The sequence below is a fragment of the Vicugna pacos genome, chromosome 17 (genome assembly GCF_048564905.1).
Source record: "Vicugna pacos chromosome 17, VicPac4, whole genome shotgun sequence".
NCBI lineage: Eukaryota > Metazoa > Chordata > Mammalia > Artiodactyla > Camelidae > Vicugna > Vicugna pacos.
The window spans coordinates 34141912-35295344 of NC_133003.1; the positions used below are offsets into that span (position 1 = coordinate 34141912).

The window sequence follows — 1153433 nt, forward strand, 5'->3', positions numbered from 1 at the left end:
ATGGATCAGAGGGCCACCCTTTTCCAGCCGCCTGTGACCAGTGTTAAACACTATAATCATGGTTCCCACAGCCCCTCATTCTGCAGGTGAAGGAGACACTTAAGAGGCTGTTGGGAATTGCATAGGCATACCCACAAAGTGCTTCTGATAGCAATTTCCCCCAGCTTTAGGAATGAGTTTCAATAAAAAGGAGAAAAAGCTAGTGAAAATCATAAAAAGGCATTCATTCATTCTGATTCTTTGAAAAAATCTATGTTCCAATATAACAAATTTTTAGAACAGCTGAAACATGGCATTGCTTATTTTCTTCTATTTAGCCATGCTTAAGAGAAGTATTTTCATTTTAGTTTAGGAGTCCCCAACAGCAGACCTTGAGTCAAGGATTCAAGGGCGGTTAGCTTATTTGGGAAATGATCCCAAGAAATGCAATTACAAGAGTGAGAAAAGCCAGACAGAGACTGGGAGGAACCAATGAATGGGGAATTAGCAAGCAAATTACCCTTGTGGGCAGCTGACACTTAATCCTGCTGGGGAACTCTTGAGAAACAGTATTGGTCATACACTCAAGGCTTGTCCAGCATTGGTTGAAAGCTGCTGGGATTGGGATGTTTAACCCCTGGCACTGCTAACATGCTACTTACGTGATAAGAATGGTTCCACTGGTCAGAGATAGGCCAGAGGCTTTGAAATTCAGGTTCTGGCCATTTGAAGTCCAGCTGGTGTGCAATGACCATAATCAGCAAGAGGAGTGGGTGTGATGACATAGGGAGGGGCCACCCAGACAGATAAGGTTAAGATGGGACCTGCTTCTAAAAAGGCCCACACTGGAAGGGGCAAGTGAGACCAATGAGAAAGTTATTACATCAGTCCATGCTCATGTTGCTGGTATCTTGAAAGAGCGTTAATGGCAAGGCAGGGGAGGAGTGGTGCACAGCTGGTAAGAGTTATGAGGAAGAATCTACAGGAAATACTGACGGGTTAGGAAGCGAGAAGGATGACTTCAAGGAGAGTTTTTTGTTTGTTCATTTTTGTTTTGTTAGGAAGTGGAAGGTATTCCAGGCCAAGCAGCAGCCAAAGCATAGGTGAGTGCCAGGCTATGATGTTTCCTAAGACTGTATGCTTGGGGGCTCAGAGTTGAGGGAGCTGCTGGGAAAGTTAGGTTGAGGTCTGAAGCTGAGGTCCACACACTGCCTTGTCTTTAGCAGTGAGTGACCCTAGGAAGCTTTTACAGGGAAGAGTGACATGATTGGATCTTGATTCATGAAGTCTTTTTGGGTAAATCATGGAAATCAGATTATTCTGAGGAACGAGCAAAGGGGTCCAGTTACAAAACTGATACGATCCTGAAAGAATGAGAGGAAGAGGGCAGGCTTGAGGCAGAAGTGCCAGCAAAGAAGTGGGAAGGAGAGATTTCGGGAGCATTTCAGGATAGCAGAGGAAGAGTCAAGAGAGCTGGCGGTTGGATGTAGGGTTGGCAGAAGTGGATCAGAGGAGGCTCTGAGGTTCACTCTGGGACAGTGGGGAGGATGGAGAAGCTCTTCCCTGAGCTAAGGGAATTCAAAGAGAGGTCATCTTCTCTTAGGTGGGTTGACAGATAAAATACAGGAGCGCAGCTACATAACTCAGGTAAGCAACAAATAATTTTTTTAGAGTAGGTACGTCCCATGTAATACTTGGAACATACTTATACTAAAAAGTGATTCATTGTGTATCTGAAGTGTACATGTAATGGAGCCATCCATATCTTCCCCACTCAATTTGGCCACCCTGCTCTGTGGGCATGCCGAGTTTGAGGTGTCTGTGGGACACAGGGAGCAGGTGGAGATACATGTCTCATTGAGGGGAGAGGTCACGGCTGAAAGTACATACCTGAGAATCACTTCCAGAGGCTGATTCATGCTTCTACTTCTCACACTTGGCTGCACTTGGGAATCACCTAGAGAGATTTTTTTTAAAACACTGATGATCAGAGATTCTATTTTAATTAGTCTATGGTGCAGTCGGGGCATTGGGAGTGATTCATCCCTCAGTGATTCTAACATTCAGCAAGTTTAGGAAGCACTGAGTAAGTAAGCCATGGACATAGGTGAAATCACCAATGGAGAAAAGAATGCCCAAGATGGTTCCCTGGGGAGCCGTCAGCATGTAGGGTACACGGGCAAGGAGACAACAAAGAGGGGTGGATAGTACAGGTCAGGGGGGAGGAACGAAACAGCAAAGGTGGAGAATCAAGGAGGGAGTGGTCAGCTGCATTCAGTGCTGCAGAAAGGGCAGCGAGGCGAGGCAAGAACATGGCATTGAACTTGTCTCATAGGCCTTGTCTATCGGACTTGCCCTTATGGGCTCTGGGTCACAAGGGGTCACCATGGAAGCCAAATTGCAGGGGCTGAGGGGTGTATGTGAGGTGAGCCGGTGAACTCACCAGGATTTGTTGGCATTTGTAGGTAAACCCTTTATCTCCTGTCTCTTTATCTGAAGAATAGAGAATGTGCCACCTTTCCTCTGAGACTCCCAGGGGAACAAAAGCCAGCTTAACAACAACAACAACAACAATGATGCAGTGAAATTTCTTTTGCATAAGGTTCTGGAAAGAACACAACATTGACTTTGAACAATCAGTCCCAGTATCACTACTTCCCATCTCTGTGAGCAGGGCCCTAGGAGCAGCCTCTGTGCGCCCAGCACCTACAGCATCTGCAGACGGGGGCCAGTCGTCCCCCTCTCAGTAGGTGTTGTGAGGATTAGATGCAGTATGCAGCCCCCAGGACAGGGCTTGGCACATTTTGGCTTCGACTTTTTTCTCCAAACTGCAAAAGGTTATACAAATACAAGATGATGATGACAATGACAGTGGTGACAGTTATAAGGCAAGAGGGAAGCAAATGCCAAAGGGGTGACAAGATAGAGTCTATATAGAACATAAAGATTTCTCTGATATAGGTTGTGGTTTAATTGAGAGATTTTTAGCAGAATCTCCCAATCATACTTCCCTCTCTATGGGGAGTGTAAGGCAGACAGAGGAGAGGGTAGAGAATGAATGGACGAATGTAAATGAGAAAACACACACCATTTATCTAACTTACTTATTGGAGTTTCAGAAGTAATACCTGGAAGTCTCTCATCACTAGTAAGGGATTTTAATTTCCCTTGGGTTTTTTCTTTTTCCTCCTCATCGCTCCGCTTCAAGAGAATCTGAAAATAGCCATCACAAATGAGGTTTGCATTTTCCCACTGTGGGTCACTACCACTTATTCTAATACCCATCCTCGCAGCAAACTAAACTGCTCAGGCCGTGGAAAAGGCAGACGGGATCAAAGCTACTCCTAATGGCTAACAAGAGCCTAATTTGCCTAATTATAAAAGTTAGGACTCAAAGCGGGGTTTGTTTTTTTTTTTTATCTTTAAAGCACCTTACAAAAGTTAACTAATTACTTCTTATCACACTTTCTGAAGCCTGGATTGTTAATTAACTCAAGGTGAAGCTTCAGTTGGTGGCTGAAATTGAAATCAAAGCCACGTGATAGTGAGAAATAATCCAACTGAGTCTGTAACCAAACTTAGAAGGGCTGGAGATGTCACAAACTGTTCTCCAGAAATCCTACGTTTGACAAAGAAATTGATCAGACTGCCTCAGTCGCCATTTGAAAAAATAAAATAAAAGAAGATTGTTTACTGAAGATGTGCACCATTTCAAAGAAACATTCAAATCAGCAATTTTCAAGGCTCATCGAAAAGTAACATCTTTCCACAAAATTAGATGTCAATATTTGTTAAAATTATTCCCCCAGCTACGAGCCCCCAGCAAATCTCTTATCACTTGGCTTAGAGCAGTTTCTCTCAGCCTTGGTGCTACTGACATCAGGGACTAGATAATTCTTTGTTGCTGTCTGTGCAATGGAGAATGTTGGGCAGCATCCCTGGCCTCTACCCACTAGAGGCCAGTAGCACACACCCCCTCCTCCTCCCCTAGTTATGACAATGAAAATGTCTCCAGACACTGCTAACTGTGCCTTGGGGGGCAAAATTGAGAACCACTGGCTTAGACATGAGGTTAAAGCATTTCTCTCTGGTTGTGCTCACATTCAGAGGACCCTTGTAGATTTACCAGAAAAAATAATTTTTCTTTGTCTTCCCTGGGTCATTATTGTTTGATCTAAATGAACGAAGAATTCCAAATTTTCCCAAGGCATCAAGGAACTTGAATGTGCACCCACACAGAGGATTCCTAAAAGATGCATAGAATGGTGAATGTGGCATTTTCATCCTCCTGGACAACTGTGTCTGGAGAGTGGCTGGAAACTGAGCTGGAAGGGTTGGGGGATGGTCCGCTGGTGGCCTGGAGCTTTTTCAGTCTTCCGAGGTTTCCCACTGGCAATGCTAATTTTTCAGGAAGGCTTGCAGCCCACACAGGACATTTCTGGCCTTGCTTGCCTCCTCCAACTTTGCGTCTTCAAATGCCAGATTCTCCCACTTCCTTAGTGGGGAGAGAAAAAGCTGAAAATTCCGCGGGCTAGTGAGAATGAATAATTGGGTATCAGCCCTTTAGAAACTGTTTCCCTTTCCCTCCTCATCTCCAGTCCTTCTCCCTTGACTTCCTGTACCCCCAGAGGTGATGGAAATCTTGGTCTCTTTCAGACTCCAAATACAGTCACATTGGGTATCTTGCTGTAGTTAAATTAAAAGGAAAAAAATGTAAAGGAATTTCTCCTGTGGCAGATAAAGCTAAAGGGATTAAATAAAGTGTACTACATCCAGACTAAAGGTTTTGGGCTGAATTGTGTTTCCTCAGAATTCTTATGTTGAAACCCTAATCCCCAGTGTGACAGTATTTGGAGATAGGAGCCTTAAGGATGTAATTAAATTTAAATGAGGTCAAAAGGGTGGGACCTAATCAGAAAGGACTGCTGCTCTTACAAGAGAAGGAAGAGACAGCAGGAGGGCTTAAGCACAGAGAAAAGGCCCTGTAAGCCAGGAAGGGTCCTTACCAGGAGTCAACCCAAGCACCTTGATCCTGGACCTCTAGCTTCCAAAACTATGAGAAAATAAATTGCTATCGTTTAAGCCACTGGGTCTATGGTGTCCTGTTCATGGCAGCTTAAACAGACTAATACACTATAGACTACTACTCAACAGTTTAAAGAAACAAGAAAAAAAAAAAAGCTTGAGAATACTGACTAAACTGGTAAGATCAACAAGATACATTAAGTGAGAAAAAAAATAATTATCGTGCACTTGTCATCTTAGGGTCCCACAGACAAAAACTATCTAGGTATATATGTATGCATGCCTCTGCCCATGTACAGTGATGTGTCTGAATGGAGGGACCCGATTTGACAACAGTTTCTAGCTGTGGGTTAAGACTGGAATTTGGGAGGGGAGTCGTCAAGAGGATCTTTCGTTTTAGACTATTTGCATTTTTTTAAACAAAGCTAATACAGTATTTATCACTTGTATCATAAAACAACTAAAAAGGTAAAGCTTTTATTTTGCCTGCCCTTCCAGTGTTTTCAGAACCTGAGCCATGTTCTTGGTGATGCCTACATCTGGCTCCTTCTAAAAGTATTCTAAAATGGTAGAGAGTATGGAATTCTTTTGGGTCTAACTTCTATAAATGGAGCAGACCACTTTCTAGCCTTTGAGTGTAACCATCTGTGACATCATGGAGGAGGGTCACAAAGGGAGAAACCCTTCCTCAAAATCCAAATTAAAGTTCATTAGTAGAGGGTAACAATTAAGATGTTTTCATTCTCCAGGCATGCACCTTTGGGATCTTTTTCAGTTCCTTTCAATGGAATTCAGGAAGAGAGAGAACACACATGTTTTAATAAAAACAGAGACTGAAACAAAAGCCATCCAAACCAAATACACCCAAGTAATAAAAATAAACCCCCATAAAATAGATATCTAAAATAAAACTGAAACAGGTTGAGGAGAAAAGACATCATCAACCAGACTGGGTGATTTCACAGGGTTTGTGACATCATCGCTCAGCAATTCTGCCCATTTCTCTGCAGGAAGTGTTTCCCTGTGTTACAAGGTTCCAAAAAGTCTTGCCTGACTGAAAAAATTAACATAAAAAGGTGACTGACAGCAAAGGCACTCTCAGCTTAAGTGCACTTTCTATAACCCAAACGTTGGCTCTTGCAGGAAGAATAAATACAAGACTTGCTTCTTTGTAAAAAGGAGACTAACACAAGATTTTTCTTTCAAATATTTATGGTGATCCTAATAGGTTTCAGGATTATAGAGATGTCAAATGTGGTCCATTCTCACTGTTTCATTTCTTTTTCATGGGAGATATTTTAGTGATGGGGGTCACTAGTTCCCCTGTAAGTTGTTCCTTTGGGGTCTCTTTTCTCTCCCAGTGGAAATAGGCTGTGGGTCTCTCTCCTTCAGCCTCACGTATTCCAAGTCTTGCTTCTACCTCTCCATCCCTTGCTGGGCTAGGGGCCCACGGGTCTTCAATTCACTCCTAGAACAAGGGGCACTCCTTTTGCCTGGGTCTCCTTTCTGCTTGGAAAGCCCTCCCTCCTCCTTGCCTCCTGTCCTCACTGTTCAGAATAAGTCCCCCTCTCAGAGACAGTCACGGGCCCCACGTACACTTCCACAGTTCTTACCACAATTTAACTCAATTGTTTAATGTCCATCCATCCTGCCGGACTCTAAACTTCAGGAACGCTGGGTTTTCTGTGGCCTTTGTTGACAACGTGTGCCCAGTACTGTGCCTAGAAAAGAGTCCTTCCTACGTATTTGCTAACAAACTGCTTTGAACTAAGCTATATTTTCTGGAGGTAATGGAAGTAGTTAAAGTCAACTAAGTTATAATTTCCCAGGATACATGGAGAATCTGCCTTATAAAATTCCTTCCATAGGCGGTGACTACAGGGAGGGTTGGACAAGTCAAGTTGATGGGTTAGACAGACAGATACAATTTTCACTGGTCTTGCTACATTCCACAGCCAATCAAAGATAAGTACTGCCTCCTAGATTTCATGACAATTTCAAACATATTTCCCTTTGGTCCAGATTTAGGGGTGGTCCTATCAATGGTGGAGCCCACACCACTGGCCTGTATTAATGTCAGAGTCTCTTATGTTAATACTAGGAGCTTCAGGTACATATCATTTATTCCCAGCACTATTTTCCCAATAATTTTATTCCCCTAAAAGTTTAAGGCATGCATGTTGTTTTGGTCATCGGCATGTCACAGTCCCCTTATTCAGTGATGACATAATTACTTTTCAGCCCCAAAGTTGTCTGCTAAAAGTAGCTTTGGGGAAGTGGGGTTGGGAGAGAGAAGAATCATAAATACATCAGAAGAACTTGTTAGAAAACAATCTTTCATCTTCATGACTGCTAAGTGCTAAGTGCTAATTATTCAGTATCCTCTCTCTCCCCCTCTCATTAGGTTTTAACATAACACATGTCCCATTTCATAACAGCATTAACATATTTCTTAAGTGAATTTAAGTGAAAGGACTGGCTAAATCTTGGCTTAAATCATGCTGCTCTAATCTCTTCTCGTTGAGAACATAGACATCTCTCCATTATCCTTATTATGAATAAGTTTAGCAGTGACAGGAACATTAAACAGAATTCACAACTGATACCTATATGCTTACTATCTTTATATTTGGCTAATGATAATCAAAAGGCTTTTTAGTTTAATTTGGGGAAACCATCTCTAACCATTGTTCCTTTGAGCTGCTGCTAGATTGCAAACTAAAAAAGACAATGGTAGATGCTACTAAGCAGAGAAAGAAGCAAAACAGATTCATCCCACGCAGTCTATGAGGTTAAAGCAGATGAAGGTGCAATGGTGGCCAATTAGAATCACATGGGACCTTTAAAAAATTCAGGCCATATTACGTCAGGATCTCTGGGGGTGGGCCCAGGCATCAGCATTTTAAAACTCCTGGGTGATTTCCACGTGCAGCCAAGGCGAAGTACTGTTTGTGCAGTGGCTACACCGTGCTTGGTAACACACTGATGCGATATAGGTCTGCAGCCTGCGAGCACTTTGCTAAAGACAGCTGTTCCCCATGAAAGCAGGCAAAGTCTCAGCAATGACGGTGTCACCAGAAATAAAAAGGAACTAGCAGTCACCATGTATCCCTTCAAAAGTACTTAAACCAAAGCAGTCAAGGGTACCAAGTTTTATGTATACGACTGTTCACCACAGCATGTTTTTGTAATTCATGAAGGACTAGTTAAGGAAATGGTCAGCTTCAGAATATGAGACTGCTAAGAGATAGAACACTTCTATTTACTGAGCGCCTATTAGTGCATCTACTGTAAATATGATCCTGTTCTGGGAACTTGGAATTCATCGGAGTTCAGGACCAAGCTCCCTGCTCTTGGGTAGTTTACATTCAAGACAAGGAAAGCTACATAATTTGCAGGATCCAGTGGAAACAGAAAATGTGCTGTTCCTTGTTCAGAAAGTACTAACATTTGAAGATGGTGATGGTAGAGCATTAAGTCAAGCATGGGGTCCTTCCTTTGTTGTGCAGGGTCCCGTGTGATGGTATCGGTTGCAGGCCCATAAAGACACCCCAGTTTCAAGAGAAGGGAGACAGGTGATAACCAATAAAGTTAATGAGTAAGTACATCAATTGTACAGCATGTTAGAAGCTCGAAAGTGCCATGGAGGGGAAAAGAGTAGAACCAAGAAAGAAAATCAAGTTGTAAACCTAAGTGGATTAGTCAGAGTGGGCCCCCTTGGCAGGGTGAAGTCTGAGTGGATTTGAACAAAGCCAGGGAGTTAACAGTGAATATTTGGGGCAAGAGCTTTCCAGGCCAGGAGACTCGGTAGAGTGAAGCCCTATAAGGCTAGGAGCATGCCCAGAGCGTGGAGGAAGAACTGGAGAGGAAAGAAGGGTCAGAGAAAAAGGAAAGGCTGCATCACACAGGGCCTTATAGTCCATTGTAACGACTCTGACCTTTCCCTTGACATTTTGAAAGAACTGCTCAGGCTGCTGCTGCTGCGTGGGGAAGAGTCTGTAGGTGGACAGGGAGAACAGAAAGGAAGCTATTGCAGTAACTGAGAAGGGAGGACAGAGAGAATGAGAAAAAAAAAAATACATATATGCTTTCTTAACAATTTTCTTTTGGGGGTTAGGTTTATTTATTTTTTAATGGAGGTACTGGGGATCGAACCCAGGACCTCGTGCATGCTAAGCATGTGCTCTACCACTGAGGTATACCCTCCCTTTCATATATATATTCTAATGTGAAAAACTGTCCACAATATACAAGTAACAATACATAAAATAATATGTATTATGTGGCCCCATTTTCCGTACTTAATGGCCCATTTTTTGTTGCATAAAAACAAAACCCCAAACTACCTTTATACATTTATATATAAGTAGGGAAACATCATGAATGTCATGAACCATGCTGTTAATAACTGTTATTTGTAAATTTAAAAAAAAATCTCTCTTCAAAGTAGGCTATTCTAGGAGCAGTGCCTCTCTTAACACAAATATGGGGACGGTTGATAAAGATTGGCTAATACTTAGCTGGGCTTCTATAGTTTGGGAAAGATGTAGCTAATCTCAAAAAATTAAAATTAAAATTAAAAGAAAAGTGAAAACAAGATGACAAGGGTTGAAACCGGAATCTGAAAAAAACAAAACAAAACACCAAAAATGGTAGTGATGGGGGAACTTGTAAACCTGGAGAAAAGCAGGTGAAAGAATAAATGACTGACTTGATCTATCATAAGACACTGGGACAGAGGGTTCCACATGTATTAGCAAAGGTACAACAAAGAGGAAGCAGAAGGATTAGGTTGGAAAGAAAATGAATTCTCTTAAAGAAAGGTTGATAAACAAGAGCCTGGGGACTTTTCAGCTCTGAGAAGTCCTGCCTTATCTAGGATGAGGCTTCATGATAAGGGCTGCTCTCTGGACCCACATTAGGGCTTTAGGAGATTCACCCCTCACCTCCTCTAGTCTGCTCTCTGCATGTCTCCAGGGCCAGCTTCGTCAAGCTCAGTCCTGAGCTGGTCACCAGCCCTCCCTCAGCACATACAGCTCACTGGGGGCCCTGTTAGACTTTCCACTGGTCTCCCATTACATCTAAAATTCAGAATAAGGCCCCTCTCTGGCCCTTCAAGGCGCACCACCCCCTCCCTTTTGGACCACATTCCCTCCCTCTTTCACCAGTTAACTCCTAGTCCTTCTGGAATTAGAACCTTCTCCGGTCTGGCTAAACTCTCCAGGATTTTTCTCTCCTAGGACCCTGCTATTTTGCATGAAATGGGGTTTGGATGTACTTGACTGTTCACTTCCCCCACCAAACTATATGCTTTTGAGACCAGGAAACAGGTGTTTCTAGTCCCATCATGTGCCTGGCCCAGAGTGGTCCTCAATATTATTCACGATTATTAAAGTAATAAACGAGTCACTGCCTTGCCTGTTACACATGTAGGAATCAGCAGTCTTTTGGAGCTTTTTTCCCTTCACCTCTATGATATTCTAAGATCAAAGAGAATTTCTTCCCTGAGAGAGAAATATACTTAAAAGGACAGTGCTTACTGGTGTCGTGTGGGCCAGGCTATGCAGACCAATTTGTCCTCGAGGGACAAACAGATGGACAGACGTGACAATAAAGACATTTTCAGTGAGGTGGAAAGGTCATAGAGTAGAAGGGAGCTGTCACATACAAAACTCGAGTGTTTACTGTTACTCCCACCTTGCTGAAATCTATGTACTTCCAAAAAGATCTCGTGCTTTGGCTCTAGTGATGACCTGGTGATTTAATGCCTGCACTAGAGAAGTCAAACAACAGCACTCCTGCCCCGGATAAGGGGCACAATGATTAAAGGCCTCACTGGGTGGAACTAGTCAAAAACATTTTCACAGAAGGCCCACTCCTGCAAAAAACCAAAACCCAAACCTAAACCCAAGTAATAGTGTTGGTAAGGGCTAACTTTGTCATTTTTCTTATTAGAAGTTTGTCATGACAGGTATTCCCAAAGCACTAGCATCTTATTGTGCTGAACACCCACCCACATGCTGATGATGTTGGAGAGGATAAGAAAAATCACCCAGAGGAACTTGAAAGGGCTCTTCCTTTCATGATTAATGCAGCCCACCTAAGGTAGTCTCAGATTGCCCACTAGCAGGAAAAATCCTGACAGCTTTGAGGGTCAGCACCTTCGTTCTGCTGTGGCTGTTTAAGGCAGGCAAAGAACTTGACCAACATAAGGTTTTGACAAATAATTTCAAATGTCTGTTAAGCCAGGGACCATTCCAGACGCCATCTTTAACCACAGAGATACGTGGGAAGTGAGCGATGTTCCTAATTCCCATGCCGGTGACCAAATAAAGCAGCAGACAGCAAAAGAGATAGATTGTAGGAAGGCCCATTACACACAATCCCCTTCTGAATGCCCAGGAACTCAGTAGGAAATTCTTCATTACTAAGTCATACTAAAGGAACAATCCAAAAACTGCATAAATTGGAAAGTACTAGTACCTGGTCAACCAGGACACGTGTTGAATCACTCATTAACTGGCTAACCTTTTCATCTAGTTAAAAGTATGTCAACTCCATATACATCTCTCACCAAAAGATACATTTTGAGACTATTTTCATCTTAACTTTCACAGCATGGCATTTTGGATTCATATTTCTAAGTGCTGGTAAGTGTAATTATACTTCTGATGTCGTATAAGCCACATTGTTAACATTATATTTAAAACAGAAGGCCTTCTTCCCTGTTTTAATAGAGTGAGAAAATATTTCTTCGTTTTAATTGGGAAATAAGTAAACCAGGACAATGAAGAGGAACAGAATTCCGGCTGCCATGCAGAAAATCCTCCTAAAAAAAAGAAGTTTACTGTCATTTATTGAAGAGTTTTCTGATTGTCAGAGATGTGTTAAGCACTGTGCATTTAGTTTTACCCACTCTATGAGGTCTGCCCTTTTGAAGACAAGGAAACTCATTCTTAAAAAGAGGTTAAGGAACTGGCCCAACATCACAGTTAACAAGTGGTGAAGCTCTTGGCTTGGAAGTTTTGGCTTTATTACCAGAGTTCCATGCCACAGCATGCAGCTTAAACCTTCCCGGGCATTCAGATTAGCTGGAGCTATTGATAAATGCACATTTGGACTCAGTAAGTCTAGGCAGGGGTGGGTTGAGACTCTGAATTTCTAATATGCTCCCCAGTGATGAGGTGGCAGACCACACTGTGAGTAGCAAGGCACTACACTATTGCAAGGCCGTAATTCCTTCTCTTCCAACAGAATGGTATATTTCATTGAGCTGGGAGCCAGGCACTCACATTTGGTTGTATGACCCTGATACATCTGAGACAACACGGAGACAAGAAAGATATCAATTCAGAAACAATCGTGGTTATGGAATGCATACATTTCCATGTATATTTTTTACAGTAAAAATGCATTTAAAAATCTTTCACAAAAGAAACTTAAAAAATACAAGTAGGGTGTTAAGTTCTCCCCACAACATTCTTTCAGGCATCAACTGTGTAATGGGTGGGAGGGGAGTTCCTATATGGTTTGATTTAATCATACAAAACACTCATCCACATCATCTCTCATCAAGACATTTACAAATGAAGTGGGGGATTAGGGAAAGGAGGCTCAAAAGAATCAATCTCCAATTTAAGGTTACAGCAGTTCAGAGAAAACTATATCTTTCTGCTTAATGCATAGTCCCTATACAGTACAATATTCCCAAAGCTAATCTGATGTATGGAACTTAGATGTCACTGCCACATCAAAAGTCTTCACAGACGGAGCCAAGCCCAAATAGATAGCACATAGATTTTAAAGTGTCAAATACCATCCGTGACAAAAAGAAAGCCATCAAGATGTTAACGTCACAATATACTCCAGAAATCCCCCTCCTGATTTCATTTATTTAAAACTCTGGACCGCAATTGAGAGCATCGATCATTTAACATCATGGATTTGGCTATAAAGAGTGAAAGAATTTCGAGCAGTGGAGACTTAAGAATAAAATGTTAGTGCTTACGAAATTGATGAAAAAAGAACTTCACTATTCAGTTGGGTTTTTCCCTCCGCCTTCCTACTGCAGCTCAATGTATGCTTTGTATGGAAAACTTGGGTGATAAAAATAGCAGTCACAGAGTTTTTTCTCTTTTATAGCTATAGAAAGTATATTGTATCTATTCCAGGAGAGGAACTTGGTTTGTGCATGTCCACACAACTACAGCTACTCATTCTAATGTTATGTATAAACCCTTAAGTCAAATAAAGCTATGAACAATGTAATATTTATATATGCATAGTGTTTTATAAAAGGATTGGCCCACATACTGCTTTTCATCAACACAGAAAGAGCATAAGTCCATAGCACATGGCAAGAAATGAATGGAGAACAGAGAATGCAAACAAGTGCTTAATATTAATAATTCACAGGCAGGTTCACCATGGAGGAAACGATGATATTCAAACTAACTAAAGCTTTAGAGAATTACTTATATAGTCCCCCATTTTAAAACAACTTTACATACCTGATTTAGTTTACAGTAAAATATATCCCAATGAATCGGTTTGTTCCATATTCAAATATAAACACATATCACATTCCTCACAGCTAAATTTTTTGTCATAAATTCTCTTTTATACAAGAAAAAAGGCAACAGTTGTTTCTTTTTTTTTAAACAGGCTCTATTAATTACAATTTTTAACTCTGTATACATGATAATCGGCTGGTTTTCTCTATTTTTTTCTTTTTCTTTTTTTTTCTTTTCAACAGTACCATGAGAACAACAGTGATTGACTTGCAAAGTTTCGTGTCTGTATGGAAAATGCAAAACAGTACTACGGAAATACACAATGCGTCATAAGCAGCGGTTTGCTGTAGTGGTCCAACAGGTACAAGCAAACGTTTTGGCTCAGCTAGGCAGTGATCCATTTCAACCACATTCCGGGGCTACAGCCGACCCAACCAAACCTCCTGTGGAATAGCAAAAGAATGGGTCTGTTTTCAAAGAAAAACTCACTATGCTTTGTTCTATCCAAAGAATTAAAGGACAAGGTCACAAAGGTAGAGGTTTGCCAACTAGATCTAGAAGTCACATCCTTCTGTCCCTTTCAATCATCTTGGAGACTTTCGTTACGGTTTCAAACAAAAATTGGCATTTCTAAGAATGAGCATGCCCAACCCTTCTTTAAATATCAACAGAGAGGTTCCTTCCACCAAGGCTTATGCCCTTCTCCCCAACTTGGCAAAGGGCAACCGCAGGCTTATGCTAACAAGGGGGAACATACTTTCTGTACTGGGGAGTCTAATGGCTCTCTCACACCAGGCACACTGTCCCACATCCCATCCACTATTCAGCCTCAGATCAGGCAAGACAACACAGAAGGTGTCTGCTGTCCATTCCTCCTAGTAGCTGAGCAAAGCTGTGATGGCACTGCCTTAATGAGATCTTAATAGATGTTGGTAATGCTAATGAACCTGACCATCTGTGCTTGGGCTGCATTTGGATACTGGCGGCCAACCTTCTCCTTTCTGTGCCTTTCTATGGCCAGGGAGAGTACAAACTGTTTTCTGCACCAGCTCTAACTTGAGAACATAACATTTCTTTGTGCTGTGTAGTTTAGCGATAAATATCCTTCATTTGCAATAGTAGTCTCTTCATACAGCTTGCTTAATTTTAGGATCATCAGCAATCCTAATCCATTCCAAAGAGTCCTCAGCTTTTACAAATATAACTTTTGCCTTTTTGCTCTTTTTTTTTCCCCAAGAAAAACTCCTAACTACAGGATAGCACTACATCACTACATAACAGTCTATATTAATTAACCTTAATAATTTTCCTTACGTAGAGAAAATGATCAACAGCCCCATTTAACCAGAGAGGAAAAGATCGCCCCTCAAAAGGGAACAACTCTTAACAATTCTACAGTTTACGTAGAAAGAAAATGTATATCCCTTTGGGGCAGCATTTGGCAAATAATTTCCAAAAAAAGTATGCATTTAAAAATACTTTCTTTAATATTATACATCAGGCACAACACTTTTCATATATATATTTTTTTCTTATAAGATTTCAAATGCATAAAATGTTTGTGGCTAGTCATAGGATCATTAGGCGTCAGATGCTTCATTAGGTAAGAAACTAAATTATTTCAGGTTTGTGAGCTTCTTCTTAGAACCTTTGACACGGTAAAGGCTGGAATGTGAGTCTCAGATACTGAGGTCGGTGCTACATTCTTTGTAAGGTCGCCGTCTCTGCTCCGGGGGATGTCTGGAACTCCTGCCGGCATCCTGTTTCAGACTCGTCTCATCCCTCTCTCGGTGGCTGCCTCTGTCCTCTTTGTTCCTCTTCTCCAGGGACCGCTCTCTCCTCCGCTCGGGGGACCTTGTCCGCCTCCGGTCGGTGGATTTGGCTCTCCTCTCGGGCGAGCTCCCTCTCTTCCGCTCGGGAGACCGTCTCTGATCCAAGAGTCTCTCTAGAGAGCGCCTCCGCCGGCTGGGGGAGCCTTCCCGCCGGCGGGTGGGGGACCGCTCCCGCCTCCTCTCGGGGGACCCTTCTCGCCTCTTCTCGTGCTTCTCCCTCCTCTCCAAAGTGTTGTCAGCGCTCCGCGTGCCTTCCCTCCGCTTCTCCGGAGATCGCCTCTTGGGGCCATTGGCCATCATCCGCTCGGGTTGGGCGTCTCTCCGTCCCTCGGGTGCCCGGTCCTTGGGTCGGCAAGCCCCGCTGTCGGGTTTTCTAGAAGTTCCGTTCCATGTGTGATGTTCGTTGGGTTGTCTGCTATACTCTCTGCTGCCTTTTGGATCTCTCGCGTGTGCCCGCTTTTCCCCATGTGGTGATGATTTGTGAAGATCGGGTGGGTAACTGGACTCCAATGGTGGGTGCTGCCGGCGGTCGGGGGGCGCCGCCCTCACTTCCGGAACACCTTGTGGACCGGTGGCGGGGCCGTTCCCGTCGCTGCCGGGGTCTGCGAGGGAAATAAACGGAGAGCGACAGTTTGGTACCAGGGCCCTCCGGCTCCTGTCCCCACCCGCACACTTGTGATCCCATTAGTCACAACAAACAGACAACTGTTAAAGCGGTCAGAATCAAAGCCAACTGCATCTTGGGTTAATTTAATTTTAATTTACTGCAACGAGTCAGGGTTAAAAACTAGTTCTCGTGGCTTTCAGCAGCTAAGCTAGCCTACTGTTCTTTATACTCGAGGATGATTAAAGAACTTGTAACATCCGTGTCAGGAGTTTAGTTTTTAAAGGCACATCCCAAACCGTCTGTCTAGAAGGATCAAAACGTTCCCCACCCTGAACTAACTCCTGCTCCTTTCCCCACCCCTCCGGCCCCTGCCCAGCCCTGCCCACCCCTTCCCCCGCCCCATGACAGAACATATTCTTTTCTTTAAAGAATATTTGTTTTAATTTGCTTAAAAATAATCTGGGCTATTGACCTGGAGAAAACTTTCTGGGGGAATGGAATCAACTTATGTTTTGATCTGGGTGGGGATTACACAGAGGTAAAAATTCACGGCACTGTACTCTCAGGCTTTATGCATTTTACTGTATGCAAAGTATACTTCTATTAAAAAAAAAAGCAAACCATCTGGGCTGGTGAGCCAGGGGTATTATAGAGGCAACAAGGCCAGGTGTTGATGAGAGGTAAATGTGACATTATGTGAGGGTTCATTAAACATTCTCTCTACCTTTGTGAATGTGGTTCAACTATTTTCTTTACTTCTGCGTAAGTTTAAGGAACTATTTTTAAAACATGGAGTCTTCTGACAGATAAAAAGGAGTGGAAGAGAGGTTGTCAGGTACACATTTGATATTGTGTGCGGTTTAGATAGAGGTGCTTTTCTTGATGCTACAGAAGCTGCCATCATTACATCTATGAGCCATGGGGTCACTGGATGGCTTCTTACATCAAGACATCTGTAGACTAAAAAGCAGAGCAGCTCCTGAGGGCTCCTATTTATTGTTACACTATTTGAAATGACACTGCAAATGTTTTAGGTAGCATCTGGGATTTATGAGATCTCTCTTCCAAACAGGGATGCTTTGTCCCACTTAAACCCAGTGAGTCATACACATGACCCCATCCCAGGCAAGGCACCTGAAATGACGTGCTGTAGCATGCAGGGCAAACCCAGGGCCACAGTCAGAGACCAAGGGGTCATGGGTGCCCTTTAAGCATCTTCCATGAGCCAACAGGGTCAACATTAAGCAAATCATCTCTTTGACAAATGACCTCCCAAAACTTAGGGTGGGTTTTAACAAAAGCAGAAATGTAGCCTAGAGCAGGGGTCGGGAAATTTCCAAAAAAGGCCAAAGAGGAAGTTTTTATGGTTTTGCAGGTTGCAGAGTTGATCACAACTGTTTAACTCTGCCACTATAGGGCAAAAGCAACCATGGACAACACATAGAAGAAACGGGCATGGCTGTGTGCCAATAAAACCTGGCTGATAAAAACAGGCTGTGGACAAGATCTGGCCTGGGGGCTGTCGTTTGTCAAGAGATCATGGCCTGAGCAGGAAATCTCCTCTTCCTGTCTAGCAAAGTCCTATCCCTCTAGGTGAAAGCTTTGTGATCTGAGGTTTGTTCTTTCTGAATGCTAAGTAGGCACTGCTGAATGCTTAGGAAGTCATTTTAAGATCTGGGTGAGGAGAGGGGCTTCCCTGACTCTCCTACGTCTAACTTGGGGCCTCTTACACCTACTTGGAAAAGAAGGGAGAGTAAGACTTGCACAGGGTCAGCGGTGTACTTACAATTCCAAGAACGCAGGGTGCTCAGAATGAATGCCAAACATATCAAAATAGAGCTAAAGCAGAAGCAATGAGGAAATTAGGCCACAGCACAGAAACACCTAGTATTGATGGAGCTACAAACCGTAGTTTGATTATGGCCCATAAGGTAGAAGCAAGCCTCCCCGAGCTTTTCATTTCTCATACATGCAGCGATATTAGGAGGTATCATCGCTGTAGAAGGGAGGGCCCAGCACCAAGAACAGTCAGAGAGAAAGAGAAAGAGAGAAAGAGAAAAAGTTGAACGTTTAGATTCCCTATAACACAGAGGAAAGAAAAAAAAAATCTGCATTTGTTAACATAGGGCAAAGAGAGTTTATTTGTCCAGTCAGACAGTCTAAGGCAACACTCAAATAAGGCTGCAGAGACCGACATCAGAACCGTGACGCTTTCAGACAGCCAGATAAGGTGACTCGAGAACCCAGACAATGGATGCATCCTTTTTTCTTTTTCTTTTTTGTTTTTCAAACAACTGGAACAATGACAGGCTGGCATAGGAGAGCATTAACAATCAACAACAGAAGAACAGAGTTCCCTCCCTCCCCCCGCCCCTCCCTCCCCAAGATCGCGGCAGTTAAATTAAGTACAAAAAACTCATTACAAAAATAGCCTCACAGAGAAGCAGGTTCCAATCAAGTCAGAAAAATATTGGAACGGAACATATTATAACCCATTTGTGACTCTAATCAATAGAATTAGAGAGACTGAGTCCCAGTGACACATGGTGACATTACAGCAGCACAACCCTGGCAAGTTCCACCCTTCTTGGAAAACAGTGTATTTAAACGATCTTTATTTTTAGCCCAAAGAACATTGGTTAGTGTTGGATTTTTCATCCTCAGTGCAACAGACAGAGGTTTTGAGAAGGTACACAGGTTACTGACGATGACTCTCAAATGAAATACCACATCCAACAGAGAAGCATAGGGGAGACAGAAAGGGGAGACAACGTTACACAGTTTCAGTGGCATAGATACACCTACGGTCAAGGTTTAGTGTAGTGCACAGCTGCGGCATCTTCATGTCAGAATACCTCCCCTGTGGTTGGCCAAGTGTAAAGGGGCCTCGTCTGCTACCTGCTCATCCCCCACCTCGGGCCCCTCGGATTGTGCACCTGCAGGAATGTCCAACACCTGGGAAGGCTGTCCTTCAAAGAAGTCATCCTCCTTGAGCTGCATCTGAATTAAGGGTCTCATCAAGTCCAAAACGCAACTGGGAATTGTGCGGAATGACTTTCGGAAAAGAGGGTGATAACAGATAAATCCCTAATAAAGGGGACCAACGTATATGGGGGTCATTCAATCACAGTTTCTATAGAAACTTCTGTAGACCTTTGGTTGGGACGAAGAGCCCTACATCGAGGGCATAGCTTTTTTTTTTTTTTAATTTTAAACAAGAATCTCAAATAAACAGGACATAATTATTATAATATACAATATTTTGCCATCAGAACACTAAGCTATGTAAAGATCATTGCTGTTCAGTCCAATTATGTCTATGGATATGACAAAGGAGCTCTATGTATAAGCTGGCTTTCCTCACAGGAAAGGTATAGTGACGTGTTTCCCTCATGATGAGCACTGGGAAGCTATTTCATCCTTTATCACCTAAAAACGTATGGCTAATATATCAACAGTTTTGTTTGTTTTGTAGTAGTGGGCTCAGGTGGTCTGATTTGGGGTAGGGACCAGTAGGGGGGATGCAGACGTACTGTATACAGAGCATCAAGGAGGTGAGCAAGGCCCCCAAATCATCTCCAAATTTCACGCCTCTTAAATTAAGACATCAATTAACCAAAAAAGAGAAAGAGGAAAAAAAAAAAAGAATTGTGCCTCAATATATCACTCAGGAAACCTGCTTTCCTGCTTTGTAAAAGGCGTTTAGTCATTTTGTGCTAACAATTGGATCTGAGAAACAGTTTGGCACAGTTCAAACAAACATTCCTTCGCTCTTGGTCGGACTAGACAAAATGTTCTCTCTGATTATCAGAAAGGGGGCTACAGAGATCTTGTCTTAGGCCACGCCCCAGTCCACGTAAGCAAGCAAAAGGATGAAATGTGTAGAGATTTCACAACAAGCGAGGCAAATAATCACATGGTGCGAAAGGCTGGTAAGACACTGGTGAATAGGGGAAACAGAAAGACTTTCCTGCTGCAGTTCTGGAGACAAATTCATGGAGTCATGCCAGGGAAGGAAGGAATGTTTTCATAGTTTGACCCACCATATTCTGGTACCGAGCCGTCTCCCCGCTTCAGAAACAGACGCACTCTGCGGCCACCGTTCTTAATCAGTTCTATAGCCCGAGAATGCTTCATGTTTTTGGTGGTCTCGCCATTGATCTCTAAAATTTCATCGCCAATCTGCCAAAGCAAGAGAGAGCAAAGTGAGAAGACCACAAAAGGGCTCCACGAGCGCTCGAGGTGCTTTATGATTTGAAATTCTTTCATTTATTCATTCGCCAACCATTTATGAAACGTATTCCAGAAAGATCTTCCATTGTTTAGAAGACAGCAGTGAAAAAAAAAGCCCCATATCCCTGTCCTCATGCAGACAATATTCTAATGGGGGAAAGACAACAGGAAACTTATAAAAGTGCAGGCTTACTGGACCATGCAAGTGCTAAGGAAAAAAAGAAAGAAGAGGGGAATGTGAACATTTGAGGGAAGGGAGATGTGGCTGACAGCGTTTATCCCCATGGTCCCTGCTTCCGTGAACTCACATCCTGTGTAATCTCTCTTCCTTTCAGTGTGCGCTGGAATTAGTCACTTGCTTCTAACAAACAGTATGGCAAATGGGACTGAAGGTCAATTCAAGGATAAGCTTACAAAATAATACCAGCTTCTGTCTTACTGGCCCTCTTTTCTTCTCTCACTTGTTCATTCTGATGCAGGCTGGGAGCTGTCCTACAGCATCCACGATGAAGAAATGAGGAAGGATTTGGGCCAAGAGCCCAGGATGCACTGAACCCAGCCAACAATCCTATAAGTGAGCTTCAAGGCAAAACATTCCCCAGACGAGCCTTTGAGATGAGACTAAACTCCTGGCTGATACACTGACTGCAGCATTCACTATGTGTCAGCTGATGTTCTAGGCACTGAAGATAAAGGAGTGAAGAAGACAGGCAAGATCGCTGGGCTCATGGAGCACATACACTGGAAGGCAGATGAGAAAAAGCACTGGCTTTGAAGTTTAAAGCACTGGATCTGAGTCCTGCACCACTTCTTAGCTGAGTGATCTTTTCCAAGTCCTCTGCCTTTTTGGTGTTCACTTCCTCATCCGTACAAGTGGAGGTTATGACAACTCATGCCTACCAAGCTGAGCAGGTCCAATCAAATACTGCATGTCAATGTGTCTTGTGAATTATACATCATACAAAATATCATAACAGTATTTCATTCAGTCAGAGACTTTTTTAACACCCAATCCACAGTGGGTGATCAACATGTTAAGTGACTAAAGATATTGAAAAGCATATCCCATGTATTTGAAATTTTTAAAAAAAGGAGTACATCACTGTACATATTCCCTTGTATATGCAGATTGTGCATGTGTATGCATATAAGGAACTGGTATATAGTTTGACCCTGGAAATGATATTTTTACTATGCACTATTTTTCTCTATTTTTAAAAAACCACATTCATGGTCTACTTCCTCAACTTAAAAAAAAAAAAAAAAGAAAGCTCATTAAAAAATTCAGTCTGAAGAAACTTAAAATTCAAGATTCTGTCTTAAGTTCCAAGTGTTAAGTTCTCCACCTTTGGTGACTTTTCCCCCTCTTTCTGCTCAGGACTAATTTTATTCGCTTTTTTCCTTTCCTGACCTGACTCTCTATTTCTTTCAATCCATAGCAAATTGCTCCCTGTGTGTATGTCTCCATCTATGTTCCATATCTTTAGTGAGCAGATGTTTTCTTCTTCTTTTAATCATTTGAGGTGCCCAGGAGAGCAACATATTCATACGTGGTAAGAGATGTAAGATATGTGAACAGAACAGAGTGGACTTCTGGCATGAGTGCATTTAAAATTTGCAGCTTTAACTACTATCAGCCAACTCTGAATATTTACGCCATGGAGTTGTTGGCTCTCTGCTAATGGCATCTCTGCTGTTGCTGAGGCCAGAGGAAGGCGGCTGGTGACAAACTAGAGACTGAATGGAGCTCTCCACCCAGCACCTACAGAACTACCCAGCCTTCTGGCTCTCTAAGAACGCTGGTATTCCCAGGAACTCCTATGAAGTGCATGTCCCCTGAGATTAAGTATATGAACTATGGAAAGGGGATTCAGAAAGCATCTACTTTAAGAAGTTTATAAGTCATTTTAATCCTTCCTTCATCCTCAGAACTGGAAAAGCTCACCTAACTTCACCAGTTACAACGACCAATGATCAAGGAAGACATTCACGCCAGGGTGCGGGTCATGCAGCTAAGAGTGTCCCGAAAGCTGTAGATTCCAACCATAAGACGTAAGCAGTCACTGCAGCTGACTTATTCACATCCACTCCAGACTCCTCTCTCTACTCACCCTCATCTTTCCACACCTTTCTGCAGGACCATCCTCTGCTAAGCGCAGAACATAGAGGTCCATGTTATACTCCCGGCCCCCTCGAAGACTGAAGCCAAATCCCTTGGCTCCTCTTTCCAGTTCCACAGTGTAAAAATCTTGCTCCTATTTGAAGAAATTAAGTGCAGTCATTCTGGGAGAACTTAAATCCACACACATTTCTATCTCCTCCAATTATTCTTCTTCTCAATTAAGCTCATTTGACAAAAAAGGCACCATCTTCATCCCCTTCTTGATGGTTCTCAATTGTTTATTAATATCCATTAAGCTTAAGAGCCGGAGCTTCAGTATGTGAAAACACGCAGGAACGTGCGCACATACACACCGACGGGCACACATTAAAATTCAATCAGTGAGGCTGCGACTCGCATTTGCAGCAGGAAAATCCTCCACTAGGATACTACCAGGTACGTTGCTGGGTGTTCAGCTTCCCTGCCCCACGCCCTAAGAATGCTGCCCCACCAAAATGCCAGCAGGACCCATCATTGGGATACCAACAACTTCCACACGTCCAGGGAGTGGTTCCCATCCTGGATGAGGAGAATGAGGAGTGGGTGAGGGAAGGCTCTGAGAAGACCAGCTACCAAGGAATCGATTTAACTCGGTATCACCCAACATTTCCCAAATTTGTTTTGCCTGCTATCGCTTGGGTGCCCTCCGTTACCACCTTGGGGGACAGGGAGGTAGAATTATGGGTCTTATCTGAAATTCACAAGTCTAATAAACACCTCAACAAAAAGACATGCTCTTGACATAAATGCCTTTGTGAAGACCATGAACAGGTAGTTCTGCTCTTTCTCTGATCACCAATCCTTGAGATAATTATAGTTTTTTATTTTGTTTTTTTCCCCCTCCCTAGAAAAGGATGTCTAGGAATATTTTTCAAAGGTAGTAAAATGTCATTTCCTTGACCACCAAATGTGAGTACATATTTAGTATATCCCCCTCACAAAAGGTTATTTATTTTAATTGAAAGTATCTTAGAAAAGGTATCTGGTAAAAATAGCTTCAGAAAGTTGAAAGGAAATGTAAAAAGCAAACAAGGGAAAAAGAGAAACGGCCCTCACCTGTGTTGCCTGGGGTGCTTTGAACTCAAACTGAGATTCCGGCTTTGGTTTGGTGGTATTCCTGCCAAAGAGAGAGAAATAAATATAAGAGCAACCCGTGGGGAGACTGAGAAAGAATCAAGGAGGAGTCTTGTCCAATCAAGGAGTTACTTTTTTCCCTTTAAAGTAACAAAAGAAAGCAAAGCCATGCCTGACCTGGTCTCCTGGGCCCCTGGCTGAGAAGGGGTGTGTGTGGTGGTGATGGTGGCAATCTTCTCCGCATTGGTCAGCAAAGTGGCATTCGAAGACTCTGCAGGGTGAGACAGAGCATCATGAAACAGGGGCTACAGAGGAGACGTCGTCAAACCAGGAGGTGTGCACAAGCCCCACACCTGAATGACGTCTGGCTTCTCTGTCACCACTTCCAACAGTTCTGACTTGAATTTCTAAACAAGACCAAGGACCATTCTAAGATGTTCTATGATGTGAGCCACGTACACCCTCATTACCCTCCTCCCAACCAGACATCTCCATAAATGAAATAAAGAGTTTGCCTAAGAAAATACTCCTCTAAAATTGTAGCGAAGGTAGGTGCCTCTCACTCCTCTCACCACTTAAAAAGGACAGTCCCATCAAAATACTGTGCCCCAACAGGACTATTTCCCAGAATTCTACAGGCTGATAATAAATGTCTCTGCTAACGTGCCCTGCAATTTATCAGCTATGTGGAGTGAGTCTGCTTGATTTTCTCATGTGAATATTAAAACCAAAAGTGTGCTAAGATCTTGCTAAATACACACACGCACACAACATCTACTTTCTTTCGCCAAGGCTTTTAAATGAAGCACAACTGAAGATGTGAAATTACCGTGAGATCTCATCTAATATCACTCATGAAAAGTTCATTTTAAAACTTCATTAGTTAGAGCCAGAGTTTGTAAATCTCAGTCGTATAAATCAGGAAGCCATCCTAATGTAATGAATATGATTACATTCTTATGTAAATTGACTTTCTTATGTAAATTGACTTTCTTCTCCACTAAATATATTCATAAACAACTTCATTAATCTTTTGACAGTTTGGAGATCCAGGATATGAAAACACTCGTGAACATGCCTATAGACTGTAAACCAACATGCATATATGAAAATGTAATCATCCACATAGTAATGGTTATATGTTCTTTCACTAATTATTTCTCCATTACGATTAAGGCAGATAGTAAACAACTATGAGTGAGTTAAACTTTCAATATTTATTTTTAGGTTGACAGTTTGGAACTTAGCACAAATTTTTTAATCAAGAAAATGCTAAATGTGGTGGTGAAATTCTAAGACTGGCCTACAGATGCCCAGTTAATTCATAGTGTGCCATGAAGTCTAGAATTTTTGAGAAGTCCTATAGTTTACAGTAGGCGCTCTGATGTTTGTGGAATTCATGTGTCTCCCCACCACGTACAACACAGTTCCTATGGGAAGTGCATGGTGAGTATTCCCATCCGGGATACCTGGACTACATCCCTCCACTGCAGTCTTGGGTGACAAGACATCCCACTAATTCCGATGACGTGTGGTCTATCTTCCTTTAATTTCTGAGGTTATTACTCAGCTTGGGGCTGGCTTCCTGTTATTCTATCTTCATTACACAAAGTTGTTAAAAAACATGGGCTGGAGACTCAAATCCAGGTTCAGATCCCTTCCCGCCCCCTCACTAGCTGTGTGCCTTATTTTCCTCATCTGATAGAAGAGGGTGATGACAGTAATTCCATGTTCCTGGATAAAAGTATATGAAAGGTTTAGCACAGACCCTGACATACAGTAGAGGCACTCAATTCACACTTACTGCAGCTATGGTCCTTGCTACTATTTTTTTTTTAAATTGTTTTAATGGAGGTATCAGGATTGGTACCAGGATTGAAGTCAGCACCTTGTGCATGCTAAGCATGTGCTCCACCAACTGAGCTATACCACCCCCTCACCTTGCGACTACTTCTACTTTGTAATTATTACTGTGGGAACTTGTATAAGTTATCTAAACTCTCTGCAAAATGAGGAAGTTGCAGTATGGTTTTAACAGGTTCGATTCTAGCCCTAGAGCTTAATTTTGGCAGCTAAGGCATAAGATGAGTAAGAAAACGGAACCAGATCCAGCGAACGACAACATGAATCTTGTTCATGCTTTAGGACGACGTCACCCACAACATCTGTTTGATCAAGCGTTGCTCCAGATTCTGAGGGAACAGTAACCTGTGCTTAAATAAGGGTGAGAAATATGGGTGAAACAGAGAGAAAGGTTTTCGTGTGACTGCGTTTTATTTTTCCTGTGGACTCTTCAGGGCCCTCAACTGCGCCGGTGAGCCTTGTGGCTCTCTAAGGTGGGGGAGCAGGTGGTGTGTTTCAAGCTTGGCGGGAGGCAGTTCAGCATCATGGTCATGAGGTCAGATTCTACAGTCAGACTGACGGGCTTTGCGACCCAAACTGCCTGAGTGAGATAACAGAAAGATCTAAGAAAATGGGCACAAAGGTTATGTGGGAAGTAAGTGTTTGGGCTCGTGCCTGGCACATAAAAGCTGCTCAAAAAATGATGAGCATATTTTTTTCTTGGTGGCATGGATTTATTACTGTTAGCACAGTGTTAAGAGCATATTATTAGTTGCAGTTAACTAGTGCAACCAAAGTGATGAATCTAAGTGCGCCCCCGGTGTCAGTACAAAGGACTAAGAGACTACAACCTGTTTGCCAGAAGTTCCATAAACATGTGTATTTGTTCTTTAAAAAAAGAAAAAAAGAAAAACTTCCTATTGTTCATTGTAATTAATTTTATGGAGAGACTCTGGGAAATCAGAAGATTGTGCGGGCCATGGGGAAATCATAAACAGGATACCAAAAAGAACGTTTCCTTGTAATTAAAGTGATTGTAATTACTGAATTGTGCAGAGGCTCGCCTTCAGGTTCTTGGGTGCTTTTGGTAGCCAGAGTTTTCTAGGCAGATCAGATTCTATTCTCAAACAATTTTAATATTTCTGCCATTTTCAAGACTTGATGAGGTATAACGATCACTCAATACACATCTAAGTAGAACTCCTATTAATTTTCTCCTATCATTCCTTTGCTATTTTTTGAATATTTGTAAGCAAATCTGATTTGGATTGAAGCTTAACTTGAAGTGTTTCAAAAATGAACACTAAGTATGCAAATGTCTATTCGAGCCCACTGAATTTTCCTCCTTTGGTTGTCTTTCTTAATCTATGAACAACCACCATTTCTTGATCAGACAATGTGCCAAGGATTGTGCTAGGTGATTATCACGTGGACTATTTCATTTCATCCTCACGACCCAATGACAGGCCCAATTATTACCCCCATTTTAGAGATGGAGACACTGAGGTTTAGAAGAAGTAGGCAACATGTCCAAGGACATTCAGAGAGTAAGTGGAGGTGCTAGGAATTAAACCCAGAGCCTGCCTGACGGTTAACTTTCAGTTTTACTCCATTTACAAGGAAATTATGTGTTAGTTTCAAGGAAATCATAGCTAATTGGTACATTCCCTTCAAATAAGTAAGCAGTTTTATCTTCCTGTACATATACCACCAACTTCACTAAGCAGTATCACAAATTAATTAAGATACAAAACACCCTGGTTTTGACTTAGAGATTACATGGGCCACGTTCCGAGCACTAAAATAATTTTTAGTATACCCTGGATTTCCAGGATGCTTTTTAATATCTATAAAGCCATATTTATTTTAATGAACTTTTAAGTCTTCATTGAGAATTAAACCAAGACAGTATGCGCTAAAATTCTCTCCAGCTTTTAAAATACAGAGATGAAGCCTATTATCACAAATCTGTATCTCTATCCCAAAGCAAACTTTGTCCCCTATAATAGGAAAACAATAATAAAAGAAAGGCCTGATATAAGAATGCACTCCAGCAGCAGTTCTAGAAAGGGATGTCAACGTATCTGACTTTTCAAACTCCAAGATAGATGGACAGATTGGCTCTTTTTGCAATAAATTCCAGAGTGCCCTCTACCCTCTATTAAAACAGTTGTTACACCTGCTTTAGCTCTCCCAGAGGAATGAAAATGGGTATTACTGCTCTTTCCTTAGCAATTGTGCATCAAGAGAAGCATGTCCCAGCTCTCCAGGCACTGCCACGGTGCCGTGCTACATCAGGGCACTAACTTCTGACAAGAGCATCTATCTTGGATTTCAACTTATCTCCGTGACAAGTGATTACAATTCTAACCTTGCTCCCATGTTAATATCCTCAGCCTCTCTTACGGAATCCAGATTACAAGGCCAAGCAAATCGACAAAGGAGACAATCACTCCTTTCATACATATTTTAACACATAAACACATATTTAATAAATGCTCTGAAGGGAGCGTCTGAAAATCTGAATCCCATAAAGATTTGAAGAGTTTTGAGAGACTTTTTAAATATGGATGATTGAAACCCTGTTCTTTCTGCCAGAGTATACGCTAGCTATCATATCCACAGAGCCTTCTATTAAGATAATTAAACTCTTTTATGCCCTTGCCAAGGAAATAGCAGTATCTGTGTTCCAAGCCCTACCTCCTATATGAGCAAATACTTTGTTTTATTTTTTAATGGAGGGGGTGATTAGGTTCATTTATTTATTTTTAACAGAGGTACTGGGGATTGAACCCAGGACCTCGTGCATGCCAAGCACACACTCTACCACTGACAAGCAAATACTTTAAAACAGAGAGATGTGAACTACAAATTTAAGACCATATTTCAATAATACATCTTTAAGCTCATAAATATTTCCAGTACCTTGAACCTCATTCAGACTTACGATTCCAAGTTAGCCTGGCTTAGTCAGGCTCTGCCCTGTCTGACTAGAATCTCACTCCCACCCCAGACTTTAGAGGGTATTTCTATACAAGTGGAAGGAAGTATGTGTGGTTTGACCAGTCGAATTTCAATATTCAGTATGTTGAGCCACTGTCTGGGCCTTTCTGTGTTGCCACTACTTCCTGTCCCTCACCCATATCCCAGAGGAGAATAGGATCTGCCCCTACTTCGTCTCCCAACCTCATCCCCAAGGTAGTAAAAGCAGAGATGGTCAGGACTGCCCTGATCTAGGCCTGTCTGGGAATTCTGAAGGTAGGCTTTCTAACAACACAATAATGCCAAACCAAGGGGTCATGTTTCAAAGCTTTTGAAAGAGGAGGGCTGGTAGAGCAAGAAAGGTAAGACAGAAATAGCAGAAGGAGAGTGAGGGAAACTGGAGACTGAGAGAAGTGAAGATGGAGAATGAAGTGATACGACAAGAAAAAAAATTAGGCAGCATGAGCTAGATAAAGCAGTGATTTGGACTGGGTTCCAAGCACTGCACAACCCAGAATGCATCTTTCTGAAGTGCCTCCTTGGGTTTCTGAGAACAGTACCCCAGACTAGATAGATTTCAAAGAGCCCCAAAGCCACTCTGATGGAGAATTTCAGTCTCCCCATGAGGATCATGCAGTAAAATGTCTCTCGGCTATTTGACTGATTAAATACTAGAGTGAGAGATCTGAAGGAGACCAGAGGTCCCTACCATGGAGAGAACACCTGCCTTGTACCTTTCAGTCTATCACGTCAAACACACTTTTTCATGGAGAGGTAGTGGATCCAGCACAATTTCCTCTTCATCAAAATGTTAACGGTCAGTCTCTGTCTCCTAAGTTTTTGCAAAACCCTCCTGGATTGCTGCGACATCTCTCTAGAGAACTAACATGTCTGCCTTCACTCTAATTTCCAAGTTGGCAATTTTGGGCCCCAGTTGAAAGATGAGAATCATAAATCCACCATCTGCCAGACTTGATGCCCTTTACCTGGACTTTTCAATTGATAAAGAGTTTTATTATCATGGCAATGAATTCCTGAAATATCTTGGGATAAAAATCACATCCTCAGCAGCAAACCAATCCTTAACTATGCTCTATCAACTTTAATGTTTACTTTCATCTAACATATTTCAAGTACTGAAGCTTAAAAAATGTCTTTTTATTGACAATTGTTATTGCATAGTCTAGCCCGCTTTATATTTTTGCATGTTCAGATTTTCCAAAACATATTTTCGATTGCACAACATTAAATTAAGTCAACAAATATATGCACAGTTGTATAAGTTACTTCTGCGTATTTATGTCTTTCCTGACTGTGAACCCTTTTTCTAAGCCCTTCTCTCAAGGAGTTCTTTCTTCCCTTCCTTCCTTTTTGGAAATTCTCATTCTCACATTAAGACTGACTTAACATAGACCCAGCAAGTCAATTCCTGTGTCCAATTCTTTTGAATTAGTTTTTTGAAATCTCTCCACAGCATGTGGATGAATGTATCTAAATTTATATATTACGTTAGGCTCTCTCAACCATTTGTCAATGAATTTTTCTGGCTTCCTTCATCTTTTCCATTAGGAACCTATGTTCGATCATCTTGTGATCACTTTTCTAAATTGTAATAGCTTCCCAGAGTGGTGAATTGGTAGAGTGGACTCCAGACCAGATGGTAAATTACTAACCATGCCTCTGAGGCAGGCTGAAATAGACCATCATTCAAGAAGCTATTTTTTCCTCCCACATTTGGTATGGGGTATTTTTGGCACAGAGAAACTTCTCTGTTCTTGGAATGAACAATTTTTAAACATTTTTTGTTTGGTTTTGGATTGACTTTTTCTGGAAGGCACAGTCTATATCACTCAAATTTTAAACTAATAAAGCTCATTTTCTAACAATTAGTAACTGTTCATCTGTGAATTAATTTCAGATAACATCTTTGATTATCTTATTTTACAGATCAATGGCATAGAATTTTTATCACACTATCTCCACAAACCACATTTTCCTCTTGAGAAAAACACACTAGTTTTTAAAATATGTATTTTATTTTATAACCTACATAGGAAGAATGAAAAAAAAAAAGACCCTGAAACATTCTTGGACAAGTATCACTTTCTTCCCAAGGGCAAAGTCTGCCTACAAGGAAGACAATATTTAGGACTTAATCCTCTGAAGGATCTATACTTAGTGACATTAGTATATTAACTTCATTTTTAATTAATATGAGTAATGAATATGATATATTTTGTTAGGTAACTTTTTAATTTGAGGGGTAGGGGGAGCTAGCCTGTGTACTAAAGGATGTGTACTGGCCTCTACTCACTACATGCCATTAGCACCCACTCCAGACAATGTCAAATGTCCCTTGGAGGGCAGAATTGCCACTGGTATATAAGAACCAAATATCTGAATTTAATCAAACAAACAAACAAGAACATGCTTATTTTAAAGTAGATACAAATCTATCAAAAATACTGAGTTTTTTTTCTTTCTTTATCCACATGTAAAACATTAGGGACAAACTAAGCAGACTCAAATCCTAAGACTCTCTCATTAAGTAAAACACTTGAATATATCTACTTATTCTGAAAACAAAACAAAACAAGCAAAAAAACAAAAACTACCATAGCATTGGTTCTGTATTGTCATTATATAAGTTTTGTGCTGTCATATTATATACACTTAAATTTTAGTAATTGTTTTTAAAACATCATTAATAATTTTCAGGTATCAGGGAAGCTTCACCACCTGTATTCAAACTAGTCTGTCATTTGAAAGACAAGGGCACCAAAACCAAAATAAACTGGGGAAAATTTAAGACTCTCTGCAGCAAGACAGGGTCCCAGGGCTAGAGGATTAAGTCAAGAGGGCGAGGTAAGGTTTAGTAACAGTGGCTCACGTTTGTTTGATGGGCATGTTCAGTTAGGGATGGATAAGGCTGCCTCTAAGTCAACACTATTCACTATTCATGAAACTAATGCCATAAAGAGAGAGAGACAGAGAGAGAGACAATAGGTATACTTTACCATCCCCGGGAATGATGCGAAGGGTAACTGTGTTTCCTGCTTCCTTGATTAGGTTGACAATGTCCGAATGGGACTTGTTGGTGATGGAACAGCCATTTACCGCCAAGATCCGGTCTCCTACTTTCAGCTTGCCACATCGGTCAGCAGGGCTCCCCTCAATAATCCGACCTATTTTGTGAGGCATAGCCACACATGCATTGCCTGCTTTGATATTGAGTTTTAATTTTTTTTAAGTTACGTGGGAATAGAGTGAAGGGAGGAGAAAAAGGGTTGAAAAGGGAAAGAGAAGGTTAAGTGTTAATTAATTAAAGCATTAAGCAAATGTTATTTAAGGAGAACTCTGTGCCGAGGGTCAAAACATTGGCAAAGTTCAGGGCGCCTCTGTAAGAAGTTACTGCCCTGAAATGATAGCTCATCACTCCTGTCCTTTTCTGATTCAAACCATGGGGAAAACCCCAGCTTCCCTCCTTACATTAATGGCCAATTTGGGGATCTTTGGCAACTTCAAAGATTCTCAAAAGCCCCGAAATAACTTGCTGTGGGCTTATTTTGAGACTGCGAATGTGAAACCCAGAGCTGGGAGGGAGGTTTTTTTATCCATCCTGCGCTCACATCACTTCATTTTTTTGCCAGCTGTTGCTTAAGTTTCTGCCAATGTTTTGTTCTTTCTCCACATTTAGAAAAAATAATCACCGAGTGTCTGGTGAGGCATACGAGTCTGCTAGCACCGAAAATTCAAACGGAAAACACCTGATGGGCAGACTTTCTGAATTTCTAGCCAGAATGATGAAAGCTTTAGAAAAAGGGCATAATTATGAGATGAGCCAAGAAGGCACCCAATGTTGACACCTATTTTTCCTTTAACGACCTCTGCTCCATCAGTCTGTGTCGTGGGCTTTCAGAGAAGGGCCCAAATGGCCCATTAGCTCTGACGTCCTCCTCCTTGGTCACAAAAATCCCCTCAAAGGAGTAAGAAACTGAGGATAGGGATCCAAAGCTAGGTTCAGATCATTCCTCAACCCTCTTCCTTTAAACACTTCCTTTCTCCTGACCAGTTCCTACACAAGCTACGAGAGGGTAAATCAGGAATGCACATTTGAAGGTCGACCGTGCGCTCTAAGACATTTCGTGTCACAACCAAGAGTGTGGATAACTGTAAGAGAGAGGTGGAAAGCTGGCTTGCAGGCCGACATAGGGTTTCCAGATAATCATATACTGTGTTTCAGAGTTTCTTGTGCATATTCACTGGTCGAGAGTTTGTCTTTCTGGGGACTGTAAAGAGAGTAATACAGTCGCGCCACCTTTGGGAAAGGGTAACAAAATTAACATGGGAGATGTTGAAACTAACTTAGCAGGCTCTACCATCATAATTTAGCGCTTAAGGATAAAATGTGTGGGAAAATGAGCTACAATTCCTTTGAATATTTGCCTGAGTCTGTATTACTGGACGTAAGATCAAAGCCAAAGAATTTTTTCAAAAAGGAAGTTAAACAGTCTTTTGGAATGGCAAGAAGCAGGTGCGGGGGGAAGCCTTCCTACTGGATGGAATTCAAGGTCTTGATTAAGTCTAGCCCATCTCCAAGGACAAATCCCATGGGAAAGGTAGCATCTGGCGGGTAGGAGGGAAGCTCTGTATAGCTCAGAATAGAAGTCTCGTGCAAGGTATTAGGGAAAGTTTAATTTGTTCATTGTAAGAGCTGGAGAAAAACAATCAAAGATCAAATTGCAAGTGAAGACATTCAATATTTGTTAAATAAAACATAGCCTCCCGTCTGAAACATCTAGTTCATTCTAGAAAGTGAAACTGAGAAGTCAAAAATCCTGAGAACATCACAGGGTGCAAATTGTACCTCAAAAGAAACTAACTTGAGTTTTCTTTTCCCTTCTCTGCCTTTTTTATTTTTAAATTAAGCAGAAATTAATATTTTAAAATTAACTTAAAAACAAGCCCCCCAAACCCTGCCTTGAGGTCAAGTCACCCACCCACAACATGCTATGATAACGTTATTAATACAGCTCAGAAAAGCACGGTTAGTAATGGGGTGTTTGTTACCGCAGCCACACATGCATAGACCTGGCTTGACTCTGCCTCTAATGAACACACCTTGGGGGAGACGGCTTTAATAGGAAGCAATGTACCAAGGCTAAAGGAGGCAAGTGAAGTTCTACTGGAGCAGGAAGCAAATGGGATGGAGCACTTAGTAGATGTTAGCTGGCAAGTGACCACTGGTCCTCAGGCTCCGTGTGGACAAGTCATTTCAAGACAGAGCTAGAGTAAATTTCAAAGCCTGTCCAGCCCTTCCCTGTCCGCCAGTCATATTCCATGTTAATTAATAAATGTGCTTGGGGAAAATGACAAATGACTTTTAATGAAGAAGATGGACCATTTTGAGAGTTCATTCCATTCTAAAAGGAAACAGATGCATAGATTCCTAGTTCCTGGAATCACCTGGCTTCCTATTTTACCTTGGCTAGTGCACCCAGCAGAGAGTTAACCCCCAGCAGAGGGGGGATAACTATGGTTCCCCATACTCTGCTGAAGCCCCCAACATCTGGATGAGACAGGATAATCACCCTTTCTAGAATTCAAGGGCAGTGAAGACAAATGGCTCTTAACTTGGATTTTAATTACATCCTTAACCAGGCAACAGCAAACATACCATTTAAAAATTAAAACGTAAACATTTCAGATGGGGAGAGAGTAGAGAAAGGACACGGATAAGGTGGAAAGGGCACTTAATGCATATTTTTACTCCCTACACCTCTATTTTTTTTCTCCTAGGCATTTATTTTTTCAACTGTGGGCTTCTAAAAACTCTTATACCTTCTGAGGCTACTGCTATAAATGATCTCCTACTCAGGACCTGGCACAGGGCTTTCTCTGGCAAGAATTTTTCCCGCTCTATACCGCTGAGGAGCAGCTTTGCATGTTTCACCTACGCCTGAGGTGTTCAGCCTGTGAACACACATTCAGAATGCAAGCTGAAGGGTTTAAAAAAACAAAAAATCCCAACCTTCAGGAGGGGAAAAGCTACCGAAATACACTCCATCCCCAGTTAAGACTTGAATTACCTAAAGCGAAAAGCATTTCTGATAATGAGACAGTGGCCGTCCTTCGCGGGCCCTGGGACCCTCCCGGGCATCGCAGGGAAGCAACGCACAGCAAGAAGCGGCCGCACTCACCGAAAGTCGTGCCGGCCTCGGGCCTGCTCACCGACGACACGATGACGAAGCCGAAGCCCTCGTTCTCGCCGCGCCGGATCTCCACGTCGTACGGCTGCACCACGGTGCTCACCACGCCGCTGCCGCCGCCGCCGCCGCTGCCGATGCCGCTGGTGCTGCCGCTGCCCGAGCTCACCGTGTTCAGGGAGTTCTGGCTGCCCTGCGGGGTGCGCTTCTCCTCGGTCAGCGAGGCCGGCTGCGTGCTACTGTGGTGGGACGAGGCCGGCGAGGGCACCTCGTTCTCTGTTTTGGGGGCTGTGCAAGAGATGCTGCTCTCGGTGACCCGCCTTGGCCGGCCACGCGCCCTGCGCCCCCGTCTTCCTCCCCCCACCCAGCCCCCACGCGCAGGTAAGCAAGCGATGCACAGGCGAGACAGCCTCTGGCCGCACGGAACCGAGAGAGGGGAGTTTCAAACCTCTGCTCCCGGTAAGTATTTACCACTCAGGATCTACTGACATCCCCCCCATGGCAAAACACAAACGGACACCAAATTCTGTTCCATTCGCTGCCTACTGTGTATCAACACCTGCATTCAGACTCAAGTTTGCAGCAAGATCGGCCCAGTCTGAAATATTTCCTGGAGCACGAATCAAAACACAACCTCTCCACGTTATGCTAAGTGGAATGAGTCAGACAGAAAGGCAGATACCGTATGATATCACGCACACGTAGAATCTCAAAAATACAACAAACTAGTGAATGTAACAAAAAAAGCAGCAGACACACAGAACAAACTAAGGGTTATCAGCGGGGGAGAGGAGCAATATGGGGGTAGAGGTACAAACTATTAGGTATAAAATAAGCTACAGGGATGTATTGTACAGCATGGGGAATATAACCAATATTTTATTAACTATAAATGGAGTATAACCTTTAAAGATGGCCAATCACTGCACTGTACACCCATAACTTACAGTGTGTTGTACAGCAACTATACTTCCATGAAACAAATAAACAAAAACGACCCATCAACAAGGAAGTGTAGGTGACGCCACCATCTCTGCCTCAGGACACGCCCTTTGCTGCATTCAAACTGTCATGACCCTCAAGTCCCATTTCTGTTCGGCTCTCCAAACAGTTCTGCTTCTGCCTTTTCCGTCAGGGGAGAGACTGTAAGCTGACAGTACCATTAAGATTTTCCAGACTGTGGGATTCCTGGCAGTGCCAGCCAAAGGTATACTTAGCACCTCTTCCCAGCTTCCAGATGTCAATTATCTACTCTGATCACACATCTGGATGCATTAGCCTCCCTCAGAATTCATTTCATCAAATTCCAGTTTTACTCCTTTGTCAAGTGGCAGGGTAGGGCACTCCTAAACAGCCACAGTAGTAGGCGGTATCAACTTACTTAAATTTCATGCCAAAAGCAAAATGCATATTTGGGTTTTGGATAGAACTACTACATTTATTCCCCAAAGTGTCTCCTTTCATAGATTTAGTTTATATTGTAGTAAAATATATGGAACATTATTATTTTAACCATTTTAGGTAAATAGTCCAATGGCATTAAGTACAGAAATACTGTTCCGTTACTCATCACCACCACCCATCTCCAGAACTTCTTCCTCTTCCAGAACTGAAAATCTGTATCTAGTAAATAGCAACTAATCATTTTCCCCTCCCCCAGACCCTGGCAACCACCATTCTGCTTTCTATCAATTTGACTACTCTAGGTACCTCATATAAATGGAAGACTGTAATACTGTCCTTCTGTGAATGGCTTATTTCACTTAGCCTTATGTCTCTTCAAAGATTTAACATGCCTTTGACCCAGAACTAAAAATCCTCAACATTTAACATTGTAAAAATAAATCTGAAACCAACAAATATCACATATACCTCCTATTTTTATTTGGGCCAGTGGAGTCAAAAAGTTTTCATCTCATCTCAAAAGCCATTTCTGACTGCTGTTGGTTGCATGGAATTCAACATTAAGATTCTGACGCCATCGATGAGCTCTAGGGACATAACTGATTAACAGTGTTTCCCGTGGCTGCAGTAGGTAGAACTGTCATGCAGGAAATCTGATATCCTAATTCTGTAATTAATTATATACCACTTAAATGAGCTCTACTAACTTTTTTTTTTAAACAAGGTGCCTGGTGATTTTATCTCATACGTAGTTGTTTCACTAATGTTAAAACTATGAAGAATTCATAGTATTTCATGGCATATTTCTTCAATAATTCAACTGATACAACCCAAGATTTGTCTCTCCTGCATTCTGCATTCTGTCCTGAATAACTGGGTGTGGGGGCTGCTGACACAGCTGGTGAATGAATGGAAAGGGCAGACACTCACACAGTGAACTGTCTCAAAATGGCAGAATCACAGAGAAATCAACTGTGATTTCCAAGAATGGCAAGAAGAGGATGCTGAAATCTGAAGGCAGTGAAAGGAAGGAGGGAACTTCTGAGGGTTTCACAGAGAAGGCTATATTTGAGCTGGGCCTGAAAGGTATGCAGTATTTTGAGAACTCAAGTACTTCGAAGCGTGCAGGAGGAAGGAATCACAGATGACTTAGAACTGGCCAGCTCTACAACTTCCGTATAGAGAAAAATTAAAAAATTAAAATCTCGCTTTAATTCATATGACTGTCAACAACAGAGTAACTTTTTAATGAGCTTATTTTGCAGCACAAACTGAATTTTGACCTTTTAACTTGAAGCTACAAGGCTCCTGACTGTCCTAAATGACCTATTTTGTTGAGAATTCCCATCAAATGAAGAGAGTAACTAAGTTCTAGTGGGAAAGGGGATGGGGGAAGGTAACGTATATTCAACTAGCATTCTTCTACAAGCCTGTGCGGAACAGACACGGATAGCACATTAAAGTACTTTCGAATGACAGTAGTTGTGCAGGGTTCGAGAGAAGCAAACCATCTGGAAATTCTGAGCTTAATCACATTTGCTCAAAGAGATGCTTGAGGAGGCAGACACAGGAAGGGGCCTTTTCTATGAATCCAGTGACAAGGCACTGTCTAAAGGAACGAATGAAAAACATACCCGCAAACACCACTTTACGCCGCACCGTGAGATTGACGTGGCCTTGCTTGGCGGCTTGTTGCATAAGCTGGACCACAAGCTGGTGTGATTTTCCAATTACTGGTGTCCCATCCACACAGATTAATTCATCCCCAGACCTCAGGCGGCCGTCGGTATCAGCAGCACCCAGTGGTACGATGTGACCGATATAAATCTGTTGAGTAATTGGATGATGGATGAAACACTGACCTTTTGATTTACTATTACAGGCGGACCTCAGAGACATTGCGGGTTTGGTTCCAGACAACCACAATAGAGCAAATACCATCACAAAGCGAGTCTTGTGCATGTTTTGGTTTCCCAGGACCTATAAAAGCTATGTTTACACTATACTGTAGTCTACGAAGTGTGCAATAGCATTGTCTTTAAAGAAGTGCACACCTTAATTAAAAAATACTTCATTGTTAAAAATTGCTACGCATCCTCGGACAATGCAGGGTTGCCACAAAACCTCAATTCTCAAAAAAAAAAAAAAAAAAAAGGTATCCTCTGCGAAGCGCAATAAAATGAGGTTTGCCCTGCACCAAGTGATGGCCTGAACATCTGTAAGAGCAATTCAGTTCATTCACTCGTGTCTGCAAGCCATGACACAAACACTTATTGAGCACCCACTGGATACCAGGTGCTGTGCTAGGTGCTACAACGATTCTTAAATGGTGAAAAAAAAATTGTTTTTTTCTTGTTTGGTTCCTTAACATCTACTGATGGTTTGGTGATGACTTTTTCCCTCTTTTTGTAGAAATAAATCATTTTACTCCCTTCAACGTCAAAACAGTTTTTCCCTTTTCTGTCTACCTGAGAACCCTCCTCTGCTAAATATAGTAGTAATACAACTATTCTTTAAAGGCTAGCGTGTGCCTAGCAGTAGGGAATGCACAATAAATACTGTTAAATGAAGGGATAAATCAGGCAAACTCTGGTTTGACATCCCCATTTCTGTAGTCTGTAACAGCTGTATGCAGAACAGATTTTTCTAGTCAGTGCCTTGCTGTTACATTAATCATTCACTCAACTTTGGCTAAAATATTTGTGCTTTGCTTGCCTTCTCACTAGATAGTAATGCTACAACAATCTTTATGTGGCATTAACTGTTGACAAAGAACTTCAACACAAGAGTGGTTAAGAAAAAAAAAAATAAAACAAGAGTGGTTAAGAATATGGACTCTGGAATTACACCCTTTCCAGCCCCTTCATTTACTAACTCTGTGATCCCAGGCAAGTTCATCAACGTTTCTGGGTCTTTATTTGAGGATTTGAAAAGTGCGGGTAAACTCATGGGTTTGATGGATAAAGGAGAAGACTGTATGTTAGAAGCCTCTAGCATAGCATCCGGCACATAGTAAACACTCAATAAATAATAGCTATTAATTGTGATGAAGAAATGAACAATACTTAACTTTAGTTCTCTTTTCCCCTTTCAAATGAATCCTGTGATGTTCTATTCAGCTGATTCTAAAGATGAGCCCTGGTGAGGTTAAATATCTCCTAACCCTTGTTCAGGGTTCTTTCTCTAATTTTGTAAAGTTGGTGGTCCTACTTTCTCGAATCTCTCGTAATACTTGATAAGTGCTCTCTGTACACTAGCTACTCCGTATACAAAGCCAAACTACCTGCTGGCAGGTTGAACAGAACTGGCCAGGAGGATCGGGCCATTGTTCTCTCAGTTGATGTCTATCCCTATATTGCTTTTAGGTTTCCTTTCCTTTGATGGGGAGCTTCAGATGCCACAGCTGCCACTTTCCACAAGCACAAACACCAACTTTCCTTTTCTTCAAGGCAAAAAGAGTTCCACAAAATCCAAAGAATAACCCCCACTGCCTGAGATGAAACAGTCAGGGGTGCACCTAGCTGGACTCAAAATTTTGGCGATCTGTCCCTGCTGCCAATTCGCTTTGAAGTCTTCAAAAATAGCACTGGGGGTGGGAGGCAGGGTGACAGGTAGACAAAAGACTCACAGGTTCCCCTGGTTCATTTCCACCGAGAATCCTAAATCCAAATCCAGTCTCTTTTCTCCAGAGGAAGATGTCCTGTTCTTGGTAATCTGGAACTGCAGAGGGGAGAGGAAGAGAGAGATTATTCCTCTGATAAAAGGAATCCGAGTCCTGAGGTGGACACAGTTACAGGACCAGCACCGATGGTGCTTGTGCAGACGAAAGCTTTCCAACACAGATGATCTGGACAGGTGAAGTAACAGAGGACACTGGGCGAAAGGAAACAGTGGGACCAGTCATTGAGCCTGAAGTTTTTTTCAAAGGACTAGTCACTGTTTGATAACTCCTAATCAAACCCAAGCCATTATCCCTGACTAAGGCTGAAGTGACACTCACCACTCTCCCTGGTTAAATTCCCTGGGAATTTAAATAAATTCACATCATCGCGCGCGGCACACGGTGGGTGCCTGTGCCTGAGGAAGGAGTGCAGGCTAAGTCAGAGTGACCTCTTGTGCGGAGGCTACTCCGAGGATCAGAAGACCTGTTAAGTACCTGATGTCATCAACTAGGAGATGAAAGAAAACAGCTTGAGGTAATGAGTGTTTTCCATTAAAAAAAAAATCACTTTTTGCCTTTAAAGTAATGAAGACTAGCAAAGCTAATAATATGACTTGTTAGACCATTTTATTACTCTCAAACATCTTAACATTTCCAAATTTACAAAATTTCCTCTTTACTACTATTACCAAAAAATATCCAGCCTTCCATATCCTTAAGATCAATGGTGACAGTAAAATTGTTCTATGTCAGGGAACTATATTTCATTGTTAATATGAGTGCCTTACTCCACAATGTGCCTCTAATGTTTCAACATTTTAAGTATTAATTTATTACCCAATAACATGATTATTTTTTTTACTTTAAAAGCCCTGTGATAGTCCAGAGCTTTAAAATGAAAATCTCATTTTTTTTTTTACAGAAAAGTAATTTCCCTAAGAACATGCTTACTGTACATGAAATTGTTCTATATACCACTCTGTTACTTAACTAAGGGAATTAAAAAAGGGTAATTTCCACTTAATTCTTACTTAATATTTTAATGTATAACTAGTGCATTTTATCATCTGTAAAATGACAAATCTTTCATTTAAGGGGAGAAAATGTAATTTAGCGGCCATGAATCCTACAGGAGATTTTCAAATGTTGTTTTGCAGACTTTCTGGGTTTATTTAATTCATTGGCTTTGAGGCTGAAGGACCATATTGGTCTAAGAATTTAATTCCCATCTTCTCTGATTTTGTACAATGGGACAGGGAAGAAGAAAGTGGTTGTTTAGATTTCAAGCTGCCGAGAGATGTTCCCTTTTCAGGATTCACCCATAAGCTTAAAATGTATAGTGAATGAATACACTAAGAGAGAAGAAACTAAATGAACAGGTGAGTCCAAGTCAGAGGAGTCTGAATCCAATATTTCTGCCTGAGCTATCTTAATGCTGTGCTTTAACTGGTGCTTCTAATCCAGCACTTTCTGATTATAATTGCTGAGGCTAAGCTGTAAGATGCCATGGAACGTGGAGTTAAGCTACATCATAGGACGCCCAGAAGCACAATTTGAGAATGATATTTTCTTGAGCACGCTAAGGTAACAATATTTTCTTTCTGTCTGAGTAGCTGGCTAAAGGGTATTTGCTGTAATAGCCTCATTGAAACAACAAATTAAATCAAGTTGCGTCTCTGTCTTCGGTTCACTCAAGCAGGAGGATTATCACCCAAATAGACCCCGAGTGCTTTCCAGCCAGCACTCGGTTCTTGGCTGAGTTTGCTTTAAATCCGCTGTGCCTGTCTGTGAACAAGGAAAGGACCTCTGTGGAGACCTCCAGCCCAGACCAATTTTTTCTCAGCATCAATTAATATAGGAACACGTGCCCATCCTACAGTGACATCAAATGTAGCAAGTTTCTGCCTTATTATTGCCCACTGAGGGGTAAGCCACCATGGTTTGGGCAGTTGTGGCCACCAGATCTAGGCTTATCATACAGTGCAGTCCATTGGAAAAAAATTTGTTTCTCTGAGAATCAATAAGCAAATAGTAATTTTATTTAAAGAGCTTCCTGTTGAAAGGAAGATGCCCAATGACAGGATACAGAAGACGTCAGTGATGAGCCTTTTACGAAAACACGCACAAACACAATACAGCAACACACAGACACGTTACAAAGAAAGTCTTTTGGCCTTTGAACTGTGGCATTTTGATAATTATATTCTTCTACTGACCAAACACCATCTGCCCAAATATACAACTTTGGTCATCAATCAGTACTGAAACATATTACAGGTTTATAGAATGATTTTTCCCTTCTTTGTCCTCTGCTGCCACTTCTTCCCAAGGGCACTAAAGTTTCTAAACTACTCCCCCAAAATGTTTTTTGTTCTCTTCTCTATTTCAGGCAGATTTTATTAAAATTAAGTTTCTAGGAGGCAGTGAGGTAGAGCCATCTTTCTGATATTACTATCACTTTTTGTTTTTTGAAGTGAGACTAAATCAAAAAGAGCTAAGAGAATCTTGTCCAGCTTTGTTCATTTCTAGGCCCTTGCATAGGGGACATTTGAACAGCTAATTTCCTTTGGTAATTCCACTAACGACTCCAAGAAGCAGTCAAAAGACTTCCTTTGATAATTAGAAAGGATGGAGTCACCAGGGTTTTGGAAAACCATCCTGGTGACTTCATTACAACAGACACAACACATTGGCAGACTTGGCCGAACATGCCCACCATTTTTTATTTCATCTTGTCTTTGCTTGGTTAAGAAGAATGCCTCAAACACTTCGGTTCATGGCATCTTTCTTATTTCCCTCCCTTTTCTGAGTTTCTCCCCAGCCCCCCAAACCAATGGGAACATCAAACAGGATGAATAATAATGGAGAAATGAAAGTTTTCAGTGAATCCTTACTCTGACATTCTCCAAAATTCGTGGAATTGATTTCTTTCTCTCTTTCACCCTTGCTCAATCCCGATGCAGGCGAAGGTGACATAGCTGGAATATTAATTTCACAATTTTGCAAAGCTTAATGTATGTGCTTTCTCTTAGTTCACTTTAATTTAGTTTTGATTGATAAGAAATGTGCAGTTAAGCTTTCACAGTAAAGGTCAAGGCTGCTGTGGATTTTAAAAGACTATGGTTTGATTCTTTTTTCCCTCTTTTTTTTTTTTATGGTACTTTTCTTGTCAAAAAGCTAGAATTTAAAACTGTACCGTTTGAGAATTTCCATTACCATCTTAGACTCTTCCTATTTAATTACACCCCGAAGTACACATTCTTGTATGACCTTGTTTGAAGCGTGTCATGAACTTTAGATTTGTCTAAACCCTTTTTCCCTTTTGAAGGAAAAAAAAAAAAACTTAGAGCATACTTCTGTCACTGCCACACTCCTATGTTTATTTAAAGTAGTGTCAAGTTCCTGATGGGATTAATTCTTGGGCTAATACCTATTCGGATGAATTCTAGGCAGTTCAGGCAGAATAGTCTTTTATTTACTGACACAAATCATCAGATCTGGCCAAGAGCTGAACAAACACCAAATAAGAACTGTCATAACAGCTCTTAAAATCTAGATGCACAGCTCAGCTCCTCAAATTCACTGTGATAAAGGAGCCGCTCCCCAATTCCAGATCCATAAGCACGTCGCTCTCGAGGGACAGCTGTGGTTAATAGGACAGCTTTGTCATTTTTTCTTTCCCGACTATTTTATCAACAGGCAAAGTTTCAACTGCCAAAAGCTTCAGACTTTCTTTTGTAGGCAACACTAGTGGATACGAGCTGTTCTTCCTTAACAGTTAATGAATGAGACAACATCACTGTCATTTCTTAAGGATGGGCACCACTGGCTTGTTATCTACAGAAAACACAAAACAGGCAAAGTGGCTTCTAAAGGACTCTCATGTGTCCTTTGAGTTCTTCAGAGGGATTTATGAGCACATCTGTACTTCGTCTTGATTCATTCAGACACTCCTGTCTCGACAGATGGCCGTATCGAGAATTTGTTATTTTTGCACAGCATCTAGACCACGTGAAAGAGTTGGATCGGAGACTATGTTAAGAATCTTCACAATGAAATGAAATGCAAGGAAAATATATTTCCTCCCCACCCCCAAAAAACGGGGAGAAGTTGAGGGTACAATGAAGGTGCTATTGCTGACTTCAGCTCTCCTGTTTTCCCTGGAGTACTCTGCTCATTTTAATATGCCTTGAGGGGTCGGGCAGGGAATCATTCCTAACCAGACTACAGGCTGCATTTTTTTTTTTCAAAAGACAAGGTTAAAAAAAATAGCCTAAGGGAATGGCAGAGACTGATGGGATAAAGCGAAATACTGATTAAAAGACAAGATTGGCATAGGTTCATTTGTAGGTACTGTGAAGCAAAGAAAACCATTGATGGATATGGAACAATCACCATTGGAGAGAAAAGTCCTACCATGGTCCTCGTTTACTGTGAGGAGGAAACCTATGTGAATTTTCACATCTATTAGGTTGCTGCCATCACTCAATTACAGAGCCTCCAATCGCCAAAAAATGGATTCTCATTTGTGCTGCCAGGTCCTCCTCCTTAGATGTTAGAGAAAGTGGAGACCCACCCTGGTGCTAATCCAGATATTTCAGTCTGACTCTCATTTGATGCTTTTTTTTCCCCTCTGGTGAAAACTTTCCAAAAAATTGGATTCAGTACCAAGTTCTGAAGAAATACTGCTTCTGTCAAGGTAAAAACGGCCCCTGAGCTGTAAGCCCCTATTCACTGGGTGCATCAGAAGCGTCGATCCGTGCGGCCCCCGCCGGCCCTTCAGAACATGGTTTACTTTGTCATGAAAAGATTCATCCATGGAAACTCAGTCATCAGCATGTACTCCACTGAGGGAAGCAGGGGCGCGGTCAATAAAGCAGTATTTCCACATCAACTGGAGTTGGGCCATTGATTCGAGGAGCCCCGTGGTTAGAGAGAAATGTGAATGGAACATGAAAACATTCCGCTTTGGAAAGTGTTTCTCCAGTGAAATCACTACGGTTAGTGAGAGGACACAGGGAGAATAGACGCTTAGTAACACCGGCTTAGCAACGCCTGCTTACAAGGATGCTCCCGGGGAACTGCATCTCCTCTCGCCAAGGGTCAGGCGTACTCTGGGGTCTTCCTAAATAAATCCCTTCTCAAATGATCGGGCTTTTCCTGACATAGTGAACCCTTAGCCCAAACAGCCTGCAGAATTCCACGCACCATTATAATCTGGAGGCAATGATCTCTCTCCCTTGAAGGGGGAAAGGACCAGGGGGCCCCCTGAGTGACTTCCTAGAATTTGATACTCAGCAAGACCCCAGATGTGCCTTGTGTCCCCAAAGTGCTGACTTTCACCCGTAGTGTGGCCAGCTCTCCTCTGGTGGGGATGCTGGCCTCGCTCCCCTGTTTTGTTTGGATCAGAGAGGAGTTACGTCGGCCAGCAAAGGAAATGCTTCATGGCCAAGTCCGAGCGGGTGGGCGGGAGGCAGGAGCACTTCCCACACCTCCCACCACCTCTGTGCCTGGATTCTCCAGGGGGCTTTGCTGAGAGAGAAGCACAGCTGTGGCTACAAAAGTAACCACTGATGAAGGGACTACAACCAAGAAGAGGGTGAGAATGATTCTCTGCTCTCTTCCAGTTTCCATCAGACCCTTCACCAAACCCGGCCTCCTCCCTCATTAGACGTTCTCTCCTGTCCCAGGACAAAAAGAGAACACAAGGAGGAGCATGGACTTCATACCTGTTCATCGTGACCATGCATCCTCATGAGAAAACGTCACTAAGAATAACAGCACCCCCCCACCCCCAAACAGGGCCTATTTGCATCCCCTAAGATGAAAGCATTTTAAGAACTTCGGGAATGGTAAGATAAATGAATGTTATTCATGGTGAATAGTCTTTGGCAACCATTTCATCATAAAAAGTAAAAAAATTAAACATTAAGGGCCTTTTCCATTTATAAGAGCCAGAAAGTTACCAGGTATGACATCACTAGCTCATATTTATTGAAAAGGTAAAGTCAAAGGAACATGCTCAACCACGGTATAAATAATTAAAGCACAAAGCACTCACTACTTTTTTTTTTTCCTTTTTAAGGGGAATGTTTAGAAAGACTGATAATGGTTAAAAAAAGAAATTACCACTATCCTTAAAAAACCAGGAGACCACTAAGAAAGCACTTAATTTCTTCTCATTACTCCTGCCATGCAAACCAATCAGATTTATGTTCAACTGTGTATCAGAGCTGTTTCAGAAGACAGGTGCTCAGAGCCGGCCACCATCTCCATGCAGGGAAGAATTAATGAGGCCACAGCTCTGATCTGCCACTTCTTTTAACAAAAAGGAAAAATAAAATCAGTTTTTACCCAGACCCTTCATCTGATGACCGTCCATATCTACCCTTCCCCAAACTGAGGACCTAACAGAGGCTCCGCGAATATCCAGCAGGTTCGAACGCTGCTCTGAGACGTTTTCACCTCTCACCTGGAGTCACCTCTCTCTGGTTTACACTCTGAAAATCTATTCTCAATAAGCCTCAAGAGAAAGTTGGAGGCCGGCGGCGGGATCTGGGGAAGACAAGCGCCCGGGTGCTACTCACGTCGGTTTTCATACATGCTCCTGGACTGCGCCCAGATTTTAAAAGGATCTGGTTTTTTCTGCCCCGCGCCGTCGGTCTGATCGGGAGCCGGGGCGTCTGCGGGTGGGTACTCGGGCAGCACCTGCGGGCCGTGGCCGGGGGAGGCCGTGTGCAGGCTTCGGTGGCTGGAAACACTGTGCTGCGAACTGTTCTGGCTGTCCTTCCTTTCCAGGGGTTGCTGAAAGGAAGCGAGTGAGAGGGGCCAGAGGAGAAGGTTATTATTGGTTCCCCGAGTGGGTGCTTTCCATCAGCCTGTCTTTGTTGGGCACTTGTTTGCACATGTACATAGACACATCAGCAACATTTTGGCTTCCCCCTTCGCCCAGCTCCTGCTGAAGGCAGTACATCCCCAGGAGACTGGCAGACAGACAGAGGGGCGGGCCAGATGGAAGCATATAATCACAAACCCGGCGGCTTTCTGGGCTGGAGCAGAAAACAAATCCAATTTGCATCACAGGTTCTCCGCTAAGACACTGGGCTCGCTTATTACAAGCTGTATCTGTTTTAACATCTTCATTTTGAAACAAAACATGCGGCACCAAATACCATGAGTGGTTTGAATAGAAGGCTATCATATCCAAAAGGAATCCACAATCAGGGCTAAAAATGCTCCTTGGGACCCCACATCTTCCATCTTTCATTAATAAAATATTCAACTTCTATCTAAGGATTTACCATCAGTCCTTGTAGCCTGTAAGAAACAGGAATCAGATCTTTAAAGAATCACATCTAAGATTGATGTGCCCTTGTACTTCTAAGTATATACATAACTATTATCTGAAGAGCTTTCATAATTCTTAGCGAATCAATTTTTGAGGCCTCACATTTCACCTCTTGATCTCCTGACACTACTGTTGGTTGAAAACTGAGATCCATTTTTATATATGTGTTGACCTCAGGGGGTCAGCCTTCTCAGATCTGCAACTTGTCCAAAGTCCGAGTAGCAGCCAAAAGGAAAGAGTTTCATCTGAATTCCAATGCAATAAGCAGGCTCCTGATCCTGAAAACCTGCTCAGCAAAAGACCCTTCCCATTTTTTGAGATGCTCTTGGTCTGAAGGGCAACTGAATGTAAAACAAAATCTAGTGGAAGGAAAAATACTGGAGGGGGAAAACATGAAACATTTCAGCTCTTACTTTCTCCGATAAAAAAGATGTGGTAAGCCCAGGTGTTTAGTTTTCCCCCGTTCACAATAAAAATCCTAGACTCCTGTCTCTCACACAACAGATGCCACGTCACTACATTTATCGACCTCAGAGCATCATAACTGGACACTGCCAACCTCTCTTACAGGTCCTGCAGAGCTTAGGAGTTTTTAGTTTATAAGATTCGTGACTCAGACATTCCAGTTCCCTCAAGTTCTTTAAAAGCATCAAATTCTTGCCCTGGGTCTTAACAATCAGTCTTAGCACAATGGTTCTTCCTTGCTCTCTCCTCAGGTGGCCTCCATCTTCCATTCCCCAACTTGATGGACGTTTCTCAGGTCCCTTTCATTCATTTCTCAGGCCTCTCTACTCCCCCTCCCTCTAGTCCTTGCTTTGAAATCTGAAGAAAGGCCAAGGAGGACACAAACTTCACCATCCCTGACTTTTACAGATTACAGCTCTGAATATAGGTTTCAGTGAAGATTCAAAGTTGAGGAAAACTGGGCATGCATTTAGCAAAGACCAAGAGACCATTTGAAATTATGCTTGGTGTGCTTGTGGGAGAAATATGAGGGCCATATGCTAACCCAGCAAAGAGGTCTTGGTAAGAATGTACGAGAAAGCTCAATTAACTCAGACTCAAGGGGACAACGCACTCTGGGAAAGGTGTCAGGAAACACATGGACCTTTGGGCAAGGACACACCATCACCTTCACCCCCATGTCCCCATTGTTCCCTTTTGAAGACAACGTGCTCAGCTCCGACCTGGATGCATCAGTATTCCAAAGACTTGGGAGAGAACCTGGTTCTGCCAACTTCCAAAAGCGTCCCACCCCCTCACCAAAGTGAATTCGGCCCTCGGGACCAGCTCTCCCATTTCAGCCCCGAGAAAGTCAGTACCTGCCTTGTGCTTCCCCTGGAGACATGCTGAAGATTTTCAGATGCAGAAAAGTGTTAATGATGCATACAGTCCCCACACCCCCTTCCCTGTGCGTGGGAATTTGCGTGCCTCCCTACTGTGATCTTTACAAGGGTCCCTGTTATAAACAAGCATGTGGGGTGTCAGCCCATGTCGGGTGTGCACACACCCCAGCAGACAGAGAAACAAGTTGGATTTCGGGTGGGTTGTCCCGTCTCTTATATGTTCCTGTACTGCCTACTTCTTATTTTTACAACGTAAAGAGAATGCTTTGTATAATCAAGACAAAATGCAAAGCTATTTTCATTTTGAAATGAACCTTGGAAAGGAAAATTAATGAGACTATTAGTTTCTATTTTTTTACACTGTGGTAGTGCTTTGTTTCTGCTCTCTTCTTGGAAGGAGGAAAAAGATATTTTACAAGTAAAAGCAAATAGTGCAATAGATTAAGGACCTCTGGATTCACCCTGAGAGTTGTGCCCCTCCCTTCAAGCGCCCACCCTCTCCTGGTTTTTCAAGCGAGGAGCAAATGCTGGATGTGGGGTTGGTCCATTGCTGCAGGATCCCCTGAGGGAAACGCCACACCTCTCTTCTTCTTCCTTTCCTGGGCTTACTCTGTAACCTCTCCAAATTTAACCTCTTCCAATCACTGCCTCTTCCTGAACAGGAGAAACAGCTTTCTGACAACCCTGACCCACTAAGAGAGTCTGGACCTTCCTCCAGCAGAGAATGCACACATGCTTTTATACACACACACCCGCAAAGACACGCACACTGATTCTGTACATCACCTCACGGGTTTCCAAGACTGCGGTGGCTGTCCCAGTGTAACAAATCTGACATGGAGGACCTGGAAACCTTGAGTTTAACTGAAGAGACGGCTTCGCCAAAACCAGACTGTGCAAATGCAAATGACGTTTACGAGAAATACCTGGGGCCATTAAAAAAAATTTTCTCACCTTTTCTCCCCTCCCCAAAAAACAACACATTGAGGTCCAATTTATCACCAAATGACAGCTACCATACAGAATGAGTTTGCAAAACTGTTTCTCCATCAAACTGCACCCCTCCTTTCCCTTTTAATGCCGTCTAAGCCTTGTCCCTAAATTTGGAAAATGAAAGGCAAGCAGCATCCTGGGAAGATCTTCTAAAAACTATGCCACCACAAATGCTATCACTAAATGGCATCTTCTGACTCACCCTCACGGGCTAAATACACAAGCATCTGGAAGCTTGTTGGATTTTTCCCTGATAAGATTTAACCTCGCTTGATGTTTCTTCTCAAGTTCAATTATGAAAACAACTTAATTTGAAGATGCATTGTGTGTGTAATACCTTGGCACCTAGGCCCTTTGTGAAGTTATGCTCTGTGTGTGTGTGGAAAGTTCAAAATATGCCTTTTTATCGTCTAGTTAGCTATGACATTGTCTTTTGTTTGGTCAGAGTCCAGAACTGTCCAGGAGAAAAGCCATGTTTATATATCTCTCAAATTAAAGTCACCTTGCACGCCTCTTCAGCAATCTGAATCACGTCTCCAAAGACTTGGGGCAGGAGGACAAATCCACATCTGAACTAGTGCTCACACAGGCTCTGACGTGCATCTAAGGTGGCTGTCTATCACTTCATTTTTCTAGGTGAGAAACTGGCCTGAAGATAAGCATTTGAGGTTCAAGATGCACTTCGAGTCTGTTACGTACTGAGAACGTGGATGGAGCAAGCTCCCAGAATACTAATGACAGACCACCCAGGGCAGCCCCTCTTAAGGAGGTACCTGTAATATATTTATTCCTTCATCCAATAAAGCATACAGATCACCTTCTGTGAGCCCGATTCTGAAAGATACAATGTCTCAGCGAGAAAGAGATGGTACCCGAGCACTTAGAATTTATACCTGTGTATCCAGGAGTGTGTGTTTGTGTACGTGTGTAGATAGATATTAATCCAATAATCATAAAAGACTGAGGACAATATACTGTAATGTCCTTTAGATAAGTAGGTAGGAGAGGCCTCTGGAAGAACATTTCATTAATGGAAGCAGCAAGTGCTGTGTCTGCAAAGCAAAACTGAGCTTGGACTGTTTGAAGAACAGGGAGGAGATGAGTGTGTCACAACAGGGGAGCCAGGAGGCTGAGATGAACTTGGAGACCCCAAAATGCAAGGGCTTTGTGGAGCAAGGAGTTTGGGTTTCAATTCTTAGTTCAGGCGCAGAGAAAAAAAATGTGACAATGAATATATATATGTTCAAGTATAACTGCAAAACTGTGCTCTACACTGAAATTTGACGCATTGTAAAATGATTATAACTCAATAAAAAAATGTTTAAAAAAAAAAAAAACCCCAAAACTGCCACTCATCAAAAAAAAATTTTTTTTAGTTCAGGGGAGGAGGAATCCATTCATGACTTCAAAGCAAGGGTGGGTGGGCCAGGAGCCCGCTTACTTCCAGGAAGTTTGGCCTGGCTACTGGCTGCTGAAAAGGGTGGTGGGGGTGGGAGTAAAAGCCAAGAGCCAGTCCAGAGGCTACTATGCAGACTGTCTGAGGGACCCAGGGTAGCTGGTACCAAGGGGAAAAGCAGTGACAAAGGAGAGGGACAAGTCAAGTCAAAGGACAGTTTGGTGCCATATTTGATAGGCAATTCTGAAAGGCTGAATTGGGGAGAGAAGGAAGTGAATGGGGAGGGGCCAAAGGAAGGGGGAGGGGAGGGGAGGAGGAGGGAAGGGGACCAAGGGAGAAGAAAAGGAAGGGGGGTGCGGAGAGAAGGAGGGTAAGGGGGAGGGAAGGGGGAAAGGAAGAGATCTTGGAAGCACAGACCTCCACCTCCAGGTCTCCAGCTTGAAAAAATGGTTGGAAAGGAACACCACATATTGAGATGAATAATTCCAACACTAGCTGTTTTCACTATGCAGATAGTTTTGAAGCAAGATTTTTTAAAATTTCTGAATAGCAAATCAGGACCAACTAGGAAGAAAGAAATGGGTTCAGTTGTGAAAACTCCACAGAAGTCCTTGGCCACACACAAGCTGTGAACCTGTGTCAGAGGACCTTTTAACATAAATCTATACCAACCTCCCTAAAACAGATGATTTCCTTATTATCGACAGGCCAGGGAAACTGGGAAGATGCAACGGACTCTATAAATGGAAATGGTGGGGAAAAAATCAGCTCATTAGTATTTCCCAGAATGATTTCAAAATGGACGTACTTATAAAGTGAGCTGAAAATATTTGCTTGGAAGAACAAATGAATACAGGCAGCACTTAGGAGCTTAAATGATGAAAAGAATTCATATGGCTTAAAAATGACAAATTGATTCATTTTAAAGCAAAATTATTTACAGTTCACGTATCTGCCAAGGCTGAAGGCCACTGCAGCGATGTACGTGGACAACAGGAAAAACTCCAAGTGCTGATGAGGTATCAGGCCAATGTCATTGGAGGTTGCATGAAAATCAGTCTCAGAAACAAGCCAAAGCAGAGGACGGTCCTTCATTTTTGTCTCTTTCTTTTAGCATGTATGGGTCTCAGTCAAACGATTTCTTCCCAAAAGGCAAAAAAGAGGAGTTAATGGAGAAGAAAAGGAAGGTATTGATTGGATGTGAAAATGAATTTTAAGCTCAAACTGGATGTTTTCATGGAATCTACTACAACGGCAAAGTCTGTTTCCTGGGCTTCAAAGGGCTGAGGGTATGGCTGCTGTGTGCAGAGGCAGGCAACGAGACTGACTCCAGTAACCATAATCCTTCTCCCATCCACGACTCTCGCTGCTTCTCCCTGTAGCTTGGAGCTTTGGTGGATGGTGTTATCGCCCTGGTTCTGGGACAAGTGGCACTGGGGTGCTAAGGCCACCGGGAGGGTTTAAGAGGCAGCATTCAGGAGGATTCAGGTCAGGGTCACTCACTGTGTACACTAAGTGATCTGTCCGCCGTATTTTTTAGTGACTAGCTGTCTATGTCCTCAGCATCCCTTCCAGGGGTGAGGCACAGAGGGCAATGGAACAAAAACCTGTCCCCGTTGCTACCTTTCACTTTGCTGCATTTGCTTAAGAGATTTCCCCGCCCATCATTGGGTGTCCCCTCTGAGAAAACTTTACATAAGACGTTTTGTAGTCGCTGGGAAAATGCTGTCTCCTTCGTGAACACTTTATGCTGTTTTTAATCTGAAAATAAAAACTAAGTAAATACTGTGGTTCCCTACGTTGCATAGGCTGCTGGGGAACTTGAAATAATTCCATGGCTGCATCACAGCATCTGATTCAATCTTGGGTCCTTTTTATGGCGACTTCCCTTAGGTCATTATAATTAAGAGCTGAATGATTTTCAGTATGTGTGTCCTTGGTTCTGCGTTATATTTCTGCTTTGTTACCTTTTGAAAACATATGCTCATCACACTGGAGGCCCCATGGGGGAGGTCTGTGTGGATGTGCCTTGTTTATGTGGTCATTTGTCTCCCCCCAGTTCTGGGAGGGCATGAATGTGTTCTGTTTTAGTTCCTGTTGTAGACGAGTATTGGGTCTGGGATACAGGAGATACTCACTAAATGTTTGTTGATGGAACAAATGCATAAAAAGTTTTGGTGATGTGTGACAATGGATCCTTTTTGTGAAAGCAGCAATCAATAAATCATTTGTCAGCTCCAAGAAGAAAGGCATTTCCAGTGCCTCACACCAAACCTGACACTTTAACACTTTCTCAACACCAACCTGCTGAATGGATGGATGGATGGATGGATGAGAGGATACATGGACAGATGGACAGATGAAAGAAGGGTGAAAAGGAAGTATCAGTTGGGAATTCAACTAGTGAGAAAACAGGTGAATAGTGACTTTAAGTTCAGGGTTTGGTGTGATATTTAGAGTTTTCAATCCTCACACACAAAGTCCTTCTGTGTGATTTAGACCAAGAGTCTTCACTGAACAAGTTTCCAGTCAGGATGATTAAACTGGGCCCCACAATCAACTTTCCCAGTGAGGCCTAGAACCTGACAGCAGGTATGTCTTATTTTCGTCCCTGCCATTTGGTTAAAAAAAAAAAAAATCCCCGATGTTAGGGACGTCTAGGCATTCAATTAGTAACATTTTATGAAGACAGCCATCACCTCCCACGAGGATATCAACCATCAATTTAACATTTAAACTAAATCTAGTAGGTGAAATTGCTTATTAAGGGTAAGTTATAGAGGCTATCAAGAAGGGGAAATCAGATCAAAAAGAGAAGTCCTTCTGGGCTTTTCCCAACTACTGAATTATTGAAAACATTTATAGAAAAAAAAAAAAGGGTACCAGGGCAAAGGAAGCTGTCAGTCACATGAGTAAGCCAACAGTGTTGGGAACTTCTAAGAATAAAGAAAACACACGGTCCTGGGTGAAGGCAGCATCTTCTCTGGGCTGCTGGTAACTCAGCGTATCACAACCCAGGCTTCAGCAGTGTGTGCTCCATTCTGCGGCCAGCAGAGCTGACCCTATCTGTCTTTATGTGAACGGCTTTCTGGAACCACAACATCTGGCTTCCGCGTGGATTCCCTGTGACCCTACCAAAAAATTCCATCATCATCTGTCTCTCTGGCAGGACTTCATCAAAATTCAGACTGGGCAAGGGAAGCTGCTCTCAATCCACCTGTGCAGAAGTCCCACTGATCACAGATGCGAGTGAAGCTCTACCGGCAACAGCAGACCTTGGCTGATAGCCCCCAAATTTTGTACGGCAGCTGCCAGAGTGTGCCAGCAATGCTGTGAAAACCATCATCCCTGTCCTGGCAGAGAAGCCAGCAAAGGACAAGCCCCAAGCCAGGGGCTTGTTCGTTTCTAACCCAGCAATACACCAGTCTCTTAGCTTGTGGTAATTAAGAGCCAGCAGACTGTGGGCAAAGCAGTTAAGAGAGCTTTCTTCCTAGGAATGCAGCCTGAGTAATTGGCTTGCGGCTCGCTAATGACATGGCTTCCACAAAAATAAACAGTCACAGGGAATTCTCTTAACTGACTTGGTGAATACAGGCTCTGTACCTGTTTGATACCCTTTGAGTTCAGCAGGGAATTCCAAAACACTTCAGGGGAGAAGAGATGCAAATGAAGCTACAAAAATCCTTTTGCATAGCAAGTTTAAAGGGGATGCAAAACAAAACAGAACACCTTGCTACCTGATACCATGCTGCCTGTGCAAAACTGCTCCATCTCCCCCAGTGTGCTCCTTGTCAAGACTCCATTCCATGTGGAGTGTGTAAAATAAGTCTGCATCACGTAGCAGGCTCGGGGGGTGGGGCAGAAAAAAGGACGAGTCCTGCTAACTCAAGCTCATGTGACATACCTTACAGATTTGCTGCTATTTTTTCTGAAGGCTGAATAGGTTTCTAACTATGACCCAGGGATGGAAGACACATATGCATGCCTGTACACACACACTCTCTCTCTCACAGGCTTTGGCATCTCTGTGGTTCCAATGCAGACACCTACCAGCACTCTTCAGCCTGGACATTAACACAAAATGACAGGAGAAGCAGCCCCGAAGTCACATGTCCCCATCACCATGGCACTATGTTTCACTGGAATCACATCAATTATTGCAGGTTTTTCTCTTTGGAGAACTTAGGAGCGGGGCTTAAGAATGCAGGCAGCTCCCTCTCTCATCTCCAGAATAAACTTCTCTTCTGCCTCTCGCGGCCAAGCTTGGAGACAGGTGGAAAGAATTCGGCTGCAGCACCTTAAGCTGCAAAGTTTTAAAGGCTTTCTATCCCTGGATGGCAGAAGGCTATCAATTTTCCCGTGCCCTCATATTCTAAGCCACAGGGAAATACACCCCTCTTCATCCTAATGTTAATAATTTGGGAAGCTTCTTTTACCCGGATCAATTCCACAGGCATCGGAATTTCAGATTTTGAGTTTTTAAGTAGCATTTTAATTTGTTGTCAGTGCCCCGGGAGTAGAAGCTCACCAAAACCAAGCAAAACATTAAAGCCTCTAAGCTATTAGCTAACATGTCAACTAGGTAATGCATCTTCAGGAAACCACATTAGAAAGGACAGCATAACATTGATTTTTTTTTTTTAAAGAATCCTATACCTGCAGCATAATGCCGCTAAAAGCTGGCAAAACAACAAAGGACATTTCCACAGCAAGAGAAATGTCTTACTCTTAGTGCTGGGGCATCTTCCATGTGAGCACGGACATATATACAGGGCAGAGCAATGCTTCCGTAAACCTTCAGGCTTTCAATTTTTTAAATAATTCATCATCCAATGTATAAGAAAGCTTAGGGAGAGAATCTATCCATGTGAATGGCTGGAAACACCAGTTGAGAGCAATGCTACCCAGTAAGCAGGTAGGTGTTTTTTTTTTTCTTTTTCCCTCCTCCCAAAAGAAACAATAGCATTTGTATCAAGTTAAATCATCTAAGAAAGTCATGCATTCAAATGAGAGTTGTGATGCATTTATATGGAGAAGATTCCAAACATGCATTCGTTATCCAGGCTCCTGCAGACTGCCTACAAATCACTAGACAGTTAAAAGACAAACCCCAATACCTTCTATACCAAACGGATCCTCCGAACTTAATAAAATGAGCCCTGGCTGTCTCCTCCATCCACTCTAAAACACATTTAGTCAAGTCCAGCCAGACAGCGTCCCTTCCCACCACCAGCCCCCCAACCCCACCCCCCAAAACAATCATCAAGTAACTGACAAGTCCTTACCGACTTTGGGCTCTTCTTGGGAACTGGCAGCCCTGGAAAAAATGCAACAAGAAGGGAAGGGGGAAAGAAATCATTAGCATATGAACGTTACCTTTTCCTTAAAGAACAATCCCCAGGTGTTTCATGGCAACCTAGCCATCTGCAGAGTTATGTCAGATTTCTCCCCAGCATCGGAGTTACCAGGCTGTTCATATCGAATCAAAGCAGAGGGAGGAGGAGAGCGAGAGGCAGGAGATCTATCTGCATTAGCTATGCTGACTTGTACTGCAGCAGCCTGGAGGCTGGGAAAAGAAATTCACAGACCTCAGCGGCCTGGGAAATTGAACACTTGGACAGAATCTCAAATGCTCTTCTGGATTAAGAGAGACTTAACTTACAATTAAGTCCAGGATATTTCCTTTCCATACGATCCACTTGTCAATTGAAACGGACCAATCACGACAGAGGAAGGGGGTGTATATTTAGCTTCAGAGAAGTACATGGTTAAGATTATTTTTTTTCTTTTTCTTTTCTTTTTTTTTTTTTTTTTTTGGTCTTTTCTTTCTCTCTTTTTTTTCCCCTCTGCCTTTTAGGAGAGGAAATGCTTTCTTTATTTGGATGAGCTGAGCACCAAAACAGAGAGACACTCTTCTGCCAACACAGAACATAGATCCAAGTTGGTCTAGGACCCCCTCCAAATCACAATCACACCTCTCCACATGTCACTCATCCAAGCACACGCCTATTCAGTTTTCTGGGACTCGCCCCTCAAAAGCAGGTCGTTGGGGAGTGAAAAAGAGAAATTTCACAGAGCTGAGAGAAAAAAAGAGAATAATGGAGACAGTGAAAGGCAGAGGAGGAAAAAAGTGCTCCTTGAACCTAGCTGGCTCTCCCAACACCCTGTCTTTGGTGAGAGGATGAGACCTGGAAGGGACCGCTGATCTCACTTCTAGAAAAGTCTGCAGCCGTTAGGGGCAGACTTATGGGAAATCGGCCACCAAAGGAGCATAGCAAAGGAGGGCTGGAAAGGAAAACAAAAACATTTATCGGTGTTTTAAAAGTAATCATTTCTGCAAGCTGCCTTCTCATTTTTTTTTTTTAATTTTTGGTTTGAGCAAACATAAGAATGCAAAAGCAGGTTCCACATATAGTAGGCACAATCCAGGACCTGATGGATTGGGATCTGATGATTCTGCACTGGAAATTTCAACCTTTTTTAGGAAATGATCTCTGGGTAGTGATGATTTCAACTTGGAAGTGACTTGTTAAACCAGCAGCTGTGTTTAGTTCAGTGTGAGTAACAGGAGGCAACAGAGTGGGGTGACGAAGGGGAAGCCACCCAGAGGAGCACTGCTAATGTGCCGATTGCAAGAGACGTGTGACAGGGACCACTCGTCCTCTCCTCCGGCACAGCTCATCACATCACCAAAAGGAGGTCACCACGATCTGGGACAGTGGCTCTTAGACTTCACAGTGCCTAAGGAGAAGGTGGCAGCTTCTCATCAATGCAGAATCCCAGGACCCACCCTGAGCATCCCAGGAATCTGCAGTATGAACATTTCAGGAGATTCTGACGCAGAAGGTCTGAGGACCCCATTTAAGGCAACTATGATACAGCAGAAAGAGGATCATTACTTTCAGGTCTTGCGAACTCCGATAGACAACCTTCATCGAGTTGTTCTGAAGCCTTCTGTGCCTCAGTTTCTCAGTTTATGAAATGGAAAGATTCAGGCTCATTTGCACAAGATGGTTGTGATAACTGAACAGACAAAATGTTTAAAAGCCTCCTACCTCGGCCCTCAAATGTCAATCCTTTTTTAGCTTCCTTTGCTAATTTACACCACTTAGGAAAAAAAGAAGTCGTTGTGGTTATCTTACTCCAACTAGGACAAATCATTTGCCTAGCATGTTAAAATGCAAAAAAACACTGTAGGGGAAATATTCTGTCTAGAGACGAGACTAACTGTGTTGAGCAATTCAGAGGTGTCATTTTTCCTAAAAATAAGTATTTGGTACCTTTATTTGTTCATTAATGTGATTCCCTTAAGGAATTTTATCAAGTTATATTAGGGTGGGTCACTGTGTACATTTCAACATGGGATAATAGTCCATCTTTAAATACAGATTTTTCTCTAATTCAGACTGAACTTCTTAGTTAATTGGAGTAACACTTCACTGCAGTGGGCTTTTACTAATCTTGATTTCTCCTAGGCTTCCAATACAACAATTTTTAAAGAATCTCTAACTTGTTAGGAGGAAAATGACTTCAATCCACGCTCTGTTAATCATTTATAAAACTCTGATCATCTTAAATTTCCAATTGCTTAAGATTTTCATATATACAATAAAGGGCGTTTTAAATTTGCTATCAAAATGTTAACACTCGCACACACATTTAAAGGTTACAGAGGTAACAGGATTCTCAACGCAGTACTATTGGTATAAAGGGAACCTGGCAATGACTTTAAGTTCTAAATAAACTTCATAGGTTGGTCATCCCTTAGACATCTGCAGAGTTAAAAGGCATGAGCTGTCTCTATGGGTAACAGTATGGATGGTATCCATGAATGAGAACAGGATGAGGTAGATGGGCGGGTACAGCAGACAGGTGTTCAGCACGCTCAGACACATCCACCTTCCATGACTGTCAACATGAAACAGGTAATTGAAATATTTCCGGTGGGGAAAGAAGGGGCAGGGATCGCATGGACTCGTTTGAACAGACTCTGGCCTCAATCTAGAGTTTTTTCAAGAATACCACATTCGCATCTTGCCGAGGCCAGAAAATACTAATTAAAAAATAAACATTACTTAATGAATGGCCCTTCCCTTAATTGTACAGAATAAACTGTTCTAAAGCTTATGGGGTAACCAGTTATAGTCTGTTTCCTCTGAAGCAGCCGTCCATGGAACATTCCAAAAGTTCCAGGCTCAACTGACAAGCTGCATTTTACAACAAGGAAGAACAGCTTCTTTTCATTTAAAGAGGAATCTGTTCCTCTTTGCTGGCTAGGTGCCAAAAACCCTTCTTTTTTAAAAAAAAGCCACACCATTGACAGGAGCCAAAAGTGGCCACAGATTAGTATTTAAAAAGTCAGAAACCAAGAGACTCCACTTGACAACATGAAAAAAAAAAAGAAGAAGAAGAAGAAGAAGAAGTCAAAGATTTGTTTTAGGCCCATCTAGTCATTAAATCTTAAAATCTAATGAATATGAATGCTGGCACCAAGTTCCTGATGACAATTTATAATTTATTTCAGCCAAAGCTATTCAGATGGACTGGAAACAGCCGGGCAGACCTAACGGAAACCACTCCAAAGAGATCACTGTTTGGGAGAATTCTCCAAGACTGAGAAATCACAGGAGGTGGCTCTCGTCTGGCTAGGGTGGACTGCGGGCCATCCCCACTGGACGGGCGACAGAGAACAGCACAATCCCACACCTGACGGCACGTCCCTGGTCTTCCCCAGGACAAATGCGCACTGTGTGTGCCAAGTGGCAGCGGGAAGCTTGTGTTGTAGAGCTTGTATCATGGATTACATACGAGCATACTGGGCAGAAACAGCCTGCTCCCTTCAGGGCAAGGAAGGGGAACTGGGGGAAGAAATCCCTGGAGAGAACCATCTGCTCTGAAAGCCTGGAAGGTGGCAAATGCTACTTCAAAGGGGTCCCAGGAAACTTTCACGGGAAAGTGCACCTTCCAAGTGTGAGCCTAAGTGTGATCTACAGAAGTGAGAACAGCTTGGGACCTGAATTTCTCAAGTTCCTGATGAAAAAGGTGTCCCTCTGGAGAAAACAAACGGTAATTTCTCTGCTGGTGGCTGGGATCAGACCAATTAACATGAAGAGGAGGAATCTCTTTCCTTTTAAATATCAAGGCCATAAACTAAGCTACTAAACATATTCTCATAGAACTAAATGGCAAATGTTATTCTTGGTAAAATTTTATAATGGTTGGACACAAAAGTTTATACGAAAAAAGTAAAAATTCAACAGAACACGTAAGCATTTGGAAACAAAGCCGAGAATGTTACACAGCAAAACTGTGTGTTTTGCTGCTCATGGGATCATGGGGGAACTTTATTACCTATTTTAGTATCTTCTGCAACAAGAAAAGCTTCATTTATTAATGAACATACACACACATATACATACAGATTTCACAATAAACAGAAGTCTACAATGCCTCTTTACGTAAGACAAACGCAGCAAATTTCAGAACATTTTATTGTGCTTTTAAATCTCTAGAGCCATCACTGACCTCTATGTCCTCCAAGAGTTGCTTACTTTTTCCCAAAATGAATATATACATATAGAGTTTCTTTAAGCATCATGTTGAGATTAAGACTTGTGTTTGTCCTACTGACTTAATGGAAAAAGGAGAGATACCAGATAGCTCAGCTGGGCTGTCAGGGGAAGCCAAACAGAAGCCAATCGCTGCCACTGGGGCACCGAGATGAACAAAACCTGAGACGCTGGGAAAGAGATTGGACTTCCTTGGACCCAATTTCCTCCAGGTTTAAAGGAAGGGACAATGTCAACCAACCTCACCAGCTGAAAGAATCAAGAAAAATCGTGCCAAGGGCTTTGAAGGGATGAATCCTAAAATCACTGTCAAATGCAAAGTATATCTACAAATAATAAAAAAAAAGTACTATGTCATCAATTTCCCCTTTTTTTTTCCCACTGGGATATTCATTTCCCTTTGCACTTGGTCTCTAGATTGGAGCATTTTAATGTAAACATTTGGTTTCTTCCTTAGCATTCAAACACCCAACACTCGCTAATCCACATGGCATCTGACACATGGGATTCTTTAGAGGCCTGCCCAGCAGAACGCTGCATTAACAAGTGGACTGCTGCTCAATCAGGTAATGCCATGTGCAAGGAGCAGGGAACTTATACATATATTTAGAGAGAGAGAAAGAGAGAGATTGAGAGAGCGTTCACAGAGCCCACTGAAAGCCCCAAGAGGGAGACTGTGAGAACTTGGTATGGGGCTAGACTTAGATTCCAGAGGGTAAGACTACTTCAAGCACATTTTCATCTCACACACTACTAGCCTTCTCTCTTATTCTGCACCTATCAGTGCCTAATCCTAAATGCAGGACTCAAAAATTAGAGCAGACTTTAACCCAGGAAACTCATCATTACGAGTTTGTATTAAAGGAGTAATCAGAGAGTTTCACACAAATGTATATAAAAAGATGCTCAACACAGCATTATTTAAAGGAGACAAAGTGAAAACAATCAGAACTTCCAAGAACAGAGGAATGAGTAAACATATTGTTATATCAGTAAGATGAAAAATTATGAATCCGTTAAAAATGGATTATAAAAACAAGAACATTTAGTGACATGGGAAAAAGACAAGAAAAACTGATTAAAAACTGCCATAGAATAGAAATTCATTGTTAAGAAATAGATCTATGTGTATGATGTATGTATCTCACAAACACACACACACACACACACACACACACACACACATGCATCATACACCCAAAGACTAGAGGAAAATGTATTAAAATACTGTTTCTGAATGCTAGGATGAATAGGTGACTCATATTTTTCTTTTCGGTATTTTCCAAGATTTTACATACAATCTAGCTATAACCACACACAGGTGAGCATTATTGAACAATGCAGCCATACGGAGGATGCTTGGACAATGGGATGGACTTACTGGCTGTAGTGCAGTGTTAGACTAAAGAATAACAGAGTTTGTTCTAGCTCTCTCTTGGCTCAGTGAACTGCCATTTCGACTCAAGTGTCTGTGCTACTTAATTACTGGGCCATGGCCTTGATTGAAAATGGGATAAAAAGCTGTTAGAGCCTGTCTCGAGCAGAGTTGCACAGAAGCACACGATTCAATACGGCATACAAATTCAATACAGCCTCTGAAACCTTGACTGGGGACTCTGAGAAACCCATTCTATTGAGGTCGACAACCCTCAGGTTAAACCTTGTCCAAGCACGTGGCTATGGTGTTAGCAGCAATCCCCAGGGTGACGGTCACTTCAGCTCAGTTTGTGCCTCTAGTAAGAACAATATGTGTAAAATATTTTATCTACAAATAGAGGGGACCAAGAGAAGGATTAAGGAGAAAGGGAAAAGTGGCTTGCTTCCCCTTTCTTGAGCAGATCTAAAGGGTACAGCTAAAGGAAATCTGAGGAGAGATACTGCGTTCAGGAACACACCAGAACACTAATACTTATCAGTAAAAATGCTGCAGTATGAAAAATTCTGAACCTAGCAGGGAATGCTTTTACTGGGGAGGAGGGAGCAGTATGATGATGGCTCAAATACTGAGAGATCAATGAGGTAAAGATGGGAAGGGGGGCAGGAAAAACAGGGAGAAAAATCTGTGATTGCCCCGGCACTGAAGAATTGATATTTATTTGACTGCAAACTCGTGGCTCTAAACAATTAATGGCCAGTAACCTTTCTTAAAAAAGCCATCTGTACCATTCTCTGTCCATTAGTTTTTTGTTTATTTTAATACATAATATATAAGCCATGAAATAAATTTAAACTGCCTTCACCTTACCAGTGAAATGCTAATAAAGACAGTTCAGAAGGTGAAAAAAGTGGGTGGAGTCAGCCTTAACTTTTTGCCACCAAGGGCAGGAAGGAAATTAGGAAAAACGCACTCACTCATTTAAGCAAACTGGGCTAAGTAAGGACCTACTATGTGCCAAGAGCTGGAATGAAATAAAGCAGTGAACAGAACTCCCAAAGGGCTGCTTTCACAGCGCTCACATTCTTTGGAAGACAGAATAGACAACTTTGCAAATAACTTCAGAGTCATAACTTTGGTGATGAAAATGAAGCAGGATCCTGGAACAGGCAGTGCTTGGGATTCACCGCCACTTTATACTTGGTAGCCAAGCACATCTTTCTTGAAGAGAGAGTATCGGAGCCGTGACCTGAATCATGAGGAGGGTGCCTACCCATCCATGCAAGCTTACTGAGCCCTGCCATGTGCCCAGCAAAGCATGACTGAAGAGATAAAGGTAAATCAGACACGGCCCTGACCTGGATGAGTTCACAGTCTGTCTTAAAAAAGAAAGAAGCAAAGCAACAATTATAATTCAGTATGGTCAGTGCTAAGGGCCATGAAGGAAGGGTGCGCCATTGCTATTGAGAGCATGGGAAAAGAAAGCTTAGCCAAAGTGAAGAAGGGGGCAGAAAGGACAAGGGACACTGAAGAGTCCTGGGATTGGGGGCAACATGCAATAAATGATGCTTGATTGAATACTGGTGATGACCTTCTTTTAAGGTTTTTTTTTTCCCTAAACTAAATTAGTTTGCCAGCATAAACTCAAGGCCAAGTTTACACTAGAGTACATTTCCACAGAAGGACCTTACAAACACAATCTTTCACAAAGTTGTATCCATAAAAGAAAGTGAAAAATGATTCTAATTTAGACATGTTTGATTTTTTGTTTCCTCTTTCCTCTGGCCCAATACCATTATCAACCCTGCAGTATAATTTTTCAATGCAAATATGATACCAGCTGCCAAGAAGAGGAGCTTCAGACTGAATGTCTCCAAAAAGATGAAGACATTCTTTCCTTTGGGGAACCTCATAATGGTTATTATGAAATATTACGGCCATCATAATTTAAGGAGAAGGTTGGACTTCAGAAGTACAGAATAAGTAGCTCCCAATGCGGTGTCAGTTGGCATTGTGTTAAGAAGATTGAGAATAGAGTGGTACAGCTTTACAGCTACGGAGAAGTCGGGTTCAATTACACAGTACATATAGCTTAATAAATATGTCCCGAAGAGAAATAAATGGCTTGCGAGGCTGGTGATTGCTAATGGTTTACGGAGCCTTTCCCCTCCAAGTCATAAGCCCTGAACTGGCACAGGTGAGGAAAGGCCTGGAGTGACTGGGCTGCTCAAAAACCCAGGTAAGATGGATGGAGTGTCATCATGCAATTCCTGAGAGATAAATGCTCACTTCAGAAAAGGTGTCATTGAAATAACACAGACAGTCCTACTGTTGTTGACTTCCGAAACTCCGTAATACACCTTGAAGGGTCAGACACTCAGCTTGTCATTTGTTAAAAAGTAGAGAAATATAAAGGGGGGTCTTTTAAAAGCAAGAGCTGAGGGCAAAAGTCACAGGAACTGAGAGCTTGTCTTTGACACCCATTTATTCTTCCTAACTGCTGTCTAAGTGCTAATATCATCCTTATTATTACAGATGAGAAAACTGAGACACTGATGGTTAAATAACATGGCCAAGGTCACACGATCAGGTGAGCAACGGACAGGAGACTTGGTCTAATGCCAAGCCTGAGCTTTTAAACACTGAACTAACTACACAGTCTCATTCAAAGGTGCTTCATCTATCTGGGATCACAGGCCATTAGGAAGGGATTAAAATGCCAGTGTTTGTACTTGCAAAATGCAATCACAGCAAATTTTGCATACAGCTTCATGGACTATAAGGTTATCGGTCCATAGGTCAGTGGATCCAGGTATCTTGGACCCATAATTGTGATGTGAATTTAGGGAGAGAGTTTCCTTTCTACAAGTAGCATGGGAGTCTATGCATAGTCAATCTAGTTTTTAAGATGTCTGTGACAGTTTACTCCAAATCACAGTATGGAAATCATTGAGCATCCAAAGTTACACATGCTAAAATAAAACAAGATGGGTAGCTGATCTGAAGGCAATGAAGTCTTTAAAGCCACACAACTAACAGGTTGGCTGGACACCAAGTCTTATGGAATACTTTTGAAAGCTTCTAAGTGTTTTAGCTTGAAAATGTATTCTGACAGTACCCGATAACAGGATTTTTTTTTTTAAATAGGGGGTGGGGAAAAAAATGGAGAGAGCAAAATGGAGTGAGTTACAGCATCTTCTCTCCAGGAGGAAAAAGAAAAAGAACTGTCAGCTTAAAAAGTCCACTAATTTGCCATGAGGTACAATGAGACCGACCTCCCTTCTCGAGACAATGTTCCCACCAAGTTCTCCTTTTAAGGGTGAATTAAGCCAGTTTTTCAAATGGTTCCAGGAAAGCTCTCTAACTCTCTGTGGGTTGGAAACGTTTGTAATTTGGGTATTTGGGCCTAAGATCTCCCCTTAGTCTATAAATGCTGCTACCTCTGAGGAAGACTCCCCGGCTGGCTTTCCTACCACCTCGATGTCAAATGTCAATTGCTTTTTGTGCAAATGCTTAAGGGTTCGCCCTGGTTACACTCATTCTTCTTACCAACCGTTCATCAAAGTCTCCCCAGGATAGGAGAGACAACAGGTCTCCAAGGAAGTGCCTCCAAAGTTACAAGTTTGACTTTGAGCTGCAGAGGACGTATGGGGGGAGGGGCGGATTATGAAACAATAGCTCAAAATAGCTCATTGAAAGAAAAACCTGACAAGGATTCTTTTTCTGGGGTGGAAAAACAGGATGCTGTGTGGGCCCTTATTTTAAAGTCACTGGCCCCAAAGGGAAACCTATCACTGTAATTGGTGCTGAGATGTTTCTAGGTTAAAAAAAAAAATACATGCCAGGTCCTTGACTTCAGGATTACTGACTTTTAGGATGATTCTTATCCTGGCTGCTTATTTTCAGCAATATAAATTAGGCACAGGGCCAAGTAAGAGATCCAGAAAGGTATCCCAAATTTTATCCTTAGAGGACACCAAGCCTCTAAAATCCAAGGTCCTTCTTTATCTTTCCCGCCGTGTACATCTCCATAATGTAGCCTGAATCCATCCATGATGTCTGTCCATCCCCACTGCCACCACCTTTTCTTGCCTAGGTGACTCCAAGAGCCAAAAAACTGGTCTCTGTTGTATTCTTCATCCCCATTAATCCACTGTCCACAGAGGGGCCAGAGACATCTGTCTACAGGATAAATCAGATTATATGGTCTACTGACTGCATGTCTCCATGGCTTCCCAACAGCTTCAGTGCAACAGTCTTTTTCTGTGTCCTACAAAGCCCCCCTCGCTCCGACCTTGCCTGTCTCTTTAAATCCTCCCTCTCTTCCCCTGACCCTGGGCCCCAGCCAGGCTGGCACTCTCCACTTTGGGGGCTGATTCCTTTCATTCCTCTCGGCATTTTCACTGGCTGTTCCCTCTGCCTGGAACACTGTGCCTGCTGATCTATGTGCAGGCAGCTTCCTCTCATCACCCAGGGCTCTCCTCAAATGTCACTTCTTCAGAGAAGCCCTTCGGGGATCCAGACCATTAGCAGATCTGAAGTGACCCTTCTTGTCGCACTGTATTCACATGGCCCAGTTTGTTTTCATAGACCCTGCGATTCTCTAAAATTAATATGTCTCGTTATTTGTTTGTTGTTTATATTGTTTATTGTTATCATTTGCTTGTTTATTGTCTCCACTTCAGGGACCTCATATCTTATACTAGGGCTAGTCTCCCAGGCCTTGAACGGTATCTGGTCCCCAGTTCAATAAACATCTTTGGAAGGAAGACATGACTGTTGGGAACTTACGAAGTGAGTCTGTGTCTTGAGGGCTGCTGGAAGAGCTGATGAGGCAGAGGGGAAGGTGGCATGGCCTTTCTTTTGATCACTGTCATCACTGCTGTGACTACTTAACAGCCATGGTCCTTGGGCTGTTCCTTGATTTACTGGTGAGCTGCCAGGCTCGGCTCAACTCACCGCTGCCTCCCTGCACGAGGAGAGCAAGGTTCCGCTGTGCCCCCTTGTGTTCTAAATTCCTTATCACAACGGACAGGAAAGGCTCAAGTCACAGAATTAACTCGAGGCTCATCAAGCAACCCCAAGCCCGGCAGATTCTGGTCCCAGCAAATCAGTGTGTTCTCAGGGACTCTTTAAGAGTTGAAATAGATTTTCAGTTAAGGACACTTTTTGACGCCTTTCCTTAGAAAAGCAACTTCTAGGACAACACTAGTCAAAAAGCTCCAAATGCCTCACCGTTCCCGACAGAAAGCAAACACACACTGATGAAAACAGATTCTTTCAGGGTCTCTCCCTCAGCCAAATCCACGAATCTCTTAAGCAGTTTTAACAGGCTCATTGGTGTGACAATCACTCTTCTGTCACAATGTACGTTTGCCAAATAGGAGGGCAATTTCTCCGTCTACTCTGTAAGGGCGTCTATTATTTGGCCATTTCAATTAACTTCATTACCAAACTGCTTAATTGCGACGGAAGCCACCCCTGGCACCGTATCAAACTTTACTCCGATCTCTTAAATTTAGAAAATCGTATTAGCCTTGGAAAGCACGGGTCACAGTTAACAACGGCAAGGTGATCCGACTTGGGAGTCCAGTAGCTCTGCATTATTCAAAGCGTCTGCAAGTCAGACCTACAGAGCCATTTACTGAAGGGTCATGTTCTCCCAAAGAGCAAAGGACACAGGATGAGCAGCCCCATTCATCCCCCACGGAGGTATTAAATGTCTTCAAAATCCTTGTGCTGAAACACTATCCGCTCTGGTCTAAGTGATTATGTGAATTACAGAGGGAAACAAAGCTGTTTCCTTGACTTTGTCAACTTCTAATGATTGCTGCCCCAGAGAGCAATGAGAAGTCCTAGAGGCTTATGCTTTGCTCAACTGTTAGATTTCAGGTTTCAGGGAGTCAGTACTCATGTTGCCAGCTGGATTTGTTTAAAGGCAGAATATGGGGGGTCAGCTTCACCCACCCACCCCAAACACACACTGGCCCACTCAGGATGAATCTCAATTAGAGGAATAACTTTTACAGGTCAAGTAGATTGAAGATGCAGGGAAAATTCCAAGGACTGCAAGGCCATTTGATGACACATTTTAGCTGGGAACAAGATGTACAACAGAGCACTGCCTTGAAGAAGGACACTGCATCCATGGCAGGCAAGAATAAGGAAGAGAAACTCACACTGGAAATGATATCCGTGCTCCCCTAGTCCGCATGTACAGTGAAGAAGATACTCAATGAGTTTCTCATGATGGAGATCAAATGCCAGAATCCTTTTGCTCCCTCTCCTGTCTGACTTTTGGGGTTTTCTTTATTCTTCCTGAATGAGGCTTTACTTAGGCTTAGGGTCAATGCAGATGCAGAACTTAATGCAAACAAACCCACTGGAAATTGATTTTTCAAAGCTGTCATAAAGTTTCTGAGACTGCTTTCACACACAAAAAAATTAGCCTTGGATATTTTGGGGTGCCCCATGCACAATGAATGTGTACAGCTCACATGATTTTTCTCTTGCTTTTGGATTTAACATTTTCTGGGGTTACCTCAATAACTTATACATGACAAAAGAATTCCTGGAAGAGACTGACCAATAAGTGTTGTATTATGTTCAGGGCAACACACAGGAAAGTGATGGCTCCGTCCCTGGCCTTGACCTCACACTCAGCTTCTCCCTTAATTAAGAGACTGCGGAAGCACCTGTAAGACAAAGGAGGCGGTTCCCATTGCCCTTCCTGTGGTTTGGGTTCTGGACTCCCACTCACACACTCCTTCCAAGCATCTTCCCTCCTTTCCTCTTCTCTCCTCAGCCTCCTGACAGCCTCGTTCCCTACAGCAGTCATTCCTGCATTGCAGATTTCGCAGACCAGCAGAGTTCCACTCAACCCATTTGAGCCCCTGACCACAAGGTGCCAATTCCTTATTTTGCAAACTAGGAACATTAAAAAGGGGGAGATAAATAACAGCCAACCACCTTCTCATTAGTAAAGGGATATTTCAGCAGAAGAAAATAAAATAAAATAGGAAGGGTATCATCTGTAAGAGTCCTCCACCTTAGAAAAATTGCACTTCATAAATAATCTACAACACTGTCCTGTTTATTACTGAGAATCATGTCAGACCAGAAGAAGGAACATCTCAACCACATTTTTTCTTTTCCTATTTAATTGTGAATATACTAAAACCCACTGGATTGCACACTTCTGGGGGGTATGGGAAGTAATTAGGTTTTTTAAGAAAATTTATTTATCTTTAATGGAGGTACTGGGGATTGAACCCAGGACCTTGTGCATGCTAGGCATGCACTCTACCGCTGAGCTATACCCTCCCCCTGCCATGTTTTCTCTCAAGGCACTTCTTTTTACCTTCTCTTATCTTTTCTCTACCCCAGAAAACTACACCAAAAGTATTGAGAATGGTAGGACCACTTGCGTATCTCGTCCCGCTCCTTTGTCTAAGCCCCATCCAATGACAGAGCAGTCAACCCTCCTTCAAGGCAGGGCGGCAGCGCTGGTACAACGAGCCCTCCTCTCCTTCCATCCTCACTGCGGTACTGAGGAAGGTACAGTTCCACTCATATTCCAGACGACAACCCCAGGAGGCTCGAGGACACTGCCCACGGCTGGCCCAGGCGCACTGCTAGCTAGTGGCAGAGAGGACTGAGGGAAATCGTGACAACTGGCCGAGGGAACACTTCCACCACGGAGCCAACGCAGAAGCAACGGCAGAGAAGAAACGGGGACTTCTCACATGAAATCTCTTCCATCCAAGTTCAACAAAGATCCATAGACTGATTTCATTTGCTTCTTAAATAGAACACAGCAGTTTCAAGAAGGAACAAATAAAGGGTGTCGAAGGGGTTAGAGCCATGGTTCTCAGTCAAGGTTGCTGCTGCCCTTCAGGGGATGTGGGTCAGGTCTGACGACGTTGCTGGATATTACTCCTGCAGGAGAGGAACAGGTGCTTCTGGTGCCTAGTGGATGAGGCCAGGGATGCTGTGACACAGCCCCTGATGCACAGGAGAGCCCTCACAACAAAGAATTAGCCAGTCCGTGGTATCAATAATTTCTCAAACTCTGGGACTAAAAAAACAACTGTCTCTTCCTCCTACAATCACCACAGTCAAAGTGAAAGTTGCTGGGCAGGGGCAAATGACACCAAGAAGCCCATGAATTCATAGGGGGTGCCATCATTTTTCCCAGTCAAGCATTTCCCACTTTGGTAAGTGGTATCTATGGTAAAAGTAACCACGGAGAACATTTTAAAATTTAGAAACAACATAAATAACTAAGGAGGCACAGACCTAACTCCAATTATCTCCAAATGATTAAAATAAACTGATTAGTGTTTACACAACTAGAGGAAAGCTTTTCGAAATACAGTGTTTCCGATAGGTTCCTGATGTCATGGTCCCTGAACATAGCAACTGTCAAAATAAATGTCTAATAAAAACACAGGTTGCTGAATGAGGTGAGGTGATAGCTGATACCAGAGATAGAGAGGGATTCCCTCTGTTGGTGAATCTGAAATTGCTCCATGCTGCTGCAGTCTTCTAGCACTGAGGACTACAACTCTACGACATGGTGCAAAAGGATCTTTTAAATAACTTTACCTCAAATATTAAAAATCACAAAAATAGTATATGGGAATTTTTCAAGGCAAAGGTAAGAAACCAAATGAAATTTCTAGAAAAAGAACTAAGCACGAGAAAATGGAGAGGATGTGATTCACTACGCTGTATTTTACATGTTTACTTGCACGTCATTCATCTACAGCGAGAGATTAGCACACTGCTGAAATTCCATGGAGAGAAAGAATGAATAGCGTTTGGTGTCTGTGGTGAGAAACAAAAAACAGTGAGAACACAAGAAACACAAAAAGGAACAGGAGTATAAAGTGAACCCAGGTAACAACTTGGCATAAAAAAGGCTGGTTCCGTGTTGCCAGTGGACACCTAAGGACTTCACGCTATTTTCAAAGACGTTAAGGTTCCACCAACAGGATTTCGGAACCAAAAAGGATTATGTTCACAAATAGGGGACATGACTAATACCCGAGCAGGAATACAAATGGGAAATAACAGGCAAGGGATAAGCTGGGGAACGTTTTAAAATTTGCAGGTGGCAATGCAAAGAGAGACTCAATAAAAACCACAGCAGCCACTTAACTCCAGATGGTGGTAAAGAATGTGTGATTTAATTTGAGGAAAATGAAGGAAGGTGGAAAAATATTACAGAGGGTAAACTCTTTGCCTCAGATAACAGTTTTGACAATGTTCAGAACTGCTAAATGCTTAGAGTAAAGACTAGGAAGTTACCTCTTGCAATTAAGACAAGCTCAATGAAGTGAGGTCGCCAAACTAGGATCAGAAAGGGGAAAAGCGATCATCATCATGTTGCTCATAGCAGACACTTTGCACATGGGAGCCACCAGCCGAAGAAGGGATGCCTAATTAATTTTCATATGGAACCAAAGTAAAGGCAGAAAGTAAACTCTAAAGACAAAAAACCCCCCAAAACCCCCCAAAAACAACCAAAAACCTAAGTCTGAAGATATCTTATTTCTTTTATTAAAAATAAAAAGTATGGTTACCAGGGGGTAAAAGGGTGGGAAGGAATAAATTGGGAATTCGAAAATTGTACCTCTTGGGGAGTGATGGAGATGTGAGCTATCTTGACTGTGGTAGTGGTTTCACGGGTGTATACATATATCAAATTTCATCAAAATGTACATGTGAAATATGTGTAGTATACTGTACAGGAACCATACCACAATAAAGGTGTTAAAAAATATAGTTTAAGTATAAATTAAACCGAAAAGAAAGGAAAAGTAGCCAGTTCCTGAAATTCTGAGCTGAGGATGATGGTTAAAAAGAAATTCCTAGGAAACCGGTCCACAGCAGGTCCATGCCCCACACTCAGCACCTTCACACATGCTGTCTGTGGGTCCGTGGGTAACTGGCAGGTAAGGTACGAGGGTGTGTGAGACCAGATGGACGATAAAAGGAAAAGGCAGGGCTGTGGCCAATTGGAATTGATGGCGCCAACTAAAGGCACTCAAATTTTAAAATACTTTTTAAAGAGACTGCTAGAAAAAAATACATGAGTGGGTCATGCCAAATACTGCCTGTGGTCCACCAGCTCACACTTCTCAGTCCTTGCTATATACTTCAGAGCTCTAGTCCAGTAGTTCTCAGCAGAGGGCAATTTTGTTGCCCGGGGGCCATCTGTCGACGTCTGGAGACATTTTTTTGTTATTACAACTCAGGGGAGGGAGTGTGGAGGCAGGCATGCTGCTGGGCAGGGATCATGGATGCTGTTAAACATCCTACAACGCTCAGGACGGACCTCTGCAACGAAGAATTATCTGGCCCCAAACGTCAATAGCACTGAGGTTGAGACACTCCGCTGTAGCTTCCTGTCATTCAGAAAGGCTCCCTTGTCACCCCCACCCTCGCTGACACACCTCTTGTCCAAATCCGTACTGCACAGATTCAGACTATCTGCGGGTAACCTTCACCTGCTAGTCCAGCCTCCCTGACGAGGTGGTGAGTACCCTGCTCTCTCTCTCCTTACCCCAGAGCTGTGCACAAAGAGCATACCCAGTCCTCCATTAGGACCAGGAATGGGTCAGCCGGAAAAAGGCTCATCACCAATTCAGAACTATGAAATCATACAGAGTAGAAGAACAGCTAAACTAGAACTTCAACTGATTCTACCAACAGGAAACATCAATATATAGAAATGTCACTAGTTTAATTTGAGGAGAAAGAAGAAGCACCAAAGCTAGTGCCATATTCTGCAATTTACACATATGGTTCTAAAAGCCAGCCGCTCCTCCTGAATGCTGGGCCCTATCTCCCTTCCCTTCTTAAAACCCTCATTCCTACAGCGATTCCCCTTGCCCCTCACATCTCCGGTTTCTCTGTCTTCTGGTATTTCCAGCAGCACAGCTGGATGCTGCAGTATATCCCGTCTTAAAAAGCAAATCAAATTCTCTCAACTGTGCAGCCCTCTCTAGCTAGTACGTCTTTTCTCTGTTCCATTTTCCGGGGAAAATTCTTCAACAGCTTGCTCAAATCCCCATCTCACTTCTGCCTTCAATCCCACTTCCAGCTGCCGCATTCCCACACTTCATGGACTGAGCTCTCAGAGGTGACCAACGCCACATGCAACATGTCCATCTTCCTATGCCTCTACTTCTAGATGCCATCAGTGTGGACGGCATCTCCCTGAGACACCTTCTTCTCTTGGATTCATAACACCATACTTCCTACTGGCACAGGCTGCCCCATCACCGTCTCCTTTACTGGTCCCGCCTGCTCAGTCTGACCCCTGAACGATGGTGTGTCTAAGGGTTCTATCCTGTCTCCTTCTCATCTTCCTACTCTTTCCCTAAGTCCTTCCATTCGGTCTTCTGGCTCTAAATCCTGTCTATGTGTGTGTTTTACAAACTGTCCTGAACATGGCTGAGCATGAGAAATACACTTTATCATATATTCACACATATATATGCGTTTGTATGTGACTGTATATGTGAATGCACACATACAAGTCCAAGTTTAGTGAATAAGTGCTTATCTTTACAGAGTATGACACTCTCACTGTTTTCTATTTTATTCCACTCTTAAGAAAAACACAGGTTATAGCCCCATACACCGGTTTCAGGACCCAGTAATGGGTCACAGCTCACGGCATGTAGCAAGCTCACTGATAAGATAATGGCCTAGACGTGCGTGTATCTGCTGCTGTAACCTCGCCAGCAATGCACCCCAGACCCCAGACAACTGCCTGTGTTTCTGCTCCACTTGGACACCAAAATGGGCATTTCACAATTAACAGGTCTCAGAAGGAACCTTGATGCCAGAGATCAAGGTCCACCTGCTCCTACTTCAGTATCCAAGTCTTTTTTTTTATTAACAGAGGTAGTGGGGATTGAACCCAGGACCTCACGCACACTAAGCACATGTTCCACCACTGAGCTATACCCACCCTCCTCCCTATATCCAGATCTTAACAATCGGCCCCTCTGTGTGTTCAACTGCCCAGGCCAGAAAACTAGGGGTCATTTTTGGCTCCTGTCTTTTCCTTTCCTTCTTCAGCAGGGGTCAGCAAACTATAGTCTGCGGACCAAATAATGTTTTCTTGGATCACAACCAGTCTATTTGCTCCCCTATCATCTGCAGCAACGGCAGAATACAGTGGTGGTGATGGACACCACATGGCCCACAAAGCTAAAATATTTACCATCTGGCCCTTCACACAAAGAGTTTGCCAACCCTTCTTCTGCAGACCACGTAACAACTCCTGCTGACTCTCCTAAACACACCCCCAGTCCCCCACCTCACTCTGTCCCCTCTGCCATCACTCTATTCTTCGCTGCCCACAGCCTTCTCAAAGCACCACAATGGCCCTACCGGGTCTGCCCCTCCCACGCCAGCTCCTCTAAAATACCTTCTTCACCCTATGCTGGGGGGACTGTCTAAATCTGTTAATGAGATCTCTTCCCTTCACTGCCTGAAACGGGACATCATACTGAAAATAAAATCTGAATTTCTGACCCTAGTCGCCAGAATCCGAAACCCATCACCACTCCCCCTGCTCACTTGTCTTCAGTCACTATCCCCTGTTCAAGTTCTCTCTTGGGGCCTTTGCACTAAATGTCCTTCGTTCCTGGAACGCTGTCTCCTTCCCTGTGGTCACTCAAATCTCACTGCCTATTCAAAAGCAGGCCTCTCAACCCCTACCCCTCTCACTCCCCCTCACGTCATCCAGTTTTATTTTCTTCAGAGCACCTCTCTCTGCATGACATTTTCTTGTTCATCTGATTGTATCTGCCCTCCTCCCTCCTTCCTCTAGAATAAACGCTTCATTGAGCCAGGAGCAAACTTGTTTGTTTTCTTTGCGGACGGTTTTGCTCCATTCCCAGTGTCTACACAGTGCCTTGGCCTGGAATGTTCATGCATGTGTCCCCGAAAAAGGGAAAAAGACAACCTCTTTACATTCCAATTCGGCCCTATAAGTGGAAACACAGAGTGATTTTCTACAGCCTTCTGGCCGTGCCAATAATTCTAACTTGAAATTCCTACACTCTTTCAGAAAGGGAAGGGGACGTCACCACTCTTTAATGAGAATTATAAATCACACACACATTTATAATAAATAATGCACAAAAGCATTAAGTTTACCTTCGAGGAGGATGAGATGGTCTCTTACAGGAAAAAAAGAAAAAAAAATGGAGAGTTTTAGATGTGCTGACTACTTTGCAGTATGACTGTAACAGGAATACAATGCAAACCATCCAACCGAATCAAAATCGGCATATAAATGTTAGAACAAATAAGTGAAGTCTGCTTAGGTTCAAAAATGATAGGACCAAAATCCATTAAAAAATTTTAAGACCAAACATCAGAGTTCCTTACTTAGGATGCTGAAAGTGAGGGGGTAATTTTTATCCATTATATAACGAAAGAACCAAAATAGAGACATTTTTATATTTATCTCATCTTCTGCTAGGACTCTTCTCAAATATAGATATGACTTACCATCCTATGAAGAATTCTCAAGTGTAATCCTCGAGAACTTTCAACTGTGGCCATAAACCAAAATAGCAACTTAAAACTGCATTAACAGTAAAGGACAGAAGGCTCCTTAATATCAAATATGAACGGGAGCCCGTTCAGCCCCATGGAAGTGATAGGAAGTTTGCTAATTTTAACTTGAACATCGTTTAGTGGCTAGGAAGACATTAGCCAGCACACTGGATTTGACAAGAGGACTCGACTTCCAAAATGACGAGAAAAACTAAACACCACAGGTAAGCAGGGGAGGTCAGTTAGTCTCAGATACCGCATCAGATAAACACACCAAGACTTTAACCTCTTCCTTCTTAAATAGGTCTGACAACCTGTAAGCTGCTTATAGGTCATGTGGTGGATTATACATAATTTTATACAGAAGGTTTTAAGATGGATTTTTCTTGTGTAAAAGTTTCTTCCCCCTTTTAAAGATACTTTACATAATAAAAATAATTTAAATGAAGCTCCTTCAACAACATCAGTCCATTGATGAGAGAGAGGCCTCCTGGCCAGGTGGAGGATCTATAATCCTCGTTAAAACCTGATGAGCCTGTCCCAGGACTGGGACGGAGCAGGTGGCCCCAAGTGCTCATGCTTTACAAGGCTTTCATGTTCTCTGAGTCTCAGTTCCTCGTGACCCCCTACCATCCAGTTAACACATGAAAGGAGCTTAGAGCTGGACCTACACGTGGAAAGAATTTAATAAATAGGACCTATTATTACTATTCTCTGCACAAAAAGAAATCCACTAACCACGAGGCTGCATTCAGTTCCCTGTTTTTCTTCTATTCAAAGGTACAAAAATAAAAGAAAAGGTAAAATTAAGGATATCCAACATATTGCCTTTGAGGGCAAAATAATCAAAATCTCTCGAGCAGCACTGTCCATCAGCACTTTCTGGGTGGGTGGAAATGCTTTATCACTGCACTGGCCAGTGTGGGCGCCACTAGCCGCATGTGGCCATTCGGTTCTTGAAATGTGGCCAGTGGGACTGAGCTTTGTATCAAATTTAATTTTAATTAACTGAACAGCCACATGTGGCTAGTAACTACTGTCCTGGACGCTGGAGAACATGCTTAATTGCACCAACACGATCCACCCCCATGAAATGCACTTCCCTGTCCTTAGATGCAGCTGTGCGCTGAGCAGGCCAGCACACCTGGGCTGTGATCCACGCTCTGTGACTTCCTCACTGTGTGAGTCTGAGGTGGTCAGTCTTCTGCTGCCCGTCCTCTCAGCTTCTGATGACAGCGCTCACCTCAGGACGTTCTCTTGAGGATGAGCATTCATGAAACCAATGGGCTCAGCATTACTTCATTATTTTTCCTTTAATAGATATGACTTTCTGAAGACCTACCATGTGATGGGCACAATTTTAGGCGGTGAGGATCAGGGAGTGATGGAGACCCAGTGCCTGCTCTCACGGAGACCACAGGGAAGGGGACACAGCATGAGGGAGCAGGACGGAGTAGGATGTTGATGGCGGTGGGTGCCACGATGCTGTGTCATTTTCTATGGCGCGGTCAGAGCGGGCTTCTCGGAAGGAAGGCCCTTTGAGCAGAAGCCCGAAGGACACGAGGGACAGACCCTGTGGCTCTCCGGGCGAGGAAATAGACAGACAGGAGGAAGAGTGGGTGAGAGGGTCTTGACACAGGACTTGGGAGTTTACGCTGAATGATGGGAAGCCATCCTGACACGAGGAGTGACTTGATCCAATGGACTTTAAATATCCGTAGCTGGAGAATGAACAGGAAGAAGCGTGAGACCTGTTGCAAGGCTGCGGTGAGGCCAGGTGTCGCATGATGGATGGCAGAGGCTGGGGGTGAGGTGGGAGGAAGAGGGAGGCGGGAGAGCCGACAGTGCCACTGCTGTGAATACACACAAGCCACCACAACGAGGCTACCACTCTGCCAGCAGCCAGAATTCTCCTTTCTGGGGCCCTGCAGCTCAATTTGAGAGATTCTGGCAGTCAAACACTTAAGTGGTGCAATTTGCAATTCATTCTCCAGTCCGTGACCAGAGGGCAGAGAGAAGAGAGGGGCCTGATCGTCCGGGTTTAACTCTCCCGGCCCCCAGCTCACTGCGGTTCTAATTATGATGGTTTTGCATCGTTTCAGAAGGGGAAAAACACACACAAAGACATTCGAGTGCTAATCATGCGCTTAGATGATGAGATTAGATACTGCTTTCCCTCTGTGGATCGATGACGATTTAACGAACTAAATATCATCAGTAATTGTGAATGAAAATTAAGTGGCATTAATTTGCCACGGGCTTCAGACCTTATTCATTCCTTTATGTATAAGATATACTCCTCAACAGTTATGGTATTGGAGTTTCTTGTTTAAAGTCAAATGGCTGTTTAGCATAGTGGTTAAGCAATCAGTCTCTACAACTGAAATCCCTGGGTTCAAGTCCTAGCTTGTCTCAAATGGGCGGTGTGGTTCTGGTGAATCACTGAACCTCTCTGGGCCTCTCTAACATGCAGGCAAGGTTTTACCAACCTCAGAGGACTCCTGCATTATGATGGAGAATGTTTAGGATCAGCTATGCCTGGCACACTGTGGAAGTGTTTATGGTTTTTTATTACAAATGCTTTAAGCAGGGAGAAGTCTTACACATGCTTTCCCAACTAAACCGGAAATCTCCCCTTTTGCTTTCTACTAAGCAAATTTAGCTGTGGAGTCTAAACACCTAAAACAAAAGCAATTCTTTCATTGTTTTCCCCCACCCACTGCTGCCCTCATTTCCCAGAGGGTCCTACTGAGAATCACGTTGTAAATGGATGCAAGTTCCAGTGTGGTCACAACAGCAGGAGTGTGTGTGTGTGTGTGTGTGTGTGTGTGTGTGTGTGTGTGTGTGTGTGTATTGCATGTATCATGGTAACAATCCTGGTACGCAGTAAGTACTCAATCCATGATAGTAGTAACATATCATTCACTACCACTGCCACCATTTTCCTATTTCATTTTTGTCTTTTAACATGTCTTTACTAGTTTTCTACTTATAAAGAGTACCTGTAAAGCTATATAATTACTTTTCTACTGGGACTTGTGGAGCAAGCCTGATTTCTTTGGCTAGAATTTACTAAGACCTTACAGGTTCCCCCTGATGTGCCAAGGATACAAAAGTCAAAGTTGGATATAGTGCTGCCCTCCAGGAATCCTAACATTTCATTCCTTTATATTCAAATCCTAAAGGTACTAAGTGCCCAGACAAGAGCGCTCCATGTACAAAACATCACTTCTCACTCTGTTGTGGTCAGCAAAAGCCACTGGGAGGTCGTCTTCAAAAGGAGCCTCTCTGAGACCAAGTCCTCCCTTCTCTTCTCCTCTGAAGTAGAAAAATGTCAAATTTGGGATCTGAAATGGATCTTAGGGAAGATGGAGAAGTCTGTTGCTTATAAAGCAGACTTTAAAAGAGTATTACTTAGAAATGAAGGGGGGAGGGTATAGCTCAAGCGGTAGAGTGCATGCTTAGCATGCACTAGGTCCTGGGTCCAATCCCCAGTACCTCCTCTCGATATAAATAAGTAAACCCAATCACCTTACCCCCATAAATAAAATAAATAAATAAATACATTTCTAAAAAGGGGGAGGGTATAGCTCAAGTGGTAGAGCGCATGCTTAGCATGCAGGGGGTTCTGGGTTCAATCCCCAGTTCCTCCTCTAAAAATAAATAAATGAATAAACCTAATACCTCCTCCCTCAAAAAAAAAAAAAAAAGAAATGAAAACAACTGTTTAGTTTCAGAAACTGTATTTCACTCCCAAGTTATATGCCACAGGCTCAAACGAGAAGGGACCAAGAGGGTAGCAGTCTAATATTGGTTGCAATTCTGGTTTTACATCAGAACCTCCAGTGGAACTTCTAAAAAATACAGGTGCCTGGATATTAAGATTAAGATTCTGTAGGTACGGACTGCAGTCTTTTTTCCTTTTTCCCTTTTTTTTAAATAAAAAGCCACCACACCCAGTGGCTTCTGATATTAGGCATATATCAGTAAAACACCGATTTATCATGCGACTGCTTTTAGGTCAGGAATTGGCACAAATGCTACCTTATTTCATCTCTATCACGCACATGCAAATAAGTAATAGTATTCCCATTTTCCCAGATGACTTGCTTGAGGTCATGCAGGCAGCAAAGGCAGGAGTTGGAATTTAAATTTGCATCCTCTGACTCCTGAAGCTGGTGTTCTTCCCTCTACACATCAATGAGGTCATTCTCTGCATAAAATTAGAGTGAGAAGGGGTCACCCTAAAGATGATCTAGCTCAAAACATTCTTTTTTTGGGGGGGGCGATAAAGAAATGATCTACCATTTCTAGAAATGAAGTATCTCCAGATACATGCCCAGGAGTGCGGTGGCTAAATCATATGATAACTCTATATTTAGTTCATTATGTCATGCACCAGAAACTAACACAACATTGTAAATCAACTATACTTGAATTTAAAAAAAAAAAAAAAGAAATGAGTCTCATGGTAGGAGTAGTAACCGAGTTAGAGGTAGAGAGGAGTTATGGCCAGAGTTTGAACTAGAGATGGGCTTCTGAAACCCCCAATTCAACTTCTTCTTCAATATCTATTTCCTCTCAAAAGTAAAATATATGTTCTCCACTCTCATAAAGTATTCCAAATCTTCTCTAAAGCTGAGGATTCTGACTTAGCTCCAAATTAGATCTTCAAGAGTATCTCACCTCCTAACAGGTATAAATTAGCCAAACATACAAAATATTTTGCACAGTGGGGCACAGGTAGTTTATGCTACAAATAATATAATCCATTTGTAAGCTAAAAAAAAAAAAAAAACCAACCCAAAACCTTTATGTGACAAATTCTTTATCTTTTGTAAATTAAAAAAACTATACAAAAAAATAGTAATCACCTTCTAGTGTGATTTTCCAAACACCTAAAAAAGCCTCTAGACTCACACTGGTATCAGGTAACGAGCTGTCTGCATGCAAATGCTAAGTGAAAAATTCAGAAAAATAAAAGGCATTCTCCTGACTGGACAGCAGAGGGAGGAGGAGGAACGAACTTACCGTGGGAAGACGGGGAGCCAGGCACAGGAAGAAGGCGCTGCCCTTTAAAGAACTTGACTGACATCAGCAGGCAGGCACATGCTTATAGACAAGAGACACGTGGATGGACACCCCCAGCAAACTCTGAGCCTGACCTAAGAAACTGTCTCCAGAAATTTACAAATGGTATTTCAAGTTCTGCTTGTTCCCACGTTGGCGAAAAGACGGCGCAAAAAAGCAAAAAGCAAAAAGCTAAAAACCAAAATGCACCTGATCATGGCAAGAACCAGTATCAAAAATGAGCCAGGGAGAGTAAGAGTGAAAACCAAAATACCAACATAGCTAGTTCTGCCCCAAAGTAGAAAAGGCTAGTTCTTTAAAACAGAGAAACACCTATCCTTGAGATGTGAATTTCTGAGACTCAAGAATGGTGTGGATTTAATGAGTTTATCCATCTGTTTACCAGGAGTTATGACAGAAATGAGATTCATTAGACAGAATCAGTGAAGTGGCCATTTAGTTTCTCATTTAAGCTAGCTGCATCCTTGCTGATCATCAAACTTTCTCATTTACACTCCCTCATAGAGGAAGAATGATTAGAATGCCAGCCCCGATTCAAACAACTGATATATGGCAGAAACAAATATATTTATATGCTTTCTAGAAAGATTAATAGTAGCTGGTGCTGGCCTGCCAAGTACAGATTGTACAAACTTTCTATCCGATACATAAATCAAACACAAGGCATATGGTGTATTTTAAGGGCTGCTGATGTTACACTGATTCAAAATTACTCAGCTTTTGGAATAAACCCTGTAGATGTTGACTAATGTTGCAATATATTCTGAATCTTCCCTTATTATCTGAATGTTATAAAACATAATGGCATTAGCCAAAAGAAAGCCTTAAGAATTAAGAAGAGAGAATGTAAACACATTTGAAATCAAGGTGTATGTTTTTATAACGAGCTGTTTGCGAGTCTGGGCAAATTCATTACAATATGGTTCCAGGAAGTACTGTAAGTTAGGAGATAATAATGAGACTGTGCTTTTTGGTCTCCTTAAAAGTGAAATGAGTGGAAAAGAAAAACTCATCACAGTGACAAAAGAAACAAAGAAGCAAATAAATGAGGAAGGAGAGCAGGATGATTTGTGGTGTCAAAGGAGCAGCGGCTGAATCACAGATGCCCCGATGTACCAAGAGCTATTTAAAAGTCCCAAGTTGCTGGCCGATGAAACCAGCCATTATGCAAAAATCAGTGGTATTCAGAATTAAGTGGGGCAGGGCACTGGACTGGAAACCAAAGAATCCAGGTGAACTTCTCAATTCTACTGTTGGTTGAGACCTTCCTACCTTTCAGGGATGTGGTAAAAATGACATGAGAGGCGTGTGTAAGTTTGAAAGTGAGCCGAACCACTAACTTGTCTGTAAGTGCCAGGTATCGTCATCCCACCCCTCCTCCTGCCCCTCCTTCACCTCCTCCTCCTCCTCCCTCCTCACTGTTAACCTCAAGTCACTTCCGACTACATCTCAGTCACCAGTCACCATTTAAAACACAATTATCTGCGTGGTCAAGTGATCTAGGTACAAGAAGAGACTTATATTCTAAGTTTCATGAGTAGAAATAACTTTTAAAGTATAAAATCTTCAAATGGCTTCTAAACCCTTTCAAGAAGGCTGGACTGAGCATTTTGATTCACACAGACAGTTCCGAATCTTGGATTTCCTTCCAACAACCCCAATCATTCTGATCAGAGAACACACAGCCTCATGAGGACCTAAGCCATGACATGAACAAGCTTTTCTGTCACAGTGAAACCAAGAAGAAAGAGAAGTCTGGTTCCTGATCTCTTTTCAAAGGGTCAGAATACACTGTGCATGAAACACATCATGTTGGCAAGGATTAGGGGAACGACCAATCTCAGCCCCAGTGTGAGGTGATCAATCAAGATTAGTCACGAATACAGACCCAGGAGCAAGACATTTCAACATATGGGAAATATTTCTCAGTGTGAGGCCCTGGGAGTTCAGGTGGGGCATGGGTGCGAGGGTGGAGAGGGGATGAAGGCATGGGAAAAAGAAAGCCAACTATCTCAAGATTTAGAATACCCCACTTCTCAGAGGTCCTTAACTACTTCATTAAAATATGGGAATGAGTATGACGAGATATTTTTAATATGATTGGTGGAGCTGCTGTGCCTGCCAAGTATAAATAATCACATACCTATTCATTCATGCATTCATTCATTCATCCTCCATTCACTTATGAATACCTAGCAGGAGTCAGGTACCCTGTTAAATGCTGGGGATACAGCTATCAACATGCAGACATGGGCCCTGGCTTAATGGATCTTACATTGTAATGAAAAAGGGAGAGCAACAGAGAAAAATTAATAAACATACAAAACAATGATTGTGATAAAACCTATGAAGAAATGTAGAGATTACCTGGGGGTTCTGGGGGCTACTTTAGATAAGTGATCAGAGAAGCCCTCTCTCAGGAGGAGACTTGAGTAAGATTAAGCCATCCTAGTCAAGAGTTAGGAAAAGAGCCTTCTGAGCAGCGGGAACAGGAAGTGCAAAGGCCCTGAGGCAGAAAGGGCATGGAGCACTGAAGGCACTACAGAAAAGAAGCCAGGTGGCCAAGCATAGTGAGGGGGGTTGAGGAGTGAGAGATGAGGCTGGGAGAAAGGCTGAGAGCCACATTCTGCATGCACCCAGTGCAGGCTAGGTTCAGGAGACATAAAGAATAAAAGTTTTCCAATCTTAATGGTTTTTAAAAGGCACAATCTGATTTGCACGTAAAGGTATCACTCTAGCTACATATGCCCGCTTATAAAAACATATCATGCATAAACACAACCTTTATCCTAAACAGGCTAGCATTTGGAGAAATCAGAAGGCATTCTGAATGCATTTCCAAATATTTTTTAAAAAATGATCTTAAAGGAGTAAGCCCCAAATTTAAAAAACCCCAAATAACCACCTGATGGTCAGTAAGTTAAACAATGACTTTAGGGTTAAAACAAAATCAAAGAAAGTAAGTCTACATACCTCCTCGTTGCACCAATAATGTGACCTCACTTCCCTTTGGACATTCGATCAGCATATCCACGACCTGGTTGTGAGTCAGAGCCTGCACGTTCTTCTTATTAACTTCCACTATAAGATCCCCTTCTTTCAGGCCTCGGCATCTTGGACTGTCAACAATCTGTTTCACTCTTTGGCCGCCACCCCCAGGACTGTCTGCGATAGTAAAACCAAAGCCCATTGGCCCTTTGACTATATGAACAGTTATGAGTTCCGGCTGAGTGGCTATGGAGGAAGCCAAAGAGACAGTGTCATTGGGGTAACCATGGGAACCATTTGAAGCCGCATCTGCGGGGCTGCTTGGCCTGGCATCCTTCATGCCGTTGACTTTGCCTGTTTTACTACTGTGACTAGCTGGCGAATCATAGGTCTCTTGCCCATTCACAATAATTGGTTCTTTATCCAAAATGGCCACCGAGGTGACTAAACTCGTGTTGGGGTCATCTGGGTCAAAAGGCAACGGATAACCTCGGCAGAGTTCAAGGTCCACGCTGGCACCGATGGGGATAGACTGGAAGATTTTCACAACTTGTGCGTGCGTGTGTCCCAAAACACAAGTGTCGTTCACACTGACAATTACATCTCCTGCAAAAGAGTTAGAGGTTAAAAAAAAAACAAGACAGTATTCAGAAAAGTTTTACCAATTTTATAATATAAAATCCTATCAATAGGATGCTGAACAGAAATTGGATTTGGGGGTGGTACCATAAGGCACAAGGAGACTGATTCTATTACTTATTTTATGCCAATAAGGCATTTTTGTAGCATCTAGTGTCTTCCCTGCTAATAAGAATATAATGATCACTGAAAGAACACTGGAGCTCTCTCTCACAAAAAATTCTCACTGCAGAAAACCAAGTTTAGAATTCATTTATTCAAATGGATCTACATTTTTAGTAAATTACTGCTTTACTATGTTCAATACAACCCTAACAATTCCCCGAAATGTTAGAGCAGCTTCAAAGCTTTTCATCCATCCCAGGGAATGCATTTATGCTGTGGAGGTACCCTGCTCATTCACAAACTTTTTAAAGGACATTTACAAACTCTTGAAATCATGATGTTGTTTGGTCTTGCTCATGTGCCAGGGAGAAGTCTGGCCACTCAAGACCACGTGGCGTCTCGCACCTGTTTCCATCTTGCCGTCCAATGCGGCAGGACCATCTAGGACCAAGCTCTTGATCTGCAGGAACTCATCAGGTTCATCCCCTCCAACGACCGTGAAGCCAAAGCCACGACTGCTTTTCCGCAGCTTCGTGTGAATGAACTTGCCTTTCAACTCAGAAGGGTTTCGTGTAAAAAAGGGTTTGCCTGGATTAAAACCAGAAACATATAAGCAAATCACCATGCGTGAAAAAGTGAATTAAATGAGAAATGATACAACTTAAGAGATAACTCTCCAAGGTCCTGAGCTGGGGCATTTGGGCACAAAGGCGTCTTAGGAAAGATCTCTCTCGATTTCAATAATAAGGGTGTTTCCTGGGCCGCTTTGTTTAAGGAAGGGGATAGGGTGCATTGCGTGTCAACATGAAGACCCAAAAGAAAATACAAGAGAAGGATTAAGTTAGTGCCCATTGTCTGATACAATTCCTTGGTTTTGGTTTATCCAGTTTGACAGCAATTGAGCTGCCATGAGGTCCTGCACAAATAATGATGTGGGTCTTTGTTTTGTGTCTGTTGTTTTGTTATGGTTTATATTTTCCAGTATGGCTTCCAATAGGTTGCCTTGGACTTGGCTTCTACTTATAAAACCAATTAAGCAAAACTTTAGCTTTCAATCAGACAACTCACTCTGCAAATAAATAGGTAATACTAGAAAACACAGTACGATCACAAAGAATAACTCAGTAAAAGTGAAGAAACACTATTTTAAAAAATTAAAATAGTCATAACTTTACTGTGAATTCTAAACTAACTGATTTTTCCCATTCATGTGCATCTTTTAATAATTTGTAAAATAGCCTAGCTATGTCCACTGTTAAAGTTTAAAAAAAGTTTAGGGCACACAACTTCACATATTTAAGGAAAAAGAAAAAGAAAAAAACCTAAACTAAGGGACTAGCAAGAGCCCTACAGCTCCAGATTCAGTTGTCTGATTTAAAAATAAATGAACAGATACAGAGCTAAATACCTTCCAAACATGCTACCCAAATTTATTGCATTTACTTGATTGCATTTACTTGATAACGTTTGCAAATAACATTCTGTAAATAACATAAACCAAAAATTTTATTTTCAGTTTGGACATTTCTCTGTAATTGAGAAGCTTAGTAGAATTTCTCTGATTATCCCAAATAGTGAACATTATTCTATATCCAGACTCTTTCAGCTCCCCTAATTCTACTTCCTATCTCTTGCCCTTACCACCACTTCCCCACCTGCCCTATTTCTTTTCTATCGAAAATGGTATTTGAAAAAAAAAAAAAGGAGCAAAAGTCTCCATATCTCCATATACCCCTGCACCAGGAGGCTAGTGCTCAGGAAGGAAAGTTATTTTTGGTGAGCTCTATCTAACAGGCCTTTTTCAAAAGGTCTCTGGGCACACATACAATTTTTAATTGCACATTTCAGAAGTTTTTGGCTCTTAAGAAGGCTCTTTTAAATTGCCTCGAGTCGTAGGTTTGCTCACTAACCTCCTTCTCTCTAGTGCAATCCCATGGCTGCTTGGAATTGTGACAAGCTACAGCCCTGTCACCAAGGCTAAAGAAAGGTGAGACCCAGTGGGATTCACCCCATGCAAAGGTGTCTGCTGGGGCATCCGGGAGGTGATGCCAAGTGCAGTCAGGGCTTGTAGGGAGACCGTTGCCATGGCAACAACCAGATGGAACACTAAGGACCATTGAGATAGTCCCCAAATTTTACTTTGGGGCGTATGTGGATAGCCAACATTCTTGAGACAGAGGCTACTAGGGAGAACTTGAAGGGAAACATTTCGCTTACGCAAAGACATCAATAGCCATCACGTTCCCAGTGAGGCTCTCGCTGTCCGCCTTCCTAAAAACTGCAGTACTTCCTCCAACAGTCACAATCCCCTGACCTGCCTTATTTGTGTCCTTGGCATTTATTACCATCCCACGTGGTATACATCTAACTTATTGGCTGGCTGTTTTGTCTCTCTCTCTCTCCAGTCTCTTGTGTGATGGGCAATGCACGTGCACATACACACACACTGCAACAGAAACTCCAGGAGGATTTCTGCTTGGATACCCAGTGCGTAGAACACGGTGTGTTTCATTTTCGGTGCTCCAAAAATTTGTGGTAAATGCATGAACAACAGCATAAAGAAATGAGATTTAACGTGTTTTTGAGAAAGCGGCAAGAGGTAGTTGGGTGTCTACACTTTTCCCCTGATTATAAGCCAAGTTAGAAAATATAAAAATGTGCCTGGCATTTTATCTGAATGAATTTTTTAAAACTCCATTAGCATATCCTGAGCTCAGAATGTTTTCATCTTAAAAGAGACATGAAGAGGACTTTGAAATTACACCGCTGACTTCCTTTTTTCAACACTTAACTAGGGAGGGCTGAGCAGAGGGTTTCACATTTATGCACATTTTATTACGTATTATGTCCGAGCAGGTCATCAGTTAATGTAGCTTTGGAGACGAAGCACTTTCCTGCCCAAGAGCGGCGCAGTCTGGAGCTCTCTGCTGCAGCCCTGGGGCACACGTAATTTTCTAAGAGATCCCAGTCTGTTGACTAGTCGCCGGTTGTAAGATCTGGTTATATGTGAAAATAGCTTTTTAAAAATGTGCTCCTTTCAAGGGCCTACCCTGGACTCAGTGAATCAAGATCTTCTGAGTCTTGACCCAAAAATCTACTCTTGAACAACCCTGTGACCAGTGCTGTGCAGTGGCACCTGCTGTGACACAGGAAATGAGCCATGTCTGTGCTGTCCAATATGGCACCCGCGAGTCACATGCAGCTCTCGAGCCCTTGATATGTGGCTAGCGGAGCTGAGGAACTGAATTTTAAATTTTTTTTAAATTGTAATTAACCTGAATTTAAATGGTACAAGTAGCCAGTGGCATCCGGACTGGATGGCACAGATTTAGACTATGCAATGAGGTATCCCACGAAACACGAAACAACTACAAAAGATTTTTAGCCGGAAGTTCAATTGTTCCTATTGACACCTAGGATTCAAATCTGTGCTTTACTACTTCCTGGCTGTGTGGCCATCAGGTTACTAAACCTCTCTCTGCCTGAGTGCTGGATGTCTAAGTGAAGGTCATGATGGTATCAACCTCATTATTTACATGATATTGTAAGGAAGAACTGGGACAGGTAACATAGGTAACGTGCCCAAGGAGGTGCCTGGTGCATAAAAAGAACCCAATAAATGGAAGTTATTATTTTGATAGTGACATGGGTGGGGTGAAGGGGTGGCTACAAAAATCTCTAAATATAAGCTGGGAGCTGGAGAGAGTTCCCAAGAGCAAATCTCTTTAAAATTATCATTTGCTGGGCTGAGAAGTCTACTTCTGAACAGAGGAAAGTTTAGTTGAGCAGTGAACTTAGCAAAATTAATACCAAACAACTTAACCCAGTTATATAGTGTCTTCCTGAGGGTACTATCAGGAAGCTAGATCACAATATATAACCAACAGGCAGGGAACCCAGGGTTGTAACCCATGATGGCAAAGTCCAAGTTCATGTTGCTCACAATTGCACCTTGGAGTCAAAGGGTATGGATTTAAATTGGCTTCTTTAGCATCGATTACATTGCAAAGATTATGACTATGTTTGAAAGACATCAATACAGAGGCCATACAGTACAAGGGTTTTAAGAATAATGACTGGGGGAAGGGTGCAGCTCAGTGTTAAGAGTGTGTGCTTAGCGTGCATGAGGTCCTGGGTTCAATCCCTGGTACTCTCATTAAAAAATAATGAATGAATGAATGAATGAATGAATGAATGAATGAATAAACCTACTTACCTCCCTCCTCTCAACAACAACAAAAGAACTAAAAATAAACTTAAAAAAATTAAAAAGAATAATGACTAGTTCCCTGAGAGAGTTCAGTGAGCCTCTCTCAAACCCCAAACCACTAGGGGACCCAAAAGGACTAAAGAAGAAAAAAGATAAAAGAAAAAAAAATGTCTACAAAAGAGAGAGGAATCTGAGATAAACACCATCTGAACTCTTAACTCAGTTGGTGCATTAGCACTTGGCACCCAGAGCCTGAAACTTTAAAGTTCTGATTTATTTACTCTCAAACAATTCTTTAAGGAAGTTAGGCTGGTTACCATGTGTGACATATGTCGTTTCACGAAAAAATAAATTTTAGCAGAGGGGATTAGGCCTAGTTCAGGGTATCTCACAGTGGAAAAAAAAAATACACTCTCTCCCATTTCCATGCAATTTAACATCCAAAGAGGAAAATGTTGTTGGAATAACTGAACACAAATGAACACTAGTTATAAACTGTTAAATTCTACAAATGAGAAGTATAAGATGGGAAGAGTAAACGAAACAGGAGAATCCGAGCAGAAATCTTAGATGAGTGCAAGTTAGCAAAGCAAGGAGTGGGAGGAAAGGACACCTACAAACAGGGAACAGCATATGCAAAGGCTTTGATGTGGTCCATAGTTTCACTCATTCAAGGAACTGAAAAGCTAGTGTAGCTAACTTACCATGAGACAGGGAAATAAGACAACATGATGCTGCGGAAGGAATTTTATGTTTACAAACTACAGAGGAGGCCACAATCATGTTGCTATTAATTCATATGTTATTATTATCTACTATATCCTATCTTTACTAAAACCATTATCACAATAAAAATATGAAATTATTTTACGTAAATTAATACCAATCTCATGACAATGTCAGCTAACAGGGAAACAATTTCTTTCTTATGAAAACTGTAATGGAGGAATAGAAATTAGGGGAAAAAGTTGTTCTACCAGTGTTTTTACATCTAATACAATTGTATTCCTTAAAAAAAAAATGCAGAGAGGAGGGAGATGAATTTTACAGGGTTTTTTTTTTAATGGTTCTGTACTATAAATTCCCCAATACTATCAAATAGGATGCTTGCTCTTTTTTTTTTTTTAAAGAAAAAAACTAGAAGAGCCCCCAAAATCTTTTTTATCACTTGAGAGTAATGAGGCCTGAAAGCAGCAAGATTCTGGAACTTCCAATTTTCGAAAATGAACCTCTGTAGGGGCTCATACTATTTGTGAATGTAAATAAGGGAGATCCAATGAAACGTTGCAAAACATGCATAAACGCCAAAACTGCAGCAAGTAAGTAGAGGAGGTCAGAATTTTAAACAGAATAATGTCAAGCCATTTTCCATTTACAGGAAAACCTTAGTTATAAGTAAATATGTTGACTAGAATCTTAAAATACCTAGTGCTGAGTTCTCAACGTATCTTATTTAACTCAGGATTGAATACCTGTGGTCTCAAAATCAATGGTTCACAACTCTAAGATGATTTTGTCCCCCAGGGGCATTTGGCAATATCTGGGGACATTTTTGTCTGTCACAACAAGGTGGGGGGGTTCTGCTGGGACCTAGTGGGTAGAGGCCAAGAAATGCTGCTACAGTTCCTACAATTATACACAGGACAGGCCCCCACCACAAAGAACTGTCTTGGGACAATTCTTTGGAATGACTTGGGAGTTACAAGACACCACTTTTTCAAAGTTTCTTTTAAGAAAAATTAAAGATCTGAGCCAAACTATGATGCAATTATAAAAATACTTTACCCTGAAGTGGAGCTTCTCTGGCCGGCTCCGGATTGCTCGGGGGGTGGTTTGGAATAACAGGAGGCACGAGCGATGAATGGTCTTCTGTCCATTCTACAAGGAAGAGCAGAAACAGTTTCCGGTTTTTCCTTCACATCGCTGGTCAACTTACTGAGGGGTCCCTTTCTTCTTAATTATAAAAGTTAGTCATAAAACTACTCAAACCCATAAAACCAAGAGCAGAGAGCTTAGATTGAAAAGAAATTGGTATTTGACCCCATTTTATGTTAAGGAGATCAAGGTCCCTCCATCTGTATGTATGTTTACACATGTGCCTGTGTTTCTGTGTGTTTCTGCTACGACCTTTGAGAAAAGAAATACTATAATACAACTAATAAAATCTCCAGTTCTCTCTGGCTGGAAAGTCCACGGTGAGACCAAGTGAAAAATATTAGGAAAGATATAAAGTCAAGCTGACCCAATATGGGAGAAATTTCTGTAATGCAACTGAGCCCTTAGCTGGGCTGCTGAAGCCTGCTTGTCTGTGGTAGTGAAGGTGGATTTCAGCAGTTTGCTAATGTGCTATCTCCTATCATCTTCCAAACCCAAATGGGCCCCCTTACCAAAACTCCAGAGTCCTAACTGTAGTCTTACTGTGGACGCCCAGAAAAAACTCACTGTGAGCGATCCTTGAGATTTACCCCAAAGTCACTTTCCAGCTAAGCTAACATAATCAACTGTGTATACACACTCAATTTTATACTCATATTTCAACTTTTCACTCTGATTTCCCAAACGCAGAAAAAACACTAAAAAAAAATTTTTTTTTTTTTTGCATAGAAAGAGATTCAGGAAGGAAGGAGAACTTTTCAATACGAGAGTACTCACACACACGTAGACACATACGTACACACTCCCTCTAAAATACTGTCTGTGGCAGTGGTTGGCAAACTGTGGCTTACAGGTCAGATTGGCCCCAATGCCTACTTTTATAGAGCTTGCAAGTCAAGAATGGTTTTTACATTTTTAAATAGTCAAAAAAATTTTTAAAGCAGAATACTCTGAAACACATGAAAAGTACACGAGGTTCAAATTTCTGTGTTCGTACATAACATTTTATTGGAACACAGCCACATCCATTTGTTTACATACAATAACCGGTGTCATACTATAAGGGCAGAGATGAGTAGTTTTTAACAGAGATTGTATGAACAGCAAAGCCTAAAATATTTATTATCTGGTCATTTATAGAAAAAGTTTGCCAACTTTCAAGCTATGGTCTACATTTGTTATAGTCTATATGATAATAAGTGTTATATTTGATAGCCATGTATTTAATATTCACATATTATATTGAGGGGGTACTAAGCCTACTATTTTTAAAGACTGCAATGAAAAATGAGGGAAAAAAATCTAAGCCTCTATTAATAAATAGACAGCTCAATGAAGTGGAGAGATTCATAAGCTGGAATATTTTGCAGGCATTAAAATTATAAGGTGAATCTCAGGGAGTAAAAGGGGTGGGTAAGGATAAATTGGGAGTTTGAGATTTGAAGATATTATTATATACAAAATAGGTAAACAACAAATTTCTGTTGTATAGCACAGGGAACTATATCCAATATCTTGTAATAACCTATAATAAAAAAGAATATGAAAGTGAATATGTATGTAAATACATGACTGAAACATTAGGCTGTATAATAGAAATTTATACAATCTTATAAACTGACTATACTTCAATAAAAAAGAATGTAAACAAATATATATATAAGGTAATCCTATACTAAGCAGCTTTGAAATATGTGCAAGAAATAAATTTTAGTGTGAAAAACAAGTCACAAAATTAATGCATATAAATACATAATGTATTAATATATAAATTATAATCTGGTTTCTGTTAAAATACGCTTATTTGTACATCCCCAGGAAATTTCTGCAGTGTTTATTGCTGAGAAAGGGACGAGAACCAGCAGGGATGACTTAAATGTTCTCCACTTCTGAATTGTTCGTATTTTTGCAAAAAGCATGAATTAACTTGGGATTTTTTAAAAGCACTCAAAATTGTCAGCCTTTTCTGAGCCTTACATGTAATGCTCCTAAAAATAAAAGTTAGTTTCACACCCTGTACCTCCCCTTTAAAATGTGAAAAGCGGTTGGGATTTAGACATCAGTCGCTGTGCAAAAGCTACTGGGGCAAAGGAATTCTTTCACTGTCAGAAAGTTCTCCAATCGAATGGCAATCCCTTTCTAAATGAAGGTGGAGACGGGGTGCCTTTAAGTGGGGCTCGCCACTTTAGAACTGTCTGGGTACCCGGGTGGTGGACTCTAGCAGAAGCTTTGCATCCCACCCCGCCCCCCAGACATCAAGTTCTCCGCAAGACAGGAAGTGATCCTTGAGGCCAATTCTGACCACACGGGGGTGTCAGCGCCCAGGCTTCGCCCAGAGCTCTCGGCCCACAGATCAAGGGAAAGCCAACCTTCTGGCTGCTGCTGCTGCTGCTGCTGCTGCTGCTGCTCCAGCTGCTTCTTCCGTTTGGCTTCTAGAACTGGGTTCTCATACTGTGTCTTCCTGTTGATGTGGCTGGAGCAGAAGGCAGAGAGCATTCAATTAGGAAGCATTTCATCCCACAAGCAAAACGCCCACCAGGGTAAGTCCCTTGATGAGAAGTGAGCAAAGCAGGTGGTCTGAGATGCTGAGCATCCTGTGTCAAAATGCACAGTTAGGAAGATATAATAAAATAAAAATAAGAACGAATGGTTTCCACACACTGAGTGCTTATCTGTTCCAAGCATTGTGCTACCAGTGTTACACGCATTTTATTTTCAAAACCTTCAATAAATGCCAGGATATTGGTCCTCTTTTTATTCATATTTTACAGATAAGGAAATTAAGTTTCTGAGCAGTTAAGTAATAACTCCCCTAACAAAACAGATCTAGTAAACAGTAAAGAGGCCTGCAAGCTCCAATTGGCCTCCTTTCAAATCCCATGATTTTAACCACGGACTTTCCCAAATGTCCGAGGAACCATGCGACCAGGGGCATTTCTTTAAATCAACAAGAAGTGGATTATAAAATTATTTAAAAAGAAGATTAAAGTGGAGATGCGGTGTCATTTGTAACATGTAATCCCGGAAATTCTGCATAACTTTCTACAATACTGTTCGTGGGAGCACAAGCATTCCCCCAAAACGATCATGTTAAAAGAAGGACTCTACCAGCATCTGTCAACTATCCTGATCAACAGGCACGAGTCAGGATTCAGAGTATAAGCCTCAGGCAAAGAGACTCCAAATGCAGCTAACCTAAGCAAATGTGATGTGTTCGAAGTGACAAAGACCCAGATACTTCAGATGGCTCCAAAAATCATAAGGCCAAGGCAAGATAAAAATACACACACACACACATATAAATCCAAATACATCATTTCTGTCATAGCCTTATTTAGTGTATGTATATGTATGCGCGCGCGCGCACACACACATACACACATATTCGCATCTTTCTTCTTTCATCAAAATACTGCTTCATAAGATGTCTGGAAACATCCTATTATGTGATTTTTTACAACTCAAAATATTTTTTCAAGCAAGGCTTAATTTTTTTTTAAAGGCAGGCTTGCCAAGTAGGGTGGAAAGACTGATGACCCTTAAATCCTACGACTGGACTACATGTTTATTTCCTAGCTCTGGTAGGCAATCTCATGCTAAGAAACAGTCTAACATTCATAGGCAGTTGGACCTGAAAAGACACAGGGAAGAGAAGTAAGATAACTGCTTGCCCCTTAAAACACGTCTGTTCATCCATCAAAGCTGCGGTCACCTGTTCCTTTTCTCTCTGAATGCACAAGTTAGTTCAGGGAGAACTCAAAATGAGCCCCAGACAGAGAGAAGCCTCACTGTACATCCGTGAGAAAGAGGATCTGCAGGGCACACAAGGGAATTTCATTTTATGAGGGTCAGAAAGATGACAAAGCTTGCCTTTCTAATGCTCCAAATCCCCAACCCCTCTTGTTAGGTCCAGAGGTGGCAATGTGAGTGCTGACTAAGGACACTTGCTTTATGGAACTCATAATGTTTTACAATAAGATGCTGAGCGTTTTATGGCCTGGCATTTGGCATCGTGCGTCCTTATCACCAGGGCATCATACGAAGGACTTTTCATTGCCAGCAGCACGACGGACAGAAAACTTCCCAAGTTATCTCCACTGTGGCAGGTAGGATTTTGATGACAGAACATTTATATGACATCTGTTGCTTCCAAAGGGACTTTTCTTATTTATTTCTCATCTTTCTCAGAAAAAATGGCATAAAACATTTTTTCAATGTTTACTCACTTAGGTTTCTTTTATTTTCTTTGAGTATCATCCTACCAATATTCAGTTGTACAGGGTAAAGTGCATGCCCATTTTAGAATATGGACATAGTCAAGAGGTGGTGACTCTTGAGGGTTTGAGACTCTTAAAAATGGCAAACGGGAGCCACGTGTGTGGTAGAGGCAAAGATGCTTACGAGGTCTTGCAACTCAAGCTAGTTCTCAACTTCCTTCTTAATTGTGGCAGCCCTTCACACATTATTTTAGACTTGTCTGCCTCTTTCAGAAAGTCTGAATGAATAAACAAGTCATAACTGAGAAGTTTAGACTTGGGCAGGACAAAAAATAGGCAAGACAAATCCTCTTCCTCATAAACAACTTGTACACAACTGATCTACTGAATCCTTGCTTCATTCATTCATTCATTCATTCAGCTAATACTCATTAAGTACCTGCCATATGGCAGGACTATGTTGAACTTTGGTAATGCAGTGATAAATAGAAGACATGAATCCTGTCCTCACGAATTTTTTATTATAATCTGTCATCTTCAGATTCACTGAATATTTTCTTGCCCATTAAAATATTCCTATTGTTTCATTATAAAATTAATATTGTGTTACTATTATTATTGTTCTGTTTGTACCTTATCGTGATGACAAACTCTGTTCAGCATAAATGGACATAATTACAGGAGGGTGCAAACTACAGTGTGTTTTAATAGGCACTTACTCTACATAGTAGATACCATAGACAGGGTCTTCAATCTTTTCCCAACCAGCAGGCAGTTCTGAAAAATAAAAGAACATTTAGTGCAAGAAGAGCATATCCTGGAAGAGCCTAGGGATTTTCAACAACTGGCTTAGGCAAAAAGAGAAAGACGCATAAAAATAATGACTTAAATCCAAATAAAACTATGTATTCTAAACAAACAAATAAAAAAAAGAGTGAGCATTATTTTTATTTTATCAGTGTATTTTTCAACATGAAGAGCAATGTGTTACCGATACTTCGCATGAGCAAATGAAACTTAATAAAATGTAGTCCCAGGTGCCTTCATTCTAAATCAACTATTAAATTAGATTTTAATGGAAATATAGTTAAATTTTGCCTTGAATGCCTCATTCTGATCTTAAATATTTGCAGTTTTCTCATTTTATGTCTAGACTACCTTACCACCCAAGCAAAAATGGATGAAAATGAATGCTCCTTTCATTTTCAATACAATACCATTTTTGCTCTCCCCGGAATAAATTAAAATTTGCATCTTATTTTCTCCTTGTTCCTAATTAAAATGCTACTGAGTAAATAAAAATGCCCACATGGAGTTGAGCTTTTGAATCACACACATCCATCACTCAACTGCCACATCCGGACAGGCCCTCTTTACCTGGACTGAGCCTCTGAAAGCAGAAACACAGGTGCTGCCCTCCAGGAACTTATGACCTGGCGGGGTTGATTTTAGTCCTTTGGGGGATCTAGGTGCTCTTCCGAAAACTCAACTGTGCTCTAAGATCGAATGTTCCTTCATAAGGTTTCCTATCAAAGATTGCCACTTTATTAACCGGGTAACAGTCAGTTCTGTTCTAATAAGAATCTAATGTGAAAAAGCCCACTGCACCAGATAATTTGACATGGCAAAAGAAACACCTACCACACGTTTTGTGTCACCAAATAGTTCTTCAGGCAGAGCAGCCATTTTTAACTGAATTTCAAAGCCACCCTGATAGACACATAGTTAAGGTGAGCCTGCATAACAATGTCCTCCAAAGCGAAGCCTGATTCCTAGAAGTAGCCATCGAGACTGACTTGATCACTATGCATGTACATGTATGACTGAAACATGCTGAACACCAGAAACTGACACATTGTAAATGACTATACTGCAATTTAAAAAAAACCGACTTGAATAAAATACTACAAACACCTGAAATAGTGCTTCTTTTGAAAAATGAGATTTAAAAAAATTCAATGAATCATGTGGTCACTATTTTCAAACAGTGACCATTTCATCAGGGCACAGGGCCTCTATAAGCCACAGAGAGTTCCCTGCTGAAATGGAGCCACACGCGTGCACAAAAAAAAACACACGCAGGCTATTTACTCAAAGTTTATGTTCTGTTCAGATTTGGCTGCACATCAAAAGGCATTAATTTCATGGGTTTTGCTCCACATGTTATTTGTTTGCAAACAAAGAGACAGGTTTCCCCCTCTTTCTTCCAAATTTCTTTAAAAAAAGGAAAAAAACCCCAGCAGGTTTTAAAGAAGTTTTTGAATTCTGGGAGATATAAGCTACTCAAATGCAAGGCAGGTCCAATGCGCAGATGTTGACACAACTTGGCACTTTTATACGCAGAGACTTGTGGACTGATGCAAATCAAATGCCTGGGAAATGGTTTCCCCTTACAAAGCTGGAAATTACCATTTAAATGAAAAAGACCCAGGAAAACATTTCCAAAGAGTTGGGAAATCGAAGATTAGAGAAAATGTGAATCGGTGCCCTGGCATATGTTTGCGCTGGCATGGGGCAGAAGAGTGGGTGGGTGTGTGTGTGTGTGGGGGGGGGTGCTACATCACATTTAATGAATGAAAACCTCTTACCAAAATTTGCAGTCCTAATACAGGGCCTGCCTGGTTATTTTCAGGTAAAATAGGAAAAATATTAAGAATTCAATTCACTCCATTATTAGTTTATCAAACATTTATTGAGTGCCTACTGTCTGCCTGAGGGCATGCTAGGCACTGGGGACACAAAGATAATTACAAGTGCACCGTCTGAGCAGACGACTCAAACAGCACACAGTAAGTGGTCTGATGGTGGCCTGAGGAGTGTACAAGAAAGGAAGCCACCTCTGACATTGTCCTGTAACCTACTCAACAACTTATGTTCTAGAGATGAGACTTGGGGCCTGTCAATTGGTATTTCCGGACATTTGTGTATTTGAAACACATCTTCTGGGACAGACTAACAAACTCCAGAAATGTTCCAGTTTTTCAAGCTAAAACTCATTTGAAATTGAAAAGATAGATTTCTCACTTCCAATGTGGTGATTAACTTAATAACAGGAATTAGTCTCCTAAAGCTTAAAATAGAAATGGGTCATCGATTTAAAAAAGGAAGATGTTTGTCTTCCAATTGGCCATTTGGTTCTAAAAAACAAAAAAAAGAAAGAAAATGGCAGAAAATACTGAAGCCCAGAAAATGATGACATTACCGTATTTTTTCTGAAATGCTCTGAAGATCCTTGGAGAACCCCACCTGTCAGACAGCAGGCCAGTCTGTACAAGCTGTCACCCAGATTTCAGGTGGCTAAGAACATTTTGGGCTTGTCCAGATCTTGGTCTGAACCTCAGCTCTACAGATTTATCAGTCTGGTATTGGACTAGTTACTTAACATCTTGAAACGACATCTTTCTCCTGGTTACCTCAAAAGTAGACTGTAGATTAAATAAGGATGTTTGTAAAGCACTGGCACCTAGGCTCAACTCATGGCATGTTCTAGGAAAGCTCAAAAGGAAGGGGACAGATACACGTGGCATGCTAGTTTGCTGTCCCTGCCACTAAAAATCTCATGCTGTACTGATCGCCACCACGGAAGCAAATATGGAGCAGTCAGATGTTCCAGTATCTTTTTTCACAAGAGCTTTGCAGGCACAGAGACTGAAAGCCACCTTCACAATCAGAGATGAATTTCAAAGCTGTGACTTAGTTTTGGTTGAGAGGGGAGGGGACCCCATTTCCCTGTCTCTGCCTCTCCTAGCTGGTGGCAGCACGTGAACATCCGGTAATTCGAAAAGATGGTTCTTCAAGGGCTTTTCAGTTCTGGGGAGGTATCTGCCGATGAGGTGATAAATTCTACAAATCAAAAATGCATAATGGAGCTACGGACCCAGCCCAACAACAGAGTTCGGAAATGACAACTCTGTAATCAAATGATCTCTGTCCAATACCCACGCCCAGTGCCCCCGCCTCGTGGAGACAGATTACAGAGAGGCTTTCCTTGTCACATCTGGAAATGTATTGTTCACTGAAAACCTGACAGTTGCTATTGTGTGAAGTTAGGATCCTCTTATTAAGAAAATGGGCAGTGAACTTGTCAAAAGAATGTGGAGTGAATGCAACAAAAAACTGTGTGTGTGTGTACCACTCTTTACCCAGGACACATTTGGGCCATTTCTATAGTATCCATGTTCCTCTCTGGTTCCACATTAAAGGCAAAAAGAACCACAGGAATTACTGAGAAGCCCAACAAGAGACAGTTAATAAATAAGACAACTGGCAAACACAACACCTGTCCTGATCACAGGGATAAATATTAAGACACACTCTCATTAAATCTCCTCTCAAGCACCATGACAGCTCCTCTTCCAGACCCTCTTGACAGATGAGGAAAGGGAAGCTCAGAGAAGGTGAGTGATTTGCCCAAAGTCACAGAGCCAGTAGGTGGGGAAGCCCAGATATGAAGCCAGGCAGCCTGCCCTGACCCCAGAGACAGCTCCCACTTCACCAAACCATCCCCCAGAATGGTGGCTATGACTGCGACAAGGGATATTATGCAGCCAGTAAAAGTTACTTTTTAGAGTCTTTAATAGCATAGGAAAGTGTCCACAACGGTACAGTTACATAAGAAAAAGGGTTCAGTTGATTCTTTCCTAAAATTTTCAACACTGAACTTCCATAGAAAGAAAGAAGGTTGTGCCCCTGTACACAGCAGTGTTATCTCACCAACCACCTGCACACGGTGGGGGTCACTCACACACGGGAGTCAGATAGCCAGAGTGCTTTAAATTGGTTCCACTAATAATCAAGGCACTCATCTTGCATCTGGAAAATCTAGTTCTGTCTTTTTAAATTATACATTATCACTGGATTTATACTTTTTTCTTTTTTTTTTACAAAATTAATTTCATATTGTTCTATTACACGGGCTGAATCTCAAGTCATTCCTACCACAAAGACCACAAGGACAACTTATTAAAAAGTCTTGAAAAATAGATCTTTTCAGTAGTTATCGACCTCTGCTGGTATATCCGCCAATTACAATGGGGTATGTTCCAAACAATAAGAAAAACAGAACCAAATTCTATTATATCCTAACTCTAGCCAACCACGATTGATTATCTTTATCTAGATAATTCAGACAAATCAAACTGAACTGAAACAATAATCAGTATTAAATATTTATATTTTCAGTTCTTAAGGCAATCTCAAAACTGCCAGTCTGATTCAATTATCTCCAGACAGTTCCATTCATATTAACGTTAAACCATCTTCTATTTAAAAAAAATATTCTATGGTCAATTTTCAATCAGCCAAGGCTTTCATGTGCAATTTAGCTGAAACTTGGGCTTTTCCATCTAACCTTCTGTAGATGCATCAGATGGAATGCAAACTAATTTTAATATTGTTCAAAGCTAAACATAAAACATTTAACTTAGCAGGGAACATAATTCAGTACGTTCCAACAGCCAAGATAAAAGAGTCTGGCATTATCTGCTAATGTAAATTCTTTCAGAATGGTGAGAGCTTGGAGTAGTCTAGACCTGATTTATGTCGCTATACACACTCTAAGGAAAATGACACATATAAACCCAGCATCCGGTTTTTCAGTCATTCACTACGGTTGCAAAGTCAACATGTAGTCTGTGACTGAATTGCAATGTAACACTAAGACTTAGTAACCATTCAGTTAATCAGTAAAACTGTTGTATCGCTGTTACTCCCACTCAGATCTTTAAATTAGTCTGGTGAATTTTTGCTTGTTTGTTTTGCTTTTCTGCATTCCCCATGGAGAAAGCCACTCACACCAAATAAATAAAGAAATGAGACCGAGACAGATTACAGGAGCGTTCAAGGGACACAGCAAACACCTACCCCACTCTGTTTTTTCTTAATCCTCAATTTACGAGAGTCCCTAACATCGATTTGCTAACTCTCATTCAAGTCCCAATTCCCTCAGACTTTTTCTTTGTAGACACAATTTATTACAACTCTGCGTGATGTCTGCCGTCAGACCCATGGGTTGTAGGGTTGCCCTTTCGTGGATGAGCTGGAATGAAAATCATAATTGGAGAAGTGCAAACTAAAGAAGCGGAGGGATTAAGCAATTCACTGGGGACAAAAGCATCCAGGGCAAGTCATGCAGGCTGGGAGGGTTTACCTAGTTCACTGTCCAGCTCCTCGGTATGGATCCCTTCTTCTCCAAAGGAATAGCAGGAATGAGATAGAAAAGAGAGAAAGAAAAATTCAGACACCAGCACCAAGAAAGAAACATCCCTCCAGAAAAACAGCAGCAAACACATCACTTAATTTTGTCCTTACCTGCACTGTGGCTTTTTTCATTGGCTTGGCTAGTCAATGAGAGACCTCAGTGTAAATCACAAAACGCTAAGAGCTGGTATTGGCAACATAATTATATGGCTCATTTCCTTGCATGTCAAAGTAGGGTTTGATTGGTTGTAAAGGATGACAAATACCTTGGCGGTTTCACTGTTCTTACGTGGGAAGTCACTTCCTACAGACCTTATTTCGAGCAAAGAAAGCTGTTAGACTTTTCACTACTAGCCCTTTTAATCCTTTAATTATCTTCTAATCAGCGAGGCAATTATCCTCACATTACTTAACTTATAAGTAACACTGCTGCCTCGAAAAACGGAAGGTGAGGTCAAATCGAGGATGCAGACTCTAAGGTGAGCTCCATTTCCATGTCATTCAAAAGGAGTTAGGGAAATGAACTACGTCACGATGATGTACATCAGGAAACTGAACCCTAAAGGCTGCCCTGGGAGGACTACTGGGAGGCAGAGTTCACTTTGTGGAAGATTTCTAAGTCAAATGGCTCAGAGGTACTAGAACGAAAATGTTCTCAGTAGCTTCGGTGAGCAAAACAAGTCGAGACCCTTTCCATTCTTGCCCTTTGCTTGCTGTCAGTACATTTTATTATAACTGAGAAGAGAACACAGGACAGCACATAATGAGTCATCTCCTACTTGGTCACCCAGCTACACAGCAGGTAGGAGGCCCACAAACACAGGGATCGAGCCTGTTTCCACTACTGCAATGCCTGCTGTAGTGTTTGATACATGACAAGTCTCAAATGCTTCGCAAATGGATGAATGAACGAATGAATGAATGGATTACTGACTTTCATGACCAACATGGCCCTGCACACCTTGTAAACTCTTGATTTAAAAACTATCCAATTACCAATAGTAAGATTCAACAACAGCTTTTTCTTAAAAAGGGGATCTGATTTATGTAAAATCTTTCATGAAAAAGCCCATTTGGACATGACTTAACAATGTCTTTGGGAGCACTCAAGCATTTCCTCAGTAATTCTTTTTGGAGGAGATAATTACATGTATTTATTTATTCATTTATTATTACTAGGGATTGAACCCAGGGCCTTGTACATGCTAAGCACGCGCTCTACCCCTGAGCTATACCCACCGCCCTTCCTCAGTAATTCTTTAATGAGACCTAGTATGTGCCAGTCACCATGCCAGGTGACAGAGACATCAAAATGAGCACAAGCAGGCACGTCTCTATCCTTCTGGACAAGGAGACACAGCCAAAGCTCACATAAATAAAAATTAAATTAAAACTTCAGTAAGTTCTCTGGAGTTATGATATGTAATAGAATGATCTAATCATAGCTGGGGGCAAGGTCAAGGGAAGAGTCCCTGAGCTGCACCCTGAAGGATAGGCAAAATTTAATGAAAAGAGTTAAGAGTGAAAAATGATAGAATTAAAGCTCTCTGAGAGCAGGGCTTTTGGTTTATTTGTTCACTGATACATCTGAAATTTCTAGAATGCACTTGACATAGAAGGCATTCAATAGGAAATATTTGTGGGGTGTTAAGAATATTCTAAGAAGAGAACTGCACATCTAACTGTCCTGGAGCAGGAACGTGATGGGGACTGGTGGGGTGAAGGGCTGAGCATGGGATGGAACAAGAGTCAAACAAGCTGAGGGGCTGAACCATACGGCACTTGGAGAGGCAAGTTGGGAACTTGGCATTTACTGAGCAGCCCAGAGAGCCATCAACAGGACTTGATGGGCGTAGTCAGTGATGACAAGATCACATTCTATACGACTGCTCTGAGCACAGTGCAAGACGGAGAGTGGGCTCAAGAGTCCAGATGGAAGGTGAGCATGACCTTCACTAGGATGGAAGAGATGGTGAAGAAAATGGAGAATGGATTCCAGAGACATTTGGGAAGCACACAGATCTCAGCTGGTAGGACATGGGTTAGAAACCAGTGTTAAGAAAGTAAAAGGTCAAGGAGGACTCTTAAGAATGCATGAATTTAACTTCAACTGAGAGAGGGAACACTTTCAGAAGACCAGATTTTGGGACGAGATGAAAAATCATTAGTTGGGTTTTAATCAGAGTGAGTTTAAAGTTTCTTTGAGACAGACAGTGTTATTAAAGATTAAAATATTGGCCTGGAACTCAAAGGCAAGTTTGAAGGCTTCTAACTGAACTACTTGATAACACAGAAATGACAACACGCATGATACACTGAAGATCAAAATTCCAAACTAGTTTCTGACTTTTGTGAGATAGGAAAAAGAAAATCTAGAATTTTTACAATAAATGTGATGCTGTACTGTTACATTCTATATGAATAAAACCTACAGAGGGTAGAAAGAAACACAGGAAAAATACTGTGACCAATAATGTAATTCTTCTTTGTGTATAATGTAAACAACATGTTGTCAAGGCAGCTTTGTGGTGAGTGGCAAGAGAAAAATATAAGTATGGGAACGAATACTTGCATACTGGAATAATCTGGTTATATATTTATACCACTGGTGTATGCAAGCACACAGACATGATATGGTTTCTACTACAAAAAGACTACATGAATTCTAATGGTGAGGGCATAATTACTAAATGAACTGCTTTTGGTATGAATACACACTTTCCAAAGGAAATAACATTAAAACCAATGATATGAATTCTAAGAATTAAAAATTAACTAGACTTGGTAACAAAAACGTTCAGTAATTCTACTCAATATTTTTACTCCATTTTTCTCCGTAAAAGCTATTGAAGTCTTCTATTATCTACAAAATTATATTAACAGGCATTTTTATACATTCCCAGTTTAATTATAATGGATACTGACATTGAAGATCTGATGGTACTAAGAGTGCCCAAAAATGGCTTCAAAATTACCATGCATCAAATAAAGATTATTCTGAGAAGTTTTATGGCTAGATGTATTTTATGTTCAGATCTTTGAAAACTGGTCACGAATGTATTATACATTAAATAGAATATGTGAAGACTCAGGATGGCCATTATCCCTTAAGCATGCAAAATAATGTAGCTGCCCACGCCTGGATAATTTCTTCTTCAGGACTAAGGAAACAAAATAAGTCTCTCAGTCGTCCCCCCTCAGTCAGAAGGATTTGTATCTCCACCTGAAGTCACTCAGATAAACATGAACACGCAATTCTATGTTCATTTCACGTAACCCGCAAGCCACGTGTAACAGAAGGATCTGAAGGAGGCTGTGACAGGATACTGTTTTACTGGCCTATAATCAAACCTCCACTTTATACACACAACAATTCTGCCCCCAAGGATGAATGAATAAAGTTTCGCTATCTTACCATAAAATGTGTATTCAGTAATTATACTACTAAAAAAAATGTGACCATGAATATATGTATGTTCATGTATAAGTGAAAAATTGTGCTCTACACTGGAATTTGACACAACATTGTAAAAGGACTATAACTCAATAAAAAAATGTTAAAAAAATTATACTACTAATTCAAATGCCAGGAGTGAATAATAAGCAGCTAAGCGAGCCATTTCCCTTTTAATTTATCCACGTCAAACAGCAGTTTTGGTAGAACTTAGCAAAGACTCAAAGGGAACACATTTGTTCTAAATTTTTTTTTTCATTTTGTAAAAGTAAATAGAAATTCCAAAGCCTTGAGATAAATGTTTTAATAGTAACTCTTATAGCCAGTTGATTTTTTTGTTTGTTTCTTTTTAATTAACAGGCAGAGTGGGGCTAGGGGTAACACCTCAGTCTCTTCTGTGGAAGAATATACTTTCAGATATTTAGGACACATACACAAATATTTCTAAACAAAGCGAGATTTGCTTTCTTTATGCTAAAAATGGGGAAATAAGAGGGAACATGGAGAGTTCAAGAAAAGGGCCTGATTTTTTTTCTCTAAGACTATCAGACTATAGGATCAGGGTCCAATAGGTCTAAGTGATCAGAGCATCTTTGGTTTCTAAATTCCTAGAGGCTTTCTAGAGTTTTCTCCAAGTGCCTGAAGGCAGAGAGGCTGCACCTTCATCTGAACAGCTCCTGACAGCACTGAAGCCCTGTTTCAAATGGACAATTTAGCATGCCTTTATGTTTAAACAAATCATTTTTTAAACTCTTTTATGCATTTCCCTCTTGCTTTTGGAAACCACAGTGCATTTACTAGAAACGGAACTAGCTTTTGAAAACTCACGGTTAAAACCCGGCTGACCTGGCTACAACTCTTTAAAGTCTGCATGTGTGAACAAGCCCCCAGCTCACTTAAACCCAGACCTTCCTAGCCCCTTACCATCATCTTCACATTCTTCCAGAGGCTTCTGCTGCTTGTTCAGGCACCGAGGGTCTAACCAAGATGTTGTTTTTGTGTTATGGCTGAAATCCAGAAACAGAAATAAGAAATATGTTTGAAAAGATTAAAATAGAAAGGAAAAAAGCTCAATGACAGATTTACACAGTCTTCAACATTCACTCTTCAATCAAAGCAATGATACTTTCCAACAGCAAACCCAGGGCAGAAGAAAGCTCCAGTTTGGAATTATAAAATGCCTTGGGAGGGAACTTAGGCAGGCTTTGTTCTTACCTAAGACATAAACATCCCATATGACGAGCTTAAAATATTAAGACCAGTTTTATTTTTGACAAATGAGCTCTCAGTCACACCCCTTGTCTATACTATCCACTCTCATTGAGGCTTATTTTAGTCTTCACATTTGGCAAAGACCAAATTCCAATTTATTTTAAGTTTGTCGATGACTTAAATCTTGGGTGTTGGGATTCACAAAGAATTCTGCTATTTGACTCATTATATTACATAAGAACTCGCACGACTGTGTGAAACTATCTCAGTTCACGCCAGTGGCTCGAAGGTGCCAAGACGTATCATTAATCACAGCATCTTAAATTACGCTTCCGACACAGTGAAGGCAAACCAATGTTACCTTCACAAATAGCACCTAAGCCACGGAGAAGCTTGGAGAAGCTGACATGCCGCCCCACTTCCTTCTGGATGGTCTAGCCCACCTCCAGACAAAGTGTTTCAACAGACACTGACCGTTGCCCTTCAAACATGGTACAAACATCACGAGTGATCTAATGCAGATCTAGGACAAAGTTTTGCCTGAGCAGAACTATGAGTCCATTCTTTGCAAACTAAATAAGAGAAGAAAAGATCTACAAGTCCAATACTTCAAGCTGCAAACCAGAAGTGAAAAAAAAATTAAAAAAAATTTTTTTAAGTTTAGGTAGTAATCTCAATTTTTTTTGGAAGTCTGAAGTTTAAGTTGTAAATAAGCTGAAAAAAAGTCTTTTTTTGGTTTTTGATTCAAATCTTATGAATTGTTGGAAAAAATTGAAGCTTAAATGAAAAACAGACTGTGCAAATGTATGCGGACATTATCTCAACTGGGTTAAAAGAAGAAAAAACAAATGAAAGGTAATAACGTTACAATTATCATCACCAAACCTACTTACTTGTCCACCTAAAACTATCATAATCTGTTTTGACATTTACATATAAGTCACAATGTATTTAATCCTTACAAGAACCCTATGAGAGGAGTATTATTTGTATTAAAATGATTACTCCCCACTTTCCGCATGAGAAAACTGAGGACAAAGACATGAAAAAAAACCTGCCCAAGGATGCTCTGTTGATACACAGCACAAGTGAAATCAAATCCAGGGAGTTCCGCACTGGAACGCACGGTCTGCACTATTCCTACACAGTAAGACTGTGAAAATGGTCACTGGTGGGAGGGAAGATTATGTGTGAATTTTTTAAAAAACACCTTTTAATTTTAATATAATTATAGATTCACATGCAGTTATAAGAACGGTCACAGAGAGATCTCACGTTCCCCTTAACCAGACACCATCAGGGGTAACATCTTGAAAACTGCAGTACGTCATAACCACAATACTGAAACCCATACGGTCAACACAACAAAACACTGTCATTATCACAAGGATCTCTCTCTTGTTGCCCTTTTTAAGCCACATCTGGTTCCTTTCTAATCCCTCTCTACAGCACTCATTTTTAATCCGTGGTGACTACTCAACTGTTCACCAAATGTTATAAAATAAAATTACATAAATGTTATAAAAATGTTATATAAATGGGATCATATAGGGTGTAATCTTTGGAGATTTGTATTTTTCATTCAGCATAATTCTCACAGAGACAGGTGCACATATCAATAATTAATTCCTTTTATTGCTGAGTAGTATTCCATGGCATGAATGTACTACAGTTTAATCACTAAAGGACATCTGGGTTGCTTCCAATTTTTGGTTATTTGTAATACATCTACTATAATCATTTATATACAGACTTCTCTGTGAATATAAATGTTTACTTCTGTAGACAAATGTGCAATTGTTTGGTCATTTGGTAACTGCATGTTTAGTCTAAGAAATTGCCAAACTGTTTTCTAGAATACCACCCAATTTTACTTATGTACCAGCAATGTATGAGTGACTGGGTTTCTCTACATCTTTACCATCATTTAGTGTTATTATTATTATTATTTTTATTTTAGTCATCCTAAAAGGCCATACCTATGATATCTTAGTAGTTTTAATTTGCATTTCCTTAAAGGCTAATGACGTTGAACGTTTTTTCATGTGCTTATTTGCCACCTGTATATCTTCTTCAGTGAAATGTCTGTTCGTGTCTTTAGTTCATTTTCTAACTGGATTTTTTTTTAACTGTTGAGCTTTGCAAATTTTATATATTCTAGATACCAGTCCATTTTCAGATATTGGGTTTACAAATATTTCGTCTCAGTCTATAGTTTGCCTTTTCATTTTCTTACCAGAGTCTTCTGCAAAGCAAAAGTTTTTCATTTTAATGAAGGTGAATTTATCAATTATTCCTTTTAGGATCATGTCTTTGATGCCAAGTCTAAGAACTCCATGCCTACTACTAGACCTCAAAGGTTTTCTAGGTTTTTTTCCCTCTAAAAATTATATTACTTGACATTTAATGCTTGTCTATGATGATCTATTCCAAGTTAATTTTTTTGTCTAAGATGTGAGGTTTAGGTTGAGGTTAATTTATTTGCCCCTGACTATACACTTGCTGCAGCCCCATTTCATTGCATTGAATTACTTTTGCATTCTTGCTTGAAAATCAGTTGGACACATACGTGGGTCTGTTTCAGGCTTTCACTGAGCCATGTGTCTATTTCTTCATCAATATCACACAGCCTTTCTTACTGTGGTTATGGAATAAGTCTCAATATCAGGTAGACTGCTGACTGTGACTTTATTCTTCTTTTTCAAGACTGTTTTACCTATTCTAGTTCCTTTGCCTTTCTATATAAATTTCAGAATAAACTTGTCTCTACCAACAAAATCCTCACTGAGATTTTGACAGGACTTCCATTAAACCTGCACACACACGTAAGAACTGGCATCTTTACTATACCAATTCTGAGGCTTTCAATCCATGAATAGAGTATGTCTCTCCATTTATTTGGAGATTCCTTTCATCAGCATTTTGTAGTTTACTGCACACGAAGTCCTGTAAGTGTTTCATTGAATTTATACCTAAGGGAGGTTTTTTTGGGAAGTAACCATGAATTATATTTTATTCGGAATTTTGTTGTCTGTTCATTGTTAGTATATAGATATACAATTGACATTTGTGTACTTATCTTTTATCTTGCTGAACTCATTTATTCTAGAATTTTTTGTACATTTCTTAAGATTTTCTATAAAGATAATTTGTGTGTCTTTTTAAACTACTTTTTAAACTGAAGTATAGTTAATTTATATGTATATAAAGTTAGTATAGTTGTGTTAGTTTCAGATGTATGGCTAAGTGATTCAGTTATACATATATATATGTATCTATTCTTTTGTCCATTATAGGTTATTACAAGGTATTGAATATAGTTCCCTGTGCTAGACAGTAGGTCCTTGTTGCTTATCTATTTTATATATAGTGGTGTGTGTCTGCTAATCCCAAACTCCTAATTTATCCCTCTCCCCACCACTCTGCTTTCTCCTATGGAAACCAAAAATTTTTTTTCTATGTCTGTGAGTCAATTTCTGTTTTATAAATAAGTTCACTTGTATCATTTTCTTTAGATTTAGCACAGAAATGATATTATGTGATATTTGTCTTTCTCTGTCTTACTTAAATTTATAATCTCATATATAATAAAGGAACTGTATCTGGAATATATGAAGAATTCTTAAAACTCAAAAAAGAAAACTGCAACCCAATTAAGGAAAAATAAGCAGGGGATTTACCTCTTCTAAGTGGCTGGATCTATTCTTCCTATATTATGTCATAATTTATATATACACCACAATTTAGTCATCTGATTCTTTAGGGAAATTATTAATTTTATGCTTCCTCCAGCTCTCCAGATTCAATGATTAGGATGATCTGTTAATTGCTTTTTTGTATAAAGCGTGTTAAATTGTAAAAGAGAATAATATCAAAAGCACATGATCAATCCTTTCAGATTTAACTTAACATCTGTAGCTGCTAGAGAAAAAAGGGAAATGGGGAGAAGGGGAGAGATTCAGGCAGAAAAAAAAATGGTACTTTACTCTATAAAATAGACTTCTCCATTTTCGGTATAGGCCATCTCCCAGTTTTCAGGTAGAGGACCTAAATTATCCTCTGCAGAAAGAGGTAGGTATTGAGGGAATTTCTGAGAAGGGTCCGTGATGGGAGCAGCGATGATGCTACTATTCACAGGCAGGAGCGTTGTTTCTTGGAGAGCGTGCTCTTCTTGGTCACCAGAATCGGCTGTTTAATCATAGGGAGAGAAAGAGAGACGAAAAAATTCATTAATCATACCCCAAACTGGGGAGTTCACTACTGTGTGCAGATATATTCTTAAAAACCTTCATCCTTTCCTAATTGCTGGATATCAACTATACTCTGTTTTATTTAAATAAAAGTTCTTTTTTTTCTATTGAAGTACAGTCAGTTACAATGTGTCAGTTTCTGGTGTACAGCATAATGTCCCAGTCATGCGCATACATACATATATTCATTTTCATATTCTTTTTCATTAAAGGCTATTAGAAGATATTGAACATAGTTCCCTGTGCTATATACAGAAGAAACCTGGGTGTTTTTAAATCTATTTTTATATAGAGTGGCTAACATTTGCAAATCTGAAACTCCCAAATTTATCCCTGCCCACCCACTTTCCCCAGTAACCATAAGACTGCTTACTATGTCTGCAAGTTTATTGAAAACATCAAAATGAAGAACCAAATTTATTTTACCAAAAAGAGAAAAATATGCTCAAATAATGCATTGCTCACAAACTTGGAAATGTCAAAGAAGAAACACACTCATGACTCAAACCCTCAAGTCCCTTAAACTAAGAAGGCCATCAAGTATCTCTCATTCCTTAGGTATCATTTAGTTTCATGACTCGGAGGACATTTGGGGGAAAGATAAAAGTCCATGCTGAAAACACCAGGAGAGTGGCATTGTTGTCCATTTTGTAAAATTATTTAAAACATTTTTGGTAGATGGTGGCATAGATCGAAGACTGAAAAGTCAAGCTAAAAAGTCTATAAAAGTTTAGAATATACAGACAGCTCTACCAGGGACTCAGATTCAAGCCTCTTTCAGAAAAATGAGGAGAATATTCCTGTGAAAACCAAGACAGTTATCCCCAGAACAGTATTGTGTGGGTGGACTGATTTGACTTGGGTCTTGAAGGCTCTCAGCACACGAGCCTCCCTGCCTTCTTATTAACGAGAAACATCAAGGGGTGATGTCATCAAAGTCTTCACAACTGGCACTGTTGACATTCTGCTTGAATTTTTATAGAGGCTGATGATATTAAATGTCAATCTCCACGGGGCTTTAAAACATAAAATGAGGGCATGTAGTCATTTTCTGTCTCCCACAGTAATTCTCCTGCAGACATTTCTGATTTACTCAAAGCAGACTGAGGAATAATGAAAGGCTGTTTTCAAATCTTTCTCTGATGAGTAGCTCCCAATGACACACAAGAGAATAAAGGTAATCCAAAAGTTGGATGGGGGACATGTCAAGCCTATTAAACAACCACCTCCACCAAAACTCCAAGGCCACTGAGGACCACTGGCTGTGGTCATTCCCTGCCCTGCAACTAACCTTTCTTCTTCTGGTACCACCACTCAGATCTCCATTTGGAAATCACTCTCTCCATTCAAGGTCCACGTGGCCCAGGTGGGGACTGACTTAAGCCCACTCCCAGCTCATGCAGTGGGCCCAAGTCATACTCATATCACTCTTGTCATTATGACTGGATTAGGTACATGATCCAAGGCAAACTAATGAATTTTCAGCATAGAAGTGTTTGCTGGGACTATCAAGCAAGAGCCTCTTTTTAGTTTTTAGATAATTTTAATTTGTTAAAAAATTTGGGGGGTAATTAGGGTTTATTAATTTGTACATATATAATGGAGGTACCAGGGACTGAACCCAGGACCTTGTGCATGCTAGGCACGCACTTTACCACTGAGCTATATCCTCCCCACTAAGAGGTAGCCTCTTGATGCTGAAGTCACTCAGCTGAGAGATTTCCATGTTGGACGTGCCATCTTGACAAAGCTTGACAATACTGGCCTGTGAATTAAACCCACACAGAGGAAAGCAGAGAGGACATACAGAGAAAGTCATCTAATGCCCCTGAGGAGCCTCTCTGACTTCACGTACCCCTGGCTTCTTCAATTTGATCCCCTAAATCCCCTTCCTGCTTAAACCAATTGAGCTGCTTTTTACAATTTGTATCCACAAGTGTAGATTAATGAGACAACGGTAAGTTTGAAGGAAAAAAGAAAATCGGGCCACCACAGAAGAAACATTTTGAAATTACTAATCAATAACGAAACAAATTGAAACTTGACAAGAGTAAAAAGATTCACTCTTCATTCTCTATGAGCCAACACATATTTATTTCTGATATATTATCGGCAAGTATACTTGTCACACTTCAGCATATATGAGAAACACCTGAAGAATTTGTTAAACTGCAGCTATGGCTCCTTACTTCAGAGAACAGACTTGGAATAAGGTTCAAAAATGTGTATGTTTAGGGGACCCAGGCGATGGAGATTCAGGTACAAGAATTACACTTTGAGGGCGGAGATACAAAGGGTCCTCGGGAAAAAAAAAAAAAACAGAATCACTAGAACCTTCAGCTTCTAGGAAGGGTTTTGCCCAGCTGGCAACGTGCCAGGGTATGGTGTAACCTCAGGGTACAATTTCCTATGCCCACTGGTGACAGGCCCGAGATGATGTGTGTCCAGGACGCTGGAGAGGATGCATCCTGTCTGAAGGGAGCAGGGAAGTTGGTGCCAGGCAATGAGCATCCCAGAGAAAAGTGGACTCAGTGTTTCCAGATCTCTGATGTTTCAAGAGAAGGTGGAAATCTTTATTTTTATGCAAAAAGTGCCAATTTTCCAATCTTAATTCCTTTAAAAAATACAGCAGTGTGGGGAAGGAAGGAAGGAAGGATGGATGGACTGACTCTGGAGCCAGACTGCTTAAGTTTGAATCCTGGCTTTACTGTTTACTAACTTGGGAAACACACTTAACCTCTATGTGCCTTAGTTTCCTTATCTGTAAAATGGGGACAACAGCAGTACCTACCTCATAAGGTTGTGGGGAGAATTACTTAGTTTATGTAAAGCACCCAGTACAGTTTTTAGCATACAGGAAACATCATCTTCTTCATCAAGGCTGTAATTATTATTTTTTGTCTTCGGGTCAGAGCTGCCCCTCAGGCTGCCAGTTTGTTACAAATAGGCAGAAAAAGGATGGATTTGACATCAGACCAGAGATCAAATCAGAGTTTGCCTGTTTCTAGCTGTGTGACTTTGGAACATCTGTCTCATCTGTAAAATGGGCATAACGCACATGCCACAAGAACAGAATGATTCAAGTATATGCCAAGTGCCTGTGAAAGTGCCTGGCACTCAGTTGCACACTCGACGGTGCTGACGGGCACCTACTACTGGAAACGCCAATGGCCAAAGTCAGTGAGCTTTTGAAGGTGACTGGGAGAACATAAGCTCATGTCAAACATCCATTCTGGAGCTTATTTTAAATCACACAGGGTCAGATGGTATATATAGCTCAGTGGTAGAGTGCATGCCTAATATGCACAAACAAGATCCTGGGTTCAGTCCTCAGTACCTCCATTAAAAAATAAATAAAACTAAAGACCCAATTAAATCACACAGATGTACGTGCATCCCTCACAGTATACACAGTCAGTCAAAACCTCTGAGCTCAATAAACTTGATTTAAAACATAAATAGCACAGTGGATGAAGAGCCACAAAGCTTCTGGAGTCAGACGTTTGGGGGCTGAAATGACGGCGCTGACACTCACTGGCTGTGAGATACTGGACACGCTATTAGACCTCCGTGGCATAGGCATCAGAGCTTAGCAAAGTGCCTGCCACAGAGTACTGGGGATACATTAGCTCTTCGGGTAATATCATTATCTCTTGACGTCCCGAAGCAACGTTTTATCATTGCTTACTAATGAAAAAGAAGCAGCGGCAGCCTAATGTTCAGCAACAAGGGGGGCGGATGGGAAAACAAGTCTAGAAACACAATTCAATGACATTCTTGGTGTCACTTAGAGGTGGTTAATGGGTGACTCTGCTCCTTTTCAGTCGTGGTGGTTTGTTATATATTCTCCAAGTAGTCTATGATGAACAAAAGATTTTTTTTTACAAACGTTTTAAATTTATTTGTATAAAGAACTGTGTGCTTTTGGCTAACAGTATGTCTACCTTCATGAAATACACATAAAGAGTGCTCTCTCTCCAGGGTCTCTTTAGGCCCATAATTTGGGCGTAATATGTAGAAGACTGTCCTATTGCTTTGTGCTCAACACTCAGGTTCTATGGTGAGAATCTGGGATGCCTGCTCATGACTCAGCCCCTGCCTCTATCACTGGCTGCAGAAAGGCAGAAGGAGAAGCTACCTCTCCAGGATGCTCCTGGCCTTAAGTTTCTTGCTCTTTGCCGGCAGACAGTCCCAGGTTATGCAGGCATGTGATTCAGGCATTTTTGTGCCCCTTCAAAAGACCGAAGCACAAGTCAGCTGAGATAGTAGCAACAGCTGGTTATGAAAAATCTCCCGGTAAATATCATTTACAATAGCTCCAGAGTATTACTACATTTGATTCTGATGCTCATGCCTTTATCACAGTTGGTCCAACCAGGAGCCAGGACCTCGTTACGCTACTGCCAATCTCTGCTCTGAGTGGCTGGTGAACTGCTACTTAAAGTGGTTCAGAGTGCAAAATGCTTTGACATCACTGGTTTGATACCTGTATCATAGACCGGGTAGTGTCAATTACTTGAGATAACTGATACGAGGTAGGGTATGACAGGCTGTCAGCTGTCATACCTATAGGTTGGTAAGTGAGGAGGCATTTATTCCACATATCCCTTACATACTGAAGATGCCACATCACACGTATATCACAAGACCAATTCTCTCTCTGCACATCCTATCAGGTGCCACTTGGCTTTCTTTTTTTTCGTGCAGAAACTAACGATCAGGCTGACTTTAGCCATGATGACCTGCGCCCAGAAATTTTTCTTTCATGCCATGGATTTCAAGTAGAGCTTTTACGGGGTTAGATTTTCTGAGGCCTAGGCTTCTGCAGACATAGATAGATTGTAGCTAAAAATAGGAAAAGTATCAAGACCTATAGTCAACCAACCCTACTCTATTTTTGTGGTGTACCAAGAAATCTACTTAATTAATGGAGGACAAATAAAGGTACAAAGTTTCTTGGGGCCCATCCAGTTGGCTTGGTAGAACTGTTTCAATGCGTATTACTCCCAAAGTCTTTCTATCTCTGTGCCCACACCTATATTTTGGGTTATATCATGATTTACTGGTCTTACCTGTTGAAAAACCAAGACATTAAAATATTGGCTATTTTTTTAAAAGAAATGCTATTTTTCATCATCTGCTTTCATTTCAGTGAGGACTAGTATATGTGGATAAAATATTTTTCGAGGTGGATGAAATTAGCTGCTTTCGATAAATGTATATGTAGAAACTGGTAAATTTCTCCTAGATATTGCAACTAAAGGTCATCTACTGGCCTAATCCATTCTAATTGAGAAAATGGAAATTCTCATGGAATTGAACTCTTAAAGCTGGAAGTGGGCACCTAGACATGATTTAATCCTAATCAGTCATTTTATAGATGAGGGAAGTTAGATATTATGTTCATAAGACGGCTACCAAGGACCAAGCTAGGGCAGCAAAACAGGTCTCCCCCTTCTGTGTCTAATGCTTCTTGCAAAAGGCTTGGGCCACTGTTATGATGATAAGCCCTCAAAAATTATTTTAAATTGTCATCTTGAAAAATTTTACACTTCTTAACTCAGCGAATGAGAAAGCCTCAGAGAGGCCCTTACAGGCTGTAGAAAGCATTCAACTAATGCAAACTTTTTCCTCAATATTCTGTTGGACTTAACATCACAAGGAGGAAAATAGAGTTTAATCTTCTCTTTATTGGGACTGAGTTTAATCAAGTAATGACCAAAGTGTGGTGATGTCAGAAAAGGCCACAGAGAGAGAGGAAGAAAAGCTCATGTTCAGCCAATGGGCAACAACTCCAGAGCTGTGACTCAAAGTTTGCAAGAAAATATTTAAGGATAGGAAAAACAGAAGACACAAAATAGTCTTCAAAATCACAACATTATAGCCCGGAGTCACTCATGTCTTATGACGATGTTACGTTTTGAGTTACTCTTTAAGGCCAAACTCCCATGTAGTATGAAAAATATTATTGAACAGCTCTGGGTCACTGCACTAACCCAAGGAACGTACATCATGGCCTCTCTGAATGGTGTCTCCTGGGAACATTACCCAGACGCCTTCTCCTTGAAGATTCCTTCATTAAACACAGCCTACCTAAGCTGGAGTGTAGATAGCCCTGAATATATGTATAAAACTATGATGCAATGAGTAATACATGCTATATAATATAAAATACATATGTACTAAATCATCTTAATGGATATATAATCCATCTTTTCCCTCTGAGGAAATATAGTAAAGTTTGCACAAGTTAATTGAACCCATCATTTATTTCCACTGCATCTCCACTTACAAAGGTATAAGATAAAAGGATGCTGCTAGTCTTCCGAACAGCATCAACTCGTATTAAACTATTAAACAAATTTTCATATTTCTCTAAGCCATCAGCCATAATTATGGAGCACTGTCAAGGCCAAGAAGTCAATGAACAAAACAGATTCTTACAGGTCTCATTTTGAAAAGAAATAAAGGATGCTGAATACTCTTGATTTCCTACTACAAACATTTCCCTCTTGCCCCTTTAAGACAGCTGGGTGAAGTTCAAATACTCTTGCCAAGAAGCATGAAAAAGACCAAAGCAAAGACCACCTCTTCCCCAAGCTTCGCAAGGTCAGAGTCTGAATTTTGGTGACCCCCTCCAAATTCCTCTTGAGACTAGAAACCTTCTCTTAACTCTTTGCAAAAGCCTCCCCCAGCCCTTTTCCCCCAAACCCGCTGAGCGGGAATATTGGCTGGTCTTTACCTGTAAAGCTACTGTTCATTTCAGGAACGTCATCCTCTTCCTCATTCTCCGCGTGGACTATGCCAGCATTTTGCATATCATTGTAGGACTTGGTTCGCTTTGGGGTTGACTGCTTGGAGCCAGAATGAAGGCTTTGCAAGGCATCCGTCGTGATCACTTTCCCACTGACTGGCTGGCTAGGAGGTTTGGGTGTCCCATAATAGTTTCCTAGGTGATGGAGAGACACATTTGCATGTTTCAGAAAGAATACTTTTTTTTTTCAGGACTGCAAATCCAACTCTTTCAGCACATTAAAAAAAAATTGTGTTTTGTTTTGTTTTTTACTGGAAAATCAGAACAGACTGTATTTCATTTCTGGAATGAGTTAGAAAAGGTGTTGGTCCTACCCAGCTAGACATGGAGGCCAGGAGGAAAGCTGCACTGTGAGTGCCAAGAACCTACTAGGGCTAAAAACAAAGGCGACGGTGCTGAATGGAAGGGCTTCTCCTCATTACATTTGAATTTCAATTGGTTGCCTTTTTACATCTATGCACCAGCATAATGCGGAATCCAATTTAGAGTGAGCCTCACAGGAAATAAAAAATTCATTACAGTCAGCACCCTCACAGGCCTACAAAGTTGAGGTCACCTTCCCTCAATAAGGGGACACCTCAAAAGAGAACCAGGGCAATAATTTTCAAAAAAAGAGACGGAACACCACGTGGCGCCTCTTTAACTGAATGGCAGGCCTGACTCACAAGGTCGTGTGGGGTTGGAAGAAACCTTTGCCAAGTTTGAAGAGAAAACTCTGTGTCCACGGTGGCACAGTGGTACCCATCCTGGGGCACTCTTGTAGGAGGTGCCCATTTTCACTTTTAGCCACTTCCCCCCAGAGTTCTGAACAGGTCTGACCATTGCTAAGTGACTCTGCCCAGCATCTGGATGGGTTTTTACATTTTAATTTTTTATTTTGATATGTGTATGTTTTTAATGTGCAGTAGAAAATTCTAGCTAGCAAGTTATGGTAGTAAAATATAACATTTACTTTTAAAAATTAAGTGATAAAGCAATACTTTCCAAAATTGGTATAAAAAGCAGCTATATAAATATAAAATAAGAAATTCGTTGAGTAAACAATACCAATGGTAGTGATAAGAGCTTCCTTTTGAAAATATAAGTTAGAAATTAAGTTATTTTAAAGAAAACTTCTAGTAAATAAGAGACACTCTTAAGATAGAGACAAAAATCACGAAGGTGATTCTTGAACAGCTGAGGTTTGAAAAATACAGCTTATAATCAATAATATTCAGTGACTACATGATATAAAACATCAGCATCAGAATGGCATTGATCTATTCGAATTTCACATCTTTTACAGTAAAGCCAGGAAGATAAATTACATTAAGCCCCTTGACAAATCCTAAGTAACATTTGTAATTCTATGCTTAGTAAAGGAGAATTTGTAAATAATAACAAATCCTGAATACACTGTTGCTTCCCAAGAATCTCACCCCGTATCTAACCTCCGCAAAGAGTTAGAAAAAATACAGTTATTTTACAAGCTCAAAAGCAAAAGGGAACAGTAATATACTACTTTGCATGAGATATACAGGTGACAGAGAATTTGCATCCATTAAGCTTTATTTTAATTATTAAAATTTATTTTTTAGTAATATTTCTTTAAAGTATTTTTTGAATCACCGAATTTATGAATACACACTTTGGGAGTGGTGTAGTAGTGTGTGTCAGCAGGGAAACTCTGAACACACAAATTAAAAAGAGCAGGAGACTAACGGGCGCCATGTTTGATTTTGAAGGAAACCAGACAGAACCTGGTAAAGCACATTCTGGTGGCTTGTACTCAACTAAATCATAGCTCTTTCACAGAACGTGGTATTTAAACCTCTTCAAAAAACTTCTTTCATGTTTCCAACTTCAAGGTACAGGGATTGAATAGAACCAGCCTGAAGAAAAGGCATCCGCATTGTGTTTTCAGGGACTAACACAAGCAGAGGGAAGAATGAGCAGATGTATGACCCAAGACTCATCTTGCATTTCTAGGTTACGCCAGAGGATGTCCCCTGCCTTTGCTGAAGCTGAAACTAGGCTGCCGCAGTGCTGACTATTTTCAGGAACTGAAGACTGTTAGTGAGGTTTTAGGTAAATTAAACAGCTGTTGAAAAAGTAATCCTCACCGTGAACAAAAAATAGAGACAAAAGCTATACTGAATTTAATTCTTATTCCTTCTGATCACTATTGCATCAAAACATCCTGTACATTTCTGAGTTAGAAATTAAAGTAAGACCAATGTCTATAAATAAGAATCTTTCATTGAGAGATATGAGTAAAAGACGGGACTCTTATTGTATTTTTATAATTGTAATTTTACAATTTTATAATTGTAATAATTGTAATCATTATCACTCATTTTCAGTGCCATTAAACCAAGGCAACATTCATGAAACTACTGTCATTTAAAAATCAACTAAAATTTAGATACCCTCAGTTTACAACAAAAATAAATGTTTGGAAAAGAAGAATTCTACCTAAATTTGACAGATTTGTGTGGATTTTCCTCAGCTGTCAAGTTCCGGGTCCTCCTTAAGTTAACAAATGATGAGCAGATTTCTCAACACAATTACAAACTCCCCAACACAACCCACTTATTCACAGTTGTTTCCTGTTTCTGGAAATTAGTTTAAGATTGATTGGAGACAGATAAAGTACGTATTATTAGGTTGAACCATACTCAGTTGCTGCTGAAGAAAACAAACTGTCGAATATCAACAATTTCACTTGGCTTAATTCAATGCGCAGGCGTTGGTAGTACTCAGCTCACAGCACTGACAAAGACCTTGGAAGAGGCAGCCTAGGGTTTAAAATCTAAGCTTCACCACTAACTGGTTGTATAACCCTAGACAAGTCATTTAACTTTCTTTTTTTTAAAGTCATCATCCTGTTCTGTAAAATTGGGAATTGTGAGAATGCCTGGTATCTACCTAGAGTGCCCATTATGAGGCTACAGTGAGACGGTCCACTTAATGCCTGCAGCCCACAGGAAGGGCTGCCACTGTACCACACTTGATAAACTTGTTTCTAATCTTTAAAATGAGGCTCCTGACACCTTATTGGGAGGGTTAATAAAACAGTGTGTCTGAAGTGCTTGCTACATGGTAACTGAGTACCGTTCTTTTACTAACGTAAATAAACAAGCGAGCAAACCCGCCAGTGATCGAATAATCTTGGGCGAGTTATTTACACTCTGTCTAACACTTCCTCTGTGAACTGGGAATGGCAGCTCCAGCCCTAATGACCTCACAGGATTATCCAAAGATCAAATGATGTAACTTTCTTGAAGGTACCCTGTAAATCACAAGTTGTTATAAACAGGAGATGTTATAATTATTCAAACTTCTCCAACATTTCTAATTTCCCATATCGCCTACAGTCTTTACAGGAAAGCTTCTACCTAGCAGTTTTCTAACGGGAGAGGGTTCAACTTTCCTTCACAGATTTTTTTTTTAGCATGTTAAATAAAGTGAATTAGCGACCAACGTTTAAAAATGGAGTATTTCTGATTAAAATATGGATAAATGGAGAAGAGCTGCTTCCCAAACTGTAAGGTCTGGCTCCTTGGATTTGTCTCTTACAGGCAATGTTGGTGACAAGTATGTGACCAAAGGCAATTCACCGGGAATGCACTCACTAAATTAAGGATTTCTGCAGCGAAGTTGTGGCTCCTATGCTTGGTCTGTGCCAGCCCTTACCAGACGAACACCCTGGCCCCAGTCCAGAAGAGTGCCCTTAATGCTGCTGAAATGCCAAGGTCTGGGCAGATCAAGGGGCGTGGACACAGGACGTATGGAAGAAAACCTAGAATTTCAAAAAAACCCTCGGTAGATCAGACTGGACTTTGAGTGAACTCATTTGGGGTGAATCTGGTTTTGTCCCCTGAGCTCTTGGCTGATGGGGTAACGCCATGATTCCACATTGTCTTCCCATACAACCCAGGACAAGATGGGACCGGCATGCCCCCGTTGGCCACAGTTCCCACCAGCACTGCTTCCATGTGCCCTATTCGCTGTCTCAACTCTACCTGCCTGGGCCCCCGGGCATTTAAATTCACAGCTCCTTCCCTTTGAGAAACTCTCCACCTTATCAACAGTTTCCACAACTGTCACCATCAGGCCAAGCCATGGCAGAAAGACAGACCTCACAGAGAGTATGCCCAAGAGACTCCCTGTGAAGAATGAACAGTTCACTTAATGGTATTAAATACAAATCATCTGAAGCATTATAAATGAATAAAAGATTAATTGGGGTTATCACTTGGCAGGCTGCACAGTTTCTAAGAGACATCAGCCTGACCGTCCCACGGCCTCCATGTGAGCCAACACACATGTCCAGAGGTGGCCGCGCTCCCTCCCAAGTGTGCGTCCCCTGCTGCTATTTTCAGAACTGGCCCCACAATAAAACTCAGCAGGAATGGTGGCCAGGGAGGGAAGAGGGGGTGGGGAAGACGTAAGAGGAAGCCACCGCTGGTTTTAATTAACAGGCACCCTCTTCAGCCACAACCAAGCCAGAGAAAATATTTTCTGACATGCATTGAAAAATTAATGGGGACTGCAAATCAATTTTTAGAGCTTGATAAAATATTTAAGGAGGACCGTAACCCTGAGTTTTAAGCCAGAATGAATCAAATCTTTATGGTCTCTCACTTTGTACAGATTTAGCATTCATTCATTCATTCATTCATTCCTCACTGAGAACCTCTGGTGAAAATGGGACTAAAACATGGTCCTCACAAGTACTCTGCATGGTAGACATCACTGTTCTTATACTTTGTGTAAATAACAGTTACATTAGATGGAGACTGGGATTCAGTAGGTCAAGGCAGGGTCAAGAACTGAGGCCCTGTGTCCCCTAGTCCTATGTTTTTTTAAAATAATTTTAAATGGGGGAGAGGAATGTGGAAAGGATGCCTTGTCTGTCCTCTTCCTACAGAACAAACTTTCGAAGATAAGCTGCAGAACAGGATGACAGTGACCACCAACAGCGGGGAATCTAGAGCATATGTTATCAGTGGGGCAACGCTGCTCCCACGGGGCAAAAATAGGGTTTGGTTTGGGGGAAGGACGTGTGCGTTGAAAACGCCGACTCCCGCTCTGGGTACAGCACAGACATACAGCCGGTACCTAAGGACACAGGCATCCGGTGCATCTTTTTCTGCCTTGGCCTCCAGGGCGTGCATGTTCGACTCTTGTGGGCTCCGCAGGCACTTTACAGTTGCTCCCTTGCTCTTGCTGCTCTAATCCCACCAGTGTTTCCCAGGCCCCACCTGCAACCTGTGCCCTGCTCACCTCACAGCTCCTGCATCCACTGCTCCCTCTGTTTAACACACTTCCCTCTGCTTCTTGTCTCTTTATCACCTGCTCGTCCTCAGGGACTGCATCCCTGACCCCACAGACTAGATCAAAGCCTCCTGTATGTTGTCAGGGAAGCATGTACCCCTCCCTTCCCAATGCCCTTTGCTGAATTTATCAGACTGCTGAGCTGATCAACATCTGTCTTCATCTCTAGACTGTCAGCTCCACGAAGGCAGGAACCACAGGCGTGCTGTGTGCCACTGCGTTCCTGGACCAAACGTAGTGCCAGACACAGAGTGTCACTCAGTCATTCTCTGCAGAACCAGTCAATGAACAAGAGGAGGTTGGACATGTGAATCCCAGCCAGGGATGCTCTTCAACACCTATATTGTAGATCCGGTTTCTAATAGCATGACTCATGGCATTTTCTTTCCAGTCCCTCAATTGTATCTGAATTCCCTCAGAGCCACATCACTTCTCTCTGCCACTTGCTTGCTCAACTCACGATGGTATCATTCTTAAAACGCCCATCACTTTCTTTTTATTCTTCCTTTTCTGACCTGCTCCGCCCTACAAAACCAAGATTCGCATGCACTGAAGGACAGACAGTCAGCCCATGTCCTATAATCAGCTGTTTGTTCTTGCCAGGGTCATTTGGCTTTGAATATAAAAGACAAAAAAGGTAAACAAAAATTAATAACCTTGTGACCCTGGGCAAGATCAGGGACCTCTCTCTTTCCAGCCTCAGTTCTCACGGTTTAAAGGTAAGACTAGTCCCAGCCTAACAGTTTTTGTGCCGATTAAGTGAGATCACGTGTGTAAAGCGCTCAGCAGCGTGCTTGGCACGACATTAGCACGTAATAAACCCTAGCAGTCTTAAATTGTGCCCGATGCTGGGGGCAGATAACAGCTCTAACATGTAACAGATGATACTGTAATCGAAGTATATATTTAAAGAACATTAACAAAAAGTTACCTTTATTGCCCCTACCATATGTCACTACCCACACATTCATTTGCTCTAATCTTTATTAACAATCCTCAAGGAAAAAAAAATCCCTGAGCAGTGCTATTTTCAGGTGGAAAAAACTGAGACTCACACAGTGAGTAAGGGATGACTGGCATTTCAACACGGATTTGCCGGTCCCCAGCATCTAGGCTCTCAACTCTGAGAATCGCTGGGGATCTCTGAGCAGGGAATGAAGCCAAACATCCCTGGCCTCAGCCTCCCCGTCTTCACAGGCAGAGGAACAGACAATTGTCGCACAGATTTTCTTTGGTTATTCTCATTATCAACAGAGAACACTCCACAGTGGAGTTTGCCAACAGAGCTTATCGCAACAGACGGCTTCCCGGGCCTGCCAAGGAACAGGACTCCAGACGGTCTCGTTTTCCTCAACGACAAACAAGAACTCTCTTCACCCCGGCTTTATCTCTGCATCCCCCCCAAAGTAGACCCTTGGCAGCTGCCTTTCTGCAGACCTTCTAGGACACAGAACAGTAACCCTACTGAACACTGACATCCCCTTTCCTAATTAACATGCAGAGATATGCAACCCATAAACTCCCTTCTGAAATGTCACGCTGGCACTGCACTTCCATGCCGAGGGAAAAATCTTTGCAAGGCTCAGAGTGTATAATCAGCCTCTTCTACCCAGAAGCATTTGTAAAACAGGCATGTTTGGAAGCACCCCCCACTGAATAGTTCAGCCCTTGTAAACTCTCTCCGAGAGAAGCCCCAAGGGCTGGCTGAGGCAGCAACCTGTCTTGCTGAGCAAAAATGTCAACAGGGAAAAAAAAAAAAAAAAGGGAAAGCAAGGCAAAAAGGAGATGGTGCTGCTGATTTATTTCAAGAACCGTATCAAATTAATGAGCTCGGTGCCACAATTAGGAAGTTGGGCCAAGGAAGAAAGACACGTTTATTCATGTTCTTCTTTTTCTTGTCTTGACTTGATGTCGATTCCATCTAGTGACAGAATGAGGAGCTGGTTCCAATTGCAAAGCCGAGACCAATTACAATTTCCACTAACAACGTCTCTGCCTTGTGAGGGGCAACAGTTAGATTCCTTCCGTAGTCAGGAAGGGCTCGTGCTCTGCTGGGGTGAGTGTGACTCTCAGTGAGAGAGCGGGTGCGGGGGGGGGGGGAGTTTCATCATGGATCCCCCGATCCTCCCACCAAACCCGGCCTTTCCCAGTGTTTCTTATCTCAGCAAATGGCACGGCATCTATCCAGTTTTGTAAGACAGACATGAGAAGACATCCTAGGAGAAATATCATCACCTGAATCTTCCACCTCCCTCTTTTTCCCCCCATTTTTAAGTTGAAGTATAGTTGATTGACAGTGTTGTGTTAATTTCTGGTCTATAGCATAGTGATTCAGTTATACATATATACATATTCTTTTTTATTATAGGTTATTACAAGCCATTGTCTACCTCCTTCTTATGATCATCAATATAGTACCAAGTTCACAAAAATATCTCATACTGTTGATGTAATAATGTGAAACTCCTCTAAAAATTACACTATTAATAAAAAAAATTACACCATTAAAAAAAAAAAGCGTGTGTCAAAAAAAAGTCACAGGAACATCTCAAGATTTAGTCAACTCATCACCACCATCACCAATGCTGTCTAAAACTAACTCAGTGGGGTGCCAGATAAAATGCAAGATTGGTGCTCTGTATTTTGATTTGCTTAATCCAGCAACCTAACTCCAGCTTAACCACCATCTTAAGCTCATCTCAATGACTACTTCTACATGGGAAGTACTTCCCAACTCCATAGACATCAAATCCCCCCGTCTTAGGTCCCCTTTTGTAGGTCCTTACAACTGTAACACACCTACAAATCTATATTTATTTCTGTGATTATTTGAATAATGTGTCTTGTGAACTAGACGGGAAGACTCGGAAGGACAATGATCGTATCTGGCTTTGCTCTTCATTTTATTTTTAATGAATAAACAAAAGAACAAACTAGTCAGAGAGTCTGCAGAAGAAGTACCCCTTCCAGGCAGCAGACACAGGGAAGACTGGCGTCCTAGTCCTGCCTGGGACATGACCGCAGTGACGGGCATTTGGCCAGGCTTTGTCTCCAATTCCCTCTAGTGTCCTAGACCAGTCTCTCTCTGGATCTCAGTTCTGTCTTCTGAAGAGATGAGCTCCATGGAGCCTTTCTAGCTTTAAAATTTTACAGCCCTGCAATTCTCAACCCCAAACGAGTATTGGACCTGAACAAGTATTCTGCAGGTCATCAGACCTTCGGGTTTTATGGGTTCACTCCACTTGTCTGCCCTGACACATGTCGCTGGGCGAATCCACAAAAGATCACCACTCCTCTATAGTAACATCCTCTTTGGGAGGATTCAAATTTATGCTTTTCCTAAAGAAGCTTCACTCTGAAAGATGTGCTTAGCTCTCTGAAGTCGGGTGAGTGAGAAGGGAAAGATCTTCTTGAACAGGTCCTCATCCTCCCTTGGAGAAGCTATCATTCCAGAACTGCCCTGTGAAATATGGCAGCCATCAGACACATGGGGCTATTTAAGGCTAAATTTGTTTAAATTAAATTAAATTAAAAATCCAGTTTCTCAGTCATAATAACCACATGTGGCCAGTGGCCACCATGTTGGACAGCTCAGAATACTGCACATTTCATCACTGAATCCCCAGGATGGCACTGGTTCTATAGGAAACAGACCTTGGTTCCCTGTTCCTCCTTCTCTAGGACCAAAGCTCTGACCCTCTCTTGGTTCATCTCATTCGCTCTCGCTGGATCCAGGCCTTGTGGCTGCTGCCGACTTAGAAACTGAAACACTTGGACTCATCAGGTCCTCTGACAAGCTTCAGGTCAAAGGTCACTTCCTCAAGGGGACTGACTCTGATGTGAGATTATATGTAACATCTTTGTTCTATGCTTCTGCGGCACCCTTCTCAGAATACTCATCCCATCTCTTGAAACTGTTTAAATTTTACTGGCCTCCCAAGACTGAGGGGCTGTAAAGAACAGCCCCCAGTGCCGGACAACCGGGGTTTGAATCCCATCTCCACCTGGGGCTCACCATGTGAACTTAGAAAAGACAACGGGCATCTCTGGGCCTCGTGCGCTTCTTCTGTACAATGGGGGTAAATTGTACCCAGCTCATCAGATTGCTGGGTGATCAAGTGAAGCGGTACGCCTAACGCACTTTGAAGAGCACTCCGCACATAGTATACACTGGACAAACGCTGGCAAAAATAAATAACTAAAAAACGTAAGCACCTTCAAAGGCAGAGCTGCTTTGGTCTTCTGCCCTATGCATCACATTCTGTGTCTCGGGACAATGCTGAAATCTACTGTGTCTGCGGAGAAGGGCTGGCTTTAAAGAACCTACTCTATACATCTCTTCAAAACAGTGTAGTGAGATATTTATACAGGGACGTTCACGGCAGCACTGTTTACAAAACACTCAAAAAAGTGGGGGTAGGGGGGCATCTCAGATGTCCATCTGCAGGGGACTAGTTACATAAATTACGTATTTCCATACAGTGGGATGTTGTGCCGCATTTATATAGAATGAGGTGGAACTGTGTGGGGGTAACTGGAGAGTTCTCCAAGATGTGTTACGTACAATGGACAAGAATACGGTGAAATCAACAAGGACACATATGTTTATGTCACTCAAGTTTCCTGAATCTTTGCACTAAACCCTTTAATAGTGGGTTTTCTGTGAGGTGGAGGAGAAGCAACTATGACTTAAATATGATTAAGTTCTTTACTCTAGAAAGTATTCCATCCTGGTATACTTTCTTTTTTAACATTTAAAAGAAAATTTTGAGAGGGGAGGTGATGAGGTTTATTTATTTATCTATCTATTTATTTTAATGGAGGTGTTAGGGATGGAACCCAGGACCTCATGTATGTGCTCTACCACTGAGCTATATCCTCCTCCCTCCATCATGTACTTTTATTACTTTTACTTAAAAATGATTCAAGTGTCTTGCTTGAAAGAGTGTCTTGTGTTGTTGGGCAGACTTTCCCTCTCCAGAACAAGGACAGACCAAGAAAAAAACAATGTGAGCCGGGGAAACAGACATTGAGCACCTGGGGAGAAAATACAGATATTTTACTGGTAAATCCACTGATCTACTGAAGGAGGAGGGAATCCAGCAGGGTGGCAATTTCAGACCAGTCGTGTGTGTAAACATAAGAGCTAACGCTGATTGAGAGCTTACGTGTGTCAGACGCTGTGCTCAGCCCTTTTCAATTATTGTCTCATTTAATCCTACCTAAGAGAAAGCACTGTTATTATCCTCATTTTACTGAAGGGAAAATGGAGACAAGGAGCATTAAGCAACTTGCCAGAGGGCACACAGCTGAACAGGGAGAGGGGCTGAGACACACTCCAGCGGAGCCACAGCCCAGCTCACATGCCTGTCACTGTCCAATACACAGAGCCATCATCCAGAGGCTAGTCCAGCGGAAGCTCTCTAAGATCTATGCAGCCAGACGCCAGTGACTGTATCTGGTATTTCATAAAAATTCCACTTTCCTTTCAGCTTGTCAAAGTCAACATGATATATACTCCAGTTGGTTCCAAAAAATTATGAGCCACCTCATATGGTAGGGAAGTTCTACAGCTCAAAGGGCAAAGGCTGGAGAATACAGTCCAATGGCGAAAAAATGGAGTGGATTCATACGGAGCAGAAGAGAATTTCGACTCCGAAATAACTGTGCGGTATTCACAGAGAGACAGTTTTACGTTAGGAGGATCAGACATTTTCTGAAAAGCTTTGACCTGTTGCCAACCACCAGGAAGTTAAGTGAAAGTCCTGATGGGCCATTTTTACAACTTTCTATTTACACCCAGGATATTCTTCTTGGGGTTTTCAGGGAAGAGCATGGGATCCAAAAGTCAAATGGGCTGGGTTTGTTTCCTGGCTCGAGCATTCTAGCACCAGCTACACAACCTTGAGATAGTTCCTAAATGCTACCTGGCCTCAGCCTCCTCGTCTAAAAAGTCAGGGATAATAGCTACCTCTGTCAGAGCGGTAAAATTTATGGGAGAACAAAGTGACTCCACCTGTATATAGCTTGGAACAAAAATACCTCAACACAATGTGTTGACTTTCCTTTTTTTCCCAGACAAGCAGTGGTCTAACCACATTTTCTTTTTCAACCCACTACTCTCTGGCTTTGCACGCTCATGCCCTTAACCTCTCCAAAAATGCAAATGGGTGTTTTTGACATTAGGGACTCGAGCTCCCCTGATGGGCATAATAACTGATTTCAGATAGGACAATTCACTTTCTCACACCAAAGAGGAACCACACTGGCTCTATTCTCAGCCACTTGAATTTGGAACCGGAGTCACAGTTACAAGAAAACCCACTGAACAAACTCCCGGTACACCTACCCAACCTCTTTCCCTTCCCTCACCTCACTCCTAGGCTTTAATTAACCCTCCTTGCTTGGGGCATTTTCAGATCCCCTCCCCAGCCACCAACCTCCAGTCACATCCCAACATCTCAAGGAAACTATGGCAGCTGATAATCAGCAATACTCAGAGGAAATCTTCCTGGGTTCACCAGCAGGAATTTGATTAATAGTGAAACATTGTTCAATGCATATACACCATGTGGAAATGCACACTAGATACAAAGGTGATGCTCGGCCCTGTCTCCCTTGCAAAAAAACATCAAACCAGAATCAGCATCCCTAAGACTCATGGTCATAACTTCACTTTTAGCCATTGCCTGGAATAGGGGTGATTACTACATCAAAGCTGTAAAACCCCTAATAAAATTATAGTCCACTTTTTATTTATCCTTTGTCTTTAAGACTAATCTTGAAAATGCCACTGTGATCATCATCCAATAAATCTAAACTCTGAGAGTTTATAAAATAAACAAAACATAATAACATGACCTAGTTATTATTAATAGTATCATATTATGCCCCTCTGTGTCAAATAGTAACGCTCAAAAGAGTAAGCAAGCTATGATACTGTTTCTGGAAAATGTGACTTTAATTTTTCCCTCATGCTTGGTTTTGAGCTTCCAAGCCCTTTTTTTTTTTGGAATTCCATCCTATAGATTCATTTTCACCTGTGGGAAATGATTTATGTCCATGGTATTCAATGCAGTTGTGTTTTGAAATATTAAAACTATTTACCCAAAGGGAACTAGTTAAATAAATTACGGTCCACCCATGCAAAGAGATTATATAGCCACTTAAAGAAAACAAGAACCATTCTATTAGTGAACTACAAAGACCTCTAAGACAAGCTGTTATATAAAAGAGCAAGGTGCCAAACAGCAATGGAATGTATACTGCCTTCTGGGTAAAACAGGGAAGAGATAAGAACACACCTATGAGTATGTGTACACCTGCACAGGTGTGTTTGTCTCTACATAAAAAATTTTATCAGCATAATCAGAGACCAATAACATTAGTTGAAATATCTGGGAACAGGAGAAATGGAAATTAGGCAAGTGGAAGATAGGTCTATGAAAGAGCTGACTTACTGAATACTTTTGAAATATTCTGCTTTATGAGCCATATAAACATATTCTTTACTCAAAAAATACATTAAATACCCATTGTTGATCAAAATGACATTCCAGTCCTTCGAGAGGAAAACAACACTGCCTAAAAAGGTTACATTTTATGACTGACCATCATCCTCCTTCCTCTTCTTTTTAACACCATATATGCCCCTTTAAACACACATACATGTTTAAATCAATAAATTACAGGAAAAAAACTCCTGGAGTGTTAAAAGAAAAAAAAAACACCGCACAAAAGTATTTTTGAAGAGTGCCACAAAACCTTATTCCATAATTTTTATTATTATTATTAATCCCATTAAGGTGAACTGCAATCTCCCACAGATGACACTTGGCTAGTCCACAAAATATTTTTGCCTGGATGGCCCTGGATCCCCTCACGTGCCCAGGAGAGGGGCATCCTCACTGCTGCCGGATGCATGAGCTCACCTTCATAGGTGCCGACTTCTAGAAGAGTCCCGCTCTGCTCGAGGTCCAAGAACTCCTTCACAGTCAGAAAGTTATAGTCCACGCCAGGCACCTCTCCTTCTCTTGGAGATCGGGTTGTGCCTGCAGCAGGGAAGACAAAGGCACAAGAAGTCATCAGTCAACTGAAACAGGAAGTGGCCCATGCAGGGCTAATTAAAATAACCTGTTCAGTAAGCTGGTGTACCTAAGATGACAGAGCCACCGACTGAGACGGGGACCTGGCAAAAGGCAACTTCTTTCTACAGAACAGCATCCTCACTTCCAACCTCTAGTGCCCCGGCCCCTCAAATATGAGAAAGAAAACACAGTGCAGCTAGGGAACCCAGGGAGATTTTCATCGTTCAAAAAAAAAGCCCTTGGACACAAAGGGTAAATTGGATTTTACAGACGACATTCACAATCAGCAGCTTTTAGGACTCCAGTAAATACTAAAAAGTTATCCACCTTAAGCCCAGAGCCTAAGGGGTTTATATTTTTATCACAGGCCTCGAAATGCTTGTGTTCCTCAATACATCCGGCAACTTCCAGGGTAATAAGCCCTTGAAGAAAATGACACCCACTGCATAAACACATCGCCAGAGAAATTCGATTGCCCAAGATCTGTGGTTGGATATCTTCCAGGGATTAAAATGCTGCTGCTCTCCACGTAATTAGTATGTTTGGCAGAAAGAGGCCACCCGTATGGTTTTGGACGAGAGAAAAAGGACGCTGCATTTGCTAGAAAATTCTCTCCCTGATTTCATCTAGTCATTCTCTCAAGGACTAATAAATATAACAATGCTTCTTATGAAATAACACAGAGCCTCAGAATATTTAAGTCACGTAGCTCAGGGGCTGGGCTGTCATTTCAGCCTGACCGCAACCAAAAGTGGGAAGGAATGTGGCTTACACACGAACTGAAGAAAGAAAATAAACCAAGAAGCAATTAAGTAGTGTATGAACCTATGTTAGATGTTACAGGAGACTGAAAAAGAGCAAAACTCATGATTTCTGCTCCTACGTGCAGGTTAGGGGATAGACCAGCATCACTCATTCTGCCAGGTCCCATTACCTCCGGTGCCTCCGGGTCAATGTTTTCCTATAAAATAAGCAGAATTTTTTCCATCTGCCTAGGAACTTAATAAGCAGGGATTTTCCCCTGGTCCTAGTCCTGATTTTCCCTAAAGCAATTCAATAACCAGCTCTCTGTACTTGGTGGCTCCCCTGTTCGTGGCACAGCCCGGTCTCTGACCACGTGCCTACATGAGTTTCCAGGCACGTCCTGTGGAAATCCAGAGTTCTCGTAAGTCAGAAAACTCAACACTTGTTGCATGTTTTACTCAGGCTAAAGGCATTTTTTAAACAACCCCAATTTTTCTAATAGGTGAAATCTGGGTGTTATAAAGAACAGTTCTATTACAAATGTTGGCTCATCATGGCCAGCGTGCTAGGACTTTGTGGTCAAGCAGCCCTCTCATAGTGTCCTGAAGTCAACCTCTGTACTGTTTCCTAATTGGCTCCCATTTCTGGCTCCCTGGCAGACAATGACAAGTCCCTTGAGATACTTCACAACGTTTAAGTTTCTGTCTCCAGTGTCAGGCACACAGTGGGTACTCCAGAAGCATCAAGAGTACCATGTATGGTTGACGAGCAGGTATGTAGAATGGGAGTGATGACCTGGCTTCCCAGCCTGTGGTCCTGGGCATGTTCCTGAGCGTCTGCCATTTCTCAGTTTCCTCACCTGTGAAATAGGAATAATAATGCTACCTACACCATAGGTTTGTCTTGTGTGTTGAGTGAGATTAAATTTTAGAAGGCTTCTCAGTAATTGCTACCAGATATTATAGTTCATGCTATTAGCAGAATGAAACGTGTTGATAAAATGTGATAGTTCAAATTATAATATATATACATAATTACATATATTATTATGTTTCTCTTTTTTAAGAATTATTTTACTGAGGCCACAATACATGCCAGGCATCAATTTAGGCATTGGGGACCAAGCCAAAGCCCCTACCCTAATTAAAGTTTTATTTTTCTACAAAAGCCAGAAAACAAATATGTATATAAATACAGCATGTAACTTCAAGCGTTTGAAAGTGTCTTGGAGGAAGGAAGCATGGTGGAGAGTAACAGAGGTCCTTCAGAGAGGTGATAAAACCTGGCTAAGGAAGTGTCACCTAAACTGCGAAGGTGATGTGAAAAGCATCCCAGGCTGGGGGAAAGGCTGAGGGCTTTGAAGTCGGAATGGGTCTAGGATGCTGGGGGAAGGGCAGAAAATCCAGAGTAACTGTGTCGGAGCAACAGAAATGAGGTTAGAAATGAAAGCGAGGGGCCAGATTATGCAGGCCATGGCAAACATTTCATATTTCATTCGAAGGATGATGGGAAGTCACCAGAGGGATTTGAGCAGGGTAGTGCGACGATTTTTTTTTTTAAAGATCACTGCACTTTACAGAGGACAGCCTATGGGCAGAGTAGGAGGGGGACATGGGTAAGAATAGAAGCAAGAAGACCAGTTAGGTGGTTACCACAGCATCCAGGTGAGAAAACATCTGGAAGCAGACAAGAAGAGGAGGACAGAGATGGTAAGACACAGTGAAATCTGTTACAGTTTGTGAACATTTAAAATAGCTGTGAGATAGTCCACAAGAGACACATTAAAAGTACATCAACTCATCAGGCCACGCTAGGTCTGAATTTTGAGGACACAACTTGCTGATGGAGTGGATGGAGTGTGTAAGAACAACAGAAGAGTAAGGACTGACATCTTATTTGGCCTGGGCTGATGTGTTGTTCCATTGACATTGATCAAGACGATGGGGGAAATGGGTTTTAGGGAAAAGAAATTCAGAGTTCACTTCTGGACAGGTCAAGTTTGAGATGCCTACCAAACACCCAGCTGGAGAGAGCTGTGGACAGCGGGCTACGTTAAGTCTGAAGATCAGAGGAGTGGCTGGGCTCTCAACCGAGGAGTGATCAGTAAACCACTGGCATTTGCAGGGAAGAGACTGAAAGAGATAATTCAGGGACAAAGAGCGTAGAAAGAGCAGCCAGGAAGTTTGAGCTGAACACAGAACCTTTTAATTTTTAGAAACTGAGAAGAGGAGGAGGCTCCTCAGAGGAGACTAGAAGGCAGCAGTCAGCAAGGCGGGAGCAAATGAGGAGGGTGTGATGCCTTAAAGCCAAGTGAAAAAAGCTGTCCAGCCGGCTACTTGGAAAACACAAACAGTCTACATCATACTGGGAAATTCCAGTGCAGGGCAAGAATAGAATCTCTTTGAAACTTGCTGTGAAAGAAATCTGTCCTGAATATGTTCTAGACGGGAATTCGAATACTCAGACTCCAGAGCAAAAGTCCATTAGCTTAGTTTACCCCCCAGCCCCCTACTCCAACAAAACGACGAGGAGAAATAACACCAAACAAAAGATTTGCTGTGTTTTTAAAGTCTTCTACACCAGAAAATACTGGGGGTTTTTTTTCCCCCTACTGTAGCCATCTTCTCTTTGCCATTTTTCTCAACCACATTTTCAGAATCAATTTGTCAGATTATCTTTAAAGACAATGACAACCACTGGGTCTTCATTTCCTGAAAGGATGCCAAGTCATCAGGAGCTTCAAAAACGCTATGTTTTAGAGGGAAAAGGAAACTAACAGAGACCATTTTCCCCTGGAAATACATAAGCTTAGAATGGCCTTTGAGCAGCAGGGGAAATGGGTGGGGGGCGGGTAAGTCTCCACCCACAAAACCTTCAGGGTTTACAACCCAGACAAAACCTTTCCACTCCACAGGCCAGCAGGAGGTGGACTCCCAGTTATCCTCTGAGCAACCCGCCCTGGGTCTTGGCCAACATGACCAGGCTCTATTCAGTGACGCAAAGGGAGAAAGGGCCTGGGAGGGGACCTCGCCCCCAGCTTTTCTTCCCGCAGAATGACAGGCTGCCTGCTGGACACACGCCTGGCAGATGGCATTTCAAAGGGTTTTCAGGAGCCATCTGGGGTGGGTACGATTATTACAAACCACGCTTCTAACAAAGCCAGAAGGGTTACTTCCTGGCAGAAGAGAAGTAAAACAAATTCTATCATGTTTCTCAGGGACAGCATATTTCAAAAAAAAAAAAAAAACAAACCAAAAAACAAAAAAACACCAGGCTGACAAACTGGGGTTTCTACAGCCTAACAACATCGTCTTCTGCTTGTCTAGCTAGAAATCAGGCCAACAATATCTTAGAGTTATTAGCTTTAGACAAACAAACACAGTGCCCACCTCCTGGTCTGAAACAAAAAAAAAAAAAGAAATAAAGAAAGAAAGAAAAAAGAAAAAAGAAAGAAAGAAATAGATTATTAAACACTAGGAAAAAAATAATAGTTTCCATTTATTGAATGCTTAGCTATATCTTAGGCCAGGTGTTAAACACTTTATCAATACGACTGTAGTCACTCTTCCTAAGACATCCCTAAGACATAGAAGGATTGCTATTACATTCATTTCATTGATGACGAAACCGATCCTCAGAAAAGTAATTTTCTCAAGGTCACATGACAAGGAAGCTGGGCAGAGAGTTGTGATTTGAAAGTAGGCAATCTGACTCGGGCACCCCTCATTCTAAACCATTGTTGTCCAAGCTACCTTTCTCCCATGACAGAAGTGTTCCTCAGCTGTGCACTGAACATGGTAGCCGCCAGACACAGCTGGTTATTACCTTTTTTTTATTATATACACTGCAGTTGTACAGCATCCTAGTTCAACATCTGTACACATGTGGTTATTGATATGTGGCGAATGTGCCAGAGGAGCTGAAATTAAATTTTATCTAATTTTAATTACTTTAAGTGTAAAGAGCCACACAGGGCTCGTGGCAACCGGACTGGCAAGCACAGCTCTAAGCCACGAGGGCATTTCCAATCCAACGTTTGGTACCATGCCCCCCAAGCAGTTCCCGCTCTCCAAACAAAAACAAGAAACATAACTGCAGACATCCTGTACTCACACAGGAAAACTATCCTTTTAAAAACTCTTACATGCTTTGAAAAATGATCTAGTCAAACTTTATATTTTGTACTAAAAATTCTGTTTGGTTCATACCGGCCAAAAAAACCCCCAAAACCTCAGATATTTGCAGCATCACTATAGCAAAAACAAAAATTCAAAATAAGACCAAAATAAAAGCTGCCTCCAAAACAAACAAATAAACAAACAACCTGAGTGTCTATGAATATGGGAATCACCGAACAAAAAATGATTTCCCTTAGGAAATATTTTTTTCACTTTGTAAAGAATCCTAGTTAGCTACAGGTATATGCAGTTACCAGAAGGAATATCTATAATGTACATTTGAGTAATATAAAGTGCAAAAAAAAATCACTGCATTTTATTGAAAAACAGAAAAGAATGCCTTATGGGTGCTGCATGTTTTGTGAGTGACTAAATAGTCAAATGGATGGTATAAAGCCTTCACAATGGTGACCTCAGGAGGGTGGGTTCAGAAATGGGAAGAGAAGAAACGACTGTTTCTTGAAATCCTTCTCATACTCTGAATTGCACCAATGTGTATGTAGTTGTTGTGGCATTTTATAAACTGAGTTAAGTAATTGTTTAAAAAATCTTGAAAGTCCTAATTTTTGGGCATCCTACTCAAACATCTCCAATATTAACTAGTCCTTGCAAAAATATACCAAAGAATACAGGGCTCAAAGTGAATCAGAGACACAATAGGTCCCCAGGTTTTCCATCTCATAGAAAGCCCGCACCAATGTCCACAACCCTTGCCTTTAGCTATGAATAGGAACATACTACGAATAAATAAAGTTGAGGACAAGGTGGCACTCTTTTTCTGCTTGATTTTGGTTTTTAAACCTCAAACCATTCATGACTTAAACAGAGTCCTTTTAAAGTGCTAAAATGTAACAAGATTTGCAACAGAGTAGTGAATACTATCAGCCATTACAAATTTGGCATCAGGTCACTACAAATTAATCTGAGCTATGCCCTACTGAATGTCTCGGTATGAATTAGCAATGCCCCCAAAAGTTTGCCCCGTAAAGCTTGAGTGGCTGCTTGCTCCTTGGGCATCTTTTACGGTTCATAACCGTTCAGCGTATCTGGTGGCATGAGTGACCCTTGCTGAGGAAATCCGAAAATGACCTTCCTTATCATCAGACTCCACAAAGGATGGCTACAGAAAGGAAACCGGATTCAGAGCTCATCTGCTCTCTCTCCTTCTAGAAATCCTCCTGAAATATCCAGTTAAAGCAGAAAAAAAAAAAAAATCCTAGAGGTGAGACACGAATATGCTATTTCCTACTGCTAGGAATAGGAGTATTGCTTCGCAATACCATTAGATTTCGAGGCAAGCCATCACTCAGCACCTGTCCAACTGGTCTCAAGGTCAGACTGCTAATAGAGCAGTCACTACTGTACTTGGATTAACCTGTTAATTCTCAATGGTAGCACCTCATGTTAAATTAGTCTGGGTCCTGCTTATCAAAATCTAACAAGACTTCAGAGAATTACAGTCCCTCTCAAATGTCTCTGTGTTAAGAAAAGAGCATCATTTTCTATAATACAACAAGTGTTTGCACTGCTTGAAGTTGGTTAAATATCCAGGATAGCCTCATATTATTAATTCTTCAGTTGACGGAGATGGAGCAGAGTGGAATATATTGTTTCCCCGAATTCACGCAGCACAATTTCTGCCATATCTCAGGACCACCAATACTGTTTACTCACTATTTTCCCTACAAGCCAAAGTGATTTAAAAAACTTAAATACATTCATGGGAAAAGGAAATGCTTAAGCACTGCATATTTATTAAGATGGATTAAAAAAAGAATCTTACAGTACCAGGTGCTGGCAAAAATATGGAGCAACTGGAATTCCCATACATTGTTAGTAAGGGTGCAAAATGGTACCGCCACAGGGAAAAGAGTTCGGCAGTTTGTTAAAAAGTGAAACATAAATTTACTATATGACCCAATATTCACACCCCTGAATATCTAGCCTAGAGAAATTGAACCTACGTTCACACAAAAACCTGTAAGCAAATGTTTGTAGCAGTTGTAAGCATGATCAACCCAAAACAGGAAAACAACCCAAAGGTCCTTCAGTTGGTGAACAGATAAAGTGTGGTACCTCCCTCCAGTGGGCACCGCTCGGCAGAAGCACAGATGAACACAACAACATGGCTTAATCTCAACACTTCGGTAAATCACACAAAAAGCCAGACTCCAAAGGCCACGCACTGTATGATTCCGCTTCAATGATATTCTACAAAAGGCAAAAACCACAGTAGGGGTGGAGAATAAACCAGCTGTTGCCAGATGTGCGGTTGGGGTTGCCCACCACGGGACAGCACAAGGGACTAGGGAAGGGGACAGGGTTGAGGAGGCAAAAGTGCTCTGTATCCTGATTGTGGTGGAGGCTGATTTCTCCAAATCGACAGAACTGTACACCAAAGAGGGAATTTCACGGCTTATAAAACTTTAGAAAAGGAAACATTTAGCATTACCTCCAGTGAAGAATCAGTTTCACCCTGCCAGAAACAGTAACTAAAAATACACACTACCAAAATAACATCATTTCATTTTATCTAGAGCCTGAGGCTTCCATTCTCTTATTACAAACGGAGATTAACAAATTTTAGAAAGTTATTGGAGACCTATTAGCGCCAAATTGAGAATTTCTCCTTAACACACTTACAGGGCTTTTTTTCATAAAATTATAAAGACAATCATCTGCTCAGTATTGGGTTAGATGTTCCAGTAGCATCTAGAACACTGTCTAAAATCATCTCACATCATCCCAGAAGTCGTTTTGGGAACCACTAGGACCCCAGGAAAACCCCAGGGCAGAGGTGAGGACTTTGGAGTTTTGAAGCTGGAAAAACACAGTTTTAAAGTCCAGCTCCACCACCTTATTCTCTAAAGAACTTCGGATGCTCAATCTCTCTAAGTCTTGGTTTTCTCACCTATAGTTAGGATGGAAAAAATAAAACCATAAAAATTAAAAATAATTACAATTTTTAAGTGGAATCACTAAAAATGTCTACACCGCCGGGCTTTGTGTGAGCACCAGATGAGACAAGGCATATGCCGCTCCCATCACAGCGTCCTGCAGGGAGCAAGCATCCCAAACAAACCAGGAGTAGATGCTCAGCTGACTTGGATTTGGCTAGCTTGGAACCTGGGATGTGAATTTCCATAACACTCTTGAAGATACGCTCAAGGACAAAAATCTCTCTGCATATGATTTAGATGCACATTATTTTAAATTCCTGGAAGATACCATCACAGTCAAACCCGCATCATTTCTGGCCTTCAGTTGATGCAAAACTTCTTTACTCTGGCTAGGAGTTTGCCTGCATATTTACTATGTTAATCCTGTTTCATTTCAGCCTAAAGAACAGGAGGAATGTATGTCCTACAACTAAGTGATCTTTATGTTTTTACTCTGTCAGGATAAGTCCTGACTCCTGGGCTCCGATTCATGAATAATCTTGTCCTCTTTTCACCAGCCCAGAAATACAAATCGCACAGCCTGTGCATTGCAAACATTTTTCTGTGAGTAAATGCTTTTTTCTAGGGAGCCTGACCAACCACAAGGATTTAAATCCCCTTACTCCCAAAACAGAGATTTAGAAACAGTATCTCTACAAATGCTGACCACAGCCTTACGTGTTTAATAGATTCAAAACACTAGTGACTTTTCTATGGTGCTGTAACCACGGCATTAGGCACCCAAATACGGAGCCACTTGAATGTGTACTGGATGTTTCCTCCTGGATAAAAAGCATTTGCTTTTACCAAAGCTTTTGTTTCACCAATCCTGCCAGTTAACATGAGGTGTGCACAGAGAACTAAAGATATTTCCTTCTAAGAGAGTGTGCTTATGTTTAGAACGAGTCCACCCAGCTCCCCGCTTGTGTCCTTTCAAATCCACCAAACATACAAACAAAAACAACCCTATGGAGTAGTTGCTATTATCATCTCCACTTCACAGATAAGAAAACATGCAGAGAGATTAGGTGGCTTGCCAAAAATTAAGCAGCTGGTTAAGTGACAGAGCCAGGATTTGAACCTGAGGTTTTACTGCCAGGGCAGTGAAAGCCCCTGTCTACAAAGACACTGGGGACAGGAACACACTGGTGGGAGGAGGGGGGACAGCTGAGTCTTCACACGTCTTCATCACCTGCTCTCATCAAAGAAAGGAAAGGGCGCTGATGGAGCTGAGAGCCCGGGGTTGGGGGACAGCCCTCCCCACGACTTCCTTAATGCCAAACTGAACTCCCAGGATCCATGTCTTACTATCTCTTAATCAGAATAATGCAGCGAATTAGGCCAGAATTCATTGAATAGGAAAGTCAAGTAGGAACTTGAATATGCATATTAACCCCTCTTCCTCTTTGATGTGGGGGAGGAAGCTTTGGCAAGGAAATTCTGCATTCATTAAAAACAGGAAAGTGAAAACCCTCAAGCTGTCACTGATTCATTTCAAACCTTCAGCATTCAGGCAATAAAGGATAAGAATCTCCACCCCTTGATACACACTTATCAAAAATCAACTTTTGAGGATTATCTTGAGGCATTTTTGTTCAGAAAGGAATTCCGAAAATCAGTAATGCCCAAGTCTAGTCCTAAAGGCTGTCCATGATAAAAGAGGATTAGATGAGACAGACTTTCTCCATTATGACAGGTAATACTTTTTACTTTCTCTGAATTAATGACAGCAACCGTTTGTGTAAAATGAAATGAACGAACTCCAATGATTTCAACCAGATAATTTCAAAGGCCTGTGAAAGAAAATGATTATTTTGGTGAAAAGCTGTAATTAATTAAGAATATCAACTTTCCACAAATTAAGTGACTGCAAGCCCAATGCTGAATGCTTCTCATCTTTGGCAGCTATCTTTCTTTAGTTAAAAAAAGTAAAAAAATAAAAAACATAATCAGGAGTGACTGCCAATGGGTAGATGGTTTCTTTTTGGGGTAAAGACAATATTCTAAAATTAGACAGTTGCAAATGTTGCAGTTCTAAGAATATAATAAAAATGCTGAATTGTACTACTTGAAAGAATGAATTTTATGGAGTGTATGATGTCTATCAATAAAGCAGTTAAAATACTATTACGCTACAAAGATGCAGAGATAAACAGAGAGTAGTCTCTGTCCTCAAGGATGTTACAATTCAGTAGAGGAGTTGTTCCATTTCTGTGAATTACACGTGCCTGGTGTACTTGGCTTTTCAAGAATCAGCTGTTTCCAAAAGTCCTCCCAATATATGAATCAACTGCCAGCCTGAGATCAGAAATTACTGACCATGTTAGGATTAGAGACAGATGGGGAAGGGAGGAATTCTAAGAAATAAATTACTGGCTTTCTGTTTGAGGGACGTACTTCCTGCTTGAGAGGACGTATAGAAAAACTCAAGTATTAATGTGCATAGTAGCACCCAAGTTTAATAAGAGATTACAATTGTTTAAGAAAAAAAAATTACTGACCATGTTATTTTATTTTCCTAAAAATTGCAGGCATTTGGAGTTCTCCCAGAATGGTCATACAGAGAAACTGTTACAAAATCTAAAATCAGACTTGGGGATTCCGGTTCTGATATTTACAAACTGTGCAGTCGTAGCCAAGTTAAACATTTTGGGTCTCAGTTTTCTCATCTCTATAATGGGAATAATAACACCTGCCTCATAAGATTGTGTAAGGATTCTATAAGACAATACATATAACACACTAGGTCTCATTGTAATGTGCATTAGATGAACACTGGCCATAACAACAAAAGCACTGTTACCATCATCACCACAACCTCCGCCTCTTTCTTTCACAACTATCTCCCTTTAAAAGTAAAGAACCTCACTACTGATGCCTTATTATACTGCTACCACGGAATAGCTTTACTATCCATAATGCTTAGTTCATTTCTCCCAAGAGGAGCACTATTTTCCACAAAATTTTCTATCCTTAATTATTTTTCAAAGCCACTCACATGAATGCATACACCCCCCAACCACAACTCTTTGCATTGTCTTTCGATAAGAAATCACAATGACAACACATTCCGTGAATACCATAATTTCAGTTACTCATTGGTCAGTAAGCACTGGTACGTATCTATGGGAAAATGCCTATTTAGTGGAACACAGTGTCTGAATTGAAGGACCTCAAGTTCCCTAATTCCATGCTATCATGTTACTCTCCATATGACTAACTCCTTCTGATTGAAAGGATATATGTACTTATTGAGCAAACACTACATGCCTGGGTACATACAGAGAGAAGTCAATTTACATCTAGTAACCAAGGCACAGAGCAGCTTTGAGAGCAATTCAACATGGATGTAAGAAAAAGGGAGTTTCTGTTGATTTAATAAATACGTTGGTCCTCACATGACCTAGGCATGATAGTTCGTAAAGCCTTCTTAAGTGTATAGGCTAATTGTCATCACCATGTAAATTCTACTTTGGCTCCCATCAAGTATGTATACTGTTATGTCAAAGTAAACAAGAGGGAACACTGTGGAGCCTAGTCTTTGATATGCTAAAAGAATGAAGGGGAGTTGGGTACAACATGAAGCTTATACCAAAGAGAGACACGCTACTGTATTATTTATGTGTTTCCTTATTGAAACACACAAGAGTACAGCCTTTATAGTCTAATAGAAAACAGAGTACAAACAGTAAAATTTCTCAGATTATGTTTCAGGACAGTGCTGAAGACTTACTGAGCAAAAAAGCCTAAAAACGGATGTTTTCTGTTTTTTAACATGTACTGCCTCTTCACTGGCACCAAAAGCTAACATTCAGAAAGTATCTTAGGAGCAAAGTGTGAGAAACGTGAGCGTGTGAACATCACTTACGGGAGGGGTCCCAGGCAGCTGAGATTCTGCAGTTGTTCATAAGCCACTTAGGCTTCTCCCCCATCAATGATGACGTTGGCAGATTCCCAGAAAACTGAATTACTGCCTTGATTCCCCCCACCCTGGGACCATCCATTACCTTATCTAATGCTTGCCAATTATCTCTCTAACTACAAGTCACAATCCAAAAAAAAAAAAAAAAAGAACTGGGAGCAACTGCAAAATGGTCTAGACCCAGCTGATTAACTGTTATTGCCCTCACTTTGATTAGTTCATTTCTCAACGAGCAATTACACCCTCACATTCTGTCATACTTGTTACAACTCTGGTTCACTTTATGTTAGAGACTACACTTCCCAGATAGATGAGTCATATAAATTATTATTTTTCACCCTGACTGTTAAGCCAAATGAGGTAGCTTTTAGAGGTGAAATTAAACAGAAATTATTAATGCTCCTAAACATGTGCTAGGGAAATGCAGACAGGGATGAACAGAAAGAAACCTGTGGTGATGTGATAAACCAAAAATCTGGTCTTCACCCTCACTGACTTCTAAAGGAATTATTTCATTAAAATACTGTTTGAGGTATCAAAGGCATTATTAGAAAATGAGCAGCCAGTTTTGGAAAAGTAAAACCAAGTAGAAATGTATATTATTATAAGTTACTTATTACATTAAAACTATAAGTTATTCCCTGGCTTCTAACAGAAATTGGCCCTTTTCAAATAAACCGTATTTCAGAGATGCCAGGTGAGTCAAGTACGCTTCCTGTGAGAACGGCCATCTCATTTTAAGCCTGCAGGTTTCTCCATAACCCAAGTATGCAAATTATGCCCTTGTCATCTATGCAAACTAGACCCAATGTGAGTTCAGATAAAATCAGATCAAGGATCAAATCAATGATTCTTTATTAGAGACAGAAATTTTAAAATTGATTCATTAAAAGGTAATGACATCTTAGTTGTGACATGAATAATCTATTCTTAGGGGGGGAAAATCGAGTGATTTCGTTTGGTTTGGTTTGGTTTGGTTGTATTTCACACATATTAATTAAATGTCATATCACACAATGCTCATTGGTCCTCACTCTTGGGTTTCATCTAATCCATCATCCTTGTCAACAGCGCCTGCTGACCAAGGGCAAGGAGAGGGGAGAGGCGATCTTTATCGATTTGGCAGCGCGGCCAAGGCTGCCATGAGCTTCCTGTCAGCAGGTGAAGACGTGCTGATGTGTTAGATGATCCTGGAGCTCTTAAAAGGAGTTTTCACCAGATACCTGCCTCCTAACCTATTTACCCAGCAGTTACACTCTCATCTTCTCCGAAACCCACATTTTTGCCCAGAGGGAGCAAAGAGTAAATGTCTTTAATAAATCTAGAAGCTCCTGTCATGGCCTTCCACAGGCTTGGCTTCTCAAAACAAAACCGAAAATAAAAAAGGATAAGGGTATTTGATGGAGCCAGCTAGGAAATCCAGAAAGCTGCTTCTAATCTCAACATGTAACACCTGGAACATCTGAAAGGAGTCATCAGAGATGAAAGATATTCGTTTTTCAAGTTAGCGATTTCACAAAATTCTGTACAAGGGAAGTTTTGTTCTACATGCGTGAAACAGGAAATGGGACATTTAAGAGGGAAGACTGCTTTTCTAAACCTTTACATGAACCCCAGCTAATGTCAGTTAATGACATTTAGACCAGAATAAACGGAAAGTATGAAATTCACAAAATAGGGCCCAATCAAATTTGGGGTAGCAGTGGCTAATTTAAAAATCAATGACCTTTCGTCTCTTATTTCTCTCTTCAGATACAAAAAGAACATGCTCTAGAAAATTTAGAACCCATAAAAGAGCACAAAGAAGACAAGCATCCTTACCATCCAGGGAGGAACACTATCAATAGTTAAGGGCCTGAAGTCCCCGGTCACCACTCCAGGCCCAGGGATGAAGCCCTGGAGTCTGCAGGTAAATCCTCAGCCATCAGCATCGTCATGAACCACTGCAGCTCCATCACTATCAACCCTCCACCACCGTGGGCCACTATATGACCCAGAGAAGCTGCTGCTGCTTTTCACAACTGTATTAGGACACCTGCCCCCCAAAATGCTTCAATTACACAAATACTAACACTGAGAGTGAGGACACATCACAAAGTTTGTTGGAGGAAGTCGTACTGGCTGACGCACAAGACGCACAAGAAATCTTCCCATGGAGTCGAGGGATTGGAACCATAAACATCCCAAAATTTATCAGAAGCAATTTCTTGCCCCAAGCTTCAAGTCCTGGGCCATTAAATAAATTTGACCGTGGGTAGGATTAATAGCAAAGACGAGGAGGAGGAAAAGCAGCAGCAGCAGTCATAGCAGATGGTGAATTAATCATACAGGTCTTCCATGGTCACCACCACGACCACGTATTTATTAAGCACTTACTGTATGTCGGCACTTACTATATGCGCAGAAGCACATTCTTTTCCCCCTGAAACTTCATCATAACCGTGAACACAGGACTACTATTCTCACTTCTCAAATTGGGAAACGGGGCATTGGAAAGGACATATTACTTGCCTAAGACCACCCCACAGTTAAAGAGGGGGCTGAACTGGGATTAAAATTTAGGATTTCCTGACTGCAGAACCTAAACTCTAAGGTCTGACACCACGTGGCTTCATATCTCACTCTATGGCAGCTGTGTTGGTCTCCTTGTTCCTAGAACACTCCAGGCAGGATCCTGCCTCAGGGCCTTTGCACTTGCTATAGATAACTCACCTCTACCAGGCTCTTGCCCCAAGTGGCCACTCTTTCTCCAGATAACCTCAGGACTGCTACCAAACCTCCTTCAAGTACTTGCTCAAATGCCACTACGATAGATTGCCATGTATTGATTAGCGTCCTCTGAAATCCACATGTTGAAACCCTCACCTCCAATGTGGTGGTATTTGGAGGTGGGGCCTTTGGGAGGTAATTAAGTTTAGATGGGGCCCTCGTGATGGGATTACTGCCCAAATAAGAAGAGACACCAGAGAGAGCTTTCACCCAAGCTTGCTCTCACTTTCCATCTGTTAAGTGAGGACACAGTGAGAAGTCAGCCATCTGCAAGCCAGGAAGGTTCACCAGAAGCCAACCACACTGGCACCACAACTTGGATTTCCACCCCCTAGGTTGTGAGAAAATACATTTCTGGTGTTGAAGCCACCCGTTTATGGTATTTTGCTCTGGCAGCCGGAACAGACAAGTCATCTTCTCCGTGAGGAGTTCCCTAATTTTACATGGCCCTATTTTAAACTGCAAACTCCTTGTCCCTTTCCCTCTAGCCCTGGGCTACCTATGCTGCTTTACCTTCCTCCACAGCACACAGGTCCATCTGCGCTGGGTATTAAAGTCGTCTCTCAGCCCCAAATCCACCCTTCCATACTCTGCACCGTGATGCTGGGTAAGAGTTGGCAAACTGCATCTCCCCGCATTCTTGTGCAACAGAGGCCAGCAGAGGGAGAATGGGAGGCCAGAGGAGTGGAGAAGGGATTTGCTTCTTCTCAATTATTTGCTGTTCCTGTCACTGTGTCCCCCAGCAGAGGCCCTTCACCTGGCAGTAGCACTTGGTTCCAAGGCCACAGCTTCCCCAGGAGCAGCCTCGTCCCATCTGAGAGGTGGCTGTACCCCAGGGGTGGTGCTGCCTCCTCAGAGGTCTGAGCTCTCAGCCACGGGGCCCCTGCCCTGAACAACCCCACCCTCTTGATTTGGATCCTCCCTCCCTGAGAGCCTAAGCTGATTCATGATGTTATTTTTTTTTATCTCGGTGTAACTCAGAGCTCCCCTTTGCCTTTTTACACCTCCCACCCCAACTCCCTATATTACTACAGATTCCCTCTGTTGAAATCCGTAGTGCTGGTTTTGCTTTCCTGACTGCCCTCCAATATATTTTAATTTTAGAATATAAACGACATCTAGGAAATATCTTCTCCCTGTGGAAGGTAAGCTCCGTGAGAAGAGGTGGTTCTGTCTGTCTGGTCACTCCTGAATCCCCAGCTCCTGGAAAAGCACCCGGCACATGGGAGGTGCTGAGCAAACATCAGTTGGATAAATGTTTCCTTCTTGTTAGGAGCTTCAAAGCAACCTTAAGTCACTGCCTACGTTTCAGCCTAAAGACCCCCTTGTACCCGAAGCCTCCCTTGACTCAATCTAAGAAGGTACAAAGAAAGGTACATTGGGACTGGGGTCATGTCACAAGAAAATATCCCCCATGAATGTTTCCAAAACGAAAAGGTAGGAGGAGATGGGAATTCGTAGTGATCACATTGTGGAACTCTTCAAGAAGACCTGGAATCCCAGATGGCTGTTGTTAAACTAGATTTGATCCCACAGCATCGTGAGACCTGAAATTACATTCATAAATTAAAATACTTCATACACATCAATACCATGAAAAATTTAAATCATCGTTGAAATCAAGTTCCTTTGTGCATTCAACAAATATTTATGCAACAGCTACTATGTGCCAGGTATTGTTCAAGGTACTGGGATACAGCAAAAAAAAAAAAAACAAGCCTGAGTCTCTGTTCTCATGGAGTTTAAATTCTAATGGGTGGAGATACACGATAAATAAACTAATACGTATGTCATGCGACACTCAATGTAAGGAAGAGAAAGTAGAACAAGAGGGATGGGAAAATCTGGGTGGTGAAACTGGAACTACAATTTTCTCTGGTCAGGGGATGCCTCACTGAGAAGCTAAAACATGCACAGAGGTCTAAAGGAAGCAAGGACGGGAGTGGGACAGAAAACCCAGAAGAGTATTCTAGGCACACAGCATGTAACACCAAAAGCAAATGCCCTGAGGCAGGAATGTGCTTGGTGTCTGAATTAGAGGATGGAGCAGAGACAGTCGAACATTGGAGCAGAGAGGCGATGAAGACTTGATAAGACAGGGAGATGTAGGCCACCATAAGGACTTTGGTTCTTACTCCAAATAAGATGGGAAACTATTAGAGAGTTTTCACCAAAGGAAAGTTGTGAGACTTTACAGATTGTGATTTTAAATAGGTCACTCTGTCTACAGGGTTGAGAATGAACTCCATGATGGATAAGAATGGAAAAAGGAACAACAGTTAAGAGGATAGTATACTAATTTAAGTAATAGATTTTGAGAAGGTAAAAGAGCTACTAGTCCCACCCATTAAAACACGGAGTCTAGTCCTCCTTCCCTTGACTTTGAATCTGCTTAGCAACCTGCTTGACCAAGAGAATACAGAGGAGGTGATGCTATCTTATCCCCAAAGCTAGTCAGAAGAATTCTTACAGGATCTGATACAGTCTCTTAGATTTGCTGATTTGCTCTTTGAACAGAACAGCCATGCTAGGAGGGAGCTGGAGAGACCCACGGAGAGGAAGTGCAGTCCCCACCCAGCAGTCCCGGCTGAGCGCCCAGCTAACAGCTAGCACAACTGCACCTATAAGAAGTAAACACTCCAGCTCCACTTAAACCACCCAGCCCACTCTTAGTAGAACAGACACAAGGCACCCCACCAAGCCCTGGCTTAATTGCAGATTCATTAACAAAATAAATGCTTGAAATATTTTTAAGCCACTAAATTTTGCAGTGGTTTGTGATACAGCAATGGATAACCAAAACAGAACTCAGCGGGGATTGGATCAGCCATAAAGGAAAAAAATACGTTCCTATGTACTTGCTGGGGAGACATTACATTGACATGGTTAAGAACCTGAGCTCTAGAGTCAGCAAGATTTGTATTTGAACTCAGCAATGCCACTTAACAAGTGACCCTAGGCAAATTAACTGATGCTTCTGAACTTTAGCTTCCTCACCTGTAAATGAGATTAATAATAGGGCCTGGTTCCTTGAGATAATGTTAGGTTACACTGAGATAATGTACATAAAATACTTTGCCGGTGCCTGACATATAATGAGTAATCTTAAAAAAAAAAAAAAGTAAGCTAGCAAAAGGATTGATTTTCCCCTTTTTAAAAATGGCATTATACCACTGAACATTTCCAAAATGGAAACTTCTGTGGCACGACTCTCTGATTTGCATTACATTAAGAGCTGAAATGCAAAAGGAATTAGTCTCAGAGGGATCTGCAGCCACAGCTGACTACCCATCTTCTGAGCATGAACAGTGTTTATTATTAAGACATCTCATTATTATCTGCCAAACTTCCATTCAGAAGCCTCTTGTGGCTGGTGAAGCATGGTGGTAATGGAAGGAGCTAACTGAATACTACCAGTTCTCAGCATAATACCTTTCCTCAAATTTAAGACCACCAGATCTATTTGGGCAAAGACTTTAGCCAACTCAGTGGAGAGAAAACCATGATGACACCAAGTTATAAGACTCTAAAAGTTCATAAAAGGAAGAGTATGATTTTACCACTGCATCCAGATTCTTGCTGCTGATAATTAGTGTGAACTCCATTATAAAACCCAAAACATACAAGGTAACATCTACCACAGAGAGTGGAAGAGACTTCAAACAGAAGCATCACTTTACCACTTCATTAACCAGGGCTTGATAACAGATCACTGCTTGAGATGCTTACACCCTATTTCCACTTTATTACAGAGATAACACTGAATAGAGAGCTGATTTTAACAAAGTCTTTCAGTGGCATTTAGCCAGAAGCAATAAAACTCTGACCTAAGAACTATACCAAAACAGAAGAACCGACTGCCATATCTAACTTAAACAACCAGCCTTGGAGGTACATCGCTGGAAGAACGTTAGAAAGGCACGTTGCTTAAAAGCCCCTGATTTAGGAGCAAGTACAACAGATGTTTAGAACTGGCTTAATAAATATTTAAATATGTATGCTGACACATCATTAGTTTGTAAAATATAGATTTTAGGAAATATTGACTTGAGGCTTGAACTACTTACTGAGTAAATACAAAGAACAATGAATATTCATGACCCATGAAAATTCACTGTTTTAATGTAAATACACATACCTGAGTTCCTGAGTGATTTAGCTTCCTCTTTCGTGGTTGTTAGATTATGATAAATATTGTACTTCTTACCATATGTTAAAGAGTAATTTAAGGCACCAGAGCTCTATGAAGAGTCAAGTTATCATTTTAAACTGCAAAATGGTGAAATGCATTAGAAAGTCATTACAGACGAACAGTCATAAAACTTCTCATTTTTACAAAGAAGCCACTACTTATCTACTAAGGCATAAACCAGTTTTGTCATTTAAAAAAAATTGCAATGGCTATTAATCTTATTGCTTAGTTCAGTAGGATTTAACGTATCTGGGATGTGTTCCTCCACCTTTTCCATTCTTCCTCTTTATAGCTGGGTAAGCTTAAGGTAGCAGTGGGTTCCTGATCTCCTTTACAGCTATAGAGAGGCAGCAATAAAGAGAACATACAACCACAGGGGGTAAGGTCTATAGCTCAGTGGTAGAGTGCATGTCTAGCATGCACAAGGTCCTAGGTTCAATCCCCAGTACTTCCATTAAGAATAAATAAATAGGAGGGAGGGTATAACTCAAGTGGTAGAGCGCATGCTTAGCATGCATGAGGTCCTGGGTTCAATCCCCAGTACCTCCTCTAAGAATAAATAAATACTAAATAAACCCAATTACCCCTGCCCCCAACAGCAAAAAAATAAATAAACTTAAATAAATAAATAAACCTAATTATTCCCCAAACAAATCAATGAAAAATAAATGTAAAAAAAATTTTTTTTAAAAAGAGAAAACATACTGTCACAGAGGAAGAAAAAACCCAGAGTTTCATTCCTCCTTCACTCCTACCATGTTCTTCATTAAGAACAATGCTTTCTCCCACAGCGTGGCCTGTAAATGTTAACAGATTTTCGGCAATGAAGAGGTCTAAGTCAAATGATTTTGGAAAGTACTGGGTTTAATCCAATTTAACAGAATTCTTCACAGCAAGACTTCTTCAAAATTTTTAATATGCTGGTTGAGAGTTCCCTCCCAAGGACACACAATGTTAAGTTTACCCAAATCTTCCTTCATTGGGTATTTCACAGGACTAGTGTTCCTTGGTGCACACTTTGGGAAAACCAACATAGGGTGGCAAAGTTTGAGAATCACTTTCCCTACTCAAATAGGCAGCTTCCTCAAGGTTTTAAAGGAACTCCGTATCGAGAAATGACCCCTGTTCTCTCCCACCTCCTCCTCGACATAAAGCTAAGTTTTAGATGAAACCTCCCAATGATTTATGAGATAGGGCAAACCTTCTAGACCCTCTAGACCCAGGATACAACAACAGTATATTCATATCTAATTACATTATTCACTTTGTTTCAAGTCCTCCAATGGCTTCCCAAAGTCTACAAAATAAAACTCAATTTTTGTAGAGTTCTTGGAAGTTGATCTATGACCTGCCCGTGTGCTTTCTTCCCTGGTCCTGTCTGTCAGCACTCAGCATCTCTGTTTTGGTCCTCCTGGCTCCCCAAAACCGCCCCCCCCAAGTAAATGCTCCAAAGGCAGAGCAGTCTCGACTGATTTCTGAATGTGGCACCTGCCGTGACTGTGTATACTTGGAGACCTTAGGCCTGTTGTTTCTCTGTCACAAAACACTTACACCACCAATTCCTGCTGGACTCCCATATGTTCTTCTGGCTTAAGACTCAGCTTAGACATCACTTCTTCCAGGGAACCTTAGCTGATACACAAAGCCTGGGCTGGGTATCATTACGGTGGCTTCTCATGGCATCTGGTCCTTCCCCACACCACAGGACTTACCACTCTCCAGGGAAAGGACCTGTTTATTTGTTCCTCAATGAGCATGTCCGTTCCTGGAGTGCTAATGATGGGATCTGGGCACATGTATCACATCTTGTAAAGAGTCTTTTACACAACAATCATTAAAGCACAGGTAGATGCCCAGAATGTATGACAGTCCATAAGAGTCACTAAAATTGTTGTTGAACCACTGTATGCCTGCCATTTGATCTCAAGCATAGAAAATTCTACTTAAAATGCTAAGATTGCTTAATGAGACAATGCTCTATTCTACACACTACGAAGGTCCAAGAGAGGGTTAGAGGGCAATCACTATAAACATCAGCTGATGTGGGTCAACTTAAAGAATGAAGTCAGAAAAAAAAAAGGGTGGGGGGAAGGGGAGGAAAAAGAAAAACACAAGAGAGAAGAGCAGCGAAAACAGTGCTCTTGTCTCTCCATTTAAATGAACTTCTGTCCTAGAGTAACCAGGAGATGAAAGGATGCTCTCTCATTGGTCCCCTGCTCCATGTGCATCTCAAAGCAAGCATCCTGCCCATATCCTAACTTCACAAATTAAGAGAATTTCAAGGGAAATCTTGACCTTGACCCATTTTGTTTGCCTTCCGTGCCTGAAAATAGACTTGTTTGTAAGTTAAAACTCTGCTACATAAGCAATCTTCTTTCAGGACTAGCAAAAACTGGAAATAGTGGCTGGAACTTATACGCAAAGACAGATTAGCACTGGGGCAAAAATACCCCTTTCATAATTGTGTGTCATTCAAACAAGCTTGAGTATTTCCAGAGTGCACATCCTGGGAGATCTCACCACAGAAGAGTCAATGATGTATATCTTCTTGCTCCTGACACCAACAGAAATTCACATGTAAAGAACACAAAGAACATAGCCCTCACGTTACTCCAGTGGCTGTTAAAGAAGAACATGCTCAATGAAATGCTGAGAAAGGAAAGAAGGGAGGGAAGGCAAAGAGGAGAGAAGGAAAGGAAAGGGGGAAGAAGAGAAAGAATGAGGGAAAAAAAGTAAGGAGGGAGAGAAAGAAGAAAGGAAAGTTGGCTTTGGTTTTGAGGATGGTTCTTTAATTCCACAGCTATCTGTTACAACTAAAATTGTAGTCTATACAACTGAAAATAGACACTACTCAATGGAAACGTTCTGACATGTTCTATCTGGAAACAATGGAGTCTCTCATAGACAAAGTGCCACCATAAAGCAGAAGAGCTCCTTTCTCATCAATGGCTCATAGAATTGTTCTGAGACTTCTGAGATAACAGAACATTTCCCATACACAGGGCTTGGCACTTCACTGGATTTAATGAATCCTCTAGTTCTATAACTCTGCTCTTGTCTATAGAAAATGGATTGGCATGTAGCTGTTTTTTGTCCAGTTGTTAGAGCAAATGCTGAGGTGTTTCAAGGCATCATTCACTTTCACCGTAGACCATGCTACAACAGAGTGGGATCAGGTAAAACGGGGACATAGAAAAACAGGGCAAATGCAGCCCAATTCACAAAGTGTCCACACATCCTGCTCCCCTGGCCTGCTGGTGAGTTTGAAGACAAGTGAGCAATAACCAAGTGTGTGGTTCTTACTACAGACACAAAATGAGCCAAACAACATATCACACCAGGTGGATATCTGATCATTCAGGTCATGCAGAATTCCTGCGGCCACTCACATTCTAACTCTCTCAGCTCCATGGGGCTCTCTCTGGAGGTCGTAGCTCATCTGCAAGGTTTTGGCTGGGATCCAGAAAAAATGTAATAGGAAAACTGGCAAAGCTCCCAGCACAGCCCATTAATAATCTGCAAACTGTGCCCTTCAGATCAAGCACTCAAGACCACAGGGCTTGGATGTGCAGCCTCACATATGTCTTCCAGAAACAATTACTTTAAAATAAAGGTTCATTTGCGCTGTTGCTGGAAAAGAGTCTCTGCTCCCCTCTGCTCCACCTCCCTCAGCCATAATTTTAAACACCTATTTGCAGCTACATTTCTAGACTCAAATTTTTAAACATTCTCATCTCCCTACAGTGAGTCTGTGGTCTCTTTCCAGCTCTAACGTCGAAGCTGCCTCATTTGTGGATAATGTTCCTGGGAAAATTCCAACGTGTGCTGAACAGAACACCTTCCTCAAATCGGCAGCTCTGACTGATATCCCTACATAAACTCAACGATACCCAAAGATTTAGTTTTCCATAAAGGATCAGCGGTAATCTGAGAACTATAAAGACTAAGTTAAGTATTCTAAGTTTTCAAGTTCACTAAAGTAGCTTAGAGGAAGGTGAAATAAAATGACATCTTAAGACATGTATGACTGCCTGGAGTAAGTTTATGTGCTCCACTGTATTATCTTCTGAGATCAGTATCATGGAAGTTTTCCAATCACAGATACAAAGAACCTCTAGTTTGTGAAAATTTACGAAAAAGAACAAAAAAACTATCTCGTCACTAATGTAGTAGAAGGTGCCTGATTCTTAACATCTTCAGATTCAGTGATGAGAATCCATTTCTTTCCTTTTTAATTGAAGTACAGTTGATTTACAGTATGATGTTAGTTTCAGGTGTATAACACAGTGATTCAGTATTTTTGCAGATTATACTCCATTACAGGCTGTTACAAGATAATAGGTATAATTCTCTGTGCTATACAGTATATCCTTCTTGCTTTATATGCAGTAGATTGTATCTGTTAATCCCATATCCCTAATATCCCTAATTTGTCCCCCCTCCACCTTCTCCGCTTTGGTAACCACAAGTTTCTTTTCTATTGTCTGTAAGTCTGTTTCTGTTTTGTATACACACTCTTTGTATTATCTTTTAGATTCCACATGTAAGTGATACTATTCGGTATCTGTCTTTCTCTGTCTCACTTCTCTCACTAAGCATTATATTTCTCTAGGTCCATCCAAGTTGCTGAAAATGGCTATTTCATTCTTTTTTATGGCTGAGTAATACTCTGTTTTCTATACATGTATTTATTACAGTTGTTAAGCCAATCGTCTGTTGACGGACACTTGGGTTGGTTTCAAGCCTCTATTATAAATAGTGCTGCTATGAACATCAGGGTACATGTATCTTTTTGTATTAGTGTTTTCGTTTTTTTCCAGATATATACCCAGGACTGGAACTGCTGGATCATATGATGGTTCTATTTTTAGTTTTTTGAGGAACCTCCATTCTGTTCTTCATAGTGGCTGCACCAATTTACACTTCCACCAAGACTGTATGAGGGTACCCTTTTCTCCACATCCTCTCCAACAATTGTTATTTGTAGACTTCTTGATGACAGTGAGAGAATCCAATTCTTCATTCTACAAATATGTACAGGGCACCTACTATGTTTAGTCACCTTGCCTGGTATAAAGGATGCAAACAGTCTCCTGTCCTTACAATGGCCACTCCTACGGGAACCTCGGTGACTTCACCACAACACAGCCATAGAGAGATGACAGTTTGTAGAAAATGTGATTAGAGAAAGGTTTCCTGATCTTTGCGAGAGCAACAAAGAATCTTTTGCTGTATATAATTACTTTTTAAAGACTTAATCTTGTATTTTCCATTTTCATCATAATTTACATTATCCTAATTAATTTGACCTTCACGTTAGTAGTATCTATTATGCTTCACTCCAAAGACAGGATGAGATATTTGTTTCTTTTTTTTTCCTGTCCTCCTGAGGCTCAGTTCACCGTGAAGGTGTTGTTGACACCACAGCCACATTATGCCAAAAGGGCTGCTCGAATTAAGGTAACTTGGGAGGTTATTGCCTGTAAAACAAATGGGGCATCACTGAAATGGCTACTTTTTGCTTATCTATCATCTGAAACTTAACAAAGTCAGGGAGATGGGTCCCACGAGCATACCCCTGGTAAAAGCTCCAGCTCTCCCCAGCAACGTATGTCATGCAGTAATTACGCTACCAAGCTGTCCAGAATCCCTTATCTGCATGCAGATTAGTTCATATGCGCTACAGCTGCTATTACGACAGTATTAAAACAAGAACTTGATAATGAAACTCTTCTCTTTACGGAAATACAATTCAATGACTCTAATAACACACTGCATACACCTGCAATCGCTCACCAGCTGAAGAGCCTGCTTCTCCTCTCAAACACAGGACGCTGCACTTGACCCACACTCTCGTGGCTTTAAATAAGTACAACAGCCAAGAGGGGAATTTCCAGGCTACCTCTGACAGGCGGACCCTTCCAATGCAGTGACAGGAGTGCGCCCTCAATTGTCAGTATGGGTAATTGGGTGATTAAGTAGCCCCACAATTCTCTAAAGGTTAAAAAACTACAAGCCATCAGAGCCACAGGTGTTCACCCCCAGCTTTTCCTGGGAACCGTAAAGGCCACCAGCAGGTAGGAGTGAGAAGGGAAAGAAGGACAATCAAGTCCTTAATTCCAGGCCTAAAACACATGCACAAAGGCAAGAACGCAGGCTTAAACCATTTACAGAGGTCATTCTATCTCCAGAAGGCTAACAGTCACACATTTCCTCTTCCTCCAGTGATTTTCTTGGTTTCCCAGGCTGGTCTAAATCATTGCTTTTAGACTGAACCTGCAGAGAAAAAGCAACTATGCCTTGGTCACACCAGCCACCCTCTTCCAAAGAAGCCAAGTCCCAGCCAGTGGTCGCAGCCCGTCCACAGCTTGCTGAGCTTGGGATGTTACCATGGAGACACTCAGCACAGTCTCACATCTAGATATCTGCAATGTCGTTTTCAAAGTCAGTTATATCTTAGGAAGATTACAAAGACCAGCTCGAAAGTTTATAAAATGTGTGGAGTCCTGAGCTACATATAAAGTTAATTTTATAGGCTGCCTTTTCTGGTTCACTGAAAAGAATACAAAGACAAAGAGAACAATACATTTCACCCTAAACTCCTTATTCATTCCTTCTAGCTCCACTTGTATCATTTACACCAAGGAAAACCTGAAACACCTTGAAAAAGGTGGCTTGAAACTTAGACTTTTTAAAATTAACTACAATAGCATATTTCCACCTCATTTTTTTTTTTTTACTGGAGGCACTGGGGATTGAACCCAGTGTGAACCATGCTAAACACACGCTCTACTACTGAGCTAAACCCCTCCTTCCTTTACCTCATTTTTATTCCATGTCAATCAATGCAGACTCATCCAATGGCACAAAATTCATCTGTTTGCTGAGAACTGATTTTTTCAAAGTGGTGCAACCGTCATCAAACATAGAGCTACTTAACATAGCTGAAGTTCTAAGTCCATTCACTGAGCAGATTCAATGCACACACCACAGCGGGGTCAGGGGTCAGGACCTGAGGCCACCGTGGATGAACGAGGAGAGGGGTACCTGTTCCCAAGGAGTGCAACATCCAAAGGAACTGGGCACTCACAGGGCTGTAACTCTCTGGGCCACGCACTGGACAGGTTATGGAACACCTGCACCTCCATTTCTGAATCAGTCCCATGCAGAAAATGCCCCCCTCAAAGGGCTGCCGTGGTTATTTCAATTTGATAACCTAGTTAAGCAAACGTGCAGCAAACGTGAACTCACATTTCTTCTCCTTCTTCCCAAGGTAAAAATTCACTACTGTGCCAATCACTTACTTTTAGCTATTCAAAATGTTGCCATTAATTAATGTCTAATCAAAATGCTTTCTGTTCTTAAAAAAAAAAAAGGAAAGAAATCTTGGAATTCCTGTTTCCATTTGAAAAGCACAAGTTTTTGAATAGGTAGTTGTAAAACAGAAAAAAACATACAATTCGCTATTTGAACCACTTTAAACTGTAAATTCAGTGGCATTTAGTACAGTCCCAATGTTGTGCAGCCATCATGCTCTAGTTCCAAAGCGCTTTCATTACCCCAAATGCAAACTCCAAAGCCATTAAGGCACTCACTCCTATTCTAAACCTCTCCCCCCAGCTCCTGGCCACTACCATGGATTTGTCTGTTCTGAATATTTCATATAAATGGAACCATACAATATACGATCTTTTCCGTCTGGCTTCTTGCACTGAGTGTAATGTTTTTGAAGTCCATTCATGTTGTAGCAGGTATCACTACTTCATTACTCTCCCTGGCCAAAGAATATTCTGTTGCACGGATATATTGCATTTGTTCATCCTTTCATAGGTCGAAGGACATTTGGGCTGCTGCCACCTTTTGGCTACTGTGAATAGCATGCTGCCGTGAACATCCATGTACAAGTTTCTGCTTGAACATGGGTTTCAATCATTTTGAGGCTACACCTAGGAGCAGAATAGGTTGTAAATACTGAAAACATATACACATCTCTGTAATATAGCCATACATAAAACACAAAAACATACAGACACAAATATAACATAGACATATATACACAAATGTAACGAATAGAATTAATCACTAGTTACACTGAACACGCACACACATCGCAGGGAACTTCTATGGTAACCTTTGCTATACTTGTTTGGTGAAGGCTTTCCTGATCTCTTCTCCATCATTAGCTGATTTTGATCAGTTGCAACCTTCACATTTGTAATCTCTGAAACGATTTTATGTCCTCTCCACAGTCCACCAGCTTATGTATTACCCATACGTCCAAGAGGGCACCTAGCTCATAGCAGGTGTTCCATACATGTTTGCTTAGTGGATGAATGAATGGAGCAGTACTTTGTGTACAGCTAAGGTAAACTGAGCACCTGAAGGAACATTCATTCCATAATCATATCTAAGGTCAAAATAAAGAAGGCCCTCCTTTAGTGCTCAGAGTGCTGCCTTGAATGTCACTTCCTGAACACCTGTCACCAATGTTACTCATGTCTTTGAATTAAGCAAGTGTTAGCACTGACCTCGATTTCCCTTCATCAAAAAACTCCTCCAAGTGGTACACAGCACAGTGGTTTAAAATATAGGTTTGGAGACAGTCCAGTGTTAGAACCTCCACGGGCCAAGTTACTGCTGACAGTTATAAGCTTCCATTTGCCCGCATAAAATGTAAGGATAATAATCCCCATGCCTTCCAGTTGCTGTGAGAACCAAATGATGTAATCCACGTGCTGTACTTAAGAAAGCGCTGGCACACACACAGCGCAACCAAGGGGCCCTCGTACCATTCATTAAGCAGGTTCCAAGCCTAAACTAAATCTCTCTTCTTACACTAAATTATCTTAGGACATGCCAGACTCTCTGGAAAATCAACTCCAGTGGCTCCAATCCAGACCCCTGATTCTACATCTATATACAGTCACCCCTCCATATCTGTGGGTTTGGCATCCACAGATTCAACCAGCTGTGGATCCTAAATGCAATACACTCTGAGGTGGGTTGAATCTGCAGACGCAGAACCTACACATACAGAGAGTTGACTCTAGGACTTCAGCATCGACGAATTTTGGTATCTGTGCCAGTTCCTGGGACTGATACCCTACGGATATCAATGCATGACTGTACTGATGAATCTCAAATTCCTGCCTCAAATTGATAGCTAGAGCGGCAGACTGAATCAGACTTGCCTATTAGCCATCTGTCTACATAAAAATCTCCATTTAGACCTCTAGGAGATATCTTAGAATTAATATAACATAGCACATGTCTTAAGGTATTATTATTGGGAAAATCTGGTAGAAAGATACAAAGAAACTCTCTGCACTACTTTTACAGCTTTATGTGCATCTTAACTGATTTCAAAAGTAAAAGTAATTAATAATTTTATTAAAATTAACACAGCCCAAATTAAACTGCTGTAGATTTGCTCTCCAGCCCCCAATTCCCCATCCATCTCAGTAAGTTAACCCACGGCCCATCCAACAGATCAGGGGAAGCCCTTGGGCATCATCAGCCTCAGGTGGCACAGAGCAGCACTAAGAGCACATGCCCTGCGGTCAGACTGCCTGGCTACAGTCCTGGCTCCCCCACTATCCAGCCAAGTGACCTCAGGCAAGTTACTAGATCTTCCTGTACTTCAGTGTCCTCATTTGTAAAGTGAAAATAAACAGCACCTATGACACAGAGTTATGAGGATTAGATGAGCCAGTTGATATAATAAAGGCTTTCAAGCAGTGCACGGGGCATTACAAGTTTTCAGTAAATAATTATCTATTACTATTTTCCCTTTGCCTTACACCCACGTCCAACATGTATTCGAAAGCTGATCTCTTTCAGCTGTTTCAACTGTCAACAGCTCTCGCATCACCCACCACCATCATCAATTCCCATAAATCTGCCGGTCCTCCCATCAACTGCCTCTGTTCCCACTCTCGCCTTCCTACAGTTCAGTGTCCATAGGAGACAGAGTACACTTTCTAAAACCTCAGTCAAATCATTTCATCTCCTACTCCAGTGGTTTCCATTCAATGTTCCAATGGTTTCCCATTGAGAACAACATTAAAAAAAAAATCTTAACAACGGCCTCAAAAATCCCCTATGATCCAAATTCCCATCCGCAATGGTTCTAAACATGGTAAAGCTTCTGCACTTGTAGTCTGTTGCAGTGATTGCTGCTTGACCCCCAACATCCACTCTCCCATTCTTCCTTAGTCACAGAAGTTCCCATTTCTCATGGCCACATAACGTCTTAGAATAGAGACTACATTTCCAGACTGCCTTGTGGCTAGATTCAGATCAAGGACTCCACTCCAGGCAATAAAATGTAAGCAGAAATAATTAGGTGCAACTTTCAGGAAAAGACCTGAAGCCAAGAAGGCACATCTCCCTTTAGCGCATCCTTGGTCAGCCTGGCTGTGGTGCATTTATAGCGGTTCAGGCTTAGATAGCCATTTTGGAACATGAGGTTGAAAAATTGCAAAGCAACAAGAGAGAAACAGGCAAAATCTGAGGAGACCACAGCAAGAACACAGAAGGCATCTGAGTCCAGGTAATCAAGCTGCACTAGCGGCTCTAGGTTACTTACCTCTGTATGGCTCCCGTGAGGGAGGAACGCAATGAATGCAGTCCTATCCTGTTTAAGCTACTTTAACTCGAGTTCTCCCCTCATTTCTTTGCAGAATGATTTCCCCCACAGATCCCTGCACGGCTGCCTCCTTCTCATCATTCAAGTCTCTCCTCAAATGACCCCCCCTTAGGGAGCCTTCCTTGACCACCCAGATTCAGCAAGACCCTTCTTCTCTCTCCCAGTGTCTCCAACACATGCTCCTTGCCGTTTACTCTGTAGCATGAGGAATTATTTAACTTTTTAAATTTGTCTCCTTTCACCAAAAATAAACCTTTGGGAGGTCCTCTTTGGCCCTATCCCCCAAACCCCAGCATGGAGAACAGCTCCTGGCTCACAAAAAGAATGAAATACATATCTTTTAACTGACTGAGTTATGCTGTCTGTGAGTGGTCTGGTTTTGTGTTTCTTCCAAATACTGGGCGGCTTTCTCATCTCGAATTAGTGGATTTAATTCAACTAAATATTCATTGAGCACCTATGGAGCAGAGACACTGGAGAAACAAAGATAGATGAGGCGTGGTCAGGGACTTCATGGTGTGACAATAATGCTTTCAGCGTTTCTTAGCACATCATTAAATATTCAACGAGTAAATGCTAAGTTGATGGTAACTTTTGCTCTGCGTATACTTAGAAAGAAGCTTAAACTTTACCCATTATTTTGATTTTTTGGATCTAGTTTTGAAAAACACTGCAACCATTACGTTAGTGTTTTGACTATCACAAGATATGGACTTCTTCCAAAACATAGCTTCAAAATGTCACAAAACACCCAATTATTGAAAAATTCTGTCATTGCACCATTCTCCCTTCAAAATCACTTTCCAGAATTCAAAGACTCTGATTACCCCCTGAGAACACTAACAAATAGGCTTCTACCAAGTGCTTTTAATGAGACCAAATATTCCCACAAGAGGCAACTTCAAATCGAGCTCCTCTATCAAAACATTTTCTGTGCATTTGAATAAGGAATTATCCACGAGTTTAAGATGGTTTCTTGATCTAACTCTATGGAAAGTGGGAGTCTTGAAAATTAAGTCTACAAAGTCTTGGGAAACCATCCCACCTACTATATCCATCCAATCTCAAATTTCCCACTACTAAGATTGTGTGCATAAATTCTAGACTTTAGAATGGTCCTGTTTTCAGATTATGTTAAGACATAGTGCACATTATAAAAGCACAATGTAATAGGAGATAATATTTTAGAGTTAAAAGGGACTGTTAGGAGTATTGGATTTGGACTCCCAATTTGCAGATACTAACTATTATATATAAAATAAACAACAAGTTTCTACTGTATAGCACAGGGAACTACATTCAATATTTTGAAGTCACCTATAATGAAAAAGAATATGAAAAGGAATACATGTATGTACATTTATGACTGAAACTCAGTGCTGTACATCAGATATTGACAAGTCAATTTTTTATACTACAATAAAATATATGTTGCTACCCCTAAAATAAAATAATTTAATAAATAAGACAAAAAGAGTATCTTTTTGGAAAGATTTGGAAAGAGAAAGACCAGAGTCTGAAACTGGCCCAAGCCATGTGACATGGGGTGAGTACCTCAAAAACCATTCCAAGTCTCAGTTCCACAAGAATTCAGGTGACAAACAAATGAGATCAGGGAATGAGACCAAAGTGCCTGGCATCACATTCCTTGTGCTGTCGGTGAGAATGATGACAGTTACAGCAAGAATGAGCCAGAATCTGAACCCAGGTCTGATTGCCTCCCAAACTTAACCTCATTTCACCATTCCTTGTACAGTTTTCTCATCGCTGGTCTAGAGCATCCAGAGGAGCCTTCAGCTCTGATTTTTAGGGTGCAGAAGATGCAAAGCCTCTGGGGGGGGTGAGTCCGTCCAACCCCATCACCATGGCAGGTAATTCGTGCAGTAGGAAGAACAGAGATTGAAGAGGAAACGCCAGCTCTCCACATGGGGGACATGGCACCATATGGCCCTGCAATTAGGGAGGAAGAAGACTGCCAAGGGCAAAAATAGCCCTGGCAAAATCTAGCACGGCTGGTAGGAGATGTCAGCCCAGGTCAGCTCCTTCTCGGGGATGTTCCTGTTCCCCAAGAGATTTTACTGTCACTCCTGACCATGAATTTGAAAAGGATCTGAAAGATGAAAAGGAAGTCTGATGATAGCGGGTTATTTCTAAGGCCAGCTCATTAAAACAATTTTCCCCTTTCCTAAAAGCCTGGTGCATGAACAACCCTTCAAAGGGAAGAGCTACTTCGAGAGACCATTGCTAACTTTGAGGAAGCTTAACAACCTCAGTCTCCTCGCCTATAAAAGGCAGGTGCATAAGATGAGATGGCTCATCTTCTGCAGCTCTGACATAAGCTTCTGAACGCAGTCCAAGCGCCGGAGATGGCAGAGGGGAGAAAGGAAGCTGCAGAGATTGATCCCACCTGTTCCTAGGAGCGAAGTTTTATGTCCCAAGGAAAAGGGCAGGGAAACTTGCAACAGGATCCAGAAGAATGTGTGAAGGTCTCAAGTGTATATCTGTGAATATTCAGGTATGTTTCACACCAGAAAAACAACAAACACGGTCATCTTTTAAACCCAAAAAGTAGCCCAAGTGTTCAGTTTCTTTCTCTTCTAATGGAATGAAATGATCAATGACATGCAAATACCATCATTCATTCATTCAGCTGAAAGCTCTTTTATGCATTTGGCTTTGAGGGATGATTAAAAAAAAAACCAGATGAGGGCTGGATTTGGCAACGTGAAAATTAGTATTTCTTAAAATAGAGATCAATGAGGTAATCCCTTTCTTAATTACAACACCTCAATATTTTTCTCGTGACAGCTTATAGTCAAAATCACCCTTGATTGCTGCTTCTTTGGTTAAATAGCAGCTGAGGAAACTGGCTTGGATTCAAGGACCATGTTTAATTAAAACACACACACACACACACACACACACACACACACAAAAGTACTCAATTCACACCCACTTGGTGAGATGCTCACACCATAAGGGGCACATGAAAACTGAAAACAAACGAAAAAGGCTGGTTCATGCCTCCATTTCTGCTCACTCTGGGGCTGTTACCCACAGTGTTGAAAGGCAGCTGGCATAAACTGGATTATTTAGATGTTTTCCCTTATAGACTGTTGAGTTCATTTTTTATATAGATTAACAATTCACTATTTATTATTATTATTTCTGTTCTCATCTTATCTCTCCTAACAAGCTCTAAGTTCTTTGAAGGTAGAGTCCATCTTTGTATAACTCCTAGCATTTTGTTAAGTTTCTAGCTTCTAGTACCTCCTACATAGGAGGTTCTCAGGAGCCCTATACCAGATAATATGAAAGGGGAAAAAAAGTGATCTGCTAATGAAATACAATTTTTTAAAGAAAGCTGTGAAAATGTGGCTACAGCCTACACTTCCTAGGGATTTCTGCCTGGCCCCCTTACAACAGTTATGAAGGTAAAACACATCCAAACGGATTCCAGGGTCTGTTCAAAGGAGATACTCCTTTTAACCGAGTGGAGTAGAATTTGTATTGGAAATGTTCTGTTTTGGTCTATCTAGTCATCATTCTCCTCTCTATGCAACCAGCTTCAAGCTCAAGAGGTCAGCGAGTAACCCCGACCTAGCTCTCAGCATGGTCTATTCTCTGGCCAACGTGTTCAGCTATGGTCATATGACCCAAGCTAATCCAACTGGATTCAATCTCGGGACTCTGATTGTAGCCAATAAGAAAAAGAAACTCGCTTTCAGGGAGGTTGCTAAACTGCAAGGATGGGAGTCTACAGTTACAAGGAACAATCCCATTCCCACCAGAAATGAGCCTGTGAATTCAGAGGAGGAGAGAGCTGAGACACGGGCAGATTCATGACAACAACCTTTGGATGCCTGGACCCAGCCATGCCTGAAGGGAAATCTACTTTTAGACCTCTTCATTAAATAATCCAATAAATTATCCTTTCTGTTTAAGTCAGCATGAGCTTAGATTCTGGCTAAGGTAATGGAAAAGAGTTCTAAGTGAAACACGGATGCTACTGAGAATAAGTACAGGTTTGCAACACTCAGATTCCTCACTATACTTCCCAACTGACTCTAACCTCAGCTGCCATCAACCACCACACATTCCATGCATTTAAATATTAAATGCACTCCACTATCTATTGTGCATGAAAAGACCATGCACATTCATGCCAACATGCCTTAGCTCATGATATTCCTCTCCTCATGAGATACTTCTTCCTGTCTCTGCCTGACAAACTCCTACTAATACTACAAAGCCCATTTTCCTGTGATAACCATATCCAATACTCACAAGCAGAAACGATCACTTCCTTCTCTGTGCTCCCTTAGCCATTTTCCCTATTATATTGCATCTTATAGCACCTGCCACATTGGACTATTGTTTATTGTTCCTTTGTCTCTCCGCCTGCTCAACAGTCCATATTCAAGAATGTTAACTTATTCACTTTTGTCTCCTCATAGTTTAATGTTCAATGATCAACTGTGAGAAGAAGAAAGGAATGAAAGGGGGACAGAGAAAAGGGATGTTTTCTGAAAAAGAGTCTCTAGGGCCTGAATACACCTTATAAGTAAAAATCTGAAAATCAGTATTAGATTCAAATATTTCCAAAATAACTTTCCCACCTTTTTACTAAGACTGAAGAATCACTAGAGACAATCACTGTTAAACTAACAGTCAAATTAGGATTCCACGTTCTCCTCCAAAACTCTTGAAAAGCACACATTTAAAGAGGAGAGAATGAAGTTAATGAGGTTAAATGTAATCACAAGCGTTTATCTGCCTCTGTCTTTTTCCCTAACGTAGGTTGGAGCGTAAGGATGAAACCAGAGGGCAGAATTAGAATTCAGGAAAGGAACAGCCTCAAGACCTCCACATTCTCAATATAGTCAACAAAATGCCCCAGCTAAGAACTATCCCTTAACTGGGACAGACTCAATGGGAAATTGCTTGGCGAGACTGAAAAGTACACACCACACTTTTAGTGCAGTGGTAAAACACCCACCTCTCTCCCTCTCTCATCTGGGAACGTACTGTCTCGTGTCAAGCATTTTTTGAAAGAAATACGCATATTCTGAAATCCCCTATAGGTAGATTCACCCCAGGTTAGGCTGGGTTTAACTGTAATATTACCAAAGCTCTTTGAAATCTGGGAAGTAAAACATTAGGGCTATCAAAAGAAGTATGTAATGGAGCTGAAAAATTAACTACAGCCTCAATGTAATTCTCTTCAATTGGCAACAGGCACTAGACACTGCACCATCATCCAACTCTCAAAGAGCAAGATTCGTGTCAGAACCGGACAGATGGGCAGGGCAGCAGCCAGACCCAGGGCAGCTACTTTCTCTCCACCTGGCCCTCAATCTTTTTCTTTTGTGAAACAACACACACACACACACACCAGCTACCATCAAGCAGCGAAGTCTCTTCCTCACACCGTGGCCAAGGGCCCATCTGAAATGGAGATCCCCGTTCTCCAGCGAACAAAACAACAACAGAAAGATGCCTGTGTCCTTTTAACCTGTACCCGCATTTGTGATCGCGGGCCAAAGCATATGTGCTCAATAAAGGGGGTGTAAGGAAACACATGTTAAATAACTCACTGCAGCACAACTCGGATCAAAAGCAGAGCGAGACTTTCCGTGCGGTTTCTAGACACAAAGAGAGCTGGCCTGCTCGGAGCTTTAGCAGTCGGTGTACAACCAGTTAGCATATGAAGAGAGGCCCGTGCCTGCACCCACTTTCTGGAAACAAAAGCAGTCTGTCATCAACATAAATAGTTTACATACCAATGGTCTCTAATTAACCTTTCACCAGTGGTTTTGACCACACGTGCCTTTTCCTTCTGAGCCTCAGGAACCTGGGGAAGGACTAGCTCTAGACTCGCAGTCTTGGGTTTTAAGGGGCTGTGAAGTCCGGACCTGAGGATCGGGCTGTGCTGTTAGGAGCTGTGTGAGCTCAGGCCGGGAACTTAACCTCTCTCGCTCCCCACACTCTTACTTCCATAGAAAAGGCATAATAGGTCTCTCATAAGAGCAGTGGGAATATTACATTAAACAACATATGGAAAGTGCCTGTCAGCAAGATGGGCTCAAAGGGAGAGTCACAAACCACACACAATGACAACGGGTAGTTACTTGTTTAGCACCATCTAAGCGATGACGCATATTCTAGATCAACTATCACAACCAGCAAACAGGAGGGAGACTTCTTAATTGATATTGGCCTCCCTGGACCACCAACCCCTTTATAGCAGGCCCTCCTTATCCAAGGAGGACATATTTCAACAGCCCCAGGGGATGCCTAACACGGAAGCAGATGGTACAGATCCCTATCATACCATCCTTTTTCTTATCATCCATACTTATGATAAAGTTTAACTTATAAAGTAGACATAGTAAGACACTAACAACAATAACTAGTAAGAAAGTAGGACAATTATAACAAAATACGGTACTAAGAATTATGTGAATGTGGTCTCTCTCAATATCTCACTGCACAAATTTAAGACCTTTTCCATCTTAACTAAGCACTTATGCACTGCGGCCATCACTTTTCCAGTAGGGGATGTGGCAGCAAAACCAGCATGAATTTTTTCTTCCTTCTTCACAATTTCGGAGAGAGATTTGTTCTTACCGTAGATCTTAGCAAACTCAGCATATGATTTTTTTTTCATTTCCTTACTAAGTTGAGAGCCTTCACCTTTTCCCTCCAAGGAAGCACTTTACAGCTTCTCTTGGGCATCTGAACTGCCAGCATCACTACACTTGTGCTTTGGGGCATTATGTAAAATAAACATTACTTGAACACGGCCACTGCGGTACCTCCACAGTCCATCTGATAATTGAAGACAGCTCCTAAGTGACCAACCGGCAGGATGCCCTGGACAAAGGGATGACTCACGTCCAGGTGGGACAGAGCAGGATGGCATGATATTTCATTGCACAACTCAGCATGGTACACAACTGAAAACTTATGAGTTGCTTACTTCTGGGATTTTCCACTTAATATTTCTGGACCTTGGCTGACCCCAGGTAACTGAAACCAAGGAAAGCAAACCTGTGGATAAGGGAAGGATGCCTGTCTGCTCACCCTGCTCTATTATTCACATCACTCCCTGGTATTCTGCATTTATTCGGGATTTACTGTCTGTATCCACACTCCATGATGTAAGGTTGGCTGAGGTCACTGTGCCCAGCCCCAGTGCCCCCAAGAGTGCCCAGCCAAAGAAGAGGCCCTTGATAAATATTCACAGGATGTTAGAATGAATAGAAGTCTAAAAATGTAGGAATTCGATATTTTATGTATTTGTTTTGGGGAGAGGGCTGAATTTTGATTAAAAGGCTTTTTAATATGGCAGGCTGGTTTAAGTCTGAAACAGGGTTATCACCTACTTCGGCAACAAATATTTACTGGACAGCACATGTCACAATACTGACTGCTCGGCGCTAAATGATGAATCAGATTCTGCCATTAAAGAGGTTTTAGAAGAACACGGTTCCTATGTCCTGGGGTGCATCAATGCACAGTAATTCCTCCTTCACTGGGAACTGCCCCTCTCCCGTCTCCCTACACAATGGGAGAGGTGAGAGCAAATGCAGCCGTGTTGATAAAATGTAACCCGCAGTCTGCCCTGCGAGGGACGGAGGAAGCAGATGCGCAGAGCAGCAGCCAGGCTAAAAGAGGACTTCCAGGCTCCCTCCTGTGCTGTGAGCCCGGATTCCCAACTGTTACCAAAGCTCTGGGTGGTGCAAGAACCCACAATGTGCTGGGGTGGGGGGAGGTGGTCGGGGGAGGTGATGGGCATCATTAGGCAACAGATATGAAGAACTTTGTTAAAGTATATATTTTGCTAGGGAAAACTAACCTAGAGAAATAAAAGGAAATCTGAACATACACTAAAACATGAAGCTGTCTCTCACAGCTAGTTAAAAAGGAAAAACTGATGACTTCATATAGGATAATTAGTGAGCAACTGTCCAGTGTCATATGATAAGGTATTATTTAATAGTAAAAAAATATGTATATTTGGGGAAAAATCAGATTTATATAAGTAAATACTCAAGATATCATGTTAATGAAAAAAACTACATATACAGGATAATCTCAATCATCCAAGTTGTGTGTGCACATAAATGTATATGCATATATACAGACACATATACATGTATATGCCCATATACATTCACGTGCACACGTAACATACATATACATTGATGCGCACACATAATGTACGATACATACATGTGCATACGTGACAGACTATGTATATATATGGAGAGAGAGATGCAGAAGTCAATGTAGATACCACAAAGGAAATACAGCGGAATGTTCACAATGATTATTCCTGGATTATAAAATGAGTAAGAGCCTTTTGTTCTTGACTTTTGTTCTTGGTACTTTTCAGATTCTCTATCATGAGTAATTACTATTTTACAGACAAAATGCTGTACTTGAAAATATTACTCAAACACTTCTGAAAAGTTCTCCTGTTTGTGAACAACTAAATAGCAAATGGTTTAAAGATCACCAGGAACATACTTGTAGTTGAGCCAGTTGGCTTATTACTCATTACAACAGGGAGAGGGCACGCTATGGAGACTGGCGAGCGGTGGGGATGGGGGTGGTGGTTCAAGAGGGTACTGCAAAGGGCTTTGGTTACGTGTCACCTGGGCGCTGGGTGACTTCGAGTGATTTGAGGGAGGGGTCAAGGAAGCAAGGCCTCCTTCCGGACTGGATGCTATTAAGAAGTGGAGGTACACGCCAGAAATTGTCATATCGTAACTGACTAAAGTTCAATAAAAACATAAAAATAAAATAAAATTAATGGAAGGAAAAAAATGGAGGTAATTGTCTGCTTGCATACTCTAATAAATCCTCTCTAGAAAGCAGGAGGAACAAATCACTGCCACATCTGCAACAGTGAAAAGCAAGAAGCCGCGGTGAGCCATCTTAGTCAGGAGGGGAGGATGAATGGTCATTTTCGTAGTCGGGACAGTTTTTAAGTTGTGGCCTGTGTTAAGAGATGATTCTGAGTGGTCTTGTCCCAATCTACCACAAAGGTCTCACTGATAGTAGCAGGCCAGCTCCGGAATGTCAAGGAATATATATGCTGTGAAACATAGTGAGGAAAAAGCACTGTGATGAGTTACCTCTGACAACAAGCACAATGCAAACTTGATGGGGTTACTGTGTAAATTAAGTAATGTGTGTGAGTGTGACTTAAAAAGTTATCAGCTGCCACACATGTATTAATATGTTGCTAACGTCTTGACCATCACTGTCATCTGTATCCATCTCTTCCAAGACTTAAGAATCAGTATTCCTTGGGAGGGCAGCGAAAGAAACTTGTGCATTAGTTTCAGTCTACCAAGATGGTTAAGGATGCTAGAAATTAAGGCCCAAATCTTTGAAATGGACACATGCTAAATGCTCAGACACAAGTTTTAAAATATGTATTTCTTCCTAACTCTCGCATGTGTCTCTCCTTAAAAATTCCTAAGAAAGAAGAAAGTGTAACTCTTATCCCAGAATACAGTAACTTAAAGGAAACTTAAGAATTAAAGGAAGAAGTACACAAAGGTGAGACAGCATCACATGGGCAACCAACTTGCAATGGTTCAGCCCAAAGAAAAGTAAACACTAAGAGAAAGTAAGTGCCATGTACTATTAACACCTGGAGTAGAAACGATATTAAAGAGATAAAGAACTTGTGGGGAGGGTATGGCTCAAGCGGTAGAGCACATGCTTAGCATGCATGAGGTCCTCGGTTCAATCCCCAGTACTTCCATCGAAAAAACAAACAAATAAATAAACCTAGTTACCTACCCCCTGCAAAAAAAAAAAAGTTAAAAAAACAAAAGATAAAGACCCCTCTTGATAGTGTCTTCCTGTATTCTCATGGGTCACCTTGCATTTTGGAGGCCACCTCCCTCAAGGAGCTTTAAGGACGTCAGCATTCTGGAAGTACACGCAAGAAGCTTCTCAAAGACTAGGAAGTAACTGTCATGAAGCAAAAACTGCTTCATTTGTGACTTGCCCTTGTTTCTGTGAAACTGTAAATTCCTAGGGGACTCATAATCTAGCCATCCACTCATTAGAAAATACCTACAGAGTTCACATGAGGGACCACACTCTGCATAAGGTGTGAAGGTCCATGAAGACTGCCCTAATGGGCAACAACAGCATCTCCCTCACGAGCTATCTCACGGGACAATGCACTGCTCATTACACAGGAATTCTATCTGGAATATCGCCCCCCCCTAAAAAAATCCACGCTTATCATCTTATCAAAGGGTTGCAGGAATTTAAGAAGGCAAAGAAATCAAAAAACCTACCATAAAGGGGTAACAGGAAAGGTGAGCCACACAGAGTAAAAATTAAGACCGAAATCAGATCCTCTTACCTTTTTTTGTTTTTAACTAGGACATGTACGTAACGGGGTGGGGTAGCAAAAATTAATTAAACCAACCAGCAAACACAAAAACTCTCTCCCCTGACTCCAGCCCTCCAGTTCCTCCCCAGAGACAACCATTATGTGCTATACGTATGCACCCAAACACGTATTTATTCATTTAAAAATATACATGGCAATGAACTATAAACACCGTTCAATACCTTGCTTTGTCCCACCGAACAATCTTCGTTCCGTCATTCAATGATTTACTAAGCAACTATTACGCAGCATGTATTGTCTGGAAGGTGCTAGAGAGCTATCAAAATTGATTAAATTCTTGAACTCATGGAGTTGATACTGCGGTGGTCGATGCTCTATCACCATACAAACCACACTTCATTCTTTCAGTGGGGTGAATTCATCTCACTGTGAGAATATGCTACAATCTCTTTAACCCATCCCTTATTGATAGGATTTTAGGGCATTTTCCAATTAATCCATTCTTTTTTTTTTTTATATAAATATTGATCTTACAGCATCCTCTTCATTTATAAAAAAAATATTTGAGTCAAACTCTAAATAGCAGTTTAATACAGTTAACCTATGCCAACGTTCTATTTTGAAAATGTTTCATTCATTGAGTCCTTTTCATTTAACCAACCTCTATAAAAACACATGGGAGAAACTATTCTTTTAGAATTGTTTAAATAAGATTCCAGCCGATTATTTTTAACAGTTTAGCAAATATGTTACAGTTTTTAAGAGCTTACGAAGAAAGCAAATGTCATCGTCAATCCATTTTTTTCCCCCTTGCAACTGTTCGGTGTGGTGCTAATTCTCCCAGCTGGTTTTCAGACAGCTTTAAAACTAACTTTGAAGTTTCCCTAACCCTTAAAAGTCAGAGTGACTGCTTTGCCAAGAGAAACAGAGCTCTTACTGAACAAGGCAGAACTCACTCGGTTCTCATAATTTCAAATGTAGACGTTCTGGGCTCTGTGCGTATGTGTATGTGTATGTGTGCGCGTGCGTGAGCATACACTTGCATACGCACGCACATGCAGGCAACATTTATAGAGGGTCTACGATGCACTGCAGTCCAAGGGGTAATTGCTGAGCCATACTAATCCGGGAATTACAAAATAAAATCAAACCCAGCACAGGAACCTGTACTGATTTATAAAAACAACAAAATCCCAACAGAAACATTTCTTGAGCACTATGTATGCCAGGCCCTGTGTTGTTTTAAGTACCTCTTCTCATTTGGTTATGCAACGATCCACTTTGCAGATGTGAAAACTGAGGTGCAGAAGGGTGTAGTTATCTTGCCAAGTTCATTCAGCCCCTAAGTGATACACAGACAGCTTCTGCTTTAAAATCTGTCACTGGTTAGGACGCTGTGCTCTTCTTACAACTACAAAATACATCTAACAGTAACTGTTTGTAGATTATGTGCTAGGCTTTTAAAATTCATTACCGTAAAACCTATCATGTAGGACGGACAAAGGGTAACTCACGAATTCTATAAATGTTGGGTCCAGGATTCAACCCCAATCTGTCTGACCCTACGGTTGTCTCATTTTATTCACCTCATGGAACCTCCAAATGGTGATGCCATGGAGAGGTTTTACTGCCCACCTTCCGCAAAGAGGCAAAGAGTTAAAGAACACGGCTCTGGACTCATACTGCCTAGATTAAAATCCCAGAACAGTCATGTGGCTGCTGTGGACACTGGACACATTAATCTCTCCATGTTTTTGTTTATCTGTTAACCAGTGATTCTCAGTAGCTGTGTGTGTCAGAGAGAATAAGACATGTAAAGCGGCCAATGCTGAGGCTCTCCGTACAGCTCACTGCAGTGGTTATTCCGCCCATACTCATTCTAATAATAAAGCTACCATCACGTGTGTTCTATTCCACATATAAACCACTACAAGAACACTGAGCACAGCCTGGGGTTAAAACACACCACATGTTAGAGAAAAGGCCGACTCTGAAGCTTTGTTATTAGGAGAAAACTAAGGACAACAGTCCACAGGGGAGGAATTGGAGTCACTGAGCAACTCCCCAACTCCCATCCCAGAGTTCCTCAAGCAAAGGTCTCTACTATTCCCAACATAGCTTAGAAATCACACCGGCGGCTGTGGTGCATCAGCTCCGGGCTGGAGGAAGAAACTCTGCCATTGGCAGACAGGCATGATTGCCAAGAGTTGCATTTCCTCTGAGTGGGCAGGGAAGCCATGGAAACTGGAGCCACCGGCGTCTGGGGGCATCCCAGGTGAAGTGGAGTCCTCCCAGCTTCAGAGCGACCTTTTACCCACAGAGGAAGAATCTCAAGAGCGGAGGAGATGGGCAGTTGACAGACAGCAAGCCAAGGCGGTCCAGGGTGCCTAAGTACCCCTGTTTCTGTGTTGGGGACCTCCAGCAGCTCAGGCTGGGGAGAGAAAGACGGCTCTACAATGGGGCTCCGCACAAAAGGACCTCCTCCTTTTCAGCCTTTCCATTTCCCCCAGCTGAGTCTAGTTTTATGCAAACAGGTCTGGAAAAGCAGCTCAAAATACAGGCTACTGGAGGCGTAGGGAAGGAAGCAGGAGGGTGAGCCAACAGTTCATTAAGTGGTAGCAGGCCAGTGAAGTGGGGACGGCGGGAACCGGAGGCGCTGAGGGAGGCACCTCGGCTTTTACCCTCCTGGAGGCCAAGGAAAGCATCCTCCAGCGGACCCCCCTGCCCTAAGCAGCGCGAGCCTGGAGGAGGCCGGCCGCTCTCTTCCCCTTCCACCTGCCCTCACGCCACATCCAAGGATGTCCCCGCGTGCGGGCTTGCCGCTCAGCTGTGCCCGCGGAGATGCTCGCCCAGAAAACATGGCTGAGCATCCGCGGTGCGCGCGCGGTGCCGGAGCGTTCTGGGGAGGGATGCGGCGGGCGCCCGGCGGCTGGGAGGTCAGAGGTGGGGAACCTGACGCCGGGCTGGAGGCAAGCGCAGCGCGTTCCAGCGTCTCCCTGAAGCGGCTCCTTCATTCCTTCCTTCCTCCCTCCCCCTTTCCTTCTCCTTTCAGTCTTCCTGGCTTCCCCTCTTCCTCATCCCTGCCCAGCCTCCTTCCTGCCTCCCGGACCCCCGCCCCTCCCCTCCTCCTGCTGTCACTTCCAAGCCCAAGGACAAAACCCGCCCGCCTGCGCGCGGTTACCTGCGGGCCCCCGAGCGGCCCCGAGGTCCGCCTCGGTCACTGCCGGAGCCCAGGCGCGCGCTCAGCCGCCGCCCGCCTCATCGCCGCGCATCTGAGCGGCCCCGGAGGCAGCTGCTCCTTTTATGGGGCCCGCAGGCAGAGGCACTGCCCGGGCGTCCCCAGCCCGCTCGCTCCGGCGACAACGGTGTCAATGCGCGCTATTCACACTCGAGGGCGGCTGCTAGGTCCCCCGGGAGTGCCGGCCTCCTGCCCGCCCCCATCGGCGGAGGGGGGATGGGGGAGCCGAGGCGACAAACAGGGCTTTCAGGGTACCCAGCGGGTGAGGGGAGGTCACGTGGTCCTGGCCCATGGTGGCCGAGAACTATGCACCCGCTAAGAGTTGCTACAACCTTGGAAATGGATGTGGAGATGTAGGTGAAACAGGAGAGTCGGATTTGCTTTAAAATACAGCAGGAATGAAGCGAACCTTCCATCATCATCCCCATCATCACCATCATTTTTTAACTTACAACAACAATGATTAAATAGCACCTGCCGGTTTACTAATGACTATTATGGGCCAAAAATATTCTCTACTGCAGCAGACTATTTGGAAAGCACTGTGCTGGTGTTACAGTCCACCACCCCGACACTCTGGTTAGTACAAATCATATCTTCACTCTTCTGGAAACCTATATTGGCCCAATCCACAAAATAGAAGCTAACCACCTTAGCTTAACATTCAAGGTCCCTAAGAAAAATACTATCCTAAAAAAGGGGGGCTTACTCTTGAACACTGGTCCATTTTACCATCATGCAACCCTAAAAAGGGGCAATTACTTGTCTTCCCTCTGTAAGATGAAAAGGATGTGACTCAGAGAGGTTAAGTAACAGCCAAAGGTCACTCAGCCTAGTGCTTGGAGGAATGCCCCAGGTCAGTCCAAGTTCAAACTCCTGGATTTTGGTCTCCCCATGCTCCTGCCTTTATAAACTTTTAAGTCCAAGAGGCATGCCTTTGAGCTTCGGAATATACTTCACCTCTTCTTTGGCAAGAATAAAACCAGAAAAAGCTGAACTCCCTGGGGCCAAGAAAAAAATCCCAGACAGCCTCCCTTTGAACCTGTCACCTCAGCCCAGCTCTTCTTTGTGATTTATATAGAATTTTACTTGTAATTTTGGGCGGAGCGTGGCAATAGTGAGTGGGGCATTCATGGCAAACAATCAGTTTGACTACATTGGGGTTAGCCCACAGTGTGTGCACAGTTACTGCCTGGGACAGCAAAGCATCTCCCAAGTAGAAAGCCAAAAGGCAATTATTTGATACACTCTACATAATGTTAAAATGATGTTCCCATGTGAATTATAGGTGGAGAGCAAAATAAAATCCACACTGAGGGTCTGAAACGGGTCTCCCCTCAAAGATGTGGGAATGCATTAACCGAAAGAGTGAGTAACAACACATTTATTCTCGTGTGTGTGTGCGTGCGTGCATGCATGTGTATGTGTGTGTTTAGCAGCCACAGGGTAAGGATTTGACATGAGTGGTTTCCATAAGCAAAGGTGGGACAATTTCCCTAAGTGGAGCTCATCGGAAGACTAGGTAAGTCTGATTCTGATCAGAGGCAGTAAAGAGATGTGTAAGCTAGTCATTCCAAAAGGCAGGAATTAGAGGTGGTTGAGATCTTCCTGTTGAAGTGAAAGTGATTTTCAGTTTCAAATAATTATATTAGGCCATTCAGTGTGTGGAATGGAGTGGCTGTAGTACATGGCGTTCCTGCTGAGAGGGTTCTCGAACACTGAGTGTTGGGAGGCAGAAAGCCTGTAATTAGAAGCCCTCTCCATGAGGAAGGCTGGAGGAGAGCCTGCCCAGGTAATAAGGCTCTGAATGTGGGCGTGTGTGTATGTGTGCGTGTGTGAGCGCACGCGCACATCCCTGGCCCTATTTCCCAGTATTACCACCTAATTACCATATAATGTCAAGGCTTATAAGCTTCCAGGGATTGTGGAAAGAATTAAAAGCAAATGGGAACAAAAAAGCCACTTGACAGGACTCAAAAAAATGTGATTTAGAGAAAGCAATATTTGAACCCACATCCAAAAGAAGCTTGCGTTTAACATGGGGGTGGAAGGGTGGCTTATCCTTTAAAGCAGCCAGCAAAATTCTTACCCACTCTCAGATTCTGAGCTACACAACTTCTCATTTCATTTGCACTCCTGGTAAACTTTCTTAGAAGCCCTCTCAAAGCTGCCGGTAAATGCCACTGGGAACAAAAAAATAAGGACTTGGTGATGATGTCACCATTCTTTTGTCTGTCTCCACTCATATATATGAAAATGGGCGTCCTTTAAGCCAATCTCGCCTGTCTCGGGCCCTGATCCTCTGAACTGCTTACTTTAGGAAGGCTCTGTGAAAACTGAAATTTGCATTTGCCTGTCGCGGGGGGTTTGGCAAATCCAGCTCAATTCTGTAGCCATTCCTGAACCTACAGTCTATCTCAAGCAGATGCACGTGCTGTGCCTCAGTAAGGATTATCAGATGAATTTTAGGTTTTATGTAATATACTGACTAATTTATGTTTCCTGTTCACAGATGGTAAATGTAAAACTTCTCAGGGGGAGTAAACTACAGCCTCACACAACTTGGGGTTTTTGCTCATCTGTCCAAGGCAACAATACATCTCAGGAAGGTCTGGTCCCCAGCTCAAGCAGAAATGCTATAATTGATATTTACCTGAAAAAGAAAAGGTGACATCCTATATTTCATGCAGTCAAATGATCAACAATCTGTCTCAAACAGTAATACTCAAAATGGATGGAAAAATTAAGTCTGATTTAATCTCCCTCCGCTCTGCATGGTATAACAATATTATGTCATATGTTTGGAGTTTGAGAAGCTGGAGGCAGCTTTTACTCAACTGGCCACCCAGAACTTATTTTCTCTGTGGTAGGTATGAGTCTTGTCCTCCATTTTGGTGGTTGGTGTTTATTTTTTTAAGTGCAAACATCATGGCCCTAACATCAAACAGAAGTAATTAATTCAGTTTGGCTTTGAATTTTTTTCCCTTAAAATGTAGTATCTTTGCCTTTTTATTTATTCAACACATGTTTTTTGAGCACTTACTATGTGTTGTATTGTTTTGGGTACTGGAGGTTTAACAGTGAACTGACAAAAAGCCTTGCCTTCATGTGATTATATACTGGTACCTGACTAGACTCCTAAAACCAATATTACAGACATGTGGGTCCACAATTATTAACCATCATCATGGGGTAATAATGTAACAGGACATTCTAATTAATGAGTAAGCCTAGAAAACTTTTCCTTAGTTTTAGGATGTGCTCTGTATTTTCTCTGTTGACCTTCTGAGTTTTTCCTAATATGAATAAGGCTACAAATTGACCAGCAATGATCACTGTTTAGACCTTGAACTTTGGACTCTACCTGTCTTGGGTGGATATCTTCAGTCCACACTTGGCTCTGTGACCTTGAGCAAGGTACTCAATTCTGCTAGTTTTCAGTTTCCTCATTTGTATTTTTAAATGGGAATAATAAGAATACTTCCCCATAGTCATGTTATAAAATTAAATGAGATAATATAGGCAAATCATTTGGCCTAGATCAATGTTTCTCAACCTTTTTTCCCCCAGTATTGATCCTACCAGTCAGCTTTTTTAGATTTCTTTTCCCATAATCAGTCCCCCTTTCCAAAGACATTTTAATACCACAGATATCCTACATGACTATTTACATATTGTAGGCCTATCTGTACTCACACAGAAAAAGAATAAGATTCTTCTTCTCTCCCTAAAGAACCAACATTCCCCCCTTAGGGCTGGTATTGCTCCCCGCTCAGAAGACAACTTAGTGCCTGGCACATAAACGCCTGCTAAATCTTAGCCAAGAGTAACAGTCATAATAAAAATAAATAAAATAAAGGTAAGAACCTGTGTCCCAGACTGGAGAAGGGCATAAAGTCTGATTTAAAAAAAAGTAGCAAGAAGCCCATTAGCTCTGACACCCAGGAAGCCAAAGTCCAAATCCAACAGCACAAGCAGGCAGCATTTGGAAGTTGGAGTTGGGCCCGAATCAAGACCGTCTTCTTGCTGCTGGGAACAAGGCAAGATGCAGAGCAGCAGGGCGGCTGGACAAGAGGGGATTACAACTCTTAACCAGTCAGCTCGGACACTCATCACTTGCACACGCAAAGAAGAACCAAGACAACAGCAAAGTTCTCCAGGATAGATACATAGCATAGAGGTTTGTTTGTTTTTTTTTTTCTTTCTTGCCTGAAAAGTCCTCTTTCCACTTTTCTGTCCATCCAAGGCTTATCCCTTTATCAAACCCGCGAAAAGCCCCACTTCCTTCATGAAGTCTTTTCCAGCACAGGGTCTTTCCCGCCCTCAACCATCACATAAATCTAAGCTGAAGGACATTCTACAAAATAATTCATCACAGCTTTTGCCCCAAAGTGTTAAGGTTATGAAAGACCAGGAATGGCTGAGGAACTGTCCCAGGATGGAGGGGACGTGACAACTAAACACAAAGTGGGGTCCTAGATGGGGTCCTGAAACAGAAGAAGACTTCATTGGAAAAAAAAATGGTGAAATCCAAATAATTGTTAATTAACAGGATGTTAATTTCCTGGTTTTGATCATTGTACCATGATTACATCAAATGTTAACCGGGGAAGCTAGTTAAACTATATATACGGGATATGGGAACTCTCCATCCTATTTCTGCAACTTTTCTCCAAGCCTAAATTATTTCAAAATAAAAGGTTTTTAAAAGATGGTGATTTGTTCACTCATTCTTGCAGCAAGTTTGTCCAGAGACTTGAGAGTCAGCAATGAACCAAAATCCTGAACATCATGGATATTATTATATTTTAGGGATTTCACGCTCAGAATAACTACGGGGCAGTATCTATGGGCCTGGTTTTGTCTGCTGTTGCCATGCCACGTTCGTGTGCTCTGGTCATGTCCCATGGCGGGAGTGTAAGTTGCTCGTGACAGAGTATGGGTCTTGTCCTCTGCCTCTCCCCAGGGGCCTGGGTGGGAGAGGAGAGAGCTCTTAAATCCATTGTATAGGATGTAACACACACCTAGAACAATGCTTGGTACAGATTAGATCTTTAATAGATGAGAGGAAGTGCCACTTTAAAAAATACGGGGAGGGGGAATAGCTCAGGGGGAGAGTGCACTCTTAGCATGCATGAGGTCCTGGGTTCAATCCCCAGTACTTCCCTTCAATGATAAATAAATAAATAAAGAGGCAAGTGAATAAATAATAAAAATATGAAAGCTTTTGACATAGAGATTGGCACAAAGTAGGTGACTGATTAACAGATTTCTTGCCTAGAATTTAAGAATGATCCTCTGTTGGTCTCCTTAGACTTAAATGCTATGATTTTATGACATGTCATACTTAATTGTTTGACATGTAAGAGTTTATGTGTGTTCGTAATTGTGTGAGAGAGCACTGGTGAATTCATTTTGGAGACAGTGGGAAAGAGGACTAGAGACCTAAATGAATACATCCCAATGGATCCTAACTCTTCAAAAAATAAATTAAACTGGGATTTAAAAGATTTTAACAACTTGCTTTAAAAGACAAGGATGATCGTCAAAAGAGAAGCACCAAGAATCTCCTGTCAGACCTTACACCAGACTTTAGCTCCTTACACATACATTAAAACCAAAAACAAAACCTGTCAGATGGTTCTAAAAATGCAGTGGACTTGTGCGAATCACAGTGGATTACATTTTTCTTGGCAAAGACCTCCCAGCTCATCCCCAAACCTGAACCACCTGACTCATTTACTCACGGCACACAATGATGTCTCTAAGCTCAGGGTCAGTTCTGGCATGTAGTCCATATACCTGGTCCTCTCCCAGGGTTCACTCTGTTAGTGAATGTCACCTCCGTCCACCCCACCGTAGAAGCCAGAACCTCACCAATCATCCTGGATAACCCTTGCAGGTGCGTCCCCAAGTTCTCACAAATTTTCCTCCTAAATCTATTTCATGTCCATCCACTACTATCTCTACTGCCAATGTTCTCATCCACCACGATCTTTAGCCTGGACAATTATAATAGCTTCTAAACTGGCAACCCTACCTATAATCCATCCTGCTTACAGCAGGCAGAGAGATCTTTAAACAAAAGGGAAAAAAATTTTTTTAAGTAAATCTGATTATGTCATTCACCAGCTTAAGGCCTCAAAGAACAAAATCCTTAATTTGACCTAAAAGGCCATGTTTGGTCCAGTCTCTGCCAACGTCTCCAGCATTATTTCTTAACTCATGATTCTCAGCCTTTTCGGCTCTAGCCTCACTCGCCTCCATTCACTGTTTCAAAACATACCAAGCTGTGATCACCTGGGAAAGGCTCTTCAACAAATCAACCCCATTCCACCTACTCAATCTTTGTGTCTCACTTGAACAGTACCTTCTCTGAAAAGCCCCTCAACAATTCCCCAGACTCAGTGACCTCGAAGATAGACTTTAATGATGCCCATTTCTTGGTATTCAGACTCCTGTGTATTCCCCACTCACAGAGTACCAGGGTTGGTCTATATGACCAACAGTATATAGGAGAAGTGATGGTCTATCTTTCCCAATATTAAGTTGTAAGAAATTACCACTTCCATCTCGGACATGTGTACACACACTCTGTCTTGGACAATTCTCTCTAAGGGAAGGCAGCTGTCATGTTGGAAGCATCTGAGAACTGAAGCCTCCTGCAGAGGGCCATAAAAACAATCTTCAAAGTACATCCTTCAGGTGACTGTAGCCCCAACAAACGACTTGACTGCATCCTCATGAGAATCCTTGAAGGAGGACCACCCAGCTGCACCACTCCTGGATTCCTGACCCCCAGAATGTGAGATTAAACATTTGCTGTTTTAAATTGCTAAGTTTTAGGGTAACTTGGGGGGTAATTTCTTACACAGCAATAGATAATGAATACACTTGGCTAGATGCCACTGTCACACCTTCTCACAGAACCTTGTTCCTCTCTTTCCTCAAGCATATGCCGTTTGGTAATTATGTATTTATGGAAGTAAATTGATCAGTTTTAGTCTCATCAGTTTTGGCTCCCCATCCTACCATGGCTTATCCAGAAGTTTGTATCAGGCACAAAATGGACTCTGAAAAACATGAGGTGATTCAGTTTTCATAGTCTGACCCCTAGAAAGTTTTCCTTCAATAATGAAATCACCTTGCCAAACTTGCTTTTGGTAGGGAGTCACCATACGTAATATGAGCCCTAAAATTAGTCAGTAATTAATTTCAGACAGCCATGTAGACAAGTCCCCCAAACACAGCCTCATCCACCATTGAAGTCACTCTGCAGTACGCTTCAATAGGGAAACACCTGGTATCCAGCCCAGGAGTCTAGTAATAACAATCAAATAGCATTTGATCCAGGTCTGGCCAGATTGCACTCTCCCTCCTGTCACTGTCTTGCAGGTCTATGGACGTCCGGGGCACTAATGGGCTTTCTCACCCTTGAAGGGTAATTAACCACCGTTCTCCACGTTAAATACAAGGTCTTCCTAAGAACTAAAGGTAAATGCTGTCGACACCCAACCAGGGGACTAAGTGCCCAATTTGTGTCTATTTTTAATTGGTTGATTTTTATTCAATCACAGATGACAACCACTTTGGTGGTCTCCCCTGTGTAGTATTAAAACTGCTAGTCATAAATGAAATCATCTTCTAAGTAAAATACAGCCAATACTGCCACAAAGAGATCTGATGGACTATCGTTACCCAGCATTTACTCAAAGCTGGTGACAGACTTGTACAATTTTACCTCTCCCAGTCACTTCCCCAATTCAGGTCCTATGGTTTGAGAAAGCCCACCATTCACCTCCAGCAAACATAGGGGTTTAGCCATTACTTCCAGTGGGTTGACTGTGGAAGTGAGGTTTGTCCAGCCTTGCTTGAATCCACATTTTCAACAGGGGTACTTGCTTTAAAAAAAAAAAAAAACAGATTCTGGACCCCATCCTGATACATACAAAGGAAGAGCCTAGGAATCTGCATTTTTAATAAGTAACTCAAGAAATGGACTATCGTACCAGGTATAAAAGCTCCCATGTAACCTAAAAGTCACTCCACTATATGGGCCTGTGATCTCACAAATGCACACGCTTGCTCTAAGAACAATGAACCTTCTTGCTTTAGGAACTTCATTCTCAAATACAACTATTTTGCTAGATTAGGCTTCTCACAAACGACTTGAAAGGATCAAATTATATACACACCTCACAAGAGATAGATGAGTTCCTTTTCATAGTAGGTGGGGATTAAAAAAAAAGTCATACAACAATGAGAATAAAAATATTCCTCTTAGAGTTCACCTTCCTTAGTGAACTCAGAAATAAGAAATCAACTCTAATGTCGCCTCAGAATATCTTCCTTCAGAAGGTGAGCATTTGAGGGAAGTTATCAGAAGGTATTTTAATGTCACTTTTCATTATAAAAAATAAATTGTGTTCCAAAACAGCAGACTGAATAATCTTTGCACAATTCTTAGCCACTCTTACTTGTTGTATCAGGGGTCAGGAAGAAGCAGTCGTTTTTGACCCCGATTTCCAACCTACTTTATTTATTTTTTACATTTTTTCAGTTATAGTCATTTTAAATGTTGTGTCAAATTCCAGTGTAGAGCACAATTTTTCAGTTATACATGAACATACATACATTCATTGTCACATTCTCTTTCGCTGTGAGCCACCACAAGATCCTGTATATATTTCCCTGTGCTACACAGTACAATCTTGTTTATCTATTCTACACATGCCGGTCAGTATCTACAAATTTTGAAATCATAGTCTGTCCCTTCCCATCCCCCTCCCCCTCAACCTACTTTAAACAAACCCATCTGAACATTGGAGGGAGATTTCCATGTAAATGGCTGGTACTGCAATGTTTTCAGTTTCCAAAATGCCAGTTATCTACATGAAGATATCTGTCTATATTGTACTTCAAATTTTTAAATTTACTTTTACTATAATTTTTTTCCGTTGCTCTCTGTTGAAATGGCTCTAATATTCCTGGTGCTTGCTTAGTGTGTGTCAGATGCCACGCTATGTGATTTAATCCATTACTTCTTTTAATCTACCCCAAGCCCCCATGAAAAGATTTTTCCCTCTGTATACACCAGAAAATGAAGACTCATAGAATTTACCAAACATGTCCAAGTACACACAGCTTGCAGGTGATGAGCAAGGATTTAATACCAATCAGAATGATCCAGCAATCCCATTTCTGGGTAGGTATTGAAAGGAAATGAAATCAGTTTCTCAAAGAGGTATTTGCACTCCTGTGTTTATTATAGCATTATTCATAATAACCAAGATATGGAAACAACCTAAGTGTCCATCCACAGGTGAACTGATAAAAAAAAGTTTTATACACACACACACACACACACACACACACACACACAGAGGAATATCATTCAGCTGTAATAAAGAAGGAAATCTTGCCATTTTCGACAATCTGGATGAACCTAGGGGACATCATGTTAAGTAAAATAAACCAGACATAAAGAGACAAATAGTATATGATTTCATCTATATGTAGAATCTAAACTCATAGAACCAGAGAGCAGGATAGTGTTTGCTTGGGGCTGGGAAGTGGGGAAAATGGGGAGATGGTGGTCAAAGGGGACAAACTACAGTTATAAAATGAACAAGTTCTGGGGATCTAATGTACAGGCTGGTGACTATGGTTAATGACAGTGTATTATGGACTTGAAATCTGCTAAGAGAGTAGATCTTTTTAAAGTAGTCTCACCACACACAGAAGGAGTTAACTGTGTGAGGTAAGGGACGTGCTAATTCACTTGATTTGACAATTATGTCATAATGTGCATGTTTATTAATCATCCTGTCATATGTCTTAAATATACACAGATTTTATTTGTCAATTACACCTCAATAATACTGGGGAAATATAAAAATAAAACCAATCTGACTTCAAAGCTTTTTTTGGCAAAATATCAAATTCCATATTATGGAATAAAAATTATATCTTCCCACTGTAACATTAAAAATACTGGCTTAAGACACATAAATAGGGATTCCCTGGCACATACCAATATTGATTTCCTATTACTTTAGAAAAAGTAACACATTATTGCCACTTAAATCAGTCTCTTTTAAATTAAAAGTGTCCTCAGAGAGATAAATACTGTATGCTATGACCTACATGTGGAATCTAAAAAATACAACAAACTAGTGAATATAACAAAAACAAAGCAGACTCACAGATAAAGAGAACAAACTAGTGGTTCCTAGTTGGGAGAGAGCAGTGGGGAGGGACAAGATACAGGTAGGAGATTAAAAGGTACAAACTATTACATATAAAATAAGCCGTGAAGATATAATGTACAGCATGGGGAATATAACCAACACTTTACAGTAACTATAATAAATGGAGTATAACCTTTTAAAATTGTATACAACAGCCAAGATATGGAAGCAACTTACATGTCTATTGACAGATGAATGGATAAAGATGTGGGGGGTGTGTGTGTGTATATATATATGGAATATTACTCAGCCATAGAAAGGATTGAAATAATGCCATTTGCAGCAACATGGATGGATCTAGAGATTATCATACAAAGTGAAGTAAGTCAGAGAAAGCCAAATTTCGTATGATAGTGCTTATATGTGGAATCTACAAAAATGATATAAATGAACTTATTCACAAAGCAAAAACAGAGTCACAGACAGAGAAGACAAAATTATGGTTACCGGGGGGAAAAGAGAGGACAGATTGAGAGTTTGGGATTGCTAGATATAGGCGGATACTAACTAATACATATAAAAGAGATAAACAAGTTCATACTGCATAGCACAAGGCACTGTATTTGATACCTTGTAGTAACCTATGGTGAAAAAGAATATGAAAATGAATATATGTATGTTCATGTATGACTGAAGCATTACACTGCACACCAACAATTGACACATTGTAAACTGACTATATTTCAATTTAAAAAATACATATATATATAAAAGTAAAAAATTGAATGAAATAGATAAACAAGGCCCTACTGTATAGCACAGGGAACTACATTCAATAGCTTGTAACAACCCATAATGAGGAAGAAGATATATATGTCTATAACTGAACCACTATGCTATACACCAGAAACGAACAAAACATTGTAAATCAACTACACTTCAATTTAAAAAATTGGGAATCACTATGTTGTACACCTATAATATATAACACTGTATATCAACTATGCTTCAATAAAGAGAAAAAAAATGAAGTGTCCATTAGGATGATGCAACGGAAAATGTACTCCTATCAATGATTCTATCCTTTAATAAGGAGAGACTACAGTTGCTGGAGCAAATTCTAAAGTCAGTTTTGGATGTTAAAGAAGCTGGCCACCTGTAATTAATTTAATAGGATGAGAGGGAATGTAAACCGTTTTCTATCTTCCTAGTTACCAGATATGGAAGGACAGACACATACAAGCAGCAACACTGGGAAGAAAAAGCAAAGCCACCAAGGAAAACCCATCTTGTACAAAGCCACAGTGATGAGGTTTGCCTACGCGGTGGGGGCTTCCTGCTATGGTGCCCACCAAAGACACAGAGAGCCAAGTGGCAAATCTCCAAACACTCGGGAAGTCTGGGATGAAGACTGCTTGGTGATTACTCCAGGTGGGAAATGCTAAAGTCGCAGATTTGAGCAGCAAAGAAGGTGATCCATGGAGATAAATTTTTGCATCAGTATAAACGAAGCCCAGTTTCTGAAAATGTTCAAGCAGGAACATCCTTCCTTCCGTAAGTCTTCTTGATTTGACACAGCCAGGAGAACAGATATGCAGCGAAAGATAAAAACAAGCTGTCTGAGGCACTTGAGGGTCAAACCTGGTGTTTTCCCTATTTCTGTAACGGGCGCTATACCTGAGGGTTTTATCCTTTGTACCTCCAGGTAGATAAAGCTTTCACAGATTTTCAAACACTACTAAGAAAACTTGGAATGTATAACAGTGGGGGTTTTTTCTAGCAATAACTCTTTCCTATCTGGCAGAGCTTTGAGTTAAAAAGAAAAGATCATTTTATTAAAGTATTTGAGAGCTTCCCCCTCCCCGCCTCCATACTTTATTCACTCCTTTATCCTCGACACCAGGGCCCCAAAGTTAGAAGAATATCTATGGCTGGGCAAGTGAAAAATAGGGACTCTAGCCAGACTCAAGTGGAGGACATGAGCAAAGGTTTGAGCCTTGAGGAGCAATCTATTATCTAAGAAGAATTCAAAAAAGATCTACATCATATATTTTTACAGAGAGCAAGATCACCACAAAGAAAAATCCACTCAAGAAGCAAAATTCAAGGACATGCTTAGCTTATTAGCACTCAAGGACATGAGGTCAAAGAACACTGGGATGGATGTTCAGGGAAGCACCTGGGGGTGAGGGGCATGAACCCCCTGAAATCATAGGGCAAACTCTGGGAATATGGCCCATGACCACTGTTTGCTGCAGAGGGATTTCATCCCAGTATAAAACCATCTGACTCCTCCCAACAAGTTAAGAATTAAGTTCTGGTTCCTTCCAGGAAAGACCCAGAATCTTAGGATGCTCAAGATGACAGGATTTTGAGACATAATTTATGTCCACTCTTATTTTACACATGAGCAAACTGAGACACGGTTGTGATGTGTACTACCTTCACTTAAAGGAGATGAAGTATGAATTTCTCACTTTTTAAACCAAGCCACTGTGTTATAAAACTTTATTAATACATTTAGAGACTCAGCTGAACCACAACTGGGCAGACATGCCCACCTCATTTAAAAACAAGCAATTCACAAGTATTTAACATATTTCCCAGAAAATAAAATCATTAAACATACCATGTTCAATCAAACCTAAGGTTATCGATGATAATTTATGAAGCAATAAGGCAAGAAAAATATTGCCATTTAAATGACAACATGCCATGGATGGCAGAATGCATTTCAGTTTCTAAAACACTGAAACATTATGAATGTTAGATTTGATGACATATGATACTGCAAAAAAGTAATGCCTTGATTTATATGGCTCTTGAAAGAACAGGATGTGGTAAACTTCCTTTTGTAATAATTAAAAGAAAAAGCCTGTGGAATATCTCATACGCTCAAAGTCCTCTTTCCATCATGTTTGAGACCAGCACACACTGAGTTAATCAAGAGTTGCCTAAAAGAAGAAATCATGCAAAATTAATTTATACATACTTCAAGTATCTTGTTTTAACACAGAGAGTGTTCATTCTTTCATCCATCTTTTAAAGGAGATTGAGAACTTTTTTTGGACCTATGTTACCAGTTTAGGATTCTTCTTGGCTCTTTCTTGGTATAAACTATACTTAAAATTTAGAGTCTATAATTTCCAATTTGGGTTCATTTGAAATGGAGTGATAATGTAAAGACACTTGCAAAGCAATGTGAGTGTTTGAGATTTTTGTTTTTACAGCTACTCTTTATATTTTAGTCTTTCCCACACCTAATTTAACAACTTGCCCACACCCAGCACGAATTAACCAGCAGGCATACATGTTGACATACCTAGAAGTGGGTCATCCTGCCCCAGTCAAGCCTTTAGAGGACTACAGCAACCGAGGCTGACATCCACTGAGATGAACCTAGCCCCAAACCACCCAACTAAGCCACACCCAGTTTCCTCATCTACAGAAACTATGGAAGGTAAAGCACCGTTTTAAGCTACTAAGTTTGGGGATAGTTTGTCACATAGAAGTGATCACGCATGCAGCAGCCTTCTAGCCGATGTGGGCAGTCGGCAGGCTCCGGGCACCTTTCAGACTGATGAGCAAGTTGGTTAAGTGAAGCTTCCTTAAGAGAGGTTCTCTGAGTTTCTGTACTACCGGAGGCTACCAAATATCCCTTTACATGTGAGGCTCTTGTCTCGTTTCCTAATTCTCCAGTAAGGTACTGAACCAAAGATGAGTAATAAATTAAAACAATGGGATCATGGCACCCGTAAGCAACAGGGTTGGGTTGAAGATGACTGAGCCCTGTACACAAATGCAAGTCGGGGAGAAAAGAGGACATGGGAAAACCAAACCTATCCTGTATCTGCAGTCTTCATGATGGCAAACCAGTGTCCACAGGCAATATCCACACCTTAACACCTACAGGGGGGCTGCTAGCCAAGAACCTCAATCCTGTCTGCCCTCCTGTCTTCTTGCACTGCATTGCACCTCCAAAGCTCTACATCGGGGAGTGATGAACCCTTGGAAGCGTCAGGCTTTGAAAAAGTGGGTCCCTGAAGCCCACATACATACCTGTTTCATAACAAAACAAAATCAGGGGCAGAAGAAACAAGGAAAATGTGATCTGGAAAATACTTGTATTTCAAAATAGCCAATCCAGTCCATCTTATATGCAAAGAAAAATAGATTAGCAGAAACTAATGATGTTTTATTCAAATCCTCACGGTCAAGGCTTAGCTAAATAAATCCATATTGTGAAATACAGAAGTAGGCTAATATGTTTCATGAGCATGTGTAAGGTGAAGCAGGCCCTTAAGACCTCAAAATTCACAGGTCGGGTTCTGATTGGCAAAAACAAAAATACATGCCATGGTTCTCATGTGTCCCGAATATACTTTATTTCTTATAGTTACCCTATAAAGGAGATTTTGTCATCACATTCTTTTATAGATAGGGAAAAGGGCCATGGAGATTAAGAATGAACTCCACATCACACCGTCAGCCTGGCTTCAGTGCACCCATTTTTCCTGCTCTACACTAAGAAGGGGCAGTTAACGCAAAGATGCTTCTCTCCTGGTCTTTTCTCCCACTGGCACTGGTCAGAGCAGGGGCCTTCAAGATGCTCACTCTCTGGGATGTGGTGGATTCCCTATAGCTATCTGCCGACTTCACCAGGTATAAGGAGGGTAGAGAGGTTGCAGGAAGAACTGAAGAGGAAAATCAGAGCTCAACTCCAGCTCAAATTAGGAGCCTAATTTTGACAAAAATACAGATTTCACCCTTTGGTTCTTTGGTCTTTGGTGCTGAAATTGTTTTGACTGCACAGAAAGTAGAATCGAGAATTGAATTCAAAACTCCACCCCACCTCTTGTAAGCTGTGATCTTGGGTAAGTCAGAGAAGACCAGCCTCACTAGGTTGCCATAAAGATTACATAAGAATGTCTATAAAATAGTTGCCAACAGCAAACACTCACCGCACAAATGGTCTTGATCACTAATATTATCAGTGTTTATGAGCATAAGGTTTGTACCCATTGCAACCTTGGGTTCAAACCCAGATGCAGCCACTGATTAGCTGGGTAAGTGAGGTACTCCACTTCCCTGAGACTCAACATTCTCATCAGGAAAGTGGGTTTGACAACTGTGCCAATTCATTGAGTTGTTGTTATACATTCAGTAACAACTAATGGCTACTGGATGCATACTTTGATCACTCTGCCAAGCCTTTAGGTTTGCATTCATTACCATGGCAATAAGCCTTCTAAGTCCTTATCTGCTCACCTACTAAGGTAGGTACTAGTGTGGAGCACTCGGAAAGTACTTAATAAATGCAACATCCAGCCTCAGCACGTATGATAAGGAAACACTCCTACAACTGGAGGCTGGGCTCCGGGGAAACAAGACACAGGTCCCCTCCAGCCAAATGGACCATCCGAGCTCCTGCATGTACCATTTTCCATTACTTCCCTCCTATCAAAACAGCCCTCCTATCAAAACAGCCCTCCTGACTAGGTCATTAAAAACCGACTGGAATGGAGTGCAGGGCTGGCAGGTGACCTCACAAATCCTGGACCAGAGCCCTGCCTGAGACAAGGCTACAAAAATAGATAGCACATCTTTAAAGAAAAGGCAGAACAAATCTATTTTAGAGATTCTCTCCTTCCTTTTACAATCACAATGTGCTTCACAAGAGCCCTGATTTTGATATTTCCACTGCCATCTTCTGCCCCTGCTTTTGGCCTCCTTCCACATCTAATTCTGATTTTTCTTGCTCGCTGAATAAATCTAGCCAAGGCAAAGAGACAATTAGATGGCATACAAATGAATCAGATTTTTTTTAAAAAAAATCCCTTATAAATAACTCCCTGCAGAAATCTTGAAATAACTGTGGGCAAGAGTTGTCATCCAATTTACAATACTAACAACAAGAAGACAAAAAAAAAAAATTAGTGGGCCATGTAACGGCTACTCCTGAATCCTCCAGGAAATTAAAAATAGGTTCAACCTCATCTCAGATTCAATAGCAAACTGAAGATTTATTTGCTTAATATGCTGATGGCCTAACAGTATTCTAACCTGCAGCCAGGGTCTTGAGCAGAGAGACTACTTGTCAAAACTGCTCTTAAATGCATCACTAATGTTTGAACATCATTAAATGCCTATAAGAGACTGCATTTACCAGCCTCTCAATGCCAACCAACTCATCAGTGGCAGAAACACTGTATGTTTCCAAAGGCTTCAGACCAAGTGGGATAACAACTTAAAAATAGAGATGAGCCATCAGGGTACACATCCAGACGACAGGTTTCTCAGAGGAGATAAAAGCAAGAGACTATCAGTCAAGGCCAGCTGAACTGCCGACACGCACCAACAGGCACCAACACAACCCCACATGCGTGTACATACACATACGTGTGAGCACAGCAATTCATTAGAGGGGTAAGCACAGCTCTAGTGACTAATGAGCAAGAGAAAAAAATTCGCATGATTTAAGACACCTTTTCCCTTTTTCTCTCATTTCAAATGCCGTGGCCTATATGCGATAAAGGCTAACTCCAACGGTAAATATCTTTATCAATGGCCTGTCATATTCCATGCTGTTAACCCACAATTTATAGCCAAATCTAGCATGCCAGTACTAGCCAGAAAATATGTAGGTCCATACATGGACAACAAATATTTCAAAAGATTTCAGGAGTAGTTAAAAAAAAAAAAAAGCATGCAGTGGCCGTTTGCTTTCATGACGGCCAAGTCGAAGTGTTTTGGTTGATTTAATTTCTCAGAACCTCACCTTCTTCAGTTTGGGTAAAATGACTCTCATTAAGAAACATTTATGAACAGATATACATTACTATATATAAAGTAGATAAACAACAAGGACCTACTGTATAACACAGGGAACTAAAGTCAATTTCTTGTAATGAGCTGTAATGGAAAAGAATCTGAAAATATACACATGTGTGTATGTATATGTATAACTGAATTGCTTTGCTGTACAGCTGAAACTAACATTGTAACTTCACTACATTTCAATAAAAAATAAGAACTAAAAAAAGAAACATTTGTGCAACAGCCTATGTGCCTATAAGTGGGGCATGTAGCAGCTAAGGGAAAGGCTATCACACAATGGATTCAGAGGGAGCTGTTACACGGCCGTTATAGCTGGAAGAGAAAAATGGCACATTGTGAATCGGGAAAAGGAATAAAAAGCAAATCTGGTTGACACAGGTGTACACGTTGCATATCTGTATACATCATCTGTGTACTCACAAGAAAAAGACAGGAAAGGTGCCAAGGCGAGAACATTAACAGTGGCTACGTAGTGGGATTCAGGGGGTTTTAAGTTCCCTCATTTTGCTGACCTGTATTTTCCTTCCATAGTGAACACAAAGGGCAATTAACACAAGTGACAGTTACCTGAACTGCAGATGGTGTCAAGGCAAAAGTACACACTTCATACTCATAACCTGAGAGATCTGTTTTTAGAGTTCCTTAAGGCTTTGGCTAACACGACACGTTAATGCAAAGGTCAGTTTTCCCAAGTCAGTGTTACTGGGGTTTTGTTTGTTTCTTTGCTTTGGAATGTGGCTATTATGCTTGGGCCCAAGAGTTCAGGCATTTAGCCGAAAGCAAGCCCAGGTACAACCCAGTTTTAATTAGCAGTATTTCTCTAAAAGCAGGCAACACTGACAAGGCCTCTGTGGTGTCAGAAGAGGCCCAGGAGGCTTTTGATTTCTGAGGCCTTTAGTACAAAACACCCCGAAATGTTTATAGAAATTGTGGCTTACCTTTAGGTATATTAGTTAAAATCCTGTGAATAGATATGTGTGGCCTATGTCAACCTTCAATTGTAGGTAACTTCAAAAGTCGAAGTTTCTATAACTACCCTGACTCTGAAGGATGAAAAGAAATGCCCTGCCCAGCCACCGACCAAAAAAAAAAAAAAAAAAAAAAAGAAAAGAAAAGAAAAGAAAAGGACTTCATAGAAGGCTAGCTACTGAAATTAAAAGAAAAAAATGTCCTAGTACTAAAAGCGTTTGGTGAAAAGTCCTACAACCTTGTCCGTAACCATAGCATCAAATCCAACTAAGAAGAAGAAGAAAAAAATAAAAAAGAGGAGGCGGGGCAGCAGCAAGCACTCCTCACACAGCGCTGTCAGGGTCCCCACTGGCATGTGATGTTTACACTTAATTTAGGCTGAACTGTGACTTGAGCAAATCTCTTTTAGCAACTGAATATTTCCTTCAAAGGGATGTTAGGACCTGTTATCAGCATCCATGTCAACAACAACACACCAATGTTTAAAAGTGGAGTCCCGAGGGAACCTCTTTACAAGGGAAAGGACATGACATAGAGGCAACTGACGGGAAACATTGTTGAAGGACCAAGCCTTCACCTTAAGACTAACTCTTCTCAATTAAAAAAAAAGAAGAAAGATAGGTGAAGTTAGTGGTCTAAAGGCAAAACAAAAACAAAAACAAAAACAAAAACAAAAACAAAAACAAAAAACTGACTCTTCATAAATTCTTCACACTTCTGGGTAAGTCTCAGGCAGCGTTTTTTTTTTTTTTTTTTTTTTTTAAACGGAGGTACCAGGGATTGAACCCAGGACCTCGGGCATGCTAAGTGCGCACTCTACCACTGAGCTATACCCTCCCCCTCAGGCAGTGTTCTTGCTGGTACTGAAGCAGGAAGTGTTTCCACATTTCCTTCCCTCCTTTTCTAATTGAGATCCCAAGCTTTGTGGCAATGAAAATGAAATAACTTTTGACAAGGAAACATGTATTTTTGAAGGATTTTTTCCCCTCGGTTGTTCACAGGAGCTTAGAGGATCCTTGTCATATCCATCCAAGCAACCCAGGTTGTGCCTTGTTACACTCTGTTGTCCACCCTTCGCTGTCATCAAACCAGGGAGCAGAATGGAGTCATTTTTGTGGAATTGTGAGCCAGGGAACTTTGCACATGAGCAGGAAGCTTTGACGTGATTACCTCCTGTGCTCCGCTGAGGTTGGCTGCTTTAGCAACAGATTTAATTTCTCCAGCCGTGTACTGGATAAGAGGGACTGCACGACTCTGGTCTGAGATGGATCCATTTGTTCTGCACCTGTTCAATGCCTGCTTTGGGCAAAGCTCTGTGCAAGGGGCTGTATGTTGGTTCCCACAGAAGAACTGGTGCCAAGTTTGCTTTAGGACTTTAACCACATTAAGTATTAAACAGAAGTGCAGGGCATCTTGAAAAGTCTCTGATAGTGCCCCATAAATTTCACTCACAGGTTGAGTCGAGCCTTTAGTAGACAGAGGCCTGTCCCATTAATGTGATTTCCAGGGTTACTTTATCCTCTGCGCTTCCAAGGTTTCTATGACTGATAGCAATGGGTTAATAAAAATGTCCATGTGTAATTTTATTATCCGTACAGGGCAGCTGATGCAAATGGCAGCTCCATGTGCTAAATCCGGGCAGCTGAGAAATTTTTTCTCTGGATCTTGCAGTGCTTCCAATTCTTTTGACAAATTAGTTGCCAAGCAACCCAAGTGTCCATCAAGGGATGAATGGATAAACAAAAGTGTAGTGTGTACACACACACACATACACACACACACACACACAGAGGAATATTATTCAGCCTTAAAGAGGAAGGAAATTCTGACCCAGGATGCAACATGGATGAACCTTGAGGACTTCACACCACGTGAAATAAGCCCATCGCAAAGAGACAAATACTACTTGATTCCTACTTAAAATGGTCAAATTCCTAAAGATAAAAAGTAGAAGGCTGGCTGCCAGGAGGTGAGGAAGGGAGAATGGGGAGTTGTTCTATAGGAGTTTCGGTCCCACAAGATAAAGAGCGTTCTGGAGACGAGTTGCATAACACTGCATGTAATGCAACAGAACTTAAAATAGTTAAGATGGTAAATTTTATGTTATAGGTATTTTAGCACAATTAAAACAAATCAGTTGCCAATATTTAAAAATTGGGAGAAGTCACAGGAAAAAAAACTCCCAGATTTCCAGCTTACCTTAAAAAAGGGAGAGGACATGACAGCAGGGGGCCTGCCCGCTGCCCGGCATGGATGGCCGGAGCAGAGCAGCAATGTGCCTTTTATGTGCCCCAGTTCCTCCAAGTCCCCACCACCTCTGCTGTCACCCTGCGTAGCACATTTCATTTATTTACAGCAGGAGTTCCCAACGGGGTGTGTAGACTGCTTGTGTGTGTGAATTGTGACTCTCAGTCCCAGTTCTAGCCACAGGGCCCTACCAGTACCTATAAGATTCTGGGTGTCTCCAGAGAAGGACACCACATCTTATCGGGTCCAGTATATTAGGGCTGCCTGATTTGTGAACACATGATGCCTAAAAAGGGATGGATGGAAATAAGCGAGTAAGACCAATTCACTGGGACTCACAAAAGATGAAAAGCCCTGAACTTCCATAGTTCAGTGACAGTCTCCCTGCTGGGGTGGCTGCAGTCCTACCCTCTCCTACTACTGGAAGGGCCAGCCCATGGGCAGAAATTCTGGACCTCCCTCTATCAAGAGCTCTCAAATCAGAGACAATTCATGGGATGTCCTCGGTGGGCACTGGCTATGCCAAGATCCTTCTCCTTCTCCATGGCGACCACTGGCCCACTGCAGACACCCACACAGACGTGATGCCCTGTGGCCCCTGACCCGGCACACAGGAACAGATGTGAAGTGTGTATTAATAGGAAGATGTAGTTTAGATAGATTCATTTTATGTCGGGCAACATTTTGTTGCATTGAATAGTTCTGTAACAACAGAAATCACTTGAAAAGTGTACTCCTGGGCGGTTTCCATATTCTTTTATGTCTGATCACCAGGAATGAATGTAAAGTGGTTTGCAGGTCTCAGACCCTATAGATTTCACAGAAAGGTGATGCCTCCCACCACCAGCACCCCCCCCCCTTTACTTGGAAGTATTTGGAAAATGTGTGGATGTAATTTGGGTTGTCCTGTGATGAGGGGTGGGTGCTACTAGCAATTAGTGTGCAGAGGCAGAGATGTGAAATGAGCTCTGATGCCTGAGATGGTGTCACACAATGGAACTGTCCCATCCAAAAGGCCAGTAAGATCCTCAAATTAAAGGAGACCATGATGATTGATGTTAACTACTAGGCACCTGTAGGCCTTTCACTATGTGACCCGGGGTACAGAACTAGGGCACCAATGTCAGAATACAAGAGCTGGAGCCCCAAGGTCTAGCTGTAAATAAGAACACGTTGTGCCCCCTTGCAAGCCTGTAGTCTTTCCGAATCTCAGTTTCTACATCTACAACAAGAGCCCCGTGACCCCTGCTCACCTCCAAAGTTTTCTGGAGGTTCAGCTAAAACACGGATATCAAAGAGGTTTTACAACTATAAAGCAAAGGGCACAATTAAAGGGTTACTTAAAAAAAAAAGTCTGCAGAAATAGTCCAAATGTTAATGGATGAATAAATGTTAAAATTTTTTAAATTTTAAGATGTGATATATATCAAAGGATGAATCCTAAAGACAGGCTCAGTGAAATAAGCCAGATACAAAGGGCAAATATTAAATATTTCCACTTATATGCGATACCTTGAATAGTCAAATTCACAAGACAGAAAGGAGAAACATGGGTTCCATCAGCTGGAGAGAGCAAGGAACAGGGAACTATTGTTCAATGAGTACATAGTTTCAGTTTGGGAAGATGAGAAAGTTCTGGAGACAGATGATGGCAGTGATTACAGAACAGTGTAAGTGTATTTCCTGTAACTGAAGAGTACACTTTAAAATCGTTAAAATGGTCAGTCTTGTTACGTATATTTAACTACAATTTTAAAAGTTAAAAACCGTCCTCGTTTATAAAAATGAATCTACGTGTATCATATAAGAAGCAAATGCTGATAAGTCAAAGAAAATGGGACTTCTTACACAGCTCATAAATAATCACACTCCTTATTTTGGTTTGAATCCTCCCAGGATTTTTTTCCCTTTTAATGATCTTTTAAGATTAAAACTGTTCAGGAAAACATTATCTGGTGAATGTTGACTCTCATACTATGTTTACTGAAATACTCAGAGGGCTCTAGGCAAGGAGGAATTCACAGCATTCAAAGAAAGGTGAGAAACAATACTTTCCCTTAACACCTAAGTGATCTCTTTGCATTTCTCTAATACTTATTAAGGAATACATGTTCAATCAGATCAGATTAAAAATCTAACCATGAAAGAAATTATGAATGGATTAGAAATTTAAAATTGTACTAAAAAATAAAGAATACCAAACATTAAGAAATGTTCTTTATCTATAAGGCCTATCAACACCAGATCAAGCACACTGAAATGTTCACAAATGAAATTATTCGATGTCCAGGATTTGCTCCAAAATAATCCAGTGTCGAGGGAGTAAAACGAATGGATGTACAGAAGCAAGAAGATGACCAAGAGTTGATAAATTATTAAAACAAGGTGATGCGTATGTCTAGATTTATTACAACAGTCTTTCTATTTTTATAGGGAAAAAATCAAATTAGAAATAGAAAACAGAATTAGCAATGAACAGAGACTAAACAACAATTTTTTTTCCCCACTGCACCACTCTATTTCTAGTTGCCTGGTTGTTCAGGGTCTCTTTTAAATCTGATGCTTCAAAAGAACCAATAAAAAAAGAGAGAGAGAAGAAAACCAAGCCCTTAACTACCAAATAACAAGTTCAGTTTTGCCACTATATCCGTAGAAAAGTGGGTTGAAACGTTTTTTTAAATTAGATGCGTTTACTAATTTTGCTGCCTCGAAGAGGGAAGACAGAAAGGTCATCCGTTTTCCAGAAACCTATAAACCAGTATGCCTTTTATTGTTTTTCATTAAAATTTTAAACATGAAATATGTTCCAGAAAATGAAAAACCCAAATGCACCTGCCCACATTAGAGATTAATTGCTTGGAAAATTCCATTTAAAAAATCTCAGTGGTTGAAACTAAGGGGCATTCCCCACCCCCATCACTCAACTGTATGAGAATTATTTCGTATAACTTTCTATCAAGGCAATATAAAAATATAACAGGAAATTTTTTTTCAAATTTTGTATTTGGGAAAATGCAGAAGAACGTAAGGGTTCTTTAAATGGTTTTAAACATCACGAAGACATATAAAGGAGGTGTATCACTCAAAGAAAACTGTATAGTGTTATCTATGAAAGCACCCAGACGATCTTTAATTTAATCCCTAGATGAAATTTTCTTAAGACTTTATTAAACAGACCTTTCTAGCTCATAAATTTGTTAAATGTACCCTTCAAAAGCACATAATGATTATACGATACATCATGGATTTAAGAAAAAACCATAACCAACCAACTTCTTTAAATAATTCCTAGGGTTCTTTATTACAGATCACAGGTCAAAGGATATAGCCAACGGTACCTGGATATCAAAAGCCACTTGGTAGCGTTTTTCTATGATATGCTTGATAAGAGAGGAGCCAAAAGTGACTGGACAAAGTACTGACTGATGGCTCAATTCTGAGGGATGTCACCGACCTCCATACTTGACTGGGTCCCAGTAACGTATGCATGCCTTAAACAAAAAACTAAAAGGCATGCTGATCAAAAACAGCTCTAAAAGGTGCTGATAACTTGCTGCATGAAAGATTTAAAATCATTTTGTCACTTTAGACAAATATACCCAAGCTTACAATATTAAAAAAATAAAAATCCTATTCTTTGGGTGGTTATAAAGAAAAAAATATATAGCACATATACACCAATGTGGGGTGGGGGGAACCATTTAGGAGAAAGGGACAGGAAGGAATTAGCCTTTAACAGAGAAGTCACGTGAAAAACAAGGGAGGAGCTAATGCTACTGAATCGCAACTAACAAGAATGAGGCAGATCAGACTGGTTTACAATACTGAGCACTTACTATGTTTCAAGCACCATTGGTTGTCAATACTTTACCCGTAACACCTCATGGATATCACTCGACAAGGAGGGTACCACTATTACCTCATTTTTGTGGATAGATTAATTTAGACTCAAAGAACTTAAAGGATGGGCCAAGGTCACAAGACTTTAAGTGAGTAGAGCTGGATTTGCATCCCAGTCTATGAGAGCAGGTAATACAAACACAGGAACCTAAAAACAAGCTAAAGGTGTCACCAGGACAGAAAGGAAGCCAGTGCTAGTAGCGCATGATGTGTGGCACAAAATGAGGGGAGACTGGACAACCAGCTGGGGAGTTACTGCCCACCACTGCAGCGCAAGAGTGAAAAGACGACAAGGTCATGAACAACTGTCCTTCAAAGTGGTTAAGCAGAGGCAAGAGAGCACCTGTTAAACATGAAGACAGGACTTAGAGCCCGAGTGTAAAATTTAACTAGAGATCTTGAGTTTCTTTGACCTATAAACAGACCAGCAGTTACAGCGGTAGTAGAGATTATCATTTATTCAAAATGTTCTATATGCTAGTTTCTGTATGGTACCCTTTATCCTTATAACCACATTGTCCAGTAGACTTTATTATGCCAATTTTAAACACAGAAAAATTAAAAGCCCATAGGCAAGTCAGTCACCAAGACCAAGATCCAAGGTCAGATCTGTCTAGTTACAAAATTCCCTGGCCACTACACTACTTTCCTTCCCAAGGGAGAAACCAGACCATAGGAACATTTGATTTGTTCAGTAGTTTTAGGAAAGCTCTAACTCTGACCTAAACCCAGATTGTTTCACTCCAACTTACATAGCTCCCAAAGAATTTTCCAGAAATTATGATGTATTTCAATTTAGGTTTGCACATTTTTTCACAATTAAAAAGAAAAGTAAACATGTTACAGTACATGAAGTCAAAGTTAAACTATCCTATCCCTACCCTGCAATCATATGCCAAAAATAACCAACAAAAATATCCTGGCATTTATAGTTTTCATGTCTCTGTGTCACGTGTTGGTGTCTCTTGCAATATTTCAAACTTTTTCATTATTTTATCTGTTACAGTAATTTGTGATTGGGGATCTTTGGTGATCAGGGATATTTGATGACTGCAATTTTTTTTGTTTGTTTTGTATTTTTAATTACAGTATACACATTTTTTAAGAAATAATGCTATTACACCCTTACTAGACCACAGAATAGTGTAAACATAACTTTTATATGCATGGGGAAACCAAAACATTTGTGTGACTCGATTTGTTGTGATACTTGCTTTACTACTGTGGTCTGAAACTAAGCCTGCAATATCTCACAGGTATGCCTGTACTTGCAAATTGTATTTGGAAATTGAATATTTAAAATAGCATTTATAATAGCATTAAAAACTAAAATATACTCAGGGATAAATCTGACTAGAAATGTGAATGACTTATATAAAAAAAGATTTACTATGAAAAATATTTCAAGGTGTACTCTGTTCATGTTCAGCATTTTTAAAATGTCAATTCTCCCCTAAATCACTCTATATCTACATATTCAATGCAATCACAATCAAAATTCAACCATACTTTTTTTGTAGAAATGCACAAGCTCTCCCACCAAGTAACAATTATTAATAACCCATTCAGCAATAACTTTTACATATCCTAACACTGGCCATCTGGAAATTCAGCTCAGGGCACTAGGACAATCAAGATTGCAATACCAGTATCATAATGCATGTAACATACAAGCATGAAACTAGTGATGGTCCATGGTGTTACCATGCAGACATTACTAATCAATGACTACACTCCTCCTCTTCAAGCCTGGATAAAGAGTTCTAGTTCTAATAGCTTGGAGCTAGTACAAAAGGTGAACCTTCATTGCAATTCCAGACATCTAGTACACACTGCTGAACTGCTGACTGAAGTAAGTACTTTTCTATCTTCATCTTTTTGCCCAGTTTCCTCTGTGCCATGTTATTGCTGTGCCAAAATCAAAGAAAATGCGTTTTGTACGGTTGCCTACGTTAAGTTTTGTATTTAAACATGTTTATATAATGTTCTCCTTTAAGAACCAATATAGGACTCATATATTCCAGCAGCTTTCTATTGACTAAGCCCATGGCATAGTAAGTCTAGACTTTCTCTGAATCCTTTCAACACTAGGAGCTGTGCTAGATAATGCCATACTTAGTTATCTGCAACTGGGGTTGTTCTCTGAGCCTCACTTTCCTCCCTGTAAAATGGTGAAACTGATATGACAGAGTTGTTTGAAGACCAGAGATGATGCACGTTTACCACTGAGATGTGAGCTCTACAAATCCTAGGATTTTGTCTAAATCACTGTTAACCCAGCATCCGTAAGAGTGCCAAGCACATAGTGTTGCAAAAATAGCTATTAAATAAATCAATACATAAATTGCCTTTCCCATATCATGGCATATAAAAAGGAGTTTAATTCATGTACATAGATAATATTCCATAAGAACTGAGCTTCTTGAAGGTGCTCTATTTGTCCCCTGGAATCATTTTTTTACTCAGGGCTTCTAAAGTTAGAAATTAAGGCAAACATCACCAACAGAGCCAGACTAGAGTGAAGCAAATGAGGCACAACACTTGGGTGCAAATGTTAAAGTGAGCCCAAAACCCAGTAATTGGGAGAAATAGTTATTTTCATGCAATATTTTTTAAATCAAAATGAATGCAAAAAAATCCCTGAGGAACCAGATATCAGTTTTAAAGAAAGACAAGATCAGTTAACAGCACCATGCTGAGTTATACTGAAGCCTGAGGCTAAAAGAAAAAAAATAAGAACACTGACCCTATCTTTATTTAAAATAATTTTGACTTTTTAAAAATATTACATTAAAATATCATTCCTCTTGATTAGTAAGGTTTTTACCACCTCCCTTAAATTTTGTGCCCCAGTGAGTGCCTCACTGTCTTTACCTCACCCTAGTCCTGCACGACAGTCAAAAGTGCCCTTGAAAAATCCCTGAGACCATCGATGAAATAAAATATTCTACTCTTAAATCAACTCAACTCCGTCAACCTGTCTCCAGTGTTGGAACAGCTCGCTGTTTCCCCAGGTGAATGCCGCATGGAGAAGGTGGCTTACATTCAAGGAGCCACGCCATGTACAAAATATGTCTTTAACCAGCATCGTCACACTCAGCTCAGAAGGAGCTGATGCTGTGGGAGGCTCCCGGGAAGTGAGACCTGCAGACTCATGTCTTCCATGTCCCCATGATTCCAGGCACAGCCTCTGAGGTAGGTGGACCCAATCACACTATTTTATTTGTCTGTGTTTGTTCTTGTTTGTGTTCTTCCTCTCCCTCTGGGTCTCTGTATCTCTTTGTCTCAGTCTTTCTCTGTGTCTCTCTCTCTCTCACACACACACACATATGCACATGCAATTTGAATGCATAAATAATGCGACCCTACTGGAAATGCAGTACCGCCTGCCCTCGGCTCCACCCAGCCTGCCTGCCTGCTGACTGAATGACTCCATCCTCAGGAGCCTCAGCTCCCGGGGATCACAAGAGATTCCCTCCAGCCACCAAGACAAAGGCGACTCTGGCAGCCAGGCGATGTATTTCTTTTGCTTTCCCTAAGTACCCAAACCATATTGCTTCCCACGAATTCACAGTTTTATCCTGAGATGAAATCGCACCACTTCTGCCAGGAATCACACACGGAAACATGGTTCTGTTTTGTTTCTGGACATACTGTATTTGATAAAATTAGAAGGAACTCACCATATCAACATTTTCACACAAGAAGAAAGGAGAAGGAAAAAAAAAAAAAGGAAGAAAGCAAAACTCAACCAGCTACAAGATCCAGGACAGAGAAGATACAAGAAAACGTTTCTTGCAGGTTCTAAACCTTGAGGTACAAAAGATCGTCTCCTATTTCTCTTTGTTCCCAATTTGTGGAATCGAGCCAGGTACCAACAAATACAAGCGCTGAATGCCAATTCCATTAGACAGATTTAAACCTACATGGAGAGACAGTCATGGGGGAAAATGAAACTCCCCTGGTCCAAGTCTCTCAGCGAGAACGGATATTCTCTTCAAGCGCTCTGAAATCAACTCCATTTTTTGGGTCACTGAAACAAAATATGGACTTGGCACAGGGCCTTCCCTAACAGAAGGGAGGCTGGATAACTATGCCCATGTAAATATCTGTGAGGTGAACCTTCTTGAAGTTTAAATCAGGCATTGTCTGGTACCACCACTGTGCAAATTCTAGAGTCATAGAGTATCAGATTTGACTAGTCCCAGGTACTTTCCCGATGAGGATACAGAGGCTTGCTTAGCAAGGCTGGGTAAATCACCTTAGGTCATAGTGACAGCAGGTGTGACCCTCCCCCAGAGCTTGTGCCAAGGAACCATGATGTTTTCGTTTGCCCGGTGGTAGGATCATTTGAGCCCAAGGCCAGCACATGTCCGGGCTTCATGCAGTCCCTCTTCGGGACAAGGGGAGTGAGACCCCCTCCCCTGCACTACAAGATACGGCGTATCACAGGAGTGGCTTTGGAAATGCAGCCAAGAGTCACACAGACACAAAGGTTCACTACTCTGAGACTATCCCAGGGAGAGACGTGGATGTACAGTGACTCACAGAAAACTCAATCAGTTAAAAGCCAATGAAACTAGACAAGTTCACTTCCATTCTTTCTTCACTAATTAGTGTATCTTTCTTCCAATTATTAAAAACTATAACGATCTCATAAGGCTATTTGCCCCTTGAACTTGCAAAGACTTTTATTCAACCATCTACTCCCATCCAGGTCTGAATCTAATGCTGAATAAACATTTTCTGAATACATTTTTTAACAGAAAGAAAAATACATCTACTGAGAAAAATCCCCCAAACACAGAAAAATACTTTAAATGAAGCTGAATTCCCCCATCATGTCACAACACAGAGATAATGGCTGTTATATTTTAGGGTATTTTGTTCAGAAGGTATTTTGTACATGTACATACAAGTTTTTAATCTAATTTGAGGTGAGACCATATATAGAATTTTGTATCCTACTTTTCTTTGCCAACTAACGTCCTATCTTGCTTTAATTTTAGCCTTCTCTTCGGTTCTCTCTTCTCCAGCTCAAGTGCATCGGCAGCTAAAGGCACCAGATTCGAGTAAATCAATACACAGTGACCCAAAGTCAAACACCAGAAGTTCTTCCTGGAGTTAAACATCTTTGGTGGAAGAAAGAGTCCTCTGAACCAGGTCTCCCTTACTCCTAACACAGGTCACTTTTCCAATTAACAAGTCAAGTAAACACCAGGACCATTATAGTCATATTGAATTTTGCGGTATTCTCTGAACGGAAAGGGTATATATTTTTCTACCAAAGAAGAGTTAAAGAAGCGAACTGAAGGACAATCTTAGGTGTCAGATTACTGAAGCACCTCTGAATCCTAAAGACTGATAAGTGGTTCCTGTAAGAATCACAGATATTTTTCCCCCAGCTGTTTCACGATGTGAAAATTGGTTTCTAAACATGAATTATGCATTCCAATGCAGCTGACTTGCACATCAATATCTCTGCTTGGATATCTAATAGATAATGAGACCCAAATGTCTAAGGTTGAACATTCTTCCCCTTCAGAAGGGTAATTTGCTCCATCTCAGTAAGTGATGGTACCAGCTTTCCTTTTGGCTCATGGCAAAAATCATGGTGTCATCATTTTCTCTCTCTTGCATCTCCCATCAAACCTCTGCCTTCAAATAGACCCAGAATCTGACCACTTCCTATTCACCCTGGGCAAGCCTCCATCACTGCTCATTTTCATAGCTGCATAAACCTCCCAACTGGTCTTCCGGCATCCCAGGTACTTCCCCTAGTCTAATATCCACAGAGCATCCAGAACTGTCTTTTAAAATGTTGTAAATCAACAAAGGGTCATTACAAGGGAGGTTTTTGGAGAGATGGAAGGACTGACTCGGTAACGCTCATTGGGACAGTGGTTACACGACTGTGCGCACTTGTTAAAGTTCATAGAACTGCACTCCAATACAAAAGAATTTTGCAGTATGTTAAGAAAATTAAACCAACAATGGAAGTCAGATCACAGAAGTTCTCTGTTCAAAATGCTGTATTGTGAAACTGAAGTTCTCACAGGATCCAATTTCCAGTCAGCTCTCCGACTTCATCTTCTAACATTCTTTCTCCTCTCTGCACATATTGGTCCAGACACACTGGCCCCTCACTGCTCCTCAAACAAGTTAGGCAGGCTCCTGCCTTGGTGACTTTGTACTGACTTGTTCCGTTTACCTGGAATGTATTGTCCTCACTGCCCTAACCACCCCTCACCTAGCACAGGTATTTGCAAAGTTAGCATCCTCCACTCTAACTCTTACATGGAAGTCACCTTCCCAGTTAGGCTTTATTTAAAGTTGCCACCCATCATCCATCAGCATTACCTTGCTCTGCTTGTCTTTTTCCTTTCATAGATTATTATCCATTTCTGACATACCACATCACTTATAGTTCATGGCCATTGTCTGACTCCCATAACCCACACGTAGATGGAATCTAAGCTCCCTGAGAACAATCATCTTCCTTCTGTTTGTCAATATATCCCCAATGCTTAGAAATGCACTCAGAGTGCAGTAGGTATTTAATAAATATCTGTTGAATACATGAACGTACACAGCAGGAGCCTACCATATGTGAGGCATTGTACTAGTTTCTGTGACAGATTCAACATGTAGAATGACAGTTTTTCTGTTAAATAAATGGTTTGGGCTACATAATCCCCAAGCCTCTCTCTAGCTCACAAATTCATTCTAAATGAATTTTAAACTGTACTATAGGTTTATATACATTCCACCAGAATGCATGCTCCCTAAAGGCAGGGAGTTTTAGTCTGCTTTCTAGCTGCTGCATCTTCAGCCCTAGAACAACACATGGCATATCAATATTTGGTGCTCAATATTTGGCGAAGGAGTAAGCTCCCCGTGGACAAGAAATACAGCTCTTTTTGGTTCTGAGTCTCTTACTTTTTTTTTTTTTAATTGAAGTATGGCTGATTTTCAAAGTTGTATTACTTTATAGTGTACAGCATAGTGATTCAGTTTTATATATATACACACACACAAACACACACATATATACACACACACATACATACATATTCTTTTAAGGTTTTTAAAATTTTTTAAATTAATTTATTTTTCAATTTTTTATTTGAGGCAGGGAGGCAATTAGGTTTATTTATCTACTTCCTTCTTAATGGAGGTACTGCGGATTGAACCCAGGACCTTGTGCACGCTAATAAGCACAGTGCTCTGCCACTGAGCTATACCCTTCTCCTCCATTCTTTTTCATTACAGGTTTTTATAACCTACTGAATATAGTTCTCTGTGCTATACAGTAGGACCTTGTTGTTTATCTGTTTTGTGGTTTGTATCTGCTAATCCCAAATTTCTAATTTATCCCTCCCCCATTCTTTAGTAACCATAAGTTTGTTTTCTAGGTCTGTGAGTTCTGTTTTGTTAAGTAAATTCATTTATGTCCATTTAAAATTTATATATATATATATTTTTTTTTATGGAGGTACTGGAGATTGAGCCTAGGCCTTCATGCATGCTAGGCATGCACTCTACTACTGAGCTATTTCCCTCCCCTGTGTCATTTTTTTAGAGTCCACATATAAGTGATATAATGATATTTGTCTTTGTCTGACTTACTTCACTTAGTACAATAATCTCTAGGTCCATCTATGCTGCTGCAAATGACATTACTGCATTCTTTTTCATGGCTGAGTAGTATTCCATTGCAGATGTACAGTCACTATACAGTGGTGCAGTCACTATGGAAAATGGTATGGAGGTTCCATTAAAAAAACTAAAAATAGAGTTACCATATGCTCTGGCAATCCCACTCCTGGGCATGTATCGAGAGAAAATGCTAATTCAAAAAGATACACACCAATGCTCACAGCAGCACTATTTGCAATAGCCAAGACATGGAAGCAACCTAAATGTCCATCAACAGGTGACTGGATAAAGAGGCTCTGAGTTTCTGATCCCACCTAGCACACAGAAGGAACACCAAGCACGGAGGCTCAGCCCTGGGTAAACTCAGCCTAGTCTCTTAATGGCCAGATCCCAAAAATCCCCATTGGCAGCACAACACGCAGGCCTCCCTCAGTATTCTCGAGCACATCAGTGAAAAGGACGATTTGAAACACGGCACAGAGGCACTTCAGTTCAGGTGGCAGCCCTCTGGAATTCCTATTAGGCACATCACATCAGAGACAGCCTCCCCAGTGTTGACATGTGTGAGGATTCCAAGCACAAAAACGGGGTCAAGTAAGACTCCTGTGGAAAGCAAGCTTCTCCAGAGAAACTGCTGGGGCTTCCCTTCACATTCTGACCCCGTTACCTCATTTCTCTACCTTGAACTTCACACTAAGGCAGCCACGAGCCCAACCATTCAGGGAAAAAACCTCAGCCATCATCTACCCTAAGTGCCTCTGATCTACCACAATTTTCACAGGCTTTGCTTCACGAGTGTGAATTTTCCCAAGATGGACAGACCTCCTTAGCAAATGACCACTACCGTGAGATAGGACTACAGTGAGTACAATCTTTGGAACAATGGGTACCACTGTCATATCCAGTCCCTCCGCACCATCTAATGAAGACAGCATGTGAACCACACAAGTAATTTTAAATTACACACATAACATTAAAAAGACATAAAAAGCAACAAGTGAAATTAATGTTGTATTTACTCTAATCTGATAAAACCAAACTACTATCATTTCAACGTGAAATCAATAAAAAAATTTTTACTGAGATATTTTACCTTTTTTCATACTAAGCCTTCAAAATCTGGTATACGTTTTACATTGATAGCACATCTCAGTGCAGACTGGCCACATCAGAACTGCTCCAACAGTCACACGTGGCTAGTGGCTACCATATTAGACAGCCCAAGTCTAGAATGTTAAGTTCCTTCTCTGTCAAGATGCTACTGTTGCTCTCAGACTAGCGCCATTTAAAGATCTTACGACTGATCTGAAGATGTCTTCTAACCCATAATGACATCACTTTCATTATTCTCAGTTTTAAAAACATGCTTGTTCCAAGGCAATGAAATGAAGCAACATCACAGTGTGAAAGGGCAGCCCAGATACACTGAGCTAACCTGTCTCTGTTATTTGGAAATAATATGTGTTTTTCTCTGATCTCTAACTAGAACTCATTTCATTGAATTCCATCAATTTCCTTAAGTGTCTTACAGTGGGGTTTCTTATTGATGGAAAGGACAAGTGTGCGGTGACTTCAAGGTTTTTTGAAAAAGCTATGCCAACATCAGCAAATGATAAGCTGAATGACAACAGTAAAGAGGCTGGAGCAGGAGAGAGTTGAAGTGCATTTACCTTCTCAGTATAGTGGCATCCCTGTTGGCCAGCTCTTAGTGTTCTAATAGGTACAACCAAGATGAGTCTTAGAAGAAGAACAAAACTCTGTAAGAACTTCAAGGAAAGTTCTAACCAACTTCTTAATGACCCTTCATTAAGGTAAACTGAAAAGACTTTCAGGTTTGGTGGGAATTCACTAGGTCAGAGTGTTGCCTTGAAAATCTATACCAAAAAGAGCTCTGTCATTTTCTCCTTAAAGATAAGATACTGCTTCGACCAGCCTCTCAAAGGCAAAATGGATTACCAGAATATGAAAGGCAGTTCAATTTGGAGAACATTCCACAGTGACAGTGGTGTGAAGTTTGCAGCTAGATGGAACATAAAATAATTAACACATCACAGAGCATCCAGACTCAAACATTCTCCAACCTTATTTCCATTTCCCATGACCTAAAAAAGCCACTTTGGCAAAATAAAGTCAACTGGCTTAAAGTTAACTTTCTCCCTTTAGGTGGAGGACTGGCTTCAAGTATTGCTCAGCCTATAGAATGACATATTCTGGCCCAGTTCTGACAACTGACTCAGCAGAGATCCGCTGGAACAGTGGTTTTCAGGAGACTCACCTTGGGATTGGTGAGGCTCCGAAAGCACCCTGCCTGAGTCAGTAATTTCTTCAAAAACGGGGTCAGGCTATAGGAATTCACATGCTCTATCTATAGGCCCTCTTTCTTGGAGAAAAGAAAGACCCGTCTACACACCCCCACTAACCAAAAAAAAAACCAAAAAAACAAAAAAACAACCAAGACATGATTGGTAGCAAGCTCCAGGAGACCTGAGTGATAAGCAGTGTTTAGCAAAGCTGGGAAGCCACTGAATGATCTGCAGTTATCTGCAAGTATCCCATTCACGTGAAAGAGCAACCTAAGACTGAGTCATGGGTCATGGTTCTTCAACCTTTGAAAAAGCATATAAAAGCAGAGAAAAGAAACACATGTGGTATCCCAAAACCCTTATGCCCTCAGCCTCCTTAAAATTAAATCTAAAGAGTGTGGGTAAACAGATACCAATAACCAGAGCACTAAAATAAATGGAAAATGTAATACAGTTACAACTCAACAAATACTCCTACATTCAGGACAGTGCCTCACAAAAGGGTATTTGTGATGTTCTCGGTGAGTCGAGCATACACAGCAGGCATGTTTCCCTCTACTCATCTGTTCATTCAACCACTTCATTCATGCCTTTCATGCACTGGGTACCACGTTAGACACTGGTGCTAGGATGTTAACTACATGTGGTGAGGATCTGCCTACGCAAGTTCACCTGAGTCAGTGATACTGATACCTGTAATAAGAATTATTTGATGAAACTCATTATGTGTAACATTCTACACAAGGCACTCAATTAATCCTAACGACCATCAGCAATTAGTCCTTGAGATCATTTTACAGATGAGGTAACTGAATCTTACAGAGGTCAAAAGACCACTCTCTCTCTCTCTTTTTTTTCTTCTTTAAGCCACTAAGTTTTGGGGCAGTTTGTTAAGCAACAAAAATCAGAGGTCAACTGACTTGCCAGGGTCAGCCCGAGAGTCAATGACAGAGCCAAGAGAAGAGGTAGGCCCCGATCTGTCTCATTCCTATCAAAAGCTGAATGTTTGAAAATAAGAGGTTTATAAAGAGTGTTTAAAAATATCATTTTGGTATTAAAAAAAAATCAGGCAAGCCAAACATTAGAAGGATTGAGTGATAGTTTGTGCATGGCATGAAAATTTGTGGTTGGGGAAAAAAAAAACTTAAAAAAATGGTTAAAAGGCACTTCACCAAAGATACATGGATGGCAAATATGCACATGAAAACATGTTCAACATCTTAATCATTGGGAAAGTGCAAATTAAAATCAACAATATCCCAACACTATGTATTAGAAAGTCTAGGGGGAAAAACCTTTTTTAAAAGTTGACAATACCAAGTGCCAGTCAATGAAGTGATGGTTACAAGACTATGCATTTGCTAAAACTCAGCAAACTGTACAGCAAAAAGAGCAAACTTTATTGTAAGTACATTCTAAAAGGTGAATAAAATTCACCTCAAAAAATTTTGATTTTTAACATGAGAAATTAAACACCTCTCATCGATGCATTAAAAATATTTAAAGCTCATCTAGATTATAGTCATCTTGAACTACAAGCAGTTTTCTTAATGACAAAATGTTGGAACATACACGTTTTCAAACTCGCAAGTAACAGGCTTTTTTTTCCTTTAACACCTTCTCTCTGGTTGGCAAGCAGAACAGCTCTCTCCAGTACCTTCACTGGATGCTGGAAAATGCAAAAACACGGTGCAGGGGAGCTTCTGGGATAGGGGAGGTAGGTTTCTCCTCAGCCTGTAATAAGTCACAAAATCTGTTGTAGCTAATATATGTCTTTACAGAGGAGAAACTGCCATGAAGCTGTAATTTTCCAAAGGCTTGCTGGTTTCCCATTAGGAAAGATGCACCATAAGAATAACCTGGTCAATTGCCCTGGGAGTTTCCATCCTAATCTACTGCTGCGTAAGTGCTTTGCTATCAAAGTCCTGGTTAGTTCCTTTTGACATCTTTCGCCATTCCCCAATAAGATATCCTTGGGCTCCAAAATCTCTCTTTACCTTGATGCTTTTCTTACTGTCACTGGAATATTAGCCACACCCGCCACCCCACTTCTTTGCATGACAGATGATAAACACAAAGAAACCAAGCAGAAGCACTCAATCAGCAAGTACTTTTATGAAGTGTCTGGCAAGCCAGAGCAGCTACCCTTGGCAGTGTTGGGAGAGCAACACTCTCCGATCTCAATTCCCCAGCACACAAACGGTTCCCCCGCTGGGGCTCGAGAGCCCATTCTCTTGCTTTCCTTAGAGGCTCCTTTCCTGAACAGCCCCAAAGCTCTGGCTCATCTGCCTCCCAAAGACTCGCTAAAAACCTCTATTACAAGCAACTCAAAGCGTGAAATGAAAATGGATGCTTTCAACTCCTGTAATGATGAAAACGAGAAGCTGCCAGAGACTCCACGTTCCTTCATTTTCCATGTCAGTTTCCAAGAATACAGATATTAGTATGTTATATGAGAACAGAACAGGAACCAGAGCGAAGCATTCCTCCCTAAATCTGACCCCATTAAGGCAGAGCTTTTGCAAGGAAACACAAGTTAGGTAGGGTTGTATTGATAGCAGAAAGGAAAACAAAAAACAAAAAAACAAAACCAACCAACCAACCAAACAAAAAACAACTTCAGAATAAACAATCACCAGAGTAAAGATGACAAGCAACTCCCTGTACACAAACGTGCATTAAAACAATGAATTACTATGCTCTTGAGTGGAAACCAAATCACATAGTTCAATCTGGACAACACGGATGAAAAATCTCTCTACTCTATTGGTGAGATGGGCATTTCAAGTTCTATCTCTATACAGTTTAAACACCTGCAGAAAAATACCATATGATACCACTTACATGTGGATCCTAAAAAAATGAGACAAATGAATTTATTGACAAAACAAAAACAGACTCACAGACATAGAAAACAAACCGGTGGTTATTGGGGGAGGGGTGGGGATGGATGGATAAATTGGGAGCCTGGGATTTTCAGATACTAAGTATGATATATAAAATAAACAGCAAGGTCCTACTCTATAGTACAGAGAACTATATCCAATATCTTGTAATAGCCTATAATGAAAAAGAATATGAAAAAAATACGTCTTTATACATGTATCACTAAATCACTATGCTGTACACCAGAAATTAACACAACATTGTAAACCAATCATACATTAATAAAATTTTTTTAATTAAAAAAAGGCAAAATAAGAGGGCTAAGCAAGAATATAATCTCAGAGTTCTCTCACAATATTATGCTCTACAGTTTTAGGAATTAGAGAAACACAGACGATAACATTTTCTAACTTCCTCTATTAAAATGTAGTTCCATGAGGGGCAATCACTGTACCTGTGTGTATCTTGCTGACTGTATGGCATATACAATGTGCTCAATAAATTTTTGTTCAATGATTGAACAAATGATATTAGGGGCAGGGTAAGTTTGCTTTGCTCCATCTTTTCTGGTTCTGTAATAAGAAATAAACACACCTAATTTGAGGACCATGGTAGACCCAGTAGGCACACAAAAATGTATGAGACGTGACACTTTTCCTTGAACTTATAATCCAGGTAGGAAACAAGAAATGTTTACTTGAGAAAGGAACCATGTAGGCAGTAAAGAGTTTCCAGGAATAATATATAAGGGTCCAGAACAGGGACAGGTCACAGCAGAAAGCTTGCAGTCGGCAGAGAAGGCTTCCTCAAGGGCATGGACCTGAAGCGAAACCTTGACTGGACAAGATTAACAATGGCAGAGAAGGGGACTCCTTTCCAGAACAGCGTATTAGATGGGGCAGCAGGATATGGTGCTTCTAGACTTTTATGTATTAACAAGAAACTATAAAAACAGGTCCAAACCTGCCCTTCTGAACAATCAGGTAAGCCACATCCAGGCTCATTTATCCCATACTCCGATGGACATCTCTACTTTGATGTCCTTTGTGACCTTCCAGTCTGCCTGGTCACTCTTCCCAGGACCTGGTGTGCCACTGTAGACTCCTCTCTCTTCTTACATCTTTCACCCCATCATTCGCTAGGTTCTCTCTCCTGAATACCTCTTGGCTCTCCCCTTTGCCTTTGCCTTAACCTAAGGGTTGACACTCGCCATAGCTTCCTGGTTGCCCCCTCCACCCCACTGCATTAATTTTCTCCCCTAAATCAAAAGTTGACAAACTTTTTCTGTAAAGGGCCAGATAGTAAATAGTTCAGCCTTTGGAGGTCATATAGTCTTTGATTCAGCTATTCAACAGTGCTCTCGTGACACAAAATAGCCATAAATAATCCATAAACATGGGACTGTGTTCCAGTAAAACTTCTTTAACAAAAACAGGCAGTGGCCTGAGGATCATAGTTTGAAGGCCCTGTTCTTTCAATGGTTTTCAAAAACTACAAATAAGACCAGGCTATTCCCCACCATAAACTCTTCCAAGACTCCCACAGCCCTCAGGACAAGTTCCAGGCTCCTTGGCAGGACATCCAGGGCCTCCGCGTCTCTCCTCTGGCCGGTCCCTCAAAACTCTTTCTTACGACTGCATATCCGACAATCGATGACTTGACACTTCCCAGAAATACTAGCCTCTCAAGCCATGATTTGCACATGCTTGGGTCCTCTCCTTGGAATGTCTTTTCCTGCACATCTGGCAAACTCACTTCTGTCCTTCAAACCCATAACCAATGTTTCTTCCACGAAATTTTCCCTGACTTGAATTCTAGACAGAAGTCAGGCCAGTGTCTCTGTTCCCCAAGCACCTTTACATAATTCTTTTATAGCCCAGGTGACATGGAGCTGTCATTGTCTTTCTATGTATCTCTCACCACTAACTTCTCCAATAGATGCTCTATGACAATAAAGACTGTGTTTTGTACATCTTTGTACCCTCTGGACCTAACATAATATCTAGAACACAGCTGTGTCATAGCAATGATTTGTTTCATTAACCAGTAAAAAAATAGAAATCACGAAAATTCCAACTTGGTGCTCATCTGACCTTGTATAACTTGAAAGAAATCAGAATTCACTCGACGCTCTAACTACTTTGGCTATGCCAATGGTTTGAATTCAACACTTGCGATTAAAAGTTGTCTCAAAGTCAGAATGAACTGTTCTTTCTCAGGATAATATAATTCAAATATTCTCCTTTTAAAAGAGATGTACTTCAAAACCGCTACTGAGCTGTCTCCCCGCTAGTCTTTAATTAGTGGCTTGAACAATACTGAATATGTTACATCCTCTTGCAGAGAGCTAAGTCCTCAAGCAATTAGTTTGTCCTACCAAGTATGACCGGCGCCACCACTGGGCCCACCATGGGCAAATCTTCACAGAGCAGGGAAAATTCCTTTGTTTTCCAGAAGCCAGATGGAACTTTTAAGGCCAGAGGATATGTGAGCTCGTACTAAAAGGCTATAAAAAGTCTTTGACCTATCAAAGTGGTAAAACTTTAAAAGACTATATTCAGTTTTGGCAAAAATGAAGGGAAGCAAACACCCCTGTACACACTGATCGGAATATAAGTTATACAAGTCTTTTGGTAGAGTAATTTTAGCAGTGCTTTTTGAATCCCAAAAGGCACACACTCAAACTCAGCAATGATACTTTGAGTTTAACCTATGTTAAGATTCACAATTGGGTGCCCAGGCATGCAGGCAGAGATGCTCCTTTCAGCACTGTTTCTAGCATTCCAAACCTGGGGAATACTGATGGGGATCACGGCGCAGCGACGTTCTCCATGAACTCCCCACACCACGCCCGCTGCGTTCCTAACAGCCCACTTCCATGTCTACAACATATCTCAAACTCAGTAAGTCCAAAATAAAACTTAAACCAAAAGATGACAGAGCTCCAGCTCTCCCTACCCAGCAAACAGCAGCTCCACCCTTTTAGATGTTCAGTTAAAAAAAAAAAGAGTTTGCAGTCATACTTTCTGACATCGCTTATCTAATCGATCAGCCAATTCTTTCGGGTACACTTTCAAAGGATCCCTAATCACTTCTCACACCGCCTCCCCTACCAATACTCTAACGATCGCCATCCCGCACCAGGACTTCAATAACAGCTTCTTGGCTGTGCTCTCTGCTTCTACCCCTCCATATAATCTTAACACATTACCTAAAGTGAGACTTACCCAATGTTAATTGAGGCATGTCATTATCCAATCCAGACCCTGCAATGACTACCATATCACTCTGAGGAAAGTGGTTAAAATGGCCTGACACACTTGGCATGATCTGTCTGCTCTCCCTTACACTCTGACCTCTCCTTCCACAGTTGGAGCCATTGTTTTCTCCTTTCCAGCCACTCTGGCCACAATGCAGGTACCACTTCTGCCACAGGGCCTTTGCACAGGGCTTTGTACTCCTGCCACAGGGCATGTGTACTTCACCCAGATACAAACATGGATCTTTCCTTTACTCATTCAAATTTTTGCTTAAATGCTTCTTTCCCAGTGAGGTCTATCCTGACAACCCTATTTAAAATTGCAACATGCTGAGTCTCCACAGTCTTGATCACCTTACTCTGCTCTGCGTACCCCCATACCACCTTCTAATATACAAAATAATTCACTTATGTCATACATCTCCTATTTATTGTCTGTCTCCCTGACTAGAACATAAACCCCATGAGGAATCTTTGTCCCTTTTGGTCGATAATACCGCAAGTACCCGGAACAGTTCCTACCACATAAAGGCTGCCAAACAAATGTTTGCTGAATAAATAATCATACCTTAGAGTTTTTGTGAGAATAAAATGAACCAGTCCTAGCAAAACAGTCACCTACTAAATGTAGCTTCTAATTATTTTAAGGAATGAAGTCAGCATCCATGTACTGATGTGGAAAGTTGGCCACTGGTAACGGCAATAAGGAATGCCAAGCTGGACCAGTGTGCAAACACAGTCATTACAGCGTTGTTAGTAACACTGAAAAAACAGAAACAATCTAAACTCTCTCCATCCCGGTCACAGTTAATTAGAGTATACCAAACCTCATGCCCATGCTTTGGAGACCAGGTAGCTGTTGCCAAGAATCAGGTAGGAATGTTTGTTTTATCATATTAAGATGTCAATTTCAGGTAGAAAAAAAGTGACAATGATTGAGCAGGATGTGGAGAGTGATACCACTGTCTTTGAAAGAAAAAAACAAAAAAAAGCTATGTGTGTATGTATTAATGCAAAGAGGTTCAGAAGGAAACCAAATTTATACATATATATGTATGTATATATATATATACACACATACACATACACATATATATATAAAACCTATATATGTTATTTTTGAGGAGTGGAGCTGAGGACAGAAGGAGGGCTGGTGTGTAATGTTATACTGCACTGTTTCACTGCAAGCAATCAAGCAAACCTCAGTTTTCCCAATCACAGTAATTTTTAGGAACAAATTTCTCACAGTTGAAAGATTTCATTTTAACCAATCATTTCAACCTGATTCCCTATTCCCAGACCTTATTAGGACTAAATTAAAACAAACTCTAATACAAGCTCCGGGGTGGGGGTGGGGGGCAGGGGGATTTTGCCTGTTTAGTTCCCTGGGTTATCCCTAATCCCTAAAAAGGGCCTGGCACGTAGTAGGTGTTCGAATGCTTCTAAAGTAATTTAGTTCCACTATGAGATCACCTCCAGGTCAAAATGTAAGTCATGAATGAAAGAGTCCAAAAAGGTACCAGAAAGAAATAGCAAAGGCCACCACAAACCAGCGTATCAAGCCTCAAAATAAGAGTTAAACATTTTAGACTTTTTTGCTTTCCTTTCAGGTCTCTACCTACAATCATTACGTATATTTAAAGCAATTCTCTGTGGCACTGCTCCACAATTAATTAGAAGTTCATGGCACTTACTGTCGTACAGGCAAGTTGTTTCATATGGTTGTTGTCAAATTTGTAAATTCCCACTCATCTTATCTTCACTGGGGCAAAGAAATACACCCAGTATGATCATTTTGACCCAAAGTCTACTGCAGTGGGACAGGTGGTGGGAAAAGGAGACTGTTTAACCAGGAGAAGAGCATCGGCATTGAAGATCAATTAAACAGGGAGTAGAAATCTAAATGTTTTTTTCTTTCCAACAGAACTACAGGAAAAACTAACTGATTTGTTGGAAAGAATATATGTTATTTAAAAGGAGGGAAAACAGTGGTTTTTTTTTTTCTTTTTGTAAAATGATGTTTTCATGGAGTTGTGCTCTTTGGTCTGTTTTTCAAACAATAGCTCCACTCTAGGAAATAACTCAAAACAATGACTGGTCCAAGTTCTCGATGCATCCACTCATTCGAGTACATGTTGAACACATACTATGAGCTAACCTAAGCACAGGCTTAGAACTGGGATATAGACAGAGAAACAGCAAAACTCCCCACGGACAAAATTACTAAGCCTCACAAAACAGAGTTATGTGTGCTCTGCTTTTGTGCTCCCCTTTCAGGTCTGAAAACTACAAATGTCAACAATAAAAATCTTTTCATTCAAGAACATTCAGCCTAAAATCAATAATTCTTAGGACCAAGAGTTCCTCTTTACTCCCATGCTTAAGATCTTCTCAATTGCCAAGACATGGAAGTAATCTAAATGTCCACTGACTGGATAAAGATGTGGTGTACACAAACACACACAATGGAATACTACCTAGTCATAATAAAGAATGAAATAATGTCGTTTGCAGCAACGTAGATGGACCTAGAGATTATCATACCAAGTGAAATAAGTCAAAGAGAAATATTTTATGATATCACTTATATGTGGAATCTAAAAAATGATACAAATGACCTTATTTACAAAACAGAAAGAGACTCACAGACATAAAAAACTACATTATGGATACCAAAGGGGAAAGGGCGCAGTAGGGATAAATTAGCAATTTGAGATTAGCAGATATAAACTACTATATATATTACTATATATAAAATGGACAAACAATAAGGACCTACTGTATAGCACAGGGAACTACATTCAATATCTTGTAATAACCTACAGTGGAAAAGTATATGAAAAAGAATATATGTACATATGCATGTATACCTGTATCTCTAGGCTGTACACCTGAAACCAACACACATTGTAAATCAACTTCATTTCAATTAAAAAAAAAAAAGATCTTCCCAAACATCTCAGAAAAAATTAGGGACTATTTTCCCCCTTCTCTTTTCACCCTTAAATCTGATACCCTAGTGAAACTTGAAGGGAGGTCAAGCTCATTGGAAGAAGGAATAAAAATCAGTAGCAGTAGCTTCAGAACTGTACAGGGAGAAAACAAAGACAGGTGTCTAGATAGCACGCGGTCACCAACTCAATGGACCAGTTAGGGAGTGAGTGGATTTCATGACATTTTTATCACTATGGAACCACACATCAAACAGGTGTAACAGCCAAAACTGACACATCACACTGTTTCAGAGGCACTGTTTGGGCATGATCTTCCTGGGCATAAAATGATCATGTAGTTAGAGATCCACAAGGGCAGAAACTTGTCTCCAAGCGCAGAGACTTGTCTCCAAGACCCAGTCAGCAAAATGAAAGCCAGCAAGATCTTTGCGCTTAGCGTTTTTAATAATACTCCAAAAGCCTAAAAGTCACCCAGAGCCGACCGGCTGTCAGACAGAGCCATGAGCTGGGCGACTGAATTAACGGTTGGCGTGGCTGTCTTTCCTTCCCACCACACATCTCAAAAAATGCTCTGACAGTTTTTCTGGTGCCAGAGGGTGTCAGTATGACTACAAGGGATGTGCTTACATTCAAATATTTGGGGTCTGATTATCAACATAAGAAACATTTAAAAAAAAAAAAAGAAGAAGAAGAAACAAACATGCTGAGAAAATGGTGATTCCCAAACTCACTGGGTTTTGCCGTGAAAATACAGTTGCAAAGAAAAAAATATACTTAGGGTGTATTGATGGGGTGGAGGGATCTTGTGGTTTAGCTTTTTCAAGTACTGTCATTTCTATGTTCACTTTTCTCTTTAGAAGTCCTTTTCCCTTTAGTTACAGGTGTCTCTCAAATTCTCTTCCCTACAGCAACTCTAATAAGCCAGCATCATGGATCTGTGTACTTACTGGGATCATTAACTCAGAAGTCTCTGTTGGTATCACATCACCTGCTTTATATGACACAGCGTAGGGTCAAACAGAAATTTCAATTCAATTTTCAATCAGTGGTGTCACTTCATCACGGTGACTGGCTCCTTTGTGAATATGGAGATCTCATTCTCTCTCTCTCTCTTTCATCTCCTCTACCCACATCCATATGCTAAGAGAGAATGGAAAACAAGGCACAGAGGAGGACCTCTCCCAAAGCCTCTGCTACATGTATCTTAGTAATATCAGCTGTTGTCATGGCTTCTGTGGTGCCTTTAGTGCACCGGCATAGTTTTTACTCTGATACTTAAGAATGTCAAAGATCTACAGCTGCTGATCACAAAAACAGTCCTAGGCTATCAGGGAAAAAACACACACACACACACACTGGTCATTTCTCTTCATGAAACTGTTGTCAGCAAGTTTTCAGAGCACCTGGGTTCAATGGTTGGTAGCTCCAAGAGGCACCCCATGGGACACAACACAAAGTGCTTCTTCTGACCACAGCTGACTTAAAAGGCAGTGAGGCTCTGGTGTCCCCTGGGGAAGGTCTCAGGATAAACACAACTGCACAGACCAGCAGGTAAGACTCGTGTCTAAAGGTAGTAACAGACCCATTTTCAGGAGCTATAATTAAGTAAAATGAACAACAAACTGATCCTCCACCTCTCTACTACAAACACAACAAATCTGAACACCAAAACCCAAGCATTTTGGGTCTTAAATGCTGCCACAGACATACATCCTAAGAAAGAAACTACATAGGGATACAAACCAGTACCCTTCAGTTTTTAAGTTGGTGGGGTCGGGGGAGGGGGGCATGGGGGTTCAGGCTGAGACCAGTATCCTCAGGAGGGACCCTTTCCTTCTGGCACATCCCCTTTTCCCAAAACAGAAGAGGCAAGAGCAGACTGCTTCTGTTTGCTCAGTTGAGAAATGGAGGAATCAAGTCTGTTGATACCATTAATCTGCTAAAGCTTTCAACAGCACTAAAATTCATTGGCAAGTGATGAGCTGCGTCTTGTTGACGAGTTACAGTGCAAGTTAAATCACGAAAAGAACCTAAGAGCATATCCAACCAACACTTGAGGGCTTCCAAAGTTATCCAAAAACACCAATTTTCAGAAGACAAGCTTCTCTCAGCTAAGAAATGCATTTATTTTCCCAGAACCAGAAAGACAATATGTTATCCTCGGGGTTACCAAGAGCATATTCATTGTGTATCTGTCCACACTTGAAATATTTTTAATATAGAAACATCCTAATGCCCTCATGCAAAAGCTTCCAGTTTTATTGGAACCCCCAACAAACATGTTCGAACCTTTTGGAAGCACTGAATACTTATTCAAGAGAAGTAGTAAAACAAACAAACAAACAGACAGACAACAATAAAACCCAGCAAGGCTTTTTTGGGCAGCACCCTCTCATGAACAGTCTCCTAAATCATTCTCAACTGACAAAACCTGAGAGCATGATAAACTCTAGGAAAGAGAAAAGGATACTACACACCTCCTAATCCTTATAAATACGCTACACATGCCCTCACATAATTTGGCTCAGACACAAATCCGTTCCCTTTGTGTTGGAGGCAAAGTCTGTGTTCCAACATCACGGACATGACAGCCGCCGTGCACACTCCATGGCTGCCAGGTACTCAGGTCAGAAGGACTCAGGACTTGGGAAGGGGAAGGGCCAGCCTTCAAACCTCTTTAAACCACCCCCTCTGCCACCACCACCACCACCACCACCAAACCTTCCTGGCTCGGCCCACTCACTCACAAGAACCAGATAGGGAGAAGAGCCTTTCAGCTCCCAAGCACTCAGAAAGCCAGAGACCAGATTCTGCTTTCCATTTTCTGGTCGCCCCCGGACAAGCGTATCTTACCTAGATAAGACAGAGCTCTGATATGCACATGTTAATTTCCAGTAAGGAAACTTATAAAGCCTCCTGCATGTCCTCCCTTTCTTTTAAAAATGGGGAAAACGAGAGGCGGGGATGGCAGCTCTTCCCTCCTCTGCTTTCCCTGGGAGCTTGCAAAGCCCTCCAAAGTGCAAAGGCATTTGCCCACCGCGCCCGCGGAGAAGTAGCCGCTCACCCTCTCCTCCGCCTTCCCCAGCCTGGGCGCCGGAACAATGCAGCAACATACATCTCCCAACACCTGCTGGAGCCTATTAATATGCACGGGGACGTATTGATTTTTTCCCCGGTCCCTTCCCCTGCCCTCCACACTGAGCAGGCTTTCATGTCCTCCTTTACCATCCATCAGGAACTCATTTCGGCCGCCCCCTCCCCCTTCCACCGCCGGTCCCCATTCAGCCGAGCCCCTCGCTCCGAGAGCCCAGGCTGACGAGCACACTTTGGAATGCACTTCATTAAAATTTAGCTGCCCGATTCCAACCTGCAATGCGGAGGAGGCAATACAAAGCGCGCGCCACACTTCCTCCAGCATCCCCTTCAAAAGCCCCATTGTTCGCCAGGCATCTGCTCCAGAGCCCGGCCTCTCCCTATCCACTGACCCCTGATTTTCTTTTCCTCCCCCCTCCCCCGCCCACTCTGCCCGGCCAAACGGGCCTGCCCGGTGAATTAGAACGCAGCCGCAGCCATCTGGCCCTCCCAAGCTGGCCCGGTTTCTCCCCGCCCCTCCTCCCTGGTCCACACACCACACACGGCATCTTCACCTCCATAGATGTTCCCACAACCCAAGCGCAAACCTCGGGCGGCGGGGCGCCTCCGCCGCCGCCTGTCTGCGCCCAGGCTCCCTCCGGCGGCCGAGCGTTCGATTCCAGAGGTGGGCAGGGGGCGGCGGGGGCGGCAAGGAGACGATCCTGGACCACTTGTACTTGCCTGCAAACCCCAGCCCAATCGCCAAGATTAATCCTTCTCTTTGTGAGCCCGAAAGAGCCTCCCACCACGCTGGTCTTCGGCTCTGCGGCGGCTGTAGAGAGAGGCGGGGGTTGGGGGGTGTGGGACCCGAACCCCTTCCTAGGCGAGCTGGGGGCGCCTCGACCACCTGACCTCGGAGAGGTTTTGCGAGGGAAGAAGGCGCTGGCGGCAGGAGCAGCTGACGGTGCGAGAAGGGAGCGAAGATGCCCAAGCTTGCGCCTTTTATATTACTGGCGACATTTCTAACACATGACAACAATTTCCATCTGTATTTAAGCCGGGAGTGTGAAAAAAGAGCATTACATCACAGAGCCCGGGTTCCTAGAGGCTGCCGGATATCTAGGCCAGGGGGGTTAGGGCCGCACCTGCGGAGCGGGCGGGAGCCGAGCGAGGCGGGCACTGCTTCTCCCGCCAGGCGTGTCAGGTCCCCATCGCCCGCGAGGTCCTGGGGGAGCCCCTGGCCAAGGAAAGGCGGGAAATGGGGCTGCTCCACTCACAAGGAGCTAGAGGCTGGGTGGGTGGGTGGGTGAGGGCGGGGGAAGGTGGTGATTCTCTTGGTTAGGGATGCAACCCTGACTTCCCAAGAGGGAGGGGCAGAGAAGCTTCTAAGCGCCTTCAGGTGGGACCCACACCTGCCCTTGCGCCTTTTCCCCAACTCTGGAGGGAATTTCAAAGATAACTCTGATGCTTGAAATTAATAGTTTTCCTGGGAGTTAAAGGTGGATGGAGAAGCTTAGAATATTAATTTGTGAAATCTACTTTCAAGGAACAGTCACTTCAAGAATTAAGGGGAGAAACTGGTTCAGAATCAAGCTTTTTTTTTACTGCTCATCACTATGTCATTCAAGCCCACTCTTCAAAGAACCTCTAAGAGCCTGATGGTATTATCTCCATTCTGCTTCTGATGAGGCAGCCCTCCCCAACCCCCACCCTTCTTAGTGAGCAAACTTCATTGAAAGACCTCTAGCTTTGAAGAGGCAAGTTTTCTCTCTTGTCAAATGTTCAGTCCTTGGGAACTGCTGGAGCCACTCCTTGCAAAGCAGAGAACTCCCACAGGCTGTCGAAGGAGGCAGTCAGTCCGCGGCCTGCCTTTCCCTAACCCAGGTGTTACAGAGTCACGTGCAACCATCCTCCAAGAATTCATTACTCAATTCGGACAGGAGGAGATAAGGGGGCAGGAGGAATGTTCTGAGGGGAAGAAAGACAGGGAAATAAGAAAAGGGAGGGAGGAAGCAAGGGACATTTCTCTTCTTGGGGGTGAGGGAGGACAAGGACAATGCAGAAGCTAGATTCCACATGAGCGAGGACCAGATTTTCTCTGACTGTAACACAGGAAAAGGGGTAGGGTAGCAGAGCCATTCAAATCACAAGGTAACTAACGTAGATCTTTCCCTCAAATGCAGTATCAACTGGATTTTGTGGCAGATGAGAAAACAAACTGTGTTCCCTTCACATTAGCTATTCAGTAAACAGTCACTGTGTGCAGGTAGCGTCTTGCTGTCTCTTCCCTGAACAAAAAGGAATGTGGAGGAACTGCATTTCTGATGCTCATGATGCTTCTGGTCGCTCATGACGCTTAAAAGCCTCAACTCTGGAGTCAGACTCCCTGGGTTCTAGCCCCATCTCTCCATTTTCCTCCTGCAGGGCTGTAAGTTACTTGCTAGTTCTACACCTGTTTCTCCACATATAAAATGTACAAAAACTACCCACTTGTGAGGATAATACGTACCAAGTGCCTTGCACAGTTCACCACACATAAAAGGTGCTCACTAAATGTCACCTATCATTATTATTATGGCTTTATCTCTATGGAGGGTGTCCCTGGAGAATGAAAGCCCCCATCCTCTATTCCTGCAGACACTTGCAAACTGGAACTGCTCCCAGCGCTTAGCAGAATGCAGACACCAGCACCCTAGATGTCACTCAACCTGTCAGAAAAAGTGAGCACCTTAGAAGGAAAACAGATTTGTTGGCTTCACTCTTGTTTCACATCTACCTCTAGGAAGATGGAAAGGCCTTGAGAGCTGAATGTGCAGTATTAGCTTACATTTTTGGTTTGCGAAAAGCAAACTTAAGGGAATGGTTTCTTTATCAACCATGTACATGATATACGTGAACATTTACATCATTTCCCCTCTCAATCATCATCAAAGAAGAAAAGAGAAAAAGAAAAGCAGATTCTACATAAAACTTTCAAAAGCCTTTAGCCACAACCTAATGCTGAAAAATGGAATCTGTATGTTATTAGTTTTCCCCAAGAAAATGATTGTGCAGTACAAATTAAATTGCTCTTTTGCAAGGAAGCTGCATACAGATTGCACCAAAGGGAACAAAAATACAAAAGCCATTCTCTTTAGGAAAGAAAGAAGGGAACTTTTATTCAATAAGTATTCAAGGATGTAGCTTTCTAATCTTCAATAGGGGGAGAGAAATAGCCCTCATTTGGTTTGGAAATATCGCTAACAATAACAAATTATTTTCAATCAGAACACCTAAGACCAGGTTTCTCTACGTGTAAGTGAAACACAAGGAAAAGATTCCATGAAAAATCAACTTGGCTTTTATTGGAGTACACACTTGATCTCAGAAGCTGGGGCTCTCTGAGCCTATGTGGTCTCCAGCCTAAGCCAGGGGAGATGCTTAACTGCATTTCTCCTGAATTCTCTTTTGTCATACACAAAAAATTAAAACCGATCGGTCCTGGGATAGCCCTTCTTTCTGAGTGCCTGACCTCGTTTTCTTTTTGTTTTTTTCCAATGCCTATCCTTTTTTTCAATTCTTTTTTTTGGGGGGGTAATTAGGTTAAATTAAATATATATATTTAATGGAAGTACTGGGGATTGAACCCAGGATGGCGTGAATACTAAGCACAGACTTTACCACTGAGCTTATACCATGCCCTCACCTGGGTACCTGACTTCTAAACCTTAAGTTCAAGCTATGCAGTGCCTTGAGGGCACAGTTTAGAGTAGAAGCCAAATGTAGACACTTCTTTACAGTTTTTAACCAACAGCTGAAAGAAAAGGGCCAAGAATTCCTTCCCTGATTATGCTCAAAGCAATTATAGGAATGATTAGGAATCAGACCAATTAAATGTGGAAAAGTGACCACTTGGGAGGCAGCAGATCATAGAGAGTGGCATCTGGAGCCGGACTAGCCGGGTTGAAAACCCACGTCTGGGTCTATCTTGGTAGGAATCACTGGGTAAGAGACTACCTTGCTACACCTCCACTTTCTCACTTGTAAAATGGAAATAAAGAGTTCCTGCCTCACAGGATTGCTATGAAGACTAAGTGACTAAACACCGGGCAAGGCACTTACATGAGTGGCTGGTGCAGAGAAAAGTACTCAGAGTTAGTTATTACTGTCCCATCAATCACATTTAAAATTTAGGTGTGGATTTCCTGTAAAAGCTTGCTCTGCATCTGTCTTTCCATAAATATTCATTAGCACATACCAAGTACATAGCATTGTTGGGTGTAATAAGAACTATAATACATCTATAGAGTTGGAAAAAAAGACTTTATAGAGAATTTATAATTATTTTTAATAGAAATGTCCTTTGGATAAAATTATATTGAATTTTATTATGTGACACATTACAGGCCAAATTCATGGAGTAAAATGCAAGAAAAACAAATTAACAGAAAAAAGAAAGCAAAAATTATTAATTGTAATAAAATAAAATCTGTGGGATGTACCTCGATTCATACACAGAAGGAAATTAGAGCTTTACATGCATTTGTTACAGAACAAGACAGACAGAAAATTAATGACTAATGTTTTCTGCCCATGAAGCTACAAATATAAAAATGAAATGAATTTATAAAAACAGAAAATTCAACAAATAGTTCTGAGACAATTGGATATCTACATACAAACGAATCGAGTTGGAAACCTACCACATTCCAAACACAAAAAGTAACCCCCAAATGGATCCATGGCCTAAACATAGACTGAAAACTACAAAACTCTTAAGAAGAAAACATAGGAATAAATGACCTTGGGTTAGACAATGACACCAAAAGCACGAACAACAAAAGAAAAAATAGGTACATTACACTACATCAAAATCAAACAGCTTGGGGCTGAAAACAATATTATCAATAATGTGAAATGACATGACAATCCACAGAATGGGAGAGGGTATTTGGAATCATGTACCCGATTAGGGGCATGCAACTAGACTATATAAAGAGCCCCTATAACTCACAATAAAAAGACGACCCAATTAAAAAATGGGCAAAGGACTTAGACATGTCTCCAAAGACAATACAAGACGGCCAATAAGCACGTGAGAAGAAGTGCAGCATCACTAGTCACTAGGGAAATAACAATCAAAACTAAATTGAGATACCACTTCCTACTCACAAGGATGGCTATCATTAAAAAGGCAGGTATTGGTGAGGTCCCAGCAACTCTACTGCTGGATATATAGCCAAGAAAAATGAAAACATATGTCTACACAAAAACTTGGACACGTATGTTCCTAGCAACGTTGTTCCTAATAGCCAAAGGTGGAAACCAACCAAAGGTCCATCAGAAAACAAATTAATTAACAAATGTGGTAGATCTGTACAATGGAATATATATTCAGCAAGAAAAAGGAATAAGGATTCATACTTGATACATCTTGGATGAATCTTGAAAGCATTATGCTTAGTTAAAGAAGCCTGACACAAAATGTTACGTATTATATGATTTCGTTGATATGAAATGTCCAGAACAGGCAAACTTATAGACAGAGAATAGATTAGTAGTGACCTAAAGCTATGGAATTTGGGAGGAAATGGGGCATAACTGTTAATGAGTATAGGATGCTTCGGGGGAAGAGAAAAACGTTCTAAAATTAGATAGTGGTGACAGTTGTACAACCTTACAACTATACTAAAAAATACTGAATTTATGAAAAATGGGTGAATCGTATAGTATGTGAATTATATTTCCATAAATTTATTTTTAAATGTAGAGAGGGAATAATGAAATTAACCTAGAGATATAGGTAAGTAACTGTAGGCAATAAAGAAAAAAAATTAAGAGAGAAAAGTGTTTTTATGAAAAGACTGATAAAATTGAAAAGCCTTTGGCAAATATGACCATAGAGGGGGAGAGGAGAAATCACACAAAGAAATCAACTGTAGAACAGGAGGCATGAATACATACAAGAGGTTTATCTTCATGTATAAAGAATACCATGTACAACTTTATACCAGTTCATTTCAAAATCTAGCAAGAATAGATCATTTTCTAAGGCAATAAACTAATGAAACTACCTCAGGAAGCAGTAGGAATCCCGAGTAGAGTAATGACTGTAAGTAAAAAGAAATGAAGTTAAATAATTATCTCCTCTCTCCCTTTTCCACGCTTTCATAAGGGAAAAACAAAAAACAAAAAACAAAAAACATGTCATACACAGGATGTTTTATGGACAGATTTTACCAAGACTTCAAAGAAGAGTGTGGTGCCTTTTATGTTAATCCAAACACACATTCTCTCTCTACTATATAATGTCTATTTTCTATGGATTCATTTGGAATGATTAGAAAATTATCTCAAAGGAATATTTCTAAATGACAATCTGTGGTTAACTTTTGGGAAGACAAAAGAAAATAGCATGAGGGTGGGATGGCCAAAGAGGATGATGACATTCATTGTGATGCTTTTGTTTTTAAGTTTAAAAAAATTGTATTAATTGTTTATATAAGAGAAAATTTAATTTGACAGTTATTTGGAATGGAAAAAATTAAGTATTCACTGGAGACTTGGATTAAATTTTATGTCTGGTTGACTGAACCATGGAGAGTAGATAAGAGGGAGGCATGATTGTCACCTAAATGTCAGTTTATTCTAATAGTAGCAAAATCCCTAAGGAACTAAAGTCTCCTGAGCACCATACTTGCAAGCTTAAAAGTAAAGTCATCTTTCTGAATTAGAGTTTCCTCCAGATATAAGCCCAGGAGCAGGACTGCTGAATTATATGATAACTCTATTTTCAGTTTTCTGAGTAATCTGCATACTGTTTTTCATAATGGCTGCACCAAACTACATTCCTACCAACAGTGTAGAAGGGTTCCCTTTACTCCATGCCCTCTTTAGCATTTATTGTTTGTGGACTTTTCGATGATGGCCATTCTGACCAGCGTGAGGTGATACCTCACTGTAGTTTTGATTTGCATTTCTCTGATAATCAGAGATACTAAGCATTTTTTCATGTGCCTATTGCCATTTGTATGTCTTCACCCCAATGTTTATAGCAGCACTATTTACAATAGTCAAGACATGGAAGCAACCTACATGTTCACTGACAGAAGACTAGATAAAGAAGCTGTGGTATATTTCCACGATGAAATACTACTCAGCCATAAAAAAGAATAAAACAATGCCACTTGGCAGCAACATGGATGGACCTGGAGATCATCATATCAAGTGAAGTGAAGTAAGTTAGACAGAGAAAGACAAGTATCATGTGATATCACTTATATGTGGACTCTAAAAAAAAAAGGACACAAATGAACTTATTTACATAACAGAGGTAGGCTCACAGACATAGAAAACAAATTTAGGGTTGCCAGGGGAGCAAGGGGGTAGGGAGGAGTAAATTGGGAGTTCAGGATTTGCAGATACACACTGCTATATATAAAACAGATAAACAACAAGGTCCTATTGTATAGCACAGGGAACTATATTCAATACCTTTTAATAGCCAATAATGGAAAAGAATATAAAATGGTGTATGTATGTGTGTGTGTATACACAACATTGTATATCGACTATATTTCAATAAAAATATATAGTCAAAGCAGTAGTCTTGTAATTTTTATAATTTACCAAAATTTCCTTATATCTAATATGTCATTAACTATAAGGTACATCTTTAAATTAACAGCGTTTCAGGAAAAAGGACATCTACCACATTAAATATGTACATCTGTGTTCAACAACAGCCAAATGCAGAAAAAAATACTGATTTATGGATTTTTGAAAATCAAGAAATAATGGTTCTATCTGACCAAGGGAGACATTGATAAAAAGGAAACACTCTTCAAATGATAGTAATTTAATCTGTATTGTTTAGATTCTGCAGCCAACTTCTGCCTGGAAAATGATGTTTAGTTAGATATGGACATTAGTTTATAATGATTAAAGAAATAACAAATATTTGTGGACATTAAGGAAAATAGTGTTGCTTAGGAAGGAAAACAAAAGTGTCTCATTACAACTGATTGCTTTTTAAATTGGTCAAGGGGCCTGAATATAAGATCAACATATAACAGAAGAGTGATACTAGAGTTTCCATTGTTCATGTTTTCTCATGACTTACAGAAGATAATAAGTTACATATGTCAAAGACAAACTACATATCACTTAGCTTTGGGTATTTATATATCCAAAGAGATGGGTATTTTCCTTATAATAACCTTGGTTTCCACCACTAAAAAAGATCTATATTAGCTTGAGATGGTATTTTCCAGCTGGATTTTTAACTTGAATTGCTATGAAAATGTGAGGAACATCTCCTTTATGAAGAAACAACTCCACTGACAATTCCTTGGCTTTTGTTAGTCAACAAGGGACCCAAACAGCAAATGGGAAATAAACAGAATTCCTATTGCTGTAAATTCCAACAAGAAACGGAAATAGGACAGACACGGAACATTCATCTTAAAAATGTCACTATTCTAACATTACTGCTCTTCAAGGTGTGAAAGATGACCATCTTCCTGGATGGTACCCAGATGAGCTTTTTTACACGTTTTCCAAGAAAAACGCAGAAAAAGCAAGCTTCCAGTTATCATGCCCAAAAATGGTTCATGCAATGTAAATATGCAATTTAAGATAGCTAATGAGGGAAGAATAATTCTGGTATGGCACTATCAAAGACCTGTTTCAGGAATTTCAGGCTTTTATTGCACAAGAGATGTTGTTAAAATTGACTCTTTACATTCACATGACTAGATCTCTCTACAAATGACCACATTCTTCCTTAAAACCGTGCAACTTACATTGAACCTACAGTATCACCTTTGTGTCTTTTCACTCTCGCTGGCTTCAGGACACCAATTAGGGCTCCCAACATTAAATTCACCAAGTGTACATTAGAACTTTTCACTGCATTCATATACCAGCCAAATAAGCTTCTGAATAAATCTGCTACAATGAATAAGTAAAGAGGGCATAAAATACAGATGTGGTACTTACCAAGGGAGTGTGATGGGAAAGGCAACTGTTTCTTGGGGGCCATGCATCAGTGGAGGGCGTGTTTATCTTCTTGTAGATATGCAAAGACTCAGTGAGTTGGCAATAAATGAAAAACTAACCCTTGAAGGCCAACTAGACCCTTTAGAGTAGGCTGACGGTAATGACGGGGGAAGAATGGTTCTACAGTACACACCATTTGAATGTGCCCATCAGTGTGCCTTATGCTAGTAAATTATAAATTGTCCAACTTGGTCTGGATGGTGGATTAGTTACATAGCAGACTTACCTCAACTTTAGTTATGCTAATTAACATCAAGCATTGCAGTAGAAGAATTACAGAGACCAAACTGCAAGAAAGTCCATTTTCACCTACAACCTAGAGAAGAGGGCTAAGCACGTCCTACTGTGCAGCAGGGTGGTGACATCGAAGGACCCCTTCCTCCTCCTCTGCATCGCTTCTCTCCACTCACTAAGCAGTTGTCATGGAAATAGAGTAAGTGTGTCTACTCCTCAGATACGTGGATATATTTCTGCAGCCTGAGCACCTATTATCTGTCAGGGCCTCTCTTGTGCTTCTCATGTACTATGTCACTTAACTCTCACCACAGTTCTATCGGGAGGATATTACTCTCCTGATTTTAGAAATTAAGAAACCTTCAGGAAGTTAACTTATACAAGATCACAAAGCCAGAGAGTGGAGAGGCTGTGAGTCAAACCCAGGTCCGTTCACATTTAAAGCCGATGTTTATTCAGCAGTCACAGACAGCCCTGTGCCTCTCAGCATCTTGAAAGCTGAAGGAGGCTGCTTCTCCAGGTGGTTCCCCTGAAAGCAGGTTCTGGTCAGTGCTGATATGGGCGCTTAAGGCAAGTTTCAGTAACTGCCTGTGCCACTGTTCGGTTTCCGGTTTTGATTTCTGTACACCTAAGAAATATACAATCCATCACAGAAGTATGGGGTGGGATGCCCAGGTCACCTGCGACACACATGAATCTAGTGTACAAATGGACATCCTACACTGGCTTCCCCCAGAGTAGAGGATTTTTCTGCTCCTTTCTGATTTCCCAGCTCCTGCTGCAGGTCATACCACTCTCTGAAGCTGCTACTGCCTCTGCCGTCGGAGCAGCTTTTCATTTGGGCTGACAGCAAGTCTGTTACCAGAAGTGGTCCACGCAGCATTTTCAACATCATTAGCAGCATCCCCATCACGGCTATCACTGTCGCCAGGACCATGAGCCGTCCCAGCACCCTCCAGATGTGAAGTGCTTACAGGAGACCAAGACTGTGCCAGGCCTCGTGACAACCCTTTAAGAAAGGCGTTGTTATTCCTATTTTGCAAATGAGGAAGTCTCGAGAACCCAACTGACAAGGAAGAGAGAAGAAATAAGACACGCTTCTCCCCACCAAGCATGGCAGGCAGATTTCTTTAATTGGGTCCTATATCTGCATTTTATCTTAAATCTTTAATCTCCTTTTCAGCAATTCTCTTCTGGTTCTCATTTGTCCCAACTGAAAGGACAAACTTCTTAGGCGAACAGACAGGACTTTGAGTGTTCCTTTGTAAGAGATCAGTCACTTTGGCCTATAGTGTATTTTCTGTGCACAGCGCCACTGTCTTTCCTTTTGTTCTACAGTACAAAAAAAGGAGAAGACGACACTGAGAAAGAGAAAAAAGAAAAAGCATTAAAATACCTTCATGGGCTGTTCGTCTGATACCAGAATTGATGCTTTTTTACAATTTAGACATTCGTCATCCAGGCCTTCTCTGTGCTTGGAACCATGGCTAGTAATTAGCATTTACCTCCTCAAGTCATTCTCACAACAACCTATAAAACAGGCTTTACTGGCCCTATCCTATAGATGAAGCTCAAAAAGATGAGGTAACCTGTCTACCCACAGCTAATAAGCAGCAGAGTCACGATTTAAAAGCCAGCTCTTCCTACAAATCAGCAAGGTAAAAGACAAACCACCCAATGAAACAGATAAATGGGAAAAGACTTCAACAGGTACTTCCCAAAAGAAGATGTCCAGAGAGACAATCAACATTTGAAAAGGGGTGCAAAATCATCCCACGTCAGGAAATCACAATGAGATACCGCTGCACAGTTACCAGGATGACGAACGCTCAGAAAGACTGACAACAGCAAACGCTGGTGAGGATGGGGAGCAATCGGAGCGCTCACGTATGGAGGTCCTAGTGCAAACTGGTACAGTCACTTTAGAAACTGGCAACATTTGTTGCAGCTGAGCCGCACATGACTTCCATCTGTCTACAATGCGATCCAACAATCCACCTCCTAGGTGGAAACTGAGTACAGACGACCAATTGTAGGAGAATGTTCCCAGCAGTAGCTAAAAAACTGGAGACGATCTCAATCAAAAGAAGAAGTGAAACATAGACAGCGGCATATTCATAAAATGCCAGACTATATATGCCACGGCAATAAAAAAAAAAACAGCAAACCACTGCTACATGCAAACAGTATGAATGAATATCACAGAAGTAATGTTGGCGAAAGAAGGCAGAATGAAAGACAGCATGTTGTATGATTCCATGTATATGAAATGCAAGAACAGGTAAAATAATCTAGGGCAGTGAGTCAGAATCACGCTTACCTCGGGGAGGGAGAAGTGTGCAAAGGGAGGAGATGCGAGAGAGCCTGCTGGAATGCTCAAAGTGTTCTAGATACTGATCTGGGTAACAGTGACATGGATGTGTGTGTGTGTTATGTGTGGGTGTCTGTATGTGTGTGTAAAAGTTCATCAAGCTATGCACTTAAGATTTATGCAATTTATTAAATGTATTTTATAGCTTAATGTGTGTGTGTTTTTTAAAAAAGTCTCTGTTAGAACCCAAATACAGCTAGCTCCATTAACATCATGTGCTGTTATGTTCTCCTGCCAGAGTCTGGAACAAAGGGAAGACATGGACCAGTCTGCAATGGAAGGAAAGGAAAGAGAGAGACAGGGAAAGAAACGGGAGGGTGGGAAGGACAGTGGGAGGAAGGGAAGAACAGAGGAAGGGAGAGACAAGATTGATATGCCAGGCCAGGCCTCTAAAGCATACAAGATGAATTTAGAATAAAACAGCAAGTACTTTTTAAATTTTATTTTTAACTGAAGTGTAGTTGATGTATAATGTTAAATTCAAGTGTACAGCAAAATAACTCAGTTTTATATATATATATATATATACATACATATGTATTTTTTCTTTTCAGATTCTTTTCATTATGTTATAATAAGAAATTGAAACTAGTTCCCTGTGCTATATAGTAGGACCTTGTTGTTTATCTATTTTATATACAGTAATGTGTATCTGTTAATCCCAAACTCCCAATTTATCCCTCCCCTGTGCTTTTCCCCAGCAAGGATTATAACAACAAGTTATTATTTTTTTAACTGCTCCATGTTCCTTAAAGATACCATATTTTTAGTTACACCTGACAGTTTGTTTCTCAATTTATAAATGATCCACACCTACAGTGAGAAGGCATAAACTTCTCCTACAGGGTCCCAGACAGCGGCGGATTTGTATGGGGTATCTGATTCTAGCATCATGAAGCAGGGAGAATGTCCACCTTTCAGCAGGTGGCCGACAGGAGGACTAGATTGAGCAGCAAACCTGAAACTCAATCAAACCTGCATTAGCCACAAACATCTATCCGCTAGGACAAAAGCATGTGGATTCCCAGACTTAGCCACCGTCACGCAGCACACCATCAAAACATGGGCCAAATTTCAGTCCCTCTGATGGTTTTATAAGATGTCACTTTTTCAAGTCATATCATACGTTGGGAGAATACTTTATCTACAATTCAAGCAACATTTTTTTTCAAATTCCACTGAAATAGATGTGACTTTTCCCCTCAAATCACTAATTAAGTGATGTTAAGACTGTGCAAAACCACTTTGAGATTGAAATAAGGAATATGCATCCCTCAAATCAACTGATGAAAACTGAGATTACAGAAGCTGTTAGCTCCTGACAATCCTGGAAGGTCTGTGTGTAACGATCTTATCCTATGAGATGGAAAAGGAGAAAAATGTCAAGTTCATTTATGCACAGCAACTACAATTAGAAACACAAAGTAATGTCTTTCATGCTTGCTGACCTTGAAAATGACTTTATTTCTAGTATAACCAAATTCTGTCTCACTTTTCAAAGCAAAGCGGTTAAGATAATAGTATGGCCTGGCTTCTAACAGGCAGGTCGAAAGAACAGAGAAGTCCCAACTGGAAACATGGCAACCTCAGAAGAACTAGTCCAAGGAGTAAAGAGTTTTCCTTCTGATGACAGGAGTGTGAGAAATATAATGAGAAGGCTGAGCCTTGGGAAAACTGGGGTTCCGGGAGGAGGCCCATCTTGCTTCTTTAGATGGTCCCTTGAATCACTGTCACCTACTGTACTTGGATTTCTTCCATTTACAAGCAAGTGAACTGGGGGATGAAACAGCCAAGCCTCGGTCCAAAGAGTCATCCCATAGCATCCCACACCTACGGCTGCCGAGGAGGGGAAGGGGTAAGAAGATCTTTGACCCAGGTCTCCTAGTCATGAAGGGCCTTAAATTTAGACTTTTGTTATTGTCAAGGATGTGTCTACAGCTACAAAGATGTAGGAAAAGGAATAAAAAAGATTTAAACTTGAGGGTCTATTATCAGATTGTTCCACCTTTAGTGCACCTTGAGTTAATGTTTTTATACATCCATGCAGTTGTTGAACAGCACAATTAACCTCATTGCCATGTGTTATATATTAAAAGCATTAATTCAATACAGACATTAAAACCATGTCCTACCTTTTGCTGTAGCCTTGGTTTTTGTTGTTTTAAAATATTTCAGGAGACTCAAATACGTAAGTGGTCTATCCCTAAGGCATTCTAAGGACAGAGAGAGCGCAGTCCAAAGGACTACATTATCTTGGGGTGCACCTGGGAGACCAAGATGCTTAGTAAGTACTACTGTACCCCTAAAAAACAGACTCCTTTTTAAAGAGGAATTAAGCCGAGGGATGTCAAATAGAGTCACTTGCCCACGGTAACATGGACGGATGTTTCCTGATTCTCCCCAGAAGAGGTTCTGCTACTTTTCCTCTTGTCTCTCTTTTGGTATTTACTTCACTTCCGGGGCATGATGGTTCATAGGTCTCAAGGCTAAGCTTGGTGCCTGTCCTTGTATGTCTTACAGTCCTGGGCTTACCCTACCATGGGGTTTACCCCACTGTCTCCCAGCTGCCCCTTGTTTACTACAGTGGTTGCCCACTGTACTCTGAATTCCCCGAGAGAGGGACAGGCAGCCAGTTTACCTCGAAATACTGAACATCACTGGGGCCTGCTCATAGTGGCATTCAATATATGTTTATTGAATGGACAAATAACTGGAATAAATGGAGAATGGCTAGGTAAGTAGATGAATCAACTGATGGACAGAAGGATAAACAAAAGAAATAGTAGTTACCATCCAATAAGGTCTCATTTTAATGCTGTCTCCATCTTTTAATTAGCTGAATTAAGAATGAAAAGGTCTTGTAACTAGATTGGATTGGGCTCTGGCATTCAAGGATCTGGTGGGGATTATCCTCACTGAGTAAGGTACCACATCACCATGACAGAGACACGTACCTTCCAAATGAATGGCAGCTGGGTTCTATCTTTTGGGGTTCACGTATAGATGAGTATCCACTACTTGATGTCAGCTACTGCATAAAGCCAGGCTGTCAGGGTGCTGCCCACCACCAAGGGCACCACTCACACAGATCACAAACTGATCAGTGCCCCTTCGAGCTGTGTAATGTGGTGGCTTGGATGGGATCTAAGAATAGGAGGTAATTATCTTAGAAAGAAAAACAAGAGATACCTCCTCTCTTCCTCCAGAAAAGGAATATATTTAATTACTGATTCTTTTTCTTTTCTTTTTTTTTTTAATGTTCTCTGGATCTATAAATAATAGGCAACAGAGCCACTGGCTAAGAGTGAAACTTCTAGAACAACACAGGACAGGTCTACCACTTATGTGCTGTGACATCTTAAACAAGTTATCTGACCTTTTTGTTGCTCGTTTCCTTGAATGCAGAGAGTAATAGCATATATCTAAGGACCACTGTGAGGATTGAATGAGTTATTACACTAGTAAAGGGTGAAACCTAGCAAATGGTCAGGGCTCAGTATACACCAATAATTATAATGACGACTGTTATACTTGTCTAGAATCCCATTAGCAGATACTTAGGATCCATTTAAAATAATTTTCCCAATTTATTTTCTAAATACATTGAGTATGTATATACACATAGAGATACACATACATAGTCTGAGAAAAGAAAATGCAGTAGTTACTGGTGGGAGCTTTAGTATCCGTGTTGATTGCCTAAGTTCCAGTCCCATTACCCAATTGTAAGACAAGTCATTACCCTTTCCTCGGTGTCCTCATCTGTAAATGAGAATAACAGTAGTACATACTTTCTTCATAGGATTTCCACAAGGATTAAACAAGAACTATAATTAAAACACGCCGTATGTACTTGGTATTCCGTAAGTGTTAGACTTTTGTTTTAATATATACCCAATGTCTTTCAGGCTAGTCTTACTATACTTTAAAAGACAAGACCCATCAAAGTACTAATAAAATCTCAATTCTAGCCTAAGAAAACATTAATATTAATAAGAGGGAAAAGCAATAACATAACATCCACATATAATCCCCCTTTCCCAAAACTATATTGGTTGCTTTTTACATTTTTGGGGGGAGGGGTATGGGTTTATTTTAAAAACATTTTACCTAGAAATAATTTCAAATTTACAGAAAGTTGTAAGAATAAAAAATAGTACAAAGAATGCTGTATACCCTTTCCCCAGAATCGTCTATGATTACTATTTTAACCTACTGGCTTCTCACTTGTTCTCTCTCTCTCCCACACATAATATATTTTTAACCATTGTTAATATTTTGTAGCCATTCGAGAGTAAGCTGAATTTACCACGGCTCTTTATCCCTAAATACATTAGAGTATATTTCCTAAAAATAGAGATGTGTAGTTGGTTAATTTTAAATGCAATAGGAAAATATGTCATTCAGTGATTAATAAGTCGACATTATTCATATTATGGTTGAAATAACACAAGTGACATTTTCTTGTCGTTTGAGTTTAAGGTAATCATTTTGGGTAGCTCATTTCATCAGGACTTTAGGTAAGTCCGTCAGGGCATAACTGGTGAAGCATTCTTAGTTAGATCTCAGCCAAAATGCACATTATACATTACAGAAGCCAGAAATTTTATTTGTACTTATTTTTATTAAGTACATTTGATACAAGATTTCTTTAAAAATATACGGTATTTCATTCTCTTGACTTAAATGATTCTTGCCAAATTTACTAACATCATACATTGACTACACTTCAATAAAAAATAAGAATTAAAAATAAAATTCTTGGTAAATCTACAATTATGGAACTTTGGTAAAATCTTTTCTTAAAATATATAATAGATGGTAAGGAGACTGTGAAACTTCCACGTCCCTATATTAATTGCTGTAGAAATTGCTTTATAATTGCAACAAATCTTGATGAAAAATGTCAGCTAAAATTATAAAGCAATTAAATAAATTAACATGGCTGCCAAATAGATATATTCGTATCCTACACCCAGCCAAGGACTAATCCATATGTTATTAAGAGAAGACTCTTTTTTAAAATCAGCACATTAAGTTTTCAAATGGTCTTTGAGGTGACTACACCCAGGGAAATGAACCAAGCACGTGGACTCTTGGAGGAGGTTAGAACTGGGTTTGAATCTGGATTCCATCTATTAAACTGCGCATCTTGAACAAGCCACTTACCTAAGCTCCTCACACCTCAACTGCCGCGCTCCTAACACAAGGACGATAACACTGTGCCTCTCCAAGTTTGGTGAAGGTCAAAAGTCAAAACTTGTAAATCACTTAGCACAGTACTTGGTTCATACAGTAAGCACTCAATTAACGATAAATGTTATTATTAAGCAATAAGGCTGGTCTAACATGTTTTTCAGAAGAAGATTATAAATTAAATCAACTCTAATGAAACTTCAATCTAAACTCCTATGGCTTTCCCTTGTTCCACAGCTCTGAGAACTTAGAATAAAGAACACCAGCCAAACCATGTTTATATGAGTCTATTAACAGGTACATATAAATCAAGTCCAGTGGAATGAGGTTTTAGGTTTGTAGATTTTCTTTCCTTTTTTTTTTTCTTTCTATAATATGACTCAATCCACTCAGCAAATATACAATGGCAATTAGGGTTAACAACATATAATAAGAAATACAAAGAAAAAAGAACACTAGGGAATTGGCTGTGCTGGGAATATGCAGAGAACGTGCTATTTCAAGCATGCCTGTCATTGGCTAAATGATCCCGTTATGCATCTTCACCACGTTCTCACCTAGCAGCTACTGTAGGGTTGTTACTCAACAAATGCTGAAAAATCTTTTTTTTTTTAACTTACTTTGTTCCCCCTCAAGAAAGAGTCATACAAATCGTAAAACTCATACAAAGGAGAATCATATAAATAAGGTCCAAAGCCTAATGGAACTTGGAAAGAGAAAAGGGAGAAGGCTGGGCTTGTGTCACGTTAGAAAGGGAAGGAGAAGGGGAAGAAAGAAGACTGGTCTAGATAGAGGACCCTTAAACAGAGGACCATGAAGTGCCATGATCACTGCTGGGGGCTTAGGGTCCATCAACACAGGTAATGAGAAAACGGAGCCCCAGAAAGGCCAAGTCCATATCACCGGCAGGTGGTAGAGCCTGCCAGCCTCTCCAGTCCGCCATACCAGACCGCCCGTCACACCTGATGTTCCAGCCCCGAGAAGAAGAGGAAATGTTCGATTCAGGAATATCCGAGCCCTTCTCATGAGCTCACTGATGAGAGGACTCTCTTCCCCCTTGGCGAGAGGAAGTAAGAATAGATTCCTCATGAATGGTTTCAAAGGCCGCTCAGAGGGACCGTAGGAATGAGAAGGGGTGTGCTCCTGACTTTCAGCAGATGGGTGTCATGAGAATATCAGAGAACCGCCCTGCCAACCTCATTACCTTTCAATGCCTGACCCGACATGCACCTGCATGAAAATTTGTCTGTAGGTATCCGAGCCCAAACTCTAACTCTGGATTACATCTAAACAAAAAGGGTTTTTTCCTAATCCCGTCATTTTTTTTTGTTTTAATTTGGCACAAAACCTTTTGCCTAGACTACTGGGTTACTTTCTCAGTTTATACTTGCAAGCGGGGCGGGGGGGAAATCCCCTTGATACAGACAATCTCATGTTTCAAGGGTTTTCTACGTGTACAATAGTAAAAGTACAAAAACAAACCAAAAGCATAAGAATTCATCCCTACCTATAAATCTGCTTTGTTGCCAGTACATCCAATTATACAGGGTGTTTCTAGCAGCACCACATGTAAACCTATGTGTTAAAATACACATAGTATGTAGGATGGAGAACCCAACACCACAATATAAATCATTCACCACTTCTTTGCTCTAATTCTTGGCTTCTTAGAGGACAACCCAATGGGAGACCAACGTAGAACAAGTAAGTTTTAATGGAGAAGGAAGACAAAATCAGATGTAGGCAGTAAGGGGGGTGGTCAGTGGGTAGGAGGAGTCCCCGGATTGCAGACCACCAGGGGCACATGGGAGAATACTGATGGGTAAAAAGGAAGGGGAGAGAAAGACATGAAACTGATGGAGGAGGGATGAGGACATATACTGGTCGTATTATAGGCGACAAACATTTGCAATTGAATAGAAAAGGGGGAGAGTTTGGGAGTCCGGTGAGCTGGAGTTCAGATCTTTAATAGTCTGTGTGTCCTCCGTGAGACCAGAGTGAGAGGTGACATACATACAAGCATCATGGCTGGGTACCTGGTACACAGCAGGAGTCCAAAACCTAGAGAGCTGTTCCGACTGTCAACTGTCAGGGTTCTGCAAAGAGGCTAGGCTTCATACAGGCTAAAGCCGACCTTTAATACTAGACAGCACTTACTCTGGTAAGCAGACAAGGGCAATGGCCTGAGAAAGTTCCCAGTGACTTTCATCTGATCAGTCCTGGGGTTGCTTCCAGAACTGTCAACCTCATGAACGCTGGACTTGAAACCTTCCTCTTGGGTCAAACACAGCCTGAGCACAGAGATGCACATTCCAGGGAAGCAGCCAGGTTCCAACACCTTGTTCTACATCCTGGCCTCTTGCGGATACACTAGTCAAGTTCATATCGCAGAAGGGGTTGACTCTAGGCAAGCAGTACAGGAGACAGCCGTGCTTCAGAGAAGCTAACAGGTTCAAACAGTACCAAAGGTAGTCTATGCCCCAGACATCACAGTCACATTCAAAACAGTAAGTAATGCCAACAGTTGGTTAGCAGATGCTAACATGCCTATTAGAATATGGTACCTTTACAATGCTCAGGGCCTCTTACACAGGTTACGGTGGTCTCAGGGTCCGTGAGAGCCTCAATCAACAAAGTGTTAAGCTACAGAACAAAACTGACCTACCCTTTCCCCTTTCAGACGACCCCTGCTTGAAAAGAAAGATGTGTTCCATAGTGTCGAGCTCAGAGAAGGCAGGAGGAGTGGGAGGGGTGTGGTTCAGCACTCCGGAGCCCCGGGACGCCCGGATGAGTTGTAGCTCGTTTTGACAGCAGCAGTAGAGCAAATGACAAGGCCTGTCAGGTGAGACATTTATCTCCGAGGAAAAAACAGCCACGTCGAAGCAAGAATCTCAGATGTTGTCACATCAGCTAGGACAAGAAGTCATAAAGCAGGAAGGCTATCAGTGCAGGAGGGACAGCAATATCTAGACTGTAATTAGGAGGAGCTGTGAATGGGCACTCCAGCTCCAAGCTCACGAGGAGCCTTGATTTTTTTCCTCTGGGTTTGGATTCCCAGCCAAGTCATCAGCAGAGTCCTTATCAGCCATCTCGGAGCCCAAGCAGCGGACCTGCCCTTTATTCTGAAAACTTTATGGCATGAGCAGTTCTGCTGTTTTCTCCCAAATGTTAAGTAATCAAGAAAAATAAATAAATACAAAACAGGAAAAACAAAGAGCATCTTTACCCATTTCTTTATTTGTTCATTCATCCAACAAGATACTTATCCCATGGTCCAGGCAGTAAGCTAGACTGTGGGTAACCACTGAGGCACAGACCGTCCTAACCTCAGAAGAGTTAAGATTCTAATAGGACAGACAGACACACGGCAGGCCCATTATGTGGTCAAAGAGGGTTCAGGGGGATGCGGGGGCACCTCTGGGAACAGTGAGGAAGGCAACAGGCCCAATCTACGGAGACCCTCCTGGAGGAAGCGGCAACTAGGCTAAAACTTACAAGAAGACTGTGAACTGGTCAGATGGAAAGATGGGGAAACAGGAGGAATTAAACGTACTCAGGTACAGGAAGACAGCGGGTGTATTCGAGAAATGGATGAAGAATATATGAGTAAAGAACTGAGGGGGAGGGGATTGGGAATGTAAAGAGAATTTGAGAGGCAGAAGACAGGAATACGACCCAGATGATTCTGAGCAATGCGAGAAGCGAGCAACAGAGATGATGTTTACGTGCACCACAAATCCATTTATCTTAAGGTGGTTTTCTATAGGTACACTTAAAAAAAAAAGCCAAAGAACTAATGAACAATAAGATAAACCAAGATGTCCCAAGAGAAACCTATAACGATTTTTTTAAGCTGGATCATCATTAAGCGATTATTAAAATTCAATTGTAAGCACCAGTGAGCCACATGAAAATCAGACAGAAGATACTTGTTTTTATTTTATTTTATTTTGAGGTATGGCGCCTTTTCTAGCACCAAACCCCAAGACAGAAAGCCCCATGATTTGAAACAGCTAAAGCCATGAAATTCAGCACTGAGAAACTTTTCTCTTTTTTCTCTCGTTCTCAATGGTCCGTGTTATGCTGCTGTAATCACTTAACTATTAATTATACCCATCACAGGAGTGAGAGAGACAACTGGCTTAACCCTGACCATGCCATGCGCTCTCTGTGTGACTCTAAACAAGCTATTAACCCCTCTGCACCTCTGTTTCCTCTAACGGACCCATCTCCTAGGGCTGCTGTCAGTATTTGGAGAATCAATACTTGAGGTGGGTATTCTGAGTTCCATGATACTGAGGAGTAAAGGAGACTCAGAGAGGTTCCGTGACTCTCAGCAGGCTGAACAGCTAGTAAACAGCCCTCAGACTCCACATCCCAGCTTCTGACTCATCCTGCATCTAGTTCTCTTTTTTCACCGCAATTCTTTTTGGGGGGGTGGTGATTTTCAATGGTAAATAGAATTAAATTTCAACTACAATGACCTTTTCATACTGTGGAAATAATATAAGTTTTTGAATAAAGGCAAAAAACAGAAAGAGTGAAGAATCGTAGTAACTGTAGCAAAAATAGCACAGAACGAACAGGTTAAATGGGAGAATTGTATGCTGTTTGAATTGTATCTCAATAAGGCTGATAAAAAAGCCAGCACTGGATGAGAAGTGAGTAATGTCGCATTTAGAACGGGAATGATTTTGAGGAAGTTACATTTGCTGCTTCACTTTCTTTCCTATAAAATAAGGATGCTATTACCTGCATTGTCTTTGCAAAAGACTTGGGATAAAATGAAATCCTGAATGGCAAAGTCCATCACGGTGCCCAGACGGCTCTAATACACTATGATGACAAGAAAAAGAACTTGAGAACAAACAGGCTTTATTTGTTCATTGCTCATCACACGTGAGCCTCCTAAAATGTACAGGAAAAGAAGTCTGCTCCAGTTCGCAAGCACCTGCTCATGAGGTCATCCGTTCTCAAAAGACTGAAGTCACTGAAATATCAGCAGCAGGAAGTTCTGGGAAACGCAGATTACAGGAGCCTGAATCCCTGGGGCAGCGTCACAAGCACCATTGGCAGGACCCACACTCCAAATCAAGGGGGTCCTAATTCATGAGCACAGCAGCTTGGTAGAGAAGTCTCTACCAGTCACATGGGCCAAAGAATCAAAATAAATACAAATGTGGTCCCAGTTATCCAAGCCCAAAACCGAGTCCCAAGTCACCCCTGGTCTACTCACGTTCAAAGGCACACACTGCGCCAGACTCGGAAACAGACCTCTTCTGAATTTCCTTCCCGTCTTAGGCAGGAAATATAAAATGAAATGTTGCTTGTTTTCTCTCTAGTAGGAAGACCCTTTCCAAATTCCTGATTGACTGGTTTCATAGAAATGAAACACCAATACCAACGGCGTTATACAAGCAAAAACAAAACGCGATTTTCTACTGTTTTTAAAAGGCTGAGGTCATTTTTACCCCAGTTCCTACATAGTGGTAAGCTTAAAATCAAGCCAGTTAGCTCACAGTCAGGTCCAATACATCAGTGGAAAAAATAAATGGAAAAGCTTGCCAAAATGTAACCATAGTAACACCACAGATGCGTCAAGAAATGGTGTGCTCATTTGCTTCATTCCCCATTTCTTAAATTGGAATCTGAGTAGGGGAAAAATTACACAGAGAACAATCATGATTCTGCAATTACTGAAATCTGCAATACAGCATCCAACCTGCTGTCCTAGAACTTCAGAGGCAGCCATGGTGGAGCTACAAAAGTAGCCCTGGATGGCTTACGAGTCCTAAAGCCCTGGCTCTGCCACTTAACAGTTACTTGATCGCCCAGTGACTCTGTTTCCTCATCTGTAAAATGGGTATTCAAAGCCCCAACTTCAAAGGGATGTTAAAACTAGACAGTGCATCAGAGGCAGGGCCATGACCTGAAGTCCTGGTCACCTTTAGTCTTGTTTTTATTGGCTCATCTTCCTGTCTTGGTTTCTTGACCAATAAAGATAAAAAGGTAAACCCTGCCTCATCCATGTGATTAACATTGGAAATTATTATTAATCCAAGTGTAAGGAATTATTATTAGGATATTATTAGGGCTAGAGTTTTCAATTCTAACATTGTAAAACTAAAAGAACTGAGGGCCAGAGAGTCATACTGATACATTATCGCATTTTCTCTGTCAAATGCAGCTCTACTGCTCAGCAGAAAAGAGGCAACCTTGGGGTCCTGACCCAAGTTACTCGTAGTCTACCTCCTTTCCTCTTGGAGCCTTGGTTTTATTTAATGAGTGAAATGAGGGTAGGGGCTATTCTAAAACCTGATCTCTAAAGCTCCCAGTCTAGACATCCAGTCTAAGTCCTTGCAGATCCATGGCATGCCTGAAATCAGTTCTGTTTATTATTTTGCAGCAGTATGAGGAAACATTCATGCTTTTTGCACATCACTGAAAGAATATTATTTTTTAAGAAAAATCATTCATAGCAAACAAATCATACCAATATAAGCAGGGTACCTTGAATTTCAAATTATTCCATCATTTTGATTAAAAAATGGTATTTCTAAAAAATAAATTTCAAAATTTGAAAGACTGTGTAATAGAGAGGAGAAAAGAAAACTTCCAAGCAAGAAAACCAGACTCATTCTTTCTTCTTATTTTAAATGAAAATAAATAATTGTATGTCTTCCCAGGATTTTTACCTTATACATAAGGAGGTAGTTCGGAAGAGCATAGTCGGACCTCATTACCACTGAGCTGCCAGTGTCTCTGCCCTGTGGACTGACTTCCCTCCTTCCTCCCTTCTTTCCTTCCTTCTCTGAACACAGAATCTCTGATGTCACTGTCCCTATGTTCTAAGTCTTGCTTTTTTAGGTCTGGTCTGATCTAATGGGTTTGGAGCTTTGGGTTTTTTAACCTGTGGAAACTATTTCTCAAACAAAACGACACATGAGATCGTGATTTCTGAATCTGATAAAGGCGGGGAAGACGAGGGAGCCCCCTGAGGGGCCCCTAGAGATTCAGGGATCTCCTCAGAGGTCAGTCTGAAGGCCTCTGGCCTGGTCCCCTGCATTGATGGCAAGGATGGTTAACATTTACGGAGACCGACACCACGCCCGTGCTGGACAAAAGGCATCGGCGTGCCTCGCCCCATGGACTTCCTAACAGCTCTATGAAGTTAGCATGACTGAGATGTCCTTTCTACTGTTGTGAAAACTGGACCTGAAAGGATAAATAATTTGCCTGGCATTATTCAACTAGTAAGTGGCAGAGCCAGAATGCAAAAGTCAAGTAATTTATCTTGCACAGCCTCAGACGACCCGTTGTCAATTACAACTCCCTGGACTTAGGGAGTCCCTAACTGACCAAACTGCCAAGGGTTCCAGAACCAGCTGTTGGGCTCTTCTTTCTACCCTGGGCTTTTCACCCACCCACCCAGCAGGATGATGCCCCAAACTGGCTACTTACAAGGCACAGCATGGCGGTAAAGGTTATCCCTTATGGTCTGCTGGAGCTCATGATCGGGTGACCCTTTCTGGAACCGCTGATTGAGAAAATGCCGCAGGTCCTTGTTCAGCTTTCCTCCTGCAGGAAACATATAACACAGAATGCATCAACGGTGGGGCTTCCTAAAGGCTGAGTGGCCTGAGAGCTGTGTGTGGGAAAGCCACACGGAGCCACTCCAGTCCGCCACCCTGTTATCAGGAAGACCTACTTTACGTTTTCCTCTGCAGGGGAAAAAACAAGCAAGAAAGTAATAAAGATAAGACAGCACTGAAACAGCATTAAACTGGTGGTCCCAGTTCGTATAATATCAGAAGGCTAAAATAAAAAAGAATATAAATAAAGCTATTCCCTTTTAAATAGTGTCACAGACACTTACAGCCACTATTAGACGGAGAGTGAATAGTGGAAAACGTAAAGATGACAATCAAGCAATAGCTGACAAATTACAAAATGCTCTTTGACCAGGGATCCCAATTGGAAGAAATTTACCTTATGGGCGTAACTGTAAAAGTCTGCTAAAATCTCCAGTATTGTTTACTGAAGCATTTTTATAACAGCAAATAAATAAAAATAAATCCAAAAAAACCCTGGAAACAACCACCAGGGGATCAACTAAGCAAAGTATAGTTCATCCATATAATAACCACTTTGCGAAAGCCAGGTCTTCGTGTGTTGATGCTGCAGGAAAACGTGTGGAATAGTTCACACTGTCTGATCCCTTTTGTGTGAAAAGGAGTAAAGAAAAGGAGAGACCACGTATTAACGGGAGGAGTCGTCAGAAAATTTTAATGACAGTTTGTAGGGAGAAGGACTTGAGTTTGGGATGTAAAGAAGGGGACATCAGTCTTCATTATATAGACAAACAGAGATATGTAGACCTTACTGTCCTGCACTGATTTAAAAGCACTAGATACATACTGGTTTCTTTAATGATTGTTGTTAACTAAGCAGTTGTTACCTGGACATGTCTATGTGTTTATTTCTTTTCAATTCTCTACAGTGAACAGAACAAAAGCTAAAAATTAAAAAAAAATACAAAAATGTATCATAGGAAGAAGAAAATAATCAAAGGTTTTAAAAAATTATAAGCACAAATTAGAGTCTACATGATCAACAGAAGGCTGGTAGATCATTCTAGCTAACATTCACTCTTAATGGCGAAAACTGCTTCACTGACAGCTAAAAATAACAAGGCTAAGATTGTCCTTCTATTTATAGGCAAGATAAAAATTAGGTAAGAGCATTTCTAGCATTAGAGAAACAATGCAGCAATGCAGCAGTATCCATGAGAACCCCAAAGTTCATGTTGTCAGGTGTTAATTTTCCCACGGTCAAAAAGAGTAAGGAGTGAGGATGACAGTGGTGGTGAAGATGATGGTATGTCCTACCAGGGAAGGAAACTACTGATCTCTATTTTATTTTACTTTTATTTTTATTTGTTTTTGGTGGGGAGGTAATTAGGTATATTTCTTTATTTTTAGAGGAAGTACTGGGGATTGAACCCAGGACCTCATGTATGCTAAGCATGCGCTCTACCACTTGAGCTACACCCCTCCCCCTGATCTCTATTTTAATACCATGTTCAAAACCAGATTCCTTGCTACAGGGGATCATTTTAGAATAGACTAATGAAGCCCAGTTTGAACTAGTCCATTTGAGCTGCAGTAAACCTGAGGTTTCAAGCGGCCAAGAGGAAAATACACAGGTCACTCTTAGGTCATTCAATAAATATTCACTTACTCATCAAACATTTACTGAATGAAGGAAACAAACACCCACCCCACTTCTCACCCTAGCTTAAAATGGGCACAACGTTTGAACAGAATTGTATAAAAGAATATATATGATTGTCCATTAGGCACATGAAAAGATATTCAATATCACGAGTTATCAGAGGAAGGCAAATTAAAACCACAATGAGACCCCACTACATACCAGCTAGAATGACAAAAACTAAAAAGACTGACAGTATCAAGTGTTATCAAGATTGTGGAGCAACAGGAACTCTTATTCATTGCTAGTGGGTATAGAAAACGGTTCTCGGTCTTGGGAAAACAATATGGCAGTATCTTACAAAGTTAAACCTTTTTAAAATTTATTAACGTATTTATTTATTTAATGGCGGTACTGGGGATTGAACCCAGGACCTCATACATGCTAAGTACACACTCTACCACTGAGGTATGCCCTCCCCTCAAGTTAAACCTTAAAAGACATTTTTAAAAAAATTTCTATTTGAAGCATAGTCAATTTACAGTGTTGTGTTAGTTTCTGGTGTGCAGCATAGTGACTCAGTGATACACACACACACAAACTTGTAGATAAGTCGTCACAGCAACTTTATTCACTGTGTAATAGCCCCAAATTGGAAATAACCCAAATGTCCATCAACAGGTCAATGGATAAGCAAACTGTTATATTCAAATAATTGGATGCCGCACAACAATTAAAAAGAACAAACCACTAACACAGTAATAGTGATGAATCTCAAACACATAATGCCAAGCAAAAGAAGCTAGATGTGAAAGAGAACATGCTATACGATTCCATTTGCATGTAAAGCTTCAGAACAGGCTAAACCACAGTGACAGAAAGCAGTTCAGGGCTTCCCTGGAGCTGAGGACAGGCAAAGACTAACCTCAGAGAAGCACAAGGGAGTAAGATCTGTGGAGTGTCCCCAAGTCTATTTCCTGGCTTTGCAACTGTACTACAGTTACGTAAGAATGTTACTACTGGAAGAACCTGGGTGAAGGGTACACAGGATCTCTGTCCTATCTTTTACAACTTCCTGAGAGTCTACAGTGATTTCAAGATAAAAACTTTTTTGAAAGGGGGAGTCCGGGGAAACTTTTGGGGGGCGGTGGTTCCAATACAGTAAATCTTAGCCATGGTACTGATAACACAAGTTTACACATTTATCAAAACTTATGGAACTCTATATGTAAATCGGTGCACTTTATAGCATGTAACTTACACTATAATAAAATCAATCTCAAAAGTTTAAAATATAAATAATTATTGAATGACTATGTGGTAGGCTCTGTTTTGCATGCTTAGTCTTCAATTTCCCATTAGAGAGATAAACTGAAAGAAAAGTGGAGTAAATCTTGGTGGTTAAGACAGATACGATTGGGTATAAATCCTGGTTCCACTATTTCTTAGCTGGTGAACCCAAGTTGTGAACCTCGCTTTTCTCATCTGTAAAAATAGAGCACTGAGGTACCAGTAGCTCTGTTGTAGACTGTTGTGAGGATTAAATGAGATTCCGACGGTGCCTGGCTAAGAGAAAAGCACTTAATGAAAGATGGAGACTATCATAGTCACGCAGAGTGGACAACTGCTCAAGTAATTGGGGAAAGAGCTGAGATCAGTCCAAAGGTGGACTGTTAACTCTTTTTCAAAATGCACACAAATATGAAACCTATGGACTTAGAAATGACCAGAAACAAATACAGGTGTAGGGAAATTTGGACTAAAGGAGACTTCTAGAGGTTTTAGAAGGGAATAAAACTCTACCTTGTGCTAAAATTGTCTGCACACATGTAAACTAGTTAACATTTAGTGCATACTTAGTATATTCCTGGCACTGTACTGGAGGTGTAGTTCAGAAAATAAAACCAACTGGTAAATCACTGATATTTGATAGTCACACCTGACAACTCTACTTCTAGGTCTAGACGCTCTGGAATTTGACCAAAAGGCTAACAAGAATGTTTTCCAGCAAAATCTCCATTGCTTAGAACATAGGATTTATATTCCTCTTAGGAGACCAGAGAAGGCATTGACAGTTATCATTTGAGCCATAACGATGCTATGGGATCCAATATCTCTTTACCCCACATAGATCCTTACGGATCATATGCAGTATCCATCGAGATGAATCAGAGGCATACAGATTGGAAGCGTTCTTAAGACATAAACGCTCTTTGCTTACATTTGAGCTTTACATTAAAACTAGCCAAGCTAGCTAAACGCTATGATCATCAAACTGAAACTCCTCTCTACTTCGGATGTGCAAAAGGGCAGGGTTAACTATGCTGCCGGTTAACATTTACTCTGTGTTCCATGACATTTATAAGTGAAAAGCCTCAACCTTCACATTACATTAAAAATACTGTACTTTGGGGGCATCTAATCTCAAATTAATTGTCAATGATTCAGGGGACACGTTTATAAATCTCCTAATTGTCAAGGGCAATGAGCCAATGAAATAATAAATTGCTAGAGAGTTTGTCATAGCATCTTGACTTTCTGTGAAATTCAAGATTTGTTTTGCAAATGGAAAAGAGAACATAGGTCAGTAGTATGTGGAACTTTTTCCAAGAAAAGGGTTCAGAGCTTTTTTTAAGACAATTTCATCCATTTAAATGGGAAAGTGAGGGCTTAGACCCTGTCCTAGATTAGCCATTATTTTGTATTTTCCAATGTATGTATCTGGCACTCTGTACCTTTTAGATTTACAATATAGCTCTGCTTTTTAAATTCACATTAGTTTACAGAAATCTACCCATGTCAATCAATGTAATGTTTAATTATTTTAAATAATGCATAATATTCCATCTAAAAATATACCAATTTTATTTCTTCTTCGGAGAAAATTAGGTTATTTCCAATGCTGCTGACAATACAACAATGCTGCAATAAGTGTCATTATAGTACTTTTTATTTTTAACAAATGTGTGAATGTTCTTTTTCTCTAAACTATTTAAACCTGGATCCTCATCTTTAACTTACCTAGATATCACGAAATTCTCCAAATTGGTGGTGCCAATTTACCTTTCTACCAAAAGTCTTGGAGGTCCCATTTGCCCACACTCAGGCTAACATTTGCTATTATTAGTGTGTCAGGGGTCCCAAGACCACTCCCTGATTTGAAGATTCATTAGGAGGATTCACGGGACTCAGTATATGGTTGTACTCAAAGCTATGGTTTATTACAGCAAAAGGGCACAAAGCAGTTATCAGCAAAGGGAAAAGACTCAAGGGGCAACAAAGTCTAGATGCACGTTTCCAAGAATCTCCTCCCCAGTAGAGTCATTCTAATTACCAGGGCACTGTGTGAAATGTGCCCCATTAGACACTCAAGGCATTACACATAAAGGCCCAGGGTTTTTATTAGGAAATGGTCACGTAGGCAGCCTCTGCCTGGCATGAAACCAAGCTCCAGACTACAGAAGGAAAGCATAAAGTCTATCTTTTGCATGACAGTTAAAGCGTGGTGAGCCACTATTAGTGCTGGGAACGGAAGGAACCCTACTGAAATCCAAGTTCCCAAATTTTAGCCCAGAGCCAACTTGGTAAGGCAGCCTTCAAACTAACAGTCATTAACTCTTTTCGCACCGTCCATCTTTTGAAAATCTTTCTAATCTAATAAAAATGAAATGGTATCTTGTTGTTATCGTAATTTACAGCTATTGATTACTAGTGAAACTGAACACTCTATCATTTTTTTTTGTCTTTTGTATTTCCTCTCCTATAACTTGCCTGTTGACATTCTTTGTGAATTTTCCTAATGGGCTGTCCTGTTATTCTTGATAAGATGCTCTTTACATATTCTGGATATGATTCCTTCATTAGTTATTTACATTACAAATTTTGCTTTTCATTATTTAAACAGGAAACAATCCCCTAAGATAACTGAGTTGTGTTGTTGCTCCAGATTTTCCTCTCCCATGCTAGATTGTGGTTTGCCAACTCAACCCGAAGCATCATTTTTAAGGTGACAGATTATGAGGGGTCTCAATTTGGGCTGATCTCTATACCCTAGAATGTAGATCCTAAGGGAAAATGCTAATCAGCAGAAATAATCTTTATGCTCAAGAAATTAGGTTTCTAGAGAGGATATTTTTGAGCCCTCTTCATTCATGCATTTCTGACTGAGAAGCCAAAATACAACTGTCCTCGCATCATACAAGCTCCAGGATATCTAGAAAGCCAAAGAATAGTGTTTCATTGTCATTAGAATTTAGACTTTAATACACTTCAAATTTTCAAGTCTGAGAAAAAAGCTTGCAAAACGATGTTAAACTAATCACACTTCCAGGTGACCCTGCTTTACCATACTGTTTTCTCAAGGAATGACTATAGCTGTAGGAAAGCTTTATTTATTAAAGTAACACAAATGGTTTACACTGCAGTAGAGTTACTATATCAAAAAAAAAAAAAAGCTGGAAAAAAAACCGCAAAAAAATTTTTTTAACCCACAGCAGTTTAGATTTATAAAGGCTAGTGTTTAAAACACAAAATTATAAACTGAAATACAAATTTACTAGTTTTACAGTCACTCAAACTTACAATGTGCCATATATTTAAATAGGCTTTGTCTGGAAAACAATGTTTGCTATTTGTTCCTTTCTAACACGTTTTTCCTAACGTTTTTCTTATTGTAAAAATAACGTAAATAACTGGGGAGTTAGTATTTGATGGGTACAGAGTTTCAGCTGGGAAAGATGAAAAAATTCTGGAAATGGATGGTGGTGATGGTTGCATAACAATGTGAATGTGCTTAATGCCACAGAACTATACACTTTAAAATGATAGTTTGTGTTGTGTATATTTTATCACAAAAAAGTAACATAGATTAATGACAAGATTTGAAAAATACACAAAGTACAACAAAGAAAGTTAAAAACCATCTGGTATTTCATTTGCACCATTAACATTTAGTACTATATGTCCTGTATGTGTGTACACATGTATACATACATATATACTTATAATACACTTAGATATTTGAGAACATTCATTCACTCACTCAACAAACATTTCATAGGCGCTCTCAGCCAGATACTCTGTGGGCCCTGAAGACACAACATGGCAACCCTTGAGTTCCTGAGTAGGCACTGACATGCCTGTTTTAGGAAGGATGAACAGCGCTGGCCTCTGGGCAGAGGTAACTGAAAAGATGAGAACAGAGCGAAGACAAGAAGCTGGTTAGCTCTGCAAAGTGTGGGGGAAAAGCAGTCTAGGCAGAAGGAATAGCATGTGCAAAAGTTTCCAAATTAGAAATGAGGTTGACATGCTCAAAAAGTAGCTAGCTCAGACAAGGGGCAGGCTCAGTATGAGGTTAACAAAAGACCAGATAGTTTTGTACCTCACAGGCCATAGGGAAGAGTTTGCATTTTATCCTCAGCTCAGTAGGAGTCCACCAAAGGGATTTTAGTCAGGGAGGTCTAAATTTCAAGATAACTCTTGGAGCTACACAGTGGGTCAAGCGTAGAGGCAGGTGATGGGATGAAATCTCTGAAGCTGACACAATACCACCTGAAGTGACCTGGATTAAAGAAATGGCCTGGAAGAGGGGCAGGAGAGAGAGGGGCAGGAGAGGAGAGAGGGGCAGAGCGGAGATGTAATTTAAAGCTGAAAGTGATAAGGCTCACCAAAGTGATAGAGGAAGATACCAAGTACAAGGGAGGCGTCAAGAATGACTCTAGGGTCTGAGCTTAACTGGTGATGAGCAGGTGTGAGTAACACACAGAATTCCTTAAATAAGACACACTTATTTAATAGGAGATGTGCAGGATCATGTGATATGTGTGATTTATGTCCAAATGTTCTAACAAATAATTCATTAGCATTTCCAATATACTATTAGTGTATCAAAAATAGTTTTAATAGCTACATAGTATTTCAACTTATCGATCCATCACAACCTATGTAATCACTATCAATTATTAAGCATATGAATTGTTTCCACTATGATTATTCTGTACAAAATCTGTCTGTATTTCTGATTACTTTCTTGTGATCCTTAAAGTGGAAATATTGGGACAAAAAGCATTAAAATGTTTAAGATTCTTAATACAAATTCCCTCCAAAAACAATGTATCCATTTTCCTTCATCCAGCTTAATTTTAAATGGCTCCAAAATAGCAGTGTGGATTCATCATAATATTATCAGCTTCATATTAACAGACATTTAGATGCCTTTCCTTTTTTCAAAAAAATAAAAATAAAATAAAAACTATTATAAACAATGCTGTAATACAAAACCCTGAATATGAATTTTGGCTGAAATTTCCTGGAAGTAGAATTATTGGAGCAGTGAGTACGAACATTATTTTTAAAGATTCTTGATACATGTTGACAAATTGCTTTCCATACAGCAGTTTCTGGAAGAAATACAATATTACTTATCTGACATTTACAGAGTCCAAATGAGAATGATTTCCCCTTTCTAATTATGTGATTTAAACAGTTTTCCTAAAGGAAAAAAAAAAGAGCCAAAAATTTTTTTTTCCACCGATAATTCAATCAGACGTCAATCCTGCACTAGAGAGAGGGAGCAGGGGTGGTAAAATTATGTTTCCCTTCTTTCTGAGAAACTGTTGGTTCAGATGAGAAAATTAATTTGGAGAATGGCTGTTGAGAAATAATGAATGGATTCCATTATCGTATGTATTTGAGTAAAGAAATCAAAACAAAAGAACCCTTGTATCTAAGACATAGAAATGGGGAACACTCAGTGTGCCAGCTCCTTACAGAAGGACTTCTAAGCCCCCTTCCTGACTCTGTCCAGCCAGTCCACTCTGCCTTTGTAGTATGAAAGCAGTTATAGATTATATGTAAACAAGGTTGTTTTCCAATAAAACTTTATTTACAAACACAGGCAGCAGATCTGGCCCAGGGGCCAGGGCTGGCCAACCCCTGATCCAGATGTTGACCCTGCATCCCCAGATGAGCAATTCTCCTTGTGCAATTCTTGGGGTTGAAAGTACCGCTATCTCCAAGGTTAGCCTAAGCAGCATCACCCAGAAACTTGTGAAAATGCAAACTACAGGGTCTGACCCAAGACTGACTGACTCAGAAACTCCAAAGATTAAGCTCAGCAATCTATGGCTGGCCAAGCCTTCCGTGTGATTCTAATACATGTTAAAGTTTCAAACCCTTGGTCTAAGCCCAGCAAAACCCCCTAACAAAACGTGGGAAGCTAGACTCTGCAAAGGAGCTCATTTCCCTATTTCTCCCATCTCTTGCAAACCTCAGGAAATGCTGTCACTCGACTCGTGGGTTAGCAGTGACACCAGGTAATAAGAGGTACCACACAAATGACTCCAGGCAGGAGGTACCTCCTCAGACAGGCAAAGACTACATCCTTTCCCCTAGTGGTACAAAGACTGTTGTTCTTACAGTCTTGTATCCATGGAACTTAAAAAAGAAAAGAGAAAAATGTGCAGTGAGTGTAGGATATGAAAGAGAGGTGGTGGGACAGATTTATGTATGCTGATGAAGCTCGAGAAACTACTGTTTACATTTAACTCCCCACGTGGACAAGCATGAAACATTTTGCGAGCCCTTTAGGATATCTGCTTTATTAAATGATTTCCCGCCTGCCTCCTCTGCTCCTTTTCTTCTGGTCAATCTTTTGATAACAGATTTCATCTCACAGCAAGAAGAAACCTGAATTAAGCAAGGAAAGAAAAGTAAGATTTAAATTCCATCATCTCTACTTTTTCCATTATTTTCCAGCCTTTTGTGCTTCTTATATTTATGCCATTGAAACCGGGGTAGAAGAATAACACCTGTTCAGAAAAAAATAAAAGACTTATGGACAGAAAGCAGAAAGACAACATTCCCTGCCGGCAAGATTGTATCACTGATGTGAGGTTATGCTCAGCCCTCATCAACAGACAGCTGCGGGACCTCACCAAAAGCTGAAGTCACACATCTCTACACTCAGAAGGTTGAGTGGAATCTGAAGACGTGTGTGTGCCCTTCAAGAAGACACTAAACTCTTTGAAAGACACTCCAGTAGTATCTAAAGCTATGACCTGCTGGACTCAAGTGATGACAGTGAACATTGATCAAGCACTTCTGACAAGCCAGCCATGGGGCTAAGTCAGAACTTCACAATCTTCACCCCAACCCAATGAGGTTGGTTCTATTTCCAATCCCATGTTACAGAAGAATAAACTCAGGCTCTCAGATTGCCCCATCGCCCAGAAATATGGATAGAGATGAAATGGGTGTGGCAAGATGCTAACAGCTGGTCAATGATGGCATATATTATGTTGTTTTTCCAGAGGCAGTATGGATTTCAAATTTTTCAAATAAAAGAGAGTAAAAGACAAGAATTATTTTTCTTTTCTCCACGACCCAGTAGGGACAGGGACCCAGTGAGCTTTGCATGTCTACTCTTTTTTAAATAGTAAACTTTATTTATTTGGCCGGAGAAGGTATTTAAGTTTATTCCTTCTTTTTTTTTTTTTTTTTGGAGGAGGTACTGGGGATTGAACCCAAGACCTCACACATACTAAGCACACGCTTTGTCACTTGAGCTATGCCCTCCCCACTAAGAATTATTTTTCTTAAGTAGTTACAGTCACTATGAATTGTGTATGAGAAAATATCTATGTGAAGCTCAATATAAAGACCCAAGAGTGACTTCCCACGTAAACTGTTCCCACACGGAACAGTTTTCCCAATACCTTCCTGATGCCCGGAATATGTAGAAACCAATAAAGTGATTATCTGAACAGCGTTAGCTTCCAGAGAACACTCAGCAAGGGAGTGTAAGTGAGGTTCCTTCCCAGGGGACCTGTACCCCGGATTTAAGCCCTGTACTGCTGACAGGTAAGATGTTTTAAACGTGTTTATGCAAATACAAACTGAGATCTCACTGATATTCCATAGCCTTGAACATCCATAGTAGTTACCACAGCTGTTTCCTTACCCTCACAGCCTCAGCCCGACACTGTCTCAGACAGGAATGGATAATCTGGGTCGCAAACTATATTCTAACATGGTCTGATATCATTCGCACAACAGTAGACTGGGGCCAGAGCTCCAGGTCCTCCTACCTACACTGGGCAATCTCACACAAGCAGGGTTACATGAGAGCATGCCACTCCAACTTCTGCTAGATTATGAGACCAGAGACCACCAGCAATATCTACATACCATTTGATGGATCTGAAAAAGAGGTGAGACCATTTCCCCTGAGCAAAGCATCCTTATGAGTCTATTCTTTGCACAGCAGCCCTCTTTAAATACGTTTCAAAGGTGGAAACAAAAGAGAGAATCACACGTGTGTGGTTCCAGACAGGCGAGAAGGGAAAGGAAAGCATGGCAGGTGTCAGTAAGATTCTACAGCAGAAGCAGGGAAATTTTTTCTGAAAGGGCAGAGAGCTTTGCAGGCTAGAAGGTCTTCTGAAGCAGAAAATCAACTCCAGACAAGATGCAAACAACCGTGCATGGCTGTGTTCTAATAAAACGTTATTACCAAAACAGGCAGCTCGTTGGACTTGGTCCACAAGCTGTGGTTGCCACCATATCCCCTTCTAGAGGACTGTGTCCCTGAAAAACACGCTACATCTCCCTAAGACTGCTAGGGTTTGTATGATTGTGCATCTGTGTGTGTGCAGGTAGCGCTGGTGTGTGAAGCATTCTCTTAGAAAAGGGGGAGGAGGGTGAGTCATGGGTCTGTACTGATGAGGTTTTCATGAAAACACGCAGTAGCTTAAAAACACCCCATCTCGGGTGCAGGGTAGAGCACAGTGGTAGAGCCTGTGCATGGCATGCACGAGGTCCTGGGTTCAATCCCCAGTGCCTCCATTAAGGGGAAAAGAAAAAGAAAACTATACATCAGAAATTAACACAACATTGTAAATCAACTCTACTTCCATTAAAAAAGAAAATCCCATCTCTAAGTCTTTCAGAAAGCAGAAAATTTTCACTTATTTAAAGACTTGGAGAGCCTTCTGAGAAATTTATTAAAGGATTCCTAGGATAAAATCCGTTACTGGTGTCAGTCTCCAGTCTACACAAATCTGCAATATAGAAAAACTCACCCATTATAAATATAAACTTCCCTTTGATGATTATACTTTGGATGCTTTATCATAAATCTCTTTTATCAACATTATCTCACTTAAACCTTATAAAACAAAAACAAAAACAAAAAAACGGTGAGAAAGCTGGTATTATTTCCACTTTAAAACAGATAAAGAAAGTGAGACCCCCAGTGCTGAAGTGATGAGATGCAGGATCAGAACCTACAAGTCCTAACTCCGAAGCCCTCTGCTTCCTCCTTTCCATCTCTGTGACATCAAACAAGGTGTTTATTCAGAACTGAAAAGTGAAACTTTTCATTAAAATCATACACTGATGTTCTTTAAAACTATCAAGATCAGAGAAAAACAAGGAAAGATCTTAAGAACCTGGAAAGATTACAGGCTAGAGGTGTCCAAGAAGACATACAACTAAATACAACATAGTGTCCGGCACTGGGTCCGGGGACAGAAAATGGATGCTAGTGAAAAAAACTGGGGAAATATGAGTTAAGACTGGAGTTAAGGAAATAGTAATGTATCCATGTTAACGTCTTACTTCTGACAAATGTATCATGGTTATGCGGGCCTTGAACATTAGGGAAAATGAGGTGAAGGAGATTCAAGAACTCTCTGTATTATCTTTGCAACTTTTCTGCATCAGAAATAATCCAAAATATTGTGGAAAACAGTAGAGAATCCTCAAAAGACTAAAAATAGACTTATCATATGATTCAGCAATCCCACCCCCGGGCATATATCCAGAGGGAACCTTAATTCAGAAAGACACTTGCACCCCAATGTTCATAGCAGCACTATTTACAAAAGCCAAGACATGGAAACATCCTAAATATCCATCAACAGATGACTGGATAAAGAAGTCATGGTATATCTATACAATGGAATACTACTCAGCCATAAAAAATGATAAAATAATGCCATTTGCAGCAACGTGGATGTCCCTGGAGAATACCATTCTAAGTGAAGTAAGCCAGAAAGAGAAAGACAAATACCATATGATATCACTTATAAGTGGAATCTGAAAAAAGAAGACAAATGAACTTATTTACAAAATAGAAACAGACTCACAGACATAGAAAACAACCTTATGGTTACCCGGAGGCAAGAAGGTAGGAAGGGATAAACTGGGAGTTCGAGATTTGTAGGTACTGACTAACACATATAAAATAGATAAGTAAGTTTATACTGTATAGCACATGGAACTATATTCAATATCTTATAGAGGCTTATAGTGAAAGGGAATATGAAAATGGATATTTATGTGTGTTCATGCATGACTGAAGCATTGTGCTGTACGTAAGAAATTGATACAACATTGTAAACTGACTATATACCTCAGTAAGAGAAAAAAAAAGAAATAGTCCAAAATAGAATTTCTTTATTAAAAAAAAGTACACTGCACCTATTACATGAATGTGCCTGTTGCAGGATTCTTGGGCTGTTTTTGACTCTTGCAAATCCAAGAGGTACGAATTCTTATAGAGATTCATCTCTCTGGACTGACCACAGCTCTCATTTTTAGAGAGTATGGCACATAGCACACCTGGCTAAAAAGTATTGGGAGAGAGAGTTCTTAACTCATAGGCTGATCATCAGGTATCTCTAATCCCCATAATTCCATCAGTGATTATCATTTTCACACTCTACTATTTTCATTCCATCTCACTGTCATCCAGCTGCTATTCGAAAGTGATTATAAATAATGGAGCTATAAAAGCCATTCAATAATTAGGACACTCACTGGCCATATGCCCACCCCGACAATGGAAGGTGATTTATGTAAGGCAACCCTGTCACATCTGCCAGCCTGGTTTCCCTCTGACGGGCTCTCCAACTGCAGATTAAAACATGGCTCTTAATGGCCATCTTTTCCTCAACTACAGCACAGACCTGCAAGCCAAAGAGCTACAGCGTTTTAAATTTTACATACAAGGAAAGAAAAACAAACCCAACAAGCCATTTTCTGACTTGCCATTTCGTGTATCCAGATAACAGGAGGGAAAGCTCAGAATCTAATCAACTAGATCCGGTCAAAATCCTGGTCTTGGTCACAAAATGGGAAAGACTTAAACGAAGCCAAGGACAAAAGGACTCAGACCTAGCCAGCCAAATCTCATCCCGTCAACACACGGGACGTCAGCAGACACAAGCTTAAGCCCGTTGCAAGATTCACCAAGTGTTTCCTACAGCAGTACCACTGGCATCATGGGCGAGACAGTTCTTTGCGGTTGTGGGTCTTCCGCTCTGGACATCAGCATCTCTGTTCTTGGCAGCTCCCAAAGAAATGCCCGAAGGGCTCCCCAGTCATTGTGAAACCCCAGTGGGGCAGTTCCACCCTGGGAGATGGGTAAATGAATAGCAATCAGGGACAATTATTGGTGACCTGTTGAAATATTCTTTTTTTTTTTCCTTTAGATCCAAGAAGATCCGTGTTAAGGGTGATTCTAAAAAACTGCTCTGCACACACTTACAGAAACATACCGTCTTTTAGTATAGGGTTGCTGACCAAGAGGATGCAAAGCTTAGTGCGGAGACCAGAAGTTTGAGCTCATCTTCTCAATGGCCCAGCAGAGGCTCTCCCTGACAAGCATCTCGACAGGAGTCCCCTCCGTCAGTGTCTACCCCACTGCTCTGGTTTATTATGTTCAGTCTTCATCATTCTTTGCAATGATTTATTTTCCTTTTTCTTGTTTATTACCTGTCACCATGAGAGTTTCATCTGAGAGCTGGGATTCTCTCAGCTTACAGGCAAAACTGGCATAGACCTCATGATGATGAAATGAATGGATGGAGGATGAAAATAACACACACAGTGGCTAACCCAGGACCAGGTAGGCCTCTGTTTCCATCTTGACTTTGCTACTGGCTACCACTGTGTGCCTGGACAAGTTCCTCCATCACTCTGGGTCTCTACTTCCTCATCAGGAAAATGGGAATAATGAAAGTACCCACCCAACGGGGCTGTCACTGTTCATCTATGAGAACATGTGATGCAACTCTCAGTAAATACCAGCAGCCCTCCCCCGACTGGAAAGTAACATATTTCAAAAAAATACCTTGCACGGAATTCTGTTTGTTCTCAAGGAGAGAATTTTTTTTTCAAAGATTCATGATTATGACTAAATGTATAAAACAAACAAGTTAAACAAGCCAGCCTTTCCATATCACTAGGCTGCAAACTAATTAAAACCTACGTGCTATCACCAGATTGCTTTCACACACCAAACACTGAAGAACAGATGCGTTCGTAGTACACTGTGTGGCCAAAGGTGTGCAGCAAAGAGACAGGCTTTCCAGGTTTGTGTGAATTGTGATGACAGAGCAGAGCATCAGACAGCTGCCCTCCACCCTTCCGTCCAGCACCAGGTATCAGGAAACCTGGCAATCATTTTTGTATTCCCTCATGTATTTCTATATTCTTTTTATACGTGTCATACAGTTTCTTCGTTATTTTAATTTGGATTACTCTGATGACTGATGATGTCCTGTATCTTATCATGTGCTAATGGAATGTTTATTCATTTGTGAAGCTTCTATTCAAATATTTGCTGATTTTTTTTATTAGGTTGTCTTCTTAATATTGACTTTAAGAGCTCCTTAGACATCCTGGGTACCAGTTCTTCATCAGAACTCAAGTTTGCAAATACCTTCTCCCAGTTTGTGGCTTGTCTTCACTTTATTGAGGCTTTTTTTTGGGGGGGGGGTAGTAATTAGGTCATTTATTTACCTTTTTAATGGAGGTACTGGGCATTGAACCCAGGACCTCATGCATGGTAGGCATGCAGTCTACCACTGAGCTACACCCTCCCCTTTACTTTTTTTTTCTTTTAATTTGAAGAAGTTTTTTGATGGAGTTCTGATGGTTGATGAAGTCTAACTCATCAATTTTCCTGGTGATTTTTTTCTTGATTATTCATTTGTTACAGATAAATCAGAAAGCAGCAACATGAGGTAGATATAAGAACTCTGAGCAAAGGTCAGGGGACCTGGATCTGAGACCTAAATCTGTGTTATACATGTTTGCAAAAGCCATTGTTGAGAGTTAATTTTATGTGTCACCCTGCCACAAGGTGTCCAGCTGCTTGGTCTAGTATTATTCCGCATATTTCTGTGAGAATGACTGTGGGTGAGCTGCCCATTTAAACTGACAGACTGGGTAAACCAGATGGCCTGCTCCAATATGGGAGGGCCTCACCCAATCAGTTGAAGGAAAGCTGGACTGAACAGGTGGGCTCTCCCCCACGTAAGGGGGGATTCCTCCTGCCTGAGCCTTTAATCTGGGACATTGACTTTTTCCTGCTTTTGGACTCAAACTGAAATATCAGCTCTTCTTGAGTCTCAAGCCCACCAGCCTTCAGACTAGAACTTAGACCATCAGCTCTCCTGGTGGTCTGGCCTCTGGACTCTAACTAAAACCACATCAACAGCTCTTCTGGATCTCCAGCTTGCCAACTGTAGATCTTAGGGCTTGTCAGCCTCCACAGTTGCATAAGCCAATTTCTAATAATACATCATATATAAATACATAAAATCTCCTACTGGTTCTGTCTCTCCTGAGAACCCTAACATCTCATCTACGTTTTCGAGCTCTAACACAGCATGTAGCATTCTAATAGGTGCTTAATGAATGTTGCAGAAATCCCTACGAAATCTACCTGTCAATGAATGGGCTGGATCTGACAATCCCAGAAGTCTCTCTCCTTCTAAAAATCGGATACTTATCTTGGTCTCACCTTTCTGTTCCAGCAAGGGCTTCTCCCTTGGGTGCCCTCTTCCAAAAATTGATTCAGCTGTGCCTCTCAGAAAAAGTGACAAAGCACCCTCCAGGCTCATCAGCTCAGCACTCATTCTAGCAGGCCCCTGCTACACCGAATCCCGTTCCGGCTTGCTTGTCCCCACCTTGTGAAAGCAATGCTAAGGAGTTCAGGCAAAGTTGCTGGGGTGTTTACACACAAGAGGGGTTGCAGCCGCTGAATTCTCCCAGTCTCTCCTCTAAATATATTGCTGATATTCAGACAGACTCACCTTCCTTCTATAATGACATTTTAAAAACTACAACAAAGATGCCAACGGAGGCAATAAACCCAATTACCGACTGTTGTTACGAGGCAAGCAATTCACTGCTGACACTCCAGAGTCAGCAAAACAAAGAAGGGAATCCAACATTTGTCAGAGGAACAAACTGCAGCATGTCCACACTTCAGACTTTGGAAACCTGTGACACCCTTTTCCACTGCTTGATTTCAGTCCCGTCCTTAGGAGAGAGAAAAGCTTCTTTAGAGAGTAAAGTGACTTTAAATAAATTTTGCAGTGCCTTTTGAGACCCTCTAGGGAGATAGTAAACCACGTTTGAGAATTCTTGCTTTAGAATAAGCCTATACTATAAAAGAAAATTAAGGGGTGGTGACTTAAGAGTCACAATGAGACCCTCAAGGAACCAAACCCACTGGGCTTCCCCTCCATGGCTCTAAGAGTGAAAGCAGAGAGCTGCTCTCTCCTTGGGACCCGGAATGTTCTTACAACAGAGAACCAGCCAGGCTTACTCAGAATTTAAGTGGTAACTGGACCTTACCTGGAAGGGAGGGGTATGAAGCTTGCTGAACGTAAGAATCACCTGGGGAATACCTAAAATATTATCAGTGCCTAGGCCCCCTCTCAGACCAATTAGGTAAGAATCTATGACCAGGGACTGGCCAGTTTTTTGGTTTTTTTTAAATCTCCCCTAGCAATTTCAGTATGTAGCCAAGTTTCTAAGCCTACGCTACTTCTCTGATCCTGAATTCTCAGTAGATTAACTAATGGTGAGAATATCTATGCAGAACCTTCTGTTTACAGAGAATCCTGGAGGACCTCCTAAGATGAAGTGCCCTGAGCTTCAAAGCGGAAAGAAGACTCTGAACCCGGAGCAGGGCGAGGTGGGTGGGAGTGAAGAACAACAAGGTGAAAAAGAGCTAAAACAAATTCTAACACCCTCTTAGAGTCACAGCCCTGGGAATTTAAATCGGGTTCCTGCCTGCCCAGACGAGGGAAGAAAACTCAAATTAGCTGGGTAGAAAATTCATCTCAAAGGATCAGGGGGCTCTGGGTGACCTGGAATTTGATGTCTCTCACTGTGGTTCAGCCATCCTCTTTGCTTTCACACCAATTCCTGAGAAAAGTAATACGTTACATATATTTAGTCTGAAGAGCACATATCGTGTGAAGGGTGGGACAGGAGCTGTAACTGGTGACAAAGAGCAAGTGACAAAGGACAGGCAGAGAGCATGGAAGCAGGCTTTCCCACACTGAAATAATAATACCGATGTCTCAGAAGCAGCCCAGGCTGACTTGTGGGGCTGCATAAAGCACCACCACATTCATACAGAACCAGAGAAGATGAAAGAACAAAAAGAGGACCCCCCCCCCGACCCAAATTAAACACAACTCAAATGCAACTGCTGTGAATCGGGTCATTATTCTGTTGATGGAGTCTACCTACACTCAAACTAACGCTGAACCATGTGCTGCCTCATTTCTTCAACCAACCAACACCAAGTAATGCTTTCAGCCTCCCCCAAATCCTGATCGAGGCCCTTTTGGTTTTTGACTATTGAGAGTATTGCTTTTATTATTTAATTATTTAAATCTTCTTTACAAAAAAGATACATGATTTTAGTAAAAAAAAAAAAAAGGTTGAAATCAAAATAATACCATTCTAGCTCACCCTCTACCATTATTTATTCTTTTTATATATCTGTATTTTTGTTGAAGTATAGTCAGTTTACAATGTCGTGTCAATTAGCATTGATTATTTATATAATCTTGAAGAAGTCATTTATTTCCTTTGGTCCTCAAATCTTCATACGGAATGAGAGAATTCAAGTTTATTATCTTACCAAAATTCTATGAGTATGTACGTATGCATACAGGAAATGTGAACAATCAATTCCCTTTCATGAGATATTATTTTGCCACTAGTCAGAGATACAGAAGCTGCTAAAATCATCCATCTCTCCAAAAGACTTGCAGGGAATAAGTGAAAAGGATTGAAACTTCTTTCATATTTGAACCCAGGAGGAAACCCTTTCCTCATCCAGAGACCAAAATTTTCCACGAAGCGTTTCTGTACTGTCTTACTGAGACATCTATCCTACCTATAACCTTGATGGGTAGCCTTTATTTATTTATACTAAAATCACACCAATATCTTAAAAGTTCAATCAGAATCAAATTATGAAAGTAAAGCAGTCGCACTTCCATTTCTTTCTCTTGTTAAAAGAAGGCTAGCTGAACATTTGCTTTTCTCCTTATAATTAGAAAGATTATGGAAAGAGAAAATATAGCCAAACAGGCTTCAGCAGAAAACAGCTAAAAAAGAAGTGCCATATATAAAAAAATAACAATTAAAGGATAAAAGCACCGTCTCTCATTTGAAAAGTATTACCTGCCTGGAAATTAAAACTCACTTAGTGCTATCTCTGGAGAAGGCTTCTGTTCCAGAACGGGGGTCTAATGTTTGAATTGTACAAGCCAAATCAGCTTGGAGAAACAGAAGGCTCTGCAAAGCTTTAGCAGAACCAGCCCTAACATAATATGCCAAGGAACACGTTTGACAAAACAGAAGTAGAAAAATATTTTCAAAATCGGTTCTTGGCTTAAATCTAGCATTTGGCACCTCAAATAAACACAGAGGAGAAGAAGAAACTGGGCTGAGCCACGTGCCTTTCTGAACTGCAGCAGGCCAGATGGTGCGGTATAGGTTACTCATTTCCCAGCTTCTCACCGTCTCGGTCCTTCCATTAGCACCTATCCAGTTCAGGGTCCCTTAAAAGGGCTGGAAAGAAAAGAACTGCATAAAAGCATCCAACTACTTTTCTTCGTCATTATCATCTCCTTTAAAACCATGCTGATAGCAAACGTCTCATGCCAACTCAACAGCTCTCATTAATAAATGTTCTGGATTACAGAGCCAAGTCAATGTCTCACCTGCTGCCTGTGAAAAGAAACGGAGTAACACTTCCCCTTCTGGGAAGATGGGGGCAGACGGACGTTTCCCTATTGCTCCCACTAAGTACAACAACATCTATAAAACAAACGAGAAGTCTCTGAAATGTAAACAGAAGGCGGCAGACCAGCTCGGAACCTCAGGAAGGACTTCAGCATGCAGGTGAGTTCCATGGGTTTCCTTCATGCCCCATGTACTCTTCCATCGGAGCTAAAGAAGGCGACCACAGGTAAAGGTCAATGGGTGCAGACAACAAAAAAGTCCAACAAAAATCCGCTCTCTCCACCTAAAGAATGAGGACAGAGGCAGACTAGTAAGACAGAAAACTTTTAGACAATAAATGCTCTACTCCACCCAAACACATAGGAAAAACAACCGTGGTCCCACCCCGACCCAGTCCGAAAATGACCGAGGAGGGAGTCTAAACTTCCACCCCTTCTAGGCTGTAATGGGGTGCCCCAGCCTCCCCTCCCCATGCCACCGTGATGTCAAAGATCACTAAGTGTAGAGAAAGAACTTTCAATCCCACTGCGCTAAAATGAAACATTTCTCATCCCATTCCCACCCTCCCTCATGTGTGGAGACCTCATGAGAAGCCACAACTCGTGCCCCACTCAGAAATAGTAAGAAGCCACTCTCCGCATCGTGGATCAATGGAAAAAGAGGGAAGACATACAGATAGGAAAGGGAGAAACAGAACTGTCCTGATTTGCAAATGACATGACTGTCTACATAGAAGATGCCAAGGAATCTATTAAAAACAAAAATAAAAATAACCTCTTACTAGTAAGTGATTTCAGGAAGATCACAGGATACGAGCAACACATCCAAAATTCAATTGTATTTCTATATAAAGTTGATCCTGGAGGTTTGAACTGTGTGGGTCGACTGACACACACATTATTTTCAATAGTAAATACTACAGGAAACAGCAATACTACAACTCCTGGTAGGCTGACTCCACGGATACCAAGGAACTGCAGATAAAGAGGACCGACTGTAAGTTGTACACAGATTTGACTGCCCAGAGGGTCAGCAGCCCAACCCTTGTGCTGTCCAAGGGTCAACTGTACTAGCAAAGAACAGAATAAAATCTAAATTTAAAGTACAATATAATTTACAGTTGCTAAAAAAAAAAAAAAAAAGATGGAACCCTTAGGCATAAATCTAACAAATCACGTACAGGACTTGTTTGCTGAAAACTAGAAAACAATGATGAAATAAATCAAAGATGATATCATAGCAATGATATCAAATCTCCACAATCTGCCATACAGGTTTAATAAAATTCCTATCAAAATCCCACGGAAGTCTTTTGTAGAAATAGACAAGATTATTCTAAAACATATATGGAAAGGCAAAGACATTGTAATAGCAAAATCATTTTTGAAAAAAGAAGAATAAAGTTGGAGATGTTAGTTCACTTGATTTCAAGACTTATTATAACATCGCTATAGATTTCCAGACTGTACAGCACTGATGGAGGGTTAGACACATAAATCCAAGGACAGAACCCAGAACCCAGAAATAGAGCCACACAAATAAGCCCAATTAATTTATTGAAAAGGTGCAAAAGCAATTCAGTGAGGAAAGGATAACCTTTCAACAAATGGTGCTGAAATAAGTGGACATCCAGAGCCAAAAAAAATGAACCTTGATTTAAACCTTCCACCTTATACAAAATTTAACTCATTTATGGATGACAGCCTTTTAAATGTAAAGTGTAAAACTATGGAACATTTACCAAAAAAATCTTGTTACCTAGAGCTATACAGAGAGTTCTTGGACATGAATCCAGAAGGACAATCCACAAAAGGAAAACTGAATAAATTGGGCTTCATCAAAATTAACTGTCTTTCCTCCAAAAGACCATTTATGAGGAGAAAAAGACAGAAAATATTTGCAAACCACGTGTCTGACAAAGGACTAGTCTCTGAACTGATAAAAGAACTCCCAGTACCCAACAGTCAATAACACCAATCACATATGACCCAAGCACAAGGTAGGCAAAATGTATGAACAGACACCAAAAAGACATCCAGCATGAACATTTGACCAAAGAAGATTTATAGATGACAAACAAGCATATGAAAAGTCATTCAACACTATTAGCAACTAGGGAAATGCAAACTACAACCACTAGATATCACCACACACCCGTCGGGATGGCTGGAAGAATGGCACCGCCGAACGCCGGCTGGGACACTGGGACACAGAGAGTGGATGACGTCCACTGCTGGGGGGACTGCAGCCTGAGACGGCTGCTCTGGAAAAGTCTGGCAGTTTCTTAAATCCCTAAACATGCAACAGCCCACATGACTCAGCAACGTACTCCTGGATGTTTATTCCAGAAAAGTGAAAAATCATGCTCACATAAAAACCTGTAGTCACTTTACTTGTAATACAGAAAAAACGGAACAACCCAGATGCCCTTCACTGGCTGAATGGTTAAACAAATGTGGTACCTCCACACCATGGAAACAGCAATAAAAAGGAAGGAACTACTGATACGTGCAACAGCGTAGTGGAATCTCCAGAGAAGTACGATGACTGACAGATGCCAATCCCAAATGGTTGGTTACCTTCAGTATGATTCCCTCTACATAACATTCTTGCAATGACAAAAGGCAGGAAGAGGTTTTCCCTTACATCCTCTGGAGGGAGCGTATCCATGCCGATACCTTGATTTCCAACTTCTGGCCTCGAGAACTATGGAGAATGAATTTCTGTGACTTTAAGCCATGGGAAGCTAATACACCAGCCATATCAGCAGCCGATGGAAACAAACCTGGTGGGAATCCAGATCCCCAGGTGCTGACCAGGACAAAGTGAGTCAGAATCTGCATTTAAACAACATTGCCAGGTGCTGAGAATGCAACTGAAGTTTGAGGGGCACTGACATAAACTACTACGCGATTCTAAACTCATCACAGCGATGACTTTGGCCCAACGTGGAAAGCTGTTATGATATCAATGTATACAAAGTAAGTAGGGTACACTTGAAATTCTGTATCGATAGTGTGCTCTGTGTGTGTGCGTACAAGTCAAGGCCAGGATGGAAATAAGCAAAACATAAAAATAGCTATTTAACTGGGAGCAAAGAGGGTGGGAAGGGATAAACTGGGAGTTCGAGATGTACAGATGTTAAACACAGGGAACCATATTCAATATCTTGTAGTAACTTATGGTGAAAAAGAATATGAAAACAAATAGATGTATGTTCCTATATGACTGAAGCATTGTGCTGTACACCAGAAATTGACACAACACTGTAAACCGATTATACTTTATAAAAATATATTTCAAAAAAATAGCTGTTTAGGGGCAGAAGGTTTGTGACTCGTTCTCCCCAAACATCCCAGCTTGTCCTTAACACTTCTTATCATTCCGCTAATATGGTTATGAGAAATTTTCAAGGCCAATATATGAGGATCAACAATACTCTTTTTTTGCTTATTGCTATTCTGGGATCACGAAGATCTCCTGGAATGAAATCCCACATACTGGGTTTACCAGGCACATGAACAAGCAAGCCTACAAGGGCCCTGGCTTGGTTAAGCCAGGCTGACTACCTGCAAAAAGAACAAAACAAATGAGTGGTCCAGGGGATTCTCATTTGAAGGAGCACCCAAAGCAACTCAAACAGACTCTGGAGGTAAGGTCAGAGCCGGTACAGTCATACTCCCTGCATGTCCAGAGTCTCTGGGTCTACATTTGCTCCAGGATGTAGATCGGACAGCGAGAGCTCAGTATCCACTGGAAATGTTCAATGTCCTGATGGGGATGGTGGCCAGCCGTGTGCCTGGGTGCCTGTACCTTAGGTCCGCCCATTCTTCCAGCCACATGGAATCAGCAACACCAGACAAAGAAATCAAATGACTGCTCATCAGTGTTTCAACTTTTTAATTCTTTACTTCCTTCCTTTTCTTGCTGCAGGCAGACACGCCAAGCACGCCATCCTTGTAAACGGCACCAAGAAAAATCACCAGATTTCCAGAGGATCCAAGAGCTAATCCTTTTCCCATAGTCGAAAGCAACTAAATGCTTCCCTTAACCCCAAAGTTCATTTTTCCAGTGGTGTGTACTGTAAGCCAACTTCTTCCCCCTCGGATCTTAAAATGCCATTTTAGATTAACTTTTCAGCTCATCTTTAGGGAACACAGTGCCCTGGTTCAAACATGTTCTGGGAATATTTACATGTAAACATCTAAAAACCTATCTTCTTTAAACTGTTACACTGAAGGGAAAAGGAAACATAACCACTTTCATTAAAGGGATAATGCTAAGTCGGCTGAAGAAAACAGTATCTACTTCCAAACTTCAACCAGTATTTATACACGTGCCACCCAGACTGAAAACCAAATGAGCTTCACTATTGTTTCTATGCTAGTCACACTCACGCTGTGCAGTCATTATTTACACATTTTAAAACTCAGGTTATCGAAGGGTAGATAAGCAAACATTCTTCTAAAAAAATTTGTTTTCACTTCTAAATGTGAAGTCACTTGCCATTATTTAAAGATTTCAAGAAGAGAGAGTGATTCATAGTCATTCATAGTGAGTAATAGAGGGGAGAAACAACACCTGGAAAAAATAAAGTATTACTTTAATTCGGAGCTTTCAACCTTAGCACTACTGACATATGGGACCAGATAATTCTTCGTCGTGGGGGGCTGTGCTGTGCATTATAGGATGTTTTGAGGCATCCTCAGTCTCTGCTCATTAGACGCCAGATGCCAGTACTCATTTGCCACCAGTTGTGAAAACCAAAAACATTTCCAGACATTGCCAAACATCTCAGGGGGAATAAACTGTCCTCAGTTGAGAACCACTGCTTTAACTTAAGGGACAGGGGAGCCTAGTTGAACCCTGAGATGGAACTGACATCTCCCTTGGCCTCTGTGAGTTTCGTGGTTTGCCAACGCAAGAGAATGACTGCCGCCATTCAACTTCCTACCACCACACTTTAGGAATCATCTAAGAATTCGCAGATTTCATGCAATGCAAAGCCATGCAGGAAGAGGCAACAGCTTTACAGTGTGTGAAATAATCATGGTGTTAACTGGTTTTCTAGAGACTGAATGTGTAATTCTGAAGGCTGAAGCCGATGACTACAGTTACTATGAGGCATACCTGAAAAAGTCACTTTATCCAAAAATGTGGGCAAGCAGACTAGTCCTGAGCAAAGTTATCATCAAAACACAACCCCCTGTTAGTCTAAATTGCTGGAGTTCAGGAACTTTGAGTAGTTAGGAGAGGCCCAGCAGGTGAGCTAAGTCCTCCAGCAAGCATCCAGAGGTCACTGTGGTTATAAAATAAATTCAAGAGGGTAAGCAACCCTATATGTTACTTTTTAAAATTTCTTTCCCAATAAACTCACAACTTGGGGAGGAGGAAAGTGTACCTTCTTGTACCTGAAGGTCATCTCTGACTCCCCTCCTTCCCCATGTCCCCCAAACCACATCAACTGCCCAGTTCCTCCAATTCCACCCCTAGTCTCTCTCTTGAACTTCTTGCCATCTGCTGAGTTGCTACAGAAGCCTCCTAACCAGTCACCTAGCGTCTAGTTTTGGCTTCTTCCACGGGACAAAAAGCAGTCCTTCAAAAGCACAAATCTGATCACCTTTCTCCAGCTTGTATTTCTTCATGGGCACTCCCATGTTCTCAAATGGAATCCAAACACCTTCAAGCTTCTGTGTCATCTGGACCAGCATTTAATGCAATGAGGGGAGAGGGGAGGGACACAGAAAACAGTATCATATGCAGTGGAATCAGATCTTATGCGGGATTTGGTACTAAAAGAGTTTAAGAAGCCAGAATCATTGATAATCCAAATTACATCTGAAAATCCCCCAACACTGCCAGGACCTGGGCTCTCGGAAGCTCAAAGGCCAAGAATCAACCTCTCTAGTTTCTCTCTGAATTTCTGCTCTGTCTTTCCTTTCCCTGAGACATGAAGAGGGAGCCAGTCCAAGACGAGTTTAAATCTGGCAGGAGTAGAGGCTGGGGAAGCTACACTGGTGATAAACATTATTTAGGATGTGATTCCAGAATATAAAACACAACGCCAGCTACGTTCAAAATACGGAGACACATTATATTTCCACGGGGTGGGAGAAGGGAGAGGGGGCTGATACCGAGAGAGTTACATGCAAGGCAAATGAACTAGAAAAGAAAAACAGCCAGATGTTAACAGGAATATCTCCGGATGGTGAGAACAGAGACAATTCATTTGATTCTCAACACTTTCATGTAGTTTCCACTTTCAATAATGGAATAAGAAAAATAAATAAAAACTCTAAAAGGCTACTTCAAAAATAAATTTTTACATACAGACCTAGACATGGAACAGGTGGCAAAGGTGACATCAAACTGTTCTAGGATAGAAAGATTTATCACTTGCCCTTATTCTTCTAAGCTGCAGATCTTTGTGCCCAGATAAGGGGGAACAGAATAGAAACTGTTGGCATTTGGTGCATTCACAAGCTAGCTCCCAAGATCAATCATCCCTAAGGTTTTCAAGACACACACACAGAGATACACAAACCCGGGGGCACAGAGATTTCTAGTAAAATTGTTAAATGGTTGCAGTAGAATGCTAGCTAAATGTTAAAAGTATAGACAGCTGTGGAATGCTGACCCGTCCTGAATATAAACAAGAGGAGAAGCAGTTTTGAAGTACGGCTGCCTGATAATAATCAGTGAAAAGGTTTCCTTGTCACTTTCAAATCAAAGGTTCCGTGAACAGTAAAAGCTTCAAATTCACAGCTTTATTCAACACACACTATTGGGTCTCATTCTGTGTCTGTTTTCTGCCCTGAAGTATGTCTTTTTTGTTATGGATATGGTGATATGTCAAGTGGGCAAATTTTACCTGCTCTTACCTCTACTTACCCCAAAGCCATAGTATGAATCTTGATTAGGGCAGGAAATGCACATTTGTGCACAGACCACCAACCCATCTGTCTCCGTCTGCCCAATGCATTTCTTTTCCTTAATTTTTGGAGTGTTGCGGCCCAGGAGTAAGAAATCAAGTTACATGGGCTGCATTGTCCAGTGGTTTGAGGAACGTAAAATCTCAAGCACAGAGCACATGTGAGGTGATTATATGTATTTTGCAGCTGTCAAATAACTTACATTTAAACATGAAGATGCCTCTTGCTATTACCCCATTTCTTTCACATCAGTTTCAAAAAGTGAAAATTGTCTCCTGCCTTAGAACAGCAAGCCCAGTTGCAATCATTACAGGAGCCTTTATGAGCTCCCTTTATTACACACAATGCATTTTCCTACCAGTGTGAGGGCCAGCAGGGGGGTCTCATTCAACTCTCTGGCATTCTAACAGTATGACTTGGGAGTACAGACACAGAGAGGAGACGGGAAAAACAGCATCTCACCACCTGTAGTCCCAGATGGCACTGGAAGACACTTCATTGAAAGCCCACAAAGGGTTTAAAAAATAGAAAGCCATGCACTAATTAAAAGGAAGAAATCGACATCCAGTCACACAGAGTTACGGTGCAGGTTATCTGTACACAGTCAACTGTGACTTCTGCAAGAGAATCCAAACTCTCACAAAACAGAGATGAGAAAATAAAGAGCCCTTTTGTTCCTTCTTCCACTGACGGTTCCATGGAATGCCTACAGATTCATTAATGCAAAGAGTTTTTCCCTTTTGCTCACTTTGACATGTAGAGAATTCTGAGTTGTCCTTACCCATCGACTACCATGACTACGATTTATGGCGGGACGGGGCTAAGGGCTTACATACATTATTGAATTCAGTCCTTGCCTCTTTGAAATGGGAATTATCATTATCTCTGAGGAATGAGAAACTGAAGCACAGACAAGGCGAGCAAGTTATCCAAGTTCACACAGCTCAGGAAGAGGTAGAAACTGGATATGAACGTAAGCAAATGAATTTCAGCATCCAGGCTCTTTCACACACTTGTGAAAAGTCATGTTATTTAGCAAGGAAATAATTTTCCTAGGTTTTTCATGTTTGTTTGTTTGTTTTTAGTTTCTTCTCAAAGGTTGGCTGTACTTTGAGTTCACTGACAACCCAGAAAATTCTTGTGTCAAAGACCTTGGAGCTGTCTCTACCTAAAGGCATATCTTCTTGCTATCATTCCAGATGTTAATTTTGTAATAAAAACATAATCCTCTAATATCATTAAGTTTGCATCAGGGAAAGAGAAACAAAGTTTCAGAAGTGCTAACTTAAAAAATAAAAAAGTTTTCCTCAATGTCACCAAGGAAATTCCAGGCCATAGGTTGAGAAAATTCATTCTTTTCAATCAAAAGTAAGCAAACTTGCATCGGTCTCAAAGCCCCTCTGCCTCTGATGCATTTTACCATCTCTCAAACTACATATGACACTAATGGTATCAGCTCTGCTTGCATTTTCCAGGTGGCCTCCCAGAAGGCTTCGTATTAGAAATGAGGTGAAGTCTGCTGTCAGTTTTCAAACTCTGTCTCAGATTGAAAGGAAATTAAATTCTATAGAAAATCAAACCGTCATTAAACACAGAACAATGTACATCTTTTAAGCAATTCTCAATTCTAAATCTTACGCCTGTAAAATGTCACAGAATATAAAAAAAGATAATAAAATTAAGATAACCATCAGAAGTAAAAGGACACTGGACTCTTTTAACACAAACTTCTTATTCTAGGGAGGAAAAATAAAGAAGGGCTACCTAACAAAAAACGGGAGTAAATGAAAGAGCATTTACTGCGTTCCACACCAAACACAGGATATATCTGTAGGTATCAAAAAAGAGATACGGCAGCAAACATGATGATAACAAGCCTCAGGATAATGGTATCACTAGAGAGTGTTTATGGAATGCCTGCTACCTGCCAAGTAGTGGACCAAGAACCTTATCTGCATCCTTACCTTCAAACCCCACAACATCCCCAGGAGGTAAAATACTATTGGTGGCCCCAATTTAAAGAGAAGGAAACAAGAAACAGAGGTGAGCTAAGTACCTTGCCCAAGGCGTACAGTAAATGGAGCTGGGATTCAAATTCCAGAGCCTGTGCTGACAGCGCCTCCCAGGTAAAACAAACAGAAAATATGCCTTCGAATTAAGAAGGGTGGGGGAAGATGCTCTCTATTTTGTATGCACATGAGCTATGTGTAGCTAGTTACTTAGGGGGAAAACTGTACTTCTTTCCCAAATGAATACCTCTGTTAAAGGGAGCACATAGCAGGAACCCCGAGCAATTAGGTAATGATAGTACAGTGAAATCTACCCCAGCACCACCACCTTCATCCCCATCCCCAGCTTCAACAGCCTGGTTAAACTTTGGTTTCTATAAAAGTCTCTCCTTGGCTGCATGCTAATTAGACTGATCTTTGTGCAGCCAAAGTCTGGTAGCAATGACATTTGTTCCCAAGTCTGTAGCAAAGCCCAATAAAAATCTAGCTGCCTTGCATAATATTTTCCAATAGAAGAGACAGCACTAAGACTTTGGTTTAAATCTTGAGTCAGCCATTGAATTGTTACCTGCTACTGTGAAGGTCACCAATATTCTCTAAGTGTAATTCCCTCATCTATCAAACGAGTAAAACAACACCTTCCTTAGAGGGTCATTGTTGATTGAGATAATGCATGTCAACCGCTTACACCATGTCTGATATATTTATCACTGAATCATTAAGTGTGCGCACAGAAAATAATTTGTGCTTTAACATTAATTCAATACGCTACGGCTCTGAAATGACATGGAAGCCACATCAAGGAAAATCACTAACTTTATTCCATGTTCCCCGAGGAAAGAGATTTAATGCTAAAAAGAACAATTTGTATTGCAAAGGTGGAATGAGGCGATGGTTTCTTAAAATTAACCAATTCTGGGTTTTTTGGCTCAAAATCACTTACAAAACTTTTCTTTGGGGTTCTAGAGAACTGCAAAGTTCTCTTTATAAATATCACTGTTGACTTTTCGTAAGGACATGATGGATCAACTATCAAGATATCAGTGCATGAATAAAAGCTCCACTTTGTGGCCAAGTGGTCCAATAAAATGCTGCTAATTTTAACTATTAAGTTTAATTTAATAATGACTTTTTTTTTTAACCTTCTCTGTCCTCTACTACCATCTATAAGCACTAAGATTCTGGCTGGCCAGTAACCAAATTAACATAATGAACAAATGATTTCAGCAGGATAGCCCTTCTCAGATATGATTAATGTGCCCTTGAATCATCTAGGAATTTGGGTAAAATGCTGATCCTGGTTCCTCAGGACTGGGGTGAGCCCTGAAATTCTACATTTCTAATAAGCCCCCAGGTGATGTCAATGCCACTGGTCTACTTTGAGTAGCAAGGCCACAGGACATGTCATCCATCTCTCTCTCTCTCTCTGAAACACAGTTCTGAAATTTTTTATCAGCTCATAAGCCACTTTCCATCCTCCTACCTCAGACAAAGCTCCTGTCCAATGCCAAAACCAAATGAAACACTTATGAAGTACAAAACCGTGCTGGATCTAACTCTGAGGGTTTTCAGACCCAGGACCTTGATAGGCGTACATCAGGACGAAGACACAATAACCACTAGGAATCAGCCACAACTTACATCCCCAACTCCTTCCTTTAAGGGTTAATGATATTGGCTCCTTACGTGTGTGTTTCCTGCCAGTTCCTTATGTTTATCTAGTCCCGACAACCACCAGGTAGGTCCTATGTGTATCTCCACTTTGTAGAAGAGGAAAGTGAGGTTCAGCCAGATCTAACATCTTGCCCAGTGTCACCCACATAGGAAGTGCAGAGTCTTTGAGTCCCAAGTCCAGGCTCACAACCACTACAATGTCGTGCACAGTTTTCCCACAACTTCCAACTTGGCTTCTGGTGAAAATCGGCACCAAACCTCCCCCCGTGGCACAGTGGTATGGGCCCCAGTTATACATTTCACGTGCACCGAATTTCCACGTGAGTAGATGGTGAAGAAAGCAGGTTCCCAGAGTTTGGCTGGCCCTCTCCATGAGATGGATTGAGCCCATGGTTGGCAGGACTCCTTCAACAATACTAAAGAGACACAGATTATAAATTGGTCACAAGAAACCATTTAGTCATCCAATTTAATAGGTATTTATAAAATGACTCGCCCACGCTTTGTTGTGGGGTACGTCTGTGAATGAAAAATACTGCAAACCAAATAAGTAAACACAGAATGCTGAAGCCATGAAGTCATCAGCGGCTGCCGCCGCCCCCTAAGGGAAGACAAGCCTGCAGCCGGGCCTCTGCAGCCACTCACAATGGCGCACCCTGAGGGGACTCAGAATAAGAAAGAACAGAATACTGGCCCTAGATAGCGAGGTGCTTGTCAAAGGAATGAATTCAATAAGCCCAAATGTTTGCTTCCTCCCAGACATAGAAAAGTGCTAAATTCTTTAACTTGAGATGCCTGGTTTTCTTTAGAGAACACGTAATCTTTAATTGTTCCAACTACCTGGTCTTCGCTGGAAAGCTCCTATCTATCCTAGGTCCTTCCCTCCCTCTTCGGGGCAGTCCCTCAGAGCGATCTGAGAGGCTGTCATCCCGGGCTGAGTCCTCAGAATTGTCCGCCAAATAAAACATAACTCTCATCTTTTAGGTTGTGTATTTATTTCAGTCGACACGCACAAGAAGACAGCGCAGCCTCCAAGGGAGCCCAGTGTTTTTGATGCAGTAAGACTTCACTGATTTGATTCATTCATTCCACAAATATTCACTAGAGACTGTCCCAGGTCACCCGCTCTGCAGAGAACTAAGACCCTCTCTGAGTTCATAGTCAAGCAGCCAAGATAGACATTAAATGTACAGTTATACAAATAATCACAATTGTGGTGAGAGCAACAAGGGTCAACTACAAAATGCTGGGGGAGACGTGGCCTTGTCTAGGGCCACAGACAGCACCTCCTAGAAAAGCCAGACAAGGTTAAGATAAATACTCACAAACACCCACGTTTATTAACCTTTCTTTTTTTCCAGGGTTGGGGGAGCTGTCTAGTTATACAAAGTGACTGTCCCTTGATAACTCTAAAATCAACACTGGGAACAAAGAACATTGCTGTCTCTTGTAAACGTTTCCGGACCTCATTAGGTGGAAATGGACCAGCTTTCTGCTCTTATCATATGATTACTTCAAACTATGCTTTAAATTACAGACAGTGAGAGTGTCAAAAAGTTTTCTGACATCTGTTTTCTAATTCTTTTCACTTTCGGATTAGACAAATTTTGCTATAATGAAACAAGATGAACAGGGAATACCATCTTCATGGGAGGCCACAGTGTCTAGTCTTCCATAATAAGCTATTACAACACAGTGGAATCATCTTTATGATGCCAAAGGACCAATTACTACTAGAATTTAATTCTGGGAATAAGATTGGTAGGGGGGAAAGCATCGAGTTCGAACAAACACACACTCATCAAACTGGCACCTCGTAGGCACATCAAACAAAACACTAAATGGAACCCCAGGACTCCAGCACAAATACTCATTTTCTGAAGCAAATTAGGCACCCTTCCGGACACAGAACCATCTTTTCTGACATCTAGAAAAAAAAAAATTTGAAAAGCCCAAATGTCTATTGTCTACACATTTGCTCACCGGATGGTTTGCAACTAGATTAATTGTGGGTATAAATCCTCCCAGGGGGTATGACTAGTCTTTTCCGATCTGCAGCCTAGATTCTAGAATGAGTAGGGAGAAAAGCAAATGTCAAAGCGTGCCTCCATTACCCTATGTAAATCACAAAAGAAATGATTTCCTGTCAACAAAAAGAATTCTGTACGTTGTTTTGGAAGTGGCATCTTATTAAACACACAAGTCATTTTCATAATTAAACAAGGACAAATTCAGTGGAAAACAGCCATTTAAAATGACATCTTGGTTTTTCGGGAAAAGAGCTGGAAAATTAACATTCTAAAAAGACATGGACAAACAGAAATCACAGCAACACATCAATAACGAAGAGGCTCTGCTGTGTAAGGGTTACGGCTGGACTCAGGTCAAGACTCTTGAGTTGGAATCCCTGCACTTTGCCTTCCAAGCTGGGAGACCTTGCGCATCTCACCTCTGAGCCTCAGTTTCCCCATCTGAAAACAGGGCATGACAGACCCGCTATGATGTGAAGCATATGAAGTCTGTAACCTGGCACATGGTATTGTCTGTGATTCCTAGTCTTATCACCAGGTTTGTATTTCTTTATTATTGTTATCAAGAGAGCAAGTCACAGACATACTGAAAAAAAAAACAAAAAACAGGAATTACTAGGAATTCCACTAACAAATTCAGGATAGTAGCTCAAATCAGAACAAACCAAAAGGAGAAAATAAAGGAGAAAAATAATCAAAAACGATCATTAGATTGGATCCACTGCCCCACCATAACAAGTAGGACCTATTTAGTCCAAGATGGATCCAAATTGTGTAGAGCTGACATGCAAATGAGCACCCTAGCCTGGTTCTACATGAAAAAGGACTTGTGTAATTTTGAGAGCAACAAACGTTTTTTCTAAAAGGCCACACTAATTACTTGAGACTTTGCAGAATATACTCTGTTCAACCACTTGACTCGGCCGTTGAGCGTGAAAGCAGTCATAATGCCTGCTCGGGTGGGCATGGCTGTGTTCCAACAAAACTTCACTGAAACAGAGGTGGTTTCCTGGATCTAAATGGATGTCTGAGAGATCAGTAGGGCAGGTATGTTTTTGTTGTTTTTCCAGCAGTTGGTTCTGTCGCCTTCCTCTGTTTGCACCATCAAGGGAGGGGCAGGGAGAGGGTGGAGCAGAGAGGTGGGGGGCTGGGCAGAGCACTGAAACACCTGTTGCAAAGAAGGGCGCCTTCCTCTGCCAAGCACATGCTGGGAGTTCAGTAAGGACGTCTGCAATGTTTGAGCTCTTTAAAAAAGGCACAAAGGTGACAGAGTGAGACTGAAAGGAAGAAACAGGAACTGAAGATAGCAAAATGTTCACATCTGTGCAGCCTGGAAAGTGGGGCTCTGAGTGCTGGTTATCTGTGCTTCCCCAACTACCAGCGGGGAAGGACCAGGGTTTTAAATCTCCAGACTGCTGCAGCCTGATACTTCTGTATATACAACAGAGACATCACAGGATTGGCCAATTGTTGTCAAAATGCCTGAACGCTTACTCCCACATTCTCTACTGGCCTCCTTCTGGACTGATAACAGTTTGCAGACTGGCACCAGTCCACAGACCACAATGTGAGCACTGCTTATGCTATTTTCTGGTGTTTTCCTTATGTTTGAAATATGGCAAAGTTGAAATTTTTAAAATAATAAAATCAGAAGGGAGGATATCAGTCAAAGACTGCCTCTTAGGATTTGGAGGTCATGAGGCTGATGTGTGGACATGCCAAACCAAAGATCTAAGAACATTTGTAGATTCCTTCATTCAAGACATATCTATTGAGGGCCCACTCGGTATCCACTCCAGAAAGATGAGTAAGTCATAGTGCCTGACCTTAGGGTTTTTTACCCTTGGCATTACTGACATTCATTCATTCATTCATTCATTCATTTATTATTTATAAATGCCAAATAGTTCTCTGCTGTGGGCAGCTGTCCTGTGTATGTGAATGGCTTAGCAGCATCCCTGGCCTCTACTCACTAGGAGCTAGAAGCACTTCCCCCAGTTGTGACAACCAGCAAAGTTCTCCAGACATTGCCAAATGCCCCCTGAGAATCAAAATCACTTCCACTGTGAACCACTGGCCTACAGCAAAGGGATGATAAAGTTAGCAAGAACTATAATATGCCAAGTGGTGAGGAAAGGGCTTTAGCCCCCATGTGTTAAATCCTCATGGAAAAATATTATCTGTTATAAAATATAAATGTTGACTATGTGGTATTTATGATTATTAGGAAAATAGCTGACCGCATTCATATGGTTCCATGGCACTGCAACCATTCCCAATGTGTTGGTTTCAGAACTAACCAAAGTCTGTCACCTATGGTATGTCATGGAGTGCTCACAGCAGCCCCGCCAAGTACAGCTGACCCCTGAACAACATGGGTTTGAATTGGGCAGCTCCACCTACAGGCAGATTTTTTTTTTTAATGGTAAATAATGAAACTATTGTACAATCTGGTTGTCTCTGCAGATACTATAAAGTTATACATGGATTTTCAACTGCACAGGGGGTTGGTTCCCCTAACCCCCACGCTGTACAAGGGTCCTCTAATTATTACAATACTAATTGCTTGGAAGGAAAAAAAAAAGATCCACAGAAATTAAGGCATTTGCATGAAATAGCTCTGTACCTAGGTTTACTCCAGGTCTAATATCATTTTCACCACCAGTAACACAAAACATGGCATGTTTTGAGTATGCAGATATGTAAATTATTGTTCTAAGAGTCTTACCTCATTTAATGCTCATGACAATCCTATGAGGTAGTATCTGAAGTTGCCACATTTTTCTGATGAAAAACTGAGGCTAAGAGAAGTAAATAACTTGTCCGCGGTTGTACCACTCTCCACAAAGTGGTGGCAGAGGGATTTGAATTCTGCCACACCAGTGGTTCCCCAATGCAGAATATAGTCACTCCTAATTATTCACGATGAATTTGTGAATTTGCCTATTCACTGAAATTTATCTGTAACCCCCAAACCAACACTCGTGGTATTTTCCTGGTGAATTGCAGACATATAAGACCAGTGAAAAATTATAGTTGACCAACAAGCACATTACAGGAAGACATAAGTAAGATGATGCTCTACCTTCCTGTATCTGCTTTCAAAGTGTAAACAAGTGTCCTTTTCATGATCTATTAAGTGCCGCATTTTCACATTTTTGCCCTTTCTGTTGTGATTTCTCTATTTAAAATAACCGTCAAGTGTAGTGCTGAAGTGCTGTCCACTGTCTCAAGGTGCAAGAAGGCTGTGAAGTGCCTTACAGAGAAAAATACCCACTAGATAAGCTTCGTTCAGGCAAGAATTCAACCAACCTCAGATCAAAAATACTCAAAAATCATTTTTCCAGAAAGTTCCAAGAAGTAAAACTTGAATTTGCTACACACCAACAACTTTTTACACAGCATCTACATTATATCAAGTATTATAAGTAATCTAGAGATAATTAAAGGATGTGTTTATGTTATATGCAAATACTATGCCATTTTATATAAGCAAACTTAGATTCTGGTGTCCCCAGGAGTCCTAGAACCAACCAACCTCAGATATCAAGGGACTACAGAGTGCTGTTAGCCATGCGTCCAACGTTAACAAATCAACAGTAAGGTACATCTAGAAAAAGGAAGAGCAAATTTGCCAACCTGTACAAGAGGCTGCTCCAGAAAGCGCTAAAATTTAACATCTACAGTGGGTGATGGAGCTCTAGAAAAAGTGGAAAAGTGGCTACATTTTGACAATTCTTGAGATGACAAGCGATTAAAAAAAAAAAGCACAGTAAACAATATTGCGAAACCGAAAGCCAAGGAAATTTACAATCACATTATCCAGGGTCAGGAAAACACTAAATCTTTCTCCTCTTCTATTTTATTATAAAAATGCTGCATATATGATTTTTAAGAAGTATATGTTAAATAAAACATCTTTAAAGAAAATCACAAATGAAACAAGGATATGTACTGAGTGATGAAAATGTGACCAGAAGCTTGCAGGAACCTAATCCTGTATTTCCCCTAGGAGCAAAGGCTCAGTTTTCACAAATTCAGCCCTCTGGCAACTCTACAGAACATAACTACTGCCAATAACAAGCACCAAGTGCGCCTGCACTGCTCTTAGAAATGACACATTTCTGAGCTTCACCTCAGGTCTGAATTAAAATTTTCAGAACTGGGGCCCAGAAAATCTGAATGTTTTTAAAGCTCTTCATCCACAAACCTGTGTTTATGAATCTTCACGATACACGATGCTCACTAACAAATATATCTATTTATCCCAGCCTTTGGAGTAGCCCTGAATTTGAGTAGGATGGCACAGAGAGTTGGCTACAGTCATGCAAGCTGATGCAGTGAAACTATTTGGATTAAATCTCTTCCACGCAACAATTTACCTAAATTATTAGGGGGGAAAACAAAAACCTCAAACAACTTCCATACGGTCATTCAAAAAGTAACCCCACCCCAAATTCTAGCCAGAAGTCTACCTGCTAAGGCAGAAGGCTTTCTGTACTAACCATACTCACACTGAACTGCGTAGATCAATACGTAGCAGGGGTTCATCTCCGACTCCTGGTCAGTCTCAGCAAGTTTCTATTTCCCACCTCTTTAAAACTTCCCATGTGTGCATGTGTTTACCACGTACTATTACATTAGTCAAAGGAGCAATACATAAAGAGCATTAAAAGATAACCAGAGACATTGTCTTTTCTTTAGAGAATAATGACTGACTCCTGCTCAGTGTGGACTGCACTGAGTGGACTGCACATCATCATATGTCCAGCAATTTTTATCTTCAGTACAGAATCCCCCAGTGGCTGTTCTGCCTGACTCAAGTCGCATGAAGTGCTGTGAGAAGAAAGAATTCTACGGCAGGGGAGGCTGGGAAAATTGCTAGGTAAAATCTTATAGATGCTCCATCACATATTAAAAGCATGGAGAATCTCTAAAGGTTGGACAGGAATGAAATATATCCAAAATACGTTTCAATAAGCAGTTCACAGACTTCGATGACAATGGATTTTTATAAAATACCTATAAACCCCAGGGAGCAAGTTTTGACTACCCAGAGACCACAAAGACAAAACCATCCACCATGAATGGCCTCTTCAGTGCTCTGATGGCTCCTCTGACTCCCCACTCTCCTCTGCCCACTGGAAGGATTCATCGCAGGTCAGTTGCTGTGTAAATGCGGACCCCTTCAAAAATTCAACAGCTGCATGATTCACTGCATGACCACAGTAAAGGGTCACTGCGGGGAGACGAGCACTGGGTCTCACTTCCCTTTTCTCCATGACAATACTTTTCCCAAAGCAGACAGATGATTCAGGGGAAGAAGCCCTTTGGAAATCCCTGCAACTATCCCACTGGGAGAGACCAGCATGACAGAATGTTCTTCTACAAGACTGCTCGTTCACTTGTTCACATTGAGTGAAAACAGCCTTCCTTTGGCCTAGAATGTGAACAGAGGAGGAAAGTCTTCAAACTGAGACATTTTCATTTTCAGAAGTCTTTATTTAAATTATTTGGTGACATCAGGACAGACTGCATGAAGAAGGAGGCAACGGGGTAGGCCTTGAGGGACAATTGGAAATGGACAAGTGGGGCTACAGTCTGCGGGGACATGGGATGGGGTGGGCTGAGATGGGAGGGGAAGCTTCGAGAGTGGTTTAAATAGCACGAACAAATGTAACGCAGAGAGGAGTTTGGTTCTTCAGAATTCCACAGTGGCCAGCTCCTGTGAGAAAAGCAGCCAGAAGGTAAAACTTAATTATACTTTGCGAAGCCATCGGAGACGTGCCTGCAGGAGGAGCGTGATGTGTGCTTGGCACCGGCTAGGGAAGGAAGGACTGCGCGAGTGGGAGAAAGAGACAGCCAGGAGAAGTGCGTGACTTTCAGAAGTAATTCTGGACTCTTGAGACTTTTCTAAGAGGGAAGAGTAAAACTCTGAACCCGGGCTGCCTGGGTCCCCATCCCAACTCTGCCATTTACCAGCTGTGTGACCTTAGATGAGTTGCTTAAACTCTCTGTGCTCAGTTTTCTCACCTGCAAAATGGGGACAACAGTAGTACATCTACCTCTAAAAGGGCTGCCATGAGGTTTAAATGAGCTAATATACTTCTAACACTTAGGACAGTACCTGGGACACATAAATGCTATGAAACAGCTGTGTACTGGAACTGACTCCTACTGGCTCACATGAGCCAGTTCTTTTCCCAGCTCTGTATTCAGTGACATCAGTCATCTGCTGCCAAAGCTAGGGTCAGTTGTTAAACATTTACCAGTGCATCGTATTTACATACATACAAATGCATGTGTGTATATACATACAACTGCACGTATGTGCATGCATACATAAGTGTCTGCCATCACTATTATTATTATTACTAAGATTTTTTTAAACATGACTCAAGCAAAGACTGGGCCATTGGAATTGCCAGGTTTTACACAGGTTACCTGGAGATTTTGATGTTGCCCCACAATCCACAACCCCACAGTAAACGCTTACAGAAGGCCAACACGTCTGGCACATTATGGGCTGGTCATTATGGGCTACACAAGACGCATAACAAAGGTCTTTTGTCCATAAGGAGCTTACAACCTAGCTAAAAGGTTTTGCAAAGAAAGTGCCAGAACTCATCTCACCCCCGCCCCCCACCCCACCCCCCTGGCCCATCACTCCTCATTCTCCTCTCACAGGATTAAAGGAAGAGTAACCAGGACTCTGGCTCCAAGCAGTCAGCAAGCAGGGCTTTCCCTGGGATGGTTTTTTGTTTGTTTATTTGTTTTACATTTACTGAAGTGTAGTTGATTTATAATGTTAGTTTCAGGTGTCCAGCAAAGTGATTCAGTTCTGCATAGACATACATACATTTTTTTCAGATTCTTTTCTATTATATGTCATTATGAGAAACTGAATACAGTTCCCAGTAAGTCCTTGTTCATCTATCTATAGCAGTGTGTATCTATTCATCCCAAACTCCTAATTTATCCACCCCACCCCCCGCCCTTTCCCCTCTGGTAATCGCAGTTTGTTTTCTATGTCCATGAGTCTATTTTTTGGTTTGTAAATAAAATTCGTATCAATTTTTTTAGATTTCACATATAAATGATACCATATGATATTTGTCTTGCTCTGTCTGACTTCATCTCTAGGTCCATCCACGCTCCTGCTGGAACACACCTGCTTTTACTCCTTCCCTCAGGAATCTCAGCTATCTCCACAGCTGATAGGGATCAACACAGCCTGAGGCTGTGTATATTTGCAGCTCATCACTCCTATTAAATTTGTACAGAACAAAAGCCACAGTATACACACACACACTCACTCACATTTTTCAACTTAATAAAAATCAACAAGCATGTATTAAGCCCCCAGAACGTGGCAAAGTGTTTTTTTGTAACTTTCCACCTTTGGAGGCTATTCATTCCCTGTTTTTAGCTATGACTTATGATAGTGTATCAAAACTAAAAACCATGCCTTGTAATGCTAGTTCATCATAACACCTAATGTTTACTGAGAATTTACTATTAGCCATGCATTCTTCTAAGCACTTTACATTATTCTGTAGAGTGTCCTGTTAATATACCCACTTTACAGATGAGAAACCCGAGCTTCAAGAGATTTAGTAACTTGCCTAGTAGGGTCACAGAGCTGGTAAGAACTCAAGTTCAACCTGGAGCTAGGCAGACTCTAGACCCTGTGCTACGAATCACTGCAAATCAGGTGTGTCTCAATTTTGGCACCGTTAGCACTTGGAGCTGAACTGTTCTTTGCTGTGTATCACTGTGCACTGTGGGCGTTTAGCAGTATCTCTGGTCTCTACTAACTAGACACCAGGAGCAATTCCCACTTGTGACAATTAGAAGTAACTCTGGTAAGAACCAAACTCATCTGAATGATCCCTGTGGGTCAAAATCGCCCCTGGTTGAGAAGCACTACTATAAATTAAGAGAAATGGAATAGAGAAGTTCCTAAACCTGGCTATAGATTAGAAATACTTACAAGATACTTTTTAAAATAAAATAAAAACTGCAGACACCAGGCCCTGTCACTGATTCAAAGAATCATCACTTCTAGGGGTCCAACATAATGGTTCAGGAAAAACTGTAAGAGGAGACACTTGTCACCCACTAGTTGTGTCCCCTTGGGAAACCTGCCCTCTGAGTGCCTCAGATCCCTGATCTACGCAGTGACTGGACACAGGCAGACTATGTAAGGCCTCTCCACGGCTAACAGCCCATTCTGTGCCATCACCTGATACCCATCGCTTTACCTCTCCCCAGGTTTCCAGCTCACCCTGCACACACAGTGGGTCAAATCCCCAATGGAGAAAAGTTGGTGCAACTCCAATCTTCATATAACTAATGAGACAATCTGACCAAAGACAGATTCCTTGACAGAAATACCATCTATTCACCACTGACACAAAGCCGGGGCGGAATCACTGCTAGAAAAAAGGCTAGTTTCCACTATGCATCTGAGGGAGGTTAAAAATTTAATCCCAAATTAGAAAAGCATCTTTCTATCATGCAAAGTATCTGTTGGATCCTTAAGGGAAAAAAATCCTGCAAAACAGTGTTGCCATACACTGTATTCACCAGCAATCTGTGACTTGAAGAGACATGTGCTCATGTTTTTGGATTCAAGAAATGTGTTCTTGCCACTTATGTAACAAAATGCAAAGGAAAAAAAGTGGACATTATCTATACTATAGACCTGCAGGCTTTCGTCTGAAAATCCCAGATCCTACTCCAACCTGACAAAATTCATTCCATCACAAGAAAGAAAAAGTACTTTAGAGAATCAAATGGACGTCGCTCTATTTGTAAACACGTTAGGCGCACAGGGAGGAAACTGCTGAGGGATTATACCAGTATCTTTAAAAGAAGACATTTTTCTTTGCTTTTAACAATTTGTATATAATCTGCATGTTAGATCAGTTGGGTCCCCTGTACTCTATATGGCCATGTGTAGAAATGGAATGAAAATGGTTATATTTGAAACTGTCTGGGGTTGTTGAAGTAACAATGAGAATAACCATTCTTCCAGTAGGAGGGGAAAACAAAATCCCTGCAAGAATGTTCACTAGAAGGGACCCTGCAGGGGGCAGAGAGGAAAGGGGAGATTTTCCTGCATTTTAACACCACGATACAGTCTTCTGCCCAGAAACTGCATGTTATCAATTAATTAAGAGATGATCAGATACTGCTAAATCAATTACGAGAAACTAATCTCACAGGGAACAGATCTGTAGCTGTAATTTTAAATCCACTTCTTTAAAAATGTACTACCATGTACACTGTATCAAGGCAGGTCTTACTCAGTATGAAAGTGTGAAAGAAACGGGGTTCCAACATTCTTGAATTACAGAAGGGAATCAATTGATCTTAAGTAGCATGCCACCAGGCCATAGTCAAGTATGAAAAACTCCTTTCTTTTATCCCACCTTCTCAATTGATGTATTAAATAGGTTCTAAAAGGGTGAGTGCTAAAAAAAATACTTGCTTCCAAGCCCAAAAGGGCATCAACTAAACAACCACTACCGCCATCTGTTGGTAGTTGGTAGAGCTGCAGTTTCTTTGTTCACATTGGTTCAAGGTTTCTTAACTGAAGTTTTATACGTGGAAGGATCTTGATCCTATTCTTAATGGCGTAGTACAGAAGTCTTTAAACATTTCTCCCAATATCTGTACCCCTAACATGTCCGGACACTGAATGAATTCCCTGTAGTGACCTGGAGGTAAAGCTGCCTCAAATCTCCTGATGGCTCATATTTTACCTTAAAATTTCCTAAGAATTTTGTGCTCACCACCAGAGTAATCTACTTCTGGTTCTCTGGGAAAATACATAAGATTATTTACAATTCTACTTCTCACATTTTATTACCAAATATTCAGATTAAACTGATGATTTGTTTGGGGGTACCATACTTAGCCCCTGGTTTCACATAACCCTGGATATTTACAAACTCCAGAAATATGCCTGCCCCAGTTGGAGAAGCAGCAGCATGAACTCAAGCTCAGCTCTGCCACAGCCCATTGTGTGCCCACACCGAGCCTCAGTTTCCTTATTTGTAAGGTAAGGAACTTGGACAGAATCTCTAAGAGTGCTTCCACCTTTGCAATAATGACCATCAGATCTCCAGAATAAGCCTCACTCTTCTCCCTCTACTGGTGAGCCAAGGGCACATATTCTTATAAAATGTGGGCATAGAAAAATGCAACAATCCTGCTCTTTTATAGAATACATAACTAAATTAATAAATATTATAAACGGACATTTCCTCTTTCACTTATATTCCTAAAAGCTTTTCTATTCAAGTTGGCAAAGTAAAAGCTCCACCCCAATTCTTATCATTAGCAAAATGGAGAAATGCCTTAGATGTGGGGTTACCTCATTTTGAAGCATACATGCTATGTCAGTAAGGCTAAACTTAGAGTTCAAGGGTGAGGCAAAAGGTGATGCTAAAGATGTAAGCAAGGACCATATCAAAAGAGGTCTCCAAAAATGAAGTGAAGACCCAAAATATACAAAGAACTCTTAAAGCTCAACAATGAGAAAACAACCCAATTAAAACTGGGCCAAAGTCTTAAGGGATACCTCACCAAAGAAGACATACAGGTGGCAAATAAGCATACGGAAAGATCACGTATCATCAGGGAAATGCAAATTAAAACAACTATACTCCCATTGGAACAGCTGGAATCTGGAACACTGACAACATCCAATGCTGGCAAGAATGAGGAACAACGAGGACTCTCATTTGTTGCTGACAGGAACGAGAAACAGTCCAGCCACTCTGGAAGACAGTGTGGTCGTTTCTTTCAAAACCAAATGTATCCTTAGCATACGATGCAGCAATTTCACTCCTTGGTATTTATCCAAAGGAGTTGAAAAATTATGCCCACACAATACCCTGCACACAGATGTTTATGGCCGCTTTATTCATAACTGCCAAATCATAGACGCAACTAAGATGTCCTCGAGTAAAGTAAATGGATAAATAAACTGTGACATAATCAAGGCAAGGGAATATTATTCATCACTAAAAAGAAATGAGCAATCAAGCCATGAAAAGACACAGAGGAGGCTTAAATGTGTGTTACTAGGAAAGAAGCCAATCTGAAAAGCTAGATACTGTATGATTCCAACTAGGAAAAGATCAGTGGTGTCCAGGGGTTAAGGCACAGGGAAGGATGAACAGGCAGAGCACAGAGGATTTTTAGGGCAGTGAAAATGCTCATATATATGTTATATTGATGGGTGGATAGATCTCAGGATGCATTGGTTCAAAACCATAGAATGCACATCACCAAGAATGAACCCTAATGCAAATTGTGGCCTTTGGGTAACTATGACTTGTCAGTGTAAGCTCATCGGTTATAACAAATGTACCACTTTGGTGGGAGAAGTGGGTAAGTGGGGAAGGCTACAGGTGTGTGAGAGCAGACTGTATATATAGGAACTCTGTATCTTCCTCTCAATTTTGCTGTGAACCTAATATTGTCCTAAAAAAAAAGTCTTTCACAAAAAATATGTATATATACCTAAGGAAAAAAAGATGTTAAGTAGCTTAAATTTCCCCACTTGGTGGCCTGTGGATTTTTTCACTCTGAGAAGCCCAACAAGACAATGCACCAGCAGAGGGAAGCCAGTCACAGCCTGATCAGCCTGAGGTCTTCAGTGAAGATTCCTGCCAACACGGAAGCATGCAAGCCCCGAAATGTATTTCCAAGAAGAAAACCCAGCCATTTTATTTCTTCCCTATGATCACAGACAGCCCCACCCACTCCCATGAGGTGTCTGTGCAGGTCCCGCAAGGGGACTGTATTTTCAGAGAAAAGGCCACCGTGTCAGAGGCAGTGATCACAGGAAGAACCCCTTCTTTCTCTCCTTTTACTGTCACAATTCAGCTTCCCCTCATTCCTACAGCAGCTATTTCCCAGACAAGTTTCAACACTGCCATTTCTCTAGAGCCACCACTAAAAGAAAAAAAGAAAAAAAAAAGGAAAAAAGACTCCAGCGTGTCCTTTCACCCTGTCACTATTCCCACTCCAGCCCAGCTCCAGGTGTCCTGTGGTTTGAAGGCCGCCCACCGCACAACCTGCCATGTGATTCACAATCTGGTACACTTCCCAGTCACATCAGCAGTCTAAGTTTGTACGACAGCGAAAGCTTCAAGCCATTAATCAGGTGCAAATCAAATATTAAAAATGAGGATTAATCTCATCACTGCAGCCCGACACATGCATTTAGTGTTAATAAATAAACTTCAGACTTCCTGCAGACACTCTAAAGTGCATTCCCAATTTGCTCTTGCGCCTGGTTCCTAATACAGAGGAGGGGAGAGTGTGCCATTGATATTCCAAAGCTGCACTACCCAAGGATTCAAGCAGCCGACTGACTCGGCTGTATCTCACAAGATAAAAGGATCAGAAATGAGAAGGGGGGAGAAACATTCTGACCTCATGCTCTCTGATCTCCCTAATGAACCTCCAACCACATCGTCAGCCTCAATCACATCATGGGGGCGCTGAGATTTACGAGGCCAAATGAAAATAAAATTACAACATTCATTGATGTGTATGATGGAAGGGTAGATGAAAAGCTCCGTATGTTTAGAGTTTTCAGTATAATTTAAAACAGCAACGTATGAGCTTTAAAGATGGAACCCCCACGGCCTCTAAAGTTCACAGATAATGGAAGATGCTTGCTTAGAATAAATCAGTTTCGAAAACTGCAGTCATCAGTCTCAAAGCAATTTCTGCCAAATCATAAATGGCAATTTAAACACAGGAAGAAGAAAAAAAGGTGCCAGGAAAACACTGCTTGAAAAAGTTTATAGAACAGGTTACTTGTTAAGGAGCTTGTTAAAACTAGGCAGAGATAAACTCATATAAAAATGGAGCAAAGTGAATTCAACAGTATATTAAAAACAAAAGCAAACCTACCATGAGCCAGGTAGGGCTTGATCCAAAAATCCAAGGGAATTACAGTAGAGCGATCTCCTGAGGTGGTTCATTACAATGGTACAGCCTCTCACCCGCATCTGATTTAGGAACTTCAACTGTATAACTCAGCCAAAAACAAAACAGCGATAACAAAATCAAGAACAACTGTCTTTGATAAAAGATGGCTCTATAACACAAGCCAACCATTTCATGGGCTTCAAAGAAACAATAATCTATTCCAACACCGGAGGAAAATCTGGCTGAGTTGTTCTCCCTGAGAAACACTACAGCAACATTGGGGGATGACTTGATGGATTTTCAAAAGCAATTACGGCAACACATTTTTTTCCTCGATTTACGATGGTATTATGTTCCTGATAAACCCACTGCAAATGGAAAACACCAAAAGTCGAAATGTGTTTAATGCACTCAAAACGATCAAACATCATAGCTTAGCCCTGACTGCCTTACACGTGCCCAGAATACTTACACTAGCCTACGGCTGGGCAAACTCATCTAGCATGAGGCCTGTTTTTTAACCAAGTGTTGGTATCCCATATAATTCATTACCACACTGAAAGTGAAGACAGAATGGCTGTCTGGGTGGACAGTGGTTGTGAGTATATCGGAGGTTTAGCCACGTGATTGTATGGCTGCCCGGGAGCTGCGGTGGCTGCCACTGACCAGTACCAAGACAGAGGATCACACTGTGTATCACTAGCCCCAGGAAAGATCCAAATCCAAAGTATGGTTTCTACTGACTACGTATCACTTTCACACCATTAAAAAGTCAAAAAATCGTAAGTTGCATCATTGTAAGTCAGGGACCCTCTGTACTCAATTTTCACCTTGTTTGATGACTTTAAACCTTGATACCCTTTGCATATCAGCCATTTAGAGGGGGAAAAAATATGGTTTCCTCAGCATATCGTGTAAAGAAAGCATTTGATAACACAGAACGCATATTCTTGACATACTTTTAGTAAAGTACAAAGATATTTGCAGCATTATATCCATTAGTAAATTCTGGATACAACCCCAACATACATGTATATCAGAACAGTTACAGAATTGTGGTATATCTGTACACAGAAACTCTGCATAACCATTCAAAAGAAATAAACACACACTCATACAGAACAGTGAGAGGAAAGATGCCAACTAAAAGACAGGAGGGAAACTAATCACATTTTTATAAAAGCCATTACATGCACATACATATGTTTCTATATTTAAACAAATGCAGGGAAAGACATACATTAAACCATTAACAGTGGTTAGCTCTGGGGAAAGAAGCTGAAGGAGAGAATTTTCTTTTTTCATTTTATAAGCTTCTAAAATCTCAGATTTTTTTTTCAACAAACATATTTCTCTTGTGCGTATATGTGTATAGATAGATAGATAGACAGACAGACAGATAGATAAAGGGGGGAAAAACCTGAATTAAAAACCAGAGAATTGGAACCAGCCCAGAGAGTTCGTCTATAAAACACCACGTCCATCGCCTCCATCAAAGAAGATACGCCTTTTCACAAAGACTCTAGGGAAAAAGATGGCAGAGTTCTTGGATAATCCAGTCAATGGTTATACAACCTGAACAGTGGGAAAAAAAAAAAAACTTCCTTTTATCTGCTCTCTTCTCCTCATTCACAGCTCAGAGCCCAATCCTTTTGTCCTTTCCTCAGGAGCGTCAGCAAACAGATGGTCCTACCATCCTTTGAATTTGTCAAATGAGTCACACAAAACCAACAGTGTTTTCCTGAAGGGACAATATTGTGTTCGACAATACAGAAGGACATCTCCCAGTTTGCTCCTCACGCAGAAACTTACCAGATTTCATTACGAATGAAGCTATTCAAAGGGATTTTACCAGATGTATTTAATTTAATTCAACAAATATTAATTCAGTGTCTCCCATGCACTTTGAATTTTATTATGATCTGTGGAGGGCCCTTTACAAATTCAAAATTTCATGGTCGGTGTCAGTGGTGGGGTAGGGTGGAGAGGTAAACAATTCAGGGTAGTTTAAGGCTAACTAGGAGAATGCACTCATCATCACTGTTACAGCACAAACAAGATCTTTAGAGTTGTGACTAGTTTAAATAAGGTGAAGAGAGAGAACTTTTATGATTTCTTAAAAATGTACTATTTTATTCCGTCTTCCTTCTTTAAACTTTTTTGATGTTTACTATTTGCCAGCAAGATCAGACGAGATTTGGGAAGAAGAGCGCTGAAGTTCTGGCCAGGGCGTGCCGCAAGGTGGAGGCAGAAAGATTAAGAAAGAGGCTTCCACAGTCATAAGACAGACAACCATGGTTTAAGGGTAGTGATCCAGACAGCTGGGTTAAGGGCATCGATCCAGACATATCAAAGAACACTTGACCTGGCTTGATGACAGACCAGCAAGGTTCGGTCATCGCATCAGCAGCAACAGGGGATGCTCCTGTAACTGACAGAAACAAGTGAAGAAAAATGCTGGATTCCAGAAGAATGCTTAAGGTAATGGAGAATGGAAATGGAAAGGCAGTGAAAAAAAAAAAAAAGGAGAAAAAGACAAGACTGGACCCAGATTTATCATTCAGGAAAGGGAATCACCACTTTATGCTGCCTTGCATTGTCTGCACCTGACAGCTTTCTTCACTTAGCGTGGAAGTTTGGTGGCTACTTCCCCTACTGATCTTACCCTTTTGTATCCATGTAGAAAAGTTAAACTCTTAATATACCAAAAGATCCACCTGGGCTTAATCCAAATCCACAAAGGAATGCAATGAAGACCAGACATCAGGGCACGTGCCGCATGTAAAGACAAAATTCAACACTACAAACTACTGGTAGGTTGTGTTTCCCATCTCTTAAAACATGAACTCCTCACGCTGCAAAGTGGTAGTATTTTTGCATTTTCTTTAAGCATCCACCTTGTGCACTACAAATTCAATCAAACTTCCTTGCTAACAAAATAAAAGGGAGCGTTACTTGAGATCAAGTAAAAAAATGCCATGGGATGAAGGGAAATGTACAGAAATCTTCTGGGTTGTAAATGGAGGGAATGGAAAACTCACCCTTCCTTGTGTCCACACTATGTTCTCGGGCTTCATGAAGACTCAGGAAAGTGTAGTCGGATTTGGTCTGTGACAACTAACCCATGGCCTGCCTTGCTCAACGCTGAAACCTCAGAACCATCTTTTTTCCCCCTTGCTCATCAGCATTGTGCTTTTCGGATTTCATCAGCCCGTTGTGCTAATGCTCTTTGAACAAGAAAACTGTCCACCAGTGGAACATCTCTCCCCTACCCCGAAACTCAACAGGTTTCTGAACATCTGCAAAATTCCACACATACTCATTCTGTGAATCTTGACAATCTTTTACTCATGTCAACGTGTCTCTTTTTCTCCTAAGATACTTGTTCTCCATCTTCACTGATACCCGAATGAGTAATTAAGAGCCATCCAATCTTCCAACATGAATAACAGCCTGCGTGGTGACAGAACTCTTTTTTATTCCCATGTTCCATTTGCTCAGCTTTTCCTCCTCAATCATGTTTAATTTCTCGTCAGTTAAGCATATCTTTGGACTAACAAAGCCATTTGTCCCTAGAGTGTGTCATTTCTGCAGGGAAGGTTTTCTGTTTACCTGCCTACATCCTTGAGCTCAAAAATGTGCATGCATTATATACTCAATTGTTTCACATACTCTGCATTTGCATTGCATTTCAAACATGAATTACATAGAGTGAGCCGGGTCTTACAATTTATGCAGAGTGGTTATATCATCTTTGGATCACCCCTGTATAGCCATCCGTGGTGATAAAAACTGCGATCGACATTTCCCTGAGGATGCTTTGATAAATCTTACCATTTCCTTAGCAGCATTCCCACGGCCTAATGAAAGCCTCAACTGGACTACTCAGAAAATCTGACAAGGAGAAGCAAGAATAAACCCAAAGCACAGGATCACGCAGAGGGAGTTTCATTCAGAGGCTCTGCATGTTACCTGTACTGATGACTCAAGGCCACAACTGGGTCATGTCCCCACTCTTGATCAGCAGTTCCCAAACCCCACCGTCATCCCACAAGGGTGGAAAGACTGTCACAAGAAATTTAGCAATCAAGCGTTCAGGTTTGCAAACTGTTATCTATGCTTCACATAAACTAGAATGACTTGAGGACATGTTCATAAACAAGGTACCACTCTCAGATCCACATTCTAACAAGTCCTCATGAGTTAAACGAGAGATGTGTGAATTTTATAACTCAAATGTCAAATGTTGTACAAACTCCTTATTTTTGCTGGAATCAATAGTAACAAACACGTCCTAATGAAACTTTTACGATCCCAATGTAATTTCCTGCTCACATGAAACTTCTGGAGACACAGAAATTGCTGACAGCACTACTTATGTGCTTTAAAAATACTGCTAAAAATGTTATACCTAAGAAAGGGTGGAGGCACTGATGCTACGGTAATCTTATGGAAAAGTACCATCATGTCACTACACATCTTAGAGGCAGAAGAATGACCAGACCTCAGGGGCTGTTTATCAAGAGCAGCTGGTAGGTGAGGCTTTAAGAAAACCGCTAACATCTCCCTCTTTCACTCTACCCTCCCGAAGAAGAGGACAGCAATGGGTGGAGATGGTAAAGGAGGCTCCAGTCGTCTCCACGACTGGCTGGGGCTGCCTTCTGCCCATCAGAAGTCTGAGAGCTATCGTATTCTTCCCACCTCCCTAGTTTCCACAAGGCTCTTTGGCAGAGGCAGGGTTAAGGCAAGCATGTTACCATGACATGGCGTGCCCAGACGACTCTGATATTCTGGCATTCTTTATTCGCTTGATGAAGTGGGATGAAAACAGACCAAGCCTGGTTCTCCCTTGATCTCAAAAGATTTTCCCCATCAAAATATGGGTAAGAAAACTGGAAAGGCATCTTCTAGGAAAAGCCTTTACAGTTCATTGTTTTCTCCTTTTACATTTTCTGTTCTTTCATGAAATAAGGTAGAACAGGTCTGCAGTTAGCTCGTTTGAATTCCCAGGCCCTGTCCTGAAACTCACCTCTGGTACACCCAGCTACGGGAACTCTCTACCAAGTATTAAAGCACAGTCCTTTTTTGTTGCTGTTTGGCGGGGGTGATATTTAGGTCTATTTATTTATTTGTTTATTGATGGAGGCACTGGGGCAATGAACCCAGGACCTCGTGCATGCTAAGCACATGCTCTATCACTGAGCTCCACCCTCCCCCCAAAGCACAGTCTTGTGCTGTCACTAATGCCTTCCTTTTGATTTGTCTCTGACTTCCGCGTGCTGATGCTACAGGGACCATGTAATTAATCATCCAAACAGGGTCACTCTTGAGAGTAAAAGGGAGTACTTTTAATAATTATACAGGGACAACAGGGATATATACGACGATTGTCGCAGGCAAACTGGGAGAGTAAGGTATGAGTTTTCCTCATAAAGGAGTGGAAAGATTGGCTATTTGGGTTTGGGCTCTGGGAAAGATGAAGGATTGGTTTTGGCCCATGTTAGTTTTTAAGCCACCCTGGCTCACTGACAGGGCTCAAAAAAGGAGTTCTCCACAAGCCCATAGTTTCAGAGGTGCTTAAATCAAATTGGGGGGGTGGTGGAACCTGGGGACAAAGCATCTACGTTCTTGTACTTTGAGTCATCTTCTGTGCACAAGTGTCTCAAAAACTCTGTGAGCTTAGGTACTCCTCAGTGTACTGGCTAAAGCACAATCACAGACACTTGAGAGCATCCATTCCCTTGTTTACGACACTAAGAATAATTCTAAATCATTTCTCTCTGAATGTATTTCTTCTCTCTCCCAAAGATCTGGCTCTTACTTACAGACCACAATCTAAAAATGTCTGCCCCAAACAAGCTATTCCCTCAGACACCTTAAAAAGTAACACAGGACCTGCATGACCCTCAAAGATAAAATCATTATTTCATCCTGCCATTATTTTTAAATGAGGGTTACATCATTTTCACTCTAAGTGAACAACCCAAACACGTTTAAGAAAAAGGCTCATGTGTTTATAAATCTAACTGGGACAGACATTACAATTGACACTATCACTTTGCTGTCACATTGTTTGGCAACATTTTCCACAGAAGATAACTCCCAAAATGTTTCTGTTTAAATAAACACTGGCAGACCCTATGCACTTAGATTTATGCTCAAGTTCACTCAGATTCCAGTGTAAAGCCCTCCTGCTTTTGCACAGACCACTGTGAGATGGGCAGTGGGTAATTTTCATCTCTTTATCCCCATTCCCAATCAGGTAGATAAACCTGAACAAAATTTTAAAAAGTTAAAAATTAGATACCCAGGTGAGCAGATGATGCCCCCCCTCAACAAAAGGCAGAATAAGCCATGACAACGTGTTGAAGAGTCTGACGGTGTCAGGTGGACATAAATAAAATCATTCACATCCACAACTTTAATTTTTTATGTACTCTGAGGGGAGGGGAAAAAAGGACAAACAGGATTTGCTGGAAAAGGGAAAATGCTCCCTTTGTCAAACAAAATGCTCTCTGGAGGGAAAACTGGAAAATGAATTCAGGGTAGAAAATGAATGGCACGGACAGGCATGTAAAACCAGAAAAGGTTTTACAAGTGGTCCAGCCCTCCATGAGTAAAACATCTGTGACCAATAAGAAAGTGGGAGGACTCACTCTACCCAATGTTAAGGTTTATTACATAGCTGCAATCCTCAAGACACAGGGAGAGGCACTTAAGTCAACGGAGTATAATCCAGAACCTAGAAGTAAATCGACACACATATGCCTAACTGATTTTTGACAAAGGTGCAAGAAGCACTCAATGGAGGAAGGATTTGTCTTTGTAACAAACGGTGCCAGAACAAGTGGATATCCACAGGCAAAAAAAAAAAAGAATACTGACCTAAACCTCACATCTCATACAAATATTTACTCAGGATGGATCATAGACTTCAATGTAAATTAGAAAACCATTACACTTTCAGGGGGAAAAAAAAGAGAGACATCCTTACGATCTAGGGCCAGTGCTATTCGAGTTATTTATTAGGCCTGACACCAAACGCATGGTCTATAAGAGGAAAAACTGATCATTTGAAGCTTATCGAGATGAAAACCTTTTGCTCTACGAAAGCCCATGTGAAGAGAATGACAAAGACAACCTACAGATGGGGAGGAAATATTTCCTATCACACACATGACAAAGGACTAGTAACTAGAACATAGAAAGAACTCTCAAATCTCAACATTAAAAAAAAAAAGTCCAATGAAAGAACAAGCAAAAGGCCTGAACAGACGTCTGGCTGGCAAAGATCTGCAGACGGCAAGTCCTTGAGAAGATGGTCAACATTCTTAGGCGTCCAGGAGATGCAAATTTAAACTACAATGAGAGTATTTCACACCTATCAGAACGGATAAAATGAAAACACTACACGCTGGCGAGGATGTGAAAAAACTGGATAACACCTACGTACTGCTGGTGAGAATGGAAAATGGTATAGCCACTCTGGAAAACGGTTTGTCAGTTTCTTATAAAACTAAGTATTTCATTGGCAACTGTACTCTTGTGCATTTATTCCAGAGAAAAAAAAAAAGAAAACTTTTATTCCAAACAAGCAACTGAACAAAAACACTGTGCATGAATGGTCACAGCAGCTAAGCATTTACAACAGCTAAAAATTGGATCCAGTTAAAATGTCTTTCAACAGGTGAGTGGTTAAGCAAACTGAGGAATTACCTATATATACATCCATATATATATATGTGCAGTGATGCACTGATACACACTGGTTACATATATACGTGTTGTTGTTAGTGGATGGAGGGACTCCTAAATTAGGAAGCCCACCAAAGTGTGGGTTCTTGCCGTCGGCTGTGAAAACTTTGCACAGCACAGGCAGAGGGATAAAGTGAGCATCCACTTTATTGCCCCTAAGGGGAAAGTGAAGGAAAGTGCTCCCACAGAGAGAAGGGAAGCAAAGCGCTTAAGCAGGAAAAGGTGCTCGAATGGGGAGCCGTCAGCCAAGATGGGCAGTAGGGACAGCTCTGGGCTTTTTATAAGAGGCTTCTGCCATCATGTCCTTCTTCTGGTGTGATGGAGACAAGCAGTCCCTGTTCGAATTTTTCAGTCCTTGTATGAGCTTTTCTGGTTATTGTCAAACCACTGGTGGGAGTGTCACTTAACATGCTAATACATTACAATGAGCACATAATGCAATACAGTGAGGCTTAAGGTCCACTGGAAGTCAAATTCTCCCCCATCTTGTACTGGGTGGGTGCTAACCAACTCTGGCTTCTTCTCTGCAGCTGCCTCCTGAGACTTAGGTAGGAGTCATTAGTTTCTTTTTTTTTTTTTAATTTTTTTTGGGGGGGGGTAATTTATTTATTTTTAGAGGAAGTATAGGGGATTAAACCCAGGACCTTGTGTGTGCTAGGCATGTGCTCTACCACTTCAGCTACACCCTCCCCTCAAGAGTCATTGGTTTCTAGATGAGGGAGGGCCTTGGGAACATGAAAGTTTTAAAGGGAAATGAAGGAATAATCTCAGTTAATTGCTGAGATAAGTGGTCAGAGTCATCACCATCCCCGAGTGCCTGCAGGCCAGTCCCAATCAGCTACTTGAGCCTGCTCCTCTGTGGCTCAGGGACGCTGGGAGACTTCAGCTTTTCTATAAACAAGAGCCGGTGGGGTGTGTGGACAGGGCCCTGCTCCCTTTCAGTATGTGCGTGTGTCTGTGTGTGTGATCATGATAAACCACTCAGCAATTAAAAGAGGGGACCAGACTATTGATATTCACAACAATGTGAACGAATCTTCAGAGAATTAGGCTGGGTGGCAAAAAGCTCATCCCAAAAGGTTAATATATACTACACCATTAACATAAAATTTTTGAAATGACAAAATTTTAGAAATTGACACCGGGGGGTGGTTATCAGGGGTAAAAAGTGCAGACAGGAGGGAGATGGGTGCGGCTGTGAGAAGGCAGCAGGAGTGACAGTTGTGATGATGGCGGAGTTCCTGTCTGACTGTGGAAGTGAAGTGGACACCCAAACCTACACAAGTGATGGAACTTTTCAAAACTAAATACACAACAGCCACACAAAGGCACAACTGGAGAAACCTGAACCAGACTGGTAGATTGTATCAATGTCAGTATCCAGGATGCAACATTATACCAGAGTTTTGCAAAATGTTAACAACTGGAGGAAACTGGGCCACGCGTCCAAGGGATCTCATGAAACTGCATGTGAATCTACAATTGTTTCAAATGTTTCTATTAGTAAAAAGATGAGTGCTAAAAAACTGAATGCTTAAGGAAGCATCATGAAGATGTATACTTTATAACACTAAGTAAAAATATTAGCATACAAAATGAGTGGAACTATTCCAATATTGTGAAAATGTGAGCATGTGCCTGTGTATTTCTGCATTGAAAAAAAAGGGGAGGAAATATTTGTTAGTGGTTGTGATTTCTGGGTGGTGAGATAATGCATAGTTAATTTGCTTTTTAATTTTTTTCTCAAATTTTTAATGTCTTTTTCAAATAGTCTAAAATCAAATATACAGTTCTCATACTCTATGGTATTAAAAATGCTTGATATCAAAAGGAGGAAAAAAAATCATCTTTATCGTATGTATTTCTTAGCCAGCGCAAGGTCAGAGAATGCAGCTTGCCTGAGGGTTAAGATGTTTTTTTAAGTTAAGAAACGATCTGAGGCAGTAATGTTGAATTTAGAAGCGGTAAGCCCGTGAATTTAAATACCTCCCGTGAGACGACTAACAAAACCTACTCTACATATTCCTGCTTTCCTCGACTCAATCCCATCTCTTCTATTTTAGAAATAAGGCTTTCCGCAGAACTACATGGTGCAAAGGTGAGACTTTAGAGGACTGTGGAGCCCTGAACAACTGCCATCTTTCCTTTCTGGTGTTGGGGGGCGGCTGGGAATACCAACGGTCTCTGACGCTGCGAACACAGGACCCCTGGGAGAGGTAGAAGCTAAGCTGGAAAAACAATTCAGCCTGCCGTTACCAGGAAGTTACACGCGCTTATTTTTCTTCCCCCAAATCATCTCCATTTGCTTCAGATTCTCCCCGGGCCTGCGTTTCACACCCTCTCACAGCCCGCTGCAAAACAAATCTGTCAGCTGCAGAGCTGGCCATAGCAACTTCCCCCCCAATTACTAGGGTAACAAAGTGAACAGCAGAGGAAACACCTCCGAAAAGAATGTGCCACTTGGCTGTTATGCGCTGTGTAAGGCCTGGGATCTCTCTATTTCTTCTGGGACCTGACTTAGGGGACAATTTACCTAAATAAACCATAGGTAGTGAGGTCACCTCCCCTAGGAATGGCTCTGTGGCCTATTCCCATGTATTGGTCTGTGGGTTCAAAAGTCCTCAACAGATGGACCTCCCCCTGTGGAGCATCATGGAAATCTGCAGGGGATGTTTTCTGAATCAAGAGGGAAGGGGAGCTGTCACAGCCCCTGAGAGGCTAAACTGGGGTCTGGTGGGCAGATGCCGCAGAGACGTGTGCTACTGGGTGGGGGGGGGGAGGCGGGGGATGCATGACTCAGGACGGCCCTAGTGGGCAGGAAACAAAATGCCAAGCATCTGAGCCTACAACCTTCCTTCGGTTCACAAAAAGGCAAAGCACGGATTGTGTTTTTTTGTTTGTTTGTTTTTGGCCTTTTTTACAGTTTTAATACACACCGCACGCAAAATTGTGTAAACTGAAAGGACACTGCTGCTCTGCTCTGTCGGGAACTTTACCAAGGGTGGGTTCCCATTTTAGAAACGGCACCACCAACAGCAAGGGGAGCCCATTCAGTGCATCTGTGGCAGTGGGTTCGGTAGCTGGAACACTCAGAGGGATAAATACAAGCTTCTGATGTCTCATTAAGTCCTCCAGAGCCTTGTTGTCCAAAGTGGGGACCAGGACCAGCAGTACTGGCATCCTCTGGCACTTTGTTAGAAATGTAGAATCTCAGGCCCCACCCCAACCTGCTGAATCTGAACCTGCATTTCAACAAGACTCTGAAGAGAAGCGCTGCTCCAGTAAACTTGTGCCGAGGTTACCTGTACTGCAACATGCGCCATATGTCATCAATCCCTTTTATTTCTATTTTCTATGGTTACTTAGGTCCCTGCATGATTTTAAGAATTAGGTATACTAAAGAAGATATTACCTCTTAATTTCTTTTTAGGATAATAAAGGGAAACTAAAAATATTTATTATAAAAACACAGAATCTCGGAATCAAGAACTTATGGGTGAGAAACTGTTTACACCTTGCTAGCTCTGTAGTTCGCTTTTTCTACATTACCCATAGCCCTGGAAAAATAGTTGAACTACAGCTGATTCTAAAAGAAATAAATGTGCATTTTCCCCAACTATGATTTTTGTGCCCCGAATTGTCCTCACTGAGGCCATGGGATGTTATGTCACTAAAATACAGCATGAGCACACAATTTGCCACTCGCAAACGGAAACATCTGGAAACACATAATCTCTCTGAGACCCAGACATCAGTAAGTTTAGAAGAAAACAAATGCTCCATAAACACGTCCCCTGAATGGTCTTACTCCTTGATCAAGCTTCTCACCTACTGCTTCTCATGAGGGAACATGCCTATACTTTTACCAGAGAAAGTTATGTTCTGAATGGAAGTATCGCTGAGATTGGATTTTCCCAGGATACCATCAAGTGGACCTGAGTTTCATATTCCTAAGTGCCAAACTGTTCCACCGGCAGATTAAATGCATTTCACTTTCAAAGTCACACTCAGCATCTTCTCTTCTAAACCTGCTTTTTCTCCTATGCTCCCTTATTTCTGTTAATGACTCTCCGCCAAAAAAACAAAAACAAAACACAACACATTTCAAGTCTCCTAATTCTACAGCAGTGAAAAAAGTCACAATTAGCTGTGTGCCAGGCCCACCAAGACCGAAAAGACAGAAGACCTACCCCCGGTGGAGAAGCTCACAGGCGGGAAATCATCATGGTCTATTCAAGTAATCTGGAATATTGAAAGTCACCCTTGAATTGTCCCTCTCACTTATTTCCCACCCCGAGTCAACCATCATGATCTGTTCATTTTATTTCTGTGGCATCTCTTCTGTTTATTTACTTCTTCAGCACCTAGTTATCCAAAAAGTTAATTAGCTGCGGCTTAACTAACTAGAAGCCCAATCAACTGAAATCTTTTTTCATTGGACTTACAGGAAAAGAAGTTTTCACAAGCTAGTGAGTTGCAGGCAGGCAGGCAAATGGGGTATCTGTTATTTTCACCTGCCAGGCTTACTTCTCTGCTTCTCTGGGCCACATAGTACCTCCATTTTCTCCTAGGGATCCAAACCCCAGGTCCCTTCCCTAGCTCAGTACCTGGAGTTTCAATGGGGCTGCCCTGACCCCTTGGCATCAGAGAGCGCTCACAATCCAGCTTTGCCCACAAAGGGCTGGGAGGGAGGAACTCCCAGGACCCAAACCAGGCCAATGAGATTGAAATCCGGGATTTCGCTGGAAGAAAGGCAAAGAAAAATTCAATTTCCACCAAAAATGCTAAGTGAGTAGGCCTACTGGAGTCCACGTCTTGGACAGGCTAAGATCTTCCTTGAGAATCAAGTGACTACGGAGGGAGAGAAAATCCAGCAGACAGAGCGGGGCTGAATCCTGATGACACACACTCTTTTCCAGTTAATACATCCCTCTCCAGACGCTTTCACACTATTTTTTGCTAAAGCCAGCTGAAGTTGGCCTTCTGACACTTGCAATTAAAAAAAAAAAAACATACAGAAACTTTGAGGGTTTTGTTTAATTGCTGAGTGTACTTTAAAAACTCACACCCAAATCTATAAAAACTTCAACCACTACAGTGGTCTACATTAAAAATTGATATTTGCAATGATGCCCGTGAAATACCAACACAGAATATTACCGTATCTTGAAAGGTAAAAAATGAAATTCTGATAAATATCCTCCTCTTACCAAACCAGCAGAATGTGTGAACTAGTTGCAGACGGTCCTGAGAAAGCATTCTCAAAGCACGTTTCTCAGGACACCAGTGCCTTAAGAAAAAAAGAGTGTGGGGGCAAATGTGTGTAAGTCTGCACACTGTACTCCCTCCTTGGAAATTCATGGTGGACATTAACATATGAAGGGTTCTGTGACATTCTGCATGTAAGAAACCTGCTTCCTAGTGTTTTCTGACCATGTGACTTTCTTTTATTATGACGATTTTTATTTATGTATTTTAAATATATTTTTACTGAAGTACAGCCAGTTTACAATGTTGTGTCAATTTCTGTATTTTTAGTAATACTCTGACATTTCATTAGGGAATCACCACACTCAGGAACCCACCAGTTCCATCTCCAGTATCTCCCTCTTCTTGTTCTTCTCAGTCTGCTGCTGTATTAATAAAAAAAGGCAACAAGCTTGATTTTCAAAACCTAACAGGATTTAAATCCCACTATCTGAGCATATCACAGGATCATACACTTCCGGAAGTTATGTTGTATTTGAGACGGCTGCGGCTACTTGTGCTTACACGTGGGCAAGAAGAAAAAGGGGTGCGTCACTAGATTGCAAAAATCCTAGAAAACAGGTGCTTCAACCAGTTCCAACCTACTTAGCTCCTACCTCACTTTCTACCACCAAAGAGCTATTTGATTTAACAATCAAAGCCAACGGGCTGCAGGTCAGAACAGAATAAAATACAGGTTGGAACTAATCAACTCCAGAATCAAAATTTAAATATGTTCAGTTTGTGATTTAATTACTTGACTCTAACACTCTGTGAGCGGAATCAAGCGGACAAGTACGGGCAGGGGAGAGTTTTCGTTCAGTGTAATTCAGACATTCCTCCATCAGATGTACTCACTCAGGAAGAGTGAAAAATGAAATTTCAAGAATAAGCTCAATGTTTGAACATGCGATACAAGGCCATGGTTTAAATGTTTCAGCGGTCAACAAAGTATGGTTTCATTCATTCACACTTGCATGCAAACTCATTCATTTAGTAGACACTTACTGATGGTCAATTTATTGATGGGCTAAGTGCTAGATGTTGGATGAGATAAGACTCGAGAGCAAGACAGGCTTCTTCCCTTCCCTCATGGTTTTGGCTGAATTGTGGCCCGACTCCCACGCCGGCCAAATTCATTTTAAGTCCTAAACCCCAGGATCTCAGAATGTGACTGCATCTTGAGGCAGGTCTTTAAAGACATCGTTAAGTTAAAGTGAGATCATCACAGTGGGCCCAAATCCAGTATGATTCTTGTAAGAAGAGGAAATCGGGATGCAGGCATGCACAAAGGCAAGACCACGAGGAAACACAGGAGGAAGATGGCCATCTACAGAGTGAGGAATGACGCCTCAGAAGGCACCAACCCTGCTTGAAACCAACTTCTAGCCTCCAGAATTACGAGAAAATCAATTTCTGCTGCTTACGCGACCTAGTCTGATCCTCATTATGATCGCCCTAGCAAACCAGTACACTCATAAAGCTTGAACTTTATTTGAAGAGGTAGACCTTGATAAAAAAAAAAAAATCACACAATAAACACAGATCTGTAGCTCTGACCGGGAGCACTGAGTTCAACAAGAGGTGAGCAGTAACAGAGGAGAGTGGCCTGGCGGGGAGACCACAGAGGTCTTCCCTGGGGAAGTGACACTTGAACAGAGACGAGTAGGAGAGGAGTTAACAAAGTGAGAAGGGAGGGGCTATACACTCTAGGCAGAGGATCCAGTATGTGCAAAGGTCCTGTGGAGAAGAATGCAAGGGACCAAAGGTAAGCAGTGTGGCTGGGGAGCAGAAAGCAAGGGGATGTGGTAGGAGATATGTGCCTGGCAAGGTCATCAGAGGCCAAGCAGTCGTGTATAAGACAAGAAAGGAGTTATTAAGATCACATTCCAAGGGTAAGAAAGTAGATGGGTAAACATTACATTCTTATTTTTACAAATCTTTAATTAAAAGTCAGCATTTCCTTCTATTATGAATATAGGCAACACATTGTGATAGTATTATAGCAATATCTGCAACTTTTTCACCAACAGAAATTAGAATTTTCATATCTCATTACGGTTTTTGCAGATACCATGAAATTCACACATGCTCATCATTACTTAAATATTATGGAGTTATTATGCCTGGCTGTAGATTTTGTTCCTTAATGCATTTAAAGAAGCTCATATATTACTTCTGTGATCCATAAACTCCAAGTTTACTTACAGTATTTTGCTGAATGTATTTCAATGTAATTGCTTCCTTTGTAATATTACATTGTTTTATGCAGTTAAAAACAGTACACTGAGAAAGTTTCCATAGGTTTTACCAGAGTGCCAGAAGGGTCCAGGCACAAAAAGTTTAGGATCCTTTAAGATCCTTGTTTTGTCTTTATTCTAAGATTAATTATTAGCTGCATCACTTGGGGGTCAAGTTTCCTAACACCTCTGAGTCTTGATTCCCTCATTTGTAAAATGAGGATTTCTAAGATTCTGTCTAGCACAGAGGATCAAAAGACTTCATATGCAGAAAATGCTTAGAATGGACTTAGTACAGCTTGATAAACAGTAGATATTGTTTTTATTGTTGATGAGAAGCCATTGTCAGGTTTGTACTTTGGAAGATCGTTCTTGTTCTAATGCGGAAAATGCCCAAAAGAGGCCAGAGAGTGGCCAAAACAGGAGACTGCCAGAGCAGGGCTGCCTGGGAAGAAGTTTCTAATCTAAAATGAAACTTTTCAGTAAGGGAAACCATTCTTCATATCAAATCGTAGGTAGAAGCCAGATACCTAAATCAGAGGAGAGTGGAATCCCCGTGACCGAAGTCGGGTGTGAGACCCCAGAGTCACATCACCTCAGCACGTCTTCCCTCCCCTGGAAAGTCAGTTCTGACCACACTTACAAGAACCTCCTGAACCTCCAAAGACTATAATTTGCAAATTGTTCACAGTTATCTTCTGCTACAACAATTCTGAAACTACCAAAGCTGTTAAAAAAAAAAAATCAGGTCCTTGTAAAGTACAGGCTCATCCATTTCTCACTTTGCCTGCATGTTAAGTTTCAGTAGGGATCCATTCATTTATTCAAAGCATTTGTTGAGTGTTCACTCTGTGCCAGGCACTGTTCTAGACATGGGGGATGCACCTAGAGCATTAAGAGAAAAATCTAGGGGGTCAGGGGGAGACAGAAAATAAACACAAGACAGTAAGAGAAACATAAATCTAGATGGTCATCGTACAGAGCAATATCCTTGTAGCCATGACACTGTAACTGGTGACAAGTTGTTCACTGCTGCAAGTCCAAGGTGCAAAAGGGCATTTGGTAAAATTGGTACTCAAAGTTGAAGAGAGGGATAGATGGATGCATGGATGGATGGATGGGTGTGTGGAAGGAAGAATGGGTGGATGGATTGCTGGACAGATGGAAGGATGGAAATAATGGAGAAGGGGCGGAGGAGGCAGGAAGGAACATTGTAGGGGAAACTAAATATTGAGGGGAAAACAGAAGATGAAGTATATTATTTGAGAGGATGAATAAAAGCCTACAGTGGCTTTGACTTGACCTACAAAGTTTTACTTAATTCATATCACCCTATGAGATAGGCAGTTACATCAACATTATCATGGTATCATCATCACCACCATCCTCAAGGTGTAGCTATGGGGGCTGAGACTCTAAAACAGAGATTTTCCTAAAATCAGGTGACTTTCATGTGCAGAGCTAAGACCTGGACCCTTGTCTTCACTGCCCTATATACTCCTGGGTTCCAAGACACCTGGGACTTAAAAAATTGCACACAAATTGGCCATGTTTCCAAGAAAGCCAAGTGAGAGTCTGAGGATGCTAAAAATTAGAAGACATGGAAGGAATGTTCACAATCATAATTTCCTGGAGGATCTTTATGGACTTATTTGAAATGTCTACTCCCCTCCCCGCAAAGGGGAGTCAAGGTGCGTCTTCCTGGATGGCCCAAAGATGGCCTGAGCCAAGAGGACCAGTATGTACTGCCCATATTCAAAGCATCTAGAGGAGGGGAAAAAAACGGGTAAAAAAAACTGTAAACTGACTTTTTTTTTTAATCAGCAGAAAAACAATAAAGACAACAATTAGTGCTGTGAAACGAAGCCAAACAACTAAACAAACAGAAAACAACAGGCATCAGGAATCTGACCTCCCATACTCTGTGACACATCCAAACTATGTTTCTTTTCAAGTTAAATCTAAACAGTAACACCAGCAGCTATTCTCCTTGTAGAAACACTTTGCGTGTGTAGGGCTGGCACTCAGCCACGTGTCCCCAAGCAGCTCACCTGACTTTCTATGTCATCGCTTCCTCAATAGGAACATGGGGACAGCAATGGGGACCTCACCAGCTATCGCAAGAATCAACTGAAATGGGGTGTGTAAAGTGCCCTGGAGGGTATTAAGTCCCCAAATGTGAACTGTTCCCATCACGACCACCCTGGGTTCACCTTCACAGCAACCCAATAAGGTAGATTCAATCAATTCCATTTTGCAGATGAGTAAACCAAAGCTTGGAGAGCCACCCTCAAGAGGAGTGAACATAAATGACTCAATGTTAAGTCCTTTAATCAAGACAGATGTTGACAACACGGACAACTGATTGTGGCTGAGTATAACACCCCTGGAAATGCTTAGGCTGCAAAGATTCAAAGAGTGGCTGCCCTGACGCTTCTCCCTCACCCGTGCTCCTGTGACTAAGCCCTTGGTTCCATTTCTCAAAGCAAGGCCCTCCAACAGGCAATAAAACAAATGTATACTAACAGAGCAGAAATCTATTATTTACAACCAAAGACTGCCATGACAAAATACTGCAATGACTACTCACCACTCTGGCTGGATGTCTTTCTGAACAGAGGAAACAACTGGTTTCCTTTATATTTTATTTTTCCCATTGAATGATTTTTTTTCTACGTGTCTATTTGAGCCTACACATTATCAGGGTACAAGATGAGAAATTTCTTTTGTTTATGAGGTCGCTTGTACACAAGGGAAAATTGAGTAAATTAAATGAGCATTTATTACAAAAAATAATTATGGAGGGAAACAGGGAGGGGAAAAAGTCCCCAAACTAATAAACCTATTAATACATAAATGTCATGTGAAATCCATTCTGAGATATTCCCCCACACAATCTTCCTCAATGTAGGTAATGGCAAAATGAAAAAAGGACGATAAGAAATAAATGAATTAGAGAAATGACACAGTGCAGAAGAAGAGAGGTATTTTAGGTCGGAGAGCTGTATTAAGATAAAGTCCAGAAATCACTCAGGCATCACTCCCATCAAAGGATGCAGAGACTTGCCAATCACGTCACAGGGAGAGCACTGCAGAGCTCAAGTCTGTGTGGACCAGAAGGATACGTGGGAACTGACAGAAAACAGTTCTGTGCCCTAGACACTTTCCTTCCGTCCGTCTTGCCATAGGACCTTCTCTGTTTGCTCTGTTATGTAAATAGCCAACTCCCCATTTTTCAGCTCTCAATCCTGTCATTTTTCTTCATAGCACTTACGATCTGAAATTACCAAGTGTACTTATTTATGCACTTTTTAAGTTTTCTGCCTCACCATGCTCAGTATATCCTGTTGATTCATGAACGCTGCTGGGGCAGATGTCTGGAGCTCTTCTAAGGATAGATAAGGCATTGGAAAGCCATTTGATATATGAACTGTTGGGACGGACAGAATGAGATTTCATATTCTGGGCAGACTCCAAGAGCTCAGTTCTGGCTGCATGCTGTGTTGAGAAGTCATCCCAATCCAGGTTCAGACCACTGGGAAGGGCTCTGTGATTGACTGGTGACGTCTGCCATGAGTGTCACACAAGTATGCCAGTGTCGTACTCACCCTTTTCTCATCCTACATCACCTCGGATGCTTTCCTTGTTTCCACTCTCCCCAAGCAGCCAGGTGGCTCCTCCTTGTCAAGGTGAGGCAGATGCTACCACTGCACTCCTTAAAACCCTTCAGGGACACCCCTTCTCACTTAGGATAAAATCCAATGGTCATTCATCATCCAACTTCCCTCTCACCCAGTGGGTTCCAAATGCACTGGCCTCCTTGCTATTCTCCAAATGCAGCAGGGACACTCCTGATGCCCCATCCTGGAAGCATTTTCTTTCATCAGAAACACCCTCCTTCCCTCAAGATTCCCAGACACATATCTCCTCCTTCCTGCAGGTCTGACACTCACTTTACCTGAGCAGCCCACCTTGCTGTCCCAGTGTGAAATAGCCCTCTGTCACCGTCACTCTCTGTAATCACATCCAGCTTTCTTCTTTAGGACATTTCCTACCTGACATGATTTATTTATTTATCATTTGTTTCCTCCCTCCACCCCTTCCCATGCGCCAGCTAATACCTCAACCCCATTAGAGAGAGGGAAAGAAGGAGGGAGGGAGAGGGGAAGTGAATTCCTTTTCCATCAGAAATGGAATTTTATCCTCCTTATTCATGGAGTGTCCTGAACACTTAGAACAATACTTGGTACATAAGGAGTCCGTAATAAATATGTGTTGAATGAATGAACAAATGAACTCCCACTGATAACTAAAAATGATTAAAGCCTATTTTCATCTAAAGAACAGCTTATCCACCTATTAAAACATGTCTATATGAGCCTCATATCTGGCTTCCTTCCTACCAGATACCATAAACCCAATTTCCCAAGTTGAAGCAATTATAGTGAAAAGCCAAACAGAAATACACATTTGGATTCTCAGCAAAAAGTACTGTTCCCCAACATGAAACAGGCACAATAAAGAAACAAGATAGAGAGAAACTCTTCTGCATAAGCCCTGACAGATTTCCCCTAGAGCAGTGGTTCTCAAAATACAGTCCCTGCACTCAGCATCAGACTCCCTGGCCCAGATTCAAGGGGTCCCCAAGATCCCTGAATTAAAAGCTCTGAAAGTGGAAGCCCAGAAATCTGTGTTTTTAGAAGTCTTCCAAATGATTCTGATACATACCCCAGTTTGAGAACCATTGCCCCGAAGGGAGGAGTAAGATTTTCAAAATTTATTTTAATTAGGCACAATTTCACTCTTTTGGCTTGTAAGTTAAAAACATGATTCCTTCTATGGTGGCTGAGAACGCTCTTAAATAATACACAACAAATTTTATGCTGTCACCTTAATGGGGGTGTCGTTTTGGCTAACAGCTGCACAAAATGGATCTAACATTTTAAATATTTTTAAAAATCAAGCTTTGGATTCCATAGCTGCCCGAGATCTACTTATAAATAAAACAGAACAAGTGTATCTAATTTCACCCCAATGTTGTGACTGTTTCAGGTAGCAGTTCTGATAATTAGCAGGAATCAGCAAATTTAAAAATGACTGTAAAACATCGTACAAGAAACCCTCAAAGGATTGAAAACATAAGTAGCTAACAACCCCGCGTCCAGAAATTTCACAAAATGTCTTTACCTGAAGCTGTTTCTCTAATTGCTTCTAATGAAGTCAATGCATGTGTTAATTAAATATTAAGCACAAATGTGAGTACTTATAAGATGTGCACAGCTCTTCAGAAAACCAAAGTGTTCCAGACACTCCCCAGCTCTAGAGAACACGGAGGGCTGGGGTCCGCAGATCACTTGTCAACGGACTGCAGCCACCACCATGGCTCATCACCAAATTTGGGAGACAAAAACCATGTCCTGCCATATGGCTTGCGGACAGTTTACATAAACAAGTTAGCAATGTGAATTGCCGGCCCTGGGCTAGGTGCTCCATCCAGAGTAAATACTGTTTCATTTTCACAATAGCCCTCTGAAGTTTGTATTTATCCTCAGTCACAAATGAAGGAACTGAGGTCCCGCTAGACAAAGTAACTTACCTAAAATTGCACAACATAAAAGACTAGGGCTTGAACTGGCATCTAAGTAGTTTACAACACAAGACTCACTTTTTGCTTTTTTTTCCCCTATCACACATATGGCTTCCTTGAGCTTCCAAGACAGGACCCCAGATAAAGGCACTTTATATAGGACTGAACAATAGCACTAGGAAGGGCTTGAATATAAACTTCATTTGCCAAGAAATGGTCTCTGGCAGATCCTGACTTTTCCCCTTTTTCCTTCTTTGATGCTCTGAATCATAGCTGTAATGTCTAACAAAAAGATACATGCATCACAGGCAGATCGTCTGAGCAAAAGAATATAAAAAGGAGAGAAATATTAAGAAATAGCTGCACTGGTAGCTGTGATAAAATTTTAATTTGAACACTTTCTGAGACCAGATTTCAGCTTGTCAAGCGCTATGCAAATCACATGCAAATCCCACACAATGCCTGCATATATGCCCATGCCTGCTTTTTTTTTTTCCTTTTTACCCACCTCTCCCCAGGATGTGGTCCTTGGGAAATCCCGGTTGAAACAACGGAGCTCTGACTGCTCTCTTGGCTCAGTGCTCTGGATGGAGCATTTGCTGTAGTGGAGATGACAAATCTGAGGGAACTTTCTGATCGGTATTCGGTACATATGCTTGCTGGTCTCCTACAACGGCAGCACTAAATCCAAACGTCAAGAAGAATTTGTATACACATATTTTTTAAGTGTCAGTTTCAAAGGCCTCAGCCCGGCTACAGGCAGACTTTGCCACCCTGCATCTTTAAAAATCAATGCACGCACACAACAAACCACCTCTTGGATGGACTCGTTAGGCGGGAAGGGTTTTCACAGTGGAACCCAATGCCTTTGAAATGAGGACTATAATGGAAACCAAGGAAAGTCCAATGCCACCACCGCCTTCTTCTGGGTCACTGTTGTCATTTGTCATGGGGTAACTCGTAGCCTACCCCAAGAGACATCTCACACACAGTACACTCTTCTCACTTCCTAGAATTACCAAGGCCTCTCCAGCTTGGCCTTTACAATTGTTAATTATTATTATTATTATTCTTTTTTGGCTGGGGGAGGTAATTAGGTTTATTCATGTTGAGAGGAGGTACTGGGGATTGAACCCAGGACCTCGTGCATGCCAAGCATATGCTGTACCGCTGAGCTACACCCTCCCCTGCAATTGTTTATCTGTTCTCGATTCTCCCAAATCTACCCCTTTGCATCTGTCAGGAGTCAGCTTAAATGTCCCTCCTCAGAGAGCCCTTCCCTAGCTAAAGAAGATTACCCAATTATTTTCTATCAGAGAACTTCAACCACCAGTAATTATTTATTTTACCTATGGCCTATCTCTTCCAGAATCTCAGCTCCCTGAAAGCAGAGACCTTGTTTGTACTGGCAGCAGAAAATCTAAAGCCTTGGCCTTTAGTGTGTACTTGTCAAGTCAATGAATAAATAGGCAGCTCCCTTTTAAAATTTCTACTCCTAAAAGCTTGAGCTCTACATATGGTGGTGAGAAACTTTCTTCCTTAGATCTCTGAGATGCAGGGCTGCCTCCCTGCTAAGAATGACTGAAAGTACTTGCCTTCACAGGATACTTTCAAGCAGAATCTGGAGCAGAGACACCGAGAGGAGGGGCCTCGGGAGGCAGGCCACCCCCCACGATCAGGAGATCCACGCTGTACTTGCCAGTCTGCCTCATTTGGGCTTCAAGGCGTGATGTGCTTCTCCTACTGTTTGGGCAGAGGGGGGCTGGCTTTTCAGTCTTTGCTGCTGCATGTGCAGTATAACTACTGAACCAGAAGATGAGCAAAGCTGACAGCTGCTCCAATGCTGAGTGAGTTTAACTATAGAGTAATGAACACCAGGAGGGCAGACGCTGAACCCAAGAGTGGGGTGTGAGGGGGGACCCATGACTAGTGAGTCAATTATCTACTCAAATACTAGCAAGACTGCCCTGGACAACTTCTCTCCCTGATTAGTATGAAGTCCCAGTAAAACCTTGTCCAAGACAATTTAAATACACTCCTGATGCCCCTTCTCATTCCATTAGATGCACTGCCCTTAGATTCTACCTGAGCCCAAGGCATCAATGACTCTTTTTATGCTAATGAGTCTTCCAGGCTGGACCCTTCCCCTGAGCTCCTTCCACATCACCAGCTGCCCTTGGATACTGCTACATGGGTATCTTGCGGGCATATCAAACTCACAATGTACAAACCTTGCCTAAGGGCATACTGATAGAAAGTGGTAGGTTCGCTTCAGGTTGCGGTGACACCGAAGAATGTACAGAGTCTAACCCCCTTGTGGACGGGGATGCCCGTGGGTGGGTAAGAGGCAGGGCACGACTGTAATGATTTGCTTGGGTAAATGAACCTCTGGGGTATGAGTTCTACATCGCAAATGGCAGTGAACACTCACTAAAATGCTACCCAAATTCCCATTAACCTGGGAATTGTTAACTTTGGTGTTAGCTGGGGATTTCTTAGACATCGATGGCCTTAAAGCTGCTGCAGGAAATTCACTTGCCTGGAATTCCGTGGGTTTTGGGGGAAAGCTGGTACAACCTAACAGCCCTTTATTGCTTACTTTGCTTTTTAAGTGTCTCAACTAATGAAGGATCTCGCAGAGCAGAGGGTGAGGAGTGGAAGACAGAAACGGGTCACCAATTCGCTGTTCTCTTTTAACAATCCTCATAGGAAAATATAGTTCCTTGAGCAATACTGTGCAGGTCCAGCTGGCCATGTGTTCTGCCTCATTCTCTTTATGTTTGAGTTCACCAACATGAATAGGTTTACTTACCTCATCGTTGAACAGTGCTCTGTCACACTTAGAAGACACAGTGCACTTGCAGTTTGTTTCCAGGCTTCAGCTCTTTCCAGTTCTCTTAGACACAGTTGTTACCAAACGAGCACCACCTCCAGGTGTCAACTCAGCCGCATTGCCCAGGGTCGACCACCCATCCTTCCCAGCGAAAGGCTCCAATCAGGCGGGCTATGCTACACTGCGTCCTTTGCACACACGTCCTCAGAATTGTTTTGGACATTACCACTTGTCAGGTTTCTCCTGCCCCTGATCTTCTCTGTTTCCAATTATCTTTGTCCAGACAGATTATTTTGATTTTTTTTTTTTCTCATCTGACTTGGCACTAAGGACCATGCACATTTGACAAAAGAGTCGATGGGGGTTTCTGTGGTTTTGAAATGTAGGAATGCTACTGTAGGTCAGTTTCTTTGTCAACAGTTACTTTCATCAATTCCTGAGAAATCCTGTGTGCCTGAATGCATTACCTTGTAAAGATTCATTTTTTTAGATTTCTTTTTCTTTTTAATGGCACAGGTAGCACTAACATTAACACTGTCTAACGAGCTAAATGTTTCTCCTCTGTTTCCGGCATGCATTAGACAGCATCTCATTCCATTCTGCAGGCGATGCGCACAGAGTATCATATTTACCTTCCCCCCACATTAATCCCTACTTCCCTCCTAGACTCCACATACGGCTCTCTACTGCTGCACAAACTCCTTAGTGGCTTCCCCAAATCCCCAATCAATTAAAAATGGCTCTGCCTGGCTGAATTTTTGGAAACCTTTGCTGAGGTTAAGGATCAGTCACAATTCATCTCACATTACTTTCATACAAATGCTAGGTAGGACAATGACGCAGAGAATTTCAGAAGATTTCATAGAAACTCTCAATCTCACGGTGCTAAATCGAGCTATGTTCTAATCAAAGTCCGTTTGAAGAGAAAATGGTGTCTAAGCTTACGTTTGGATAATAAAGTGATATTCAAAGTAATTTTTTAAAAAAATCTTAGTGTGTTAGCTTAACTATTTTTTCTGCCCTACAAAGTTTCACAAAGTGGTTAGTACTCAGGGGCATACTAAGGCCAGCTATGAGATGCTTTTGGAATCCACTGAAATTCTAACTAGAGTATCCTGGTAAACCCCTAAGAGGAGTGATACTAACTACACACCCAACCCCTCAAAAAGCAATTATGCACATACGCATAATTTAGAGAAAATGGTTAACTTAATGTTACATGAATTTTAGCTCAATCAAAAAACAACCACAACAACACCGTGTTAAGTGCAAAGGCAGTCCAGTCACTGATCATGATGCTTCTTTTTCACACACATTGGGTGACATTCTCATGACTATCCTAACCAACCTCAGAACCTTCAATCTACAGCCGTAAGTCTCCAAAGCCAAGCCACAAAAGATGCTGGACATCTTCACACCCTCCGAGATGACAAGACCTTAATGTGTCCCCTTCCAAAGATGACTTGTGTGTGAAAAAGGAATATTAAAATCAAACAACCTACTGAACTTTGAGCTCGGTGGCATGGAACAGAACTTCAACTTTCTTCTTTAGACAGGGCTAACGCATATGTGTGCTCTCAGTGTGGAATCTAACAGGATGCTTATAATCTTATGGATTAACAAAGGAAAATTCTTATGGTAGAAAGATTATTTCCTTATCTGCAGTCTAGTTCTGTGCATGAACTAGAGGTTCGGCATAAACCCTATCCTGAGTCCACGAGTTAACAAATGCTTCTCTAAAGGTACAAACTCTATGGGTGTAAAGAAAGGCCTTTCAGTACTTTCTGTTCAACAGTTCGGCAGGCTTAAAGTAAGTTCTCCAATCCATTTTTTTTCTAAGAGATATTTTAAAAAATAGCACTTTTGCTTCATTTTGTTAGGGAAACTATGAGATGGCACACAGGCAAGTTTAAGTTTCACCTTGCTTTACAGATGGGATTTAAAACAATATAATCTTATCTTTATCAAAATGCAGCCTGTGTCTGAAAGGACCAAAATTTTTGCTTAAAAAACAACCCCCCAAAACCGTGCTCTGAAATAGGAACCCATGGCAACTGTTGACATGAGTGAGCAAAATCTGAGCAGCCTTTTTAAAAGCCTCATTGGAATATTTACTGACTGTTCCAGAAAGAATGAGGAGCTACCTATACTAAAGCCTCTGTCTTCATGAAATTAGCCAGGCTGTTACCTGACGGCTAGGTTCACCTCCTGGTGGGTGTCCAGCCATAGGACACAACCACACCCAAGACAGGGAGAAGGAAGGAAGAAGGGAAGAGGAAGGATTTATTATTTACAGTAAGAAAGGAGAACACAGGGGATCTGTTCCAAGGCAGGGGCTCCTCAAACAGCAAAACTGGGGAAGTGTTAAGCTAAGGGCACATGCATCCATACTCAAGAAGGAGCTTGGGCAGAAGAGAATTCAGCATGGAACTAGGGCCAAGTTCGACAGAGTACAAGCTTTAGCTGATTGAAGTCACGAGGGTCAGAAAAGGCCAACATGATCAAGCCTTATGTTCCAACCAGTCTAGGGTCTCAGTGTACAGTTATCATCCTGAGCTACTGTTTCCTGACTACTCTTCCTTTGTTTCTGCATTCCCTCACTCCCCCTAAGACCACTAATTACTGAGACCTGTTCAAGGGCAAGCACTGTGGTCAGGCTTAGCTTACAAAATGGCTTAGGCCAAAAGTGGTTTCTCTTATGTCAAGAAAGCCAATCTGCGTTCTCTTTTTCCAGGGACCTCCCAACCTATCTGCTGACAGCTCCATTCACGGATTCAACAAATGTGGATTAAGCACCTCCCAGGTGCCAAGCACAGTGCTACAAAAGGGGAAACTGCCCAAAATGCGCTGAGGTCCCCTGTGTCAATGAGCTGGGAAACAGACAAGATGACAACAGAATCCACCAAGTGAAAAGGGCAGAGAGAAGCTTGGGATGTTAGTGGGGAACAAGAGGTGGTCCTGACGGGAGTAAAAGATGACAAGGATCCAGGCTTGAGACGGGAAGGGAGAGATGCAGGAAGAGGACATGGAAATGCATAGATTCTAAGGAAAACCGTGGCCCTTCTGCTGATTTCAGTGGAATGGATAGGGGGGGTTGCAGGAGCGGGGGAGGGGAGGTGTACCATGAGACGGAACTGATAAAGCAGGAAGGGGCCAGACCCCACAAGGCCCTCTTGGCCCTGAGAATGAGTTTCTGCATCTTATTTTCATTTCAACAGGACGCACTGAAGGCAGGATGCTCAACGTGCTTTAAATCCACTCCTATAATCCCATCTTTGTGAGGCATGAACAAAAAATTTCCATACACAAACCACCTGTAGGTCTCACTCATCATTTCAAGTGAACCACAGTCTGAGCATGGCAACAGGATAAAGACCTGGCAAAGGATTTGGGGAGATGACAGCTCACTGATCAAACATGAATGAGCATGCCTTAGTTATCACAGATAGTATAGGAACTTCTTTCCCCAAAGTCTGACCGAACTTTAGATGTTGGAAACTTCTCTCCACTGATGATTGGCAGGGCTCCTAAGGTATAACTTTCAAACTAAACCTGCCATTTCACACTTCCAAATTAAATATTTCATTACTCATATGCTGCAGGGCTGATGTTATGCCCTACGGAAGCACTTTGTAAATAATCAAAATATACAATCACGATGGCAAAAGCATCTCTGGAGAAGAGAGAGTTATTAAACCACGAAGATAAAAGATGTTCCACCAGCTGTGCCTTTCAAAAACTTCTCTCTCAAGTTTCTTTCTCAGTAAAGTCTTTAAACTGCATCGAAAGCTGAACGAGAGGAAAGCAAGTCAATAAAATACTGACAATCAGACTGTAAAAACCCGAAGTTATGGCCATGCCAGTCCGACCCTGGGCTGACACTGTGTGACGCATATGAAACTGAACAGGTGCAAAGAGTTAAGTATCATTTGATAGAGCATCATTGTAAACATATTTTAAAAAGCATCATCAGCAGACAGCATGGAGTTGGACGTAGTTCTACACATGACCTATTTACCAAAGTCATCAGCCCGGCAGATGTAACCTACTTTCTATAAGTTAAAAATCATCTTTAGAATCAGTCTGGCAAAATCAATGCCTCTCGCACAACTAAACATTCTTCACCCTGAGTTTCAAGATGGCTCCATTTACAGATGAGATGCAACCTGGCTTTTCAAAACCTCCTTAAAAAAAAAAAAACTAATCCCGTTTAAATGCTGGGACTTCTAAAAAAGCGAATTAAGAGAAGATAGTGAGGGCCAGGAGAGGGAGAAGGCCAGCCTTCATTGGGATAAGTAGCCTCTGATCACTTGAAATTAAAAGTGAGGAGAATGGCCAGTGTCCCTATGCCTGCAGGAAGAGAGGGAATTGGGTCAGAGGTGTAGCCATGGTGCTCAGTGATGGAGGAAAGAGAGAATGGCTGAGAAATGCCTTTTTCTCAATAATCCAGAAACACTTTATCTTCTTAAAAATGAATCTGAGAAGAAGGGTTTAGTCATTTATTTCTTCTAATTAGGACTTAAGTCAACACTACGATTAGGAAGTGTGTTACTGGTAGAGCGGAGAAGAGGGGGGAAAGAAAGGAAAATAAATTGAGAAAAGAGGAAGGGACAGGAGAAGAGTAGCTGGATGGGAGTGCAGAAGAAGACAAAGGAAGAAAGAAAACAGAGAAAGGAAGAGAGAGAACAGCCAGAAGACAGCGCTCCATGCCTTCTGACAGGCTTGCGAAGAGACCCGGCACTCATCTCAGCACGTCCCTCTCTTCTCTTTTTCTCCACCACCTGCCAAGGTATCTGAAGGAAGGGCGAATCCAGCCAAGCAGGGAAGAATCGTTTCCACCTCTCCCACCCTCTCTCTCAATCCTCTACAGGTTCTGTGGCCTCAGAGGGAGAAACCTGAGTTTCATAAGAGGTAACAAACTGTTCTCATCTAACTGAACTCCAGAAGATGGGCCAGACCCCACACTGCAGCTTCAGCCTGGTAGAAATTAAGTTGAAAACTAGTCAGCCGTTTTCCAATAAAGATGGATACATGGAGACAGGTGGATACAGATACATGTGTCGTATCACTCTGTCCCCTTTTGTGTGACAGAAACGTGTGCTCTGCCTCCATATCACCACCTCTCAGCTTTGCCCACATATAAAAAGGATAAGGGGAACACGGCAGCCTGACACATTTCTTAAACCAATCTCCAAGGCAGAGGGGGCCACGGACACACCGGAAATGAAAACCTGCCATCCCTGTTTCCAGTCCAAGCCTAGCACACTGGATAACAGAGTCCTCCAAGAAAACTTATCTTTGAAGCTCTGTCTTTTGCCAGGTCTCTGCCTTTAAAAGCAAGCTGATTCATCCATCTGTATTCATTCTTCTGAGGTTTCCCTCCATTTTTAAGAGCTATTGGAAGAACTAGACTGGAGGCCGAAACAGTTAAACCTTTCTTTTTTTTTAAAAAAAGAAACATCAGAGTTGAGTTTTGGGAAAACACAAAGGCAAAATTACAGACAAAGCAAAAACATCAGGATTTCTTTGCCAACGTGAGCTTTTAGCAAGACCAGATGCATTCAGTGCCTTCCTTTCCATTTCTTATCCAGTAGAGATGTGTTTAAGCGTGCTGATGTCCAATACGGCCTCCTCAGTCAGCAAATAAGAGTGTTCACTTTCTGAGAAAGAAAAATGCCATACGATATCACTTACGTGTGGAATCGAAAAAAATAAAAACAATAAACAAGGACAAAAAAGAAAAGAAGAGTGTTCACTTTCTGCATTGCATGTAATAGCTTAAAAATTCCAGACGTGGTTTCTGAGTTGAGCAATTTGAAAAGAATTTGAATAGCTCTAATTTACTTATGACACCAGCCTCTGTATTAATTGAAACACAAACTGTGACTGTTGTCAGTCAGGCCATACTCGAGACACTCCTGCCTAGAACTGTCTGGGGTGCTTTAAATTATGAGGCATAACCGTCTCCAAAATCAGTGACCTTATGGTCAAAGCTCCTCCAAAAAACACTACCTGATGAGAAAATAGTGAACTGTGGCCCATAAAAGTCTAAGCTTCTGACTTCTGAAAGTTCTCTTTTGTCCATCACCCCCTTGTTAAGGAAAGTATGTGAAGAAGTTATTCCTCAAGATTCTGCAAGCCTTTTGAGTCTTGATTTAGAAGAGCAAAATACTACAGGAGGGAGACAGTTGAAGCATAACTGAAAAGACATAGCCTTAAACTAGGTCAGTTTAGAAGACCCCCGATTTTGAGCATTACTTTCCTCCTTACATTTTTAGAGCACTTAGTAGTTTTCAGATTTGTCTCTAGGCTCCATGAAGGCAGTAAGAGAACAGAGTTCACACTTCGATGGTTTCAAAAGACAGTCGAAATGAGACGGGACCTGGAGACTGCCGCACCAAGTGAAGTAAGCCGGAAAGAGAAAGAAAAATACCATATGATATCACTTACATGTGGAATCTAAAAAGGACACGAAGGAACTTATTTACAAAATAGAGACAGACTCACAGACATAGAAAACAAACTTAGGGTTACCAGGGAGAATAGGGGATGGGGAGGGATAAATTGGGAGGTTGGGATTTGCAGATTCTAACTATATATATAAAATAGATAAACAACAAGGTCCTACTATATAGCATAGGGAACTATATTCAATACCTTGTAGTGGCCTATAAGGAAAAAGAATTTGAAAGTGAAAATATATATATGTGTGTGTGTGTGTGTGTGTGTGTGTATATATATATATACACATGCTGTATACCAGAAATTAACACAACATTGTAAATCAGTTATACCTTGATTAAAAAAAAAAAAAGACAGCTGAAAAGCTTCTTCCCACTCCCTCCATTGAAAGCAGGGTCTCCGTCTCCTCCCCTTCAATGTGGGCTTTTGGACAACACAGCCACCAAAATATGGCAGAAGCAATGCTGTGCCAGTTTTCAGGCTGACGGCTTAAGAGACTTCTAGTTCCTCTCTCCCGGACACCCCCACTCTTGGACCCCAGTCACCACTGGGTGAGGAAACCAGGCCAGGCGGAGCGGCCATAAGCATGCGTGCAGGCTGAAGGCCCAAGGTGAGGTCCCAACTAGGAGCCAGCATCACTGGCCAGACACGTGAGTTAGGAAGCCCACAGGATGAATCCAGCTGCAGCTCCCATCTGAACCGCAACCACGTGAGAAGTCAGAACAAGAACAATCATCAAAGCCCGAGAGATGATAATGAAATTGTTGTGTCAAACCACTTTGTTTGGGGATGGTTTGTTGTAATAACAAGAGATTATCTGAACAGCACGTTATAAATGTGTTGTCAATGAAATTCTTTCTGGGGTATTTCTATAAATTTTGTCAATGAGTGCTTTGGGATGTCTCCGGGAACCTTACCAGGTGAGCACCGTCCACCTTTACTCTCTCACAGGTAAAATCTCCAACTTCATACAGATTTTGTCAACTCATAGTCAGAGAAGTAACAATACTGTTAAGTCTTGACCCTTAATACAGGCAAATCTCGCTTTCACAGATAAAAACAGCTTTTCAGGACCCATTCCTCACACATTAGGAGCCAGTTTCTGTCCATTGTCATTGGCTACAGACCCTACTGGTTGTGGTCATGAGGATGTTGGTTACCTCGTGACATGACATCACCCTGTCCGCTGCTTCTTCCTCTCCCTGCCAGCCTGGCTCTTTCAAAGCTGCAACCGTCACCATGGAAACTAGCCGGGGAAGAAGCTCAACATTCTTGGTCATACCCTCTATGTTATCGCCCACAGGAAGCTCTGGAAAGAGAGGCTCATGTTAAGTAAAAACGGTTCTTTCTGACTTTGAGAGGCACCCATTGCTCTCGCCCACTGTTTTCTATCAAGCTGCAAGAGAGATTCAAAAAATAAAACTAAATTGAACTCATTTCTAACTGACTTCCAAAATAATACTTATTGCCTACCCTGTAGGAACCACTAAAGCAAGCGATACAGAACCCTAAGTCCCAAGGATTTTTGTGCACTGGGCTGATTCCATCACTGACTGAAAAGAGTAGAGACGAATAATCAAGTATGAGGCTTCAGAGCCAGAAAGACCCAAGTTCCGGGGCTGACTCTGTTACTAAGTAGCTGGGGAAGTCCATTCACTCATTTACATATTCATTCAACAAACATTTTGGGGGCACTTACTACATGACAGGTGCTTTGCTAAACATTGAGCAAACCCTTGGGATACAAATCAGACAGAATTTCAAAAGATCTACCCCTTCTTAACACACCACCAGGCACATAATCTAGCTGCTGGGAAGACAAAAGCAAACAAAATGAAGCCTTTGACTTTTTAAGAGCTTTCATTCTAATGGTGGAGACAGCGGGGGGGGGGGGATTTAAATAAAAGGACCTACTGTTCTAAGGGCCAGGAAAGAGACATATAAGGAGCTAAAAGAAAAAGTAATTGAGTCTCACTTTACGGCAGTGGTCAGAGCAGGCAACGCCGTTTTAACTCTTTAAGTCTGAGTTTGCCTATCTGTAAACATTCACACTAAAACACTGGGCTTTGCAAGGATGCAAATTAAACCATTTAGAGCATGTGCGGTGAGCCTGGAGTACAGTGATGCTCAGTAAATGGCAGCTAGCTTTATAATCAATATGACATATCAAAGTGCCTTAGGTGACCCTTGGGAGTGGCAATCCACCAGAGGCCGTAAGCCTTGAGTGTCTCTGCAAAGAATGCTAAGCCCTGATCACTCTTTGCCTGGGCCACTGCTCAGGGATGTGCCTGCAGGGAGCAATCTTGAGGGAAAAGGTCTTGTCTCCACCCAGTACAAAAAGCAGGTTTGCATAAAAAAGGCCGATTCCGCAAACTCAGGATTCTTGGGCTTCCAAGCAAACCCAGTGTGCACGATATCCACCTGGGCCCCTTCACGTCGCCCCCTTGGAATTTGGGGAGCTGACACATACATGATGTTATTGTTGCTTGTTGTGCTGTAAGTGATTAAGTCCTCTATCTTTGACCCAGGAGTCTCATGTCTTCTGAAAGCACGCATGAAACCATAATAGGGCGATACTAGCTCATACGTGGGGTAGACTCTCAGATCCTTCCACGATCTCAGTGACCCTTAACTTAGTTTTCTGCAGATAAGTCAAGTCCTCAGTCACTTCCTCCCTGACAGAGCAGTCTCTTTGAATGACGGTTCTGAGGTACCATGATCATGAAATACACATACAGACACACACATCACACAGCACGGATCTAGATCATCTCCAATATGTTTCCCACCGACACCAAACCTGGCAGCTGCTTTTGTTTCTCTGCCCTGGAGAATTACTACATATATTAAGGATGGTGTTTTGTTCTCCTAGAAAAGCCAGAAAGACCAGGGACCACAGACACAGCTTTAGAATCAGCATACAGCATCATGACTAAGATACAAGATGACAGAAGAGAGTGAGAGAGAGAGCACCGAAGAACATAAAAACAAAGAAGGTGGCAAATTTGCAAATATGGTAAAGTCTATAGATATGCCCTCAAAACGGAGACCCGTCTAGGAAGAAAAATGAACTCAGATAAGTTTTAATCAGCAATGCTTTGCAAAACGGCATTTTGTCAAGGGCCAATTACTTTTATCAGACGGTAAAAATGGTATGTAACAATCTTCTGTATCCCAGGTAAAAGTAAAACATGGACAGGCAGCAGTTATAATTTTTGAAGGATCAGAAAGTTTTTTTTTTTTGTCTCCTTATCATATTTCCTTCCTCCTCTTTAGGCCAAATTTTTTTTTTTAAGTGCAAAGGTGCAAAGCTGAATTTACTAGCTCTTATTATATACAGCCAGAGCTCAGAATTTGAAATGCATTTTTAATTAAGTATGCTGCTGGGAGTTTGGAAATTACAACTGAACCAGCATTTGTCTATTTCATCTTGACTGCCAAAAAAAAAAAAAAGAAAAAGAAAAACGCAAGAAAACAAAACCACAAAAAACAACCCACTGTCTTCCTTTCTCATTACCACTTACTCCTAGGAGTCACGTGCACATTCCAGGGAAGGAAACAGCAGGTACAAAGAGCCACGTACACACATAAACCACAGTTTCAGACACACATTCTGTTTCTTTAAAAAAGAAATCACTTGGGGGAAGGAAGTAGATTTATCACTTCACACAGGCACCAGCCAGGCTGTGGAATTATTTCACGTCAAAGATAATTGCATCAATGAAATATTTATGTGCACTCATTATAAGAAAACACTCCGTTTTATAACCAAGATTTTGTGCTGCTTTAGTAAAAAAGCAGGAGTTTAGGTTGTCGAATTCCTTCTGTTTGGGACGAGTCAACTAAAGCCAGGGAAGCTCCCCTATCAGCTGTCCTTTGGGCAACCGGAGGTGCTAGCCGCAGTTTATTCTGCTTTCTAGAGTAGAGCTTTCAAAAAGTTCCATGTTACAAGTCAAGGGATGTGAGATTCAGGTCTCTCTGTTCTCTAAGGTATTTGAAAACAAAAAATGAGCTTCCAAGAGAAATACTTGCTCAACCAAAGCAGTCAGTCTCCCTTAGATTGCTTTAAATTAAAGGCATCCTCCGGTCCTCAGATTGCGGGCTGATGCATCACATGCCATCCCTTCTGCAGTGAGTGCTACATAAGATGCAGGACCAATCTGAGGCTCTGGGAGAGTCTCCGAGGACACAGAAGGCATCAGAGGATCTGTTGGATGTGCTACAGGCCAATGCACTGTAATTCCCAGGGGATTTGTGTCTATTAGAAAACTCACAGACTCCAGAACACACAGGCTGAGACCAGAAATATATTTCCTCTTGAGAAATTGCTCTGAGAAGGAAAACAAAAGTAATAAATTCTTCTCCACCCAGGGTTGATTTATCAGTCACTTACCTTAATGTGCAATGCACAAAAAACCGCCCCAAAAAACAAAACAAACAAACAAAAAACCGAAGAGAAGGAAGAGCAGCAATTAGGCCAACACAGAGCCCGACTATCTTATTTCACAGTGGTGGGAGCAGTGGGGAACTGCAATTTGTTCCCTGCTACCTGACTCTGAAACCCCAGCTCTTTAGAAGCACTTAATTGCTTCTCTTTGCAGGGAATGTTTACTTCCTTTCTCTGCATTTTCTCTCCCAGAGCCCTGCCTAAAAATTCATGTGGTGGAGTTTCTAACAACTCTTCTTCCTGGCACCTAAGATGAGCTAACATGCATTTACTGAGTCCAAAGGGAGGGCCCACTGTGTATCAGGCTTCATGTTAGGTGCTGGGGGTTAGAAACAAAAAAATCTGATTCTATCATCTGTAGCTAGATTAAAAAAAAAAAAAGGTTTCAAACACTAGGTGTCAAATGTTTTACTGTGAACACTTGATTGTAGTAACTGAAAGTCAAGTCAATCTAGTTCAAGCAAAAAAAAAAATTTATCAGTGCACATGGTACACAGGATAAGGCCCCCACCAAAGATGTCTATGTCTACTCACCGAACTTGTAAATATATCACCTTACAGCGCAAAAGGATTTTGCAGGTGTGATTAAGTAAAGGACAGAGATTGGGAGACTATTCTGGATTACCTGGATGGGCCAATCTAATCACATGACTCCTTAAAAGAGAACAATCTTTCCTGGCTTTAGTCAAAGACATGACAACAGAAGTAAGGTCATAGAGGCAGTAGCGACAGAAAACTAATATAGTACAAATAACTAAAAAGTCCAAGAGTTGTCTTCAAATTCAGTTAGACCCAGTTGCTTCCACCAGTAGTTTTCGCTGGAGACACTTTTGTCCCTCAGAGGACATTTGGCAAAACCCAGGAAAATGGCTGGTTATCACAACTGGGAGTTTAGGGTTATGCTATTGACATCTGGTGGAGAGAGGTCAGGGATGCTGCTAAACATCCTATAATGTGTAAGACAGCAAAGACTCATCCAGCCCAAAATGTCAATAGTGCTCTGCCTTAAACAACAGAACACTGACACATTTCTCTGCAAGTCTTAGCTTTGCTTAGTTTTTTTCCCAGGTAAGATCTCCCCACCCACCAGCAACGTGGCTGCATACAGGCTCAAGCCTGTAACTTTGAATCTCAGAAATCCCTTCTCTGACAGGTCTGGCAAAAGTCCTCAGGTTGATTCTGATTGGCTCGTCTTGGATCATTCCCTGACTCCTAAGCTAATCACAGCGACCGTGAGGATGGAGCACTATCCTGATTGGCCAAGCTTAGTCACATATTCTCCCTGAGTCACCTCCAGCTCCACATAAACCTTAATGCAAGGCATCAAAAGGAAATAATATAAAAAAGATTTTTAAGTGTCTGCTGCTGCAATAGATTCTGTCTAACCAAGTGGGCAGAGTCATTCTGGGGGGTTTTACGTACACTGCACAACAACATCTTCTATGCATAGGTCTCTGAACCACCACACCTCTCCTTGGGTCTTTGAATCGACTGGTCTATGACTCTAACTCCCCATCAAAGTGTTTCTCAAGGGTTCACAACCACATACAACAGATTGGCTGTGTTGTCTGAGGTTAATGTGACATGACTTTGGTCAACAAAGACTTTCTTTTTAGGAATGCCGTGACCAGGCACACTCACAGGAAAAGCAGGCATTACAGAATTGCTGGAAGCATTGTGGTTGAATCTAAAAGACAACTTCCTAAAATGATGAAGAAAGGATTAGTCTGAGAACTTGATGCAATTCTCTTCACAATACACGTTTCTAGATCAAGGCAAAGATGAACCAATCTTTGATCAGTCATCGTAACAGACAGGAGAAAGAGAAATGACCTCAGTGCCCCAGCCTGAACCCTGCAAGGGTGAATCTTTGCTTTGCCTTTTTTTCGCTTTACCTTTGCAAACTGAATTCTCTCATACTTTTTCTCTCTGTAAAGCGTACGTAGTTCATTTTAGTTAAATATTAGTTAGGTGTCTTGCCTTCAAATGCCTTCACCTTTTCCTAACTCTTGTATAAATAGTCAAAAGATGCTAGTGAACAAGGATGGTGTAGATTTCTGAGCACATACTGAAGTCAAATTATTACAAGATTCACACACAAACATGAGATGAACCTACACGTTGATATAACGTGAAGGAGGGGAACATAAAAAGTAAGATTAATTCACTTTTTCATATGAATCTCCCTGAAGCAATGTATTTGTCATGTTTGGATTCATGCTTCCCAAGTCAGGCTCACGAGGTGCCTTTACAGAGGTGCTCCTGTTCCTTCAAACTGGAATGCAGTATTTTTCCTTCCTGTGTTTATTCTTCCTCCCTTCCTTCTTTCCTTCCTTCCTTCCTCCCTCTCTCCCTCCCTTCCCCGCTTCCAAAACTCGCTAAGAGACAGTCAACTCCACCCGGTCCTCTGTCCTCACCCCAGCCTATGCGATGCCTCTCAGAAATTCAAACCAGCAGCACACAGCCCTACAAACAAAAGGACACAGAGCAAATGCCTAAACTGCTAGATACTAAGCATGATTTTTTTAAAAAATTATTTGCAAAATAGCATTTAAACCAAAATATTGTATATTCATTCATTATATATTATATATTCATTATTCAAAAACACCAGAAGACACAAGGGCAAAGAAATCCACAAGTGGCAGCCCATCCACATAAAGATAAACATTGCCATAGATTTGTTCAAACTGTGCATACGTGTGCATTATACAAACACAGATAAAATACATAGAACATATACATATGTTAACAGCACACATATATTACTAGATACAATTTCATTTCTGTAAAACAGACATTATACTATATTTAATGGATAGATTGAATAGTTTTAATAAACAAAGGAATATTACATGCTGTTTTGTCATTTTCTACCACCTACACTACAAGATGTAAACACTGTTCTATACCAATTAATATTCATCTGTTAATCAATGAATCAATACACAAATCAATGAATGATGGCCCTGAGAGGAGGGACAGGGGACGGCTAGATTGCTCTTGTGACACTGTGGACACATCATAGGGAGGAAATGTGTGGCTGTGTGGGAGGAAAAAAGAGCTACTTCACCAGAACCTTTAATACTGGATCTTTCACGCAGGACCGCTTTATACTTTCCAAAGTATATTCTATCAAGCCCTTGCCCTGCTCACAGTGTCCCTTGGGAAGAGGACTGGATTCTGTAAATGTTACGCTTATAACTCAACAGAACGTCCAGCCATCACCCATAACAGGCTGGCATTCGTGCCTCTTCAACACATACCTCCTCTTTAAGTAACGCTTTCTCATTAATGTTAGGAAGTTAGCAACAACGACAAAAGATGACGAAATGAGTAGTTCTGACATGTAAAATGTGCAGCATAATCACAGTTTTGGTGAAGAACTTAGGCTGAAGTGAGAGGAATGAAATCTAATCACAGAGGAGGGCCTCATTAGACCCTCGAGTGTTTCATCTTTGCTGAGATGCAGTGTGAACCTCAAAGAATCTGGTGTGAAAATTAGTGTGTTTGGGGATTAGAAAAGGTGAGAATTTGCTAGGTGTACCCGTGAACATATATATTTTCAAAATCCCATCACTTGAAGACATACCATCATTACAAACAAAGCAATCTGATACTCCAAGCGAAGCACTGACAATTAGAAGCCTGCGCACAGGTTTAATTAGCCTGAACACTGTGTATCTTTAAAAAGACAACACAGGTGTTAAAGCTTTCTTCCACCCCAACTGGGCTTTATGAAAAGGACATGTGTTTGTACATAAACTCACATTGTCCTGTCAAAATTATGATGTAGCGGTGGAGAAGGATGCTAGGAGAAGTGGTTACCATAGCAACAAAAAATCGCCACCGCACTGGAGATGCCTGAGTGATTCTGTCTCATCTCTCAGGTTCTCACCAGAATGACTTGCTCAAGTCATCCTTCAGCCGTGCAGAGGAAAGTCCTCCAGGCACAGGACTCTGACTGTTCTCAATCTCCTGAGTGTGGCCATAACTATAAAGTCTTCAGAGATAAAATTTTACTGTATGTCTGGCTCAGAAGATAATCAGAACTGCCCACTAGAATGTATGCTACCTGAGAGTGAGTGGGGTTTTCCCCCCACTTTGTTCTTTGCTGAATTTCCATTACCTAGGATAATGCCTGGCACATATTAGGTGCTCAACAAATATTTGTTAAATGAATGAATGATCACAGTGAGAAACATAGCACTCAGAGAACCACAAAACTCAACACTTTGTTGTAAAATCTCAAGTTTCAGGATTTGAGTGAAAAGAACTCAATTTTTCAGTCTGCTCAGAACTCCAAATAGGAGTCCTATGCAGCATAGTTTGATTTTTGTATCCCTTTCATTCATCATGCAGTCATTCAACTGAGACAGGAGTACAGGGGTGGAGTGAGAGGACTCTGGTACCAAAGTGTCTGGCTTTGAATCCTGGCTCTATCACTATATGACTTTAAAGGTGTCATTTAACCTCTATGTGCCCCAGTGTCTCCATCTGATAAAGAGAGACCGTCAGAGAAATGCAAATCAAAACTACAATGAGGTATCACCTCACACCAGTCAGAATGGCCATCATTCAAGAGTCCACAAACAATAAATGCTGGAGAGGCTGTGAAGAACAGGGAACCCTCCCACACTGCTGGTGAGAATGTAATTTGGTACAGCTGTTATGGAAAACAGTATGGAGATTTCTCAAAAGACTAAAAATAGACTTACTATCTCATGCAGCAGTTCCACTCCTCGGCATATATCCGGAGGGAACTCTAATTCAAAAAGATACATGCACCACAGTGTTCACAGCAGCACACTTTACAATAACCAAGACATGGCAGCAACCTAAATGTCCATCAACAGATGACTGAATAAAGAAGCTGTGGTATATAGATCTATATATACAATGAAATACTACTCAGCCATTAAAAATTATAAAATAATGCCATTTGCAGCAACATGGATAGAACTGGAGATTGTCATTCTAAGTGAGGTAAGACAGAAAGAAAGAAAAATATCACATGATATCACTTACATGTGGGATCTAAAAAAAAAAGACAAACAAGCTTACTTACAAAACAGAAAAAGACTCACAGACATAGAAAACAAACCTATGGTTACTGGCAGGGAAGGAGGTGGGAAGGGATAAATTGGGAGTTCAAGATTTGCAGTGTATATAAAATAGATAACAAGTTCATACTGTAAAACACAGGGAACTATATTCAGTATCTTGTAATAACTTATGACAAAAAAGAGTATGAAAATGAATATATGTGTGTTCATGTATGACTGAAGCATTGTGCTCTACACCAGAAATTGACACAGCATTGTAAACTGACTACACTTCAATAAAAAAAACATACATACACATTTGATAAAGAAGGACAGTAACAGGACCTACCTCAAATGTTGGCTGTTATCCCTGAGCACACACTATAGATAAAAAGATGACTAAGGCACGCCCAAGTTCCTACTACAGCACCACCACTTATTAGGTATCTTGTTATATGTCTAACTCTCACCACCAGGGGGCAGAATGGCAATCATCAGATAGCCTTCCATTATATTAACTATGCAAAAGCTGGTACATTTTCCTACGGTAAGAAAGTGGGCCTTAGAAAAGCTACCAGATCTCTAAAGATCATGCCACAAAGAACAGCTACTCAGAAACTATGGCTGGAAAGCAAACGTGTGGGCTTACTCTTTGATCCACAGCAGGGAAAAGAAGGAATGTGAGGGACCTCAGTGAGTCCAAGTCAAGGGTACTGATGGACAGGAACTGTGATTCTGTCACTCTCCATCCAGATCCCAGAATGAGGGGCAATACATCCCATTCCAGCCAACTAAAAACATGGACGTGGCCAGCCTTAGCCAATGATCATAGACAAAAGACCTGGAGATTAGGATTCCGAGATTCTCCAAGCTGGATGCTCCAATATTAGAAAAATCTGTGCATAGCAAGAAAAATGGGGAAACTTAACCTCTCAGAAAACTTGGCTCCAGACAATAGCAATAAAAACAAAGGAAAGAAAACAGAAAAAGAAGCCATTATTTAAAGGGTTAATAGTCTAGTCTAGAAAATACTCAAATATTTTCTGAAGTCAGTTTAGCAGGGGAAAAGTGATTTATATGAACATATTCCTGGCAGAGAGAGTATAGTAGAGAAATATAAAATTATGTGAAGACTTGTTGAGATTAAATGAATTACTGCTGCATATGAATCAGTCTTTTTTAAAGAAGCTCCACAGTATAAAATGGACATGGTTGTGTAGTTGATTAGATTTACACTTCCATCTTATTTAAACTGTGCCACCTGGAGAATAAAATAATTCAATGATTTTTATATAAAACACCCTGGCTTAATATTTCACAATGAGAAACCTTGCTTTCAAATTAAATTATGCCAAAATGGGAGTCTAGGAGAACAGAAAATTCAGTGTGTGGGATGCCCACCATTCACTCTGGTGAAGACACTGAGTCTCTGACATTGGATAATTATGGCAGTGGACATTTTCCTACAATTGGGAAGTGGACTTAGAAACTCTACCAAATCTTTGATAATCATACCACAAGGCAAGGACATAATGGCATGTTTTCTTGTCAGGGCACCAAGTTTCTGCAGCATTCAGAAATCTCAGACATCTCTGAATAGTGCCATTCTTAGTTCACAGATGATCTCTAGGAAACAGTCAGAGAGAATGATGGTCTTCTATACACATACGTTCTCTAGGCCGCCATCCATAAATGTGCTATAAAGCACAGTTTCTCCACCAGGGTTTCTAGGAAGACTGATGCCCTCAGCTCTGGGTGGGGACTCGGGGAGCTGGGGGCCCCAGGATGGTCTCACCCTATGTGCATCCTGCCAGAGCTCTTAAGTTCCCTCTGAAATGTCATGCAAGTATCACCATTGTCTATTTCAGCCACGACATGCCAAAGTGGGGAGGCAGAAGGGCAGGATATAATTCCACACGACATTAACAGGAATTTGGAAGAACACAGCATACAAGGGGATAGGGATTCTGTGGCCAAGTAAGTGTAGTAAACAGTGAGACAAAGAGGTAAGAGATTTCTTCAGTACAGGACCTTGAAAAATTCCTTGCTGTGCTAATGCAGTAGGCTAAAGCAATACCGTACTGCCATATTTCACCAACATATTTGACAGTGCTTGCATTTTAATGGAGTTTCATCAGGATGAAACAGGCATAGAATCCAGTTTGAGAACGGCCGCTCTAAGTATTTAACTTCTTACCTGATGAAGGGGCTTCAATCGGCACCTGAGTTCCATCTGAACTATTTTTTGAAAAATAAATACATAAGAAAGGGGGAGTTATTTCAGATGGAGTTCCCGGTGAGGTAGACTTTTTATGATTCAAAGGTCAGAATGTGATCTGGGAGGAGAGAGTAATATTAGATTCAGAGGGCCTAAATTAATTCTGCCACTTTACTTCTAAAATATTCCAGGTATTATTTGTACACTGTTTCCCTTCCTTTCATTCAGAAAGTATTTAAGAGGGCCTACTATGTGCTCTAGGCATTGGGGAATCCCACTGCCCTTAGAGATAAACAAAGCAGGCAGCACAGAACTTCCATCTTCAGGAAGGGAGATAGACAACAGAAATGGTGATACATAAAATATGTTCAGACGTGAAATTATGATATGCTTTTAATTGTGACCCATCAGCCGGGGTTATGTGATAAAGAAACAAAGACTGGGTGGCTACTCTTCCAAAGGAATGGAGTCTGGAACCGTGAGAGTAAGTCATACAAGCAAAGGTCTGGGAAAAGAGATTTCCTTACCAGGCAAATGACAGGTAGCAAAAAATGAATCTAGAGACCCAGGGAGGGAAAGGATCACATGGGACCATTGAGCTCAGGGTAAGGAATATGGATATTCATCTAAAGGAAATGACTCAGCAGTTTTTAGCAGGAAAATGCCATGACATGACTTGTGTTGTTAAAAATGGGTGCTGCTGTGTGGGAGACAGCAGTCAGAAAGGCTAAAGAAATGAAGCAGAGTAATTCACACCTAAATATGGTAGATCACCTCCTCAAACCTCAGGGCCAATCCTGGGGGAATGAGTCAGACCGGATATGCACCCAGCTAAGGAAGGACCAGACGTTCACGTACACTTCACCCTTCAAACAGTATTGTCAGAGGAGATACGGTCAAAGAAGCCATGCAAAGAAACAAATCCATTTGCTTTAATATTATTTTGTCTAGGGCATCATTTATTAGTACGAATCTTTTTTTGAATTGTAAGTGAAAGGGGGAAAAAGAACTTGAGGACAAAACTTTTTAACTACATAAGCATTTTCATCTCATAGAACTCAAGTATGTATCAAAGCCAATTATTTTTTAAAATAGGAAGGATTTACCTTGATTCTTAATCAATACCCATATGACATCTCCTCACAAAATGATAACCTACCAAGTTTAATAACTCCTGAGATTAAAAAGAAAAAAGGCATACTGTAAAACCTGATTAATTCTGACCCTATTAAATGGGTTTTTATAAAAATTTGGACCTGGCTAACGTGAAACTGTATTCTGCTTTATCTAATTTTTGAAAATTCTGTTCTATAAATTAAGAAACAATGGTAGGGATGACAGTATTCAATCTGCAGAGAACAAACTACATAGAAATAACACATGAATTACAAACTGCTAAGCTACTCAGTCTCACAGGTCATCTAAAGATTTCTATTACGCTGTTAGCCTACTTTGAAGTTGCCTAGCCCTATACGATAGAAAATAAATGTATTCACATAAAAATATTTCCTAGTTGAAAATTTCCAGCAATGCTAGCTAGCCTCATAATATAGTTAGTACGAAAGTTAGAGGTTGGTTCCAATCACATGACATTAGTGTGTTTTAACATTCTAAGTACAACATTATGCACAGTAGATAGAAAGAAAAAAAAAACACAGACATATTCTATCTTATAGATTTGGTTTTACGTGAATTTTTAAGTGGAGTAACCTCCAGCTATTCAAGTTTAGAAATAATGGTGAGTCTAACTCAGAGGAGGCATTGTTAATCTTGCTTTATCTAAACATTATAGTAACTGCCCAGCCGGGCCAGATTCCTTGAGCAGACCTGTGCTTGCCCTCTCTGGGACCCATCTCCGAGGCTCCCATCCCTAAAGAGAAGTGAACTCCACCTCCTGACCTTTTCAGCTGTTCCAGGAATCCAGCCATAACCAGAGTCTCCCGAGACAACCGCTGAATCGGTCGACTGTAAATACAGTACTGCTGTCTAAGCAGCAGACTGGACTAGATTTTAAAACAAATGGTTACCAGTGAAAGACAGCAACATTAAAATCACCATGTAATGCAATCCTGCTAGCTCTGATCTTCAGCTGTACAGTAGGACAGGATGATTTAATGAAATAAGAAATGCCAGATTATTTTTCTCTCTGTGGCCAAACACTCTGAGACTTCATGTTCAATTAAAAATTAAAACTTGGCCACCTACACCAAGAGTCTAATTACATTTCTCAACATCTGTCTTTCATTCGAGGCCAAAAGAAAATAATATTTACAGAATGGCAGATTAAGACAAAATACGTTGCTGTCTTTTCATCCAGTTGAATGGGTGAGCATCTCCATTGCGTAATTTGCCTTTTAGGTGGTATCAGCTAGGAATGCTTTTGGCTGCAAATAAGACAATCCTTGAATAACAGTGGCTTCAATAATGAGTAGTTTATTTTTCTCCCAGAAACTTGGAGGGAGGTGTTCCCTGGGGGTGATTCAGCTAGTCAACAATGCTGACAGAGATACAACTGTTTCCTTCTATTCTACCATCCTGAGCATGGTCCTTTTCCTCTCCAAGCCTGTCACCTCACTGTTACAAGATGGCTGCTACATTTCCAAGCAACATATCCTCACTCAAAGCAGGAAGCAAGAGAGAGGGGGGCAGAAGGGTTTATCTTCACAGGTGTCTGTCATTTTCATTCAGGAAGGAAATCTCTCCTGCTTCCATTACGCCTCATTGGCCAGAGTTGGGTCACGGGCACATCTCTACACCAATCACTGCTAAAGTGGAATGGGCTGAGCAGACAGGCTTAGATCAGTCACGATTCATCAAGTACGACTGGGGACAGGACTGCTTTGCCAGTAACCAAGTAATGTACTGACTAAACACAAAATCGGGATTCTGGGGTAGAAACAAGGAGGAGATAGGTGCTGGGTAAGGAAAGACAGTTGTTTATGCCACAAGTGTTACACTGAATGGAGGTATCTATGAAAAACCACATAAACACACGAAGCTTAAAGAAGATAAGCAATAGCATATCTTCTTTTCCTGTAAAGCCTAAAAATATCGTGAGAAGCTGAGGTGATGCCAGAGCTGCATTAGAGGATGAGTTATTGTCTCACTCTTCTCCTTGGATTTTTTTGGTTTTGTTCTTAAAAGCAGAGACAGTCATCTCCATATCAAGTTTTACCATCTTTCTCAAAGAAGCAGGATGAAGTCAAATCACCTCTGGTAGTCTCTTCCAGCCCCCCAAATGCCGTGATTGGCTAACTCAACAGGTAACTAAAGTACAACAGGGCATTTCATCCCGTTTCCCTGGAAGGTGATTTAAATGCTCATTTTAAATGTACAACACACCCCAGTGATAGTAACAAGAAGCATGTCAAGAGAAGGTAACACTTATAAGCGCTCTTGAAGGAAACCTGTCCTCAGAAATATGCGGGAGGATGTTTGTTTGCCAAGTCAGCTACACATACAAGCAGTTTCCATGTTACAGCTAAAAACACCATCACGCAGCCAACCTTCCCATTTGGCTGCAGTCTGGCTAAAACTGAATTCTAGCCACATATGAAGAAATCTACATTATCATGCCTAAGTTAGCAATTTTTAGTCCCTTAAATAGTAATTGGTACTTCTTAAAACTCTGCCAATGAGCAAACTGTGCATATTTATCCCCAGCAATCAAGGACCAAGTTGAACATTAAATGTTAACAGTAGCAAAATTGGAATATAAGGTGTAGTCTCCATTCTTGCTGGGTTTATAAGCACAGGGCAGAATGAGCTTCCAAATTTTAGAAACTGCCAAATATTGTTACCGGTGATTATTTGGGGTTCAGATATCATATTAAGATGGTAATAAAATGTCACAGTTAAACAATTCTGAGTCTTGAGGAAATTTTTCCCCTTTAAATTACTTTGCTTCCTAGCAGAAAATAACCATGTAAATCAATTAGGCAAAACAGCTCTGGCCAACCTTTTCAGGAATAAAATGAATTCAGTCTTAGCCTAAAGATAGAGGCCACAAATCTAAGAGGAAAAATAGAATCTAAAGAGGAAAAGCTCCTGCCTTTCTTTTCATTGTCTATATGCTAGGATCACAGTCCGGTTGTTTGGCACTTGGCAGCCAAACAGAACACACATGCAGGTGGTATTTGGTCACTCTGATTTAAAAGACACAAAAACTTGTGACTACTTTGTACAGGCACACTTCTTATTTGACTGATTCCTAGGGATGCTAATAAACATCACCTCACAGAGAATCCAACTTTCATTCCTCTTCTCACATCTTCAAGAACTGCCTGTATTCCCAGAATCTGCCATGCGATAAAGACAGGGAGAAGGAAAAGGGTCTGAAATTATTCCAGTATCCCAGCCCTAGACCCTAACATCAAGCTGCTCTCTGCTGCCTTCTAGAGGAGACCGATATTACAGCAGGGAAAGAAGACACTGATAATGCTTACACATCATCACACACTTATTATTCACTTATTTCTGCTGACTTAAGAACAAGAATGTGAAATTGATTTAAAATGAGGATTTCTTCAAAAAAAACACTCAAAACTCTTCTGAGACGTAGGCTTTCTACACTTCGACTACAATGAGGAAATCATGCAAAAATCTTGTCACAGACTATACAGCACATTTAAGCATAGTTTCAACGTAGTTAACCCATTACCCCATCTCCCCAGGTCTGGTCCACTTCCTGGAGTTCACACATCTACTAAATGAAGGTGGTACCCTATCTATGCTCTCTAGGAAGTGTCTCTAAGTTCTAAAAATGTATGCCTCAGTGATACCTGAATTCACTGATTAGAAATTTAAATGAAAGAAAGAAGCTAGGTATAAAAACATTAGGGAATGGTGAGGACTGTGACAAACTGAAGATCTCATGTCCCTTAAAGGGGTGAAGATCTACTTAGTTCTTGCTGATTATGTGGCCCCAGGGTTACAAAATCACCTGATTTTTTTTAAGAAAAATCCCCCCAAAAGTATATAAAATCTCCATAATTTAGATGTTTAAATTACCACAAAACACCATATTGGGGAAAAGAAATCATGACAAGAAATTGGATTTAGCCCACCAGAGCAGACAGCTCTGCTATAAGATCATCTGTCGATGGAAACTGCAAACCAAGAGGAAAAAAGACAAGGAAAACTCATCCATCTCTCCTAAAATGAGATTCATCCTATCAAAAACCCATCTGGTTAATAGGGACAGATGTAGCACATGTGGTAATTTGAAGACTACTTAAATCTTCAGCCGGTCCCTTCGTTGGGTGTTTTATCTTAATTTTGAAACAAAATAGCTTTATATGGCATATTAAAGCATAAATAAATCACTCGAATAGTCTGGGCTATTTCTTTCCCTGCTGGCTCAGTCCAAAAACTCAATAGAGAGTCAGATGGACACTCCCAAGGAGGAAGAAGTGGCAATGGAACAGCCTCCAGTTGGCAGGAGGCCATGTAGCCACTGCTGTTACTAGTCCTTTTCCAAGGAAGGGCACTGCACGTCTGCTTAAACAGAAAAGTCCCAGCCATGATTCCTACTGTTACTTTTTCACGTCTTGCGTCTGATTTCAACTCCAATCTACTCTACCTATTGGCATAATGGCTCTTTCTCACATCCACTTATCTTTTTCAAAAATGACTACATACTCTCAGTCCATTTTCTCCAAGGCTGACAGAGCAAGGCATGGAGAAGAGATTTAGCAAATGAGGATGAGCTGGCGAGATGCCAACTCGTTTTCACTTGCAGGTTAAATGCACTGTCTTATCTACATAACCTTTACTATCATTAGTCAAACCTCTATTTCAGTAAGCAGCATGGAAAACTCCTTAGCGACTGTTTCCAACTCAAATATATGACCTTTGAAGACTCCTGAAGGAAGCAGAATTGCTCAAATTTAATAAAAAGATCCAATCCTGTGGAATATATTTATGCATTTACTAGAAATTCCCAGGGAACTAAATCCAGTATCATATCTGGATTAACAGCTCTGGGAAAAAGCGAGTGTCTGGGAAAGAGACAGACAGAGAGCAAGAGAACAAATCCTAAAATTACCCTACTGACCACTGTGGTTCACAGGAGAGTTTCTCTCTACATATTAAAGAATATATGAACCTGTGCATATGGTTAAGTTACTTGAAAATCTGGCCAAATCTTTATTGATTCTTTAAAAATTAATTATTCCTGAAGGAGATACAAAGTCAAATTTAAAGACCTAGAGATGTCATTTAATCTCCAAAGATTTCTTCAGATCCTTACTGGAATTGTGTTACTTTCCCAGAATTTAATATTTTCCTTGAAAAATGAATGGATGATTGCTGTACACCTGAAATTAACACTGTAAATCAACTACATTTCAATAAAAAAATAAAATTAAAAAACAAAAGAAAATGCATGAATGAGAGCCAGGCAGACTGCTTCGTTTATAATTTCACTGTTTCAATTGCTGTCTGCAAGTGTTCTAATAATAGGCAGATGAAAGCAGAATTTATGTATTGTTTTGGTCTCTCATTTAAAGTGGATAAAACTCACTTTTTAAAGTATTAAAAAAAAGAAGGACAGAGGATTAAGAGAATATATAAATGTTGGAAATGACACCTAAGGTTATGTAAGACAGCAAGAGGAACCCAGGGGCCAGTAAGTGGAATCGGTGGGATTCTGTGGACTTGCTGTATCATGTACACAGTATAAATCAGAGTAATCCATAATATTGTCAAAGGGTCAAGGGCAGGCTGAAGACTCCACTGATGCTCACAGACAGCACTGAATTTGGGATCCACAGCCCTTGCTATGGATCACTCTGACTCAGTAGAAAATCCCTGAGCTGGTGTAAAAATACACCCCCCAGAGCGGCAAATCAATGGTGATTATTATTCACAGCCTACAAAAGACCAAAAAAGAGAACACGTGATGACCAAAGTGTCTAAATCACAGGTTTACACTGAAACGAGCACTCATTCTGTCCAGAGCCTCCGAGCAGACGTATAACGGTTTCATTGTGCTAGTTTACCCGACATCTCTGATAGGAAGGTACACTCACTACACACAGGTACTGCACCTGCACACACATACACACCCCCAAACACACCCATCCAAACACACCCACAAAACCAGTAACTCACGATTCACCTTCCACTGAGGGTGCCTTTTAGGTAGTTATGATCATCAACTGATAATGACACTAACGACTGATGAAGACACGAATAATATTTTCTGAGTGTCAGACACCATACAAGGTACATTACGTACATCACCCTGACACTGAATCCTCGCATGAATCCTAAGAAGTTAGTACAAATACCATCCCCACTGTACAGGTACAGAAAGCTATGCTTAGGAGCTTAATGAGCTTGTCGAAGGCTACCCACCCAGGAAATTAAGACGCTGAGATCTGAACCTGGAAAGCCTGACTCCCACGCCTGGGTTTCTTAAGGCCACGCCCAATACATCAAGCGCAAGAACAACAGTGGCTGTTCTGCACAGGCTTCTGTTGTTACGTGTCAGTAACAAAAACCACAGCAACAGCAGGCATCACGTATGGAGCACTTACAAGAGATCAGGTACCACGTCAAACGTTTTACATCATCTCATTTACTTTTAAGAGATGAGTCTCAGAAGCCCTGTGTTCATGTTTTGAGACGATGCATGCATGTTTTCCCTTTTACAAAAGCACAACATAGCCCAGAACACCCTTCTCATTCAATAAATCCTTTTTTATAGAAAGCAAGTAAGGGCTTTGGAGCCTAAAACATCAGGTTGTGACTTGGGGCTGCCTGGCGAATTTGTTGAGTCGACTTTGGCAAATTCTACAGTCTCTGAGCCTCTCTGTCCTCATCTGTGAAATGAAGGTTCCAGTCTCTTTTCCCAGAACTCTTCGGAGGTTTACATAGGATGTGAGGGTGTGTGTGGATTGCCCAGGGCCGGGAATGGTAAGTGCACGGGGTCACTTTCTTATTCAAGACAAGACCTGCAATCGAACTGCTTCCTGGGCTCTCAACCCTTTTAATGAATTCCATTCTACACAAATTGTCTTCAGATTCATTATCTGACTTTCACTGGGTTCTGCTGAGTTGGCAAACTTCTCTGTCCCCGCATGGACGAAAACCCATAGCATTTGTCATACAGAGAACAGACTCAAGAAGCGGCTGCTAATTGAGGAAACCTGCTGATCAACAATACGTCTGGGAAAAGTCTGTCAACAAACTCTGAAACATCTGCCTGCATACAAGCCTGAAAACAGACACGAAAATTAGCTTTTGAAGCGGGTAAATAGGTAGGAGGGTAAAATAATATCTTACCAATCTCTAGGAAAAAGACTGCTAACTGCTTGCTACATACAAAGATAACCACACAGCATCCTGAATGGTGGGTGCACACTGGAATACAAACATGAGTCACACCATCCCATTACCACCACTCCAATTTTCCTGAGATCACATGTTCAGATAAATAGCATACCCTTTTTTCTTTCTTTTTAAAAAATTTTGGAGGAGGAATTAGGTGTTTTAATTTATTGATTTACTTATTCTTTTTTTTCATGGAGGTACTGGGGATTGAACCCAGGACCTCATGCATGCTAAGTATGCACTCTCCCACTGAGCTATAAATCCTCCCCTAAATAGTATATCTTTGCTCCTGTGGTAATAATATTCATATCCTGGCATAAAAAGTTCTATTCCTTCAAAATCCATCCATTCATTCAATTGCATATCAATTTCTTCTATTTGCCTAGTACCACTGGACACACTAAGGAGATGGTCTAGAAGACTCCTAAGAGTTTGTCCACCCAGTTATTCATATGCTACCATCCCCCTTCTGAGTCAATTAAGAAAAATGTTTCTGAAGCAGACCAAGTTTCTGCCAGTATCTAGAAACTCTAAAAAACAGTTCCACCAGTTTCATTAAGGCTTTTGTTAAAATGAGTAGTTTTTCTCCTGTCCCTAGGGTTTATTGAGAATATATTCATTTTCTCATATTGGTTCTCTAATCCTGAGTGGAATACATTTTAATGTAAGAAAAGAAAGTCTGCAGAGAATTAATTTACACATAAGAGAGATCCATATTCACCAAGACACCATTATTGTGTGCGAGCTTTTTCCTTCTACTTCTTAAAAAATGAGACTTCACATCCTTTATCAGAATCCTGGTAAGGGGATGCACAGGGGTTTTGTGGGTTTTTTTTAACAACTCTTTCAAATTGTTCATTACATGACAAATCAGTTTCTAGGAGAGGCCAAGAGCATCTTGAGCATCCACCCACAGGGAAAAGAAGGAGCACTGACTTTGGAAAATGCTTACAGTCGTTTCTTCATGGCAGGGTACTGGCAGTTCATTTTCAAGTGTCAGAATTAAATGTCCTACATCAGACAATTTCGGACCAGAGGAATAGGATAGAATCATAGATCATCCAGCCCAGGGGCTCCCAAAACACACCCCACAGAACTAGTTTGCCCAGGTCAGAGGAGGGAACTCCACTGGCCAAACCCTGTTTCTGGGCTTCCCCCTCATTCAGAGGGCCCAGAAGAATGACTGACACACAGTGAGTGCTCAGGAAAGATGCGCTAATAAATGAAACGGACAAGTCAGGCATGACGAGGAACGCGAGGAGAAAGCATGGTGGCTCTCGGTCTTTAATGAATGAGATGGATGAGAATGAAATCTTATGTAGCTGACAGTCTGAACGCAAAGCTTCCAATGGTCCAGGGAAAATACTAACAAAAAAAGGTTGAATTAAAAAAAGTAGATACAGAATTTCTTGTATTCCATGAGCTTAACTTCAGTCATAAGAATGACTATCAGGAAATAAGTTAAAAATTTTAAAAGTAAGAAAAAAATGTGCTCAAGTGTTAACAGTGAAATCCCTGAGGGGTAGGATTTTATGGCTGATTTATTTTTTTAAACATCTTAAAAATTGTGATTATATATATATATGTGTATATAATTATGTGATTATATATATGCATATGTATATATATAAACATTAAATTAGCTACTTTAGCCATTTTAAAATATAAAATTGGACAGCACTATTTACATTCACAATGTTGTACAACAATCACCACTATCTATTTCCTAAACTGTTTCAATTATGTCTCAGTAAAACTGGAGGGGGGGTGCTTTTTCATCACCTCAAACTGAAATTCTACAATTATTAAGCAGTAATTCCAAATTCCCTCCCTCTTCCCACCCCTGGTAACCTCTAGTCTACTTTCTGTCTCGATGAATGTATCTTACTCTAAAGCATTCATAGAAGCGGGATCCTATAATACAGGCCCCTTTGTGTCTGGCTTATTTCAATTAGCATAATGTTTTCTAGGTTCCTCTACAACTGGTATGTTTAAAAAACTTATTTTGGTATATTTGAATTTTTTTTTTACAGTGGAAAGGTGATATATAGGAAATCACCAGGCTTTGTGTTTTAATAATGAGTGATAAACACTGATGCAGAAGAGTAAAGGGGAATCATCCCAAACAGAAAGAACAGAGCAGACAAGGGGCAGGGGCTGGATGGTCTCCCACTGTGAAATCAGCCTAACAGAGAACAGACACAACCCACAGAATCTGCAGAGCTCTTACCTCCAGATCCACTCCACTGACAAAAGCACAGAGCATATTACTTACAATCGAAGCCCTGATTTTGCAGGCAAGCATGTTTTGCATGATTTGGCAGGTTACAAATGAACACAAGAAGACAGCAACTGTCAAGCTCCTTAGGTAACCAGGCAGAACCAAATATAATTCCTTACCTGAAAAACAAAAACACAAAACACATATTAAAATTCAACCGGTATAATTTTACAGCTTTCTCAGACATTTAGGCCCCATGTTTAATCAATTATTTCTTCTTCTTGTGGAAGGCTGCTGGCAATGGCAAGTGGACACTAAATTCTTAATGCAATGCACCTTTCCCCCTGAATTCACAACTCTTTTGATAGAAATGTCCCCACCTAGGAAATATATTTGATAAGTACTCCTAACACAAGTGCAATTAGTCATTTCCAGGACACAATAATCACATAATCAAATGAGCCGCTCACTCTCACTTGAAATCCCAGCCAGCACTGAATTCATTCACTCACTAGTTGAATATCCATCCATTCACTCATCACAACATGTCCTGAACACCACCTAAATCCACTGATAATCCGCAGAGAAAAAGCATGATTCCAGCCACCAAAGACTTTAGACTCCAACGTAGAAATAAATTATGTTCAAGCCTCTTCCCTCTTTGCTAGTAAATCCCTGAAAAATAATTATATTAGTTTCTACTTCTTCCAAATACTTAGTCACTGACTCAGTAAGTATAATTAGAACAAGCGTGGTAGGAACACACAATACAACAGTCAACAGAAGCCTAGTCTTGGCCCTCCGGGAACTTACAGTCCAGTAGCAAATACAGATGTTCTAAGTGCATGTGATAGAATCGTGCAACAGGGAGATCTAGTCTGGGCCAGGGGAAGGTCTCCTTGATGATGCAATGTAAATTGAGATCTAAAAGATTAACAGGACTTAAAGGAAGCATCATTTAGATGGATGGAAGTGGTTCTGAAAGTGTGGTCAGGCGACCCATAAGTATTCCCAAAACCCTTTCAGGAGATCCCACAAGCTCAAAATCATTTCCTAATAATACTCACACAGAAATGCCCTTTTCACTCTCATCTTTTTTACAAGTATACAGCAGTGTTTCCCAGAGGCTACGTGACAAGTGACATCAAAACAGAATGAAGGCAGAAGCAATGATGAGACACCAGTTGTCTTCTATTCAACCAAACCAGAAAGAAGTTGGCAAAAACATAAAGGACTGCTATTAATTTTTTAAAATTTCTCAGTTTCAACTTCTAAAAAGGTGAATATACAAGAAACAAAGCCTTTTTTGCATTCTCAAATATATTTATGAGTTTTAAGGAGTAAACCATGGACTTTAGTTAAGTAATATATTGATATTGGTTCATCCATGGTAACAAAAACACACACTAACACAAGAAATTAATAACAAGAGAAACTGAAGGGTAAGTGGGAAAAGGATATGAGGAACTCTATATATTTTCTGGGCGATTTTTCTGTACACCTAAAGCTGCTCTAAAAATTAAAGTCTATTAAAGAGAGAGTGTGTGTCTCATACCACATACAAAAACAAACTCAAAATGGATTAAAGACCTAAAGACGGGAAACTATAAAGCGAGAAGAAAACACAGGCAGAACACTCCTTGATGTGAAATGTAGCAATTTTCTTTTTTAGATCTGTCTCCTAAGGCAAAGGAAATAGAAACACAAATAAATAAATGGGACCTAATTAGACTTAAAAGCTTTGGCACAGTAAAGAATACCATCGACAAAATGAAGACAATGTACTAAATAGGAAAAAAATATTTGCAAATGATATGATCAATAAGGGGTTAATATTCAAAATATATTAACAGCTCATACAACTCAACAGCAAAAAAAAACCAAAAAACAAAAAAAAAAAAAAAATAAGAAAAAAACCTGATTTTAAAATGGGCAGAAGACCTAAATAGACATTTTTCCAAAGAAGACATACAGATGGCTAACGGGAACATGAAAAGATATTCAATATCATTAATCATCAGAGAAATGCAAATCAAAGCCACAATGAGATAGCACTTCACACCCGTCAGAATGGCTGTCATCAAAAAGACCACAAATAACAAATATTGGTGAGGATGTGGCGAAAAGGGAACTCTTGTACACTGTTCGTGGGAATGTAAATTGGTGTATCCACTGTGGAAAACAGTATGGAGGTTCTTCAAAAAACTAAAAATAGAACTACCGTACAATCCAGTAATTCCACTGCTGGGTATATGTATCTGAAGAAAACAAAAACACTAATTCAAAACGATACATGCAACACAATGTTCATAGCAGCATTATTTACAACAGCGAAGATATGGAAGCAATGTAAGTGTCCATCAACAGATGAATGGATAAAAAAGATGTTACACACACATATACATTCTATGACATACTATTCAGCTATACAAAAGGAAACTTTGCCATTTGCAACAACATGGATGAATCTACAGGGTATTATAAGGTAAAGTATGTCAGAGAAAAACAAATACTGTATGTTACCACTTATATGTGGAATCTTAAAGCAAAGTAGTGACTATAACAAAGAAGAAACAGACTCACAGATACAGAGAACAAACTGGTAGTTACCAGAGGGAAGGGGGAAGGGACACGATGGGGGTAGAGGACTGAGAGGTACAAGGTACTCTGTATAAAACAGATAAGTAACAAGGATAATAAACACAGCACAGGGAATGTAGCCTACATTTTATAATAACTATAAATGGCACATAATCTATAAAAATTTTGAATCACTATGTTGTACCCCTGAAACTAATATTGCAAATCAACTATACCTCAATAAAAAGAGAGAGAGAGAATAAATAGTGCTCACATCAAAAAGTTTGAGAACCAATGACCTATAATAAAGAATATAAGCTATGTAAGGAGGTGGGCAGAGAATCCTGTGAGCAGAGTGTCGAATGACCAAGATGAGAGGTGGTGGTACATAGAACTGAGGTGTGGCTGTTAAAAAAAACAAGCTGTCAACAAGATAAAGCCTTGGCAGCATGACTACCAGAAACAGGACTTCTCCTCTTTCCTAAAATAATGATAGCTAAGAGGGACAAGGAAAACAAAAAATCTCAGAGACAATCAGACAAGCCAGGAATGTATGTACCTTAGTAGCAGAATTTAGATATCAATTTTTTTCAGGTCTTGAATCCTTATCAAGATTAGGAGAATTAAGATTCGGTTGTTTTAATCTGTGCCAGGTAACTTGAAAATGTCCTCAAAGAATCCACTAAAGTTACTTTCTCCTGCGGCAAAGAGAAGGAAACTGAAGCAATGAGCATAGGGACGTTCCGATGCTCAAGTTCAAGTCTTCTGAACGTGATTAATGCAACGCCCGGGGCAGGGTGGGAGCCTTTAGATCTTTTTGCTCTCTTCTGGGTTAGGGTTTTTAAAAACTGAGCAATAACCCCCAGAGAGTGCAAGGGAAACGCAATTAGGGAAATGCAATTCTCAGACACAGGATGATATAAATTTGTAGCTGCTGCTTTGTACTGCTACACAGTACGGGGCAGGCTAGGTTCAGCCGTCCGTTCATTCTTTCAACTGACATTTATTAAATACTGACTGGTGTGCCAGATCTGACTTCAAAGACCTGGTGGTCAAGTTGGAGGAACTAATTTAAAAAAAAAAAAAGACCACAATTACAGTTTGATATATGTTACGTGAGATCAAGAGAGGATGCTAGAGGGGTCCAAAGGAAGGACAACATGAAGAACCTATCTTCTTGCAGGAGATGTCAAAATGGAGGCCTGATGGATGAAGAATATCTGACCAGGTTAGGAGCAGAGGCTGAAATGCACAACAGTGTTAAAACTGGGGGAGGGGAGGCATGTGTGCAAAAGTGTAGACGCAACACAGAATCCCAAAGCAGCCCTCGGAAGGGGGACTAAACAGAGCCTGGAGGACAGAGAGGAGTGATGACAGTGGATGTGATAGCACAGAGGTTTGATGGATTCAGAGACATTTTGGAATAGCACTGATGAGGCTCAAGGCATGACAGGTGGCATGGAATTATAGACAGGAACACAGCATAAGCAGCCGATTCTCTACAGCAGAAGAGCTGATGGGCTGCTAAGACTTGGTCGTGCAAGAGTGGAAGGCACTGGGGTGCAGCAGCCAGCCAAGTCTAGCAAAAGTGGTGAAGATTAAATGAAAAAATTCCCAATGCCTGTGAATGCCTGATACAGGTGATCAGGAGTGGCTATTGTTTACTATTGTATAGATCTCCTTATAACTGAGCATCAGGACAATATTTGTCCTAATCTTATTCGAAAAGATGAATTTGATTCTATTCTATGTAAAACATGACCAAGATCCACTGTAAAACTGTGCTGCGAGCCAATCATCTACTATGTGAAAGAAGGAGAAAGTTACACCCAGAAAGAGCTGCTGTGACTGAATCAAGTGTTGACCAAGCAAACAAAGGGGAGGGTTCAAGCTATACTCTGGAATCTTGATTTTTAAATATATGTTTTGCTTTAGCCTCCTTAGGCAAGGTCCAGGTGATGCAGACAGAGCTTCCTCCCACCTGCTCCCTAATCTTGCAGGGAGGATTTAGAGTCAAAATGATTAAACCATGGGAGCCCGGTCAGGAAGGCTTCAGCACCAATGAGGAAAATCCAGCCTCCTGGAGGTCAAGGCTCTGGTGAAGGACAGGCAGAAGAGGATGAGGTCCAGTGGTTGCTGAAGCTAAGATATATGCCATAAATTAAAATCAGAAGGCTGAAGCTTACAGGCAAACACAAGAACAAGATGAATGGGTCATCAGTAAAATGATGGTCAGGGACCATAAAGCAAGCATTCTGTAATTCTGCAAAGTGTGGAGTCGGGGTCAGAAATCTGGAGAAGCTGAAAGGGGTTCAACAGGTACACATCACAAAGAGGTTGGAAAAACAGGCTTTTAAAAAAGGGACTGAGGAACCGGGATTTATACACAGACAGGTTAGGAAAGGATCTTTAACACTGTTTCTCACGTAGAGATGCATTTTCCTGTAAGACGATATCTTGCATTAACAACCAAATTAACAAACAAGATGAATGAAGAGAGTAAGTTCATATATTTTATAAAAGAACTCACAACATAGATCCTCTAAACGGTCATTTATTTAACAAAGCCTGTTTATACACATGTGAGAGACCTATGCAATGTAATTAGTGGACTCTGAGAATCAGACTTTGCTATGGAGCTCAGAATCTCTCCAAATGTGGTCCATGGACAGCCTCTACCTCTCTCACTTGAACTATTTGTGAAAAATGCCCAATTGAGGGCCCCTATTCAGATCCATTTCATTAGAATCTTTGAGTCACAAGAATGGATTTTTCACAAGCGCCCCTAAGGAATTTTACAAACACTGCACTTTGAAAGCCATCAAGGGAAAGCAAGTAGACCTTGAAGGAGGAGCTCTGACATACTCAACTGTTCTCAATCAACACAAGAAACAAAGTACTACTTGGAATTTTTGTAGGCAAAGAAAGAATTTTACAACAGGAGGTGTCACTGGATGTTAAAATGAGTTACCAAAGAAGGACCAGCTTATAAAAATGTCTGAAGCTTCTTTTATATAAAGATGCAATGGAAACAAAATCGTGTATATAACAAAACAGAAACAGACTCACAGACAGAGAACAAACGTGGTTACCAGTGGGAAGAAGTGGGGGGGTGGAGGGAGGACAAGCTAGGGGTAGGGGATTAGAGGTACAAACTACTATGTATAAAGTAAATAAGCTACCAGGATCTATTGTACAGCACAGGGAATATAGCAAATATTTTAATAATAACTATTAATGGAGTATAACCTTTAAAACTGTGAATCATATAATACTGTACATGAAATATACCTCCCCCCAAAATGACTCAATGCCAATAAAAAACAAAGATGCAGTGGGCAAGTTATTTAACCTCTCTGAACCTCACTTTCCTTATCTTTACAATGAAGAATAAAAATAATGGCACAAACCTCTTAAAAGATCAACCGGCTAACACACAGGGCAACTACCTGATGGGTAAAAGCTATAGCTATTTGGATAAAACATCTGATTAAAATGGCGGATCTAGTCCTGCATTCATAAGAGGAGAAGAGTGTCAATTACATTTCTGCCCTTAGCCCTGAGACTCTATGAAGGACCAGCAAGGATCTTTCAGCTGACAGCTTCTCACAAGGAAAGAGACAAACTGTCCTGCCCCCTGCTGGCCAATGGAGTATGAACAGAGAGAGAAAGAGATGTCTGCAGCATCGAGAGTCAGGCCAGAGAGGCTTCATTGTGTGGCAGGGTCAGCTTCAAAGAGCAAACAGGGTCTCTCTTTGTCTACTTTGATGTCTCTTTTCAATCTCAGATTACGATGTCACACTGACCTTCAGAGAAAAGGGCACTGTTCTACACGGCTCTGATAAGCTGCCTTCTTAAAAGCACTTTCCAAATGCTAGCAGTACTTCTTACCAAGAGGACAAGACGATGACTGTGCCACTTAATAGTGGCCTTAGGAAAAAGACACTGATGACACAGATGATTTCCAAATGTCACTGAAAGATGGTCTTTGCAAGTATCACTGAAATCAAATGTGGACAGTGTATGTGTAAAGATGGACGTGCATGTGAATTTGTATATGCATGTGCAGTATTACATGTATTTTGTCCCTCACCGAAATACATACAAATTCTGCAATTAAGTTCACGTAACACTTTAATAGCTTGGGAAAATATATACAATATTTATAATCAAAAGACTTGATCGCTAACTAATTTTTTAAATTTCCTTCTTTGTTCTGTTCCATCTTTTACAAACACAGAATTCCTTATGGAAGAACTTTTTAAAGGTATTTGTCTTCAAAGATACTTAAAGAGGTCTTTAAGATCTGGACTCAAAACTCAGGTTTTGTGGTTTACTTTAACACGATGTTAGGCAAGAGACTTAAACTCCTTAAGCTTCAAATTCTCTCCTCTAAGATAAGGAAATGCCTACTTAGGTTTCTTGTGAAGAGTAAATGAAATAATGAGTAGGAAAGTGCTTTACAGATGGTAACCAATCACATAAATATAATTGAAAGTCAAAATTAATCATGTAATTAATCCAAAATGGTTGCCTCCCCCCCATACAATTTCAGAAATGGCCTTGCAAAGGTACAACTGCAATCTCAGAGATATGATTCTTAAGCATAGGGAATAACCAAGCTACCAAGGGGGTGGTACCATGAAGGCATCTAGTCTTGGCTGAGGGCAAGGCCCTGATGTGTCCCTGTGCTGACAAAGACTCTCTCCCTCACCACACTTTAGGTGGGATCTTACTCTTGGTCTTGGTCCTCATCCTGTCTTTGGCCTGCCTAGACCCATTTTAGCAAAGAATCATACTCAGGCATGATTCCTATCCCTGTTTTATTTGTGAAATAAATAATTAGTAGAAATGTAAAGTAATTTGTACCAAGTTATACAGCTGGCAAGTGACAGAGCCTGGAAGTAAACCCAAGCAGGCTGATCCTGAAGCCCATTCTTTTCACCACCACACACAACTCATTCCCTGGGAGCAAGTAATATCCAGGAGAAAGGAGTAAAAGGGAAACTGAAATTCCGGCAAAAGCAGGGGGGCCCAGAACTACCGAGCCAGCCAGCCAACTCCAACCTCATAGGCACAGGAACTGATCACATGGATGCAGGCAATTTTTGAAAGGACACATAATACCTAACAGAATAAGTAAGTTAGTTTGCCCCCCACATTAGCTATAATTACACAGAATCTTTCTCATTGTTTTCCAAAAACTCCTCCCAGAGAAGGAAGGAGGAATGTTCCCTCCTTAATTCACTTGAAATCTTACACATGATGGCTCCTGCTATAAAACTGTAACTTTTGACCACTTATTTCAAAGCACAAACGCAAAATTCACATTTCCTACTTACCAATGAGAGAGAGAATTTTGACCATTACCACAAAGTAAATCAGGCAAATATGCCAGGATCTGATGTAAAAACAATGGTACATTAAAAATTAATTTCCACCCCTATTCAAGTGACAGTTCCAAGAGGCAAAAAAATAAAGAGCTAATTAGTGGTGAAATGGAAAAAATTAACTATTTAAAACATCTATCAATGGCTTACTTATATTCAGGGCACCCGAAAACATATTCACCCAAACTGATGCTCACTTGCTTGCTTTCGTCCTCAGAGTTTTACCCTCATCATCATTTTTCAAGAGCAAGGGAGTTACTTCACAAGCTTCTGAAATAAGCATTTTATTAGCTGTAGTTCATGATGCACTCTTTTTTATGTTGTTGAGTATACCTTTTTATCAGCGCTATTGTGAAAGGAAATACCTTAAGGAAAACGGTTTTATATGAACCAGCTTTTCCCCCCAAAGGCAGTGTTAGTTCGAGGCAGCTAAAAGAAGTAAACCTTTGGAGGAGCCCCACTAGGTTTCAAATTCTTTATTCTCATTTGAAACCATCTATGCCAAGTTACAGATAAACATATGGCAAATTCCTAGTCAACCAATTTGGCCTTTATCTTGGAGGTTAAATCCATGTGGAGTACGTAGCAGTTGATTGCTTTTTCCCATGTTTAAAAGAGAGTTATCTTCCATATAAAGGAAGGTGGAGGTGAAGAATCAGTTAAACACCTATTACACCCCAAAACACAATGCATTCACATTATCTCAATTTTTTTCACCCATTTCCTACATCCACAGCCCCAGCCTCTGTCAAACACCAATCTGTACCCTATTTCTGTTGAGTTATCACATGTAAGTGACAACATATAGTATTTGTTTTTCTCTGTAGCATCACGGTCCATCCCTGTTGTCACAAATGGCAGGATTTTTTCCCTTTTTATGGCTGAATAGTATTGCATTGTGTGTGTATGTATATTTATATGTATTATATTATATGTATATATAAATAACACGTCTTCTTTCTCCATTCATCCATTAATGGAAACTTGGGTTGTTTCTGTGTCTTGGCTATTATAAAGAAGATCACTATGAATATGGGGGTGCAGATATCTCTTTGAGATGGTGATTCACTTCCTTTCAATATATTCAAATTGCTAGATCCTATGATACTTCTATTTTTAATTTTTTTGAGGAACTTCCACAATGTTTTCCATAGTAGCTGTGCCAGTTCACACATCTCAATGAATGCTTACAACAATTCATCCAAGCAAGTAGTTATCTCCTTTTGACAATTAAGGGAAAGAGCTTAGAGAGGTTAATTAACTTGGCAGGGTTCATGGTCATTTATGACTAGGTGCAGCCCATATGCTTTGCCCTTTACTTGTGGTCTCTGACAGTGGCAGATTTGCACAAGTTTGTGAGAGTTTATTTGAAATAAAAAAATCACCATTTTGTGCAGTCATAGAGGAGGCATGGAAAGAGGGTGTGCAGTATTAGATTTAATTTCTTCCAGACAGTCCTCTTGATGGGATTCAGCATGAGGTGGTAGGAGTTTACATACAGGCATATAAAATGAATGCCTTCCCAGAAAATGTAAATGAAACCCAAGGATCGAACTAAATATATTTATGGCCTACAGGAAGGTGAGTGTAATGCTTTAATATTTTCTCATGTAAGTAATGAAATTAACTTACCACAATCAAGTAAGTCTAAAAAAAAATTAAGGCAACAGCTATTCTGCAAAGTTACTATAATTATTAAAATAAAATCTCATTAACCCTGTGCCAACTTATTTCAGATAGTACCAATTTGAGAAAACTGTTACACCGGAGGCAACTTTATGCGTTATTATGCTGTGATGCAAATAACGAAGAATCTCTGAACCTGGATAATTCAAAATCTGTCATTTCCCATCTCTTACATTTTAAACTCATATAGTTCTTCCATTATCATTTCCCCACTCATGAATAAGCTCTCACCTTAAATCTTTAAAATACTTCCAACTTTCATAATGAAAGATTCCAAAGATACTCTAAATCTGGGAACAACTACACAATATGCAGGTGATGAAAACATTAATATGGGATAGTTCACAGATTTCTTCCTCTCTCTTTCACACATGAGCTTCCTCCCTGAACCCAACTGGTTGAGAAGAAAAGGGACAATCTGATGTAGTTGTTCAAACCAGAGTTAGAATGGAGGCTACATTGCACTGGGGGAACTTGAGCTGTTGGGATGAAATGTACACATTTCTGTGCACATAGCTCAGGAACTGAATGGTGGTTCATGATGGTACAAATGAGAGCCAAGTTCTCAAGCACTGAGGAGCCACCGAAAATAGAAGCCAGAAGATTTCAGCAGGAATTGACATATCATCAGTAATTTTGGACTTCCTTCAGTATCTCATAAAAACACGAGTAAAGATCAAAATTCTTGTGGGGACCATGCTTCTTGAAATGCAGCCTGGCTCTAGGATTGGACAGCACGAGTCCAGCCTTAGAAAACGTTACATACGCATGCCAGTCCTTGGTACCTGCTGTCAACAGAGGTCTCTACAACAAACCTTTCCTAAGCATCTCTGTACACCCTGAGATATGCCCTTTGCCCACCATATATGCTCCCAAGTGAATTACGGTGGCACAGCCTCGTCCTGTAAACTACGCCTATGAAAAATTATGGTCACATTTCAAGCGACAGATTCTGACGCCAGTGGTACATATTCCTATCTTCAATGCAGAGTACTCAGAGAACAGAGTCAAAAAGAAAGCTATACAATGTCTACACTTCTACACTTCAGTCTTAACTAAAACAAAATAATATCCACAAGCACAACATCATCACAAATACGATTCCTAGCTCTATTATTATCCACCCTTGAAGAAAACTCGAATTCCTTTGGAACTTGTTATCTGAACCTGTACATGGATGGTCAAATCGGAAAGCATTTCCATCCAACAAAATAACTCTAAACTCATTGCATGCAATAATCCTATTTCAGACACATAAGAAGATACCCTTCAGAATCTCGTTCGGGATCATAGCTTTGCGTTGTTCCAGTTTTGAATGCAAAGTTTGTAAAATCGTTTAAAAGCCCTTCTCGAATTACGTAGATTTCCATTTGCTATTTTCTACCAGAAACTTGGAGAGAAAGACAGATTTGATTGTCTGTGTTGACTCTTTTCATTTCACTGAGTTTGACCTCACAATTAGCGCTGATTTATAACCATCTTAGAGGACCAAAGCTGGGGGTGAGGCAGAGGGCACTTACAGAAAACGAGATTTTCCTGAAACGTGAAAACAAAGAGACTCCACTGTAGCTATATGATCAGCTGGGTTTTTTTTTTAATATAGTGTAAATTAAATTTCTATAAAGAAAACCATACCCTCCTAGTGATTTAAACCACCTTCTCTGAAGTGTCTCACGTTACAGAGGGGCAAGTGACTACTTCCATTTAGGGTTTCTCTGCTTCGTTCTCTGCTACCTGATTCACACACACACCGAACTCGAAAAGGCATGAGTTTAGAAATTAAAGAGGAAAGAGCAGACAACAATCTTCATTTCTGCGTTCTCTGGTTTGTGAGTTGAGATTTCCGTCTTTTGATACAGGAAGCAAGACACGTGTGAATTTTCACTAAATGAATCACTAATTTCCTCCGAAAAATACAGACAGACATTCTGCTTCAGGGAGATACTTAAGAGCATTTCTTCTCTTGCCAGAAACTTCTCAGGGAGAGCTAACATGAGAGGCCCATGTCTGTGATGTCTCAGTGCCTCACACACAGCTCGAAGGCACCTGAAATTCGAGAGTCTAATTACGCGCTTCTAGCAAAAACAAACAAACAAAAAAGACACTTGCTGACTTCAAGAGTGTACTGATTCTCTCAGTCCTAGTTGAGTCTCTTAGAAGGGTACAGAGAGGGCCACCTCCAAAAATCAACATTGTTAAACCAATGTTAAGAAAACAAAGCGGAGCATGAAGGATGCGGGAGGTGGGCGGGGGCAGAATGAGACTAACACAACTAAGAGAAGAGAGGGAGAGGAAGGTTATTCATCGTCTTCAAAGATGCCTCTCACTACTCATTGGATTATATTCGAAATTTTCCAAATATTAGATAGCCAGCTTTTTTGCTTTTAATCACATGAAGCTTGTCCCCAAGAAAGGCAATCTTGAAATACCTGGGGGAAAGAATTGTTTGTTGACAGTGGGCCAGATTTTGCAAACTGTCCACATGGTCCCACTGTCACATTTGATCCAGCCTCTAAAATATTTTATTCAAAGTGAGCTAGTTGCCTATATATAACTCCAGAGCAATGGTTCTCAACTGGAGGTGATATCACACCCCACTACCAAGGGACATTTAGCAGTGTCTGAAGACATTTTTGGCTGTCTAGGGGAAGGCCACTGGCATGGAAGGGGCAGAGGCCAATATTCCTAAACATTCTACAACACACAGACATCCCACAACAGGAAGTACCCAGCCTAAAATGTCTATAGTGTTGAGGTTGAGAAACCCTGTCCCATGGAAAGCACTTGTGTTGCCTTCACTGACTGACAGGACTCTTTTCCAAAAGCGTAAACGTTATGACCCAAGACTCATCATTAATTCCAACATATCCCTCCAAGAAGTCTGAAAAAATAGGCAAATCTTTACCTTTTTCCCCATTTCTAAAAAATAACATTCAATGGACACACATGTTTGTGAAAGTTAGCAGAATTCACATTTTAACTCCATCTACCACTTGCCAGCTTTCTTACACATGACCTCAGAGGTACATATGCCTTGCTACAGCCCCAGAAAGGAGGAGGGTCACAGCCAATGTGAAGAAAAGGAAACTGAAGCTTGAGAGAAATAAAGCCATTTGTCTGGATTTTTCCCAGTGGGTGCACAGGAGAGCAGGGGATGGAGACCTGTCCCTAACTCTCGTGCTCTTCCTCCTACTGCAATGATGCTCTCTTCCAGGATAGTTTTGTCAATATGGAACTGAGCTGCTAAAATTGTAGCCATCCTCATCAATGCCAAACACTCACAGGCATTGTAAACTGGTCCAAGTCTCAGTTTCCTCACCTGTGAATGGGGTTATGCTGTGGGGAATAAATGAGACACTGCTGAGTTCATAGTGAGCACAAAATGAGCTCTCAGAAGAACAAGCAGCCGCTGTTGTTGTTCGCATGAGTGGGATCCCAGGCCACGTGTGTCATTACAGCAGAATAATATCTGAGCAAGCAGCCAGACCTTGGGAGAGGAAAGCCACCACAAGCAGCATCTATTGTAAATATCTCTGTCCGATAAAGGTGATTTGAGTCTAACCTTCTTGTTTAAAGGGGACAGGGAAAACGGACTCAAAATGGAGCTCATCTTTATGTAACTGATGTGGTACTGAAGTTAAAACTCAAGCCCGGATGCAAATCATGGCTCTACCACTTTCCAGCACCGACCAGTAGAAAGTTACGTAACGGTGGCAAAGTTCCGTTTGTTTGGCAAAACTGGAGGTGACAACAGTACTTTCTTCACAGAGCCGTTCTGAGATTCAAACGATACAATGTATGGCGGACTCTTAACACAGTCTGGCACACGGTCCATTGAGAATAAGTGTTAAGCATCATTATTGTTGTTGCTTTTTGTGATCATCCCCATGGTGGTCATCAACGCTATCATCAGCCATAAAGCCCTGCTCTGTGCCTGACTCACAGCAGGCTCACAATAAATGTCTTCTGATTAATAATAGCTAACATTTACTGATTGTTTACTTTGTGCTAGACACTGTACTATGAGGCAGTTACTATTATTATCCCCTTTGAAAAAGGGGTGCCTCTCTCGTGCCTCGTTTCTTAACCAGAATGCCTGGCTTTCTTAACCAGAGAGGTTAAGGAATTTGCTCAAGGTCACACAGCTACAAAGTAGCAAAGCTGAAATTTGAGCCCAGGCGGTGAGGCTTCAGCGTCTACATCCATAGCTATCTGACAATGCTGTCTAATAGGGGAGGAACACTGAAAGAAAGGGAGGGTGAGAAATTTCTCATAAATGTAAAATCTTAACATGTGAACTTCACCTGAAAACTAGGCAAAGAAACTTCATGCTTGAGCTGGTCTGTCAGAGGGAAGCTTCTTGGAAACACTTCTTTGAAATAAATGGTGAACATAGGTAGGAAACTGGGTCTGAGTGCCGTGAGCTTATTTGTCATTTTAAACATATTTAGTGTATCTAGACAGATGACTTACAGACAGAATCAGCGATCCCTGAAACAGGCAGATATTTAAGAATGAAAGGATGGAGACTTTCCACACGGCAGATGCAGCAAAATGATGTATGGTGGTTTAAACTCTCAACTCATCTAGAATTTTACCAGGTCAGTCCCATTGGTAGAGTACCCCTGAGACGGAGAAAGCAAAAGATGGGATGTGAAGGGGAAAACAGCTTTTCGACATCACAACTTTAAACCTGTACAACTTCACCATCTGATCCCCAACTACATTCAGAAGAATGATTATTCGATGTGGATTATCACGGGAGACAGCTGTGCAGCCAGAGAAGGCAAATGGAGTCAAGAAAACTGTTAGACATTTTTATGGAGAATAAATCAAATTTCCAATAGACCGAGGCGCAGTCTTAACAGGTAAGGACTCCACAGAACTACAAAATACCAAATTCCAATATTGTTAAGCCATCTCCTATGGCAATTACATGAGGTTTCATTTCTAACCTCTCCAAACCCTTTTACGCCTGCATCTTTTCTGCAGTGGCAACGGCAGAGAGGTTAAGAGGAGAGAAATGTTTTGTTTCAGACAAGCCACAAACTGAATGCACAATGCCACAAAAGAAGTCTTGATTCTGTCCGCCAGCCTGCTCCTCATTAGCCAACCAAGAATGGGTCTGGAATGCACAAATCGGTGGGAATCACAGAAAACAGACGCCGGTGATGGCTGCAGGTAAAACCAGTGGCTTTTGCCTCTTAGGACCACCTGGTAGGGAACGTGATCTGTTTCAGCTCCATTTCAAGGACTGTTGGGCTCCCAAGTGTTGGTGAAAATAAGTCAGGTGTAGGGGATGGTGCTGCAAGAAATGAAAAATGCTCCTGACGTGATGAGGAGCTGCATTTTCCATCCTGTCCATCCGTTGGACTAAATGGACACAAAAGGAGGGCTGTTAACCCTTCAGGAGCCAAGCCTCACTAGAGCAGATGGTGATATGAACCCAGAAAGTTTCAGGAGGCCAACAGGGCAGTGGTGGAAACTGCTTCCCATTTCCATTCCAGTAAGTCACTATCACATATCCAATGCTCATAATACCCCAGAACGATCACATTTCAGCAGGTAAAAACCACTTCAAATGCACAGGTCCTTTCAGGCAGGCAATCCATGAACAATCACAGCTCAACTGGTTTGACTTCTTCCTCTCCAATAAAAACCACGAATGCGTCCTAGGAGGGGGTTCCCATCAGCAGCTCCTTGAAAATCCATCTCTCTCTTCTCATAATGGGAAATTCTGTACAGTTGGTGGCAAGCCTTTTTTTATGTGGAAAAGAGACATTTGCCATAGAGGTGACTCTTGGAGCACCTATGCATTCTCCAAAATCTAGCCTCTCTTAGGACACTCATTACTGCATAGACAAGTGAGGTACAGAGAATGGGGGGTGGGGACAAAGAAAAATGCACAGCTCTCAGAAAGACACCATCATTACTCTATAATAACCCTAAGAAAGTAGCGAACCACTCATGTTCATTTATTCATTCTCTGGAGATTCATGAGCAGGGCTCTAGGAAAGCAAGAACGTTATCAGTAACAATAAGTTACATAAGGTCTGGTGTGTTCATACCAGCCAGCCACTTTGCTAAGTGCTTTACATACTTTTTTCCTATAATCCTTAACCATCACCCATTGAAACAGATATTATTACTTCTTCCCATTTTACAGAAGAGGAAACTGAGGTACTAAGGCTAAATTTTTTACCTAAGGTCACACCACTAGTAAGTGGCCTGAGATAGGACTTAAATGATGGTCTGCACCTAGAAAAAGAGCAGAGCAGCATTCTCTATGTGGTGTTCACTCTACCACCCACGCGATGTGGCTGAAATACTGGCAAAAGGTGTACATACAAAGAGATTCACTGCAACACAGTTTGGAACTAAAAAATGGAAACATCTATTCCCCAAAGCAGAGCTGGTTCAGTAAATGTAACACATGCAGGAATCACAAAGGAAAACAGAGCTAAGCGAGGTGAGGGTAACAACATTTATACAGTACTCACTACTTGTCAGGTACTTTTCATATACTAACTCATTTAATCCTCACAACCGCCCGGGAAGAATGAGGCACAGAGAAACAAAATAACTCACCTAATCACATGCCTACTAAGTGCAAGAGCTGGGATTCCAGTCCAGGCTTATGTTCTTAAGAACTACCCGATACTAATGGTTACAAAACAACACAATCTCCTTGCTATGAACGTATTCCATGTTTTATTATACACACACACTTTTAAAAAAACAAACCTGATTGTTAACAAGGTTTATTACAGTTGGGTATTAAGATAGTTTTCTCTTCCCTTTTATACTGTACATGAAATCAATATTGCTAGCAGGTAGCAGAATTTCTAGCTTACATTCCTCCCCCCAAAAAGGTGTAGATGTCAAAATGGTATGATACTGAATTATCAAGAGACTCTCAGGAAAACATCCAGTTATCTAGCACAGCACTGCTTGTTGTTGTAATTCATTCCCTCTCTCCTTCTCCCCTCCCTCAAAATGGAAGGGAAAATCTGAAGGGGAAAATCTGAATAACTAGCAAGGGTTGCCGGTATTTATTTCACTATGTTTGCTACATTTTCAAAACAACAAACATTTTAAAAGAAGAAAGGAGCTGTCAGTTTTACTTAATTTTGTCCTTCACTTTTTACTCTAAATCAAAATTCAATTCACCTTAAAGACGTAAGTCCTGATAACTGAGGCCTTTTGGGAAGATCAACTCGAGAAAATGCTTAGAGGAAAAATTCATCAGAGGCCCTACATTTTGCAGACAGCCAACATCTACCATAAATCAGTTTCCCTTTTTTTTAAGCGTTCTCTTTAAGATATGGTGGGGGGGGGGAGTGTCATTTAACATGACTTTTTGAAAGGAATTTTGGAAATGTTTGTTTCTGGGATAAGCATAGCTCTGCACGCAGAGATTCAGTATCTACCTGGGACCTGCTGACTTCTTCAAGACATTTAAAAACAGCACCTCCTGTTTTGTTCATTTTCACATCTTTTTCACTTGGTTCAAAATCACATGGCAACAGACTGTGTATTGTTTCCTCGGGGTTTTATCGCTGAGCCAAGAATATGGCAGAAAAATGGACCCTTAGTCATAAAAAAAAAATTACAGGAGCTAAATTAAGTTAAGCAAACAGTAAGGCTGATTTTCATAAGGGGGCTGTGTCCCAAGGTACATAATGCACACTTTTCATCATGGAGGTCAACGGATGGCCCTCGTGTGCTGTCCTCACTCCTACGGAATTTAATAACTAACGTTATCTGACTAACATAATCTGACTTACCTGTTCTACTTTTAAATTATAATGCATGAAATCAACTCCAATAGAATAAAAATCTCTGGCAAACACGATGAATCCCATCAATAGCTCTGGTGTTAGGGATGGGCTGAAACCAAAGGGAACGGCAACCCATGATACAACTGCTGTTTGGAAGCTTGACTTTTATTTACTGCCAGTATTTGGTTCTCTCTCAACAACAGGTCCTGGTGATGACAACTATCAATTTACTAATATCTGAGTGTGGTTAAGCATAAGAGCTCCATTACTGCTCCTAATAACCTTAGAAAGTGTGTATTATTAACTCTAGTTTACATAATAAAAATTGAATTTTAAAATTTAAGGGGGAAAGGTATAGCTCAAGGGGTAGAGTGCATGCTTAGCATCCACAAGGTCCTGGGTTTAATCCCCAGCAGCTCCTCTAAAAATAAATAATTACCTCCCCACCCCCCCAAAATTAATTAAAATATTTAATTAATTACTTAATTAAATTAATTTTACTTAAAATATTTAAGTAATTTACTCAAAGTCATTCAGCCAGAGAGTTGGAAGAGTCGGGATTTAAGCCCGGGACAGCCTAATAGCAAATCCACTAAACCAAGATGCCTTTCCTCCATCTTTACGTTGCCTTGAAAAGTTGCCTGGAGAAGTTTTGGGATTGGCCCTAGGAAATACTCAACAAGAGGATGTACAGCCTTTAAAATAAATTCTGTAGTGAATTTAATCACTGGCTGGGGAATGCCAGATTCCTTCCCTAGGAAATCAATCCTTTTTTTATTCCCATATAAGATCAATGGACAATCTTCAATATGAGTTGAAATTTTCAGATTTTCTGTCCTTCCCAGACTTGTTTCTCAGCAAGGTACTGATTCTTCCTATACAATATTCACATTTCTGCAAAATCTGCCTAACTTGTTGATATGTACACGGCCCTGCTTAATATAAGCAAAAATATTTGCTGCCCTTAATTCAATAATTTGATTTGACCATCCCAATTCACAGTCCCATCTGTGACTTTATTCTTGCTACTTATTAAATTGAGAGAAAGAGGTAGGACTGAACTGTGCCTAACATTTCCCTGCTTGTTTAATTGACGACTTGGGATATTCACATTTCCCTTCATAACATATTTACTACTAATTAAGCTTGAAATTTAGCACAGCTCTTTCTACAAGGCACAGCACAAGTTAACAAATTAATCCTCAGAAAACGTCATGTGGGTAAGCGGGAAATACCTGCTTCAACTCAGAAGGAGGGATTTTAATGAGCTGTGTTGGTATTTACCGGAGTATATCTTCTAGAGAAGGGCAGTCCTGCTCCAGCGGGCACTGTCGTCACCCCCAGTATCCATGGGAGGATCCATTTTAAGGCCCGCAGTAGATTCCTGAAACTGCAGGTTGGATCAGTCCCTGTTTTTCCCTAGACATACATACCTATGGCACAGTTTAATTTATAAATGAGGCACAATAAGAGATTACCAACAAAAACTAGTAAGAAAATGGAATAATTGGAATAATAAACTGTAATGAAAGTTACATGAATGTGGTCTCTCTCTCTCTCACAGTATCTTATTGTACAAACTTAACGCCCTTTCCATCTTAACTAAGTACTTAGCACACACTGTGGTACCCTTGTGCAGTTTGAGATCCCACAACAGAACTAGTACACATTTCCTTTTCCTTCTTCACAACTGCAGGGATAGAAGATCGGTTCTTCTTATCAACTTCTGCATATAATTTTATTCTTTCCCTCAGTAAGTCCAGAACTTTCACCTTTCCACTTCAAGGAAGCATTCTACAGCTTCTCTTTGGCAAACCTGAATGGTCAGCATCACTCCTCATGCACTTTAGGGCCATTATTAAGTAAAGTGAGGGTCACTTGAACACAAGCACTGAGATGCAGATGCAACTGGTTTGATAACAAGATGGCTGCTGTGACTAACGGGCTCAGGATATGAGGGAGGGAGGGAGGGCGCACATCCGGGGCAGGACGGCAGGAGGCTTCATTGTGTTACTCAGAATGGTATGCAATTTAAAACTTATCAACTGCTTATTTCTGGAATTTTCCATTTAATATTTTTCAGATCATGTTGACCCCGGGTAAATGAAACTACAGAAATGGGGGGGTTAGAATACACCCAAGTAACAGCAGTCCACTCTGGATGCCACATTTTTTTTTTTTTAAGAGGGACACAAAGTGAGTTGTGTCCAAAGGAGATGTAAATGAAAGATATCTGAAACCAGGTCGAAAGGGATTTTACAGTTGCTTCAAGCAGAATGCTAGGTATACATCTAAAACAGTGTTCCTTAAACTAGCTCAAAACATGTGTTTTAATGGGATGTACACACACTTAAAAAAGTGAAAACAGAGGGAGAGGTCTCATAGCCAAACAGCTGGAAATGGTTAAGGTACACACTCTATCTTCCTATTGAAGTTTAAAACATTAAAGTTCTAACGAATGTGTTTAGGGGATAGATGCTGAAGATTTATTTTGTTTAAGTGGCCTAGAGATCTGTGATCTAATCCCAGTTATTGATAGTTGGTGGCAACTACTAATAACTGGCAAGAGCTTCAGGGCACCGGAAAAGACAAACCAGAGATCTCTGGATAAAATGCAAAGGGTAGGGAATGTGGCCTGCTGAAGTGAAGGGAAAACCTCCATGACAGCCATTACTGTGATGGAGCAACTGGGAACCCACTATCGTCGGGGTAGAGATGTCTGGGTCCTAGTCCTATCTCAGTTGGTAGCAGACCACCATGTTGGGCAAGTCATATCCCCCTCTGTGAGTGTCAGTTTCTCTTTTTTCTCTTCTGCTTTTTGGTCTAGGTTATCTAGCATGGATGGCAGAATCACAGGATGCAAAATCAATCGGCACAAAGGTTCTGTTTGGCCAGCATGAACACTTCAGATCCCCACAGTCGTCACCTCTCCATCCTATAGACAATCACCAAGTCACACACTTAACTTGCCTGCCTGACCCCTGGGTTATCCCTAAGTTCTATAATATTTCTTCCATATCCAAAAATACATATGCTTCCTCTTTCTGAGTCACCCACCCATCATTCATTTGTTTGTTTATTTAATTTATTATTTTTTTTGGAAGGACGGGGGTCACTAGTTTATTTTTATTTATTTATTTTTTTAACAGAGGTACTGGGGATCGAACCCAGGACCTCTTGCATGCTAAGTATGATGCACTCTACTACTGAGCTATACCCACCCCTCTGGTTTATTTGTTAATAAAGACTTTCCTCAAAGCATTTTCAAAATTCCCATCATCCTAAATTGGAGCTTTATTCTTTTATAGCATCTAGAAAGCACAAAGCCACACTCTTCTTCCGCCAAGGACAGTATGGCCCAGAATGAAGGTCTGACAACAGAACTCAGCAAGCATCCTCTTCCCACTGGAAATCCTTCACACTAACTGCAGGAAACAAATTATTTAAGGACATTGGTTCCACCATATCAGATTCAAGAACTGGTAAAACACAGGTCACTCGCCTCAATTAAGTTTCTTAATCATCTTTTTGCTTTACTAAAGCACACACATACGTACAAAAACTACTGAAATAAAAAAGCAGAAAGTTAGAATGCTTTCAGAAAAACTAATCACGCCTGCAGGGTTCAAATAATAGCGCCAGCTGTGGGGAAGAATGACTTTATTCACATCTATTAAATAAATGACAAAGATGAAATGCCGCAGTGGAGGCTCATTTTTTCCCAGTTAACGTAGAGCACACACGAGCTTGGATTTGAACCTTCCTAGAATTTAATTTTTAATATCTCTCCTTTAGATAGCTCTACAGTGACATTACTTGAAAGAAATCATTATCTTTTGGAAAATGTGAGAAACATGCTTTTAAAAGATAAAAGCTGCGCTGCATAGAGAAGAATATTTTCCCCTTTAAGCTCCAGGGACAAGGCAGATTTCTCCAGTGCCATCTTACGTACGTAGCCCACTGGGATTCCGAGAGAGCACACGGATCCAAACCCAGTGCTAAGAACTTGTGAAATGTAAAGCTAGCAAAGGGCCTTTTGGTAACTTAAATTGATGTATTTTGGTTTCAAAGCCAATAACTCCTTAACAGGAAGCAGTGCCTTGAAAAAAACTTTTCTGCAAAATTTGAACTCAACGTTGACTTTATCATGGAAGAAAAGAAACAGGAAAACATTCTTTAAAAGTCGTCAATCTATTTTTCCCCTGATGACAAAAGTAATACAAGTAAGCAAGGCCAAATGACTACTTAAATGTATATAATCCTAATAAATGTGTGTATGTAGAGGTTGTTGGATGATCTTTCTGCTAACATGGGCTCACGTTGCAGTTGCCCTTGGTTTTGCTGCTCAAAGTGCATCAGCATCACAGGGAGCTTATTAAAAATACACAATGGCAGGCATGCCAGGTACAAGCCGAATTTTAAGGATGTTCCAAGGGGATCTGTATGCAAATGAAAGTTGAAGAAGCCCTGGGCTATACGACGTTTATGAAGCACCATTTCCTATTCTCCTTGAGTGAGAAGATAGGATCCAATATTGGTAACACATATCTCTGGACACCAAGGAAATAAATATGCGCCTTCTTTCAAACGCGTAGTTACTGTCTCCATATAACAGTGCCTTTTAAAAAAATAACGTGGTCTGATTTCTTTTTACAGCAGATTCATAGATCACAGACAATAATGAGTCTTATTTACCTCTGAATTGTTATGAAAACAAAAGCACAATTTAAAAAATATTTCTGAACCACTGTAAGCAGCTACCTAATCTCATTATCCATCTCATTTGATCTTGGTGCGATAAATTTCATCTGTTTGACACGAAGGAAATTGAAGCAGAAAGAGGTTAAAGGTCCCTTCAAGTTCAGGTGCTGGTGGATAGAGAGAATCAGGGAACAACTTCCCCATGTTGCAACACTTCTCCAATAAAATAGCTCACACATCAGGGCTGAGGTTAGCCTCTCCGGTCACAACTTCTAAAGAAAGTAACTGTATCCAAGACTTTGGGGAAAAACCATTCCTTCTTTGTCTCTTCTGCCCAGACTCCATGGGCCTCAGGCAGCGCTGTGAATGATAGGACCCTGCCGTTCCTGCCACAGGGGTGGACCTGGGATCCAGGGACGCTAATCGACCCCGATGTAAGCCAAGGACCCAGCTGAGCCCACGAGGTTCTATTCAGAGAATGATAAAGGCGCCAGCATCACTTGGGCTGAGAATAAAGTAAGCCTGGAGCTGTCGTGTGCATAACCCCTTCCTGAGGCTGAAGCAAACACAAACAACAAAGAGAAAAGAAAGCTGAGGAGTCCAGGAAAAAGCCTCAAACCAGGAAGCTCGCTAACTTCAGAGGAACTAGGGGTGGCCTTTGTAAATCAGTGTGTCTGGGACAAGACACGTTTTCAGGGACCTGATTTTTATGACCCAGTGCTTGATTACTGAACTGGCAGGTGAGGATGTCTCGTCTTCCAGGATGATGGGAAAGATTCGCACAGAACGCAGTAAACAACAGGAGAATTCAGGGAAGAGAAACAATGTGAGGGGGTGAGAGTCGGAAGGTCATAAGGGTTCAGATCCAGACTGCCTCAGATCAGCCACCACTGCCTCCTCACTTGAAAAATACATATTTCGTCTTTCAGGGCCCAGTCTCCTCATCTATTAAATGGGGAAACTCTACTTGCCTGGCAGGGCTGTGATAAGAAATAAATGAAATCATATGCTTGGAGTTTCCAAAAAGTACTTGGCACAGAATAGTCCTCCACTAACGTTAACTGTTACTACTTTTACCTCCATGAAGTGCAAAGTTAAGGAAAAAAACATGAACTCTCAAGGTCCCACTGACCCTGAATCACTATGCCCAAAGGACTGATATGCTCAAATCACAAGTAACACATCCGAAAGATTAATGACCTTAAGGTGGAGGGGTTGGGGAGGGGGATCCTCCACTGATAAACTCAGAATATTCTGGCATCAGGTCTAGCAACATCATCCCGATTGTTTAAAATCAGCCACCGGCTTGGAAAGTTCCGGAGGCTGTGGTGCTGGTAGACAGGCCTTGGAATTCTAAGTTACAGTCACCTTTGAATTTGTTCCATGATCAACAAGTACACAAGACTGCCTTCTGGAGAATTAAGTCAGTTCAGAGGGAACATATAACTGTACTCTAATTTGCCTTTCTCAGGTCTCGGATCGCCTTCACTACACTGGTTATGCCTTAATTATACTTAAGTCATTAATTTTAATGACATTTTTGTAATTAGATACAAAGATGAGAATTTTATATCCCATTGTACTTCCCATTTAATACGAATTACTTGTGGTCGCTGAACAAGTTACAAATTAGAATAATTTCTTCCAAAGAAAAAAGAGGAGGAAGAATTCTCAGGAAGAGAGGAAAATTCCAAAGGATAAATAGTTCTGTTGCAGAAACTACATGCTACAGAATTCCATAATGCAACCAACCCAATAATTAAGTGGCACATGGACACTTGTTTTCAGAGTTTCAGATTCTCTAGCTAACAAAAGCTAAAAATTGATATATAGTGACATTTTATTCTAACACTGGATGAAAGCGTTCATAGCTATGAATTTCTATTTATGATGTGTAATTCCAGCTGAACCAAAATTCTGTTTTTGACAAGCCCAGAAGCCCTTAGCAGGGAGAAACGGTGATTATCACCTTTGATGTTGCTTTTCAAGGCACAGGAGGTGTTCATCAGTAACATTATCATGATAACGTCAGTGTTGCCTCCATGATCTCCCTGTGATGTTTTTCACCCACGAATTTATTAGAAATGTGTTTGAAATGAGCACAATTTTTGTCCTGTAGTGCTTTTGGAATAATTAGTTTCTAAAGTCCAAATTTGTCCTACATTTAAAATCTTCTTGGGGCAAAATGTTCCTTCTTATTTTCAATACCCAGGCTTTGGTGGGAAGGGACTTACAATAAGCATCCACATACTTTCCTTGGAATCACACTGGCAAGAGTCCCTTAAAAACTGAGAGTCCATCAAGCTACTGTTCCCACAGCCTATGGATACACTCTCTACTGTGACATCCATCTACTCCCCAAAGAGTCATAGCACACTCAAAAAATAGTTTCCCTTCAGCGGTGAGTAACTCCATAGAACTTAAAGATCACAATTTTAGGTAAGAGGCAGTCAAGAAATTCAAACTAGGAGCCAACTGGAAGTGAGCATGTGTTCTGTGCCTAACAAGGGGTCCCAAGATTCACTCCTTGCCTTGGGCAATGCAGAAACCATATTAAGAAGGCAAGTGCTTGAAACTACATAGGTTTGGGTTTGATTTCTGCCTCCGCTACTGATCGGCACAGAGTAAGAGCTCAGTAATATGAGCTATAATTTTTATTGTCATTATCATTCTTATTATCATACAAAAGGTCCACATTAATATAACACAGAAATACACTAATCTCAAATGCATTTTTCTCATTCTAAGTTTTCTGAAATCTTGTGATATAGAAGTTTCTCCTTTTCCCCTCTATCCTGCGAAAATACTGCTGCTTACTTTGGGGAACAAGGATAGATATTACAATAGACAGCACCTTAAATAATAGCCAAGACATGGAAACAGCCTAAATGTCCATCAACAGGTGACTGGATAAAGAAGATGTGGTATATTTATACAATGGAATACTATGCAGCCATAAAAACCGACAACATGCTGCCATTTGCAGCAACACTGATGCTCCTGGAGAATGTCATTCTAAGTGAAATAAGCCAGAAAGAGAAAGAAAAATACCACATGAGATCGCTCATATGTGGAATCTTAAAACAAAACAAAACAAAACAAACAAACAAATGATAAATACAAAACAGAAACAGACTCATAGACATAGAACACAAACTTGTGGTTGCCAAGGGTGCGGGGGGTGAGAAGGGATAGACTGGGATTTCAAAATGTAGAATAGATAAACAAGATTATACTGTATTGCACAGGGAAATATACACAAGATCTTATGGTAGCTCACAGAGAAAAAAATGTGACAATGAATATATATATGTTCATGTATAACTGAAAAATTGTGTTCTACACTGGAATTTGACACGATATTGTAAAATGATTATAAATCAGTAAAAAAATGTTAAAAAAAACGTAGTCCATATGCAAGTAGAAATGTACAGAAAGCATCTGTAGTAATCTACATGGATGTGTTAATTGCGGTCACAAGTTATGGTAAGACTATAGGTCTTTTTAACAGCCTTTCCAAACTGCTGTTTGATGAACATACATTACTTCTGAAATAAAGAAAAATTTAGCAAAAGTTGTTTCCATAAAAGAAATAAAACATAAGCCACCAACTTAAAGCATGTCCAAAATCAAGTTGAATGTATTACATGACTGCACTTTTTTGGCCAGCCTTGCTATTCAGGTTGTAATTTTTACTAGTTCCTTGAAATATTCATACTCATCCCCCTGTCTTCTCTGTAGGTGGTATCGAAAGAAGAAATGAAATCAATGCAGCATTCTTTGCTACATGCTGCATGAAACACTATTGGCATTAAACTGCTGGGGTTTTTTTATGGCTTCTGAAATTTTTTACCTTCCATTATTTAAATTGTACTGTCAATTTTTTTTTAAGCCACACAAACATTAATCTCAAAAAAAGTGATGAGGTGAAAGAATGGAAGATAAATTTTCAAAAAAATGTATAAGGTCTCTGAGTCCTAGAAAACACAATTTTAAAAATGGTAATGCTTTTTCAAACACACACACACAGATCTCCTTGTCAAACATATTAAATTATAAATTGGACATCAGTTTTGTAAAGGCTGATTTCTGAATTATAATAGAACACATCTGGGGTGATTTTGACTCTTCTCAAATATTTGGTTCTCTTGGCAGCTGCAGGAACTCTCTAGGCAAACACACCGTTACAATAATTAATGCCAGCTTTCAGGCATCATAATGAAAAAAAATCCTGACAGCAACAAAAACGGTACCCCCCCCAAGAAAAATCCTACAGATTTAATGTAAAACATGAATCCGTGGGGCTTCTAGCCTAGAGCAGCTGAAAGACATTTGTGTGATTCATGAACAAAGAGTCATTTGATCTCTCCCATCAGACCTTTTCTGCATTTCAGCTCCTCTGGTTGACACCCACCACTGGCTGCTTCATTCATACCCTGGTTATGTCTGCACTGAACAGTGCTCCTGGCTTCTACCACAAGTTCCAAACAGGACTTTACCTTCCCCTCTCTTTCAGTCTTTCCATAGTCCCTGAAGGGCATCCAGGGGCCTAGCACAGAGCCTGGAACAGAGCAGATGCTCAACAAGAGGTTGACAGACTAGATGGTGAATGAGTGTGCAGAGATCAAGAACGTGCACCGCATGAAAAGATGCTCAATGTCACTAATTATCAGAGAAGTGCAGATCAAAACTACAATGAGGTATCACCTCACATCAGTCAGAATGGCCACCATTAAAAAGTTCACAAAAGATAAATGCTGGAGAAGGTGTGGAGAAAAGGGAACCCTTCTACACTATTGGTAGGAAAGTCATTTGGTGCAGCCAATATGGAAAATAGTATGGAAATTCTTTTAAAAACTAAAAAAAAAAAAAAAGAATTACCTTATGATCCAGTAATCCCACTCCAGGGCATATACCTAGAGGGAACTCTAATTCAAAAAGACACATGCACACCAATGTTCACAGTAGCACTGCTTACCATAGCCAAGATATGGAAGCAACCTAAATATTCACTGACAGATGACTGGATAAAGAAGACATAGTGTATGAATATAATGGAATACTACTCAGCCATAAAAAAGAATAGAATAATGCCACTTGCAGCAACATGGACCTGGAGCTCGTCATTCTAAGTGAAGTAAGCCAGACAGAGGAGAATATCATATGATATCACTTATATGTAGAATCTAAAAAATGATACAAATGAACTTATTTACAAAACAGAAACAGACTCACAGACACAGAAAACAAACTTAGTTACCAGAGGGGAAAGGGGAAAGGTGAAAACCATTTGAGTAATGTAGGAGGGGACAACAGACAACATTTGTGAACACCCAGCATATTCCAGGCCTCATTCAGAGCCCTTCACATATATACCGTCTAGTTTCATCCTCATGACCGCCAAGAAGATTAATGCCACCACCTCATCTGCACAGGTGAGGAAACAGCAGTTGAGCCACTTGCCAAGACCACACAAGTCACAGAGGTGGAAATCAAGCTCAGATCTACCCAACTTCATGCTCTTTTCTTTCAAATTTCCTAAACAGCGAAGTACAGAGATGAATAAAGCCAAACAGTCACAATTTACCTTCACAGTTAGTAGTTTTTAGAAAGAACTCTCATCTAAGCTCAAGGTGCTATTAACAACTTCCCAAAGATTCCCAATGTATTCCAAAAGTTCTCATAGGGACCGACGATGCTCCCAGGGGACACTGTCACTCTCCAGTGACATTAATAGATGTCACAGCTAGTAAGGCACTACTGGTGTCTCAAAGTAGAAGCCAGGGAAGTGGCAAAATGTCCAGAACAGCCTTCCCTACACAACAATGGACTTTCCAGTCCAAACGTCAACAGTGCCGAGGTAAACAGAAACCCTTATTAGCCAATAAAATGAAAAGCTTTGACAGTCGAAGAAGGTGTACTGTGCTTATGCTGGCTCATGCTCTAGAATTTCACAGGAATAACCACTTAGCATGCTCAGTTGTTTCTCCACTATTAAGTTTCTGCTTCAGCACACATTACTGCCAACATGACCTCTCCTATCACATCCTAGGCTCGGCCAACATTCACGTTCACGGCCCTCTTCTCCAGGGAGATGTGAAAAAATGGACTGAAGCTGCTTTTAAGTTGACACAGAAGGTCCCCAATTAGCTGCTAAAAGGGCTCAGCCCTAAGTAAGGAAGGTCAGGAGGAGAGTCTCTCAGATGCCAGACACTGTCATATCCAACATTCTTCCAGATATAATACATCTTCACCCCAGCAATGTGCTTTTCTTTGCCTGTGTTTTCTGGCATAAGAAATTGTGAAATGATTTAAAATTAAACTCCGCAAAGGCAAAGTTAAATCAGTTTTCTAAGAGCAAGAATTGCACAGTCACTTGAGAGATTTATTCCCTAATTTGATAGCCTCTGTCCCTTCCCAGAAAAATTCAACTTAAGATTTATGGGTCTAGTTGGAAGAATAGTTCTCCTGTGGGAACACAAGCCTTTTTTTAAAGTCACAGTCTAATGAATTTTTCTCACACTATGGAGGAAAAGATCTTGATTCCTTAAGGTTTCCAAGAAAGATCTATCTTTTGAAGGTGACAAGTATGTTGTTAAGCCAAGGCAATAGCACGTAGCTCTAACCATTTTCTTACTAGCTAGATCTGTTACCGATTACCTGTGAAGAGAGCGTGAAATGTCACGCAAATCACAGCATTTAAGAGGAAGGGAAATGACAGCTCTAACAGTCTGACAAACCCGAAAAAGAGGTGGTGCTTTTTGAGACGATGCTGTCATCTTAATGTGTCACCAGAAGAGGCAGGAAGAAGGAGATTTACTCAAAGCTAGCACCACCAAATACGCAAGCAGGAAGGCAAAAATACTTCCCTGTCAAACGTACACAGAGTATTTAACTCAATACTTAATTCTAAAATTACTACATTGCCCTAAAGACGGAGAAGGCTGAGAGTAGGAGAAGTTCTACACCCACACGACTAAAGTGATTCCAAGGATGAACAACCAGATCTGAAACCATTAAAAGGAGAGTCTTGGAGGGCTAATTTGCACATTTATTCACAGATCGTTTTAATACTTATATTCCCGATTACACAAGGTCAGAAAGTGTTAACAGCCGAATTAAAGTTCCTCTTTGAGGAAAGAATCAATTTATGAAAAAAAAAATTCTAACATTTAAAGTAAATCTTTTCTTTGATCCATTGAACGAATAAACCCACTGTGTATTTTATGGGCATGTGTGGATTTATTTGTCAAAACAGAAAAATTAAGGAAGGATGAGTACCACAAGGATGGGTGCCACATTATCAATAGTGGTACACAGAAGACGGTGGATGAGAGAAGAGGAAGAGAACCAAGCCCACCTGGGGCAGAAAGAGGCATCAGCACTGCTTATTCTATACTTTTTAAGGGCTCTGACTATGGGTGAATTTTACTTTTTCAGTGTTTTTCAGTTTTTATGTTTCAGGGCTTCCACATTTTATTTTTAAAAGTTCGGAAGGGAAACAGAACCACACCTGCCAATAGCATCCTCAAAAACAAATATTGGTACATCATAAGATACTTCACAGGTATTCACTGAGCACATCAACATGCCAGGCACTAGGCTAAGGGTTTCCTTTGATCATCTGAGCATCTGTTTCCTTTTCCCAACTCCGTTATCAACCCTGATCAGGGAATAGGCTCTTTTTTTATTTTTCACACTAGATAATTTCTTTCGTGAAATAGGTTCACTAAAGGAATTATGACACAAATTATATAGCAATTGCAGCTTTTCAAAGACCAAGGCTATAATGAAATTGACTTGACATTAAACTCTTATTACAGATAATTCAGTTTCATCTCATGACTGAGATGCTGTTACAGAATCATAACAGCTTCGGGGGCGATGCTGACGATACCCATAATGACAACACCACCATGACAAGGACTTGGTAAGAGTTTGAGCTCAATACTGATTAATCTCCATCACCCTGCCCCTCCCACTGAGGCTACAAAAACACAGCTTAGGTAGCTCTCCTTAATTCACAGGCTCAGTGGGAGGCTGAACCATCTGACCGGAGAGCCCTCACTGTCTGGTAACAATAGAGACAAATGAACATTTCCCTAGGGAGACTGGCAGATTTTACTGTATCATAGTTTGTGTCAGTTCCTCACATGTCCCAAGTCTAGAACCCATGGCTTTCCAAAGGAAATACTCCGTAATCACAGCTGGCAGAAATTATAATTAAGGAGCATGAGAGGCAGAATGATGGTCCCCAAAGATGTCCACATCTCCATGCCCAGAACATATGAATGTTACATGGCAAAGGAGAATTAAGGTTGCTGATTATAAGTACCTTGAAAGTGAGATGACCTTGGATTATCCAGGTGGGCCAGATCTCATCACAAGGACCCTTAAATGGGGACAAGGGAAGCACAAAAAAAATCAGAGGGAGATGTGACTGTGGAAGAAAGCTACAGAAAGATTCAACGTTGTGTGTTAGGATGACACAGGAAAAGAGCCTCGAGAAGCTGGAAAAGTCAAAGAAACACATTCTTTCCTCGAGCATCCAGAAAAGGCACATCCCTGAAAGATAACTTGATTTTAGCCCAGTGAGAACCCTGTCAGACTTCTAGCCTATAGAACTGTAATAAATCAGAAATTTGCATGTTTTTAAAGATTTGTATCTTTTAAAACACAAAGTTTGTGACAACTTTTTATAACAGTTAAAAGGAAATTAATATGGGGGTAACTACTGAGTTTTTCCTAAACATCTTAAAACAAGGAAGAATACAATTTTGTTTCAGTAATTATAAGGATTATTTTTTAGCAAAAAAAGTGAGAAGTTAGATGAACGGTTCACTTTATCATGATTGTTTTCTTCAAAATATCTGCCTGCCAAAATAATTGAAGTTTACTGTTACTATAGTTTAGGGTATAATCTTGAGAGTTTGAAGGACTCCATTTTAGTAAAGTTGATCTGTTTTTAGGTTCAACAACCACCACAATTAACATTTTTACCGTGTTCCAGGTCTAAGTATTATCTCATTAAGTCCTTACAACCTATCATGCAAATAGTTATTACTGGGCCACTGGTAAAAACTGACTTAATGGATCTAAGTCAGTCATAGCCTAAATGTAAGAGCTAAAATCATAAAACTCTTAAAAGAAAATAAAAGAAAATTTCACGGCCTTTAATTAAACAATGTTTTCTTGGATATGACCAAAAGCAAAAGCAACTAAAGGAAAACAACAGACAAAATGGACTACATAAAACTTTAAAACTTTCGGCTATAAATTATGCTATCAACAAAGTGAAAAGATAGCCCACAGAATGAGAAAAATTTATGCAAATCATATATGTGATCAATTATCTGGAATATGTAAAAAAAAAAAACCTCTTACAACGACAGTAAAAAGACAGCCCAATTTAAAAAATGGACCTGGAGATTGTCATTCTAAGTGAAGTAAGCCAAAAAGAGAAAGAAAAATACCATATGATATCCCTTATATGTGGAATCTGAAAAAAAAAGACAAACAAAATTATTTATAAAACAGAAAGATTCACAGACGTAGAAAACAAACTCATGGTTACCAGAGGGGAAGAGGGTGGAGAGGGATAAATTGGGAATTCAAGGTTTGCAGATACTGACCAATATATATAAAATAGATAAAGAACAAGTTTATCCTATATACCATGGGGAACTATATTCAATGTCTTGTAGTAACTTATGGTGAAAAAGAATATAAAAAAGAATATATGTACATTCATGCATGACTGAAGTATTATGCTATACACCAGAAACTGACACAACATTGTAAACTGACTATACTTCGATAAATATATATATATATGTGTATGTATATATATATATATGTGTGTGTATGTATATATATATATACACAATTTTTAAAAATGGCTCAAGAATTTCAATATCCATTTCTTCAGAGAAACTATACAGCAGCCAATAAGCACATAGGATGTTCAACATCATTACTCATTAGGGAAATGTGAAGCAAAACTACAGTGAAATACCACTTCACACCCACTAGAATGGCTTAAATCAAAAAAGCATAATCACGAGTATTGGTGAGGATGTGGAGAAATTGGAACCCTCATGGGCCAGCCACTTTGAAAGACAGTCTAGTAGTTCTTCAAAAAGTTAAACGTGGAATTACCATATGACCCAGCAATTCCATCCCCAGGTATACACACAGGAGAAATGAAAACATATGTATACACAGAAACTCATACACAAACATTTACAGCAGCATTATTCATAATAGTCAAAAAGTAGAAACAACCCAAATGTCTATCAGCGGATGAATGGGTAAATAAAATGTGGTATATCCATAATGTGAAATATTAGTTAGCAATAAAAAGGAATAAAGGATTGATGGGTATTAAGACATAGATAAACCTGAAAACAAGGTAAGTGAGAGTAGCCAGTCATGAAAGACCGCATGTTACATGATTCCACTTAGATGAAATGTCCTGAATGGGCAAACTGATACTTATATATAAAGTAGATTTGTGGTTTCTTAGAGCTTGGGGTTCAGGGAAAGGATTAAGCAGGGAGTGACTATTCAGGGGTATAGGTTTCCTTTACAAGGGGACAAAAACATTCTAAAATTAGACTCTGGGGATGGTTACACAGTCCCGTGAATCTATTAAAAAACACTGAATTGTACATGTTACATGGATGAATTGCATGGTATTTTAATTATATCTCAATAAAGCTGTTTATAATGTGACTGAACTTTGTAGTCCATATGTATTCATGAATTACTCTATAGTTTTAAATTAAGGAATGGGATATTCAAAAAATAATTTAAAACCATAGTCAAACACAAGAGGGCACTTTCTCCATAGCTACAGAATGAGGAGGTGCTACATTACTTGGGGGATGTTTACCAGTTTGACCTCACTCATTCCCCTCCTTTTGAAGCTGGGTTTGGAGATAGGCTATTAGTAGTTTCATCCAATACATTTAAGCCAACAGTGTGACCAAAGTTGGTGACAGATTTAGAAAATCATGACTTAAAAACAGATAAAAACTAAATGTTTAAATTCAACCTCAATCACAGAGGAACTATGGCTGACACTGTATTGCATTCTTTCTTTCCCTTCTATTCATACAATACATTACACAAGGTTATTTATTTAGCATAAAATTCACCAAGACAATAAAAATCATTACAAGAAATAAAACATGTTATAAATACTTGGTCTCTGGTTCTTTGCTCTCTGTTTCCATTGGAACAATGCCTGGTATAAGTGGCACTCAATAAATATTCATTAAATGAATCAGAGGAATGAATGAGTGAAATTCACAGCTCTTAAATTTAAGGGAAAAAAAAAAGGTTTATCAGCTAAGCCTTGGAAACCAGATCAAAATATTTCCCTTGATCCATACCACAAATGAATAAAACATTACAGTCATTTCACTGGATAAATATCTCCCAAACAAGTTCACAGGGACATGCTATGGTGTTAAATATAATTCATTTGGCCAAGGAATCCTTTAATACTGACTGGCATACCTCTCTCAATGTGTTATCTTTGGTCTTCCTATTTAAAGTTCTTCAATCAATGCACCTCTTAATAAACCACAAGCACAGAACATTTCATTAGAAGAGACCACATTCCTCTCCGTCCATCTCATATTTCAAATGGCCTGACATCAGAATGTTATCTGGAGCAACAGTAACACTGGCCCTATTTCCTCCCCAGAAGTCATGTTCAGTTGCAAAACTTCTACTTCCCTCTAAGCTGTCACAACAAAAATTAGGCATGATTTTTTAGAGAGTTTGTTTTCATTTGGGATTAACAAATGGGTGGAGGATGAGCTGTTGCAGACAGAGACCCCAGTCATTTTTAAGGCATCTTGAGTTTATCAAGCACAAGAGCACTTTCACTGAAACACACTCTACAAGAAACTGGATCACCAAACGATAAAGTCAACTTGAAAAAAAGTCTTCCTCTACCATTTTTCAGTGAAGCATCTGCTGTCAAAACAAAGATGTTATGTTTGCCGGTTCTAGGCAGCCCAGAAACTTTAAATAGAATACCGAAACACGCTGTACTTGAGAACAAGGAAACTAACTCTCACACATCATTCATTTATATACCTAAAAACTATTCCATGCAACTCATGGCGCTATTAGATGCTTGGAGACATGACAGCAAAAAGGGGCACATCCCCTGACCTCTGGGAGCGCAAAGCCTGGTAGACCAGATAGACAAATACAAATGGGCACTATTAATAAAGGAGACTGGAATGTCAGGGGTGAGCAGGTGGTGTTATGGAAACACAGAGGCTGAACACCTAATTTAACCTTGAGTGGTTACTAATAACTATAAATGGATGTGATAATACAAGGCTGAAACTTAAGAGCAGGATCAAGCCACTGACATAATTTAAAAAACACCCTAGGTAGGGAAAAAAAAAGTCTGTGCAAAAGCTTGGGAGCGGGCTAGCTTAACACGTTCAAGAAATAACAGAGTTGAATGTGGCTGAAACACAGTGTGGAACAGAGGCTCACGGGGCTGAAGGAGGTAAAGACGGGCCAGGCACGAAACATGTTTATTTAGGCTAGATCCTTAGGGAGCCTTCGCTGCAATGGCCTGCAAGTCTGTAGGCTGCATTTTCCCCTTCTTCCACATTTTCTAGACTCTTCTAAATTTCCTTGAGATCAAACCAGAAACCTTAAAAAGTAATTAACACACATTGTCACTCAACTGTGCCCAAACAAGTTCACAGGAAGACAAGTACAAGAAAGTCTTCAAAAGCCCATTTGGGGAGGACTCACAGGTCACATGTATGTGAAAAGCCCTTTGAAGTTTTACAAAGAGTTTTCAAACACAGTTTGTCCCAGCAATTGCACTACCATCCCACAAGGTAGGTAGGTGCCCTCATCCCAGTCCTACAAATATTACTGAGGTTCAAAAAGGAGAATGTTCTAGCCAAGGTCATGAACTCAGTAACAGTACTGGGACTCCAACCCTGGCCTGTCTTATTCCACGTATCATTTATTTGCTACTCTAGCAGCTGCTTCCCCCTGGAAATGAGGTGCTAGTATATACATAAGTTATGACCACTTTTCCCTAAGCGTTTTAGATAATGCATTTCAGTCTATTTCAGGAAGCTGCTTTTTCAGTTGCTTCTACCTAAATTCACTCCTCATGGGCCCTGTTGCCAGCTCTGTCACAGAGGTCTGTGGACGGCCAAGAAAGATGACCAAGTCTGACTTGCACCCAAGACCCTCTGCTGTAATACAATCAGCTACATAGTAGCTCCCTCCAAATTACTTCCAGTTTGGATTTCTCTTTGTACTGCAACTCATACCTAACTGAAGCATCTCAGAGAGTCAACCAACATTCGCAGGAACGGAGCATCCTCAAAAGAAAGGAACATTAGCCTAAGACGTCTTTCTACCATTATGTGTGGGGTTTGCTCAGTGAAAATAAAAGGAAAATTTAGGGAAGTCTGTCCATTCTCCAGTTTATTTATTCTCCGAGCACCTGACTCACGCACATACCAAACAACTAAATAAAAAAAGAAACAAGCCCCCCGACAAAGACCTCAAATTTCTCATTACAAAAGGAAGTAAAGCAAGCATGTGGACTAGCGAGTCTGCACAGTCCAGTGGGGTTCCTCCCTCCCTTTTCCCCTTCCTCAAAGGATGCTCCGTCCTTCTGAGTCAGGAGCTCCCGCAGGCTGTAACAAAGGCCTTGGGAAGTCATACTGCGGGTGACAAGAGATTGACTATGGAGGCTGGAATCCCTCCTACAGTGTACAGTCACAAGTTACAGAATATTTTGCTTACCTCTAAGACTCATCCATTCTGGAATTTTTTTTTCTTTGAAGTATAGTTGATTTACAATGTTATGCTAATTTCTGGTATACAGCATAGTGAGTATATATATATAAACATTTATATATATATATATATTAAATATATATATATATATATATTTCATCATGGGTTACCACAAAACATTGAATATAGTTCCCTGTGCTATACAGTAAGACCTTGTTGTTTATCTATTTTATATATATTAATCTGTATCTGCTAATTCCAAACTCCTAATTTATCACTCCTTCCTTTCTCCTTTGGTAACCAAGAGTTTGTTTTCTACGTTCGTGAGTCTGTCTCTATTTTGTAAATGTGTGTCATTTTTTCATATTCCACATATAAGTGATATCACATGGTATTTATCTTTGTCTGGCTTCACTCAGTAAGATAATCTCTAGGTCCATCCATGTTGCTGCAAATGGCATTATTTCATTCTTTTTTATGGCATTCTACATATTATTGAGTATCACTTAATTCTTCACTCAATCCTGAGAGGTTTAATTGAGTAACACTCATTTTACACTTGAGGCAGATGGTTACCTGCAAGGCTGGGTAAGTTAAAGTCAACCAGCTGGTCTGAGAAAAATCCAGAAATCAAACTCAAATCTCTGAGCCCTGACTTAGCCACTTCTGTCATTTTGAGTAAAAGGTGACTCCAGGTTCAAATCTCTCAGGCACTATAGAAAACCTTTTCCTTGTACAGTCCAAGAAAGGACCCTCTGGGCACATTAAACATTAAATGCTGGGATTGAAAACACCTCAAGAGACTGATTTGGTGAATGTCTCTCTCCTTCAGGGTCCTAATGCCTCAACTGGGGACCCAAAATGGGTGAAGACTATGTAAAATTTACAGATTACTTCCCAAATGGAAAGAAAAATCACAAAGCTTGCTTTTATAAAGTCTTTGGACAACATACAGTCTCAATCATTCCATCAAATTTTCCTGTCTCTGTTCTGTTTTCCACAAAAAGGAAACATCTTGCACAAAAGCAAAAACCTTCATGTCCTCAAAATGATGTGTTGCCCAGAGCACACAGAACAAGAAACATTATTATTATAAGCATAATCATATGTCATCATCAGTAATTGTAACAAATATACTGTATCCTTTTCAAAACTTGCAGGACTAAAGATGACCAACAGAGAGACTATTCTTTTTAAAAATCAAACAAGTATTTGGGGTGGGGGTGGGAACTAGTTCTAACTTTCCTAAGAGTCAAAGCAAGTTTACGCTTACCCTAGTTTCACCAAACAAACCCAACATTTAAAAACCAAGATACAATATTAAAAATTAAGAACAACTATAGGACCATTGGACTATAATTTTTTTAAATGATAAAATGCTTTATTTGACCTTTTGATCTTACTGTCTTCTTACTTACAGCAGTTCACATAATTGGGGAGGAAAAAAGAAAAAGAACAATGAAGTCCATTGAGGCCTCCTGGCAAAATACATGTCTAGCACAGCTCTGCCTAAATAAGTCTTTTATTAACCCAGACTCAGTGAATTTTCAATCCAACCCTTTTGAAGTCTAGGAATGGTCCTTCTTTGGACTAAAAGCCAAACTGGGTGGCCATTTTATTGGTTATGCGAAAGATATGACTGTCAGACCAAAAAATCTGCAACCTCCCTCCCCCCCCCAAAATCTTTTCTCCCCAAAACACACAGAATTAGAACCTTATAGGACAATATTTTACTAGTCCTATTAAATTGACTATAGGATAAAAAAATGTTAAGCAGAAGCTAATGAAGAAGGAAAAAGGTAGCCTCGTGACACTTCAACCTAATCATCTCAGCCTCCGAGGGGAACATGACAGAGAACCATTCTACAATCATTAGAGGCTGGGGTCATACAAGAATGTTCACATCAGTGTGCTTTGTTCATGAATGCTTTGGCAACAGACACTCCCTGGTGCTTGCCGTCCATTCCTCCATCACTGCCCACTTCTCAACGCCAAGACCCTGATGACTGGCCGCCTCCAGGTGAGGGATGCACGATCGCCCCCATCAGACCTGGCTAGCCCACGCTGGGCCCATCTGAGACTCTCCCTATTCAGGATTGAGACACACATTCTAGGTGTTTGGTTGTGGCCCTGTGGCTGAAGCATCCCACAAAGCCAGGGCTGCAGTGGCCATATTCCACCACACACATGTGAAAACAGAGAAAGCTGGTTTGCGGGGGAAGAAGAATGGAGTAGATGCCAAAACAGATGGAAGGAAATAAGAAAACCAAGAAAGGAGAAAGTAAGACTCAGGTTAGTGAATTTCTACCAACCAGGTCAAATTCCCCAAGAGATCCAGCTCTCTTCTTTGCTCTAGGGTTCTAGAAGCTGACCCTGTGCCCTTCCATTTTTTTCCATTTGTGCTTCAGCTAATTTGAATAGTTTTTTTTTTTTCTCATTTCGTTGTCTCATCAGAATACCCTTTGGTCCAACAGTTCCACTTCAATACAGAATTCCATCTTGATGTATAATTTTGATGTGTAATTTTCTCAAGCAAGTGGCTGGTTACATATACGGATACAAATATGTATACAAGTGTGTTTGCTGATGTGTTACAGAAACAAAAACTGGAGGGAGACTTAAATGACAAGCTATACAGGATTAGTTAAATAAATTATGATTTGCACGCTCAGATACTGTTCTACAAATATTTACCATCTCAGACAAGGACTGTAGCACGCATTGGGCTAAGCTGGGAACAAAAGGAAGTCTCTGCCTTCATGAGCCGACATCCCAGTGATACGTGACAGACAGCGATTAAAAAGCACACGGTTGGAAAAAAAATAATGTGAGGAAATATTTAAGGGACTTTAAGTGGAAGAAGCTTACAAATGAGAATTTCCACAAAATTATCAGTGGATATAAAATTACATATTTTAAACAGAAAGGGGATAGGAGGGATGAGATAAAAGGAAGAAGGAGAGGGGAAGGGAAGAAATGAAGGATTTGCGATCCTTTCCCCGCCCACAAGTGAAATTAGCAAAAGCAAACGTTTTTACTGATAGCTGATGGTCTCTTCTTCATACTTTTCCATTTGCCAAATTTTCTATATTGAAGATACTACTTGCAGAGTAAGAAACAACTTACATATAATTTTATATAATATATTTTTATATTTCTCATATTTCAGTATTTATTACATATATTTCTCCCCACCCTTTGATATTCCTTTAAGACCTTTGTAATAGTGTGGTTTAAGGAAGCAATGCAAGTGCCTGTGGGCACCTTTTTAAAACAACGTTCTTACCTCCACTCCATCCTTTTAAACTAAAAACTCTGAGTTGACGGCCAAGAACGTATATTTTAAGTCTCTCAGCGATTGATTCTCAAGCAAATGAAAGTGGGAGAACTACTGCATCTCAGTTTAAAAAACTGGTTTATTATAAGGTTAAATTGTGGCCCTAATGATTCGTTCAGGCAACCAGCTAAGTTGAATAGGTTTCTTTTCTTGCTGAGAAAGCCTGGGAAGCCAAACTTCAGAAGACAGGGCCTTTGGGAGGCAGAGCCACGGACTCAAGGTGGCAGTGCTGGCAGGGCTGAACCCCATTCACTGGAGAGGTATCACTGAGGCACCTGGTGGGCTCGGCTGATGGGAAGAAGCCAGTTTAGCTAGGACAGATGGTACAAGGGGTGAATCTCTCTGTGGCCGTCTTTAATAAAATTACCCAGGCCCTGGCAAGGAATAAAAGGACTGATATATAAATTGGTTAATTATATACAATGGTAGCTGGTGAAAAGAGCTTTCACCAACATAGCCTGAGGTAATTAAACCAACTGCCTTTCGCTGTGAATCCTGGAATCACAGAAGAGTAGAGGTGGGGCTGGAACTTACCAAAAAAGTAGTTTTACTGTGAGCTCCACTGCTCAAAGTATTTACCTGAAAAGAGACTATGGGTAAGTCAGAGAATTAAAATAACCACTGCGCTAACTTCAAGGGGTTAGCCTGAGAACCTGGGGTGCTTATTTAGAAGAGATAATGTTTTCAGAGAAAACAACGGAAGCAAATATTTGACCAACCACCCGCCTGGGCAAAGCAGCTGGAAAGCCGCGCCGTCCGGGAGAACTGAGATTCCAGGGCCCTCTGGCCCGGGTTCCTCCCCGCGGTTTGTCTTGTCTACACTCTAAAGGAGGCTGTAGTTATAGAAAAGATCAAGAAAATACATTACACGGATATATTCCTACACCTATACCATGAAGGCAAAAACAAGTCTATTTTCTGCTGATGCTGGCTGGCATCTTGTGGACACAGATGGTGCATAAAGTTTCTGCTGGCTGAGAAGTTAACCAACTTTCCCAGACCGGGGACTTAGTCCCATGAACCTGCAGATGCCAGGCAAACCCATACCCTTTCTTTCTCCTGGGACATAAACAGCCACAGCCTCTGGGATTTATCACACGTCTAAGACACAAAACATGGCGCATGTCCCAAGTTTTCCCCTTCCTGGGCCACACCCTGAAGCTAAAAGGTATAATAACAGTAAAAGGATGAGAGGAACACCAGCAGATGTGGAAGGACCAAGAGCACCATCCAGAAAAGGAAAAACTGTGAAACAGATCCAAGCAAAATGTCAAACTTTGGCTCTACGGGAGGACAAGCTACAGACCACGAGGAAACGTCTGCAAATCACACATCTGATGCAGGACTGGGATCTAGAAAGGATAAGGAGCTCTCAAAACTCAACAGTTCCTTTTCCTCAGCTGCTGCCAAGGTGCTCAGTCCTCCCGGGGAAACGCAGGCCGCCTTGGGGTGAGGCCCGCACCTCACGGCCTCCCCAGGGGGCCTGTGACCCCGAGCTGGCCTGCATCAACCTGGCCCTCAGCCTGCACGTTTCTGTTGGGTGTTCAGTCACGAAACAGAGAACACGGAGCAACGAGGGCACCTGGGCTCCCAGAGGAATTGGCTCCTACCTCCGCAAAATCGAGGTGGGGCAAGCCTACTGTGAGTAAGTCAAGCTTTGCCGTGAAATATAACTTAGGTATTTTTCATTCCATTTAAATACTTTATAAAGCCTAAATCTTAGGAATAATAGTTATACTGATTCTGATGCTCGAACCAACAGGCTGGTATATCTTCTCTACAGTAAAGTCGCAGAGAGCAAATAATTTTTAGGCCCTGTGGGCTACCCACTCTCTACCCTAACCTCTCAATCCTGCCGTTGCAGGGGGGAAATCGGCCTTAGACCACACAGAAACAAGTGCGAATGACTGGGTTCCATTAAAACTTTACTTATAAAGCAGATCACGGGCCAGCTGAAGATCTTTGCCCCTGCGGTTCCCAACAAAATTTCGGGAACTTTTCATTTGTCTTTTCAGGATGTGATCTTGGAGAGAAATTAATCATCCTTTTTTGTTTGTTTAAACAGCACTTGCTACTTATCTAGAAAACCTTGGCTATGCCTCAGGAGTCATGATTATTTGTGACTTGTTGAAGCTTAAGTGATTCTTTGCCTTTAAGGGGAAAAAAATTAGAACCCTCGGTCTCTGAGAGAAGCCCAGCCTAATTAATGGGAATAATATGAGCTATTACCCAGTTTCAGTGGTCTCTCACGTTTTTCAAAAGAAAGAGTGGAGACAGATAAACACTGCAGTGCAGCCAAACCTGAAGAAGCTTCTAAGGAAGATTTAATAGGGCCAAGGTGCCCTGAGAAGCTAGGACTAACTGCATTATTCTAGAAAAGCTTTTTAATTGCTCTGATGTAAGTATGGTGATTGCTGCTTCTGATGAAACAGATTTATAATGAAAAACAAAAAATAGAAACCCAGTTTCTATAAATATTAACATTTTAACCCATCCTAACATTCAGGAACTCTGAAGAGTTCAGAATGGAGACAGAGAAAATAACCAAATTCATTCAGCATGTTGGGAAATTATGTTACGAATGCAATGCTATGAACGAGCACATCTTTGGATCAGATAAACCTGTAATGTTAGTATGTGGGTGGTACAGCTCATGAGACACAGTTCCTGAAAGGGATATAACTTGCCTGAATTGCTACAACACACCTTCAGTTCTCCCTTTTAAAAACACAGCCACAGACGCTTTGAACGTGACCTCCACCACCCTTCCATGTCCCTCTTCCTCACAGGAAACCTAAAGTCATCAGATCCCAGAGCGCAGACATCATTCTGAAACGTACATCAAAGATAGCACTCGAGTTCCAAAGAGAGACTTCAGTGGTGGGACTTCCGTCAAGATGGGCACAGAGCTGCTGCTACAGTTCGTGCCTCTTCACTGTGGCTTCGGAAGGATGCCTTGAGCTTCACTTAACTCTACCTACACTCAGGCAGATTGCTGTCCACATGGAGATTCCCAAGGTCTAAGGCAACCCTCATTGTGAACTGAGGTTTCCCTTAATTAAAACACTTTCCAGAAATGCTACAGCTATACTAAAAGGGTGACTCACAGGTCAGTCAACTGAATCAAAAGCATATTAAACCCCATATTTAAATATGTTTCAACTATATTCTTTTGATCAGTGTGCCAGAAAGCTTTGGAAATGCTGCAACACATTGTACATTTCTCTCCAGATTAATAAGTGTACCCAGTGTTTTACATTTCAATGTTCTTCAGCTGAAAAGATATCTAGTAGTTAAAAAAAAAACTGAGCAGATTATTTGAACATACAACTAACACACTGCTAAAATAATTTTATACTGTTTCCAAATTTTTTTTGATATCTCAAATGAAGATTCAGGCTGTCTAATTCCAGGTCTACCACTTACTAGTTGAGCCATTTTTAGGTTTGCTACTTCATCTCCCAATGCTTCTGTTTTCTCATCTGTAAATGGAGAAATTAACAACGTTGCCCCCACATCAGGTTCCAGGGAAGAGACATGACTCAATGCATGTAAAGCATTTAGAATAACACCTGGCAGAGAGCAAATCCTTAGTAAGTGCCAATCATCATCATCATCATCATTTTTTCTTCATCATCATCAGATTTTGATCCTTACATTTAACGGTGCCAGAGAAGTTCAATGTGTAAGTAGATAAAATTTGGGGGGAGGGAGTAAAGTGTTAAATATTAAACACAATCAACCTTTCGTTGCCTCAGAGTATTTTATTTAAAACTGAAGAGCACCCTTTAGTAATTTGGAATTTCTTTCTTACCCCCAGGAGGAGACAGAGGGATCTTTAGAAAAGACCAGACTTGAGGTGTCGGCTAGACCAATCCAGCATTAACACGAGTCTCCTGAATGCCCACCAAACAGTCCTGCAAACAGGAGCTCAGTGGGCAAACCAGGAACTGCTTCAAATGATATGAAACGCTTCCACGGTCACAGGTATTCCCACCACAAGACGGATTTTTAAATTGGGGAGAAAAAAATTGCCAAACAAGAAACTGGCAAAACTGTTGTCTCTGGGGAAGAGAAATAACAAAACCTGAAAAAAATAAAAATGTGTCCATTCCTATGGTTTCCAAGTATTTCAGTATTCTTAGATTCTCACGGAAACTCCTTGGCATTTTACTCATCTATTCACATCCTTTGCTTTAGAATGAATCTATTTGTTACATAGTTTTTTGTTTTTTGGTTTTGGTTTTGGTTTTGGTTTTGGTTTTGGTTTTTCTTGGATGCGAGAGGCTGGGATGGATCAGGTGACTCCGGGCAACCCTTACCAGTTTTTCCTGAGCTCTTCTTCTCAGTCACCTTACATTTATTTGCAAACTGCCAAGCAACGCTGACTTCTATTTTAGACGTTTATGAAAATGAGAAATAAAGAACAACTCTGAGTAAAGTTCTTCTGGGCTAACACCGTGGAGCTAAAATTTCCAGTGGAATATTCATTTTTGAAATGGCAAGGAACAACCACTGACAGTCAGGGAGGGGAAAAAAGGGATTTCAAAAACAGCAGGTGTTTTGCTTCCAGTTATACAAAAACACTGATGTAGTCAATATCAATGGCTTGAGGGTTTCCAGATCTAATGTTGTACATTCAAAGGACTGGTTTTAAAAAGAAAAAAGATCCAAAGCTGTGAACTGGTAAAAGTAGCAAGGTCTTGAAATCAGATGCAAAGTTGTAACATTCTAGAAAAATGGAAGGTTACTTAGATTTTAGATTCCATCAAGATGACTGCAAAATTTGGAGAAAAATCTTTGCAGGTGGATCCTTCAGCTGAGGTCGTATCTTAGGCAAACATGGCTGGAAAAAAGGTCCACATTATCAAGGACTGAGGAAGATCTCCACAAATCTGGGCAAACATGTCCCTGGCAGCCTGCCTCACTTTCCAGCGACTTCCCCACTCACCACTGTCCAACACTCCGACCCAGTGGCTCCCAACTTTCCCAAATATGCAGGTAAATTTTAGAGTTCAGTGGAATGACAATAGTTATATTTTTATATCTTCACCATGTGTTAGTTAAGAAAATACATATAAACAAACATCATTAAGAAATTCACCAAAAGACTTTCTATTTTATTAACCCCCTCAAAGCACTTGCATTCATTTTACAAAGACTCATTCAATTAAAATTTATCTGAGCTCCTACTATGTGTCAGCCATTTTTTGTAGACCTTGAGATACAAATTCTGCCCTGGAAAACTTTTTCTCCTTCCCACTCTCCCTACCTCCCCAACCCCTGTCTCTCAGGAGACAGAGGGCTTTCTGAATATATTTGGTTGAAGGAGGGAGGGAAGAGAAGGAAATGGAGGCAATTTCCCCTTTGTCTTTGGGCTTTTAATGTTTTTAATGGAGGTACTGGGGATTAAAACTAGGACCTCGTGCATGCTAAGCCCGTGCTCTACCCCTGAGCTACACACTACCCTAGGGTTTTAATTTTTGACCATATGGATACATTCATGAATTAGTCATGAAACTAAACATAGAAGGAGGAGGTAAAATAATTAGGTAAGAGGTGTCTAGAAAAATTTTAAAGTCACTGGCAATGACTTTAACAGACCTTCCCAGCCCCCAGAATGTAAGATAATACTCAAGGCCCACACCACATGCTGAGATTGGAAACCAGTAGCTCTACCCAACTGTCCACTTCATATCAATGAGAATTAGTAAACGGGTGGCACTACTCCAGCAAGAACCATCTTTCTTCTGTTCATCCCTGTAAACCCCATCAATACGCAATGGCTGGCATATAACCAACATTCAATTATGTAATTACTGAATGGCTGCCAAAAAAGTGAGTAGCTGAAAACCCTTAGTCTCATGCCTCAATGGTCAAACGCTGAGCATTTTTCCTTTCTTGTGACTCCAACACTCTCTCCAAGGCTCCCCTCAAAGGATCACTTATGTGTGTCTATCTTTTGTTGACATCTAGCTCAACCACAGTGAGGAAAACAAAGTTGGAGTCTACACCTGAATGCCTTCTACTGATGGGTACACCCGTGGAACCATCATGCTGATGAGGACAGACATTTCCAACACTCCCAACAGACTCCCTCAATATTGTCTCCTTTTATCCTTTTAATAACAGCTCCATCCACTTTTTGTTTACTTCTTTGTTTTCTGCTACTTGCAAAGTGAAAAAGGTTTTGAAGAAGAAAATGGTTACGTTAGCTGATTTTTTTTTTTAATTAGAGCAAACATCTCTACTCTAGTAGTGGTAGGGACTAAACATATTATAAGAAGTCCAACAGTATTCTGTCAGGAGATGAAAATGTAACACTGTTGGGACTTAAATTACACAGGTGATATTCACTGTAAAAGGAATTCTGCAAATGAAAATGTATTGAAGGTTTCTATTTGTAACACCTTTATTCTCAACAGTCTACACTTCGATAATTTTTATTGACAGGTGTCTCAACCATAAATTAAACACACTAAGGAAATATTCAGATGTGACAAAATGGGCACTCCCAAAATTCTCATCTTAAAATTGTTCCCTTTGTGAAACTTGTTCCATCCATCACTCAAGAATGTCAGAAGGTAAAATAATTTGTTACATAAGTTGGGCTAAGGACAAAATACTTCATAACTTCTCTTTTTTAACATTTTATTTTTCTACATTTATTATTGTATTATTTAATAATTTTATTTTGTTGGTGGAGGTGAGGTAATTAGGCTTATTTATTTTTAGAGGAGATACTGGGGATTGAAGTGAGGACCTCATGTGTGCTAAGCACGCACTGTACTACTTGAGCTATACCCTCCCCCTCTTCATACTCTCTCTGACACAGGAATAATAACATGACGGCTTCAAAAATTTTAACAAAAGCACATAAAGACTACTTAAACCTTTAAGGTAATAATGACAAATAAACAAGAATCTAGCACCAACTATTTAAGGAATCTCAGAAATCCGCTCTCCATCTCTCCCTGGGACAACTTCAAGAACACTGAAGTCCCACTTACAACCTTCAAGGAGTCTGAAGAACAAACGTTTGTCTCATCAATGTGGAAACCCAGAGAAGCATCACACCGTTAGCTCCTCAACACAGGCTGGCACAGACTCTGCTTGGCACAGAACACAAATGAGAAAGGCAAAAATTTCTAAAGAATTCATCATTTTGCAAAACACAGCATTTTTTCAGATGGCTTAGGAAGAGGGACACAGTGATTCCAGAACATCAAAACAGAGGAAGGACTTCCAGATGACATCACTGATTGGCGTGGACAATTGATTTATTTCAGGGTTTCTTAACCTCAACACGACTGACACTTGGAACGAGACAATTCTTTTCTGTAGGAGGCTGGCCTGTGCACTGCAGGATATTTAACAGCATCCCTGGTCTCTGCCCAGTAGATGCCAGTACTAGACCCCCAAGCCGTGACAACCAAAAAGCATCTCCAGACATCCCCAGTGTCCTCTGGGGAATGAAATAGCCCTTGGCTGAGAACCACTAATTTATAACAATGACACAGATGACGATGATGATGATGGTGACAGTAACAACACCAGTAATAATAATAAATCAAAACAATTTCCACTTACTCAGTATTCTCTATCAGACACTGTACTAAGGACTTCATATATGCTTTATTCTGTAAAATCGCCCCACGAGATAGGTACTATCATTGTCCACATGTTAGACATAAAGGAACTAAGGTTCAGAAACGTTAAATGCCCCATTCAAGGTCACACAATCAGTAAGAGGCTGACGAGGGGTTCAACTTTTAAATGAGTAAGTGTAACCACCATGCTCTATACTGCCATTTCCACGGGGAGAACTGTGAGATTGCTCTTTGAAGGCAACACGAAACACATTACTCCAAACAGACATAAATGTAGAACGTGGTCCCAAAGGACACCACAGTCGCTGTCTCGAGGCAGCTGAAGCAGGCCACCACTGGACAGGACACTCTCGTGTGGCTTCTATTAATAACACATGCTCTACATACGAGCTCAATAATCCTCAGAACGACCCCACAAGAGACACCAGCATTCCCATGTTACATGTGAGGGGGAAAAAAAACTGCATCCAGAGAGATTTGAGTAAATTACTCAAGGTCAGATGGTATTCCAGATGGAGCCACGACTGAAAGGGAGATTGGTCTGACTAATGAGCTGCAATTGCTAGAATACGATGATTTTACAGGATAAGGAATAGAAATAACATCAACAGCCAACATCCTTTCAGTAGCAACGGACACGGGGTAAATACCCCCGGGTCCCACTTTGTGGTGAGGCCTTGAGAAGACCAACATTCATGCTGCAACCACCTCACCAACTGCGGACTGTTCTGGGCGCCGCCACCCCTCTCCCTACCCCGCCTCTCTGGACTTACTTGGGCCCTATATAGGTCTTGGCTTTTTATATCTCATTTTAAATAGAACCAGACTTTTTCTTTTTTAGAATGTTAACTTCACAGCTGAAGGTCAGCTGGGACATGTGAGGTCCATGAACGCATCTCACGAATAACCCAAAGGAGGCAAAATTAAAAAAAGAAAGAAACAAAGAAACAAAGGGAGATTTATGGTGGGAAAAAGAGAGAAACACTCAGGGTGGGAATAATCTCAAGTCCAGATATTTAATCGGAGAGAAATATTTGCCTCACGGGAATTCCACTAGAGAAATGAGCCCATGATTATGATCCAGAAGGGGCCAGGGGCAGTTATGAAAATGCACCTTCACTGACAGACTATGCTACATACACACATCGGCACACCCGAGCGGTGTAACAACACTGTCTGAGGTTTCACACGGCACTCCCATCACAGACTGTGATGATACACTCTAATAGCTGGGATAATTGACCACACTGGGACCCTACACTGGTTTCTGGACACTTTAACAGCTTGAATGTAGAAGATAAATTTAAATTTAATGCCATTAAGACATAGTAACAATTGTCACCATTTCCAAAAGGAAGTTAAATAAGCAGGTGAGAGAATTTTTTATAAACCTTTCCCAGGATCACAGAAATTCATTTCCCAGATGTCATCCTAATTTCCCTTGCAATACGGAAACAGTAGGGCTTCTACAAGCCAGACAACTGGAGGCAATAAAGGTGGCAGAGAAAGAGACTTCAATTGGGGTGGGAAAGAATAATTTAAATTAGGGGTCTTTCGGGAACACTCTGCACTGGGCTGTTCACTTTGGTCTGCTCAGTACCACCATCCTGCAGAAATCCTGCACAATCTTAAAAAAAAAAAACAACAAACCTTTCAGTTATGATGGAAAATCCAACTTCAGGCTGAATGAAGACGGGACATACTCATCTGCTGACCTAATCACATGCCCAGTCCTGGAGCCCAGAAGCCAGAGAAGGGGCTAGTAGAGAAGAGGATGGATGCTCAGGGGGGGTGGTACCCGGTTACCAAAGTAAGAGGAATGGAGGTGATGCAGGCAAAAACATACACTGCACAGTCTGGTCTTGTGTCATGTACATACAATGGCAAATGCTATACAGTTCCTCAGTCTTCCAAACCCACAGGGGTTCCTTTCTTCTCTACCACCGTACTACACCTCCATTTTGAATGCCCTTCCTCTCAGCCTCCTCCCACTTCTTCCCCCACCCCCCCCATTCCTCTCTATCATCTGTCATTTTCCTTCATTTCAGGATCTTCTCTTTTCCCAAGTATCTTATAATTTCATCTACAGCAGAAACATGAGCCAGAACATGAATTCATTCATCTACCCTCTTCATCCTTCCCTGTAATGTCACGCTAGGTAAAATTTTAACTCAAAGGCATGCAAGCTCATGGCGGAATTTCAGATGCTGGGGCACTTTTGGGGAGACCAAGAGGACCTTTCTTCCTAATGGCCTTCAAATCACACCACAGAGGTAGACTGCCACTGAAGTCTAGCCCACAGGAGCCCTCCCTCTTTTATCCAGTCCCTACCCCATACACCTAAAAGTCTGATTCGTGTGCCAGTAATGCCTCTATCCAGAAAAGGAATACTTCCAAAAGGTTATTTCAAGACAGACCGTAAAATGAAACATGAGTAATTCCATTAGAGTGTTGATTAGGAACACAAGTCAGAAACTGCTCCAGACAGGAAACTAGTAACACAACAACAAATGGAAATGAACTCCAACTTGGCTCCCCAGAGAGAATCAAAGGAACCCATGGGTACTTCCCTTCTCTAATTTCCAAGGATCCAGCAAGGGTTCTATCTTTGTCAGTGGCGTTAAGGACTCGGACAAGGGGTATCTTTGCATTCCTCAATTAGCCAAAGGAGGCAGAGCTCAGTTTTGACATATGGCAAGGAGTAGATTTCTCCATTTCCACTAAATAAGACAACACAAGTTCAGATCTCATCCCTCTGCTACACAGACCACACATACACACACATCCCCATGGACATTAACATACAATGATGTAGTTAATCAAACTGCAGAAGTAACTCACAAATAAGGTTACCGCTGGAAGGACACATTTGCCTTCTAGGTAATTTCACTATTTGCTAGAGTTATTTTCTTACAACATACAGATTTTATTTGTAATGTCAACCTGAGATCTGTCTTCAGGTTTCAGTGGTATTCCCTGTGCAGTGACATTCTTAACGTATACCTCTGAATGTGGTGACAAGGCACCACCTATGCCCAGACGCTTTAGATGAAACAAAAACTTCTGGCATCCAAACCTGTTGACACATCTCAGCCAGCCTGGGACGGTCAGAAGTCTTCCCTACTTTGTTTCCTCCCTCCAGAGAAAAGTAGACGCTGCCTTTGCTGTGACCCCACATTCCCCTGTCCCACCTCTCAGCCCCAGACGTATTTGCTTGTTGCCAAATCTGTCTTGTATTCCAAAGACGGACTTGTTTAAAAAAAAAAAACACAACAACTCACCACCACCAGGTCCTCATGACCTAGGCTCGTTCACACCCCACTCTGCCTTGCTCCTTATGACCCAGCAACATGACCACCCTCCCCTTTATCTGGAAAGGTAAAGGTCTTTGCCAATTTTTTCTTCCCATTAATCCAGTCTCAATCCCAAGCATCGCCTCATCAGAGAAGTCTTTTTCAGGACCTGCAAACAGTGGTATGGAAACTAACCCTATTCCCCCTCCAGGTCCACAGACTCTCAATTTCAACAACCTACGTATGCCCTACATCGCACCTGCACACCTTGAAATTGCATTTGTTTTGTTATTTGTGTACATCCTCGGTCTCTCTCTCCTTTCTCCTACATAAGACTATATATTTCAGGAGGGCTCCAGGCAGTATCCTCATTACCTCGTAAATACTGGCATAGAGGACACACTTAATACACTTCTTGGGACAATTAATCTATTGGTTTAAAACAAAGGATTGATAAATAATTTAACAAATGCTATCTGCTGTCTCAGTCAGCTAGAACTGTCATAGCAAAATACTGGGTGGCTTAAGCCACAGAAATTCAGTTCTCACAGTTATAAACACTGAGAAGCAAAAGATCCAGGTGCCAAATGATTTGACTCCTGGAGAGAGCTCTTTTCCCGGCTTACAGACAGGCCAACTTCTCACTCCATCCTCACCTGGTGAATCAAGGGAGAGCTCGGGTCTACTGCTCTTCTTATAAGGACATTAACTGCGTCAAGGAGGCCCAAAGCTCATAACCTCATCTAAATCTAATTACTTCCCAAAGGTCCCACCTCCAAATATCATCCTACTGGGGGTTAGGGTTTCAACATATGAATCCAGAGGGGATGCAAACACTCAGTCCATAATGCAAAGGAAAGAACAATTTTCTTCTCAATGCATCTCTGATTTTTAACTTCTATAAGTTAACCATAGAAAATATTCTATAATACCAAAGTATGTATACAAGAAAGCAAAAAGTTGTCAAACATACTTTATTATTTATCTTCATGCAGTTTCATAAAATACTCTCTGCACCTCACTATTTACTGAGCATCCATTGTTGTGGTAATTTTCCCTTGGTCCTGTAATTCAGCCCCCAATGACGTGAGCAAACAGTGAAGGCTACAATTGCTAACATTTTCTTGCTTAGAGTCTACGAGATTAGTGTATAAATCCTGGGTTGCTTTTTTCTTATTACGTTAGACATCTTTTGGATTGCCTGCCAAACCTAGAAGCCAGCCCTCCTCTTGGGAAGCTTCCTGCCGGATATCCATGGGGAGACCAAGGCAGCCATGTCTGACTGGGAATCCAGGCTCCATTCATTGGCCAAGAGCAGTCTCGTGACCCAGACTTGGCAAAGCAGAACCTCTTTCCAGGAAACCTGGAACTATGAGAGCCAGCCAGGCAGTCTCCGTGGGTGGCTGTAACTTAGAAGGAGCTAGGGGTTATTCATGTTTCCTTCTGCACGAAAGCTGCTCTGCAGAAGAAGACAGAATGAAGCAGAAACAAAAAAGCAGAGGCAAGAGGGAGAGAGAAAGTCCTGATGGTTTTCATGGTCCAGATGGCAGCCCCTTCCCAAGTACCAGCTCATCCCAGACTGTGTGTGGCATGAGACACTCCTGTGTAATGGATTCCCTCTTTTTCTTCTTTTACTTAAGCTACCTTCGTTGCTAGTTAATTCCTTGATTGTAACTTAATATGTGTGTTCTCATTTCCTGAGAATATGAAAATCTTTTGTATATTTACCCATATATGAGTGTGTACATGCATACCCATGACCATACACATGAAACTTTTTCATTTTGGGCAAACTACCACAGAGATTCTGGGGGAGGTGAGGTAATCTCATGATCTCTGAATTAATTCAGCCTGAAGCTGATTTGTGTATCTCTGTAACTCAAAGCCAAGCCATCTAAAGAGTTTTCAGGAAACATATTTTCCTAGACAAATGATAATTTTTTTTGGTAGGGTGAAAATAATTAATTCTGCACCAAGCTGGAGACTCTCATGGCACTTCTGACTCAGCATAGGTGCAATATAAAAGTCGCCACAAAGCAGGTGTTCTAGAATTGTTAATTACTGTTATTGTCACCATTATCCTTAACATTTACCTATTCCTGATCCAGCGCTCCCCAATAGAGCTAGCGAGGTGGGAGCACAAATTGCTGTGACTCTAAATCCATAAAAAACATCTTCTCTGAACAAAGTATGACTAAAATTACAGGACAATTATAAAAGTTAGCAATTGAAACTTGGCATGCTATATTTTAAAGGAATTCTAGATGATATAAAATTAACGACACAGTGACTAGTTAAAATTAGTTTACATTTTTTTCTTTTTTTCCCGTTCCATTTAACTTTTTTTTTAATTGAAGCATAGTTAGTTTATAATGTGTCCATTTCTGGTGTACAGCATAATGTTTCAGTCATATATATATATATATATATATATATATATATATATACACATACGTATATTCCTTTCCATATTCTTTTTCATTGCAGGTTACAAGATATTGGATATAGTTCCACGTGCTACACAGCAGAAACTTGCTGTTTATTTATTTTATATATAGTAGTTAGTATCTGCAAATCCTGAACTCCCAATGTATCCCTTCCCACCTCCTTCCCCTTCTGGTAACCATAAGTTTGTTTTCATTGTCTGTGAATCTGTTTCTGTTTTGTAAATAAGTTCATTTGTGTCTTTTCTTCTTTTTAGATTCCACAAATAAGTGATCTCACATGGTATTTTTCATTCTCTTTCTGGATTACTTCACTTAGAATACTGATCTCCAGGTTCATACATGTTGCAGCAAATGGAATTATTTTATTCATTTTTTATGGCTGAGTAGTATTCCATTGTGTGTATATACCACATCATTATCCATTCATATATCAATGGAAATTTAGGTTGTTTCCATGTCTTGGCTATTTTAAATAGTGCTGCTTTGAACACTGGGGTGCATGCATCTTTTTGAATTAGAGGTCCCTCCAGATATATACCCAGGACTGGGATTACTGGGTCATATGGTAAGTCTATTTTTAGTCTTTTGAGGAATCTCCATACTGTTTTCCATAATGGCTACACAAACTACATTCCCACCAGCAATGTAGGAGGGTTCCCTTTTCTCCACACCCTCTCCAGCATTTCTCATTCATGGACTTTTGAATGATGGCCATTCTGACTGGTGTGAGATGATACTTCATTGTATGGTTTATATTTTTAAAAGAAAAATGTAAATGTATGTTTAGTTATTAAAGAGAAACAATACAAAAAATACACAGTCACAATGGCATTTGAGGAAAAGAAGCATCCTCACTCCTCTGAAAGAATCCAGAAGGAATGAGAGGGCAGCACAGCATTTGCATCCAAGCTATTCTCTCTAGATGTTACTAAGCCTCACACCCCCACTCCTCCCAGCTTTTCTATGGACTGAGCACCAGCTGGATGAGTAACAGCTGAGAATTCTCCTATTGTTCACTGCCCACTTGCTTCAAGAAATCCTACAGTGAAGCATAAGTGTTCTCAAGCAGAAGCTGATAGAAGGCAATGGAAGGGGACAAAGGAAGTAGGAAGGTGATAAGACTTCCTGATCACCTTCACTGACAATCAAATGTATCAAATGGAAACAATGACATTCTATTTGGGGACTATCAAATTGGCAGTTAATGTGAAATACACACATATACATTTACACAAAATAATAGTGGGCAAGGGAAAAAGAGCAGACTCACTAAAGTTCCTATAATAGTGGAATAGCCCCTTGAAATAAAGCACATATATTTAAGTCCAGGGTTCTTCAAAGTTTATTCTGAAAAGCTCAAGGAGTTGCTGATGTATTTAAAGGTCCCCTTCTGCAGTGACCTGGGAATTTCAGTGGTTGGGTCTCCTTCCTGTTCATCCCAGACTTAACACGCATTACTTATTAGGCATCCTCCTAAAATTATTCATAATGAGATCATTCTGCTGCTTAGGAATATTATGCAACTGTTATAAATCATGTTATATAAAGGTATATACAGGCTTGAAAGGGTGGTCTGCTCCCCAAATACCTAGTAGCTTCCAGTAAAGGGTGGGTCTTTAGAACCTACTAGTTAAAGGCACAGGTTTTCCTGCCAGGATTCTCATCCCTAATGTACTCCTTAAGTTCATTGGCAAAAGGCAATTATGATGAACTGTCACGCTGAAGATGGTGATGAAACTTAACTGAGATGATGTAAAAGTTTTTATCTCAATGTCAAGTACACAAGACTCCATAATGGAAGCTCTTTTGCTGTACATCAGCCTAAAGCTTAGAATTTCACATTTTAGCCAGTATTCATTCCTTTCCACTTGCCACTGATGTAGCAATTGAAACCTTCATCAGCTCAGATAGCCTTGAAGGCATTCATGAAACCAAGCCCTGTACATAGTCAAAAATTACTCATCTCACCCAGAGGGCTCCAGTCCTTGAACTGGACAGGTTTTGCCAGGGCAGGGTGAGGGAGGAAGGGGTATTACAGCTAAGGAAGCAAGTGCTTTATTTTCATAAGCAAGTGTATATCCTCACTAACCAACCCCCACAGGTCATCTTTCCCTACAGCCACAGGACGACTCAAAGAACACCCAGAGCATCACAAAATGTTACAGAAGCCTTCTACGGAGAAAAGTATGCCTGTTGTGTTTTCATGCCTTTGGGAAATGGTGATAATTCAGGTTTCACTTCTATAATAATTTAACTTGATCATTTTAAAACACAGACGTAAAATGGTCCATTTATACAACCAGTTGCTAAGCGTCTTGGCATTTTAATAGGCAGCTTATGAAAACATACCTTTTGAAAGAAAATACTACTATTGACGGAGAGGAAAAGGATGGATGAAGCTCATAAAATTTAACTGCACTTTAGTTTTGACTTGGGAAAGCTGCAGGATCATCCATTGGGGAAACTCAGTTCACAGATCCACTGATAAATTGCTAAGTCGTACATAGTACAGTTCCCAGCCAGCTGCTGCCATGAAAGCCCCTTGTCTAAAGGGTTCCAGGAGCCGACAGTGAACAGCAGAGTTGATATCCACCCCTCCATCACCACCTCTACCTCCAACCTCATGGACGTCTCAATGACTCAAGGAACTAGAAGGGAGTTTCTTTCCCACAAGTCTGACAAGTCTGAGCCCGGTGTCCGGGAATGAGATGGTCCAGAGTAAGCCAAACTGGGACCCACAACTGGTTGTTGATTGCTCTAAGAATGCAGATACTTCCAAGCCCAGTCACCTCTCAAGACAGAACACTTGCTAAGAGCATTCAATTTCAATCCTGCTAAGAGGCTGTATTTTGTTAACCAAACAAGCTGAGCAAGCAACTTTTGGTAGGTACAGCAGAGTTTATAGAGCTTTCCTGTTCCAAAATATCTCCTCATTCATTAGACAAGGGTGACTAAATTCTCATCTTGAGTTGCCATGAGATATAGTAAGGAGAATATTTTAAATTTCCCTGACAGGGAGGACATAATTCATGAGGACAAATCCTGTAGTATTATCTTAGCAAGAATTTCATACTTTAAAATTATAAAATAGATGTTACGTTATAAAATACATTCTATTATAAAGTATATTAATATTTATTAAGGGCTTATGTGCCAAGGACTGTCAGAAGTATTTTATATACCTTATCTTACTTAATCCTCACACGCTTCAAGGCAAGTTCTATTATGATCTACATTTTACTTGTGAAGTAACAAAAGCTTAGACTGGTTAAATAATTGGCCAAAAGCCCCAGGGCCTCACCCCAAATCTGACCCCAACTGGCTTGTGCATCAGAATTTTTTCACACTTCCACAGGTGATTTACATGGAAAAATCAAGGTTAGAAACTACCTTCTGGAAAGATGTAGGGCAGAACTTAAATGTTAATAGAAGAAACTAAATGACAAATGGAGTTTCAGAAAACTCTAGAGCAGTGCTGTCCAACAAAACGTCCTTCTGTGATAGACATGTTCTATAATCTGCACTGTCCAATATGGTAGCCACTAGCCACCATGGCTAGTGTGACTGAGGACATGAATTTTAAATCTTACTTAATTTCAATTCATTTTCACTGGCTACTGCATTGGACAGCACAGCTCCAGAGTTCCATCAATGTGCCTCAGCCCCAGTGGTTTGCAGTGAGCAAAGAAGGATGTGGACTATAAGCAAAGAGGCAAAATAGAGAAGGTCTTACTGTTCACATCTGGTATTTGACAGGACCAGTTTTCCAAAATGGAGTTTAGTTAACAATCAGATGCTCTGAGTAACTAATAGGGAAAAAAAGATCAATGCCACTGAAATTATTTCAAATACGTTCAGCCAAATATGCTTTGAGGACACAACTCTTCAAGATCATTCTTAATGTGCACCGTATAAAGCAAGTACCAACTGCGAGCCTTGGTCATTATATATATACCGTGTCATAATGAAAATGCAAAGAAATGAAGAGAATTAAGTATGTGAGAAATTGTGTATATTCATATCTCTGGCACCTACTCCAGTGCAGATATATATTCAATGAATGAATGAATAATTTAATGATAGAGCAATTATAAATACATTTATCCAATATTCTGAATATTTTAGCTAATCATACTTGAGGAATAAAGGGCATAGACACAAGTTACAGTCTACAAAAAAAAATACAGTCTATTGAAAAAAACTTCACTTTTATTTCAATAAGAATTTTTTAAATTCTCTGGTGTACAACATGTCTGTGTGCCAAGCTACTAAGCATTCCTTAATCTGGGCTTTAAGATTACATGTCAGCAGACTGATTCCAGAGATGTGTGTATTTCCCTATATGTTGTCATAAAGTGAGATGCTTTTTTTAAAAGCCTCAGATCACTTGAATTTTGCATACCAAATGTTGACAAATTTTATATCTCAATTTAATTTAATTTAGAATTTAATGTAATGCTTTGCAGTAAATCATACTTAATGAAATGTGTACGTGAATGCCTCCATAATTTAAAATGATCTACTATGCTCTGAATGGCACTTTCAAAAAGCAAGCATCGTCTATGGTGCTGCGTTTACCTTCACACTGCAGTCCTGCTAGAACGTGGGCATGAGACCAGCCTAAAAGAAAACAAGAGCTTTGTCTGGTAAATTAAATTGTCTGGAGAGAAAACCCAAAAACCCCACTGACATACTTCTCATTAACTCTACAATATACATGAACGTCCTCCCATTTTCCAAAATGAAGACAAGTTAACAACTGAGCAGCTGTTAGAAAAGAGAGAGGAAGAGTGATCAGTAACACGGAAAATGCGTCCAGTCTACTCACGGTCATCAGTCGCTTTGAGGATCCAAGTCTTTTGGACCATTCCTGTCCAACTCTGTATCATCCAAGTGACAACTACTGCTCTGGCCCTGGTAAATACTCTCTTTATGACAGTAATGAAAAGGAAGAGTTTGCCTTTGTTTTCAAGATAATGATACAGCAAATGTAACAGAACAAGACACAATGGTCTAATAAAAAAGAAAAGCAAATCCTTAAAGAAATTCGGACTATGATAATGACCTAAAACATTCATTTCCAATGCAAGAGACTATGATATCTCCTAATTATTCCTTTCCAGTTACAAAATGAAAGCCAAAGATATAACCCATCAACTGCAGTCAAAGAACAGCTAAGTGAAATTATGAGTCCCTCTCACTTTCTTTTTTTAAACAGAATTAAAAAAAAAAAACCTGTAGTCTTTTATTTTTTTAACACAATGTTCTACTATTCAAACACGACCCTGGTCTAGAAAATGTTGGTTAAATGATCCTCCATGAGTTAGCTTAATACATTTTTCAACCAAAGTATTCACTGCACAATTTTTAGGTTAGTTTGTACATCATCTCCAATATTTAATTCAATGAATACTTACTAAGGCTCCGTTTGCCAAGCACCATACCAGGTACTGGAGAGCTGATAATGAACATGGTAAGTTTCACAATCTGATGGGATAATATATAGATTTATAGTTGAATAAGGGCTGGTAAGGGCTCTAAAGTACAGGATGCTGTCAGAACACAGAGAAGGGGGGTTCAGCCCAGATGTGGGAGTGAGGAAAGATCTTCCAGAAAATGTGATCCAAAGAGTGACTCCACATTGGTCAACAGAAGCAGCAGAGTGGCAGAGGGTTAGGAAAGTGCAGGGCGTCAATTGCCCAAGAAACACCATGCACAACAGCTCAACGGTGGGCACAGAACTGAATGGAGAAGACAATGTCACTAAGCTGAAGGGGGGGAGAGGAGTGGGTTCAAGATGAGGCCAGAAAATGAGCAAAATAACCACTGAAGGACTTGTGCATCTTGTTAAGGGGTCTCAACTTCTATCTAACAGCAAGGAGGAGCCAGACTTGAGTTTTATAGGACAACTGGTCTGGCAGCCTTGGAGAGAGGAGACTGGGGTGTGGAAGAAACCAGAATGCAGAAGACTCCTGCAGACTGCCCCCCAGAAAGAAGCTGAATGGGGTTCAATGCAAGACCGTGCTCCCCATCGGTAGAACATGGGATTTGAGATGTTCTATCATCACTGAATTAGCTTCCCCTAAATCTAATGCACTGTATCTCCTTCCCACCATCCTCACATTGGTCACCCTAGTGATCAACGGATATAACTGCATGGCAAGTCAGAGTTAAAGACAGATCTTCCCCTGTAACAAGATAACTCATCTTTTTACAATGTTGGTTCCATCGGTGTGATACAGTCCACCCCAGCATTAAGACAATAAAAAACAAAGTCGAGGAATAAAGGAATCCATTCAGAAATTGTTGCATGGAATTAGGTATCTGTACATTCAGCAAATACACTGCACTGGCACAGGGATGTATCTCAAGAAGCATACCACCGGACCACTCTAGGCATCATCCCTGCAACTTATACATTAGTTAACTGACCTTTAAAAAGACTTACTAGAATATTCAACAAGCAGCACCCAAAGAGAAGCAAGTCTTTACTGCTGCCCAAGCAAGTATTTCACAGTGAGAAAAAAAAAATCACCACACTTGAATAGTGTTACTTATCGTAGCAATTTTTCTTCTGCCTTTTGGTTTGCACTGCATAAAATTACCATTTTCAGGGAGATCCTCGGAGATGAGTTCCTGGTGCTCATGTCACAAATGGCAACAGTTTTAGAGCCTACTCATTAACATTTGCGATTTTTCCATGATTTTCTTGCTTTTTAAGGCCAGTCTGTGGCGATCACATCCCATCTCCAGTTACATCAGTGAAGTCATCCTTCACTTCAAGGGGCCAATGGATAGAAAGGGTAGTGATAGAGCAGTGATCTCTTTTGTTTGAGTCAAGGAGTATAACTTCCACTCTAATTTAAAAAAACATCTTCATCAGGAGTCCTTACCCTATTGGGCTCAACCCAGTTGAACCCATGGAGCGATGCCTCCCTAGAATCACAAAATCTGGAATGCAATTTCTGAACCCCATGCATGGACCTCCAAATGCATCCAGACCAGTTAGGATGCTTTAGGTTCCCAGAAACAGGAAATCTAAGTCACGCTAACTCAAGTCACCCTACCACAGGGATTGTATTGTCTTATATAAATAAAAGGACTAACACATCATTTAATAACATGACACAATTTGAGTCTGGAGGTACAGCTGCATCGTCAAAATTGTCCTTTTTCCATCCTTGTGGGCTTCACTCTCAGGATCCATGTGGTAGTAACACAGACCCAGCTGCTCCAGGCCAATGCCCCAGCAGGTTGAAGTTAAAAGCAAAGTACCCTTTTACCTACGGCACAAAACTCGCAGGATGAGCTCTAAGTGTTTCCGATTGGGTCACACGCCCATCTCTGAATCAAGCACTACAGCCAAGGACACATGATTCTCTGCCCAGTCTTGTGCCACATGCCCATTCCAGGAGTTGTGGGTCAAATCAGCAGAGAAAGAGGTCATAGTGGTTCAACGTAAACTGAAGAGTTTTTTTGCTAGAAGACAGGGACGTGGGTACTGGTTTAAAACTCCTAATCTACACACTGAATTTAAGGAGTCGAAGCTTTTGCATTAGAATCACAGAATCTCAGCACTCAAGGAAACAAACACAGTGATCTAGATCAGTGATTCTCAAGGTGTGGAGTGAGGCCCCTGGGGATCCTGAGACCTCCCGTGGACTTGCCAGGGCTGGGTCCTTCCCCTGCACTGCGTCAGGCACTGAGGACTCCTGTACTTTGGGCCACAGTGTATATATTTATATGACTGGTCCCCTCTACTCTTGACTGTAACTCCACATAGGCAACCCCAGCCTGCTTCTACTGACATGCACACCGCGTACATCACTCTTGTCAATAGCATCTTCTTCTCCTCCTCCTGCCACTACTGTTATGCCTCCAGGTGGCTTCTCCTTCAGTACCCACAGCTTCGTACATCATCTCCACTATTATGAGAATGCCAAAAAAAAAAAAAATCCAACTCAAGCAATCCACTTTTTTTTTTAACATGGATATTTACCAAGACTATACTATGTGCCAGAACTGATGTAGACACTGAAGATGAGAGCCAGTTCATGGCGCTTACATGTTTAAGGATGGACACGTGCCTGACACAGCCCTTCCCCAACATCACCATGCAAGGCAGTAGTGTACAAGGGGCTCCAGAATTTAACAAGACCAGGTATGAATCCTGGTTTTGCCCCTGACCAGATGGTGGGACACTAGATGAACTATATAAACTCTCTTCCCCTCCATGTCCTCACTGGTTACATGGAGAACATTTAAACATCCAGAGTTGTGGCTGGAATGAAACACAAAGTGCTGATCACATTGCCCAGTCAAAACAATCAATAAAGCTACTGATTATCATACCAGTCAGTTTTCTCTCCCCTAGGAAAATTTTAAAAATTAATCTGTTTTGATTAAAAAAGGATTAAAGGTTGCTTGGCCAAGTCACCCGCATCGACCCACTACCCGCTGCAAACTTGGAATCTGACATGATTTTGAGAACCCCTGTCGTGCTCTTTCCCTAAGCCCTCGGGGGATCTCAGGAGAGATGTAACAACCATCAGAGCTGCAGATGTGCAAATGGTGGGGCTTGTCTGCACATCACATCTGGACTCCTTTCCAACTCCTTGGTGGCCAAGAACTCTCCACAAGTTCCAAAGCAATACGTCTTATTTGTACACTTGATGCATGAGGCAAATGAACGTATCCTGCTGCATGCATGGAGGCAAAGAGGGGGCCCAGCAGGTCTTAAAGGCTCAAGGTTCATTACCAAACTTCGAGCTGTTAAAAAATAAACGAACGGTGATGGAAGCCTGAAGAAAGCAGCATGACCAAGCCGAATGGGTTGCTGAAAGGATTTTGCATAAGGTTCATTATCTTGAAAAATAAATCCATCCACTGCTCTCAGCTGACCCAACCTCTTTCTATCATTAATGGACTCACAAATAAAGAAACAAGACACAAGAGCCCTCCATTTCCTTCTGAAAGTGGCCACCTAAATGCCTTTTGCATCTAATGTGGCATTTAGGGCTCGGGTTTTTAGTCAGGAAAGCAATATTGCTAGAAGTCATGGTTTTTCTCTTGCCTATCAATAATTTAACTTCTCAGTTAGTTACAGGAAGTATCTGCTTGCTGAAAAGCACTGTGTTGTTTTCCATCTTATCCTCTTTTGCTCCCAGAAATCAACCAATCTGTGGGAAAATTCAAAAATATTTTAAGATTAAATGTATACCAAATACTTACAGACGCTCCCTGAGAGAAGCAAGATTGGCAGCCCCCTACCCCAAACTACCGAACAGACACACATAAGCAGCCTAAGGGAAGACAGCCACGAAGTGAGGAAGAGGAGAGAGTGACATCTTCAAAACGCACAGAGACACAGAGAATGCATTAACCAGTTGTAAAGAGCATCTTGGTTTAAGATGTTTTAATAGATTATCTTTGAAAATTGAAGCCTGAGGTTAATTTGGGGGAAAATAAGAGAAGTAATGAAAAGCACTTTAATGCTTATCAATTAAACATATTGGCCAAGGGCATAATCTTTTCTTCCGTGAGCTGAGAGGGTCTGTGATTTATCATGTTTTGCACCTGTCTAGCATCTAAACAATACTTCTCTTAAAGAACTATCCTTAACATCAATTGTTTAAAACTTGGACCGTAGTAGCAGGATGCTGAAGCTGGTTTGCGGTATCTCTTCCCAACTGCGTGTTCAGTGACTTCATATTCATAGCTTGAAATTGGCCATGGTGGGTACGTTTCCACCATGGAAATCAGCAAGTGCTACAAATCAAGACTCTTTTTTTTTCTCCTCCCAGAAAGCCAGGTGTTAAACATTTACCAGCACACTACAGAGCCAAATATCCATCAAAAAAGGACTGGTTGAATAAATTATGACACAATTATACAATGGACTTCCAAAACACCTTGAAAAGTAATAAAGAATTACATATATATCAAGGAGGAAAAGATGTCCACAGTATTTTTTAAGACACAATTACATATAATTTAAAAACTATATATAAATGCACACATGTGTATTTTTATATATGTATCCCATTTTAGTAAGATATATATGTATATCTACACACACATATATAAAACAATCTGGAAATATATATACCAAAATGGTAAAAAAAAAAAAAAGAAAGAAAAGAAAAACTTATCAGTGGGTAGTAGGCATATGAGTAAATTCTCATCTCTTCATCTTACTTTTCTGAATTTTCCGAAGTTTTTGGAATAAATATCTATGATTCAAAATGGTTAAGGGGCCACAAAAAAGCTTAAATAAAAAGTAATTAGTAGTATTATTCCGGCACAAGTATAGGCATTTTTTATTTTTAATGTTTTATTTTTAAAACATACTGAAATGAATTAGATGTCAGAGTTCTGTGTACATTTTCAAAAGTTGTTTTGGCCTAAATGAGCCTTCATCTGCTTCTGGACTAAGTAAGCATGGTCACTCCGGTTGGTGAAACTGTGAAAAAAATTAATATAGAATTGAGAAGACTATTTTTCTTAGTGACCTTTCCTATCATTGCATACAATGGTCTACCGCCGTCAATGCTTGATACATCCTGCGCCCAACTAAGACGACCAGGCCACCCTGACATTTATCAGTGTATTTTTTTTTTTTCTAATTACAGTAAGGGCATTGCATTGAGACATCAAGAGTTCTGCCATTTAAGATGCTCTAATCATCTTGGATCCTCCGTAAACCCTTTGCAACAGGTTCTGAAGGTGGAATCATGACCAACTTCACATTTCAAATATTAGTTTTTTCCTCCAATGCCTTTTAAACATGTTAACATAATACTTACAAGTAACACAAGTGAGAGGAATCAGGAAGTCTTTAAAAATGAGTAAGAGGAAACTCAACCATTCTACGAGCACTGTCCTTAGCAACGAGCTTCACCTTCTCACCTTCGCTGACTTGCTCAAACGTAATACGAATTTGTGCTGCCACCCTCTGCACCCTACTCCATAACAAGGTTCCTGTGTCTCAAGGAGACTCAGCATCTCCCTCGGGGGTTCGCCTTCCATAATCCAGGGTAATCATATGATTCAAAGGCTTTTAAATTAAGGATTTCTTTATCTGTATTCAAGTTTCTCAGACTTGCCTTTTTTTTTTTTAATGACTTTAACAGTTCTGAAGAATATTGATTGGGTGTTTTGTAGAGTGACCCTCAATTTAAGTTTGTCTGATGTTTTTAACATGATTAACTAGGGTTATAAATCTGAGGAAAGAGTACCAGTGGGTGAGGTATGCTTCTCGGCACACCGTATTGGGCTATGTTAACACAGCTTATCACGCGATGTTGACCTTGATCATTTCATGCAGTTGTGTCCGCTGGGTTTCTCCACTGTAAAGTCACTATTTTTCATTCCCCCTGTTCAATTCTTTGGAATCGAGTCACTGAGTCCTTGCCACACTTCAGAGAAGACAAATTAAGTACTTGGAATTCTTCTGTAAGGAAGATTTCTCTTTTCTTCCCCATTTATTCATCTATTCCATCATCCATTGTTATCACTGGTGACGAGTGGATAAACATTTCATTCTTTGGGCTATCATCCAATATTATCATTATTTATTTTGTTGCTATTTCTATTTTTAGCCTACACAATGTTTTTGAGAAGCTGAGATCTGGGATTTTTCTCATCAGCTATGTTTGGTAGAGATATGTCATTTATCTTACAGTTTTATTTTCCCAGCTTCATTGGTTGTCCTAGTCCTAGGAATCTGAGATTTACTCTATAAATGTACACCATCTCCAGGGCTACCACTGTGTTGTCTGAGGGGATATTGTTCACACACACAATAAATATATATACATACAAATAAAAATGAAGGATTTTCTCTATCCAGTCCCAAAAAACCCAGTGCTGATTATAAACTTAAATCTTCACCACTCATCATTGGGTGGCTCTCTTTTTTTCCTTCCTATATTCCACTCTTTTCCCAGACACAAGGGCAAAACAGCAGTATCCATGATCAAGAGCCTAGGAGATCTGCAGGATTTTAGAAAGTTCATGCTGAACTGGGAGGTAAGATATCAAGTGGGGCTGAGATGAAGAAGGAAGCAACTACTTCCATGTATTGATCACCTTGCTATCGGCTAGGCACAGTGCCAACATACTACTAAAAAAGAAAAGAAAAAGTCTCTCAATGCTCAAAAATCCCTTCGGGAGACAGTATTATCTGCAGCTCACTCAGCAAAATTAGAGAATTCCAGAGTCATACACAGCAAGTCCGTTAACAAGACAGTCAAATCACTCCTGCTTCCAAAGCCTTTTCTCTTAAGCACTACAGTCTGCCGCCTCCAAGCAGGCGGCCAGGGTCGACACCTTCAAATGCCTCTGACTTAGGATTGGCCGAGTCAGGAGGTCAAATACAGGTGTAACCAGGTGCAACTTGGCCTCAAGCCCTACTCACCTACATGCCCTCCAGCACATGCTAAATTTCTAATTCCCAAGTTCTGAGCTCTTGGCGTGGAGGAAGTCATATCATATTGCTCAGATAATTACTGCAGAAAGGAGTAAGCCTTCTCCTATCTCATTTCAGGACTGAGAAGTACAGTTCCCACTCTTTTGTCACATGTAAGTTATTTTCACATCAAATCCTTCCAATTACCTGTGGTAAAATTAAAAAAAAAGTTATGTGTAAAAATAAACAGTATCTTTATATCTGTCATGACAATGCTGAGACTTATGTCCATCCAAAAAACTCCGAGTACTTCCTTCCAGGGAAACCAGTGGCCACCATTCATATAAAGCGCATGTTCAAGCAGAGTCGGTTTCATGCTATATTAATTAGCATGGCTTCATTCTGCAGTGACAAGAGCCCATCTGCTTCCTTGGCAGCGGGGAAGAGAAGGATTTCAAGTCAGTTTAAGGGAGACCTGAGCCTGCAGTGTTTCTATCTGAACACGAAACTGAAAGTTCTCATCCAGTTCTCCTTTGCACTGTGAACTCTGAACATCCTAACAGATTTCGAGGCCAGAGGAGGACTATTTATTCATTAAATTCTGTTCTAAATTGGGTGAACATCAGCATCAGAGGCTAGTTTCCAAAGAAGAGGGGAGAAGGCCCATCCCATAACAAGAAGATTTTTCATCACTGAAACTTCTCTACATTTCTCTCCACTTTTCTATAGCTATATCTACTTTCTACAATGTTGCTGTGCTTGGGGGTAATATAATTTCAAACCCATGGCTAGATTTCTTTAAATGGCTCTTTAAGATGGGGCACTGGAGGACTGGGAGCAAAGACACCAATGCCCCCCTGTGGTTAATGATTAATGCTCTGGTTTCCAAATCTTGAGGGTAGAAATCTAAGCAATTTAACATGGTTTCAAGTTTTAAAGTCATGTTCGGCTGTGGTAGGCAGAATAATGGCCCCCTTCAATGTCCACATGATGGCCACATCCTAATCCCCAGTGAATATGTTACCTTACATTAAAGGACTTGGCAGATATGTTAATGGGTACAGACCCTGAGATGGGAAGTTATCCTGGATCGCCTTGTAGGTCCAACCTAAATCACATGAGTGCTTAAGATCTGAGACTCTTTCCTGGTCAGAGGGATGGGATAGAAGGAGGAGGAGAGATTTCAAGAGCAAAAGGAACTCAGCTCACTGTTGCTGGCTTTAGAGATGGAAGAAGTAGTCCACTAGTTAAGGAAAATGGGGTAGGGGAGACCCCTAGAAGCTGAGAATGGCTCTCAGTTGACAGCCAGAGAGGAAATGGGGACCTCAATACTGCAATCACAATGAACTGAATTTGGCTAACAACCTAAATGACAGAAGAAACAGATCTTCTCCTCAAGCCTCCAGAAAGAACCACAGACCTGCTGATACCTTGGTATTAGCCCAGTGGGTCCCGTATCAGACTTCTGACCTTCAGAAATATAAAATAAAGTCGTGCTGTTGTAAGACACTAAGTTCCAGACCATTTATTATAGCAGCAAGAGAAAACTAACAGGCTCAGGCAAAACGAGCCCCACTAGTGAACATCTTCTTAGGGTCTCAGTCTTTAAAATCAAACAGAACCAGTTACGTAGTACATGTGAGGACGTTTAGTCCTTAGAAACCTCCCGCCTGCCCTGGCTTGGGGCTCTTAATGTCCCCCCCCCCCCGTCACTGCTGATCTTCACCCAGCCCTTCGCTGTACTTCTTTACAAAGGTTCCTTCATAAGGGAGAGCTTCTGTAACATCACATTTGCAATGCCAAAGACAGCTGTCGGTGTTGGGCAAAGTCTCTGAGAGATTATTACCCCAAATATTAAATCTTCCCAGATTACACTAAAAGGCAAAGATAATTAACTTTGAACAGAAATTTCAAGTTTTTTTTTCCAAGTATAAGGAGCTTTTATAAAGGCAAAAAGCAAAATGGCATGGACTCATACATGAACAGTTTTGCTTTTGGTAAGTGTGGATTGACACAACCCCCCAAATCCAGGGAGGATTCATCCGTGCTTGCAGATGAGCTGGCATCGTCCTAATCTCAATAGCCTCTACAAACAGCTGGAAAACTGCATTCCATACTCAAGGGAGAAAACTATTTATGCAGACAAAGCCTGGTACCCATATGGTACAAAGATCCTTCTAGGTCCTGACCACCAGCACTGCCCAGACCCATAACATGAAAACCAGTGTCATAGATTGAATACCACCATTAGGGTCTTGGCACCTACTGTCAGAAGGTACCTTTGTTTGGGGCATCACAGGTTTTGCAATGTCTATCTTAAGGCTGAGTCTGAAGATATTTTAATATCTTAAAGATTTTTAATTCTCTTACTATTTTAAGGACTTTTTTTTAAAAAAATCACAAATCTACCTGAAGCTATTTATGCACTGCTAAAGACACACCTGGAAAAGACACTGTAAAAGGGATGAGTATTCCCAAAAAAAGTTACTTCCCGAAACACACATCAGGTGACTGTAGTTGGCATGATTTACTTTATCACCAGCCCACGACTGGGTCAATCATGACTCTGGGGAAAGCTCTCAAGGCAAACATAAAATAAGTTTAAAAAAAAGAAAATTGGTTCAATTATTTTTCTAAATATTAAGAGAATATGCCACCACACTCATTTTTCTCTTGGTAGACGTTACTTCCACCAGACTCTCATAGATAGACTCTGTATCAATGTTCCACCAGCAACAAACGCCAAATACTTCAACAAGGCAGACTTATACATGCAGTCAATTTCCAACATGGTTTATGATTAACAGTATGTAAATGCACAATCCATTAAAAGTAATCAGATGTGTCCCTGTGATTAAATACCAGAACACTTGCCCAAAGCTTATCAAGGTTACAATAATCTTATGTCAAGACTATGGGTAAGTAAACTAGCAAAGAGATGACAATGGTTTATCACAAATGCCAACTGTGACATCTGGTGAATAACAAATGAAAGGTTCACAGTATTAAATTGAAGCAAATAAGCATGTCAAACCAGAGAGAAGGTAGCATTTGATGGTTTTAGGACAGTTATATGGAGCACCAAGAAGCCTGGCATTTAGGCTCTGCCAATAATCAGCTGTGCATCTTTAGGCAAGTAACTGGACCTCTCTGAGCTTAAGTGATTTCCCCATTCACTTATAAGATGATTTCCCCGTTCACTGCATTTGAATCTGCATTCTAAATTCATGAAAGCTATGGAGGATAGCAGTGTCCCTAACTATTTATTATCTTCGGGTCCTGATGACGGTGTAACTTCACTTCTAACACCCAGTGAGAGGTCAGCCCACTGCTCTGAACCCTGATTTAATGGACGACCTTAGGCAAGTGTGGATTTTCCAGCAAGCCTCAACTTCCCCTTTGCTAAAAGCTTCCTTTTCTAATTGTGAGGAAGAATAGGGCTAATTGGGGAAAAATTCCTATATAACCCAAGTAGCATCAGTGTTTACAAAACCTAAAACAAGCTCAGACTAAAACTCCCAGCTAGTGGGTTCCGTTTCCTTTATACTTTTTGTTGTTGAAGTATAGTTGATTTACAATGTTGTGTTAGTTTCAGGTATACAGCAAAGTGATTCAGTTATACATATTAAGTAAAGTCAGACAGAGAAAGAGAAATATCATATGACATCACTTTATGTGGAATCAGAAAAAAATGATACAGCTGAATTTATTTACAAATCCTTTATACTTTAAAGAATGGGGTGTGCAGAGGGGAGAAATAAAGAGAACAGAGGGGAAAACATCTCTTTGTAACCAAGTAGACCGGTGGACTTGGCCTTTCTTCTTCCAAAGTACACAAAACAGAACACTTAATCCATAAAATAGATTTGAAGATTGGCCTCTACCTCTTGACAGTTGGCATGCAACCACAATAAAGCGTGCCAAGTTTCTGAACACACACACACACACACACACACACAATCAAAGAACTAAATGACTCCTGGTCTTAAGATTTGGGCAGGAAAGCAAAACAAAACAAAACAAAATTCCACAAAGATTTTTGACAAGTGAGAATCTGAAAAGCACTTACTACTTGCAAGAATGGGACTTTTAGATAAAATGTCCACTTGAACTACGAGGACTTTCAAGAAGAGGGAGGGAGGGAAGGATGGGTGGAGGGAGGGAGGGAGGGACGTGGCAGGTATTCAGTCTTCACTGCAGATTTGAAAGTAAAAAAGGCAAATCTGAATCCTGCCACCACATACGTGAGATGCAAGGTCACAGTGAGAACACCCTCAGCATTCTGATCTACATAATTTATCCACTCCTGGATTCAGTGAATGATGGCTAGTAATTGTGGGGTGGTCTTGCTCTTAATAATGGTGCCAATACTCTCTTGAGAAACTTCATATTGTTATTTATCAAGATGTCTTTAACATTGTCTTGTCATCACTCCCAAGTACCTTTTGGTCTGAGACGTTCCCAACCATCCCTCTTTTTGAGAGCACCTCTCTCTTGCCTGCCCACAGACGAACGTTTAATCGTGTCTGGAAAGGGAACAACAGCACAGCCATCAGCATAAATCACACTGCAGATCCGCTCGCCGCCACATTTAATTGGCAGAATTGATGTCTCCCAAATCAGTGCCTGCAAATGCAGCTGGTTCTGCACAGTCCCTGTGCCTTACAATTTGGTTAAGCTCTTTAAAAATTACGCCAAGGGAGGAGCGAAAAGAGATTCTTGAAAACAATAGGGAACGACTTTCAGGGTGCTTTTAGCACAAATCATAAAACTAAACCCATTGAAAATAAAATTCCTAAGGATTGGGAAATCACAAAACTCAAAAGTCTACAAGCAATTCTTCAGAGCCAAACCACTAGCAAATCCCTGAATGGGTCTTCCACACAGCTCTGCTCTGCAAGTCTACTCCATCTGATTCCTCCACCTTTATCAGGGGAAAAGTCACTCAGCCTTGGAGACTCTTGCGTGAAGTTAGACGTTCCTTTCTCTCTGCCACAAAAGAGCCCACCCCATGGCTTCAGTTCCAGCAATTACCACATGTTTCATAGCTGTTCCTTTTTCTGAATTCTTTCTCCAAAGATGTGAGTTTCTTGTTCATTTCTGTACCTCCACAACCTAGCCCCATCCTGGGCATGCAAGTAGAACTTAGTATTTACTGCCAGAACTGTCAACCAAGCAAAGCGTCTGCCTCAAGGGTCACCATCTAGGTCTCTATCCACTTGGATGAAAATGGATCATCAAGAATACTGTTGAGTTTGCAAGTCTGATTAATTTTATCCACAGGGGATGGAGAGTGGGGTGGGAGGCATGTCCCCCTACTCACTACTTTCACCCAGTACATGACTGTATCAAGGGAAAGATTAAACATGCATTTTATATATACATAGGGATTAAACATGCATTATATATAATATATATATTTTATATATTATAGGGATTAAACATGCATTATATATAATATATAATATATGCACATATAAATATATTGTATATAATAAAATACATAGGGATTAAACATGTATGATATCTATTATTTAAATATATATGTGTGTGTGTGTGTGTATATATGTATGTATATAGTTAAAATCCTTACAGCAACTCTAGAGGGGTGCTTTTGTCATTCCCATTCTTATGGGTGAGGTCACTAGGGTTTGAAAGAGTAAATGCCTTTTCAGACATCTCCCAACAAGAAAATTAGTGGGAGAGCAAAGGCTGGGTCTTAGATCGATCAAACTTCCAACACCCATGTGTTACAACCTCTCCAATTTACCCAGCGGTGTATGTCCAACTCCAAAGCAGAAGGACTGAAAAGCTTGAGAATGACCTTTCACTTAATGTGTCTGTTCAACTACCTATTTAATAGGGTAACCACTGTTTGGTAATCATTTAGCTATTTGCAAGTCTTGGCAATGCTATGTACAATAGAGAATACTCACTTTTAAATTTCAGATTTATTTCATTATCACAATCATCTTTGGGGAACTACCAGCCTTTTTCCAGAAGTTAAGTTTGCAGGCTTCTTAATGCTTTTGAGCATATTTATCCTGTTTCAATCCCAGCTCCCCTAAGAGTTTCGCTACTTGAGAAAACAAATATATGAAACCAAAGGTTAGCTAAACAGAGAGGCTAGTTCTCTTCGTTTCATTTGCATGCAGGGAAGAGTTTATTTACTAACTTTCATAAGACCCCTAGTGGCCTTCTGTGGCAGAGAGAATATCTTTAGATAATTAGCATAAGTGACAGAAATCTGCAGATTATTCAACAAATTCTTACTCAACACCTACTGCCCTTGGGGCTGGGGACACTGCAGTGAACACAGCACATGTAACTCCTACTTTTCTGGGGCTAATATTCTTGTGTGTGGTACTAGCTCATAAATAAGTAAATAAATAAAAAGGGGAACTTGAGTGCTAAGAAGAAAATGACAGAGTAATATAAAAGTTGGTGGGAGGTGGTGAAGTCAGGAAGAGGGTAGCCAGGGGGGCTGTGCAAAGTTTCTTTAGACAAAGCAATTATAGAAGTTCCTGACATAGCAATCAATTTAGAGTTCAGATGAATAAGCCAGCAGAAAACCTGAGGAAAGGCATTCTAGACAGAGACCTCAAGTGGTGTGAATGGGTTTAACATGTTCAAGAAACAGTACAGGAAGCCCACGTAGCTGGAGCTAGCTTTCCCTCACTGATTTCTACTGTGATTCCACTGTGGTTGAAGAACATACCCCATATGATCTAAACTGGTCTAAATTTAGTGGGGCAGGTTTTATGGCTCAGGATATGATCTGTAGACACATGAAAAGAAGGTGCGTTTGACTCCTGTTGGGTGGGGTGTTCTATAAATGCCACCCTGATGGCTCATGGTGCTGCTCAGTTCTCCAACATCTTTGCTGATCTTCTCCCTATTTGTTCTACCTTATTGAGACAGAGGTGTTGAAATCTCCCACCAGAACTGTGCACTTGTCTACTTCTCCTTCCATCTCTCAGTTTTTGCTTCACATGGTTTACAGCTCTGTTGCTTGGTGCATTGGCATTCAGAATTGCTACATCAACTTGGTGGAATGACCCTTCTGTCATTATCAAATGTCCCTCTCTATCTCTGGTGATTTTATTTGCTCTCAAGTCAACTTTATCTGGTATTAATTTAGCCACCTTCGCTTTCTTTTCATTAATGTTCCTATGATATACTTTTTCCATCCTTTTCCATTGAACCTGCCTATTTTGTATAATTTGAAGTGAGTTTCTTGGAGAAAGCATAAAATTGGGTCATGTTTTCAATCTATCCTGCCAGTCTCTGTCTTTAAGTCGGTATAGCTACACTATTTGCATTCAATAAAATTACTGACATGTTAGGGCTTAAGTGTACCTTTTTATTTTTTGTTTTCTGTTTCTCTGTTTTTCTTTTCTTTTTTTGCCTTCCCGTAGGTTGCTTGAACATTTTCTTACAATAGCATTTTGTTTATCTGTAGCATTTTTGTGCATATCTGTTGGGGACAATATTTATTTTATTTTATCCAGGAACTTATTATGTGCTAGGCATTACATAACTACTTTATTGATATCAAGGAAATAAGAGACTACAGTTATATCATAAGAATATTTACAAATTCACTTGTTCAGATGTGTTTGGCAAAAACAGAAAAGAATCAAAGGGTCTCTTAATAGCAATGACAAATGTACCAGCATGTTAACTTATATCAAGCAATTAGAGAAAAGGTTTACTTTCAACCCACAGCCAATGAATTTTCTAATTCCATGAATCTGCATTTCCTGAGTTTCTGATTCTTGCCATTTTATGATAGAAAATTCCTAAGTATGATAAAGGCCACTCATGGTAAACCAATATTTGAAAATAGATGAAAGAAATAAGAAGAAATGTAAGAAATTAATAACTCTGGCTGGTGTACTTACTTTCATTGCCAAATAATATTTGCATTAATGTTACATTTTTATAGTGACATTTAAGAAATCTAAACTATTTAAATGTAAATGAGAACATCTTTATTTTACAGTAAGTATTTATAGACCATTATTTGGCAGATTTAATGATTTATATTTATAATTTTAGCACCCACTGCACCATATATAGACTCTCCCACCCTCTGCTTGGAACCAAAATTCAGCCCTTCTGTTCAACTGCCCTGTTCCTCCCTTGTAGATTATCTTAGGCTTCCTGTTCATTCCTGCTTTAATCATGAAATTGGTATCATGGAGAACAGATGAAAGGGGAACTGAAGTCCACATCACTGCAGACAAGCACATGCTTCCTGCTCAATATGAGGACCCAGTATCAGGACTCTAGTTTGATGGCCTTTGCCATGTCACCCACATGATCTCAGGTACATACTCCTGTGGTCTACCAGCTCTCTGTTGCCTAAAGCAGGCTGTGTGACCCAGGACTGAAGTGAGGCATACCCAGTCCCAAGGAAGAGGTAAAAAAAAAAAAAAAAAAAGGCACTTCACCCACCACCACCAGGTCACAGAAGGATGATGTTTTCCTTGGAAAATCTGAAAACTTTACTCCACAAATACATGAGAGATTATAATCAGGAGAGTAAACAACTCTAGTCCCTGACAAACTAGATGGTGAAAAAGAAGTTAATGTAATTCTGCAGGCAGAGTGTAATGCTCCTACAGCGTTTCTAGTTTCTTAAAGAATCTCGAAAACACACAGAAGTTGAGAGTGTACTCATGGAAAAATAGTAAGATCGCTAAGACAAAGAGTATTGCTCACAACCCACTTCTACGAGGGTTAAGACATAACCCACTGCAGCTGATGACCAAAAATCTGCCCTGAAAGGAATTCAGGATAAGAAAACAGTGTGAGGTACCCTGTGCTTTGGACAAGCAGGCCCTTAGATAGCTAGATGCATACCTCAGGAAGAATTTCAGTGACCCTAGATTCTTGCATCTTCCTATAGATAGAAAAGCACTCAAATCACTACCTTGAGATATCTGTTCTTTGTGATTAACAGTAATCCTTTACCAAGATATATGCTTAATTGCATTTATTTCCTAGCCAAAAATCATATATAAGCTGACTTCTCCCTGACCTCTTTGGAGCAAGTTCCTCAGAGCTACTGAGTGGCTGTCTCCCAGGCTATTTAAACTCATAACTCTTAGGTTGTGTGTCTTTCTTTAAGTTTCCAAGGACCACTGGCTTGGTGACTGGGACAGGAAGACAAGACAAAGAGAAGGAAGTCCAAGATGAAGATGGAGCATAAAATAAATAAGCTATAACGACATACTGTGCAATAGAGGAATAAAGCCAATATTTTACAATAACTATAAATGGGATATAACCTTTAAAAATTGTGAATCACTATGTTGTACATCTGGAACTGAAATAATATTGTACATCAATAAAAATAGTAATAAAATATTTTTTAAAAGCACACATACACACAAAAATGAACATGGAATCAGACAGATTTCCTCATGAAACACCACAATGACTCAGCTCCAAGGAGACGCAGGTGGAATATGGGAGCCACCTCCTGCTAGAAATAATCCCAGGCAAAATGCAGTTTCCAAGGCAGATGTGTGCCTCCCTGGCCCTGCCACCTCCATCCTGAGCCCAGTCTGTTGTCTCTGCAGCAGGTGCCCGACAATCCCTCAGGTCAACACCAGCTGCAGCTGCTGTGCCTGCTAAGGGAAGACAGGGCACAATATTAACGGGGGGGGGGGGATGCAACAGCCTCCCAGAGGGAGGACAGGGCCCCTGGAGTTCTCCCAGCCACGTTCTCCAACCCACACACCTGCAAGTCAGACCACCGTTATAATCATCCTTCCAGGTCACCACAAGGGAAAAACGCAACCGGTAGAGGTCTTCATCCTCTGCTTGAATGAAATATGCAGCCCCTACAGCCAGCTGCTCCCCCAAGCTCCAGCTGCTTGGTAACCATGAGTACTTCACCTGTGGCATAAAAATCACGTGTGGTTGGAAAGCAGAGTAACTCAAATGTGTCATTTTCTTTCTCTTATGCTACCCTTTTTTCTCCTTTAGACTCACAGGAGTGATTTTTTGTCAGCATTCTAGTCTATGTTTTGTCTTTGCTCATCTATCATGTCCTATCTGATCTTGGTATTGGGTTCCTTAAAGGCATAACCGCAAATCTCCCACTTCCATAGGGTTGCTCAAGCTCACACTGCTGACTTTGGGGGCTGGATAGCTCCTTATTGCGGGGGCGGTGCTGGGCACCGTAGGATGTTAGGCAGCATCCCTGAACTCCACCAGTAACATCCCCCCACCACCACCACCAGTAGCAACAATCAAATATTTCTCCAGACATTACCAAATGAACCCGGGGGTGCGGGAGGGGGTGAACGGGGTTCTGGCATTTAGAGAACAAAGGATTCATATTACAACTGGCCTGAAATGAGCCAACTTAAAAGTCCTGAGGGATACGGCGAGGGCTGGAGGAGCTAATTTCAAAAACAGGATCATTATCGACTTTGATAATATAGACACAAAGGAAGCCAATCCTGGTAATTAAATATTTAAATGACTAAATATTTCAACATCAGTGGGAGCATTTTTATCTTTATTCCTACTTTTCCAATTCCTGCTCCAGACCTCCCCCCTCAGAAATATTTTACCTCAATCAAATTTTTATTGCCATTCCTCTAACGTCAAACCAGATGTCACAGCCCTGAGTTACGGAGTTGCTTCCTAGAGAGCAGGAAACAGTTGATTTTTCCCTCCTGGGTGCCTTAAGAGATGGCAAATAAACAACACCACCATTTGCAATGCCACGATTTATACTCTACTAAGGGAGGAAGCATAAAAGGCTATTTAATCAAATAAACAAATTCACACCTGTTTTCTCCTTGTTTTTTTTTCCTAGTTCTGTCTCCCTTGAATTTTATAAATGGGTATTTTTAACCTAATATTGTTTCCTGCCGAAAGAAATATTCAGACTGCAGCAAAATGCTTCTCTGTATAATTCCTTCCTTCCTTCCAGCAAGCTTCAGAGCCCACAGGGCTCCCAGGGGCAAAATCATGGTGACCGACTGCTCCGGATTTAGTTCCACATGTACCTTGCTTGTCTCTGCTTACTCTTGGACCACGAAACATGATACTCACAATGGAAGGTGGCAGCTTTCAGTCAAACTTTTCTCGGTCTCCTCAACGCAAATGAAAGTTGAAACATGTCTTCGCTATCAACAAAACCCTATCCCTCTTACACTCTGGTAAGTAGGTATTACAAGGGCTCTGAGCAATCACCACCCCTTCCTGGCTTCCAGGTCCTTCAATAATCCTCTCCCTATGAGTGCAGGATAGAGTATTGGCTCACTTCTACCTAAAAGAACTGGGCAGAAGTGGTGAGATGTCATTTCCAAGATAAGGTTATAGAGGACCGTGACTTCTGTCTTAGCTTTTTCCTCTCACTCTCTCCTGGGACCTGCTCCCTGAGTAGCCAAGTGCCATATGATGCAGCTGCTATGTGTTGGGGTCCACGTGGTGAGGGACCAAGACCTGCCAACCACAAGTGATCTTGTAAGGAGAGTCCCCCCATCACCTCAGTGAAGCCTTGGATGAGACTGCAGCCCCCCCTGACAATCTGACTGCAACCTCAACAGAAACCTTGAGACCAAGGTACCAAGTTAAGCCATGCTCAGATTACTGAACCACAGTAATTGTGAAATACAAGATGTCTACTGTTGTAAACTGATAAATTAGGGGTAATGTGTTACACAGCAATTGATAACTAATACACCGTCCCAGCCAAAGCCCTCTACAGCCAAGACTAGGACACCTACCATCTAACTCACTCTTTTCCAAAGAGCTTCTGATTTCAGAGGACCTTCTCCATATTAGGTTCCTGGTGTAGGGGAATAAGTCATCACCATGACTTCAACTGCATGGAATGTTTTTCACACTGAACCAGTCAAAATATGATGGAAGTAAAAGCAAGTAAGGTTCAGATTTTGGGTCGGTTTTCAACACTAGTCTAAGAGGAGCTCTGAGAAACGAGAGTTTCAGGGTAAAAAAAAAAAATCTAGGGAACACAAGCTATGTCCTCTTCCTGGGGAATCCTAAGGTTTCTTATTATACTGAAAACTCTGTGAAATCCTACAAAAGCATTCTGCCGAACTTTCATCTTTTATTAAGATCCTACTAAAGTAACATTCTGAATAACAAACTTTGGAGAACGGGGATCCAATGCAGTCGTTCTCAGAAGGCACCTTAGAAAGTCAGTGAAAACCCAATTCACATAAGCCTTGGGTCTTATTTTATAGCATGTTTGCCACTGCAAATGAGATCCTATCTTAAAACCACAACAATGAAATTCTGAATTGAGTGATACTGATTATCCTTTAGCAATCTTCCTCTAAAGGACAGGCGGGGGAGGTGATGAGCTCACTCTCACTTCAGATTTAAAGGTTAGGGAGGCATCAGCATTCAGCATTCAGTACAGCCATGCACGAGTCTGCTCAACTCTTCCTTTCTTTGTTCTGTGCTTGGGACATATAGCCTAACAGTTAAGAAGATGGGCCCTGGAATAATTCTGAACTGGAGTTCTAGTTCCATCACTTACTGCATGTGTCAGTCAACGAGCTTCACCATTTTTATCTGTAAAATAAAGATAATATGTAACTTGTGGGATTATATGAAATAATTTATGTTTAGTGTGGGCACAGTGACTGGCTCAGAGTAGGCACTTACTAAGTGCCACGTACTGTTAACAGTTGTCATCATCCCATACATCCCACCTGAAATTAACCCATGTATGTTTCTAAGAGAGTCCCAACAACGCAAGGTGTTTTAACCCCATCATTCACAACTGCACGGACTTCATTGCTATGCCTTTGCATTGCCAGGCCAGAGAATCTGATTTTTTTTAACCTCACTCCCACAGGGCTGCCCTTAGCTCTCTGTTCACCTCCCTGTGTTCCAGCCACATCTGGTCTCCATCTTCTCCAGTTCCAAATTTCAGATAGCGCCATAACCACCACCTCAATTTTAGAAGATTCAGTCTTTCACAAAACGTAAACTTTGCTGTCTTACCTCCAGCAACATTCATGATGCCACCCCATATTTTCCTGACCTTGTGGTCTAGCAGACAGAATTACCTGCAAAAGCCTACCAGATCCTTTTAACCTCCTGATCAAGTTCAGAAATGAAAAACAGGTAGATGGCCAAGCTCAAAAAAAAAGAAAAAGAAAAAGCGTTAAGTCTTCATTTGATAACATCGGGAGTCAGAGCTACAAACCAGCAGTAGCAACACCACACCTTGCCCTTCATTTGGCCAGTTCAGAACCCATGGACACTGACGTGGTGCTTGGGCGCATACACAGAGCAGGATGGGCGATCAGGCAGCTATAAATGCAGCAATCACCAGCACCATCCTAACACTAATAGAAGGTAGTACTTATGTAAAAGTGTTATTTTCAAGATGCTCACAAGCGTCCCTAAAGTTGACTAGTGGCTGTATGAAAACTAGCCTCATCGTAGGGTGTCATGTGGTCTCAAGTGAACAAGAGCTAAAAAGGGCAATTTCATCCCGGACTCCACCACACTGTAAATCTAGGGCAACACTGAGACACTGGATGCAGCCTGGCCTTTGAGAGACCTTAGTAAGTTACTTAACCGCTCTAAGCAGCATTTCCTCATTTGCACAGATGGGGTCATGGTCTGCATCTTCTAGATTGTTGGAGTTAAATGATGCTTTGCCACCAAAAGCACAGTAGGGCGGTGAATCTGGGACAGGGTCACGACTCTGGGGGGGTCCCTGTAATAATCCTAAGTAGCAACTGGCTACAAGTACCCACATTCATTATCACCAATACAGTTTGAGCATTTATTCCATAAAAGAAGTGTTTGGTGTTTTTAGGCTTGTAACAACCCCCATGAAGGTTTTCTTACTACTCCCATGACAGAAGGATGACTGTAGGCCAGGAGATCAAGAAACTTCATGCAAAGCAGCTAGGAAATGCTGGAGCTCGGATTCAAACCCTGACAGCCTGGCTGCAGGGTCTGAGGTCCTAGCCATCAGGCTACATCGCCTCTCCAAGGAAGCATTTAGTGCCTACTTGTGAAAGATGCACAGGTTGATAAAGAGAATTATCTGATCTTTTCATTCTCTGGAGCTTTGTTTCCCCCTCCACAAACAAAAGGGGAAAACACTGATTTGTTCTCCCTGCAGATTACAGGAGGAGAATCATCTCACTAAAAACCAAGCACGTCTGTTTTCGCTAATTTTAAGACAATTATTTCTTGAACGAAATTTTTACTACCCTGAGGGTAGGTATTTATTTAAACACTGCCACATAATGAAATGACTGTGCAAAAAGCAACAGCTGATCACTACGGGCAACTTTTTTTTTCTTTGTAAATACAAAAATCCGATCGGCTGAAAGTGTAGCATGACAAATCACAAATCAGAGACAGTCACAAGGATTTGAAGCTCAAGAATTTCAATGGACTTAATTACATTAAATCTGAGGCAGATGACTGAATGCCCTAAGAAATTCCAAACTGTTAAGGGTATCCGGGTTGGAAATTCCTTAGCTGAGTTTGTATTTCTTCTCTCTGGTTCAGAAAATGGCTGGCACCACCTGGTGGTTCTTTTTCCCTCTGAAATCTAAGTTCCCCTGAATCATAAAACTAAGACCTGGATGATACTCTTGCAGTCAGAATTATCCATGTAAGAAAGGAGGCAGTCTCTAATTTATACTTCATTCGCATAGCTCTAGCTAAAGCATTGAACAAATTTAGTTTTTATCCACATGGAAATATTCTCATCTCTAGATAGAGCATCCTCTTAAATACAGAAGTGATATTAAAAAATACATGAGTTGCAAATTCCTGAGACTCATGCCCTGCTCAATTGGAGCACTTCTAAATTTACACAGTATGGGGATGCACCCATGTGACTCATTCATTCATACTGATGATAGAGGGATGATTTCATGTATGTTAAATGCGCTTTTCATGATACAACTCCACTGGGTACTGACCTCTTCGCCATTTTACAGGTGAGAACCATGGGGCTCAGCCTCAATCAGAAGCTTGTCCCAGAACTAGTAAGTAACACAGCTGGGATTTACACGCACTTTTACCTGTTCTGACAGTCCTCACTGCTAGGCTAAGATCTGCTTCGTCATGATGACCGTGATGCTGATTAATCCAAATATATCTGCACGACAGTAGAAGAGTTCCCCTGTTCATCCTATTAACTAATGGCAGTTAAGCTGAAATTTTCCTTTGCTGGCAATACTACTAAGTCAAGGTGCAGTTGTACTGGACACATAAGTGCTCAAACATCTACTGATTCGTTCAGAGGTCACTTGACCTTGGGTAGCTCTCAAGTCCTAAATGTCTTTCCTCAATAGAAGCACAAAAGATGACAATGAATATATGTATGTTCACGTATAACTGAAAAATTGTGCTCTACACTGGAATTTGACACAACGTTGTAAAATGACTAAGTCAATTTAAAAATGTTAAAAAAAAAATAGAAGCACAAAAGAGATAAGCAGAGGATAAGCATTACCCAAAGGACAGGAAGGTCATTTGCCAAGTTTATACCAAGCATCACCAAGGAGAAACAGATCAGAAGAAATCTACTTTGTCTGACCACATGTCTCTGGGTTACTGGAAGTATGGTGGCTGTGAGAACTGGGTGTTATTCCTGAATGAAATTTCGATCAGAAAAGAACCAAATAGGAAACATATGGGAGAGTTAAAGAGGCCGGTGAGGCAAAGCCAAGTGACCGAGAATGTTTCACACCCCATGTTGGGTTTGAACAATCTTAATAAGACGCTCAGACTGACGTCCTACAGACTGGGAATCCACTCCAGCCTTTAAATACATTTACTCCTTACCCCACGGACCCATTACTGCTCAGATCCCTGCAATACAACACTTACAAAGAGCTGACAGGCAACTTTTAATTAAAATGAATTGAAAATAACTTGAGGCATAGTTTGTACAAAGAAAAAGTTTTTTTGTTTGTTTGGTTTTTTTTTGGTTAGAGTTGCCCAAGTTATGTTGTATCTAATTGTGTGTGTTTGTGTGTTTTCCTCCTACACTGAGAGTTTTCAATGAGGAGAAGAGAATGTTCTTGTAATTTACAAAGATTTTTTTAAAAAAATCCATAGTGGGGAGGGGAGGACGGGTGTCAGAGCAGCTTGGTGTTGAAAAGCTTGGGTGCAGGACCCTGATAGTCGTGAGTGTGAGCCCTGTCACCTGCGAGCGGGGCGCTCTTGGTCATGTTACTTGGACTCTATTAGTCTCATGTTCCTCACCTTCCAGTGGAGAATACTTCCGGATGTGGTGGACATCAAAGCAGCTCACCAAGTATGTCTGGCCCCCTGCCACTGGAAACATGAAAGGGTTAACTACCTGGTCTCCTCTTTTATAAGAGTGGGTGGGTGGTGGGGCTGCGGGGCATGTGATTAGTTCCGGTCCTTCAGCTGTGTATGGAAACAAAGTGTAACACATCCAGTCCACACACTCAACTGCAATTTCAAGACCATCAAGAACCTGTTGGGAGGGTGGGCTCTCTTTGGGAGTGACTATGATGGGAAGGTCCCCCTCCCGACCCACTGACCTATCTGATGCACATGCATCCTGAGCTAAAACAAACCCCTCCTTTTTTTTTTTATTACACTGGTATTTGGGGATTGGCTGCATCTGTTACTGCAAACAATACTGAGGGACAGACTAGTTTATAAAAGGGCTGTAAGGAGTAAATGTTAAGATGCCCATAAGTATTCAATAAGTGACTTTTTTTTTTTTTTGGAAAGAAATAAGCATTTCTGCCAGACAGGTACAAGAGGTTAAATGGTACTCCCCAGGGACACTGGAGGCATTTTTGTTTTTCTTCTCACCTAAATACAGAAGGAATTTAACTGAACTAAAATATAAATCAATAAATATTTCTTTTTTTCCTTCTTTCCAGGTTCCACTAAATATTTGACATTGGTGTTTGGAAAACTACAGAAATTTAATCCCAAAGAAACCAGCTCTTCTCTCCAGAGTCAGCTTCTAAGAGAGTTGAAGTAACACGACCAAGGGCATCCCACTCGCAGGTGGCAGGGTTCACACTCAGGGCTCTCAGGGTCCAGGACCCAAGCTTTCTGATGCTAAGCTACTCTGCTGCCAGTAGTGCCAATCCCCTCCCCACTGTGGATTTTTTTAATCTCTTTATAAATTATAAGATCATTTTCTCCCCTTCATTGAAAACTCTCAGCATAGAAGGAAACCACACACACACACACACACACACACACACACACACACACACACTCTGCAGAGAATTTCTCCACAATGCAGATAAATATTAAGCTACTTGACTCGTATGGTACCAAGCATGAATACGTACCTAAAATCAGTTTATAAGTCACACACTATTATGGGTCAGGGCCACAAAATATTTCCCATCAAAATAAGTGATATTAGAAGTGAAATAAAACATCACCAACCAAACTTATTTGGGGTACCTTGTTTCTTTGTTTTAAAAAACAATGCTAACTTAAATGCAGCTATTCGGGGAATGTTCTAAGAGTTCGTACTGGTATGTTCGTGTTATGCCCTAAATTAAGGTAAATTCATCCCCCTTCCACTTCCACCATGCAATCCACGATGACCACCTCATGCCATTTTGTCTGAGATTCACCCAGTTTTAGCACTGCAAGTCCTGCAAAGCCAGGAAACCGCTCAGTCCCAGGCAAACCAGGAGGGCAGTCCAACACTGTCCCTATTTTAAGAAAGTCCCACATCCCAGGAGCGCCCTCGATTCAGGACAAGCCAGGATGGTTGGTCACCCTAGTAATGCAAAGATATCCTTGAAGCATAAAATAAGCAAGACCCATCTTCCTGGAGTGTAAAGACACAGGGAGGGACATTACATCACCTAAAAGAGTTTTATATTAAAACAAAGATATGTAATAGAATACTACATAAACTCTGCATGAACTTTAAGGAAAAAAAAACTTAGGCAGTCAAAGAAATGTTGAGTTTTCTGGGCTCTGTTTTTACCGGGGTACACAGCTGGTGAGAACTGACAACCAAGATTCCAGAAGAAAAGCCAGTCACATAGAAACACCTAGCGTGCAATGCTCCCTTCCTCCCTAACTTGCTGCACGAGCTTAGATCAGGCACTGAACCCCACCAAGGCCTCGATCACACTTCCTTTCTTTCAAACACTCCTCACTAGAAGGCAGGGACTTTGGTTCACGACATATTCTGTGCCTGGTACCTAGAACTAGACCTGGCACGTGGGAGGGGCTCACTCTACCATGCTTTACTGAACGAGTGGCTGAATCTTCAGCCAGGGATAAAACTACTGCCCACGTCAGGCTCGGTGAAACTCTCAAAGACCATCATATTTGTGGAAGTGCTCTGCATATTAATAAAAGCTTTATGAAGGTGATTGCTGTTGTTTTTACAAATCTCTTTATCTTATTTTCTCCCATTCAGCGACTTACGGAAATTATGTTATTGCCTAATCTGGATTTTGATGGGTAGTGGTGTGGGGCGTAAACTCATAAACTTAAGTTGGGGAAAATCTGTGAGGCTGTTATATATGTATCCTTAAACTTACAGGGTCACATATGTTTGGGAATATTTTCTATATGACATTATGCTGGCAGAAATCAAGCACTGATACTAAGATATAACAAAGATTAATCAAAAAAGTTTGAAGACATAAGCATCGTGAGGAGGAAGAGACTGCACAGTTTTGATCTATAAGAGGAAGGACAGGGGAGGAATCTAAGAGGAATGTGGACGAAAGCCAAGAACTGAGATCATATGGGGAAGATTTTTAAGGCTTTCGTAGAGAATAAATTGAGCTTCGGTGGGAGGCTTAAAAGCATGTGCTGCCAAGGCAGGTGCCCAATTCTTCCACTAGGTGGCGCTACCTCTGGCCTAAAAACCAAGTGTTCCTGGGTCAATACCACCTACAACTGCCCTCCTTTGGGACCCCATCACAGGGAAGAGATGCTGGCCAAGGTGACTCTCCTGGTGGCTTCCATGAGGTGACGCAGCATCCAGTAACAGGCAGAGCAGGCTGGCGGGGCTGGGCTCCCTGCCCTTGGCCGGCATCAGACTTAAGCCTGCCCAGAAAGGGAAGAGAATACTGAGAGAACACATTTTACTTTTTACCACTCACCCAACATGCTGTTTACGATGGAGCATCAAAACCCCACACTCTACCTAATAGGTAAAAACAAACACACACTAGACATGTGTGTATGCACATACATGCATGACCAAAATAAAAAATATATATATTAGAAGTCATGCCTGACACGCACATTTTAAGTAACTGGCAAAGTATGAGAAAATCTTTGTGGTCACTGCTCTCGAGGCACACCACCAGAATCCTTTGTCGATTCATAATTCAAGATACAAAGACATGTTTTGAGATTTATGACAATCTTTGGATAGCCCAACCCAGTGTGGATGGAGTCAACAGCTCCGTGGAAACTGTGAACATGACCTTGTCTGTGTGATATGAACAGTCCTACCAGTGCATGTTTATGATGCTGATAAGTGAGTTCCAGGGAGGGTCAAGATCTTAGCTCATTCTTTTATGCATTCCCTGTGCTGATAATTTTTTTAACACACCTTCCATCGCTCAAATGCCTCAATATCTAAAGTCTAACGCACCACACTTTTCTCAGCTGCTGGAAAGTTCTGATACATCAAACCCTTATTCATTTCTCTGCTCTGCCCACACTGTCCTCCTCATCGACTTACTATTAGAGAAGCACACGGTGAATTTCTGGATCAATAAACAAACCTTAAGATGTATACAGAAAGGGCAAGTGGATGACAAGGAAAGAAAAGCAGTCTCTATCTAGACAAGACCATATTTTACTAAACTGCGTTAAAATGCTCTGCCTGGCATATCTTGTAGCTAATGCTAAAAGCGAAAACCTTTGTGGGAGAAAATGGTTTTCTGAACCATGAACCCTCAGAAATGCCCCTGACAAAAACAGATCTGTTGTATGAAAATTCTAACCTTTTATCCAAAAAAAAAGTCTTTAAGCAGACAAAAAGAAGAAATCATAAACAAACACAACATACTTCCTTTCACTCAAGGATTTTGCCAACCCAGTAACTTAGAGCAGTGCTTTATACACACAAAACACCTGATCTTTGGATGAATGAATGAATGAATGAATTCAATCATGTGCACCCGTCTCTCCACTCTCAAAAAGCTCAGGAATTCCTATCTGAGCAGTTCCACAATCACCATTGCCATAAGATTTATACAAAGAGTGCACAAGATAAATAAAAGTGGTTTCAAAGGCCAAACTTGGGAGAACCCTCCTTTTCTGCAACACGGACAACTTTCCAATATATTCACAGAAAAGCTTGATGCTCGTCTTACAAACACCACCCCAGGAAGTCCCTTTTGGGGGGAACCAGAGGGTGCTCAGCTCCATGGGTTTTACGAATAAAGCATGCACCTACAAACAGGTGGCTGTGTCTCCTGGCTCTTCTGGTCCCACACACCTCCCAGCCGTGACAGGTGATCACACCACCCAAAAGGGAAGTATCTATTAAAAGCGCACAAGCGAGGGAGCGGTGTGGCACCTCCGAGATGGGAATCACATCCTGTGATCAGGGGCTGGAGACTCAAATGTCTGCAGGGACTGGGAAGGTGACATAAGCAAGCACGTGTGCTGGGCATGACACAAGAGGGGATGGTACTGATGGCAGCTGCAGAGGGTGCGCCAGACCTGCAGGATAAAAACGAAGAATTACGGTCTGGGCTGATAAAATCTGCTCTGATTCCTGGGGTGTGAGTTTGCAACCTTTAAATGCAATTATAAAAGTGAGGTCATGCTGGGCTGCAGGTGCCTATCCAATACTCATTCTTCTCTTAGTCCTTGTGGGTGGAAGCCATACCCTGGGGGCAGCATGTCCAGTTGAAAGACAACATATTCCAGCCTCCCTTGCAGAGAGGGGAAACCAAGGAGTTGTCAATAGAGCATCTGGGTAGAACTTGCAGAAAGTTCCTTAAAAGAGGACAGACAGCTGTCATTGGATCTCATCCCCCTTCTCATCCTCCTCGCTTCTTCCTGCCATGAACTTGATCCAGGGGTCTCATAAGGTGAGGGTAAGAGCCTGAGCCTGGGACAGCACAATACGGAACAAAAATGGTGACATTCCAATGGAATTTTAATGCCTGGACCACCTTCACCTGGACTTTTCACTTCCTGGGGGAAAAAAACTCAATCATGTTCAGGCTCCTATTTTGGGGTCTCTGCATTATCATCCCAATACAATTACTTCTTAATTGATACAGAGCCCTACTGGGTACTTCTAAGATCAAACAGAATATGGATAGAAATGAAAGCACTGAGGCTACAAGGAAAAGGAGGCTCGCCTAGTGGCTTTGGATTCTGCAGTATGGGTGTGACCCCTAGCTCTGCCATGTTCTAGGGAGCTGGCTTGCCTGGGGCCAGCCTGTCTTGGCGGCCCTCAGCCTTCCCGGGGGCTCTAGTAGAACCTGCCTCACAGGAGGAATGCAAGGACTGCATTAAAATGTTTACCTGCAGCACTGAGCACCCTAACAAGCACACAGGATGTGCTCAACAGAAGACACCATTAGGACTAGAACCCTGGATGGGTCTGCAAGATGGAAAATGGCCTGTGAAATGTTTGCTTGGAGACCTGCAGGCAAAGAGATCAACAGTAGTAAAGAACTGGGAGGAAACGTAATTAAATAAGTGAAGTCAGAAGGGGGCAGATGGCATGTGTATATTTAGAAGAACCACGCCTGGACGGCATTGCTCCCACTGGGTACACCAGCTTGGATGAGGGAAAAAAGGATGGTGTTAAACGGAGCAGAGGGAGAATGAGACTCCTTCACCCGCTCATGTACGGCCACTCACTCATTCTTCACTCACTCGTGCAAAAGACAGTCGCCGGGGGCTTCGCATGGGTCAGGTATCCCTGGTTCAGCACTAAAGACTTGATGGAAGTGCACAAGCGTGCACGCCTGTGCGTGCGTGCACACACACACACACACACCCTTCAGCTCTTCCAGAGCTTACTGACCCTAGTGCCATCCAACCGAATTTCCTGCAATGATAGAAATATTTCAGATCTGCACTGTCCTACATGGTAGGCACACATGGTTATTGATCACTTGAAACGTGGCTATTGCATTGGATGGATTGAGGGTTTTTTTTAATAGTATTTAACTTTCATTCATTTATAGTTCAATGTAAACAGCCACATGTGGCTAATGGCCACTACACTGGGTGGTGCAGGTGGAGGCAGAGCCTGTAGGATGTGACCCTCAGGCTTGGAAGAAGAAAAGAAAAAAAGGAAAAGCAAGGAGAATTGAAGATCCCGGGAAAACAGAATGTGCTACTTACCTGGGTACCCACCCCTCTATGTACTCAACTTTCTGTATTAAGTGAACAGCTCATAAGTTCAGCTTTTCCATGCCCACTTCCTCCAACCCTGTAACATGCCCCACCCCAGGTGGCAGCAGTTAAAAACAACTTGCAGATGGTGGCAAACACTCAAGATTCTATCCGATAAAGTGTCTACCAGAGCACTGAGTCAAGGAACTCAGGTGCCCGATCCAATTTAGTCCAGACTGCATGCTGCCCAATGCTGTGTCCTTCCCACACATCCTTGCATGCAGAATGACAAGGTCACCTTCACATTGAGTGACAGAAATGCTGCAGTGCTACAGAAAACAAGGAATCTAAGAGCACACACCAAACTTTGCTTCTGGCGTATTTCGGGTGAATAAGAGAGAATATCTCCTGCTAAACCTTCGTGTCAACAGTCCTTCTTCAAGAGGTCAACTTGTCCCCACCATACACTGTCCGGGGCACAGACATGAGGGGCTGGTAGTCTCATCCTGCTCTGCAAGCTACAAAGTCCTCCTCACTGTGTTAAGGAACTGATGAACCTGGGTCCCCTCGCCCGCCAAGCAGCAAAGCCCCTCTACCCTCACCGGGCTGTGGTGAACTATAGCATTTACTGCAGGAGTAAAACAAGGAGAACGGGCAGCTTGTGCTCAAAAGAAATGAACATCCCAGAGGAGGGTTTGTAAAGGCAACATCTGGGGTGAGGGTTGCAGCTCGTGGACTTTCCTCTGACTGACAAGAAGTGAGGCAACAGAGTGATGTTTCTGGAATCTCAATCATCACCCTCTGGTTCCAACCAGTCTGCAAGCAGTCACCATCCTCCACCTGGTGGGGGTTCGTAGTTTCTGAGTAACAACTCCAAGATATGTGTCCGATTGTTACACACATCCATCCCTTGAGGAACAAGGACTCAGTTTTATTGCTGAACTATTGTTTAAGTTACCACTACTTATTTTGCTCGACTGCCTTTCCTCAGTTTCCGCCTTCCCTCACTTTCCTTATTAGTAGCTGCTTGAATCTGCTCTTTGGAGCTCTGGGAAGGCCTAGGAGAAATGGGAGACCCGGGAGGGCCCAACAGGGTCCTGCTGGGTTTCAATTCCCCTTTTCTTTGATCCTCCACAATTCTGAGAGGTATAGGAGTGAGGTCAGAAAGGGAACAAAGTTTGGAGAGAGAGGTTAATCATCAACTTGGCAGGGGAATTTGGTTTTAGGGGAATTTGATTTCAGCTGCAGCCAGCAGTGTGGAGGAATCATCACTCTGTGGAGGAACCATCTCTCCGTGGAGGAACCATCTCTCCGTGCAGGAACCACCTCTCCATGCAGGAACCATCTCTCCATGGAGGAACCACCTGTCCGTGCAGGAACCATCTCTCCATGGAGGAACCACCTGTCCGTGCAGGAACCATCTCTCCATGGAGGAACCACCTGTCCGTGCAGGAACCATCTCTCTGTGCAGGAACCACCTCTCCGTGCAGGAACCATCTCTCCGTGGAAGAACGCTCTCCATGGGAGTCTCGGTACCTGCTCAAGTTGACAGGATGCCTAAAGGAAGGGGACCTCAAATGGCCCCTGGAGCCAGACTTCCTTTTGTCTTAACTGAGTGACATATGAAAAACTGTCAACCAAAACACAGGAACCAGATGAAAACCAATACAACCTGCCTGCCCTGTTCACTCAACAGGAACCAGCCAGCCCGAACAGAGGTAATGGGGCTTAGCGGGGCTCACAGCCACCGCACACGCACAAGTACACTGGCAGAAAGGCAGCCTTTATTTCTCCGGGGGGCTGCCCTCTGTTCCTAGGGTCAGCTGGTAGAGTCGTGGTCAGCAGTGTTCAGAACAGGAAATAGAGCTGGTCTTTACGAGGACTGGAACGCCGTCCCCTGGAGGGAGGGAACACGAGTCCTGCCCAAAATCTGAGACTCTTTTAGATTTCACAAACCATCCAAACACAAAAATGATGCCAAGTCATCTTACAACTTCAGATGTGTCCTCTTTTTCACACTTTTAACCACTTTTAAAATTGATGAAATGCTGTCATTATCACTCAAGGATTGTTTGCAAATCAGAACGCTTTGAGAGCTATTTTCTGACAGGAGTTAGTCCTCGCATTACTCGGGCCAGAGCAGAGATCCTGGAACCCAATTCAGAGAGGAGAAAACCGGAGTCGAGGGTGCCGCCAGATCCCACAGGTCAGAGCCCGTGGCTCTGACTCCCCCAGCAGGCGGGGACACCCGCTGCACTGCGCTGCACGAAGGCTCCTTGGTCCAGTGTTTTTCTCAAAGAAGAACCTGCAGGGGAGGAGGCTTTACCACCCCAAAATATGCCCCTTTGGCAAAAAGATCATTTTAGGCTGATCATTTTTAAGAACCAGCAGACGTGGATGAAACTCTGAAAACTGAGCAGGGGTTAACCCTTTGTAAGAGACATTTACACTGATAGGGGAAATCTCCGTTTCTAAGGGTGTCTTCCTCTCTGTACAGGGAAGAGGATGACAGAAACTCAAGAAACTCTTATCAAAGGAGACTCAAGGACTTAAGGCTGCGTAACAACCATACCCTTGTTAACTGTGGGTTTTTGATAACCTCTCGTGACTGACTCTCCCTACTCCCAACATTTTCTTTCGTCTTCAGCTGGAGATGGTATGTAAGGAATGGCTTGGGTTATCTGGGGAAATTATTCAGTTTTCCTGGGGCTCTCCCAGGTATACAAGAGGTACAAATGTTAGTAAACTCCTGTTTGTTTTTCTCCTGATAATCTATATTTTATTATGGGGGAGAGGGGCTCAGTATAAGCCAAGAACCTACAAGGGTTAAAGAAAAATTATTTTCCCTCCCCTAAAAAACTAAAAAAAGTACACCTGAGATGCTGCCTTTCTTGAAATCCTGCAAGGTGCTGTGCACCAGGAAGCGAGTTAGGTGGTGCTAGAGTCTCGCGGACTACAGTGGGACAGCCAGAGGCAGGTCCTGCTCCACCTGCATCCCATTCCTTCCCGGAGGGGCATCCTGAAACCATCCCTTAGGCATTTAAAAGGAGATAGGACGGAAAGGCGGGAGCGAACAAACTGGCCAAGCTACAGGACATTACTGCTATCATGTATAGATTCCTACAAACCTATCATTTTCAACTGTAAACTCTAAAGTGGTGATAACAGGTATAATGTTTAAATAATGGCATAAGCTATGTAATTATCACCATCGAACAAAAATTCCTGACAAACTGAAGCTTCCGGATGACTTCAGACAGACCTCACGGTTCCATGTTGATCGAGCAGGAAGGGAAGCTGTGATTTACAAAGCTAAACAGTGTGATTAGCAAAAAGACGGGCCCCGCCGCGCATCTATGACACAAGCCCGTTGTTATGGAGACAATACATCGGGGAGACGCTGCCACTGTTGATGCAAGAACTGTTTAATCCTGTGGATTTGTGTCTCTGCTTGGCTAGGTAATGCTATTAATAAATGTGAAAAGATGAGAAACCAGATTTTTCACAGTTCTCATAAGCGATCACTAAATCATTGTTTCTTCCCAAAAGGAAATGAAAATTCCTTTACCTTTTTTTAAACTATTCTACTCTTTGTCTCTTCGTAGGTCATAACTGCCACTATCTCAGTGGTTTGGGAAGAAAAAAGCCGCGAATGGGATAGCATGATGACCCCAAAACTCTGCTTTTTAAAAACACAAAAGGCCTGTTCCCATCTCTGCAAGAAACTCCCCTTGTGTGATGAAACAGGGTGAAACAACACTGCGATTCTCAAGAATTATTTTACGCAAATATAGAATCCCCCGCTACATGTAAATTGAAAGAGCAATAAATAAATCAAATTCTGTTTTTTCAATGTCTTTCTTAACTACTTCAGAGTTAACGCACCTTCCCTTCCGAACAAGCTCACACCAAGTTTCTCTGCATCAACTACAAATACAAGGGGAGTCTTCAAACTCAGAGAGCAAGTGCAGGTGGAGGGTAATGCTCAGTGGTAGCGTGTGTGCCTAATTAGCACGCACGAGGGTCCTGGGTTCAATCTCCAGCACCTGCATTAAAATAAATTAATTAATTAACAAACTTAATTACCTCCCTCCCTCCCCAAAAAAACTTTACAGAGCAAGAAATTCTTAACCACAGACTGAAAAGGCCGAGAAAGGATTGGTTATATGTTGAATGCCTGCTACGTGCCAGCAGGTGTGCTATGTGCTTCGATTATGTGATTTTATTTGGTCCTTATACCAGCACACTGAGAGAGCCATCTTTAGGGATGGTGACAAACACTGGGTCAGGGAGGGGCCAGAAGCTACACAGTTGGGCAGTTGGAGTGCTGGTCTACCTGGCTCTGCAGCCCCTGTGCCTCCTCTCCTACCATATTAACTCAAAAGAGGTAAGTCCTCGTGGGAGGCCACAGGGATCCTCGAGGACATTTCTAACAGGAGCTGCGGGGTCTGCCGTGGTGATGGTATCCTCGGCCAGGTGCCACAGGGAGGGCCCCTCTGGGACTGTGCTTCGCGCCACCCGCCACTACGGCAGCTGGGACCACTGACGGGGACCCTCAGGGGAGAAAAGCAGGACGTGGGTGTGGTCAGCTCACACTGAGTAACTTTCCCTCTTCCTCCATTTCCGCCAGCTCCTTTCAGAAGGGAGACAGTCCTGCATAGATTTAAACTGGGTTGGACAAGACAAGTAACTTCCTTGAGTCATTTCAAAGTAACAAACAACACTCTTTGCTTTCCCCTCGTTTTCTCATTACTTCCAAGGTAACACACAGAGTTCAGACAAGAGGGGCACAGCTTGTCCCTTAAAGAAGGTCTTGATTTCAGCGGCATTTCAGAGGGTGGGAGAGGCTCAGCCACAGCGCACCCTGTGACCGTGGGGTCACGGTCACCTCCAAATTTAAGAGGGACAGAAAGCAAGCTCTCCTCGCTGTCATTTTCAGCTGAGGAGAGACAGGGCGGCCTGGCTGTATCCTCTTGATGCTACTCCTTGCTTTCTAAGATTTCTCCAAAGACATATTCCTTATCATCATCTGATACTCCTTATCAGAGGTCACAAAGGAGAAGCCTGAGAGCTGAACACGCCCCCTTGTAAGGAAATACGTGGTTGGCCAAAAAGACGGTTTGTTATTTGGAATTTTTTTTTTAAGTTGAGTTAGCAATTTTATAACATTTAAAAAAAGCAAATGTGCCCTCTCTTGTCCAGTCACCACCTTACCAATTCTGATTGTCACAGACAGGCCAGGGTCACTCTTACGTCACCTCCCTGGCCCCTAAACACTTGGTGTTGTAATCCCCATTTATATACTCAGAGGGAAAGATAACAAAACTTATCTCGACAAAAAGTATTCCCCTCCCATTCGTCTCGTATATAAAGCCCAGAAACCAGGGGTGTTAACACCCTCATAGGGGAACCACAGTTCGGAATATACTGTTATAAACAAAGAAAGTTCACCGCACAGCGTGAACAGAGAAGAGAGAAAGCCTCCTCTCCCCATGGAAGTTAGTTTCCAGGTGAGGGGCCATTTGACCTTGGTCTTCAAGGTGAGCGGAAGCTTGCAGAGGGGAAGGGCACCCTTGGACAAAGCCATTCACACCACGAAGAGCCAAATGACTCCGTGGCTGGGCCACAGGGACCGTGCCTCCACTGTACTGAACACAGAGCAGCCAATAAAACCGCTCATAAAGCAAACCTGTCAAGACATCAGCAGGCGTGTGCCGTCCATGTGCCAAGGCAGGGCCAGGGACTGTGAGCCGGCCCCTCTGGAACAACTGGCGGGGCCTCTTGCACAGAAAGCCACACAGAGCACACCCTGGCTCTCTAACTGGCAGCCCCAGGCTCCAAGCCTGACCGCTCGCTCACCTTGGATTCCTTTGTTTCCTTACATCTCCTGCGGCGCCGTCCACCTCATTTCAGAGTCCATCCTTTCACTCACCTCCTCTTCCTTTCTGTATTCCCAGAAGGCCGCGCTGCCCAGCAAGAGAGTCAGCCGTGGCTATGCGCTCAGACACCAGAGTAAGACCAGCCTGGGTCTGAACCCTGGTTATCCCAGGTCTCAACAACATCGACTGAAAAGAAGCGTGACCTAAGAGTTGAGACTTCTGTTGTATTAGGTGGACATTTCTGTGGGCTTAAAGTCGCTCCGAGAGGCTGCTCCAAAGAGGCAGGGGAGGAGTCAGGATATATGGGAGTTTTTGCAACAAGGACCAGGCAGTCGGAACATCAAAAGATGACTGTTAATTACAGAAAACCAGAGACCTCAGGTTAAGGAACTGAGCACTTTTCTACGTATGGGAAGACGCAAGAGTGTGGCTCACTGAAATCATCCCTTTGGCGTGCACCTAGCTCTCTAGGGCCAGCATCCTGTGATTCCCATCCTGAGTCTCCTCGGGGGTGGGGTGGGGGGGAGTGGCTGCAGAGTCACCAGGTGGCCTGCCTGTTTCCATCCTGAGTTCCCTCTGGCTCACTGTCACCAGCTGGGGTGGCGGTAGTGGCAAACGGCTGATGGCTGCAGTGATGGAGGCAGTATTTTTTTATTCACAAGCCACCCCCCAGGCTCGGCTTTTAATTCTGTAAAATGGGGAAAACAACAGTCCCTATCTCCTAGGGTTGATGCCTACAAAGTAACTCAGCTCCTGCCACAGTGAGTACTAAATAAACGTTAGCCTTAAGGATTCACGCCTGCACGCTGAGCCCCCTTCCCTCCCAGTCTCGAGGCCTCCAGTCTTCTAGGTCATTCCCAATACCACCACCACAACCAGCGCGTCAAAAGCAGTAACTCAGCAGGGTCTGCTACTCTATCCCTCTTTGTCCCGTGCAAGACACCCGGACAGCAATCCCCGGCCCTCTGAGCAGCTTGCAGGGCGCCGTGCTGTGGAACTGAGTCCGAGCCACTGGAAATGTGCAGAGAAGTGACGTAAGACCTTTTTCAGGCTTGGCTTATAAAGAACTTCATCCTACTCTGTGTTTTTTCTTCTTCTACCAGCTTGTTGCAGATATGCACAGTGACACGGAAGCCACACGGAGAAGATGGGAGGGCCCGGGGCCCTGAATCACCACTTGGAGGAGAGTCGCCTGTCAGTCACAAACATCCCTTCTGGACATTAATTTCTATGACGTGAAGTCACAGAAGTTCTGGAGTTAATCTGTTATATCAGCTAACATTCCCCTACACTATCAGTCTGATGAAATCACTCTCTTCTCACCACCTACAGGAGGAAACTTAACCTTCCTAACATGGTATTCAAGGTCTCTTCCAATCCAGCCCCAACTGCTCTCCAAGCCTATTTTCCCAGCAAGAAGCCAGGAATGAACCTCTGTAATCCCTGGAATCTTAGAATATAAATCTTACAATATAAACACATACCTTATATGTCTAAAGTAAACATACATATTAGTCCATTAAAAATATAAATGTTATATAGGATATACTTGTAAATTTTAAAAATTAGGTTACACAAGAGCATGTTCAGCATAACCCTTTTTTGAGAAGGAAAAATGTTATACCTGCCTGGCAACACACATACACACACACACACACACACACACACACACACACATTGAGGAGCCTCTGGAAGATTCTTCACCAAAGTGTCAGCAATGGATTTTTCTAACCAAAATGAAAAGATTTGTGTAGGATGATCATGACCCTGTTCAGAAGATTCCAGGCTCTTTTTTCCCCCCTGGAATGGTCCAGGGTACTTTTCCCCTGAGTGATGGATGGAATGGACCACTTCCGGGAGCAGGTGGAGGAGGTGGCCAGCTTCCCTGCTTTACTCGCCAACTGAGAAAACAGTAGCTGTGATGGGAAAGTGTGGACGATCCAGGCTGTCCATCAGCCACGGTGTGGTGGTTTGGCCACTCACACGTGGCAGGACCCATGGCACGTGTGAGTGGCCAAACCAGCCGCATCCGGCACTGCATAGCCAGCTGCATATCAAATTGGAAAAAACCAGCACTTTGCATTCCAGTTTTCCAGCTCAAGCCGGGTCACTCTGGGCAATGGAAGGAGAGAAAGTACCATGTGCCCCTTCCCTGCCATTCGCCTCCAGGCTGCATAGGGGAGAGCCAGGTGGCTTTTCCAGGCAATTCACTGGAAATACTGGAATAACGTAGAAGTCCCACTTGCTCACCCTGCTGCTTTCAAATTCAAGCCTCAGTCACAAAATGGAGATTTTACTGAGGCTGCAGAAAAAGGGAAATCATCAATTTTATAGGGAAGGCTGGTAGGGACAAAAGAATACATGTAAATGTTCAGTAAATGTTCACTATTATCATAATGATACACAAAAGCAGCTCTGCCCTTCAATACTTTCTGTAAGTACATTTGTGATTTTGCCATACACACATGCATACGTGTACACACACACATACATATATACACTCAACCCTGCATATACACACAACACATGCATGCACACATATACGTATGTTCCTAGAAGGTATATATAATTTATGGTAATGTTTATTTTTAAAAAATCAGAAATTGGAGAAACTAGCCACCAGAGGCTCATATTCTTTGCCCTTTGATGACACAGTTTTCTCGTGTAAATTTATGAAATAAATAAACTAGGATGTGTGCCGAAATGAAAATGTGGAGACATCCAAGGCAGTAACTAGTTAAAGAAGTTACAGGACACCTAGAAAGGGAGTCTTTGCCTAGTTTTAAAACCAGAGCTGCAGCGACTGACATGGAATGATGTTTATGATATGTTATTAAGTGAAAAACAAATTTCAGAACACTATATATGGTCTTCAAAACACTACATATTGATTCAAATCTTATAAATATATACTTTATATGTCTAAAGTAAATATACATGTTACCCTATTAAAAATATAAATACAATATAGGATATAAAATACATAAGATACATATAAAATGAATGTATGCTACATATGAAAAGAGTAGATATGTGGGGGGGGGGATTGCTGATATTGGTGGTCTTCATTTTTTTCCCTGAATTTTGTATTTTTATCTTTAAAAATTAGATGTGCAATTTTTTTTTTAATGGTGAGGACAAAGAAAGAAAACTCTAAAGGAAAAAGGAAAAGCAACTCCCTAGGCTGGGATTCACAAGAGCTAGCTGGGAAAGACCAAGTCATGACAGAATAACCAATGTAATCTTGACTCTGGACCTAAAGAACTAAAGAAAGGTGGCATCTGGTTTATATGTATATGGAGCCAAGAAAGTATTTCCACCGTGGGCAGTCCCACAGGACCTTTCCTCTTCCCCTCCCCGCTCCTCCCCCAGGCATCTCAACTCCACTCTGTCCTAAGGTTGGTTGTTTCCAAAGGTTGGAGTCCTGCCACCTTCATCCAATAAACTTGAAAAACACCATAACTCAGGGTTGCTCACCAAGTGTGGAGGAGGCCATGTAAGTCAGCACAAACAGAGAACAGGGTGAGGCATTATGGAGCAGTGAGGACTGTGGCCAACCAGCAGCACAAGCAGTCACTCAACTGCTGCTGGCCGTCACCAAGCAGGATGTGAGCCTGGCTGTGTCTATTCATCTTCAGATCTTTCTAAGGAGAAGCAGAAAACCCAGGAAATCTGCTATTTTAAGTGCCCATGACTCTATGGCTGTGCCCTTAGGTGAGTTAATTAAGCCCTCTCTAGGGTACTATTCCTCATCTGTAAACTGGAGATAATAAGAGTATTTATCTCAGGGTTGTGGTGATGTATAAATGACTCAATCCACACAAGGTGCTTAGCACTGACCTGAGCCGAGGTAAGCACTCAGTGTTTATCATCACCCAACCACCAGCTCTCATGGGCCACCCCTGAAGGACAACTGTGTGAGGGCTAGAAGCTCCCTGAGGGCAGGGCCTGTGCCTCCACCAGCTCTGGTTACCCGATCCTTAGCACCACCGCTGACACGCTATTAGCAGCAGTGTTCTCTGAATACATGAGTCAGTCACGGACTATTTCCTAAAGAGCGATGGTCCACAAGTTCCTTCCTGCATCACCAGCCCAGATCCACCAGAGGCTGGGAGTGGGCTGCAGAGAAAACAGCCTCCAGGTAACGCTGCCCCTTGGCCCGGTCCCGAGGACCCTGGCCCTTTACTCGCACTTTTGGAATTCCAATCTGAGTTGGAGACAGGAGGAGGTGGCAGGTCTGGGGAGCAGGATGGGAACAGATGGCGGTCCCAGGGGTGACTCCTTGTAACCGCTCATCTGTCAGGAATCTGCAAGTCCCTTTTCCCTGCCCTGTCATTTGTTTATGAGTCCGCCTGCTGAGAAAAATCTCTATGACTTCTTTTGGTCCATATGCTGTTCTGGGAAGTTGGCCCCGTGTCAGGGCCTTCTTTCTCAGTGGGCTTCCCCCCTGGCCTAGGCAAGGGGGCCTTCGTGAGACCAACTGCTCTCTAGGCCATCTTGCTGGCGAGTCCTGTCTTGGAACAAAACCTCAGGTGACCCTACAGATGAGGATAGGTAATAATAATCACTGTTGTGACATGTCGGACCCCACAATGAACACTGTCACAACCCTCACGTCAGCTCTACAACAATTCTTTGGGCTTAAGTATTAATATTCCCATTTTTCAGAGGAAGAAAGCATATTCAAAGAGGTGAATGCTAGACATCGCTAAATGGTGGAGCTCAGACTCAAAAGGTAGTTTGACTTTGAGGACAAGGCTCTTAATCACTTCATCATTTAACCTCCCAGAGGGGTTCCCACTGTGCTGGAAAAATGTCTCAGAGTCTCTGTGAGTCAGTCCCAGGGTCTCCCTCATAATATGTGCTGAGCATCTATCTCTGGGAGGTGTTTACTAACATTCAGTCTTTCCTTCTCTGAATTCCACTGGAAATCAGTCAGCGCTAACCTTCTGAGCACCTAATCATTTCCTGGGGGCTAATGGATCTCTCTAGAGAAACCGTAAGCCATTAGGGGCATGGGTGTCAGGATGAACCACTCCTGTGTCACCTCTCTCAACAAAGGTATGTTAAATGAGTTTCAGCCCTTTTAGTGACATTACATGACAGGATGGTCTTTCTAAATATGTTGCATATTTTACAGAATTCTTGACTCCTCCATGCAGTCCACCCTGACTCTTCCATCTAACATTACCATCTGCTAAACCCCAACCTTGCTCCATCCTCACCTTGCTCCACTTTTTCATTTTTTCCCCCTCAGCCCTTATCAACTTCTACTGTCCTTCATAATTAACTAATTGATCATGTTTATAGTTTATTATCTATCCTACCCTCACTAGAATGTACACAGCCCAAAGGCAAGACCCTTTGTTTTTCAATGACATATCCCAAGTGTTTACAACAGAGCCTGGCACACAGGAGGCATCCAGTAAATACTTTAATGTGAACAAAACTGAAATGAAGATTCTTACAGTTCGGCATCTCACGTTCCTGTCTGCAATTCAGTGGTTCTCACGCTCCCTACTTCATGCATGAGAATGAAATGAGAGAACCATGTGATGTACTGCCTGGCATGGAGTACGTGTTCAATATCTCTCACTTGTTCTTTAATGCAGAAAATGAAGTCTGCATTGCATTCCATACCTGGCTTTATAGATGGAACCATTGATTGCTACCCTTACAATGGATCACGTTGCTTCTGAGGTTGGGAAAGCCATTCTTCAGTAAATGCAGTCCCTCTTAGAGAGAGCTATTTATCCTACCAAGGATGCTGAAAGCTTACTTCTACCATAGACAGAAGCCTATAATGTTGACAAATGTCTGTAATGATCAGTAAATAAACATGGGCGGGGGGGACAGGACTTAATCTAAGAGGCTGCTGAGCACTGGGACACATTTTATTTTTTTTTTTCATTCCTAGGACCCAAGGTCAATTCAATACTGGAGTTGCAGGGCTGGGCCTCCATGGCTCTTCAATTTCACTCAAAGGGAATGAGGAGGACTGTCCAAATGAAAGAGAAAACTTCTGTAACAGTTAGCTATTCCCATTCGAATCTCCTCACGAGACCTTGATCTCCGGTGGAGTGAGGGCCTTGCTTTCCTGCATCTTGACATCCCCTGGTCACTGCATGATGAGCAGACTAAGGAAGCAATTCAATGAAATTAGGAAGAAGGAGGGGAGGAGAGAAGGGGGAAGGGAGCCAGAAAGGGAGAGAGTAAGGACCAGCAGGGCAGCAGGTAGAAAGGAGGGAGGGAAGAAAGAAAGGAGAAGGAGGAGAGGAGGGGAGGGAAGGGGAAAAGAGAACTGTGTGTAGAGTGAGATCCTATCATTTTAGTAAAGAAGAAAGGCTATGGTCTTAGGGTTTTATATGTTCCTATAGGCATGAAAAGATCGTCAATCTGGCAACACTGGGTGCCTGGGGTAGGGATGAGGGGAGGTTGAGTTTGGAGGGGGAGGGGGAGAAGTTAACTTTTCCTTCCTGCATCGCTATAATGTCTGCCTCGCTCAGGAGAAGAGAAGAGAATGTGGGGAATGCCCAGGGGAAAAGGGAGAGCAGTCATTATGGAATTCTGGGTGCCTCCCAAGCCACAAGTGTTCGATCTTAGGAGGCAGCTGAAAGGTGGGCTAAAGTCAGTATAGTGCAAAACATGGGAGACAGAGCGAGGAGGAGAGACAGGAATAAGAAGGCACTTTTACCTGGGCCCACACTCAGAGATGAGAATCCAGAAAGAGCAGGCTAGAGGGCTTCAGGAAAAAGGTGGGAGCGGTGATATGGACCATTCAGAATCATCTGCACGCAAAATCGTGAGTCAGTGCTGGGAAAGAAACTTGAACACTTGACCTGGAGATGAGGCTAAGTATAATGGAAAGAGATTTGCCAACTTTCCTTTGTCCTTCACTCCATCATTGTCCTTTCTTGGACTACTCCAGAAAACCTTGGATGAATCACTTGCTGGTTTTTCATCCTGCCTATATGGAGAGTGGTTCTCCACTTGTCCATGTCTACAAGTAAGGACACTCTCTTGGATGTCAGTCTGGCTCCCACAGTCTCTGTAATCCCTACCCTGGTGTCAGCCTATCAGAGTCCTCACTCTACTGACTTACCAGCGGCATGACCTGAGGGCACGTACACAACTTCTCAGACCTTTAGCTTCCTAACTGGCAAAATAATAGTACATAACACAACAGGGTTGTTGTAAAGATTAAATTAGATAATTACATTAGCATAGTGACTAGCACATCGGAAGCTCTCAAAACATACACACTTTACTTGAATACCTCATATACCGCTCAGTCTCTCTGTAATACAAGCAGTTATTGTTAGTTCCATTGTACAGGTGAGAAAAACGTGCCTCCGAGGTGAAGGAAGATTCGGAAGTTAAACAGGAGGGAAAAGGGAGAGCTAAATTTTGAATCCAGACTGAAAGCTCGTGTATCCAACTCCTAACTACACTATCTCCAAGTCATCCTCTCCATTTTCTTCATGAACTTCCTTTAATACACATTACCCCACTCCCCTCCACCCCTTTCTGCTTTCATCAATTTTTCTTCCTCTTTCCTGTCCCCAACCTACACATACTTGAGCACCACAAACACATACTCTGAGTCACAGAGCTCAGAGAGAGATGTAAACAGGAGATGAGGATCAAAAATCAGAATCCATTTGGCAGTTACCTTCCCAAGCCAAACACACACCCACCATCCACTCACGTTCCTCTTACATCTACTGAAACACCCTGGACAAGAAAAAATACAGCATATTTATTGAAAAGAGCCCCAAACTACAAGCTACCCAGAAGCCTATGAAAAGAAAAATGAATAAATCTGTTATGAAATGGCCATGTTACACAAGCAGTAATAAATGAACTACTGATAGAACAAAATGGATGTATCTCACAACCAGACTAAACAAGTTAAGGTTAAGGCAGGCAGTAAAAAAAAAAAAAAAAAAAGCACATACTTCAGTTTTTTGTTTATTTGAAAATTCAAGAGTGGGCAAAACAAATGTATGGTAAGAAAAGCCAGAACAGCAGAGACCTCTTTGGCAAAGGAATATCAAATGGGAAGAGGCAGGAGGGAAGCTTCTGGGGTTACTAACAGTGTTCTGTATGTTGATCCAAGTGATGGCTACACAAGAATAAATAGGTTAAAAGATCACCCAGCCGTGCACTTTATGTAATTTAAATGTTCTTTAAAAACGAACAAAGGCGGTAAAAATATCTAAATCCATTTCACTGCGGAGGTCTCCAGGGTTCTAGGCCAGTAGAGAGGATGGTGGGCTTTGGTACTGTCCACAGGTAAAGTGCTGACTTGTCTCTCGGTTAAGACCTGAGAAAACCTTTTGTGCAGGACTGGGAATGGTGTAGATCCGGGCACATCCAGTGGAGTCACAGCCAAGTGCATCTGCTGCTCTCTGCATCTTTTGGGCCCCCAGCTGGGTTGGCAGCAAAGCTGGAGAACAGTTCATCCACAGCTGGGCTGCTTGTGCTGATTCAGTGTCATTTTCTTCTGCAACCCTCAAAATTAATTTCCATTTCATATTTTCTGGCACATTTGATGGGTTTTAGTTGGTACCTTACAATACTCCCTTATCAGAATGCATTTCTCCGAAATGCATTTCTCTGAAATGTTTATTCCTTCTAATCACAAAGGTTTCAGACAAAGGGTTAATCACAAAGGTTTCAGACAAAGGCTATTGTTGGGAGCCCATTCATTTTATCTTCACACACATTATCACATGAGTCACCCGCACTTTGTGGGAGAGAAGAATACCATGACGAGGATGGCAAGACAATCCAATGGGGAAAAATTGGTCTTTTCAACAAATTGATACTGGGACAATTTCATATATCTATGCAAAATAATGAAAGTCGGACCCTTTCCTCACACCATACACAAAAATTAACTTCAAGTGAATCACAGACCTAAAGCTATAAAACTCTCAGAAGAAAAGAGGAGTAAATCTTCATGACCTTGAATTAAGCAAGAGCCTTCTTAGATACGAAGCCAAAATACAAACATAAAATAAACCAAAAAAAAAAAAAAAAGACTTTTGTGCTACAAATGACACCATCAAAAAAGTAAAACCAGGCCCCACAGAATGGGAGAAAATATTTGCAAATCAGACAACCAAGAAGGGACTCGTGTCTGGAACACATAAGGAACTGTACCGTGCAATAATAGAAATAACACAATGTAAAAGGGGAGAAAGCATCTGAATACAGTTCTCCAAAGAAGACATACAAATGGCAGTAAGCACAGGAAAAGATTCTCAATATCACCAGCCATCAGAGAGACACATACCAAATCACTATGAGATGCCACTTCATACACCTGAGATAATAACACATATTGCGGATGAGGTGAGAAAACTGGATCCTTCATACACGGCTGATGGGGATATAAAATAGTGCAGCTGCTTAAGAAAACAGTCTGGCTACTTTTCAAAGAGTTAAACATAGAGTTTCCATATGAACAAGCAATTCCACTCCAGATATGAACTGAAATATGCACTCACACAGAAACTTGTACATGAGAATTCAGAGCAGCAGTACTCATGACAGCCAAAAAGTGGAAACAATCAAAATGTCCATCAATTAATGAATGGATAAACAGAACATGTATCTATATGAATGGAATACTATTTAGCCACAAAAGGAATAAAATATCGCTACCTACTACAGCATAGATGAATCTGGCAAACAACTGTGTTAAGTAAATGAAGTTAGTCACAAAAGACCTCATACTGTAGGTTCTGTTTGTACGAAATGCTACCTAGGGCTGAGGGTCAGGAGAGTAAGAGCAAAAGGGCACAGAATTTCTTTTTTGGGATGGTGAAAATGTTAAGTCAGATTTTGGCGATGGCTGCACAATTCTGTGAATATATTAAAAACTACTGAATTATAAACTTTACACAGGTGATTGATATTTGAATTGTATCTCAATAAAGCTGCTATACACTTTTTTTAAATTAAGAAATTAGGCAAAGGGAGAAGGGGAAAATCTGCAGGCTACTGAGGCTGAATGAAAAAAGGGAAAGAAAACATGACTAGGACTAAAGTTAGAGGGGCAGGATCTAGTTCTGGCTCCACCTCTGTCTACTGACTACACTCATGACCTTGGTCAAGAACCAGGTCTGCTCTGGGTCTCACTGTACAATGAAGGGTATGTCTCAGTTCTTTTCCAGCTGTACAGATACTCCTGATTCTTAAAGATGCACCACAGATCAGCGATCATCATTCAACACATTGAAGAAAAGGAGGAAGATTTTTTGAAAAAGAAAACTAAGACTGATTGAGCTCTTTCTTCGTGCCACTGCCTTCGATATCTATTAGCTCATCAAATTCTCACAGTAACTCCCTGACATAAGAATAGTATCTCCACCCCACAGATGAAGAACCATGGCTGAGAAGGGTTAAGTCACTTTCGCTTTCAAGGACATTATGAAGGGAAATTCTAGGATGACAGCTATGGAATGGAAAACACCCAGTCCAGGTTAGACCGAAAGGACAGTCAACAACATGAGAGAGGATTCCCAAAAGTGTGTTTTAAAGGAACTGATGGATTTGATTGGTTTTATGATGCTGGGAGGGTTTTTCAGTTCTGCTGTAGAGTTTGGGGAAGAATTAGAGATGAGCATAAAGAAAAAAAAAAAAGCAAAGCAATTATCAGTGTCATAAAAAGCAATGCAATTATAGTATACTATGTGACTCAGCTACCCAGTATGCATCCAAAAATGCTGATATACTGATATTGATATGTAGATTTCAGGAGGGTAGATTCAGGAAAGAAAGGTGGAGTGAGAAAACTAAATCCTCAATGTCATTTCGAGGGATAATAATAAATAACAATAGATGATACCTACACTTGAAGCTGCAAGACATAGAAACACAAACATCTGATTTCTAACTAGAAAGGGAAATATGGGAAGAAAAAGCTTACTGAGTTAAAAATGGTACCCTCCAGGGGTATTCCACTGCAGGGCACTGAGGGGTGATGGTGGGGATTTTTACATTTTTGTTAACAAATCTTAAAAGCACTTGTTGAGCTTCTTAAAATTATCTATAAAAATTGTTTTGATTTTTTAAAAACTTAAGTTAAAACAAAACAAAACAAAATACCTTATTCATGTTTGAACTGAGTTTCAAAAGCACATCTCAGCCCAAATTCCATGCTGTGATCAACTAACTCTGTGGCCCAACCTATGGGACCTTCTTCCCTGTGAATGTATATTAGATGTATACAAAATGCATTTTATATGTCTTAGGACATCTTTATACAAATTAAGTTATTTTCTACATAATCACCAGTATGAGTTCATTCATTCCACAGAAGACATGAAACCCTTCTCAGTTCAATTCCTTCTCTACCAGCACTTAACTAGGATAAGTAATGCTGGTAATTAGGCAGAGCCATAAACACCGGCAGCCTCCCTGTAAGTATGAACAGCTCCCAGAAGCCTACAGATATTTTAATGTGTTTTTCTCTACTTCCACCCATGGGGACAGGTTCCCTAGAGGTGACCTCAGCTTTGCATCCAGCTGCAGAGAGCAGGCCTCATCTGGGGAGAAAAGGTCTTAACCCTCAGGCATGGAATCAGGAAGGTAAGAAGGCAGAGAAATATTTTCCCACCAGAACAGTCAACCAGATTGTCAGTGAACTAATGTTCAGAAGCTTTTCGGTCATCAGGAAAGAATCTGATCACGTGAAAGAAGAGAACACCCCATTAAAAAACAGGACCACGGTACATCCAAAACTACTTTTGCTTTCGATAAAATCTGCACTTTAACAGGGTTCAGGCTGCAAATGAAAAGTCTGGATGTGAAAATGGATGCCCATTCTTTTATTGCCCCCAAAAAGACAAGATAAATTATCCTTCTCTCCAGTCTTCAAACGAGTGCTTCCTATACTCCAAGATTAGAAAGAAGAAATTAGAAAAATTGGACTGGAAAAAAATAAAGGACAAATCACACCAGAGTCAAAGTGAACAGGTTTCCCACCATGTTTGTATGTTACATTTATACTTTAATCAAATATTGCACTTTGCTTTGATGCTGTCAACCTGTTCACAAATAACCCAGAATCCTGCTCCTAATCACCGCTCAAAGGAAAGCCGCCTGGATTCATTTAGTGACCAGCTTTGCTGAGAAGGTGAGTCCAATTTATCTATGCAAAAGGTGGAGTGTAGACAAAAGAGCTGAGGTGGGAACTGTTTTTCGCATTGGAGAGTTTCTTCCTCCAAGTCTTCATCATTCACCCCATCCCAGCTTCTTCAGCCTGCCTCTGGTGCCAGAGCTCCTAAAGCTGGGAGCTGGAGTGATCAAATTCAATACAGATCTCACTTTGGAATGGCTTCCATGCCATCAATCCACCTTAAAAAAAACAGAAACGCTCCTCAGTAAACAAGAGTATCCCCACCAGGCAGGTCTGCAGCCTAATCGTGGGTGAGTCAGCTCACTAATGCACCAGAGACTTGAGCTGAAAATGTCCGCTAACATTTCTCAACTTGTTGATGCCAAGCCAGAAATTAAAGGGGAAGCAAAGAGTGAGAAGAAGCAATGCAAGTTCACTGGGAGCCCCAGGATGGACAGCTAAACACTCGATAAGTTACCCTTCTTCTTTAAGGAATTTGGAATATCAGACCCACTTCCACTTGCCACGGGCAGAATTCCAAGATGTTAGCAAAGGGTAGAAGTGCGGAGAGAAGTCAGGGCTACCTCCATGGGGCAAGAAGCAGGTCTCTGGCATGACTAAAGCCTAGCCTGTGGTCATGGGAGTGCACTCTGAATAAAGGTGTCACTGTAGTAAGTGACATGATGCTCAAAGCCTTGCATCTTAAAACAACCCAGGGCAACCAGACCGCCTGTGTTCCCATCCCAGCTTCCCTTCTTGCTGGCTGTGTGTTCACGGACGAAGCTCTTAACCTCTCTGGCTTGAGCATCATCCGTGAACTGGGAACAGTAATGATTCCTATAACTGCAAGAGGAGTTAAAGGATTTGAAGTAGTCTGGGTCAAATGCCTGGAAGTAAGGAATCAATAATCCCACTTGGTGGTGGTTACTATTATTGTTCCCATTTTACAGATAAGGAAACCAGCTTAGAAGGGATGGCAAACTTGTGTAAAGTTACGCTGCTGAAAGTGGCGGAAGTGGGTCTGCTGGGCTCCAGGGCTCAGACTCTTATCATAGTCTCTCCTCTGCCCCCAGACTCCTCCCCTTATCATCCCTAATGGATACATGAGATCAGCTATTGGCTTGTCTATATGCTTCAAAAAAAATTAGAAGAAAAATTAAAATTCCCCAAAAACCCAAACAGTAGTCGTACTAGTGGTGGTGGTGGCGGCTGTCATCATCACAGCAGGAGTCAGTGACCCTGGGCATGCCACCGTGGGCTAAGGTGTGTGTCTACACCCCTCCTCCCCGATCCGGAGAGACTATGTGTCACAAATCAGCTAGAACATCAGGCGTTTGCCAGTGACATCACAGAAAGGGAGCCATGTGCTGTTGGCAGGATAATTATTGACAAGACATATTGCAGAGCTGTCCCAAAACAAGGATCTTTATGACAGATGGGGTGGGAGGACCAGCATATCACACATGCTCATGCCATGGAAGTAAGCCTTACACACCTCACACATGAGAAACTGATGAACAGCTGACAATCACAGCAGGGTGTCCTTATGAAACTATCACAGCAGCATAGGCAGGGAGGGAAGTGGCCTTCATTTTCCTCTGCTAGAGAAAATCCCAGTAAAGTCACGGTGCCGAGAAATAGGTGTTACCTTCTAAATTAACAATTACGATAGCACTGCTGGTCAGGGACACGTCTCCGCAACACCACGTCATCACTGTCATTCTTCTACATTTTCATCATTTCCCTGGACAATGAAGTATCTCTGGGTCTGATTTCAACTCCTCTTCTACATCCTAATCTCTATGAGGGCAGAGACTGAGTCATGTTCACTGCTACACCGCCAGTACCCAGACTAGCACCTGGCACATACGAAGTAGAAAGTAAATATTTGCTGAATGCATAAATGACGTATTTAAATCTCTTAACAGACAAACACTAAATACTCACTAAACAAATGGTACCTGATTATCATTATTTTCTATTTTTTCTCTACAGGAGGATCAGTCTATTTCTTTGGATCCTCACAATGTGCAAGCCCTAAACACAAAGTTCACCAGTGCTTCAGGAATACACAAAGGCAAAAGATGAACACTTGTAATTCACCATTTCACAGACAGATCCCAGCCACCAAAAATGAGGGCTTAAATCAAACCCAAATCATATACACAGACACACACACAAGCCCTGCAGTTCACTGTGTTACATACTGAACATTTCCTTCCGAGAGAAGACAGAAGACTCCACATAGCAGAAAACGTAATTAACCAGATGGCACCATTGTTTTCACAACCTGGAAGCTCATCATTGTTCATTCTTCTTTTCCAACCAAAAAGCAAACTCCTTGAGGGCAAAAAGTCAAGAAGGCATAAATCCAAGATTGCTACGTCTAGCTGATCAGAAAAGGAGATGATTTCAAAGTGCATTACAGACTTCTTTGGAGGGGACAGGTAATACAGGTAATACAAAGATTCCCTCATCCCAATTTTTCTGTTACCTACTCACCCCAACTCCTACTTTCATTAAAAAATTCACAGTATGTTATAACTAAAAGAAACATCAAAGATAATCTAATGACTAAACTTCTCAATTTACCCATGGAGGGAGAGCAGAGATGTGATTTCACGTGAACACAAAATCACACTCAGGACATTTCATGTTCTCAAATACATGGTGCAATTAACATAAAATAACTTTAGATCCACAAAGGCCACAGACACCCTTGTAAATAGCTGCAGTTCTGACTCAATTATATATAGCCTTGTTCCTTTCTTCAGATCCCCAGTGTCCATTTACTCATAATTTGACACCTCTCCTAGGAAATCATGCACAAGAAGCTACAGGTCAAAAGGCCCCATGTTCCCAATTCCACGTGTAGGAAGTGATAACGACCAAGTCTCGATCAATGGGGTTGCTCACTGTCAGCAGTCCCCCGAAGTCAAGAGGGCCCAGCCCAGCCTGACGAAGTCCTGCCCCCTGTGCCTGAGGTGATCCAACCAGAGCCCAGGAGGTTGTGGTTCCGCCACACACTCTGTGCTGTAAACGCACATCTCACCTATAAAACTAAAACCAGAGAGCCCCCAGAATATGACTGCAGTCAGCAGGCCACGAAGAGGACCATGACACATCCCTAATTCCTCACTGACGTGTTCCATGGTTCCTGGAAAGAAAGGTCACAATAAAAAGCACATTTCTCAAGACAGTCAGACGGGGATCAAGGACAAAGTGGCATCCAGAGAATTCTAGAGTTTTAGAGGAGAAAGAATCCTTTCAAGTCAGGTGTAACCCCTTTCTGCCACACATAAACTGAAATCCAGAGCAGTGAGCAAGGTCTGACGGATGGGCAGTGGCACACTCAGGTCTCCTGATTCCCAACCCTAAGATCTTTCTCCAACCCTGACTAGAGAGAGATGTGAGTGGGCCAGGGATGCAAAAACACAACCATAATTTGTCATGTTTCAGCATCTTCCCCACCCTCTTAAATCAGTTTGCCTTTCAAGGGCAAATTAAATGTCATCTCCTCTGTGAAGTCTACCGGTCCCTCCCCAGCCCAGGCGAGACCAGTCACTCTTATTCTCTGTCATCAACTCAACCCTTTCTTGAGAGCTTGTTTGGAGGTTCTAGCAGGGGAACGCAGCTACTCGTACACCCTTGACAGAGAAGAACTGTCCTCCTCTATCGGGGATGGTGGTCTTCTTCGACCAAGCGTGCAGCTTCAGGAGGGACGCACATGGAGCAGTGAGGGAGGAAGGGGACACCCGCCGAGCCAGCCAGATCAGCCAAATCAACCATGGCAATCAATGGGGTGACAAACGTCACAGCCAGATTGCCCTCACATCCAACTCAACCCTTTCTTTAATCTGTCAATTAACCCTCAGTTCCCTTGATCCCGTAAATGAATTTTAACATTCACCACTTGTCTCTTCCTGTGGACTAGAAGCTCCCTGATGGCTGGGCCCATCTTTCTCCTCTTCCATTCACCCCCAGGCTCCTGCAGGCTGCACATTTGCATGGATTCATTAAAACATTCATTTATCCAACAAATACATACTAAGCTCCTACTTTGTGCCATCCATTGCACTGGGGATGTAACAATGACCGAGGCAGGGAATGAACCAGCCTCCATGCAGTCTTCACCCTTAAATGGGAAGAGCCACATTACAGAATTAGTTATTCAAATAGTACAGATGGGTAGTACTGGTCAGGAGAAATGCGTCCTGTGTTTCAGTGGGTAGGAAGGTTGGGTTAAGTAACAAGTTAAAAAATGATCCTTGCAAGAGGTTCTCCATGTGAACATGTGAACATGCTCATGTGCAAACACTGTGCATGTTTTACAGTCAGCAGTAGAATGTCTTCAATCTGAAGCTTCTGATGACCAGGACATCACCAACAAGAAAAATACGTTCTGAGCAAGAGAGTCAACAAGAATGAGTCAAAGTCGAGTTCTTATGTGTTGGTGACCAAAAGAGGAAGGGAAAAACTGGAATGGGATTTGGAGGAGGGAAATTTTTAAAGAACAGGACTACGGTCAAATGAGGAAGGATAAGAGTAGTGGATAAGGGAAGGGTTCCCCGAGAAAGAGTTTTAAGCTGATACCTAATCTATGACCAAGATGAAGGTAGGTGAGTTGAGGAGGATGAGAGACAGAAAAGGTGTGGATTCTCCACATGGAAGGAACAGCAGATTTATACGAAGCCTGAAGTCAAGACTATGAATAACCAGCACATGACAGATGACCCATCGTTGGGAAAGTAACCAATTTTCAGGCACCTTCTTCTCTTCTTCTACCACTGGAATCCACACACACAGCAGCCTGACGCTACTTGGCAGATGTGTCAATTCCTTCCAAATACCATTTCAAACAGATTTAGCTTCCCAGGAAGCATCGCATATAAATTTTAAATCACTCTCTTGTCTTAAAGGACAAGATGGTCTCAGGGTAGAAACTGCACAGAAGGAGTCGGAAAACTTGGGTTTTAATGCCAGTTTTGTTGTTAATATACCAGGTGGCCTTTGGCAAGTCAATAAACAACGGTCTGTCTTCAATTCTCAGACTATAAAATAATTATCCAGAATGACCTGTTTTCTAAAACCCCTGAAATTTTATGAGAACTGCCAAGAGGTACCACCGAATCTGCTTTAAAATGATCCAGTAATATAGTCAACTTAAAAAATTATTTTAAACTATTTAAAAGTTGTTTGGTCTTTTGACGTAGAGGAATTTAATTCCAAGAAAGTATATATATATATATTTTTTTTCTAGGTAGTTTAACATCTCCGCTAGAGCATTTATATTCATTAAAAAATAATACATGGCCCAATTCTTAAGCCACTCAACTGAGAAGTAGACACGCTACTGGCTGATGACCATGGTCACGTGTGTTAGAACTTCACATGGTGCAGGGTTATCAAGAGGAACAGAGAGCAACAGTGCGGAGATGGCAGCTCTTGGTTTGTACTCTTCTTCTACCTCGTCCCCGGCTGAGTAACCTGACTCTGGGTCTTAACCCTTCCAAATCTCATTTTCTTGACATGAAAAATGGAGCTGAAGACTGCCTTAGCTGACAGCTATAGCAGAAAGTCCATTTCATAACATATCAGCAAAACTTAGCCCAGTACGTGGCACATACCAGATGCTTAATAAGCAGTCATCAAAGTTAGCCTTAGAAATTAGACCATTGTGATAACCTATGACCATTGATTAAGCACATGCAAGGTTCTTACTGTGCCAGATACAACAGTCAGAACAACATGTGTTAATTCATTTAATCCTCCCAATAGCCATATGAGTCCTATTATTATTCCCCATTTTACAGATGAAGAAATCTTGGCATTGAAAGGGAAAGTAGTTTACCCAAGGGAACAACTGGTCAACTCCAACACTTGCACTCCAGAACCTGTACTCTTGACCCGTATGCAATATTGCTCCTCTACAGAAAGAGGGAGCCACTTTATATTCTTGAGCATGGGAACAGTACAAAGTAATTTCTTGCAGAAATTATTTTGACTATATCAAACAAATTAATTGGAGAAAAAAGAGACTAAAATCAGAGAAACTAGGTAAACTTCTTATAATAAATAATCCAGAGGGAAGGGAAGGTGATAGCAAAGAAATAAACATCAGTGGTACCAACTTTCCTAAGACTGACCAGACCCAACGCATGGTGTAAAACGTGGGGAAATGAGTCTGGCTATCTTTCTGGGAAGGCTGGGTCTTTTTACCTACCTCTAATCTACAGTGTGCTATAATTCTATTTCCTCCAAGATCTCAGGAGGAAAATAAGGTAGCGGGAGAAGGCAGGCAACAGAGCTGTTCCTCTTGGCCAACAACTCTGAGAACATGAGGTTTTCTCTAAAGCATACTGAAGAATTCCTTAGCATCCAAAGCCCAATCCAGGTGGTCTGGGTGAAACCCCAGGAAGTCAGGAGCAGCATGGATATATTAAGTTCATCTCACATTTGGAGTAAACTTATCAGATGACTGAACTTACCCTTAAGCAAGTCTAGGCATACAGGAGAAAGTATTCTCAAATTTATGGTACAGGGCGTTGGCTCCTAGCATTTTTCTCAATTCGTTCAGGGATTTTTCCTAGCAGATGAGCTGAGTGGGAAAGGAAGCTCAAAGTGTTCTTTTCCCCCTAAGGTGGTGGGAATTGAAAAGGCATGAGAGCCTCTGGAAATCTATCAGAGGAAAGGGCTGGAGGTTGGCAGAGCCCATCCAAGCAGCATGCAGAGGAGATTGGGTTTCTACTGTGGATCATACAACTAGCTCATCCTATTTACCAAGCAACCTTCTATTTGGGCAACTCCTGACTTCCACATGGCTTGCCAACAGGGAACGAACACATTAAAATGCTACAATAAGCATTCCAATCTTGATGGTCGCCTTTCTTTTTATAAACTCAACTGTGATCATTCTAACTCATTTATCACTCTGTGAGATGAATTAGTGTCAGTGTGCTCCTGGAAGCTGGGTAAATACCCTCCTTGGAGGCCCCCTGGCTGCTGCACAGGCTTCCTTTAAAGGATTGTGAAATGTACATTTCAGATAGGCTTCTTTTGCTAGCAACAGAAACCAAGTCTGGCCAACTTAAAAGGAAAAAGAAAATGAAGTTCATTACATGGCTACAAAATAAAAGGCTGAAAAAACAGCCTTAGGAAGAAGAGGAAACAAAATAACTCTAAACATCTAGGCAGCCGGAGCCACAATCCCTTCTCACCTCTGGGTGAACAGTTTTCACATCACTCAGTTTCATATGTAACTCTTGGAAGAGTGTGTCTTACTGGCTTGGCTTAAGTCACATGTTCGCCCATCAAAAGGCAGGGAACCTTGGTTGACCATCCCAGTAAGACTAAATGAGACATTCCTCAAAAAAACAAACAAAACAAAACAAAACAAAAAAAAGTGGGGGGTGAGGGTGGGAGAGGAAAGGAAGCAAAAGAAAGAATGAGAAGAAATGATTAGAGAAAATATATGCCAAATCATTCCAGGAAGAAAATGCACAAGTTCATCTCAAGTGCAGTTAGGAAGCCCACAACAACAACTTACACAAATGTTTATCTCTGCAATTTCTTTAACATCCCAATTATGTGGTGGGTCGAGGTACACTAAAAAGGTGTCAGCCCAGGTCTGGAAGTAACAATGGACTCTCATGCGAAGAACACAGTTAAAACACATATATTTTAAAATGAGCCAAAAAGTCACTGAAGGTCATAAAAAAGGATTCAAGCATTCCATTACACAATCTCTACTGAAGCTGGATTTTGTGTTCCCTAAACAAGTTGGAAATAGTTGTTTCAAAAACATATGCATTGCACTAGTAACTTCTTTCCTAAAAGAAATAGAATCAAATAACTCTGAAACATGACCCTCCCAAATGAACAAGTATCTCTTTTACAAGCAGGATGGGGTCAGAGCAACAAAGAACTTAATACTTGTTAGATAAATAATTCTTTGCAACAGTTATAACAAAGACTTATTTCTGGACTTCCACTGCCTGGCAATTTGCTCTAAGATTCTACTGCCGGAAGACCACCCAGTTTAAACAGAATGTGTCAATTACAGAATTACTAATATTCACACTTTTCAAAAGATATTCTTTGGAAGAGACTGAATGCTCTAAACATTGGCATCAGAATATCCAGTTGTGAGACAAATGATACATTCCAGGACTGCCACTGTTCTAACCCTCTCTACCATCTTATTTTCCCTGTCTCTCACCCTCAGACAGAAGGGGAAAGGAAACTGCAAAAATTGCAGTGGTTTATCTTGGGGTTTATGTACATGTGAATCGCCTATGGGCATTCAATAAAATGCGACTCCCCAAATAAACAACTGGGGCTACTACGTTTCCTGTTCATCAGGAAGCAATAAGCTTTTCGGTCTCAATTCTCCCATCTACCGAAAAGAAAGAAGAAAGGAATTCTTCCAGAATCATTCCCTAAATAGGTGAAAAACAACAAAAAGAAAGAACCTGAGAAGCTAGTAGAAAAGCAAGAGAGGGAAAAGAACAAGAATGAAAAGAAGAATGAGAACAGAGAGACGACACCAACCAGGGTTTATATCAAAGGGATCTAAAGTGATGGGGGACTAATGTGATTCCACCGCCCTCCTCTCCCCATAGCCCCGCATTTGCTGCTTGTCCTTAGTTAAGACAGGGAGCTGCCGACAGAACACGCAGAACATGGGGTATCTAAGAGCATGTTCATTAGCAGGATGAAAGGATAAATAGTGCCACATGGAGTGATTGGAAGAGCAAAGGGAGAACCTGACTACATCACCGTCAAGAAACACAAAATGGGCAAAACAATGAACAAAAGTACCTCCCTCAAATACAAAAGGACACAGTGTCTAAGGGTGGGATAAAATCAAGGAAGAAAAAAATTTAAGGTAATGCAATTCAATTTCCCAACTACCAAAATAATGAACTATCAAAAAACTAATTTTACTATCAGATTAACACAGATTTAAGTAAAAGATAAAACGCCAGGATTGAGCAGAATATAAGGAAATCTGTATTAACATGATACGTATCAAAAACCTTTAAAAAGTATAAACCCCATTTTTGAGCAATTCTGCATGTAATACAAGGAAATATTCAGACGTATAACACTGTATAAACAAAGATACTCGAGGGAGAATGTAGCTCAGTGGTAGAGTGCGTGCTCAACATGCATGAGGTCCTGAGTTCAATCCCCAGTACCTCCATTTAAAAAACAAAATAGTTTAAAAACAAAAACCAAAAAAACAAAGATACTCATCACAGTACTGTTTATAAAAGCAGAAGTGCAGAGACAACCTAAATATTCAACAACAGAACTCAATAAATAAATTCTAAAACACCCATAAAATGAATACCTAGATAGTGATGCCAAATGGTTTTTACATGTATTGTGAAAACCATTCCCTATCAAATATAGATCAGGCTATGAAATAGTTAAGATCTGTGGGTCAAAAGATTACATAACTGAAGGTGGAATATATATACAATGTGTGTATATATATATTCACATTTAAAAATCAAATGTTGTATGGTAGTTACCTCTGAGAAGACCTATTACAGTTTTGTTTATATTTTCTGACTATTAGCAAAGAAGTCTGATTAAAACAAAAACAAGTTTACAAGGATAACATGATATACTTTTATAAAGGTTAGAACCTGGAACTATATTCAATACTTTGTAATAGACTATAATGAAAAAGAATATAAACATATACATATATATACAACTGAATCACTATGCTGTACACTAGAAAAGTAACACAACATTGTAAATCAACTATACTTCAATTTTTTAAAAAATGATATATGTATCTAATGGGCCAACCGTTAATTACACTGAGAAATGATTATATTCCAAATCTCCCTATTTTACATACTCTATCTTTACATCTATTCTGCAGAGAATATTGATATGCAAATGCTTCATTATCAGCAAAATTATAAGTAATTTTTTTGACAAACTACATAAATGGATAAAAACAAGGAACAAACTTCAATAGAAAACTATTTTTAGCTTACACTTGGTACATCAAGAGGCTTTTTCAATTAATCTCAAATAAATGTTTATGCCTCGAGATCCTTTTTAAACAAAATGATAAAGTCATACTCTTTGGCAAAGACTGTGAGATGCCTCCTAAAATGCTTCCTCTCGCCTTCCTCCAAATTCTCAGCTGAGCATGTGGCTGCCCTGATTAAGGTTTCCCATTGCATCTGGTTATGGCTGTGAAAGAGGTCTGGCTAATGAGGTGTGAGAAGTGAAGTGTGTAATTCCCAAGACATGTTTGTGAAGAGAAGAGATCTGCCCTCCCCTTGTCCCTTGCCCACTAGCAAATGCCACGGTGGGCAGTATGCTGGAAATGGCAGAGTAATAAATGAGATGGGACTCAAGCTCCCAATCCCACAGAACAATCACATTAGCCCTAGACAATTATAGGGCTAGACCATTACATAAGACAGAAATGAACCTCTACGATACTGAAGCCACTATGACTTGGGAACACCCACTAATGCAGCTAAACCTGAGTTTTGGCTGATACACAAAACACTTGAATACAATGGAACCATTTAGCTGGCGATTTGATTTCTTGAACCCAATCTTACGCATCTCTTCCTCAAAAAACATTTCAGAATGGATAAATAATCCTTGTCACTTCTTAATCATTTAAGAAAATAGAGTACCTAGTTAATGTCCATAGGCTTCTGCACAAACACATAATATTCTAGGTATAGTTATAATAAAATATTGATTAAGGATAACCTAAGTGGAAAGCAAGATTTTGGGACAAGAGTAAAATAAATATATCTGCCATCTAGATAAAAAATATTCCAAAGATCATATGCATATTTTATATGTATAGAAAGAAATTTTTAAATATATCTCAAATTGGTTTACCTATGGAATTTTGGGTTACAGCAAGAGGGAGATAACATGGAAAATGTAGCTTTATTCTTAACATATCTGTGTTTTATTAGAATTTTTGCAATAAATATGTACTACTTTAATAATATACAAGAACTACAAAAATAAAGTGTATATTACAACTCTGCAAGTTACACTGGTTAAAAAAAAAAGGCAAAGGCAGGAGAAGGCAATGCAATTTCCATCTACAAATAAAACCACAGCCTTCTGAATTCAATGAAGAAAATCCATAAACTTCTAACTTCCACTGTGCATAAAAAAACTATAGCACACCATAAAACTTAAATCTATTTCTTTAACTTCCTTTCTTTAATGGATATGACAATTTCAGATTGAGACAGTAAACAGAAAGAAAACTCATAAAAATTAAAGGAACAGAAAAATACACATTCTATACACGGTTAAGACGTTAATAAACTCACAATCCCAGGACATCCCTGGATCTAAGGCACAGTGTTTTCAATTTGGATGTTAAGTTAGTTCATTTCTGAGTCCCAGTCAGTGTCTGAAGATTATCAAGACCTGATGAGAATGTGGTAGGGCTGCCTGTTATGAACCTTGGGCGTCAATACATTATTCACTGCCAAGTACTTATTCTCACATAAGAAGAGCACAGCTACACTACACTGAATAACAGAGCACATCAAATACACATTAACATCATATACACTGAATGTTAGCAACTATTAGAGAATATATCAATACAGTATCAGTAACCGGCAATCTCACTGAGGCCGCCATTGGTTCAATATAGTACATTTACATTATGAAGAACATACCATCAAACCAACACATCTTTACTTCATAAAAGGTGCCCAGCTGATCAGCTAGATCACATTCTCATTACTGTAGAAACAATCTCTCTACCAGCCTCATAGTAAAAGAGCAGCCGTATAACGGGGTGGGAAACCATCAACTGAGTATTCCTAGAAAAGAGTGCTCTTAATCTTTACGGGACTTAAAATCTAAGAGACATATTAAACATTTAGAATCCATCTCAATAACTCTGCAAAAGCCCAAGGGTATTAAAAGAGAGCTGGAGAAAAGAAGGACTGTATCTTTCATCTCCAGGGTCAGAACCAAGGAAAAGTGTTGAGCATATACCAGGCACTTAGTGTATGTCTAATGCTGGCAACCAAACTATTTAAGAGTCCCATTAAAACTCTCAATGTCCTTATGAACTCTCACAAGGCTAAGTTGAGAAGAAAAAAATGTTGGTGTTCATTGTAAGTTATTACTGGCAGGGGTTAGGAAAACAAAAGGATTTCAGCAATAAATGGGATAAAGTTTCTAATATCAAATGAATGCAGATTTAGAACCTACCAAAGCTGGAAAACGGATTCACAATGGTCTTACACACACTTGCACACAAACACACAGATATTAAATTTTAAAATGCTGAAACAATATCCTTTACAATTTCAAACAACACTCAAAAATAAAATGCTCATTATAAAAAAAAAATAAAGGCTTTTAATTCCCCCATTTTAAAAGAAACCAGAAAGCATAAAGATTGCCCAGATGCTCAAGACATTCCAATCCAATTCTCCCGTAAACTGTAAATGATAAAATCCGATAGATGGAAAAGTTATTTCAAGGGATTTGGTATTCTGTATGAACACCAAGAATTATCTGTAAACTAAATAAAAAGTGTAATTTAAATAGAAGTATTTTCCATCAAACACACACACACACAGAACAGATGTAGTAATGCAGGGATGTAATACACAATAATAGGCACCATCAGTGGTTTTCCAAACCTAACAGATCCTAAAAGTATAACTAATACTAAGTAAGTGTTTAAAATTTTTCTTGAAATATAAACTCTGAAAAACTAGAAACCACCATCCTTACCCAGAGTGGTCTTTCAATTGACGTGGATAATATAACTGGCAAGAGTAACTAAATCAGCCCTGGGTCAGAGTGAAGTGGCTGAAATAAGTAAGCAATGAGAACAATCATCTGATCTGTAGAGAAAATGTGTGTAAGGAGAAGCGAAAGATCAACTGAAAAAGGCAAGAGCTTCCTTTTGTTTCCAAGAGTCTTTGTAAAGGTCCAACTGTTCCTACAGAATTTAGGCCAGCACAAACTTTTCTTTTCTGGGCTTAGCGATGCACTCAACATGTTCAGTCCAGAGTCATAATTCTCTGTCCTCTCAGCTACTCAGCTACACAGTGAGCCACAGCAATGACTACTGTTGAATACCATTAACCGAATACCATTAGTGACTTTCATCAAAATCTAAACGTCTACCAATCAACTTTTAAACATACGTGACTCAGAGTTTAACAGTCGCCAGGGAGCTGCAACTTGAAATATGTGCCCATATTTCAATGTTAGGACAATTTGAATTTCACCTAAGTTTAACGTGATGGGGCTCAAAATAACATTAACTAAACAACGCAAAAATTAGGGATAATGAGGAAAAGAAAAACAATAATGGCTGCCACCATCTTTGGAAAGCTACAGTATTGGGTAAATTTACACATGTTAACTCAACAGGTCTATTGGCTCCAAAGACCAGGAGACCACTGTTGGGCGCTCCACTTTTTAATGTATGTCTTGGAATCAAAAGAATAGCAACATTATCTCTCCCATGCAATCAAAGGGATTGTTTAAATTGTTTAAAAGTGTAATTTGTTTAAAAGTCACTCGACAGCAATTATTGGAGTACCACCCTTCTAAACTTTATCTTGCTTAAGTTGGTGTTAAAATGAATTTACGAAGTGGAGGGGGTAAGAGGTAAAGGGGATGAAGAGGTACAAACCTCTGGTTTTAAAACAAGTAAGTCAATAGGGATATAATACACAGCATAAGAAATACGGTCAGTAATATTCATAACTTCATATGATGACAGATGGTTACAAGACTTATGGTGACCATTTCATATTGTAAGCAAATGTCAGATTGCTAAGTATTAAACCTGAAACTAAAATAATACTGTACATCAACTACATGTCAATAAAAAAAATATGTTTAGAAGTCAATCAATAAATAATAAAATAAATGTACAGTACTTGAGTATATACCAAAAGGTGGTAAGAAATGGCTATATAGAACAAAATGTGTGAAGAGTTAATAAATTCACACCGGCATTCAAAAACATCTTATTACTCACTTTCCTAGAAATACATTGTCAATAAAACAAGACAGTTTTGAACAATCCAAACTGTCACATTTACACTTTCTAATAACATAATGGAAGAGTATGAGAAATGCCTCCCTGAATTTCAACCAACAAGCTGGTATGTGTGGTCCATAATGGAAACACGAAGAGAGGCACCTAATCTGGGAAAGGGGGGGTGTTGAAGGACATACAACAGGTTGTAAGACTTCCTGGAGGAAGTGCCACCTAAGCTGACACCAAGAACATGAGTAGAATGGAAATCTATTGGCATATTTGCACAAGGGACAGGCATAAGGAAGTTCACGTATGCAAATGGACAATCACTGCAGTGTTCCTAGTGAAAACACCAAATGTGGAAACAAGTTTTATAGCCTTCAACAGGTTGTAATCTTAATGCCGGTCTCATGCTATTCACGGAAGAAAACAAAAGTTGGCAACCTTATGTCAGTCCTCAGGCCCCAGTGACATTTAAAACTTACTATACTATACATGCGTGCACATACGCACGTGCACACGAGCATCAGACGTATGACTTGTGCATTCAACTACAACAAATTTGCATCTGCACAAGGCCCAGCTCAGATCCAAAGACCAATATTTGAGAACCAACTTCTCAAAGAATCCAGGGACTTGCAAGAATGTTACAACCTTGACACTATATCCATATCCAACCTAAACAAGCAGAATCATGCAGCCAAGAGCTAAAGAGGTGAAAGAATCCCAGGATATCAGCCCATCCATTTACAGAAGTGCACGTTGAGGACCACTACTGTTAAGGAATTCACGTTAGGCTATTTATACAGTGGAAGAAAATATGATTTAAAGCCACCCAGTATGAACTCAGAACTCAGTTTTAGAACTACCTCAACAAGCTACATGGATTGAACTCCTCCCACTGTACTTCTTAACAGGTAGCTGACCTGTGGTTACTTGACACCACAAATAAATAATGTGGTAAGAAAAGAGATATTCACTGCTTTATAAATTAATTATATATAATATCAGGGTTGCTTTTCCGTATCACACAGCAGAAGGCTACGGGACCCACAGTGCAAACAAGGGTGACAATAGTGACCACATTTCAAAGCATTCAGCAACATACTTTACACACAACATCTCAGGCACACAGCCCTATGAAGTTGGAAGACTTCAATATAAGCCCATGGTGCTCAAGTTCAAATGTGTGTCAAGTGATCGGCTACAACAGGATTATGCTGAGCAATGAGATACATACATACACAAATTATTCAAAATAGATATTCCACATAGAAAACTCACTATCAATACTCAGATATAGCTATTCATGATATAGAAAGCACTGCTGTTCATAATGAAACAGGAGGAATGGGGGCAGGGCGCAAACACCGAAGGAATGACACAGCGACTGAGGACAGGACACACTGGTTAGAACCAAGATTGAGGAAGACCTAACTTCCAGGGGACCTCGAGCCTCATGGCACAGCCACAGACACCAGGACAGTTCCTAGGCTGACCATAAAAGGTCAAAAAGTACGTGCTGGGGGTGCGGGGGTGGTTCCTGGAAATCCTCACCCTTTCCCCAAAGTAGCTGGAATGATCCTCCTACCCATTAGCATTTGAAAATCTCAAGCCCAAAAACCTACCAGATCTGCACCTCCTGGTCGCGCGCGCTCTCCTGCTTTCTGAGATGGCCTGCACTCTGTCTATGAAGCACGTAACTATTTTTACTTTCAACTAAACACCTCACACCTCTCGGCTTCTCGCCCTCTCGCCTCTCTGAGATGGCCCGCATTCTGCCTATGGCGTGTGCATCTCCTCAGCCATTTTCCCTTCTGTGTGGGACGGACCGCGCTCTGTCTATGGTGTGGGTCTCTCTCTAAAATCACTTGTTTTCACTTTACTGTGCCTTGCTCTTGAATTCTCTCCTGTGCGAGGGAAGAACCTATTCTCCAACAACAACAATTAGAGTTACCAACATAGTTATTCTCAATCTGATTACCACGTGACACATCATGTGAAGACCTCCAGTCACAGCCAGGTGGGAGCCAGTGGGTAAATGCCCGTCAGGTTCAGTGATCCTACCTGCCGTTATGTTTCTTTTTTTTCTTTCTTTCTTTTTTCTTTCTTTTTTTTTTTTCCAGTTTACATTAGGGTTTACTCTTGATTTTGTACATTCTTTAGGTTTTGACAAATGCATAATGACGTGTAGCCACCACTGTAGTATCATACAGAATAATTTCATTGCCCTAAAAACCCCTTGTACTCCATCTATTCATTCCTCCCTTCCTCCGTCTCCCCAAACCCCTCGAAACCACTATCTTTCTATTGTTTCTGTAGCTGTGCCTTTTCCAGAATGTCATTTGGTTGGAATCGTACAGTTTGTAGCCTTTTCAGACTGGCTCCTTTTTTTTTTTTTTAATTTTTATTGATTTATAATCATTTTACAATGTTGTGTCAAATTCCAGTGTAGAGCACAATTTTTCAGTCATACATGAACATATATATATACAGAAAACAATGTCTCCATCTACAGTTCTCTTAATCTCAAGGCTGCTGGTTAGGAGGAAACACATTAACGCGGTAATGACAGTCAACGCTCCAGAAAGGAAAGAAAAAAGCAAACAGTGTGTGTAACTTTGAGGGGAATGTAAAATAATGCCAGAAATAGATCTTATTTAACTGCTTTATCAACATCTATAGCCATTCTCAAGTTTATTTTTTAGGAACTGTCAATAATGATAGAAGTAAATTTAGAGAATATAGTAACTTAAAGAAACTAACCTAAAACATTAAATTAAATACACTAAGTATAATTACTACAGAAGCTTTTTATTTTCAAGTCTTACCTAGTAGGCTGTACATGCACCTTCTTAGTGTCACCTGAACAGCCTAATCATAAGATATGCCCGGAGCATTTAAAAATCACAGTATCCCTGGAAATTCTGATTCTGTTGCTCTAAGATGGGGATTTCACAAAAGCTTTTAAAGTGAGTCTGACAATCAGGCATGTTTGGGAAGCTGTGTTATCTCATGGAGGCTCCTAACAACCCTAGAAAGTAGGAACCACAGTTAGACTCAATTGACAGTTGAAGAAACTGAGGCTCAGAGAGGACACAAAGCCACTCAAAGATCAGAGGCAGAAACAAGCAGAGATATGTGACCAGCAGTGGCCAAGTTCCTCTTTCTCCATAACACAACTAAAAAAAAATAGTAACAAACTCAGTCTCAGGGACAGCAAAGATTTAGTAACATTCTTTTCTTATTATCTGCCTTAGAGTATCTATGAAAATGACACTGATAAATTCCGTAGCGCAGTTGCTGGTGCGTAATATGAATAAAATAAGATTTCCTTCCTGTCCCCTGTTCTCTTCTCTGTCCTTCTGACTTCCTGTCATGGAGTACTGTGCCTCCTTCTGTCAACTGAAACCAAAAGTTCTTGGACACACACAAACTTAGCAAAATATATAAAATAAGTATTTGGCAGATACTAGTTACAGATTTATCTTTAATTTTTCTTTTGCTCTTTCATTTCATGAAAATGACATTGAAACTTTGATATCCAAAAGCCCCAGAGGTTTCTTACCTAGAGAAAGATGTTTAAACATTTACATAGCCCCTTTAAAAATCATTAACACAACCAATATACATCTTTCCACACATTCTCAAACTTCAACAGTACAGTTTAATAGAAAAGAATGATGACTAGCATTTATTTAACATCTCACAAGTATTAAATCACTATTTATCATGATAAGTTTTGAGGGAGCCCCATTTATAGGGAAGGAAACAAACACAAAGAAGTTAAGTATCTCACCAAGGTCACACAGCTATGAAGTGGTTGAGATAGCATTCAAACTTAGAGAATTACTGTTTCACTTGAGTCTCACAGTGAACTTGTTCTGGTTATTTATGGCTGTGTAACAAAACATCCCAAAACATCATGGCTTCAGACAACAATAACACGTTTATTATCTTTTACAATTTTTGTGTCAGGATTTTATACAGATCACAGTGGAAATGTCTTGTCTCTGCTCCTTGATGTACAGACCTTCCACTGCAGGGAAGACTGAAAGTGACTCAACAGCCATGGGCTAGAGCCAATCCAGACCCACCTAGCTCAGCTGAGGCTGTCCACCGGAACACTAATGGGAGCATCTCCATGAGGCTGCTTGAGGTTCCTCCCAGCCTAATGGCTGGATTCCAAAATCAAACGTCCCAGGACACTCAGGTGACAGCTGTATCCTGGATTCTCACAGCACCACTCCCACCATAATCACAAATCCTCCTTAAATCAAAGACATGGGCACTACCACCCCCTACCTCCCCATGGAAGCAGTATCCCAGGCACACTGAAGAAGAGTATATAGACTGCGAACCATCCCTGCCGTCAGCTTCTGCCATAATCCCTAAGGGACAACAAATATCATGATACCTAACTAATAGTAAAAAAAAAAAAACAAAACAAAAACTAAGTGTCAGGGAGGCCATGTGACTTGCCCAAGGTGACACAACTAATAAATGACACAATGATGCTAAAACAGGCCTTGGTGATTCCAAATCCTCTGCAATTTACATTACAACCTTACTTTGTAAAACATGCCATTGAAATTATGCTATTCTTTGCAAATGATTAATACACATGTATGCTGTTTAAAAGAAGAAGAAAAAGAAAAAAAAAAGAAAATCATCCCATGAAAAAAATGCTAAAAGAATATCCAAAAATTAACTATCAGATTTTGGAAAGGGAGCAAGTGGAAATCCTATTATATTCTTAGCCATGTCAATCATGTTGAATATGTTGAACACTATAGTTTGTTTGTTTTTAATTGAGGATTAGTGCAAGGAAAGAGAAATAAAATATCCAGAGTATTCCACAGGGAGAATCCTTGAGAAGAACAGGAGCCACCTAGGACATGCAACTAGCCCGTGAAGTCCCCCAGGATAGACACAGGCAACACAGAGAACCCAGTGAGCTACCAAGTCCATCTGCTGTCAGGTCCAAGAGGGCAGTTCTTAGTCCCCACCATCGCCAGCCTTGGAAGTGCCAATCCTGGGGATGAGTGTCTCCTTTGACATGGGAAATTTCACAATACATCTTTACTATAGGCCAAGGCTGCTTACATCATCCAGATTTACTGCCTTATGAGAACCTGTAATGTGAATATTTACTGTTGCCATGGAGCCTTCACATGAGGTCAAGATAACACACACCCATCACTGTGACATTTCCAAAGAGGACTGAACAGCACAACAAGGGTTGGAAATGAAAATACTTAATAATGTTACTTATTAAAACAAATCAAGATTTCTCTTTTTTAGGTATCTATGATGTTCATGCGAGGCTTAGCAATACGCACACGGTCTTGCATTAACTTGACATTAAATCCATCATCACTGGGTTGAGGAAATGCCAGGCATGAAAGCGACTGTACCTGTTGAGCAAATGTGACTTTCAGGTGGGCTTTGTCAGCACTTGCTCCTTGGATGGGTTTCGATCAAGTACAATAAGCAGAATGCTTTATTTCAAAATTTAGAACCTCTTTCTCAATCCCCTTTCTCTCCATCCAATGTCTTGACCAAGACATTAAAGAACACGACATGTGAAATGCACACAGCATTTGCTGTGTCTGGGTTTCATCAAGTGACATCTCGAGGGTTCAAACTGTCACCTCAGAGTCAGAGGCCAGAACTCTCAAAATTATTGTCCTTCATTCCAGTAGGCAAGGCACAGAAGATACTACCTTTATCTCCAAACAATAATCAGAATTTTTCTTTCCAAGCCCAAAGCCCTAAGGATCTTGAAATGATTAATGACTATCTACCTATCCTGCAGCTTTCTTTATCAAAGAGAATAACATAAATTAATTATAGTTTGACATGCCAAGAGTATAGTTAATCACTAAAATCAAAACAAACACATCTAGATGGAGAAGCCTCATCCAGAATTATATCAAATCACCCTCCATATTAAGGTTGAAAAACAATGCCTATCTATGTCATCAATCCACTTACTTCTAAATGCTTTTCCCTTCTGAGTGGATTCTTCGGTCATCAAACTGTAATTGGCATTAAACCCAAAAGAATATTCAACCACAAAAATTAATATCTCCCTGGAAATTAATTATTCAGCATTCCTTAGCTGCCTAGAAGCTCAGAGATACCCTGGTTGTTTTGCAATGGGAACGCTTAGCACTCCTCCAGTGGGGAGAGGACCACAGACTCGCCCCCTCTGCATCCCTGCAACACTCAGGATGCTCCAAGAGGGTCTGATCAATAACACCCAACAGCCTGGCTGAGAAAGCCCCAGGCAGATCACATCTCTAGCAGCTGTGGGGCCTTCCTTCCCTACAGACAGTGGTCAAAAGGCAAACATTACAAGATCTCAAATTGAGACACAAGTAACAGACTAAGGGAAGGAAGAAAACTGAGGTCCCAGGCAAAACTGAAACCACCAGGATGTTAATAATAATAACAATAACAGCAGCAACACTAACCACAACAGTAAAAGCACAACCAGTCCCAGGGCTGATGGGAAGGTGATCAACAGAGGAGATTTGGGTTTTACGTGGTTCTAAAAAAAAAACAACCAAAAAACTACCTTAAAATCAGCAAAATCTTGGACTCAGCAATTCTACATCCAAGAAGCTCTTCCAGGAAAATCATTCATCTGTTGGGCAAAGATTTAGCTACCAGGATGGTCACCACAGAGTTGCTTAAAATTTAAAAAAAAAAAAAAACCTGGGCACAATCAAAATCCCCAACAATAAGGAAATTATATGTTATATATTATGCCCATACAGCAGCATACTAAGCAAACCTGAAAGGAAACAGGATGAAGTCACGTGGAGGTGTTTCTGACAGGGCAAAATATTTGTGATTTATGAGGAAGTGGAAATTCAAGTAGCAACATGTGCATACTTCAATATAAATATAAATTTTATACCCACATTTACAATACATCCCAAAGGATAACACTGGTTATATTTGATTGATGGCATTAGAGACAATCGTTTTGGATCTGTACGAGCTGTGGTCAACATGTACCACTCCTTTTCATCCAAAAATTAATAGAAAGCCTTTAAGCATTTCACTCACGTTCTACCACATGGAGCATTTTTTAAGGTATACTGTTTTCAGAGAAGGCCGATATTCGCTCCCTAAAATTAACTTGCAGCCCATATTCAAATATTTAACTCAAGATAATTCCCTAACTAGCTCTTTTTCTCTATAGAGTTCTTAGCAATAAATGAGTGAAACAAGACTAACTACCAGCCAGAGAGTTTGACATGCCAGCAAGTTTAATGATTCTTTCTATAAAATCACTGCTCAAAAGGGCTCTTCTCAATGTATTTATTTTTGGTGTTTTCACCCAGAAGTCCAACCTTAGTTATGACATAAAGGATCAAGTTCTTATTCCTCCCAAATGACAGTCCATTGAAAACTTTAAATAAAAGGGGGCGGAGAGGGCAGGGAGAAGAGGGGGGGATACAGTACTATTTTACAACACCTTATGGAAAAGCAGTAACAGAAGAATTCAGTGTGGCATCACATAATACAGGGATTTACTTGTAAAAATTAAATACACATGCTTGTTTGTATGCATGTGTCCATGTGTGTATGTGTGCATAATTATATATGCACACACACATGAAACAAAAACAAAAGGATAACCTGAAGTTCAAATTTTGGCAAGTACAAAAAATAAGACTAAGCTGGTGACTCTTTCACTGGTACGATTCATTTCAACAAAAAGTTTCTATTACTATCTTGAAACGCTTATTATACAAAGTCCTTCCAAATATACTCACCTAGGACAACAAATAAAAACAACAGTAACCAATGACAAAGCAATGCATTGTCAAAAATGTCTTTGACACAGCCAGTGAATTCATACTGTGAAAATCAAAACCAAGAGGATTCAGCTCCACGAAAACAGTCATTAGAGGCAGGAAGTTCCCAATCGCTCAGGTCCATTTCCTCCCGATAATTCTCCCTCATAACATGTACCCTTACGATCATTCATCAGAAAAAAAAAATCAGGCTTATCATGAAATGAAAACAGACCACAGGAAGGCAGAGGAGGAATGTCAACCTCATGAAAGGAGGAGACCCTTTCAGAGGTGCTGACAGATAACGGAAGTATCACCCATGCCAAAAGCTACCAGCCCTTCTGACATGAGTGGGTTAAAGTCCTGTACAGACAACAATACCAGAGGAATAAAATGAAGAGGGCTGGGAACAGAAGGAACAACTATGAGCTGCCCTCATTTTTCTGCTGGAAAATTAATTTAGACCAGGTACCCTGGCATCCATGTTAATTTTCCATACATGCACCAAAGACCCACAAAGACTTTTAATACAATTTATAATATACTTCAGGTAACTTGCTTACATTCAGACTTGCAAAGGGGGGCTGAACTTATAACTGAATTAAGGAATGCAAATCAAAACGAATTCTCCCTGATGTATTAATTTTCCGGAGACCAAAGAAGTCTTGGTCAAGTTCAAAGTGAGAGTACCCAAATAGCTTTCAGTCCACGGGAATCCACATCTTGACTCCAAACAAAAAGGGCAAGGAAGTTTTTTCATGTATCTGTGGTGAATCACGTGAACGCTTAGATCAAAAGAGAATAATCAAAGTTCCAAAAGAATTTCAGATCAGCTTTCACATTATCACGTGTCCCATGATTACAATTACTTGGACCCAAAATACAAAGAGCTCTCTATCCTACTGGTAAATCATGCTTCTTTGCATGTGTCCTTTTATTTTCACTCTTTACAGAGGCACTGGGGATTGAACCCAGGACCTCCTGCATGCCAAGCATGCACTCTATCACTGAGCTATACCCCAACCCCCTGGGACAAGTGATGAACAGTATATAACCAATCACCATGCCTTGGATATTCCTTCAAGGACACACACAGTTTTTTACCTTTTGTATGTCTGGCCTGTTCGAATTCATCAACTATTTAAAAATTTCACATCCACCACCCAGGACATGAAAGGTATAAACCAAACATCACTAATCAACCTTCAAAATAACATCTTGCTCACCCATCAAACATGATGGGTGAGAGGTGGACAGAAAACACAGGGTTAAAATTGGGAAGCGGTAGTAAAGTAAGGTGTGGACAAAAATATAATGAGTCACCTCATTGTTGTCTAGTATTAGACTTGAACAGGGCTTAGCATCCAGTCGACACTCACTAAATGCTCACTTTGTAATAATATTCTAACTACAACTCCTTTGCCATATCTGTCTAACAGCATGCATATACATACTCACTACTATTTGACTAGGTTTCAATAAAGCCGAAGTTAGAACGGGGAGGGAGTTATCAAGAGGTCCAACAAAGAAGCATAAAATCCAATAGTGGTGAACACCACTGGGCAGCTTGGCAAATCCTCTGGTTCCCAATTTTCTAGCCTCGTCATACCCCTGTGTATTGGTTTCAATAGAAACACTTCCAGCTACAGTATTTGCGTGGAACTCCACTGTACTGACTACCCTTTAAGGATTCAGGTCCTTTGGGACCCATCAGAGCCTCTCCCGCTGGAATTCACAACAAGGACTAAAGATTCCAGCCTCAGTCTGGCAGAGCCAGTGAGAGGGAGGAATGTATGCTGGAGACTGTGAACAGCTAGGCTCTGGAATGGAAGACAGATGAGTCTCTTTTCAAGAGGAGAACAGAAAAATGAAGCAAGAGCACATTAAGTGGGAAAGGATAGACACCCTTAAACCAAATAAGGTGCAAAGTCCCGAGTCCTGGGGTGTTTTTAAGGCTTGACGACATCCCTTACCTTGGGTATCCCTCAGCAACCTTATAGCCCAAAAATATACAGCGTCTTTTTTTTTTTTTTTGCAACTCAGGAGCCATACATGAAAGATTAACAAAAATAATGAACAGATAAGAAAAATGAGAAAGGGGAGGGCAAACGACCCAGGGTGGCCCTTGAGCAGATGAGGAACCCGCCAGGCAAAGTTGGGACGGTGCCAGGAGAGCTCAGGGAAAGTGGATCGATTGCAGGTCTGTTCACCATCCGGGCAAGGGCGAGGATAACGCAGTGACTCAACTGGCTACAGATATCAGCGGTGTTTTTACAGTGTTTGAGAATCTGTGAATACCACATTCTTTTCCTTTCTTGTACAGTCTTGTTTGAAACTCTGGCCAAATGCTGCACAGGGGAAGCAATTCAAAGTTGGCTGAGATGAAGTTCTGTGATTTCAATTAAACACATTCTCCCACTCGCCACTTGCTACTGCCGTGGAAAAGAAAGAACTGCGGTGACAAGGGTTTTGGTTTTTTTCTCTCTCTCCTATTGAAAAATATTTTTCTGAAGCTTCAGAATGGTGAAAATCATTTACCTACATGCACAAATAACTTCTGCTCAAGCTACACCAGGGCTCTGGTCCAATCCCCAGATTCTGCAAAAACGGCAAATTTGCGTAGACTCATTCCACTGTTCTCATTTCCTAAGCGACCTCCACACATTTGCATTTATACATCCAAGAATGCCTAAAAACTCTCCCAGATGCCTGCTACCCCACAGAGTTCCAATAATTATCACTTTTATGAGTACATGCTCATTCTGCTACAGAAGATACCTACCAGGTTGAAAAATTCATTATTATTAAAAACAACCACTATCACCAGACAAAAAAGACCTACCAAGACTGTTCTCCCCAAAAGGACAAACATACTTCTTAATTTTTCCCCATGACACTAAACACTAAAGAATATAACAATAAAACCTCTTTCTGAGAATCCTCTGATACGAAGTAAAGACATTCTCTAATACAGCAAGAGTAGGCAAGAAATACCTGCATTTGCTTCTGCCTGCTAAATAATTAGACAGGTTGGGGTGTTAGCATTATACTAACAGAAAGGGAGGCAAGCAAGCCAAGCAGAAGGAGAAAGAACCCTCCCACATCTCTGAGCTTCGTCTTCCCAAAGAACTGGTCCCAGGAATACTGCCTGTCCCTCCAGGAGGGCAGCCGCAGATTGCCAGTCGTCTCTGTGAAGCCCAACTTCCAAGAGCGGAATAAAAATAAAAAGAGCCAAGATGGCTCCTTCGCAATGAGATTCCAGCAAGGCAGGAAGGCAGCAACCCACTGACACTGACTTCAGAAGGCAGGGAGAGCCCCAGCCTCTTGAATATGCAAAAATAAACCCCCATATGGAGTCATTCATTCTGGCAGGAAGCACCTCCAGCCCCCGCTGGAGTCCCAAGCAGAAGGGCTGAGTTTTACCTATTAAAAAACCAGACCAGGCTCGGGCTCTCTTACCTGTACCGGCCTGCGGCTCCCTCCCCCTTATTCCAATTTGGGACAGGCGGCCAGGGCTCATCCTGCAACTCCCAGAAAGGGGCGGGGCTGCTGGAGTTTCTGCTCACACCTGAGAGCAGGGAGCGGGCAGGCTCCCTCACCAGGGAGATGCTAGTGGGAGGGTGCCGCCCTCGTCTCAGGCTTAAGAGACAGGCTAGGCCAGCAGCACTGACATTCCAACATTACTATTAACCTCTGGAAGCATGAGAAAAAACTAAAATTGCCCTGAGGAGCTTTAGCAGAATCAGAAGTTAAAGATCAAAGGAAGAAAACACAAGAGGTCATGGCTGTCACTAAAATGGCCAGAAAAAGGCCTCAAGGGCCAACGGGTAAAAAGGAGCCATAGAATTAGTCCACATTCAGCCAGAGGCTCTTAGCTGAAAGTCTCAAGGTCGTGCAGAAGCAATGGATTGGATAAGACCCTAGGCTAGGGGACCTGGGTTTATATCCTGATTCTGCTGGTGCCTAGTTGGCTGTTACCTTGGACAAGTCACTCCTCTCCAAGGTACAGTTTCCCCACCTACGAAACAGGGATAATAGCAGTGCCTACCTCATAGGGTGGAGTGAGATTAAATTTTGAGCACACAGAAAGCACTCATGGAACATCATTATCAAGGGTAATACAACTCAGGAGAATCTATACACACCCACACCCACACGCCTTCCCCACAGACCAGTTTCCTTAAGAGAGAGGAAAGAAGATACTTCCTGCAAGGCTTTTGTTTTCATTCCTTACCAATTGGTTTGCTTTAATCAAAGTTCCTAAGTGTCTTTTACAAATGGCCCAGTTTTTAATTTGCCTGAAATCAGGCACAGAAAATAATTTTCAATTCCCTGAAACCGTGTAAATCCAGCAAATGAGAAAGGAGTACAGAATATGTCATCTTTGGGAAAGTCATCTAGACAGTGAAATAACTTTCTGATTCAGCTCTCACCTTTCCAACTAATTCCACACAGTGCAGGAACTGTCTGGTGGATGGTCCTACAGATAAGGAGGAGAACAGAGCAGGGAGGACCAGAGTCCTCCACTGACCAACCCCGGTTCAGTCTGTGTTTTCCCTGCTTGACTTGAAATAGATTCTCAGGATTGGAAGGATCGATGAAGCCACCGAATCTCAAGGCCCTTCCCACCAACCATACCTCCAAAGCGTTCTTCAGCCTCGGAGATGTTGACCTGGGTGGCAGGAAGCGCACTGCCTGCATTAAACCCTCCAAAGGCTGGCCAGTGCTGTTACAACAAAGTCTAAACCCCTTACACCATGGCCTTTGGGGCCCAGTGGCCTGGCCTCTGCTGGCCCTCTCAATCTAGTTCCCACCCGTCTCCCAAAACCCACCCTCATCCAACAGTCCAAGCTCCGCCCACGACTAAGTCTTTGTTCCCGCCATCCCTCAGCCCAGAATGTTCCTCTGTGATGTCACCCCTAGCTCTTTCTCGGGCTCCAGGTCTCAGACCACCCTGCCTAATATTGGTCCCCTCCCAATTTGGTTCTGTCAGGGACGAAGAAATTTGTCTCCACCCTTCTCGGTTCTGCTGGCTGGTCTAAGGATGAAACTGACATGGGACTGATTACCAGGAGACAAATAGAAGTTTAATAACATGTACACATGGGAGAGACCCAGGAAACGGAGTAACTGGCCCAAATGGCTGAAGCCCTTGCCTGAAATACCGTCTGTAACCGAAGACAAAAGAGGATGTGGAGGGTGTAGGTTTAAGACTTCAAGGGGGAGGAAGGCAATTCACGTGGAGGTAGAAAAGCAAATGTTTGGTAAACGCACGTTTGCTGGGCACTCAGAGGCCAAAGGACACAGAGCAGACTCTAAAGTGGTCCTGCCCAGGTTCCCCCATCTCAGCCAGCCCATATTCTTTGTAGACACATCTGGTGATAGCACTACTCTGGGAACAGGCCCTTTATCCACATAATTTTAAGCACTTATATAAGAGGTAATAAGAAAAACTTCTTGAGTTTTCCGTTTCTTAAAAATAATCAGCCTAAATTAATCCTCATGCACGAGACACATTTTGGGGTGGCAGGTTCTGCTCCCCTCCAGGTTCACAGCCTGTCTGCGGTCCAGTCCCCTCCCTCACCATTAGACTGGATGCTCCCTGAGGGCAGGGCCACATGCTGATCCCCGTGCACAGGAAGCACCTGGCACATGATAAGGATGAACAGGCAGGTACAGTGGTGACCATCTCCCTCCGGAGGCTGCCCACCTATCTCCTCTCTGCACAGCACTTTGAGACAAAGCTTAATCAAGTAACAGGAAAAGAAAAGGCCTTTCCATCTTTTAGGGAAATCAACATCTCAGCAACATGTCAGGGACTCTACACAGAGGATCTCAGCCTTGACCCCACATTACAATAAGGAGAGCCTTAAAGAATTACTTTAAAAGGGGAGGGGGAACGATGCCTGGGTTGTATCCCCAAGATTTTGACTTAATTGATATTTGGAATTGCCCCTGGCAGGGGGGTTTCATTAAAAGCTCCCCCAGGTGAGGCCACTGTGCGGCCAGGGTTTCAACCATCACTTTAGAGAACACCTTCTCAAACTACCCGCAGGGAAGGACGAGTTGTTTCTTAGTTCCAAAAGTATCCAAACCCAATAAAAATGAATTACTAGAAAATAAAAAGAAAATGCATACAAAATACAAGGCTCAAGTTTTATTATTATTATTATTAAGCTCAACTGATGTACAGTTGTTCTGTGTAATTATTACTAAATTTCTAAATGCTTACCCTCAATTTCTGTATCTACACCATTGTGCACCAGAACTAAAACACAGTTTGAACCGCAACGTGAGTCTACAAAACCCATGTTGGGAGCAGCACTGCCCAGAGGGCACAGAAAAGGGAAAAATATATAGTCTAACAACTTAGTTGAGAACTGCACACCATTCATTCAACTTATATTACGTAACAGTAAACAACTGCGTATCTAAACCAGAGAGCAAGACCACAAAGAGCAGAGCAGACTTGATTTCTATGCTGCTTCTGGGTACACGTAAGAGTTCTCAGTGTTTTTAGGATGCTGAAAGAATGGGATTTCTGGGATGGTTTGTACACAATTAAAGTATTCCCTTTTTAAAAAAATTATCTTGCATTTGTTGGCTTTTTTTTAAGTCTCTGTGTTGAAACATGTATTTTGTATTACCTAATAATATAGAGGTGTGTCATTCTTTCCCCCAAACATACTCTGTTATCATAAAAGCTCATGTTGAAAATGATAGCACCTAACCATAAAGAGAATGTATGACTTGAATCAGGGCTAAACTAGGAAAAGGAGATTCATGGTCTAAAATTTATTAGAGAATGGGAGAGATGAAGGTGGCTCAGAAGAGCATGTGAAGGCTTTGTGGAGAAGGAAGCACTAAGGGTGGAGCTTAAAGAAGGCTAGGATTGGACAGGCAGAGACAGTACGAAGGACAGCAGATGACTGGTTAGCTGCAGCCCAAGGACATGGTGAGCAGACCGCTTTCCCTAGAGGGACCGTTCCCCTAGACTCTGGGACCCATTCCTGCCCTCCTTAATATCCATGAAAGTCAATGCTCTCATTAAATTCTCAAGGGAAAAACCAAAGACAAAAAAAGGTTTAAATATGATCTAAGCCAAAGTCCATGGTCTTCCCAGGAAGTTTCTTAAAGGAGAACTTGAGAATATATCTGAATGTATTCTGCATCTGAACCATGGTGAGAAAAACGAAATTTCCCTATTGTCTGTGGTGTGGATCCACAAATTCAGTGAGAAAAATCTCGCCTCTTCTTCACTGAAAACAAAACAGAAACCACTGGAACAAGCTTGCCTCGATGAAGGTTAAGGATTCTTACAAAGAAATAGCTCTATTACAAAAATAACATTAGTTCTATTCATTCTACTGCCTAAGAAATTCCTTAATTAAATTTTTAAAATTTCTAAGAATATGACTGCTCACCTCCCTCTGGTTTCAAATATGATATGATACATAATATTATTAATAATAAACACTTTATATGAACCCCAGGCGGTGGCTATCACTGTCTTTTTACAGACTGAGGCCTAATGAGATGAATTTACTTGTCCAAAATCCTATAGATTGTCAATGATTAAGACTCAGACTCAGGGCTCTGGTGCCAAATTCTTTGAAGGTCACCACCTGGTCACCACCTGCAAGATGCTTCCACTCCTACCACATTCCCTGATCTTGTAACAGCTCAGCCAATCAAGCTCTGGCTACTGAAATGTAAGTAAGTATGAAAGCAAAAAGAACATATTAAAAGCCAAAGCACATACCGTTTTAAAATCTGGAATACTCTGCTCTCCGGAAATAGCCAACCAAATTCTTGACATTTCTCAGGGTGAAGTCATCAGTAGATCTGATTTTTCGCATTGTCCAGCCCTGAATTCTCATTTAGGGTCCCGACTAGTCCTTCTGGGTATTTTCATTTTATTATCCTTGGAGCCTGTTTCAAGCTCTTCCTTCACCAGCCCAATTTCCTTCCTCAAACATCCAATGGCTTTTTCAGACTTATTCCTGTCCCAGGCCCTTGACACTTGCCATACTCTCTACAGAGAACTCTTTTTCCCCAATATCCATATGACTAGCTTGGCTCAATATTTCAAATCAAACATCACCTGCTCCAAGAAGCCTCCTAGGATTACACTGTCTCATGCTACTCCTAACCTATCACCTGATATTAGCTTCCCGGTTTAGTTTCTCTCTAGTGTTTATCACAATCAGAGATTCTTATTCATTGGACAGGCCAACTCTACACAATTTAAAAGAAAAGATGCTGAACACCAGAAATTGACCCAACATACTACACTGACTATACTTCAACTAAAAAGGAAAAGAAAAGAAGAAGAAGAAAAAAGATACTGGCATCATTAAAGGCCAAAGAGTGATGCTGACAGCTGAGACTTGTTTGTAGGAAGGAAGGAAGGAAGGAAGGAAGGAAGGAAGAAAGGAAGGGTGGGAGGGAGGAACCCAAGTTAACACAGAAAAAATGGACCAGATGCCATACATATCGTAAGCAAACATACCCTGAAAGAAAAGTTTTCCTAAGTAAATTCAAATAACAGAAGACACCAAATACTGAATATTTTTCTAGCTCACATATAGAAACACTCAAAGGTGGTATACACAGAAAATTTCTACCAAACAACAAACAACAATCTCTTCTTCCTGCTGTTTAACACTCTTACCTCTGCCAAAATTGTCCTCCCCAATACTGAATGTTTCTAAAATAACTTCACTGTGGCTACAAATTATCTCCTGTATTGCTCCCTCTATGAAAGAGGTTACTTTGCAAAAATCAGCTAAGAAAAAACTGATCACTAAGCTGTCCAACATAAAGTATATTAGGACTCCATGGCCATCTTTTCTTCCTGAAAATTTTAATCTGTCTTTCCAACAGACCCCTCAGGGCAACATTCCAGTATGCCTTATCATTAGAGAATTATCTCCGTCCTTAGCCCTCAAGGACCATTCACAGCACTCTCACTTCCATCTGCAACACAGTGGGGCTGAAACTCAGAAGTCTGCTCATTCCCTGGCATATTATGCTGATGCTGATCAATTTTTTAATGAAAGTAGTAAGTTTATGGTTTTAAGATATAAGAGGATAACTCCTAGCTATGATAAAATGATCCACTTTCTAGGGATGGCCTTTTATAATGCCAACCCTCTACACAACTAGGAATCAAGTTAAAATAGAACGACTTCCAAGGAGAGTGTGTGAATTCTTAGGACAGGATGCTTTCTGCTCCCAGTACCTCCCCTCCCCAGAAGGCGACCCTCAAATCGTATTTATATGGATGAAATCTCTCTTCCTGCGCTGACACCATCAATGAAGTGCTGGGGTCAAACTTCAGTACTACAGACCACCTCTTCTCAAAGTAGCCTCCGCCAACCCTATTTCAGAAATTTGGCAATTCCAAAGATAAGCAGACTCAGATACTATCAGCACCATGCTAGTTCATAACCATATGTCTGTGTTTGGATACAATTTTACTGAATAACTGAATATAAAACAGTAAATAGTTTAAGTAGTTTGGACTATTAATTTAAAGACTCAGGAGTACCTTTGTTTAGAATTAGATATAACTAGGAGTGCCAGATTTAGGAAGACCTTTTCTCCCCTGGAAGACAACATATAGTGATGACTCTGTACCGCGAGGGTACTGGTCCCAGGAACCCCTGTGGGTATCAAAATCCGCAGACGCACAAGTCCCTTATATAAAATGGTTTCTTATTTTCCTATAATCTATGCACATCCTCTCATATATTTTAAATCATCTCTAGATTACTCATAATACCTAATACAATGTAAGTGCTGTGTAAATACTTGTAAATATACTATAAACACTATATAAGTAGTCGCCGGGGCACTGCAAGTTTTGCTTTTTGGAACTTTCTGGAATTTTTTTTTCAAATATTTTTGATCCGTGGTTGATTGAATCTGTGGGTGCAGAGCCCATGAATATGAGGGCTAATGCTACCAGTTACTTCAAAGCAAATATGTAGAAAATGACAATAAATACTGTGGTGACAACGTACAAGACTTTCAAATGCACATGCCACAGAAAAATCAAACACCCTAGAAAAAAAGTCAGTGAAAATAAGTTGTGAGTGTCTTTTTTGTTTATATGAGAAGTGGCTGCTGGGTCAGCACTGCGCCAAAAACTACTACGATGGGGGACGTGGAGGAACGAGGTAGCTGGGGAAAATGATCAACTAATCTGAGAAAATAACTAGTACTGCTTTTTTGTTTTAACTGAAATACAGTCAATTTGCAATGTTGTGTTAATTTCTGCTGTACAGCATAGTGATTCAGATATACATATACACACACATATATATATACACATTACTTTTCATATTCTTTTTCAATATCGATTACTACGTGATATTGAACACAGTTCCCTGTGCTATACAGTAGGACCTTGTTGCTTATTTATTTTGTATATAGTAGTTAGTATTGCATTTTAAAGATCTATTTATTTAAAGTATCTTATAAAAACAAGATGTGACCCTCAACCTCCACCAAAATCCTGTAATGGCTTCCCATTACCTTCAGGACATAATCCCAGACTTCCTCTCCAGTCTTCCTTCCCGACATCCTCCTAATGCAAAGGTCTTGATCTTGTCAAATCTCTGTTCATCAGCTACCCAAAGTCATGGGTGGATTTCTACTTTTAGGCCCCTTTCTTACGTGGTGGACTTTGGCTACCAGCATCCAGTTCCCTGGCTCCTGGTGGAAGGAAAAGACCCCTTCTCCCCCGGCTGTGGTCAAGGGGCTCTACGTGGGCCTTTTACCCAAGCCTTTTGACTCCCCAGCAGAAAATGACTGAACGTGGTAGGAGTTGATTCAACCTCCAGGGGGCGCTACACAGAGACGGTGCATCAATTCCTCCATCCAGCGCCCAGAGGTGCTCAGCTTCTAAGCTTTCCAATCCCGTTTTTCAGGTGTCCCTCAGATTCCATAAGCTACTCCATGTCTCAATTGTTTGTTTTTTAATCAATTTATTATCTGCTTAAAGTGGAGTAAGGGCAGATTTTCTGCTGCTTGTAACCAAAGTATCAAAGTCACATGCTTGCCCAAGTCATTTGTGTACCTTGGTACCAAAACCCAGTCCCTGATTATTCTCAAGCCCCTCAAATCACCCACCCCAACACCATGACCCTTTCTCCTCAAAACTTTAGAGTCCTATCGTGTATTCTTATTTTTGAATTTACCCTGATTTTCCAAATAAAATACAAAAGTATAATTTTATAGCCAACTGACCTGTGATTTTCCAGCATTGAATTTACCACCTAGAAGGTAATAAAAATGTTTATCTACCATTACTAAGCGCTTACTCCCATTCATTATTTCATTTAATCCACATAAGATAGGCAGTGTTATCCCATCTCACAGATGAGTACACCAAGGCTAAAGAAGAGATTATCTTGCCCAAGAACATAAATATACAGCTATTAAATAAACAAACCAGGACTTACACCCAAGTATGTGCTCAAACACCTACATTCCCAACCATTAATAATAATATTTGACCAGGGGTTGGGGGGACGGTGAGGGCGATGGGTATGAAAATAATTGTATCTTGGGAACTTTTTATTGTTAACTGGCTACTGATGAGCAAATTCATATCTTCTCTTGGGTTGCGTTAAAAAAACTCTGCCAAGGTGAATGTCCACAAGCCCTGTCTTGAAAACAATTTAGGGTTAAATGAAACAATCCATCCCTTCAGAAAAAAACAAAATCCTGTCCCCTTAAAAAAAGACTTCTGCAAAATCATACATCCCATATCCTCATACTTTAGGGTCGGTTTATAAACTTCTCTCACAAAGCCAAGGCAGGGGCAGGGGCAGGGAGACAGGACAGCACAGAGAAGTTGGGAAGAACCCAACCGGGAATAAAAATTAGCTGCAAGTGGATAATTCACATCTGGATCATTAGGATTTGGGCATGGTTAAAAAAACAGCTCACATCTGGTTTTATTTGGGCTCCCTGTTTTGCCTAATAAATGAGTGCCAAAAAGTAAGAAACTCTGACTCTGGGCTTTAAAAAATTTAGGGAACATAGAAATATTTTTCAAGTCATAATACAAAGTAGAGTTAGTTTGGAAAATGGAGACGTGCAGCTAGAAAACCTAATTCACTGAACTATCTCACCATAAGACCCTAATTTTCTAGGACCAGTTTCCTTAACAAAATGGGGAAATAGGTTTCTTGTAGTTAACTCACAGGATGATTATGAGAATCAAAAGGAAGCATTTTTTGCAGGCAAGATTTTCCACCATCACAAGATATTAACAAATGCGCCCAGAAGAGGCAAAGCAGGTCCAACTGAGTCAACATTTGGACAAGTTTGTCTGATGTGTTATAAACTGCAGGATCAGGTGCTAGTCACCAAAATAGAAAAAAAAAAAAAACTGAGTCCCCATTTCATCATGCAATCCACCCACTAGAGATCACAAAGAATGATGTAGCTTTTATTTAGCATAATCATTTTCAATACTATCAAGCCATGGAGTTCAATTCTTCATTAATAATTGTTCATATCTGACAAAACTCACATTTCACAAAATAAACCCATTGCAATGGAATTGGGATTATCCTGCTCCCCACCGCCACCCGCCAAGGAGAAAAAAAAAAAATCCAAGACATGGTTCCATGACTTTTGGCAACTTCTGCTAGGAGGCAGCCTCAAAGTTTGTTCTATAGAAAGCTGAGAGGTATGTGTAGTTTTGAAGGAGAGGGAGAGGGTGTACAGAAAGAACGGGTTCTCGAGGAAGTTCTCTGGTCAACTAAGTTTGGGGAACACTGTTAGGCAAAACAAAGTATGTTCCGTGAACACAGTACTGCTCAGAGCCTTTAACGTGGTATGCATTTCAAATCTCTAAGTAGGTGTTGGAATGAAAAGCATTTCCCAAACTTATTTGTACAGAGCATCCTACGGGGAAGTATTTCATGGGAAACACATTGAAAATGTGGCAGAAAATATTTAAAGATGGAAACACATGGAAGAGAACTTTTTTCCAAAACATACAGCAATATACATAAATAGCAGCGTGGGGGAGGCAAGTTCTACCACCACCAGTGTCCCACGTTCCCTTTGTCCTATTCAAGGAGTCCTCAAGCTCTTGTACATTATTGATAATTTGGAAGACACTGACATGGGGCCAGAATACAATCTGTCTAAAACTGGAGAGTCAATTGGGAGGAAAGAAGCAAGGAAGGGAGGGAGGGAAGGAAGGGAAGGAAGGAGGGAAGGAGGGAAGGAAGGGAGGGAGGGAAGGGAAGGAAGGGAGGGAGGGAGGGAGGGAAGGGAGGAGGGAAGGAGGGAAGGAAGGGAGGGAGGGCAGAGAAAAGGAAAAAGAACCACAGACTTTCCTTTTTCTCCTAATGCTTATTAACAACTAACTTGCTTTCTTTTTTTTTTATTTTTCTCCTGCAATAAGTTTAGCCAGATGAAAAGACTCACCTCAGGGCATATTATTCTAATCAACCAAACATCAGCCTTCAGGAGATGCACCATATGACTCCATCCATAAGTCAGCAGACAGATATTCAGCAAACATGTATGAGGTGGGAAATTCTACCAACAAACGGCCTTCTGTGAAAAACGTTCACAGTGAATGGATAAGAAAGTCAACCCATTATTTTATAGAGTAATGTAAACACAAGCAATGTTTATTTCAGGGCAGAAATCGATTTGTTAATGTTAATTAATCTGAACCCACAAATGAACACATCCTAACTGACATACTTCCTGGTTTAATGGTTTCTGCAATCACAAATTTCACATGCCATCAGGGGCCAGGCAGACAACCTTAGTGAGTGAGGCAGGCAGAGCCTAAGAAAATAGGGAGTTGTGGGGACTAAGGGGGAACTTGAGAGTACATATAAGCCTCAAGGCATGCATGCTCAATTCAATCACAACACAACTCTGGCTTCCCCTCCTCCCCTCCCCTCTCCAAACTAAAACAGAACAGGTGCGTTCCAAATTCAGCCCACAGGCTGCTGGTTTGAGGCCTCTGAGAGACCCACCATCCTTAAGAGGATTTGAACCTACTCTTCCACAAATGCCTGATGAGCACATTAAATTCACAAATTGCCAAGCTGAGAACAGAGTGTCAACCCAGATGTGTCAAATCAATTTGCTGATGGTGGATGAATGTTTGCGAGTGTAGGTACAAATATAATAGGTGCTCAACACTGTACAACTGAGCTGAATGCCTGACAGTAATCTGCTGTGTGACCTTGGGCAAGGTATGTCACCTCTCTGAGCCTCAGTCTCTCCATCTATAAAATAAAGATAATACCAGCCCCTCTGGATGGTAGCGTATGCTACAGAAGAATACATCTGTAACACTCTTGGCCAACAAACAGAAACCTCAATCAAACAGAGTTGGGAGACCTGATGCTAGCAATGCCCTGCTATGACAGCAGAGCCCACCAGGAAGACAACCGCTTTTCTTTCTTGGTAGGGACTCAGCCAATGAAAAGCCAGGGACTCTTTGTTTACTACAATCCTCCCCCTACTTCCTTTTCCTCCCTATTAAAGTGGTTTCCTTCCCTTGCCACGGGGGAATCTGCAGGAGGCTCGCCAAGGTTGCAGAGTCCCAAATTTCAGTTCTCTGCTGATCCCAAATAAACCCATCGTTGCTGGAGAAATATCTTGCAATCTATTTATTTCAGGTCAACACATTCAATTCAATGATAGTTAATCATTTTTATTACGAAGTATATTTCAGTTACAAGTGATGTTTAGAACAATTCCTGGTAGGACGGAGTAAATTTCATAGGTAAATGACGCGGATCAGCCCTTTGGAAGAAGTGACTGATCCTGTGACCAATCTCAGCCACTTTCCAGAAGTCATAAAAAGATGCTGGTGGATGCCATCTCATGGAAATATTCAGAGCCCAGAGAAGATTCAAAAAAAAAAAAATACTGGTACCATTCAAATTTGAACAACAGCTTGTACACATTTAGCAACAATTCTGTCAAATATTTCTAAACACAAATCAGAAGTGCAAATCCAAACACACACAGGATGCTAATACATAGCTCCCTGCCAAACACCTAGCAATGTGCTCAGTCATTTGCCTCCCGTAAATCACACCCATTAATGTTACTATTCTCACCTCATCTCCCAGCAGATGAGCTGTATACTTGCCCTTTTTTAGACACTGAACGCTCTCTCCTGGAAAAAATTTAAATTCCAACTTGTTGGGTTTTTTTTCATTATTATTATTATTTTAATCCCTGAAGAAACTGGACTGGGAAGAGGAAAAATGATGAAGTAATAACACACAGGTGCTTCCTACCTAATTAAAAGAGAAGTGTACAGCTGCGCTGGTAGTGAATCATCCCCGTGGGCTACCCATGTGTATCCTTCAAGGGGCACGTAGCTCTATCAAGAGCCATATTCCATATGCTTTCCTGAAAACTGCCTTCTCTAAGTTTGGTAAAATGATGACGATCAGGTAACTAATGGTATTTTCTGCTTCCTGGCTTTCCTCCCTATGGACATCGCAGTTCATTTGTGTTTCCTTAACTCTAAAAATAATTAAGTAACCTTGAAGCAAGAGGCTCAAAGCTTAGTAAATCAAGCCTGAGTTCATATTAAATCAAAGGGCTTTGTCATTGTAAAACAGCTAGATGCAAAATTGCGTATAATGTTACCATTTGTGTCATATATGTATGTAATACACAGACACACATACATACCTTGTTATTATCTCAAGAAAAGCCCAATGATGGAGGGAGGGGAACTCAGCTGATTGAGGGAGGAATTACTTACTCCTCATTGTATACCTTTTTTACCTTTTGAAATTGTATACCTGATGAATATAGTAAAGGTCGTAAAAATTTACCTTCAACTTTTAAAAACTTCATCAGTACGGCCAGGTGTTTTCTTATATCTCAAATTACTAATACTAAAAATGTTTACATTAATCTATTTTTAACTCTTAAATGTATCCATGGATAATTCATTTTTTGTATATAAAGTATCTAGAAAGCTATGCATTTGACCACTGACTCTAAGGGTGAGGGGTTACCTAGGACTAGAGGTTTTGCTTTTTTTCTCCATCCTTCTCCAGTAATATCACCCTTAAAATTTAAAAATTAAATTAAATTGAAAGCTACACAGAGGAACAACAATGAGATACTACTTCACATCTATTAGAATGGCCACAATCCAGAACACTGACACCAAATGCTGGCAAAGACACAGAAGCAATGGCAACTCTTATTCATTCTAGTGGGAATGAAAAATGGTACAGCCACTTTGGAAGACATTTTGACGGTTTCTTACAAAACTAAACATAGTGTTAACAGAAAAATCATGCTCCTCGGTATTTACCCACAGGAGCAGAAAAAGTTACAACCACAGAAAAACCTACACACAGATGTTTATGGCAGTTTTATTCACATTGTGAAAATCTGGAAGCAACCAAGATGTCCTTCAGTAGAAGGGTGGATAAATATACTGTGGTACATCTAGACAATGGAATATTACTCAGCACTAAAAGGAAATGAGCCATCAAGCTATGAAAGGGCATGGAGGAAACCTAAATGCATGTGACTATGTGAAAGAGGCCAATATGAAAAGGCTACATACTGTACAATTCCAACTATATAACGTTCTGGAAAATGCAAAACTAGAGAGACAATAAAAAGAATGGTAGTCGTCAGGGGTTAGAGGGGAAGGAGGGATGAATAAGAGGAACACAGATAATCTTTAGGGCAGTGAAAATACTCTGTATGACACCATAATGGAGGGTGCCTGTCATTTTACATGTGTCCAAACTCAGACTATGTATAACATCAAGAGTGAATCCTAACGCAAATTATGGACTTTGATCGAATGTAACAAATATCACTATGCTGGGGGTTGATGATAACACAGGAAGTTATGCATATGTGGGGACAGAAGGTACAGGGGAAATCTCTGGACCTTCCTCTCAATGTTGCTGTGAACTTAAGACTACTCTAAAAAATAAAATGTTAAAAAAAAAAAAGCTACACAGAGAAATACCAGAATGAGACTGAATTAATTTTATGGTTACAAAGAGAATGGCTACATCCCAAGGTAGGCTCTAAATCATTACAAATCAATTTTTATCTTAAGCATTTTTATGAAATGCCCAGGACAACTGTAATTTCAACAGGGACTTAATAATTGTATCAGCTTAATTTTCTGCACTCTTTACTTTTGTTTATCTTGATTAAAAATCTGGAGTTGGAAATGGCCACCTGCACATTGTACTCTTGAGAATCTACAGAAATGTCTAGCTCCACAACATTCTTCAACTGATCTCTGCAACAAACGAACTGTTTTCATCCTTGCTTGGTGGCTAAACATGTCAGCTTAAAATTACTGTTTGCTTAAAATCAGAATATTTCAAACATTTTTCTCCTCTCCAAATTGTCCCACCAATAAACAAATGCAAGATAAGAAGAATGCTTGTAAAAAGCATTGAAGAATTAAATTGTATCTCAGAGAGATCTGGTTTTCTTAAGGAAGGATAGTAAGCCTAATTTTCCAAAATAAATAAAACAACCAAAACAAAATGAAAGCTAGCTGAGAGGGCATAAAACTTGAGTGCCATATTATTCTGGCAGGTAACAACAGCAGGTCCACTGGGGACTCAATGCACACGGAATCAGGTAATACGGTGAACAATGATTTGAGATGATCCAAGTTTTATGACCCTTGCTCAACAGAACTTCATAAGCGTCTCTTTGGAGAAGGGTGAATTGATAGTATTGATTCTCGAAATTTTTTTTCCACCCAGAAGATGAAATGCTGACTTCTCATTCTGAAACTATGTATGTAAGAACAATTTGACTTTCCTTTTTCAATTTTATTTATTTTTTTGAGGGGGGAAGTAATTAGGTTTACTCATTTATTTACTTTTAGAGGAGGTACTAGGGATTGAACGCAGAACCTCCTGCATGCTAAGCATGTGCTCTACCACTTGAGCTATACCCTCCCCTCGCCATTTTTTTTAATTGAGGTAAAACCGACATATAACATCATATTACATTCAGGTGTACAATGAAGAAGTCAATATTTTTATATAGCTTTCCCATGTCTTACCCCCCAAAATGCTTACCCAAGAGGTGTCCAGGAGGAAACTTGGACATATTCTCATTCATATTCATTCTTCTTTCTCTAGAAAAAGGCAATTTCCCCCCATGTGAGGCTTTGTTGACAATGACCTCTAAATATTACTGGAATAATTTCCCTCAAACACACTCTTAGCCTCCTCCCTAATATCCACCTACTCCTCTGTATATCAAAATTCCACTTTCAGTGAAATATCGTAGAACTTTGATCATGATGCTCCCTTTACATTTTTCAATCGTATCCACTGGTCATCAACTTAAGATTCGTAGACATTAAGGAATGACAGGGATCTAAGGGGTCACCTGGTCCAACTTCTCATCCAATGTGAGTCCATTCACAACTTCTGCTTGGAATGACCCAGACTGGGCTTGGAGAGCTCAGAAGCCAATGAATGAACCACCTTTCGAGGTGGCCACATCTCATTCTAGAGAGCTTCACACATTGCCAATTACTGCCATTCCTGCTCACATCTTTTAGGTCCACAGAGAACAAACCCAAGTTCATTTACGTATAGCAGCCATCCACCCATTTGAAGTACTGGTCCTTACCTCTTTTGTGCTGAATTATTTTCTTCCAACTAAATGCCTCGGGCTGTGCCCTGATTTTCTAGAAGACCTCTGTGTTAGTCATTAAAGACACAGTGATATTCAGGAACAAATGTTTCTCAAATTACCTTCCTCTTCGTTTTAAGCAGCGTGGAACAAAACATATTGGATCTTCAATCAAATTCTGACAGTCACATACAAACACCACATGAATTTCTAATCCTGAGCCATCTCTTTTTAAGGCTATAATACACGGGTCAGATGTAAACGTAATCTCTCTTCCCTTAGTTTCATCACCTCAAGGCACTCCGTATTTATAAACTTCATTCCCTCCTGGCATTTATATATTTTTAAACAATACAGTATAACTAAATTTAGTCCATTTTGCCCCTTCTCAAAAAAAATTCTTAACAACATTTATTCAATCTTACATTTCAGAAAAAAATGAAAATTAACATTAAACTGAATTATCCCTTCTGATTATTTATACATTGGTTTTAATTTATGTTACAACATTTACATTAGCTAAGTACAAAATGGAACTGGGATGCAATTTTATACTTATAATCTGCTCCACTGCCAAAATAAGTTCAGTTCAAATTATAATTGCACGAAAAATGCAAACACATGATTTTGACTTTTATTACCACTTCAACCCGCTGCAAAAATTATTTAACATGGTTTTGCCAAGTTGGAAGAACCCTACTCCACATGATATTTGCTCCAGCCAACGTGCAATCAGAAAAATTTGACTTGAAAAGACAATTTTCTTAACTCAGTCTGCGTTTGAGCCTTGACATACAACTTTCTTAAAAACCTTACCACCAGATTGGAATAATCTCTAATCAACAAAGACACCATCACCTCTCATAATACATTCCCCCTCAAAGAGTGATCATTCTGCCCAATCACAGAGTAATCAATCAAAATGACTGGTAACTGCATGCAACCTACTAATAAAAATTAAGGAAACACAGAAGAAAATCAGAATTGATTTTGAAAAAAAGAAAAAAAATTTTTAGAAAATAACTTTAAGGTTCAGGTTAAATATGAAGGAGAAGAATAACATTAAGAGTGTATTAAGTGTTTTGCCCTGTGCTGGCAATGCATTACACTGTGTATCTGCGTCATCTGACTTAATGCCAAAAACCTCCTATGAAACCAGTACTATTACTAGTGTCCTTCGACTCTAAAATAGGACATGACGTGTACAGGTCACGTAAACAACAGCAGAGCCTAGACTTAACCTCATAGACTAGCAGCCAAGGAAAGAGTTGAACCCTGGTGTAATAAATTGAAGAATATGCCCAAGCCCCCAAAATTCACATCCCCCTAGAACCTCAGGTGACCTTATTTAGAAACAGAGTCTTTGCAGATACTATTATTTAAGATGAAGTACTACTGGGTTAGGATGGACTCCAAAATCCAACATGACTGGTACCCTTGTAAGAAGAGAGAGGACACTCAGATACATAAGGGGATGACAGCCGTGTGAAGAGGGAGGCAGAAGTTGGAACAATACACCAAGGAATATATCCAAGGAATGCCATGGACCACCAGCAACCAACCAAGGCTGAGAAGAGGCGAGAAATGGTTCCTTCCTCGAGCCTTCAGAGGTAGAGCAGCCCTGGAGACACCGTGATCTTAGACTTCAAGCTTCCAGAACTGGGAGAGATTAAATATTTGTCCTTTTAAGCCAACTGGTGGTTCTCTGCTATGGTAATCCCAGGAAATCAACATGTTTGGGAGGAGAATAGAATGATCCAATGTGGCACTGCATCCCCAAGAAAATCAGTAATAGGAACAGGTTAGACGATCCCCGGGTTAGTGTCAAATAACCACCACTGGTGTATTAAGAGCGCCTTCCAACATTGGAAGCCCCAGCCTGCAACTACGTATGTCTGTGATGAGCTCTGGCAGCACAGCACACAATGAGAAAACATAACCTTTTTCCTGACAGCAGGAACATGTGGTTATGGCAGACGTAAGAGATTCACCACAGAAGAGATTTGCAGAATACAGCCTCCCTAAGGGCTGAGAAGCACCTCGATAAAATGTGACTTTTCTATAGCAGCCTGCAAGTTGGATTCTAAGATCCCAGGTTCATGTGCCTCAGGCAGAAGATTTTCTCATCCTCCCACGTAAGACCTACACTTGCTCTATCCATTCCATCTGTATCCATGTGACCACCCAGGGATGCAACTGTCAAGCCTGCTTTCAATAAACATCATAAAGAGCCTACTAAGTACCTGGCATTTTGTTTGTTCTTGGAGATAGAGTAGCAAATATGACAAATATAGGCCCATCTCAGGGAGTCTACCCTGTAACAGGAAGGAGTGACGTTCAACCAGTCATTTTAAGTGTGATCAGAATTATCAAGGAAACATAACAGATGTTATGGGAAATACAATATGAAGCTGATCAGTCATGTGCAGCTGTACAGGCTGTGCAATGCACAAGGGCACCTGGTTGAAGAATGCGCTGGGGCTAAAGTGTAGCCCTTTCCATGTGTACACCCTGACCACAGGAGTGTTATTGTTCTCATTATCACAAACAAGGAAGGAATTCAAACTGGCATCAGTCCTGAAGCTGCAAAGGACAGGGGCCAGATCTTGCAGGCAGCATGAATGAATCTGGATTTTATATTAAGAGTAATGGGAAATAATGGAAGAGTTTTTTAAGTATTAGACTCAGCTGTCTTAGGGAGTAGAGGCAGTAATTTACCCAACATGATTTCATCACTTGTGTAATACTGAAATAATTCAAGGAAATGTATAAATAATTGAGGCAAAGACCATCTGTAAAAATGCCATTTTGGCTCTTTACCAGTTGATGTGCATTTAAAACCATGATGAAAAAAATGTGGCTTTTTTCATTCTTTTAACTTCAGGCAGATTTAAACAGTTTATTAATAAGATGCTCTGCCACTTAACTCAAGTAGGATCACAGGCCATATTCAAACCTGTCTTGCCTTTCCACATACCAAGTTCTCGCCTTCAAGAGAAGCTACTAAAACACTCACATGAAGAAGGGTCTACAGAAATGAGATCTGCTCTCCCCATCCAGGAGATTGTAATGTTGGAAAATTAAAGCTGTCACTTCAAGATTTATGAATCCCACACTTCCAGAAATTCTAGCAGCAAGTCAAGCAAGAATATCATGGGGAAACAAATCTATAAAACATGGGGATTCTGAGAGAAGCCATCATTTCCTGGGCAGAAACCAGGAGGCCTAGGAACATGAGGTCAGAGGGAGGCCATCCTACATCTGAAATTATCTACATGTGAGTCAGTGTGCGTAGAGCTTAAACCAGGCTTCCCACAGCTCTCACCACACAAGGTGCTTCACAAAACCTGCCACTGATCATATCAGATAAGAAAATCCCACATCCTCCACTCCAGGCTTCAGTTTCTTCAAAAATCAAATGAGAATAAATAGACATGCTTAATACCTCATAGAGCTGTTGGAGGATTTACAAGTTAATACATGTAAAGTGCTCAGAACCATGTCTGGTACATAGTAAGTGCTAAGTAAAAGGTAACTGTTTTTCAGACATAGAAAACAAACTATGGTTACCAAAGGAATAAGGAAGGGAGGGATAAATTAGGAGTTTGGGATTAAAAGATACATACTACTACATATAAAATAGATAAACAACAAGGACCTACTGTACAGTGCAGGGAACTATATTTTATTTCTTGTAATAAGCTATAATGGAAGAGTATCTGAAAATATATGTGTATATATATGTATGTGTGAATATAACTGAATTTCTTTGCTGTATACTTGAAACTAACATTGTAAACCAACTATACTTCAGTAAAAAAATTTTTTTAAGTTAACTCTTGCTACTATTTTCATTTTTTGAGCATCATGATGGACTTCTTTACATAAAACCCTCTGAATGGACTTGCAAATAGATAAATCTGTTGAGCTTTAAGTGTCCCAGTCTTTCCCAAACTTGTCTGGCCATGGGATCCTTTGATCTCCCCATAAACCACTTTCTATCACTAGGGGAGCTCAAGTCCTACAGAGCTCACCCTGGAATACACTGCTTTGAGCTTTGTGTCTTTTGCCCAGTTTACTTCCCACTGCTCGTCCAGTAATCCACACGGAGATTTTATTCATAACTTAAGTCACAAAATGGCTAAAGAAGGAAAAGTAGACCCAGATTTAAGCCACCTTTAAATGTCCACTTTCTTATCTACTGAATCGGCCTTGATATTTCCTTTGGAATTTAATTCCAAAGTAAGAAAAGGCCTCAATCCAGGTGGTGTTTTTATGTATTATTTATACATAAGACATGGGCTGAAAGGTCACATGAAATGACAATAAAGGGCACCTTGCCCAGACTTAGTGTGAAAAAGCCCACCTTGACCCAACAAGGACAATTATAAACAATCCAGGACCAGTGGAAACATAATTCCCCCAACGCAGAGCTGGGAGAAAAACAGGAACTTTTTGTTCATGATATTAACCCAATAGGGTTTATTCTCATCTTCTATTTACATAACCTAGAACACTAAGTAACACTCCTTTAACAACTAGAACATGTCGGTTAGACTGATTAAATTGAAGGACTTCATCCTTTACAAAGAAATTTTTAAAATAATTGCTTACACTTATATAGCCGTAACTATCCTTAATGTATTAACTAATTTAATCCTCACAACTACTCTTTGATGTCAGTAAGCCCCTTTATCCCCATCTGTCGGAGAAGCAAACTCAGGAGGCACCAAGCATTAAGTACCTTACCTAAGATCACACTAGTCAAAGAAGGACTCAAACCAAGAGGACTTGGCTCCAGGGTTCACCCTCTTGACCTCTATTCACTCCTATGATTATGATGAGCTACTTTTATGTTTTAAAACGTTGTTACTGATTTTACGACCTGGGCTTTTAAAGGGGTTTATATCTATTTCTGAGCCTGCAGCATTATTTAGACAAACATTCACCAAACTTTAGACCTTGAAGACCCACCTTCATACCCGGTCATACTTGAAAAACACCTGTTACTGACTTCATAGTTCTTTAGGCACATTTTAACACAGTTTTAATTTGAAAGGAAATTTTATTTCATTATTGTGAGAGGAAAATCAGTATCAACTACTCTAAGTAAAAGACCTAAAGATAAATAAATACAATGTAAATAAAGGAATGCTGTTAATTTCTAGGTGCAAACTGTCACCTGAAGAGAATCCAAGGCTGAAGTTCATTTCTCTTTCTCTCTCTTTCTCTTTTGTGAAAAGATACATGAGCAAATGCTAAAAGATATTAAAGGCTCACCGGCACCAAAATTAGACCATCTCAACAGAATCATGCCTACTGACAGTGAACTACAAAGGGGAGTGACTCTCTCACTTTGATTCAATGTCATTTAATGCCCATCACGTATCACGGGTAGTCCCATACTTTGGAAAACACTGCTTTAAGGAACATGAAGACCTAGAGATGTCACAAATGCAGATTTATCTGCCACTAAATCAAGTTGCCCCTATGGGTATTTTACAGAATGAGAAACCACAGGGATAAATGGAAAGTACTGCCTCTAGGTTCAGCCACTCAGTGGTAAAATGATAGGATGAGGGGAAACCTAGCTTGGCGGGCAGGCATTCCTGTGGCAGGGGACCTGTGGTTTGCACTAACCACAAGATCAACAGCAGCCAAGAAGGGGACCCGAGTCCCTGGAGAGAGAAGATCAACAGCAGCCAAGAAGGGGACCCGAGTCCCTGGAGAGAGAAGATCAACAGCAGCCAAGAAGGGGACCCGAGTCCCTGGAGAGAGAAGAGCCTCTTAGGCTGCATTCCTAACCTGTTAGGGACCAAATCAAGGGAAGGCAGGGAGCCCCGACTGCACGGTGACCTGGCGGAACACACCTAGTGCTCAGGGCGCACAGCTACTTAACACAGCATGCCCTTTACAGAAAAGGCAATCAGCGATGCTCAAAGGTCTGAAAATTAAGCCACTTGATAGCAACCCAAGTCTCTCCAGTATACATAAACCCCTTTACTCTGTTCTGTTTTGTTTCATAGCATTTTCATCTTTTCACATTCAGTGCTTTTCTAAATGTTTGTTGTCTATTTGCCTCCATGAAGACAAAAACATTTCCTGTTTTGTTCACTGATACACCATGAGTGTGGAGAAACGTGCCTGACACACAAAGATGCTCAGAAAACGGAATCAATGAATAAACTATTTCATGAGAATTATGGATGTTTACAAGCAGATATAAGACAGCTTGAATGAAATACAATCAACTTTGTATTTTATGTATTTTGTATAGTGATTCTAAATGCAGGCTCTGGAATCAGAAAGATATAGGATGGAATCTCAGATCTGCAATTTATAATAAGCAACTACACTATAAATATTTGGATAATGTCAGGTTTCACAGAGAATTATAAAGAGATTGAGAATCCAAGTATTTGGGAATAGAAACTTATTAAAATCAGGAGAGTAATAGCATTTATTTCTCAGTGTTATCATGGTACTTAAATAAGATAATGTGTGTAAAAGAGCTTTTAAAAATCCTGTTCCCAGTGAACCATTATCTATCCTCATTTACGACTATTACATTATCAGTCATGATAGTGGCTGTGTGTGGAGCTCAGCAGGGGCAGGAGCCACCTGTATTAACAGCAAGGAGCCAACGGTATGCGACTCTTCCCAACCCTGCGTTCAGTGCCTCTGCATTAGTCACTCAATGTTGGCCAAGGTGGGCTGGCAAACATTACCATCAGCACTCACTGCCCAGAGCAGCTTGATAACCATTAACCAGCACACCGCTGATTAATTCTGAGAACAAAATTAGGGGCAAGAGCAACAAAAGGACAAATAAAACTGAGAGAGTTCTCCAGCCTCGAACCAGCAGCATGTTTAAACAGAAACTGGACATGATTTGTCAGGAGTACACGAGATGTAATTGATGCGTTGTTTTCCCACTGACTCAACGAACTCTGAGTGCAACTGTCTCCCACATCCCCGCATCTCCCAACACTTCCCCAGCGGCAAGCAGGCTGCATGTGCAGCTGGATTCAGTTTCCTTCTACCTCAAGATTCTAAAATTCTATGATACATGTCAAATTGCATTAGGTCTAATTAAAATCTCTAGAGAAAATCAGCCAATGCTTCCTTTTAAATATAAAAGGTGCAGTTCACCTTTTAAAACCTACCTTTCAAATAAAAAAGTAACAAAGGGAGCTGTTACATAAGGAAAACCACACCTTGCAGGGTTATCATTCCAGCCTCCAGGCAAAATAATGAAATCACTTTATTCCTCAAAAGGACCCTGAAAATGATGCAATTTGCAGGAGTTTTCAGAGATACGAAGATAATGAGTGGGCGGGCAGGACACAACAGGTTATCACCGATGCCTTTCAAAGTACTCAATGAAAAAAGCCTGAGACAATGAGCCTGTTGCAGAGCATCTGTCCTGAAACCTATCTACACTTCATTCATCCCCTCTCCTCAGTTTGACTTAAAATTCATTTCACACAATTGGGGAGTACCCTCTCTCAAATTGACAAAAACCCAGCCATCACACTGAGTGCAAGAATGGAATCAAGTGATTTCTATCAAGAATTCAATGCAATCTACATTAGATCCTGGCCAGTTTTACCTATTGATCTGAGCCCTTTTCATGCTGCAAAAGCTCTAAAAGTGGGGGGGGGGGGGGGGACGAAAACAAATCCTTACAAACAGGGTACCATAAACCACAAGCCACAAACCCGGGGCCCCTCAGAGCACGTCAGCTCAGGGTAATAATTCAGGATGAGAAGCTGAGAGCCATCACAGGGTGGTAACATGGGGAGTGTGCTCAGTCAGAAATCCAGGCTTCCATTCCTTGTCCATTCCTTGACATAGTAACAGCTACATGGGTAAGCAATTAAATGAAGTTCTAGTTCTCTTCATCAGCAAAAGGGAAAAGACTGCCTGTGGACCTCACACCTTTCCTAGAAGGTAAATCACTTAAAGTATGTCAGCATAAGTTATTTAAAAACAAACTCTGAATAACAAAGCTTATATCGTATATACAGTAAGCATCAGGTTCTTTGAATTATGTTTTGGCCTTTACCACTAGCTTCTCCGAGTCAGATGCACTCAGAGTATTTATCAAAGAGACCGCCTGCACTCTTGTGTTCGCTCAACTTCTTTTCAAGTTATATTACAGGGTAAAAAACAGATTACACATTATTCCCCAGGGCGTACACATACACATACACACACACAAAACAACAACAACAACCCTACCATTAAGAGTGGATCTGGACCCAATTCTGTGCACGGCACAATGAAAATCCCGAGCTATATTTTCTTATAATTGACTTTTCACTGTACTATAACTGAGTGTATATATACACTCACAGAAAAGCCTTATGACACCAATTAAACTATGTGTTTTAAAATACCCCCACCCCACTGGAATACCATCACATATAGAAGTACTTCATTGAAACTGGGAGTTGCCAAATATTCCAGAAAATAAGCCAGAGATAAGTCAAGAGATTGAGAATGCAAGCATTGTGAAACAGAAATAAACCTCATTAAATTATCGAACCTTGTGTGGACACAAATGCTTAGACGTATTTCCAAAGATTGCAATGAACTACTTTTTTCAGTGAAGAAAAGGTTTCAAACTTCCACTTTTCAATCAGATTGGTACATCATTTTCTAGTCCATTTTCTCTCCCGTTTTGCTAAAAACAATGCAAAGAAAGGCTTGTTGGAGACCAGTGCTCTATTCCAATAACTTCATTATATTGTTCAAGAAGGAAGTATTTCAGACATCCTGACCCCAAGTTGTACGTGGCAAATAAGAACATCAGAACTGTCACGTGTATTCAGCGCAAACTCCCAGACAATGCCTGAGTTTATGCTGACCAGAAGGAGGATACTTGTTCTCCCTCCCTTTAGTCTTTCAAACATACATTTACAAGTGATGATTTGGAATAGCCAGGCACATCCATTTTCCTCACAGGTGTCATCAAAGTATGTAATCGATACAGTCTCTGATTTTGACTTTTAGCAGGTGTAATAAGCTGTTATCTCACTGAAGCTCTTGACAGTAAAATTTATGACCCAGGACTTAAGTGGGAACAAAGGAGAAAAGGGAAATTACGTACAGGGTTTATCATCGATTGCTGCTTTGTAAAGCAACAAACTGAGAATCTGTGGCTTCATAAAGCTGCAATAATACATTATGTCTTCTAAAACTGGTTCTCTGCTACATGAGCAGATCCCTTTGACGTATCTGTCTGTCCCTCGGGCTCCTTTAGAAACTAACTTTCCCCTTAACATCTCCCCCTCCACATACATGTACCATCAACAGGAAAGAGACCTGGCCAGCCCCAGAGTCCCACCCACCACCTCCAGCTCTGCCCAGGGCAGTGGCTGATTGGCTCAGGAATGGACATCTGACTGAGGCTCTACCAATCAAATTCTCTCTTTGGGGGAAACCAGAACACAGAGTCTCTAAGCAACTAAGACTGTCACATAATAAATTAGGGAGCTGTAGGACTTTCAAATTCCATCTGGTAATTGGAAAAGTCAGAGAAAGACTATCTGGAGAGAAAGACATTGAGAGCAAAGAAGAGATGACATAAGAGTCCTTGCAACTTTCTACCCCAGTTCCAGACCCTTCATGAGATCCTATGCCAGTCTCAACCTGGGGTTGCATGAGACGTTCCTCTTTCTAAATAAATTTTCCTTCCTGCTTACACTGTTACTTGAAACCAGAGTGGATTCATAAGTTTGAATAAAGCACTATGCTATACTACCCTATATCAGACTTCATTTAGTTAACATTTCTGACTTTTCAAAGAATTAATCTTATAGGATATGAATGATATGAAAGGTGATGAAGTCCCACCTGTCTCTAAGTAGAACCCAACTCAAAATTCCACTGAAAACTGGGCATCCCAGAAAGGGTAGAGTTATGCTTCCCCCAACAACCAGTTATATTGTGTAAATACATATGGCTGGGAGGATCTTTTCCAGGGCTAAGCTTTTGCAGACAAAGGCTATGCTCATTACTTGGAGTCCAGAGAGAATGCAAAATGGCTTATATACTAGTTCTTTATTTCTGTGTAACACATCACTCCAAAGTGTAACAGCCTGAAACAACAATAAACATTATTGCACACAGTTTCTGAGGGTCAGGATTTGGAAGCACTTTACCTGGGGGGTTCTGGCTCAGCCACTTATGAGGCTGTAGTCAAGATGTTGGCCAGGGCTATGATCATCTCAAGGTTGGATGGAGGCTGCGGGTTTGCCTCTAAGATGCTTGTTCATATGGCTGTTGGCAAGAGAGGTGGGTTCCTCACCATGTGGACCATTCCAAAAGGCTGCTTGCAAATCCTAATGGGGCACCTGGCTTACCTCAGAGCAAGAGATCAAACAAAAAAAAAAAAGCATAGCGGAAACCACATCTTTTATGACCCAGTCTTGGGAGTGACACATTGCCATTTCCACCATATTTTATTGGCTCAAACACTGGTCCTATTTGGTGCAGGAAGGGACTATACAAGAGCATGATTACAAGGAGGCGAGAACTACTGAGGTGGGGAGAGGGTGTCTTGGAGGCTGGCCACCACAATTGGCTAGATTAGAATATAGATCCATTGAATTTTCAACACTAAACCTAACACTTGATGGAAAAGAAGGAGGAAGATGTCACAGCTGAGCCAGGGCTTAATTATTTATAGTATGCACCGCGGAGAAAATAAATGGGGTATGAAACATGCTCCTATTCCGTCAAAGAGCTGAATCTAGGTGAGAAGCTGAGGCTTACACATGGCATAATTAGACAGTAATTAGGGTGACAAACTGATTTTAAGTACAATATAGGTTCAAAAAAGGAAGAAATAATAGGGTGGCTGAGCTAGGGGAAAGTCTTTCTCCACTCTTTACAAACAAAGGCTTAGCTTAAGTTTGCATCTTTAACCACCTATTTCACAGACTACAGGTAGGACTTCTTCCAAACATTCATTTGAAATGAGCAAGTGATTTAACAGGTCTAATGACTCAGTAAGTCTCAGAAAAAGGCTTCCACCCTAATTATGCAAGTCCCTCTTCTATTGGGCTGTTTCCTTGATGCCAGATTGCTGGGCTAAGCAGGAAAAAAAAAATTTAAGAAGGTGGAAGAGGGCAGTATTCCAAAGGGAATATCAAAATCATCCTGTGAGCAAACACCACTAAGGAATCCGCACCAATTTGATCTTGTGATTCCACAAATACTTACTTAATACCAGCTATTACAAGCCAGTCACTGTTCTGGGTACTAGACACACATTAAGACTAAGACGGATACCAGTCCTGTCCTCTCACAGTTTCCAATTTATCAGGAAAGGCCCTTCACCAATTTTTTTTTTATCTCTAATAAGGGAGTAATGAGAGCTCCTGTGATAATGAAAGCAAAGAGAACTATTAGATTATAGACAAGGAGTTATATTTTCCTAAATCTCAGATATTCTGTTGAAGAGGGGCACTCTGATTAAATGACGATGAAGCTAAAATCTAAAGGATGTGTATGAGTTTGCTGGGGAAAAAAATAGGCCAGAAAGAATATTCCAGGTGGAGAGAAATACATCTTTTAGGCCCAAAGCTGGAAGACAAGATGAGTTTAAGGAACTGTGAGAAGTGAGAGACTAGAATGTACAGTGAAAGGAGGCAAGTGGAAGAAGTAGAGAGGGACGGTTTGGCAGGCTGCCTTCTCTGCCGAAAATCCCAGCAAGAGGTGTAGTGTAGACCCTTTAAGTTCTGGCTAGCTTAGGACTTGCTCTGATCAATAGATGGGGTGAAGCTGACACAGTGTGACCTCTGTAGCTTGGCCCTCAAGGGACTTTGCCACATCTGCTTTCACTCTTTTGGAATGCTGCTGAAACCACCAGGTAAGGAAGCCGGTCTAGCCTAACGGAGGAAAAGGGACCATGTGGAAGAGAACCAAGATACCTCAGGGGGCGCCCAGAATCAAAGGCCAAACATATGATGGAGACCACCTGGAACCTTCTGGAGCCCAGTCACCCTTCCAGTTAAACACATTAGGTTAGTAAACCCAGGTGAGATCAGACCCAGAACTATCTGGCCAACCCACCCCCCATCATGAGAAATAACAAATTATTGAATTCTTTTTAAAAAACGGTTTAGTTAGCAGAGAGATAGAAGCCAGACCACTCAGGACCAGAGTAAAGATCTTGACCTTCATCCTGAAATCAATGGCAAATCATGGAAGCGTTTTAAGAATGGAGAAACATGATCCATTAGCACCCTAGACACAGGGCCTATGCCAACAAGTTTTCAAAGGCCTAAAAATCTTGTAAAGGTGGTGGGAGAAAGGAGAGGGGTTATGAACACAGAAAGAAAGTGGTAGGATCAGAACTCACCCATGTTGCATGAGATGCCTGCAATCCATAGCAGGCCAACTGCAAATTAATTCTAGTTTACATGCAGTATTTTTAATCTGGGAGATGGGTACATTTTAACTTGTTGGATTAGCCATGGGGAGGGGGCTGGAGCTGTCCAAAATGCCTTGGCTTCTGATTGTCTTTAAATGGCAAACTTGGGAATAGAGAGAAGGTCTCGGAGTGACAGTAGCAGGCTAAGAGACAAAAAGGCTTATCGCACCAAGGTGCTGATCCATCAGTACAGCAAAGAACAAACTGTATTTCCCTTGCAAGCCCCCAAATAAAGAAAAGTCAGCAAATCCGAGTCAAATTGCTAAAAATCAAAAGATGTCTACCTAATTTTCTCTATACGTACTATCTTTCCTCCCAGCGATGAGCCAATTGGGACAGATGACCAAGAGCAAACCTACACCAGTGAGGCTACACCACAGAAAGAATCTCATCAGGTAAGTAAATCTGCAGAAAAAAGAGGAAGACCTATTTTCTGGAATCTCAGTTCCAATAGCAAGTTATCACTACTGGAGATTATAAAGAGCTGTCAAAAGAATGGCAGCTGAATACCTTGAAAATGCTTTCAACCAATTTGCAGACCTCGGCCTGCCCCTCTCCCTGCCACACCTCTCTGGCCCTTTTCCCTCCTATTTCCAAGGCTGGCCAGCTTTATCTGTTTTGAATGGCAGTGCACAGTGTTCAGCTAAGGAAATCCCCCCTTCCCCAGCTGGCTCACCAGGAAATTGTCTGGAAGTCAGCTTTTTCCTGGAGGTGGCCAGACCAGCCACAGTGAGAAGGGGAGGTTGTCTCTGGAGCTGAGAGGGCTCCCCTGGCCAGCCAATTGTGGGTGACGGGCAGACCACCCAGCTAAGGGCAGCCCCAGCAGTGTGACTTCCCTGTCTACCTGTCTATTTGCTATGTGAACTGCTTTGCATAAGCACAACCCACGACTCACTATCCCTCACCTGCAAGACAGAATTTTTAAATCATACATTTTATTTTATTTTATTTTATTTTATTTTATTTTATTTTATTTTATTTTTTCTTACTTCCAACTTAACTTCTTACAAACAGGAGGACTATTGCAAAGGGTGATGTTTCTTTCAAAGAACGAAGAGAGAGAGAATGAAATTACATCAAAATTAACTAAGAATTTTCCCTAAAGGACATGCTTCAGTTTGATGATTACTATAGTCCAAAAGAGTTATAAATAGGAAAGTCAGGCTATCAATTTAATGAAAAACAAAATATGGCAATTCTTTCACTTTTTATTTCATTTTATTTATGTATTTAGGGTTTTTTTTTTCTAAAAAGCAGTTGACAGAATTAAAAGAATATGGGCAAAACAATCCTCTTCTAGGGATGAAATACTCACCACACACCTTGACCCTCAGAGGTATATTCCATGTTAAATGTCAGTGTGATGATCCTTGCTCTCAAGTTCAAAAACGAACAAGGGAGACAAACTCCAAGCTACTGAGAATTTTTCTTTTTCAATTATTCATGTAAAAATAAAAATAGAGCTGCCCTGAGAAATACAGAATTTGATTCATGGGAAGGACCAATTTCTTTCAACTGAGCTTAGTTAACTAATAAAGTGTTACTCAGGGAGTGAACTGTGAACCATGCTTCTTTAAGGATCTTTAACAAAGGCTCTGCTGTCATTCACCTGCTCCAGGTGATTCACGCACCACACAGAGGCTGGGACAGGATGACCAAAGTCTGAATGTCTCCTTCGGTCTCAGGATGACATTGTTCAAAGTGACAACCTCCCCACTAGCCACCTTCAGGGAGGCTTGACACTTTTTCCCTTTCGGCATTTAGACACAGCAATTTAAAGCCCTGAAGGGAACAAATTACAACCAAGTGTCAAACACGCACCCCTCGGAATGCAGACTGCTTGTCATCAACGTAGGTGGGACATCCTAATCACCTAAAGCCTCGAGATGTCCTTGTCCTTTGGTGTCACAGTGACATAAGATTTATTTATAGTTTTCCTGAGACGCATTAAACATCTCCTGAACTGAGACCTCCTCACTGAAATCATTTTATTGTGGTAGGCTGGCAGAGCACAGTCTTTGTAGCGGAGGGCGGGGCAAACTGTTTACAGAGGATGCAGCCATTGTAGGTAAACAGCAAGAACTCCTCTCTAGCTGTTATATCCTGTCCTGTTGAACTCATTAATTTAGGAGATCCTAAGCAGACAGAGTGAACACTAACATTAGTAATTCCTTTTTTGACCAGCCCTCAAATAATTTCACTATGACTATACAGCTAAAGAGAAAAACATAAACCAGTCTACTTACATTTTACACTAACATAGAACAGGCAAAAAATAGGATATTCAGATTATCAACGAAAATACACCCATTTGAACTTACTGTGGCCCCATAGCTGGACACGAAGTCTTTTTATTTATCCCCCCTCCCCCGCTTTTAATTGTCTTTTCCAAGTCCTGTAGGTTTCCACATTTCTGGTACTACAGGCAGGAAGACCAATATAATAGCAAAATGTGTAATCTTTATTATTAAAAGACATACAAACTACATTTTAGATCATTGTGTCATAGTCTTTCAAGTTTACACACTGTGGCGGGGGGGGATCAATAACCAGACAGATCGCCACCACTAATACTAAACAAATTACAAGCAGCTAGATGTAGACAGCTAGAGCTGACTTCAAATTACTCATAGACTGAACAATGCAAAACTATCCCAAAGAAACACTGTCCAGTGATTTTAAAAGTGGTTCGTTTTCTAACTTCAGAGAAAATACTTCAGTGGTGGGTAGTAAATGAGGAGCCCATCTAAGTTAGTAAGTAGGAGTGACATGGACAATATAAAATACCAACTCTGACTTCTCCATCACTCAGACCAGCCCCTCTGATCTTCCCTGGAATGTATCCTCTGCATCTAAGACTCTGTAAGAAAGAAAGGGTGATTGATTTGGGGAGTAAAAAGACTTAAGCTGTCATGGTATCAAGTAGTTTGGGGTTAATGAGGATTTGGAAACAAAGCTGACACTCCTCATATTCTTTGGACATTAGTAAGTATGCTGTGGCCACTTGATAAATGGCTGTTCAAAATATTATTAAGCTTCTGGATCATCTTATAGTCTCTAGAGATAAAAGAAGAATAAAATGAGAAAGAAGAATTTTAAGTGACTAAAATGGAAAAAAAAATCAGAGAAGAATCTTGAAATATCAATGTAGTAGAGGCTCTAAGTGATGCCTGTTATCAACCCTACCCCACAGATTCTTTGGCAACAGAATTTTCACAACACTAGCAACCAAGTACCAGGAGCTCAGCTAAGAGACCATCAGGGAGGGGCGGTCTCAAAGCACCAGAGTCACACTCAGGAAGGAGGTCTCCAAACCTCACTTCTCTTTATCCCAAGTGTACCAGAGCTCACAAAGGAAGCAACACTTAGGAATGCCCACTCAAACACTTTATTGTTTGCCCAGGGCTTTGACAGGTAATATCACTCATATGTGGAATCTAAAAAAATAAAATAAAATAAAGGACACTATGAACTCATCTACAAAACAGAAACAGACTCGCAGACATAGTAAACAATCTTACAGTTACCGGGGAAAGGGGGTGGGAAGGGATAAATTTGGGAGTTTGAGATTTATAAATGTTAGCCACTATATAAAAACAGATTTGAAAAAAAGTTTCTGCTGTATAGCACAGGGAACTACGTTCAATATCTTGCAATAACTTGAATGAAAAAATATGAAAATGAATATATGTATCTATATGCATGACTTGGACATTGTGCTGTATACCAGAAATTGATACACTGTAACTGACGGTACAATTTTAAAAAATAGAATTAAGGTATGCAGTTACTTTACTACTGAGGTTCTACTGAGATGCATCTTTAAAACAGTTAACATTTTGAATTTTATTGGATATTATCAATAAGCAAAATAATACACGCGAAGCACTTTTCACACTACTCAACCCAAGGACAACTCAAAAGGCACTGACCAAGATTCGGTTTATTCATAGCCTCTCATTCCAAAGTTCAAAAATTAGAGAGATTCTAAAAAGAACCACAATTTTCCTGGCAACTGACACCATCTTTTACCTCTCTCTCTACAGTAGCATCCCCCCCAAATTTGTAATGGGATACGAAACTGTAGCCAAGAAAAAAAATTTTTTTAATAGAATCAAGGTGGAAAAGAGCTGAAATTCTATTGCCCCGAGTTCACAGGCACAGAATTGTATTGAATTGCTCCAAAATTGGTTTTCTTAACCTCGGCTCTATTTGCTTGTGTGGGTAGATAATTCTTTGCTCTGGGGAACTGTCCTGTGCATTGTAGGATGTTTAAGCAGCACCCCTGGCCTCTACCCTCTGGGTGCCAAAGGCAGTCTCTCGGGTGTGACAATCAAAAATGTGGCCAGGTATTGCCAGATGTCCCCAGGGGCACATCAGCCCTGCGGAGAACTAGTCTAACATCACTGAAATGAGAATCATAAGTCTCGTAAAGTTTGAAGTTCATGGGTTGAGCTTTCTCTCGTAAGTGATTCAAATAACCTCTTCAGAAATAAAAAGTGTTTCCCACCGGCTCTGGGACATTCAAGGAAGAAATATTAACTCTTTTAGAGAATGCCAATTTCCTTTGCAGAGGAGGGCAAACACCTTTTTCTTTTATCCCCACTCAGTGCTCGGCTGCAACTCTGTCGCAAAAGAAAGATTAGCAAGAGAAAGGGTACAAATTGATTTAATAGAAGTTTTACATGACACAGGGGCCTTCATAAGGAAAGGAAGACCCAACAGTGTAGTACTAGGTTTGATGAGAGTAGCCATAGAAAAAGGTGAGAGGACAAAGGGTAGTGAGCTGGGGGAAACGTAGCAAAATGTGTTAATTCAGATGCCCTTGGGTGTCCCTGCATCTTAGGAGATAAGGATGCTCCTTCCTCCAGGGCTAGGGAAGGCACGTAAGGGTGACATGACCTGCTCAAAGGAAGGTCAGAGAGTCCTTCCTGCAAATGCTACTTCTCAGACTCCTTCAGCTTAAAATATTTAACAGGCCAGGGTACCATATTTTGAGGGAGTGTGTCCTGAATCCTGTCACCTTCCTCACCTGTGGCCAACTCAGCATGTCACTACATACACGGTACAGCTGGTGAGAAGTGTTGCTTTCACGAACGTTTTATACTCTCCGCAGGGAAGACAGGCACAAAACCAACTAAAGGAGTAATCCTGGCACTATGAAATACTCCATTATAAAATAAAAACATCCCGTAATGAGGATGACTGGCAACACCTGAAGACATTTTATCTGTATTTTTGAACAACTGTCATGTTATAGAATTTTATAATCACAGTTGCTCATTCCAGGGTCTGAGCATAATTTGCTTTCTCCCTCAACCCCCTTACTATGGAGCCAGAAAGAACATCTGGCATGATTCCAACTCTAATATAAAATGGCTGGCTTTTCTTTTGGGGTTTTCATTACCGTTATTAAATATGAGGTCCAAGTCATACATACTAGAGTAATTATGACCGCTGCTTTGTGATTTTACAGTTAATTGTCATCCTATAGAACGCTAGCAAGCACCTTGCTTTTCTCATCCATAAAATGGGGATAAATAGCACCGGGCTGTTATGAAGATCAGATTAGTTAATATTTGTAAAATGTTCACAACAGAGTTGGCACATAGTGAATACTACATAAGGGCTTATTAGATAAATAAAGTTAACATCGTCCTGTTATTTGAAGATGAAATTTTAATGTTATGCTTCCATTTTTCACATCAAATCAGCTGTATTTTTGTGTTGTTGTTTTGCTTCTGTTAGGAGGAGACACAGAAAGTTTTCATACATGTCTTTTTGTCTCTGATCTCTCAGAACACACTTATAACTTGGGAGCAAAAAACATTTCAGGAAACAATGTCCCCCATATGTGATGCATTAATTGTGTGTGTGTGTATGCATACGTACATGTAAATTCTGGTTGAAACCTACCACACAGATTTCCCTACCATCATTCATGAATCTTGTCCTACAATTTACAAAACACCACTTCAGACAGGTATTCCCCAGTGTTCTGTCAAGCAGCAGAATCAGCAGGTATTAAAGAAGGGGTTCTGAGGTCAAATAAGTTAGGGAAACCATTTATTTTGTATACACCAACAGTGCAAGTCAAGAAATTCTGCAATTAAGAAATCGATTACTTCTGTAGAACTCAAAGGACTCAAATTTATTTGTTGACTGGGAACATTTCTTCTTCCATGGTAACAAAATTAGCATCACAGAGCTGGAGGGATCCTCGCTAATGTTTATATTTCCAAAATGGAAAATAAAAAAATAGTCCCAGAGAGAAACATTCTTCTTGCCTCAGCCTTAAAGTGTCTAACCTGTGCCTGGCTCCAGGGAAATGCTTAGGAATTCTTGCCCAGCGCCATTAAGCGCTTTGCAGTTTCTTAATATCTTTTAAAGAAATGTGATCCTGAATTGTTTTTCCCTTAAAAAGGAATGTACTAGTTGAGCAAGAGATTGAGAAGCTAAGAGCTTTCAAAAGTCTTTTGGGGGGGGGGGGGCAGCAGTGTACTTAAAAAATTTTTGTGTGCCCAGCCCTATACTAGGTGCCTATATATACACACACATATACATACATACATACATCTCCATGTATGTCTGTGTTTGTGTGTGTATATATATCCATGTATGTGTGTGTATATTATTTCTGTGTGTGGGTATATATGTATATATATATACACACATATTTGTGTGTGTGTGTGTACATATATATAGGGGTGGGGGGATCTGGCATTCTACCCTCCAGTTTTATTAGGATATAACTGACATATAAGGGTTGTATTAGTTTAAGGTATATAACATAATAATTTCATATATGTATATGTTGTGAATGATTACCACAATAAGTTAATTAGTTAACATTTACCAATTCAAAGAGAAATTTTTTCTTAATGAAGTCTTTTAAATAAATTTTAAAACCAGGAAGGGAGCCCTTTGGCTAGTCTAGCTCCTCTCCACAAGAAACTTCTAGAAAGAACCACCAGCTCACAAAATGAAAAGCTATATGCCTAAATGACTCACTCTTTATAGCATTAAAGAATAACGGAAAATAGGAGAAGGGGAAGGTTATCCAAAAACAGGGAACTGGTTAGGTGATACAGAGGTTGCCAGTGCTGTTGGTAACATCAAAATATGTAACAAGCTGGGTAAATATTCATTGTGTGACATTGGCACTCATTTGTTACACGGGGGATACTCATTACACCATACTGCTGTGGTGAGAGGGGCAGTGGGGAATGGAGAACAGGAACTAAAATCTTCATGTCACAATAGAAAAACTCAGAATAGTTGGTGTGTTAGGGCAACAGTACTCAAATTTGAGGGCACACACAAATCTGCTGGGAAAGCCTATTTTAAAATGCAGATTCTCTGGCCTCTCTCCCAGACGTGCTGATTCTTAAGGCCTAGCGTGTGCCTCTGAATCTGCATTTGTAATGACACCCCCCCCACTGGAATCTTGTGAGGCTGGTGGTCTGCGGACCATACACATTCAATGAAAATTTCCTAGGTACCTCGACTGTACCAATTCCTGCTCCAGGTGCTAAAACAGAGCAGTGAATAAAACACACTTGACAAACAAGCATTAGGGTAGCGATAATTTTTTTTTAATAAATTAAAATGAAAACAGTATTTCTCAAACAAATTTAAAAAAAATAATTCAAGAGCCAAAACTTCACTGCTGTCATTTATTTTTTACCTAAGAGGAAAAACACATTAGGCAGCTCTCTGGGGCTGACCCTAAAGCCTCTGGCATGGAGACTGGGAGGGCGCGGCATGAGCTGGCCACCTGAAGAGGGCTCTACAAAAGAGGCTCCAGCATTTCCTGCCAGCCCTGGGTGCCCTCCCAGGGATGATCACTGGAAATCAGAAAGGGAACAAAAAACGTGTCAGCTCACTTCCCAAGAAGCCCCAGTTCAGGAACTTTCAGGAACTGCAAGTCCTCCTCCACCTCCTGGTTGTTGACACTGCCCTCCGAACTCTGTGCAGGTAGAATTTGTTCCCTGCCTTTTGTGCATTTTATCATTCATTTCCTGACTTAGAATATTCAAGCTTCACTACATCCTGTTTTTGGTGTTTCCCTCCCCAGTTTTTGGGTACAAATTTCAACAAGCTTCTTCAGGTTAGACAAAGGCAGAGCCAAGGGTGGAATGAAATTTAGCTTGGGTGGGACCAGCCACCAACAGGGACAACTCCATCCTATTTTTCTTGGCAAGGCACGCAGTAAGCTGTTGGTTATGTCACTGGTCCACACGCGGGCAGGCCTCACTGTTTTGCAGTCATCCATTTCCCAAAAATGGTCCCATGACCACATACACACACACAAACACACACACACACAGACACCCAGCAGTATGCTGCCTCCCTGCCCCTCCGCCAGCCTTCTCTGACTCCAGAAGAAGCAGGCCCAGGCACACGGGAATGAAAAACAGAAAAGATACAAATCCACATAGAACAAAAACACATAAAAACTGTAAATGCTCAAACACTTTTTCACCTACAGAGAACAGTACAGGAAAATGTGGATGGCTGGAGAATTTTATCCAGCCAAGGAGCTGACACGACACACTTTGGAAGTTAAATCGAAAATGACAAAACCATGAATGCCAAGCGGCACCCGAAATCCCACCGCTGAAGTGTTTCATTGCAGGTATTTTATATGAATTAATTTCAATTTGCAGCTAAATGTCAACGAAAACTGGTTCATTTTCTATACTGCATTACGTTCGGTGCCCTAAGGACTCCAGGCCCTGGGTAATTTATAAATAAACAATATTTTCTCCCGATTGTTATGTAAAATAATTCCCCAGCTTGTGCTTCGCGCAGTCCCTAAAGGAAACAAAATCTGGAGGTTATAAGAGAAGTAGATCTGGAAGCCACAGTAAACAGTTCCTAAAAGCAAACCAACAAAATGCCAGGAGAGCAGGCCTCTGTCCTTTCATATGTATGATTTCACCTAGACTAAGGCTGGGATTAGAATTTGTAAAACCCCAGACTAAACTGCCAGGCTTAACCATCCTCCTCCTAGAATTAAGAACTTAGAAAAATCATAGGACCAACCTAAGACTGGGAGTGGGGAAAATAAACAACAGCATTTCTCTACATTCTGGCTGAAGATAAACTGTAAGGAATTAAAAAAAAATCTGGATTTATATCTTAAAATCATCAAATGACTACACTGAGACAAGCTATTGTGAAACTGTTATGATCAAATAACACGAATTATAAACTGCACATCTCTGGTTAACCACTGAAGCTTTTAAGTGAAAGCTTTAATCAGCAATCCCTTTTAAAGAATTCTTCGCCCTGTGTGCTCTGACTGTGGAACTTGAAGTCCAAGGAAGGGAGACCAGTTCAAGATAAGCCTCTTTTTTTGCGACTCTTCTGTATTCAAAGAAAAGGCTAAGAGCAAAGGACCACTCAGCCTGGAATATTCTGAGATAAGACCGACCTCCTCCCTTGCTCGGTGGTTCTCTAGTTTTATAAGAAAGTTCTCTCTCTCTACTTTGAGACTCTACTAATTAATGAAAGTTTTCCCTATTGCAACAGCCTGAATAAATGCCTGGTACCTTTGCCCCTTTATTATAATAAAATCCAAATTGCTCAAGTAGTTATGGTAAACTTTGAAATTGGGATCGAAAGTCACCTGGCCAGCCTCATTAAACTACAGTCTGTGTTAGACCCAAGAGCCTGAAGATTCTCAGAAAGTCACTGAACTTGCCCACTGAGGGCTAACTCAAAAAATTAAAACCCAGGTCTGAATTTTGGAATACTTTCCTCTAAAAGATATTAAGGACAGAATTCAAACTGGCTCAGCGTATTCAATTTCAAAAACCACTTATGCCTAGGATTAATATGAAAGCAACTAGTTAAATTACAAACAAGTTAAACTGCTTGAAATTGTTTTAACAATTTATAATCTGGTTTGATTTTAGCATCACAGAATCTCTTAGCAGTCATTTAAGAGACAAATTCTACGAGGCATGAAGATGATGCTGCAGATACACTATCCACGAACCATGCAGCTGAATTTTATGTCCCAAAGCAAAACTGATGGCACTGAATCAGCCACAGTCTCCTTTAACTGCCCAGGAACCAACCTAAGAAGAGGATAGAGCAGAGTGAATGATGCACAGGAAAAAAAGACAGGCAAAGAAGGCAGATGACACTCCCCCCAAGTGTCCTCACCAGACCTATCACTCTGTACTCTTCAAAGCACTTTTCACTCCCCAAGCACACTTCCACAGCAGCCATGATAACATTCTGCTATAAATTTTTATCCGCTCAACTCATTAAAATGCAAGTGTACCTCTGTCATATCAGATACATTCCCAACACGTGGACAATAAACTCGAGCAAACACTGCCCATTGCATGGGTCACTATATTCCAGAACAGTGCTTGACACAGAGGAAGCATTCACTAAATGCTTGTTGAATGAATCAATGACGGTCAACTGCCAATTCTGCCATTACTACTACTGATCGGCTGGAAACTTGTGTTTCTCTTGGGTGTAGAATCAAATACACAAAACAGAATCCACTGACTCCATAAAAAAACTAAAAATAGACTTCCTATATGATTCAGCAATTCCACTCCTGGGCATATATCTGGAGAAAACTCTAATTTGAAAAGATACATGCACTTGAATGTTCACAGCAGCACTATTTACAACAGCCAAGACATGAACGCAACCTAATGTCCACTGACAGATGACTGGATAAAGAAGCTGTGGTATATACATATGATGGAATACTACTCAGCCACAAAAAAGCCATTTGCAGCAACATGGATGGATCTGGAGAATGTCATTCTAAGTGGAGCCAGAAAGAGAAAGAAAAATACTGTATTATATCACTTATATGTAGAAACTTTAAAACAAAAAAAAAAGGCAAACAAACTTATTTACAGAACAGAAAGACAGATATAGAGAACACACTTATAGTTATGGTGGGGGAAGGGGGAGGAAAGAGATAAATGGGGAGCTTGAGATTTGCAGATACTAACTACTATACATAAAATCGATAAACAACAAGTTTCTACTGTATAGCACAGAGAACTATATTCAATACTTTATAGTAACTTACAATGAAGAAGAACATGAAAACGAATATATGCATGTGTATGTATGATGGAAGCATTGTGCTGTGCACCAGAAATTGACACAGCATTGTAAACTGACTGTACTTCAACAACAACAACAAAAAAACAGAATCTACAGAGGGTAATGACAAACGTTACCTTCTGTCTCAATCATCACTTAGACTCATCCAAATTTATGGCTTCATCTTACCACCTCTAACAACTCGTCAAATGTAGGAAATGTGCCTTTTGCTCCCTTTGAGAAGCCCAAGCGCAGTGTAATAGTCAATACCCAGGCCCCATGTTCAGCTGAGAGATGAGGCATGCTTCCAGTTTTCTAAGGTCCCAAAGAGTTCAACATTCTCTCCAAAGAGCCAAATACATCCAGGAGTTACTCACGGGCAGAATTCACTTACGGACAGTATCCAACTGCCCTCCACATCTATGTAAACCCCAAATATTTAAACTTTTATATCTAGGACACCGTAAACTGGATCAGGAATAGCAACTTTATTGCTTCATAATGTTTTTACAGCTTGTCAGTTTTAAGCAAAAGAAATGAAAAAGCCACAACCAGGATCAAAAATTAGGCACACACATTAGGATAAGAAAGTAGAGCTGGACCGCCCAAGTGGAGAGCTTAGTGTTGGCTGAAATTATCTAGCTTAACTTCAGAGACCCACTCCTGGAAGGGAAGAGACATCTGACAGCTTTATCAGCGGTGGGAAACTTGGAGCCTGGCGGAACATTCCTGGTAAAGGTCCTCCACGTGGATCTGCCTCTCCTCTCAGCCCCCAAAAGACTTAAAAACACTAGCTTCCATACTACTCAGTCATTTACGAAAAGAAAAGAAAAGAAAAGAAAAGAAAAGAAAAGAAAAGAAAAGAAAAGAAAAGAAAAGAAAAGAAAAGAAAAGAAAAGAAGAAAAGAAAAGAAAAGAAAAGAAAAGTTGCCGTTTGCAACAACGTGGATGGATCTGGAGGGTATCATGCTTCATGAAATAAGTCAGACATAGAAAGACAAATACTGTATGTTATCACTTACATGTGGAATCTAAAAAAGCAAACTAGTAAATACAACAAAAAGAAAGAGAGTCACAGCTATAGAGAACAAACTAGGGGTTACCAGTGGGGAGAGGGAAGGGGGGAGGGGCAACAGAAGGGTGGGGGATTAAAAGGTACAAACTACTATGTATAAAATAAGGGGGGAGGGTATAGCTCAAGCTGTACAGTGCATGCTTAGCATCCACCAGGTCCTGGGTTCAATCTCCAGTACCTCCTCTAAAAATAAAGAAATAAATAAACCTAATTACCTACCCACCCCCAAAAAAACTAAATAAATAAGTAAATCACTCTTCAAAAAAATTTTTTTAAATCTGTGAAAAAAAGAAAATATATGTACCCACTCTGCTGTACACCAGAAACAAATACACTATAAACTGACTATATTTTAATTAAAAAAATTTTTTTAAAGGGAGGTTATAGCTCAGTGGTAAAGCTCATGCTTGCTCAGCATGCATAAGGTCCTGGGTTCCATACCCAGTACCTCCATTAAAAAAATAAACAAATAAATAAACCTAACTACCTACCCCCAAAATTAAAAACAATAATAATAAAATAAATAAGCTACAAGGATATATTGTACAGCACAGGAAATATAACCAATATTTTATAGTAACTATAAGTGGAGAATAAAAAATCCTTTAAAAATTGTGAATCACTACATTGCATACCTGAAACTGCTGTAAAATTGTACATCAACTACATCTCAATACACACACACACACACAAATACATATGCACACACACAAAAAAATCCCAAAATACTAGGCTTGCATCTGCCCTACCTGGTGAATGATAGTCAAAGATAGGCTTTGAGTCCTGAAAGTAAGGACTAAGGTAAAACATGAAGTTATTAAATGGAGTCCATGGGGAGGGTATGGCTCAAGCGGTAGAGTACATGCTTAGCATGCATGAGGTCCTGGGTTTGACCCCCAGTACCTACTGTAAAAAATAAAGAAATAAATAAACCTCATTATCTGACCCTGAAAATAAAAATTCAAAAAAAATTATTAAATGGAGTCCTGCAAGATACCACGGGGGTGGAGGGTGTGCAATACAAGTACTATAAATTCATATGTAAATTAAATTCCCTTATTATGCCAAATTAGAGTGTTTCCTCTCCAAGAATTTGTAAATCCCTCCTCAACCGGTTGGAAAGGAAATTATAAAATGCCACCCCCCACTGAAGTGCGAAAGCTACCGGTTAAATGAAAATTCCTCCCCTGCATCACACAAAGTTGCAGCCAGAGTTCTGTATCCTGTGTAGGTCTACTGGGGACAGGCAGGGTGAGGGTCCACGAGGGACAGGCAGAGTGAGGGTCCACGAGGGACAGGCAGGGTGCTGGGGAGACCTTAAGGAAAGGACCAAAGCCAGCATTTAGTTCACTAAACAAAGTAACGGAAAAGCACGTGTTGTCTTAATGCGAGCTTAGGGCTGCGTCCAGTCAGGCACCAGAGCTGGGCGAACTCGATGACCACGGGCCCCACACAGGCCTGAGTACTTGTAAGGTGGTGAGTGTGACTGAGGACCCACATTTTAAATTTTATTTCATCTTCACTGATTTAAATTAAAATGACAGTGCAGTTAATGGAAAACTTTTCACTATATTTAAAACCATATGAACCTACTTTTCCAACTAAATTCTATAAATGTATATACATACACATCAAATATTTCCAATGAAATCATAGCATCTTAATTGAGACGTACGTTAAGCATAAGACACGCCTCATTTCAAAAACCTGATACGAAAGAAAATGTAAAAATATCATCAGTAACTTAATGTTGAGTACCTGTTGAAATGATATCCTGAATAGAGTCAGTTAAATTGAATAGATCATTAAAGTTAACTTAATTAATATAAGTAATCAATTAAAATTCATTTTATTTATACAATAATAAAATTGCATGGCTAATATTAATTAAACCTACTTCATTTTATCCTTTTAAAGTAGCTATTAGGAAAACGTTAGTTACATGTGGCTCACATTATATTTCTGGTAGGTAGTACCATTCCTCAGATTCAAATTAGCTTAAACTTTCAGCTTTAAAGCTTCTTCTTAAAATAAAAACAAACAAAAAAACCTCCCTCAATCTTTTTTGTGCCTGGAGTTTGACAGTCAGAGGAAACCTATGAGCCCTGCTCGGAATGTTGTTTATAACGTATAAAATAAAATGTGTAAGAGTACAAAGGAAACCAATTATACTGAAACACAGTTGCCCAAATACTTGAAAAATAATTTTATTATTTTAATAATTATGCTTTTTTTTAAATTAAGGTACTGAAAAAACATAAATAAAAAGTGATGACTCTACTAACTAGTGTACTTTCCAACCAGAGACAGGCACACATGAAACTCTCATGCCATATAAAAATCTCTGAGATCTCTATTGATGGCCAAGTTAGGGGTATTGTTTATGCCGCTGTGGTTTGCTGCCTTCATTCATAATTGAAGGAAATGCTCCGGTTCAGTTCGGGGTGAGGGCAAATGCAGATGTCATTTTCATCCCACCCAAATGTAGGAATCCCCTGATTTCCACCCCAAGACCCCCCTTGGGGATCCATGGGCTCCAGGTTAAGGGGGCTGTTTTTGTACCTGGTGAGTTCCCGAGTCTGTTTGTCAGAGATGACCCCTATCCTTAGGATGTCATTTTACCTTGGCTCATTCCTGTTCAGTGGGAGTTCATGACTCACAATTCCTGTTTTTGACCACAACCAAACCAATATTATAAGGAAGCGCCTACACTTGTTTTTTTCCGATACTTTTGCTCTCCAACGGGAACAGGAAGAGCAGTGAGGAATGTACATTTAAAAGGAAAAAAAAAAAACTTAACTACATAGTATCAAAAACCAATTCTTTTGATATAATGATTAATTTCTGTGTGTCAAGAATATTCAGGAACCAGAAATAACACATATATTTCAGGGGCACTTAATGTAATTATACAAAGCATCTCCCAGTTTATCTTCATTTACAAACATTTCTACAATACTTACTGTGTGTGAGGAACTGTTCTAATGACTAAGTATTAACTCCTTAATCCTTAACACAATCCTATGACTTGAGTACTATTAGTACTATCCCTTAATGACAGATGAGAAAATTGAGGCTCAGAGAGGTTAAGTAATTTTCCCAAAGTCACACAGTTGCCTACTGTATTTTCAAGGTGAGGACACTACCAAACAATGCAACCTCAAGACTTAGTCATGAAAAGTGAGCTAAGGTTTTGTTTTGTTTTGTTTTGTTTTGTTTTACCACCTTCATTCCCTGCTTCTAAATCCCTCGCTAAAAAAAGTAAAGCTAGATGAGGTAAGAAAGGCTACCTTTATACCTTCTGTTCTACTCACAAACAGCTTCCAAAATTAAACCTAATGCCTTGCTTTGTGAAAAAAATAAGCATCTCTGTATCTTAGGGCAGAGAACACTGGACCTGGCATTTCTTCCACTCTTATCTAAAATATGTTCCAGGAGAATCCAGGCCTGGTGATAAACCAAGTTTCGACTTCACCACAACAGCTTAAGAGAGATTACACACGTACCCATGGGACTGAACTCAGTTCCTGGGGGTCCAGTCACTGTTGACACTCTGTCGCCAGGGCCAAGTAAACTCCGCCTCTGTCAGGCCCTCAGCCATGAGGTTTCATCAGCGAAACCAGCCCTACAGGTGTAACCAGGGAGACAGGTGTACAAGGGCCACATTCTTCCCTCCTGTGAACAAATGCAGGATTGTCTCCGTGCTGCGCTGGGCTCCCAGAGCCAGAGAAACCTCCTTCACACAGTCAGTCATCTCAACCTAGAAGCATTTTAGCAGGCTGCCACTCTGTAACAGGGCAAGTTAAAAGGCTTTGAATGCCAAGCACTAAAAGAAAGAAACAGATGACGTCACAATAGTATTTATCTAGAAAGACAATGCTCCTCAGTAAAATGTAACTACAGCAAGAATCTTTAGGGTAGATACAATCAACCAACATTTGTGGTTCTAAAAACCAACTGCTACTTTTTTAAAAGATCTCTTGGACTAATTTAAAAGCTTCTTCTTGGCTGTGTGAACGGCCATCCCTTTTCTGAAATGATAGAGTCCCAGTGGTAGCTATAATATTAAATAAAATGACTTCATTTCCTCCAGAGAATTATTTGTACCTCGACCCCCACGCTCCGGCACTCAGATACACAGGACTCCAATACCAGGGGCCAAAAAGTCAGGCCTAATGGGCCTGGCTCGTTCTCAGATTAACCACCTTCGGGGAATAATCCTATAAGAAAATATTTTCAAGATTTGGGGTAATAACATTCTGAAGCCAGATGAAATTTGTTAGAGTTTGCACTTTTGTTTCTAAAAACCTCTGAAGTCATTTGTTTCCCACAGTTTTTCTCAGAAGCTACTTTGTGGGAAAGAAAGCCAGTTCGTAGGCAGCAAGCCAGCTAGAACTGGGTTGCTCTGAAAGCAAGCCAGCCCCCGCCAAGGCTGGGCCAAATGGCCAGCTCTTGCCAAGGGGGTTAATTTTTGACCTAGGTAGAGCTACGGGTACTGACATGGAAAAATGTCTGTGACCGCGTATCAGGGAACACACAGGATACACAGAGTGGACCAGGTTTGCTGCTTCCAATTACACAGGAGGGATCCTGCCAACCCACAAAACGGTTCTCTCTCGATAAGAAGGTACACTGTTTGGAAGGACAGTAGAGAAATGGTAACACTGTGACAAAGGACACAGATTCTGGAACCGAGCTGCCTCCCATTCAAACCCCAGCTCTGCTCTGTCCTCCCTGAGTAATGCTCAGTCAGGTTAATTAAGCACTCTGCCTCAGTTTCCTCCCCTGTAAATTAGAGCACACAGCGCAGAGGGCTGTTGTGAGAATGAATGAATGAATGGATACAGACCACAGATCTTAGGGAAGTGCAATTATCACATGTTAACTTTGTGATATTTCTCAAGTTTGCCATAACCTTCATAACAAAGGGGAGGATCCTTGGAGAGATGAAAGAACGGAGGTTGAGAGACATTAAGGAACTTGCCCCACGTCGTATGGTTAATAAGTGATCACGTGGAGGGATGCACACCAAAATCTGTAAGTTCAGAGCTGGGTTAGCCTCCCTCATCTGGCTATTCTTTCCTTACTTATTTTCTCTTAAAAATGAAAGAGATGGGGGAAGTAAAATGAAATAACATTTTTAAAGTGTACTAGGTATATTATACTTTTTTTAACGAATAAAAAAGAACCTTAATTAATTGCAAACGAAATTCCACCGAGTCAAACTCTCAGAGGCTGCAAGATAAGGAGCTACCCATGTCCTGACCTCCCGGCCGGGCTCGCTCCTCGATTCTAGCTGATCTTCCCAGGCTGGGCAAGTGGAACACAGAAAGGCCGTGCTCAGAGGGAGGCTACCAAACACGCCTCAGCTCAGCTGTCTGGAAAAGTCTCTCCTAAGGCTCAGGCAAGGAGGCATAATACCCCTGGGCACTCAGGGAAGGGAAGGCATACATGACCACATGTCTCCTACATAGTGGACCTACAGAACTCCACTCCACTTTTTGTTTTAATTTTTTATTTGTCATTTTTTGGTGTTTTTTTGTTTTTTGCAGGGAGGGGGTAATTGAATTTGTTTATTTATTTATTTATGAATGAATGAAGGTACTGGGGATTGAACCCAGGACCCCGTGCACACTAAGCATGTGCTCTACCACTGAGCTATACCCTCCCCACTCCACTCCACTCCACTTTTTCCTCCTTGAAAGTCTTTCCGATGTTCCTCAAAAAAAAAAAATTTTTTTTTTTGACTTGCACTTCTTATTTTTCTTTACATCCCTTTTCCATTTCTGGAACTGCTCCAGGTGGTTGTCCTCTGAGTATCAGCATGACAACCACCAACCTCTCAAAACGCCTCCTACCCTCGGTCACCGTGTTACACAGCAGAAAAGGAAAAAACAACCACATGGGTTGCCCGTCACAATATTTACCAGGGCTGCCGTGTTTTGCTTGTTTTCAGTGGGGGATGCTGAGCGTTGACAAAGGAAAAGCAAGACTCCTCTGTGTCAAACACAAGCTTAAGATGATTTCCTTCTCCACTGCCCTTGTGTCAACTGCACACAAACCCAGGGCTGCCAGGGGCTCCAGGAGGGTTTACGGTCCTGCTGAGCCATAAACACGCCATCCTTCAAAACAACATACAGAGCCACTCAACATCAAACAAGCAAGGTCGTTCCAGAAAGGATACACTGGGTTGTGACGTCGAATGCGCTGAGTGAAATAACTTTGTTTCCCCTAAAAATAGATAAAGCAAAACAAATATAGGAGTGTTCCAAAGCAGTGTAACCAGCTACTTCTTCCTGTGACTCACCACGCTCTCCGAGCTTCTTTTTTATAATAACTGTAGGCCAGGAACCATGTGCTCTTTGGAGGCCTGACTCAAATACTATTCACACCAAGACTGTGAGGAGTTTGAAATTGTTCCCATTTCGTGGCTGAGAAGAGTGAAGCTCACAGAGGTTAAGCCACGGCGTAGGTTAACATAATTTGCTACTGGCTTTGGAACGCTAGCCTGTTAAGATTCTGGAAGTTGAACTTTCGTAAGATCGGCTCACATTGAGTTAAGGCCTCAAGCGATCACCCAGTGGCCCCCTAACCAGGGTTTAAGCGAAATTCACTCAAGGTTTCTGGGCTCCAAACCCCAATCTCATTTCTTTTCAGCACAACACTCAGACTCCATAAGAATCAATTTTTAAAACTTAAAGGAGGCATCCTTTTAAATGACTAAAATTAAGAGACTGGCAGCACCGAGGGCTGGTGAGAATGTTCAAGAATGTTCAACAGCAGCAACTCATCTATGGCTGATGGGAATGGTAACTGGAACCATGACCTTGGAACGCTGCTTGGAATTATCTACGGGAAATAGATGAACGCATACTCTGTGGCCTGATGGTCCTGCGATTCCACTCCAGGTCCACCCCAGAAAAATGCAAGCACATTTCCTGTGCACCAGAAGACATGGATGTCCATAATGATCGTAACACGATTCAAGACCGCAAGCGACACAAACGTCATCACAAGAGCATGCGAGTGAATGTTGCTACCTCCCTCTTACAACACTACACAAAAATGAAAATCTATGAACTACAGCTACCCACACACACGGACCAATGAGGAAATGAAACCAGGTGCAAAAGAATACAATACTGAATGACGCCCTTTATACAAAGTTCCAAAACAAGCAAAACTCATCCATGGGGAGAGAGGGTGGGATGGTGGTTACCTCTGGGGAGGAGGCAGCAAGCCCAAGAGGGAGCTGCTTGGTTACTGTCGTGTTTGGGTTCTAGACTGAGCCAGTGTTACCCAGGTAGGCTGGCTCTGAAAACTCACCCCTTGCACACTTAAGATTTATGTGACTCTCTTATCAGATAATCTTTCTCTCCCTCCCCTCCAAAAACAAAAAAAAAAAGTAAGGAAATTCATGAAACCTTGAAATCTAAACCAGGTTTTTAAGACTTGCACAGGGAAAAAGAGGTACAGTATGAGACATTTAAACCGAGTTCAGTATTCTTACCATGCAGGAAAAGCTCTACCGAGAAATCAGTGCAGGATTTTAAACAGTGTTTACATTCAATAAAGACCTGCTTATTGTGGCATCGAAGAGACACACATGCAATCTGTCTCTAGAAGAGGCATACACACGCAGTGCCTGGGGTCAGGAAGTATAACACTCCTGTTGCAGTGATAAAGTCACTTAGTATATTGGCACAAAATACCCTGTGCCGGGGTAAAAACTGACTACTCTCTGCAGCGGCTACTAAGAGAAACAAGGGCCAGCTTGGTCTTCTTCAGCACGAAGCCTTACTTCCAACAATCCCAGAGAGGACGACAGGGCTGTGCATCATATGACGTGGCCCATACATGTAAGATTTTTTTTTTTTAATGTCCATGGTCCTAGTGAAGAAAAATACCTTGTCCCTTGTCCAGGAGAGAAAGAATTCCAATGCTTCTCACACCTGCCAAACCAAAATAAGGTTTCAAACTTGAAGTCCCTGAGGGCATAGTAGCTCAGAAAGATGCAGACCCTGGAACTTTAAACTGGCTTGTTTCTCTGGCCCCTTCATCTGATTAACTCTCAGAAGAAACACTTCACACCCACCTCAAGCTCACCGCTTCCAAGCCGTCCCTGAACTCCCCTTCCCCTGTGTTGGGTCCCTTCAACTTTTAGCTCCTTAGAATGTTGTTTCTGTCCTAACAGCCCGTTACTGAAATTGTCATTATACCTTTATCTGCACAATTATTTGATTCACCGCAAACAACATCAACTTTCCATCCATCTTTGATTCCTTAGGGCACAGTATCTGTGCACAGTGGGTGCTCGATAAAGTCTTAACGGACAAGTGAATAAAGTCTCTCTAAATACCAACAACAACAACAAAGGCAAACATTCTCCCTGTTCTATTCAAACCAATGACTGCAGCCTGGTACCTTTCAGGAGTGATCTAAATGCAGAAGAGTTTTTAGAGAGTCAAGTTCATTTCCCATTCTGCCTGGATTCCCCGTGTGGAAAAGCTCCCAGGAAGGCTTGCCTAGATAAGGAGAAAGTGATGTCTAGACAATTCTGCTTTAGCCTTCTGCTGGGAAAACCTCCAGCTATTTCACTGAACCTCATATAACCAAGTCATAGTTCACATTTCACAGATTCCTCACGAGGGTTTTGACATCTTTGGAGAAGAGAGCTGGAGGATGGGGGGTAGACGTCTCTCTTTGGAGTGGTTTCTAACAAACCAGTTACTACAAACAATTCTAAGAAGACTAGGATGTCACTGGTCTCTGCGGTTGCTAAACAAAAAGGAGGGCTGTCCTATGGGGTGACTCAAAAAAACGCAGAAAGTGCTTAATCATGATTTAATGACAGTATTTCATGGTGAAATCATACAGGAAAAAAATCTCCCAGGTTTCAAGCTGGAATTGAGGATTTCACTGTCCATACAAACATACACAAGCCTGCCCTTGAGAAGAACTATGCAGGGAGGTGGGCTCTGTATGCTTCACCCATTTCAATTCTCCTACTTCTCCCTAAGACTTCCCAGCTTCATTTGCATGTAATTTCCCCATCCTTCCTCCTACGTGGCCACAAGGGAAAAAAATTCCGAGAAATAAGTTTCAAGGCTCCAGTTACATGCATTCCTTCCTGATTGTCAGTAACCCATGACTCTTATAGGTTTTCAGCACCTTGTCTCCAAGCTATAAGCTCTTGGTGGGCAGGGACTCACCTGCCCTTCCCATGCTCTAGGCAGCATGGAGCACAGCCTATATGCTGACATGACGGGTATGCAAATGCTGGTAGCTAGATGGGTGAATTAGGTTCCTTCGATGCTTTGAAATAACATGAAACTCCAGAACAACCTTTTGAATTTCCATGATGCCATGCTTCCACGGACGAGAAGGGATAAGATTATTCCTGTTTGCCATCTGGTATGTCCCTGCATCAGGCTATTTCCAAGTGCTGAGATGCATCAGAAGGAGGACAGACAGGAAATAAACCACTCTCGATCAAGTCAAAAAAGTGTTCAACACAAACCTATAGAAACAAGAGTCACCTTGAGCTGGTGCTGCTTACCCAGCATGCATTTCACTTCCCCTTACCTCTCTGAACTCTTTCGGTGACTCAGCCCAGCCCTTCCTGGGCGGTAGTTGCTACTGTTATTTTCAACTCAAGTTCCTTAAGCAACAATGAACATGCGTAAATGAACTGTACACTGTCAGCACTGAATAAATTACTAGGATCTTGAAGATTCCTTATGTAAATGAGGAGAAAATATAAAACTGGGAAAATCCATTGAAAAATAATTGGTGGGTACTGCACCGCTGGCTTGAACAGCAAAAATACCTCTGTATACACGCTATGCTGGGAAGCTTGGGAAATCGTATTAAAATGGAGCCCTTTTTAAAAACTTCTGTTAAAAACTTCTGTAAAAAAAAAAAAACTTTTGTTTAAAACAAATCCTTCTGTTAAAAAAAAAATGGAGCCCTTTTGGAGACACTCCTGAGATAAGGAAAGTCTAATATCTAGATCATGCCTCAAAAGGCACTTTATGACGAATAGGTATCTGCATTTTCAATACAGTCAGGAGCTGAACTAATAATACAGAACTATATCCATTCATGTCATTTTACATGTTTCAAAAAACAAGCTTTCCCATTAAGGACAGGCTCCATTCCTCTTCACCCTCACCCTCCTGTCAGGCTTCCCTTAATGAAGTTTCTGCCTGATAAACATCATGAATGTACCATTGTGCCCAGAAGAAAGCAGCTCACATCAAATTGCTTGATTTGAGCAAAGTGCCTGGGAGCCACCTGAGCAAAGCAGCTCAAGTTCTTTGGAAAAGGTTATTTCTCCAATTGGGACAGTTTCCATGATTTGCTCGGCATCATATGCAACAAGAGGTTGTTCTTCTTTTGCTATCTACTTCATCTCATTGTTTCAGGGTAAGAAGGAAGCATATTTGGCTTGTTTTTTTTTCTCACAGACACTGCTCTGAACTATGTTACCCCAGTGTACTCACATTTTTCCAGGAGTTATGTGCATGCATGCACATACGCAAAAAAAAAAAATGTACTTGCCAACTCAGTTCTTTGGACTTTATTACATTAAAATGCCAATGCAAAAGTCATGACAAAACAGGCAGAGAAATTAGGTTTCAGCTCATAAACAGACAAAAAAGAAAAAGAAAGTTAAAAGACTAGCAATTTAAAAAAATACCACGTATAGCATAATAAAGTTAATTTGTTGCAAGAGTTTTGTGGTTAAATAATGACAGCCTGATGTAGAACTGGCAGCTCACAACTTCTCCATGACAGTTATTTTCAAATTTTAAGAAGAACCCTATTGTAGAAGGGTATAGCTCAGTGGTAAAGTGCATGCCTAGCACACACACGGCCTTAGGTTCAATCCCCAGTACTTCCATTAAAAGAATAAATAGACCTAATAATCTTCCCCCCCCAAAATAATTAATGAAAAAAATCTTTAAAAAGAAGAGCCCTATTAAAACAAACTATGGTTACCAAAGGAGAAGGGGGGAGGGATAAATTAGGGATTTTGGATTAATAGACACACACTACGATGCATAAAACAGATTAACAACAAGGACCTGCTGTACAGCACAGGGAATTACATTCAGTTTCTTGTAATAAGCTATAATGGAAAAGAATCCGAAAAAATATATATGTATGTATATGTATAACTGAATCACTTTGCTGTACATCTGAAACTAACATTGTAAATCAACTACACTTCAGTAAAAATATAAAATTTTTAAATGTAGGGAAAATGGTAACCCAAAAAAGAGCCATATTCCCTTTCACAGTCACTAATTTATTTAAATTTCACAACAACTCTAAATAAGATGGCGAAAAATTCTATTAGGGCAGGAGCTTTGCCTGCTCTTTTTTCCCTCTACTCATTTATCTCAAGATCTGACACAGTGCCAAGCATACAGTAGGTATATAATAAAATCTGTTGACGGAAGGTCATATGTTAGACAAATGCAGCTTGTAATACTCGAGCAATTTGTCCAGGACCACAAGACTGGTCAGTGGCTAGGCCAGGCTTTCAATGAAAGGCAGTGGGATCCCTGCATCTGGCATGGAACCACTCTGTGAGTCTGGCCCTTCTGATACCACTTTTAAGATCACAGCACATCTCTGCAAGGCGGCTATAAGACACCATCCTGCAGACTGAGAAACAAACAACAGTTTTAACCCATTAACCCGGTAACTGCCCTGCCCATGACTATCCATCCTTTCACTGGCTGTCTCACAGTGTACCCCTGCCCCCAAGAACTATCTTCAAGTCAGAGTTCCGCAGGGAACTAAAGACCATCAGGGCTTAACAGAAGCCAAACCGCGGACCAGTGGCTACTGCAGTCCCTGTCGGAGGAGTCACTTCTACACTGACAACAAAATCAGTCCCAATGAGAAGGAAAAAGGAAAGGTAAAAGGGGGCTCATCTGAAATCACGCTGATGTTCCAAATGGGCCCCAGACCCATCGGCCAGCAACTGAATCAAACGGAGAGAAGACTCCACAGAGCAGGGACATGAGTCACTGGCTCCTTTTTACCAAAAGATACAAAGAAAAGGAGTCTCCTTTTTATATACCTAAAAATCTCTCAGTACCTCCCGATCGGTCTCAATCATTCATATTCTCTCTCTCTCTCTCTCCCCCTCTCCCCCTCTCTCCCTCCCCCTCTCCCTCTCTCTCTCTCTTTCATTTGTTCCCATTCTCAAGGCTCCGTGAATTGCCAACAAGTTCTTACCAGTGAGCATCTAGTTTTCTTTCCAAAGTAAGATTTTGCCCTTACCTCTTCTCTTTTCCAAACTTCATGTGAGTTAGCACTAACCCAGCTCAGACAGATTTTGTGAGCAGCTGCACACCTTTATCTTCCTGAACAGAGTCCCTAAGAGTCATGCAAATCCTCAGGCTTATCCTGGATTCACTTTCAGGGCACCCCCCTGGGGACACCCCTTCTTGCTCTTCCTCTGCCTTATGAACCCACCGAAGACTAACAGACATACAGGACCCATTACCTGGATGTCCAGACACATAAGAAATGCAAAGAATTTCAATGAGAAGTTAGACACATCAGCATGCAACTCCCCTATTCAAGGTGCCAAAGATACCAAGGACTGTTTCATGAAAATAAGCATCCTTGCCCAAAGCCCCAAGGCATGATTATAATTAGCCTTGCTCTGAAACCTTCCAAAGAGGCCAAAACCTACTGCACACATTTTTCTGAGCCAAGAAACAGACATAGGGGGTAAAAGATTTTCCAGTGAGCATTTTAAAAACAGATGCAACTATCTGATAAAGGCTCCCTCGGCCCAGAGCACTGACTGTGGACGAAGACTGGACACACAACCCTCAGGATCCGTCAGTGTTTTTAAAAAATGTCACCACCTGCATCCTCACCCTCAAGACTTTTGCCATGTCTGAGTACTATTTGACTATTTCATCCTAGCTTTAGGGAGTAAAAAAAAAAGCTTCTTTTATGTAACTAAGTATATTTTAAATGGAAAATTTCCATCACTTTTGTAAGGAGAAATAGAGAATTAGCTGCCATAAAAATAAGGTAACTCTGAAGGCAAAATGAGGGCATTAAAGACAATGGCCTCTCCACTAGAAAAGGGATTAGCCAGTGTTAAAGATTAGCAAATGTTAAAGTGTATTAAAGACATATTAGCACCTGGAATGAAGGAGGAAAGGGGAGACAATTGAATCTGAATGGAGGAAGGAACTCTAGTGAGAAGACAGAAGCCAGGGGCTCTATTCCAATCTCCTCTTCACTGCCGGAGGAATGCGCATCACACAGCTCCTGGCAGACCTCCTCTAGGAGACAGAGATGCTATCAAGACCACAACTTGTACCCTCAGGTGAGCAACTAGGGCAAAGCTTCTCCTCCACAAACACCCAGGTCTGTGAGACAGTCAACAGTCACGTTTATTTCTATTTTCTTCCCCTCTTTCCACAGAAGATTGTGGGCAGCACAGAAGAAATTATATCTAGCCTCCGTTAGGAGTGGACAAATGATGGCAGTCCAAAGCACCCCAATGTACTTCCTACCCAGCGAGGTCCCCCACAGTGCCAGACAGCAAGAGGACCCAGAATTAGAAATGCTAATGGGAAGGGAAAGTATTTTACTACGATATCCGTACCCCCCACCAAAAAAATAGCAAGGAGTTCTTTGCTCTGCAAGACAGACCTTCAACAGTTCAAGGCCACACCAAAGTGGTGAGACCTTGGATGTTTTACCTGTTTCCGCAATTCAGAGGAAGGGTTTTTCTCCCCAACCACAGAAATCTCTACCACCTTATTACAATCCTGCAGTTTCTCCATCTTGTGACTAAAAGGGAAAGTGCGAAGCCTAGAGATCCCGACCCCTGAAGTATGATCTCATTCCTGCACTTACTGGCCTCACCTTGCTCCTCTGCAAACGGGATCATCTATTTAAGGTTGTTTTGTGACTCAAACGAGGCAATGTACAAAAAATGTCTGGCCCATTACCAGCACACAGTTGCTTCTCTCTAAAATTCAGGAAATCTGTTAGTTTTTTTTTTTAATCCAGGAAATTAAAATTTTAGCACTTACTTTACGACATGTACTAAATGACTACGATACTCCAGCCTCTGTTCTAAATGCTGTACATGTACTGATTCATTTACTCCCACAAAACCCCCTGAAGTAGGCACTATGATTATTTCCATTTTATAGATGAGATGAGATTAGTTCCATTTTATAGGGCAACAAAGAGGTTTGGTAATTTGCCCAAGGTCACAGGGTTCAGACAGCAGAACCAGGATTCAAACCCAGGCCCCACAGCTCACACCCCAAACCTTGTGCCATGAAATCTCTGAAATGCCAGAGAGGCATCAGTAAAAGAACCCAAAATGATGAATGGAGAGACAGTTGTGCAATAAAACAAGTATAGTAAAATGTTTATGGTAGAATGTATTAGGAGACATAGGCGTGTTCGCTATAAAATTCTTTCAACTTTGCTGTGTGTTTTAAATTTTTCATAATAAAATACTGGGAAGAGAGCAAGGGAAAGCCCAGAATCTTGTTTCCTGCTCAAAAACAGAAGAACACTGGAAAGAGAACTTGCCAATAATGTCATAGTGAAAGGATTTTTTTTTTTGAAGGTCCCAGTTAAATTCCATAGGCCACAGAATCAAGTTACAGGTAACCCCGACTGGGGTGGAAGGCTGGGAAAGACAGAGAAGCTGGGGGGATGAAGACGTTGGTCCTCAGCCAGCTCCGCTAGAGAAACCGTCTCCCCACTGAAAGCGTTAATGGAAATGCCAGGCCAGAGCAGTCATCTGGAAATCGTTTCTTGACACTGTGCATGCGAACAGACACGGCTTCCTCCGTGATGGTAAAGAACGCAGGGGTGCGACCATGCCTGTCGCTCCGCCCTGGCCAACACCCAAGACAAGTGAACAGATTTCGACTTTTCGGGCGCTGCAGATGAGTACCAGCTCTTAAAAGCCTCCCAAAGGAGGGAAGAGAGGAAAGCGTAAGGAAAGGGATTTCACTCAGATGAGGCTGAGCCAGCAGTTTAAGAGGAAGAGGGGAGGGGCAGGTGTCCAGGGGCACTGCCTACCCCGGCCAGGGAGGACATTCGGGCAGTGCTCACGCAGGGAACAGGGTTGTGTCTTTCAAGAAAGCTCCTGTGATTGGGGATCTACAGACTTCAATGAGATAAACCCTTCAGTTGAAGACTTCCCACTTTCTAGACTGGGTCTCAGGGCAGAAAGGGGAGTTGGAGAAAGAGACAGGGCAGAAAAGATTTTTAAAGAAATTCGAGAATATAATTTTAGGCATGTCCATGGACAGTTGGTAAAAGTAGGAAATGTTGCATCTTTTTGAAGGGTAATTTGTCAATATGTAATAAAAACATAAAACGTATCTACCTTTTGAACCAGAAAGTCTACTACTGGGATTTTATTTTATAAATACAATTACATATGCATAAAGATCAAGATACAAGAATATATTACTCACTGCAGCATTATTTGTGAAAACAAAAGGCTGGCAAGAACTTTGTTGCTTATCAGCAGGGGACTAGTTCAATGAATTATGTATGGAACACTGACACGGAGGCGAACTCCAAGTCATTGAAAAGAATGAAGCCAATCTCAGTACTGATGGAAAAACAGCTCCAAGATAGAGCTGTAAATACTAACTGAAAATAATAAGGAGCAGAAACTGATACAAACATAGCACCAAGAAATACACAGAGGATATGCTTGTGTTTGTGTGTGTGTGTAATAAATACACATATATATGTACTGTTTTCTTATAAATTTTTTCTATAATTTCTATTAAAGGAGGGAAGGAAAGGGAAGAGGACAAAGAATATGCTTGTACAATATAAACAATTTCTAAAACAAGAAACTACCAAAGGTGGTTGATCTGGGAAAAAACCGGCAAAGTTAAGGGATCAGAGGCTTTTTGTTCTATATACCTTTTTGTATTGTTTGAATTTTTCGGGGTGGCGACTGCCCTGTGCATCGCTGGAGGTTTACTAGCATCTTTGGCCTCCCACACTAGATGAGATGCTGGGGGCACCTCCCTCTCCCCGCAGCTGCAACCACCAAAACTGTCTCCATAAATGACTGTAAGATACTGAATATAGTACACTATGTTATACAGTATGAACTTGTTGCCTATTATATATATATATATTAGTTAGTATCTGCAAATCCCGAACTCCCAATTTATCCCTTCCCACCCCCTTCCCCATCCCCATAATCGTAAGTTTGTTTTCTAAGTCTGTGAGTCTGTTTCTGCTCTGTAAATAAGAATATGAAAACAAATATACGTATGTTCATGTATGACTGAAGCATTATGCTGTAAACCAGAAACTGACATAACATTGTAAACTGACTATACTTCAATAAAAATATATTTTAAAAGAAAATAATTGTCTCCAGACATTTCCAAAGGCCTCCTGGGGGTAAAAAAAATTATCACGGACCTAGAGAAATCGGAATCCCTTGTCCAGTTTACCTTGTGAGTGCTGAGGAAGGGCTCTGATTGGCTAGCTTGTCACTCAGAGCTGGAAGAAAAAAACTACAGCAATTTCTCACTCACAAGGTGACTAACCCCTTGATAGGTGGTTTAAGAAGGAAGTTTCCAGGAGAGAGTTGTTTCTCTACCGCTGTCCTATGGCTTTCCCTGAACCCCGCTAAGTCAGTCCTGCACAGTAGCGCCTTCTGCAATGATAGACGTGTTTCACATCTGCACCACTCAGTACAGTAGTCACTGGCCACCTGTGCCTAGTAATCACCTGACATGCAGCTCCTGCAACTGAAGAAGGCCATCATAAAGTTCTATTTCACTTTGATTTATATTTAAGCAGCCACATGTAACTGTTAGTGGCTACCAAAAAGGAAAGCACAGCTCTACGTAGTGAGAAATTTCAAGGTCATTTAGGAAAGCTGCTGGCACATACTAGGTGCTTAATAGGTATTTATTGAATTAATGAATAAATGAATGGACAAGGTTGAACACAGGGTCTGGAGTGAAAAGGCTTATTAGGCCAAGTCAGGTGGCTCCAGCCACAGGGAAAATGGAAAATCAGTGACAACCAGAAAAATGGAAGTAACCCAAGGGTCCACTAACAGATAACAGGATAAATAAAATGTGGCCATATATATATATATGTGTGTGTGTGTGTGTGCATATATATAAACACATATATATGGAATACTATTCAGCCCTAAAAAGAAAGGAAAATTTGACACATGCTACAATATGGATGAATCTCGAAGACATTATGCTCAGTAAAATAAGCCAGTCACAAAATAACAAATATTGTATGATTCTACATATATGAGATACCTAGAATAGTCAAATTCATAGAGATATAATGGAGAAGGGAAGTTGTCAGGGACTGGGGGAAAGAAGAAATGGGATGTTAGTTTAATGAGTTTACATTAATTTAATGGGTTTAAAGGGTACAGACTTTCAGTTGGGGAAGGTGAAAATTTCTGGGGATGGATGATAGTGATGGTTGCACAACAATGTAGTTAATACCACAGGAAGAACTGTAGATTTATCTGTATTTTACCACAAAAGAAAGAGAAAGGGAAGAAAAGAGGAAGGGAGGGAGAGCACAGATGGATGGATGGATGGACCTATAACGCTTAATACAGTATGGTAGACTGACCTATCCTTCACAATTCTTTATGCTGCCCCTGTACTAAAATTATACCTCCATGTCCTTCCCCATGTACATTTACAGTTTTATTCTGATATGGATGGAGTATATTTCCCTGCACCATTAATGTCAGATTTGGCCATGCAATCTGCTTTGGCCAACAGGATGTTCCTAGGATGACATAACCCAAGCAAAGGCTTCCACTGTGCTTTTATATTGTAGTCTGACTTGCCCTCTTACACTCTGGTAATGTACCATGTGAAGAATATGTCAGACTAGCTGCTAGTCAGAGAATAAAGAAGAAATAAACAGAAGAGACCCAAAACTAACCCCATACTCTGAAGCCAAAACCAGCCCACCTACAGCCTGATGTAAAGCTACTTCACCAATGCAACCGAAAGACATCCCTAATGTTGTAGGCTATGGTTTGTGGGGGCAGTTTGTTCCACAGCATGTTTACGACAAAAGCTACCTGATACAATGGGTTTCAATGGTCATGGCTTTGCCACCAAGAGAATCATCAAAGAATAATGAATACTTGCCACAAGGGTGCTTAAGGAGGAGTTGCATTCTAGAATTATACACATATCAGTTCTTTTAAATATAATACCTTGAACTATAAACTTTTACGAATCATTACTGAGAAGGCCCACTAGGCCTCAGAGCCTTGAAGAAGGTGAGTCCAATGTAGAACTGTGCTTCATTCCTTAAGGGCCTGTGGCTTATGATCTTAAGTGGTGCTACACCTGAAGAAAACAAATCCTGGCACCTCTCATCACGTATTACTATCCCAGGAGACCATGTGATTTTAAAAGGATCCAATTTGAAAAGCTCCCTGGAGCATTTCACATCTCACTCAGCTTTCACCTTTCAAAATTTCTTCTCTCAGCAGTCCCTGGCAGTCACTCTGAGCTGGCATCCAACAGACTTTACTATCTGAGACCCTTCACTCAGGGAGGAAATGAAATTTGCATTCAAGTCAAGCACATGTTTTTAGGCAAATCAAAGAAACCAAACCATGAACAATCAGAGGGCTCACAGGAGCTCTGTCATCATCCACAGGGATTCGTGAAGCCAACCCAAGTGCACCCTCCCTTCCACAAGACAGACATGCCTTCCTGCACCCTGCTGGCAAGAAGCCTTCCCAGTTTCTCATCTGATGTGCTTCCCTGGGCTTTTAAGAGCTGTGGTGCTTACTCTAGTCTCCCTTCTCCTCTCTACCAAGTGACCAAGGAAGAGCAATGAGTTAGATTTTCCCCCAAGGAGCAAACTTCTTACTCTGCTATATACCAAAATAGGAAAGACAGAGAAAAACAAGAATTTTCCTTAAATATTTATCACTTTTAAAAGTTAAATCTAATCCTAGCAAAGAGGCCATGGAGAATTCAACTGCAGTTTTAATGGAGAAAACCAGTCTTCTGCTCCTTGAGAACATGGATTGTGGCATTTATTTTAGCTTCCTAATCACCAGGCACAGTTCCTAGGACAGAGTAGGTCTTCAAATATTTATTGAAAGCATAGAGAGTGGGATAGATAGATGGATAGATGGACAGATGGATGGGTGCAGTGGGTGAATGGGTGAGTGGATGAGTGAATAGATGGATGAATGGATGGATGGATAGATGGATGGATGGATAGATAAAGTGGGGGGATAGGTAGGTGAATGGGTGGGTAGGCGGATGGACAGACAAATGGATGGATGGTTGGATGGGTAGATTAGTGCTTGGATAAGTTAACGAACCCTATGTTACCAGTTCTATCTGTTACCTATCACTGTGTAACAAATTACCCCAAATGTGTTGGCTTCCAACAACAAACCTTTATCATCTCAGCTTCTATGGATCAGGAAATCAGGAGTGGCTTAGCTGGGTGGTTCTGGGTTAGGATCTCTCACACCCTTTGTAGTCAAAGCTTTAGAGGGACTGCAGTCATCTGCAGATTAACTAGGTCTAGACAATGCTCTTTCAAACTCACTCATATGGCTACTGGCAGGGGGCTTCAGTTCCTTACCACGAGGGCCTCTCCATAGGGATGCTCACAACATGAATTTCCCCAGAGTGAGAAATCAAAGAGAGAAGGAAAGAGAAAGAATGCTCAGGAAAGAAAGCAGACTTTTATAAAGATACCAGCACTTCAGCCACACCTACACTACTGGTCACACAGACCAGTCCTGACAGTGTGGGGGGGAAACTACCCAAGGATGCAAATACTAGGAATCACTGTGGGGCATCTTGGAGGCTATGAAGTTTGAATCATCAAATTCTTCTAAATCCTGGGGCCAGACTCAGAGAGTGACAAATTAACACAGCATCCGAGGCAGATTTATTTTTGCACTGTTGCAAAAGCTTATACAAATCATCTATATTATGTTGCGAAGATAAAAAGGGAAATATCTATAAAGAAGGAAAAGTAACTACAAGAAATGTCAACTTTGATTTTCTTCCTGATCCAAAAATGACTGAAATGTTCCTGCTGCCTAACTTCCAACTCAAGGCAATAGTGATTTTCATTCTAAAAATTCAGGACTTAACTCAGCAAACACATCAGTGCCAGGAAGGCAAATTTCCAAAATCACATCTCGCTCTTTCTGGAGCACAGGTTAGATCTAAACAAACAAACAAACAAACAAACAAAAAAACAGTTTAGACCACAAAATGGTCTGTCATTTCAAAGCCCGGTATAAACGCATCTCATTTTTATGTAAGGCATGAAATAGAAGTAAACGCTTTTCTAGAATGCCTTCTTACCCAAGGCATCTGAATTGGAAGATGGTTTTTACATCACCAAAAGCTTTGTGCTGATTTCTCTCTGCTTCTTCATCTGTAGTCAAATGTCACTCAGACTGGGACTAAAATTAAGTCATCGCTGACAGATGTGGACTCTTGTTTTTGAGCTCTTCCATGACTGGGTCAAGCCCTTGGGTATCCTTACAGGGCACATTCCTCCTCTTTTCAAATGTTTGCAGAGGATGGTGGCAGTGGCCAGTATATATTAATACAAAATACTTTAAATCCTATTTTTGACCTGGAATTAAGGCGAAACAAATGCCAGGCTGAGCTCAGTTGCCGCTGAAGGATGGAGGGGGTCTCTCTCCCAAACGGCAGACTTCATGGCTGCTTCTTATCCTGGTACCTTCACAACTGCCCTGTGCAAATGTTTCACCCAAGTTCTACTCCAAGTGCTAAAAAAGCTGGAAGTGTTTGATAACCTCAGCCATGTTTCTCTGTGTGGGTTGTCACCCTTTGCTGCCCCCCCATAGTCAGCCCATATGTGACACTTGATATTGTAAGAGCTGCTAAGTCATAAATTTAATTCATAATTAAAGTGAATCATCACTATCACCTTCAAATGATGGAATTTATTGTACATGACTATTTTTTTCTTTTTTGGGTGGGAGGGGATTTTTTTTTAATGGAAGTTCTAGGGATTGAACCCAGGACCTTATGTATGTTAAAGATGCACTCCATCACTGAGCTATGCCCACTGCAGTATGTATGTAACTATTATTTAAATGAAGTGAGGTGGGGTGCTAAAATACAGGCCATGCAAAATTTTTTTAAAAAACCTTTCTCAGGTCTCTCAGAGAAAGACAAATATCATACGATATCATTTATATGTGAAATCTTAAAAAAAAATGATACAAATGAACTTACTTACAAAACAGAAACAGACTCACAGACATAGAAAATAAACTTATGGTTACCAAAGGGGAAAAGGTGGGGAGGGATAAATTAGGAGTATGGGATTAACAGATACACACCACTATATAAAAAATAAACAATTATCTACTGCTGTGGTATAGCACAGGGAGCCATATTCAATATCTTATAATAACCTATATTGGAAAAGAGTCTGGAGAGAGATAGATACACACACACACACACACACACACACACTCACATGACTGAATCACTTTGCTATGCACCTGAAACTAACACAACGTTGTAAATCAACTATACTTCAATTAAAAAAAGACATAAAAGACCTTTCTCACCAATGAGTTTATTGATGGTAAAGCATTTTTGGTCATGTTGTAGAGTTAATTACTCTTGCATTTGACTCTGTTACTCTTTTGAACCAAACTCAATTACAGGGAAGAATCAATCAAAACACACTTAACTTAAAAGACAAGTAAACCAAGAAAAGGTATTAGACGTTGCGCAGCATGATAGTAAATTAGTTGAAGCTTTATTACCTGCCCTAATTCAAATCACACACTTTCATACTAGCTTTGTTCAAAAGAAACAACAGGCAGAAGGCATCTTCAAACAAATACCACCTTCATTCTCAGTGGTGTCTCTTACAGGTATATTCAAGCAGAAATCATTTGACTATTTTAAGTTAATAAGAAATGGAAACCACTCCAGCAGGCAATCATTCAAATTCTAATTGCAGGAAACCAAAATGTCAATTAAAGCACTTAACCTCGGGCCTTTTTAGGGATGCTCAATAATCAATTTATAAAAGATGGTGGCATTATAGGGTTTCTTTCCATTTAATTTGTGCTTGAGGCATCCCAGCATTGGAAAGGAGACCAGAGGTTATCATAAACTAACTTTGTGGTCCCCTCCCCCAACCCAATGGTATACTCGGAAGCTCGTCAACATCACTGCCAGTGTCACTGTCACCTTGAATCTTCGGGAAACTCCACTTGACTTCATCCTGAGAGCATACTCAGGTACCAGTTACAGATCCAATACCAGATCATGTCACTGCTTACCTGAACACCCACCTTACAATACCCTTACAATAAAGTCCAAGTTCACTTACAAGGTCTACAAAGCCCTATACAAAAGGACTGCTGCCTAGTCTTTGAGCCACTGGTCGTCTGTACACCACAGAAGCCACACTGATCTAGCTCCTCCTCCAACTCACTAAGTTCTTTTCTGCCTCAGGACCTTTACATGTGCTGGTCCCTTTGCCCCCAGATAATCATGAGGCAGACTCCTCAGAATCCAGGACCTGTCTCAAATATCAACTTCTCAGAGAAGCCCTCCCTGACCAGCCACTCTAATATTGCATCTCCCATTATCTATCATCCCTAGCTGTTACTTTTGTCTGCATTTATTCATTAACATGCCTGTAATCTGTCATATGGGGGACATATAAGGCGGCAAACTCTATAATAAGAGCAGTTAATAAAAACTAAGGCTGATATTGTATACAGGATTCACTAGGTGCCAGGCATAGTTCTAAGCACCTCAGTTCTCACAACAACCCAATAAGGCAGCTAACAGTATCCTCTTCCTCTTACAAATAGAACACTAAAGCACATGGAGGTTAAATCATTTGCCCAAGACACACAGCTACTCAGTGGTAAAGCTGGATGCCAATCGAGAAGTGTGTGGTTCTAGAATCTACGCTCATAACCATCACATCCTGCTGCCTTCCCGTCAGAAAAGAGATGTTCTCTGTTTTGCTCACTGCTGGATGCTTAGAGGAATGGGTTAGAAGGGAGCCACCTCATCTCTTACCTCAGGTCTATTTCCTCCCCTCTTATAACCTCCAAATACTTCCAACTTGGGGAGCCCCCATCCCCACCAATGTACTCAGCTTCTTCATTGCCAGGTTTCATCTTAAATGATATAACATGGGTGACTCAGCTCTACATTTCTTCATTCACAGGGCCATGATTTGAATGATCCAGAAAGCATCTCTTCCTTCATCCAAAGAGCCCAAATATCCACTTTCCTGACTCATTTTTTTTTAACATTCCAGACAAAGGAGTCAAGTGAGAGAGAACAGCCAGTTTTGTTTTGTTTTGTTTGTCACAGCCAACACACAGAGATCTCAGGATCTCTGGAACAATAAATAAGAATTGAACATTACAAGCCCAGTCCAATTTTTTGAGAGTGATTTATGACACAACTCACAACCTTAGCCTATAAGCCCTTGCTGCTCCTCCAGCTTCTCTGTGGACCATAGTACTTCTATCTTCAAGAGATCACATTCCTGGGGCTGGGAAGGAGCCTGTTGCTTAATCAAAATGCCATCCAACAAAAACCTTCCTAGCGGTTACGTTCGGTTTCCTTCAGGAGCAGTTGGCTGAACGCTCACTGGGACATGGGGTTTCAGCTATTCTTACTCTTCAGGGTAGCGCTGTTTTTCCTCAAAGCAACGTAGCCCAGCAACCCCAAGGAACCCTGATTAGCTTCTTTGGGGATGCGCTTGTAAAACTCATTGCTCTCTTCACTGCAAGGAAGAGAATGGCAGCATCTCCGTTTTACTACAGAGCTAAAATACCCCGAGAAACATGAGCAAAAATTGATGCCTCTTCCAGAATATTCTTTCTCCTTCCCTGTTCCTCATTTTGTTTTCTGAATGCAGGTCAGCAGTAGGAACTGGGACCTACACCGCATCTCTCCAAAGAAGAGCTGTGTTGATACACTTGATCATACAGGGTCCAAAGGAGTTCTTAAATACTGAATAGCTTATGCAATCATAGGACATGCCAGTTACTCCAGGGCCTGAGGCTGCACCAGGCTAGGAGACCAAGGATACAAAGTCACTCTCCTTAAACAACTGAGCTCAGCAAAACTGCAGGATTCAGCTGCACCCTTGGCTTTAGAGCGTCATCTTGAAGGTATGTGTTGATGACTCAGGAGGAACTGATCGACAAAGTGGGTGAGTACAACGGATCGCCATTCCTCAAAGAGCTGCCGAGCCCTTGGCCCTGGGTGGGAGCATCCTTCAGCAACTGCCAGGGCCAGATTTGGGTGAGAAGAGTCAGGCTGGGACATCCAAAGGAAGGATCAGATCCTGCAACTATTGTAAATTTTAATATTTGGCCTCATCGATTTTTTCCATTCATTCTGATTTTTAGAACTATTGCAATATTCACCTATTACTTTGCTCACTGAGGTTTTGGCATCCCTTAAGTTTTGCACCCAAGGTGAGTGCCTCATCCCAGTCCTGCCCCAGCAGCCCACCTCCATGGAGTAACTGCTTACATCTTAACCTTCATGTGCCAGTTGATTTACTCATCTCTGTTATGTCATTTGATTTAATCCTCATGACAACCCTGTGAGGTAGGTACTGTTATTGTCTCCATTTACTCAAGACGGGTAACACAACTTGCCCAAGGTTGCACACTAGTAATAGCAGGGAGTCCAAGGGCTTCACCCCCGAAGCATCCAGAGAGAAATTTGTAGCTGTACACTCGTGTTCTTTGACAGGTCAGCTTAAAATCCCTTCCTTAAGTGCACTGTCTACCTTCATTTAAAAGAGAGTGTAACAAATGAATACAACATAATTCTCAAAGTATCACCCAAAAAGAGCTTGAAAAGAGACTACTGGACATACTACAAGCTAAATATAAGTAATATTATACTTATCTTTAAAAGAGTATTTAGACAAACAAGCTTCTAAGGTTCCAACTGACATTTCAAATATGATTAATGAACCACAGGAGAACACCATCTCCGTTCTCCAGTCTGAGCCAGAACCAAACTTGCTGCAACCCTGGCAGGGCAGGCACACGCCTGAGAAAAAGAAATCAAGTGCATCATGGGTGAAAGGGGCAGGGACGTGTGCATTTGCACCTGGGGAACATAAAAACAAGAGCTAATTTTAGGACTGGCTGGCCTGGTTTGAATCCCTGTACCTTAATTACATACTTCTACTAGTACAGCTTGGAGGCTGGCCGTGATTCAGATGCAAGAGACAAATTCAGGTGCACACCCGACTCATGAATGGATAAAATTAGGACAGGTTGTAAATGTATTTATAGAATCTATCTCTTCGGCTGAACCTCAGGATCTCTGCAAATAGTAACTCTTCTACTAAGATAAGGCAATCTTTTTTAGTTAGTTTAATATGGGTAAAATCTAAGGCAAAACAATAGGAAAAAACAATGCCATAATATCATGACTAGCACACAGATTTCATTTCACATGCCAATTCCAATAACATGGGAACACAACACAACCTTGGCCTTGAGTTGATTATCCAAAAGCCAATGAAGGATAGGGATCTATCAACTGGAGTGGAGGCCTGCAGCATTTAACACATTCTTCTTGACTAAAAGTTCTCAACTGAGTCATGGTGCATGTTTAAAATGGATACCATCTTAATTGTTTTAGTTTTCCATTTCCAGTTCCCTTGGATTTTCTGCAATGTCAGCATCCTCTTCACTAGGACTTACAGATGCCAAAAAAAAAAAAAAAATCGAGCCAAATTGGGTCTATCCCAAATCACTGTCTGAAATCACAGCCCCATTGTTCTGAGACAATATGACATTTCCTACAAAAAGGTAGTTAGTAAAAAAACAATCAAAGACTGGAAATAAAGTTTATTTTAGCCTCTCAAAGTACCAAGGGGAAAAGGCAAGGGATTCAGACTTTACACAATCTATCAGTCTTGTATTCACTTCAATAACCTTCAATTCTATTGACTTTTTTGGAATGTGTTATGTAAAGGAGTTTTCAGTGAGATTAGGATAGGCATTTCCAACTTTTCCCAATCGTTTATCATGTACATTTCCAACAATGAAGAGACAGAACACTAACTAGCTCCAACTAGCCATTGGCAATATCCCTGCTTGTGACCAGAATGATCGGACTAACAGATTGGCTACTGCAATCATTTTGGCCATTCTCAAAAGAGAATGAATTCATGAATAAGGTCCCAGCTTAAACACTATCTCCCGCAAGTCCTTGACCTGCCACCCTCTATTCAGGCGATGTCAAGAACAATCTCTTATATGTTCCTGAAATTCTGTGAACTCCACCTGAAACTCCGCATGCTTCTAGTTACACACTAAGGGTAAGAGAATGGCTAGCTAACTCACTGCGGAACTTGAGAGGCTAACAGTCTTTCAAAAGGCTCAGACGCATGCTCAGTAAATGAGGAAATGGGGCTGCCATCAGTACCACAAGCGGGGCTGCAAGGGCTGCTGCAAAGAACCGGACTCAGGGAGAACTTCAAGTCGCTCCACCTGCAAAACAAAGGTAAAACCTCCCCTCCACTCCAGAGCACAACATTCATCTGAGAATATAATGATGGCCTATTTTGAAAAAATGGTGTAAGGAGGGGTAGATATAAACATGCAGATTGGCCATCACAGTTCCGTGAAGCGCTTCCATCCCAGTACACACAGAATTTTTTTTTAAATAAGTAAATATTAGGTTCAAGAGTCCACGCGTGCAAAACCACATCTTTCCATTAAGCACTACATTCTCAGGACCCAACACACTGCCTTTTAAGAGGGCATTCAATTAAAACTGGATAAATGAGGGAGCAAGCGAATGAAAGGATAATGACAATGATGAAGATGATAACAGCAACAAAAGATGGCAGTGACAACGTACTGAGTACTTTCTGAGTGGCAAGTACCTCTCAAAGCGCTTTACATGCATTAACTCATTTAAACTTCCCACCAACTTAGAAGATACCTCTGGTACTTACTTTCTGGGGCTAGTAATCACTACTACCATCTAACAAATCCAGAAAACTGAGACACCGAGGTTAAGTACTCTGACAAAGTCACCCACCAAGGAAGTAGCTGCCCCCAACTAATGTTTCCGTCCACCCTAGGAGTGCTGAGTGAATGCATGAGTGAGGGCGTGAGTGAAAAGTGAGAGGACAGCTGGGAGGAAGAGGGAGATAAAAAGGGTCAGAGAAATGATTTCTTTAAAAGACTGGCCACCAAACCCTTCAATTTATTTTTTTTTAAGACACAATATTTATCTAAAAAGAAAATGTACTTAGAGAAAAGCACTCAAACTTGGAATCATGCTATGCAAACCTCGTTGTTGGTTCAAATTCTTTTAATCCAAATTATGTGAGCAAAGTTTCAAAGACTGAAAATTCCAGCGTTGCCATGCTCACCAGTTGTTTTAAAGTCACTTCGCAGAGACCTCAGAGAACCACAATGTACTCCGCATTATTTGGATAAAAGAACTCCGTTTAATTTTCACAACTTCAAAGGGGAAGGCAAGTAAACAATGGCCCATAAATCAATAACCACTGAAGCAGAAAGCAAGATGAGAGAAATAAATAGTAAGTCCACAGAATAAAGAAAAGAGAAGCAAATATTTATGTCAGAGAGCAAACAAGTTTTTCTTTCTGGGCTATCCTGGAATTCTTTCCTCCTTCTCTAAGAAACTCCAGGCATTAAAATATCCATGTTCCTTGCTGGTAAAAAACACACATTTCTTTATTTTTATAGGCTAGACCGTGCCCTCAGGGCTATCATGGGGGCTTTTGAGAGCTTTTCGTCCTGGAGGTCTCTTAGTCACAGAGGGCTTCAAATTCATACTTCCAGCCCTGTCTCACACTGAGAGCTTAACATATACATGACTCAACTCTACTGATAGGAATGAAATTACATCACAGGCATGACAACTTCACACCGGAGCCCCATTACCAGACCGCACATCCCGCAAGACATTGATAATTAATATTTTTATGAAACAATAATTATCTAATAATAGCAGTTACTCCACACAGTATATTATGTATGCATTAAGAGCACTAATTTATTAGGCATAAATATTTTAAATATATCATCACTTTTATAGCTGTGTTTGGCATTTATTCCCTTTATGAATGTATAGTGGAAACTGCCAGAGTGTCTCTTGACCTCTGCCCAGCACTATGATTGAAGTGTCTCAATGATCAGGAGAAAGGAAACAGAATAGGGCTCTGCCTCTGTCCTTGAAGCTGAACCTTGCAGAGGAGGACCTAGCACCAGACAAGGGGCCCTTGGGTGGCCCAAGGTTAGCCCCAGAGATCAGGAGAGGGTGGGAATTAAAGCCCAGGACAGATTCAGGCTTAAGTGGCCATGGAAACTGTGTCCCTAAGTCAAGAGCTCTTCCCAGAGCCACTGGGAAAGGGCCAGATGCCCAGGGGACCAGGCCAAGAGGCACAGGCACTTGTCTTCAGATTAAACCCAGCTGCAGCCAAAACAGCATTGCAGGGAAAAGATGCCTTCACTATTTTGAGTTCCATAATTAAGATGTCCACTCCCCCAAGGTCAGAAGGTGTCGCACTGCAGTGGTGTTTAAAGAGCTCCACCTCCGGAGACAGCTAGAGGTCCCCACTTACAAGACCCCGGGCCAGTGCCGAGCTCTATGTGAAATATGGATAAGCCATCTTTTGAGCACTTAGTATATACAACATCTCATAGGATATTTACAACAGGTCTGTAAGGGGGCTCTTATTATCGCAATTTCACAGATGATCTATCTGAAGCTCAAAAAGGAGAAGCAGTTTGTCCATGTCACTCATTTGACTGATAAGAAGCAGAAGCCGGGATTAGAACCAGAAGACATGATAATGCCGAAGACCTACTCTTTTTTGTTGTTGCTGTTGTCTTCTTTTTTACTGCAGTATAGTCAGTTACAATGTGTCCATTTCTGATGTACAACATAATGTTTCAGTCATACATATACATACATACATTCGTTTTCATATTCTTTTTCATTATAGGTTACTACAAGATACCGAATATAGTTCCCTGTGCTGTACACCAGAAACTTGTTGTTTATCTATTTTATACATAGCAGTTAGTATCTGCAAATCTCAAATTCCCAATTTATCCCTTCCCATCCCCTTTCCCTCAGTAACCATAAGTTTGTTTTCTATGTCTGTGAGTCTATTTCTGTTTTGTAAATAAGTTCATTTGTGTCTTATTTTTAGACTCCACATACGAGTGATTATCATATGGTCTTTTTCTTTCTTCTTCTGGCTTACTTCACGTAGAATGACGATCTCCAGGTCCATTTATGTTGCAGCAAATGGCATTATTTTATTCTTTTTATGGCTGAGTAGTATTCCATTGTGTGTGTAAAATATATGTAACATTTTTATCCAGTCATCTGTGGGTGGACATTTAGGTTGTTTCCATGTCTTAGCTATTGTAAACAGAGCTGCTAGGAACATTGGGGTGCATGTGTCTCTTCAAATTAGAGTTCCCTCCAGCAAAGATCTACTCTTAAAGGCTGCATTTTACTAAATCCCCAAAAAGGCCAACTGGGGACCATACGGTTGACTACCTGCTGGAGCACCACTGTCCAAAAGTACTTACAGTGATGAGTCAAACGTCTTACGAATTCTCCAATACAGCAGCCACCAGCCACAGGGGGCTACCAAGCTCTGGAAATGTGGCTACTTTAACTATGGAATTAAATATATTATTTTATTTTATTTTATTTCTTTTCATTTAACTGTAATTATTTAAATGTAAACGGTATAAACACAGGACAGGGTGAGCTCCAAAGCACATGGATGTTTGTGACCTGGTCAGCGCTAATAAATGAACATTCAAATTCTCAGACCAAACATCCTCAGTATCAAACATCTGTGAGTTCCATGTACAAACTAGTTCTCTGACCCACATCCATCATTTAACCAATGTGAAACTTAGCTACTAATTAGCAGTTCTGTGCTAAGTCACAGGGGTTCCCACATGTTATCCTTTTATTCTTCATACATCTGTGTATTATATTCTTATAGTCCATGAACATGTGGCTCAGAGAGGCTAAGTAATCTGCACAGTGTCACACAGCTAATAAATGGCAGGAGCCAGAATTCAAAACACTTACCTTCTGACTCCAGCATATTTAAAGCTGGACCTTAACTGCCACCATTTACTTGTGTCAAACAAGGATGATTCCTTTCCAGAGTACCTCAAAGTATCAGAAGGATAAAATGAGACCAGGGATCTGAAAATGCACTGAAAAATCTAAGATAGGTATCTGAATACCTTTTTATAGTTTGAAAATCAAAAATCCTCTTTAGTTTTCAGAGCTTATTAGTGGTGACTTATGACATTCCAATCAAATAGGAAACCTGGGTCAGTAATTAATGGAAATAGTCAGGAGCCTCTCCAAGCCACTCAAATCTCCACTTGTCCTGAAATTCAAGGTATTTGTTTGTCTATGAGAGTCAATATTTTTCAGCCTATGGTTCCCAGAAGCCAGGGAGGCCAGCTACTTTCAAGGTGAAGGTTAAATCAGGCATAATTGTGTTCTTGACCATGTCAGCAACTGTCCCAAGTATGGAGAATCCACACAACACCCCCTAAGTCCACTGGGAGATGAGGAAGGTGGATGTCTCTCTTCACCCACATCCCTCCACTGTCCACAGCATAGCAAGACTTCTACCACTAAGGCGGAAACACACAACTTCCAGACACCACCACAAACGAGGGCAAATGCAGAGCGAACTCACCACAGCAAAAACAAAGCAAACACAATGAGATACAGTGAAAGGGGGTCTAACCTCTAGACACTGTAATCAGGCCAGCCTATGTATTTTATTTTAGTTGCAATTAGCAGCCACTGTTCAGTTCAAGTACTTAGATGAGCCCAGCTGCTCCATTTTGAGGATTATGAGCCGTCCAAGAGCGAAAATACAGGGTAAGTTCTATAACTAAAATTAGCAAGAAGTCATTTTTTAAAATCACCACCACTAATGGGAAATATTTTCTCCTCAAACTCTCCCTATCCTATTTTTCATCCTCCCCCAGACTCGTTAATTAATAATAGTCATACGCCATGACACCCTTAAGACAGTTGGCACATTTTAAAAACACATTTTCTCATTTGACTCTTCCTGAGTGAGCTCTGGGAGCTATGCATGGTAGGGACTGGTCTCTCCATGTGACCAGTGACTTAACTAAAGCTCAGAAAGACGTAGCCATTTGCCTGCAACCCCCAAGTTAAACAGGGGCAGAACTGGGTCTAGAACTCAAGTCTGCTCACTTTCACTTCAGTATCACAAAATGATCTATCTAAAATGTTTCCTCTGCTGATACTATTCAGAGCACTGCATTTGTTTCTGTATAACCAGTAAGTCTCAAAAATCACAGTTTTAAGAAGATTAACATAGAAATAATATAAAACATGGATTAAAATAGGTATACTAAAGATAGTAAGATTATTTGACCCTATCCTAAGCTCAGTGTTTCTCAGTTTTAGCTGCACACTAGACTTAGCTGAGAATCTTATCTTTTACTGACATATAGTTGATTGACTCAGTTATATATATTTTCATATTCTTTTCCATTATAGGTTATTACAAGATACTGAATGTAGTTCCCTATGCTATACAGTAGGAGTCTGTTGTTTATCTGTTTTATATGTAGTAGTATGTATCTGCAAATCCCAAATTTCTAATTTATCCCTCCCCGCCCCTTCCCCTTTGGTAATCATGTTTGTTCTCTATGTCTGTGCCGAGAAAATTTTTAGAAAAAAGTCTCTATACCTGAATTCCATTCCCCAAAATTTCAACTTAACTGATTGAGACATCAGCATTTTTTTTTTAACATTTTCCCACATGAATGTAACATTTCAGCTAAAAAACGCTGCTTCAGGTCAGAGCTTGGTATGCATTGCACATGGGCAAGGATGGTATGTGAAATGATTTTGCAATATCAGGTATAACTTTTTTTTAATATTGACAGTTGTGTGTTCATTTCAAGGCATATTTGAAAACGGTGAGTTGTCATATAAAACCAATGGTTTTACAGACTTTTACAGACTAACATTTAAAAAGCTTTGGACTGAGAGAAAAACGTTAAGTGAAAAATAGTCTGGGTGACGGACAGATATGAAGAAATTACAAAGGTGATTCAAGCACGGCTGAAGTCTGGGTGTCTGATGATGAAAGACGGAGGGTGGTGGGTATCTTGAGGGAAAGGAGGCAGCAAGAAGCAGACACAGGAGGAGGACCCGGCAGGACACACAGAGTGACCAGTGGCAGGTAAGAGGAGGAAGGAGTTAACCAGAGTGAATCATGCCAAAGTGCAGGAAAATGAAGTTAAGTTCTACATCTAGCTCCAAGTGCTATAAATACCTGGTAGGTTTTCAGTAAGCATTCCACCACGGACAGAAATGGAAAAGCCGAAGATTAAGGAGGTTACTGATGGAAGACCAACATATAAAAAAACTGCTCAGTGCTTGTTCCCCATAGAAAGATCTCCAGGTCCCTTGAGGATGGTGCCACCTACCATGGCGGTCGGCCAGAGACCAGCCCATGCTGAGGGAGACGCTCCTTATTTAGCTGAAGCTTCTGAAACCGGACGAGCAGAGCCGTCAGGCCATTCTTGGGCACATGCTTCAAGTTTCATTCTTCCAGCTCAGTTCCTACCATGGTGCGATGTTCCTCTGAGCCAGCCTGCCTCCTCACACAGGGCAACTGATGAACGTGAACTCGGTATCACGTAACGCTCCTGAATCCATGTGCTATACAAACTGAACCACTTGCTCAGAGGTGGCTCTAGAAAGACAATTCCAACTTTGAAAACAAATCTGTCTTCAGTCATATATGCCAGACACAAGTAAGAGTGAATCACATTTTGAGACAATGATTTCCTGTCTAATTCTCTTTCAATTAACCCTTCAGATTTTGGCTCTCAGAAGGCCATGGTCTAGAACTGTAAGCAGGTATGTTCCTCACCTAACACTGGTCAATCACACTTTTTAATGAATGGACAACATCAGGCTCAGAGGCTTGTATTTATGTGTGGGTTATATTCAGGGTAAAGAGTACAGATTTCCACTTAGGACTGTGATATAAAGTTTGCCCTTAAAATACACTGAATTCTTTCAAAGTGAATCAGTTACAGAAAAACAGGTCAATAGTACAATAAGAAAATGTGAACAGGGGAAAAATTGTGAAAGTAGTTTCCAAGTGACTCATATTTGAGGACTTCTGTTTCAGAGCCCTGTTTTAGATTTCTTCTTCAATGGCATTTAAGTGTTTCTCTACAGCTTCAGTGTATTTATGAAACGTAGGTGTTGGAAATGCAGAACTAGACATCACTCTTTCTCGTTCCCAGGAAACTGAAAAAATAGCTTGGATGAGCTCATCCCAGCAGACTGCCTCCTGGCCTGCTTCTGATGCAATGAAATTCAAATATTTACCAACCACTACTGCCTTTAAGACTTTGCTCTGACCAACCAAATAGGTGTTTTGATGCAGACTCTTGTTTATCGGATTCTCCCCTAAATCGCCCATTGATATCAATTGAAAACCATTCATCCCAATGCCATGAGCAAGAATTGTGCAGGGTGATGGTATGGACAGGTTTAGGTGCCAGAGAGATGTGGAGTTTGTTTGCTCATGGGCAAGTTGATTGAACTCACAAAGCCTCCATGCCCTCATGAAGCTGCAAAAGGATTAAACAAAACAACACACAGAAGGTGCCTCATGCACTAACTGATGTGTAGTAGGCTCTTAGTAAGTGTTAGCCCTCTTTCCCTTCTGTGAATAAAACAGTCAATTACATGTTAAGGAAACAATACCTCATCAATGTCCTGACACAGACATTCATTCCATCAATAATTTAGGACAAGTACTGGCTCTCCTTCCCCAAGTCCCTGAGTGACATCCTTCGTTCTCTGTGATGAAAATACCCATACATGGATTGAGGGAAGAAAATCTGAGCCAAAAAACAGTGAACAGCTTTGTGATCAAAGTTAATTGTACAGTAATAGTGTCTCTTGCCTGCCTAAAAGTAGCATTTTTGTTTAATATTCATCACTGTTCCTTCCCTTTGATACCAGGACCATCTAACCAAAACTTGTCCATTCCCCTCCCAGCACAGCTTTATCAAGGTAAGGAACCACCTGAGGATCTTGTCAAAAATTCAGATTCTCATCTAATGCAACTGAAAAGGGGACAGATTCTATTCTATATTTAATAAGCTCTCAGGAAATGCTGAAGCTGCCGGTCCGTGGACCACATTTTAAGTTGCAAAACCCTCGACAACACCAACACCTTCCAGAGGCAGCACGTAAAACTAGGGAAGGGAAGGGACAGGCCTTGTCAGGTTCTCTCAGATTCCCTTCTCTTTTCACAAGTCTGACTGTCATTTCAGCTTTATTTCCAGATGTTCTAACAGGGGAATAAAATGTCTAACAGGACATCCCATTTAATGGAGAACCACTGCAACAGGTCTTACGGAGCCGGTTATGATGACACATTGAAGTATTAATGTGCTTACTTCACATGACTTTACCGGCAATCCATCTGATGTCAGTTTCCCCACTGACACCTCAAACTGACAGCTCTGCCTGTTAGTCCGCAGGGTGTGGCCCTGTGTTGGCAGAACAAGAACCCACGTGGCTAGAGGCTGCTGAGTGGCTGTAGGAATCCACAGGCAATTGAAAGAACAAGCCCTTACTGAACACCTACTGAACAAGAATAACTTACATCCAAACAGACTTCACACATTACTCATTCATTCAACAGATGCTGGCGGAGCACTAACCGTGTGCCAACTACTGTTCTAAACCCCCAGATTTGGTCACTACTGTAGCCTGTACATCCTTGGTAGACACTTTCTCTTTTTTTCAATCAAACAGAATGAAATTTGATCGCAACTAACCTGTGCATAGCAGTGCAAAAACTATCTCATCAAACCATTCGCTACATCATCTTACATAGTTTTCAAACTCCAGGAGGTTAACATCATCTGCAGTTAAGAGATACAAACACAGAGACACATATACCTCTTGGGGAGGTTAAGTCAACTTCTCTCAAGTAACACAACTAGTAAATACCAAGGAACAAAATCCTGCCTGATTGCAAGATTCATGCTCTTAATCTCTAGCGTGCACTCCCTCCTCAGAGGAGAAAAGTAATTCCCCAGCCTGCCCTCAAGAAGTTCATCATCTTATGAAAAACAGAGAACAATTCACAGCTGGGACGCAGTTAAACAAATGCATAAAATGGTAAATGGTAGGCCAAAGTAAACATTTCGGACACAAAATGCTCTAGAACTCAGCATCCACTGAACTGCCCTTTTCAAGACACTTTTAACTTGGAAAATGTTATCAAATACCTTTCTTCCTACCCAAACACTGAGCTCCCTGAAGTGGGGAGACCAGCCCAAGGACAGGCCCACACTTAGTGCTGACTAAGTATCTCTTGGATGCATCTATGTCAATTATCATTTTTATGCCAAACTACCCCAAAACTTAGTGGCTTAGAACAAACAACCACCATTTCATGATTTCGCACAATTCTGGCAGTTTGAAATTTGGACAGCCAATGGCAGGATGCTCCGTCTCGGCTCCCAGGGACATCCGCTGGGGCTGGGGCCTCCAAGACGCCTTCTCCACTCATGAGTGTGTGGTCCCTGCGAGAATGGCTGAAAGAGCCAAGGCGGATTAGAGATGCTTACAACGGGTCAAGAAGCCAGCTGCTAAATTTGAGGGGTAAGAGTCTTGAACGGGAAGCTCCTCTAGGAACACACTAGCTTCCAAGGGCAAGAGCAATGTCTTGTTCCTCACTGATCCCCGGGCTCACGCGCTGCAGGCCCCAGACAAGCACGGGAAGCACCGTGACCCTCTGATGAGTCACCCAGCTTTGGCTTCTCCCTGGTGCAGACAGACAACAAGAAACACATTTCCATAAAGGTGCAGAGATAAGCAGCAGCATAAATAACACACACAACCTGGTCTCTGGATGGATCTGCCGTCCGACGGTGCCTGTCCGGAGGGTTCAGTGATGACCAGGAACTACAATGAGTCATTAGCAGGGTATGTGCCTTGAGTTGTCCCAACGTGGGGGAGCCACAAAATACTAAAAGACAGACAGATTTGGTCCCACTGAAAGCTCAAGTTAATTAGAAATCAAAAATATTTTTTAAACACTATAGCTGATAGAAGCAAGAGGGCACATTCCTTTCTCTCATTTTCCCGGTAGGGAATGACAGCTCCCTTAAAGGTTTTCTGAAATAGGGATCAGGTCCAAAGTGTGCCTCTGGGCCCCAAACAATGAATTCAAATCCTACTCCAGCTATAGTCAGGGGAGGAGGGCAAATGAAGGCAGCAGCAAACACATTCCTAAGACACTAACTTAACAACCTCCTGTAATCTCTTCCAGCTGACAGTGCACTGCTTCGCTGGGGCCTCCAGTCCTATTTGTCATTATTCAGATACATTCGTTCCCATAGGGCTCAGTGTCTATGCAGATCCATGCTCTGGGAATCCTGGGAATAGGTTCTTCGTGACAGAAGTTTGTGCACTGATTCAAAAGGCTCTTTTTCAGGGAGTGGGTATAGCTCAGTGGTAGAGCATATACTTAGTGTGCACAAGGTCATGGGGTCAATCCCCAATACATCCACTTGAAAAAAAAAACAAAAACAAAAACAAAAAAGCATTTTAAAAAGGCTCTTTTTCTGCTTTCTAAAAAAAATAATAATAACCAGAGTTATTGGGCCCCAGACATACACATGTGGACTGGAACCTACGACCCGCCACTCATTAGCTAGATACCCTGAACCTCTCTAAGCCTCAGTTTCCTCATCTATAATATGGGAATAATTATACCACCTACCTCATAGGGACGTTGGGATTAAAAAAAAAAAATGATGTCTGTCAAGTCCTTCACCCAGGACATGGCACCCAATAAGCTCTTGGTAATTGCTAGCTACTATTATAACTTGTCTTTTTATACTGCACCTAACCCTACATTAGCAGTGAGACACTTCATTCTTTTTAAGTCTCATCATTCCATCCCATTCAAGTCTAACTGAATTTAAAATACACACCAAAAACTAAAAAGGAGAGACAGGCACAGCTGCCAAATGGCAAGTAAAAAGCCGTAATTTTCCATCATTGGAATATATTTAGTGATAACTATAAATGAAAAACTAAGAAAAAAAATCCCCGACTTCAAGTCACCCTCCCAGTCTGATGGTCTGAAAACCCCAAACGAAGTCAGACTTCCGCTAGCTTTGCTCCTTTCCACTCCCGTCTGTCAAGGTTGGGTGGAGAACTCCCACGTTTCCTGTTCTGAGCTGGGAGCCCTCTGCCAGGTAAACCAAGAGGCACTCCAGCTTGTGTTCGACAGCTGGGACAGCTGAAGGGCTGGGGACTCAGGAAGCTGTCCACCATTCTTTCTGGCTTCCTTCTGATGCTATCAGCACCCTGACCTGCGAGAGGGCCCCAGTCAGCCAGGGTAAAGGTTCAGTCACCAAATGACCAGCACGCCTGCCTCTTAAGCAACTCAGGTGGCCATACACACCCTTTTAGATGTTCAACTCGCAATTTCTCACAGCTGAACAGCAACTAGCCTGCTGGCTCCTTGATCTGTTCAGTGGAAGCAAACATGTAATTGGGATATAAGTCCTTTAGATCTTCTTCTGCAGGTTATGTTGCCTCCAGCCCTTTCCCCTTCCTAGAAAACAGTTTCTGCTCTAGGGAGTACTTAAAAATGTGTATGAGTGCACACGTCTGCCTTGATGGACGTGCTCCGGCAGCTGACTTCCTCACTTACACTGACCAGCATGTGTGAAACCTCACACAAGATCCAAACCACTAAAACCTCCACCGAGTTGTCCATAGACCAAAGTTCAGATTTGCCAAGATATATAAAACTATAGCAAAGTCACATTAGCAAGGAAAGAATATCAGCCCTAAAGTACTCACTAAAAATCACAAAATATCCATCTATGCCATTTCAGCCAGCATGTTCGATCACATCACCCCATTCACTGTCTAAAATGATCTTGATCAAGTACTTGCTATTGTGTTTATGATCTTTACCCCTCACCTCTGCCCTCCAACCCCAAAACAAGAACAAAAAAATCCTCGAAAGCAAGAACTTTTATCAGTCGTGTTCACCATCATAACTCTGATCTCACAAGGCACAGCAAGAGTACTTGTGGTGGATCCGATTATTTTCCGGCGAATCTCTCTCCCTCCCTCTCCTCCAACCAATGTGGGGGAAATATATTTCATTAATGCCTTGGGTAGATGCCTAAATGACATGTCAATTCCAAGACCAGGCTTCTTTGTTGACCCCTACTCCTGCTTACCCATCTAGGAGCTTAGATTCTTACCATAGGAAGAACCTGCCCCAGATTCCCACCGCCCTCACCTGCCTGTGCCCCAGAATGAGACACGTAGAAAAGAGCTCCCCAGCCAACCTGCAGACCTGGGTGTGTGAGAATAAATACTAACTGGTGAATGCTATGAAGTTTTGGGTGATTTGTTACACACCATTTTGGCACCAACAGATGACTAATAAAGGAGGCTCTCAATATCTACTTGTTGAATTAACAAAAGAAAACATTTCACTATACTGAGTACTTTCAAAACTCCATTCATGGTGACAATTCTGCAACACCTCAAGTTTTAAGCCTGGTTTTTGCTTTTGAATATACTTCTTCGTGGAATAAAGAATGCATGTTCAGACACTGGGACCAAAGAGACCAACACTGATCTGTTTGGTCTTCCTCATTTAACCAGAGGCAAAAGATAATGACTACTTCTTCCATTTATAGATTATACTCTGAAACCACTGATGGGTTTTTATACCTTCTCCTTCCTCAAAATGCTGGTGAAAGCTTCAAGCTCATAAGATACCAATTTTTATGGGGTAGTATCCCTTTCATCTAGTGCAAAAAGCCTTGAAGCTCATAAAATTGAGGCTGTAAACTTTTAAGGAATATAGCTTCGTAGGGTTACTGTTGATGTAGTTCCATCATTTGAAACATTTAGTGGAGGTAGTTTTTCAGTTCACTCACATATTGTATTTACAATTACTTCATTTCTTAGCAGAGAACAGGATCACCTCTAAATGGAGGTAAAACTCTGTTACATTCTACAAGTACCTTTCCATTCTGACCCTTTTCCACTCAAGGCGACGGCTATGAAAGAATCCCTTTTGAATGAAATTACAGTTTCAGGGGGTGGAGAATAGACAGACAGACAGGAAGGGGAGAGGACCAATAAAATCTGAGACCAATATGTTTCCCAAGCTATGGTACTGATATGCTTAACTGGAGTGTGCAGAGCATATGAAACATCAACATTCCATATGCGCAGATGGTTATAATCTATCAATGCCTTCCCCCAATTCCAAGTATGAAAAAACATGAGGGAAGCACCTAACAAGATATCCAGGCCTTATGGTGAAATAGTCAGTGATTTTAATGACCTAAAATAAAGATTAATTCAAAATGCTCTCCAGGACGCCTTAGGAGTCCATCACTTTCTCTCTGTCAGAAAGCTCAAATCACTTTTTAAGACATCGAAGTCAAGCTGGTTTATTACTTTCTTCATTGTGAAGTTTCTCAGTTCCCTTTTAAGCCATGATAGGATGAACCAGTGGTCCGTCATCTTTCTGCCTCCTAGAACTAATTGCATCATGTTTTGCAAACACAGCCCAGTCATGATAAGTCTGGGCTCCCCCGCTGCACTTATGAGCTAATGAGTAACTTTCCTGCCACAAGATAACCAATGAAACCAACAGAGTTGAGATAATTCCAACTAAAAGTAAAGAAACTTGACATTTTAGTTAGCATAGGTAACCGTATCTTTAGAAACTGTATTCTTGTCCAGTGGGTTTTGCTCTCATTTAGTAGTGTGAAAAAAAAAATTGCGATTCCCTCCCCAAAGGTTTTTAAGGACACCAAAGAGATGCAGGAATCCAGATTGAGAGCCAACATGCAGGTTTAATCTTTAATTTCCCTTCTCTTTCTTCCTATCCCAATTACATTTTCTTACTGAAATAGAAGTAGTTTTTTAAAAAAAAAAAACTAGTATGACTAAGGCAAAAATACTCCCAATACACACACTGATGCTTCACCCCAGTTATTTTACCAAGAGCGAATGACAGTACGTGATGCGCCTGTAGGGAATGAAAATGAACACCATCCGACGGCACCAGGCAAGACGGCAGGTGCTCCAAACTAGGGTATCTCAAAAAGGAAGGAGGTAGGCTGAGAACCTGGCTTAGCCCCCATCTTCCTCTTTGGAGGGGTAGGGGGCAGGACTGAGCACGAAGGGCTGAGCGGGCAGCGGGCACTTAATATCAGCAACAGGGCCCCTGTGCCATGGGCGCAATCATCTCCAACAGGCTCTTATGAAAGGGCAGCAAGTATTCATTCCCTCGGACCACCAACCTCAGTGACAATCCACGGCAGCCTAAGTCTCGTCTAAAGGGCTTCACACCTGTTATTTCGTGCGATCAACCCAATGGTCAGTGGGCAGGAGGGAAATGGAGGCTCCCAGAGTCGCAGTCAGCACAGAGCAAGACCTCATGAAGACACCCGGTCCTGGTACTGGAGGTGGTGAAACAAAGAAGACGGCACTGTTTTCTCCAGATAGGGGCGTGCTATCAAGTAGAGGAGATGGAAGGCTTTTCAGACAGTAAGTGAACATAGAAAAACTAAGAAGCAAGAACAAGGTGGCCAGAGGAGACCCCTAAGCTGGTGTTCAGGGGTGGAGGTTCCCCAGGCCCTGGTATTTGAGCTCAGTCTTGAAGGATGATTAGGGGCTGGTTTGTTGGGATGGGGGATGGAGGGGAGGGAGTGAAGACCTTCTAGAAAGGAAGAAATCACCTCCGTGGGGCTTCCAAGAGGAAAATTGTGAAATAAACTTTGAATATTCCCGAAAAATGTATAACGTCTAAAAATGACTGTGATTTTTTTAAGTTTTTTTTATTATTTATTTACTTTTTTTGTGGGGGTGGGGGTAATTAGGTTTATTTATTTATTTTTAGAGGAGGTACTGGGCATTGAACCCAGGACTTTATGCATGCTAAGCATGCACTCTACCACTTGAGCTATATCCTCCCCCCTAAAAATGACTGATTTCTATGTGCCAGGCATTGTCATAAATGTGTAACAGGGGGAGGGGTCTCTCTTAACCCTCAAGATCACTAAAGGAGGCAAAGCCTAAATTCTTCCTATTTTACAGAGGGGAAAACTGAGGCTGAGAGGTTAAGTAACATGACAAGTAAGTGATTAGACCCCATTTCTATATGTAATGAAAAACATACATGATCAAAGCATTAAAAATGGCTCCTACCTGCCCTTGAGATTTTGCTTCCTGTCCAGTTCATAATAATGTGTCTATCTAATCAAAAACAAGTAGTCTGAAGAACAGTGGAAAATTTTGGACATCTGTGCCAATTTTAATGAAATAATCGCTTGCCCAGGGGCCAAGCTGAAAGGTCAAAGCCCTTAGAAAAAGATGGACGTTGAAAGCTCTCTTGTATATAAAACAAAAAGCTACCCTCTATGACAGTCAAGGTCCAAACCTTCTGCAGCCTCTGTACCTGTTCCCAGCAGAAAGCTCAGGTTTGACACACCTCTTCCTGCCTCGAGCCTTCCAGGCAGCAGTGGCTCAGACCCTCTGAAGCCAGCAGACATGCCTGCTGCGTTCTCTATCACAGTCAGTCTCATGAACAAAAGCACAGAATGTCTTGCCAGTGAAGGGACTCACATTCATTTTCCTCAGACAAAACATTAACTTCCACAATCATTTTAGAAACAAAGCATTTTGAATTAGCATTTTTAGAAACAAAGCGCAAATTCGCACAAGAGAAAAAAGTTATGTTTGGATGGGGAAGTGAGAACTCACTATTTTAAAACGTCCCTATAATAAGGAATTTCCTACTTACCCATTTTACTCATATGACATTTTTGTTTCCTTTTGTTGCACATATACAGAAGACATTTGTAAGGATACAGGCTTCAGGCAAGAATTAGGGCCTATTTTTAAGACATTCTGGAGTGGGAAAGATGACCTGTCTTCTCCCAAGACAAGTGGGTACTACTTAAGGCTTGCCAGCCCCACATGGACAATTTTTCAAAAGTGGTGCAATGCAAAGAGCCTTTGTGAATCCAAAGAGCCTTTACTGACACTAAACCCAGCTTTAGGCAACTTGTGCCTAAAAACAGTGTGCTGTCCCAGGAAGAATGCTGGCCTGAGAGGCAGGAGGCCAGAACCCCAGTAGAGTCACCTGTCTCTAAGCACTGGCTTCTCTAAGACAAAGATAACAAATGAGGTGACCACCAAGGTCCCTTCTAGCCCCGAGACACTTTACCAGAAAGTGCCTTCGACAAAATATTTGTCAAATCTGGTTTAGAAGAACTATCAGGATCACTTATGCGTGGCATCTAAAAAGACACAAATGTTATTTACAAACCAGAAACAGACTCACAGACATAGAAAACAAACTATGGTTACCAAAGGGGAAAGGAGCAGGGAGGGATAAATTAGGAATTTGGGATTAACAGATACACACTGCTATATATAAAATAGATAACCAACAAGGACTTACTGTATAGCACAGGGAACTATATCCCATTTCTTGTAATAAGCTATAATGGATGAGAATCTGAAAACATACATGTGTGTGTATATATATATGTTTGTGTATATATATGTGTGTGTGTATCTATATAAATATATACATACGTATAGATAGATACATACATACATATATATATATAACTGAATCGCTTTGCTGTACACCTGAAAATAACATTGTACATCATCCTGGGTAGGAAGCTATAAAGGAAGGGATTAACTGAAAACCAGGAATACAGCAGGTCTTATTGGAAGTCAAGAAACCAAAAAACTTTCAAAAGTTCCAAGTTAGAACTTTAACTGCTTTTAAGGCTAACCTGCAAACTGCTTGGAGCAAATTCTCACCTTTCCGATTGTTTTTAATAACAGAACAGTACCAAGAGAAGGTGAGGACGTCACAATAATCTACCTGTACCCTCTTTTTAAGCTGATACTGCTACTTCACTTATACCTGGGAGGCAAGCTAAATGATTCCTAAGATGATGCTTCATGTTACAAAAAAAAAAGATGTAGGAGAAAAAAATACCCCACTCAGAATTCACTTGAATGCAATGCCTTTTTCTAGTCTCTGTGGTTACTAATGCTCCAAAGCAAATCCCTCCCAAAACTCTGTAGTATGAAACAACCATTTTGTTAAGCTCACTGGTGCTAGAGTTCAGGAATTCAGACGGAGCACCGTGGAGACCACTGGACTTCACAGTGTGTGGGGCTTTGGCTCGGGGCGGACTTGACAGCTGGAGGCTGGAGTATCTGGAGGCACTTTCAGTCACATGTCCAGAGGCTGACACTGGCCATCAGCTGGAACACCTACACATGGCCTCTCCACGTGGTCTCTCTACGTGGGCTAGTTTGGGGTTCCTCACAGCATGGTGGCTGGGTTCCAAGAGTAAGGCAGAAACACAGGGCATTTTTATGGTCTTGCCTCACGAGTCACAGTGTGACTTCTATCATACTCTGCTCGTTGAGGCAGTCACAAAGGTCTGCCGAGGTTCAAGAGGAGGGGATACGGGCACCCCCCCCTTACTCTATGGAAGGAGAGTCAAGGTCATGGTAGAAGATGAGCATGAAGACAAGGACACACTATAGCACTGACCATCTGGCCTCAGTGTAATGGAAAGGAATTTGTCTTGTTGACTCCTAAGGTTAAACGGGGGTGGGCATAAGAAAAAGCTATCACATTACAGAAAGGGGGGAAATCTATTGTCATATTAGCTGTTCCTATTTTGTGCTCATGGACAGGCAAACATTTTTGAATGTATTTAATATTTATGTACAGGAAAGGAAGGAATGTATGGGGGATGTTACATAGTTTTGCCGCCATCTTTGGAAAATGCAATCTGTCATGCAGACAGACCCCTGACAAGACTCTCACCAGTAAGATCGGTACAAAAATCTGGGTCTCAGGCATCTTTGACTATTGGAGATTTCAAGCAAACATTTTGATAAGCAAAAATCACAGCCAAGAGCTAGAAGAATGGCATTTCAGCCACAGAAACCCACCAAGTTGCCTTTGAAGCCGTGATTACAAATACTGGTCCTGATAACAATTAGAAGGGTCCTCGACATACATTCTATACCTTTGCTATTTTATTACAGCTTGGTTCCTTCTGCATCCCACTGACATGAGTTAAATGTACAAGAGCTATAAAACATCTGGTGAATTACAAAAGTTCAGACGACATTGAGACGAAATCTCTGAAACTATGAATTCACCATGTTAAGTAGGTTTGTTTGTTTGTTTTATTTTTAATAGAATATAGAGAGCAGCTGTTTATAAAGCACCCCATATGCAAAGCCATGGCTTAGCTTTAATTCGGAGCTGATGTGACCTACAGCTCTCTGGATGTATTGTAAGGGAGACCTTAGTCTTCAATAATGTAGCATCTCATAGCACCCCTGCTCTCTAGGACGGCAGGGGAGGAGAGGTGCGAGGAAAGACAGAGGAGATGATCAGTGTTGAGAATCCCATGATTTTCAGCATTTCTCCCCCTTCTTAAACCTAAAAACCCTTCTCTTCCCTCTTTTTCTGTTTTAAGGATGTAACAGACTCATCTTTCAGCTTTCTAGTGCCATGACTAACCAGGACCACCATCACTATCAGATACTAAGACAAGATTCTTATTTTGTAAGTAACATCACCACCCCCACTTGTTCAATACTCAATAGTCACAGTCTCTTTGCCTCCCTTCACCTGCTAAGATCTTTGGCATTGACCGCTTAGCACCAACCCCATTCCTAAATCTCCTTGTGTCTTACTCTACATATTGAGGCAGTAGGTATGTGTGAGTGGAGGAGGGGAAAGCAAAGGGAGATAAGAAAAGAGCAACTAAAAGATAAAGAAGAAAATGGAGGAGGAGACCAAGAGGAAGGGCAGCATAGTATCAAGGAGAGACTTGCTAGAGAATAAAGGACATACAATGAGGAGACCTTCAAGGCACCTACCAGGTGCCAAGAATGGGACTGAAGACAAATCATCAGAGAAGGAAAGTGCAGCAGGAGGGAGTCACCTGAGTTCCTCTAAATGTTCTTCAAGAGACACAAGACTGGAATCACTTCTACTGTGGGCTCCTGGACCTTCTCTGTTTGGATGAGACACCACTCCAAGAGTTAGTCACTTAGATACTTGCATTTCCTTGGCATCCAGACAGCTGATCAAAATGGGGCTTGGAGAGGTCAGTCACTGGAAAAACGACAACTCAATTCTGCCTGTCACGGAAGTTTGTGATTTCTGCATCACACTTTCAGGTACACAGATATCTATGCAGATTCATTAAGCCCTTATCATCAATTGTTCCTGAGGATTAGCTATTCACCAGGCCAGAACCAGCCACCAGGAAAGGAAGCATTCGTGTTGTTACTACTCAAATAACCTCAGCAAAGAGAACTAACTTGCCAGGGACTGAAAAATTACTGCCAGTGGTGGATGCGAAGTAAAAGGAATCTCCACCTTCTAAGAGAGAAAGTTGCCACAGATTTTATTTGGAATTTGTATGGAATTTTAAAGTCTTAAAAACCTCTCATAATGTCAAGTAAGTCCTTTTTTACTTGCAACACAAACACACACACACACAGATATTTACGTGTGTTGATACACAGCTACATGTATGTATATATTTGGGTATATGTGTGAGTGTGTGTGCTTGTGTGTGTGCCTAAGTCAAACTAAAATGATTTATTTTCAGAAAATGCCAAACCCTGGGCAAAGCTGAGTAAAGCTTTCTTATTTGTTTAAAGCTAACCACCCTCCGGTACCAGGACTTCAGGAAGTTTCTAACGATGTCACGTAGTATACTGTTTAAAGAATATGACATAAAAATATTTGAATGCAAAGGCATATAAATATTATTGGAGAATGGGATTATGAGTTTTTAAATTTTGTTTTGCTTTGTTTTTAGCTCAGCAGTTTTATCTCTAAAAAGTATGAACTTCTTATAAACTGTATTAAGTTCTACTAAGCTCAGGGCGCAGCACAGAGGCCAGATTCCACAGTCAGGGAGGAGAGTGAGTCCCTGGCCCTGTCCTGGTAGACCTTTATTGTCCTATCTGATTATCTCTTCTAAGCCCCAGGTCACAGTGGCATTCTTATCTTGCCAATGTGGCACTGTCTCCTTTCCTGTATTATCAATTAAGAGGCAAGAATCAGGTTGCAAACAAGAGGATTAGGAAAACAAGAAGCAGAGGAGCTGGGCCATACACTCAGAACCTCACTGGTGCCTGAGACACCAGGAGTTGCCTCCAAGTCCTCTGACACAGCACATCAGCAATGCAGTCCAACGCCGACGGGGGAGGAGGAGAGAGGACCAAGAAACTCAGCTGCGCAAACGTAGAGACAAGAACAATAGTAACTGCATCCCAAGCAGCTGTAGTCAGCAAGGTCTGTTGTTGCTGTGTTGTTTTGGAGGAGACATTTCAGGACCATTCATCATGGGTGTTGGGACATGAGATGGTTGAGCCTGACACAAAAGAGAAAATATACTGCAAACAAGAAGGAAAACCGAGGACAATTAAATGTGACAAGCCACAGTGTAGAGGTAATCATGCCAGTGTATTTGCTACACTTTCCCCAGGAGCAGAAGAGAATGAAAGGTACCAGTGGGGGAGGGGTGTGCACACCAGCCACACCTGTTCTCTGGGTCTTATCTGGCTGCACAGATTCCTACTGTTCAAAGTGTGGTCCCAGGGCCAGCATCGGCATCATCTGGGAGCTTGTTAGCGCTGCCCGACCTGGACCAACTGCATCAGAATCCGCATCCCCAAGGTGAATCACATCCACATTCAAGTTGTGTGTGGATTTATTCTGCTGGGCCCTACACCATCAGGTGAGCCCAGAGGACTCAGCCTTCTCTTCATCTCTTCCTTCCAGTTAATCTCCAAAATGTGAGCTCCCACGGCAGGTGGGCACCGTCCCTGGCAGGGGATGTGGATACAGTGGTGATGGAAATAACAGAGGGCTCCTGGCCCTCATGCAGCTTAAAGCTGAGCACAGAGGAGGGTGTGGGCGGGGGTGGGGACATACACGACTAAAACAATCACAAATACCCACAAAAGTGCAACACAAAAAGTGTAATGAGTGCTGTAAAAGGGAAACGTGGTCTTATGAGAGTCTACAACAAGGAGATCAGATCCTGTCAGGGATGGCTCCCCAGAGAAATCGAAGATAGACCTGAGATTTGCAGGATGAGTAGACTTCAACTAGGTATGGAGGGGAGGGAACAGCATCCAGAGAAAAGAAAGGCATATGCAAAGGCCCTGTGGCATGTAGAAGCACCACACATAAAATGAACTACAGGGAAACAGCACACGCAAAATGAGACTGGCAAGAGAGGCAAGGGCCAGACCATACAGGCTCTTGAAGATCCAGGAAGGATGTGACCCTAAGAACAGAAGGAAGCCCCTAACAGGTTTTAAGTAGGTTATATAAGGTTGTGGGGATGGGGAGAAGAGGGTCAAGAGAAGTGGACAGATCCCAGAGATTTTACTCTGGAAGCAAGACTCAGTCCCCAGAAAAACCCTGTCTGTGCAATTTACCTTCCTTCCATTTGACCCTGGGCTGTATCCTGCTTGCCATCAAACCTACAAGATAAACCGAACCCCTTTTCTACCAAAGAAGTAGTCAAGAAGTGGCCCAATCTGAAGCAAGAAGAACATACTCAAATAACCAGTGAAGAAGCCTAAATGGCTGCCTGAGATGTTGGAGGGATGCTGAGTACTTAACTCTTAGAAACAAGGAATATCTGAATTCAGACCTGCTTCTACCACTGACTGCCTGGACGAGGTGACGTCTCTGAGCCCCCAACTGCTACTCAAAGGGCAAGAATCCCCACATCACAAGGCGGATCGTCTACAAGCCCTGAGCAAGGCAATGAGCACACAGGTTCCCACCCTGCCCCCTTGAGCACAGTAAGTCCTGAAGCTAAAATAAACTGTGGCTTTAGTAATCATCACTATGTGGCGAATGCCTAGACACAATGCTAAGCCCTCACATCACCTTTCTTAGTTCATGAAATCATCACAACAGCTCTACGAAGTGGGTGCTGCTATTAACCCCATTTTACAACAAAGCACAAAGAGGGAAAGCAGCTTGCTCAGCCAAGTGGGAGTCCAGGCTCTAAGCAGGCTCATGGCCCCTCGGGGCTCCCACCAGGCACACCCCACATGGTACGGTGGCAGTTCCCACGAAGGGCTCTCCCACTCACCCCTGAGCTCCATGAAGCTCGGGCTTCTCAATCTACATGAAACTAACCGACGCCCAACAAGGCCTGGTGCACCCAAATTCTTCCCAAGTGAAATCTTGGATGAAGGAAGCTGCCCCTAAAAGAATGTGACCCTCAAAGCCAGGTGAGTAATAAGAAAGGCTGAAGAAAAGTGTAGTTCCGAGGAGGACCTGACCATACTTTTCTAGAGAAGAGAGGCTTTCTCTGGCTTGGCTGCACCCCAGTATCCTTAGGAGCCCAGCTACCTGAAAACCCCTAAGGACTGAGTTTTGGTAAAATGTAACTTCCTCTTTGGAATTTCCTGTTTAGGGTATTTAGAGGAATTGCTTCGTCTCTTGTTTTCTTTCAATTATGAGCTGAGCTACCTTTATTTTCCAGTTTTTTGCACATGATGGCCATCACCAACGTGGTATTTACAGAACATCTTTGCCCTCAGGATTTCCAGGCAGTGATAAAAGCACAGAGGGAATGTCTGATAGCTGGTCGTGCTTTGTGCTGGTGGGGGGATGCCAGCCAGCTAGAAGCAAAGTTCCCAGGACTTGAAAGCTTTCTCAGACGAAGCTGAGGGTTACCTGTGGTATTTAAATGCCCAGGGGCTTGAGGGTCAGGTGCTTCCCCAGGGAACTGGATGGACACCCAGGAACTTAACAGAGAGCCAGAATTCAGACTTTTCTTCCAGCTGATAATTCAGTTAGGATACATGATTTTACCTTTCCTTTCAACCCCCTGTGACAAAAGGTATGTTGGAGAAAGCCAATTCAGCAAACTTCAGGGTGTCTGAAACTACAGCAGACATAAAGGTACATGGAGAGTCAAAGGGACTGCCCTCCTTGGGAATTCTTTTCTGTGCCAACTAACACTGCGGCAGTCCTAGCAGCTAAAGTGTCAGTGTGGAGACTAGTCAAATGTGAACTCAAACCCAAACCCATCTACTTTCCAGAGGTGTGTTCTTGGTCAAGCTACTCAAGAAGGTGGCGCTGATTCAATCAACACGCATGCACGCATGCGCGCACACGCACACACACACACACACACACACACACACACACACCCACACACACCTGCACGTGCATTACATGCTCATATGCAGTGAACACTGTGCCTCCCGCCAGGACCCCCATCAAGACTTCTCTTGACTATAGGGAGCTGCCTTCCCCATGGTCACACCCCCTCCCCAGAACAGCCCGCTTCCAGTGGCTAGGTGGTACGACCACCCCAACCTACTCCTTCCAACCCAGGACAATGCTGAAGAACCATCTCAACTTCAGAGCTTCCTGCGGGTGAGCTGGGGCCTCTGTTGGGCCTGCTCCACATCCTAACCTCCTCTCCAGCCCCATCCCTGCATGGAGGTTGATCCCTAGAGCATCCCCGAACAAACATCCCGTATGCAAATCTCCATCTCTGAGTTCGCTTTCCCGGGAGCCAAACCACATAGTTCACCAAGAAATCAGAAGGAGAGGGAGTGAACTATGAAGAGTTCACAATACTGTTTGATTTGCCCTTTTTCCAAGGTTAAGTAAAATATAAATCTGAGGGGAAAAAAAACTGAGATAATTCTTTTAAAGGGCCAATATGGTACCCAACAGACACTCAACGTTTCCTCTTTCTTTAGCTCTAACTTTCCCTATAAACTTCTCCACATCAAATCTGCTCTTGTTTCAACTGGATTGAAAGCAAAGAGGGTATTTGGAAGTTACACCCTTTAAATGAAAAAGAATGACAGGTGCCGACACAGTCTCTAGTCAGCTAACCTGAAACACTCAACTTGAAAATGCATACTTCAATCTGTTAAATAAAACTTCTCTTGGACAAGGAATCAAGGAAGATCTTCAACTTATTTTTTAGCAGAGGATAAAGAAAAGAAACTATACCATGATCTGCTCAATGTGAATCATACAAACTACCTTCTATCTAGCAAACATTCATTCCCAGTTTTTCTTAGACATATAAATACGAGAAGAGATGGATGACAAGTTCCCTATCACCAGCCTTGCCTTAAAACACAAAGCAAAGACATTAAGGCTCAGTGATAACCAGCTAATTACAAAAAGCAGAGGTGGAAATGGACGACAGAGAAAAAGCAGATGGCAATACGTTGTTCACTCATTTACAGGGGATTTCCTAGGAACAAGCCATTAGGTGGCTGAGCACTAGACCAGTACAGTCTTTAAGGAGAAATGTGTGGCATCAAGGTCAAATATCACTGAATTTTTCCACCAAAGCTTCTTGCTACGACTCTGAATGGAGTCACACGGAATTTGTAACGTGAGCCGTCATAGTTACAGCAGGTTCCTGATGCCGCAGGGTGAAGAGGAGCAGAGGATGAGTGAGATGAATAAACTAAGAAATGTCTTCTTTGTCAACATTTTCACCAGAACCGATGTTAACTAATATGATTTTCAATTGCTTTTTCCTAGTTCCCAGGTAATAAAAATGACATGCTAAGAAAATTAGATCTAGGAACGGTACATAGACTGCCAAGTGTTAAGAGTCTCTACCTTGGCTTGTCTATTCCTAACTCTTGATTCGTCTGGATCCTATGATGTTCTTCCACTGAGTGGAGTATGGTCATTATCAACCAGGGACTATTCTGCACACCCAGGCCTCACCCAGGGACTTTTAGCAATGTATAAAAACTGTTTTGTTTGGGCTATTAAAACTAAGGCCTGAGAGAGTTTACCGGCATCTGATGAGAAGAGGCCAAGGATGCAAGGATCTCGATAAGCATCTTACAACACCCACCATAGCCCCCAACACAAAGGATTATTCAGCGCAACATGTCAACAGTGCTGAGGGGAGAAATTCTAGTGGCACAGAATTAGCGTTAAAGTCTCAACAAAAAGGACGCTGATTGCAAACCCACGTACCTGAGGCGGGCACTTAGCTTTTCTGAGCTTCAGTTTACACAGGCATAAAATACAGTTAATGACACTCTTGAAGAGTTTTGGTAAAGAATACATGAGGTGACAGATGAGAAATCACCCAGCACACTGCCTGGCCCAACAAAGGTGACTGTGAGGTCTGCTCATTCTGAATCATTGCTATATTTTTAATGGCAGCTACTTCCCCCTCATCCCCATTTCCTCTTGGATTTTACTGGGAAGCAAAGAAAAGAGGAACCCAGCCAACTCTGAAGCCCACTCTAGGTCAAGAGTTTGCATGTAACTCATTTAATAATTTCGACTCCTATTGTGTCTAAATTTATGGTTTGAGGAACCCGGGGGTGGAGAAGGCCACGGTTTTTACATTTTTTTAAAAGGTGTGTTGTTTTTCCAGAGGAGAATTTCAATGCAGTGACTTAGGAGCCAAATGAAAGAAGGAAATGCAAAAATCCCCACTAGGTCCCTGAAAAAGCCTATTGGTGTGAATGCTAATAAGCACTTTTCTCAGACAAGGAATATCTTTAGTGAGTTAACTGAAGACTCATTTAGGTAGAACAAAGTAGATGCTCAGATATCTAACCAAAACAAAAAAGTAACCTCCTCCTCAATGATGACCATGCATGGTGGCTCAGCGGAGAACCACTGCATAATGTATTAGAGGCATAATCCTCAATGCACCTTAAAAAAAAAATGCTACTTGCCTGCTGTAAACTACACCAAGTCATGTGTGTAACAGCCAGTTTCCCTTTACTCTTGCCCCAAACCCAATATTCAGAAGAATGTAGGGTAACCACATCATTCACCATCCAAACCAGGCCACTAAAGACTGAAAGGGACAACAATAATAATTACACCAGGACCACAGGTGTAGACCAGATACTTCTCCAGCGAACTGGGACAGATGGCCACCCTCCTCAGAGGCAGCCAGGGCTAATGTTCCCCCATCATTCCAGACCTTCATATTTTCAAGGCACACATCACGCAGGTCAACTGTGCACAAGGTACACCAATGGGATGATCCTAGAGATGTTGTACTGCCTCTTACTTTTGTAATTTAATACATCATGATGTGTTTACATGTCAGGGCTCAGACAGCCACCTCAATTTTTTTTTTTTTAGTTAACTGGAAAATATGCTCTGTAAGGGAAGCACCATCATTTTTCAATCACCTACAACCCATGTAAGTCAACTTCAAATTCTTGTCCTGACGAGCAAAGCTACAGGGCACATAACCCTACACACATCTTGTATGGGCTTGAGAATCGGCTTCTATGGTGGAAATGCTAGGTCAAAATGTTACCATCTCGGAAGAGTCCTTCCCCAGAGGTCTCCACAAAGGCTTTCTCAGGTTGCATCAAGACCAACAGTTAACCCACAGTTTTGAATTTCTGCCAAGTTAATCAAGGGAACAGGCTGTCTCCTTCCATGACTGCCTTATGTGTTCGCTCAACTCCAGACAGTCTGGGCTGTGGGGGTACTTGGAGTTTTCCTGCCTCTAGGCCTTTGCTCCTGCTGTTCCCTCCACTTCATATAACCTTCCACTCACTTCTACAAATATCCTACCAACAACAAACACAATCTCCTCCATAAAGCCTGCCCTGAGCCTGAGTGACTATAAACCATCTTCACATCATCTTTTCCTCCCGGGAATGTCCACAGCACTGCTAATCTCCCCCCGTACCCCTTCTCCATGACCCCAATCAGAGTCCAGTCACCCCTAAATCATGAGGATTCACAGACAAGTGGCTACAGGCAGGCCCAGGCACATTGACCTGACCTGCCCCCATCACCAGGCCTCAGTTTCTGCATCTGTAAAACAGGGATTTTATACAGTACCTACCCTAAGGTTCATTTTGAAAAGTATATGAGCAAATGTACAGAAAATACTTAACATATGAGATGAGATAAAGAAATGCTGACAATTTATTACTAGTGAATTGTGGAACTGGTCCCTTGAGGGCATGTTTCATTCAACTGTGAGCCCTTTGGAATCCAGCACTTTCATTTGCACATAGAATTCATATAGCGTATGCGTTTGTTGAATGGAGACTTTAATTCTGTTGCTCACTGATCAAATAATAATAATAATGGCATTTCACGTGAACTGAGCACTTACTATGTACAAGGTACTCTGATGAGTATTTCTCATGCATTCTCGTATTTCATTCCCACAAGCAATTCTACAGGGTAGGTACTTCACAGATTAGAAAACTGAGACTTGAAGAGGTTATAAATCTCACCCAACACCAGAGGTGGAAAGGGGATTCAGACCAACAACTAAGTGATTCCAGAGTCTGTACCCGTAACACACTCCCCAGTCTGTGTACGTACACTGTAGCCCACCCTGCACCCAATATCACATTAGAGAGTGAAGTCAACAGAGTCCCAAGACCGCCTAGTCTTACATACAAATTCCTTCCTAGGATATAAAATATCTATCAGTGTGTGGGGCCTGGATATTCAGAGGGGAAAACACCTGCTGCTCAATGCAATCACTGCTCAGAAATTCCTGTCCTTGACTCACCCACCCCTCGCCAGACCTCCCCTCCAATGAAACCAAGTATTTACTTTAAAAATAAAATGAGCCCAGAGGGCAGGGACAGATGAGACAACGCTGCAGTGGGAGCTAGGACACTGAGGCTAGGCTCAGCCAAGGCGTCTACCAATCCCCCAGATCCTGGAGCTGACCCACACTGCAGCCTGCGGGTCCAAGAACATAGTCACAGAGCTCAGCGGCAGCACGTGACCCCAAGAAGGGAAACAGGATGGGGCACTGCAGCAGTTTGGGGAGGAATTCCAAAATGAGCCTTGCACTATCACTGTATGAGCAACTTCTAGTCCCACATTACTGCACAGCCTCGGCCACAGCCACTGCCAGCATTCACGGGGCAGAGACCACGTCCTCGCGAGAGCTGCCTGGCCTCGGTAGACATGCAAGTGATAACGTCACTGAATTCTAGTGCTCTGTCTTGACATCTATAAATACGGTGCGGTAGTCTTTGCACAGATAAGGATACCCAGGCATGGGCATTATAAAGCAGCAGAGCCCCAGACCTTCTGAAAGTAGGACTAAAATGGGACAGCTGGGAAACTGCAATGTTTTCCCTACAAGAGCCACACTGATCTGTTACATTACCTGCAGAGCTTCTTTTAACTGCCCCCATCATACCTTGATGGTCTTTCTTGATTTAGAAAAATGAATACGGAAGACATAATTTACATGTACTAATTAATAAATGGAGAGAGCTGTGGTTAAATCAAAATCAGCTCAGGACACAGCATCAAAGTCCTGGATACAGAGCTCGGGCTCTGCTGATCCCAGTGAGGTCCATTTCCTCATCAGTAAGTGAAGATGCAGCCAACCACCTCCCAGTGCTCAGAAGGGCATCCATCATTCCTGGACCTGAGAACCCGGTTTGTATCCAAGATCTGCCGTTAGCAGCAATGGCAAAGAATACCTTAACTTCCCCAGCCTCAGTTTCTTCTGTAAAATAGAAATGATTACAGTACCCACACTTCAGAGAGTTGTCTGAGGAGTAAATGAAATAATATAGAGCACTTATAGCAAAGGACAGCACAGAGTCAAGGCTCTAACTAGTACTTCTAAGACAGATTAAATGAGATAAAAGTATACCAAAAAATTATAAGCAATAAATGTCTAGTGGTTCCTGTGTGATCCCCCTCACAGCTGGAATAATCAATTGCAAGAAAAACTGACCAAACCAGGCAATTACCCTGGCATCACTGGAAAATACCTACATGCATTTGCTATCCTTCTATCTTGATACCAGTCATTCTAAAATTCTAAAGCCCCAGGTATCATTTAATTGCTCTATAATCATTTGTAGCTTCCTACAGAGTGGTGACTAAATTCAGACTTCAAGAGCAAGATCCAAGAAAAATAACATGAAGACATAAAGACAGTATACTTAGACTGTGTCTCTATCAAATCTGCTCCATATCATTTGGTCCAACAAATTCAGCTCCATAAAATCTAAGAGGTGGTGTCAGTGCCAGGAAAGAGGATAAAAACCCAGAGTGTTAAACAGAAGTGTTTTGACTCAATTATGCAGTAAATTCAGCGCCTCCACAGACCTAAAATCAAAAGTGATCGGAGTCAAAAGAGGAACACTGACAAATTTAATATAATACTCACTATCATTCATTCAGTGTTGCCTTTGCTCTGTGGTCCATGCTGAGAGCGTCACTGTAACCTTTCCTTTCATCCTTGCAGCAACCTTATGAGGGGCGTGTTCTTATTATCACTACGTCACAGAAGTAAAATCATGCACCCAAGGTCACAGAACAAGCGAGCAGTGGACTGGACTTGAACCCAGACTATTTGAAATGCAAAGCCTGTATCACTACTGAGCATGTGGCCTCTAACAGAGAAACGTGAAATGCTGGCCCAGCCAAAGTTGATGGCGGGACTGAAGCCTGTAAGACGAGGTGATTAAAAAAAAAAAAAAAAAAGACCTGGTGACCAATATGCATCCCCTTTTGCAAACTCCTCTAAGTGCCAAAGAGATGACAAGGAAACACGGCTGGCAAAGCTGGCAAACCCAGGCAATAAATTCCCCATCCTCAGAGCCAGAGACAAGCGACAAAGGGTGTTCCTGACAAGCCTGGGGAAAGTCAGGCAAAGCTATGAGAAAGGAGAAAAAGCAGAGAGGAGGACGCTAAGACATCAAGAAAATCTAACTGCACCTGCTTCAGGAGGGCAGTGGGAAGATGAAAGTCAAACGGAAAGAGGTAGAAACCCAAATGTCCACTGGCAGATGAATTAATCAACAAAACATGGTACATCCATACGAGGGACTGTTATTCAGCCGTGAAAAGGATGGAAATCCTAAGACATGATGGATGAGCCTCTAGGACGCTATGCTGAGTGACAGAAGCCAGGCACAAAAGGACAAATACTGTATGGTCCATTTTTGTCAGGTCCCCAGAGTAGTCTGATTTAGAGACAGAAGGTAGAACAGGAGCTGCCAGGGTTGAGGGGGCGGGTTAGTGTTTAACGGATACAGAGTTTGGGGAGATGAAAGAGTTCCGGAGACGAATGACTGTGATAGTTGCACAACAGTGTGAACAGACTTAATGCCACTGAATTGTACATTTTAAAAATGGTTAAAATGATAAATTTTACGTTATGTATTTTTTCCCACCATTTTTTAAAAAGGCGAATAGGACCTTGCTGTGGCTGTGAAGTGCAAGTTGCATCACCTGGAATCGTGTCTAAAGTGAAAGCTGGGTTTGACAGCGCTGGGAGAGGCAGGCACTAGCATATGGACCTGCTCAGGGCATGGCTGCAGACGGACAAACAGAGGCTTTAAGCTGGGCTGGGCCAAGCCGACTCAGCCCAGACCAGCCCCAGGCCACAGACATTTCCTTCCCCATGGAGGACACGAGGACTACAGCCTCCCTGAGCCCAAGAAAGGGTGCCTGGCTTCTGGCCTTCCCCAGGCCACATTCCAGAAGCTTCCACACCCTGAATTCACGCAACAGTGCAGTGCCGTCTGAAGCAGATCCCAACTTGTGCCATGAGGTACTCACACAGCATCCTGGTGGGAGGCCGGAGGAAACCCATCACTGTCCCTCGATCAGCAGAGCTAGGACAAGTCGCAACTTCTCCAGTCTCAGTGTCCTGACACCTCTGAAATGGGAGGGTGTGGTGCACACACTTCATGGCTCGTGCTGAGGACTGAAGATCAGTCGTGTGGTCCTCACAGCAAAGCCTGACCTGACAGCACTAAATCTAGTTCTGCTACTCCTGGCATCTTCAGTACTAGCCTTGCCCCTTGGCTTTCACTCCCACACCTGACGTCCAGTGGGCAGATGACAGGAGGGGACGAGGGGTGAGGAGGTGAGAGCTGGAAAGCTTCCCGACTTTGACAAGAAAGACAGACTGTTAGGCTCACACACTGAAGCAGGAGAAAGCCACTGAAGTTGAACAGTGAGAATGCCAGGAACCAACGTGATAAAAGAAAAAGCAAGCATTTTTACTCTTCCTGAGGAGTTAATATCTTTACCTGCTTTATTATCTGGGATTCACTTATCTTTCCCCTTTTATCTTGGTCAGAGATGGGGTCCCGAATTAGCGCTGGCTGTCCTTCTGGAACATACACAATCACGAGACAAAGATAAGGTTAGGACACTTCGGGGGGTGTGTGTGCACGCGCACACACATTTGATGTTATTATATTTTACAAGCCTAGAACAAAATACCTTTAACCACTCCCACCCCCCATCTCCCCATAGACCCATGAGCAGCCCTTGCATTTTCTCACATTTCTAACTTTCTGCTACCTCTGCTCAGGAAATGTAAAAGCAGACTATTTTCCTCCAAAGACTGTATGCCTGGGTAACAGCTTTTGGCCACGCTCTCTTCCCCTAAAGATGGCATACCCCTCTCCACCCACCAACAGGGAATTCAGAGCCAGGAGTTGAACCCAATCTGCAATTCCAAAACTCTTAAGCAGGGAGCTGTGTGGCCTCCAGCCAGGCACTAGTATTATCACTGCTCTTTACAGATGAGAAAACGGCGGCACAGAGAGGCTAAGTAATGTGCCCAAGGTCACAGAGCTGGTAAGGAGTAGGCTGGAACTGAAACAGGGCAGCCTGCTGTAATCACTTAGCTCTTTTGATTCACAGGGGTCATGGGTCCCTGTGGCCTGGCTTTCAGGTGACCTGTTCCAGCTGATGGGGTTGGTGACCTTCTCTGCATCCCCTGCATTCTGGAAGCTGATGGTCTTAATCAGCTACCCGAGCTCAGCCTCTTACCTCACTCGGCACAATATGGGCTTGTCCTGGTTACTTATCTCCCGTGCTCCTCTTCAAGTCACTGCTTGTTAGGCTTGGCCAGCAGACTAGAAACCTGTCTGCTCCTCTCTCACTCTGCCCTTTGGGAATCCACAGCATGTCTCCATAGCTCTCCAGCACTGCTCAAAGCTCCTGTTTGGTTCTCATCTCTTCCCTGAGCCACGTCCATATCCAAAGGCACCTACTCACCATGAGAAGGCAGCGATTTGGGTGGGTTCATTCATTCGTTGGTCCATTTAACAAATGTTCATGCTGCTCAGCTGGCAGGTGCCAGGTATTGCCTGGCCATAAGACTAGGAAAGTGTATGATTCAGGTTCCTGCCCTCAGGGTAACTACACTCCAGTGGGACAGGTAATAAACAAATGTGCTAATTTCAGAGGAGTGTTAAGATGAAAGTAAAGTGATGGAGTGCTGAGTCACTGGAGGGGAGGAACATTCGAGGAGGAGGTAACACTTGAGTCTAGACCAGGGCTGCTAAATCTTGGTACTGTTGGCATTTGGGGCCAAATAACCCTTTGTTGTGGACGGCTGTGCTATGCCTTGAAGCAAGCCTAGATAGCAGCATCCTTAGTTTCTAACCACACTATGCAAGGAGCCCCTCCCCAGTTGTAACAACTCTACCTGTAATCAGACATTACCAAATGTCCCCTGGCTGGGGAGGGGAGAGTGGGAGCAAAACCATCGACAGTTGAAAACCACAGGTCCTAAATAACAGGATCTAGAGAACCAGATTAGAATCACTGCTTATTAGCTGTTGTGTTGAGACAAAGAACTTAATCGAAGTTTCAGTTTCCTCATTAATAAAATGGTTAAAATGATATCTACCTCAAAAGTTACTGTGAAGGGAGGGATACATTAGGGGCCTGGGATTAACAGAGACACACTACTTTATATAAAATAAACAACAAAAATTTGCTGTACAGCATAGTGGACTGTATTCAGTATCTTGTAATAACCTGTAATGGAAAAGAATCTGAAAAAGAACAAGCCATACAGGGATGTTTTCCCAGAAGATGTATTTTCTACTTTGAGCAAAGATGTCATATGGGCTAGTGGCAGCTCTGAAGCGCATCAGAGAAACATGACCCATGCCTTGATCAAACTCTACCTGAAGTGCCCTCGTTCTTCTGAAATTCTCAGTTACAAGCATCAGCTAATCCCCTGTGTTGTTTAAGCCATTTGAGTTGTCTTCTTATGACTTGGAAATGAAAATATCAAGGTGATAAAATGGTTTATGCAACTTGAAGGTAACTCAGAGTCTCCTCTGAATAAAATACTCAAATTGAAATCATTTATTCAACCATCTGTTTTATCAGGTGCTGGAGACAGAGTACTCCACAGGAAAAACATCATCCCTAGCCTCATGGAACATATGTGTTCCATATAAACCACTGCATTTGGGAGAACTGGCATACTGCCATACACTGAGCTTCTTTAAGAAAATTGTCACCAGTAAACATATTGATAAAAAGGTCAAAAGGACACTCAAAAACTACCTATCCCAGGCTTTCACATTTAACAAACATCAACTCAAAGTGTCACTCCAGCCTCTTCTTGGAACAGCTGGATGTGACACTAAACAACTGTGACTGTCCTCACCATTTGTAATGACAATGTCTCCTGTGCTGTTCACTCCGGTAGACACTAGCCACATAAGGTTACTCAGAGTTAAACTGAACTTAATTGTATGGAAATGAAACTTAAAAATTCATTTTCATAGTGTAGCCAGTGAAAGGTAGCCACACCAGGCACATTACAAGTACACAATCTCCACAGGTGGCTAGTGGATAAAATATCAGACAGCATAGATAAAGAACATCTCCAGCATCGCAGAAATGTCTAGTGGATTGCACTGTCCTTCCACCAGAGTTCCTTTCCTATTTTAAAAAAGCAACTATTGGGAGTGGTGGGGAGGGTACAGCTCAGTGGTAGAACATATGCTTAGCATGTATAAGGTCCTAGGTTCAATCCCCAGTATCTTCACTAAATAAATAAATAAATAAATAAATAAACAAACAAACAAACCTTATTATCTCCCCCCCCAAAAAATGAGAAATTATAAAAAAGCAACTATGGTGTTGAGGAAGAGGTCTCTCTAAATTACCAGACTAATGCTAGGATCCTGAAGCCAGAAAGTGACCTTCCACAAACACATGTGCGCACAGCCAGTATCTCACCCTAGGAGAGCTAGCAGCTCAAATAACTCAATCAGTCTTTCTATCCTTGACTCTCTTCCCCTATCAATGTTCATTCGAGTGTAGAGTGGGGTCTGTTACCATCATTTATTAGGGAACTAGATTTGAAAAGGCCAGCATGTTAGAGCCTGCTACCTCAAGCTTTAAAGTTCCTGCAACCTACCAGAACCTTTTTAAACAGTGTGGTTCCACAGGGGCCCACTCTCTGGGTTCCTGACTCCCCAGGTCTGAGATGGGGCCTAGTAATTCCTGTATTTAATCAACATTCTGGATGATTCTGAATTAGTGGCCATTTTGTGGACCATTCTTCAGACGTGGGGCATCAGGACTCTGCTGCGCAAGGAGCCGTGAGTCAGTGTATCACTAATGATTTGGCCCCCAGACGCCTGGGGCCTGAAAACTTTCCCAGTTAATCCTGATGCACTTTCCATCTACCTAAACCCCAATCTGTGGGCCACTGTTTCCAAAGTTGATCATTTTCTCCAAGCAGCTCTGCCTACAATCTGGTGGCAGCCAGCAGGTGAATGTAAATGCCTGGTAACAGGTGCACAGGGCTGCAAATTTCCCCCACAGCCTTTTCAGGATGTCTCTCTTCCCTAGGGAATTCAGGCAACAGGGTGACTCATCACATTTTATTAAACCCCATGGAAAGGCTCCTTCCACCAAAAGAGACGCCAATATTGACAACCAGCTATCATCTTCCCATTAGTGCCATCTTCTCACAACTGTATTCCTCTGAGATAATTATTTCACACACAATAGCCTGAACTCACATTTTTAACTCAAATGTCTCAGAAACAGATTCACTGCCGGGCCCTCTCTTCCTTATGGCAGTATTTTCCCACAGACTTAGACAAAAATAGGCAAGAGCTACATGACTTTTTCCTTTGCTAAGGATCCCCTCTCTCTGTCTTTTACAAATAACGATACGTGTACAACGTATCAATACTGAGACAACACTTTGTGCCTTCTAAAGAGTATTCATGGACCCTGTGCAGGTACTTAACTGTGACTTTGCACTATGACATGATTCACTATGGCTGGACTCTTCTCTTTACCAAAGACCAAAGCTCAGGAACTTTATCAATGACTGTCCAGCCTAAAACACCATGGAATACAAGCTTTTCCTGCTACATCTTATCCTTGAGCATTTTCAAGTAGAACAGAAGCCAAATTTCACACCGGCTCGGGGGAATTTTGGGTGCCCCAAAAGTTGTTATCATAATGAATAAAGTGGATCAGGGCACACAAGAGTCTAACCTTGAAAATGCTCCTTAGTTTTGTCTCACATCCCAAGTCCTGGATTACATGCAGATGATCTTACCTAAAATCTGAATTCTTAGACAGCCTCTTGGAATGTTCTTATTCTGATACGGCTACAGAGAGAGGGAAGTGGATGAGAGAAGGAGAGAATAGAAACACGGTCCCAATCCAAAGCTGGCAGAATTTAAACTCCATGTTGGGCTTTCACTGCCAACTCTACAGTTTTCATTTTATTGAGGCCCTCCCTCCCTTGCCTGGCTCTTTGGGAGAAAAACTGCACTGCCTAAACATCTCACCTGAATGACCAAAGTCCCCTTCACCATCCTGGTGCAGCAGAACTGGTGCCCGACATGAACTATGCAACGCAGAACAAACCATTACACAGCCAGGAAAGGAAGAAGGACCACGCTAGTTTTCAAAAAACAAAATTCTACTAGATAACACTGGCCCCAGAGAAGCCACACCCACCAGTATTAGAGGTTAATCGTGTTCTGAAAGCACCCACTCTTGGAGGAAAGGTCAGGGTCCTGGTTTATTTGCTGAATGTCCAAACAAGTAGGATTGTTAGGAGTTCAAACCTCCCTAAGAAGTATACATAACATGCATTTATTTGTTTATTTGTAAGGCCACATATTTCAAAGTAAAATCACTTTAGGGCAGAGAATATATACTATTTCCAGTTTAGACTCACATAAAAGTCATCATCAAGACACTGTTCCATGATGCCATTATGAAAAACAGTATGGAGGGTCCTCAAAAACCTAAAAATAGACTTACCATATGATCACATTCCTGGGCATACATCCAGAGGGAACTCTAATTCGAAAAGATACATGCACCCCAATGTTCATAGCAGCACTATTTACAATAGCCAAGACATGGAAGCAACCTAAATGTCCATTGACAAATAACTGGATAAATAAGTTGTGGTATACTTATACAATGGAATACTACTCAGCCATAAAAAGGAATCAAATAATGCCATTTGCAGCAACACGGATGGACCTAGAGATTGTCACTCTAAGTGAAGTAAGCCAGAGAGAGAAAGAAAAATGCCATATGATATCACTCATATGTGAAATCTAAAAAGGAAAAAGAGGGCACTAATGAACTCATCTACCAAACAGAAACAGACTCGCAGACATAGTAAACAATCTTATGGCTACCAGGGAAAAGGGGTGGGAAGGGGTAAATTTGGGAGTTTGAGATTTGCAAATATTAGCCAATCTATATAAAAGTAATTTTAAAAAATTCTTCTGTATAGCACAGGGAACTATATTCAGTATCTTATAATAATCTTTAATGAATAAGAATATGAAAACAAATATATGTGTGTATATGCATGACTGGGACATTGTGCATTACACCAGAAATTGACACATTGTAACTGATTGTACTTCAGTTAAAAAAAGAAGAAGAAGCAGCAGCAGCTATTTTGCACCCAGTCCTAAGACTCAGCAGACCAGGACCCTGAAATAAAATATTCCAAGAATCATAATCAGCTGTCCAAATATATCCTCTCCCCCGCTTCTCACAACTCAAATTGGGGAGCTGTCACCAGCTGGACCTCCAATAAACTTACATGGACTACAGTGACCAACTGGACCACTTCTGGAACTTATTATTCACTTCAATACACATTTATGAATCCTCACTGTGAGCTGGTCACTGTCCTGGGCCCTGAGAACACAGACAAGAGTAAGAAATGCAATTACCGCTCTTGAAAAGATAAAGTGTGAGAGAAGTCAAGTGAGAAAAACAAATACAAAAACAAGAGGCTGCAAGTTTGTCGCCTGAGGACCAAATATGGCTCCCAGATGTGTTTTGTTTGGTTTATTCATGCTTTTGAAAAACTCTGAACCAAGATTTTTCAATTGGCCAAATTTTTTTTGTTTTAACAATTCAAGTTTCTACACTGTCTTGAAAGCTTGAAAAATCTGGCAACACTAGGCCAATGTCCCCACATGTCAACAACAGGCTGAAGCTGAGGGGCAACTGCTCCCTTTGAACGAGATACGTCCCCCCAATTTACCCTAGTCCCCACCACTCCCTAATGCCCTTTAAAAGACCTACTTGGTAATTGTGTTCCTGATGACTACTATAAATAAACAATTCCAGTGCTTGGTAGTATCTGTTATAACTGAGATAAGTAAAGAAATGCAGGACTCTCCCATACAGGAAGGAGGGATTTAAGCTGATATGCTGTTTGAAGAGTAAGATGATCGTGTGTATCCTAAAAAAAAAAAATTTGCATGACCCAAGAGTTTTAGACATCTATCCTAAGAAGATATCTTTAGCATTTCATGAAAATATATATAAGGGTATTCAACATTATGTTGTGTAAAATAGGAACTGAAAACAATCTAAACGTTCACTCTCAAAGCATGGTTTAACATATTACAGAACAACCAGAAACTGATTCCACAGCCATTGAAATGGTAGAGTTGATTTACATGTAGTGTAGGAAAGAAGTCCGTGATATATTGTTAGCCACAAAGAAAAATCTTACCTAAACAGTATGTGTTTTATTATTGTTTGCATATGAAAAAGATTCTCCCAAAAAAAAACTACCAAAAAACAAATGTGTGTGTTTATTTACATGTTTTTGTATGTAGACGTCTGGATAAAAATAAAGCAACACATGTATTTCTCCACGGTGGGATTATGGGCAACATGGATACATTTTCTTTCCATATAGTCACATCTTTAGCATTGTATACATCGTTTCAATGTGGGGAAAAATTAAATTTAAATTTCACCACGGAAAAAACATAAGATCTGGAAGCGCAGATCAATTATGGAGAGTGACTGACAGTTACACGAGGTCACAACACTATTTGCGTTTTTAAAAGATTAGAAACCAAAAAAATCTAGATAGCTAAGCTTTCCTTAAAAAAAAAAAAAAAAAACCCTACATGCTCCAACGTCAAAGAAGTGTTTTTTTTAACAACTTGATCTCTAGTTTTGAATTCTTAACCAAGTCACACAGACTTAAACAGGCTGATAGCTGGAGGAGGAAATGAACAGGCTCTCCCTATCAGATGTAAATTCCAACGCTTGGCCAAGAATCCAGGTGGTAAAATACTGACTCTATTTAAATCAGGCCAAAGTGATGCCTTCTGTGGCCGCATTACATAAGCAAAAGCTCCGTCACTGCACACATCTGGTCAGAATAAAGGCCCTCCAAGACCTTCAACACAATTAATTCAATATTTTCTCTACAGTTCAAAATGCTACAACAACTGGCAGACAACCATCTTAAATCATCACGGAAAAGTCAGACATATGGCTGAGTATATTTAATATGCTTTAAAAATAAGCCGCGGATCTTCCAGCCAACAAGATCTTAGGCAAGAATTTTTCTTATTTATTTAAAGTTATGCCTACTCATTACCTCAAAAGAATTCAATTCAAAAAGTGATTTCTTGAGTACCGAGAGAGGTCAGAGATTACAATAAAGACACAAAACAGGGATGCTGCCTTCAAGAATTCAAGAAACACAAAATCCAGCACAGGAGACAGACCAGCAAATCTACATTACAAGACACTATCATGATGCCTGAAATCATGATGGGCAGGGGGCAGCGGGCAGGGGGCAGGAAGGACTCAACAGTGTTGGTGAGGGAGACCAGGGAAAACAGGAGATGGCACATAAGCAGAATTGCTTGAAACTACGCAGCAGCACACTCTATGTTCTGGCCAATAAACACTTTGGAAATCCTTTTTTTTTTTTTTAATTTCCTGGACTCTTTTTGGTGGGGTCCCCAGGCATGTTATGCCGTTTCAGACAGCAATGAAATGGTACAGCCTAAAAGAGGTGCATCCATACTGCCCCCCACCGTAAAAAGACAAGGGGACCCCCAGTTATAAGTCAACACACTTCTAGTATGGAAATATAGGAAAATTTTGGAACCAGGCAGATACGACCTTGAATCTCACCTGTGTCAGCTGCCTGGGGGCCAGGATAAATTACTTGACCTCTCCAGTTAATTTTCTCATGACTGAAACGAGGATGACATCATCTACCCAGGCAGAATCCTAACCTGGGTCTCGGTGACATGTCAGAAGATCAGTACACAATAGTGATGAGTATTAGTTTACCGTTACTTGTTCAGATTCCCAGGCCCTGCCACGAAGGCAGATAGTGGAGCCTTAGTGCCACTTGGGGCCAGGTAACTACCATTATGGCGGCTGCCTTGTCCGCTGCTGGATGTTTAGCAGCATCCCTGGCCTCTGCTCCCTCAGCTCCACTAGCACTCCCCTAGTCTGAGCCGTAACCACCAAAAATGTTTCCGGACATTGCCAAATGTCCCCCTGGGGGTCAATACCACCCCCAGTTGAAAATCACTGCTTTAGAGGAACTCACTGATGGGTCTTCCGTTCTCAACTGAAAATTATCATGATTGCTTTTAGGTACATACTGCAGGGAGCACTACTTACATGCCAAGCGGAGGACAAAGTGTTTTGCATACTTTTGCTCATTGACTCCTCACAACCGCCCTGTGAAGTAGGTATTATTCTCATTTTCAACTGGGACAGGTCCTGGGAGGTTAACAGGGCCATGGTTCTGGAGCTGGAGTCAGACCCAACCAGCCTGACTCTAACCGCTTGTAACACCAAGCCCCACTGCCTCCCCAGCCTTTCCAGGGATGGTGCCAGGAAGATCAGAGGACCTCAGTGTTAAGTGCTCAAAGATCACCCTTGTTGGTACCCGCCCTGCCCAGGACCCCCAGGAAATAGGGCGAGGACCTGTCCCCCCTCTACACCCTACTAAACCTGGGTTCTGATGACAGTCATTAGAATCAGTTCGTCACCAGTGTCAATATGGGAGAAGTCAGGGCGGATCAGACCTCCAGCAACACACGGTGAGATCTAGAGGTTTCCTTCCTACTTGTCTAAACTAATCCAATCTCAGCCTTTTAAAAAAGTGGCATATGAATCATGGAGAAAAATCAGGGCTTTTTCTAGACTTGAAAAGCTCTCCAGGGAACTGTGCCCCACCATATCTATCTCTCAAAAGATTCCTTCTTCACTCCCAAGTGCTTTCCAACGGGAAACATTCAAACAAGAACAGACGCCAACATTGTGTGAGCACTCACCACGTGCCAGGCCCTGCACCGTGTGCTTTACTTCAGTCTCCTCATTTGATTCCTCCATCAGCCTCAGGTAGTAGGTATCATTATCCCCATTTTCAGAAGGGGAGATCCTGACACAAAGAGGTGAAGCACCTCGCCCTGAGTCACCCAGCTAGTAGACTGAAAAGCCTGGCCTCTAAGCCAGGCCAGCCTGAGTCCAACACCTGCCAATCTACAACATGTCAATAAATGGATACTTGTGGATTATCTCAGGAGCAGCACTGCAGCCCTGAGAACACTGTTTAGAGCAATCATTTTGAAACATAGCTTATAATCAGGGTATAAAATCGCCTTTTAATTGCACCCTAATGCCACTGTCCATAAAGAGAGCTTCGAGCCTCATCTCACAATGGGCTGAAAAATTAGCCTTACTGTGGAAAGCATAACTGCATATCATTACAGGTGCACAGTAATGCCTCCATTGGCAGTAACCGCGGGGCTAACTCCTTAGCCCAGAGAATGTAATTCCCGTATGTTACTCATTCTCACCACACTGCAGATGATAACAGGAGAAGCCTCTACACACAGCTGACGGTGCCCAGAACCTCTCACAGTCCACTGGAGAGTGACAGAGTGTGCAAAGTTCCCTGACACACTCAGCCCAGTGCTGCCCTAAATCCCGAAAATGAAGACTAATTGAAACAGGCTAGCAATGCTCATTATCTTCAAGAATATTCCTAGATCAATCAGTGAAGCTCTATTTAGCCCTAGTCAGAAACTGCAAATGTTAAACCCTTAGCAAGTTTAACAGGATCCGTCACAAATTACCTACATTTTCAGAGACTTTCAAATATTGTAATTTTCAGAGGCAACTGAGCTCAGGAGAGAGTTATTCTAGTTCTAACCTTGGCAGTGGATGTTCAAGAAATACTTAAGCAATTACCATGCATCAGGCAGTATTCCTGGTACTGGGGATGCTGCTGGGAACAGAGTAACAACAGCCTTGCCCTCTGGGAGCTGATATTCGAGACAGACAAAATCGGGACCTTGGTTATTTTGAAATGATCTACATGTTATAAAGTAAAATAAAGTGGCAAAGGAGAATATGGAATGACAAGACACCTGGAAAAGACCTGAAGTTCATGAGAGTCAGCCTCCCAGATGTCCAGGTGGGGACCAGCAGGCTATGGACGGGGAGAAAGAAGACAAGTCACAGGCCAGATCGTGGGGGGCCTTGTGAGTGACTGGGAGAACCTGAGTTTCACTTGGAGAGAGGGACCAGAGAAATGCTTGTAAGTAGTGGATTAGTCCAGTCTTTAGTTACTTGACCCTAAGAGAGAAGACTTATTTAATTATAAAAGACATTGTTCACGTTACAGCTTCTCATTTTGCTACGTGCCTTCGGAAAGGATGGCACTTTGGACCCTCCAGAGGATACTTTACTATAAAGCAGAAGTCAGCATCACTTGTGTGTCCTTGACATCCATGGGGGTTCAGCTGTGAAAACACCAAAACAAATTCACCAGAAATACTATACAGATGCAGTAGAGCAAAGCTCCAGTGTTTACTGGGGATTTTTCAAGGTTATAGATCTCACATATAAGCTGCATAAAGACAGGCAGGAAGGCAGTAACCTACTTTTTTGGGATATGAATGTCAGCCCTTAATGAATTTGACAGCCTTTATTCTCAGTGTATACAAAATCAGTATATCCTGTTACACATATATACAAACTCAAGGAAGGGACCACTAACATCAGAGACTGGTGTTTTGCATTAAATAACCATCGTTTATAAAGCAACATCCTTCATGTAAACCCTTGTGGTAAGGAGATGTCAGAATGTTTTCTCTTATAAACCACTTAATTCCCCTTGGTGGATATCATCAATTCTGCCATCCGAAACTAGCTGGGTAATGAATGCCAACAAATGCAGTGACCCAACTGTAGGCCATTGCATCATAAGGTCAAGTTAATCTATTTTTAAATAACACAGCCATTGGCAAAGGGGGGCCACTAGAAACAACGCATGTGTTGGGTTGTCTGTCCTTGCATTACTTTTTTGCAAAATCTGTAGAATGTTCCACAGAGTGACCTAAAAATATCCTCCAGAGAGTGGTCTTTTGGCACCAAGAACAAAAACAGATTGATTTTTGAAAGTTTAAATTAAAAAAAAAGAGAGACATATCAACACAAAGCACAGTGTAAGAGCAAGGGAGGACAAAAATCAGATAGTTTTCTGTAGCAAAGATCTGATTTGCTGTTGGCTGGGAAAACTGTACACAGGGACGCTGCTACAAGAAAACGGAGGTAAAGTGTCACTTTTACGGATGCTGACAGAGACCAGGTCCCACATGAAGACAAAACAGAAAAGCCCTTCCACATCCTGCATGCTGAATGAACACCTGAATTTTCACTTCTTGAATTCCACTTAAGAGTCAACAGGCAGAAATACTTAAATATAACTTATTAAGTCTTGTCGGTCATTTATCTATTTATAGCTCAGTATAAATTATTAGACACAGGGATTCAGCTGATCGGAATATTTGGTGATGAGAAAACGAACATGTGAGGATCCTAAGTGAGAAGCAATAAAAGAGGAACAGGGAGGAAAGAAGGAAAGATGTTGTTGATAGTCTGGTCTGCACTTACCGTCTGAATAAGAAGTGACAATAGAAAATTCACTCACGCAGCCAAGCCATTTTAGTGAGCACCTAGATTTGCCAGGTATTATTTTAGGTGCTGGGAAATAGAGAGGTGAACAAGTGAGATAAAACTTCCCGTTTTCAGGGACCTTACACTCCAGTGAGAAGAGAGGCTGACGATAAAGAAGAAACAGAAGAAGATAACGTGAAATTATGCCAAGGCTACGAAGACAGGAAGCAGGATAAGAGGCCAGCACGTGATCTGATATGGGGTCAGTGGGATGCTGGAGCCGGCTGATACTGGCTCAGGAGAACCAAGTTATATGCATCTCTTTCCAACTCCAGAGATCTTGCAGTTCAGGGTCTTCCCTTCCCCAGAACTAGCTATCAAGGCTTTAGCAGCACACCACCAGATGAGAAGCTCAATGAAGATCTTGTTGAAGAGACACTAAGGTCAGGAGTCAATCCTGTGACCATCTGGCGGGGGAGAAAAAGCAATCCCAGAGACCCTGAAACAGCATTCACAAGAAACCAAGCAAGACAAGGTGCTGTGTTTTAAAATGAGAACAGAATTATTTTGTTACGGAGCTGGTGCAATACACTCCAACTGGTCAAAATAAACACACAACATCAAAACAAAACCCAAAAAGGCGCAGAGAACTACACTCAATTGTCTGTGGTCGTAAGTCCGTTACGGTGAAAGGAAGGGTGGTGGTGGTGTGGTTTTCGAATTGTCTTATTTATTGTCTCCATTTTGTCTATAAAAAAAAGTTGAGGGACAGTTTTGGGTCCTGGGTAATTTGCAAAACCACAAAACTCACTTACAAAAATACGTTGAGAGTGACCTATGAATATTACCAGTTTGGAAAACTACAGTCACACCATTTAAAACTTCTGGAGTCTGGGTTATTCATGGAATCTTAGCATTTTATGAGCACCAAGGACCTGAAAGGGCACATCCACTTATTTTAAGTAAGAAGAAAGGCCCAAAGAGCGGCTTGCCGGAGATGACAGCATTGGCGGCATAACTTGTTCCAGAACCCCAACACCTGCCTCATTTGGTACCATTTTCTCAATGTCAGTCTATACCCTAGGACAGTGGTTCTCAGAATTGAGCATGCATCAGAATCACCTGAGGGCTTGTTAAAAACACCCCACAAGCTCCACCCCTCCTGAGTTTAGGTATCAGTAGGGCCAGGGGGAGGCCTGGGAATCTGCATGTCTAACCAACTCCCAGCAGATACTAACATCACTGGTCTGGGCATCCTACTCTGAGACCCAATGAGCCAAGAACTAAGAGCATGGGTTTCAGAATCCAACACGACTGAGTTCCAGTTCCACTTCTGCCACTTCTGTGACCCTTGGAACCACGTCAACTCTCTGAACCTCAGTGTCTGACACGTGAGTCCAGTTGTGAGGAGTAAAGAACAAAATGCCCATAAAGCAGCTTAGCCAAGGGCTCAACAATCACTAGCTGCATCCCGTAGCGAAGTTTCCTTAATGACAGTAGTTCCCCTTTATCCGCTATTTTGCTTCCTGCCATTTCAGTTACCCAGTCAACCACGGTCTGAAAATATTAAATAGAAAATTCCAGAAATAAACAGTACCTACGTTTTAAATGGCGAGCCAAGTAGCGTGATGAAATTTCCCGCCTCCCCGCTCCATCCGGCCCAGGACGTGAATCATCCCTTTGTCCAGGGTATCCCTCCCATTAGGCACTTAGTAGCTCAGGTAGCAGATCCTGGTATCACAGTGCTTGTGTCCAGGGGACCCTTATTTTACTCAATAATGGCCCCAAAGCGCAAGAGAAGTGACCCTGGACGTTCGGATCTGCCGAAGAGAAGCCATGAAGTGGTTTCTTTCAGTGAAGAGGTGAAAGTTCTCAACTTAATAAGGAAAGAAAAAAAAAAAAATCAGAGGCTGAGGTTGCTAAGATCTACCAGAAGAAAGAATTTTCTACCCATGAAGTTGTGAAGGAAAAAGAAATTCATGCTAGTTTTGCTGTTGTTGTACCTCAAACTCCAAAAGTTACAGCCACAGTGCATGAGAAGTGCTTAGTTAAGATGGAAAAGGCATTAACTATGTACAACAGGACATTCTGAGAGAAAAAGATCACGTTCACAGAACTTTTCTTACAGTACATAGTTAAAACTGTTCTATTTTCTCATGCTGTTGTTGCTGGGCCTAATTCAGACATACCACCTGCAGATAAGGTGGAGCGGGACTGCGTACTTTTCCTCTTTTTCCCAATACACTAACATGGTTAAAAATCAAAAGACAGACAATATCAAAGATTGGCAAAGATATAGCACAACTGCAACATTTATAGCAGCTTTATTCATCATAGATGAAAAAATAAACTGTCCAAATGACCACTGACAAGCAAAAATATAAACAGACTAGTATATGTATATGATGGAATACTTCTGAATAATACAAAAGAACCATGATACACACAACAATAGGAAATCCCCGAAACATTTTGCTGAAAGAAGTCAGCCAGAAAAGAGTATAAACCGCAGAAGTTCATTTAAATGAATTTCAATAAATAAGTAAGATTAACCCAAGGTGAGAAAAATCAAACAGCCATTACCTCCAGAAGAAGTGGCGGGAACTAACTAGAATGGGACATGAGGGACATTTCTGGGCTGATGGACATGTTCTTTATCTTGATTTGGGTGAAGCTAACATGAGCATATACATTTGTTTTTTGATTTGCCCAACAAAGTATACATTTAAGAGCTGTGCATTTTACTATAGGGAAATACCTACTTTTAAAGTACATATATATGTCATATAGAATGTATTTTCATAATATGCTTTTTCATAATAAAATGTTACTTTATATATATAACATATACATGTAAACTTTTTTAGGTACTTTTGTGACAAAAGACTGTCCTCTCCATTTAAAAATGAACCACCTCCAACCTGGTAGATCCATTTAGCTTGATTCCTTCACAATTTAGTCCTGCTTCATATACTACCACTTGCTACAGACTGTTTTGGTTGGTGCATCTTTCCACAGAGCTGCCATGAAATAGAAACAGCAGAATTTTCTTCCAGAAAAAGACCATGACATTTCCCTACAGACAGCACCCACAGTGACCCGTGTCCCTGGCAGTGGCTAGCCCAAGGTGCAGACAAGACAAAAGTCACACTTTCCTTTACCACGTGCCAAGTCTGAGCCTACCTAACATGATTAAAGCACAGTAATGAAAACATAGTTAGAGCAATTTTGTAGTATAATTTAAATCATATTCTTAATATGAAAGAGAAGACTGGTGAAATGCTTTCTAGTGCCATCTTTCTGTAATGAAGACGTTAGAAGAGCTAACTGCGCCAGGGTAATCATTACATGAAATCGTAGCAGTCACATTGTACTGGATCCCAGGCCATTTAAGTGTTCCCATCCACACCTTTATTCTATCCCATTACAAGAACAAGCAGATTTTACTTACACACACATACACACACACACACACACACACACACACACACACACACTCCCTCCCTCCCTCCCTCTCTCTCTCTTTCTGTGAGCAGTCCTGTGTAGCAAACAGGATATTTCCCGGCAACAAGAGATATGATGGAGAGAAACTAGTTTCCTTGGAATCCCGACGTGTCTGATTCCAAACACACTTGGTTATCTGATCAACCCTTTTGAAGTTCCATGATGAGGCAGCCCTGGGACAATGTCTCCTGATCTTTGATACTGGCGGGGGGAGGAGGCTCAGTCCCGTGCAGCATCTTGCACTCTGAAAACAAGCCCCCACAGTACCCAGCAGACACCAGTAGACACCCCCACTGGATAGGCAGGTACCCCTGCCTATCCCTCCTCCAAATGCCACTGACCTGCAGAGCCACCTCTGATTCCATCAAATGCTGTGACCCAGTCTTTTCTCTCCAACTCTGTTAAGTCGTCATAATCCAGGTACTGGCATTAACGACATAATTCAGTTTCTTGACACTAAAGGCTCAACTTATAAATAAATAACTGCCCAAATTCAACTTAAACATAACAATAACAGCTCATCTTTATTGAGCACTTACTATGTGCCAGGCACTGTTCTGCACCCTTTGTACTTATTAGTTTATGTAATACTCAGAGGAAAGTCAGTTTACAGATGCAGGAGAACATTCTCCGGTGAGACCTTTCAGGTGCTGGACCTCAAACAAAGCTGGGGAGACCTGCAATGAGTGGGGCATAGTCTCTCCCTTCAATAAGCTTCCTATCTTGTATGGAAATGAGAGGAGAGAACCACTCATACTTCGGGGTAAGTAAAAAAAAATTACAAGACACACATTTAAGGGAGTCTAGAGGAAGAAGGATTTGTTCATCCTGGAGGGCTTCTTGGAGGAGGTGTCCAAGCGGAAGATGAGCATTTGTTAACTGTTTATCCCTCAGCTCCCAAAGCTACCAAAAGGCCCGACTCTTCTCCCTGTCTCTCTCCTCCATTTCATCTGGAAAGGGCCTGTTTCCAAGAAAGGACCAACTCAGCCCAGCCCTTCCTTCCTCTCTCACATTCCTCCAGCTGCTGCTTGCCTTTCCAGGCCACAGGCACATATGGGAATTTTTCATCAGTGCGTTCATGGGGGAGAACCTGCTTCATGGTGATCGGTGGTACAAGGGATTCCTTTAAGTGAATGGAGTCCTTCTCTGTTGGACTCTATCAGGGCCAGCCCCTTGCCTGCACCAAACCAAGATGTAAGGGACTCCCTACCACCAGTAGCCATCAAAAAGGTCATCACTCCTCTCCAGGCTTCCAAGAGACAAATTTGCTTCCACTCCCTCCTCTCAAGTGCACCCCTTCTGGTCTCCGAGGGTCATCCCCCCACCTCCTACGTGCTTAAGGCTCTGCAGCAAAGGCTCAAACCCTCACTCTTGGCATCTGTGTGACCTTGGGCAAGTAGCTGAACCAACGGTCAGTCCCAGTTTCCTTATCTGTAATATGGGTCTTATAAGAACAACTCGCTCTAAGAATTGTTGAAAATCAGAACAAGATAGTGCAAGGAAAGCATTTTACACAGAGCCTGGCAAGTAGCAAGCTAACAAGAAATAGCAGTGATAATGGTGGTGGTGGTGGTGATGGTGATGGCAGTATAAACTTGGGCTTGACTCGCGCTGAAATACCCCCACATTCCCTCCCCCACCCCCACCTCCAAGCCTGGGGCCGGACCACACGGTGCAGACATGCGTCATCCAGCTGTGGAGTGAATGCAGGATGTTCAGGAAGCCGTCTTTGGAACCGCCAGGCTGTGATGCCCCAACCCACCTGGATGATTGCGAGATGAAGCTGAATTTTCTGATGGAGGACGTCCAATAACCAAAGACCCTCATCCCCTTTAGACCCATGCTCCAGGTCTGGAAACGGACAAGTGGCCAAAGAACGCAGCAGCTGCGCCTGCTGCAACACTCCCCCAGGGAGCCAGTAGAGCGTCCACTGTACCCCTGCCTCAGTTTCCCAACTCTCCTCCAGGTGCTAGCGAAGCAGCGCTGCACTTGGCGGCTGAGAGAACAGGTTGGCAAAGCAGGCCTGGGAAAAATCTCCGCGCTTCTCCGCGCAAACCCGAGCCCCTCTTCCCAACGCAGGTGGGGCAAATAACCCACGACTTCTCAACAACTTCGTGTTTCACCACCACAGGGCGCATGGCCTCAGCTTCCCCTCTCAGCTGTGCTCGCAGGAGGAAAGCGGGAAATAGAGATGGTGGGGGGCCCTCCGCAGGCCGCTCCCTTATTCTGGGGGCGCCTCCCGGAGGCGCGTCCCATCTTACCTTGTCTGACGGCTTTGAAGGTGACGGCCTCCTTGCAGCTGTCGATGACTCCCAGTACGTCATAGCGGGGCAAGCCGGACACCCGGATCCCCTGCACCTCCAGAAGCAGCTCCCCCTCGACCAGCCGAGGGCCCTCGCCGCCGACGCCGGGAAGCCCCGCCGCTTCAGCCGCCGCCACCGCTCCGACATATGGAAACTCCCCGTTCTCCGCGCCCCCAAGCACCGTCACCCCCAGCTCGCCCTGGGGACCCCGCTTCACAGTGCATTCGTGAACCTTGCTAGTCCAGTGATTCTTCTTCTGGATCACTTTCGACATGATGAGCTACGTCCCTCTTCCCCCCCAAAAAACTAAAAATAAAATGAGAGACAGGTGCCCCCCACAGCACAAGTCCCCAAGCCCCCGCTGGTTCATGGGAGAGACCTCTCCCCCCAAATAACGCAAACGGAGAGAGAAACTTGGCAGCTCGCTCCCTGCACACACTCGCGCACTCAAGCCATCATAAAACAAACTTTCTGGGCTTCCCCGCGAGCCCTCCACAGGCGCCCGCGAGCTTTGTTTGCATTCCGGTGCTTCTCGGTCCACGTTCCGGCGTCTGACGGTGCTCTCCCGGACCAGAGTCCACTCTGCGCCGGTTGGATTATTATTTTCCTTCCTTCCTTCCTTTCTTTCTTGCCTCTTAGAAATGCGGTGTCTCCTCTTTGCTTCCCGCCTGGCTCGCTTTTCCTCGCTGGCGGGCTGTTCCTGAGGGTGAGGAAAGCCCTTCCAGCCAGTTGCTGGGAGCCCTGGAGACGCGGCTACGGAGAGGGGGTGGAGGGGACAAGAGGGAAGTGCCTGCGGCCCCTTTAAGCAGATACAAAGGCTCGGCTTGTTTTGTTACAGTTCATTCTATTCCGCGCCGCCGAGCGCAGCGGCCGGCGAGAGGAGACGCGCGCGCATGCGCCCCGCGGCCGCCGGCCGGCCGGCCCGCCCCACCCCGCCTTCCCGAAGGGAGAGATTCCAATGTGCTTCCCGTTGGGTCCTAAAACCGACCCTTCAGGAGCAAGCAATTTACCCCCGCCCCCTTCCTAGACCCCTCTTATTCCTCCTTTTCTTTCAGTGCTTTCTCCTCAGCAAATCCCTTTGGAGGTTTGAGGGACGCGCACGTGTATTACCCTAACTGTTTTCAACTTTTGAAAACACGGGCAAGCTGGCTTTGGCATTTAAGACCATTTCAAACAGGTGGGGGTTGGGGAGGCTCGCACACTCACCCTCGCGCTCACACTCACGCACACACGCACGCACTCACGCCGCCCTAAGCCTCCTCATCGCCCTCGGCCAGTGGCTGGCCACGCTGTCGGTCAGCCAGCCCCGGGAGTCGGCCGCACCCCCGCCCGCCGCCGCATTTTCCTCAAAAACCCCTGAACCCGACCTGGAGGCGCGCGCCTGCCCTTTCCCGCCTGTATTGAGCCCGCGGGTTCGGGTCCTGGAGAGGGGTCTGCCGGTGTCTGCGACTCTGGTGAGGGGAGCCATGTCACACGCGCGCTCTCGCTCTCTCTCTGTCTCTCTCTTTCTCACACACACACACACACACACTTATCCGCATCCTTAAACTTTGGGGCCAACTTTTTTGGACACAGTGAAAACTATAGGCCAGGGACAGAAGCCAAAAGGGGGTTGGGGTCTTCAGCTGAAAGTAGGTCTAGCTTTTTAACTCCCTTGCACGCAGAGACTTCGGGAGCCTGCCGTCTGTCCCGGGCTCAAGTTCCTGGCTGAGTCTGGCAGCCTTTGGACCCGCCCCGGGGACAGGAGATAAGAATCACCCCTGGGTCTGGGATCTGCACCCGCGTCCTGGCGCCCGCGGGGGCGTGGGCGCGGCAGCCACCTCGCGGAATTCGCAGCCAGGAGGTGAGTGCTGCCACCGGCGCCGCCCGGGGGCGTGGGTAGGGCCAGCTTCTGTCCCTGCTGGGTTTCAGGACGTGCTCCGCGGTTGCAGACCAAAGCGTATACCCTGCACCGACAAGGCTGCCCTTCCCAAACACTCCCCAGTCGGCCTGGGCGGTAGTCTCCCAAGCGTTTTCTTTTCCACCGTGATTTGTAACAGGAGAGGTTTCAAGTGCTAATAAGGGAGGTGAGTGTAAGGGACTCAGAAAGGATGGGTGCCACTTTGGTCACGGTTGAGAGCCGGCCTCTGGGGTTTAGGTTCCTACCAGTCCAATCTCTGTGTGAACTTGACCAAGCACCAGGACCCCCTCAGAACCTTCATTTCTCCGATGTTAAGTAAGTATAACTATACCCCGCAAGGTTCGTGGGAGTATTACACCGGAGAACACTTGTAGAGTGGCATATAATAAATAAAAACTTAGTACTGGTAGTGGTAGCCCTAGAGATTATCATATTAAGTGAAGTAAATCAGAGAAAGACAAATATCATATGAGATCACTTATATGTGGAATCTAAAAAAAGAAAAATTACAAATCAAAAATAGAAACACGGGCATAGAAAACAAACTATGGTTACCAAAGGGGAAAGGGGCAGGGAGGGATAAATTAGGAGTTTGGGATTAACAGATACACATTACTATATATAAAATAAACAACAAAGACATACTGTATAGCACAGGGAACTATATTCAATTTCTTGTAATAACATATGATGGAAAAGAATCTGAAAAAAATATGAATGTATGTATATGTATAACTGAATCACTTTGCTGTACACCAGAAACTAACACTGCAAATCAACTACACCTCAAGTAAAAAATAAAATTAAGAAAAAAAAGTAGTAGTATTTGGAAACAGAATTAGGAATTACTTGGGGTTTCAAATTAGATAATGATGACAATTCCTCCTCTGCTTTCTAAAGTTTAAAATATGTAGGCATACATTTAAATATTTTAAAGCACTCTTTGTAGGGTGCTATTCTCAGCTAATAAAAATAAGGGAAGAATGAATTCTCAGCACCTAGACCCATGCCTTGAGGGGAGAGTACACCATATACACTTGATAAATGAATGCAAGAATGCATGGATGAAGTGTGACCTTCAGCTGTATAATATATGACTTTTGCCATGAAGCCCATTTAGATTTGGTGGCTAGAACCTGTATTTACAGATTGTTTTCTTGAAAGAGTTTTTAGTTATCTTGAAGTAGATTTTTCTTGAATAGATATAAAGTGAGATCCTAGTGTTCTGGCTTCTCTCACTTATGTTATGACTTTGACAGTACATTCCAGTGGGGAAAAGAATGCCGTAAAATACCTAACTTTGAGGTTTACCATGTGTGCCACGATAGTTGTGTGTTATTTAATCATTGCCAGCAATTGTATGAAGTAGGTATGACCTTGATTTTACATAAATGATGTTCATTTTACAGTTGAGGACAGTGAAGCTAGGCAAGGAAAGAAACTCACTCAAGAGCTTGGAAGTGATAATGCTATAGGATGTGACCCCAGAGGTACCACCCAAAGCACATGCTTAGAACCACTTACACTTAAGAATCTATAGGATGTGGCCATTTCACCATCTAGCATATTTGGGTATCAGCACTCTTTGACTCCTGAATCTGCCACATAGCAGGTGTGTACCAGTTAAGTCATTCTCCTATCTCTTCCTTTTAATATGAAGGACCACAGTGTTTTACTCCAAAATCCAATCTCCTGTTCCCCATCTGTGAGCTCTGAAGATCGAATAATTTACTGGACTGTAAAAAGGATTAATTTGCAAACATTTCTAAAGTGTTTGGAGGTCTGTGAGCTGTGGTACAGGTGACATGCCAAACGTCCTTATACTGTTATTCCAGAAGCATTTCAACAATGAACTCTTAATAAACACAGTAGATTCAGATGAGAAGTAAACTCTGACATGATACACTCTGCACAAATTATGATCTTATTTTTATATAGCTAGTTCCACTAAACAGAAGGGAAGAAAAACCCACAAATATAAAATGTGCTTTGCTTTGCTTTCTCCCAAATACATTTCTTTTAGAAGTTTTGGGGGAAGGGTATATAGCTCAGTGGTAGAGCACATGCTTAGCATGGATGAGGTCCTGGGTTCAATCCCCAGTACTGCCACTTAAAATAAATAAATAAATAAATAAACAAACAAACAAACCTAATTACCTCCCTCTGCAAAAAAAGAAGGAAAGAAACCATTATACAAGTTTTCTAGTTGAGTAAAGAAATTCATTATTGCAGTCTCAAGTGGTAATTGACCACATTTTGAAAATGTGAAGATGGTAAGTTGATCAGCTGTGGGGCAATTTCTGAAGAATGCCATCAAGAGGTGTACATTATAGATACCAATATAAACACTTTCGTATTCCTTAAGGTAACTGACTCCAAAATGGTGATTTAGAGCAGAAGCTCAACAAAGGAGTTTGAAGCCCTCAGTTCAGATTAGAAGGAAACTGACAGTGGGAGCCACTTTCCTAGTCAGCTCCTGAGAGGCACTTTTATAATCTGCTTGATAATTTGTTCTTTTCCTCATAGGGGGGCAGCTCAGTTAGGGTTTTTTTCTGACCGTAGTACTCCTCTCTTTAGTCCTTTCAGCAAGGCAAGAATAAATCAGTTTTTGTTCTGGTGACTTTTCAAGACACCACATCTGAACTATTATTTTAATACCCCAGAGAAGGAACTCCAGGAAGAGAGCTTAATCCTGGCTAATGTTCTGCTTCACTTCCATGGGGGAAAAAATGAATGTTGGTGACTGGAAGTTTTGAAATTCAATGTTGGGTCTGAGGAACCAAGAGAAACCCAAGCATCCATCATGGGAATCTCCCCTAAAATGTCCCAAATGTTCAGCTGCAATGTGGCCTGTCATCCCCACGTGATTCCACTGAAAACATACCTGATGATATTGTTAATTTCCTTGAGAACAGAGTGTATGTATTTTCTTTGCAATAGGTATTTGTATCTCTTTTATTTTGTCTCCCACCAACTGTATGAAAATATAGTAACTTGAACATGGTAGATGCTTAAATAATACAAGATTTTACTACTGAGAGTGTTCACTCACTATATATCTTCTTTCTTATTGTATATTTTCAACAACTTACTGCACTGAAATGGAACTGAATGAGAGAGAAGGCAATTAAACATTGAAATCAAGGGTGGAATGCCCATATTTAAAAAAATATTCTCGTAATATGTTTTTGCAGAACACTTTTAAAAATAGATAAGTAAAAAGGCAGCATTAAATTAAGTCATTCAAAATTGTATTGCCACAAGATAACAACTTTTTACATTTTGGTGTATCTCCTCCTGGACTTTGGCCAATAGAAATAAACACACACAATCTATTTTCTTAAGTTCGCTCTCTCTCTCTCCATGTCTCCCCTTGGGATTTATAGTTAATTTATGGGATAAATTAATCTTTTTTCTCTTTTTATCACTCTTTTATCACTCATCAGTGTATCCTCAATTTTCTTAAACATCACCTACATTTATCACTTTCAACAGCGCAATAATGTTCCCTTCTTTGAATGTTCCGAAATGTATTTAAACAATGCCCTGTTAATGATCATTTAGTATTCTGAATGGTGCTAAAGTAATTCTTTGTATTAGGATGTTTTGGTTGCCAGTGACAGAAACCTAGCTGAACTAGTTTAAGCAAAAAAAGGAAATGTAGAAGAGGGTGTATAGCTCGGTGGTAGAGAGCATGATTAGCATGTCTGAGGTCCTGGGTTCAATCCCCAGTACCGCCACTAACAACAGAAAAAGGAAAAATATATTCCCCCATATAAATGGCAAGACTGGAGGCGAAACTTGCTTTCAGCAAGACTTAAGCAATGCTCTCAGCTTTCTCTCTCCATCTCTTGGTTCTTTTTTCCCTGTTACTCTCATCCTCCCCTATGACCTACAGATGGGCCTTCTCCAGACAACCAGGAAAGACAGCCACATGCATCTGACGTCCTCACGTTTTGGCAGAAGAAAGGAGATTTTCACTAACAGATGGGAAAAGCGATGAGAGAAATTTCCGTCTGTATAAAAGCTCTCAGTTGCATTTGTGAAGAGTGGAGATGGAGTCTGCCTCCTTTTCAGGGCCTTTGAGAATAAACACAGGTGAGTCACAACATGATCAGCTGCTTGATCAGGTCTGGCAGAGCGTGTGTGGACCTAAGACGACTCAGGGAAACCCCACAAAGATGGGTTCCTCTGTAAGCTCCTGTCATGGTTGCTTTTTCTACAGTGAACTAAAGGTTCCAAGAATTCAAAAGTAGTGGGAGTTTGATTTCAATCAGAGCTGCAGTGGTTGGCCCACATGTCTGTAGATATTTTGAAGATACTCTGGCAACAGTGCAGGATTGTACCCTTTACGAAGGAAGCCAGTCAAGTGTTATACTTGTTTAACTCAGATGGTTTGTTAAACGACATAACGTCAATTTCCAATATTCTGAAACGAGCCATAAGTTTTTCTGAAGCCAAACTGAAAAAGAAAATTAAATGTTCTAGGATGGCCCATGACAGTTGGTAGATTGTTTCCTTTCATTTGTTCATTCAACAAATATTGATTAAATACTTACTTTATCATCTCCTACTAGGCACTGATGGTACAGAACTAAAAGATCCTTTTTTTTTTTTTTGGCTGGCTTACCTCCTAGTTGGGTACTGAGACAAGAAAACAGATCAGTTCAATAGTGCTAGGTGAGTTCAATAACTGGGAACCCAGAGTGATCCTAGAGGACGTCTCTTTAAAGGGAGGATTGTAATTTGCAAACATGGCTTCAGAAGTTAAAGGAGCCGTGTAGAAAAACTTCTTGCCTCCTCCCTCTATAATTTATTTTAATGGTATTTTAATAAGTGAAGGGCAAAGTCCAGTTTTACGATCACATTATGATACTTGAAGGTGTGTTTTATGGAGCTATTCATGGAGTTCCCAGATGGTTACAGTTGCCCACAGTGTGAATATATGGTTCCATAAAGGACAACTCTGTCTTGCCACAAAACTGATCCAGCAAACATGAGGTGGAGTTTTGGAAGGTGACTCAGCAATCTGGAATGTGAGCAACCTTGCTCCTTGAACTGTACCATCTTTGGAAAATTGTTCCCCATAAAATATTGTAGCCAGATGAATGCGGACCCTCAAAAATGTATTATTCCCTTTCCAGATTTAGCACATTCCTTGAATTTTAAGCACTTTTTTATGGACTGTTGCCCAGGTGAAGGGAGCCTTAGCCAAACAGGGAGTGGTTATGAGCAACATCCCCTAGGAAGTCAGTGCCCAAATTTGGAGTGCTTGTATCCTGACCATTCCTGAGACTCCTGGCTAAGAAGTTCAGTTTGACTGAGTTTGGGTACCCCAAGGATTTTACGTGCAGCAGGGAACAGCTGAATTAAGCCAAGTGTTGGAAGGCATTGCAGTTTTCATTATTAAGTTAGCCCCCTGCTTTCGTGACTGCACAAGCTGGCATATGCTTGGGAATGTTTCTGCTTCCAAAGTCACAGCATCTGCATTTTTGAGATGTTTGACCTTGATCTTGTGACCTTTCCTCTAGAATTCTGAGTGTGCTGGGAACACTCACAGCTGAGTGATGGGAGCAAAAACTAGACAGAAAGCAAGTCTTTTTTTTTTCTTCTCTCGCTCTGTTTTTTTTTGTTTTGTTTTTGCTTTAAACCTTAGGTTACTCTGTTTTATATTAGACCCAACTTCCCCTTCAGTTATTAATTTTATTTTAACCTATCGTCTTGGTGTGATTTTACATTTTGAATTGACACCACTAAAGCCTAAAACTGTTAAAGCCATGTGATCCACCTGCTAAGGCAAGCTGTCATTTCCTGTCAGTGCTCTCCAGATAACTGAGACCTTTCTCTAGGTTAATGTTTTCCAATTTTTTGATTGCTGTTCAGAGTAAGAAATACATTTTTAAAAAAGGAAAAAAAAAGAAATGCGTTTAGTTTCATCAGCACATATACATACATATATACGATTGAAACAAAATTTTTGTGAAACTAAATGTATCCTTTCTGTGTATGATGCACTATGCCTTGGGTTATGGCCCACAGCCAGATTTATTCCTTAACTTTTCCCTGTGTTACCTACAAACTAAGAATGGTTTTTATGGTTTTCAGTGGTTAAAAACAAACAAAGCATTCATATGGAGACATATTTACAATATGTCATGTACTCCTCTAAATCTTTTCATTTATTATCATATTAAATCTTTAGTAGTTAGCATATTTTGAGCAAGCGCTCAGTGTGCCAAATGCTTTGGTAAATGTTTCCGATGATGCGTTTATTTAATTCTGTCTACTTTACGAGGCAGGGAGTATTAGTAGTCCCACTTTACAGATGAGAAAATAGATACTATCTAACTTGCACAGGATCACACACCTAGGAGGTGACAATTGAGGTTTGATCCTAGGATTCTTTGCTTCCAAACTTATAATTTTTAATGCTTTTGATGTTTGCAGCCTCTTGACCACAGCTTGAAACATAACATGGGCCTGATGCATATTTGAAGAGTGAATGAATATATGTATGAATGAATGAAGGCTGCAGAGATAGAATGATGGTCTCCTGTAGATCCTGACCAAGTATGGCAGCACAGACAAATTAGGTAATTTCTCGGTGCTTTAAAAAGTAAGCAAGCAAACAAACAAATGAAGTAAGTCTCACATTTATTGAGTGCTGAACATTGCATATAAGTGCTTTCAATACATTTTCTCAATTGACCCTCATGGACACTGTGAGGTAGGTGCTTTCCCTACTTTACAGAGGAAGAGACTGAGGTTCAGAGAAGTTAAGTACCTTGCCTAAGATGGCACAACCAGTATTTAAACCTGATGTGACAAAGATGATATTCTTAATTACAGTGCTATGTACCACTGTTTTTTTAATTTGTAATGTCACTGTAACACTGTCTACCCAATGATTTTATAACAAAAAATGAACAGTGTATCAGAATCTTCATTAATAACTATAATGTTTTCAATGACATATTTCTCTATCAAAAAGTTAAAAACACAAGGTGGAAGAAATAGAGAAGGCATAGAGATGCCTTCCAGTATATTTGATATGAAGATTATGTCATTAAAATATTGTTATATAATTTTAGCAAATTTTCTGTAAATCTAAAATTATTCTAAAATTAAATTTTTATTTAAAAAAAAACACTATGAAGCACATGAAAGAAATGTTTACCTTCATTAGTCATTCGGGAAATGCAAACCAAAACCACAATGAGATACTACTATACCCACACTAGGTTGGGTATAATTTTTTTTAATAGAAAGTAACAACTGTTGGTGCAGATGCGAAGAAATTAAAACACGCATTGCTGCAAAATGATGCAGACACTGTGCCAAGCAGTTTTATGGTCCTTCAGTATGTTAAACAGAATTACTATATGACTCAGCAATTCAATTCCTAGGTGTATATATCCAAAAGAACTGAAAACAGGTGTACAACTTGTACATGAGTGTTCATAGCAGCAATATTCACTATAGCCAAAAATGGAAACAACCCAAATGTCCATCAACAAATTAATGTATAAACAAAATGCTGTTATCCATACAATGGAATATTATTCACCTATAAAAAGGAACAAAGTATTGGTATCTGCTATAATGTAGAACCTTGACAGCATGATGTTAAGTGAAAGAAGCCAAATACAAAATTCCACGTAATGTGTGAGTCCATTTATATGAAATGTCCAGAATAGGCAAATCTGTAGAGACAAGAAATAAATTAGTGGTTATCAGGAGCTGGGGGGAGGCAGGAAGAGTGCTGGTGAATGGCTGCGGGACTTCTTGTGGGATGATGAAAATGTTCTCGAACTAAATAGTGATGATGGTTGCACAACCCTGTGGATGTACTAAATGCCACTGAATTGTGTACTTTAAAATGGTTAAAATGGTAAACTTCATGTGATGTGAATTTTAGCTAAATTGAAAAAAAAAACCACTCTGACACCATTGAAAACAGGTGATTACTAAAATAATATAGAATGTGCTGGGGTACGCAATCCAACTTACAAAGGAAAAAAATTTAAATATCACAAGAAATACCAGTGCTCACTACAGCATTGTAATTTAGAGCATGGACTGTCAGAACTGGCAGCTCTCAAATCAATGCCCTGTGCTGTCACATAATGGCTGGTTATCCTTCAGCCAATTTTATAACCTGTCTGAGACTCACTGTCTTCATTCATATACTGTGTGTTATTGCTGTTAATTATAATGAAATACTTTTTATATAAGTTGTCACTGAGCCTAAAAATGATGTTGATGAATATATACTTTGTTTTTCTTTTCCCTTGTGTATATATGAATTGAGTGTTGCTAGTCTTCCCAATGATCATTACATTAGAAACAAAGTGATCAGGGTTTGGGGAGATAACAATCATATTTTCATCACCATATGTGGCCTTCTACAACCCAGGAAAAGTATCCTGTGAACAGATCTTTAAAGCAGTTTCCAAAGGAGTTGAGCAGTCCACTGTAACTATTATGTGAGGTGATACTGAAATTTAGGCTACATTGCTGTTACAAAAATTTCTGGGCTGGTCCCAACCTGGTACCAAGTAAAAACAGTCGTGGAATCTGGGAGTTGCTAGGGAAGACTTTATTAAGAAAAAAGATACCTACTTCTCCTTCCCTTCCCCTTGAGAATAACAAAGCTGTCACCATGAATATCAAGACTGCTATTTCTTCTTGTATTTGCATATGGCATCCTCCCAGGTAATTTGTGGAGCATATCCTGACACAGCTTCAGAAGAAACCATATAGTTCCTTTAGTATCATTAGTAATCCAAAGTCCAAAACGTTTAAAGAGGCAGAGGAAATCTGTCTCCCAAAGGTTCAGACAGAGCACTGTCTGCTCTATACCATATACAATTCCTCCACCCACACAGCTCAGCCTCTCTCAAGTAAGAGAAAGAAACTTCTAGAACCCTGCCCTCTAAGCTCTGTTCCTCATCCTCTCAGAGTCCCCCCTGGGAGTTGAAGAATGCGGGGAAATAGCTGCAGGGTTTGGCTTCCAGTTGGTCAACCCTGACGCTAATTGCTCTATGGGAGAGTTTCAGTCTCTGCTCTTGGCAAGAAACCGTAGGACAACAAAAGCTGGCAGCTGAGTGACTGTGTGAGGAGCAGGGCGGTGGGTCTGATGGGTATCTGGGGAGGGAAGGCTTCAACAGAGTTTCCTTTCCTGCTGGAACATTCACGTCCTACCAACAACTATAACAAAGTTTGAGTGGCCTCTGACCTACAGGCAAACCTCATTTTCTTGTATTTTTTTATAAATTGACCGTTTGTGACAACGCTGCCTCCAGCAAGTCTATCGGCACCATTTTTCCAACAGCATTTGCTCACATCAGGTCTCTGTGTCACATTTTGGTAATTCTTGCAGTTCTTTGATCTTTTTCACTGTTACTACATTTGTTGTGGTGATCTGTGACCAGCGATCTTTGATATTATTATTGTGATTGTTTTGCAGCACCACAAACTGTGCCCATGTAAGGTGGTTAACTTACCTGGTAAATGTTGTGTGTATTCTGACAGCTCTACCAGCCTTCTGTTCCCCTATCTCTCTCCCTCTTCTCCGGCCTCCCTGTTCCCTGAGACACAACAATGTTGGAATTAGGCCAGTTAATAATCCTACAATGGCCTCCTGGTGTTCAAGTGAAGGGAAGAATCTCACATCAATCATTTCAAGTCAAAAGCTAGAAATGATTAAGCTTAGTGAGGAAGCCGTGTCAAAAGCCGAGATAGGCCGAAAGCTAGGCCTCTTGCTCCAGTTAGCCACGTTGTGAGTGCAGAGGAAACGTTCTTAAAGAAAACTAAAAAGGCTCCTCCAGTGAACGCACAAATGATAAGAAAGTCAAAGAGCTTTACTGCTGATACGGAGAAAGTGTTAGTGGTCTGGATAAAAGATCAAACCAGCCTCAACATCTCATTCAGCCAAGGCGTAATCCAGAGGAAGACCCTAACTCTCTTCAGTTCTATGAAGGCTGAGAGAGGTGAGGAAACTGCAGAAGAAAAGTCTGAAGCCAGCAGTGGTTGTTTATGAGGTTTCAGGAAGGAAACCATCTCTATAAAAGTGCAAGATGCAGCAGCAAGTGCCGATGTAGAAACTACAGCAGGTTATTCAGAAGATCTAGCTAAGATAATTCATAAAGATGGCTACACTAGATAGAAGACTTTCAGTGTAGGTGAAACAGCTGTATATTGGAAGAAACCATCTAGGACTTTCATAGCTCGAGAGGAGAAGTCAGAGCCTGGCTTCGAAGCTTCAAAGGACAGACTGACTCTTTTGTTATGGGCTAATGCAGCTGATTACTTGAGGTTTAAGCCAATGCTCACTTACCATCCCGACAATCCTAGGGCCCTCCAGATTTATGCTGAATCAACTCTGCCTGTGCTCTATCAATGGAACAACAAAGCCTGGATGACAACACATCTGCTAACAACATGTTAACAGACTACTTTAAGGCCACTGATGAGACTTACTGCTCAGAAAGGATTCCTTTCAAAATAGTACTGCTCATTGACAATGCACCTGGTCACCCGAGAGCTCTGATGGAGATGGTCAGAGAGATTCGCATTGTTTCCATGCCTGCTAGCACAGACAGCATCCATTCTGCAGCCTACAGGTCAAGGAGTCATCTTGACTTTCAAGTCCTATTAGTTAAGAAATACACTTCATAAGGCTATAGCCACCATACATAGTGATTCCTCTGGTGGATCTAGGCAAAATACATCAAAAAGGTTCTGGAAAGGATTCACCATTCTAAACGCCATTAAGAACATCCATGATTCATGGGAAGAGGTCAAAATATCAATATTAACAGGAGTTTGGAAGAAGTTGATTCCAACCCTCATGGCAGACTTTGAGGGGTTCAAGACTTCAGAGGAGGAAGGAACTGCAGATGTGGTAGAAATAGCAAGAGAACTAGAATTAGAGTGGGGAGCCTGAAGATGGGACTGAATGGCTGCAATCTCAGGACAAAACTTTCAACAGATGAGCAGTGGCTTCTTATGGATGAGTGAAGAATGTGGTTTCTTGAGATACAACCCAGTCCTGGTGACAATGCTGTCAAGATCGTCAAAATGACAACAAAGGATTTAGGATACGACATGAACTTAGTTGATTACAGCAGCAGCAAGTTTTGAGAAGGTTAACTCCAATTTGAAAGAAACTCTACTGCAGCTAAAATGCTATCAAACAGCATTGAGTGCTACGGAGAATTTGTTTATTAAAGGAAAAGTCAACTGACGAGGCAAACTTCATTGTTTCCTTATTTTAAGAAATTGCCACAGTCACCTCAGCCTTCAGCAACCACCACCCTGATCAGTCAGCAGCCATTGATATCAAGGCAGGATCCCCCACCAGCAGAAAGAGGATGGCTTGCTGAAGGCTCAGATGATGGTTAACATTTTTAAGCAATCAGATATTTTTAATTAAGGTATGTACATTGGTTTTTTTGGACATAATGATGTTGCACACTTAATGGACTTGAAACCGTGTAAACATAACTTTTATATGCTTTGGGAAACCAAAAAATTTGTGTGACTTGCTTTATTGCAATGTTTGCTTTATTGTGCAGTCTGAAACCAAACCCGCAGTGTCTCTGAGGTCTGCCTGTATTGGATGAACGCAAAGTGGCTGAAACACCCCTTGTTTTCTGTATACCTTATGTGACTTCTCCAACTATTAAATGTCCTGTATTTGTTTTAGTGGCACCTATACTTTTTCATTCAGGCATTCATTCACTCAAAAATATTTCCCTGAGTGCCTACCATGTGCCAACAGTGTGCTAAGTACTAGGTACCAATTCAGCCATTCATTCAGTAGGTATTTATGAAGCACCTAATACCTATCAGGTAGATGAGCTTCGAAGGAAAAAGTTGTCAGCTAAATGGACAAAAGCTGTGTTCTCATGGAGCTTACATTTTAGTGAAGCAATACAGAAATGAAGAGTCTTTGAGTAGTCAAGTTCCTTTGCAGGATGCGGAAAAGGGAATTGTGACGCCCAGAGTTAGGACTGTTATTTTGTATAAGGGAGGCAAGGCCTCATGGAAAGTTCATATCTGAGCAGAAACCTAAAGGAAATGAGAGAGTGGGCCAGATGGCTGTCCAGGAGACAGTGTTCCAGGCAGAGGGCACAGCACAGCCAAAGGCCCTGGGGTACAGCGTGCTTGGTATGGCATGGAAATACAAATACAATAGATACTGCTTTTACTTGCTTGGAATGTAGAGTCTGGTTGTGGAGACAGATAGTAATCAGTTATCTCCCAAATAGGTATGTCATTCTGAAGACCCGATGTGCCAGGCGGAAAACACAGACGGGGCTGGAAGATCCTATAAAGATACCAATCGAATCTGAGGGAAGGTTCCCTTAGGAAATATAGTTTAAACTGAAATCCCAAGAAGAAAGAGAGGTTAACTTGGTGAAGGGGAATGAGACTGTGGGGTACTAGGGAGGGTATTTCCTGTAAAGGGAACGATGTGTGTTCAAAGGGGTGGATGGGAACAGGGCTGGTTCTAAGACATAAAAGATCCAGGCGTCTGCCTTGCAGAGCATGAGGGGAAAAGCATCCTTGATAAACTGGAGGGTATGAGCAGGGGACAAATCACACAGGGCTTCTGCAGTTTATAATTAACTATTTAAGTAAATATGTTTACTGTCTGCCTTCCCTGCGGGAGCACGTGCCAAGGAGCTGGGACCTTGTCTCCTTCGTGACTGTATCCCCAGCTCCTACTCCAGGCATGGCCCCCAGCAAGGGCACAGTTTGTATTGTGGACTGGCTGGCTAGCTAACAGGTAACCAGCCATCTAACAATCAGCCAAAAAACCTCAGTAGTAACAGGCAGCTCGCATTTTGTGAGTGGTTGGCTCTGCCAGATTCTGGGTTTAGAAAAGGCCAGAAAACTCGGCAGTATTCAAAGCTGTGGTTTCTGTTTCAAAATCATGGATAAAAGCTGACTGTGACCATGGAGATCGCCTCCCACTGAGAAGCAGGGTCCAAATGGTACTTTTCTACCTTCGTCATTACAAAGACGACGTTCTCATCTTGCTTGGCCATGGAGCACTTCTAGGATGGGCCTTAGAGAGGAAAACGGTCAGATAAGAAAACAAGGTTGTTCTTTTATTTCGAGAACATGTGTGGTATTATCTAAGATACTGTTGCCCAGCCAGTAGACTGATTGTCAAGGCATCTTCACTGTGAGGAAAAAAAGCAGGGAGAGGGGTGTAGCACCACTGTGGGATAAAGGGCAGAGGTTTAGCCAGGTCCTCATTTTTGTAAACCTGAAGATCAACTTTTGGAGGACCACTTTCCACTCCCGGGTTGCTCCTGCCCTACCGTCCTCATCGTGCATCTGAGACCACCTGTGGTTCCAGGGAAGTGAATTCTGTCCTCAGGGCGGGGCAGGGAACCCAGGTGCGGCCCATTTGGCTCACTGGCCACAGTTGCTGATTCCGGGCTGCACGTGTGACACAGGCTGGTCTGTGGAGTGAACCTCGGGCACCGCACTGAGAAGGCTGGGACAGGTGCCCCTTCCCGCTGGACTGTCATGGGGTTGACAGCTCCAGGGCCTGGAACGGCAGTGGTAATTTTTGCCACCAACAGAGCGTGCCAGTCTGGGACCGGTGCTAATTCAGAGGAGGCCAAAGTTGAGAGAATCGACTGAAAAGAGCAGTGGAGCCCTGAAAACATTGTGAATCACAGAACGAAGTCGCACTGGAATCCTGCCCTGTTTCTGGACTCTTCCACAAAGAGAGTCCATACATTCTGCTTATTATTGAAACTGAGACTTCTGTATTTGGTGGCCAAGTCATCCTAGATGGTGCGGGTGATAGAAATCCAGAAGCAATGTTCTGTCCTCCAAAAATATAACAGCATGTAGATCAGAATGCAGGTGCACACAACATTGTAAAATGACTATAACTCAATTAAAAATATGTTTAAACAAAACTAAAGTCACATTTTTTTTAAAAATGCAAAAAAGAATGCAGGTGCGATTTTTGTAAGATCCATCTTCTCTTAGTTTTTTTTTAAGTGAAATCTTCTAAGAATTAATACCTTAAATATATTACTGAGACTTGGAATAAGTAAAAATACATGTGAATTCAAAAAGATACATGTGCCCCAGTGTTCGCAGCAGCACTATTTGCAATAGCCAAGACATGGAAGCAACCTAAGTGTCCATGGATAGATGACTGGATAAAGAAACTGTGGTATATATATATAGATGGAATACTACTCATCCATAAAAAAGAATAAAATAATGCCATTTGCAGCAACATAGATGGATCTGGAGATTGTCATTCTAAGTGAAGTAAGCCAGAAAGAAGAAAGAAAAATACCATATGATATCACTTATATGTGGAATCTTAAAAAATGAGCCAAATGAACTTATTTATAAAACAGAAGCAGATTCACAGACATAGAAAACAAACTTATGGTTACCAGCGGGGAGGCAGGACGGGGAGGGATAAATTGGGAGCTTCGGATTTGCAGATACTAACTGCTATATATAAATTAGAAAAACATCAAGGTCCTACTGTATAGCACAGGGAACTATACTCAATGTATTTTAATAGCCTATAATGAAAAAGAATATGAAAAGGAATATATAAGTATATCTGAATCACTATGGTGTACACCAGAAACTAAGTCAACATTGTAAACTGACTATACGTCAATAAAAAAATTTTTTAAAGATACTATAAACTAAAAAAAGTAAAATTACATGTGTTTTTCTTAAAAATGGCAACAGTATGAAGGGGTAGACAGTGAAAAGGGGGTCTCCATTCCAGACTTCTCAGTGCCCTCCTCAAAGGCAACATTTTAATTCCTTTACAGGCTTCTTATGTATGTTTTATATTTTATATGTATACATAAGAAGATATTCTGTACCTCAGTCTCCTTTAAATTTACATAAATGGTGCCATATGCTGTCAGTATCTTGCTTTTCTTTGCTCACAAATACATCTCAGAGGTTATTCCATATCAGAAAATATTTAAGCTGCTGCTTTGTTTTTTATTTCAGTTGAAATACAATTGATGTGCAATACTATGTTTCAGGTTATTTTTAATTGAAAAGCTGCTTCTTAAATATGACAACATGGCTGGAATTTTTCTTTCTTCATTTCGCTGCAACCTGCCGACAAGGGTGAGTAAATTAGTTTGTTTAATCAGTGAAATGAAGCAACGGTAGCAAACACCTTTTGCACACTTCTGAGGAAATTCATTTAAAATTATTAAACAACTCCAAACTATTCTATTTTTTTGGTTCTGTGATTTATTTATCCAAGCTCCTATAGAGAGTCATTTAGGCCGTAACCATTAGCTGTTTTACACAAAGCTGCCAGGAATGTTGTTATATATGCTCCTTCGTTTGAAAACTGTATAAAATGTTCTAAACAACAGCCTATATTTATATAGGCTGTTGAATCAAAAGTTTTAAATTTGGGACCCTGAATACAAGAATTCAAAAATTGGTTTTTGTTGGCTTTTTTTTGCATTAATCCTACAAATAGATGGATTTTTTTTTTAATTGAAGTGTAGTTGATTTACAATACTGTATTACTTTCAAGTGTACAACAAAATGATTCAGTTATACATATATATTTTTTCAATTCTTTTCTCTCATAGGTTATTACAAGATGTTACATAAAGTTACCTGTGTTATACAGTGAATTCTAGTATATAGTGATGTATATCTGTCTATCCCATACTCCTAATTTATCCCCCCATCCCCTTTCCCCTTTGGCTACCATAAGCTTTTTTCCTATGTCTGTGAGTCTGTTTCTATTTTGTACGTAAGTTCATTTGTGTCTTTTTTTTTAGATTCCACATATAAGTGATGACATACAATATGTGTCTTTCTCTATCTGGCTTACTTCACTCTGTATGATAATCTCTGGGTCCAGGTGGATTCCTTTTTCTCACTCATCCATCCATTCATTTATTTAACAAATACTTAATGAGCACTCACTGTGTGCTAGGGAATATTTGGGGTGCTGATCCTTCCCTCAAGGGCCTGACATGATATGTTCGTTGGAGAGGAAGATAATAGGTCAGTGAACATCCAGTCATCTACGGTTATTTAGACACATTAATATTTAAGGGACTTTAGTTGTAACAGCTTCACAGTTATCGGTACAAACCAACTCAGTCTTGGACCTGTGTTAGAAGAGGTCATGTCTCTGCTAGATCATTCAGCATTTCTAGGTGATAAAAGCAAGGGACCAACAGCCCCTCTCTAGGGAGAGCCTTCCATACAATCCCTTATTGCAAGAAATAGCTCCAAGCCATTCATTAAGCACTAGTGCCCATGGGGTTCCCTGGAGCCACAGCTCTCTGGCCATGGCTGATTGGACCATGGGTGGGCATGGGACCTCAGGGCAGCCACTCTAGAGGTTGGCTGGTGGCCTGTGAGCTGACCTGGCTCCAGAGCTTTGCCTAAAATGAGTGTTGATAACAACACTGCACCAATCAGATCCTCTGGAACTGAGATACAGAGGAAATAAAATAAATGTTGGCCAAGAGGCAAAACCAAAGGAGAGGAGAGGCTGAGTCATGTAACTCTTGAAGTACTATTGTCAAGGTTTTCAAACCTAGTGACTAGCCAGAGATAACCAGGTCAGGTCAAGTAAGGTCAGGGCAGTGGTTCTCAAACTTGAGCAGACAGTCCTGGCTTCCTAACTCTTCCATTAAGTCAGTCCATACGTTCCATTTATTGTTGAAATTGAGACTTCTGTTTAATTGGTGGCTGATGTCTACATCATCGTAGATGCGAAGGGTGATGGAAATCCAAAAATAATTTTCTGTCCTTGCTGGAATGCCTGTTAAAACACAAATGCTTGTACCACCATCAACATTTCTGATTCACTGGGTCTGGGCAGTGGTGCTGAGAATTTGTGTTGCTAACAAATTCCTAGTTGATGCTGATGATCCAAGGAAGGACCACACCTTGAGGACCACTGCTCTAGAGAAATCTTTCATCCATGCAAGTCTCTGTGAAGCAAGATAGGTCCTCTGCTTCCCATTAGGCTGGAGTGCTCCATTTTCTGGGTCCCTGTGAGATCATTCTACCACAGAGCTAAAATTCCTGATGGCTTTATTTTTCTTCAGTCCCTTATGGCATCTCCACATTATTTGAGCTAATCTGACTGAGTACTCACCACAATAAGAGCCAAAAAAATTGAACATAGTAATAGATATCACTTATTGAGCCCTTATTCTGGACAGATAGGAAGCATTCAATAAATGATAATTAGATGTTCACTCGGGAATTGCAATGAGTCATAAATATTTCACCCCTAAATTCATTACTGCAATATTGTTCATTTTGTATTTTTCTTTTTAAAATTATGTTTAATTTCCTCTTTGTTCCTACTGTCAAATATATAAGAACCAATTTTGGCTCAGTGTTTGCAATTTTTTTCTGCAGTTGCAATGTTCCATCATATCCTCGAGAATATTAAAACTCAGAGAAAATCAAAAGCAATGCTGACAAATGAGATCGAACTCTTCCTTTGACCTAGATACACTGTTCACTGTTCCTGACAAATTAGCGTGTTATTAAAATGTCTTACCTAGGAGGACATCTGTGATCACATTTATTACAAACAGTACTAGGAAGATCTATTAGACATTTATTTATATCAGGCCCCATCCTAATAGTCTCAGATCTCTGTTTATGTCTTTTGTCAAACTTTAAAATGGGATGCTTATTTTGTGATTATTTCTTGTGTTTCTGCTCCAGTGGACTCTAAACATCATGAGTTCAGCCAGTGGGTCTATTTGTCCACCAGTTTTCTCTCAATGCCTAACACATGAAAGGTGTTTAATAAATATTTGTGTCCCCCCCATAAGAAAATTCTACCCCCAGTGTGATGGAATTCAGAGGCAGAAACTTTGGGAGGTAATTAGGTCATGGGGTGACACCCTCAAGAATGGAATTAGTGCCCTTCTAAGAAGAGGTCAGGGAACTCCCTTGCCTACTTTGTACCATGTGACAACACAATGAGAAGAGGGCAGTCTGTGTAGGTTGAAAGAGGACCCTCACCAGAACCCAACCATGCTGGCAACCTTCTTCTCAGACTTCCAGCCTCCAAGACTGTCAGAAGTAAATTTCTGCTCTTGATAAGCTGCCCAGTCTACGGTACTTTGTTATAGCAGCCCAAACAGACTAAGACAGTGAAATTGAATTTATCTGGCTATGCACTTTATCATGAAAATGTGCTAAGGCGAGCATCACTTGTATAATCAAATTAAACTATAATAATAGCATGAAAAAAATCAAAGTGGAATAATAAGTTGAAAATAAAACAACTCACTTAGTAAGCCAGTGAAAAAGAAGGAGAAGCAACAAGGCTATGAATTTCTTTATTCTTTCCATTGATAAGACCTCTGCCTGTGGCCAAGGGCAAGTAAGTTGTTTTGTTTAATAGGCGAAGTAAGGCAACCACCTTCTGTTCATTTAAAATGATTGTACTCTGCAGTCTATAAAAGAAATGTAAGAGAACACATCATAAAAATGACAGTCTGATACACCAAAATGGCCCCTTTTATCTCAAGACCTTGAGGCATTTTGCAAATGATAATTATCTCTTACATCATCCCCTCTGAGGTAAGAATTATTTTCCCCACTTACAACAGCCTCCATAAAATTAGTTCTCCCAGAGTCCCGAATCATGGCTGCTCTTTGAATCCCTCACCTCCTGAGATATGTCCGAGTTAGCACATAAATCACATTTTTTAAAGACGATTCTAAATCAGGGTGAAAAGTTACGTTTGAGCTACCAAGAGAATAAACTACTTAGGGATTTCAGATTTCAAGTAAAATTCCCCAGTGATGAGTGGAAATGGGAATGAATTGGAAGAATTTTAACAGGAAAATCTGCTCACTTCTATTTCGTATTTTAATGACATTTTCAATATTTGGATGGCCTAACAGATGAATTGACTTCAAAACACATTCTGAAGTTGTAGGTGATCTGGAGCCAAAATAAAGAATATCTGACCAAGTATACATTCTCAGAGGAATGATAATAAAATCCTAGACTGGGAGAATGTTCCATTTTATTACCCAAATCCATAGAAATTCACCATGGCAGATCAGACTTTTAATATCTGGACACAACAGGACATCATTCTTAATGATCCCCAGCTGCAGAGAGTATGTGCTTGGAATTTTCATCCCTACCTTTGTGCTGCTAGGGACCCTACATTTTAGATTTACGAAATTTTTCAATTTCTATTTGCAAAGGATTACAAGTGTCAAGAAAAAAATTACCAGGATAGTACAAAAAACTCCACATACCCTTTACCTTGATTCATCAGTTGTTGATGTCTTACCCCATTTACTTTGTTACTTGTCATATGTAAAATTTTTTTCCCAAACCATTTGCAGTTATGTTTCATTCATTATACTACCTTACTCTTAAATTCTTTAGAATGTATTTCCCAAGAACAAGGAGGACGTCCTCTCACGTAACCACACTACAGTTACTACTTCAGGTAATTGAACGTTGACCAAAACTTCTATTTAATCTACTGTCCACACTCCCATTTTGTTGACTAATCCAATAAAGACCTTTATTGTATTTTTCTTCTCCAGTATAGGATTCAGTCCAAGACTGCATATTACATTTCATTATTATGTCTCCTTTAATTTTGATCAGTTCTTCAGCCTTTTTTTTTTTTTTTTGGTCTTTCATGACACTGACATTTTCGAAGAACACAGGTCCATTTTTAAATAGATTACATAGAAAGCAGCTTTGGAGAAATGTAGGTTTTATGGTGGTGGTTATTGCTTTTGATGGTAACTGCAAGAAATGGAGAGATGGAAATTGCATGGCTTCTAATTCAGTACCACCAGTGAAGTTAATAACAGATCCATTCACATATGATGTGCTAAAGCAGTACCTGGCATACACAGTTCCTGGGAAGGAAATGTCCTCGGGAACACCTTTCTTCTCCCCTCCCAACATGTATGTTCCATGTGGCAAGGGCCATGTATCAGTCTTATAGGTCATTTCATCCTGTTTATCTAACACAGTGGTCGGGCATTGAGTAGACTCAGTAAACAGTTTGCTGAAAGAGTAACTCCCTCCAGGATGAGGTGTACTGAGATGTGTTAACTGGTAGCATCTCCCTTTTTTTTTTCCCTTTTTTTTTTTTTTAATCATGTAATGTGGTGATAAGATACGAAATAGTTGAGCAGGTATTGAAAGCCTTCACCTTCTCAGGAAAGTGGGTTTCCCAGCAGGTGTCAAGCATACTTTTGCAAAGAAGATTTTGTTCACTCCCCAAATGCTTAAAATCCACTGGCATGGTTGTGATGTGTTGTCTTTAACAGTCATTATACATAATTTCCTTCTTTTCTGTGTCCATTCCTTCTCTATGTGTTTGGATACCAAAAACTCATTAACTTCAATTCTGCAAAATTGAAATTCATGGAGTTTTTGAAACATTCCCTGTCATCTGAACATGCTAAGCAAACGAAAAAATAAATAAATAAACAGTGTATGGGGCCCATTTAATTTACTTAAGGAAATCATTAGTGCTTTGCTGAGGCACTATTTACATACAAGTGATGGGTTAGTTACAAATAGCCCTATACTGTTTAGTTACCAAATTTAGGGGACTGCACTTCTGTTTACTTGTTCTTATCTGCACACAACCACCTTTCAACCACAGATAAGATGACTGATGCTCAGAGAAAAGGAAATAGTCCAGGGACACACAGGTGGTAAGTGGCTTGCTTGGATTTGAATCCAGGTCTCTAAGTTCCACCTTAGCTGGACCACTGTGTGCCAAGCTAGCTTGAGTTGTGTGAGTCCTTACACTGCTGAGTCCCTGGTAGGCAAATTAAACCAGCAAAGCAACTTCACTGAGAAAAAATTTTTTGTGAAAGAATTAAATGTCTGCCATAGCAAGGAAATCAACAATGTAGTATTTGTGGGAAAAGTAGAACTTTGGCTCCCCCCCACCCCACCACTTACTTTAGTGTTGCATTAATCTTGAAATACAAGATGGGGTGTGAGAAATAACCACCATAATGTCTTCAGTCCTTAGAGCCTCTTAAGGTACTAACTCCAGCCCTGAGTCCTTTAAAAGTGATAAAATGGCATTTCATTTAAAAATATTCTTGTCATCGTTTTAGAGAAAGCTTCCCTCACATGGAGTTACTGAGTTTTTTCCTGCAAAATACAGTGCTGAGACACTCTACTTTTGAATTACCCAACTTGGAGCACATTCTGAGCAATTAGAACAGCTTCTGAGATAAAAGGAGTCACTTGATGAAAAACACGTATTTGTGTTTAGAGAGAGTTGCAATGAAGATTTCAGAGTAGCATTACTTGCTGATTTTTCATTGTTTATCTCTGGTCAGCTAAGGATTAAATTACTTCTTCAAATTCAGATAAAGTGTCCTTCTGAATATTTAATAGCCTGCTCTACTTATAGTTGATTTTTTAAATTTCTTTGAACACGTTTTTATTTTTTACTGGGGCCATAGAGGGGTAAGCTGTAAGAAGAGTCTGTTAGGAGTATGAAAGGAATCATGTTAACTTTAAAGGAAGAATCATGAAATGGTCCATCTACTCATATTTTAAATGTTCCTTTTGTATCTGTGATTTATTGGTTTCATTTCATATATGCATTTTTCCTAATTATGCTGAAAAATTACGGGAAAGAAAACAAGTCATAAACCTCCTTTTGGACTTGACCTATATAAACCGATAAATGAGTGCTGTAGAATAAACGTGTGCTTCTCCGTAATAACTGGGGTGAGATTGTCCCAGGGGACTGGCTGGTGGACAGGCCAAGTGCCATGGTCATGAAACCTAACATTTACTGAGCAGTTGCCATTTGCAGCACTTTACTTTCATGTAATCCTCACCTGAAACCTCAAGAGTTTTGTAGATGAAGACAACGAGGCTTAGAAAGGCTACGGTGAGCAAAAGGCCCTGCAACTAGTGAGTGCATTCAGTTTGACTCTAGAGGCTGTATTTTGTTTTGATCTCACTGGCACTTGTCAGAAGGGGGAACTGAAAGGGCATTGAGCAGATTCCACAAAATAGAGGAAAAACTATTGCAGTAGTCCAGGTAGAAGGTAATAGAACTGGGACTAGAATTTTTTTAAATAATTTCTTCTCTCTCTTTTTTTTTTTTTAAACCCATTCCTCCCATCCTTTACCCCCTACCTCTGGCAACCACTAATCTTCTGTACTCTGTACCTGTGATCTTGTTTTTTTGGGTTTCGTTTTTGTTTTTAAATCCCCATATAAGTGAGATCATAGGATATTAGTCTCTGACTTATTTTACTTAGCATAACACCCTCAAGGTCCATTTATGTTGCTGCAAATGGCAGGATTTCATTCTTTTTTATGATTGAATAATGTTCCACTGTACATATACATGTATGTCTGTGTGTGTGTATATGAAAACATGGGGATGGATGTATATTTTCAAATTAGTGTTTTGGTTTTATTCAGATCAGTACCCAAAATAGAATTTCTGGATCATATGTTGATTATATTTTTAATTTTTTGAAGAACTTCCATACTGTTTTCCATAATGGCTTTATCAATTTATATTCCCACCAACATTTTTCCACATATTTGCCAATACTTGCTTTTTCTTGTCTTTTTAGTAATAGTTATTCTTACTACAAGTGTGAGGTGACATCTCTTTGTGGTTTTGATTTGCATTTTCCTGTTGATTAGTGATATTTAGCACCGTTTCATGTACCTGTTGGCCATCTGTATGTCTTCTTCTATTCAGCATATCTGCCCATCTTTAAATTGTATTTCTTTTTTTTTGCTTTTGAGTTGATGAGTTCTTCATATTTGGATATTAGCCCCTTTATCAGATATATGATTTGCAAATATTTTCTCCCATTCAGTATGTTGCCTTTTCATTTTGTTGATGGTTTCCTTTGCTCTGCAGAAGCTTTTTCATTTGATGTAGTTCCACTTACTTATTTTTTATTTTGTTGCTTTTGCTTCTGGTGTCAGATTCCAAAAGATCTTCAACCAAGACCTATGTCAAGGAGATTACTGCGTATGTTTTCTTCTAGCAGTTTTGTGGTTTCAGGTCTAATGTTCAAGTCCTTATTTTTTGAAGTTAATTTTTATCTATGATATAAGATAGTGGTCAAGTTTTATTCTTTTGCATGTGGCTGTCTAATTTTCCCAGCACCACTTATTGAAAAGACTAGCCTTTCTCCATTGTATATGTTTGGCTCCTTTGTTGTAAATTAATTGACTCTATATTCGTAGGTTTATTTCTGGGCTCTCTGTTATGTCCCATTGATCTATGAGTCTGTTTTATGCCAATACCATACTGTTTTGATTACTATAGCTTTGTAATATAGTTCAAAATCAAGGCGCATGATGCCCCCAGCTTTGTTCTTCTTACTGAAGATTGTTTTGGCTACTGGGGTCTTTTGTTGTTCCATACAAATTTTATAATTATTTGTTCTATTTTGGGGGAAAATGCCATTGGAATTTGACAGGGATTGCATTGAATCTGTAGATGGCTTTGAGTAGTATGGACATTTTATCAATATTGATTCTTCCAATCCATGAGCAGGGAATATCTTTCCATTTATTTGTGTCTTTTTCAGTTTCTTTCATTAATGTCTTATAGTTTTCAACATACATGTTTTTACCTTCTTGGCTAAGTTTATTCTTAGGCATTTTATTCTTTTTGATGCAATTGTAAATGGAATTGTTTCTTTAATTTCTCTTTCTGTTAGTTCATTATTAGTGTATAGAAACACCACAGGTTTTTGTGTATTGATTTTGTATCCTGCAACTTTACTAAATTTCTTTATTAGTTACAGCAGTTTTTTGCTGAAGTCTTTAGAGTTTGCTATATGTGATAAATGATATATATGATATTGTGTTATATGCATTCAGTGACAGTTTTACTTTTTCCTTTCCAATTTGGATGCCTTTTATTTCTTTTTCTTGCCTAATTGCTCTGGCTTGGACTGCCAATACTATATTAAATAAAAGTGGTGAAGTTGGGCATTCTTGCCTTGTTCCTGATCTTAGAGGAAAGACTTTCAGCATCTCACTGTTATGTATGATGTTAGCTGTGGGCTTGTCATATATAACCTTTGTTATGTTGAGGTACATTATCCCTATGCTCACTTTGCTGAGAGTTTTTATCATAAATGCATGTTAAGGACTAGAATTTTGAGGATGAGAATAGAGGAAAGTATGTAGAGATGGTCAGATCTTGGTGATAGATTTGATAAGGACATGCAAGAGAGGGTAGTACTGAGGTTCAGCCCTAGATTTTTCCTTGACTTACTATGAATTATGCTTTTGGTCTTCATCCAGTTTCTGGCACAGAGCTCCTAAGACCCTTGAAATTTCCTAGCTAATGAAAGTGATCATTTTTTTTATGGTAATGAGATGATTTTTGGATCACAACTAAAAGTAGGGGCTGGTTGCCAGGAGAACCAACCATGTGATTAGAGGGTTGGAAATTACAGTCCCACCTCCTTAACCCCTGAGGAAGAGGGAAGGACAAGGAACCAAAGGTTAGATCAACCATCGATGACCAATGATTAAGTCAATCATTCCTGTGTAATACAGTGTCCATAAAAACTCAAAGGGACAAGATTCCAAGAGCTCCCAGGTTGGGGAACATTTACAGATGCAGAGAGTGTTACCCTCAGAGAGAGTGTGGAAGCTCTGCACCCTTTCCCCATGCCTTGCCCTACGTATCTCTTCCATCTGGCTATTCTTGAATTGCATCATTTTATAATAAATTAGTAACCTAGTAAGTAAATGGTTCTCTGAGTGGCTCTAGTAAATTAATGGAAAGGGGGCCATGAGAACGTCTGATCTATAGCTAGTTGGTCAGAAGCACAGGTGACATCCCGGACTTGTGATTGGCATCCTGAGTTGGGAGGGGTCATTGGAAGCTCCAATCTGTATTTATTCAGAAGTACAGGAGACAACTGAAGTGGGGCAGTGGGGAGTTGGGGGCAGGCTTGTGACTGAACCTTTGCCCTGTGAAACCTGATGCTACCTCTGGGGGGACAGTGTCAAGATTGAGTTGAATTGTAGGACACTCAGCCAGTGTCCTGAGAATTGCCCCACCCCTAAACACACACCCATATGTTGGAATTGGGTCCAGGAATCCCAGAATACACGGCTAGGATAGGTGGTAGAGGAGGCGCTCTGGAGGAAAAGATCTAATGAAATCCTCATTTCTCTGACTCCTTGTTAGAGGAAAGCCAGTCAGAGTGAAAGGTCAGAATGGTGAAAGATTTTAAAGGAAACAGTTTCATCATTTCCAGGAAATGGAACCAAGCTATAAAATTATTCCCTGGTCTGTTCTGAGCGCTTGTTTAATAAAGAATTAGAAATGGTTTGCAGTTCACAAATTGGTTGGACCACAAATGGTGCCTCGCCAAGTGTTTGAAAGTGATTAAAAGCAGTTTGTGTATCTAAGCCATTTAACTATTCCCTCTGGAAATCTTGTTAAACTCTTCATTTACTTCCCAAACTCTTTCTCTCTAAAAAAGAGGAAAACATAAAGTCTAGGTGAGCCTCTCTCTGTCCCATTTAACGAGGCTTTACTCAATTAAGAAATACTGACCAGCTGCATTAGCCTGTCTTCCTCTGGGGTCAAGAGAGACACTTCTCACCAGGCACTTAAACCTTAGCTGGGGTTAGTGATTGTTTTCATGAGCGCTCCAGTTGGTATTTTGCGCTCTGGCATATGGACCGATAGGGTGGGGGTGGGGAGAAATGGGGGCATCTCATAGCCTGCTTTGCCTGGAAACAAACCCCAGATCATGGAACTCTGTCATGATGGAGGTATTTCCTCTCATCCGCCAGGCTTCCCACACACAGTCTTTTTTGTCCTCACAACAACCAGACATGGACTGTTGCCTTCTGTCTGTTTTCCACATGATAGAACCCAAACCTTAAACCTGTATATCCAACTGCCTGCTGCCGACTATCTTTACCTGTACGTCCCGTGAGCAAAAGCCTAAATAGGTCATTCTGTTTTTCACCTCCTCCTCTAATTGGAGATTAGCAACCAATTAATCCATCAACAATTAGAAATCTAGACTCATTCCGGATTCTTTCTTCTCTCTCTCTCTCTCTTTTAAACCTTTTATATCCTACCAACTGCCAAATCTAACCAATTTCACTCCTACATATTTCTGTACAGCTGACCCTTGAACAACACAGGTTTGAACTGCATGATTCTGCTTATATGTAGATATTTTTCAGCAGTAAATACGACAGCACTAGATGGTCCACTGTTAGTTAAATCTGCGGATGCAGAGAAACTATAGGTGGATTAACACCCGTTTTGTTCAAGGGTCAACTGTATTATTATTTTTTAATCCTCTATTAGTTTCTTGCAGCTGCGATAACAAATAACCACAAACATAGTGGCTTCAAAAAAACACAAATTCATTCTCTTACAATTCTGAAGTAAGTTTTTACTAAAAGACAACCTACTTGGATGAGAAACTGGGGTGAGGAGTTAAAGGATTTGTTGAGAGAAGCATATACAACCAAGTTGTTCAGAGGTCAAGGTGGGCCTTTGCTGTTGAAGAGTGTTACCAATGCTGGTTGGTGGTGATGCATGTCTAGAGTGGACCCAAATGGTTCTGGGAAATGAAAAGCCAAGCAGATGTATGTTATTTGTATCTGTCTAGATACAGGGTATTCAGATAATAGCTAACACTTAGCACTTCCCATGGGTCACACACTGTTCTAAGCACTGTGTGTGTATCAGCTTGCTTCATTTAACTTTCACAAGAATCTTAATAACTCACAAAAAACCCATTTACCAATGATGAAACAGTGTGGTTAAATACCTTGGCCATGGTCACACAGCTAGGCAGTGGATCCAAACCCAAGCAAGGACCCTGGTTTTACCCACCATGCGGCACGGCCCAGAGATCTGTGCTGTGTCAGTGGGCATGGTACAACAGAGTAGGCCCTGAACACACGGTCTAGTAGGTGGAAGGGACACAAACATAGGCAACATTTTGAAACTGTGACAAATAACTTAGTACAAATGTGCCTGTAATCTGAAGTCTTAAGGAGGGTAAGTGACTTGTCCAAGATCATGCCAGTAAATGGCACAGCTGAGGCTAGAATCCATGTTTGTCTGAGACCAAATCCAAGTACTTTGAAGGGGGATGAGGCTTTCTAAATTAGGGGTCAATAGAAGGTACAGCAAGAGCATTTTATTTAATCTCGGGCTAAGAGAGGCTTGGCCTTATTATTGTTATCCAAAAAATTTTTAGGGGAGTCAGGGTGTAGCTCAGTGGTTGAGCACATGGTTGGCACGCATGAGGTCTTGAGTTCAATCCCCAGTGCCTCTGTTAAAGGTGGGACGGCAGAAAGAATTTTTTAAAAAGGTCCAAAAAACCAATTTTGTTGTTGTTGAATAATTCAGTGATTTTCATGAAATTTACCAAATTGTATAATTACCATCAAAATCCAATTTTAAGAACATTCTTGTCACCCCAGTAAGCTCCCCAATTCCATGTACAATTAATTGCTCTTTCTATACCCAGCCATAGGCAACCACTAATCTACTTTCTGTCTCTATAAATTTGCTTCTTCTGGACATTTCATACAAGTGGAATCATACAATATATGATCTTTCGTACTGGCTTCTTTCATTTAGCATAACTTTTTTTTATCCACGTTGTAGCATTATCAGTACTTCTTTTCTTTTTTTACAGCTGAATAATATTTCCATCTACAGCTATACCATACTTTGTTTAGCCACTTGCCAGCTGACAAATCTTTGGATGTTTCCCACCTTTGGGCTCTTAGGAATAACGTTGCTATGAACATTCATGCACAAGATTTTGTCTGGACGTTAACATTTTCATTTCTCTTAGGCACATGCCTAGAAATAGAATTGCTCAGCTGTTTTAATTTTGTTCACTTTTGCCTATGTTTAATTTTTAAGAAACTAGGCCCTGACAGTTCAGCAAAGATCCAAAGGCTGACAAAAGGAAGAGCCAGGGAAGGGGGAAGGGACAATGGTCTAGGCAGTGGGGGAGGCCCCACCTTCTTTGTTTCTGTTGTGGTGCCTATAAAGTGATAACTACTGTATTTTGTATTTCAAACCCAAGGCAAAATAGTGTTATCAAAGGAAAACTGTCAATTTCTTGAAGGTGATAAATGTGCCTGCATCCCAGGAAGGGTGCCTTGTCTCAGTTTGGGTCGAACTATTCTATAAGAAATCATTTAAAACAAACAAACAAACAAAAACCACCCAAACGAACTAAAAACAAAACAAAGCAAGCAAACAAAATCCAGAACTCTGGCCCTGCTGATCTGAGACCAACACAAGGTGAAAGGAGAACTCTACGCTACTGCTTCTATTCTGCCTTTTTCCATGTGTCAGCAAGTTCATCTCCTCACATGCATAGCAATAATGTTTGCAGCATCTGAAAGCCACAGCTCTGTTTGCCCTGCTTCCCGGAAGACAAATGATGTTCAGCAAAACGCAGGAAAATCGTCATACCCAAGCCATCTTTCTCCAATATGTTTTCCTCCTTTTTGTCAGATTTAGTCAGAATTCCTTTGTGTGCCTATGTGTTCTCCCTCTTTGTGTGCTTTTCAGTGCAAGACAGAGCGAGTTTATTCAGGGCTCCAGCAGTTGTGCACACAATCCATTGATTAATCCAAGGTGACCCGCAGGTTTCAACTTTGTTTGCAAAGGCAGCTGCAGTACAACCGTGGAGGCAATTACGACATTACAAACCACGGACATAAAGTTGGAGAGCTGATTTCTAAAAGGCCCAGAGAGAGTTTTTACTTCTTAGCTTATGACCAGAAGTTCATGGCACATTAAGTTTTCCATTTGAAAGCTAAGAGAATCCCTTGCCACAGCTTCTAAAGAAATAGCTTTCTACTGGAGAGAGAAAATGTCAGGCTTTCTCTTGATGGACAAAGTATTCTCCCAAGTGTAGTGACAGAATGCCAGCATTGTCCCTGGACTTTAAGATTGGATAAGGGGCAGGGATTGGTGGTATATCTGGACAGAGATCAGTAATGGGCAATTTTTTTTTTCATCATCTACTTAAAATTCATGTCCCTATCTTTCGGCAATGGCCCCTTGGTTTTCCTTTGTGAAATACTGCCATTCCCAAGTTCCTGTAGTTTTGTTGTTCTGACACCATCTCTATACCCCAATGCATATCCCTGGTTGCCATGATGGGTTCAGGAATGGATCTGTGACCCAAGCTGGGCTAATGAGAAGTCTAGAGCTTTTGCTTAAACAGTCAGGAAAGAGGCACCATCTTTCCTTCAGGTTGTTAGGCTGGAAGAGTTTCAGTCTAGGGGTGCTGATGAATACCTTCTCTGGCTCCAAGGAGGGATACTGTCTATAACAGCAGAGAATAAAGCCAACAGAGATGAAAGTAGAACCCAGAGATGGAGGAAGACAGGATACCAGGGCATCATCACAGCATCCAGGGCCAGCTATGCTAACACCTATATAGCTCCTGGACTAGCCCACTTTTTGGAACTGATCATTTCTTTTGTGTGTGTTTGGATGAAAGGAGGGTTTTGTTACCTGAAATAAAAAAGAAAAAAAAAAATATATATATATATGACTGATTTAGGGGTCACCCACAGCTGTGCTTCGTACTAGAAGAAAATGGACTTTCTCCCTACCTTAATACCCAACTCTAAATCAACATAGGAATTTGAAAGTAGTCTCAACACACAAATCTGGGTTCAGCATATTTTGCTTTATCTGTACACAAGTGCAATAGATAAAAATTTCAGCAAATTAAACCTGGAAGAATCCCAGAATGTCTATGACCTAAAAAAGAAAAATGACTGTCCCAGGGCCATATATTGTGTTATAACTGAAGTGCTGGGTGCTGGAGTCTTCCACTCTCTTTCATTATCTTTTAATGAGATGAATTTCTTTTTTCTTTTCTTTTCTTTCTTTCTTTCTTTTTTTTTTTTTTTGAGGCGTGATTTAGTTTTTTGGGGGGGTAATTAGGTTTATTTCTTTCTTTATTTTTAGAGGAGGAACTGGGGGTCGAACCCAGGGCCTCTTGCATGTTAACCATGTGCCCTACCACTGATCTCCAGCATTTGAGCTATACCCTCTCCCAATGAGATGAATTTCAAAATGTAAGCTCCTGCACATAAGTGGATTGCAATATCAACTTACAGGAAGTGGCCAGCTTTTTCAAATTAATGAAATAGAATAGGTAACATCCAACTACATCACATATAAGAAGCATAAGTAGTATTTTGTAAAGTTTTATTTCAGTTGTAAATAAAAATAAACCTGTATCCATGTATACATGGAAATCAATATAGCAAATCATTGAATCTGACATGAACTATATACTTCTTACTGTGGTTCTTGGTCAAAATTTGAGTCTCTTGAGTGCATGCTTGGATTTCTTTTATAAGCACGTTTACATTGGGAAAGGTTTTTTTTTTAAGTATGTTTTTCGTAACAGGAAAGGGTCCCTGGCATCCCAAGCTATCCTATTCTGGAGGGCGTGGATTCTCAGGAAGGTTCTGAGGCTAAGCTGTGGACACAGTTTCCCTGTTTGTCTTCTGCATCACTGAGCTACCAGTAACAAGAGCATTCGTTTGGAACGCTTTTGAAATTCTTTGGAGGATGAAAGTGCTGTATAAAATCAAGCCTGGTCTGTTTATAGATGTAATTCCCTGTGCCCAGAGACGGGGACGAGCGCTGCGGTCTGAATTACACCGCATCTGATTCTCATTAACTGCCCCTGATTTCCCCCCTGGATCCGGCTTCTCCGCCCTTTCTGAATTACTGCGCACATGGCTGGCTTCCGTAGACCGCTCAGCCCCGGTCATCTGCAGTCCCGTCTGCCTCTCTCCTAGAACCCACACTGCAATTCCAGTGGACCCGTATTGGGAGTGCTTTACACATAAAAATTCTGTATAGTGATTAAAGAAACTTCCTGAGCTCAATGCTGCTGACTTTACAGAGTTTATTACCAAACACTCTGGAGAAGGGGCTGATTCGATTCCTTCTGCCTGGAGGAAGGAAACTGGACAGTAATACATGTTTATTACCAAAATTCGGACAGCAGACAAGACCTATCTCAACCTCTTTTTAGTATGAAAAAGAGTGTTGTACACTTTTCCTTAACGTAATAATTACTTACGGAGGGTCTCCTATGTGCCTGTGATGTTCTCAAAGCTAAACAATTATTGTCACATCATCTTCATGACGACTCTCAATCGTGGTGGTCTCAGTGATGCTCAGTAATGAACAACCCTCACATTTCAGTGTTTAAAACTACAGATGTTTGTCTCTCCTCCACCTTTAAGTCTTACTTGAGTCGGTGTGTGTGTCTGTAGGTGGGGGGACTCTTCTCCACGTCATCCACTCTCAGGTACCCTGACTGCACTTGGCAAATTGCAAGCCACTGTGACAAGGGAACGGAGGTGGCAAATTGTGCAGGAGTTCTCACAGACTCCTACCTGGAAGTGACACCTTCCTTCTGCTCACTTTTCATTGGCTAAAGCCAGTCGTAGACCTCACCTAACTTGAGGAGGACAAGAAAGTGCTATCCTACCATGTTTCTGGAAGGAAGAGAAGCAGACATTTATGGAACAAGAAAAATGTCTTTTCCATGTTCTTCTATTCCATGCATTTTACAGATGACAAAACCAAAACACAGTGTATGGAACTTTCTTGCCCCGGGTCACAGAAGCAGTAAACGGAGTAGGATTACCAGGTTTAGCAAATAACAATATTGGACGCTCAATGAAATCTGAATTTCAGACAGACAACAAATAATTTTTTAGTATAAATAAGAATATCTCGTATACAGATTTGGGACAAATTTTTGCTAAAAATGTATTTGTTGTTTAACTGAAAATTAAATTTAACGGGGTGCCCTGCATTTTATCTGGTGACCCTGAAATGGAGTAGCCAGGATTTGAACCCAAGTATTCTGGCTCCAGAGATAAAGATTCTGTTTAGTATTATTACCCTGCTTCTGTGGCTCTGTCTCTCTTCCACTGTTAATTTAGTATTTGTTCCTTAACCATGTGAATCAGGCCATAAGCAAATATGAAGACTTCTCTATCAAAGGAAAAAATAAAACCAGCATTCTGGAAATGTTTTCTCACTGACAGTTTCACGTAGTGTCCTAGGAGGTGGAGATGAGGGTGGGGAGGGGGACAGGAGGTGGGGGAGGTAAGCGAATGGTGGGGGCGGTGAGAAGCTGCTGGAAAAGCCAATCTGTCTACTTTCAGACCCATCTCATGATCTTCCACCTCATGTTCTTAGCTAATGGGAGGGGGAAAGTGGGGCACACAATCAAAATGATGGTTAATCCCCCAAATTTTCCTCTGTGACTTTGAAATGTTGCCTATTTGCCTTTTTAATTATGAAGCACTAGGCCGTTAATAAAATTAGTTTTCATTTTCAGATCACAATAATTGAGGCTATAAGCTTAAGGAGTTGGAGTTACCCCAGTGGTGGACAGTGAGCATATGATTATGTGAGTGGGTGGGTGTGAGTTTGGGGAGGGGGTGGGTATCATGAAGCCAGCCTAAGGCTCCAAATTTTTCAGATACTTTGCCACGAAGTGGATAGCTGATATGCAAATAATTAATTATTTAATAATTAAGCTAGTAAATAATAGCTGATACATGAGTAGCGTTATTAATTGCCTGACAGAGAGCCTAGTGTATAATGAGAATTAAATATTTCGCCAGTCCGTGAATGATTGATACTCAAAAAGTTGTTGCCTTTATTCGCCCTATTTTACAAATGAGGAATTATGAGTTTAGAGGTGTTAAGTGACCACCAATTAGTGCGGTCAATTAAAGACCACCAATTAAAGACCCAGTTTCTGAAGAGCTTTGGGTCTAGGTAAGAACTTTGATTTGCCGAAAGGCTGGTGTTACAGAGCTCGCTATTACTACTGCTGCTTTTGATTTGGCTTGGCTGTCTAAGGCCTGGCAGCGAGCAGCTGAACTTGGTGACTCATGGCCCCTATTAGGACTAATGACAAACAAACAATTAGGGAGAGCTGATTGGCATGCCAGAGCCCTGGGATAAAAAGATAGCCTAGTACAGAAGATTAGCATTTCCTTGCTGCTAAGTAGCCTGAGTTTCAAGTCTTAATCCCCTGCAGAACAGACAGGGCAACATCTTTCCCTAGGCTAGGTTGTAAAGCAAAGTATTTCTTAATGATCTGATGATCCCACCAACTGACCTACCTTCTTTAAATCTGTGTCATGCAAAGACACAACCTGAGTGGTCTGGAAATAGATGCGGTATGCAAAAAAATCCTGGTGCTTTGTTTTAATCTTGCTGGCTTTCGTGTAGTTCAAAGACACTTACCTCCTCAGTGAGGCCTACGCAGATTAGTTTTACATCTGAGCAAAGGCAATTCAGTCTCCTCTTACTGTGTGCCTTGGTGCAGGGATCAAGGAAAAGGGAAGTAAATACAAGTCTGAAGAAGTTGTTTTTGATCAGGGAGCAACTCAACACAAATGTGTTCCTTGGGCTCTTTAATACATTTTGGCTTGGCACTAGGGGTATATCAGTAAGCTGGACATACACATCACAAAGACTTGACTAGTATAACAGAATATAACACTTGTCATTAATTAATTTCTGTTGCAAATACTATTATTTATTCATTACTACATCCCAGGTCCTGAACCCTGGGTTCTTTATCGTGGTCGTATTTTATGTCCTTCAAAACAGCCTTATGGAATATTCTGACACTGCTGGTGGGTATAGAGCTTGGCAAAGCCACTTTGGAAAACTTTATGGCAGTATCTCCCAAGCTAAGTGCATGCAATTCATTCCTCGTGACCCAGCAATTCCACTCCTCAGTATATACCCAACACAGATGTGTATAAGTGCTCACCAAAAGACGTCTTCTAGAGTGTTCACAGCAGCACTGTTAGTAACGGCCCCATAGGAACTACCCAGATGCCCATCAGCTTTTAAATGGCTGAGTAAACTGTGGTATAGTCACACTGGCAGCAATGCAAATGAGCCATCTGCAGCTACATACAGAAGTAGTTATTTCACAAACATAATGTTGAATAAAGGAAGCCAGACACAAGAGGCATACTGTATGATTCCATTTTTCTAACTGAAGTAGAGCTGATTTACAATGTTGTGTTAGTTTCTAGTGTACAGCAAAGTAATTCAGATATATATATATACTTTTTCAGATTCTTTTCTGTAATAGATTATTACAAGATATTGAATATAGTTCCCTGTGCTATACAGTAGGTCTTTGTTGTTTATCTGTTTTATATAGTAGCGTTTATCTGTTAATCTCAAACTCCAAACTTATCCCTCTCCCACTGTTTCCCCTTTGGTAACCATAAGTTTGTTTTCTTTGTCGGTGAGTCTGTTTCTGTTTTGTAGATAAGTTCATTTGTATCATTTTTTAGATTTCACATATGGATAATATTGTGCAATATTTGTCTTTCTCCATCTAATTTACTTCACTTAGTACAATAATCTCCAGGTCCATCCGTGTTGCAGCAAATGGCATTATTTCATTCTTTTTATGGCTGAATAATATTCCTCTGTGTGTGTGTGTGTGTGTGTGTGTGTGTGTCTATACCACAACTTCTTTATCCAAAAATCTGTAGATGGACACTTCTACACTTAGGCTGTTTCTATGTCTTGACTATTGTAAATAGTGCTACTATGAACATTGGGGTGCATGTGTCTTTTCGAATTAGAGTTCCCTCTGGATATATGCCCAGGAGTGGGATTTCTGTATCATACGGTAAATCTGTTTTTAGTTTTTTAAGAATCCTCCATAGTGTTTTCCGTAGTGGCTGCAGCAATTTACAGTCCCACCAACAGTGTAGGAGAGTTCCATTTTCTCCATACCTTCTCTAACATTTATTATTTGTAGACTTATTGATAATGGCCATTCTTACTGGTGTGAGGTGATACCTCATTGTAGTTTTGATTTGCATTTCTCTAATGATTAGTGCTGTTGAGCATCTTTTCATATGCTTGTTGGCCATCTGATTCCATTTTTATAAAGTTCAGAAATAGGTGAAACTTCTGTGTAAGACATCAGATAGTAGTTACCCTTAGAGGATGACGTGGTAGAATTCTAAGGCTGCCAGGTGATCTCTGCTAGTAGAGTTACTCCCTTGCATGATCTCTGCCACTTGAATATAGTGGAACTTGTGATTTGATGGGATGTTACTCTTGTAATTAAGATCACCAGTCACCTAGGATCTTGTCCTGGGTAGGATAATCAGGTGAGCTCTTAAAAGTGCATTTAGAGGTCAGAGATATAAGTCAGAGAAAGGAGCTACTGCTGGCCTGGAGGAAAGCAACAGTGTGAACTGGGTGGAGGCCACATGGCAACACCTGTGGGCAGCCTGTAGGAACTGAGAGTGGCATCCAGCCAACAGCCAGCAGGAAAGGGCGGACCTCAGTTAGACAGCCGCAAGGAACTGAATTCCGCCATCAACAATGAATGAGCTCAAGCCTCAGATGAGACCCAAGCCTTGGCTGACACCCTGATTGCCACCTGTGACCCGAGCAGAGGATCTAACTAAGCCACACCTGGACTCTTGACCTATAGCAACTTAGATAATCAGTGTGGGTTGTTTTAAGCCTCTACATTGGTTTGTTCCATAGCAGTAGAAAATTAATATAGATGGTTGGGACTGGAAGGGAGCTGCTGGGGCGCTGAGAGTGTTCTGTTTCCTGATCTAGGTGATGGTCACATGAGTATATTTTTAACTTGTGACAATTCATTGTGTTTTGCACTTAAGATGTGTGTATTTTTCTGTCTGTATAGGATACTTGACACAAAGTGGCAATACAATATTATGAAATGTTCATAAATTATGATACAGTCTTATGAAGTAAGTTGTACGTGACACTCTGCTTTACAGTTGAGGAAATGGAAGCGCTGGTTACACTGTGCTGTGATGTCAACGCTGCAGCCCGACCTTCTCAGGCAAAAAAAATATCCCCTTGGGGCTGGTGCTTCTGCAAATAAATAAATAAATAAATAAATAAAAGGGAAAAAAAGAGGAGTAACTCTTTAGAAGGAAGCAGACCTTTGTGAGATGTCATTTCAATTATTCAGAGAAGCTTGATAATAATTCCAGTCATTCTCTCGTGAGGCAGTGAGTGACCTCTGATAAATGTGGCCTTTTATTGCTGTCTCACTGCCACTCCTTCCTCCAGGGGCCAGCAACAATGGTAGCTACGGAAGATTCTGACTTTTGACCTCTTCTGCCTACAATGGAGAATGAAAGTACAGCTAAGGAGGAGAGGTAGGGGCTCAGCCAAGGTGTGTTTGTTCAGGGAAAGGCATCCCTTACAGCAGCATTTCCTCTAAACAAACGAAAACCCCCAAACTGTCTTTTTTAAAGTTTACTGATATAATAGACGATCATTTTAACAGACAACCTTAGAAATTATAAACCTGTAAATTTAAGGACTTTCCTTCTAAAAACAACCACTATTAACTCTTGGGCAGGTCTTTTGTTTTGTTTTACATAATGATCGATCTGTTTGAACTAAAAAAGGAAGTGGAAATTTACCAAAAACCAGAATGGGCTCTCCTGTTGTATGCAGAAGAATGCCTTGTGCATATCTAAAACCACACTGTCCACTATAGTAGCCTTCAGCCACACTGAGATATGCTATGTAAAATACAGATTTCAAAGGCTTGGGAAAAAAGGATGTAAATATCTCAGCAGTGTTATATTGATTATATGTTAAAATGATGATCATTTGGATGTATTGGATAAGTAAAATATTTTATCACTAGAGTAAAATTTTTTTCTGTGGCTCACATTATTTTTCCATTGGGTAGGCTAATCTCGCCTAATACAGAGTTTCACAAAAGATGCCTGCAAAGGAAATAACTGGGGATTTAATTCCAGAGCATCATTATTTGTTTCCTAATAATCTTTTATTTTCTGATTGTAAGTGTATCATCGTGCAGTTTTTTAAAAAGTCAGAATTACAGAAAAGAATAAATCACATAGCAAAAGCTCTCCCAAATTCAAATCATCATTTTTGCTAACATGATGGCTTGTACCCTTACAAACTATATGTATACATATATACTGTATATAGTCTGTTCTATAAACTTTTTTTTACTAAATCTATCATAGACTTCTTTCCATAATAATATATTAGGTAGATACTTCATTATGTGAATGTACTATGAGATAAAGATTCTATATGATACATTTTTCATGGAGAAAAAAATTAAAATATTACCTACTAAAGTTCTAATAGTACTTTTATCATTAATTCATAGTAATTTTAGGGTTTTAAGTCTTTGAGGAGTGCCTGGAAATTAATAGGTGCTCAATTGCTGTAATTAACTGAATTAGAAGAAATATTCAATGCTATCCAGCCAACCTTTATGCTAGTAGAATCAGCACCATTTTATTAGACATATAAAACCACTCTGTATTCGGAAACATGTTTCAGTCTACTAACATGAACCTCCAGGGATTTAAGGTCCATAGATTATCGTTCTATACTACACAATCGTCATGAGTTAAAAGAAAGAAAGAAAAAAAAAAAGGCAAATGTCACCTTCTGGAGCACAATAGAAATGTTCTTAGAAGGGCTTGACTGGCTTCTCCTGGAGTTTGGAGGGTCCAGAACCTGACCTGCATGGAAGAGCCCAAAGGTGAGTAGCTGAAGGACCCTCCCTCCTGGAAAAGCATGTAGAGTGGGCTGTGAGCCAGCAGTGTGGATGCCCCATTGGCACTGCTAACCACTGACTTTTGACCTCTTCTGTCTACAATGGAGATTCTCTGAAGAGGAGTGTAGCCGAACGTGGCTCAGCATAGGCTGCACCACCAGAGCAGGCCAGGAGGGGACACGTAGGCTGTCGGGGAGAGAGCGTGTTAGGGCACTGTCAGAAGTCCCTAGTTTTGGTGTTCAGTAAGACCACATTGTCCTCTTTCTGTAAGCTCTTTCCCCTCTCCTGGCCACAACTCTGTGTGGTCCCGAAGTAGCCCGAAGTGGCTAAAATTGGAGGCAGAACAAGGAGAGAAGCAACAAATCATTCTGCTTTGCCATCTGGGGTTAGGTCTGAGCTACTGGGGAAAAAAGTCTGAAAGGATGTAGTGGACTTTGGAGGACTGTGTCATTATTTGTCCTTTCAGGGGACTTCTCTTGTTCTTATAATTGGGAGTGGTTCCTGTGCTTCTTCATTTTACTTATATTTCTGACTGTGAATGTAGGAATAACAGGTATCTACTGTCATATTGAAGGGCTAGTTTAGTTTGTTTGTTTGTTTTAATGAGGGAGCGTTGCTGTGTAGACTGTATGCATGGAATACTTTTGCCACAAGGGCTGTTTTTAGTATGGGTGGTTCCCATGTCTTTCACCTATGTGTTCTGGCTGTTATCCCCTTGACTGGAGGTGTGATTGGTGTTGCAGTGAGTGAAGCCTGCACTGGTTGTTGCGCAGGGCCTCCTCTTTGCTCTGTGGTTGTCACAGCCCTGATGGGGAGAGGGTCTGCTCCCCTTTTGTTGTAATAGAGGCTACCAGACCCGTTTCTGAGCTGCGTTGTGTGGTGGGTGGAACTGGAGTGCTTCCACTGGAAGAGGAGATTCTCAATACTTGAGTGCTCCTGAACAAGCCATGGACTGTGCTCTGGATATTGACCTGGGGTAGAGGAGAAAAACACAGCAGAGAAGATCTGAAGATGGCAGTGGGGAAAATGAGTTAGCTTTCTTCTCTGCTTTTTCAAGGCCAATTCATTTATTAGCCAGTTCCTCCTGTAAACCTTCATTACTATGTAAACTCTCTCTCAGTTTTTTACAACCTGAGATAACCTGATTGACCCAATGATCATATATGACTTATTAGTTTGGGATCAAGTGAAGATTCTCTACTAGGACCAGATGGTTCTCTTTTGACTAAACAGAAGACTGGTTCAGGGATCAGCAGCATCAGTGCCTTCTGGGAGGTGACAGAATTGCAGAATTTCAGGATCCAACCAAGACCTATGTAATAGGAATCTATCTTCTGACAAGTTCCCAAAGTGATTTACATGCACATGCCAATCTGAGAAGCACTGATCAGAGAACTCAGTATGTTTTGGATTATCTGCTAGATGGGGAATTGCTCATTTTGATCTCCAGATTGTGAGATGCTGAGTTAGAAGGAGCTTGGAATTATGAGACCTGGGTGCTAGCTGTGTTACCCCGGGCAAATCATTTCTAGGACCCGCCCTCTGCTTTCTCATGAACTGAAAGATCCCATCTGGCTCTGACTTTCTGTCATTCTAAGAAACTTCAGTGAAGCAACAGAAAAAGCATAAAGCCCAGTTGGGATTTAATAAACTGGGTAATAAATTGATTAAAGAGCCACTGCAGCTTTCCCACATCATTGTGTAACTGTGATGGAGGGTATTGTCCATGCATCCAAGCCTGTCATACAGTCCTTTGTGTTAGCCCAAATGAAAAGTAATTTCCTGTTTAATAACAATTACCTCTCCTTCATTGAGGAGGAAGCTTATTTGATGGGAAAGGAAGATTACTGCTAAAACAAAATAATATTTAGAGCAACAGCCTGCCAGGAGCTTCTGAATCACTGGTATTGGAATGATTAGTAAATTCTTTATTTGAAAAATGTGGCTAATTGGTTTTAGCCTGGTGTATATGGATTTCTTTGGAAGAAATCTCTGTTGAAAATCAAAAAATTGCGCATAATAATCATACTCAACCTACTGAATGCCAGTCATGTGTTGGTGTAGATGAAAGACAGCACTGGGTTTCAGTACTTAGGAATATGTGTCAGGTACATCACTGAATCACTGTGTGACAGTAGCAAAATTTCTTTCTCCTTCTACGGTTCAGTGCTGTTATCTTAAAAGTGATCTGATAGGACTATTCCATCCTGCAGGTTAATGGCTGCTCCCTAATTGAGGTTGCCTGGAACTTTGAGCTGAGAAAGACAGCAGGACTTGACGCAATCTCAGTAGGAAGGAGCTGATCGATTAGTAATGTCTGCTGTGGGCAAAGGACGTGACAAAGTAAGTTCCATTTGTTTGCAAGTTCCTGGGCTTGGAGGCTCTCTAAGGATATCAAGTTTTTAAAAAATATTTCCTCCTGAAAGTGTTTATAAAAGGTTCTTCCTATAGGATAAAGACAAAAGAGAAATAGACTGATTACTAGGTTTACTGTGGCTCTTCTAGAATCTTTTAAAAGCTTCAAGTATTTGTGTGTTTTTGTGTTCTAGAAATCAACATGCGGGGCAAGCTCTGAGGAAGAGGAAAATGTGCCTGGATTTAAAAGAAATTCAGTGTGAGATATCTGATAGGTTGAAAGTGATTTACGAAATGAGTACTCTGTTTGTTAGAACATAGCTTGTTGTTCCATTCAGAGGCCCTTGATACAAAACAGATGCCCAATCTATAAATCAGGCGCCCTGAAGTAAGGAGCTGGCATTTCTATATAAATTATTGTGGATCTGGGAAGGAGAAGCTTGGATGAACAAATTTTTATAGGCTCGTGGGCATAGAAGTAATTTTATCGTCATCTGTCTGGAGTGATCCTGCCCCCCACCTCCCATTCTTCCAAGAGGTTGGTGATGAGGAAAGAGTTGAAAGTTCTGCAGAGAAACATGGTCTTTGACCTAAAAAGTTCCTCCTCTGGTTTAACATGACCGGGTAGATAAGCGCCTCCTTTCTGGCCTGTAGAGAGAGCACCACTCTGGCATTTGGGTTTCAGTTTCAAATGTAAATCTCCAAAATGGAGCTTAAGTGTTCCATCGAGTGGGGAGAAGGAATCCATTTAGAGTTTCCTTTTTTCCCTTTTAGGTCATTAGCTCTTACTTCAGTGGTCTACTTTCTACTTCCCATTTTAGAAAGGAAAACTGCATTGTTTTCATGCCATTCCTTGGTTCTTCTGTAGTTTTTGACAGGTCATTCTCTCTGCATCTGAAAGCACCAAGCTCATTTATTTATTCATTGGTTCCATAAAAAGTATGCGTTGAACTCCCTGATTGAGAGTCAGACACACTCCTGGCCACCCAGATTTCAGGGCTGCACACAACCTAGCATGGGGCCATAAATATATTCAAAATGATAGACATTTCAAATATGGGTTCTAACTGAGGTGGGACATTCTTATTCATTTTAGAAGATGTGAATTATTTTCTTCATTTTGATTGTACTATTTGAGTTGATCATATATTGACGTGGCTCAGAAATAAAAATGAAGTCAAAAGAAGTCTTCTAACAGGGAGGGTATAGCTAAGTGGTAGAGTACATGCCTAGCATGCACAAGGTCCTGGGTTCAATCCTCAGTACCTCCATTAAAAATAAATAAATAAACCTAATTACCCCCTGCCTGAAAAAAAAGAAGTCTTTTTCGAACTCTTGACTCCAATTTCCCACCTATTTGTAACCACTCATTAATTTCTTGGATAGCCTTCTGGTGTTTATTTTTGTGCAGGTATAAACAAATGTAAATATATTCTTATTTACCCCCCTTTTTTACATAGAAAATAGGAGACTATCTGTATTGTTTCGTATCCTGCCTTCTTCACTTAATAGTTTCCTGAGCTATTTTGACAGGGCACTGAAGACTGCATTCTCCTTTCCACTGCTGTGTAATACTGTGCGAAAGAACCGTGGTTTATTTATCTGCTCCTCTTTAGATGGACACTTGGGTATTTCCAGCCACTTGCTCAAGCATGCACACAACTATGCAATCAATATTGAGTTTATCTGTCATTTGACTTCATGCTGGTTTAAGTATAGCTGTAAAAAAAAAAAAATTCTCGAGAGTGAAATTGCTGAGCAAAAATTAAATGCACTCATAATTTTGATAGGCGTTGTCAGTGAGCTCCGCAAAGCGCATGTACCATTTTGTACTCTTGCCAGCAGCGTGTGAGTGCCTAATTCTGCTATTTATTGCAGAATGTGTTGTGTAAAATTTTTGAATTGAATTTTTGCCAACTTGATAGGTGACAAATGATATCCTCATGTAGTTTTTGACTTGTATTTTTCTTACTGTAAGTGAAGTCAGACATCTTTTCCAATGGGTAAGAGCCATTTATATTTCTTTTTCTGTGACCTGTCAAGTGTTCCCGTCGTATTTCTATTGCTTTGTTGATGTTTTGTTCTTCACAGTTTCTAGGTGGCTTTGCTCTTATTCATGAACATGTATTTTAAGGAGCTAAGACTTCTTCATATGTGCACTTGTTTGATCCTTATAGCAAGTGTGGGAGCTGGGTATGACCAGCCCATTTTAAAAGTGAGAAAACTGAGATTCAAAACAGTTAAGTAATTGACTGCAGGCCACCCAGCCAGTGAGAGGCAAAACTGATGTTCAGATCCAAGTTTATCCTACTCCTAAAGCCTTTCCTCTTAATCCCCCAGTAGGACTGTTTCTCTTAGGGAGAGACCAGAATTAACTAATTCAAACTGGCTTTCATTTCCCAAGCACACAGGGTGACAGAGGAGGGTTTTGCTGAGACCATGCTGGGTGGCATGTGGAAGCCCAGCTGGGATTAGAAACATGCCTTGCATAATCCATCCAGTGAATAATCCACAGGAAGATTGATTGTACCTCCCGCCCCCAGGAAAGTATTGCCACATCGCATCTGAAGCCAAGAGGAAACAGAGATGACAAGTGGCTGAAATTACACAGGAAAAGGATCACACCGAATCAGGCATCAAAGCATGTGTGTGGGCGCTGTGAACCAAGCACAGACATCAAGACTTTACCACGAGTGTCTTCCCATTAGGAGCCCAGGGAAATTTTAAACATTGCAGCTTCATCTGCCGCTGCTGTCTTAAAGGAGGCTTCAGGAAAACCCAAGTTACAGACGCCATCTAAAAAGTCCCGCACCTAGTTCTTCCTCAAACAACTGGGGCCAGCTCCTGCAGCTCAGGAGTTCTTGGGAGGGAGGATTTCCCTTCCCAGCTGTCCCCTCTGTTTAAAGTTGTGCTGTGACTGAACACTAGAGCTGGCCCCAGGAGACAAATAGATAAAACTGTGGTTCCTTTACAGCGTTTGACAAATCTGCAAGATTCGAAGAAGTGCATTACCAAATGATTAAAACCCCAGGTTCTCCCCTCCGAAAATAAGTGTGTGAGAACATTCCATTACTGGCTGAATAATGTAATTGCTGCAGTTTTCTGCCAGTTCAAAAATACAGGCAAGATGCCCATTTTCACTCTATTTACCAATTGCGTTCTAAAATCCATCTTCCTTAAGGCAACTTTCCTCATTTTCTTTCACTTTAGTTTATGGTGACTCGATAAAATATGAATCCAGTGGATTTAAACTTATGTGTGTATGAGGGCTTGTGTTAACAAGATTCAGGAGGTGTCCCCTGGTGTACAGACTGATCACTCACACACAGGAGGGGTTTCTGAATGGGTTTTGTTTTGCCAAGCATTTAATTAAAGTTTTCATTAAGATACCGAGGTCCAGCATTTCCCCTCAATGTGTATGTTCAGAAGTGGAAAAAAGTCCTGGAAACAGATTTTTAGTATTGTTCCTAAGGCTTCAGCTTGATATTATAGGAGAGCAGGTATAGTGTAACCAGGAAGATCTTTGAACTGTAGGCACATCAGTAAACAAAGGTTGGTAAACTTTTCTGCAAAGGATGTTGACTTGAAATAAATTGACTGCCAGCTATTTCTCCAGCGAAAATAGGTTTTTTCGGATCAGCAGAGAATTGCCATTCGGGGCCTGCCAACTATGGTAAGCCACGTGCAAGTCCCCTGCTCAGCAAGGGAAGGAGACCGCTTTTATAGAGGGGAAAGGGAAGTTGGGAGGGCTAGAGTAAACAAAGAATCCATGGCTTTTCATTTGCTGAGTCCTTGCCAGGAAAGAAGAAAAGTCTTCCTTTTGGGCTCTTCTGTTGTCCTAGGGCATGAGGGCTCCCCCTTCTGGTCTCCCGACTATATTTAACTGAGGTTTCTGTTTATTTTTTTTAAAACAAGGGACAGATAGAAATAAAAGCAAAAATAAACAAATTAAGACCTAATTAAATTTATAAGCTTTTGCACAGCAAAGGAAACCGTAAATAAAACAAAAAGACAACCTGTAGAGTGAGAGAGAATATTTGCCAACAACGCGACTGACAAGGGCTTAATTTCCAGGATATACAAATAGCTCCTACAACTCAATTACAGAAAAAACAAACAACCCAATCCCAAAATAGGCAGAAGATCTAAACAAGCAATTCTCCAATGAAGACATACAAATGGCCATTAGGCACATGAAAAAATATTCAATGTCACTAATTATCAGTGAAATGTGAATCAAAACTGCAATGAGGTATCACCTCACACCAGTCAGAATGACTATCATTCAAAAGTCCACAAATGATAAATGCTGGAGAGGGTGTGGAGTAAAGGGAACCCTCCTGCACTGTTGGTGGGAATGTATTTTGGTGCAGCTGTTATGGAAAACAGTAGGAAGATTCCTTAAAATACTGAAAATAGACTTACCATATGATACAGCAATCCCACTCCTGGGTATATATTCAGAGGGAACTCTAATTTGAAAAGATATATGCACCCCAGTGTTCAAAGCAGCACTATTTCCAATAGCCAAGACATGGAAGCAACCTAAATGTCCATGAACAGATGACTGGATAAAGAAGTAGTGGTATATTTATACAGTGGAATATTACCCAGCCATTAAAAAGAATGAAATAATGCCATTTGCAGCAACATGGATGGACCTGGAAATTGTCATACTAATTAAAGTAAGCCAGAAAGATAAAGAAAAATACCATATGATATCACTCATATATGGAATCTAAAAAAATGACACAAATGAACTTATTTAGAAAACAGAAACAGACTCAGACATAGAAAACAAATTTGCAATTACCAGAGGGGAAAGGGAGGAGGGGTGTAGGGATATATTGGGAGTTTGGGATTTGCAGATACTAACTACTATACATAAAATAGACAAACAACAAGGTCCTACTGTATAGCACAGGAAACTATGTTCAATACCTTGTAATAGCCTATAATGAAAAAAATATGAAAAGAAATACATACATAATATATATATAACTGAATCACTAATCATGATTAACACATTGTAAACTGAGTATACTTCAATTTTTAAAAAAATCAATAAAAAAGGGACAGATAGTAAATACTTAAGGCTTTTAATGTCTCTGTCACAACTCTTCACCCCTGCCATTGTAGTACAAAAACAACCACAGCCAACACATAAATGAACAAGAGTGGCTCTGTGCCAATAAAACTTTATTTAAAAAGAAACCAGGCAATGGGTAAGACTTGGCCCGAGAGCCATACCTAAGCTTCCTATAGAGCAAAATGTTCCCTGGGTGGGGAATCCTGTTCTGGGCAGTGCCTTCAAGTTGTGAGAATAACAGCCACAAAATTTGAACTGAACACAACCAAAAGGACCATGGAGGTGTCTTCCACCAATGCTGCATTTTCATTCTTCTTCTGCCGTGCACCTCTGTCTTTACAGTTTGCTTTCTCTGCTTTCCTGGCTGATCCTGGAGACAGTGTAGGGGAGGGGGTGAAAGTTTGGCCTTGTAGCTCATTCATGCCTGGGTTTAAATCATGTTTCACTCACTTATTTAAGTGCTTAGCTAACAGGATTGTGTTCGATCTTTCAAATGAGGCTTGAGGTAGAGAATCAATAAAATTACTGTGATGATTATGAGTGTGAATGACGCTTCACAAATTAGTACTCAGTAAGTATTTTTAAAATTTACTTATTTTAATTTCTTTTTTTTATGGGAGGAGGTAATAAATTTTATTTAGTTAATTATTTATTTGTTTTTAACAGAGGTATTGGGAACCGAACCGAGGACCATTGCACTTTAACCTCCCCCCTCAATAAATATTTTTAAATGTACAAAAGAAATCTAAATTGTTACTGACCGGTAGTTTCTGGCATCCTCTCTCCTTTTGTGACTCTAATTCTGAATTTCTTCCAGATGTCCATATTTGATAAGGTTGGAAGCAGAAACGTCCTCAGGAGAGGATGAGTAGTTGTTTTGTCTGGGGGCGACAAAAACAGAACCACAGTGGCTCAGATAAGAGTAGCTGGTGCATCGTGGCACCCAGGCTGGTGGCTCGCGTGGTCTTGGGTCTCCCACTTTCGCGTTATTGTCCAGTGGGGCTGCTCTGGCTCTGTCTGCAGTTAAGCAATCAGCAAGTTCAGAGCAGAAAGGGCAGGGAGCAGGATGCTTCGTAAAATCACCCAGTGACTCCCACATGTCCTCTTTGTGGTGTGAACCTGCTCTACGATGGTAACTAGCTGTCCTCACCTTACCTCTTTGTTTACTCGTTTGTTGTCTGTTCCCTCCCGATAGAATATAAGCTTCTGGAGTTTGGGGACTTTTTTATTTGCTACTGTTTCTCTCATACCTGATACAATGGTGTGTTGCAGATGCAAATTCTTTATCCTTAGAATGAATTCCAAAGTAAAATCATTTCACTTTGATATGCTGAAAGGATTACTCTTTGTGTCCCTCAAAGTGCTTTTTGCAAGTCCTCAGTACAAATACCAGGAGGGAACACCTGAACAATGAACAGAGTATCAGTCAGCTTGGATTAGTGCCAGAAAATAATGATAGTTCACAGTGATTACATGCTGAAGGGTGTGCAAGTGTTTTACATGCCTCCCCCACCTGCCCCAAATCCAAGGACAGCGGGTAGTAATAGTAGCAGTCACCTCATTTTAGTGATAGGGAAACTGGACATCAGGAAAATTCAGTAACTTGCCCAAGGTCATACCACTGAGAAATGAAAAAGCCAGAATTTGACCCAAGTGCACCTGATTTTAAGTGCCATAGTCTTAAACACCAGGTTATATTACCCTCAGAGGAGACTGCTGAATTGTGTGGACAGATGAGATGATTTCAGGATTCCTGGACTAATGGGAATAAGCGATATTTGAGGTGCAATAGACCCGTCTTTAATATGTGTGGCAAAGAGATACAAGGAATCACTTTGAGAAGGAATTACTGCACTTAGTCATTGGCCATTGACTTGACAATGAGTCTGTCTGAACTTGTGTTTTATTATGATTAGTGATAGGCGTTCAACTTAAATTCAAGGGAAAGCTAATGAAGTGAAGTCCAAAAGTTAGCAAAAGGAGAAAAATAAATCAAGCTGATAAAAAACTAAATCTGAAGATTTTTTCCCCCAACTATTTGAAGTCACATTTCTTTATAAAGGATCATGTCCAAATCTTTATTTAATTAGACATTTTCTTTTTTGGATAGAGTGCAACTAAAAATCATGACCATAATCCAGGTGTTAAGAGCTGCAACTATAAAATGACTTGAAATTCATTCTTTTAAAACACAAATCAAAATCTTCCTGTTTAAGCAGTGTGGGATAGCAGGAGACATCCAGGACTTTGAAGCAGACACATCTGGTTTTTGCCAGTTTCTGCCTGAGTGGTGAATGTTTGCTCACTTTCCTGAAACTTGGTTTCCTCATCTTAAAAAAAGAGGGAGATGGATGCTAAAATCTCCTTCAGTGTTTTGTCATGAAAAAAATCAATGAAATAAAAATCGCTTCACGCAGTGTCTGCCAATTATAAGCACCCCTGAAAGGATGAGTTGGGCTCTGAATTTAACATCTGATGTCTCTCCTGGGGATTTGCTATGTTCATTGCTAGCACCGTGATAATAAATAGTACATTTCTGGACTTTTACTGGGGGCGTAGCCCAATGCAAATCACTGGGCTTGCTCACCACTTTTTCTTGGTTAGAGATGATTTGATCCTTTTTTAACGTTTAAAAAAAATGAGAGGGGAAGGATATAGCTCAAGTGGTAGGGCGCATGCTTAGCAAACACAAGGTCCTGGGTTCAATCCCCAGTACCTCCTCTGAAAATAAATAAGCAAACTTGATTACCTCCCCTCCAGAAAAAATTAAAATTAAATTAAAAAAATTTGAGAAATAACATGCCTACCACAACATGCATAAGTCTTATGCATAGTGCTCAGGGAAATTTAAATGTGTAGACAGCCATGTATCCCCAAGCAGAATCAAGACAAAGAGAATCCAGTACCCCAGGTTTCCTCATAACCCCATCCCCAGCCAGAATTTCCCCGAGGGGGAACCAAAATTCTTCTATGTTTTTTGTAACTTTGTGTTTTGAAATAATCTCATCTTTACGAAGAATAATTGCAAAAGTAGGACAAAGAATTCCTGCTTACCCGTCATCCAATTTTCCCAAGCGATAACGTATTTCCTAATCACCAGCAATAATCAAAACCCGGAAATTAACGTTGATACAATACTGGTAACTCTACTACAGACCTTATCTTAATTATTCCACTAATGTTCTTTTTCTGGCCCAGGATCCAAGCCAGGTTCACACATTGTATCCTGCTGTCATCTCCCTTTAGTCTACCCCAATCTGGGACAGTGCCTCCCTTCTTCCTGTCTTTCAGGACATTTTAAGGGACTGGCCCATTATTTTGTATAATGTCCCTCAATTTATGTCTATGTGATGTTTCCTCACAATTAAATTCACATTATACGTTTTTGGCAAGAAAGCCACAGAAGTGATGTTGTGCCCTACTTCGTGCTTTCTAACTGGAGATACATGATAATCTCTTGTTAAGTAGTAGTGTTCAGCCTTGATCACATGATGAAGGAAATCTCTCCCAGAGTTCTCAACTGTAAAGTTTCTTTTTTCCCCTTTCTAATTAGTAATTGTCTTGTTGGGAGTTATTTTTTAGACCATGCCAATATCTTATTACTCATCATGCATTCACCCGCTAATTTTAGCATCCATTATTTGCCAGACGGTGGGTTTCTATTTTTATCATTCCTTCTATATTTCTGAATTAGAATTCTCCTGCAAGGAAGAGCTGTCCTTTCTCTTCCATTTATTACCTCATTTAATGATTTATTCGTATCAATCTGTACTCATGGAGATTTATTCTGTTCTCTGTGTTATAATTCATTACTATCAGAATTTATTTTATTGCTCAGATTGTCCACTGGGCAGCTTTGGCTGTGGGAATTCCCTTTGTGTTGGCTCCTGTGTCCTTTAAATGTGCTCCATTATCTATTTGAGCAGTTTCTCATTTTCTAAAACTGGAAGAAGTTCCAAGCTCATCTTGTGTTTTCCCTGCCCCAGCCTTGGAATCAACCATTTCTTAGAGAAGTCCTGTTTCCTTTTAGGGGAGAATGGCACAGAGATCACAATCTGGGAATTACACATACTACTGTCACTGAATGTCATTGTTTTCATTGCTTCTAGAGCCTCGCAACACAACACACTGGGAAATATACATGTGTATACACACACATCTCCATCTGTGTCTCCTATCCATGGGTATAGCTATCTGTGTGTGTGTGCATGTGTGTACATATGTACCATGGTTTCATAATTCTGTGCCAATTCAAGACCACAGGGTTTAGATTTTCTAGTCTTCCTCCTCTTCTTATTTATGACTCTGTTCTCTGACAGTGAGAAACCCATATCTCATCTATAATATATTCAACTAACTTGCTCTCTCCTTGAATACATATAAGATGGCTTCAGAATTGCTAACGTAGCCCTGTTTAAAATATTTCTTTAGTGTCACAACATATAGTGAAAATGCTATTTTCTAAAGTTACTTTAAAAAAAAGTTCACGCACCCCTTACCCCCAGTCGTTCTGTTACTCAGTTGTAAAACAGGTTCATTTGTCACTGTTTGCATTCTCTTTGGGGTCCCCCCACATCCTGGTGGATTTCAAGTACATACTTATCTTTGAGAATGCCAAAGTCACCAGGGTTCTAAAATCCAGAACTGAACTCAGAAGGGTCACTCCCTTTGTTTGCATTTCTTCCATCCCATTCCCATTTCCCCACTCCTCCCAGCCCATTCCCACCCATCTCCTGTAGGGAGCCATTTCCATTAGTTTCCATTTTACCTTTCCTCTGTGCCTTTTGGACAAGAGAGCAACCACCTGTGTATTTTCTCTTATCTGCGGCTTTCTTCATAAAAGAGGGTAGACTACAGATACCCTCTTGCGCTTTGCTGTTTTTCACTGAAAACATGCTCTGGACGTCACTTTCAATCAATTCATCAGGACCTCCCTCGTTTTTTTATTTCACATCCAGCAACACAGCCCTCCACTGTGATGCACCCTGCTTATTCAACCAGTCTCCTGTGGAGGGGCACATAGATTGTTGCCAGTATTTTGCAGTTCCAAACAGGGCTGTAATAAATAACTTATGTGTATGAGTTTATGGTGCTTTATCTTCAGTATAAATTCCTAGAAAGGGGATTGCTGGGTCAAAAGAAAAGTTCCTATGTAGTTTCGTTAGATATTTCAAGTTCCCCTCCACAGGGCTCCTACTAGTGTGCGTTCCCACCAGAAACGTACAGGTACCTGTTTCCCTCACAGGCTTGCTAACAAAATGAGTTGTCATCATTTTCAATTTGATTTTAAATGAAAATTTAACTATAAATTGACAGGTAAGAAATGGTATTTTAACATTGTTTTAATTTACATTTATTTAATTACCTAATTAAGAGGGAGTTTGAACATCTTTCCATAAGTTTAAGGGCCAGTTGTATGTGGATGTTTGTGCTTTTGTCTGTGTGGGTTTGTGTGCGTGTGTATGTGGTCTGCTCATGTGTCTTTTCCTTTCTATTGTTGTGTTTTGAAGCCAATTTTTAAATGCTCTTTATATTGTAGGAGTAGAAGTCTTTTTGATCTATGTTGTGTATATTTTCTCCCAGTTTGTCAGTTGTCCTTTCACTTTGTTTATGGTGTTCTCCAGTTGTGAAAATTTTTAAACGTTTATGCAGTCAATTTTATCAAACTTTTCTTTTATTGCCTCTGAATTTTGAAGCCATTGTTAGAACACCTTTCCTTACACGAAGGTTAATGAGGAATTCTCCCATGTTTTATTCTAGAACTTGTAGAGTTTCCTTTTGATTTTCCTTTTGATTTTTCCATTTGACTTCTTAATCCGTTTGAAGCTTATTCTTGTGCACAGTGTGAAGTGTGTATTATGTTTTAGCCTTTACAGTTGGCTCTCCAGTTTTCTCAGCCCCATTTATTAAAAATCTATCTTTTGCCCTCGTGATTTGAGAGGCCACTTCTGTGAATGCTAAAATTTCATTTGTCCTTGAGTCTCTTTTGAGGCTTTCAGTTCTATTCCACAGGTCTACGTGTCTTTTCATTTCCAAGTACAACACTGGTTTAATTACAAAGGCTAATTATCTGTTAGAGCAAGACCACACTTGAAATTTTTCCTTTTTTTAGTGTGGGTAATGTTATTCTGACTACCATCACTGTAGATTAATTTTGCCTATTTTTGATCTTCATATGAATGGAACTATACAATTCCATTTATATGAAGTGTGTATTGTTTTATGTCTGATTTCTTTCATTTAATCTTAAATCTGCAAGATTCACCCACATGGTTGGAAGGACCAGTGGCTCATCTATTTTCATGGCTGTGTAGTATTTCTTTACCTGCCCATACCACAATTGCCTCATCCATTCTTTGGTTGATAGACAAAAGCGTTGTTTCCAATTTGAAAGGTACTATGAACATTCTTATGCTTGCCCATGCACACATCTCTTAGAAATTCCAAGGAACGAAATTGCTAGGTCATAGAATAAGTGTATTTTTAACTGTAGTAGATATGACCAAATAGTTTTTCAAAGTATTTGACCAATTTATATTCCTACTAGCAAGTACGAGATTTCCAGTTGCTCCACAGCCTTGCCAGCACTTGATACTGTCAGTCTTTTAATTTGCCTTAAAGGAAAAAAAAGGAAAACTTTGCATGACATAAATCCTTCTCCTTGAAACTCAGGAGCCATTTCCAAAGCAAGGAACCCCCTAGAAAGGAAACACACACACACACACACATAGCAGGTCTCATTTTTCATCACAATTGACAATTTATTCATGGAAGTGATGAATAATTCATTTTTATAGAAGAGTATAAAAAAGCAGTTAGCCTAGATTCAGCACACAGTTTGTTGCCCTACTCAAAAGTTGTTTCCTCTTCTCCTCCTCACTAGCAGGACCTCAGTTTTTTTCAGCGGCCATCCGTCAGGGAAGGAGTGCCAGCTCAGGGGTGAATCCTGATTAAGCCCATTTTGGTTTTCCCCACCAGTAATTAGCTAAAGAATAAGCATGTGACCTATGTCTAGTCAATGACAAAGGAAGAAAGATCTGCTGAGGGACAGAGGGGCTCCTCGGAAGGGTTTCCTTACTATTAAGAAGGAGCTTCCAGAAGAAATTGTCCCTTTTTGCCTCTGGATGTGGTGTATCTGGATGAGATACATGGGGCTGCAACAGCCATCTGACTGCCAGGCTGAAAATGAAACACATACATGAAAGAATTACAAGAAATGGAGATGGAGCCTTAAATAGAGGTCCTGGAACCTGCCCCATCCAAGTTCACGTGAATTCATATATTTACACGTTGTTGAAGACCATTTGGCCACTGTAATGAAAACCCTGGTATTGCGCTGTGTGAAAATAAAGAGATGCTCTTATTAATCCCTTATAAATACGTGTAGCAACCTCCTCTTTGTCTAGACCAGCGGTTCTCAGTCTTTCACAAATGCATTAGAATCACCTGCAAGCCTTATTAAAACAGCTTGCTAGAACCCATTAGGGAGTTTCTAATTCAGTGAGTCTGGAATAGGGCATTTTGCCAAGTGATGCTGATGCTGCTGGTCTGGGGACCACACTCTGAGAACCACTGTTCTAGAATCTAGACATCATCTTACTGTACTTAGCAATGTGCTTTTAAAACTCAAATCTTTCATGGACTTTTTCATGTCAATGAATACAAATCTTTAACATCATTTTGAGTGACTGCCTTGTATTATGTTGTGTGGCTATACCAGAATTTGCAAAACCATCTTACTAATAATAGACACTTCTGTTATTTTGGGTTTTGTATGAACATGGACAGTCCTGTCATCAATATCACTTTATAGTGATTCTGACTGTTTAGCAGTTTCCTTAAGGTTAATTCCTAGAATTATCAGAAGTAGCTGATCAAGGCAAGTTATTTGGGTTTTTGTTTTGTTGTTTTTATCCTTCTTGTTTTGTCTTTATAATCCCTCTAATCTACTTCCAGATACATTGCTGCTAGGTTTTGGTATTTTGTCGGAGGACTTTTGGTTGATCCTGACTCAGCAGGCCAAGACCTTGGCCCTTTGCCTTGCAGTGATCATTCTTTCATGTTAAAAGACTTGACCAGTAAAGATCACGGCGTGGGCCATTCCATTCATGAGAGTTAATTTAGTGATTTTTTTTTACCAGGGGGAGTGAAGGGAAGCCTGCGACCTTCTTAAGTCTTTCTTTCTCTGCATCATGAGGATTTGAACATGCTTTGTGTCTTCATCATGTTTTTCTTTGTGACTAAAAGAAACCAACTGCTCGGTGCTGCAAAGATCAATGCTTGCATTTGGATGTCATCTGTCGATCATCTCAGAGATGAAGGAAGGTCACCCTGCAGGGGGGAAAATCTGGGTTCAAGTTATGGCTGTGATGCTTGAGCATGGAAGCATTTATTTTCAGATGTATCTGCCCTCCTTCGTCAGAGTAAGCACCTTTAGTTCAGCGGGGTTGTTTGGTATAATTCAGGGGAGGAGCGTTCACCAGAAGAAAGCTGGCAAACAGAATGCAGATAATACTTGCTTATTACTGGTCCAGGCTTGAGTTCTTTAGAAAGGAGAGCCTGTGGCAAAAATTGAGGCACCTAGGACATTTTCATTTTAAGTATCGAAATTTATCTCTCTCACATAAAAACCCAGTGATGGATGGTTCACTACAGGCATGGCAGCTCAATCATCATTGATTTGTGGCCTCCAAAACTGTTTGAATTATTGCTGCTTCCCAGCCAGTGGGGAGTGGGGTGATAGAGGAAAGAAAGAAAGGAAGAAAGGAAGGAAGGATGGAAGGAAGGAAGAAAGAAAGAGGATGGGAGGGAGGTGTATTCTCAATCATTTAAGGGAAAGACCTAGAATTTGTATACCACTTCTGCTCACATCCTGTGGGTAAGAATTTAGTCAAACAGCCACATCCAACTGTGAGAGTTTGGTCTCCTACTGAGCAGCCAGGAGTAAAGCACTAAAACTTTGATTTGGGAGCTTCAAACCCAGGGAGATGATGGTGAGGGGCAAAGTGAAGCCAGGCAAGGAATGATGGGAAGCAGCGTGATGCTTTGCATTCTGAGCCGGTCACGAAGAGACGCATGGACCACTCATCAGGCTTGTTGGCTTTGCACACTGTGCTTCTCTGCAGAGAAGTTGCGAGGAGGCAGTTTGCCTGGGGGTACTCCATGGAAGAGCAAGAGGAAGGGGATTTATCCGTTCCTCTCCTTCCCAGTTCCCATTTCCCATTGTCAAGGTTCACCCTCGTGGGGAGCTGATTCTCCTATTTTCCTGTTGAATAACCCAACCCCTTGGCAACTGCTCAGGAAGAAGATCCCCTGCCCCAGAAATAAAAGAATGACCCCATCCAAATAAGGCACTAACCAGGAGAGAGGAAGGAGCAGTTAGGAGAATCTAAGAAAGTGTGTAAGATGTGTGTTTGAGTACATACTGTCATCTTGAGCGGACAATTAATGGGGCTTTGCTGTAAACTTTCTAACTGAAGTCTACCTCCTGGAGTTCTGAGCTTCTTGCTCCCGTAGCTTACAGAATGAACGAATTGATCAGAGGCCGGTAGGGAGAAGGGAGTCTCCCTTCATCTTTGGCCAAGACCTCTCCTGCCGTAGGGATGCTCTTGTTGGGCATTTGAGAAACCTCAAGGATGATTTCCTCTCCCTGCTCACCTCCCCCCATGGATGCCAGTTAGGATGCTGTGAGAGGTTGTCCATCCTTCCTTCCTTCCTTCCTTATTCCTCCCAAAGGAAGATTCATGTGTGATTGCCTTTGTTTTGTTAAGATGGCTAAACTCCTTCATGGGATTTTTCCTGGAAAACAAGCCATGAGCAAACCAACCATTTCAAATGACATCGAACGTGGGTGCCTAGCCAACCAAATTAGTATGACTTCAGGTCGTCTTTGACCAAGCTTGACATGTTTGTTTACTGTAAATCTGTGAATTTAGATTTACAACCAAATCACAACATAACTAAAAGACTCCCTCTCCACTAAGAAACAGGCTCAGTGCATTTTGTGACACCTATTTTCAAAGGTCTTTAAAAGCAGCCATGTGATCTTATTGGTACAAATGCTGTTTAGGGGATAGAATGCTTAGTGGTTAAGTTCACTTCCTACGGAATCAGAAGGCCTGGAATTGAGTATCTTGGTGACCTTGGGCATGTTGCCAAATATTCAGACTCCTAGTTTTATTTTCTGTATAATGAGGATTATTACAGTGTCTAGACCCATAATAGTATCCATCCTTCTCCTAGAATCTACTCCACAGGGATGTTGTAATAACTAAATGGGATAAAACATGGCAAGCTCCTGGCACATAATAAGGTCTTAATAAATGGCAAAAGTTATCACAGTCATCATTATCATCATCATCATTTCATGGTATGGCTCGCTATTGTTCCATTCGTTGACATATGGTTCCCTGTTGTTGACATTTGAGGGTTTTTTGCGACCTTTCATTTCGGTCAAGGACTAATGGCAGTGGTTATATGGCATGAGGCCAGGCCAGGGTGGTGCCTGTCCTGTCAATCCTCCAGTCGTTGGTTGATCACAGATTATACTACCATCATGTTAAACTCCCTTTAAAAGTCATTTTAGTTCTCACTTCAAAAGGCAAGTGTCGTTACCTTCAGTTTATTTCCCACTATCTTGTTAGGAAGCCTTGTGAATAGGGCCTGGGGATTGTTGAAAACCCTGCAGAGTTTCTGGGTCTCCCCTGTGCACTGAAAGAGTCTCCTTGTCCACTGAAACTTCCTGATACTCAGGGCTCAAAAGGATCACATCTAACATTCAAATTTTACCCATTATCTTACTTAAAAGTGACAACAACAAAATAAAAACTCCTACCTCATGGTAACAGAGTTTGTCAGGGCAATGATCCTGTGGAATTGTTCATTGCTGACAGGCATCGTTAATCAATTTGTTTACACTTGGTTTAGGATAATTTGGCAGTTATGAAGTCTGTTCATTGGTTCCTAACAGAAACCAAGAGCTTATCCCATAAATGTGGCAGCTGTGGAACTGAGGACATGAAGGCTCTCCCTTCCTGTTTTGGAGCATGTATCACCGCAGTGGCTCCCCACCCCTCCAGCTCAGGATAGATGGATTACAGATGGGCTGTACGTCCCATAAAGCAAAGTGTTAAATTTTCTTGACTCAGCAATTCTTAGCTGCAAAGACAATGATTCATCTGGTCAATGCCAGCTTCCAACTGAGAAGGAAAAAAAAGAAAGAGCGTTAGGAAGATTCACCCATAGGCTCTTTCTTACCATTTCTCCTCCAAGCCTACTTTTATAAAACCACTGGGTTCCAGGATCAGAACTCTTGGACCTGACCTTCCTAGCTCTTGACCCTCAAAGAAGACAAAAGTGAAACCAGAATGAGTCCTATGAAGAAGGTGATGGGGAAGATGAGGTTTGAGAAGTACGAAGCTGTGGACGAATAAACGTACTGGCTTCTGCTGGCCTCTTGGACCACTCCTCGTGACCCAGTGTCTCTCCCTCCCTCCAGTCCAAGCACTCTGGTCTCCTTACACTCCCTCAAATATGCAAGTTCTTTCGAGATGACCTGGAGCTCTTCCCCTCAGATCTTCTCATGTCTGGCACGTTCTCAGCTCAATGATCACTTCTTCAGAGAGAGACCCCCGCAATCACCAAGTCAAAAGGAGAACCCCCACCTCACCCCAACAATATTCTTTTAACCTTTCACCCTGTTTTATTGTTTTCTTAATCCGTCAGACTATCTGAAAGTATGGCTTATTCACTTATTCACCATTCACTTATTTTATGTCTTTTCCATCAACCACATGAGGCCCATGAAAGCAACACCTTCACTGGCCTTGTTTTCCACTCCAACCCCAGTTCCTGAAAGAGACTGGGTGCTTAGTAAGTGCAAAGAGTGCTTGACAGGGGGTCAGACGATGTGGGTGGCATTTCCAGTACTGGTGCAACCCAAACTTGGCTCATTCCCCAATCATCCCAAACCTCCTTCCCTCATCTGCCAAGTGGGTAACAGTACCTACCTCACAGAGTACTTGTGAAGATCATTAGAACGATGATCCTGAAAATATTTTTTAACCTGTTATTATTACACGTGGATTTCCTAAAGGATCTTGATCAGTGAATGGTTGAATGAAATCTCATGGCAGTGGAAGGGGGCATCTTACCATCAGACAGATACAATAAAAGATACTTACCCATCCAGAGAAAGTATGGAAGTTACCACCCTAAGAAATTACACTGGTAGACTGTACAGATTCTAGAAAGTTGAAGCAGAAGGAGATGTCAAGCTGTAGTCAAGTGATGTTTAGATTTTGGGTTTCTTGGGAGCCCCCTTGGAGTCTCACTGTGGTCAAGGAGAAATCGGAAGGAAAGGGGAGCCTGAGTTGACAGGAATCCATGCCCCTCCTCCCCTCAGTTAGTCAGCTCAACTCCATTTTTATGCTTTTTGCATTGTTTCAGAAGCTAGTTATTTATTGCTCATCCTTTGCTTCCTTCCTACACCCTGATTTTGTGTGCAGTGGCAATAGGCCAACGTCAAGCTGTGGGGTGTGATCACAGCCATTCAGGACAATGCTGCCTCTCAATTCCTGGTCTTGCTGGCAGCTACAGATTGGTATATGACCCAGGCTGGGCTCATGAAACGTGAGACGTCCCTGATGCTAAAGCTTTGGGGGAATTAGAGCTAAAAGGTGACACGTGTGGCTGTTACTCACCTTGCCTTTCTCCCTTCCCCCTCCCTTCACTGCCAACATCACGTCTGCTGCTCCATCAGCAGTCTCGTCGCCATGTGGCCGTGGCCGTAAGCACGAGAGGAATGCCTGGAATCACAGAGACACTGAGTTTGACCTCAGGGAGCCACGGAACCAATGCCAGCAAACATCTGGCTCCAGAATTCCTGTCATGTGAGGAAAGGAACCCACTACTGTCTCACCTACTTCACTTGGGTTTTTGTCACTTGCATCTGAAAAAGCATTCCTGACATACACATACTATGCTTCCAGATAAGATTTTGTTTAGATCAAGGATTCTGAGGCTGAAGAGAGTTTGAGACACGTGATCTTGTCCCATCTTCTCATTTTAAAGATCGGGAAGGGGTTTTAATTGTCTGTTGCTGCAAAACAAACCACCTTAAAACTTAGAAGCTTTTTTTATTATCTTTTACAATTCTGCAAGCTGACTGGGCTCAGCCAGGCCGTTCTTCTGCTCCTTGTGATGACAGTTATCTGGGCTCAACGGGCTTACTTGTCTACCCGGACAGGAACAGCTGGAAGTTCGGGCTCTTTCCTTCCACATGTATTCTTAGAGCCTCTCCCTCTCCACGTGGCCTCTCCACATAGTCTCTCCATTTGGTCTCTGTAGCCCATTAGTTTTCCTACATAGCCCCTCAGGTTTCCCCAAAGCACAAAAGTAGAAGCCACCAGGCCTTCCCCAGGCTTAGGCCAAGATCTGGCCTCCTGTCCCATTTGCCACTTTCTACTGGTTAGTGAGTCTCGGGGCCATTTAGATTCTAGGGTAGAGGAGTGTACAAGGGTGTGAATATCAGGAGGTGTGATTTATTGGGGGCAGTCTTTGCACACTAGCTATGCAGAAACTGACTAACCCGGATGGGAAAGCTACTTGTCTAAGCTGCTAGAGTCTAAGTATTTCATTTAGCAGATCACTGAAGGGATGAGAGGCCCACCGTGGGATGCAGTGCCGGGGAGGAGAGAAGGTTCTTACCTCTAGCCTCTTTGCTGGGAGGGCTGTCCTGTGCATGGTAAGATGCCTCCCTGGACTCTACCTACAACATGTCAATAGTACCTCCCTTCTGGTTGTAACAACCAAAAATGGCTCCTGAATACTGCCATATGTCCCCTGGGGACAAAACAGCCCCAGTTGAGAACAGTGGCCCTGGCCGTAGTGGTGTTTAGAGGTTCTGTTACTTCACAGATGCCCGTCTGGGCTGGAGAGGCTGATGGTACACGTGGGCCATTGGAGCACATTTATATTCTTAAATTCTTCCAGTGGGAAATGCCTTTATGTAATAGAAAAAGATAGGACAATCAGTTTCACACTCTGGGCTGCTTCTTCTTCGTGGAGCCTTTGCTTTAGATAAAGGCTTTTTAATTTCTGCGATCAGTTCACCAAGGACTGCTTATAAGACTGTGCCCCCCAGTGGAATCTGAACTGGTCATCTCCTTCACTGACCATACACAGCGCTAAGCAATTCCCTTACTGTGTCTCCTTTTTCTTTGACCAAAGGTTGTCCACAAATGAGTAAGTGGATTTTAAAGCTGTGGGGCTATGTGAGATCAGCTAGAGAAGTAGGCAGATAAAGAAAGAGGAAAAGATGGTGGCCCAGGCCAGGATCCTCCCCGAGTCCCTTCAACATTTAGAAAAGGAAACCAGAAGAATGTTTATACACACACCTGAGGACGTATACATACTTATATATATATATGCACATATGCAAACACATGTATGCATATTTATATATGTATGTTTCTGAATTTTTCTATTCATTGGAGACCAGTTGAATATATGAGTAAGAAGGAAGAGTCTAGAATAATTCTAGGTCACATTTAGATAAGGCAGATGAATTAATCGGATCACTGCCAAGTCCAGGCTTGTGACTGCCCCCTCTAGAATTTGACAGGCCAGATTTATGAGCTCCACAAAACTTGTCTGCCTTGCTTACCACTGTGTCCACGGTCCCTGGAGGAATGCATGGCATGGAGTGGATGCTCACGATATGCTTGTTGAATGAATGCGTGTCTGTGCTGTAAGACAAAACACTCTGACATGGAGAGTCAGATGAATGGGGATATAGGTGTGACTCTGTGTGATATCACTGCAGTTGGTGCCATCGGTCCCCTACCCTGATCCCTTTTAACTAGAGGGGCATCTGTCTTCTAGTGGCTGCGTGTCGGCTTAATCCAGATGAGAGAAAATGATGACCTGGACCAGGGTACTGTCAGTAGAAGTGTTAGAAGTGATCCAATTCTGGATTGAATTGTTTATATTTTTAAATTTTCTGTGTGTTATGATGTTTTGACATCTTTAAAAAGCCTTTCTGGCTGTGGAGAGACTGCCCCTCCCAGGGCTGGCCAATTCTGAGTAAAGGGCACCACTGGCCTTTGATATGCAAACTAACCAATCCGGAGCCAGATCATTGTATCCCAGGAGGCAATATTCCTCTGCCTTAATCTTCCCCAAGCCGGGGACCAGGCAACTAGAGACCACCCTTAGAACTTAAAGTCTGGAGAAATTATTCAGAGTTGCCAATCCTAAACTGTTTACTGTGCCCTGCCCTGTTTTGCCTTTTCTGCGGAAACCCCAACAAAGACTCTGACCTAGACTTCCCCTCCTTCTTGTCTTCTTTCCCCTGACCCAAACCTGGTGCTCCTCACATGGCCCAGGGTGGCCTGCCCTGCCTCCTGTTTCTAGGACCCTGTGAGGATATTAAACCTTGTTTTCCTGAGCCTCTCCTATACCTGTCTTTGTGGCCACGCCTGACTGACCATCTCATAAAAGAACACAGACCGTGGCTACATTTTGTTGATAGAGCCAACAGGATTTCCTGGTAGATAGGATATGAAAATGAGACAAAGATTGCAGACGAGGATGAATCCAAGGTTTCTGGCCAGAACAGCTGGATAGAGGAAGTGGGAATTTGCTGAGATATGGAAGTCTGCAGATGGGACAAGTGAGGGGTGGAGCAAAGGAATGGGAGTGAAGGTTGGGCCTTGTTAATTTCAGCACATCTGTTAGCCCTCCAAGAGGAGAAACTGAGTAGGTAGTTGAAAAAGTCAGTCTGAACTTTAGGAGAAAGGTCTAAGCTAGAGATGTAATTTGGGAGTGATTGGTGTAGAGATGATGTTGAAAGCCATGGGACTGAAAGAAATCACCCAGGAAGTGAGTGTTTAAAGAACAGAGGACCAAGGACTGAGCTTCGAGACCACCAAAACTTAAACTAGGTTTTCCTCAATGATTCTCTAAGGTTCCTTGCCATTATCTTATCCTGTCATCCTCTTGAGGCTAATAAGTTTCTCAGTCTTTTCCCAAATTCAGTGTATTTCCTTTTAATTATTCATCACTTGAATCCAGTTGTCAACTGTTCTGTGATCTCTTGCGGTATGCCAAGCTTCACCGAAACAGTGACATCAAACACCAACATTTGTTACATCTTATGATTTTGGGGGTGCAGAAGATGGACTGAGTGGTTCTTCTGATCCATCTGGGGCAGCTGGAGGTCTGTCAGTGGTATCCAGCTGGGGCGTAAACTAATGTGTTCACTGAGGAGAGATGTAAATTGAATCTTGCAGCCAAGCATGTAAAAGCCGATGAAAATAAGTTACTCTATATTGTGCAAGAAGAGAGGGTTGGGCACTCCTGGGGAGAGCACTGACGTCTTCTCGGTTCCCAGAGCTGTTACAGAAGTTGGGGGACATGACTGGAAGTTTGGTAAATTGCAGCGTAAAGAAGAAGAGGCAACTTTACTCATGCACAGGGGAAGCAGAACGAATCCCATTGGAGCGTGGACTTTCCTCTAGCTCATCACTCCCATTTCATCTAATATTTGAGTTTTGGCCTCGTGGTCTAGGAATCCTTGTGCAGAAGCTGCTGTGCTGCACACTTTCCAGATTCCTCCAGGCAGAAGCGGCCGTTTGTTCTGCTGTGTTCCTGCAGTGTTTTGTACCCACAGGAGGTCTTCACTGTCTGCGGAAAACTGGCACTGGATAAAAACCTCAAAGAAGCAGCAGATTTCAGTGCTTAGTGTGAATGTGGGTTTGGTGTGAGGGCAGGCTTAACGGGACTCGACCCCGAAAGAAATTATAAAAAGAAATGATTCCTCACTCAAGAAAATGTTTTTTTCTGATTGCAACTACGTGTAAGAGGCAGAGAATGACGCAAGGGTTTATTGTTTTGCTTGGCATTAGGTTTTAATCAGTGATATTTTACGATAAAGGGCATGACAAGTCATTCTTTACTCAAGTGCCAGTTTTTCAGCCTAATATAAAAAAATCAGTTTTGCATTTATATGCACATCTGTATATGTGTATAGGTAATATTCCAGAGCTTCAGTATTTTAAACTTTTCTGGTCTACAATATAGTTACAGAAAAGTGTACAAGTCATACATGTAGAGCTGAATGAATTTTTATTTTCATACACTCTTCACACCCAGGTAGTCAGCACACAGCTCCAGAAACAGAATTTTACTAGTGCCCCAAACTCTCCTCTTGTGCCCAAACCCACTGCCCCCGAGCCCCCAACCAAGAAACAACTCTCCCATCTTCTGACAGCATAGGTGAAGGCAGCTTGTTCTTGAACTTCATATAAATAAAGTTATATTTTGTATCTGCCTTCTTTTTCTCCACGTTATGTCTGTGAGATTTATATTTGTCATTGCTGGAAGTGCTTTATTCATTCTTACTGAGTGCTGTATATTTCGTAGTCTGCACGTACCGAAATTTACCTATTCCACTGTTGATGGATATTTGGGAGGCTTCCAGTTTGAGGCTCTTAGGAAGAGGGTTATTGTGAACATTCTAGTACGTGAGTTTTGGTATACACAGGTATGCATCTCTTTCGGGTCATGCTGGAGGTGTTCTTCCCTGTGAATCTGTTAACTTGGTCATATCTGTTCAAAACTGCTGCTTCGGTGACGTTTTGTACATTGTTGGAACCACACACCTTGGGTTTAATTCACCTTTGATGTACTCTACAAAAGAGCACATAATGATTCAGCATTAAATTGGAAAGTTGTTACATCTACGGTTTTTGTGGATCCAGAAACAGAGTAGCAGGGTGCAAATGATGTGGTTGAAACAAATACTCATCAAGGGAGGGTTACATCGATTCTTGTAAATATTTGTGGAAGGAACTTAAGAAGACAGATCCCCTCAAGGAAATGAAGCTGCCAATCATGCGTGAGTTCATGCCGTTTCTCAGAAATGTGCAAAAGCATTTCCCATCCCACATCAGCCCATGCAGCCGAAGGAAGGAGAAACAGTCAAATTCCTTGAAATAGATGAATGAAATTTCAGAGCAGCTAGAAGCTGTTCACGTGGCACGCAGGACTGTCCTTGAGGCCTTGTGTCATCATTTGCTTGGCACATTTTTGCTCTTCCTTGGAGGTATATAAATAACAGAGCATTTACTGACAATAGTATCATATTTTGATGAAATAGGAAAATTAGAATGATAATCTTAAAGCTGTCATTGATTGGTCCAAGCATTGCCCTTAGCAATTTTCACTTTCTCTCATTTCATTTGATCTTCTTGGCAGCCCTATGTGGTATGTAATCTCTTTAGCCCTGGAGAAATTAGGTACCTTGTGCAAAGCTACCGTGGTGGTTAGTGATGGAACGAGGGTGGTGCAAACTAAGGGATGTGGAAATGATTGAATACTGACCACCCAGTGCTGGGAGGTCTGCGGTTTTTCCATCTATTCTACTTGGAGGAGAAATTCATGTGAGGTGATGAGGATGGGAAGATTGTTGAGGCACCATGTCTAGGCAGCATTCTTCACTCCAGCTTTAACAGTCGGAAAGCTACCACTGTGGTCCAAGCTGTCATCATCCGTTACCTGTGTTAGTTATAAAAGTTTCCTGCGAAGTCTCCCTGCTTCCAGTATCATCTCTCCCTTAAATCCCCCCTCTGCCCCAAACCCTCCAGGGGCTTCGCATCTTACTTGGTGTAAACTTGAGCATCCTCCAGGCGTTGTGCCACATGATCTTATCTTGTTCTCTGATTTCCTCTCGTCACTCCCCTCCACCCCAACCCAGCAATACTGGCCTCCTTACATGCCCACACTCAGGGCCCTTCTGGCCGTGTCCCCTAGAGACAAGGATTTGAGTGTAAATTGTTTATTTGGGGAAGCAAATGAAATACCCGTGGGACACTGGGAAGGGAGATAGGGACCAGAAGTCTCCTAATACAGGATATCACCAAGCCAGCTACCACAGTGGGTGACTGATCTCAGTCCGATGGCAAAGTCTGGGAGCCAGTGTGGAACATGCATCAGGGTTACCCCTCCCGAGAGGCAAGGGGCTTGGGGGTTAATACCCCAACTCTCTCCTGTCTCTGGCAAGCTTTGGTCTCACCACTGCCAGCCAGGTGTGTGTTTCTGTGTGTCTGTGTGGGCATAGCAGACTCCAGTGCCCAGAGACAGCCTTTAAGTAAAAAGGATGCAAATGCTGGTAATTCCACATCAGGCTGGCGCTCAAGTAATAAAGCTGGAGGCATATGGACAAGACCCTGAGTGTGTCCACTGCAGGGCCCTGTGTTTGGTGTTTCCTCTGCCGAGAACACGCTTCCCTCTGATGTTTGCATTTTAGCCTTTCAGGTCTGTGTTCAGGTAACTCCTCAGGGAGACCTTTTCTGATCACCTTCTTTAAATTGCCACCTGACTTTTGACACATACACGCGTCTGGTTTATTGTCTTTCTTCCGTCCCTAAATGGAGACACCACAAGGGCAGGATTTTGGTCTGTTATGTTTGTAGCTTCATCTCTAGTGTTTAGCATGGTGACTGGTACATAGTAGGACTTCAGTAAATATTAAAGGGGTGAATGAAAGTTCATTTTAAAAAGTATCTCCCAGGGGCAGGGTATAGCTTGGTGGTAGAATGCATGCTTAGTACGTACGAGGTCCTGGGTTCAATCCCAGGACCTAAAGAATAAATAAATAAAATTAAAATAAACCTAATTATCCCCCCAATTTTTTAAAAGTCTCTAGCTCCTATTTGTCAATTATAATCCTCAGAGATGAAAAAAAAAAGTGATTAATTGACATCTGCAAACAGGAATATATACTATTTAGGACCTGATTATGAGCAGCCTTACTTAAATGGCCCTCAGTCTCTCCCTTTCATAAATGCTGGACGTCTACCACGTGCCAGGCACTGTTTAAGGGACTGGGAATGCCGCTATATATCAGCTAGGAATGACTTTTGGCAGGAAGTGGCAGAAACATCAGAAGCAATGACTTAAACCAAGTGAGGGTTTTATTTTTCTCATGTAATTAGAAGTCTAGACATAGGCGGTCCACGGCTTGTGCCGTGGCTCCAAGAGGCCATCAGGGACCCTGTCTGCTTCTGCCTCCTCCCTGTGGTCCCAAGTTTGCTGCTCTAAGTCCAGCAGTGTCTGCCTTCCAGGGAGGAAGAGGGGAATGGCGAAAGGAAAAGGTGTGTTCCAGAGGATTCCACACCCTATGACCACCCCTTTCTGAAAAGTGCCACCGGACAAACCCTGATTACATCTTCTTAACTCATCTCTTAGCCACCTAGCAGCAAGGGAACTAAGAAGCTTTCTGTTGTTGTCGTTCATTTGTTTTCTTTGGTGGGCTGCTTGTTTCTGTAAACAAAATTGGGCTGAAGGGTCCAATTCAATGCATCCTTGAGTAAGCAGCTGCCCTGAGACTCATAAGACCCACACTTTCTCGAAGCTGTCACTGTCGTGCAGGCGAACGGAAAACCAGAAAGCAAGCACACATCCACTAAAACATACATGCCCACTTGCAGAAAAACAAATGCCAAATAGCCACAAGTGCTGTGCAAAGTAGCAAAAAAAGGGGAGGCCTCGGTGTGACTCAGGTTCCACATTGTCCCTAGAAGTCAGGGGAGCAGCTGTCCAAAGGAGTGACATTGCACCTGAATGCTGAATGACGAGACAGAGGCAGCCTTGCCAAGATCAACTGCAAGTTTACGGATCCTTTGTTGGTTATAATTTAATCCGGGACAAGAAAGCAATATAGTCATATCTGCCTAGTTCTATAAAATCCAGCTTTCAAGACGTGGGATAAATCACCCTTATTTTTTCCTAAACATTCTCTCAAAGATGTGATGAGGTCCTTTCTCCTTCTGATACTTCTCTTTTCTTTTTTCTTCTCTCCTCTCTTCTCTCTGACACGCAGAGCAAAAATGATTCTGATCCTTGGCAATAATGGTAAATGATCATGAGGTGGAGGAGTCAAAGGGAGATTTTTTTCTCTCGAGCCTGGTAAAGGCTAACACCAGAAAAAAAAAATATATATATATATATATATATATATTCCCAGAAAATAAACCAGATGTGGGCAATTTATAAGAGAGGGAGTAATTTTAGAGAAATTGTATTCAACCCATAAGCCCGTCTGGTGAATGTAGGTAATATTAAAGAAGGTGCATTTAGAGAGCGCCCTGTTTTGGCTTCAAGAGGCTGTGATGCTGGGTGAAAGTGTGTTTGTGTTACGTTCTAATTCACACGCAGCCTTGGGAAGGTTCTTAAGCACTCCTGTGTTGTAAGACAGTTGTTGTGGGGAAATGTGATTTCTACATCTGGACAGTTTGCTGGCCACAGTAATGGATTCAGATGTTGTTGGATTTATTTTTTCTTGGGATGCAGCTGATGTGCAGTCTCTTCCTGCTGGTTCTTTTCTTCCAATCGTTTTATGCTATAATTGCACCTTTGTGGACCTTGTCAACTATGACTCCTAAAAATCCTGCCTAGACACAAATCAGCGGGTGTGCTTAAGCCCACTTTCAAGAGAATCAACAGGGAAAAGGGTGAAGAAACATCGGTGAACACTGGGGTTATAATGAGGGTGTAACATACTATACCTTCCGTGACAGTCACCAGTGACTTTTTATGCTCTGTTTAGGAATCTTTTAAATGTTCTCCATCACATTTCATGTTTAGGTTGTGGTGGTGGTGTGCTGGGGGTCATGCCCTTTCACCCCCGACGTTACCAAGATGGCCCAGATGATTCGGCACTTCTGCAAAACTGCCACATCCAGGTGATTTTTCACTCTTTATCTGGATGTCTTGGTACTGTGTAAAGGCTGCTGAAGTGGAAACATTTTTCTCTTTAATTGTGAGAAATCTATGTTCTAATGAATTCTGACCTGTTAATGTTTTTACTACCTATAGCTTTTTTGGTAACATTCTTCTCTCTATAGGGAGTCTAAGCTGCTTATCTGTTATGCTTGCAACTGCTGACATTAAAACCCCTTGCTCTAATTTCTGAATTCCATGGCTTGTTCATGTAATAATTCCACTAACAGAATAAACATCTAAGATGAAGGATTTTGATAACCAAAATGATTTTTAAACGTTCCTTGAATGGTTTAAATAAACTGGTACATAATGGTTTAAATAAACTGGTTAAGTAACTGGTACAAAGGAGTTATGTGCAATGATTAGCAACCACATTCCTAAAATACTAATGAGGAAATGGTGTTAATGCCATGTTGCATAAAAATAAGGAGGATGTAGAATAACGTAATTACTGGATGAGTCCAATTATTTAAGATGCACTAAAAAACTGGGAAACAAAATATTTAAGTATTAACCATTGTGTGGTGGGAGTCTGAGTAATTTTTACTTCTTTATTGTGCTTTTTTCCTGCATAGTTTGAATTATTTTTACAACGAACAGGTAAAGGCAATTTAAAAAGGAATATAAATTTACTCTTCAGCGAGGAGGCGATGCATGAGGGAGAAAGAATGCCAGCTTAGAAACTGAATCGATGTGGGTTCAAATCCAACTGACCATTTATTGCACATGCAGCCTAAACCTCTAAACCTCCACGTCTTTCCTCGCCAAGTCCAGGGAGAGGGATGCGTGGTCCTCCACGGCCATGCCTTTTTCAATAAACATGAAGATGAAGGGTTGAAATGACAGATGTTAGAATGCTGAAGAGAGGGTGCTGGAGGAATCTGTGAGAAATCACGATCATGAGCTGAGACACAGAGAGAAGGTGGTCAACCTGAAGGCTTAGCGATGTCCATGCTCCAAATCACCAGCAGCACAGGCTTTCCAGACTGCTTCTGGAACCTACTTACTCTAGGACAGGAATGGAAATGCATACTACATACAGATCGTGAGAAGAGGCCAATAAAATAGTACCCATTGCAGGCGCTCACTTAGAATTGCTGTTCTAATGTTTGCTTCTGTCACCCCCGATTGGAAGGAAAGGACTAGAACATTACAATGACCATTTGTGCTGAGAAGACAGCTGTGGGTATTTAGAAGTCTATTTTAGCAGACTTCCCTCCAGTTGGAAAACCAAACAGAGGTAATGAGCTTGACTTTCTCTCTTTATCTCTTTCCATTTAAACACAGATATCCTGTTGTGATAACCTTTGCCCCTTTATTACATGGCTCTGATAAATAACAACTGCCCCTATTTTGTAATGCCGTTCCCAGTTAAACAGTGCCATTAATTACTGAACATAAAAGTTGAAGTTTTTGTGAATAGAAGGAAATGTCATTTGGACTCCTTAGCTGTGTTCGCTAAATTTATTTGAGGGGGTGGGTGGTTTAAGTGGCCAAGAGAGAATCATTGAATTGTTGATCTGTCACTGGGAACTGCTCCTTCACTAGCAGTAAGAACCAGCCAACTTGGGGGCAGTGGTGAAATGTTAAGACTTAGAGTACTTCATTGGAAATCGGAGTTCACAGTGGAATTAAATTAATGAAACTAAGAGATCAGCTTCTAAATATTCACAAGCTATCTTAATTGCTTAGAAAATGCACCTTGACTTACATTTTTACTGCATAAAATGATACTTTTTGTTATTGAAACACTGTTTAAGAACTTGCAAAGGAATGAGATAAAAATCATTATGTAGGTCACTTTGAAGAAAGCCTTGCAAATTGTTTTACCATAAATTTCTGTATTGATCAGGACATTTGAGTTAGAGCTTTTGTCATCTTTCATCTTTGATAGTGTCATTCTTTGTCAGTATTTTTCTTAAATAAGGAAAACTCTGGGATTATATAATTCATGTTTTACTGAAAGTTCTTTTAATTTTTTCTATTTTCAACTCATATTTTTTTAATGCCTTACATTTTAATTTGAGAAATTATTTTTATTTCAGGTTGATTTTCTTTTCTTTAAGGTGAATTCGGTAATACAATACACTTAAGTGTTTATCTTCCTTTTTTAATATCATATTTAAAGGTTACACTCCATTTACAGTTATTACAAAATATTGGCTATTTCCCCGTATTGTACATCCTTATAGCTTATCTCATGCTCAATAGTTTGCACCTCCCACTACCCCACCCTACTTTGCCCCTCCCCAGCGCTCCCCTCTGTTAACCACTAGTTTGTTCTCTATATTTGTGAGTCTGCTTCTTTTTTGTTTGTATTTTTTAGATTCCACGTATAAGTGATATCATACAGTATTTGACTTATTTCACTTAGCATAATACACTCCAAATCCATCCATGTTTCTGCAAATGGCAAAATTTCATCTTTTTTATAGCTAAGTAGTATTCTATATATACATATATATACACACACACACACCACATCTTCTTTATCCATTTATCTGTTGATAGACACTTAGGCTGCTTCTATATCTTGGCAATTGTAAATAATGCTGGTATGAATATTGGGGTACATGTATCTTTTCAAATTAGCATTTTTTTTTTGTATTTTTGGATATACACCCAGGAGTGTAATTGCTGGGTCACATGTAGTTCGTGTTCAGTTTTTTTTAAACTTCCATACTGTTTTCCACAGTGGCTGCATCAGGTTGACTTTCAGTTTACTTCTAACCTTTTTGAAGCTTAGCTTTTGTAAAATATAACTAAACCTTGAAATCTGCTAGAGGATAGAACCACATAATTTTAGAACTGAAAGGGGCCTTTGCTGTTCTATCTTTCCTGTGAGTTAGATGATGACTACAGAATCATTAACAGTGCTTATATTTTAAAGGCAAACAATATTTCCCCCCTACTTCATCTATTATGTATTATGAATCTGCTGTTTTCAAAAGGGGTGTTAACTTCTGCGGGTCAGGTCTTGACATAAGTGTAAGGAAAAATTTAAACTTTGAAATAAACAAAAGGGAAGACTGGCTATTCTTTCAGCAGAATCCTGAGGCCTCTGAGGATCATATCGCCCTACAGGAATATATATTTTTGTCTTTGACTAAGTTATTTGACAAGTATATTGAGATACAAAGTCAACTTGGAAACTGTTCCACTGTGCATTTCTATATTGACCAGAACAGTTCAGCAGTTGATGACATAACTGTAGTAATACAAATAATTCTTGTCTCATCTGTACAGGCCTCTCCTCTTTGACGTCTCCTTTGAATGCATTGTCACATTTCACTGATTTTCACTGATAATGAGTTAAAGAAAATATTTACCAGGTCCTCATTTTATATCCATGTGAGAATCATGATTTTACCTTTTTGGGAAAATTATCCTTTAACCTAAGATATTATACAAATGGCCATTGCATAATAGAAAACCACTTGTCCCTCTCCCTAGGCTTAATAGATCAAGACCCTGAAGCTCATAGAAACTCAGGGTGTGTATATAATCAGTTGCTGGGCTGGATTTGAATCCACGGCTCTTCGGTTCCTAAACTGACATTCTTTTGCATCTCATAGCACTGTCTTCTCATTGAGAAATGTATTTTTCATTTTTTCAAAAAATTGCTTCAAGTTTCATGTTCCATTGAGGCTGATATTCAAAGTGATTACTTGTTATCAGAAAAAAAGAAAAATGATACTCCTATATTCTTGAGACTCATGGTGGTGAAATTTGATTTCTACGGTCTTTGAACCTTTGCTTTGTCTTTCAAGCTGCTAGGTCTCTCTGTTCTGCTTTGGCTGGAGTATTTTTCCTGGCTTTGCAGCAAATAATGCCATATTTCTCAGAGCCTCGGCTGGTCTCGTTCAAGGCATGTGTTAAGCTGCATACTTAGCTACTGCCACTCAGTGCTTGTTCAGGCCTTCTGATTATGTGGAGGAGAAAGCCTCAGTGAGGTGGCCGTGTGCCTTTAGCATCTCTCCCACTCTTGCTGCTCTCCTTCTTACAACAAAGAGAGAGCTTCAGACCCTCCCCCGTAGGGTCAGTGTGGAGCTTTTGTTTGCGCTGTGCTTATTTAATGGCTGTCTTTTATTTACGGAAAATCATTCTGTTTTGCACTTACATTGGTAGGATAAAGCTTCTGTTAAAATAGACTGTAGTTATTTGCAGATACTAACTGCTATATACAAAATAGATAAATAAGTTCATACTGTGTAGCACAGGGAACTATATTCAGTATCTTGTAGTAACCTATGGTGAGAAAGAGTATGTACATGTATGACTGAAATATTATGCTGTACACCAGAAATTGACACAATACTGTAAACTTGATATATGTCAATAAAAAAGGTAGGTGGAGATAATAGTTATGAGCTAGGAGACGGCAAAAACTATGACTCTTGTGATGCCTCAAATTTGGGATGGGGGGAGTCTTTGAAGGTGAAAATCCAGGACTGGTCCAGCCGGCCATGGGTTAGTTCAGTGGCCCTGGGTCACTTACCTGTAGGAACCTGTAGGAACCTGTCTGTTACATTGAGGATGCTACTCTCCTCCTCACAGAGTCCTTGTGACAAGGAAATAAGGTGTGTCAGTGGCTATAAGCTTCCTGGGTTCACAGAGAATACCCAGTTTGTCTTCTTTATACTTCAGCCTCTCATAGAGGACTTCGCATATAGGACTTAATTAGAGTTCATTTTCTTCTTTCCTTCTGTGGTGCCACTGAGAATGGTCACATGATTTCCTGTGTTATAAAGCAGAGAGTGTTACATATGAACACATAAAAGATACGCAAGCATCTGCTATCTTTTATTTTTCCCTGTGATTATCAAAGCTGTAAATAGTCGGTGTATACATTGTATACACTGGAACTATACAGACTATACATTGGAAATACAGAAATAGATAATAAAGCTAGAAAAAAAGTCATCTCTCAGATCCCACCTCCCTATACACACATATCACACCTCAAAGTCAACCACTCTTGACTTGACGAACTTCTATTTTTTTCCCTATAATTAAAAAAAACCTTTACATACTTGAGGTACACAGTTATATACACAGTTTTATAACCTATTATTTTCCCATAACGTTAGATCTTGGGCTTTTACTTGACATTCAGGATTCTTTCATTCAGCATGATTTTCAATGTTTGACCCACAGTGAGGGACTTCCTTTTTCATCCATCTTGGGATCTGCCAACAGAATGTCCACCTGTGAGCTCTTCGGCAGAATGTTCCCAGATGACCAATCAGACAGTGTGTGGGGGGAGAGCAGGGCCCTTTGGGGGTCAGGGTAGGGAAAGAGAAGGAGATGAAGGAGGGTGGGTAGGCAAGGTGGCCTGGGAGTCAGGGTTTCCCCTTCACAAACTAGATTGGGAGGTCCTGGGTGAGGGCGAGGGTTGCCTTGGTAAAGCTGGGAACCCACGCATTAATCGTGCGCTCCCTCTGCTGGCTCCGCCGAACACATTCACTGCGTGATTAACGTGAGCAGTGACTCCAGAGGAGCCCAGTCCACGGAAATCATCTCTGTTGGACAGAAGTGAAACAGCCACCCTTTATGCAATTTCTGTAAGATCAAAGTTTACATCAACACTGATGGATGGATTGATTGTGCTTATTCAGTTGAAACAAATTAGAATCCGCAAGCCTACTCCCCGCACCACCCCCCCAGCCCATAATGAAATTCTAAAGGTCTCCCCTTTTCCTTTCAAGATTCTTATTATTCTTCTGCCAGGTCTCCGGTGATCCCTTGGTCTTTTCTCTTAACTGTATTTTTGCTGGCGCTTTTCTCGGCTTTTTCACCGTCTGGCCCCTCCCCGCCCCCTTGCTGTTGCCATTTGTGAATAAAAAAGTAATGGCAAAACCCTGCCTTTGCCTTGCAAAGCAGAACTCCGAGAGCTGCTCTAATTGTGCAGCCTCTTATTTCTCCACTTGTGATTAATTCAAAGCTGCAAAAAGCTTTTCAAAATAGGTGTGTGCTCTCCTTGACAGCGGTGATAAAACAATTCCTCCAATAAAGAGAAAGCAAGACCCAATTTGCAATTTCCTTTTCCATAATTTATAGTGATTTAGCTCCCCCCCCCATTAGGAGATAAGAATTTCTTTGGAACAGTTTTCTTTTAATAGCACTGTCTGAAGCAGCAAACATTTCTTTTGCAGTCATTAGAGCTTCTTGCCTGCAAAACAGTGACTGAAGATTGAATTAGGATTTAGAGAGTGGCTGCCTGCATCACATAAATAAACTATGAGGGCCCCGGCCATTTCATTACAGAACTTGAATAATCAGTACAGATGGTCAGCCACAGCATTAGGCATGCATAACCTATTTAAAAGATGACACTGTAGGGCCAGAAGCATTGGTGTACTCACAGTGCGATTCATTTACTCTACTTGAGTTACTTCCTTTACACTAAGCGCCAAAGCCGGGGTCAGGCAAATTATTGCAGGCAGTGATGTAGTCAGATGAGAAGATAGGGGAATTGTTGAATGATGAGAGCACAAATACTAAATTAGCTTAAGGATTTATGGCCCCAAGCTTGGCCTAATAAATGTTATTTGCCTTGATCCTTCACAGAGTTGCAAGTGAAAAAAAAAAAAAACCCTCAAAAATGTTTAAGTATGCACGAAAAAATAATTTATTACCTTATTAGTTCATGTAACTAAGAAATTCAGAGCTTCAGGTGTAGCTGGTTCCAGACACCAGGTAAGGTTGTCAGATCTGCTTCCTTCCACACTGGTTCATTTCCAGCACGATGCCACTGCTGGTGTTCACTGGTGCTGCATGCTTGTGTATTAATACCTTCAAGTCCAATGGAAAGAGATTCTTTGTCCTAATCATTGTAGGAAAAAATCATGAATTATATCTCTTTGACCAGTTTCAGATATGTGCTTTTTCTGAATCAATTGTTGCATGCAGAAGAGTGGAATGTATTAATGGGGTCCTTCCAGTGAGCTATGAGTGTGCATGGGGGGGGGTCAGTGGGGAAGGGTGGGAGAAAAGGGGGTTTGTGCAGAGCACCACGAAAGCATCTAGACTAGGAGAGGAGATAGCAGATGCTGGTGGGACAGATGTGGACTAGGTAAAAAGAATGCTTAATCTTTCAGCCAATGCAGTGTAGAAAGGGACATTCACTAGAACCTTCAACGGAATTCAGTTAACACACAGGATGGATCCTACAGTCAACCCTTGGAAATGTCCCCAAGTCTGTTTCTTTGCCTGAGGTTCCAGTTCCAAGTTACATTTATAAGCAGGCTGAACTACCAGCGTTCTTCTTAAGTAAAAAAACAATCTTACTGGCATCTCTTCTTTGCTACCACTCCATGTTTGCCAGCTTTTAAGCTTCCCATTTTCTCAGCTGACGGAAGATCGTCTTACTCTACCCCATCCCTCCATCTGTTGAATTAACCAAAATGTTCAGCAGCCCTTCTGAGAATCCTGGTGCTGAAAGGGTCAAGTGAATGCAAATAAGGCATGGTTGAACTAACAGGTTCCAGACTGCTAAGACCCTGTTACTGCTTTAGAAATGTTTCTTTCTTTTAACTTGTACTCGGGCCGTTTACTTGTGGTTATCCTGTTGGTGCCACAATCTCTCTGGAATGTCTTACTAGTCAACAGACTATTATAATACTAAAAGGAACTATTGTTACACTTCAGTATAGAAACAGGACACACACACAAACGAGCACATATAAAACCACTGTAATCTGAATGAGATAGATGGATTGTATCAATGTCAATTTCCTGGTTATGATATTATTCTATAGTTTTGCAAGATGTTGCCATTGGGGAAAACTGGGGGAAGGAATACAAGATCTCTCTGTATAATATTTTTTTATAACTACACAATTATCTCAAAAAATTCTTTTATAAAAATTTATAAAAATAAAAATAAAGCCAAAAACAAAAGAACAACTACCAAAAAAATAAAAAAGGTGGGCATTATGATGATAACAATGTCCTATGTCATCTTTAAAAAAATTTTTTTTAAATATCTTATTTATTTTGGGCAGGGGGAGGTAATTAGGGTTTTATTTATTTTTAATGGTGTTGCTGGGGATTGAACCCAGGACCTTGTGCATGCTAGGCATGTCCTCTACCACTGAGCTATATCTTCCCCCTGTCCTGTCTCATCTTGATAGAAGCAAATATTTGAAATGTTTTTCCAAATGATGATGTGAATGTGTCCTTATCCTCATGTAGACTCAAAAGCTTTGGGGACGGAAATTGATGAAGCTCTGGTCTGAGTTAAGAATACTCTGGACTTTAGTTGTGGGAAGAATTCTGACACAAGTTCTATAAATATATATTCATTCAACAAATATTTATTTTTTTCAGTATTCTTTTTTAAAAATGGAAGTAAAATTCATATAATATAAAATTAATCATTTTAAAACAAAATTAAAGTGAGAGTTCTGCAGCACTTAGCACATTCGTAATGTTGTGCAACCACCATCTCTATCCAGTTTCGACCATTTGTATCCCACCAAAGTACTCATTAAGTAGTTACTTTCTGTCTCCCCTCCCTCCTCTGCCCCCTCTCCCCTCTGGCAACCACCTATCTGCTTCCTATCTCTACAGATTTACTGTTTCTGGATATTTCTTAAGATAGAATAATAAGCATGTGACCTTTTGTATCTGATTTCTTTGACTTAAAATAATGTCTTGCTAAGGAAAACATTCATCCATGTTGTAGCATGTATCAGCACTTCATTCTTTTTCCTGGCTGAATAATAGTCTGTCATATGTATATAGCACATTTTATCTATCCATTCAGCAGCTGATGGACATTTGGGTGGTTTCCACCTTTTCGTTACTGTGAATAGTGCCATTGGAATACTTGTATACAAGTATTTGCTTGAACCTCTGTTTTCAGTTCTTTGGGGTACATACCTAGGAGTGAAATTGCTGGGCCACATAATAAGCCTGCGTTTAACGTAACAAGTATTTACTGAGCAGCTACAGTATTCCTTGTAGTGTTCTAAGTGCTGACAACACAATGTTGAACCAAAAAGATTACAATCCCTGGTCTCCTGGGGCTAATAGCTTAATAGCAAAGAGACAGTGAACAATAAGCAGGAGCGATGCAGAACTTGTGGTATGAAATGAAAATGCAGATCTTGGAGGAAAGCAATTATTAAGAATTTCAAGACAGCAACAGAAGGGCATTAAACCACATGGAGGACTCTTCTAAGCATGTGGTCCTGAGAGACTTCACATGTCACTCGCTCTGAAACTGACTCTGACAATAAAAACATAAATACAGTAATTTCAGATACCAGGCAGCCACAGGGAACATAAAATGGGGTCACGTGACAGAGAACAGTCGGGACTGGGGAGCTGCTTTGAGCACGGGGCTGGGAAAGGCCTCTCTGAGAAGGTCATGTTCAAACTGAGACCTGAATGATGAAAAGGAAGCAGCTTCTCAAGATCTAGGGGCAGAGCATCCAAGCAGAGGGAACACACTGAACAAAGCCCCCAAGGCGTGAATGCTTTTCCTGTAGTTGAAGAACCAAAGCAACAAAATGAGGCTAGTGCAGCTGGAGCCGGGTGACTTCAGCCTGTGTCGAAGTGTGATTTCCAACATGACGCTCCCTGAAGAAGGCCCCTGGGTTTTTACCCTCTTAATCGATAAAAATTGGGGCCTGTTCTTTGGAACGAAGCTGTCTCGGTAACGGGCTCTGGACCGGTGGTTGTAAACGAGCAGGACACGGCACCTGGTGTTTCCCAGGTACTTCCCAGGTGGGCCCCAGATTTTGCAGAATGTATAAAAGATATTCTGCTTCACGGAGGACGCATAGCTTGTGTAGGCCAGCTGAGCCGACGGGTGGCAGGATGTGGTGTGTGTGGAGGACAACTTGATGCAAACAAATGATAAGAAGCATGCCATAATGTCGACCAGTGCCAAAGACTGTCTCCTGGGATGTACTGGGAATGTGGGATCCTAAGAGCAGAGTCTTGGCAATAAAGGAGGCTGAGCTGAGGCCAAGAGCATAGAGGGATTTTTGCGCACACTGTCATAGACACCACCACACATGGTTAAGCAGGGGTCGACCCTGCATGGCTGTCCCTGCTGACGGCTTCCGTCTTTTCACCTCTCTTAGCTTGACTTTCAAAGCTCAATGCTCATAACATTCTGGGAACTGGAAAGAATGTAGAGAACACGGCTCCAAACACCGTTTATAAGACTGTATAGGTGAAGGAGGCAGACAGCTGGCTGACCTAACAGTTCTTTTTGCAACTGGGGAAGCCCCAGCCCAAGAAGCAGGGTTTACACCCAAGCCAAGAATTTTCTGGAGCCATGAGGGCAGCGGCAGCTGAGTCAGAGAGATGAGGCAGTCCAGAAGGAATCTCTTAGGAATTACTGTAAAATCAGTGGTTTAAAAACCTGAGTTAATGGGGTTAATAGGGCTGGAGGCTCTCTTTTAGCAAGGGGAGAAAAACAAATCTATACCCACCACGTCCTCCCTAAGCCGTATTAGAAACTACGACGGAAGAGCAATGAATATCATCTAACAGGAGTAAATGAAGATAACACATCACAGAAATGATTGAGTGGGAGTGTAAATGCTTTATAAGGTTTGCATGAGTAAATGTTTCCCAGTTCTTTTTGGTGGATGAGCACTCAGTTATCTCAGATCATTCTGAGTAACTTGGACCTCTAAATGTGGTCATATTCATGTTAAAGGACTGCCTTGGTCAGTTGAGGCTGCTGTGACAGACGACTAGAGACTGGGTGGCTTAAACAACAAACATTGATTTCTCATAGTTCTGGAGGCTGGGAGTCTGGGATCAGGGTGCCAGTAATGGTTTGGTTTTGGTGAGAGCCCTCTTCTGGGCTTCAAAACTGCTAGATTTCTCACTGTACCCTCACATGGTGGAAAGAGGGTGAGAAAGCTCAGGTCCCTTTTATAAGGGCACTAATTCCATTCACGTAAGCTAATTACCTTCCCAAAGTCTTCGCTCACTCTAATACCATGACACTGAGGGTTAGGATTTCAACTTGTGGATTTACGGGGGACACAAATAATTCAGCTCATCGCAGACCATATCAGGTTCTGAAGTAGACTTCATTACATTTGTGGAAGTCCCGACTGGTGCGAACATTTTGAGTGGTTTCATCCATGCCTGGGGGTCCAGTTATAAGACAATTCTTGGCAAGATACAAAGTCCCACATTCTTTTGCCTTGTTTGACAGGCATTGCTGAATCAGCATTCCGTTCAGATTGTGCAATACGTATCTTTTGTGTTTTTCAAAATACGCATCCCCATTTGGCAATTTTCTTTTTATTCTTTGAAAGTGACATACCTAGGGAAAAATGTTATATTCTCGTGTAGAGCTAAATATAACCCAACCAGATGGAAATAGAAATTAGAAAATGTTCCATCTCATTTCAATTCTTTTTTTTTACTTCTCTGCTCTGATAATTAGAAGAAATTCACAGGAAACCAGCTAAGTAAAAACATATTCCCCACATTTATTTTTCCTGGCCTGAGTAAAATTTGAAAGTTAAGTCACTTCTTTGTAAGAGAGAACTCCGAAAATAATTATTTTGTAGTTGTTTTGGAAAAAAAGTGAAGTTATAATAATTGTAATAATAATGTTCTACAAATATAAAGTTAATTTTTGTATGATTAAAGTTTAATCTGAGAACATTAGCTTCCTATGACCTGTTTTAACAGGAAAGGTAGACTATCCTTACACACTTTTTACTTTTGAGAACTTTCTACTTAAAAACGGAATAATCATTACACTTTTTGTTTAAAAAAATTGTGTGTATATGTATTTACATTGCAAAGAATAAAATATGGAAGGGTATATCCCAAAATGGGTGTAACCATCACATCTAGAGGTGAGATAAGGTATGATTTGTCTTTTCTTTTTTGTATTTTCACATCTTGATTAAAGTGATACATTTAAAGTTGTTTAATATAGGGGGAAAGGAGAAAACTAATGTAGGAAAACTCAGTCAGGGTCTTGGCTATAAACAGAGGGCATACCCCAGAGCTTCAACAAAGAGAGCTGAATTGAGTTTAATCACTTGATGGAGAGGGATGGGCAGGTTGAAAAACCAATAGTTCATGATGAAGTACCCAAGGACACAGTGTGGGAAGCTGTTACCACCTTACGTAAGTCCAAAGGGAGGGAACGTGATTCCAGAGCCTGGAGAAAGCTGGAGACTGACAGGATCTTGGCAAGGCGGAGACTGAGTGAGGGAAAACAGTCACCCCAGCTCTGATTTCTTCCCCCTGATCCGATCCCAGTGGAACCCAACTTAGGTCCTCCTAAGAGGCTGGTCTCAGGAACACTGAGCAGGGCAGAGAGCTAAGGGTGAGGGATGTGCTGGAGCAAATGAAGAAGGAGAAGAACAGACAACCACGTGATAAATATACATTATCTGCCATGTGTGGACTATGTCTCTTGCATCTTCCAACCATTTTGAAAAATTTTTTTATTATCCATTATTTTCTTCTTTTTGGCTCTTCATGGAATCGAACTAAATTTGGTGTGTCTGTATCAGAGGCCATTCTCTCAACATGAGAACACTGAGAGTTGAGTGTAGTTTAATAAAAATTGTAGAATAGATAAACAAGATTACACTGTATAGCACAGGGAAATATACACAAAATGTTATGATAACTCACAGAGAAAAAAATGTGACAGTGAGTGTGTATATGTCCATGAATGACTGAGAAGTTGTGCTGAACACTGGAACTTGACATAACATTGTAAAATGATTATAAATCAATAAAAAAAATAATAATTATTATTTGTTAAGGATATATATGAAAGACATGAGTTAGGGTTTTTTTTTTTTTTTTTCCTATCCTTCATTCCTTCTGGGCAACTTTTTCTCCCCAACTCTACTTGATGGAGCCATTAATCAAGAGAACCCGTTTCTTTTGCATGGGATGGGTAGGGGAGGCGTGTGACCCAGTCTGGCCAATCAGCATGCTCCATCTCCTTGGCAATGGGGATAGGTGGATTCAGGACCTCACTAGGGCCACTCAGAGTCCCAAGGACTGGCATGGACGCTGGGAAATAAAGGATCTCTCTCCTTCTGAAATCAGGAACTCTAAAGACTAAATCTGGAGTGCACAGCGGCTATGTAGAGCCACCATGTAGAGAGCCTTTTGGTGAATGCCACCAATACAGAGGAAAATGGAACCGGAAAAGGAAGAACATAGATTCCTGATGACCTCATTTAAGCACCTAAATCCTATGGCACCTGAAGGTGGAAAATCCCTCAGACATCTTAGTTTTTATGTATAACTTTTGTTTTCTGCTTATGTTTCTTTAAGGTGTGTTTTTCACACTTGAAACTGAAAGGGTCCTGAGTAATAGTCTCCAGTGAGGAGGACGAGGGTCGTCATTGCTACTGTTCATGATGCTCTTTTCTGTATTGTTTTCATTTATTCTTATAGTAACCCTTTGAGGGAAATAATATTATTATTGCCATTTTCCAGGTAAATAAACTGAGGTACAGAGAGGTTAAGTTACGTGCTAATGACACTAAGGGACTAAATTGTCCTTCAAACCCTAGTTGGCTCAGCTGCAAAACCTATGCTCTTAATAAAATAACTATGTAATTTATCAGCCAGGCCAGGACACTTTTATAATGACATTGGAATAATTAAACACAAACCAGGACTGTCCCAGGCCACTTGGGGTTCACCAAGCTCTTTACCATTCTACTACGATTCTTCTGTTCTCTGCTTTACTGTTGAGGAAACTGAGGTATAGACTTGTTAAGTAATTTAGGAAACTGACATGTGGACAAGTAATTTATTCAAGGTCACACGCTTGCACATGTCAGAGCTCCTTGGTCGGGACGTAAAGGATGAGGGAAGGTACCAATCAGCCACAAGTGCCTAGTTACTACCCAACGTGAAGCTTTTCAAGCTTCAGAGCCTCCTCGTGACGGATCAGTACAAAGCCCAGGAGATCGAAGTTCAGGCTGTGACAAAGGCTTGTCCTCAAGTCTCCAAAGCAGAGGAACTTGACAAACAAAGGTGCCTGTTTAAAAGGTAGTTTTTGAGCTGTTAGAGCAACAAAAATATCAACTTTTAAAAAGTATAATATGGCACCTAGAAGAATAGCAATTCACAGGGTGAATTTGAGATGGTTTCAGAAACCATGAGATAGCAGTAAGTGAGGACATTTCCTTCTGTCCATCCACTTGCAAAACCAGCTGGGTATTCAGGAGTTACCTGGACAATATTTAATAGACCCTCTGTGATTATGGTAGCTGGTGGTGGGGCTCATATTCTCTTTCCTTTAGGATCCCTTGTGACTGTGCGTGTGTGTGTTTGTGTGTGTATGGGGGTGGGGGAACATGTGGCATGTGCCTAGCACTGTGCTATGTACCTACATGGTCACATTTCTAACACACCCCTAGGAAGCAGGTACTATTAGCGTCCTAATTTACAGATGAGGAAACAGGCTTACCGAGGTTAAGGAGCCTGGGCTCAGCCATTCATCCAAATTATTGAGTCTACCCTTTTGTGGGCCGGGTGTGTGGTGGGGTGCTGAGCATGGAGCGATGATGGTGTTGCCTCTAGTCACTGTCACTGTGGCTCTCACAGCAGGGAAGATGTAGAAATGGATTCAATCCAAGTCAGCCTGCCACACGGCTCCATTCTGCTTGTTAGTCCTGAATAACAAGCGTGCTGTGGACGTGCTAAGCTATGCTGGTCTACTCTGCTGAGTGATAAGGAAAGGAAAGAGGAAGACAAAAACTAAAGGTGTTGGGACCAGGGCGTGTATTGTGCGCATTCTCAGTTGAGATACTCTGTTTCATGGGAAAGCACTGTATTTAAAATACATCCGTGACTTCTTGCACAGCAAAGGGAACAATCCACAGAGTGAAGAGGTATCCTATGGAATGAGAGAAGATATATGCAAGATACAGCTGATAGGGGATTCATCTCCAAAATATATAAGAAATCCCTACAACTCAATAGCAAAAAAAACTAGAAACCTGATTAAATGGGCTAAAGACTTGAGGAGGCGTTTCTCCAAAGAAGACATACAAATGGCCAACAAGTAGATGAACAAATGTTCAACGTCACTAACCATCAGGGAAACGCAAATCAGAACCATAATGAGATATCACCTCACACCTGTCAGGCTGGCTGTTATCAAAAGAGACAGCAAGTGTTAGCGAGGCTGTAGGGAGATGGGACGGCTTTCACTCTGTTGGTGGGAATGCCAGCTGATGCAACCACTATGGACAACAGTATGGGGTTCCCTCAAAAGATTAAAAACTGGATCTACTATGTGATCCAGCAGTCCCAACTCTGGGTATTTAACTGAAAGAATTGCAATCAGGATCTCAAAGAGAGATGAACATCCTTGTGTTTAATACAGCAGTATTCACAATAGCCAAGTTGTGGAAACCACCTAAATGCCCATTGGCAGATGAATGGATAAGGAAAATGTGGTAGGTGACACACAGTGGAATACTGTGCAACCTTATGATAGAAGGAAACTCTGTAATATGTGACAACGTGGATGCACCTTGAGGACATTATGCTAAGTGAAATAAGCCAGTTATACAAAGACAAATGCTTCTTGATTTTGCTTATTTATGATATAGAAAATAGTCAAATTTATAGAATCAAAGACTGGAAGAGTGGTTACCAAGGACTGAGGGTGGAGGAAATGGGGGGATACCAGTCAACGGGCATTAAGTTTCAGATAGGAAAGCTGAACAAACTCTAGAGACCTGCTGCATAACACTGTCAGCCTGCAATCGACAATTAAGTGGTATGCACTTAAAAACTGATTGGGAGGGTCAATGTTGTATTAAGCGTTCTTACCGAAGTAAAATAAAATAAAATGCATCAGAGGCTTTCTGTTAGTCTGAGGATTAAGGGGGGGAAACTCCCTAACATGAGTTTTAAAGTGTTGGCTGCCATCCAAGGTCCTTTTGACCCTCCCTGTTCCCAGCTCAGCTCTCTGCGTCCCGCCCTCCCCATCTGCTGGCAGCTTGTAGAGTTCACTCTCCTTCCTCCTGCTTGGAAAGGCTTACATATAATACTTTCCTTCTGCCTCAAGCATTAGCCTCTTTACCTGCCCCACCCTTCTTTGCTTGCCCTTCAGATCTCCTCAGGGCAGGCTTACCTGACCACCCTGTCAGATCAAATATTCACACCCCCTCCCACCCTGCGGATGGAGCACCCAAGGCATCTCCCAAGGGGAACACTTAGATAACTGGCACCTTAACACTTATCTGTGTGATTAAGAGCTCAGTTTTCTCAAATACACAGTGAGCATCTTAAAGGTCAGAGTTTGCCTCGTCTCTCTTCTTTGCTTGCTTTTTAATATTTTTGCTAATTTCATTAAATTCATAAATGTAGTGTTAAATGCATATTTGTTGAATGAGTGAAAGAATGAATGAACTGATGAAGTTGATATGTTGGCGATTATAAAACAGGGCATCTAACCGAGTCAGGGAAGCCAAGTAACTAAGTCTGGTTTTTGCTTATCCTTGTCCTCCCATCACCTAGCCCAGTGCTTGGGAGACAGTTATCTAAGCTCATGCTTCTGAAACTTTAATGATCATGTGAGTCAATCAGGGGTCTTATTACAAGGCAGTTTCTGATTCAGTGGATCTGGAGAGGAGCCTGAGATTCTCATTTCTATTCAAGTTCCTAGGTGATGTTGAGCTTTCTGGCTCAAGGCTCAATCCACCTGTAGAAGCAAAGCTTATCGATACAAAAGATTAATCATAGTCAATCTAAAAAAGAAAGGGAAAATTTTATTCAGGCCAACCTGAGGATTATAGATTATAGCCTGGGAGACAGTCTTTCAGAAATCTCTGAGGACTGTTCTGCTTGTTAGAGGTCAAAGTGCAGTTAGACAAGTTTTTGAGACACAGGGTTATATATCAAAGTAACATACTGACAGTTTACATAGTCCAACGAGGCGACTAATGGGTCATTGTAACCCCTTACAGGGTCGAGAAAGGAATGTTATCTCCTAAGGAGTTACCTTGCTGGTGCCAGGAGGAAATTTCTTGCTTTCTTTCTTTTGTTTTTAAAGTAGGCATTCCTGTGTCTTCTAAGAGGACCTAGTTAATGGATAATGCAGGTGCACAATGCGCACTGGGGGTAGTGGCTCAAAAGGCAGAGAAATTTTTTTGTTAGATTTTTTCTTGTCCTGCTTAAAAAATAATTTTATTTCATCAGCTCAGCAGTATATTCTACAGATCTTTCTCAACTTACAATGAGGTTATATCCGATTAACCCATTGTAAGTGGAAAATATTGCAAATTGAAAATGCATTTAATGCTAACCTGCTGAACATCCTAGCTTAGCCTCGCACCTAAAGTGCTCAGGACACTTATATTACCCTACATTTGGGCCTGATTATCTAACACAAAGCCTATTTTATAATAAAAGGCTGACTATCTCATGTGATTTTTAATTTTTAAAAATTTGGGGGGAGATTAGGTATATTTATTCATTTATTTTTATAGAGGTACTGAGGATTGAGCATAAGACCTCATGCATGCTGAGCATGTGCTGTATCACTTAGCTATCTCCCTCCTCCCTCATGTGATTATTGAACACTGTACTAAAAATGAAAAACAGGATGTTTCTAAGGGTACAGATCGGTTGTTTACCCTAGTAATCACGTGGCTGATTGGGAGCTGCACTCGCTGCCCTGCCCAGCATCACAGGAGAGTGTTGTACCCCATTATTGCTAGCCTGGAAAAGATCAAAATTCAAAAATTTGATGTACAGTTTCTACTGAACGTGTATCTCTTTCACACCATGGTAAAGTTGAAGAATCGTAAGTCAAACCAGTGTAACTTGGGGACCATTTGTAGTTGCAAAGGAATATTGGCTTGGAACTTCTGTTAGGATTCTTTTGGTTGCAGGTAACAGAAAATCCACCTCAAGCTGGCTTACCTAAAAAATTTATATTGTCATGAAACTGAATATAACGTGACAGGGTGGAATTCAGGTACAGTTTGATCAAGAACACAGCTGTGTTTCTCTGTGATTCTCCTAATACTCCCCTCCTCTGGGTGCCCTTTCCATTTTTGGTTGACTTCCTTGCTGGTGGCAAAATAACTGCTGCTTTTTTAGCTGTCATTTCTCTGAATTTTACCACCCAGTAGAAAAGAGGTTATCTGTTTTCCTAGCCATCAAGAAAAGTTCTATTTCTAACTCTGATTTAGGCTATACATGGGGTGAAGTGGGAGGAATTTATAATGTATTTGGCTGAAGTTATCTGTTAGTTTCAGAAGATGTGGGTCATGTTGTCCTATCTGGGTTCCTGCTGCTGCTGAAATGTAGGTTCTTAAATAATCTCAGCCATGTGACTTGAGTATTTATACCTTCTATGAAGTCACAAACGTCCATGTGGACCCTTGCCTCCAAGTGTCTCCCTAGAGCAGTCGTTCTCAACTCTACCACGTTAGAATTAATTGGGAAATTTTAATAACATGGATGTCTAGATTCCACCTGAGATCAAACAAACAAAAGTCCAGTAATCCAAGTTTTATACAGATCCTTGAGTAATCTCAATGTACAGTGATTCCAAGGGTCAGAAACCATATACCTGGAGCAGTGCTTTTCAGTGGGAGGAAAAGGGGAGGATTCTGCCCCCGGGAACATCTATCATTTGTCCTTGGCATTCTATTGATATTTGAAGCTTTTTTGGGTTGTCGCAACGGGAGGGGAGTTATTACTGGTATCTAGTAGGCTGATGCTAAACATCTTATAATGCATAGGACATCCCCTTCCCTCAGACAAAAACTACCTGGCCCAAATGTTGATAGTATTGAAGTTGAGAACCATTGACCTAGAGGGACAAAATGTAAAAACTGGTGATTTATTTGCAATTATTCTGGTACCCTGGTATGGAAACATATAGTATAGAGTGGTAGTTTTCAAGCTTTATTGTACTTAAGAATTAGCTAACGTACTTGTTTAAAATGAAGGTTCCTAGGTCCCATGCTCTGAAGTATTGATTCATCCAGGCTGAAGTGGGGTCCAGTCAGCTGAATGCTTATTCTGATAAAGTTGATTTGAATGAGGGTGTTCCACAGAGCGCATCTGGAGAAAAAGTAACAGAATGTGCCAACCTACATCTCATGTTGTGTGCTCAGGCACAACCCTAGGCTGAGCCCGGAAACAGCCTCATGAGAGGCGGTGTCTGGAGCTGGGAATGCAGGCCTGCCGTTGGAACTCTGGGTATCCTCAGTGCATGGGGAGATCTCTGCCAGCGCCTCTGTTGTCCTTTGCCGGACTTGGTCTTGTCAAGTCAAATGAAAGCCCCAGCTAGTTCATGAGCTCACCTTCCTCGGAGGAGAGAGTGTCTGAATGCAGGGTTACTGCTTCCAGTGCACCGAGAAAGCTCTGGGGGTTTTACTGACATTCGTTTTTATAGCTGCCAGGAGATTGTTTCCATCCTTTCTGTGAGTGTTGTAAGGTAAGTAGGGAGGAAAACAAGATTCCCCCAGGAGTGTACAGTTTATTCGAGTCCTTTAATGTAATTATGATGGGCCTGGTGCGAGCCTCTCGGAAGCTCTGTGGCCAGGCTGTGTTTATCATCTCACCACGGTGCCTGAATATGAAACCTGGGTACCAGACAGACCCTGGCGGCCAGGGAGATCTGGGGAAGAGACAGCAGGCCTCAGAAACTTCAACCTTCTACCCTGCCTCCCAGGAGGCCCCAGGGCTGCTGTCAGAGATCCAGCACTAGAGACAGACCCGTTGCTTCAGCCCAGAGAGCTGACTAGATGCTGCTTCCCTTAGCTGCCTGCATTGTTTCGGCAGAGTTTATCCTAAAAATAGCACAGCTGAGTCCTGCCGGGATGCCTTCTGCCTGAAGACTCCACAGGGTTGTGCAGTGTGTGTGGTTCCTCCACACTTGCCGTCTCACAGAAGAGGCAACATTTCGTAGGAGGAGGAAGAAAAAAACGTACTGGGCTTTGGAAACAGAAGACAGCAATTAAGTTCTGTCTCTGTCTCCGACCAGCCTTCCTAACTAGAGCTAAGCTGCTTAACCCTGTGGGGCTCAGTTTTACAGACGTGTCTGTAAAATGGGCATCTTCTAAGACCAATATCCTGGAATCAGTTTAGGGGCAAATCAGATAAAATGTGTATTTATTTGCTCTTTGGTACAAAGAACCACACGAGGGTCCCCTTAGTACAGATGATGACTTACATGTTTTTGTAGAGCCCGACTCCATTCCCGGCACATAGCAGGCAGTGAAATGTGCATCGTTAAATTCACAGTTGCCTTCTTGACTTTATTTGATTAATGGCCGTCTCCCTCACAGAATTTCACAAGGGCAGGGACAGTGTCTAACTTTTTGCATACCTGTTCGCCTCTACTTTCTAGCCCAGTGCCTGGCTCCATAAATATTCGTTGAGTAAGTGAACACGTGAAAAATGAATGAATGAGAAACAAAGTCAAATCAACAAAGGTTTTGAGGATTCCTCCCACGTGCCAGAGTTTTGGAATTATTTGTGTGCCAGAAATAGAAACCCGACCAAAGTAATGTGAACTGAAAGAAAAAAATCAAGTCTGAAAGTACAGCGAGGTCTTGAGGGACCAGATGAAAAACTGAAAAATCATTGTGCTCAAATCAGCAAGTTCACTCGCCCGGACTCTGCCTCTCCCCTCTCTCTGCCTCTGCCCTCTCTCTGCCTTTCCCCTGTCTCTCTCTGCCTCTCCCCTCTCTCTGCCTCTCCCCTCTCTCTGCCTCTGCCCTCTCTCTGCCTCTCCCCTCTCTCTGCCTCTCCCCTCTCTCTGCCTCTCCCCTCTCTCTCTCTGCCTCTCCCCTCTCTCTGCCTCTGCCCTCACTCTGCCTCTCCCCTCTCTCTGCCTCTGCCCTCTCTCTGTCTCTCCCCTCTCTCTGCCTCTCCCCTCTCTCTCTCTGCCTCTGCCCTCTCTCTGCCTCTCCCCTCTCTCTGCCTCTCCCCTCTCTCTGCCTCTGCCCTCTCTGCCTCTGCCCTCACTCTGCCTCTCCCCTCTCTCTGCCTCTCCCCTCTCTCTGCCTCTCCCCTCTCTCTGCCTCTCCCCTCTCTCTCTCTCTGCCTCTCCCCTCTCTCTCTCTGCCTCTCCCCTCTCTCTCTCTGCCTCTCCCCTCTCTCTCTCTGCCTCTGCCCTCTCTCTGCCTCTCCCCTCTCTCTCTCTGCCTCTCCCCTCTCTCTCTCTGCCTCTCCCCCCTCTCTCTCTGCCTCTCTCCCCTCTCTCTCTCTGCCTCTCCCCTCTCTCTCTCTGCCTCTCCCCTCTCTCTCTCTCTGCCTCTCTCATCTCCTCACTTCCTCTCTGCAGTGAGTTTTATTCTCTTTTCCTTCGTCCTGGTTCCTTCTGCTTTGATCATACTTGAGACTGAAACACTGCAGCCTCTCATCTTAAGCGCCAACTCTCATTAACCAGAATCTTTGGAGTGCCAAACCAAAATCTCCCAGGGCAAGATAATGAGTGTGTCAGCTTAGGGAGGGAGGTCACCCCAGGTCCAATCAGCCATGATGTCACGGGCAGAGTGTGTGGTGGGGGAGGTCCTCTGACCCGCCCCCGACGGGGGAGAGGCCCCAGAAGCATAGGTGCAGAGTGAAGATACTGGCAGGTTCTCTCAGAAAGGAGATGCAGGCTGAGCGGTGATGACTGGTGGAGGCCTATCTAGAACACAGACACTGTGCTGAGCGCTGGGGCAGGTGCCATTCATTCATTGTGGATATATTCACTGCCTGCTTACTATGTTCTGGTCACTGTTCCAGGCACTGGGGACCCAGCAGTGACAAGGAAGACAGAGAACTTTGCCCTGCTCGAAACCTCATGCTGTGACACAAAGAATTATACACTAGAGCAAACATGAACACGAGCAGGATAACTTCAGATCGTGGTAAGTGCGTGGAGGAATTGGCAGCACGATGCAGGGTGATGGGGCAAGGGCGGGGGAAGGTTATTTTTAACTGCCATTTAGAATGTTCTATTCTGTCATACGGGCCAAAAATACCCAAAATAGTGCCAAGATCTGGTTGTTCTGTTTACAGAGAAGGAAGTAAGGGTAGAGTCTAGAATGTTCCCTTTCAGTTCTCCCTGTGCTTGGCATGATGTGGGGAACCACTAGGGGCAAATATCAAGCTTGGGCTGGATGAGGGACGACCAGCCCTGCGAGCGACTCCCTCTAACCCCCTTTGGAACCTATTAACACAGCTCTGAGTGGTCCGGGACTTACCACATTCCAAGAGCCATCTGCCTATGCTTGACTTGGGGGCTGGGGGCCTGCCAAGTGCCGGCTTCAGGGGAAGTGAGGGAATGTAGTAGGTGAGTGGTTCATCTGCTGGTCTCAATTTCAGGCCTCTTGGACTTTGCCCAACAGTCTTCCATAGAAAGGATGCAGCAAAGGGCAGGGCTGTTCCCTCACCGTCCTCAGAAATGACAACAGCTAAGGCTTACTGAATGCTTAGCAGGGGCGAGGCAATTAACCATCCTGGTCACCAGTTTCAGTGTGAGGCCTGGTACCCCACACCACCAGGCAATCTGGACACCAGCTGAGTGTCCTACAATTCATGTCAGTTTTGACACTCTCTCCCAAAAGACAGCATCAGATTCCATAGGTGAAGGGCTCAGTCCCACAAGGCTGCCCTCCACTTCGGAGACTAATCCCAAGTGCAGGTTTTCCCCTGTGCTTCTGACGGACTGGCTGCAGACGGGAGATTCCAGCGACTCCCACCTTGGGTTTGATTAATTCCCCAGAGTGGCTCACAGAACTCAGAGGACTAGCATTTTGCTTCCTGGATGACTGGTTTATTACGAAAGGATGTATGTAACTTAGGAGCGGCCAGGTGGAAGAGGCACACAGGTCAAGGCTTGGGGAAAGGGCATGGAGCAGCTATACTCTACCCGAGGGTACCACTCTCTCTCCATCTGTATGTGTTCACCATCTCAGAATCTCTCCGAACCTCCTCCTTTTGGATTTTTACGGAGGCTTCATTACACAGGCATTATTGATTAGGTCACTGGCCATTGGTGATTGTTTCAACTCCCAGCCCCTCACCACTCCTGGAGGTCAGGGGGTGGGATTGAAACTTCCAACACTCTAATCACAAGCTTGGTTCTCCTGGCAACCGGAACCCCCTCCTTAGTTGTGAAACTAAAAGTCGCCTCATTAATGGTAACAAAAGATAACTTTGTCACTGGTCACTTTGGAAATTCCAAGGGTTTTAGGAGTTCTAAGCCAGAGATGGGGATGAAAACCAAATATATATTTCTTCTTATAAATCATATATCCCAGCTGTGCTCTAAAAACTCTACATGTATTAACTTACTTACTGTCTATGGTTGTTACTATGAGGTATGTGCTATTATTAGCTCCATTTTACAGTTGACGAAATCAAGACACAGAAAGCTTATACAACTTGCTCAAAGTCATGTGGTAAAATTGGACTTCAAATCTAGGCATTCCAGCTCCGAAATCCACGATTCTTATGAATAACATCCTGTCCCAGCTGACTCAGACCCCTGCCTCTGGCTTCCCTCAAAGTAAGTATTGGACAACTAAATGACAGCATCAAGCTTCCTATTTCTATTGAATTTTCTACCAAATGAGTGCCATGTGCATGTCTAGTATCTTTCAAAGCTCCTGTTCAAGTATAGAAAAGGAGAGTGAAAAAGCATGGGTATCAGGGCAAACTCAGAATGATATTTTTGCAAACTTTCCATCAAACCATTATAACCTGAAACCCACTGAAGGGAGAAAGTATTACACTATACTTGTGTTTATTTAGAGACAAGATTGGACCAAGAGATTATTCCACAAATGTGAAGAGTATGACTAAAGTATTAAAATACGTTGGCTAGAATGGAACCATGGAAGAGTTTCAGGCCCCAGTAAGTAAGTAGGAAGGGTTTGGAGGCAGGCAGCCTTTTGGGGCCTTCTAACCTAACTGCAATCCTTGGTGAATGTGGTGGAATGTATCAGCGGTGCCCAAGTCTGATTTTGCTAGAAAGAGCTGAGAGCTGGTGATTCTTTCTTTTTCCCCATTTCTCACTTAAAAAAATTTTTTTTAATTGAGATCTAATTTATGTACCATAAAATTACCCTTTTAAAGTCTACTATATTTACAGAGTTGTACAACCATCACCACTATCTAATTCCAGAACATTTTCTTCACTCCAAAAAGATACCCATTAGCAGTCACTTCCCATTCCCCTCTTTCCCTTAACCTCTGGCAGCTATCAGCTGACTTTGTCTCTACAGATTTACATCTTCTGGACATTACATATAAATGGAATCATACAACATGAGGTCTTCGTGTTTGACTTCTTTCACTTAGCGTGTGTTTACGGTTTATCCGTGTTGTAGCATGTTTCTGTACCTCATTCCTTTTTATAGCTTAGTAATATTCTATTGTATGGATATAACCCATTTTATTTATCCAGTCATCAATTGATGGGCATTTGGGTTGCTTTCATTTTGGGACTATTATAAATAATATTGCTATCAACCCGTGTGTATAAGTTTTTGTATGGATTTTTTAAAATTGAAGTATAGTTGATTTACAATGTTAATTTCTGGTGTAAAGCATAGTGATTCAGTTATACATATATATATATATGTATATATATAGATTCTTTTTCATCATAGGCTATTGAATATTGTTCCCTGTGCTATACAGTAGGACCTTGTTGTTTATCTATTTTGTATATAGTGTGGATGTTTGTTTTTAATTCCCTTGAATACATTCCTTTGTGGTATTGTTCTTCTTTTTGGTTATAGGCTGTTGATTCTTACAGGAATTTGCTTCACGAACTGTTATATTGGGTAGCTTTTGTTTTATTGGCTAAAGTAAGGGTTTATTTATCTCTTTATACTTGAAGAGGTGGAGATAGGGACAGTAGACAGTCTTGTGACCTAACCTTGTCTAATGAATTGCTCTTGAGTCTCGGGATAGAGAGGAGATAGTTAAGAGCTCAAGAAGTTCCTGAAACACCTGGTAAAACTCTGTGTACCAGCAGGATGCTTTGAGACCCAAAGGGACTGGGTTCAACATGGTGGGGACCTTCTGGAATTAGTGCTGGAATGAAGGACGGCATGGAGGGGGCTGAGGGACATGAGCACAGCAGTCGCACAGCCACCACATGTTCATCGAGGGCCCTGGGGAGGAAGCAGAGTCTGGGAACCCTCCCCAAATAGCGGCTGGGCAGTGGCTTCCCCCAGGATGCCAGGATATGAGAACACACTGTGACATAGTGAGGCTCAAGTCCTGCTTTGGGGGTAAGAGTTAGCCCAATTTGGAAATGAACCTTTGACCCACAGGCTGGCAACCTCTGGGACCATGTCCTTATGGCCCCACCTCAAAGTTCCTGTGCAAATCCAAGTCGTTATTTTCTGCCTCTTAGGGAATTCTCGGCCTGACAAGTATGAGTAGCTTTGACCCCAGTGAAGAAAGGATGGATGGATGCATCTGTGACCTTTTAAATCTTCATTTCTCTACAAAGCCTGGTGTTTGTCACTACTGTTTTACAGACTGGAAGAAAATAGATTTTGTGCCGTATAAATTATTTTGAGTTTATGATCTCCAGCAGGAAAGCCAGAGCCAATTCCTCGGAGCGCATTTTATGCCAGTCCATTAGAACCAGGGCCTTATTGATGAACCAATAAAGCATGCCCTGCCTGAGCCTTGTAATGGAATCTCCTAATTCAGAATTAATATTCAGATAAAGCACCAACACGTTAATCTGATTTCACTCCTGCGGTAATTGGTGTTTAATTTCCGTTGTATTAAACAAGATTGGTAAATCTTGGGAGATTCTGGTTCCAGGCATTTACTCTAAGACTTGGCTTTGTCCTTCGATGATTGTTAATGACACCTTTCGGGAAGGAAGGAAGCCTGTAACATTCCCAACTTTCCGTGGGCTTTAAACTTTAAGAAGCCCTCCCACTGTCTGATGTGGACTCTGTGCCCACTCAGGAAGGCAGGATAAGGCAGGTATCACGAAGCCCCAGCTTAACCTATGAGAGAGCTGAGGCTCGAAAAAGGTGTCCAGTGGCAAAAAGTGAGCCTAGACCCTGATTCTCTCAATCCTACACAAGTCCTGTGCTGCATTTATAACCTATTAATAATGAAACTTGTAAGGTGATTTTATTTACATAATTTGTCAGATCTGTTCTGTCCCACCACCCCAAAAAGCCGATAGGTAGATAGAGTGCTTCAGAAGCTCATGCTTGGAGCCAAAACACTGTCAGGATGACTGATCAGTTCAGTTAAAAAAAATCAAGTTCTGCCCAAGCAAAACAATTTTTAAAACTCAGACACGCATGTGTAAGGGGATGCATTTATTCCCATTCCACGTGGCCTTCCCTCCCTCCCTCCCTCCAATCCCGCAAAATGAATTATTCTATGTGCACAGTAATCTGTGACAAATTTTGAGTGGACATATTGGGTTAATAAACGATTATGAAAATCAATAGTAAATAAAGGCAACACTTCACTGACAAAGTTGACAGAACAGAATATATTTGCAACCTTTTAATTTTCTTTTTCTCCCTAATTGCTCCCTTTGGCTGCCGTGGCTTTCAATTGTTCCTTACCCAGATATCAAGAGAGCTGATCTAACCTGGATATTATTGGGTGATTTCAATAAGTAAAAGTGTAAATTGGAGTTTTCTTTTCTTTTCTTTTTTCTTTTTTCTTTTTAGGGGGAGGGAGGTAATTAGAGGGGGGTTATTTATTTATTTATTTATTTATTTATTTATTTATTTATTTTGATGGAGGTACAGGGGATTGCACACAGAACCCAGGACCTCGTGCATGCTAAGCATGTGCTCTAGCACATGAGATTTTATTTTCTAAAGAATTTCTCTAATCTTGAATTTATTCCTTTAAACCCTCATCATTTCGTACTATGACTGGTGGTTATCTAGACAGTGGAAACCAATGGCTTTCCCACAGAATCAGTATAAATGGATTTTAGCTGCAGCAGGAGGTATCAAAGTGGGATACCCGACAGTTCCCTGTGGATTCCTAAATGCACAAAGAATCTTTTTTCTCTTCCGTCTTCTCCTCCCACATCATTGATCCTGACTTCTGTGGAGAATGTGAGTGATACAGAGATGGAGAGACACAGGACCAAGATAAATAATGAGAAACCCACCAAAAATTTTTTTGACTACCAATGATTCTAGGACGAAATTTGGGGACATTTGAAATGTGTAACTTACTCGGTCCAGTGATGTAGAAATACTTTCATTAGAAGTTAGTGACTTTAGGTAAACTCACTAGGGAGATGCTGCTCCAAAGCCAGGTCTTCTCTTCAGTGAGAGAGTTTTTGTTTACCCGAATTCTGTGGATAACTGACATGGTGTTTTTCATTCATATCCATGCATCCATCTCTGGAGAACGTAGTGCATGCTTTCTATAGGCCTGTAGGCATTCAGGTAGGTCTTGATGGCACAGAGGCACACAATCCCTGACCTCCAGACCTTCAGTCATTCACCCCTTAAGCCAACCCATCAACTCACACACTGAGAGGGAGACAGACCATAAAAGGGAGACAATTCAATATGATAAGTGTTTGGAAAAGGAAAATAAAGGATGGTGACAGAAGGTCATGGCTGGTCTCCTGGAATTCACAGAAGGCTTCCTAGGGTGAATTTGTTAGCTCTGGCTGCCACAACGAAGTCCCACGGACTGGGTGGCTTCAACAAGAGAAATTTATTTCTCTCAGTTCTAGAGGCTGGAAGTCCAAGGACCAAGGCATCGGCAGGTTGCTTTCTCCTCAGGCCTCTCTCCTTGGCTTGCAGGCAGCCATCTTCACGTGGCCTTCCCTTGTGTATGTCTGTGTCCTAATCTCTTCTTATAAGGACACCAGTCACACTGGATCACGGTCCACCCATATGACCTCATTTCACCTTCACTACCACTGTAAAGGCCCTCTCTCCAAATACTTACCATCTGAGAACTGGGGAGGGTTAGGGTTTCAACATATGAATTTGAGGGCAACCACAATTCTGCCCATAACACAGGGGAGGTGACTTGTAAACTGGGGCTTGAAGAAAAAGTAGGATTTCGTCAGGTGAAGGGCTGGGTAAGAGGGAGAACATTCTGTGCCAATGGTACCCATGTATCTTGTCTATCTATCAAGGCACGTGAGAGGAAGTGGCATACGCAGCCAATTACATGTATTTTGTGGGGGCAGGAGCCTAGATGCAACATTAGAAGCAACAAGATTTGAGCCTGGGGCGTTAGAAGGACTGGACGGTGGAGGTCTTGCCATCCAAGGCAACGTTGGGCCAACAGGGTGCATGGAAGGATTTTAAGCAAAAGGCTGGGGACCAGATTTGTATTAATCCAGTATCTAGAGGCCATTGATGGGTGCATCAACACTAATGGGTGCATAATTTGCAAAAGCAGTCAGGAGGCTGTTCACCTTTCATAGGACACCGGTCATGGAGGCGATGAGGACAGTAATCCTCCTTGCATATGTAGGTGCAGTTAAGGAACCTCTTTCACGCCAATGTTTTTGTTCAGGCCTCCAAATTAACAGCTGAGAAAACCAAGGCTCAGAGAGATGGAGGGACTTGCCCAAGAAAGGTCACAAAGTAGCACGTGGGGAGCCTGGGTTGGAACAGCAGCTCCTCACCTCTTGGCCCCAGACTCTTTCTAGGAAATCAGCCTCCTTTCTGAGTGGTGAGCTGTGTTCTCTAGCCTCCCTTCCAAAAAGCCCTGCAGCACATATTTCTTTGTGGTCTGCCCCACGGCCTTGTTAAGATGTTCACCCTTTCAAGGAAGCAAGAAAGCTGTCATTTGAGAAGCGTTTACTGCCATAATTACAGCCACCATTCGGTGACGTCAAGTGAGAAAACCCCAATGACTTAAAAGACAAACTACACTCCATATGCCACAATCTGTCAGGGGCCAGGAACAGCTTGATGGAAATCCTTCTGTTGTATTTTCAAAAGCGACAGGCATGTTGCAGGGAACTACTCAGATACAATGATTTTTCTCATTATTGGGTTGTGGGTTTTTTTAAACCACTTTTATGTGCTACCTTCTAATCTCCACCCCCCACCACCCTGACTCCAGAGTGGGACCAAATCCACATTTAGTCTACAGTTTTACATAATAAATCATTTACACTAGAAATTAATATTCTAACAATCATTCCATGAGACCAGCAGTTCTCATTTTGACCCCGGGGAGCATTTGGAAGTGTCTGGGAACATTTTTGTTGCAATTTAAGAGAAGAGGTGTTAACAGCATCTAGTAAGGGGAGACCAGGGATGCTGCTAAACATCCTACAATCTACACGGCAGCACCCCCTCCCCCCACCACCAGCAAAGAATTATCTGGTGCCAAATGCCAATAGTGCTAGGGTCAAGAAACAATGATTCAACTAATACTTGAGACTTTATTCTATGTAAGGCCTTGTTATAGAAATAAGGGATTCTGTGATAAACATGCATTTAAATTTTTAAAAAAATTTTATTGTAGTTGACTTATAATGCTGTGTTAGTTTCTGGTGTATGGCACAGTGATTCAGTCATAACATAAGTATATATTCTTCTTCAGCATAGGTTATTATAAAATATTGAATATATTTCCCTGTGCTATACCATAAGACCTTGTTGTTTATCTATATTATACATAGTAGTTTGTATCTGCTAATCCCAAACTCCTAATTTATCCATCCTTGCCCCTCCTCCTCTGCCCCTTCTCCTTTGGTAATGATAGTTTGTTTTTAAAAATACAGAATGCTTCACAGATTTGTGTGTCATCCTTGAGTGGGGGCCGTGCTAATCTTCTCTGTATCATTCCAATTTTAGTGCATGTGCTGCCGAGGTGAGCATTAAACATGCCATCTTTGCCTTCTAAAAGTTCACTGGCTAGAGTGGGGTATATATAATTTAGAGTGTTTTCAGCTGCAGGTAACAGGATTCCCAAAGACTGGTTTAAAGATAGCTTTAATATTCTCATGTAACAAAAATATGCAAGTAGGTTATTTTAGGACTGGTTAACTGAGCAACTCAACTATGTCAGTATGGGCCAGCTTCTCCAGAATATTTTCACCTTTTCATTCATGGTTACAGAATGGCTGCCACAGCTCCACTCTCACTAGGCAACCCCCAAGACAGGCTAGATGAAAGGCATATGGGATCTCCTCTTATGTATCTATTTTGTTTCTTATGAAGGAGAAAAAAAATCTTTCCATTAGCTTCCCCAGACCAGTAGGCTTTCTCTTTATCCTTCCTGCCGGAATTGGGACACCTGCCTATCCTTAAACCCTTCAGGGCGAGTTGGGAATCAGATTATCATCACGGACTTAGACCAGGAATTAGCAGACATTGTCTGTAAAGGGCCACGTAGGAAATATTTTAGGCTTTGTATGCAATATATGGTCTATACTGTATATTCTTCTTTTAATTTTTATAGCCTTTAACCGTGTTATAACTATTCCTAGCACAATGGGCCATAGTTTGCTAATCCCTGGGAAAATTGCTTTCCAATACCTGAACAAAATCAGGGTTCTATTATCAAGGAGAATGGGGACATTGACTTGGTAGGCAGACAAATCTGTCTGCCACAGAAAGGTGTGCAGGTAAAAAGTAATTATAAGACAATGAAACAAGGGCTATGATAAGAATGCATGAAAAGAGCCCATGGCCATTAGCCCCCCCCCCCCCAATGATCCACGCCTCCTGGTATTTATATCCTTGTATTATGTTGGTTTGTTGGACTGATGGAGGTGGCAGTAGGTGACTTCAGAGGCTGCGTCATAAAAGATACCATCATTCTACCTCACTCTCTTGGAGTGCCCATTCTGGGGGAAGCCAGGCGCTCTGTTGGGAGAACCACGTAAGTGAAATGTTGAGAGGCCCACGCAGTGAGGAGCTGAGGCTTCCCGCCCACCACCAGCACCAGTTTGTCAGCCATGTGAACGAGCCTCCTGAAGTAGCTCCTTCTGCCCCAGATGAGCTTTCAGTCGACTGCAGCTCTGGCTCCTGTCTTAACTGCAATCTCCTGAGAGAACCTGAGCCTGAACTCAGCTCAGCTGCTCCTGCACTCCTGACCCACAGAAACTGTAAGATGATACATAGTTATTGTGTGAAGTCCCTTAGTTCGGGGGGTGATTAGTTACATGGCCATAGATGACACAGGTGTCTAAGAGAGGTGGCAGTGCCTTAGTCTTAAGACTCTTGGAATAGAATTTTCAAATATTAATGGGATAGTAAGGTGTAGTGGTGGTAGCGCGGGGGGGCTGGGGTGGAAACCCAACAGACTATAATTTTGGAAGCCTGGAATCTCTAGTTCATTTGTGAACTTGGGGCAAATTGATTCACGTCTTTGGATGGCATAAGCACATCCTGGGAAGGAGAGAGTAATAATTGTCAGAAAGATTAGAGAACTCTTAGAAGTTTGTAGAATAACCTATATATTGGGTTGCAAGTCTCATTTACTTTCTCTGAGGTAGTAAATAACTTATCTCCACCCCCACCCTCCCACTCCATCCATCTTAAATACAAACATATATAAACACCCAGAGGACCAGGAGAGGTTGGACAGGAATTCAAGGGTCTAACATCAGGAGAAGCAAATCGGCACGGAGGAGTGGTTCAGAACCAAGGACAGTAGCCTACATACCTCTGCCATTTCCCCCCACAGAAAATTTGGGGCTTGATATGCATTTTCTGGCATCCATTCTCTGATATGTAAAATTAGAGGAATTGAATCATATGCTATTTAAAACTCAGCTGTAATCTGTAAATTTATGATTCCAGGTTATTTGCACTGCTCTCAAAGCCCTGTCACACAGCTTCAGTTTCTGCCAATGCAAAAGGTCAACCTTGTCTATTGCACGGACATAGCATTGAGGGTGATATATTGAATTTGCATCAATTTACCAAGGAGAAGAGGACAAGCAAAGGGTGCTAACTTATTTCTCTTTATTTGGCTCACATTTACTGCTCTTTGCTATCATTTGCCAAGCCCTGCAGGGGATAAAGGAGGAAAGTCACAGATTCTTTTCCTCCAAATGCCTGCAGCCTAGAGGGGAAGTGACAAGGACTCAAATAACCCTCTTTACTGAGGTTCTCCTCCCTCCTGCATATATCCACTCGTTTCCTTACATAAGACTGACTCTCAGAGAAGGATCTTGGAATTTTTACTTTCATGTAAGTTTAATTTACTGTGTTACTGTGCCCTTTAAACCTCATCTGTCTTATGGAATGAAGGTTAATGAGGCCATGATTAACAGACACTCTCAAATTTGGTCCAGTCCGCCATTAAAATTGATTCCTCTGCAAAATGGGATTAACAGTATTGGCTCTGCCTATCTGTAGCTTGTCAGCTCAGCAGTCCTCTTTCCATTACAGAAATAGAACACTCAACCCTAATTCCACGTGGCTCTGGCTGGACTGTCAGTCACACCTACTGTTTGGCCACGGTAGTGGCCATAGACTTGAGCCCAGCCAGTGATGATAAACCGCTCCATTATGCAAAGAGGTTGGCTTAGGGGATGGGTACATGGCCAAAGCCGGGCCACTGAAGATCTCTCCACATTCTCTGATTTCTGCTTTATCTGGACCTGCAATCTACAAGGATGATGTAAGCTTTAGCTGTCTGCAGGAAGTCATTTACAATAGGAGAAGATAACACTAATGTGTTAAAGGAAAATGAAGCCAAGATACAGAGAGGGAAGGAGGAAGAGAGAATAATGAGGGAGAGGGAGAGACAGAGAGGTTCTTTGGCCTCTGAATCCAGCCAGACCTGAATGTAGCCCCTTTTATATATGACAATACGTTCTCTTTTATGCTTATACACACTTTAGATATGTGTCTTTCACTTACTAAAAGAATCCTGAGTAACATGCTAACTATAAGAGTTATTAGGAGGACCAAGCCAAAATTTGAAAGCTTTTTGTCAAATACAAAAAATAAAAACTGCAGTAATTTTCTCTGGAGCTAATCCTTTCATCCCTCCACATGTCTTTAAGTATGTAATAAATATTATTCCTTCAATTCTGTCCTGCACCTTGATGCCCTGATGATGGGGGAAACATTCAGTTTTCCTTCCTTTGATAGTAAGCTAATGTGTTTCATCTATTCAGTTTCTCAGTGAACTAAATAATAACCTGAAAGGTCTCTGTGTTCCTTCCGTAGGGGTTAAAAATGCATGGCTACTCAAAGTTAAGTGCAAACAGGTTTCTGCTTTACTTCATAACAAGAACCTTAAGGAAACCACTGCTGCCCTAATGTTTTGCTTAAATTGCAGGGAAGTGGCTGCCATTTTGGATGGTAGAACACCCCACCGTTCACTGCCTTTGATTTCATCTGCGCTAAGAGGAATCCATTACAATGACATTCCTGAAATTCTGAGGCAGGGCAAAAACTTTTGCAGATGTTTCCTCGAATTAACTTCTCTCTCTCTCTCTTTTCAGGGAGGGGGTGCTTTTTAGAAAAACTTGCATTTCTAAAGCAATTTTTAGGGAGTCCTTTTGGAGCCTTGACTTACTTATAGTGAGAACTGTAATCAGTCTTGTTTTCTCCTCCAAACTTGAAATATCTCTGTTAAAAACATGGAACTTTGCCTTTTCTCTCAAAGTGGGCACTTGTTTGGGGTATAACGTAGAAATGTTGAAGATGTGATGGTTGAAGTAAAAGCAGCGGCTGCAGTGGAGTCTAAAACTTTGGTGGATCTGAGCTTCCAGCTGACGGAACTGGTGTTGAGCCCTTAAGAAGCCCCCTGGCTCAGTAATGGCTAAAAATTGATCTATACATAGCCCACAGGTCTTTCTGATATAGTACTTAATAACTGAGAAAATGCTGGTCCTATCTTGAATTTTTACAAGGACTTTTGGTTTCCTAGATTTTCATTATTACACACAGAGTCTACTCCTAAAAACCTATTAAATAGTTACTAAGTAGTCATTAATGCTTATTCAAATTTGATATCCAGAAACTAAGCTTATTGCTCTATGAGAGCTACTGAAGCCTCAAATTCGGTGTTAATTTACCACCTACGCTAATAGGCCACCCCCACCGGTTCCGTCTCTATTCCTCAGTAAGACCACCTTCATTACTGGCGCAGGGCCTTTGCACTTGCTATTTCCTCTGCCTTGGAAAGCAGTCTCTTAGTTCTTCAAACATTTGGCTCCACCTTGCCACTTAGACATCGATGCAAATGACCTCAGAGGACATTCCCTGCCCACCCCATTACATCACCACCCACCAGTCAGTCTTGGTTACCCTATCCGTGTCTGTCCTGTACATCACTTTTTGTGTTTATTGTCAATCTTGCCCTTGAAATTTTAGCTCCATGAGGACAAGGGCTGTGTTCATCTCGTTCACACCTGTATCACCAGCTTCTCAAAACTATGCCAGATGCGTGGTAGACACTCAATAAATAGTAACTGGATGAGGAAAATCTGGCTTCCCTGCAACTGTACACACAGATGTTAGGTTCCTACCGGACGCTGGGAGCAGGCAGCACAGCTGGACTGTGGTGATTTTTGACTGTTCTTAAAAAAGGATTGCAGGTTTTTAAAAAGCTCTAGAGTCACTAATCAGGAAGAAGAGTTCTTCACCTGGAACTCGTAGATGGTTTTGAGAGGAGTATGAAATTTTATGCACATTTTTGGGAGGAGAAGGGCAATGACATTCTTCATGATCCCGGTGGGCTGGACAGCCCTGACTGAGGTCACCTGACCAGTGCAACCCAATTCTGCAGCACTAAGCACACACCTGGGCAACCAGCATTTCTGCCTTTCCAGCTTGGGCAGCCTGCCTTAGGCTCCAAGCAAGTTCCCAGTCAAGTCATTTTATTTGCCTTCACGTTTTTAAAATTGACTTTATATGAAAGAGAGATTTAAAACTACTGAAGCTCATAAGAAGTTTGTATAAGGATGTGCAAACAGAGAGCAGAAAATCCATGTTGAAAGCTTCCTACATTTCTTTGTGGCCCCAAACTCTCCATGGTTTTGCACCTCAGGAATGACTCAAGCATTTCAACCCAGTTTGCTCCTCCTGTCAACCTTGAGGATGTTTTAAACTCTGAAGTCAGATGGATTTCTGGGTCCAACCACTTTGTGCCACCAAACACAGGCTTCTCTCACTGGACCTCAGTTTCAGCAGCACAAAGTGATGCGCTAGCCTTTGTAGGATTGTGATGAGGAGAATGTGGTACTATATACCAAGCAGTTTTAGCTACTTTATATATAATAACTTGGTAATATAACATCATGTAACATACTACAATACAATATAATATAATCCTCATAAGAACCTATGAGATAGGTCATTTAAAAATCATTTCCATTGTACAGAATGGGAAAAGGAGGCACAGAGGAGTTAAGTAAGTTGACTAAGGACACACAGCTATTAAATGACTCTGCAGAATTCAAACTGTTTCTCTGCACATATACAGTTCCACAGGGCCTGGCACATGGTGGGCATATCACCTCGCCTCCAGAGTTGTTGGAATGACTAAATGGAATAATGAACCGAGCACGGGAAGCCCAGCACAGAGCAAGCACTTAATAGATGTTGTTTCTTTGAAAGCAGTTCTTCATGTTGGAGTAACTGGCAGCAGAGCTACTCTAAATGGAGCCCAATCCCTGAAGACATTATGAATGTTTTACTTTTGTGGACCAGAAGGTAGGACAGGTAAACCAAGCTTGGACTGCAAAGTGTTTCTGAAAAACTTCTCTCTGTCCTCGGGGACAGTGACAAACGCAGCCCCCAAACTGTGATGTGCCATCTTCATGGTCAGCAGCTCTGGAGTCCTCACATCTGGTTCTGTGGCACGATTTTGATTATGGCCCTTCCTGCTTGCTCTGGACAGATTCTCTAGTCATCCCAGCAATTATTTGGTTTATTCAAAATCCTTTCAATAAACCCTCCCCCCAAACCTATTTCTGTTAAGCACGTGCTGCTCTTGCTTGCAACCAAGGACTCAGGGACTTTCATTTTCATTTCGTTTGTTCATCAAGTATTTATAGAGCAGTATGTGACAGGCACTGGAGGTGCAGCAGGGAACCACACGGAAAACGTTCCTGCTCCCATGAAGCTTCTGCAGGAAAGCCTTCAATCTCCTTTCCTTCCTTTCTGTAGATTGTCATTCAGCTGGCTTACTATACCTTAGCTCCTTCTGCCCTTCCCAGGTGACACACTTTCGGTCCTGTTGTCATCTTGGTCCCCCTCCTCGGATGCTCTTGAGGTTGATGGAGTATTTGTGAGGAATCTTGTGTAGCAAGTTCTAGAAGCTCAATCACACTGGATGAAGTAAAAAAAAACAATATTGGTTCAGGGAACTGAAATTCTAGGGTGAGCCAACTTTAGGCAAGACTGGTCAGTGGCTCTGTGTTAGTATGTTAGAGCTGCTGTAACAGGTACTCCAGACTTGGGGGCTTAAACAGCAGTATTTACTGTCTCAGTTTTGGGGGCTGAAAGTCCAAGATCAAGGTGCGGGCAGGGTTGGTTCCTTCTGAGGTTGTGAGGAAGAGTCTCTTCCCTGCCTGTCTCCTAGCTCCTGGTGGTTTGCCGGCAGTCTTCGGCATTCCTTGGAATGAGTCTGCTTCAAATATCAAGTTGCAGAGAACAGATAAGATGCCGTGGTTCAGTATTCTACAAAATGAGACTTATTTAATTCCTCTACGATGACGTTCTTGGCCAATGAACAGCTCTCCCTGGAAAATTCAGGGTATCCCCACACTCCTCATCAGAGATAAGCAGCAGTTTGGGAAGTTGTATTTAAGTTTCGGAGCCCAGAGGCCTCATGTCTCCCCACTTCAGCATTTCTATCCGCATTTCCATTTTCAGCCACACTTTCTAGAAGCTCACTCACTCATGTGACAGGGCTCTCATAAGAAAAGACATTGTGCCTTGAGCACTTATTAATATTCATCATTATTTCTAAACGAAAACCAAAATGAGATGATGTTGTCAGGCATATGAAAATGCACTATGAAAAGTCACCAAATATTGCTGTGCAGCCGATGCCACTCAAAAAGCTTTAAAGAGATAGTCAGTCCATTTCAGGTTACCTAGTTAATTCAGAAAGTAAGCTGAATTGCATGTGGGGTTTCTCTGTGAAATGAAACACGTAAAGTTGATTTGACTTTTGAATCATAAAAGACCTGGTTCTAATCCCAGCTCCAGCCCTTTTGCTTCCTGGGGAAGTAAGTGAACTGCTCCAAGCATCCGTTTCCTCACCTACAATATGGAAATAAATATACTTGGCTCTCAAGGTAGTTTTGAGGATTAAATAGGTTAACTTATGAAGTCATACGACCCAGCAGATAGGAAGCCCTCAGCCAAATGGCAACCGCTGTGGAGTTAAATAAACAACAACGCTTTTTCCTGTAATAATTAGAAAACCGTAAGTGCACTTGATGCTTTGACTTGAACATGACGTTCAGATAAAGAGAATCTTTGAAGAACCACACCTGGGTAATTTTTTTCCCCATCTTGAAAGAGGTACCCTATCAAATTGCAAAGGGAGTGTTTCATCCTGTATTTAGTATGTGATACAAGAATGTTACACCTCTAAGTAACTGTTTTGAAAAGCCATCCATGCTTACACAGAGTACAGAGTTCTTTAAGAAAAAAACTGGAGCAAATACTCTGCATCTTCCATCAAACCTGAGGAAAGTGTTGAGATGTTATATAAGCATAAAAAACCTAGGCATGATGATCGCTTCTGCAGCTGTCAGCGGGGGGAAACACCGAGGGAGCTGGTGGAGGGTGGCATCCTTTGCAGGTGACAGTCCTTGTGTCTGTAATTCTCTGCTCTAATATAAATTCAGAGGACGCCTTGGAGCTTAGTAAATCAGAAATAGATTTGAACCTTATTGATTAAATACAAAAAAATCAAATCTGTCTTCTCCTGAAACTTTTTTGCAGTCACAGGATATTACCTGAAATTTAGGATTATTGAGGAAAAAATACCAGACAAAAACAGACGGTTAGAGTTTAGAAGGTCTTAGACGTTTGTATTTACTAAATTCACTGTTTCAAAGCCTAACATCACGTTATACCTAACCAATAAAATAAGTGGTATTAGATAAACAAGTTTCTTCTGTATAGTACAGGGAACTATATTCAGTATCTCATAGTAACCTATATTGAAAAAGAATATGAAAAGGAATATATATATGTATATGAATGACTGAAACATTATGCTATACACCACACTATGCTGTACACCAGAAATTGCAAGAACATTGTAAAATGACTATACTTCAATTAAAAAAATAAAAATAAAAAGAATTCAGACACACACACACACACACAAAGTGGTACTACTGTGGACAGGAATTAAAGGACACCTTGTATTCTTTTTCTTTTTTTAAATTGAATTATATTTGACACATAATATTATATTAGTTTCAGGTGTACAACATAGTGATTCAATATTTTTAGATACTACAAAATGATCACTATGTTAAGTCTAGTGATGGCTGTCACCATATAGAGTTGTCACAATGTTATTGACTATGTTCTGTATGTTGTCACATCCTCTTGACTTATTTATTTTATAGCTGGAAGTCTGTACCTCTTAATACCCTTCACCTATTCTGCCCATTCCACTACCCATATTGTCCTTTTTCCCTAAGGGATCTCTCATTTGTAGGATCTGATGAGATTTCGTTTTTGTTTCCCTTCACTGGGGACAGAGTGATAGGTGGTAAGATGGAGTGAGGGGAAAATGCTGAGAAATCTATCCCTCTATCCACCAAGCATGAAAAGGAAGAGGTGTCTGAAATCTTTTTGTACCAGATAATTGAGCTTATTATCCTGATGATTAATGACCTTCTTAGATCTCTTTCTAGCCCTGTAATTTTGTAATTCCAAGAATAAAGTCTCCCTCTAGCTATCAAGGCAATTAAGGTAAGGATCACACTTAGGCAAAAGTGAGATTATGGTGGGAGTCATCCACATAATTACTATAATCCTCTGCTTTCCTTTGGCACTGGAAGCCTGGCATGTTTCATCAAAAGAGAGGCCCTCTTGACTGAGTGAACAGATGGCTAACTGGGTTCACTGAGAACTGTAGACACACTGGGTATCACAGTGAATGTCAGCTGATGTGATCTCTGCCCTGCAGAATTTTGGAAGTGGTGACATAGCAAGACTGAACATAGTAGATTGTCTTACAGGTCGGGGCCATCTTACTGATAATGACAAGTGACCAGAAGGCTCTGAACAAAGAAGTCATTCCAAAATCCACTGGAAAAAATTGCCTTTTTACATAAAAGGAATCACAGTGGACCCCCGGCAAAACTGAAGATACAGAAACGTTTTTTTCAGCAACACTTCACACTTCTGGTGAGTAGCTCTCACCCTTTGAGCTAATATCCTTCCTTGCCAGCATCTCCTCTCCCCTCTGCCTCATTCTGGATCCCCACCGATGCCTTTTGCCCTACGTCTGGAACCCTTTATTTCTCTGATGTACTCAGCCTCTGTCCTATGATTGATTGCCCAGGGGATGGGAATGAGTGGGATTGGTGGGTGACCTGAATGGTGTATGAAACCCTGTCAGGTAATGGACTTATCCCTTGAAGAGTCATGCTAAGTAAAGCTGGTGTTTTAGGCACGAGGTGGGGTCAATGGTTCGCGATGCATTTACTGAGCATCTTCTATGTCCTGGGGTTTTAGAAACAGGTGTGGCTCATCCCCTTTGACTGTAGTCTAGTACAGGCCCGAGAGGAAGGCAGCGTTGGCTTTCTCACACTGTTGGCTGGCTGCTCCTCCCCTCTACTTGTGGGTAGGAAAGTGGTGAGATGAGTAGACTAAACAGAATTGATTTTTTGTTGTTGTTGGCGTTTGGGCTGTAAGAAATGGGTGACTTCACAGATGGTGAGCCCTTGTTTGGAATTTTCTGACTGAGACAGCTCTTGAGACTTGGAAACCTTGGTTTTCCTGACATTTGTTGAATTTGAGGGAGCAGCCTACTCTCTCAAAGTAGGCTCACCCTCAAAGTAATTGAGGTGGCTCTCAATTACTTTGGCTTTTTTAAGGTTATGAAATGTCTCGTCCTGCTAATTAAAGAGGAAAATGTAAATTGTTAAAAATTAGTAAATATTTTTTAAATGCCAGCAAGTAACAACAGAGAAGGAGAGCCTTCAAGAAAGCATGATGGGAATGCACAGTTCAGGTGAAGAATGAAACACTAATGTTTCTACCCTTGTTTAAATACACACAAAGCCTACTCTGTATAGTCAGACCAGATGCATCTGCAAGGAAGAAAGAGTCCTGCCGTCAGCTGTTGTCTCATTGTTTTTGGTCCCAGCTGGAGGCCAGGGTTCCAAAGGCCCAGGAGTTCCGGGTGAGCTCAGACCCACCCTGACTGGCCACGTCCCATTGGAGTGTGCGCCGTGTTCTGCTTTTGTCTTGTTCTGCTTTGGAGACTTTCCTGATGCCTTCATGGCCCATGGAAGGTGCAGCCCGAGAGTGTGGGGAGGCTAATGCCCTGGGGTCCACCGTCAACCATCCTCCCTTCCTCTAGATGGACAATCTGGGCAGCATTTCATGTGCTTTTCAAGAGGTCCTGGTAGAACTGAGCCTCTGTGACCCCACCCACCCAATGGCAGTTTCAGTAATGCACATCTCTACTGGCTTTTTCACCCCCCGTCTTCCTCACTCTTGCTTCCTGGGATTCTCCCAATAGATTAATTAATTGCACCGAAGCCCTTGTCTTAGAGGTTCCTAAACAGAGACACTGAGGGAGTGGCACTGCCTGATAATATTCTGTAAAGTGCAGGTACTATAGGTGTCTCTCAAATATTCTGACTTATTAAGGTTATGAAATGTTTCCCCTGCAAACTGAAGTTAAAAAATGTAAATTGTTAAAAAATGTAATAACTATTTTTATAATGCCAGTAAGTAATAGGAGGAATGCCTTTGAGAAAGCATAATGAAAATGCAAAATTAAGTTGCAGAATGATGCAGTAAGATGTTTATACACTTGTTTAAGGACATGCAAAGCAACACCTTACATAACTGATAGCTACATATGCTTATGGCTGAAGGATATGTTCCAAATTCCTGGTGGTGGCCACTACCGTGGAGGTAGACAGAATAGTGGGGCTTGCAAGGGCTATAGAGAGGATTTCAGCTTAATCTGTAACTTTTGTTACTTATTTTAAAGAGAAAGTTTAAAGTGGGGAGGGTATAGCTCAAGCGGTAGAGTACCTGCTCGGTATACATGAGGTCCTGGCTTCAATCCTTAGTATCTCCTCCAATGATAAATAAATAAACCTAATTACCTCCCCCCACCAAAAAAAAAAAAAGAAAGAAAGAAAAAGAAAAGAAAAGGTTTAATAATAAAATAAAAATAAAATTTGACAAAATGTTAACATTTGTTCATTTGGGTTGGAAAGTATGCATGCATTTACTATATTTTCCTGTATTATGTATTTAAATTTTTTCCCAAATGGAAAAGTTAAAACAGCTTTAAATCCATGAATGACTGAAAAATTGTGCTGAACACTGGAATTTGACACAACATTGTAAAATGATTATAAATCAATAAAAAATGTTTTAAAAAAAGCTTTAAATGTTTTCTAGTAAGTCAGTGAATTCAGAACTCTAAAACAGAATTAAGATGACCTACATAAACTCACCTCCAAGAAACAACCAAAATTGACTATTTGATATTTGTTCCTCCAGATTTTTTTCTAACTTACAATTTGTTGACTTGAAACACAACTATTAGCCTTATTTTCTTTAGAAGCTCAAGAACTCCTATTATTGATTATGCTAACCAGGGAGGAAGTGTTGGCAACAGAAAAATTCTTAAAATATATTAATTTCTTTTCCAGAAAATATGAAATTAGCATTATGGGACTAAAGATGGAGTGTGACCTATTTCAAGGTCACAGAGACAAGGTTGCCAAAGTAAAGAATGCTTGTTCTTGTCCCAGATGGCTGAACACTCAACCCCAAAGTTTTACTGGGAATAACCAGTAAAAGTTTAACCATATTTCTATCTTTTCTCTACTATCCATCTATAAAAACTGTAACATACAAGCTTTATTCTATCTTCCATAAGTACTTCTGATTACCGGGCTATTTTTTTTTTCTTCTTATGGTTACAAAGAACCTTCATTAAATGTACAAACTTAAACTTACAGTTTGGAATCACGTGCATGGCTGCAACTTGGAACTATTCAGTATTATTTTTTATTAATATACGTGTTGGGAGACAAGAGAACATTTTGATAAATACCCATGAAATGTGCCAGATCATTGCATACTTAGAGTATCTATTAGCACAAAGCAATGACGTGAACATACGGCTCACAAGTTCCAAAGACTGATCCTGTTAGATAGATGGATGCTGGTAATTTATCATGTGCCGCCAGGAGTAGAGAGATGAATAGTAAAACCCTTTAATGGCTGCTGACATCCAGGCAACAAACTTTTCTGGCCTGTCTCTCTTTGCCCTCGGACTCATCAGCATCTGTGAAGCAGGACTCAAGGATGAAGTCCACATAAAACTTTTCCTCTAAGGTTTAAGGAACAGACCAGGAGGCCTTGGTTACCAGCAGACCTAAGCAGAAAACACTTCAGGAATAAAACCACAGTGTCTTTTCCTCTGAGGTTTTTTTGTTTGTTTAAAGGGAATTGTGGCTTCCCATACTGCAAATCTTTCTTTCTCTTTGTTTCCCTTCTCCCTTCACACCCACCCTGTGGGAACCAGGAATAGTAATTTCTAATGGCCAAGGAGAGGGGGTGGGGAGGCATGCTGCAAAAGCCATGGAAGTGATTTGAAAACTCTTGACTCCTTCAGACTCACCAGTGCCAGAAACTATAAATAGGAAGGCTTGGCAAGAGGGGAACAAGGGACAGATCTTTCACTTCAGAATGCTCTCTGAAGCAAGAGGGAGGGAGGGAGCAGGAACAGCATAAATATTTTGCATGAAACCCACTTCATTCCTGTACAGCAGAGCTGCTTGGCATGCTGGGAAAGCAGTTATCTGGGCAGGACTCAGAGCTGAAGAATTCTGCCGCAGTGGCCACTGTTTATCCGATGGGGTTTTTAAAACATTCCTCCCAGGGGAGAAAAAATCGACAGTATTTTTTTTTTTTTTGAGTATGTGTCTATTACATGTCAGTTATGGACTGAATTGTGTCCTCCCCAAATTCATATGTTGAAATCCTAACCCTCAATGTGACAATACTTGGAGATAGGGCCTTTAGAGAGGTAATTAATGTTAAATGAGGTCATAAGGGTGGGCCCCTAATCCTAGGAGATTAGTGTCCTTGTAAGAAGAGGAAGACACCAGAGATCCCACTCTGTCTCCCCACATACAGAGAAAAGCCCACGTGGAAACTCAGAAACAAGGCAGCTGTCTGCAAGCCAGAGAGAAAGTTCTCATCAGAAACCAACACTACCAGCACCTTGATCTTGGACTTCCAACCCCAAAACTGTGAGAAAAGAAATTTCTGTTGTTGAAGACACCTCATCTGTGGCATTCTGTTGTGTCAGCCGGAGCTGGGAGGTGGATTTCATTTCACTTGGGTAAGGTAACCAGCACTGGATACATATTAAGGTCCAAGAGGTGGCAGCTTGGTTAAGAGAACTGGCTATTAAACTCAGGCAAGCCTTGTTCAAATCCCAGTTAACAGCTTCCCAAGTGTGTGACTTCCAGCACATTATCATCCCTCTGTGTGTTCCTTCATCTGTAGAAGAGGAATAATAATAGTTTATACCTGCAAGATTGTGATGAGGTTACGCACTTTAATGAACGCAGAGCGTGTCACAGTGGCTGGCGAACAGCTCTGCAAAATGCTAGCTCTGATGAGAAGGCTGAAAGTCTTGTGTGTTGACAGGATTTTCAGTTTACAAAGAACTTCCATAGCCATGATTACGTTTGATGTTTATAGCAATCTTATGAGATTAGTTGGAAAGAAAATGTTACATACACCCACGCGAGGGAAGAGGGAACCAAAATTCAGAGAGGCCAAGAAACTTTCCCAAGCTCAAATTCCTAATAAATCGAATAAATCAAGCAGAGCCAGGCTTCAAATTGAAGTCCCCTGACTCCAAGTTCTGTGCTTTCCAAACTAAATTTGCTCTCTCTGAATTCCTCCCTTCCCCTTTCATTCTTTTTCTCATCTTTTCACCAAATATGTTTCTATTATGTTTTCAAATATGTTTTCTATTATGATCCTGTCATTTCCCCCTTTTCCCTGGACCTGTGTTTCTTTTCTGTTTATTCATTTTGACCTGGATACTGTGCGTGCTGCGTGTGTGCGCGCACCTGCCCGGGAGCGTGCCTGCGTGCCCGCGCTGCTGCGTCCGTGCCATTATCTCACTGGGGATGACCCCCTGCCTTGTGCCTCTTGTCCTAATCTGCCAGCTTTGTAGCTCAAAGAAGTCAGCACTCAGCTTTCAAGGACATATTATAAATAGAGCCTCAACAGCACTCTCTTTTCTTATCTGAAAACTGACACCAAACACAGGCAACCACGACAAAAAGAAAAGAGAACAGGGTAGTGGTAGAGCAGATAATCAATATCTTTAAATGATAGGAGAGCAGAGATTCCCAAAAGGGAGGTGAAAGGAGTCCTGAAAATGACAGCCTGAGATAGCTTGCTGGGCTCTTCTAAGGGGGTGACGGACAAGGTGTTGTTTGAAAAAGCAGATTTCATGTTACAATTTTTATATTTGGGGAAATGTCAAAAATATTTCTGATTCTCATAGCACAAACTATGGAAATTAAAGCTTAGCTGACTCTCCTTGACCGCTGAAGCTGTGTAGGAGGTGGGCTCTGAATGGTGAGATGAGATCATTACCCTGCGTTTTGAGCTATTTGGGACATGAACTTTAAAAGCTGGGAAACATTATTCTACAGAGTCCTCAGAAGGGAAGCAGGATCTGAAAGTCAGAAGAAGTCAGTACCTGAAAGGTTCCGATGGAGTTTGAAAAGACCATCAAATCCAAATCCCCGATTTTACAGGTGAGGCAACTAAGGTGCAGAGAAGTCACTGGCTCAAGGGCTGATGGTCACAGTGCCTTACCCTTTACTTGCTTCACCCTTGCAGGTGAAGGGGTACTGGTGAACGACCAGGAAACTAGCAAGAAGTCATCCTCTAGTTCTACTATAGAGAATTAAAACACGCCTGTAGGAAGCTGGGACCAATCCGAGGGCATTGGCTCAGTGGGCCTGAAGGAAGACGTTGCAATGGAGGGTTGCAGGACCGCAAAAGCAGATTCCTCGTGCTGTTCCAGATGAATTCTGTGTCCGCGGTTCTTCAGGTAAGTCCTTCCAAAGACCTGAAGTAGTGAATTGGACAGGAAAGGATGTGGAGGATCAGGAAGTAGCTGTTGGTTTTCTGTGCAAATAAATAATGCCCCTCCAAGGAATAGAGTTTTTATCTGTCCTGCAAGCAAACCACCCCTAAAGTGAAGGTGATCTTCACCCTGATACTTACCTTGACTCTGACCTACACCCTCACCTTTACCTGACCTTCAGCTTGAAGCTGAACTGAATCCTTTCCCTGATCTTTCTCCAAAACCTGCGTCTGATCTTCACCATGTCCCTGAGCCTGATACTCTGATCCAGACTCTGACCCTGATCCTGACCTTGACTGTGCTGATTCTCACCTTCACCCTCACATTGAACTTATCTTATATACTAGCCCTGACCCTGAGGCTGAATCTAATTTTGACCCTGAAACTTCTCTGACCCCCTCATTCACCATTACCATGATCCGAAATCTGACTCTCACCCTGACCCTTACCATGTCCCTGAACCTGACTGGAGTCCTCATGCTGACCTTCAACTTATCCTAATGATAATCCTAAGCATTTTCCTCATGTTCCCTCTGAATCTGACCCTAATTCTCACCCTAACACAAAAAAACTCAGATTCTGAACCCGACCCTCACCAAGATCCTGACCATGACCTTGACCTAGACACTCAGTATGACTCTCTTCCTGACTGAACTCTGACCCTTAACTTGAACCTCACACTGACATTCATCATAACCCTGGACCTGACCGTGAACCTGACCCTCACCCTGACCTTTATCTGATCCTTAACCTCACTCTGTTACTGAACATACTAGTTTCGTGTAGATTTCTTATAACTAGCAGTAAGAACATAGTTTTGAGAACCATGTACAATTCTGAACTGGCTTACACTTGTACTGTGTGTTTTCAGATGTGCTGCTTTGATTTATGTTAATATGGTCTGCTTTTTAGAACGTGTGGTTCTCATTGATTTGCCTCAGAAGAAGCATGGGTTAATTCTAACAATCAATAAGAATTTTCTTTAGAGATTAACGTCTGATTTCATGTTTACTGCTTGCCTGTTCACACGAGTATGATTTCCAATGATATTTGATTTAACTGACAATAAGAAGTTACTGTAGAGAACAGTGTGTAAATATGAACTCATTTTCATATATATGGCTTAGAGTCTTCTCATCTTGTTCTAACTCACAGGAAGAAAATGCAATGGAGACGAATGTGAGCTTCTGAGGGGTTTTTTTGATTATATAAATCTCATATACATCTCAGCGTAGGCAAACAAAGTAGAGCTGAGAAAATTCGTATTAATGCACAGAAGCTCAATCTTAGACATTTCTCTCAAAAGAAACTCCTTAGTGCTTCTCTGAACTAGGATGCGTACAAGCATGGATGTTCATCTCAAAGGCACATTCTTACTTTGAGGTGCAGCAAATGAGCAAGAGAGGAAGTAGTAGTAGTGAAAAGAATCCATTTAAACAAGCTCCATCTCAGACATCCTTCTCAAAAATAACTCCATATTGCTTTTTAGAGTAAAGCAAGATAAGCATAAAGACAGCACAGTACTTTAAAAAGCAGATTCTTATTCAGAGGGAAAAAAGATTAAAATTACTGTTTACTAAATAACTTTTTTTTTACTAAATAACTTTTAATTGACCCTTTGTTTTTAAAATGTCCATGGATTAAAAAATATGGAAATACTTTTGATTAGTAATACATATACGTATTTGCCTTCTCAAAGCTTTTAATTAATCTGAGATAAATGCTCATAAAAAAATGACCTACAAAGTTTTTAACTTTCTGTCTTCTAGGTATCTTTTATGCCTAGAGAAAAAAGAAAAGAATGAGTAATTAAAGAAAGTACTTGCGAAGGGAGGGTATAGCTTAGTGGTAGAGTGTGTGCCTAGCATGCACGAAGTCCTGGATTCAATCCCCAGTACCTCCATTAAAATAATTAAATAAATAAATAAACCTAATCCCCCCCCCAAAAAAAAATTAAAAAAAAAAAAGTAAGTGCTTAGTACTTGGTGTTCATATGTGATTATTTGGGTACAGGCATTGCAGAGACATAGGTATATGCATAAGAGATGATTTTCTTTTTGTTTATTTTTAAAAGTTGTACGCTTCATTCACATAATAAATTTAAGATGATGTATCATTTAGTATACTGACAATTATATTTTAAATCTGTAGTTTAAAACTTTAAGTTATTACCTATTTCTGTGTTTTATATCTATGTATCTCTTGATGCATACAAAAAAGGTACATATCCTTTGCTTCAGTTTGTTACACAAGTAATGTGCCAAAAAAGTGAAATTAGAATTTGGGCCTTTTGTGTAAAACAACTTATTATTTTATGCTGAGATCAACAGAAGTTCCTTTTGTCACCAACTGCTAACTGTTGGTTAACTATTAATGCTCATGCTTTTTGCATACCCTTCAAGCCTTTCCTCAGCAATTCCCTTGGATAGCCTTGACCTAATTTGTTCAAAGTTTAAAATGCTAAAGTTAAAGCCATCCTTTAGACATTGACAATTTCCAAAAATTGAATCAGTTCAGATTGACTAGGATAATTGTCCTCATTCGGGGTTGCCAGCTCACAGAAAATAAAAGTGCAAATATTCATACTGATAGTAAATGTGCTTTTGAGTAGTTCACAAATTCAGTTATTTAGAAATAAAGGTGTTTCTAACCTTGAAAAACCTAAATAAATTGAACAACACATTAAAGAACTTTTAGACACTTTGTTATTACCTAAGAAAAAAGCTATAATAAAAAATAAAAAGTCAGAGGGAGGGTATAGCTTAGGGGCATAGCCCATGCTTAGCATGCACAAGGTCCTGGGTTCAATGCTTAGTACATCTATTAAAAAAAGAAGAAGAAGAACAACAACAACAACAACACAAAAATAAAATGAAATAAAAAGTCAAAGACCTAGATTCTCACATATTGCTTCAGCTGACCACTACTATGTTAAAACAAAAAACAACATTTTAACCTAGATAAATACTCTTACAATCATTAGGCAAGAAAAGTCTTGGAGGAATTCAAAGAATGTCAGAAACAACTCTCTAATTCAACTTAGGGTGCCCATTATGTTTCTGGATGGCTGATTATGCCAAAACACTTGAAAATGACTTTAACAACAATTCTTCATGACATTACCCATGAAGCAAAGATAAACCAACAGCAATATTAAACCAACACCACTGTAGGCACCAAGGTTGTTTCCAAAGCAAGTCTTACCTGCCAACTGTACAATCCAGATTAAACTGTCCAGGTGGGCCATGGACCGGAACTAAAGGCCTAGGGCCTTTAAGCATCTCCAAATGGACTTCATACAAATACTTTTTGCAGTGAATTAGAAATATGTTCAGTTCACTGTGTATTGATTGTCATAGTGCATCTAAGTTTTTCCTTGCTGGAGAATTATAGCCATACCTGGGCCAGGGGGTGGGGTAGGGGGGTGCTTGGTTTTGTTTTCCCACCAGGGGAATTCCCACTGACCCCTCTAATGACTGAGACACTTATTTTACTCTTACTGTGATTAAATACTTTTACACAGAAACTACACTGTCCTTATCACCTACAAATCCTCAAGAACAATCCAGAGAACTAACGGAATCTTTAAAATTAACAAAGTTCTCAAAACCCCTTGAAATTCCCGTCGCCCTAAATACCATTAGCTTTCAAATAGAAAAGACCAACGCTTTCTGGGACCGTAATGTTTTGTCCTAATTCTGCAAGGGTGATCCTTTCTTAAAGGGACAAGTGGTTGGATTCCCACGGTCTATCTGGGGTCCCAACTCTGCCTCTCACCCATTTCCCACCTTGGGGAAAGGGAGAGAGCTGCAACAGACCTCTCTGCTTACCCGAATAATCCTAGCCAGTGACGGACTGCAAGTTTTACACTACCCAGCATCCTGTTGCAACTTAATTCTTTTGGCCTAAGTCATCTTCCCACTGCTCCTCAACGCATGCGCATACTCGCAAGCAGGCGGTACTGCGGTACTTGGCAAAGTTTGCAGAGAGGAGCCCCGGCCTCTGCACACTTTACTCAAAACCTGGGCTGGTCAGGACTCCTCGATGCTGGGAAATGCCCGATGCTGGGGAATGTTACTGACCGTTAGCGGAAAGTTCCCTGTGCGACTATAGAGCATGCTTTGACTATTCCAGGTTCCTCGGTTACCAAATTGCTGTTGGCAAAGTTCAAGCGCGAGGGAGCCCTCGGCAGCCCCAAGGAGCGCCTGCCGCTGACGCGGCCCAGAGAAGACCGGGGTTAGCAGGGATCTCTGTTGCCATCTCTCTCTTTCCTCAAAGGAAGAACGGCACAGGGTCGGGGGCCCAGATAAATATCACATTGTGATCACCTGTTCTTTCAAGAAAGGAACAACTCAAAAGGTGATGCTTCGGTGCCAGAAGCGCACGCTCTCAGCGTCTCCTCCTGTTGGAACTGTGGTCCATATTTTAGGGGTGAATTAAAGTGTGCGACGGCATTTTAAAACATTAACAAAAATAAGTCAGGGCCACTCGAGGGGATCTCAAAAGAACAGTTGAAGGGTATGCATAAGCATTGAGCATTAACAATAAATTGGTGACAAAAGGAACCTTTGTTGATCCGGGCATAAAATAATTCAGTAATTTGCACATGAAATTCCTAAACTCTAATTAATTCCTTTGAAACATTATTTATGTTACAAATTTTAGTAATGGGTCTGTTGACCTACATTTACTTGTATGAATTTATGCATACATTGGTATACAAACATATAAATAGGTGATAATTTAAAGTTTCTGACAATAGCTTTAAAATACAATTGTCCTACGTATAGATCTGTATATCTGCGAAATCCTCATACCTAGTGTAATCAGTATTTATATTAACTAGTATCTTTAATTAAAGCAAGCAACCCTTCCTTTTTTTCTCTAGACATAAAAGGTACTCAGAGGACAGAAAGTTTAAAACCATCCAGCGCTTTTTTTAATAGTAAGTATTTATATCCCGTTATTTTAACATTTTTGAAATAGCAAAGAAACAAGGTATTCTAACCCTGGCCAAGCTGACCCCTGGCAACATAAATTAGCCTTATTACTGATTGCAGGGAGAATGCATAGCACTGGAGTACCAGAGAGTGTCTTAAGTAAGAGACTGTTAGAAAGTACCTACTATAGAATTTGGTCTTTTGTTGGGTGATTTGGGGAAGGTCTAAAGAAGTGAGTATTTGCTCTAAATTGGATGTTGTTAGAAAGAAAGGCCAGTTCTCTGGGTATTTTTGTGAATACAGAGACACAGAATGAGGTAATAATTTAAAGTTTATAATGATAGGTTTAAAATGTAATTTGTTAGTTTATTAAGCAAAACAATATATAGATCATATTACATTTATGATGTGAATGAAGTGCTGCAACTTTTAAAAATAAATAGAAAATCAAGTAGAAGCTCTCTCTATAATTCTACTCACTATAATCAACTGTCTATGCTAATTATTAGCTTTAGTTGAAGTCACCATTACTTTTTCTGTAGACAAAAGTGACACCTAGAGGACAGAAAGTTAAAAACAATCCAGGTACTTTTGTGTGTGTATATGTGAGCATTATCTCATGTTAATTAAAGTTTTGGAGAAGGCAAATACAAATACTTATGTATTATCATCCAAATTCACTTGCATATTTTAAATCAATGATCATTTAAATAAGAGGTCAGTTAAAATGATGATTTGTAAACAGTGTTTTCTATCTTTTTTTTTTAACTAAAAATGTGCTTTGAAATGAATGCGTTTTGCTGTCCTTATGTTTCTCTCAGTTTACACTAAGGAGCAACAAGGACTTTCTTATGAAAGGAAAGTCTGAGGCTGAGCCAATTTGCACCAACATGAATTTTTTTCAGTATGACTTCTTGTTTGCCTAAACTTAGACACATGTAAGATTTATGTGAGGAAAAACAAAAACAAAAACTCAAATGCGCTTCATCTCAACTGCTCTTTCTTCCTATGAGTTAGAGCAAGATAGCCCAAGCTGTGTATGTGACAATGAGCGCAGATGTACACCTTGTTCCCATCAGTAATTTCTTACTGCAAGTTAAAGCAAATAAATTGCATATATGTGTATAGACAAGACAAACTGTAAAGAAGAAATCAAGCTTGTCTATAAAGAAAATTCTTTTTTGTTGTTGTTTCTGTTTTTGTTTCGTTTGGGGGTTCTTTTTTTGTGTATATATAAGAAAATTCTTAATGACTGTTAGAATCAACAGAGTTGAACCCAGGCTCTGTCTGAGACAAATCAATGAAAACCACACATTCTTCTCAGCTGCACTTTCTTACTTTGAGGTAGACCATATTAACACAAATAAAAGTAACATATTTGAAAGCAACTGTAAGCAAGTTCAGAAGTATACATAATTCTCAAAAGTACACTCTTATCTTGACTTACAAGGAATCTAGATAAAACTAGAGTGTAAATGTACAAGATTTCATATTCAAACTCATCTTGGTGATGGCAAGGCTCATGTCAGGACCAGTTCGTAATAGGGGTCAGGGTCAGTATCAAGGTCTGAGTCAGGCTCGGTCAGGCTCAGGGTGAGGGTAGGGTTCAGGTCAGGGTGAAGTTAATAATGAGGGTCAGGACCAAGCTCTGTGTCAGGGAGAGGATCACAGACAGGCTGAGGGTAAGGGTCAGGGTCATTGTCATGGTGAGTGTGAGTGTGAATCACAGAAAAGATTAGGTATGGTTGCAGGTTCAGAATCAGGGTCAAAGTGTGTGTCAGGGTCAAAACAAGGGTCATGGTGAGTGAAGAGTTTATTGTCAGAGTGAAGGTAGAGGTCAGAGTCAGGGTGAGGGTGAGTGTACCGTGATGGCCAGTGTCAGGGTGACAAGCTCGGGCTGAGAATTAACGTTACTCTTGGGTTCACTGTGAGAAGCAGGGTCAGAGGAGGCCAAATAAGGGCTAAATTATCTGACCCTGAATCAGGGTCAGAGTCAGATTGAAGATAAGGGTCATGTACAGGGTGAGGATCTGATGGTCAGGCTGAAGGTCATATCATGATAAGGGTAAGGTTCATACTGTTGGTCGGTGTCAAGTCAGCTGAGGGTCAGGGTGAAGATCAGGTTCAGATGAGGATCAAAGAAAGGCTCACAGTCAAGGTAAGGGCCAGTGTCACAATGTGCCACTGTGAAAGTAAGAGCGTTAGTGTTAGGGTGAGGGTGAGGTTCAGGTCCAGCCTCAGGGTTAGCAACACAGCAAAAGTGAGAATCAAAATCAAGCTGAAGGCCAGAGAGAAGGACTAGGACAGGTAAAGGGTCAAGCTGAAAGTGGGGGTCAGGGTCAAATGAAGAATCAGAGACATGCTGAGGGTCAGAACAAAGTTGAGGCTGTCTGTGAGATGGCCAGTGTCGGGACAATGGTAAGGAGTAGGGTGAGTGAGGGTGAGGGTCAGGTGAGTTTTAAGGCCAAGTACAAGGTCAGGTTGAATGTGATGGTAAAGTTCTAGGTTGGGGTCCAGGTCGTGGTAATGGTTAGGGTCACTGTAAGGGTGAGGTGCCCAGCAAGTGTCAGAGTCAGATTTGGGGTGAAGGTCAGTGTCAGGATCAGTGTGAAGGCAGACATCAGGGGCACAGTGAAGGATAAGGTCATGGTGAGGGTGAGGATGTTAGGTTTAGGTCATGGTGATTTAGGATCAGGTTTAATATGGGGTCAGCACAGTTGATTATTATAATGAGAATCATGGTCATTGTGAGTCAGAATCTGTGTAAACGGGTCAGGGTTAGAATAAGTCTCAGGGTTAGCATTAGAGTAAGATTAAAATGAGGTTGAGGATCAGGATCAGGGAAGGACCAGGGTTAGGGTCAAGTTCAGGTTAAGGATAAGGGTGAGGGCTGGAATAATTGTCAGAGTGATCAACAGAGTCAAGGTCAATGTGGGGGTAGGTTTCAGACTCGGATGAGGGTCAGAGTCAGATGTACGCTGAAGGTGAGTGTCTGGATTTGGGAAAGGGTAAAAGGGGCCAGAAGCAGGGTAAGTGGCAATGTGAGGTTAATGATCAGAGATAAGGTTAGTGTGAAGCTGAAAATCATTGTTAGGGTAAAGTGCAGAATGGGAGATTCTGAGTTAGTGTATGTGTGAGGATAAGGGTTAAGGTTACAGAAATGGTGAGTTTGAGAGTGAAGTTCAGGGAGAAGATCAGGGTCAGATTTAGGGTGAAGGTCAGATCTGAGTGAGCATGAGGGTCAGAGTAAGAGTCAAGGTCAGGTGATGGTCACCAACAGGGTTAGGGGCAGAGGGAGAGTCATTATCAGTGTTGGGATAAGGGAAAGTATGTATGTATTTCAGGGAGAATGTCAGCTTGATAGGGTGTCTGGTTAGATAGGGTCAAGGCTGGAGTCAGTGTCATGGTAAGGTCAGAGTGAAGGTAAGGGTCAGGTAAGGCTCAGAGTCAAATTCAGGATCAGGGTCTGTGTGAAGGTAGTATCTGGATTATAGTAAGCATCCAGATCAGGATCAAGGTCAGGATAGGGTGATAATCAAGGACAGGGTCTTGTTCACCTAACACCCACTGTGATCCTGACACTTATCATGACCCTGACTCAGATCCTTCCTAACTGAAACTCACATAGACACTGACCTTTACTTTGTCCCTCTGCTTGATTTTAACCCTGATGCTGAAGTTGATCCCAACTTTGAATGTGAACCTTGACTTTAAACTTCAACATTATCGAACTCTGACAGTTGCCCTCTTGCTCATCTAGACGCTACCCTATTCCTGACAATGTCCCTGACATCCACCTTCACACTGACCCTGCCTCTAAACTTCACTCTGACCCTGCCTCTGAACTTCACCCTGAATCTGACTCTGATGTGTACCTGACTTACATAGTGACCCTCACCATTACCATGACGTTGACCCTGACCTAGAACTTTAGACTCACAGTCATCATAACCCTCTACTTGACCCTGAAACTCACCTGACACTAATGACCCCCTCATCCTGACCTTATTCCTCACCATGATCCTGTTGCTGACCCTCACCCACACCCTCAACCTCATTCTGACACTGACTCTCACCTTCACCATGTCTCTGATACTTTGCCTGAAATATTTTTTTTTCATCATCATGTTCCTAGAGTGAAAACAGTGCCTAGAACACAGTAAGAGCTCAATAAAAATTAGTTGAAGGAATGACTTCCTTGTACCAACTCTTACTGACCCCTGCTGTCTGCTGGCAGCAATTTATTGAGGAGTATGAAGCTGTTTCAGCAATAGATTAGCAATGTCTGTCATGTGTGCAATAAGACAACGTGAGGGCTTTTGTAATGTGTTTGCGATAAATGTGTTAAACCACTCTGCGTGCCTTAGCTATCAGCTAGCATTTTGGGCAGTTAGTTGACTGGAAACAGGAAGACTGTGATATTAGGAAGTGAGGACTAAAGGGATTCTGAGATGGTAATGAGAATTCTGGACAACAGATTCTACTGCTTCCATGTTTGACTGAGTACTTTGGCGGGAACAGAAGAATTTCAGGCTTCCTTATTTGCTGGTTTTTTGTTTGTTTTATTTAGCTTTCCCCCAAATTAAAAGTTTAGGTTGTGCAATGCAACAGTGTTTTAACATTTCACTAATTGAATGGAGCTAGTGAGGTGCAATGGAAAGGTTTTCATGTTTATTTATTGAGACTGTGCATGCACTCTGTTAATTTCACACTCTTTGCACATGTATTCCTCCTCACATTAGAGAGAAAAACAGTGCTGTTGAGGCTCACAGATAAAGGAATGATTTTAAAGAACAAAGAAATGAACTTATAATTCCCTGTCCCCAGAGTCTTATATCTTTTTCTGGTTAGGAAGCAGATGCACGCATCATTTTTCCAAAGCTGGATTATCTCAAGGCTTTGTGTCCAAGAATAGGATGGGGGTATTTGCAGGTATTTTATTAAGAGCTTGAAGAGAATTTCAGGGGTGGAGACAGACCTTTTATTGCATAAATACAAAGGGTCTTACCCTCCTCCCCACTCAAAACTACAATCTGAACTATGTCAGTGCTGTGTAAAGCAGCAGTCATTTGCATCTGGAATGGAGCATGTTTTGTTGCATTTGTGAGGGACAGATTGAGTTTTCTGTCACGTTGTCACAGATGCAGTTTGAGGCATGAGAACTCACTGCCTAATTTGTTCTTCTCGCTTCCCACCTTCCTAAGTGGAGGCAGCCCACTTCCCTGTGCAAGAATTATTCATTTATTCATCCAACAAGTATTTAGCCCTGGACCAGCACTCAGGTTACAGAACCAACTAAGGTTATCTGTTCCTAAGGGTATCGGGTCTATTTTAGAAGAAACCCAAATTAAGACAGTTTTTTTTTTGTGGGAGAGACAATTCCTGGGAGGCTAAAAAAGAAAGTGGAAAAAGTGAGACAAGAAAGGGGAAAATGGTGATAAAGTGTGCATAAAACAGTAGGTTAGTGCTGTAGGCAATGGGGGCTCAGTTCTCCCAGTGAACCCCTGAGAAACAATGTGGAACATGTGTAAAGTCGGCCTATCAGAGTAACGGCTGGGGCATTGATTCACCCATGTATCTTGATGGTGCCAGCACAGCTCCCAGCGCAGGTGAGAGCACTCTGGTAGGGGGTGAGAGACACTGATACCTGAGGTGGGATGTTGTCAGTGTGCCAGAGACCATAGCTGCATGTGAACTGCAGGTGAGCCAAGGCGATATGGGGCATTGCATCAATAGGATTTACCATAAATCCTTACTTTCTCTACCCCAAGGCAGCGTTCATTTTGGAGCTAACAAATCTCAGACTGAGGGTGATCGAGTGCTGCCATGTAAGGCTGAGTAGGTTGTACACTGCACCACTCCAAGGGTTGCCACCTACATAGAATGCAGTGTGTGGTTCCCCAGAGCTGTGCAATGAAAAATCTGTGAAACATTCACACGAACTACTTTGTAATTGGCACCCCCTTGGAGCCATGCAGTGCACAATCTGCAAAGCTGTAAACCCAGTGTCTCGTATTAAAAAAAAAAATCCTCTTATGAAGAGTAGATGCTGTTTTTAGAAGAGTGAATAAATTATAGTAAAGCATTAGACAGAGGACATTTCAGAATAGAAGGGACTTCAATTAATATATTTGGATCAGCCTAAGGATAGTTATAGATTCTAAATGGCAGTCAGACTCAGGAGATCCAGAGGGCTTTGCCTAACACCATCTTTTCTTAGCTTTTTGGATGGATAGAGACCACAGGCGCAGCATCTGCACCTCACTGGGAGGCCCGACTGCTACCTCAATTCCCAGCCCTTTGGCATTCCCCACCTACACAGGACAGGTATCCCCGCCCTGCATACAAGGTATAAGTGTGTCACACTAGCTCAGAGAGTTCGCAGCCTCAGTTTCCTACCAATCCTTTAGACCCTTCTGGTCTACTGTGGTCCCAGCAATTAGAGGTTTTACACCAAATGAGGCAGATACAGCCTTCCACAATTAATGTATCAGTTTATCATTTCCATTGAGACAGAACCACATGGAGGCAGACCCCGAATTTATTTCAAAGGCAGATCATGGTTCAGCCCAGGGCCCGATGCAATATTCCACATGATTTATTTGCAATATTCTGCATGATTCTTTGATGATTAAGAAGACAGTGCCTGTAAAACAATGGCCCTCATCTCCATACCTCTACCCCAAGCAACTGACAAATGCTATAAACTTTCATATAAACAACTGCATGATTAAAACCAAGTTTTTTAAAAAAAATTACAAATGAGTCTCATTTGGGAAAGAAAATAGGCACACCATATGTATTTTAGGAATGTATTTCTTGCCTTAATTTTAAATCTTGATCGTAAGTTCTGTCCCAACTGTCTTGTCCCTATAATCTTTCTCTTAAGGAGTATTTTAGAAACTAAGGAGAAACACAGGTGGGAAAGTCAGCATCACAGACGATCTACTATTGCTATTGATCAGTTGTTGAAACAGTTTATCAGCACTACACTAGTTCTGCCTATTTTTAATGAATTAAAAATTCACTATATGCACGCATGAAGTAAATGTACTTGTGTAAGGACAGTAGTCTCTGAATACTTAGAGTAAACCACATATTGCACAGGAAAAGACTTTATAAACAGAACACTAGAAAAATGACTCTGTTTCTGAGGGATTGGTTAACTGTATGCTCTCCTTGTTGAAACTTATTTTTAACTATTCTTTCTCCAGATTTACTACGATAAAAACCTAGATTCTTCTTTGATCTTCTCATTTCCTATCTGTAAGCAACATAGAGTTTCACTAATCATCACAATGACTTTGAAAAAGAGAGATAATTACCTGCTTTTGTGAAATGGCCAACGTATTGCCAACTGGCTCACAGAACTGATTTCTCATTGCCCTGGTTGGATTCAGCTGTGCTTCTGAGAGAGCTCACTTCTTGAATGACTATGATGGCAGGGCGATTGCAGTGAACTCTGGGAGGGGTGGGGGCCGGGGGAATTAGGCTGGGGATTGCTATATGGATTCCACAGGCTCTTTTGCTAGGAACATATGCTGCGAATTGACATCCTTTGTTTTCCACTCTCAAAAATAGAAGTGCAATAATTTTCTGAGGAAAAGACACCCTGAAGGTTTCCATAGCATTACAAACCCTCTAGTATTGGTCTCCAGGTGTCTCGAATGCCTAATGAACCTTCCCCATGCACATCGGCTTTATTACAGGAGTGAAGGTGCAACTATGTATGTCTCCTTCATTTCCTTCCTCCCTTCCTCTCTCCTTTCTCTGCTTTTCTTCATTCCAGTGGTTGAACTCCTACTTTGTATCTAGCACTGGGTACAGTGGTGAGCTTGATGGGTACTGTCCTTGCCTTCATGGATTTTATAGTCTAGTGGTGGAGAGGGATGTTAAACAAATAAGCACACAAACAGAGAATTATACATTATATTAAGTGCTGGGGAAGAAATATGGTGGGAGTAGGGTGACATGAAGGAGAAGACACCCACCGAGGAAGCCACATTAAGCGGAGCTGTCAGCGGAGGTCAAGCAAGAAGGAGAGATGTGGAAGTGGGGGCGTGGCCTGCGCCCACGCCCTGAGACAGCAGGTATGGAGAAGACCAACCCACCTGGGGGCCCAAGGGCAGAGAAAGGTGACTGGCAGGCCATGAAGCTGAAGCAATAGTCAGGTAAAAAATATAAAATGTCTGTTGAGAAAGAAAATCTGCAAAAGGAACAAAACTGAAACTTAACAGAAGATGTGGGACTGCACTCGAGTGACACATCACCCTAGAGGGGGTGATGTGTTCTCTGGTAACTATCTGGGGGAATGGCAGCTGTTTTGCAACATCAGCAGCATTAAACCTGAGAAATGAGCAAAGATAAAGCTCATCTTATTCAAGTGATTCTTCTGAACCCTAAGGGGTTCACCTGGGGACAGATGGAGACGATTAACTTTCAGCCTGTAACAGGATGCCTACAGTGTTTATTTAGGACCCATGCTGGTAGCTCAGAGGAATAAGGGGTTGTGCCCTTTTGAATGAAGGACTGCTGTTTGTTTGATGGAAGGTCATACATAAAAAGACCACAGTGCCAGAGAGTTTTGTGGAAGGTTGGCCATGATGAAGGTATAAAATGAACAAATCCGGGAGAGGCACCTCAAGATGAGGGAGTTGGTGAATGGAAATTCAAAGCTGTATCTTTCATTCTTGAAACATTTTCCAAATTGGTGAATTATCTGGGGCCCTGTGGCATGTACTAGAGCTTCCCCTGCCCACCTTCCCTTCAATCACTCAGACTTAGGAAGCAAAATGGCATTGAAGGAGTCGGGAGAACTCTGATTGCTGCTTGATTAAAGAATATCGTGCATCAGCGTTTTGGGAGAGGTTGAGAAACATTTCATCTTTGAAATGAAACATGTTCAATGTGTTCCACCTCCTATGAAAAAAAAAATCTTTGTTTAGCTGGTAAAATATACATACAAATTTAAAAAAATGACCATTTTAACCATGTTAAGTGTACAGTCCAGTGATGTTAAGCACATTCACACTGTGCAGCCATTAGTACCATCCATTCCTGGAACTTTTTCTTCTTCCCCAACTGGAATTCCCTATCCATCAAACACTAAGCATTTCCCCTCCTCCAGCTCCTGACAACCACACTTCTACTTTCTGTCTCTGGCCATTTGACTATTCTAGGTACCTCTATCAGCAGAATCCTACAGTAGTTGTCGTTTTGTACCTGGCTTATCTCACTGAGCACAATGTCATCTAGGTTTGTCTATGTTGTAGCATTTATCAGAATTGCTTTCCTGTTAAAGGCTAAATAATATTCCATTTTATGTATACACTACATTCTGTTTATCCATTTATCTGTCAATGAACCTTTGGGTTGGAGAAAAAGTATTTTTTTAAACAGAGAGCAGAGACATGATATTTTTCTTTTCTTATGTTCTCTTACTTTTCCTTTTTGCACACTTCCTTCCTTCTTTCCTTTCTTCCTCCTTTCCTTCCTTCCATCTCTCTTCTTTCCTTCCTCCCTCCGTCCTTTGGCCCCTACCCCTGTAGAAAAAAACTGAAGTGTGTAATCATTGGGAATCTCAGGGTATAGTACAATGACTTCCTTTTTTCATTATTATAATAGAATTTATCCTTTAGAGCAGTTTTAGATTCACAGCAAAATTGAGCAGAAAGTACTCAATTTGGAGTACTCCGTGGAGGGTTTCCGTATACTCCCTTGTTCCCCTCCACCCCACCCCATAGCCTCCCCCGCTATCAACACCCCCCACCAGAGTGGTACATTTGCTACAGTTGATAAACTTACACTGAAACATCATTATCATCCAAAATCTATAGTTTGCATTAGGTAGATCACTCATTTCATGGGTTTTGACAAATGTATAATAACATAAATCCATTGTTATAGCATCACAGAATAGTTTTGCCCCCCTAAAAATTCTCTGTGTTGCACCTATTCATCCCTCCCTCCCCCAACCCCTGGCCACCACTGAATTTTTTACTGTCTCCAAGTTTTGCCTTTTTCAGAATGTCATATAGTTGGAATCACACAGTTTGCAGCCTTTTCAGATTGGCTTCTTTCACTTAGTCATATGCATTTAAGGTTCTTCCACATCTTTTCATGGCTTGAGGGCTCATTTCTTAACACTGAATATTATTCCATTGTCTGGATGTACCACAGTTTATTTATCCATTCATTTACTGAAGGATATCTTGATTGCTTCAAAGCTTTTGCAGTTATGAATAAAACAGCTGTAAATACCCATGTGCAATTTTTTTGTGTAGACATAAGTTTTCAACTAATTTGAGTAAATACCAAGGAGCATGACTCTCAGATCATATGTTAAGACTATGTTTAGCTTTGTAAGACACTGTCATACTGTCTTCCAATGTGTCAATGATCTCCTTTTAGGTTTTACTGATTTCCTTTCAGAAACCAGGCGTCCAGGCTTGATTATAAATCCTGAGTCATGGGGTGGCAGTTTGGATTATTTGAGAAAGTACACAGGGAAATGGCCAGTCATCTACACAGGACCTGATATAAAATGGTTACTTTCTGTCTTTCTTTTTTTTTTTAACCTCATGCAATACTGTCCAGGTGAACTGGAAATGGGAATATGGAGTCAGGAGAAGGTTTTTATGACAGGTTCAGTCATTAAGTTGTGATTTTTGAAGGCCTAAACCAAGATGTGCTGCAGAAAGCAGAGGAGGAGTGTGTCTGAAGGATTAGGTAATGGTTTGGGTATCAGGAATAAACGAGAAATTGAGACACGAGGCAGGTTTCTTAACCTAGAAGATTGTAACAATCATGGAACCATGATAAAAAATGACATTGGCAGGGTGAGAGGTTTAGAAAGAAAAAAGGCTTTGTGGACACAGGTGGTGCTTAGCACTTGTTGATGGAGTTAATTTAAAGAATGATAAAGTTCTTACTTGTGATTAGCCAGAAGACTGTGGTTTCCTAGTGGACATTTTTGTTTAAAATTCCTATAATGGGAAGATCATGAACTCCACTTATATTCTCCCATTATTTCCTTACTGCAGAGAAAAAAACAGCTTGATTTGCCCTTGAGTATAACAATAGTCGATGGCTGAGAAGAATTGTTTGCTGTCGTCATGTGTGTCAGGTAAGTGTCACAAAGTTGACCCATAATGACCAGTTGCCACTTCGACAGAGGGGAGCGATTACAGCAAGGTCACTTCTGTGTTACATTTCAGTGTGACAGGCTTGCCAATCTGATGGGCAGTAAACGCACAAGGCACAAGGCTTTTCCACGTCCAATGGAGTAGGGGTCTTTGTCAGAGAATGTAAAAATGAGCCGAGCAAATTTCATCCTGATTATGTTTATACATATTTTGGGGGGGAGGAGGTAATTAGGTTTCTTTATATATTTTTAATTAATTTTTTATTTTATTTTTTAGTGGAGGTACTGGAGATTGAACCCAGGACCTTGTGCCTGCTAAGCATGCACGCTACCACTGAGCAATACCCTCCACCTATATATGTTTTGGAAACCTAGCCAGAACTTCATCTTGGGTCAAATATTGAACAAAATCCAATTATGGAAGATAACTGATTCATGCTTCATAAAATCAGGCAGGTTTATATCAGCTTGCTCAGAGGAAAGGCTAAGAAATTAAGCAATAAGCAATATCATGTGAGTGGCTGTCAGCTCAAGATAGGTCAGCAACAATATATGATGGTAATAGTTGCAGAAGTAGTTTTTATTCTTTAGAAATGGCCAGTAATGTAAGAAGAAAACAAAAAGATCTTTTTTAAGGCATCCAAATATAACCAGTCGTCATATAGATGTTTTTTTCTCTGCATTGTTAAGTTTTAAATTACCTGTAAGATTGTCCCCGTTCATTCCTGCTGCCTTGTATTCATGCCCTTGTGTAATCGCCTCCCACTGGGTGTGATTAAGTTACAAAAGATTGTGCCTTCATCTTCAGTATTCTCTCTCACTCTGATGGAAGCCAGGGACCATGTTGCAAGCTCCCGTGTGGAGAGTTCCATGTGGCAAGGAACTGAGGGAGGCCTTCAGTCAACAGACATTGAGGAATCGAGCCCCTCACTCCAAAACCCTGTGCAGAACTGAATCCCGCCAACAACCATGTGAGTGAGCTTGGAAGTGGATCTCCATTCAGGCCATCGAATGGAATTGCAGTCCTGGCTGACGGCATGATTGCAGTCTCTTAAGAGATTTTGAGGCAGTCATGCCTTGCTAGGCCAATTCCAGAATTTCAGACCTGCAGAAACTCTGAGATAGCAAATGTTTTTTGTTTGAAGCTGTTAAGTGTTGGGGTAGTTTGTTACGCAGCAATAGATAACTAATATGTAAATGTTTACAAAACTGGATTATAGTATCTTTTGTCAGTCAGAGTTCTAGCAGCAAATAGAGGGTACTTAGCTGGGAAGAGAACCGTGGGCAGGGTTAGGAAAATCAGTGACATATGGAGAGGTAGTGAGTACTTCCCACAGTGGGGAGTCATTATCCTCCCTAGACCTGAAGGAGAAAGGGAGCCAAAGAGGGGAGGCTGTTTCACAGAAGCAGTGTTTCAGATGGAGGCAGGGAGGGAGCAGAGAAGAAATACCCTGACCTCTTTCTCCTGCCATCCTCAGTTCTGCCCATGACTTCCACTGGCCAAACCCAAATGGAAACCAGGGGCCAGCTCCTATGGGTCAGGTCCCTGAGACAGAGCACACAGATGGAAAAGTAGAGACTGGACCTGCTGGGGCATAAAGAGAGAAAACACCACATGCATATGCTCTTATGCAACTGTTTTTATGTTTACTGTCTTTCCATATCATTAGAGATTCTTCTATATCATGGTTTTAAATAGCTACCTATGGGTACTATAGCCAAATTATCTCAATCACGCCCTGATGAACAGTTTTGTAAAAAATCTCCTTTTGCTATGGTAAACAGTGAAATGAATATCTTCATAGACATATTTTGATGGATTTAAAAAAATAGTTGCTTAGAGTACAATGCAATAAATAAAAAAATGGAGGACAAAGAACTTTTTTTTAGGGTTTGATAGATCTTGCCATATTCACTCACCAGAAAAGCTGCTTTGACGCTCCCTCTAGAAAAGTATTTGCCTATTTGATAAGTTAAAAAAATATGTTGTATTGTTGTTTTGATGTTCATTTTGACGTTACTAATGACTTTAAAATATTTTCACATGTTCACTAGCTGCTTGTTTTTCTTTGACTTTGGCCATTTGTTTCTTTTTTTAATTGAAGTATAGTCAATTTACAATGTTGTGTTAATTTCTGATGTACAGCATAGTGATTCATTTATACATATATAACATATATATAGCCATATATATAACAAATATACATAGCCTTTTTTTTTTCTGTTGGTCTGTTTTTTTTTTCTGCTGGTCTCTTCTTACTGATTTATAGGAGCTATTTAGTATTAAGAATTCATTGTCATATGTGCTGCAAATGTTTTTCCTAGTTTAAAAATATTTAATGCATAAACATTTCTTTATCTCAAGAATTTAAAAATATTTCAGAACTTGTTTAAAAGTAAACTCGGCTTACAGTGGTAGACTTAATTGAGGAAGACAATTTTATTAGTATAATTTCACACCTTTAGTGCAAACCAGTACTGAACTTACTTCCTGTATCTTTTAAAATAGAAGATTTGAGGATACACTTTGCCTGCAATGTGGTAACAATGTCGATGCACTGAAATACTCCATTTAAAAGGCATGCACACGTGGTAATGGATCTTTCCCTTAGTATATGATAAAAAGGAGGCCCCAGGTCATGCTTGCAATATCTGTATTTCCTAAAGGATTTCTAGTGGCATTATGAAATACCTGATGAAGCTTTTGCCTTTGTACAATAGAAAAGAACATAATGTTTCCGTCCTGCTCTCTCTTACATGATTCAATCTGGGGAAAACCAGCTGTCCTTATCGGGAGGATGGTCAAACAACCCTATGGAGAAGTCTATGTGGTGAGGAACTGAGGCCACCTGCCGAGAGTTAGCACTAATTTGGCAATCATGAAAACGAGCCATTTTGGAGGTGGATCCTCCAGCACTAATCAACTCTTCAGATACAGCCCCAGCTGATGCCTTTTCTGCAACCTCATCAGAGAGAAGCCGAGTCTGAGCCACTCAGGGAAACCACTCCCAGATTCCTGGGAGATCAGAATTTGAAACCCTGCAGGTATCCTGCTAATCACTTCTAGATCATCTCATCTAGAAGACAATAAAGATTCTAGCAGTGATATGAAAGATAGATTGAAGAAAGGCAGACAGAGAGCCTGATAAGGCTGTTGCAAGGGCTCTGAGGAGAGATGATGAGGGCATGAGGTAAAATCTCAAGCTTGTGCTCTGCTCTCTGTAGCTTTGAGTCAGCTGCTGAACCTCTTGGAGCGTTAGGATCTTCCATAAAATGAAGATGGCAATGGTGCTTACCTTACTAAGTTGTATTAGAGCATCAGGTCTGAGACGTAATTGGCCCTTGACATGAGGAAACTTAGAAGGTATTTGTTTAATAAATGTAAAGACAGGTCCACTCCAAGAAGCTTTTATTAAGTGCTTAAATAGACTTCGAGGTATGCAACTGGTATCTCAGTTAACAAGCTAAGCAAGTAATTAACTGAACAAGTGAAAACAATTAAGTGCAAAATTCACTGTAACGAGAAGTGGAGGACGCTAATTTTTAGCCCGAGTAAAGAAACTAATGAAATATTTTTCTATATTTAATAATTTTCTGATAATGAGTCTATTTTATGAAATTCAGACAAAATTTCTACAGATTAAACCAAGAGATAAAGCAAAACATTAGAAACCACGAGCCTGGCCCCCAGGAACTAGTCCTTCCCCTCCACGGCGCCGCCCTCCGCCATAGCCACGCCCCCTTCGGCTTCGCGCTGCCCTCACTGCGGGGCTCCCCGCGACCATTTCCCATCAGAGGCTCATTCGTTCGCGAGACTTCCTCCATCTAGACCACTCAGAAGCCGTAGGAAACGCAGGCAGAGAAGAGTCGCGAGACTTGACGCGACCACACTTTCAGGCCCCGCCCCTCCTTCCGGGGCGAGCGCCTCCCAGCGCAGCGTCCCGGGTTGCACGTGTAGTTGTTGTGGTTCAGTCTCACGTGGTCGCGGAAGCGCAGGCGTTTGCAAGATGGCGGCGACCAGTGCCGGGAGACGCCAGCCGCCTCTGCTCAGCCTTGAATGATCTCTCTGACTGTGTCTGTGGGGCCATGGACCGGCCCGGGTTCACAGCCTCGCTGGTGGTGAGTACGGGGTGGCAGGATGGGGCGCTCAGAGCGCCGGGGTGCCGCACTGGAGCCCCTGGTGGCTTTTCTGCCCTAGCTCCTTTTCCCGGTTTTGCGTGCTGAATCGTCCCGGGGCACCGGTCACCGGGGCTGGAGGGAAGCGCCGGGCCTGGTATCGAGGCCCCGGATTCCCTCCTCGTATTTCAGAAGGACGGAGGTGGGAAAGGGTTGGGGTACTTGGCTCGTCTAACTCGCGACGGCATACCTAAAGCGAAAAGAAAATCTTCAATTATAGTATAAACCACAGGCTGCAGAACTTGGTAGTTAACGAAATATATGTAACAAAACAAAGCTCACTCAAGACACTCGCAGACCTGTTCGAGACTATGGTTTCATTTTGCTTTTTTTTTTTTTTAGTCTCGGAAAACGACGTATTTATTTATTCAGTATATAATTAATGTTTATTCTGGTCCCAGGCATTCTTTGAGCCTTTGGGTATACGGATGAGCAGAAACAGCTGCTCTCTGGAGCTAGTTAAGTCAGTAAGCGTTTAATTCTTGAGAAAACAGTGAGAACCAACGTGTCTTAACATCAAAAAAACAGCAACAGAAAGACCCCCAAATCCTTTAATAAATATTTTGAAACGTTTCTTATGGCAAGTCTGGTAGGGGATACTAGATACAGTAGTGAAGACAGAGATTGGCTGCCTGTGTTTTTATTGTAGGGTGGTGGGCAGAGGCAGACAAAAAAAGCTCTTAAAGCTTTTCCTGAGAAACGGAGGCCCAGAGGAATGTCTTCAATTAATTTTTTTTTTGGAGGTGGGAGGGGAGGTAATTAAGTTTATTTATTTTTAAAGGAGGTACCTGGGAGTGAACTCGGGACCTGGTGCATGCTAAGCACATGCTCTGCTACTCTGAGCTATACCCTGCCCCCTTCATTTAACGTTCAACTGTTTTTGCAGGTGTTGGAGATACCAGTGAACAAGATAGAGCTGCCCACATGGGTCAGGTGGTGGAGGCGAAAGAGTGAAATAATGAGGGCTAGTTTCAGCGTGTTACGGAAAGATGTGGAAGGGGGCATCTTAGCCAGACTTGTGGAATGATGGTTTTAAACCTAGATTTGTATAAGCTAGGTTTTAGAGTTGCAAAGAAATGCAAAAGAAAGAGTTTACCTGTCCAACTGGTGAGATAGTAGTACTTTTCATAGTTAACATTGCTCTGCTGGGAACTTAGGTAAGCTTTTTACATACATCATCTCACTCAATTCTGACAATACTTGGAGTCTTATCCTAGTTTTCCAAATGAGGAAACTGAGGTATAGTATGTTATATAACTTGTCCAAAGTCACATAGTGAGATCAACTTCATGTGTGTGAGCTTAGATTCCAGGAAGTGTAACATGGATTCCACGCCTTTGACTGTTCCTTGATACTGTCTCTGAAGTCAGCAGCAGTAGCAGTTGCTAAAAAGAGGGGTGTGCCAGAGTTAACCAACAACAGTGGTGTTTAAATTTATTTAAAATTTATTTTAGTAACATATGGTACACACGCATACTTCTTTTTTCATTGTAGTTAAAGAGGGTAGAATTAGGATCAATGAGTAGAAGTTTCAGGGAAGTTAAATTTCATTCCAGCTAAAAGATATTCTATTTTGAAGCATAATGGAAGCCATTAGAAAGTTTTATTACTGAAGTAGCCCAGAAATGGAATGGTCGTTATTTAAGGCTGGAGCGTGTTTGAAGCAGGCTGAGCACTCCTGAGAGAGTTCTGTTTTGCTTACTGCCATGGGACCAGTGGCTGACACTTCGTAGGCCCTCACCACAACTTGTTGAATGAATGAATGAACCTTCACCTGTTCGCTGAAGTCTTGAAACTCAGATTCCAAAGATTAAATGAGTTGACATTAGAGGTACAGTACAGAGCCTGGCAGGTAGCAGACATTTAACTGTTTCCTGCTTAAAGTTTCTTAAATGGGGATTGAAGGGCTGGAGAGTTGAATAAGGGGAGGACCTCTGGGATGTTAGCTTTTATTTGGAGCATGGAGCAAACTATTTAGGAAAAAACCTCCAAAGAGTACATTGACTGTGCGTTCTTTTAGGAAAGCAGTTTGGAACACGTAAAGTTTAGAACACGTAAAGATGTTGCTAACATTCAACTCAGTGAAGATAACAGGAAGCCACTTAAAAATGAAATAATCAACAGGAATGGTTAGGTAAATGATGACAGATGCGTTTTGTGGACAATTTGGGGGCCATTGGCAAGTATTTGTGAAGAGTATGTGCTATAATAGTAACCTGGAAAAGGGTTATAGATTTAAAAAAATACAATACTGTATGAACATCTGTTCATTCCTAATCAAACCATACAGAAATACACTTGTCCCTTTCTGTTCAAGGGGGATTGGTTCCAGGACCCCTGTGGGTACCAAAATCAGCAGGCGCTTAAGTCTCTTGTATATAATGGTGTAGTATTTGCATATAACTTAAGCACATCCTCCTGTACCCTTTAAATCATTTCTAGATTACTTATAATGCCTAATACAGCATAAGTACTATGTGGATAGCTGTAAACAGAATGTAAATGTTATGTAAATAGTTGCCTGCATACAGCAAATTCAAGTTTTGCTTTTTGGAACTTTCTTGAATTCTTTTAGTGAATATTTTCAATCTGCAGTTGGTTGAATCCCAGCGTGCAGAACCCCAAGATATGGCTGGCTGGCTTTATTTCATTCATTATGAAAGCCAGCTATATTGAAATTCTCCAAGATTATAGAAAAATAATTTTGATAGTAGCCTTACTTTTTTTCTTCTAGTTTTTTTTTTTTTTAATGCAAGCAACAAGAAACCCCAAACCACTCTTCACCCTTTATGTCTTCTTTTCTGCCTGACTCTTCTCTCCTTTAGTGTTTAACTATTTCATTGCTCTTGTAGTTCACCTGGCTTGTTGCTTGAAGGAAACCGAAAGCATCCCTGCCTCGGTCATTTTTAACTAGTCCTAGGTTGCAGGTGGAAGAGCTTCTGCAGGTGTCTGTGCTATGCAGTGTGAAGTCCGGGCTGTTCCTTGCATGGTAGTGTGGACTGTAAAAATGAATGTGCAAATGGGAATCATGCAAAGTGGTCTTATGATTATTTAATAACCTTTACAAATTCTTGTTAATGTTAAGAACTCTCTTACAGTTGATTATAAATGTGCAGAGAAATGGAAGGAAAAAGTAATACCAACACTTCATACATTGTAATTTAAAACGCTAAGATTTTATTTCTTTGTTTAAAAAAAAAATCAGAAGTGATTTGTGAGTCATATAACTTCCAGTGCAGACCAGGTGTCGTTTTATGCCTTGGCAAAGTGATCTGCTTCCTAAGTTTGGATCACCTTCCAGCCTTTTATCCTGTGTGTTTTCAGTGTTGAGAAAACCTCCCAGAGTTCCTTTAATGTGTTGATTTTGCTGGCACAACTTTCTCTGGGCCTTCTTCGCCCTTTTCATCACATCCGCTTTCTTCAATATATGGTGATAAGCGTGCCTTCAGGAATTCCCTCTGGCCGCGGGTCTGGTTTCCAGCGACAGCGTCAGTGTTCCCACAGCCAGCTCGTGTTTTTGTAACACCTTCTATATTTGGTTTGAATTTCACTTCCAGTATTCGCCACTTTTCATTTATTTACTGTACTTTGATTTTTGCTGGCCAGTTCCCTCTTTCCAAGATCCGTTTTTATAGACTGTCACTGTGGTAACTGTAACGTGGACCATGGTGTTGGAGGGCTGTGTTCTTCTGGTAACTGAAATTCATGTTTGTCGGTGCGGTGTGAAGCAGGGACTGCTAGTACTGTTTCTTTTTTTCTTTTTGTGAAAATCGTTGTTTTGCTTTTTCTCTCTCTTTCATGAAATGACTCTGAAAAAGCTTCTTCGTGATACCCATGTCTCACTGGACCTGCTCTTTGGTTGAGAACCACTGGCAGAAAGGGACTTGAGGGCAGTGGCAAGGGTTATGTTGCCAGGGCTTCTTAGGTGAGGTGAGGAAACAGAAGAAAAGGTAAGAATGAAGTATTGGACATACGTTTAGGGGACGTTTTCAGTGTTTTTGGCCCATGTCTCTCTTTTCTGGAAGGCAGCCTCCTAATTGCCTGCTGGAGTCAAGGCAAGTTAGTATCTGATGAAGCGTGATCTCTAAATCTAAAAGGGGTTGGGAATTATACTGCACCTTCTCAAGCTTGCTTCATATGACTTGTTTCTTTTTGGCATTTAGGTCAGAGTGGGCAGGTCTTCCTTTTTGCTTGTTTTTGTGCTGAGCAGGCAGTCAACTAGACAGGTATAGTCTCAATTTTGATCGATCACTGGAGCATACAAGGCGCCCTTGGAGACCACCAGTCTCCTGGGACCACAGCTGAGAACATCTGCTGTGATAGAGGCATTTCTTTTGCATCTCAAGTACCAGGAGATGGGACTACATTTCCTTTCTCATTTTTCTTTCAGTGTGAGAAGGGGTCTTGGGAAAGTTTTGAAATCTGGTAATTTAGCAGTGAATGACTTGCTAATATGCATTTGTCACCGTTTTCAAACCAAATGCTGTGCATTCAAATAAAGTTTGAAATACTAAATTTTTAATGGTACAGACAGAATTTGAGTAATGTTAGTGAAATACCAAATAGAGGGAAGATAAGAGTTGTGCCCAATTTTTCCACCTCCACAAATCAGGTATCTTTTACATCACCCATATGTTTAACCAGACATATGTGTGAGCCTTTGCTCTAGGACTTGGGAAGAGTGCCTCAAAGATATGGTCCCTGCCCTCATGGGTGTGCAGTCAAGTAGGAGCAGACATTTAACAGAAAATAAAACAAAAATTAACTGTGTAATTGAGAATGGTGATAAAAAGTAACCATTTATTGAGCATTTTAACGAGTGCGTATGCAGTTTTTTCAGAGCAGGAATCGTATGGTTACAATTTTGTCTTCTTTTTTTTGGTATTCTGCTTAAAAAAATATTAACTCGTTATTTCAAATCCAGCAGTCACAAAGAAATCTGAACAGTAGTATTTCTCAGGTTTTTGAGTTTGATGCTCATTCCTGCCACGCATCCCATGATTTGGCTTTCTGTTGAGTGAGACCATGGGTGATTTTTGTCCAGGGAGCAGAATTTGAGGAGAGCTTTTCATTCATTATTGCTAAGGAAAGACTTGAATTTATTGATTTTATATGTGCATTTATTCAATTTAATATAGGAATGTAATCTTCAGTCTTTGGTCAAGTCCTGCATCTTTCATGTGGTTTTTAGTATTTTTGCTACTGGCATGTCAGAAATAGGGCATCAGCAAACTTGAAAGGATATTTATAGTAACACTAAATATAATAACTCAGACTTATTGATAATTGATAAAGGGCAAGCCTTTTGCTAAGCATGCAATTGTATTTAATTCTAATTTAATCTCACTTAGTTCTCAAAACCTCTGTGAAGTGTAGATACTGTTATTTTCCCCATTTCGTGCATGAAGAAATGTGGGCTTAGGGAGGTTAAATAGCTTTCCTAAAGAGACCCACTTGAGATTGAAGCCAGGTCTGCCTGTCTGATGTCAGAGCTGCTGTCTTAGGCAGTATTTAATCTGAAAGAATTTCTGGACAAATGGAAACATACTTGAGTCCAATTCCAGAACCATTACTGCATTCCTCAGAGTATCCTCTCTAAACGAAAGTGATCCTACGCAGGCTTTTCCATCAGGAGGTGATGATAGGCAGAGGATTTCTCGAGAAGTCACCCTGAGTATACCACAGAGCTGTCAGCGTGTCTGTAGAATACCAAGAAGCAAGCAGCAGGGAACACTGGCTTTCAGTTGTCACAGTGCTGTGGCAGACCACAGCAGGGACAACCAAAGAGTGATTGCTGCAGTTTTTCTTCTGAATGTTGAGTCTTTTCCTAAAGTGTTTTCTTATCATCTCACATTTCCATACAGTTCAAACCAACAAACAAGTGCAGAAGCCCTGTTCCATCCCAGGCACTGGGTTCAATATTTAGGAGGGCCCAAGGGACTGACCGGCCTTTTGCTCTGAAGGCTCTTAGTGTCAGACGTGGTGGTTAGCACCCAGAGTGAAATGTGAACAAAGTTGTAAGGGGAGGTGAGGAAGTAGCCTTTAATTCTGGCTGGGAGACCAGGAGAGGCTTTAGGAGGGTTGTAGCATTTGGTTAGAGCCTTAACAATGAAATGAATTTTGTCAGGGTGAATGTGTGGGGAGGGGGCACTGGCGGGGGAGCAGGTGGTCTGCTGGCTGCAATAGACAGGAGACAAGGGACATTGGAAGGGCTTCCAGGCTGAGAGAAAAATCCAAGGAGGAGCACAGAAATGAGGAGTTTCAGGACGTGTTTGGGAAACAGAGTAGTCAGGCTGAATGAGGCTCAAGGTCAAGAGTGTGTGAAATGAAGCTGCACAGATAGTTTAGGGCCCAGGGTTCGAGGTTCTGAGTTATCCTTTACTGAGTGCCTACTGTATGCCAAATGTGACCAATGAATTTGGATTTTTGTGTGTATGTGTGAGGGAGTATTGAATTTGAATACCTCTATTTTTGTATGTATGTAATATTTATTGCAAAACTTGAACAATGCAAAAGGTAGTGGAAAAAAAACCTTATCCTGAATGTTTTTCCACGGAAGTAATAACTTCTGGCATTTTAGTGTGTATGGTTCCAGACTTCTAATTATGCACATACAAGTAAATATACACTTCTTTGAAAGGTAGGATTGTACAGCATGTATTGTTCAGTCGCTTTATGGTTAATTTAAGAATACATGTTTCTCTGCCGGTGAGTTCAGATTGACCTCATTCTTCTCCAGGTTGTGTAGCTATCCATTACTCTGATATAATTTATCTATAAAGACCCCCTAGGAGGGACCTGTAGATTATTTTCAGTTTTTTACTGTTATAAACAATTCTTTAGTGAAATTTCTTGTATGTTTATGCACTTTTATTTGTGGAAGAAATGTTTAGAATAAAATAAATGGGTCAAGTGTTCTATCGTTTAAAATTTTCATTGTGCCAAATTGTCCTTTAATACATTGTAATAATTTCTTTCTCCTAATAGTATCCATACCTATTTTCGTATTTTTAACGACTTCTAATTTAATTGGGAAAATGTTTTCATTCATTTTTATTTGACCATTGGTGATGAGAAAGTACATTTTCATAATTTTGTTGGCCATTTGTATTTTTCTTTTGGGAACTGCTTGGTCCTGAGGTGCACAGTTTTTTAAAAAAAATTGATGTACCTTTTTTAGACTACTTTGTAGTACTTTCTAAAATATGGTTAGTAATGCTTTGTGATAGCCACTAATTCATGTATTCTTCAAATAGTTATTGAGTTACCTATCTTTTGTGTACTGGTGCAGGGAGCATACTGGTGAATAAAACAGGTATGGCTCTTACCATCTAGTGAGACCTATGGGCTTTGAAGAAAGGGTCAGGTGCTCAACTAGAGAATTAAAATTCTCATCAGCAAGTCTCACAGGAAGCAGAAGCTGCAGCTCTGCAGCGAGGGGGTTAAAGTCACTGGTGGCCGCATCGTTATGGAGAAAACTGAGAATGTCAGGGATGTTCCCCAGAGAAGCCATGTTAATGTTTTTTTGCCTGGTTCTTCTTAGCTGTGATTTAGGCCAGGGACCTGTGATGACTTTGCTTAGTTAAATTAGACAAGTGATTTGGTTTTGTCCTGTAGTTGACAGCAGTGACTTTTTCTCGTTTTACCAGTCTCCTTTGGAGAAATAAAGGTTTTATAGCATGTAATCTTGACTTTTTTCAACTCCCAGAGGAATTCCAAAGCCCTGAGTCGGCACTTCTATCTATAGCCTGCCAGCATTTTTTACATTTATTAAATCAAGGTAGAGATGTGTATTTTATCTATATGATATCAAGGTCTCAATAAATTATTATACTGTGGTAAGGCTTGCTGGTTATCTGGGTTATGTTCTGTTAGGATTTTATCTAGCTCTTAATTTACAATTTTCAGTGTAAGCTACCTTAAATCTTGAAACTAACCATTTGTCTGATAACTTTTTTTTAATGGAGTCACTGAGGATTGAGCCCAGGACCTCATGCATGCTAAGCATGTGCTCTGCCACTGAGCTGTACCCTCCCCCTGCCTGATAACCCTTTTGATAAATGATCATTAAATGAAACAAATTTCTCAGGCTAAAGAATAAAAGAATATGGTAGAGTTCCATGTAATTCAGTTGATGTTGGCTTACCTGCTTTGTATGTAACTATGTATAAAGCAATATTGATGTAAAATTATAAGTGTTCCTTAAAGTTTTTGTTTAAATCTTAAATATGTTGCTTTGTGACTAGATATATAGGTATTCTTATTTTTCTGTTAGCTGTATTTTTTTCCAGTCCCATGAATGTAAATGACATTTGAGTTACAGAAATTTGAAATCCACAGAAGCAATTAGTAAATCTTCATTCTTGATTTATTAGATAAGTAGATTGAATCTGATCATTTTATTCTCAGAAGGTAGGAATTCTGATGAAAGAAGGGTTTAGAGAATCAATGCATGCAAAGTAGCCAAATAGATTAAAAGAGTAATTAACTTATTGATTAAAATGTAGCAGTAGACAGCACACATCTCTCTAACCCTCTTCGAAGATTAAAAGAGAAAATTATAATGAATTACAGCATATTTTTGAAGAAACCAGTCGTATCAGGCATTCTCATCAGGATTTTGGTTCTCCTCATGGTTTGAGAAGATGATGAGACAGACAAGATAGTTTATTACGTACTGAATTTTATAAAGCCCTTAAAAAATAAGTGAGAAGAATATTGAGAAAGGTTGACTTTTTTTTTTTTTTAACTTTCCTACATTACTTGTGAACTTTCCCCCATGACTTAGGCCACCTTTGTATCAAGAAGGAAATCCTATGTTGCCATTTTACTCCCACTTGGGATTTTGCACTAGCCCGTCTGTGTTCTTCTGGTGACAACTTTTTAAGTCATTTGCCGAGTATACCCTCATGGTCTTTGGGGTTCTGTCATGCCTTTTAGTCTGATCACATAGTATTAATGTTTATGGAAATGGACTTTCCTACTGTACACTAACCTTACATACTTTACCTGTGCTAGCTAATTGAGAAATAGACATTACTGCATTTCTCATCAGAGTGATTTCATTTTCCAGTGAACTCTTGCAGTGGGTTTATGGTAAGTGGTAATTAGAGCAGAAAGTGTTTGCGTGGTACTAACCCTTGTACCACCGGAGCATTTTGTGAACCCAAAGGATGGAAACATGGGATCTTTTTGGACTGTGCCTGTATGTTTAAATAGTACTCACTCTTGTTCTGTGTCATGGGATATATAGTTTTTAATGTCTCCTTTTACTTTTTGAATAGGTAATGTATTCACATTGTTCAAAATCTGAAAGATAGGAAAAGGTAGTTCAGTTTAAACATTACCATGTAGGAACCATGTTGTGAGTTTCCTCTTTGTAGTTCTTCCCCTTGCTTACTATAAAATGGTGTTGATTCATCTCTTTAAATAATGCCTTTAGAATTTGTGTATTGACCTTTCTTTGCCAGTGTTTCTGAGTTCATATTTTTTTGAGTTTCTTTTTGCTTTGACTAAACTGTAACTAGTTTTTAAAAGTCTACATTTGCTTTACTGTAATCACAGTGTGCAAACTTAATTTTTTAAAGTGCACCTTTTCCAAAGCAACATGGTCTCTTTTGGGAGATGACTAGTTTGGGCCAGGTTTTCATGTCCTCTAGTAATTTACCTCTTTTTTTTTTTTCCCATTTATTCACTTAAATTAAAAATGATGAAAGAACTTTCAAATATACACACAGTAGAGAAGATACCATAGAAATCCTCAGATGTGTGAGTTTTGAAATACGGATGTCGATTTACAAGGAGCATTACTTGTTTAAAATGGAAGTCCCCGTAGTTTTTTTTTTTTTTTTTAATGTAGATTCACTACTCATTAGTTAAAAAGACACATGTAACATTTGGTCTGATACGAAAAGATCACTGAGATAAGTGACCAGATGAAAAAAAGTGCAGCATACTACCTTTTACGTTTAAAAGAAGGTAAAGTACATATTGATACTTGCTTGTATATGCCTACAGTAACTTTGGAAGGATACAGTAAGAAACCAATTAAAGTGGTTACCTGAGTTTTTAGGGTCAGGGAAGGAGATTTTGAACTCTGCTTTTCTGAAGCGTAGGAAATCATTAAAAGTGAATTTAAAATTTATATTAAAATAAATCTATTAAAAATCATCAAACTTTTGTTTAAAGCAGAATATGTAATTTAAAATTTACAATTTGAAAATACACCACAGTAACGGTTATTTTCCCAGGGCAAGCTGTAGATTTTGACTGTACTGAAGTAGACTGTGGTTTACTTTAAAACTATACTTTAAAGAAATTGCTTTAAAAACTGCCTTCTTATTCCTACCCCCAAAATGGCAGAGTTTGTCTTATTGTAACTTTTTTTTCCCTTTTCTTTCTTTTTTTTTTTTTTATTTTAAAGGCTGGTGGGGTAGCAGGTGTCTGTGTTGACTTGATATTATTTCCTCTGGATACCATTAAAACCAGGCTGCAGAGTCCCCAAGGATTTAATAAGGCTGGTGGTTTTCGTGGAATATATGCTGGCGTTCCTTCGACTGCTATTGGATCCTTTCCTAATGGTAAAAATTATATTGATATTCTCACTGTTTTATATAAAGCCAAGATAATGGGATTTATTTTTAGAATGGTATGTAGTCTGACCCTATAAAGAACTCCTTATATGCTGTAGTTGACCTTCTGAATTTGTTTTCTATTCATTAACCCATTATTTTTGACTCAGCTAATGCTGTAGATTCCATTCTAGTGTATTTTTAATTTAAAAAAAAAAGCAATCTTTTTAAAATGGTTGTGTTGTTAAAGCTCCTACTTAGAATCCTTAAAGTTATTCTAACATTGATTGTGATGCCTTAGAGCAGTGGTTCTCAGCCTTGCCTGCATGTTGGAATCTCTTGGGAAACTTCACAGCATACTGATGCCAGAAGTTTAATTGGTCTGAGCTTTGCCTGTATCAGGAGTTTTAGTAGCTTCCCAGGGGATTTAGATGTGAAGCTGAGTTAAATAATGACTGCCTTCGAGATTCTTGTGAAGCAGACTAACCTAAGAGACATGAAATCTTTGTTTTAACTAAATTGCTCTTCGACGATGCAACCTATTCCCACTAACTTCTTTGAAGTGTCTTGTTTTGGTTTTGAAGTCACATGTGATTTATGGCCCTCTTATTCTATAATCACTATAATCTATTTTATTTAATCCACCCATTTGGTATACTTCTTTTCGGTATATTTTAATTGTTTACTGATGCTTTGCATGGCACTCAGAAGCAAACTAAGCAAACAGAAAACCATGACCACCACCACCACATGCATATACACAACACTCACACAAACCACTGCTCTAGGATATCCTTAAATCCTGGGGTTTGATTTCTTTTTTCTCAGTATATTTCGTGAGAAATTCTCCCCTGTTAACTTGACATTTAAATGCCCATGTATGCTCATCTGTGAACACAGTGTCCACCTAAAGGTTTGGAGTGCAAATCTCTTTGATCCCTTAGTTTATCCCTTCTTCCCTCTCCCCGAGCCATCCTTAGAACAGGAAACTGTTTTGAGATTATCCTTGATTTTTTTATGCCTTACTTTTCAGGGGTTGATCCTAGCGAGTTACTGTTGAGCACCCGCTGCGTGCCAGGTAGAGCTCTGTGTGCAGGAGATGGGCCTTGGTTCCTATTTGTCCACGTCGCATTCACTTAATCACCTCAAGAGCCCCCCCCCTTTTTTTTTTAAAGTACTGATACCTGTGACCCTTTCCCAGAGACTGGGATTTAATTGGTCTGAGGTGTGGCCTGGGCTTTCGAGGTTAAAAAAAAATCCCCAAGTGATTTTAATATGCAAACAAGTTGTGGAACCTCTGAACTAGGAAATTGCAAAGGAATATGTTACTAAGTCCTAGTCTTTTGGTCATCAGCTCTTAAGATATTTCCTTTATTGTTACAAGTATTATTTTTCTCATACATATTACACTTAGGAATTGTTGGTAGATGAGGTATTGGTGATGGTCTACAGGATACATGGCACTCCACTAAGCTCACAGACCTTTTTTAGATTCTTGTCAGCAGGAGTTCACACACAGAATGTGGTTTTGAATTTGTGTGTGTGTGCGCGTGTGAGAAAGTGGTGTTCTTGCCCTGCTTTTCTTGTGCGCTTGTGAGAAAGTGGTGTTCTTGCCCTGCTTTTCTCTGCCGTCCACAGCACATCATTGAATGGGAGATGCTGAGTAAAGCTTCAGAGTGCCAGGATTTCAGAAATGGCCTTGGTTTTTATGCAAATTATTGGTGAATTGAAACCTTCTACTTGGCATTTAAAAAAGTTTTTTTGTTGCTGGTTAAGCCTCTAGTCGAGTACAATATACCAGTGTAGCGTTTAGTGGCTGTAGCCTTTTTTGGGAACATACTCTGCAGGGGGGTGGAAAGGACTGAGGGTCAAAAGAGGAGATGAAAAGACCTTTATTCAGGATCCTTACTCCATATTTAGAAGGGAATGTAGAAGAACCATCGTTTTTTCTTTGTTTTCAGTTTTTGGGGCTTTGTGTGTTTTTCAGAGTTTGAAGAGACTGTAGGTATTGGATAGATCAGCCCCCTTCTTTGTTGTCACTTGCTCAGAACCTCACTTGGAACCTTACTGTGCCATCATTTCCAAGTAGCAGGGGCTTACATGGGTGACACCCAGGAGAGTTTGGGACTTACATTTCTAAAGGTCTTTTGTCTGTCAAAAAAAGTGGCAATACAGTTCTGACCAGATTGAGGTGGTTAACCATGACAACCTAGAAACTTTTAGCACTGTCTTTTTCCCTTCTCCTGGGAGGTAGAGGTGGGCAGGTGGAACGTGTGGCAGGTAGAGCTTAGAGCTGAATGCGATTGGAGATACTCTAGCTGTACATTTAGTGAGTGGGCCAGAGTAGGTTCAGCCTGATTAGGAATCACAAGTGGGAATAGCAACTTGCAGTAACTAGATGAAATGACTTGCATGGTCTTTACTCATCCAGGGACAGCGTGCCTCTTCATTTGGTCTGATGTTTGTTGTTAGTAGCTCAGGGGTGCATACACATGACGAGGAACTGGTTTTCACTATCCAACTCTTTTCCTGACTGTTTCAACTTTGTTGTGACATGTTCAAATGTCTTTTGAAAGATGAATATGCCATTTATTTATCTTTCATGCAGATGGTAACATCTTTTGATTAACAGTACATGGCAAGTCTTAAAGTGTTTTATGAGGTTAGGATTATTCATGGTGATAGGAGCAGCTTTTTAGAGATTTTGATTTCCAGTTTTAATTAAATAGTTGATTGTTTCCTTGATGTAAAGGTGAGTTTGATATGGTATAAAGTAGCCATGGTTATTTTGAGTAACCAGCAATAAAACATTATGGAGTAGATGTTTTATTTAGTTAAGGGATATGTTTGCAATTTTAACCATCTATAAATAGGCGTAGCTGATTGTTTTATGATCACGTGTAAAGATATTTTGGATCACAGAAATTCATATTCTTTTCTAAAAACCTTACTAAAAAGTTCTAAGTGACTTGTCAGTACAAATTGATACATGGCAGGTTAGCTGTTAGGCTTCCTCAGGGCAGAGATTCATGTCGTCTGCATTTTTGTAAGTCCAAAGTCAGGCATATAACATGGGGTCAGACAAATCTATAATCTCATAAATGAATAACTAGAGTTGTAATTTTTTTTGAGAAATAATGTTTCTTAACAGTTTGAATATATATTTAAACTTTGTGAAAGACTGGCTTGTTTTAAATTTCAGCTGCTGCCTTTTTTATCACCTATGAATATGTGAAATGGTTTTTGCACTCTGATTCATCTCCATATTTGATGCCTGTGAAGCACATGTTGGCTGCCTCGGCTGGAGAAGTAGTAAGTAATACGTTTATGTGGATAAAATACTTGAGAAATGCAAAGTGTGCAGATGTCTTCAGTACAAGTATTACTGTATTTCATTTTTAAAAGACAGTTCCTTTTGCAATTATGAAAGTCATAAATCCCAATATATGTGAACGGGTTAAACATGATAGTTGAAAGATAGAATCTAGATAGGATGAAGGAAAAAATCCAGCTATGTACCTCAAAAGCAATTATAATGGAAGGAATAAAATTAAAGAGATAGGAGAAAATATCCATGCAGATTGTGGTGGCTTTGCGTTGTGTCAACAGGATTTGAGCTGAAACTCTGTTTCCTAGAACTCCTTTTCTAGGATGGTTCCAGGTTAGCCTGGCTGCAAGAGAAATTTGCACAAGATTTGTGAGGCGGAAGTGAAGCAGCAGTTGTGCTCATGCTCAGGAGGTCGGTGCAGGATCAGGCCGCAGCCGGGCCACTAGCTCCTCCACATTGCACTGGATTGTCTCCTTCCCTTGGTCTGAATTTTGAGTCGAGTGTGTGGGCTCTGTGGTGACGTGTACCAGTTTATCCTCTACATCATCGAGATGGGTGAGCAAGATTACAAGTTCCAGTTTGACCTTGCTCTTCCCCATTTCACATCCATCTTTTCTTCCCGATGACTTGCCCTCTGAATTTCTGTCTAAATGCTAGATGCAGAAGCAGCAGTTCTCCTTAAACGGCCTAACCAGCTCCCACGCTTACTGGTCACATCCCTGTAATAACTCTTTATTCTTATCATCTTTCATGGTTCTACTTCTCTGATCAACTCTGATTGAGAAATACTAGCTGAAAGAGAGCTGGTGGAGTAATGTTAGTATTAGACCAAAAAAAATAAAAAAGACTTAAAGCAAATAACAAAGAGACCATTGTATAACGATATGAGGAACAATTCTCCTTGGAGATACAGTGAACCTGGACTAAATAATAGTCTCAAAATATCAAGCCCCAAACTACCAGAATTATAATGAGAAATGAATACAACTGTTATTTCCATTGGAAATATTCACATCTGTCTGTAAAAGTCTTGGGGCCAGGCAGGCATAACTTAAGACCTTGAAAAATCTGAACAACACAGGGGCAAGAGTGGTCTAATGGCTGTGTATGGAGTTCTCTGCCTAACTGTTAAAGATGATTCATTTTTTTTCACACATACTTGGAACGTTAATAAAAGTATATGACCCAGTAGTCTGCAAAGCGACTTTCAACAAATCACGTGGAGACAGTGTCATACAGATCATTTGGCGTCTGATTATAATGAAGTAAAATTGGAAACCAGTGACAGAAACATAGGCAGTCCATCCCTTCCATGTGTTTAAAAAATTATCTAACTCTGTCTTGTAAATAATTGGTGAGTGAAAAAAGAAATCGTAATGTAGGTGATAGAATATTTGTAAGTAAAAAATAATACAGGGATATATATTTTTTCTAAACTTAACACGGAAGAGTATGACAATAAGAGAGCTTTCCCTTTCCTCTCACCCACTTAACTTTCTCCAGCCCCTCCTGCTCAGTACTAGAGGACAACCTCTGTTAAAGTTATTTTTGTGTATTCATCCAGAAATTGTTCTTTACTATTATTTTCAAATCACGTTGTTTTGTATGTATGTATGTGTGTATCTTTGTATCTGTGTATCTATCTAATGTATCTTAATAGCCCTAGAACCTTGTTATGGGCAGGGTACGTTAACAAGAATTAGCAAAGTGAAGAGAAGGGTCTCAGTTTATAAGCTTTTTATCATTTTATCAAGTGACATATATATATATATACACACATATATATGTTTATCATTTGTAAAAATTGTATATATTTACATTAGTAAATTTGAAAAATATCAGACTTTGTAAGATTTATATAAAAAACGATGATATATTGTGGTTTTGTTTTCTGTTCACTATTTTCCTTTGGAAAATTTGGATGAGAATCTACAAACTGTTTCATAATCGAATATTCTTCACTTGAGAATACAGTGAATGGGGGTAATGAAAGGAGAGAGATCCTGACAGCAAAATAAAAGTAAACATTAAGAAGACTGTTAAAGAAAAAAATGTAGCTTTTTTGAGATGTAATTCACCTACCATATAATTTACCCATTTAAAATGTGCAGTTCACTGTTTTTTTTTTTTTTAACTATGTTCACAGAGTTGTGCAGCCGTCACCACAATTTTAGAGCATCATCACCACTCCACAAAGACACCTTACCCGTCAGCAGTCACTCCCCTTTGTCCCTAACCTTCTCCATAGGCAACCGCTAATCCACTCTTTGTCTCTACAGACTGGCCTGCTCTGGTCATTTCATATAAATGCAGTCCTACAATCTGTGGTCTTTTGTGACTGGCTTTTTTCACTTAGCATAATATTTTCAAGATTTCATCCTGTTGTAGCATGTATCAGAATTTCATTCCTTCTGATTGCCAAATAATAATCCATGCGGTATGGGTATACCACATTCTATTTATTCACTCATTAGCTACCTCGGTTTTCAGTTTTCTTGGATATATACCTAGGAGTGGAAATCATTAGTTGTATGGTAACTTTATGTTTAACCCTTAGAGGAACTGGCCAGGCCGTTTTCCGTAAGTGGCCACAGCATTTTATTTATTTTATTTTTTCCTCAATGGAGGTGCTGGGGATTGAACCCAGGACTTCATACATGCCAAGCACGTGCTCTACCACTGAGCTATAACCTCCTATCCGAATGCCACACTATTGTATATTCCCATCAAGAATGTGTAAGGGTTCCAGTCTCTTCTGCCACCACTTGGTATTACCTGTCCTTTTAATTAGAGCCAACAAATAAATGTTCATTGGCATCTTGTGATTTAGACTTGCATTTCCCTGATAACTAATGATTTTGAGTATCTTCATCTCTCTGGTTATTTGTATATCTTCTTTGGAGAAATGTCTATGCATCTCCTTTGCTATTTTTTAATTAGGTTGTATTTTTTGTTGTAAGTTGTATTTTTGTTAAGTTTTAAGAGTTCTTTATGTATTCTCGATTTGCAGTTTTTTCCCCATTCTATTTTTTCACTTTCTTAATGGTGTTCTTTGAAGCATAAGTTTTTTAATTTGATAATGTCCAGCTAGTTTTACATTGTGCTTTGATATCATATCTAAGAAACCATTGTGTAATCTGAGATCATGCAGATATTTGTACCTATGTTTTATTCCGAGAGTTATATAGTTTTTAACTCTTACATTTAGATCTTTGAGGCATTTTGCGTTCATTTCTCTATCTGATGTGAGGGTGTGGTCAAACTTCGTTCTTTTTGCAGGTGTATGTCGAGTTGACCTAGCACCATTTGTTTTAAGACTATTCTTTACCTATTGAATGGCCTTGGCACCCTTGTCAAATACTAATTGACCATAAATGTAAAGTTTGTGGACTCTGTTCTATTCTTTTGATCTATATGTCTACCCTTATGCTAGTACCACACAGCCTTGATTACCACAGCTTTTTAGTAAGTTTTGAAATCAGAAGTGTGAGTCTTTCAATTTTGTTCTTCTCTATCAGGATTGTTTTGCCTACTCTGAATCTTTTGCATTTTCATGTGGATTTTAGAATCAGGTTGTCAGTTTCTGCAAAAAAGGCAGCTGAGATTTTCCTAGGGATTTGTGCTGAACCTGCAAATTAATTTGGTGAGCATTATCACTATAACAGTATTAAGTTTTCTAATCCATAAACATAGACTGTCTTTTACTTAGGTCTTTAATTTTTTTCAGTAATGGTTTATAGTTTCAGAGTATACATTTTACAGTTCTTTTGTTAAATTTATGCCTAAGTAATATATTATTTTTGAAGCTATTGTAAATGGAGCTATTTTCTTAATTTCATTTTTAGTTAGTTCATTGCTACTATATAGAAATAAATTGATTTTTGTATATTGATCTTGTATCCTCCAACTTTGCTGAAGTTATTAATTAGTTCTAAAGTTTAGTGAATTCTTTAGGATTTTCTGTCTACTTGGAAATGATACAAGATCATATCATCTGCAAATAGAGATAGTTTTCCTTCTTTGTGTACAATCTGAATGTCTTTTATTTCGTTTTCTTGCCAAATTGCCCTAGTTAGAAGCTCTAGGACAGTGTTAAGTAGTATGGTGAGAGTGGACATCCTTATCTGGTTTCTGATCTTAGGGAGAAAGTATTTAGTGTTTCAGTTAAATTTCTCAGAGATTCCCTTTTTCAAGGGAAAGAGTTGACATCGATTCCTAGTTTCTTTAGTGAAATTTTTCTTTTTCTACCGTGAAGGGTTGGGATCGTCATGTGATTTTTGTTCTTTGTTTTATTGATACCATGTGTTACATTAATTTTTAAATGTTAAACTACTGTTGCATTTGTAAAGCAGAATGTTAAATCTCACTAGATTATGGTATATAAAACTGTTGATATAGTATGAGATTTCTTAACTATTTTTTGAAGACTTTTGCTTCTTTTTTCATAAGAAATACTGATCTTTAGTTATCTTTTCTTGTGTCTTTTATTGGTTTTGGTATCAAGGTAAAACTGGCCTCATAAAATGAGTTGGGAGGTGTTAAGATAATTTCTTTATAAATTATTTTGAAGAAGAAATCATATTAATGTATCTTTTTGGTTGATGAAAACGTATCCAATAATAATGTATCTGGACAATCCAGGAGAAAAGGAATTATGGAGGAAATCTCAGTTCTAAAGAAAAGCAAGGTATTTGTTTATGTGATAGTATGAATTGTTGAGATTATGATGTTTGATATGGGAAAAAAGATGACCTCTGGTCCACTTTGGCTTGTATGTATGTATGTATTTATTTCTGAGATGTATGTAATTTCATACTGTCTCATTACTATGCAGTGAATTTCTTGATCTAGGAAATCGTTTGGATGGTTCCTTGAAGAAAATGTTGAAAGAAATTAGCTAGAGAGACACTAAATTCACCAAAGTGTTTTCTATAAAACTTCCTTTTGACATTGTTTAAAAATGATTTTGCAGAACCTAAGCTAATACTGGATTTAAAAAAAAATTGCTTTCATAATTTACTGAACTTATAAATGTAATGGAACTAACAGTATATTAATTCTTGAGTAGCAAAGAATATAAAGTAGTAGTTCCTTTTATGAGCTAGAGACCCCTTTAGGAATTTAATGAAAACTTGGTTCTCTCTCTAGTAGAGTGAACATAGGGACATTTGCATACAGTTTCTGGGGATTTTCATTTTCCTCACCCGTATGCAAAGTAAGGACTGCAGTGCTTGAATGCTGCCTGAAAATTAGTGTAGTCTGTGATTTAAAAGTGATTTTTGTTAAAAAAAAAATATTTTAACCTACTGTCCTTGGTTTAGGTTGTGTTTTTGTGATTATGTTCTGACATTAGAACCTCATTACATGCAGTTATTTTCCGGGATATACACTAGAGAATAACATACTGTGTGTGAGAATTTCAGTGTCTCTCAGGTTATAAAAATTCTGTCTTTATGACTGCTTTTCCTGCTGTTTTAGAATTGCCTGTTGCTTTATGTTAAATATATTCTCATAAATTCAGCACTTGGTTTACATTTTCTAGTATGTTGCTCAGAGCCAGCAGCAAAAAACTTCACTTTCTTCACTTCACACAGGCCCATCTTACCTGAAAGCTAGTTTGCCATGTTGGAGGATAGACTTTTTTCAATTTATGAAACTTCTGTCTCTTAGACTTACAAAGAATATATAAAGTAATATAATTAAATAGAGCAAAGGATAGCTGTTAGATCACTCATGTTAGTGATACATCATTCTATTTGTATGAAATATGTTATATATTCTAATACAATAATATCTGTAAATGATTGTTTTTTAAACTCGGAACCTTTTAAATGTAATGTCCTTTGAATTGTTGGGCATAGGAGGTGAGGTAGGTGGACTTTAGAGTTAGGAAGTATGTTTAGGAAATAGGTATCTATAAGAGTGGAAATAAATCATTCTAGGACCTTCTTACCTTTATTGTGTCTCAATAGGGTTTCCACAACCCGTATGTGGTAAGGCCCTAATGTCAGATGCCTTTTTATAGTTTCTCTGATGCCTGGAGAACCTTAAGAGGAGAATTGATCAGCAGCAGGTGCATAGATTGAGGACTTTATTGGTGAAAACATCTCTTGATGTTGACTTCTGATTTTAAATTCAATTACAGTTTAGTATGCTCAAAAGTTTGCTAAGCTTAATGATGTTTGTGAAAATGCTGGTTCTGGTTCTCCAGTAATCTTAGGACTTTATTAAAAAACGTCCTGAAACCATTCAATATCAGTCTCCTTAGTAAATGCTTCAGCTGTGTGTGTACTGCCTTCCTGTTTTAGTAACTTGCTTCAGTTTCACAGAACATAAACTTTTGGTTTCAGATTTATCTAAGTGTATTGACTATAAGTAAGAGAAACAGGTGAATTTAGGAGAAACAAGTAAAATAAAAAGGAACAGAAAACTAAAAACATGTAAAACTTGTCAATGATCAGAAAGATATATAGAGACCTAGAGAAAGTCAGGGTATAGTTTAGTGTAGTCATTGTTCTGAAACACATTTGTGCTGACATAAGATAGTTATGTTGCAAACAGATTCCTTACAAAAGTAATACATTTGGTTGGTATTGAATCTGTTCACAGTTACTTTTTTGTAGGGATGATAAGTGTGTGTGCGTGAAACTTAGAAACAGAAGAACATTGCCATAATAACCATTCCCTGTAGCAGCAGCTTGATTAAAAGTTAATGACAAATCAATAAAACTGTAATCACAACCTTCTACCTTATGTTTGTAGTTTGCAATACAGTAAAAATCGGTCAAATAAGGTTTAATATGTAACAACAGTAAGAAGAGTCCCGTTTGTGCCGTTTTTATGAGGAAGTTTGCTGTACCGAATCTCGAAGTCCCTTCCTCAATTATTTTACAGCTCAGTTTTCATCAGCCACAGAAACAGCCCTGTGAGAAGTAGAATCTGTAATTAGATCAGAAGGGTCGGAGTAGGTTTACTTTAATACAACAGACGCTGTAGCATTGTAGTGGTAAGTGAGTTTTGTTTGGTTTTCTTTAAAGCTTTTCTGGGTCTTACCCTACTTTTGGCCTTAGTTAACATTGTTTTCAGAAATAAAAGAACACTGAATTTCTTCCTAGCTAAAATCAGCCTCTGTGAATTTAATGTGCTCATGGGTGTGTATGTCCTTAAACACATAGATGCTGCTGGGTTTTTCTTTTTGGTCTCATTCTAACTTGGATTTGACGAAGCTAGGAACTAAATGATACCATGTTTTGTAAATGCTTTTCTGACAGCACTTCACCACATAATAGCGCGGCCTAAGGAGCACCTACTTTAGAATCAATTGCCTGGGCAGCAGGTTACAAATGAAGATTTTTGGAGATGGCATTGAGGGCTCTGCATTTTAAACAAGATTCTTAGCTGGTTCTGGTGTTCAATGATACTTAGGCACCACTGATACAGGTTTATCAAAAACTTGAATTCACACCCCAGTAGTAAACATTTTGACTGAATTGACTTGGCAGTCACATGCATAAGAATATTTTAGTAGGTGCTGAACATACCAGTCAAAAGTGTGATTCCTTTTGTCTTCGTCAGAATCATACACTTTAAGGCCTACGAAAAATCCTGGTTTAATAAACTGGTTCATTTTGAGGGTGGCAGCATACTCAGAAGTGTAAATTTGAATTTTGAAGTTAGAGTGAGCGTTGCACTTAGCTCTGACCGTTTTCTCCAAGGCCAATGCTGTTGAAGAGCCTTGAAAGTGAAGGCAACTTAGGCTATGATCAGCTCTTCCATCAGCTCACAAAGTCAGTGGACCTGTGTTGTACTGTGGTCCTGCGGGGGCTCGCTGAATGTCATTGTGTCCTTCGGGGGCTCGCTGAGTGCCAGTGTGTCCTTCAGGGGTTCATTGAGTGTCAGTATGTCCTTCGGAGGCTCTCTGAGAGTCAGCGTGTCCTTCGGGGGCTCGCTGAGTGTCAGTGTGCTTCGGGGGCTCGCTAAGTGTCAGTGTCCTGTGGGGGCTCGCTGAGTGTCAGTATGGGCTGCACACATCCATCCATTTCGCTTCCTCACTGAATTGGCTGCTTGGAGGGTTCGATGCATTGTTGACAGGAGTGTTACCAGCTACACAGCAGTGCACGTGTTACTTATCATTATGTTTCCCCCAGTGGGGATTTAAACTCTTTTATTATGCTGTTAACATTGTGTTTTAAAATGTATGCATAGTGTTTTTCATGATCTTTACTGGTCTTTTCTAAGAAGAACCACTGAGTAAGATAATAGAAGAAAGGTTGGCAACTTTTGAAATGTGTTTTATCTTTTGAAATGATGGTGATAGGTTTTGAAATCCCTGAAAGTTAAGAGACATTACCTCTCATTTACGATTGTGATTGTAGTTAGACTCTCTTGCAGTTGTATAATCGAGTCATGAAAGAGAAGTTGAGTGGAAAATAGGATCGTGTCACTGAAGTGTCACTTTTAAGTCGGAAGGAAGCTTGCTGTACAGTTAGCTGAAACTGAACTGTCAGATACCCAGACACACTCACACGAGCACTGTGCTCTTTGGTGTATTTGAGCACATGCCTGTGACTGGGGGCCTTTTGCCTCCTGTCTGTTCATTTTCCATTGTGCCCGGGAACCTTTTTTCCACTTCAGGACACTAAGTACATAAGATAGACAGACATTGTAATTCATTCTTAGGAACGCTAAATTGTAAAGACAAAAAGTTACCTCCAGAATATAAAAAATGACCTGCTTTCTACTGCTGTCATTAAACGCTTTCCTTTTATATCATTTCCCCACTTGGACCTCTTTGATTCCTTTTACGTCAGTTGCTTTTGTTCTGCTCTTCTTCATGTCCTCCATCCCTTCTGTTGTCCTTACCTGGTGGTGTGGATTTAGATCTTAAGAAATCCTTAATGTGTTCCTGGCATTGAGGATAAAACAACGAGGTACTGCCTTTAGAGGCTTGCAGTGTAGACGTGCAGATGGACATGTAAGTGTGTAAGTACACCAAAGGGTTACAGATATTTTAAGGAAAGTAAGTACAAGGTACAGTGAGAGCCTGGAGGGACGTGGGTGAGAGTGGGTGGAGGCATGTTGATTCAGGGAAGGCCTCATGGAGTAGCTCATCCTTGAGCTGAGTTTTGGAGTGGAATTTGTTGGGTGGGTGGTTGTCAGGAGGGCTAGTGAACTTACACAGAGCCCTTGTTGGACACTTTCAAGTTCCACGTGGAGCGCATGTGCTGACGGGGTCATTGCGGAGGGCCCTGCCTGCCGTGGTAGGGAGTTTTTGGCCGTTATCCTCTGTAGGGCTGAGCAGGAGAGCACCACTGGTGGGTTTTTGAGATTGTCCCCTGGCAGCCATGTGGAGGTGGGCATGATGTGAATGGAGGAGAGGAGTCCATTCTGGAAGTCCCAAGGAGAGAGATGATCGGAGCCTCCGTGAAGGCAGGGTGGGGGGATGTGGAGGGAGAAACTGAGGTCCCCAGAAGCAGCCTGAAGCTGAGGGTTCTTCCTGTATAAGCCCTTCCCGCCGCGTTCCTTCAGCGCCTGTGCCGTCACTGGTGCCTGTCAGTTGGTCATGTCTCTGTGTTGTGCATATGCTTGAGCGCGCCAAGTCCCCTGGAGCTGAGCGCAGGCAGCACACCCCAGCTTTCCAGCTGCCCCGGCCCTCCGGGCAGAGCTGATGGCAGAAGGGGAGGGAGAGGGCAGGGCCTGGCATGACCCTCTGCCGTGTTGGCCCTGCCGGTAGTTACTCATCTGAAGGACCAGCGTGGATGTGCTGGGAGACTTCACGGAGATGCTTGCCACGGAGCAGGTTACCCCTGTCCCTCCGTCTTCCCGGTGGCTCCCTCCCCCAGCACGTTCCAGACTGTCTGCTGTTGGATGGGCCTTGCCTGTCAAACGATGTTTGCAGCGTTGGTTCAGGTATGGTGACTCACGACCCTGGTGCAGTTGATGATCTTATGTAGGAAGGGGACTGCTGTGTTGGCTTTTCATTTAAGAGCAGCGTTAGTTTCTGGACCATAAATCAAGTTCAGCTTTATGGAAACAATGAGTCCGGTTTTCATATAGGATGATGGAGTTGAAGAAGCCGTTTGAAGCCACAAGAGTGTTACTTGGTTAGTACTGCCCCTGTGTGGTCCGCAGAAAAACCAAATTCTTCTCTCCAAGGACCAAACTACTGAAGATCAGATTAGCTGCTTCTGTCTCTGCGAGTCTGCACCTTGCCAGTGACAAACCCTTATTTTTTTAGCATATTATCTCCTCAAGAGTAGGGTTCCTGGTGGCATAATAAATTAAATGTCACTATCACAAGTGTGCCTTGACTTGTAATTGTCTGCTTTTAGATACCTGAGTGCCTCTTCTGTATCTTGCACCGTGACTGGTGCTAAGAAACGTGAAATAAGAAATTTTGACCCCCATCCTTGAGTATATAAAGAAGTTGGATACGTTTGTTCAGTATTTAGAGCCTGTTTTAAGAACGTCTGTAAGGAGGCGGGACATGGATCATGGGCTGTCTGGTTACCCAGGTCAGACTTGGAGTTGTGACTTGTCCATGTATTTTTCTGTGTCTGTAGGCTGTTTACTCAAGCTCATTGAGCTGCTATTTTCCTTATCTTGAAAAATCAGGTTAATGCTTCCCCACTTACAGGTCCTGTACAGGTTAAGTGATACAACACTTATAAAGTGCCCAGCCTGGCATCTGATACATAATGTGTTCAGTGAGTACTGGTTCTCGTCCCATATCACACACAATGCTGTACTGAGGACGTTTTCAGAATTGGATAATTTTGGGAAGGCTATCAGTTCAGAAGGTGAAGAAATTGAAATTCAGAGGAGTTTAGTGACTGAAGTTTTCCCAGCTGCTGTGGCCAATAAAACACCATTGCAGAATGAATAGTTAGACGAAGATTAGATTTTCATCTGCTACTTTTCATGTATTCTTTTAAAGATGGCAGAAGTGATGCAGAACTGGAGATGGGAAGTGTGTTACTTGGTTAGTGAGGAACTCTGATCACTCTGGGTTTCTGAAAGTAAGACAAGGCATGGTTCTAAAATTTGCCTTTGGTTATGATGGTCGGCAAAATAACGGCTCCTCCAAGATGTCCTAATCCCCGGAATGTGCAGATTTGTCACCTAACAGGGCAAAAGGGACTTTGCAGGTATAATTAAGTTAAGGATTTTGAGGTGGCAGATTCTTTGGTATTACCTGGGTGGACCGAGTGTGATCACAAGGATCCTAGCAGGAGGGAAGCAGGAGTGTGAGGTTTTAAGACGTTCTGCAGGAAGGGACCACAAACCACTAATGCAGGTGGGTTCTAGAAACAAGAAGTGGATGCTCCCTTAGAGCCCCCAGAAGGAATACTGCCTGGCTCACCCCTTGATTTCAGTTCAGTAAGACCCATTTTGGACTTCTCCATAAATGTAAGAGAATAAATTTGTGTTGTTTTAAACGACTTATTGTGTGGTAATCTGTTATAGCAGCAATAGGAAACAAACAGTTAGCATTAACGATCTCCATTTTCAGATTTTATAGTTAGAAATTTATAAATCCATCCATGAGGCTTTTATCCACAAATTTGAAGTCATGGCTCCATTCTGTTACGGAGAGTTATAAAAGTGAAAAAGTCCTGTGAGGCTTACCTCTTGGGTTGTGTAAAATTCTGTGAGCAACTTTTAAACACAGGGCCCAAGATGTATAATTGTTTTTGTTAAGAAGACTATTAACTTTGTGTCTAGAGCCTGGATTATCAAGGATGTTAGCTTTGTCAGGGAAGAGAAGGCTAATAACCTGCAAAAAATAAAACATTTTCTTTCTATGCCTATTGGCTACTTGTATACATGGAAAGAGTCTTATAAGGAAGAAAGGTGTGGTGAACTTATGCCCCAGTATCAGTGGATTAAATATAAACCCTGAGGAAAGTACGTTAGAATTTATCAATTGTTGAGTGCATTCTTTTATCAACAGCTGTGATTCCACTTGCCACCAGAAGATGGCAGAATTGACAAACAGATGAACTATTCTCTTGTATGTGGTTCGTTTTCAAATGGTGGTGTAGGAGGAAAGATATGTTAGGTATTCTTAATTTGGAAACCTGCTTTCTAGAAAGAATTTTGGGGATTACACAAAGAATGCGGAATAAAATACAAGTCAGTATCACCGTGCATTTTAAAAATCTTTAGGGTGCCATGAATTCTTATTCTCCCCTCCCCACCTTTCTCCCTCTTACTATTTGACACGTGGAGTTTACTCTGCAAAGTCCAGAGCAGCTTTTTCTTTGAATGTGATTAAACTTTGATTGGCTCTATTCAACTTATGTAAGTTTCTGTTGAAGTAGTTATGGAGTTGCCAGTTTAAACATGAAGAATTAGCTGATGATTAAACCTGAAAACTTTAAGTTCATTTGCTATGTGTGAATATGATAAACCTTTGATGAAAAATAATTCTGGAGACAATAATCAAAAGATTTGGGTTTTACCCCTGCTTCCTAAGCTAGGTAGCTCCCTGACCTTTGGAAACTTCCATCTCAGGTTGACTTATATATTTAGTGCTGACATAATTAGCTTCTAATAAGAGAGGAATATTTATAGATTGTTGATTAAGTTTCTTATTCAGGTATTTTTTGTGATCTGTGTTGCAATAGTTGGATAGAAGACAGTGTTACTACAAGATACTGTGGGCGATGCCCAGTGACTTTGAAGAGCATGTCAAGAGTGAGAGGATGGAAGTGATGTTGCAGGTATGGAGCTTGCCTGTGGCAATGGAGGAGCCAGAGATGTTAACAGAGTCTCTCTCCTGCTCCCCTCTCTCTACCTTCACTCATTTTACCTAATGTGAGGCCAGAGTTCACTGTAATTTTTTTTCCTTTCATACCCTTAGTCTTAGAGACTTACAGTTTTGCATCTTGGTGTTTTAATAAATATGAAAAGGAGACATCCCACTCTCCATTTCAAAAACAAATAAAAAGCATATCAAAAAAGTTTTTATTTATGTCAAGGAAGAAAAAGTCTTGGTGGCAGCTTTATTATTGTAATCATTTTTAATTTAAAGTTCATCAAATTTTTGGTACGTTAAATTCCACCGAGGCCAGCATTGCATTTTACTTTTGATAAAAGATGGGGACGTGTATTTTCTTTACGAAAAACCTTATTTGTCATAAGACATTTTGGGATTTAATGAAAATGCCACCACCCCCTCTGTCATGGATTCATATTGAACCCCAGGTGGCCGAGGAAAGGATGCTCTGAAGAACGGATTTGCCACGAGACCCACAGATGACACTACCTTTATTTCCTTTCATAGTACTGCGATGCTCTAACATGTTTTTGTTCCTGTGCAGTGAAGTACTCTGGTGCTCAGATTCAAATCTAAAAGATCAGAGTTAATAGAAAACCAAACAGAAGGCAGCGGAGTTGCTGAAGGAAATAGTGGCATTACTTTGTGGCCTCTCTCTGAGGCCAAAGTTGCTGCACCGTGGAAGTCAGGGAGCCGTGCTGGGTGCTTTGTACCTCTTCTGTTAGACTGTTCTTCATCTGAGAACCTTTTCAGAATTTCTCCTCTGCTGCTGCATTTTTAAGAAATAAAAACATAATGTAAGAACATGGAGGGTTATGAAGCATCAAGTTCCGTAAATATTTATGCCAAGCCACAAAAGTGGACAGTTCTTATTTTCTTGACATATTGGGGTCATATTTCACTCTTGACCTCTTGAATTGAAAAATACAAGGAGTTAGGGTACCCTTTTCTTTTCTTTCCTCTTTTCTTATTTATTTGTTTTCATTTCTTTAATGAGTTTTGGATGCTGGGAGCTGCCTGGTTAGGTTCACGTAAGTTTCAGTGAACTCTGTTTTCTATCCTGGTTTATAAGTGTGAATTTAAAAGTTAGCACTCTTAATAAAAGTCACATAACTTATACCCAATTTTAGGCTATAGCTGTAAGGCATTTAATCTGGGTGTGTGTGTGTGTGTGTGTGTGTGTGTGTGTGTGTGTGACTGTCACTAAATTAAAACTAAATGTTGTTTCTGTCAAGGCTAGTACGTAGGATTGCATCTAAAAGCCTATTTCAAATTAGCCCTTTCATTTTCTCCCTCAGTTAAAATCTTTAGTCCATAACAAATGTTTTTGCCCTTTGAAATTACGTTAAAAGAACTTAATAATACATGTTCATTGTAGAGAATTTAGAAGATGTAGGTAGGCAGAAAAGGAGAAGCATCACCTGTAATCTCACTCTATTCTAGTCTTTATGTAACTATACAGATAGTCTATTCAGTTCAAAGAAAAAGATACATTTTAAAAAATCTGAAGTATTGGTGAGGTATTTCTGTGGAAATGTTTAATTTTTGGCATTTCCCTTCCTCTTGGTAGTTTTACTTACTTGCTACGTAAAATAATACAAAAAGTAGTAGATACACTTTTTTCAATTAAAATTAAATGAAGCAGTGGGGGGAAAAAGACTAGTGGGAGGAAAATATTCCGCCCTCACCCCAGGTGATTCCAGCTTAGTAAAATTGATGCATGTTTTCTTTTTGACCTCACAGTATTTATGTTTAGTAGGAGAGAAAGTCATATATTGAAAAAACTGCGAGGGGTTAGGTATAGCTCAGTGTTGGAGTGCGTGCTTAGTATGTGCAAGGTCCTGTGTTCGATCTCCAGTACCTCCATTAAAAAAAACAAAAAACAATAGAGATAAAAAAGGAAAAAAATTTGGGGGGAAGGGATAGCTTAGTGGTAGAGCATGTGCTTAGCATGCACAGGTCTTGGGTTCAATCTCATGTACTTCCATTAAATAAATGAATTAATGAATAAATAAACCTAATTACCTCTCACCCGCCCAAAAGAACTAGATGGTATAAGTTGGTAAAAACTTTACAGTGAAACAGTCTATTTTGGGAAATAAGAATAATGAAGAAATAGTTTATTTGGAGAATAGAGAATCTTCTGAGGTAAAAAAAAGAGAAGGTATGATTGAAGAAAAGGATTTCAGAAGTCAAAACCTAAGAGCACTCACAGACGTATTAAACAATCTTACGGTTACTGGTGAAAAGGGGGTGGGAAGGGATAAATTTGGGAGTCTGAGATTTGCATATGTTAACCACTATATACAAAAATAGATAAACAGATTTCTTCTGTATAGCACAGGAAACTGTATTCAATATCTTGTAATGACCTTTAATGAAAAAGAATATGAAAACGAATATATGTATGTATATGCATGACTGGGACATTATGCTGTTCACCAGAAATCGACACATTGTAACTAACTATACTTCCAATTAAAAAACAAAACAAAACAAAACAAAACAAAACAAAACCCTAAAAGGATTCCGTAAAGGTTTGTGGTCCAAGTCAAATAAGGAAAACTAGACCCAGGAAGGTAATAGGAAGGCTTGAGAATTCACTTCCACAGGCGAGGCCAGAGCCTAGGTCTGGAGACCCTGACGCAGACCCCTGCTCCTCCCCTCCTGGGGTGCCCTGCATGAAAAGCCCAGTTTAGATGCAGGATGGCACCCCACGCTGAGGAGCTGCACAGGCAAAGGGTAGTGGAGGCATGTGCTACGCTCCTGGCTCTCTCATTCTCATAGCCTCTGGGGTCTTCATGTGTTATCCCATTTCTTTCCTAGATTGTCAGCCTCTGCCTTTCTCTTACATTTTCCCCCATCCTACGTGCAGATACTTAATATCTTAAATAAAATGAGACATGAGACAGAGAACTGCCGTTAGCTATGAGCCCGTCTCTGCTGAGTCTCCGCCAGCTTACTGTGGTAGTTGTCTGTACTTGCCCATCTCCATCTCTGAATCACTAATGAGTTCACCGTAATGGGTCTCCTGGTCCAGCCCTCCACTGAAACGTTCTTGTGAACCCCACTAACCCTCAAGTGTGCGCTGGCTCAGACCTTTGATCCACTGCTCTGCAAGTCCCTGTCTGAGACTTCTGGTCCCCTCAAGTATCAAGTAGCAGTCTTAGTTGAAACTGATCTTGCCTAACCTGTGGGGGAAAAAGATTGTTTTTTTGGAAAGTTGGCAGTTACTGTTAAATTGCTTTCCTCCTTCTCCCTTGATGGGGTTTGGGTGGCAGCATCCCTGATCCTCTGCTAAATGTGCATATTCTCAGCTTCCTACTAAGGGGTGGCCATGTCACATAATGCTGACTGGGGGCACACCCGCTGGGGGTCATCTGAAACAAAGGAGGCCTGTTCTAGCCTCGAGCCAGTTGTGTGCCGAGGTTGTGCTGGAGGATGTGTGAGCCGCACTACTCCTGAGGCAGCACAAGCCTGTGGATGAAAAGCCAACATGCCAGCGGTAGCCCCAGGGGAAAGGAAAGAGTGTAGATTCCTGCTCACTTCGTAGGTATCCTGTGCTGAATGTTGAACCAAAATACTTGTAAGGTGACATAATTAAACTGAACTGGGAAGCCGGCCACATATGAGAGTTGAAAACTGGGCAGCCAGAGATGACCAGTGTGGACTACAGCCATGCTTCCTTCCTTCATGTGTCTGATCCCTTCTCTTTTTGTCTGCTCTTTAAGAATGAGTGTTCCTCAGGGCTTCATTCTTGGCCTTTTGATCTTCCCTTGTGCTCTTTCTCTGGGTAATCTCATCTACTCTTTTAGTTTTAGCCATCACCTGTATGCTGATGGCTTCCGTATCTGTATTTCTAGCCCTGTTAGTTTCTAGCTTTGTAGTCGCATGTTAATTTATTGGCTAGGTGCAGCCCCTTACACATCCCACAGACTTCTGCTCAGCATTTCCCAGCTTGTGTTACCCTCTTTGCTTCAAACCTGCTCTTCCTCCTCTGACTCCTGATCTCACTTAATGGCGCCACTGTATTGTAGGAGCATCTTACTCTCCTCACTTCCTCACTCACTCCTAACCTAGTCGTCAGGTCCTTTATTTTTACTCTCGACTTTTCCCTCAAATTTGACCTTCTCTGAGCCGTACTGATGTCTTGGCATCTTCTGTGGAACTGTTGTAGCAGTCTCAGGGTTTGTCTCTTGCCTTTTCTTTTTATCTTTCCTCTTTGCTTCTTACCTTTCTCTTTTTCCCCATCCTTCACCCATTCTGCCTGCTGCATACAGAATGATCTCTCTAAAGCACAAGTTATCATTCTTCTGCCTAAACTTTTTCATTTGCTCCCACTGTCTAAGCAGTGAAGTCCAGGCTCCTTGCATGGCCTTCAGGGCCTCCTTGTCTGTCCAGTTTTGCTCCCCATTACTCCTGACCTTAAAGTTGGAGTGGCTTGGTTGGATACAAACTGTGGGGTGCTGTCTTGATATGGGATGGCTCTTTACCCCGAACACTCTGTTTTTGTGTTTGTGTGCTTTTCTTTTTATTGTCTCCACTGTCCATCACGCCCCTTTGTCCTTTTCTTGCTAGCTAATTCTGGCTCATTTGGAAGATTCTGTGAAGGCAAAGTCTCTGGCAGTTTTCCCTGAGTCTGGAGGTTGGACTCTGTATGCCTCCTCTCCATGTGCTGTGATACTTGTCTTTGCCTCTTTTTAACTTTATTCTGTTTTTTGCCATGTATCATGGAAACTAGTTGTATGTGGCTGTGGATTCTTTGAGGTTGTGACACCATCTTACTGCTCAAGACACTGCAGTGTGGAAAAAAAAAAGGAGTATCTGGCTTAGTATGTTTTCACTGAGCTAAACCGGGTAGGTTTGAAGGGAGGCTGTTGGTGGAAAGATATATTGGCCCAAATTGCAGATATCTTTGGAGACAAAAAGCATTCACATGAAGAAATAGAAGTTAGATTGTTATTTTGTATGTCTTGTCAGCTTGGGGAGAAAAATAACTTGAGGTAATAAATCCTTTGCTATCCTAACCATGCCTGTTGTAGTGTATCCACATTTGTTGTTTTGCTATACCCGTGGTAGGTGACCCTGTGACATCTGGAATCACATTACGTGCCTTCTCTGTCCCTTGTATCCTGAGATGCTGAGGCCTGTGTCTGCTCTGGGCCTGCTCTACTCTTGTCAAGACTAATACCAAAGAGGGATTCACCAGTGTTTATGCCTAGAGCACGGGTTGGCAAACCATCGCCTGTTTTCATAAATAAACTTTTACTGGAACATGGTCACACCATTCATTTACCTGTCATCTGTGACTGCTTTTGTGTTCCCATAGTGTGCTTGAACTGTTACAACAGAGACCATGTGGCTGGCAAAGTCTGAAATATTTACTCTTTGATCTTCTACATAAATAATTTGCTGATTTGTACCTAGAGCTTCTTAATGTTGGAGAGACAGATCCTTACATAATATACAAATTGAGCAGTGATCTCAAATTAGGAGTTAGGAGAATACAGATTAAAAAAGACAAATGTCTTTGAGTTCGTGGACCCTGTTGGATGGGATGGTTTTGTTAAATATCTTGTTCTTTCCATTTAGCTGCATGTGTCATTGAAGAGAGATTGTTCACATTTTTTACTGTGCCTCAAATGAGCATATTTATGTATGAAATACGTGTATTTTTTAAAGTTTTAAAGTTGACCTCAATCATTTGCAAAACACTGAACACTCGAGTCAGGTGTGTGAATTGCAAGTTGAAGAAAAAGATTGTATCTGTGGCAGGCTGCTTAGCATGGGGAGGTGTAAATATAGGACTTCCCTTAAAACAGTTTAAAGTATCAGTTTTATGTCTCCCTCCCTGTTCCCTGCAGCCATGTATTGAGGAAGCTATTTGTATGTTTCTCCCGCCTGTTGTCCTTCAGTGGGCAGAGTCCCTTCTAGTTTAACCAGTTCTTTATTGTTACCATCTTTATTGTTACTGTTGCTGAAGGTAAGTAGGTTGCTGAAGGCAGAGTCTTGGCAATGTGAGTTGAAGGTGATAAATGACTGACCCATCACCAAGGGAGTTGTTAAAGTTATCTGTTGACTGGTCAGATGTGAGTATGGACCAGTCAGGACCTATGTCAACTCAGATGCTGCAACAGGGTCCGAGAGTTACTCTTTAGCTGTTGGGTGATGGGGAGTTTGGGGGTGTGGGGGTTGGGAGCTGGTTGAGGCTGGGGATGGAGTGGAATGGAAGGTTCAGGGTGAGCAGCTGATTTTATGGTTTTTTTTAAAACATTTTTTATTGATTTATAATAATTTTACAATGTTGTGTCAAATTCCAGTGTAGAGCACAATTTTTCAGTTATACATGAACATATATATATTGTCACATTTTTTTTCTCTGTGAGCTACCATAGGATCTTGTATATATTTTCCTGTGCTACACAGTATAATCTTGTTTATCTATTCTACATTTTGAAATACCAGTCTATCCTTTCCTACTCCCCGCCCCCTTGGCAACCACAAGTTTGTATTCTGTGTCTATGAGTCTGTTTCTGTTTTGTATGTATGTTTTGTTTGTTTTTTTAGATTCCACATATGAGCAATCTCATATGGTATTTTTCTTTCTCTTTTTGGCACTTACTTCACTTAGAATGATATTCTCCAGGAACATCCATGTTGCCGCAAATGGCATTACATTGTCGGTTTTTATGGCTGAGTAGTATTCCATTGTATAAATATACCACATCCTCTTTATCCAATCATCTATTGATGGACATTTAGGCTGTTTCCATGTCTTGGCTATTGTAAATAGTGCTGCTATGAACACTGGGGTGCAGGTGTCATTTTGGAGTATGGTTCCTTCTGGATATATGCCCAGTGATTTTCAGTTTTGCCTCTGCGTGTTTGTGTGTTTCTCCAGTAAAGCAAACAAAGACCCTTTTGTTTCACTCCTTGATCATACTGTTTGAAATGGCTGTCATGTGAGCAGCCAGATGCTGTCCTAGGTGCTAGGAGCTCAGAATGAGTAAATGTGCTTCTTCCTGTCATGGGGCTTGTGGACCAATGTGCCTGGGGCACTGAGGCAGGAGGATCCTCACGAGACAAGGGAGGCAAAGTTCTGGGCTGATAACACAGTGCATGTTCAGTAATGCCCTAAGTGTTGTAGGTTAAAAAAAACCTTTTGATGTCTTGCATTGAGCCTATACATTATGCTTTTCTTTAAACTATAATTTTTGCTTAGAAAAAAATGTTCATTTTCATAGGAGTTACTTCTTTTTCTAAGATATAATTAAATTGATGTGTTGCAGGTTGCCTGCCTGATTCGAGTCCCTTCTGAAGTAGTTAAGCAGAGGGCACAGGTATCTGCTTCTTCAGGAACATTTCACATTTTCTCTAACATCTTATATCAAGAGGTGAGAATACGTTTTTAAGCTCTCTTTTTTATTTATTGAGAATGGTTTTATGACAGCTAATGTGAACACCACGGCCCTCATTCCAGAATCCTTAGAAGATACCTTAGAGCTAAATTTAGTGTTCAGTTACAGCAACTTTTTATGCTAAGATTATCTTTGCCTTCCCATTTTTTCAAATTTTTAGTTTGATTTTTTATTTTTCCTTTTTTCTAAAAACACATGTGAGTGCCACTACTAAATATGTGTCCTACGTTGCAATCGTCCTACAGTTCTTTTAGAGTCAGATATGGAATAAATAGTGAATATATAAAGTGAATAAAGATCCTATACTAAAATAGCGGTACAGAACTTGAGGAGCCATGGAAGAGACCTGTGGTAGTGGACTGAGTTGTGACCAGTGTCGTAATGCTTATATAAAAATGTAATTTCTCTTGTACTGGTTAATGTTAAGCTGTGAGTCAGAAGTCATTCTTGCTGGCCATGTGACTAGGGACCACTTACCTGTTTTTCTTTATAGTTCATACTGAAGCCTTTTTTTTAAAAAATGGAAATCAATCACATGGAAATTTCAGTGAGCCTAAGTTTTACAAAAGTTACTCTTAATGATCCTTCCGTCACCTAGGTGAGGAGAACATTAAATATTTAATCTTATGAATGAGATCAATCCAGTAAAAGTCCCTGTTGAATCATGTGTGTTTGATTAAATAGATCGGGCTTGTTCAGAGGTACTGATCACTACTGTGAGGTTATTCGTGAATTTGTGATGCCTTGTGATTACAACCGTGGAATCTGTTTTTATATGAAAGGATAATTAGCATTTTCTGTGCGTTTGCTTTTAGAAATACGTCTATCTAAAGCTGCTCAAGTATTCTTTTCAAGAGAAGAAATGTTGAAAGCAAATAAAGCTTAACTAATATTAGTTAGCTTTATTATGAGAGATGGTCCCATTTTCACGGGAGCTGGCTTGAGCTTTGTATGCCTTAGGCCAGTTCAGAACCTTTGACCTGTTACAGAACTGTGGCAATTATGAATGTTTTAGAACTGAAACTTTAGAAAAGGTGAATCTGCTTTATGCAGAATGTCATTCAGAAGTCTTTACTGTTCTAACTTTCTGAGCTCTTGGCCTTTGGTGTGTTTCAGGGCATACAGGGACTGTACAGAGGCTACAAAAGCACTGTTTTAAGAGAGGTAAGGAACTTACTTTCCAGTACTTACGTGTAAAAGAATGATATGCTTCATTCAGGAAATGTATTTGGAGAAACTGGTTTAAAAGAATTACAGAGGGAAATTATGATCGCTTTGTAAAACACTGTTTCATCTTATCCCGGCTCTGACATCTAATGAATGGGTAGCTTGGGTCTGGCCAAAGAGCAGTCCCAGGGGTCAGAGCGTTCCATCCTATAGCTTCATTGTCACCGGGGGTGGCTACGTGTCTGTGATAGCTGAAATATTAAGAAGTAACTACTAAGGGTAAATATTGAGTTAATTACCGTATACATGGAATTCATGAAGAATTGGTAATGAAAGAAGCACTCTAGCGGACAAGTGTCTCAATAGTCTGTTTTTATATGAAACAAGCCATTAGCTCTTGTCTTCCTAATAACAAAGTATGATGCCCTGGGAAGTTGAGTCTGGCCTGGAGTGCTGGCCCTCCTGTGACATGCAGTACGTGTGCCCCAGAGCAAGCTGTCCACCTCTCTGGGCCTTCCAACCCTGAAACTCTAGGATTCAGTATGTGATCAGTGTCTTCTTTTTTTGGTTGAAAAAGCAAAGTGATTATTACCGCAGGAAGCATGTTTTAATTTTTGCCTCACGTGGAAGAGGCTATTTTGAAGTTCAAAAGTTGATTTTTAGATACTTGAAATACGAGAGAAATCTTGATTTAGGACGTAAGATTTTTTTTATGAGTTTAAATGCTAGGTTTTTTGTTTTTTTAGTTTTTTGAGATATAATTGACAGATAAAATTGTGATCTATTTGAAGTGTACAGTGTGATGATTTGATGTAGGTATATACACTGTGAAAAGGATTAGGATGTGATTTTCTGTTAAAATACAGTAGAGAGTCTGCATTCCTCTGCTCTTAATCTTTGTTTTGTCTGGAGTTCCCGTAGGTGCCAAAATGTTTTCATTTCTAAAAATGTTTTTAATTTAAATAATGATTGTGATAATTAGCGGAATGTTGAGATTCTTTAGAATCCTAATTTTATTCCCAGGAAGTCTTTTTGTTTGCTTGTTTTTACTAGATTACAGTCTTCCTTATGAACCACCAGCACGGTTACGTGTTATTTTGAAGCTTTGATTTCCACAAAGTAATAACCTTTAGTGTGGTGTGGTGTAGTTGATGTATATCTTTGAAAACCTTTTTTTGAAGGCAGACTGAATGTTTCAAAATTAGTTATTTGTGTGAAGATGACTTCTGCGTTTCAAAAATATCACCCGCACTGTATCTTCATTCTGTTCTTGTTTTCTGACTCACTAAACATGTGTTATTTACTCCGATTTCACCTGGGTGCAGGATGGGGGTGGTGGTGAGCCTTTTTATTTTTCTGAGAGATGCTGAATAAAATGAATATATTCACATGCCAGGGAATACTGGTTGTGCATACAAACAAATAGATAAAACACATGCTTACAACTGCATTCTGTTCTTTTGAAAATCTGTTTTGACATATGTCACACTAGTAATTAATTTCTGGGCTGCAATTCTTGCAGAAAGTGTGACCCTACTGAGATGACTTTGTTTACTCAAAATGACAGTGCTTTGTTGGAAATTTAATTGGGGTCTTCTGCATTATGCATTTTCATAAAAGATCCTTCAGAACTGATTTTGGTTGAAATATTGCTTTTGTACAGATTCTCTGATAGAGTGAGAGAAGGATTATTGCTGAATAAAACATAGCTTCTTTTCAAAATGAGTAAAATAAAAAGTGATGTATCTGCTTTAAACAAAATTTTTGCATTATAAATAGTTTTGCTTCTTACATCGTTCTGACACCAGTATCTAATCTTTTTGCCAAGAGCTTGTTTGATTGTTTCAATAAGAAAATACATTGAAGCCTTAGTGAGATTCACCAGGAAACTTACACATTTATTCTGTGTACAATTTTTCCTTTAAAATAGCTTTATCTCCCTAGCAGTGGTCCATTAGAATGAGATTGAAGTTTGAATCCATGCATTATAAAATAGATTATGTGTGTTCTTTAGATTTTGTGAATGCTGTCTCATTTTTTCTCTGTATTTGATGTTTGTGGAGATTGCGTGCTTATCCCTGTGTTCTCCTAAATTACTTTAGTTACTGTGAATTTGAGATGGAGTCTAAGCAAGGTCAACAGGTTACACTATTTACCTTACGCTTTCAGTGTTCATTTGCCTCATGATCTAGACCAAATGAGATGTGGCCAAACGTTGTGGTCCAGTGCTGTTATTTCAGTAAGATGGAAATGGGGAGCAGAATCCCAGCTGCTTTCATAGCCAGCCTGATTTCAGAGAGTTGGTTGTCCCAAAAGTTCTATGGAGAGCAGCCTCATGATGTTGGGATGTGAATCAGGACTTTCTAAAGCAAAAGAAAGCAGAGAAAGACGAGTTGTCCCCCCCTCCCCCCCAAAAAAGTTAAGCCCATCAAGTGCATTTTATCCACAAATTCTACTCCACTGTTGTTTTAAGAGTGCCTGCTGTGTGTTCGGCACCACACAGAACATTTCTGCCCTGAAGGACTCAACGTTCTGGGGGGCAACCCAGGAGGGGAGTAGGCACTCCGCAGTGCGGTGTGCTAGGCCTGCAGTGATTCGCGTGTGCGAGATGCAGCTGGGGCTCCGAGGAAGCAGTGCTGCAGCGGTACTCGGACTTCACTGCGTTAAAAAAAATTAGTCTGGGCTTAATACTTGAAGGAGTGGTGATTAGAACTAGCCAAGGAGACAGGCACATGTAACAACACAAGAAAAGGCCCAGGGCTGTGAGAGAACACGTGTTGTGTGTACCTTGCTTATGGAAGCAGAACTGGGGATTTCACGCCCAGGGAAGAGTCAGGTGTGATTCCCCTTTACCTCAGGCCTGCTGAGGGCGCTTCAGGAAAGCACTCAACTGAGTGGGGCATTTGCCGGGAGGAAAGGTTGACCCTCTCAACCCAGCTGGATATTTGCCAGGGCACTGGAGTCGATCCCATGGGAAAAGCCCGACTTATGTCCACTGGAGTTTGGAGGACAGATGACTGGTTTCTAACTCTCACCTGCATGAATCTGACAGTCAGGTGCTGGTTGGAGAGGCCTCAGTCGCAGGATGTTGCCATTTTGGTAGTGAGGGTCTCCTGGCTTCTTTTTGGTGGATGAGAATAGCCACTGCGGAGGTTTGAAATAGGTGGTGGCAATCTCCCCCTCTCACCCCACTTTTGCTCCCAGGCCTTCAGTAAAGCAAGTCTCTCAGCAAATTCTGTTATACATGCACTCAAAATCAAGCACGCAGGCAGGCCAAAATAAGCCATTCATCCTGTTGATAGGTTCATTGAAGCTTTCAGTCTGTCCCTTTAGGTGCAAAATTCCCCACTCTGGTTGCAAAGTTCACTCGCAGGTAGATGTGGCAGCTTTCCAAACTTAGTTTCCTTTATTGTCTGTTTCAGTGTTTCCCCATATCTAGTCTCTGGGAACATGAACATGTAGGAATCAAGCCTTAAGGGTCGTCCTTCAAAGTCTCCCAGCTCTGTCGTCTACCCACTCAGTGCCTATTCCCCAAAAGTCTTTGTGTTATAGGAGTCTCTTGAGTGTTTTTCCAGAGCTTCCCTATCCTAGGTATTCTGCATCTTGTCTCTTTAACCAAAATATTTTAGAGATCATTTCATATCACTGTATAAGGAGCATGCTTGCTTTTTTATGATTGTATAGGACTCCATTGTGCAAACGAATCATTGTACCACAGTTCTCTCATTGGTGGGCATGACAGATGCGCTATAGTAATACTGTTCCTGTGTTGTTTCGGACATGGTTGAGGATGTTCATAGATTACATGCTGAAAAGTAGAATTTCCTGGTTTAGGGTGTCGAGGAGTTTATAATTTTGATGCACATCAACACATTGTCCATCACAGAAGTACCAGTCGAGCCTTTTGCCCACAATGTGGGGGATCCTTGTTTTCCTGTGCCTCATCCACTGCAATCTCAGAGGTGATAAATGATCTCACTGTAGTTGTTATTTTAAGTGAGCCTGGGCACATGAACATATATCTGGGAACAATTTTATTCCTTTACTGAGAACTGATGACTTGAATTGTATTGAAGTTATTGTGAGAACTGAACGAAGAGATCCAGTGTGAAGAGTTTTCCACAGACCCTGTCGCACGTGTGTGTCCAAAATATGGTAACTGTAACGGGTGGTATTCTTGGTAACAGAAGGGGCTTCTGACAGGAAGTGACATCCCAGTGTGGAATGCCACTGCCACTTACCAGCTGCCTGCTCTTGGCAAGTTACTTAAAAGTTACTTAACGTCTCTGAGCTCATGTTTGCCCCTCTGCACTGGAAACTTCGCATAGATGGTTCTTGTGGTATCTGGAAGGAGGTGTTACAGCTGTGTGGTCTGCTGGGAGACTCAGAGGTGAAGAAGCCTGCTTCCAGGCTCTCAGGTCAAGGGATGCAACCTTGTGGAGCGTGTGAATGCCACTTCAGGAGGATGAATAACAATAGTTGTGTTTGGACTGGCGGCCAGCTAACTATTAGGATTTGAAAAGCTTCTCAGCTAACAGTTGGAGACTGTTTTATCCAAATGTCTTGTGGAATGGTATTGTTTGTTCAGTTAACAAATTGCAACCTGCATCTGATTTTCTGTTCACTGGCTACTTCTGTAGGAAAAACAACATGTTGGTTATAATAATGTACAGTTACCTTAGTTGATGGTTGACTTGATCAAAATTATTAATGTAAACTGGTTGGAAAATTATTATGATTATTCCTTTTTGGGTCAGATTGGTAATTTACTGGAATTTTTTTTCTCCGAATAAGATTACCCACTTAGAAGAAGGCTTTCTGATTAAGATTGCAACACTTGAATGTTTTCTGTTGAAAATTGTTTTCAAGCAACTATAGCTAGAACTTCTATTACTTATTTACTGTTCCTAAGTCTGTGCTTTTAAGGCTTTCATTATAGTCAGAAAACGATGAGAATTTTCCTCCTTTATCAGTGTCGCATGTCTGTCTGTATGTGTGTGTGTATAAAATGGTTTTCTTGGCTTTATCTCTTCCTTGCTTTTTTGGTTTGTCTTTACATTTTGCCTGGCTACATGTAATTATGCTTTGTCTTTCGAGACAGCATATATATTCCCCTTGAAGACAGGGATTAGATTTTTACCACTTTGTAAGAGGTGCAGGCTCTGGTTTAACACCTTCCACAAAGTCAGCACTCAGTAAATACTTGTGTTTTTCATCCCTTAAAGTTTGATTATTTTTTGTTCAGGTGCTGTGGACACTGTGACCATCTCCGAATGGTGAGGGGTCTCTAAGGCGACTTGGACGTTTGCGGGGTGGTGGCTCAGCCTTTTGTTAGACTGTATTATAGGTGATGAAATACCAAAGAGCATACCCTTTTCTAAGATCTCAATCTTGTTAAACCTTGGAAAACTAGTTTTGATAAGCCTTAGTTTCTTTCAAAAAGTAATTCACTTTTTTCCCCACATCTTAGTAATTCACAGTAAGCGGTAAAAAGTGATGATAAATCTTTCCAAACTTTTAATGTGAAATTGCTTTTCAGTTAAAATCCAATGCAAACACATTGAACCTTGTTTTAATCCTACATAATTCATTTTATTAACTATGACCAAATAGAACATCTGTTAAAATTCCATAATGTTAACTTCATGGGAAAAGAAAAAAATCCGTTTGCTCTTGGCTTCTGTCCATTGTTTTATTGTTCAAGCTTTCCGTAAATGCGTAATGAGACATTCTTATTAATGGGAATATTAAACAAATGAAAATGAATTACTGCCTTTAATCACAAGCGGTTTATAAAATGAGTCACCTAATTGCATTTACATTATTATAACTTTACGGTAGAGATGGTCTATGAAGAATGAGCAATAGTTCATTCTTTAATCCTAGAGCGTAAGATTATTACTTCTCAATATGGGATGTTAGCCTACAGTTTTTCTTCGTCTCTTAAATAAACAAACATTTTTAGAAGGAACAGTTTAGTAAAATTAATGTAGAAAAATTGCTTTAGCCCTTTGGTACATATTTTCTCATGTTTTGTTTACATGAAACCAGCTGCTATTTACTCTCCTCATTCTGTGGGTAAGTTTCACTCGCAGCGTGCAGCGTGGGGAGGCTGCACACTTCCGTTGTTGCACGTTGGCCGTGCTGTCCTGAGGGGATGCCACTTCCTGTGGGTAGGGCTCACTGGGAAGTAGCATGCGTCTTCAGTATGAACATTCAGGAAAGCTATTGGATAAAGGTGGAAATAAATTAGCTCTTAATTCTTCATTTTAAATGTGAGCCTCATAAACCAAAATATTGAAGTAGCTTTGTCTGTGGTGGTCCTTTTGCTTTTCACCTCGTGTGAAAGGTCCTTTTCCTTCATCTTTGTGTGTTAGTTTAGATGGCATTTAGGCTGCAAAATACAGAAAATCTGACTACAATGGCTGCAGTAAATAAGGTTTTTCTTAAACAAAAATTTTTTTCTCATTCTATAACAAGAAATCTGGAGATGGTCACTCTGAGGCTGGTGTCCCAGTTACATAAAGGCATTGAGGCTCCAGGCTCTTTCATCCTGCTTGACAAACCTTAATACTCGGGCTCATTCACTCATGGTTACAAAATGGCTGCTGCACTTGTAGGCATCGTGGCCCCTTTCCAAGCATGAAGAAGTGGGAAGGGCAGGAGGCATTACCTGTCACTCTGTTTAGCTGGGAAACAAAAGCTTTCTTGGGCCAGGTGTCTTCAGTCTCAGTTGCGCAGGACTTGGCAAGTTGAATGTGTGTGTAGCTTTGCAGTGTGATGGGTAGATGCAGGCAGAGAGGGGGCTGGGACACTGAGTCACCACCCTACAGAGCCTGCTGTTTTCTGTCTATTCCGGTCCCTCTAGTTCAAGCTCAGTTTTTTATGCACCTCTGACTTCAGCACCATAGTTGGGGACCCTGTTGTTCACATCCAGGGCACCTGTCTGGACTGCAATTTTTGGACATGTAATTCTACTCTATAAATTGTGATGTCTGTCTACTCTTACTCTTTTTCTGTCACCTTTGTTCTTTTGGGCACCAGTGCAGAAGCTCTTTCTAAAAATCATTTGTCTGTCTCTTTATAATTGTTATTCTGAAAACAGGAAATTACTTCAAAGTTACTTATTTTTTATAGTTTTGAATATGAAGTTAAGGTCTCATATACCTGTCTTGATAGTCATATATACATACTTTTCTTTAAAAACATGTAAATCGCAATTGAAATAATAGCTAATACTTGCTAAGTCTTTACAGTGCTTGTCGCTGCACTGAGTTCTTAGCATGCTTTATTTCATATAATCCTCATAGTAACCCAAGACGCAACGCGTGCTTTTTAGAAACTGAGGCTTAGTGAGGCTGTGGTTCGTCCCGAGTCTCGCATCCAGTAAGGGAGAAAATTGAGGACTTGAGAGCCCGTGATATTAACCCCTGAGGTGAGCTGTATATTTTGCATTTTATATGCAGATTTTTCTGGGGAGGAAAATAAATATTTAAAATTGATAGTCCATATTTGTATCTTTCTTATTTTTAAGCCTTTAAGTAGACAAAATGAGAAAATAAGTTCTCAACAACTAGAAGCCCACATGGCATTAAAGGAAAAGTTGATCAGAGGATATAAACAGAGAATTGGCTTTGATAGTGATATTCATGGAGAATAGTGTCTTATAAGTGCATATTATTCTGCATGTTTGCATAATTTGTTCTTAGCATTCAGGTGTTAGTTCACATGTCCCTTCTTTCAGGGGCCTGCTGTGATCATTTGGCCTAAAATACACCTGCCCAAATCCCCAACACTCGCTTGGTACTCTAGCAGGTACCATTATCTGAAATTATCTTTATTTCTCGTTTATAAACTTGCTTCCCGCCTTCCTCCCCTGCTAGAATATCTGTACTTTGAGGTCAAGTGCCTCCTGCATGTTTTCTTTCCTTCTGTTAATCCGACACCTAGGAGAGTCCTTGATATTCAGCATAGTCAGAAAATATTTAATGAACAAACCTATGACTTAATCACACTTTTCAGAAGTAGACTGTTTTTAAGTACTTAGATATTTAAAATCTCCAACAGATGCTCAGGCTAAGATGCGTTTGGCTAGAATTACGGAGTTCTCAGTTCCGAGGCAAGTTTACGTTTTCTGCCATCTAAACTTTCTGCCCTAACAGCGAGCTTAATTTTCCCCTTGTCTTTTCTCATCACATTCCCTGGTATTCTTGTGTCCTCCACAAATCGCCCTTATTTTAATTTGGTCATTTCTTGTTAGGGGCTGCTCCTATGAATATTTTATGTATGTGAAGCACTTTCTGAAATGACATATGAAAATAGCGAACAACTTATTCATGAAGAGAATCTTTTATCAGATATGTGCAAATTATGTACAGTGAACACTGTGGGTAAAAATTACTCTTGAGATTCTTAGGATTGTATATTATCTTGTTGTCTGACCATACACTGTCTTATAAGGGATATTAATGAAGAAACTATATGTATTTAGAAAACCAAATATGAAGGTAAAATCTAGAATTTTTTATCAAGGATTGTGGTTGCAGGGAGTCATTTAAAAGAACTGTTGAACATGTTAACCTGTGGATTCTACAATCTGGTGCAGATTTCTCTGGGATCACACAGTGATAATAGTTAACAGTTTGAATTCGGATCATGTACTTCACTTGTGTTTTTCTAATCTTCAGATAAAACCATAAGATACTGGCCCTTTTCCCCCCCTTTTTTTCTTTTTAATTAAAAGAAAACCAGGAGGCTGAGGCGTGGAAAGGTTAAGCAGTACAGCCAGTATGTGGCAGGTCTGGAAGCTGAGGCCCAGCCTGTGTGATTCCAAAGCCTGTGTTTCTGGTTACACTTCCTGCTCATGTTTTGCAGATAAACTCACAGTTCATTGCTTTCCGCATTTTTCAGTAAATCATAGGAAAATAAAGTGGTAGTATCTGAGATGTGGACCAAATCTGTTAACTTGAGGTGGAGCACAATTTCTGAGTGTTAGAGTATTCTACAAGATGAAAGTGGAGCCGTGTGTACAGGCAGAACACAATGAATTGTGTTCCTGAATTAGGCACTGAAACTGATTTCAACATCTTTCCTCTAGCCTTCGTTAAAGTTGCTTAAAGATACTTTGATTTTAACCTTCTGTCCTGTTTTCTTCCCTGGGCTGTGTTCTGAGAAACAGCCTGAAAGATGGGAAGAAGTCAATAATATTTGGCATTGAAATGGTTTTGTTAATTGGCAAAATAATTGATAAATAATTTATTGACTGGTGGAGAAGCAGAAATTAGTGTGAGGGAGGTTATTTCTTTGCCTTGGTGAAAATACTCTGCTTTTTAATTGAATTTGTCAGTGCAAAAGTTGTGTTATAGAAATGTGCACTAGAGGGCGCGCAATGCCTGTGTTTTAAATACTGGTGACAAACTTCAGTACCTGATCCTCAAAAGCTCTTGAATTGATTGCTTGGCACTTTTTAAAAAGTGTTTTGAATTAAAAAACTAAATTCCAAGCTTAATAAATAGTGCTTTCCAATCCAAGATTCTTGAATAATATTATCTTATAATCCCACAAATACTTCAATATGTATCTCTAAAATATAGGAACCAGTAAGTATATTTAACTTACTGAAAATGAGTATCACAGTCTTAAAGTATTTCCCCTCAAGCAATTTTTCAATTACAAAGGGAAAAATAGTAATTTTACGCTTAGAAGAACTGGCAGATGCTACCTTGTTCAAGTGATGAAGGTTAACATTACCAGTAATGAGGTGTATGATGTCACGCACCGCCAATATGATGCACAGTATAACTTCTTTGTTCTTCTTGCCAAAAAATACATAATCTCAACTTGATCATGAGAAAATATCCAGCAGACCCAAACTGAGGGACATTGTACAAAGCTGTGGAAGTCATGAAAAATCGAGATGAAGAGAATTGTCACATATAGGAGAAGATTAAGGAGGCACTACAAGCAAACACGGGGGATCCTGGTTTGAATCTTGGAAGAGAAAAAGGGTATTGGGGAGAAAACTGGGGAAATCCAAATACGGCCTATAATTTAGCTGCTAGTATTACAGTGGTATTACAGCTGTCAGTGGTACAGCGGTAGGGTTTTTTTGTTGTTGTTTTTTTGCTTTTTTGGAGGAGGGGGGGTTAGGTTTCTTTCTTCCTTCCCTCCTTCCTTCATTTAATGGAGGTACCAAGGACTGAACCCAGGACCTCGTACATGCTAGGCAGACACTCTACCACTGAACTATACCCCTCTGCCCCCCTTCTCCCCGCCACTGCTGATAGTTAGTTTTGATCATCATACTCTGGTGATTTAATTTCTGGACATTAGGGAAGCTAGGTGTAGGATATATGTGAACTCCCTATATTATTTTAGCAACTTGTATGAAAGTCTGTAAATTTTTTTTATAATAAAAAGCTGAAAAAAATGCCATATTTTGGCATTGTATGAAATACTTTTATTTTTAAAATGACCTCTTAATGAAAATGTAAAATTACCACTTAATTAAAAGATTTTTTAATCAAAGTAATAACTAGTAATGATTCAAAAAATATAGACGATTTTTATGATGAAAAGCATGTCTCCTGCCCTGTCCCTCTCCATCCTGGTCCCACTTTCTAGAGGTAACCGCTTCTAGCTGTTTCCTTATTTATTTCTCCTTATTACATGCGTATTTCTGAGTAATGTGTTTATATGTCTCTTTCTTACTTAGTTTTAGGTGCACTCTGTTGAGTCCCTGGAGTGGAAGATGGGATTTAGCTCCTTCACAGCCTTATCTCATCCTAGCCATCCAGTTACATGAACTTCACTCGTCCAGTTATTTTAGAAATGTCAAACCATGTATTTCTTATCCCGCAAACTCCCAGCATGTTATAATTTTCTTCTTGTAAGATGAGGTCCTTTTTTCTGCCTTAACCCTCCTTAACTTTCAGAAGTGACGTTTTCTCGTCTGCACTTCTGTGACAGCTGACACTTTCCTGCTGTTCCTCAGCCACCATCACTTCTTTCATGGCATTTCTGGATTGATTCTAAAAGTTGACCACCAGTGAACTCGTGTTTGCAGTATGTGAGACTTCATTCGTGCTCCGCCAGGCCGAGTAGCATGCTAGGGTTATACTTCGTTTTGTGTTGGTCCTGTGTTATCCTGAAAAAGCTGTTTCCAACACCTGAACAAATACACTGTCTTCTTGCATTCCATCACTTGCTAAAATTTATCCTATATTTTAATTTGTGGGACATTTGGGACATGAACTTTTTAATGTTTTTTTCTTGGAGTTTCTAACTGCTGTTTTGGGGTGCACTGCCTTTTTCATATACTTGAGTGTGGCAGCCTCAAAATCGTAATTTTTTTTTTGTAGCACTTGTGTTTCTTCTTCCCTTGGGAATCTTGGAATCTTCTGTCTTTCTGTTCTGATCCGCTGTGATCATTCACTGTGTCTGGACTTCTCACCGCCTGTTGGGCTGGATTTGCTGTTGCCTGGAGGCCTCAGAGCACCGTGGTTTAGACCATGTGGGCTTTGCAGCCAAAATGCCTGAGTTTGACCACAGCTCTGCCTCTCAAAGCTTACACCTCTGGCTCTTTACTGTCTCCATCTAATGAAAACATTGGAAGGCATAAGTGTAATGATACATAGCTCCTTTGCTTGAAGTCCTTTATTTGATCACGATGTTTTGTCAGGTTAATTATCTTTCTCTAGTTCCTAGTATAGCTTACCAATGTTCTTACTCAGGATGCTTGGTGTTAACCATTCGTGATGATTCTCTGGCCTCAGCTATGTTTCATTTATTCTTTCTTTTTTAAATGGGAAGGAATTAGTCATAAGTTATGATTCTTAGGGAAGCATGTGGATCTTAGCAGTTCTGTGTGTATCCTGATTATACTTGAGAAATAAGGGGTTAATTTTGTGTGTAGGAATCTTTTAAACTGACACCAGGTTTTCTAATAAAGCTCCCCTATATCTTGATCCACGTGTGAGGAGTCTTTTTGTTGTTTACCTGTGAATTATTCCAGACTTCTGTTTTGGGAGCTGGAGTGATGACCAACTTAAAAAATCACTTTGGAATGAAGTTTAATTTTCTTCAGAGGATAAATCAAGTATCTCTTTTAAGTATGTCTTTTGTCTGGTAGGAGATATCATTAGTACCTGTGTTCAGGGGAGACAATGATACATCTCATAGTGAGCAGTGAAGGTCTTGTGGGGGTTACGCTCTGCTGATTTATATGCTGATTCACACAACTGTTAACAAAAGCTCTTTCTTCGTCCTTATAGGTGTTTAATAAGAGTCTGAAAAAATTGTGTGAATAACACATCTTAATCACTAAGTTTTGGACTAGTTTTGATTAAGTAAAGGCATCAAACAAAGGGTCTGGCACTTAGTGACTTGTTGGTAAGTTCTTATCACTTTATTTGAAGGAGGGAGGTGGATTGAATTTATCCAGCATCTGCTACTTGCCAGAGCAGAAATTCTTCATATGTTTTTCATTTAATCTTTACAGTAATCCTACAAAGAGTCATAATTGTCAGCCGAATGCTTGGAAAGTGTGTACCCCCTACATAACTGGTCATGATTCCCAACTAATCTATAATGTTTGTCTAACTTGTAAACCATTTTTTGAACTAGCAGATAGTTGCCTATTTAATACCAGGGAGCAGACTGACATTCAGGGGTTTAATTTGACCTACATGAAATAACACAGTTAAGAGAGGGCAGAGTTGGGCTCTGAATGCTTTGTCTGAACTCTTAACACTCTTTTCATATCAGTGCATGTATTTCCCTTTCTCTGTTGTAAGTAGATTTTAAAGTGAATAGAGCACCTTCTTTTTCTTTTCTTCTCCCTCTCCAACATTTTGTTTTGAAAAATTTCAACTTACAGAAAAGTTAAAACATATTCTCTTTGCCCGAGATTCACTGATTAACGTTTTGCCTCATCTCCTTTGTCTGTTTCAATACAGTGTTTGTTTCCTGAAACATTTTTAAGGAGGTAGCATACATTCCAGATCATCACTAAACATTCAGCATGTTTCCTAAGAGTCATTCCTGTCATAACTACAATACCATTATCATTCCCAAGAAATTTAACATTGGTATATTCATATTATCTAATGTATGATCAGTTTAAAAACTTATCCTATTGTCCCAATCATAAAAACTTTATAACTTTTCTTGCTCCAGGACCCAGTAAAGGATCACGTACTGCGTTCGGTTGTTAGGTTTCCCCAAACCTACACCCCCACCCCCGTGACATTGACGTTCCGAGTCCAGGGCACTTGTTCTATAAACATCCACATAATGTGGATTGTTTGATTTCCTTATGATTGCATTCAGGTTATATATTAAATTGTGTGTGTGCATGGATACCACATAGATGATGCTGGGTGCTTTCACAGTATTGTACCAGGAGTGACATAATGTCCCATATTTGGTGAAACTAAGTTTAATCATTTGATTAAGTAGGCATTCTCTGGCTTTCTGTACTCAAGACGTTGATTTCCCCTTTGTTTTTAAGAAGAAATCTATGGGGTTATATTTTGAGAATATCCTGTTCCCCAATAATCTTTCACCCAATAGTTTTACATCTGTGGATGCTTCTTGCTTGAAGCATTTATTACATTGCTGATTGCAAAATGCTGATTTTCCTCACACTTTTTCTCTGAATTTATTAGTCAGCACTCTTCTGTAAAGAAGAGCTTTCCTCCTTTACTGCCTCCCTCACTCCTTGCTCCCCACACCCTCCCCAGATCCTTTTTCAAACATCCCTAAGGACTGATGGATTCTTTTTTTTTTTTTAACAGCTTCATTGAGATATAATTCTTGTGTCATACAATTTACTCATTTAAAGTAACAATTCATTGGATTTTAGTATACTCAGTGATATGTGCAACCATCACCACAGTCAGGGATTCTCTCTTATATAATAATTACAGTCCATTACCATTATTACTTTTTGATGCTCACATTGCCCCACATTTGGCCTCTTTGAACTTCCTTCTCTGTTCTTAAGACATTCCCCCATTAGTCTTTGAGAACTTTGTTATTAGTGTAACAAGGTGTCGCAGTCTTCCTTTGTACTTCCCTGCCTAATCCTGTAATCAGCTGCCTCTACAAGGAGCCCTGGATTCCTTTTAGTGGGGAAGTGGTGTTCACAAACCAAGATCTGGATTCCAGGTGTATTATTGCATGTAGGTTCTCTTATTGGGCTGAGAAGCTACTAAACACATTGCTTTTATCACTCCTTCCCATTTTCCTATGTTTATCTCAGGCAAGAACAACAATTACTGTTTATTTTGTCTTTTAAGTTATCACACTGTAAAGTTGACTTACTAGCACACAGAGCTGTAAGTTTTAACACATAAACAGATTCATATACCAGCAGTACAGTCAGGGTACCAGCTGTTTCCATCATTCCCGAAACTCTCTCGTGCTGTCCCTTTATAGTCACACTCGTCTCCCTGCGTCTGATCCCTGGTGATGACTGATCTGTTCTCCATCAGTACAGTGTCTTCTTTTTGAGAATGTTATTTAGATGGAGTCATGTAATATAAAATGTTTGAGAGAAGTTCCTGTCACCATAATGCTGTTGAGACTCATCCCAGTTGTTGCATGCTGTATTGTATATATTCTTTTCAGTCATTCCACTTTTGAGATATGCCACAGTGTGTTAATACATTCACATATCGAAGGTCTGTCAATGCTTTCTTCTGTGAATTGTACTTTGAGTGTCAAGCTAAGAACTCTGTCTCACTCCAGGTCTTAAGGTCGTCTACCATATTTCCCTCTAAAAGTTGGATAGTTTTATTTATTTATTTATTTTTAAACATTTTTTTATTGAGTTATAGTCATTTTACAATGTTGTGTCAAATTCCAGTATAGAGCACGATTTTTCAGTTATACATGAACATACGTATATTCATTGGCACATTTTTTTTTCACTGTGAGCTAACACAAGATCTTGTATATATTTTCCTGTTCTATACAGTATAATATTGTTTATCTATTTTACATATGCCTGTCAGTATAGAACTCCCAGTCTGTCCCTTCCCACACCCTTTCCCCTTGGCAACCACAAGTTTGTATTCTATGTCTATGAGTCTGTTTCTGTTTTGTATTTATGTTCTTTTGTTTTTTTTAAATTCCACGTATGAGCGATCTCATATGGTATTTTTCTTTTCTGGCTGGCTTCACTTAGAATGATATTCTCCAGGAACATCCATGTTGCTGCAAATGGCATTACATTGTCGGTTTTTATGGCTGAGTAGTATTCCATTGTATAAATATACCACATCTTTATCCAGTCATCTGTTGATGGACATTTAGGCTGTTTCCATGTTTTGGCTATTGTAAATAGTGCTGCTATGAACATTGGGGAGCAGGTGTCATTTTGAAGTAGGATTCCTTCTGGATAGATGCCCAGGAGTGGGATTCCTGGATCATATGGTAAGTCTATTCCTAGTCTTTTGAGGAATCTCCATACTGTTTTACATAATGGCTGCACGAAACTGCATTCCAGCAGTGTAGGAGGGTTCCCTTTTCTTCACAGCCTCTCCAGCATTTGTCATTTGTGGACTTTCGAATGATGGCCATTCTGACTGGTGTGAGGTGATACCTCATTGTAGTTTTGATTTGCATTTCTCTGATAATTAGTGATATTGAGCATTTTTTCATGTGCCTGTTGATCATTCGCATTTCTTCCTTGGAGTATTGCTTGTTTAGGTCTTTTGTCCATTTTTGGATTGGATTGTTTGTGTTTTTCTTATTAAGTCGTATGAGCTACTTATTCTGGAGATTAAGCCTTTGTCGGTTTCATTTGCATAAAAATTTCTCCCATTCCGTAGGTTGTCTTTTTGTTTTACTTCTGGTTTCCTTTGCTGTGCAGAAGCTTGTAAGTTTAATTAGGTCCCATTTGTTTATTCTTGCATTTATTTCTATTGCTTGGGTAGAGTCCTAGGAGAACATTTTTGAGATGTATGTCAGATAGTGTTTTGCCTATATTTTCTTCTAGGAGGTTTATTGTATCTTGTCTTATGTTTAAGTCTTTGATCGAAGATCAGTTGACCAAAAGTTTGTAGGTTCATTTCTAGGCTCTCTATTCTGTTCCATTGGTCTATATGTCTGTTTTTGTACCAATACCATGCTGTCTTGATTACTGTAGCTCTATAGTATTGTCTGAAGTCTGGGAGAGTTATTCCTCTAGCCTCTTTCCTTTTCTTCAGTAATGCTTTGGCAATTCTAGGTCTTCTGTGGTTCCATATAAATTTTACTATGATTTGTTCTAGTTCTGTGAAATGTGTCCTGGGTAATTTGATAGGGATTGCATTAAATCTGTAGATTGCCTTGGGCAGTGTGTCCATCCAAAAGCAATTGTTGAAAAGAATGTCTTTTCTCCATTGAAATGCTTTTGCATCCTTGTAAAAACTTGGTTTGCTATATCTGTGTGTGTCTGTTTGTGGAACAGATTTCTGTTGGTTCCTTGTTAGGTGCCAAACACTGTGTTTGTTTTTCTTCCTACTCAGGTATTTGTGTTCTTATTTTTGAACATCCCAGTCTTGAAAGATACCATTCTGGTTTTCAGAGACATTTCCCTTTGTTTTTCTTCTAACTGATAGGAAAGGCTGTCTGGAAAAACAACCCCCAAACTTATGTGTTTTCCATCTTTTCTCTTTATAAACCATCTCTTAAAAAACTGATAGGAAAGACTGACTAGAAACATTCTAAAACCTTTATGTATCTTTTGTCCTTTTTTTTCCTTCCGTTTTTGTAGGAGTGGCCTCTTTTTCTTGAATTACTGTACTTTTGATATGTAAACATCAGTGAGTTAGATGCACAGTCTTCATCTGACTGTGATTCAGCAGGTAGCATTATTTCCATGTAATTTGGACCACTCTGTTGTTGTTGTGATATTGCCAAATAGTTAAGTAATCTTGACATTTACTTAAAGAAGGAAAAGATGCTATGTATTTTATTTTATCTAAGCATGAAGCATCTTCGCTCTGAGTTGTTCTCTTCACACAATCCTATAAAATACAAGATCTGAAATGACTAATCAAGATCACTCTGCTAGCTTGTGGCAAAGATAAATTGAGAACCCAGATTATTTGACTCTTAATCTAGCACTCCCTGGAATGTAAAGTCTACAAACCATGGAATTAATATGAAGTATTTAATGGCAAAAGACAGATCATTGACATTTACTTTGTATCCTGCAGCTTTTAAAAGAAGTTCAGCATAGTTGGACGATAAACAGTGTTACTGAGGTGGTGACCTAGTGGTTTTAGCTCACCTGAAAACATTTCTTATGTACGGGGTCCAGAGCTATGGAGTTAGTAGTGTATGGATAAGACAGAAGAGATCAAAGAGTCTACCCTCAGACAGCTTCTGTTACTTGTGTGTGGAAAGGCACGTTATATGCATTTGTAAAGCAGTTCATCAGTAGTGGAAAATAATAGTGCAAGTATGGGAATGAGTCATCATTCAGGTAGTAAACTCTTGACCTCTGGATGAGTTGAATTTTGGGTAATAATTTGACAAAAAAGAAGAAGGTAGAGAAGAGTAGTGGAATCCATATGTCAGTATTGGGAAGCATTCTAAAAAAATACACTAACTGCCTTTTAAAGAGTATTTTTTATGCTTCAAGTGGCACTAACACACTAAGCTTGGACTTCCTGCCTGTAATCACATGTATCAGCCCTTTTTTGGGGTTGGGATCTTTGTTAACCGTTTTTTTTTCTTTAAATGCCTAATTCTTGCCTCAAGTTAGAAGGGGAAAACAGAATTGCAGGCCAAGGTAGAATTTGCATGGAGGGCTGTCTATAATGTTTTCATGTAAATTACAGGAATGGGTCTTAGAATATCAGCATTAAAAGAAAAACTTAGAAAAAAAGAAAAACCAGTACTAGGCCTTTCCCAAAATCATGGCGATTTTAGGTAATTAACATTCTGCATAGAATACTTAGTAACCTATTTATTATGGGTTTTTCATTGATTGCTGCAAATAAGCGTTATGAAGAGTTTTGTACCAGATGTGTCCCTTGAGGCTCAAATGTGTGAATAGTAAAGACATACCCTCTGCCTTTGGCTCTTAGGTGTGGGATTTCACTTCAAAGATCTCGAGTGAAGTGACTCTCAGTACAATTAAAAACCTGAAGCATTAACTCTTTTCAGGAACACTTTACTTTTTGATTCCTTATGTTAAAATATAGTCCTCATTAAAAAAGTGGAAAAAAATGTTGTTGAATTAGTTACATGCAAATCAAAACCTCAAAATGATTTATAATCCATTTCATAGCTTAGCATTAAACAGGTGTCACCGGTATTTGGGGGCTTTTTGAGACATTATTTGACATATGTGAACTTGGACTAGCATTTGTATTTCTCAGATTTGCTTGTGTGTGCAAAAACTATTTTTTATATGCTATTTCTTACAGAATTGGAGCCATCAAAGTTGGCAGGCGTTAAGCATGCTAATTAGTTCAACATACTGATCAATTTGCTGAATTATTAGTTCAAAGAAGCATGTGGACAGGGATGAAATTAGATTTGGGCATTTTTCACTCTAGTTGTTTTAGGATACTCAGGCTTGCTTTGATCTGTAAATAGCATGCTTTTTCATGCATGGCTCAGGATACATCAAACATGTCTAAAACTTTGTCTCAGATTTAGAACTCATCATTTGTATTTAAAATTGGATATACACACTTGTAACTGTCCAGCAATTTGAGAAAAAAAACTTTTTTGAATTTGTATTTGATACATAAAGCACAGCATATTATTTTTCATAACATGTATGCACAGGCCTTTTTTTTTAATAAACTGGCATAAGTAAGTTATAAGGCAACACATAAAATTTATTTTATCAGTTGCTAAAATATATTCACTTATTCAAATGTCAGTTTTAAGACTTAAAGCTTAGACAACTATGGAAGCAGAAAGTGTGTGTACATGCAGGCACATGTGATTGCTTATGTATATATGTATAATCCCATACTTTTAGCTATATGTGGTAAAGAAACATACTGGATTTATTTTTGTTAGCTAGATATTCTCTTTCACTTTAGTAATTATTTAATAACTAGAATTAAGAGCAGACCTAGTTGTCTGTGCAAAACATTATTAACCTAAGTTTTACACTTTACTTACTGGCTTTAATGTAGAAGACTTCAGTGTCATCAAGAATAATTTTTGTAGGGAGTGGTATTGAACAAAGGGAGGATTGGGTAACAGAGGGGGAAGACCAGAGGAGAAGAATTGAGAAACCCATGACTCCCCAGTTTCCCCAGTCCCTGATCAGAAGGCTTGATCATAGGCTGTGCTCCAACCCAGTGTAAGATGCAAAAAGATCATGTGACAAGAGTCCAGGCAGTGTCCTCTACTGTTTAAACCTCCTATTTACAAATAATCTTAGCAATATTACATAATAATGTCTTACATTAATTAGAGAGTATTAAATATACTTTTTTATTTTAGTAAAGTTATTTCTTTTTGGTCATGAAACTACATGAGGTTTCATAACATCCTATTTTGTGACTTTTCTTTTTCAAAATACTATTTTGGTAAATCTGTTGTATCTTTTATTGTATTTTTTTTTTATTGAAGTATAGTCAGTTTACAGTGTATCAATTTCTGATGTACAACATAATGCTTCAGTCAAAAGTGAACATATATATATATTCATTTTCATATTCTTTTTCACTATAAGTTACTACAAGAAATTGAATATAGTTCCCTGTGTTATACAGTTTGAATTTGTTGTTTATCTGTTTTATATATATTAGTGTCTGCAAATCTCAGACTCCTAATTTATCCCTTCCCCCTCTTTCCCCCTGGTAACCATAAGTTTGTTTTCTATGTCTGTGAGTCTGTTTCTGTTTTGTAAATAAGTTCATTTGTCTTTTTTTTTTTCAGATTCCATGTATAAGTAATATCATATGGTCTTTTTCTTCCTCTTTCTGGCTTCACTTAGAATGACAGTCACCAGGTCCATCCATGTTGTTGCAAATGGTGTTATTTTATTCTTTTTTATGGCTGAGTAGTATTCCATTGTATAAATATACCACAACTTCTTTATCCAGTCACCTTCGGTGGACATTTAGGTTGTTTCCATGTCTTGGCTCTTGTGAATAGAGCTTCTGTGAACATTGGGGTGCATGTATCTTTTTGAATTAAGGTTCCCTCTGAATATATGCCCAGGAGTGGGATTGTTGGATCATAGGGTAAGTCTCTCTCTAGTCTTTTGAGGAATCTCCATACTGTTTTCCATAATGGCTGCACAAAAGTACATTCCCACCAGCAGTGTAGGAGGGTTCCCTTTTTTCCACACCCCCAGTATTTATTGTTTGTGGACTTTTGAATGATGGCCACTCCGACTGGTGTGAGGTAATACCTCATTGTAGTTTTGATTTGCATTTCTCTGATAATTAGCGATATTGAGCATTTTTTCATGTGCCTATTGGCCATTTGTAGGTCTTCATTGAAGAATTGCTTATTTAGGTCTTCTGTCCATTTTTGGATTGGGTTGTTTGTTTTTTTCTTGCTAAGTTGTATGAACTGTTTGTATATTCTGGTAATTAAGCCTTTGTCAGTTGCATCATTTGCAAATACTTTCTCCCAGTCTTTTTATTTATAGTTTCTTTTGCTGTGCAAAAGCTTATGAGTTTAATTAGGTCCCATTTGTATATTTTTGGTTTTATTTCTGTTGTCTGTGTAGACTTCCGTAGGAGAACATTGCTAAGGTTTATGTCAGATGTTTTGCCTATGTGAAAACATTACTTTAATAGTAACTACTTTACTATATCAGGTATTAGGGTAGCAAGGTTCTGGTAGCAGTAGTGTCACTTACTGTCTTGTGCCTTTTAAAGTTGTTTACTCTCTCTGGAGGGCTTGGTTTTCTCATGTTGAAAGTGGTGGGTAAACTTGTGGGCCGTACCAGAGCACACCCTGTGTTTGTTTGTTTGTTTGTTTGTTTTTACTGTTGTCTTTTATTTATTTTTCCAACACAAAACATACGGAGCTAAATACTGACCACCTCAAAGCATTTCTCTGTTTAATTTGTTTTAAAATTTCTTGTATCACCCTGTGTTTGTAATACAGTATTGTAGGCACACAGCACTCCCATTCGTGTCTGTTATGTCCAGGGTTGCTTTCATAGCACAGTGGCAGAGATGAGTAGTTGTGGCCCGTGAGGCTTAAAATATTTATTCTCTGGCTCTTTACAGAAAAAGTTTGCTGAATCTTGGACTAGATCTATTTCTGAGGCCTATCCTAGATTTCCTTTATGTCAACTTCTCTTCAATACTTAGAGTCAAAAGTCTTTATTCCTGTTAAGGATATAGTGTATCATGTAGCATGATTCAGTGGTCATTTTTCCCCATTACCAACTTCGTTACTTATCAAGAGAAAGAAAACATTGACTAGATCCTTGGTTCTCAAAGTGTGGTCCTTGGACCAACTGCAGCAGCTTTACTGGGGTCCTACTTAGAAATACAGATTCTCAGACCCCATCCCAAACCTTCTGGATCAGAAACTCTGGGAATGGGGGTACCCAGAACCTTTGCTTTACAAGCCTTCCAGGTGATTCTGATGCACACTAATGTGTGAGAACCACTAGGCTAGATGACACCAAGTTCAGTTAAAAGATTGTCTTGTTCTGTTTTGAAATAAGAAAGTTAAATTCTACAGTCATTTGGTAAATCAGGAGAAAAATGAAATGTTGGATATTATTTCAGAAACTGGAAAAAGTAGTATTTTTTTCTTCTTCAGGAAAGCCTTTTGTCATTCCTAAAAGGTAGGTCTGTCTCACCTTCAGCATATTTATATATATTTTTAATGGATGAAAAGTAACCAGTATGATTGGTTTCTTCTCGAGATTTTTTGTTGGTGGTGGTGGGGGATTACTTTGAGTTGTTTTGAAATTAGTGATTGGAAATAAACAGATTTCAGGGTAAAAGAAAATAAAAATTACATTAACAGCTTTTTTTGTTTTGTTTTTGCTTGTAAAGCAAATGCTTTAAGAAAAGAGCATTTAGGAGGTACAGCAACCTGTCTGCTGTGGCTGTCTTTCTTACCCATTTAATCAGATCCACGTTGAACTGACTTTTTCCCACTGCTGAAAGCCACTCAAAATGAACACCAGTCAGACTACACATCTCTGTTAGGAGAGATCACAAACATACTGCTTTATTAAGTCTCAAAGAGAGGAATAGCAAAATTGCACACGTCAAGAAAGTGTTACAAGATGATGATGTTATTTGGGAATTGCTTTCATATTGGAGATACCTCACACCTGCTTCATTTGGCACAGGCTGTTTCCATCTTGTGAAAAAGTCTTTGGCCTCCTCCAAGTCCCCGAGTGTATAGTTACAGTGTGGTAATAAGAGGGAACGCAAAAACTCACTTAAAGATGCCATCTAAAAATGCAGGGTATGTAAGCTGAATTATCTAACTTCATGTTGTTAAAAAGGAACCCTTGGTCTTGTGTGTATGTGTGTGCATAATATAATGTACACATATACACAGTACATTATACCTATATGTATACCTAGACACTTATATATATAGTTCACTTGATATTTTTGTCAATGTATATAAACACACTTCTATATATGTATATATATTTAAAATACTGCATATAACAAACCTCTATATGTATAACTCCCTAAAACTGTTTTTTAACTGCTTCTGAAATTCTATTAACCCTCAGTCACTAACAAAGCTGTGTACACCAAATTTATTATGCCGATTGCTTTTACTTTCTCCTTTAAAATTTAAAAAGATATTTATTATTTTCTGCTTTCTGAAATGCACCAAAAATATGATGTGGTTAAGGGGACAGGATGTGTGTGTGTGCATGTGCATGTGTGATCATCCTTTAATGTAGAGTAAGAATTAACTATTTCCAGATACGAATAGGATAAATTTGGTGAAGTCTTGTTTTCTTTAGATAAACGGTTTTGGCCTTTTAAGGTTATAGGTGTTTTGTTTGTTTGTTTGTTTAATTAAACATCATTGTTTGAACGTCATATAACTCCTTGAGAGTCTTCCTCCATGCCAGCAATTTTTGGAAAGGGATCATTTATTTGCTACAGTTTTCCACTGGGAGAGTCAGACACCCCCCCCCCCCGCATTTTTTAGATGACACATTTGACTATCTCTGGGCAAAATCCAGTTAAAACTGATAGTATTTAATATTTAATAAACTACCAGGCTTTTGGAAGCATCTGGAACTTTATTTTCTTTGCACGCAGCATCTGAGTTTCAGCTGTTAACATTTCTGCTTTGCTCTAGGAAGGGTCAATTGCTGTTAAAGTCTTTGATGCTTGCTGGGTCAGCCCTTTTCATATTTTCAAAATGCCCGTGTAAAAGGGCTTTTCATCCATTCATGCTGATAATTGTTTTGAACTTGAGGTTTGAACCAAACTAATCAAATTTAATTATAGTTCAAATCCTGTTACAGTGAACTCCAGTAGATTTCTAGGGTAGGTTATTTGTGTGTGTGTGTGTGTGTGTGTGTGTTATACTGGAATTCAGCCATTACCAATATTACTAGAGGTGAGTGGGCCATTGAATGTATTTTGGGAGATGTTTTGAAATGTCCAGATTTTGTTATATTGACACTGGTAAATATGATTTGAACATTTATTCATTTCTAAATAAAATATTGACTTGATCCCAAGTAAAATTTCTCTTTGTGTATATTTCAGGTGATCTTTTTCTGTTCATCTCTAACAGTTTGAGCAGTTAAATTCCAAAAACTACTTTCTTAGAGAATCCTTCGGTTTGGTTGTCGCTGATGCTTGTTTTTTGTTTGTTTTGAAGATGTAAGACTGACTCGGGGTTTGAATACATCCTCCTAGGAGCACCACTGTAGTTTATCCATATTTGCCTGGTGTTCTGAATTGTTGTTTTTTCTTTTTGCTTCATTAAAAAAAGATTGAGCAGTATTATTTACTGGAGAGAAAGTAGGAAATTAAATGTTTTAGACTGCAGCATGTATTAAAGGGAGGTGGACTAGTTCTCATATTTTTAGAGCTTTCTTCAAAATGATTGCCAACACATGTGTATTACATGTTAGCATCTTGTTTAATTTACTTGTTAATCTGTGTTTATACTTCTGTATATTCAGAGTTATTTTTCCCAAATGAGATTTTGTTTGGGTTTCTAAGCAGTTTTGGCAGTAATGGCATTTAAAATATTCTAAGTTCCTTTTCATGTCTAAATAGAAGCTATACATTTGAATAATACTGGACCAATTTTTGATCTGCCAGAATAAAATGACAACTTTTACTTTTCTTGGAGCTTTTGATTCTAAAATGGAAAATAGGTTCAGTGAGGAAGAGCAAATTGCAAACAAAGCTTTTAAAGGTGAAAATCGAATTTTCTTTTTTACATTCAGCTCAAAACTGCCAGTGTCCCTACATTTATTATAATAAGGGCACTTGTTTTAAAATGAAGTGAAATGTGAGTTAATTGACACACTATCTGCTTTGAAGTATAATTTTGCTTGCTAAATTGTTAAGGATTTTGAATACATACATTTAAAAGAATTTGAGTAATGATGCTGCCATATGTAGTGTCTGTGCAATCGCCATGTGTAGAGCAAGTTCATGCCATAAATCTCTGGTGACTTTAGGATTGTTTGCCCTAGTTCTCACTCTGGTCAGAGAGCATGACGAATTCTTGTTGCCTTTTCTCTTAAATGCAAGAACCTGTGACATCTATATCTGATTGTTAGTATTCTGACATAAGCAGAAGCACAAATTATGATTTGGAAAGTGAGACTTCAGCTAACATGAAGGACTGACTCTTGCTAGGCCATCGTAACTTCTAGAGAGCAGAGGGTTAACATTTTCACTTAGAAAAAATGTTTGCATTTCCATACATGTTCAGACAGAATACACTGAGCATCATTTCAGCTTTTTCTTATCTCAATATTAGCACTTAGGTAAGAACTTACACTGATGAAACATATTTTATCTGTAGGTACAGGTGGTAAGAGAGATGCGCTTAATACCTGCAGACGTCAGTATGAGAACGGGGAGCGCTGGTGGTTAGAGCTTGGCCTCTGATGTTAGCCTCCCTGGTTCAGCTCTCGCCTCCACTGCTCACTGTTTTGTGTCCTTACGCAATTATCTAATCTCACTTACCTTGCTTTCTTCATCTTTATAAGTGTAATAATAATACCTACCTCATAAGATTGTTGGAAAGATTGCACATGTTCATACATAAAAAGTGCCTAGGCTGGTGCCTGAAACACAGTCTTGAAGAAGAGTCTGCTATGATTTGTTGTTATGGTTATGATGTCACCATCATCATTGCTGGCTTCATCCTGGAGCCTTATCAAGTAGCTTCACCCAGAGGGCTCCTAGCCCTCCATCTGTTGTCCCGAGCATTCTCTGAATATGCCCTGAATTCCATCTGTTAGGAGCCTCTTCATTTACCCTCATTATAATTTCCAGACCGTACATTTCAAAGAGGAGGATCCAAATGTTGGGCCCGTAAAGTATTTTAAAACCATAAGCCAACCTGTTAAAAATGAGTGGTTTCCAACACAACTGCAGATACCCAGGTTTCCTTGGAAAGTCAGGATGTCTGGCAGAGTTGCGCCCACATGCCTGCGTGGCAGCGGTTGACTTGAGCTGAGTGGTAGCTCTCTCTTCTGACGGCAGCCTTGTCTCCCCATCACTGGAGTCCACCACTTGCCATTGTTTTGACACCTTCCTCACGTCAGCCATTTATGGGACTTGCGTGGCCCATGTCATGTTTATTTGCTGCCAGCGGTTTAGACTAAGCAGTGGTTCTGAACTCTCTGCTATGCACTGTCAGGTTCTGCTCGTCCTTCACTGGTAGGATGCCAGATTTGATGAGTGTGTAAAGCATACTTTTGTTAAAATCAGGTATACCTCATTGTGTTTTGGTTTTGCCTGTAAAAAAGGAACATTGAGCTGTGCAGATGGGTCTTTGCCGTCAGAGCAGGATGCAACTTGCTGAAAATAAGAGGTAAAAAACTTAGCCTGTGTTTAAGTGCAAGCCAAAGAAAAAGTGATTAAAAGCCCAAGCCAGAGAAAATTGAGATGTGGGTTAGCGTGGCCTCCTGAGTGTGTAAGAGAGGGTGGTTGGGGCACGTCAGAGTGCTGAGGGGACCACAAGAATGAAGAGGGACAACTGTGATGCCTTCCAGCAGGTTTTCTTCCCTTCAGCACTGGTGGCATTTGGGGTCTGGGTGATTCAGTGCTGTAGGGGCCAGCGTGTGCATTATTGGAGGGTTAGCAGTGTCCCTGGCCTCTACCCACCAGATGCCAGAAATACATTTCCCCCTCCCCACCCCTCCCCGTAGTGTCAACCAGCTGTCCCCTGGGGGGCAGGATTGCCCCTGGTTGAGAACCACCACTTTCAAGTTAAAGAAGGTATTAGAATAGAATAGTTGTTGGGATCTAGTTACCGTTGACCTCCTTAGTGCTGGTTTTAGTTTTTGAATCTTTTACAATATTTGCTTTAAAAATACCTGCTCTTCTGAAGCAGGCAGTATTCCTTCTGGAGGCATTTTAATGCAGTAGCTCAGAGAGGAGGTAATCTTTCTTTCTCTCTCCTTCTCTGCAGTCAAGCCCCAGCTACTCATGTCTTGAGGAAGAGGCCACCTGGCAGGCTTCTCAGTGTGCTGGGGACCAGGGTTCTCACTCTTACCCCACTGCTCTTTAGTCCTGTGAGTCTGGGTACGTCAGCGCCCTCCCTCTCTGCGGCTTGTCCAGAAAATGAGGTGGTTGCATCCGATAAGGATCAAGGCACCTTTAGGTAAAACTCAGGCTGTGAGTCAGAAAGTAGTGTAATAAGATTTCTGAAACCTTAACAGCAAGCATATATATATATGTGTGTGTGTGTGTGTGTATATATAAAATTATATATGTTATTTTAGCTATTCCCTGGTCTGAGGTCAAACATTTAATAGTCAACATCATTTAACCAGGATATCCCATATTTTTCACCCTATTAAAATGAGTGACTTCAAAAATGTGCCACGTAATACAGATTCACTCAGGGAACACCTAGAGGTGCTTTTGATGACTGTGAGTTTTGTATAGCTGTGGGACGAATTACCACAAACTTAGTGGCTTAGAGCAACATGTATTTATTGTCCCTTGGTTCTCTGGACCAGCAGTCCGGGCACGGTGCGGCTGGGTTCTCTGCCTGGGGTCTCAAACACCCGCAGTCGACGTGTCAGCCAGGGCTGGGAGCTCATCTGAGGCTCGGGGCTCTCTGCCAGGCCCACATGACCGCTGGTGGATTTCTTCCTTTGTGGCTGTATTTATGCATTATTATCAAAATGATGATAATTTATGATTTTTAGGATCATAAAAGACCTGCTAAACTCACTAACCCTTTACATTATAATGTGAAGAAACTTGAAAATTTTTGTCAATGCATTCATTTTAGAGTTTTTAAAACATGGAGGTATCAATTGTTAAAATCCTGGGATTTTTTTTTTTTTATTAAGCAACTAACAATTTCCTAGGAGCTGAATTTTACACTTGCAGCTGTCAAAAGCCACACCTTTTTCCAAATGATCTTTATCTCTCTCCCCCAAAATAAATTCACAAGCTCATTAAGTTTCTTGGTTTCTCAGGTTTTGGTTTTCTCATGGATGAGAGGAATTTGGAGAAGCAGAGTCTGAATTTAGAGAAAGGAGTTCTTTTACATTATTAAGTGTAATTGCTGTAATTTATAGACATATGAGAACTTGTCTTTTTTTCCTAAGTGGACCTACATAGTTTTCTTCAGAATAATTCTCTGAGAGTAAAATGATTGGGATCATTTAATCAGTGGTATAAAAACTGGAACTCCTGGTTAGGATTTTACGATGATATTAACAAACATTAAGTTTATTTATTAAGGATAGAAGGATTTTTAGATTCATCAATTTCAGTGACCCTCACTCCCCCATGTGACTTATGATACGAACTTTCATTTAACACTGGTATATTCTGTATATACCAGAGGCTGTGGATAAAAAGAGTGAAGGCAGAATCACAGTCACCCTCAAGAAGCTTACAGCTTTGAGATGGGAAACCAAGAGCCTGCATCGTTTAACACAGGTTAGGGGTTGTAGAATCAAAGTTAGTGAAGTAGGAAAGTGTGTCAGACGTACAGCTTATTACACATTTCCTGTATAATAGGGGCTTCATTATATAATTTGAGTCTAATATAATTTTTTTAAGTACTCAAAAGTATTGAAAACTTGAGGGATGCCAGAAACAAGACCACATACAACTGGAAATTCATATTATGGTTAAGCAAATAAAAATTGTGGGCAGAGATACGATTGTGATACATGATGTATCCTGTCAGTATGTTTATCAAAACACTTCATGTGCTTACACTAGACAGTTGATTTTCTATATGACTGGGAGAAAATGAAATTAAAAAAATTTTTCTTTGGAACAAGATGATTGGATAAACATCTTAGACCTTCCTGGTGTCTGATTAGTGACCTAGTTCTTGTAACTTTCTTTCACACTTGGTGTGACTAAATTTGGTTAAAGCTGTTGGCTAGTCTCCTGTAATGTGGGTTTTCTAAGCATGTAAATACTTTAGACAAATTGGGACCAGTATAACATGTCTTTATTATTTAAGGGCTCATCTAAACAGAAACCAAAGTACTGATGTCAGGAATTTAATCTCCAGTGGGATTTTAGAACAAATAATTGAGTTAAAATATTTCATCTTCTTTTTTTAGTGGTAAAATGTACATAACATAAAATGTGCCATTTTAACCATTTTTAAGTCTATAATTCAGTAGCATTAATTGTATTCATAGTATTGTGCAACCATCACCACTATTTGAAAAACTTTTTCATCACCTGAAACATAAACTCTAACCTTTAAACAATAGTTCCCCATTCCACTGCACCCAGCCCGTAGTAACCTCTAATCCCCTTTCTGTCTCTCTGAATTTGCCTGTTCTAGATATTTCATATAAGTGGATTATAAAATATTCGTCCTTCTGTGTTTGGCTTATTTCATTTAGTGTAGTGTTTTCAAGGTTCATCCGTGTTGTAGTTTATACCAGAACTTCATTTCCTTTTACGGCTGAATAGTATTCCATTGTAAGTATATACCACATTTTGTTACTCCAGTTATCTTTGATGGGCACTTGGGTTGCTTCCATCTTTTGGCTGTTAGGGATAATGCTGCCATGTCTTAGTCCATTTGCGCTATGTAACAAAATACTGCAGACTGAGTGGCTTATAAAAGGCACAGATTTATTGCTCGTAGTTCTGCAAGCTGGAATTCTAAGATCAGGGTGCCAGCATGGTCAGGTGAGGGCCCGCTTTTGAATTGGAGATTTTTCGTTTTAGCATCACATGGTGGAAGGAGCCATGGAGCCCTGTGGGTCTCTCTTTTTTTTTTTTTTTTATAACTTTTTTTTTATTGAGTTATAGTCATTTGACAATGTGTCAAATTCCAGCGTAGAGCACAATTTTTCAGTTATACATGAACATACATATATTCATTGTCACTTTTTTTTCGCCCTGAGCTACCACTGTGGGGTCTCTTTTATAAGGGCACTCATAGCATTACTGAGGGCTCCACTCCCATGACCTAATCACCTGCAAGGGCCCCACCTTCTAAAACAATCACATTGGGCATTAAGAATCTGATGTGTGAATTTTGAGGGGACACACACATTTAAACTGTAGCATACAGTGAACATTGGTGTACAATTACCTGTTTTGAGACTCCAGTTTCCATTCTTCTGCATGTATACCTAGGAGTGGAATTGTTGAGTCATATAGGAATTCTATGTTTAGCTTTTTGAGGAACTTTTTTTTTTTAACAATAGTTGCACTATTTTACATTCCCACCAACCCTATATGAAGGTCCGATTTCTCTCAAATTGTTAGTTTCTGTTTTTGATTATAGCCATCCTAGTAGGTGTGAGGTGGTATAAACCACTTGAATGTTTAAAAGTAAATCTAATAATTTGTTTATGAAAGCTTTAAGCTTTGTTTAAAACTGCTCTGAGTTCAACAATTAAATAAAAATTACTGTTAGACCCTCTAATTCTTTTCTGTGTTAACATTGGTCATTTTTAATCCCAGTTCTCATGGTCTTTTAAGTGTGTGTGGCTCACCTAAAAAAGGAAAAAAAGAAAAGAAAAGTAAACTAATGAAATGAAAACAGTTTTGGAAGGGGATAAGAGGAACTTTTATGTATTAATGCCAACCTACAGGTTGGCCTACAGTCCAGCCATTGGAAACTAATTGGAGTTTTTGAACAGGTTATACACATCTGCTTTTACCAGTGTTTCTCACAGTGTGGTCCATGGACCAAGAGCATCAGCATCCCCTGAGAATTTAAATGAAAATTCTGGAGTCAGAAGTCTGGAGATAGGGCCCCAGGTCTGTGTTTTGACACAGATAATCCAAATGGTTATGTTGTACGCCAAAGTGTATATACCATTCTCTCCATTTACAGTACTTCCCTTGTCTTTTATAGGATGGTCAGAGTCTGTACATCTTGACTCCGTTGCAGTCCTGTCTCTTCTAGGAAGGCTTCCCTCCCCAACCCCAGCCACCTCCTGCCCTGGGCTCCCACAGTGCTATACTGTAGAGTGCTGACAGTTAGTTGGATATCCCCTACGGAGTGAGAAGCCCTTCAGTGTAGGGATTTGCATCTCTGTCACTTCCTTATCTATCATAATGCTTAACAAATTGTAGAGGTTCTTTAAAGGTTTGTTAATTTGAATTGTGTGCCCAGAGGGTAGGGACAGAATACAGAGTGTTTATGGGAAGATTTAGGGAAGTCGGTTCTTGTTTGACTTGTTGAGTAGTGGAAACTATGGCAACAGGTGGTTTTAAATTGAAAAAAAAATTTTTCTTGGGGATTTTATTATACTTTCTTATTGCTGAGTGTTCTATCCACTTCATTGTTTTTTGTCTTATTTTTAAGTGTGGTATGTTATGGAGAATTCAGAATTATCAGGAGGAACTTGCTTTCACATACAAGGTTGCCTGAAATGAACTTTGAAGTATTGTACGGGGGACTCATTCTGTGATGATTCTGTTTTTGTCTTTAGGGTGTAGAAAAGTGTCTTTCCAGAAAGGAGTCCTTTGTATTAAAATTATATCAGTATTCACTAATTTGATACATGCTTTATATATATATGTATTTAAACAGCACACTTTTACCATGTAGAATTTAAGTATACAGCTAATCGAAGATGTCATTTGAAGTTTTGGCCCACATTCTCTCAATAAATAATGGGATCCATTATAAATCAATAAAAAATGTTAAAAAAAATAATGGGATCCATGTTTTCCAATTTTGGGGATAAAAATAAAATCTTAGTAAAAAAAAAATAAAAAATAAAATCTTAGTGATTAGTTGCTACAGTTTCGCTCTCATTATAGCTGCAGTGAAATTTTCTTATTAAGACAAACCTCTGTTCAACCGCAGGGACACTGTTAAGCCTGGGCTTCAGAAGGCTTCAGAAGGCTCCTGAGGCTGCACTGGAGTTGAGTAGTACCTTTAACAGACTCCTGTGACTCGATTTGTCTCCCACAGTTTTCTGTGTGTTTGTCTCAAATGAACCATAAAATGATTCGGTGCCAACACGTGTTTTTAATAACAAATAAGCATGGGCAAATGAAAGTTGAATTAGAATTTGAGGTTTTATATATACATATACCATGACTTGTTGACTTACAGCACAGTACTCCGTGTTAAATAATCTGTCAGTTACTATATGAAAATTTTCACTATATGCATGTTATTGGGGGTGTCCATTGATGATTGAAAATCACACATTTGTTGATAAACAATTTTCCACAAGTTTTTCATAGTAAATTTCTAGCCGGGTTTTATAATTAAATGGGGACAAATTTCCCCCAGAGCTCTTTTTTACCTTCTTGGTTTTTAATTATTATGGTTTATATTGCATTAAAAAGTCAAGATCTAAATTACTTCAATATTATAAAAACTCACTTTACAAAGTTCCCACTGAAAATGAGGCTTTTGAAGTAGAAATTTAGTCTGGTTGCTGTTCAGAGCATTAATATGTGGACTGTGTGGAGATGACTTCTTTCTCTCTGGTGGGTCAGCATGAGGCAGTTGTCCGTGTAAATGTGTTTTTTTCCCTCAGATGGGTTGTGGGGCAGGCGGTGAGAGGGAGACACAAGGGGTGTTGAGAGAAAGAGAGTTAATAGAGGCCACATGGAATTGTCTTGCCTTTCACAGGTTTTACCTACTCTAAAACCACATTGTCCAATTATCTGTACAACAATAAAAAGGATAGTCTAGCCTAAAAATAAGTAATGCATTATATCTAAAAGATGTTTTCAGTTGTTGAAGTTCTTTTATAAGCTCAGTTTCAATCCTTTTGTTTTATAATTTGTCTTAGCCTTTTTTTTTTTAACTTCTTGGGCTCATATTTTGTTTTTACATTATGACTTAACCTTCTTCAAAGTACGTGTTCCTTTTAGATCAGTTTTATTGAGGTATAGTTTGCCTTCAAGAGGTCCTTTTTAAACATGCAGTTCAGTACAGCTTTATAACCTCATCATCCCAAGTAAGATACAAATAAAGAGCAGGTGTCAGAAACTTTTAGGCAGAGGGCCACATGGTAAATGTTTTAGACTCTGTGGGCCGTAAAATCTCTGTTGCAGCCACTCAGTCCTGCCCTTACAGTATAAAAGCAGTCATAGATAACACATAAATAAATGGGCATGGCTGGGTTTCAGCAAAACTTGATTCATCATAACAGGCCACCAGCTGGAAAGCCATAGTTTGCCAATGCCCAGGACAGAACACTTTCATCACCTCCAGAAAGGTTCTTCATCAAGTAAGTCATATCTTCATCCCTGGCCAAGTACTGATCTGCTTCCTAGCACTTGAGGTCTAGTTTGTTTTAAAGAATTTAGAATCAGTGAAGTCAGTACAGTATGTACTCCTTAGTGTCTGGCTTCTTTTACTTAGCTCCATGTTTTTGAAGTCCATCCATGCTGTTGCATGTATCAGTAGCTCATTCCTGTTTGTTGTTGAGGGGGATTGAGCTGAACAGATAGACTACAATTTGTCTGTTCTCCTGTAGATAGACATACGGGTTGTCAGTGTTTGGCTCTTGTAAAGAAAGCACCTATGAGCATTCTTATACAAGTCTTTGTGTGAATGGTTTAATTTCTTTTGGGCAAATACCTAGAAGTGGAGTAGATGAGCCATGTGGTATGTATTTAACTTTTTAAAGAAACTGCCAAACTCTTTTCTAAAGTAATTGTACTACAATATACTTCTACCAGCTCCGTGTGTATAGAGTTCTGGTTGTGCCATATCCTTGCTGACAGCTGGTATTGTCAGTCTGAGTTTATTACTTTTCTGTTCCAATATGCATTCCTTTTTTTTTTCTCCTGGCCAGACCCTCCAATAAAATGTTAAATAGATATGCAAGAATGGACATCCTTGCCATTTTCCCAGTCTCAGAGGGAGAAGCATGCAGTCTTTGACCATTAAGTACTGTGTCAGCTGAGTGCTTCTTGTAGATTATAGATGTTCTTTATCAGATTAGAAGAGTTTCCTACTATTCCTATTTGTTTATAATGGTGTCCAGTTTTTTAAAATGCTTTTCCTGCATCTATTGAAATTATATGCCTTTTCTGCTTCTGTTAAAGTTATTTTTAGAATGATGGCAGAACCTTGTATTTCTAGGACAAACCTCACTTGCTCATGATGTATTCTCATTTTTATGTATTTCTGTGTTCAACTTATGGATATTTTCTGAAGAATTTTTACATCTGTGTTCTTGAGGAATACTGATCTGTAGATTTTTCTTGGAATATCTTTATTTGGTTTTGGTATAAGTGTAATGCAGTCCTCATAAAATATGTTAGGAAATATTCTCTTCTATTTCCTGAAAGAGTGTGTAAGATTGGTATTTCTTCCTTACTGTTTGCTGAAATTCACCAGTGAAACCGCCTGGGCCTAGGTTTTCTTTGTGAGAAGGCTTTAGATAAAGTCAATATATTTGACAAATACAGGCCTATCAAGGTATTCTATTTATTTTGTGTCATTTTTTTGTTCATTTCATCTGAGTTGTTTGTCTTATGCTTTTGATGTGATGTTCCCTCTTTTATTCCCAGTATTGGTAATTTGTGTCTTCTCTCTTTTCTTCATGGTCAGTATAGATAGAAGTTTGTGAATTTCTTGATCTATTCAAAGAAACAATTTTTAAATAATTGATTTTATGTATTCTTGGTATGTTTTTTATTTCACTGATTTCTGCTTTTATCTTTATCATTTCCTTTTTCCTACCACCTTGAATTTAATTTTCTGTTCTCTTTCCAGCTTCTTAAGTTGAAAAGCTTAGATCATTGATTGATGAAGATCTTTTTTTTCCCCTCATGTAAATAATCATTTAAATTTATAAAATTTCCCCTCAGCACCAAATTAGCTGTATCTCCTAAACTCTGATGGGTTGTGATTTCATTTTCATTTGTTTCACAATGCTTTCTCAAGTGCTCTTTTAGCATGTATAAAGTCACAAGAAAAAAGCCAGATAATATATAAAATCAGAGTTCCTTTTCTTGAGCCCTTTAGAGCTAAGATTGCAAGGTAACTAGGCAAACTGAATTACAGAGAGCCACGAGAAGAGACTGGGTGGACACACAGACTGTTTCATCTTTGGTAGACAGGAAGAGGTGGCAGCCACCAGAGTGAGTAAGAAGGAAATCACTGAAATCTTGACACCTTCTTAAAGGCTCAGTGTCATCTATTGTGAGAGTTCAGGATTCCTGGAAGTCTCGGATACCAGCCATCTGCACCAATGGATTAGCTCTTTCCATGTTACTCCACCAGGTACTTATCAGAAGGATTTAGGGACAGGGCAGAAGACCCTGCAGAGTCTCCTTGTGACAGGGTTTAAGGGTGGAACAGGAGAACCCAGAAAAGCCCATCTGTGCTCTGGACCCTGCCTGGGTACAGCTGTTGATCAGCTGTCCCTGGCATGAAACTCACCCATGTCCCAGAACCTGAGATACAAGAGAAGTCACCTGCTGGAGGAGAGCTAGGTAACACCTCCCTTCTCTCCACCCCCCCGCTCCCCCCCATCCTGAGTAGCTGGCGAAGGTTGACTGCTGCTAGTGGAGGAACATAGAAATCCTACCTCAGTCTTGCAATTATGCTAGGAAAATGTCATCTGCCACTAGGAGAAGGCCAGAAAATAAAACCAGAGTACTGTATTTCTTGAGCTTGTTATGAGGAAAATGACTGATTCCGTGTCAGATGACTGACTGTCGTTTGGGGCCTTGTTACAGTCTATATTTATTGGTTCACTTACTCAGCTTGAGATTACTGCCCAGAGTTCACGTCAGCCTGTTAGTGTTTCCTTTGAGAATGACCTGGTGACATCCGTTATTAATTTTGTGTTTGAGATCTATTATTCTTGTATGTTCTGAGAGGTATTTAGGTTTTGAGGTACATGTTTAGGATATTGGTCTTTTATCGTGTACATTGTAAATATATTCCTAGTTGTGTCAATTGCCTTTTACTTTTCCGTAAGGCTTTTATGTTCCATATGGAAGTTTTACGTTTTTATATGGATAACTGTATCATTTTCCGTTCCATCATTAGTTCTTTCTTTGCTTTTATGAGAAGCCCTGTACTGATTTTTCTTCCTTGAGGTATAATTTGCATATTTCAAACTGCACAGATCTTAAGTGTGCAGCTTGGTGTGTTGCACTTATGTACAAATCCCCATAATCACCACTCTGATCAAGAGCCAACACTTCCTCATTACCCAGAGGTTCTTTTGGGCCCCTTCCCATTTCATGTTCACACCCATGTCCCCAGGAGTTAACTACTGTGTTGATTTTCATCATCATAGATGTTTTAATCTATTCCTGACCTTCAAGTAAATAGAATCACAGACTATGTGTTCTTTTTGTGTCAGCTTTCTTCCAGTGTGAGATTAAGCCATGTGATATATATGGTAGTTCATTTTGTTTGTTTGTTTTCTTTTATAGATTGCAGTGTATGGATATACCACAATTTGTGTATCGGTTCTCCTGTTGATAGATGTTTGGGTTGTTGGCAGTTTGGGTTCTTGGAGATAAAGCTGTTGCAAGCACTCTTGTACATGATTTTTTGGTGAGTTTAGGTACCTATTTTTGAGTGTACACATAGGGGTAGAAGTGCTGTGTCATAGGGTGTGATGGATACCCCCCTTGGTATCTGTGGAGGTTTGTCTCTAGTACCCCCGTGGATCCCAAAATCTCTGGATGCTCAAGTGTCTTACATAAAATGGTGGAGTATTTACATAAAACTTATGTGCATCCTCCCATATACTTAATATTTTTTAACTGAGGTATAGTTGATGTACAATATTATGTAAGTTTCAGGTGTATCTCTCATATGCTTTAAGTCATCTCTGTATAATACCTAATACAATGTAAATGCTATGAAAATAGTTGCTGGTAAATTCAAGGTTGGTTTTCAGTACTTTGTGGAAATTCGCCCCCCCCCCCCCAAATAGGTTTGATCCTTGATTGACTGAATCTGCAGATACAAAGGGCAGACTGTATTTAACTTAATGGATACTGCCGACTCATCCAAAGTGATTGAACAGATTTGCAGTCCTTTGCAAAAAGCACGTACTTGTTGGTCTCTTATTGAAGAGATCCTTTTTGTTTTACTTATTTTTAGCAAAAATTCTGTTTTAGCTCACTTTCAAACTATAACATCCCTTGTGAGAAATACTACTTTGTATAATTGAGTGACACAACACAGCTCTATGAAATATGACAGTCAGTCAGACCCTAGTTCCTGTAGCATATCCCAGCATTCTCAAAATATTGTTGTGTAAGAAAAGCAGTTACTGTATTTCTAGGTCAGTACATTCCTCTAACAGCTTCATTTCTGGTTATATAAATTCTTCCTGTGGGATAGAGGGTGTTGTCAGGTAAAACTTTACTGCGGTTTTATTTAAATGTCCCAGCCATAGAGGGGCTTTTTGTATATCTTAGTTTGCTATGTTTCAATTAAAAATGAAAAAATGGTTTACTCTTTCTTTAAGGATATGAAAGAATACTTGTGTGTTGTCTCTAATGTCTTCTTTAACTTGGAATTCTGGAAAAAATGACATCGTTAATGTATTTGAGACCCTCAAACCTATCTGAGTCTTCTACTGTCCCCTGTAAAGAGAGCTGTGGTCACACATCACTTCTGCTTAGCCTTGGTGAGTGAAATGGTATGATCGGAGAGAATTGTTTAGCAAGTGGTGTTGGCACAGGGAAAGGGGTTTGGGTGTTATCATTTGTGGAACGGTGGAAGTTCTTAGAATGTCTTTCAAATCAAATATAAAGAGCATGGGATTCTCCAAAGATGGGACCACCATCTCTGTTAGTTACTGACACAGGTTTTTTTCTACCCTGGCTTAGATTCTGTGAATAAATAGTTTAGCCCTGCCAGGGGGGTGAATCCCCAGTCCCTCATTTTGCTCAGTGGCTTCTGTGTTTTTACCTCTGTGTTCCTAAGGACGTTCATGAAGACATAGAGATGAATGAGAATTTATTTGCCTCTTTTTCACTCTCGGACATGCTGGCATTGGACCCCCCCCCCCAATCAGGTGAGGCAGCAAGAGTAAGGAGAAGGAACAAACTGTGACTGCTCACGGTGCCCTCACATGCACCAGGCCCCTCAGACGGATGCTGTAGGGTGCCCTTGGTCCCTGACCACAAATCCAAACTTGGCCCCTTCTCGTCTGTTTTTAGTTGCTTTGGTTTCTGGCAAGAAGTCCCACTACATAGAATAAAATTATGTGGTCTTTTAACTTACCCATAGACCCACAGAGCCTAACCCCATGTAAAATGGGACTTCTTTGTGATGGTTTCAAAGGCATAAGAGTCATGGCTCTTTTGTGAGGCTGTGGTAAGAAATGCCAGCTAGGAAGGAGAGGAAGCAGTTGACTGTGTTCTTTTCTGGAAGTTTTCTAAAGTGCAGCATGTATGTGGTTTTGATGTAGCAAACCATGGATTTAAATCCAGTACCTCCTAAGTTCCAGGCCTTTTGCTAGTACATTCCACACACAGGAACTTGTTGAATCATAGCACATCTGTGAGCATATGTTAAGGTTGAAGAAGTTGATAACAAAACATATTGAGAGAAAATCCACAGGCAAGTCAGCCATTTGAGAAAGTGGCTTCATCTTCCTTTCACCTATGAATTTGCTACTGTCCTAAAGGCAGAGTGGTTTGAATGCTCATAGATGTGCACATGACTTGATTCTTTTCTGTGCTTTAGTTCACTGGTTCTCATACCTTAGTGTGAATGCATTACTTACAAGGTTGCTTGTATGAAACCAGGTCTCTTAAACTTGAAGGGCAAGGTAAGAAAAATTGATGGAAATTTTGAGCTGACTTGAGTACTTTCTTTCTTCCTTTACTATGTACCACTACTCAGCTTGATAATTTGCTTTCTACTTGTACATCTCTCTTTATTTGGATTTCTCTTTCTTTGTGCTAGAGGATTGTCTTACCCCTGCCTCATCCTTGTCTCCTTTGATGTTTCCACAATTCCAGTGCAAGCATTTCTCTCAGAACACTCATCCAGTTCTGGTTTGTGGAAGATTGAAGACATAGATTCAACAGAAAAAGAAAATGCAATTAGAATAAAAGAAAAAAATTCTAAGGAAACGTGAGATGATGAGCCTTACCCTGTTTATACATTAAGAGTTAAGTCCATAAAAGTAGACTTACCATATGATCCAGCAATCCCACTCCTGGGCACATATCCGGAGGGAACTTTAATTCAAAAAGATAGATGCACCCCAGTGTTCATAGCAGCACTGTTTACAATAGCCAAGACATGGAAACAACCTAAATGTCTATTGACAGATGACTGGATGAAGAAATTGTGGTATATTTATACAATGGAGTACTACTCAGCCATAAAAAGAATAAAATAATGCCATTTGCAACAACATGGATGGACCTGGAGAATGACATAAAAAGACAAATGAACTTACTTATGAAACAGAAACAGACTCACAGACATAAAAAACAAACTTATGGTTACCAAGGGAAAGAAGGTGGGAAGGGATAAATTGGTAGTCAAGACTTGCTGATACTAACTACTGTATATAGAATAAACATGTTTATACTGTATAGCACAGGGAACTATATTTGATATCTTATAGTAACCTATAATGAAAAAGAATATGAAAATGAATACATGTATGTATATGTATGACTGAACTATTATGCCATAACACCAGAAATTGACAAAACATTGTAAACTGTCTATATTTCAGTAATAAAAAAGAAAAAGTTATGTCCAGCTACATGAGGTATTTCAGACCGATGGATGGATGCATGGTTAGTTCATCTATTCATTTGAAAATATACCCTCAGTCGTTCACATGTACAGAGCATGTGCATAGGGCGATGTTCGTTAACAAGACAAGTATGGTCCCTGCTCTTTGCTCTTGCTTTGCTCACAATCTAGTAGGTGAAACAGACATGGGTTTGAACATAATGATCTTCAAAGGAGAAGCACGCATAGTATGAGAATGTCTGAGTTGGGACACCTGATCTAATCTGGGATCAGTTACTGGGTTTTTCCTGAAGGTAGCACTATTGGGTCTGAGTTCCAAGGTATGAATAGTAATTAGGTGAAAAAGGGGTTCAGTGAAGACTGAGTAGTCTAGGCAGAAGGAATCATGTGTGAAGGCTCTCAGGGGGAAAGGCCAGCGTAGCTGAGGGCACAGAGGAGGGTCAGGTGGCTTGAAATCAGCCAGTTCATGCAGAGCCTTAAAAACCATGGAATCCTGTTTTATTTTATCCTAAAAATAATAGGTCATTGAAAGCTTTATATAGAAGGTGACCTACTTTTGTTTGTTGACCTGCTGTTTTAATGTTGCTTCTGGCTCCTCTTGAAAGTGGATCATGGTGGGGAGAATGAAAAGGAGGTTGGACAGAGATGTCAAGCTGTTGCAGCTGACCTGGTGAAAGGTAATGGTGACTTGGATTAGGAGTGTAGTGGAGAGAAACAGGTTGAAGAGGTATCTGGGAGAGCAAATTGACATGTTAGGATGGGTTACTAGTCTGTGAAGACAAAAGGCGGTGCCAAGAACAACCTACAGGTCTCTGGCACAATCACCTGGTTGTCTACCGGCCATGTTGACTGAGATAGGGAACCCAGGGGAAGGATGGGCTTTGTAGATTGGGGTGTTAGGCTGTGAGACAGATTGTGGGACATACTGAGAATGAATGGGTTGCTGTGAGATAAAGTGGAGAAACTGAGTGAGCAAGTGAACATATGGATCAGAAGCTAGAGGAGCTGTCTGGGCTAGAGAGACATTTCAGATGGTTTTTTAAAGAAAACATCTGTTTAGCTTAGGCAGCAGCTTTGCAAGTCCTGTAATTGTTAATGGAATGTCCAATATTGCAGAAATTTGCTGACAATGCAGCTTGAAACCTTTTCTTCTTTTTTATGTGAGATACCTTGCATGACAGCAGCAGTGAGGGAAAGTGCAGAGATAGAAAGCTTAAAATAAGGGCATCTGTAGTGCCATCTGTAGGGAAGCTCCCATTTGTTGAATATCCTCATGCCAGCCAAACGTGATGCCCAGCTCCTTGTATCTCATCCTCCCAAGTAATACCTCTCTTTGATGAATTAACTACTAAGATTTAGGGACATTGAGTAACTTCACAAGTTCATTTGGCAGATCTGGATTTTAACAAGAATCTCTTTGGCTCCATAGCTTTTGTTCTTTCCATTAACCCTTTTGCAATCCAGAAAAGTTAAACTAGAATAATCTTCAGTCAGTTTAAAACGATTTTTTGAAGCACGTGTGATTCCACAGATACCTGGAATGTTCTCTTAACAGCACAGCCCTTGACTTCCCTGTGAGCCCCTTGTAGCAGCGATCTCTCAGCCAGCAAAACTTTAAACCTTGGAACCTGAGAATTCTAAACCTTTAATGTCAGATAAGGGCTTGTAAGATCTTCATGTCTAATAGCTTTACTTTGTAGATAAGGAAACAAAGACCTCAAGGTCACAGATCCTGCTAATGAGAAAATCAGAATGCAGCCCAAGCATCAGACTCCACGTCCCTCCTCTTTGCAGCGTGCACTACTGATCTCATCTTTGACTTCCTTGTCAGCACTCACATTTAACTGCCGAAGCCCCGTCTGCTGTTCTTCTGTAAGGACTTGCATACCTGTTGCCATCTCCACTTCTTACCTTTTCTAGCCTAGTTCAGTCTCCCTTCACTGTTGCGGCGACCCACTGACTGGTGTTCTCCTAAAGCCGCATGTGCCTAAGCCCCTCTCCAGCTCGCACTGAATTCTCCCTAGAGCCTCCTATTGCGCATCACAGCTCCTCAGACTGGTACTCATGGTGCTCTACAGTTGGGCCCCAGCCTACACACTCCCCTTCTGTGTGCCCACCAGTCCTTGTCCCCGACTTGCCAGCTAACCTGCACAGGTCACTCCTCCTCGGTGGCTTTTCCTTCTCTCTGCTTGTCTACTTATTTGTTCCTTCTGCCAGAGGATCCCACTCCCCACCTTCACCTTTCAAAACACTGTCCATTTTTCAAAGCCTGGTATGTACATCCCACCAGATGGCACAGATACCACTTCTACCTGAGGTCTCCTCGCAGCCCTTTAGAGTATTGTGTCTCTTCTCACTTATCTTTGCTTCTACCATGGGGCCTGGAGTCTTGTAGGAAATCTGTGTTTGTCAGATAAATGCTGTGTCATTCTTTTTTCCTTCAAGGTTGCATTTTCTTAAGAGGACATTAAATTTATTCCAGTCATTTGGATTTTAAGACTATAAATATCTTTGGAGTTCTGATACGTTCTCCAGTATGCACATGTGTTTGCTACTGAGTCCAGTCTCGTAGTGCTCGCCAAGTGACAGGCCAGTAAATCAGGAGACGAGTTGTTGGGGCAAGGAATAGCAGTTTTATTTGGAAATCCAGCAGACCAAGAAGATGGTGGAGTAGTATTCAAAAGAACCCTCTTACCTGAGTTAGAATTCAGGCTTTTATACTAAAACGTGGAGAGGGGTGTGGTTGGTTGGTGCTAGCTCCTTGGTGTTGGGATCCTTTGTTCTTGCAGCTGTCCGTGTGGATCAGGTCATGATGTTCCCGTAAACCTCCAACAAGACAAGTGTTATTCTCTGTTCTGCAGCGTTCTCTCGCTATGTGAATGGAAAAGTGTTACACATTTGAAGGTCAGAGGCTTGAGAATGGTCCATCCTGTATCTATTTCAGGCTATAGACAACATTCTTAACCTGCAGCAAAAGCAATAGAATACAAGGTTAAAGTGAAAGAAACAGTACAGCATGTAGTCAGAGTTGTTCCTCCCTGTTACGTATTTACTGTGCCGAGCTTGGGTCTGCTCGCCCACGTGCAGTAGAGACAATCTGCTGACACCGGGTTGTGGTGAAGGAAAGTGCAGCGTTCATTGCAGGGCTCTAAGCTAGTAATCCGGGCAGGTAGTGCTGAAAACATCTGAACTCTGCGGTGGGTTTCAGGAAAGTGTCTTTAAAGGCAAGGTGAGGGAGGGGAGTCCTAGTGTATGTGGTCTGCTCCTGCGCCGTTCTCTGACTGGTTCGTGGTGAGGTGACAGGGCAGTGCCACAATGGTTAATGTTATCAACCCCTGGGCTCCAGTAGGTTGGGGGGCTGCATAATCCTTCTGGTTGCTCATGCTACATGGATGCTCATGGTCCTCAAGTAGTTGATTTTTTTCCATTTGGTGATTTTTAGCATCTTTGAAACAACTCAAGAAATGTCCATTGGGTGCTATTCTCTGGGTACTTCAGAGAGGAGTTTAAACAGAGAATATGGGAGAGGGGTCTGTCCCAGGAGGGCCCCATAGCGTCTTACTTGGTTACAGTCTGTGTCTGGTTTTCACATCACTTTTGTCACTGTTCCTGGGTCCTGAGGGATGGAATCAGAGATGATGGTAGTTGGAGTCACAAGGGCTTGGTGGAAGTGGATCACATCATTGGGAATTTGTTATCTTGAGGCATTGGTATTTCTTTAGTTCTGTGTAAGTAATTTTGTAGAGGCCATTACTTCAGTGTTGTATTACTTGCAATTTATTAAAAAGTACTTCTAAAGGTTGTGTATGCATACACATACAAGTTAACTAATCACATTGTAAGATGATTAACTTATGAAATACATGAATGTAAAAGTTTGCATTTGAAGGAACCCGATCAGGAGTCCCCACTGCAGCTGTGGCAAGGACTTGAGATATTACTACCTAAATCTGCACTGGAGGATGCATTAATTAACATAAAGAACCTTTGATAGTTGTGTGTCTCACCACCTAAAGGAGGATTCTGTTGCCTGAAGATAACAATTAGACATTATTGCTTTTGCCTTGAACAGAGGGATATAGGGACTGCATGAAACAACAGTGGAAACTTAGTTACTAAGTTACCAATTAGGTTTCTCTATCTTTTCTTTTCTTTTCTTTTCTTTTCTTTTCTTTTCTTTTTTTTTTTTTGATCCCTTGTTCCTAACAAGTGTCTGTCTGCAGATTCTGTTTGAGGTGCCTTTTCTTTGTAACTGTCACCCCTGAATCCTGTGTTCTTGCTGCTTTCCAGGTAGGTCAGGTCCTGGTGTCTCTAAACCTCCAACAAGACAAGGGCTACTTTCTATTCTGCAACTTTTTTATCTTTATATGAGTGGGAAGGTGTTATACTCTTAAAGGTCAGAGCCTTGAGAATGGACTACCCTGTATATTTCAGTCTGTAGGCAACATTCTTTTACAAAAGGTGCAGAACCAGAACGACTAAGCACAGAAAACAGAGCACAGGGTTAGAGCCAAAGGAGCAGATCTAATAGGGAGTCAGACTTGTTCTTCCCAATTGCATATATACTGCCCCATCCCCATCTCCTTTCCCTGTTTCTTTGAATTTTTTTGTAAAGTTACTTGTTTGCAAATTCTTTTTTCTTTTTTTTTTTTTTTGGACCAAAGTTGAGGTGCAATTATTAGACAAATCTACAGTGTGAGCTGCCCAACTTTCTTGTCTTCCTAAGAATACAGGTAACAATTGAAAAACATGGAGACAAAACCAGTTTTCATCTTTGTTAGTAAACTGGTAGCTGAAATAGGCTGATTATCCTCCCTTTGGTTGGCGGGATCATCTGCCTCTACTGACCAAGGGACACCACAGAGCTGGGACTCAGGAGAAGCTTCTGGGAAGGAGTGGCTCCTGCAGCTGTGTGGTGTTGTGGATGGGGAAAAGGGCTCAAAACTACAACATCCATCTCAATGTTTTCTCAGCTTTGGAATTTGAGAAGGGCCAACTTTTCAGAAAGGAAAGTCCATCCGCGCCTGCCTGTATGCTGTTGACCTTTCAGTGCCACTTCCGGCTGAGCCACGTTCAGCTCAGCCTCTTCAGTGCTCATTTGTGAAGTCCCCACAGTGGACCTGGGGTAGTCACAGGATGTGGGGCCAGTGACTTTTATTCAGTAGAAGAACATCTGTTTTAATTAGTTCTTAGAAGAAAAAAATACTGTTAGAATGGAGGCTCCTTGAGGCCAAAGACCTCTTTTTAATCAATCATCCTTTTATCCTGTGGGCGTAGCTTAGTAATGGACGCTTAATGGGCCTTCAGTAAATGTTCAGAGTGTTAATGGAGATAGAATTAAACTAAGACTTTTTAAACTTTTGTATCATGCTTTACTTAATGTTTTTTTTCCATTAAAAAGTTACACTTTTTAAGTGCCTTCTTAGCGCAGTAGGCAGCGCGTCAGTCTTATAAAAAGTTACACTTTTTAAAGGTCTCTTACTTTTTCAAAGTTCATTCTGTCTTGACTGTCCTTTCCATTCATTTCTTTCTGATTGAACGTAATGATCAAAAGGCAAGTAATGGTTTAGTCATCAAGAAAATTAAGGTATTAACAGGTAACAAAATCTTCTGTGTCAAATTGAAAAAAAACATGTAATAAAGGTAATATGCCTTGGATTTACATTCATAAATATACTGTGCTTTATTATGAATTTGAAACAGTAAATCTGTAAAAATATGGTTTATTCTTGTAGTATTTGATCATTCTTTGTCTCTTATTACATTTTTATTTGGAAGAGAAGTTTTCACAGATTCTTTTAATTATGGTGATTTTTCTTAGCATTGAGATGATGTTGCATTTTTCCCATAATGGTGTGGGAAGAGGATAAAAGTTCTATTAAGATGAAAATTCAAAGAATGATTTACTTCATAGCAGAGATTTTTCTTTATAGTTAGACTTCAACCCTTTTTCTTCCCAAGTTTTATTTAATATGAAAAACTGCTTCTATGAGGTGCTGCTCATATGACTCAGTGTTAGATGCTTGTGGGCTCAAACTCAGCACATGTGGTCTGATGCATTACCTAGCGGTAGATAGGAAATCAGCTGTGGCTTACATATATTCCTGAGCAGCTCACATGTTTTCAGATGGTTCATTGTAATCCTGTTTCCTTTAACGATGGGTGTCTGAAAGATTTGCCATCTGATACACTTATGTTTCCTATTTAACAATACTTCCATTTATCTAGAGCTGCTAAAGTCATCTACTGTATTACAAACTTTGTACCTAAAAACTCAGTGTTCAAGAAATAGCTTAGATGTATTTGTAAGAGTATTAAACATTGTTTAATCAATAATAAGTGGTGTGTCAGTAAAATACCATTATGCTTTCTCCTTATAAGGTATTCTTTTATAAGTATTTTGCATTTACATTTGAATCTTAATTTCTCATTTGGTGTCTAAATGGCATTTAAAATGTATAAAGAAAAGCTTAATATTTTCTTACTGTATTATGAAAAAAAATCTCTAAGGAAAAATTACCCTATAGATGATTTGCAATATTGTTTTCTCTTGACTAACCTTTGTTAAAGTCCAGAATATATGCAATTATCTTTTTAAATTTTTATTTATTAATGTATTTATTTTACAATATCATTTTTTAAAATTGAAGTATAGTTGATGGTACAATATTGTATGTTATAGGTATACAGTATAGTGAGTCACAATTTTTAAAGGTTATACTCCATTTATAGTTATTATAAAACTTTGGCTCTATTCCCCATGTTGTTCAATACAGCCTTGTAGCTTATTTTATACCTGATGGTTTGTGCCACTTAATCCTCCTCCATTTTGCCCTTCCCCTTTCCCACTGATAACCACTAGCTCCTTCTCTACATCTGTGTTTCTTTTCTGTTATATTCACTAGTTTGTTGTAGTATTTTAGATTGCATGTGTGATATCTTAAAGTATGTCTTTCTCTGTATGACTTTTTTCACTTAGTATAACGATTACTACTGTATTTTTTATAGTATATTTGTAGATAAAGTTTGTATACTTTGAAATGCACACATCATAGTTGTATGCTTTTGAAGAATGGACACACTCATGTAATCCATACCTCTATTATGATATTGAATATTTCCATTATCTCTAGAATGTTTCCTAACACTCTGTCCCAGTAACTCTGCCCACTCAGGTTAGTTTTGCCTTTTCCTAGACTATAAATAGTCTTTGCCTTTCCTAGCGTCTATAAATAGATTCATGTAATATAAATCCTTTTTGTGTTTGGCTGCTTTTACTTGGCATAATGTGTGTGAGGATCATCAGTGTTAACAGCGTGTGTCAGCAGTTCTTTCTGCTTCGCCCCTAGTATTCATTGTATGACTATACCACAGTTTGTACGGCCTTTCTCCTGTTGATGCACGTTAGCAATTGTGATTAACGCTGCTGTGACAGTCACATACAGGTCTTTCTGTGGACAGATATTGTCATTGCTCGTTGAGTAAATACCTAGGAATGGAATTTCTGCATCAAATAAAAACTTAGCAAGCCCCTTTTGAAAGTGATTGTCCCATTTTAAGTTCCCGCTGGCAAAATACGAGAGTTGTGGTTGCTCCACATCCTTACCATTGTTTAGTTTTGTCAGCCCTTTTTCATTTTGGCCATTTTAGTGGTTGTATAATGGCACCTCAGTGTATGCTTTTTAAGAAGTAGTTTTTAAATTGTGGCAAAACATACCCATAAAATTTGCCGGTTTAACCACTTTAAGTATACACTTAAGTTATAACTGATGATGTGGTGCAATCATCACTGCAATCTACTCCTCAAGCTTTTTCATCACCCCAAATGGGAATTCTGTACTCGTGAAGCAATAACTCCCCACTCTCATCTTCCCTGAGTCCCAGCTATCCTTTAATCGAGTTTTTGTCTCTGTGAGTTTGCCTGTTCTAGCTGTTTCATATAAGTGGAATCATAATATTTGTCCGTTTGTGTCTGGCTTATTTCGCATGGCATGTTTTCAGGGTTCCTCCCTGTTGAACGTACCTGTATCAGTACCGCATTTCCTTTTTATGGCTGAAAAATATTCCATTATATGGGTAGGCCACATTTTGTTTATTCATTGTTTGTTGATGGACACGAAGGTTGTTTGGTTGTTGTGAATAATGCTGCAGTGAAAATTGGTGTATAGGTATCTGCTTGAGTCCCTGGTGTGACTTATTGTAGGAGCAGAATTGCCAAGTTGTATGGTAATTCTATGTTTAACTTTTTGGGGAGCCATCACATTTTTCCCAGTGTGTTTTTTTAATACTTCCCTGATGACTTAGAATGTTGAATATCTTTTCATGTGCTTATATTAGTGATTGTGTAACTTTGTGAAGTGCTTGTTCATGTCTTTTGTGCATTTTAAAAACTGTGTTACTAGTTTTTCTTTCTTTTTATTACTGAGTTCTGAGAGTCCTTTATTTTGAATAGAAGTACTTTTTCAGGTATATGTTTTGTGAATATTTTCTTTTAGTCTGCGGCTTGCCTTTTTATTAACATCTTTTTTAAAAAACTTTTTTAAATTTAAGATCGTGGTAACATACACATAACACATGCCATTTTAACGATTTTGAGGTGTATAATTCAGTTGTATAAAGCATTTTAACATTGTTGTGCAGTTGTCTTCAAAACACTTTTCATCTTTTAAACCTGAAACCCTTAAACTTGTTTAATACTCATTAAACAACTCCCCTTTCCCCTCTTATCCCAGGTTCCCCTCCCTGCTCCCCACTCCCCCGCTGCAGCCCACTGTTCTACACTGTGTTTCTATGAATTTGACTATGCTGTATATACCTTATATAAGTAGAATCATTCAGTATTTCTTTTTGTGACTGGCTTATTTCACTTATAATGTCCTCAAGGTTCATCTATTCTGTAGGGTCTCAGAATTACCTTCTTTGTAAGGCTGAACAGTATTTCGTTGTATGTATATCCCATATTTTGTGTGTCCATTCGTCCATAAATAGACACGTGGGTTGCTTCCACCTTTTGGCTATTGTGAATAATGCTACTATGGATATAAATGTACAAATCTCTCTGAGACTTTGCTTTCAGTTCTTTAGTGTATATACCTAAAAGTAGAATTGCTGAATCAAGCGGGAATTCTCTTTTTAATATTTTGAGTAGCTGCCATACTATTTTCCAAGTGGGTACACTATTTTACATTCTTAGCAATACAGCATGTGGATTCCAATTTCTCCACATCCTTGACCATACTTATTATTTCCTTCCGTCATCCCTCCCACCCTCCCTCCCTCCTTCCTTCCTTTCCTCCCTCCCTCCCTCCTAATGAGTGATACCTCATTTTGATGTTAATTTGCATTTCCTTAATGATTAGTAATGTTGAGCATCTTTTCATATGCTTTTTGGCTATTTCTGTTATCTTTTTTTGAGAAATGTCCATTTAAGTCCTTTGCCCATTTGAAAAATAGTTTTTTCATTATTGTTGAGTGGTAGAAGTTCTTTATATATTCTGAATAGTAACCCATTATCAGGTAAATGATTTGCAAATATTTTCTCCCATTTCATAGGTTGTGTTTTCAATCTGTTGATTTTGTCCTTTGATGAAAAGCTTTAAATTTTAATGTAGTGCTTTTTATCTAGTTTTGCTTTTGTTGCCTGTTGGTTGGTGTAATATCTGAGTAATTATTGTTAAATGTAGTATCATGAAGGTTTTCCCCTGTTTTCTTGTAAGAGTTTTTTGGTTTAGGATCTTAGACTTAGATCTTTGATTCATTTTGAGTTAATTTTTGTATATGGGGTAACAAAGGTTCAGCTTGATTCCTTTTCATGTGAATATCCATTTTCCTAACACTGCTTGGTTAAGAAATTGTCCTTTCTCCATTGAATGGTCTTGGCACTCTTGTCAAAGATTATTTGAACATATATGCAAGGGTTTGTGTCTGGGCTGTCTGTACTGTTCCATTGTCTGTGTATCTGTGTTTCTACCAGTACCACACTGTTTGGCTTACTGTAGCTTCATAGTAAGTTTTGATACCCTCGGTGCCCCTGCCTCTGAGATCAGTCTTACTTGAGAATCAGACTGCTTGTGCTCATCTCCTTTTCTATTTTAGATTTTGATACTCTTGGCGTCCATTCAGTGCTTTCTTTGGAAAGATGCTTTAGCAATTTTAGTATGGTTTATATACCTGAGGAGTAAGTCAGTGTAAATTTTTTCTACTTTTAGGTTAATTTCCTTTATTAGGTATACATTCTTTGCTCAGTGTACAGTGCATGTAAATGAATTATAGTTGTTAAATTTAAAAATCAGTAAATATGTATTGTTACAATTCTTTCCTGGTATGTTAAATGCCAGCAGACCAGGTTTGAATGGGTCTCTATCTTCTCTTTTTTTTTTTTTTTTAATGAAATGTAGTCACTTTGGGGCAAAATGTTTTTGGATCTTCAAATTCGTTTCTCCTTGGTTAACCACTGGGGTTGAATGAGAAAAGGCAGAGAGTATTTAAGGGGTAAAATGGCTTTGTTACCTTTGCAACACTAGAATGGGAAACCTGAAAGCAAGCACAGAATCTGGACACTGTCGTACAACAAAAAGGAGTGTCCCCTTGGGTCCCTTGTGGGGTTCCTTGTGTTTGTGGCTTACAGTCAGGTCTCAGGGTTCTTTTTCTTCCTTTCTTCCTCTCTTTCTCTCTCGCCCTTTCTCCCTTCCTCCCTTCCTTCCTTTCTTCCTTTCTTTCTTTATGTATTGGTGTTCTAATTTGATCTTTCCATTGAGACATAGGATTCTAGAGCTAAATGATGCCTTAGAAATCATATTTTCATATCACCTCAGTTGTAAGTCACATTATTTGTTAAAGGACTGTAAGGTTACAGGCATTTATTTTAAGATCACAGGATTATAAGCATTGATTGGTTTCAAGGATAATTCTAGTCCAAATACTTGGTAGTAGGTAAAGTGTGCTCATAACATTAGTTTGTAAATTCTTTATTCCATGAGTAGTGCCCAGCCCTTCCTTGCCCTGTTTACCACCCAGATTGTGTTTTTCTCTGCTTCACGTGGAATCCTCACATGTACTCCTATATAGAATTATTGCTCAGTTTATTACTGATGGAATCCATGTTGAATTTTAGCAGATTCTTTCCCCTCGACATCTGCCTCTTTGATGGTAGCTAGGTTTACTGCTGTTCACTTATTAGTGCCCTGGGTCTTAACAGCCTTATTCAAACAAAACATCTTAAATGGAGGCATTAAAAAGGTCACAACAGTGAGCCATTTTGTAACTTTTGGTGCAATAAAATGGGTATGTTGTGTTTTGGAATATAAGACCTCTGAGTGCAGCTATTCATTTTCTTCATCTATAAAACATTTTAGAATAACAGCTTACATCTGCTTGGGGTTTAAAATTCCACGTTTTGAAGAAACATCACTGTTTTGAAACTCCAAACCAGGCATGGGGAGGGGACTCTCTCTCTGGCTGGCCCACGTCCTGTAGAAGCTGGGGCGAAGTATTTGTCTTAGTGTGGAGCCGTATTTGCTGGCAATTGCACTTTAACATGTGTGAAACACATTTTCATTATTTCTTCAGATTGTAAATGACAAGACACATTCAGTACGATTTTGGCTTGAAGAATATTGGAAACTTTTTCACACATCAGGAGTTCATCTTATGAGGAATATTTCACTACCGGAAGCCAGAAATACATTTAATTATTCAAGCATTTACAGCACATTTAATTACCTGAGACTGTCACTTAATCTTATTTTAGAAAATAAAGCTGGGATTTACCGTTGGCTCACTTTTAAAAATAAATACCCAGTGGAATAGTTTTGGCCATTTCAAATGTGTGATTTTAAAATTACTCCTTTAAATTGAAGGAACAATTTAATGACTAACTTTTAATAGAGGAAAATGGGCAAAATATTCATCTGCAGGATTCAAAATCTGGTAGTATTTATTAAGTACCAAAAAAGTGCCAATAACATACGATGTAGTTTTGTGGGTTATTTTAATCAAGAAGTGAAGAATGTTAGCATGGACCGTTACAATAAGTTATAAGGTCTTTTTTCTTCTTATAAATGTGAGATACTTATATTCTTGTTAAAATGTGATATATTTACATTTGGGAGGAGAGAGTACGAAGAAGAAAATTAAAGTCATGTATTATCCCACTAACTTTTAGTCCTCTTGGATATTTTATTACATTCTATCAATTTTCACAAATTTAGAAAAGCTTTTAGAAAACTATAGTCAGTTTTTAGAGTTCTTGATAATTTATTTGAAAACACAGGACTTCAGTGTCGGAATGGACGGGGTCGGATGCTTGTGTTGTCAGAAAAACTAAACTAAATTTGATATCTGTTATGAAACTGTGATGTATGGGCTGGGGTGCTGTTTATTTATGAAGCTGACAGACTTCTCTGAGATTCTAGTTTGTCAACTTAAACTAATTTATTGACACTTCTTTTTTCCGCTCACTGCCATTTCCTGTCTGAATGGAAGACAGATTTTCTTTGTGTGGCCACTGTCAAGCCCAGGGCCATCTCTGTGCCAGCAGAATAAGAAAGATGATGCTAGACTCTTGATTTCTGATTAAATGTAAACATTTTAGAAATAGTTTAATACCCTTAACTTGTGGGAAGGTAAATACCCATGAATTCCTTCAAATTTATGTTGTGACACACACACACCCACCCATACCCATACGCATACGCATATTGTAAATGGCCATAGTCCACAGTGACTTTACATTTACAGCTGAGATGGACGCAGAGCAACAGCCCGGACCCGGCCAGGTTGAGCAGCACCATCCCTGACAGGCCCAGCGGGCAGTGAGTGGGCGTTTTTACTGCTGCTAATGGGCGGGGTCCCTTGGAGTTCAGGTGTTTTTATTTTAGGAAACAGGGAGGTGGGATTCTGTTTTAGAATTTTATCTGAGTTTAGTTAGAAGCAAATAGATGACACTGTGGGTGAATTTCTGTGTTGATAAATCCAGTTAGATGTCTTCTAGGTAGGGTAGCGGTCAGATAGGGCTCTGGAGTCAGATTGTATGGGCTTGTTACTTCCTGTGTGCCTTTAGGCAAGTTAAGCAGCATCTCTGAACCTCCTCTTATGTAAAATGGGGTTAGTAATACATGTCTTACAGGGTTGTTGTGGGGATTCAGGGAAATAAAACTTACGGAATGCTTATTGGCACAGTGCCGGACACGTGAGCTACGCTTGGTAATTCTAGCTTACTGTTACACAGCCAGCTGTGCGGCCTTCCTGTAAGCGTGGTAATTATCTCCACTCCTGGAGATGACTCCTCTCCCTGACCAGGCTGGGGACAGAAGCGGCCCCTCCGGCCCACCTCCACCCCTGTCTGTTCACAGCCCTCTCTTGTCCCAAGTTGAGAAGCTGTTCTCCCCACGCCCACTCTGTCCCCGGGGGCCTGTTGCTCAGCTTCCTTCTGTGAGAATCTGTCTCTTCTCTCTTCACTCCCCTCTCTTACCCTCCACCTGCCTTGCCCCTCCACCCACCCCTCCTCACTCCTCTCCCTTCCTGCCCCTCCCTGTCTCCCCTTTCTTCTTCCCCTGCCTTCCCCTCATCTCCCCTCTTCCCTGTCCTCCCCTCCTCCCTGCTGTCCCGCCCACCCCATTCTTTCTCCCTGTCCCCATCTCTCTTTCCAGCCCTGACACTTGGCCTGCCAAGGACAGCTCTAGCTCTGTAACAGAACAGTGTCAAGTCTTTAAAGTCTTTATTACTTGTGATGGAAAATATTTTTGTTTCTCATTTCAGTAGCCAGACCCTCTTCATATTATGTTTCTCTTTCACTTTTAAGTGGGCTTTACAGCACCATTTTATGTCCCTTGGGCTCAAAAAGTTAGTAGATTTTATTGGCAGTTCAGTTTAATTATTCTTCTAGAAACTGTGCATACTATACTGATTAATTTGTTTTTTTAATGGCAGCTTTATTATGTACATAAAGTGAAAACGAAATAATGTCTCTAAATAAGAATTATAGGTTCATATAGTAATGTTAAGCAGACTGATCATTCCTGCCCTAATTTGTTTTTTTCTTTGTTTTTCTTTTCAGATTCCTTTCTCACTGGTCCAGTTTCCCTTGTGGGAGTCCTTAAAAGTAAGTTTCCGAATCTTCATATAAAATGTCTCTCAAAGTATCATAAATATCCGCTAGTTTCAGTATGGAATAGTAGAATATAATATTGACCAGCAGTTGAAAAACTCAAAATTATTAACAGTTGGAAATACTTAATGGGTGGAATTGACATGCCGGTTGAGTCCTTCAGGCTTGTTCGGGTGTCTGTGATACTGGGCACTAAGCATGACAGGCATCACTCAAGTCCTCAGAGGTTAAGAGAAAACTTGACTTTCCTCTGTATTGTAACTCTTCTTGTACCCGGTTGAATTTTGTTTCACCTCGGGGTGGGTGGGTGTGTGTGCACACGTGCTTGCGTGCGTGTACATGTGTGTCGAGGGTAAATGGAAAAGGAAGGATGTTTGCCAGCCTAGAAGCCTCCCCTCCGCCACATCTAACGGTCGCAGGAGCAGCGGGGGGCATGGTTTCTACAGGTCACTCCCATCTTTGCTGCTCACCCGTACCCCTCCTAGGAACCCACAGGGAAAAGGAGAAGGGTGTCAGGGATTGGCAGTCAGCCTTGGGGAAGGTCACTCACATGTTTAAAAACAATTAAATGGAATTTTAAAAGGCTTTGTTCTAATAAACGTGCAGAGACACTGTTTTTCATCTCCTGGTGCAGTGGTTTTGGAAGTTTGTGGGTCATGGTATAAAATCAGAGAGAGCATCTCACGAGGTAGAGATTAGCCTTACTTTGTCCGACTTCAGCGTTGCATGTGCATCTCTATGCTAGGTTGCAGTGTGGAGTGTGTTTCTCGCTGTGGATCGTGATCAGAAGAATGTAAAGGCCCTTGTTCAAGTGAAAGTGGTTTGTAAATGACCAAGCTGTAAAATGGCCAAGTATTTTGGTAGGCATTTGGTAATACAAAAAATAAAGAAATTACTCTCATAGTTGTATAGGACTGGTAATCATGGGGTGCCCATTGAAAATGTCTTTTGAGGAATAACAGTTACTTGGACTCTGAAAAATACTCTGTTGAGGTTATGTTCTAAGGAGATAATACAATGAGATAACACATTCTTCAAAACAATAAACTCTGCTGTACTGAGTACTGAGAAATACTTCTCATCAGTGACCTGATTTTAGTAATAGTACAGTTTATTTAATGCAGGTTCTTGGGTCTTTCTTAGTTGTTCTCTTTTTGTTTTTTACTATTTCTGTGTGGTGCACAGTGAAAATGGATTTCTCCAGTACTGTTTCCAGGCGTGATGTAACAGCTATCCAATGAGAAGGTCACATTCCATAAGCATAACAGCTCTCTTTTTGTGTCATGTGACAGAAGAACAATGAAGCAACAGCTGTCCAGCAAACAAGACTCACTTTATTAGGGTGTCAGTAACGAGCATTCACATGGCTTCCGCACACCCTCTAACATCCTTGTGCCCAGGAAAGCTTTGAGGCCCAAAAAGGGGAAAAGCGTAGGACTTCTTTCTTTTCAGTATTCAGGACATTTACAGTATTCTAGCAAGTAAAGAAATGTCTAGGATTTTTCAGAACAATCAAAATTAACAATGTGGAGCTTTAACAGTTTTCTTTGAGCCAATGTTAAGATGCTATAAATATTTTTTTAAGTCAGGTTTATGGAGGAGTACTTTTCATACAGGCAAATTCATACATTGTACATTTTTGCAGGATTGGACAAATAGGGCTGCCACCTTAAACAAAATACAGAATATTTGTAGGTTTCCCTTTTCCAGAGTATCATATAAACTAGAATCACACACTACACTGTATTTTGTGCCTGGCTTCTTCCATTTAACATGATGCTTTTGAGATTTGTCCCTGTTTTATCCTAGTACAGGCAGTTTGTTCCTTGCTGGCACTGGGCAGCTAGTATTCCATTGTGTGGGTGTGCTGTCATTCGTTTAGCCTGTTACTCGTTGATACACATTTGAATTGTTTCCAGCTCTCGATGATTATGAATGAAGCTGCTGTAAATACTTGCATGTGGGTATTTGTATGGACATATGTTTTTGTTTCTCTTGGGTAAAGTACCTAGGAATGGGATTGCTGGGTCATAGGGAAAATGTAAGTTTAATTTATAAGAAGCTGTCAAAGTGTTTACCAGAGTGGCTGTACCATTTTCCAACAATGCATGAGAGTTCCAGTTGCTCCACACCCATGTCATTACTTGTTACTATTTGATTAAATAAAGGTTGAGCCGTTCTAATAGTTGTGTACTGGTATCTCGTTGTGGTTTTAATTTGCAGTTCTCTCAGGGCTAAATAGTGATGAGCATTTTTTCATATAATAGTGTTTTTTTTTTAAACATCCAGATATGAAATCACAGTGCCTTATAAAAGTAGACAGTTTTTGGCATGTCCTTTATTTTTGTAGTATTTTCTCTGTTTAAATTCACTTTTGCAACCATAGAGAGATTGCATTATGTTGAAGCTTTTTCTCTGTTACATTTATGTGGAAATAGTGCTCATAAAAATTTTTCTCAGCAAGAACTTGAGCAGATTACATGCACATTGTGCTGTAAGGAGTGACTGGAGGTAGGGGGTAGCCACTACCATCTTAAACTTACTCTGCCTACAATCAGTGGGATCACCTTCTAAAATCACCTCCTCCAGCTGTCTCCCTGATTCCTCTTCGTCCTGTTACTATTCTCCTGACTCCTCGATCTCAAAACCCAGATTAAATCTGATTGTCCGATCCTTCACGTGACATCACGCACCAGGCAGGGTTGACTCTGACTTTTAGGCACCCGTATCAAACTCTTTTATCAGATTCTTACTAACTTAGGCCTGAGCTAAGTGAATACTCATCCATTCTACGCATTGAATTTGTACGATCTTCCTTAAACATCTCTTTGGAGTTCTCAGAAATTTGTAACTTTCTAAAACTCTAAAAGATGAAGTTGTTGGAGCTCAAGGATGTCCATGCTGTGCCCTTACCTGGTTTTTCCAGCTACCTTCCCCTTATACTAATCCTTTTTTTTTCCCGCTTTCCCTCCAGTCGGAATGGCCCCTTACTGCTCCTGTTCTTTGGCTTCTTTGTGAAATGTGCTTTCGCAGGTCCAGATACTGTGCATCTTTCAAAGCCAGCTCAGTCCTGCTTTAAGTCTTCCAATCTAGACTCTGAAGATTTACCTTTATACCTAACGTTTATCTCTGTTGCCAATTGGTGTTTAATCACGTGCTGTCTTCTGTTCAAAACATCTTAGAACTAAGCCTGAGAGTATTCTAATAAGGCCTCAACCCCTCCCCCCTACAGAAAAGAGCAATGCAGGTAGTAGACCTGTATTGCCTGCCTGCGGTGTGAGCTAGTCCATTCACAGCATTTCAGAGATGAAGATGTGGCTGATGCCCCTGAGAGGCTTTCAGTCTCTCTGAGTCACGTACCCATGGATAACTCCAAGGAGCGTGTCTGTGATTGAAGACCACTCAAGGCAGCGTGGGAGCCAGCCTCCCTGACTCCCCAAGTCATGTGACTACACTACCTCGTTTATGTTTTCTTTTTTTTTTTTCAGTAGTACATATACTTATGAAGAAAAAAATTAAGATTTAGATGAAAAAAGACTAGGAATTTAAAAGAATAAATCATCATATCCAGAACCTCTGAGAAGATAATTTTACTTTAATATTTATGTTGACTTTGAAACTTTCTGGCAGCCCAACAAGAAGAGAAACATGTTAGATTACATGGTTCTATTACCTGACAAATAACCAAAGCTTATTATCGTATCTTGTCCTTGGCTCTGGATACCATCTTTTTTTTTTCTTTTAAATTGGAGTACAGTCTGTTACAGTGTGTCAATTTCTGGTATAAAGCACAATGTCCCAGGCATTCATATACATATATATATTCTTTTTCATACTCTTTTTCATTAAAGGTTATTAATTGAGATATTGAACATAGTTCTCTGTGCTATACAGAAAAACTTTTCTAAATCTATTTTTATACATAGTGGCTAACATTTGCAAATCTCAAACTCCCAAATTTATCCCTTCACACCCTCTTTCCCCAGTAACCATAAGATTGTTTCCTATGTCTGCAAGTCTGTTTCTGTTTTGTAGATGAGTTCATAGTGACTTTTTTTTTTTTAAAGATTCCGCATATGAGTGCTATCATATGTTCTTTTTCTTTCTCTTTTCTGGCTTACTTCACTTTGAATGATGATCCCTAGTTCCATCCATGTTGCTGCAAAAGGTGTTATTTTTTATGCCTGGGTAGTATTCCATTGTATAAAATACCGCAGCTTCTTTATCCAGTCATCTGGATAAAGTCATCCAGACATTTAGGTTACTTCTGTGTTTTGGCTCTTGTATATAATGCTGCTGTGAACATTGGGATGCGTGTATCTTTTCAAATCAGAGTTCCCTCTGGGTATATACCCAGAAGTGGGATTGCTAGATCATATGGTAAGTCTGTTTTTAGTTTTTTGAGGAATCTCCATACTGTTTTCATCATGGCTGCACCAAACTACATTCTGACCAGCAGTGTAGGAGGATTATTTTTTTTCCACACCCTCTCCAGCATTTATTGTTCATGGACTTTTGAATGATGGCCATTGTGATTGCTGTGAGGTGATAACCTCATTGTAGTTTTGATTTGCATTTCTCTGATATTTAGCAATATTGAGCATTTTTTTCATGTGCCTATTGGCCATTTGTAGATCTTCATTGGAGAATTGCTTGTTTAGTTCTTCTGCCCATTTTTTGATTGGGTTGTTTATTTTTTTGTTATCAAGTTGTATGAGCTGTTTGTATATTCTGGAAATTAAGCCTTTGTCAGTCACATCATTTGCAGATATTTTCTCCCATCCATAGGTTTTCTTTTTGTTTTGCTTATGATTTCCTTTGCAAAAGATTTTAAGTTTAATTAGGTCCCATTTGTTTATTTTTGGTCTTCTTTCTATTGCCTAGGTAGACTGCCCTAGGAGAGCATTGCTAAGATTTATGTCAGAGAATGTTTTGCCTATGTTTTCTTCAAGGAGGTTTATTGTGTCTTGTTTTATATTTAAGTCTTTAAGCCATTTTGAGTTTATTTTTGTGTAATAAATAAACTGTGTGAGGGAGTGTATGGTCTTCATATTGTAGATGTAAAACTGAAGAAGAGTTTGAGCGCCTTGCCCAAGGCTGCAGGAATGAATATTCAGTGTTAAGGGGACTTCCAGGACTTGAACCCAGGCAGTCTGATTCTAGAGTTGATGTTCTTAATCATTTTACATATAACTTTGCCCAGTAGCTCACCATGTCTTTAATAATATTGCTGTTTTGTACGCTTAAAAGTTGGTAAAAAGTTGAGGTTGTATTATATCAAATCAGCTTGTTTAAGGTGTTTCTGCAAATTGTGTTGATACTTTAACTTGATGGCATAAAACCTAAAATCCCTGACTACCATGTTTCTTAGAAAACCGCCCCTCCGACCTCATTCTCCGGCACTCAGGCAGGGATTAAACAGTGTTCACTCAGGAAGGACTCAGCGTCAGTGCCTGACACCGCGGAGCACAGATAGTTACTGGGGATGTGTGGAGCCAGACCGCATTTTCCCATGTGTTTGTGTTTCAATTCCTTAGGGCTTTGCTCTTTAGAGGAAGGGACTTTGTCTTCTGATCATTTTTATTTATGTTTATGTTCTTTATAATTCTGTCTTTTACACAGCAGGTGTTTATAACTTTACTAATTGTTTGAAGGTTAACATTCTTTCTTTTTGAAGGTCAGTGCAAAGTTGGGTAACTGTATACAATAACTGTTTTATTTATAATTACTTACTTTTAGAAGTATGACCACAGCTATAACATACACACGTACGCTTACTGAGCCTTAGATAAACAGTGCACGTATTTTGAGAGGATATGATAAAATTTCCTGTAAGAATGTCACATTTGTTCTAGTATCTGTATGTCTAACGTCAGTGTTAGTGCGGTGTAGAGGATTGTTGAGAATGTTGTCAGGTCTAAATAGTTTTGCTCCTAGCCACAATGGTAACGAGTACAAGAGTAAACATGAGTGTGTGAGATTTTTATTGTACTAAGCTTGTACCCTAAATTACATAGCACGTGTCAACATGGAAGAAAATCCCTGAAAATAAGAGCAAAATATTTTTATGTCCAGACTACCAGCAAAGTCACAGCCTGAGATGCTGATTAGGATTTTAGCAAAATCACATTATAATGAAGCAGCCATCTTTTAACGAAGCAGCCATCTTTTAACAACTCAAAAAACAGGAGAACTTTTGAATTTCTTAAAGACAGATAGTGAAAAAGACGACAAAGAAAAACTGAGTACGGGAGGAGGGACGTCGTGTATAGCGAAGGCCTGGCAGACTGGATGGAAACCGTGTGGCTTCTGGGGCCGGGATCCCTGTCTCGTCTCCTCCTCTCGACGCGTGTGCTCTGCTGCCCGGCGTCCTGCTGTAGTTACAGGAATCTACTACGTTCCTTGCTGTTTTCATTACTGTCGCCCAAGTTAAGGTTTAACCGTGCCTCCTGGGTCCCACAGCCTCCAGGGTAGTAGGTTAGGGTCCTTTATCATACAACAGTGAAAAATACATCAGGATTCCTCTTTTGTCTTCTTCCTTTTGGACGCTTCTCTTCTGCCTTTGCAGGTGTGTGACTAAAATGAGATAAATATGATCAATTAGCTACAACATTCCTGTGATGAGTCATATTGACTTATTTTTTGGCTGAGACAAAGTGTGAGAAAGAGGGGAATGCACCACACTTTGTTTTAACCAGATTATCACATATATACTAAGAAGCACTTTTTACAAGTGCCTGTAACGACTCCTAGTTCCTTTGGAAATAGAAAACCCTGCTAGTCTTTGATTTCAAGGGAGCCATCTGTAGATTACACCTAACTCCTTTAAAAAACGGGGAGAAAGAAGAGCTTTGTTTCTCTTTGTTCTTCAGACCTGCTTCCTGGTTGTTTGTGAGTATATGTGGAGTGTGTCTGGTATGTGTAATGTAAATATGAGATAGGATAATATTTGTGCTGCTCTGGTCTCGCTGTCTCAGCCATCACCAGTTGATCATAGCCCTCCTTCCAGTTGTACCTAAACCAAACCTTGGGATGATCTTAGCACTGCTCACGGGAAAGCCGTATTAAGTTGTGAAGTTAAGAAGAGATTAATCCTTGAGGTGGAACCTGTTGGCTGTTTCTGGTTTGTATGACTCTCTACTGAGGCAGGAATGAATATTTTGGATTATGATGTTTGGCCAGTTTGTTTCCCTCATTCTCTACACAAGGGTAAAGTTATGCAACACTTCTTACATTGTAGGTGTTCATATAGGCACTAAGTATTTGCCTGCCTTCTTTGTATAGGGAACTGTGCAAGGCCCTGTGGTCATGAGGTCCCTGACCTGTAGAATCAGGGATCCAATGAGAGAGCTTTTGAAGGTTAAGGAAAGCAAGTGACTGCTCGTCACTCGTATTTCTGGGCGCTTTTGAGGAGGGAGGCTTGTCCGTGCGCCTGTTTCCGGGTGAATGGAGCTTGTTAGTGCGAGCCCCTCAGCTCTTCCCTGTGCACCATTTTTGATAAAAAATCTTTTTTTTTAAAAGATTGTTCCATATTTAAACATTAGCAAGCCAAGTGTGCCTTTCCAGGCAGAGGTATGAAAAATAATTACACCTTTTCTTGTTGACTGAAAACTTAAATCATACAATAATTTTGTCTTATGGTAACTGTTAGTGATATTTTTAGATATTGTTAGCATGAGTGGGACCTTCAGTCCCTGCCCAAAACTAATAAAAGACATCAAACAACAGATCCAGGAAGCTCAGAGAACCCCCAGTTGGAATCAGCACCTCCCCAATGAAATCTAGCCATGCATATCCAAAAATATTACTTTGTAGTTGTAAAACCTATCTTTCAGCAAACTCAGCATTTGAGCCCATTTGCTCAAGAATAATAAATGAAATTTCTTTTCCTAAATTACCAGCACAATTGTTCATTAAAGACTTTTTCACAGGTTCTTACTACCTTTACCAAAGATATTTTACTTGTCTAGAAGGTGTCTAAATATCTCAACCAACAAATACACAGTTTAATCAAAAACAAGGTACAGGTTAACCACACAATGTTGGTGCTATTTACACGTCTTAGAATAGTTTCAATCCAACTGCCTTAGCCTCAGTACTGTGTTTCCTAATTATTACTTAGTTGAATCCAGTTTTAATTATGAAACCTAGTTCTTTTTAAGAGAAGTTCATTTTGGCCCGTTAGCCACTTGGTTATATTGCTACAGCCCTGGTCTGGCAGAAGTGAAAGCTTAATCATGGTTTCCAATTATGTTTAATATTCTTTTCAGTTTAAAACTTTGCTTTGAGAACCTCTTAAAGTCATGTTAGTATACGAGAACTTCACAGAGAGATGGTTCATTTAATGGAATAATAAAATTATAGGCAACTGTCGTTTTGGTTGTTTCTAAAAGTATATATGCCAGAGCTGCACAGTTGCTTGATCAGGTACAGTGAGGAGAGCAGGTGCATGGAATTGTCTGCTGGCTTTAATGTGTTATGAAATTCTGGTGCTGGACGGACAGCAGTGAGACCTAACACGGAAGATTGTCTTTTCTGTTTTCTTAAATAAATTATCATCCATTATCATGATGTTACTACTCTGGAACTGAGTAGAAGATTCAGTACACATACCTGTTGCACCGTAAAAGTCATGTGGTAAAGTTTCATAATCTTGCAAGATCGGAAGCCATGTGACTACTTTGAGTACAACAACTGAAGAAGTTCCAAATGTAAGTTCCCTGCACTGTCGTTTTCAATTTGTTGTTCATCTTTAGACAACAGTGCACATTCGGGTGGGTGTTCCAAAGCCATAAACACAGTCTTCTCTTCATGCTGTACTTCAGGAGAAGACAGCCGGCCCAGGCTTGGATGCCCAGCCATTTCCTCGTATTGGGCCTGGTGTTTTCTCCCTGTCCTGGGAATGCATACTGCTGCTGTTCCCCTGGTGGGGGTGTGGGGGGAGCCTCGAAATTACTCCATGCTGTTCTTCATCTGCCTTGAGCTGTGAGTGAAGATTCACTTGGCAGTTAGAACAACTTGATTGTTTCTGTAGCAACACCGCTAAGTATTGAGGATTTCTCCTAAGGTTAATAGAAATAGCATTAATTGAAAAAAAAAAAAAACAGCCTTGATCAAAACTTGAAGAACCTTTAAACAATATAAATTGTGAAATTCAATTAAGGTCTGTATCTTAGTAATATTGGACCTATTTTTATTTCCTGTTTTCATGATTAACTTGGGTTACATAAGACGCCAACATTAGGGGAACCTGGGTGAAGGAGGAATGTGGAATTTCCACTATTTTTGTAACTTTTCTGTAAGTCTAAAATTATTTCAGGATGAAATTTTCTGTATAAGCTATTAGAAACCACTTCCAATCATTCTGTATTAAACAGGCTTACAAAAAGCTCCCAGAAGTGAAATGAGTAACATTTCTGACTGCCACTCTCATTATTTGCAACGTCTCATCAACATGAGATATAAACAGATGTGTGTGGATTCATCTGAAAATTTCATTTTTTTATTTGAAAAGAAAACAGAAACAGGACTTTGAATTAGGATAAATAAGCAAACAATATATAAAGCATGATCACTCGTGTTTTTCAGTCTTATTTAAGTATCACATCAGTTGAGAGCCCAACATTGTGTTTCTTCACATTTGGACCTCCTTTATTCTCCCCCCGACCCCAGTCATTTACTTGCCTTTACAAGCACGATCATTCAGCCTTGCGCCAATGGAAATACTTATTTAGGTTGGGAAATTATGGCAAATTAAAAGCTTTTGGTGTTCAGACAGGGCCAAAAGAAAAAAAATCCGCCATTACAAACCCACATGATTTAAACAAGTTTTATTGATATAAAAATACTTTCTTTAATAACCTGCATATTATGATGTAGCTTGATTAGAATTTGAGCTGTGTATTGAGGAATCTTATAAATGTTGCATATATACTGTTCTGTCTACAGGACACGTGGCTTTGTGGGGACCATAACTACCAGCCTCAGTTCCCCCCACTTTCTATCTGTATGACCTCAGGCAAGCTACTTGACATCTGTTGGCACCACTCTGTACCTTTTTATGGGTAATAATACACACTTCCAAAAGTAAATGAGAAATGTGAAATCTTTTGCAGAGTTCCTGGATCATGCTAGGCACTCAGCAAGTAGTAATTAATACTGTCGGTAGCAGTTGTTCATCCTGCTGCGTACACTACATCTTTGTTACCTTTTCCAACCTAGTCTTAAGTTATTTAAAACTCATTAGCAATCATATCACACTTCCTGTGAGTAGTCTTTCCTGTCTACAGCCAGTTGTGTGTTGATCACAATCCCCCATCCCTCCATCTGTTGTGGGCCTGTGTGTAATTTCAAAATACTGTCATAATTCATATGCAGTACTTTTTTACCAGTCAGAGCCTTTTCATTATTCTTGTTGCTGTTTAATGAATTTAAAGTTGCTCCCAAGAGAATCATTTGTATATAGCACTCATATTTTTAGCTTGGTCTCAATATTACTTTTCCAAAGTTTCTGTACTCAAACAGTTCCTCATTAAGAAAAGTTACAAACTCGTATTATTTAAAGCAAGTTGTTTTGGATGTTGACAGAATTTGTTTATTCACTTGGATATTTTAATATCATTCTAGGAAAAATTATGATCTCTCTGGAAGTGAAGTGTCTTATAAATACCATTCTGTTTGCTGTCGGGAGAGCTGTAACACACAGATGCCAAGTCCAAGGGTTTCTACACTCTGTACCAGATTGTCTCATTCAGAGCCCAGTTCTGCTCCTAACTACCTATTTAAACTTTGGCAAAGTACTTAATTCCTCTGAGCCTCCACTTCCTTGTCTGTAAAATGAGGATAAAATGGCACATACCTGAGAAGATTGTGGTTAGGATTACATGAGTTAATACGTGTAAAGTGTTCGGTGCCTGGAGCGTAGTAAGTTCTGTGTAAGTGTGCGTGGTGGTTGCTGGTGTAATCATTACTTCTCTTATGCTCTGCGTTTGCCATGGAAGTTTCTCACTTGATTTTAAACCTTTGGGTTCTAGAGATTTTTGTTTATTTGTTTAAGGTATTTATTAGTATCCTTTTAAATACAAAATGATTTCTTTATATGCTCTTGGACTAAATCCTTCTGGCCAGGTGATAGTGGAAAGCTATGCTTATCTCTGGAGATTCTATTTTTAAAACTGAGTCTTCAGCCATCTGAGTCTATTTTGATCCAATGTTTTTTTCCCCCTGGCAACCAATTTTTTTCCTCCCTAGATTACAGCAGGCACCTCTGAAGCCTTCTCCATCACCTCCCTTGTGTCTGTTATAACCCTCTTCTGTCCTCATTTGATCCCCATCAGCTATTAGAGTGGAGAGGGGTCGGGGGCTGTTTTTCCCTGGACCCTGTGCTGCCTGACACCTAGTAGGTATTCAGTAAATGTTGAATTTATGAGTTACGTAGTGTTTTTGATTTTCTTCTCCCACATTACATGTAATGCACATCTTATTTGTTCTTTATTTCTGCATATAAATTCAGCATTATTTGTAGTAGTTTAAGCAATATTGGTAGTATTTCAAGTCTGTTTGGAGTAAACTTCTACTTTTTGGAATCCTTGAAGGTATGACCTTCATTCATTGCCAAAACTTTTATTTTATGTTTTGTATCCATTTCTAAAAAGTCAGCAAAGTAAACAATGGTGTTAAAATTGGCATTGGCCTGATAAAATACACATTTTGCCACCTTCAAAGTAGAAAGGTGCTGTCCTACAATTTTGTTTCTTATGCTGTCTCCAGTGCTCATATGAGCTCTGGAGAAAATGTGTTTTCTCCAAAAGCACACAGATATATTTGCGAACATTCTAGCATTTAACTGGGGGGAGTGGGGGGAATAAACAAATACTACGCTGAATGGCAAAACTATCTTTAGGAAGCTGTTTGTGGTAAAACCTTTTTTTTAGCCCATCTGCTTCCATAAGTGAAGTTACAAATATCTATTTGATACCTGCACTTTTAGTCCAGTGAGTTTACTAAATACACTCTCCAAGTAACTGTTCTCATTAGTCGGTTGGAAGGAAATGTTGGAGTCCTCAGACACCACACATTATTATATATCTGACTTGTTAGGTACTTAGCATAGTTGGGTGTCTGACTTAAGAAAAGTTGTTAAAGTTGACAAGCAGGGCCATATATGCCTTGGTTTGTATATGGGGCCTCTTCTCCATATTTGAAGCCACCCTCTTAAACCTCCAGGTGTGTTTTCAGGGGGAAGGAATCGAGAGTGGAAGATGGGTAGTAACTTTGTTGCTGTTCTTTCAGTTGTGGTACATTTCATCATCCATAAAAATGTCATGCTGCCATCAATAGGTCATACTATTCTAACCACTGTAATTTATATGTTCAAGGGGTCTGTTTTCTCATCATTATTTGCAGTACCTACTGTTATGTTAGAGGTCCTACCCAGTGCAGTAAGACAAGAAAAAGTAATGAAGGGCAATAACCCAAATTGAATAGGAAGAAGTAAAACTGTTTTTATTCATAGACAACATGATCACCCATGTAGAAAATTTGATGACATCTGCAAAGATGCTGCTAGAGCTGATAAATTTAGCAGGGTTACAGGATGCAAGGTCAGTATGGAAAAAATCAATTGTATCTCTGCATATTAAGCAACACACAATTGGAAACGGAAATTTTTTTAAAAAGCAATAACATTTATAATAGCATCAAAAACATGAAATACTTAGGGATAAAGCTGACAATACACGTGCAAGACCTGTATACTGAAAACTACAAAACAGTGTTGACAGAAAGCAGTGGAGGCCTCAGTAAATGGAGAGATGCCACATGTTTATGGGGCGGAGAACTCACTATTATTAGCACCTCTGTTCTCTCCAGAGTGATTGATAGATTCATTGCAACGCAGATCAAAAACTCAGCAGGCTGTTTTGTAGGAATTGATAAGCTGATTCTAAAACTCCCATGGAAGTGCAGAGAATCTAGGATAGTCACAAAAGCTTTTGAAAAAGAACAAAGTTGGAGAACTAACACTACCTGATCTCAAGATTTATTTTAAAGCTAACGTAGTCAAGAAAGTGTTGAATTGGTATCAGTATAGGTCTGTAGATGAGAGCAAAATAGAGAGTCCAGAAATTGATCCACACATCTATGGGCAACTGATTTTTGACAAAACTGAAAAGGCAGTTCACTGGAGAAGGGGTAATCTCCAGTTGCTGGGACAATTGCATATCCATGTATCAAAACGAAACAAAACAAAAGAACTTCAATGCAAACCTTGTTGCTTACCTAAAATTCAACTGAAAATGGTAGACTAAATGTAAAACCGAAAGACATAAAATTTCTAGAAGAAAACATGAGTGAAAAATCTTTGTGATATGAGTTGGGCAGAGATTTCTTAGATATATCACCAAATGCAAGATCTGTTAAAGGATAATTTGGACTTGAAAATTAGATCTGTTCTTTGATGGACACTATATGAGGCAACAAAGCAGAGACTAGGAGAAAGTAATTTGCAAGTGACTTGGAGGTAGAATATATATAAAGGACTCTCAAAACTCAGTAAGTAGAAAAATGGACAACCCAATTAAAATGTTTGAAACATGAGGGACATTTCACTACAGAAGATATGCTATGCATGGCAAAAATGTACCTGAGAAGACAGCTCAACATCATTAGTCATTCTAGAAGTGCATACTAAAACCAGGATGCTACATACCAGTTTAAATGGTTAAATTTTAAAAATACTGACAACACCAAGTGTTAGCGAGGATATAAAGAAACTGGAACTGGTCTGACTGTAAAATGGTACAACCACTTTCTAAAACAATTTGGTAGTTTCTTAACAAGTTAAACATAAACCTGCCATGTGGCCTAGCCATTTCACTCGCAGGTATTTCCACAAGAGAAATGAAGGCATGTGTCTGTATGAAGACATGAATATAAATGTTCATAGCAACTGTATTTGTAATGTCCAAGTGCTGGGAAAGTCCCAGATGTGCATCAGTTGGCAGATACATGAACAGATAATGATACAGCTACACAATAGAATATTACTTACCGGGTAAAAAGGAACGAACGGGTAATCTCCACAAAACATGAATGAATTGTACAAAAATTCTGAAGGAAAGAATTCTGGTTAAAGACATGAAGGTATAATTACATCAGTATAAAGTTCTGGAAAGGCACACTCACCTAGAGGGACAGATCAGATTGTTCAGGGGGTGGCAAGGCCAGGCAGGGAAGAGGGACGGCAGAGGGATGCAGGAATACTTTTTTGGAGTGACGGATATGTTCACTGCCCTACTTGTGATGATTTCACGTGTATGTGTGGCAAACTGCATGCTTTAAATACGTGTAGTTTATTGGATATCAGTTGTATCTCAGTAAAGCTAAAAACAAAGAGTGCAGGCTGTGCTGTTAGAAAGCCTTGCGGGGAGAGGATCAGAACAGGACCCCCTCTAAGGGTGGTTGTGAGGACTGGGTTTCAGTACTGGTTCCGAGATTAGACCGGGGCCTGACTCAGCGCTGTTCACCATTTGACATGCCTGTATCTTGTTGTCTGCTGGATCGTAAACTCAGCAAGCAAGGCCCCGTGTCTCTGCCGTCCTTTTGCCCAGTTTGAGACTCAGCACGGGTATTTATTTGTGTGATCCTCCGCTTACTACATGAACAGCGCAAATAGTGTTCTGACGAACTTTAAATTGATAAGTAATGGAATTAGCATCCTTCAGACGTGCAATATGGAAAAAGATTGAAAAAAGAACTGCGGACTTTGGTATATACTACTCTGGACTGATTTGTGAATTATGGTATTTGTATGTTAGAGTTATATGGGAAATATTTAAAATGTTACATGCATATAAATGTGTGTGTGTGTGTCTGTCACACATATTCCCTGAAAATGGTTTCCTTTGAGCACTCTAATGTAGCTGTCACCCTCGTTCCTTTGGCTTATTTTAGAATGCAGTTAAGTCCTTGGGAAAATCACTTATGTCACCAGTGAGGAATGCCACCAAAATAGCTTCTCACTTAAGTTCCCATCCCCAGAGCTAACCCACAGGAGGTTCCGATAAATTCAAATATTTAATAACTTGTATTTTTCTTTCTCCTTCCACACAGGCCCTCTGGTCCTGGAGGCAGGATCATGTGGTGGATTCTTGGCAGTCAGCAGTCTGTGGAGCTTTTGCAGGTGCAAAGGATTATATTATACTGGGAAAGACCAAAGACGGGGAGAAAAATGTGAAAATATTAACTATGCAAAAACAACATTCTTTAGAAATTCCAGATTGTTTAGAAGAGAGTTCCACCAGTTGTTTGAGAAAAGAAAGAGTCCTGGGCGGGGGTGGGGGTGGGGGAAGACCTGCTAAAAAGGTGTCCACTAGAGAGACAGCCGGTTTGTTTTTGACAGATTTTTTATTTACTTATTTTTATTGAAGCCTTCACTCAGGCCCCTGGATTGTCTTCCAGATGGTTTGGCGAGGCCTCTGGGGGAGGAGAGGGGCTGTGGGCGCAGGACTCCCTGTGCAGCTGTCTGCCTTGAGCAGTGCTTGCGGGGTCTCAGCCACTCCTGCAGAAAGCAGTGATTCACGGTGTGTGTGACACGTTTGACAGCGCTGTAGATTAACTAGTGTAAGGAGGGCCGAGGCTGCTGCACAGCTTACTGAAGGCTAAACTGCTCAGTGTAGAAAATACAGAGATGTAAACACCTGGGCATTTTCTAGACGTTAAACTGAGAGCAAAGTGACAATAGCAATAGCATGTTACCCATCACTTAGTCATGTGGATGTTCCAGTGAGGTTTTAATGAGAGCTCAGAAACTTGAAGGAATTTAATGTAATAAAGCGATAGGTGTAACAGTCTAAGAGAGATTTAGATTTTGTTGCAAATAAAGGTAAGTGAGAATTATAGTTGAAATGAAATGGAGATGCGGCAGAAAATTGTACACTGCTAGTTCCTGTGTGAAGCCAGTAAACTGGCAGATGTGTGGCTTTAGGATATCAGCCTTGGTAGAAAATAACTCGTTTCCCGTTTGTTTCATGGCCATTGGATGGTCTTTTTTTTTGTTGAGTAGGAAAACAAAACACACATTTTATAGGGTTCTTTATTAATAATGGGACCCATCTGACTTGCAGAATTGATAATCCACAGTAAGACTCTTGCCTCTAGACATGAAGGCAGCTCAGATTGATTATGACGGGTAATTGTTTCCACATGATGCATAGTCCTCATAGCTGTGTTAAACGGGTAGGTGGCCTTGATTCGTTTGCCAGAGGTCTCGTGTCTTTACTCCCCAGTTCCGGAGAGAAATGTGCAGTTTTGTTGACTCCCTGCTGGGCCCTGGGGACAAAGTGACCATTCTGAAAATTGAGTGATCCTAGATAAGGAAGGCCTCTTCCTAAAACTAACATACTGTAGAACTTCCATGTGTTGGGAGATAAATACAAATATCCTTTGGTTCCTTAAGTAGCTAATTCAGAGATTTGCATGCAAATTCATTGTTTGTATTAAGGAAATGTGCATTCATTACAATTCCTTTTTTTGAATAGTGCTTTGTAATACTAGGCATTTAGTTTAGTCAGAAGAGGAAGGGAAAGAAGAAACTTGCTATCAGACGTTCAGCGTTTGGCAGTTAAGGTGGCTCACCTGAGGAGCGCAGCAACCCCGCACTGTCCTCCCAGGGCCGCGGGGAAGCTGGGATGCAGGACGGGGAAGGGGTTTGCCCAGGGCCACAGATGTGGTGCTGGCTGACCTGTCCGAGAGCTGTCAGATCTCTGTTCTGTCCCCAACTAAGGGCTGAGACCGCGGGGCCTTACTGAGCAGCAGTTTCCTTCCTCATCACGTAGAAGCAACCCTCCCTCTGTTACGGGATCATTTCTGGGATAGGTGAGATAATGTGTTAGTATTTTGTAATCGTTAAAACTGAATTTAAGGAATTATTACTAGCTCACTAAAAACAATCAGCACCCAGAAAATGAAAAGCTGTCATCACCACAGTAATTCATACTCTTAATTGCACTGAAAAAATAACATTAATAAACTTACTATACATAATCCTTTCCTCTAATAGGGTGTAGATTTCCAGACCCCTCCAGTACAATGATCTTACTTTTCCAGCTGAGGTTCTGATAGGAATTTGCCCAAGGGTTGCCAGAAAAAATCGATTGTCAGTAGATCTACATGTGTATTTAGCAAAAGATAAAATACCTACGTTTCTTGAAATTTTAGTTGGGATAAATTTTGATCCTGAGGAACAAGTGTATTATTTTAAAACCTTTCTGAAAGATAATCACAGTTTGAAAGTATTCCAAATTGTGAAAAAGTGATACTCTGTAAGAGTTTGTTGCAAGACTGTGCATTGCACAGCATAGAGAAATGAATTCTGACTTGCCACCTTGGGCAGCCCCTGAGACCTGCTTACCCTCTGCACTTTCAGGCGTTTTAGCCTTAATGGCCAGAAAGGCAGTGATAACACTTGCCCTTGAACCGGAAATCTAATTTCTCATCCTTGTGTGCTTTTGCCAGGTGTAAACTGGTTAATCATCGTGGGCGAACTGCTCCCTGGCCGTCCTCGGCACTCTCCGGTGCCCAGGCTTGCTTTATAAACCACTGAGCGCAAACATCCGAAAATGTCCCTTGAGACTGGAGGTGTTGATGGCTTGTCATGCTCAGAAGTTCCCTTGGCTTCTGGTCAGGGGTTAAATTAGGGGGGGAAATGGACTTTGCCAACTTCCTCACTTCAAGTTAACTTCCAAACATGAAACCATCGTTCACTCTAAGTAATTACGACATCTGCTACTACAGTGAGATCTGCTGTGCTAGTGTTCTTTGATCAGTTTGTTATAATGAACACTTAACTAACATTCTCTAAGAGAGAAGGAGGGAGAGAGAGCGAGATCTCCCCCCATGGCTTGAAATTCTAAACTAGGGTGAAGGATTATCTGCGTAACAAATGACAAGGCCTGATGCAGTCTTTAAAACACGTAAGAAAACAACGTTTGTTGCTGCTGCTGTGGAAGCCCTCCGAGTCTGGGCGCTTGTCTGGAGGTGGTAGGTGGGGACGCTCTTCTTGCTCCCAGCGCGTCTAGGGGGAGGGGAGGCCCTGGAGGGACAGTGAATGGCAGCACTGCCCACTGCTGCCCCCACCGCGTTCACAGCTGCTGTTGGAGGTGACAGCTCTGGGCCTCTGGTAGGAGAGTGGCCCCTTTGTCTGGGGAAGGCAAAGAACCTGCATTTGTCCCCTAAGGACACTTAAGATGCAGTCTCATCGTAAAAGTCTAATTTCCCCGAATCTGGTCCTTGAAAGCAGTTAGCTTAACATTCAGTAAAAACCTCACTCTGGTGGAACCCATAGAAAATTGTTTCACGTGTGATTTGAGCACTAAATGAGCCTGCAGTTGCTGTACCAAGTAATTATTTCCTGTCTAATATGTTAGCATGTTCCTTGTATTTGTTACCGGCGGTTTACAGTTCCCTTAAGTAAAATGTAGAAAATAACTGCATTTTAAATGAAAATACAGGTCCCCTGCCCCCTCCCCACTATGACCAGTCACCCTACGGCATGATCTTCACAAGTCCTCCTTACGGCCTCATAAAAAGCATTGTGAGGCCTGTGAATTAAAGCAGTCTTTGATATTTGAAGACATCTGAACTGACTTATTAATAACGTTCATAAAATACGGTTTCCATCATGGTAGTAAAATTAGGGCCGATTTCAGCATATGTGTTTTTGTCTAACTTTTCTTTATAATACTTTCCCGAAACAGAAATCACTGGGAGAATATTGGCAGGCGTCTCCAGTAAAGGAACAGTGAACTTTTGCTAATGGACAAAAATAAGTTCGGTTTGCAGTATCCAAGTTTAGCAGGAGGCAGATACTTTGCAACATAGGTAACTCGTGAGAGCTTGGGTGGTCAGACGGGGACAGATGATGTCCTTGTCTATTTTTAAGTCTTTTTAGTTGGTTTAGGTCAGTTTGTGAACATTTTCAAATAGGAAAATGGTGTATGCACTGCTGAATGTTGACAATCAGACAAATTTGAATGTGTCTTAATCAAGTATCAGAGTCACCATGTAGCAAAAGAGCACGACTTTTGGGGCCAAGATACGCATGACTTTGTGTCTGTGTGGCCCTGGGCAAGCTGTCTTTCATATGGAACAGCGATTCCCGTGCAAGTGAGCTAAAGCAACCAGTGGGTATCCCAGCGCAGCCCTAGAGTGCCCCAGGAAGGAGGCCCAGGAGTTCCTAGCTCCATTGTAGGGGGACAGTGTGAAATCTTCAGTCTGCAAAAACTAAAGTCGCTTGTCCAGGACACCCAGTAGGCACTTTTGAGTGCCTTCTGTTTTCTGTTGGGCTGAAGACGTGAAGGAAAATCTCAGACCCTCTCTGTCTGATTACTTGGAGCGCTAGCGTGAGCCAGGCCCAGTCCTAGACACTTGGCCTGCGCTCGCTCACTCTGGGTCCCAGCGCCGTGTGAGGCCAGCGGGGGGCCCAGCGGCCCAGAGATAGGTCCTAGAGGCTGTCAGACAAGTTCACGTCTCAGCTGGGCCCTGAGTAGAACCTTCTACGGCTTGTTCAGCCCTTCTGAGCCTCAGTGTCCCCACTGGCAGCATAGGGCAATGAGAGTACCTGCCTCCTATAGGACTTTAACCAGAGAATAAGAACTTAACTGAAGGCCAGTCGACTCGTAGAGCAAGGGGTTAAGGCCTGGTCTTTGTGATTCTGAAGGTGAGTTCTTTCAGGCGGGGCTCTGCTAACCCTTGCAGCCAGTAAGGGAAACAAAACTGAATGTCAGATTTGGGGTGGAAGTTTGGGATATTACAGGTTTATTCTTTCCTTTTTTCCTTTCTTCCTTCCTAAGGATTAAACAATAAAATGTTTATGGATGTGAAGTCTTCCCTAACCCTTTCCTATAATGAAAAGGATAGGATATTTACTTCTTTAGGGCAGAATGTGTGATTAAAAAAACCCAAAAAGAGTTAGGATTTCAGAATTGGGTTCACAGAATTTTAAAATACTTGGAGTTTAGCAAGTCTGTGAATCTCAGGCAGCTTTTCACTTTGGAGGACAACGTCACATATTCATAACACACAGGTGGCTAAAAGAAAAGGGACTTTAATACTCACGTATATGGTTATTTACTCCTTAGGCCTAAGGTCTGTTTTGTTCACGAGTAAGCAAAAATGGAGCATAAAGGGCATAAATGGGTACATCTTTGCAAAAGTCAGCATCATAGGAAATGTTACCAAACGGAGGAGGTTCAGTTAAATGATCTTATTAGTTCAGCAACATATTTAGAAAGATACTTGGCAGAGATCAAATGGCCTTCTTGTCCACACACCACAAACCTCAGAGGGAAAGTGCTGTTTCTGGAGCGCACCTCACACACGCTGTGTTCAGTGCTTAGGAAACTGCCCATTTCACTCTGGCGCGTGGAAGCCGAACCTTTAGAAAGCCCTTGTGGTTTCTGTTTAAAAAAAAAAAGCTAGTCCTCCCATTCCTCTTTCTGCAGATATGGACCCCTTAAAAATGTGTGGATTTAAAAAAAATACCAGTTTGGCAGTTATGGTATTTAAGTAAAAAGGACAGGAGAGAAAAGATAGGAAAGAAGCTGTAAGGAAGAGTGTGGGCTTGAATCAAGACTGACTCTCAAGATTCAGAAGTTAAGTTTAGGAATCTTGTTCCTCTAACTCACCTGGTATCAGAAGCCTGGAAATACAGAGAAATTTACTCTTTTAACCCTAAGCATCTAGCGACTTATACCAGGAATCCCCACAGTGACTCACGTTTCTGTTTGCCAGTTTGGCCTCAGAGCAGGACCCACAGCAGCATTTGGGCGTCAGGTTGGAGAACGGTGGCCCACGAGAGGCGTGGAGCCCTGAGACTCGGGGAGCAGTTGCTCACACTGAGGAGGGGCTGTCTGACCATAGACGTTTCCCCTACATACACACGTGGGCTTGTCTGTGGCTCCAGGGCGAGCAAGATAGATCGTGGGGCCTTGTTTTTCTTGTTTGTCTTGCCTGCGTGTGTAAAGCATTACCCTGCACACGCAGTTCGGCATCACTGCAAACGCAGTGGAGCACGTGCTTCAGGTTTTGCACGTGTGCATCCCGTTCTTGAATCAGTCAAGTGGACATAATGATCCAGAAGTATTTTCGGCAGAGTTATGAGGAATTCTAAAAGAAAAATTATAAAACCCTGTGTAATGCAGTGAACAATACCTCACTTGTGTGCTGGGTATTTTTATACGCACAGGTGGCTTTGCAGCTGCAGTCACCACGCCTCTGGACGTGGCAAAAACAAGAATCATGTTGGCTAAGGTGAGTGGTAAAATAGCATAACGCAGACCCAGCAGATGCTCGTGTCTGCACTGGGGCTTTGCATGTCTGTAGAGTGAACAGGAGCGGGGTGACACCTGTAACTAGCAGCCTTGCGCTGCCTGTGGAAGCAGAGAAGAAACTGCCACTGGACAGAGCGGGTCCCGCGGGAATCGCTGTGGCCGCTGTCTGGGTAGCGTAGTTTTTCGACATCATCTTCATTGACATTTTGTGAGCAGGTAAGACTGGTAGAGCCTCTGCCTGGTGATAGTTTTCCTATCATCTCTGTTTTTACTGGTGACAGACCTCGGAGGGATTTGGTCTGCCTTGTGCCAGGCAGCGTGTACGCCCTAGGCTCTTGAACTTCCACCACGCTTACTATGCCTTCATCAATTAGGACATTTTTCAAAATTGTTTTTTAAAAAATGTCGTTAAGAAAAATAGGTTTCAAAAAAGCTGGCTCTAGGCTTCAGGGATGCCATACCTATAACACATCTGGATCAAAACAATAAAAAGAAGTCACACCCTTGTGGAAAAGTCAGACAAATAAGGGCAGAATTGTGAAACAGGGAAAAAGCCTGTTGTAAATTGAACATAGTACTCTGTATTTAATGTGTTTATTGGCCACTTAGACAAGTTTCATCATCGTACCGTTTGTACTGATTATTCCCCATCCTGCTCAGATCAGTACTGCTTTCAGTCTTTTTCCTGTAAAACAGTTGGATGTGAATTATCCGAGTAAGCTCTGCTCATTGGTGAGAGAAATAACCTAGAAAAGCCGCTTCCAGCGGGAAGTTCTCCAAATCAGGGCTTGCTTGTGGGTTTGAATGTAAGGACTGACGTGTGTGTGAAGCTGCGTGCTAGCTGAGGGTGGTGGGCAGCCGTGCGTCCGCGGGTCCCTGACAGCCAGCTGTAGGGGGAGGGCGGTTCACAAGGTGATGGCTTTCTCTTTGTCTCTCCACGCAGGCCGGTTCCAGCACTGCCAGTGGGAACGTCCTCTCTGCCCTGCACGGGGTCTGGCGGACGCAGGGGCTGTCAGGGTAAGGCCAGGAGGGGGGGCCCAGCTGCCTCCGCTTCTCCCCAGCTCTCCCTCCTTTAGCCCGGCTTCGCAGGAACACCATTCCTTCCTTCTGCTTCTGTCCTGGTTGGGATCGTCTTTATTTTTCTTGGACAAAACGTTAGATTTGATGTTGCTTATGTGAGGTACTGTTGCACAGTCAAGTTGATGTCACATTTGAGCCGGGTGATTCCCATCCCGACGTCCACATGTATGGCCGCTGCTGGGTTCTGGGCTGCAGCAGGAAGAAAACCGGCTTCCGGTGTAATTACAGGAGTAGCACGTGAGTGAGCATTTGTGTTTGGGGGCAGTTTTTACAGTTACTAGTTACCCCTTTCGACATGCCACAGTGCACGAGACCTCCCATGAAACCCAGGGTTCTGTACTATCAGCCGAGCGCTTCAGACCTCTAGCATCAGGTCCCGCAGAGCTCCCTTCAGAATGCTGTTTCAACACTGCTTTTCCGACGTGAGCCTGTACACCTGGGGAAAGGCCGGGATCTAGACAGAAGGTACGACTCGCTTTGGGATCATCTACCAGGGATTTTCCTGAGAGAGCAGAGCAGCAGCCTCCTCCTGGGGACGGTGGGGGGAGCCTAGCGACAGGCCTGGTGTGAAGCAGCAGCGCTGCTGCGGCGCCACCCTGTCTTCCCCGCAGCGCGTCGCTCGTTCACTTGACTGTGGTTTTCTGTGCATCTGACAGGTTTAATTTCAGCCTAGTGGACAGTCTGGGGAGGATGACAGAGGTTGGTCAGGCCCCGGATAAGGTGTTGGAGGCGGCGCCATCATCTAGGCAAAATAGGAGCCGTTCTGTGGTTTTGTGTAATGTGCCACCTCTGGTCGCCTCAGGGACAGAGGGTTTGGAGAGAAGGGCTGGGTTTACCAGGAAGGAGTAACTGAGCCTGGGAGGGGCAGGGTGGGAGCTTCTGTGTCCTGAGCCAGCAATTTCTGGCTAAGAGCTGGTGAGGAAATAGCAATCTGGGTGCTCACAGCAGAGGCATGTTGACTTTGACACCAGTTCCTCACTGAACAAAGAACTGGTGCGACGGGGAAGAAACGAGCTCTGAAGCGCAGGGCCGATTCTCAGGGCTTCACAGAGTGACTGGGCCAGAGAGGTGTTGCGCGAGGCCACTGTTGCAGGTTACACGGCCAGACTCCCAGATGCCACTCTTAACCTGTTTCAACAGAGTTCTTATGAGAGTCTCTGGCACCTGTTGGTCAAACCTCTGCTCTTGACCTTGACCCTGTGGCGTCAGGTGGAGCCACAGCCCACCTGCCCTTCCTGAGGAAGTGGCGATGTGTGGGGTTGGCAGAGTTGGAAGACCCATGGTCACCGTGAGCTTGTGGAGAAGACATGTCTTTGAGATGAGTGAAACTGAATGTCCCCTGTCCCAGTGCTGGTGTCACTGGGTGCTCCCTAGCCCGGCAGTGCCAGAGTTCCAGGCACAGGAGGGGCGTCCGAGACGTGCTGAGGCCTGTCCCTGTGCCTGCTGTCAGCCCTGGGAGGTGGTCTGGAGTTGTGCTTATCTCCCGGAAGCTTCTTAAGTCTTGGGCTGTCAGTAGTATGCACAGCGGGGTGCTCAGCAGAGCATCGCAGGCAGCTGATGACAGTGTGATAAAAAACCACATGATCTGACAGGAGAGCTGTAAGAAGAAGAAACCAACAGAACCCCCTGCAGACACGGGCAGGTGCCCCAGACAGTGGTCCCTGCGTCCCCGGCCGCGTCCTCTGTGCGCCTTCCACGCAGAGCCACTGCGGGCTCCCCGTGGCCCCGGAGCATCCTGCTGTGTGGACAGTGTCTGAGGTACCGGGCGCGTAGTCTCCCCACCCGCCTGGGGCTGGTGCTGGGCTCTCGGTGTAAATGAAAGTGGTGACGTGTGGGTCTCTCCCTGTTGGTTCACATGGGGGAGAACCACGTCCTGGCGAGGTTTGGAATCCATGCTCTTGGGCAGAGTGGGTTCTCCGTAATGAAAATACCGCACGCTCCCTCAGTCCAGGAGCCAGAGAGCAGATGGAGAGCCTGCCCGGCCTGTGGCGCGCCTTCCTCCTTGCTCGGGCACGTCAGCTGGCCTTTGCTTTCTCTCCACCGGGCCCTCCCTGGACTAGCTGCTGCCCGGCCCCCTGCTCAGCACGCGTCTCTGCCTCCGAGTTGGGTCGGGGCGCTCTCTGTACAAATTAGTCTACTTTAAGGCTGTAATTATGTTAACAGACTCACTTGTCATCCAGTGAAACCATAAACTGCTTCCATCTGCCCCTTGCAGGGAGCAGCTGAGCTTATTAGCAGCGAGCGCTGAGCAGGACGCTGGCCGTAGAAGTGAGTCCCGGCGTCCGGGAGGAGGGCTGGGGGGGCGCTCGGTGGCAGATGGGGTCTGCCCCCGCCCAGCTGCTGCTGACCTCCTTCCCTCTGTAGGGTAGGGGCAGGGAGAGGAATCTCTTTCTAGGGCCAGAAGGACACAGTGGTCCCAAAGCAGTAACTGTGGGGTGTGTGCCATGACCTGCCACCTCATGCGAAAACAATTTGAGGCTGAGCTGAACAGCTTTTTCCCTTACAATTGTAGTTTGGTCTGCAGAATTTTTATGTGGACAACAGAGAGATTCTCAGTGTGTACAGTACCTTACTTAATGATTTAAATCCTTCATTAGCTAACTAAAATCCGGGCCCCTACGACTACTCTCCAGCAGTCCATTTTTCTCAGAAGTGCTGGGTGCGACATCCAGGGGGAGGCAGGCTGGCCACTCCCAGCAGGCACGCGGGAAGGAGGCAGCCGGGGCCGCTGTGACCTGGCCCCGGGGGTTCCTTCCTGTCCGCTCTCTTGGCGAGCCCCCCTGTAGTGGAGCACGGAGGGTCTTCCCGAACTGTACAGGCCACACAGAGAACTGTTGGCATCTCCTCCTCTGCGTTTTCTTCCCTACATCTGACCTGAATCCTCTTTCAGTAATAAATCCCTAGTTGTGACTTGGTGAGTTTTCTTTCCTGCTTACAGAAGTAATACTCTTGGTGAAAGGTTTGATTATTACAGAAATGCAGGCAGGGGAGCTCTCCGGTATCCCTACCTCCAGACGAAGCTGAGGATGCAGCTCAGCCGTTTGTGCCGTCACGGTACCCGTGTGGCTGTGCGACTGGCTTCTTTCAGAACATTCCGTGTGTCCGTCCTGTGTTGGTCCCTGGACGACCTTGTCCTCCCAGCTACATGGTCTCCCGTGTGTGTACTGTCAGGATCTGTGTAACCGGAGAGGGCGTTCTGTGCGGGTTTTCTCTTACCAGCAACACCATCTTTGAACAAATACCTGTGTGTCGCTGTTGGGAGAGTTTTAAAGAATGACTCCGTAGTCTGCGTCCCCCAGTAACATTTGTTCTTTTACTTTGCATTTCATTGCTTGTTCCCAAAGTTGCACCTTTGACGATGACAGGCCTGTGGCAGTCGGGGACAGAACCAGTAACGAGGCGCTGCTCCCCTCCCTCCCTGCTGGAGCCCACTCGCCGCCTTATCCTTCATTAGAGGGGAAGGAAAATAAGGAATCTGTGCAGAGTCAATTTCCCCTTTGTGGCATGACATTTTATGGGTCTCTAGGGATAAAATGTGACCGAGTGAGTCACTGGGAGGAGCAGCAGAGTGGTCGGGGAGTATCTCCTAACTCCCTGCACCCACCTCCGCTCCTCCAGCCTTCCCTGGGATTCTGCCCTTTGAGTCCTTTATACACACACGTGTGTGCATATGTATGTGTGGTAGACTTCATCTCTCCAAGCCAAAACCGGTGTGGAAGTTTTACACAGAACTGTTGTGGGGACAGAGTTACTGTGACTTGACTAACTGCTGGACGTAATTGTGGGCGCTCAGTCAGCTCTTGGTATTTAGCCCCTTCAGCCAGCAAACAGCTGGGCTCCAACTTCTACAAGTCTACTTGGGAAAGTAATTTAGTGCCATTCTGAAAGGAAAAACCAATTCTAAGTGCTGTGTGGGGTTTAATGAGCAGCCTGTGGGTGTCGGAATTTAACCTTTTCTTTTTTTTACACGAAATTAAAAAAATCTTTCCTCTTGCCTTCCCCCCTCCTAGATTATTTGCAGGTGTCCTCCCTCGAATGGCAGCCATCAGCCTGGGAGGTTTCATCTTTCTCGGTGCTTATGACCAAACTCGCAGCTTTCTGTTGGGACTTGGCGGAGAGAGGCCCTGAATCAGAGGCGGCCCCTTCTTTCAGGAAAGGGTCCCGCTGTGAGAACCGTCTGCCTTCCGGTGAGCAGCTGCTGGGCCATCTGAACCGCAGAACACGGCGCTGAAATCCAGTCCTGCTTGGATTGTGACACCAAGAACCCGTCTTCCGTGCTCCAGGCCGGCGGGAGAGGCGTCTTCAGCCTGTTCGCGGAGTTGAGAGGGAAGACGATGTCCACAGCGGTACTTTGAACAGTTTTCTCAGACCCTTAATAAATCAGCGGCAGCGCTGAGTCCAGACTCTTCAGAGCCTTCGTTTGATCTGTATCCCACGTGATGAAGGATTCAGCCGAAGGTAGAGGTGGTTACAATTTTCAAAGACAGGCTAGAATGGGTAAAGGGAGGAGACTTAGGGGAAAAGCTGGGGGTGTGGGTGGGTTTTTTCCCCTCGGGTGGTTCCGATTGCATGAGCTTCCGGCCTCGTGTGAAGCGGGAACTACAGGTGCGTAGTGAGCATTCTCGCTGGGCAGCCAGGCTGCTGCTCTCAGTTACCCTCAGATTCCGCCTCTACAAACACAACTGTATTGTTTTACAGAGAAGTGTCCAGCAGCCCATGTGTGAGAGAAAGCAGTCCTGGCTCAGGGACAGGGCGGGCCCAGCTGGCCTCGGGCAGGCGGAGCCCTCGCTCGCCCACCTGGCTCTGTTCCAGACCCCAAGCAAGGGCCGGGGCCGGCTTTGGAAACAGGGTGGTTTCCTCCCTCCTCGGTAAGGTTTGCTCCTGGAGCTTTAAGCTCGACACTGGGCGTCAGAGAGAGGAAAAGGGAAGGCCACCCTTTTGGTGCTGAGCTAACAGGCTCCAGGTGTGAGAGAGAGTCAACAAGAAGCCTCAGGAATCTAACGGTGTCATCCCTGGAGCAACTCTGCTTCGACTAAAACTGTTCTTCTTTTCAGGGGGGAAAAAGGTAATTAAAGGCAGGAGAATGTCTGCCTTTGTAAGGGGATCTCTGCACTTAAGTGTAAGAAGGACCCTACCACACCCCTCACATTTTATAAATGAACCTTTATTAAAGACACTTCAATGCCATTTGTTAGACACTTCAATATTTTACATGTTTTTCAATGTACATTGTACCAAAATTTCTATAAATAAATAACTTTGTACATAAAAGTAATACTTCCTCTTTCACATTGCCTCTCAGAAGCAGCAAATTCACATATTTTGTGGAAGTAACATGAATCAGTTAACTGTTGAGAACAAAATTCTAAATGTGCTTACCTTTGGGAACAGTGATGGCGCTAGACAGTAAGTTAGTCAATACCTCCCCTTCAGCTGTTTGGCTAAAGGAACTTTGCTTTCTGAGATTTTTAAGGACCGTGTTTGTTTCAACGTAATTCTTCCTGAAATAGACACATTGGCACTCACAAGATGGTTAGCTACAGGGCTCCAAAAAGTGCAAATTAGACCCAGAACCCAGGTCAAGGGCTAAACCTCTTGAGGGTCCTAGCCCGGGTCCGCCTGTGCGAGGGAAGGACGAGGACAGGCCTGCTCCGGATCCTCGGGAGAGACATGCTAGCCCTGAACAGTAAGGCCTCTGATTCTTTTCTTTCCCCCCAAGGCCAATGTAGTAATTATATTGGCAGAACTAAGAAATCGCTATTGAAAAATCCACAGGTACCAACACCAGCAGCCTCTATCATATTAAAAAGCCTCAAATGGCAATCGAGTGATACTGACAAAACCACATTTGCTTTTATCACAGAAGAAAGGCAGTGCTTCCTTGTTCGAGCCAGTTGCTTGTGGTGGCTTAACAACCCGTTCCACTTGTTCCAGAAAGAACCTAAACCTACGAGCAGTCCTTCCCTGCAAGGGCACCCACGCATGCGCAACACCGACTGAAGTCACTTCCCACGCCAGCCCAGCCTCTGTCCTGGGGGGTCCGCCCTCTGACGTGCAGTGCAAATCCAGGGACTCCCCTTCCTCCCCACCCACCAAAGGCTCCTGGGAGCAAATGTGGTTTGTAGCTCCTAGAAACTCCATCCATGCATTAAGGCACCAGAACTATTCCCCACTTCTGAAATTAAACAGCAACCTGGTATGAAAAATAAGTGTCAAAATTGTACGATTTCTTTTTTCTGTTAACCATGCACTAAAGATTAAAATAGCCTTTGTAAAAGATATATAATATATATGCAATCTCTGAAAACTCTTATGTACAATGGTATCCAATACTTTTCTGCCTTGTGTACACAATAGCCTCTTGCATTGCTGTGCTGCAGCTGCGAGTCCGTCTCCCTCCCGGTGCCGCACGTGGGAGCGGAGACTGGGGACGCCTGGAGCCGGGCTTCCGCACCGCCTCTCCTACCTCTTTCCTGCAGAGACCGACGCGACAAGAGCCGAGGTAGACGAAGCCTAGCTTTTCGGTGCAAACAGCAGCGGCGTGCGCCGTTTCCCGGGGGGCTGCCCTGTCAGTGGCGTGGCCTCAGGGCTGGAGTCACAGGCCTGGGGGAGGTGTCCGTTGGAAAGAAGTAAGTGCTGGCCTTCACTGGGGACGTCAGGAGAGCCCGAGGTGGCTTCTGGCAGCTCAGGCTTGCCTGGAGTCAACGCAGAGGAAGGCTGGAGGTCTCTAGCTCGGCTGTGAGAGCCAGACTCCGAAGTCCGAGAGGAGGACCCTAGATGGGGGGCAGGGAGGGGGGCACGTCAGACCCTGCATCCTGCGCCCCCCACCTACTGCCGGGGGCTCCTCCCCAGACAGCGCCCGGTCACCTTTCCCCTCCAGAGGCGCTGCTGGCTTTTTCTTGCAGGCTGTCGGCATTCTGTCGTGGTTACTGGGGTAGAGGGCGCCCTCAGCAGTCCCACTGGTCAGATGCTGTGGCCACTGTGGGCGGTCATTCCGGCTGCTTAGAGTCCCGGGCTGCGCACCGTCTCTGGGCGCCGGAGGGGGACAGCTGGCAGGCTCCTTGGAGTGACTGTCCGAGTCGGGGCTGCAGTCACCGCACAGCCGTGGGCCACTGCGCTCTGCAGACAGAGCCACACACAGCGGTGAGCTGAGACCAGACTGCGCCCCTACAGAGTCGTGAGGCCTCAATGGCTTTCATCAGCTCTGTCCCCGAGTCTGTTCTAAGACGAGGATTCTCAACACACACACACACACACACACACCCCTGCTGGAGGCGGAGCGGACAAAAACAAATTTAGTGACTAAAATCCCTCTTTGTATGGGCGTAGTTGGGCCCGGCCTGCTCTCAGCTTTCTCTCTCCACACCTCAGAGTATGCTGGGTCCTAGGTTCCTCAGGAAAAATCAGTTTTCCCCCTCCTCCCCCTCCCGTTTGGGCCACATACAAACCTCAGGCTTGTCATCACACCGTTGTAAGACACAACCAGGCCTGTTAGTAAGTTGAATGCCAAGATCTGACATTAAGATACGCCTTCCCCTTTCATTTGATGACCCTGGCAGCCCACATTTTCATCCCAAGGACAGAGCACTTCTGACGGAAGCATCTCCTACCCGGCATCTTCTCCGGCCCAGCCGTCCCGTTGGCTTTCTCCATCACTTTCCACGGCTCCTGCATAAACCCAGCGCAGAGCCTGGGCTGCCTACACGTAAGGCCATCACCGTCCACCTCTGGAAACAGGCTTGCATCTCTCGGACTGACACCTACAAGAGCCCCACATAGTCAGACACGCCGGGCTGGGCACTTCACTGGGCACCCGGTGAGGAGAACGGGCAAGGCTGTCAGCACGGGGATGGTTTAAAACCATTTTCTTTCCAGTGCTGGATTACTGGGCTACCCGGGAGGCCCAGCAAGGATTGCTTTCTAATCCTGCCTTCCCAGCAGGCAGGCCTTTGAGCATGCACAGCCAGGGTGCGCAGCAGTTCTTTGTAAGGAGAAACTTGCCCCCAAGCAAGCGCTCAGCCTCCCTCAGGCCTCTGGGCACTCGCCCTCCTCCAGCAGCGCCTCGTGCTCAGGAACTGGAGTGTGTCTGCGGCTCTTACGTCAGCCCGTCCCACCTTACCCTGACTGGGAGGTACCAAGCCCAGGAGAGGGACTTCCTGGGAGACAAGGACTTTAAAACCTTGCACAACTTGCATGGGTAAAGTCCAAAAACAAACCAACAGAAGCCTCAAGTCAGCAGCCTGCTGGCTCCCCAGCTGCGCTCAGGGTGAGGCTGAGCCCCTGTCCCCGGCAGGGCAGGAGCCGCCGCCCCAGGCACTGCAGCCTTACCGTCACTCTCGACGTGCCCGTTGGCCTGACGGCCACCCTCAGCCCTGACCACAGTTTCCTGCCGCTCAGAAAGGGTCCCCTGAGAAGACAGGTAGCTTGGAACATCTGGTGGCACGATGGTTTCATCTGCAAGGAGACAGGACGCCCAGGAGCGGGTGTCTAGGTGTGCAGGCTGCACTGGGGAAGCCTTCCCACCACCTGCTCAGCCTGACCGTGCACCCAGGGAGAAAAGGGTGCGGCAGTCAGATGTCTGAGTAAACAAAAGATAGAGGCCAGAGATGAGGAGCGGCGGCGGGGGTCCCTGCCAGTCACCCTGGGGCAGCCGCCAGGGAGGCCTCCAAACACCGCAGTCGTAATGTTCTTAACTTTGAGCGTATGCCCCTTTAAGGTGCAATTCCCGAGAGAGAGTATGAAGTTCCTGAGACCAAAGCCTCAGCTGTCCCAAAGGACTCCATATTCCCAGGGGTTCTCAACTTCCAAATATACTGAACTTCCCAAAAAGCCCTCGGGACGTGGCTGCCGCCTCCCCGGCGCAGCTCACCTGTGTTAGTGACACTGTACTCCTCACTCTTCTTCCGGGTCTGGTAGATGATGCACACCCAGACCAGCGACGTCAGCACGACACTGCAAACCACGGCGATGGTGAAGATGCCCACGGTGGTGCCGTCCTTCCTGCAGCCCGGCGTGGGCAGGATGCTCAGCTGGCTGTGCGCGCGCTCGGTGCCCAGGGTGTTGGACATCTCGCAGGTATAGCGGCCCGCGTCTTCCGCCACCACGTTCTGAACGACCAGCAGCTGGTTGCCAGGGGTGTAGTGGTGCCGCTCGGTGAGGCTCAGGGGGCGGTCCCCCTTGAGCCAGGTGATGCGGGGCGGGGGGCTCCCGGTTGCTTTGCACTGGAGAGCCACTGTTTCTCCCACGGATACCACACGGTCTTCCAAGGGCACCGCCAGGGACGGGGTTTCTGCAAGAAGTCAGTGGCGATCTTATAGTTATTCTGTGGGCTTCAGCAACTAGAGATCTGCCTTGTCTGCCAAAGGACATTCCAACATATGAGGGCAATGCCATATGAAAGAGCAGAGTGGCAAGCTTTGCAGAAGACCTTCCGCCACAATGACCACATCAGTACTGTTCCGGGGGGGGCTTCAACAAGGAGGGTGAACTAACCTCCAGCCACAGAAGCCCCTACGGCTTTCACACTGCCCCATGACAGGCCCATGTTCGTCCCCCACCTAGCCCACCCCGCTCCTGCCCACTTAGGGGGCAGAGATGTACAGGGTTTTATATCTAAGCCCTCTGAAGACTCTCCATTAGCCTGCTATCCTTTTTTTTCCCTAAGTAGAGCATCTTGTTAGAAAATCCTAGAAAGCAACCCAACATGTTCAACAAAGAAACAGCCTGCCACACTCAGCTCCCCCAGGCTTCACAGAACAGCTTGACAACTCTGCCTCTAGGTACGTATGACACGTAAGCAATCTCTGCCTCACACACACACTCACACACGCACATATACCCCGCGTATCAACAGCCGAACCTAAGACGGTCAGGGTGGCGTTCGCTGAGACAGAGCCGGCCGAGTTCTGGGCGGTACAGCTGTACACTCCCATGTCGTCTACTTTCACGTCAGTGATGAAGAACACGTCGTCGTCCGGCATGACATGCATGCGGCGCTCGCGGGCGGCGGGGAAATCCGTGCCTCCGTCCTTCTGCCAGGCGATCTGGGGGTTAGGGTGGCCGGTGGCCGCACATTCCAGACGGGCCATGGTGCCGGTCCGTATGGCAATGTCATGGGGCATTTTGGTGAATGACGGCAACACTGCAAAACACACACACACACACACACACACACACGGTGGAGATGGTGGAAGGCCAGGGGTGTCTTCCAGCAAGCCGACCTTCCCCCCCCTCCCTCACCACCCTTCTCATCACTGTCGGCCTAGAACCACTAACTGGCCCCTTTGAATCGGGAGCAACGCTTTCCCGGGCCGCCCAGCTTCTTCCTGGCACAGGCGCTGCCTTCATCAGCCCCTCCCACTGCGCAGGCCAGGCTGGCTCTGACCCCCTCAAGTGTAGAGCTTCCCTGCAACGTTCCCCTGCTGTCCCTCACGTGGTGGTCAGTCTGAACAGGAGGACCCCTAAGCGCCAGGAACGGATGCTTGCCTGCCTTCACCACCGTGGGAGCGCCTGGGAGACAGAAAGTCTGCTCCTGCAAGATGCAGTGATAGAGGGCAGGGTGACAGGCCTTCACTCTGGGGAAAGCAATGCGCTGCCTCTTCCCTCCTGGGAAAAACCCGTGGAGGAGAGACGGGGCTAGACCCACATCACTGCACTCTCCTGGGCTGAAAGCATTCCGCCAGCGTATTTCTCCCGATGTTCCCTGACCCGGGGGTCCGTGTCACTCCAGGTGCACGCAGGAGTGCTTCAGTGGAGTCTAACGGGGCCCGGATGTTGTGAGAAACAATGAGGACACCTTCAGAATAAACCAAGACCACCAGCCAAAGTGCGGTTAAAAAAAAAAAATTGGGTTTTGTGTGTGTGTGTGTGTGATCTGTAAGGGCTTAAAGATCACGGTGGCTGCATCACTTTTAATTATAATTTAATAATCAAGAGAATCTTGTTAGGTTAGTGGGGTGGTGGGCCAACTGCTCAAGCCATTCACCCCTCTCCTCCTACCCTAAACTCCCTACAACAAGCAGCAGTCCTCCAGCCACCTCAACAGGCTCCAAAGCTGGTTACAGAGTGAAAATCCTTGTCAAACACCTGCAGACCTTTCTGCTATCAGGCCAGCACGCACACCTGCCCTGCCCTCTGTGGCTCCGGCCCCAGGGCTGTGCCACCTCCTCAAAAGGCAGCAGCTCCCCCCAGGATCGGGGCTGGCTTGGACTCTGGACACCAGACATCTGGGATTAAGTAGGATAATACGTGCAAAAAAGTGCAAGGCTTGAGCCTACAATGTCACTTGACATAACTGGATTAAAGAAGTCACCCAAAACAAAGAATCCACTGAGAATCACCCTGCAGTCTACAACGCTTGTTCTGGGCCTGACCCAGGCAATCGCACAACACAGGCGTGCCCCGTCACTCCCACACGGGTGACGGGACAATCACGAGTGTGGCTCTGTAGGGCTCTGACACCCAACTAACGAGAAGGCACTCGCTTACCGTTCACGGTGAGCCTGGCCTTGTGCGAGTAGGTGGAGCCGAAGTGGTTGGTGATGACACACTGGTAGCGGCCCTCATGCCCGAAGGTGACGTGGCGCAAGTGCAGGATGGTGGTGTACTCCATCACCTCGCCGTCCTGGGCGCGGACGTGGGCGAAGTTCTCCATGTCCGCGTTGGCCAGCACCTCGTTGTCCTTCTTCCAGGCGAACGTCATCGGGGAGCTGCTGCTGCTGGCGGCCGAGCACGTGAACCGGATGTCCTTGCCCACCACGGCCATGGTCGTCTCCGGCTGGGTGATAATCTGGGGCTTTGGTAAGTCGTCTGGGGAGAAAAGAGCCACGTCTAAGTCACCTGGACTCCTGAGGACAGGAACCAGCTGCTGTTGAAACTCATGAAAAACTGAGTCAGACGGTGAGCCGGGACCCTGCGCATCCTCGGCTCCACCAAACCCCGTGAGGGACTGCAGCATGGCTCCCTGACCATATCCAGTTATACATCCATGAGCAGGGACCCCTGTACGGTCACACTCCTTGATTCCAAACACATCCACCAGGACTCGGCCAGCAGTCAGCACTTTCCATGAGAAGGCTCCAGTCGGCTTTACTCACTGAATGTCACGCAAAACAGTTACAGCAAACTGCTATGTACAGAACAGGTAATTAGGTCCTACTGTCTACCACAGGGAACTATACCTAATAGCTTGTAATAGCCTACAATAGAAACGAATATGAAAACGAATATATGGATGTATAACTGATTTCACTTTGCTGTACACCAGAAACTAGGACAACGTTGTAAATCAACGTACAGTTGCAATTTAAAAAATAAAAAGGAAAGAAAATTAAAGCCAGCAACCACCGTGACTGCACAGACCTCATCCACAGACTCGCCTCCAAAGTGGGTGGAGGATGAAGTACTTGCAGAACGGCAGGAGGAAGACTTCGGAACATCTGCACCTCCATTAAAGCAATAAAAACAACAGCACAGCTGATCACTATCAACTGCTTCAGGATTTTAGAGAAAAACTAAAGGCTGTAACAACCCATGGAGTGTTGAGTCAAGAAAACACCCAAATCGCAGGAAGAAAAGTGAGTGTTACAGCATTGTAACTTGCCCCAAGTCCCGTCCCTCTCTCCCCAGCTCTGCAGTAGCATGAGAACTGGGCAGCTGAGCAACCACTGACGGGGGCAGGATAGGTTGGGGACACCCCCAAAGGCTGCATCTTCAGGGCTTGCGTTTATGTGACCTGACACAGTTTGCTCAGCAGGGGAAGCCCTATCCCCAAGGCATGTGATGAAACCCATCAGTGGTCAGTACTGAGGCAGGAATATCAGTTGGAACTAACACGAGGCTGGCTTGAAAACAAAAAAAGGTGTCAGATGAATGAAATGTCAATAGTGGCCTTTGAAGAGGTCCGACATGTTCCTGCACATGCATGTGCAGGGCTTGGTGTATGCCTAGGGAAGCCCAGAGAGGGTCCTCCTCTCCTCCCTGTGACCGACCCTCACTGAGGATCAGTGCAGACAGGAAGGGATGGCACATCCCCAACACGCAACAGAGACGCTGGGCAAAGGATGGGAGACTTGCTGGTTGAAGTGATTTAAGGACTCTGTCCGGTCATTAGCTAACCACAGAGGGACTTCAGTGGCTACACAACCAGATTTTACAACATTTGTCCAGGAAAGTCACGAAAGAAATTTCAACAATAAACAGAACAACAAACCCCAGGGGAGGACAGGGAGGATCTGATTTCCAGAGTTGCCACATTATTTTAAATACTCAGTTTTCAACAGCAACACAAAAATACAAAACATGCGAAGACACATTAAAAAAAGCACTCAATGGAAATTGTCCTTGAGGAAAGTCCAGATCTGGTACTTACTACAGAAAAAACTTTAAATTGTCAAAGAATTAAAGTGTCTAAAGGAAGAGCATTCATTTGAATACTTTCCCACCAAATAAAGAGCCAAAATTGTAAAAATGAACCTAATATAAATCTTGGAGTTTAGAAGTACAGTAACTGAAATGAAAAATTCACTACAGGGGCTCAGCAGGTGAACTGACCTAGCAGAAGAGTCAGGGAAACTGAGACAAGTCAACTGAAGTTATCCAGTCTGAGAAACAAAGAGGGAAGAATGAAGAAAGTGAGCAGAGCCGCAGGGCCCTGTGGGATGGCCTCAGGCAGAGTCACATGCAAACAATGGGAGCGCAGGGAGAAGAAAAAGGAACAGAGCCTGTGAAGCAGTAATGGCCTCAACCTTCCCAAATTGGATGGAGAATTTACATCTACGCATCCAAGAAGCTCAATGAACTCCAAATAGAATAAACTCTAAAAAGATCTACACCGAAAGGCTTCACAGTCAAATTCTGTAAAGCCAAGAACAAAGAATCTTGAAAGCAGCAAAAGAACAGCAACTCGTCACACAGAAATCGGGATCTTCAACAACATTAACAGCTGATTTCTCTCCAGAAACCATGAAGTGAGAAGGCAGTAGGAAGAGATGTTCCAAGTCCTGAGACTGTTAACTAAGAATTCTATACCCAGCAAATCTATTCTTCAGAAATGAAGGAGAAATGAAAACATTCTCAGATTTAAAAACAAAACCAAAAACCCTTAGAGAATTTATTGCTACCAGACCTGCCCTACAAGAAATACCCAAGAGAATCCTTCAGGTTGAAAAGAAAGGACACAGCGTAATAACTCAAATCCAAAAAAGAAAAAAAAGAAAAAAAAAGCTACATACAATCTCTGACCCTCAATTTTCTCATCTGTAAAATCAGAATGATGCCTAATAGGGATGTTGTAAGTATTAATATTAGTATTAAGTGAAATAATTCAGTACCAATCTTTATCTTAGACCCTAGTTTGCAGGAAGAGCTCAATACATTTTTCCAATACTTATATCTTAAAAAAACCCTCAAATCCACAGAAAGAGACAAAACACACCATTAAAGGCAACTACATGAGTAAGTATGTAAAGACAGTGTATTTTTTGTTTGTAACTCTTCTGTTCCTCTTCTCGGAAAATATCAACAAAATTGAAGAACCTGTACTGACGCTAGTGGGGATGGTGGGACAGGACAGAAAACTCAACATACTAAAATGTAGAATCAAAGAGAGGACGTGACTACCGACCGTACAGCAACAATCCAGGTTACAGGAGAAGACAATGAACAACTGCATGCCAACAAATTAGATAAGCAACTTGAAATGCACAAATTGTGAAAAAGACACAAAGTACCAAAGCTGACTCAAGAAAAAATAGAAAATCTTAGTAGATGTAATAAGTAAAAGTAGTTTTAAAATTTCCCAAGATTGCAAGGTGGTTTTAACATCCAGAAATGTCATACACCATATCAATAACATAAAGGGGAAAAAAATCCACGATTCTTTTAACAGATGCAGACAAAGCATCTGCCAAAATCCAACACCCGTTCTTAAATAGAAAAAACACTCAACAAATTAGACATACAAGGCAAATTCCTCAACTCAATAAAAGTCGTCATCTATGAAAAACCCACACTAGCATCATACTCAATGGTGAAAGACTGAATGCTCATCCCCTAAAATCAGGAAAACCTCTAGGATGTCTGCCCTCATCACTTCTATTCAACACTTCTGGAGGCTCTGGCCAGAGCAATTAGATAAGAAAAAGAAACAAAAACCACTGAGACTGGAAAGGAAGAAAACTCTATTTCTGCAAATGACATGATCATGTATTTTAAAAAATCCTCAGAAATTCACTGAAAAGCTATTAGAACTAATAAATGATTTCAGCAGAGTTGCAGGATACAAAAATCAACATAAAATTCAATTGAATATCTATATACTAGCAATGAAAAATGTAAAAATTAAATATGAACTCCATCCAAAATAACCCCAAAAAAGAAAAAAAGTAGGAATACATTTAACAAAAGACATGTGAGACCTGTACAATGAAAACTATAAACCTTCATTAAGAGAAACTGAAGAAGGGCTATAAAACCACGGAGAGACAGCACATGTTCACAGACTGGTGAGACTTAGCATGACGACGGCAGGACTCCCCAGAGTCATCTAGAGGTTCACGGTAACCCCCCAGTCCCACCCGCGGTGACTGTCTACACGGACAGGCTGGTCAACAAGTTTATGGGGACACGCAAGGGAACCAGAAAAGTCAAAACACTCTCCCACAGGGAACTATATTCAGTATCTTATGGCAAATCATCGTGGAAAGAATATGAAAAATAATGTGTATATAACTGAATCACTGTACTGTACACCAGAAACTCACTGTAAACCAACTATACTTCAATTAAAAAAAAAAAGTCTTCAACAAGAACAAAACTGGAGGAGTATATAAAAGCCGAAGTCGTGAAACTCTTAGAAGAAAACATGGGTGTAAATGTTCCCGACCTCATCTCTGGCAATTTCTTAGGTATGACATCAAAATTACAAATGAGAAAAGAAAAAAAAAGAAAAGAAACTGGACCTAGAATTTAAAAACTGTTTGCTTCAAATGTCAATAAAATAAAATAAAATAAAATAAAATAATGGATAAAAAACTCCACAGATTGGTAGAAAATATTGGCAAATTTTATCTGCTGCCGATCTACTATCCGTAATATATAAAACACTCTTAACTCAACCATGAAAAGACTAATGGTCCAGTTGTAACTCAGGCAGAGGATCTGAAGAGTCATTTTTCAAAAGCAAATATACAGAGGCCCAATGAGCATATGAAAACATGCTCAAGGTCATTAGTCATTAAGGAAATGCAGTTCAAAACCACAGGGAGACTCCACATCCAACAGTGTGGGTAGAATTAGAAAGGCAGTGACAAGTGCTGACACGGATGGCGAGACACCGCATTCCTCACACCGCGCTGGTGGGCTTGTAAAATGGGGCGGCCGCTCAGGAAGGCAGTGGGGCAGCTCCTCAAACACTTCAGCCAAGAGTTACCGTATGACCCAGCAACTCCACTCCTAGTGCACACCCAAGAGGTTACACACAAACTTGTACACGAACGTTCACAGGACATTATTTATAACTCAAGAGTGAAAACAACCTAAATGTCCATCATCTGACGAATGGCTCGATGTCTACCCATACAATGGAATATTTATTCAGCCATTTAAAAATAAGTACTATTACATGATAAAAAAAAATTATACTAAGTGAACAAGGCTGGTCACAGGGACTGTCCTGTAGGAGTCCACTTACATGACACGTGCAGAAAAGGTAACCAGACACGTAACATAGAGGAAAGGCTGCCAGGGAAGAAGAGGGAGTGGCTGCTAACGGCAATGGGGCTTCTTTCACGGGTGATGGAATGTTACACAATCAGGCAGTAGTGAGGGTTACACAACTTTCAGTATTCAAAAAAACACTAGCTTGCACACTTCAGAGGAATGAATTATATGGTATGTAAATTACACTTCTCTTTTCTAAAACACCTTTATGAGATGTAAGTTCCTTACAATACTATTCACCTATTTAAACTGTACAATTTCATGGCTTTTATTATATTCATAATTATGTGCAACCATTGTCACAGTCATTTTCAAGAACATTTTCATCACCTCAGAGAGAAACTGTACCTTCCAGCTGTCATCCCTTCTCCCTCCACCTCTCCCCAGGCGAAGGAGTCTCCGTCCTACCCCTGTAGGCTTCCCTACCCTGGACATTTCATGTGCATGGAATCGTGTAACAGACACTCTTCTGTGATGGCTTTCACTTAGCTTTGTATTTCAAGGTTCATCCATGCTGTACAATTGATTCCTTTTTATGACCTAGTAATTTTCAGTCCACTGTATGCCTGTACCAGATATTATTTATACATTTATCAACTGATGGGCATTTAAATCATTTCCACCTTAATGCCAGTATAATGAATGGTGCTATGAACATTCATGCACAAGTTTTTATGTGGACATAAGTTTTCGAATGCCTTGGGGATTTACCTAAGAGTGGAATTGCTGGGTCATACTGTCACTCTGGGCTTATTTGAGACACTTCCAAACTCTTTTCCAAAGCAGCTACATACACCACGTTGCATTCCCACCTGAAGTGTATGAGGGTTCAGATTTCTCTCCATCACACTTGTTGGTACCTGACTTTTTGATTCTAATTGTCCTAGTAGGTTCAAAGTGGTTCTGTTTCTATTTTACAAAAAAAAAAAAAAAAAAAGCAGTGGGAGAGCCCCCCAGGGCTTCAGACTGTCTTCTCCCGCAAGTGTTCCTGTGATGCCCGTTAGTCCTTGATAACTGCCTGGGAGGGAGCCCGACTGGCAATGTGGATGTGGGTCTGAGCAATGTGTCCTAACTGCTGCGGTTCAGACTATGCCAGGGCCACAGGCAGGACGCTCGCTGGGTGCGGCGTGTCCGAAGTCCTGCCTTGGCTCACATCCAAAGCGAAAGCTCGTGCCCTGCGGCAGCTGAGTGGCAGGAAGGGGCTGAAGGCTCAACTTCAGGGAGCTCTACTGCAGCAGAACGGGCCGGGGCCAGGAACCCGAGGAACCACGGGTGGCACAGCTATCCTGGGGGATGCGGGCTGTGGGCACAGTTCCCATGAGAAGAATAGTAACAAAAAGCTCGGTACTTTTAAGGCTCCTTGCTGGACTGGATCAGGAGAAGGGAAGGCAAGCCTGCTCTCAGAAGTGGTGGTGGGTGGACACGTGGAAGAGGAGCCCTCGTGCCTGGACTTCGGCAGGCACGCTGGCTACTGTTGTGCCCCAAAAGTAACAAATGGATCACGGGGGGTCCCCCTACCCCAGGGGAGTGCCTGTTCAGGACATCACACCCAAGGCTTAGGGCAGACCAGGGGCACGAAAGGCAGCAGGACTCCCACCTGCCCAGCAGTTCCGGCCAGGACTAGGAATGCCCCCCTCGCTCCGGCTTAGAGCACAAACCAGCAACAACTCTAAATTGATCTCATTCTCTGAGCACATCTTACTGACCACGAAGCCGCATCATTTCTGTTTAAGTGTGGTGTGTCGTGCACGTCCGTGCCACGTGTGAGTGCCTGTGTGCGCGTGTGTCTGTGCTCAGCTGTTCACCATTTTCTGTGCTCTTTGCAACTGAAGTTGGATCCCGACCACCTCTGGTCAAAAACACGGCAAGCACCACATTCCAACAATCAGAAGGAAAAAAAAGAATTTAAAGCTGTAAGTGCAGATTCCAGGGCTTTTAAGACACAGCAAGAGTGCAAGTCAACACGAAGGAATTCTTTTACTATAGTAACTGTTCTCCCGAGACTCGTTCTTTCCTGCATTTAACCTTTCATTCTTGGGGTTGGAAAGAAACACACATTAAAAGCCCGGCCTCATACGCTGAGTAAATTCACAGCTCAACCCGGGCACCAGCGCCGTCTTGAAACAACACAACTATCTCCCTGTAACTGAACCAACTCAGGCTCCTCCCTGATTAAACGCACACACTCCACGAACCACATAATGAGGCGACGGCACAGTAAATACTCCGTGTGGTTTCACTGGGAAATAAATTGCGTCCAGCGGCTGATTGGTAACCATGGGTTGGGGTTGACTCTGATCACAGGAATCACTCCCGTAACGAAGAGCTCCTCCTGGCCGCCTTGCCCTTGGTGAAAAAAAGTTAGAAATCACGACCTTACCGCACACGAAACTGTCTGGTGGCACAGAGAAGATGCTCTGGCCCTTCAGCGACTCTGGGTGGGCACAGGTGGCCGTCACGAAGCCCTGCAGCATCCTGCCCAGCAGCCACGGGGGCAGCCACTTCAGCTGGCAGTCACACAGGAAGCTATCACTGCTGATGTGGCTGAAAGCAAAACAGAAGGGGTGCGTGAGGCATGACTGCAAAGAAGGGGTACTTCCCCCTGCAGGGTCCGGAGTGATCCATCGCTTCCGACCGGCTTCTGTCGTGAACATCAGCAAGGTCGAAGGGGAGATGATTTTTGTCCCGGTTCCTCCCTGGGGACCGAGAGGAGTACGTACAATCTACCTGGAGGCTGTGATGACAGGCAGCTCTGGCCCAGCGTGTCAGGCATGTCTAACGAGTCACCGCACCTCAAGTAGCCACAACCCGGGGTTCGCACACGCGCTCAGCCAGCCGCTGCTCTCACGGGCCCCGGACGTCGTCTTCCGGCCCCTGACCCCCCCACACATGAGGAGCACCCACCGTTTCCCATCCTCCTGATATACGCTTGGAGCTTCTCCGCTCAGACTCTGGTTTAAATTCTGAAACGAGTCCTGAGAAGGGCTCTTTTTCCCCATGGCTGTCTACTTCTGTTTGGCAAAGCTTTGTGTTTTCTTACTTCCAGATGTAAGCTCACCCGTGTGCCCCTCTAGTTGTGTGTGTGTGTGTGTGTGTGTGTGTTCGTCTGTCCACACCAGCTTGTGTGTGTGTGTGTGTGTGTCCGTCTGTCCACACCAGCACTGCTCACGAGGCCCGCAGAATCCGGCCCTGCTCCCTAAATAGTGCTCGTTAGTTAATTGCCGCTGCCCAGGGAGCATGAGAACGCACAACTTGGGTTCTGGGAGGCTCCAACCAAAACAGAGAATATTTTCTTTTTCATTTCTCAACAACTGAGGATAAGCTTTTTCAACAGAAATCGGAATCGCCATCTCAGCGGACATTCCTTCCCGAGGAGTCACTCGAAGATAAGTCAGCCGAGGAGCGCAGCGGCCCTGTTCCTGGAAGACCTCCGGCCGGGGGCTGCAGAAGGGAGGGCAGCAAGCGACGAGGATGGAGACGGAGACAGGAGTCACTGCGTGGGCTTCCCTGGAATAAACTGTCTCTGGTACGTGGGGACAAAGCAGGGCGCTGGGATGCTTAGAAATTCCACAAAGTTCCCGCGGGCTGATGCTAGAGCAACAGCTCCTCCACCCACCACCTTCCTCGGGCCCGTGTTCTGTTTTCTTCTCTCATGCTCTGCCCTTCGTTTACTGAGTACAGAACCCGTCGAACTGGTCCCGGGCCAGGCAGTGCACTGGACGGCACAGGCCCTGCAGCTGACGAACTTACATACACGATCTGCTCTTCCCTCCTGTTTCTCACCGTTCCCAGATAAGCGGGGCATTTTCATCCATTAAAATCGTTGTGGAAAGTGCTTTCTCAAAGACTGAATAACTGAGCTCAGAGCCATTGTAACTGGGATGCTTGCCCACGTGAGACCTTAAAATCAGCGCTACGTTTTGCATTTTTATTTGACGGGCTGGTAGGTCTGTCCTCAGAGATGTGGGACGCTGTTCGCTGAGGAGTTACTGGAGGAGGAGGAGGCGGAGGCGGGGTGACGAAACACCCGCATCCCACGCAGCATGTGCAGAGCTTCCCAGACAGGCTGTGGGTGGCGCTGGGAAGGGTGCCCCAGTGAAGAGAGGAAAGGGCCTCTCCCACTGTCAGAAGCACCTACAGCTTCCCAGCAAGGGGGCAGCTGGTGCGCCTGCCTGTTTCTGCAGGAAGGCCTGGGTACTGCACCTCCAAGTCCAGCGGGTGACGCTGGGCCATCCCGTGAGACTTCAGGCACTTCTGCTGGGGACAGGGACATATTTACTTTGAACCACAGGAACAAACTGGGGAAAACAAATCTGACATTTATCCATGACCAGAAGTGTGCACGGAAAGGGTTAAGCTTCATATCACACATTCAGGGTATGTGCGGGCCGAGCTCCCTGGAGAATCTCCAACCTCCTACCTGAAACTCCTCTAACAGAGGGGTCCCGACCTCAGAAGGCAGTGGGTACTTGAGGGGAAGAGGCTGTCCTAAAGAATGTGTTAGGATTATCCGGAGAGAAACGGAGGCAAACAGTGAGGGCCCTGACCTCCCCTCCACATACACGTTCCCTCCAAGACCAGGGCCAGCTGGAATGACTCGACGGGGGTCTGGCGGTGACCCCAAGGCCCTGCAGACTCCTGCTGCTCTTCCAACTAAAAGTGCAGCCTTGTCAACTGCTAACAGCACGGCCGTCCGGGCTGCCGCCTCCAGCCATCCCAGCACCACTGGCTTCCATTGTGCATTTTTTATGGTTCCAACTCCAAGTGTGTTTCTAATCATCGCTCATGGAAATTTACCCAGAGGATGACTAAGTGCCCAGCACAACCTGCCTTGATCTGATGCAGGAAGAAAATGACCAAGTGGGATTAACCATTTCTCCAGTCAGAGGGCTGGGCCCAGGGCCCGCCACAGCTGGGTACATGCAGCAACTGATGGGAAGCCCAGGCAGGGGGGCCAAGGCTGAGTCCTCAGAACCACGCAGAAGCCTGGGGGAGAGGGGGGTGCCAGGCACCTGGAAGGATCCAGTTATTCCCAATTAGAAAACCATCCCAATTAGGAAACCTGAGCTTACTGGAGGCAAAAAGGAAAATCACTCCCTGTCCTGCCCTTTCTCTCAAAATACCCTCTTCCCTTTAATCAGATCCAACACTGTATTTGGGAAGTTTCAAAAACGGAAACACTGAAAGAAATGCACAGTGAACACTCACGGACTCACCACTTAGATTTTACAATGAAAGCATTGCGATACCTGCTTTATCACACATCTATTCGTGGAGCCATCCTTCCACAAACTCCCATCCGGAGATCACAACCCTTCTGAGAAAGAGAACTGATCGACTTGATAGACTCGAATCTCACAGCACACTGAGCGGCGCACGGCGGGGCCCAGGCCACCTCCCCTCCGCTCCCACACTCACCCAGAGGACCATCTTCCTGCTGTGGTTTCCAGCTGCGGGGACTCTGCCTCCCTGTCTCCCCATTCCTACCCTTCCCGCCCCTGTCAAGGAGTGGCCTCGGGAACAAGGACGAGGTCAGGGCGCAGAGACAGCCACTGGCATCTGCCATCTTGTCAGAGCTTTAAGAATCCAAACCCAAAGGCTGCAGCATCACATTACCATACACGGAGGAGAAGGAAACTTGGGTGTGGCTACTTGAAAACTCAGACGGGCTCCTCTGCCAGAGCCAGGACACAGGTAAGCTGTCTAACCCCTGCACCCGCGGACCCACAGGGCAAGTCCGCAGGGCAGCACCGCGGCCTCGGAACCCCCCGGGGGCCCTGGACACAGACGTAGGCTGGGCGCCGCCCCACTGCCCCACAGTTCAGGTGTCCATCCCATGGAGAGCTCTGCCCCGGCCACAGCCCACCCGGCTCTTTAATACAGACCCTTCACTGTGGGCACCCCCAAAAGATGAAAACTTGTCCTTGACGTCCTTAAAGGGCTGATTATCCATTTTACAGGAGAGAGTTTATTAGCAGTTAGTGAACCATAGCCTGCAGGCCCCCTACCTGTTTTTGTAACAGGAATTTACTGGCCCAAACCCACACCCTGTTGTCTGTGCTTTGTTTACAGCCGCTCTCCGCTACAAGACTCAAGTCGTCCTGGCAGAGGCCCGCCCTGCGGCCCACAAAGCTGAAAATATTCACTGTGGTCCTGGAAGAGAAAGTGCGCTGACCCCGATCCAAAATCTGCCCCCTATGGAGCAGGCTGAGACCATCTAACTTACACACAACAATAAACGATCACAGCTGTCCTGTGAAAGGGGGCAAGACGCAATGAAGGGACTTCTTACTCTGAAATTCGCTATTCTTGTTAACCAGGGCCATGGATCCCAGGTACTTACAGCTCTTTTAGATTCTTCATCTTCACAAAGGCATCAAACTGGACAGATCTGATCGCATTCTGTCCAAGGTTTCTGAAAAAGAACACTTTCCGTCAGGCAGAGAAGCTGCAGTGCTCCTTCAAGTCAGCCACGTGTTTGCAGCAAGCTGCTCAGGGATTTTGCCCGAAAGCCCTGGTTCTGCCGATGAACCACAGGTACTAGCCGTACACCCATGTCCTAAGTCCTCCGCAGGTGGCTCTTACTTCACCCACAGCGACACGGGCACTGGGAATTACTCTGGACCCACGCCAGCCTTTAGGGGAGCATCAGTGCTCAGTCGAGGCCCGCTCAGCGAGTCAACAGGCAAAAAGCATTCCCAACAGAATTGCGGTTGCACTTGATTCACAGACAAACTAGGAGTCAAGCGGGACAGGCGGCCGCCTCAGAGGTGACATCACGAGCTTCTCCGGGCCGGTTCCCCCTCCCTCCCCCCCCTCCGGGGTTTTCGGGGGCGAGCACAGGAGGGAACGCCCAGCCACGCCCAGGGTGGACTCAGCGCTGCGGGGCTGCTTTAGGGCGGCACCAGCCTGAGGAAGGGCACAGCGACCTCGTGGAAGTGTCGCGGGGCAGGGCCCGAGCAGGGGCGGGCGGCGGTGAGGCCGGGCGGGCGGACGCAGTGGGGCACATCTGAACACCCAGTGGACATACGTTCTGAAACCGTTCCTGGCTTATAATAGGGCACCACGAAGGCCAGAGTTGAAGCTGACTTATAATGAGCAGGAAGCAGCTGGCATTTCCAAATAGCCTGTTTCTCGCTTTACAAAGATGCGATTAAATTGCTAGCAGACTTCCCCAGCAGCCGCACTTGGCAGGCCCGCGCGGGTCAGGGAAGGTCTGGCAAGATACTCACAGGTGTTCCAGGCCTTCCAGCCCCAAGAACGCTCGCTTAGCCACAGACTTGATCTTGTTTCCAAACAGAGTTCTGCAGTTTCCGAACAGCCAGGAACAGAGGTGAGGCGGCCACAGGAGGGAGAGCAGCAGACAAGGGAGGGTGGGGAGACAGAAGACACAATTAGGGTGGTGCTATATAAGTCTGTCCGCGGAGGGGCAGGTGGAAATCTGACCTGTGCTGAGATTACACGTCTGAAGCAGGCGGGCCCTCCCTCTTCTGAAATAAAACACTTTTATCTTCATTAGAATTTAACAGTGATGACAGGTAGGAATTGCATCGTCTCGCCTAGCAAGGCCCCTTGTGGTGTTAAGTGGGAATCACCCGGTCCAGCCCGGGCAGTCTCTCTCCAGGGACCACCCACGGGTGAGGGTGAAGTATGGCCCTGGTCTCGTGGATCAGGGGGTCAACCCATCACTGCTTTAGGGAGCAGAAGTTGGGTCTAGAGAGCAAGCTCTTGGGACTGAAAACTACCACCCACTTCTAAAAACTGCATTCTGGGAAAAAGGAGCCCAAAGGAGTCAAGAGAAAGGACAGCACGCAACCACGGAGAAGGCCCCCAGCTCTCTGCACCCTCAGTGCACGCGGGCTGCGTGAGCTGCATCCCTGCCTACAGGAAGGCCCCTCAGCTGTTTAGCAAGAGCCCAGATTTTATATGATGCCAATGGCCCAGGGTTTGTTAAATCCATCCCACATAGACAAGTCCTCAAAACTCAACCTCCAAGGCTATACAAGGCCTGGACCTGGACCGTATGCTTGTGAGAAGGGGTCCTGTCTCCACGCTACTCCGACCACAGTCTTGGCAGTGACTGCCAAGAGTTTTCTCAGAAACCAAAGTCTGGCCCCTGCGTTGTACGCGTCGAAGGGACGACGGCCTCTTCCACGGGCTGTGTCATCCAAAGGAAAGAAGGGCAGTGTCTGGACATGGGGTGGGGGTGGCCCCTAAGTGCCTGGACCCTGGGGATAAAAAGCATCGTGGTTTCAGTTTCCCTTCCCCCTTATCAGGTGCTCCTATGGGAGCCCGGGAAACTGCCAGCCAACAACTGACATCAGGCTGATGGGGCGGGGGCTCTGTGACTGTGTGTCCACCAGGGTCCTCTGACGGGCAGGTGAGGAACAACAAGGGCTGCTGGGAGCCAGCTCCTGGGACGTCTCAGAACCACTGGTCTGGGCTAGGGACGCTGAGGAAACAAGTGCAGGTGGTTAGGGCAGAAAGCCTTCAAGGAAGCCCCGCCGGCTAAGCCCCTCACCAGGAGTGGGGACTCCTTGTCTAGATCACACTGAGGATCAGGGGAAAGATCTCGACTAAAGGCCAGCTCTACCTTCAGACCTGCGTGTGGGGACCCACGAGGGGAAACGGCAGGCACCAACCCCTCCCTGGAAAGAGGGAACAAAGACAAAGGTGGCACGGCGGCCTGGCACTGCACACGTGGGCAAGTACCAGAAGGCCGCCTCCAGGGAGACGGGTGCACATGTGCAGCAGTTCTAGCCTGCGCCCAGAGACCCGGGGGACCACCTGCTTCCCACACAGCTGCACCCCAGGCTGCCTCAACCCCCCCGCGTCCCGACAGGCTTCTCTTCCGGGTCCTGGGCTGACGTGGCCCCACCAGGAACTCTGGGCTCAGCCCTTAGACAAAGCCAGCTCTGTCCCCAGCCTCCGGAGGGGAAAGGCGTGCAAACATCAAACACCCCTTAGCCTTTTCCCCTCCTCGGAGGCCGCCTGCGCGGATGTGAAAACCACCTCGTCCTGAAAGACTTTCTACAATCACTCAGTCTGAGCCTTTTATTCTAAAACAAATAAGCCAAACACCCAGGAACCCGGTGGCTGCGCTACCTCGGGCCCCATCCCCGAGCGCGCCCAGCCAGCACCGCCCATGGGGCACCGAACCCCACCCGGAGCACACGGCCAGCCTCCCACTTACTCACCCTCCCCCCAGGCTCCAGGTCCCAGGAAAATGTATTGAACTGTTTAGTGAAGTCTTCCGTCTGTGAGATTCAGGAAAAAAGCTGTGCTTTATTTCACCCATTAAATATTAGTCACACTGACCTCTTTTACAAGGAGGGCAAGCTGTTACTCCTAATGGTGACAATCGCAATAAAACAAATTCCCAAGTTCTCAATTGTGCAGGGGCTAATCATCTGGCTGCTGGATTAAACTAGGTCCTCACGTCCCCCAGCAGACGTCTGGGGGCGGGGGCGGGGCTGGGCTAGCCGACTGTGAGGGTTCCAATCAGAGGCCACTGTGTGGAGAGAGGACGGGGCCCAAGGACCAGGACGACGCTCCTGCCGCCCCATACGCTGGGGGCTCCTGGGACAAGGCTGCATCTGACCCAGGGCTCCCAGAGCAGGGCCCCGCATCGCCCACATGGAGCAGACACCCTGGGAAGCATCTGTCAGGTCCTCTCCCTCATCCCCAGCCAACCCGGCCAAGGGCCTTCTGGCTCTCACTAAAGCAGCCCTGCAGACCCTGACCAGGAGTGACCATGACCTGTGCACCCCGCCTCCAGCCATGAGCTGTGTCACTCAGTCCCTGCCCCCAGTGATGCAGGGAGAGAGCTGGAACCGTGGGGCCACACCTGCATCCCCGCCATACACAAGTGACTCCTCTTTGCAGCTGCCCTGTGCTCAGAAAGTCTCCCTTCCCTCCTCACACGCTATGACGCATGGTGGGCCCCCAGCAGGTGACCCATGAACATTCTGGAAGGGGGCTGTCGGGTTGGAGGGTGATAATGCCTTGCCAGCAAGCTCTGGGTTGAAGAACTAACCCAGAATGGCTGTGTCTAGCAGCAGGACACATGAGGGCTGGGCGCTCTTCACAGAACGAAGCCTTCCATGGCTCTGCTGCTCACTTATCCCTTTCCTGGGAAATGTTATAATTTCGGGCTGGCCTCAGCCACGGCAGGAAGGACCCCAGGTCCTCGACGAAGCAAGTGCAGGCCAGAGAGCGTCTCCACCTTCTCCTTCGAAGGAAGAGGCCTGGCCTCCACCTGTCAGGTGCTGCCATGGCCAAAACCCAGCCAGTCCAGGGGATTCAGAGCCCTGACGGCAGCCTCACGGGATGAAGGCATTCGTGGGACCTGGCAGCTCTGGGGGGGGGGCAGCTTCCTCCACTCAGACGCCCCCCACACCTAATGGATCCAACAGACTCGCCACCAGGCCACTCCAACAGGGCGGGTGATGCAGTGTCAGGACCATGTCCAGGCAGTGACGCCGTGCCAGGCAGTGCTGTGCCAAGACCAAAGCCTTCCTCCATTCAGCGAATGTTGACTCAACACAATGAGCAATTAGGAAGGTGGGTCCAGGCCCGACACAGGTTAGGGGGGACCTGCCACCCCTCACAAGGCAGGAAGGGCCTCCACATGCCGCTCAGTGGTTTTTACCCAGAGCTGTGCACCGGCTTCACAGGAAAGCATTTGCTTTCCTTCTTCCCTTTCAACATAGACGATTTCATCCACCGTCACAAGCAGACGGAAGAGTGTCGTGCACCCCATGTGCCTGTCACACGGCTGCACCCATCGTCGAATTGGCCAGACCTGCTTCATCTGTACCCGCTTTCCGTCCCCACCCGGCTGGACCACTGGGAATCGGCAGCAGACAGCTTTCTTCTTTCACCCAAGGAGATGCTTTGTTTTCTTTTGCAATGTAACCACGATACCATCCCACCTAAGTAACTGTCTTTTTAATCATATTAAGGAATGACTGTTACTGTCCCAGTTTCCCCCAGTTGTGTGCATCTGGTTTTTTCAAAAGCATACAAAAGCCGCCAGCCCACTTCTGATCAGAATCCACCTCTCCAGGGGCCAGGCTGTGTTACGCAACCTGGGTGGGAGGAGACTGGACGTCACAGGTCAAGGTTCACCCACTGCTCCCAGGGAGCCCATGGCAAACAGCCCAGCACAAGCAAGGAACACGGCGCTCGTGCCACCTTGCTGGCACCTAACGTGGAACGGACAGGCCCGCTCCAGCAGGTCAGAATAGGAGAAAACGCTGAGGGGAGAGAAACAGGCAACAGGAAGGCGGCTCCAGGCTATGGACTCTGCAGCTTTATGCAGAACCAGACGCCCTGGTGCCCACAGGGGTCTCACCCCCTCCCATGGCAGGGCTGAGCCTCCTGGACGCCACGACACCCGGAAATGGCTCCAGGTTCCACCAGAAGGACATGTCTGTGAAGGACTGGACGGCATTGTCCACTGTCCCCACCACAGCCATCCATTAGTCACAAAGAGGCAGAGGCCAGGCAGGCACGCAGAGTGAGGCTGTGCCTCATGGCCGTCCAGGTGCCCACCGCCCCCTCCCCACAGCAGCCGCACCCTGAGCGCAGGCTCCCTTGATCCAAGACACCCCGTCTGCTGTCCTGGCTCTTCCCAAGCTGGCTGGGAAAAGGGCCCAGGAGGTGGGGGAGGAGGCAGCATTTTTTTGGGGGGGGGTGAAAAGACTGACAAGCCTTCCTGACCCACCCACAGCACACAGGGTGCTCGGGAAGAGATGGGGTCCTCTGAGAGCCAAAACAGTTTTTACTTACTTGGAACTCTCAGAGGGATCAGAGGTGTGAAGAACCCCACTTTTCAAAACAAATTAGGAACATTAACTCCACGGAAAGACCCTCCCACCACAGATTGTCCTGGAGCCTCGCCTCCCACGGCTGCTTTCCAAATATTTACTTTACGCTTGTGCTCCGCCTGGCTCACTGTCACCGCAACAGGCAGGGGAAGATGGAGCGGTGACTGTCTCCTGTCTTGTCCTCCTCCAAACCTGCCCTGAGTCATCATTGCTCCCATCCCCACTCCTGGATGCTCTTGGGGCGGCAGTGCAGAAAGTGCTGGTAAGAGGCACAAAGAAGGGAGGACAAGGGACGCACGACGCGGGCTTCGGAGCCACACAAGCGACTCCTGGCCCTGCCGCCTACCAGCTGTGTGATCTCGGGCAAAGCTCCTTCACCTCTCTTTCCTCAACTACAAAAAGGTTGCATAACACAGCCTGGCCTCCTGAGACAGTTAGATGTAACACACACACACACACACACACACACACACGCACACACGCGCGCCTCACAAAATAACTACTGAACTCTAGAAGCTTAAAAAAACAAACCCCAAACGCCGGAAACTCTGAATGAAAAAGAGCCACTGCACCACCCCCGGTAACAACTGTTTCCGTTTAAGATTATGACTGACAACAAAAACCCTGCCCGAAGACTCAAAACCGTCGAGAGTTGCTTGGTTTTAGACGTTTAGGATTTCTAGAAATTGAGTGAGAGGGCAAGACTCCTTCGAGCAAAGAACAAGAAAAAAACTTGGCCGTTTTTGCCTCAGTCCAGAGCGCAGCGGGAGAGCAGCCCCCACACCGGCTCTCTGGCCGCGAAGACACCGACGCCCAGGGCAGCGAGGACACCGCGGGCCCGAGACGTCGCCGTGTCTCCTGCCCCGAGTCGGGCTTTTCTTCCCAAATAAGAGAAGATGAGCGTGCAAGGGCTCCCCCGGGCGGGCGCAGGGCAAGGAGGTGTGGGGCCCGGGGAGCCGGCCCCGCGCCCGATACTCACAGCTTGCTGAGGCTGTCAAGCCCCGTGAACGCGCCACTCGTGTCCTCGATTGTGCCGGAGATCTCGTTGTGGTCCAGATCCCTGCGGAGGGGACAGAAAGCTCACCATCTGGCCTGCAGTGGGAGAACAGACTCCCACCCAGGCGGCCGCCTGACACTCGCACCGTCCCGGGGTGTGCTAGGTGCACAGACAGAATGTCTGGTGAAGATGAGAGGCGTGACCACTGAGCCACCCTGCCCCGCGGCCTTGCCTCTCTCAGCCCCTCAACAGACCTGACACATGCCTCAGACAACAGCATCCCGACTCCATCTGCTGTGCCCCTGTTGGCTAAGGCCAGCCCCGGGGAAGGGGCACAGAGGGCAGGCAAGGAGGGAAGTCTGCTTGGAATTCTGTCCCCAAAGAGTGGACTTCTGGCCACAGCTCTGAGAATGAGCCTGAAAGGTTCCCTGCGGCTCCCATGTGCCTTCATAGCAACCAGGGTCCCTTTCCTGGACTTGATCGAGAAACCGCAGAAAGCACATGGAGGAAATAGTGAGGGAACACAGAGGCACAGGCACGGGGCCCTCCCTGGGGCCACCACCATACTGGCAAGTGGTTTGAGCCCGGAGCCCCCGTCTCCCCCTGGGGCCTGCACAGGTGCTGACTCCCGGCCAGGGACATCTGGGTGCTGAGTCAGACTTGCGACTCGCCTGCCAGGATGGGAAGATGAGGCCAACTTTTCAGCCCAGTCTCCTCCAACAATGCACATCACAAGGCCGATGACTCAGCTTCTGCCCTGGGGTTTCCAAGGGCAGGTCACAGCGCCAGGCGAGACGTCCCACCTGGCGACCAGGGCCCCCGGCTGCCCCGGCTTGGCCCTCTCCAACTTTCCACAAGGTCTCCTACACCTTCCTCTCCTAAGCCCTGCCAGGCACAGGCCAAGAACAGAAAGGGATGCTGTTCTTGGCAGCAGAGAGGGGAGCTCTGACTGCAAAGTGAAACGCTCGCTCTGACCTTTATTTTACAGCAGGAAGCTCCGAGAGCCGAGATCCTGGGGCTGGAAGGGACTTTTCCTTTCAGTGGGTCCCTCCCTATTATCTTTGTGCTGAAAAACCCAGGACATGGGGCTGTGCTTTGTGTGCCTGCCCCCTGCTCCTCGCCTTGGCTGCCAGAGTTTTTCTCTCTTCTCTGGCTCGCTCGGTCTGAATGTTCCTGGCCTTGTTCTTCGGCACCGCGAGGGCTCGGAGGCCGACCTCGGCTTGAATAGCCTGGCGTCAGGCCCTTTCACACCGCCCCCCACCAGCAACAGCCCGGCATTCAAGCTTCCCCTGCCTTCCCTGCCAGGTGCAAGTGCAAAGGCCTTCCTTCCCGTCGCACACGAACAGGCCACGTTTCCTGCAGGGGGCGCTCCTGGGAGGGAGGCCTCGGAACCCACAGCCACTGCCCGTCGAAATCCAGACGCCCTTCTGTTCTTGCTGCCTGAAAGTTCTCAGAACCCAACAACTGAAAAACTATAACCCCAATAAAGCCCCCTGCAGCAACTTCTGACAACTTCTTCCACATTGTCGGGAACTTAGATGGAGATGACATGATTTTGTCAAAGTGACCCTAAAGACGCTCAAGGCAAGACAGGATTCGCTCACCACCTCTCCGAGAGATGGGCGTCCTGCACACGGGAGAAGCTGCAATGCCAGCCTGAGACACGCGCTTCAGCACTGACCTGGCTCAGGTAAAAACACCCAGGACTTCAACACAGACGCCACCCGGGAACTTCCCAGGTGGCGTCTGTGTTGGAAAGATGGCCCACTGGCACCCATGCTGGGAGTGGCTGCACACAGCCTGGGACGCCTTCCTTGCAGGACCCCGCGCCCCGCCAGGTGCAACTGCGGCACTTGGGGACAAGATTTCTGAATCATCATGTCAGGCACTACCTTGGGGAGCGTGACATTTTTCTGCTCAACCAGCTCTTTTTTCATGTACTACATGAAAGTTTGAGACTGCACACATTACAGGGTCAGCTTTGGCCTCAATTCTGACTCAAAACCGGTGAGAAGAGAATTTGGCAGAGCCGCTGGTTTTGCTCTGTTCTGCTCTCCCATCAACCCAACGCTGAAGGACGTACAAGACACGCAGGCTCTTGAGTCCCCGGAAGGCGCCTTCCGCAATGTGACTGATGGAGTTGTGGCTGAGGCGCAGGATGCTCAAGCTGCTCAGGTCGGCCAGGCTCTCCTCGTCCAACCGGGTCAAATTATTGAACGATAGAATCCTGAGGAAGGGAAGGGGAAAGCAAATGTGACCACTGGGTTGCACGATCGCCCTCTCTCTTCTCCTGAACGTGGAGCCACGGCTGGCCAGTAATCTGGGTCAGACTGAGAAGGGACAGGCCCACAAGAATCCTGGTGGCAAAAAGATCTCACAGCCAGAAACCCACTGGGGCCGAAACCCATATAGTTTGACTCCCGGAAGGAGGTCTGTAAACTGTGAGGACTACACAAGGTCACACAACAAAGACCCACAAAGTTCCATCCCCTTCATGCTCCTGGTGTCCATGGCTGGTCCTGACTGAGGCCAAGACCTGTCACAGCTGCGGCCTGATACTGTGGACAGGACCCCAGAGGGTTCTCACAGTGAGTAAGGGAGCCGGTTAGCCTCTCGAAACCAGCCAGCAGAGGGCACCACTAGCCACTGCCTGGAGCAAGTGTTCCTCCCCAGACACCAGGCCTTACCTGGGCAGCACCTGAGGGACAGGATTCTCCCATCTGGGTGTCCCTGCCCTCACCCACGCCCGCCTCTTACCATGATCCCCCTACTGTAAGCAGGACAGGGAACATACCCCCAAATCACCCACCTTCCCTGAGCATCAGAATCGAACCTTCCTTCCTTCCAGCACACCCTCTGCACCTCGGACAGCCCTAAGCTGCTTACTTAGTATATTTGTCAACTGCCATTGAAAAATGGGAGCTTTGGGCTGGGGCAGGAGGAAGGAAAATAAATTTGGAGAAGATTAGTAAGTTTTCAAAGGTAGCAGGGAGTGACAGTCTTTCTCCCCTGGAGAAATAAGTCATGGTGTCTGTCACTGGCAAAGACCTGGCAGGAGACCAAAGTTACATCCTCACCTGCAATTAAAGAATTTAGCTTAAAGGAGGGGCGGGACACACATGCTGCAGAACAACCCTAAATCTGGCTCCAAGGCTCCCTGGGTGTCGGGCAGACTTCCATGACCCTCTCTGTCCCTTCCGAAGGGCACAGGGAGTGTGCCTCTCACCACTGCCTCAGCACCAGGGCGCGCACACCCGCCACGACCCAGGGGCGGCGGCTCCTCGCCTGAGCAAGTGCCCGAGCTCAGGCTCAGGGCGGGAAGACCTCACTTGTTTCCCCCCGGCTCCCAGGCCTGGACAGCAGGAAAACGTGGGTCCTGGGAGCTCCCTAGTGGGGTCACAGCCTACTGAGTGCAGAGCCTTTCAGAAGCCATCCCGTTCCACGTGAGAATACCGGGCAGCTGCACTGCCTGGATGGTCAGGAAGGCAAACTCAAAGGGTTAACATACCCGCACAGTCACAGAACCCAAGGAAAGTGAGCCTGGAGGCAAAAGGCAGGACTATTGATTTTTGCATTAGGTAATGAGAGACTCACTGAAATATAAACTCCAGGTCACTGTGGGGCGGGTGTGGAGGGGGTGGGGGAGGATGGCGCAGGGGGGCAGAATGAGGGAAAGGGGGAGAACGTGAATGAACAGATAAAAACACCAGCTGCAAGACTCAGCAAGAACATTAAACATATTCTTAAGTTTGCCTGGTGAGGTCAACAGACAGACAAGAAAGACAAAGGCCTGGCCCTCTTCATCATTCACTTTAGTGGGTGAATCTTTTCCCACAGTGAAGCCTAGAAAAAAGGAAAACCCATCCAACCTCTCTTCAAAAAAAAAGTAAAGGAACATACTGGACTAGACCAGAACGGAGAAACCCTGAACATATAAAACTGAAACCAAAACCACGGTGAGGAGCCGCTTTTTTCCTCGAGAAATCTCAACCTTATAGACGTGGGGCTGTGTCCTCCGTGTCCTGGGCCATCCCACTTTCATGAGCCAGAACCCACCGGGACATGGCAGGACAGCCCAGGCCCCAGCCCTCCCCGCCCAGGAGAGAGCCTGTCGCTCACTGCTGGTGTCAGGACCCGCGGGCCCCAGCGCAGCGGATCCAGCCCCGGCCTGGAGGCCTGTCTGGGAAACCTCCTTATGCAAAGTGTACGCACACATTCCTGTTGGCCTCCCTAACAGACCAAAGGGGACGCAAGTAGGGGAAGAAAAGGTGCCTGGGATACATGTCTGAGGGAAGGACGGGGGGGGAACTACACTGGAGCGGTTCTCCCACTGTCTGTGTGCCAGCTCTCGGGGTCACTGTCCTTTCTGTGTTTGAGCCCAAATACGGGCATACCTCGTTCATTGTGTTGCTCTATTGTGCTTTGTAGACGCTGCCTAAAAAAAAAAATGGAAGGTTTTGGCAACTCTGTGTGGTCAGAGGATGGAAAGCATTTTTGAGCAGTAAAGTATGTTTTAATTAAGGCTGCCCATCACTTTTTTAGACATAATGCTACTGCAAGCTTAACAGGCTACAGTGAAGCATTATAGATGCTTTTACATGTGCTGGGGAACGATACCGTATCACAGCATTTGCTTTACTGTGGTGCCCTGGGACTGAATCTGCCCGTGGGCCCGCTCACTACAGACGCGCATGTCACCTGCTGCAGCTGCTCATGCGCAGACGCTCTTGAGAAGCGGTCCCTAGCAGGGAGGGTACAGCTCAGGGGTAGGGCACATGCTCAGCATGCATGAGGTCCTGGGTTCCAACCCCAGTGCCTCCATTAAATACATACATACATACATATTGTTTGCAATAAACCAACCAACCTAAATTACCTCACCCCCAGGCCCCCTCCCAAAAGAACAGCTGTCCTTCACAACAGCCCCTGCTGAACTGAAACAGGATGCAGGCTGGAAATGAGGTGGGAGTCAGGCTCCAGTGACTGAGGCCCGCGGGGTCTCCCTCCAGGCCCGCCTAGGGGGCTCCATCCACTCTCCCCCCAAGCTGGCTGGGCTGGGGGATGTGGAGGAGCCACCATGTGTCCGTGGACACTGCTACCCACAGAGCGGAGCGGGGACACTCACAGCTCGTGCAGCTTCTGGCAGAAGCTCCAGCCGTCGCGGTTGATTCGGGAGATGGAGTTGTTGCCGAGGTGGAGCTGGTGCAGGGCCGAGAGTCCATAGAGCGAGCCGCTGTTCACCTCCGCCAGGCTGTTGGACTCCAGGTGCCTGCAAGGACAGCCGCACAGGGCGGGTGAGGATGGACCCCCGAGGGGCGCGCCCCCCCACCCCCCGAGCGGCCAGCCAAGGGGCAGCTTCCCTGAGTCATAGCCCAGTTGGCACCTAGGATCCCACAACAGTGCCGAAGATGTGCGAGATGTGCACCTACGTGTGTGTACATGTGCACACACCTGTGCAAGGGGTGGGTAGTGACAAGCAAAGCAACGCACAGGGTGCTGAGGACCCAGGATGCTTTAGATGTTCAGAGCCAAGGGGAAGCTTCTTAGAAGCGAACTTTTTAGCTGAGTACAGGCGAACCAGGCACACCTGTGGGCAGAGGAGCTCCGAGCAGAAGGCGGGGCCCATTCAAGGAAGAGAAAGATGAGAGCCGGGGAGCAAGCTCTCGTCATTATCCCCATCTTGCAGATGCAGAAACTGAGGCTGAGAGAAGGCTGGTAACCTAAGACCCTTCCACAGCTCAGCCAGCCGTGAGGGGCCAAAATTCAAGCCCAGGTCTGGCTAATAACCAATCGGGGCTCTGGACTCCCAAGCCAAGACAAAGACACACAGCTTTAGCTCTGGGGTCAGACTCCTTGGGTTTAGATCTCAATTTTGCCACCTGGCTGGGAGAGCCTGAACATCCATCAAGCAGAGGTGCCCAACAACTCCACAGGGCTGTCGTGAGACGAAAAGGCAGGTCAGAATCTCAGCACTGTGCTGAGAACGCAGCTCCTGCTCGGTTTCTAAAGTAAGGACGTCACTACGCCCCGGCTTCTCGATGCCACACAGCCCGGCCACGGACGCTGCCGCCCCATGGGACCGGCCTCGTGAACACAAGCTGATAATTCAAATGCTGCTCCACGTTCAGTATTATGAGGGCTTCAGACAACCAGGTTTCGCTTTCACCCACCTTACTTTCTGCTTCTGCTCAAAAAATAAGCCCTTAATTTACAAATAGCCTCTAAGGCAACTCTTTCTTCACCCCTCAATTTGTATGAATGCGTTCAACATAGAGACTAAACAGTATGTGCTACCTCATTTTGTCCTGAGAATTCTCTGGGCCTCCCAGCTCACCTAGCACACGACCATGTAGGTTTCAAAGTCCAAAATGACAGTTTCAAGGATGTCAAGGAAAAGTGTTCTTGAATATGTAAAAACAGAGGTAGAGCCACTCACGGGTGAACAACGATGAGAGGAGGAAGCAAAACAAGGGTGCTCACCGTCATTTTACCGTGTGTGTGTGGGTGTGTTGGGGGGCGTGTGTGGTGTGGACATCAACATTCAGTTCTGATAATGAGGATGGAGAGTCGATGGAACTAGACCTAGAGTTTTTGTTTTCTGTTTCAGTTGCAAAGATAACGACTGAACGACGTAAATGGAGTGATGTGGCTTGGAGAGGCTGGAAGCGGGTGCAGGTGTCTTGAGCAAGTTAAACCATTGCCTGTAAAGCAAGAAATCTCACGCTGACACGTCAAGATAGTGGTATAAGTGTATCGACTTGGAATAACCACAGGCAGAACTACAGAGAAACACAAAAAAAAGAAATGATGAGTGAGGGCGAGCCTCTTGGGAGTGTAACTGGGGGAAAGAGAGAATGGGGGCTTGGGGATGGAGGGTAAAGACCGCTTGTCTTATTATCTGATTTTACTCAACTACGAGTACACATTTCTTTTGATAAAAAATAAACACATTTAAGTGTTCAAAAATTGAAGATCCGTGACTGCCTTCTCTGCCCCTGACTAGATGGTTTTCTGTCGCCGCTTTCTGTGGCTCTGGCAGGCAGACTCCACATCTGGCTGGAGCGAGCGCTCCCCTGATAAAAGTGGAACATCTGCACGGAGCGGCTTGATTCACTCACAAAACATAAACAAATCTCTCAGGATGAACTAGACATTTCTGGCCCACCTGCACATCAAGGACGGTCAAACCCGACACAGGGAGAGAAGGAACTTCCTGGGGTGAGTGGGCGAAGGGAGAGGATGTGGGGAGGGAGCCCACGGTTTGTTCACCAAGGAGGCAGGGGCGGGGGGAGTGGAAACGGGGATGGGGAGGCGGCTCCAGCAAAACAGCCCCCTCTTCCACCTTCACCCGCCAACTCACTCTCCCGCATCCACTGGCACTCCTGCTGAGAGATTTTCCTGAACTTCAAGGAAAACCCCTTGAGGTGTGGCAAAGTCCCCCAAGACACTGAGTGGGGAGGGGCTAAAGTCCCGCAGGGCAGGGGGTGGGGTCAGCCCACTTGTGGCGCCCTCAGCCAGCCAGGCTGTACTCACAGCACGAGCATCCGGGACAGCCCCCAGAAGGCCCCGTCCGTCAGCCTGCTGATGTTGTTTCGCTGTAGCTTCAGCACCTCCAAACTGTCGAGCCCCTGGAACGTCAGGCCCTCGATCAGCCGAATCCGATTCCGATTGAGGTCCCTAAAGAGACAAAGTCGGCGATTCAGAGCATCCCCTGCACACAACCCATCTGTAACCATCCCCACGAGGGCCCCGGGGAAAATGTCAGGAGGAGGTCCCGGTAAGCATGGATGTGCACACTGACATTGACCCTGACCGGGCACTGATTCGGAGAGAAAGCGGGGCGCAGAGCTCCCCAGAGGCCGGTCCCACCACGCCCCCCCCACCACATGATGAGTGCTCACTTCCTCCCCGCACGCCCATGACTCTGCAGCGAGGAGGTGGGTGTGACTCAGGATGCGAATGTCCTAGGGGAGCTGTCTCCTAGCTCAGCAGCAGAAACCCCCACCAGCTGCCTCAACCCAGGAAAATCCAACCACTGGCCGTCAAACAGCAACACCTCCTGCAGAGGCATTAGTCGAGCCTCTATTGACTGAGAGACGTGACTACACTCCGGAGGTGGGGCGGGTTGACACACTGCAAAGCACATATGTGGGCTTCCAACCCCGGTGTGATGCAACCTCCATTAACCAAAAGATTTCAGGAGTCCGGATGGGCTGGCTCCACCAGTAACACAGGGGAAAGGGGCGGGAGAATACGGCCTGACCAGAAAGTCCTGGGTTTCCCCTGAATACTTTCACAGTGTCTCATGACCCAAACAACCTCTTGAGCATCCAGAGAGCTTCTCTAGGAGCAGAGAGAGCACGGCTGGGCCCCAATGCCTGGGGTGTGCTGGGGAACCACAGCAGTGACAGCCTGGGGGCACACCCCACCTTGCCACCAAACCTGGCCATGAACAACTGTTTTGTTCAGTTTAAGGCAAATCTCCAACATCAGCTTATTTTCCTGAGATACACCCTTCTGCTACAAAAAAAAAAAAAAAAGGAGGGGTACACAGGAAAACAAAAAAACAGGAAACGGACATTCTATTATGTTCTGGTAAAGAGACGTTCTTTTGACTCCAAACCCTGCGCCATTCTAGGAAGGCACTCAGCTGTGGTGGTCAAAAAACTAAAAAAAACACGTCCTTTCTGTAAAAATAAAAATCATCAGTCAACTACGTTGAGACTGAGGAGATGGAGATGGTGGCCCATCTCTTGCTCCCTACCTCTGGGGACACTGACTTCCTCTCAAACAGCTCAAGGAGCAGTGGACCCCATCACGCCCACAGCTGGGATTACACGGGTGCCTTTAAAAAAACACCCAAACCTCAAAGATAAATAAGGACCCAATGCACATAGCCGAGTGTCGGCCGAGATCACTACATAGCAGGATTCCTATGCATTTTGGAAAGTGCCGGCGAGGACAAGTGTGTGTGTCCTCAGTGATCTTTTCTCAGCAACCTGAGGCAGCCCGCAGGCACCAGACCCAGCTTCTAATCTGCTTTTATTAGCTGTTGCCGCAGGGCCATCCGTGGTAGTTCACGCAGAGCATGCTGGTGGGGCGGAGCAGGGAAGGGGGTGCGTTTGGAACAAGGTCCTGGGGGAAATCGGGCCTCCATAAAGTTTGGCCAAGCTTAACTAAAGTGTGGGGCTCTGTACTCACAGTTGTGTCAGCCGGGGTAGCTTGAATGCTTTCACAGGAAGCTGAGTGAGCCTGTTTTTGCTCAGCCGAAGCGTGAGCAGTGACCTTGACAGACCGTCAAATGCTCCCGACTCCAGGGTGCTGATCCGGTTGCTCGCCAGGTTGCTGGAATTGTTTGGGAGAGAAAAGGCGGGGGTCAGGAGAAGACCTTCCTCATTCTGCTACAGACACCAGACCTCGCTGCGCTGGGAAAAGGAGCTAAAATACACCCAGATGGATGGCTTTCCAATGAGACGTTTGTCATCCCAAGGCTGCAAAGCCCATCCTCACTCCCAGACAGGAGGGCCAGGGGAACACGGCTATCAGGACCGCCCATGGGAGTCTTGATGGAAGCCCAGGGCTCGCCATGCTGTGGTCGGTGTAGCTACCCGGGGGGGGGGGGGGCTATGCCCTCTACCCCAGCCGTCCACACACCCCAGCCGGAAGGCCTGCAGAGTCCCTCCTCACCACCTGCTACGCAAGGGTCCGAGTTCAAGGTGGGCGGGAAGAGCTTTAGGAAGCAGAAAGTCCACTGCGAGGCAAGATCAGAGTGGATAATTTGAGGACACAGCCTTTAATTTTGAAGCGGGTCTCAATGTACGACTTACATAATAAATGTACATAAACCAATTCATATTAATTATCTTAAATGTGTCAAAGAAACATTCTAGTTGTGGAAATCTGCAAGAGTGGTGGAGAGGGAGGGGGAGGGGCAAGGCATGGGGAGGGGATTAAGAGGTACAAGCTACTATGTATAAAAGAAATAGGCCACAAAGATGTATTGTACAGCACAGGGAATGTAGCCAATAGTTTAAGAACTATAAATGGAGTAAAATCTATAAAAATTTTTGAATCACTATTCTGTACACCTGAAACTAATACTGTAAACCAACTGAATCTCAATAAAAAATTTTTTTTAAAACAGAGATCTGCATGGAGTCCCTTTAAAAAGCAAGCAATACTTGCAAAGGACATCCACTTAGAGGGTATGCAAGGGCCCCCCCCCCAAAACACACTGCCCTGGCAGCTAAGAGCTGTAGATTTCTGTTGCATGTAAATTATATCAAGTAAGGAAAAAAAAGAGAGAGAAAAAGGGGTAACAATTTGGTCATTCCTATGAGAAGTTACCCTCAACTCTCTCCTTCCAAACTTCCCCAGGCCAGTGCTGCTTTTTGCAGCTTAAGCAAAATGGAAAAGGACCAGACAGGATGTTCTCCATCAGAGTAGGGCAGGGAAGAAGGCATTTTTTTGTCTCCGCCAGACAGCGGCCAAGACAGGGCACATTAGGATTCTTTGCAAATGGACCTGGACTGTTTGTTCTTAACACTTCAGATTAAAGAACAGTCTGTGTGCTGAAGATATCCTGGCCAGTATCTGCCAAAATAGAAAGTCCTCCCTGCTTTCGTGCAGCAAGAAGGTCACTGCAATTCAGTTTAGCAGTTGTGGTTTCTTTGTCCCAAGCAAGGCAGTGCCAGGTGGCAGCTGGACCCCTTTGGAAAGCCCTCATGGGGGACTGAGCACCACTACATCGGCTTAGGGAGTGGCCAAGGCCACCTGTTTCCGGCTCTCGCCCCTGGATACAGCCTGAGAAAGAAACCATGCCTCTTCCTGTGGTCTCAGAAATCTGTGTGCCTAACCTTGGCCTCTGCACAGACGGGTCACGTCAACTCCTCAACCATCCTCACAATCGATCCCCCAAATATACGCAGTAATAATGCAGGGAACTTGCGTGTCCCCTAACCTGTCTCTTTAGCCTGAGATTTCAATGTTTTCCCCAAAGCAAGATTTTCCTTCCATCTACCATCGGCTGGCTGTGAGACGGGGCACTGGGATGGGAAGAAGAGAAACAGCCCAACAAAGTGATGGAGAAGGTGGAGAGAACTCAGAGGATGGATAAGCCTTGACCAGCTGAGCCTCAGCAGAAAGGTCTCCCTCCTACATCACCACTGCTCTAATCACCCCCGAGCATGTCTCTTAAGCTTTCCTAGGAGGCAGCCCGGTGAAGGGGACAGAGAAGCGGCTTCGTGGCCAGTAGAGCCCTGCCTTTAAGGGCTAGATTCTCCTCTTAAGGGGTCAGTCTGTTAGGTCATTTCACCTCTCCTGGCCTCAGCTTCCGCACCCACCTGTAAAGTCAGGGCAACATGCTGGATTTGGAGATGCTCCCTAAACAGGCTCACAGAAGACAATGGACCTGGGTCCCCAGCCCCTTGCCCTGCAGGGAAGACAGAGGAGGCCTGCGCCTGTCCCGCTGCCGCAGCCGGACCACAGAGAAGAGGAGGAAACACCCACCCGCGTCCAGGCCTGGGCGCTGCCGACAGAAGAGGCACTTACAGCTCCTTTATGGGCAGCCCGTGTGGGAAGCAGGCGCCCCGGACCTCCGTGATGTTGTTGGAGCTGAGATCCAGCACTTCCAGGGACAGGTAGGCCTTCAGCTGACTTCCCTCCACACTGCGGATCCTGTTGTGTTGCCTACGACACACAAAGGGGCATGACTTGAGCATGTCATTTTGCAAAGAAACTATTTTCCTCCATTTCTTCCAGACTTTTTTTTTCTGAGCTGTTTTGCAATTCCAGAAAAATACCAATACAGTGACACTCTTAAAATGAGATCACTCATCCTTCATTCCGTCAAGTTACGTACAATCTGTAGGCCAGGAGCTAGACAGAATGTCAAAGTCTTTGTCTGTGACAAGTTTGTCTGCCCAAGTGTGAAGCTCGGTTACTCTCCGCAAGGACAAGAACACAGGGGTGATATTTTGGACGTGTGAAGACCAGCCTGGCATGATCAGAACTCAGAACCCACAGGTACACTTTCCCATAAAGGATGTGCCTGGTGTAACCAAGCACTTCTGATGCAGCCCGCATCTAGAGCCTTCAGAACCTAGTGCAACTCCACTACCTACAAGAATGCAGGCACCAGAGCCCAGAGTTCAGTTTAATGCAGCCTAACACATCATTAGACACCTCAAATTTTATCGACACCTGCTGTGAACAAAGCGTGGTGACAGGCACAAAGGATGGGGGAAGAAAAAGACAAAATCCTGACAACCTAATAAGGGAAACAGGAACTCAGCACTGGGTCCAATGGGAATGGAATCCACTGTACCTCCTGACTCCACTCCCTTGATAGGTCCGTTCTTCAGTTTCCTCATCTGGAAGATGGGGCCAAACCCGTTACTTCAGGGATACAGATGACCCTACCTGAACCACACTGACGCGTCTGGCAGATGTTCCCGTGGGTGTTTAGTGTTTATCCCTCTCCAAGGCCTATTTGTACTTTAACCCTCTTTCTGAAAAACCCCCAGTACAACCCACTGACCAGTACTTATTAATCAGGAGAAATTCAACAAATGCCAACCAAGGCTGGAGGGAACCGGCAGCCCCCTTGTGGGTGTAGCGCTGCCTGGCAGATTCACACCCCCACAGCCCTGATCCCGATATTCGGGTACTTCAGCATCCGTGTAGTGCTGGGCCTCTGGGTTCCGGGCTCTCACTCCGGTCAACTTCTAAGTCAACAGTGTCGGGGGCTCCGGCCAAAGTATTCTCGAACACGACCCAAGCGAGCCAGGCGTCGCTAACCAAGCGGCATCTATTTTAAACAAACACTTGACCAAATCCGTTCCAACATGCATCAACAAGGCCCTCCTTCCCAGAAGCTCTGGGACTTCTCGTCCACGCCTTTGTTTCCTTCCCATCGCTCCCCAGCCCTGGACCCAAAAACGCATTTACAAGGGCACAGCTCCACACACTGTGAAATCTCCCCAGAATGAAAGGCGAGTTTTCCCTCCATCCCTCCCCCCACCTAAGCTACTTCCTTTGAGTTCTTTATTAAGTTCTTAATAAAGATGGTCTCTTTAGTTTTCTGACTCCAAAAGAAAAAGAAAAGAAAACAAGAAAAGAAAAACCTTTATTATGTAAAGTATGGGAAAAATAAAAAAAGAACAAGGCATAAAAGCAAAAGAGCTGAGCCTCATCCAGGAACTCTGAATGCAGGACCAGGGAGCCAGGAAAAGGTCTGAGAAAAGGGAAGGGGTGCCGTTGGCCCCAAGTCACACAAAGAGGGACCGAGCGCAGTCCAAGGGGCCAGGGGACAGCTGCGAGTCCCCCGCACTTTTCCCACTGCCCTGTCCTCGCCTGTCTCTTTCACCTCACGCCCTCCTTCTTCTGTCTCGTCAGTGTATTTATTCATCGAGTGAAGCACATTCTGAGCCCCTGCTCTGCGCCAGGCCCATGCCGGAGGAAGGATGCTGTGATGAAGACGGGTCTCTTTCACATGCTGGAAGGAGTTCCCTGTTGAGCCAGAGAGGCAGCCATGGAGATGAGGAACAACGGAGGAGCGTGGGAGTGAGGATGGGTGAGACATGCCGGGAGAGAAAGGGAGGGAGCCGTGTGGAATTCCGCCCAAAGAGGCTGTGGGGGCAGCTCCAGAGGGTAGGATGAGGATGTTGGGAGCAGACAGGCAGGGCAGAGGCCGTGATCAGATCACGGAGCTGGGAGGGCAGGGGGACCACATCGGGGCATCCCTGTCACTGGGGGCCAGGTGAGTGGTGGGAGCAATGGAGAGACAGATGCAAGAGAAACAGCAATGATGGATCCATGGGATCTGGAGATGACAGCTGGGGGAACGGGCATCGAACGGTGTCCCTAAATTTCCTGATCCAGAAATGCTGAGATAACCAGGCTACAGGCTATACCTTCCATCCTTGCCCCCTTATGGTCTATTCTCAGCCCAGCAGCCAGAGAGATCCAGTCCAGGAAGACATCCCACAGGATGGGGGACACACCTGCAAATCATCCATCTGATGAGGAAGAAGGATCTACAATATTTAGAGATTCTAAATATCTTGACAACAACACAAAAACTCAATGACAACCAGACAAAAAAACCTCAGATGAGCCAGTTTAAAAAATGGGCAAAGGACTTGAACAGACATTTCTCCAAAGAAGATTAAAAAATGGCCACTGAGCACATGAAAAGACGCTCAACATCACTAATCATTAGGGAAACACAACGAGATACCACCTCACACCCACAGCATGGCTACTATTTGAAAAAAGAGAAAAAGGAATATAAGTGCAGGCGAGGAAGAGGAGAAACTGGAATCTTGATGCAGCTGCTGAAGAAAATGGTACAGCTGTTCCTCAAAAAACTGAGCACAGAATTACCAGCACATGATCCAGCAATTCCACTTCTGGGTGTACATCCAAATGAATGGAGAGCAGATCTCCAAGTGATGTTTGCACACCCATGTTCATAGCAGCATTACTCACAGTAGCCGAAAGGCGAAGCAACCCAAAGGATGGACAGACGGATGGACAGATGAACAGACAAACACAATGTGGTATACATGTACAACGGACTGCCAGGGGCTGGGGGAGGGGGAATAGGTTGCTGCATGGAGTTTTCATTTTCTGAGATGGAGAAAGCTCTGGAGGTTGGTTACACAATCTGAGTACTCTTAACACCACTGAAATGTACACTTAAAAATGATGAAGTTGGTAAATTTCACATGACATGTATTTTATTACAGCTTAAAAACAAAACAAAGCAAAAATCAAGTCAGGTCACAGACGTGTGTGGCTACAACTCAAATGATGGCTCTCGTGTCTCACTCAGGACTCAGTCCTGACAACGGTCTCCCAGGCCCACGTGATTGGCCATGCACCTGCCTTTGCTGCCTCACTTCCTAATCTTCCACCTGGCACTCTGCCCCACACACAGGCCCTCAGACACAGCAGGCAGACTCCTGCCCCAGGACCTTTGCACTTTCTTTTCCATTGCTTAGAATGAATGCTCTTCCCCCAGAGATCTGCAGGTCCCATGCCCTTACTTCCTTCCCATCTTTTCTCATTTGTTGCCTTCTTAGTGAGGCTACCCAGGCCCTATTGTCTAAAGCTAACAAGCCCCTTTCTTCCTTTTCCTCCTCACCTCATACACGTGCGCGCACGCACGTGCGCGAGCGCACACACACACACACACACTTTTCCACTCCCCTGCCTGCTTTATTTCTCTCAATAGCTCTATCACCCACTATGCCCAGTATTTTGCTTATTTCTACTTTAACATCATCTCTCCCACCAGGATGTGGTTCTACAAAGGCAGAGGTGTTTGTTTGTTTGGACCACTACTGCGTCTCCAACCAGTGGAACACTGTGAGGCACACAGTAGGTCCTCAACAAACATGCTGAATGAATCAGAAAGAATGAACACAGGTTGAACTCAGTAGGGCTGAGGGTAGACACAGGTTTGGGACTCACGAGCAATTAAGCAGAAGACAGTCATGTAAGCAGAAGAGTTCCATCAGAAAACATGAAGGGAAGAAAGTTTGCCAGCAGCCCTGAGGCAGCACGGCCCAGAGGCAACCACCTAGCTCATAGAGGCTTCAGAGGTCCTTGGGGCTCACAGAATGCACATGCTATCTTCTCCCCCAGGTCTGGTGTCTCTGCTAGGCTCTAGCCCAGCACCCTGATCAAACTTTCTGAATTCCTCCTATTCAGGAAAGCTGACAGCACAGCTCTGTGCTCCTGGAGAGCTCTGTCCCCCTTCTCTCACAGAACAAGGATCACACCTTGGTAGCTGTCTCTGTGGACCCTGGCAATTCCACCCAAGGCCAGGAGCTCTTTGTGAGCTGGAACACGGCACAGCATCGGAGAAGAACAAGGCAAGAGTTCAAATCCCCTTCGCACCACGCATAGGTGTGAACCGCTGTAAAGCAGGGTGTATGGTTCCTCCGCCTGTGGGCTGATGTGACCTGACACGTAGCAGGTACTCCATAAAATGAGTTCTTGTTTTCATTAGCCGTACTTGGAACCTCAGAGCAGGCTCGGTATCTACTTTGTAGGGGGGGGGGGTGTTCTGGAAGAAGAAGGAATGAATGGTCCCTATTCCTCTGCCACATTTCAATACAAACAGGCAGGCCTGACTCCTCTCTTGGGAGCAAAGGGCTGACTTGGCGTTCTCACGCTTAGCTTCATACATGGAAACAAGCCTGCTCCAGCTGGAGTGGGTCAAAAACCCAGCCTCCAGGAGATCAGGCTGGTCAGAGAGCTGTGCTTCAAAAGTCAAATCCCAGACTGAAACTTCTGTAAGACCCGGGGGGGGGGGGTTGCTGGAGATCTGATGGGTTCCTGACCAGCTAGATTACACCCCCCTTCTCACTCTTGCAGCAAGCGGGACTCCGGCCCACACCCCTGACCCCAGCCCACCAAACCCTACCGCACCAGGGACATCTCCTCCAGACACCCACTCATCAAGGTTAGAGCAAAGAGCCAGCATTCAGGGGAAGCCTCCCACCTCCTCAAGAGGGGAACCACTTTCCTAAAACTCTCCATGTGTTATAGGCCATGTGCAACACGGGTGGTCATGTCATTCCTTTAAAGTAACTGACGGTCAGGTCCCAAGATGGTCCACAGTCATCTTTCTAACCTGTGAATCCCTGTCCAAGTTCTTTTTACCACTAGGCAACCAATGACTGAACACTTCTGTACAGCAGGTCCTGGGTGAAGGGTCTGTGAAATGACACAGTATCTCACGAGGAAGGTACTAGTATCATCTCCACTTTACAGGTGAAGACACTGAGCCTCAGAGCTCTCTTGGACTGTGCCCGAGGTCACACAGCTGGGATGCAAGAGGAGCCAGCACGCAGACCCAGGGGAGCGGAACGAGCCAGCCCATCTGAGAGGCTCTCCAGGCAGAATCAGAAGTGCAGTTCCCCAGATTCAATCCATAAACCTTCAGCAAAACTTCGGTGGATCTGCATGCTGGCTGGCTCTTCCCAGGCCAGCTCAGACTGGTCTGCGTCACTGGCCTCAGCCAGGCCTGCTTTGGTCCCAGCCTCCCAGAGTCCTGCGTGAGTGGCCCATCTCCCATCTGCGGAGGGCCAATCTCAGCAAGTCAGGCAGATGAAGCTCTGGTTCTTACTGATGGACATCCTGGACGGAAAGACGAGAACAGTGCCTTTGAGATACGCTGCAAAGGGATGCCCTTAGGTTTACCAAGAAAGAGGGAAGAGAGGGAAGGGGAGAGGATGGTATTATGGGAGCACTTTGGACCGGCCTCATCAAAGGAGCAGTCCAGCCCTTTCTCTGCCACCCAACAGAATTAGAACGACTCTGTGGTGACAGGGACTGGGGGAAGGGGGTGGGGGCCGGTCACACAGCCTGCGCCTCCACCCTGTGCTGGTTTCCCCCTTGCATTGCCCTCTGGGGCGCGGAAAACTTAATACAGCAGGAGTCTATTAAACCCACACACCTGTTCTAGGCTTTACAAATAAAATCAGGCTTCAAAGGCGGACCGCGGGCAAGATAAGCTCTCTCCACTTGTCTACATTTTCAGAGCCGATGTTAAATTAGACAGTAAAACAGACGGAGGCATTTGAAACCAACATGTAAAACTTTTTATCAGAAATGATTTTTCCACTTCAGTTCAGTAAAGCAGGGTTTACAAGGTATTCCCGTTAGTGGCGGAAAAGATCTCATGTCACAGATAACAGCCAGGAAGAAAGGGTGAGGAGATCAACGGAGACAGGGTCAAGGTGGGTCAGATGGATTACAGCTAGTTGCTGAAATTATGCACCTACTGTCTATACCAGGGCTCAGCAAAGTATTCTCCAGTGCATCAGATTTTAAATATTTTAGGTTCTGTGGGTTATTTGGTCTCTGTTCTGACAACTCAATTTTGAAAGTAGCCAGACAGTATGTAAACCAGAGTATGGCTGTGTGCCAATAAAACTTTACTGACAAAAACAAGCTGTGAGGCAGATTTGGCCCCCTGCCTGTAGTTTACTGAGCCCTGGTCCACATTACAGCAAGGAGTTTGGGTTTCTGGGGCGCATGGACGCAGATTCTAACTCTAGCTCTGATGTAACGTACGAACTGCGTGTAAGTCACTTTCGGTATTTGGTTTAAGTACCTGCAAAATGGGGCTAAATGCTTCTCTTCAGCAGAGAAAACCCTCCTGGCTCCTTTCAGTGCCCAGGTCAGACACCACTAATCATCATCTTTCCAACTGAGCTCTTTTCTCCCCCTTCAGGAAGTGAAATGGAACCTAAGTTTACAACATTTTTATGCTCTTTGGAAGATGACCCAGGTTCCTTCCTGACTGGAGCCAGTGGAGACAGGCTGGTGAGCAGGGTGATCTTACAGGGAACAGAGATTCACATTGTATCGTCTCACTCTTTTTAGTTCGTCCAATGAGGCAGAGAGAAATACATCAGAGCTGGCCAACAGGCCAGCCCTAACAGCTACGCAGGCAGGCACTTGGCTCTCCCGGACAGCTATGGTGACTCGCAGAAGCCCATGTGGTCGGCTCCTGGAGTGTGACTCTTCCTCGAAACAGCAGACCTTCCATAATGTTACCTACATCAAACTTACAAAACATTTTACTTAACAATTCAGTAAAATTCAAGGTAAGCTCTTGCCTCATTTGAGTCTCTGGTTAAGAAATATTTTCACTCAGTCCAGCCCGGAAATGGGGGTGAAAGCTAATTCCCCACCCACCCCATTCCCCACAGCGAATCTGGCAGATACAGTTAAACTCCACACCCTGGAGCCTCTGAGCACCCACAGCACTGTGCACCTGGCCCACCACTGCATTGCCCTGGAATTCTTCCTGTGGCTTTGCACCGCCGCACCCAACCCCGCTGCCCAGCGGACCTGGCGCTCCAAGATCTGATCAACATGATCAGGATGAAGGGGTGCACACGGTATTAATGATTTAGCATAAAACTCATCGCAAAGTAGAGTGGCTCTGGTATCTACCAAAAGGGGTTCACTGTATTACTGCAAGCGCCAAAAGGTGTTAATCATGTCAAGGGCCCACAGGAAGATAACAATCTCTCCTTTGTTGAAAAATACAGCATTATCCAACAGGCCATGCAGTCCAGTGGTAACAGCTGTTCTGTTCACATGCAAATATTTTAACTGAAGTATCACAGGCATACTGAGAGCCATATAAATGCTAAGCGCAGAGCTCAGTGCAGTTTTACACAATGCCTGTCCCCATGTACCCACGTGAGGGACGCAGACCTTTCCAACTCCCAGCAGGCTCCCTCCTGTCACTTTCCTCATCATTTATTCTTCCCAAAGGGAACCCTGATTTCTACCACTTAAGATGAACTTTCTGTACTTTATCTATGTGGAATCGTTCCATATAGCCTCTTCTGTATGTGGCAACTTTCACTCAACATGATGAGACCCATCCATGTGGGTGCATTAGCAGGACTCAATTCTTTTTCATCACTGTGTAATATTTCTCTTGAGGGAATATACCATCATTTATTTTCCCATCTACTGCTGATGGACACCAAATTCTCTCTTGTTTGGGTTACTGCACAAATCGCAGCTATGTATGGGGACGTGCCCTTGGCATGTGCCTTCTGATGCACACCTGCACATCCCTGTGGCAAGTGAAGTCTAGGTAGCACTGCTCCAGTCCCCAGGCACAGGCAGGTGAGGTCTCAGCAGACACCGGAGGTTTCCTTTTAAGACAAATCCCCCAAGGTCGAAATGAATCTGAAACATCCTTTGATCCAAGGACCATGCTCCATGCTGCCTCACCCAACCACATTCTCAGATGCCACCGACCTCGTGGGCTCTGCTTCCTGTACGTCCCCCCTACCACTACCTCCCAAAAAGCATCAGGGAAATGGCCTGGGACCATGGAGCTCGACAAAGCTCAATCTAATCTCATCCAGGGGTCAAACAGAATAATTTTATTCTAAGTGGGGGCCAAACAGCACCAAAAAAGGAAAAAGAAGAGAGAGAATTAATAATTCCAAGTCTCAAATTGGCAAGAAAAACGTGAAAATGCCTGAGGTCAGGACCAAAGACCAGATGCAGCTTGAAAATCAAGATAAGGAGAGTTTAAAAAACAACACGTGAATCCAGAAGAGCTCTTCTAAGCCAACTTGAAGAAGTTTCTCATCTCAGAATGAGAGCTGAAAGCATCAGCCTCTCCCTAGCCTGCTTTACATTCATCTTTGTAAAAATGAAAACCAAAACCATCTGTTCTATTGCGCAGATCGATAATGTGCTCGAAGAAACCAGCGCCTCGTCAGGACGGCCCTGCCTGGGTTCTGTGCCGGACAGGAAATGAGACTGGGAATGAGCAGGTCTCCTCTGTCTCTTGCTCACTCCCCCTTCCCCCACCCACTGCTGGTGAATCACCAGTTCCCTGGGGAATTTTGGCTGATTCTCAGCCTGGCTGCAGATGACGTTCCCGATCTGTTTATTCAGGTGGAGATCGGATAAAAAACAAGAGCGGCCCAGTGGCGGGATAAACAGCCTCCACCAGGCGGGGTCAACCCTCCGAGGGCAGGACTGGGCCGGGTCACTCAACCTCCCGACCCGTTCACTTCCTTTTGGGTCACTTTCCCCTCGGGGTCTTCAATGGACTGTTTCCATTCACTCCTTGCGAAGGGGGCCTGAGGCCCTATCCCTATGGGGGTGCCCGGCACCCGGCGCCTCGATGCACCAGATCCTGCTTGGTCCTCCCACCCACTGGCTTACACACATCAAGCTGGAAACCCAAGATCTGGAAGAAGCTCAGGCACAGTCAAGAGGCAGTCACCACAGTTCTGTGAAGTCTGGACTGACCCAAGCCACAAAGGACTGCAAATCACCAGGATGCAGCGTAAACTACCAACACAGAAACAAAACCCCCTTGGGAAACCCACACTACTGAGGAGAAGAAGGTAATGGGAAAACGCAACCTATTTATGATTCCAAATATACACCATTCTGGAAAAGGCAAAACTATAGGGACAGTGAAAAGACCAGAAGTTGCCAAGGCTTTGGGAGGAGAGAGACGAACAGGTGATGCACAAGGGATTTCTAGGGCACTGCAACTCATCTGCATGATCCTGTAATAGTGAATACGTATCACCAGACATTTGCAGAAGCCCACAGAATGTACAACACCAACAGTGAACCTTCTATCAGTTTAGTTAATAATAATGCATTGATGTCCCATCAGCAAAGCACTAATGCAAGATGTTAACAGTAGTGGAAGCTGGAAGTGGGGGTGCATGTGGGAAGTCTCTGTACTTTCCACTCCATTTTCCTGTAAACCGAAAACTGCTCTAAAAGCCTATTAATTATAAATGGAACAAAACAAAACCTTCTAAGGTATTAAGCAGTCCCAAGATCATTACATCGTTAGAATGTAAGCTACACCAGGGCTTCAGCCCGTTTTCTTTACTACCACAGCCTTCGCACCTAAAACCTTGCATAGAACATAAAAGACAATAAATGCCTGCTGAACAAACAATTACAACTCTAGTTCGGTCTCCTTCTCACCACCACATTCCCAAATAAAGGAATGTTAATCAGAAAAAAAAAAAAGAACACTCTGAGGAAAGACCAATTATTCAACTAAAAATTTTTTTAAGAGAAAAATGAAAGGTGTAATGGAGAATTGCCCTTTCCAGGTACGGAAGGTGTCAAACACTGTTTAAGAAGGAAATGTCAAGTGAAATGGGTTTTCAGGCTGATTGTGCATTTCCTGAGTTCAGTGTGACCCCAGACATGGACATTCACTGATCAGCCGGGGTTGGTGGTGGTGGGAGGGTGGCCAACGGTCCCCCTTCCCTGGCCCAGGAGCAGTGAGGGCAGCGTGGCCCTAACCGAGGTCTCCATCCCCACACTCTTCCCCACTCCAGCTTTGGCCACGGCGGAAAAGGATGAGGAGGAATTGCATCAGGGAGTTCCCACCAGACATGCTGACCTGAGGAAGCTCTTCCAGCCCCATCTGGACTGTGCTCCCTGGGGAGAAGGGCTGTGCCATTTCCCACTGGCAGGGTCTTGGAAAGGCTGTCGGGGGGCTCACTTCCGAGAACACGGGGAGGTAGCCTGCCTTGGGTCTGGGGCAGGGCCGTCTGGCACCAAGGTAGTCCAGGAGATGGAGAGTAGCAATGGTGAGCCCCTCCCCCTGAATTCCCATCCACACAGGGGCAGCCCTGGGGCAGAAAAGCCAAGAGAGCTTCTCCCTTTTGGTCACACTGACATGCTTACTCAGTTCTTTCTCTTGGCTTGATCTTCCCCTCAGTGAGTCAATCTGGCCCTTTTTGTCTTCTCCTTTTCTCCCCTTTCCCTGGCAACCTGCTACCCGCATGTCCCACTGCACAGGTGCGAGCTTCAGCATCTCAGAGAGGAGGGGCCCAGCTGCGAGATGGAGCCACGCGAACCGTATGCAGCGGCACCAGCAGGGAGCCTGTGGGTGCTACAAGGCTGAACTGGACTCACCCGATCTCTCCTAACTCTGGAGGCCCGTGGGTCCATGCCTGTTCGGCTCCACCCTGAGGGGAGCAGGCAAGGTTGGCAGAAAGCCTAAACATGAGTTCTAGGCACAGACTCTCCCAGACCCAAGGGGCAGAGCTACCACTCTGGCAAAAAAAAAGGGGTGAAAGATGGAGAGAGCCGCAATTAGGAACCTGGTGGTCAGAGCATCCGCGAAGGCCTGGCTCAAGGCCCTCTTCAAGAAGATGCTGCAGTGGGCTGATCCCCTCTAATGGATCGCTTTCCACCAACGAGGGTCCTCACCGCATGTGGCATGAGAGAGCCGCTGCGTTGTACAGAGCAAGCACCTCTCCCTGAGGTCCACAAATGCCAGGCAGCAGCTGGCAGGGTGAGGCAGAGCATCGGCGGTCACCCAGGGATCTAAGACCCTCAGCTGTGTCACCAGCTCCTCACAGATCTGGTGGTTTTCGTTTCTTGTCAACCTTACCATTCAGGACTTGAATAAATGTAACCGCTATATGGAGGCCTCACTCAAAATTTCCAGCCTCGTCCCTCTCAGGGCCGGGCTCCCACTTCAGCCTCAGCCATCAAAGCTCCCTCAGTCACTCAGGTGCTCAGACTGTCCACACCACCTGCTAGAGGAAAAGGCAGAACTCGGATCTGACCTGCACTCTCTAAACGATACCAGTGGGAGAAGGCTGGAGGACTCCAACTTGGAGCTCTGGGACAGCGTGGGATGACGGTGCCAGAATTTCCTCTCTCTCTTTGGCATATTCTTTTAATGTGCTTGTCAATTACGTAAATGAATTAAATAGATATTTTATAAAGCACTTATCTCGACCTCAGACACTGAGCTCTGGGACTTGATCCTTAAGCATACAAATGTCTGGCCTGCCTGACAGTTCGCAGGTGGAGGGTCCTAGGGGTGGGCACAGCCGTGTGGCCAGCCTACGGAGCCGTGGCCTTTCCTCAAAGGGTGCCCCAGGGCAGGGCCCCAGGGCCGCCACGCAGAGTTCTTCCTCTCCTTTATCAGGCACCCTTCACCCAGTCAGGGACGGTGCTGGTTCCACAGTCCCCTCTCACATCCCGGGACCTCAGCATTCTCATGCACACACCCTGCTCCAGGCCTGGAATGGCGCCCTGGGGACCTCGGGTCTCATGCTAGAGGCTAGAGTCGGCCCCACTGGGCAGCAGGACCTCCTGGGAAGCTCGCCCTCGCTGCTCAGCCACTGAGGAGGCACGCTCTTCTTTCTCAGGAGAAACAGCAGCTGGGCCAGCACTAACCCATCTAGCATTTCCTTCCTGCTCACCAGGAACCAGGCTCAGGCTCAGCTGATTTAAGCCTCATGACAACCCAAGAGGTGGATAGTGTTACCATCCCCATTTCACAGACGGGGGTGGTGAGGTGTAGGAAGGTTAACCAGCAGGAAGCAACGCAGCTGGGACTGGAGCCCAGGCACGAATCCTGATGCCACACTCCTACTCGAATGTGAAACCAATCGCCTCATTACAGAAGTGGGCAGAACTACCCTGGGGAAGAGGCCTTTCTGGACACCACCCCGTGCCTTCCGCCTCTCCTCAGCATCCGCCAGTGTGCCCCTCGCCCCCACACTGATTCTGTAATCCGAGCAGAGGCAGGAGCTGACTGCAGAGGCAGACAGGGCACGTCTTGCCATCATCCAGCACTCATGCCCCTCCCCACGCCCCTTCCACAAGCACACGTGGGCTTCCCAGACCCTTGGCCCACCGCAGGTCCATGCACAGTGGCTTCGGGGCCCAGCCAGACCTCCCCTATTTATACTGAAGATGACTGGCACCGTCCCTAAATAGGTGAGTCAAACTGGTTCTCCTACCCTCAGGCAATAAGGATGACAAGACAGAACTGGGCACTTTTCAGGGAGCAGAAGAAATTTGTTCACCTACTGCTATTTGCCACGCCACAGAAGGCACCTGCTCACTCAGGTTCAGAGAGGGTAAGACGCTGGTCCAGGGTCACCCAGCGAACCAGCATGCATGCCCAGGAGACCTCTGCTTCCAGGCTGTGCTCCTTTCTGGAGACAGCCTGTGGCTACCAGAACAGAGGCAGGACAGTGGGTGCTGGGGTGCTCCTGAAATTCTCTCAGGGGCCACAGAAGGAATCCTCCCCAATCTGCTGGCCACGGGCACCTGCCTGAGCTTCCCATGCCAGCCTCCCAGCCGCTCCGCAGGTCCCACCACGGAGGAGGCTGTCTCAGCACTTGGCTGAGGCCCCCAGGACGAGATCCTCCCCTCTGGGGAGCGATACCACTGACGTGCCTTTCGAAATAAAACCAGGCCTGCTTCCTGCCCCATCTGGAAGACTTCTGATCTCCACATCATATGACCCCGGATATCTTTCACCACGCAATTTCCCAAGCTGTCAGCATACGGCTTGACTGTACCGTGGGAGGGCTAGGGATGTGTGCAGGTGGGGTTAAGGAGTTGGCCCTTTAACGCAGTCCTTCTTAACCACTCTGAAGATGAAAAGACCCGCTACAACATCAAAGTGGCACCAGCTCCAGCACCTCCGTTCTCCACCCACAACCACACCATTGCCTTGCCGCCCCATTCAGGGTTCCCACAGGAGCCAACACTTGCTCTGTTCTTCCCTGAAACCACAGGCTGCCATTTTCTTCTTTGCTGCAGGTTTTTGTTTGTTTGTTAAATATAGTTGATTTACAATGTGTTAGTTTCTGCTGTGCAGCATAGTGATTCAGTTATGTGTATGTGTATGTGTGTGTGTGTGTTCTTTTCCGTATTCTTTTTCATTACAGGCTATTACAAGCTATTGGGTACAGTTCCCTGTGCTAGATAGTAGGACCTTGTTGTTTATTGCTTTAGGTTTTAAAAAAAACATATCATAGACCTAAATGTCAAATGTAAACTGAGGACTTTTAAGAAAGAACATAAGAGAAATCTATGTTTTGGGATCTTAAAGCTAGGGAAAGATTTGACACAAAAAAGCACAATCCATAAAAGGAAAAATTAACACACTGGACTTCTAGCAAAATTAAAAACATGTGCTCTGGGAAGATCCTGTTAGGATGAAAAGGCAAGTGTCAGACTGGGAGAACATATTTTCAAACCACGTATCGAACAAAAAACTAGTATGCAGAGTATACAGATAACTTGCAAAACTCAAGGGCAAAAAACCCCCAAACAATCCAATTGGAAAAAAATGAGCAAAAGACATGAACAGACAGTACTCTGAGAAGAATACACAGATGACAAGTAAGCACATGAAATGACTGAAACCAACATCATCAGTCATTCGGGAAATGCTTCACGTCAAAAAGCAGACCAGTGATTTTTCTGGGAATGTGAAGGGGTATGGGGAGGAGGGACAGGGAGAGATTATTAGAAAGAGACACCAGCAAACTTTTCGGGGCAACGGGTAATTTTGTTACCTTCATGGTGGTAATGAGTTCTCTAGGTATTTATAGTCTAGAATATATAAAATTACAGATTTTGAAAAAAAAAACCCACCATGAAATTTCAGTGCACACCTACAGAATGGCTAAAATTAAAAAACTTTATGACTAAAACATTACTTTGTACACCAGAAATTGACACATTGTAAACTGACTATACTTCAATTAAAATAAAAAAATCCTGGTAACAAGAGATGCTGGCTTTGATGCGGAGGACCAGATCATTCCGGGACTGCTTGGTGGGACAGTACAACCGCTCTGGAAAAGTGTGGCACTTTCTTAAAAAAACTAGACATACAATTACCACACAATGCAGCGATTATCCCCTAGGGCATTTCTCTCAGAGAAATGAAAATTTATGGTCACTCAGAAATGCTCACAGCAGCTTTATTCATAATAGCCAGAATCCGCCAACACCCCAGATGTCTCTCAAGAGGCGAATGGTTAACCAAAGTGTGGTCCCTCCACACCACGGATACTGCTCAGCAATAAAAAGGGAAAAAACTACTGACACACACAACAACCTAGACCAATCTCCAGGGAACGATGCCGACCAAACAAAAAGCCAGTCCCGGAAAGTGAGAAGCTGCAGGCGCCATGTATATATAACACTCCTTGAGTGAAAAATTATATGCGTGGAGAACATATTAGACATTGCCAGGGATGTGGGGGCAGGAAAGAAAAGGGTGTGAATATAAAAAGGCAACAAAGGGATCCTCGTGAGGGTGGAAACACTCTACATCTTCGCTGTTTTCGACGTAAATACCCTGGTTGCACGAGGTTTTGCAAGAGGTTGTCGCTGGGGGAAACGGAGTTAAGGGGATACGAGGACCTCTCTACATTATTTGTTACAACAGCATGAGACTAGTCACCTTGAAACAAAGACTAATTACAACAGCAACAGAAACATGGCAAGACATTCACAGTGGAATCAAGACAGAAGCCCTGGTGGAATTCACGGCGGAATCTGACGGCCAACGGCTGACCTGCTGCCTCAGCTGGTCTCCAGCAGAAATGTCCCCAGTACACCTCACCTCTGTTCTCAGGGCCAAGCACCAGAACTGCTGGGCTTTGTAAAATTTCTGAAATCTAGGGACACACATGAACTGTTTAATTACATTCCACCGAACAGGAAGGAATTGGTGGGCAGGGGGTGGGGGTGGTGTGGATCTGCTGAGAAAGGTGTTTATCAAGCTGATGAGAAGCCCAGTGGCCCCTGCCAGGCATATGAGGAGGTGCTGCTCCTCTGTGTCCTGTGATTCAGCCGTGCCCCTGCACAGTACACCCAGCGGAGCAGGAGGGCCTGATGGGCATCCACACTAGACGGTGGTGGACACAGGTCAGGCCTGCACTGCCAGACACAAGGTTCTCAAAACATCATCCCTGGAACCCTGACCGTGGGAGGAGCTCCACAAAAAGGCTCTAGAATGGCTGCATCTATCCCTCCCTGGTCAGCACGGGGCAACCCCCAAAGCAGGTGTAAGAAAGGTAACTTTCGGGGGGTGGGTATAGCTCAGTGGTAGAGTGTGTGCATAGTGTGCACTACTAGGTCCTGGGTTCAATTCCCAGTACCTCCATTAAAAACTAAATACACATATAAAATAAACCTTATTACCTACCCTCCCTGCCAAAAAAAAAGGGGGGGTATCTTTCATTCTGCTCAATTCTGCCATTTCCCAAACTTATGTGATCATGAGATCCCTTTCTTCATAAAGCAACTGACAGCATCTCAAGGCACAAGAGTCCACGTGGCTCGTTTTATGTGGCACACACCACATCCCTGGGTCGAGGAGAAGGACACAGAAGTGATGGGCTCGTGGACAGATGGGGACAGTGTTTTTAGGGAGGAGGTCGGGGAACGGACAGCCATTCCAGACCAATGTGACAAGATGAACAAGGCTAGGAATTGAAGCCATGGTCTGTGTGGATTCACATCACAGGCAGTTTGATGCAAAGTTCGAGGTAGGAAGTGGTGAGAGGCCAGGATGAAACGGAACCAGGGACCAATTCTGAAAGAGCTGAGGCTTTATCTCATAGGTGACGGGGAAGCCAGAAGGGGTCCTCCCTTCATTTCTATACCAAACACTGGCTTTGGGGCCACCACAAGGCAGGCTCCCCACTGGGTGGCAGGTGTGGAGTGGGGAGTGACGAGGGGAGGGCTCTGCGGGGGTCATGTGGGAGGGAAGGCAGACAGGAAGAGAAGGGCCAAGTCTGAAGGCTGTTGGAGCCGAGGCTGTGAGGACCCCTTCAGACACGAGGAGCGTGTCTCAGGGGTGGGAGTGGACAGGAAGAGCGACGATGCTGACCTTGCATCATTGAAGCAGCTTCTCAACACAGGTGCTCAGTGGGCCCAAGAGACAGAACTAACAGCATCGGAGCCTCTACCAGGAACCCGGGGTCCCTTACCTCGTGGGTCACCCACAACAGAAGCTCTCAACTAGAGATGGACGTTTGCTCCAAAGAACACAGAGCCCAGATCCCACCCCAGGTCTGTAGGAGAGAAAGTAGCTGTGTGTACTGCTGACCCGGGTTAACTGTGGTCAAAGTGGAACCAGCTGGCAGAACAGAGGCCCAAAGCAGAGCGGTGACTTGTGAAAGATCCCGGAGGGTGTCTCCGGCAGAGGCAGGGCGAGCGGCCGAGCGGGAAGGAGGGGATGCTTCCTCCCTGTTCCTGGCCCCAGCACCACCTCACTGGGAACGGGTTGCATCCTGAGCTCAAGAGGTAGGGAGCGCCTCCAAGGGTGATGTCCTGATGAGAGAATGGCGAGGGCGGTTTTCCCGCCAGGAGAGAAGCCGCCCTAGCACGCCCACATCCAGCTGGAGGTGGAAAGAGAATGGACCAAGGTTCTCAAATCAAACGCCCGTAAAGAAGCAGCCGTACTAGAGGGAGGTGGGTTCGCCACCAATGTGCTGTCTCTTCCCAGAGGCGACCCCCGAGGCCACCAGGGCAAGGAACCACAGGATGAATCTTGGCCTCACCAGGAAACTGGTCTGACAGGACCTACCAGGCACAGCAGCACTCTGCTTTCTGGACCCATGTCCCTGGTCAACTTCCTGAGCCTCCCAGGAGCTCAGAGCTTTTTTACAGGCAACGGGGGAAAGTGAAGACAGGCGTTCAACTCTTACCTGGAGCCGCATAACTGCAGGAGCAGCCCCTCATCAGGGCTCTTGTAAACACACACTAGAGAGTGAGGGAGGGCGGTGACAGGGGTGATCGCTGCTGTCGGCAAGGCCAAGAGAACGGGAGCCCCTGGAAAGGCCTGTTCTCACACTGACTGTCACACGTGGATTCCGAGGCAGAAAAACGTCACTGTGCATGCTGATAACCACTTACAAAAAGGAATCACGCTTGATTTGGAGAAAACGTCAGGCTCCCAAAGACTCCAAGGCGATTTCCCCCCCTTATTTCCCAAATTCGAGTTACTCTTTGTGACTTATTGAAGGGTCCAATTCCAAGCACAACCCTCACCAAATCCACCAGGTGATTATACAAACTCAATGTCGGCACTCGAATTTTGCTGTATTACGATATAGCTTTTGGGTGAGATCAGAGGGCCTCTTCACTTTCTACAGCATTTATTCACATATTCTTTCTTCTTTTGTTTTTAAAGAACAACATCTTATTTTTGGAATTATAAAGAAAACAGTTTTTACAGTCTTCAGTAAGTTCTGCCTATAGTTTCTACTATAAAGAGGGTTTTGGTTTTTTTGGCACCATCATAATGGGACTGCTCTGATTTACAAGCAGAATGCAAGTTGAGCGGTGGGTGGGCTGGCTTTCAGGGGAAAAGTAATGACCCAGACTAGGCAGTAATCGCACGGTCAAGGTCTGTGATCACTGAATGAGGTGGGCACGCCCCATCAGACCAAACACGCTGCCCCACACACCACTGAGGCAAAAGCGTCTCCTCGTCACTTTAAATGGCCAGCGTCACAGAATCATCCCATGAAATCAGTGGTCAAAGAGTTAACAAAATCTCTCTTGGGGACCCCTGAGAATCTTAAGTGCTAAACTAAAGGACAGCCTGACTATTTATTTTTCCTCTACCTGGTGAGAAAAAGAAACAAAAAAGCAGGCGTGAAGGGCAGGAAAGCAGGTATCAGAGGGAAGAAGGGGACAAAAATGTTCACTTGCAATTGCCCAGCTGTGGCTCATTAAAACTTCTGACCACACATCGAAAGGATGTGATGAGCTTTAAAAAGGAAACAAAACCAAAACCAAAACCAAAACCAATGCCTGCACCTGACGCCCCTTCCCCAACAGACCTGCAGCTCCAAGGTTTTCATTTAACCTGCCTGGGATGTGGCCTGTGCATCTAGGTTTCTTCAGGCTCCCCAGGTCAGCCCGCTGTGCCGCCAAGGATGAGAGCCACCGCTTAGACATCCACATGGTGCTCTGCCGCCTGCTGCACCTTCCCCAGGTAGAGGAAAGGACAATGGGAAGAGGGAAGGAAACCAGTTCTCCTGGTGCACTCAGCAGCTCCCACGGCAGGAACTGTACACCAGAAAGCGAAGGATCACACACGCATATAAGTGTGGAGACTCTCCATCAGCTTCAGCTGGTTCACAAGGCTGTGAGCCACAATGGGCATCTGCAAGTACAGTCTGTTTTTAGGGGCTGTGAAGAGACTCTGTCCCGGTCTCCAATACCAGGCCTCCTGGTGGGAGAAGACCAACACCCCCGCCCTCAAAACAGCAGCCAAAGCTAGGCCAGCTCCGCCCACACCCGGAGGGCCCTGGATGGGTCAGTGACAAAACTGCCTCCAACTTGGTGCACCTGCGCTAGACACCAGACATCGTACTGAGACACGTACTTAGTGAATCCTCACAAGTGGGTGTCTCGGCAAATGTCGCTGTGTGAGTGAGCAAACTGAGGCCAGAGAGAACACAGCACAGGAGATGGAGGCAGGACTCACACCCAGGTCCAATGATTCCAGAGCCTTCTCTAAACCACTATGCAGAGTCGTACCCTCTCTATAAAGCCCTGGGATGCAGGAATCACCGTACAGTGAAGAAATCCACTGGCACCTACATTTTCCCTCTACTACTCAGGGAAGGAGTGCTGGCTTTTGCACAGACTCCCATCCCAGCAGCCTGCCCCCTCCCCCGTATCCCTTCCCACTGGTAAAGTGTTTCTTTCCCCCAGGGGCAAAGCCATACAGCTAAGCAGACGCCAGCAGTGCCCAGAGAAGACACCCCAGGGGTGCCACCTGGCTGCACCCCACCCCCCTGCTGTCCTTGGCAGAACACATTTTCACCTCCTGGTTAAAGGGGTTGGGAAGGAAGAACTACCAATTGGCACCATCATCTCAGCTGTTTGGATCTGAAAGGCATCCAGGCAGTGAGGAAAGTGCAGAGGAATTTGCCTTGAAGGGATGTGTTCGAGGGCAGACAACACAACACGCCTGGGCTCTGCAGAGACCTGACACCAAGATGAGTCTCTCTCACTGTGCCCTTGAAAGACGGACAACCAGGACCAGCTCAGAGTAACCAACTTGTGGGTGTGATTAGGGGGTGAAGGGAGGGGGAGGCTAATCTTCAGGGCAGGAGGCCTTCTTAGAACTCTGCATCAGTTAATGAAAAGCATATGGAGGGCTGCCCAGTGTTCAGAGGCGAGCACACAGCTTTAAGAGATGCCCCTGCCTAGGACAGAGCCTCTCTTCCACATCCCAGAGCAACATCAGAGCCTTCCGGCCACCTCTGAGGCTTCCCCCTCCTAATTCAATTCAATATGTCAGCACTTGCAATGACAAGACCCTCTCAGGCTCCCATACCACATAATTCCCCATATACAGTGAACACAAACTCCGGAGGTAAAGAGAAATGAGATCATGACTCACCTCTGCTACTTGCTGTGTGACCTCTGACAAGTGTCTTGCCCTCTCTGTGCCTCAGACACATCATCTATAAAATGGTGCTTAACTACGGACCGGACCCTGGGCCTCCTAGTACTGCAGAGGTGACAGAGTGAGACGAGGCCTGGGGAGGCATGCAGAGCAATGCCTGCCAACGTCAGTGATCCACATACAGGGACCATCCCAATTTCCACCTCAAAAGCTGAACCATTATGAGTTTCGACCATTTTTGAACTACAAAACCCAGCAATTTCATATGCCTCGACTTAATACACTGAGTAAGTGATCCTATCTTTAAAAAACCCTTGCTTTTGAACAGGCAGGGTGAATCTAATATTCCCTCTGATTCGCCCAACAATGACAGGCCTTATGAAAGAAAGGCCTGGCATAAATGCAAACACATTTCTTCCACTTGGGCTGTAAAAGCTGAAAATGGCTCCCAGGTGTGAGCAGACACAATAGGCCCGGCCTTCTCCACAAGGTCACCACGGGGGTCAAAGTCGAGCCGGCCATTTTCGGATTAGGTGCACACGCTCGGGAGGCTTCCCCCCGGGGTAAGTGGATTAGAGCAGCCACCTGCAGGAAGTGGGCGCGGGGAGGAGGAGGAGGAGGAGGAGGAAATGGTCCCTGTTGGAAGGAGGCTGTGGCTATGGGCAGGGGCCAGCTCCTTTCACACGGGAGATTGTGCAACTGACACAGCACAGAGCGCCCCGCTTCCCTTCCCGGCCTCAGGTCACATGGCCCCGCAGGGCTTTCGGTGCCCACTGCTGGAAGGAGGGACGTCCCTCCCAGACCATCCATGCTGCACCAGCTACACTGTTCCCACTGGATCTACATTTAAAGCTTACACAGTCATCAGAAAAAATGAGACAGAGGGGGGAAAAAAAGCCAAACACATAACAAAGGCCAACTCTCAACGACAGACCCTACGCCACCAAGTTCCCAAAAAAGGCAGTGACCTCCGTGACCAAGTTCCTATTCCATGGGCTCGCCCCTTCCTCGGCCCCCCAGACCCCACAGCTGGTGTTCGCTTCACTTTCCCAGCAAATGATTTGCAGATGGACTGCTCATCTGGCTGCTTCACCACCCCCGCTCTCAAAGAAAGAAAAAAAAAAAAAGGAAAGAGAGAAGGAAAATGACAAGTCAGGACTGTGTGTAATTTGGCAGGCTCGCCACGGAGGCCTCAGCGGCTCCTTTCCCAGCGAAAGGCTCCCTGAGACTCGGGGCAAGAGGCAGTCTGCACTGCAGAACCCTTGGGAAGCTTCCGGGACAGAGAGCTACTTTCTTTGTAAAGTGGGTGTTGAACTTCCTATTCTGAGGCTCACTGGGGGTGCCCAGCGTCTGATGAGGCTGCAGGTCTGAGAACCAGAGGGCCTGCTCTGTCTTCCAACAGGAGCTCACTGGTCCTGCCCAACAGCCGGCCCGCTGACAAAGGGGAAAACGGGCAGGGAGCAAATCGGACTTAAAATGGAACCAGCCACGTCCGACGAGCGCTTCTCCCGGGGCTCCTCCAAGTGCCGGCGGGTCGGCTGAGCATGGCGGGGCTCTGTCTGATACCTGCAACTGACACTCAATTGTAGAGGGGGGAGAAAAAGGAGGTCCACGTCATGTCACTCCATCTAGGCACTGTCCCCATCTCGCACCCCATCGGTGACAGTGGTGACACATATCCCGGCCCTTGCCTGTATGACAACTGTTTCCTCATCTTCCTCTGCAGCTAGACGCGAGTCTCTTGAGGGCAGGGACTCTGGTCCGTGGGGTGAGCTTGTTCACCCTGGGCTTCCCGTGGAGCCTGCACTGGTGCATCTCCCAGCGGCCTTGTACGTGAGCTCCTGGGCCCCAATCTGGGCTCCCTCTGCTTTCCTCTCACTTCTTGTGCCCCCTGACCACCAGGATGACAGCCTCCCCATGGCAGAAGGCCGGAAAAACAGGAGGTACGTGGGTCACAAAACCTGGAGAGCGGAGGGCAGGTGTGGGCCCCAACTTCTGACTCCCCCATCAGGACAGACGAGTATGCCTTTGCTCACCTCTCAGATGCTCCTTTTAACTTTCACCTGGAACAAAGCAGCACCATTCAAGTCTCAGTCGCAGGCAAAGATTTATCTGATAAAAGTGACTGATTATCAGCAGAAAGGTCAGTGGTGCTGAGAGCACTCCCTGCACAGAGGCAGGGCTGTGGGGCGGCGGCGGGAACACCCACAATGGAGAGCACAGCAAGTCTCCTGCCATGGGAGCCTGTTCCCTGAGTGCTCCCTGCCTCCCAGTAACTGGTGAAGATCTGATGGGAAGGCTGGCGTGATCACCAATGAATTAAGAGGAGACCAACTCACAACAACCATGAGCCTCAAGCCCGCAGCCTCAATCAGGCAGATCTGTGCCGCCCACGTTTCCGGAGTGTCCATTGCACCCAGCACTCTCCTCTGAAGTAAATACCCTAACCAGGGCTTTGAGCCCCACATCCCAGACAATTGCGTGTCCATGCCCGTGCCAGTGACGTGGGGTAAGTGTAACTCCTGCACTGCCCTCCAAATGCTAAGCGGCTGGGTTGGTAAGGACTCCACACGCAGCCTGTGGCCCTGCCCCACATTACTACGTAAGTTCAGGCCGTGGTTCTCAATGGAGGGGTCCCAGCCTTCAGCACCAGCATCACCCGGGAAGCTGTGAGCAAAGCAAATTCTCCAGTCGCACCCCAGGCCTGCCCAATCAGAGACCAGGGCTGGGGCCCAGCAAGCCTTCCAGGGGATTCTCATAATGGTCCAGTTTGAGAACCACACACTTGATGGGGCAGCCACAATCTCCCCAGGAAATAGGTGTGATGTTTTATCTGGAGGAAAAGGCATCTGGGCAAAGTGAGTGCATCTCTTGAAGACACAGAGGAGGAGCCACAGCCCCCATTTTACATGTCCTCTCCTGTTAGCTGCTTTCTGGCTGGGGCCATGGGTCTGGGAACCAAACTGGCCACAGGCAGCTCAAGAACAAGGACGTTCACACCTGACTGGGGACTTCTCAACACTGTTCTCGTTTTCTCCCTAAAGGGTCTCGGTGACTGCTAACCCCACCATCCCAATGTCAGTGCGTCAGAAGGCTCGCAGCAAATAAGAAGCCAATGGCCCAGACAGGGTTGCCTCTTACCCCAGTGCCCAAGCTGACTGCCTTCCTTCAGCAGCAGGGACAAACTGAGTTCTTGCTGGAGGATGCCCCTCAGACGCAGGAGGCAAGAACTGCCCACTTGCACATTTCCTATCAATCTTGATTAAGTCTACCTTTAACCTGGTGATGAGTGGGACCTGCCAACAAATTCCTCTCCAGGAAGATGCTCCATTACCCTGGGGAGAACGGCTACGTCCACCCCACCTGTACACACACCTACAATCCTCACAGGTCCAGCTGCCTCTCAGGATGGAAGGAGCTCAATCGTCTGAAGTTACCACTCCGCTTTTTAAGACAAACTATGATTTCATACTTGTGGGGAGAAACATCTTGGTAAAAAAAAAAGGATTTTAATATCTATTCTTTCTTCTGTCTGCGCACGCACACACACACACACACACACAGAGTTTTAGCAATGCCATGTGACTGTTTATTACTCAGTGTACTTTCACCTGATTATTAACAGTCTCAGCTCGGGTCCCCAAGCTGAGCATAATTTTCTGGAGTTTGGGGCCCCCTTCTCCCTGGCTTTTGGGCTGGACTCTCAGCAAAACTAATTCGTCCCTCCAGCCCAGCTCATCACAGCCTCCCCGTGAAGCCTTGCTCTTTAATTATACTTTAATGTGAATTGATCTTCCCATTAATGAGCCTGTAAAGAAGACTGATTGGGCCACCTTTTTCCAGAGGGCTTGCTCGGCACACGGAGAGTTAAGGATTGCTTTTGATTTGACTTTCCCAGCAGATCCAGCCAAGGAAAGCTCCCTGCATCCTTCCCTTCCCAGCCTGGGGCTCCCGCATCCCGGCCCAGTGCTCCTTCCACTTAACTTGCTTCGAGTGGGGTCACAGACAGGACACCAGGTTTCCTTCCAGCCAGGTTTTACTCTCCGGAAGTTACAATAAAGAGATGTTAACTACTCCATCCCTTCTATTTAATCAGTTTCTCTGCAGTGAAGAGGCCACAGCAAAATACACAGCTGTGTAGTTATATCCACCTCTGATATTTTCACTTAAATTATTCATATTCTCAGTCTTTCAGGTACCTTTGCTAACATGAGAGAAAAATATTTTCCTCGAAAGGGAAAAAAAAAAAACCAGATTACGTTTCAGATTCCTGGTGCCAGGGGCCTGGGAGGAAGGGGCCAGTAGAAGTGATTGCTTAGGGGGAATGGGGTGTTGAGGGGTGCACAGCACTGAGAATGTACTAAAAGCTGCTGAAGGGCACACTTTAAAATAGTTAAAACAGTGTTTTATGTTGTGTTAGTTTTTTTCTCAAAAAGAAAGTTTTCAGCAAAGTGTTTTTCAAGATTCAAAGTGAAAGGTATTTCAATGTGTTTTCAAATGCAACATAAACTGAAGGGTTTTAATAGCACAATTACAATGTCACAGGCAACTGCAATGTATCTTAATCCAAACCTCCTACCCGATCCAGGCCAAAGGTAGGGGAGAAGGAGCGACCAGGAGTGGTTATGGGACAGGGTCTAAAACACATCAACTGGAAAAGAAGTTATATGGACAAAGCCAAGGGCCTTATGGGAAACATGCTGCAGCTAATACGCATGAGACAAAGAACCGCCCTGCTTTAAAACTAAAGTCGATTTTACAGCAAGCTTTTTCACTCCTAGGACTGAAAAAGAAAACCCAACCATTTCCACTGGAACCAATCTTCTCAGCGATACAAGAGCAGTAACACCACAGGAAAAGCGGAAATTTTTCTTCCCCAGAAATGTCACTTACGCATCACACAAAATTACTGTTGCTGTGGGAATTGTAACTTGAGTTTCCTGGACTTCAAATTTAAAAAAAAAAAAAAAAACCCTCAAACGTGAAAATCTACCGGCAGATTCTGCCCCCGTTAAACAAAAGTCTGTTTTTCTTCTTCTAAGAACTATTTTATCAAATTTAGCTCCCTTGCTCCAACCCAATCCTATTAAAAGCTTTCCTTGAGTTTAATGCTTTTTTGTTATTAAGGACAAATGGCTTTGGTATTATCCTTAGAATACGATGCAAATAAAAATCTGCTCTTTGACAAATACTTTAATTGAATTAGATTCCTTTAAGCAAAAAGTATTAACCTATTTTCCTGAATGACTCCAGGTCCTCAAACTCTCAAAAACTGTGTCTTGAGGCCCTGATAGTAAAGTTGGACTCGAGACAAACCCCTTTTCCATGCAGTCCTCCCCACTATGACCTCAGTGAAACAGGGTGCTGCCGTCCGGGGGATCAGCGCTCTGTCGTGTGAGCTCTGTCGTGTCAGGCTTACTGACACGGACTTGGGAGACAGAACACCAAACACAGAGATGGAGAGCTGACCTCAACCAGCAAACAAAATCCTGAGGCAAAAAAGTCCCTAATTACAGGTGTCTGAGCTGAAAACCACAAAGCTGCTACCTCTCCTAAAAGACAGAATGCAGCAACTGTGGTAACGGTACAGCCGCATCAGTATTTCTTTTGTGACATTACTGTCCCAACTCTTAGTTTCCGAGTCACGGAAGGAATGTGAAAGCTGCAAGAGTTCTTGTACCATGTGTTTCAAACCCTTCATTTCAACAAATGAGAAAAAAATGGCAGTTTGTCCCAGGGCACGTCATCAGAGACACAGCTGGATACATGCCTGGTCCCCCCTATCCCTGGCACCTGCCCATAACCTTGTCCCCAGAAACTTGTCCCCGCTCCTCTAACTCACATGGCCTCAGCCATCTGGTCCCTTTCCACATTCTGATTATTTATCTCATCCTCCTCCTGCCCACAAATGAGACAATCTGGAGACTAAGGGCTCTTGATGGGAACATTTATTAAGCTCACTGACCAACCACATTTGCACACAGTGTGGCAGGAGCCTCCCACACGAGATGGCATTATATCTTTTTGAGGTCCCGCTGGGACAGCCTCAGGGCCCCAACTGCAGGGGCACAGCAGGGACCCACTAAATGTTTGTTGAACATGTGATACCTTTTAATGCTATGGTTCTGAAAAGCCACAAAACACACCAGCAAAACATGCTCTTCAAAGCCGGAATGGCTGGAATCATCACGTGGCTGGAGATGCCAGGCTCATCCCCCGTGCAGGTCAAGGTGAGGAAGTAGTAATGTTCAGCTGTCGCCTGCTCTGCTATTTTCTCCCCTGTCCCTTGCATGATCCACTTGGGAAATATGGGAAGGCATGAAGGATGACAGCAAAATTATCTACAATCCTGCTGCCCCGATGTCATGCTGCTAGCCCAACTCTGCAGGCACTAAACCCAGGTATCTAAGACCAGAGGCCCACAGAAAAAAGGAAGATAAAGACACTTCGGTGTTTGTAGTTTCAGAGAAATCACTGATCAAGCCCGATGGAGACCAGCTTCAGGCCAGAGGTGATATCTGCCAATACTAACCTGCATTTTCCAAACTGAATCAAAAGCGGGAGGGAGTCTTTTTTTTTTTTCCTACTTTACATATTTTAACGCTGTCTAATGGAATAGCAGGAACAAGGCCAGCCAACCCCACTGCTCCGGGCACTTGGGCCAAGGAACAGAAATGTATTTTTAGTCATCGGAGCAAGGCGTGATTCAAAGTGCCCCAGGCCCTGGGGGCAAGCTGGGGGCCCTGCCCGTGGCTGGCTCAGGGCGGGTCCACATCACCTGCCACACTCTTGCACCCAGTGCGGGGGGTGGGGGTGGGGGTGATGATGAAGGAGCAGCACGTGGGCACCTGTGTCCAGTCCCTGCTTCACCTCGTGATTTTGCAACTTCCAGGAACTCGGGCAGCCTCCGTTTCCTGTCTGGTAACACAAAGATGCTCTCTGTGGCCCTGGCTTCCCAACCAAGTGAGGAGCAAGAGGAGGGAATGCAGTGTTTCTCAAACTTGAATAAGTGGGCAAATGGCCGGTGGACCTTGTTAAGGCAGCTTGTGATCCAGTGGGGCTACTATGAGGTCTGAGATCCTGCATTTCTAATGAGCTCAGGGCTGATGCGATACTGCTGGTCCAGAAACTGTCCTTTAAATAGCGAGGAATAAAAGCATCTTCTGATGCACTGCTCTGTGAGCACACCAGGGATGGATATGTCCCCAGGTGGCCTCACATACGGGTGACTCATTTAATTCAACCAGCAATAAAACACCTTCCAGATGCCAGACACACAGGCTAAATGGACAGAATAAGCAGGTCAGATCCTTGACTGTTACCTTTGGGACGATAAGCTACAACCTTCATTCTCACAATTCACAGGTATGAGAAATGATGCTCAGGTTCTGCGGCCTTAAGGGTGAGATCATGCCAAGGTCCAAGGGGCCAGGTGACAACTAAGCACCAGCCAGCAGCAGGAGCCACCATCTGTCAATCACCCACTATGGGTCACGCAGGGCACCAGGACCTTCCTGTAGATCGTACACCCCTAGAACCCCGGGCTCACTTTCCCTATGTGTACAACAGGCCAAGAACACATTCTGTAAATGAGGAAAATGAGGTTCAGAGAGATGAAGCTGTCCAGAACACAGAGCTGGGCTACGATTCTAACCCCTGCTCCCCAGCCGCACAGTGCCTTGCAAAAGGTTAAGCCCAAGATCATGTTTCACAAGGACACGGCATCTTCTGAATGCTGGGCCCGTGGCCAGCAAAAATTGGAGACCTGCAAGCTACACCAGCCGGTGGACGGATGACGCCTTCCCGCCAAGTCCCTGTGCTCAGCTCAGTGTCGAGAAAAGATCTGGACAGGTGCACCGAAGACACCTAACGCCAGCAAAATCAAGAACAAATAGAATCAGGCAGGGCGGAAGTGGACAAGGAAATACAGCATGAAGAAGGAGCTGGGGGAGTGGCCAATAAAATCTAGTCTAGAAAACTGTTGGACTCATGACTGGTTTATCTGGAAAGACCTCTGGGCGAGTTCTAAACAACGGAGCACCTGCACCTGACAGCCACAGAAGGCGGGTAACTCATGGAGCTTAACTACCCAGCAGAGGCTCGTCACAGCTCTGCCGATGACAGTGCCCCCCACCCCCAACCCCAGTGCCCTCCTTTCTTTCTCATTCAAGTCCCTTGATACCATTTTTCATTTCCAGTGCGTTGTCTATAATGATTGATAGGTTGCGTGTTGTCTAACACTTGACCTGACAGTGAATACCTTACTTTTACGTTGATTTCAGAGGCCTGAGAGCTTCTTTTTTAAGTCATGAAAGTCATGGCCACATGGATGAGTTTGCTGTCTTGTAATTCACACAGCTTCTTCAAGTCTGACTTACTCACCCGAATTGCAGCTTACCTGCTAGGACCAAGAAATTTAATTCTATGCAACCTCTAGGGATTAAAAAGCCGTATTTTCCCCTAAGTGAGAGATGAGATAAAACTTGCAGGTTTGAATTCTTTGTACCCCACAACGGCCAGCAGGACATTGTCACAATCATTAGCACTCCATGGAGAAAGGACCGTTTTCACCAGCGAGCCCAGAGACACAAGTTTTCCTGCCACCAAAGGTCAGCAGGACAACAGCATGGCCTCACCAAACAGCCCAGGGTCTCCCGAACGGGGCCACTTACAGAAAGAGAGACACGATGTGAGACGAAGCAGCGCCCAGGGACGGTACAGTCATCAACTCATTGTTATTGAGGTACCTGTAGGGGCAACGAGAAGAAACGGACCATTTAGATCATTTACATTAGTGGTACGAACTCATATACATACAAAGGAAATAAAAACCCGTGCTGAGCCGGCTGCCGCTGAACTCAAGATACTTTAAAAGTGAGTTTTTAAGTGGGAGAGAAGTTATCCCAGGTCACAAAATCCAATCATTTACCACCCACACGGTTCGGGACTTAAACATTCAGGGGATGCTGCCCGTCTTCCAGAAACTTCCAACCTAGCTCAGAAATCAAGACTAACAGACAGGGAACCACGGAAACACACCAAGATGCATAAAGCAGAATAACAGCATCCCAGACCTTGAGGGAGAGCACTCCCTGTGGGCTAGAATGGTCAGAAAAGGGTTTGGGGCGAACTATATTCAATACCTTGTAACAGCCTATAATGAAAAAGAACATGAAAAGGAATACCTATCTATCTACATATGAATCGCTATACTGTACACCAGAAATTAACACATCATAAATCGACTATACATCACAAAAAAGAGGGGGGGGGGAAAGGATTTAGAGGAGGAAGGCCCACCCCTCTCCTGGTTGGTCTTCACACATCCAAGATCCGGCTCTGCCCTCACCAAACAGCGCCACGCTTGGATGCAGCACCAGAGATTCACACACGCCCGTGGGGTTCCCAGGGGCCTGGGACACGTGGGCCAGTTGGTCCAGTGCCTCATCTGTGTAACAGCAAAGAGCTGGACTTGGAGACTCCCATCTATTTGAGATTCCAGCTCCTCCAGACTCCAGTGAAGCCTCCAGACATGTTTTCCAGGAATACATCCATATACACACACACTTTTGCACAGAGACAATTTGAAAATCCTCTCCAGACCAGAGATGCTCTCCAAGCCCCCTTCCGGTTCCAACACTCTAAATCTGTACTTCCATAGTTCGGAACTCTTAATAGAAGGAAAAGCCCGAGAACCAGAACACAGCTCGCCTGGTCCACCACCAAAGGCTTTGCAACTCGGCCTCCTTACAAGGACATGCATTTCCAAATCTGGGAAGAGAGTCCAAAATCAGATTTGTGAAGTGAGCACAAAAATCCTTAAGAAAGCCAAAGCACAGTGATCAGGCTTTTGGCCGGGTGACAGGCTGGGAAGAAATTATATCTGAGATGCAGAATCAAGGGGATAAAGCTGGGTTATCTTATTCTCATTTTTTAAGAGACTGTGTCTTCCACAGAGCATCTTGTTATGTATGGTGTGCCGACAACGTCACTGAAATGACAGCTGTATTTGTACAAGTGTACAGCTAGCATTTGCTTGAACAGAATAATCTGGTTGTCTGCCATCTTTTACAGAAATGAATAGGAAGGGGAAAAAAAAAGGGAAAAGGCTTTGAATTATCCCATTGGCTTTCTCCAGCGCCAAAGCCAGTTAGAGCGAAGCTTGCCAATTACTGGGCCGAGGGACACAGAATGTCTGTTTCAATAGCTTCATGACTGAAGCATCTGGCAGAGAGCGAACAGATCCGTATCATGTGGCAAATCCTTTCTCCACTTAATGGGCCCTTGTTTGTGTGCTGAAGTAGACAATTAATTACTTTAACAGTCTCTTATCTGACTGCCCCCTAAATCAGATTGCTTCTGCTTCACCTTTTATCTCTCCGACCCTGCTGTGATCCATCTCCTGTCTTTGTTACAGGGATGCTGAAAACCTTCCATCAGTCTAATTCCTGACTAATACCTTTTCATGGTACCGCAAACGTACGCATTACTAGACAAGAACCTCAGATCTTAGCAGAACAAGGAAAACTAAGGTCAGGGGCCTGTTGCCAAGAAGGCAGCTTGCTTAAGAACTCATTTCTCAGACTTATTCTAAAACCCAGATGTTGGAGGTCATAATGATAACAGAAGCAGCTAACTTATTGAGGGTTTATTACATGCCAGGACAGTCCTAAGAGCTTTTCAATATATTAACTCATCTTTAGACCCCCTATGAGGCGGACCCCATAGCCTTCCCACTGTACCAGTGAGGAAACTGAATCATTAAGATGCTTAGTAATTTGACTAAGGTCACCAGCAGTAAGTGGCGTGGCCCTGGAGGTCTAGCCCTGAAGTCTAGGTTCTTAACCAGGAACCCTCTCTCTTTATAACCACAGCTGCAACTCTACGTGCGTTATGTAACTGCGTCATTACAACTCTGAGTTGGGAACGAGGTGCTAGTACTGATCCCTAACTTAACAGGTAAGTTTTCTAAGTCGCCACCCCAGGGTGACACAAAGGGAGAGACATGGACAAGAGCTGCACCCAAGCACAACCACAAGTCAAAGGAGAGCCACAAACAGAAAGGCCAGCAGGCGGAGCTGATCATCCCTTAGGTAACATGGCAGCCATGTGTCCGCTGCTTAGGGTCTGAATTGATTCTAAACCCGAAACACTTAGTATGGCCTTCTCTGCAGGGGAACTTTGGCTGAATCAGCTTTGCTCTCAAACTAGGCCTACTGTGCACATGACAAACTGCTCCACCCAATTTTCCTGGAATAATAAATGAACAAGGAAAAGGGGCACCCTAATAATACTCCAATCCCTACCAAAAATGCTGGAAAGAGTGGACGGTGCTGGAACCAGTGCTAAAGACAAACAGGGCATTTTTTGTCTGGAGGAGCAGACTGGCATCAACATGTTGAGGTGGAAATCGCAGGCTCTGATCTCAAGAGGGCCACCTGATTTATGAGAAGGACAGTCAGGCTTGGAGAAGACCTACGAGGCTAGCTTTCTTCTCCATCATTTCTACTTAAAAAGAACTGCTAGTAAATTTAGGTCTATTTGCTCCACACACGGCACTGGTGGCTCTCTCTGTTCGCTCTGTCCCCTGCTGAATCGAGAACACCAACCCCAGAAGGTGACGGAGGCCCAACCTGCTGTGAGACACCACCAACTTGCCAGACTGAAATAGAGACTGGTCAAAAATAGCACAGCCAGAGCCGGGCAGGAACGGGCCCCCGGGAAGTTCAGCCCAGTCTCCACGCGTAAGGACACTGTCAGCGTTTAGGGCTGTGTTTGATGCAAACTTCTGACTATCTGAGGCGGTGCAGGCTTCCACACTTCCCACTCCACCCCCCTCCCAAATACGCTTCCATCCAAGGCCCGAAAAACTCCTTCTACAGTATCTGGCCTCTGTAACTTAACATCTCCCAATGATTCAGGACCAAGAAGTGCTCCAGAAGCATCAGAATGCAGATCATGGCCCAACCCTGCAGCTGGAAAAGGTGTGAAAAAGGCAGATGGGGGTGACTGTCTCCCCCATCCACTCACCCATCCACAGGCAGAACCTGGAGTCAGGCCCTTCCCGGCCTTCTGGGCCCCCTCAGTTCTCTGTGAAACTTGCTTAAAGGAAGTTTTTACAAAATTGCAAGATGCAAAATGTTAAAAAGGATGGTGCAGAGTGCTTAAATTACTGTGACTGTCTCAATCCAATTAGGCATCAACAGACAATGAAAATCAAACTCATGGAGTCATTTTGAGTTAAAGCGCTTTTCAGTTTTGGGGTTTTTTTTGTCTTTTTAAAATTTTTGGCCATCTTTATATATTGAATGGCTGACAAAGGGCACCATGAAGTTTTCAAACAGTTTCAAAAAAGAACACGGGGAACATCCATGGAAACACACGGTCCCCTTGCCCTTTCGCCTTCTGGTCCAGGAGGACGCTCCCGCTGCCCGCGACTCAAGGTGTACACGTGCTCTTCTTCCACGCACATGCTTGTGCATGGCACAGACTGTTCTGAACCAGCTTTTCTCTCAGTCACAGACCTTGGAGAGCCCCCTAGTTCTTTCACCCAGCGGCAGGGAGCTCCTCTGCAGGCGTGAACGGTATGAATGGATTGTATTTAGCTGACCCATTACTCACAGACACTTTGGTTGTTTCCAAAGGCAGAGAGCGGCCTTATGTAGCAGTCAAAGGTGGGCCAGGGGTTGGAAGTCAGTTTGTTTCGTTTTCTGAGCAGAAGCAAGTTGTCAGTAGCAGGTAGGAGCCCGGGTTTTGGAGTCAGGGCCACTTCACCAGTAACTGTTATTAGTGACTTTAGCTGCTTGAGAACAAGGTAGACTAAATCATGAGTTTGGCCAGACATATGATACCGTTTGTAACCAGATGGCTAGACACAGCTTTTTTAATATAATGACATAGGATATAGTTACTTCCAGTCCACACTTATATAAACAATACTAAGCGCCTGCGCTGTACCCTGTGCCTGGCTCTGTGCTGAGGGCTTCACGTGCCACGTCCCACTGAGTTACATGTCACCCCTTTATGGAAGGTACTATGTGATCAGCTCACCTTGTAAGAAGGAACTGAGGCCCGGTTAGGCGCAGCCGATCAAGGGTTATTCAGAGGGGATTATACAGCTTGGATTTTTAAATCGGACAGACCAGGATCCATTCAACCCAATCCCACTCCGCACCCATCGAATGGCCATCAGCATGTCACTTAACCTCACTCTGCCGTAGTTTCCTGCTCCCTCAAAATGTGAATATTCCAAGCACCAACTTCACTGGGTTTTGGCAGGATCTGGCTGAAATAATTAAACCTAACAGCTTAGGAGAGAGCCAGATATATACTAAATGCTTAACAGGTGCTGGTAATTCACAGCCAAAAAGCGGGGCCTCAAATGACGCCCCCTCCTCTGTGAATTCACCCCTCCCTTAAACACACCACACGCGCGTGCACAGGAGCGTAAGCCCAGGACACAGGAGGGTGAGCCATAAATACCCAAAGGCAGGGCACACTCAGGCTTCCTCGCCGCCTTCAGGAACGTTTTAGGTCAGTGGCCCTGGAGAGCACACAGCAGCACCCACATGAAGCATTCTTGCCAGGCCAGGCAGCAGTAATGCGATCCGACTGCAGGTTTTTAAAGACGACGGTATAAATAGCCCCTCTTATTAATAGAGGAGCCTCGCCGTCCAGGGCCCCTGGCTGGAGGCCCTCCCTGGTGGGCTTTCCTCGGAGCTGCGGACAGTGAGGCCCATGTGGCTTGGCAGCAGCTGCACAAGTGTCCTCACGTCCTCCAGGGGCCTCCGATGGGCTGGCTTCTCTCTCCAACTGGCCCACGATGCTCTGTGGTTCCCAGCCTCCAAAATAAAACCGCTGCTAAACCACTGCCCGCCGCTTTACTAGCCTGTGGTTCCCCTCTACTGAGGTTTCCAGACTCGGATGGCCATGCAGGGTTTAGGAGCACTGACAGCTCCTGGGAGACCCTCAGGCCCCAAGAATTTAGAAGCAACTGTGTGTCAACTGTGATTTTTTTTCTTTTCTTCAATATCCATCCCCACATCCCCACCCCTCACTCCTAACAGCCTCTGTGCCTCCACGATGTATGAGAATTTCCTTAGGGAAAGGTCTGGATCTTCATTAGTGAGAATTTCCACTACTCTGGGCACCGGAGACTTCATCTTGTCCCTCCGACAGTGAGACCAGGGACTGGAAGCAGTCACGGTGGTAAACGGTTCAGCCTGTTGGCTCTCGAGGACTTACTTCTTAATAAGGCACCCACAGCTCACAGATACTGTGTGGTTCTGACAGCAGCAAAAGAAAAGAGAAATAACACACAGTGGGCCCTTCCCATGTGCAAGGCCCTGGATGTCCCCTCCAATGAATAATTACTATAACATTGATAATGTGTTTAATTATTACATTATTGATAATGTGTTATTATGTCCATGTTACAGAAGTGGCATTAAGTAACTTGTCCAGGGACACAGGCCCAGCAAGGGGGCAGAACCAGAATTCAAACCCGTAACGTTTGCTACCAAATGTGCATTTTTCCCATCCTGTATCCGTAAGATGCAATTCATGTCTTTACAACTCCCACACCCAGTAAGGTCATGTTGCCACAGAGAGCTTGGGACGGGAGTTAGACTGGGGAGTGAGGTCCACTTCTCTCACTCACTAGAGGTGCAATTCCGGCCAAGTTCTCAGGCCTCGGTTCCTCCCACAGTCTGAAAAATAGTAGAATGACCATAAGGAGCCTGGGGCTAAGCACAGTGGTGAGCGAGGGTCAACACTCCTGAGCCCGCTAGCAGGAGGCAGGAGAGAAGTCACACACAACACGGAGAGAGCAGAGGACGGGGCGAGCAGCCTCCTCCTGTCTCTAAACGCACCAGGAGTTCAGAGGAGGACTGTGAGGGGAGCAGGGAGGCTGGGCTTGGGTAGTATGGGTCTGGACAACGGGTCTGGAGGAATAAGAGGAAATACTCGGTACCCAGAAAGAGAAGACCGGTGCAGGAAGAGTGATACAAGGAGATCCAGGACTCTCTGCCCTTGGCACATCGTCAGGTGTGAGGGCTGCAGGTTAAGAGGCAGGGTGAGGTGGTTCAGAGCAGTGCAGCTTCAGGGATAAACCTACAGGTTTGGGAATCAAACGGCTTTAAGTTCAACTCTCGGCTTTCCCAACTGGGTAGCACGGCACAGGTTCATTTAACCTCTCTGAGCCTCCGTTTCCTCCTCTGTGAAGAGGAGAAAATGACCGGAAAGAAAACTGTTTAAATCCTACAGAGCTGGTGTCGTGATTAAATGAGGCAGTCCTCCCCAACGGCCCAGCACCGTGTTGCGGTGAAGGCAGTGGCTATTGTGAGTCGGGAAACCTATTTTTAAGACCCGTAACCAGCATCCCCAGTGAAGGACAGGTGCAAGTCAGATGCTCTCTGTTCCAGAATGGGTGGGGTTTAAGTACCAAAAAAGCATCAAGTAGAAGGGGGATTAAAGGCCGGAGGTCAAGGGAACCAAACCTGATGAAAGCTGAAGATTGTCTGGGGAAAGAACAAACGGGAAAAGAGAACTAGAGAGAACAGCACAGGAAATGCTCAAGGGAGCATCTACCACGTGCCCAATTTAGATGTGCGGGAGGGCTGTCAGTGATGCTGGAATCATAACCTCACGTGGCCCATGGGGCCCTACAGGCTCTGGCCACACCCCCCTCCAAGCACACCAGGCACAGTGGCCCTTGTCTTGTCCCTTCCTTGGGGGCCTGTATTTGCCGTCTGTCCTGTCCCCATCCTTCACATCTGCCTACTTTGATCATCCCCGTCCTGGCTATGCCAGTCCCACCATTATCACCTTTCCAAAATCACAAAAGAACATCCTCACATGGCCCCGTTCTATTCCCCCTTGACACGTACCACCAGTGAGTCCTACTGGTTTCCTTGTTCCCAGCATGTCTGTCCCCATTGTAATGCACGTTCTATGAGCGGCAAGGTCTGTTTGCAGCCCAGGGTGGGGTGAGAAGGGAGCAATATTTAAGGGGCCACCAAAAAACTCAGGAGCCAGGGTAAGGAATATTTGAACGCAGTGTTTTTTAAATGTAAGAGTGAGTGCAAAACAAAACTCATGATGAACAAAATACCTAAGTTTTCACACCCAGATAGGACCAGCAACAGTGTCAAGTCTCACTGGGGCCCGAGGCAAAAGGAGAGGGGTCAGTAACGCTGATCCTGACTTCACTTGAACTTTTTATATTTTGTTCATCACGGGGTTTTTTTGGCATTCATTTTGGTATTTTAAATACTGCATTAAGATATCCTTTATCTCAAAGGCTGAGTTTTTGGAGGCCCCTTAAATTCTGCGCCTGAGGCAAATGCCTCACTTACCTGACCCCAGTCCTAGCCCTACTAGTCTGTCCTGTTCACTCCTGTATCCCCAGGATCCAGAGCAGCGCCTGGCACACAGTAGGTTCTCAAGGAAATGTTAAATGAAAGCTTGAATGATGCCAGAAGAAAGACCCCAGTTTTTGTTTTGTTCAAGTCTAAAACCCTTAAGCCTTGAGATTTAAAACACACGAAAGTTGAATATCATAGCCACCAGCATTAAAGACAGCCTGGATCAGGGGAAAAGCAATGGGTTAGGAACCAAACTGGCTCCCTGATGGACTGGGTTTACCATCTTGAAGGACTGTGATGAGCTGTAATCCTTCAAAATTCCTGTGTTGAAGTGCTAGCCTTCAGTACCTCAGAATGTGACTATACCTGGAGACAGAGTCTTTGAAGAGGTCACATGAATGGGCCCTGATTCAACAGGACTGCCCTTTTAAGAAGAGGACATTAGGACACATGGGAGAGGCTCCAGGAAAGCGTGTATGTTAAGGAAAGGCCATGTGAAGAGGAAGCAAGAAGGCGGCCGTCTACATGTCAAGGAAGAGAGGCCTCAGGGGAAACCAGCTCTGCCAGGACCTTTATCTTGAACTTGCAGCCTCCAGAAATATGACAAAATAAACGTCTGTTGTGTAAGTCCCCCAGTCTCTGGCATTTTATTATGGCAAACTAACACAGTGACCCACTCCAAACTTCCCTGCCCCAACCACAGGCCTACTGACCCTACGGGAAAACGAGGGTCCTGGACAAAGTACTTCCAAGGGCCCCTTCCAACTCTGATGTCTTTTTAACTTTGGAAGTTTCAACACTTTGTAAACAGACATGGAAATCATAACCACCAATCTGGAGGATTTGAGGACAGAGGTAGGATATTTTACAAATTGTATCAGCTGATGAAATTAAATTTCCTTTAGATAAATCATCAATAATGGAATCAAAGAATAATGAACAAGGACTTTTTACTTATAATAAGTAAAATACGGAAACCACTAACTTAATACTGTCTAATAAAGTATCTGACAATAGAAGCACTGGGTGAATCATTTACGGCATATTCATGTGTCGTAGTTTTACATAAAAATTAAGATGAGACAGTCAAAAACTTAATTTACATGGCAAAGTGTTCAAAAATGTAAGAATAAGAAAGCAGATATGAAACCATGGTGTATATTCAGCTTGATTCTAAAATTGTATGTGTAGAGGTATATATTCTTCACTAAGTGTTTACAAAAGTTATTAGGTCTGGTGATAATACTGGTGATTTATATATATTTCTACAGATTTCTACAGTTTCCAAATTTTCTGCAGTGGGTATGTATGTACGACTTCTGTGAAAATTTCTCTAAAGTCTCTGTAGAGTTAAAATCCTGATAATCCTGACACCCATGCTAAAGACAGAACGCTTTTACATTAAGAAGAGGAAAAAGACTGAGGCCTGATTTAAAGGAAATCGCAAGAGACAGCACGCCTAGAGCTCCCAAGGCAGCAATGCCTAGTTCCGTCTGGATACGGGAGCGAGAAAGCCAGCCTTACTGTCCACTCTCCCATACCTTGTTTCCTGGGAAACAGAGGGGTGGGCGGCTGGCTCATAGGCCCATGCAAAGCAGGCTGCTCGACCCCTCTGGGAACTGGGGGAAGTACCGACCAGGTGTGTTAATCCAGCTGGTCCACAAGGCTTCCCACAAGGGAGGGGACTCTCACATACACCCACTGTGAACCGGTGACTTCCAGCAACTCCATACCTGCTGGAGCGCAGCACACCCACCACTGACCGCCCAGGAAGGAGAGAGGCGCGGCAGTGAAGGGAGCTAAGTAAGCAGGCCAGTTTGTCACTGACAGCCCGTATGGAGACGTTTCCTCTAACACGTTTAGACTGCTGGTCCAGGGGTGAGAACGATGCTGCGATAGCAGAGGGTCTTCCCAAGGAGCTCCCCACCCAGAGCTCCTCCCCACGCCCTACCCACCCGCAAAGCCAGGGGAAAAGCACTCACACTTCTTGTAGATTCGGCAAGTCCTCAAAACCAGCAGGATCGAGCTCAGAAAGTTTGTTGTAACTCAGGTTCCTGGTAAAAGGAGAGCAAAACACAAGAGAAAACAATTGAAGCAACATTCGGCATTATACCCCAAATTCAGGCATCGTCTGCCTGTCTCCCTGGAAAAACCCCATCCCTCTCCCTCATAATTGCCCCTATCTCACGCTCTACGTTCTGTAACCTTACTAAGAACTGAGACTTACAGACAGACCTTGTCTTCACTTGGATCCATCAACAAGCCACTGTGAAAACAGGAAATCACTTGAGGCTAAATCTAAATGGATTCTCATCAATACCATTTGTCCACCTGACAATTTTTAAAGACATTCTAAGGGAAGCCAGCTCTCCTACACTGCATTAGAGTAGGCTGGTCCCAGGGCCCTGGACTATACCGAGTCCAAGGCTATTCTAAATGGCATTTTTAAAATCAATGCTTACCAAGGCACCCAACAATATTAAGCAGTAGTAAAGGAAAAGAGGGGCAGGGGACTGACCCTTCACTGTCTAAAAATCAGTGGTCCTCAACCAGGGATGACATTTGGCAAAGTGCGGAGACATTTCTGGTTGTCGTAACTGCAGGGGAAGGAGGAGGGGGTTGCTCCTGGCCTCAGGTGGGTGGAGGACAAGGATGCTGCTCAACATCCCACAATGCACAGAACAGCCCTGAACACCAGATGACTTCCCAGCCCTAAGTGTCAATAGTAGTATTCAGAGGTTGAGAAACCCTGGTCTAAACAAGAATTTAAGATTAAAAAATCACTCAGATGTATAGTCAAAGTTGAAAGGACTGTTTAGACTGTTTAGTGAGCACTGTACAGTCTAATCATAAGGCTATAATGAAAGAGGCATTTCCACCATCAATGAGTACTTATTTCAAGGGATAATCATATAGGAGAGAAGCCACAAACACGGGAAATCATGCTGGTGTTACCCAAACGCAGTGAAAGCCTCACAGGCCAGCAGGCTTCTCAAGATGACAGCTGCCATCACAATTACTCAGAACCACATCTCTCCCCTTCATCCCAGACTCCTCCCTCACAGACAGACAAGGGGCAAAGTGGTCTATGTTTGATCAGCTGAGCTTCTCGGATCACACCCCTCAACCCAGACCAGGTTAATCAATCAGGAACAGAAGCCACAGATGTGGTCCCCAGGGGCCCTACCCTCTTACTGTGTACTGTGTTCACGCCCTGCCAGCAAAATACACCCAGTCTTGTCTATGCCGAAGGGGTTGGCTAACATTCTTCATCTCAGATGTTAATTCCATTGCCGTTACTGCCAATTAATAAGCGATACGAATCGTGAGTCTAAAGTCTGTCTCCTAAGGGGCCCAGCAACACATTAAGTGGCAACTATCTTTTAACCTTTCTCCAGAGACATTCCAATCAATACTAACCCAGAGCTGAGAGCCATTTCACTGTCAACTCAAGACATTCATCTAAATAAAAGTCAAACTACCCTTGAAATTAATGGTACATCTGTGCTCAGGGCGCAGCCCGAATTAAAAGCAATTTGTCCAAGGATTATGTTACCGTAAAAATTGAAGGTGGTAATTTTTAAACTACCTATTCAAGTCAAGTGTGAGCTTGTCTGTTCTTGGAGGTATTTACAACGGGAGACACAAAAATTAACAGGTCAGACTTGGAACAGGAAATCCACAGGTGGAGAGAATTCTTTCCCATCACAAAAAGGACTAGACAGATTGAAATTTTCTTTTATGGTGAGCATACTAGCATGACAAAGGGGGATGTCTCTGGGCCTACGGACACAGTTTATAATGACTGTGACATTTATACCATCATAGGTAGTGCGAGTTGCTGAGCTGAAGGAGGCATTAGAGAAAGACACAGAAACCACAAAAGCAAGAGCCTGGAAGGGTAAGCAAGTAATGCAGGTGGTCACCTTCCAGGTATGGAACGAGGCCAACACAGCCATGCCCATCCACTGACCTGAAAAGTGCATTTGCTCCTGTCTCCAGAAACAAGGGTGACACAGGCCAGTCCCCTCCATTTTCAAGAGAAGCTCAATCTCTGAACTTTTATATGCAATCTTTCCCAAATTTTAAAAATAAACATAAACATATAAATCTACAAACACATATAGGTAATACTATATATGATATATATATACACACATATATATATATATATCATAAATATCTGCAGACCACATTTAGCCTGAGGACCACCGTTTTTCAATCTCCAGTCTAGGTTTAAAATGAATGACTTGCTTCTGGCTTGTTATACGTGGCCAGGGCTGAAGCTGGGGCTCACAGGCTCCAGGTCTCCATTAGTGACCAGCGGCTCCATTTTGGAACAATCTGGAATGAAACCACAGCCCTTAATTCCCACCCCACAAGGGGCCATATCCTTCAGCAACTCAGTATGAGAATAAAACCACCTTAAATCACAACACCCCTTGGTCAGTCTTTCCCTCAAAGAACAGACAAAATACAGCTACATTTCAAAAGTGTTGTATGGAGGGTAGGTAATAGCTCAGTGGTCGAGTGCATGCTTAGCAAGCATGGGGTCCTGGGTTCAATTCCCCAGAAACTCCATTAAGAAAAGAAAAGAAGAATAAAGCTAAAAAAAGAAAAAAGGACTAAAAACCACACAAATTTTGCTTTTGGATTAGGTGGCTTGAGAAAGGGGGCTTCCATAAGCTCCTTTCATCAAGAAGCCAGATGGCATCAGGACTTAACACTGAGATACCAGCAAGTGGAAATTTCAGCTCTCAATGGGTCCATCTGGATGCAGGGACTTTTCGACTTTCAATGAACTAGAAAAGCCATGGATCAACAGACGAAAGTGTCGGTGGACTGGCTCTGAAGAGTAATTCTCCTCACTCTCAGAGCGCCTAGGAGCAACAGACAGAAGACAGCGCTGAAGCTCCAGTCCTTGGAACAGCTCTGCTTCTGAGCGCAGTGCGGCCTCGTATCTAAGCCTGAGAAATAAACCAGTCCTGAATTCCAGTATAAGGTACTAATCATCAACTGCTTTATCAAGAAATGGGGGAAATATTTAGTCTCCCTGACAAATAAATACAACCCGGAGTAAAATCCTCAGACATCTTCTTATTTGCTCATTTCTGGGAGACAAACTCCCAGCACGCTTATTTTTTACGGTGGTAGATACATGCAACATAAAATGTCCCATCTTAACCGTCTTTAAGTGTATGGCTCACGGGCATTAAATATATTTTCATTGTGCAACCATCACCACCATCCATCCCCGCCTAGAACTTGTGCATCTTTTCCAACTGAAAATCTATACCCACTAAATACTAACTTCCCACTCTGCTCTCCCCCCAGGCCTGGCCACCTGCATTCTACTTGATGTCTGCGCAAATTTGACCATGCCAGGTACTTTGCAGCAGTGCAGTCATAGAGTATCTGGCCTTCTGTGTCTGTTAATTTCACTCAGCAGAATGTCCTCAAGGTTCATCCATGTTGTAGCCTGTGTCAGTATTTCCTGTTCCTCTTTGTAGCTGAATGATACTCCATTATTCTATTATCTGGAGATTTATATATGTTATATATATACATATTATATATATATATGAATTTCCCACTTTAACAGCTGATGGACCTCTGGGATGTTTCCATCTTTTGGTTCTTGTGAATCCTGTCTCTATGAACACCGTTTTTTTCCCTGCTATAATATAAAAATAAAATTATTGCTTTTTTTTAACCCATTGACTGCTATGCTTCCTCACAACATTCATTTCTCAACGATGAAGGAAATCCATTTACTCGGCCCAAGGACTGTGCAGAGAGGGGTGCGAATTCTCATCTCAGGTCTGAAGAGCACCCCAAGAGTTAATCAGTGAGAAACCCTGAAGGAGGCCTTTCCTCCAGGTAACAGCTGACACGCACACAAGCCTAAAGCATCTCACTTATTCCTACAGACACGATCGCCCCGCACCAGGCCCGACATCTGAATGTGCCTTTGGTGGAAGGTTTCAGATTCTCCTGTCAAAACAATTCATCTGTCAGCAGGACAGATGCTGTCAAAAGCATTTCTGCACCTTTCAGGAGCAAAGTGCAGAGGGGAGAAACCTCAGGGAATCTAGTTACTGCCAATTGCAGCTTTCATGAAACAGTCTGTCAGCCACTGTCATAACACAAATTCCCCTTGTTCCTGCACAAAGGGTGCGCATATCTGCAAACAATGGAGCCTGGCTGTAGATATTCTTTCTGCTAATCTGCTGAAAGATGACTGTCCGGCCCACCATTTGCCGAACACACAAGAGGCACCTTTGCGGAGACCAGCTCAGGTTTTTGCTTCATCTGAAAAGCAAACAGTTCAACGGTGCACAACATCCTCTCTGAGCCCTCTTCCTGGCAAGAACCACCACACCCCAACTCCACAGACTCAGAAGAGCTAAGCCTTTAAAGAGCTGAGAAACCCCCACTATTTTGTAAACCTGTGCTCTCCAGTTTGGTAGCCACTAGCCCCATGGCTACGATATTTATACTCAAACTAATTAAGATTATATAAAATTAAGAACTCAGAGTCTCAGTGGCACTAGGCAGTTTCCAAGTGTCCAACAGCCACAGATTGGACACTCAGCTACCGTACTGACTGCAAGATGCAAGGAGGGGACATTTCCATCATCCCTGAAATTGCTATTAAGCTGCGTTGTCTCTAAAATCATGAGGAAACCAACAAACATTTAAAGTGAAACTTTAAAAATAAATTTGATTTTCCCAATAATTCAACAGCTTTGTTAAAAACATGGGGGGGCGGTGCAGGGATATCAGTCCTCAATCTTCAGGCACACAAAGTTCTTTACCAACCCCAAGAGAGGAAAGGGCCCTGGAAAACTCAACCCACTAGGAAGACGCTCTTAAAAAAAAAAAAAAAAAACCCTCTGAATGTAATTCTATAGGCTTAATCAGTATTTACATAATCTGACCAGCATCTTCCTGGATTACAACCAGGACCACATATTACAAACTTGGCAAACGCTATTCAAAGCTGGCAAACAATAATTCTTTGACTCCTTGGAGGTTGAGGGATAAAAAGTTCCGTTTACTTTTGAGTAAGCTGTGGTGAGGAAATAACCCCAACATCAGCGGACAACATAATTAGCACTTAATCCTCAAAAACAGGCCCTGCTCCTAGACCACTGACGACGTGGGCAAAATCTCTCACTGGGAAGGGCGGCGTAAAGCAGGGCTGTATTTTTCAGCGCTAATAAGAATAATAACGCATTGTGAATGGTCCCAAATCTGTGACAGGCATTCCCTAGGGAATGAGGTTTTCCCACTCAGTCTGGTTTTCAGGCCAGTCTCTCCTTCCACTACTCAACCCTGTGTGGACTCCTGAACGTCACGGGACTTCGCATATTTTAAGCTCTCAGATGTTTGCTACCATGAAGAATACAGTTGGGAAGGAAAGTGTGAAGCACAGTTGGGGCGCCTGGGACCAGCCTGGGAACCTCATTTCTCTCGGGAAGCTGTGGGCTCCGGCTGGGCATCTCTCCTGAGCCTCATGAGCTGTGCTGTCGGCCACCCATTAAAAAGGGAGTCACCTGTTTACGACTAAGTGGAAGAAAACACTCAGTCCTTTCAGATTTCAAGGGGTGCAAGTGAGGAAGAACATGCAACTTGTTCAAGTTAGTTAATCCCTTAAGCTTCTAAGGCTGTTTCAGCTGCATTTTTACCTTCTGAGGAATTATGTGCTGTACACATCAAGTTCCAGTAAAATCACCACACTGCGTTCCCTGGGCCTACGTGAGACGGTTTTATGAGAAGAGATTGCTTTTTAAATCAAGAATATCAAGTGTCTTTATCTTTGTTTTTTTCCTACTGTGATGCTTTCCCCTCATTAACCAAAAGCCACAACTGAACAGCCTGATAATACACATTAAACGTGTATATTCAGAATGATAAAAACTGTATCTTAAACTGGACTCATTCCTCTGACATCCCCACCCAAGAGTTCCCACTCAGAAGGTGATTCTGGACTTGCTGCTGTCTTTCCTCGGGAAGCCGATCCGCCACATATTCCCTAAACTGAAGCCTGAAAAAGAAACACATTCCATAGACGATCAAATGTAGAACCACTCTTATCTCAGCTTGATCCAAACAGCTCACCTTGTAAGCCTGTGGTCAATCACACTGGAGAAAGTCAGAAATGAGTCACAGTTATTCCAATTTTTGAAAATGTTACATAGATAAGTCTCTATGCAAATGAGGCTTACAAACAACTTAAAAGAAGAGATAAGACATAGTAGTTTAACAAGCAAATGTTAAACCAACTTAGCTTTTTTGGGGGAGAAACTTAAAAACAAAAATAAAAAATAATGAATGTTTTAAAAAGACAAGTCAACCAAACAATGGTGTCTATTTTGTTACTAGCTGGATTTTTTTTGTTATGAACTGTTGCTTATGTTAAGTACAGCCAAGTAATAAACATGTTGCCATTCCAAAAAAAAAAAAAAGAGAGAGATAATATGCACTGAACGTTATAAAAACTCCCAGAGTCAGTCACTCCTTAAAATCAGCTTTAGAAATCAGTGTGGGTCTCTGAATTCTAACGCCTAAAACACTATCTGGGAGAAGTCGGCCACGCGCACCTCTGTAATCCTATCACGTCTTCAGTGTGCTTCTCTGCCTTAATTGCTCACACAGCTCACCCAGGTCTGGGGTTAATTTGAATGACGGTTTACTAGTCTTTTGTCCTCTAGCACCCAACAGATGTCAAATTTGACAAATATTTATTGAGTGTTTGTCTACAGTGTATACTGCACTGTGCTAAATTCTGATACAAATTAGGTTAAGATCTAGTGCTTGACCTCAAAGAGTTTACAACCTACTGGGTCAGATAAGACTCTGGATCAAATAATTCCAGCCATAGGCTCCAGCATGGCAAGCGTCTCGTGAATGGTAAACCAGGACTTGCAAACTGGTGGCTCTCTCAGGCTAATGCTGGGCTGCAGGAAATTTGTTTCTGACTGAACAATATTTAGAGAAATCTAAAGTTTTTAGGAAAAAAACAGTTTCAGTTTCTCTTGAAAGTACAGGCATGCCTCAGAGACACTGCGGGTTCAGTTCCAGACCACTGAAATAAAATGAAATGTCACAATAAAGTAATTCACAAGAATTTTGGGGTTTCCCAGAGCATATAAAATTATGTCTTTACACTATAATTATAATCCATTAAGTGGGCAATAGCACCATGTCTAAAAAATAATTTTTTTACATACCTTAATAACAAACATTAACACTGTTGGAAAAATGGCCCCAACAGAAACTTGCTCGACACAGAGTTGCCTCAAACCTTCTTTGTTTAAAAAAAAAAAAAAGGGCAATAAAAAGCAAAGTACAGTAAAAACAGGGTATGCCTGTCATCACCAGGCTGGAATCCTGACAGCACAATCAGCTACATTTATTTAGCAAGTACCCCAGCTGACCATGGACAGATCTCACCGCTCCTACTGTCTCACCCAGGATCTCCTGACTCATGTGTAGTATCTCCCTGGCTCTCCGAGCATCTGAGTTTGTCATCCTGGTACAGGTACCACTGGGGTGTCATGAGAAAGGTTTATCAGAAAACGCAAGAGCTTACCTAAACCTGGGAGAACAGTAGAAGAACAGCATGGTTTTCAAGGACAAGTATCAGGAAATAAGGCCAGGAAAGTGAAATAAGGCAGGGAGGGCATGAAACAAAACAAAACAAAAATTTAAAAAGCAGAAAAGTCAGGACCTCCTACAAATGAGAGGAGGCAAGACACAAACAGCTGTAGGGCAAAGTCAAGAAGAGGCCCCACGTTGTCAGATCCACAACCCAGCCAGCAGTTAAGTCAAGGGTTATACAAACCTTAACAAATCCCACTGCCAGGTCCCTCACAAACGTTCATCTACAGGGTCACTAAAGTTGATTTCCACAGGAACAGAGTATCTCCTCGTTCATCTACTTCAAGTTTTGACTAAAACGCTCTGGAGGCCCACCCCTGCTGAGAGCCATCAGCATTTGCTTTCTACCAACACCGCTTACAATAAGAGATCTGAGGACCTGTTTTTCCTGCCCAAATCTTAGTTTGGCTGAAAAGAGACAAAGTACTTGGACATGATATGATTTTCTTATTTAAGCTATCTCATGCTTGATTGATTGTGGGGGATGTCCTGCAGGGAAGCCCACAAATTTCCTGTAATAGTCACTCATGAAATATGGTACGTGCATCCCTGACCCTCACAGATTCATTCACTTCACTAGGAGGCACTCCAGCAGCTCTGCAGGCTGGTGGGGACCCTGCAAACGTGGGCAATTTGGGCAAAGCAGAGCTGCCAGCCCCAGGTGGACCTTACCACAAACTTGCCACAAAGAGCCCGCCACCCGTGAGCACTCCAGCAGGGAAGACGTACCTGCAGCCACCTTTGGCTTTGCTATCAGAGAAGCATCTTTGCAGAGATTTGGGAATGGGGAGTGCTGGGGGGGGGCAGGAGGTCAGGAGTCTCCTCACCTGCTCTCCACCCTATCACCTCTGGAGAGGGATTACAAATTGACCCTTCCAGACAGTCCTGAAGCTCTATAGGACTTGCCAAACCCAGCCCTCCCCATCCCAAGAGGACCCTTGCATCTGGGCACCACTGCACACACAACTTAAAGTTCACCTCCTGGAAGCCCGGCCATCCTGCAGAAAAGAGGGTGGGTGGGGCCTCAGAGCCAGGCGCTGCCACAACCCCCACCAACTGTGTAAGGCACCAGGCCCTCCGGTGAGAGCAGAGGACTCATCAATGGTGACTTCAAAGGGACAGACATGCCCAAAGGACGCCCCCTCTGGCGACACACTCAGCGACTGGAGTTCCTTCAGTTAAAAAATGGAGGAGGATTTTCCTAAGTGAAAACCATGCTCTACTGAGGCAGGAAATGGAGGCTCTTGTTTCTGAAGTCGTTACAAGTCGGGCCAAAAGGACAGGAAGTGAGAGACACATTAATCTGGTGGATAACTCTGGAATCCTTGGTTTGCCAAGTGCTCTGTAACACCCACCAGTGCTCCTCTGCGCCCAGGTGACTTTTTCCTGTCCTAACACCTCCACTTGTACCCCTGTGCCCCAATGAATGTCCACTTTCAGGAGATTCACTTCCTGTGGAACCAACCACTGCACACTACAGGGTGTTTACTAAAATGGGGGTGGGGGGTATAGCTCTAGCAGTACAGTGCATGCTTACTTAGCATGCACAAGGTCCTGGGTTCAATCCTCAGTACCTCCTCTAAAAATAAATAAACAAACCTAATTACCTTCCCCTGCCAAACAAACAATAAAATAAAAGAGCAATAGGGCTTTGAAATTAACTTTGGGTGGGCCTATGCAAAATGCAAACTAGTAACACATTAGGAACAGTTCTTTGACTGAATGTGTCACCCAACAGAATGTAACTGTGTAAGCACTGGCGTGACCACCAGCCACAAGGGATACTGTGGTCGATTTCCTTTTCCGACACACTGAAACGCTTCTCCACTGAACGCTGAGTGATTTCACATACTTCGTGCCAGCACCTGAGGGCCCTGAGAGGAATGGCACTATCAGAGAGGAAGATAACTACTTTAACGCAGCCCCGTAAAAACAAAACAAAACCAAACCTTCCTGGTCTTAAGAACAGGGTGGCCAAATTCCAAGCCTGTCCTGCTGGCAGAAGGTACAACGGAGGATTTCACTGGGATAAAAGGATAAAGAAATTCTATACCAGTGCCTCGAGACTCTTCAGAAATGAAACCTCCAATAACGGATTACTTCTCCTGAGTACAAGAGACACACATTGAAATATTAAAAACAAACAAAAAACCTCCCTCCATCTGAGTCATCGCACACCATTCTAAACACTCTTGTCTAGATGTTTCCTAGAACCAGGAAAGGATCAAGGCATTCATTTGGCGGCTTTTTTTTAACCCTCTTTTCTGAAAAGTCACACTCTAACATAATCCAATCAAGGAAACATAGTTGTACACAAACCTCACGTTACAGAAACATACACCAAAAGATGAAAATTAAACTCTGGATGTGTGATGATCAGAGTCTAACGATATTGTTGAAACAAGTATTTAGAAGGGTGATTTTAGGCAAGTATACCTTCGGGTTACGAAGTGGCAATATACAGTAAGTTGCCTGTTTGTCTCCCCCCTTCAAGGGGAGGAAGGAGAAAACAAAACAAAATTTTTTAAGCAAATATATCTGTACAGAAAACAGCTTCCCTTAGTGTTATAAGCATCTCTTTCCTCTCTCACCCACACACAAAAAAATGTAAGGGACAAATGACATAAGTAGGCATAACTACCTTCCCAGAATAGAGCTGCTCATACGGAAAAACCCTTCTGGACAGCCAGAAGTTCCCAGGGGTGTGCTCTGGAGACCCCTCTCAGTTTCCACTGGAACGTACATGCATCTTTTATTTTTCCAACTGAAATCACACCCAGGACTCACTAATGTCTCAGGCATCTTTTTGCACCCATGCAAAGCCCAAGTGTCCACAATCTACAAAGTGAACATAAAAATCCAAGTTTACTTGCATTTACCATGATACTTTGCATTACCAATGGATTCAGCGCCAAGTTCCTGCAAATTTTATCAAACATTGTCTTCTGGGTTTTCTATATCCTCCTCTAGTTTTCAAACAGTCAAATAACATCTTCTAGGTTTATCCTCCCCTCCTTTCCCAGCTACCTCCGGACTTAAAAAATTAAGACCACTCATATACAGAGAACAGAATTCTGGAATGAAGTCAGCCAAATTCAAAAACTGAATTTACCCACAACTTTTCAAGAACACATCCGCTGTATTACAGGAAGGCACACAAGCGTCTTGAGCTACAGATTTTAAAGAAAATGCAGTTTGGAAAGGTCAGCCTCCTGGCTAACAGTGAAGGCGCTGACTTTATTAGCAAGCTTATCGACTTGGGATCTCGTTCTGTCAATTTTTCCATTGGGCTTTTTAAAGTTTATGTGTGTCATGAAATACCCAGTTGAAGCCAAAAGGCGAAGTTTTTCTTTCTACGATGCTCAGATGTCACCGTAAAATTAAAAGCCCCTGTACATCATTGTCCCGGGGCCGTGGTGATTCCTCTGGCTCTGGTTGTTGAAACAGCTGAATAGATACTAAGTATGTCAAGGTGTGACAGCCACACAGTATTTCAGCACAGCTCTGATACAGAGTGCTTTCTGCTGTTGCAACACAGAGCATTCTTCTTCACCAAAATTACAAACACAAAGGATCAGATGATCCCTGTGATCTCCACCCTGGACAGCCTCAGCTTGTACTGTGTCAAATGGAAAACTGGCTGTGAAAATCACGGAGCTGCAAAAGCTGTTGCAGCTAAAAAAAAAAAAAATTAATTTTTCAAGGCTTCTAAAAAAAGGTGCTTCCCCTCTTCCACATGGTCTATCTCCACTCATGGAGGCCCAGGGCATCCTGAGACCATCCTCACGGTCACGCCCTCCCCATCTCCTCCCTGCCTCTTTATCGCCTGTAGTTCCACGTCATTTACTCCCAAAGATGTGCCTTAAAGGTTGGATCCTAGGGGTAAATTCTGCTAAACTATATCTCAACCAAATAACGACCACTGATATCGATGGGGATGTGAGTCCCTTTTTAAAGCAGGTCTCCAGCAAAGGCAAATTAAAAGCTCTACCAGAAGTCATTCCTAAGTAACACCCTTGAGAGTCCCAGTTACAACCTGGAGAGACTGCAGAAACACCACGTGGACTCCTAGTTAGTCCACATCCTCTCTGAGTGCGAGGGAGAGACAAAAGCCACTCAATTTCCACCCCAGCAGGAAATCAAAGCCCAGTCTTACCAAACCCAGACATCCATGACATCAGCCACACGGAGGCAGCTGCTCTATGAACAGCTAGCCCTTCTTTGCCTAACACTTGTTATCTGTTGAACATACCACACCCCAGCTTCCACCATCCCTCCTTCTTAAAGATGACATAATCAAATCCAAACTAGTCCCAGTCTCTGCTCTGCTTGCCCTGGTCCATTGACTCCCTCACTCTGGCGGGGGGGGGGGGGGGGCACTGACTTGCTCCTGCAGACCTCACACTAACAGAACTGGCATCCAAAACCCTCTTCAGTTAGAGGCCAGTTTGGTTCCACGCACGGAGAGACAGGGAATCAGACAAAGTACAGTTTGAAGTGTGGCCGAGTTTGCATGATAAAGGGTGGTGCATTCAGACCCAGCCTGTCCTCCAGCTAAGTAAGACTCCCCCACCACTGGTTCCTCACTCACCCACACTGAAAGACAGTCAAAAGCAAATAAAAGGAGCTCCAATCTCGGGTCGGGTCCGCATGGCCACAAGAGCCATGACCCTGCAAAACTCCGCTGGCCACTACCTTCACCTGCAGCAGACTCGGCCACGACCGATAAGCCCGAGCCGGTCCGGGTGTGGGGAGGCTCAGGCTTGCACAAGCCCAGAGAGAAAGCCACCCACTCTCTCAAACCCAAAGCGCTCTTGCACAAAGCACCTGCACAAACTCGTCAGGGTGGTTTGGAAGGTCACAAGTGCCTCAGAAAAGATCTTTTCTTCCCAGGGGTATGAGACAAATGGTAGGCCTGCCACCCTGCTGGTGTCAATATTTATCTAAGGCCGAGGTATTCGCCGTGGTATAAACCGGGCACTTTTTCCATTTACTCATTCACGTCGTTTGCCACTACAAAACCCCCAAACAGAGACTCATTTACGGCTTGAATTTCTTTCCTTCCACTGCCGTAGAGGAGGCGGGTGGCAGGGCCCACGGTCCAGGTCAGCAATGATCCCAGGAGCTTGAAGAAGAAAGCGTTCAATGTATTTCAGAACTGCCGATATCAAATGGCCTTGCCCCTGAGGACAATAAAGAGATGGGGAAGTGAGACAAAGCGCCTGCTTGCCCCCTCCCCGCGGCAGGAGTGTTTTCTGCCCTGGAAATGAACAAAGCTCAGGCCTTGCAGGAAAGTAACTGAATCCCTAGAACCATGCCCAGGCATTTCCAAGTGTGACTTACTCGCACAGCACGATTCATCCTGCAGCCAAGAGCCAAAGGTATGGGAAGCTCAAAGCAAGCCCTGTGTGACTTCCACAGCCCTGTTAGGTCAGCTCTGATTCTCCCAGACTTTTCCTTCTCACCCTTTATGCGGTCTTCCTCCCTTGGCCTCCCCATGCCCCCCAAATAAAGGCCCATACACAACCCCTCTTTCCAGGTAAAAGTCCGAAGAGATAACTAGCCCCTTAATATCAATGGTAGGAGGCCCTTGGGACCTCTGAAAATAGCTGTGCATTGTGGAAAGCAGATGCACAACCGGATTCCTCCAAGCTTCTCCCCGCCACTCCAAGACCTGAAACCCTCTTTCTGCAAAGGACGCTGAACTGGAGCCCCTCCGTCAGCTGTGTTGGCTTCTCCCAAGGAGAGTCACTGCGATGGCCTTGTAGGGGAGGCTGACTCCAGGTTTTCATGCTAAAAAAAAAAAATCAACATACTAGAGAAAGATGGCTCTCCCGCCAGTGACAAATTAAGAAACTGCCTTCAAGCCTTCTTGCAAAGCTGCTGGGGAGTGACACTGAAAAGACTTCTGAAGCCAGCTTCCTCTGATTCACTAAATCTACTTTTCTGACCCCATGCACAAAGCGCTTCCCAACTAGGTGGGTGCCCCTCCCAGACTCCTCACTAGGATTCTGAACACAAACGTGCAGCCCAAGGACGGCCATCAGACTTACATCCGCTAACGGGTTGCAACTCACTTGGAGTTCCTTCCTGAGCAAAATTGCAATAGCAAGGGATGAGCTACGGGCTATGGCGCATGTGTGGTCTGTGAGGGGCCCACACCCCCACGTCTGCTGGAAACACGCCTGATGAGGGAAAGCGGGCAAGCGCTGAGCTGAAAGGGTAGCAGCTGAGGGCAGGGGCAGTTTTATTTTTACATAAAAACATACAGGACACTTAAGAGGCCAGTATTTCCTCACGCACACCGAGGTTAATAATTCACAAACCAACCGATGTTCATCAAGGATCAGAAAATGTAAAGGTGGTTTGTTCAAACACTGCTGGTCCTGCTCTTACTTAACAGCTGGTTTATTTAACTGATGGCTTCTGCTGCCATGAGGGGCAGGTCACACTTCAAAAGGTGATGTGTGAAGACAGATACACCACTACCCAGGGTCACTTAGCCTCTGGGCTCACGTGTCACTCAAAAGCACAGCCATTATTTTTCTCTCAGGTGGAAAAGTTACACAATTCTAGGAAGGCGAAAACCCAAGATGAGTTGATCCTGGTTTGCTGGTAAGACTCGAATGCAACCAAGCTCTCTCGTTTCTAACTTGGCCCCTCCAGGTGGAGGCCTGTGCACAAATGCTAGTGCACAAGGACGCAGGAGGGACGGCGGGACAGCACTCATGCCAGAGGAACGCTACCTGGATCTCAAACCAGACTGTCACCCCCCCAGAAAGGAGGGCCCAGTTCCCTCTCTGCTCACACCTTACTCCTCCCCACTCTCTTGATCTCACTTAACTTCACCCTCTAAAATTGTGGGTGGGAATGAGAATGGGGAAAAGGGGAACCTAGGCAGCCTCTTCCAGCCCCGGTGTGAGCGTCTCCAGTCTGTTAGGGGATAGGACGGCCACCAGTGGGTAGGGGTAGTGGTGGTTGCTTTTCTAGGGAAAGCGAAATTAAACCTTAGGGATCTGTGTTATCTGCAAAGCCATGAACTTCCTACAAACCTAGGATCCACCGCCTGGCTTTATGTACATGACAGGCTGCAAGGCCACACACTAAGGAGGTTACACATTAACCACGAGTCTCAAGGAAGAGCCTATCACCCCACCATCTCCACACCTTTTTCATCCCGCCTTTGAAAGGGCTTTCTGGAAGTTGCTACCATAGAGTTGGAAAGAAACAAAGCTGGGTTTGTACTTCATTTTAGTTTTAAATAAGCAGTGATTTCAGGGGGTGCAGCTGGTCCTGAAGAGGCATCGAGTTGACTCCCAAGGGGCAAAAATGACAGTAAAGCCCAAAGGGCAGATGTAGAGGACAGCCAATGTGTGGGTCACCTCCAGAGGGGCTTCAGGGACATGGGGAAACCATGCCTGGGGTAATTCCGCACAGCAGAAAAGCCAGCGGTCACCCACATTCGGTTTGGAAGTTCAGGAACACACACAGGTTTATTAAGCACCTGCTAAGTACCAGGAATGGTGCTGGACTCGGGATCACACCTCACTAAGGTAGTCTCTTAACCTCAAGGAGTGTGCAATCACGAGGCCACTGACCAGAGACACGTTCCAAAGGCCATCCTGGAATGGGACCATGGCCGCCCTCGCCCGGGTGTGCAGGGAGATCCCTCTGAGGAATGGTTCAACCTGAGACCAGAAGGACAATACAAGTCACGTAGAAAAGGCCCAGCGACGAGAGCGCAGGCGAAGGCCCGGGAGGGAGGAAGAGGCCCGGGAGGGAGGAAGAGGCTCAGAGGCGAAGGAAGACCCAGTCCTGCATCGCCCTAGCTCACAAAGAGCCTGGTATCAAGTGACTTCAGATGGAGGCAGGAGGGAGGGGAACAGGGACATGGACCACAAGGACGTGAAGCTGGGCCTGAGAGAGCCCACAGTCTGCGGGTAGCGAGTCCACACTGAAGATTCGAATGCCAAGGCCCCTTAGAACTGTTTAAAATGCAGGTTCCCAGGCCCTGGCTCCACAAATCCAGACTACAAGGTTAAGGGAAGAGTTAGAAAATGCCTAACAGCTGCCTGGAGGACTAAGAGAAGACCACTGTGTAATGATTATTTCACTGTTCAGGGAGATTAGCCCACTGGCCCGTCCACTTCCATCAGTGGATCACCACAGGTGGGCTGTCAATGCTCTTTCCCAGGTGTACCTGCCTGCCTTCTCTCAAGCACCACACCAGCACCTAGGCTCCCCGACTCTACCCACTCAGCTCATCTTGAAGGGGGCGGGAGAGGAAGAAATTAAAAACAAATGACAAGAGAGCAGGTCCTCTACACCCAGGTCCAAGGTTCTAAATGCTGGCAGAGCTGCAGTCCTGACCCCCTGGGTAACCCCACCAGCCACTCTCCCTCTGGTTTCTTGCTGGAAAGGAAACCGTGGCAAAGCCTTGGCTTCCTTTCCCATTAAAAGCCACCCAGGGCCATAGTTTTCAATTAGCTGTGTCAGCCCACCACCCCGAAGCAGCCCAAGTTCAATGTGTGTCCCTTCCCCCAAGCTTCCGGTCTCCAGCAAGCACTTCACACCTCCCTATTGTAAACCTGTCCAGAGCAATTACCCTGCCTGCGTTTGGACAGCCTCAGGACCGCATTTCTGCCTAATTTATAGCTGCAAAGTTCTGTCGGCAAAGGCAGCCCTGCCCTGGAGCAGAGGAAGTGCGCAGAAAATGGTCAGACCTGGCTATAAATGCATATGCAGAGCAAATTTCCTTCGGCTACAGGAGGGCGAATTCTCCCAGTCTCCCAGTGGTGAACACCGTGATAAGCTCCCCAGAGACTGAAATCTGGACTCACTGCGCGAACAACCATTGTTCTGTTCGGCTGTGTTTCCTCCTTCACTTGGGATGACAAACAAGGACAAGTAAACCAAATGAACCAGGCAAGTAGTGCCCATTATATTTCTAGCTGAAGATCTTAAAAGTCTTTAAAATCTTAAAAAAATCAAATTCTGCCCACCTGAGAAAAGCAAGACAGAAACTCCTCTATCTGGGGAATTCAATTCATCCAAAATTTTATGATCCCTTTTTAAAGCGTGCTCTGCTTACAACTCGACAAAGAGACAAATGACCCAACTGGGCAAAGTTAATGAATCAATACTTCTGCAAAGATGATATCCAAGTGGCCAATGAGCACATTAGAAGATGCTCAGCATCACCAGTCACGAGGGAAATGCAAATCAAAATCACAGTGAGACACGCTCCAGACCTACCAGGGTGGCCGTGATGAAAAGGCAGACAGTGACAAGTGTTGGTGAGGCTGTGGAGAAACGGGAACCTTCATACACTGCTGATGGAAGTGCACAAGGGGGCATGCAGCTTCCGTACAAAACAGCCTAGCAGTTCCTCAAAAAGTTAAATACAGAATAAGCATACAACCCAGCAGTTTCAGTCCTTGGTTTCTACCCAAGAGAAATGAAAACACACATGTGCACAAAAACGTGCACACCAATGTTCACAGCAGCATTATTCACGTTAGCCAAGCAGTCTCAGCAACCCAACGTACAACAACTGATGCATGGATAAACACAACGTGGTATATCTGAACAAGGGAACATTATTCAGCCACAAAAAGGAGAGAATGGCTGATACATGTTACTGCAGGGAAGGACCCTGAAAACATTGTGTTAAGCGACAGAAGGCAGACACAAAAGGCCATAAATTGCGTGACTCCATTTATATGAAATGTCCAGAAGAGGCAAATCCATAGAGACAGAAAGCAGATGTTGCCAGGGGGTGAGAGGAAAAAAGAGTAGAGAGGGACTGCTAATGGGTACAGGGTTTGTCCCTAGGGGACAAAGATACACTGGATTAGCAGTGATGGCTGTACAACTCTGTGACTATACCAAAAACCCTGAATCATGCAGTTTTTAAAAGGATGATTTTTATGATAGTTAAATTATGTTTCAATAAATCTGTGATAAAAACAAAAACAAAATGCAACACCTTTTGCCTTAGCAGGCTTTCAAAATTGCAGACTGAAAATGCCACCTAGCTATTTTGATATCACACAAATGCAGAAATAATCTTCCTCTAAATGCTAGTGGATAAATGAAGCAGGGGTGCAGGCAAAATATCCACATCTCACCTTCCAGAATCCCTCCCACCCAATCAACTGCTTGCTTCCTAAACTATGTTGCCCTCACCACCACAGTGCTGCCAGGAATCCATCAGAAGTGGAAAGCCTCGGTTGGAGTTTATCCTCCCGCAGAAAACAAATTCTCAGGATTTCCAAAGAGTATTTTTTTTTCTTCTTTTGAGTAATTATTTAATAAGGCTGTGGAAAGTACGGTTCCCAATGGTCAGCCATTCAGAAATTAAGAACAAGCCAGAAGGCAGGAGGAAATGTCACCACAATGGGGAGAAAATAAATTAGTCAGATTAAGATCTAATTGATTAAGAGCTGACCCCTTCCTGTGGTTGGGGCGGGCAGATTTTAGAAAAAGTGTGCTATTTCTGGAAAAGTCCTTCCAGGGGAAAGCTGGGATGGTGGGGGTTTTAGTCTTATATTAAAACTTGTTCAAGCTGATTGAAAGCAGATACAAATGGCCAACAGCCGCCATTCCCCTAGCCGCACCCCCAACACACACAGGTGTCCCGGTTCCTTCTGGTCAAGAGTATGTCCCCTAGAGTTCACGTACCGCACCACAGCCCTGGCCAGCTAACACGCAGTTAACTGGAAGTCCAAAAGTCTAATGAGGCCAGGATGCTAACCAACATCAAAGAGATTCCAGTTGCTCCCCTTATGCAATAAACTTCTTTCACCCGACATCATTCACACTTTCAGAGTGCAAAGTTCACTCTGATATTGGTGGCTTTCTCACTTTGTAGCTTTTTTGGCAAGTGTCCCTTGGGCTGGTTGTTCATTAATATATAATCAGAACATTAAAAGCATTGTTTCTCCTTCTAGGGAGGCTGTGGCCAATTTAATAAAGCTGACATTGACCCTCGGATGGAGGAACTACCTTGTCACTGGCAGACAATCCAGAGATGCACAGATCAGAGGGCATGGACAGGTCCACACACTCACACTCACCCGAGAGGTATTTCACAAGATGTTTTTGATATTCCTACATGGCAAAGGGGTAAGATTAAAATGTTTATCTGACCACACAAATGGACCTGGGATTTCTTTCCCTTTCAACATCAAATTACTCCTTACCTTTAAAATCTTTATAGGAAGTCACAATATTTGGGGCAGGAAGACAGATGAGCAAGCAGGGCCGAACCAAGCACCATCAGACGATCTATGCGGACGCTGGGGAGGGCATGACTTTTACTTTTCAAATCAGACACACACCATGACAACTCACTTTCGAGACCGTGTTTACTCTGCTGAAAGCCACATTCTAAACATGGGCTCGTTTGGAGAAGGGAAGCAGCTTCTAGTCCAACCGTGTTTATGCTCCAAGTAGGTTTGACAGAAAAACCACATCAATTTGTTGTAAAATAATTTCCATTTGCTGGAAGCTGTTCCTGAAGGGTTCTCCGCCACGCTAATCTGCTCTGATTCCTACCAGCTGGAGGTACCAGGCAGGCCGGCCACAGACGGGGCGGGCTGGGCACCGGCCGGCTGGCTCTGCGGGGACGGCGGCAGGCGGGGGCTACCTCTGGGGACCTGCAAAACCACTGCGCCCTTCACCTCTGGGACACACAACCAACTTCGGTTTAAGGAGAACACATGGACATTTCCTAGTTCAGAGGCCAAACTGATAACCCACCCACACAGAAGCACAGGTTTCTAGGCAATCACACCTGGGGGGGGGCTTTTCATGTGCTCAGAAACACATCACCTCGAAGTATTAGGGGTGTGGATTTGTGTTCCAGCCCAGAGTTCGCAGTTGAGGGCACTAAGATAATTTATTTGGCCAAATGAGCATGAGGAACAGAAGCAAAGTTAAAAAGGAAGAGTCTGTGAGCAAAGATCTTCAGCCTCGCCTTCAGAAGAAATGCAGATGAAAGTCATCCAAGGCCATTTTCATGTATTAAACTGGTGTATGGTCAGAGGGAAAAAAAGAAAAAGCAATGTAATGCTTGTTTGTGAGGGTGTGGGGGAAATGGGCACAATTTCAACTGTAAATCAAAAACCTTAGGAGCAGCAATGCCAAGTCTTAAGAATTAACATGCCCACAGCAATTTAGATTTAACTCATCCTAAGGAAATAAGAAATGTATAAACATATAAAGATGTTTACCATAGTTTAAGGAAAAACCTAAATGCCCAATATCAGGGAAAGTTTAATGATGACTTACACCATGTTGCTTTTAATGTTTAAAGTTCGAGAAAATATTCATGATACTGTCTTTAAATAAAAAAGCATGCTATATGTTGTACACCTAGAACTAATATAATGTTAATGCTAAATTATCGCTCAATGTAAAATTTTTTTAAGAAAGCAAAATTACAAATGAATAGTAACCCCAATTTTGTTTTTAAAAAATAGAACTTGAAATAGTACCCAACTACAGACATTACTGGAAATTTATACACCAAAGTGATAATATTTATCAATGGATAGTAAGATCAATTATTTTTATTGCAGTTTCCTTTTTATCCAATATACATACCTACCATGTGTCACCAGAAAATTAAAAGTAATTAAAATAAATGCATGGTAATAGGCTAAGAGGTTAATGGCACAAAACCCCATGAGTTAATCAAGCCACCTTCCCCAGCTTAATGGTTACAAAAGGGATTTCCTACAGAATCACAGCCCAAGACCTCGACACTGGTAAAACATCTGAGGCAGAGCTCACCAGGCAGAAGACAGTTTTCCCACTGCCTCTCAGCAGCTCCTCTGGGAGAATGCCCATACCTGAGGTACATGCTAAAAGGGGCCACATTTAGAAATCCATCTGCCCAGGGTCTCTCCTGCCACCGGAAGCTCCTATCACACAAAGTTTCTACTTCAGACTGACCCACTGAACTCACAGAAACCTGCCCTTAGTGCTCTTACAACTCATCTGGGCAGGGAGAGCAGCCTTTCCCTCTGCCAGCAGAGGGGGAGGAAAAAACCGACCTTGGCCTGATCATTCTTTTTGTCAACATCGAGGTCTTAGCAAAGTAAGGGAGAGCCAGGCAACCCAAACCAACTGCCTGGCCAGGGCTCAGCATGAACTGCGCAGAATAACCACAAGGGGAAGGGCGTCTAGGCAGCCTCGGTCTATGTTAGAAGCCACCCTCCCCAGCAGTGTCAATTCTGAAAAAAAGGACTCCAAACATCGGCTCCAGCAAAAGAGGAGATGAGAGACCATGCAGGCAGCTGGGAAATGCATGGTGAGCTCCTCCAAATACAACACGGAGTTGAGCTGCAGGCCTGGCCCACTAGCCGCGAGAGACCCAGAAGCGGGGTGGGTCCACGCAGTGCTTCAACTGAAAAGGGGTTTCAGGAACAATTCTTGGATATGGGGTTTAACAGCCACCTTCCCACAGTAGGGGACTAAACAGACAGTCAATTCTCTGGGTGGCATGGAAGCCGCCTGTCATCTTTCTACTTCGGCGGCATTTCTTTCTTCTTCCTTTCCCTCCCTCCAAGCTCCTCAACACTAACATTTGGTGGAGGATGGAGGAACTGTCAGACAAGGAACAGAAACGACAGATATCTGAACCCCTAGGAGGGTTAAATTATCCCACCTGCCTGGGAAAGGTACTTCCATAGGATGCCCGGGCCTATACAGAATGAATACCAATTGCTCCCTCTACGTCAACACCTGTCCTGAGCACTGAATGTGTTCCAGGCTTTGTGCTAGATTCTGGGAACCACGGTGGACCAGAGGCAAATACATCCCTGCTTTTAGGGAGCTGACAATCTAATGGGAAAGTGAGAGATTAATCACATCAGGACGTGGAACTCCTGGATGAAGCACCGCAGGGCTCAAGGCAGGAATCTCACCCACAGGGAAGGTCAGCAACATCTCCTGGAGAAGAGACACTGAAGAAGGATGAGGAGGAGTTTGTAGGGCAGACAGGGAAGAACACTCCTCCAGGCAGAGGGAACGGGATGTAAGGGACACGTGACACACGCAGTATTCTAAGAGCCTGGAAAAAGTCCCATGTGGCAGCCAGGGCACACGGAGCCAGGTAGGAAGGAACGAAGCAGCTGGAGAGGCAGGTGGATGGCCAGAGTGTCAGGCAGTGGGAGTCTTATGTTCCAGTCTGTGATTCCGCCAAGACCCCCATGGTTGGGAGCGGAGTCAAAGAGCTGCGAGAGTAAAAGTGCCCTACCTCCCCCAAAGCCTGGACCACATGGCGAAAGAGTACAGAAGACAAGCTAACATCAAATCTGTCAACCAAATCACTGATGAATCCCACCTTCTCTCCATCTCTCTGAGTGCTCCCTTTCTAAATGAAGGCTGGGAGGTTGGGGAGGGGCAGAGGGTCACTGATGGCTGCAGCAGTCTCCCAGGACCACGTACAGCTCACAGGGCCACACAACCCAAGGCACGCCAGGGATTTCAGGCACAGTATAAACTGCATCGGCTGGCTAAACTGTTTATATGTTCTTGAGTTAAAAATACCCCACTCAGGTCAGCGTTGACACCAGGGCCTTATCACCAAGGCTGTTAGTAAGCCGGTTACACAAGGGCGCCCATCCTTCAAATGTGCCTCGATCTGCAAATTGTTTGCTGATACATCAGGGGGATTATAATAAAGCCATCAAATATACACGCATTTGAGAAAAACACTTTCCAAACCCAAGGATACTTTACTGTTTATAAATAGTTTACTTTTTTTTGATCCTCGGGCATATAATATTCGCAGTTGCTCCAGAAACCAAAGAAACATAGAACAGGAACACAAACCACAACCTCGCAGAAACAATAAACAACAGATGGTGAGACATGTGTGCCGGCTGCCACCCCCTCCACCAAAGGGGCACACCAAAAATGGGTGCTGACACGCCAGCCTGCCAACAAAGATGCGGGGGCTCCCCAATCACAGCCAGACACTGTTTGGGGGGCACCTCCCACGTGGCTGGAACCATGTCAGGGGCTTCAGGCCACCGAAGAGATGAAGGGCCTATCATGGGCCTCAAGGAATGACAGACTAGAAAAGGAGGCAAGACAAACACAAGGCAGACAACACCAGCCAGTGTAATCACTCTTTGGGTTCTAACTCTGGCTAGACTCTGGGCAGGTTATTCAACCACTCTGGGCTTCACGTATGATAAAGAGGTAATATATTTCACAGTTAAAATGATAATTCAGTTAGTTCATGTCCAGGTGTCTTGATGCAAACACGTCAAGTAGTAATGCTAGAGTTGGAACAGTAACAGCTAACCTTCCTCAAGCATCTGCTGTATGTTGGGCTCCCTCCTGAAAATTATAAATTATTTCAATTTTGTCATTTATAGCAAGTTTATTGCAGTAAGCACTACAACTATCCTCACTTAACATAAGAGGAAACAGAGTCAGAAGGAAGCTAAGTAAATTGTCCACCGTGTCACCCAGGAAGCTGGACCCCAGAACCACCACTGTTACCACTGTGCCACCTGCAAACATGGCCACCTCCCCCCCCCAGGCCTCATCATCACACATGTGAAATGAGGAGGGGCGCTGCAGAGGACAAGGGTACAGTGCTATCTTCCCCAGTGGACCCTGAAACACTGCACTGTTCTGGCCTTTTTGTTGGCTAACGTGGCTTGAATATACTTGAAAAGTTCAAGACAAATGCTAAAATAAATTCAGACTCTTAAATCACATTTGCCTTAACTAATGATTCTGATTAGTTGATGTTTAAAAAAAAATTTTTTTAAATGTCATCTGTCTCAAAACAAAGAGAGGGTCTCAATAAACAAGTGTGGCCGTCATATTGCTTTCCATGTATGGACATGTCTATTTTAGGGATCACAATCTCATGTCCGATTATCCTGCCAATTTTACCTCAATGCTCATTTTTTTAAAAACTCTGACTAGAATTTTCCAACTACGCTGTAACTTTAAGCATTTGTGTTTCTTCTACATGTAAAAAGAATGCCATTTCCCAATATATAACTCCCAGATGTAGAATTCACAGATGATTCATCTCGCAGAACAAGTGTTCAGAGACATCAGCTCCAAATAGAGCAAAAACTTGGAATTCCCTTCTCCCTCAAACTAAGAGCTCGCCTAGATCTGCTCTGCTCAACAAAGTTTGTTTTCAATTATATTTCCAAATTCTTTGAACAATAACTGCATGGCGTCTGGCACCAACACATCTGATTCTTTGAAGTGGTTCTCAAGCAGAGGGTAGAAAATAAGGAGAAAGGGGAAAGGAAGGGAGGCCCATTCATAACCTTTGTTTTAGGTCAAATATTCTCTCCAAAAGGGCTCTTTGATATACAAAATAAGGCACACCACAAGCTATGACCTATTCATGAAGGTCCACACTGAAGAAAGCTCCTGAATTTAGCTCTTTACCCATCAGCTGACTTTTCATGGGAAAATAGATCTTCAACACAAAGAAAATGACCTTTTACTCCTTCTATCTAAATTCCAAACACACTTTCGTCAAGTGTTCCACACAGGTCAATTAAGAGTAATCACACTTCGGGAGTAAATTTCAGAACCCCTTTCAGAAACAATGAAAACATGGGATCCTTTCTGCCCAGGAAAAAAAAAAAAGCACCAAGCCCCAGGAAGGAGAGCTCTAAGGCAATAAACAAATAATTAGCAAGGGATTCCTAGGGATGTGAAATTTAACAATCCCTGCTGCTTCAAGGCTAAGTGGAGGAAAAAAGATAGTGATGTGTGAAAACTTACCTAACCAGACAGACTCTGAGAATCCTCTAGGAGAAGACAGGATATAAAGATGATAAATCCACTGGAACAAGGTCAAGTGACAAACAGAGTGTCTAACATTGACAAAAGAAACTCGTGGAAGGGTAGGAGGAAATTCTGGCCTATTTTGACCTCAAAAAGCACATGGGAAAATGCCATCGTTCAGTCTTAAAAGGAGAATGTTAAAAAAAAAAAAAAAGTCTAGCTCTTTGGACTATTTCTTTTAGCCCTAAAGTAGTCTCTAATTCCTGTGAAACTTCTGTGAAGAAGTTCCAAACCACTAATTGTGCCTCCAACTTCATTGCATTTTAGCTGTATCCCCAAACAAGGTTCCAAACTCCAAGATTTAGTTCTAAAGGAAAAACAGAAGAAAAAAAAAAATCCAAAGGTTCCACCTGATGAAGGTGTATGTGACAAAGAATGAGTGGCAGGAGGAGAAGAGCCCACGGATTTTCTCTGAAAGCACTACTCAGCTCCACGCAGAAGAAAGGTGGTTATTCATAACACAGAAAATAAAAGCAACCAGACTCGGAATGATAAAGTCTTTTCAGGAGTCCAGCAGTGACAGGGATCACGATTTTCAAGACCAGTGTTCGACCAAGAGGGAACCAATGAAAACCCAGGCAGATGAATCATTTAGTATGAACTTGACTGGTAAATAAAAAGAAATGAGAGACTTCAAAATTGGAGAAATCAAGTCCTGGACTGTACACATATTAGGCTGTTGAGTTTCCACCTTGAAAAGTACAAATGAAAGGTCTCCCTGGTAAAAGGGTTAAAAGCTCCTCTGATATCCACCATGTTCCCTGCACGTGGTCACTGGCAAGCCAGCTCAGAAAGGACGGACAAGGTGGTATGTAGCTGCCTTTCCTTTGGCGATGACCAGTGCATCTGCCACAGGTGGCCCATCCATCTAGTCATTTAAGGCAGCTTATCAACATCGCCTACAACTTCACTCACTGGAACTGTGCACTGAAGCCTGGCTGGAGAGAGATGCTGCCTGCAGTGGCCCCAAGAAAGACAGAGATAAAAGAGTCTTTGGGAAAATAAGCCCTTACTTTGTTTGCCTTTTTTGACCTAAGATCTGAAAAAGCTAAATCAAAGATCTAAAGTAGGTCTGCACCAACTTCCTTAGTTTTCCTTAGGCCAAAGGGAAAAAGAAGGCAATGACCAAAGAAAGAAATATGGTGGAGTATTTGCTCCCCTTCAATAACACCTAAAAGCCCACAAAAGGTTCCTTCATTAAGTCTCCCCTCCACACACACCCAGTTTACCTTTGCTGCCCAGGGCATCCACCTGAGGGATTCAGCTCAGAAGCACGAAACATGCAAAGATGACTTGTAAGTAAATATTCTAGACACACAGATTAATTGACTAATTCTTACCATCCAATGAGTAGTAAGTGTACCCCCTCTTCATTTCAATTCATACAGAATCATAAATCTGAAAATGAGCAGCCTTAGAAGTCATGCATCTCTTTACAGAAAAGACATTAATGAATCAGCCCAAGGTCACACTGCCAACCAGGGGAAGAACTGGGACAGAACCCCAAAGTCTCCTGATAATCAGCCATGGGCCACTCTCTCATCCATCCACAGTCCTGCCTTCACAGCTATAAGACAACTTTATTTTTCCTTTTAGCTCAATAGTTTTTACCCCTCTTTGGTCAATAACACCTTTAAGAAGCTTAATGAAAAGATGTACTAGGCTTAAGATTTCACATATAAAGTTCCCTAGACCCCTCCCCCCAAAAAATAATATTTGGGGTCAGCCAGTCTTTATTTTAGGACAGTCTGGAATTCAATATAATTTAATCATCTCAAAGGACTGTTTCAAATGAACTTGTAAAAGAATCCAAAAATCTCCATAGAAGATTTTTCTCTTGGATGAAACACAACCATCATTGAGGCCAAACCACTGTGGCCAAGAGTCCTACAGAGACACCAAATCTGAGAAAACATTCAGAGGCATTCAGGATGAGACAGACCTTAGCAGCTACAGAGCATTTAGGTTTGCTTTCTGGCTCTCCTCTCCGAAGACGAAAGGAAACCCCATCCCATTTGAGCTCCAGCTTCTGTATCCATCACTTTGCTGGATCAACAACCAACTTCCTGGAAGCAACAGGCTCTTCTGGCTGTTTACAAGGGTTGCAAGCCCTGGGAGCTGTGTGCCAGAAACTCACCCCAGCCCAGGTGGAGGGAGGAAATCACAGGGAAAAAAAAAAATTTTTTTTAATTAAAAATAAAACGAAAACTAAAATGTAGGCAAGATGCATGGTGCTGGACCAAGGTACTGCACTGCTGAAATCAAACGAAAGAATGAAGCTCTCCTAATTTGCAAAACAGAAATTAAATTCATAGTCGATCTTTCTCCATTTTAAGTGTCCCCTCCCTGTAAATCTTTCTTAAATCCTTTGCTGTTTGCTTCCATTTTCCTAAACATGGAATCCACTGTAAGATGGTATCTAATCAAATGTCATAAATTTAATTAAGCTTAATACATCCATGAGTTTAACCCGGCCGTGTTGGACAGCCTTTAAAACCAATGAACACTACATAATCCATGGAGAATTAGATTTTCACAAATAGAATATGGAAATCATTCCATAAATTTGGATAAAGTGGATGACTATCAAACTCCCATACGAATTCCCAATTAAGTGGCAACCAGCATGGAATCTATTCTAAAAGGGTACTCCTAACAGAGTAACAAGCTGTGGAGAAATGAAACGATAGACTTTGACAAAACAAAACCACTCGGCAGCTACTCGAAGAAAGGCATTTTCAAAGTTTAAATCGAGCAGACAGGGTTCCAGGAACATGGTTCTTTGCTTTTGGGGGCTTTTCTTACAGGGTGCCTCTAATTCTATTTAAAGTAGGTTCAAGTAGCCGCAGCTGGAGGGGCAGGCCTTACAAAGTAAACATGAGTTAACTCAATTCAGACTCATGACTTAACTACAACCAATGGCTCATTAGCCCTCTATTAACCAGCAATATCTGAAATATCACTTTTTAAATGACCCATTCCGAATTACGCTTGTTCACTAAAGGATTCTAATCACCAATTAATAGCACAGTAGAAATCTCCCAATTAAGAGCTACACAGGGAGGGAAGAGTTCATCAGAACTGCTTTTCTGGCAAAGGACTCTAGGACAAAAGAACTTTCTAAGTACCTCCCACAAGATAGAGACAAGGAAAAAAAACTGTATTCACAGAACATATAAATTAAGAGTGCACACAGTGTGTGCTCAAGAAACATTCTGTAAATGTATAGCTTACCAAAATACACTTTGAAAAACGCACTTAAATGTTGATTTAAAAAATAATGAAATAAATTTTTTAAATCGTAGAGGGGAGGGTATAGCTCAAGTAGTAGAGTACATAATTAGCACGCACAAGGTCCTGGGTTCAATCCCCAGTACCTCCTCTAAAATAAACCAACCAACCAACCAACCTAATTACCTCCCTCCCCACCCCCAAGAAATTAAAATAAATTTCAAAAAATAAAATAAAATAAATGTTGACTTTTTCAAAGATTGTTCAGGTTCACATTTCTTAAAACCATCCCATAGTGAATGGTATGATGTCTAAATTATATCTCAAAAAATAATTATATCTTAATTTTTTTAATGTACATTTACAGATGAAATGATATGCTTGGATCTGCTTCCCAAAAACATGGAAGGAGACAAGTGTATTAGGGTGTAGATCAAACAGGAGGCACCGAGAGCTGGCATGTGTGGAGGCTGGAGGACAGTGCACAGTTCGTTACAGTACCCTGTCCACTTCTGTAGACAGATGTCTGCTATCTTCCATTATAATGAAAAGGTAAGAAAAAACACCCCACAGTAACAGAAGTGAGCTAGTTTTTTCAAGCACCTGGCTGAAGAGCTAGTGTTCCCTTACTTCAGAATTTTTTTTTTTTAAATCAGACTTTTCAGATCTTCCCCTCACAAGAAAAAGCAGCTATATCTGCAGCTGCCTACCTCCCAATCAGTCAGTAGCTGTCACTGATCAGGCAGAGGCCAGCATGTCAATTTCCTTCCCTCCGGCCCAAAGTGCTAACGCTGGAGGTACAAATGCGTTGTGTTCCTACCAAGAGCGTGCCAACTACAAAATATGGAACTAAAGCAAGATTATCTATCCTCCGGTGCAAAAGTGCTCAGTCCTTCTCACCGTATTTAACAGGCTACATCAAGTAGGTAATTCAGTGAGAAAGAATTTATCAGTACAACGTATGCTTTGACAAAGACAAGCAGCAAATTATTTGAACGGCAAATTATCAACTGGTGGAAGGAGGAAAGGACAGGAAGTGGAGGTGAAGGGGGGACACTTGCTAAATGCCACATAAAAGAGTCTTAGAAGATGAAGCTGTGTGATTTGTTTTTAATCAGCTAAAAAAAAAAAATCCTCCATAATCACAACCCTGTTTCACAACCTTTAGATAATTCTGTTGCAGGATAGATCCTCACTCATTCCATTCCTTTTCCTCCTAATAAGAGACCTTGAGAAAAAAAAAAAAAACCTGAAGATCATTAAAGATTAGAGACCCAGGCACCATAAAAGTTTAAAGAATAATCAATGCAAAGTGCTTAAAAAGAGACAGACCATGCTTTCTTTAAACTCTGAATGCCACCTTTGGCCAAAACAAACTGAACAAGCAGTGATTGGAACTTGCATCCTGGTTTATAAGGAAACCGAGATGTATTAGGACTTGCAGAGATGAACGGATTGGTTGTTCGCACAATGGGCTTTACCGGTTATGCTAGATTAAATAGTAATAAAGATGCAAACAATCGTAGCTGTTCATGTGGGTAAGTCTGTGAATCACGGCCATTCACTGGGGAAGGGATGCAGGTACAGGTGCAGGAGCAAAAGCAAACAGCTTTTCAGGTGGCATCCTTGCCAGATTCCTCAGATGACCCTATGCTCACTGCCCGTGTCCCCTACCAAGTTACTGTAGGATGGCAAACAAACCAAAACAAACGAAAAATGTCAGCGCTCTCCAGCCCTCTGCATTCAACCCAACAACATCTCCCCTCACACCTTCTCCTCCCTTCAAACATTTCCAAAGAGAAGTGGCTACAGAGCAGGATTCAGCTGGCCCCAAAGTCTGTAACCTAACCCTTGTTTGGAAGAGCACACCTGCATGTTTCCAAGCAATTGACTGAGCATCTCCTGGGGCTCAGTTTCAATGAAACCCTGGGAAATAATGGGATAAAATTATTAGTTTAAGGCCCTCTCACTTCTCTGCCTCCTTCCCACACCCCGCCTCCCAGGCAATGCTTAATAGACAGAAATATTTGCACAACTGGAATATATTTATAAACCACCTCAAAAATTTTTGCTAATTGTATAATTTTTTGCAACTGTTCATAGCCTGCCCCTCCGGAGTTTGCCTGAGATTCCCAAGGATACATAAAGTTTCACTTGTTTTACTCTATGCAGATCACCAAAAACTTTATGGCAGAAGGCTACTTGGGTTGTGAGCCCTGCCACTTGCTTACTCCAAAAGAGTCCTTCATATCAGAAAAGTCAACTTTTCCCAGGAAGCCTCTGTCACCAGGATCTCCGACTTGGAGAGACTAGCCATGAGAAGATGCAAAACGTGAGCTACCGGCCCTTTATCTGTGACTTGCACTTAGAATCATTAGCAAGTTGACTAATCCACGTTGGATTGGGATGAACACATGTGTCTCCCCAGCAGCTAAAGATAGACTATTATGATCCTTTTTTTTTTTTTTTTTTTTTTAGAAAATAAAGGAAAGAGGTTTGCCACAAATCACACATACAGCTGTAGTACGGTGGTGAAGCCAGGAATGGACCCTAGAAATAATTCCCACTCTCTTCATGACTATCCCCTAGTGAGTGGTGAGCACTGGGTGTCATCATATGGGATGAGGCATCTGGATAATTAAGAAAATAAGAGTGAAGAAGGAAGCTTCACCCGCTCCCACTCTTTTCCCCATTAATAACCCAACCCAAGACTTGGGGTATAATTGGGTAACGAATGCCCACCTTGGGGACAAAAAGAGCTGAAGGCAAGACATGAAAAGTGTGAAACCCAGAGAAATGGGGAAACAGCTTTCTAAAAAAACAGAGTGATTTCTATAAGCAGATTGGGTTTATAACTTGTGTTTCAGAAGGTACGCATAAAGTACTTAGATTGAAACCACATGTGAAATATTAAATTATGTAAAGCATAATAGTACAGAAATGTATAAAGCACAAAGCCTTTTGATAAGAAAAATTCATAAGCATGCTTCCTCCAAAAAAAAAAAAAGGCTACAAACTGGCAACTTTCAATTAGACCACATACAAAGCACAATTTTCATTTTTAATACAATCCTCATTTAACCATTTTGCTTCATGGCAACAATGGTCATGGATCAAGTTCTTCAGTAGAAAATTGCTCCACCTTAGTCATATAATTGGCCAATTAATAAGTCAGTCTGGATTGCTATTATAAACCCTGCGGTTACTAAAAAAAACAATAATAAGAGCAGGTTCCAAGAGGGTAAACTATTGTGAAAATTTTAAAGCTCTGGTCTTCAAAGTCCTACTTCTTTTCATGGGGAGGTAAGAACAGATCTGAATTTCTGACTGATTCCTACACTTTGACTTGAAACAAAAGCAGAAGACACTCCCATCACTGATACACATCATGAACGAAAGCCACGAGGAACGTGGAACGGACCCACAGGCTCAATGTCATGCTTAAGTCATTAAAAAGAAAACAAAGCAAAACAAAACAAAACACGCCATGAACAGTTCCTAAATTTCCCACTAGCCAGGGAACATTGGGAATTTTTAGATATTTCCCCTCCTCTGCCTGGGAATTTTCTTTCCACCCCTTCTCCCTTCTGTCTCAAGACAATGCCTTCAGCCTTTGAAACTGCATCCATTGTAAACAGCTCTGAATATTAACACAGCCCCAGTCCTGCTCTAAAAGACCCCCAGGGTTTCAAATTGCAGTCGCTGAGGAGGGGGAAGGTCCCCAGGGAGTAGATGTCACCAAGCTCATTCAAAAGTAGTTGAAAATTAGGCTTGCTCATGAAACTCAAAGTATTTCAACTTATGGGGTAAGTCAGAGAAATCCCTTTGAGTTTCAAATAAATGGTCCTGGTACAACCAACATCCTTTATTGGTTATAGTGACTTTCAATTCATTGAATCCCTTTTCCAGACTTCCCTCGCTGGTGGGTGTCACTTTTAAACCTTCCTTCCCTGGGTAACAGACCTTCAGAGCTGGAGCAGGTGCACAGAACGGGGCCAGGTGCATTCTTAAGTCACAAAAAATTCCAGTGACTCTTGCATTCCTGTCTACCCCAAAGGAGAGGATGCTGAAAAGGCTTTGCACCAGGGAGACACTTCTGCAGAATGGGGGAGAGGCTGTTTCATTGTGAGCACGGTGTCTGAGGGAGAGAAGGTCAGGCAGAGGCCAACCCAAAGTGCTCTGTCAGGGAAGGCTGCGTGGGGAACTCAGGCCAAGGCATTCACACGGCGGCGGGGAGAGAAACTTGCAGCCCTCGGAGCAGAGGGGGAGGGCCTGAGCATCCTGGACATCCACTGGGAACCAGCTCTCATTATTCTGCACTGAATCATCATTTTTTGGAGGTAAAGAATTGTACCTACAATACATTCAAAAGTCCATAGTTTGGGAAGTCCCACGACCCAACATGATTATGGAGAGATGAGCACACTTAAAAAAAAAAAAAAGTCCCTTAAAAAAAAAAAAAAGAGGCAAGAGCTTATCTGACCTACCCTGAGGGCAAGAGGCACTGCTAACATAGTTCATTTGTATTGGGCCCTGGGGGTCTCCAGGCACTTCCTAATTTCACAGTCCTCAAAAATGAGATATTATGGCCATAATTTCACATCAGAGGGACTTAAATTGTGTGCCTTAAAAAGCCAACCAAAGTTATTTCCCAGAGAAGTCCCCTTACTCAAAGTTAGTGTCACCTAAGCACTCCATTACGCAGGTGAAGTGAAGCCAGGATTCTGACCCTTGTTGCAAAGAAAGGGACTCTGAGCTCAGGATCAAGCTCCTGAAAACTTTAAAAGCACTTGCACTTTTCAGATTTTCTCTCTGCCATGACCCTGTGTTTGAAAGACATCCTATTCAGAACAATCCTTCGCCCATCCCCAGAAATGGGAAGATGTTCATGGTTGGCTGAGTTCTTCTTAAGTGGTGTAGAGACACAAAGGGGAAAATGTGCCAGAGGGGAGACCTCAAGGCAATGCAAACAATAATCTACTTCTTAGAACACACACACACAAATCTCAGCTTAGGTTCTGGTACAATTTGGTCATCTGCGCTTTAATTCTAATTTGCATAAACAGGACGGGAAGTATTTTCCAAACCCTTAGTTCACAATACCCTGCACACCTGGGCCTTTCAGCACAGCTGGAAAATTTGAAAGACAAAGGCCCTCCTTGCTTTTCAACTACAATGGCAACCACGGGCCTCGTGTTTATTTTCTAACATGATCATCAGCTCCCCTGAGGCGCCTTAACCAACCAGGTTCGATTTAAGTCACCTGGGTTTGGTACCATAAACCCGTAATGAGAAGTAATACAAAGAGACCCAAATCAATCCATTCGTCTTAATGTGACTCAGAATAACCACACTCAGTAACCTTTAGGGAACGTCCTTGCTTTTGAAGGCCACATCACCTTCCCTCTACACTGACAACGAGAATCATTTGTTCTGCCACCTGGGCCTGCCTTCCCATCACAATTCCATTAGGGCATCATGTAGCTGCCCGACCATTTAAGCAAGCAACGCTGTGCTCAGCTTTATGCCTTAGTAAGTTGCACTGAACGCTTCTTCAACAGCTTCTGAAGCCATGCTCTCACAAACAATTTCAAAGAAAGCCAACATCCGAGTTCTAAGAAGTTCAACTTCTTCTAAGGTTCTGGGAAGTTGAAACAGGGTATGGCAGTGCTGGGAGCTATTTATTAATGTGCTGGTTTGACTATGCCAATCGCACCTATGTAATAGGATGGCAGACTTGGTGATGGCCCCAAGATTACGACTATAAGTTATTGTGCTGAATAAGTTATCCTCAGGCCCCAGGAATGAAAATATTTTCCTTTGTACCAGCGCCATTCCCGTTCTTCTATTCCAACTGCATTTACATTCGCTATTAAGAAATTTTACTTTCCTTATGCTGGGCCTAGGAGCAACTCCAAAATTAGATACACTGTTTACAAAAGCAAAAAAAAAAAAGAAAAAGTTCCATAAAGCCACAGGTCCCCTTCTATCTCAAACCCACAGCCTGAAATTGTTTGAAGTAGCTGCCGTAAATCTAGTTCATGGGGTTATAAACTAGCTCAAAGCATTTTCTAGACACAATAGACTCAGAGGGTGTAAACTTGGTGAAACTCTAAGACATTTTATTATTATTACATACAGAGATTTTCTCCCCTGAAGTCTCACTGAGTCATAGCCAAGAATATAAAACATATAAATACCCTGATGGAAAATTCAAAAGAAGACTAAAGACTTAAATGGAGAAATCTTAAGTGTAGGTGGAAAAAAATCCCACATTTCCTTGATTTTTCTTTAATCAGGAAAAAAAAATAACTTCCCAATTATCTTTCAAAGGATACCATTTTGTACTGACACCTACCAACCAGAAGCCATACTATTCACATCTCAAAAGCTAATCAGTTAACACTGTAATCAGTATAACCAAGACTACTGAAGCTCAAAATAGCCAGTTTGGTATTTACTGATCATAATAAAAAGTGTAAGGAAAAGAGAAAACACTGCAATTTTAAAGGTATTTATGACATGTGAAATGTCACTCCTTAGGCGACAGAAAGCCCCCATAACAACTAGAAGTTTTGCTCCAAAAATTAAAGAGCAAGGCAAAGTGGATCTTGTCACTGTAGGAAAATGCAAACAAGAGGACACCCTGTCCTCTCCAGAGAGCCACAACTTCTGAACTAAGTGCCCTGCCCACAATGCCACTGTCACATGGCACTGGGGGTCACTCTTCCAACAGGTGAACACTCAAGAAGTTACTCTGATGCTCAGCACATTTTATTTTTTAAATAAAGCTATTTTAAGAGTATGTAAAGAAAAACCACAATACACCAACTAAATAAAATGCTACCTGAAAATACTAGCAATGCTGGACTCTATTTGCCACTACTCAACACAGCCACTGCCTGTGTTAAAACCCACACTGTGACCAATGGTTTTCCCTCAGTCAGGGAATTCCACAGAAGTAGCAGGATACTGAAGAGCAATCCTACCCATAAGGGAAGGGTCCAGTTTCAGAACTCTGTAGCACCTGACCACAAAGCGATGTATAGCAGAGCCCAAGTTAAAGACCCGTGCCCCAATGTCAAAGCTGCAGGATCTTCACATTTAAAAGGAATGAATTTCCCTTGTTTCGCCTCACAGCAGCCAGATTCCCAGACCACATGTTCTCAGATCAAGCCACAGGTGTTGGTTAAAACTTGTGTCACCAGTTTTTTTTTTTTTTTCCTTTTTGAACAGTGAATGTCATGCCGGAGGTTAGTTACTACTGTGCCTCTAATATAGTGTAAGAAAGATGTTCAATTATTCAACCAAAAAGCAGACTATTCAAGCTAGGCCTCTTCTGGAAGGTACCAAGAGTTCTGCAGAGATGCTAATTACCGATAACTGGATAATAATTTGACTCATGGACCAGATTTGTTAGAAAATTTTAAAGACTATTATATTCTACCATGTTTACAGAACCTTAATGTATTTTTTTTCCTGCCAAGAAGTGCCCCACTAAGTCCAGATAGGCCAAAGTAATGAGAGCAAAGAGCCTCTTTCCAGTGAAACAAACTCTGCTTAAACCAACCCAGTCCCTGGCACCCTCTCCTGTAGTAGCACTACTCCAAAACTAATTTGCACCATTTACAGAGGAGAAATGCTAGAGAGTGGGCCCCACTCCACCGGATCACCGAGACTAACGGGTCCCTTAGGGAACACACAGGAAGGGTCTGGAACACAGTTCCCTAAAATGCCAACCAGGCGGAAAAGGACAAACGTCCAACAGTCACAGATCTCCAGGAACACTCAAAGCCCCCTAACTGCGGGTCCTCCAGGGAAGGCTCCCCACCTCTCCCCGGCCCCAGAGCCACATCAGGCCACCAAGGTCCTGGGGAATGAAGACGTGGCTACACACTCTCACTAATAAATAATGTAAATGGAAGACTGGAGCCAAAAGTCACCTTCATTCATTACCCTCTGGAAGGCCCAGCAGCTCAGACACAAGACAGCTGGGTTATAGGAGAGAAAAAAAAAAAGAAAGAAACACCTGCGGACCCCCAGACTTCCTCACACTCTCCTTTCCAGATGGTTCCCACTCTCCTTTCCAGATGGTTTCCACTCTCCACCCACACACATATACCCTCACCTCCAGACTCTCACTCACATTCTCTTACCTCCAGACACCTCACTAACTCCCAGATCGCCCTCATGACCCACACTCACTCACCTCCAGACCCCCACGACACACACTTTTTTTCTCTTCCAGAACCTCGAGATCCACTCATTCACTTCCAGACCCCATGATTCACGTTCGCTCACCTCTGGACCCTCAGGAGACGCACACTTTTCTCACCAAGACTTCTCCCGCACGCCCTCTCTCCTCCGGACCCCCATGGACGGTCTCACCACTGCGGGATTGATTCCACACTAACAGTTTTCCAGCGCATTCAATTTTGCACACACGCAACTCAATCCGCACCCCTCTCCCGGGGAAGCACCCCCACCGCCCAGTCCCCAAGTGACAGCGCCCCAGAGTGCAGGGAGGGCTCAAAGGGCAGCACTTACAGGCTCCGCGTCCAGGCGGGCAGGTCCCCAGGCAGCGCCGCCAGCCCGCGCCCGCCGCAGTCCAGCGAGTCCCCAGCGCAAGTGCAGGCGGCAGCGCAGGGCGCCCGAGGGCCGGCCCCGGCCGATGCGGGCTCCAGCCAGAGCACAAGCAGCAGCAGCAGCCAGAGGAGGAGAAGACCAGGCGAGCGGCGCGGGGCCCCGAGCGCTCCCCGGACCGGCCGCGCCATCTTGTCTGGAGCGCGCTGTGAACTCCAGGGGCCGGGGCTGCGAGGTCCGGGACGACTGCAGGCGCGGGCTGGCCCGCGGGGGCTCCGCTTGGCACTAGGCTCCGCGCCGGGGCATGGCTGCCCGCACAAGTTCACTCCGCAGCTGCGACTCCGGCGCTCAGCAGGCCCCCGGCGTCCGGGCCGCTCCGCAGCGCCCAGAGGGGACCGCAAACCCCGCGCCCATCCAGGCCGACCCCCCCGTGTTCGCTGCGAACCCCACGGGCAACGGGTGTTCGGCTGGTGCGCCTCTTCCTCCCGCTGCGCTTCTGGCCGGGCTCCGGAATCCCCGCGCACGCCAAGTGCCGCCGCCACTGCGGGAAAAGACGCTCAGGCTCACAACCGGAGCTCCGCGCCCGTGGGCATCTTCCTCGCGGCTACGAGCGCCCAGCTGCAGACCTCGGGCTGGATGGCGCGGCCACCCCCACGCTGCTCCAAGGGCACGGTGCGCTTCGCTGTCCCACAGCAGAAGGCAGAGCGTGCGCGCGCGCAGTTCCGGGCTCCGCACGGCTCCTCCGTGCAGCGAGAATCTCACAGTCCTCGCGGCCGAACAATCAGCGGCTCGCCGCTCGCCTCCCCGCCGCCCAGCCTGGGCCAGTCCTCCAGGCCCCGCCCCCAGCCGCTCGCCCTCACACACCCCCTGGGCTCCGCACCCCGCGGCCTCCTGCCGGCCCACGTTGGATGCTTTGCAACAGCGCCCCACCACGCCCCCCCGCCGGCTGCTCATTGGCTGCCGGGGTCCACGGCGGCCAGCTCGGACGCCCATTGGAGCGTTCTCCAAGATCCCGCCCCGCCCGCCTCTCTGGCCACCCCACCCTACTCCCTTTTCCCACCCAAGGTGTGAAGGGCGGGGGACTGGGAGGAGAAAGGGAGAGATGTCCTCCGGCTCTTAAAGGGGACGTGCCGACTGATGGTGAAGGGGGAAGCGCGCTGGGGAGAGGACTAAAGGTATGCCCTCTGGGTCTAGGGGAGAAGAAAAAGTTGGTTAATAGGGTAACGCCCCCCCCCACACCGCTTTGGAGCGGTCTGGCCTCAAGGTTTCTTTCTTCCTCCCCAGACGGCAAACAGGTCCGGTGATTTAGAGCAAGTCTGCGCCCATTTTCCAGATGCCCTCTCGAAGCAAAAACGCAGGTTTAAAACTTTACAAATGTCCTGCCGATCATCTTAAGTTATTTTAAGTTATTTTAGGGGTGGCCGCCTTCCTCTCTCACAACCTGGAGCTCCTTTCAACTCCTGACTTGTTCTGGACCTCTCAAATCCAGCAATATGTCCTTGATTACCAAAATGAAGGTGTACCGCAGAACCAGGTCCCAAAGGCGCACACACTCCCACTCCCACCTCCGCTCTAATGAACTGAAAGATAATTCTGGAAACATTCCAGCCTTCGATAAATGGGTTGCTTTGTGTGTTTAAATCAGAGCCATTTAAAGACAGTTTTAGAGAAGCAATGGATAGAGTACTCTTAAGAGACAGAAAGAAAAGAAATAATAATTGTTACAAGGCTACTAAGTTTGGCTCCTACAGGTCTGAACATAGTAGCCATGTATTACAACAGTGCACTGAAACCATAAGGCAGGCACGCCACTCAGACGGGTACACACATGTACACACATAGTGTGAAAAAGTTAAAAGGTTAGTACAGTGCAATAAAGCTACCCCTCTCGGTGTTTTGGTTTGCTTGTGTCTCATGTCCCTTTCCAAGAGTATCCAAGTTTCTAATGCCACTGCACACACTGTCAGGAAAATTAAGCAAGCCATGTCTGTTGAAAAACATTTGCTCCAACAAATGAAATCTTACTTCTGTGTTACAGAAATGAAGGGGAGATGTTCCCAGAAAGAAAAACAAATTTTTAAGAGTCTTGTTCCATTGTTGACACATTGTAAGGGGTTGTTTTAATTGACATGTTAAACTTTTCCTCAGCCCTAAGTCATCTCTTTAACCAAAACTGGGTTTGGGCTTGGTAGTCAAGTGGTTGCTGGGTTCCTTTCTTTTTATTCCCTCCTTCCCCTCTTTATCCTCCTCCTCCTCTCTCAGATTTGTTATGCTATGAGATACTGGTGCCTCGTTTTTCCCCTTCCTCCCTTCCATTCTTTCTTCCTTTCTCTCTCTCTCTCTGCATGATCTCAGCAGGGATGCCCAATGCAATGCTCAAATATGTTTGTAAATCAATCCAAATAAGATTCCCAAGAAATATTATCAGGCTGTACCTGACCCATTCCAGCTAGGGTTTCAACCAGCTTTTTATGTTTCATTTGTAATCCACATTAAACATACATTGTCCACCAGGAGAAGAGGAAATACATCTTTTTGTTGTCATGCCTTTTGGTAAAGTAATAATAATAAGTGGAGGGATGGAATTTAAAGGACCCCAAATTGATATAGTCCTCTACATCCAGAGTTCTTAAAATTTTCAAGACCAAAGAACACAAGACAGTTACTTAATGCAAAATACCCAGGAGCATTTCCTTAAACGAACTGTCAGATCTGCCTCGCCTCACCTCCACCTGAAATGAAACAGCATGTGCAGCAGAAATAAACTGAACTCGTAGAACCCCGTAATGTGCTGACCTAAAATGATCTTTCGCGTTTGTTTCATTATCAGTATGGTAAAATGCAGACTTATTGTCAGGTGTTTTCCAAATGTTTGTGGGTATACCTGTGAGATGTTTTCTTGGAGGACGGGAGGACAAGAGTTGCAAATCGGCAAGGTAAGGATGTGCCTGCAAATGTAAAGCAGCCCCTGTGGTCTGGCTACCACGCAGCCAGAGAGAAGGAGTCCAAGACCGAGGAACACTTGCGGGGACTGGGCGCCTGAGCCTTGGCAGTTACCCTCGTCTACAGCAGAGCATGAAGTCATGTCTGCTCCCCGTACCATGTATGGAAGTTTGCCCATATGCTAGCAACCTGCTTGTGACTGAAAGGAGAGCGTGGGCTTGGAGAGCTCAGGGGAGAATTCATCTGGGGCCACAAGCTAAACTCACAAAGACCTGAGTAACAGCAAGGACAAGTTTCTAAGGGAGTCTCTGTCCCCACTTATCAAAGAGCACCTACTGGTCCTTTCAGCACCCAGTGACAGTTGATTTGGGCACTGTGGGTTCTCATTTTCCTCCACTGCCATTTACCCAATCTTAAAGAGTTACTTATTGCTTGAAGAGGTCACTCACGGATTTTTAGATTTTCCCATTCATTTTAATCTACTAGAGACCAAACTTCAGGGCCAGCATGGAATCAAATCCCCCACAAAAAAGTCCCTGCAGGGCTCTCTTAAACACAGGAGCTCTAGCAGTTAATCATCCCAAACCCACTGCAAGAGAGAAACGCAAGATCTAAATAGCCTGAAATCACCAAGCAGGGGAGAAGCAAATGATAAAAGTACCAGAAAGCAGGTTGATCACATGGGTTTTTTAAAAAATACAAATTCCAGTGGACCAAATAGTGGCGGTTTATGGCAGTGCTAAATGGTGATAATTGGTGGTTTTAAAGAACACTGAGATTCAGATGTGCTTTCTTACTGCTAGAAGGAATTTTACATTATGTTCAGCACATTAAAAGAGCACCAGGGCAGTATTCAGGAGACCTGGATTCTAGCCAAGCCTTATTACCCTTGAAACCTTTGCCCGGTCATTTCCTGTCTTTAAGCCTCAGTTTTCTCAAATGGAAAACAAGGAGAATGGTACTTCCGACTTGAGTACTAAAGACAGTGAAGGAGGGATCCATGGTGACGTAGGACTTCGGGGGGTATCTCAGCGGTTTAGGGCTACATACAACAGAGGCTTGTTTTTAAAGTATTACTGAATTTTAACTCTAAAAGAATTTGAGTCCATATACGTACTGTAGATGGAAAATCTTAGGTGCTTTCAGCATAGAGGATTCCCCCCTACCCCGGGCATGCCACAAAGGGTTAATAATTACCTATAAACCCCTTGAAGACTTGCAGAGCGATGACAGCCCTGCTTTGAGCCTGTTTTGTATCTCTCTTCCAAGGAAAATAAAGCTGTGTACTCATTAACTCCTTTCTCGCAATAATCTTGTCAACGAGATGGATGGGTGGAGGAGGTAAAAGAGGAAGCGGAATGTAAGAAGACACAATTTTGACATTTCTCTCTCTCCCACCCCAGCGTTTTCCCTTGGTGGAAGTAGGGAGAGGTGTGTTTCGTTGTGCGATCTCTGGCGACCGGAATATTGGTTAGTGCCCAAACAGTGCCAAACTGCAGTTGCTGCATCTCCACCGATGTCCCTGGACGCATCCCTGCCCGCTTCTATAGAGCAGCGTCAACCAGGGGCCACCAGACCACTTGAGTCCACCCTCCAACACAAACCAGAACCTGCATACTTGTCCTTGCGTTGTGAATTTGCACTTTTAACTGGTTCACTGAAAGGATAAAGACAAGTTTTAGGAAAACTAGGAGCATTTCAAAATTCTGAGATTCTGGAGTGATGCTCAGTGTAAGAGGCAACCTCTTGGCTCCAGTGATGAAGGGTAGGGCCATTTATATCATCACCAGAGACTGTACCTCTCCCCTCAACCTGCCACCTTTCCAACTATCACTTGGAGCCACACGTGAAAGAGGAGTAGGAGGGCAGGAGGAGTGGGAAATCAAAGTTTACGCTATACTGACAGCCACTCAGAAGCAACACCTCAACATTTACAGAGAACAGCATATTTATCCTAATTTACAGTAGTAATCTTCATGAAGTCATATACCTTATATTTTCAAAGCAGTGTCACATCATAACAACAGCTGTCATTTACAGAGCACTTACTCTGTGTCTGTCATATGGAGGAGTGTTTTATAAACTTTTTTCAATGAGGTAGATGTTAAGAAAAATGCTCAAGGCCACGCAAGCTAATACATGACAAGGCCAAGATGTCAAGCCAGCTCTGAGGACACCAAAGATCCATTATGACATTTGAGCCTCATAAACTTTGAATATGACAGTTGTTATTGCTCCCACTTTGCAGATGAGAAAGCAGAGGCTGAATGATGTGTCAGGGTCCTAGCAGGTCAAGAATAAATATAGCCTTAAATCAAAGTTCCATCTCAACCATCAACACACACACTTTATAGTCAATAAACGTCTAAGGAGACGTGTCATGATGCTTGCTCCCCAGGGATCTTGTGAGAATAGACATCATTTCCTTTCCTTTCCATAGTAGCTAAGAGGTTTCTTGAATTTCCTCTATGATTAACAAGCAAAATAATTTTAAGATAAATATATTGGCCTTTGTTTCCAACCATACATTGCAGCACTTGTACAGTAGTAAAGGTTAATAATTACTGAGCACTCACTATGCGCTAGGTGTTATTTCCCCTTATGGATTAATTTCACTGAAGTCACATGAGAGTTCAATGTGGTAGGCACTGTAAAGATCATTTTATCAATGAAGATACTAAGACTCTAGTCAATCTTACCTAAGCCATATCCTAGCCAGGGGTTCAAGTACCCAAAGCCCATGCAAATTAACAGTGAACCCAAGCAGGGAGGGTTACAGCTCAGTGGTAGAACTCCTTGTGTGCTTAGCATGCATGAGGTCCTTGGTTCAATCCCCAGTATCTCCATTAAAAATAAATAAATCTAGTTACCACACCCCCCCAAAAAACAAACCCCAAACAAACAAAAAATAGTGAAGCTGCCACTCTCTCAGCACTCTCCTTTGGAATGACTTTTTGTGTCCATCACTCCTTCTACATGGCAGCTCACTAGGTTCAGAGCCCGAGTCTTAGCCCATCGGGGGAGTCCGGTTGTCTAGCACAGTTTCAAGCATCAGGGTAGGCACAGAGGCAACACTTGCTGCCTGACCCTTGCCTGCTCGTGAGGAAGGAAACATACCACGGACCCTCCTTGCCCCCCATCTTATACAAGCTTGCCCCTCAATTCCACGCACCAGCAGCACTGGAAGAATGTCAGATACGCACATTTCAGCTCCCACCCTGGACCCACTGGATCAGGGTCTGCTTTTAAACAAGGTCCACTGGCAATTCGTTTGCACATTTAACGATTAAGAAGCACCAGGTCACCGTATGTACCCCATATACACGCCTCCTGTGACTGTCTTTCCCATCACTGCTGTCAGGATACACCATTCTCTGTGTGCTCTGAGCATTTTTATGTCCTTGTGTGTCTGTGTTTACATTTTCCATACTTTCACAGGCCCTTAATAAAATAATTTCAAAAATATAGGCAAGCATGTGGTTGGCATTATTGCCCCTTAACTGAGGAGCATTAGCATTCAAAACATCTGCTGCCCATGAGATTTGGTCAAACCCTCTCTTGCCATTCGACTCTCTTTTTCTTTGAGATGCATTCAGGCTAATAAGAAGCAGTTGAGAATTTTATGGCCTGTTGTATTTGTTTCCAAAAGGACAGTTGGCTTTTTGACACGTTTCGAATTTATCATCAACGTATAGCCAGACACATATTATACGCTTTTCACAGGCACTCTGATCCATGAGCTACATTCTTTAGGTAATCATTTAAATATCCTTATTTCCCTGAGGGAGTTCTGACACTCTTCTTGAACTTAGATGATATAAATCAAAGAAAAGACTTTATCTTGTCACCAGCCCCCCTCACCCTCACCCCTGCAAAAACACTGCTTTTGCTTATTTGAAGTATATTAACTAAGATGCAGAGAAAGCAAGTATATAGATGACATCTCCTGCAAAGACGGCCAGCCACCAATACTTTCTTCCATCAAGACGTGGGGTATGTGTCCCCTCCCTCCTTGAACTGGGATGCTCTGTGACTTGCTTTGACCAACAGAACTGGTGCAAGTGACATTGTGATAGTGCTGGCATGCATGCAAGCACCTCATGAACGGAGAAAAGCCACCCTACTGACCCCTGCCCAAAGTCCTGACCCACAAATTGGGAACCAATAAAAATAGACCTTGTGCTAAGCCATGAATTTTGGGGTGATTTGTTATGCAGCCATAGATATGTGAAGCAGCAAATGGGGCTAGGGGGACATGCCATAAAACATGAGTAGATTTGGGGGCGGGGTATAGATTCTCATCAAATAAACCTGTCATTAGGAGTGCCAGAAAAATTAGTGTTATCAGTTGACCTTCCTGGCATGTCTGTCAGGGCCCTTGATTGAATGCAACACACCAACCGGCTGATGCGGTTGAACAAAACTTCTTGGGTGATAAATATCCTACCAGATGAGCTCCCTTCCTCCTGGCTCGGAAACAGGTATGAGAGAAATGCAGAGCATCTGCTTCTTTATAAAAGGTAGGCTCTCCCATGTGGCCAGCAGCAAAATAACCAAAAGGATGACATCTCTGAAGTCCTGTTACATTCTTCCTGAAAAAAAATCAGGTAAGGCTTCGAAGTGTTTTCCTTATTCTTCCTAAGAGACCAATGGATGAATCTCAAAAAATGGAGTCCTGGCCATAGAGTTGACACTTTGGGTGAGATAGGGAGTTTGGGTGTGGGGTTCGGTAAGGGTAAGGGGCAGGGACTGTATCTCTTGGGCACAGACTAGCTCACCCCACCCCCCAGCCCCGCCAGCAGCGGTATCCACACTATGCATCGCAAGAGCCTTCACTGTGCGTGACATCGGGGAGGGGCAGGGCAGCGCAGGGTTCAAAGCCTCAGCGAGCCGAGTCCTTGGCATCACAATCTTCAGGATCTGTGGGCTGCTAGAGACTTGGCCTCGAGAACAGTATCCGATAGACAGCAGGCCTTCAAGAAATAGTGCTGAATGAATGACTGAAGGAACGAATGGTTTTCAGCCCATGAACCTCTTTTTCCCATAAAGAGCAGGTCACAGGAAGGAGTCCCAGAGTCACTGACTGGTAGAAGACACCAGACCTCTGTGTGGCCATCTAGTGCAGGGGGTTGGGCCCCATCCCAGACCTGCTGGATCAGAAACTCTGGGGTGGGGCCCAGCAGTCCATGTGTTAACAACAGGAGACTTTCACTCATGATAAAGTTTGAGAACCACCCATCTGGTCTAAACTCCTCATTTTATAGATCCAGACAAGGGATAAGGCGGCCTCAAAGTCACACGGCTAGTTAGAAGCTGGCAGTAGACCTAAGGTGACCAACCAGCTAGATGTGCCCAGATCTGCGGGGTGGCCCAGGTCACATGACTTCCAGCACTAACGCAAGGAACCTTCTGGGCGAGTCAGGACAAGCTGGTCACCTGATTAGAACCCTAGTTTCCAAGTTCCCATCCAGAACTCATTGCTGCCATCTAGCTCACCTACGTGACCAGGGCCCACGTGCCAGGGAATGGCTTGAGAGCTCTGAATGTATTAGCTCAATCCTCTGAACAGTCCTACGAGGTAGGAACTGTTATTATCTTCATTTTATAAAATACAGGCATATCTGGGAGATGATGCAGGTTCAGCTTCTGACCATCGCAGTAAAGCAAGTCATGTGAATTTTTGGTTTCCCAGTGCATATAAAAGGGATGTTTCCCTATCCTGTAGTCTATTAAATGTGTAATAGCTTTATGTTTTTAAAACATAAAGGACATACCTTCATGTGGAATCTAAAGACTCATGGACAGAGAATACAGACTTGTGGTTACCAGGGGGGTAGAGGGTGGGAAGGGATAGACTGGGATTTCAAAATTGTAGAATAGATAAACAAGATTACACTGTATAGCACAGGGAAATATACACAAAATGTTATGATAAATCACAGAGAAAAAATGTGACAATGAGTGTGTATATGTCCATGAATGACTGAAAAATTGTGCTGAACACTGGAATTTGACACAACATTGTAAAATGATTATAAATCAATAAAAAATGTTAAAAAAAACATAAAGGACATACCTTCATTAAAAAATCCTTTGTTGCTAAAAAACACTATCATCTGAGCCTTCTGAGAGTCACAGTAGTAACACCAAAGATCACTGATCATAGATTACCACAACAAATACAGCAATCAAGAAAAAGTTCGAAATACTGCGAGAATTACCAAAATAGGACACGGAGACATGGCGTGAGCAAACACTGTTGGAAAAATGGCACCAACAGACTTGCTCAAGGCTGGGTTGATACAATCTTCAATTTATAAAAAACATAGTATTTGTGAAGTGCAGTAAAGCAACATTCAATGAAATGAGGTCTGTCTGTAGAATAGGAAGGCCTGGAAAGGAAACTTGCCTAAGGTCACACAGCCAGGAAATGAGGCTCCAGAATCCCAGCTCTTAGCCATCAGTCTCATATACTCTCTTTTTATTAGAGAGGATTCCCAGCTCCTCTTCCACTTTTATCTTTTTAATCCCATCCCTTTGTTGTCGTAACACTTTTCACAATTTGCAATTATTTTCACAATTTATCAGTCAGCCTCTCTACCAGTAGAACTGGAGCCTGAGAGAAGGGTCCACCACGTGACCTTCCTTGCACAGAGCTGGGCATGGAGGGGCTGAGAGCAGATGTGTTGAATGAATGTCACGGGCATGAAATGCATTAGGCTGACTGAATGATCAAGGTGAATTTCCAAAAGAAAGAGAATAAATATCTCACCATGTCTCAGCCACTAGTCCAGTAAAAAGGTGGGCCAAACCTGACTTTCAGGAGGGATTTTTTTGACCTGATGTGTTTATTTTCAAAATGTAAATCTGATCCACCTCTAGGAGGTAGGCATCCGCTGCCTGTCTTAATTTATATTTCCTGCCCACCCACTCTGGCAGGCATTTGAGTTTGTAATTAGGATCCAAGGCTTCCTCCAACACAAATTCATTTACTCTCTGTAATAAGCCTACACAGTAGGTGTTTCCATCTACACTTTATCAAGAAGAAAACTGGGGCTTAAGACATAGAAACAACCTAAAAGTCTATCGAAAGATGACTGTATAAAGAAGTTATGGTATATTTATACAAGGGAATATTACTCAGCCATAAAAAAGAATAAAATAATGCCATTTGCAGCAACATGGATGGACCTGGAGATCGTCAGAAAGTAAGCCAGAAAGAGAAAGACAAATACCATATGATATCACTTATATGTGGAATCTTAAAAAATGAGCCAAATGAACTTACTTACCAAACAGAAACAGACTCACAGATAGAAAACAGTCTTATGGTTACCAGGGGAGAAAGGGGGTGGGATGGGATAAAATGGGAGCTCAAGATTTGCAGATATTACCTACCACATATAAAATAGATGAACAAGTTTCTATTGCATAGCACAGGGAACTATATTTAATATCTTGCAGTAACCAGTAATGAAAAAGAATATGAAAAGGCATATATGTATGTTTGTGTATGACTAAAACATTATGCTGTTCACCAAAAACTGACACAGTATTGTAAACTGACTATACTTGAATTTAAATCAATCAATCAACCATGAGTTTCAGGGCTGTAAGAATTTGGGGTTGGAGAGGAAGGAGAATGGTCTGGAAATGACAACTAGGATCAGGAAAAACACCAGCCCCCACCTCCTGGCCCAGAAATGTACGAGGTGGGAGAGAAAAACAAACAAACAAACAAACAAACCAACAGGCATCAGCCATTAACTTTCCCTGGAATTAAGATAAACAGATACTTGGCTAGATAGTCCTCCACACCAGAGGTCAATGAACTTTCCCAGTAAAGGGCTAAAGAGTAAGTATTTTCAGCTTTGTGGGCCACTGAGTTTTTCTTGCAACTACTCTCCTGGGCCACTGCAGCTTAAAAGCAGCTGTAGACGATATGTAAACGAACAGGTAGAACTATAGTCCGATACAACGTGATAAACAAGAACCAGCTGCGGGAGGCCTGCAGGTAGAAATGTGCTAACCTCTGACAAACACTGCTGAAGAAAGTTCAGCTGGGAGAAGATCTAGTGAACAAAAACAGGGCATGTTTATCTAAAGACCAAAGATTAAAAAGGATTTAAATTTAGGATCCTGGTTGCAAGCTGAGCCCCCATGTAGAGCTGGAAAGGTTGTGCACTGCACAACCCCAGGGAGCACTATTCACATAGACCTCAATGTCAATGACTACCCTAGAAGCTGGGCAGGGCATAATATGAACGGCCACATAAGACAGTCCTCATTGTTACAACAGTAACTACGAGGATTGTATTCTAATGAAACGCTTGAGAAGATATCTCAGCTTGAGACAGCCCTCCCCACTACTTCTAGAAAAACAGTAACTACTTTTATTGAGCATCTGCTTTGCATCATGTATAATACTTGGGAATATATAAATATTATCTCAGTGAAACTCCAGCAACCCTGTAAGGTGTGTATCTTCCTCATTTAGCTTTGAAATTCAAAAAAGGCTAAGCAGTTTGCCCAAAGTACTCAGCTAGTAAATACCTAAACTGAGGTTTGCCTGACATCCAACTCCTTCTATTCCTGTCTCCTTTCATATTGGTTACAGGGCTCTTGAAGGACGACCTAGTAAAGCATGGATTAAGAAATTTTCTTCTGGAGTCCTAATTAAAAATAATTACATACCTTAAAAGACACTGAAAATATGGCGGGCACGCCAACAAGTAAGAGAGTTCTTATTATATCAATGTCTTTATGGATTTGGATTCTGTTCAGAAAAGCTCAGACTCAGAAGGTAATTGCTGGCAGCCTGCAAAATCCATCAGCCCATAATTAACATACAACAATTATTCTAATTGCCTCAAACAACATTTCTATGTTTTTAATTGTAGAGCAATTTGCCAATCTCATCATTAATTGACAATTCATATTTTAAACATATAAAAGACAATGGGTCTTTATTTCCTTTGAGGCAACTGAACGCGTTAATCGAAATTTCAAAACACGTTTTCTTCTCTCTGACCACAGGACCCCGTTCAGATGGTTCTCACTGCAGTTTCTTCTGACCAAAGTGTATTTTCTCTGGGTAACTTAATCTTACTTTAGCGCTTTAATGCATTTCCCTAACAATTCACTTAGACCAGATCCTTGTTTCTCTCTAGACACCCTGAGCAGAGCTCCTGTTGACTTCAAAGGGAAAAGAGTGGGTACAGGGGAAACTGGGAATCTGGTTCCTGGTTCAAAACCCCTCCACACGCTATAAAAACTCACTGGTGTCTTCCTGTGTGTTAAGGGCCAATTAATATATGTGAGGGAAGCCTTTGTGTGAAACCACCCTGGCAACTCGTGAACTTGCTGGAAAGCCCAGCAGCTAACGGAAAACAAAGTTTAGTGGACCCGGTTCCCATACAGACCCCCCTCTTTGCTCATGGGGAGGGAGGGGGAAGAGTAAGGATTGCCTCGAAAGGCAGAAAGGCAGTACAAACTGCCGTCGACTCCTCCGTATTTTCTCTCTCTCTCTCTCTTTCACTCTAGGTCTCAGTCTCTGTCTCCACCGCACCCATAAGCATTTATAACCCACCATGCGCCAAACATTGAGCTAGGTGTCAAAGATTAAAGAAGAGTTCATCACTCAAGCATCCACCCCCCACCCCAACTGTGGCAGTCACCTTCCTCTGGAGTATTGGGGAAGGAGGTGGTATGCCTTAACTCTGCAGCTCAGGCAGCTGACTCAGCTCCCACAGTGTTGCAGAATCTTCCCTCCCTCTGGGCAGCTGACTGTCACCCAAAGCTCCAGGGCTTCAGCCCCACCAGGGGGGTGCTGCTTCTCTGCATGGGCATTAGTGGAGGAGAGCAGCAGAAGCAAGATGCCTTTACCTCATCCCTTATCCCCTCATCGCACACACAAAACCACCTCCACCATCTGTACTAGGCTCTGAAAATTAAGTGGTGGCCCGCACGTATCTGATGGAAATTGGACAAAGTGTTTAATAACGTCAAACTCTTCATAGCTATTTACACAACTGTTACATAGAGCAGGGGGGAGCAGAGAAAGTTCACACCTTGGCAGGGGTTTCCAGCCTGGCCTTATCTTTCAGACTTCTGGGCACTCTCTTCCCAAGACAATGTCCTCCAGACACGCCCCTTAGCTTTTGCCCCTGCCCAGGGGAGCTCAGCTCTGACTGCATATTCCCTGCAGAGCTTCCCTTGGACCAATCAAATCAGAACCTCTGGATATAGAGCCTGGGCATCAGTATATAATTTTTCTCTTCCCAAGTGACTTAACTGTGTAGCTACGGTTGAGAACTGCTGCCCTAGGAGAGGTCCTGTCTCTCCATCATGCTGCGGGGGCAGGATGGGAATGGGGGTACAGTTCCCAGAGCTTGAATTATTCAGTCTAGACCAGAGTTTGCAAATTGGAGGCCCACCCACAGGCTGGGTCCAGCCAGCAGATGTGTTTTGTTTGGCCTGCATGGGGTTTAAAAAAAAAATGGAATTACTTGCCAACATTTATTAATGGGAATATATTGCATAAAAACCTGGATAGCTGGCTTCTTTTGGAAAACAGGACTCTCTGGCCATTCTGGGTCTGCATTCCTGTGTGACCACGATTGGCAGGAGAGGAGGAGACGCCAGGCTCCAACATGCAGGATGCACTCTCTGCCTCACCAACATCCTCACCATGGTCCTCACCACTCCCTAACGCCTCTCTCATTTCCCCTCCTGGCCTCTGTGGCTCTGACTAATGCAGGAGGGAAGGAAGCCCTGTCTCTCTTTGGAGTATCTCCCCTGTGAAATACAATACAAAGACTGTCATCCACGAGATAAGGGTGGTGATAAATCCACAGAGATTCCTGGATTCACAGAGAATTAAGGAAGAGAATTTTTTCTATACATAACTTAATCTACACAGGCCCCTGCCTACAATGGGAGAGTGCTTAATATTATTTTCACAGAGTGGGGATGGTTTGAGGCCCACCCCATCTCCACCCTTACCTCCACCTCCATTTCTTTGTTTAATCTCAGGCTTGGGCTTGCATAGAAAAAAAATCCCACCCCCAGACTCCCTACCCATTCAATGATACATACTTACTGTTTATCAATGCCCTAGGCAGGGCCAGGTGGCCCCACACCTGTCTTCCTGGGGCAGTATTTCTCAATGTGTAGCAGATTCCTGTGCCCCACCCTAGGCTCACTGAATCGAATCTCTGGGGGTGGGGCCAGGTATCCACATTCGTCAAGTGACATTTTTACTCAATAAGAATCTTAGTAGCACCTAAGGGCGGCACTTACTAAGTGCTTTATTTATATTCTCTCTTCTAATCTTCACAGACAACCTTAGGTGGAGTAGTAATAGCCCCACCTTTACAATGAGGAAACAGTGGCACAGAGAAGTTAAGTAACTTGCTAAAGGTCACACAGTCAGTAAGTAGGAGAACTGGGATTCAGATCTTCAGTTCTAGTTGATAAACCACTGAGTTTTGAAAGGCAGGCAAGAGGAAGACTTACGGGCTCCCAGCCCAAGCAGGTCAAGGAGCAGGGGCAGAATTTTGTCCATTTACAAACAGAAAGCACTGGCCTTGCTTTCAGGAACTTGCAAGTGTTTGGGGTAGAGACTAGATAAAAGTGTATTACTCGTAAGAAATGGTAGCATATGATGAGATGACAAAATTCCGTGTCCACAGGATCTGGTCTCTGCCCCTCCGACAGCATCCTCCCCCTTGTCCAGCCTCCCTGCTGTCCCCTAGTCTTTGCACTGGGACTTGGTCTGTGTTGTTCCCTATCTGAATGCTCTTCTCTGACATCAAGGTCAGCTTGCTTTCTCCTTAACAGGCTAGAGAGTAACTATTTTAGGCTTTGGGCACCACCCATCCTCCCTTGTAACTACTCACCTCTGTCATGGCAGCACAAAAGTGGCTGTGACAATATGTAAGTGAATGGACATGGTTTTGCTCCAGGAAGCCCTTATGGACTCTGAAATGTGAATTTCCTGTGATTTTTTTATGCATCACAGAATATTTTCTACTTTAAATTTGTTTCAACCATTTCAAACATAAACCTGTTCTCAGCTAGCAGGTTGCAGCAAAGCAGGTAGCAGGTGGGGGCTGGCCACGGGCCTTTGCCTGCCGCCCCCTCCCTTAGATCTGCTCACGGGGACGGCTTTCTCTTGCCTCAAACTCAGCTTCTCAGAGAGGCCTTTCCTGATGCCTCCAGCTCAAGGTGCCCCCTTCCCTCCTCTGTTCATACCTCCTCCATCACCTTTTAAAGTGACTCAATAACACTTACTACTATTTTAAGATTTTCTCATTCATACATTAGTTCATGTGCTCACTGGGGGAGGTCTCCCTCTCCTAGAATACACATTCCGTGAGGGCAGGGGGCTGGTCTGTGCTGTTGGCTGTTTCTTCACTGTCTAACAGCACCTGTTGGCACTCACAGGGTGAGAACTTGGAGTAACAACAACTAGACAGAACTCTACAGGAGTACAACGCATAGCTCCTTCGATGGGTCTCCTGCAAACCTTTCATTATGCTGGGCTCAGAGGCTACAGAGATAAAGTATCACCCTGCCACTGCCCACAGGAGTGGTATCTCACAGAAACAACAACAACAACAACAACCCCAAACCAACAACAACCTGATTTCTCTTATCTAGAATAGAACAGAGTTCCCTAAATACCAAGGATTTGAATGGGATGTGAATTAGGATGGCTTCCACTGAATAATGTCCATAATTCTTGGAGTTGGGCACACTGATATTTTTTAAAGAGCAAAAATTTCATCTTGAGCTAAACTAAAGGTTTCTACATTTCCTTATGAAAAGCTGAAACAACCAGGGCTCATGATTTTCTCTCATGTAAATAAAAATAAGAAGCTCTTAAACGTTACGCCTTGTCAGGGTGTGCAGGAAACGGCTCCTTTCGCGCTGGCCCTGGCACGTACATGAGAAAACAAATTTGAGCTGTTAAGAAGTTTGTAAGCAGGGGCCACCAGGCCCTGGGATCACAGGAGAGGTTTCCCCGGAGCCTCTGAGGGTCAGCCAAGCAGCACGGATGGGTGAGCACTGTGACGTTCATCTGTTTGAGGGAAGTTTTCCTTAAGCCACAATCTTTCAATTTTAAGCAGCAAATTTTCCTTCCCACTGAGGACCCACGGGAGGGGCCTCTGTCTGCCCAACTGCAGATTGAAGGTTGGATGAGAGTGGACTTTAGCATCTCAGGGTGTGTGACCTGGCAAAGACTAAACACACGATGGTCGCCAGGCCCCAGGTGCTGCTAGTCCCCTGTGGACACCACCACACGGAATTTTCAGGCTGAAGGGAGTTTTGTAAAGAAAAATCATAGCCAGGTTCCACCCCCGAGGCCCAAAGCTGAGGCGGAGTGCTGGATGCTGTCTCCTCTGAGGGTCTATTTCAGACAACGAAGTCCCAGAGGACCGTGTGGGCACTAGGACAAAGGCAGCAATGCCCAAATGCAGGATTGCAAAGTTAAGATCTACCGTCTGCTTGACAGAGAGCCCTGTAGCATTAACTCAAAGCACTAACTGTGCTTCATTCATTACATTAATCATAAGTCATTAAAATGATTCAAGGATCACTTTCTTGTTCCTTAGCACCTAGAGCTTTAATCGAGCTTCTGTGGAACTTTTGCTACAGACAAGGCACTAGGCTGATGGATGAGGGAGTGGGTGAGAATGTAATACACAGATGAAGACAGGAGGGCCCCCCCAGGTTGGAGTTCCCCACTGAGTGAAAGGCTCTACGTGTTGGACAAAATATTTAGGTAGATACTTAAAACTGGGGATTTTTAAACGTAAGTTTCATCATCATTGGAAAATAATCAAGGAAACTTCTCTGACTGGCTACCAAGGGTTATTGCTTATCCAGTGTATAATTTGCCTTACCTTGTCTAATTCTCACAGGCAATGGATAGGTTCTTTTTTGGCCCTATTTTATAGATGAGACAACCAAGGATCAGAGATGTTAAAGAAACAGGTGCTAGTTCACACAGCTGGAAAATTGCTAAGTTGGAGATGGAACTGAGGGCTGTCTAAAGGCCATCTACCTGACCACTAAGCCTCTTTTGATAGTGCCCTCCTGGTTTGGCCTAACCCTTAGGTTAAGGATAAAGGTCTTTACTCACTGTAATCTTCTTCCTTAACTCCACCCCTTAGCCTTACTTCCAAGAGCTGTGATTTTACCATTAGGGATTCACTCCTTTGGGGGAAATCTAGGTCTCCTGGTAAACTATAAATATCTCCTCAGAGGAACCATCCTTCATGAACTGCTCAGCGTCATATTGATAAGGGAAACATGGAAAAGATGGGCTGGGATGTAGGCACAGCTTAGAGAACGGCCTTCAGAGGAGTCTCTTGTGAAGTTTGCAGTTTGGGGTTCCTGGTGCACTTGACCGTAGGGGAAAGGAGGGGAGTGTGAACAGAGATGAGCCTTTGCCTTCTCCACACTGGGCTTCAGGCCACCACCAGCATGTTCTCTTCTTCTTCCCGGAACTCAGCTATGCTATGTTTCCCTGCGCCCCTTAGAACAGGTATGGTCTTACTGAGTGCAGGTCAACGAACTATAAGCAGAAATGAAATGAGTCTAACACGGAAAAGGTTGGCCCTAAGCAAGTCACTCCCTGGACCCTTGCCCCACTCCCCATCCAATGAACAGGAATGATATGAACAAGGAATAAACTTAGTGTATTAAGCCACTGAACATTGGGACTGTTTGTTACAGCAGACAGTTACCACAGTGCATGCCCTATGCGTTCCCTACCATCTTGCTCCTTCAGCCTTAGCTACTGTCCTCACACATCATGTGGAAATAAATGCCTATTTATTTAGAGTTGGCTATAACAAGGTGGACTGGGTTGGATAGTGTCCCACCCCCAGTCCTCCAATTCACATCTATCCAAGAACCTCAGAATATGACCTTATTTGGAAACAGAGTCACTGCAGATGTAATTTGTTAAGATGAGATCATACTGGCGTAGGGCGGGCCCTTAACCCAGCATGACTGGTGTCCTGACAAGATAAGAAGAGACACAGCCCGAGACACACAGGGAGAACACCACGTCTCCATGGGCACAGAGGCTGGAGAGATCCATGTACAGGCCGAGGGGTGACAAGGATTGCCTTCAACCCCAGAGGCTAACACAAGGCATGAAACAGTTTCTCCCCTAGAGCCGCTGGAGTGAGCGTGGCCCTGCTGGTACCTTGATTTATGACTTCCAGTCTCCAGAGATGTGAGGGAATAAACTTCTGCTGTTGTAAGCCACCACGTTTGTGGTAGTTTGCTATGGCAGTCCTAGGAAACCAGTGCACAAGGGAGTCAGCCACCACCACCTGCATTTGACAGTGCTCTCAGGGGAGTGGGACATTTTTACAGGGAGAAAAAGGGACGGCTTTAAGTGTGCCCTGATGGGAGGCTGTTGGCGCAGGAAAGGGGCTGTTTCACCATATGTGGGCAGTTTACGTGGTTTGAAAGCATATTTGGCTTTCTCTGGTTAGCCCTGAGCTGAGAGTGTGGGCAAAAAATAGAGAGGCTGGAAGGCACCGACCAAGCCTTGGCTGCCCCGGGCCGCTGACTGCAGAGGCTGTGTTGTGGCTTCCGGAACTGGTCGTACAGTTAGAGGCTGTGATTCGGCTTCCTAGAGTGGTGGCTGCAGAGCTGCGGGTCAGAAGTCTATTGACATGTATGGTCTTGTCACTGTCCATTTGTACATTCAGTCCCTAAGGTGAAACCCTTCCAGCCCGGCATCCTCTGAGAAGACATCACTGATTCCCATCAGTGCCCCCCGAAGCATCCCCACTGAAGTCCTCTTCTGTGTCGAATCTTTCATCACTTTATGCCTCCTTTCTTTTCTTCCTCTCTCTCTTCATCCTTCTTTCTCTCTCCCCCTCCTCTTCCTTCTTCTTTTTCTTCATGCATTTGTTTTTTCTGTACTCCCGGAAAGGAAGTTCTTTAGGGAAAGTATCCTAACTAAGAAACTATAGAAAAAAATTTAAATGATAATAATAGCTAACATTTACTGAATACTCACTAGGTGCCAGAAATGTACATTCGCATTGAATCCTTTCAACAGTGCCATGAGTTAGGTATTATTAGCTCTGATTTGCAGATGAGGAGAAAAACGCCCAGAGCAATTAGACAACTGGAGTGCTCTTTGTCAAGCCTCTGCTTTTTTCTTCTTCACATTGCCTTCTAATAATTTTCTCTTTATAAAACGATAATTGCTATCTTATGATTATCTTATTCCTATTATTAAATGTATTTTAAAAAATTTCTGCAAAATGTTTTCAACACTTTTCTCACGTAAGAGGAAGGTCGTATTTTTTTCATGATACAACATTAGTTAAAATGGGAACGGATGCTACTAAATGCATTCTGGAAGGAAAACGGTATTTAAAGAAGGAACTTTAATTTGTAAAAGCTGATCCGAGGAAATCTCGGAGAAGAAAGCTGATAAAAAGCAGTTTTACGGCAAGCACTTTATTTGGTCATTCCAGATTTACATTCTGATTGAATCAGCACAACAAACTATTAAGCAGCATTGAAAATCGATGTGAAGTGAAGGTTTCTTTGTGGCTTGCCCACTTGTGAGCTGGAGTTTGACAGAAAGCAGGTACTTCATTGGAATCCAATTAGAAAGACTGGATCCATACGACCCCAAGTTGATGACTCGTAATTCACGTCCCTAATACTATCCAGTCAGGCCCACAGTCTGCCTGCTAAGGAACACAGTGATCTATTTCATATATATACATTTTCACAGTCTTTCAGGTGACTTAAAAAAAAAAAAGAGTTCTAGCCACTTCTCTTTCACCAGTCTTTTTTCACTCTACAGAATGTAAAATTAGGTGTGTCTACCTTTGGCAAGGAGAATCTACTAAACACATCTATCCATTAACACAACAAAAACTGCTGAGTGTATGTTACGGGCCAAGCTATGTGCTAGACACCATGGGAGCCACCAAATGGATCACACTCTGAACTCATAGTCTTGGAGAAAAGATCAAACATGTACCAGAGTCCCTAGAAGATCGTGTATGTCATTTCAAAGATGTCCTCAAATTCTTTGACATTCTTTCTATAGACTGGTGGAGGTCCCCTTCCCCTTCCCTTGAACCCAGCGTGTGACTGCTTTGGGTGATAAAGTAAGGCAGAAGCGATGCTCTGTCAGGTCCAGCCCTGCCTTTGTAGGGCCTGGGAGCCTCCCAGGTCTCTGGTCTCTGGGAGTCCTATGCTGCCATGGAGTTGCCCTGCCAACTACCCCGAGGCCCCCACGCTGTGAGGAGGCCCAAGGCAGGCAGGTGGAGAAGCTGTGGGCAGAGAGTGAGCAAGAGGAATACCTGGGTCAACCCAGCTGAGGTTCCAGAAACCACTGAACCAAGACAGGCCATCCCTGCCATGCCCTGACCACATTTTGGACCTAGAGACTGACGAAATATAGTAATAAATTATAATTATAAGGCACTAAGTTTTGGTGTGGTAGCAACAGATCAGTAGAAATGCTTCATGTCAATACAAAGGGATACCTAAGAACCATGAGAAATCAGAAGAAACACTTACTTCTAGCCTTAATGACAGTGGGAGAGAACAGGGATGACTTCAAGACAGTAGTGACATTTGAATTGAGTTTGGAAAACTTTAGGATTAGGAAATTCAGAGATGAGAGGATAAGGGCAGTCCAGGCAGAGAAAATAATGCGGGTAAAGCTATGAAGATGAGAAAGTGTCTGATGCAAGTGGGGAAGACTGTGTGGTCCACTTCGACAGAAGAAAAGTGGTTGTAAGAGAGATGTGTTGGGATGTGAAGAAAAGAAAGGCTGGAATCAAATACCACATCACCAAAAGCCTTAAGGCCAGGGTGAGGAGTTAGAGGCAATTAAGTGGACAAGGTGGAGCCATCCAGGATTTGGAACAGAGAACCGATGTTGGAGGAAGTTAACCCACTGGGACTGGAAGTGGGAGATAATGAAACGAAGAAGGCCAGTTATGAAGGTCCCGCAGACGGAGAGCTGGAGGTTCATCCTGACGTCTCTTTGGGGTAGAGGTGGGGTAGAAGAGGGTATGGACTAGCAGGAAGAATAATGGCCCCCAGAAATACCCACTTCATAATCCCTAAAATCTATGAAGATGCTACCTTCTGTGGCAAAAGAGACTGCAGATGTGATTAGTGGTAAGGACTTCGAGATGGGAAGATTACCTTGGATTATCCAAACGGGCCCAATTTAATCCCATGCATCTTTAACGTGGTCAGACAGAGATGTGGTGGTGGAAGAAGGACAAGACAGGACAAGAACTGGACCTGCCATGGCTTTGAAGATGGAGAAAGGGGGACTGTGAGCCAAGGAATGCGGCATCTTTAGGAGCTGGGTAGGGCCATCAGCACGCAGTCACCAAAAATCTGAAACTTTTGTCCTAAAACCACCAAGAACTGAGCTTTGCCAACAAACCAGAAAAGCAAGGAAACAAATCCTCCCATAGCACCTGCAGAAAGGAACGCAGCCCTGCCGAGACCTTAATTTTAGCCTCCCGAGACTCACGTCAGACTTCTAAACTCCCAAACTGTGAAGCAATATATTTGTATTGTTTAGGCTGCTAAGTTTGTGGCAATTTGTTCCAGGCAATGATAGAAAATGAGCACAGATCTCACTTAGTGACTGATACGTGTTGAGCACCAGGAGCTGACAGGCCTCTCACCAAACTTCACCTCCCCTTACACCATGGTTCTGTTTTCCTGCTACAGGAAAACACTGGCTGTTTGTCCTGGTTTGGTCTCCCTCTACCTAAGGGATCTTCAGCAAGTTAACTAACTTTTCTGAGCTTTGGTTTCCTCCTGTTAAGTGAGGGGACTGAGCAAGAACAGTTGCTCCAAACTTTATACATACATTTTTTTCACCATGACATGTTCAATAGAGGATGTTCCCATCTGCCAGGCATGGATAGGCATAAATTAAGTTTGAGGAAATTTCCAAAGTTCTAGAGATCACATTCTTTCTTCTCCCCATCAAGAAAACATCTCAGTGCGGCAGGGAAGGTATAGCTCAGAGGTAGAGCATGTGCTTAGCATGCACGAGGTCCTGGGTTCAATCCCCAGTACCTCCATTAAAAAGAATAAATAAATCAATCTAATTACCTACCCCTCCAGAAGAAAAAACAAAAAAAACAAATCATCTCAGAATATAGGTGATGTTTTGATACGAATTACCTTATACTTACTCCAATTTATTGAGCTTAGATGCAGGACCTGACATTTTATGTATATATGTTCTCATATTTTATAACAGAGGCACAGAATTTCATCCGTACAACACAAGACATATGTCATATATTATAAATATCAGCAAGAATTATTACTGTTAGTGTCACACTACAAATAGTAGCAGGGACGCTGGATTAGATGCTGGTCCCCCTCTTCCTAGTACTGACATGGAACAGTTTTAGAAATGGAAGAGTAGCCTGAATTAGTTGAGGGTGAACCACTTGCAGCTGACAAGTTGGGCGGATGGTGAAGGGGAAAAGAAAAAGTTTTCTAAACCTTTAAAACAAAAATCAACCTCCACTCCGCCCCCTGTGCCCCACCGTCAGACCAAACCACCTAAATAAATCCTTAATATGGTAATATCTTCTTGGACTGATAATTATTTCGTTAGAAAAATGACACCCAAAACAGCATCCTAAATTTGTGAAGGGAGCAAGGGTCAAGGATCTCTTAGTAACTCTTAATGAATTTCCTACTGAAAGAGAAAGAGCCAGGAAAGGGCAGCAGGGAACCCATTAGTACCGACACGAGGCTGGCCTGAGTTGCAGACTATTTAATGAACCAGGAGCTGCTTATGCGGAAGAGCTGTGCCAGGAAAAGTTCTAAATCTGAACATTTCAATATTTTGAAGGCAGTTCAATCTGAGTTAGGCATCCGGACACAAAGCATATGAATTTCTCGAAAAAGAGACATTAAGCTGTTGGCGGAAGGAAGCTCTCGTGCGGGGCGGTGTAATAGTGTGGCTAAGGTCGTGCGTCCTGGTGTCAGACATCCCAGTGTAGACGACCCAGTTCCACCCCTAACTAGAGTCTGGCCCTGGCTAAGTTATTTACCTCTCTCAGCTTTTCAGGGGCCTCATCTGTAAGATGAGAATCACACTGCTTTCTTCACATTCTGACCGTGCATGCTGATGTCTGGTGGGGGATGAAGGACGCAGTGTCAGCTCGCACTGTTGTTAATAAGACCACAGATACCTCAAGGGAGAACCTGCCTAGTGGACGAGACTGTTTCTTGCTATGCTTTATAGTAATGCAATTCCTTGCCTGCTTTGTAAACGACTAGGGCCTTTCTCTGTGAAATTTCAAAACCTGCGTCTATGCTCTTAGTTTTTTCGAATGCTCTATAGTTTAGCTTTCATGTCATTTCCATCTTTAAATTCTAATCTGTGGAATGTATGAATTGAGCAGACTCTTTGAGGACGGATTACACTGGGCACTCTTGGCCCAGCACTCAGAGTGAGGGATGTGTTAGTCGTTGGAACTCTGAGGTGTCCAGGTTGGAAGACCTTCCCTCCCACTCCATAGTGATCTGGAGTACAGAATGAAGATAAGTACACCAGGGAAAGTGCTTTTGTTTTTCAGGCACATGGCATTGGTAGTTCTGAACAGATGATTCGGACAGGAGACAATAAGAATAACGCAAGGAGTCTCTGGTATAAGTAACTCAGAGTTACAGCCTTGCTTTCTGTTAGCACCAGTGAGACTGGAATTGTGCAGAGGGAAAATGCACTGGGATGGAAGGTCAAGGGCGATGGGTTCGAATCCTTGCTTTGCCAATCATGGGACCTTGGGCAAGTCACTTGCCCTTTCTGGGCTTCCTATTTCTTTCTGTAAAATGAAGAAGTTGAACTAGATCCGTACTTCCCATTCTGGGGAACTTGAAACACTGGTGGCATGCAGCATGGTTTAGGTAATTCTGCTGAGTGCTGACTTTAGTATTTACCCAGGAAACATACTACGTATGTCAACCCCATGATTTCATGGGGTTACTGCTTAAAAAAAAAAGCTAAAAACATTTAAGTTTAGGAAGAAGATGCAAAAATAGATGATAATGTTTCATACTAGACACTGGTCTGATTTCCTAAGGTGCGTATCCCTGCTGATGACCAGCTGTGTGCATTCATCGTATTATTTTCTACATGTTTATGAGGCTTTGACATCTTGGCGCCTTGCAGAGCTAGGAAAGGGCTGCCCCTATGGAGTTAGCCAATTCCTAGAGAGGGTGAACAACTTCCCTGAGAGCACACCTTTGATAAGCAAACCAACCAACCCTGAGTCCAAACCCTCCAGTTGTTCCCTCTTGCCAGTCTTTTGCAGGCTGGGGCACTATCCCCCTGCCCTAAATCACTCCGGGGCCACACACTGGACAACCAGGGACCACCCTCCATAGCCCAGAGCTCACTGAAATTACTCAGACTGTCCAATCCTAAGCCTGCTCAGTTTGTCTACCCTGACTTGCCCATTCCTTCTCGGAAAAAACCCCCACAACCAAGGCTCTGGCCGCCGGTTTCCCCTCATTCTGCCTCCTGACCCACCCTGGTGTTCCCCTGCATGGTGTGCTGTGCCCCTTCCTCTCAGGAACTGTATCAAACTACTTTTCAATGGCAGTTTTCTCCTGATCTGTTGGCCTCACCATGCCTGAATATAAACAAAATCCCAGGATGTTTGAAAAACTTGTGAAAGGAGACTGGTAGTTTAACTAGTTTAGAAAAACTTTTCCTTGCATCCTGCATGCCAGTTCTTTCTCTTTCTTAAATAGTCTCATTACAGAAAGTAGGTTGGTTGCCAGGGTTCACGGGGAGGAGGGAATGGGGAGTGACTGCTAATGGGTACTGGGATTCTTTTTGGGGTGATGAATGTTCTGGAATTAGATAGTGATGGTTGCACAACTTTGAAAATGTGCTAAAAAAAACACTGCACTGTCTACTTTAACAGGGGTACTTTCATGGTATGTGAATTACAGCTCAGGTTTTAACTTTGTCCTCTTGACCATATTTCCTCTCCTCCGTTCCTCTAATTCATATCTCTTCTGCAAGATTCTGTTCAGATGCCTTCTCCACCAACAAAGCTTTTCTGTGCATCGCCTATAGTCACTATAGTTCCTCCTGCTGTGATTTAAACACTGGTTTAAATGGGGGCAGGGAGTTAAGGAAAAGAAACCCTTGGAGAGACCCTGTTCTACTGTCCGTGAAACTTGCCACTTCATGCTTCCTCCCCTTCTCCTCCTCTGCCCCTTGATCTGAGCACTGGTAGAGAAATCATAGTTTGACTTCAGCAAAACAGAATTCTCAACATGTGATTTTCTGCCACGATTTTCCCCATAGTTTTCCCTAGGGCTTCTAAGTTAAAATGAAAACAAACATAAACGAACAAACAAAAAAACAACACGAACTCTTTGTTTTCCAGCTGGAGGCACCGTGTCTCAAAGATTTGGGGACAGATGAGCTTGGCAGTCAAGTGCGGTCCAAGTCTTATCTTTTCAATTAATTTATGCTGGAAAAGATGACTTTTTCGTGGCAAAGCTTGTGACTTTGAGAAAAGCCCGAATCCACAAATGCCCCTCTTCAGGGCCATGGTTTAAGAAGTTTCAGCAGATGTTGACTCTTTAAAAGATTAACTGAGAGCTTTGATAGCTGGTTTTGTCAGCCTGTTAATTGGCTCTTGGGGGAGAAGAAAACCAACCCCACTCCTTCTACTTATCTGTCCACTTCTTGTCTACGCTAATTGTCTGCTATCTTTTTCTTTGAAAGGGTACAGTAACCCCACTCATGAAAGAGGTTCCTAGAAACAGTGATTAACTGTAATTGTGCATCTAAGATGAGAAAGGACTCTCCCTAAACCTCCTTCACTCCAGTGAAGAAAGCCACAGCCAAACCATGATCTCCTTGGGGAGCACCTGATAAGTGGAGGGAGGACCGTTTAGTGGTCACACAGTGGGTGGAGCTGAAGGAGGCAAGGACTAGGCCAGGGTGTTCAACTCCTCCTTCCATGTGGAAGATTCTAGTGCTTCTCAAACGGTGACGTGTACACAGATCACCTGGCCGCCTAGTGAAAATGCGGATTCCAGATCAACAGAGCTGGGTGGAACCTGAGATCCTGCATTTCTAACACGCTTCCAGGTGATGCTGACGATGCTGGCCCAGGGACCACACTGACTAGTGAGGAGTATCTCTGGTTCCCTAAGTATCTTGAAAACTTAGATTCAAAATAAGTTTCTGTAAGTTGACACTTTGGGGTTCTTTCCTGCTGGTCCAGGTTAAATAGTAATGATCGCAATAATGATTGCAATGATGATGACCGACATCGATGGAAGGCTTCGCCTCGCCTAACTGCAACTGTTACCCTCTTATAAAAGGACCGCCTGTGGATTGGAGACACTATAAAAAACTTGCTCCGGGTGTCTTTGCTAGTTAAGTGACAGAGCATTAACTCACACACTATGTGGCTCTACAGGTGAGCTCTTAAACATGACTGTCTCTCATTTTCTGTTGTCTTATTTTAGATTCAGTGAAGCTGGGCATGTGAAGCTTGACTTTTGTTCTCAAAAAGCAGCATTCTCCTTGTGCTACAGGACTAAGCCAGTGGTGTAAAGATATCCATGAAATCAGATGAAAGGGACAGGCAGACAATGACACACAGGCAAAAACTCGACCGATACTGACCTGCAGGCTTAGGCTGCACTGATAACAGAATCTTTCCCCCGGTGACTTAATTTTTTTGCCCTACAAGGCAGATTCTAGATTAGGAGAGTACTGTCACCATACTGTGAGGCTTATTCAAAATTGGTGAAGAGGTAAGAAAAACGTATCTCTCAAAAATTTTTATGTCAAAATTGTTATCTTCCTTGAACAAAGATGAAAATGCTCAGAAAGGATAACAAAATATAACTGATAAAAAAGAAGAAATTTGACAAATTGAACTGCAACAAAATAAAAAAATGTATATACTTCAAACGGCACCATTAAGAAAGCAAACAGATGAGCCACAGACTTTGGGAACATATTTGAAAATCATCTATCTGCTAAAGGACTTGTATCCTTACAACTCAGTAATAACCCAATTCAGTAATGGCCAAATGATTTGAATAGACATTCCACCAAATAAGATATACGGATGACCAATAAGCACATGACAAGATGTTAATATCATTTGGCATTAGGGAAATGCAAATTAAAACCACAATGAAATACCACTTTCACACTCCCTAAAGTGGCTGTAATAAAAATAGATGGACAATCACAACGGTTGACAAGGATGTCGAGAAACTCCCGAGAATTGTAGCTGGGAATGTAAAATGGATCAATTACTTTGGAAAACAGTATCATTTAATATCTTTCTAAAATAAAATGCATGGCTATTTCTATATGCTTCTATTTGTTAATTTCCCTTCTCTTTCTTCTTTCTTTCCCATACTATTTTTATATAGGATGTGTGATGGTGGTTAACTTTACAATTGAATGCAAAGATTTCTTACATTGAGATGGAGCCCAAAAGAGTTGGAGAAGTCCTGGACTTTGAGCTGGAGATACAGGAACAGAAAAGACTATGTGATGCTTTCAATGAATATATATGGCTCTATGGGATTTGGCTGCACAATGTTAGCTGGAAATTAAAAAGAAAAAAAAAGAGTGTGGAAAGGTATGTTGGATATCTAAAGGGGTAAACCCAAGTAGACGTTGTTATTTGAGCAGCAGTTAGCTCTCTTTCTAATTTGGGAGAAATGCCAATTGCGAGAGTTCCATCTCCTACGATAGAAGCCAGGGAGAGATGACAGATTGTCCTGCTTTCTTCTTCCCTCTGGATGCCAGGATGAGAGCATCTGAGCCAGAAGCAGCCACTCAGCCTCTTCTGCTCAGGGCTTTGAATTTTGATTGCGCATCACCAGAGGAATATTAACGTTCATTCCAGAGAGAGCACGTTCACGTCTCAGGGCCCCGGTACTAGTGCCCTCCACCTGGCTCATTGTGCTCCCAGCATTCCCCTCCCTCCTTTAGATCTTTTAGGTCTCCCCTCAGATGCCAGCTAGGGAAAAGACAGCCTCATGGGAAAGAGCTACCGCATCTGCCTGTCATTCTCTATTCTCTCTTTTTCTATATAGCACACATCACTCCTTAGAATTATGTATTTATTTTAATTGGCTATTGTTCACATTTTTCTATTAAAAATGTGTTCTCCACAAGGGTACAAACATTCTGTCTTGTTCTCCACTTTATCTCCAGAGCCCAGAACAGTGCTCAGCATATGTAACTGCTCAGTACACTTTTTTTAAGTGAATAAATAAATGGAAATTAGCCCAGTGCTTGGCAGGCCAGTAAAAACCCATTAAGCAGCAGTGAATTCATATTACTTCTATATTAGGTTTCCATAGGGGGAAAATTGAGTCTTGAGTGAGTGACAAAGCATGATTTTAGAGTTCACTCCCAGCTGCGCCTTGATTCCTGTGTTAAGTTATGAAGTTATTTATTTATGAAGTTATTAGGTTATTATCTTATGAAGCATGAACATCTGGCCACGCAGGCACTAATTTAAAATGGCATCTGCCTGTAGGCCCTGACACGGTATCTGCCAACCGCCAACCTCCGCTCATATGCACATGAAAACTAAGAAAAAGACAGAACCAGCCCTGGGGGAGGACCAAGTGGTGAGTATTAGGGGAATTTTCATCAATCCCCAGTCAAATGGTAGCGTGCTAGGAAAACAACCCTAGGTTCCATGAAAGCAAGCAGCCTCCTTCCTCAAAGAAAGTAAAAAGCACTTCCCTCAGAAATCACCGACAGGTTAAAGGAGCAAAAGCAAGGTACGCACCTAAAAGGACTGAAAGAGAGAAGGTTAGAAATAAAAGGATGAGTAAGATTTTCCTGGAAAATGCCAACAGAAGAATCACACTAAGAGGTGGCACAATGATATTCTGACAATTTAGTATCCAAGACAAAAATCATTAATGAAACAAAACAGACAATTTTATATGGGTAAATGTTACAATCCACAGCAAAGACGGAACAGTCAACATGCTAAATGCATCATTTATCACAGATCCCCCCAAAAAGTGAAATGGATAGGATGGCAAGTGTCGTGGGAGGTTTTAAACATTCTACATATGCTTTCACAAATCTGCTTGTTAAAAAATATAAATAGGTGGAGGGGAGAATTTGAACAATAAAGTTAGCAAGAATCAATATGTATATTTGTACAGAGAAACTGTATCTTCCTCTTGGGCACCCATTAATGTTTATAAAAATTGCCTATGTGTTGGCACACTGAGAAAATGACTCCCTGAACTGAAAATACACAGGTCAAATATCCTTGACATAGTGCCATAAACTTAGAAATGCGTAAGAAAAGTCTAAGATAGAACTCTTAGAAATTAATAAAAATACTTTCCTCTGAAATATTGAGGTAAAGGAGAAATAAAAAGTATACTTATTGACAATTTGGAAATTTAATGAAAAGAGTATTTTCATAAAACCACCAAACCCAGACTCTGACCAAAATTGCTGGCTTAAATGTTTTCATTATTAAATAAGAAAGAATGAAAATAAGTAAGGTGAGGGTTCAACACAAACCCTTAATCAAAATGACAAAACATACACATTGAAAATAAAGGAAAAAATAATAAATATTAGAGCAAAAATGAGTAGCTCTGAAGAAGAACCACCAGACAACTGATATACTATTCTGTGAGCTTAAAATGAAAAGGGTAATAAAAAAGAAAAATCTCGGTAAATTTTCATTCAGAAAAAAAGAGAGAAAATACAATCAATGAAATTTCAAGTGGAGATGAGCAAGGGAAAAGCAGATGCCCTGTTCTCTGTTAGTTTGAAGATTTCAAAGAAGTGAATAATTATCTGAGAGGATGTACAACTAACAAATAATCGTGGAGGAAAACTGAACGGTGTGTTAACAAATGATCTCTAAAGTAGCTTCTGAGGCCAAGTAAGTGAGGTTTCCAAATCTTTAAAAATTAGGTATTACCTGTGTTTAAGACATAAACTTTCTCAGAGTAGGATACCCTAGGGCTGCCATCGTAAAATACTACAGAGTGGGTGGTTTAAACAACAAAAATCGATTTTCTCATGGTTCTGGAGACTGGAAGTCCAAGGCCAAGGTGCTGGCAGGACTGGTTTTTGGTGAGGCCTCTCTCCTTAGCTTGCAGACAGCCCCCTTCTTGCTGTGTCCTGTCCTCACAAGGCCTTTTCTCTGGGGGCCACCTTCCTGGTGTCTCTTCCTCTTACAAGGACACCAGTCCTACTGCATTATGGCCTCCTTTAACCTTAATTACCTCCCAAAGGCCCTATCTCTGTATAGTCCCAGTGGGGTTAGAGCTTCAACTTACAAATTTGGGGTGGTGGTGACAATTCAATTCATAACAGACATGATTGTGGACAAAGAGAGAAATCTGAAATTTAGTTATGTCTTGCAGAGAACGTACACGTGGGGTTAAGTCATCTGTAGCAGCAATAATAAATCTTTATAAAGCATGCTTATTTGCATTATTTCTCAGATCACTCAAATGCCACCCTCACCACTGAGGCTTCTCTGAATAGCACCCTCATGCATCACGTGCTATGATGTACGTGTAGAAGTTCCCCAGTCATTGCTCTCTGACTTTATCACCTGCTTTTATTTTTCTTTAACACTTGTCCTCATTGCTGATTTATTTATTTAGCTATTGCTGGTCTCCTTCATGAGAAAAGGCTTCCTGAGAGACTATGTCTGTTTTGTGCAACACTGTATCCCAGCCCCTAGAACAATGCCTGGTGCATAGCAGGTGATTAGTAAATTGTTAACACCGAAAAGGGAGTTATCATGGGATCATCTCCATTAACCCCCTGGAGGTGCTTTTAATAAATGAGGATTCAGAAGCTCCCATGGCTGCTGTCCCTAGTCTAGAGAACTATTTTCAAACACAGAAAAATGTTCCTGAACTGCTACATAAATTAAAAAAATAAAAAAGAGAGAGAGATTGTAAATAATTATGCAGTGTCCCATTTTGGTTAAAAAAAGTAAACCTTTGTGCATATGTATATAAATCCACAAGCCTGCAAGGACCTATTAAAATCAAGCATGATTATTTCTGGGTGATAGGAATATGAACAATCTTTACTATTTTTCTATATTCTCTCATTTTTTTCAGTCAGCAAGTCATTTACGATTTTTGATTTTTTGTTTTGTTTTGCCCCATTCTAAACTTCCTGTCAGCAGCCCCACTGCAGTACATCTCAGAACATCCCTCCTGCCCTGGGGCCATCGTCTCTCCCTGAGCCTGACCCATTGCCCCTCCCATGGCAGGGCTTTCTCTGAGGCTCGGGGTCACCCTGAAGCAGAGGCTGTCACGGGGAGACTATAAAAAAAGGAGAGGTTGCCTTTTCCTGTCAGCCTCACTTCGCCCTTGAGGCTCCCTCTCCCACCTCTTGCCTAAGTCCCCTGACTGGGAGCTGAGGGTGTGCAACAATTTTATAATCATCAAAATACGACTTAAGACGAATCAGCTGGAGGGGTCTTTCAAGGTCCAGACTCAGATGGAGCTGAAATTCCCCTTCAGATCCCCACAACCACTCCCATCTATGTCCCTGGTGAGAAGGAACTCAGTGGCATTTTTCAAATCTCGAGACAAGTTTAAGTATGGATATGCCATTTCATGCAGCTCAAGACAGTGCCCTGAGAAGAGACCCATCTGGCTTCTCCAGAATGCCAAAGGGGCCCCCGGAACAAGAAAAAGTGACTCTGTGTCCTATAGGGTTCACCCCACAGATCCTGGTTATAACCCTCTTAGAGGTACACGGTTCAAGCTTACCCCTCGCTGTAGCACTCTAAGGATTAAAAGCAAAATTCACATCAAGGGTCCAGCACAAGACTGGCAACTGGAGATTCCCGGTAATGTTCACTCCATCTTCCCATCTGTAGATCAGTGTGACCAAAATATCATCAGTTCCCAGTCTCTTCTCTGAAATCTTCTCACTTCCAGAATGGGGCCCTTCAGCTCTTTTATCAGTTCCTGACCTGCGTCAGACCCAAGAGTCACCTCCACTGCGCCTCTCAAGCCCTCTGCTTTACCTCCTTGCTGGCGGGCCCTGATGGTGTCAGGTATCAGCTTTGCTGTGTGATTCTGGAAGGTGATCCTTCTCCAACTCCAGGGAGGATGGAGTGCTGATTAGTATGAATCAGCGGTTTTCCACCTGGGGCCATTTTGCCATGTCAGAGACATTTGCCAATTACCAAATACATTTTTGATTATCAAGACAAGGAAGTTGCTACTGGCTGGGTCTCAACTTTCAATAATATGTCAGACAGCCCCCTAATAATGAATTATCTTGTCCAAAATATCAGTAGTACCATGGATGAGAAATCTTGCTCTAAACAAATCATGGTAATTCCGTCTCCTTTGTCAGGTGGTAAAACTATGGCCTATGAGCTCAAGAGGAGGCCTGGGAGAAAAGAAGTTTTATCCCTGATATAAAAATCATGCAACAGGAAGCACTGCTATTCCTGTGGTCTCTGGACATCCTCAGGGAAAGGCATGGTGGTTGGAGCTGCCGAGCTTTGTATCATTAATACAGAGAGGACAGCAGAGATAAGGTACGAGAAACACCTAGGCGCTCAGTGATTGCTGTGTCTTGGAAACAACTCTGAAACCTCCTTAAATGCTCCTGACTTATTAGTGAGAATTTTATTGTAAAACTTACTCTTAGTTCATTTTCTGTTAATGGTAGCCTAACATACCCTCCTGGATACATCACCCTACCTGGCTGTGAGCCCCATCACTGGCCTTCCTAGTGTATAATTCTTTGTTCTGAAGAGAAATCTGAAGATAAGAACCCACCGAATTGTCAGGCAGCCTCTCTCCCGTCTCCTGAGAGCAGCACCTGCTGGGAAGAACACTTCGCCGCGCAGCCCTGGCCCCGCTTCCTGCCAGCCTCATCAGCACGTTCTGCAGGCTCTCATTTCCAGGCTGGGTACTGACTCAGGGGTGGTAACTGGCAGCTGTCTCTCTGGGCATTTGGTAGTGAGTCCTACAAGCCGAAACCCAGAATGTAACAGCTAGCTTTCAAAGCTGGTACATTTCAGGTTGGGGAAGCCTTCAGAACCACGTGTACCCATTCTTTCAAAAGGTCAAGAATAAGCTCTCCACCCCGTGTTTGGAGAGGGTGACCGTGGACAGAGTCAGTGGAGTGAAGAAAGGACTTTCTGACTGTAGGATGTCCTCTAATTGTGAATCCAGCTCACTCCTATGACTTTAGATACTTTTTTTTACACAATTGTGACAGGGGATAGTGATACTTTTGGTTACAATGACAAAACCCACCTAGTGTAGCTTAAGAACAAAAGGGAGTTACTGGGAAGACAAGGAGAGAGGAAGTTACACGAGAGTTACAGATGGCACAGACTGGGGAGAGGGTGATGACCAAGAGCCTCCTGGCCAAGCGGCTGAGAAGATGAAGGCCAACAGGACAGCACTACTGGTTCAGCTGCAGGATGGCCACCCTTCTGCTGGGGCCTTGCCCAGAGGGGCTGACCTTTCATCCACTGACTCAAACCCCTTCCAGTACTATTTGAGTTCTGTCATTAAAATAGCCACGTTTATTTTATAATTTATGAGAGAATGAAATTAAATCTTCAAAAACAAACAAAAAACCCACTGCCTCCCCTCCGAAGCATCAAAGACTCTTTACTAATGACGGGGATAGACGTAAAGTGGGGGCACCTAGGGGCATCGAAGGGAAGACTTTTGTCTTCATACATTTTGCCTAATGGATGCTGCTTCTTGGCAGTGACTTTAAGAACAACTTAAAGAGGAAAGTTGGGGAAGATAGTTCAGATGGAATAAAAAAACTGCCCCCTGCAGTTGAAGAGAAGGGAGGTTTGGGCAGAGTTAAGGGGGTATGGCATAAAGATGGAGATCTTGCTGACTCCCAGATCAGATCCCCTGGGGACATGCTCCATTCTCCCCTCTGAGCTCCCCTCCAGCGCGCTAACCACCAACCACATGACGATAAGAGCACAAGAGTGATCCCTGTTTGTGGGGTTGCCGGTGTCAGTACAGTGCTATTCGTCCTCATGAGGATGAATCAACTACAATGAACTGAACGTAGGGGATCTCCTTTAGTCCTCTCAAAACCTAGTGACGTTGAGAGCTTCCAAGACTCAGCAAGGCAAAGACCTTGGCTCAAGGCAACACAGCTGAGCAGTCATTTCCTATTACACCTCCGGGTCTCTCTCTTGTCCATCCTCACCTCATCCCCATCTGGCTCCCTGCCTTTGCTCCAGCCGAGCCCCTGCCCAGAATGCCATCATCACCACCCCTCTTCACAGTCATCCGCCAAGGCTCAGATGAGATCCCACATCCTTGGGGGAAACACATCCGTGACCACTTTACTTTGCAGAACTTTTCCCCTCCTCTGATGCCTTAAAAAAAAATCCTCTGAACTTTATTTTGAACATCTTATTACATATATCTTGATTTATTTAAGTTATCACTTCACATTAAAAAAAAATACACACAATTCGTAAATATGTCTCAAAATAGCTCTCAGAAGGCCACCACTTGCTAGTTATGCAACTTTGTTCAATTACTCTCGGAGCCTCAATGGAACTTTGTTCAATCACTCTCAGAGCCTCCAAAATGGGGTCAATCTTATCCAACCCTCCATGGCTTGCTGGGTTCTTGTGAAGATTAACTCAAATATTGTCTGGGAAAATGTTTACTGTAATTCTCTAGACTAGGGACTGGGAAGCCAAATGCCCACAGGAGTTAGGCAGCTGATATAAACAAGAGAAGGACCAGAGCAAGGCAATAGGGATTAGTGGGGACTGTGGTACCTGGAGACCACATGTTTCATCTAAAGGGCACAGGTGTTGCCAAGTTCCGGCCAACTTTTGGCATGTAGGAATGAGGAACCAGTGTTGCTGAAGCTTACTTTTTGAAGAGAAATCAGATATATAAACATTTTATAACATTTCTTGATTTTTGAAACACTGTTTATGCCAAACAAAACCCTTAATTCTTCCTATCAGACAGAAGACAATATGCAGCTCTGTTCTGTGTATGTGTGTATTGTTCCAAACTAGAACAGGCATCTGGATTGGACCCCTCAGTTATTTTCTCTACAGTGCTTTTCTTCAATATGTGCTTTGTGAGTCTATGTCTTTGTTGGTGTTTTGGTTTTTGGTTTTTTCTTAATAAGGCTGTGAAGTTTTTGTGGGCAATTCACATTTTCTGCAGTGAAGTACAATTCCAACCTGATTAATCTTGATAAATGGTACTTGCGTGTTTGTCTAGTTGCATGATTCCTAAATTTCAGCATGAGTCAGTGTTACCAGAGTTGCTTATTAAAAATGATTTGCCCCAGCAATTCCACTCCAAGGTATATATCCAACAGAAACATGTACATATAGTCATCAGAAGATCTCTACAAGAATGTTCATAGCAGCATCATTCATGAGAGCTACAAACTGAAATCAATGCAACTGTCCATCATCAGTCTTAATGAATCTAAAAATTATGGTATTATCACAATAAAAAACGCCATAGCAATGAAAATTAATAAACAGCAGCTACATGCAGCAATGGGGATGAAACTCACAAATCATAACGTCGAGCATAAGAAGCCAGACACCAGAATGTATCTAATGTTTCCACTTATATAAACACAGAAACAGGCGAAACCTAATCTAAGGGCCATAAGTCAGATAAGAGAAACTGTTGGAGAGGGGCAGTGACAAAAGCAAACAAGGCACTTCTGGGTACTGGCAACGTGACTCATTACATGGATGTGTGGAAACCTCATGGAGCTAGACACTTACCCGTACTTTACTGCACGTTAACACTGCAGTGAAAAGTTAAAAGGCTAAATCCAGAGCCCCACCTCAGACTGACAGAATCACTCCCCGGTCACTACCAATGTGGATAATTAGAGGATTCCCCCTTCGAGAAAGACGCTGCATTTGAAGGAGCATGTATTTCTTCCTCCAAAGGGTTTCTTCAAGCACCCTTGGCTAACCCGCCCTGCACCTGCCTTTCCTCCTCTCTCGTATATCCCCACGTTTTACTGGAACCAAAGAGAGATGGAAAATCAAGAGGCATTATGGGTACATTCAAACAGTGGCACTTGAGGCAACAGAGAGAGACAGCTCTGATAATGTGCCAGCCTGTAAAACAGAGCTAAATAAAATTAAATGTTTATGGGGTGACTAATGCGCCATATCCCCAGGGGAAAAAAGTAAAGTGTGCACCATTGCTGAATGTCAGCTGAATCTTGGTCTCTCTGGGGGAGGAGAGCTGGGTGGAGGCTAAAAGGATTTGGGACTTTTCCTGGAAGGAAAAGGGGGAGATTCTGTGACTGAGGTAGGGACAGGGAGTGACCAGCTCTGTAGAAGTTTTGGGAGCTGTGCTTCCAAGCTTTGTTTTTGTCGACGCAAGAAATTTGAAGCCAAGAGATGTATTCAGGTGACAGATATTTACATTCTGTGCTCTAGAAAGGGAAACCGGGAATGGATTCTTTAATAAGCTACAGGAAGGCGAAGATTGCATCCATCAGCTACATTTTTGAATCCCCAGCTCCTGGCACCATGTCTGGCACACAAAGATGCTCAATAAATTCATTCATTCAACACCTATTTACTGAATACCTATTCCAGGTTAGGTGCCATTCTAAATAGCTGAGATAAAAAACAGACAGAAGTCCCTTCCAGTGGCTCTTGTCTCTCTGAGTTTAAGCCATAGTCCTCATAGGGGAGTGACCACTGTTGGCCAGTACTGGTTATAATCATATATTTAACTTGAATATCTCTAGAATATTCAGAGTATCTCTGTTTTATGCACCATTCTCAAACTTGAAATAAAATTTCTTTTAAAAAAAGTTTCTGAAAATCACATTATTTTTAAATGAATTCATCATGAAAAAATAAAACACATTTGCATTACTTTGAAATTTTTTTAATTAAAAAATCTAAACTTTAATTTAAAAGGAACTTCAGATGAAAAGATTATCTAGGTACCATGCAGAGTCATCCTGCAGGTTCGCCAGCGCCGCAGGTGCTCCTTACCCAGCGAAACACTAGAAGGAGGGCACCAGGGATGGAGAGGGTATTTTTAGGATGGTGTCTCTCACTGGCACTTTGGTCTCAAAGCTGGGGCAAGTATGTAGCCTGTCGCCTGGGGCAGAGAGGGGGCAGACAGAGAAAGGGGCTGGTTCCTTTCAGGAAGGCTAAAAATAAGACACGTTGGTGCCAAGCTCTGGACGTTTACATGAGACAGGAAGCCTCATCGCGCAGAGGACGACTTTTGCCTATGGAGACCTGGCAACCAATTAAAGTGGTTTTCAAGCTGTGGGGCTCAGAGTCTTCAAAAAAGAGCAGCTCTACAGAGTTTAAGATTTCTGCCCCAGGACTGTAGGAGCACCACTCCAAATACACAGTTCACAGGACTTTTGGCTGACTCCTCCTGGGTCCTAGTGCTTTTCCTCTGCCTTCTTGAGTTAAAGTGTTACTCAGGTATTGACAAAAAGGGAGCGTGATACTTGGCTGAGATCCATCAAAGTTCAGCATAATCAACTCGCACCAAGCCCTGAAACAGGCTGGAATACTGATTTAGTTAAGTCAGTGAACAGGGATTAGAGAGAACCAAGCAGAATTACAAGCAGCAGTCACTTTTTATCGAGCACCTACCTATGCCAAGAGCCTTATTAGAGGCTTCCTACCATTAGCTTATGCCCATGACTCTATAAAAGGGGGTCCCATGAGCGCCCCTTTAATGATGAGGAAATGTTAAGTAGCTTGCCCGAGGTCACGCAGCTACTGAACTCAAAGCCTGCTTGCCTCAGTCCAAAGCCCGATTATACAGATGTTCAGACAACAGACAGGGTGTTTCAAAGACAAGGAAGAAGACAGCAAGGCTCTGAGAAAGGCTGCTCTATCCGGGGAGTACGTAGAAACAGAATTTAAGGGTTTCTGTCTGGGATTAATTTGAGTGAGTTAAGGATGTACGTGAAACAGAGCTGTGCACAAAGCTAGACTGGCCATCGAGGTCTACATCTAACAGTGTGGGGGAATCATCAACATGGGAGACAAGAAGGCATGTTTGTAATTAGCTCCTCTGTCAGCCAGTGACATACCTGCAGTGGGCCTGCTAGCATCAGGCCACTGTTGTCCTGGGAAGAGTGTGTGCCAGCCACCTGGAGGTGCCCTGCACAAGGGCGGAATTTGGTAAGCATGGGTAGAGTGTTGCTAATCCATTTCCCCTTTGTCGCTCACACAAAATGCCCATTTGGCTGTCAGTTTTAGCTCTGAAGGATGGTCACATGTTCAGGTAAGATTCAGATGTGAAAACTGTTCATCAGAGCCTTGGCTTTTCCAGATGTAACAATGAATAATGATGATGAAGATATGAACGTAGGGCTTAATATGTGCCAGACACTATTCTAGGCACTTTTCCATGTGTCAACTCATTTAACCTCTGAGGACACTGCTATTATCCTCATTTTACAGATGAGGAAGGTGAAGCAGAGAAGTAAATGCATCCAGGACCACACATTAACCAGGTGGCAGAGCTTGAATTTAAACCAAGACAGGATGTCTTCACAATTTCAGTCTTCATGAGTCATTGAAGATCCATGATGTAGAGTCATTTGTCATTCTTCAGAGGCGTAAATTGAAATTCACTTGCTAGGAGGGGCTTTGTGCCAGAAGCAAGACCCTTAGGTAGTTACTGAGCCTTGCTCAGTTGAGGAATATTTGAATCTCAGAAAAGTTCTGCTGTTTTCTAGGTAAGCAAATGTGGACCTTTTGTGGGAAAATTATATGATGCAGTAGGTATAATAACTATCCCTTTAACTATAAGTAACAAAAATACCAAGTAACAGCAGTTTTTAAAGTAAAGACAATTTTCTTATAGGACAAGAAGTCTGGAGACAGGTGTTTCTAGGTTGGTACAGTGGCTCAAAGGTCCTCAGCCTGTCGGTGATGTCTGTTCTCATGGCCCCACGATGGCTGCAACAGTTCCAAGCATCATATCTTGACACCACAACATTCCAGAAAGAAAAGAAGGAGATGGGGCAAAAAATACTTCCAATTTTTAAGAGGAAAATTATTTTCTAGAGGTTCCCCCACCTCCTTCCTGTCACATTTCATTTTCCAGAACTGTGTCACATTTCAACTCCCAGAACAACATGTCTCAACATCAGCCTTGGGGACATTTTGGACCAGATAATTCTCTGTGGTGGGGGCTGTCCTGGGCATTGCGGGAGGCTTAACAGCATCCATTCACTAGACGCGAATAGCACACTCCCAGTTACAATTATCCAGAATGTCCCCAGACGTTGCCAGCGTCCTATGGGTGTGTATGTGTGTTCAAAATTGCCTGAGTTGAAAACCATTGCCTTAGACCAATGACTGGCAAAAAGAAACGGATAGTCCTAAGGGGTTTAGACCAATCATGGTGCACTTCCTGAGGTGCATGCCCTGAAAGAGCTCTGTTTAAAGGAGGAGGGGTAGTGGCTCTGGGTTTGGCAATCATTCCCCACGTTGCTTTCTTGTCATCCAAAAAAAAAAAAAAAAAAGCTCCTATCGAAAGTCCAACGGAAGAAGTGAGGAGGAGATCTCTCTCCTCCCACATCCAAGAAAGCATTCAGGGGGCATATCAGGAAGAATCTGGTCACAAACATGGGAATCTCAATGATATCTAATCTGCATCTTTGGTGGCCACAGGAAAACAATCAGGAATCAGGGTGTCCAGTCCTCTTTTTCTTTAGAAAATCTACACCAAGCTACCTTTCTTTAAGGGCATTCCTTTCTTTTCTTCTTGCCCTACCTCCCTTTTAAAAGAAGACAGATGTGAATTTGTCCAGGGATATCTGGTAAATCAGGACTTCAAGAGGAAAATTCCTGTATTTGTTCCTCAGTTACATGCCTTGGACATTTAAAAATACATGTTGGTTAAACTATAGTTGACCATTTCACTCCTAATGTGAGGACAGTCATCTCATTGTAAATATGATTATTGGAGGGTGCAAGTTTTAAGAATAACAGTCAGCTTGTTTTGAGCATTTGCTATGTTCTGGGTGGCGCTCATCTCTGGACTCAGAACTTGAATCATCATCCTTTCTTGTTTTAAAGCCACTTTCAGAATTTAAAATTATGTATCAAACCGAAGTCCAAAAAAAGAATCCGTTTTATGACTAAACACACGTATACACACACTAAACAAAAACTACCCCAAACTTTTAAATTGGATGTTTAAAAACCATCGGTAAATTCTGTCAATTGGCTACTCAAGGTCATTTCAATCTTACACAATCTATTTTTAAAATGTCAATAGTCTTAACGTGGTAGATGGGATTCAGAACTTCCAGCTCGAAAACGCTGCTTGGATTTAAAGGGTTACAGGTGTGATTTCTCTGGGCTTTAAGAACAATTCTTCAGACCATGGTTTTCATCAAAGTCATTTACTACATTTTTGTAAACATGTTTAATAAGAAAAATTTAAATAGTAAAAACAGTATGAAAGATTGCTCTAAACATGGAAACAGTGGAATGAATGTTATGTTTTAAAGGTTCTAACTTATGAAAACACTAATCTAAAAACCCACACTGTGTATCTTAGGGAAGGGAGACACTTTATTGTTTTCTTAAAAAAATTTTTTCTTCCCCAACTATCCTTCAGCAGTAAGAATGAAAGAATATTGAGAATTCTCAAGTGGGAACCCAAATTTTATTATTGAAGAGAAAACCCAGAGTCAATATGAAATTAGTTACATTAAGGGCTACAGACTCCAACGAAGGCTGAAAACTAATTATAATAAAAGAAAATTCTGTTAGTTTAATCCCCTCAAAACCCTGGAGGCATTAAAAACTTCAGGAACTGATTAATTTTCTTTTGCTCAGATACTTTATAATGATTCAGCAAAACAAAGTTATAAATACTTCAGCACTGAGTAACATTAAATTGGGAGCAGATTTGAACCTATCCCCCGAAGCCAGCTTGCCTGAGAAGAGTCAGTGATATCAGGGTATGCTTCAGTGGAAAAGTTTATCCTGAATTGATTGGAGCAGAGAAAACAAAATAATATATATATATATATTTCCTACTTCTCATCATGTGCTAAGTACATTTTCCCCCTCCTTGCAATTAAAAAAAATCTGATCCATAATATTTAATTTGAAAATAAAGTTAATCAGATTTTGTAGAACTGAAAAAAAGAACAACCCTAGGGCGAGTGTATACGTACAGACAGTTGACTCTCATTACTTGCGGTAGTTTTGTTCTATAAAGTCATAGCAAACACTGAATTAGTGAACAGCCAAAGCATTGCTCCTAGGGGAAATCCTCCCTGCGAGTCTTTGGCCATAATATTTTCATTAACCGGTCAACGCATAACCATGTTTTATGTATTTCTGTTTAAAGACATCTTATTTAATATATATTGTTGATTTATAAAATTGAACTTGCAGCCAACAGCACTATAACTCATGTCAGAACAAACCTTGTCTAACACACAGATTTTCCCTGTAGGGCACATCAGATAACACTTCGGCACTCTGCTCAGGGGCCACTTTAAACAGCAAAACCACCAATGAAAAGCACAAAAATGTGAAAAATATGGTGCTAAACGGACTGTGAAAAGGACACTTATTCGGAAGGCGGAGCGTCTCTTTCCTTAACCTCAGCTGGGACTGTGCCTGATGGCGATGCCAATTTGTCACCGCTCTGCACACGTCTGCAAATGATGGCAAGTGTGCCCCAGGTATTGATTTTGGGGTTACAGGTAGTTTATTGAGCGGGTGAGTTTACAAATACAGAATGCTTGCATAAAGAGGACTGCCTTCATGTATAGATGTAAACAAAAAGTCTGTTCTCTGCTTCCTACAGATGGAGGAAGAGAAGCATCATCTCCACCAGGCTTTCATACGAAACCCTTGAGGTGGGAGCAGGTGGATCCTTGGGCATGAGAATGGTTGCAAGCAAGGCTGTGGAACATGAAGAAAAGGAAAGGCCAGGATCGACCAGGTGCCTAAAATACAGGGTCCTCAGGGACTGGCAAAAACAAATTACCATCCTGTCCATTTTTCAGGCACATCTAAGGCTTCCAAGTCAGAGAGCTACTTACTAGATGTATGAAATTAACCAAAGCATGTAACTGCTCTGGGCCTCAGTTTTCTTACCTAAAAAAATGGGACTAATTTTGGAACATACTTCTTGGAGTTGCTGTGAGGATTAAATGAGATAATTCACAAGATGACTTAAAAGCACAAATCTTTCCTGGGACAACTGGATATGCGCTAATCCCTGATGAGATGTGATATGATATGTGAAACACCCAAGGCAATTATGAAATATTATTGCCAAAAAGTGAACGCTGATCAAGCCCCCAGAGCCAACCAGGGAGGAAAGCGCAACAAAATCAACAGCTCCAGGCTCTGGAAGCAATTGGAAAAATTCAGAAAGTAGAACAGCCGATTTTTTTTTTTTTTTTTTTGCAATGAGGGCATGAAGAAAAGAAAGGGAAGGGGAGACCGTTCTAGATTATGAATTGGAAGGGACATAACAATCAAGCGCAATACACGGAGAAACCAATTGTAAAAAGACACTTTTGAAATAATTGGGGCAATCTGAATACCGACTGGCTAGTAAATGATATTAAATGATTATAGCTAATTTATTGAGTGTGATAATGATTCTGAAGTTTTGTATGGAAATGTCTTTATATTTTAGAGACTCATTCAGAAGCGTTAAAGGGTAAAAGACATGTTCTGAATGACAGGGATTCACTTTAAAATATTATAGAAAGAAAAAAAAACAAGAAAGGATGGGAAAAACTATTGTTATTTGTTATGTTAGTTACTTCACTACAATTAGTAAATCCCTCCCGAGTGACTGCTGTCTAAAGTACTTTTGGAGCCAAAGAGGGAGTTTAGCTCAATCATTCTATGTAGTTGTCATTACTTAGAGTGAACATTTTCATTTGAAAGAGAGAGAGAGGTAGAAATGCGTTAAGAAACAGTTGATAAGTAATAGCTCTGTCCCAAACCTCTGGGGCCCTTGAGATCTTTGAAATGATTTGTGAGTTCAAACCTCATCCCGACAACACTAACCAGCTGATGTAAGTGGAGACCTACACGCTAAGAAAGGAGTGTTCCAGGCAGAGGGAACAGCATGTGCGAAGGCTCTACAGAGCGCTTGCATATGGCGGTCTGACTCTAAGTGGTTCTGAGTGACAGGAACGTGCACTTCACAGCACATACACTGATGACAGCAGTTGCTGGTGGGTTTGTTTGTTGGGGGGATGCCTCTGCCTTACAGTTGCTTTCTGGCATGGGGTTGAAGCCTGGAGACTGGGCTCCAAACCTCTTGCAAAGTAGGTGGCAATCTACCAAGGTTTAGAGGCTGACCTCAAAGGTATCAGATGCTCTACATCTTCTCTCCCTGCTGTACATCTAAAAATACTGTTCTTAGAGATACCCCGGTTTGGCAAAGTAGTAGTAACCAACCCAGTCCACCCTCTAAAGCTCTTGTGAGTTTATACATAAAGCTCGTTCTTAGAAGCATTTCTGCATTTTGATCTGGAGCCTACAAGGTGGGCATGGTGGGCATTTCTACCCCCAGTTTCCACAGCAGGAAACTAAGTAAGGTTCTGGAACAGCAAGCATCTTGATCTGAGTCACTTGGTTAATGAGTGGCCAAGCCAGGACGTGAAGCTTGGTCTCTGGCCACCAGATCATTCATAAATTAATAAGCTCATGAAAACGCTTGTTGATCTTGTATGATTCTGTTTTGGTGAAAGCTGAGGTTATAAGGTGAGTGAGACCCAGTCTTTCCCCTACAGCCTCAGCCCAGCGGTTCTCCACGTGTTGAAACACAGTGTCCAGCACGCAGTAGGCGACTGCAGACCAGCAGAGGCCCACGTTCTCCACTGCTCGTGCTTCGCCTTCATGTGTGGTTGCTAGGCTCCGCCAGGTGGTTCTGATAGTGCATATTAACAGTGAAAACTCAGGGGTGATAAGAGAGAATTGCTTACTGGCATTTCATAATAATCCATTCTTAGAATTGCTTTAAGTAACATGTTCCAGGCCTCCTGTCTTGCTCCTTTCTTTTTTGAAAAGATTTTTCATTGAAGTGTAGTTGATTTATAACATTAGTTTCAGGTGTCCAGCAAAGTGATTCAGTTATACGTATACATACATTTATATTTTTTCTTTTCAGATTCTTTCCCGTTATGTTATTACAAGAAATTGAATATATAGTAGGTATACTGTGCTACACAGCAGGTCCCCGTGCTAAACAACAGGTTCTTGTTGTTTATCTATTTTATATATAGTAACACGTGTCTGTTAATCTCCAACCCCTAATTTATCCCTCTGCTCGCCCTTTCCCCTTTGGTAACCAGAGTTTATGTCCGTGAACCTGTTTTTGGTTTGTAAATAGAATTCGCCTTTTTTTTTTTAAGATTCCACATATAAGTGATATCATGATATCATGATATTTGTCTTTCTCTGTCCTACTTACTTCATTTAATATGATAATCTTTAGGTCTATCCAGTCTTGACCCTTTCTAGTCCACATTTCCTACCATTGTACACAGGGTGGGGAAAAAAGGGCAAGTCGATGTTTGTCCACTGTCTCAGAGCTGTCAACACCTCCCTACTTTCTAAGGCGGTGGTGGCAACGTGTTGGGTTGACAGGTCAAATCTGGCCCTCAGGTTAAATCGGGCTCACTGACACAGGATTAGGGCCGTCCCCTTTATGGGTCTTCACTGTGTTTTAAATCTGAATTAGTCAGCAACACTGACAAACAGAAAGAATTGTACACAGGGGTCCGGTTCTTGGCTTCTCTTGAACCATGGGAAGATCTGGCAATGTTAGTCCTGTATTCTCCCACAGTAACAACTGGCTGGAGTACTGAGTGGCCTCTTAGGGGACTTAAGTGCACTCCTATTTGCCACAGTCCCCACCATTTCCTGTTGCCTCCAATAGATTTTCAGGCCTAAAGGATCAAAGCCTATTTCTTTAGTGCTACATCCCTGGCCCTCCACCGCTAACCCCAACCCATTTCTCGTGCCTTGTCTCCATCCCATTCTGAGCTGTATGTATGCTCTGGCAATAAGGAGATGTTTTGAGTTTCCAGAAAACAACATGATTCCTTGCAATGACCTTTACTCTTTCCTCAGTTCTGTGAAGCCATATTGATCCTTCCAGTCGCAGTTCAGGTATGGTCTCCTCCAGGAGGCCTTCCCTGATGCTTATGGTTGGATAAGGATCTCTTGATGTTCCTTAGTTGCTTGTGCCTCCTTTAACCTATGATCTGACATGGTGTGCTTGGCCACTGTCTCCCCAGTTGGGGGAAGCTCCCTCACCTGCCCACACTCACTTTTGCACCCCTGCACCTGGTGCAGAGCCAAGCACATATAGGGCTGGGTGTCGTAGGACGTCAGCCCAAGGCCCTGAGCCCAGATGCCTCCAATGGAGGAGGCCTTGGGGTCCCAGACTGAGGAAGTGTCTTGGTGTCCAAATCCCCCTGTGAAGCCTTTCCTTTCTTTTCTCTGTGTCCCTTCTGAGAGCCCCTGGCTGTAAAGGGAAAAAAAAAATCACTAGTTTGGTTGTACTGAGTACTCTGGGCTTTAGATAGGCGATAACTTTTTAACCATCAAGCCTTTCTGCCTTCCTGTCTTTGCACACCTGGCTGAGGTCAAGGTGGGAGTGTAGGTCAGTCACTGCGGTGCCTTTTGGCCCTGCTGGACACAAAGCCAAGGGGACCTCTCCCTGGAAATGGTGCTCCTGGCAATTCTGGGGAGGGAACCAATTCAGACATACCAGCCAGAGGCCAAGATAGGTTAATAATTCTAATTGCTCCTTGCAGCTATTAATAATCACCAATTATTTAGATGTGAAGTAATTAATTCAGCACCAGTTAGTGGAGGTACCCAGTGAGGAATTAAATGACTGCTGAAGGCCAGCCTTAGAATAAAGGCAGGAAACATGGAAGCCTGATTTAGAGATTGCTCTGGGGATCTCACCTGGGTGATAGGACGTTGTTCATTACTTTACAGAACGTCCTTGTAGGGCTCTGAGGGAGAAACTGACAGGGTCCTCCGTACCATGAAGATCAGTTTTTCTCAGGCCATGTGAGTTATGTAGCTGATCATTTTTCCCTTTGTGTGTGAATTGCTGAAAAGCTTGGAGGCAAATTTGTGACTTGCCTGCTTTAAGTCTTCATGGTATTCATTTTTGGAATAAGCCTCATTCTTATCTCCCTACTTCTATTTTTCTTTCCTTCGGTTTACCTATTTTTTTTTTTTAAAAAAAGATAACTTTCCCACCCTGTTTTTTTACAAAAGTAATATAAGCTCTTTTTTTTTAAAGAAAATGTAGAAAACAGAAATACAAACTTGAAATTAGTAAAAATCATTCATAGTCATACCTGGAGAGAAACACATTTGTGTTCTAACATATTCCCTCTCCTGTCCCCATGGTACACATATTTTACAGAATGAAATCATGGCATATAGTGTTGTATAACACCGCCCATGACCTTATGCACATCTTTGGTCTTGCAGATGTCCTGTAATGTATTCAACCAATATAGGATTGTTGAATTTTAGGCTGTTTCTAAATTTCTCCTTTTATAAAAAGAAACATGTCGATAAACACTCTTTTAGCCGAATCTTTATGGACATAGTGACCGTTCTTGTAGCTCTGAGTTTTCCAGCGATTTGCCTTTGAGCTTTCCAGCAATTCACACAACAGGGAAATCAGATCAGCTGCATAATTCACATTGCCTAGGGAAAACTCTGACAAAAATTCTTAGAAGTTCTTATTGGCTTCAAATTTCTGTCATCTTGCTTTCCTTAATGTACCCTGTGGAGCACCCTTACTTTCTAGGACAAGACATAATTAAAGAAAGTCAGACACACCTAATCTCTAGTCCTCTGCTCAGCATAACCTCCCATCAGTCAACTGGGATTAACAACGCACCTGCCTCTGCATTCAGTTTCCCCCCAGGACACAAAATACAAAGAGCAAGAGACGTTCTCTGCCCTCAAGGGGCTTACTTTCTACTACGGGAACAGATGAGTGATAAAAACGGGTACCAAGCTACCGAATGTAAGACTGGAGAAAATTTCTATCAGCAACAACATAAGGTGGTATCTGAAAAGTGCCAAGGGCAACAACTCAAGAAGGCAGGTTGGGACAGTCAGCAAGTGTTTCCTGTGCCAAGTGCTGGGTGCGAATTTGAGGATACAACGGAGGTTAAGACAATGAAGATGAAGATACTCAAGAAGCTCAAGGTCTAAAGTGGATGAGTGAGTGAAAGAGGAGGGGGAGTCAGAGAACTTAGATCACTGCGGAAGGAATGAGTCAAGGGTACTTAGATGCAGGCACAGGATCTTCTAGAAGCTTGGAGGCCAGGTTCTTAAAGGGAAAGAGAAGACCAAAATAGCCTTCCAAGAGTGCAGCCTAAAGAATGTGGAGGAGAACACAAAAAAAGAGGGAAGAGTGTCTTAGTAACAAGCAGACCTTCCGCAGAGAGCAGTGGACTCAAAGCTTCGGCTGTGACCCATGCTTAAGAAATGCACCGAAACTCTTGACCCAGTAGACACTACATACATCTGGTAGATAGCAGGTATGTAAGTGAAATACAAGTTTATGTATTAATTCTTTTTCTAAAACATGCAAAATACTCTTTCACCATCTATCTGAATGTAGTAAAAGAGAGCAGGTTGTCACCTGCTACGCTGTAGTTACCACCGGCTGGACCACACTGACCATTATGGGCCTGAACACTCAAGGTGGGCTTTAGTGTTTGATAAAGAAAAATTAAAAGGGGGAGTGGCTCAGACTCTAAGTTTCTGAAACAGATCAACCCTGTCAGGGAAAGGCCCTCTTAGGGGTGTAAATGAAAGCATAAATACACTTCATTGTCTTGGAGAAGAGAATGAAGAACACCTTTTTATTCTCAGCAGTTTACCAAAAGCTGCCTTGTCCTTTGTTATGGAGAGCTAGTGCCTGGGGACAACTGACCAGTTTTCTGTAGTCGGCTCCCAATCTCTTTTAGGGAGAGCTGGGCCTTTCAGAATGGCCCCTAGCAATGGCAGGACTGGGCCACGGAGTCCCTAAACTAGTCACCTTCAGGAGACTCATACTAATGATCACATCCAACCCAAAGGGCTCAGAATCCACACAGGTGGGCTGCTTGGCACAGGGTATGGCTGATGAAGTGAACTCCCCAGGACCCAGTCATCTCGGCACAGTGGGTGGACTTTGGTGAAAGATGGCTGCTTGTGGAAATGTAAATGGAACAAAGAAAGCACTAATAAAGCCCCAAAAGAGACTTCCATGCCCTTTCAGCAGGTGCTTGGACAGGTCAGGACAACCCAGTAATTAACATGCCACCCATAAGTCATGGTGCAGGAGCAGTCTTCAACAGCGCCCCCGTGTGTTCATGAGAAGCAATGGCAGTAAGTGATCAGCATAGTTTCTCTGCCTGTGAAAGAGGAGTAACTCCGAGACTCAGTAAGATGTTGGGGTTCTCGGTCAGTTGTGCACATGGGGACATGTCACAAAAGAATGATATAGAACATCTTGCTATCATGGCAAGATTAATTTAAACAAAGTATAGGTTTGACCAGATTTGAACTCTGAGTTTGGAGCCATTCGAGGAGCCTGAAAATGCTGATTTACAAAGAAAAGGCCAACTGATGTGAAACAGCAAGAATCTAACAGAGGATAGATAGCATTTAAACATGTGATTTTTGGGGAGCTGGCAAAAAGTGTTATGGTCATGCATTTGGATGAAAGAGAGTAATCAGAGAGAGAGAGACAGGAAGGGAGGGAGAGAAGGAAACTGGAAGAGGTGTAGTCATCCTCAAAGACGTCAAGGGAGAGAAGGAAGACATAATTCTAAACCTTGAGAATAAAATGAAATCAGAGAAGAAAAATCAGGGATGAACATATCCACAAAATACTCCAACAATCCCCAGGCCCTGAGGGATTAGAGTCCAAACTATGAACTCTCAGTATTATCATCAGTAAAGTGGGGCAACAACTGTCCTTATTGAAGAGGTTACTGTGATGCTAAAAGGAAGTAATGCATGTATTACTTTATACTTAGTTACTGTTCACTAGAGATTTCATGAGAACCACATAAATACTTGAAAATTTTCTGGCAGCCACATTAAAAAGGTAAAAACAGATGAAATTAATTTTACTAATATATTTTATCCAACTCAATATACCTAAAATATCATTTCAAAATGCAATCCATGTAAAAATTATTAATAAGGTAGTTTACATTTTTTATACTATATTTTGATTTTATTTTTGAGTGGGGAGGTAATCAGGCTAATTTTTTTTTTTAATGGAGGTACTGGGGCTTGAACCCAGGATCTTGTGTATGTTAAGCACACCCTCTACCACTGAGCTATACCCTCTGACTTTCCATACTATATTTTGAGATGTAGTGTATATGTTTATAGTTAGAGCACATCTCAATTTTGATTGGCCACCTTTCAGGTGTTGAACTGCCCCGTGTGGCTAGTGGCCACTCCAGTGGACAGTGTGGACTTAGCACATAAGAAGTATTATTATTAAGTATTACTATTGTTGTAATTATGATCATCATTGGTATTCAGTGTTGAGTAACGGGATCAGGACTTCTCTGCAGGAGGGGCTGGCTGTGTGGGTTAGAACAGAGAAGCACCTTATTATTCTGCCTTCCAAACGTCTCCTTGCTGGGATTTCAGTGCCGTGAAGGTCCCGAGCCAGTTAAACTCATGGGTTCCAGAGTGTGGCCCATTAGGGCCCTCGGTGTGAGGCACAGCCTGTGTGAGTATCAGTGTTTACGTCATGTTTAGACATTTGTTTCTGGTATGAATTATAATTTACTTGTGATATTTAATAAAAACCAGACATCACCTCATCAGTGTTTAAACAAAAAACGGTGCTATTCATCTTACTAGTTCTGCTGAGGTCGTCTTCTGCTGTTGGGTTCAGAGGGTGCTGGTAGGGGGTGGACAGGCAGCCTACAGGGTCTTGCACCAAATGGTCCTTGGGCCTCAAAGTGTTGGCTTCTCCTTCAAGTGGGTCTCGGACGGGTCACTAGTGCAGGTAGGATAATGGACTGGGGCTGTGGAACCAGGGCCTGAGCTGGGGAGAGGGAGCCAGGGAGCCAGTTGGTGTGCACGCCCAGGAAAGCCAATGCTGGTGCACAGCTCGCCGTGACCGCCTGGGAGGTGCTTAGAACTTGATAAGTGTGACTGCATCTGTCCCTTCCAGCTCCCCTCTGAGGTACACATTTCACAGAGGGGAAAACTGGACCTCAGAGAAGTTACACATCAGCTCCCTGATGGCTGAACCCATCTCTCCCCAAGAGGATCTACTCCAGAGTCCATGCTCCTGACCACTTAGCTGTGCTGGAACTTCCTCACTGGAGCCGTGTTCTCCTTGGCATGGTCTTCTCCTGAGTTGGAAACTGACCACAAGTCTGGCTGTTATGTCTGGTCAAACTCTTTCCTCCTTCGTGAACGAAAACTGCTTTCACAAGTGACAGGAACAGGCGTGTGTGGGTGGATCCAGGTTCCCCAGCTCTCAGGGGAGAGTGGGTTGGAGGCTGGTTCCAGCCCCTCCTTATTCCACCCAAGGCCACTGGCATCCCTGCTGGGAGGAGCATGACGGTGAACACTGTTCTGTTCCATTTTAAGGATGTGGATGTCCCATCACCCTTGATGTGCCAGCGACACTCTTGTCCTTTTGCTTTCTATTAAAATTTTTTTTTATTGAGGTTCAGTCAATGTACAATATAAGTTTCAGGTGTACAACAGTGATTCACAATTTTTAAAGGTTATACTCCATTTATAGTTATTAGAAAACATTGGCTACATTCCCTGTGCTGTACAATAGATCCTTGTAGCTTATTTATTTTATACATAGTAGCTTGTACCTCTTAATCTCCTAGCTTACCCCCTTCCACTCTCCTCACTGGTAACCACTAGTTTGTTCTCTATTTGTGTCTGCTTTTTTCTTGTTATAGTCACTAGTCTTTTATTTTTTAGATCCCACATATAGGTGCTATCATACAGTATTTGTCTTTCTCTGTCTGATTTCTTTCACTTAGCATAATGCCCTCCAAGTCCATCCATGTTGTTGCAAATGGCAAGATTTCATTTTTTTTCATGGCTGAGTGTTTCACTGTGTTCTTGAATTTGCCAAGCTCCTCCCCAATCCCAGGGTCCCTGAGCTAGCCCTCTTTCCCTGGTCTCAGCTGACAATGTCTCCTCCCCAGAGTAGCCTCTCCTGACACCCCAAATAAGTAGCTCTCTACCACTGTGCTCTGATTAGCTCTGGCCGTTTGTCACAAACCCATGTATTGGTTTACTTGACTGACGGCCTCCCTGGTAGAATGTAAGCTCTATGAGGGCAGAGAAGGCACCGGTTTGCCTTATTCATGCCCTTCCCATGCTCAGCACAGTGCCGGCCCCAAACAGACTCTCAGCAAATATTTCTTGCATGGTTGAACTCATCAGGCTGGAGATCCTTGAAAATTATCTTGAAGAAGGTAAACTCCTTACCTCTCTGGGTCTCAGTTATCTCATCTGTGAAATGGCCTCCAGTTGACCTTGAAGCCTCATCCAGCTCTGAAATTCCACAGCTCTCTGATCTGACATTGGAAACGGCTGCGCCCCACCCCGTTCAGTTATTTTGCCTTTAATCGCCTGAGTACTTCTTCAGAAAAGGGGGTGGGGATGTGCGAGGAGAACCTTCATTCCTTTTTGAGCATTTGGGCAGTTTTCCAATTCTTGTAATTGGGTTAGAAACCGGTAGAGTTAACTGAGTTATTGATTCTGGAGTTTCGAGTCTCTGTTGGCGAGACCAAACCCCCGAGCTGGCAGCTTGGTATTCTTTTTCTCTTTTCTGTCTTTCACTCTCTCTCTCTCTTTTTGCCATGTTGTGAGATTACAGGCCAGTCCCTGAATCAACAATTCTTTCAGCCTATAATAAAGTTGTATTTTTAAATTTTGCTCTTGACTTTAATTGCAGCCAGGCATGAAACAAGAGAATGAGGGTGCCGTTCCAGATGAGCGCACATTCAAAATCATTCAAACTCTGCTCGGACGAGGAGAGGCAAATTAATAATGAGAACAAACAGGCCTTTGGAACCAGGCTCCCTCCTCCTCCCTTCTTTGTAAAATGGAATCCTTCTCCTACCAGTGGCAATGGAAAAAACACCAAACACAGTGTGGAAGGTGCTGGCACAATTGGTTCTTTTGGTCTATGTGGAGCCCAATAAAGTGAAGGCTGAACTGTGTACGTACTAAAACCAGACAGTTCAGCATTCATTCATTCCCTCTTTCTTTTTTCCTTTTATCCAACAAGTGTTTGTTGAACATCTATCCTGTGCCAGATTTTGGACTGGTACGGGGATAAGCCAGGGAATGAGACAGATAAAATGTCCATCCTAATACAACACATACGATTCATGATAACAACACCTCTTCTCCATACTTACTAGGTGCTTGACCCACTAGAAGTGTCTTGGATGAATTTTCTCATGTAGTCCTCATAATATCTCTAAGAAGCAGGCACTATTGTAAATCCTATTTTAGAGATGGGGAAACTGAGGCCCAGGGGGATGGAAGCGAGTTGTCTAGGATCAAGTGGCTGGAAAGGGAAGCGGCAGGGATGGCTCAGGAGGCTGAGCTCTTAAGAAACGGAGCTTAGAGCCTAGTGGAGCAGGTAGGTGAGCAGATAGGTGGTTCTAACATGGTTTGAGAAGTGATGAGATGGGAGATAGAGACAGGGCTGGCTGGAGAGGCCAGGGAAGAATGTGGTCAAAATGGGATGTCTAAGCTGAGACTGGAAAGGTGAGGAGGAATAGGCAGGCACAGGTTGTGGGGCATCTGGAAGAGCCGGAGATGCTTCAGATGAGAGAGACATGGAGGCATGGGATAGGAGAGGGATGGAAGCTGAGTCCAGCAGGGTGGACGGGGCCACATCATGAAGGGCTGGAGGCAGGGAGGGGGTGGTGCCAGGCCAAGACCTCTGTGTCCTGGAGGCAGTGAGAAAGCCCTCAATAGCCCCATCAGGTTCACTTCTTAGAATGTTCACATCTCTTATGTGGAATCATAAAAGACCCAGAATTGCTAAAGCAATATTGAAGAAGAAGAATGAAGCTGGAGGACTAACCCTCCCAGACTTCACACAATCCTACAGAGCTACAGTAATCAGAACAGTGTGGCACTGGCATAAAAAAAGACATATAGATCAATGGAACAGAATAGAGAGCCCAGAAATAAACCCACAGACCTATGGTCAATTAATCTTCAACAAGGGAGGCAAAAATATACAATGGAGTAAAGACAGTCTCTTCAGCAAGTGGTGTTCGGAAAACTGGATAGCAGCATGTAGAAGTTAGAACAGCCCCTCACTCCATACACAAAAATAAACTCAAAATGGCTTAAAGACTTAAATATAAGACAAGACATGATAAATCTCCTACAAGAAAACATAGGCAAAACATTCACATAAATCTTAGCAATGTTCTTCTAGGGCAGTCTACCCAGACAATAGAAATAAGAGCAAAAATAAAAAAGGGGACCCAATTAAACTTACCAGCTTTTGCACAGCAAAAAAACCCCCCCAAAACCCAAAAAACAAAACACAAAAAAACCATAAGCAAAACAAAATGACAAGCTATGGTATGAGAGAAAATATTTGCAAACGATGCAACTGACAAAGACTTAATTTCCAGAATATATAAACAACTCATACAACTTAACAAAAAAACTATACAACCCAATCCAAAAATGGGCAGAAGACCTAAATAAGCAATTCTCCAATAAAGACATGCAAATGGCCGAGAGGCACATGAAAAAATGCTCAGTATCACTGATTATCAGAGAAATGCAAATCAAAACTACAATGAGGTATTACCTCACACCAGTGAGAATGGCCATCATTCACAAGTCCATGAATGACAAATGCTGGAGAGGGTGTGGAGAAAAGGGAACCCTCCTACACTGCTGGTGGGAATGTACTTTTGTGCAGCCATTATGGAAAACAGGATGGAGATTCCCCAAAAAACTAAAAATAGACTTACCATATGATCCAGCAATCCCCTAGGTATATATCCGGAGGGAACTCTAATTCGAAAGGACACGTGCAACCCAATGTTCACAGCAGCACTATTTACAATAGCCAAGACATGGAAACAAGCTAAATGTTCAATGACAGATGACTGGATAAAGAAGATGTGGTATATTTATACAGTGGAATACTACTCAGTCATAAAAAAGAATAAAATAATGCCATTTGCAGCAACATGGATGGACCTAGAGACCATCATTCTAAGTGAAGTAAGCCAGAAAGAGAAAGTAAATACTGTATGATATCACCAAAAAAGAATCTAAAAAGAAAAAAGAAAAAAAAGGATACTATGAACTCATCTACAAAACAGAAACAGACTCGCAGACTTAGCAAACAATCTTATTGTTACTGGGGAAAGGTAGTGGGAAGGGATAAATTTGGGAGTTTGAGATTTACAAATGTTAGCTACTATATATAAAAACAGACTAAAAAAACTTTCTGCTGAATAGCACAGGGAACTATGTTCAATATCTTGTAATAACCTTTAATGAAAAAAATATGAAAACGAATATATGTATGTATATGCATGACTGGGACATGGTGATGTACTCCAGAAATTGACACATTGTAACTGATGGTACTTCAACTAAAAAAAAAAAAAAAAGAAAGAAAGTTCATGTCTGTGCACAGAAAGGACTGGAGGGCTGGCAACGGAGAGACAAGTGAGGCCCAGGGAGAGGTGATGGTGGTCTGTCATGAGGCTGAGGCTGATGATGGAAAGCAGGAGGCTATTGGTTTGAGAGCATTTAGGATGGAGAAATTGTAAGACTTGGTCTCCATTCTTCAAATCAGGCAGGAGACCAAATTTAACAGCTTTGTTGGCCTGTGATAGCTTAATAACACTCCACTTCCCTTTGTGCTGTGCAGACAGGGCTACACGTGAGAAAACTAGGGAGCCCTCTCCCCTGCCAGGTTGTCTTTTCTCAAAGACCCCAACAAAGTTGATATGAAGAATAAACCTCCATCCATGTTTCAGTCTTTGCCATTGTTCCTTACACCATTTTCAATGTACCTCCTATGAATTTCTCTGCTCATTTATAAAAAGGATCTAGCTTTTTTTTTTGTTTTGTTTTCCTTTTAACTGGTGGCTGAAAGTGCTTCTGCTTTGGCAGTCGAGAAGTTCAGGGTGAATTTTTGTACTCACAGTGTATATGTATTAGCCTAGGGGCTTGATCTATACATTTTCCCCTTTAAATTTAGTTTTTCTCATTTCTTTCACAGGCATACATACTTTTATAGGCCCCCAATACTGTTGGGAAGAAGGGGTATATAAAATGATGAATGTGAAGGTCACAAGGTCTGCCTTCTAAACCAACTCCATCCATCTTCACCCATCATAGGTCCTCAGATTCCCTCATGAGACCCACTCTCTTGTGTTTGGGCATCTTCTTCACAAGATCCATGAGAAGCATGAATATGTTGTTTTGAAAGATGACTTTTCCGCACTTCATAGAAAGTCACATTCATTTATTGAATGTAATGTGTCACTCAGCAGAGCACAGAACTTGGAAGTGATGGGAAATAGGACAGGAAAGGTTTGGTGGAGACCTGGAAATTAGGGATACCTTGGAAGTTAAAGCTTTGTGAAGGCCACCATGATGGCCCTGATGGGAGGCCATGGTGGGACTGGCCAGATCACCCCAAAAGAAGACAAAAGTCATTGGCAGGAGAAATGGAAAGCCAGATATCTGGTCACCCAGGTTTGTTTTCTGCCATTCTGTTGACAAAGGCTGACCAAGCCACACTTTTGACTGACTTGAATGACAAATCCAAAATACCATGATTAGGTGAAACTGCCCACGTGAAATCACATTTAGGAGGCTTGGAAAGAGATTCCAGCTCTCTCTGGTCCAAGTATCTTCTATTACATTTCCACTGTTGGTGGTTTATTCACTGCATCAGTTCATTGTCATTTCAGGAAGTTTGTGCTAAAATGTGAATATCCCCAGTGGTATCATACAGACAGAGGCCTTTGGGCTGGAAGGGATCTTGGAGACAACTGATGGCCACACTTGGGTATGTGATAGCCAGGGAAACTTCACCACAGGGTGGTTAAACCAATCGGGCCTGAATCACTAAGCCCGTGAGTGGCAAAACTTGGATTAGAATGCAGGTCTCTGGCTGCAAGAAGAAGCTTCCAACCACATGATTAGAGGTTACTGTACATCTGATTTCTTTGTAAAGTAACAGCTAAATAAAAGGAAACTGGAGATTCCAAGTGAGCAGGTTTTGACAGGAAGAGACATAAGAGAGCCCAATAGTAGTTGGACTTGCTTATGGAGACCCGAACCATTTTTATGAATCTGTGTTGTATTTGCGGAGAACTCTTCTTGGACTACCCCATACAATTCTGGTGGGGCCATCAGTCAAAGAGCCTACAGTTGGCCAGCACCCTACCCCTGAGGGCACATGACTAAGCCTGGCCAGTCATGTTCACCATGCCTATTTTGTAGCTATTGGTACAAGCAAGGGGTGGGTTCCAGGTCCAATCAGAGTCCCTCCACAAAATGGGATAGGGGAAGTCTTACTTCCTCTGTAAGGACTACTTGGCCTGGAACTGCAGGAAGCCCTCTTTGTCACCTTATTAGAGAGGGCCTGTCTCACTATGTCATCCACAAAAAAAGCACAGCCCAAAACAAGAAAGAAAGAGCAAGAATGAGAGGAAGGTAGGGAGAGCAGGAAAAAAGGAGTGAGAAACAGGCTGAGAGGGAGAGATGAAGAGATTGAGAAAAAGAATACAAGAGCAAGCAAGCATCTGGAAGAAATAATTTGAGTAACTGGATCCAGCTATGCCTGAAGCCAGCAGCACTCCAAGACTTTTCAGTTGATGGGAGCCAATAAGTACCTTTTATTTTTCCTACTTGAACTAGTTGAAGTTGAGGTTCTCCTCCTTTTAACTGTAAAGAGCCTGTTTATAATAAACTTTTTATATAAATTAACATACTCGATTCTCTCAGTGGCCCTGCAAGGTAGACAGTACAGTGATCACCATTTTATGAATGTGAAAATTGTGGCTCAGGGATGATGAGCAATTGGCCTAAGGTTATAGAGCTTCATGAAAGCAGCCTGTGTTACTCTTTATAAGATCCTTTCTTTTTATCTGTTAAACCCTGACTGTTCAAGGGTTTAGGCTGAGAAGCCTAAACACCAGCTCTGTCCTTCTGTAGCGTGGTGAGGGGCTCGCCATCCTCTTTGCTGGCCGTCCTTCCTAAGCTGGTGTGTTCATGCACCATCAGCTGCTGAGATCATGCTAAGGAGACAAGCTAACTACACGTGGCCCCGAGAAGTGGATTAGCTGAGTGGCTGAGTCTGGGCATGGAGCCCTCCCCAACAGTCGGGGCAGCCTTGTCTCCAGCTGTGTGTGGGTGGATGCTGCACCAGGCGCCCAGGCCACCGTCGCCTCCTCCAGGACCACAGCAGACCTCGGTGGGAAGCACAACCTCTGAGGTCAGCACGTGGTGCAGCCAGGACCCTGTGGTCAGCATGTGGCAACTCAAATAATAGGCTCCACCAGGGTGAGAAAGCCACAACCCGGCACGGAGGAAATGGTTTGCCAGAACTTTTTCCCTGATGTCTGCTCAGCGAGATGGCCTCTGTGGCTGGAGTGGGAGCAACAATGCCTCCGAGGTCACCAATCCATACTCTCCAGAGGATTGTGTTAAAAGCCGTGGGGGCGGGTGCTATGGCAGGGGAGAGCGCCTCGAAACCCAAGCTGATGAGGCCGGCCTCTCTTCATCTGGTTCATTTCTCCCAGCACTGCAGCGGGATCAGGACACACAGACACATCTCCCTGCTTCCGGGGCATCGCTCCATTTGCTCAGAGAACACACCCAGGTCTGCATCTCCCTCATGAAGACACCCAGCCATGCGGACGCTTCTGGGACCAGCTCCTTGGAGAGCTTGGTGTGTCTCGTCCGCCTCACTTTTTCTTCCATGTTCCTGTGAACCACATGGTCCAGCACCACAGGAAGAGAAGTCTGGGAGTCACCGTTCCTCTGACTTGAGAGCACATTTCGCCTCTGATGTCTTTTTCCTGAATGTGTTTCAGCTTTACTCTTCTGATTCTTTCCCTCCCATCTGGTTTCTATCTGACCCGAGCAGCTGTTTTTCTCATTTAGAATAACACACTTACCTCTTTCTTCTTTACATGCCGTGTTTCGGTTTTGAAATGCTTTTTCATACAGACTGAAACACATTGGGGTGTTGTTTTTCTTTTTCTTCTTCTTCAAGAAAAGAAGTACCTGTCTTTTGATTTCGCTGTGTGTAACTTCTTTCAGCAGACCCACAGAAGAACTGCAGTGAATGTCTTTCTTCCCTGCCCAGGATGCACCCCACACACCCACAATCGGCATGCTCTGTGTGCAGACAGACTCTAAGCCGTGACTAATATTAGCAAAGAACAGTATACATAACACGGTCAGCCATGTATCAAATATTTATAAAGACCCCAGGAACCTTTCTCATAATGCAAAGGGATGTGGCCAATGAGAGTTGAGCAGTTTGTGTTGGAAGTTTTTGGAAAATGAAGAATAGATGACCTTTTTCCCAAATGACAAATGCCTCCCCCTTGTCACCACCCCCTTCTCTGCCCACCTCCTGGGTTTTAAAGATAGCTGGGAAAGTGAAGCCCTGGAATTTTCTCGGCTGATTGAAGACTGGGGCGGAACACTTTGCCATCAGTGGTGGAAGAACTTATTGCCATTTTAAGTAATGTTTACACGATCCGCTACACCATAGGGAAAGGAAGATGGGGAGAATCTGAAAAAGAGTGAGGACCATATTCAAGACAGTGGCCGATTAAACAAGAGGTAGAGGGTAAGGCACATGGATTAGAAGGAGAGTTGACTCCTAAGTCCACGAATTGTCAGCTGTGTGACCTCTTTGTGCCCCTAAATTTCCCTTCCTTCTCTGAGTCTTTGCATATGCTGTTCCCTCCACATGTAACTCTCTTCCCACATTTTGCATGGTGGTTCCCTCAGGTCTCTGCTTTGATGTCACCTCCTCAAAAGGGTCCATCCCTGACCACCTATCAACGCAGGCCCACCATTCGCCTTGTTTGTTTCCATCATTACACAGGGCACCAGCTCTTGGTATGTCCTTGTTTCCCTGTTTTGTATCTGTCTCACCCTCTACAGGTCTTCATGATGGTAGGAGCTGTGGTCCTCCCTTCCCATTTAAAAAAAAAAGGCTTTTTTTTTTTTGAGCAGCTTTAGATTTACAGAAAAATTGAGTGGAAAGTACAGAGAACTCCTTTTTTCCCATCACACCTGCATCTACCCCAAGTCCCCCATTTTTAACATCTAGTCTTAGTGTGGTGCATTTGCAACAACTGCTAAGCCAATATTGATACACGATGATTAACCACAGTTCACAGTTAACACTAGGGTTCACTCTTGGTGTTGCACACTCTATGGGTTTTTTCAAACGATCAATGACATGTATCTGTTATTACAGGATCAAACAGCACAGCTGCACAGCCCTAAAAATCCCCTGGGCTCCACCTTTTCATCCCTCTCTTCCTTGAACACCTGGCAACCACTGACCTTTTCCCTGTCTCCCTAGGTTTGCCTTTTCCAGAATGTCACATACAGTTGACTCTCAAACAACATGGTTGTGAACTGCGTGGGTCCACTTATATGTGGATTTGTTCCCATAGTAAATACCGGAGCACTACAAGCTCCGTGATTGGTTGCATCCCCAGATGTGGTACCGTGCAGACAGAGGGACTGTGGATGCAGAGGGCTAGACCCCGAGCCCTGCATTGCTCAAGCGTCAACCCTGGTCTACCGCTGAAATCATACAGTATGTAGCCTTTTCAGATTGGCTTCTTTTCCTTAGCAATTTTTCCTCCCTGCTTCATTTTTAACCACTATATGCCAGGGTCTCTGACATGGGAAGTGCTCAGTGAATATTTATGGAGTGAGTACATGAATGAGACTTAAGTTGCCCTAATTTGTAAAATGGGTCTACCTTAAATGACGGTGAGGATTCACGAAAGTAACACAAGGGAAAAGCCTGCCAAGCTGATGACCCCTGGTGAGCTCTCCAGTGTGGTGGCTGCTATTTTTCGCATTCTGGGGGCATAATCTGGGTCTTGGTGATGCTGGTGTGTGGATGGAGTGTTTCGGAGCTGACAATGTGTTTTTGAAACTCAGGCTTTTTTTTTCCGTAAAGCACTGGCAGGTAAAACTACGATTTCTCCATCAGCTTCTCTATCTCAGGACAGCCACTCCTAAAATTATGGGGCCCTTGGGAAGTCTTGGGGAGTTGCCAATAGGATGTCTCTGGTCATTGTTTTCAGTGCAAGATATTTCCATGATTTGCAATTATTCTGAGAGATGTTCTTGCAAAATGATTCTGAGGCTCTGGATTTGAAATATTCTTATCTCTCTTCTAGTGCATGCTGTTTGGTAATGCCAGGTTTTCCTGAAGAAAATCTTCACACGGTGGTCCAATTCCGCTTCCTGTCACCGTGGAGTGGACATTCTGATGGCTCTCCCAGTGGGAACTTGATGAGACTGGCCTGGTTGTGAAAATGTGGCCTGCATGTGTGAAGTCTATATTCTCAAATGCTTCAATCATCTGCAAATTCCAGATTGCTGAAACAGCTTCTGAAATGTACAACGTGAAAAGCACCTCATAAAAGCTCTGATCCTTTTTAAAAATGCTTTTGAGAAATGAAATGTTTCCATGGCTCTTTTAGGCCAAGACAGAAGTTGTGCCTTCAATTGTGGTGTTTTGTCTATTGAATGCCATCCACTGGATGCTTGGGGACGGCCAGGTGACTATTGCACGAGTGCTCTGGCATTTTTGGGAGTGTGAGAATCATTCCTCACAAAAATGTAAAGCCTTGTCATTTTAACCAGAGGGGGAAAAATCCATCTTTTTGCTCTGGTAAGAAGAAAGTGATTATCCAAATTAACAGGGGGAAAACTTTAAAAACAAATTTCCTTCAGGGAATAATCTTATAATCTTTATAGGCTATTAGTTCTAATAATTTAAAATTCCAGTTTTAATTTTCCCACTTCAGACATAAATAGGATCTCTTCTTGGGACCTGACCTGCTTGAAGGTCAAACGAGCTGCAAAATGAGAGTAGCTGTCTGTGGGTTAGAGCAGAGGTTGTCGAACACTATTGCCTGGAGGAATTGTCTGGTCACTGGGTGTGCATTAAAAATGCAGATGCCATTCTCCTCCAAGATTCTGACTTCCTTGCCTAAGGTCCAAAAATCTTCATGCATATGAAGTCCAGAAATTTCCTGGATTAGCACTGTTTGAAGTAATATTTACGGAGCACTGTTCTAAGAGCTGAATGTATTCATTTACTTAATCCTCACAGTAAGCCTTGGAGGTGAGTCCATTTATTATCCACATTTCATCAAGGAAGAAACTGAGGCAAAGGAGTTACGCAGTTATGACCTCATTCAAGGTCACCCAGACCCAGGTGGCTAGAGCAGATCTGGGGTTCAAACTCTGACACTCCAGTGCCAGAGTCCAAGCTTTCAGCTATGTTGCTACACTGCCTCTTGTGGGTAATCACTGCTTCCTTACCGGAATATGGACGAAAGATTTTCTTTTCACTTCCTGCCTGAATGAAAATTTGCATGTACCTGTGAAATAGTTCAGCCATGTTGTATGGATAACCAGGCATATAGACATAAGACCAATGAGAAAGAAATGGACACACCTATGAGTGTGTGCCAATAACAAGCACAGGTGAGGATGTGGAGAGACTGGAACCCCGGTGCACTGCTGGTGGGAATGTAAGATGGTACTGCCACCGTGGAGAGCAGTTTGGCAGGTCCTCAAAAAGTTAAACATAGAATTCCCCTATGATCCAGCAATGCCATTCCTACATATATACCCAAAATAACTGAAAGTAGGGATGCATGCAGATTCTTGTATACCAACATTCATAGCAGCATGAGTCACAAGAGCTAAAAGGTCCACCAATGGATGCATAGGTAAATGAAATGTGGTCTGTGCATACAATGGAATATCATTTAGCCACAAAAAAGGAAAGGGAAATTCTGACACATGCCACAATATGGATGAACCTTGAAAACATAGGCTAAGTGAAATAAGGCAGTTACAAAAGGACCAATATCGTATGAGTCAACTTACATGAAGTACCTAGGATAGGAAAATTCATAGAGACAGAAAGTTCAGAGGAGGCTACCAGGAGCTTGGGGGGTGGCAGGAGAGGATAATGGGGAGTTAGTGTTTAACTGGTTCAGAGTTTCTGTGTGGGTTGATGAAAAAGTCCTGGAAATGTAGACATTAGTGACTGTACTTAATGCTATTGAACTGTATACTTAAAAATGGTTAAAATGCTAAATGAAAACAGACAGTGAGGTAAAGGGATTCTGGATCTGATTCAGGTCCTTATTTCAGCTCTTGGCATTTTATCCAGGTAACTGTCCCCATTGTCATCCACTGCACAGGCATAGTTGGGCTGACCTGAGAGAGACATCACTGAAATCCATCCAGTGTTTATCTGCCCGTACAGAATAAAAGTCATCAATGTTTAAAAACATTAAAACTATTTTAAAATCACTAAACTTTGAACAAATCCTAAGGGATACACTACATTCAGATGAAGAAAGTCCCTCTGATTCTTGTAGAGGGGTTTACCCCAGTGTTGCCATGACTACAGTGGGTTTGGTAATGACCCATTCATAAATACAGGCACCCTAGTTATTGGCTCATCCCAGGCACGTGTTATTGGAAACAGAATGTGCAACCTTGACCTCCGAAATGATGAACCCTTGCCAACTCAACTGAAAGAGCAACTTGTAGATTGTATCCAGCAAAGGGCTGTGGTTTGAGCAAAGACAAACATTACATAAAGCAGAGTTTGTTGTTCAATCCTGCTGAGGAAGAGTAAAGTTCACAAGAGCTCAGTTCAACACGTGTAACCAGATATGGACACCAAAGAATTAATTAACGTGGACTAGGCAACAGAATGTGACTGTGCATGGGGACCAAATACATCACAAACCACGATGTTTGGGAGATGGACTGCATGACTCAGGAATGAAGGAGTGGCCTCTGGCTGATAAATGATCACACTTGAGAAAGATGAAAATCATATCCTGGTAGGGCTACCGCGAAGGATAATAAAGCTTATGGTGAATTCTCATGAGTACTTTCTAGCACATGGTAGGTCAATAAACTCACAGTGTCTCTATCCTCTTATATAGGGCACTTGCAGTCTTTCTCAACAGTTCAACTGAAGGAGCGATGTGCTAATCTGTGAGGCAGCTTATGTCAGTTTATGACTTGTTAATGCTAGTGTCAACATCTAGACAGTTAGCATATGCCAACCAACAGCATTGATGAGAACAGCTAATCAGAATAATTTAGGAGACCCTTCCCCCTAAAAAAAGAAACTATATAGATGTGACTTACTTTTATTTGGTTAACTACATGGACAACCCAAAAGCTGTTATTTACTTTTGCTCTGTAGCTGTGCATATGGGTTTTTTTGTTTGTTTGTTTAGGATATAGGGAAAGTGCCACAATATGTCGCAAACCTCTCAAAATAGTCAGATCTCTCTAACCACCCTCAACTTCCACCTGGGCTACTGCAGTTGCCTCCTAGCTGGTCTCCCCAGGTCCAAGCCTGCTCCCCTCAATCCAGTCTGCAGTCCCGAAACTGAGTGGTTTTTTTTTTAAACCTTTTTTTTGGGGGAGGCGGGGTGGAGGTAATTAGGTTTATTTATTTATTTATCTCTTTATTTTTAACAGAGGTACTGGGGATTGAACCCAGGACCTCGTGCACGCTGACACGCACTCTACCGCTGAGCTATACTGTCCTCCCCTCTGAGTGATCTTTTTAAAACGGAGATCTCATCCTCACTCCCCTACTGAAAACTATCCAATGGCATCTCAGTCCTTGCTCTCATAAAGCTTTAAACATTTACTAGGTCCTGCTGGCTTTAGTTCCTCCCTGCCGTTCTTGTGCCTGGTCTTGCCCCTGACCCTGTACCGCACTGCCCGCCCCCCGCCCCGGCCCCCAGCCTGCTAGCATATAGTCCCACCAGCCTTCTGTTATTCTCTGAACTCACCTAACACCTTCCAGCCTCAGAGCTTTTGCCAGTGCTAGTCCCTCTTCCTGGGGTATCCTTGCCATCAGGTTTGAGTTGGCCACTTCTAACTTCACACCCCCACTGTTAGCTTACTTTCTCAGAGAGGTCTTTCTGGGGCATCTAAATTCAATACTCTCTGTACTCTTTCTCTCAGATCCCTTTCTTCCCTAGCACCTATTAGAGTTGGTAACTCTACTTTTATCTGAGTGATTATATGCTTAATGTCAGCTCTCTGCTTCAGTATAAGCAGAAAGGGGGCGATGTCTATCTTACTTATTAATGTATCTTCAGAATCTGGCAGGTAGGTAGCCTGGTGCATAGAAGTTCCTCAATAAATACTTGTTGAATGAGAAATGCGTAATCATAATAAGCTCGCTGCGGTCAAAAAGAAGGCGTAGGTGGAGACATTTCATAAACGTGCCACATGCATGTTTTAGAACTCTGGGTTGGTTTTATTAGTGTCCAGATACCTTGTTAAACTAAAAAATCAATGAGTGTGTATATGTCCATGTATGACTGAAAAAATTGTACTGAACACTGGAATTTGACACAACACTGTAAAATGATTATGAATCAATAAAAAAAAAAAGAAAAAAAAATCATGACATTGGGGGAGAAATATGATTAATTACTTAATCTTCATTCATATTTAATGTGACTTTTCCAAACAGATAGGGAGCTCTGTCAGCCTTGTGAATTAGATTTATAAAATTTGCACAGTCAAAATGTGCACAAAGCAATTCCATCATTTCCCCTCCTTTTTTCTGTTTTTATAATTCGTCAACTCATCATGACCAAGAATCAGTCCAGTCCTTGGCAACAGGAGGTGTGGGAATGAACTGAGGACGTGGGTAGCAACTGACATGGAACCCTCAGAGCTCCCATTAGACCCATATTCTCAGGAAAGTCAATGCAAGAAGCGTAGCGAGGAAAGACGGAGGATAATAAATGTCTTTTCTGACCATTGCTTAATGTTTTTAGATCCACCTTGAGCAGGGCAGCCAGAGCTGTTATAAAAAATGACCCTCTTTATTCTTAAAGCTCTCCAAGAGAAAGAAATGCCACAATCTCCACAGGGATGAGGTAGAGATTAAATCAGATAATACAGGGAAAGGATTTAGCCAAGTGATCTCCATCTAGTACTCAATCACGCTGTCGGCAAGGATTATTACCGTTCAGCAATGCTGCAAGAGCCTCTTTCAAATCCTTAGTCTTGGAACCTTTACTGATGATTATCTTAGAACTCTTGTGGCCAAAAAATTTCTGATAAATCAAACCTAGATTCTCCTCTTTGTCATTCAGCAGTGTTTGGTACCCTTTAATACTTTCCTTACTTTCCTTAAAATATCGGCTCGGAAAGTAATAAGCACCCACTTGACGGTGACTAAGTCTAAGAGCACTGGAGTAAACTGCAGGGTCCCAGAAAGCAGCCAACAGTGAAGCCCAGATTCCCCCCCCCCCCTCCCGTTCCCTATCCCAGCTTCGGTGTTCGGGTAATTGCATCAATCCTACACTCTGTTTCGCATCTCTCCCCAGAGCCTTAGCTGTGCAGAAAGGGATGTCCTTTAATGATTTCCTTTGAATGGCTTTCCATCTGGGGAGGAAGAGGGCCCCTCTTGTTCAAATACAAAGGAACCATCCATCCACCAAGACCTTTCTTCTCTGTTAAGCATCTCTTGAATTTCAAAGGAGGACTTGGAATTTCTCAGTCCCAATCTTAAAACTGCAACTCAAGGATTGCAGTTTATTTTCTTCGCCCTTTAAGACCAGAAAACACTACAGGCCAAGAAATGAAGTTCTTTTTTTTTTCCCGCGGGTTCAAAACAAGACCAAATTCCAACCTGCTAATGCTTCCCTTTCACAGTAACCAAGCAGCGAAGGATAATCAGCTCAAGAATACACTTTCTTCCAGACAAGGGATATGGCGACGAACAGCAGCAACAGCTGTATTTTGCCAGTCAATCCTCATGTTAAAGATTTACAGTTTTCAATTCTGTCACTTGGTTTTGCCAACTGCTCCTCTTCCTGGAGCTGCCCAGTTGCTTTCCAGGGGCCCTTGAAGTGGTTTCCTAGCTATTTCAACTCCCCCTGAATGACAATGCGTCTTTAGAGACGGGACTGAAGAATGGAATTCCCTGTTTATATCCCCAAGACTTCTCTGCTCTCCCTCTTTTAAACATATGCAGAGTCACCGCAGAAACTGGAACCAGATGAAAAGAAATGCTGGCTTTTAAGGCGAGTTTGAAAAACGGTAGAGCTGGGAGCCGGCTTCGCGCTCTCGCCCCCTTCCCTTTCCGCGTTATGTGATTCATTTGCTCTAATCCATCACCGATTCATCATGCTCGTCCGTCAGAACCTTCAAAGCAAAGCCCACAGCTGCTTTTGCCATTTATCAGTGGGAAATAAAAGAGAAAGGGGGGAAAGTAAGGAAAACACATCACCAGTTCCAGGGCCTGGGATAATGGGTGTGAAAAAAGGGTGGAGGGTAAGCTTATCTAATGAAACCCAGAGCCTTTCTAGGATGTGAATTCTTGAACAAAGGATTATAGCCGAGAGCATGCCCAGCAGCCAGTGTGCAGCGAAGTTTCAGGGAGCAAGCCCCACGGCAACAAAAGGTTTAGTGGGAAACTGGAGGAATGTGTACAGGATGATCTCCACGCTCTAGAGGGGTTAATACTCACACATATTTGTAGAAATGTGTTCCCTGGGACTAGTCTCTCAGCTTCCTTTCAGCTGTGCCACAGAACCTAGGCGGTGGGCCTGGGAAGCAAACTTTTGACCTTAATGCCCCTCCTTGCTGGCGGGGGATGGACCTCTAGTAACTCACAGTCATCATGTTCGTAAGATGTCTGGCAAGTCACCTGCCACTGAAACACGGCTGTTGAGTGTCTCAGTCTTGAACTGGTGAAGCTTTCAGATTTGAGAATCGAAAAGTGAGGGCGATAAGACTCGGTGATTTCACTTTTAGGGGTACAGTCTACGTATTTACAATCTGTGTGGGGAGAGGTTAATCTCTTTGTGAGAGTAGAAGGGAGAAACAGCCTAACTGTTCACCATTAATGGCCTAAGATGTAGTTATGAGGCTGCAATGAGGAAGGTGTGCCAACTGGGGGTAGGGTCTTCCATGGAATCTCCTCCTTCTTGTGGGAAGACTTAGCAACAAAAAGGAACAGAGCACTGAGACGTGCAACAGATGGATGAATCCCAAACAGAGAAGAGTACATACTGTATGGTTTCACTTATAGTAAATTTGAGAATAGGCCAAAGTATTTTATGGTAGAAAAAAATAATCATTCTTTCTGAGGCTATAAGAGTGGGAACTGACTGGTAAAAGACGCAAGAAAGGATGACATTAATATTCTGCATCCTGATAAGAGTTTGGGTTTCACAGATGTATTCATTTGCAAAACTGAAGATTTGTGCATTTGTCGAAACTCAGAATATTTACTTAAGATTAGCGCATTTTATTATATGTCTGTTTTACGTAAAAAACTGTAAAGAAATACTGAACCCTAGGTAACAATACACTTGCTGATGTCTTTGGGTGAAAGTGTACTGACATCATCAATTTGTCTTGAAATGCATTAAAAAATACTGTGGTTTGATGGCTGGATAGAAGGATGGCAGATGGGCGGATATTTGATAAAGCGGGCACAGTAAAATGTCAATGGGAAAACCTAGCTAGTGAGTATTCACAGGTAATCATAGCAAACTTAAACTCTGCTCTATTTTGAAAATGTTTATGAAGTGTTGGGGCCAAAAAGAATGAGGAAGCCTTTTATGTCCCGGTAAGGTCTTATCTCCACTTTCATGGTTAATGAAAAAAATAACAGTACTCACACCCAACTGCAGACAGAAAGAAGAACAAATGCATCTGAGCGTCTGTTGCTACATGCTACGTGTAAACAGAGGAGAGACATAGAAATGGGTATCATAGAGGCAGTAATCCTAGAAACACTGACCTTAGAGAAGGTGAGGCAGGGGTGACAGGGCATATTTAAAACAAAAGGTAAATCATTTTATATCTTTGCATTTTATATATATGGATGGATTATCTATTAAAAGAAAAAAGAACCATGCACAAGGATGTCTTAAGTGTCTCAAATATTAAGGCGGACACTTGGAATTTATTTATTTTTTTTAACATCTATTCATTCACTTGATATTCACCAATCTCTCTTGTGCCAGGCCCTGAACCAGACCCTGGGGACAGGGTCAGGAACAAAAGCCAGAGGTGGTCCTTACTCTCATGGAGCTTAAGGACTAGGGGGCCTCATTACAGGGCACGTCCATGTCCTACGGGGACCCAACCTAGCCTGCGGTGGGGTGGGATGACTCGTGGAGGACATTCTGGGCAGGGAGAACAGCCTGTGCCAAGACTCTGCAGTGGGAGGGAGCAAGGTGGTTCACGTCCCAGAAAGAAGATGGGAATGGGGAATCCCAGAGAACACAGACGGCTGAGGTAGGAGACAAGGAGATACCAGTGGGGACCAAGAATTCATGAAACTGATCTTTATCCTGTTATTTAACATCTTCACTTAACTTTCTGAACATCCTATGAATGCCAAGATACATTTTTTAAACTGAGTATAATTGATTTACAGTATTGTGTTAGTTTCAGGTATATAGCAAAGTGATTGTTTTACTTACACGTGTATGTATCTCTACTCTTGTTTTCCAATTCTTTTCCATTATAGTTTATTACAGGATATCGAATATAGTTCCCTGTGCCATAGAGTACATCCCTGTTGTTTATCTATTTTATACATAGTAGTGCACATCTGCTAATCCCATGCTCCTAATTTATCCCTCCCCACTTCCGCTTTGGTCACCATAAATTTGTTTTTTTGTCTGTGAGTCTGTTTCTGTTTTGTAAATAAGTTCATTTGAAGATATATGTTTTTTCTATCTGTATTTGCAATTTTTCCCCCAAAAGCTCTAAGAGGATGTCACGGCAGAATTTGTTACAGTGATCCCCAGGAGAAATGGAGCATCACACTAAATCTCCTGGCATATCAGATGCTCACATCAACTTGTCCTTTGCACCTCAGAACACATTGGTCTGATTTGCCAGAGCCAGAGCCTGCATTTCTTTGCCTGAAGGCTTTTTCTGGCTGCCTGAGTCCTCTTTGCCCGTGAGGCAGGCAGATGGGTGTCGCAGACAGTGAATGCCCCGGAGAGCAGCCCTCGACCAATGACTGAGGAGAGCTGGGATATTCGTACCCCAGCCTCTCCACTTTGGCTCTCACCAGCCTCTCTCCCTCTCCTCAGTGGGAACTGGGGAGAGCTGCTTTTGGTGAGTTCAGTTACAGAATCTGAACTCGGTTAAGAGCCCAAGGTCTTTTGAGCTCATCTTGAGTCTCAGCAGAGGAGGGCATATTACTTGTCACATTTTCTTCTCAAGAATACAGCTGCTGTTCCTTTGATCTTTCATCTCAAAAATAGAATCGCAGAAGATACACTCCTTTAAAAATGGTCTTGGCTTCCGTTTTCTATCAGGATGGCCGACTAACACACTTCTAGCAAACGGTCACTTTATACTATTCTTGGCACTAACACCAGTATTAAAATTATCAAGAACCAAATAAACAAACAGGTGCCAAGTAGTCTAGTGGGAATAAAAATATGACTTTATTTGACTAATGATTTCTGAAGGACTTTTCCCTTTAAATTTTCAAACTAAAATACATGTTTGGAACAGCTAATTCTCCCCACCCTGTCTTTTACACTCTTCCCTTGTTGCTTTTGAAAAATCAGTGAAATTTTTCATGGAGATCAGATGTGAAGAAATCCATGGCAAGGTGAAATTTTATAGTCTGGACGCTGCCTTTTTATTAAGGTGTCATTTCCTTTCCTTAAGAAGAATGAGGCTGTTTTAGGGTGGGTCTCTGTGAATGACTCAAACCCAAACCCTTTTAGTTTGGGAAGTCCAAGTACCAAGATAATTTTCACGCTGGGATTACTTGTCCAGATGGTTTGAGTGCAGTTTTCTTGGCATGCTTGTAAGAGCACAGGAATTTTCAGGGGAAACCAGAGAACAGAGGAGGGAGGAGAAGAGGTGGGGAGGAGAAGCCACGGCCGAGAAGTCAGAAAAAAGTCTTGGATTCCACAAAATGGCACTGGCCAGTTGAACTGGAATCAGTCCTAGTTACATTTGGCAATGGTATCCCTCTTCCTTTTCCAAGAGCACAGACTTTCCCTCGTCACAGTGGGAATTACCTGGCTCTACAAACAGAGGACAGAGGAGGAAAGAACCAGAGGGAAATTCACAGTCTTGGTGGAGGCAATAACGGAGGTGCAGCACAGAACACCACCACCAGGAACCCTGGGGTAAACTCCTGTACACCTGCATGGGGCACTGAGCTGGTGAGGAAGGAGGGTTGTTAAGGGAGATGTCATTGCAAAGAGCTGTGTTAGATCTGGAAACACAGTGTGAGCAGACAACGTTCTCTGACAGCCTCAGCAGCCACTATTCAAAAACAGAAATAAGTTGTGGTGGTAGCAAGAACTCTGAGATGGCCCACAAGACTCTCCTGGTGGACACACACTTTCTCCCACTCATTCAGTCAACCACTATACTAGACACCACTGTGAAAGAACTTCACAGACACAATTAAGGTCTCAAATCAGTTGGCTTTGAGATAGTGTGTTGATTCAACCAGACCTGACCTAGTCACACAAGTCCCTTGAAGACAGACAGTGGCAGAGATGAAAGTCAGAGAGCCAGGTTTCTGCTGACCTGAAGGAAAGCAAATGTCCATGTTTGTGAAAAGCCCAAGGAGGCCATGTGGCAAAGACTGTGGGCTAGAGTGGCCCCTGGCTGACAGCTAGCCGAAAAGTGGGGGCGTCAGTCCTACAACCAAGTGGGAATGAATCCTGCCAGTAACTGGTGTGCTCTGGAGAGGAACCAAAGCCCCAGATGAGAACTGCAGTCTTGACTGATGTCTCGATTTCAACCTGGTGAGACCCTGAGCAGAGAATCTAGCCAGGCTGTGCCCAGACATCCCACCTACAGAAACTGGGACATAATAAACTTATGTTGTTTTTAACTGCTAAATTTGTGGAGACTGATTACTCAGTAAGTCAGTGTGGTTTGGTGTTGAAGAGGTGTTCTTCAAACATCTCTGATTAGGGGGTTGAGCCAAGATGGCAGAGTAGAGAGACTCACAGCTCACTCTCTCCCACAAATACATCAAGAATCACATCTAGAAACCCACTGAATCGTACAGAACACCTACCAAACTCTGGCAGATTGTCTCTCATTTCGAAATACAAGAGAATTCTCACAAAAATCCGATAAACAACAAGTTTAGACTGTATATAGCACAGGAAGTATATTCAATATCTTATAGTAACTTAAAGTGAAAAAGAATATGAAAATGAATATATGTACGTTCCTATATTACTGAAGTACTGTGCTGTACATCAGAAATTGACACAACATTGTAAACTGACTATACTTCAATAAAAATATGTATTAAACAAACAAAAAGCCCCTAAAACCCCTCTGATCAAAATGCTGGCTCCACATTTACTTTAGCTGTATGATGTGCGACACATTAGAACACGCTACCTAACTCCTCTAAATCTCTGTTTCCTCGTGTAAATCAAGATTAAAATAATGGATAAGATTAAAAGAATGTCATGAAGATTAAATGAAACAGTATGTATCAAGTTCTAAATACGATGCATGGTACTTCACGAATGCTCCAAAGGCAAGCGTTATCATTAGTAGCCATGATGTGTGCAACATACAGCACATGTTGGGTCCTGTGCAAAGGGCTTTATACAATTCATCTTCACAGAAACCCCGTGAGGTTGGAATTATTACATCTATTTTAAAGATGGGGAAGCTGAGACTCAGAGAGGTTCAATAGCTTGCGTAAGTTATGCAACTAGTAAGCGGAGAAGTCAGGATTCAAATACAGGGCTCTTTGATTCCAAATGCCATCTGCTGAACCTCTAAATATTTAAAGCTCTATTCACAGTGAAGAGGTCGTAACTCTTGAGATTCTTCTTTGGAGGAGCATCAGGGTGACAGTTTGAGATTCTGGCCTGCCAAGGCTCTCAAAATGGAGCCAAAATGACTTGCAGCGCTCCAGCCGTGGTCTCTGATCTATGGGCTGCTCTCCCCGGTGTCTCCCTGCCCGCTGGGTGGGTATCTCCTGCTCACCGTCAGCCCGCAGCTCAAGTATCACTTCCCCAAGAAGGCCTTCCCTGACCCCACAGGCCATACGGGATGTGCTTCAACACATTCTCATAAAGTTCTTCTCCTTCGTAATAGTTCTCACATGTTATCATTACATGCTATAGGAGTGGTTCTCATCAGGGGGCAATTGTGCCTTCCAGGGGACATGTGTCTGTGTCTGGAGACACATTTTGTCATCACAACTGGAGGGGGTGCTAATACCCTGAATAAGTCAGGGATGTTGCTAAACATCCTACAACATACAGCTTAGAGCTGTCCAAAAAAACTATCTGGCCCCAAATGTCCGCTGGGCCAAGCTTAAGAAATTCTGTCCTGTATTTATTTATATTTTCAAAATAAAAGTGAGATCACAATTACATATCACTTGCTTTTACACATTAAAAGTAACTCCCATACATTTATTAATTCATTTATCTAACATTACTAGTTTCCTTCCTGTGTGCCAGTACATGCAGCAGAGGAAAAATCATGTCATGCCATCATTTAACTTTCCAAACCATCATTTTTTTTTCAGGACTGCATATCATTAATATCAGTCAGTTCTCTATTACTGGACATGTAGGTTGTTCCTTTTATCCCTTTCTCTTTTCTTTTTCCTCCTCCTCCTTCTCCTCCTTCTTCTTCTTTTTTCTTTTTTTTGGCTATTATAAACACCACCATCATGAACATCTTTGGTTTAACCTTGACACACATCCCCAGTGACTTCTTCAGAATCAATATGACCCTAACTGCTTTGGAAATCACTTTGTATCCCTGAATTTAACCAAGATCATATGGCCAACGGCAAAGCCACAAACACTGCAAGTGAAAAATGCAAGTCTTTGCTCCCTCCTAATAACACTGACGGGAGAGCCAAGGCTCTAAGAGAAGAGAGACAGGACAGCCGATTCTCACTCTAGACGTGGTTCTCACATCGTCTGAACCTGCTGGGGCAGGCCAACCTTTGGCAGGGACTAACTTTATAGTCTCTTCTGCCAGAGGCTTCCCAAAATTCTCAACTTCTTTCTGAGTTCCCAGCAAAGATTCTTGACATTCACAGAGAGTTAAAGAAGAGAAAGACGTGCTCACAGGCAAATTAGAACAGCAAATGCCAACTGGCTGGAAGTCATCATTTCTGTGTATGGAAGGAAGGTGGGGAGCCCAGTCCAAGCCCTAAGTAAACAGCTTACAGAGACAAAAGGCGAGGTTTTTTTTTTTTTTTCTCTGAGCACTGGAAATTCAGGAACAACTTGCATCAGATTTTGCAACCTTTGCAAGAGTTTGGCTATCACAACATAATGACTGTACTCCTGGAATGGTCTCAGGACCAATTACCAGGTTCTGTGGCCTGAAAGCCAAAGATGGCCATGAAACCAGTCCAAACCAGGTTAGATTTGGGGAATGGTGGGGAGGGAAACAGGGTAGGAATGAAGGGGATGGGGACTACACAGTATGTTTGTAAAGTTACCAGAATCCTTCCCACTCTCAGCTCTAACAGTTGCCTGACTCTATGTCAACACCTTGAACTTGAAGCATTCTTTAGGTGAGCACAGGACAAAGGGACAAAGGATGTGTTCTGGTCAAACAAAGAACATGTCTTGTAAACGTGGGAGGTGACCTGGGGCATCATGTTCTCAAGACATAAGGGGCTGAGATGCAGGAAGAAGCCACCCAACCCCAAAGTACTTAAGTTGTGTGGTTTTCCTGGTCATAAAGCACAGGAAAGAGTCCACGGGAAGGGAAGAATGTTTTGTTCATAAAACCTAAAGCTAAGCAAACAGTGTCAGTTGGAAAAGAATTGTAGTGTTTTAATATTTGTGCAGAAGAGGAGATGATAAATCCATTTAGAATTGACAGGAGCAGCCATGTGAAAAATCCAAAAAGCATTGCTCCAAGTCCTGAGGATAAATGATGTGATGTCTTGCCCTAGCATATTTCTCTTTCTAAATATGTTTCCTGTAATTTATTGTTAAATGAACGAGCATTCCCTGAGTGGCTGGAGGAAAGGCAACCTGTACTTTGCGCCGCACAAAGAGACACGCCTGGGGTCAAAGCATTCCTGAAGATAACTTGCACAGGCATCCGTGAGAGCTGACTGGATACGCTCTTGTCTAGGACTTTTTTGAGTCAAAAACCCCTTGAATCCACTGTCGCCCATCCCTAGTTTTGCTGTGGCTATTCCAGGGCCCTGAACCCTATTAATGGCTCAGCTTGCATTCCCTGACCTAAAAGACATTCCCTGCGTCTTGTCACTCAGTTTTATTTTCTCATTTTATGATTACTAGTTGGAATTATTTTATTTTTTTAACTCAAACTAGAACATCAGTTGTGAGATTCAAAGGAAGAAGAACTCCTCTGTTCTGCTGGCTGAAGTGTTCTCTTTGCCTAGGATAGTACTTGGCACAGACTAGGGCCTCAGTAGAGATTTGTTGAGTAAATCGACACATTTCCAACCGACGTACTTTCTAGGAAGGAAGTCAGGGCTCCCTGAAGGCTGAATGCCAGCTGAGCTCCTTCAGATCATCTCCCACCTTCATGTCTTCTTTCTTTTCTTTCCTTTTTACAAGTTCAGATATAAATTGCAAACAGCAAACTCCAAGTTTCTTCAAGTTTTGACAAAAGCATCCAGTCATGTAAGCACTGTGCTGAACATATGGACGAGTTCCATTGCTTAGCATAATGCTTTTGAGATTCAACCTGCGGTATCATTAATTCATTCCCTTCAATTGCTGAGTTGTCTCTCCTTGTATGGAGGCACCAGAATGTGTTTAGCCATTCCCTCCATGAGGGATGTCACCTCATCTCTTCTTATATGGAAAAGTTACGCTCTCACAGTGGCTCAGAGCAGAGGCTTTGGGGTCAGTTCAACAGGGGACTGAATTCTAGGCCCAATACTTCCTCGCTGTGTGACCTTCGAGCAAGTCAGTGAAATACACTGACTTAGCTTCCGCAGAAGAATACTGGAGAAAATTTATAAAAAACACTGAGCAAAAGGATTGGCAACTAATAAATGTACAATAAATGGGAGCTCCGATCATTTTCGGGGAGGAAAGGGGAGAGGTTCTGCTCCAACTTCCCTCCCTCTGATCACCTCACCAATCTTTAGTCATTGAGTCATTACTTAATCGGTCTCAACCTCAGTGTCTGTAACTGAAAAGATGGGGGTAGTAATACCAACTTCATAGAGTTGCTCTGCAGACTGAATGGGCTAACGTATATAAATTTCTTAATATACGTAACTCTCCTAGCAAGGTGGTGCCTGGGCCAGAGGAGGTCATCAAGAAATGGCAGCTAGCAAATGGGTGCTGAGAGCACTTAGTTAATATGATTTCTACCCTCTTCAGGGCCTCCATGAATGAGAAAGCAGGGTGGTATAGACAGGAGAGGGAGCACGGGCTGCCTGGGTTTGATTCACTGCTCTGCCCCTTCCTAGCTGAGTGACCCTGGACAAGTGACTTAACCTCCCTGTGTCTCAGTTTCCTACTCTGAAAGTTGAGGATAATAATACCCACCTGGAGCGCTGTTCTGGGAGTTACATGAGATAACGCATGTCAAGTGCTTAGAAGAACGCATAGTATGTCAAGTTCAATAAACGTCAGCTGTGAAGATAACCGCTCTGATGGTTAGACCTGGCCCGTGTCTCATTCTTCTAAGTCACCTGAGCTTTAGGTGTCTGTGCACCAACGCAGAACAGCACAGCTTCAAGCACAGTGTAGGATTTCAACACATGCTTGTTGATCTGAATTAATCCAAATAACTTAAGTCCCACTGGGTCACGTTATGATATCAAATTTAATATATACATTGAAATGCAATGCAAAGCTATTTTTCAAAGGAAACTATCAGAGATGAGATTCAGAAAAGCAGTTGATGTATAATTTCATTTATATCACATTATAGGACATGCTACATGAATTTATAGTGACAGTAAATCAGTGGTTGCCAGGGGCCAGAGTCAGGTTGAATAGACAGAAAACAGTCAGAGGAATATGTGGTGATACAAGTATCCCATGTCTTGATTATGATTGTGGTTACATGGGTAATTATACTTGTAGAAACAAATTAACTTTATACTTAAAATGAGTCTACTTATTGTATGTAAAAAATCATCTCTCAATAAAATTAACTAAAACTGTCAAAAAAAAAAAAAGGGAAAGCAGTTGAGGATATAAATTACCCATTTAAGAGGCCTTTCATTAGGAAGATAGTGTAAAATGTTTCACCTTGGCACTTCTTTTAGAGAATCTCGTCCTTGATTTTTCTGAAAGCTCTTTGACAGCTCCCTTGTTTTTCCCTCCACAGAACACACTGAATTTTTGTAATGGCGTGGTTGCCGTGGAAATCAGACTTGTCTGTTTTCGGCTCCAGGACTGGCCTGCTGTGTGACTCCAGATAAAGTGACTTGCCTTCTCTGTGCAAGAGGTGGTCCATCAGCCACTTCTGCACACTGCACAGTTAAATCAACAATTCCTGCTTAGTTGCTTGATATCCATAAATGTGGGAGGTGTGTATTGGGGTGGGGGAAGGCGCTACTAATAAATTATAAAAAAGTAAGGGTTTTTAGACCTTATTCAGTAAGAAGACAGGCTTATGCAGACTGTGCACTCATGCATGTCAAGTTACTAAGCCCGCACTGAGCTCTGTTTATTTATTCATTCATCCATTTTATACTTGTCGAGCACCTACCATGTTGCCTAGTTCTAAGACAGTCTGGGGCGTACACCCTGGGGTGGGCCATAAGGTGGGCTTCACATCACATTCTGCTGGCCACTGCGAATGGTCAGAGATGCTTGGGATCAAAACTGGGGCAACTGCAGTGAATCTCTAAACTTTGGTGGGAACAGCCAGAAAAGAGGCTCACTGTTTCTTCTTGGACTTGACATTGGAAGCAGCTGCTGGTGGCCCCCCTGCCACCCAGGGGAGACTGTCCAAGAATGGAACCAAACAGAGGACGCTGGCTCAGGAACAGAGAGGGAGAGAGAAATGAGGTCCTAGTGACAGCATCCGAGGCCTGACTCCAAGTGTAACTGAAGGCCACACTTTCTATCCATGGATTTTCCTACTGCGGTGTCCATCCATGACCTTGTCAATTTTGTAAGCCATTCTGTCTCCCCTCTCACCTTTTTTGGCCTATGCCAGCTTTGGTTGAGTTTTCTTATAATAAACAGAGTTCTATTTAATATTATAACCACTTAGTGGTTATGAAATCTTGGCATTACTTAACTACCCTGAGCTTCAATTTCTGTATTTGTAAAATGGGGATAAAAATTTATAACGTGTGGTTTTACTGTGAGAATTAGAAATGGTATATATAGCAATACACAAAGAAGCAAACCTTTCCCACATGTCACTTCCTGGGGTGGACTGCCCCGAGCTTCCCATGGAAACGTTCTAGGCCTCAGCACTCTCCAGCTCTCCAGCCCTGCTTCATTTCTGCAGCACTTTTGGCAAAGTGATTTATACAACTGTCCCAACAAATGGCTTCCCCGAATCTGCATCTTTTGCCCTGTCATTTTTGTAGATCTCCACTGAGCCTGGGCTCTGTCATAGACTTTCTTTGGCCACTGGGATTTTAGTAACTAGGATGCAGGCAGAGACTTGAGAAGTGTGTGTACACTTTCATTTTTCCTTTTGCAGAATTGGACTGTTCCCTTTTCCACGTCTGCCTAGCCATGAGAACTTGCTGGGGCTAGTCTGCTGGAGGGATGGGAGAGACACATGGGCCAGAATGGCCTAGTTTGTTCCAGCTGACCCAAGATGACTGAGCCCTTAGCTGCAAGGCAACCATATTGTGAGTAAACCCAGCTGAGATTGGAAGAAGCAACCAGTCTACATCACTGATCTGCAGAATCAGGAGCAAAAGAAATGGTTTTAATTTTAAGCAACTGAGATTAGGGATGGTTTGTTATGCAGCAAAAGCTACCTGGTACACTAATATACCATTAATTGCTGTATTTGCTATGTGTACCATCTCTGTTCCCCAAGTAGACTGTGAGCCCCAAGAGGGTCGGGATTTTTATTTGATCTGTTCAGAGCCAGGTCCTGTGTCTAGAGTTCAATGTGAAATGAATAATATATAAAGCACCTGATGAAGTGGCACATGAGTTGATCTTGAACAAATGGGAACTATTGTAATGATCATGTTAAATATATTTATAACTGAGCAACACAGTTTTCCTCAGTCTCTTCCGTTATTTTTCCTGCTGATATTGCCCCCCAAAAGGAAAAAAGACAAGCCGCTCTCTTTCGGGTCTAGGGTGGAAGATGAGGGCTGGGAATTATGTCAGATAACAAGCATAATTCTTTTTCTTACCAAATTGACTTGGGACTGTGGGCATTACAGCTTTTCATTTTCTAGTTGGGGTCACCCCAGCAGCCCTTGGGGATGTAGCTGGGTTGAAATTTATGTGTGTTGGTGGAGCAAAAGGGTGTCCAGAAGGTAGACTTATGGTGGAGATAATATTCTCTTAAAATTACCATCATATTTGAAGTAATTCACTAGTTACTGGGTTATCTGCTGAATTCCTCTCTTCTCTACCAGGCTGGATGCTCCATGAAGGAAGGAACCACTCCAACTTTGCTCACTGTTCTATCATCACAGTGCAGGGGTTCAAATCTACTTGTTAGGGAACAAATCATGACCTTGTTCATCTTAAGAATGTAATTAAGCTTCCTGAACAGAGGGACTACGTCTTTCCACCAACATGGGGTGGCCATGGCACTAGGGGAGCACATCGTATGTGTGCAATCACTCTCAGTTTTGGGCAGATTTTACTGAGCCATTACTCTGTGCCAGGCACTGTTCTAAGCACATGCTACATGCAGTCACTGTGGAGGAAGGGGCTATAAAAAGTCCTAGTTTATAGATGAGGAATCCAAAACACAGTAAGCCTCTCTTGGAATAGTATGACATACACTGGGCAAGTCACGCTCCGTCTGAATCTCTGTCCCTCACTTGTCATTTAAGTGGGTCAGGTTAGAGCAAGCTTCCCTTCTGTGTGTTCTAAGGAGAACTATACATCTGAGTTGTTCTAGAAGGAAAAGTAAGACTTTTGTGGTGAGCAGACTTGTGTGTCCTACCACATCCCTTTGGCCCATCTGAGCTCAGGGCAGCTGTGTGGAAAGTTCCATGCACGTTGCCAGAGTTCTGTGTCAAGTGTTTCTCTCGGTGTCTCTTTGCTTGGTTGCCTTGGAACTTTCCCTAAAGCACACAGATGGAACCCAGGAAGTGCAGGGCACCTCACCTGCCAGGGACAAGCTTCAGCCAATGGGGAGCAGGAGCCCAGATAGCCTTCACTTTTACTGGGGCCACCGTGAGGCAAGTGTTCTCCAGCAATACTGAGTTCCACTGCTCACATCTGTAATTGGTTCATTAATGCATCTTGTGTTCTTTCCACCCTTTGTTTCCTGTTCCCCAGTCCTGCATTTTAATCATTGGAATCAACTCAGAAATCAGCTATACCTGAACCCAAGTCTTTATCTTTGCTTTTGGGAGAATTCAAACAAAGACATATGGTCAAATAATACGAGAAAACACGGCATGCTACGGTCTACTGTCAGACATTCAAAATGCACATTAACGTATTCAAAGCTCTGAGAAGTCCTTCAGCAAAGTCACTGTTCCAGCTTTCTTTCAGTCGGGGATTCCCAAACTCATCTGTGCATGGAAAATTTTACTCTTAAGATCTTTAACATTTCCCAGAACGAGTGATCCACGGAATACACTTTGAGAAACGCTGCTTGTCAGCATCATCTCCATGTTCCTCATCCTCACTTGTGTTCTTCAAGTTGTGGGGTGGACCCAGCCTCGGCTGCCAGTCCTTGGCCTGGAGCCAACAGCCAAACAGAACTCCCTGGATGAGAGATTGCTCTCAGGGTCAAGGAGCAGAACCTTCAGACAAGGCCTTTCCGGAAACAGTCTCTTCCCCTTTTCCTTGTAACTGGGATGGTCAGTCTGCTGCTGGGGCCAGGAATGTTTGGCTGACTGGGCTGGGAATGCAGCTGTGGGCATCCTGAGAAAACGCTCTATTTGCTGATGACGCAGGAACCCAGATGAGATGAACAGGAGATGGACGCCAATCAGCCTGCCTCCCCGCGTTCTCCCGCTAATGAACAGCCATGGGAGAACGTAACTGGTATGGGTCCAAGGGGGATAATTATCTCGGAAGGTGGTGCACAGAAAGGTCCTCGGGAGACCAGGCGGGTGCAGGATCCGGAGGATGTGTGTGGAAACTTGGGACGCAGTCTCCCAGTGGGGGCTGGTTGGCGGGAGTGGAGAGGGCTGACCAGGAGCTAATCCATCTTCTTCTGCTGCTCAACGCCTTACATCTAACCAACAGCATTTGGGCTCTTGGATTATGGGGGATCAGGTTACAAGTATGTGAGAGACACACTTGAAGATTTTCTCCTTTCGTTTAATAAAAACGATACCAACAAAACCAGGAACAATAATGGTAATATCAATTTCTGAATTCTTGGCTGAATTGGATGCACACATACAGCTTTTTATCAGATCCTTTATGTTCCGTGATTAGTCTCTGTTCAGGTTTCTCAAGCTCCGCATTATTGATGCTCTGGGGCAGGATCATTCTTTGCTGTGAGGACTGTCCTGTGTGGATGTTCAGCAGCAGCCCTGGCCTCTATTCAACGCCAGCAGTACCCTGCTCTTCCCAAACCGTTCCATCCAAGGTACTTTCAGACATCGCCAAATGTTCCTTGGGGTAGTAAAATCAGTCACAGATGGGAGCTACTGGTCTACGTTAAAGGGGCAGTGGGTGAAATGGATAAAGCACAGGTTTCAAGTTAGTCTGCCTTGGTCCAAATTCTGGTTCTACCATTTATTTAGCTTTGTGACTTTAGGTACATACTTTAACCTCTCTGTACCTCAGTTTTCTCTTCTGTACAGCAGAGATAATAAAATTACCTATCTGATGGGGTTATGGTGAAGATTAAAGAGGTTAAGATGTGTATGTATATCAGTATTTATAAAGTGTTTAGCACAGTCTGGTACATAGAAATCTCTCAAGAAACGGAAATCATCATTTTTTTTTCTTTTACTTTTTCCTCCCAGTCTGTAAACTCTTTGAGTGCAGAGACCAAGCCTTTTTATTTTTTAATTCATGATGTCCACCACAGGTATATAATAAAGGCTCAAAGGAGGGAAGGGAGGAAGGAAAGAGAGGTAGCAGTTAGCAATGGAACATCCGGTGTGAAGACAGGAGAGAGGAAGGTCGAGAACCTTTCCCAGTCAGCTGTAGCTCTCACGAGTTTCGAACAGACCAGGGAAGACTCATACCAAGCGCCAGGGGATGCATAAAGGCACAAATGTGGATTGACACATGCACGAGGACATGGGTGAAACTTCCTGGGGCTGGAGGTTGCCAGTGGGCTTGGAGCTAAGACATGTGACTGCCAGAAGAAGAGTAGGAACGCACTTTGTCTATTTGTGCTTCAAGAAGGACAGAAATATGACTGACCGCACATTATTTACTCCTGTATTCTAAATCTCGTGAAGTCCATTCACAGACTTGGGGCAGAACTCCCATAGGGAGGTTGAAACAGTACAGCTGAAGGGGCAAGTCTTCCACTTGCCACCCAGAACAGTGTCTCTTTTTAAGTACTCAGATGAGGGAAGAGCAGTGTCTGGTTGAACTTTCTGCAGCGATGGAAATGTTTGGTATCTGTGCTATCCAACACGGTAGACACTAGCCACGTGTAGTGATGGAGCACTTGAAATGTGGCTGGTGTGACTGAGAAAATGACATTTAATTAAGTTTAAATTTAAATAGCGACATGTGACTAGTGCCTACCATACTGGACAGCCCAGGTCTAGAAGAAGCCACATGCCTCTAGACAGTCAGGCTCTCCTAGGACACCCTGAGAGATGGCGGGCTCACCGCTCTCAATGGAGAAGGATGTAGCATAAATTCCTATGACTCCCCACTCCTATCCACCTGCCAGACAGGCTGAACACAGTCCTACTCTGGCCCATTTTCCTCCCCTGGGCCATGAGCTCCCTGCTGTGAGGGGAGAGAAACAGACACACACAACAGCAACAGCGATGTCCATGACTACATTGCTACTACTCCGGCAGTCATTACAACATTCACAGAGCATTCAGCACTTTTCTAAGCAGGTCACACAGACCATCTCTTCGGGTAGGTTTACCAATAATCCCTGTTTTATAGATGCAGAAACTAAAGTACAGAGAAGTTACCCATCTTCAACCAACCAGTGCACCGTGGAGCTGGGTTACTAAGTGGCTGTAAGTATAGACTTCGGGATTAAGCAAACAGTGTGAGACTGATTCAGAATCTCTTTGGGGAAGGGGTCTGTAAGAAAGCATTCATGCTGGCTCCTCTGCAAAGAAGGCCTGGGGTTGAGGTTGGTCATGGAGGAGATTTTTTTTTTTCCTTTCTCTGGTTGTTGGCCTTTTAATTTTTCTTACTCTTTTGTATTAAAGGAGTCAAATTATTTTGGGATGGAAAGAGGAGTCACTTGGTGCATGAGTGGAAGAGGGGGTAAAACTCAGTGCTGCTGATAATTTTTCTAGGTTTGCATTTTCCTCCTTCTGAAGACGGGGCTCAAAGGGGACCCAACTTATGCCAGAAGTTTCCTGGGGGCTGTCAACCTTGGAATCAGGGTGACAAGCAATCTTGGTATGCGCAGGACTGAAGGGTTTTCTGGGACACAGGACTTTCAGTGCTCACTGGGTAAGTCCCAGGCAGACCGGGAAAATTTGACAGCCCTACTCAGAAGTGGGGGAAAGATGAGCCTTTTTGGCGACTACGCGTACAGCTCCAGCAGGGAAAAAACAGCTCCCCAGCAGGCGCTATTCAGGTGGATGAGGGGCTTGCCAAAACAAGGATATGACTTATCTCCCCGGGCATGGCTTGTTTTAAACTTAGAGGTTCAAGGACAGGGTGTCCCAAGGAAACACTGCCAGTTCCAGGAAGGGCTGCATTATGACTTCCACGAGCTCTAGGCATTTCTGCTTCTGCAGGCCCCCTCCTCCTTAAAAATATATATATTAAAGATTACCCTTAAGGCTGCATTTGTATAAAGAGAATCCAGGCTAGATTCATCATCACACATTCACTCTTATTACATTTTTTTCCCTACTGATTTTAAGAGAAATGAAAACTAAATCACTTTTAGGAGCCCTCAAAAAAAAAAAAATCACGGTCCTTAGGCATTGTGTCTACTGTGTCTGATGGGCAGGTCGGCCCTGGTTCCAAGGCTTGAAAGGGAGGGAAGTTTGGAAGCACCTTGGTCAGGGATGCCTAATGTGGATTAACCTGGGTGGGAAGACCTGTGTATTCATTACCCACCTGCTCTGACTGCAATGTAACACTTCCTCTTGCTAGGACTTAGGCAGTAAACCACACCCACACGGCAGTGCCTGCTACTCTGCCACCGGGAGACGTGGCAGGTCTTTTCCGATCCTACCACAGTTGTGGCGGGGCACTGAAATAGCATTTCCCTCATCACACTTTAAAATTTTGGTGGTCGTGAGACTGGCTGCTTGATCACATTACTCGCTGTGTCACTAAAGAAGCTCACGTAGGATTTTGTCACAACTTTTAAATGTAAACACTGTGTCTTCATAAAATCTTTTATCATCCAACGTATTTTGTTTTACGTGTTGCAAAACCTTATTCCGAGAAGGGGTGGGCAGCCTTCGGCAGACTGCCAAAAGGCCCACGTCAAAGGAAATGTGGGGGACTCGACGTGTTCTCAAGTTCACGAATCTGGCCCTTTCCTGAATTTCATCCGTCCAGCGAGGAAACTCTTACTCAGCTTTGCCCACGTGGCAGAGAAGTCCAGGACAGGGTTAAAGACTGGCTGGTAGAGGGGAGACTCACACCCCAGGTGTGCAGCCTAATAAGGTGTTAACTGGGAACCAGCTGAGCTGGGAGAGGACACCCAGGCAGGTTGCACTGGGCGCTTTTTTTCTTGGGCTTTGATTGCTGACAGAACACCATCAGCCCCCCCTCCCGGATGCAAACAGGCTGTGTGCCTCCCTTGGCCGTACTTCTTTTGCAGAAAATTCCACTGCCAGTAGTCCTGGGGTAGACTCTGAATTTCAGTTTAACGTACCTCATTGATTGATTTGTTGTAAAACTTCATCAAGGACTTCCTGTGCGCCTCTGCCATTTGCCAAGTGCTTTACGTGATGATCTCATCCAGCCTCAAGACAGCTCCATGGGGAAGGTCCTCTTATTAGTTCTATTTTTATATATGAGGCCATAGAGGGAGGCTCAAAAGAGCAAGTGACTTGCCTAAATCCACATAGGCAGCAAGTAATGGGCGGGGATCTGAACTCGGTCTGACCCTTGTGAAAGTCTCTTCCCTTTGAATTTTTGGGTTATTTGGTTTTTTGTTTTCACTCCATAGGACTTTCTCAGTTTTAAGGATACAGCACACCTTAGCCACATCAGCTGATAAGCAGTGAGCAGAGGCAGCCTGTGAACCAGAGGCCCAAGACAGTGTCAATAATGTGATCCCACAAACACAGTGGGGACTTTCTTTGAATTCCAAGCCCCCCAGAGTGGAGGACAACCTGTGTCACCCCCAAACTTTACTGCCCTGTAATAATCACAGAGGCTGATACTAGAGAGGCCGTGTGTGTGTGTGTGTGTGTGTGTGTGTGTGTGTGTGTGTGTATGGGAGGTGCTGAGGCTCGGAGTGGAAGCTATCTTCTTATATTGAGATAAATGTCATATAACTAAACACTTATCCTTGAATTTTTAATCAAAAGCCCAAGGAAGCTAAAAGGTACAAACTTTCAGTCAGAAAGTAAGTCAGGGATGTGATGTACTGCACGGTGACTATAGTTAACAATACTGGACTGCATGACTGCAAGTTGCTAAGAGAGTAGGTTTATTTTTAATTGAAGTATAGTTGATTTACAATGTTGTGTTAGTTTCTGGTGATTCAGTCATACATATATGTATATATTCTTTTCCATTATAGGTTATTACAAGCTACTGAATATAGTTCCCTGTGCTATACAGGAGGACCTTGTTGTTTATCTACTTTATATACAGTACTGTGTTTCTGCTAATCTCAAACTCCTAATTTATCTCTCCCTGCCCTTTCCCCTTTGGTAGCCGTAAGTTTGTTTTCTTTGTCTATAAGTCTGTTTGTTTTATAAATAAGTTCACTTGTGTCATCTTTTTAGAGTCCACATATAAGTGATATAATATGATATTTGTCTTTCTCTGTCTGATTTACTTCACTTAGTATGACAATCTTCAGGTCGATCCATGTTGCTGCAAAAGGCATTATTTCATTCTTTTTAATGGTTGAATAGTATTCCATTGTGTGTGTGTGTGTGTGTGTGTGTGTGTGTGTGTATACTACTTATACATATACATATATACCACTTCTTTATCCAGTTACCTGTTGATGGACATTTAGGTTGCTTCCATGTCTTGGCTATTGTAAATAGTGCTGCTATGAACATTAGAGTGCATGTATCTTTTCAAATTAGAGTTCCCTCCAGATATATGCCCATTAGTGGGATTGCTGAATCACATGGGAAGTCTATTTTTAGTTCTTTAAGGAATCTCTATACTGTTTTCCATAGTGGCTGTACCAAACTACATTCCAATAGTGCAGGAGGGGTTCCTTTTAAGAAAGGAGATCTTAAAAGTCCTTAAGAAGAAACAATCCTATAACTATGCATAGTGGTGGATGTTAATTAGACTTACTGCAGTGATTATTTTGTAATACCTACAGTGAATCATTATGTTGGACACTTGAAACTAATATAATGTTGTATGTCATAATACCTCAATTAAAAAAAAAAGTCCAGGGAAAAATGTTCTCTCTCTGTTTCCTAGAACGGCCTAGTCAAGTTCAAGTCTTGCGCTGCTGGAACTTCTAGGGAAGTGGCTGGTTTTTCTCTGGGACACTGGAGGTTGGATGGGTTCACCGTCAGAGTTGCCCTATCCTGAGTCTGGGGTCAGCTTTCCTCTGCCCTACCTTCAATCACCCAGAAACGTCAATGCTCAGATGCAATTTCTCCCCAAGGCACCTACCCTTTGTCGCCATCTGTTTATATCCCAAAGAAAGACTTGATGTTGCAAAACACTGAAATTTAGACTAAGTGGAGTAAGGAACAATCCATTCCTTGTTTTAAATCAAGTTGTCATAATCAAAAGGCAAGTTCCAACTTTAATAACAAACACCCAATGTTATGACATTTTACCTTTTCCAACTATTTATGTAGGCACAAATATTGTGTTTAAATTTTAAACTATACAGTTAACATAAAACAGTCCACTCACTTACATAGAGTAAAAATAAAGCGAGTTATGCCAATTTTGTTTCCCTTTTAGGCCTCATTCTTTAAATAGATCATTCATTCAACATGCAAGGCGCTCAGTGTCAGACACTGAGTTTGGCGCGGCACACCCTAAAATGAACCAGAAACTGTCCTTGTGCTCTGAGCCCCAGAGGGAAACAGCCAGAAAAACCTGGGAGCCACTTTTACACTGACCTATGCTCTTCCATCTCTGACATCTTGAAAGAGAGCTCTCAGGAATGATGGGCTTTCCCTCTTCCTTCTCCACCAAGCCCTGTTCCTTCAAATCAAACTGTAACCAGGTCTAGACACTGTACCTTTAGAATACAATTTTTTAGCAGTTTCAGGAACTTCGGCTGTGAATCGCACAAATGGAAGTGGTGGAGACGACAGTATTTCACCCAAAGAAAGATAGCATGTGTGATGCTCAGGGCTTGGCATCCTAACTCTCCATCCCACACTCAGATGGCAATTGGATTTTAACAAGGAGTGGGGTTTGTGGTTTGGGAAATACGGCATTTTTACTGCCTTGGGTCATATGTGAAATATTTGCAGGCGTTTAAAATAGCGTAATGTTATTTTTTCCCTTGTCTTCAAAACAAACCCAGTAAGCTTTTATAAGTCATAATAACAAGCATAAAATTGGGACATTGGAAAACTCATGGGCAGAGATTCAGAAAATCCATTCTCCCCCAGGAGGAGTGTTTAGATTTGGGTGTGGAGGATCATGGGGGTCCTTCTTGGGGGCCCACCTGACCTTGAATGACTTTGGGATCCTGAAGAAAGGGGGAAGGGCTCCAGGGGCAAAAGAATCAGGATTCCACCCCCACCACCCCCGCCAGCAACTATTCTTCAGTGCAATGATAGAAATACATACAGGGGCTTTGGGATTTTCTTCCTAGCCAGTTTTACTCTGGAAATTTCTTTGAAAGCAAAAATAAAAATAATCCAGAGACTTGTATTTATTTAAGTGACCAATTCCCAAAACCCAGTGCCCCAGAATTCTGTCCCGCGAGCCTTGCTGTCTGGGGCCTTTTCCTGCCAAAGGGCTGCAGGTGGGGACAAACACTAAAATGACCATGTGAATTGGCCTTGGATGCAAGGGTACCCAGCCTTCTGTCTCTTCAAAAATTACTGTTAGAAAAATGAAGGTTAATCAGTCATTGCCCAGAAGGAAATATGTAAGTTCATATGTGTGTATCTATTAATAATAGCAAAGGTATAGTAATCTGATAAACATAGAATTTAATATTTCTTGAGCATTTAGTAGGTTATACCTCCAACTAATCCACATAACACTCCTATGAAATGTGTGCTATTGTGATCCCAGTTTTACTGATGGAGAAATCAGGGAGGTGAAGTAACTTGCCCAAGGTCACACAGCCGGGAGGCAGCAGAGCTGGGAGTTGGATTTAGGCAGCTGGATGCAGGGCAGGAGTTTATGTTGCCTTTACTCACCCTGGACTTGTTTGTCAACCTCAAATTTCATAAATTTTTATCTCGGGTATCAGAAACTCTAAACACCTGATGGCAAAGGAAAGTGTTCGATGGGTTCCCCTTTGATGTTTGGTATTAAAAAAAAAGGCAAGTCTAATTCTCAGATGTGGAATATATAAGCAGAGAAAATAAATGAAGAATGAATGGAACCAAGTTTTTCCTATCTCAACTCTACTGTATTCTTTCTGCAAAGAACAACAGAAGAAATAGAAGGGGGGGAAAGCCCTTTATTTGTCCCTACTTTTTGAGATAATCTTTTCAGACTTTTAAATTCTAGATCTGAGGACTCGAGGAAGAAGAAGCAACACAGAAATGTTTTCAAGGCCGGGTAGAGAGCAGATCCCAGCAGCTGTGGACCGCTCAGGGCAGGCGGAGGGCGGCTGGGCGGGAGTGTGGGAGAATCCTCTTTGGAAGAAGGACACGGGAATGCTCTCAGCATCCTGGGATGAAAGACTTGAGAAGAAAGGGGCCTCTCAATGAATGGTGCTCAAAATGGGCTGGAAAACAGGGGAAACGGGCCCTTGCAATGAAAAGCAGAGAAAGTGCCTTTTTTGTTGCTTCCCTCACCGTGAAGTGCGGCTGCCCCCTCCCACCGCCTTCCTCCCTGACCCCTTCCCCAGCCCATCTCACGGGGCTCAGAAAAAAGGCCTCTTGTTATGCTCCCATCTGCCTGCTGCTCATCCACATTCTTTTATCTCTGCCCAGGGCCTGGCAGTAGGGCCGGGGCTTCAGCTGCCAGAAATGTTGGATCTCACATCGAATCTTCCCAAGATGGGCATCTGAGAAACGTCAGTTTACATCAAAACTGCCTTCTCTAGCAAATACCAGAAAGCTTTCTTTGCCTGGCAAGGTCGGGAAATAATTCTCTTCTCAAGATCGGGCCAATACAAACTCTAGTCCCTGTTGGGGATGATTGATCTGACTTAAAGGGACAGAAGCCACTTTGGTTTTACACTTGGAAAAAAAAAGATTTAATTTTAAAACTGACTTAAAGATGGAAAATTAGTAATGTTTCCTTTTTATTTTTAAAATTTTCTTTTTTTGAGGGGGGAGGAGGTAATTAGGTTTATTTATTTATTTTTATTTTTAATTTTCTTTTTTTTAAAATGGGGGGTACTGGGGATTGAACCCTGGACCTCATGCACGCTAAGCACGCACTCTACCCCTGAGCTATTACCCTCCTGCAATGTTGCCTTTTTATAGTGCTTGGTATAATAAGGAATATTGTACTGTAAGAAATTCTTAAGAACAGGGTTTGTGAATATGGTTAGAGAGAGCAATATGAAGGGAAGTTAAAAAATCACCAATAGATAACAGCTCTTGTGGTGGGTAAGTAAAAGACAATGGGCTGGGGATTAACAGATACACACTACTATATATAAAACAGATAAATAACAAAGACCTACTGTATAGCACAGCAAACTACATTCAATTACTTGTAATGATATATAATGGAAAAGAATCTGAAAATAAAATACATATGTACATATCTGTAAAACTGAATCACTGCTGTACACCGGAAACTAACACTGTAAATCAACTGCTCTTCAATAAAAATTTAAAAAAATAAAATAAAATCTCTAAAAAAAAGATTATGAGGGTGGGGATGGAGCTAAGAGCGTAACGGCGTGAAAGAAGAATCTCTTCAAGAAATCTCACTGATCTTTAGAAAGTTCTGAAACACAGGGAGGAAAGCATTCTCTGAGACAGCCGATGGGGCCCTCACACTAAGTAGTGTTAGACAGCACAGAAGAAATTGGGAGAAAGTCTGATTTTTTTTCCTAACTCCGCAGGAAATCTCTGCTCAAAATGATCATTTCAAGCATTGGTACGTTCATCCTGAAGACTGGATCCTGGCTGTCTTGCAGAGGGAAATTCAGGCGCACTGATGGGCAGAGCCGTAAGGGTGTCCGCACCGAAGGCTGCCAGTTCCTCAGTTCCAGGTCTGAAGACAGAGGAAGGCATCCGAGGGCAGGAAAGGACCTGGTCTCACTGGAAAGCCCTGTTTGCTTCATGCCCACTCTTCTGTGGCTGTCCTTTGTTGGGTAGATTTTTATCTGGGGGTGGGTATGAGAGGTGGGAGGGTCAGAAGAAGAGGGGAGTTAGGAGATGGGGGTGGGAGGTTGGGGGGGGTGGTAAGTAGACAACAAAACCAATGCAGTGGTTGGGGGTGGCCATTCTAACTGCAAACTTAAGGTGATGGGTTTGAAGTTTAGCACAAAGATCGTTAGGTTTTGAAGCCCCTGACAGCCCTCTGCCCACCCCCATTTTTCTCTACCTTTGTGAAGAATAAAGCACACACCCTTAGGTCAGCTTATTTTTCCTTTTAGCATTAGCTCTAATTCCTGAAGCCAGCGAGGTCTAAAATAAAAATGAGACCCCAACACTCTGGCTAAAACTTCTGCAAAGGATTGGCCATCATCCTCGGGATATGGTGCAATTTTCACCATGACTCAGACACAGAGGGACCATTTAAGTTATCATCCAAACAAGGACATTTCCAAAAGTGAAAGGGAGTGTGGTGGAAATGATGCCCGGGCAACGGATATACGCAGAGGCTGTCCCAAGCAAATCAAGACGGGGAGTCATAAATCCTGGGCCATCTGGCCCCTGCCTGCCTTCTTGGCCTCTTCTCATCTCCCTCAACCCTCTGCTCGACCGTCTCTGCTCCATCTGGGCTGGATTCCTTCTGTTCCATGTGCCTTGTCTCCCTTCAGGGCTGTGACCCACCCTGCCTGGCACACACTTCCTTATCCACCTCACCTGGCTAATGTCTGTTCATCTTTCCCTGAGAGTCCTGCTCTGCCCATGGAGGGTAGCTCTCCACGGCTAACATGACTCTTACTGGACCTGTTGTTTTATGTCCCATAGACCAGGGGTGATAGTCAAAATCTACAATCATTGCTGGGTAATGAATCGATGAACAAATGGATGCAAGAATGAATAATAATCTCCCCCTGTCTTAGTCAGCTAGGGATGCTGTAACAAAATAGCATATTGGGTGGCTTAAATAACAGAAATCAATTTTCTCACAGTTCTGGAGGCTAGAAGTCCAAGATCAGGGAGCCAGGATGGGTGGGTTCTGGTGAGAGCCCTCTTCCTGGCTTGCAGACAGCTGCCTTCTCACTGCAGCAAGAATTGAGTTCTCTGGTCTCTTCTTATGAGGGCACTAATCCCATCATGGGGGCGCTACCCTTACCATCTCATCACAGCCTAGTGCCCTTCCAAGGGCCTTCTCTCTGAATACCCTTAGGGCTTCAACATTTTGAGGGGGACACAATTCAGTCCATAGCACACTTTCTTTCTCTATATAAATTAAACTATGCATTGACCAAATCTGCTTACTGAGTGATACGATGCAGTGTAAATTGCTACAACAATTTCCAAGTTACTTATTAAAACCTATTTTGAAATCATTCTTGTTCATAGGAAGCAGCAAAAATAATAGAGGAGCCCTATACACCTTTCACAGAATTTCCTCCAATGGTAACATTTTACAAAACTCCAGCACAAAAAAACCAAAACTAGGACGCTGGTAGTGCTGCAATCTGCAGACCTAAATCAGACTCCACCAGTGGAGAATGTAGTATCAACAGAATCAAGTAGTGTGTAATCTATTTTAAAATCACATAGCAGGTGACCTGAATTTTACAAAGAGTTGGCATGATGTTTTCTTAGATGTTGCTGCCACTAGCTAAGTGTGTCCCGTCTGGGTCATGACTGGACATAGGAATCTGTATTGACATCGTCAACAACTTCCTCATTAAATCAATCGTAGTGCGGCACCGGGTACAGTTTGTTGGGGGGAGGGGTGCTACCTGCACATTCACGTGGAGATATATGTGGACACCAGAGCTTCCCATGTGGTCAGGAGAACCTCTGACAACAGCGACACCTCCGAAGTCCACTGTGTTGCTATCTGCTCCCCGTCCCCAGAGACAGAGGACGTCCTGGATAAGAAGGTGGGAGCTGTCCTGTTTAGGCCCTGGATATTCCGGATTACAGAAAAATAAAACTTATACCATTCACCAGTCAGTACGGAAATACTTCAACATTTTAACAATCTTCTTTTGTACTGGTATGTACTTATTAAGTGTCACCTTTTCAATGTCCTGTACCGAGCCTGTCCCCTAATCTCCCAGAAGTCAGGTGCCTCCTTGCACATGTCACATCCCCAGCACCAGGCTCCGGGTCAGCATAGAGTAGGCACACAAGAATATCTGTGATGAGTAAGTGGGAATCTGTTTCGTGGAGAGCTTGCTGAATCGACACCAATTTCTCTTAAGAAGAGACTATTCATTGCTTTCCCAAAAGATGCTTTCCCCTCAAATTCCACTGGAATTTTTTTCTTTTTAAATCAAGAAAGAAGGGAATGTGCCAGCAACTGCTAGTCTAAATGGCCTAGTTATGGTGCTCACGGTGCCTCCTGCCCTCCTGATTGTTTTGAAATAAGCACAGGAAATTACGTAAACTGGCAATAAGAGTCCAGCAGTTGGGATCAGGGAGGTATGCATATTTGCTTTTCCAATTTTCTGCTCCCCTACCAAGCGAACACATGGAGCTTTGACCTCCCATATGTTTTTAATGCATGTCAGAGATAAACGTTCCAACAAGTTGGAAGCAACAGGTTGAGGGCTCCCCCTTCCCCCCTTCCTCTATCTAAAGCTGCCTCAAGCAGCCTGGGGACCAGAGGGAGAGACAGCACAACCTTCCGCCTCGGAAAGTTTTGGACTCCTATCCTCTTGAGTTGATTGTTCTGGAAGTCTTCCCTGACTCGCAGGGTTGGATGAGTGGACCCTTGCCGCCAGCACCCTGTGTTGACCTCATGGGGCACTGGCTATGCCGTCTTAGAAATCACTGTTTTCTGGTCTGTCACCCACATCAGACTGTAAACCCAAGGGAGACTAGGGCCATCCTGACCTTGTCCCCAGCATCTGGCTTCTAATCTGACCCAGGGTAGAAGCTCAGTATGTATCTGTTCAATTAATGAATGAATGATGAGAAAGGAACCAAGGGCATTAATCAGAGCTTCAGGACAGTCAGAGTCACCTGGACTTCTGGCCCTCATGGGTTCCAATTCTCATTGCAAGAATCTGCAGAGACCACTGTCGCTGATCCTGTAATTCAGTGGTTCTCAGCTGGGAGTGTGCATTAGAGTCACCTGGAGGGTTTGTTCCAGTGCAGATTGATGGGCCCTATTCCCAGAGCTTCTGATTCAGTTTGTCAGGGGTGGGCTTTGAGATCTGCATTTGTAACCCATTTCCAGGTGACACTGGTGTTGCCGCTCTGTGACCCCAGTCTGAGAACCGCTGCCATAATACACAGAGGAACTGTGCTGTCACTGCATTTCTTTTAACAACTAGATTTACATTGCAGGATTTAAAAAAAAAAATGGCAGCGTTACTACTTACAACGTAAAATCAGCATTATTCAAGTGTGATTTAAAGAACTTACGAATGTGTATCTTTGATCCTGTGGTAGACAGACAGGTGGGCTTTCCAACAACGCCAATTCCATATGGAAAAGGCATGCAGAAAAAGGAGCATGGACTTTGGAGCCAGCGGGCCCGGACTTTGAATCTCACTTCACTGCTGACTGGCAAAGAGACCTCGAGCAAGTTACATGCTGTTTCAGGGTCTCAGAATAGCCATCCATAAGGTAGGGACAGTAAAAGACTCTTTCCAAAGTTGCTAGAAAAGTAAAGACCAGAAAGCATTCCTTCTTAGCCTAAGATTAACTAGCTTATGAGACTAATAATAGTAAATTTGTACAAGCAAGGGATATTGTGCTTTTTGAAGCTATTCAGCTCCTGAGTTTTAGGTAGTGAGGATTTTATCAGAAAATTTCTCTCAATTCATTTGGTTATTGAACTTAGTAAGAGTTTAGATAGAGAAGGGTTATTTGTACAAATAGAAAGACTTTTTTTTCTTACAGAGTAGATGTTCAAAAAACGGCAGCTGTAGGCAGACCTCAGAGATATTGTGGATTTGGTTCCAGACCACCGCAATAAAATGAACATCACAATAAAGCAGTCACAGATTTTTTGGTTTCCCAATGCATATGAAAGTTGTATTTACACTATCCTGCACTCTACTAAGTGTTCAATAGCTGTATGTCTAAAAAATGCACATACCTTAATTAAAAAGTACTTTATTGCTAAAAAATGCTAACCATCCTCCGAACCTTCAGTGAGTCACTAATAATAACATCAAAGATCACAGAACACCATAACCACCATAACAAATACAATAATGAAAAAGTTTGAAATACGGCGAGAATCAAAAAGTGAAACCAAGACCAGGAGTTAGCAAGTGCTGTTGGAAAAACTGTGCCAACAGACTTACTCAATACGGTGTTGCCATAAACCTTGAATTTGTAAAAAACGCAGTCACTGCGAAGTGCAATGAAGCAAAGTGCAATGAAATGACATGGTTCTGTTACAGAAAACCGAATGCAAGAGAATGAGGTACGCACAAGGAAGGTGGGTAAATCATGCGGGGGAGGGTTTCATCATCTGAGTATTCATTACTTGAGAACCTGCAGGGAGCAAGTTGTGAAGGGAAGCCGAGATTGCGGTAAGATGGAAAATTTCCACCAATGACACAACGATTTTGAAGTTAGTTCCTACTCAAATCTTTCCTTGCTTCGCGTCTACCTCGCTCATCAGGTCGCAGTCTCGGTATGTTTCCCTCTCTTGCTGTCCTCTGGGTGCCCACCCAGCAAACAGGCAAACACAGTGAGAATCCACTGGAGACTGAACAGCCAATATCACAACCAGCACAAGATTTCACAAAGTTGATGAAAAGACGTTAGAGAACTGGTCAAGACACCTAGAAATCGGGATCTGGCAGAGCTAGACAAATTTATACCCCAAGAAGAGAAAATCCGGAAGGACAATGTCTTAACGTTTTCCAAAGATAAGTATTTGGCTATCAGGGATCGGGAGAGACCTTGAGAAAATGAAGAGGCCCTCAATTAGTTTTACACAATAGACATTTTTTGGATAAAACTGAAGTCAAACAGGAAGGGATGATATTATATTATGTTGGCATATATCTTATCAGAAATACTATGTTTAAAAAAACCCACACGATTCTTGCTTTTTCTAAGACTCAGTTCACATTACAATTATGACCTAAGTCAAGGGTCCAAAAACTGGAGCTCAAGGGCTAAGTCTGGCCCACCACTTGCTTTTGTAAATAAATACTGGAACACAAAAATGCCCATTTGTTTACTTACTGCCCAGGGTGGCTTGTACACATGACATGCTTATACACAGTCGAAGCCTTGGGTAGCTATAGCACACATCTCTTTGCCCACAAAGCCGAAAAATACTTACTATCTGACCCTTTACAGAAAAAATTTGCTGACTCTTGACTGAACTTTGTTTAAAGTAAACTTTCCTTCTTTATTTTTACTTTTATTTTTTTAAATATATTTTTTCTAATAAAAATGGTTTCCTTCCATTCTTTGTGCTGGCATTTTGATTTCTGTTTTCGGTTGATTTATTCTAGGTGAGGCCGGCGCCCCTTCCCCTCCCCAAATTATCCTTGGCTGATGAGGACTCTCTGTAATTCAGGACAAAACATGACTGTCCATAAAGACAATTTATTGCTGGTTTCCTAATTTAAGAGTGCAGGGAAACCAATATGAAAAGAAACGTATCTATGTATATGTATGACTAAAACAATACACTGTATACCAGAAATTGACAGAACAATGTAAACTGACTATACTTCAAAAAAAAAAAAAAAAAGAAAAAGAAAGAAACAGGGGATGGGATATTTCTTTCTCAAGAGATTAGCAAATGAGAAATTGCTGGGGGGAAAAAAGACAACCCAGGGAACCAGACTGACAGGGTTTGAGTCGCAGGACTCTCCTGCGGAGCTATGAGTGTGAGTGAGCTTTGTACCCTCTGGGTCTCAGGCTCCTTCTCTGTCAAATGGGGATAACAGCATTAACCTGGCCGAGTCAGGGAACTGACACGAGATCACAGAGGTCAGGTTCTGACCCCGTCGCTGGCTGGCACACAGTATACACACACAGTGGTAGCTCTCGTGATTTCCATTTGCCTAATTTCTCTTTGGTCTGGAACGGCAGTTTACACAGCCTAGATTCGGAGCTCTACCTTTCTGCAGACATTTTCTGAGCTGCCTGTGTAAGTAAGGCATTCCTCTAGCACTCCGGTTTATGAAGCCCTGCTAGGAGCGGAGGCAAGTCCTTGACCTGCTCTGTTTGCAAGAGTGAGGGACGAGTTAAGAATTCACCTTCACTTTTACAGTTGTTTCCTGCAGGCAGCTGATGTCACTGACATCCACAGCACCCGCGAGGAGACGTCTCACAACACAACAATCTGTCTCCAGCAGGGAGGGTCAGCCCAACGCAGCTTGTATATAAATACTCCCAGATGCTCTGACTTCGAGAGGGGCAGCGTTCGTCATCAGGAGAAGCGGACAAACCATGACAGCGGTACGGCAGGCAGTGATGGTAATGAGGGCGGTAATCGGCAGGCCAGGAGAGAGCAAGATGATTTCCCAACTAGATCACGGGTGAGGAACAGTACTGGCTTTATCCCCCCAGACCTTGTCCTCATTTGCAACACACCCAGGAACGATCCTCATTAAGCTCCCCTGGTGGGCAGCTTCTAACTCAGTGCCCAGTGACCCCACCTCTGTGTATTGATGCCTTTGTGTGATCCCTTGCCCTAGAGAGTGGCCTGGACCTAGCGACTCACTTCTAACCCACAAAAGCGGCAAAGGTGATGGGACATCACTTCCACGATGAGGTTACAAATATGCCTAACACCCACTTTGCTAGCAGACTGCCTTCTAAACTCGCTCATTTTCATGAAACAAGCTGCCATTGGGAGAGACCCACGTATCAAGCAACTGAAGCCCAACCATCCCGACGAACTGAATCCTGCCAACAACCATGGAAGCGAGTGTGGAAGTCAATCAGTTATCAGTTGAACCTTCAGCTGAAGTCCCAATCCTGCCTGATATGTTGATTCTAGTTTGCGAGCGACCCTGAAGCAGAAGATCCAATTAACACACGCCCAGATTCCTGAGCCACTCCAACTGTGCGATAATAAACGTGGGTTGTTTTAGCCCACTACGTTTTAAGGTAGTCTGTTACACAGCAAGAGGTTACTAACACGTACTTCTGTCTTAAAACTTAAAAAGTCAGTGAAAGTACATTTCTGCTGAGGGTTGGTGACAAATGAGACTGTCACTTTCTCTGTTTTAATTCATCTAACACTGTGCCAACAGATTAATCTGCCTAAACCATGCCTCTGATAGTGTCCTTCTCCTATTGAAAACCCTTCACTAACTTTCACTGACTGAAGGAAAGAAGGTCTATTTTCCCATTTGACATTCAATGCTCACTTGGGTATCAATTTTCTACCAGGTGCTAGAACAATCTTCCTAAAACACCAATTAGCCCAAGTCAGCCTTGCACTTAAGTCTTTGTTGGAGTCCCGCTACCAACTAGATCACACCTGTGTCCCACAGCGCGACAATGGAGGTGTGCCGTTACCTGGCTCCCCTACCTCTCTGCCTCACACTTAATGCTTCAGCAACAGAGAACGGATTGTCCTATGCAGCCAACCCGTGCACTGGGCCATCTCCTGTCCCCTCCTCTCTCCACCCTCACCTTTAAGACACTGGCAAAAGGCTGTCCACTTCTTCTCAGAGCCCGCTGAGGACCGTCCCGTGGAGACGCCCCCTACTCCCAGGGCTCTCGCATCCTCTCTTGTCTCAGTTTGGAATTTGCCCTCCTTCCCTCGACCCTCTCTGGCTGGTTTCTTCTTGTTCCGCTCACACCTGAGTCCTCTGCTCGAGAGGCCCTCCGGGACCACCTCATCTAGGCGGTACCACTGCTAGTCTCTGCTGCAACACTGGGCACTCTCCCCAGGCAGTACTGCGAACGGTGATTATTTTTATTTCCTTGTTGACTTTTCTCTCTCTTCTACTGGGCCTTGAGCTCTTTGAGGGTGGGCTCCGTATCTGTCTGATTTCCCACGGTATTGGCAGTGTCTAGAACAGCGTCCGTCACACACCGGGTGAGTACTGTAGGAAATACTATTTACTGACTGACTCAACAGATGGATACATGAATACATCTTCGTCTCCGTTCAAGTGACTATCTGAGTGTCTAACAGGCACTTAAAACTATTTGTTGAATGAATGAATAATGCAAGGGAGGACATTTAATCATGGTAATACTGATAAATGAAAGAAACTCACTGCATGGTTCTCCTGACCCTTTAATATCAACTCACGGTCAAGAACAGCTTCCTTCAGCTCCATTTAAGTCATTCAGGGTAAAGGAAACGAAGCAGGCTCTCGAGGGACATGCTAGAATAGCCTCCGACTGTGTGTGTATGTGTGAAAGACAGATGGAGAGATGGAGAGAGATGCATCAGCCTGTAGGTCTCACTCGCTGTCAAGGTGCCGCCTGCCCACAGGCTGGGGACCAGGGGAACAGACTGGTTCTCTGGTACTCTGCGAATACACTGCCAGTGGACCGTGAAATCTGCTTTTCCTCAAAACCAGCAGTTTAGAAGCTGGAATACCCACTTCCATACGGTTTTGAAAGCAATACTGTTTTGGATTATAAAACTGATGTATGCATTGCAAAGAATTTAAAAGCTAAAGAAAATGTAAACAAGAAAATAAAAGATTATCTTTAGTGTCACCATCATGGTTGTCTAATTTTTTCCTGCTTATGTGTGTTTTAGATTCCTTCCCTTTGCCTTTCTTCTTTCTCTCTGTCTCGGTCTCTCTGTCTTGTCTGTCTCTCTCACATACACACACACACAAACCTGGGATCCATGTAGCATTCTATCCTGAACATTATCTCCTAACATTAAATGTGCTTTGTACATCAACTCAATATATACCTCAATAAAAAATAAAACAAACAAAAAACATTAAATGTGTTTTGACAACAATATTTTACAGAAGTGGATACTATGCCAACCCCTTGTGCCAGCTGTTTCTGCTTACTGCCACTATCATTCTATAATTAATATACAATTCTACAATGAACAAATTTTGCAATCTTGCATTTCCTCAAAGTAGGTTGACAGAGGTTAACATTATTAGCTAAAGGAGTATAGAATTTTAAAGCACTGTGTATAGGTATGGACACATTAATAGTGTGAGGATCAAAGAGTCATGGTCCTGACCCTGTTCATATGTATTTTACCACCCCTCCCCATGGATTTTCATCAATATTATTACAATGTTATTGCATAATACTTTAATAACTTCATTAGAGAAAGTCAATTAAAATATGTTCACCATTTACATCTCTTTTCCTGTAAATTTATTTTCCCTATCCATGTATGTCTTTTGGAGCATCAATATTCTAAATTCAATTAAACTTGAACAACTTGAACAACTATTGATATCATGTATGCACTTGACTGTACTTCCAATTAGAAGTAATATTTTAAATATAATAGGCAGAGTCATTTGAGATAAATAATCAGGCTGGAATAAACTGTAGAAATCAAAATTTGTACATGAACAGCTCACTTACCCTTGGCTGATTTGCTGATCCATTTGAACTCTTTGGAACATTGAGTACCTGGATAGAAACAAAAGGATGGATGTGAGAGGCCTACATCAGGATCAAGGACTGTGCTCTAAGGCAGCGATCCTCAAGGTATGGTACAGGGACAAACTGCAGCAAGGTGCCCTGTGCCTTAGCCCACACCCGCCAAATCAGGTGATCTTGTCAAAGTCCAGGAGTCCGCATTTTAACAAGGATCCGGCAATTTAGGAATGGCCATCAGTTTTCCTCTTTTCTCTGACTGTGTTGTGTTTTACCCACAGCAGGTGGGCCTGATACGGTACACATAATCCAGGCAAGGTGGCCCTCGTTCGAACAGCATCCTGACAAGGGGGACTTGCCACAAGGACACGTTTTTCCCTCTTTGACATGAGATCTTGACAGTACTCAGAGAGGGACCACGTGTTCTAGGAATCTAGGTATAATAAATATAATACCCAAAGGGATAATCTTTAATTTGAGAAGATGAGCCTTTCCAGTCCATGAGCAAGGCTGGTCTTTGACCTGGGGGTGATGCCCCACTGGGACGGGGGTAGGAATTGGGTGTGATGGGTGAGGAGGGCTCATGAAGGAAGGTGGAGACAAACCCTAGATGAGAAGTTAAAGGTAGAAAACAGGAGGTAAAGCCCCAGAGTAATTCTGTAACACACGCAGAAGGAAAGTGTCTTTCTAAGCAATATTCTTGTTGCTCATGTGACCCTTAAAATGTCTTTGAAAGTTATTTTCCCCTCACATATTAAAAATGAGAGACAAAATATGTCATCATAAGGGGTTAAACAGTCCTGTACTTTCTAGCATACTTTAAATGCTGATGTTGGTAAAAATAAAATTGTTTTTTTCAATTTTTTTTTTAAATTGGAGTATAGTTGATTTACAACACTGTGTTAGTTTGGGGTGTACAGCAAAGTGATTTAGTTATACATATATATATACATATATATTTTTCGGATTATTTTCCATTAGAGGTTATTATGAGATACTGAATATATTTCCCCATGTTATATAGGAAATCCTTGTTACTTATCTACTTCATGTATAGGAGTTTGTTAATTCCATCCTTCTAATTTGTCCCTACCCATCTCTCTCTCTCCCTTTTGGTAACCATAAATTTGTTTTCTGTAAGAATGGAGTACTACTCAGCTGTAAGAAAGAATGAAATATTGCCATTTATGGCAACATGGAGGGACCTAGAGAATATTACACTTAGTGAAGTCAGTCAGGCAGAGAAAGACAAGTATCACATGGTATCACTCCTATGTGGAATCTAAAAAATAATACAAGTGAATTTATACCAAACAGCAACAGACTCACAGGTACAGAAAACAACTTATTCATTTTAAAATTCATCAGGCAAAGCTAAATATCACAGGGGTTTGACACATTGTTCCTTTTCTGATTCCATTCCAGTCACTGCACAGAATTTACTATAATGTAAAATATTTTAATGTTTAAAAGACTTTTTTATTAATCACTCCATCAGTTTTCTGCCTCAAGATTTTGAACCAAGTTGAAATGTAAAATCTTCGTATCTTCTGTGAATCTGGTGCTCTAAGTGTTAAACAATTTCATCTGTGTTATTATTAGAATTTTGGTACTAAATCGGTCAAAACACCAAATATGTTATAAACTTTGGTAAATGATTACAAAACAGAAATCAAATTTTAATGCAAGCGTCTATCTTAATTCAATGAGATGGAATGAGCTTTTCCTTCCTATTAACTCTTGAATATTTCTTATTGTTCAAGTGAGACAGGATTCAGCATCAATTTATTTCCTTTTATTTTCCTCTTAATCATAATTGTAAGGACTGAAAAACTCTGTTCACTTAAGTGGGTAGGAATGGAAAGGGTTCTGTTATAGCAACATCACTCAATTCTTTAAACTCTTCCAAGTCATTCGCCAAAAATTATATGGTGATCTATCATCAAAAATTATTTTTAATGATCTACTAACTGACAACTCCATCAGATCTTTCTTCAATTTTGTTGAAAGCAAAGAACTGAGAAGGATTTGTAACCCAATCATTAGAATTACTCACTTTCTCAACACTAACAGCTAGATTTTGAATCACTCCTTTGTTTGGAGTCTTGGATTTTTTTTACCCTGGGGGAATGCACCACAGTAAGGTTCAGAGGGGTGAGAGGTGGGCCTTTCTTTTGTAAAAGGGGAAAAAGGGAGTGAGAGACGGGACCTGGGGCCCCTGGTACAAGCCCAGGTGCATTCTTCACTTTGTGTCTGGTGGTCCTGCACGAGGTGTCCCCAGGAGTTTGCAGTTTGAGTGAGGCTCTGGAAGGGGAACCAGCATGTCACGCACATGTTCTCAGACACAGCAGTTTCAGAGGCATCTAGAGAGTAGCTGACAACCTGGAAATTATTCCTTTAAAACCATTCATGCAAAGTCGTCCTTAAAAATCTTTGTGGCGAGTATCAGAGAAATTCCAGATTCAGGCAAGAATCATCAGTGGAGGCTAGAACTGGTGGGGGAAGGTCTGATGAGGAAAAGGACAGTCACAGAGTCTCAAAGCATCCCCCTAAAAAACATCAATTATCACTAAATACAAAAGACTTATAAAATCAGAGTGGAGAAACTGGCAAACACTGTACATGGACAAATAGGGGTCCCTACAGGTAGGATGCACTGAGAAAAACACAGCATCATTTCTCTGATATTTCCACCTGAAAAGCATACCCTGAATCTCATCTTGGGGGAGCATTTAGACAAACTCAAACTGAGGGATGTTCTACAAAGTAATTGGCCTGTACTCTTAAAAAATGTCCAGACACAAAAGGTAAGGGGATACTGAGGAACTGTCCCAAGTGGGAGGAAGTCAGAGATTTGAAAGCTAAATGCAGCACGTGATCATGACTGGATCTGGATCTGTAAAGGACATTATTGGGATAATGGCTGAAATGCAAAAGAGGTCTGTGGATTAAAGCATTATTCTTTCATGGCTGTACTATGACTACATGGGAGAGTGCCCAAAAAGTTGACTATTTTTATGGCTCTGGAAAACAAACGTGAGGAATCTGAGTGAGGAGCATGCAGGAACTTGAACTGTTACTGAAGTTTTTTCTGAAAGTTTGAAATTATTTTAAAATAAATCATTAAAATATCTTATTCTTCTGGGGGACTGCAATTCCCCCAGTTTAAGGATCACTATTTTTATTTTTTTCAAGAAGCCCTGTGGACAAAGATGAAGCCTTTAGGAGACCTAAGCTGGTGTGGACACACACAAAAGGATTTATTAAAAGTGAGAAGGTACTACGGTGTGGTAGGAATAAAATATGCAGAGATACGAGATTTTTTTTAACATCTTTTTTTAAAAAAAATGAAGCATATGTGATTTCTAGAGTTTCAGGTGTACAGCAAAGTGATTCAGTTATACATATATATATTCTTTTTCATGTTCTTTTCCATTATAGGTTATTACAAGATACTGAATATGGTTCCCTGTGCCATACAGTAGATCCCTTTTGTTTACTTATTTTATATTTAGTAATGTGTATCTGTTAATTCCCAATTCCTATTTTGTCCCTCCCCAACCCATGAGTGATTCTTCAAGAAGAAGGAGTGGAGAAGTTCCTTTGCACCTGAGTAAGGAGATTTTTATGTTTATGCGAAGAGAGGGTGGGTAAAGAAAAGGTGAGAAACTCTGCTACAGACATTAGCAGGACATCCCCAAATCTGAGACAAAAGACATATCACAGCATCTGGGGGAGGCTATAGCTCAAGTGATAAGAGTGCAGGATTAGCATATGCAAGGTCCTGGGTTCAATCCCCAGTACCTCCTCCAAAAATAAAATAAATAAGCAAACCTAATCACCTCCCCCAACAAAGGACAGGTCATGGCATCCGATGTGCTCATCTCTGGTATTTTTCATTGATTAAAATGATGATAAATAAATAAATAAAACTACTCTTCTTCAGTGTAGTCAAGGGAATAACCTCTGTCCTGGTCAGGACTGGATTCTTCCAGTGCGTGTCTAATCATAATATGGTCTGATCTCATCTGGGCTCTTGCACACTGGGATGTGCATTTCTTGATTCTTGGTCCTTTCTGTGAAGCCCTTGTCTCTAACACTCTGTCAGTCAATTTCTGCCCCTAGCTGTGCTTCCTCTTCACTGACTTTTCAGACAATGGCCGTCGTGCCATGTTGCAGTTCTGTTTCCAAATACAGATCCCTGTTTCTGTCTAGATTCGCAGCCTAAGTATTTCCTCCATAGCAATTACTTGGAATGGTTACTGATAAATAAGAGAAGACAAGTTGGCTTTATCTCACCAACCAATTGGAAATAGGCCTCTTGGAGTCCTCTACTAGGAAGGATTTTGAAGTTTTTTCTGGGTTCAGTGGGAGAGCGAGACATGATTGATTGATGGTGCTTCTATGGCCGCTGGAAGAAAGATAATGATATGCTTGGTGTGTGGGGTGAGCCACCTCTGTGCAGGCCCCCAGGGATCCCCTCTCCTGGTATTCTTCCCCTTGAAAGTAGGCAGGACCTGGTGACTTGCTTGGAACCAACAGAATACAGCAAAGCAGCAAAGGTGATGGAATGTCACGTCAATGATTAGGTGACTGAAGACTGTGCTTCCATCTTGCTAGAAGATGCTCTCTTATTGGCTTTGATGAAGCAAGCTAGCTGCTTTGTTGGAAAGAACTGTAGCAAGAAACTGAGGGTGGCCTGTAGACAATAGCCAGCAGAGAACTGAGGATCTTAGCCCAGTAGCCCTTGAGGAATGGAATCCTGCCTTCAGAAGAGACCCCAGTGTTGGCCGACACCTTGATTACATACAGGTGTGCCAGGCACCCTGAAGTAGAGGATCCAGCTAAGCATGCTGGATTCCCAACCCACAGAAACCGTGGGATAATAAATGTGTGTTCTCTTAAGCTGGTAAGTTTTGGGGTTACTTGTTTTGCAGCCATGGATAACTAATATATCATCTATCTGTCAGTTTTAATTTAATCACTTAAGTACATTATTCACAGAAAAATAGTAGGGGCAGCACCACACACTTAGCAAGCAGCAAGAGACGGTAGCTGAAATTAAGGGAGGAAGTACAAAAATTACCACGATCCATCACAAGAACTCAAGACACAGAGATCAGAGGCCATTGAGCAAAGAGGCAAACAGTTCTGGAGAATTCAGCCAACTTTGAATTCAACTGTTTTGCTACTCAGCTCAATGAAGTTCACAATGGTCTTGATTTCTATGATCCTAGCACTTTGGTGTGATTCCCTGCTTTTCTCTCTTCTCCACCAGAACAGAGGTTTTATAGGGACAGGCAGTGTCCCATTCACTGTTCTATTGCCTGCACCTGGCATAGTGCCTGGCACAGATGAGACTTTGATAACTATTTATTAAATATATAAATGTTTATGTTTCACTGAATGTTGATAAATCGCAAAATACTGCCACACATTTTAGAAAAGTAAGCACCAGAAATGGTTATAATCAAGATTTTTTTTTTTCAGCCCATAAAGGGAGCCAGTCTTAGTATCTGGCCAACTCACTCATTTAAGGCATCTAATTCCCTGATAATGTCAGTTAAATGGGACTTTATTGTAATAAGTACCATTAATTATTCATGGCTAACATAGTGTTCAAGGTCAAGTGAAATCTGATGGAAAATCTATTCACTGTGGAAAAATCACTTGCTGGTTGTTATCACACAACTTCCATTGCTGATACACAGAGCTTATCTCCTTTCAGTATGTTCAACAGGGACCAGAGCTACTAACTTCATTTTATGGAAAAAAAGGCAATTTCGTTTATCTGACTGTGTGCCCTTCTGCTGTTAGGACTTTCCTTGTTCTTGTAAAGGATATTATTTTTGTTTTTGAACTACTATTAAGAGAGAGAAGGAAATCAGTTATGGTAGGACAGACGAAGAATAAATGAAAAATAGATTATTTGTGAAAAAGAGACATAAAAAGCAACCAAGCTTCTGAGATACAGCCCTGAACTGCCAATATAAGGTAACTAATACCAAATCCAGAATCTGCACTAAGGGGATGAGTTTAGCATGAGCTTGGCTGGCAAAACTGGCAAATGGTAGTGATGTCTTTATTCACTGAGAACCAGAAGTGGCATTTAGGCTTCTCCTATTGCTCTGTGTTGAGAAGGATTCTGAGGCCCAGTGGAGGAGCACTATCACTGATTAGTGACAGTACAGAGTCTAGAGCAGACCTATTAATCAGTGTATTTACAAGTCTTAGATTTCTCTAATGCAGTGCAGTTAGTCAATTTAAGGGTAAATTGTGACTCAATGAAATCCAATTACAGTGTCTTGTTTTTATTGCAGTAGTATGATCAGACATGTTTCCAAATTCAAAAACTTTGCTCTTCTACGTTAGACTTGGTTTAAACTTACTTTCAACAGGTTATTTTAGCTTAGGGAAGGATTTCAGGCTCTGAAATGTTATCAGGTTTCCCATGAGTGAAAAACAAAGCCGACAAAAGAATGAATCATTTTTCAAAGGTGACAGAATCCACTGGGTCTGGCTTACATGTTTGCATTTCACCATAAAGCAGTACTATATGTCCACTGGTGAGCTGCTTTAATCTTAGGATAAATAAAACCTGTTGGAGCAGAAACTGGGAGCAGAGTGGTCAAAGGGTAAACAGCATTGTGAATACTATGTTTTCATATCGCACACAATTTCCTTGGGACATCCAGCCCTTCACGGACCTAAATTAGTGCATCAAGCTTTTAGAAGACAAAATGAGCTGAAAATGCTTCACAACATTCATCAAACTTGTAATATGTAGACTGCATAAAGATTGCATATTTTTAGACAATCTTTGCCTGTAAAACCCCTTCCCCTCACTCCACTGTGAAACATGAGGTGATCTGACAGCTTGAGAGCAGGACCACAGGTTCCCTCCATTTGGCAACTCTATGCACTACCTGGACTTTCCTTCAGTTTCCACTAAATGCATCAGCTGGGTGCAGCCTTCTACTCCTTCCTCTCAAATGTAAGGTGTGCAGTAAATACCTCCTCCAAGGACCTGCCTGCTCTTTACCACTATGTACTAGTCACCCAGCTTGCTGAACTTCATTCATTCTTTCACATACAAATTTAATAGAACAGACAAATCTAATCATACAGAATCTCCTCAAACACAGAAAATGAGAGACTATTCCATAACTCATTTTTATGAGGCTAGTAAAACCTGGACACTAAAACTAAACATAAACTGTATGAGAGAAGAAAATAATAGCCCAAATGCACTGAGGATCATAAACAGAAAGTTATAAGCAAAATTAAAGGAAATAAAAATCTATCATTGTATAAAGAGAACACATCATAACCCAGAAAGGCTCATTTCAGTACAGCAAGGTTGGTTTAACTTTGGGAAATCTATTAATTCACTGCATTAACAAAATAAAGGAAGTAAATTAACTCTATTAGATGAGGAGAAAAATTACATAAAATTCAACAAATACTGCTGGTAAAAATTCAAGGTAAAATTAAGAAGAGAAAGAAACTTTCTCAATTGAAAAAAAATACCGGTATCTACAAAAAGCCTTTAACCAAACAGCAGACTCAATGTTGAAATGCTAAACACCCTTCTTTTGAAATCAGAATCAAGAAAAGAATTTTAATTGTTTTATTCCACATTGTTTTGGAGGTTCAAGCTTATGCAGCAAAAAAAGGAAAGTAAATAAATGTATAATATTAGAAAGGAAGAAACCAAACTCCCATTATCTTCAGGTGATACACGTGTCTATATGGAAAACAAACCCATATAGTCCACAAATAACTAGGTAAGAGAATTCAGCAAGTTTGTGGAATATATATTATCTAGACACAGTTGGTGACATTTCTCTGCACTAGCAATAAACAGAAAATTTAAATAAGATTCTGTTACAATAGCAAGGTTATCTATTTTATAAAGAAACATAATGAAATAGGTGTAAGATCTGATAGAGAAAATTATAAATCGAAAGCATTTGACTGAATGATCCGGATAAAAGCACTGAATGATCCAAATAAAAGCAGAATTAATCCTCATTTATGGACAGAAAGATGAAACAGTTTAAAGATGTCAATTCTTCTCAAATTAATGTGCAGATATAAAGTAGCTAGGGGGATATAGCTCAAAGCGGCAGAGCACATGCTTAGCATGCATGAGGTTCTGGGTTCACTCCCCATTACCTCCTCTAAAAAGTAAATACATAAATAAACCTAATTACTTCCTCCCACCAAAAAAAAAAAAAAATCTTTAAAAAAGTAAAGTAATTGTAAGGAAAATCTCAAAATGGGTTTTTGTTTCTGTTTTGGGAGTTTTTTTGGTAGAACTTGACAGGCTATTTAGAAATTTACATAGAAAAGGAAGAATTTACAACTCACTCCTTAAGAAGAAAGTTAACAAAGGCAGCTTGCCATAACATATATAAAGCCATCTTAAATAAGGCAGTGTAGTAGACGCCCAGAGATTGGCTCATAGAACAGAGAGAAAAAGTCCACTTGGGATCAGCAGGGGAAAATCGGACAACTCAGTAACTGATGTTAGGATACCTAGTTATCCACATGGGAAAAAAAAAAAAGTTGAATCCTTACTTCACAACTTTCACCAAAGTCAATTTCAGATGCATCAAGGGCTTCACTGTGAAACGCAAAACTTCAAAACGTTTAGGAAGAAATACAAAAGTATATCTCCATGACCTTGGAGGTTAGGAGTGATTTCTTAAGCAAGAAACAAAAAGCACAGACTATAAAGGAAAACATTGATCCACCTGACTCAAAATTAAGAATTTTGCTCACTGAATGACTCTCACAAGAAGATGAAAAGATAAGCCTCAAACTGGGAGGCGATATTTGAAATAACTAGAACCGAGAAAGGATTAATAAACAAAATATATAAAGAAACACAGAGAGAACTTACTGTGATGAGTTAATCCCAGAAGCCCCTCTGAGACGCAGCGGCGGGAAAGCGGAGATCCCAGGATGAGAAGGAAGAGAAGGACTAGCATCCCAGTGAGAGGAAAGACAAGTTCAAAGGCTGTGAGGCGGAGAAAGGAGACCAGCATGGCTGGAAAACAGAGAAGGAGAGAGAGGAAGGAGATGAACTCAGAAAGGAGGCGAAGGTCAGAACCAGCAGGATGGTACAAGGAGACGCCAAAAAGGGTTTAACTGAGCACACCTGGCGGCTACGGGCAGCGTGCGTGCGCAGCTGAGATTACTTATGACCACGGGGCACCTGGAGTCTCGTAGAGGAGCTTTCACAGAATCTCATGGAGGAGCCACGCAGCCTTGGTGAAGGGCACTCACTTTGGAGCCCCATCATGTGGCTTCCTATCCCATCTGTGCTCCTTCTAACCTCTTTGACCTTGCGTGAATTACTGAGGTTTCTGTGCCTCAGTCTCCCAGTCGGTGAAAACGGATAATAACAGTGCCCACGAGGTGTTCTTAATCTTTTGTATGTCTTGACCTCCTAGGCAGTCTGGTAGAGCCTGTGGAACATAAATTTTTGTGGGGGAGGGGAGGTTATTTATTTATTTGTTTATTTAAATGGAGGCACTGGGAATTGAACCCAGGACCTTATGCATGCTAAGCACATACTCTACCACTGAGCTATAGCCTCCCACCTTGGAAAAAATATTTTTAAATGGATAAAATAAATTACATAGGATTCCCAAGGAAACCAAATATATGAAAATACAGTTTTCAAAATATTATATTTAAACAGATACAGATAAATCCTGCTCCTGGGCATATATCCAGAAGGAACCCTACTTCAAAAAGACATCTGCATCCCAATGTTCATAGCAGCACCATTTACAATAGCCAAGACATGGAACAGCCTAAATGTCCATCAACAGATGACTGGATAGAGAAGATGTGGTATATTTATACAATGGAATATTATTCACCCATAAAAACCAACATAACACCATTTGCAGCAACATGAATGTCCCTAGAGAATGTCATTCTAAGTGACATCAGAAAAAGAAAGAAAAATACCATATGAGATTGCTCATATGTGGAAATTAAAAAGAAAATAAAAAAAAAAGAACGTAACTACAAAACAGAAACAGACTCACAGACATAGAATACAAATTTGTGGTTGCCAAGGGGGAGGGGGGTGGGAAGGGATAGACTGGGAGTTCAAAATCTGTAGATATTGACAAGCATATGTAGAATAGATAAACAAGATTATACTGTATAGCACAGGGAAATATATACAAGACCTTGTGGTAGCTCACAGTGAAAAAAAATGTGACAATGAATATATGTATATTCATGTATAACTGAAAAATTGTGCTCTACACTGGAAATTGACACAACATTGTAAAATGACTATAACTCAATAAAAAAAGTTTAAGAAATATGAGAAGGACAGAAAAAAATCATCAGCATAAACACTGATAAATCTGATTTTAGGAAATGTACATAAATATTTTGTATTAAAAAACAGATATAGATACACTGTTTTACTTATCAAATTGCAAGAGCTATTAAGGGTATAAGAGCTACTATAACTTGGAAGTTGTGGTAAGTGAAAATAGTGTTTCAAGACATCTAGAACTGAAATGTGATACAGAAAACACAATTTCTGCAGGTAATAAAGTCACAAGTACTGCCAATTCTACTGTCTGGTTTGTTGCCTATATTCATAATTCACTTAGAGGCTACTGAAGATAAAAAAAAAAGTCTACTCTCCTCATCCGAGTTAATGTACAAAATATATAAAGTCTGTTCAGGCTGCTAGAACAGGATACCATACACTGAATGGCTTATGAGCAACAGGAATTGGTTTCTCACAGTTCTGGAGGCTGGGAAGTCCAAGATCAAGGCATCACGGATTTGGTGTCTGGTGAGGACCAGCTTCCTGGTTCACAGACAGTCTCCTTCTCAATACCCTCACGTGGAGGAAGGGGTGAAGGGTCGCTCTGGGTCTCCTTTATGAGGATACTAATTCCATCCATGAAGGCACCACCATCATGACCTAATTGTCTCCTAAAGGCCTCACCTCCTAACACCATCAGGTTTCCACATGTGAATTCTAAGGGACACAAACATTCTGTCTATAGCATCACTGTTCTTGAAAAAGCACTACTTTTTAATCATGTTTACTAAAACTTTTAAAGAGATTAAAAAAAAAAACCAAACATATCCTGTGGTAGAAAAACATTTGCTTGACATAAGCAATTCCTTTAGTTCAGTTTCTTTTTTCCTCTGTTAAATTCAAGTATCATTTAACTGAATGCATTCATTTAAAAAATAGAATATAATAGTTATTTCATGTTTTTGTAGAATTCTATCAGATGCTCAGACTGTCTCCCCATCCATCCCTACGAGATAAAATGGATTACTGTCCCAATTATTCACTTCCCTATAAAGAGTTATATATCCACACCTTTGCCTTGGCCCTCAGGGTGAGTAAAGGGTACATCTCTGATTCCTGACTGTGGATTTAGCCACATGCCTTGCTTTGCCCAATGGGATACAAGTGAAGGCTTGAAATGTGTCTGCTTGGTTTGGCTTGGCTCTTTTGTACTTCTGCCAGTACCATGAAAGAAACATACCTTTGAAGCCACTGTCCCTCCAGTCTAGGCACCAAAATGAAATATAAGAAGCAACACCAGCAGACAGACCTGCAGGCTTGGAAGAACTTCCCCAGCTAACGCATAGAAGCGTGAATGAGAAATAAATCCTCATTTTTGAATACCACTGACATTCTGTGGTTATGTTATGCAGCAACAGGTAATGGGTACAGTGCCCATCCAGCCATCCATTCAGCCATTCTTCTATCAGTATATGCACCTCGTAAGGTGTCTGGACTGAGGTCTATCAAATGTTAACAGTGGCTGTCAGGGAAGCACTTCTAACGATGCTGGGCACAAAGAAACTTTGGTTCTTCTTGTTGCTGTGGCTGTTGCCATTCTATTGAGAGCAGGCAGGGGCAGGAGTGAAGGGTTTCTGTTACACCAAGGCAGATAGCTTCCCCACACACCAGCCCTGTGACCTGGGCCTCTCGCCCTGCCCCCTCGGTGCCGCTCCTGGAAATCTTGAGACAGAGCTAAGGAAGGGGGGAGGGAAGAGGAGGAAACAGTTCCAGGACAGGTTCTGCCAGTTCCCGCTTGAGCCTAACGATGATCATTATTCATAAACTATAACTGCTCATTCTCTGGATTTTATTGCTCGTTAAGAGCTGAGTGTAACATCCTTAATTAGAGTCAGGACTTGGACGCCTGGGAGAGACATGGAGAACATCTGAAATCCTGAACCTAAAATAAAACTCTTCAAACAGATTATTTTTGAAAGAATAAAGCTGTATATGCTCATTGGAGAAAAATCTTTTTTAAAAAAAATTTGAGCCTGGGAGTTTGTTCTGAAACCAATGGTTCCATAATTCAGTTTTCCTGCTTTCCGGCAAAACGCAGCCTTAGTGGGTTCGACCACATACTTGTACTCATCCCCTCAACATTTAAACATACTTTCAGACCTGCTAGGGTCCTATCTCACTTCTTCCCCAAGCACCTGCAGGGTAGGTACGATCACCTCTCACTAGAGTTAGCCAGGAGGTCTCTCTGCCGCAGGCCTTCTCAGAGCCGCCATGTGCTAATGCACACTGGGGACCCCAGAAAGGGAAGACAAGGCAGCATAACTTGTGGGACCCACTTTTTAATCTGTAGCATTTCTCATAGGGCTAGTGGGGGACTGCCGCCTTAGACAATCTAAAAAAACAGAACTGTTTTTCTTAGGGAGTGCTGGCAGTCACCCTACTCAGAAGGAAACCAAACAAAAGGAAAGCTGGGAAAGTCGGGTGTGTGACAGGGCTGAACCCACAGTGGGGACACAGCTGCCTTAGGGAGACACCCCTGGGGCTTTTTAAAAGATTCTTTTATTTGCCTTTTTCATCTTGTGGTTCTTATAAAGACACAAATATTCCCGGGTAGCTGGTGCTTGCTTCTTCTGGTTTCAAAGCCGTCGGCTAGGTAGGCCCTGCGTTATCTCAAACAGCTCAGAACAGCTTTCTCTCATCTGAGGTCTGTCTCCCCTGCAGCTGTACTGAGCGGCCAGATATTAGCTCTTTCTTCTTCCTCCCCACCTCTCTTCCACCCCACTGCGCCCCCTCCCACAGAGATGGTGTTTGCCGAGACTGTATGCCCAAACCAGGTGGTCTCAAGGAAGAGCTGGCCGGCTGGCTTTGTGGGACGGGGCACGGGGGTGTCACCACCCTGAGTCCTGCTGAGCTGTGGCATCCAGGCTGTCAGCCACCTCAGGCTCTACCTCTGCCCAGCATGAAATGAAGCAGCCGCAGAATATTTCCCAGGTGGGGAGCTGGCCTGGTGGATTACACAGGGGATTCAAAGAATGAGTTTTCGGTTTCCCCTGGAGGAGGAGTGTAAACTTGCTTCTCACTTGCTGCGAGGAAGAAGTCACTATGTTTGCTGAGGCGTCTCTCCATCCATGTGACCAACCTGAACTGACCACCTGAGAGCCCTGGGTCTCCATGGGCGAGGAGGTTGCCTCCAGGGGACATCTGGCCACATCTGAAGATATTTATGGCTGTCACACGGGCGGTGGGTAGGTGGGTAATGCTACTGGCATGTGGCACGTCAAGGCCAGGGATGCTGCTAAACATCCTATGATGCACAGGGCAGCCCCCAACAAAGACTCATCCAGCCTCAAGTCATCAGGATTGTCAATACCGTGGAGGCTGAGAATTCCTGTTCCAGAGCACAGTGGTTAAGTCACATGGGCACTGGAGTCAGAAACACCAGGGTTCCAATCCTGCTCTCATCACCCACTGCCCCTGTGACTGAGGCAGACCATATATCACTTGCTTCTTTCATTTGTAAAATGAAACTACTGACACCTATCTCATAAAGTGTTCAGACTAGTACAAGGAGCAACAGTGAGAAGATTTTGCCATCGTTGCTCTGTTATAGGTGCTGAACTGGCCCCACAAAAGACAGGAAGTTGACAGGTGTGGATGGAACCTCACGCACCAGGCACTGTGGCAGGTATGGCCGATGTTGGGGGAGAGTTTGTAGAAGAGGCAGAGGAGAAAGATGCTGCCCTACGTCTTGTTGACTCTAGAACTGTGTGGTTCAGCAGAACTTTCTACTTGATGGAAAACTTCCCTATCTGCGCTGTCAGCTGGGATAGCTCTTGGCCACACGTGGGTACTGAGCACATGAAATGTGGCTACTGTAATCAAGGAACTGAATTTGAAATTGTATTAAGTTTAATTACCTAACATTAAGATGCTGTACCTGGCTGGTGGCTCTCGCACTGGACAAAGCAGGTTTAGAAGAGGAGATGAGACTGATGTAGACCAAATACTGACAATCGATGACACCATGTGGGAGGGCACAGCGGGGGCACAGCAACGGAGGGGAGGGAGGGACCCCTTTGGAGCAGATGCTTTCATGGAAGAGACTCCTGGAAAGGTGGGCCTGAAGGGTGGATAGGATTTTTAACCGTAGGGATTAAGGCCAGTGAGGGGGGGACAAATTCCGGGCAGAGGAGGCATGAGGGCAAAGATGTAAGCATGGGGAGAAAAGCTCAGTCTGTCTGTACAGATGAAAGTCAGGTCCTAGGAGCAGAATACAACACGAAGGTGACATTTAACTGTACAGTGCCCAAAATAGGCAACATCCAAGCTAATTATTTGATAGAACATCTTCTTTTAAATCCAGGACACCTAAACATAAAACAAAGAGGAGTGACTTGGAAAATTTTAAAATACATGTTTTATGGGGCAAATTTTTACCGAATCCACCATAAACTGGGTGTCAAACCCATAGCTGTGTGACTTCAAGTCCAGTGTTTTCCAGTCCACCCCACAAGAGCACCAGGGCACAGAAATTGTAGAAATAATATGAGATCCTGGAAGAACGCCAACAAATTTTGACAATTTGACAATTTGCCTCAGGCTGCTCTGGTTTTCCGGAACCCAGTTAAGGATGGATGACACGGATGGGCAGGGGATAACTGGTACTAGGAAACTCTGTCTCAATCCAATTTCTCACAGATACCCAGACATTGCCGAAAACTTTTCCTAGAAATTAGTATCGGGACGCTACCAAGCAGGACTGGCAGCGAGGGCTGGACCAAGGGCAGCAAGCGCTTTGAGGATTTCACCACCAAGGGAGGGGAAAAGAATCTTTGCAGGTGCAACCAGAGGTTTGCTGCTGGAGAGGGGAAAACTGATCTCCTAAGATAAGGAGCGTTTGTAAAAGATGCCAGGCTGCAATGTTCACTAAAGGTAAATGTAAGGCAGAAATTTCTCAGGACAAGAGGAAATCACCTGTGCAAACCAAAACTAACAAAGTTTGGTTTTGTCAGCTGTGGTTACTGGCTTGGACCAAGGATTCTTATATAACTGGAAAACAACTACGGCTCCCCAAAGCAGGGAGATTTTTAAAGTTGCATATCTTAAAATATTTGACTTCAGTCAACAACCAAAATTTTTGATAAATAAATTGGAAACAAAAATTTCATATTCTGCGGACTGCCTATTAATCTTGGAAGAAAAAAAAAACCATGAGATGTCTCAAAATGAGTATTTGAATGTTTAAAAAGAGATAGAGATAAACCTGGAAAACATCTTTGAAACCTGAGCATATTTCTCCTAAAAGCAATCCCACAGAAGAGCTAAAATCATATTAGAAAAACAGAAACTCTATGCTTTTATCAATCTGCGGAGAGCTTAATTCATGATTTTAGTCATCTGGTATTAATACAATAATTTCACAATTTAAAGGGAAATTTCCAATAACTTACAGGTCTCCATGCATTTAGGAATTAGTTTGTAGCGTTTTTCTCCTTCTGGAACCTACGATAAGAACTCTAAGTAACAAGATTACCATTTTTTTACCTCCCTAGTTTACAAAGCCCTAGTCCCTTGCTGTGGTCAGACACTGGATGAAGTCAGATGTGTTTTCAAACTACTTTGCCTCTTAATTTTTAAAGCCTTGTTTATTTTAAATACAATTGAATCCATATGTCTCTGATTCATTTACACTTAACTCATCAAAATGCTGTTTCATAAAAAGCTCTTTGATGTTCAAAATTGCCTTTGGAGCTATTTTTAATAAGTTTTTTTTTTTTTAAGCTTCCCTACTTGGAAATAGAAAGTTTCCTTTCATTATTATTTAACAACTTAGGGTCCAAAAGGTTGGGTTCAGTTTGTTATTTAAATGAAATAATGTATGTAAAATGCTTCATAAACTCTAAAGCAATTGACGCCTGCTAGTGATGAGCTGCTGTTGTTATTATGACCATGCATAAGACAGATTTGAGGTTTCTCTTTCCTGCAGTTGGCTGGACTAGATCATCTTGTGGCTCCCTTCTATGTATAACATTTTCTTATTCTATGACTCTCTCATTCTCAGTAACACATACAATAAACACATCAAATGACTGGTAAAGGAAGGATGGAGTCTGTCAGACAGCAAGCCACTCACACAGACTGGACGTCTTTTAGTTGAGACCTCGCTTAGACCTACTGTGTGTAATGCGCTGATCTTCACTGAGGTTCAGGATCTGGTTGGATGTCATTGACTTAAGGGTCAGGGTCTTCTGGTGTATTATTTGCACGCATTGATAGACTATGTCAGGAAAATAATTCACTGAGAAGGAAGTTTTGTGAGTAGGCACCTGGAGGCAGGCAGGGGACAGCCAACACAAGGCAGGGTCCTTTCCCCCACCCTGCGGAGGCATTCCAAGCCTTGCGGAGACTTACATGGAAAAGTTGTGGTTGTTTTCAAGAGGGGGCTCTGGGAACGTGATCATACCTTGTATTGCTCAGGGTCACATGGCAAAATGTGAGACAGAATGTGCCTCCACTTCAGGGTGGAATCCAGCTCTGCCCTGGCTCATGGGAGTCCTCACACGATGATGAAACTGTCTGGATCACTGCGACGGTAGCGGCTCGGATTCTATTGTCTAGTATGGGATGGCGGAGACGTTTTGGCAACACATAGCTGTCGCCTGGAGCAGAGGCATCCAGTTATAGTTGGCTTAACAGCAGCACTATTTACAATAGCCAAGACGTGGAAGCAACCTAAATGTCCATCGACAGATGACTGGATAAAGAAGTTGAGGTGTATGTACACAATGGAATACAACAGGCATAAAAAAGGCAATAAAATCATGCAATTTGCAGGAGCATGGATCAACCTGGAGATTGTCATACTAAGTGAAGTAAGCCGGAATGAGAAAGAAAAATATCATATGATACCACTTATATGTGGACTCTAAAAAAAATGACACAAATGAACTTACTTACAAAACAGAAACAGACTCACAGACACAGAAAACAAACTCATGGTTACTAGAGAGGAAAGAGGGGGTGGGGGGATAAATTGGGAGCTCAGGATTTGCAGATACCAACTACTGTATATAAAACAGATGAACAAGAAGGTCCTACTATATAGCACAGGGAACTATATTCAATATTTTGTAATAGCCTATAATGAAGAAGAATATGAAAAGGAATATATATGTATATAACTGAATCACTATGCTGTACACCAGAAATTAACACAACGCTGTAAAACGACTATACTTCGATAAAAAAGAAAGAAAGAAAAAAGTAAAGTTGGCTTAAGCACATGTGAGCCTCCCCTGGGGTCCCTAGAAACACTCTGGGGTATGTGTGTGGCTGTCCCAGGGGTCTCTGGGACCTTACTCCTAAAGTCTAAGGAGGCCTGGGGCCATTCAGATTTCATGTGAAAATGGCAAAAACTGCCATTTTGCTTCTCCTGTCTTGACAATCGTGCAAAAGGTCCTGACCACACTAACAAAAGTGAACAGGAAACCTTTGTCTGCTGGAAGTTGACCCTCAGCCCGTGTGCGGGGCATAGACCCAGCTCCCCCCTGCTATCTCCACGCCTCAGCCCGGTTGCACACCAGGCTGCCTTCAGGAATTTGGAACCAAACATGAAACTCTTTACCACACAATGGAGGGACCAAGACTCTGCCCTTTCGCACATCAGTCTTTCCCGGTGAATGGCTCCCTAGCCTCGTGATTCTTGCCGTATGGAACAATTGGCCCCTTCAGTTAACTTGCCAGCCGTAATCAGTTATTTCTCCTCGCCATAAATTTTAACCATTCTTTTTTGAGGGGGAAGAAATTAAAGTAACAAAGGGAGGTGGCTATAAAGAACAGCACTGTCAGAACAGCAAATGTTTGAGTAATTTGTTGGGTCCTTGGTTTAGGGTTGACTGATTTCAGCACTAATTTTGGTTTGGAGCATTTCTTGGGACCAAGAGGCCTTCTTTTAATCTGCAGTTTCAGTGAAGATTGTGACTACATGGGTGGAAGTCTGGGAAGAGAGGTTTTATTATAATTCAACAACTTCACTGATTTTTGGGGGGGTGGGGGGGGTGGGAGGGGGAACTCTGATATCCGCCAGCCTATCTCCTCTGTCACAGAACAAACCAGATTTCTGACAGCACCCACTGAACTTGGCCCATTATGGACGTCACCCAAGAAACCACCTGGTCCAGCTAAATTGGAATAACTGCTCTGAGCATCTAATTCCACCAGGTCTCATTTGAAAAAGAAGGAAAAATTCCCCAAAAGACTAATGCTTTTGGGTCTGGCAGCCGTTTTTCATTGTCCTCAAAGCACCTGGTGTCACCTGCTTGCTTTCAATTCTTCTGAGAGCCGGTGGATTTGAAATGAAAAAAGAAAACAGGGTCCCCTAAGTCCACAGGGCAAGGCAATCTACTTTTATAAAGAAAACACTAAACGTTTTCAAACATGTGGCCCACTAAGCTCCCCCTGTCAGGGTCAGATTTATGTATTTGCTCTGGAACCAAGATTTTTGTACACCAGGCACAATACTTTGGAGTATTTACAGTGTCAGCTATTTTCCTAAAGCAAACAGCTGCATCGCCGGGCTGGGTAAACCCCCCAGTCCCCAGACACAGGAGTCAGAGCCTTCTCGGGGAGCAGGTGTGCCTTAACCAGAAGGAAACCATCCTTGGGCCCAACTCCCTGAGCGTCTGAACATTTTCCCCTCCCAGAGATGCAATCTGATGACTTCTAAAGACTTTGAAAAGGCAATTCTTTTCTTATTTCCCTCTTGATAAGAAAAACTAAAAAAGGGTCCAGTTATTACAATCTAAAGGGAAGGGATGGGTGGCTTCCAGAGGAAGCCGTAGATAAAGTGTGAGCTATTACAAAGGCACTTTATCGTCGTCTTCTTCTTTAAAAAAAAAAAAAAAAATTCCCCTCCCTCTTTTCTGGCGGGGAGGGTGGAGGCCTCAGTCTGGAGCAGGAATTTGAAAGGGAAACAAAAGGCAAATCATGAGGCTGCTTTCCCGCCTGGACTCCCAAAGGCTCTCTTTGCTTGTGAGAAACTCCTAGCTGGTCTCCATCAGTAGGGGTGCAACACTGTTCACGTTCCCATCTGTTTACAAATCTTTGCTTGAGTGATGGGATCCAACGTAACATGGTATCATGGGAGAATCACAGTTCAATCCTCAGGGGAGCCGAGTCCCTGTTCTGGCTTTGCTAGTAACTACCTGTGTTAATCACGTACAAGTGGCATTTATCCTCTGGGCCACAGTTTCTCTGCAGGAACAAGGCAGGGGGGAGGGAGGGGATGGAGGGGAGAGAGGGGAAGATTTTGAATTGCCTTCCAGGTTCATGATTCTACAAACTGTTAACAGTTTAAAAGTGAATATTCGAATAAAATGTGATGAGAGGGCTGAAGCGCTTGGCATGTGGTCTAATCTGGATGAGGAAAAGGCAGAAAGGAGCGAGTCCTATGCACGTGGGTTAATGATGCCCATTAAGAATATGTCAGGATAGCTGGGGACCATGGAGAGGTAGGGGAACATCACGGGCAGTGGAGTCAGGCTGCCTGGGTTTGAATTCTGGCTCTATCACTATGTAGCCTGAGACAAGATATTTACTATTTCCAAATCTCAGTGTCCTCATCTGGAAAATGGGTTAATTTTACTGCCTACCGTATGCAACTGTTGTTGAGGATTAAGTAAGACTGCCCATCCAGCACAGAGCACCTGAGACACAGAAGTTCTCTGTATCAAGGGTTCCCACCGCGTGGTCTGGAGACCACTGAAGAATCTTGCAGGGGGGTCTGTGAGATCAAAACTGTTTTCATGATAATATTAAGATACTATTTGCCCTTTTATTCATATTCTCTCATGAGTATACCGCGGAGTTTTCCAGAGGCTACACGACATGTGATACTATCACAGATTGAAGGAAGAAGTTAGGAGAACCCAGCTGTTTTCCTTTAAGCTAGTGATTTCAAAAAATTGCAAAAAATTGCAAAAATGCCACTATTCTAATTTTTTGGGAAAGTATAGTTTTAAAAAAACAAAAACATGCAGTTTTTATTAACATGGAATGAGCTTATTATTGCTACTTTAAACACATTAATAATTATTTAACACAATCTTAGTTTGAATTTCTCACAGCAAATATTGGTGGCTCTAACTCACACAAACAAAAGCTATTTGGAGTTGCTATTTATTTTTAAGGGTATGGTTTTAAAAATAAATAAAAAATATATTCCTGCCTTAGTTTGCTATTGCTACACAACTGCTGTAACAAAACACCACAAACTTAGTGGATTAAAAATAATGCAAATGAATTATCTTCCTGTGCTAGAGGTCAGAAGTCTGAAATAGGGAAGAATCTACTTCATTGTCCTTTGCAGCTTCAGAGACTGCCTACACCTCTTGGTTTTTGTGTCTTCCTTCCTCCATCCTCACAGCCAGCCATGCAGCCTCTTCAAATCTTTCCCTGCTTTTTGTGCTCACTTTGACTTTTGTCTCTCTGATCTCCTGTCTCCCTCGTATAAGGACACTTGTGGTTACACTGGGCTCACCTGGATCATCCAGAACAATCTTCCCACCTCAAGATCCTTAACTCAATCACACCTGCAAAGTCCCTTCTGCCATATCAGACAACATATTTATGGCTTCTGGGGATTAGGACATGGACATCTTGGGGGTCATTATTCAGACTAGCACAATTCCATTTTGAGTTATTTACAAATTGGATCCTGAACATAGAAACAAAAAAAGCCATTACAATTTATGATTATAGTATATATCAAATTGTATACAGATATATCTTTTAAACTCATTTTCTCAACAGTCTTAAAGCTCTCTATAAGAAAGTCTTTGCTCAATCTTTCAATCAGCAGCTTAAGAGCCCCCTCCTGGTGATGTCCTCTTGCCCTCTCTCAGGAGGGTTTCCTTTTCTCAGCATCTGCACAAAGCCTGGCCCAGAGTAAGAATTCCATAATCGTCAGCTGACATTATTTCAATTGCTTTTCCATGTCTCTCCCCCTGCCTCTAAGCCACCATTCCCTAAAGCACGTTTCATAAAACACTTGTCCCATGAGATGACACCCCATAAAAACAGTTCTATGGTCAAAACACTTCAGGAAACACTACATATTTTATCCTCCCTTGTGGAGCTTCACGGCGTACATTAGCATATTAAAGGCTCTGAGAAAGCCTGCAGTGTTCAAGGGTGAAGGTCCTGTTAATTTAATACAGTGTTTTTCAAATTTATTTGCCCAAGGAATCCCTTTTTCCTATAAAACTGATTCCATTTTAAGAAACACTACTTTAAGCTCCTTGGGGGTAAGGACCAAATTGTGTCCTTCTTTGTATCTTCTGGGGCTGGCCTGTCCCTGGGAGGGGCTTGATAACTATATATATGTATGTATGTATGTATGTGTGTGTGTGTGTGTGTGTGTATAGATATAAATATAGATATAGATAGATGAATAGATTTTTTTTGTAGGGGGAGGTAATTAGGTTTATTTAGTTAGTTTTTTCTTTTTTTTTTTTTAATGGAGGTACTGGGTGGGGATTGAATCCAGGACTTCATGCATGCTAGGCATGCACTCTACCACTGAGCTGTACCCTCCCCCAGATAACTATATGTTACATGACGGGTGTTGAGAAAAGGAAAACAAAGTTGCTAAGATAAGATCTCTTCCCTTAAGTTGCTAAAAATGAGTAAGATATACAAATAATCATTTATATTGTAGTATGTAAATGAAAAAGTGATCTAACCCAGGATTGTTAATAAGAAGGAGAAAATCAAATCCAAATGCTGGAAACTAACCCAAGAGTTAAACAAAAGCGAAGCAAGTAGTTGAAGCAGCCCTTTGCACTTGGTGGACTGCCCTCTCTAAAAAAGGAAATAAGAAAACTCGATCTGTGTAGCACAGAGTGGAATAGAAAGAAATAGCTGTCTTCAGATAAAGAATGAAAATTATTATAGAAAACATTAAGGCAGGATTAAAACCCCAAGTCAGGTCTCTATTGGGCCCTGAGTGATGGCTGAGAACCCAGTGCTCACATCCAATTGTGCCTGTGAACTGTAGGCAGTCAGTTTGAGGCAGGGAACCTGCAGCTTGCTGCCAAAGGCTGGACAGGAATTTTTCAATCTCAACCACCGTCATTTATCAGAAATGAAGGTTCTCTTGACATGGGAGGCAGTGGTGGCCCTGCTCTGAGATGGTGGCAAAGGCCAGGGCAAGCACGGGTGGAACCAGCCATTCTGACAGCTGCTCCGCGGCTTGCTGGGTTTGCTGGTGGTTGACTCTGAGAGCTAATTCAACCAAAGTCACAAAGGGGCAGAAGGCAGTCTTTAGTCCTACATGCTCTACGAAAGTCATGATGTGGGGGAGAAACAAAGCTAGCTCAAGCAAGAAGAGAAAGAAGTTGATAAGGCTCAGTGGGAGAGACAAAGGATTTGGGGGCCACCAGGAAGATTTGGGTTTGAAGTGCTGGCTCCATCAACCCTATGTTCAAATTACTTAACATCTATAAGCTTGTGTCTTCAGTTGATAAATTTGAATATACCTTCTGTGTAGGGTTGATGAAAGTCCTAGAAATAAGGTTTATAAAGTGCACATAGTAGGCACTCAATAAATAATAGAATGACATAAGTGTTTAATAGTTAACATACAGTAGTATGTACCTTATCAATGTAACAATAACATATAGTAAAATATAATAAGTAATAAATGTTAAGTTTACTATAAATAAATTATCAATAAACAATGGCAGGATAACATCTATGAGTTACTACTCTTTGTTCCTCCATCCCTCTCGAAGTGTTTCTTTTTATCCCAGAACCGCATTTCCCATTTGGGAAGTTATCTGTTCTGGGTTCACTGCCTCAGGGAATAAGTGAACTGACAGAAAAGCAGATTTAAAAAATTGCACTCCTAAAGGCAGACAACAAAGAAATAGAAAGGAAGACTCACGACATAGACTTGTGCTGACCAGTATGGCAGCTAACAGCCTTAAGTGGCTACTCAGTGCCTGAAATGTGGCCAGGCTGTGTGCTGTATGTACACGCTACACACTGGTCTTTAAAGACTTAGTACAAAAAAGGGATGTAAAATACTTCGCCATTAAGTTTTAGAATTGATTACATGTCAAAATGATATTTTATTGGGTTAAGTAAAATATACTCTTAGTATTAATTTCACTTGTTTCCTTCGAAAAAAAGTAGCTACTAGAAAATTACATGCATGGCTTCACATTGTATCTCAATTGAACAGCACTGGCCAAGACAATGAAGGAAGAGAAAAGACGCATGGTATAGACAACAAATTCAGGAGAAAACGTATTCCAGTAGAGCAAGGTTTTTGCCCCTGAAATTAGGAAAGAATTTCAGGAGAGGTGAGAAGTGTCAAAGGTGTGCCATGAACGCTAAGATGCACGTTCATTCCTTTGACCTGTATGACCTCCAACTCTAGCTTGAGCCCTGGAAAGGGGATGACACTTTCCCCAGATAGGGTTTTGGGACCACGAGGCAAGGTTCCCCCAACTTTGCTAGGCAGAGTTCCGATGCAGAAGCAAGATTCCAGAAAAGGTCGTCTCAGCAAACGGGGTCTTAGCAGCCTCATCAGGTTCACCACACTCCAGGAGGAGGGCCCCTGGTACCCAGAGTGGCACAGAACCAGGACAGCATCTGCCAGATCAGAAGATGCTTTACGAGCAGAAGCAGGGGCTGGCGCAGCAGTGACCTGAACAGTTAGCAAGCTGGTTCTCTTACCTGGCTGCTGCTCCCATCTAGCTGCTGAAAGCTCACACTTGGATCCTTCTCAGGAGGACTTCCCTTCACTGATGAACCACTCTTCCCAAAGAAGCCTGGACAGTTAGGGAGGAGACACCCACAGCATCTGCTATGTGGACAGGAGGCAACGCTGGAGCAGATGAACCTCCTCTGATGGCCTTGACACTGTGTAACTCTCATCCTTAGAATTTAGCAGCAACCCTGGGGAAGGAGGGAAGATCCTAAATTGGTGGAGATTAAGCTTCTTCCACCCTTGTGGAAAGAAGACTCAAAATGGTAACCAAGGCAATATATAGAAAAATAAAATGATATTCCTTGTATATCTGAGTCATTGATGGAGATTCTGTCTTTGTTATAATGATTACTAGGGCACAGAAGGCTAATATAAATGTGGGACAAGTGAGGTGCATGTGAAAAATGTACATCTGATGACAGATATATATGATTTTCTTATAAAATGAAAAAAGAGAATTACAAGGTATTGCTGCCTTATGAGCTGTTGGTACTGCTGGTGAGAAATATTTACATATTCCAGGGGTTACATGATGCAATGTCCAGGTGGATATTAAATGTTCTGTAACGAATCTGGAATGATGGCACTGACACCATAAATATCTCGTTAACAGAGCACCACAACCTATAAAAAGAATGCTCTTACTGACTTTATTCATGTGGTCACCATATTGTCTCAGGAATTTTACAAACATTTACATTTGTTTAATTCAAGGGGAAAACAATCTGTCCTGGAGGAAGTTGCCAAGAGCTCACGGGGCTTTCAGTTCTTCATGTGTGTCATTTAATGAGCCCAAGTAACAGATTTTTCTGATTGTGTTTTGTTCCCCCAATTAATTAAATCAATTCCAGTTGACACTTTTGTCCCATCCTAATTTACAAAACATCAAGTAAGAACTTAAAAACTCCATATTCAAAATAAAAAAAGTGTCAAACTCCCAAGGTTGCTTAAAAAAAAAATCACCATTTTGCCGAATATTTGCCAGCATCAAGTGTGCTAATGAGCTCTTCTCCCCATCCCCACCAAACTCTCTGGATCACTTAACCATTTTCTGCAAAATTTATCAGATCCCTTTGGGTCATTCACTCATTTAGTACAAGAAATGTTTCCTGAATACCTATCACATGTCAGATGCTGTACCGGGCACCAAGGGTCCAATGGGGGAACAAAAAGGTCCTGCCTCTGCCTTCGTGAAGCTAACAACTAGCAAACTGTCATCAACTGGGCTAATGGAACACTGGATCTACATTAAGAACCTGGTTTCCTTCTGGTGACTTTTGTTCGAGCTAATATTTGTAGTCATAGAGACATTGAGTAATGTCTGCTATCCATCAGGGCAAGGTACTCAGGGTTTTAAAACATGCTCATGATTTTATAGCCCAATTATCCCCCTTTTACAGATGAGGAAAAATGACTCCAAGTCCACACAGCTGACCAAGATTGGTCCAAACTTCTCTGTTTGGTAGCTTTCCTCCCTGAAATGATTAAGTGAATGGTATCTATGTGTTGTCTTATTCCTCTGGTTTATAACTCCTCTCTTATTGGTAACCTTCCCTCTTGCCTTCATGTCCCCTTGATCCTGATGTTACAATGGATGAGACAAACCAATGTCTGCTGAGGAATCATGATGGTACCTAATACAGTTGGGTCTGTCGCTGAAAATCTTTCAAACCAAAAGTCTGCATCTCTAACAAAAGACTTTTCAGATGCTGCAGCAAAAGCTGATAGTATTCTCATAGGTGAACTTGCCTCTTCTTCCTTAATTATGGAATACCTCTTCCTTAGCTGAGACAACGACTGCCCAAAAGAAAGATTACATCTGCCTCATATGGTGTAGCTATAGTGATCATGACACGGAGCTTTGACCAACGGTATTCAAAGAGAGTGCTCTGTGCCACTTCCAGGAAGTGTCCTTAATGGAAGGTGGTTTGAACTGTTATGTCCTTCCTTATTGCCTGGAATACAGACATGAAGGCTGGGGCTCAGGTAATCAGGTAGGATCATGAGGCGGAAGTAGTGCGTTGATGGTGATGGATCAGAAAGCCAGAAGCAGCCCGTGTCTGATGACCAGGGAGCATCCCAGCAGCCCTGGGCGGCTTACCTTTAGACTTTGTTTATTTAAGAGAGAATTCAGCTTCCACCTAGGTTCCTGTTACCTTGGGTTTTATGTCACATTAATCTAGTCCTAATGAAGCAGGCACTGGGATAGGCTGGTGGGAAAATGAAAATATGGGCCAATGATTTCCCTGGTATCCTTGAATCTGGTGATTACTGATTCTCCCCACTTGTAGTATTTGTTCAAATACCGTTTTTAAGCCAGAATGAAACTTGACAAGAAAAGTTTATTAATGATCAGAATGCATTTTGACAGTCATAGTTCAGGAAAAAACTCCTGCTCCTGGAAGATGCTGGGGGAGCCACCCTTTCCCCTGCCTGGCCTTGGCACGGCTTTCCCCCGGGAAGCAAGCCTACGTTTGTGACAGCAGCCATCGCCTCTATTACCCCAACCTCCGGAGTGATTTACTCAGGCCCGATGAGTTATCAACTACCCTAACTGCCTCATACTCAAGATGACTTTGTGAAAAGAAGCCTAGAGGACAGAAAACAAAGAACAAATGCAGTCGAACCTGCAATTTGGAAATACTGGCACAGAACAAATTGAAGGGGGTGGAGGATGTCATCTAGAAAGAAGGAGAAAACTTAGGAAGGTGTAGAAATAATGCAGGAGACAAGTGACAGGAGCTGAGGCAAAGTCATTGCCAGTGAGAATGTAAAGGAAACAACAGTTTCATTTTAATTGTTATGGGTATGAGAGTTTGTGGTGATTATTCAAGGAGGGGAAAATGTGGCTGATCACTAATGACGTCCCACATCAAGTGGGCGGAAGAAGGAAAGTGGGCAAAGTAAATGGACAAGGAGTACCACAAGGCAAGCAGGAAAACCAGGAGAGTGGGCATCACAGAACAGGGTGTGTTTTTAAAGAGGGGGTGGTAAACAGAGTGAAAATACTAACGAAGTCAAGAAGGATAAGGAGGAAAGTACGTCTTTTGGATTTGGCAACATGGTGGTCATTGGAAGCTCTATCCTGAGCAGATCTGGTAGACTGATGGGTTTGGAAGCCAGACTGCAGCCAACAGAGGAACTCGGCCTCTTTTTCATTCTAGAGCAATGGAAAGTGTGGGGTGAAAGGTTGTTTCTATGGAATTACGGAAACTGCTGGAACACAAACATCAGATGAAGGCAATTCTTATAAGAAGCTTGGTTTGATAACATAGAACACTTCCAATTCATACTCATGTTGTCTTTGGCTCATTGGAAATGGTATGGATACAAAACTTCAGCATTGTGACTGCCCTCAACGGTTTGGACATCTTGACTACTACCCAGCCAGTTGGGCCAAAATCAACTGAGAAATTATGCACATGGGTGTGATAGCAACATACCAAATGTTGACTGTCTGCAGCCAAGAGACAATAATGGAAAGCTCTGCTAATTAGGCCCTGTTTATATTTCCATTATAATAGTTAATTACCTGTTTTATTCGATGATATGCTTTATTAATTATCACTGGTGCATTTGTTTCTTAGCATATTTTAAGCATCTTACAATGCTTTCTCTATTTTCTGGGTGTTCTTACCAGCCAAGAGATTCTGTTTGTATTAGAAAAGCAACAGATACCTGGAACATGATGTGTAAATTACAGAAACTACACCCCCTACCCCCCCCCCCCGCCCCCAGGGATCTTTCTCTGAGAAACACGGTCATAGGCTGGTCGAATTTTAGTGTTAGAAGAGATGAAATTAAAAATATTATTAAGTGGAACAGTTCTCACTCCAGGAGTGGGGAGATTTCTTGGTGGAACACGAGAATTTTATGCTAGTTACAAGACAAAATTGGACATCAGCATCTGAGGCATTTGTGTAAGGCCACTACAGTTCAGGTCCTTAAAGCTTTTCATGTGTGGCTGCTATGACAACAGAATGCCTATAAAATTGTATTTCTCAGAAAAAAAAAAAAAGACACTGTTGGTTTCTATTGTGGTAAGTTCCAGGTTTTTGAAAGGGTGGTCGGTGGTTTGTAAGAGAATTAGGGCAATACCTCCAGCTCTGAATGGGAGAGACTGAAGTCCAGATGCAGACAAGGAATGATCATAGGATTCCCAAGTGTGGAAATGGTGAAGTTAGAACTGGAATTCCCATCTCCTGCTTCTTCCCACTGACCTCTACCCCATCTAGTCCATGCTGGAAAGGCAGGTGTGATGGTTACTTTAACGTGTCAACTTGACTGGGCCAAACGATGCCATGATGGCTGGGAAAACATTATTTCTGGGTGTGTTTGAGAGGGTGTCACGGCAGGAGATTAGCAGTTGAATCTGGAAATGGAGTGAAGGTTGTCTTCACCATTGCTGGTGAGCACAATCCGATCTGCTGAGGGCCTGAGCAGAACTAAAAAGCAGAGGAGAGACAAATGTTCTCTTTTTGCTTGAGCCCTGGGACACTGGCGAACTTATACCATCGGCTTCCCTGGTTCTTGGGCCTTTGAACTCGGAGTGAATTACACCGGCAGCTGTTCTGATTCTCTGCTGCAGACAGCAGATCATGGGAGTTTTCAGCCTCTGTAACCACACGGGCCAATTCCTATCAGAAATCTCATATATACTTATATATATCCTATTGGTTCTGTTTCTCTGGAGAACCCTGATGAATACAGCAGGATATCCTAGGCTCTGGGGTCACATAGACTTCACTTTGAAGCCTGAATCCACTTTATACTTCATTTGCCTCATCTGGGGAATGGATCACTGTACTGGGCTTGTTTTGATGGTTAAATGAGGAAGTGTACAGGAATTTTCCATTCAGTACTCGGCACATGGTGATCACCCAACAAATGTCAGCTGCTTTTAACAACACAGATCCAAGGCTGGCTGTGACTTTGGTGGTTTGTCCCAATCCCGGGAAAAAAGGCGCAGAATCCCTATAAACTGAAACATAATCCGTTTTCACCAGATTGTGATCTGTTTGCCCTTCAGACACTTGCTGCTGCTCAGTTTCAACTTAGACCCAGTCACAGCCATATTCAAACATCAAAGGCATGTGGATAATAACATACTCCCTTTTTGGTTGTTTTCCACATATGTGTATCTGACTGAATTAACTGGTTGGCTACTACCATATGGTATCCTGAGACTAACTGGGGTCAAACCTCTGAGGCTGTCCAGCAGGACAATTAGGATACAGCACTGCACTTCCATCCCATTGTGTGAATACTCTGGGCAAATCACTCAACCTCTCTGTGCCTCTGTTTCCTCATCTACAAAATGGGAATAAAAGAAGACCTACCTCTTATGTTGGGAGGATAAAATGAGATGCTGCACATAAAGTGCTCAGCCAAAGAAAACCCATCACGAGTCTTCAATGCTCGGGCCATAAGTATGATCTGTATTTCCCATGCCAATCCTACCATCTCATTGTGGAGCTTGGTTCTAATCAGGAACAGGATATACAAATATCACCTGCACTTTATGGAGTCATAAAGTTGTATTAACAGCATTAGGCAGGCTGAAAGGAGGCCCAGGCTTTCTTCTCTCCTGTAGCCTGACCATTTGTAGCCAAGCAGGTTGGGATGGGATGCGGGAAAAGACCTGTATCTAGAAGTCTCTGAGCCACTGAGTTTATAGGCTTGGATTTCTTACATAAACCAAGCTCTAGAGGATTAGAGCCTGAGGAAGAAGCGGTCTCTCTGGACTGTAATTTCCCATTCTCTCTGCTCTCAACCTTTCCTGGACTGGTGGTAAGAGATTTCCTGTTGTCTGATTGCTTAAGGGTAAAGATCTCCATTCTTCTTCGAGGTGCCTGTTCTAAAGATGAGGAGGATGAGAAAGAGTCAGATGTGTAAAGCAAAAAGTTCCAACCTATACTGTGTCTAAGGATCACAAAGTGAACTTGTTATGGTATGGAAGCCTGGCTCTTACCTCCAAATGTCTAGATTCAGTCAGCCCCACCCAGCAATCTGCACCTTTTCTAACAATTAGCCAAGGGGATTTGATGCAGAATCATTCCTGAACCTCACTGTAAGAAACATTGTTCTTACCTGTGCTCGCATCACTATTCTGATCAATATTCTGTTGCTCTGAAGCTTGTTGCTCAAGCAAGAAAATATTGGCTCTGGGTTTGCAGGGACTGCCTATGTTCAACCCATATTCAGTGCACCATCCATCCTCCCCAGCCAGGTCATTTCCTGAGATAGGCTTTAATATCAAGAAACACTTTCAAATCCCACTTTTAAAATCACTAACTTTTCAACCAAGAGAAGAAACTGAAAAAAAGCATCACATTTGAGAAAAAACATACCATTTAAGAAATGAAAAAGATCGTGATCTTCAGATGTCAAACTTACTGAGTTGGTCAGCTGAAGAACAAAAGGTATTTAAAACCTAGTGGCCAATTGGAGAAAATTCAATTTAGAATTGATTTCTACTATGTAGACTAAACATGGAAGGAGGTAGCCTGGTGTAACAGAGAGAAGAGATATTTCTATTGGAAGACTTTGGTTTGAATCCTGGCTCCCTCAGTCCAGCTATGTGATCTTAACCTCTTTGAGGCTGGTTTCCCGATGGGAATAAGGGTGTGGTCAACATTAGTGATACTGTATATAACCTGCTTAGCCCACTTATTAGTACTAGTCATGATCACTGCTACTGTCATTTATCTTTTCTCACCTTCAATCAATAAGATGAGGAATATGATGGTACTACAACTTTGTTGTAAGGGTTATTCAGTTACATAATTCATAGGCTAAACATTTAGTGCATACGATACACCAGGTATTGCTCTAGGTACTTTACATGTATTAACTTATTTAATCTCCACAACAACGCTATGAGGTTCTTCCCATTTTACAGATGAGGAAACTGAGGCTTAGAAAGATCAAGTATATTACTCAAGCTATAAGGAGGTGAAGCTGGCCTAGTAAAGGTGAAGAGCTCAGCTCAGTACCTGTCCCACAGTAGTCTCAATAATGGGTAGGATTCGTGGTGTCGTATGCAGAGAGGACCTTTCCTAAGGGCTGCCTTGGGAGTATCAGAATCATGCCTGGCTGGAGATTCCACCCTGGTCACCATGTTAGTACTGATGGAAGTTCATTCTTTCATGGAGATGGGTTCAGGGTTGCCCTGGCAGACAAAAAGAAATCTCTGAGCTACAAGCTGCAAACAGGAGTGGACATATATTTAAATAGGGGTTGAGTCACATTCATCCCATGTGGTCCCCAAATTAATGATACCTGTCCACAAAGAAACTGAATTAACTGTCACACTTAGAAAATCTCCTTTTTAGTCCTGAGAGAATGATTATGCTGCAAAGAAGCAGTTCTTAAGTCTGGCTAGAAAAAAAGAAATCTTCTCTTGTAAGTTATATTTTGATGGGCCAGCATAAGGCACAATAAAGACAGTGATATTTAAATTGATCAGGGACAGATGTTTAACATATTTTATGTAAGAGTTGTAGACACAGTTAACTGCCAAAACAGACTGTTTCCTGAAACACTGGACAGATGAAACTAAGAAGATGTACTCCTGAGGAGTTTAAACTCCTCAAAGTGACCCTAATTAAAAAAAAAAAGTTAGCTTTGATCAAAGCACTTCAGTGATTTTTAAGTCTTTTGTTTCTGTACTTGGTTCACTTTGTCACGGCTACAAAGGTATTTGGGACGCAAAATTTCTCTCTTCCTCTCCTTCTCTCTCTCTGTATGTGTTACACATGTGTGAGTATTCCTAGTTTCAAAAGCATGCTTTGTTTTATTTTCTTTCTATCATTCACTGTGGGAAAATTGAATGTGCTGTACACATTGTTGGCTGTCTCCCCAGCATGTGCTCCCGTCCCCTCTCCTCAACAGTCCCTGATTTTCATTTAGGGATGTGGGGATCCAGGGATGTCGATCCCACTTTCAGCGCCAAATCTTGTCACTATTCTGCTGGAAAGCCTTTGATTGTTCCTTTTCTTACTCAGAGCAAAAACCCCCAAAGTCTTTCCATTGGGCTGCAAGACTTGATACAGTCCCACCCTATTACCTCAACCTCATCTCCTACAGCTACCCGCCGCCCTCTCTCTGCCCCTTAACACTGACCCCTTGGTCTTCCTTAAACACACCCCAGGCACTTCTATGTCTCTAATAAGCTCCCACCTCTAGGTCTTCTTTAACTCTCTGATCTATGACAATAAAGCAAGTGAAGATCGACTGAGTTGAACAATTTCTCCCCAATCCTGCATTTTTGTTCACATTAAAAAAAAAAAAAACCTCCAAAAAATAAGATTAATTTTAAGCATTCACCATTAAATGCTTCAAGAGGATTGTTCACCAACATTCTGCCCTGGTAAGAATTTAAGAGGATGTGTATGAAGTCTTTCTTCTTGTTTTCCTAAAGAACAATATGCAATTCAGTTGCGGAGAGAAGGCTTTGTTGAAAGCAATTGAAAAAGTTATTTACTGGGCGGGGTTTCGGTCTTGCTGCGTTTACATGGCATTGGCTATTCAGCGGATATTCACTTAATAAAACTTAAAAATAAAAACATCTGGAAAGGGTGCCCACCGATGCCTGCTTCACCATTTCAGCTTTCTGGCTTGGCTCAAGTAATTTTAATAAACTATGTTAACTCTACTTGGGTCTTGAAAGAATTCATATTCTATAATCTGGCCCTCTCAACTGCTCCAAGTTTTGGAAATAAGCCCATGAATTTAATGAAATACTTAAAATAATACTCCAAGAGACTTACATCTTGATAATTATGCAAGGAGTTGTACTTCAGGTATATGACATGTTTCTAAAATGATGCATTTTGCCTAGAGTCCTGATTGTTGCACTTGAAATGAGCTATGGTTACCAGGATCAAATTTAAACAGAGTTCGCAATTCACAGATGACCCAAAGTGAAATTCATGCAACTAACGGGGGGGGGGGGGGGGGGGGGAGGGATGGTGCTGCCACTCTCTTGAGTTTGCCTTATAATGACTCTGTTTAATTTCCTGTTTTAAAGAGAGAACTTGAATGGAATTTCTTCTTAAGGGATGGTTTGGTTTAAACCTGATCCTCTCAAATGCTTTCCTAAATCCCTCCTTTGAGGATTTGGACTCCGGACTCACCTGAAGGTATCATTTCAGTTCTTGGATGAGAGACACGCTCTTCATCATTCCAGAGCAACCCGAGAAAGTCCTTTTCTGCCACAAATGGCACCAGCAAGTGTACAAAGCTCACTTTGTTCTGTGGGAAATGAAAATGTATTTTTAACAGTGCATCTTTGGACTGAGATAGAAAGAGCCTCCACCTGGACATTAACGCAAGTCTGAATCACTAACGTTCTCAACAGCAGTCACCATTGCTGTTAACACAGTTGGTGTTCAATGTCTCTGGGTCTTGTTTCATTCAATAACACAGTATCTGCATTTGCTAGCACTCCTCATCTGGACTTTTTGCTATTAAACTCAGTTAGGAAAACTAGAGTCAAATCATAGAGTCTAAAGTCAAGGCTTTCATACTTCTTTCGCCATGGGAGGTTAGTGGAGCAAAAGATCTCCCAGCCGATCCAACCAGGCTCTTAACCCACCTTCCACTGAAAAGACGGTTCAGTGATAACAATGAAGGGTCAGTGTCTAAGCAAATTCTTTGGGATTGTGTATGTGTTGGTTTTAGTAATTCAGTGAGGAAGACTCATTTCGAACCACAACACAAAAGATACGTACAAGTGGAGTTACTGGAAAGTTACAGGCTAGACATACTGCTTATACTATTAGGAATTCCTAAGCAAAGTCAAATTAAGCCAGCAACCCCCACAAACTCAATTAATCTTGTGAGGCTAAACCAAGAGTAGTTTAAGATAAAAAAAAACACCACTAGGAGAAATTGAAAATTATAGGCAGGTAAGATAACACAGTATAATGTATTCTATTCCCACAGCTCGGGGGTTCTACGATCAGAACTGCAAGTGAAACCCTGCATGGCAGGCAGCTTTCCTAGAATTCAGAATTAAAAGCCAGAGTAATCTAGTTCTAATGAATGAATATCAAGTTCTAAGAAGTCTGAATAACTAACTTTTTAAGTTACTATGAAGTAGCCCTTAACCATACATTAAAATAACAGTCCATGGAATTACAAATCATTTGGCCAGAAGCATCCTTCACTGCCCACCCCCAAATTTATTAAAAGAATTTAACTTTCTATTTTGTGATAACCGTAGATTTGCATGCAGCTGAAAGAAATAGCATGGAGAGGTCCAATGAACCCTTTACCCAGTTTCTCCCAGTGGTAATATGTTGTAAAACAATAGTGCAATGCCACAACCAAAATTTTGACACTGATACAATCAAGATACAGTGCATTTCCATCAACACAAGAATCTCTCATGTTGTCCTTTTATAGCCATATCCACTTGTCTCCCACCACCATCCTCTCCTTCCACCTGGGCAACCAATAACCTGGTCTCCATTTCTACAATTTTCTCATTTCAAGAATGTTAATCAGTACAATAGTGCAATATGTAACCTTTTGGGAAACTGCCAAATTGTTATCCAGAATGACACTGTACCATTTTACATTCTCACCAGAAATGTATGAATGGTCCATTTTCTTTACACCCACTGCAGTATTTGGTCTCTCTTTTTTTTTTTTTAACATTTTTTATTGATTTATAATCATTTTACAATGTTGTCAAATTCCAGTTTGGTCTTTATTTTTAATTGTAGCCATTCTGATAGGTGTATAGTGATACTTTATCATGGTTTTAATTTGCATTTTTCTAATGGTCGATGACTTGAACATCTTTTCATGCATTTGTTGCCATCAATATATCCTCTTCAGGGAAATGTCTTTTGCTCATTTTCTAATTGGCTTTTTTTATTACTGAGTTTGAGAATTCTTTTATAGTCCAGAAACTATTACTTTTAATTGGTGGATATAGACAATTTATATTTAAAGAAATTATATGTTAGGGCTTAAGTCTGTCATTTAAATTTTTTTCTGTGATTTTGATATCTTCATTTTCTTTTTCTTGACTTTTATGAGTTACTTGAATATTTTTCAGAATTTCATTTTGATTTTAATAGTTATTTAAACTGCTGCCTTAGGTATTACAATTACATATACACAACTTCCCATTCTACTGGTGTCATCATTATACCAGTTTAAGTGGAGTGCAGGAACCTCATCTCTCTTTACGTCCTGTTAGCCTGTTCCCTTTTTACAATATATGTGACTTAAAATAGTTCCTCTCCATATACTTAGAACTCCATCAGACATTATTATAGTTTTTTTTTGTTTCTATCATTAAACATAATTTAGAAAACTCAAAAGGAGAAGGAAAGTCTTTTGTATTTACCTACATTTTTGCTTATAGTCTTTTTTTCTTTCCTGATGTTCTGAGTTTATTATTTTCTTTCTCTTTAGAGAACTTTACTTAGCCATTATTTTAAGTCACAAATTCTCTTTGTTAAGAGAATTGTCTTGATGTCCTTTTTATTGCTGAATAGATTATAAGATTCTGAGTAAACAGTTCTTTTCTTTCAGTACTTGAAAAATGTTGTTTCACTTCCTTCTTGCCTCTGTGGTTTCTGATGAGAAATACAGTGTCATTCAAATTGTTTTTCCCCCATAGGTATCATTTCTCTCTTGTTAATTTCATGACTATTTGAGTTTAATTGTCAGAATTTGGACCATGGTGTATCTTGTGAATTGTGGGGGGTTTATCTTGTTCAGAGTTTGCTTAGGTTCTTGAGTCTGTAGGTTTATTTGTTTAGCCAGTTTGGGAAGTTTTCAGCCATTAATTCTTCCAAGTACTTTTTAGCCCTTACTTTTCCTTTGATGAAATGAACGTTGTATTACCATAGATTTCTGAAGCTCTGCTCATTTCTGTCGGTCTATTTTCTCTCGTTTGTTCAGATTGGTTAATTTCTATTATTCCATCTTCCAGTTTACGGATTCTTTCCTCTGTCCCTTCCATTTTGCTGTTGAGTTTTAAATATCTGATTAATGTGTTCTGCAGTTCTAAAATTTCCATTTGACCCTTCGTGTGTGTGTGTGTGTGTGTGTATTTTTTTTTTTGCTGAGACTTTCTATTTATAAAATTTGTTTTAATTTTGTTCATGATTGCTCATTGAAGCATTTTTATGATGGTTGCTTTAAATGCTTTATCAGATAAATCCAACACCACTACCATCTTTGTATTAACATATGTTGAGTGTCTTCATTGTTTGAGATCTCCCTGGTTCTTGGTATGATGACTGGTTTATGATTAGACATGGATATTTGGGTATTATGAGACTCCAAATCTTATTTAAAGCTTCCGTTTTGGCTGGCTTCTTCTGACAGTATAGCGCTTCCCCTTTATCTGCCACAAAGCCTTTGGGATTCATCCATGCTATTCTATATATAAACAGTTCATTCTTTAAGTAAAAACCACTGAGTAGTATTTCACTCTAGATATATATCTGTTTATTTACTCATTTCTTGTTGAAGGAAACCTAGTTTCAAGCTTTTTGGTGATTATGAATAGAGCTCCTATAAACATCAATATTTTATAGTTTTCAACAAACAGATCCCATTCATATTTTATTAAATAACATCTATATTTGGAGCCACTGTAAATGGTACTTAATTTTTTTTTTTTAGTTTCAATTTTGCATTGCCAGTATATAGTTTGATTTTCTTATATTGTTACACTGCAGTGTTGTTAAACTCATTTATTAGGTGCAGGAGTTTTTGTATAGATTTTTTTTGTAACTTTCTACATAGACAATCATGTCATTTGCATATAGGGACAGTTTTATTTTTTCCTTTCCCATGTGCATGCCTTTTCCCTTTTATTGTCTTCTTGTATTGGGTAGGGCTTTCAGTATGATGTTGAATAGGGGTGGTAAGAGTGGACATTCTTGCCCTATTCCTGATCTTAGAGGAAATATTCAGTCTTTCACCAGTAAATGTGATATTGGCTGAAGGTTTTTGTTGTAGATGCCTTTATAATGTTGAGAAAGATCCGTTTTATTCCTAGATTGTTTTATAATGTTGAACTTTTTGTATCAATTAAAATGATTATGTCATTTTTCTTCATTAGACTGCTAACATGGTAGGTTACAGTGACTCACATTCAAATACTAAACCAGTGTTGTATTCCTGAGATAAATCCCATTTGTTCATGGCATGTTATCATTTTACACAGCGTTGGATTCAATTTGCTAATATTTTGTTGAGGATTTTTTATCTATGTCCTTGATACTGGCCTACAGTTTTCTGTTTTGGGAACTGCCTGTTTAGTTTTGCCACCAGGTTGACACTGGTCTGATTAAATGAGTGAGTAAGTGTTCTCTCTTCCTCTATTTTTCTGTAAGAGACTGTGTGGAATTGGTGTTAAATCTTCAAATGTTTGGTGGAATTTGCCAGTCAAACAGATGAGACTGGAGATTTCTTTTTTATAATCTATTTTAAATACAAATTCAGTTTGTTTAACAGTTTTAGGACTGCTCACATTATCTATTTCATCTTGGTAAGTTTGATAGCTTATGGTTTTCAAGGAATTGGTCCATTACTTCTAAGTTGCTGAATTTATATGTAAAGATTTTTGGTGCCATTCTATTATCCTTTCAGTGTTTGTGGAGTCCACACTGATAATCCTCCTCTCATTCCTGATATTGCTGGTCTGTTCTCATTTTTTTTTTCTTTGTCAGTCTTGCTAGAGAATGATTAATTTTTACTGCTCTTTAGAAAAAAACAGCATTTGGTTTTATCGTTTTTCTGTATTGTTTTTCCATTTTCTATTTTATCAATTTCTGCTCTTACGTTTATAACTTATTTCCTTTTCCTTGCTTTGGATTTGTTTTGCCTTTCTATTTTCAGTTTCTTATTGTGGAAACTTAAGAGTACTGGTTAAAAACTTCTCTTCTTCCCTAATATAAGTATTTAATGCTACAGGTTTCCCTTTAAGGACCACTTTAACTGCATTCCACAATTTTTAAAATGTTTTATTTCATTTGCTTTCAGTTTGAAATATTTTCTAATTTCCCTTGAGACTTCCTTTTTGACTTATGGATTATTTAGAATAGAGTGGTTTAATTTCCAAATATTTGGAGAGTTTTTCTGCTGTTTTTCTTTTAATGATTTCTAGTTTAATTTCATCATCTATTTCCCTACCTTTATTTGGGGGGGGGTTATCTAAACATCTTCAGCATTCCACTTAAGTTTATCTCTGTGATTCTGATTATATCTCTTAACATAGATTTAAAGTGATAGCTCTAATGATTAAAGTATATGCATACTTGATGTCCCACACTTTATTTAGAAGTAATATTTTAATACTTCTTGAAGTGAAATGTGGAAACTTTACAACTATGTAGGTGTTATTATATCTACCCTTTATATTATAGTTGTGTTAGTTATCATATCATATACATTAAAAACCCTACTTATGATGTTGCAACTTTTGCTTTCAGTCATCAAGTATATTTTAAAGAACCCAGTTGAGAGTTCTTTATATTTACCAGATACTTACTATTTTTATTGCTTTTCCTTCACTCCTGATGTTTCAATTTTTTCTTCTAGTGTCATTTCCCCTCTGGTGAAGAATCTCCTTTGGCAATTATTTTAGGGCAGATGTGCTGGCAATGGATTCTTTTATTTTTCCTTCACTGAGAGTATCTTTATGTTACCCTCATTCCTCAAGGATTTTTTCCCACTGGATATAGAATTCTCGGTTAGCAGTTCTTTACTTTCAGCACTTTAAAAACATGTTACTTTATTCTTGCCTCCATGGTATTCTGATGAGAAATCAGTAGTCATGTGACTCATTGTTGTCCTCTAGGTAATGTACTGTTTTTCTCTGGCTGCCTTCAAGAAATTTTCATTGTCTTCAGTGTAGTAATTTGGTTATGTTTAGTCTTGAATTTCTTTGGCTTTCTCTAGTTTGAGTCTTGACAAGCTTCTTGAATCTGTAGATAAATGTCTTTTGCCAAACTTGGGAAGTTTTCAGCTACTGTTTCTTCAAATATTTATTCAGCACTGTACTCCTCCTTCTCTTCTCCTGGGACTCTGATGACATAAATGTTAGACCTTTTTTGTTAGTGATCCATATGTCCCTGAAGTGTTGTTCATTTTTAAAAAATTTTTTTCTACTGTTTTTCGTAATTTCTATTGACCTATCTTCAAGTTCGCTGTTTTTTCTGTCATTGTCAATCTGCTATTGATCTATATAAGGAGTTTTGTTTTTTTATCTTGGTTATTGCATGTTTCAGTTCTAAAATTTCTATTTGGTTCTTTTTTTATACTTTCTATTTCTTTGCTAAGACATTGTATTTTTTTCATTTATTTCAAAAGTGTTTGTGATTGCTTGTTGGAATATTTATATAATAGCCTCTACTGAAGTCTTAGTCAGATAATTCCATTATCTGTGTCATTGTGGTGTTGATGTCTGTTGATTGCCTTTTCCATGCAGTTTGAGGTTTTTCTCATTTCTTGTATGTACAGTAATTTGAATGTATTTCGAGCATTTTAAATATTATACTGTGTCATTTAAACTGCTGATATTTTTCTTTTAGTAGGCAATAATCAAAGTGGTTAGGTTCAGACCACAAGTTCCAATCTATGATACTGTTTCCAATATTAGTTCATCTTTTAAAGCCTTTGCAGTGCTGTTAGGATCTGTCCGACATTCATGTCACTCAGTGGTTAACTTTAGACCTTGGCCATGGTCTATCTGTTAGTTCAGTTATCAGTCTTTGGTTTGCTCAGAATCAGAATCCACACACATAGCTCAGGGTGAGTCCATGTGTTCATAAATCACTTTATGGGGATTCTTAATTATTGAGTTTCTCCTCTGCAATCTCTCTGGGTGCTTTCATTTCCCTTGCGTTCCTCTTTTTGGCCCTCCAGGCTGATGGTTGGGCTTTAGTTACTCTTTCTGTCATGCATATCTATGACTACACCCATGTCTGGGCTCAAGCAGCAGAGGATAGAGAAAGAATCAAATGCTACAACTTAATAGTAAAAAAAGAAAACAAACAACCCAATCCAAAAATGGGCAGAAGACCTAAACAAGCAATTCTCCAATGAAGACATACAAATGGCTAAAAGGCACATGAAAAAAGGCTGAATATCACTAATTATCAGAGAAATGCAAATCAAAACTACAATGAAGGATCACCTCACAACAGTCAGAATGGCCACCATTCAAAAGTCCACAAATAATAAATGCTGGAGAGGGTGTGGAAAGAAGGGAACCCTCCTACACTGTTGGTGAGAATGTAGTTTGGTGCAGCCATGATGGAAAACAGTATGGAGATTCCTCAAAAGACTAAACATAGACTTATCCTATGATCCAGAAATCCCACTCCTGGGTGTATTTCCAGAGGGACTCTTAATTCAAAAAGATACATGCACCCCAATGTTCATAGCAGCACTATTTACAATAGTCGAAACATGGAAACAACCAACATATCCACTGACAGATGACTGGATAAAGAAGTTGTGATATATTTATACAATGGAATACTACTTGGCCATAAAAATAATAAATTAATGCCATTTGCAGCAACACGGATGGACCTGGAGTTTGTCATTCTAAGTGAAGTAAGCCAGAAAGAGGAAAAATACCATATGATATCACTTACATGTGGAATCTAAAGAAAAAGAGAAAGAACTTATTTACAAAACAGAAGAAGACCAACAGATATATAGAACAAACTTATGTTCACCAGGGCGGGAAGGGGAATGGAAGGAAAAATTAGGAGTTTGAAATTTGCAGATACTAACTAATACATATAAATAGATAAACAACAAGTTCATATTGTATAGCACAGGGAACTATATTCAGTGTCTTGTAGTAACCTATAATGAAAAAGAATATGAAAATGAATATATGTATGTTGATGTATGACTGAAGCATTATGCTGTACATTTTGACATGACATTGTAAACCAACTATACTTCAGTAAGAATACACACACACTCACACACACACACACACACACACACACACAAAATAATCAAAAGCAATGGAGAGGGCACTTCACTGTCTTAGGATCACATCTCCAACTGTTGAAGAGAAAGGTGCCCTTCCTCAGAGTTTTGGCTTCTGCTAGCTCCAGCTCCAGTTTCTATCATTGCCATAGGGGGTTGCCTAGGGGACACGGTGGGAGAGAACCAAGGGAAGAAAGAAAAGAAGGCAAAACAAGATTTCCACACTGTGTCCAAGCATTAGGAGGCCCCTTTTCCTTCTCAAGCCGGGACTAGAAGGCTGCTCCTGGAGCACTGTCTGCACCTTAGTGCTCTCTTTGGGGTTTTAGGCTGCATTGTGTTCAGGCCAGGGGATGCTGAAAGGGAAAAATTAATAAAGCCACAGCCATTTTGGTGGCACTTCAAATTCTAGTCTTCTTTCCTAGTCCACCTACTACTAATCAGTTTTCAGAGTCCTCAAATAGCTGCTCTATGCATTCTGTCCAGATTCTACAGCTGTGTTAAATAGAAGATACAGGGTAGGGTGTGCTTATTCCATCTTACCTGGAGCAAGAACGTTAATATATGCATTTTTTGATTCATTGAACAGCTACATAAAAAGCCCAACACCATATTTGAGTATCACTGGTCAAAAGCAAGGTGGCTCAATCTCCCATTTTTTCCGAAGAAAAGGACAATGATATGTTTATCAGTCTTTTTGCCATGACACAGGTACCATTAATTAAAAACTTCTGGCTTAAGATCTTAGATTCAGTAAGCATCTTAAAAAAAAAAAAAACAACTACATACCTGGATGATATTACTTTAGCTCTTAGTTGAAATGTACTCAAGACAGTGATTAAAAACAGACTTTGGTTTTTATCCAAAGTTGAGAAGAGAAAAAGTAATCTAAAGTTTGCTTTGTTATCTTTTGCAACTCTGCTTTGGAGGACGTTGCTCATTTTGTTCCATGTTGTTTAAATAAAACATTCCTCTTTGAATTTCATGTAAAGAAAAGGTTCATCACATCTTATGAACTCACATGCTTCTTATATGACTTAGGCTTTCTTTGTGTCCTGCCTTTCAGGAATAGCAGAACCTCATGTACTCTTTGTTCTGGCTCTCCTTAGCTAGTATTCCTGAAACAACTGTCTTTCCTCTATTATGTTACATGGGTCTTATTATTTTATACTTATTTTATTGAGAGAGACTAAGTCATAAATGACTAAGAGGCAATGATAGGATTGTTAGCCTCCTCTCTCCGTTTTCTTTGCCATTTCTTCTGTGCTTTTTTATTATGTTCTTGAAAAACACGTGGTGTTGACTCTAGGTGATGAACACATAGGATTTTACGATATAATCATATCTATTTTGTGTATTTTTGAAATTCTCCATAATAAAAAAGAAAAGTTAAAAATCAATGAAATGATAACAGTGTGGCACTGGTACAAGAATAAAAAGATAATTACTGAAACACAACAGGTAGTCTTGCAACAGACCTAGCTAGCACACTGCACTCTGACACACATGTTGAAGATGCAATCATACATCAGTGGGAAATATTTTTAACAAACAGATATCTGGCAATGGGTTAGTTATTTGAGGGTAAAAAGTTTACTTTTCACTAAATATAAAACCTCGAAATCAATTCTAGATACCTCTAAGAGTTAAATGGAAAAAAGTTAAATCATAAATATACAAAAAAGGAAGTGATTATTGACTATTTGGAAAACTTTTTAAGAACTAGTCAACAATCCCGAACGTTAAAGATTTTATCACTTAAACGTGTCACATTTTCTATTTTGAAAATAAAAAATACAATTAATACTCTCACAAGAAACTAGGAATAGTATTTGTAGCAAATATCACTGGCAAAAGGTAAGTATTCTATATTACTGTTAAAAAATGAATAAAGTGAATAATAAGACTCAGGTAGATAAACAAGTATCTTGACAATTTATAAAATAAAATGGCTAACAAACATGTAAAAGAAACATATTCTTTATTAATAAGCTACTTAAGAGAAATCAGAACTACTAGATATAATTATCTATCCAAGGATAGAAATTTAACCAAGTTATTTTGTTAAGAGTGTTAAGCTTTAAAATACTGCACGTATGAGCCAGTAAATTCACTTCTATGAGTTTATTTCAAGGATATAATAATATAGAGGTGAATTATATACTGTACAATTATATATAGTTTACTACATATTGTATATGTAGTATACATACTATGTATACATACTATACACACAATTACATATAAAACATGTATTTATATATTGTATATAACTATATATCATATATATATTATGATATATAATATATATGAATTATAGGTATATGAATATAAGTATGGAATTACATGATAAAGACTTTAGAGCAGCTATTACACACAAGATCCAACAAGCAATTGCGCACACTTGAAACAAACAAAAAATAGAACATTTCAGCATAGAAATAGAAAATATAAAGAACCAAACAGAAACACACACACAACACATACACCAACATTTACTGAAGTCTTAGAAAAATCTGTAAACAACATAACTGTCCAAAGCTATAATAATGGATCAGTAAATAATAGCATATCCATATAAATCTATTTTGTAGTTAACATGAAATAATGTTTCAAAGCATTATTTTTCTCCAGGGGTTTGGAATATGCAAGGCACGGTTATTAAGTTTCTTTTTGGAGCAGTGAAAAAAGTTCTGGAAATAGATAGTGGTAATGGTTACACAACACTGTGAATGTACTTAATGTCACTAAATTGTACACTTAAAAATGGTTAAAATGATATATTTTATATGTATTTCACGATGATAAAAAGGAATTGTTTGGTGATAAAGGAAAATATTCACAATAAAAAAATCCAGATGCTGTTTTAAAAATGAAGATGTTTGTATTCATATTTTAGGGAATCCATTGCTATTTTTTCTTTCCATTAAAATGTACTGATTCACAATCAGTGATATAGATCCAAATCATCTCAGGTGGTTAAAAAAATCTACAGATGCCCAGGGTCCATTCACTTCATATATACTAAATCATTTCCGAGGAAAAGCTTGTTTTTACTTTATTTTAAAATTATGTTAAAAAAATAAAATCTACAATTGACTTTAATGTATGTCCCTGAGTATGAACTATTCTTTTATTCTTTCCTTTTTCAGTTTCACAAGGTAGAATTATTACAGTTTGACTGCACATACACACTATATTGTATGAACGAACGATTCTTTTAGATTATAGGTTTTTAAGATAGGGATTGAGAGGAAATGATAATTATAGTATAATTATAAATATATCCAAGGGGGAAAAAAGGCACACAAATCAAATATATATACAGATTTACCGAAAAGTCATCTGCAGAAATGCTTGTGAGATTGGGTAAAAGATGTCTCACATTTCACTAGTTATCTATTTTGTGTGTGTGTGTTTCTTCAGGTTTCCTACAGAAGTATTAGATATATAAACGGCAAAAAATTTACAGTAGGTAAATCAGTCAATGAATTCCTTTTGAAGAAGAGAGGTTTCCCATTTTAAAACCAGGAGAGTTCCCTAAATCCCAACTTCTACTACACTGAGTGTTCTTGTCTCTGCAGTCAAATGTGTTCTGTCTGTGACCAGTCAGCTAAAAAGTGAAAAACATTATCTCTGTTGGGGTTATAAGATGACAAGTGACCAACTGCCACCCCCTGCCTTGTCCCTTTCCTTCTCTGCCTTGCCCACTACAACCACTGAATCTGCAGGCTATTTTGGTGTCAGTCTTCTATTTAGATTCAGGGGTACACCTACATAGGTCCTTGGGGCTGCTTCTGTGGGGGTGGCTTCTTTTGATTTCACCTCTTCCTTACCTTAAGGGCTTAAAATTAGTCAGGCAGAGCCTCAAAACAACCAAATCCAGAGACTCAGACATCTGGCCAACACTTTGGTTTGTGTAAAATACGTTCTTTCCTCTCGTTCACTGTAAAAGACCATGCCCACCTCCCTCTGATTGTCATTATACCACATCCTTTTTCTTGGTGTAAATGACTTTTTTCAGATGAGGGTTAACCATTTCCCAACTTTAATAATGCAAAGCCTAACCTGGTTTTCCATGATAATGTATCAGTGTAACATTTATGGTTACATTGAAAATGATGAACTTCAAGTTTAGTTTTCTCCTTTCCTATTAGAGGACAGCCTCGGGGGCACAATCTGAGGGTTAACCTGTGTTCACTGCCTAGCAGCATGGCTTGCTTATTGCAAGGTGTTGGTTAGTGTTCTTGTATGGGTTTCTTAACTCCCACACATTTTTATAGAGCTGTTATAAGATGAGGGCTGGAGAAATGTCACAGAGAAAGAAAGGCATTTAGGAAGGAGGAGGACTTTGTAATATTCGAGTTTATGAGTGTAGAACTTGAAGGGCGACAGGTTGGTCATGTCTCTTCCAAAATACCTTCCAAATTTAGGAGCCGGAGAGGCAGTCATTTAGGAAAGGTTTCGAGATCCAAACCAAATGATATTTTCGTGCTGCATATTTTCCATTTGCTCTCCAGATCGACTCTGTCTACTTCTTTACCAACCTCTGTGGTCCCAGGAGGCTGACCCTCATGGCCTCTACCCAGAGGCTCCCTTGCTCTCTGACTTTCTATTGAATGAAGCCAATCACGGATGTCATCAAGAGATCTGAGAGTGAAGTCATAATGCTTATTTTCCTTCTTCTATCCTTGTCCCTTCCTTGTTCCTTCTTCTTCTTCAGTGGGTTTCCACTGAAGGCCCTGTCTCCCATCAGGAAGCCCTGAAGTGCAGCTTGCACACTCCTCTCCAGGTCCAGTGATTCTCAGGTTCTGCCTCCTGGCTCCTTCAAGTTTGGCCTGATACAGCCCCTGTGTAGCTAAGCACAGGTTCTACAACACCCCTTACTGGATTCCCTTAACCCTACCCACAGTTTTATAAACAACTCTGCATTTTTATTAAATGTTCCTCCACTGTCCCATGGGAGGGAGCCATGTGTGTCCTGCCAAGACTCTGAGCCACACTCCTCTTGAAGTGAAGCAATCTTTTTCCCATTAAGCCTTGACTGAGGAGTGAAGCATGCCATCAGCCCACCGACTGGCAGTGATGGCTGCAAGATGAGGCCTTGCTCCAGGATCCTGTGGGATGAGGAATGCTTCACAGCAAACAAAAACCACGGGAAGCCAGATGGGCATATTGAAGTCAGTCAACATGCACAAAGGGCATGATGCCAGGGTTCATTCACCCCCACCCCTCCATGATTCTTCAGATCTAAGTAGGCATAGCTTGAAAACTACTCACTCCTGAGAGTTTCCATCCAAAGCTCATACCAACATCAAATCAACACAACATCCACCTTGAGAATATGGTTTGGAGTTTTGGCTTAGGCAACCAACACAAGAGTGCGTGTTGACTGTTTGTTGAACAATCTGTTACTCAAGTCTACAAACCCACCACATTTAATCTCCCCAACTCCCTATAGGGCCTATAGTATTACCACTTTACAGATGAAGAAAGCAAAATCAGAGACTCTGCCTAGAATGACCACCAGAACCAGCATATTCACATGCAGGACTGAGGCTCTGAAGATTTAGAGACTGTTATCAGAGATCTGGCTTTGGAGATGAAAACCTTATAGTTAAGTTCTGGCTCTCCTGTTCCAACTGAGTGACCTTAACCCAACTTTCCCGAGCCTAACTTTCCTCATCCACAAAGAAGATAAAACATTTTCTACATTTCAGGTTGATTGTGACTATTATAACAAAGTAACATGGAGGAAAGAATTCTTTACACTCTCATAAGCTATAAAAATATGATTTATTCCTGTGGTTGCCTTCTTCCTAATTCTCCTCCACCTTGAAGGTAACAAATCTGATTCCAGCCTCCATTTCCATGAGAAATCCAAAGATCGACAAGTGAGGTTTGACTTTCTCAACAGAAATGATCACAGTAATCACGGTATCAGTAAAAACAATAAAAATTATGCTTCCAATAACAACTCACATTCATTGACCACTTACTACAGGCCAGGCAGTTCACTTGGATTATCTCATTTAATCCTCAAACCCACTGTCTTTTTCTTGAATGAGAAAACCAAGATGCAGAGAGTTTAGATAACTTGCTCACAGTCACACTGCTGTGAAGACGCCTGGTCAGGATTTGAATTTACCTCTTCCTGGAAAGCTATACTTGATCTTAGCCAAAAGGCCGAGCAGTGATAGAACAACATTCACTAACAGTAATCACTAATTACATGTCACAGAGCACTCAGGTCGTCTCAGATGAGATGTGTTGACTGTGAAATACACCCTGGATTTTGAAGACTTGATATGAAAAAGAAAAGGAAAATATCTCATTACTAATTGTATATAGATTACATGTTTTGGATATGCTGGCTTAAAAATAAAGAGGTTGAGAAGGGATGAATTGGGAGTTCTAAAAATTTGCAGATACTGATTACTATAGATAAAATATATAAACAACAAGTTTATACTGTACAGCAAGGAGAACTGTTCAACATCTTGTAGTAATCTATAATGAAAAAGAACATGAAAAGGAATACACATATATATATATGTATGACTGAAACACTATGCCGTACACCAGAAAGTGACACAACATTGTAAACTGACTATACATCAATAAAAAAAAGGATGCCAAAAAATTATTATTATTACTGTTTTTTACTTGTTAATTGAAGTGTAGTTAATTTACAATGTTAGTTTCAGGTGTACAGCAAAGTGATTCAGTTATACATATACATACATATACAACACATATTTTCAGATTCTTTTCCAAGAATAGTTAGTTTATAGTTAATAGTCAGTACTTTGTTACAAGAAATTGAATACAATTCCAAGTGCTATACAGTGGGTCCTTGTTGTTTATCTGTTTTGTATATACTAGTGTTAATCCTAGACTCCTAATTTACCCCTCCCCTCACCCCTTTCTCCTTTGGTAACCATACTTTGCTTTTTCTATGTCTGTGAGTCTATTTCTGGTTTGTAAATAAAACTTGGATCTTTTTTTAGATTCCACATACAAGTGATGTCATATAATATTTTTTTCTCTGCCTAACTTACTTCACTTATAAAATGAATTTCAACTCTTTCTACTGTTTAAAATACGTCTACTAAAAAAATTTTAAATAGCATATATGGTTTGCATTATCCATCTACTGGACAGCACTGGAGTAGAGCAGGTCCAAGGTAGGTCACGAGTCTCTGTGGGACTTTCCCTGTCACTGCAACCCCGAGAGCAGTAACCAAGGAGAGGAGACTTTGGCTTTCAGTAACATTTACGGGGAGCAGCAGTAGAGGAAGGAACCACACTCATATTTGTGTGGCTTCAAGAAAGCTACAGCTTTGCAGGTTTATCTCCACCAAGAGAGAGATCTGTTTTGTGGGGCTACGGCATGTGCTTCGCTAAATGTTCTGATGGTTGATTCCAGCCTGAAAGCAAACATTTCAAAGCCTTTGGCAGAAGTAGTTTGGAGACAGGCTTCCAAGCCATCAGGCCAGCAGATGATGTTTACTTCTTGTGACATAATAGTCAAGTCAGATTTCATTTCATAGCACTTACTTTCATGTCCTGAGAACAGAAAAATCCCTTCAGAGGACCAAAACACCCCTGTACAACCCAAATCCCATTAAATAAATCTCTGGCTTTGTCTCTTTTGTGGAGAAAGTGATTCTTTTTTTTTTTTTTTTTCGTTTTTTTCTCAAGACAAGTCCTTTAACCTCCTGAGATGCTTCTGCATTAGCAGGAGCGTGTGTGCGTGCGTGTGTTTAAACAGATTGATTATGGCCAGGTTCAAAGGTGGGCCACCAAGCTCAGTAGGATGATTTGGAGGGCCCAAAGCCCTCCTGCAACACATTTGGCAAGGGACAAAGATGGGTAGAAACATTAAGCAACGTGTACTTTCACAAAGGGCTTCACACTTCCCGAAGTCCTTCTGCATCCAAGTTTCACTGCCACCTCCCTCCCGCTGCCACCCCAACTCAGTGAGGGAGATCAAGAAACTGAGGCCCGGCAGTGTTCTAACTCAGTAACAGGGAGAAAGATCAGATTTGGAATCGGGGGACTTGCACTTTAATTTTTGCTGTGCTTTTCTAGCTGTGTGACCCGGGCAAGTTACTATAGTTCTCTGAGCTTGTCCTGACTTATTCATAAAATCTGGCTAATGTAAGACTCAAAAGGCTAGATGCCGTATGAGTTCATTTATATGACATTTTAGGAGAGACAAAACTGCAGGGACAGAGGAACAGTGGCTTCCAGAGGATAGGGCTGGGTTGGGGGGGAGAGTTGACTACCAAGTTTTTGCCCAAGGGAAAGTTTGAGGTGACAGAAGTCTTCGTTGTGGTGGTTACACAGCTTGGTGCGTTTATGAAAACCCCTAGACCTAACTGTACAGAAAAAAAGTGAAGTTTACCAAATGGAAATTTGAAAAGATTTAGGCGATAAACAGATCACCAGGCTAGTAAAGGTGCTTCTCCCACGGGGCTGCTCCGGTGTCTGTGTGTGCAGAGTCAACAGCAGTCACAACCGGAACTACTTCCTGATATCCCTAACTCAATAATTCTAGGTTTGCAACTGCCAAGTAGAAGTTGGAGAAATGAACCGAATTTAATTTCAACTCTCAAAAATGGTGAAATGGAAGTCGGACAAAACCCTGGGCTCTAAATGGAATGCTGGTGCGGTGACAGTTGAAAATAGGCAGGAGATGGGAAATGGGGAATGAATCCATATGGACTTCCACACAGCGACTTTACCAGTAAGAGAACTCGAGAACCTCTTTGTCCTCCCTGCTGGCCCATTTCATCTTCCACTGGTGCCCCCCTTCCCTGCGCCACCAACTCTAAACTTTCTCACCAAGTTTCACACAGATCTAGTTGTTTCTTGGTTATTTGTTTCAGGCACGTTGCCAGCTGGCTTGATCTACTGACTGCTACAGAAAACAAACCTCTCCTCCATTTCTCATGTGTTACCAGCCTAACAAATAAACTACTGTCTAAATTTTACACTGATTCCTGCAAACGACCCGGCCCTTTCCACGCGGAATGCTTTCTGCAGGCTGGGATTTTTAAAAAGATGAAATATAACTGCCAGGCAGCAGTGGGGTCCTCTGAACTGGCAAAGGGTATTTTTAGTTGCTAGGTTTTCATTAATTACACTGGACACTGTGGGCTATGGCTCTTGGTTTTTTCTGTCTTGCTGAGACCGAGAGCGTGTGGTTTTGAATATCATTAAATCTGTCTGAAGGGTCCCAGCGCCAGTGCTCAGGGATTTCATCGTCACGTCTTTGTTTTTAGGATGCTCTGAATTTTAGACATGTTTGTGGTGGGATACAGAGAGAGAATGGTTTCCCTTTCTTCCCCATAGCTTGAGTTCTCTTCTGCCTTTGCCTGGGAGATTGGCTCAAGCTTTGTAGCTTCTTCCTATCTACCCTACTTCATTTTAAGGGTGTGATTATCCATGCACAAAATGTAGAGTTTTAAGGTTCACGTATCCCCCTTTGTGAATGGGAGTTGGGGATTTAAACTTGTTCTGGTGATGGTAGGGGACAAAACTAGGAACTTAAGGGAGTTGGGCTGTGGAGGCTTCTAATTGGGAAGTGACCTCAAAGGCTGGAACATGTAGTGATCTCCCCGTCACAAGAGGCATTCAAGAGGAGGCTGGCTGGCCATTGGCTGAGGATCCTTGAGAGACGTTTCATGCATCCTCAAGAGGTTGTTGTTTTCAAAGTTCCCCCAAGCCCAGGAGTCTGTGAGTCCACATGACTGCTTCACTTGAAAAGTAAGAGGCTGGTTCATGGTGGGTGTGGAATCAACCCTTCCTGGAAATTAGTTAACACTGTACTGTGCTGAATAACTTCTGTCTATCCCTCCAGCTCTACTTTCCACCCTTCTAGATTCTTCTGTGTTCCAGGAGGCTGAAAATATCAGTTACATCCACAGGTGTCTGTGCTCTCTGGTTTCCAGGTAAGTCGAGCAACTAGGGAACCCCGGAAGGGGATTAGAGGAGGAAGGAGAGTGAGGCTGGGGTTTCGCTATGGATTTGACACACAATGGATGTATTCCCTGGACAAAGGTAGCTCTTCTCTCTCTCCCTTTGTCCCAGTCCACTCTACTTTGTCCTCATGTCTTTCAGGCTTAATAAAGAGTTCTCCTGTCTCTACCCTGAGGTACTGGCCTGCCCTCTACAGTTTCTCTACTCATATCCCCCCCTTTGCAAACTGTCCCTCTGCTAGACGCTCCTCCAGGGATTTGAGGTGGCCACCTCTCTCCTGGCAAGACCCTGAACGACACAAACATTAAACACCTACTCTATGCAGTGGAGAAGATGACACAGTCTTGCCCTCAAGTGCTTCCCGGGGTCGTTATGGAGATCACATGAAGATCTTGGGGGAAAAAGACCCATTTTGACTATGGTGGTGGCTGTTGCTAAGTGAGGTCTTGTAACCCAAGGAGATGAGAACTATGCTGAGATCCGTGAACTAACAAGACCACATCCTGCTCACAGTAAGACCAACCAAGTATTCCACAAATTCAAACAAATGTTTCCATTTCTGGCTTTCTGACAAACCAGACTGACCAAATGTTCCTTCTGGACTAGTTGTTTTGGCATGGTGTTCAGACATGGCCTCTGACAGCATCTGTGTAATGACAGGGTTAACTCTGGAGGAATGACACACACTGGGGACTAGTGGTTTCTGGCAGCTGCCGGGTGACCTGGGAGGGTGGGGATCAGAACGCACGTGTTGGGGCTGGATCCCAGGATAAGGTGAGGCTCCCGACCTGTGGGACCCCCACAGCTGCCTGATCACGAAGCGGAACGAGGCTGAATTCCCTCAGGAGGGAAGCACCTGCAGGGTTGTTAATACGAACAGAAAGTCAGGGCTCCTTCTGGGAGGAGTGCAGAGGGGAAGAAAAGTGGACTCCTGTTCAGAAGGAGACACATGATGCAGCACAAGAGGTTTCCCACCAACACCCCACTTCACGGAATCGGGCAAAGTGCTTTGCCTGTAGTCCGAGTGCAAAGACTTGCACGTGGGCAGCTTTGATTTTCCTGCTAAGCTCTTTCGCTCTTCCTCTAGACTGAAATCTGTATCAAGTCATGGATTGTGTCACATGTGCTCACTTTTTTTTTAAACTCCAGACCTTTACAGTTTCCGATACAAAGAAGGTGTTTAATAAATAATTATGGCGTGAAGATACACCTTCCTTGTGAGGTCACAACCCCCTTATGAGTCAAATTGCACAATTCAAGAATGAAATAATGCCACTTATAGCTACACGCATGGACTTCGAGATTATCATACTAAGTGAAGTCATAAAGAAAAAGACAAATACCACATGATATCACTTCTATGTAGAATCTAGAATATCACACAAATGAACTTATTTACGAAACAGAAACGGACTCACACACATAGAAAACAAACTTATGGTTACCAAAGAAGAAAGGGGGTAGGGGAGGGATAAATTAGGAGTTTGGGATTAGCAGATACAAACTACTATATATAAAACAGATAAGCAACAAGGTCTTACTGTATAGCATGGGGAATTATATTCAATACCCTCTAATAAATCATAATGGAAAAGAGTAAGAAAAAGAATATGTGTGTATATGTACAACTGAATCACTGTGCTGTACACCAGAAACTAACATAATATTGTAAATCAATCATACTTCAATTTTAAAAAATTAAAAATTGCACAATTCTGACACCCCTTTCCTCATCCAAGTATTTTACGGAGTTCTACCTCCTGGGGTGAGTCTGAGAATCCTAAGGGTGTTCATTAGCAAGAGGGGACATTTTTGGTTGCTGCCCCCTACAGAGAAAACCCTGGAACATATCATCAGTCTGTTCACGGAGCTCATACCGTGCTACTGTTTTTGTCACCATTGCCATGGAGTATGGCTCTTGAAAGCAAGAGGTCCAGAAATGTGGAGCAGACTTGAACCACTGAAGAAAATATTTTGGTTACCAGGAAACACGTCATGGTTAGCCCAGGAGCAGTCTCACTGGGTCTTAGAACTGGAGAAATAAAGCCTTTCTCTCCCCGACTGAAGTTCATTGCATCCTGTTCTGTCCAACATAGAAGAGCGCCAGCCCCTCCTCTTGTAGTCACTTCCCATCCCCTAACCTTGCAACCAAATACTGTTTTCTTCACAGCACTTAAGACAACTCAAACTCATTTATTTATTATCTTCTCTTTCTCTGGAATCTAAGCTTCATGGCAGGGACAGCTGTATCCCCAGCACCTAGAATGTGTTTGGTACATGGTCAGTACTCAGTAAACTTTGTGGAATGAATGAATAAATGAGTGGGTCACTTTATGGTGTTCTGGTATTATTTTGGCATATGGGTTCCCAGTAATATATACAATTCTTTACTACAGAGCTCTTTTAATATATGGGCATTCACTCATTTGGTTAAGGAGGGATCTCTCACTTTAGCCATGTGTTTGATCCATGTTTGGAACTAATCTTCTCCCGTGAAAAACACGATCGGGGCTTTGAGGTCAATCAGCAGGCAAGTCCATCTCATCCTTTACGGTGAGTTCTCCTCTGGGCTTTCCAGCCTCCTCTGATCTACCCTAGTTCTTCAGAAATACTGTATCACATAGAACTTCAGAAGGAAAGGGGTATCACCACTTTTTTCTTAAAATTCACCTTGGTCCCTATGTCAGAAATGACTGCTTGTCTACCGAGCTCATTAAGCGATCCCTCTAGGCAGTACAGGCGCAGCATTTCCCATCCTCACATGCAGGTCAGTGTGGTCACATGGCTGAGGCCTGCCAGTGTAATGTGGGCAGAAGCGAAGTCTGTGAAAGCTCCCCTCTCTTCTCCTCTGTCTGTCTGCTAGACTCAGACCACCTGGCAGTTACAGGGGAAGGTGGACCCACAGAGAGAGAGTCTGGGTCTCTGAGGCTGTCCTCCTGAAAACCAGTTTTTATAGAAGTGAGACATACAATTACTGAGTTGGCCTACTGAGATGTTCAGGTTTATCTGCTGGGGCAGGCAGTTAGCTACCCTAACTATACACTTCCTGCACACATTTGTCCTCCAGCCCTGAGTAATCTATGAGCTTTGCAGACCAAGAGACGGGGGGGGGGGGGGAGCTCTAGCTTTTCCCGAATCACAACAAAGAGGCCTCACTCGCCTTACATCTGCTAATTCCAGAAGGCCACCCTGAGTTCTCCCCTAGAAAAGAAAGTGTGACTGGATGTTTCCACTACTACAAAGCTTCTGGCAAAGACTATGTGGAAAACTTTTTTTTTTAAAGTTTCATCAAACTGAGACCTCACGGCAAATGAATCAATGCACAAACCTTTAGCGATGGAAACACTTGCTGTGGGGAAAACTATATGATAGAGTGAAAAGCATTTTTGGACCGAGAGCGAAACTACCTGGTTCCGGCACTTATGGGTCTGCTGTAGCCAACCTCTTTCACTCTCTCTAGGTTTCCTGCGGGTACTGGACGGATCAAGCAAGACAGAGGACTTTAAAATAGGTTCTTGTTCTCTAAACTGTGATGGGATAGGTAATTTGATTTAGCAAATCCTTTATTATGATCTGTTGGAGGGGGTTGGATAAATGAGATAAAACATACCCTCTGCCCTAGAGTGTCCTTCAGTCTACTGGAGGAAACAGGTAACTGAATAACCAACTTAAACCCTAATGGGACCAAATAACAGCAGACTATCAGTGATATAATCTGGGTGTGTGAAAAATGATTAACTTTGACCTTGAGAATGAGAACAGCTCCAATAGTGTTCCTAAGAAAAAGGACAAGATTTCTTAACATGACTTCAAAGTCATGTAAGACTTGTACACGCCCCCCCTCACCACCACACATACTTCTTTGGCTTCATCTCTTGCCACTCTTTAAGCAATATTCCTGCTCCAGCCACGGCCACTTATTTTGAATTCTTAAACTTGCCATATTCTCTCCTCCAAGTCTTTATCACCCTCCTTTACCACCACTCCTTCAGTTACAAAATGTGTACATATCTTTCATACTTTTGCTCATGAGTCCCCTCCTCCAGGGAGCTTTCCTTGATTGCCTCACCCTAGGTTAGACACTCACTGTACCATTTAGCATGCTGCTGGCTAAAAGTAGTAGGTAATGAAATACAATGGTATTATCACCTAACTGGCTCTCACGTATCTGGAGAGATACAGATCTAAGGTTAGTTCTGTGTGATGACAATGTCGAGCATTGGATTCAACTTTTCTTCAATTCTCTTAGCTTTTGCCTCATGGTTATCAGATGGCTGCTGTAGTCTCAAATCATGTCCTGTCACAGAATAGCCAAGAGCAGGAAGGGAAGAAGACACCTCTCTGTGATGATCTTACTCTTCAAGGAAGATCCTTCCTATAATTCCTCTGAAGAGCTCCCCTTCCATCTCCCTGGTCAGAAGGGCCCGTATGTATATGCCCTGGCTGTAAAGGGGGCTAGAAAGTGAGAGGATGGCATCTTCAGAGAATGAGTCTCTGTAACTGTGGAAGCACTGTTTAGGGTTGACTACTGAGTCAGCCAAAACAGCGCCTCCCTCTGGACTTCCACAGCCCTCAGCTCCCCTATGGCCCATCATTATACTGTATATAATTGCCTACTTGGCTGTATCCACTAGCCCACAATCTTTGTTAGGGAAGGACAATTTAATTGAAAGAATGAAAAAGAAACACAGCATTATTATTACCAATACTTCTAATAACACAACAAACTGAAATTACTTGTCTGTGAGGAGCTATTTTTCTTTTACAACTCTGTACTGACCAGTGGCTCCCTGGTGAAATCCTAACAGACCTCCCACTTATGAAAAAAACAAAACAAAGTACAATTCCCAAGTCTCTACCAGGTGGGAACTTGAGGTGGGGACAGAGAAGGCAGAGACCTTGACAGCTGGTAGGAGTAGAAAGACCTGAACCGGCCCTCGTGGAGACTAAACCAGAGCGTATATCATTTGGGATTCTACTGACCGTAAGAAACCAAAAACCCGGGTTAGTTTATACGATAAAGAATACTTATTTCCTCAATAACAAGAAGTCTCAAGGCAAGGGAGGTCCAGGGTTAATTCTGCTTCTTTATCCATCACTTGGCTTCCCCTAGGGTTGCAAGATGGCTACCACAGTTCCAAGCTCTATATCTCAGTGCCCACAGAAGGACATATTTTCCCCTGTGCCTCTTTTTCAGGGAAAATATACCATTTCCAGAAGCTTCCCAGCAGACTTTTCTTTATTTTTCATTAGGCAGAACGGAGTTACATGCTCATCCATAAACCAGTCACTGGTATGGACGATGAGATGATGGTGATTGAATTAAACCAAGTAAGATTTATCTCTGCTACATGTAGACACCCCAGCATAATTAGGGGCTCTTCTTCAAGTGAAAAAAAAAGAGGAAGAACTGGGAACAACTATTGGACATGCAACCAATGACATCTGTTACAAATGGCAACCTTGCAAACTCCAACTTTGGAATCAGTAAGTTTCACGAGGCTGAGTCTCAAATCACACCTGGTACCATAAAACCCTTCAAAAGAAAAGGACAGCTGGTTTCTTCCTTTGCAGTCTCATGCAGAGATTCACAGCATTGCTTTAGAATTCCTAGGCCATGGACACAGAACAATTGGTTACGTTCATAACCTCTGTGTTACTTCTTTGCAGAGGGGACAGCGGTTCTGCTAAACACCAGCAGTTATGAGCCGTCAACTATTTCAGAAAAGTAAGGCCCTGATATGCACTCTTTACTCTCACGGTTTTAGTCTGGGGCTTGGCCTCCTGCTTCATGAGTATCTGAACAGCATCTCCATTTCCATCTCATCGCTTAGAGAAAGAGTTCCTAGTTCCAGATCTGGGCCTTGCTTTGCTTGGACCCAAACTGTGAGGCAACACCTTCATTAAAACTTTCTGAACCATAAGGGTGTTTTCCTAACAGCTGGAAGTAAAACAGTTTCAGAATGGGTCTTGGTGCAGCTGGTCTGGAGGGACAATTAGTGTTGTTTATCTTTCCATCACCAAGGAACGGCCCACCTCAGGCCAGGAGCTACTTCTAAGCCAGAACCTAACCTGTGGATGAACACTGAATTCTTCTCCCTGCTCATCTGGGTCCTTTTCATTAGATGTTTTGAGATTATAAGTTAGAAGTTAGTAAATCACATCTTATGGGCCAAATCTGGCCCACCACTTGTTTTTTTATAAATAAAGTTTTGTTGGGACACAGCCACACTCATTCAGTCATGCACTACGACTGCTTTTGAGTTACAAGGGCAGAACTGAGTAACTGCTTACAATGGAGACCCTGTGGCCCCCAAGCTTGAAATATTTACTCTCAGGCCCTTTACTGAAAAGTTTGCTGCCCTTTGAGAGGAAAAGAGCAAGTAGGAATTCTATTAGCAAGGCAGATGCCCAAACTCAGATAAATAAATAGTGAACAAAAGCTGCAGAGAAGTTAACATAGATTCAGACGGTTTGGAACCAGCCACAGTGGGTCAAGCCAGGCCTTCCTGGGGCTCTGTCCAGCCCCTGATATATGTGCACACTTCACAGGGAGCGGACATGGTGCCATGTCTCCCTGGGAAGAAGCGTTTCACTTCATAAGTGTTTGTGTTCCCGAATGTGAAACCTGGAGGTGGTTTTCTAAACCGTCCAGAGTAACTGCTGCAGGCAGGGGTGTTCTGCAATCTGACACACACATCCATCAGAGAAGTTGCTCTGGAGCCTCTGGACAGGCTGTAAAACACTCAGCCACAGACCTCCTTGGTTTTCAAACAGGAGCCCAAGAAAGACCACAGCAGAAACCTGTTTATACAGCTCCGGTTTTCTTAGTAACACAAGGCGGACGTCAGACAAGTCTTCATCACTAACTGTAAGAACTGATTTCTGCTGTAACTGAGGGCAGACAGAGTTAGCGCCTTAGGGTTCTGGTTTCTTACCTTTTCTTAACCCCAAATCAAGAAATAAAATGAAGTCATGGAAGATATTAATTAGGAAGCGTGCTCATTTTAGACACAGTATTAAGCACTTTATGTATCTTATCTCATGTCATCTTCCTAAGGATACTGTGAAAAGGGTATGATTACTTCGTTATCTCCTTTTTATGGATGTGGAAAGTGTGGTCCAGCATGGTGTTTCTGAAACCTGGAAAGGTTGTTAAAACACAGATTCCAGGTCCCCATCCCTAGAGATTCCTACTCAGTCAGCCCGGGACGGGGCCTGAGAGTCTGCATTTCTAGCGAGTCCCCAGGTGGTGCTGATGATACTGGCCAGGGCCGCACTGTGATGACACTGACCAAGTGTTGAAGGGAACAACCAAGTCTCATCACCACTGTGGCAGGGCCAGTTCTCAAACCCAGGTCTGAGCGTGTGATTCTCCATCCATTCTTTTAGTCATTACTAATAAACTACCTCCCATGAGCTCCAAAAAGAAGTGAGTGAAAGATATTCCAACACACAGCCAGAAAACCTCTCAAAAGTTCAACGGATACTCTTTCCTAAATGACCCAAGTCTTTCTCAATTGGGGTCTTGCATTTTTGGCCACTTTGGGAAGGGATGTTTGGATACTATACAGCCACATGGCCATATAAATAATCTAATGGGCACAATCCTTTGGCCTAGAATAGGAGATCCCTCAAAATGATCAGTTCTAAGAAGTCCTCCCCAAATAACCTCACCTCCAAGCCTTTTTAATATACTTTCAGGGTTTGAGAAAGAGGTTATCACCATACGTTCTTGCTCCAATTGTCTCAGCTCTATCTGTCATCCCCTCTCCTCCCATACAGAACGGAAATTGCTTAGAAGGATTAGTTTTTCCTGTCCTGATGTTCTAATGTTACACTGTGCCTGAGTCTACAACATTCAAGGTCCGATAGCATGTAGAGTATCTGGATAGTACAGTGTAGTGTTAAGAATGTGGATTTTGCCTTCAAATTTTGTGTCTGTGTACATTCAGTGCTATTCACTATGTGACTTTGCTCAATTTCCTAAATTGTCAGTTTCCCTATCAATACAATGAGACCAAAATACTCCCAATGTCCATCGATAGGTGATTGGATAAACAAGATGTGGTATATTTATACAATAGAATACTACTCAGCCATAAAAATGACAATACCATTTGCAGTAACATGGATGCCCCTGGAGAATGTCATTCTAACTGAAGTAAGTCAGAAAGAGAAAGAAAAATACCATATGAGATCGTGTACATGGAATCTTAAAAAAAAAAAAGAACATAAATACAAAACAGAAACAGACTCATAGACAGAATATAAACTTATGGTTGCCAGGGAGGAGCCAGGTGGGAAGGGACAGATTGGGAGTTCGAAATTTGTAGATACTGACAGGTATATATAGAATAGATAAACAAGATTATACTATATAGCACAGGGAAATATATGTAAGATCTTGTGGTAGCTCATGGTGAAAAAGTATGAGATAATGAATATATGTATGTTCATGTGTAACTGAAAAATTGTGATCTACACTGGAAACTGACACAACATTGTAAACTGACTGTAACTCAATAAGAAAAAAATACTCCCATAAAGTTGCTGTGGGTATTAAATGTGTAGCCCTCAGATGTGGCATATGGAAAGACATAAAAAACCCTAGTTATAAATTATTACAGACATATCACATAATTACATGAGAATTGTATGAGAATACAATTATATGAGATTTATAATATATATTATGTGTCTCATATAATTATGTGATGTAGTTATGTATTAATATTAACCAATACATCATAAATATTATGAAACATATTTCTAATATATTATGTAGCATAAATAATAATAATGAATTATAATATCAATAAATCTATTGTATAATACAATGTATACTACTTAATATACAATTATATAATTATAAGCTATATTTAAAGCTCTAGAGAATGTGTTACCTAAATGCAACTTTTAATTTAGTGTTTTAGCAGAAGGAACACACAGCAGCCCTGGCTGCATTAGTCAGTATTTGTTCGCTTCTGGCGGGGATGTAGTGAGCAAGGTTTCATGCTCATTAGTCCTTCTCCTTGGCTCATATTAGTTTCCTTCTGGAACAACCTCTTTTTCACTCTTTGCCTACCATGTCTCCAAATTTCTGCTTGGCTATGAGACCTTCCCAGACCATGGCCATACTCTTGTCTCCCTGAACCTACTACCTTTTGGATAAACTGTACAATTAATATAAATGGGGGGAGTGTATAGCTCAAGTGACAGAGCGTGTGCTTAGCTTGCACGAGGTCCTGGGTTCAATCCCCAGTATCTCCATTAAGAAAATAAATGAATAAATAAATAAATAAATAAACAAATAAATAAATAAATAAAACTAATTACCTCCCTCCACAAAAAATCAAAAACCCAAATTAATATATACTTTCCTATTTTTTTCTTATGTACAATCTTGCCCCTCCAACCAGAATATAATCTCCTTGAGAGCAATTATTCATGTCTGACTTGTCTGGTACCTTTCACACCACTTGATAAATACTTGAATATAAGCAGGGAGAAATACAATAAATTCAAATGTATTCTTTGAAAAGAAGCAGAGTCTAAATTGTGACACAGAACATGTTGAGTCCTTGAAGAATGATCACTGGCCCTATTTTACAGAGTAACACTGTCTTCAGACCAGCGCAAGTACAAAGCGCGTTTAGGCTGCATAGCTCTAAACAGGTTAGAGAGAGAAATAATGAGGCCATTCTCCTCTCCTGCCCACAGCAACAACACAATCTGGCACACGCTGGAGACTGCTGGGATAAACGTGTCTTAATGCAGATCTTGAAAGGGGCTGTAATTCTAAACTCACCTCTTCTTTAACAAAGTTATTCTGTTTTGACATTAGGCTAGATTAAAATGTCACACGAATTTAGTGGCTGAACTCTGGATATTATAGAGATGGGCGTTAGGGACAGGCTCTAGAAAGCACAATGAATTTTCAAACTATTCTTAGACGAGGCTTTATATTTTAATCCTAATGCATGACTCTCTATCTAGAGAATTTCTGACTCACTTGGAAGAGGGATGTTGAGACAGAGGATGGTAACACTGGAGGTGGTGATGGTGGGCACATGGTGATGTGGCTCTGATGCACCTGAATCCGACTCTGACCCATCTCGACTTCTTTACTAATAGTCACAGGAGAGAGAAGTTCCGCATATGTGACAACTGACAAGAAGGGCGGTGCTTCTCAAACTTTGATGTGCACACAAATCACATGGGGATACAGTTTAAATGCAGATTCAGATTCAGCAAGTCTCAGGGAACCTGTGATTCTGCATTTCTAACATCTCAGATGATGCCCATTCTCCTGATCCAGGGACCACATTTTGAGATGCAAGTATAGGTAAAGGATGGTGGACTAGTTAACAAACGGCTGCACTGACCGACCAGCCAGTGTGCGACAGTGACGGATATGCACTGTTCTAACGGGGACAGAAACAGGGACCCTCTAGAAATGAAGACCAGAGAAGGGATTCAGTCGACTTTATAAGAAGCATCTTGCTCAGGGTCTCTCATCAGAAATATCAGATTCACTAGTGCACTTTTCTTTCTAAGTTTGCAAGGCAATGTCTCCCAAGAAGTGGCGAGGGAAAAGGACAGAAAATGAGTGTGATTCCAGGTAGTCATGGATTCTAGGGACAGATAGCCCATGTCTGACTCTCAGCTCTGCCACTCACGCATGGCCCATAATAATCAATAAATCTTTAATCTTCTATTTCAATCTTTTAATTTAATTTTTATCTTTTATTTCTTTTTTCCTTTTTCTTGGGGTGGGGAGAGGTGATTAGCTATTTATTTATTTGATGGAGGTACTGGGGGTTGAACCTCGGACCTCACGCATGCTAAGCATGAGCTCTACCACTGAACTATACCCTACCCTCGGAATTTTAATTTTTTAATTAGGATATCAGTCGGCCAAGAATGATTGAGAACTTGCTCAGCAAGCACCTTGGAGGTATTTCTAGGGAAAAGAAAGTGAAAAAGAGGAGAGGAGGACAAGGAGACACAATCACAGTACTTAAGAAAATTCCAAAATATACCTGGAGAGGCAAACACATACACATGTGGAATGATTTAATATTTCCACAGTTACATGCCAAAAAGCGTCGCAAATAGAGTTATATAGAACACATACGCCATTTGGAAAAAGCAAATGTTTAAAATGCTATCACTGGAGACAGGAAAACAGGAGGCGTCCCTAGACAAAGTCAGGGCTGCATAAACTCTTAAGAAACGTTTCACATCTTTAGCAGGATATTGACAAGAGCCACTGTCAAATGGAAACTATGTTTCAGAAACATCTGGCAGGACTAATTTGGAGAACTGATGTCTTTTTTTTTTTTCTCACAAATTTAACACCCAACAAAATACAAGGTGTGTCTGAAATGCACACGGGTCAGAGATTAGATCACTAAAGATAAATTACTGTCATTCCCATATGATCTCTGATGATGGTTTTAACGGGCCTTTTGGGTCACAAGCCACCATTCGCAAAGAACCCAAAGAAATTTTCGTAAAGCTCACAACAGTCTGAAGGTTCTCTGTTCTGATATTTTTCTCTTAAAGGCAACTCTACAGAAGAAAACTAAGAAAAGCTCATGACTTTCATAAAATTCCTCCGTTATTTTATTTTGTGATTAAAGGTGACTGTTTTTGTGGTCCCACAGACTGGCCTGTTTCCTGCAACAGTGAGACAGACTCATGGATGCGGAAGAAGAGGGAAACAGAAGACTCAGGGAACAAGCCCTGTAGATGTGACTACTCTGGTTGCTGTGCCTGAGCCTGCAGGTGTACATGTTCACTCTTCCCTGGAGAAAAGGGCCAGAGAAGAATCACACTTGTAGTTGATTCTCAATTTGAGTCCATCTACTGGATGGGAACATTCAATGCTATTTCATCTAAGTTTTTCAGGTTAGTGGCTTAGAGTCATTTTTTTAGTTTCATGAAGGAAAATGTCAAATTTTAATCTTAAAAAAGATTTTCACTACCTCTTCTCTCTCTTTCTAAGGTCCCATCTTTAGCTTCTCTCTTCTCCTTCATTTGGCAATTGCCTATAGCCTCACCTGGATAGTCAACGGTACTGCAAACTTAGTTAAGCTCAACCAACATATATTGACTGAGATTCTACTGGGCGGTGAAGTGGCACAGATGACTTTGAGGTCCTTGCCCTCAAAGAGCTGATTTTTAGAAAGGCAGATACAAAAAAAACCCCATTTATTTTATTTCAAAACAATATGGTAAGTACTAAGTTAGAGTTATACTCAGGACGTGATGGGCAGCATGGAGGAGGGCATCTGTCTTTGGAAGTATGAAGTTCAGTGGCGGAGACAGTATCTCGATTTAGTCCTGAACAAGCTATAATTGCAACCACTTTCACAGCTCTTACCCTACATGCCTTAGTTTCCTCATTTGTGCAAAGCTGATGATAATAATCATCTACCTTTAGGTTGTGGTGGGGATAATATATGCATATAAGTAATTTGATCAACATGCAGAATATAGTTTAAATAACTGAGTCATACAGTGAGTGAGTGGTAGAGGTGGGGTTTGAACCAGGTGGTGGGGCTCCCGAGTCCATGCTGTGAATCATGATGCTATCCTGTGACAGTGGGGACAGACGACAGGTATGACAGCCAGAGGGAAGAGTGTGGTAAAGGCATGGATGGGTGAAATCACACAGATAGGGCTGGAGACACAGTCCCAACTTACTAGAGTGTGAAGTTCAAGGCAGAGGGTGTCAGGGGATGAGGCTGGAGCATTAGGAGGGACTGGGACACAGAGAGACTCAAACCATGCTAAGGAGCTTGACAGACATCATCCGGACAACGGGTTCCAAACAGAGGGTGCAGGAGGTGTGTGTGTTGATGGGGAATAGGCAGATCTCCAGTTTTGAGAGATGACTCTTGCAGTGAGGCCCAGGCAGAAAAGATGAGAACAGTACGACCTGTCAGACTGAAATTGCATCAGACTAAACAGGAGATAAATACACTGCACTAGAGCAGGGGAAGTGAGATGCAGAACAGGGGCCAGCTTTGACAAATATGGAGGCCGACTGGCAGGGCTTTGTGGCTGTGACAGCAGCCTTGGAGATGGCCCCTGATGCTGCCTGCCTCCTGATACTCCTGCTCTTCTGTAGTTTCCTCTTACACTGTGCCAGGGGTGGTCAGTGTGACCAACAGCATATGGTAGAAGTGGTGACAGGTCACTCTTGAGATTAGGTTACAGAAGACTGGGCCTTCTATTCTGAGCTCTTTCTCTTGAGTCACTTGCTATGGGGAAAACTAGCTGCCGTGATGGGAGCTACCCTATAGAGAGACCGACATGGCAGAGAACTGAAGCCTCCAGCCAACAGCCGGCAAGGAACTGAGGCCTGCCAATAACATGAGTGAGCTGGGATGTGTGTTCTCCAGTTCTGGTTGAGCCTTGAGACACCTGTACCCCCAGCTACAGCTTGACGGCTGCCTCATGAAAGGCTGAGTCAGAACTACTCTGATAAGTCTTGATTGGATGCCTGACCCTCAGAAATTGTGTGAGATAATAAACGGTGGTTGTTTCATGATGCTTAAATTTTGGGACAATTTGTTATGCAGCAATAGCTGCCTACTACAGTAACTTAAGAAATGGAAGAAACATCTGTGATGGCACAAGGCTTGGATGGCTGAGCAAACAGTAGTATCAGGAACTGAACCAGGCCCAGGGCTCATAATCTTCCTCCTCTGATGGGCTCTTCCCCATGACTTCTCCATCCTACTAATGGTACCACTGTTCTCCCACTGACCTAGGCTCATCACTGCAGAGCCAGCAGTGCCTTTTATGTAGCTGATACCAAGGTCTGAAGATACCATTTTCAAATAGTTTCCACTCCTGTCTCTCCCATTTTCTACCATTCCAACTGTACTTCCCATCTTCATTACATTTTTTACTACATTTTAGCTGTAAAATTATGAAGCTTCTTAATCTCCTGCCCTGAGTTTCTCCTTGCTTGATATTGATAAAAGATATCTTCCTAAAGTACCACCTATCACTTCCTTAGCAAATAAAGCCCAAATAAAGTCCAATAAAGTCCAACAAAGTCCAAGCTCCTTAAGAATGTGTTTAAATCTCCCCCTTCCACCCCTAATCTCAGCCTCTCTCCGCATCTTCCCAGCATCTGCCTGTATCTTATTCAAATCACAACAATGGACAAAACCTTTGCCCTTATGGTTTCTGCCTCTTGCAATGCTCTCTCCTTCTTTTCAATTTTTTAGTTCCCTGTCATAGGCCGCCTTGAAATTTACCTCTTTCATGAAAACTTTTTCTATCTAAATAACTAAATATGACTTAGCTTTCCTCGGGGGTCCTCATGCAACTTTCATATCTCTTTGGTGCCACCTGTATCACTTGTGCATGTATATTCTTGCCTTTTCTCTCTTACTAGATCTTGAACAGACCGAGGTTGGGGTTATGTCATATTCATTTTTGCCTGGCATGTGGAAGAGTGCTTAATAAATTTTTGATGAGTGAATAAATTCGCTTTCACGGCTGAGCCTCCCTAAACTACCTAAACATAAGGCAATTTACCAAGATTTGTTATGCTGTTTCTTACCACCTCTTTGGTCAAAATTTTATCATCCAACTACACAAATAAACTATACGGATAGTCAAATAAATGCAAGTCACTGTATTTCACTAAGCTTAGTGCCACAATGATTTATACCAAATAGAAAGAAAAATAAAACCAATTCAGTATTTTAGGTCTAGAAAAATCAAATCTGTTGACACACATGGGTAAAATAGTTTTCCATGACTCAAAGCTGCCCTTTATAGACTCTTTCCTATGTTCCTGGCCTATGTGGGGACTGTACAATTTTCATAAATCCCTCATTATTCAATAAAAGTCCTAAGACACAGGGACTGCTATCATTTCCATTTTATGGATGGAGAACTCGAAGCTTAGAGAAGTTGAGTAATTCACCTAAAGTTGCACAGCTAGTAAGAGGGGTAGCTGGAATCTGAACTGAGGATCGACGCTCTTAAAGGCTGCCCTCTGTACTTCCATTTCTGCAGGGCAGCAAATCAATTTGTACATGTTTTGGGGGTGGATGGTTGTATGCTTTTATTTTTCCAAGCATTTGCTCTAATCAGAGACAGGATCCATGAAAGAAGAGGCAGGTTTATATCTTCCTGGCCTTGCTGGGCATGTAAGAAGGCTCTTCCTTCCAGCTCTGGTGTGTCTCTACGTGTCCCCCTTGATGCGCTGCTCCCAACGCAAACTCCTTTTTGCTTCTGTCCCTGCCACCCAGACTTTCCCAGAGAACAACCTAGTGTGTCAGCATCTCGGAAGACCTGGTGTCAGGACACTTGGAGTCACCTCATTTTCCTCTCTCTCTAGTAAAAGGCCTGAGTGTCGATGTGGAGGAGGAGACAGAGTGAGCAGGGTTCTGGCCCTTGGCTGTACTAACAGAATGTTGTTAAATCAACCACAGCCTCCAAGATTTGTCACCTTCCATAGGAAATGACCATGCCTTTTTCATCATTGTACCTTCTAGCACAGTACCTGGCAGAGGGCTCAGAAACTGCTGAACTGTAGCTCAGAGTTCTAGGGCGGTGCTGGTCATTAGAACTGTCTGCGGAGATGGAAATGTTCATTATGTGTGCTGTCAGAGATGGCGACTGAGCACCTGGAAGCTGGCTAGGGTGCCCAAGGAGCTCATTTTTAAATTTTATTTAATTTCAATGCATTTAAATTTAAGTAGCCACATAGGACTAGTGGCTGTGTATTGGACAGCACATTTCTTGACTATAAAACTGGAAAATAATTCACAATCTGTTTATCTTATAGGGCTGTGGTAAGGGATAAAGGAAATGATGGAAATAAAAGGCAGTATCATATAATGAAATCAGATGACCTGGTTTAAATACCAGCACCAACCCTCTGCTATCTCTGTGACTTTCAGTTAAGTTTACGCAACCTCCCTGAGTGTCAATTTCCTCATCTGAAAAATGGGTTTAATGACAACTATCTCTTACAGAGGGGTCAAGTGGATTAAATAAGATAATAGATATAAATTGCCTAGCACATTACTTGGCACACAGTAAGTGCTCAACAAATGGTACCCTTAAAAAAAAAAAAACAGTGTTCTTGAAAGCACAGAGCTTGCATAGGGGCAATATACGATCACTGTGGGGAGGACCCTGTGGAGCCTTCCAGGGCTCCACAGTCAGGCCGCTCCCCCATATCCTCTGCTGCAGCTCCTCTCTGAAGTACCCAGGTGATAGTATCTCCTGTATATTTCCTGAGTTTTTCAGCTCTACAAACCACCACCAAAGGGAAGAAACGAACTACTTAGTGATCGAGAGCACGTGCCACCCCCCGCCCCTAGACCTTCTGGCGCCTAGGGCTTGACAGCATTGACAGCCCTGTCACCTCAACATCCACCCATCTGAGAATTGCGCACAAGCTGATCATGTACCATGTGACCCCCTTCCTTTACCTGGCCTTTAAATATGCTTTGCTGAAACCCTTGGGGGAGTTCGGGGTTTTCTTGGGCGTGAGCCATCCCATCCTTCTTGTTTGGCCCTGCAGTAAACTTTTCTCTGCTCCAAACTCTGATGTTTCCATTTGTTTGGCCTTGTGGTGCAGCGGGCACATGAACTTGCCTCTGGTAACATTACCAGCAGGAACTGAAATGGCCCATGATTGCTCCCCTGCACTATGCCTTCTCTGCAGAGGACGTGGCTGTGTCGGACTCTTCCCCTTTCATAGCCCCATTGTGGTCATATATTATTAGACAGCTCATGAATATGTGATACTTCAGGTGCCTCCCTGAAGGATTTCTCAGCTCCTGGTACTAGCTTGGCTTCCCTGGGTGACAGGCGTGCTGTCCCTGCCCGTGCTAGAGGCTGGGATGAGGTCTGCTCCCTAGGTCTTCTCCTGCTGGCCTCCCGACACTGGTAGTTTTCCTTGGAGGCTTTGCAGCTGAGACAGGCTTTGTCTGGACAAGCAGCGGCTGGTCTGGCTAGTGCAGCAGCAAACATCCTTGATTGTTTCTCTTGGTTTTGGCTGTTAATCCCCTTTTCTGTTTATCCCCTCAGGAGCCCAGGCTCTAGGCGTGGGCTCTAGACCCTGGAGCTTTGGGAGAGGAAAAGCAGATGTTCCTCGACTGTCACTGCCACGGGCACCGGCCATGTTTGTGGTGGTGTTACCGATACAGCCCTGAGATGGCACGAGCTTCAAGTTGTCAAGGACAGGCCCTGGCCCTAGTTACTGAAGCTGTCGCCAACGTTTTACAGCTCCCCGCCGGCTGCCAGCCTGGGAAAGTTCAAATCGCTGGAAAGAAGCACCTCCTTCCTCCCAGCCTGATGCCAGAGCGACAGAGCTGTTCGCAGTGTCTGGGAACCTCTCCCAGTTCTCATTGCTTTATGGTCTCAACTTTACCCTGTGACATCGTGCAGGTCCATCTGCAGGGGTGAAGCTCTGATTTCTTCTTCAGCAAATAATTGGTGAGGGAGAAGCATCGGCAGGTGCTGACAGTTGTGGAGCGAGCCTGGAAGCCAATCGTGGCACCTTATCATATACTGACTCGTTTGTTTATTGGCTGCCTTTACTGACAGAAAGTAAGGCCCACGAAGGCAGGGGTATTGTCTAGTGTGTTCATCACTGTGTCCCCAAGTCATGGCACAGTGACATTCCTTAATGGATATGTGATGAGTAAATGAATGATTCTCTCTTTACTGATGAAACTTACTAAAAATTGAAGTACAGTTGATTTACAAGGTTTCAGGTGTACAGCAAAGTGATTCAGTTATATATATGTGTGTATACAGACACACACACACACACATATAATTTTAGATTCTTTTCCATTGTAGGTTATTACAGGATATTGAATACAGTTCCCTGTGCTATACAGTAGGTCCTTGTTGCTTATCTATTTCACGTATAGTAGTGTATATCTGCTAATCCCAAGTTCATAGTTTGTCCCTCTCCCATTTCCCCTTTGGTAACCACCAGTTTGTTTTGTATGTCTGTGAGTCTCTCTCTGATGAATTTTTTAAACCAAACACATAGCCAGAAAGCTCTTGACTACAAATTTGTCTGCAAAAGAACCAGAAATATTGATCTGGCAAACTCACGAAATCACTGACTCAATGATGCTCCATAACTCTTCCCCCCCCCCTCCTTCCCTCTCTCCTTCCTTCCTTATCTTCCTTCACCTGCTCACTTTTTCATTCATCTAATATTCACTGGACACATGAATAGCAAGGCTTGTAGTATATACATTAAAAAACTCATCCCGTGTATGTGAAAAAAACCAGGGGCCTCTCTACTGTGTGAGAGATGAAGGTTTACTGGCGCTTAGAGAATCTGTTGAAAGATAGGATTAAAACTAGAGATAAAACTTGAACCAGGCAGTTTACAGCAATGTCCTAAAAATCTCCTGGGGGAAGCAAACGTCAGCAGGGAAGCGAGAATCTTGTTCAGATATTTTTATGGTAGGAATATTTCCTGGACTTAAGTCACAGATTCAAAACATGCAACACAAATCTATTCTACTGAAAAGACAAACAAAATTCTTCTTAAATGTGAAGAATACGATGCCAGCTGGTAATATAAGTAGTTGGGGGTCTGGGCTGACCAAAATAGAGAACATTGGTCCAAAGCAGGAGTCAGCAAACTACCGCCCATAGACTAAGTATGTCCCACAACCTGTTTTTATAAATAAGTTTTATTGGAAAGCAGTCAGGCTCACTTGTTTACGAATGGTCTCCGGCTGCATTCATACTATGCAAGCACAGTTGAGAAGTTTTGACGGAGACCGTATGGCCTGCAAAGCTGACAACATCTACTCTCTGGCTTTTGACAGAAAAAGTCTGCTGATCTCTGGTCTAAAGGAAAGATGTTCTGATGCCAAATGAGAGCCTTTTAAAAGAAAACACTCTCCACATTGAGTTGGGTTCAGGGATGTTTATACACCTGCTTTCCCTATTGATGAAAAGTGGCCAACAGTTCATATCATGACATCATCAACCCCCAATATGTTACTGCTCTCTGTAACTCTCTGTAGTGTGGCCACTAAGCTAATGACCTGAAATCATTTTCTATAAACCAAACTGTTGACAGATCCAAGTATTCTCCCTGCAGGCTTCCCACTGGACTGCCCTTTTGCCCTCTCAGGTCAGAGCTGAATCAGACAATCACATCGCCTCAAGTTCATTCTGAGGTTTGATTTGGCGTTCAGGAGCCTTAGAACCGAAGATTTCTTCACCTGTGCTTGTTTTGTGATTATAGGTCTCCAAATGCCCATAAACTTGATTAAAATTGTCCCTTCTCTGCCTTCTCATTTCGCATGTGGATTGCTTATGATTTGGAGTTACATAATTCTTGGTTTCCCAATAAAGAAATCCGCAGGTGGTATGCCTTTTTTGTTTTGCAAGTCACCTCCCTGTGTAAAAATTTGGAGCCAGGTGTCTCTCACTGAGCCCATCAGACCCAAGTGTCAAGATCTCTGAGGCCTTCCTTAAAACCCAGCCCTGACTTTTAAAATCCTAAAATAAATATTTTCAAAGAAGGGCTAAAGCTTTTGGCCATTCTCTCTTCTCTTCAGAAAGTGAAAAATGGGGTCCTCCTCCACTGGTTTGGTGATAAAGCCTTGCTGGAAAAGCAATAATTTAAACAGCAGTTTCCAGACATCCATTTAATACAGTTCTCACAATCCAACAAGGTTCTTGTCACCCTTCTATGAATGAGGAAATGGACACCCAGCGAGTTCCAATAACTTACCCAGGGACACACAGCTACTGAGATGCACAGACAGGATTCAAACCCATGCTCTTGCCACTCTGCTGTTCTTCCCAACAAAAGCACTGGAATGAGGACCACAGAGTTCTCGGAGATCAATACCTAGAAAAAGAGTTGATATCCTGTAGTCAGGAGGTTAGAGAATACTATTAGAAATGGAAGTTGGTTTATAGAATCTTAACCAGTGTGCAATGAACAGTGATTTGGGTTGTTATTTCAAATGGAAATGGAGTTGGTGGGCATCTGGAAGGTGGTGGAAGGCCAGGGAGGGGGGACTACATTAAATTTCATTTTCGTTGGAGAACCATGTATAGGAAGAAGCCAAATGTGGATGACATGGTGAGGTGGGGTCCAAGTCAGCTTTAAGAAAACAAATACTCTTTCAGTCATGGAGAGTTTGTTAAAAAATAATGGATCTCACCCAAAGATGAGGGCTAGACTGTCCTATGACACAAATCCTCCTGTCCTTGGCCCACTTTTCCTCTCCCCTCCACTCACATGTTTACTGAGTGCTGACTCAAGGCTAGGCTTCAAGTGAGATCTTGAGGATATAAGGATAATATGACATGTATCTTGCTCTCCAAAATCTTAAGTTTAGGGCTTCCGTGTTGAATCTGTTCTTCCCACTTCCCCACCTGTGGGGATGGAGAATGCTGGGGATACCAATGAAATACAACCCAAGCTATTTTTAGGGTCCACAACATCACAGCATACGCCACAATGTTTTTCCCTAAAATTTGAGGTTTTGTCCTAGGAAGTGCCTTCCAGACATCTCTCTCTGCCTCATCATTGCTCCTTCTTACCTTCCTAACCCCTAAAACCACAACTCCACATTCAGCTTCTTTTGATCCATGGGGATACAGGCTAAGGGAAAGAGGAGGAATAATTGGCTTATTTCGGCTTTCCAAGCAACCCAAAAGCAGGGAGAAAATGCATAAATAAAATACTGCTGTAGTTAAACGCACACTCTCCCTTCAAATTACTCATCCTTGTTTAGGGACCCCAAGGAAACAGGGGTAGGTGGAGACGGGATGACATCATAAACACCCAGTTTCTACTAGTAACTCAGAATATTTCATTAACTGTTAAAATCTTTAAAATATCTCTACTTTAAAAAAAAATCATATCCATAGAATGTACACCACCAAGAGTGAACCCTAAGGTGAACTATGAACTTTGGGTAATAATGGTGTGTCCTCATAGGTTCATCGATTTTAACAAATGTATTACTCTGGAGGGGAATGTAGATAGTGGGAGAGCTGCCTGTGTACGGGTGGGGGATATATAAGAACTCAGCTCAATTGTGCTGTCAACCTAAACTTCACTAAAAAATAAAGTCTATATTAAAAAGTCATACACATTCACAAAGTCATTGGAAAAACTTGTCAAAACTGTAGAAAAGTCAAAGAAGAAGGTGAAAACCACACAGCATCCTCTGCTCCTAATGTGAGATGAGTAGGGTTAATAATTTAGTTATCATCCCTCAAGGCATTTCTCTGGCCACACTTGTCTGTGCACAAATCTCCGTAAACAGGGATAGAGGTGTATGTCTATGTATGTGTGTGTCTGAATGTGTGTATATCTGTGTTTCACCCAACATGTTTCAATTAATATTGATTTACATAACTTTTAGTAGCTGCATAGTACTGCATATATGAATATGTCATCATTTACCCAACCAGCCTCTTACTTGAGAATCAGTTTGGATTTTTTTGTTTTTGCTCATATAAATAATGCTGTAGTGAACATATCTTTTTTTTTTTTAATGGAGATACTGGGGATTGAACCTAGGACCTCCTGCATGCTAAGCACGTGCTCTACCACTGAGCTCTACCCCTCACACCCCAACCACAGTGAACATTTCTGAATGTATATCCTTTGCCTATTATGATCTTTGTCGAATCTGTGCATCTTTGCAGTCCACACCACATTTCGGGGGAAGTTACGGGTTATATATACTTCATACACACTGTGCGTGTAGTTCTTTTTACAAAGTAAACTTCTAGGCAGAGAACCTTGAATAATTCTAGGTCTAACACTTCTGTTAGAAAAAAAAGAAGAAGGTTTGACTATGAGATCACATATGCAATGCCTGTAGCTCGGGGCACTGAACATAGTACGTGCTCCAGATGTAATAGCTAACAGGACCATTGTTGTCGTTTCTTTTGTTTCGGTCCCAGTGTCTCTGCAGAAGAAGACTGGAGCATGGCACAAAGTGGCCTGAACCACAGAACAGGCAAAGGGAGCCCATTTCTAGTCCTTAAAAGCTTCTGACTCTGGCTGTAATCAAATGTGAGTTTTAGAAACATATTGGTCAACCCAAGAATGCAGCCCACCTAACTATCCTCTCCAGACCCTCAGTAAAATAGCAGTGAAACAGCAACATGCAGACTACATACTCTGTTGCTGCCATAATAACAGTCAGATGTGTTTTCTCATTTGTTGTAAAAGAAGGGGGCACATTTTTTTCTGGCTTTTTATGCATTATTATCTCTGTTCTGACTTTCTTACTCAAAGGAAATAATAAGGCATGTTGGACTTTTACACATATCATTCCCTGTCAGATTCTGAGGGCTATCACTTTGTCTTAGAGCTCAAGCTAAGCCCCAGATTAGTCCCAGAGCCTTCAACAAATGCCTTCTAGTACTGTCTGCTTTATCCTCTTTATAATGTGGTTGCAAAAAATATAAAAAAAAAAACCCTGAAATAAAAAACACCTGACTGCTTCCACTCAAATCTACCATGCTTTTTATGAGATTGTACATGGCTCACACTTATGCTATGATCTGGAACATCAACTTCAGGAAAACAAAGCTTGCTATTGGTCAAGGCTCAGAATTAAGGGTCTGTTCTTTGCCCTGAGGTGAGATGGAAGCAAAATTAATGAGCTTAGTTTTAGGGCTGCTAGAGCAAGTAACATTAGTCAATTATCAGTGACCCGAGATCAGTAAAGCAGGAAAAAAAAAGTTGGCTGGAGAGAGAGAAAATCAAGAAGGCTCACTACCACGAGCCTGTGATAGGATTCATTTAAAAACTGTAAGTCATGTTTTATCAGCACTAGAGAAAACAGAGTTGGTAGCATTAAATTTGATCCTAGAAAAAATGTAAAACACACTTTGCCCTGGTGCCTCCTTGATCTGTAATCAATAACTAGTCTCACAGTCGCAGTATCTCCCACGTGAAGTCTCTCCCACGTGAAGTCTCTACCACCTCCTGAGTGAACAGAGGAAGACTTTCTGAATCAAAACCTTCTTTCATCTCAAAGAAATTTAATTAGAAGTAATGAGCATGACTACCATTTATTAAGCACCTACTGAGTGCTGCCTGGCACTGTAACTAGGTCTTTGGCACATGAGTCAGTCAACATCTCTTGAGAGTCTACTGTGTGCCAGGAATTATTCTAGGTGCTAAAAATACAGGAGTTAACCAGATACCCAGAGTCCCTGCTTCCTTAAAGCTTCTCTTCTAGAAAGAGGAGACAACCAACAAGTTCGTAAGTGAACAAACAAGAGGGTCAGCACCACGCAGAGAATTAAAATACAGTAATGACAGAGAACCACAGGGTTGTCAAGAAAACCCCAAGGAGGGGGTATATTTAAGCAGAAACTTTAATGAAAGGAAGATTCAACTCATAGAAGGTGAGGGGGAAGAACTGAATCCTCATATAAACACGGACCCCAGCATCCCTGTTGCAAAGAGGAGGCAAATGAAGCTCAGAGAGGCTAGGCAACTTCCTTACAGTTGTGCTGGGACTCAAATATTACTCACGTGCCTGCTAAGCCTCACTGTGTTGGGAATAATGATGGCGTGGTCTGTTCACCAATGTCTCTCTCAAGAGATCACAGTGAGTGGGAGAAAAGAGAAAAGACAGTGATTTGGGACGTGGACTCTCAAGAGTTTATTGTTGCAGGTGTGACCAAATTGAGTGACAGAAACTTGAGAAGGGAGAGTGCATGGGTGTTATCTAAAGAGCCTGTCCAGTCAGAGAACAGGGGACAGCCAGAACCCATGCATGTCCTTTGGGCTTCTGACCCTCATATTTAATATCAACCTTTTTAAGAGGAACAGTTCCTAAAAAGAATGGTTGTCTTTTGGGAGTTTCATGACCTGCCTTCTTTAACTCATTCACTTAGTGTCCCAAAGAGTAAAATCTGAAAGAAAAAAAAAAAATTCTCATTAGGCTCGAATTTTCACATATTCTGGACCATTGGTCATTTCTATCTTCCTTCAGGGACGTCTTCCTATTTTCTGCAAGCTTGTGACTAGGGATTTGTGATGTGCTTAGACAACTTTTTGGAGGAGGGACCTGTTTTGTTACTCCTTGCATCATTGTGGGTTTGTGTCAACACAGTCAAGTTTGAGACTCTGGCTTAGGCCAGTGGTTCTCAACCTTGGAAGCATATCAGAGCCACCCAATGAGATTTTCAACATATTGGTGCCCAGGCCATATCCCAGTCTGATCAAACTAGACTCTCCAGGTGTGAAGCTCGTGCATCCCTGGTTTTTAAGGCTCCTCATGGGGTTCCAATGTACCATCAAGATGGAAATGGAGTGGCCTGGAGCCTCTCTCTGGTATAACTTGACATAGGGCAAGATTCAGTATAGGAAAATTAGCCCTGAATTGCATCTATAGAAATACACTCTTCCAAGTTCCCAAGAGCTGCCCTTAAACATTAGTCAAACTCTGTCCTTTGATCGGAAAGGCACCTTTACCAAATACATATATTTATGTCTGTGGTTGTCTTAAAAGCTGTGTGAGTATAAGAAATACTCGGGAGAACTTGTAAAAGGCAGATTTCTGGGTCTTACTTCTAGGTAGTCACTGATTCAGCAGGGTCAGGGCAAGGCCAGGGAAACTATATTTTTAACATGTACACCCAGGTGATTCTGATGCAATTTGCCTTTGGTGCAACTTTAAGGAACAATGCCTTAGAAGAATGCTCTCAACTAAGGGTGATTTTCTTTTTTCCTTCAGGGGACATCTGACAATGTCTGGATCTTCAGTTGTCACAGCTGGTGCGTGTGCGTTACAGGGATCAAGTGAGTAGAGGTCAGGGACACTGCTCAACATCTTATAATGCAGTCCCCACAGTGAAGAGCTCTCTGGCCCCAAGTTTCAATAGTGCTGAGGTTGAGAAACCCCATCTTAGATTAACAACTCTTCTGAATCAGTCTCCTTCTCTCCTCGCCTCAAAGAAAACTGTTTAGAATCCTCTTTAGAACTTCCATAGCTCTTCTCGCATTAAAAATCCTTTTTGTGTGTGTTTCATCTCCCCAATAAAAGAAAACTTTCTTTAGGCCTGGATCCTTCCTTCATTCATTTTTGCGTCTGGCTCATCCCTTTTCCAGCATACGGTTTTCACTCCACAAGTGTTTATGCTGTTTTAAACAAAAGTCATTCAAAATCCCTTTGGGATGAACCACAGAATGGTTTTGTGAGTAGTAACCATGACTAGTGTTTACAGGGAGAAGGAAAACTCAGGGGCTTAATTTTCAATCTAAAAGTTTAATACAAATCCTCCAGGTTTCATCGAAGACAATGGCTCTCCAAGTATTTTTTTTTAAACATTCACCAAATATTACAATTGCTTCTGGACCTGCCCGGAGAGTCTGCAGGTAAGTCAGCTACGTGAACACAAGGACCACGCAAGGCGCTCCACCATCACCGTCACCGAGGATCCTGGCTGGCTGTGTCTCCTGTGCTATCTCGCTACCAGTTGGCAACTCTGAGCAAACTAACTCAGTCCCTGAGCCAACCCTGAATTCCAGGGAATCAAAAGCCTGCAAATAACTCTACAGATCTGTGAGGAAATTGAGCAAGGAAACAATGCCCTCGATGGCTCTAAAAATAGCTGGGTAATAACCTTTGAAGATCTTTCAAGAAGATGCACTTAACTGCACAAAGTGAAGCAGCAAAGGGCTCATTTGTTTGTTGACAGGATCTGTCTCTATGTAGTTAGCAGACTTCAGAGCGTTGGATACCCAATCAATATTTGGGTACCATGGAGTTACTACGCTCCTGGGTTGACCATAGTTAAAGACAAGAAACTATCCTTAGTGAGACTGACCTGACTTCATTTTTGACTAAATTGATCATATTAAGTTTTCTTGACTTTGATTTTTATTCCAACATTAACACTTGGCACGAATATTGTGGTGAAATGCATTCACTGCTCCTTCAATTTTATGTGTTGGAGCAATCTATCAGCACCATCACCTCTTTAAATGCGTCTTTAAAAAGTATTCCACCTCCAGCAAGATTGCTGAATAGAGAAATGACTATCACAGATTGGTTATGAAGTTTGAGCAATTTAGCCATTTTCCTCCTGTGGTTAATCACCCACAGAATACTTTGTTTGCTCTTTTTCTTCTTCGTGGTTTAATTTTCAGGCTTGGCAACCCGTGCGAAAGTGACTTGGAGTTATGAAAAGTATGAAAACGTGTTTGTTTCAGATAGTTGGCTGGGTTCTTCATCTGCCGGAGGCCCAGCACAGGTGTGAATATTTGTTTATAATCCAAACCCAGCAAAGTAAACAGTACCATTTTGCACCCCCTTTTTTTCACTCCCATACAATGCTTTGGGTATTTTCTTTGTGATGGTCAGTGACTTTGTTTAACTCGAAAAAAGCCTGAATAGAAAGGAAAGGCCTGGAGACACGTAACTGTTTGTACAAGGGCCTGAAGTGACTGACGGCTCAACTAAGCTGGGCGCAGAGCCCCGACATTTTGTCAGCTCCCCCGAGGAGCCAGACGTGCTATCCACGACACACCTGTCAAGTGCTGAGAGAAAAACAGCTCTGTCATACGTTGCCTTTAAGGCTACATACGTGCCCTTTAACCCTAGAACCCCTTCTGGAGTTTTCCACTGGGTATCCAAATCCTTTCAAATATTTCCAGCTGGACATCTGCACTGTAACGGCAGCTCAGCATCTTAGCACTGGTGGTCATTGTTCAGGGAATTCCCCTTCCCCCCATTTTTTTCCTCCCCCTTGGCAAGGACCAGTTCTGAAATCTCCTTGGTAGCAAGAGAGAGGGGGAAGCCCTCATTGTCTAAAACTCAGCCCTCACCTCCCCGTTGAATCCAAGTGTACTCCTGAAAGTAGAATATTTTTGAGGCCACTCAGATTCCTGTCGTCATCTCCAAGGTCTGAAACTCTTGAAGGATCCTGCAAGACTATAAACTCTTCCAGGCCATGACGACCAGTGTCATCCAAGGGCTTGTTTTGGTTTCCCTTCTTGCACAAGAGACAACAACAAAGAGGAAGAAACTCAGACGCCCCTGACGCCAAGGGTTGGTGTTAAAAAAACAGTACTGAATTTAAGACAATTTGCAAGTCTTTTCTACTACCATGGTAGTAGAAACACCAGCAAATATTATGGGGAGAAAAGAAAAGAAAAGAAAAAGAGGAAAAAACCCAACATGTGAAGTATCACCGGGTGAAAAGAACTCATGCCTAAAGCAATAAATATCCTACAAATGGAAAGGTGCCTCTTCAGTTGGCAGAGCAAGAAATCAGACAGTTAATTAATTGAGTCCATTGAGGGTAATAATGGATTTCATAGAGGAAAACAAAATCGCCTTAAAACTATGTCAGTTGAATTCCAACAGAGTTCTAGGAACCCTTGGGTCAGTTACGGCATTTCTCAAGATAAACTAAAACGGCCTTGGACCGAGTGTCCATAAACCAACAGATCAGCAACAGGCTAGTTTTGGCCAGAATATTTCCACTGTCTCTTCCAGAGATGGTTCCTTTTTCCTCTGGTTTCCCAGATTGTCAGACTCAAGGACCCCAGTCTTTGCGGAGCACATGAAAGGTCATACTCATAGTTCCTCTACAGACATTTTCATTGAAATGAGCTAAAAATAACCAAATGAAAGGAAAATCATCGACTGGATCTTCAGACAGTATTAACATCCTTTCCCCCATTTGACAGCTGAAGAAACTGAGATCCAAAGAAGTGCAGTGGCTTTGCCCCCCCGGTTGTAGAACTAGCAAATGACAACTTTCTATGAAAAGTTCAACTTCTTCGATTCTTTAAAGCCTTGTGCTTAAAGGGCATTGCTTATTCCTAAAGCTGAATGTACACATCATTATGTGTTGGATGTATTGGATATATACATAGGATATGTATATAGTTTAAAAAGCTTGTTTTTTTTTTAAAAATTTATTATTTCTGTTTTTTTTGTAGGGAGGCAGGAAGTAATTAGGCTCATTTATTTATTTTTAATGGAAGTACCAGGGATTGAACCCAGGACCTCATGCATGCTAAGCAAGAACTTTACCACTGAGCTATATCCTCCACCCCTAAAAGACTTGGCTTTTGTTCAGCAAGCTGGCCGTACTGCCACTGTATCTCCTTCCCTTCAGCATGGTTTTCAGGTGCAGTTCAGTCATTAGACTTTCATTGTCCACTCATTCAATACATGTTCACTGTGTGAAAGGTGTTATGGTTGCTAAAGAATCTTCGTGAACCTGAAGATAATTTCTTGTCAACTTTAATGCAAATGTACTGTCATTCATAGTATTCATATAAAAAATGCCAGGAAGCTTCACTTTTGCTACCTTGATATAGCATCAGGCTATCACATTAACAACACTGAAGTACATCACAATTTATTAAAAAAGATTATATATTATAAAATTATATACTATAAAATAAAACCTATTTTATAACATCTGATTGTTTAGAAGCAAACTAGTGGCTCATCATAATTACAATCCTAGGAAAAATTAACTATGAAAGATGATTATCGTTCTCATGATTTTTTTTTTGGTGTCATTCGTGATAACATCTCCATAGTACAGGAATATTAATTTAGCCAGTCCAGGTGCTTGAACTAGCTGCAGTCACTGCTCTATCAAATACCTGGAAAGTCATATTTTTCTAACTGTCTGTTCCAGGGACAACTCTGCATGTAGGAAGCTTTGTGATCTGTCCAGTTTCCTTGGAAAGTCAGCTTATTTCCTCCACCTTCCCTGTTGGAGCCTTGGCTTACTTTTTAGGCATTTTTCCTCACACTTCCTTTAGAGGCTTGCTGTGTACCATCTGCCTGAGATGGCTAAGCATACTCCATCGCCAAAGCCCTAGACAGGTCAGCCTAGTTCATTTTTTTTTTAATTGAAGTATAGTCGGTTTACGATGTGTGTTAATTTCTGGTGAACACCAGTGATTCAGTTATACATATGTATATATATATATATTCCTTTTTATATTCATCTTCATTATAGGCATGTAAGTTATATCATATGGTATTTTTCTTTCTCTTCCTGCAGATCAGCCTAGTTCTCACCTCTTTGCGCAGGCACTTGCTTGGGCTCAAAGCCAACCCAGCTCTCGCATATCAGAGCAGTGGTCCCCGACCTTGTTATTCAGATGCTTGAGTCTCGTGATCTGGGAAGTTGCAAAGGAAGGGGAGGATCAATCTCTGGAAGGAACAATAGAAATGTTCAGGGTCCAGGAAAATTTTTGTAGATCTGTTGGTCTGTGAACACTCCTTCTGGGACGACTTAGTTTATCCTGAGAAATGCTGTTCAAATATTGACTGCTAAGGATGGTGCACTGTCTCTCTGTTTCCTGCACCACCAGCAGTAGCATCACTCAGGCGCTGGTTAGGCATGCAGTATCTTGGGCCCCAGACCCACTGATTTAGAGCATGAATTTCAGCAAGATCCCCAGGTGATTCATGTGCACATTAAAGTTTGACACGACCCCTAGGGTGAGGAGATCCACACGGGTCCCTCTTCAGTTCTGCCTCCCTTATTCCTGGGATTCATGGTCACTGGCTAAGAGGTAATCGCCTTCTAGCCATTTCTTTTTCTTCTCCACCTGCACCTGGCTCATTCTTACCCTTCTCTTTAAGTCTCCTTGTCCTGCATGTCCACTGCCAACCCCCTTCGACCTGACTCCTTTGAGTCCTACTTTTTGACATGAAATATCACCATATACTGTAGACTTTTCCCTGGAAACCTCTCCTGCCTTAATAGAAGCCTCCTTTCCAAGCACAGGCCACTCATTCATCCTTATTTTCTCTGACCCAGAGCAACAAGTAAGAGTCAGATTTCACCTCACTTATCAGGGATGCTTCCAGATCACATTCATTCTAGAACTTTTCCTTGGAGGATTTCTGAACGACGGCACAGAAAAGCTTGATAAATCTAAGTTAAAATTAAGAACAGAGGTTCAACCAAAGACAGTGAAAGCGAATGAAAAAAGCAGACTCTGTAAGTGCATATATCACTCAGGATGAGTGTCGAGGCAGTATAATAAAATCCTATATATTCATTAAAAAATCATACAATATAAGGAAAATGGGAACACGATGATTGAGGCAATCTACAGACCATGAAATGTGAATGTTGCACAAAACACGAGAATGCTCAACTACATTTTTAATTAGGGAAATACATGCCAAAACCTTAGTAAATACCACCTCACACTCAATTAAGAATTTGGACAATACCAAGTGGGGATGATAATATGAAGTAATGGAAACGTACATTCCTGGATGGAGTATAAATGTTTATGATCACATCGTAGAACAAGCTGGCAGCGTCTAGTCAGTTAAAAAAGCCTTTATCCTAGGACGCTAGGTGAGTCCAGAGCAACTCTCACTGAGATGTACAAACACGTTTACTGGAGCAACGTCTGACACGACAAAACTGAAAATAATTTAATGCTCACTAAGGAGAAGGATAAATTATATACTTACAGAGTGAAAAACTATGCAGTAGTTATATGTGAATGAACCTGAGGTAGATATATGCATGTATATAGACAGATATTTATCTATCTATATACATGCATATATATACAGATACAATATAAATATACATATTTATATTTCTACAGCTCAACTTGAATGAATTTCACAATTTAATGCTGAAGAATAAAAGGAAATTGGATAGCACAGGGAATTATATCCAATATCTTGTAATAACCTTTAATGAGAAAGAGTATGAAAACAAATATATTTACGTATATGCATGACTGGAACATTGTGCTGTACACCAGAAACTGACACATTGTAACTGACTGTACTTCAATAAACTAAATAAGTAAATAAAAAGGAAACTGTAGAAAAATGTATAATATATCATTACAAATTTTAAAGACACGGAAAACCAAGGTTTAAGGATACATGTCTATGTGGCAAAACATAAAGCAATGATTGGTGATTATGGGCATCCTGTCTAACAGGAGGTATTTTGGTGGGGGTGGGAGCAGGTGTGAATCTATGAGGATTTACCCAGGGGGCTACAACAGTGTTGGTATACAGCTTTACTTCTTAAGCTGACACAAAGGCACTGATTATATTTTCTTTGTACACTTTTTTTTGGGGGGGGGTCTGAAATACTGATCAAAGTAAATTAAAACAAAGTAGTTTCTCCCTTTAAGACCACATAACTCAGTCATGTCACCCTGTCCCCACTGTCATCACTGCAGACTGATGAACCATCACCAGTACCTAGCCGACAATTTTCCTCTCCATCCTTCCCGCCATCACCTGCCTGCTTTCAGCAGCCCTATTGCTCCTGGTCCTCCCATGCCCCAGCAACCCTGAACATCATTTGCCCTAGGAACTTACAAGCTGCATTTCGGAGTTTGTGGGATGTAGCTCTGTCCCACCTCCAAACTCAGCTAGCGCTACTCAGCCCTGGTTTTCCAGGCTGTGGTCTGACGGTCCTTCTGCTCCCACCTCTAGGCTCACGAGCGGCTCCACCTGCCGACATACCTGTTCCTTTGTCCCTAGGGTGCCTGACTCCTCGTTTTCAAATTCCATCTTAAATATCACCTCCATTAATATTCCTTGTTACTCTTTATCATGCTCCTTTATAGCACTTCTTGCTGTCTTTATCCAATGTTGTGTCTGCTTCCTCATTTAACGTCTGTTTCTCCCACCACTAGACTGTATTCCCTTGCAGGGAGGCATCTTGAGTGTCATGTTTAATATTTAGGGGCAGAGCCAAAGTTCTCAGAGTAGAACCTTCACCTGAAACCACTCCCCATAAGCAAGCAAGTAAAGGAAAAACGCTGGCTGTGCACCTGTGGCTTTGCAGCGAGTACCCTAGCTCTCCCCCATCCAGCCAGATGCTTAGCCTGGACCTTTGCCGCAGAGAAATGAGGGAGCTGCCCTGGGACCAGCATCTCCCTAGCGGATCCTCTTCCTGTGCATAGGAAGCACATAGGAAATATTTCTTGATGAATCAATGTATTTGTGAAAGTTTGAAAATCATCAGGCTGGGAAATAAACTGCAGCTCCCCTAGATCAATAGGAGCAAGAAAAGTGGTTGGAGGTCAGCCTTCCCTGCCCTCTTCATCATCCACTACTTGCCCATGTCAGTCTCTTCCAGGACAAAGGGCAACCAAACCAAACCAGCCAACCAGCCAACCAAACAAGCCTGCCTTTTGATGTGTGCGCTACACAGAACCTTCAGATCTGAAGAATCAGGGCACTGGTGGAGGTAAGTGCTGAAGGAGCTTAACTGATTTTGAAATAAAATCGTTAATTACTAAAGTGTTTCTGGACACAACTTAAGCATCCTCTCAGTCCATCTTAAAATAAGTGGCCAGCCTTTCAAAAGGTTGGGATTGCTGTCATTACAGCAGTAAGCAATGGCACTGCAGGACAGAGAACAGCAGTTAGTGACCTCTAATATGTGAGACAGGTTAGACGTGATGAGGAGTTAAGAAAGCCAAACCCAAACAGAAACTTCTCAGTTGCCCCGCTGCGGGTACACGGGTTGTCATGGCTGCACCTTCACTGGGCAGGTGCGTCCAAGCACATTTTCTCTTGAGGCTCCCTTTCTCACTGCCTATTGTGACTGTCCACAGGCTTAAAATGAAACATGGAGAGACAGCAAACATGTGGTCTGTGTGGGCGTATTTGTGTTTCTGTGCAAACAAGATTGACTTCTTTAGAAGAACTACACAGCGGGAACTGGCTTCAGGCAAAGCACAGGGTAGTACTGTATGGGGGAGAGAAGGGGAGTGAAGGCGGGGGGTGGGCGCCGGATATTCGGGCATGTGAGTGGGCCGTCTGGGTCAGCACAGGGACTGAGACTGAAATGGAGGTGAGGTGGAGGTGACTGTCGCAGGGCAGATGAGTATGAAGATTAGGCAGCTGCTCTTTCTGAATAACCATCATAAACCAGGTACTGCTCCCCGTCACTTAGAATTGCTTATTACTTTTAGAGACGCTCCGAGATACTCTTGTTTTCCCTCTTTAACATGTGAAGCCATGGAGGCTCAGAGAAGTTAAGCAATTTGCGTAAGGTCACAGAGTTAGTGCCAGAGCTAAGATGGTAATCTAGAATTGTCTATCTCTAAAGTTTGGGGTCATGACCACCATTCCACGCTCTGCCTCCAGTTGGCAGAATAGTCTGGAGCCCAAGAGAGAGATTAAGCTTAGAGTTGTAAGCTTACACAGAGGAACTTTCTTAGACGATAACAAAGAGAAGAGAGAGAGAGCCAACCTCCAGGAGCTTCACTAAGGTGTGTCATAAAGCAAAGTCCTGAGGAGCATCCAGACTTCGTGTGCAAGAAATATGTTCTGTTGTTCCTTAATTTGGGGATAGACTAAAAGAAAAAAAAAGTCAATATGAGGTTGAGGTGAAGGAAAGAGGAGTAAAAGGAATAGGGAAATAGACCAGAAAAAAAACCCACTAAAAATTACTGACCAATTACCAAATGCTTACATTGCTGATGCTGGGTTTTGAAGTGAACTAGATCTTACATGGACAACTCCACAGTCCAGGGTGGGATGCTTAAGGGATGTATTTATTTAATGATAGTTAAAGACATTTCTGGGCAGAAGGAAGGAGGTCAGTAAACACCAACATAATGTGTAATGAATGCATGCCTCACTATGGGTAGAAGAGAAACCTTGTCTGATGCGTTATAACCGATGCTATTTCTATCTCTAGAGCTTTACTACTCAAAGTGTGATCCATAGGCCATCACCTAAGAGCATCACCTTGATTCACTGAAATAGAACTTGCATTTTATTAATAGGATCCCCAAGTGATTCAAACATGCAGGAAAGCCTGAGAAGTGCTGCCCTAGAATCGTACTGTGCCATCCTGGCAACTTGGTGAACTCCTATTCATCCTTCAACACCTGGCTCAGATATCATTTTTTTTTTTTTAAAGACTCCTCTAGCAATGCCTGCTAAAGTTAATCCCTCCTTCCTCTCTGCTATTTCTCTGGACCTCCTACTTATCTCTGTCCTGTGCTCATCACACTGTGTTGCTGACATGAGGAAAGGGACAGTGCTGTGTTCTCACTTTGGTATTCTAGGGTCAGTCAGCCATGTCACTTCTTTTTTTTTTTTAACATTTTTTATTGATTTATAATCATTTTACAATGTTGTGTCCAATACCAGTGTTCAGCACAATTTTTCAGTCATTCATGGACATATACACTCTCATTGTCACATTTTTTTCTCTGTGATTTATCATAACATTTTGTGTATATTTCCCTGTGCTATATACAGTGTAATCTTGTTTATCTATTCTACAATTTTGAAATCCCAGTCTATCCCTTCCCACCCTCCTCCCCCGGTAGCCATGTCACTTCTATAAGGTAGATTGTAAAAAGCATTCAGTGACTCACGTTAGCTATTGTTAATCAATTCAAGTCACTCTGCAACAAAAGCTTTTAAATTTCTCTATGCACAAAAATCACCCAATAAGCTTGTTAAATTGGAGTACTGTAGACTCCACTCTCAGAAATTCTGATTCTGCATTTTTTTGGGGGCCCCTGGAATTTGCATTTTTAACCAGTAGCCCTATGTATTTCTGACGCATATGGTCAACATAAGATTCTAGTTTAGATGTATATCTAAATCGGAGTCTGGGATGCTGAGCTCTTGGTCTGGCGGGCCACTACTGTCCTGCTGATTGTATTCATCTTTACGCACTCCACATATGAAAAGTGAGCAAATCCACCAGCAAAGGAGCCACCCAAGTAGGTATGGACTATGTGTCAGTAAGGGTGCTATTATAGAGGAATGACAGCGTGCTCGATTTCAGGCCATATCAGTCTGAGTTATTCAATACTAACGGGCAACTCCACTGTCATTAAAGGCCTCCCTTTTGACATGAACCCACTGGCTCTTAGGACCTATTCCAGTATTTCAGAAACACATGAATAGTTTCCACATGCACAGCTCTGATTGTGTGAGTCCTGCTATGTGAACTAATTGAAATATTTTATATTTCACTTAATTCACACAATGCTAGGAGGCAAGGGACACTATCACCCTTCAATGATAAGGTAAGTGAGCCTCAGGGACATTTTGTAACTGACTTGGAATCACAGAATTAGGAGGAGGCTGAGCCAGTAGTCAAACCCTGATTTGTCTGCTTTCAAAGTTACTGCTTCCTTCCTGTTTGCCGAACTGTCTACACTTGCCACACAATAATCCCCCACCGGGACTGGCACAGCTGGGGATGGTTAGACCCCTTCACAATGTTCATTCACGGTGCTTCTGTTCTAAGCTGTGCCCGGGACCATTTCTCTCCAGCTGGAGAGCACATCTGTACTAACAGAATGTCTGGAAACACAAAGAAGTGACTTCTCTCCCATCCTAAGAGAATGTTTAACTAGTTCGACTTTTCCTGTAACTGGTCCTCTGAGACCATGCATGTTCCTCTGTAGCATAACATAAACATGGACACATAGTTTTGAGTTGTTATAACAACTGAATGAAATCACAACACAGTGGAGACAATCAATTTTGGACATTGACTGGGAAGACAAGAAGTCTGATGGGAGGAGGTGCTGTAGCTAATTTAGTTAACTATCTGAAGTTTTCAGAGAACAACGCAAAGTTATTTTTTCTTGGGGGGGTTGTTTTTGGGGGGTAGGAGGAAAGAATGGGTTAACTAAATTGTGGTATATCCATAAAAGGAAACACCAAGCTCCTGACTTTTTTCATTTTCTACTATATGAAAGACAGAAAGAGGAATACAGCAAATAGTTTCTGACCTCAAAGAATTCATTGTACATTGGATAAAGCAGAATGCTCTACATCTATACAGTCGATCAATGAAAGCCACCCAAGATACGTTATAAACGTGCAAAATGTGATTTGCAGAGAATACACAAAAATTAAAATGTAAAAAAAAGTCTGTATGTTTGTATACAAATGAATTTGCCAGAGGGTTATACAGAGGGTTATAAATGGTAGTTGTTTTTGAAGACTAGGAATGAGTCTGGGTTGGGAATGGAGGAATGGATGGGAATGGTAGACTTTACATTCTTATGGCAGAGACTACCAACTACCTGCCCTCAAATCCCTTCTTCGGTCAAAAAACAAAACAATCTTTCCCAGACTCCTAGTAGCTTGGTGTAGCCATGTGACTACATTCTGGGCAAGCTGAAGGCTACAGGTGTTGTGTAGGACAGCTAGGAAGGCTTGTCAAAAGGAAAGGGACTATTAGCCCTTTTGTCTATATTTCTTCCTGCTGCCTGGAATGTAGATTCATGGTGTGGCTCCAGCAGCCATCTTAGACAATGAGGATCCTGAGTACAGAAGCCACAAACAGGAGCACACGAGGAGGAAACAGCATGAGTCTTCTCCATGCTAACCCATGACTGCTCTGCCACCTATTATGGGAGCCATGAGCCACATATGGATGTCTTAGTTTAGCTTAATTAAAATTACATAAAATAAAAAAGTTGGTCCCTCAGCTTCACCAGCTACATTCCAAGGACTCAACGACCTGGCGGTGGCTAGTGGCTATCAAATTGGACGACACAGATAATAGGACGTTTCCATCATACTAGAAAGTTCTGTTGGACAATGCTGCTCGACAGCTGGCTTCTAGACTCAAGAGAGAATAAATCCCCATTAATTTATGCCTTTGTTACTTGTAGCTAAGTTCCTATACACACACTATACAAATTCTTTTTTTCAAAAGAACATATATCAGTTTGATGATATAAAATGAACAGAGTTTTAAATACACAATTGAACATCAAACACAGATTAAAACATATACTATAAATAATCTGGTTTGATTATTTAAAAAATAGAAGAATATTGTATCAAAAATAGATTTTTTACAACACTAGGTATATGAGAGAGCTGGAAAATTATAACCTTTTAGATTTGTTTCCTCGTTCAAAAGCAAAAGGCTGGGCCCTCCAAGTTTACACAACCTTCCCTTTGAGTTGACAAAGACCACACACCAGGTAGGCATATACATTTCTATAGAGTTGCTGTCTATACACTCGGCCATGGAGCGTATTAAAACTTTCTGAGAGATACAGTTAACATTCATGGGAGACACTTTTATAAGGATAAGATATGGTCTGGTGCTCTTTAGCTATTCATCAAGCTCTCTGCTGTTTGCATTTTGAAAATATACACTGACATTACATTTTAAATACACTGAGTTATATTGTGCTCTCTTTGAACCTGCAGCAAAATTATGATTCCATTGTGTATTTTTAAAGATTAAATATTTCTCATATTTTTGCACTCCAGCTAGCAAACCAAAGGCTTTTGGCATTCCAGGTCATGTAGATGATTTCAACAAGGTTGTTGATTCTTCGTGTGCGGGATTCAGGAGAATCATTTCCATTCTTAGAAGAAGGTGCCACCCAGGTAATCTTTGGCAAATGAATGTCAACACGTATTCTGATCTGCCTGGAAAAGGCAGCATTTGCTAGGCAGAGGGAACCAAGGGCAGAGACAGCAAGATTCTGTACGGGATGCTTATAATTAAGCAGAAAAACCTTAAACATTCTTTCAACAGGGTACCAAATGTATTAAGTCCCCAAGCCTCCCATCCAGGACTCTGTCAGGACAAACCAAGGACATATGTCTTTTTGCCCCTTCCCCCTTTGTCGTGTGTGTGCGTGTGTGCGCGCGCGCGTGTGTGTACATGCGCGTGCATGTTAATGTGTGTGTATTTCATCCTTTAGGTCACGATGATTTGACATATATGCTGTTTCTGCACATTTTACTTTTCTAATTCCACTGAAAGTTGTAGAGGTTCATTGAGATGAAAACTGAAAGCCAAGCTAGGGTGTTGTTGGTCGGCAATTGTGCTCTTATAAAATCCTTTTCCACCAGTCTGGGAAAGGAAGTGGTTTCAGTGGTGGGCATTCTGTGACAGCCCCCTCCTTTTTACCTTTGTCTGAGAAACAGAGGGATGAGAGGGAAGAGTGAAGATGGCTGAGGGGCAGTTTGGAGAGCGGGCTCCAGGTTCCACACCTGATGCTGACTCAACATTTCAGAGTTTTGTGTATCTTCCTCCAGCTCTATCAGCAGTGGTCATACTTAGCACGGACTTTCGGAACTTGGGCTACAGTTCACTCAACACAAAACCAAGTCTTACTTCCAGAATATGTTAGTAAATGATTTAAATTTTTACTGAAGTCTCTCAAAATGTTGTGCCAAAGGGATTATAGTCCCAGCCCGTGGAAACCTGACACAATCCTCTTTTCCCTCTTGGCCTCAGGGTCTCTGGAGTGCAGCCAACTCTTGCTACACCCTGCATCCCCCCAAGCTTCCAAACTCCCTCTCGCCTGGCTCCTCTCTGAATCTTGCCCCTCAATACTCAGAATCTGTTATTTTCTTTCATGAGGGTCTTAGTCTTTTCTAATGTAAAGATTTCTAGATTTTAGAGCTATCTTTCAATTCTTCTTTGCTATTAATAGCATCAATACACCCAAAGGCCCTAGACGGTGAGCAGGCAAACTCAGAAGCCCCCAGACAAGTGGTGGGAAGGGGGAAGCCTGAGGAACTTGCATGAGGATTGGGATTTGTGTGGCTCTCTACTGCAAAACCTCTGAAGTTCCTTCTAACTCATCCCCCTTCTTCCAGCCTCCTTGCCCCTTAATCTTAGCTGATCTATGACTTTGCTAGTTCCTTTCCATCTCCTTGTCTCCATTCCCACACTGGCCACTTGCTCTCCCTCTCTCCTGCTTCCCCTGCTACATGACCTTGAGCTTGTCACCTCCCACCCTAAATCCTGGGTTCCCTCCGCTGGAGATGAGGCACCTGTTCTGGGAGGCCTCTGAGGGCCCTCCTATTCTCAGACTGCAAACTCTGGTCATGCCTGCTCAAAAAAGGCATGCTTGACTTGATTAAAAGTGAGCACCTGAGCATGGCTGACTCCTTCTCCTTTAAACTATTTTTTTTAAAGGCACAAATAACACATGAGTATTTATTCCTGCACAAAATCAAAACATTAGAGATAAGATTCCCATTGTTCCTACCTCTAACCCAAATCTGTATCACCTCCATTTTTTTGAGATCAAAGAAGCACAAAAACCCCCAAACTTTATGTACCTCACTTCTTCAGGAGTTCGATCTGTACTTTTTTCTGACAGGTTTCCATTTTTATACACCGAAGTATATCCAAAGAAACTGTATAATATTGACTGTGAGGTTTTAAAAAATGTGATGTTTCTGCACATTTCTACTTTCCAGTTCTATTGAACGTCTGAGATGCTCATCAAAATGAGAGTTGAAAGCTGGAAAAGTGTGTTCTTGTTGGGCAATGTGGTGCTGCACTGAATATACAAATAAAAATTTAAATGGTATGCTATGCTTAGTGTTTTTCACCTTTTTTTTGTCCTTAATATAGTTGTTAAAGAAGAACATAAATCATTGTAACAGCTGCATAGCATTCCATGTCATCATCACCATCACAATCACTATCATCACCATCATCATTATCACAACAACAATTTATTGACTGCTGACTATCTACCAAGAACTGCTCTTACTTCATCCTCATGGAATTCCATGAAATAGGCAGCCAGTATTGGTCCCATTTCACAAACAAGAAATCTTAGAACCAATATGGAAACACCATGCTTTATTTCATCCACTGCTGGACATTTACGACATTCCCAATTGCTCACTATGACAAACGCGCTACCAAATCTCCTTGCCCAGCTGTCGGTAGGATGAGCATGAGCAGGGGAATACAGAAGAAGGGATGTGCATTTTTAGGTTAAAGACAGCCTTCCAGAGTGCCCTGGAGGATCTTATCAAGTGAAACTGTGAATTCAGAGAAGAAAGAAGATGGGATATGGAGTGGGGAGTGGGCAGGCAAGATGGCCAGAAAGGGGGTGGGTAAAGGGGGTGGGGCACCCTGAACTCCAACTACATTCTCAGTTGTGCTTAAGGACAATCCTGGGTAAAAGCAGGAATTTTCCACTATTTCTCCTAACTCCCCTAAACCCCAAGGCATCCGCTCACTTTTCCTCTTTCTCCCCAGCCCCTAGGACCTTCCAGCCACCCAGCGGTGCATCTGGGCGCCAGCTGTGCCAGCTTTGTTAGGCTTAGGAAAGACGTCAAGCCCTTCAGTATTTACTTTATCCCCCGAGAACACTGAAGAAGGGAGACAGACCTCCATCCCTATGCACCATTTACACAGATGTCAGGCTGGGGATGTGGGTTCATTTTTCATTCCTTAATCCACAGGTATGAATTAAACCATAACCTGCCTCGCCGACACCCCGGCATCAATATTTTCTCAGACTGGAACATGGTCTCCCTGTTCTTACCCACCCTTTAAAAATAAACTTAACATATGGCGTTTGTCTTACGGCAAAGGAATGCAATGTGTTTTCCTTGACATATGACTCAATTCAAACACTAGGCAATAACTTTGATATTTCAGAGGAGTCTGCACTTGGAGGGAACATGCCCGTTACCTTCCCCATTAAGCAGGCTAATTCCTCTAGGCAAATTTCTAGAACCCAAGATGTCCCAAGATTCTCAGATAATGGAGTTCCTTAAATCACAATCTGTCACACAGACCATAAAATAGTGCTGGATACTGCATGGGGCATCTTAAAATAGTCAAAAACTAACAGGTAAAACACATACAAGTTGAGAAGACCCATGATGATATTTACACAGTTTTCTCAATGACCGCACAATGCTTAATCAAACACTCAAACACACCCCAAGGTCATAACACGAACGGATGCAAAAGGAAGAGGACTGTGGACACACAGTAAAAGCTTGCAAGCCAGGAAGACATTCAAATGCAAGCAGAATGATAATTTTTAAAAGTAACTACTGCTTACTAGGTATTTGTAATATTCCAGGCACAATGCTTAGTTGCTTTGCCTACATGACCATACTCAGTATTCAATGTCCTCTGAAGTTGCTACTACAACTACTACATTCATTTCCTATCAGAGGAAATGGAGATTTAGAAGGCACAGTATGTTCCCCAAATTAATACAACTATTAAAGGCTAGAACTAGGATTCAAATCCACTTCTAAATGATTCCAGAACCTGGTCCCACTCTGCTAATATACGACGAAGGCTTATTATTATATGTCATAAGAGAGAGGAGGTTTTAAATCCCATCTCTCAAAATATGACTACAATTCTGTGAATTTTAAGTCTAAGTAACTTCTCAACTTTCTAACCTGCCTGAGTTCAGGTCTTCCTACGTACCTTGGGCACTGACAAATCCTCTCAGCTGCTCACTCCAAATCTTGATTTATTCGCCAAGGCTCCCGGGAGCATAATCATTCAGGGGAAAAAGTAGCGCTGGGGGCTCACTTGCTCAAAAAACTGCAGTGGTTCTTATAAATCTTCAGTGGCTCCTACAACGGCTTACATAGAGCTGTATGGACAATGAGCACTCAGCGGACACCTACTGAATGACGAGACACTTTCCAACCATCTCCTTCTTTTTCCTGACACAGTTCCTGAACTGAAGTATCCAAGGTCACACCTATAGATCAGGTGATGTGAAATACCGGCAAAGTTACTGTCTTTAGAGTCTGAAAGATTCAAGCTCTATCCTTATTAGCTCTGTGGCTTCACCCCACTTATTCTCTTTCCTCCTGCGTCCCCCTTACCTGGTCAGTGTGAGGTTACAGGTGGTGTATGCCTGTGGTACACACAATTCTGAGATCATTATTTGTAAACATTGTGAATATTTCATCAGTCATTCACACCTGGGTAAATCAACAGATCTGGACCATTTTCCGTGTGACAGTGAGGTGAGAACAGGGTATTTAGGGAAGAAAAGTTTTTGTGGGTGGGAAGGAGGAGGAGGCCTTCTTGGAGCCTAGAGAAGGCTGGTAGTGATAAGATTCGCCCAAGGGGGCCCTGGCACCTTGGGAGTATCTGTGAGAGAACAGAAGCTCCTAGAAGAAGAGAGAAGAAAGGGCCACAGCCACACCTCATTGACTTCACCATTTGCCTTAGGGCCAGCCTGGGATCCAGATGGCGCTGTTGTGGGCCCAGAAGAAGAGGAAACACAATGAGGAACATTCAACTATTTTGACCTCTGGCATAACCCCCCCTTCCCAAAACCCCATTTAATCCTGGGGACTTCAGGGAAATTTTCAGGTTCCTTTTCTTGAGAAACAAACCATCCCCAAACATCAATGATTTACTATTTCTCCCAATATGGTGGGTTGGCACTCTAAGTGGCTCTTCCACTGGTCTTGCCTGGGACCACTCCTGTAGCTACAGTTATCTGACAGCTTGAATGGGGCTGGGAGGTCCAGATGACTTCACTGACATCTGACTCAGCTCTATACTCTGGGCCTCCCATCCTCCAGTGGACAACATGGGCTGCTTCACAACATGGAGGTCTCAGGGTTTCAAGAGGGTGAGAGCTGAAGCCTCTTGGCCTCTTGTGGCCCAGGTGTCAGAACGTGTACACCACATGCTGTTGGTCAAACCAGTCACCAGGCCGGCAAAGATCACAGTGGGTGGAGCAACAGACTCTGCCTCTTGGGGGGAGGGGTGGCAATGTGATATCACTGAGATGCACGGACAAGGGGGCACGATTTGGGGCCACTGTGGTAACAACCTACAACAGGTGTTGCAGTCGCTATTTCCAGAAGGTCTGTCCCCATTAGCCTAAGAATTTCACTGACAAATTATATGGTTATTCAGTTTTCTGGGGTCAACAAGATAGTTAATGGCCTTTAGTCAGTGTGGTCAGTTACTGACCAAACAAGGAGCAAAGCCAACCCAGACATTTGATACCAGAGCCTTTCTGGGTCTTTGAATCAGCTTCTCCAACCTCCCTGTTCCTTCTCACTGAAAAGTATATGTGCTATAGATGGTACATGTGTATGATGTTGACCTGAGGCTTAAATAAGGAAAAAGTAAAATTATTTTTGACACTTTAAGATGCTTTTTATCATCTTGAGGAAGGGGAATCCAATTCTAAAGACTGTTCTGTAACCATAATATAAGCCAGCACTCCATGGGCTCAGTCTTGGAGTAGTATCACATTGAAAAATACCAAAAATATAAATCATTTTAATCTTAACTTGCATCTCTGGAGGAACCTTAAAGAAGATCCACTTTCTAAGCCAAAGAACCATTTCCCCTCAGTTGCCAGCTCCCTCACAACTTGAAGCTGGCTCACCAGCTCTTTCTCCCTCACCCGACTCTCCACTGTCTCCCCAGGTTCCCTCTGACACTCCCCAATGGTAGGAGTTCTCTGCCCTCACTCTTTCCTCTTCCACATGAGCTTTTCCCTCTAGAAGTGGCTCTCAGAGCTCTCTGAAACAAATCCCTATTCTGAGTCCTTCTTCCTGCTGATTAGCTTACGGTTCCTTCACTTTGGTACTAATGATCACTGTGGCCATGTAATTCCTTGTTAGGGGCTGTTTTGTGCACTAAAGGATGTTCTGCAGCATCCTTGGCCTCCATCCAATGGCAGCCAGTAGCGCTGCCTCTTAGTTGTGACAACCAAAAATGTCTTCAGACATTGCTCAGTGTTTCCTGGATGGTCAAAGAAACCCCAGTTAGAACCACTGGATTACCCCAACCTGTATTTCAAGGCCCTAGGAGACTGGGGATGAGTAACAAAATGCTTTGACAGGGCAGTGGCTCTAATGCCAGCATTTTCCATGGTGGGAGGGGAAGGGAAGTAAACTAAAATATGTATTTACATTTAATAATGTGTGTCTTTATTACAGGACCATGATCCAGCAGTGTGGTCAGGAAACGAAAAGGACTCACATATAAGTGAAATCACATGCTCTGAGCTGCAGCCTGAGAAGAGCATGAGAAACTAACACAAGGTTATCACCTGGCCCCAGAAGGCAACCAGAGACTGCTGGGTTCAGGTCTGAGACCTGCCACTTTTTATCAGATAGAGCAGGTGTGGGTTGGGCCTTGGGCATGAGTATTTGAAAAGGCCCTTTGGGTGTTTCTGAAGTTCACTTCTGGTTGAGAACTTCATTTTTTTAAAGACTTAATAAACGGAGGCAGCTACAGTGGCGAACACGTTAGAATGCTGGATAAGAAACCTGGGATCTCTGTCAGGCGGATCACTAACTAACTGTGTGACCCTGACAAAGGGATTTCACCCTCTGGGACTCATTTTCATCATCTCCCAAACAAGGATGTTGGACCAAATAAGTGTTTCTTCAACTGTGGTTCAGAACTACCTTGGATGTGAGTCAAAATGCAGACATCTGGACCTGGATTAACATTGAATGAATTGGATAAGCAACAAGGTCCTACAGTATAGCACAGGGATCTACATTCAATATCCTGCAATGGCTCATAATGAAAAAGAATATGAAAAATATATATATATATATATGAAACTGAATCACTATGCTGTATACCAGAAATTAACACAACGCTGTAAATTGACTATACTTCAATTAAAAAAAGTTTTTTTAAATAAAAAAACATTGAATGAATTGAAATCTCTCAAGGCGAGAACCTGGAGATCTACATTTAAAAAAACGCACCCTGAATTTTTTCTACGATAACGCATTTAGGGGTTATTTCCCTGTATCAGATTCTATGATAAGCTTTCCTTGTTGTCATAATACATACCTATGATGTAAGTGTTATTATTATTATTATGCTCACCTGACAGATGAATAAGCTGAGAGTCACAGTGATTAAGTGACTCTCTCAAGGTCTCAGGCACAGTAAGTTTGGGGAGCCAGGTTCCAAACCAAGCAGTCTGGCTGCAGAATCCCAGCCCCTACATTGTACACTTTGCCTTTCTTGAGTACTGATTTTTCAGAGCCACTGGATTCTAATGGTTCCTAAGGCTCCTGACACCTTTCAGATTTTAAGACTAATTAAAGTTCTTCCAAACTGCCTCTACTGTAAGCAGGGATGGCTTTACAGAAAGGCAATTTTTGAGCGGAGTAGGGGAAGGAAAAAGATTCACTAAAATAAATAAGGAAAGAACTTAGCTTCTAAGTAAGAGCAGTTTTTCTTATTAAGCCCCTTTCTCCAAGCTAATCATGGTTAATTCATTGCCATCTTTCATTATAGAAACTAACTGAAAGATTATAAGTAAATACCTTTTAGTCAGAGGTTGCAGTTAATTTCAGCTTCGATACTTTTTAATGTTTCTGACTTAATACTGATTGATCATGAAATTCCAAGAAGTCACATGGAGACTGGTCTGCAGTTTTATACTCACTCTCATCCTCTCTCTTAGATAGACTATTTCAAACAGCCTTATGGAGAGTCCAGGAGAGGCATTTGTTTTCATTTCCTTCATTAATGTTTTATCCTTTCAGCACAAATCACGGAGAATGCGTAACAGGCTGAACACTTGCAAGCAGAATCTGCAAAATAAAGTCAAATTCAGGAATAATTGGGTTACACCTATTCATCATGTCTACTATTACTGACAATATTCAGACAATGTAATTCCTATTACACCTGCTTTCCGAAAAAAAAAAAATCTAGTCAGTAACCCTAAATTAAATCAACATTTTTAGTGTATATAATTTGTAGTTCAGAATGAGCTATAATTATCATTTAGGGAAACCATATGGAAAGCATTACCAGACTTCACTAAGTCTTTGGTTTTAACAGTGGTCCATGACTCAAAATGCTTTATCCAAACAGGTTGTAAATTCTGAGACAAGCAGGATGCATTTCAGTCATTTTTATATTAATTCCAAATGAAGAATTCATTGTCTTTTCAAATTACAATAAGTTGGAGAGCAATTTCCCGCTAAGCAAATCAAGGAAATTGAAAAATTACTTCTCTGGGAGCTGTTTTCTACATCCTTTTTTAGAAAGGCTTTTAAAAAAAAGACATACTTTTATTATTCTTGATGTGTATACTAACAGACATCTGCATTGCCAAAACAATTTTCTTCCCCTTCCTTACAGTAGAAGGTGAACTCTGAAAAATGTTTAATGGTCAATGTAATTTCATTCTGAGGCGAGTCTGGAGCCTGCAATGAAAGCTCACATTTAAGAACCTCAATTAATATTTAGAAGATTAGCTCCCCAAGTTATTGTCCTCTCTCAATGATGCACTTCACTTCCCAGGGAACCACAGAACTGTTAGTGTCACAGTGAGGCCAAGGATTCACCAAAGCTGTGCCCTGGGGGCACTCAGGAGTCCTCAAAATTCTTGAGATTGTTAAATTAATCTGAGATTTAGAAGGGTGTACATAATAATCCTGAAAAAGAGAGAGGAAATGGTAACAAATAAAGGACGATACTGAAAACCAAAATGAGAAGAAGAAATAAAATCCAAGAAATAGTGTGGCATAGAAGATAACCCAAAGCAACAAAAGTAAATCTTAAAAACAATGTTTGTTTTGCCTTTTGAAACTCTATTCCTGCCCAGTACCTGCTCTATGTAGAGATGTGGGAAGATTCTCTTATGAGAAGACGAGGGGCATATACGTGCCCCAATAGTTCTTGCTCCACCAGTCCAGGAAACATTGTGATTTACCCAAGAGGGTGACTTGATCTCTGTTTAGGTCATCTGGGCCCAGAGCTCTCTGGGCAAGGCCTATTGTTATGGATATTGACACTATGGAAGTTTCTGACTTCATTTCAGAGACTTCTGAAAAAGAGTCAGGAGCTTTCCATCCTACACGTTGCAGCTTCTGCAAAGAGACTGGTTGGTGAGCATTAGGACCAGAGTACTCTGGGTTTGAAGGTCTGTCTCATGTGATGGGAGAAGTTTATTGAATTTTAAAGGTCTTTTCTGAGGGTGCCATGGGGTTTGTCTGAAGGCTGCCCTGTTGGCAGGATTTGGGCTTGGGTCGGTCACTGGAGATTGGGATTTTTTTTTTTTTTAACTTGGTTGTTTCCCAACTTGGGACAAATCAAGTGACAGACATATGACATCACACTACTGACTGAATGACTGTCCCATGGGATTGTCCTGTTTCTGTAGCATGAAACAGTCTTATTTCACTTTGTTTCTATACCATGGAGCTGGATGACGAAGAGAGAAACTAGGAAGTATGGTTTTTATACAATAAACAAGTAAATGTCACCAAGTGAAAAATTTTCCCCACTGTTTCATCCTTCCAATCAATGCTCCCAAGTTGGGTCAATACAGATGCAAAGACTTACTAGATTTAATGGTGAAAATCACCAGGACAACTAAGTCCAAAGGCATGTCACAGACTGTCTTGGAGATGAGCTGAAGAACTATGTTGCCTCCCAAGCTCAATTTCTGAAGGAAACCAGAGGGTTGGCTTTAGCTAAGCACAAATATGGTCTCATGCTAGTGGACCCTGCACAGGAGGATTCTATGCAGTTTGGATAAAGATCATGAGAAAGCTCATTTTAGACTTTGATCAAGCACAAGTCGAAGAACAACTTTTCCTTTTCTTCTTCCTCTTCCCCTTCTTCCTCCCTCCCTCTTTCTTTCTTCCTGCCTCACTCCCTTCCTTCTTTCCTCCCTCCCTCTCTTCTTTCTCTTCCATATATTAAGCATGGTTCAGACATAGTAAAAGCTTAGAACCACTAGAAAAGTATTTAATATTCTCCTCTTAATGATTCCTAAAGTAGTGATCCAGAGTTGTGAAAAAAAGTTCAAATATCTCATGCCATTTCTTCTGTCTATCAGAAGATCAGTGCTTGTTACATAGCAAGTATCAGAAATACGTTTACTACTCTTCTAATGTTTACTTTGAAAAATAAATGAGATGATGTATGCAAAACCTTCAGCAGTGCCAGCCCCATATATCCAATACCATGCTCAATAAATGGTACTGGATATAGCTATACATTATTATAAATTATATAGTAAAAATATAAATAAATATTGTTACTATGATCATCTTTGCTTGGCAAACTTCTGTTTATCCCCTAAAACCCCACTAGAATTCAGCCTTTCCAGTCGCTCCCAAACAGAATTGATCACTCTGTCTTCTACAGAGGGAATGGTAACAAATAAAGGATGAAACTGAAAACTAAAACGGGGAGAAGAAATAAAACTTCTCCTGAGTACTTATAGGAGCTTATATTGTGTTATAATGAGTAGTTCACTGGTATGTCCCCTTTGATGGGTCACGAGGTCCTTGAAGGGAAGGATTCTGTCGTATTCAGCATCAGATTTCCTGCAACCCACAGGGCAGGGTCTGGCCATGTGGTAGGTGCTCAATGACATCTGTTAAACTGTACAACAACACTGGACTAGAGACAAAGGGAACCAAGGCTCCCATCTTCATGCCCAAATGAAGATGGGAATGTAAAGAATGTTTTTCTTTGAAGAAAGAAATCTCAGGGGCTTACTTGAAAATGGCTGAGTGCTTACAGAAATGAGTGCCAAAAGCAACGTATAAGCAACTTAGGCCTGGTGCAGCCCTGGTGCTAGAAAGCATCCCAGCCTCCTTCTTTGCCTCAGCAGCTGCAAAACAGATGGGGATGAGTGTGGCTCAGTCACGCTGCCACTGGCCTGGGCAGAAGGGGACAGGCTCCAAAAGGAAAAGAATGTTTTCTCCCACGTGTTTGTCTGAAAATGAAATTTTCTTTAAAGATCACCACCATGATCCCAACATGACTGGATGTGAGTTTTGGTGCTCTTGGTAGGGGGGAAAAGAAAAGTCTACCAAGCGCTGAAAATGATCTCCATGTCCCCTCACGGCAGTTGTGGGGCTGCCGTGGGACCCATCTTGCCTAAAGATGTCCTTTCATCTTCCCCAAGGCTCTGTATTTTCTTCAGCCCACAGAGTGATGTGATGGGGACAAATGTAGTCAGAGAGGCAGGAAGGATCTCAGCTGTGATCCAGAAAATGTCTGTTTTGGGGGCTGAGTCTGCAAAACGTGCAAAGTTTGGCCCCAAATGATGCGCACACAAGCAAAATTTTGAGCAGCTGTGAGCAGTGCCCCCTACGCCCACTGCTCCCTGCCCCCGCGTCCCAGGCTGACAAAATGGTCTCTGGATCTACTGCTTGGCTGCAAAAAATTCTCCAAGCGAGCTGGCTGAGGTTACCTGCATCATCATGAGCCCCACTCCGAGTCCACAAGACAAAGGGCAGCTTGTCTTCTTTCATGGATTAATGAACTACTTTGATGCCTCCATTCAACGTCAGCAAAGGGTGTATCAGACACAGCGGGAGGTGAGGTGACAGAAGGAAGAAGTAATAGTTCTCCAGGAACTCCCAATCTTGCTGGTGATGAGGATTGTAAACATGGGATTCTAACAGTTTTGACAAGTCCCCAAAGAAAAATATGTTCAAATAATTATTAATAGGGGCACAAGAAGAATCATTCTGTGTAACTGCCCTGGAAAACTGGTAAGACAAGGGTCTTTCACCCACGAGGGTAACCTAACAGACATTAGAGCCAATGATGGATTCCAGAAGAATTCAGTATCACTAGAGCCAATGTTCAAACTGTTCAAAGGGCCTATAATTATATGATAGGTCTCAGGGAAATAGCTTGCTTACTCTGAGCCTGTCTTCATAAAAACGGGTAGTTTACTAGATTTTAATGGCAATGCCTAGCACCATCACAGTCTTAACTGCCTCCAGGGATTAGGCTCCTGCACACATGGTTCCAATCCAGAAATTTTTGTCTGCACCAAAACCATGTTCCTGAGCCTCCCATTCCTTGCATTGTTCAGCAGAAAGCACATCTAACCTTGACACTCCATTTCCACACATTCTGGATGGCCCTCGTGTTCCAGGTTTGGTGAGAGATCTTTATGTTTCCCTCGGGCAGCTGGTGGTCAGGGAAGGGGACATTCAAGACAGTTGATAGGAATAATGTATTGTCTTGAATCTCCAAACACAAACACTGCTAGCATCACAAGGGGAGAGGGGGAATGGAAAATGGTCTGTGGACAGAAGACTTTGGGAACCTAGTCTAACCTTTGGGGTGGTCTCAAACTAAAATGGGTTTATGAAAATTGCAGTCTTGCATCTCTGAGAAGTTCTGATTTGTGTCCTTCAGAGTCTTTATATTGAAGCATCCTAAAAGGACAAATATATCAATGGGAAATATGGATCATCTGTTACAGAAATATATGAATGTAGTATGGTATTACCATGTTTTGTTTTGTTTCTATCTTGTCAAAAAACCTGTTCTCAAAAGGGAACCCTCCTATACCGCTGGTGGGAATGCAGGTTGGTGCAGCCACTGTGGAAAACAGTATGGAGATTCCTCAAAAGACTAGGAAAAGATTAACCATATGACCCAGGAATCCCGCTCCTGGGCATATATCCAGAAGAAACTCTACTTCAAAATGACACCTGTACCCCAATGTTCAAAGCAGCATTATTTACAATAGCCAAGACATGGAAACAGCCTAACAACAGATGACTGAATAAAGAAGATGTGGTATATTTACACAATGGAATACTATTCAGCCACAAAAACCAACAACATAATGTCATTTGCAGCAACATGGATGTTCCTGGAGATTGTCATTCTAAGTGAAGAAAGCGAGAAGGAGAAAGAAAAATACCGTAAGAGATCACTCATATGTGGAATCCAAAAAAAAAAAAAAAAAAAAAGAAAGAAAATAAATACAAAACAGAAACAGACTCACAGACATACAATACAAACTTGTGGTTGTCAGAGGGGAGAGGGGTGGGAAGGGATAAACTGGGAGTTTGAAATTTGTAGATACTGACAGGCATATGTAGAATAGATAAACAAGATTATACTGTATAGCACAGGGAAATATATACAAGATCTTGTGGTAGCTCACAGTGAAAAAGAATACTACAATGAATATATGTATGTTCAAGTATAACTGAAAAGTTGACACAATATTGTAAAATGACTATAACTCAATTAAAAAAATGTTTAAAAAAAACCTTTTCTCAGATGCACAATATTGTTAATTATCAGGGAAATGCAAATCGAAACCACAGTGAGGTACCATCTCATACCTGTCAGAATGGCTATCATCAAAAAGAATATAAATAACAAACACTGGTGAGGATGTGAAGAAAATGGAACCCTCATACACTGTTGGTAGGAATGTAAATTGTTGCAGCCACTGTGGAAAGCATCATAGAGGTTTCTCAAAAAAATAAAACTAGGACTATCGTATGACCCAGCAATTCCACTCCTGGGTATATATCCAAAAAAAAACCAAAAACACTAATTCAAAAAGACACATGCACCCCAATGTTCTTAGCAGCATTATTTATAACTGCCAAGATATGGAAGTGACCTAAGTGTCCATCAACAGATGAATGGATAAAGGAGATGTGGTGTATGTGTATATACACACATACACATACACATATATAATACAATGGACTATTACTCAGCCATAAAAAAGAATGAAAATTTGCCATTTGCAGGATTGACTTGTAGGGCATTATGCTAAGTGACATAAGCCAGGCAGAGAAAGATAAATACTACATGATATCACTTACGTGTGGAATCTAAAAAATACCACAAACTAGCGAATTTAACAACAAAAAAAGCAGACTCACAGATACAGAGTAAAACACTGGTTAGCAGTAGGGATGGGAGGGACAAACTATTGGCTGTAAGATAAGCTACAAGGATGTATAACATGGGGGAATACTGTATAATAACTGTAAATGGAAAGTAACCTTTAAAAGTTACATTAAAAAAAACGATATCCCTTTACCAGCGATATAGGGAGATGGGTAGGAAGGAACAGGACAGCTGAAAAGAAAAAGGAGGGGAGGGACAAGAAAAAGATTCGGGGAAGAGAGAGCCGGGACGTGGTGAGAAGAGACAAAAATTCCAAGTTGCCACAAATGTATTACATGGGAACCTTATCAGCATGTATCTCAGGAGGTTTTACTCTAAGAATAAAACTAAAAATGAGAACAAAATAATTCTGACAATTAAAAATGAATATAATCATACATAAAATAGCACAGTGTTGGCAATCTTTTTCTGTAAAGGACACAGAGTAAATATTTCTGGCATTTGGTAGCCCCGCGGTCTCTGTCACAACTGCTCTACTGTGACGTCATATCTTGAAAGCAACCATGGACAAGACCTAAATGAACCAGCGTGGCTGGACCTGGGCCTCCGGCAATCATCTGAGAACCCATGCTAGGAGATAAAATAGTAACTGCGACCTCGCTAGCTCAATACATCTTTGGATTCAAAAGAAGCGGTCTTGGGACACATTTCCACCAAGTTTCCAATGTTAAATAGGTTACATGTTTGCATTAAGTCAGGAAATGTCATGTTTTCTCTTTGAGATGGGAAACTCTGGGCCAACTTGGCACTAGTTCCACACATTTGGATCTTGTATATCTTTAAAAGGGAGGCAACTTTGTGTCCCAAGAGAGCAAGAGATCAGTGCATTGTGTGCCATCTCCTAGAAGCCCAGCACAAAGATAGTCTAGCCACATGGATGGTCCTTTTCCAGAAACACAGCTCAGAACCTGAGGGAAATGAGATATAATTTGCCCAGAGGACACATGGTCTAGTTTCTGTTCCTGCAAGAGTATCTCATACTGTGGCTAATCATTATCTCACTAGAAATCTTAACCTTCAAAGAATATTTGGTTTATACATTTGTTCCTGTCTGTGTTTTTTAGTTTGGTGAAATTCTGTATCAGTCCACCAAGTTACAGAACTTAATTTGCCGAAGTAAAATAAAGGGTGGGAAAGTTGAGAGAATTTCCCGTTCGGAGATTCCAGAAAAACAGTGTCCTGAGTGTATTCCAAACCACTCATGCACCATCTCTCTGGTCTTTGCTTTTCCCTGAGCAAAGATGTTAAAACAGAATGACCTCGAAGTCAGATAGGTTACATTCAAGTCACCACATTGCAGAGATAATCCCTAAAGAGGGAAAAAAAAGTCCAAGCTCTAGTCATGAGTCTATTTGTTTAAAACAGTATTAGATAAAGCCAAATTCTCACCTAAGAAAGGGATCCGACAAGAACCTCAGAGGTCATTTCAATAGGATTTCTGGGCCCTGACAAGTTTAAAGGGATCCAGCGTATCAGGAGAGACATTTCAAGGAAGGATTTTATTTCAGGCACAGCAATGACTCACTGTGAGAGCAAGCGGGAATAACGGCAGCCCACGGACCTGGCAGTTATCAGAGCAAGGAAGGGACATTTGACAGACGGAACCCTTTCATGATAATCTCAACAATGTAATCTGTCCATGTGTGTGAAACTCCACCTCAGGGACAGAGGGCCAAGTTTGGGGGCTGCTCAGAGGACGTGCTGGCCCCAGGACTCTGTAGGTCACACACTCTTATTTTTCCACCAGCTTTCTGCCTCCAAAGATGAGTGGGGGAATTTCTCGTCCAGATTACATTTTGTAAAACCTTCTCTAAACTTCAGAAATAGCAACAAATGCTGGAAAATAAGCCCATATCGCCGGAAAATGTTAGAACGTTGTACAGATTCTTCCACCAGCCCAAACTCTGCCCGATTCAGTGGCTGACATTTCTTTTCTCTATTCTTACAGACATGTTCATTTTTTCCCAAGCAAATTTTATACACAGAGAGATGTGCACGAAATATAATTGACTTGAAGGATTTTTAACAAAGTGAAATCATAAAATTAGCCAGTATCAAGATTCTTACTAGCACTCCAGAAATCACCCTTGGGGTCCCCCTCCCTGGTGCCACCCACTCCTCTAATACCCTAGATTGCTATGTCTCAGGATGCTCAACCCAGGGTTTGGCAGTGCCTGGACACACAACTGGCTGTCAAAACTGGGGACTGGGTGCGACTGGCATCTAGTAAGCCCCAGAACGTTGCTCCCCATCCTACAGGGCACAGCACAGTCTTCAACAACAGAGAATTACCTGGTCCCAAATCTCACTATAGCCAAGACTGAGAAACCTCGCTTTACAAATGGAATCGCACAATATGTTTTCTTTGGTATCTGGCTTCTATTGTCCACCATGATTTCTGTGAAACTCATACACTTGGTTGTATTTATCACGAGGAGGTGCATTCGCTCTCACTGCTGAGAGGTAGTCCCTCACTCACGTCTTAAAAAGAGTTCTTTTTCCCCCAGATTTTCAGTTCAAGATCATTTTTGAAATATGCCAGTTTTTAAAAAAATCTCAAATCTTAATTCTAAGCTTTGGGTTTAGGCACCTTAAGAAATTAAGTGCTGGTTTATTGTGACAAAATTTAATACACTGCTTGCTGGCTTGTTTGGCTGAGTGACTGGTTCATTTGTTCTTTTGTTTTTTCTTTCAATCAATAACCAGTAAGCAGCCGTTTCATGCCAGGCTTTCATAGGTGCAGGAGGATGTAGAGATGAGCTGGGAACTTACACCCTGATACTTTTCCTTTTGGGCCAATGGAAGTAAATTCAGGATCCTGAGGATAGGGGGAGGTCGTGCTTGAGAACAGGATGGGGCTGGGTTGGTGGGCATTAAGTATGTAAAACTAATGCTACCCTTGGCTTCCTTCTTGGGGTAACATGAGTATTTTCACTGTTTCCTTTTATATCTTTTCAATACCATCTTACAGACCCCCTTAAAATTGCCGAAAAGACACCACCTTTGGAGTACGTGTCATCACTTCCCACAACATACCTCCTACTGCCCGGCCACATTCTT

The 1153433-nt window shown here is 42.1% G+C and overlaps 3 protein-coding genes, 4 long non-coding RNA genes and 3 other non-coding genes across 40 annotated transcripts in view; 2 read left to right on the top strand and 8 right to left on the bottom strand.

Annotated features, from left to right (window-relative positions):
- Window positions 1-13272: 13272 nt before the first annotated feature.
- MAGI1 (membrane associated guanylate kinase, WW and PDZ domain containing 1) lies at window positions 13273-587494 on the bottom strand. Of its 17 annotated transcripts, XM_015236801.3 has the most exons (25): window positions 586598-587494; window positions 243190-243306; window positions 129437-129556; window positions 116115-116321; window positions 109109-109310; window positions 104835-104917; window positions 100407-100442; window positions 94978-95035; window positions 92411-92514; window positions 89952-90044; window positions 84362-84544; window positions 83198-83818; window positions 55888-55919; window positions 46107-46323; window positions 42414-42497; window positions 39487-39578; window positions 37493-37685; window positions 34449-34742; window positions 31266-31469; window positions 23602-23695; window positions 23407-23467; window positions 22301-22444; window positions 20000-20138; window positions 17864-17952; window positions 15750-15951 (listed from the first exon to the last, which is right to left on the bottom strand). In XM_015236801.3, the coding sequence occupies exons 1-25, from the start codon at window positions 586911-586913 to the stop codon at window positions 15895-15897; spliced, it is 3840 nt and encodes a 1279-aa protein (XP_015092287.2). In that variant the 5' UTR covers window positions 586914-587494; the 3' UTR covers window positions 15750-15894. The 17 variants fall into 17 exon arrangements, with proteins under 17 accessions (XP_015092254.2, XP_015092245.2, XP_015092251.2 ...); XM_015236768.3 differs by lacking the exon at window positions 17864-17952 and having other exon boundaries at window positions 13273-15951; window positions 31266-31433; XM_015236759.3 differs by lacking the exon at window positions 17864-17952 and having other exon boundaries at window positions 13273-15951.
- On the bottom strand, window positions 258753-258825 carry TRNAG-ACC (transfer RNA glycine (anticodon ACC)). Its single transcript has one exon. It is a non-coding gene; the product is annotated as a tRNA-Gly (tRNA).
- LOC140686789 (uncharacterized) lies at window positions 317695-319883 on the bottom strand. The gene is made up of 3 exons (XR_012060708.1): window positions 319651-319883; window positions 318542-318660; window positions 317695-317931 (listed from the first exon to the last, which is right to left on the bottom strand). It is a non-coding gene; the product is annotated as an uncharacterized lncRNA (long non-coding RNA).
- Window positions 517111-517182, bottom strand: TRNAT-AGU (transfer RNA threonine (anticodon AGU)). Its single transcript has one exon. It is a non-coding gene; the product is annotated as a tRNA-Thr (tRNA).
- A 396-nt stretch (window positions 587495-587890) lies between the features above and the next one.
- On the top strand, window positions 587891-678960 carry LOC116283954 (uncharacterized). 4 transcript variants are annotated; one of them, XR_012060709.1, is made up of 6 exons: window positions 587891-588093; window positions 592438-592637; window positions 594987-595132; window positions 603602-603689; window positions 677212-677336; window positions 678822-678960. It is a non-coding gene; the product is annotated as an uncharacterized lncRNA (long non-coding RNA). The 4 variants fall into 4 exon arrangements; XR_012060712.1 differs by lacking the exon at window positions 594987-595132; XR_012060710.1 differs by lacking the exons at window positions 677212-677336; window positions 678822-678960 and adding an exon at window positions 628454-628578.
- A 6222-nt stretch (window positions 678961-685182) lies between these two features.
- On the bottom strand, window positions 685183-685289 carry LOC116284048 (U6 spliceosomal RNA). The gene has a single exon (XR_004193834.2). It is a non-coding gene; the product is annotated as a U6 spliceosomal RNA (small nuclear RNA).
- Window positions 685290-720730: 35441 nt separating this feature from the next.
- SLC25A26 (solute carrier family 25 member 26) lies at window positions 720731-836489 on the top strand. 7 transcript variants are annotated; one of them, XM_006196471.4, is made up of 10 exons: window positions 720745-720939; window positions 731420-731576; window positions 734770-734879; window positions 754966-755070; window positions 756211-756258; window positions 809627-809671; window positions 824789-824858; window positions 830922-830986; window positions 831950-832023; window positions 836097-836489. In XM_006196471.4, the coding sequence occupies exons 1-10, from the start codon at window positions 720907-720909 to the stop codon at window positions 836212-836214; spliced, it is 825 nt and encodes a 274-aa protein (XP_006196533.1). In that variant the 5' UTR covers window positions 720745-720906; the 3' UTR covers window positions 836215-836489. The 7 variants fall into 7 exon arrangements, with proteins under 7 accessions (XP_072797749.1, XP_072797748.1, XP_072797750.1 ...); XM_072941648.1 differs by lacking the exon at window positions 830922-830986 and having other exon boundaries at window positions 720731-720939; XM_072941647.1 differs by lacking the exon at window positions 756211-756258 and having other exon boundaries at window positions 720731-720939.
- On the bottom strand, window positions 758134-760401 carry LOC140686791 (uncharacterized). Its single transcript, XR_012060714.1, has 2 exons — window positions 759297-760401; window positions 758134-758624 (listed from the first exon to the last, which is right to left on the bottom strand). It is a non-coding gene; the product is annotated as an uncharacterized lncRNA (long non-coding RNA).
- LOC140686790 (uncharacterized) lies at window positions 825755-828476 on the bottom strand. The gene is made up of 2 exons (XR_012060713.1): window positions 826313-828476; window positions 825755-826006 (listed from the first exon to the last, which is right to left on the bottom strand). It is a non-coding gene; the product is annotated as an uncharacterized lncRNA (long non-coding RNA).
- A 740-nt stretch (window positions 836490-837229) lies between the features above and the next one.
- The window catches only part of LRIG1 (leucine rich repeats and immunoglobulin like domains 1), a 470674-nt gene continuing 154470 nt past the window's right edge, over window positions 837230-1153433 (bottom strand). For 2 of the 6 annotated variants that reach the window (XM_072941642.1, XM_072941641.1), the window contains exons 3-25: window positions 1143986-1144255; window positions 1118674-1118793; window positions 1081070-1081187; window positions 1071899-1072120; window positions 1047832-1047879; window positions 911730-911801; window positions 902056-902130; window positions 873184-873321; window positions 870835-870978; window positions 869167-869310; window positions 866759-866902; window positions 863717-863860; window positions 861616-861696; window positions 856038-856109; window positions 855149-855220; window positions 851186-851349; window positions 843574-843894; window positions 841946-842227; window positions 840956-841375; window positions 840415-840540; window positions 839697-839846; window positions 838954-839205; window positions 837230-838859 (exon numbers count right to left, since the gene is read on the bottom strand). In XM_072941642.1, the coding sequence (XP_072797743.1) occupies window positions 838600-838859; window positions 838954-839205; window positions 839697-839846; window positions 840415-840540; window positions 840956-841375; window positions 841946-842227; window positions 843574-843894; window positions 851186-851349; window positions 855149-855220; window positions 856038-856109; window positions 861616-861696; window positions 863717-863860; window positions 866759-866902; window positions 869167-869310; window positions 870835-870978; window positions 873184-873321; window positions 902056-902130; window positions 911730-911801; window positions 1047832-1047879; window positions 1071899-1071915 (3126 nt within the window). In that variant the 5' untranslated portion in view covers window positions 1071916-1072120; window positions 1081070-1081187; window positions 1118674-1118793; window positions 1143986-1144255 and the 3' untranslated portion in view covers window positions 837230-838599. Of the gene's footprint in view, window positions 838860-838953; window positions 839206-839696; window positions 839847-840414; window positions 840541-840955; window positions 841376-841945; window positions 842228-843573; window positions 843895-851185; window positions 851350-855148; window positions 855221-856037; window positions 856110-861615; window positions 861697-863716; window positions 863861-866758; window positions 866903-869166; window positions 869311-870834; window positions 870979-873183; window positions 873322-902055; window positions 902131-906004; window positions 906183-911729; window positions 911802-924004; window positions 924035-948036; window positions 948400-1047831; window positions 1047880-1071898; window positions 1072121-1081069; window positions 1081188-1118673; window positions 1118794-1143985; window positions 1144256-1153433 lie in introns of those variants that run through there. The other 4 variants (XM_072941643.1, XM_031686329.2, XM_072941644.1 and 1 more) reach the window with 4 other exon arrangements.

Excerpts from the sequence above, each read along its gene's own strand:
- SLC25A26 (XM_006196471.4), top strand. The coding sequence starts at position 720,907 with ATGGACCGGCCCGGGTTCACAGCCTCGCTGGTG. Across the intron at positions 734,880-754,965 it reads CTGCCTCGGCTGGAGAAGTA|GTTGCCTGCCTGATTCGAGT; the intron begins GTAAGTAATACG and ends GATGTGTTGCAG. Across the intron at positions 809,672-824,788 it reads CCTTGTGGGAGTCCTTAAAA|GCCCTCTGGTCCTGGAGGCA; the intron begins GTAAGTTTCCGA and ends CCTTCCACACAG.
- MAGI1 (XM_015236753.3), bottom strand. The coding sequence starts at position 586,913 with ATGTCGAAAGTGATCCAGAAGAAGAATCACTGGACTAGCAAGGTTCAC. Across the intron at positions 39,579-42,413 it reads GAATTTTGGAGAATGTCAGA|TTCCAGATTACCAAGAACAG; the intron begins GTAAGGATTCAC and ends TCCCCTCTGCAG. Across the intron at positions 15,952-19,999 it reads CGGCTCGGTACCAGAATATG|ACCCCGGCAGCGACGGGAAC; the intron begins GTGGGTCAAACT and ends TTTCCCTCGCAG.